General features: G+C 44.1%; 2 protein-coding genes across 2 annotated transcripts; both read left to right on the forward strand.

Annotated features, from left to right (window-relative positions):
* Window positions 1–105,433: 105,433 nt before the first annotated feature.
* LOC146866022 (transmembrane channel-like protein 2-B) lies at window positions 105,434–809,917 on the forward strand. The gene is made up of 21 exons (XM_085633032.1): window positions 105,434–105,533; window positions 105,786–105,839; window positions 154,215–154,578; window positions 181,937–182,095; window positions 278,821–278,911; window positions 326,251–326,332; window positions 348,139–348,245; window positions 362,203–362,301; window positions 406,228–406,370; window positions 447,075–447,222; window positions 478,228–478,416; window positions 567,917–568,096; window positions 627,791–627,943; window positions 662,184–662,312; window positions 680,826–680,893; window positions 695,080–695,319; window positions 718,070–718,195; window positions 723,373–723,451; window positions 730,319–730,442; window positions 755,966–755,976; window positions 809,684–809,917. The coding sequence occupies exons 1-21, from the start codon at window positions 105,488–105,490 to the stop codon at window positions 809,915–809,917; spliced, it is 2,826 nt and encodes a 941-aa protein (XP_085489158.1). The 5' UTR covers window positions 105,434–105,487.
* A 56,189-nt stretch (window positions 809,918–866,106) lies between these two features.
* On the forward strand, window positions 866,107–918,823 carry CLEC3B (C-type lectin domain family 3 member B). The gene is made up of 3 exons (XM_085633034.1): window positions 866,107–866,225; window positions 897,666–897,764; window positions 916,702–918,823. Exons 1-3 carry the CDS (start codon window positions 866,120–866,122, stop codon window positions 917,100–917,102), a joined length of 606 nt encoding a protein of 201 aa, XP_085489160.1. The 5' UTR covers window positions 866,107–866,119; the 3' UTR covers window positions 917,103–918,823.
* Window positions 918,824–1,093,647: the final 174,824 nt, after the last annotated feature.

A 1,093,647-nucleotide genomic window follows, 5' to 3' on the forward strand; every position in this document is an offset into this window, starting at 1 on the left:
CATGAAGCCAGGAATTTATACCACACTGCTTGCCCGAAAGCGCGAGCTCTGTTTGTTTCAAATACCATCATGGAAGCTACCAATAAGCCGAAAACTCTGTTCAATAAGGTTAAAGAACTTGCAGGTGCACAAACTACAGCTACGGCTCCCCCTCTTAACAATCATCAGGGACATTAAAATAAATAATAATGAACCATCCCCTACTATTGACATGAAATATGCTCCCTCCTGTGAGAACACCCTGGAATCCTGGCCTCTCATCACGGTTAACATACTGAAGACCATTTTTAAGACCATCAAATCCGGCTCCCCCAGGGACCCGATTCCTATCAAAGTAATTAAACAACTGGACGATCGCTCCCTGGAAATCATTGTGGATACACTCAATTCTTCGTTAGAATTTTCCACAGTTCCGGCCCTTTGGAAACATGCCATGATAACGCCATTGCTAAAGAAGCCCACAGCAAATCCGGAACTCCCGGCAAATTATAGACCTATATCTTTGCTCCCTGCCTTCTCCAAATGCTTGGAGAGACACGTCCACTCGGTCTTATCCACCTTTGCTGAAAATAATTCGCTCTTGCACCCTTCGCAATCGGGTTTTTGGGCTGGCTTCTCGACAGAAACCACCCTCCTAGGAGTTACTGAACACATCCGGAACCTCCTTGATAATGGTCAAACGGTCGCGCTCGTGCTGTTAGACCTGAGCGCGGCCTTTGACACCATATCCCACGAAACAATCATCAAGGCGTTATACAGAAACGGTGTCCATGGGAAAGCGCTCGAATGGATCCGGTCCTTTTTGGCTCAACGGACATTCCAAAATACATCCTCCTTGGCCTGCTCCGACACTTTTAAAACCCCTCTCGGGGTGCCTCAGGGATCTATTTTGAGCCCCCTGTTTTTTAATCTGTACCTCAGACCCCTGGCCGACCTAGCGGAAGGATCTGGACTTACCCTCATGACCTACGCCAACGATTCCCAAATTATCTTCTCCCTATCTGAATCTTGTCCATCATCTCCGTCTCTCCTTAAATTAGGGCTTCAAAGCATCCTTAACTGGATGACAAGAAATCAATTAAAGCTTAACGGAGACAAAACAGAGATTCTTCTCCTAGGGAAACAACGAGATCTTTGGAATCCCTCTCACTGGCCCAGTCAGATGGGAACTTTTCCCACCCCAGTTACTCAAGTACGTAATTTGTGAGTCATCATGGATAGCTCCCTTTCCATGAATCAACAGGCCTGTAAAGTTGTCGGCCTATGTCTTACCATTATCAAATGGCTGAGGAAAATCCTTTGGATGCTGCCCTCCTCCACTCAAAAAACCGTAGTCAATGCCCTCATAACATCACGGCTTGACTACGGCAATATTCTGTACCTTGGTTGCAACAAAGCGGTAGTCAGTAGACTACAGCTTGTCCAAAATGCAGCTGTTCGATTACTGTGCAGAATCCCCAAAAACTCCGGAGTCTCGAGCTACCGCCGTGAACTCCACTGGCTCAGAGTAGATAGTAGAATCCGTTTCAAAGCCCTGAACTACATGTTCAGAATTAAAGCTGGCATTGCACCCAATTACCTTCTAGCGTTGGCTCATCCCTACACTCCCAAGCGAAACCTTCGCTCGCAATCAGCTGCCAATTTCTGCGTTCCAAGATTCAAACTGGCAAGAATGGGAGGCAGATCTTTCGCCCACCTTGGACCAACTCTTTGGAACGCACTCCCTCCTTTCATTCGTAAGGAGGAAAATCATGCCAGGTTTAGAAGGCACGTTAAGACTTGGCTATTCGAACAATAACTTGAACAGCCAGTATTCCCCTGCCATCATTATGCTGTGTCTCGGCGCCGGGAAACCCTTTTTGGGTAGCTGTTGCGCCTTATAAATTAAAAAAATAAATAAATAAATATTTCAACCTTTTTCCTGGCTGCAGCACAAGCCACAATTGTAAACAGGATGTTTCTGACCAGCTACACAGCAGTTTGCATCCTAATCTAGCGGGTGGGACCACCGACTACTTTTTGGCCGGTCCCAATCCTGCAACAAAACAACCGCCATTGTAATGACTCCCTTAGTCTCTTGTTTGGAAGTTGAAGATCCCCAGCGGGAAGAAGCTGTTTCTGTAGCTGACAAGGGTTCTCTGAGGCCAGATACACCTCCTGAGAGGTGCTGCTGGAGCTGCCGTAAAGACCAGCAATGCAACTTAGGCAGATCGACAAGCTTGTTGGTCCCGGTCTTCTCTCAGTTCTCAGAGAACATTTTGGTTGAAATTTTTTGAAATCTTAAGTTTTGGATTTGGGCTACCTGGCATATTTAACACCACTTTCAAGGGTGCCGGATTGGATAGGCACCACTTGGAGGATCAGGACTCACTAAGGCTGGGTCCAGGTGCAGGTTCAAGATGGTTGGAGCCTTTGCTGTCCCTGAGAATCTGATCAGGAAGCCAGCAAAGTAGCCCTTAAAATTACTCTGGTAGTCCTGGGTTCAAGGAGAAGTGCAGGGCACAGCAGTAGAGTAGACCCCCGTGGGCTCAGGGCATGCTTCAGGCAGCAAAGTAGTCCTTCTTGTGAGAGCAAAGCTGTCTTCTGCAGTACACAACAGGCCACAGCAGCAGGCAGTCCTCTGAGAGTCCTTCGGCAGATCCAGAAAGTGACCTGAAGAGTGGATCTGATGATCCTATTTTTATTCCTGGTGCCTTCTTTGAAGTAGGAGACGTTTCTAGAGATTTCCTTTTGAAAAGTGCTTGTTAATCTCTGCCTCCCTGCCCTGGTTCCAGCCTGAATAAAGCACAACGGACTAATCAGACGTTCTTTGATTGTGAGCAGGGCCCGGTTGATTGATGTGTAAGTGGGGCTGGGCACAGCTCTGCCTCCCATCTTTCCAGTGAGGGCCTATTCAGGCACACATAGTCTCCCTATTATGTGACTGTCTGGGAGGAATATGCAAAGATCAACTGCCAACTACACCCTGTCATGTGACCCAGGAACAAGCTGCAAAAACCAAATTGGGCAGGAAAATGTCAACTTTTCAAATGGGGCATTTTCAAAATTGTGACTTCAAATCGGACTTTACTATTAAAGAAGATTTTAAATTACAATTTCATAGACACCAAACATGACTTTCCAACCTGCTCCCAATCCAAAATTAGCACTTATTAAATGTAATAGGATACCCCAATGCTATCCTATAGGAGAGGTAGGACCCACAATTTTAATTTTTAAAGTATTGACTACAAGACATGAAATACTAAAAAATACATGTCCAACCTTTTAAATACAATGCACCCTGCCCTATGTGCTTGGCAAGGGGACTATTTCTCTAAGTCGAGTTGGCAGTTTAAAACTTTCAGCAGGCTGCAATGGCTGGTAAGTGTCACTAAAATTTGTGTGATACATGAACAGCAACACAAAAATCAAAATTAGATTTAAATATTGAACAAGAGAAAGCATCACATTTTGAAGTTAAAATGTCTGAAAAGTGAATTGGGAATTTAAAATAAAAAAGGCAGACCTTTAATGTAAAAAACAAAATGCAGATCAGGCTGGGATTTCTCCAAAACAACCAGGGGGCATACATATTTGTTCTTAGAATTAAAACAAAAACAATGACCCTCAATAAAAACACAGTTGTACCCACATGCAGCAAATGTCCATGTTTTGGAACTAAGCAGATGAAAGCAAACTTTCAAATGTTTATAATTGTTCTGCAAATACCAGTCCAGGTTTTGATGTCAGCGATTCTGCATAACATCTGCCCTGGAGCTCAAGAAGTCCACAAACTTTCAGGTGCCGGCCCTTGAACCCCAAGCAACAGATTCAAGTGGAAAAAGGCTTTTCTTTCACTTCTAGCCACACCCATAGCCAGAGGTCCTGTTACCAGATGTTTTCCTCTTTTAAGACCACACAGATACAAGTGAATGTTCCACATGTGTCCTCCTAGGAAATATATTCCACAGAATGCATGCTTGATCCAGAGAGATATTGAATCCTCTTAGACATGTGGGTCAACAAGAGGCAATCTTGTTTGACCCTCACAGAAACCTATCAGGTCTAAGGATTCACGATCAAAGAGGAGTAGCCCTTCACCAAGTATGTCGGAATCCTTTAATGCAGTTTGTTTTCTTCTTTCTGATTGTCAAGAAGATTTTTGACTTGAGAGTGGTGTTCACCGTTATAAGGTTAACCAAATATGACTGGTGCATCTCCCTGAGTGTATAAAGGCAGAATCGACAAATATTCTTTGTTTCCTTTGTTCTCTTTGGTCCAGTTCCTCTGTGCAAGGGATGATATATGACCAACATGAGCAGATATTGCTTTGATGAGCTGGCAGAATAAAACACTTGGTCTGGTTTAGAGTTTGGCGTGGGGGGTACTTTGTCACAAATCTAACAGAGTACCCTGCCCGCTAAACCCTAAACCCACCTGCCTCATGCAGGGATGGCAGATTGTAAGCATTATATCAACAGTGCCCCCAGTGACTCAGTCGATTAAATATTTACTTTGATGGGCCATGAGTGTAGTGCCTAATCTTTGCAAAGAAAAACTACATCTGACTTACATGGAATTAAATTTAGCAATCAAATTGAAAACATTGATTCGGTGTTCCTTTGAGCACTCTGGTCTGGTCTGAATATAGTTGCTCATCAGCTTGTGTGGTAGATTTTGCTGCAGATATGAGTGGCAAAAGGTTTTTCTGGAGGCTATAATCTGGAATTTAACATTTAGGCAGCATGCGCTATTTGCCTAAATCCTACAAGCACAGTCCGATCTTTGGATATAAAGTAAATACATTCAGCCAGTTAGTTAGTTACTTGGTGGCTTAGAATCGCTGTACATGCGGTGGCTGACCAACCACTTCCACCCCTGCGGGTCTGCCCGCTGTGCTCGGGTGTGGTGGTCAGAGTGCCACAGGAGGTCTGCCTCCACTGGGATCCAGGATCCCACGGTGGGGTTGGCGTGTGAAGGGGGAGGAATATGCTGCCGGTGCAGATGCCGGCACCACCGAACATATTCCAAGTTGCATTTCTACCGGCTATTTCATGGCAGTGAGCCCTCCATGAAAATGGTGGTGGACATGCAAGTAAGGGGGCCCTAAAAGAACCCCCTGGCACATTTGCCCAAGGGGGTGCATGCATCTATGTTACTGCAATGTGTGGCATGCACAAAATGGTGCATGCTACATGCATGTTAGGATCTCACTTGAGCCTAACAGACCGCCACTGTGACACTGCTGATGCTCCGCCCGCCAGCCCTGGATTGACAGCGGAATCTGGCGGATGGGTGCACAACAGGCTTGGTGGTCCTCCTGTGAGCGCATTGTGGCGGTCTCACAGGAGGACTGCCAAACTCGTAATCAGCACCTTGGTGTCTTACAAGTAATGGATTCCATCTACTATAATGTGAAACGAAAAAAACTAAGGGCACATGTCTGAAGAGTTATATTAAATAAACATATGTCCCTCGGTTGATGTTCATGAGCATGTTAATTAAACCAAGGACATGAAAATACCACATCTCAGAGCACAGGAGTTACAGCTACTGTCGGAATGTAAATAATAAGTTTGTGAGAAGGTACCCTTACAAGATTAGAACACACACCCAGATTAGGTCATAACTAGGGTGGGTGGAACTCCTGAAGTTTCACTCCATGAAATTCCAAAGCTTTGGATCCTTTAAAAGGACATGTACAATAAATTACACGGAGTACAAGCATTGGCAAAGCAATTAAGTCTCACAATTAAACTGGGAGTGCCACTTTTTGGCTTTACTAAGGCTTGTTTGCTTTGGAAATGCTAAGAATAAAAAAATAGTCCAAATAGTCTCTGAAGCATTACAACACGTGCATGCATCAGCGGCCAAATTGGAAATATTTTCATTTTACTTAATGAAAACAAAACATTGAATGATGGCTGCTGGCGGATCAACATGCATACACAGATATCTTGAAATTATTTTTTTCATGCAGAAAAAGCATTCCAACATAGCTGCCCATGCAGATCATGAATGGTGATGCACTAGTGGCCATGTTGACTTTTTAAAGATGAATTTACCATTCCCAAGGGCTAATGGTCATTTTGAAGGGTGCACATACGATGTATTCATGGGAGTGCAACAAAAAGAAGTGAGCATACAGCATTTGCCTTACAGAAATAACTTAAATAACTTAAGAACAAATCATGGCACGGAGAGGGCGGGGGGGTAACAGGGAGTGGGGAAGCCAGTGGTCTGGTAGCAGTTTGCAGCACAATCAACTGTGAAAAAGTAAAAACATACATCAAAGCAAGTTGTGAGGTGGGGAGGAAAAGGAGGATAATGGATAAGGAGGTCTAGCAGATGTTGAAGTCTGTTTTGGGTATAGATATTTATTGCAAACCAATGGCAAAATCTTTGGTTCAACATGGAGACGTGTGACGCAGCAGCCAGAGCGGCTGACTCCAGAGCACGGGGCTCATGGTTCAATTCCTGGCGGAAGCTCAGCTCATCATCATGTGACTCTGGGCAATATCTCACTTAGGGGCATATTTACAATTAGGCGATAATGAATTAACGCCGCTTTAGCGGCCGTTTTCGACCGAAAAGCGCTGATAATTTTATCGCTATATTAGCAAGGTCACGCTAACGCGTGAAACCTTGCTTTAGCGTGGGGATTTCTAACGCCCAGCTTTGCATCTCTAATGAGATGCAAAGTGGGCGTTCCTGACCTGACATGATAGGAGAAATGTCGCTAAGCGACATTTCTCCTATCATCAAGCCCCACGCTATGAAGCATAGTGTCAGGAAAAGTAGCGATAACACCTGTTATCGCTACTTTCCTAACACCTGCTTCAGGACTGACTTAGCCATGATATCCTATGGAAGGAGGATATCATGGCTAAGTTTGTGAGTCCATATCAACAAGGTGACGTGAGATTATCGCTGGGTTTCCAGCGATAATCTCACGTTAGCCAGTCAGAGTGAGGATTTTTATCGCTATTGAGATAAGCGTTGCTAATAGCACGCTATCTCAGCGATAAAAATCGGTGCTAGCTGGCGATAATTATCCTAGCGCTAAGTGCGCTTAGCGATAATTATCGCCGGTTGTTGTAAATATGCCCCCAAATCTCCCCGACGGCCCCCAGTGGCTTGATACCTTAAGGGGAGATAAGTTTGTGCTTTATAAATATGGATTATTACTATTATTACATGCCAACCCTCTGTTCGACAAAAGTGTGCAGAGCAGAGGACTGGTGTAAAAATTATGATGGAGTGGCATGTTACACCAAATACAAATTAAAACTTATGTATGGAACGACAGATGGGCTCTGCTGGCAGGATGTGGGCAAGATGGGATCTGTTACACATATGGTGGGCTTTCCGTTAATTCAACAATTAAGGTGATTGTGTGATATCCATTATGCCTGGTCCCATGGGCCATCACACTCAACATAATAATGCCTGGAATTAATTACTTTCAAAATCTGGAGTGGAAACTGATCACAAATTCGACCTAAGTAGTAAAACAAATCATAGAACTTAAATAGAAATCTCTGACTTTTCCAACAATGTAAGCTCTGGATGTTGCTGGATTGCTTTTAGAGAAGATAGTGTAAAGACTTCAATCCTGGAGAGATGGGGAGGTGTGGCTAATATGTGACTGTAGGGTGAATAATTTTTGAAGTCACTGTAGTTTGTTCAGTGTATTTGGGGGCAGGCAGGATTAGTTTCCATTGCAATAGGCAAGCCATATCTAGAATGTATGAGCACTATTTTGTGTCACAACTTTAAGAGCAAAAGAACATGCAACAGGAGGCATGGACTTGACTTTGGGGCAATTTTGACTTGTCGCAGGAAGGGTAAGTCTGAATCATGGGTGGCCACAGGTCATGAACTCAGTTAGTTGGAATGGGAGGCAGACCCATGGGTGGGACACTTTGAACAATTGGAGACCTGAAGTCACAAGGCTAAGTAGAAGGACATCTAGGGCCTCCTTGAGGAGGAAATCACGCAGTGCAGCACAGCACAGCATGTCACCTTGCTACCCTGTACTGTGCGACAGGGAAAGGGCAGGAATGCTCCATATCGAAGGTAATATGGTGCATTCCTATCTTTTCCCTTGTCCTGGCACCCTTTTGGCAGCCTAGCCCAACACATCATAGTGCAAGGGTGCCTGCGTCGGATGCAGGATTGTTTTTGTGCAGAAAGGGGCACTTTCCTGTACAAAACTAATCCTGGGAGGCATATTCTCCTTTTATGTATGCTGCAGAATGCAGCACACAAAGAAAGGAAGAAATGAGGAGATAGTTCTCCTTGTTACGCCTCCCCTGGGAAGTTGTACATTTTTGGCACATCCCCAGGTTTGCAAGTTCTTGTAAATTTAGGAATGCATCAAATCCGTTGGAACAGCCACATTTGCACTGAAGTGCGTTACTCCAGATTTGTTAATCCACTCAGAGCCACACAAAGTGGCTTTGTGTGGCTTTAAAAATCGGACTACGAGTTTTGCATCACACATGTACCACGGTACGTGGTGCAAATTTGACACAACCCTCCCATGAATAAGGCTCCTAATGGAATGCTTTCAGGCAGAGGAATTGTCCAATAATCCTGTTCAGTAGGCAGTTCATGTTCAAGTGACTGACTGAACCTCTTAAGTAACATCTGTTGAATATGGGTATTGTCAGCAAACTTGTGTTTTTTGATGGTGTAGCTGCAAGTCATGTGTGTGTAGCATGGCCACATAAACATTGAAGAGGCCAGGTAACAAGACTGACCCTTGATGCATCTCAGACAGGATAATCATGGTTGGTAAAAATAGTTTTCACATGGTGAGAATGAAGAGAAAAAAATGCAAACTGTATTATTGTGGAGTAGTCATTCACCTTAAGGACCTAATTATGAGTTTGGCGGTCAATGGACCACCAAACCCAGGGTGGCTGTGCGCACCAGTGGTCCGACCGCTGTATTATGAGTTTGCCAGTCGGACCGCCATTGGAACGCCACAACTGCCAGGGATCCATGTTACCTCTGCAGTGGCGTGGCGGTGTGAGGCCCACAATATGCTGGAGTTGCCACTGCTGCACTGTCAAGCATATTATGAGTTTCCTCACCACCACAGTTTTCATTGTGGTGAGCCTGCCATGTAAAGTGTGGCACTGAGGAAACTACAGGACCTCCTATTGCCTCAGGGCCATAGGGATGCATGCAGGAGGGTGCAGAGTGTGCCCCCCTGTATGCATGCACCTCCAGTTCCTGTACGGCATGGACGTGACAGTTCATTGTTGTTTTTCTTTCACAACTGCTGCTGTGAACAAAGGCCTCTCAGAGCACGAGGGGATTTAAACCCCCTTGAGCTCTGAGAGCCCTTTGTTTTTGCTAATTAAAACATTCTGCCATCTATGGGCGGAATGTTCTAATAGCCTTAAAGCCCTCCTAGCCATCTCTAACAGCCATTAAATGCCAGATCCCTTGTTAACCCCTTCCCCGCTCATGACGGAACCGCTCCGTCATGAGCCACGGTTGCCGTGTGCTCATGACGGAACGGTTCCGTCATGCCACGACCGTTGGCGGCCGCTCCACCCACGTGGCGCTGTTTCCCCACCTGTGCGGGGGGACAACGCAACTGGGCGGAGTCATGACGGAACCGTTCCGTCATGAGCACAGCTCAACCGTGGCTCATGACGGAGCGGCTCCGTCATGAGCACAGCGCCACCGCGCTGCCCCCCCGCACCCCCCAGCGCCGCGGCGGAATTCCCGCCGCGGCAAAGGGGTTAAAGGCCCTCGCCTTCGGCTCGGGACTTTAACACTGGAGCAGGCCTTTATTGCCTGGTAGAGCCCGTTAGGTCGGGCTCTGAGGCTATATTCGACAATTGGACTGTTAGGAGCTCCATTGAAGATAGTGGAGCGCTCCAGACTTCCAATGGTTGTTAAAAGCATTGAGCTCCAACATTCCAATGTTTGTTCTCATCTGTTGCTGTGAAGAAAGGTCTCATTGAGCCCGAGGGGATTTAAATCTTCTTGGGTTCCCTGAGGTCTTTGTTTTATTTGTTAGAACATTATGCCTCTAATGGTGGAATATTCTGATATCCACCGTAGCTGGGCTATACCGCCCATTACATGTTGCTAACCTTGTTATTTCTGTTTTACCATGTATGTATATCAGCCGTGTTATGCGCTCTGTTATTTTGTTATTCACTGATGCTGTAACATGTTTTTCTTTCATTGTAACTAGCTCTACCCTGTAAGGCGCTCTGATATCTCTGGGTCCAGCCAGCGCTATATAAAACCTCTAAAATAGAATAAATAAAATAAATAAAGGCCTGCTACCTTGTTAAAGGCCCTCGCCTTTGGCTCTGGTCTTTAACGCTTAAGCGGGCCTCTAATGGCCGGTATAGCCTGCTACAATGGGCTATAAAGCTATATTCCTTCAGATCAAAAGAGAACAAATGTGAGAATGTTTAAACCATACAGGTCCTGAAAAAGTCTCACGGCTCGGTGGGTTACAGTTAAAGAACATAGCTCATTCTGGTATAATACGGCATCAAAAAGGTATGTTTCTAATTATGTTCTGGGAACGCTAGGTTGGATTGGGGCTCAAAAGATGTGGTAAACAGCAAACAACCTCCAATCCTAACTTTTTAAAGTTAGGGTTCACTGCCAAATGTTGGGAGTTAGAATGCAATGTGAGAGATGCAAGGAACAAGGAAAACGAAAGATACTATATATATTCCTACAGGATATGAATAATCCAGCTCCATGGGAGGACAATGTGTCATATCTTCTCGCCCCACATTGCATTGGTGAATATGAAGCAGTTTAATTAATTGGATGATGAAACGGATTTTTGTTCAGCAAAATGTCGAATGATACAGAGAATGCAAACTCAGAACCTAAGACAAGAAGTTAAGCTGTATCATTTTGCATTGGACAAGAAGGCTGCATCTACATGCAAAAAATACAGGGCATGGAAATGGCAACTTCGAATGTACTCTGTGTAAAACAGCAAATGATAAAATGTGTGTGCAAATATGTAATTGAAATATCGCATACAGCATCACAACACTGAAAAGTAACGTAGGTGCCTCATTTCTGAGGAATTGGCGTAGGGCAGCGCCGCATGTCTTCTTGCTGCGCTGCCCTTGGCCTATGTGAAAGGGCAGAAATTCACTGTACCTATGAAATACGGTGCATTCCTGTCCTTTCCCCCTGTGCTGATGCACAATTGGCTGCCTATCAGCAAATTAGGCACCCTTGCTCCATAGTGCAAGGGTGCCTCTGCTGCAGTCAGGATTCTGTTTGTGCAGGAAGGAGCACCTTCCTGCACAGAAACAATCCAGAGAGGCGTTTTCCTCTATTTATACGTGCTGATGAATGCAGCACACATAGAAAGAGGAAAAACAAGGAGAAATATTTCCCTCGTTACCCCTGCTCTGGGGAGGCATATGGTTTTGACACTATCCCAGGTTTGTGTGATTACGTGAATTTCTAGCAGCACCGAAATCCATGGCTGCTGTATGGGGAAACCTACCTCAATGCACAGGTAAAGCCTGCTTGACACAGACTAAGGCAAGGCAGCTTTTGGTGCCCAGTCGTATTCCATATCGATGAGTCATTTATCCTCCCATTTATTCAATCATCTTTATACATCGCCAACCTCTGATGCACTTGCACACCAGCGCACCCCTTAGTACAAACGTGTTCCCTTACAATTTAAAGCCAGATCTTTTGAGTTTTGTTGATGCTTGCTCTGCAGTGACATAGCTCCAGGCTGGGGGGGGGGGAGGGGGGGGGGAGGGGCGGGTTGGGATGTTACACCCCCGAGCTAATGTATGTCCTGATAAATAGTTGAGAACCGATGCTATTTGTCTGGTATGATGAGATGACTGTAATATTTCACCAGGAAAGTGTGTGTGTGTGTGTGTTTTTGAGTCAAAAACACACACACTCCCTTTCGGCTTTGAAAGTGCTCAAATATGTTGGTTATTTTACAAAATATTGTGTTTTCTCTCTTAATACTCCCACCAAGTTGCATTCCTCTCCCTTTCACATGCCCCTTAGGACCATCTCATGCACTCTGCTTGTCATATGATGTATTTTTAGATTACATGCCAGCCTGATTGCTGGAAAATCTGAAGCTCATTGACCCCCACCCCTACCCCCAATCTTACTGACCAAGCTACACCCCTGTTGCTCTGTCTTACTAAAATAATGTAATTAATCGTCTTGTGGTGATTTACAGAACATCATAGAGAAGACGGCGGCCATTCCAACAAGAGAGCGCATCGTCAAAATGAGGAGGGGTCCTCTGGAAAGAACCTTGAGCCACCAAAGATCGCTGTGACCCGACCACCGGGGCCGAGAGCACCGTCGGGGGCACAGGGAAACCCACGAATGCAAGGCTTCCCTGCAACACCACCAAGAATGCAAGAGGGCCATAGATAATCCCACATTTACATGCATTCCGGTTATTTCACAAAACGTATCTGGCTACGCATTAAAGCTTTTTTCGGGAAATTTGTGTTCGTTATCTTAAATCATTCACGAAAAACCAGCATGTGATGATGGAATGCAGCCAAAAAAAACTCTCGTGCACTCTTTCTACCAGTAGTAAAAGATGTACTGATCAGATCCATGTATCAAGCAAAGACCAATATATTCTGTCCGAATTCTCCTGATACAGTGCAAGTGCTCGCCACTCCAGGTAATTGCATAATGTATTCCAAGTTTCAACAAAACTATAAATTTAAACTGTATTCTAATGTTAGCAGCAGGTGTGACCTGAGCGGCAATTAATAATTGCTTTGTATTTTACAACATATGTTTAAGTGTTACAGTTTGTTTTGCAAAATAAATTGAATACATTTCAGTTTCACCAATGTCCTGGTGTATAACAATGTTATGAGCTGCTTTATTGGCTGTCGACCGTTAGTCTATTGCAGTGAAAATAAGAAGGAGGATAGGAGCAGCTCTCAGAATGTATTACTATTCAATTGCCTCCCCAATAAATATTGGTAAATAAAAGACTCCTACTGGTATAACAGTCTTGCTTTTAGATGGTGTAAGTGCCTGCTGGGTGCATAGGTGATTGCTACAGTTGCAACCTACAACCTATCTTTATATTCACCACTATTCCATTGTTAATGCCTAGAGTAACAGAAGTGGTAGGGGCTTCAACACATCGCGGTCAAAATATTGGCTTGCCACAATATCAACTCCACAATATCGACTATGTCAAGGCCTGGGGAGGTGGAATTAAAAGTAGTAACTCTATACTTCCCTATATATCCAAAACTTCAGAATATAGTGGTAATCAATATTATGACTTGATATTCTTTGAGGTTAGGAAGGTGGATATTTCAGATTATGGCAAAGGTCCACCAGAGCAACATTGGACAAAGTCTCAGTTGACTGGTCAGGAAGAGTGCCTATCTAAAGGGTGCCTAGTACCACCACTCATAATACCAAGTGCCAGATTTATCAAGGGCTTGTGTTGTCCTTGCATCACACAAGGTGACACAAGAGCAACACAAGCCCTTAAGTGAGATTTACTATGCATGTTCTTGCAGTGGAAGGAATTCACATTATTGTGTGTAAAAGAAATGGTGTTCATTGATTGCGAGTGTCTTAAATTTGTTATGCCCTCACAAGGACCATCTTCAGACACTACAACTATCACAGCAAAGGTTTCTTCATTTGGGCGTGGGGGCGTTGACACTGATGGAGCATAAAAGTTTAATGATGGTTGCCTTTATAAATTCTCACCATCAAATGAGATTTTGGACAATACATTTTAAATAATAAATGTGTAAAACGGTTGAAGACGAAAAATGTGAAAATTTCCACTGCATTGTGAAAGCATGCAGAAATGTTAAGAAACGTAAAAATGTGAAAGATGTAAATATAGAGAGAGAAAAAGTTATTTGCTTATGCAATGTAATCATGTGATTAAGAATACAAAGGTAGTTAACCTAGAAAATGCGCCACTGATGGCTTCTAAACATGACAAATGAAATTAATGCTTACTTAATGAAACACTTAAAAATAAAATACTAAGTTGAAAGATGCTTGACCATATGAAGATTTATAGTTTTATTTAGTATTGTATGGTACAAACGTGCATATCAAAAGTAACATGTAAATTAATCTGTTTTAAAAATATAAACGTGCACAATATTGTTTTAGTAGTACCTAACATTGATATAAAACATTTAAGAGAAGATTAATGACTGAATTAACTAGGAAAATGAATTATTCATATTAATGTGTGCTTTACATTAATTATAACGTGATAGTGATTCAGCAAGTTTTCATGTAGGACTCAAATGCTTTCTTTTCCTCGTTTGAAAAGCAGAATCATGCTAAAGTAATCATTTTGAATACTGTGAGAACCTTTCATGAAGTTTCGTTCTTAGGCTTTCAAACAATAGATTCTCTCTTGAATCAGCAACACTTTTGAAAGAAATGTAGCAATACAATTGCAAGCCCAGAGAGAGCGTCTGGGAACGAACAGACATTGAACAAATTGAATTTCCCTACTTCTGAGGAAAAGATGGAAATATAAAGTTATTGAATTTGATGATTTTGAAAAAGGATTACTTAACGCTTTTGGATTTCTTAGTAAGGTATTGATCACACCATAAGCAGCCCACTGTGGACAACCAATGGAAACCATATCGTATGATGGAAAGGATACTTTGTGGGCATAAACTGAGTGCTTTTGGCAGTATAATTGCCCCCTTGGAGGAGGAGTCAGCGGCAGGTTGTCATTTCCAGTTTCCCTGCCTGGCATGCTGTCTGACTGAACTTTCATTTCTTTATGTCAATCCCATTTGAACCAAACTCTCCCAACTTACTCAAACCTGTACTTGGCCAGCAAAGTGTTCAGGTACAACTCTTCAGCTAAAGAGTTTATGGACTCATTTTCCTGTGACTCATTGTGCTTCGACTCTACATAAATGCTTTGTATAACCTAAATGCTGAAACTTGATTTTTCCTAATGTTCTCTCTCTCAACTCTTTCCTAGGTAGCCAGCAAATGTTTATCCTGTTGAATCTGTATGATATTGTGTGACTAATCGTACTAAATAATTTCTAATAAATCTGATTATAATGTGATTTATGTTCCCGACCATCCATATAGAGGCTCAGATAAATGTTTTACCTGAGCAAAATGTATCGAATCTGAGCCTATCTTGGTGTGAACCTTTTTATCGTAAGTTACGAATAGAAATATCTGAAGTAAAGGTTATATGTTGTTTGCATGATTTTGGCATTTTCTTATACCAGGTTCTCATAAGGCTTTGCCTCACGTTCTCTAAATATCCAAGTCCCTGTTCTTCCACATATAAAAAATCCACTGGAGGACCAATGGAAGTTTAGTGTTATGTTATGGGTTCAGAGAAGAAATAGATGTTAGATGAATTATAAATATAAAGCAAAATTCGCCCAGCTTTCCACTGCAACAGTTTTCTGGTAGCTTGTTGAATGGTTAGTTGGCCTAATTAATCTAGAATATGAAAAACGTGATTAGAAAGTGTTGGGGTTTTTATGGTAATGCAAGAAAATAGTAGGGTTTTGCCAAGTGATGTAATTTTGATATTGACGAAAAGAATAAAAAGGACTTGTGATCACAGAAAATTGCAGTTATTGAAAATTGTATGTCTATGTTGTATTGAATTAGGTCCGTCGAGGCCTAAGTGAGTATGGGTCCGTCAATGCCGAAGAACCCAAGAAAAACCTATTGGCAGTCTTAGTTTGGCATACACTGAGTGTGTTTGTCTGTTGTTTTGTGAATACTGTGCACAAGACATCGTTGACGTTACTGAGAAAGGGAAATTGATGCATCACAAGAAGTGCACCAGGAGAGGTTTTAAGAATTTCTACGCAATGAAAGTGAAATCGCGCTGGTCTTATAAAAAATGTCTGAATGAGTGGGTATCTGTTATTCTTTTAGTTGAGGAGACAAAGTTGTTTTACGTCGTATTGTTTTGTGAAGTTTGTTTTAAAATATCGAAGGAAAACGACGACAAACAAATTGAAAAGGGAGGGTCAGTCGCAGTGAGGAGTTAGACTGCCGACATAAAGTGCCACGCTGGTATCGGTGGTTGGTGAGAAGCTGTGCTGGTATTGGTGGATAAGAATGAACAGTGATAGGTGGTAGAAACAATACGGAAGAGAGTTTAGAGGTTTAAACAGATTGAATTGAAGTAAGAAATCATGAAATTCTTTAAATTGTTAAAAGCTTTAATACATAAGAATGATCCGATACGACAAGGGAAGGACTTCCTATTACTTCGGAAGGAACACCCGGAAAGATGGTCCCTTAGCATTTCCACAGTATGGGACATTTAATGTAAAAATGCTAGAAAATTTGAGAAGACAGATGAATGATTTGAAAGCTAGTCCTAGACCCATACAATATGAAGCTTTTGAAGAGTGGGAGAATGAAGCACATCAGAGAGAAAACAAGAAATGTCAGGGAAGATATTGGAATACTATAAATCAGTACGACCAGGCAAAATGGGATTCCCGGGAAAAGCATATGGAGACAAGATAATGCTTTGGGAGCTCAAATGTATCCAGTAATGGTAGCAGAACAAAAAGAAGGAGAAAAATGTAAGGAAAAATGGAAACTTGTGGCGTAGCGAAAGATTCAAGTACGTTCAGTAACAGATGAGAATCTAGAAGATATAGATGATAAATTATTGAGCGAACTTTAACTGAATAGACCCGACCTTTTAATGAAGAACAGAATAATTCAGAGACCAATCTGTTTGTAGGTTTAACGTTAGAAGCTCCATCTGTGGATTTGAATCCACCTTATAAAAGAATTTTCCCATATGAAAACCAAACTCCCAAAAGAGTGGGATTTTTCAATTAAGGGGCTGATTACTATGCTGTCCAGAAAGGCTCCGAACGGGACTAAGATTTGACGAATCAGATTCGGAACCTATGTTTCCGACTGATTCGGTCACATTTCCCAATGACCGATTACAATGCAAGGAAACCATCCATGCTGTCCGTATCAGTTCCGAACGGCATTTGGGCAGCCCGAGTCATTCAGAGCCAAATTGTACAGCACTATGGACAGGGTTTCCAAACGAGCGATTACAATGATCGATTCAGAAAGCCATTCTGATTTAGTCTGCCTGACATGAAACGGCTGTCGGAATCTGACTTTGGGGGCCCGTATCAGGTCCCTCCTTCACCCAGAGGCCTCCGGTTTGGGGCCGAGGGGGTACCCATGGGGCCTCCCCTTACCACCATGTACAGCGTGGCAGGCACTATGAGGTACCCATCATGGTGCATGGTTTTCCCCAACAACCCCTTTTTCAATGGGAGCCTGTGTTCTTGTTAGGAACATAGGCTCCCATTGAAGTCAATGGGTGTCTGAACGATGTACGGAAGCATCGTAATCGGTCGGTCGGACTCGCAGAACCCAATTTGTTCCAAAATGATTCAGAAACAGATTCGGTCGGAAGAGTTTCCTAACAAGATCGTAATCGACCCTTTGGCCGTGACAAATAATCCTGATCCATTATCAGTTCCTGTGACAATTGGTCCGGTTGCTCCTCTATATCAGTCAGGGCGAGGAGTCTCACAGATTCATACAATAGCAGTCCCAAGTGAAACTGTAGGAGAAATACATACTTTACCTGGAACAAGAGAAATTATAAGAGATCTGGGAACACCAGTAAGAGTAGAAACTCATGAGAATAGTACAGAAAGATGTAATAGAATGAATTCTACCATGTAAGGGGGCATAGAGCCATTAATAAGTATTGAAGAGAAGTCTCTTGAAACACCAAGTAGAGGACAGCAAATGATTATTAGGATAATTTTACAAATAGGTAGTCAGAGAACTGATTCACGAATATTGTTGAAGCCACGAGAGACTAGTGGAGATTCACAGAGATTGGAAACTAGTACTTTGATAGGACCATCCCCAGAAGAACTTGATGATTGGATTAGAGACATAGCCCCTAATAGGAATACATTGATTAATGCAAATCAAAGCATGAATATTGATGTGAGCAAATTAAAAGTGGAATTAGAAGAAATTATATTGGGAACAATTAGTCCAGAGAGACTATCAAAATATCGTAATGAAGAATTATTATTCATGTGTAAAGATATAACCCGCAAAGCGAGAAATACCCATCAGAGATTTACTGCGTTAGCACAGAAATATGGAGTGGATGTCGAAACATCTAAAGCTTTACAGAAAACGTATAGATTGGATTTTAGTGTCAAAGATTTGGAGCATCTGAATTCCTCTGGGAAAAGATGCAAATTAAGGAATTAATAACAGCACTGAAGTGATGGGGAGAGATAGAAAGATGGGAAGGCAGATGAGCTAAAAGGAAAGACCATAGTACAGTGGCACAGCCTCTTTGTTCAATGATGGAACAAGAAAAGAATGAGGCAGATACATTGGCTTTCTCTATGGGAAAATTCCCAGGAGGAGGGTATGTACATGCCCCCTGGAGTAGACAGGATATATTGTCTTCTACAAATGATTTCCTGAGGTTGAGAGAGAAGCCAGTCGAGTGGTATAAGCAAGTAGAAATATTTGTGAAGATTTCAAAGGTCCTGTTAATGGATTTGGATGCTTTGTTCGATATTGTGGTTCCTCCGGATTTGTGGGTCGAATTTAAGATTGCAGTAGATTGGCCTGAAACAGAATATGCTAGAGATGCAAAAACAGGCGCGCCATCAGCAGAGGTGATGAAAAAATATAATCTGGTCAAAACGTATTTGAAAGAATAGATTTCGCCGAAAGAAACAGATTGGGTAAAAATAAATAAGCCTACTCAAGAATTGAAATAAATAGTACATGTCTCGTATGAAAGGCTTCTGCAGACATTCAAACAGTACAGTGGAATTGAAAATGTGTCGGAGAAAGATATGGGACATTTTGTGCATCGATTTGTCTATGGTTTGGGGCCTGAGATTAGTGCTATGATTCAGCAGCACTTAATCTGTTGGCAGAGCAAGTCAATTGATGAAATACTGTGTTATGCAAAGTATAGTTTAGATGATATCGAATCACGACATAAGAGGTGTAAAGAGAAGTTGATTTTGACACCGATGAGAGCGGCCAAGAAAGAATATGTGGGTTTCCATCCTAATTTTACAAGCATGATACAGGGAAATGGTCAGACTACTACTGGAATGAAGGGTGTGATGGTAAATCCTTTGCCAAATTTGATGCCTCAAGGAAGGGGACATGGATCGAACATAGAGTCATTGAAAAAGACTTCCATTGTCATAGTTGCGGCAAGTTAAGTTAATTGGAAGTGTGAATGTAAGTCCAATTTGGCTAATCAGGCAAATGGGCAGGCAATTGTGACAGGTGCGGATGGATTGATAAAGCCACAGGTGACCGTGAGATGTTGAATCAGTCAACGTTAAATATAAGGAGTCAGAATCAAAGTATGCCTCAAGCTCCTATGCAAAATTTGAATGGACAGGTACAGAAATACAATGCGAATATTGGTTTTCATAAAAATGGTCAAATAAATCCAAATGTGCAGGTGGCTTAACAATATTTATTACAGATGGATGGCAGTGATACAGATACTTCCCAATGACGGTGCATGAGAGGGGAGGAGGAATGTGTGCTTGGCGCATCCTTAGAGGTAGATTAGAATGGTCCATTTGTGGATGGCAAGGTAAATGGAACACCAATTTCATTCCTTGTAGATGCTGGTGCTACCTGATCCACTGTGAGAACTGTGGAAATTCCCAACCTACCCTTCTTGGGGGAAACAATCCAAGTAGTAGGAGTGTCGAACCAATTAAGTCCAACCTAAGTGACAGAACCAGTGCAAGTACAGACTGGAACATTTGAGGATATGCATAAATTTGTGGTGTGTGACACTTGTCCAGTAAATCTTTTGGGACGAGATTTATTGTGCAAAATGAATTCTTCCATTTATTAAACCCCTGAAAGAATAGAATTTCATACTAAAGCTGAAGATGTAGTGTTTTAAATGGCTAGACATAAGATAGAAGTAAAGAGTTTATATCCCTTACTTCCTGAGAATGACTTACCTCCTGTGCTGAGAGAGATGGTCTTGACTGAGGTGTTGGATCTTCAAGAACAGATAATGGAAATATGAAAGGAGTAGCTCCAATTCGAATCACAGTGAAACCAATTGCAAAATACCCAAGAACTCCAACATATAATCTTAGTCCTGAAACTATTGCTGGAATAACCCAATTGATCGAGACTTTGATTGAACAAGAAATTTTGAGAGACATTTTGGGCAGTCCATGTAATTCACCAGTCATGGGCATACGAAAACTGAATGGAAAATATAGAATCGTTCAGGATTTGAGAAACACTAATCAGATTGTGATACCCTGTTGTCGAATAGTACCAAATACTGCTGTAATTCTGTATCAGATTCCTTGTGAAGCTGAATGGCTTTTGGTGATTGACTTGTGCCAAGCATTTTTCTCCATTCCCTTACATACTGATAGTCAATATTTATTTGCGTTCCACAAGGGAATACAGAAAGCCCCTCGATTTTCAATCAGATTTTGAAGAGAAATATGGAGCCGCTAGAAATGCTGAATCACTCTGTGCTAGTACAGTACATTGATGATTTATTAATGGCATCAGGGACTAAAGAAGCATGTGTTTCAGATACTGTGGCTCTACTGAATCACCGATGTGAGTGGGCACAAGTTGTTACCAGCAAAATTGCAGTTTTGTAAGAGAGAAGTTCTCTATTTGGCACACCACATTGAAAAAGGAGTCAGAAAAGTGTCACAAGATCAAATCACTGCCGTATTGCAGATGAATCCACCGAGTACACAAAAGGAAGTTCAAATGTTCTTGGAATGGTTGGCTACTGCAGGCAGTGGATACCGAGTTTTTCATTGATTGCCAAGCCACTACAAAGACTGACACACAAAGATGTGACAGATCTTGTTCCTTGGGATGAGGAATGTATGCGCTCTTTTCTCGAACTGCGAGACAGTTTATGTCGAGCTCCAGCATTGGGAATGCCTGACTTTAACGCAAATGCATGGAACTGCACGCAGACCTGTTGTATATTTTTCAGCTACATTGGATCCTGTGGCTGCTGCTTTACCTGGGTGTTTGAAAGTTGCTGCTGCACCATAAGTGAGTTTGGAACAGTGTGAGAACGTTGTGATGGGACATCCGTTGAGAGTGTATGTGCCACATTTAGTTCAAATTTTGCTGATATGAACTCGAACACAGGTAGTCGGTTAACAAAATATGAGCAGGTGAAATTGGATGCAGAGAATGTGACTGTGACGAGACGTACAAGTTTGAATCCAGCTACCTTGATGTCATTACCAGGACATGAAGTTGTGATGGAAGAAGCTGATCATGATTGCCTTGATGTGACTGAAATGTGTACCAAACCGCGCCCTGACATACAAGATACTCCATTGCCAGAGTCAGACCATGTACTGTTTGCGGATGGATCATGCTTGAGAGTTTCAGGAGGTACCTTGTGAGCTGCAAATGCAATTTGTACTGTAGTGCGTGTGGTTAAAGCATCGCAGTTGAATGGAGTGTATTCAAAACAGGTGGCTGATTTGATCACACTTATCAGGGCTTGCAGCATTACTGAACAAATGAAATTAACCATATTCACAGATAGTCAATATGGTTTCAGGGTGGTCATGATTTTGGGCAGTTATGGACTCAACGTGAGTTTATGACCTCTATGGGTTCACCTATCCGGAACGGAGAGTGTGTAAAAAACCTATTGATGGCACTACAACTGACGGCTCAGATTACGGTGCTGAAGTGTTCCGCCCACCAAACTGGACATGATTATGTCACAATTGGCAATCGATATGCGGTGAGACTGTGAGTTATTGTGGCCTAAATTCTTACGTATTCAATGGGGAATGTTTGAAGTAAAAGCCTGATGATACCTAATGCAGATTGATGTTTTCAGTTGTTGAAACTTGGGAAGATTCAGTACCACAAGCAAAAAGAGAAGGGTGGATTAAAACGGGATGCAATCGCCAGACAGGAAGATGAGGTTTGGGTTTACACGGATGGGAGACCTGTTTTGCCAGACAGCCTAATGCCACCGATGGCAAGGATTTGCCATGGACCTGCACATGTAGGTAGAGATGCTATGTTGCGTCTCTTTCATCAAACATGGTACAACCCATAATTTAGAACCATTGGAGAGAGTCTGTGTTAAAGATGTGTGATCTGTCAACAACAAATAGCAGGAATAAAGACAGTGGTCATTACGAGTCATATTGGAAAATCAGGAGGCCCCTTTACCCGCATGCAGCTTGACTTTATTAAGACTCCCTCTTGTAATGGATTGAAATATGTCCTTGTGATTGAGTGTTTGTTTTCTCGATGGGTTGAGGCTTACCCCACAAGATGCAATGACAGTTTAACTGTGGCTAAACTGCTTCTTAGAGAGCTAATACCTAGATTCGGTTTTCCAGTCTCACTGGAATTGGATAAAGGAAGTCACTTTAATAGTAAAGTGATCCGAATGCTCTGTTCTGCACTACACATTTTGGAAAGGCTACATTGTGCATAACATCCAGAGGCATCTGGGGTGGTGGAACAGGTGAATGGAATGATTACATTCAGATTAGCAAAGGTGTGTGCATGCACCTCGCTAAAATGGCCTGATGCGTTGCCTTTTGTGTTGATGAGTTTGAAAAGCATCCCATACAGAAGAACTGCACTGTCCCCTCATGAGATAATTATAGAGAGGGCTATGACGTAGCCTACAGTCCCAGCAAATCCGCTTGTGAATATTTCTGATGCTTATTGTAAAGGATTGGCTGAAGTGGTACGTTCTGTATCTCACCAGGTTGGAGACGTTGCAACTACTGTTCTACAGGAGCAGTGCCACGATTTGGATTTGTGCTCAGGTGACTCGGTACTCGTTAAGAAGCACATGCAAAAAACCTGTTTGGAACCCCCTTGGCATGGGCCTTATCAAGTGATTCTTGTAACCACAGCTACTGTTAATTGTGGTGGTCTACCAAATTGGGTGCATGCAGCCCACAATCATTGAGTCCCATGTCTTCTTGAAAGAGTAGGGTCTGTGGTAGATGAACCCAGTGGCAACAGAAAAATGTCCAGTCCAGACTGAGCACAGAGTCGAGAGGGTGTCAGCTACTGGGTCTCGAGACACTGTTGTAAATGAGAGTCAAAGAGTGTTGATCCCAGTTGGCGTCCACAGTCAAAGTGAAGGGGATCTAACTCAGAGAAATATCATCTCAAATGATGTAAACAGTGTACCATTTGCCCAGAAAATTGGAAAGATTGAGACACATATTGACTGCAGGAAGAATACCTTCCACTGTGATTGAAGTCTCTAGTCAATCTGAGCAAAGTGACACAATCAGAGAAAAGCCTACAGTCCACAAAGCAAAAAGAGCACGGACACAAAGTCAAAGATATGCAGCTCCAGAGTGGACACGTTTAGCTGCTGCAAAGGACTGGGAAAAAGAGTTCTACACGTTTTTCTAAAAAAATTGCGACTCATAAAAATCACCATGAAAGAACTGTTGTGAAAAAAAAGGAGAAACGTAGAACAAAGGCCAGAAGAGAAACAAAAGAATAAAGGTATGACCAGATGTGAATTGAAAGCTACCGCACAAAGCCTATTGCTATGGACAAACCTTATAAAAAAAATGAATGCTTCTAATCCTGAGATGGAAAATCGAAATCTAATTTCACTATAATGAAAGTACATATGTGCTTGCTTCCTAACTGCATTTGTTTTAATTCTTGTCCTGTTGTTGGTAATACTAAATTTACCTCATCGTGTTTATTTAAATAAAAATACTAATTTGCATGTATCTACAACTACTTAAGTGACTAAAATGCAAGAATGAGTAGTAAAATCTAAAGATCTAACAAGTGATGATTTACATCATGATCGTTCAATTAACGATTTTTCTTTAAATGTTTTTCCTAAGTTGCTTTATGAATATGTAACCACTATGGATGTGACAGATTGTTATGTGTGCATGCAATTACCTACTTCCGTGTCTGAAGGGGTGACATACCATCACCTTCCTTTAACATATGGTATATCTTGAAGTGTATTAACAAATCTGCTTTATGGTAAAGGGCAATTTCAATATTATTATACTAATTTTGATTTGATTTTCTCAGAAATGTTGATAAGCTGAGATAATGGGGGAATTCTTTCATCCTACATCACCTGTAGATACTGTATATGCACATAGACACAACTTAACGTGTGCTTTACATAGTGTAGAAAGAGAATTCATAAATCCAGTAGAAGATTCTAGGGAGGAAATAAAAAAGAAATCTGAAAAGCAATCGAAAACACCCCCATAGGGTGATTATAAAAAGGGAGAGACATACGTTGCACTGACTCTAAATTGGCAACACAGAGGAAAGCTTTGCATACTAAAACGCAAAACAGAGCATAATAATAAACTCATTGTTTCCTGTGAATGTGAACATACTTTCCTACTTATGGGAGGTTGGGGATTATATTTGGCTTGATTAGATCCAGTATTTTATGGGGTTGTATTTTGTGTGTTGGGAAAATGCTTATTACAAATTGCCCAAGCACCAGTATGGGTGTTTCTATATGGGAATAGCTTTCCTAAAGATGTACCATGTTGAGAAACACAAGGGAATCAATGAAAGAAAACCTGCAAGCTTTGGAAGAGGATTAAGTGCTGCTGAAATTATTGGGGATGTCTTTGGTGCAATAATATATTGAATTCACACAAAATTAGAAAACTTTCAACAGTAGTTGATCGATTATCAACAGATACTGTTGGTGGATTTTTAGTAATTGATACAGAAATGGTTACTATTAGGGCTTTGGTTTTGCTTTAGAGGTACTTCTAGCCAAATAAGGCTGAGTTTGTCGCATGCTGAAAATTCAACAATGTTGCACTTGTATCCCTGAAAAAAATACGAATTTGAAGGGCTATATAAGCAATATTACTAATTTAGGAAAATAACTAACAGAATTAAGAGCAGATGGTGCGTGGGAGAAATTTGGGGAAGGATTTTCTTCTGTGGGAAATTGGTTCGCAACAGAAATGGAATTAGAAGCTAGAAAGAGTGGTTTCTATAATGAGATGCAACATTTTGAACAAATGAGGCTCAAATAAATGAAGACAACTGCATTCTAAGGTACATCAGAATGAGATAAAAGATAACATAAGATAGTGTGATGGCTTGATTTTCCATCAAAGGGGCAATTGATGGAGCGTAAAAGTTTAATGATGGTTGCCTCTATCAATTCTCACCATCAAATGAGATTTGCGACAATCATTTTTGATAAAAAAACATGTAAAACGGTTGAAGACGAAAAACGTGAGATTTTCCAGTGCATCGTAAAAGCATGCAGAAATGTTATGAAAAGTAAAATTGCGAAAGACGTAAATAAAGAGCGAGAAAAAGCTATTTGCTTTTGCAATATAATCATGTGATTAAGTATCCAAACGTAGTTAACCTAGAAAATGTGCTGCTGATGACTTCCAAAAGTGACAAATTAAATTAATGCTTACATAATGAAACACTTGAAAAAATATGAAAATGCTGAGTTTAAAGATGCTTGAACATTCATTGTTTTATTTAGTATTGTGTGATACAAGCGTGCATATCAAAAGTAACTTGTAGGTTAATCTGTTTTGAAAACATCAACGTGCAAATTTTTTTTTTAGTAGTACCTAATATTGATATGTAACCTTTAAGAGTAGATTCATGAGTGAACTAACTAGGAAAATGAATTATTTGTATTAATGTGTGTTTTACATTAATCATAACGTGATAGTTATTCAGCAAGTTTTCATGTAGGTCTCAAATGCTTTATTTTCATCGTTTGAAAAGCAGAATCTAGCTAAAGTAATCATTTTGAACACAATGAGAACTTTTCATGAAGTTTCTTTCTTAGGCTTTCAAACAATAGATTCTCTCTTGAATCAGCAACACTTTTGACAGAAATGTATCAATACAATTGCAAACCCAGAGAGAGCGTCTGGGGCGAACAGACAGTGAACAAAGTGTTTTTTCTTATTTCCTTGGAAAAGATGGAAATATAAAGGTATTGAATTTGATGATTTTGCTAAAAGATTACTTAATGCTTCCGTATTTGTTAGTGAGGTATTGATCACACCATGAACAGCCGAATGTGGATAACTAATGGAAACCATATCATATGATGGAAAGGATACTTTGTGGCTGTAAACTGAGAAGTTTTGGAAGTAGAATTGCCCCCTTGGAGGAGGAGGAGTCAGGGGCTGGTTGTAATTTTCAATTTCCCTGCCTGGCATGCTGTTGGACTGAACTTTGATTTCTTTATGCCAATCCCATTTGAACTGAACTTTCCAAACTAACTCAGACCCGTACTTTGCCGGCAGGCACAACTCTCTGGCTGAAAAGTTTATGAACTTATTTCCTGTGACTCATTGCGCTTCAACTCTTCATAATTGGCTTGATTACCCTAAATGCTGAAACTTGATTTTTTCTGATGTTTTCTCTCTCATCTCTTTACTAGGTAGCCAGAAAATGTTTATCCTGTTGAATCTGTATGACATTGTGTGACTATTTGTACTAAATAGTTTCTATTAAAACTGACTATAATGTGAATTTCATTCAAATTGAGGCTAGATAAATGTTTTACCTGAGCAAAATATATCGTATCTGAGTCATTCTTGGTGTGAACCTTGTTATCGTAGTTATGAATAGAAATATCTGAAGTAAAGGTTATATGTTGTTTGCATGATTTTGGTATTTTCTTATTCCAGGTCCTCAGAAGGATTGGCCTCACATTCTCTAAATATCCAAGTCCCTGTTATGTCACATAAAAAATCCATTCAAGGACCAATGTCAGTTTAGTGTTATGTTATGGGCCCAGAGAGGAAATAGATCTTAGACGAATTATATATACAAAGTGAAATTCTGCCTAGCTTTCCGCTGCAACAACCCTCTACCCCTGTTGGCCCCACACACATTGTTAATCGAATTGCCATATATTATTTTTCACTGCGGCCTCTGTGTTTTTAATGTCTGTCAGTGTCTGCTCGTGTCTGGGTAGGACAGGGCATGGTCGGTCTTGCTGATTGACAGTCAGCAGCTAAAGCCAGGTGTGCATGTCTGGTTGGACAGGTCTGCTACTGTGGCCAACCAAACATGCCTACTTTAGGCTTTTGAATTGTGCTGCTAAAGAGCCATTGGGAAAGGCAGTGCAGCTGCCCTAGTCTCCTTTGCAGCACTGGGTTTCCCTGCTCACACCAATCCTTACTTTGCTCTTATTCTGTTTACTAGTAAAAACAGCTTGAGAGCTCAATTGTTCAGCCTGCGTGACGTACAATGAGGAAGTGCTCAGCCGGAAGTGTGGGTTGAGTTTACTTCAGAGAGCAGTATACTTCGTCTCCACTGCCCAGAGTGTGCTTTGAGGCCCTGGTGACCAGTGGTGAGTAGCTGTTTTATTTTATTAGATGATTATATGATACAAAGCAATCTGAATCCTGTAATGTTAAGGCATGACATGTTTGACGTGATGGCAAGCAGTGTGTAATCTCAGAGCAGAAGCAGGGTGCAGGCTTGTCCATGCGCGCTCCGCTTGCAGCAGGCAGCCTCCGATGTCAAGAGCAGGATTCCTCTTGGCACTGGCTAAATCCAACCACTTGCTGAGCAGTGGGGGATTCGACAAAATTGTGATGATCGTGGCATCATCTAAAAGCATCTATTTCGGTCCACTTGGAACGGCGATGACATCCGAAGCGACAGGAGACTAAATGAGAGTTGAGATTCAACACATTGGGCAAGAAGGGGAGAGGGAAAGAGGGTAGATGTTGCTCAAGGGGACCGGTGGGTGACTGGCTGGCGCACAGCAGGCCTCGGTTGCACATCCGGCATCATGTATACCTGCTAACCACCAAGTCTAACAGGGTAATTTCCATAACAGCAGGGAAAGACTTCCATGTCTGCATCTTCAGTGTATTTTAACATTGAATAATCTACTCCTGCTGCCTCTGGCTGAACCAGGTTCTGTTTTTGGAGTATACCGCACTCACTGTTCAAAGCGCATTACAGTGCTGTTGTGCATGGTTACTACAAGTAGCATTACCAGAGTGCCTACTTTGAAGCTGTGGAACCAGGTTCGAGTCTGGTGGGAGGCTCAAGCATCCTGTGATTCTGGTCAAATCACTTAATTCCCTGTTGCTAATATACACGAATGTATCCGTCAGTAATGCAACTGGTGGTGATGTAAAGTGCTCTGATACCTTCAGATTGAGGTTGCGCTATATAATACTGCAACACAAAAAGTCGAATTACTGCAGTGTGGTTTGTGTACTTGTTACCAGCAACACAGTTGTGCAATTTCCAAGGACTCATTAATTGCTTTTCTTAAATTTATAGTTAGTTGACAGGATTTTAAAATGTACCGCAGGACATGGAAGGTCAGGAAATAGCATGAAAAAAATATTAAGGGACATGTATGTTAATTTGAGGGAACAGACTATGGGGACATGACAGGGCATGGACTAAAAGAGCTCCTTTGAGGTCCTGCTAATTAACACGCAACTTTGGTGGCTGAAAGAAACCGAAACGTCCTACTTTATTGTCCAATGTAGCTGATGGGTAATTGGATATGAAGCATAGCAATGAACTAGAAGATTAATCGCTCATTATGGTGATATAAGCCATCTGTTCCTAAAATGTTAATAAGCACAAGCTACTCTGATTTTATGTATCAACGAATCACTGCATTGCTATAGGGAAGTACCATTACTCTAGTCCTAGAAAAAAACACAGGATATCACCAACAGGCTATAGCCACAGTGCACACCAGTTCAAGTTGGCAGTTAAATTACTCAAGGGCAGTTTTTGTAGGTACTAGTAGATCACGCGATTAGCGCAGAATCACAGGATGTTGAGCCGTCGCTAGGACTCAAACCTAGCCGCATCCTTTCCCCATCTACTTTGCAACCTCTGGATATCATCATAAAAGGAGAAAAGCATACATATGTTTGTATGACCAGTTCTCCAGACAGTTGCTGATGCAACTGGATCTGTTTTCCAACTAAGGAATTGTTGAAGATGAGTTGTTAATTTAGAAGCAAGCTGTTCAATATTGGGTTTCTGGTTGGCAGAGGTATGCACCCTGTCCAAGCAGGAACCACAATCCTAGTCTGTGTAAGATACAACCCACCCTATATTGGCATGTGCTCACCCTTGCTAGCTTAGCATAGAGCACTCAGGCTTAACTTAAGAGACAATCTGTAAAGTATGTGTGTAACACTTCAAACAGTAAAACAGTGAAAACACCACACAAAAAGTTACCACACCTGGTTAGAAAAATAGAGTTTAATTTAATAAACAGAACAAGATCAAATCATCAATAATCTAATAAGTAGAACAGGAGTTATACATTTTTAAAGAATAAACCAAACGTAGTGCTTAAAAGCATAAAGGGTCAACCAAGTCGATCTGGTCCCAGTAGGCTGGGTAAAATCCAAATATTCAGGCTGACCATGATAGACCTCAGGTTGGATACAGGGACCAGCCTTGGCCCACTGCAAAATACCCTGGTTGCATCTTTATCGAAGATGAGATGCGCAGCGCATGATAGGGAATGCATCACCATCAAATACGAGAAGCAAGGTGCAGGTTAGGCAATGTCTCATCGTCGATCCACCAAGAAAGGTGATTCATCAGTTCCGTGATATGCAATGGAGAGGATATGTTGAGAATGGAGTCAATGTGCCACGCAGTTTGGGATGCATCAAAGTCGATCCTCGCAACAGTGGCGATGCGTCCCAAGTGGAGGAGATGTGCCCGTTCCGAGTCCTTTGCATAGACAGAGATGTTTGGATTCTGCTAGAGAAGCGCTTTAAACTCAAGGGTCCAGGATTATTGCAGGTGAGTTTGAAGTCATTCATGTTCCTGAGACTTCAATCAGGAAGGAAGCCAGCAAGCCCTTGGAGTCACTGTGGTGCCGGAATCAAGTGATATGGGTCCAGTCCTTCTCAACCAGGCAAGGAGGGCAGTAGGCTGCAGATCAGCACAGCAAAAAAGCAGTTCATCCACAGCAGCAGTCCTGCAGAGTGGCAACCCTTCAGCAGCACAGCAGTCCTTCTTCTTGGCAGAGTATCCACAAGTCCAGAAATGTACTTAAGTTGTAGAGTTAGAAGTCCAGTTCTTACACCAACTGGTGCATTTGAAGTGGGGGAGACTTCAAACAGTGGCAGCTCCTCTGCATTAGCAGAGGAACGTCGCCCCCACTGCCTGGCTCAGAGCCAGAAAAGGTCAATTAAAACCATGTTCTTGCATTGTTTTAATTTACATTTGCTGGCTGTTAGCCAGCACTGTTGGGAGAGGCGGGCCGAGGTATGGGAGGGGGAGGAGGAGTGCTAGTGCTCTCCCTAATTCGCATATGTGTTTCAGCCAGCCATCTCAGACCGACCAAATCACATATGCGCAATTAGGTTTTCTTTAGTCCGGCTGCTCAATGCAGCTGGGCTGGAGACCCCTGGTCTGAGCACGGCATTTTTTCGGCATGCTCAAACCAATTCCTGTGCTGCTCTGCAGAGCGTGAATTGGACAGGGGGTCTGTCCCAGGTGCTGCTGGGACCAGCAGGGAAGAAGAGGAGAACCAGTGCAAGGAGACGTGACGTTGGAGCAGGCGGTGGCACAAGGTACGTTTTATTATTTTTTTAATATTCAGTGCCCCCCATGCGACCCCACCTGTGCAACCCCACCTGCACAACCCCACCCACCCCACCACCCTTCGCTTATATCGGCTGCCGCTGACTTCAAAGAAGGTCTTTGAAGTGCACAGAGGCCCTCCCTTCCTGCCTTGACTCCACACTCAATACGGAGACTAAGCATTCCTTTGTGTGGGGACAGGACTCAGCCTATTCAGGTGTAAGTGTGAGCCTGTGTCTAGCTCCTCCTTCCCATCCTGCCCATGATGGTGCATCAGGATGTGAATGGCCAATCAAGTCACACCTAAGCTCCCTTTGTGTGTGTCTGTCTAGAGGAATGCGCATAGCCCTGCTGCCTAACACAGATGTGTATTGGAGACAGGCTGTAGGCGATACAGGGATAAGAGCAGAAAAATGCAATTTTTCCATAATGTGGTAAACCAAAGGAGGCTTAGGTTCGTACGCTACCTAGATTGGACCGCTTCAATTTTGTAAACACAGAAAGTATCTAGATAGCTCAATGTAAACAAATTATTAAACAGAACGAGCCTTTGTCCTTAATTCAGAAGCCGATGTGATTTATTTCACTTTTCTTTTTTTTACATTAAGAAGAACAAGATTATTACATTTTGATATTGCCATTTTGTCGGGCAACACTTCTTTTTGTATGCAATCATATGTAACAAACACTGTGAAAAAGTACATAACAGACAAATCATAAGACAACACAGTAAACAGGTGTAACGTATCAAAGCGTGACGAAACATATATGACCAGTCCCCTATTACATTTAGAAATACTAGGCGGACAAATGTGATTCAACAAAGATTGTCTTATATGTTCCTGCCAGTGTTGTTGCTCTGGGAGTTACAGTTTTTGTAGGGTGTTGTCAATAAGAGAGAAGAATTGGTACAAGTATTCTCCCATGGCACACCCTGTAAAGTGCCTTATCCCAAGAGCTGGAGTAAATGCGTTTCAAACCCCATCTTGTTGGGGGTATCTCATCAGGACCTGGACTTGGACGTGGCAACTAAAAAATATAAATAAAGAACGTGTATTTTTCTAACTGTCAGACACCCTGTTCCATTAGTTGTACTTATTCAATTGCACAAGGTACCTTCAATCTTTTGGAGGTTAAGGAGGGCTGTAGTAATGCTCAGTGACAATCATAAACAAATCTTCAAAGTGAGGTGCGGAGGTTGATTTTTAAAGCACTTCCATCTTTTTTCTGGAAAAGGTTTGTAACAATTACGTTTAGTTGTGGTGACCCTTTACTGTGAGTTAACTTAATCAGAAAGCGTTAAGTTTAAGGGCTTGCCTGCATCGAACAAATCTTGTTTTCAGGCATCCTGTCTTGTTATGTATAATCCACCTGCATAGAAAGACCAATGTTTAGACTAGCGAGGGGAACCGCTGTGTAGTTGTGCGTGAAACAAGTAACTCGCACGCCGTCTATTATTTCTGCTAGTTGAGCCCACTCATGGCTGTGTCAAACTTCATTATTAGACACCTTTCCTTTCTTGTAAGATGGACTTCAGAGTCACCACCTCTGGGGTTCGGTGTAATAGCGCAGATGACGGACCATTTAAAGTCTTTTTCAGTGTGTTTAAGTTCCAGATGTTGGTTGACTATGGGAGCTGTTAGGACCTTGTTTTTTAATCTTGAATGATGCTGCACAATCCTTTGCTTCACTTCCTGGTTGGTTTTGCCTATATACATTTTTTGGCACGGGCACACAGTAGCATACATCATGTTTTTGGTCTTGCAATTTGTAAATTTGTTTTGCCACCGATATCTCTGGCCATCCGTGAAGGTAGTTCCTTCCATGGTTGAATTACAGACCGAACAATTACCGCACTTACGGTGGCCTTGGATTGGTTTGAGGTTCAACATAATGCGCAGAGTTTATGTTCTTTTTGTAAGTGGCGCAGTGGTGCATATGACTTGTTGCCAGATGTTGCAGTTCTTTTTAAGAGCAAAGAGTGGGGAGCCCACATTATGTATGGAACCCTCAATCAAGTGCCAATTGTTACTTGCGATCTTCTTGAAGGAATGAGTGTGGGGTCCAAAGGTTGTGACACAGACTATATGTTCTGCTGATGCTTTATGCTTTTTTTGTCAGCAAATGTTCCCTTGGTGTAAACCAGGTTCTTTTCATCGACTGCCTGAGTATCTTATGGAGGTAGCCTCTCTCCTTCAATTTCCTACTCGGTGTTTCAGCATGTAGGTCATAGACCTCACGTCTGGTACAATTCTGTCTTACACGTAAAAATTGGCCGTACGGCAAAATATTTTTTACATGTCTTGGGTAGTAGCTCCTGAAGTGTAAAGCGATATTTTTCCGTCGGTTTGGTATGTAGCGTCGTGATCAGGCCATTGGGTGATGTATTCTAAAATAAAATGTTCAAAGTTTTTGTCATAAATTCCACTTTACCACTAAAAAGGATTTGTCATTGCAAAAACTAAACATGACACCTCTACCTCCTTCCAATTGGGAATTACAGCTCATTAGACATAATGAGGAATCCCCAATGTTAACCTGTAGGAGGGGTAGGCCTCAGAGTAGTGAAAAATGAATTTGGGAGTTTTTCACTGCTAGGACATGTAAAACTTAAAATCATATGTCTACCTTTTAAGTATACAGCACCCTGCCCTATGGGCCCCCTACGGCCTACCTTAGGGGTAGCTTATGTATTGAAAGGGAGGATTAGGGCCTGACAAAGGGTTTTAAATGCCAAGTTGATATGGCAGTGGAACATGCACATAGAGGCTCTGCAGTGGATGGCACAATCTTTGCTGCAGGCCCACTAGTAACATTTAATTTACAGGTACTGGGCACATTTAATGCACTGTACTAGAGATTTATAGGTAAATAAATATGCCAATTGTGGGTTATCCAATCTAAACCATGTTTAGAGGAGCGAGCACAAGCACTTTAGAACAGGTCAGCAGCTGTAAAGTGCACAGATTCCTAAGGCCAACAAAAATTAGATCAGCAAAATTGGAGGCAAGCAGGCAAAACTTTGTGGTAAGATCACCCTAGGTATGACAGGTGTAAGACAATCTGTCCATTCTAAAAGGTCAGTCAAATTCAAAGAGCACCCTGAAGATCCCAGGATTTAGACAGCAAATGCTGCATACCAGATTCGTCTGGATTATCAATCCACCAACCTGTTGCATGAACGTGAAAGATATTTTGCCATCAATGATTTTTTTTAACAGATTTGTATTGCTTTTTAAGAAACAGAGTTATACATCTCACAATACAGCCTGTAAATACAAGCAGATATCAATATTACAGGAATGTAGCTCTTCGGTATACTATTCTTCAATTACTACTCAACAGATAACCCCCTACCTCCCTCCAAGTTACCCCCTTGCCAACCCTCTTCCCTTTAAACTATCCTCCCCCCACCCCCCAGGCATGTCACTGAGTCGTCACGTCTTATGTGTATAGAAGTTGAACAGATTAACAGCAGATACTTCTGCCATCAATGATATTCTCAAAAAGCAACATTTCCGGAGAGATCTGGCTAAACAGCTAAGAATTTCAATCTTGTTCCCCTTAATCGATTGATGTATGTTAGTGCAGGTAGATTGTTCAACTGAAGCAGAATTGCAAAATTGACCTTGATTTTTGCAAAGCCTACAAGAAACCCCAAACTATTAATGTTCATTTACAACTCTCTCCAAGACCATCCTTCCCAGTTGAGAAGGTGCCACACTGGGTGCTCTATCTCTAGAGACTTGCAGCTGATTCTAATACTAAATCTAGGAACATAGGAAAACCAACCCAACTGCTCTGTCCATCTATGTGACTCATTCACGTGGTTATCTCTTCTTGAGTCTCCTGATCTAGCAGACTTACTTCAGAGTAACATAGGCCTCCTTATCAGTTCCTTGTTTTTAAGCACTGAAGTGCCTGGTAATAAAGGGGACCTGGGAAAATGGCCTGAATTGAAGATAAATGCAGACCCACCAGTTTTGCCAAGTGGAGAATCTGAGCATTTGCCCTTGTCAGATGAACTGCAGGTGTTTCCTGTGGAACTGACAAATTAAGATTGCCAGATAGGTGTCTTCTAAATCTAACTGAACCTTCCAGTCCTCCGGAAGAAAATATCTCTGAAGGGGGCAGTTGTTTCCATCTTGAACTGACAATACAAGACCAATTTTATCACAAGACAATACTTTTTGATTCTTTTCTTGACTAGAAATGTGTTGCTCACAAACCCTGGCGAATCTAAGAGAGATGGCTCTGTTGCATCCTTCAAAAGGAACTGTTTCACCTTGATAGAAATGACATCATTCCCCTCCTGAGAAAACTGACATTGGAAAATCCGCCTGAAGTAGAAGGTTGGGGGGGTAAAAGTCTGTTTGAAAGCCAGCACCATTTGCAAAATCAAGGGATTGTGTGAAATCTTTGAACAATTGTATTTAAAAGAGCTAGTCTACCATCCACCTAAACAAGAGGGGTGAAATCAACACTTACACTGAACTCCACTTACTCTTGATTGGAAGTAGAAGAGTTTGTAACAGGTGACATTTCAGCAAAAAAATAAACCATATCGTACAACTTTGGAAGAAATCCCATCCCCAAAAACTCGGCCCAGGAGGAACTCTCCTTGCCCTGGGAATTGAAAGGAATGTATTTACCTATTTCCCTAATGTAACTATCCCCAAATTTGTCGCCTTGATTATCTGGTTCTAGATCTGAATCTGCTATCTCCCTGGGGTTGGGGATCAATCTTGATCAAAAGATCCTTAAGCCTTTCAGATGACAGCCTAGAGAATTACAACTTTATGTGCTAGTCCGGTTGACCACATTCAGCTCTCTTTCTGGATCTCACTGCACTCTCCAGAGAAGTTCCACAAATGGAGGAGGGCACCTCTCAAAAGAATTTGGTGCCGATCACGATCCTGTAAAAACCGGGTACGAACCGTCGGACGGAGCATATTCTCCGTCCGACGCGTACCCGGTCGTCAAAATATACCAACATTGAATTACGATGCGCACGGAGACACCATTTCCGTACGAATCGTACAAAACCCCGACCGATGAAAATAAACCTACAAATGCGATCCGGGAAAGCGCCGACCTGACGTCGGGACGCACGCAGCCTGCCATTCACAAACCAGGAATTACGATTCGCACCGACGTCCTCCCGCACTGTGAATATTTTCCGGCAGCCAAAAACTGCCAGGAAATCAGGACGACGCGAACAAGGAGGACCAGTACGCGACGGACAGACAGGACGACGCGAACAAGGAGTACCCGTATGCGATGGACAGACATGGACCCGAACCTACGTGTCATCCCGGCCCTCATAGCAGTCGACCTCCTCTACAGGTTACGACGCAGACGCCGCAGAAGGTCAGAACAACAAAGGGAGGGGGGAAAGGGGGGGGGCAGGACCAGGGGCAGGCCACAAAACCACCACCATAGTCACACAGCACACATGCCCTGGACATACCTGACCCTCAGGCCCTGGTCACTACGAGGGGGTGGGGGCGTGTCCAGCTAAGCCAGCGACCGCCACCACGGATGTTCTTGACGACGCGAACCGGCAACACAACCAGACAGGTACGTCCCGTACCCACGCCTGAAGAGCGTGGGTACGAGTCGTACCACGCCCACACCTACGTCACCCCAACAATGGCGGGACGGCCCGTGCCCACGTGGCAAAGGCCTGGGGACGGGCCGCACAAGCATCACATAGCGTGGGGACGGATATGTACGACACGTACCCCCACCCGCGTATGCATGGAGCGTACCCCCCACCCCAACAGTGTAAGTACGACACGTACCCCCACCTGCATATGTATGGAGCGTACCCTCCACCCCAACAGTGTAAGTACGACACGTACCCCCACCCGCGTATGCATGGAGCGTACCCCCATGCCAACAGAGCAAGTACGACACGTACCCCCACCCGCGTATGCAAGGAGCGTACGTCCCATGCCAACAGTGTAAGTACGACACGTACCCCCACCCACGTACGTATGGAGCGTACCCCCCACCCCAACAGTGTAAGTACGACACGTACCCCCACCCGCGTATGCATGGAGCATACCCCCCATGCCAACAGAGCAAGTATGACACGTACCCCCACCCGCGTATGCAAGGAGCGTACGCCCCATGCCAACAGTGTAAGTATGACACGTACCCCCACCCGCGTACGTATGGAGCGTACCCCCCACCCCAACAGTGTAAGTACGACACGTACCCCCACCCGCGTATGCAAGAAGCATACCCCCCACCCCAACAGTGTAAGTACGACACGTACCCCCACCTCCAATGCAAGGAGCGTACCCACATCCGTGTATGTTATGAGCGTACATATTGTGAAATAGGAGAGGTGGGTGCAGAGTCCACCCAGCAGTGCCCAGACACAGGAGGGGTGGGTGCAGAGTCCTCCCAGCAGTGCCCAGACATGAGAGGGGTGGGTGCAGAGTCCTCCCAGCAGTGCCCAGAGACAGGAGGGGTGGGTGCCTATCACTCCCAGCAGTGCCCTCAGACAGGAGGGGTGGGTGCCTATCACTCCCAGCAGTGCCCTGAGACAGGAGGGGTGGGTGCAGAGTCCTCCCAGCAGTGCCCTGAGACAGGAGGGGTGGGTGCAGAGTCCTCCCAGCAGTGCCCTGAGACAGGAGGGGTGGGTGCCTATCACTCCCAGCAGTGCCCTGAGACAGGAGGGGTGGGTGCCTATCACTCCCAGCAGTGCCCAGACATGAGAGGGGTGGGTGCAGAGTCCTCCCAGCAGTGCCCAGACATGAGAGGTGTGTGTGCAGAGTCCTCCCAGCAGTGCCCAGACACAGGAGGGGTGTGTGCAGAGTCCTCCCAGCAGTGCCCAGACATGAGAGGGGTGGGTGCAGAGTCCTCCCAGCAGGGCCCAGACATGAGAGGGGTGTGTGCAGAGTCCTCCCAGCAGTGCCCAGACATGAGAGGGGTGTGTGCAGAGTCCTCCCAGCAGTGCCCAGACATGAGAGGGGTGGGTGCAGAGTCCTCCCAGCAGTGCCCAGACATGAGAGGGGTGGGTGCAGAGTCCTCCCAACAGTGCCCAGAGACAGGAGGGGTGGGTGCCTATCACCCCCATTAGTGCCCATGGAACGCAAAAGGTGGAGTAGCCACAGATACCATGCCCACAAATGTCAGTCAGGTGCACAAAGACCCTGCAGTACATGTACCACATGTGTGCGAGGCTGGGAGTATACGCATGCATAGGGCCAAAAAGAAAACATGTCCACATGAAGTCATGTCAATAGTCCACATACACAAGTACAATGACTACCAAGGATGCCACGAATGATGCAGGTGGAGAATGGCTCAGCATGCATGTGCAAAGTTGAAGGACTCCGTCACACACCCAGCTAATGTACACACAGCTCTGTGCTAAAGTCAGGGGACACCCTGCAGGGAAGAAGTCAGGGTACACAGAGGAAGGAATACACCTTGGGACAATTGCACCATGCAGCAACTGCTTACATGAATGGAGAAAGCTAGCTAACACCGTGTGATGGCACACAGATCCCAGGGTCCCCCCTATGAGCAGCACACTACGACATTTCCCACACACCCAACACATGAACACCACCCACAACCATGTAGCAGCCTCACCAACAGCAATACCAGCAAAGCAGGAGTGTTCCAAGGGCAAAAAATAAATAGCTTTATTCAGCATGATCCAAAAACTGGTATGTAGTAAGTTCAATATTTACAAAGCCCATAGGGCAGTCCAGGAGTCACAGCTGGATGGGGGACACAGTGGGATGCGTGTCCCCTAGCTTGCCTGCACAGTTACAAGCCGTTGTCTTCCACAGGGGTGAGGGCATCATGTGGGGGGGAAGGAACAGGCACCGCAGGGACAGGAGGGCGAAGGGTAGGCGACGTGGGTGCAGGGAGGGAGGACTCCACCACAGGGGGTGGGGCAGGGCCAAAGGTGGATTCTAGGAGCGCGCTGCACACCTCGGCAAGGTCCTCCAGGGACTCCCCTGCACCCGAAGGAACCACAGGCCCCAAGGAGGGGGGTGGGTCAGAGGGATGGGTCGCAGCGCCACTGGGAGAGGGTGTGGACAGGGGGGGGGACTCAAGCACCCTGACCATGGACTTCCTTGACCGCTTGCGGGGTGGTGTCACTGTGGGGCTCAGGGACAGAGCGGCCATGAAGGAGTCTTTGGGGGAGATGTGGCCAGGAGAGCTGAGGGGAGGGGATTTGGAAGGAGTGGATTGGGTGGAATGCGGACTCCCACTCTGGCTGCGTGTCACACGTTTGCCCCCCGACCCAGTGGGTGTGCCTACTTCACCCTGTGTGTGCGTGTCAGGAGGTGTACGGCGGACCTTCCCTGCTGGTGTGGTGCCTGTGTCTGTTGTGGTGGGTGCATGCTTACGTCTGGGTGTATGTGGGACAGGCATGGGAGTGGGAAGTGTGGAAGGGGCAGGGGTAGGGGGTGGGACGTAGCGCTGCAGGAGACCCACTGCTGCAGTCAGTGTGGAGTCTATGGACCTCAGCAAGTTGCGTTGGTCAGCCTGCGATGAATGAATGCCCTCCAAGTATGCCTCCATGTTGTTGAGGACCTGGCTGTGGGCATGGAGGACATTAAGGATCGCAGTCTGACCAATCTGCAACTGCCGCTGGATGTCCACAGACTCAGCATTGGCGGCAGCAGTGGAGACAGGGGCAGGGGGTGCGGTGCCTGGCAGGAAGGAGACATGTGGTGACCGGGCACGTTGGGAAGGGACACGAGCACGTGGGAGGCGGCTGATGCCAATGGAGGGGGCGGTGCGAGATGTAGGGCTGCTGTAAGATGGTGGTGCAGCCACCGCCCACTCGGAGAGATCATCCTCGGACCCGTCAGCTTCATACTCTGTTGTGCCAGTCGACAGGTCCCCGGGTTCACTCTCCTCCGCCTCAGTCCCACTCGATGTGCCAGGCACGATGTCACCGCTCGCACTGGTGCTCGGTCCCTCCGCGCCGTCTGTGTCCATGTCTCCCTCCGTGTCCCCCGACGATGCTGTGGGCAGGGTGAAGAGACAGAAATTAATCATACACCTGTATACATATGTCACATGAGTCCAATCTACTTAGGTTACAGTGCATAGCCTGAAACAAAGGAAGAGTTACAACTACAAAACAAGGTACATATGTAGGCCCTGCAAGACACAGTTGTGTGACCCACCATGCCATGGAAAAACTATGGAGAGCATGACACAATAGCAAATGAGATGACATGGAATTTTGACTGAGGAGCAAGGCCCTGGGGACAATCCAGCACTGCATCTGCACCACACAGCGTGGCAGGCAATAGGGATGAGCAGGGACCACATCCAGGAACTAGAGGCACATGCAGCATAGGTAATACTGAGAACATGCCCACCCTGACTGGCACACTGCACCTTGAGTGTATGTCCAGACAAACATCACACACTGGCCAGTCCTAGCAAGGAGATTACAGGTCTTGACATGTAGGCCATGCCCTCACAACCCACCCCCTACATGAGACAAATCTTTGGAGACACAGGAAGCACTTACATCTCTTAGTCTGGGTGAAATACACATGGGATGCAAAAATTCAATATTGCACACAAAATACCCAAGGTGCGCCTGTCCAAATAATCATGTACAAATGGGCATCATCAGATGATTGCAACAAGACACACAGGCAATGGTCACCGTGAGTATGTACTTGGAAAATCAGGTCAGGCTGGACAGTGGACACTTGTAATACATCTCACGTCAATATACATGGTGCCAGGGGACAATGGCACAGAGCACAACCTATGCTGTACACACAGAGATTGTCGACATTCTCGGATTACACACATGATACCTAGGAAAAGATGCCCCTGGGGACAGTAGTGGCCACACAACTCCATGCTCCTGAATGGGAATGACTGCAACACACGCTAACATCCCTGCACTATGCGTAACGCACACTCATGCACATCATGTCACAGGCCACCACATGGGACATGCCTGCTGGAAGGCCTCGCACTCGAGAGATCAACTCCCATGTCTGGAATCAGCATTAGTGCCAACTGACATGGAACCCACAAGTCCAGAACTGGTCAGGGCACAGGCAAGGTCACAAAACCTGTTACACACCACCCCCACACATGATGCTGCAGGCATTGTACACTTGGAGAAGGTGTCAGGCTACATAACCTTGTGATGGAGTGACTACACACAGACCAGGGAACACATTGCAAGGAGGGGAAGGGAGGCAGGAGTGCACTGCAATACTGTGGGTAACAGGATCTGCACAGCACCATAAACCCTGGAAGTGTATCCATGGAACAGTGCACTTACAAATGCTGGTGAAACACAACAAACACACATGTACCTACCCCCTTCCGGCTGCTGCATCTCCTGTAGGCGCCTGTCCAAGTCTGGAAAGACCACCGCCAGCACACGTTTCTGGATGTGGGAGAGACGGCGGCGCCCGCGGTTCTTATGGCTCTCAGGTGAGTCCCCCAGCAGGACCCGTGCGATCCTCCGCGTCCAGCACCGGATATCCTGCCAGCGTTTCCTCACCTGGGACAGGCGCCGCTTCCGACCATCCGCACTCCTCACGGCGCTGACGGCGTCCAGCCATATCTTCTCCTTGGCAGAGGCATCTACCTGTGAGGATGAACAAGTGACACTACATCAATACACCTGGCACATGTCACAGGGACACAGATTAGAACACATTTGCTGTTTACAACAAGGCATAGTATGCATCCAACGCATTGCACCTTTGTCATAGGGACATGATCCTCTGGGGGAAGGCCAAAAGCAGTACGTGCCATTGAAAGGACACAGGTGGAATGAGGGCAACTACACAATCAATGATTCAGGCTCACACTGTGCATCACACCCACCCCTCCTGTCTCAGGGCACTGCTGGGAGTGATAGGCACCCACCCCTCCTGTCTCAGGGCACTGCTGGGAGGACTCTGCACACACCCCTCCTGTCTCAGGGCACTGCTGGGAGTGATAGGCACCCACCCCTCCTGTCTCAGGGCACTGCTGGGAGGACTCTGCACACACCCCTCCTGTCTCTGGGCACTGCTGGGAGTGATAGGCACCCACCCCTCCTGTCTCAGGGCACTGCTGGGAGGACTCTGCACCCACCCCTCCTGTCTATGGGCACTGCTGGGAGTGATAGGCACCCACCCCTCCTGTCTCAGGGCACTGCTGGGAGACATCAGGCATTCCCTCCCCCCCTGGGACACCCCCTACAGTACATAGCATGTGTGTCACACCTGGACACAATGGCAGAAGTCACAGTCACACAAAAGGGACACAGTCTGTGCCAGTGGACACTGCACTCACCTGATAACCTGGTCGCCCATACAGCATGGGGTACCGTGGGAGGATCACATCCACCAAAGCCATGTTCTCCTCCAGGGTGAATGGCTGTGACCTCTCCACAGCCCTTGACATGGTTCCAGGGAATCAGTAGCAGCAGCTGGGTCGTGGAATACAGAGATGTGCAGGCAAGTGCTCCCTCATGGGACCTGGCTGCCTTATATCTGCCTTGCTGGCCCATCTCATGCACAGGAGTACAGAGTGATTGGTCACTCACATTTGCATCCTATGTTTCCTCCAATCCCTTCAAACCTAGCAGTCTGTGGGTTCTCAATCTGTTTTTTTCTCCTGCATGATGTCAGCCCCACAAACACATTGCAACAAAGTAGATTCATTCCAACTGACTTCTGCTGTGCACCTTCCTGAACAAATTCAAAATTTGAACTTGGTCTCCATGACAACCAGCATGCATGTAGGCCTTAATACTTGTCCCTCATGTGTCCCCTATGTAATTTGGAGCTTCACACACAGGTACGGTGCGTTCCGGGGCCCTAGGGCACCCCAAATGCATAGCAACGGCCCGTACACGCGTGCCTACGTTCACTATCACTATGGGTGTCCTCGCGTATGCGTACACGTAGTGGTACGGGCCGTACACGCACCTGTACGCTCCCTATCACCATGGGTGTCCTCGCGTATGCGTACACGTAGTGGTACTGGCCGTACACGCGCCTGTACGCTCCCTATCACCATGGGTGTCCTCGCGTATGCGTACACGTAGTGGTACGGGCCGTACACGTGCCTGTACGCTCCCTATCACTACGTGTACGCATACGCGAGGACACCCATAGTGATAGGGAGCGTACAGGCGCGTGTACGGCCCGTACCACTACGTGTACGCATACGCGAGGACACCCATAGTGATAGGGAGCGTACAGGCGCGTGTACGGCCCGTACCACTACGTGTACGCATACGCGAGGACACCCATGGTGATAGGGAGCGTACAGGCACGTGTACGGCCCTACCACTATGGGTGTTCTTGCGTATGCGTACTCGTAGTGGTACGGGCCGTACACGCGCCTGTACGCTCCCTATCACCATGGGTGTCCTCGCATATGCGTACACGTATTGATAGGGAGCGTACAGGCGTGTGTACGGCCCGTACCACTACGTGTACGCATACGCGAGGACACCCATGGTGATAGGGAGCGTACAGGCGCGTGTACGGCCCGTACCACTACGTGTACGCATACGCGAGGACACCCATGGTGATAGGGAGCGTACAGGCGCGTATACGGCCCTACCACTATGGGTGTTCTTGCGTATGCGTACTCGTAGTGGTACGGACCGTACACATGCCTGTACGCTCACCATCACGATGGGTACACATACGGCAGCACTCCCATAGTGATATGGGAACGTACACAGGCCCTCTTAGCAGCAGTACGGCGGTTTTCACACATCACAGTGGTGACAGGCAGCACACAGGAAGGAATAGGGCGGACATACTTGTCCATGGATGGACATCAAGGCATTGTCTGTGCATTACTACATGTGTGGGGCACAGGTGTGACAGGCTGTGATGTGGAACATTACTCCTGAGTCGAGAAGGCACCAGATGTATGATGAGATGTGTGCAGATGTGATGTGTGACGGTGCAATGTGTGCCAGGCATGCCCTTGACTCCTTGGACATGTGTGCATGTCGTACTGCACACTTGGGATGACCGACACTGGCATGGCACGGACACCAACACTCGGAAGTGTCCCCTGATGCCCGGTACAGGGGTTACCACACCTGACTTGTCACTACCCACGGTGCACGATGTGACTATGTCATGTATGTGTGGGGGCTTCCCATTAGGTTGATGTTGGAGCACCCTCAAAAGCTGCAGCTGTTGCAGCAACCAACATGTGCCTGTGTGTAGATTGACATTGCACACTGTTCCGCACACCATGCCACATGTGGTATCGGATGTGAGGTGCGTATGTATGCATGTGACATGGAGTAGCGTAACAAGGACATGTCTGCATCCTCTCAATGAATGTGTGGTGAGTCATGACATGTGCACCTTCCTGGCAAGGTGTGTGGGCTGTCCTAGTGTAATGTCATGTGACCTGTGGCTCTAGTGTTCCGCTACCAGTCTCTGCAATCGGCATCCTACTTCTGCTGATGTGTGGGTGTATGTCACTCCTGTCTTGCGTCTGGCTGTTCACTTGCACTGGGACACAGCTAATCCCATGGCATGGCATGTGGAGGTTCTCAAACTCCGTGTGTAGCTGGGTCTTGGTAGGAGTGTCACCTGGCAGCCATACGTGTCCAGGGCATGTGGCACATACCTGACTACGTATGTAGCATATGTGTATAGACAGATTAACATGTGCTCAGTACAAATTATTTGTTGTTGTGGTGCACTCACTCTTCCTTGTCACTTCCAAATTACTGCAGAGCGCCGCCTCTTCCCCGAGCAATTCCGGACTTGGCTGCCATGCGGGAGAATGATCGTATCCGGTGCTACCGCTTCCCACAACGGTTGATTCTGGAGTTGACGGCGAGACTGGCACCACACCTGCAACCGCTGCACAGGTATCCTACGGCACTTACACCCAAGCTGAAGGTAATGGCAGCCCTACATTTTCTAGCCACGGGTACCTTTCAAAATACCATAGCTCATGTTGGTGGCATGTCCCAGAACATGTTCTGCCGTGTGCTGCATGATTTCTTAGAGGCCATGTTGATTCACCTGGATGACTTCATCAAGTTCCCAACCCCTGAACAGTTGACTGGGGTCAAGCGTGGATTCTATGCCCTGGGAGGGATGCCCCATGTCATTGGGTCCATAGATGGGACACATGTTGCTTTGGTACCACCACACGCACAGGAGGTAGCGTACCGCAATCGGAAGCACTACCACTCCATCAATGCCCTTGTGGTGTGTCTGTCCAACATGGTGATTTCACATGTCTGTGCTCGTTTTCCAGGATCAGCACACGATGCCTACATCATGAGGCGTAGCAGGGTGCCTGAAATGATGACGCAGCTGCGCAACGAACGAGCATGTGTTGTTGGTGGGTACACTCTGTCTGTCCTGTATTTAGCGTAGCCTACCGGCACGACCGCTTCTCCAGTTCTAACGATGTCCATGTGCTTCCCATGTAGGGGACGCTGGCTATCCCAACATGCCATGGCTGATCACACCTCTCCGCAACCCCATCACGCCGGCCCAGCTCCGCTACAACACCGCCCATGGCCGGACAAGGCGAGTGATAGAGAGGACGTTTGGCCTGCTGAAGAGCCGATTCAGGTGCCTACACAAGACCGGCGGTGCGCTCCCATATGCCCCTGTGAAGGTCTGCAAAATCTTCATGGTGTGCTGCATGCTGCACAACATGGCAGTTGAGAAAGCTGTGCCACTCATCCTGGATCAAGATGACGAGGACCATCCACCCGTGGAGGACGAAGGGCTTGGCAATGGGGCTAGTGATGTGGAGGATGTGGAGCCGCAAGAGGACATCCGGATTCGGCTCATACGCGACTTCTTTGCTTAGTGGTGAGTACCAGTGTCTGAGTGTGCACACATTGCTCCACATGTGGCATGTGTTGTGATGTGTGTCTCCACCTGCATGTATGGCACGTGAGTCAGAGGTGTGTGTGGGTGTGTCACTGGAGTGATGGTGGCAGTGATGGTTGTATTTCCCCAGTCATAATTGTGACCTGGCATGTTGTCATCCATACATGTGTCGAGTACATGCACATGCAAGTGGCTGTGCTTTTTGTGGCTGACTTCTTGTGTGTCTCTCTTCCCCAGGTACTTGCGCATGCCATCTGCTGGTTGCATTGTTGTGGCACTGCTATTCCTCATGGACACGTCATCGTGTGCTGACTCAGCGTTACACGCACGGACACGTTTGGAAGTCTCCTTAGGGTAAGGGATGCATCAGGGGTGTATTGGGTGTGGCAGTTGTTCACGATGTATGCACACTGCCCCTGTCGATGTTTGGTTCCTCTGCAGCCATGTAGCATCACCATGGGACACGACATGCAGCTGCGTACACCTGAATAGATGGTCTGACTTGTTGACAGTCATCAGTGATGGGATAGTGGATTGTGATGATGGCATCAATGTGTGTAACACTGCCCTCGGACACATACGGTTTGCATTGGCTTGACATGGTGTGGGACTTCTACATCAGCGGATCAATGGTGTATGGCAGTCTCTCCGTGAGCAGCTGTGGGTGTTTAGCTGTTAGCCGACAATTGTGTGCCAGTTCCATGGCATTTGTGCTGCAGAAAGGGGGTGCCAGTGTTGGACCCACATGTTACTCCACATGAAGTGTTCATGTGTACTTCAAGTTGCCTCTGCCATCCCGAAAACATGACTAATAAAGGTGTCCCTATGCCTCCAAGGTGCCTCTTCTCAGTCAATGCTGGTGTGTTGCCACGGTGCATCCAGCATGTCTGGCATGGTTTTCCCTGATAGTGGCTATGTGTCTATGTGTCGAGTAGCAAGATGCAAGCTGTGTGTTTGGGATGAGACTGTGTATTGTGCATGATGTCCATGACTGTGTGGGTATTGTGACATGTGCCATCCCTATGCATCCAACGTTGGGCAGGCCCCCATTCTCTGCATCCACCGGACTCAAGCTTGCAGGACATGGTTCTGCCACCTGTCTACACATACCTGGGTGCCCCCCAGGACACTGGACTGGATCCCTGACCTCTGCGCATGACTGTTGCTGTACTCAATGTGTCTGTCAGCACGGTTGTGCGGCCACCCCCTCAGCTGGTTGGGCCCATCACGGGTGTGTATGGTGCTCCATATCTGTCTTGCCTAATACACTGTGACCCGTGTGTCCTGTGCCAGACTCAGGCCCCAGGGTGTGGATGGTTGAAGTCAAAAGAGAAGTCAGGCATGTTTAGACTTTACAAGACACATGTAAGGTAATAATGCAACCAGCAGGCCTCTTCTCTTCATGGTGTGAATTTTTATTTTTGTGGGGGGGTGGGGGGGCATGACGTGAGGGGCTTTCCGGGAGTTTGGAATCCAAAGTTCAGTAGGGGAGTTGGTGTCCTTGCCATTGGAAATCCTCAGAGTCCATGCCACAGTCTTTGTCAACATTGGTCAGACTGTGGTAAATAATTTAATTACCGGGACTTAATTTGATACAGAACATAATAAAAATAGCTCAATAAATAAGAGGCAGAATCCGTGGTATTAGAGGTTCGGAATGGGCTTTATTCCAATGGACGATTCGGAATCGTGGCCTCCAGGTTCCATCACCACGGAGGTTCAGGAAGTGAAGTACATACATTATTGATAATTAATCACTTTTATACAATAGGCATTACAGTGAAGCAAATGCGAGAGGCGTAACAATTGATAAGGAAGATAACATTATACATGCGTAATGAAAAATGGGCGTGATTGGGCGTAACAAAGGAACGTCATCAGGCATGATGTCATAATGGGGTGGTTCCATGAAAGAATTTCGCAATGTCAGCAGAAATACTTGGCAGAGATGCGCGCACAGCAGCATGACGTGTGATTGACGTGCAGCTAGGGGGTGAAGGGGACTTGACATTTAGCTCTACATGTGGCGACAGATGTCTGGAGGGTCAAGTCAACCTAATCCCAAATCATATCTAACATCCTATGTTTAAAGAACTATGTTATCCAAAAGAGAGGCCTTCTTGGAGTAGAATCTTATTCTATACTGACTATACTGACTGTTAGTGCGTGTTCAAGCGTCTAAGTGTCTACACTAGATGCGAGGGCAGGAATCTTCCATAGTAACAGGGCTATGAATTACTTGCATAAAGACAGAGAAGCCGGGCCTTTGCTCGGTAGCTGGCAGAATGTTTACTTAAACTACTAGACAGGAATGCATTGGGCGGGGAGCGGAGCAGATAATTTCGAAGGTGAAATACAGTTCTTGGCAGGCAGCAAGCTGATGTCAGGCATCGTGAGCCGCGCAGAGGATGAGACAAAGTTCATGGTCACAGATGCAGGCTCGGACTGGAGCTTCAGAGATAGAAAGCAAGAAAAGCTTGATGACAGAATCGGGGCCTACTCGCCTGGACTGTAAAATGGCATAAGTGAACTGTAGAAAGGCGGTGGCCTTTCATACTTAGGAATGGAATATCCAGCCTATTCATGGCGGATCTGAAAGAGGACATGTTAACGGTGGACGCACATGTATTTGCGTCTTCATAACTGGAACTGGAGGGAACATACATGTACTTGTAACATGCACATAGAACCGTTGGGGTCCAAGATAGGGGACATAACTGACCAGAAAAATCCATATTTCCACATTCCCTCCTTGTCCCCTACTTGCCCGTCAAGAGATATCAATCTTCATTAATCCATTGATCTGTTCATATAGCATCATTTGTTCTTCTTTCTTGTTCCGGGATCTTGAACGAAAATCTTGATGTGGAATACACGATGTGGCACACAGACCACAAATCGCTGGTCCACATTGCAGGCATAGACAGCAACTGAATAGTATGAGAAGGCCAATACCTAGGAAGGATAGAACTCTCCATCCCCAGGCTGATAACACGCTCCAAAACCAACCGGACCAAGTCCAGGTGCCTGGATTCTGGTGTATCTGGTTCACAATCTTATGAAGGCGGGTTATAGCTTTATATACAGATGGCGAATTTTCTGGTATGAAAATGCAACAGCTTGATCCGATGACCCTACAAGCTCCGCCCCTATCGGCCAGGATGACGTCAAGGACAAGACGATTTTGAAGCACAACAATCCGCATAGCAGACTGCTCTTCTGTTAAATTGCCTAAGGCGGAAATAGTTTCGTTCACTACTGCTTCAAGGGTTCTAGTTAATCTACGTATCAGCTTACTATTAGTAACGGTACCTATATAGGGAAAGAGACCTTTATTGAAATCTGTGTATTTTTCCCATGCTGTTTCAGTGTAATCGACTATTGGGAGATCTCTCCTTTCTCTATTGTGTACTAAATGAGTATTTCTGTGATAATCAGGAGGAGCTAGAAAAACAGGTGGCAAAAGGAATCCAACGTAGCAGGTACCATCCCAATCTAGAGGCAAACGTACATATGCCGTCTGACCACATATAAAATAGGAATGGCGGGAAGCTCTAAATGTCGACTTGCCTTGATCACTGAATTCTATTACAGTGGTGCATCTACTATGGCCCATATTTATGGAACCATTCTTTCTTACACATAATTCACCTTTTACTGGAAATACTGACATGGCGGGCAAACTTGGAGTAGCTTCGGATTCGATATTTAGGATCATAAGATTAAGCGTAAAGTTACCTAATCCATATACTTCATTTTCTAGATCAGTTCCTGTTCTTTTGGGAAGTCCCTCCTTGTTGGGGTGGCAGACTTTAAGTAAAACTAAGTTCAGATTTCCCCATACCCAGTTGTCTTGATAAACTGCAGAAATTGAATCTAAGGAGTTAATTAAACTAAACCATGCTCCACAGGAGCCGTTGTGTGTGAACGGGTATGGAAAAAGAGGTAGAATTCCTTTATAGTTCTGATAGGGAGGAAGTCGGCCACATATCCAACAATTTGTAGCATTGCTAACCTGATGGGAATGATGTAACATACTAATAAAAGTGTTATTGCGCAGCGCAAATCTGTATGACAATTCATGCGGAGGTAATTCACTAAAAGAATGTTCAGCAGTAACATTATAAACATGTCTAGAAATAGGATAATATATGTGCAACAATATACTTGCAATAATTATTAAAAGACTTAAGAAAAACAAAATTAATAACGTCACTGTGCAATGACTACACAGTGATTTACAGTATGCATGTCGTTTCAACATTTTTCGGGTTTTTTCTCTATTCAGATCTAAGGGATACATGTCAGAGACAAATTCAACCGCTTCACCTTGGAGAGGACTTAAACAATCAAATTGCCCGACTGATTAGATCTGAGTTTTAGTTTATAGTGTTCGTGACTACTTGACTCAACCAAAGGAAGTTTTGAGTCAATGGGTGAAGACACGCGAGGTGTAGTTTTTACATCTGATGGTAGTCCATAAAATTTCTTGATATGACTTGAATGTACCCAGCCTTTTCTGCCTTCGATCTTCACGGCTGTCCTTGTGGTGAGCAAGACCAATTGCGGCGACCTCCACCTAGGATCCAGCTGAGTCTTTCGATCAAAGTTCCTCACTAAAACGAGATCCCCCGGAATTACGTCATGGGGTTTCACCTCAGTGTTGTCAGGAAAAGCTGCAGCTACCTGTGAATGACAAGATTGTAGTGCAGACATCAAGGAAGCCAAATAATCTGTCAGCATATTACAGTCAATATCAGTTATTTTACGTGGTATAGGCGTCCCCCACATATTTGGTGGTCTGCCAAAGATCACCTCATACGGGGATAGCCCTGTTCGAGAGTGTGCTACCATTCTCATGTAAAAGAGTGCAACTGGTAATGCTACTACCCAGTCGACACCTTTCTCCCTGCATATTTTGGACAATCTAATTTTCAGGGTCTGATTATGTCTTTCCACGAGACCTGCTGCCTCGGGGTGTCGGACACAGTGGAATTTCCACTGATAGCCTAACAAAAGTGAAACGTGTTTCATTAGTTCGGATGAGAACGGCTGGCCGTTATCTGAGTAGACAGCACATGGTAAACCGTATCGTGGGAAGAATTCTCGAACTAACTGTTTGGCAGTAGTCGGGGCAGTGTAATCTGAAACCGGGTATGCCTCTGTCCAACGGGAAAGAGCACAGACAACTACGAGAACATATTTGAATCCTCGACATCGTTCTATCTGGATATAATCCATCTGGAGAATTTCAAAAGGGTAATCAGGAGGCTGAAATCCACCCTGCTCTACGGGGATGCTTTTACCTGGGTTAAACTGACAACAGATCATACAGGTATGAATTTTTTGTTTCGCTGCTGCTCGTAAATGCTTGTTAAACCAAATATGTTGAATGCTGTCTAGCATAGCTTTCTCTCCTAGATGCGCTGGACTATGGACAGTGTTAATAATGACTTGGACCATTGAATCAGGAAGGAACCACACAGATTTTTCCTTCGTCATCCATCCTTGATCCGTTTGGATCCCTCCTAATTCAGTCCATTTCCTTATTTCGTCTGGAGTAGCATGTGTCTGTATGTCAATTACATCAAGAGCGGGATCCTTAACCATCATGCAATGTGTTGGTGTCTGGACTATTGTCTTTGTCATGTCGGATGTTTGAGTTTGAGCAGTCTGTTTAGCTGTTCTGTCAGCTAGATCATTGCCTTGAGAAATGATATCAGTAATTTTCGTATGAGCTTTGCATTTCATAATCGATATTGCAATGGGTAGATGTATTGCATCTAATAAGGCATGAATGAGGGGTCCGTGCTGAATGTGGGCACCGTGAGAAGTTAAATAACCTCTCTCTCGCCACAGCACGCCGAAGTCATGTACAACTCCGAATGCATAACGTGAATCAGTGTATATGTTGACTCTTTTATTTGTGGCTTGAATACAGGCCTGTGTCAGAGCGACGAGCTCTGCTGCTTGAGCGGACAAGGTATTTATACACTTGGTTTCAATAATTTCAGTGTCTGTTGTGACTGCATAAGCGGCCACTAACTCTCCTGTACCTGTTCTCATACATGAACCATCTACATACAACGTCAGGTCTGGGTCTGACAATGGGACATCTGTCAAGTCTTGTCTGGGTTTCGTCGTTATTGTAATAACTTCAATACAATCATGAGCTAGTGGGTCTGTTCCATTTACAGGTAAAAGTGTGGCAGGATTCAATGTGTTACAACGTCTGATTTCTATATGTGGCTGAAACAATGTTAATTCGTAACCTGTAAGTCTTGCTATGGTCAAGTGTTGTGTTTGCGTTCGATTCACAAGAACCTCTACTGCATGTGGTACTTGGACTGTCAATGGATGTCCTAACACTATGGCATCGCTTTGTCTGATTGCTAAAGCTGTCGCTGCCACTGATTTCAGGCACGCAGGCAGAGCCTGAGCTACGGGATCTAATGTACTAGAAAAATAAGCACACGGTTTGTGTGATCCTGCTTGTTCCTGTGTGAGTACTGACAAGGCAGTACCTTCTCGTTCTGTAACAAAGAGTGTAAAATGTTTTCTGTAACATGGTGTTGCTAAAACAGGTGCTTGGCATAGAGCTTTCTTTAAGCTTTCAAAAGCTAGTGTATGTTCCTGAGTCCAAGGGAGGACAGTCGATGTGGCTGCCTCCTGTGTTGTCAATTGAATGAGTGGTTTTGCTAGAAATGCATACTGAGGGATCCACTGCCTACAATATGAAGTGAGGCCTATGAAAGCCCGCACCTCCTTTTGTGTCTTGGGTATTGGCATATTTGCAATTAGCTGGATACGATCTGGTGTAAGCTGCCTTCCCTCCTTGGACAGCGAGTGACCAAGGTAAATAACTCGCTGGACACAGAATTGCAGCTTAGAAGGGGACACCTTGTGCCCCTTTTCGGCTAGAAATTGTAAAACCGTCAGTGATGCTTTTTCACATTCAGGTTCGCTTCGGGCGGTGATCAGCAGATCATCGACATATTGAAGCAGAGCAGTGTTGACTGGCATGTGTATACTGTCAAGTTCTCGTTTCAGTGCTTGGCTATAGATGCTGGGGCTTTCTGTAAATCCTTGAGGTGCGCGTGTGAATTTAAAGCTACGTCAATTTAAACTAAATCCGAACAAGTATTGGCTTTCCGGATCTATTGGGACGCTGAAAAAGGCATTCTTGAGATCAATTACAGTAAAGAACGTTGCTTCGGAATCAATAGCTGTCAGTAATGAAGAGATGTCTGGAACTACGGGGTATTGTGGTACAATACATTTATTTAATTCGCGCAGATCAATAACCAATCGATATACTGGGGGAGCCTTTGGATCAGTTCGTTTAAGAATCGGAATTATCGGTGAATTACATACATTGGAGTCGGTCTCCACAACCACTCCTTGGCCAATAAGCTCGTCAATGATTTGCAGTAAAGCCATTACAGCATCTGGGGGTAACTTGTATTGTCGCATTCGTGGTAGTACCACTCCTGCCTTTAGTGTGACTCGATATGGTGTAATGTTCATGCAACCAACATCTGTAGGGCCTTGTGCCCATAAATGTGTGGGTAAAGTCTGCAGTCGGGAATCCATGTCTCGAGACACATAATGACCTTTGAAATCACGTAAAAACAATCTTACTCCTTCCGGAGAACAACATATTATAGCTCCTAGAGCTTTCAGTGTTTTTATACCTAACAAGTTTTCTGGACATGATTTAGTAAGCAATAAATCTGTAGTTCTGGTCAAGGGTCCTATCGTAAGTGGAAGAGGCTGTGATACTTCATTAACAATAGGTTTTCCTGAAAAACCAAGGGAAATATTCTGTGAGCCTGAGAGGGGTGCCCCTGGAACTTCACTACGTTTTATAGTTGTTCGACTTGCCCCTGTATCAAGTAAAAATTTTCTATCTTGGCCTAATAATTCACTATGTACATAAGGTCCTTCTTGGTCTACAGGGACCTCGATAAGGGGTAAGTCAACTTCCCTCTCTAGGCTGGTTCATGCATATCGTTGATAATCAGGATAGTCATACTGTGCGGTCTGGTACAGCTGTCGTGTCGTGGTTTGTGTGGCAGCAGCAGGCAACGCTGGTGCGGCTGGCACAAACTGTATAGACTGTTGTGGAGCTGGCATGGACTGTGCATGCTGCGGTGCTCCTTGTTCATTCTGATCCTGTCTAGGTGGCCGTGGTCTTTCTTTTGTAATACCTGTGGCGATATTACGCTTCAGGACTGGGCAATCGTGTATGTAATGTCCTGGCTGTTTACAATAGTTGCATGTCCCTTTTACAGGTCCTGCTGAATCACCGGAATGTGTCGTACCCTTTTTATGTCCTTCAGCTGGAACTGTCTGAGAGACTAGCATTTTCATTTTCGTGTCTTTCATGCGTCTTTGTTCATGTTCTTGTTCTTCTCTAATTCTATTGTAATGGTACTGTAACATTTGTAACATTTGTGATGGGGTATTACCTTGCCAGGTACTCTCGAATTTTAATACTCTATTCTTCACTTGGGGCAAGGAATTTTCAACTAATTTTGTCACAAACAGATGTGGGTATGACTCGCTACTTGCTTTTATACACCACTATTTATACCAAAACATTTTTCGAATCGGGCATAGAAATCACTAGTGTCTTCATCTTGCTTTTGTTTACAGGCTGAAATTGCACCCCAGTCTTCCTTTTTCGTGGTTAATAAACGTGGCAGTACCTGTACTAGTAAACCTGGTAGTGCTTTAGTTTTGTCCCCAAGCCCCGAACCTGGACCTCGGGCCTTTTCTTCATTTTCTAATGCTGTCCAGTCTATCTTTTGGTCTCCTACCTCCCACTCTTTTTCCTTGAGTTTTTCATAAATGCCAGCAGGCATTAATACCTTTAATATTGTCATAATGTCGGGATAGGTATACTCTCCCATGAGTAACATGTCTTTAATTTCTCGGTGGAAACCCGCTGGGTCTTTGTCATGACTGGGTACCACTTTCTTCATTTCTAACAATTCTATTTTTGATATGGGCGTATATACAAATACACGTTTGAACTGATTGTCCTCGCCCTTTATTGGGTGTACTTCTCGTAAGGGATTCTGTCTGTCCATGTAATACATCGGTCTTTCCTTGATGGGCAGTGAATCATGTTCTGGACATCCAAAAAGAATGTACTGCTTTCTGGATTCTAGTATTTCCTTAATTAACTTAGTACCTGAACCTTTCCATCTATTCGTGAGTAATTCAGTCAATATATCAGGTAAGGGACCAGGATCTGAATGTTGGCTTTTATATAGTATAAGAAGTTGTTGAATCATATAAATCCCAGCTAAACGCTGTTCATCTGGGGTGAGGTTCAAAAATGTGTGTGCTACTGTATCATCACCATATTTTCCGGGACTGTCAACCCAATGAACGGCTGACCTGGCTAATTCTTGTTCATCCATAGAATCGAGTAAATGATAACCCCTTCGTTCTCGCAGTAATTTGTCAGCGGCTTGGAACGAATGCTCGGGGGACCTCATATTTATTATAGGTGTTTGGAAATTCCTGTTATTATCTGGACATATCGGACGTATCGGGTCAGTAAAACATCTAATACTATTACAAGATCTTCCTCTACCTACATAGGCTATGGTTTCTGACTGTCCTGTGGACAGTCCTGATCCTTCCTCCTCCTCGTTTTGTTCAAACTGGTCTACCGCTAATCTCTCTTCGTGTAGGCGTTCTATTTCTTTACGGATCTTTCTGCACATGGCTATTATACATTTTTGCCTATCATGTCTCCCTTCTGATATATTCTGGCTCCATCTGGTAAGAGTTTCCATTGTTTCCGGGTCTACCCCCGGTCGGTCTTGATTTCTGATCACACAATTTATGAGGAAACGTAACAGTTCCCCCTGTATCTCCACTTTCTGGTATTCCATAGCTCTGTTAATACTTTCAGAATCTCGCCCTGTTTGGACATAATGATATATATTGTCTAGATGCACAGTCATTCCTGGTAGCTTTCCTAAATACACCGCGGCTCGTCTGATACGTAATGATGCCATGATCATTTCGTCCTCTTTGCCGGGCACAGGGTCATATCTACAATCTATAAGAAGTTCCTTAAGCGTGCGGGCATTTATGAGTTTGGGGGTACGTGGATGTGCTGACTCTTGAAAGGTAAGTTTATTTACTCTGGGTGGCGTAGAAAAAATGTTGGTAGCACCTCCAGTAGCCCCGTCTGGGGTATCAGGTGTGAAAGGATTCGTTGAACGCGATACAGCAACTATAGGTGTGGACACAGCTATAGAAGTAGCTGCAGGAACAGATGTGGAAACGGACGTGCTTGCCGGATTTTGTGTCAGGTTTTGTTGTTGTAGAGATACAGATACAGGATCTTGGCGTTGAACCTCCCCGGCCGACGGTCTATGCGGGGCGGGGCTAGCATACTCGGGAGCTGCGTCATCTAAATATGAGGAAAGAAAAACATCTTCTGCGGTTCTAGGATGCCCCTTAGGATGTACTTTTATTGGGAATAATGGGGGTGGCAAGTCTTTTGGTATCCCCGGAGTAGCCTTAGGTAATCCCTCGGCCAGAAGGGGATACATACCCTTCATGAGGGCATTTCTTTGTCTGTCTACTTGTTCTGATTTTACTCGTGTACCTTCTTCAATTAATAGATTTTCTCGGACTTTATTTGAATTCTCTTTACTCTTCTCTTCCTGTCTACGTGCTTTTTCTGTGCGTCTATACGATTCTTTACGCCATAATTCAATGGCGTCTTTCTGTGACTGTCTTGCTTTCCTTTTCCATAACTCTTCCTCTACTTTAACGATGCAATCTGCATCCCAGGTCCCAGCTGCGGGCCACCTCTGACTTTCTGGTAATTCCTTAGTGTAGTCTACCCATAGATCAAGAAATAATATGGCGTCTAGGCCGTGTTTATGATACATGAAGTACCCTGGAGTGTCCCTAGGAGGAATGGGAACAGCTTCTTCGAGTCCCCCTTTTCTAGTTGTGATCTGTCTTAGTTTCGAAAAGAGCGGCATATTGAGAACTGGTCTGATACTTGGTCCTGAACAAACTTAATACAAAAAAAACACAATAATGAACAGTCATTCACACCACAATATGCAGGACGTATTAATACATTTAACATTTAACATTTAAATGAGCAGCGATGATGATGACGATCTAAGAAAACTTAATCATAAAACATAATTCTCGACATTAACGGAATTTATTCTGAATTTATATACTTGATATACTAGATATACTGCTAAACAGTACAGATACACTGCTAAAACAGTGCAGACCGGATTTGTGTACCCAAACCCGTCTGGACCGGCACAACTTATGTGCACACCAGAACGCCTCCCCAGTAATGGTACTCACCGGGTAGCTCAGAACGGAAGGCCTCGGAACGGAACTGAACTGAACCGGACCGGACTGGACTCGACTCGACAACTTCGGATACTTCAGGACATCGGAAACCTGGTGGGCCTCTGTATACCTCGGATCTTGCTCTCTCAGCTAGGCTCTGGTCGGGATACTTCGCACTTCTCACCGCCTCGTCTGGGTGTTGATCGCAGCCTCAGTCGCCCCCGCTTGACCGGAGGGAGATACAGGAAATCCTGCTGGTACGCGTTGTTGTCCGTCCAGCTGTGGCAGGAGACCGGGCCTGCAACGCACCGCCGGCGCGTGAGATGAGAAAGTGTCCCTGTTCGGGCGCCATTTGTGTGGTAAATAATTTAATTACCGGGACTTAATTTGATACAGAACATAATAAAAATAGCTCAATAAATAAGAGGCAGAATCCGTGGTATTAGAGGTTCGGAATGGGCTTTATTCCAATGGACGATTCGGAATCGTGGCCTCCAGGTTCCATCACCACGGAGGTTCAGGAAGTGAAGTACATACATTATTGATAATTAATCACTTTTATACAATAGGCATTACAGTGAAGCAAATGCGAGAGGCGTAACAATTGATAAGGAAGATAACATTATACATGCGTAATGAAAAATGGGCGTGATTGGGCGTAACAAAGGAACGTCATCAGGCATGATGTCATAATGGGGTGGTTCCATGAAAGAATTTCGCAATGTCAGCAGAAATACTTGGCAGAGATGCGCGCACAGCAGCATGACGTGTGATTGACGTGCAGCTAGGGGGTGAAGGGGACTTGACATTTAGCTCTACATGTGGCGACAGATGTCTGGAGGGTCAAGTCAACCTAATCCCAAATCATATCTAACATCCTATGTTTAAAGAACTATGTTATCCAAAAGAGAGGCCTTCTTGGAGTAGAATCTTATTCTATACTGACTATACTGACTGTTAGTGCGTGTTCAAGCGTCTAAGTGTCTACACTAGATGCGAGGGCAGGAATCTTCCATAGTAACAGGGCTATGAATTACTTGCATAAAGACAGAGAAGTCGGGCCTTTGCTCGGTAGCTGGCAGAATGTTTACTTAAACTACTAGACAGGAATGCATTGGGCGGGGAGCGGAGCAGATAATTTCGAAGGTGAAATACAGTTCTTGGCAGGCAGCAAGCTGATGTCAGGCATCGTGAGCCGCGCAGAGGATGAGACAAAGTTCATGGTCACAGATGCAGGCTCGGACTGGAGCTTCAGAGATAGAAAGCAAGAAAAGCTTGATGACAGAATCGGGGCCTACTCGCCTGGACTGTAAAATGGCATAAGTGAACTGTAGAAAGGCGGTGGCCTTTCATACTTAGGAATGGAATATCCAGCCTATTCATGGCGGATCTGAAAGAGGACATGTTAACGGTGGACGCACATGTATTTGCGTCTTCATAACTGGAACTGGAGGGAACATACATGTACTTGTAACATGCACATAGAACCGTTGGGGTCCAAGATAGGGGACATAACTGACCAGAAAAATCCATATTTCCACAAGACAGTGACCAGCAAGTCCATGTGGCAGAAAATGTCTCTTGATGCTGTGATGCTGTTGCTCCAGTGGGCCAGGTGCCAGGCCAGGTGTCCTGGGAGATGGTGATGTAGCGCCGACCCTCACGGTCCTTTCCGTGGACGACCCGGCCTCCTGCGGGGACCCTCAGAAGCAGGCCGTGACGATGTTTGGGATGCTCCATCGGATGTTTCCTCCTCCTCCTGATCCCTCCCTGTGGGTGGTGATGTTCTACGCCTTCTGGCACAGGGAGGGTTGCCCATGTTGTCGGCCATCCGACGGAGTGTATTGTGAATCCCCTGGAACACCGTCACAAGCTCAGCCTGTCTGTCCTCCATCCTCCGTTGGTGTTGCAGTAGACAGGCATGTTGCTGGGCCTGCTGGGTCTTTATCTCATCGAGGGTCCCCTTCATCTCATTGAGGGTGGACACAACCTGGGCCATGCCCGTGGTGTCCTGCCGGTATGTGTCCAGGATGTTACGGACATGGGAATATACCGGTTCCCCAGCCAACTGGTCAGGCTGGCGCCTCCGCCGTCCTCCACTCCCACCACCCCTGCCCACTTGCACCTGGCCTGCCCTTGTGGGCACATCGGGTCTCCGGGACCCCTGAGGGGTGGCATTGGCGTTGTCGCCTGCCTCCTCCTGGGTGCCCGGGACACCGTGTCCCTCCTGGCCAGCCTGGCTGCTTTGTGGTGGTGGGGCAGGGATCCTGGGTGTCTCCTGGGATGTGGCAGGAGTGGGGGTGGTGGTTGGCCCCGTTGTACCTGACGCAGGTGCTGCAGGTGGTTGGACACCAGAGGGGCCAGGTTGGTCGGGGTCGTCCACAGAGTGGTGAGAGTCGTCGCTGCCGGTGGGATCGGCCTCCCGCAGAGCCGGGTCCTGTGAGTCTTCCCCCCCAGTGTTGGGGGGTGAACCACGAGGTTGACCTGTGTGTGAGAGAGACAATGTTAATTTTGGTCCATGCAACATCCATGTTTCATCAGTTTCAAAGTTGGCACATTTCCTCTTGGAATTAGGATCTGTCTTGCATTCCACTCACAGTGCACTTGTGCATGGGTGTGTCCCTTGGGCACCACTTTTGCACCTTTAACTATGTGTGGCACAGTCTTACTTGCTGCGTCAAGTGTGACTGCAGTCAGCAGTGGAGTGGGCAGGTGTGGCGAGCCATGCATTGGCGCCTTCCGTGTAGCACTGTACATGTGCACATGGAGTGGATCCACACACTTATATAATGCAGGTAGCTGTCGTTGTGCTCGTGCACAGGTTGTGACATGGCCCTGTGTTTTGCCATGGAGAAATGGGGAGGGTTCTGGCACTGGCCACCCTTGGCTACATGCACGCAGTCCACCTGCTGACGAGCCGACATTCCCACACACCACAAGGCTGATCTGCTCTCCCTGTGTCTCCCTCCCTCTCTGTCCCCCTCTCCCTCCCTCTCTGTCCCCCTTTCCCTCCCTCTGTGTGTCAGCCTCCTCCCTCTGTCCGTCTTCCAGTGTCTCCCTCCCTCTCTGTCCCCCTCTCCCTCCCTCTCTGTCCCCCTTTCCCTCCCTCTGTGTGTCAGCCTCCTCCCTCTGTCCGTCTTCCTGTGTCTCCCTCCCTCTCTGTCCCCCTCTCCCTCCCTCTCTGTCCCCCTTTCCCTCCCTCTGTGTGTCAGCCTCCTCCCTCTGTCCGTCTCCCTGTGTCTCCCTCCCTCTGTGTCCCCCTGTCCCTCCCTCTGTGTCACCCTCTGTCACCTAAGGCCAGATTCCTGGGCACACACTGTTAGCAGATCTTTGAATGGCCCTTGGCTTGTTGCTGTGAGTTTGTTTCTGATCTCCAGGCATCCATTGGGTGTAGTGTGTGTGCCTGCGCTGCTGCTGTGGTGGTGTGTGCTGCCACTCTTTCACAGTGTTGGCTGTTCATTAGCTGCTGTCATGTGCAAAAACGTGCCTTCACCCCCATGTGTTAGTGCAAGGTGTCCGCCATTTGCTGGCGAGTCTTTCCTGTGTGGGGACACAGTGTTAGTCTGGCTGTGACCTAGGCCATATGGGCAGAGGGCATTGTTGTCTGCTTCTGAGTTGCACTATGTGATTTTTGGGGCCCACCCTCCCGCCATCCGGCTTATCGTGTCATGTGTTGGTGTCTTCTGTGGCTTGTGACTTGACATTGTCCAGCTGGGTGCATGGGGCATGGTGGCGCCAGTGGCATGTGCGTGTTCATGGAGTGTGGTTGAGTCATGCGATAGCTTGGGGTGGTTGCGTGCCTGTTTGTGGGTTTGGTTGTGGATGACGTTCCCCCCATGTGAGGTGCGTTGTTTGTGTACTCACCCGGGTCTCGGAGTCCTCCTAATCCTTCGACTGCCTCCACCGGCAGTATGGCCATCACCCTCTCCTCCCAGGGATGGTAGTGTACGGGTCTGCGGGACGGCCCTCCTCCAGTGACGTTGGCCTGGTTGTGTTCATCCAGCATCTTGGCTCGGACCCTCCTCCGCAGATCGTACCACCTGACTTGGCATTCATGCCTGGTCCTTCTGGTGTCCGCAACAGCATTCACAGCATCGACGATGGTCTGCCACATGGCTGTTTTTTCTGCCATGCTGGTCTGTCTGACCAATGTTCCAAAGAGGTATGGCTCGACTCTGTGGATTTCATCAACAAGGACCTCCAACTCTCGGTTACTGAACTTTGGATTCTTGTTAGTGGGCATGGTGAGGGGTGTGGGTGTGGATGGTGGGGGGTGTGTGTGGATGGTTGTGGGTGTGTGTGTGTGGTTGTGCAGGTGTGTGTGTGAATGTGATGAGGGGGTGTTTGTGAAGGTGGTTGTGTGAAGGTGTGCAAGTGTAAGGTGTGGTGAAGCTTGTAGTATGGTGCTGTAGGTTGTCTGTGGGGTCTGGCAGCAGTGAGTCTGTTGCAAAGGCTCATGGTTTGTGTGTGTGGGCCCTTTTTATTGGTCCATTGGTGGGTGTGGCTGTGTTTGAAGTTCGGGTGGGTGTGTTATAAGGAGTGGTGGTGTTTTGGGCCTCTGTTTGTTTTTGGCAGTTGCAGGTCAGTGAATGTGTTGTTTTAGTGGTTGTTGGACATGTTTAGTGGCTTTGTGTCATTCGAATGGTGTATTCTTGTGTTGTTTTGGTTTGTCCTGGTTGTGTACGTGCGTTTTTATCGTGTGTACGGTGTGTACATGGGCCTTTTGGTTGTACAGTGCTGTCCTTGTGTGTGGCTTGGTACGACTCGTACATGCCGTTGTGATGTTGGGGCCTGGGGTGCGCTCCGTACTTAGGAGGTTGTGGTGGGGTTGCGACTCTGACGTACACGGGTGTACATACACGGGGGTAAGACACGTACAGGGCTGGGGGTACGACTCGAACGTACAGGGGTGTACATACACGGGGTAGGACACGTACACGGCTGGGGGTACGACTCGAACTTACAGGGGTGTACATACACGGGGGTACGACACGTACACGGCTGGGGGTACGACTCGAACGTACAGGGGTGTACATACACGGGGGTAGGACACGTACACGGCTGGGAGTACGACTCGAACGTACAGGGGTGTACATACACGGGGGTAGGACACGTACACGGCTGGGGGTACGACTCGAACGTACAGGGGTGTACATACACGGGGGTAGGACACGTACACGGCTGGGGGTACGACTCGAACGTACAGGGGTGTACATACACGGGGGGAGGACACGTACAGGGCTGGGGGTACGACTCGAACATACAGGGGTGTACATACACGGGGGAGGACACGTACACGGCTGGGGGTACGACTCGAACGGACAGGGGTGTGTACATACACAGGGGTAGGACACGTACACGGCTGGGGGTATGACTCGAACATACAGGGGTGTACATACACGGGGGTAGGACACGTACAGGGCTGGGGGTACGACTCGAACGTACAGGGGTGTACATACACGGGGGTAGGACACGTACACGGCTGGGGGTACGACTCGAACGTACAGGGGTGTACATACATGGGGGTAGGACACGTACAGGGCTGGGGGTACGACTCGAACGTACAGGGGTGTACATACACGGGGGAGGACACGTACAGGGCTGGGGGTACGACTCGAACGTACAGGGGTGTACATACACGGGGGGAGGACACGTACACGGCTGGGGGTACGACTCGAACGTACAGGGGTGTACATACACGGGGGTAGGACACGTACACGGCTGGGGGTACGACTCGAATGTACAGGGGTGTACATACACGGGGGTACGACACATACACGGCTGGGGGTACGACTCGAACGTACAGGGGTGTACATACACGGGGGTAGGACACGTACACGGCTGGGGGTACGACTCGAACGTACAGAGGTGTACAGACACGGGGGTAGGACACGTACACGGCTGGGGGTACGACTCGAACGTACAGGGGTGTACATACACGGGGGTAGGACACGTACAGGGCTGGGGGTACGACTCGAACGTACAGGGGTGTACATACACGGGGGGAGGACACGTACAGGGCTGGGGGTACGACTCGAACGTACAGGGGTGTACATACACGGGGGTAGGACACGTACACGGGTGGGGGTACGACTCGAACGTACAGGGGTGTACATACACGGGGGTACGACACGTACACGGGTGGGGGTACGACTCGAACAGACAGGGGTGTACATACACAGGGGTAGAACACGTACACGGCTGGGGGTATGACTCGAACGTACAGGGGTGTACATACACGGGGGTAGGACACGTACACGGCTGGGGGTACGACTTGAACGTACAGGGGTGTACATACACGGGGGTAGGACACGTACACGGCTGGGGGTACGTCTCGGACGTACGGGGCTGGGGGGAGTGTTGGGGGCGTATGCGGGCACATGTCTCCATGGTTGCTATGTGAGTTCGGTGCGGACGGTGTTTTTTCCATACGGTTGTAACATCGGACGCACGGGATGGATCGTGATTCCTCGGTCGGACTTCACTTTTCACATTTGTACGGTAAATCGTCCGAGGACGTGTCGGACACATTTTCCGACCCGAGGACGTGTGGGGAATAATTCCCAATGCGATTCGTATGGACTTTTTACCATGCGAATCGTAATTGGCAGTTTGTACGGCACTTGTACGATTCGTACGGTAAAAAGACCGGATACGAGTCGTACGGGCAATTTTTTTACCAGATCGTAATCGGCACCTTTGTGTCCTGATGCATGTCAGGGTCAGGTATGGGAAAGCAGCCCCGCATCCATAATCACTCTAGTACATTTTTCTTGAATCTTTTGGAGGAATCTATACCATCCCCACAATCATTACAGTATACATTGTCATCATACCAATACCCAAGTATTCCTTTAAGACAAAAAAAAGCCTTTTGCCTGAACCAGTAAACTCTTCAAGATTACAGGTTCGACATTGTATCCGTAGAGTATTATCAAGATGCAAATTTGAACTGCCACAGCCAAAACCACGTCCCCTGCTGGAAGAAATATTAAAAGACATTAAGGGCCAGATGTACGACCATTTCTGCATGCGCAAACGGGTTTGCGAACCCGTTTGCGCATGAAAAAACAGCATGGGGGATGTACAAACCGTATTTTGTGAGTCACAATTTTTTGCGACTCCTAAAATAGGGTTTTGTGACTCGCTATTAGGAAGGGGCGTTCCCTTCCTAATAGCGAGCGCAACCCTATGTAAGAATGTTTTGTGTCCGCAATGGCGCAAGACACTCTCAAATTTCCACCCTGTTCATGAGGGTGGTAATGAGGTCGCGAAAGGGAAGGGGTCCACAGGAGACCACTTCCCCTTTGCAAACGCAGGGGAAAATATTTTTTAAGGGCAGGCAGTGGTCCCAGGGACCACTGCCTGCCCTTAAAAAATAAAACAAAAACTTTTCATTTTTATTTCCTTAAAGGAAAACAGGCTGCATTTAGAAAAAAAACCTGCTTTATTTAAAAGCAGTCCCAGATATGGTTGTCTGCCATTCCCAATGCGGTTGTAAATTGCGAGAGGTTCATTAATATTCATTAGCCTCTCTGATTACGACCCCGTTGGGAATCGCTAACAGTGTGTTACACGCTGTTGTACATCCAAAATAGCACCTCGCAAATTGCGAGTTACATCTGGCCCTAAATGTCTAGTTTTACATTATACTCTTTCCAAGCTGGTCTTGTATGCCCACATTGTCAGTTACATCTGGACACATCAGGCCCGCATGTTGCTACGATCTTCAGATTGATCCAAGTACACAAAAGTGCCCTCACAACAAAGGTTTAAATCTCAACAGCAGCACTTAAATGATGAGGATGCAACTTTTTTCATGTGATTAGCCACTGAAGCTTCTAAAATACCACAGAGATTTCTGTGATTCACCTCATCACCATCTACTGTAGCACACCCACCCTTATCACCCTCACAACAGACGTTCAAATGTCAGTGGCAACAATTTTAAGTGATGAGGATACAACTTCTTTCATGAAATTAGCCACTTAAGTAGCTATAAAATCACAGAGATTACTTTTAAACACTTCATCATCCTCTACTTCAGCACCCCCACACTTATAAGAACGGCTACCTTCAATATAGACCACTATGTGTATGAGGAGTATTCCTAATACAATTAATGAAGACATGAACGCTCACCGTTGAAGAGGCATGAAGTCAACGAGGGAAAAGAACATGCATTCTGCCTAGGGGAAGGGCAGAGATATGACTGAGATCTGACCTCAGGATCTCCTGTCTGCAAGGCAGGGTGTTTTACCAGCTAAGCCACATTACTTGCTACTAATTGCTACGGACCAAAGAAACACAGTAGCGAGAGCCAACAACGACCATTTCTCAAAAAATAAATAAACAGTCTCAGCTTGGCGCAATAGACACAATGTAGCCTGAAGCCACTAATTGCATCTCCAGAAAAACATACATGGCGGTAGCCATGCAAAATGGATAAAATGTTGCAAGGTCCAAACAAACAGGCAATGTGTGCAGCAGCTACACAATAGCATTCAAGAGAAACAATTTAACACCCCCCAGTGCAAGCTCCTGTATCAAAATAAACATAAACTTGTAACCCATTGGTAAAGCATAGTAGAATATTTAAGAAATGTCATATATCTATGCAGAAGTCAGAAAAGAAGAAGCACTTTGGATTCCACTGCTATTTATACTTTATTATGTCCTTTGTTAATGTTTGTATTTCCTGCCCAGGTGAACAGGATTGTGGAATTTGTTGTTTTAATTGAAAAAGTCGCTACTGAAGTAAAACAGCAAGTAGAGAGACTGCATAATAGAGCCCCCGGTCTTGTAATAAAATGGCTGTGAAAATTCATCATAAGATATCTACTTATGGAGGGGGTCAAGTCACTGAGTGAATGTTTGGTGTCTCATTCCATAATCTGGCATACATCGTCTTTAATAGATATGTACCGACCGGACATTCAGTTTATCTTCTGTCTTTACCTTATCATAGTGTATCTGTGAGCTCCTGGATTGAGCCTTGAGTACTCACTAGTCCTAGTCTTCCAAAGTCTAGTGCACAAAGGGAGTAATTTAGCTACTGAATTTGAATTAAATAGTATATTACACCCTATTACTCCCTGGGAGACCAGTGGTTAATGACACCATCCACAACAGATAATGGACAGCAGGGTCCAGTGAGAAGCCTTGAGATGCCCAGTCCAGGTGTCCTTTGAGCTGCCCTATAATCGTAAACATGAGCTGTACATCAATGCCTATGAGGGCCAACATTTGTTTTGTACCTGGGTACTGAAATATGATAGCCTGAATATAGATTACAAAAATATCATTCCATTAGACTTTCTTTTTTAATAATTCCAATAGGGCAATATTGTAAACAATATTAAAGAACTAATATTTATGTAAGACTATGGGCCATATTATCAAGGAACGGCGATAACATTATCGGCGCTTTAGCGGCAGGAAACTGCCGCTAAAGCGGCGATAATGGGCTTGATAATATGCTCTTGTGAATTCCCATAGCAGCCCAGGTTCACACCAGAACCTGGGCTTCTATGGGAATTCTCACGGGCATATTATCAAGCCCATTATCGCCGCTTTAGCGGCAGTTTCCTGCCGCTAAAGCGGCGATAATGTTATCGCCGTTCCTTGATAATATGGCCCTGAATTCTGATAACAATATTGTGGTACCACGTCATTTCCCCATGCATAATTTTATGCCGTGCACAGTTGTGTATGGTGTAATACCTTCTGACATGTGGAAAAATATTTTTTTCTAATTTGTTCTCCTTCCATGGGGAAACATGTTTCCTGCAGCCCGCCAATATTTGAGGGTGTTGTATTTTCATTCTTGCAATACAGTTGTATTTATTCTCTCTCTTGATGGAAGTAAATCTCCAGGATGAGATATTGGTATGATAGTAGGTGTTCATGAATGTTTGGGGCATTCCAGACTTGAGATGCCAACTTCTTGACCATTAGCTTGACCATTAGCTCTCTTTAGGTGTAGGTCTGCGCATACAGAAACCTTTGCATGAGCAATTCTTTTTAAGAGTGTAACATCAACATTTATGAATTGAATGGTGTTTTAAGACTTGCAAACAACCTATGTGTGCATGTAAAGCAAATTTACTCAGCCAAATATCTTTGTCAATTGATCCTAAAGTTGTCAAATTTGTCCTGCATAAATAGTGGAAACAAGCGAAACTATGATGTAGCCTTCCTTCGCTGACTACTTCCTGAGGAAGCTAAAGTAGTGGACAGGGTTCCCAAACCTAAATTCAAAATCACCATTTACTGTGATGCTCAATGATTTGTAAAACCAGAAGAAGACTAGTGTGCCTAACTATGCACCCCCTCCACAAATGCAAAGGAGTTGAAAAAGAAAAAGGTAAATATCACCATTAAGTTAATGGGTTTAATCTATCACATAGGCCCTGATAATCATGCTCGAATAGCAATATGAAGCAGAAAATATTGTAAGTAAAAAGTTTCATAAGCATGGGGGGCTGAAACTATTCCAGAGGAATAAATGGACAGCAGAAATAGAGTCAAGAGAAATCAAGGGGCATATTATCAAGCCAGGTGATAAAATTATCGCCGCTTTAGCGGCAGAAAACTGCCGTTAAAACTGCGATAATGGGCTTGATAAAATGCTCTATGGAATTCCAATTGAAGCCCATGTTAGATGTCCTTCACATCTAACATGCGCTTCAATTGGAATTCCATAGAGCATATTATCAATCTCATTATTGCCGTTTTTGCAGCAGTTTTCTGCCGCTAAAGCGGCAATAATTTTATCGCCTGGCTTGATAATATGCCTCCAAATGAGCTACTGCGTGAGTGCAGATAATGCTAGAGCTGTGACAATAGAGAAATAGTCAGCAGAATCAGCTCCAAAGAGCACAAAGAACAAGAATAATCCAAAGAACCACAGAAGGAACACTCAGGGAACGGGTTTGAGTGGAAACAGGTAACACACATTTGGAGGTACTTCCTTCTAAGAATAAATATATTGTTACAGGAGGACATGTTATAGTGAATTATATTACTGATGTGTGTGGTGTGATATGAAGAGCCAGTAAAATCAACTGGGCTTATTTGGCTATTGTAGGGAAATGGATTACTGAATAGGGTGTGGGGGGTGTATAAACCCTACTCAAGCAGCAACCCCAAATTAAACTGTGCTTAACCCTCTGGTAGCTTGGCACAAAAGCAGTCAGGTTTAACTTAGAGGCAAAGTGTACAGTATTTATGCAGCAGTTTGAACAGTAATAATGTGAAAACAGAACACAAGAAAAATTTCACACCAATCTAGAAAAATAATACATTTTAATTAATTATTTCTCACCAAAACAACACAAACACAATTAGTAGAACCAGGGAAATGCAATTTAATGGTTTCATGAAAAGCAAGTGCTACAAAGCATAAAGCACCAACTGCTTCTTGTTTCATCGTCACGGTAGACTGGGTGCCCGTCACAAGTTCAGGTCAAACACAAATGAGTGTGGGCCGTATACAGAACTAAGTTCAGTTCACTGTAAAGTACCCTGTGGGCCTGAGCATCGAAATGCAAGCCCTTGCGTAAAGTTGAGCAGACCAGTGTCAATGAAACAGTTGATGATGAGCTGCGATGTGAGGTCCTGCACCGTCATCGAGGAGGCCGGTGGGGTTTGTGCAGATTTGGGGGGTGCATTGGTGACTTTTATGTATTAAAAGGAATGTTTATGCCTGTCAAGAGGTTTATTTTGGCAGGTCGAAATGGCAGTTGAAAACTGCACACACAGGCTGAAATGACAGGCCTGAGACATGGTTTAAGAGCTGGTGGGTGGCACATTCAGTGCTGTAGACCCACTAGTAACATTTAATTTACAGACCCTGAGTACAGGTAGTGGCCCTTTACTAGGGACTTACAAGTAAATTAAATGTGCAATTTGGGAGTAAGCTAATTTGACCATGTTTAAAGGAGAGATCACAAAACATTTAACAATGCTAATCAGGGGTAAAGAGTGCAGGGTTCTAAGTCCAACCAACCAAAATCAGCATAAACAGGAGCAGCAAGGCAAAGCATTTTGGGGGAAGACCACCTTAAGGCTGACAGGTCTAACAGCTATTTTAAATGTATCCAGAACACAACAGGTTACAGTCAATCTAACTAGAGTTGAAATGGTCGATTCAGGGGGTCTGTTTGCCACAGGAATAGTGTATTCACGTCCAAGGCTGAGATCTGCTTGGATGAGCTCGACTGATTTTGGGAGCCAATGGGATATGCACAGATGGGGGTCTACAAAATGTAGTAGGATAAATGAACATTTTCTAGTAGGTCCCACAAACATAAGCTCAATTTGGGTATCTCTGATACGATGAAAATGTGAATGGAGATGCAGGAAAAGATCAATTATTCTGGCATGAAATACTGAGTATACATGTTTCAGCCAATGGTTAAGCCCTAGTGGGTCAGTGTCCTTCATCCGGACCCAGATCCCAAATGTCTAACCATCCTACCTAATTAGTTATATATACATGGTGAGGGGGACTGTATCACACACAATAAACTAGAATATGCTCACATTTGCTGTTAGATTTGTAGAAATCTGTACTAGGAAATACCCTAATTGTGAGTAATATATAGCCCAAAAGAAGCCAGAGGATCATAGGTGCACAGACAGGTTCTGATTTGTAAATAACACCTAAGATGCAAGCAAATATTACCGTCACTGCCACAGATGTTTGTTGTAAAACCCTGGTCATTTGTGAAAACACAAACACCAACCTCCGAAGTAAAAGAAAGGCATCAGCTTTTAATATAAATGAGAAGACTCTGGAAGTTTTAAAGATTTACAAGTACTTCTGGTTCTAATTCTGAAAATCCAAGGCTCGCTGATCACCCATGTGATCTAATAGTGAGGAAAATTAAAACATTTTTAAAGCTATAAAGACGTCATTTTTCGATCTTGGGAATAAAAGTACCTTTTTATTTAGTAAAATCACGGATGTCCAAGAAGGCAGCATTACAGTCTATGGGGCGGAATTGTGGAGTGACCATAAAGCTAAAGGTAAAATATAAACGATGGAAGGATAGCTTCTTTAAAGTTGTATTTTCAAAAAATGCTGAATGGATCAGGAAAGACCAACAGTTCATGGTGGCAAATGACATATGTCACACTCAAAGAACGTTGGGTCACATGCATATATATATATAGCAATAGTGCAAACCATATATCCTACGGCTGGGTCCCTATGCATAAACATTGATGACAATGCATTTAACCTTTTACTTTTTATTTTGCAGAGGCAATCATATCAACTATTGAAAAGAAGTACATTGTGGGCATACATAATCGCCCACAAAAGTTAATCCTTACAATATTGATTTTTGAGAATATTTCAAAATATTATTTAGGCTATATAGGAAGAACATTCAGGCTGCTAGGACGCTAACAAGAGGTTTATATGATCAAGGGTTCAAATGACAAAATCAAGCTTTGGGGGTGATTTTAACATTCAACCTTGTCAATTGCTGGCTAATAAAGTCTGTGGTATGACCTCTTCAATGGGTGACGACGTCACCCACTTTTCTCATTCAGGGTACGGGGATAAACTTAACAAGCTGCTTTTTAAATATGATCTAGGTTTTAGCAACGAACTTGGATGCAGCCCAGTTGTAGTACCCTGTACATTTGATGGCAGCCGAGGTAGGAGTGCCATTGATTTTCTCTTACTTCCCAAATGCTACTCAGCACTAGTTTTTAACTTTACACTACATAATATCGTATTAAGTGATCATTTTCCACAGAGCTTCTCACTGAATATTAGTCTTCAGAGTAAGCCTGGCAAAGGGCAACCCACCCTTGCCACGGAGAATATAGCACTCTCACGTTTAAACGGCTTTGCCCTGCACTGGTCCATGGTCGACCCATCCCGATTTTTACAGAAAATTCTTATAAATCAGAGCAGGGCTTTTGAGGTCAGTTTGGACGAGACTGCCGATGCTAATACGGATGTGGAGGCTTTTAGACATATTAGAGAGGAAATTAGTGCTGGGTTGACTACTAATCAGATTAGAGGGGTCATGAAAAAGCAAGGGTGGTTTGACCACGCGTGCACTCTTGCACACAATAAGCTAAAGAGGGCTTTGAAGGAGGTACCCAGGAATAACTTAGAAGTACAGAACTGTAGGCGGGCTCATGAGCTAGCATTAAATCATCGTAAAAAGATTCTGAAAGAGGAGGCCTGGGACCATCTGCAGGAAGCGAGCTAGAACAAAGAAGATTCTAAGTAATTCTGGCGTGTGGTAAATTCTCCCTTTTGTTGTGACGAGGATAAACCTAGTATAGAGTTAGCAATCACAGAACAAGAATGGGTGGCCCATTTTGCAAAATTATATATGAGCCCCATTGAAGAAGGACAAGATAATTCTGTGACAGGGACGAGAGTTGTCTCCCCTGGGCCTACCTTCTTGTGGAAATATTTTGGTTTTAACTTCACACTGGAAGAGGTGATACGGGCACATGGAGCTAGTAAGGGAGGAAAGGCACCTGGCCCCGACGGGATCTCGATTGATATCTTTAAGGACAATACTGATCTTTGGGGTCCTCTCATGACCCTGGTATTTAAGGCCTTTCGGGAAGCTGGTTTTCCAGTGTCATGGTCGGAGTCACACATTGTACCAATATTTAAAAAGGGAGATCACAACTGCCCCGCACACTAGAGACCTATCTCCTTGCTGGATTCATTGGTCAAGGTGATGGGCCGTATTGTGCTGGACAGATTACAGGAGTGGGCAGACAGCAATAATATTTTGTCTGACTTCCAATATGACTTTCGCTAGGGTGTTGGGACCATAAAGCAGGTCATTAACTTGAATCTGCTGGTGAGCAAATAAACACAAATAAAAGGGGGCAACCTGTTTTTGGCGTTTGTGGACCTGTCCTCCGCATTCGATTGTGTTGTCCATGATAAACTCTGGTCTATTATGACCTCCATGGGTGTTGACTGTGCCATCGTCAATTTTCTCAGATATTTGTATTCAATGAGTTCTGCCAAGATTCGATATGGTATGAATGGTGAATGCACTAGCCCAGTTGACAGCAAGAAGGGGGTCTGCCAGGGGTGTGTGCTCCTGCCCTTTTTATTTAATTTGTATATCAATGGCCTGGGTGGTACCCTTGTGGACTCCTGTATGGACGGCCTCAAATTGTTAATAGGCCAGTACCAGTATTACTGTATGCTGATGATGCGGTGCTCATGGCCCGCACCCCTAACACTCTTCAGCATCTTTTAGATACATTTGTAAATTTCATGGAGAATCTGGGTCTTTTAATGAACATAGGTAAAACGTACGTAATGAAAGCTGGCCGAAAGTCAGCTATTGCGGGCCTGAGTAACTTCTCTAGTAAACTGTGACGTAAACTTCCCAGGGACATGTTGAGCATTTATAACGCCAAATGCCGGGCAATAGCGATGTACGGTTCTGAGTTGTGGGGACATGTAGACATTGATTCTTTAAAGCTGGTAGAAAATGGATTCCTTAAAAACCTTTTAGGGTTTCCTACCAGCTGTTCTAACTTTGTGTGTCATGCAGAATTGGGTATAACCTATCTGGAGGACCTGATAAGGGTACAGCCAGTCCTCCTCTGGCACAAGTTATGGACATCAGATCATACGAGATTTAACAGAGTCATTCTACAGGACTGATGCAGTGCTGATCATGCAATGAAAATAACATGGTTGAAATACATAAAAATGTTCATGCATGATAACTGCCTCTCTGAATATTATGCAAAGCCTGAATCTTTATTGCATATATCAAGAGAATCATTAAAGTGAGTATGTTTGAACAACTTAGAGTAAAAAAACATTAACATTGGAACTTGTGAAGCCCACCATACAACATAATCAAATGGTACTGACCTGTTACACGATGCAACCGTATTTAATTGGTGACACAGATTTGTCTTGACACGTTTCAGATTAGACATATTTCATCGCCTGACTAGTTTCCCTAACACTAATAATTGGTCTCGTCGACTAATATGTTGTCCTTGTGACCAGATCTCCAAACAATCAACTATCCATGTACTGTTTTTCTGCAAATTTTATACAGATTTAAGGACTATTTTTATCAAGCCTTTAATGAAATTGCTAAATTTTAGACAATGTAGACCGGCCTATTTATTTTTACAATTGCTCCCGGATTTGTTTACATGTGTGGTAGTGGCAAGGTTTTTGAGGTCCGTTATCACCTGAAGGAAGTTTTTAACCAATGCACCCTAATCTGTAAATGTTTTTATTGAATTTGTTTTTAATGATTTGAATAACTTCTTCTTTTTAAATTTGTACTGAATTGCAAACTTTTATGATTCTTTGTATGAATCGCATAAAGTTGAATGAATGATCAAATTGTTGGAATATACGAGGGCGCCATGTTACTAGAAATGGCTTTGAAATGTTTGAAGCCACAAACCTTTTCTGTTACAGTAAATACAGAGGTTCCCAGTGCCCTGAGAGGTGATCTACAACTTCTAAAAATCTAATTTGTGGTATTATCTCAAAAAGAACAAAACTCTCAGAAAAGAGAAACAAGCACATGTACTTGGTGACCGAAAATCTGTTAATTAGAAACAAATCTATATTTTGGTCACAAACTGCAGCCACGTATGATCCAAATGACTCCAATTGAAGAACAATATTGCAGCAAGTAGTTCCATTATGCTCATCTAAACCCTGAGAAGATGGAGAAACCTTACTGATGTCAGAGATGGGTTCAATGTATGCTAAATGGATCACATCAACATTTGATGCTGCTTTGTCACTTTTATTGGGTAATGAGTGCCTTTTGGCTGTAACAGCAAAAGAAGAAGCTTAAAGAAAAGTCTAACAATAAATGTTGGGGCAGATTTACAAGCCCCTTGCGCCACTTTTGCGTCACTTTTCCCATGTTAAAAATGACCCAAAAGTGGTGCAAGGGGCTTGTAAATAAGCCCCGTTGTTTTTAAGTCCTGGTTCTTCGATATAACTGCAAGAGGTAAAAAAGGATTAGTAATAATCAGTGATATATTGTCGGGTACCTAATTGCCTGCACTTGTTCAGTTTCAAAGGGAGATTGCCGGCACTTCTCAGCACAGATGCAATAGCAATGGGTGAGTACCTGCCCTTCTATATCTTCATTTAAAGCACTGAGTATAATTATTATAACCAGATATTTAGACCTATCTGCTAAAGATACATTGAATTACCTTAATTGAAGCGGACCTGATTAACCCAGTCCAAAGCACCAAATATTATGTGGATTTGATATTTGTAAACGAAGGGCTTCCTCCTTTCGAGGGTGAGAAAATTCCGAGTGGCTAATTCATGAACATAACCGGCTAAATGTTTGATCACGGCAAGCCTGAACTAGATAATGGAGTCACAGCCTGCAAAGAAACCCAAAGAACAGGTTTCTAAAAGGAAAGACGAAAATCATTAAGGATTATGAATTTCAATGGAAATAATGGGGCCTCTTTACTAGCATGTGTGCGAAACTTGATTGTGCATCTATAGTGAGATTAACAAGAGCTGTGGCTGAGCTATAACACAGGTAAAAAAAAATACTATACCAACTAAAAGCAAACAATGGTTTAGAACTTGGATTTAGTAGTGTCCTTCATCAGAGAAAAAAGACATGGAGCATGAAAAACAACACAAAACAAGATTGTCTTTCAGAAACCGTCCAAAAAAAAAGTTGCAAATTAATTTCCTTAAGAGAAGAGCTCCTTCATGATACAAGTGTCACAAAATGAAGCCAATTTAATGTTGTGATTTGGAAGATGTTTTAACAGAAATGAGCTGGCAGTTATTCTCACATTGTGCCACGAGATGGCAGCGGTGTATTCGTTTCTGAGAACATTGGCGTAGTACTGGGAAAACAACGTTATAATAATACAGTTTCACCTATGCAAAATAAGAAGCTTTCGTCCGCTATGTACAGAGATGGGGCAAGATAAGTTTAAAGGTATGTATACATGTATGCTTAGATTGGCCTCACCGAAAAATATGTCTCACAACTTTGTTCGTAGTACTAAATCTTGCACAGAAGAACCACAAGGGCTCTCTGGACCCCTTTTATTACCTTCCCATATATTACTTGCCACAACCATTAGGTAAACATAAACTGTCAGAGTGAGGAACGAGATATGGACCCAACCACTGATGTAACTCATGCACAACACATCATTCTTCCAAAAAGACAATGTAAACTAATAAATGAACAGTAGGGGACAGATTTACAAGCCTCTTGCGACATTTTACGCCGCCGTTGCGTCACTTTTGTGACGCAGCGGTGCGTAAACCATGCGCCACGTTGCGACTTATATACAACGTGACACGTCTAGGCAGATGCGTCACGTTGTAAAGCCCTGCACCACATGAAACCTGCGTCAGGTTTCATGTGGGCGTTCTGTCACAGGGTGGGCATTCCCTCGCAGGAAAGCCCCGTAAAACTGACACAGTGAAATCTACAAGATTTCACTGAGTCAGTTTTACGACGCTGCTGCATCAAATTCTTACGCCTGCTTGAAGCAGGCGTAAGGAGTGATGTACCACATTAAGTATGGGCGGCCTCTGTGCATTGCAGGAGTTGCATCGCGCTTCGACGCGACTCCAGCAATGCGCCACCCGTACGCCACAAGATGCGTCACGCATCTGACCCTCCTTGCACTATGGTGCGCCGCATTGTAAATGCAACGCATTCGTGGTGGCGCAAGGGGGGGATTGCGTGACGCATCTGTTCAGGCGCATCCCTGCTGATTTGCAGAGATGTGTCAGAAGTTGTAAATCTGCCCCTAGGAGACATACATAACAAGCAGTTACATCACCCTTGCGACACTCAACCGGGCGAAAGGGCAACAAAACTATTAAATGAGATTTAACTAGCCACGCAAGGCCACCTTGCGTGGCCCTTAAGGGCTTGATAAATCTGGAGTAACGCAACGCAGCACAAATCACTGCGTTGCGTTACTCTCACCAGGGAGGCCTTCCATGGGTGTAGCATGGGTGTTCCCACGCATCCACTCATGGATTTTGGCACGTTCTCAGATTTACCAATAGTGGTAGATGTGGGGATGTGTCAAAATACTATACCTTCCCAGGTGAGGTGTAACAAGGAGAAATGTCTTTATTTCTCCTCAAAGTTTCATCTTTCTGTGCGTGCATACATAGAAAGAGGAAAATGTCTCAAGGGATTGGTTTTTGTGCAGGAAGGTGTCCCTTTCTACACAAAAACTATCCTGCTTACTACGCAACGAGCCCTAAAACTATGTGTAACATTAACGTGCAGATTTAAAATAAACAAAATACATATTTTATCAGTGCAAATTTACACGTACTAGGCCTCAAAGGCGTTCGAAGCAGCATTGTTGGTTTGACTAAATTGTGCTGATGCACGCTTTAAATGGTAAGCTCTTGACCTTTTCAAGTTCACGTTTTAATAAAATAAATGTTACACGTAAGCTCTGCAAAATGTTTCTTCTTATAACAAGAAGAATTGCAGCATATTAAATTGAATTTCGAAACAATAAAGTTCCATACGCGAAGGTTACTGTCTGAATGCGATTGTATCTCGTGTGAGATACAGGGGAGTGAACCTTTTCCCAGGAAGAACCCTGAAAGATGATTGGACGAGAGGAGGAGAAGATTCAACACTAAATGCAACATCATTTTCAAACCATTTATAATAATACATGTTCCTAGAGTTAGGTAACACTAGGATACTTTCATCATGCCATTTTTCCCCACTCTAGGCTATACCATTCCACAGCATTTACCCTTTGCCGTCCCATTGATTGCAGTTGCTACTGCACATTTTTCCCTGCCCTGTTCCTTATTGCTTTGAGACTCTATTGAGTCTCTTGAACATCTGTTTATGGGAAGTTAAGCTTTGATTGATTACTGATTTATGGATATTTTGATCTTTATGCTTAATCTCACTCTCTTTAGAACTTGAACCCTTAATGGGTTCTGACTAACACTTTTCCCTCTCATTCTTAGAATAGGGATTTTCGTACTTTTTGGAACATGTTTAATGCTTTGCCTTATTTTCTCTATCGATTCTGTAAAAGATTGATTATTTGAAACTAATGTGAATAAATTGTATGACTCTGAATAAAGACAATTTACTATACTTTAAATAAATAAAACCTTTAAAATCTTCATTAACTCTCATTTTTGACTGAACTCAAATTGACTGATTAATATTTCTGTGATGTTTTGCCCCTGATTCTTAGATTCCGAATCCATGGTCCATTGGCCAATTATATGAAATACAGCAGGGCTAAGCTCTGTGTAGTAAACTGTGTGTTTTATTTTAGCTGATTCCCATTGTATAGCATAGCATTACCTAAATATTCATTGCGATTACACAGGATCACACAAGAAGAGTAATTCTGCATTTACCTTTATTAGTGCAAAAATGCCCTGCGAGGATGCATTTTACTCAAAGAAATAGCGGTAAATGCAACACAACATAAACAGCAGCGCAAGTCGCCACTCGTACTTGGTAAATGTGCTCTTGAGGTAAGATTTGTCCCCCAAATTGCTCTTAATCATGCAAGCAGGTGTAATTGCATTGATATAAGTAATTCCACATCAATGATTAGCATGGAGTTGGCTGAATTTACTTTTATTACTCTTGCATAAATAAAATTGCTCCAAGGCCTAGTGGTGATGCATCCCAATTGATGGTGAAGGAGTAATAGGTGATCTCCAGCATTCAGATTGCTTTTCGAAAACCTTTTTGAGTCATTGAACTCTGCTACTACGTCATCTACGGTTGGGGTTTGGTGACATTCCTGGACTGCAACATTCAAGTCTTATGTCTGCATAGATTCCCACTTCTTGAGGTTGTCGTGCTATGAGAGTTATGACAATTTGTGATGCTTCTGAGGTAAGTACTTCCACTTATTCCATAACTTCTCAAAGCTCTTCCTCCACTTAGGCTTGATGGCGTAAGACAACCATCATGTGGCAGAAGGCAACTGTTTGGGCCAAAAGCTTCATTTATTCATATATCTCTGTGCGAGGTGAGAGTTTGGTTTTCTTTCACTTGTGGTGTGTAGAACAGGCTGCTGACTGTGCACCTTTGAATCCCTGTGCTTTGGTTTATTCACAGGAGCACTGCCACATTTTTATATTTGTTGGTACCCCCTGGCTGGGACCATTTTAGGATTGAGACTGCTTCTGCTATCTACATTGTGGGGGACAAAGAGAGTGTTCTTGCAGTGGAGATAAGTGTCTGGCTGACTCTCTATCAAAGCAGACAGTGTGGTTTAGCGATTCTCTTTAGCGTATTGTAGGGACTGTCAGGAGCGTGTATGGTGAGATTGCCTAGAATGTGTCAGGGAAGTTTGACGGTAGCTGTGTCTTTGGCTTGGGCATGCGAGGCTCTAGATCTTTGCTTGATCACTAGGATTTGGCTGACCACTGTCAATGCCACTGAGATATTGTCAGGAAGTATACATGTAGGCTTTGATCAGTGAATTATAACTAACACACAGTTGCTGGCAGTACAACATGCATCGAGGAATCAAAAGGGCTCTCTGTTCATCCTTTTATTGGATCCTCATAAGTCACAGGTGTTGTGGTTTTGCTTATTTCTTTCCTTTCTCTTCCTTCTATAGCCTTGTGCCCTGTCTTTCTTTCCTTCCCATCTCTGTTGCTGGGCTGCATCCCTGCATTCCATGTGTCATTTCTTGACAACAGAATGCTCTGTTATCTGTGGCTGCACCCTTGGCAGTTGGAAGTTGACTGCTGCCTGGGCTGGTGGTCCTTTACTTATGCTTATGAATAAATCTACCTAATACTTCCAGTGTGCCCCTTGGACTTCTTTACAACAGACCAAAACCATTCAAAGCCCATAAACAAAGGGGAGAAAGAAATACAAACCCAACCACTAATGTCAAGATTGCCCCCCACTCACTGCCCATCCTGTAACTGGGCCCCCAGCCTGCTTTATGCATTCCTTACATTCCTACTGTCACTAAGGTTGCTGGAAAACATTAAGAGTAAGGTAGAGAACAGTGATTTTGTGAAATCCTTTGCTTGAATATGGGATTCTTGTTCATCGATTCTGTGACTGATAGCTGTATAAGATTATGTATTCTGTCTGTATCTTTGAGTACACTGCATCCCATTGTGGGTCCAAATCTTCAGCAACTAGGCATGCAGTACTTCAGTTTGTTAAGTGAGGTGGCCCTGCCCCTCTATATTCCTAACACTCTCAGCATCTGCCGACAATCATGCCTATGATCACCACCGGGCTTTGATTTTGAAGTTTTGTTTTGACAGAGAACTTAGGTCTTGGCACTCCAAAGGTATTTAAAATCTCCGATACTTCAATGAATGTTTTGAGGCAGGTTGGTGGTTAGAGGTGGACTTGTGACACAAATTAACTGGGAGAGTTGAATCAAAGCAGAGCCAAGGACAGGGATTGGCTGTAACAGCCAGAGCGCAAACCGAGTTATGAACATTTTTGGCATGTAAATCATGCAATAAACATCATATGAACATTTTTTATCTCATAAAAATGAAAAGAAAGTGACCCTCCTTCAGCATTTCAAATCGTCCTTCCTAAAGTTATATTAATCTTTCAGTGACACTTCCTTCTCAGATACCTCTGATTCTTTATCCAGTTTTTCTTTCTCTGGAATTCCAGTGCCTTACGGAGGTTATTTGCTCTTAGGGTTTTTTCGTTGGTTGGGATTCATTGTGTAGGGTAATTTTCTGCTTGGACATTTCCTGCATAGGTAGCAACAAGGCTAATAAAAGGGGTCACCCTTTCCTCTGGCCAGTGCCTAATTTGTAAAATAATAAGTGCTAGGGCCCTGACCAGGAGGCCACTGAAGCTTCAACCCCCATTGCCTCTATCATTACTGCCAATTACGGTATGAACACAACTACTAACCATCTCTCTTGCCTGCAAGTGCGACAGTACAGACTATTCCAGGTCCCTATAACTAGAGGAATGGCTGGGGTGGCATGTATTAGTTATTTTTAATGTATATTGTATTCAGAAACAACCGTTGTTCTGCTCATCCCTAAATAAGATGAGCAGCGCCAGCTTGTGGCAGACTGTCATAAGTGGGATCTTGACAATTAAGTGCTGGTGCCGAGCACTGGAAACCAATGAAGTGCTGGTGCTGAGCACAGGAAACCACCGGCTCAAATTAAACACTGCCTCTGGCAGACCAGAACATTTAAGACCAGGGGTTTTCGATCCATCCATGATGGAGTACCTCAACAAGGCATCAGATACCTGACAATTATTAAAATCAATAGCAGCCAGTTCACAAACTGCATTTCGCAGTACAGTAGTCCTACTTTAGCATTACAAAGTGCTATTCAGAAACCTAGGTGTAGAGGTTCTGCCTCCGTCTCGCCGACCTTTTTCTGTGAAGAGATCTCTCCCCCACCTGTGGTAGTTACACACATGCATATATTTTAGTAGTAAAAATAGGAGGGACAGGGAGGAGTGGCTGGAAAATGGGAGATGCCTATTGCAAAATGAGAGGGGCTAATAGAGGAATAAGGAGGGGTTTAGCATGGGACCTGCACAAACTCAAAAAGAGTAAGCTTACTCACAAACTGCACTTATAAAGTTATCACTGAAAACAGTTGTAAATGGAGCAAGTCCATCATCACAAATCGCAAATCACTTCTACTGCAACACCTTCTCTAATAATGAAGGTAGGGACTTAAAATAAAACCCCATTGGAAATAAAGGTATATCAAATAAAATTATTGACACTACTTAAAAATATAATTTATTGTTATGAATTTATCTGAAAATAACACATTTCTACATAGTGTAATAAATTAAGCTTTAAATTAACTGTATACACCACTGTTAAATATTTTAATACATTATATGTTTTAACTTTAGGTTTCTTTTAATAATTTAAACTTCAGTAAAATAATTAATATTTCAACTTAATGTATTATATTCAACATAATTACATCTAAAATGTAAATCAAACTTTGCTGTAGTTTTTTTGTATTTTTCTAAAATCAAAAATATATACAATTATTTAACATTTAAATGTTACCTTAATATATTTTTTATAGCATTTTTAAAGTTTTTTAAACTCTTGCACTTTTACCTGTACTGTACCATATGGAGATCTCTGCTCCGATAGAGAACTATGCCAACATGTGAAAAGTTATTAGTAGAAACTTTAAACTATTAACATATTTTTTGTAGAATTATTAATTTAATTTAAATATAGTAAATTAAATAAAAAATACTTTGAAAATATGCATTGAAAAAAATCTCACCTAAAGTAAAATATTTGTATTTTCATATTATTAGGCATGGATGGAATTATAATTCTGCTTGCAGAAAGATTTGCTGCTGCTCAAGTGCATTTTATAATCGAGCCGCAGGAAAATCAGCTGGAACGGTGGCACTCGCTCTTGCACAGCGAATAGTGCAGTTTTCAGTGCTTCTCATGGTACCGGCACTAAAGTGCAGCATGCACTGCATGTTTTCTGCACGCTGGCTGAATCTTGCAGTTTTTCTGCAGATCCACAGAATTCTACAGAGTGAAACTCTGATAGTTCTACACACCCCTACCTATTATATACAAGTTAGAAAAAGTTATATATAGAGAATAAATTGGAATTAATTGAGATTAAAGTCATAGGTAGTTTTAATTTTAAAAAGTTTGTTTAAATACTTAATAATTAAATAATATTTATTTTGAAAAAATAGATATTTTTCATGGGAGGGTGTTGCAGTTTCAGTGGTTGGCCATGTGTCATGCTGGACTTACTATTGCTCCTTTTTGGCAGTAGTAATTTACACTCATACATTTGGCGACACCTGCTGTTTCAAAGTTTAAGCCTACACTTTTGAGTAACTTTACACTTGTAAATGGTGAGTAGTCAAAAGTAAAAAAGCTACTCAAAGGTGTAAGAGTAAACTTACATGTGTAGATTTAGTTATCTTTGTGAATATGCCCCATATTTGTTTTAAACAAAGAACTTTGCAACATTAATGTTTCCTCCTACCCTGATGAGAATGTTAGTGAACTAAGAGTAAAGTCAGTTGTCTTCTGCACCAAATATGTGGCAGAGTTTCTTATTATACATCAAGCAACATTATGGTCTCGTAAATCAAACACAAGTGATGTTTTGTACAGCACACATCCTGAACTCGCTTATTTCAGGATATATTTGTATGCAATAATGAGGAAAAAGGAAGCATAGTGAAAATATATATTTGCGGAGTATTAAACAAATGTGTCAAGCGGGGAAGAAAGGATTAATCCCAGGTTTCCTGGTTTCACATTGTGGCGTTCCACCACTAGACAGGTGTCTCTTTTTCTCTTCTGTTTTACATCAAAGGTGAATAATGCTTAGTCTTTAATTCTTGGCACATGAGTTGTGTGGTGGCAGGTAGAAGTCACATGAAACCTGTGGTTTCTGGTGCTCAGCACCGGCACATAATCATCAACACTGAGGCTTGAGCAACAGTTAAGGACACATACATTTTTGGTGAATGCAGGAAGACTAAGTGATTTGCACAGAATCACAGGATGTTGAGCCCATGCCAAGACTTGTACCTGGTTACCCAGCTCCAAAGTTGTCAGCTGTGGCCGTTACACCACATCCTCTCCCCACTTGTAGCGTTTGCTGGTTTTGTGTTAGGTAGAGCTGACAGGAGACATCGGCTGGTTGAAGCTGCCTCCTAACGAAAGCCCCAGCATTTCTTTTTTTCCAGATTAACCACTGCATGAAACCTTGGCTCGTTTCGGGCTTGAGGGATCAAGAGGACCTTGAGCTAAACCAGATCAAGGCATCTGGCTTGAACCTGCAGTGGCTCACCCCTCTCTAATGATGCCTTTCTCAACCTGTGAGCTTGAGTCACCCAGAGTGAAATATGTTTAAACCTGCCTGTAGGCTATTAGTTGTGCCCTGTGATCTTTATTTTATTATGGGGTTAGCCGGACATCACAATGAGGGCCTAAGAGGATTATTTACAAGCCTCTTGCGCCGCCAGTACGTTGCATTTTATATGGGAAAAAAGTGACACACCAGCACTGCAAGGGGCTTGGAAATAAGCGTCTAACAGAGGAATGATCTTGTTTCAAGGTGCATGGCTAAGCACATTTAGAAGGAGTAGAATTAGGTTTTGGAGCCAAGACAAAGGAAGATTACCCGCATCTTATTGAAACAATCTATCAGTGTGAGGACTATTTACATTGAAATATTTCAAAGGAGACAGAGGTTATACTGAGGTGGGAAGTTGAAAATGCAAATTAGAATAATATTTTTTTTGTATTTGCATAAATGTCTGGAGAGCCAGATATCTTTAGCAAAATTGGTTTTCGCATTGTCTGCAAGATCGTTAGCATTGTCGAGGTTCTAAAATCAGGAAGCCGAGACCCTGGTTGCATTGGCAACACCAGCGAAATAATTGTTTCCATGCTGCAAACGTTCTAAATTTGGAAAATTCGAGACCAAGTGTTTTATGATATATTAGACCCCTTAAACATACAAGGGGACCCCCTGCAAAGGGGAGTGTTCCTGAAGCAGGGAAACAAAAACTTTAATGTAAATCCTCAGGCAACCATGCTATGTATTTACTGACATATTATTTAATAATAAACAGAGCTCATCAACACAATAGTATAAAACATTATCAAACTTATTTTATTATTCACATTTAAATTAGACAAACAATTTGCCTATACCTAAATAAGCATACAATCCGGCTCTAAAACAATACAATACACTCATTCACATCTATCATAAACCATAACCATACATTAAATGTATTTAGTAATATCTCTATGTTCAATTATATTTATCAATCAATGTCTTCTTATTTAACAGATCCTGATAGATATAGACAATGGCTTCTAAAAATATACTTTCATATCAATATATGGAGAATAAGAAACAACACATGGTCTGGAATCCAGAGATCGATTATCTCGATTGGCTGATATATAAAGTGTGGCTGGAGTGCATGTTGCACTTAGAATGGTTGCCCCGTGTGTTTGATCTGTTTTCTAAAACCTGTAAAAGTTGCCTAATCCCTGATTGGCCTATTTACTTGTCCTATAATGCAATAGTATATGGTGTAGCAACTACACACATGACATGGAAAGTTGAATGTCACCTGTGGATGCACTATTTATTGTGCTATCCACCAGTGTGGCAAAGAAAACATAGCTTCTGGCCCACCAATATTAGCTTACGTTTAAACTTGCAGACAGACTTGAAAATGTAAGCCTTTTAACAGGTTAAAGCCTCCCTTATAAATTTTAATAGGTCACTCCTAAGAAGGCCTTGGAGCCCACAATGTAGGGTACCTAGTAATAAAAAATTGGGACATGTAGAAATTTCATGGTGGCATGTCTCTACAGTGAGAACCCCCAAAAGCTATTTTCAATGTGCAAGGTTATGGCTGAAGGAATCCAATAAGCAGGAGTTGAGATATTACATTTTAAAACAATAAATGCAGTAAAGCGCTTAGAAACTTACTTAAGGTCACGCTGGACAGGGGCAAAGTCAAAGTTCGGGCTGACATTGATGGAGCGCCAGCCGGCTACAGGATCCATGCAGGCCCGGTGAACAAAGTACCTTTTCTGGTTGCAAACAACAAGATGTGTCGATCTTTTCCAATTAGTGAATAGTGAAGGCGATGCTTCAGTTCTGAAGACAGGTGCCCGGAGTCGAGATTCGCCAATCGATGCACTGGATTCTGCCACGCAGTTGAGGTGATGCGTTGATCTCACCAGGCTGCAGCAGTGGCAATACGCTGTATGATGCATCAATCTCTGACACACCTATCCTTCCTGTGTTGTGGCTGTCTGGAAGGAATGCACAAAGTGTAGCTATCACCCATCCCAGATGTGTATTGGAGACAGGCTGTCAAGAACACGGAGCAATAAGTGCAGTGAAATGTCCACTTCATTAAAGTGGCATTTTTAAACCAGAAATGTTCAATCCAAGTCCACCGGTAAGGAGGATTTATCATTACCATTCCAAAGATAATAAACATGAAAAAGCTACTCCTCTCTGATCTGAAAATTACAGCTTGAAAGCAAATTAAGAAATACCCAATTCTAGCCAATAAGAGGGGTAGGCCTCACAGTAGTGAAAAGCGAATTTGGGTGTTCGTCACTACCTGGACATCTAAAGATTAAACACACATGTCCTACCTTTTACAAACATGGCACCCTGACCTTAGGGTTACCTAGGGCCTACCTTAGAGGTGACTTATATGTAAGAAAAGGTGAGTTTAAAGCTTGGCAAGTAGTTTTAACTGCCAAGTTGATGTTGCAGTAAACTGCACACACAGGCACTGCAGTGGGAGGCCCGAGACAAGTTTGAAAGGCTACTTATAGGGGTGGCACAATTAGTGCTGCATTGGATTACAGACTCTAGGTCTATGGTATACCACTTTACAAGGGATTTACCAGTTCAACAAATATGCCAATCAGGTAGACACCAATGTTACCATGTTTAGGGGAGAAGCACATGCACTTTAGCACTAGTTAACAGTGGTAAAATGCTCAGAGTCCTAAGGTCGACAAAAAGAATCAGCAAAAGCAGAAGATAAAAGGCAAAACATTTGGGGGCATGAACTCTGTGGTGGGGGCGCAGGGGTCAGAGGCCCTAATATGCTGGTGGTGCCACTGCGGCACCGCCAAGCTTATTAGGAGTTTCATCACCGCAACAGTTTTCATGGCTGTTAGGCCGCCATGAAAACTTGGTAGTGAGGAAACAAAACGGGGCCCTTCTTTGCACCCTGTGGTCCCAGGGCCATGGGGTACCTGAGGGGGACACAACATTGCAGTCACCTCCTTTCCTGCATGGAATGGATTTTACAGTCTATACGGTTAAAGAACAGGCTTTGGCACTCCAATTGATATTCCTTTCTAATAGGCACATGGGACTGCCAAAGGATTACCCGCCAGACCACAAGGTTACTCCTAATCTGGCGGGTGGCTGGTGGTCGAGTTTGTTGGTCTTGGAGAAGGGCGCAGGCGTGGCCGCCCACTCCAAGCCTGCCAACTCATAATCAGGCCCTTAGTCAGAAGCTAAAAATTTTGATTGGTATGAACCTGCTTGGCTTATTGAACCTGTGTTTCATTGTGGTTGGCCTGAAATCATGCCTAGGTCTCAGTCAGAGGCAAACAGAACTTTCTATTGACACTTGGCTTTTTGGGGGGTACTTTTTCTGTAAAATCTTTTAAAAAACTTATCTCTGGTTCTCCTCAATGTATTTTTGATGGGGTTCTTGTCATTTTGATGACCAGATATTTCTCTATATTTATAAATTGGAGTGGGATTTTTTTGTATTGTGTTTTTGATTTTTTAACTATTTTGGTACTTCTAAATGCTTTACACATTTTCACTATGATAAGCCTGTCTGCTCTTTGCAATAGCTAAAAGCGGTTAAACTCATGTTCACATTATTTAAATCTTGTGTAGGACCTAACAAGTCGGGGACTTTATTACTTGTGATGGACTGCCATTTAACCGATTAATAATTCACTTTCTAACAGGAAGTAAAGTCAATTCCACAATACTTCCTCACCTGGTGAATAACCTTCCCTTAAAGTTAAGAAATACCTCCTCACACATTCCATTCAGGAAAAAACAAAATCATACTTTTTTCATCATCCTTATTTCCTTAATTTGTCAAGCTTCTCAGTGACAAGAAGTCTTATGGTGTACATTGCAGTATACAAGTTTACTTTAGCATAACATAACACAACAACACATGACAAGCTCACGTATAACAAACGTGGAAAGGGATAAGAGTCTCTGTTACAGCAAACTACTGAATGAATGCTAGGGTCTTTTAAAGCAAGCAGGGGACGATCTGAGGGGCATTTTGGCACAAAAACCTGGGTCAGATTGAGGTGCTGTGTTCAAGAACAGGGAGAAGTGTGAGGCTTCTGTTACAACAAGCCTAGAAAGGCATGAGGGCTTTGTTACAACAAACATGGGTAGGTGTGATTGACTTTGCTATAGTGCAGTGCATAAGTGTAGGCATGTGGGCTCTATGGCCACAAACATGGGAAAACGTATGTTTCAACATACATATGAAGGACTTACAGCAAGTAGGGAAAGTCATGATGGGCTATGTTACTGCAAACAGGATGGGACAGAGGCTCTGTTACAGAAAAAAAAGAAGACAGGAATGGTTTGTTACAATGAACATGGGACAGCAAAAGGAGTTCTGTTAAGATGAACAGGGGAAGACATAATAGGTTCTGTAACAAAAAAACATGGGAAGGCATGTGGGAAAGTGGTACAGAGAACAGTCCAAGGCATGGGTGCCTCGATCTATTACAAAAACAATGAAAAGGACATGGAATCTCTTAAAAAGACAAGTCATGGAATAGGGCTCTGTTAGCTTACTACTTTTTGGTTGTTCACAAAATCTGAGTGCAAGCTACACGTTGGGAGTAAATTTACACTTGGATAGTAGTAAACTTATTCAACAGACACAGACGAACACTCCCTGATGATCCATGCAGACTTTTTTCAGACTGAATAATTGAGCACCTTATTATGCTAATTTGCACATCACTTAAATACACAATTGAATAAGAGCCGACAGCAACATTATAGTAGTGTAAGAGGAACACTAGGCACTTTACTCTGCCACTATTCACACCGCTTAAGGGCGGGCAATAAATCCCAGCTCCCATAACAACATTTAGCAAAACCTTAGTACATACCACGTACTGCACATATATCTAGCACTTTAAATGCCATGATCTGCATTGTGATCTGTATTGTCGTAAAATTCAAGGATACACCTTGATTAAGGGTTAACCATATGATGTACTTTATCTGACTAATTTGCTCACTGTTCAAATAGGTTCCCTGGACTCAAATTTTTAACAATGGGCTCCTTCTTTCTTCTTTTTTTCTATACATTGTCGGTTGGATATAGCATGGTTTTAAAATGTTTAGTGTCCTGCGATAAATATACGTTTTTGAATGATTTATGCACAATTTCCACATTGCCACTTAGCGCACTGCAACCTAGGACCTTCTGCACATTTATAATGATTAGCACATGATGCCATGGTGCTATTATAACTAACCTTGCATTGAAAACGAACACATTGTAGGGAAGCGTAGCATCATTTTGCCTCCAGTTTTACCTCTTACTTGTAATATTGTGATTGTTTTGAGTGCAAATTTTGTGACATAGCTCCAATATGCAGTTTTGCACCCTATTTTATTGTTTCACATTATGATTGCAAAAAAATTAAAATGATTCCAAGTAATTGCACAATAAAAATGTAATTCATTTATTCATTCCTCATATTTTCCTCCTTCTTTTTTGCTGCATTCTGCAGCACAGGTAGAAAGAGGAAAAAGCCTCAGAGGATTGTTCCTGCACAAAAACAATACTGCCTGCAACTCAGGCACCTTTGCACCATGGTACAAGGGTGCCTGCATTGTGAACAAGCACAGGAAAAAGGACAGAAATGCGCCATATAATGTTAGATATGGCACATTTTTGCCCTTCCCCTCTCACACAGCAAGGTGTCTTACTGCGTTACATTGCGTGAAGTTTGATAGTTCTAGCCCTTGGTGTGCTAACATGATTAAATATTACAAAAGTATGTTCTTTAACCAAAAAACCGATTGAAGTTCAGTAAATGACAGTGTTTGATATGATTTTGTATGCTAACTGACATATTATACTCAGAATCGGTTAAAAAAAGTCTTTAAAGTAGTCAATTTCGCAAATCACGCACAGAAAATTTGCAAATCACACACAGAGAAAGTTTGTTTACTTTACTGCTGAAAAAAGCAAATAGAATTCCCGCAAACATTTAGGGGCAGATTTACAAGCCCCTTGCACCTCCTGGGGCCGCCCTTGCATCACTTTTTTTGACGCAACAGAGGCGCAAACAATGCGGCCAATTTACAACGTGATGCATCTAGGGAGATGCGTCACATTGTAAAGCCCTGCGTCACATTATATCTGAGCCAGATATAATGTATGCAGGCTAGGCGTTCCCATGCAAAAGCCATGTAGAACTGATGCAGTGAAATGTACATTTTACAGCATTATTCTACGCCTTCACTGGGTCAAAATCCTTACGCCTGCTCAGACTTTTTGTATGGGACTCACACATTGCTGGAGTTGCGTCGCTTTCATGAGCAACTCCAGCGATGCGTCACTTTTGTGCTAACAGATGCGTCAGTATTTCTGACTCATCTATTTAATCCTTGCATCATGGAGCACTGGATTGTAAATACAGTGCAACCATGGTGGCGCAAGGACATTTGGCACTGGCGCAAGGAAATTGACGCATCTATGCAGATGCATCAGTTCCTTGTAAATCTGCCCCTAAGAAAACAAATCCTCAATGCAAGTAAAGCGCACATTGGATTCAGCCAGATAGCACAGCGCTCAGTAATCACACAGCCATCACATACAGGAGATTAACTAGGTACAAGTTGTGAGTCAGAGACTGGAGATTAATTTGGTACAAGAAGGTAAAACAACACAAGACTTACACAGGTTTGGGCACCCACATGTCACTGACATTTTTATTAGTTGGGTTTAGTAGGGGTGAGGGAGAAGGTTCATAAATTGTTTTTACTTCAGAAGTGAAATAGCCATAGGATACAAAGTCCTCAATCTCAACGTTAAACCATCTTGTTTGCAACCAACTGATCTGTATCATTTCTGGGTAACAGGCTGCACAGCTAGATTTTGCTTAGATATACAGGAGGGTGCATTTTCTGTAACCAGACAGCATTAGAAAACAATGACTTTAGGGGTATGCAAAGGTGAAAATAAAAGAGTACCTTGTATGTGGATAATACTTTTGAGAGGAGATGACACAGTACAGGGAAAGGGGATGCAGCTGGATGCAGGTCTGGGATATGGCTGGATATGCTGAATGCTTAAACAGGAACAGGTGATGTTCCAAAAACACTGCTACATGGTCTGTGCAAAGTAAAGCAGCTACAAGGTAAAGAGAGATCAGAACATCCGTGTAAAATGTGAGAACTACAACATATTCGTAACATTGAGTTAAAGGGCAGATAGCCCATTACAAACCCAACAGAAACAAAGAATCAGAAAATGACAATCAATTCTCACTTTCTAAAACGTGAATTCTATGTTAAAACTATAGATCCGGGAACGAACTTGGAAATAAATATCTTCCAAGCAATTTCAGTGCCCATCTGGCGGCCAGAAATACAGAGCAGTAAATGTAAACATCCAAACATGCAAAATCTGCCCCCATTTCAGGGAGTAAACAGTGGGTGTAGATGTAAGTCTTTTTCAAATACACAGACGCTAAGTCCTTGCAAATTTACTTATTTCTCTTCACACGTTTTGTATTTTTTGTTACATTTGCAGACCTCTTGAACTTTGCAAAGTTTTTGAAGTTAGAGCAAAGAAAGTCAGCCTTTTTTAGGGGTGGTTTAAAGAGACAAGTTCTTCTCTCTGAATTTCATGAATCATAATAATGTTATAGAAATAGTAAAATAGTCGTTTATGCCTACTTTCTAAAAAACAATTAATCTGAAACCTTACATCAATAGTGATGGAAATTTGAGAAAAATGCTATTTAATGAAATTGTCGTAAATAATATCTAATAGAAACTCTCAGAAGAGTTCAAATAAAACAATAAACATCAACATCATGAATGCACCAAAATTGCTGGGAAAAAATAATTTCAACACTTGAAAACTGATTCTATTAGGTTATCTGTTTACAACAAAAAACATTAAAAAAAACACACACATTGAAGGCCAACCATAAAATTCTCCCTTTGTTAGAAAGAAATGATATCCAGGAAGTACAAAGGAAAAGTGTTAGGAATTCTAGCTTTCTGCAGTGAGTAAAAGACAACACACAGCCCTGTACAAAACTTCCAATACTTAAATAAGTAAATAAATATACTAGACATACAGAACCAGTTCAAATTCAGACTGTCATAGATGTGGTTGGGCTAAACAGAATGGTAACCATAAAAGGGAGGGACAGATATTAAAAAGCACCATTTACAATGATTTAACTTAAATAGTTCATAACATTTCCCCAAATATTTATATGGACCCCACTCATAGTTTCAATCACATACTCCTTAATATGGACATTTTCAGATAACGTATGTACAAACAGTGAATAAGGTGGCTCAGGCAGTGTAGGGAGCCCCCGTCATGCTCTGCGGCTGAGATGCTTTTGGCGCTCCAGGGTATCCAAGATGGCTGGCGTGCTGCTGTGTCCAGTGCCTGACCACTCCTCTCTCTGAGGTAAACCAGTGGCTCCAAGGCTTTTACCAGCCTATGGCCTTGATTGGAAAATCCTCTCAAACCTGTGGGTCTCTCAGTGGCAACAGCCTTTGTGACCGGACAACTGGCAGCAATATTTGGCAGCTTCCGGCGTGCAGTTACTCCCCTCACTCTTTTATCTGCTCGGTTGATGAGGAGACTAGCAGACTCACCTAGAGCGCACAATATGGATGCAGTCACAGAGGAACAACGCTCGGTGAGTCAAGACCAGTGGAAGTTTGAATGTTAATATTAAAGCAGAAGCTGCTCACCTGCTTCATAATAGCTGCACTAAGGCCTGACTAGTATCAGAGTGCCCTGCAAAGAGGCCCACTGCAAAGTGTTTGGTGTGAAAGGGGAGGAGGAGTGAGAATATCGGTGTCTTCATGGTCTGGAAACAAGATGCCGTGAACATTCATAGAAAATAATTTGGTAGAGCATCAAGGGATAAGCAATAGGCTTCCTCACGGTAGGGAGGACTTTTGGGGCCGTTACGGAGACAGCCAGTGCAGTCTCCTGTGCTGCTTGTAACCCCCAAGAGGAGTCCCAGGTACGGCCAGTTGAATAAAATGTAGCAGATTTCTTGTGACTCTAAGATTAAACCGCATACTTCCACAAAAGCAGCACGCAATCTCAAGCATCAAAATCATAATTCGTACGATTGGTAATCAGGACTTGGATCCACGGGGACAGTTGTACAAGCAGCTTCTCCTGATCATCTGGTGAACTCCTCAGGCAGTGTCGAAAAGGAAGGGCCCCCCAAGTGCAGTAATTGCAGACAAGACTGGTGGTAAAAAGGCACTCTTAAACTCCGTGGAGGTTAATGAAAGTGCCCCCCTTAGCTCAGACACATTACAGCCCAATTTTAACTTTTCATCTCAATTAGTTGGCAATATTATAAGAGGTGAGGAGGGGTAAAAGAGCAAGCAAATAGCACCTTCATAGCTAAGAAGTGTCAAACATATACCTGTTTGCGTCGTCCAGGCCAAATAAATTCTTCAAAGAGGTTGTATATTCAATACCCAGTGTTATTTCACCTAAAAAGGATCAAACCGTGTACAATTCAGCCCCTAAAGTTCAGAATTGCATGGCGGACCCACTGTAAGAATCAATCTACCTGCCTCTACCTATAGTAGGACAAATCCTGGCATCACCAATGGTGTGGGAAAGTCTGCAGAGAACTCATACAGCAATTCCACAAGCAGCGCTATCACTCGCTGACCCCGGGTACCCTCAAATATCCATACAAACTGGTGAGGCAGGGGAAAGGCCCACTGAATCTACAGAAGCTATTCCCGTTCAAATATTAGGCAAACTCAAAACAATGAAAATTGCTTAGGACGAGGCAAACAAAAAGACATAACAACAATTAAGCCACACTAGTAATAACATGAAGCAGCTCATCACACAAATTTCTGAGTTTGAACAGCATGTATGGGACTTAGATGACACCAGGGCTCATTTGGATACATTCACTGCCAAGCTGCAGGCTGAACTGACTGATCTGCAGGTTAAAAAAGATGATGCTGAGAATAGATTGTGCTGCTCAAACTTAAGGTTCACTGGAGTACCTGAGGGCCGTGAAAACGGGCAGACAACATCCAGTTCTGTCTAAGAACTCATATTAAAGCATGTCTACTCTGATGCCGCGGCTCAAAATTTAGGTCTCACCATTACATTGGCACATAGTGTTCCTGCGCTCCAATCTCCCAATTCCAAATACCCTTGGACAATACTGGCTAACTTTGGAATTATAGGATTTAAGGAATGTGTTCACTCGAACTCAATAAAAGACAACCCTGATAAGATACCAGGGGATTTCTCCTATAAGATTTTCTCTGATATGTCTGCATTTTCATCAAGTCGCAGGAAGGAATTTAAAGGTCTGATCAGCAATTTTCAGAATGGTGGCAATCCAGCAGGTATAGTGCAGCAATCATAACTAAAGATTCTCATTAGAGGACGTTTTCAGATTTTCCATACTGTGGAACAAGCAAAAGACTTTTTTCTTTCAATTAAGCAGTTGGGTAGGAAAGATGGTAAGGATAGGAGTTGCAGGGCTAGTGGTAGTAACCATTAGCTATGTTTAAACAGATAAGTGATAAAGATGATGTTGAGATGGGGATTAGGAGTAGCTTTCATTTACTGACCTAACTTAATTGAGACACCACTCAAGAGGTTGGTGGTTAAGCCAAGCAGGGGAGTAGGTTGTGTGAGAGCACTTGGGTGGGAAGGGGTGGGTGGGGAGTTCCTGCCTGGGAGGAAGATTAGAATAGTTTGGGCTTCACGGTTTACAGGGGAAGGGCAATTGGAATGGGTGGTAGAGGGTAGGGAGGCACGTGTGTGGTGTGCATTGGGGAAAAAGTGAAAAATATGAAGCAGACAGTCTGGAATATAATATGCTCATAGGAATGTCATGTAACAAGCTAAAAATTGTCTCATGCAATGTGAATGGCATAAATAATAAATTAAAATGTCAAAGTATACTAGGCTGGCTCAGTTCTTTAGAGGCAGATGTGCTACTTCTGTAAGAGATGCATTTAAAAGATAAGGGCCGTCAGTCTCGCTTGCCAATATATATCCAACACTCGCATTTCACTTCATCTCAGGCTTCACAGCGTGGGGTAGCAGTATTGTTCACATGCACAGTCCAGTCTGAAATCCTTGGAGTAGTGAGAGACCTGGCAGCCCGATGGATTTGGGTTACAACCAGAATCAGTAACAACATTTTAGATTTTGTAAGTTATTATGAAAACATTGAGGACTCACCCTCCGCATACAGGAACTTCATTCTTTATTACAACAGGTGATGGGCCATTTTCTCATAGAGGAAGAGTTCAATTTAATTCAGAACAAGCCCAAATACATTTGCACTCATCAAACCTTAATTTGCGATTTTGCTTTTATTGACCCCTTGCAAGCGTACCATATGTCAGAGCGTCATTATAGATGCCACTCTAAGCGATTCAGCACTGCTTCACAAATAGCCTTCTTTTTATTACCTCATGCAGTCTCGTGGGGAAATTACACTATATTAGCTAACACATTTTCCGATCATTCATTAATCCGCCTAGAAGTCCCATTGACAGCACCACTATCCCAAAGATCAAGATGGAATTTTAATAAAGCATTACTTACAGATGACTTCTGGGTTATGCAGATTGGGAACATTTTAGAGGCTTTTCTTAGCCTTTATTTAGACTCACCCTCTGGTTTTTTAGTATGGGAAGCCTTAAAAGCATACTTTCGAGACCAGGTTATTTCTTTTCTGTCTTCCCAAAGACAGACCAACAAAATGCAGCATGATAAATTGAAAAGTAGGTTGGATGAAGCCACAAAAGCATATGCACGGACCAATAGTAAAAGATCGCAGACAGCCTTGTCCGAAGCTAAATATAACTTCCAGACATTTGTTACCACCAAAGAAATAGCGAGTCACACCTCATAACTTAAGAGAAGCTATGAGGAGAGCAAATTTATTAGTAAATATCTAGATTGGCTACCTAAACAAAGAGCCAATGCGAATATTATTAAAACATTTGACTAATGCGATTCGAACACAATCCTCTGATGTGACTCAGGCGGTCTGAGACCATTTCACTAGGCCATGGATACTCAAACTAAGGCCCAGGGGCCACATGCAGCCCCCTGATCTTTACATTTGACCCCCTGCTCAACAGGAGCACTGGGTTGCTGTTACTCTACTGAGCACTAACAATAACAAAGATATTAAATAGACAGGCAATTTTTTTTTTCAAGGTTAATTGGTGTCAAAGAGATGAAATACCTTGGGAGTCCTGCACTTAACTTTGGAAACACTTTCACTTTTAAAGACATCATGCAGCAAAAGTGTAAAATTTTGAGTCTCTTGAAAATTCAAAAAGGGTATTTAATTAACACGTATAACCTTTTCACATTGGTTTTAATTAATTTTATCAGTGCATTGAGCTATAATAATTTAAAAGTAATCATTTTCAAACATGAATTTAGAAATATTAATTTTCCCCCATACCCTTACAACAACACAATAGTGAACAAAAGAGGCAAGTTATGTGCACTTTTCGGTTGGCCTTGGCTCCTATTATACATGATCAACATTATAGTTTATTAAATCAAACACAGGAGCAGGTTTTGTACAGTTGACAACCTGAAATCATGTATTTTGAGGTCCAATTATATGTGATAATGAAGAAAATGGAGGGAATGTGAAATTAAAAAATTGCCTAGGATCACACAATTTGAAAAAGTGGGGTATCTGGAATTAATCACAGGTTTTGTGGTTTCACATTTTTCAATCCAGCCAATACTTGTATATCCTTTGCTTTGCCTACACATGCCTTACCACCAATCCCTCCCAACCCCGTCACCCAACCGCCACCGTGGGGGCATCAATGTGGGCCTCGGGCAAATCACAGACCAAACTTTTTGGCCCATGTGAAAATGTTTGCAAGTACCTATGTGCAGGGCTATATTCTGAGTCTTACAATTGCCCCCCGAGGTTAATAGAGAATGGTTAAGAGATATCAAGGTGCGATCATTGACATTGGTGTTAGACGAATCCATCACCACTCCAATAACACTGGCGGAAGTACAGCTGGCAGTTGTAAGGCTTGCTCTGCTCCCAAACAAAAGAGGATGAGGAGGACGGAAGAGCACTTTGCATTCTAATTGAGGCATGTGTGTCACCCGTCCTGACTCTCTTCACTTACCTGACTTCCTTCTGGGTGGTTCCGGAGTCCGTTGAAGGTCTCTCGCCAAAATCTTGTCCCTTGCCTCTAAATTCACCCGATGCTGTGGGTGCCCTCAAACCTTGTACTTTTTTGCTGATTTCACCCGACGCCGTGGGGGCATTCAGGCGTTGCCATAATTATAGCAGTTCTTCCGACACAGCGGGGGCCTTCAAAGTCTTCCAGAATTACGGGTGTTCATCTGACGCCGTGGAGGTCTTCAAAGTCTTCCATAATTACGCCAGTTCATCCAACACAGTGGGGGCCTTCAGTTGTTTTCCTAAAAAATCAAATCAAAAAATTGATTAAAAAGAATCTTTAGTCTTTTAAGTGGTAACATTTATTTAACTTTGCATGAATCATACATGGTACTTATCTGAGATAGTCTCCTCTGCAGCAGCGGTCCGTGGAGGGAGTTCCGTGGGGCGGAAAGGCGAGGTGGGGGGTACTAAACACCGGAATATCGATAATTGGAGGTAAGTAAACAATTAAATAAATAAAACGAATTTCGTAGCGCGCGCGCTGCACCGCATTTTGTGATGCAGGGCGCGCTACAAAATTCATACTTAATGCATGTTGATGCCGTGTCTTGCCTTCTCCCTTTCCTTGTTTTGTTTTCCCTCTTCCCAATATCTACAGTGTCAGCTTGGACACGGTTGGTCTGGCATTGGTGGGTGTGGGAAGTTAGGATCTATGTTCAGATCTTGCATCTAGCCCTTGTGGAAACAACAGGTGAGACTTACAGCAGTAAAGTTGTTGCCTAACGTGAAAGTTGGTTGGAAGGACAGCATACCTGCAGAGGTATATAAGATATTTTCCCCACAATTAGCGCCATTTTTTGTTCACCCTTTATTCAGATTCCTCAGGGGTGTCCTATAGCCAGCACCTTTACCGAATCATTAGTGATTCATTTATTTTTCTCAAAAAAAGACAAGTCCAAAACGGACTTTAGCTCATACCCTCCCATAAGTCACCTCAACAGCAATTGCAAGCTGTTTGCTAAGATCATCGGGAACAGGATATCATGTGCAGCCCAGTCAGGTAATAATAAAGAAAAAACTGATTCCTTCCTGGGAGGAATATCTCCTCAAACACAAACTTTCTGATGCAAGCGATTCATCTTTTTTTCCAACCAGAGAACGAAGCCTGTCGCTGTAAAGCTTGATGAGGAAAACGTCTTTGATTTATTAGAATGGGAGGTAATATATGCAATCTTGGCTTCATATGATATTTAACTGTTCCAAATTGTTCGCATTCTGGACCAATATTTTCAAGGAAATCGGGAGTCGAATGGGACAATAAATTGTTCCTGATACGCAGGGAGCCCTCTTTGGTACTCCATCAGGGTCGAACAATCTTCATAGACAAAACAACACAGCTCTGTTTCATAGCTACTCTAGTGGCAAAGTCCCTTATTTTAGCAAATTGGGAGTCAACAACAATGCCCACTGTCGATCAGTGGTGCAAAAAAATGTACAGGGTTAAAGGCACTGAGATTCTGTATGCAAAACAAGTAGGTGCTAATTTGCTGTTTAATAAAATTTAGCTGAACTGGGAAAGAGTTGATAATGGCGAAAGTAGTGGGTAGTTAGCATTTCCAGGCAACTGTGAGACATAAGAGATGGATGTTCATAATGTGTGCTAATACCTATGTTATTAATTGTACGACTGTACTTTATTGGGAATCTTTGATTGTATGAGTTAATGCTCGGGTTTAAGATGAGTTATATCTGCTGCATTTTGATAAATACATACAAAAAATAAATATGGTGACTCAGGAAGATGCAACCAGTGTATTGCAATGATGGCATCTGGTATTTGCCCTACATAGACAAGGTAAATAAGCTGCACCTGAAATTTAAATTGTGTATATCACTTGAGGGATCCCAAGAGAAGGAAGGGGAAAGATATTGGAAGAGGACGTTTCAGGAAAGAAATGCTACTTATTGTGGATTAAGAATTAGACCTCATAGGCCTTTCCTGATCATTTGTGTAAGAAATTCTCCCTTCAAATTTTGACAGCTAGCGCTTACATCTCATTTGGATGAATCCATGCAGTAGAGTCACACCCGTGTGATGTACCTTCTATGAATAAATGCATGCAGTAAGGTTTGTCTGTGTCTGACATAGACTGAAAATTATTTGATCAGTTGACAGCATTCACTTTGCAGTCCTGCTATTTACCCATCTTTTACTTTGTATGGGAAGTGATAATCTGTTGACTTCCACATGCAATATCTGGGACAATGTTGCTATCATATTTGGACTGCCCACAGGGTCAGTATTGGCTATTAGGAAAATTGTGGTAGGAGGAGGACTGGTCCAGGAATGCCAGTATTGTTTCATGGCGTACTTTGCATAATCAAGACATGGGTAAAAGGCTACAGTATTGTTGAAGGATGCAGTGGTTTAGTGAATATGGAACTGACAAACATGGCCCAAGTTTCCAGGCTGCTGCCATGCTGGGAAGAGAAGGAAAGACTGGAATATTCCAGATTGGCATGTCGGGTAGATAGGCAAAAATCATATTGTGCTAAACCAATAAGCAGGGGTGCTAATTACCCTTACAAGACCAGGGGAGGATTTTAACAAAGAGAGATGTACTACCTGTAGAGTTTGTCCAATGGTCAACCAGTCTCTGTTTCGCAATTTCTTTATTTCAGGAGCCATTTGTCTGCATAGGATACATAGTAATTCAATTAGTACTCCCTCGAATTGCTGGAAGTTATAAAGCATAGAAATGTAAGATGCTGAGCCCTCAACTAAGCCTCCCAAATTCCAATATTGAGATTTCTATTGAAATAGAGACGAATGGCTCCCGAAATGAAGACATTCATCCCTCTTTGTTAAAATGCTGCCCTGGTTTTTTTAAGGCTATTAAGCACTCCTACTCATTGGTTTGGCACAATATGATTTTTCCAGTTAGTGCCTTTTGCCGCTTCCCTTCAACGGCATCGTGCTGTGGAGTCTTTTTTCAAATTTTGCACTGACCAACTTATGAATGTTATCTCTCACCTTTTATAGTAGGCAAATAAGTAGCCAACATAATTGGATTGTGGTGGTATAGAATATGGTCTTACTTCAAAGGATGTGTGTTTCAGTGGTGAACATTGGTGCTTTCTGGGATATAAGGGGGAATTTCTGTATTTCCCATGATTGGTGGAAATTCACGGTCTGATGAAGGAATGATCATAGGTGATGGCTTTCTAGCACACAATAGAGTCTTTATTATAAATATGAATATAACTTAATATATGCAGCTCAGTAGGGATTGTGCTCCTGTTTTGCAGGCCAAGTGAAGCAGAGTAGTGCCTTGAAGTGTGGCATTTCTGAAAAAGGTGTTTACTGCAGAAAAAACACTCATTGAAGAGAATTACATTAAGCCACAACAGTGTGAAAAAATAGATTCCTGACCACCTTACTGGTGATCATATATAAGCCATAATAGGGTCTAAACATTGAGTGAGTCTTTTGCCATGACACCAGAAGTCAGATAAAGAAAAACGGTGAAATGCTGTAACACTGTATAAATATTTTGTAATGCTCAAGACCTTTGTTATTTAAGTTTTGGGACAATGTTTTAGTGGATGTAAGAATGTGTGAATAGTGGTATGGATGTATAAAGTATGTGGTATGAATATGGATTGAATGCAGTACTTTAAATTGATCAAATACGTTTTTCATGTTAACCTGGATTTATAATATAGAGGATGAACGCTTATGTTGATACAAATAAGTTAGATATATAGAATAACATTTGACCACAGTGTAAAAATATTGATGAAATATGGATATAACAAGTAAATTTATAATTTTAAAAAATCAAACAAAAGGGGGAGGGAGAGGTCATGTTACTGCGGACTCGACCTCCTTTCTTACGTAAACAACCAAAAAGAGTCCATTCGTACTCAAAGTAGCTATATTCCCAGTGATCTTTATGGTATTTAAGGGAAATAAAATGTTTTCTTAAAATAACCCTCCTTCACCAAAATGTCCCTTGGTGGCATGCAACATCATCTGGTTCATCCCGCCCGCTGTGGAATGGGGCGTGCTACAACCGACAGAGACATGGGAGCACTTTGTAGGGTATGGACTATGAAGTGATGAGTGGAAGGGTCTGACTTGTGGGTTAAAAAATAGCTGGCTACATGGAAACTAAGTTTTATTCAATCCTGTAGCTGGTATTATGAAAAAGGGGGAAGAGGAGAAACACATTGTGATGGGTGTGTCTCCAGGTCTACATGTTTCAAGCTCATCCCCTAAGGCTCTTCATCAGGACAGGACTAAATGATCCCATGTACCACTACTAGAACAGTACCTGTTACATCCTGCTTTTCCTTCTCCTCTGTCCTTCTTCTGTGTTTGTTCTAAGCCCCTCAGCCTGTATCTGTGATGTCACCCAAGAGTTCCTTTTGTGTATGTTTGATTCTACTGCCAGTTAGATCTGAGGCTGAGCAGCAGGGCAGCTGCTCCCGGTGGGGCTTAACTGGGTTTTAAACTGGGCCTTAACTGAGCTTTAACTGGATCTTAACTGGGGCCTGTATCCTGTACATTGATTCCTGATTAATGAAAATAAACTTACATCTGGATGCAGCAACCCAAGGACTCATCGTTTATTTTATGAAATGTTACAGTACCCTATTGCTCTTCTTAATAACTATTAAGGTGAGAAATTCTCATGCACATACAATGCCTAGTAGGTATATTTCTTGCGCATGATCTGGAAAGATAGAACATTATGTTATTGTTAAAAGTGATATATTTTTACTAGTGCACGACCAATCCTTGCATTGACCTTGGTAGTGTTGTGCTGCCCTTAGAAAAACAAACACGACAATACAACACATATAACATAAACCACACACTCTATGAGGTAGTTTACTGCATGCTAAAGGAGCAGCTTGGGTAGCCACTCCATACACATGTGCATTGATAGGTTGGATGGAGGACTGGTAGTGAGCACATGACTGGTTTAAATAATTAAACGTTGAGCTTTGTGAGAAAGGTACTGATACAACATACATATTTTTTGCCTAATTAAGGCCTCATGAGCTCAATACGGGAGGGACGGGGCGCTTGTAGTCACACACTAAAAGTTTTCAAAATGAACTGGAACCTGATCAAATTCCAAAAGAACTGCACCGTGGAATTCCAAAATAGAAATGCTCATTGTCAAGGGGGTTGGCCATGGTGTACTCACGTCCTTGAAGCTACACCCTTGCCCTGCATACTCTGCCTGCCTGTAGCTTCAACGATGAATGTGCGAGTGGAGACCGTCCTGTTAAATGTCAGGTGGTCTCGTGCTTAGCAACCTAGTGTACACTGTAGCTAGACCGCTAACCCAACAAGATGGCAGTCCGTTGGTAGCACACTTCCTGTATTCTCTATGCATTACTCGGTCAGTTCGTGCCTGCTATCCAGCAGTGAGAGCACTCGATATTCTGGTGTGTAAGAAGAATGATTTAAAGTGTGCACCATTAAAAATGAAATCTAAATGTGCGAACAGGTATTCTTGAAAAAAATTGATTTAATAATTGCTGGGCGGATAGTGTCTGGGATATTTGGCAAGAATGGGTTAAATAAAGACCAGGCAGATCATGCCTTGGCCATTGAAAATTCTGGATTTAAAAATGGAAAAATTGGAGATTGTTAGACCAAGAAGGGATGAAATATACTTATGAAACATTTGAATGAATGAACAAAAGGAGTCCGAGGACTGGAAAAATTTCGAGCCTGAGGGCTTGAAAAATTTCTGAGGATTGGAAAAAATTTCAATGGGCCCATGAAACACAGGGAGTATCACAAGATATAGCCTCCCTTGTCCACAAAGTGGTGGAGCTAAAAGGCATATAATCATATTTATGTCTTGAAGGATTGTAAGAGAAAAACATTAGGGCCTCCGTGATGCTCTGAGATGGCTGGGGAAAAAAGAGGTTGCCTATTAAAGTGGTGCTGATGGGGAGACCCCACTTGGTAGAATCCTACTTGCTCTGAGATGCCTAGGAAAATGGTTACTCTTCAAAGTGTTGCTAATGGGTTGTTATACTTGCTAGAGGGGCCGATTCCAAATTATGAAGAGGCTGGTAATCACTTGAGAACACAGTCGTTAAAGGAACTATGTCCTATGCTGTGTTTGAATGCTTCCTCTGCCCGCTGCGAGGTGATCACATGCTCACCACACTGGACAGCTGGACATACACACTGGCCCAAACTAGCTCTCCCCAAGGTCGAGAAACATCTGTGTCCCCCTTATCTGATTTTTTTTATTATTTATGACTCTGATGATTTCAAAGAAAGTGTTTTATTGTACCCACAAAATGTGTATATAGGTGGCCAAATTTATGTACTTTGAGACTGTCTTCAGATGCACCTCTGTCAATAATCTCCCAGCTGCTGCATTTAATTAAACAAACTTGTTCCTGTGTTGCCAAACGCCTCTTATCTTTTCATTTATTTAAGGTTAATTCATATTTGAGCAACATTTTGGTGAGCCAGCCAGGAGAGAGTGGTTCATCGAGCCCGACTGCTGTCGAAAGAACTACCCCTACCTGAACGGATTCACATTTGCGCAGCAAGATCTCTGAGCAGATGCCATAATTGATTAGAAGTTCTGCTGGAGCGAAAGTCCATCCGCGGACAGCCGTCAAAAGGGTAAGAGACTGCATCTGATCCTTTGTTGCAGAATGTGGCATGTGGCATGTGGCATGTGGCAAACTAGGACAAGCGTATAAATCACTTTTGATTTTCCCCTGGTCAGAGCGCTACAGAAGGTGAAGGTAGATACGGTTTTCAAACCACTGAGCATGACACAGGGTACGCTTGTCCCTGGGTGTCAGATAGGGACCACTTGGACCACTGGGCATGACACAGAACGATACACATAGGCTCTAGGTGTGATATAGGGCCAGCATCACTCTTATTTTTTTGTCTCAAAGAGTTTTTCTTAGTACTATCTGGTTTTTTACACTGATAGTATCTGAAAAAAAGTGATAGGTGTTTTTTTTGCTTTGACTGCTGGGTGTTAGGCAGTCGGTATACCATACTCCTGGGTGTGACATAGGGTGTAATTTGGACATTAGGGAAAAAGTAATAACTTGGTGAATAACGTAAAGGTTGTGTCTGGCCACAGTGGGCCGTTAGTTGTCAGCTGTCCTTTTTTCTCTGCATACATTTTTGCTATTTTTGTACGCTGAGCCGATATTGGCAGACTATTGGGCTGCCTTGGCTCCGTGTGTTACACAGAGCATCCCACTGCTCGGGCTGGATGCAGTAGGAGGGGACTAAGCGTTTTTGTCTAGAGCAACCATTTTTTCTGTCAAATCGTTACTCTTCTAGTCTCTTTTAGATTTTTTAATTTAATGCATTATTGATGTTGTGGTGCTGGTGAAATTTTGCAAATTGTATTTTCCATAAGTTGTGATTTTAATTGTGAGTGCAGAGACATCAAACATGAAAAGCCCATCTTTTTTCTAATTAGAAATTACACTTATAAATGTAATAAGGTAATCCCACTGTTAGCTTATGGGAGAGAAATGTCTTACAGTAAAGAAAAACAGATGTAATAATTTTTAACTACCAGGATATGTAAAACTTAAAAGTACATGTCCAACCATTTAAATAGACTGCACCCAGCCCTTAGGGTTGTCTAGGGCCTTCAAAGAGGGTGACTTATATGTATTAAAAAGGAAGGTTTGGGCCTCACAGGAGGGTAAACTTACCTGGTCTAATTGGCAGTTTACAAATGCATTCACAGACTGTGCAACGGCCCGCGCCATGTTTGAGGGGCTACTGAAGTGTGTGGCAAAATCAGTGCTGCAGGCCCACTTGCAGCATTTAGTTTACAGGTCCTGGGTACATGTAGTGCACTTTACTTGGGACTTACAAGTAAATTAAATAATTAAATATGCCAATTGTGGATAAGCCAATGTTACCATGTTTTAAGTAGAGAGCACATGCACTTTAGCTCTCGTTAACAGTGGTAAAGTGCCCAGAGTCCTAAAGCCATCAAAAATTAAGTCAGCAAACCAGGCCAGAAGGCAAATAGTCAGGGGAACCCATGCCAAGGATGCCAGGTCTAACACATTCTATTTGTCTGTTTAAGTGCCCTAATAATGTTCTACGAATTATGTAGCTTGGATCGTAGGCACACACATTTCTCTGATATTGCAACTCCTCATAGTTACTAATGAGATTCGTAGGCCAGCAAGTTTTTTTTGTTGATTTAGCAATAATGTTATCATATTCTATTCACAAGATCAGCCAACATTTATAGAGGGCAGCTGACATCCAGTTATGCGAGTTTCTGTTCTAGTCCTAACTGGATCCTAAATGTTTGTTTTGCATTTTTCAACAAAGAAATAAAATGTGTTTTATATGTGGACCTTCCATTTAGTAGTAGCGTGTGTCCTCACCCTTTTCTCGAAAGGGTTGTTGGCGGATCAGGATAACTGGACCAGCATTCCTGCCTCTCATACGTTAGTGGCTAGTTATGTTTCTGCGTGACCTGGCCACACCTAGAGGCAGATTTACAAGCCCCTTGCGCCACTTTTGCATCACATTTCCCATGTTAAAAGTGACGCAAAAGTGGTGCAAGTGACTTGTAAATCTGCCCCCTAGTGTGGCAGCTAAGTTGGAGTTGACCACTTTCTTTACTTGTAGCTAACATTGTGTCCTGCGTATTATTATTCTTTGTTTTTTTTCTCAGATTTGAGTCTCAAATGTTCTCCCAAAATATCAAATAATAGTTGATGCGTGGGAACTAGCAATTTCCTTTCGCTTGGTATTTGTGCTCTAAACTGATGAAATTACCCAGTGACTCGATTGTGAGTATGTATCAGTGCACTACGAATGCAGCCCTGTTAACAAATCGTGGCATTCTTCGCAGCTAAAGATGTAAAACGTGGGAATTAAAATAGTATTTTGGCCCCCCTCATCTATAGTATTTTCCTATAGCTTCTCTACTGCAGAGGTACTGCCCTGCTCTTGTCACGCTTCAACGACAATACTGATGTAACGCAGAACACCCATCCCTCCAGCTCACTTGACCCTCGAAAGCTTTTTGCTTTGATGTTTAAATAATGAACTGAGAAACCAGCAGGTGCGATATGCAAAAGAAGGCGTGGGCGAGAGAAGTGGGCAGCTGCCCCTCCACTGCCCTTTGCAAACATTCCCCATTTTCTCTTCATTTCTCAAGGATGTAATTTGAAGTGTCCAAGGGCGCCGCTGTATTCTACGGGTGGTCTGAGTAGGACAGGATGTGCCCTTTGGCCTTTCACGGCTTCCGCCTTTGGTGCCTCACCACCCCACCAATGGACAGACCCGCCTTTGACACCTCCGATTGCCATGGAGACCAAGTGCAATGGAGTCACCTTTTCTTGTCATCAGACAGCCCTGAAGAAGAGGGTGTGGACACTCTAGTTTATTATTTAGCGTTAGATTATATTACTTTAACTCACAATACATAGAATTCTTATGTTGCACGGCAGTTTGTTCAGAAGGCTGGTGTGCAACCAACCAAAAGGACAAAAACCCTATCGGAGTAGTTTCCAGAAAAGTATATATTTTTTACTATCGCACCAAGAGGAAACAATTAGTGTTAATAATGGTTCGAAAGGGAAGGAATCGCGTGAAAGAACTCATGGACGATGGTGAGTAAAGCGAATCGAACGACGTGTTTTCGGTATAAACCTTTTAATGCCAAAGCCCTTCACAAGGTGTTTCTGTGTCGATCGAGTAGGACTAGAGTAAACGGTATTTAATGATGAAGTAACGTTTAGCAGCTTATTGAATGTGAAACAATTGGGCAGAAGTATTTAATAGAATCAGAAGTCATGTATGATGAAACAGAAACAGTACCCTGTGGAAAAAAAATCTTATGCATCAAATTTGTGTCGTTGCAGTTGGAATTGACATCGATGGAATGGTGGAGAGCAGTGAATCGGAGGAAAGTGATGGTGAGTGGTGTTGCTGCACACGAATATTTACCGTAGTTGTGTCTTGAGCAGACCATGCCTACACCTGTGCTCTTCTGTTTTGTGATGTTATTTTTAGTCAGATGTCACGTATATGTTAGGACCTTTTACTTTTATTTTTCACATTCTTTTGAAAGAGATACGCATCCCGAGGCCGGTGTGGTACTAGGCACTTTTACAGCCTTGTTGTTCTATGTATTCTTCCAGTGTAGGACGCCTTTCTTCTTACACCCTCCTGACAGTTGATTTCTCTGAAAATTCAGAATCCCACTTCCGGTAATCTTGGTTTACACTTTAGGTTTCCATCAAGAGTGACGCAGGAACACCGCGTATGTAATTCCCCACCTACAATTACCGATGCTGCAGGGTCTGGTAATTCCGGGATTCAGAATTACTGTTATTTCCTGACGAATGAGGAACTACCATAGACAAGGGTGTTTCCGAGCCAATCTCATCAAATAATTCCAAACTTGTAGGCAGTTTTATATGGGCAAATTCCACCTTTACCAAATCACACCTAACATGGCGCCTGGGGTGTACAGTACAAATACAAGTACAGCGGACCCTGAACAACATTTTCGGTGTCAGGGTTAATTTGCGAATCTGGAAAAAGAATTTAGAACAAGGCAAGCTTCATAACTGAGTACCACGAATCCAGGGCGCCACGGCCCCAGAAAGGAGAGGAATTGGTCACAGAAGCGTGCCCTGTGTTCTTGCTAACCGGGCCTGTGGTTTGGATTTTTTTCAAGTATCCAAATTAGGATTTGTGGATTCCCAAAAATATCTAAAGGTCAGGCTCTACAGGCCAAATCTTTTGTGTAGTGGGGTTTGGCCAATTGCATGAAGGGGTTGACTCGGCAGGGGTCGTCCACTCACAATGGTTTGGGCACCGGTTCTGGCACCTACCCGCTTTGCATGCTCAGTTGGGGTTGACCACCCACGTTGGGTTGGATGCAGGGCATAGCCTTTGGCAGTGCGCAGTGGGATTTGGAAACTAAGTACATCATACTGATTCATGGTTCTGGCTAAATGTGCAAACCTGTGAAATCCCCCAGTATTGGTTAATAACACACACACAACACATATATTAACTCGCCCTGCCTGCCATGCTCAAAACACCAATCTGCCAACAATACAGATACCAAAAGAAAGCTATCAAGTGAACAGCAAGGCAGGTGAAATAAGTTATGGCATGTGTAGTGGTCATTGATAATCATTGCTGGCAAATTTCAGCGGTTTTACATGCTTGCGTCAGAATCATGACAGTTTTTAACAGTTCGATTTATATATACATGTATACACATTGGATACTTATTAAACCATATTGTATGCATAATATATTTGCAAAAAGGGGGGTTGAAGCATCGTGATTGCAAGGATTGTTTTCTGCACAAGAAAGTACATGTGCCCCATTCAGTGGAGGTGATGCTTACATGTACTCGAACGCAACATCTTACGGCTGCCTCACAAAGTATGAACAAATCATTTTGGGAGCTGAGAATGTTACATTGATGAGGTGTACAAGTCTGAATCCTGCAACTTTGATGCCCCTTTCTGGAAATGAGATTGTGATTGATGGAGCTGATCATGATTGTCTGGACGTGACTGAGCTGTGCACAAATGTCTGTCCCGATATACTTGATACACCTTTGCCTGAATCAGATCATGTGCTTTTTTGTCAACGGATTGTGTTTAAGAGATGGAGAAGTTAATCTTGGTTTGTTCCTGTGACATTCACGTTTTGCTTCCACCCACTAAAGCATACAGCATAGAACAATGGCTCAGCCTACTTTAGCCACTGGCTAACTTTACTTTGAGTGACTGATTTTAGTCCTTTTCACAAGAAGCACATCATTTTTTTTTTTTACATCTGACACAAGGTACATTCTTCAGTGCAAGTGTTTGTTTTTACGTTATTATTACTTTAGTGTTGCATTTTGTTAGAAATTGGGGTCTGTAGTTGGCAGAGGTATGCACCCTATCCAAATATGGACCCCCCACTAGTACACACTAAACGTTTACCTGGACTCACCATCTGGTAGCTTGGCAGAGAACAGTCAGGCTAAACTAAAAAGGCAATGTGTAAAGTATTTGTTCACACACACACAGTAACACAGTGAAAATACCACAAAGCACTCCATACCAGTTTAGAAAAATAGCCAATATTTATCTGAGTAAAACAAGATCAAAATGACTAAAATCCAACATACCCAAGTCAAGATATAAATGTTTGAATATTTAATAAAAATGCAATGTTTAGAAGTCTATAACTGGAGCTATCTGGTCAAGCTTGACCGGGATAATCCAAAAGTTCAGGTCGATCGCAATGGAGCATGTGCCGGATACAGGAGTCACGCGGACCCCAGTAACAGTACCCTGGATGTAATGAAATCAAACGCAATGTGTGGCACAGAGGAGGTGAGGCATCATGGATGCAGGTGAGGCATTGGTTCCTTAAGGCGGTGCAGGATCATTGAAGCTTTGCTGCTCCGTGATGATGCACTGGGCTCACGTTTAATGTCCCATCTTTTAAATACACTGCACCCTGGCCATGGGGCTACCCAAGGCCAACCTATGGTGTGCCTCACATGTAATAAATGGGAAGGTTTGGACCTGGCATGTAGGTGATCTTATTATCAAACAGAATACGTCCGGCTATATGTGAGAAAAAGAAAAATTAAAAGTAGATTTCATGTGATTTCAGAAGAAAGAGCCAGGAGGAGAAATTTCCTTCCGGACAAGAACCCTCACTCACCGTTAGGTGACATGCGTCATCATATGGTTCCCTCCGCACACCGAGGTGTGGGGCACAACTCCCCGAGGGGAGGAGCTAAGGTTTTTTCCCGAGATGAGCGTATGGATGGTGGTGAATGAGGGGCAGAGTGCGAAAAAGTGTGAGTGATTAAAAATGTCTCTCTGGGTCCACTAAATCTTTATTGGGTGGCATCAGGGGCAGAGTTAGAAAGCGAGAGGAGTAGGGATTAAACCAATATATCCCTAGATATAGGTAAACAGGTTTCTGCCATAGGCTGGTCCCCTAAAGACATTCAGAGGCATTCATCAGGACCATAGTTAAATAGTCAGTCTGCATACGTGAAAAAAATACATAATATACTGGACACCACAGGAACAGGGCGGTCAGGTGTTCAATGACCCAAGTCACTTCAAAGGGCTTCGTCTACTCTGGAAAACCAAATAAACAACATTCAAAACTACATTTATTGACATTACCAAAAATTTGCTTAATTTCCTTGGTATTGGTTATGCTTACCCATAATGTGATATACCACCCCAACTCTTCATGCTCTTGGAAAGTCTTAATGTGCCCAACTGTAAGGAACATAGAACATAATGTCTATTTATGTACATTTGTCACCATAAGTATTGAATAATTTTAACACCGAGAATCAACTGGGAGAAACCAACAGTCTATTCCGTCCTACCAGAACAACCATGATCCAGTGTAGGGTCCCACAGAATTTAGTGGACCTGTGTCTCTCACATTTCATCATATAACATCTCACATGCAAGATTGTATATGTGTATAAAACCGCTCCAACACTCGGGGGCTGATCAGTCCTTCGCATCTCTGGTCTTGTGTCAGGTATGCATGGCAGTTGTGTGCTGTACTAAGGATCATATGTAACTAGATCCATAAAGAAAACTTGACGGCAACAGGGAGTCTACACTCAATAACTATTGATTGGAAAGCACCAGTGGGTCTTCCGTGTTGGTCTCGAAACTGAAAAATAATCGAGAAGAGCACAGCCTTGCTCCGAGGTTATGAATACGCAGCGCATTGTCTCTATCGTCCAGCGGTATCAGTCTCTGATAGACTGAGTCTGTAGGGGGCCCAACAGCACTCACTCACCAATCCTTTAGGAAGTCCTATGATCAGGTCGTTTGTTTACCGCATTGGTATAGTGCAGATTGTCCGTGAACGTCCAGGTGAGAGTAACGCTGTCGCTGCCTGGAAGTTTGAAATAGACAAAACTGGATACTGCGTCAAGGACGTACGCGGACGTGCCGTGCTTGTCACGTGGGTCCAGAAACCCGCTAAGGATTCTGGGACCCTTAATCTCAGTGCCAAATAACGAGCCGCCTCCCACAAGTCAAAAGCCAGCTGACGGTTATACCGTTGGTAGACGGATCTGCTGGGGGTTCATTCACCCATGAAAGGATGTGCGTCACAATCTAGTGGGGGAAGAAATGCATTATATGCTCCTCCCGTTGAAAATGCAAAATACAGGGAACAAGTGTTCCTTAATCATTAGTGTACTAGAAAAAGTCGTCGCACATCCATAGGTGACAGTGTGGTAAAACTCACGTGGGCCGGTAACTCCTCTGAAATTCAACCAATTGTATCAATACCATACACAAATAGAATAACAGGGGAGTGAGACTCTGCACCAGGTTGCTGGATATTGGGCAATCTTGGCACTTGGGTTGACTGGAGGAATGGAACATGCACGTATGGTCCCAGGGTCAAGGTACCTAGAAAACACTTGCAATCCAGTCCACTGCGTCTTTCACACCACTGCCAAGCAGCACGTACACAGCCTAGGGCCAGACATGCAGACTCATCTAGTTATCTGGATAGATTGGTCCACGGTATCTTGTCGTTGAGACCCACGCTATCACTTTTCAGTTTGAAAACCCAGCTTTGTTCTCTGTAGAAGAGCACTGACTCTAATGAACCCATAATTGTGGTGTGATTGGGATTATCCAATACTAGCCAGAGGATGTCATTGGCTATGTGGCCAAGGTCTTGGAAATGTCTTGTGAGTTTTGAATTGGTCTTCAGGCATCTAATGGCACTTCGGTGCTCAGTGATCCTAGTTTTTACTTTACGAGTCGTCATCCCCACGTCCATCATGTTACACGGACACAGCTGGAGACCTGATTTCTTTGTTATTGTTCGTGGTCTAGTTTGTCCAATCATGTCTTTTATATTCTTGCTTCTTTTGAATGTAAAGAGCGGTTTGGAAAGAAATCTATTCCCTACATTCAAAATTGGCCAATTCTTTTCAATCCCCTTACTTACTGTGTCCATGAGATGAGTGTAAGTAGTCACACATACAAGCCTCTCCGCCGATAGTTTATTGTATGACTCTAGCAAGGCCTCTCTTTTATTGTTCCTTGCTCTTTTTGCTGCTTTCCTGATCAAATGAGAAGGGTATGATCTCCGTATCAAACAATTGCTAAGTGTCATGGCATGGTCTTTGAATTTTTCAAGTTCTCTGCAGTTCCTCCTTATCCTCGGGAATTGCCCCACCGGTAAGTTGTTTCTCAGGGCTCGTGGGTGAAAGCTGTCATAGCAGAGTAATAAATTATGTGACATGGGTTTTTTATAGAGCTCTGAACACAGGACTCCATATTTTTGGTACAGTTGAAGGAAGGGTAGAGATGTCTTACTGTATTCACAGGTGAATTTGAGGTTCCTGTTTCTTGTGTTTAGTCAGCCAGCAAAACTCAAGAGAAAATCCAGGTCACCTTCCCAGATGACCAAAATATCATCTAAATATCTCTACCAAGTTGTTATATTCCATGCGTATGAATTCTCAGGAGGATAGATGTGCATAGATTCAAATTGATGCATTTACAGATTAGCCATGCTCGGTGCAAACATACTTCCCATGGAAGTCTCTAATGTTTGCCAACAGAGGGACTCCTGATATTGAAAACAATTCTCCTTCATTGCCAAAGTTGCACAATCCATTATGAAAGATGCGGGTGTCAAATCTCCCTCCGTTCTTTCTTCCAAAGTTTTCTGATTGTCAAAAGGGTGTCATCTAAGGGTGGGCGGAGTTGACGGAGTGCCACTTCACGGAATTCCACAGAGTTGGCTAAAAACTATGGAATACCGCTCCGCACTGCCCCCTGCTGCCACCCACCTGAGGCTGCCGCAGACTTACCTGGTCACGCCGGTGCTTCCATGCCCTGACTGGGCTGTCCTCCTGACTGTCTCCTTTCTCCACTCCAGGCTCATCCCACTCACCTATGCTCAACGTAACTCCTGGGAGGACTGCGCATGCACGTGCATGCGCAGGGCTTCCTAAGAGTTGCGCTTGCCTGCGCAGTCTTCCCAAAAGTGACGTAGAGCGTCTGGGGAGTTGGACAAGCCTGGAGTGGAGAGAACTGGAGACCGCCAGGAGGAGAGGACAGCCCGGGCATGGCAAGGAATCACCGGCGTTACCAGGTAAGCCAGAAAGCGGGGTGGGTGACAGGGCAAATTCTGCTATGCCGCGGAGTCTGAGTTTTTTGCTAAACTTTGCTTTCCCAGCGAAGCACCGAGTTAGCAGAACTCTGCATACTCCGCTGGCCAAATGGAATTTCAGTTAGGACATTCAGCACATGTTCCGTGTCCTGCAGATAGGAAGGCATCTTGACTACAAACGGTCATAGGAACCAATCCCCAAACTGTGAGAGGGGCTCCAATTTGGAGCCTATTCCTGAAAATATCGGTCTCACCGGTTGGGGTCTTCAAGGTTTGTGAATTTTGGGGAGAACATAAAAATAGGGTGGCCTTGGTTTAGTAAGTTGTAAAAATTCACATCTACTCCTTGAAATCCACCCCTTTTCCTTTCCTATTTCAGCCAAATGTTTGATGGATTTCTGTAATCTGAATGTCGGATCACTCCGTAGTTTAGTATAGTGCTTCGTATTAGATAGCTGATGGACACATTCATCATGGTATTGTTTGCGATCCATAATCACTATGGCTCCCCCTTTGTCTGCCGGCTTGACTATGATTTCCTGATCCATTCCCAGGTTCTGCAGACATGTTGTTTCTTCCTTGGAGATGTTGAGGGATTTTTGCCATGGATTTCGGATTCTCAAAATCCTTGAGAACCACCTTCTCAAAGGTAGCCACATTCGGCGGGGACCAGTTGTAGTGGTGAATTAAAGGTGGACTTGTTGCGCAATCCTGTGTTCATAATGGAGTTTGTGGTAACATTCGGTGATTGTTCAATGAAAAAATTCAATCTAATCTTTCGAAAATATTGAGAAAATGCAATGTAGGTCGTAAGGTCATCTCCTAAATGAGTGGGTACAAAACCCAATCCTTTGTTGAGCACCCATGTTTCCCGGTAAGTAAGTTGTCTGTTACTTAGCTTAACAATCAGGTTGGACTGTTGCTCGTTGATGCCTCTGGGTCCTTGGTCCTGATGAATGCCTCTGGATCTCTTTAGGGGACCAACCTATGGCAGAAACATGTTGACCTATATCTAGGGATATATTGTTTTAATCCCTAGTCCTCTCATTTTTTTACTTTGTCTCTGAGGCCACCCAATAAAGATTTAGTGAGCCAAAAGAGACATTTTTAATCACTCACACTTTTTCACACCATCCATATGTTCATCTTGAGAAAACACCTTAGCTCCTCCCCTTGGGGAGTTGTAGCCCACACCTCGGTGTGAGGAGGGAACCCATATGATGAAGCGTGTCACCTAGCGGTGAGTGGGGGTTCTTGTCCTGAAGGATATTTCTCCTCCTTGCTCTTATTCTGACATTGCACGACTTCTACTTTTCTTTTTTCTTTTTCTCACATATAGAGGGACGTACTTTGTGTGATAATAAGCCTTCTATTGAGGGATTAGTACCCCCTGGCTTTTTTTGATCCCCGTTGATCCTTAGTGTATTTACAAGTAGCTGACCTTGCCAGGTCAACATGGCAGTTTAAAGCTGTACACACAGGTGCTGCAGTGGCAGGCCTGGGACATGTTTGCAGGGCTACTCATGTGGGTACCACAGTAAGTGCTGAAGCCCAACTGGTAGCATTTGATTTATGCGAATAATGGCCACCATTTTACCAGCGCCAACGTACCAAAGCTGAAAGCCATAACATCCAGGATGCCCAACGCATATTAGTTATGGCCATTATTATGCGAGAAACATACATCATTCAGCAAGGGGTGGCTAAAAGTAAGCCAGTCATGCTCTTAATATGTCAATGATGGCAGCGGGTATGGGAAAACTACACTAAATAATACCCGTGATAGTCAAGGATGACCATTATTACACCATGGGCACTATTATGCTGTGAACGGACAAAATTGCGCCAAAGATGAAACCCTTATAATGCGGGCGGGCATAAACGTTTGACGTTCCTTGACTCTAGGCGTAGCTTACAGTAAGCAACACTGTTTATTATGGAGGGATACCATGTCAGACAGACAGACACATAAATGAGGCTCTTATTTTTTCTTTGCTCTGGATCCATTCTCTGCTCCTCTCAGCTCTTGGGTTGATCATGCTCCTAACAAATGTTCTCTCTGGCTCCTACAGTTCCACACTTTGGTTGGTCAGCACTGATTACTACTGTCATTCTTTGATAGTACATTGTTCACACATGTGCTGCGACTGATAGATCAGGGCGTATAACATGGCCAATCTCCTTGTGATTTAGATTTAAAGTGGATACAGACAGTTGTGTGGCAGACCCCGTAACCAAACTCCGTTTGTGTTTGAGTGTTATTGTAAGGCTCTGCTATTGGTTTGCTTTCACTCCAAGTGTTTTGAGAGGAGCAGTGCTGCCCTCTTTAATATGCATAGACTCTCTGAGATTGTCTTGACTTGTCTTCAACTCTGAGAGCTACTTTCAGGGTGCTGGTGAGCTACCAGTAGCTTCCGAGCTACTCGTTGGAGACCCCTGGTTTATCTGACTGCTGCTTTTTCACACCAAACCAGCAGCTCACATGAGCTCTAAACATAGGTTCATGCGGGTGCTCTTTCTTAGCAACCAGAACTGTCTGACATTCCTCACTTCTTTCTTTCTCTCTTTCTTTCTTTCTTTCTTTCTTTCTTTCTTTCTTTCTTTCTTTCTTTCTTTCTTTCTTTCTTTCTTTCTTTCTTTCTTTCTTTCTCTCTCTTTCCTCTTTCGTTCCTTCTCACAATCTATCTTACTTTCCTTCCACCCTTTTCTTTTCTTTCTTGGCTTCCTATTTTATTCCGTCTGTCTTTTCTCCTTTACTTTTTCTTTGTTTCTTTCTTTGTTTCTTTCTATGTTTCTCTGTTTCTTTGTTTGTTTGTTTGATTGTTTGTTTGTTTGTTTGTTTGTTTCTTTCTTTCTTTCTTTCTTTCTTTCTTTCTTTCTTTCTTTCTTTCTTTCTTTCTTTCTCCAGACTGAATGGCCTCTCATGTCTGTGTTTGTCAAGACCTTTTCATTTTACTAAAATTATATGTATAACACAGGTACCTGTAGGGGTTTTGCAGCCAGACTTTGTTCATTAGTCTGTGGTTCTGTCATTCACATTGTCAATTGTCAGCCCACTTCAGCCATTGGCTGATTTCACAATGAGTTCTGGATTGCTACCCTTTCAAAAGGAGCACATCAACACACAAAGCCGTTCCCGTCAGTGCAAGGGAATACTATGGTGATATGTGTTTTTTGAGACCAAAACAGCATTTATGCCTTTAGTCAATGTTTTTTAGATTGATGGGCCCAGCAGCTTCCTAAACAATGAAGTTTTGCAAAAACCATGACAAAACAATATAAGGATTGCCAAAAGGCTAACTTCCAATACCAGACCATTTGGCTTTGCTAATTCTTGTTGTGTTGCCGCCCAACACACATTTGTATTTAATAGCTGTAATGGTTTATCCTAAGGTAGGGGTTGGCTGGACATATACAGCTGGGGAATGGGACTCAACTGACCGTTCCCCTTTCTCCCCACCTAAGACACCAGTACACCAAAGGACACGGGCAGGAATAAACTTGGACTTGAGGTGGGGCTGGGAAGAGACCACTAAAAAATAATACTAGTCCATGCAAAGTGGTTACTTTAAAGGGAAAATATTACTTGTGGAGAATCAATAAAGACATTTCAAGGGCAAAAGCACATATTTATTCTATTTCCCTAGGTAGAAATGGGACAATAAAGGCCAGTTTTGTTAACATCTTTGCAGGGTTTGCATCACAAAAGTGATGCAAACCAGCACAAAATGTTTCTTAGTAATATACTTTCCAGTGCAAGCGTAACCTGCTTTGAACTGGAGTAGTCTTAAAAGTAACACAAACCAACGTGAATCGCTGCTTTCCCTTACTTAGCATCTAGGGGCGTTCCATGGCTTGTACATGGGCATTCCCATCCAACCTCCCATGGCTTTTGACGCAAAGCCCTATCTACTAACAATTGTAGACAGGGTTTTGTATCAACATCAAAGCCACTTGAAAGCAGGCACTAGAAGGAGAAATATTTTTATTTCTCCTTTCTTTTCTGACTTTGAATGTATGCTTCACTGTACAGCACACATACAAAGCAGGAAAAGTTGTAAAAGCTGTCTAGGCATAGTATTTTGTACCGGAAGGGAACCCTTCCAGTAGAAAACCTATGCTAGATTCACACACACACCTTTACACTATGGCAGAAATGTATGTTCATGTCGCTCGGCAGCAAAATTCAGTGGTGGCCCTAGGTTGAAGTGAGAAGAGTGCCATAACTCTGTAGATATGGCACTCTCCTGCTCTCTCCCTATCACACAGAACTGGGCTGCAAGGAGTAGGGGCTAAGCTTGTGACGGGAGCATCTGTGTTTCTTCAGACTTTGAAACAGTATGACACACTTAGAAAAATAAACTCAGCACTCTCAAAATGAGGAAAATTAATTTATCAATGCAGTTTTAAAAGGAAGCAAATGCCTTTATGAATGCAGGATTTTAAGAGGAAGACAATAGATATTTATTACTATAAACAAGCATAGCACACACAAACACACACACACACACACACACACACACGCACACACACACACACACACACACACACATATTTATATAAATATATATATATCTATATATATATATATATATATATATATATATATATATTCAACAACAAGGTAGCCCCTTGAGCTGCACTCGAACCAGAGAGAAGGTTACCAGCCTTTAATCGCGGTATGGACAAGAAGGTTCGCCAATATGATGAACAGCCCTTCCTTCGCCTGACGCGTTTCGATGGAATTTCACCATCTCTTCAGAGGCTTTTAGGAAAGGAACGCGCTTGGCGGGCAACTACTTCCTTTTGTAATGTCACGCCCCTTATACGTGTTCCAAGTGTCTTATGGGAATCGTAGTGCCACAATTATTTCCAACCTTAGTAACGGTGCGCTAATTCCTGTCAAATACAGCCCAAACGTGAGCCCCAGCTTGCCTGCCAGTCCTTAATCCGAACTCTCTGTTCCACTTAGAGAGTGGTGAATCCACTCCCGTGGCCCCCTGGGAATCGTGGGGTGGTGCAGACTCGGCAGATGGGCGTCCGCCTCAAAATTCAACAACAAGGTAGCCCCTTGAGCTGCACTGTATGATGAACAGCCCTTCCTTCGCCTGACGCGTTTCGATGGAATTTCACCATCTCTTCAGAGGCTTTTAGGAAAGGAACGCGCTTGGCGGGCAACTACTTCCTTTTGTAATGTCACGCCCCTTATACGTGTTCCAAGTGTCTTATGGGAATCGTAGTGCCACAATTATTTCCAACCTTAGTAACGGTGCGCTAATTCCTGTCAAATACAGCCCAAACGTGAGCCCCAGCTTGCCTGCCAGTCCTTAATCCGAACTCTCTGTTCCACTTAGAGAGTGGTGAATCCAGATGGGCGTCCGCCTCAAAATTCAACAACAAGGTAGCCCCTTGAGCTGCACTCGAACCAGAGAGAAGGTTACCAGCCTTTAATCGCGGTATGGACAAGAAGGTTCGCCAGTATGATGAACAGCCCTTCCTTCGCCTGACGCGTTTCGATGGAATTTCACCATCTCTTCAGAGGCTTTTAGGAAAGGAACGCGCTTGGCGGGCAACTACTTCCTTTTGTAATGTCACGCCCCTTATACGTGTTCCATATATATATATGCACTGAAAAAAACATAGGTTTCAGGCCTGATATAGTTAGGAATTAGCATTTAAAAAACCTTAGAAATTCACTGAAAAAACCATAGGTTTTAGGGGTGTTATAGTTAGCTGGACATTTCACTCGTACGAAACCATTCAAATTCCTCCGATATAGTTAATTGTACTAACTACATCTTGTGCGCCCGCAATCCACTGCTGATGATGATGTCACATATTACATCATTCATGACATGGTCAGTGACATCACTGATGACATCTCAAATGACATCACTGATGACATCATCCATTGAATGTGTTTTTTTTAGTTATTTAAATATATATTATATATATATATATATACCACCCGGGGGTGGCGGTCCCCAGGGCTAGAGGGGGCCGTGAGCCCCCCACATTTTTTGTCATAAAGCCCCGGGGGTGGTGGTCCTCGAGGCTTGGGGGGGCCTTTGAACCCCCGACCCATTTTTTCTAAAGCCCCGGGGGGTGGCGGTCCCCGGGGCTGGGGGGAGCTGAGAGCCCCCCCACATATTTCTCAAAAGCCCCGGGGGTTGGCGGTACCTGGGGACCCCCCATAACTATAATATAATGCCCCCGGGACTTGGCCCCGCGGGGGCTAATTATAAACGAAGTGCAGGAACCCGCGCTTCATGTTTTTTTTTCTGCAGTGGGATGCGCGGATCCTATGCACATCCCACAATTTAAAAAATTAAAAAATGTTTGGGGCCTTGGGGGTCCTTGTGGGACCCCATGAGCAGGCCTAGGGTACCAGGATGTGTCTACCCTGCCCCCTTTGCGCGTTTTGCGAGGTTTTTTCTTTGGTTTTTTGTGCCTCAGTTCTACTGAGGCACAAGATGTCTGCCAAAACTTCCTGATTTGGAGTGTTGACAGCCAATTAGAATACAGCTCGTGCACGGCAGGGTGCGCTTAGGTTGCGCTTAGGGTACGCGGACCGTCCGAGGCCATAGATATATATGTACATTTAATTGTGATTTTCTCTGAAACTGCTGAATGGATTTACACCATTTAAGCAAAAGGCACGAGTCTGAACTGAGGACTACCTCTTTGCCTAATTTGGCGTAATTCCGTTCAGCAGGTCGGGCTGTAGCTGCGGCTAAAGGTCCTATGGGAAATTGCATGGGGAAAACACGTTTTGGGACCCCCTTTTTTCTCAGCCCCCACTACACGAATCATCCAGAGACTTTCAGGATAGGAGCAGACTGGAACTGGCCAAACGTTTTGAAAATTCTGCGACGATTCGTCAATCGGCGCCAAAGTTATTGGGAATAGAATGTTGCGAATTTCCTATGGAAAATAGGTCCTAACTATATCTATCTACTGGCGACCGCCAGTAGGTAATATATAAATGTATATATTATATATATATATCAATCAAGAAATCAAAACTTAGTATATATCACCGATGGAGTGTCCTTCAACATTCTGGCCAGCACGAGTGGAGAGCCCACCCAGTCTGGCAGAAGTCTCGATCGAGAACACAAAAAGTCCACGGGCAATGTATCCATTCCACAGGCGAGCTCCGGTCTGAGAGCCAAGAGTCCCCATCTTTAATACCTCTACTCAAATCAAGGAGATATTTCTAGAAACCTCTCCCCCTTCCTTTGGTTGCAAAATAAAAGCTGGCTGCACCAGTCTGCATCGAGGTCACCCACAGAAGCTGGCAAGTCACCAGTGTTTGCTCCGAGGCAGGACAGTAAATTCCTCTCTCATGCTTGTGAATGACATCAACTGCATATCCCACACTTCAGTTTCAGAAACTGTTTTACTCTGTGCTGTGAAGTGCTGTGAAGAATGCATTCCCATCCCGTAGCTGCAAGAAAGCACAAAATGAAGTCGTGACACAAAATGGAGTTGATGGTCTCCATATTGCTCATTGTTTTACAGCATCTATTCAGGCAGACACTCACATTGTAATAAGGTGTTTGTTATACAGTTCTTTATTGAGCTTTTTATTCATACAAAAAGGAAACAGCCAAGGTCTGTGATAATCCTGGACCATTTCAGCTATATCAGGTAATACTAAAACATTAACAAAACACGTGTGAAATAAGAACACCACCAAGAAAATGAATGCAGGCCGAGTAAGAGGGAATCACAATAGAGGGGTGAATCCTAGGGTGTAGAAGAGACGGAATTGGGGGGAAGAGTCATGGTGAAATAGATCTCATTAGTATTCCTTGTATGGTTGATCAAAAGCCAAAATGTACTTGCCCCATACATATGGCTCACATAAAGGCGAGGAGGGAAACAGTAGGCGAGGCAACATTGCTCAGCGGTAAGTGGTCATAGGGTTGTGGCTGAAGTGCCGGGGAAGGTCGATGTAAGAATAGAGATGATCAGGTGGGTTAGAGAGATTCAAGTGTCCAGTACTCTACAAAGTCACCAGTAAGTCCTTGGGAATGGTTGTTGTAATAGTGGGGTGTATGAGGTGTGCCAGGAAATCATAGCCGGTATAAGTGTAAGGGTCATATGTACAAACCATTTATGCATTCATAAATGGCCTAATGGGGGCTATTTCCCACGCCAAAAATGCTTTCACATATGCACAAATGCCAAATTGTGATTTGTTAACTTTTGCCAAATTGCAATTTGGTATTTGGAAGGGGCATGTTTAAGGCAGCCCTTAAATATCGAATTGCAGTGGGGTTTTCATTAGCACCTCCTGTGCACCACGACGCGCACCCTGCGCGTCCGAGACTCACTCTGCTTCCGATGCACACGTTAACAAGGCGTTCTTCACCAATGCCTCCTGTGCACCACGACACACACTCAGCGCATCCGAGACTCACTCCGATTCCGATGCACACGTTGACAAGGCACTCCTCACCAATGCCTCCTGTGCACCACGACACGCACCCAGAGTGTCCGAGTCTCACTCCTCCTTCGTGTGTCCAAGATCACAGGGCACACCATCTGAGGGTCTCAAGCTGCCACAACACGCGCCCACCGCATTGCTTGAAACATTTCCAGAAACTTTTATGTTCCTGTGTTTCCAAACAGGAAGCCAGCTCCCCTCGGGCCCTTGGGGTTACAAGACACAGCACAAAGCACAGTCTTCGTCAAGCAGGGGGACCCAGCACCCAAAGCACAGTCCCAACAGCCACTTCCTTGATTAAAACAGCTAACTGCAGAACAGCCCCAGATCATGAAGCAAGGGTCTGTTCTCCCCCAGCAGTCTATTCTGTTGTTTCTTCCTTAGCAGAGGTTCCTCTTGACCACGAAATGGGTCCAAGCCTTTTCAGTCTCAATCCATTTCAGTTTCATTCCATTCCAACGTTCAGGGGTCCCAGCTCTAATAGTTATACCCCTAAATGTATTTGAAGTTCGTTTGTGCTCAGGGGTCCCTGACCCCTGCCTAAATCAGTTCTGGGTGTCTCTCTCCCAGTGTCACCTTTCTCCCTTTGATACTGGGGGTCTGGATCCTTAATCACTCAGCAGGAGACAGGTCAATTGGTTTATAGCAGCAACCCAGGCCTCTTCACCTCCTGGGGCTTCTCTCCAGCTGCAGGGCAGCCTGGTGCCATCTTAACCCCTACCTGGGTCAAGACCTCCCCCAGCACCTCTCACCTCTCAGATCCAGACAGTCAATCCACATTCATCAGAGATACACAGAAATGCTTAAAGCACAACACTCAGACACTTTCACTGACACTGTGAGTTCAGACATACCAAACTTCACCTCTCCATTTTATATCTATGGGAAACTAGGCTAATAATCACAATACCCAGCCTCCCCCATTCTGTCCTATGGGCAGGATGGCCTTTCACCAGTGAAAACGAAATAGAGTGCTTTTCACTGTCAGGACATAGCACAAACCTCAGAATATGTTATGCCATTTACTTACACTGCACCCTGCCCAGGGGTTACCTGGGACCTACCACTGGGGTGCCCACTGTGTACGCAAAAGGGAAATTAAGGCCTGACAAGTGTTTGCACTTGTCAGGACAACATGCTAACTTAGCAAACTGTGCGCAGGCCCTACACTGTTCCCTTCTCCGCGCACCTTTGCATTACTAGCCCTGGCACACACAGTGCACATCACTAGGGACTTTACTAGTAAGGCAAATCATGGCCAACCAATTACCATTACACTTTACACAGGAAACACATGTACTTTGACACTGATCAGCAGTGGCAAAGTACCCAAAGCATCTAAAAGCAAAGGAGGCAGAGGCAAAAAGTCAGGGGTAATCACGCCAAGATGTGCCAGGTCTAACAGGCACACTTTGAGAAGTCTAGTGCCATTTGTGTAAAAGTTTGAAATAGCTGTGATTGTTCCTTGTTCCCTCAACCCTTTATTATGGAACACTAAAATATCATACCACATGTAGTCAAAATAAACCTCTTGCTTCATCTGCCTTATATGTCTAATGGCATCCACCATTGGTGTAGAAAACAGAATACCAATAATAAAATAGTACCCAGTGATCACTCCCCTGTATTGTCCCCAAAGTAGCAAATACTTCAAAGATGGAAGAAATGAGAAGCGAGTAAGAAGCCCACTGTGAAACTCACAGCGGGTTGGCTGATTACATTTACATATTTGAGATGGATTCAAACCAAAGACTATGTGAAGTTAGTTGAATAACTTTAGCCATCCTCCATTTATGAGCTCATCCAGAATGTGAATTCCAGCCTACTTCGACATCTTCCGATGGATCTCTTGCCCATTGATTCATAGTCATGCATTGTCCTAAAGGCGCTCACTCAATACATACTAGAGTCAATTGTCAAGAGCCTGTGTGCATCCTTTTTTTGTGAGGGCATTGTTGGATCCAAATTCCAGATCCATTTATTGACAAGAACCCATATAGGTTTATTGAGGCATGACAGAAGCATAAAAGTGATAAAGGCCAGTTAATGAGCCAAAATTAACCTAATTGGAGAAAGTGTTAAACCCTAAAGGGAGCACAATTATTATTGCCACTCCAAAATATACCACACTGGGGAAAATATTGGACTATAAAGGGTAATATTTACAACTTTTGCTCCAAACTAAGCCTTCTTGCTGCTTTATCCTACATTAAAATAAAAGGGCAGGAATGTACCATATCTACGAGATACTGCACATTCCTGTCCTTTTCCCCAGCGCTGTTGCACAAAGGGCTGCCATGCGCCAACTCAGGCAGCCTTGCACCATGGTGCAAGGGTGCATGCGTTGCAGAGATGCGTGTTTTTAGCAGGAAGGGACGCCTTCCTGCACAAAAACGATCACAAGAGGCTTTTTCCTCTTTCTATGGGTGCTGCAGAATGCGGCACACATAGAAAAAGAAAAAATGAGGAGAAATTATAGTATTTCTCCTTGTTGAGCCTCCCTTATGCATCCCTTGAGGAGGCGTAGTCTTTTGATGCATTTCCAGGTTTGCGAAATCTCATAACTCTGTGAAAGTGTCAAATGCCATGGGTGTTACATGGAAACACCCACTGTACCGCCCATGGCATGCCTCCCCATCGCAGGGTGTGGCAACACAGCGACTTACGCTGCATTGTCTCAGTCCATAGCCATAAGGCATTGTAAAGCTATGCAGAGTGGCATTATGTGGCCTTGTAGATATAGCCTGCAGTGTGCCCCATCGGACTGTCACTAAAAGTGAAATTCTGGTGGCTCAGGCACCTTGTAAATAAGGCCCAGGGTATCTGGTTGGCAGAGGTGTGCACTCTGTCAAAGCAGGAACCACAGTCCTCGTCAGGGTAAGTCAACCACACACCCTAAATCAACCAGTGCTCACCACCTGGTAGCTTGGCACAGAGCAGTCAGGCTTAAGTTAAGAGGCAATGTGTGAAATATTTTGGGCAACACTTCAAACAGTAAAACAGTGAAAACACCGGACAAAAAGATTCTACACCAAGTTAGAAAAACAGCTATTAATTTAATAAATAAAACAAGATCAAAATGACAAGAATCCAATGAGTATAACTGGAGATATAGAATTTTAAAGAAATAAGTAAGAATAGGTCAAAAAATACTAACGGCCTGATTGGTTGTTTGGCAGACAACGGACCGCCAGACTCGCAGGGGTTTAGCAGTAACTGTCTTCCGACCATCCTGTCACAGTCGGACCGCCATTGCACCACCGCAACTGCCAGGGATCCGTGATCCCTGGTGGTGGTGCAGCAGTTTTGAGGACACAATAGTTCCGCCAAGCATATTACAAGTTTCCTCTCTGCCGCGGTATTCATGTCAGTTACTCCTCCATGAAAACTGTGGTGGAGAGGAAACTTGCCTCTTGGCTATGGGGTGCATACAGGGGGGCACATGTTGTGCCCCTCTGTGTGCATGCACCACAGTACCTGTACACAGGCACTGCCATCGGAACACCAAAGAACCACCAGCTAGTGACTGAAAAAATCATAGTCTGGAAGGCGGTGTGTGCATGGCTTTGGAAGTGAGGCGGTTCGACCCCTACACCGCCAAACTCGTATTCAGGCCCTAAGTGTTAACAAGGGACATCTGGTCGCACTGGATTGGAACAAAGTTAAATGATCAGACTGGCCACAATGGAGCGTGGGCTGGCTACAGGGACCAGGTTCGATCTGCTGAGCAAAAGTGCCTTAGTCTTGACTGCATTGACGTAGGAGATCCTGTTGATGAGGAAGATGCAGGATGTAGCCAAAGTGATGTGTCTATGTTGAAGCAATCTGTCTGTGTTGATCCTCGCAGTGGCGGTGATGTGCTGGTCCTGATCAGCACATCAGTGGCGATGCCTCAGCTCCGATGAGCAAAGGGGCTGCGATGCCGAGTTCTCAGCATCGTCGTCAGGCTGCCATCGACGGAGATGCGAAGACCTTGAGCTGGGGTGAGCGTTGTGCAGTGCTGATTTGGAAGGCAATGCGCCAATGTTGATCCTTGCAGCAGAAGCGATGCACAGGTTCAGGTCACGCAACAAGGGCAATGCACCAGTTCTGATGCAGGCAACGGAGCCGATGCACCAGTTTTAGAGAGGATGCATACATTTGACTGAAGCAACCAGCTTAGGCCCACTCCCAAAGGTCCAGGACTAGGGTGACACCACTAGGCAGGGCAGGCTCATAGATGGCAGTTCCAGGTGCAGAAGTAGGATAAAAGTATTTTATGTCCCTGCAGATCAGGAGGCTAGCCAAGTAGCTGTTGGAGTCACAATGATTCTGGGGGTCAAGCGATGCAGGTCCAGCCGTCCTCACCTAGACCAGGAGGGCAGCAGGCAGCAGGTCAGCACAGCAAGAAAGCAGTTTTTCCAGAGCACCGGTCCAGCAGAGCTGAAGTCCTTCAGTAGCACAGCAGTCCTTCTTCATGGCATAGTATCCTCAGGGCCACAAATGTACTGAAGTGGTGGGGGTCTGTGGTCCAGTTCTTATACCCAGTGATTCCTTTAAAGTGGGGGGGGGGCTTCAAAGAAGGGTCTTTGAAGTGCTCAGAGATCCACCATTCCTGCCCTGGCTCTACACACACAACAGGGGGGTATGCAGTCTTTTGTTTTGGGACAGTACACAGTCTATTCAGGTGTAAGTGTGAGGCTGTGTCCAAATGCTCCCTCCCATCCTGCTAAGATGGCCCATCAAGGTCAATCAAGTTACACCTAAGCTCCTATTGTGTGCAGCTGTCTAGGGGGAATACACAAAGCCCAGCTGTCATCCAACCTTGACATGCAAATTGAGACAGGCTGCATGCACACAGGGCTAATGCCAGCTTTCTAAAGGTACAGTAAGAACAAAAGTGGCACTTTCAAAATTGTATAGATAAATTCCACTTTGCCATTAAAGAGGATTTATCATTACCATTCCATAGTACCAGACATGACAGATCCACCACTTCTCAATTAGGAATTACAGCTCATTAAATGTAATAAGGAATCCACAATGTTAACCAATGAGTGTCGTCGACCTCACAGTAGTGAAAAACTATTTTGGGGGATTTTCACTACCAGGTCGTGTAAGACTTAGCGGTACATGTCCTACCTTTTACTTACACATCACCCTGCCCTATGGGCTACCATGGCAGTGTAACACTGCATTCAGGCTGCAATAGCAGGCCTGGACATGTTTTAAAGTTCTACCTAAGTGGATGGCACAATAAGGGCTGCAGGCACACTGGTTGCATTGGCCCTGGGTATATGGTATACCACTTCACAAGGGACTTACAAATAAATTAAATATGCCAATTGGGTATATGCCAATCAAACCATATTTAGGGGATTGAGCCAAAGCACTTTAGCACTGGTTAGCAGTGGTAAATTACACAGTCCTATGGCCAAAAAAAATTGAATTCATATTTTAAACAAACAAGGGAACCCATAATTGGTCAGGGACCATGGGTATAAACTGTTCTAAGGAACATTGGCCCCTAACAATAGAGTTATAAGGTCAAAACATATACAAACAGCGATACAATGATATCTACTTTTTGTCCTATTGGACTCGATCATTTAATGTGCATGGTAAAAGTAAAACATACAAGTGGGAACGTAATTATTCTAAGGAATTCAGGCAAACAAAGGAGTGTGGCCGAACAATTTATAAAATACTGGCCACGGATAAATAAATAAATAGTGCAACCAAGCACATATTTATAAAATTATACAATCGTGTCAAGGTGCGAGAAGTCAACGACGTTTCGATGACTCTACACGAATGCAGGGATCATCTTCAGGACAAAAGAATGGATGCCTGTGGTGATTGCCTACTGGGGAAAAGAAAAAAAGGAAAAAGGGGGGAAAACAAGGGGAAAGGCCGAAAAGAAGGAAGCAAAAGAAGCGGGGGGAAACGGGGGAGTTCGAACACAGTTAAGAAGAGAATGTAAATTCTTTACAGCACATATGGAAAAGGTCGGTGATGCATGCCAGCATGCCAGCAGGAGTGATGATCATATACTATAGGCTTTAGATGTGGAGCATGCTGATATGTCCTATTAGAGGCAGTGATTATAATTAGGGCTCCCGGTTTTATGGTATTTATTTTTTTGCCATTTCCGTCTGTATTTATCCATATTTATTTTTTGGGCATTTTTTCTGTATTTATCCGCATTTATTTTTGCCACAAGCAAAAGACGACCCTACAGCTGGTATTTTTCCACATTTATTTCAGTTAAAAAAAACACATGTGCAACTGCTTGTACACGGACACAAGAGCTGAGGGAACAACAAACTAAATGGCAACTAACGCAAAGCACACCGATCACAATGCAAAAGGGCCACCACAAGCCCCCCCCACCCACATGAGGAATTATATGCAATTCACGCACCCATGCATCAAAATAGGCTTACAAACAACCACACACGAGTAAGGGCGCAAAATCCAGCTGTTTAAAACAAAATAGAAACCAACGGTCTTTAATTTGATAGCGCATGGAGGCAAAGGAAAGCACAAATGCAGTGTGCCTGAATCAGCACACTGAAGCCTAACCTGCTGATATGCCAGTTCTCTGTTCAGAGCCCAGCACTGTTGCCGTAATGCCATTCTAGCAGATGGCTCAGCAAGTTTAGTGGTGGTTTCTGACATATCGTAAGCTCAAATGTCAGCAGTCACCTTAGTCTTTCATCTATCAAAGGATGGTAAAATTAAAGCCATAACGCTGGTTTGTTTTGCATTTGTTTTTTCAGAGGGGCTGCTAATTTTTACAATGAGTACAGTGTCCAACACGTCTCTTTATCGCGTTTTAATATTTCATTAACCCGACTGCGTGCAGGCTTTCAGCAAGGTCTCAAAAGCTGTGGTGCTGTCATCACGTCACTTCAGGAAAGTGTATCTTTTTAAGTTCAGAGTCGTACAAAGCTTTCAACATGCAAACACAACTATTTAAAAGCACAGCTCGCAGAATACAATGGACACTCCCTGAGCTGCAGTTATCCTAATCCTTCGGCTCAATGAAGGTTAATTGCCGAATCAAAACCCCCTGGTGCTGCCTGTTCATACGTGGTGGGGGGGTCGGTTCCAGAGCCCGAGGCTGCAGCAGGACAGACAGTGTCAAAAGCAGCAATCAAGGGGTCGCCATTAATCTGCCCCCTGACTTCACAGAAATACATTTATCTTGTGAAATGGTGACGGCCTGGCGCAGAGCTCACTGGAGCGGCGGAGCCCTGGAGATGCCCAATTCAAAAGAAGAGCTGGGGCAGCAACAAAAGGAACAGAGGTGTGGCAACTCTGGGCTAAGCACGGCAGCGCGGCAAACTTTACTAGTATTTTGCCGTTTCTAAATATAAATACAGACAAAGGAAACATAGTTTCCCGTCTGTATTTATATGTAAAAATCCGTATAAACGGAAAACCGGGAGCCCTAATTATAATCAAGGTGATTGTGAATAGAGGGTGATGTCAAGGTACCTTGGTACAGTGGTTGAAGTGCGTCAATAGACTACTGTGGTCATCGGAACAATTACCTTTGAGAGGTGACAATGGTATGTTAACCACAATGCCCAATGACATAGAGATATGCAATCAAAAGGAGATCGGGGTGGGTAGGAGGGGATCTAATGACCCACTTCCATGTGAATGGGGAGAATTATGTACATACCAAGGATCTGTCACAGATGGCGTTATGATGGATGAGTCGATAAGTGGTAAGGCTGGTGCGACAGTTCCTGCGGAAAAGGGTTAGAATAATAAGGAGGCTATAAATGTGAAGGGAAGGTCACCTTACTCAAGGTGTGAGGGTAAATGCGGCATACCTAATTGTAGAGGGAGTCCGGCCCAAGGGGCGTGGGTCAGGAGAAGTGGTAATGGAGGTCGGTCCCAGGGCAGCCTGGCGGGCTGTTGCTGTGGAAATGAAGGATAAGGAGGGTTAAGGGAGAGGGGGCGCCCAACTGGTTGAGGAGCCTAGGCCCTCATGGCAATCCTACCTGATGGGTCTGGTTAGTCCCACAGAATCTGGGATCCGTACCGTGATCGGCATCCAGGTTATTAGTGGGGTATGGGAAGCGTTGTCAAGGAGGAATAGATACGTAGAATTTGACATGAACTGAATGGGCGTGAGCGGGAGGGACTTGATGACGTGGTGTGGTTGGGGAAGTGTGTGCGAAGGTCGAGAGCACAGCCATATTGTTGAAGGAAAATCAGATTAGGAATAGTATACGCGAGAGCCAATACAATTGTTAATCTTGTGCTTATTGTAGACACCATTCATTAAAATTATTGAATAATAATATAGTAGAAGGAGTTTATGCTTTCTATGTGCACAGTATTAGGATTGAGAGGAACCATTGTTTATACGGGAACAGAGCATAATGGTAGAGTTAACATACAATCCATTAATATTTTTTCAGCAATACATAAAATGAACAACTCAGGATGGGTATAATGTACAATCTGCCTGAGCACATAATAACTGTGTAAGATAAGGCAGTGTACAAAATATCCAGAATTATTCACATGATGTGGTGCCCTAGGGATACATTTAGAATGTGCTTCGTTTTACAATGTAACCAATGTAACCAATCCCCAAATCACAATATGAGATTACATATATGTTCAAATGCTGGAGGTGATAGTGGAAAAAATATATATGCGTCTGCATACTAATCTCATCAGGGTGGAGGTTCGAATGTTGGGGGTGCCTAGTTAGAGAGGTAATGTTAGAACCATTACTCATGAGAGTGGGACAACTCGGACAGACATATTCTTAACAGCACGCGCAGCCTGAGTTAGATTAGGGTGGTCCAGTCTTCGGTGTGGTTGAGGCCAGTATATAGACTCTTCCACTGAAGAATCCATTTAAGTTCTTCCTTATCAAGGATTTTCTTAATGTCTTCTCCTCTTGGAGGAGGTTTAACCACATTGAGGACCTGCCAACGGATATTATTTTTGGAGTGTCCTTCCTTAGAGAAGTTATCCACAAGTGGAGCACCTGGGACCTTGCAGTGAATTCTGCTTCGGTGTTGACAAATCAGGGCCCTTACTTTCTTGGTAGTTTGACCAATGTAGATCATATCAAAAGGACATCTGATGGCATAGTTTACATTAGACGTGTTGCAGTTGGAGAACTGCTCAGGAGAAACTCTGATAGTGTTGAATGTAAATACTTGCTCTCAATAGTAAATTGGCATACTGCAGCTGGCACATTTTGAGTGGCCAGTAAGGGGAGGGAAGCCCCAGTGGTCGTTCAATGTCTTTTTGGGGGGGGAGAGCCGTTCTGACTAAATGGTCCTTGATGTTTTTATTTCTGTGAAATACAAATAATGGGTGTTCCAGATGGTGGTTACTGGTGTTAAGGACTGGCCAGTGTTTGAGGATACTTTTCTTAACTTGGTTCGATATGGGGGAAAAGTGGTAACACAGACTAGTCGATTTAGGGCATCCTCGTCTTTGGTGTGAGCAGGCTTTCTCTAGGACAGTACCAGGCTCTTTTGATGGATCTACGCACTAGTTTGCGTGGGTATCCTCTAGCGAGTAACTTGCCTTCTAAGGTGGTGGCTTCATGGAAGTATTCGTACTGAAATGTGCAATTCCTTCTGATTCTCAGGAATTGTGAAATGGGGAGTGAGTCACGGAGGGCACAAGGATGGTGGCTACAGTAAAATAGTAACAATTTTCTTTCTGTGGCTTTTCTGTACAATGTCGTGGAAAGTTTGCCCTCTGTATGCCTAATCATGAGGTCAAGAAAGGAGGTCTCAGTATTGCGGTGTGTAATTGTTAATCTCAGGCTGTTGCTGTTGGTATTAAGCCAGTCTAGAAATTTGAATAAAGTGACCTGTTTGCACTACCAAATTAGGAAAGCGTCATCAATATACTGCTTCCAGGTACGTATATTGCTATGATAAGGATTTAATGCAGTTAGTATTTTACTGGTCTTTAAATTTCCATGAACAAAATTGCAAAATTTGGGACAAAAACTGCCCCCGTGGATGTATCCTTAATCTGTTGATGGAATTCATCATTAAACAAAAAGAAATTCCTAGTGAGGCATTGGGTCAGTAGTTATAAAATGAAGGAGGTGGGAACGGCATGTGGGTGTGCTCTACTGTTGAGTATATTCTCCATGACTGCTAGCCCTTCCATTTAGGAAATGTTGGTGTAGAACGGTTCTACATCCAAAGTACATAAGATGTCTGTGTGTGGGTTAAAATGATGGTGTTCCCATTGGTTAATGAAATCCATACTGTCCCTAATGTAACACTGAGTGATGGGTACAACGTCTTTTATGAAGAAATTGACATGCTGACCTAAAGGCTCCAAAATAGAGCCACAACCGGAGACGATCGGACTTCAAGGGGGTGTCTCAATGTTTTTGTGAATCTTGGGGGGAGTGTAAATGACAGGTGTCCTGGGGGATGGAGTGTTGAGAAATAAGAATTTGTTATGGGTGAGAAAACGTGCAGTTTTGCCGCCTTCTGTAATGTTATGAATGAATTCATGAATTGCATTTGTGGGATCTTTCATGAGTTTCAAGTAGTGGTCCGTGTTGGATAGTTGTCTTTGAATCTCAGCTTTATATGGGTCTATATTTTGATTCACGATTCCACCCCCTTTATCCGCTGGTTTGATAATCACGCTGTGCTTGGCTTTAACGTTATTCAAAGCCTGCTTTTCTACCAGAGTCAAGTTGTATGGGATGAAAGTACGTGTATTTTCCAGTGTGTTGATATCTCTGAGAACCAATTTCGCAAAGGTGTGTGTCTCTGTAGGAGAACAACCATGCGGGGGTGAAAGTGGAAGGGGAGCGTAATGAGGTGTTAGCAGTATTCCGAATGCACGATGTATCCTGAAAAAAGAAATGTAACATAATTTTACTGCAGAATCGTAATAATTCAGTTGAAGTTCAAAGAAAATTAGGGCGTAGTGTTGGGATAAATGAAAGGGCCTTACTAAGTAATGATATCTCATTTTCTGAGAGAAGATGTGTTGAAAGGTTAAAGATAGGTACCGTTTGTGCAGTGTTTGTAGTCATGTCACTGTTGGAGGACATTACCATTAGTAATATTTCTGAAGTGTTTGTAAGTCCCATGGTGCTCTGTACCATCGAGGTGGTCGACCTCTCCCTTGTGAAGGTGGTTGTGTCTAGCCTCTCTCTAAAAAAGTTTGGTTATGTTTGTTAGAGGATGTGCTCGGTCCGTCTCACTGGTCCGAACTGTCTGAAGAGTCCCCTGAAGTGTCTGAGAAACCCACCAAGGTTCTTTTCTGATTGTACCGTCCCCAGGGGAGGTCAAAACTGGGGTTGGTGTAGGTCCTGTTAGTATAAAAGTTGTTGTTCAAAAATGGATACGTTTTTTCTGTTGAGCAATTACGGATAGCTCTCTTTTTCTGAACCTGTTCACGGAGTTTTTTATAATTTGTAATTGTGCTCCTTTCTTTAGTTTGTTTTTCCAGGTCATTGATTTCCACTGAGTTTTTGGACTTGTTCTACAGCAGTGTTGATTCCTAGCACCATGCAATGCCTGGAGCAGGTAGTGCAGATTTAGCTGAAGTTATACAGATATTTCTTGATATCGGTAAACACCTATAACAACAGTATATGATCACAGTATTTGATCATCACTTCCGTTGGCATGCATTAACCACCTTTTCCATATGTGCTGTATAGAATTTACATTCCCTGCTTCACTATGTGCCCCGTTCTTTCCCGCGCTTCTTTTGATTCCTTTTTTTCATCCTTCCCCCTTCTTTTCCCCCCTTTTTTCTTTTCCCCAGTAGGCAATCGCCACAGACATCCATTCTTTTGTCTTGAAGATGATCACTGTATTCGTGTAGGGGGATCGAAACATCGTCGACTTCTCGCACCTTGACACAATTGTATAATTTAATAAATATGTGCCTAGGTTGCGATATTTATTTATTTATCGGTGGCCAGTATGTTAAAAATTGTTCAACTACACTCCTTGGTTTGCCTGAAAACAAATTCAGCAGAATTGGAGGCAAGCAGGACAAACGTTTTGGGGAAGAACACCCTAAGGCTGACAGGTCCAACATATAATAATAACAAAATACCAATACCAAAAACCAAAATATCAAAAATAATACATATATATCAATAAATCTTTATTAATTTATGGATTTCCTCTTAGCATTATTAAGTACTTACTCTAATCTCTTGGCTATCCATTTTAAAGAAACTGCTTCTTAGTCTGTCAGTGGTGCAAAAGGGTCCTTCAAGGATGGTCTGTTCAAGGGGAACACAGTGGGAGAGGCAGCAAAACACCTGGAATCACTAAGAAAGCAGTGCCTGAGGTATTTTGTGAAGGACAGCAAGGTTGTGATAGTACTTTCTTGGCTGTGACTGTTTCAAGAACAGCTGCTAAGCGAGAGATGAAGGGTTAGGCTTGAGACATTTCCTCTGTATCAATAGTGATTGTTCCCGATATCCCACCTGGACAAAAAACAGACTCTCCCCCCCCTCAGCCACCTGAAATCAGCCAACAAGAGCCTCGCGGAATTGAAAATGAAATAGGAGACGGACCTAGAACTCCAGTTCGCAGATATGGACTGGGAAAGGATTCTGGTACATGTACCTCATGTTTCAAGAAATTCCAGGTTTAAATTAATAAATGTTTACATCTTACATAAAGCATACCTTCCACCCTGGAAAACTTAATAGGTTTTATGTGACTCCTACTGTGAAGCGGCTGAGATGTTGGGAATTGGGGGCAAACGTGTTTCATATGATTTGGTCCTGTTGGCTTTTTACTGGATTCTGGGAAGCAGTTATTGATAGTGTAAATGACGTAAGTTTTCGGGCGATGCCTTGTAGTCCATTAGCCTGCCTTCTTGGGGGATATCCTCATCCTAAGAAGAAGAAAATCACTGCTATATATACCGATTTTGCATTGATCCTGGCTAAACATGAATTAACAATGCATTGGAAGTCTGTGCGTGGACCTCAATTGATTGGATGGAGGAAGAACTGGTTAAATCGGCTGGGCTGGAGTGTATTGTTTGTTTCTGGAATTGAAGAGAGGGCGGGGAAAGATTGAAACTGCACGAGCATGGAAATACCTTGTGGACTATTTGCTGAGACCAGTCACAGTCTTAAAAACACTGAATAGCAGCAAGCTCTCTGATTTCTCAGAAGGATTTAGAGAATAGAATTAACTGTCCTTGCATGGGTTGTTGGAGGTGGGATTTTGAACTACTGAGATGAACTTTGTGAGACTTTGGACTACTGTGGTGTGTATTGAAATACTGGCCATTAGGGCATCCTTTATTTGGCACTTAACAAGGGGCAACTATAGTTAAGGGTGTTAGTTATTGATTGCTGTATTGGAGGCTGGAATTATCTGATGGGATGTTGCACTATATTTTATACCAGCATTGTGTTTATTGCATGTACTTGTTTTTGAACTATTAATTATCACATATGCGTACTTGTCAATATAAATCTACATTATTATTTATAACCAATTTATTATATGCATTGTCTGATCAATAATACTTTTCTGTACATCAGCAGCTTCTGTTTCATATTCTATTTTGAAAATAATAACATTCTTTTTAAAATAAAAGTCTGGCCATCTAAGGGAAACCACATCTGATGACACTTCATTCATTACAAGCTTAAGGACGTTGAGAGGCTGAGCAAGTTAATTGAATCTGCCTTTTGGTGGACCTGCACTATCCCTTCACTCGCCAGACTTCAATCAATCAATCAGGGATTGTAAGCGCACTACTCACCTGTGAGGGTCTCAAGGCTCTGGAGAGGGGGGCGAGGAGGTCTGCAGATCTGCTTAGCTGAAGAGCCAGGTCTTGAGGGTCTCCCTGAAGGTGTTCAGGTAGGGGGAGCATCTGATGTCTGCTGGAAGCTCATTCCAGGTCTTGGCTGCAATGTGAGAGAGGGATCTTCCGCCTGCCCTGGCTCTGTGGATACGCGGGGTTTCGACTAGTGCGAGGTTGGAGGATTGGAGGTTTCTATATTTTACGTAGAAGTTGATTCTGTCGTTAAGGTATTTGGGTTCAGTGTTGTGGGCGTGGGTGAAGATTTTGAAGGTGACTCTTTTTTCCACGAGAAGCCAGTGGAGCCTTCGTAGATGTTGGCTGATGTGTTTGTGCTGGGGGATGCCCAGGATGAGTCTGGCAGCGGTGTTCTGTATCTTCTGGAGTTTGCAGAGTAGGGAGTTGTTTATGCTGGGGTAGAGTGCGTTTCCATAGTCCAGTCTGCTGGTGAGGAGTGCGAGGGTGACTGTCTTCCTTGACTTGGGGGGATCCATTTGAAGGTCTTGTGGAGGATGCGGAGGGTGTTGAAGGCACCTGGAGGTGACGGCGTTGACCTCTCAGTTCATGGTGAGGGATGAGTCGAGTACGATGCCAAAGCTTCTGGTGAGGTCCGAGGGGTTAGGTGGGCTTCTGAGGGTGGTCTGCTACCAGGTGTTGTCCCATGCTGAAAGGTTGGTTCCGAGGATGAGGGCTTCTGTCTTCTCGGCTCTGAGCTTTAGACAGCTGTTGTTCATCCGACTGCAACGTCCTGCATTCCTTTCTGGAAGTTGAGTTTGGCTGTGGTGGGGCTTTTGGTTAGGGAAAGGATTAGCTGGGTGTCGTCAGCGTAGGATACGATGTTGAGGCCATGTTGTCAGAAGATTGGTGGCGAGGGGCCATGTAGATGTTGAAGAGGGTTGGTCCTAGTGATGACCCCTGAGGGACTCTGCAGGTGATTTCCGTAGGATCAGAGAGGAAGGGTGGCTGTCTAATTCTTTGGTTTCTTCCGGTGAGGAATGATGGGATCCAATCTAGGGCTATTCTTTGTATGCCGGCGTCGTGTAGTCTGGCGACGACTGTGCGGTGGGAGACGGTGGGGAAAGCTGCTGATAGGTCGAGTAGGATAAGGGCTGCGGAGTGGCCTTGGTCCAGGAGGGTACAGATGTCGTCTGTGGCAGCGGGTAGGGCGGTCTCCATGCTGTGATTGCTTTGGAATCCTGATTGGGATGGGTCGAGGACAGCGTTGTCTTTGATGAATCATGTCAGTTCCCTGTTGACTATTCTCTCTACAACTTTGTCCGTGAAGGGGAGGAGCGAGATGGGCCCGTAGTCCTTGAGGTCAGTAGGGTCAGCTGTGGGTTTCTTGAGCAGTGGTTTGACTTCTGCACGTTTCCAGTCATCTGGGAAGGTGCCTGTTTCGAGGGTGGTGTTGATGGTGCGTTGTAGTTCAGGTGCGATGGTGGGGACGGCTCTGTGGTAGATGTGTGGAGGGCAGGGGTCTCTGGGGGCCCCTGAGTGGATGCCTTTCATGGTCGAGGCAGTGTCTTTGGTGTCCAGGAGGGGATGGTGGGCTGGCTGGTGTGTCTGGGGGGCGGGCCGGCTGTGGCATCCGGTGGATCGTCGACGAAGTTGTTGTAGAGATTTTTGATCTTGAGGTGGAAGTAGGTTCCGAGCTTATCACAGAGGTCCTGGGAAGGGGTGATGTCTGTGGGTTCGCTACGGGGGTTGGTGAAATCCTGAGTGACACTGAAGGGTTCCTTGGAGTTGGTGGAGTTGGCGAGGATTTTGTTGTGGATGAAAGTCCTCTTGGTGGTTCTGATTTGGTTGTGGTAGTCCGTCATGGCATCCTTGTAAGTGGCGTAGTTTTTGGGTGTCTTGGTGTTTCTCCAGTTCTTCTCCAGGCACCTGCAGGTACGTATTGCTTCTTGGAGATCGGTGGTGAACCAGGTGGCTTTCCTGGGGCGTTGTGCATTGGGGTTGCGTAGCGCGGCGAGATCGTCTGCGCAGTTGGAGATCCAGGTGTGGAGTTCCCTGGCTGCGATGTTGGTGTCGAATGCCAAGGTGTGGTTGTCTCAGGGGAGGGCTGAGTTCAGTTGCTCGTCGGTGACCTTGCTACAGTTATCTCTTGGTGGGCGTGGGGCTGGTTTGGGTGTCTTGGGTTTGTCAACAGTGAAGTGTACGCAGTGGTGGTCTGTCCATAGGGGTTGTGGCTGAAGTGAACGCTGTTTTGTGGTGCGAAGATGGGTTGGAGGGTGTACCCTGCTCTGTGGGTCTGTGTGGTGACGAGTTGTTTGAGTTCAATGTTGGCGAGGTTGACGCAAAAGGTGGTGCAGTTGGGGTCGCTGGGGTTGTCGAGGTGGAATTTCAGGTCTCCGATGGGTATGTAGTTCAATGAGGCGATGGCGCGGAGTGCGATGAGGTCAGTGATGGTGCCGGCAGAGGGGGCCCGGGGGTCTGTAGACGAGGGTTCCGTGGAATGTGGAGTTGGGGCTGGTCTGGATCTGGAAGAACAATTTATACTGTGTCAGTAGACCACTATGTCTGTGACTGCTTTTTAAATAAAACTGTTTTTTTAACAGGATATTTTTCAAAAATAAAAATGAAAAGTTTTCTTTACATTTTTTCAGAGTGGGCAGTGGTCCGTGGGACCACTGCCAGTTCTGAAAATGTTTTGGTGCTCCCATTCACAAAGGGGAAGGGATCCCTTTGGGACCACTTCCTGTTTGTTAATGGCTTCCCACCAATTGGAAATTGGTGGTAAACTGCTAATGTTTTGGGACTGTATACATGTCGCAAACATTCCTACATACCAGTGCGACTTGTTATTAGGAATGGACACCCTTGGCACGGCCCTTCCTAATAGCAACTCACAAAGCCAATTTTGCAAGTCGGTAAAAGGTTACCGACTCACAAAATAAGGTTGCTATATTTGAAAAGGCATTTTACTGGTCGTATGCGTAAATGGACCGTTTGCGACCAGTAAAATGCGTCGTACATTTGGCTCTAAGTTTAGAAAGCAAACTTGTGTGGTCAATATTCCCTATTGTGTATGTCACATAGTGAAGCTTGCTCTTTATCATGGACACACTTTTCTTGTCAAAATGTAGAGAAGCTAGGTTTAGTTAGCTTAATGTTTGGTGGATTATTCACAAGTCAAAGTTGTTTCATACCTTTCCTAGTGTGAACTGCTGCAAATTAATTGCGTAAATAACTGCTCGAGTGATGTATTCTGCACCATGTGAGGGAGTAAAAGATTCGAATTTACATAGACACCAGAAGAATTAGCCTTCCTGGTTCCTTTTCAACAACACCTATCAAGTTAAAGCTGGATCTTTCTTGTCCAAGTTACATGCAGTCTTTTTATGGGTCCTTTTTCTTCCGATGGCTTTTCAGCATCTACATGTATCCTTTAACCATTATCTTTAAGACTTGTGATTATTAATTTACTCTCATGTTAAAAGAGCAGTCAAACAAATGAGATCCTTTGAGGTCATCTATGCATCTACTGGTAGCTCTGTCAGTAGCACTGAAAGAGGGCTTCACAGTATTTTATAGGTATTTTGTAGTACAATACTTTACTTTGCAAAGAGTGACAGGCAGAAGCTCTAAGAGCAGGACATACAATGAAAGGTTATCAGTTACTGTGGTGGAAGAGAAGATGAAAGGTCATGGAAACAATTGTATGCCCCCTACTTTCGATGTCTTAATTCAGTTTCCCACTCATTGAGCTGTTATTGCTGACTTTATGAGATAGCACAAATCAGTGGCGTCGTAAACCCCTACTTTAGCAGCTACAGCAGAGGAAGGGGGTTTATTGGCCTCGTTTATCTGCAACTAGGCAGCTAAATGTTCATAATTAATACAAGAAGGATGAACAAGTGGATGCATGAGTGAGTGAAAGTATGGATGGGTGAGTGGCTGGAAGGATGGGGGATGGATGGATAAGTAGGTGAAAGGATGGGTTGGTGAAATGATGAATGCGTTGGTGAAAGGATGGATTGATGGATAAGTGGGTGGGTGAAAGGGTGCATGATGAAAGGATGGGTGGGTGGGTTGGTGAAAGGAGGAGTAGGTGAAAAGATGAGGATGAGTGGATAAAAATAGTGATGGATGAGTGGGTGAAAGGATGAGTGGATGAGACAATGAGTATACTGGTGGATGAAAGGATAGAGGAGTGAATAGAAATCTGAGTGGATGTATGGATGGATGGGTGGGTATGGGTGAAAGGATGGCAGAGTAAATGGAAAATTGAGGGGATGGATAGGTGGTTGGGAGAAAGGGTGATAGAGTGAATGAAAAATAAGCGGATGGATCAGTGCCAAAGAATATGGAAATCTGAGAGGATGGATGGATGGATGGATATGGGCATGGATGAGAGGATGGCAGGGTAAGAGAAAATTTGAGAGGATCGATGGGTGAGTGAAAAGCTAGCATAGTAAATTGAAATCTAAGAGGATAGATGGATGGATGGGTGGGTGAAAGGATGGAAGAGTGAATGGAAAACTCAGGATGGATGGATGGATATGGGTGAAACTATGGCAGGGTAAATTGAAAATGGGGAGGATGGGTGGTCGGAAGAAAAGATAGCAGAATAAATGGAATCTAAGAGAATGGATCGATGTGTGGTGAAAGGATTGTAGAGTGAATGGAAAACTGAGAGGATGGATGAAAGTAAGGCAGAGAAAATAGGAAAAGACAATTAATTAATGGATGGGTGGGTATAGATGGATGGCAAAGTAAATGGAATTCTGAGAAAATGGATGGATGGATCGGTGGGTGAAAGAATTACAGAGTAAACAGAAATCTGACAGGATGGGAGGTGAGTGAGTGAAAAGACAGCAAAGTAAAAGGAAATCGAGGGGGATGGATGGATGGGTGAGTGAGTGGGTGAAAGGATGGCACAGTCAATGGAAATCTGAGAGGATGGATGGATGGATGGATGGATGAATGGATGAACAAAAGGATCAATTTATGGATGGCTAAGTCAAATCAGGGATGTATGGGTGAGTGGGTGTATGTAAGGATGTTTGAATAGATGATAGATGTGTGAATGGATGGATGGATGAAATAGAAAATGGATGGATGGATGGAATGGTGAAAGATTGAATTATGGATGAAATAATGAATGGATGACAAAATGTAAAGGCGAAATGATGGATATCGATGGACAGATGGGAGGGTGAAAAGATTAATGGATAAGATGCTTGGATGGAACAGAGAAGTGAGCTTTTCTACAGCAGTTAAAACTCACTTGCTTTGCTTGCTTGGTGCCATTGTAGATTTGGTTCCAAGTGGGGGTTAATTAAATGATTTGGCTAATCTCTTGGCACAAATCATTTTACTTTCGTGAACAATTGTAATCAGGAGTGCATTGAGCCCTTTTGTGCTCAGTTGCAGATTCTCACACAAATAAAACTGTGTGCAGACCTAGGCCCTGATTATGAGTGGTTGGAATTCTCAGGTGTGCAGTGTTCACCACACCTGACAATTGTCAGGTGTGATAAAGTCTGCACACTTTGTTAAATTTCGGCAGGTCAGATCTGCCAGAATTTAATTGGAAAAGTTCAGTTACATGTAGATTTTGGTGCATTAAACACCAACATCTGCATATTATTCCTCCAAAAATTGGAATAGGTGCTATTTATAGTATCTCATGTTTCTGCACCCAGAGGAGTTGGATTTTTCTCAAGTTCAATAAAAAGCACCTGCTATTTTGGGGCACTCATAATCAGCGTCAATTGTCTTTATTTCTGTCTTCCTCTCATAAGATTGAAAACAGATCAAGGAGATGGCACCATACTTTCCTTCAATCCAACATGATTCTTGCATCATAGCCATATGGGTTACTTGCTTTCATCAGTGCTTTTAAACTGTGAGTAAGGCAAGGAATGGCGATCCACCTGCATAATATCTCAATAATCATTGCATCCTCTCCTGGTAATGTGCTGGGCATGTGCTTTGTCATCCAGTTTTGGGAGTGTACGCATTGAACTGTTGGTCCACTGACACTGTCCTTGGACCATATACAGGAGGGAAAGCGCTATCTAGAAAACACTTCTCCAACCAGTAGCTCGTGAGTAGCCCTTCTGTGTGCAGCCCAGAGAACTAAATTAGAAGCTTTTGGTTGGTTGAAATAATCTATGTATATAAAAATTGAAAAGCGTGTATTTGAAACAAAAATGTGTGGAAGTTCAAAATTCATAAGCTTATGTTTGGAATCAAACTAGTGAATTTCCTAAATATATTTAAAACTGGTATTTGAGTAATAAAAATCAAACTGTGTCGGGGAGGCTATTACTATTATTATTAACTTGGTACTAGGGGCCATGCAACTATGACTGTTATGTGTTTGCTTTGTAGATTCATCCACATTGATAATGCATGGTTTACATTACTACTGGCAACCGGGCTTAAAACGTGGAGATGACCACTGCTAGTAATCTTGGATGTGGTGGCCACTAATGTAATCTTGTTTGATGTGCTTACTAGTACATCTTTAATAATGTAAGTAGCTCGGAAGGATTTTCATTGAACACAAGTGTTAGAAATAGGGTTTCTGATTGGCTAGGCAGAACCCACCACTCTAGTCAGGGTAAGGGAGTTACACGCTCAAGATAACCCCTACTCACCCCCTTGGTAGCTTGCCACAACAGTCAGGTTTATCTCAGAAGCAATATGTAAAGCGTTTGAGCAACACATACACACACACACACTATTGACATAATTAATACACCACAAAAGAGACACCACACGGTAGCATATAGAAATATGTATCTTTATTGCATATAAACATAGACAAAAACAACATGAACCAATAGTCACTTTGCCAATTGGCAATTGTCATAACATCACAGTTTGTGTAATAAGATGAGGCATTTTTTTTTCAATTCAATAAATCTTTATTCGGAAATAAAATATCCATAAAAGCACAAGTCAAAATACCAGCAAACATATGTACGAAAAAAACATTGCACAATTTAAAACAATAAGCACACAGGGACATGTAATATGTAACATGCACATCAATAAAAATGCACGTAATACAAAAGACAAAATGTGCAAGGCAGCCAATTCATAAAAATCTTATGACAAACATTCTTAAAAGCTTATGGCAAACATTCGCCCATAACAAGTAGCAGCATAATTCAATAAGTGCAAAGAGATTTAACAGATAGCAGAATGATATGCTGTAGGTATGATCAAATATAAACAAATAGCAGCATAGTACGTTAAATTGCAATCAAATATAAACTGTAAACTTAGGACCATAATGTGCATAACAACAATGTCTTCAGGGCACCATCAAAAGTCCGAGCTTAAGATCCATGACAAGTAGCAGCAGAATGTGGGTAGGTGCAATCAAGACTATTATAGAGTACTCATTGAAGCACGTGAGCGGACTGCTATTTTTTAAAAAGTGCTGACACAAAAAGTAAAATCTTCACTCTTAAGCTTAAGGATTTCCATATAAGCTGTTCTATAGTCAAAAATGGCAAGTGCCTTGAAGAAAGGAATCAGCAATTGTTTCGTATATTTTTGATAAAAATCACAAAAGAATGAAAAATGTAGCATCAATTGATTACCACGATTGCCGCAAGGGCATGGCGCTTGCTCAAGGTTGATGTTAAAGCCTATAGGGACGCACAATAAATATTTTAAGGTGCCTGCCCTAAGGTGAAAGAGCAAACTTCTCTCCAAGCAAATTATATCCTTCAGAAGGTAGCTGGGTAGCAAATGTGATGGGGGACAGTTAATGTCCACCAGGGACATGTACCGTGCGACTGATGATTTAGAAAGTTCTGTTTCATGTCTTATATCGCTATAAAGTTCGTATAGGGTCTCTTAAAGGATCTTTTTATTTATACCTTCCATGTCACTTGGATTTAAAAATATGTGGTCAAGATTCACGCTAGTCAGGCTTTCCCTAACCAAGGCAAGCCATGATATATCCCCACCCTTATCACATTTAAGACAATCAGTTATAATTTCTTTTGTTAATATTGCTGAGGGATTTTGCCAAACATTTAGCCAGAATATGGCCGGGCGAGATCTAATATAGTCCTCAATATAAAACAGTTTTAACTCCTTATGACAAACAAAATGTGAGGAAGAAATTGGAGCCCCCATACGTCTTCGGCAAAATCTATTTTCTTTTACCTGAATGCTACAACATTTTTAAAAACCTACAGCACCATATGTTGCGGTGGGTATGCATTGTGTTTATATATTTTCATTATAGATAGCACTACCTCAGTTCTTTTATGTTGTGGGAGGCACAAAATTGAGTTAGTGGCCTTTAAAAATGTACTCTTGCTGTGCGCCAAATGGGCCGCCCAGGAACCAGTGTCTGAAAATACTAGCCCCAAATATGGGAAAGTGCGAATGCATAAGAAATGTTCAGAACCTGAGTTAATTGTATTAATAAGGTGCTTTTTGGGGCAGCAGCTCATTATAAATGATTTCTTAAAATTAGTACAAAGATCTAGACTAGCCATAAAATCTACAAAGCCCCTAACTAAAGTGCGTAATGCATTCGGGGTGTGGCCCATTAGGACCGCATCGTCCGTGTATAGTAAGACGGTTAGTGCATTGCCATTGATCCTTGGGACATCAGTAGTTAATTTGGACAGTACATTATGTATTAATGTATAGAATAAATAGGAGTGGGGCCAGTACGCACCCCTGCCTGACCCCTCTACCAATAATAATGTCACCTGAGACCTCCCCGTCCTTACTGATCATTACCCGTGCCTTCAAGTCCCTATGCAGATAAGCTAAAAAATGAACTAATACCTCGTCCAACCCATATTTTAAAAGACATTACCATAAACGCGACCTGTTAACGAAATCAAAGGCTGAGGTCAGGTCCATAAAAGCCAAGTAAATGGGAGATTGCCGGGCTATAGTATGAGATTTAGATTGAGATTTAGGCATTGTTCAACAGTTCCCAATTTACTTCTAAAGCCTAGCTGACACTTATTTAAGATGTGTTCCTCCTCGGCCCAGGATCTCATTTTATTAAACAGGACCCTCCCCAGTACTTAAGTGTGTTATCAATCAGGGAGATTGGTCAGTAACAACTAGGGTCGGATCGGTCCCCCTTTTTAAAAATTGGGACAATAATGCTAATTGTCCGTGTGCGAGGAATAAAAGTATTTGTTACATTATTAAAAACATTAAGTAAAAGGGGCGCCCAGGACTCCGGGTTATGCTTAATAAGATAAATGGAAAGCCCATCTGGGCCAGGAGCCTTGTTACCTAAGCTTTGATGGATAGCGTCCTCAACTTCTAATATTGAGATCTGAATTCGAGAAGCATCATGAATGTCAAAGAGGTCCTCACTTTGAGATGGAGCTGTGTATATCTGAGAAAAGTGAGCTATCCAGGCTCCACTGGTTATATCGCAGTTTAAAAGGGTAAGTGTAAGGCCCATAGATCTCATGTCCTTAACTGCTGCCCAAAAACCATTTGTATTATTGAGTCTAGCGGCACAAGCAAGTTTGTCCCAGTGTTCTTTCAGGATCTCATCTTTTCGCTGCCTAGCCACTTGTTTATAATATCACCTCAATGATCTAACAAGGTTTACATCCCTTGGTACCGCTGTGAGTGCTACTCGGGGCTCTCTGTTTGCCCGAGAGTGAGCGTTATTATACCTCCTTGGGTTCTGGTTGTTATCAGGTGATGGCCTCGGGATCAGTTGCTTAATACCAGCATATAGATGGATAAAAGCATTAACTGCCTTGGGATTGGGATCAATGGATGACAAACAAATCTCAGTAGATGATGGATATGTTGTTAACATTTTAGAGAACAATTTACTACTATCAATGTCTTTCCAAATCAATCTCAAATTATCTATCGAGGGCACTAAATTACTGGCCCCAAGTTCTTTAATAAAATCTGGTCTGGGGGCAAACCTGATTGTCGTCGAGATTTGACTATGGTCCCCATGTATAGTAGATATGACCTCCGCTTTTAATAAAAAGTCTTTTAATGAGGCAGATATAAAAACATAATCTATAATTGAAGAACAACCGCGACCTCTATATGTAGGAATTAAACAACTGCCATGTCATTATAATTTATGGCTGCAATATCCATCACATTTAATGAATTGTGTTTAGACAGATGATCCAACAGTTCTATCCCCCTTTTACACAAGTGGATGTGAGTTGGATGGGCAGAGACTAGTTATTTTACCCCAGTAATCCTAGCGTTAAAATCGCCACCCAAACAGATTCCAGTTAAGTTGCGGGACACCATTTGGCTTTGTAAATCCGAAACAAATGTAAACACATTGATAACATTTATAATGGGTACAGACAAAAAATAATTATTATAAAAGTTAATAAAACAGATTGAGGCCCCGTGTATAAATCAGGGCTTGAACATTATCACTATTTGTGGTGAGAGTTTTAACACTGCCACCTGAGGAGATGTTGACCGAGATAGAAAGTCCACCAAAAGGGCAACCTTGTTTGGGGACGGGTACAATAATATTAAAACATTCAAACCCCACTATGTATAAGTCTCTTGTTGCCCAAGTTTCCTGGAACATGAGGATATCATATTTATTGGCCACATTGACCCAATCTTCAGAGCCTATTTTGGAAGCCAAACCGGCAATATTCCAACTGAGTGCCCGAAGATTTGGATCATGTAGTTCTGAGGCATCATGTCCCAAGGGGTTGAGCATGGGTCTGGAGGGGCCAGGTTCCACTAATGATGAAGTAGGCAGCAGCCAATCCAGGCTATCTAGATCAGACAGAGCGAAAACCCTGTTCTGCATCGCATGCGGGGTATAACAGGTGTGTTTTGCCCAGAGTTCGGTTTATAGAAGAAGCCAAGGGGTAATGACCAAATAAGAGTAGGTATGAAACTGTTAAGTTCCTGTGTCATCAATATTGATCTTACCAGTGACGGTCGACAGAAATTGATGAAAACACAGTCTCCCTCTATGGTCTTAGATGAAGATCTGACACACCCTACCCTGCGCACCATTATAATGTTGCTGATGTTTGCCACCCTAAACCCTATGTGTTTAACTAACCAGTCAGCACATTTATTTCGCAGTTGATCGCAAGACTCAGTCTTATTTTTTCCTAAGGGAGGGACTCCTGCAAGAACTAAGACATAGGGACAAGCTGTCGGTGGTAGGCTAAGAACTTCTTTACTAGCCTCAACAGACCCGCTAACATAATTCTCAATGGCGGCGGTCGTACTCTGAGATTTACGTACTAGGGAGACATTATTTACAGGGGGTGAGGTGGTGGATGTAAACTATTAAGGTCACCTGGCTTCAGTAATTTTTTTTGGGCAGTGGGAGGTTTTGCTGAGAAACATTCTTTAACTTTACAACATGTGTCAGTTAGGGGAAGCTGCGTGGGAGTCGGGGTTTGCTGTTGCTGTTGTTTATTAGAGCTCATTACACTGGTTGCACTGGATGACTGTGGTTTGGGAGCCTCCCCTTCTCGTGAAGTCGAATTTGGTATATTGTTGTGCGAACTTAATTTATTTGGTAATGACTCCAAACGATCTAGGCGTTCCCAGAGTGCAGTAAAATTCTTGTCTACAAGGTCTCTAATGGGATCATACATAGTGTTTACAATGATATCAATTGAGGTGTCCCCAAGTCTAAGATGAGTAGAAGGGCCTGATATGAACTCAGTTTGAGTATGTGTAGAGTGCTTTAGTATTTCAGATGGTGTTAAATCAACAGTAACATTAGTAGTTGTTGTGTCTACTGGAACCACTGTTCCTTGAATCCATGAGTTCAGGGCGGTGCATTGTTGTGTAGTTTTAAGCGTAGGGGTTGCTTCCTCTTGGAGCTAGTAGGTTTAGTCAGTTTTCTTTTCCTTTTATCCCCGGTAATTACTGGATTCGGCGAAACGTTCATATTTGGAACTATGTCCTTATTACAGGTCACTGCTGAAGGGTTCTCAGCAGCCCAAATACCCTCAACACCCTGGTTACTTTCCTTGTTGCAGCCACTTTCCAATACAGGTGATTGCCTAGAGGGATTGAGTGATAAGTTCGGCGTCAGGGGGGGCTAGTACAATCACCATTCTTATTCGATGAAACAGTATATGGAGTTGTTAGTCCCAGGGACAGTCGCCTCTCAGTTAACTCAATCTCAGTGGCAACAATATTCACTGCTCTCTCCAACATACTGTCTATGGAGGTGGTGGTGCGAGAACTTGGTAAGGTGTTGCGTTTCCCCATAGCGTGATGTGTCCACAATCGTAATTATAACATATATATGACTCACCGCAGGGGTGCTTGGAGTATGGAACCTGTCAGAGAGGTGGCCCAGCCCGGCCTCCTCCAGTCTCTGACGGGCGCAGACGGGCCCACCCTTGGCCTGGGCTTAGCCCAGGTGCGGCCCGGACACGCCCGCGCACGGGAGGTTGCCAGTGCTCTTAACGCACCTCCGGGCACGAGTGCAGCGTCAGAGGCGCAAGGCTGCCGGGAACTGTAGTTCATCCGTTCCCCTCACGGCGTGTGTTAAAGAATGTTGTCCGTTCTCCTCATGGCGTATATTTGGTGGAGTGAGCCGTTCCCCTCACGGCAGTGGTGGCGGAAAGACTGGACCTTCAAGCGTCCCGCGCTGCAGGAGGTTGCCGGTGCTCTTAACGCGCCTCCTGGCACGAGTGCAGCGTCAGAGGCGCGAGGCTGCTGGAAAATGTTGTTCAGCTGTTCCCCTCGTGTGTTAAAGAATGTTGGCTGTTCCCCTCACGGCGTATATTTGGTGGTGTGAGACGTTCCCCTCATAGCGGCAGTGGCGGCAAGACCGGACCTGCAAGCGTCCCCGATGAGAACACCGTCACTGTACATATTATGCAGATCCTGAAATAATACTTGTTATCCTGCCACTGCAAGGCATAAACCAACACATATGATAACATCAGGGCATAAAATGCAGCAATTAGGTTAGGGAGATCACATAGAATCACGAATGCTGTGCATACTAGGCAATTCTGCAATAGTACTTGTTATCCTGAGTGTGCAAGTCCTAAACATGACATACTTCCTCACATTAGGGCCCAAAAATGCAACAGGTTATGAAATAAATCCAGCAAATCACCTGTAACCATAACAGCATGGATCACCAAATATCCCCATAAGAATTTAGGTTGCAGCGCATCTGCACGCCTATTATGGGTTATACAGTAAACAATCACCAAGAGTAGGGCCCAGAGTACCTGTGTGCCTACTTCACGGGATACGTAGTTTTCTACTTCCTTACTCAAGAAAGAGAGGGCCTCCGCCCAGGACCCTCACTGGGAATTGCCTTCACTGCCAAACAGATGCCCCCAAGGTAGGAATTAACATGGGAGGCACACCCTTGCTGTAGATATACGAGATACCTTGCTGGGTCTGCCGCACAAAGAGTGGTGAAAGGCAGCTGCCAAGGAATGCGCAGTGCAGCTGCTGCCAAGTGCAGCCTTTTAGGGGAACCAATTCACTCACCTGGGCAAAGCTGCTTGCAATGGCCTGCGGCACTTCCTAGTGCCTAATCCCACTGGGGTGGGGGAAAGTTCCGTAGGCCCTGGGAACTCTTTGGACACTGGCCCAAAGTCACAGAAAAAGCTCTTGGAGTCGTTAAGGCAATAATGGGGCCACCTAGCAGGTGCTGTGGTGTCAATGTTACAGCAAACAAATGATGGACGGAATGCTGACAATGCAAACATTCTCCCCCAGTCAAAAGATCTGTTTTAAATCCATTGTTCTTTTGCCCACTACACCACCCCAGTTTGGACCCAGCCATATGCAAATCAGTCTTAACCCGGTGCCCCATGGGAACAGTCCAGACCGAACTGCCAGGCCAGGTCCTCCCTGGACTGGAAACAAGCATCCTGGGACCGGTTTCAGGGTATGTCACCCTTCTTCAGCCAGGCTAGCTTGAATCCAGTGGCACAGTGAACAAGGGGCCCATGTCTGGGTATACCCAGCCAACTTAGGGCGAAATGTGTTACAGCAAACAAATGATGGACGGAATGCTGACAATGCAAACATTCTCCCCCAGTCAAAAGATCTGCGTTAAATCCATTGTTCTTTTGCCCAATATGCCACCCCAGTTTGGACCCAGCCATATGCAAATCAGCCATGACCCTGTGCCCCATGGAAACAGTCCAGACCGAACTGCCAGACCAGGTCCTCCCTGGACCGGAAACAAGCATCCTGGGACCGGTTTCAGTAACAGTAATAATCAGCATGCAGAGCTGAGTCACTCAAGTAATGGCAGGAATGTTCGCAAGTCAGCTAAGCGCGCTGCACACGAGCTGGCCAGGACACTCACTACTCTGAAGAAACTGCAAGGCATTGGGGCACCTGCTGCTCCAGTGCACAATGAAAGCGCTTGACATGCATAACTTCGAGCAGATTGCCACCAATGAAGCGTTCACTTGTGCTGACTGCAGGGAAAGTATCAAGAGCTCTCCATGTGCTAATCTTGGCACAAACAGAGCTATCAAATGCAGTGCTCACCATGCGCTGATGTAGCGAGAGCCAACATGCCTTGAAATCACTGGGAGCACAAGCAGAGGGCAGGCAGCATGCTAGAACATAAGGCAACAAGTGCAAAGTGGCAATCCCTTCTGCAGCCCAATGATCATTAGGCTGCATGCCAAGCGTCTGGTTACAAGTCCCATGCAGTGCCTAAAAACATGAGAGACAGAGACCCTGTACTTATATTCAAAATGTCTTTGACGTGGAGGTAACTTCAAACAAACTTTAGAAGTGCACAACACCTCCATGCAATCTCCATCCCTGGCTCCATACACACTACAGGGGGTGGAGACAGCTTTGTGAGAGAACAGGAACAGTCCTATTCAGGTGTCAGTAATAACTCCTCCCATCACTTTACCTCGTGAAGTTCCATCAGGTGATGGGCCATCAGGGTATGAATGGCACACCTCAACTCCTTTTGTGTGACTTTCTAGAGTGAACAAAAAGGCCCTTGTCAGTCTAACCCAGATGTTGATTGGAGTCAGGCTTCAAAGCACAAATCATCATAAGGACATAGAGAGTCTCACTTTCTAAAAGTGGAATCTCTAAAATATTAATGAAGAATCTACCTTCACCAATAAGCAGGATTTGTCAACACTATTCCAAACATACTAAACATGACAGCACTACTCCTTTTAGATCAGAAAGTACCACTGAAACACATATCAAGGAAATTCCTAATGCTGCTGTGCTGGCCTGCTGCACTCTTGCTTGCTGAGAAGGACTGCATCTGCAGCTCTTTATCACAGAACCCAGTGTGACGGCAAGGGCTAGTTGGTTGGACTCCTGATCTGAAGCCTCAGGGATATAACAGGCTTCCAACAACCTTGCATCTGCACCTGGACTCTGCCATCTGTAAATCTTCCCTGCCAAGTGGTATTATCCCAGTTTTGGACCCTTGGAAGTGGGCCTAAGGTGCTTGTCAGAGAAACCAACACATCTTCTCTGCTGGACGATGCATCCTTGAGCAGAAACAACGCATTGCCACTGCTGCGTGAATTGGACACTTCGCAAAAACTTGCCTCGCCCCCTCAGTCTTCAGAACAAACACATCGCCGATGGCACAGCACATCTCTAGCCCAGGTCCTCACATCTCTCGTCGAAAGCAGCCTGGACGGCGCCTGACTCCCCATCGCTGCCTCTCACCTCCTCGGAACTGATGCATTGCCAGCTGCGCGCTTCATCTCAGACTCCAGGACTTTGCATTGCAAGCCCCGTTGATGTGATCTTCCATATCAATGCAACAGGACCTTGCACTGCCACCTCATCGCATCTCCTAACCGAAGCAGCACTCCTGCTACATGACACATCTTCAATGTGAATTCATGCACCGCTCCACAACCAGTATCTAAGGTACTTTGTTCAGTGGGCCTAGCATTATCGCTGTAGTCGGCCTGAACTCCATTGTGGTTTTATCCCGGTCCGATGCAACCAGATATCCCTTGTTGGATCTTTGTGCTATTTTGACCTAAAACTTTTAATTGAATATTTCCAGTTTTACTGATTGGATTTTTGTAGTTTTGATCTTGTTTTATTCATTAAAAAAATACTCGATATTCTAAACCTGGTGTGGGATCTTTTTGTGTGCTATTTTCACAGATTTACTGTTTGAAGTGTTGGACAAAGACTTTACAAAATGCGCCTCAGTTAAGCCTGACTGCTCCGTACCAAACTACCAGTTGGTTGAGCACAGGTTAATTTGGGGTTGCTTGTGCCTTACCCTGACTAAGATTGTGGTTGTTACTTGACCAGGACTCACACCCCAATCAACCAGTAACCCAATTGCTAACATCCGAGATCAGTGGTGAGGATAGGGTTTGTGTTTGTGCAGTGCTACACCTAAGATCAATTCGAGTTTAAATTCTCCCTGATTGACCTCTTTGCTTTTCCAATTTCATTCTTACTCTACCTGTCTACTTGTGTCTGTGACCTCACCTGCAATGATGGAGTTTGAGCTTGTCAACCTGGAGAGCTACACTATGGCTTAGCTCAAGGAGTTTTGCGAGGAGTGGGAGCTGCCCACATAAAGGAGTATCAAGAAGGTGGAGCTCCAAAATGTTTTCAGAGCATAGGTAGAGGCAATTAATTCCCAATCACAACAGATAACCAGGAGGATGAGGAGGATGAAGAACGATCAGAGAGTGTTTCGACTCACGGTAATTCTACTGATGACTTCATCAGGGCTACAAGACAAGCAATATTAATCCTGATTATTTTAATAGGCTTCTTAGAAGATCCTAATCCATCACCAAAGTTAATATTAGTGTCTGTGGAATGGCACGTGCTCATGTCATTGCCAAACCCATCTGCAAGCTGATGGTGTCACTTAAAGGGTAAGTAACACTCAAAGTAAGAGAAGACAGAGATGTGGCACACAAAAGCCCACCGGATAACAACATTTACAGGAATATTAATTCTGTCTGCTACTTAAACATAGGCTAGAGGTGAGTGAAGGATAATCACGGTAAGATTTGTAGAGAAGTGTGAAATAAGATTCTAGAGAAGAAGTAAATTACCAGTCAACCTAAATAGTGCATGTATAGATATATTGTGTATACTAATATTGTTAAGTTTAAACCTTCATGTCACAGTAACACTTACCACTTCTGTAAACTTCTGGACCAGTGGATACTCTGCCAGGAAGAAGGACTGCTTTGCTGCTCAAGGACTGCCACTCTGCTGGATTGCTACTCTGTTGGACTCCTCCTTTGTTGTGCTGACCTTCAGCCTGCCGCCCACTTGCCTGGGTGAAAAGGACTGCACCTGCATTTCTTGAACCCAGAACCCAGAGTGACTCAAAGGACTATTTGGCTGGACTGTTTATCTGAAGCCTCAGGGACATAATAGGCTTCAGTCAATTTTGCAGCTGCACTAAGACTCTGCCATTTGTGCGTCTACCCTGCCTAGTGGTGCCACCACGGTCCTGGACCATTAGAAGTGGGCCTAAGGTGCTTGTCAGTACAACCGACGCATCTTCTCTGCTGAGTGGTGCATCCTCAAGCAGAACAGATGCATTGCCCCTGCTGCGTCGATTGGACCCGTCCCAAAAACCCGCTTCACCCAAACAGACTTTGGAACTGATGCAGCACTGATGGCTCAGCACATCTCCAAACCAAGTCCTCCCATCTCTCGCTACGGCAGTCTTGATGACGCTAGACTTGGCAACGCAGCCTTGCAGCTTCTCTGAACCAATGCATTGCCAGCTGGTCACTGCATCCCCGATGCCAGGACTTCTCATTACAAACCCCTTCAACTGAATCCTCAACGTCGATGCACTAGGACCTTGCACAGCAGCCTCATCGTATCTCAGAACTGACAAATTGCAACTGCTGGGATCCACACAACTCTCCGCAGCCAGGTTTTAGGATACTTTGATCAGTGGGCCTAACGTAGGTCCTATCGCCAGCTCACGCTCCATCACGGTCAGCCTTAACTTTGAGTTTTTCCCAATCTAGCAGACCAGAAATCCCTTGTTTGGGCTTTGGGCTTTTTGGTGCTATTTTGACCTAAAACTTCAAAACTGAATATCTACGGTTTTACTTATTGGACTTTGGTCAGTTTGGTCTTGTTTTATTTATTAAACACTTGTCTATTCTTCCAAACTTGGTGTGGGATCTTTTTGTATAGTGGCTTACTGTTTTACTGTTTGAAATGTTGGAACAAAACGTTACACATTCCTTTCAAGTTAAGTCTGACGGATCTGTGCCAAGCTACCAGGTGACTGAGCACAGATTAATTTGGGGTTTGCTTGTTCCTTACTGTGACTAGGATTGTGGTTGTTTCTTGACCAGGGTCGCACCCCAGTCAACCAGTAATCCAATTTCTAACAATCCCTGATCTAGAATCTCCATAAAATCATTGTAGGAAGAGCAATAACATCCATATCTGTGAAGGATAGTTCTTTGCCTTATTGAGAAATGCCACACAAACTCAATTGTGCACACACACACCGACCATTGATAGTAATTAATTCTGTAATTATTATTCTAACTACACCTTTGCTTTGATAATGGGATAGGTTATAAAGAGGACTAAGGAAAATGTAACTGCACTTTTAGGTTTTTGATGCACTCTCACGAATGTATCAAAACACAACATGGGGACCGATCCTCATAACACACTGATCCTCACAGAGATAGTTTTTGTCTGGATCTGTAAGGGTGTACCTATGCTATGAGGACCGACCTGATCTTCACAGTATGGATAACACATGCCAACATGCACACACGCAGATCAGAAGCCATGATGAATACTAGTGAACCATGTCTGCAAATATTGTGTTGGCTTCAAGAAGAGTACAATATCATCTCCTTGGTCTGGTTTCAGTCTTTTTATTTTCTAGAGAGTTTGATATAGCGCAAACTTGCCCCGAAGGTATTAGTTATCAGAGCGCTTTACATAGCACCAGTTGCGTTACATGAAGACACATTCATTTTTGTTAGGCACGGGAGATTAAGTGATTTGCCCAGAATCACAGGATGTTCAGCGTCATTGCCGAGACTCAAACCCAGTTCCCCAGATTCGAGGTCGACCGCCCTAGCCATTAGGCCAACTCCTCTCCCCAGTCTTGTGCATGGGATACAGGTTTGAAGACAATTGACCTACACAGAACAATATTTGAAATGAGTCAATGGCCGCTGAAAGGAGGGAAGGGATTAACAGTGTTTGTACTGACTCATTGGAGGCGACAACACTAGTGCAATGGGGGGAGGTGAGATTGATAGTTAGAGGAGTGAACGTAGAAAATTGTTTAAATCTCCATTTACCTACTCCCTGCATAGTACCTGAGATCCCCTGATTGTGTGTTCTGTCTCTCGTACAGTATTGCACTAAATACATTTCTAGGTAAATACTACAAGGCCTCCTGGTGGTACAACCGACTAATGAAAACAGGACCTCAAAATATCTAATTTGATTTAGGGCACTTTTTACAAATGCGTTGGGTCCATAAGGAGAAATTGTACTGTTATTCACCAATTATACTCATAGCTTTGTAGGAAATTGAGCTTGTCTCTTTGAACACTTGTGGAAAATTTGGAATTACGAGCTTCACTGCTTCATAGGGAGACAGGAGTATTTTTGCTCTAATTTATGGGTATGTGAGTCATCTATTCATTGTAATGCTCTTTGTACAGCAAAGAGTGCCCTCTTGTGCAACATTTTTTAACAAAATAGTTTCTGCTGCTGCAAATAAATAGCATAAATGCATGAAGGAACTCAAAGCAGATTGACTGCACTTCATGAAACCTATTTTGATTTTCATTTCTCTAGTTACTGTATTTGTGTTGATGCTCTTAATGGAAGAACCACTGTTGAGCATTTCAGAAAAAAATCACTAACCTCACTATTGGTTTTAAAACAGGAGATCTCAAATGATGTTTGAATTTGTTTTCATTACCAGACAATGACTCGGAGGAAGAAAAGCCCAAGCAAGCTGTCAAGCCCAGAAGAGGAGGAGCTCGATATGCAGTAAAAGCAATTGACAGTGATGAAGAGAATGAAAGTGAACAAGAGGAAGAAGTTAAGGCACCGCGAAGGCAAAGAGTCAACAGAAGAAAACCAGTTAAAGACGATAATAGTGAGGATGAGAGCGAATCAGAAACAGAAGACCCGAAAGGCAGGAAGAGAAGCGGACAGTCTGATAATAAAAGTAAAGGATCAAACACCAAAAAGCAGAAAGAGGAAGCAAATAAAGGCAAACAAGCAGGCAAGGGGCAAGCTAATAACCAGAAGAATGGCAAAAAGAAGAAAAAGAAGGACACCAGGTACAGTGAGGTCAAAGTGCATTAAAGAATACAAACCCCATGTATAAATCGTTTTTAGTCCTCCTTTGAAAGGTTGAAAAATGAAAACTAAATGTATCAAAGTGATATTGTGTTTGTATAATTTTTATTGACATATTTTTTATGTATAAGCAGACCAATATGAAAGACAGTTGCAAAAGATGTATAATAATGGATGCATACCAGTATGACTGTACAAACGAAAGAAAATTATATTGCAATACATACCACTGAGTGTCAGACAGTCAGAGAAGGTAGGACACAGTAGGGGACAATATAAAGTTAGATAGGGTAATGATCCAGTACTTCACACAATATTGTAGGAAGAAGAAATCTACTTGCAGTTCGAAGAAAGCTACATTCAGGAAACACTAAACATACATAGTAGCTATCCAGGAGAGAATGAGGAAAATATCCATGAGCAATGCAGCCAGGCAAGTGGTGTCCCTCAACTAGTGTAAGCATAGGAAGGTACCCCAAATGTCCTTGAAAATTTGTGCCTGATTGTTCAGTCTGTAGATCAGGCGTTCATGGGCTGCACTCCTAACCATGTAGTCCATCAAGTCCTCGAGATTAGGAGCTACGGGTTTTGATCACCTGTTCGGGAGGCTACAAATCTGCAACCAAGGCAGTGTCCATCCATCTTTTGTTATGCCGGAAAAGGGCAGTGATGTCGTGATTATCCTGCAACACAGCAATGGGTGCCGAAGGGGAAAAGTTGAACCCACAAGTACTGTAAGAACGTGCCAAATCTGAGTCCAGCAGGATAGAAGCACGGGGTACAATTGTAGGACATGCAGAATATCACAATTCGATTGGGCACACCTCTAGCAGTTGGATGTGTTTGTCAATTTCACTTTGAAGGACTTGTCTGGGGTTCAAGGCCTGTCTTGGAGGATTTTAAAATAACAAAATGTTATCCGGGCTTCTCAGAGACCTCTATTGTGCTTTGCGCTAAGTTGCTTCCAGTATGATGGGGAATATGTAGCTATTGCTGCCAGGGGCGGCAAAAGAACTGTTTCATGGAATCAGAGAACATCTTGGTGATGATAAAGTCAAAGAGGCCTGTGATCAGCTTCCTATAGGGCCCCCATCGTACCAAGGAGACATGGAATGACAAGGAGATATGGTGCCATTTGTGAGCCATTCATAATTAGTGAAAGCAGTGGTGTAGCTGCATGTATCTACAGAAGTGAACTCTGAGCAATCAATACTGCTCAAAGACTTCTGCAAAGGTCTTTATCAATCCATTCACCAGTAGGTGACACACCTTGGTAATTCCCCTGATGTGTCATTCTGGCATTAGGAAGGGTTGGGTATCTATTGTGAGAGCAGTGTTATGCCATAAGTGGGCATAGGATGCTTAAAACCATCCTCCTGAAGGAGATCATGCGTAGTTGTCCAAACATTATTCATTTCTAGCAGGATAGGGTTATGGGTGCCCATGGACGTCTTGGGACCAGCAAAGAAAACTGATGGGCCTTGGGCTCTCCCATGTAGTTGTCATTCAATCATGACCCACATAGGCGTTTCCTTCTGCAGGTTCATATGGTAAGCCATTTGGGAGAGGTGTTGTACCCTGTAGTGAGATTAAAAATGAGGGAGGCAGAATCCTCCTGAGGTTGTAGCTGCATATAGTTTGGGAGCTGCCAGTCTAGGTGGGGTAGAGTCCCAATTGTACCTGTGAATAGCACCATCAATCCGGTTTAGAATTCCTGCCGGTATTTTAAATGATACAAAAGGGGGTGGTGATGGACGGAGCATCAGAACCAATCAAACACTCACACCCAGTCAAAAGATCTGGGTTGGATCCATCACCGTTCTTTAGCCCACTCTGCCACCCCAGTTCAGACATGGCCATATGCAAATCAGTCTGACCCTGTGCCTCATGGGAACAGTCCAGCCCGAACTGCCAAGCCATGCCTTCCCTGGACCGGAAACAAGCTTCCTAGGACCGGTTTCTAGCATTTCAGCCGTCTTCAGCCAGGCTTGCTTGAATCCAGTGGCAAAGTGAGCAAAGGACTCAACGTCTGAGCATACCCTGCCAACTTATGGCGAACAAAGCGGTACAAAAGGGGGTGGTGATGGACGGAGCATCAGAACCAATCAAACACTCACACCCAGTCAAAAGATCTGGGTTGGATCCATCACCGTTCTTTAGCCCACTCTGCCACCCCAGTTCAGACATGGCCATATGCAAATCAGTCTGACCCTGTGCCTCATGGGAACAGTCCAGCCCGAACTGCCAAGCCATGCCTTCTCTGGACCGGAAACAAGCTTCCTCGGACCGGTTTCTAGCATTTCAGCCGTCTTCAGCCAGGCTTGCTGCCTGCTTGAATCCAGTGGCAAAGTGAGCAAGGGACTCAACGTCTGAGCATACCCTGCCAACTTATGGCGAACAAAGCAGTACAAAATGATAACATGCTGAAAATCTAATTGAAACTGGGGTCTGTGATCATCTTAACTGCTTGGCTCATGCCTATAACAATAATTGAAGGGATCTTCATTTTTGTTTTATCCAGTAGCTCGTCGGGGCCATCATTGTCTTGAATCATGGTGGGGAAGTCAGAACCGACCTGTTCTCCCAAGTATTTTAGACAACTGGAAGATCAATGGTAATTGATGCAAGGAATGTTGTGCTGTATGAAGAGTCATGGGCATCGCCTCTGTTTTAGACCGATTTATTCTGTATCCTGGAAAACAGGAAAAGTTGGTAATAAGTGTCATCCGCTCCTGTATGAAGCTCATGGGCTTCCTTAATTTCAAAAGTACATCATCAGCATACAGAAGAAGCTTAAGCTCACCTGATGGCATATGCACATCCAAGATGGTTGTCGAAGAGCAGATGGCAGTGGGTCTAAGGCTAGAAGAAAAAGTAAGGGGGACAGGGGTAATCCCTGTTGTTTATCCTGTTGAATAGGAATAAGGTCAGAGTGAAAGTGATTACAAATTATCCATCCAGAATGTGTATTATGGAGCCATTGAAGCACATTTAAGAAGCGTTGGTGCCCAAAACATGTCCTGGTGTGGAAGAGATAATGCCATTCTTCACAGTCTGCCATCTTCTCAGTGTTAAGTGAGAGCAACAGTTTTGTGTTTTAGTAGGATCTGGTTTGCCAAAGGATATGTATCAAAGTACGTAGGTGGTTTCAGGAAGAGCGATGTGTCACATACCCAACTTGGCTTTCAAGTGGATCACACTCCCAAGCCTGTTAGCCAGGACATTCGCCAAGATCTTCATATTACAGTTCAGTAGAGAAATAAGGTGGGAACTGGTACAAGCAAATATGTCCTAATCTAGTTTAGCATAAGGGAGATGTGTGTTCTGTTAAATCCCTCACTCAATGGACCTGTGGCTGTAGCATCGCAAAGGAGTTAAGTGAGGAGTGGTACTGTTTTCAATTGCGTGATTTTGTAAAATTCTACTAGGAATCTGTTGTTATCAGGCACTTTTCCAGTTATCATCAACTTGAGAGCCTCGCTCACTTCTTCCCCTGTGATATTGTGCTCTAATTCCACCCATAATCGGTCAGGGTGAGTGAGCAGATAAAATAACGAATCTTCACTTGTGGCATACCCAGGTTATTCCGAAGTGTTCAGATTAGAGTAGAAAGATGCAAATTCACGGTCTATCAGATCAGGTTGGGTAAGGTAAGTAGCGAGCTTGTGCCATCTTGAACAGCTGGTATAGTAGATTTGCCGTCTTGTTGTTGAATCTGCATAGCCAGCAGCTTGCCTGCTTTCTCATCCAGTTCGCAATTCTTCTGCTTGATCCCCATTAGAGCCTTTTCCATCACCATGATATAAACAGAATTCAGCTAAAATTTCTTCTCCAGTGAAGAATGTAAATTTGCCTGTGTGGGCGGAATTGATATTCCTCTTGCAAGGTCTTTATTTTGGATTACAAAACTCTCTCTGTGTTTTCAGATGTTTTACACGCTATGCAAGATTTCCTGATAAGGAGCACTAGGAGATAAGCCTTCCCAGCCACCTATAGGAGCTGCTTAGAGGAAGAGGTAGATTTTTTAATGGCTAGATACATATTGAGCCAGGAGACAAGTTTCTGTTTTGCTTCCAATAAGCATAATTTTCACCACCTCAAGCAAATGTATTGGTGCATGATCAGAGACACCTCCTACCATGATCTCACAGGTCCGGATCTTTAGTGGGGCAGCTGCATTTGCGAAAAAGAAATCAATTCTGGATTGAAAGCTGTGGGCTGGAGAGATGTAGGTATGTTCATTTCCCGTAGGGTGGATTAGGTGCCTCGGATCCTGTAAGGAAACATCGGCCATGATATCACTCAGGATAGCTCTATCCCGAGTACGTCGAAGGTCAGGGCAGCCAGTCTTATCCAGGAAGGAGTTTAGCACCATGTTCCAATCACCCCCAATAATTACTGTAGCAGAGCCAAAGGCAGTAAGGAGGCACGTCGATTTGGTGAACCATAGTTGCTTAGTTCCCATAGGAGAATAGAAAGATCCCACAATGAGGGAGTGGTCTGATATTTGCAGTCAGGCAAAAATGTATTGGCCATTAGAGTCTGTCTACCTGCACTGGCAGCCTCTTATGAAGACGATTGGCTACTCCATTCTTCTTAGAGGGAGCTTAGGGGCCAGGATCATCAATAAATGAAGCATCCAAACCCTAGGTGGATATTTCTTTATCCACCCACTCACATTTAAGATCAACAGATTCAAGGGCATTAAATTGTGCTTCCTGCACCAGTGCTTTACCAGGTCATATGGAATCCAAGAAGGCAAGAGTCTTTTTGTGTTTAATGAAGTGGGCCATGCCGTTGGCGTTGAAGGACCATATGTCTAGGTCCTTGAAGCTGTGCTGCATCATGGTTGTAAATCATTGTGTAGCAAGGATGGTCGTGCCCCATGAAGTCAGGTATGTAGAGCGAGGCCCTATGAAGCGGCCCAACTAACAGCCTTTGAGTGGGATAGTAGAAGTCACCGGTATGTCAATCTCATCCTACTTAGCAAATGAAGAAAAGTGAAGGGCTCCATGGTTGAGGGAGGGGGAAAACAGTAGTTGATAAGGTTGTAAAGGCGGGCCATAGGAAATAAGGAGAGATTTAAGGGGGGAGCAGGATTTATCTCTGTAGGTAGGATGTGAGCAATCCTCCAGTTTGGTCCGCTCCCTTTCCACCTGCTGGAATTAGGCATCAGAGGGCTTTGGGACATCTTGGCTGGGGATTGGGAAGTGTCCATGTTCATGGTTTGGGTCCCAGTATTTTCAAACTAGAGGTCTAGGTCTGCCAGTGTCATGAGATTCTTTGGTACAGCCGTTCACAGTAACAATTCTGTGCTGGGCCTAAGAGAACAAACTGTAAGTCAGGGTTTTTGAGCAGGGGGTGCAGGACCAGAAACTTCTTGTGGGCAATGCATTTAATATGAGAGGTCTGCTGAGATCATTATCCTTTTATGCTTGAAGGAGTATGGTCCGTGCTTTATGGCATCTGATAGAAGTGCCCTTACATTTTAAGAACGAAGGAGGTTAGCTATTATCGGGTGTGTGGTGGTCCAGGAAGTGGTGGTATGGGCCGCTGTCTGATGTGCTCATTGGAAATCTAGTGGTGGGGTAAAAGACCTAAGTTTATACACCTAAGACCCAAGGTTATACTTGATGTAGTTTATAAAATAGTTCAGGCTCCTACAACTTTGCGTAATACCACCTTTGAGGAGAGACATTTTCCTGGGGAATAGAAAAAAGTCTCCATTTAAAAAAAAGCCCTCTCTAGACCCTTTAATAGAGAATAATTATTGACCTATGTCGGCTACCTTTCCCTGCAAAGGTTATAGAAAAACATCTTAATAAAAGTCTGGTAGACTACCTCGAAAATAACCAAATACTGAACAAAGCACAGTTTGGTTGTAGGCCAATTCACAGCATTGAGACTGCACTGGTCGCAGTCTCAGAAGAAATAAGATCCATTATGGATTGGGCGGAAGGCTGCGGTTATATGTTTGGATCTTCCCTCGCCTTTCATACTGTGAGCCATGTGGTTCTGTTAAAGTGACCGGAAGACTTTGGCATTATGGGATCAACCCTGAATTGCATTGCCTCATTCCTAAAAGTTTCCAAACCATGGGTGACCCTTGTGGCGTTTAATTCAAAATCTTTTACTCTGCCTTGCGGGGTCCCCAAGGGGTCATCTCTCAACCCAATGCTTTTTAATATCTATGTGGCTCCATTAGCCAAGCTTATGCATTCTGTTGGCTTCGCCACAGTAGTGTACACTGATGATATTGATTTCTAACAATGTAATGTGGAGGCTGATCGATTCAACAGATGTATGCTAGCAATCAATAGCTGGATGAGCAAAAACTGTCTAAAACTGAACTCCCCAAAAACTGAAGTCCCTATTTTTAGGAAGTAGGTCGCCTTTTGGGGTCTTGCATGGTGGCCTCAGTCTCAAGGATCTCTTCCTATGGCAGTTTCCAAAGCAAGGAGCTTATGTGTAATTTTTGATGCAGAGCTGTCATGCGAGGCTCAGAGAAATAAACTGTCTTCATCTTGTTTTTTATCATGAGAATGTTGAAGAAAGTGTTACCTTTTATCCCCTCAGATCTGAGAAAATCAATTTTCATATCCTTAGTCTTATCAAGGCTTGATTACTGCAATGCCCTATATATTGGCATTAATCAGCGATCACCGATTAAGCTACTGATGTTGCACAGCACTGCTTGTTAACTACTGAAAAAAAATCCAAAGTTCAAGTCTGCAGCAGGAGCATTGAATCCCGGTAAGGAAGAGTATTACCTTTTAAGACTTTTTGTCTGGCACACAAAGCATTACATGGTTTAGGTCCAGAGTACATCAAAAGTAAGTTTAGATGGTACTTTCCCAAGAGACTCCTACGGTCAGCCACCTCAAGATCAGTAATTATTTCCAGGATTAAGAAAAGTGGTGTGGACGGCCCTAGCTTTGTTCATTCCACATGCATTCTCTGGAACAGCCTGCCCCAGCGCCTAAAAAGTCAGAATAATTTTCTCTGTTTCCAGAAGCATTTAAAAACTTGGCTATTTTCTCCTTCCTTATAGCGTGGTTGTTCTTAGTGAATGGGTATTGATGGCTCTGTGACTGGACGTATAACTATGCAGCGCTATGACGCCTTAGGACAATGACAAGCTTTAGAATTTCTTGCACCATTAAATCAAAGATGTCTGTGAGCTTGAGAATAAAAGTTTATATGAATTTTAAGACAGCCTGAGTGTCCTCTGTTTCTTGGACCCCAAAGATTCTGATGTTGTTTCAGCAGCTTTGATTCTCCAAATCTGTGAGTTTCTTTTGTGTGTTCTAGAGTTCTGCACTCCATGTCATAGTTTCCGTCACCTTAAGATGAAAATCATCCAATCGTTTGTCAGCAGAATCCAGTCTGTGTCATAGATGAGGCATTTCACTCTTGAAGGACTTGAGCTCACTATTTGTTTCTTTGGTGAATTGTTCTACCATAGATATTATGGATTGCACAAGTTTGTGTTTGGCAATGATCCAGTCTAGTGTCACTCCAGAAGCTGTTTGTAGGGCCTGGAGGTTGTTTAGGTCAGATAGCTTTTGCAAAAGTCCACTTATGATTACCTTTGTTACCTGGCATCTATGCGAGAAGGGTTAAGAGCAAGGAAAGAGGTGTCTTTGTCCCCCAACCGAGTCTTAAGAGGTGCAACAAGTCACATTAAGGATTGTTCTGACAATACATGGAATCACCCACAGTAGGTTATAAAACAGGGACAGAGCAAGTGTCCTCAGAGCTCCGTAGTGGAGACATAGGGAACCAGTAAGAGACAAGAAAAGAAAAAACAGCAGCAGCAATATTGAAGGTGTCCACTAGATGGCAGCTAATGATCACCAAAAGCATGTCTCCTACAGATATTGCATTCTCAGTAGGTGGACATGTTGGTGGATCCCAATTCAAAATGGCAAGCCAGTTATGAGGTAAGTACTGGTATCAGGAAGGTAAGATTCCCAGAGCCCCCAAGTGTTCTCCTCAAGGCCCTGAAAATTGCCAGAGAGTCAGTTTTGGCGGTACACCAGGAAGTACCAGAAAGGGTCAGTGTAGGAGAAAAATGGTCCCTGGGAGGCGGCCTGCTGTCAGGAGACACTGTGGCAGCACCTGCAACCTCCTGGTGATAGAGTGGCTCTGTTTCAAGGCAATACCAACAGGTCCCATTGCTCACAGACCTTCCGAACAGTGCAGCAGCAGAGAAGAGCCAAATAGCAGCACCGGTAAGTGCCCCAGAGGTTGTGCTCCCCGTGGATGCTCCTGACAGGGAGGGGGATGCGGATCACTCTGTACAGAAAGGTCATGTAGGATGAGTATCACTGGAGCAAAACTAAAGAGCAGTCATTTTCATCATGACTGTGCTCCGCCTCAAAGTGATATTGGGAGTCGCATAATGGAAGTTGTCAGTCAGTAAAAGTAGCAGCTATGGACCATACGGGTAGCAAAAAATGGTTGTAAGGATCACTGTATGCTCTTCTAATGAGTGTTTGCAATGGGAAACTTTTCTTGGTATGGTGGCCTTGACCCTTTGAGTAACAGAATAATAAAGATTGAGGATCCCTCCTGCCACCATTCCCATCTCTAGGGTCAATGCAGACCTGAAAGAGGTAGTGGAACGGTGGATGGTAGTCTAATTTGTCTCCGCTAACTTCTGCCTGTCTTGAACTCACAGATCAGAGGGAGATGGAAGAATGCAGGTGATTTTCTGCAGTCAAAAAACACGCATTTCTGTATGTTCCAAGTGCATTATGACATTTAGTCATGAAGATACATTGCACATTTTGCGAAAAGTTAATTGTAATAAAAGTACTATTGATTTTTCTTCTTCATACTGCAGATCTTGAAAAAGCCCCAGGCCTGTATACCACTAGGGGCAGAAACATGTGTTGGCTGTTTTGTTGTTCAACTACAATGATGATTCAGCATGAATTAAAAACAGATTACAATTATTAAAATTAACTTTCTGCAAAAATGTATCTGTATGAGTACATTTGATAATGGCTTTGGGACATTATGAAGTGAACAAATAAGGATATTGACTTCTGGGTGCAAGCATTCCTACCGATAGTCTCTTCCTCTGGGGAGAAGTTAGCCCCACCCTTCTCTTACAAATGCAATACTTTGCAAAAACATTGTGAGTGCAGAAGACCAGAGAAGGTAATCCTAGTGGCTTGAAGTCTGCAGGGCCTTGCAATTATACTTAATAACACACCCCTTGTCTCAGAGTTTATTTAGTTGATTCTGTTGGCATGGATCCATTTTTTAAGCTCTCATTGCAGTCCTCAGTCTGGGAAGGACTGAAAAGGCCTATGGTTAGGTGGGGAAAGGGTGGCAGGGTGACAAGTATTGCGTTTTTTAATTTGGGTTGAAAAGAGTATTGCCGAAGAAGGTGGGCATGCTACACATATTGATTTTGTAATAATGGGGCTAGGAGGCTAAGAAAGGTTAAAGGATGTAAGGAGGGTTATTTTGTTCATCGACACTGCTCAGCTGCTCTTGCATAGCAGATCATTGGGATCCGTTTACATGGTGTAATCATGTGTGGCATCCAAACATTAACATGTATATGGGAAGCTATCAATAATGAGGAGTTTTACATCACTGAATTCCCAATGGCATCATAGACACACTGAACTTTGATCTTGTCAATTTCTTTGGAGCATATCGGTGGAACAGTTTTAATATTTGTATAAATACCTATCTATATTTTGATTGCTTCTTTTTATGATGGCCATGACACTGATCTCACTGAAGCTATTATTCTGCAACCACAAATCTACATGTGAAATTCATTTTAGTAAGATCTTTAATCTAGGTTTGCTTATTTTATTCTTTATGTGAAATCCATTCTAGTAAGATCTTTAATCAAGGTTTGCTTATTTTATTGTCATGGATGAGGCTGGTTTCACAATGAAATAATAAATGATGTCACAGGGAAATAGAAACAGTTGACAGCTTGTGTGCAGTTCTTGTTAAGAAGTGCAATTCAACTTCCCAGGCATTAACCAGTTACCGCTTTCCACTGGCTTGATTGGTTATTGGAACTGCTCATTTCGTACAACTCAACAACTCTGTGCTGGAAATTATTTCACCCAGTCTGTTGTGTTTACCTCTTATCCTTACAAACATTATGACAAATCTTTCAGTTTGAGCAGTACACCTGACTGTTAACTAAGCATAGTAAGCAGATCACTTGGGATTAAATCAAATAATTTAGTATCAAGATTGCTTTTATTTCCATATTTTTTGACCAGTGACTATTTCCACAATTACAATATTTTATAGAGTTCAGATAAGTCGAGCTCTGGCACTTTTTCTCCATAAGATTATGTAACTGGCCAGTGTGGAATAGCAAGCATGTTAATAGACTTAATCCTCCCTTCTTTTTCACAAAACACATTAGGGATGATTCATTAAGGCAAATTTACATAGGTATATCTACTCACTTTTAGATCTACTTCTTCAGCTAGGAATAAATCTCATTTATTTCTATTCACCATTTATTAGTAGAAATTTACACCTAGCTGTAGACTTACATGTCTCCACCTGCTCCAATGAGGGGGGAGGAGCCTCTTACTACCCATTTTGAGATTGTAAAGCTATCAGTATCCATTTTGTATCTGTTTGTGGAGATCTCCACTGCTAGGTGTTGAAAGGATGATTCCTTGAGGTGAAAAGGGACGCTGAAGCTTGAAGTAGTGGAGGCTTGAGTTTATTTCTAGTAGTAGGTATAAACAACTCATCCACCCAACTGTCAGTAAGATAATGATCTCACTGCCCACTAACATTCCACAGCTGGCTTAGTCCTGACATTCCAGAACACCAGGCATCATCAGAGTGAAGTACATAGACATATGTAATTACATGAAAAGAAAGCCATTACAACATATCTCCCTCCTTTACACCGATACAGAAAATGCATAACAATAAACACAATAGCATCATGTGACATTAATCAAGTGACATAGTCCTTCAAATGAGAGGGAAGACAAGAATTTCTCTTGGGCCTTATATAGATCTCCGGAGCTCCTTCCCCTTCCGTAACAGTGTGAGGAAAGCTTGATGTTACATCAGTATTGCATATAGCAACACGACCTAGATTCCAAACCCTGTGATCACTAGTTCGTATAGCATTCTTGAACACCTTAACAACCTTTAACGGTTTGGTGAATTTAGATCCAGACACAGCAAAGCCTGGTCTTTTGATCCGAACCCAATCACCCACCTTAACCTTTGTGGACTTAACAGCATGACGAACATCATAGTTTTCTTTACTCTTAGAGCATTTCAAATCTTCCTGTTCCTGCCATGATGTAGAGTCAACCTCACGAGATCTGCCAGAAAGAAATTTATTTACCCATGGTGGATCTAAAAAAGTAACAGGGTCCCTTCCACGAAACAAAAGAAAAGGAGACTTCCCTGTAGTGGTATGTGGGGTAAATCGATACACACACACTCTTTTCAAAACCTCCTCCTGCCAATTAAGACCATTGGATTTTGCTAAAGACACCGTTTCCTTCAAGACTCTGTTGAATCTTTCCACTGTACCATTGGATTCTGGGTGATACAAAGAACATTTCTTGTGAATAATGCCACAATCACCAAGAAAAGTCTCCATCTCTCTCGACACAAGTTGCACACCATTGTCTGTAAGTAAGGTCTCGGGAATTCCTTCCCTGGCAATAATGTCTTTTAAACATTGAATAACCGCGTTAGAATTAATATTCCTCACAAAAAATACTTCTGGCCACCTTGAAAACAAATCCATGACTACTACAACAAACGTAGCAAAAACCAAAGTAAATGATGGACGGAGTGTTGAACATTGCAAGCACTCACCCCCAGTCAACTGATCTGGGTTTAATCCATCACCGTTCTTTAGCCCACTCTGCCACCCCAGTTCAGACATGGCCATATGCAAATCAGTCTGACCCTGTGCCTCATGGGAACAGTCCAGCCTGAACTGCCAAGCCATGTCTTCCCTGGACCAGAATCAAGCTTCCTAGGACCGGTTTCTGGCATTTCAGCCGTCTTCAGCCAGGCTTGCTTGAATCCAGTGGCAAAGTGAGCAAGGGACTCACGTCTGAGCATACCCCGCCAACTTATGGCAAACAAAGCAAAAACCAAAGTAAATGATGGACGGAGTGTTGAACATTGCAAGCACTCACCCCCAGTCAACTGATCTGGGTTTAATCCATCACCGTTCTTTAGCCCACTCTGCCACCCCAGTTCAGACATGGCCATATGCAAATCAGTCTGACCCTGTGCCTCATGGGAACAGTCCAGCCTGAACTGCCAAGCCATGTCTTCCCTGGACCAGAATCAAGCTTCCTAGGACCGGTTTCTGGCATTTCAGCCGTCTTCAGCCAGGCTTGTTTGAATCCAGTGGCAAAGTGAGCAAGGGACTCACGTCTGAGCATACCCCGCCAACTTATGGCAAACAAAGCAAAAACCAAAGTAAATGATGGACGGAGTGTTGAACATTGCAAGCACTCACCCCCAGTCAACTGATCTGGGTTTAATCCATCACCGTTCTTTAGCCCACTCTGCCACCCCAGTTCAGACATGGCCATATGCAAATCAGTCTGACCCTGTGCCTCATGGGAACAGTCCAGCCTGAACTGCCAAGCCATGTCTTCCCTGGACCAGAATCAAGCTTCCTAGGACCGGTTTCTGGCATTTCAGCCGTCTTCAGCCAGGCTTGCTTGAATCCAGTGGCAAAGTGAGCAAGGGACTCACGTCTGAGCATACCCCGCCAACTTATGGCAAACAAAGCAAAAACCAAAGTAAATGATGGACGGAGTGTTGAACATTGCAAGCACTCACCCCCAGTCAACTGATCTGGGTTTAATCCATCACCGTTCTTTAGCCCACTCTGCCACCCCAGTTCAGACATGGCCATATGCAAATCAGTCTGACCCTGTGCCTCATGGGAACAGTCCAGCCTGAACTGCCAAGCCATGTCTTCCCTGGACCAGAATCAAGCTTCCTAGGACCGGTTTCTGGCATTTCAGCCGTCTTCAGCCAGGCTTGCTTGAATCCAGTGGCAAAGTGAGCAAGGGACTCACGTCTGAGCATACCCCGCCAACTTATGGCAAACAAAGCAAAAACCAAAGTAAATGATGGACGGAGTGTTGAACATTGCAAGCACTCACCCCCAGTCAACTGATCTGGGTTTAATCCATCACCGTTCTTTAGCCCACTCTGCCACCCCAGTTCAGACATGGCCATATGCAAATCAGTCTGACCCTGTGCCTCATGGGAAAAGTCCAGCCTGAACTGCCAAGCCATGTCTTCCCTGGACCAGAATCAAGCTTCCTAGGACCGGTTTCTGGCATTTCAGCCGTCTTCAGCTAGGCTTGCTTGAATCCAGTGGCAAAGTGAGCAAGGGACTCACGTCTGAGCATACCCCGCCAACTTATGGCAAACAAAGCAAAAACCAAAGTAAATGATGGACGGAGTGTTGAACATTGCAAGCACTCACCCCCAGTCAACTGATCTGGGTTTAATCCATCACCGTTCTTTAGCCCACTCTGCCACCCCAGTTCAGACATGGCCATATGCAAATCAGTCTGACCCTGTGCCTCATGGGAACAGTCCAGCCTGAACTGCCAAGCCATGTCTTCCCTGGACCAGAATCAAGCTTCCTAGGACCGGTTTCTGGCATTTCAGCCGTCTTCAGCCAGGCTTGCTTGAATCCAGTGGCAAAGTGAGCAAGGGACTCACGTCTGAGCATACCCCGCCAACTTATGGCAAACAAAGCAAAAACCAAAGTAAATGATGGACGGAGTGTTGAACATTGCAAGCACTCACCCCCAGTCAACTGATCTGGGTTTAATCCATCACCGTTCTTTAGCCCACTCTGCCACCCCAGTTCAGACATGGCCATATGCAAATCAGTCTGACCCTGTGCCTCATGGGAACAGTCCAGCCTGAACTGCCAAGCCATGTCTTCCCTGGACCAGAATCAAGCTTCCTAGGACCGGTTTCTGGCATTTCAGCCGTCTTCAGCCAGGCTTGCTTGAATCCAGTGGCAAAGTGAGCAAGGGACTCACGTCTGAGCATACCCCGCCAACTTATGGCAAACAAAGCAAAAACCAAAGTAAATGATGGACGGAGTGTTGAACATTGCAAGCACTCACCCCCAGTCAACTGATCTGGGTTTAATCCATCACCGTTCTTTAGCCCACTCTGCCACCCCAGTTCAGACATGGCCATATGCAAATCAGTCTGACCCTGTGCCTCATGGGAACAGTCCAGCCTGAACTGCCAAGCCATGTCTTCCCTGGACCAGAATCAAGCTTCCTAGGACCGGTTTCTGGCATTTCAGCCGTCTTCAGCCAGGCTTGCTTGAATCCAGTGGCAAAGTGAGCAAGGGACTCACGTCTGAGCATACCCCGCCAACTTATGGCAAACAAAGCAAAAACCAAAGTAAATGATGGACGGAGTGTTGAACATTGCAAGCACTCACCCCCAGTCAACTGATCTGGGTTTAATCCATCACCGTTCTTTAGCCCACTCTGCCACCCCAGTTCAGACATGGCCATATGCAAATCAGTCTGACCCTGTGCCTCATGGGAACAGTCCAGCCTGAACTGCCAAGCCATGTCTTCCCTGGACCAGAATCAAGCTTCCTAGGACCGGTTTCTGGCATTTCAGCCGTCTTCAGCCAGGCTTGGTGAGCAAAAAAACGATGGATTTAGGCCCAGATCTCTGTACTGGGGTGAATGTATGACATTGTTCTGCATTCTGTCCATCAATTGTTGTTTTTGCATTTGTCACCCCGAGTGGGAAGGGTATGCTCAGACGTGAGTCCCTTGCTTTCCATGCCACTGGAATCAAGCTATCCTGGCTGACGAGGGCTGAAAGCCCGAAACCGGTCCTAGGATGCTTGTTTCCAGTCCAGGGAGGACCTGGCTTGGCAGTTCGGGCTGGACTGTTCCCATGGGGCACAGGGTCAAGACTGATTTGCATATGGCTGGGTTCAAACTGGAATGGCATGGTGAGCAAAAAAACGATGGATTTAGGCCCAGATCTCTGTACTGGGGTGAATGTATGACATTGTTCTGCATTCTGTCCATCAATTGTTGTTTTTGCATTTGTCACCCCGAGTGGGAAGGGTATGCTCAGACGTGAGTCCCTTGCTTTCCATGCCACTGGAATCAAGCTATCCTGGCTGACGAGGGCTGAAAGCCCGAAACCGGTCCTAGGATGCTTGTTTCCAGTCCAGGGAGGACCTGGCTTGGCAGTTCGGGCTGGACTGTTCCCATGGGGCACAGGGTCAAGACTGATTTGCATATGGCTGGGTTCAAACTGGAATGGCATGGTGAGCAAAAAAACGATGGATTTAGGCCCAGATCTCTGTACTGGGGTGAATGTATGACATTGTTCTGCATTCTGTCCATCAATTGTTGTTTTTGCATTTGTCACCCCGAGTGGGAAGGGTATGCTCAGACGTTAGTCCCTTGCTTTCCATGCCACTGGAATCAAGCTATCCTGGCTGACGAGGGCTGAAAGCCCGAAACCGGTCCTAGGATGCTTGTTTCCAGTCCAGGGAGGACCTGGCTTGGCAGTTCGGGCTGGACTGTTCCCATGGGGCACAGGGTCAAGACTGATTTGCATATGGCTGGGTTCAAACTGGAATGGCATGGTGAGCAAAAAAACGATGGATTTAGGCCCAGATCTCTGTACTGGGGTGAATGTATGACATTGTTCTGCATTCTGTCCATCAATTGTTGTTTTTGCATTTGTCACCCCGAGTGGGAAGGGTATGCTCAGACGTGAGTCCCTTGCTTTCCATGCCACTGGAATCAAGCTATCCTGGCTGACGAGGGCTGAAAGCCCGAAACCGGTCCTAGGATGCTTGTTTCCAGTCCAGGGAGGACCTGGCTTGGCAGTTCGGGCTGGACTGTTCCCATGGGGCACAGGGTCAAGACTGATTTGCATATGGCTGGGTTCAAACTGGAATGGCATGGTGAGCAAAAAAACGATGGATTTAGGCCCAGATCTCTGTACTGGGGTGAATGTATGACATTGTTCTGCATTCTGTCCATCAATTGTTGTTTTTGCATTTGTCACCCCGAGTGGGAAGGGTATGCTCAGACGTGAGTCCCTTGCTTTCCATGCCACTGGAATCAAGCTATCCTGGCTGACGAGGGCTGAAAGCCCGAAACCGGTCCTAGGATGCTTGTTTCCAGTCCAGGGAGGACCTGGCTTGGCAGTTCGGGCTGGACTGTTCCCATGGGGCACAGGGTCAAGACTGATTTGCATATGGCTGGGTTCAAACTGGAATGGCATGGTGAGCAAAAAAACGATGGATTTAGGCCCAGATCTCTGTACTGGGGTGAATGTATGACATTGTTCTGCATTCTGTCCATCAATTGTTGTTTTTGCATTTGTCACCCCGAGTGGGAAGGGTATGCTCAGACGTGAGTCCCTTGCTTTCCATGCCACTGGAATCAAGCTATCCTGGCTGACGAGGGCTGAAAGCCCGAAACCGGTCCTAGGATGCTTGTTTCCAGTCCAGGGAGGACCTGGCTTGGCAGTTCGGGCTGGACTGTTCCCATGGGGCACAGGGTCAAGACTGATTTGCATATGGCTGGGTTCAAACTGGAATGGCATGGTGAGCAAAAAAACGATGGATTTAGGCCCAGATCTCTGTACTGGGGTGAATGTATGACATTGTTCTGCATTCTGTCCATCAATTGTTGTTTTTGCATTTGTCACCCCGAGTGGGAAGGGTATGCTCAGACGTGAGTCCCTTGCTTTCCATGCCACTGGAATCAAGCTATCCTGGCTGACGAGGGCTGAAAGCCCGAAACCGGTCCTAGGATGCTTGTTTCCAGTCCAGGGAGGACCTGGCTTGGCAGTTCGGGCTGGACTGTTCCCATGGGGCACAGGGTCAAGACTGATTTGCATATGGCTGGGTTCAAACTGGAATGGCATGGTGAGCAAAAAAACGATGGATTTAGGCCCAGATCTCTGTACTGGGGTGAATGTATGACATTGTTCTGCATTCTGTCCATCAATTGTTGTTTTTGCATTTGTCACCCCGAGTGGGAAGGGTATGCTCAGACGTGAGTCCCTTGCTTTCCATGCCACTGGAATCAAGCTATCCTGGCTGACGAGGGCTGAAAGCCCGAAACCGGTCCTAGGATGCTTGTTTCCAGTCCAGGGAGGACCTGGCTTGGCAGTTCGGGCTGGACTGTTCCCATGGGGCACAGGGTCAAGACTGATTTGCATATGGCTGGGTTCAAACTGGAATGGCATGGTGAGCAAAAAAACGATGGATTTAGGCCCAGATCTCTGTACTGGGGTGAATGTATGACATTGTTCTGCATTCTGTCCATCAATTGTTGTTTTTGCATTTGTCACCCCGAGTGGGAAGGGTATGCTCAGACGTGAGTCCCTTGCTTTCCATGCCACTGGAATCAAGCTATCCTGGCTGACGAGGGCTGAAAGCCCGAAACCGGTCCTAGGATGCTTGTTTCCAGTCCAGGGAGGACCTGGCTTGGCAGTTCGGGCTGGACTGTTCCCATGGGGCACAGGGTCAAGACTGATTTGCATATGGCTGGGTTCAAACTGGAATGGCATGGTGAGCAAAAAAACGATGGATTTAGGCCCAGATCTCTGTACTGGGGTGAATGTATGACATTGTTCTGCATTCTGTCCATCAATTGTTGTTTTTGCATTTGTCACCCCGAGTGGGAAGGGTATGCTCAGACGTGAGTCCCTTGCTTTCCATGCCACTGGAATCAAGCTATCCTGGCTGACGAGGGCTGAAAGCCCGAAACCGGTCCTAGGATGCTTGTTTCCAGTCCAGGGAGGACCTGGCTTGGCAGTTCGGGCTGGACTGTTCCCATGGGGCACAGGGTCAAGACTGATTTGCATATGGCTGGGTTCAAACTGGAATGGCATGGTGAGCAAAAAAACGATGGATTTAGGCCCAGATCTCTGTACTGGGGTGAATGTATGACATTGTTTTGCATTCTGTCCATCAATTGTTGTTTTTGCATTTGTCACCCCGAGTGGGAAGGGTATGCTCAGACGTGAGTCCCTTGCTTTCCATGCCACTGGAATCAAGCTATCCTGGCTGACGAGGGCTGAAAGCCCGAAACCGGTCCTAGGATGCTTGTTTCCAGTCCAGGGAGGACCTGGCTTGGCAGTTCGGGCTGGACTGTTCCCATGGGGCACAGGGTCAAGACTGATTTGCATATGGCTGGGTTCAAACTGGAATGGCATGGTGAGCAAAAAAACGATGGATTTAGGCCCAGATCTCTGTACTGGGGTGAATGTATGACATTGTTCTGCATTCTGTCCATCAATTGTTGTTTTTGCATACTACAACAAACGTGTCAGAACCATCTCCATGAATGGGCCCTAAAATATCAAGAGCAGTATCCTTCCAGGGACCACACGGATGAACTCTCTTTTCCATGGGCTGTGTCCTGGTTTTCAAAACCTTTTCACTGAGAGCACATTGGACACATTCTCTGACTAAATGTTCAATCTGTGTGTCCAAACCTGGCCACCAATAGCTAGAACGCACTCTCTCCTTAGTTTTAGAAATACCTAAGTGTGCCTCATGCGCCAAATCCAAGACCTCTTTCCTTAAAGAGGCTGGGGGTACCAATTTGTGACCTCTCAACAACAATCCCTCACAACTTGAAAGTTGATCTTTAACCAACCAGAAATCTCTCACTGAGTCACTGCCTTGATCTTTATGGTGCCATCCCTCACAGATCAATTTGGAGACTTCTTGAATAGTATCATCACACTTACAAGCATCTAACCACCTCTCACGAGAAATCACCTTATAATCCACTCCACAGACAAATTCCTGAGGAAGATTAAAAGATGGATCTGAATTCTGATCCAACTTGTCTTGTTGCTCGTCAGGAACTAACCTTGAAAGAGTATCATCAACAACATTCTCTGACCCCGGAACATGTTTGACAATGAAATTAAACCCTTGTAATCCAACCACCCATTTTGAGATTCTGGGAGATACAGAGTCAATTCCTTTTTTAGTTAGTACCTCACAAAGAGGCTTGTGATCCGTTCTTACAACAAATGAAGTGCCCCACAAAAACTTTTTTAATTTCTTAATAGCCCAGTGTACCGCAAGGGCTTCATGTTCAATCACAGAATAGCGGCATTCGGCCCCTTTCAAACACCTAGATATGAACATGATGGTATTCTCAGGCAGGACACCCCCTTGATACAAGACTGCACCAATACCTTTAAGGCTTGCATCAGTAGATATAATAGAGCTCTTGCTGGGGTCAAAATTCTTTAAGTTAGGAGCATTCTGTAATTTCATTTTTATGTCATTAAATTCTCTGTCACACAAACTATTCCAACTAAATTTCTCCCCTTTCCTTAACAAGTTTCTCATGTTGAACGTGACCTCAGCAAAATTCTTTATGAATTTATTATAGTATTCAGCCATACCTAAAAATCTCATGAGTTCCTCCTTGGAAGAAGGAACAACAAGGTCTTTAATGGTGTTTACTAGATCAGCTTTTGGAACTACCCCTTCCGCACTTATAGTATGGCCCAGATAGTCAATTTTGCTGAGACCAAACCTACACTTTTCCTTCTTTACCGTCAAATTGTGAGAGGTAAGTTTGTCCAACACTTGCCTAACCCTTCTTTCATGCACAGCAACAGTAGATCCATATACCAAAATGTCGTCTTGGTACACAAACCCCAGGGATGTTAACTAAGACCTTTTCCATGACACGTTGAAAAACTGAGGCAGCAGACACCAGCCCAAATGGGAGTCTAATAAATCTAAATGTCCCAAACGGAGTGATAAAGGCGGTTAGATCTCTGGAGGACTCATCAAGTAAGATTTGATGGTACGCTGATGTTAGATCAATGGTACTAAATATCTTTGCCCCACCCACCATACTCAACAGCTCAGATATGTTAGGTAAGGGATATTTATCTACCTGAACACATTTATTGAGTTGTCTGAGGTCAACACAGAGCCTCAAAGAATTGTCCGGTTTTCTTGCGACCACCACCGGAGCAAGCCAAGATGTTCCCTCAACCTCCTCAATTATACCCTGGGACTTCAGTTTATTTAATTCTTTAAGCATGTCTTACTTGACAGTGAAAGGAACATTTCTGACTTTACAGGAAACAGGAGCTGAGCCAGGAAAAAGTTTAATCTTATGACAGTAACCCTTAAGGCATCCTAGTTTGTCACCAAAAACCAGTGGATATTGGCTTATCAAAAGAGTTTGTAGTGAAGCACTGTCCACCACAGACTCAACACTTTTCCTTTCTTTGAGAATGATAGGAGGACTGCTGTTGGGGTCCAACATGACACCAAGATCTTTTTGGTGCCACCAGCTGATGATGCTATCACCTTTTTTTGAAACATAAACTTTCCCACTAGCAAAACGTTCACCGTATTCGATTAGACCATTAAAGTAACCCCTTAACTCAATGGGATCGCCTCCATATGCAGTTGGGCGAATGTCTGGTTTCATTAGTTTAACTTACTTGCACAAATTATCTTCAAAAAATTTGCTAGAAATGATAGTAATCTTGGCTCCTGAGTCAAACAAAACCTTAGTTCTGTGACCCTCCACCAAAATGAAATCAAGAGGTCCCTCAGCCCCAACTTGGACCACAATTTGTCCACACTCAAAATCATGTTGATCTGATGTGTTGCCATCAGAGACCTCGCTAACTTTCTTCTTTAAATTTTTGAATCTACAGGCACTCACAAAATGACCCTTCTTCTTACAATGAGAACATGTAACATTTAGTGCAGGACACGACTTATCATTTGCCCAATGTGAAGTGCTATTGCATCTGTAACACTTCCCACCCTTGTTAGGATTCTCACTGGGTTTATTTGTACTCATTTCTTTAAGTCGTGTCTTTACGTGAGAGTCACCCTTGTCTGTTTCTTTCCTTGACGCCGAATGTGTGTTAACCACTGACACCTCTTTGTTAAGATCTTTCTTGATCACCTTTACACATTGTAGAGAATGTTCTATTCTCTTAGCGACTACAAGAACCTCATCCAAAGAAGGTTCATCTTTCATCCAGAGTTCATCACGTACTTTCTCAGATACGCAACCAAGCATAAACTGGTCTCGTATCCTTTCATCCGTTAGTGCGTCAAACTTACAACTGGAAGCTAAGCGTCTAAGTTCTGTTATATAATTTTCTATGTTTTCTTCCTCTTTTTGCATACGCTTGCCAAAATGATATCTTTCTAAGATAGTGCTGACTTTTGGCAAGTAATGAGCATCAAGTTTATAAATACATTGCTCATACTCATTAAGACCAGAACTAGAACTACTAGGGACATCAGGTAAATGGTCAAAGACATCTTGACCTTCAGACCCAAGACAATGCATTAATAAAGCTGTCTTCCTCTCCACACTTAAAGAGGTACCACAGACACGAGCATAGCGCTCGAAAACCTTCTTCGACTTGGACCATTTAATGGGAGGGTCACCCGGAGATAGCAGAAAAAACGGGGCTGCAGTGACGTTTTGCATGTTACGAAAGAAACGTTGAAGAGAAGTGCAAAATTAAACAAACCTTATGAAACCAGTAGAGGTAATTAAACTAGTACTAAATAACAGACATACTGCACAAACTACCTAAGGAAATTGTGTTGATTGAGTACAATGAATAAACAAGGAATTATCAGCGCCGTTAAACTATAGACAGATGACACACCAAACATTAAGATGAAGGCTGTGGATGACGGCGTTAGGCTGTGCGTGTCAGCGCTGTTAAGTAAAGACAATTGACACGTTAAAAGTTAAGAAGAAGGTGCTGTGCGTGTCAGCGCAGCTGTTAAACTATGAATAGATGACACACCAGACGTTGAGATGAAAGCTGTGGATGACGGCGTTAGGCTGTGCGTGTCAGCGCTGTTAATATAAGGACCATTGACACGCCAGAATGAAAGTAGTGGATGACAAGGTTAGGCTGTGCGTGTCAGCGCCGTTAAAAATAAAGACAAATGACACGCTAAAAGTTTAGATGAAGGTGCTGTGCGTGTCAGCGCAGTAAAATGAATATGAACACTTCATGGGTGTTCGCGAGTATGTCCGCGTTATGTGCGTTCAGTAATAAAGTTAAGAACATTCAGCGTTGACTCTCCTTTGAAAAAAACACTACGTGAAATGTTTGTGACGAGGATTGCTTAGCAACGACCTCCTTGTGTTTCAGCGAATAGGATTGTGTTAATCCACCTAGCAGCCAATCAGGATTCAGCTTCTTCAGCAACCAATCCAGGAGGAGTAGAGAAAGTTGTGTACTACGCGTTTCATGCCTCATTCCAGTCACCATGCGTTCCAGATAGTGACGAGAGGTATATTGAACTTCAAGGTGTCATGGCAACTTTATGCCGGTAACGACAAGAGCGCGAGTAGCAGCGCGAGGGCTAACGTAAGTTAACTGATTTCTCCGAAATGCCAAAGTTAATGTGCAGAAATATGCTATTTAAACACCCTTAGTTTCGTGGGAGAGAAACTACCACCGCTATCTGGTTATCTCTCGAATGTAGGGACATTAGGAGTTAATAAAGTTTAGAGGAGTTTTTAGAGTAGTCGCGCAATGCAGAGCAGAGGCAGGATTGATAATGGATGCCTTATTGGGAAATAAGGAACGTTCTTACTTGATATCAAAGTCCTCTTGAAGCGAACAGATGAATGTTTGTAGGTTTCGCCAGAGAGAAGATGAGAGTTGGAGTTGAGTTGAGTTCCCAGTCGTCGCCAGTGTTGAAAGGATGATTCCTTGAGGTGAAAAAGGACGCTGAAGCTTGAAGTAGTGGAGGCTTGAGTTTATTTCTAGTAGTAGGTATAAACAACTCATCCACCCAACTGTCAGTAAGATAATGATCTCACTGCCCACTAACATTCCACAGCTGGCTTAGTCCTGACATTCCAGAACACCAGGCATCATCAGAGTGAAGTACATAGACATATGTAATTACATGAAAAGAAAGCTAGGACAGAGACATCTTTGCTGGAAAATAAAGAGACAGTTATTACCATTTATTATTTTTTAAATAGAATAATTTTAATGTAAAATAACTGTAAATTAAATTAAAATAATTATTAGTGACTTAAAAATTAAATAATACAATTACAACAGATTAACTCCTTATTTATCAACAATAATTTAAAATAAAATAACCCTTCCAAGGTTTTTAGTATTAAATGTGAATAAACTTGATTAAAAGTGATATTTTTCATTTGAATTTTTGAGTCCTTTTTAAAATATGTGTAATATTAAATTTATAAGAAAACGAAAAAACTTCAGTAATTAATCCTTACTGTTATCACTAAAATACATCTATTTAATTTATATGTAGACTTAAATTAATTAGTTCAGCATCAATTCCTATGGGCTGTTAATTTATTTTCCTGCCTCCATTATTTTCTAAAAAAAAAGTCTACTCTGGTACCATTTGTTGACCGTGTTTATCATTGTGAATTGAAGTGTGTTAGTACTTATTAGTTTATCCTGGATTTCTAAAAAAAATATCGTAAACAATATTTAATTTAAAATGTATATTTAAAAAAAAAAAATCTATTTATTTAAATAAATGCCCCATTATGTTTTAGGTTTTTTCAAATTAGTTACTGTTTTTATTTTGAATTAATATTCTTTTTTGTTACAGATTTGAAAATACTATTTATAATGCTTGAATGCTTTTAAAATATGGTTTATATTAATAAAAATAACATGAAAACGTGAATTATAAAAAAGTAAACGATTTGATTTTTAACACGTAGACACTCTTATTTGTATTTAAATTAGAAGTAAGAAATAGGTTTATGTATTTAAAAGTATCTCCCACGAGGTGTTATATTACGTTCACACATCCATTATTGTCTGTAGGAGTAAGCTTGTGTGGTGCTAAACTTACTCCAAAGTGGAGACAGAGTACATTTACACCTTTTGGAATCTATTTCATTGTACTGACTTTAGACGTGTACTATGTGAATAGCAATGGAATTAGCCTTTTGTGGATGGTTGTTTGCATTAGCATGTCCATCCTGAAATCCCTCTGCAACAATATTTCAAATTATTTCTATTCTGTTTCATGTTTGGTGCTGAAAGACTGAGAACCAACTCCTCTGCACACACTATACCACTGAAAAATTCGCTTTCCGTGGATGTCATATTTATATTATCCTTGATCACGATGTAATGTAGATCATGCAGCAACTGAAGTAACAGATAAAAATGACGGCCATCTATCTATTCCTTTCTTTTGAAATTATCTTAACGATGTCCAAGTAAACCATTAGGTATACCCCTCTTACAAGTAGAAAAGCAGCTACTTGTTGTAAAAGCCTGCTAAATATAATCATAGAGAACTTGTGATTGTCAGGGAGCAAAGGCGTATTGCTGTCCAAAAGCTATGTAAATGTAAATGCAGGAATCCTTTCATTGTGTGCCTGATAACACATTTGAGGCCCATTCTGATTCTGATGCTAACTAGGAGACAAATCACTTGAGTTCTAAGGCTAAAAATTTTAGAATCAAAGGCCCAGTTCATGAGAACTGGACCATTCCTTTATTTGTTAAAGTAGTTGCATGTTTTAGTTTCTCTTTCAGAAAATCCAGAGTTTAGTGCCCTTTCATCAATCCTGCCACGTTACTAAATGAAGTTTCCATCTGCCTAAAAATCAACTACTTCGTCTCTGCCATAAAGTGGGTGCTTGCTTTGGCATAGTATTTTGAGAGGCAATAAATGGATGACACTAATCGTATCAGGAATGACAAATCTTTAACAAAATGCTTTTAAAATGTTTTATCCAGTATCATCTTTAGGATTTTGGGACCCCGGGCAAGACACATTTTGTGGCCCCATTGTTCATAGCAACTTTGAATTTTATTGCCCACTTTTAGCTGACTGTAGCCCATATGTTCTCAACCTTAAAGAAATGGATGTCACACCAAAACTGTTGAAATATGTTTTTCAGAGGACCCCAAAAACCTATAGGATGACACTGGGCAAACAGAGACAGAGGTAAAGTAGGCAGAGAGAAGAGATATAGAAATAGATAGAGGTGAGCTAGATAGAGATTGATTTACTTTGCCCATGTTCATTTTAATGCTAAATAACACATGCACAAATAATGTAGAAGTTGTAGCAGGTAATCATATTTAGGCATTGAAATCACACACATGAATTAATATATGAATTTACTGAAGTTAGCCTAACTACAGATGCCATGTTAAACGTTGACTTTATACATTAAGGATAAGAGGCCTGTTTTGTACAAGATGTTTTTCTTTTTCCACATGCAAATGCTGCAATTTCCCATAAGCCTTTGATTAGCTAGTGAATAGGCATTTGGAATGTATTAGACGACTGATAGTGAAGTTCTCACCGGGTTGCGAGGAGATGGCAGAAAACTCCACTCGTGGGAAGAACTGCCTCAATTACAAGATTTGATCAAAAGTAACAAACCAAGGACGTACTTCCATAGCTCATTGCGAAGGTGTGAGAAACTAGGCAGTGTACCTGCACCCAGAGTTTTCTGGAGACTGGTTGGTTGATGGGATATGGGAATGTAAGATTTGCTGCTATTGATGTTTTGATAGAATTATATTAGTGTGGCTTCCTTAGATTGGAGAGCTTCCTTCTTTCAGAGAGCTTCCCTTTCTCACCCAGAGACTAGGGGGCATATTATCAAGGAATGGCGATATAATTATCGTCGCTTTAGCGGCAGGAAACTGCCGCTAAAGTGGCGATAATGGGCTTGATAATATGCCCTTGTGAATTCCCATAGAAGCCAGGTTCTGGTGTGAACCTGGGCTTCTATGGTAATTCTCAAACTGGAACGGCATGGTGAGCAAAAAAACGATGGTTTTAGGCCCAGATCTGTGTACTGGGGTGAATGAATGACATTGTTCTGCATTCTGTCCATCAACTTGTTTTTGCATTTGTCACCCCGAGTGGGAAGGGTATGCCCAGACGTGGGTCCCTTGCTCTCAATGCCACTGGAATCAAGCTACCCTGGCTGAAGAGGCGTGAAACCCCGAAACCGGTCCTAGGATGCTTGTTTCCAGTCCAGGGAGGACCTGGCTTGGCAGTTCGGGCTGGACTGTTCCAATGAGGCACAGGGTCAAGACTGATTTGCATATGGCTGGGTTCAAACTGGAACAGCATGGTGAGCAAAAAAACAATGGATTTAGGCCCAGATCTCTGTACTGGAGTTAATGTATGACATTGTTCTGCATTCTTGTTTTTGCAATCATAATCCCGATGGCAAAAGTGTCCTCTGTAAGGGATTATGAGGCCCTTCCGACCGGCTGTCGGGCTTCTTGAGCACAATGGAACCCAGTAGGATTATTCGGCCAGTTTAAACACTGACCGCTGTCTTTGTAATATGGCGGTCGGAGTTTAAACCATAGATGTTGGCCGGAAAGCCTCAGACCTGCGATCAAAGGCTTTCTGACAGACATCCAAACCAGGCCCGTACTGATTTTTGCAGACCCTGACTATCGAAAGGGAAATCACCTTTGAAGCTATCTTGTAAACAGTGTTCAAGGTTCTCTAAAAAGCTTTGCTGAATATTATTTAGAGCAACTAAAATATATACTCCACATCATACTAGGCTACTAAGCCTACTTTGAATTTACTGCATCTTCTTCAACAGCATAGGTCAAAAGTAACTATGATGGACCAAGGACACAGGAATGCTCAGCAGGGTAGAATTACCTATAACATCTAGCTAATGTGCAAATATGAAAATGCATTACAAACCAGAATTAAAATCCAACCAGGTGATAAAAGCCACCACAAGCCAGTACCAGCATTATTTAAAATTACATAGTAATGAGTATTTCAAAATCAAAACTTCAAAGACATTACACTCAGTGCTCCCACACTGATATTATTATGTGTATTGGAACAGCAGCAATCAAGAAGAAGGTGGCAAATGGCAGTGCCTATAATTTAGAATTTCTGTTACACGAATACTCTGTTAAGAACAGTCTGCAAATAAATTGCTAATGTTTGGAAATATAAATAAAGCAAAACTGTAGGCAGTGTGAGCCTCTTATCTTCAACGAAAATCAGAAAGAGTAATGGTGAGAGACAAGTTTTCTTTTTTAACCATTACTGGAATTGTGCTACAGCCTTAAAATGTGGAGTTTAAAGTTTTAATCATGCTTAAATACATTATTGTCAGTAGTATTCAAAGATATGTTTTTTAATATGCAACTAGACTTTGTGCCAGAAATAAAATCTCTGTGGTGTAGACAGTTTATCAAATCAATTTTTGAACAAATGTTATTAGGCATTTATAAACTTTTATCTTTTAGCTCATCCTCATCATCATCCAGCTCTTCATCCTCTTCTGATGAGTCTTTGTCAGAGGGCGAGATAGCCAGGCTAAAAGAGCAGGTAGAAGAAAAGAAGAAATTAATTGCTTGTATAAGGAACAAACCTTGGCGAATGAAGAAAAGATTGGCATTAATCAGGTAATGTGGCCAATAATTTGAAAACAAATGCTGTATAAGGTCAGGGATTACAAAACAGTTCATTTATTTTTGGTAATTATTTTCTTCCATACTTTTATATTTGACAAAAACTGTTGAAAACATTTTAACTGGGGTGTTCTTGATGAAGAGTAAGTCGAATGGGATAGGTGAAAGTGAAAGCATGCAAAAACAATGGAGAGCTAACACCATGCTGAGGCGGCTTCTGCTTAATATAGTTAATTGATATCTCCTGGCCCATTGAAGAAATGCACTAATGAAAATGATTCTTCTCACAAATATCATCAAAGTGCAAGAGTTACCTTACAAATGAAAACCAAGGGACATGATTTAGAGTTTGATGGCAATGGGAAGTCATCAGTTCAAGGTTTCTCCACTTGTCGAAAATCCTGTGGTAGAAATGTTCTGCCTTAACCTCATTTTGATAGGAATAATTCCGCCATTTAGGTCTCCACCGGCGTAGAATCCTTCAACAGGGTATATGCTACTTTCAACTCAAATCATATAATTTGTCTTCACATCCTTCTCTAAACAATAGAATTAGATGTAAAGTACAATATTGTGGGCAGATTCATAATGTTTTATTGTTTCAATATCCAATGCGCTAGGGGAGCTGCACATATGAGATTGGGTATATAAAAAATTAAACATTTATTGTAATGGCCCTAAGTAATGTGGATATGCTCCTGTATCCAATCCAGTTTTCTGTGTGCATTCATATATGTTGGATCTATTCTAAAGTTTTTGACAAGTATTGAATCATATTGTGGAGCACAATTTTCACCTACCAAATCATACAGCTGTTTTACCAATAATAACAATTGTGAGCATTCAACAAAAATATACAGTAGGTAGTGTTTGACATGCATGAGATTTGAGGCCTATCACTGGTGACACGCTGATGAGTATTGATATAATGCCTGTAACGGTACATGCAAAAATCTCACTTTAGACAAGAATTCGAAACAGTGATGTAAAAACCTTTAGCTGCGAATATTTCACAACAGAATGCACCCAAAGCTTCCTTACACACAAATCATTAATCAATGGCTGTGGACCCTTCAGTCGGAGTGTTAATATTTACTGAAGTTCACACAAGAAACATTATTTCTTAGTTAGGAATTGGACGACTGACACAATAGTGTGGTAAACAATATTGTTGACAAAAATATAGAGTTAAAAATATCGTTTACCACAATACCGTGCTCCTATACTTATAATGGTAAGTACAAGACTATCAGAAAAAATATCGCTGACACTAATATTGTCCCCAAATAGAGAAAAAGTAAGATTTTTGTAATATCAATAGAGTTAAAGTAATGTTAAATATTTTAATATATACATTTAAAATAACGGAAATTAAATATTATTTAGTACTATATATAAATATATACCTATTTAAGCACACAAACACAGACATATACATATATATGTATATAAACATTGTATATTTATAAATATAAATTTTAAAATAATTTGAATCCACTACTAATCAGCATAGATACAGTATCAATCTAAGTTTCCACGCCCATAACCTTCAATCAATCAATCAATCAGGGAATTGTGAAGTGTGACTACTCACCCGTGAGGGTCTCAAGGCGCTGGGGTGTGGGGGGGAGGCAGCTCCACGGAGTGTTGGGGTCTTCTGAAGAGCCAGGTCTTGAGGTCCTTCTTGAACTGGGGCAATGTAGGCACTTGCCAGAGTTGGAGGGGGAGGTCATTCCAGGCCTTGGATATGAGGTAGGAGAAGGACTTTCCTCCCGTTCTGGTCTTGTAGATGTGTGGGATGGTGGCCAGGGAGAGGTCAGCTGATAGGTGGTTTCTCCTGAGTGCATGGAAGGAGAAGCTGTTGTTGAGGTATGCTGGTCCGATGCTGTGGAGGACCTTGTATGCGTGGGTGGGGAGCTTGAAGGTTATTCTTTTTTCGATGGGGAGTCAGTGGAGATCGAGGAGGTGTTGGGTGATGTGGCTGTGACGGGTGATGTCTAGGATCAGGTACACAAAGGGAGTCACTGTTCCTTGCAGAGGATGAGAGAGGAATACACTTTTTTCTTGTGCTACTCCATCTGTGGGGGACAGTGTGTCCTCACCATAATGCCCTCACACACCCGAAGGATGTCATGCTTCATCATTTGGGCTTAGCTCCTTGTTGGGCCAGCGCTGCAATGCCCTACGGGTCCCCCGAAGGATCTCTTTATCAGAGATCTTTTGATGAGAAGCCATTTGAGTGCGTGGGTGTAAGTGGCAGTGAAGTCTAAAGTGGTGTGTTAAAAAATGATTGGAGGGAGAATGGGTACTATTTATTAGGGTGATCCCTCTGTCATTGTTAAAACAAAGTGTGTAGTGCCGCTCTAGGGGATATTATGTCCTTCTGTAGCTGGGTATATGTACCTAATGGACATATATAATGGTCAAAATGTTTTGCGCTGTATGTGGCCTCAGAAGGAGATCTAAAGCCCTTCTTCAGGACCACAGGAAGGTTAATTTAGAATCAGTGGCGGCCTGAACTAACCAGTGCCACCAAGTTTGTAGAAGGGAGTAGCCTTTCTGGAAAGAGAGAAAGTGTAGGACAAAAGTATAGTATGGTTAATATCTTGTCATGATAGATTGTCCAGGTCATCCATTGGAGGGCCTGGTGCGCATTACCCTTAGCGTGAGTATTTATCGCTATAGGTTGGCATAAGTGCATGTATAATAACAGTGATGTGAATAATTAAAATGATTTTTCTCAGCATAGTGACAGACATACATAAATAGGTATAGGATCAATGATTAGATTTTGCCAGTGTAGTTCTATATCCATACGTTTACTCTGTCGCTCATACAGTACCCCTAGGTAGAGTACCCAGGGTGATGTGACACTATAAAAAGGCTCAATCATAAGGTAAGTATATGAACCATAGCTGTCTAAGTAGATAATACCACAAAGTAGGCCCCACCATTGATGGCAAAGCTCTAGACACTTGTCTTGTTTTTTACAAAATACATCATGTTTCTCACCCCTTAATATTAGAGTCAGGACCTCATGAGATCAGTGAGGGCACTTGGGAACTGTGAGAAGGCAAAGAAAATTGTGTTAAAAGGTTTCATTGTATCCTACTGTTGTTGTCAATAAAGTTTGTTATTGAGAAACAAAACCGCATCGTTTTGAAGACTAAGAAAAACTTAATAGCTGTTATACAGAGTCCAGGAACGATCCCCGCATGCTGGAGGGATTTGCCCTGTACAGTTAGGGGGAGTTGACAGTGCACAGCGTTGTCACGTTTCATTATGATTTAATGGTTTTGGAGGCCTGTGGGGAACGGCACAGTGCTCTGCGTAGATGTATGCAGCTTCATAGTGCCCCACTTATTAGGTCAAAAAGGTTCTAAGTAGGTCAGTGAACTATGCATAAAACCAGACCTTACTCGCATTTTAGCAGGTTTGACACAAAAAAGACAGTACATGTATTAATGAGGCTTTGTTTTTAAGAAACAATTGTTTAAAGGCTAGGTGCTTATAACGCCAGAGAGATATTGCCTCACATACTAAAAGGGTTTTCCCTTTCTATTTTACTCACGGTTCTCCCATAGTAGCAGGGCTGACCCACCTGCGTGCCTTTCCCTGTCTCCGCCGGTAAAGGGAAGGTTGGCCCCTATCCCTTATATAGCGGAGGTGTGTTGTCAATCAGTGAGTTAATTACATGTTAATGGGAGAGTGTGTTTCGTGATACGTGGGCACCATCTTGTAATAGGGCGTTTGAGTAGGCATAGTTCTTGATACTTTTTGTTATCAAGCTATTATTACCAGCGAGTGTCCTATAATGAATTCTTTATTTTTCTAAGTGTGATGGTTAATGGTGCAGGTAGTACAAATGTACTAGTAGATCTATGCAGATAGGTGTACAGGGCACAGGCACCATCTTTGAGTGGTGTAGTTGGTAGGTTGATTATTTGACCATGGGCACCATCTTTGAGTGGTATCGTGATATGTTATTTTTCACTATATGTCAATAGTCAAGCCCCATTACTAATATCCAACATACATGGTTTTGTCCTCAAACGGAGTGTCTGAGGTGGCCTGTATTCTGAAAAAAATGACATATGTGTGTTTTGTGTGTCTCTATAGTTTACACATCATTATGGTAACTTTGTTTTCAGAATTGGGATGAGAAGAGGTTGATGGTGAGGTGGTCATTAGGCTACACTACCTCAATCCATGGTATTTCGTCGTTTAGACCATGGGTATTTGTCCGTAGGCGGTAGACCCATCGTTGTTCTTTTTGAAATAGTGTCCTACTAGACCATGAAGGATTGGACTCTATGACAGTCCAGGTAATTTGATCTGGTGTATGTCCTGTTTCGATGTAGTGTCTGCTCATTTTAGTGGTGTTTTTCTTGCACCGTATATTACTTCTGTGTTTGTTCACTTTCGTCCTCACGGCTCTGGTTATCATTCCTATATGGAGAAGGTTGCAATTACATTTTACCATGTACACACAGTTTTTAGTATTACAGTTTGTATGTTTCTTCTGTGTCCACTCCTGGTTGCTTAGTTGTAGAGTTGTGGTATGTGTTGTTAGGGGGTAAATATTTTGGGAGGTCCTCCAGTGTGCTTTGATTGTCCAGTTGTTTACCCTGTGGCCTTGTGTGCACGGCCATGTTTTTAATATTCTGTGTATGTCTGAAGGCGAATCTTGGGCGCTCCAGTTGCATCCATCCTACGTGCAGGATGTTTAATGTTTTAGTAGGATTTTCTTTACGTGATTTGATTGTGGTGTGTAGGTTGTCACACATATAATAGTCTCATCCTTTGGTTTTTCAAGAGTTTCTAGTAATGCTTCCCGGTGATTGTTGCGTGCGCATTTCTGCGCATTCTTTATGATTCTCTGCAGGTAGTGCCTCTGTTACAGGTTGTTGCCTAGTTCTGTAGTCCGTGGTATTGCTGCAGTTTCTTCTGAGCCTCAGAAATTGTTCAAATGGAAGATTCTGTCTTAAGGCTTTTTTATGATGGCTGTCGTAGGTTAGTAAACTGTTTCGGTCTGTAGGTTTTTTGTATGTTTTGGTGAAAAGTTTTCCATCTTGTAGGATGATTAATAGGTCCAGAAAAGGGATCTCGTCACTTGAGGCGGTCAATGTTAATTTTAGGAAAGGATCCTGTTTGTTAATCCAGGTGTGGAATTCCGTGCAGCCTTCTTTTGTGCCTGTCCATAACATGAGTATGTCGTCTATATAACGTTTCCACTCTTTTAATTCTGGTTTGAAGGGGTTGGAAGCTGGTAGGATGTAGTCTGCCTCAAAATGGGCCATTTATTGGCATGCTAAGCTCGGCGCAAAAGTGCTGCCCATACAAGCTCCGTGGTTTTGTTGGTAGTGTTGATCTTGCAACATAAAGAAGTTATTCTTTAGGGCTAGTTCTGCACATTCCAGGATAAAATTTACTGGTTGCGGTGTGGCAAGTCATGGTTCCTTAGATTTTCTTCAACTACTCTCAGTGTAGCTTCTTGTGGGATGTTGGTATATAACACTTCCACGTCGAGGGTTACTAGCAGGGTGATTTCCTCCGGGCCTCTTCTATGCTCAATTAGGTTGATGGTTTCTTTTGTGTCTTTGAGGTAAGACGGTGTTGCTTGTACTAATGGTCGTAGGAAGTGGTCACAGTATTGGCTGAGTGGTTCAAGGATAGAGTTAATTCCAGACACTATTCCAGGTGGGGGCATGATGTTTTTGTGGATTTTTGGCAAGATTTAGAAGTATGGGTTCGTAGGTTTGGAGTTCACTAGGATATCTACTTCATTCTTGCTAATTCATCCATTCGTTTCTGCTTCAGTTACTGAGATGGTGATTCTTCTCGTGAGGGAATCTGTGTCTATTTTGTGATAGTATCTGTTGTCTGCCAGTTGTTGGTGGCATTGATTGTTGTAGTCATCAGTGTTGAGAATGACGATTGCTCCACCTTTGTCTCCTGATTTTATTGTAATCGTCTGATCACTGTTGCGGTCTTGAAGGGCTTTCCTTTCTCTTTTAGGTAGGTTGTTATAAAAAAATTTCGGTTGTAATCTGTTTATGTCTCGTAGTAGGTCTTTTCATAGGTCAGTATCTCAGTGCTAGTCATTGAAGTGTTTGCTGCGGTAAGCATGAATTTTGATGGGGTATGTAGCCCTGTGTCTGTCGTAATTGTGTCCGTCTTGTTCATGTCCAGCATCTGGAAAAAGGATCTCAGACGTAATTTCCGGGAAAAAGGCGTGTAATTCACCAATGAGTCTAAACGGGTCCTCTCTGGGAGTGGTGACAAAACCTAGTCTTCTCTGTAGGATTGATTCTTCTGTTGGTGTTAGGGTCCTGTTAGACAGGTTACCCACTAATTTTTCTTGGTTTGTCTCCTTGTCCTGCTTTGTTCCTCCGACCATTGCACTTGTTTTTGCTCCTTTTTTCGCCTGCCTCTTCCTCTGCCCCTGCCTCTTTTCCAAAAAGGAGGGCATCGAGCAGGGCCGTCTCAGTGCTGTTGTTGTGCGGAATCCAGATTGGGAGATGTCCAGAACATTTTTGGCTTCGGTGAAATTTGCGAGCTGGGTTTTGATGGCCTTTTTGATGACCTTGGCTACGAACGGAAGCAGGGAGATGGGCCTGAACTTCTTGAAGTCTGTCTGGTCTGTGGAGGGTTTCTTCAGGATAGGGTTGACTTCGGCGTGTTTCTTGTCATCAGGGAATGTGGCGGTTATGAGGTAGCAGTTGATCATCCGGTGTAGTTCGGGTGCAATGGCGGCTCTGTGGAAGATGTGGGGTTGTCATTAGCATGTCTTCTGTCATGAGCGGGATCCAGGTGAGCAGGGTCTGTCGGATGGGGTTGCTGGGTGTGGGATCTGGATCAGTGCGGATGTCTTGGATGTTGAAGTTGTCGTAGATCATCTTAATCTGAAGGTGAAAAAAGGTACTGAGTCTGTTGCAGAGGTCTTGGGAGGGTGTGACGTCTTTTGTTTCACTGTTGGGTTTGGCGGATTCCTTGATGGGGAAGAGTTCTTTGGTGTTGTGGACGTTGGTGAAGATTCTGTCTTGGAGTAGCATCTTCTTTGTGGATTTGATGAGTTGGTGGTGTGCTGTGGTGGCTGCTCTGTAGGCGGTGCGTGTTTCTGGGGATCTGGGGTTCCTCTATGTTTTTTCAAATCATCTGCAGCAGCGCTTGGATTCTTGGAGTGCAGGGGTGAACAAGCTTGCTTTCTTGATGTGTTGTCCTGTAGCTTTCTTGAGGGGGCGAGTGTGTTGGCGCAGTTCGTGATCCAGGGGTGGAAGTTGCGTACAGCAGTTTTAGCGTCTGCTGTCTTTGCTGGTGGGGTGTCCATGAGGGCGGAGGTGAGCTGTTCTTCAGTGACTTTGTTCCAGCTTCTGTGGGAGAGGCGGTGAGCGTGCTTGTGTACGGTGGGTTTTCTGAAGGAGAAGTGTATGCAATGGTGGTCTGTCCAGAAGAGTTCCATGGTGTGGCTGTAGGCAATGCTGTTTCCTTCTGTGAATATGGGGTTGAGTGTGTGCCCCACTGTGTGTGTGGGACTGTCACCAGTTGCTCCAGTCCTATGTTGGCGAGGTTCCCTAGGAAGGTGGTTGTGTTCAGGGTCGCCGTGGTTGTCCAGGAGGAAGTTTGGGTCTCAGAGTAGAATGAAGTCAGTGGAAGTGAGGGCGTGGGGTGCGATGAAGTTGGAGATGGTGTCGGTGAAAGGAGCATGGGGCTGGGTAGCCTGTAAATGAGGGTTCAGAGAAGAGTCGTTTAGGGTTGGTCTGGATCTGGAAGTGGAGGTACTCCATGAGGATCGTAGTGTCGTCCGGACCGGTGGTTGTCATGCACAGGGTGCTTTTGTGGATGATGGCGATGTCTCCTCCTGGGTGGGTGGAGCAGTCTTTCAGTAGGATCTTGTATCAGTCAGGAATGATGGTGGCGATGCGGGCATGGATTTGGCATTGGTCCAGATTTCTGTGAGGAAGACATCTGGTGCGTGGGTGTTGAGGAGGTTCAATAATTCTTTAGTGTGCTTGTGTAGGTAGCAAACGTTGAGGAAGATGCAGTTGAGTGGTTTGGGAGCTGTGATGTCTGGTATACTGGGTGCTGCTGCTGGGGTCTGGCGGTGGGTGAAGGTGCAGCGGCAGTGTCATCAGGAGATTGAGCCTTGGGTGTTGCTCGGCATCGAAAGCTGGCAGTTATTGCGGGGTCCAGGGTTGAGAGCATGGAGGGTGCTGGAGTCGTAGTGGAGGTGGGTCGGAGGACCAGGGTCCCTTCCACTGGTCGCAGTCGGGTCATGGATGGGCGCAGACAGGCTTGCTTTGGCGCACCTTCGGCACGGCAGCAGCACGACTACCTACCGGCCGCCATTATGTACAGGTCGGGAGAGGGCTGTGAGGTGGGAGTGGGGAAGGATATCCTGGAGGAGCCACAGGGGAAGCAGCAGCATGGAGCAAGTTGAGAGAGAAGATAGAAAAGAGGGAAAAAAGAGCGAAAAGAGCACAGAGTGAGCAAAGTGTAAAAGAGTGAAAAGAGTAAACAGAAAATCCAAGAGAGGCAGACCAGCTGAAGAGCAGACTCTCCCACTGGACCACTGGGGATGAGGCGCAGGCAGAAGCTTGCAGGCGGAAGAGGGCCTTGAACACCCAGCAGTGGTAGGCAAAGCGAAGAGCTCAGGGGGCAGCACTTAGTGGTGGAGCTGTGCGGGGGAGAGAAGTCACACTGACCAGGTGAGTGGTTTAGCTCTTCTTCCCATGCATTTGCTGCCATTGAGTAGGAGTTAGGGGCAGGGCTGTCAGCTGGGAGGTGGGAGCGAGAAAGGACACACTGGAGGGGGAGAGGCTGCAAGGAAAGCAGCAGCGTGGAGCAAGCAGAGAGGGGAGATAAGAAGAGAGGGGAAAATAGAGAGAAAAGAGCACAGAGTGAGCAGAGAGAAAGAGAAAAAGAGAGAAAAGAGGGCACAGAAAAGTCAAGAGAGGTAGATCAGCAGACAAGCAGAGTGCTCTCCCATTGCACCACCAGGTATGAGGCGCAGGCAGGAGCCTGTGGGTGGAGGAGGGCCTCGAACACCCAGCATTGGTCAGCAAAGCAGAGAGCTCAGGGGGCAGCATTTAGTGGTGGAGCTGCATGCAGGGAGAGCAGTCACACTGACCAGGTTAGTAGTCTAGCTCCATAAAACTTTAACTCCATACCTTCATAAAAGAAGTGTCACAACTAAAATGCCCAAATGGGCAACATATAGAAAAACAATTCCTTGGCTCAAAGTGGATATTGGCAACAAATCTCATGGGACGAAAAGGCGAGCTAGCATTTCTCAAATAATAACATGTAACTGCAGTGTCGTGTGCAAAAGCAGCAAAAGTGGCAAGATGGCTTTCTAACATCTAACGCGGTTCTGCTAACTTAGCAATGTACGTATATAAATTGCAGCCCTCACTACACCCCCCCTTGATCGGACCACTAACTAATCGGGGTACAATTAAGGAACGCAGAGTTCAAGTTCGATAGAACGGAACTAAGAGCACAAATTGGAAATCCATATAAAGGCAGTGAAGGTTCGAAGAGAAAGAAAAAAAAACATAAAAAGTGGGGAAAAAAAATAAAATATCGATGGATGTCGAATGAAAAGGCAAAAGTTTGTGCAAAGGAATGTTAGACGACATCCAAGTTAATCCATCAACGTATAAGCACAGTAAGTAGCAACAGCTTCCAAGAGGAAATTATTGGAACGTCCTGCAAAATGATCTGCCATCCAGTTCAGCAAGGGGAATGAACACATGTTCTTCGACAACTGGAGCCTCTAGTACCATCAGAGGACAACTGGCGTGTTCTTCAAGATAACTTCTTGCCAGGAAGTCATCTGCAGCCGTACCGATGTCCCAATTCCCTAGGACTCCATGTGCTGCTCCACAGGCCATAACCCTGACACCAGAACAGTCCAACTCATGAGCCACTAAGGGGCTCATTAGTCGATCATAATCCGGGGCGGGAGACACTGAGTTTGACAAGCACAAATCCAGAGCCCATTGGAACGGACACTCTAGGCAATGAAAGACAGGTTGTACGCATGTAAAGTAGGGAAACCGGAAGGTCAATCCCTAGGCTAAGCTCAAGGTTGCCAGTAGTAGTGTTCCATAGTATTCAAGCATCCGGTTACAAAGATGGAGCAGCCGGGACAGGCTGTCGTGTGACACAAATTGTGCAGCCATTGCGTAGTAAGCAGACCAACAACAGCACCCCAGCCACGAGGGCGAGAATCAACGGGAGACCTCCAAAGACGCTGGAAAAAATAGAATGAAAAGATGCCGGGATCACACCAAAAATAGATTGGAAGGTGGTCACGAGGCCGGATTCCACAATTTTGAAAAAATTTGCCACGCCACTTGTTGACGAGGCATTAAAGATAGTCTGAATCAGGGCACCAAAATGAAGTGGGAGATCAGTATTCAAAAGCGCTTGCACCTCGGTGCGCGTGTTTGCTACGTGAAGGACAAATGTTTCCCGGGACGAAGTCAACGCGACTTCTTTTTGAGACAATAGAACCCTTATTCTGCTCATCTTGTTGAACTCTGCTTTCAAGGTTGGAATGAAAGGCCAGATGGATACATCGAGCCACCCATGCGGGGGTGGGAAAAGGATGTTGTTACAGCAGACTACTCTCTGTGATACAGTCACTATGTAGGGAATTCCCACTAACATCCCACAGCAAGCTTCATTATTTAATAGCAAATAACTACCGTTAGCCAGCAGCGTAAATGACGGTGTAATGGCTGGCACTGGAATCCCTTTCAGGACGCAAGCTAAATTAGGAGCGTGCACATTGCATGCACCATGCAATTGAATGTACCGACACACCACAGAGTGATCTTGAGTGGAAGAGCACTCTTCACCTTTTAAGTAGACCTCCTTACCGTCTCTCACGCACCTGCATGTGAATGGGAGTGACCAAACTTCATGCAGGAAGGCAGTACCTAGTTGTTCATATCTGCCTAGCGCATAGTGTTTCATGCAGGAACTGAACTTAAACAGGGGACATGGTAATGTGATTAACGCGTGGATAAGCCACACAGCGGAGTTTCATTCGGCTACAGAGAAAGGCAAAGGTTCTAACTTTTCAATGTGCAGTAATGAGTATGCTGCATCTTTCATGGACATGAACTGTTGTTTTGCAGTTAAATTAAAAGGAAGGAACAAAGATGAAGTATTCATGTAGTCCCAAGGGACTTTCCCAGCCTTTATCGTTTGCAATGTCCATGTAAATTGCATTATAGAACGCAATTGATTTTGACCATAATATAAAACAGACACATCATCCTGCACAATGTCAACAACAGATGAAACGATATTATCTAACGTGTAAATTCTGGAAGAAAGGGTGTTAATGCTATTATCTATAACAGCCAATACTTTCTCCATATTGGCTTGATCAATAGCCCGTAATCTGGATGCTGCTTCAATTTGCGATAGCTTCCAAACTTCGTTATAAACAGCATATACCCATCTTTTGGACCTGCCACCCGCAGGACCCTGAACAAAATCATTCAAATCTATTTTGTCATAACAGATGCTAAGGTGCAATGTTGCAGCCAAGATTGGCATAACTTCCCTACAGAGTAGGTAGTTACAGTATGAGATGATTCAAAACGGGGGTCCACACGAACCTGCGTATACCCCGGATTTAAATCCAGAAAATGATGTTGACAGGAATCTGAGCTTGTTTGCCATATTAACCATCCTTCCGGGTTTAATTTGGAAATATTGAAGGATGTGTTAGAAACATATGACTGCAACGCATCAAGGGACATATCTCTATGATTATCTCAAATAGGATAAGCGCCCAGATCCGGAGTAGAGGGAGAATTACATTTTTTAGAAGTAGCCAATCCAAAACAGGTGGTCTGAAAAATTGACGAATTCAAAAACAACATGTGGTTCGGGATGAGGCAGGCACGATGCAAAGCTTCTGTTCCTTGTACCTGCCACGGTTTAGAACCCCAAACCGATTTAAGATCAATAGTTGCTTTCCACAGATCATAACCTCTGATTGCCAAATCATCCATAAAGGATTTGGAATATAACAATTTCGTGTGTGTCAGCCTAACTTTCGAAGCAGACTGAGCTGCCACTTTAAAGTAAAAGGAGGCAGGATTTGAAACACTGAAATCAGAAAAATATGTGAATTTGTTCACCAACGTGGTGGAGCTGCCCAGCCTCGGCGCTGGACAGTGTTCCCATTGCGTGTAATTTACAAGATTTCTAAACGTATTGGCTTTATGAAGGAAATGATTGCCATAATGTTCAAAGCAAAACTGCTCATCATAATTAGCAGTATCTAAATACAAATCCTCAGCATCAAACGCAGCATAATATTTCAAATCAGAAAATAGTGCTTCTATGGCTTGAACATCCCAATCATCTGAGCGGATGCTTTGCTTAACTACATCACCCATAGAAACACAACATACATTTGGCACATTGATTACTTCAGTGGGACCATGAATTTGAAAGTTAACAGCATCCCACGCAATCCCATCCAACACAGGCCAGGCAGTAATATTCACAAAAGTCTGGTCCCTTTTCATGATATGTGATGAGGAGTGGGGGGCCAAAGTTCCATCAATTAGTCTAATTGTAGCTCTTTCTGTTAGGTAGTGTCCATTCACAAGACGAAAAAATACCACCACAAATCCAATGGACATTAACAAAAAAATACATACGAGCACCAGCCAAATTTAAGTCCAAGGGGGAATTACATTTTTTTTTTTAAACCAGACAGCAAAAATCGAAACTTTTGATGGGGCATTGGAAGTCATTGAGTTAGTGTCAAAGGAGAAGCGTGACTGGGTAACTGCGGTGGATTGTAAAACAGGCAACGGTACATCTGCAGGATAAGCATACTCAGTATCTTCAGGTAAACCACCAGCTGTTGGTGGCAACAAAGGACCAGTAACTGTATGCATCTCGATGGCAACATCAGACAAGGTGGTAGAAGCTGGAGCCAAAACAGAGTTTCTCAGCATCGCAGGGCAAGAAACCGCTGGAGTCATACTAAGAAGAATCGGCCACTCGCTGTAGCTTGACATTGTCAATAGAGATGTACCTGTTATCCTTGCGACCAGGAAGTGGAGGTAAAATGACTGTTCGTGTACCCTGCACGCCAAGCACTGGAACCGGTGCACGATAAGAGGGGCCAAACTCCTTCTTGTTCTCCACCTTCTCACGGACCAGATCACCAACTCGAGGTAGCCAGCCGACTACCGGAATCTGAAGCGCAGCATCAGATGTGGAGGGCACGTGTTCCTTCGTTAGACTGTCTTTGGCTTCTTGTAGAGTCTGCAATACAGCACAGTGATCATCTACGTCAACGGGTGCGGCTGACGCTGCCATGTCTAGACCATCAAGGTCCGGGACAAACATTCGTATGCCAAAGAGCATCATGTATGGGGTCCGCCAACCCAGAGACCTTCTAGGGAGATTATTAAGTGCACGTTGGACGTTATACAGATGGGCTAGCCAGTTCCGGCCAGTGCCTAAAACCCTAGCTGTCAAAGATTGCTTTAAGTGACGGTTCATTCGCTCCACCACACTATTACCCTCAGGTCGGTAGGGAGACGAAAATTTGACTTGGACCCCCAAATTTCTCATGGCTTATTTGTACGCCTTAGAGGCGACGCAGGGCCCTGATCAGAATGAAAGGTACCACACGCAAAACTTCCCACAGAGGCACGCAAATCCCTGATGACAGTACGGGCATCAGCACTCCTTTGTGGCCATACCCACAGAAAACGTGTGCATGAATCCACTGCAACCAAGATGTACTTGTACGCAGTATCAGAGGTGAAAGGACCACAGTGATCTAAATAAACACACCCTAGTGGTTTATTAGATATGTACAACTGAGTTTGTGGTGGGCACGCAGCAGTTGAAGGTTTAATCTGCTGGCAAATGTCACAATCAAGAACATAAGCGCAAGCTTGTTTATATAAAACGCACCACCAGTAACGTTGTTGTAACAGTGAAACAGTAGCTGCAATGCCGGCGTGGGCAGAGGCCAGGCCTTCGTGAGCTGCTGTTATCAACGATGGTCTGCAGTCTGCGTTGGGAATCAATCTGTCACCAACGTCGTTAATCCTCACCAATGGGACTTTATCAGGACTTAAGTGATAATGGTAACGAGAAGGGAAACCTCTCGGGTAATTACTTCCCGTTTCTGTAGCAGCAATAGCTGCCAAAATGTCATCATCAATCTTACTTTTGGATCTTGTAACTGCTGCTACTAGATATGTTGCCACTGCTGTTTTCGCTGCTTCGTCAGCTAAGCTGGTGCCAACAGCGTGGACACCAACTCGTTGGTAACCGAGAGTGTGAATAACATTCACGAGAGGCAGATGTTCTTTAAGTTCTGCCACCCGAACCCAAAGCATTTTATGCTTAATTGTGCTACCTTTGGAATCACGGTATTCATTTTGAGACCAAAAATGTAGATTGAACACAATAAAACGAGTCACTTACTATAAGAGTAGTGACCCGAGGATCAGCAAACTCCAGTGCAAGCACCAGAGCACGGAGCTCTGCCAACTGTGCGGTACAATCACCCAATGACTGCGTATGCACGACATCAGATTGGAATTCACCATTTACGAAAGTACCCACCACAATTGCGCAGGCCGCTGAATAGGCATGCTTCGATCCAGTCGCCGGTTGCGCAGAACCATCAGTGTAAATGACACAATGGTAATCTTCGAGCGGGCGCAAAGACAGAGGAGCCGGATGAACAAATTCATACTGCAAGTACTCCTGAGTCTGTAATGAGGCGTCAACGATATAGGTGACATCGGGCGATGTCAAGGAAGTGGCCCATTGTATCCACCGAGGATGCAAAGCTTTAGAATTTGGTATACTCGCTTTGGTCACTGTCTCAAGGGCAGGATATGGTGTGACAACCAACATGCGTTTTCCTTGCGACAGCGCTCGTTCTTTGAGAATCGCCATCTGTACCGCCGTAAGAACTTTCTCGACAGAGGAAAAACGCATTTCAGCCGAAGTGTACAGGTGTGATTTGTAGGCCATGGGTACGGTATCGCCCTCATTGAACGTTAAGTACGTGAAACCCACTGCGCCTGGCACAATTCTTATTACCAGGTTAGTGCAGTTATCACGCGCCAGTAAGAATTTTGAAGCAAGAAGATCAGCTTGCAGTAATTGCAAAATAGCTGAATGCTCCGGCAGCCAGCATGATTTGGAAAAAGTAGGTTGTACCAAGGCATAAAGCGGCTTGATACGCTGGGCATAATCAGGAATGTACGTAAAACCAAAATTCAGAATGCCCAGCAAAGACTGTAATTTTTTCAGTGTTGTAGGAGCACGCAGGCATGCACACTTCTCCAGGAAGTGCGGAGCCAATCCTCGACCCTCATTGTTGAGTTCGTAGCCCAAGAACAACACTGTATACTCTGCAATGTGAGACTTCGCAAAATTGAATTTGTATCCGAAGTCTGCGAACATGACTATAATGCGATCAATGCGACACAGATGTGGCCACAACTCGTCGTCTGTGAGATAGATATCGTCAACATACGAGTATGCATCTGGATCTATGCTCTCTAAAAGAGAGGCTACATGTGCGGCAAAGACGCCAGGGCTGTTTTTATAGCCCATGGCTATTCTTGTAAACTGTTTTTGTTTGCCGCCAGAAGTAAATGCTGTCCACTGACTGCTAATAGAGGACAGGTTATGGCTGTAAAAGCCATTGGAAATGTCAAGTGTGGTTTTAAACCTTTTTCGCACGAGACTATCGACGAGAGCCGAACTGTGAGTATTTTGTACCGCGCATGTCCGGCAATGAGAATTTAAATGCCGGTAATCCAAAACTAGGCGGTACGACCCATCAGGCTTCGTCACAGTGAATAAAGGATTATTCATTGGTGACACGCATGTTTCAATAACACCTTGATATTCCAATTGTTCAAGGATCGCCGCGACGTGAGGTCTAGCTTCGCGACGCATGGGATATTGGGGTTGTGGCTGGGGCATAGACCGCAATGGAATCTCATGCCTAGGGGACAATTTATCCCAGCCCACCTGAGTACGATACAAAGCCGGTGCTAGCACCAGAGCCCACTCCTCAGCGAACTTTTTAGCTTGGTCCTTTGGCACTGTGTGCGCAAAAGACGGGAGGATTAACTCCTCCCCTCTAGGAGCATCTAAAATGAAAGCCGGGGGCCAGTCTGCCTCGGCTAGGAGGATGTCATAAGAAGAGGTCAGATTATCCCAAAAAATCCCTTGAATTGTACGTCGTATGTCACCTTCAATTAGGAGGACTATGTTATATAGTCTGTCAGGGGGAGCCACTCTAGTGTCAGCAGTTTCTAAGGTGATAAACGTATTAGTTGCTGTCGCCTCCATATATGGACGCAGTGCTTGCCGCACTACTGTAACCTCCGCCGCGCTGTCCAGCAGCGTTAGGGCCTATGTCAGGTTCCGAAGCTGCGTTCTCACTATCTGTGGCATACCTCGCTGTCAGTGCAGCAACTTTCTTCTTCTGAAACGGGGGACATTGACGTGCAAACTCTTCTTGCCTGCTTTTACTGTCAGCCTGACGGGGTTGGTCACGACCTTGTTGTGCACCCCGACCTTTGCCACGGTCTCCTCCACCAGACTGTGAGGCCGATGTTTCCTGTGAAGAACGAGGAGAGCATTGTTCAGTAACCTGAAATCTATCAGGCGACTTAATACTAGTACAATCACGCAAATCATAAGTGCGTTCGCTAGTCTGCTGTACGGGAGACGCAGGACGAGACCCCTGTTTCTGTTGCTGCTTTCCCTGTTTCTTTGCTCTCCAACTTTCTTTAGGAAAAGCTAGACGATCGTCTTTACTAGACGAACTCACCTTAGTTTGTTGTATCAAGTCAGGAATGATTACAGTTGGTTTTACTCCCAAACTACTACGGCCAATAGTTTTATAAGCTTCCGCAATAAGTTTAGGTAAATCTTTGGGCTTATCGAGTTCAGCGCCGCGGGCTAAGCCATTTGCCACTTGGAATTGCACCGCATCTCCCTTGAGATTACCAAGGGAGATGGGGGCAGCGACGTCGAATACTCCGACAAGCCTCATTCCCAACTCTACAGCCACCTCCGGTCCGTGCCGATCTTGAACATGTTTAATGACGGAGGGCAGCACGGCCATTGACGGAGTGCCGAAGCACTTCGAGTAGACCACGGCAAAGATCTTTCCCCAGTTCATCAGGGATAATATCTTTCGGCAAACTAATGGTGAGAATTCTGTGTTTCTCCACCTCCGTAGAGTGTGGAAACACTGCTACCAGCTGGTCAAATTTCTCGGCAAGCCAATAAGGAAAATCATCCTTATTCTGGGGGCGCGTTCCCATCACCGAATTAACTATGACGGGACTAATAACAACCGCCGGGTGACCAGCCGGTAGTCCCGCAACAGCAGGACCCACCTGCACATTACGTGAAACGTATTGCACTAAAGTTCTATATACTGATATAAGGGTTGTGTGGAGCGTACGCAGCTCATCCACCGCAATAGTCAAATAGCGGGGGTGAGGCGTAAATCCGGCAAGCACAGGCCATGTGGCCCCAGGAATTGACAAAGGGCCCATTCTAGCCGGTGCAAATATCAACAACGAGTTTAATCAGTAGCACAAGGGTTCAGAAATAGAGGAAACTATTTTAATGATCAAGCTTGAAAGAACCTATCAGGTGAGTGACAGGTAGGTCAAAATCCGTCACTCCCGTCATCCGCAAACAAGAGTGAGGGAGTCGTGGACTAATATAAGCACTACTAAGGCGTTTCAAATCAATAGACCAAACGTTAGGGGCGCCATGTTGCAGGGATTCTGCTCGTGCACAGAACTATGTGCAGGAAACCAGGACCTCAGTGAATTGTGGTGTACCAAAAACTCACCTCAGAACCCAGAACCCCTATCCGACCAGCATCAGTGTCCCATTCATTATCCGTATTTATCTCGGCGGTCCCAATGTATAGACAAACCAGAACAAGCAACTTAGTGTATTCTCAGGAATGGTGGGAATCAGAAATACCTATTCGTTATTATTCTCATATCAGTCCACAACAAGAGTAAACAGAGACACGGTAAAGTTTAAAGAGTTTATTTATAAACCTTGTGTCCTAAGATGCAGTACTTTGGCTAACATAAGCAGACAAATGATTAAAATCAAAACCATCAGCATAGTTACAATACCATAGAAAATGAAAGGAGAAATCATAATATAATGACAGTGGAATACAGCCACCTTCCTTTCGCTAGTAAACTAATATTATTAGACTAATAGAAGGTCTCTAGGCTTGAATGGGGAACGCCATACCGTAAAGATCAGCTTAGTAGAATTACATCACAGGATCAGGTATGCTCTGCTCCTGGGAAAGCTCTTCTTCCAAATGTGTGTATCAAGCATGCAGCCTGCAATATTAAAAGCGCTCGACTCTCAGGTATTTGCAGCTGTGTGCGTATTATGGCTAAATAGTGGGCCGATCAACCTGAACCCAAAAACATGCACCGTCTAGCGATCCAGACTGTTTCTTTACACAATGTTCAGACCAAGGTCGCAGCTCACGGCTAGGGATGTGAACAACAGACAGTTCTCATGTGAAGAAAAGGCGAGCAAGCATTTCTCAAATAATAACATGTACCTGCAGTGTCGTGTGCAAAAGCAGCAAAAGTGGCAAGATGGCTTTCTAACATCTAACGCGGTTATGCTAACTTAGCAATGTACATATATAAATTGCAGCCCTCACTACAGCATGCGTGCCTGGGTGATTGAAGGAGTGCATGGGTAGTACCTGAGTGATTGAATGAGTGTAGGGGTAGTGCCTGAGTGCATGGGTAGTGTTTGAGGGAATGGATGAGTGCAATAGAAGTGCCTGAGTGATTGGAGGAGTGTATGAGTAGTTCTTGGCTGATTGCATGGGGAGTGCATAGGTGATTTGAGGAGTGCAAATGTAGTGTCTGAGTGATTGCATGAGTACAGGAGTAGTGACTGGGTGATTGGAGGAGTGCATAGGTAGTGCCTGCGTGATTGCATGAGTACAGGGGTAGTGCATGGATGAGTGTATGTGTAGTGTTTGAGGGAATTGATAAGGGCAATAGAAGTGCCTGAGTGATTGGAGGAGTGCATGAGTAGTGCCTGGCTGATTGCATGAGTGCAGGGGTAGTGCTTGGGGGATTGGTGGAGTGCTTGGGTAGTGCCTGAGTGCATGAAAAAGTGCATTGGTAGTGCCTGGGTGATTGAAGGAGTACATGGGTAGTGCCTGAGTGATTTCATGAGTGCAGGGATAGAAACTGGGTGCATGGATGTGTGCATGGGTAGTGTTTGAGGGAAAGGAGGAGTGCAATATTAGTGTCTGGATAATTGGAGGAGTACATGAGTAGTGCTTGGCTGATTGTATGAGTGCAAGGGTAGTACCTGGGTGATTGGAGCAGTGCTTGGGTAGTGCCTGAGTGTATGGATGAGTGCATTGGTAATATTTGAGAGAAAGATGAGTGCATGAGTAGTGCATGACTAATGTTTCAGAGAATGGATGAGTGCAACAGGAGTACCTGAGTGATTGCATGAGTGCAGGGGTAGAGCCTGAGTGCATGGAGCAATGTATGGGTAGAGCCTGAGTACATGGATGAGTGCATGGGAGGGAATGGATGAGTGCAATAGTAGTGCCTGAGTGAGTTGATGAGTGCATGGGTAGAGCTGAAGTACATGGATGAGTGCATGGGTAGTGCCTGGGTTATTGGAGGAGTGCATGGATTAGAGCATGGGTAGTGGTTGAGGGAATGGATGAGTCTAATAGTAGTGTCTGAGTGATTGGATGAGTGTATTTGTAGTGCCTCGCTGATTGCATGAGTGCAGGGGTAGTGACTGGGTGATTTGAGGAGTTATTTGAGAGTTTTACATAGCACTGGCCAGACCCGAAGGTATCGGAGCACTTTACAACAATTGTCATGTAGCAATCAAATACAAAGTATAACATTAGTAAACACGTTGATTCATGACAAATGCCCTCCCAGGGAGGGGGACAAGGAGCGAGTCAAGAGGTAGGTGATGTAAAAGTCTTCTTATTTTCTTATCACAGTGACTGTATGCTCCAATGGGCAAGATCCAGCGTTGGGCGGCAAATATCCTTTCAGAGAGTTTGGTTGAGAAAAAGGTATTTGAGCTGGCTTTTGGATTTTTTGAAGGATAGGTTAGTCCTGACATGGACTGGGATGGCGTTTCAGATTTTGGGTGCATTTCCAGAGAAGAGCGTGATAAGTTTTTTTTGTTTTGAGAGTTTTCGGAGGGATGAGAAGTAGAGTCTTAGTGCTCCTGAGATTCCTTCTCTGCCCAGCCTTGTTGAGTTTGGAGGCCACGTAGGTAGGTTTGCCAGTGTGCAGAGCTTTATGTGTGAGACAAGCAGTTCTGAAGTTGGCACGCATTACGATTGGGAGCCATTTTAACTCTCTGAGAGCTGGATAGATGTGTTTGTATTTCTTTACTCCAGTGACCATTCTGGCTGCTGCATTTAGAGTTGATCTGAGTGGAGCTAAGTGAGATTTTGCAGTGCCTGCTGTGAGGGTAGCGTTCCCGTAATCCAATCTGGATAGAACCAGGGATTGTGTAGCCTGTTTAAGGTCATCCGGAGGGATGAAGGGTTTTACTTTGTTGTGTAGTTTTAGGTTGAAGAAAGCACTCTTTGCGGTGTTTTTAATATGTTTGACCATGTCTAGGTTGGGGTCTAGAGTGATTCCCAATGATTTTACGGAGTCAGCCGGGATGAGATTGCAGTTGAGAGCATCATGGTTTTTAGCCATTCTGCGATTTGGGGGGTCTGCCCTTTGTTGGATATGAGAAGGATTTCCGTTTTATCTTGATTGAGTTTCAGGTGGTTGTGGGATAGCCAGTGTTGGACTTCTCTTAGAGTAAAAACCAAAGGAAATGATGGATGGAGTGTTGAACATTGCAAGCACTCACCCCCAGTCAAGTGATCTGGGTTTAATCCATCACCGTTCTTTAGCCCACTCTGCCACCCCAGTTCAGACATGGCCATATGCAAATCAGTCTGACCCTGTGCCTCATGGGAGTGTCATTAAGTCTTTGAATGTCACCAATGAAGGCAGTTTCTAGGTAGATCCGGGTGTCGTCTGCATAGAGGTGGAAGGGGATGTTGGCTTTTTTGAGTATGGTGGTGAGGGGCTCCAAGTAGATGTTGAACAGTGAAGGAGAGAACTGATCCTTGGGTGACGGCCCTGCTTATGGGGAGTAGGTCAGAAGGAGTGCACTTACCCTTTCTTCTAGGTCGGCGATGGGAATCCGACTTAGGTTTCTTGCCCAATAAGGGGATTCTTGTGTGCGTAGAAGGCACTGGGTCTTTTGATAGATATGAAATAGAATGATGTGGTGGTCTGACCAGTCGACAGGGAGGATGTGGTCAATAGTGAATGTATCTTCGTGGGCTAAGATGGCTTCCAGGATTGAGCCTCTGTTATGGGTTTGCACTGTGCAGTGTTGGATAAGATTATTATTTCGTAGAAGTTCATTCATGGATTGGATCAAAGAGTTATTTTTATCATTCCAATGTAGGTTGAGGTCGCCTAGTATTATGTTGCTCGAGTCCGAGAGTGAGCAGTGTGTTATCAGGTCAGAAAGGTGTTCTCCAATTGAAGGGGTATTGCCTGGTGGATGGTAGAGGAGATGGCAGTATAGTGTTTTGTTGTCAGTCGTCTTAATGGTGGAGGTTAGGTATTCAAATGTGTTATATTTGAAGGAGTCCGTTTCCGTTACGGAGAAGTTGCTCTTGTGGATGATTGCAATACCCCCGCCTCGATGGTTCTTTCTGTCTTTATTGATGATTGAGAACCTCGGGGCACAAGCATGTTGATAATAGGGGATGAGGATTAATTCAACCAGGTTTCTGTGATGAACGTGATGTCTATGTCATCGGTGAGGATGGTTTCTGCCAGCTCTGTTGCGTGTTTGGTAGCAGATCTGCAGTTTATGAGCATGCAGTTGGTCGCCCCCTTGTTGTTACGTTTCACCGTTAGGGGAGCATTGGGGATATTAGTGAGGGAGGCTGGGGGCCTCAACATTCTCGGTACGATGTGGTCTCTTCCAAATCCAGTGATAACTTGGATCTCAGAGCTGGGGTTGACAGCTGAAGTTGCTTCATAGGATTTGGCAAGATCAATCGCCTCGCTCCTGGACATTGCGGCGCTTGTTCTTTTGGGTCTCTGAGGCTGGTTCATGAAGGGAGTTGTGTTCCAGCTGTGCCATTGGGCCTTGGGGGACTTGTGTGTTTATTGTTGGTAGCTGTGGGTGGGGGGTGTGGGCATTGGGCAGGCTCCAGAGTAGTAGTGCAGTTTGATAAGTTTTTGTTGATACTCTGTATTACGATCTCTAGCTGGTTTCCCATCTGAGTAAGTCTCTGAGTAGTATTCATAGAGGAAGGTGTCGGAAAGTTTGGGTTCAGGGTGTCCTGAGCGGGGCAGTCCATGGATTGAGAGAGCTTGTCAGTGGGAGTGTGGCTCACAGTGCTTTTTCTTTTTTAATTATCTTTTTATTAATTGTGATGAACAAACCAAACAGTCGGCAAATCACATGTAAGTATGATATGGCATGATTGTGTACAAAATTTTACATGGGACATAAAGCAAATACATTAAATAATATCTATGCTGGATCAAATACTCAGGGAGACAGGGTTACATTGTCGAGGGGGGCAGCTGGTGCGACACAAATATCCCCTCTATACGTGTTCCACTTAGCCCCGACTCTGTACCATTTTTTAGGGCACCCTCTTGCGACATTTCACATCCCCAACTGTCATAGCATAGAAACATTTTGTTTCCATGCTATGACAGTTGGGGGTACCAGTCCTCCCCACACCCGAGCCATGTCTCTTTTGGCAACCGCAGCCCCCAGTGTGACCCACAACTTCTCCTTCCCTCCCAAATCAGTGGGTTCCCACACGTTAAGGATACATTGTTTGGCCTCAGGGTGGACAGATTTGTGCAGAACTTCACTCATGACCACATGTATCTCCCTCCAATACCTTTGAATTTTCTCGAACTTCCAGAGAATGTGCATAAAAGTGTCTACTTGTCCGCAGCCCCGTCTGCAGTGTGCGCAGTCACCCCGCCCCATACGGACCATCTGCGGTCCTGTAATGTAGATCTTGCGCAGAATTTTCAATTGTATCAACCGGAGACGTGCAGAGATCGCCACCTTTCTGGTGGAGGCCACTGCCTCCCTCCACTCCTCGTCATCTAACAGGAGACCATCCGCCTCACACGACTCCCGTAGCCTGACCAGGGGTTCCGGCATGTTGTTTACTAGTTTTCTGTAGGTCAAAGAGATTGCCTTCTGTGGTAGAAGTCTAAGTGATAAAACAGCACAAGATGCACCACTCAAAATGTACAATATAATTTAAATCAGTCCATATCCTTGATGTTTTTTCTTTTCAAAACAATCTTCTTTATTTCTATTTGTCATATACATATTAAAACATCCAAGACAGCCAAAGCAGCCGACGAGTTTCGTCCACCTCGGGACTTCTTCAGGGTTAAAGAGGTGTGTGCCTCGATTTCAATTCAATAGAAAAGGTTATCTACTAAGTAACTCAAACGAATCATGTCCTTCCAACATCAGTCATATTCCAATTTCGTCCAACGGTACGAGCAGCAGTATCACTCTCTAAGATGCCCGATTCCGCATCTTTCGTAAGAAAAAACACCACCCCTGTCAGGTTGCTTTGGCTGTCTTGGATTTTTTAATATGTGGTGCATCTTGTGCTGTTCTTTCACTTATACTCCAGGGGCTGGAACAGCACTGTGCTGGCGGGTGCTAATCAAGATTGCACACTTGTGGTGAATTGAAAATATCACCAACAGATATGATGGGTTAATGATAAATCCAGTGCTGTCCTAGAGGGATACCGCTAGCCTTGTTTCTTTGTGGTAGAAGTCTGTCCAACAGTCTATCCTCTAAGGGGGAGAAGTCAGGGAGGGGGGAGTCCCCAGTAATTGCTGTGGTTAACACATGTCAGATTTGTAAGTAACGAAAAAACTCTGAATCTGCGAGTTCGTATTGCTGTTTCAGCTGGCTGAAGCTGAGCATTCTACCCTTCACCCAGAGGTCACCCACCCGGGAAATACCTATGAGGTCCCATTTGTCAAATCCCTTGGAGCCATGTAGACTACCAAGTAGCTCCGAGTCCCACAGGGGTGTTGCTAGGGTAAATCTCCGATCCCAACCTAGGCTCTTGTTGACTGTGTTCCACACTTGAACCGAGTGGGAGGTGGGCCCAGTAAGTAGAAGCTTCCTGGGATTAGCATAGGGGGCTCTTTTGTATGTCCCGCCCGGCAGCTGCCATCTGTCCTTGGCTTAGGCGGGGTCCCCCGGAGCAAGGTACGTACCCTGGTTGATGGCAGCAAGATGGGCCGCCCAATAGTATTTTTTAATGTCAGGGAGACTGATGCCTTCCGTCGTACCAATTAAGGGTTAGTTTGGGAAGCGCTATTCTTGGTCTTCCGTCCCAAAGTAGTTGCCGCTGCAGGTCTTCGATCTGTTGGAAATATCGCGCTGGGATCAGGACAGGGTAGTTTTGCAGGGCATAGAAGAAGCGGGGCAGGGACATTATCTTAAAAAGCATGGCTTGGCCAAGCAGCGAGAGAGGGAGCGCCCTCCAGTGCGCAACGTCGTGTCGCAGATGCTGCAGGGGCAGGAGAAGGTTTTTCTCGTAGCGGAGCCCTGGATCTGCGGTGACAAAAATCCCCAAATATCGAAATCCATCAGATACCACCTGTATCGGACACTCCCCGGGGAGAGACAGACTCACGCCCGACAGGTTGTATATGAGCGATTTATTCCAGTTGATAGAGTAACCCGAGAACCTACCGAAGATGTCTAAGACACATCTGAGGGACTTTGCGGGGGAGGTCAAATAGAGGAGGATGTCGTCTGCATAAAGTGAGATACGGTCCTCCCACTCTGCTGACCATCGCATTCCACGTATGACCAGGTCGCTTTGGATCCAGGCTGCCAGGGGCTCCAAAGACAGGGCAAAAAGCAGGTGCGATAGCGGACACCCCGTCTGGTGCCCCGACCGAGAGCAAAGGGCTTGGATCTTTTGTTGTTAACCACCACCTGCCTGAGAGGAGCAGAATAGAGGAGCCGAACCCAGGATATAAATTGCAGGCCAAATCCCAATTTGTGAAGTACTGCAAACAGGTAGGGCCATTCAAGAGTATCGAATGCCATGGATGCATCTAAAGACAGGATTGCCGCACTTTCTTGAATCGTAGCGGCCTGCTCCACTACTCTGTGAACTCGCCGTAAGTTAAGAGCAGTATTGCGGTGAGGCATAAATCCAGATTGGTCTGGGTGCACCAGGGAACTAATCACTCGCAACAGTCGGTTGGCTAGGAGTTTAGCAAGTATTTTTGGTTCGGCATTTATTAGGGAGATGGGTCTATAGGAAGCACACCTGTCTTTTGGCTTACCTTCTTTAGGGATGACCACTATGGATGCCAGCCTCTGGTCAGGGGGCAGCTCCCCTGCCCTCCTACTGTCCTCGAACATGGCCTTAAGGTGTGGGGCCAGTTTGTCTGCATGCAGTTTATAGAGCTCAATGGGCAGTCCATTGGGCCTCATCGCCTTCCCCGGTTTAAGGGCCCTGATCGCTTGTGCGATCTCGTCATTAATGATAGCACTCTGGTGCCTTTACTGCGGGGAGGCCTCGGATCGCCGCCGGCAAGTCTCCGTCTGCACGAGCTCAACGGAGCTGCGAAACAAAGCGGGTGGATCGCGTTCACTTAGCGCAGCCCTTCCCCACTTCGGCTCACAGTGTTGATGTTGCCTATGTTACCCCTGAGAATAGCCGTGGGCATGTGGTGTGAAAAATTACGTTGTGAATTAAGCGGCAGCTTCTTGAGTTTCGGTGAAAGGAGAGAGTTAGGGGCTATTGCCTGCGAGTCGGTTTCTCTTGTTGCTTGATGGGAATAGTATTGTGTGGAAGGGGGAGGGGTGGAGGTCGGCAAGGGCTTTTAGAGTTTCATCAGGGATGTATCTCGGGTTTGTTCTGGATGAGTGGTATGTATTGTGCAAGTCAGGGGAGGTGGCGGAGTAGGGGAGGGTGGCACCGGATGGGGATATGGTGGTGGAGTGTGTCTGTGTCTTAGGATTATTTTGAGAGTTTTCCAGGGGGGTCGATCGGTTAGAGGATAGGGCTTGTTCGAGTGGGAATAGTGTAAATGAGTGAAGGTGTGAAGGCATTGCATAGCGTGGGGAAAAGGGAGTCAAATGAGTCAAGGTTGTCAAATCAAAATCAAATCAAAACAAGCTTTATTCAGTATATAGAAATATACAAATAAAAACAATTAATTATAAATTTAACAATTTTTCCATAATTAAAAATTCCCAAAGAACGTTTCTCATATCGACATTCCCACCCTAATTAGTTTTCTTGAAGCACATCTCCACATAAATATAGATAAAGCACACCGATAATATTTACATGTCACCACAGGAAGCAATAAAGAATAAAATACATACAATAATTCATATAAGTAAAAAATTAAACGGCGGGCTCCAGAAGGGAATGCACTAAACACTTACTTATTGAAAACTGGGATTGAGGTGCTAAGCCTCTGGTCAGCTGTTGTTTGCTCTACATTTAATCTTAGGGAAAGCTATCTTCAAGTGGAGCGTACTCAGCCTTAATCTTGTTAAATAAAATCTATGTTGTACATTTCTTATAAAAACAAGATACGGTTGAGTACCCAGTGAGAATGGGCCTTGACAATAAGATCTGACGCTTGTTTTTGTACTTAGTTCAGCTACCCTCATTGATTCTCTGGATTTAAAAAGTCTCCTTTTTCACTCCCCTTTACTGTAGGTCTGGATACTCTCAGGGTCTTTAAAATTAATTACCACGTTACACACAGTTAAAAGACTATGAATATAATGTAACAATGGTATGTTCCTACAGCAATCAAGTTTGAGGCAATCCAGGATTATATTTTTAGTAAAATGCGCTTCATCTTTAACCCGAATTCGGTGCCACAGTGCGAGAGCAGCCATACTAATCAGATCACAAAGGTATGGTACATTTGTCTCCTTAATTTATTTTCAAGGGTTTGAAATGGGTAGATGCCTACCATACCCCATAGGGCTCCACCATAACGAATCCCTGTGGTACACTTACTCCCATATAATTTAAAAATTTTACGTATCGGCTTATATCCTATTTTATGGGAGAATCTTGATCTCAAGAATTTTAATTTACATAAGTTAATGTGTGTACCAGGACATATCTCCAAAAGATGCCGAACACCAGAAGCAGTATGGATTTTACTTCTGGCAGTTACCAACTGTTGAAATACATGATGTAATAAAGAACAAAATCTTTTTTCATGATTTCCCATGATTTCACAACGAAGCTCTTCTGGATAAAACACTACATTTAAAATCACATTAGCATAGCAGTTGATAGCTGAACTGTTTTCCGACTGGTATCCTACAATCTCATCAACAGTTTCCATTTTCATTTTCTTTACACCTTCATGATTCTCTTCGATGGTTTTCATTTTTTGAACTTCAATTTAATGTTGGACATATTTTCGTTTTGGACACACTACACGTTTCTCATATATGGGATATTCAACTAAATGAGTATAAAGACTTCTTAAACGATTATACTCTCTTACAAAATTTGCATCAGCACTTACTTTTTTCTCATCAAAATCAATCTATACAGACAAGATAATATTATTTTTCAAGACAATGCAACGTATGCAATTCCCTCTTTGAACATTGTACTTCCTATATTTACTAAAGCACTGTCTATACTTAAACCTTAAGATTTATGAATAGTTACTACATATGCTAAATACAAAGGAAACTGTTTTCTGCAAACATACAAGTCTTTTACAAGCAAGAAACGCACAACACAACGCCCAATCTGTCTTACCTCTTTAATCTGATCAAATTTTATCTTCAAAAATTCTATTCAATCTCTGTTACAAAATCAACAACCATTGCTCCATTTACTAACCCTTCTTCTACATTCAAATTACTCAGTAAAATTACCCGACAGTTTATACATACATGTAAAGTCTTTTCTAAGCCTGCAGTCTTAGATACAGACTTTTCCAAAGAATCCAATTTTGAGTGTAGTTTCTCTGTGAGAAGAATAGTCACTCCTTGATGTTCAATTTTGTCAATAGCTTCAATTTCCACTATTTTTTTTTTCCAGCCCTTGATTAAGTGTAGAACACTCTTGCAGTCTAGGCATTAGGCAAATTATAGACTTCTTTACTCCAAGTTTATTGTACATTATTTCAGCCGCTGAGTTTCCAGTTGGAAACAAGTTCCTTAGGAACCGACTTTCTAAAGCTTTTAACCATGTTTCGTCAAGACACCAATTCTTATATCTTGAAGAATATTTCCTTAATGTTCATCACTTGCTTGTCGCATATTCTTAATAAGTTCTTTATATTCGAAATGATTCAAATGTTCACATTTCCAATACTTCCCAGAGATTTTCTAGTATCTTCATGGACAGGTTGCTCTTTTACAAGAGTAAGTTGTAGTAGATCACCGAATATTATTACATGTTTTCCTCCAAACAGAACATTGTAATCTGTTTTTAAAATATGTTGCATTCTCAAGTGAACAAAGGCAAGCATTAAGTTTGAGACCATGCTCACCTCATCAATGAATGGAAGTTTCATTTTCTTCAGTACTCTTGTGACTTCATAACAAGCTTCTCCAGATAGCTAGTGATATTTCAATTTATTGTCATGTTCAAATGGTAGCATAAGTAATCAATGTAAAATAATCCCGTTAATGTTATGTGCTGCTAATCCAGTAGGAGCTGTTACAACACAAGATACATTTGATTCTGTAGTTTTGTATAGATACCTAGTCAAAACTTTAATTAAGAAATGATTTCCTGTTCCAGCTTGAACACTGATATACATTAGAATAGGTTTAAATGATGAGCATTGGCATTCTTGTTGCAAACCATGTTGTATCTGTTCTGTCACTTGTAGATATATTTCTTTTTGTTCAATATTTAGTTCTTCTTCTAACTTTTCCAACTGAATATTATCCTGTTGTGCTTTTTGCATTGCAGTTTTGTCTTCATTCCTGGCTATTGCCGCTTCATTTTCAATAATTGGTTGTCCTAGTGGATCTTGACTTAGTGCACCTGAACTTTGACTATCTTCAGAACTGTCTCTAGCTATTTCAGCTGTAATAGGAGTTTCTTGTTCAAGCTCACCATTTAACATTAGTAGATAAGTTGGGAAGAGTGTGCATTGAATTCTATATTTAGATGCATTAAAAGAATCTTCATAGCAGTCAAAATCTCCAAGTAATTCCGCTTCACTATGCCCAGGCTTGAACAGTTGCAGAAGTGCTAAATAGAAAAATTCTCTCTTATCTGGACTTTCACAACTGAGTTTTCGGTGGTTAATAAGATTTCCTTCGACATGTTTTACCAAACATCCATCACATCCAATTACTGCATATTTTTCTTCATTTATATTTTCTGTAATGTTTGTTTTCAAGCTATAATGTTGAAGTATTTCATAAATACATACGTTTTTCAGATATGGACTCCTTTTGGGATAGTATGTATCCAACATATTAGTTTTAACAATATCTGTACTTTCTGGTTAATTCAGTGCTCAGTATTTGATTTCTTCGAATGTTTTCAATACTCTATTTCATGTGCATGCAAGACCTAAACTTATCCAAATGATTCCTCCTGACTTTGAATATAAACTGGCAGAGCTCAACCGATCCGAACATTCATCGGATCCAATCTATCGGTGGGAAAACATTGTCAAGCTAAAGCTGTACAATTACTTGCTAAGACTCTTTTCCTGTGAAATTTCTTCCCAGATTTCTTTCATCTCTTTCTTTTCAGATTTAGTTATATATGATGTAACATAGCATGCAACAACAATTAAATTATCTGCAACTTATTGAAAATCCATGTTTGCATTCCACATTGTCAAAATCACTGGATTGTAGTCATTAATATAACTTGAATCTTCGGTTCTTTTGAAGTTGTCTGTATTCTTTGGAGATTTTCGAGTTATTGTATGCCTTACTGCTGACATAAAACTATTTACTCTTCCTTTTGAAATTATTGGACATGGGAATCCAAAACAACACTTTGTCTACAATTTTTCCTTAGACTTGTATTTTTGTTGACAGTTTTTGCCACATCGATGACTTTGAAACCGTAAAACTTGTTGTCTCAATGTGTTTTCTCCTTCTTCTCTTGATTGCACAGGTAACATACTGTTCAATGAAAGACAAAACACTTTCATCAGTATCAATTCCAAATTTTTGAGTATTCTTGATCCATAATAGCATGTGTAGATGAGTAGCACCTCTGGCTTGGTACTCTTTTCACCAAAAGAAATAAGTTACTTCTCCAAGAGGAGGAATATTTGTATTGCAGATAAATGACATCATACTTTGAAACCTATGGTTAAAATATCTACAGACATTTACAGGATCCAAGGGACATTGTTCTCCAGGTGTCTTCAATTCAATATTTTTTACATTTAAATTTGCTTCTCGTAGAAAATCAAGTAAATCGCCCCACGCATATTCAGCACAGCTAAGTGTCACAAACCATGTAGGGGTACCTAAGTTTCTTAACATACATTTAAGTTCTCCATGACGACGATACCAATACTCATTGGTACCACGTTGACACGCCATCAAATTTATTAATTGAGATTGTAACTGTTCATCACTTTGTTGAACTTTGTCCATGAATTCCTTTGCAGAAAAAAGTGGAAGATGAACTCCTGTTTTTAATATATGCTTCACTGCATATGAAAGTGCAGACAAATCACTTTCAAAGGGAAGATGAAATATATATGGAATACACTATCGAAATATTGGATCTTCTGAGTACAATCTTGTCGAACATTATTCTGAAACTGAAATCTGTACTGCTTGTTCATCATATCGTCCACCTTCTCCAGTGGGGAAACAACATGCTTCCAAACTTTTTTCCCATACGCTTTTCCTTCGCTTCCTTCATTTGAAATAATTCAATATTGTTTCCTATCACTTCTTTTAAGTGTAGAGGATGCATACGGTAATATTCATACATCTCTTCATTCCTAGACTTGTCCACTTTTTCGATTTGGCCACTTGAAATTTCAGTTTCATCTTCTAAACATATTTCCTGTTCATCAACACTTACATTCTTATAATAAATATTATTCTGCACCAGATACAATGTAGCCTTTTGAAGTTTAGCATCTACAAACTCTTGCCATATTTTTCAACTCTTTATTGGTACACCATTAACTAGAATAACTACAGGCTCACTTTCCTCCCTATCGATACCAACAGTTTCAATATTTTTCTTAAAATGAAAGGTAAGTACAAAAGTCTTCCTTTCAAACGTCTTTGTAAATCTGTTGGAGGCAGCTTACCTGTTTTAGGCTCCATACAAACTATAGCCTGAAATGTGTGCACAGATTGAATAGTAATGGACTCATAAGTATTTAAATCTGCCAGTTCCAGAGGAATACCTATCAACTCTAAGTTGTTATGTATGGCTCTAGCTGGCATTTTGTTCTCTTCTAATTTGTTGTACCAATATTTACAAATACATTGGTCAATAGCCAACTCAAAATGACCTTCCACCAACAAATAAGCACCAAATTGCTCCCAATTATCAATATTTTCCTTTTCACTTTTTAAATATAGGTCAACATTTCTAGTTTCACTTCTATAGTGAGTATGTCGACAACAAATGCAAACATAGTTTGGTTTGTCAGATGAAACTATCTTAAACTTTATAATTTCTTCTGCAAACTTGTCAGTACTAATACACTCCACTTGTGAACCAAAGAAATGAAATTGTATATCATCACAAGCTTTTTTTACATCTGACACTGAATGATGCAAAAGAGCTGTGTTCATTTCATTTAAACATAATGCAAGACTTTTTACATAGTAGAGTCTCCTTACTAACTTCTGCATTTCTGAGTGGTGTACTGCTAACATTCTTAAATGATGGAAAGTACTTTGACACACTTTTCTTGAAAGACAAGCCAAGTTAGAATATTTTCTTACTCTACATGGATCTAGTCCTTGTAAAGTATTAATCTTCTATTCAAGACTTTTTTAGGGCATATTCTCATAAAAGTAACTCATAATATGTCAATAGATTCCTGTCAAATACTACAAATACTAATACAATCCCACTTATATACTAAAGGTTGTATACACCTCCCTTGAACGTCTTCACCTATTACATCTTCCACATTCCCAGGAACGATCTTTTCTTTTTCAATTGGACAACCATCTTTAATCTCATAGCAACGACCACTAGTATCAACTGCACGAACAAATGCATTTTGTTGAAAGTAGCTTTCACAAAAGCTATACACTGGCTGCTCCCTCGCACACACCGGGAGTTATGCTTGATCTTGAATACCTTGAGAGCTGAAATTTACCTTTTAAAAATATTTGGGATCGTTTTTTAACAAACTCGTTTTTTACTTTTAAAATTGTATTTTTCCACTGTGTTGCTGCTATTAATGTTTGGAGGGACTTGGGGGCATCTTTGAGCCGTTTTAGGGCTCTGGGGTTGTGCTCGGCTGCCGACTAGCGTGACCAGACGCATCCGCCATCTTTGGTGAGGCGGTTGCTCGGTTGGCGGTCTAGTGCGAGGGCGTTTCCTGCCCCTCGCGCTATAAATTGTTTTTGTCTTCTTCGACCTCGCTCTATACACTTGCTGCTCCCTCGCACACACCGGGAGTTATGCTTGATCTTGAATACCTTGAGAGCTGAAATTTACCTTTTAAAAATATTTGGGATCGTTTTTTTGACAAACTCGTTTTTTTACTTTTAAAATTGTATTTTTCGACTGTGTTGCTGCTATTAATGTTTGGAGGGACTTGGGGGCATCTTTGAGCCATTTTAGGGCTCTGGGGTTGTGCTCGGCTGCCGACTAGCGTGACCGGACGCATCCGCCATCTTTGGTGAGGCGGTTGCTCGGTTGGCGGTCTAGTGCGAGGGCGTTTCCTGCACCTCACGCTAAAAATTGTTTTTGTCTTCTTCGACCTCGCTCTATACACTGGCTGCTCCCTCGCACACACCGGGAGTTATGCTTGATCTTGAATACCTTGAGAGCTGAAATTTACCTTTTAAAAATATTTGGGATCGTTTTTTAACAAACTCGTTTTTTACTTTTAAAATTTTATTTTTCCACTGTGTTGCTGCTATTAATGTTTGGAGGGACTTGGGGGCATCTTTGAGCCGTTTTAGGGCTCTGGGGTTGTGCTCGGCTGCCGACTAGCGTGACCGGACGCATCCGCCATCTTTGGTGAGGCGGTTGCTCGGTTGGCGGTCTAGTGCGAGGGCGTTTCCTGCCCCTCGCGCTATAAATTGTTTTTGTCTTCTTCGACCTCGCTCTATACACTGGCTGCTCCCTCGCACACACCGGGAGTTATGCTTGATCTTGAATACCTTGAGAGCTGAAATTTACCTTTTAAAAATATTTGGGATCGTTTTTTAACAAACTCGTTTTTTACTTTTAAAATTGTATTTTTCCACTGTGTTGCTGCTATTAATGTTTGGAGGGACTTGGGGGCATCTTTGAGCCGTTTTAGGGCTCTGGGGTTGTGCTCGGCTGCCGACTAGCGTGACCGGACGCATCCGCCATCTTTGGTGAGGCGGTTGCTCGGTTGGCGGTCTAGTGCGAGGGCGTTTCCTGCCCCTCACGCTTCATAAATGGCGGCGAATTTCCGTCAGCGCAGACTTTGACCTAGTCAATACTCTTCCTCCCGGTTATTTGATTCACTGCCTCCATAGACCGCAAGGAAAAGGAGGTGGTTTAGCCATCATTTACAGGGACAAGTTTTCTTGCAGAGTAGTCAGAGGCCCTATTTTGGACGCTGAAAGTGGTCACTTTCATATACAGCTTTCTCCTAATTACTCTCTAGCTGGACTTTTAGTCTATCGCCCCCCTGGGATGATTAAACAGTTTTCCAGCTCTATTTTGGACCATGTCCCCGTCCTAGCGGCATCTTCCCCTAACTTTTTGCTATTGGGGGACTTTAATCTTTATTTTGACCTACAGGAAGATAAAAATGTAAATGATCTCAGATCTGAACTCAGAACAGCTAATCTCAATTTACATAATCAGGAACCTACGCATGTGAAGGGCCACTTGTTGGATTGTGTATTTTCAAACATTGCGCACCTTCAAATAAGGTCCCCCTTTCCCCTGCCCTGGTCGGATCATTTCCTGGTGTCAGGGGTGCTTAATGTCAGTTTGGATCCTTTTCTCTCCTGTCATCAGAAGACACCCCCCATTTATAAGAGAATCTGGTCCCAACTCTCTACTGACAGCCTCTCACGTACCCTTGCTGAGTTTACTCCCTCCCCTGGTTGTGGTCCTGTGGAAGCTGATATTGCTTTCCATGACTGGCTTCGCCAAGCCTTAGATGTAGTTCACAAATAAAAGCACCAACCACAAGTCGTCTTGGTATACCCCAGAACTGGGGAGGATGAGAAAGAACTGCAAAAGGCTTGAACGGGAATGGCGGAAGGACTGGGCCGTTAACAGCAAAGACAATTACCGTGAAGCCTTGAGATCCTACAAGGCGGCACGTAAATCTACTAAGGCAGCCCATTTTGAGGATAGAATAAATAAGGCAGGTAATTCTTCAAGGGAAACCTATAAGATTCTCAAAGAGCTCCTCACGGTTCCCACTCCCCCGACCTCTCAAGTGGTGAATTCCAACAAATGCAATCAGCTGGCTCAGTTTTTTTATACCAAAATACGGAACATCTTAGCCAGCCTTCCCCCTAGCTCAGGAAATATGGGCATAACAGCCCCTGAGGTGGTCTCAGTTGTGAAGGGATTAGACATAATCTCTCCCATTTCAAGGGAGGATTTCTGTGAAGAGCTCTCGGCTCTGAAGAGTGGTTCCCCGTTGGACCCCATGCCCATCCGTATCCTCAAACAATTTGTGGATCTCATTGCCGGTCCTGCTACTGACCTTCTGAATGCCTCCTTCACCCATGGCATAGTTCCACCCAGCTGGAAGCAGGCCATTGTCAAGGCACTTTTGAAAAAGCCTGACCTTGACACTACTGATCTGGCAAATTACCGTCCCATCTCGCTTCTGCCTGGCCTGAATAAGATCGCCGAGAAGTTTGTCAATCACCAGCTCTCATGCTTCTTGGAAGCTAATAACTTACTAGGTCGGACACAGACTGGCTTCCGCCCAGGTCAGGGAACAGACTCGGCTTTGATAGCGATGGTTGAGGAAGGCAGATGCATCTTAGATTCGGGAGGATCCGCTGCGATTGTCCTCCTGGATCTAAGCGCTGCTTTCGACACGGTGGACCATAATATTCTGATCCACCATTTGGGAAAGATTGGAGTAGGAGGGTCGGCCCTCCAGTGGCTTAAGTCATATTTGAGTGGTCGTTCCTATCAGGTCTGCGATGGCGATTTTAGATCTTTGCCTACCCCCTCCAGTGTGGAGTCCCGCAGGGCTCTTCATTGAGCCCTACGCTTTTTAACGTCTACATGACCCCACTGAAGGAGGTGGTGGCCCCCTTTGGGGTGACAATGGCAACCTATGCAGACGACACTCAATTGATTGTTTCTCTGTCCCTGTCGGAAAGCCTGGGGGTGAAGTTTGCTGCTTGCCTTACCAACATCATGGCATGGATGTCGGATTCCCGGCTAAAACTGAATGGGACGAAAACGGAGCTGATGCTCCTTGGCAATCTGTGCACGTCACTGCCCAAATGTATGTGGCCGGCCAGTCTGGGTGTCCCCCCAGCCCCCAAGGGGGCCATAAAAAGTCTGGGGGTATGGCTGGAACCTGAGCTGTCTATGATTACTCAAGCCAAACGAGTGGCGGGGACGTGCTACGGGCTGCTTCGGTCAGCTCGAAAAATCTTGTCGCTTCTCCCTGATAATTCCAGGAGACTATTGGTGCAGGGATTGGTGCTCTCGAGGCTCGACTATAGTAATGCCCTCTTCCTGGCGGCACCTGATTCCACACTGAATGTGCTCCAAAGAGCCCAGAATGCAGCTGCACGTATGCTCACTGGTACTGCCAAAAGCTCTTCGGCCCGGCCTGCCTTGAAGGCCTTGCATTGGCTACCAATTCGAGCGCGCATTAAATTCAAATCTCTCTGTATAGTGTTCAAAGCTTTACAAGGATTGGGTCCCCCCATTCTTAGAGATTTGGTCCGCATCTATAAACCTACGCGAGCCCTTCGCTCTGAAGATGGGAATTTGGTAGTGATACCCAGAGCAAAAAAGGTGAAAACAGGTGGACGTCGGTTTTCTATTAATGCGGGTCAATCATGGAATGCCTTACCTATGGCCCTGCGTAAAGAACCTAATTTGGCAAAATTCCGGAAATTATTGAAGACTTATCTTTTCCCTCTGTAGGCTCCTCTTGGTGTTCCGGGGTAGTGGCTGGGTGTATTGCTTAGCGCTGGGACGCTCAAGGGCAGCCATGCGCTTTAGAAATCTTTTTTTCATTTCATTTCATTTTTTTTTTTATTTCATTTCTTCATTAAAGAAAGGCTCAGTACTAGAAGTGGGCTTCCATTCTCCAGTACAAATTTTGCAAAAGTTACTTCTATTAACCAGTCTTTTATTATTGCTTTTCTCCTTCATAAACAGCATTGTTTTATCCAATGTTTTCATTCTCTTCAATACCAATATAAATAATTTTTGTTTCAGTTAAAAAGCTTTTTCTACTACACTTTCAATCTGTTGCTTTTTCTTATAAGCTGCTGATTTCTTTTGATACTTTTACATTCTTTCAGTAAATTTTGTAGTATTCTGCTTCTATACATTTTCTTCCTTATTTCTTTATATTCTTTCAGCCTTCTTTCAACATGGATTGTTTTTCCATAACATGATTTTCTATTAATAAGTCCTTTTTTCATTTCCTTCCGATTGGATGTAGAATTTTCCTTTCTCTTTTCCACATTTTGAAAATTCTTTACATCCTTTAAAGTCTTTTAACAAACTCTTTAGTTCTGTTACTAGAAGTCTTTTTCTTCAGTGTAACATTTTGAAGTTCATCTAATTTCTGCTTTTCTCTTTTCTTTAAATAGTACTCTTTTCTTTCAGGTTTTTTCTTTTGATCTTTTCTTGCATTACTCAATCTTTTTTACTAATAATGGTGAATATCTGAAAAAAGGAAAAGTCTAAATAGTTTCTAAAATTGTATTTTATATTATTATAATAATTATCATATACAAATATTATCATCTATAAATAAACAAATACTTTCAATTGCATTGCAAATGTCTCCATAACATGTAAATATTTAGAATATTCTACTTTACATATTATCAAACCTATAATAAGAAGCAGAGCACATACTATCTAAATTTGAGTAAAAAAAGTGTATGTATTCATTTCTACTCATAAAATATGGCACCAGAGTATTGAACAAGCTATGTCAGACACTGAACAATCTCATCATTTAGAAGACATCACAACCTCTGCAACAAAATGACAGAGCAGAACTAAAGGATTTATCTACTACTATCCAAACCGATCAGGTGCACATGTATAATACTACAGATAATAGAAGTATAAGTAGACACATACATTATTCACAACACCATAAAGTCCTTTAAACTTCACAGACTGGCTTTCTTATTTCAAAATAACACCTATAGTGTTGAGCTTACCCAAATATAAAGCAGCAACCCTTCACATGTCTCTGTTGTAAATCTCATCATATTCCTGAAAGCATCCATGCATGTGTCTGTAGCTTTTTCTAGTGACACCACACATAAAACAAATGTACAAATAGTTCTATACCTGTGTTTTTCCACAGACTCATACAGAGTAGCCTAATCACTAATCCCTCTGCCAACATCTCTTAAACCACACTTTTGTGCTGCAGCTTCACCATTCTGTGGCTACTCGGGGTGTTGGATCTACCCAAATATAAAGCGGCAAACCTTCACATGAGTCTGTTGTAAATCTCACTATATTCCTGAAACAATGTATGCATGTGTCTATACCTTTGACTACTACTATCATATATAAAAGAAACTTACAAATAGAAGTTTACCTGTGTTTTATACATCAAGCAGCTTCAGATGCATAACACATTTGAGAATACATGTGCAAGTAGAGACATACATCAATCACAGGACCATGCAGACCTTAAAATTAAAACGTGACAGACTGCCCTTTACATTTAAAACAGACACCTACATTTATGCGGTGTACTTCAAGTGTACCTTTCTCAAGAGTCATACAAAGTACCCTAATCACTAATCCCTCTGACAACATGTCTTAAACCTCACTTTTCTGCTGCAGCTTTACCATTCTGCGACTACTCAGGATGTTGGGCCTAGCCAAATATAAAGCAGCAACCCTTCGCATATCTCTGCTGTAAGTCTCACCATATTCCTGAAAGCATGCATGCATGTGTCTGTACCTTTTGCTGGTGACACCAAATATAAAATAAGCATACAAATTGATGTATACCTGTGTTTTACACATGTAGCATCTTCAGATGGATAACACATATCAAAATACATGAGTAAGTAGAGACATATCTCAGTCACAAGACCATGCAGAAGTTAAAACTTCAGATACTGCATTTCCTATTTCAACCAGATATCAATACTTATGTGGTGTATTTTAAGTGTAACTTTCCACAGACTCATAAAAAGTAGCCTAATCACTTTGGGCCAGATGTATCAATGCTGTTTGCGATCGCAAATGGGCCGATTCGCAGAATCGGCAAATGGTGCGAACGCAAAAATGCGTTTGGCAATGTATGAAACATTTTGAATTCGCAATATGGGTAAGTGCAATTATTTACGATTACCTAAATTGCAGTGCAGTTAGGGTTTTGCAATTTGCAATTCCCTAAATGTTATTCTTGTAGCTATCGCAATTTGCGAATTAGCATTAAGGAATCACAAATTACCACCAACTTCTAGTTGGTGGTAATTTGCGAATTTCTAGAAAAATGTACTTTTTCACATTTTTCTAAGTGCCATGTGGTGCACATACATGCTCTTAGGGCATGCATGTGTGCTACATGTGCACACATGCATATTTCAGTGCCATGTGGTGCACATACATGCTCTTAGGGCATGCATGTGTGCTACATGTGCACACATGCATATTTCAGGGGTGCAACAAGGTGTCCTTTTGGCACCCTTGCACACTTGAAATAGCATGCACAATTTGGGTACTCACAAATTGCGCATGCAATTCCCATTCATTCCAATGGGCCTCTAGGCCCATAGAAATGAATGGGAAGCCATTCCTTACTTGCGACTCGCAATTTGCGAGTTGCAATTAAGGAAAGCGTAGGAATCTCAAAATATTTGCAAAAACCTACATACACTGCATTTTGCGAGTCTATAATAGCGAATCGGTAAAATGCGCTATTATAGACTCACAAAATCCAATGTTGATACATCTGGCCCTAATCCCTCAGCCAACATCTCTTAAACCTCACTTTTGTGCTGCAGCTTCACCATTTTACTATTACTCAGGGTGTTGTGCCTAGTAAAATATAAAGCAGCAATCCTTCTCATATCTCTGTTGTAAGTCTCAGCATATTCCTGAAAGAATGCATGCATGTGTGTGTACCTTTTGCTAGTAGCATCAAATATAAAGGAAACATACAAATAGATGAATACCTGTGTTTTATACATCTATCATCTACAGATGCATAACAGATATCACAATACATGTGCAAGTAGACACATACCTCAGTCACAACACAATGCAGACCTTCAAACTTGAGAAACTGCACTTCACATTTCAAACAGACACCTACATTTATGTGGTGTACTTCAAGAGTACCTTTCCACAGACTCATACAAAGGAGCCTAATCACTAATCCGTCTCCTAACATGTCTTAAACCTCACTTTTGTGCTGCAGCTTCACTATTCTGTGACTACTTACAGTGTTGGACCTAGTCAAATATAAAGCAGCAACCCATCACATCTCAGCTGTAAGTCTCACCATGTTCCTGAAAGCATGCATGCATATGTCTGTACCTTTTGCTAGCAGCATCATATATAACAGAAATATACAAATAGATGTATAACTGTGTTTTATACGTCTAGCATCTTCAGAAGCATAACACGTATCAGAACCAGCCCTGGGCATAGTGGGGCTACGTGGAGCAGTGCGTAGTGTGGCAAAATCTACACACACTTGCGTGCTCCGCGTAGCCCGACTACGTGCCACCCGCCGCCCGCCCGCCCGCCCTCATTTTAAAATACTTTAAAGAATAGAAAAAGTAAAAAAAAGACCTTACCTGCAGTGCGGCGTCCCGGGGCTCCATCTTCTTGCTTGCCGGTAACGTCTTCACACAAATGCGTATGCGCGGACGCCCGCGAATGCGCATTTCTTGAGAAAGCCGCGTGCGGCGTAGCACTGCCTGCTACGCCTACTTCTTAAACGGCGAAGCAGGCAGCGCTACGTGCACTCTGTGGGCGAAGCGGAGCACGACGCCCACCGTTAATCAGAATACATGTGCAAGTAGAGACATACCTCAGTCACAAGACCATCCAGATCTTAAAACTTGACAGTCTGCACTTCTCATTTCAAGCAGACACTGAAGAGTATGCGGTATGTTTGAAGTGTACCTTTCCACCGACTCATATACCTGTGTTTTACATGTCTAGCATCTTCACATGAATAACACTTATCAGAACATATCTCCAAGTAGAGACTTTCCTCAATCACAACACTATGCAGACCTGAAAACTTCACAGAAAACACTTTCAATTTCAAGTAAACACCAAAAATGATGTGGCATATTTCAACTGTACCTCTCTAGAGACTTATGCAAAGTAGCCTAATCACTAATACCTCATTTTAACATGTTTTAAACCTCGCTTTTGTGCTGTAGCTTCACCATTCTACTACTACTCACAGTGTTGAGCCTAGCCACATACAAAGCAACGACACCTCTTTGTTATACATCTTACATCTTCAAATGTATAAGACATATGAGGATACATATGCAAGTAGAGACATACCTCAGTCACAAGTCCATGCACACCTTAAAACTTACTTGACAGACTGCACTTCCAATTTGAAAGTGACACCTAAAATTATGCAGTGTACTTCAATTGTACATTTCCGCACACTAATTGTTATGTATTCGATGTTTGAGCGCACCTTCTGGTTCCGGCATCGTGATTCTCGTGGGCTAGTACTATTGGGAACTACAATTCCCATGAGCCCTTGCGGTTCACGTGGTATGCAATAGAGGCGCCTATTAAATGGCTGTCGGACTTCGGAGCAGCGTTGGAAATTCCCTTCCTGGTACCAGATAGATCGAAGGATGCCGTTTTGACCGCAGGTCGGGTAAGGGTGCTCTGCACTACTCGCCTGTTTCCTGGAACTTTCTTTTTTCCCTCGGAGAGGCATTCTCCGCGTCAGAGGTGCTGAGAACCTCTTTGTCCGGTTTCCTGCTCCTGCTAAGTTACCTTGCATAGCCATTGGGATACGGCTTGTTCAGGCTGCCTTGTGTTTCATTTATTTCTCTCTAATAATTGCTTACTGTCCATGATGGAGACTCTCTGCTTGTGGTTCTTCTCAGGCCATTCCTGCCTTTTTTTCTTTTGCTCTCCTGAGAGCAGGCGCCTTGCCAAGTTACTACCTTGCCCGGTGACTGTTGTTGGGTATTATGCACCTTGTAAAACTAAATTAATATACAGATAGGATTTGGGGATCAGTTCTTTGTTTATGATTTGTTGTCTCTTTGGGCTCTATTTAACAGGGGTGGTTATGAGCATGGTAGAAGACCACGCTCAACCCCTGTGACGACAAGTGGAGTCAAATAAGGATGTTTTATCCCTGTCTGTCCCCTACTACAGCTAACACAACAGACAAAATTACTTCCCCCAACGGAACTATGGATTACGTAAACTATTGCTTTCTTATGTTTTGTTACAGGTATATTTTATGAGAGATAAAAGGGGAAATGTCTTGTGTTCATGCATTCAGTCATGCGCAATAGAATTAGATGTTTATGAGTCTTGTTGCTGCAATTTCAGATCTCCCTCCTTGCTGTTCCCTCCCGACCTTCCCTCACTTGATCATCCCACTGTCCTGTGCTATTATAGCAGTTCTAGCTTGGGACTATCAGGAGGTGGACCTTCGTGAGCAATAAACCGAGCCTGAGGATACCACCTTGACACTAATACAAACTACCATAATGGCCAATCCATCTTCCATTATACACATATTACTATACACAATCTATTTCAATCATCATTTAAGTACAATAAAACAAGCTACAATACACATCTCTAGATTTAATAATATATTTCAAACATCACAGTTCTAGAATAATTTTTAGTTTAAAAATAAAGCTAATACATAATATACCTCACAAATTTGTAACTCACCTTTCTAATAGCATTGTAGAATATGAAATATCAGGAACTCATAAAAGATTTTCTTTTACACACGATCAAGTAATGCACCACTCTGAACAAGGTAACACCAGGAATGGCAAACTTTCCCTCACTTTCTTCACACAAATCAATGTAAGTAACAAATCACATTCCTTCCTACATTATTTCAAATTGTGAAACACATTTCTATTGGTTAGACATATTAACCCTTACCAACTGACTTCTAAAAGTGCCCAAACTGGTTCAGTAATTTTCTGGAATCGCAACTCCACTGCGGTGCCTCAGTAAAGCATCACGATAGAGCCGCGAATCCATACGGGAGTTCAAAAACCTATTACTAATAATACTAAAATTATTTTTTAAGAACACATCACTTCTAAACATACTACTGATTTGGAAAATCTTACTTTAATAAAATATCACTTATATATAAATTAAAATTTCATATTTTAAAACAACAGTTAAGTTTCAATCCTTCCCCTATTCTGCTTAATCCCAGTTTCCATAGTAACCGTTTCTGCAACATTTAACTGTACTGGCAGGTCACAAGTTCAACATATTTTCAAGTTCAGCACAGTGGCTTACAAATGCAAATAGCAGGTGTGCTATCTACTGTACCTTTCAAACATTTTTTAATAACCAAAAAGAAACATGCTTCTTTAAGGAAGTAACATGCATCCTATTTTTGAGCATCAAATGTGCTTTAACAGCCAATCAGTTATCTGCTTTTTCAAAAACAGCATCTTGTCCACCATTTTAGATGCTTCTCATTCTACCAACCGACTACCTCAGCTACAGAAATGTTCTCATTACTTCCAGACATCCCTTCAAGATGCTTTCAGTATGGATTGTAGGGCACAGCTATGTTTCCTGGTGCAAAAGGTATGCTGAACACAGAGGTATTGACAAAGACCTAGCTTTGCAAAATGTGGATATTAAATGGATTGCACAGAAAGGATTAAAGTGGCACCAATTGATGCCTTTGGTTAAAACCTTTTTGCATCTCCAACCCCCTGGCCTCATGATTGTGCACTGTGGTGGCAATGACCTAGGCACATTGACTGGAGTAGGACTGGAAATGCTCATGAAAGATACCTTTGCACAATTGATGTTGATTTTCCCTTAAACTGTTTTTGTATATTCTAACATAGGCCAAAGACAGAAATGGAAGTGGTAAAATCAATTCTGTCCACAGATTGAGAAAGCTAGAACGAATGTCAATAAAGCTGTTTCTGCTTACCTCAGAGACCGTAGGATAGGCTCCATCTATAACAACAATCTACGTTTTGATATGGATGACATCTACAGAGTACACTTCACAGATCAAGGAAACTGACTCTTTCTTAACAACATAAAGCTGTGCATCCGCACTTACAAGTAGCTACAACAAACTCATCATGAAAACAAGGGCTCTTTTCAGAGCCACCCTATAACACAATAGTGAATCTTATTTTTTTTAAACATACATACTTTAAAAAAAATTGTGAATTTGCGAACCCGTCGCAAATCTGCAAAAGCATGAATTCAATGTACTACAACACAATACACTTTTCAGGCTTAACTTTTAATTTTTAATTATATATATTTTTTAACTCTATCAAATCTAATCTTATTATTAACTTCAATCTCACTACCTCTACAAAGCAAGTTCACAAATGCAACACTACCTTCTAAATTATATTTTTAAATTATTTATTTGAGGTGGATCCCTGAATCCAGTGCGACATTACACTGGGGCGCGCAGAGGGCCGTGATGAGGTCATGACTCCTCAAAATCGAAAGAAATAAAACCGCCCACTTCCATTATTCAGTATCCGCCCCAGAGACCTCATCCCCTGGGGAATGCTCTCACATTGGGGACCGTGGGGGAACTCCAATGTCCCCGCGGTCCCAGCCAGCTCCCCGCCTCCTGCGATAGCCGGCATCGCTTTTGGACAAGGGGAGCTGCTAACGAGCCCCCAGCACTTAGTAATTAGAAGTAGCCCTGGGGAGGTGGCTGTCCCCAGGGCTGCAGGGGGCCATGTGCCCCCATGCACAATTAACAAAGCTCCGGGGAGGTGGTGATCCCCGGGGCTGCTGGGTCCCCCACGGGCCTTGCTACATAGTAAATCATAGCCCCTAGGACCTGGCCCATCCAGGATCTTAAAACAAACAAAGTGCAGGAGCCCATGCTTCATTTTTTTAAACATTTTCAGCCAGATTCCAGGACCCTATGTGATTCCCTCTGATTTTTTTTAAAAGTGTTTCTACCCTGCTCCCTTTTCTTGTTTTATGACTTTTTTTCTTGTGACTTGGTTCAACCGAGTCACAAGATGGCTGCCAACACTTTTGTTTTAGAGTGTTGGCAGGCATTCAGAATCAAGCTCGTTTTCGAGAGGGTTTGTGGATCCACAGTGGTCACAAGATATATAAATATTTTAAATATGAATATTTCAGGAACTACTGAACGGATTAACACCGTTTAAAAAAGGCCGCTTTTTGAGCCAAGAGCTACCTCTTTGCCAAATTTTGTGTAATTACGTTCAGCAGTTTGGGCTGTAGCCTTTTCCAAAATTTCCTATGGAAATTAACATGCAGAAAATGTGTTTTGGGAATCCCCCCTTTTTTCACAGCCCCCGCTTGACGAATCAGCCTGAAACTTTCAAAACAGAAGCTGACCTGAGGCCCCCATTCGTTTTGATATATATATATATATGTATACACGGAAATCCACCACAGGTTTCAGGGACGTTATAGTTAGTTGGACATTTCACTCGTATAAAACCAGAGAAATTCGGCCGTTACAGTTAGTAGAGCTTACTATAACTCACGCCCCGCAATGCACTGCTAATGACATCACATATTACATCACTCATGACATGGTCACTGACATCAATGATGACAGCTCAAATGACAGCATTGATGACATCACTGATGACATCATCCAGTGACTGAGTTTCTGAAAAGTGTATGAACATTATCTATATATACGCCAAGGTGTATTGAAGAATGAGTGGGTGTATGAGTGTCTGTATGGATGACTTTGTGGGTGCTTGACTGACTGTATAAGTGAATGATTAAACGTGTCTTAGTGAATGCATGGGTGAGTGACTAATCTCAAATCCACATTGCCTATTGCACAGATATCATTCAATATCAATTATTCAAAGTATATGATAAATGTAACCAGTGTTTAAAAGGGGAGCTCTCTTAAAGGAGTAGTTACAAAATAAACATTTTCAGTACTCAGTTTGTGGGGGGAAAATACATTCATCCTACATAGACTTCCAGTTCCTCGTCCTTGTTCACCCTAGGGGAAATTTAGTACATAGGTCCATGATGCACTTTGACTCCAACTGTCTGTGTTGCCTGACCCTATTCCCACCTTTAAAGTGTCTATCCACCCTATCTATTGCAAAACACCAAAGGTTTGGACACACCACTCTAATGTTTGTTTGAGAAGTGCCTAGCTACTGGGTAGGAGAGGTCCAGGTTCTTAATAGCACGTTGGTGCTCTAGAATCTGTTTTCTAAGTGGATAGATGGTACTGCCCACATACATTAATGGACATGAACATTGTAAAACATTAATACAAAAGGCAGAAGCACAATCAAAAAACTGTTCAATTTTTCCTTCTTGTACATTTGACATGTGGTACACCACTCTATGGGAGATGGATCTGCAGGCTTCAAAATGTCCACATTTGTGGAAGCCTTTTGCTGGTCTAAGCCAAGTGCCCTGAATATGGGTCCCCATTTGATAACTATGAGTAAGCTTGTTCCTCAATGTTGTGTCCCTCCTATAAGTAATAGAAGATAATTCAGGGCCAAAAATAGCATCATTCTTTAGGATGTCCCAATGTTTACACATAAAATGTTGCAATAAACGGATGCATTTATCCTTAGTTTCTTTTATTTGCACGAGGATGGAGTAATTGCTTCCTAGTCAGAGGCATGGATTTATTGGAAGCAGGTGGAAGTAAAGCCCCTCCTCAAGAAGCCCATGGCTGACCCTACAGACTTGAAAAACTACCGGCCCATCTCTCTGCTCCCCTTCACTGCTAAAGTCACCAAGAGACTCGTAACCGCTCAGCTGAGCACCTTCATCGAGGAGAACTCCATCCTAGACTCCTCCTAGTCCAGATTCCGCAGCAACCACAGCACCAAGACCTCCCTCCTCACCACCACTGATGGCATCCGCATGCTCCTCGACCAGGGCCACACTGCGGCCCTCATCCTACTAGACCTCTCAGCAGCCTTCGACACCGTCTCTCATCGCACGCTCGCAGCCAGACTTCACAATGCCGGGATACGAGGAACCACCCTCAACTGGATCTGATCTTTTCTCAATGGCAGAACCCAGAGGATCAGACTCTCTCCCTTCCTCTCTGAACGCACAGAGATCAACTGCAGAGTACCCCAAGGATCATCGCTCAGCCCCACGCTTTTCAACATCTACATGGCTCCCCTCGCCACCATCCTCAGACAGCATAGGCTCAGCATAGTATCATACGCTGACGACACCCAGCTCATCCTACCCCTCATGAAGAACCCAGAAGACACCAGAATCTGCTTCCAGGAAGGAATGAAGGACTTCGCGGCCTGGACGAAAGACAGCTGCCTGAAGCTCAACTCAGAGAAGACTGAGGTCCTCATCCTAGGACCCTCCAACTCCACCTGGGACAACACCTGGAGGCCCTCCACCCTCGGGAGCCCATCCACCACCACAGACCACACACGGAACCTCTGCATCATCCTTGACTCCACCCTCACCATGACCCACCAGATCAACTCCGTCGCCTCCATCAGTTTCAACTGCCTTCGCATCCTCCGTAAGACCTTCAAATGGATACCCCCCGAATGCAGAAAGACTGTCACCCATGCTCTCATAACCAGTAGACTGGACTACGGCAACGCCCTCTATGCCGGAATCAACAGAACTCTTCTACATAAGCTCCAAACCCTTAAGAACGCCGCAGCCAGACTAGTCCTCGGGACCCCTCGGCATGAACATATGGCCCAACACCTACAAAACCTCCACTAGCTTCCCATCGAGAAGAGAGTAACCTTCAAACTTTTCACCCACGCCTACAAATCTCTCCACAACATCGGACCCAAATATCTCAACGAGAGAGTCTCCTTCCACGTACCCAAAAGGAACCTCTGCTCTGCCGACCTCGCCCTGGCCGAGACCCCCTGCATCCGCAGAAGCAGATCAGGTGGAAGAGCTTCTCCTACATCGCTGCCAAAACCTGGAACGAGCTCCCAGTTAACATCAGACGCTCCCCGAACCTGCACACTTTCAGGAAGAACCTCAAGACCTAGCTCTTTGACTGAACCAGATCTGCAACCCACCTCTCCCCCAGCGCCTTGAGACACTCATGGGTGATTAGCGCATTTTATCAACCCCTGATTGAATGATGATTAACTGCAAGTTCTATGAACTTATTGGAGAACCCTCTTTCCTGGAAGCGTCTTTTCAAATGCGGGGTCTGTTTAGACAGTTCAGCCTCTACACTACAGATTGTTTCGAATCTTAGCATTTCCCAGTAGGGAATACTATTGACCGATTTCTTATCATGAAAGCTTTGAAAATGTAAAACACTGTTCCCTGCAGTGTCTTTTCGATGAATGGTGGTGTGTATAGTGCCATCCTCTACTAATAGCTTTTCATCTAAAAAACATTCTCTGTGGCACTTACAGTAGTAATACATTTCAAGTTCTGCATATACTGTGTGCAAAATCCAGGGTTGAAGTCTTCATAGTACTGTTTAAATGTTTTCTAAAGCAAATGCGGATCAGGTGTGCTGCCGCCAATGAGAGGGGGAGGAGCATGTATAAAAAGAATAGCAAAAGCTACCCCATGCACCTGACGCATCAGAGGAAGGCTTGTCGCCAAAACACGTAATGCCAGAGTAACCAATATATATATATATATTCACTGAAAAAACCATAGGTTTCACACACGTTATAGTTAGGAATTAGCATTTAAAAAACCTTGCAAATTCACTTAAAAAACCATAGGTTTCACACATGTTATAGTTAGCTGGACATTTCACTCGTGAAAAACCATTGAAATTCCCCCGTTATAGTTAGTGCAGGCAACTATAACTCACGCGACCGCAATCCTCTGCTGATGCTAATACTGTATTTAGACACTTATTTACCCATGTCTTCTTCCATAAATTTTTAGCTATACATATATTACAAATATTTTTTTTTCAGAAAGACACATATGTAATCAGTGATGTAATATCTGACGTCATCAGCAGAGGATTGCGGTCGCGTGAGTTATAGTTGCCTGCACTAACTATAACGGGGGAATTTCAATGGTTTTTCACGAGTGAAATGTCCAGCTAACTATAACATGTGTGAAACCAATGGTTTTTTAAGTGAATTTGCAAGGTTTTTTAAATGCTAATTCCTAACTATAACGTGTGTGAAACCTATGGTTTTTTCAGTGAATTTGTACGTTTTTTTAAATGCTAAGTTATGTATTTATTTTTAATTTTTGCGCGCACGGTGCGCTTCGCGCACCGTGCCGACGCTGTGGGCACTCGGTGCGCTTCGCGCACCGAGCACCCACATGGCGCATTTCGTACCGTGCACGCCTCGCCATTTTTTACAAAATATCAATTGTTTTTTTCTCTCTTGGGGGTCCTTAGATTTATATATTAAATGTGATTGTTAATTCTTTTTTTTTTTTTTTTTTTTTTTACCGTACGCGTACGGTAAGCTTACCGTACGCGCACCCCGCGATTTTTTTTTTTAATTTTTAAATTCATTTTTCATACTTTTTGGTCCTTCGTGAACCCCCTGACGAACGCTAGGGGGTCTGCAACTCTCTTCATGGCCCCCTTTTCGTGTTATCAATCTTTTTTTCTCAGTGCGAGAGACAGAAAATGGGGGCCGCTACTTCCTGGTTTCGACCGATTCGAATGTTTATTTTGATCTAACAACCAATCAGAAACGCGCTCGCGCATGGCACCGTACGCGTACGGTAAGCTTACCGTAAGCTTACCGTAAGCGCACGGTAAGCTGCCACAGATATATATATTGATTTAAATGCTATTTTCTCAGGAACTACTGAACAGATTTACACCAGACCTACAAAAGGCACTTCCTTGACCTTATGGCTACCTCTCTGCCAAATTACAAGTAATTCTGTTCAGCCGTTCGGGCTGTAGCTGTGTCTAAAGGTCCTATGGAAAAATGCATGGGGAAAACGCGTTTTGGGACCCCCCTTTTTTCTCAGCCCCCGCTTGACGAATCACCCCGAGACTTTCAGGGTAGGAGCGGAGCGTAGCGCCCCATTAGTTTTGAAAATTTCGCGAGGATTCGTCAACCGGTGCCAAAGTTATTCCAAATAGAATGTTGCGGATTTCCTATGGAAACAGGGTCCTAACTATAACTATCTACTGGCGACCGCCAGTAGATAATATATATATATATATATATATGTATATGTATATATATATATATAAACGCTTCCAACAAAGTCCTTGCAACAAAGTTCAGCACTCACAGGTAGCTTCGTACAAGATGGCCGCCGTAGAAACAGTATTTTACGGAAATGACGTTAATGAATTAGTCTTTTCAAAATGTCCGCGCGCTGCGTTTTCAATTAGACATTGAAGAAGGAATTTCCGAAACGCGTCTATTTGCTGTTTGGTCTATCTGCTGATTAAAGACTAACTGATACGAAGCTCCCCGTGAGTGCTGAACTTTGTTGCAAGGACTTTGTTGGAAGCGTTTATATTAACAACGCGGGACACCGCCGCGTGATAGCACCCGCCTACGAGTGCCTTGGCTCATCTGGTGTAACTTGGTAGCTGTATATATATATAGCAGTCTTAGCAGTGAGACGAAGGAGGCCCGCTCTAGCTGTGATCGGACGACACGGCAGGATCAGGACCGGAGACTTCAACTTATTTATTTTCAAGGTATTGGGGGAATTGAGAGTATTGGTGCGGCGGTGGGCGGTTGAGGTTGATTATTTACACAACCCATTTTGACCTCCCACGCGCCAACTAAACGAGCCCCTAATTGAGCATGACGGCTGACAGCGTACGGGAGCGGGAAGCTGCAGCACTGTCTATGTTTTCCGACAGCCTCCCTCTACCTGCAGTAATTCGTAATGGACACGCCACGGATGTGGTCACTCAGGACACTACTCTTAAAAGAAAAATATAGAATACTTGAGAAAAAACTTCGAAGCGAACAGAGCAAATGGTGGGAGTCAAAATCCCTCCAACGATACATTGATGTTAATCGGATACCGCGTGGGCTACGTATCCTGACGGCCCCCAGCTACGAGAATCCAAACCCTGAGTTAATGCGTGAATGGGCAGAAACAAATCTGGAGTCCTCGCGCAAGCTGGTGTTAATTCTAATAAAATATGCTGATATTGACAGGGCCCGGTTACTCAAAGAAATAGAAGAAATCAATGAGGATCTAGATAAAATCAATAATACTGAGGAAAAAACGAGATTAAACGACGATATGATTGCCAGACTTAAGAAAGAGGAGGCAAAAATCATGGAAAGAAAGACTTTTAAATTCCAACGTGATCGCAACGACTATCAGCTGGGTCAGATCTTTACTTTTGCGAGGAAATATGACTCTCTACGCATTCCAAAGTCGAAGGCAGTCCCTCCCAACAGGGGCACAAGTAAAGTTACCTACACGAATGATACTACTCAGTCAGATCTTAGTTCCTTGGGCGGTAGTGACTCCGAATCGGAACTGCGTGGCAATTTGGCAGCAGGCTCCATTCCCAAACCGACTCCCGCTGAGGAAATGAATTTTTTATGCGTGGAGAGAAGGCAGACACTACGCCCAAGACCAGCTACTACAGACTACGACGCAAACGAGCAAATTTCAAATCGAGGCAGAGGCAGAGGGCGAGGAAGAGGAACATCAAATCCAAACAGGAGAAGAGGGAGAGGATACTGGGCAAAGAATCAGTAATCCCTGGTAACACCAATACTATCATCAACTTGACGCCTGTGGAATTGTCCAATGATGAGAAAAGGATCCTCTCCTTGGGCCTATCATTTGCACCTGAGAATGACTTTGACTATGCAGCCACGCGTCTTGAGCTGTACAAAGCAGTACGGAAGTTAAAGCTGAAAAAATCTTTTGCACTTCAAAACAATCGTCACAATATCAACGACAACACACAGGATTCAGCGCTACAGGATGCTCTCCAAAATCTGTGGGACACTGAGGGAGCGGGTGGGAGTAATGAGGCTTACCATCAGACTGGTATTGATTCACAGGGGCCCATTACCCCATTCAGACCCAAGTCGACATACAATCCAATTATGCCACGAGACGCCCTGGATGTATTCAACGAAAATGTCATTGCAGGGATGAAAACGCTGCATATGGAAACGCGTAACAAACGACGCCGTTACAACCGACAAACACAGTCATACCATCAACTGATCTCTAAACTTAAAAGCGACAAGACGATTGTGGTCCGTCAAAGCGACAAAGGAGGCAATATTGTCTTATTAACAAAAGAACATTATGACCAGGAAGCCTTCAATCAACTCAACGATAGAGACTGTTATACCCGCACGACAGTGGCAGAAATACAGTCGTCTAGTAATAACTTTAGGAACAAGTTGGTCTCGTGGAAGAGACACAAACTCTTATCTGAAAAGGAGTACAATTTCTTGAAAAATGAAAATCCTGTCATTCCTACCCTGTATTTTATTCCCAAAGTGCACAAGGATCCTAGCAAACCTCCGGGCAGACCTATCATCTCAGCCCGGGATGGCATGTATGAAAAAACATCACAATACATTGATTTTTTCTTACAGGATTTTGTGAAATCTTTGGACTCCTATGTGCAGGATACAGGTGACTTTTTGCGCAAGATCAACAAGATTGAGTGGAAGGATGATTATCTAATGCTGGCACTTGATGTGACGTCACTATACACAAGTATTAGTCACAATGATGGCATACATGCCATCAAATATTTCCTTTCGCGCAAACCAGTACACTTTGAAACTCATAATGAAATGTTGATTGAAATGCTTGAGTTTTGCCTGCTTAACAACAACTTCATGTTTAATAGTTTACTGTATCGTCAACTAAGGGGCGTAGCTATGGGGGCTAGCTTTTCCCCTAGCTATGCCTGCCTCCACATGGGATATTGGGAAGAAATGATTTTACACAGGGATCATGCTAAATATCTCAATGAAAAAGTGGTGATCTGGCTGCGCTTTATAGATGATCTTTTTGTTATATGGGATGGTTCGTTGGAGGAGGCTCATGATTTTATTAAGATCCTAAATGTAAATAATCTGAATCTCCATTTCACGGCAACATGCAGCCAAACCAGTGTCACATTTCTTGATACTGAGGTATACACACAGGCAGGCCAGCTTGAAACCAGATTGTTCCGTAAACTGACTGCAGGCAACTCGACCCTACACGCATCCAGTGCTCACCCGCCCCACCTTATTAGGAGCATACCATATGGGGAGATGTTGCGCTTAAAACGAATATGTAGCGAAGCAAAGGAGCTTGAAGCAGCACAGTTGCTGAGCAGCCAGAGATTCAGGGAGAGAGGTTACTAAATTAGTGTAATTGATAGTGCCATTGCAAGATCCAATACACTTAACCGTAATGATCTGCTTAAAATCACTAGTAGTGCCACCGGTACTACCGTATCTTTGATTAACCAGGAGAGAAAGGACATTGGTTCGACTAATGCCTTTAGATTTATCATGGGATACAGCAAGCAACATACTGAATTACGTAAAATCATCAACAGAAATTGGCCCACAATACGGAGTGACCCTATCATTGGCCCGTTGCTCCCACAACGGGCCCTTATCACCTACAGTAGGGCCCCCACCATGAGAGAAGCACTGGTCAACACCAATCCTGAAACTATCAACAAGACATCCTGGCTACAACTAAATAGTGGATTTTATAAGTGCAAGACCTGCAAAGCATGTATCCATGGCACTAACACCAAAACATACACAGATCCATTTAGCAACAAACAACACAAGATCAACAAGTTGCTTACGTGCAAAACGGAGTATGCAATCTATGTTCTTACCTGCCCATGTAACCTCAGTTATATAGGTAGTACTAAACTAGCAGTTCATAAGCGGGTCTTGCAACATTTACGAGCAATCTCCAACCAAGACAATACCTACCCCGTTGCTAGGCATTTCAAAGAAACCCATAGAAGTGACATTAAGGGGCTCAGTTACTTTGTCATTGATTCCATTGAACCTAGCAGAAGGGGTGGGGACCGTGAGACCAGGTTACGCAGACTAGAAACACGCTACATACTGCATCTTAACACCAAGACACCATCAGGATTGAACATAACTGAAGATTTACACACGTGTTTGGGCTAAAATGACCTGGTTAACAGAGTATTTTTACATTCATTGTAGCCGTTGGTTTTAACAAGTACGAGCAGTGGTATCTATTTGATGAGGATTATTTATGTTTTATCTATCCGTTTAGATTTTACCCTGTGTACTACATGTGTATTTTTATGGAATTGGAATCAGATGTCCATTGGGCTGATTTTAGCTTTTTTTTAGGTCTTTTGTCTTAAATTTATTTAATTGTTTTACCATACAATTATTTATTTAGTATTTTACTATTTATCTTGACAAATTAGTACTGTATTAGAAAAAATATTTTTTGCGTATTTGCACATCTGTATCTTTCAAATCATTCCATTGAATACTCTGTCCAAGTGAGTGTCCAAACCCCGACTGGTGGTGTGCACTCTACCAGTATACTCCCTTTATATAACACCTACCAAATCATTTGCCCCATGATGTTCTTGCCTCAGAGTAACCATGTTTGGTCGCCAGCACGACATGAATATGCCCCATACACGGTACACCGGTGACTGTACCCGACCTCCTGCTTACTGTACCTGACATCCTCTGGTCATTCAACTTTAAGTCTTTCAGTATTCTATCTTTTTAAAGCACCTATACATTATACTTTTATACTGCACTGTGTTTACGTACTTCAATCAAGGGGGAAGAATATGCATACTTTGTGATCATAATGAGAATTCATACTAAATATGATGATTTTATCTATTTATTTTAATAGGTATGTGAGCTATAGGCTGTTTTATTCTCTTTATTATTGACGATATTTTGACTACTACTGTTAGCAACTTTACGTTGGTAAACTCGGGCATTTATGCTGCTACTACTTGTGAATCTACTTTAAATGGTTTTATGTACATTGTTAACATATTTCCTCTACCTTCTAATGTGGTGATAAAGTGGCCTACTTTATGGTTGTAGTCTTTTAATATGTATCTGTCGTCTATGTCTATGAACCCCCCCCCCATGTGACCACCCCATGTGATGTTGTACGTATTCAGCACTAGCACTTTAAATTTGTGGCTCTGTGAGCATCACGCTGTCATGTGAACAAGGCTCTGGGAGAGCCGAAACGTTATGGCCGTCGCTCTGGGTGAATAAAAGAAAATAAGCACCTTAAATTGGTTCGTGTACCGACTTCTTTGGCGTCAGCAAGAGTTTTGAAGCTGGTGGAGCTGGTTGATTTAATATATATATATATATATATATATTCACAGAAAAAAAACATAGGTTTCAGAGACGTTATAGTTAGAAATTAGCATTTAAAAAAGCTTTGAAATTCACTGAAAAAACCATAGGTTTCAGAGACGTTATAGTTAGAAATTAGCATTTAAAAAGCCTTAGAAATTCACAGAAAAAACCATAGGTTTCAGGGGTGTTATGGTTAGCTGGCCATTTCACTAATTCAAAACCATAGAAATTCCTCCTTTATAGTTAGATCTGCTAACTATGACTCGCGCGCTCGCAATGCACTGCTGATGATGTCACATATTGCATCATTCATGACATGGTCAGTGACATCACTGATGACATCACTGATGACATCTCAAATGACATCACTGATGCTGACACTGACTGACTGACTGACACTAACAGATTGTCACTGACTGACACTGATTGACTGACACTGATTGACTGACACTGACTGGCTGACACTGACTGACTGACTGACTGACACTGACTGGCTGACACTGACTGACTGACTGACTGACACTGACTAACACTGATTGACTGACACTGACCGACTGACACTGACTGACACTGACACTGATTGACTGACACTGACACTGACTGACTGACACTGACTGACACTGACTGACTACTCTCTACTACTCGACTACTCACTCTCTACTACTCTCTACTACTCTCTCTACTACTCACTCTATACTACTCTCTACTACTCACTCTCTACTACTCTACTACTCTCTACTATTCACTCTCTACTACTCACTCTCTACTACTCTCTACTACTCACTCTACTACTCTCTACTTTTCACTCTCTACTACTCACTCTACTACTCTCTACTCCTCTCCCTCTACTACTCACTCTACTATTCACTCGCTACTACTCTCTACTACTCACTCTCTACTACTCTCTACTACTCTCTTCTACTACTACTCTCTACTACTCACTCTCTACTACTCACTTTCTACTACTCTCTACTACTCACTCTACTACTCTCTACTACTCTCTACCACTCACTTTCTACTACTCTACTACTCACTCTCTACTACTCTCTACTACTCTCTCTCTACTACTCACTCTCTACTACTCACTCTACTACTCTCTACTGCTCACTCTCTAATACTCACTCTCTACGACTCACTCTCTACTACTCTCTACTACTCACTCTCTACTACTCGCTCTCTACTACACTCTACTACTCACTCTCTACTACTCACTCTCTACTACTCACTCACCTACTCTCTACTACTCACTCTCTACTACTCACTCTCTACTACTCACTCTCTACTACTCTCTACTGCTCACTCTCCACTACTCACTCTCTACTACTCACGCTATTACTCACTCTCTACTACTCTACTACTCTGTACTATTCTCTACTTCTCACTCTCTGCTACTCTGTCTACTACTCACTCTCTACTACTTTCTACTACTCACCCTCTACTACACACTCTCTACTACTTGCTCTCTACTATTCACTCTCTACTATCTACTGCTCACTCTACTACTCACTCTCTACTACTCTCTACTACTCACTCTACTACTCACTCTCTACTACTCACTCTCTACTACTCCACTACTCTCTACTACTCACTCTCTACTACTCACTCTCTACTACTCTACTACTCTCTACTATTCACTCTCTACTACTCACTCTCTACTACTCTCTACTACTCACTCTACTACTCTCTACTTTTCACTCTCTACTACTCACTCTACTACTCTCTACTCCTCTCCCTCTACTACTCACTCTACTATTCACTCGCTACTACTCTCTACTACTCCTTCTCTACTACTCTCTACTACTCTCTTCTACTACTACTCTCTACTTCACACTCTCTACTACTCACTTTCTACTACTCTCTACTACTCACTCTACTACTCTCTACCACTCACTTTCTACTACTCTACTACTCACTCTCTACTACTCTCTTCTACTCTCTCTCTACTACTCACTCTCTACTACTCACTCTCTACTATCTACTGCTCACTCTACTACTCACTCTCTACTACTCTCTACTACTCACTCTACTACTCACTCTCTACTACTCACTCTCTACTACTCCACTACTCTCTACTTCTCACTCTCCACTACTCACTCTCTACTACTTGCTCTCAACTACTCTCTACTACTCACTGTAATACAAACTCTCTACTACTCTACTACTCTCTACTGCTCTCTCTACTTCTCACTCTCTACTACTCTCTCTACTACACACTCTCTACTACTTGCTCTCTACTCGCTCTCTACTACTCTCTACTACTCACTCTACTACTCACTCTACTGCTCTCTACTACTTACTGTCTACTACTCCACTACTCTCTACTACTCACTCTCTACTACTCACGCTCTACTATTCTACTACTCTCTACTACTCTCTATCTACTACTCACTCTCTACTACTCACTCTCTACAACTCACTCTCTACTACTCACTCTCTACTACTCTCTCTACTACTACTCTCTACTACTCACTCTCTACTACTCACTCTCTACTACTCTCTACTACTCACTCTCTACTACTCTCTATCTACTACTCCTTACTACTCACTCTACTACTCACGCTCTACTACTCTCTACTACTCTCTCTGCTACTCACTCTCTACTACTCACTCTCTACTACTCTCTACTACTCACTCTCTACTACTCACTCTCTACTACTCACTCTCTACTACTCTCTACTACTCACTCTACTACTCACTCTCTACTACTCACTCTCTTCTACTCACTCTCTACTACTCTCTACTACTCACTCTCTACTACTCACTCTCTACTACTCACTCTCTACTACTCACTCTACTACTCTCTACTACTCACTCTCTGCTACCTCTCTACTACTCTCTACTACTCTCTACTACTCTATATTACTCACTCTCTACTCTCTACCTCACTCTACCTCTCTCTCTACTACTCTCTAACTCTCTACCTCTATCTCTCTACCTCTACCTCTCTACCTCTACACCTCTACCTCTACACCAATACCTCTCTCTACCTCTCTCTACACACACACATATGCACACATATATATGCATATATATGCATATGCATGTATATATATGTATATGTATATATATCTATATACATACATATATAAACATATATATAATCTGCATATCTATATAAATACAAATATAAATGCATGCATACATATACATATATGCATACATATGCATGTTATGTAAATGAAAGTTTGAAAAACACTAATACAAGCAAAGCTAAAAAGCCACCTAAGTACAAACAGAAGTGCTTTAACTTAAACGAGGGCGAGACCTACTGCATTTTCAATGCTTGTTTACTTTGGTTCCATCAAGAAGGCATTCAGATGTATCACACATTTGCCATAAATTCTGAATGGTAGCACTCTAGTTGCACATTAGATCACTGTAGTAAAGCTACTGCTCACCAGGGAAGTCTGCTGCTGGTATTCAAAGTGCATGTTTCAGTCTGCATGTCAGAATATTTTAATGAAATAGAAGAGGATTGGAGACGTCAAAATGTGCCCTAATTTTTCTTTCGGCAGCATTAATCATAATCTCTATGGCAAAATGAACCCCCTCATTTTGTTCCTTTGCAAATTAAATGTTTTAAGAGTTACCACTTTATTCCAATCAAGATGGCTTCAGGTGTGCCATACTGTTGTCATAATTAAGACTGTTAGTGCTTTAGTTGTTCTATAGAACACTCTGGGACATTCTGTCATTGGGCCATACTTGGGCTACATCTGGGTGATATTTGTGCTACATTTGGGCTCTTTAGTCTCTGGTGGCCATCTTGGGAGACTTATTTGTTATGAAGTTTCCTAATTTCCTCATTTACTACAGTCTCCTCAGTAGGAAATACTTTCAGTTTTTTACTTTGATTCCATCAAGAAGGCATTCAGATGTGTCACACATTGGCCATACATTCGGAATGTTAGCTTAGCACTCTAATTGCTTATTAGATCATTGTATTAAAGCTACTGCTCACCAAGAAAGTCTGTTGCTGGTATTGAAAGTGCATGTTTCAGTCTGCATGTCAGAATGTTTTTAATGAAATAGAAGAGGATTTGAGAAGTCAATCAAAATGTGCCCTAATTTATCTTTTTCCAGCACTAATCATAATTTCTATGGCAAAATGAACCCCCTCATGTTCCTTTTAAATTAAACTACTGACTCTACTTCTCACTCGCTACTACTCTCTACTGCTCACTCTTGACTACTCTCTACTACTACTCTCTACTACTCACTCTCTACTACTCACTCTCTACTACTCTCTACTACTCACTCTACTACTCTCTACTACTCTCTACCACTCACTCTCTACTACTCTTCTACTCACTCTACTACTCTCTACTACTCTCTCTCTACTACTCCCTCTCTAATACTCACTCTAATACTCTCTACTACTCACTCTCTACTACTCTCTCTCTACTACTCACTCTGTACTATTCACTCTCTACTACTCACTCTCTACTACTCACTCTCCACTACTCACTCTCTACTACTCACTCTCTAATACTCTCTACTACTCACTCTCTACTACTCTACTACTCTCTACTACTCTCTCTACTACTCACTATCTACTACTCACTCTCCACTACTCTACTAATCTCTACTACTCTATCTACTACTCACTCTCTACTACTCTCTACTACTCACTCTACTACTCTCTACTACTCTCTACCACTCACTCTCTACTACTCTACTACTCATTCTCCACTACTCTCTCTCTACTACTCACTCTCTACTACTCACTCTACTACTCTCTACTACTCACTCTGTACTACGCTCTCTCTCTACTACTCACTCTCTACTACTCTCTAATACTCACTCTCTACTACTCGCTCTCTACTACTCTCTACTACTCACTCTCTACTACTCACGCTCTACTACTCTCTCTCTACTACTCTCTCTCTACTATTCACTCTCTACTACTCACTCTCTACTACTCACTCTCCACTACTCACTCTCTACTACTCACTCTCTAATACTCTCTACTACTCACTCTCTATTACTCTACTACTCTCTACTACTCTCTCTACTACTCACTATCTACTACTCACTCTCCACTACTCTACTAATCTCTACTACTCTATCTACTACTCACTCTCTACTACTCTCTACTACTCACTCTACTACTCTCTACTACTCTCTACCACTCACTCTCTACTACTATACTACTCATTCTCCACTACTCTCTCTCTACTACTCACTCTCTACTACTCACTCTACTACTCTCTACTACTCACTCTCTACTACGCTCTCTCTCTACTACTCACTCTCGACTACTCTCTAATACTCACTCTCTACTACTCGCTCTCTACTACTCTCTACTACTCACTCTCCACTACTCAGCCTCTACAACTCACTCTCTACTACTCTCTTCTACTCACTGTCCTACTCACTCTCTACTAGTCTACTACTGTCTACTAATCTCTCTACTATTCACTCTCTACTACTCTCTACTACTCACTCTCTACTACTCTCTCTACTACTCTCTACTACTCACTCTACTACTCACTCTCTACTACTCTCTACTACTCTCTCTCTGCTACTCACTCTCTACTACTCACTCTCAACTACTCTCCACTACACGCTCTCTACTACTCTCTACTACTCACTCTACTACTCACTCTCTACTACTCTCTACTACTCGCTCTCTACTACTCTCTACTACTCACTCTCCACTACTCAGCCTCTACAACTCACTCTCTACTACTCTCTTCTACTCACTGTCCTACTCACTCTCTACTAGTCTACTACTGTCTACTAATCTCTCTACTATTCACTCTCTACTACTCTCTACTACTCACTCTGTACTACTCTCTCTACTACTCTCTACTACTCACTCTACTACTCACTCTCTACTACTCTCTACTACTCTCTCTCTGCTACTCACTCTCTACTACTCACTCTCTACTACTCACTCTCTACTACTCACTCTCAACTACTCTCCACTACACGCTCTCTACTACTCTCTACTACTCACTCTACTACTCACTCTCTACAACTCTCTCTCTATTACTCACTCTCTACTACTCACTCTCTACTACTCCCTACTACTCACTCTACTGCTCACTCTCTACTACTCGCTACTACTCACTCTCCACTACTCCACTACCCTCTACTACTCACTCTCTGCTACTCTACTACTCCCTCTCTCTACTACTCACTCTCTACTACTCACTGTCTACTACTCTCTACTACTCACTCTCTACTACTCTCTCTACTACTCACTCTCTACTACTCTCTCTCTACTACTCACTCTACTACCGACTCTACTACTCACTCTAGTACTCACTCTCTACTACTCACTCTCTACTACTCTCTACTACTCACTCTCTACTACTCTCTCTCCTGCTACTCTCTAGTACTCACTCAACCACTCACTCTCCACTACTCTCTACTACTCTCTCTCTCTGCTACTCACTCTCTACTGCTCACTCTCTACTACTCTCTACTACTCACTCTCTACTACTCACTCTCAACTACTCTCTACTTCTCACTCTCTACTACTTTCTACTACTCACTCTACTACTCACTCTCTACTACTCTCTACTCCTCTCTACTACTCACTCTCTACTACCCACTCTCTACTACTCACTCTCTACTACTCACTCTCTACTACTCACTCTACTACTCTCTACTACTTACTCTGTGCTACTCTCTCTACTACTCTCTACTACTCACTCTCTACTCTCTATTACTCATCATCTACTCTCTACCTCTCTCTACCTCTCTCTCTACTACTCTCTACCTATCTATCTCTCTACCTCTACCTCTCTACCTCTACCTCTCTACCTCTGCACCTCTACCTCTCTACCTCTCTCTTCCTCTCTCTACATGCACACATATGCACATATATATGCATATATATGCGTATGCGTTTATATATATATATGTATGTGTGTATATATATATATATATATATCCTTAAAGCGAAGCCCCTTCTGGACAGCTGGCACCCATGAAAAGTGGCGTACACGCCAGCGGAGTGTGCTGGCAATCCTCAATGCAAAAAATCCCAAAGTACGTACGCTCTCAGTCAAATGAAAACACGCTCTCAAAATGAAATGCGACTAGGTTTATTCCACACGACGCGTTTCAACTGCCTCCGCAGCCTTGCTCACGTGAATATGGTGCACTGACACAAAGTATACATTAAGTAGTCACGGACATTACGTCGTAATCAACAGACATGGAAAAAGGACAATGACACTGTGAATCTTGGCCGCCATATTGGAAGTGCCACATAAGTTCATTACTTCGTGTAAAAACAACATAAACTTAAGTACATAAATCCTGTACAGAAATTCGTGTCATGTCCCTGTATCTCAGAAGGTCTATATACACGTGTCACAAGTGGTATGCGTGATTATGCCCTCATGTCGAAAAAATAACTAAATGATAATATCACAAGGAGGAACTGGAAACCAGGAAAATGACATCGCCATATTGGACTAGTAAATCGTAGCTATCTACTCGGTGTTTTAGTAGCAGCCTAATGCGTATTAATGCGGAGATCAGAAGGTAGATAAAAATAAAGCGTTGCACATAATACGAAAATGAGAGAAGTGTGAAGGCATAGTGCTCATCTGCATGTAAATCACATAAAACGTAGAAGTGTATTCTCCCTTAATGTAAGCGGGATAGCTCGGAAAAACATGTTTGTTAAGTCATATGCTAACCTAGCCAGTGCTAGTTAAAAATAATTCAGCATTACCAAAACCATGAATTACTAATGCCATCGTAGTGTAAAGGCACTGTTATGTAGTAAGCATATCCGCATTATCTCGCTATTAAAACGCTCTAAGGAAATCAGGAAGGGCATCTGTTGATACATCCAACAATGATGTGCCTAGTGCACCATGAATTTCTAGCTGATATCATAATAAATCTATCAGTCCATAGTGGTGAAAAATAGTAGTAAAAATTGGTGTATACAATACCATTTTCTCAACCAACAAGATCGCCGCATATGAAAGAAAAGGAGTATTAGCTTATTATCCTCAAAGCGTGTGAACAAAACAAACTGTCCGTGATACCATCGTGTACACCAGAGTCATCAAATTATCCAAATAGTGATGTCAAAAAAAGTGAAGTCGAAGAAAAGGTTAGGCAACCTGTGTAGTGGTTAGGTACCTTCCTTCTCTCCTGCAAAAGAAACAAAATTAAATAAAGTTACAATATAAAATGACAACATTGTTAAAACCACAGTTCCTAATGCACTTATTACAAGGATGGAGAAGGCTCCTACATGTTTCTCATCATGTGTGATCACTCAGCTCTATTCGAAATGTCGAAAATTCATCACACTGAAAGACAATAAAGAAAGAAAGAAAATCGAGAAAGAAAAGAACACAGGAAAGAAAGAGAAGAAATTACAGAGTCTCATGATACAAATAGGATTTACTCTTTCTTCAGATGTATCGACAGTTCTTCATCTTGATTCATGCCACCTGGGGCTCTCGTCTGTAAATCTATAATATACTTTGACTCTTTTTGTCAGAGTCTGAATGTTCTGTTCCCCCCTCTATGATCCCTCCGGATCTGTTAAAAAATAAATATTTAAGTAACAAGGAGTTGGAAAAATGTCGTTCTTGAAAGTGGCGAGCCACCGGATACTTGGGATCATTATTAGTGATAGCTCGCTTGTGTTCAAGAATTCTCTTTTTTGCCATAAGAGTTGTACTGCCAATGTAGTATAACCCACAGGGGCATTCTATGGCATATATAACAAATGTGGTGCTGCATGTCAGGAATTGAGTGATTTCTTTCCGATTAGGACCACTAGTGTATTCTTTGCGAAAAGTGATAGCCGAACACGCTTTGCAATGCCCGCACGGAAAGAAACCTTTGAGATTCTGTATGCTCCTGTCCTGTGTTTGAGTGATGTCACTGTGAACAAGCAGATCTCTAAGGTTCCTCCCTCTTCTGTAGGTAATATTCGGTCTATCCTTGATGGTGTGACCTATACTACCATCATTCCTGAGTGTATTCCAGTTACGTGATAGAATACGTTTGATGTAATCTGATTCAGAGTTGAAAGTGAGGATCACCCTGGTGTCCACATCCATGGTTTCTTCTGAAATGGATGTTTTATCCACCAGAGTATCTTTTCTTTCAATACCATCTACTCTGTTGATCGCTTTTTTCAGGACCCACGTGGGATATCCCCTCAATCTGAACCTTTCAATCATTTCAGCACTCTCTTTGTCGAAAGCAACTTTACTGCTACAGTTCCTTTTTGCCCTCAGCAGCTCCCCATAGGGGATACTCCATTTGAGGTTTTCTGGGGGGCTGCTGAGGGCATGTAAGATGCTGTTGCCTGCAGTGGTTTTTGCTGTGTAATAAGTGGTTTCCACCACCACTTCCCGGTTGCACCCGCTGCGAGTTCGGCTGGCCCCAGGTGGAATACTGTGTTTTGGATTCAATTTGGGCTGCTGAACTGCCGCTTACGGACTCTGTTGACCTATTCAGGTTGTGGCTTATACAAAGCTAGAGTGCTTCACCATATGTGGGACACTCACAGAGTTTTCGATCTAACAGCGGCAGGCGAGGGGATGTTTTTATTGACGGCTTTTCCGCACTGATGACGGCAAGAGCCAGAAACCCGTCTGCGGATGTTTTATAGCCGACACATACCCCGTGAGTGCACCGGACCTTGGGAGTACCATGAACTCCTTGTTTTTGCTGTGTAATAAGTGGTTTCCCCCACCACTTCCCGGTTGCACCCGCTGCGAGTTCGGCTGGCCCCAGGTGGAATACTGTGTTTTGGATATACATACATATATAAACATATTTATAATCTGTATATCTATAAAATACAAATATAAATGCATGCATACATATACATATATGCATACATATGCCTGTTATGTACATGAAAGTTTGAAAAACACTAATAAAAGCAAAGCTAAAAAGCCACCAGAATTGCTTTAACTTAAACGAGGGCGAGACCTATTGCATTTTCAGTGCTTGTTTACTTTGGTTCCATCAAGAAGGCATTCAGATGTGTCACACATTTGCCATAAATTCTCAATGTTAGCACTGTAGTTGCTCATTAGATCACTGTAGTAAAGCTACTGCTCACCAGGGAAGTCCGCTGCTGGTATTCAAAGTGCATGTTTCAGTCTGCATGTCAGAATTTTTTTAATGAAATAGAAGAGGATTTGAGAAGTCAAAATGTGCCCTAATTTTTCTTTCTGCAGCACTAATCATAATTTCTATGGCAAAATGAACCCCCTCATTTTGTTCCTTTGCAAAATAAATGTTTTAAGTGTTACCACTTTATTTCAATCAAGATGGCTTCAGGTGTGCCATACTTTTGTAATAAGTAAGACTGTTAGCGCTCTAGTTGTTCTTAAGAACACTCTGGGACATTCTGTCATTGGGCTATACTTGGGCTACATCTGGGTGATATTTGGGCTACATTTGGGCTCTTTTGTCTCTGGTGGCCATCTTGGGAGACTTATTTGTTATGAAGTTTCCTAATTTCCTCATTTTCTACAGTCTCCTCAGTAGGAATACTTTCAGTTTTTTACTTTGATTCCATCAAGAAGGCAGTCAGATGTGTCACACATTTGCCATAAAGTCAGAATGTTAGCACTCTAGTTGCTCATTAGATCACTGTAGTAAAGCTACTACTCACCAGGGAAGTCTGCTGCTGGTATTGAAAGTGCATGTTTCAGTCTGCATGTCAGAATGTTTTAATGAAATAGAAGAGGATTTGAGAAGTCACTCAAAATGTGCCCTAATTTTTCTTTCTGCAGCACTAATCATACTTTCTATGGCAAAATGAACCCCCTCATTTTGTTCCTTTTTAAATTAAATGTTTTAAGGGTTACCATTTTATTCCAATCAAGAAGGCTTCAGGTGTGCCATACGTTTGACATAAGTAGGACTGTTAGCGCTCTAGTTGTTCTGTAGAACACTCTGGGAAGCTGCAATAGAACACAAAGGAATCAACTGACAGTCTCTGCCCTTGTTGGATGTACATGTTTTACTGAGAATGTCAGACTTCATTGTCACATGACTGAGAAAGATAAGGTGAATTTACAGAAAATATGCTCTCAGTTTAGCTTATAGATCACCTTAGTTTTCTCTCAAACATGATTCATGATATACCAGCAGAAGGCTTTTTCACATGGTAAAATCACCTTATAACACACCACATCTCCTAAAATGAGTATGGTAACATCAACAAATGATTTATAATATAACTAAAGTCTTAAAACCTTCTATTAACTGCAATGCTTTTTAATGAGGTTCTATGATGTATATTGGTCCCAAGATGGCTGCTAACACTTTTTGGATGAAGTGCTAACAGCCAATCAGATCTCACGATGAGATGTGTGGTTAGGCTCCGGCCAGATATATATGTGATTTTGATTTCCTCAAGAACTACTGAACGGATTTACACCATTTAAGCAAAAGGCACGACTCTGAACCTCTACCATTCTGCCAAATTTGGTGAAATTCCGTTCAGCAGTTCGGGCTGTACTTGCGACTAAAGGTCCCTATGGAAAATTGCATGGGGAAAACACGTTTTGGGACCCCCTTTTTTTCTCGGCCCCCGCTTGACGAACCACACCGAGACTTTCAGGATAGGAGCTAACCGGAGCGGGCCACAAGTTTTGAAAAGTTTGAGAAAATTCATCAACCGGCGCCAAAGTTAATCCAAATAGAATGTTGCGGATTTCCTATGGATAATAGGTCCTAACTATAACTACCTACTTATATTTATATATATATATATATATATATATATATATATATATATATATATATATATATATATATATATATATATATATATATCTATCTATATATATCTATATATATAATATATAGATATATATATATCACAAAGAACCCGGTAGAGGTAGAGGCTGTCAATCTGGGCTGTCCGTGCACGGGGTACTGGAAACCCCGTAAAATGCCACAACAACCTTTTGCAATTCCAGAGGTAGGCACGGACACCTTGGAAAGTTGCAGAAATATCTTTTAAAGACTGCACATGCAACGCGTTTCAGCTTTCGCCTTAATCACGCTAAAAGACTGACAGTATTACACATGCATTTAAACAGTGAGATACGACATAAAAGAGGGACTTGTAATGGCACCGTGGGTGAACAAAGTAATGTGAAAAAATTTGAAAAAAATGTGAAAAAAGGCGGCGGCCATCTTGAAAGTATAAATATTCATATGAATTGCACTCGTATGCATCAGTTAAACAGATTATGCCTACATGGGATACAATTTGCACAATGGTATTTGGAGTGTCCCCCGTTGCATAATGCACAAGACAGGTCAAAATTATTAAATGCCTAGAGTCGGTTTTACAAATAAGATATTTGCCAAAAGTGGCGGCTGTCACATCCTATTGACTATCCATGTTGAATACAATTGGCAGCTAACTAGGTGGCCTTGGTATCTGAAATAGCCCAGACCATTGAATCTAAATTTAAACAACTGTCTGACCTAGTAATATCAATATACATTCAATACAGTAAACAAATGATAATTAAAGTGCTAACAGTTGCATGACTAGCAGGACATATCAACATGTTTAGACAGTTGCAGTAGATGTATCAAACAAAATATTTGTCAATTGCTAAACTCAGGAATTCCGCCCCTGTGCAAATACGAATAAGCCGGAAAGTTCAACAAACAATTCTGCCCAAGTGGGCAATACATTCCATGTGAGTTTATCAGATCTTGAATGGAATTATTGATAAACAGATGGCCTGATTCTAACCAAGTGCCAATACCTAAAAAGTGAAAAATAAAATTAATAAATAAAAAAACGGAAAAAGTTACAGCAGCAAAATTACATCATCTATTGCGCAAGTGGTATTAGTTATGCAAGTGTACTGCCAATTCCTCACTTGAGTTTAACCCCAAAGGGGTCATGGTTTCTAAATCAATAATGTATCTCGACTCAAGTTGCCTTAGTGAGAGTTCTCTGTTTCCTCCTCTTGCATTGTCATAGACGGCATCAATAACAACCATTCTCAGAAGTTTCTCGTTTTGGAAATGCTGATCAAAGAAATGTCGTGCTACAGGGTACTGCCTAATATTATGTCGAATAGCCCTGATATGTTCAAGCACTCTTTTTTTAGCACGATGGATTGTACTACCTATGTATGCCTTATTGCAAATTCAAATAAGCGCATATACACAATACATAGTATTACATGTAAGGGCTTTCTTAATCACCAATTCCCTTCTGCTACTTGAAATCAGAAGTGTATTGCAATCAATACTGTTACTGCAAGCTTTGCAGTTCTTACAGCATCGGAAGTAACCCTGGGCGAGACACTACGCTTCGCCCACGTAGTGTACGTAGCGCTGCCTGCTTCGCAGTTCTCGAAGTAGGCGAAGCAGGCTAGCGCTACTCACACCCAGGGCGAAGCGTAGCTGCCTGCCGCTGCCACCCGCCTCCCGCCCGCCCTCCTTATAAATCAAACCCCCGGATTTACAATAAATACTAAATTAAAGAAACTTACCTGAAACGCGGCGTCTCCGGGGCTCCCTCTTCCATTTCAAACTTCTTCTGACTAATGCGCATGCGCGGACGCCCGCGCATGCGCATTTCTCGCAAGAGATGCGCATGCGCGGGCTTCCGCGCATGCGCATTTGTCAGAAGAAGTTTGAAATGGAAGAGGGAGCCCCGGAGATGCCGCGTTTCAGGTAAGTTTCTTTAATTTAGTATTTATTGTAAATGGGGGGTTTGATTTAAAAGGAGAACGGGCGGGAGGTGGGTGGCGCGTAGTGGGGCTACGCGAAGCACGGTGTGTGCGTAGATTTGGGCACACTACGTGCTGCTTCACGTAGCCCCACTACGCCCACTACGCCCACCCTTAATGAAGCCAGAACGGCTGCCACTAGTGGATCTGATGTTCTCGGTCACTAGATTATGACTCAATTCATCTCTTAATAAATGGTTTCTCTGAAAAGTGATTGGAGGACAGCTGTTAAGATATTTCTGTAGATTTGTGTCAATTAACAACACATGCCAATGTTTTCTTAGAATCGTACAGACATCCTGTGCTTGTCCTGAATATGTAGTAATGAATCTCAGCATGTCAGACTTAGTTTGCTGCTTGGCAGGATGTAATAGCTGATTACGAGTCACTTCTTCTACTCTGTTACAAGCTTCAGATATAGTTCTACGACTATAGCCTCACTCCCTAAAGGGCTGAGACATGATTTCTTTCTCTCTAAGGTAGCTGATTTCAGAACTGCAGTTATGCTTAGTGCGCAATAGCTCACCATAGGGAATGCTGTAAACCAACTTCCGAGGATGGGAACTCGAGGCACTGAGGATACTATTCCCAGGAGTTGTCTTGCGGTACAGTTGAGTATGTATCGTATGATCTGTGACTTCAACTAAAACATCCAGAAACTCAATTCTAATCTTACTAATATGCTCTGTAAAAACAAGATTGTAACTGTTGTCATTGAGTTTCTTAACAAAGGCTTTAGCTGAGTCAGTATCTCCATTCCAGATTAAAAAGATGTCATCTATATAACGCAGCCACAGGGCACAGTAAGTAAATTCTTCCATCTGTGAGGCCACCTGCTCCTCTCACCAGCCCATTACCAGATTAGCATATATATATATATATATATGTGTTGTGTGACTTTGCTGGAATAAATCACGCTGAAGAAACTTTGTGGCCAAGGTGTGTTGTCCTTTTAGAGTGTTTGGGATGACGCTTTAGTTGGATTACTAAGGGTTTGCGACCCTGCCACGGCCTGCCATTGCAAGCGGCTCGGGTTTTTCCACAACCAAACCGTTCGATATATATATATATATTGTCATTCTCGGGTGGCCCTGCATATAACTCTATATATATATAGTGTCATTCTTGGGCAGCCCTGCATATAACATTCCAATCCATTATGCAATAAAGGAACAGATGCAGAACCACTTCAAGTGCTCCATTTGGTTTATTAGGTAGCTTCTAGCTGACTTGTTTAGGCCGTAGTTTTTATAATGAGTCTAGATTTGTATAGTTCAGAAGACATACATATACAACATAGTCACCATAAAGAAAAGATAACACTCAGGCCCTTAATACGATGTCAGTCGGAGAGCCCCTGCCTGCTGGTTGGAGGCTTTTCGACAAACATGGTAGGTGTACACTTCAACTGTCAGGATTATGGTGTCGGTTTCTGACAGCCTTTAAATATCAGCCTTTCTGACAAGGAAAGGCTGTCAAAATATGACTTTGGGGGCCCCCTAGCCCTTCAGTTGTGGCCCTGGGGGGCAAATTCCTGCACCGTGTGGAAGGCACCATGAGGTTCCTGCCACACGGTGCAGGTGATTCGTACAAACTCCCATTTCTCAATGGGATCTTGTGCTGCAGGCAGTTTAAGCCCGCCACACAAACTCCCACAAAATTCCGTGTGCGGAACCGCCGACATATGGTCAGGCAGTTCACACACTGAGGCAATGTCTGTCAGAGGCAACTCTGACCGACTTCGAAATGAGGCCCTCATTGTCATAGTGTGAACTGAAGCAAAACAAAATCCGCTATCTTGAAATGGAGCATTTTAAATGAAAAGGAGTTATATTAATATTTTTAAACCAAAAACAAAAAGCAATATGATTATCTAATTCTCAATAACAGTTATTATGAATAAACAGCTGCTCATAAATTGCAATCAATCTCAATAGAAAACAAAGATTGGCTAATAATTACGCCTGGGCGGTAAATTTCGTTCCGCTCGCAGAATTTGCGATATTTTGACATTTTCGCGTTCCGCGGAGAGCGCGAAAATGTCAAAACTTTCTCAACCTGCTACGAAACGGAAGTATTTTTCTTGTTCGCGCTTTAAATATACATTCTCATGTGCGCGGTCGCGACTTACCGGGTCCCTGTGTTCGTCGACGAGTTTTCCTATCCGTTTGCACGTGCCACAACATGTTGGATTGTTGGTAGTCAGTCGCGCTATCCCGCGAGAGTTTGCGATTGCGAACACGTCATTGCGATCACGAACAGGAAATAAGCATCGCGAGCAAGATGGCCGCGCCCATTAGCGACCGCATGGGCAAGTTGGAGATATATTTTCCCGCGAGCACGCAAAAACACATCGCGAACGGGCGGGAAAAGCAATTTCCGCATCTTCGCAAAAGTTTTGCATGCTCGCGGACATTTTGCGCAATTTCGCGATAATTTGCGAAAGTCAATTTCGCAAATTTCGCCCACCCTTACTAATAATCATATTACTTGTACATTCCTTTCTGATGAAAGACAGACTACAACAAGGTTGCAAAATGCTAGTGGTTAATTTATTTTCATGCTGTACATGTTTGGTATCATGATGCATTTTGATCACTTCTGACCTGACCACATGAATTTGCTCTAATATATATATATATATATATATATATATATATATATATATATATATACTTTACTGTATTTTACAGCGATTTGTTTTTCCAGGTTTTTATTGTAAATTGTAATTTCATACACACATTTTAAACATGATTTTACCACTTTGCTGTAATTTATGTAAATTTTTGAATGTGTAGTAAGTTTACTATATCTATTGCTGCTACATTTGCACTTTAAATGGAGGTAATGCCGCCCATGCACTCTCATGTGATCAAGGACGTCTCTACCGGCAGAAACACGTCATGGCGACATGGTGATTGCTTAATAAATCACTTGGAAGAAACTTAGTTTCTGAAGGAAAAGCATTTTTTGATTTGCTAATAACTTTGGCGTCGTTCGACGAATCTTTCTGAAATTTTCCAAAAAGTTGCACTTTTTAGGTTAGCTCCTATCTAGAAAGTTTTGGGGGTCCCAAAACGCGCTTTCCCCATGTTCATTTCCATAGGAAATTTTGCGACGAGCTACAGCCCAAACAGCTCAACGGAATTACCTTAAATATGGCAGAAAGGTAGGGCTTGGTTCAGAAAGCGACCTTTTTTTTAAATGGTGTAAATCCATTCAGTAGTTGCTGAGAAATTAGACAAATAAAAGTTTCGATATCTGGGCGGAGCCTAAGTCCCGTGCACGAGCTTCACTGTGATTGGCTGTTAACACTCCAAACCAGGAAGTGTTGGCAGCCATCTTGTGACTCGGTAGAAGCGAGTCACTTGAAAAAAGAGAAACAAAGGTATAAAACAAGAGAAGGGGGCAGGGTAGAAACACCCTGACCCCCTAGACCTGCTCAGGGGGTCCCAGAAGGACCCCCAGGGCCAAAACAAACATTTTTTTTACAAATCTGCGCAATTCGTGCTGGGGTCGCGGGGTCCCGTGTTTTATTTTAATGAGACCCCGGGGTGGGCTAGGTCGCTGGGGCTGCGGGGGCCGACTGGGGTCCCCACAGTCTTGGGCTTCACTCATGTTGGGAGGGGGTTGCGCAGCCCCCCTCCTGGAGCCCTCTATCTACTTATAACTTTGGCGTTGTTTGACGATTCTTTACGAAATTTTCCAAAAACGTTTCTCTTTTTTGATCAGCTCCTATCTTGAACGTTTAGGGGTGATTGGTCATGGGGGGGTGTCAAAACGTGTTTTCTCAATGCATTTTCCATAGGAAACTTTAGACAAGGCTACAGGTCAAACTGCTGAACGGAATTATGCCACATTTGGCAGGGAGAAAGGTCTTGCACCAGAAAGCGCGGTTTTGTAGAAATGGTGTAAATCCGTTCAGTCGTTTTTGAGATATTAAAGGAAAAATATATATATATATCTGGTCGGTGCCTAACTCCCATGCACAAGCTTGCCTCTGATTGGCTGCTAACACTTCAAAGCAGGAAGTGTCCTCTGATTGGCTGCTCTCAGGAACTGTTCGCAGCCATCTTGTGCCTCGCATCGAGTGAAAATATAAAAGAAAGGTTCCGGGGGCAATTTAATATAGCGGAGCTCTGTGTAATGATGATTTGGACGCAGTGAAGGTTTAAGATTTATTAACAATAAAGGAGAAACAGGTGAGCGCCGGGCAGCACGACTTCCACTCCAGGATACCAGTAGGAAGATAACCCTTTCACGCTCCCTGTGCCCAACATCACCACTTCGCAGCTATACCTTTAGAAGCCAGTCCGTCGGCTCACAGCTGTCTACCTTTGCAAGCTAGTATGCTGCTGTGCCTCCACCTCTGTGAGCTACTATGCTGCTGTTCCTTTGGGAGCAGACGGCTCGTAGTTCTGCCTCTGTGAGTCGAGTGGACGGGCCGCAGTTTTCCCTCTGCGAGCCTGGGTACGAACTGTTCATAAGTCACACTATCTGAGCATTGAAAAGCCATTTTGTGATTCAGTCCGTCAGCTGGCATCTGTCCGAGGCATTTCTGAAAACATACTGGAGCTCTTTTTGTGAGAGATACCCCTTTCACGCTGCGTCTCCCCACATTAGCAGGTAACGCACCCTCTTCCCACATCACCAGCATACCCCCAACAACCTTCTTGGGCCCGGAAGTGTTCCTCTACGAACTATTAATAAAAAGATGCTTGTGAGGTTGGAGAAACAAGAATCTTAGTCATGTATAGATTTACATATAAAACATTTTATTAAAACAATACAACAACAAATAAAACTATGTACAGCCGTGGCATGTCATCGCTGGTCCATTTGTGATTCACAGCCTGAAAGACAAAAAGAAAGATAAGATGGTGCGTCATGCGTCCAGCAAAGGAGATAGAGAGAGAGAGAAAGAGTGAGAGAGAGGAAGAGAGAGAGAGGAAGAGAGAAAGAGTGAGAGAGAGAGGAAGTCAGCAAAAGAGAGAGTAAGAGAGAGTAAGAGTAAGATACAAGGAAGAGAGAAAGAGAAACAGTGTGAGAGAGAGGAAGCCAGACAAAGAGAGAAACAGTGTGAGAGAGAGGAAGAGAAAGAGAGATAAAGAGAGAGAGAGGAAGAGAGAGAGAAAGTGAGTGAGGGAGAGAGAGAAAGAGTGAGAGAGAGGAAGAGAGAAAGAAAGAATGAGAGAGAGAGGAAGAGACAGAGAAAGAGAGACAGTGTGAGAGTGAGAAAGGAAGAGATGGAGAGGGATTGTTGACACTGGAGAAAATCTTCACAGCACATCTTTGTGCCACCGGTGTGTCTCCAACCACATGCCGGGAGACAGTGCAGCCCTCAAGTTTAGTGATCTGAAAGATAGTATAAAATTAGTAATTGCAGAGTACATACAACTGGACACACGTAATTCTCTGTTTCTCTAATGCGCAATGAGGCTGGTGCACTCCATCCACTCCCACTGCTCGGAGGTGTCTGTGCGCTCTTGTGCGCCCAGACTGCTCCACACTATCCACTCCCACTGCCCAGAGGTGACTGCCCGCTGCTGCGGAAAGAAGTCTCTCTGCTCACCTTCCGCCACTGGCATGTGTGTAAGAGGGTCCACCACATGCTGAAGCAACTTTGTCATGCGTTCAGGATGGCCACACATCATCGCAGATTTTCCGCACGTTCAGCTTTGGTAGTGTTGCGGGGGGGGGGGGTGAACATCGATTCGTGATTCACAGCTTGTTAGACAAAAAGCAAGATAAGATTGTGCGTCATGCGTTCATCAAAGGAGAGAGTAAGAGAGAGAGAAAGAAAGAAAGAGTGAGCAGAAGACAGAGAGAAAGAGAGAAACAGTGAGAGTGAGAGAAAGAGAGAGAGAAAAAGAAAGAAAGTGAGAAGAAGACAAAGAGAAAGAGTAAGAAAGATGAAGAGAGAGAGAGAAACAGTGAGAGAGAGGAAGAGAGAGAGAAAGAGTGTGAGAAAGAGGAACAGAGAAACAGAGGAAGAGTGAGAGAGAGAGAGAAAGAGAGAAAGAGACAAACAGTGTAAGAGGAAGAGGGGGATAGAAAGAGTGTGAGGGAGAGAAAGGAAGAGATGAGGAGGGACACTGAGTGCCCACACTGTGTACAAAACTGACACAGCTTACCTTTACGCCACAGCTCTGTCTCCAACCATGTGCCGCGACCTAGTGAAACTCTCAAGCTCCCACATCTGAAAGATAGTACAGAATTAGTAATGGCAGAGCAGGGTTGGATTAGGATTCAAAATCGGCCCGGGCACGCTAAAAAAATAAAAGTGCCCACATTTGCAAATTGCCTTTCCTCAAAACACTGCTTTAGCGAAGTTTTATTTAAAAAAAAGGGGGGGGGGGGAAATACAAAAAAATGCACGGATTCGTTTACACTGGTGACTTAAAAACAAGTGATGCCACTTCTGCTCAGGCCCCCTGCCCTGCTAGGTATGCATATATTAATGGGGGGCCCTGCTAGAGAAAGAAAGTGACACCTCTGCCTGTTGCTAAACGTGAGGTAATGACGCCCATCTGCCTCCAGAACGCCCATTCAGACACCCACTGGGCCGATGGCTGTATCCAAACAACAGCGACACCGCCCAAATCTGCCCCCCAGACTGCTCCAAAAAGCAGCCCACACGTGGAACTCGGCACCGGCTCCTCGGGCATTGCACCAGTGCCTGCGTTACCAATCCGACACAGTGGCACAGTATATACGAGTGCGTACGCCTAAATCGCTCTGCCGTCTTTCTGCATTCAGGCTGCTGTACCCCATCCACTCCCGCCGCCCAGAGGTATCTGCCCAACTCTGCGCACCAAGGCCTCACTGCTCACCTTTTCACGGTCAAGGCACCCTCCACATCATGCAGCTCCGTTCTGCAAGCTAATAGGTCTCACATTTATTTGGTAGTGAGTCTTGATATCACCATGGCAGAGGACATACTAGTGCACCAATCATCATCGCAGGTTGTACACCCGCTCAGTGCTTGTGGTGCTACTAACTCAGTGAGAAGTGAGGCCACACACTTGGCGGTAGGCCCTCGCTGATGGTTTTAGGCCTACACGACGGTGCAGCAGAGCACACAAGACATCAAGTGTCCGGATCAGCGGGACGGGCCATCACTGTGGCGGTGTGACTGTGCCGGCCATTGTGCATGCGTTGCGAGCTACTCTAAAATGGCATAGAGCACGTGCGCCGGTCTTTTTTATTAGTAGGGTCAAGTGTCCTGTGACGCCTGTGCTGGATGGGTGTGGTGTGGGTGTATATCAACCGTGAGGAAGTGGCTGTGGGATCAGGGTTGCCAAATGATGCGGGGTGCGGGCGAGCCACAGAATTGCAACTCGATGTGAATTGTGAGCCCTGCTATCACTAGTGTACATCGAAGGCAGTAGTCAGCACAGACAACAAGGAATGTTTTTAGTCACTTCCTCTTGACAAAGTTCGAGGACATAGAGTGCAATTCTCTCTAATAAATAAATCCTATTTCAATTTAAATTGTGAGTTCTGCTGACCGCAGTGTAGGTGTATGGAACAAAAGATGAAACATTTATGGAATACACTGAGGAAATCTTGGTTTTTCTGGGTGCAGTTGTAAAGTACAGTATTCTGACGCTAGAATCTGAACTGGTTGTTCATCATATCGTCTACCTTTTTCAGTAGGGAAGAGCAGTGGAAAACAACGAGCTTCCAAACTTGTTTCCCACACACTCATGGGAGTTCGTTTTGCTTTTTTCATCTGGAACAATTCAATAGTATGTCCTATCCGTTTTTTTGAATGTAGAGGATGTATAGTATAATGTTCATAAAATTCTTCTTTTCTTGAATCGTCCACTTGAAATATGTGTGTCATCTTCTAAAGTCATTTGTTCTCCTTCTACATTTACAATTTTATAGTAAATATTGTTTTGCACCAGATATAATGTAGCCTTTTGGACTTTCGTGACATGTACTAACTCTTGCCATATTTTCCGACTCTTTGTGGGTACACCATTAACAAGAATGACTACAGGTTCAGTATCGTCTCTCTCTACACTAACAGTTTCAACATTTTTCTTAAAATCTAAAGGTAAATACACAACTCTTCATTTTAAACCTCTTTATAGATCTGTTGAAGGCAGCTTGTATTTGTATTTGTATTTGTAGTTGAATTTATAGGGCACACAGCTACCCACAAGGGGTCTCCCAGCGCCGATAGAATTAGTGATTACCCATCGCAGTTGTTAATGAGAGAAGAGCCAGGTTTTAAGGTCTTTGCGAAATTTCAGCAGAGATGGTTCAAGTTTCAGCGTAGCCGGGAGAGAATTCCACAGCTTCGGGGCAGCGCAAGAAAAGGAGCATCCGCCCATTCTCGTCAGTTTGAAGCGAGGAATCAAAAAATTGCCATGAGCTGATGATCTGAGGGGACGGGATGGAGAGTATGGTTGGACAAGGGCCTTAAGATAACCTGGGGCCGACCCTTGCTTGATTTTGTGCAGAAAACAGAGGGCCTTGAATTTGACACGGTTTGTGATACGGAGCCAGTGAAGGTCTCTAAGAAAAGGAGAAATTGGAGATCTCCACGGGACCTTACAGAGGAGGCGCGCGGCTGAATTCTGTACAAGCTGAAGTCTTCTCTGAAGCTCCTGGGTAACTCCTAGGTAGAGCACATTGCCGTAGTCCAGGCGAGAGGTGACTAAAGCTTGGACCACCTGGCGTCTTGTCCATACAGGGAGCATCCACAAAATTTTGCGGAGCCACCCCAGGATGGAAAAACAAGTGGCTGGCGCCTTAGCCACTTGATGTCGCATGGAGAGCGATTCATCCAGGACAAAGCCAAGATTGCGAACCTGGGTCACTGGAAGGGGTAGTGGGCCCATTTCTGACGGCTAGTGTGCAGGGCCCCAGAGGTGTTTTTGCTTGCCCAGAATGAGCACCTCTGTCTTATCTCCGTTCAATTACAGGAGGTTCGCCTGCATCCACTCTGCCACTCGGCTAGGAAAGGGAAAAGAGAATCTGGGTGTCATCGGCGTATGAGTAAAGGGAGAGACCAGAGTCTTCCACGATGGTAGCTATGGGTCTCACTTAGATATTAAAGAGCATAGGGCTCGGTGAAGACCCCTGCGGGACACCATACGCAGATGAGCGGACAGAGGAGAAAGAACCTTACCTGTTTTAGGCTGCATACGAATTATAGCCCAAAAAGGGTGCAAAGATTGTATAAGGATGGATTTATATGTATTTAAATCTGTAAGTTTAGGCGGTATAGCAACTAATTCTAAGTCATTATGGACAGCTCTAGCTGGCATTTTGTTTTGTTCTAATTTATTGTAACAATACATTGATACAGTACGTAACTTAAAATGAGCTTCCACAAACAGATAAGCAGGAAATTCTTTCTATTTATCATTGTTATCCTTTTCACTTTCTAAAAACACATTTACATTCCTAGTTTGAATTTTATAATGAGTACGTCGAGAACAAATACCAACATAGTTGGGATTTTTTTCAGCAGAAACTACTTTAAACTTTGTTATTTCTTTTTCAAACTTCACATCAGTATTATCTTCCATCTCTTCTTCAGCACGTACACTTATCAAACTGTTATTTTCTGTACACTTCTCTTGACTAGCAAAGAAACGTAACTCTATATCATCATAAACTTGTTTTTTATCATTTATATTAAAACTCGATTTCGTGCCGCAGCAAGACCTAGACTCATCCAGATGATTCCTCTTGACTTTGAATATAAACTTGCAGATGTCTATCTATCTGAACATTCGTAGGATACAATTTCTTGATGTGAAAGTATCTTCAAGCTGAAGCTGTACATTGTTTTTGCTAAGTGTCTTCTCCTGTGAAATTTCTTCCCACATTTCTTCCAATTCTGTCTTCTCAGACTTGGTAATATATGACGTGACATAGCGAGAAACAGCAATTGAGTTATCTGCAACATATTGTATGTCCATATTTGCATTCCACATCTTCAAAATCACCGGATTGTAATCATTAATGTACTTCGATTCTTCTGTTCTTTTTATATTATAAGTATTTTTGAGTGATAGTATGCCTCACTGCTGACACAAAATGTTCACTCTTCCTTGCGATGACTTATGGTGCACTGAGTTAATAGTACCATTGGTGCTCAACGTGTACGTACCCTGCGAAGATGCGTGGTCCGGGAGGGCCGCACTCGGACCAATGTCTTTTGTCTATTGAATTCTGCCTCAATAAGGCCACCTGGCGATGACTTATGGTGCACTGAGTTAGTCGTACCTTTGGCACTCAGCGTGTACATATCCTGCAATGATGTGTGGTCCAGGGGGGGCCGCACTCGGACCAATGTCTTTTGAATTCTGTCTTAATATGGCCACATGGCGATGACTTGTGGTGCACTGAGTTAGTGGTACGTGAAGCGCTCAGAGTGAGCGCACCCTGCGATGATGTGTAGTCCGAGAGGGCCGCACTGGGAGCAATGTATCTTGCGTACTGGACTGCGTCATCTGCAATCGCTACTCCATCTGAATTGTGATGCCTGCTGTCCGCAGTGTAGATCGAAGGCAGTAGTCTGTATAGACATAAGTCTGTGGTGCTGTGCTGCTGGGTTTGCAGGGGGCCTGTGTCGAGGAGACCTGCGGTCATGGAGGCAGCCACATGGCAGGGTGAGGCCCGCCGCTCTGACAGACTCGTTGGTCTTCACAGTTCACAAGTGAACCACGCCCAGAGCCCCAGCTTATATATTCATACTCCTACGCTGGAGTGGCGTACGTTGGACCAGCCCACTGCGCTTCCGCTTCCAGGGGATGACAACACAGCTACATGTCCGAGATCTTCCCCACTGCCTGAGGTACCATGGTTGCATCTATTGTGCAGAACACTACAAGCACCAGCAGTATATGTACAGATGGAGAGGTTTATGATCTGTATAGTGAGGTTTGTCCAGCACATCACCGCTACACTTGGTATTGTGTGCATTATTATTATTGATGGATGAGTTGCGTTCTTGACACATATTTGCTTGCCATATCTGCCAATATTCAAGAATTGTGTGGCTGAGGGATCATGCCGTTTTTGGAAGGTCCGCTGTCCTGGTCTGTGCTGCCTCGGTGGTAGTAGGGAAGGGGGTGGTCCAGGGGGGACGGTCTGAGGCTGGTGGCAGTGAGTATTGTGGCCTTCATGGGTGTTTGAGCTGCGTGATCAGTAACTCTATGACATATGTTGCGCTTCAGATGTGATTCTGGGCTGCAATCCCTTTCACATTATAGGTAGTCGTCCTGGTTTGCACCAGTAAAATGCAGATGTTAGATACCTACTGCAAACATGGCTTATTCCCTGTTTTTAATTCGCATCCCAGATTTGGCTGCTCGTTGAAAATATCGGGAACTGGTGCGTTTGTGTTAATTTTTGCATGGGACGTGTACTCTGTATATTATTACCATTAGTTGTTGTTCTCATTTCTGACAAAAACATTTTTGTGGAAGCTATTTCTGGAAAACTGGGGATATTGGCTGTTTTCACTAGGTTGATAATGAAGTGATAATTTAAAATCACTGAAAAAACTATAGGTTTAAATAAGAAAATAATTAGAAATTAGCATTTAAAAAATGTTTGAAATTCACTGAAAAAAAACATAGGTTTCAGGTACATTATAGTTACAAATTAGCATTTAAAAAACCTTTGAAATTCACTGAAAAAACCATAGGTTTCAGGGACGTTATAGTTACAAATTAGCATTTAAAAAACCTTTGAAATTCACTGAAAAAACCACAGGTTTTAGGGACGTTATAGTTAGTTGGACATTTCACTCATACAAAACCATAGAAATTCCGCCTTTATAGTTAGTTGAGCTAACTATAACTCGTACCCCCGCAATGCAATGCTAATGATGTTACATATTACATCATTCATGACATGGTCAGTGACATCACTGATGACATCTCAAATGACAGAACTGATGATATCACTGATGACCTCATCCATGTGAAAATCTGATGCACCTTCTCACACCCTAATATAATCTTTGATACACCCCCTGTAAAATACAGACTACCATTTTCAAAACCATCTACACACCAATACCAGTTTCTACAAACACACTCACTAATTCCTAGGTCTACAGACACATGCACTTATTCATCCATACAACCATTCATACATGTAGTGACTGATCAATACAACACTATCCTATGCACTCACACATCTATACAGACACTCACAAACCACCACTCATCCTAGTCAGTCATGCGCTTATCCTAGTCAGTCATGCAAAGAATCAATCACAGTTCCATTTACTCACCTACACAGTTATACACATACCACCTAATTTATTCATACAGATACTAACACATACTTACTCTTTATATAATCACTTATACAAGTATACACTCATCCATACAGCCACTCCCACAATCACTGACTCTCACATATAGTCATTTATATACTCCAACTCTCACATACACTGCCTTTTACTTTTGTACTTACTCAGACATCTACCACTAAGACATCCATTCACTCATCAACACATCCATACACACACTCAGTCACCCATAGAACTGTTTCCACATGCACTCTTTTGTCATTTGAGATGTCATCAGTGATGTCACTGACCATGTCATGAATGATGTAATATGTGACATCATCAGCAGTGCATTGCGGGCGCGCAAGTTATAGTTAGCAGAACTAACTATAACAGAGGAATTTCTATGGTTTTGTACGAGTGAAATGTCCAGCTAACTATAACACCCCTGAAACCTATGTTTTTTTCTGTGAATTTCTAAGGTTTTTTAAATGCTAATTTCTAACTATAACGTCTCTGAAACCTACGGTTTTTTCAGTGAATTTCAAAGGTTTTTTAAATGCAAATTTTTAAGTGTAATACTAGTTATACCTATTTTTTGTACTGATTTTCTACAGTTTTTTAACTGTTTATTTATAAATATTTTATTCATTAAATAACATTATTTATTTTTCTGAAAATTGCAAAAAAAATAAACAAAATTAAAACTGAAATATTGTTTCATTTTTTCTTTTTTTCTTTTCATATATTAATATTATTTTCTTTATTAAGTCGCGCACCCAAAGCGTACACATCACGGTGGATGTGTGGATTCTAGCCGCCATTTTAGAAATGTCGTGAAGGATCCATGTACAGTGTGCGATGGCTGTGTGTTTTTCAGTTACATCATATACATTTAATATTACGTGATGTGCGTGATTGGTATGCGACCAGTCCGCGACTCCTGCTCCCACGCATTCGCGACACATGCGCATTACGGTACGCGATGCTTGTGCGGTGGTGGGTCCCGCGTGATGTCATAAATGTGATGGGGCGCGCTGGTTGCGCGACTCCCGCAAAAAAATTTTATGTTGTAAAATGATATGTATGTGTGTTTAATATACATATTAGGGCAAGAGACTATCTAAGATATTCCTAAAAATAATATATTTGTACTTATAATAAACTTATTTTTTAATATATTTTCGTGAAGTCGCGTCGAGTGCGCGCTTCATCACCGCAGAGTGCGGATCCCATGTGACCTAAAAAAAAAAAGATTTCATTGGTTCATAACATTTCTCACAGTAACTATTGAAGGACCCCACCCATTGTAATAATTTTTGTTGGAGCATCTTTAGAGAGACATCTCTTTTCCTACAAGAACCCTTTTTGCTTGTTTTTTTTTTGGTTATTTAAAAAAAATATCAAACAAAATGGCATCTGGACAGCAGCAGCAGCAGGAGGAGGTATCTTCTGAAGAAGAATTCTTGCAGGAGGCACCACGTCCACAGAGGCCGGAATCTGTCGTGTGGAACTTCTTCACTTTTCCACCTGGAGAGAAGAAAGTAAATGCGAGAAAGGTGACGTGCAAAATATGTGACCGAGTCCTGTCAAGAGGCAGTGAAAAAAAATACTCTTGTGGCACTGCTTCTATGTATAAGCATCTCCGGACCACACATCCTCTCAATCTTGCTCGGGAGGAAATGAGGCGAGCTGCTTTGAACCCCTCATCTGCTGTGGCAAGTACATCTGGAGCATCCTCAGGAACACCTGCAATGGACATTAGGCCAGAATTCACCTTTCTCGAGCAACACTGCGTGAAGTGTAAGAAACTTATATGCTTCGGTGAGCAGTCGGTGGATGCAGTTTGTGCTGCGCAACGCAACCATCGTTGTTAATTTTTTGTTTTTTTGTTTTAGGAATGATAAGTAATTCCAAATGTTTCCTGTTTTATTCGTTCTTTTTTTTGTTCATTTTTTGAAAAAACCAAAAAAAAACACCAAATTTTTCAAAAAAATAAAAAATACAAATAAAAAAGCAAAAAAAAGTTCTTATCAGAACTACCTTATCTGGTTAAAGAAAGAACTATAATTGCAAAGTAATGTGTGAAAGTTTGGTTGAATATATGTATACAGCATGATTGACTGAAAGAATGCATTGGTAGTGTATGGTGAATTTATAGGTGAAGATTTATGAGGAAGTACTGCAGCGTGACACTGCAAGCTCTTTAGCTGCACTGCACTGTGGCACTTTCGAAGCACAGGGATGTGACATATGTACATGAATATGTTGCAACTATGTGCTTCCCTCTGCACTGCTGCACAAACTGCAGCCATGCGGTGACACAGGCACCCTTGCACCATTGTGCAAGGATGTCTTTGTCGTGTGGAGATTGTTTTTGAGCAGGAAGGGACACCTTCCTGCGCAAAAACAATCAGTAAAGGCATTTTCCTCTTTCTATGTATGCTGTGGAATGCAGCATGCATTGAAGAGGGAAAAATGAGGAGAAATGAAAACAATTCTCCTCGTTGCGCCTTGCTACACCAACTCTAGGATGGAGCAGCATTCACACACATCTCCAGATTTACGATTTCTCATAAATCTGGAGATGTGTCTTGTTCTATGGGTGTTGCATGGGAACACCCACAGCAACACCTATGGGACGCCCCTTCAACGCAAAGTTCTGTGTATCAAGGGGTCGTATTTACAAGGAGAGGAAAAACGCAGGTTGGCTTTTCCTCTACTTGTAAATATGAAGGAGTTCCTGGCGCCATCACTACGTTACAAAAAGTGACGTACTGGTGGCGCAGGGTACTTGTAAATCTGCCCCATAAGTTCTTAGGTATTGGCAGACTGATACAATAAGAACATAGTGCTGGATGGGTGATTGAAGAATTGCATGAGACTGACAGGAGGTATCCTACGCTGCATGGGTACTACTTCAGTGTTTAATGGAGTGGACCAATAGTATGTATCTGCTTAGAGATTTGTAGGGATTATGCACAGAATATTTTATGTGTACTTGTGTTGGTGCCTAGGTCATTTTATAAGAATACCACTAGTAACTGGAATGATGACAGTGCTGCAAACAGAGTGAACACTTAATTTATAAGTGCTTACGTATTGGTGGAGTGATAGGATAAGTAGATAGTGGCAGATAAGTGATTAAAGAAGTGCATTGGACAGACTGGACGATTCCTACACTGCATGAGTACTAACTGGGTATTTAGAAGAGTGTATCAATAGTATGTAGCTAGTTAGAGGTCTTCTTGGATAGTCCACAAAATATTATAGATGTACTTGTGTTAGTAGCTAGGCCATTCCATAACTTCATGACTAGTAACTAGAATAATTACAGTATTACAAACAGAGTGTAAAGTGAATTTTTTAAGTGATTAGGTATTGGGAGAGTGATAGGATATGTAGATAGTGCTGGATGTTTGAATGGAGAAGTGCATGGGACAGACAGAAGGTTTTCTAGACTGCATAGGTACTAACTGAGTATTTAAAAGACTTTATCAAAGCTATGTAGCTGATTAGAGGTCTGCATAGTGCACAGAATATTGTAGCTGTACTAGTATTAGTGTGTCTATGGTTTTGAGAATGGTAGTCTGTATTTTAGGGTGTGAGGAGGTGCATCAGATGATCACGTAGATGATGTCATCTGTGATGTCATTTGAGATGTCATCAGTGATGTAATCAGTGATGTCACTGACCAAGTCATGAGTGTTGTAATATGTGACGTCATGAGCAGTGCATTACTTTAATCCAAAAAGCTGGTGGCCATATTGGCCTGGTCACGATGTGAAAATTCAGGAATTGATACAATAAAGAAAAGAAAACAAGTGTTAATATGCACACAATGTCATTTCAGCATATCTTGCCCCGTGACCGCCATACCTGTATGTTCGTCAACGTGACTTATTCATAATAAACATACTTAGAATTGCAAACATCAACATAAACAATGGACTACACATTACTTTAAAGTGAAATGCTATCTGCCATATTAATCTGGGCACGTTGCGTATGATAATGGTTCTTACACGAAAGAAAAGGAAACAAAGGGGTGTTAATATACACACACTCTCCCTAAATAAAGTTCTAGCGATTATAGTTCCATTCCATTCACAGCTCATTAGAGATGTCATGAGTGATGTAACTGACCATGTCATGAATGATGTAATGTCTGAGGTCATTAGCAGTACATTGCGGGGGCGTAAGTTATAGTTAGCTCAGGTAACTATAACTGCTGAATTTCACTGGTTGTGTATGAGTGAAATCTTAGTCTAACTATACCATCCCGGTTTTTTCAGCAAATTTCTAGTTTTTTTTAACGTTAAGTAAGGTGCATATCACAATGGATGGTGGGGGGTTGGAAGCAGGGCCTGGCATTGTGCTGCCCCCCACCCAAGCTTGCTGCTCCTGCCTTCCCTCCTCCTAGCCATCCATTGTCCAAGTCCATGTCCCTGCTCCCTTGTTACAGCCCTGTGTGGCTGTTGTTCTACCACTGGCCTTCCCGCCTTCTCTGAACAGTTTGCTTGCTGCCCCATCCACCTCCTCCCTATCCTCTGTTGTCTGAATTCATGGACTAGCCTCCTTCCTCCTGCCATGCATGGTCTGATGTGCTGCCACTGCCCTCCATTTAGCATGATGTACCAGTCCACTCCTCCTGCTCTCCATTGCCCAATTCTATGCCCCATCATTGACCTCCTGCTTAGCCTCTGTGCTTAGCTTACTGCACCTATTCTCGTTCCCCCTGCCCTCCGATGTCTTTGTGCATGTCCCTGCTCCATCCTTTTTGCCCACCATGTTCCATGGACCTGCCACTCCTATCTACTTTGAGTGTTCTGTTGACCTGCCACTCCCCTCCCACCTGTCTAGCATTGTCAGATGACTGTAACCTGTCCCTGCCACCTCCACCCTGCCTGTCCACATTCCATGCCCCTATCCCCTTCCTTCTGTCCTCCATGGTCCATTTTACTGCCACACCCTTCTGTCCTCCCTGGTCTGTTGTGCTGCAACTGCTCCTCCTGCCTGCCCCGTGTGGTCTGTTGTGAGGCCCCTTCCACTGAACTCTCTTGTCTGTGCCCAGGTCCTGACCCTCCCTTCTATCCTCCATGGTCCTTTGTGCATGCCCCTGCACCCTCCTTCTTGCCCATCAAAGACATTGTGCTGCCACTAACCCTCCTGCTTGCCATGCATGGTCTTCTGTGCTGCCATGGCCCCTCCCACCTATCCTGTGTGGTCAGCTAGCTGCCCCTGACCCCCGCCATGGTCTGTGTGTATACCATTAAGTCTCACTGTTGCTCACCATGGTGTGTCTTGCTTCTAGTGCCCATCCAGCCTGATCTCCATGGTCATCTTGCTGCTCCTGCCCTGCCCCCTTGCCCCCAGCCCTCTGTTTCCATGTGCAGACCCCTATTCCCTCCCTCCTGGCTTGTCTGTTCCATTGTAATGCTCCTGATCCATCCCTCCTGCCCTTTATGGTCTGTTATGCTGCCACTTTCTCTCCTGTCTGTCCATTATGGTCAGCTAGCTACCATTGCCTCTTTCCTCTCTGTTCTCTGTTGTCCATGTGCATGGTCCTGTCCCCTCCCTATTGCTTTCTATGGATTGTTGTGCTGCACTCCCGTCCCGCATGCCCTGTGTGGTGTATTGTGCTGCTGCAAACCCTGATGCCTGCCCTGTAGGGTCAGTTTGGTGCACCTCTCCATGTCCCTCCTGTCGTCTGTTATCCGAGTCCATGTCCCTACCCCAATTCCTCCTGCCTTCCATGATCCAATGTACCATACTTGCGAACATTTTGAACTTGGTAAGAGGGAGATTTTGAAAAAAAACTGGGGCATTGATTTTCCCCTTTGAGTCACATTGAAAAAGAGGAGATTGTAGACAGGAGACAGATCAAATAAAGCCCATTTGAGCTTAAAAATATTGGACGTTTCCTGGCTGAATCGTGTCTGTTGGCATGTATGGTTGTACTACCACTGCCTCTTCCTACTGCCCACCATGGTGTATTATATTGCCACAGCCTCTCTTGCCAGTCCTGTATTGTTGGTTTGTTGCCCCTGCCCCCCTTTCCACTGCCCTCCATAGTCTGTTGTGCTGCCACTGCCCTTCCTGCCTGCCCAGTGTCAAATTGTTGCCTCTGCACTCTCCTACCTGCCTTCAATTTTCAGAGTCCGTGCCCCTGGCCTCTGCCTCTCAACAGTATCCCAATGAACAACTAGATTGCTAACATTCTATATTTATTACAAAAGTGTGGAACGCCTGACGTCATCTTGATGTAATCAAAACTGTAATACCTAGAGTATTTCCTTTAGAAAATACATATATGAGAGGGTCTTATTTGCATCAAAGTTATGGTTAGTGCTCTAAAAAACTAAAATGAGGACATATTTTCTGAGTTTTCAAATAGCGACAAAGAACTTTTAAATTATTTGTAATTTTTATGTTTTTTTATCCAGTTGACCACTTGATTAAATATTGCACCTAGGGGAGAGGATGTGGTGTAACTTCCAGAGCTGCAAACTTTGCAACTGGGGAACCAGTTTGGAGTTTCTGTTTCAGCTCAACATTCTGTGATTCTGGTCAAATCACTTAATCTCCCCATGTCTACAACCAAAATGAATTTGATCTTGTGTGATGTAACCAATGCTCATGTAAAGCACTCCAATACCTGACAAGTCTGCACTATATAAAACTGCAAATACACAAAAAATAAGTGTTTTGCACACCTTTGTCATTGGGCTACATGTGGGCTACATCTGGGTGATATTTGGGCTACATTTGGGCTCTTTTGTCTCTGGTGGCCATCTTGGGAGATTTATTTGTTATGAAGTTTCCTAATTTCCTCATATACTACAGTCTCCTCAGTAGGAAATACTTTCAGTTTTTTTATTTTGGTTTCATCAAGAAGGCATTCAGATGTGTCACACATTTGCCATAAATTCAGAATGTTAGCACTCTAGTTGCTCATTAGATCACTGTGGTAAAACTACTGCTCACCAGGAAAGTCTGCTGCTGGTCTTCAAAGTGCATGTTTCAGTCTGCATGTCAAAATTTGTTTATGAAATAGAAGAGGATTTGAGAAGTCAAAATGTGCCCTAATTTTTCTTTCTGCAGAACTAATCATAATTTCTATGTCAAAATGAACCGCCTAATTTTGTTACTTTATAAATTAAATGTTTTAAGTGTTACCACTTTATTCCAATCAAGATGGCTTCAGGTGTGCCATACTTTTGTCATAAGTAAGACTGTTAGCGGTCTAGTTGTTCGTTAGAACACTCTGGGACATTCTGTCATTGGGCTATACTTGGGCTACATCTGGGTGATATTTGGGCTACATTTGGGCTCTTTTGTCTCTGGTGGCCTTTTTGGGAGACTTATTTGTTATGATGTTTCCTAATTTCCTCATATACTACAGTCTCCTCAGTAGGAAATACTTTCAGTTTTTTACTTTGATTCCATCTAGAAGGCATTCAGATGTGTCACACATTTGCCATAAATTCAGAATGTTAGCACTCTAGTTGCTTATTAGATCACTGTAGTAAAGCTACTGCTCACCAGGGAAGTCTGCTGCTGGTATTGAAAGTGCATGTTTCAGTCTGCATGTCAGATTTCTTTAATGAAATAGAAGAGGATTTGAGAAGTCACTCAAAATGTGCCCTAATTTTTCTTTCTGCAGCACTAATCATACTTTCTATGGCAAAATGAACCCCCTCATTGTGTTCCTTTTTAAATTAAATGTTTTAAGATTTACCACTTTATTCCAACCAAGATGGCTTCAGGTGTGACAGACGTTTGTCATAAGTAGGACTGTTAGCGCTCTAGTTGTTCTTTAGAACACTCTGGGAAGCTGCAGTAGAACACAAAGGAATCAACTGACAGTCTCGGTCCTTGTTTGATGTACATGTTTTACTGAGAATGTCAGACTTCATTCTCACATGACTGAGAAAGATAATGTGAATTTACAGAAAATATGCTCTCAGTTTAGCTTATAGATCACCTTCCAAACCTCTGTGGGAAAAGCATGAGAAAATAGTTTTCTCTCAAACATGATTCATGATATCACAGCAGAAGGCTTTTTCACATGGTAAAATCACCTTAGAACACACCACAATTCCTAAAATGAGTATGGTACCATCAACAAATGATTTATAATGTAACTAAAGTCTTAAAACCTTCTATTAACTACAATGCTTTTTAATGAGGTGCTATCATGTATATTGGTCCCAAGATGGCTGCCAACACTTCTTGGATGAAGTGCTGACAGCCAATCAGATCTCACGATGAGATGTGTGGTTAGGCTCTGCCCAGATATATATGTGATTTTACTTTTGATTTTCTCAGGAACTACTAAACGGATTTACACCATTTAAGCAAAAGGCACGAGTCTGAACTGAGGACTACCTCTTTCCCAAATTTGGTGTAATTCCGTTCAGCACTAAGGGCTGTAGCTGCATCAACAAGTCCTATGGGAAAATGCATGTGGAAAACGCGTTTTGGGACCCCCCTTTTTTCTCGGCCCCCACTTGACGAATCACCGTGAAAATTTCAGGAAAGGAGCGGACCGGAGCTGGCCAAAAGTTTGGAAACTTTCGCCAAGATTCATCAATCGACGCCAACGTTATTCCAAATAGAATGTTGCGGATTTCCTATGGAAAATAGGTCCTAACTATAACTACCTACTGGCGACTGCCAGTAGGTAATATATATAGTATATAGTATATACATATATATATATATATATATATTCACTTAAAAAACCATAGGTTTCACACATGTTATAGTTAGCTGGACATTTCCCTCGTAAAAAACCAATGAAATTCCCCCGTTATAGTTAGTGCAGGCAACTATAACTCACACGACCGCAATCCACTGCTGATGACGTCAGATATTACATCGCTGTATTTAGACACTTATTTACCCATTTATTCTTCCATTAATCTTTAGCTATACATATATTACAAATATTTATTTTACAGAAAGACACATATGTCATCAGTGATGTAATATCTGACGTCATCAGCAGTGGATTGCGGTCCTGTGAGTTATAGTTGCCTGCACTAACTATAACGGGCGAATTTCATTGGTTTTTTACGAGTGAATTTGTACGGTTTTTTTACGAGTGAATTTGTACGTTTTTTTAAATGCTAAGTTATGTATTTATTAATATTTTTTTTTTCAGGTTTTTCACCGTGCGCGCACGGTGCACTTCGCGCACCGCGCGCGTGCTGTGGGCACACGGTGCGCTTCGAGCACCGAGCGCCCACGATGCGTTGTGCGTGCCGTGCGCGCACGGTGCGCGCACCCTGCGCTTTTTCGAAAATAAATAAATAATTTTTTCCACCATTGGGGGTCCTTCAGTGACCCCTTGACAAAGGCTAGCGGGTCAGGAACTGTCCACCCTGCCCCCTTTTCACGTTCTCAACCTTTGTTTTTTACTGCCTCAGACTGCGAGAGACAAAATGGCGGCCGACACTTCCTGATTTCGACCGATTCGAATGTTTACTGACATCTAACAACCAATCAGAATTGCGCTCGCGCACGGTGCACGCCTATAGATATGTATGTACTTTTAACTGCAATGTTTTCAGGAACTAATGAAAAGATTGACTCCAGATATGCAAAAGGCACATCCCTGACCTGAGGACTACCTCTTTGCCAAATTTAAAAACGGGAAAAACGCGTTTTGGGACCCCCTTTTTTCTCAGCCCCCGCTTGACGAATCCCCCCGAGACTTTCAGGGTAGGAGCGGAGAAGAGCGCCCCACCTATTTTGAAAATTTCGCGAGGATTCATCAATTGGCGCCAAAGTTATTCCAAATAGAATGTTGCAGATTTCCTATGGAAACACGGTCCTAACTATAACTATCTACTGGCAACCGCCAGTAGATAATATATATATATATATATATATATATATATATATATATATATATATATGTATTCACTTAAAAAACCATAGGTTTCACACATGTTACAGTTAGTAGGACATTTCACTCGTGAAAAACGAATGAAATTCCCCCGTTATAGTTAGTGCAGGCAACTATAACTCACGCGACCGCAATCCTCTGCTGATGACGTCAGATATTACATCACTGTATTTAGACACTTATTTACCCATGTCTTCTTCCATTAATTTATAGCTATACCTATATTACAAATATTTTTTTTCAGAAAAACACATATGTCATCAGTGATGTAATATCTGACGTCATCAGCAGAGGATTGCGGTCGCGTGAGTTATAGTTGCCTGCACTAACTATAACGGGGGAATTTCATTGGTTTTTCACAAGTGAAATGTCCTACTAACTATAACATGTGTGAAACCTATGGTTTTTTAAGTGAATTTGCAAGGTTTTTTAAATGCTAATTCCTAACTATAACGTGTGTGAAACCTATGGTTTTTTCAGTGAATTTGTACGGTTTTTTAAATGCTAAGTTATGTTTTTTTTTTTTTTTGCCGTGCGCGCACGGTACGCGTAGTCGCGGAATCGTTACGCGAAGTCCGCGGAATTTTTCCGTTTACACCGTGTGCGTACGCTACGCGCATTCCGCGATTTTTAGAAAAAAAATTACAATTAATTTTTGCCCTTGGGGGTCCTTCTGGGACCCCCTGACAAAGGCTAGGGGGTCAGGAACTGTCCACCCTGCCCCCTTTTCACGTTCTCCACATTTGTTTTTCACCCCCTCAGACTGCGAGAGACAAAATGGCGGCCGACACTTCCTGGTTTCGACCGATTCGAATGTTTACTAAGATCTAACAACCAATCAGAATCGCGCTCGTGCACGGCGGCGTGCGCGTACGGTAAGCTTACGGTACGCGCTTGGAGCGCGCCTATAGATATATATATTGATTTAAATGCTATTTTCTCAGGAAATACTGAACAGATTTACACGAGACCTTCAAAAGGCACATCCCTGACCTGAGGGCTACCTCTCTGCCAAATTTCAAGTAATTCTGTTCAGCCGTTCGGGCTGTAGCTCGGACTAAAGGTCCTATGGAAAAATGCATGGGGAAAATGCGTTTTAGGACCCCCCTTTTTTCTCAGCCCCCGCTTGACGAATCCCCCCTAGACTTTCAGGGAAGGAGCGGAGCGGAGCGCCCCACCTATTTTGAGAATTTCGCGAGGATTCGTCAATCGGCGCCAAAGTTATTCCAAATAGAATGTTGCGCATTTCCTATGGAAACACGGTCCTAACTATAACTATCTACTGGCGACCGCCAGTAGATAATATATGTATATATGTATATATATACTAAAAAAAAACAATCATACCATAAATTTTATATAGGCAATTGAGGAAGAAAATATTAATGTGGACAATAAATAAATTGTGAAAGATGGAAAAATCCCCTAAAAGCATGGAAAAATACTATAAACATTAAAATACATTTAAAAATAAAAATTAATTTAGTATAACAAATAAAGCACTTAATGCAAAAAAATCAATTTAACCAATATTCCCAAAAACTATTGTGGGGTCATTACGATGGCGATCCGCCCGCAAAAATCCACCGCCCGCATGCTTTTCCCCCTGCCACATTATGATGGCAGGGGGGACCCCGGCGGACAGGAAGACCGTTCACCGTTTTTTCGCCAATAGGCAATCCGCCCGGGCGGAAAAGCCCAGGAATATGGTGGCGGTGCCTTATTATCATCGTGGCGGTGAACTGCCTTTCCATGGCGGAGATTACGCCTTGGAAAGGCAGGTGGTTTTGACTTTGGGGGCCCATTGCGGGCCCCCAGGGTGTTCGGAGGGTGGCGGTGCACAAGGGGTACCTATGGTACCCCCCTGCATTGTCATGGACATGGTGGCAGGCACCTCGCGGTGCCTGTCACCTTGTGCATGACAATGCACACAGTGCATTCCCAGCATTGTGGCAGGCGGTGCTGTGAGCACCGCCCACCACAATGCTGGGAATGGAGGATGCCACCACCACGGTGGCAGTGGCATCCTAATTGCAGGTGCGGGACAGCCGCACCATTGGCGGCCGGTCCCAGCACCGCTAAGGTGGCGGATGGACTAAAGTCCGCCCACCATCCTAATGGGCCCCTTGGCATCTAAGAATATTAAATGCAATATTCACACTTTAGTTTATGCAACTGAAAAAAACAATTGGATTGAGGCACATTATAATTATAAATTAGCATTTAAAAAACCTATGAAATTCATTGAAAAAAAACATAGGTTCACATTAATTAACATTATATATGTGTGTGTGTGTATATATATATATATATATATTCACTGAAAAAACCATAGGTTTCACACATGTTATAGTTAGCTGGAAATTTTACTGATAAAAAACCAATGAAATTCCCCCGTTATAGTTACTGTAGGCAACTATAACTCAAGCGACCGCAATCCTCTGCTGATGCTAATACTGTATTTAGACACTTATTTGCCCATGTCTTCTTCCATTAAATTTTAGCTATACATATATTACAATTTTTTTTTTTTCATAAAGACACATATGTCATCAGCAGAGGATTACGGTCGCGTGAGTTATAGTTGCCTACAGTAACTATAACGGGGGAATTTCATTGGTTTTTTATCAGTAAAATTTCCAGCTAACTATAACATGTGTGAAACCTATGGTTTTTTCAGTGAATTAGCAAGGTTTTTTAAATTCTAATTCCTAACTATAACGTGTGTGAAACCTATGGTTTTTTCAGTGAATTTGTACGGTTTTTTAAATGCTAAGTTACTTTACGCCATTCGTGGCGTGCGCACCCACTTAACGCAGTTCGTTCCGTGCGCGCACGGTGCGCACGCGGTGCGCTTCGCGCACCGCGCACCCACTTTACGCAGTTAGTGCCGTACACGCAAGGTGGGCACGTTACGCACCGTGCGCACATGGAGGACATATTATGCGCTTCCTTGTGATAGGTAATCTGTTAAATTTAATTTGTAAGTGATGACAATAATATGCCATGCACAGAGAGTGTGTTTTTTTAAAAATATTTTTTAGCGTAAGCGCACGGTACGCGTACGGTAAGCGTAATCGGCGAAATTTTCAAAAAATAAAAATTTACCGTTTTTGGCCTTGGGGGATCTTTGAGGACTCAACTAACATGGCTATGTGCATGGGCGCTGTCTAAACAGCCCCTTTATATGTTTTTTGCCTTTGTTTACAGCCCCTCCCTCACAGTGCGAGAGAGAAAATGGCGGCCGCCGCTTCCTGGTTTCGACCGATTCGAATGTTTACTTAGATGTAACAGCCAATCAGAATCGCGCTCGCGCACGTCACCGTACGCGTACGGTAAGCATACCGTAAGCGCACCGTAAGCTGGCTCAGATATATATATTGATTTAAAGGCTATTTTCTCAGAATCTACTGAACAGATTTACACCAAACCAACAAAAGGCACTTCCTTGACCTGAGGACTACCTCTCTGCCAAATTTCAAGTAATTCTGTTCAGCCGTTCGGGCTGTAGCTGTGTCTAAAGGTCCTATGGAAAAATGCATGGGAAAAACACGTTTTGGGACCCCCCTTTTATCTCAGCCCCCGCTTGACGAATCCCCCCGAGACTTTCAGGGTAGGAGCGGAGCGTAGCGCCCCACCTATTCTGAAAAATTTGTGAGGATTCGTCAACCGGCGCCAAAGTTATTCAAAATAGAATGTTGAGGATTTCCTATGGAAACGTGGTCCTAACTATAACTACCTACTGGCGACCGCCAGTAGGTAATATATATATATATATATATATATATATATATATATATATATATATATATATATATATATATATATATATATATATGCATTTAAACAAAAAACTATTAAATCACATAATTACCATTCAATTAAAAAAATAGAATTCTCAATCAATATATCATTTTTATCAACTATTAAATAATTAACTACCCACCCTGTACCTCTTCTACCCTGACAGGTCTGTACATAAAATGTAACAAAAAAAAGAACTATTCCATATCTTCCATGTTTAAAATAAATAACATAATCAGAGGATGTGGCCTAACTGCTAGGGCAGTTGACCTCAAACCTGGAGAGCCGAGTTCACGCCTCGGCAGCAACGCTCAGCATCCTGTGTTTCTGGGCCAATCACTTTATCTCCCTATGCCTAGCAAAAATAAATAAGTGATTGTGTCCTTGTGTAACACAACCGGTGCTCATGTAAAGTGCTCTGATACCTTTGGGTCAAGTTTGCGCTATATAAAACTCCGTAAAAAAAAAAGAAAACAATATTGAATTGTTAATTAATTATTACATAGTTAACTTCCCACCCTAAACCCCTACAAACCTAACATCTTGAAACTAAAATAAAATAAAAATAAATACTTATTCCACAATTTACATTTTTAAAATCAAATTGAATAATTAATTTACAAATAATAACTAATAGTTAATTAATTATTCTGTAATTAACTTAACACCCTATACCCCTACAAACCCCGGATCCCGCAACCAAAATATAACTAAAAAAAATTAGTACTCCATATCGTACATAATTAAAAAGTGAATGATTAATAGATTGTTACTAAGTGATTACTTGATTAACTCCCCATACTTTATTACTACAAACCAAGCAGCCTGCAACTACAATATAGGTAAAATAAGTATTACGTAAATGAGATCATAATACAAATCAAATAAATGATTAATTAACAATAATTTATTACATTTTAATTAATTAACTTCCACTCTATACCCGTACAAACCTAACATCCTGCAAATAATATATAATGAAAATAAATCAGTAATACATGAATTACATGATAGATATCAATCATATAGGTAAATAAAATGCATACAATTATTCTTAGCTGTTTCTTACCTAATTAACTACACAGCCTATACCCCCTAAAATCCCAGCTACAACACTATAAATTACCTTTACAAACAAATACAAAATTCTAAATCACTTAAAATTACAGACTATATTTTAAAAACAATTGATATACACAATAGTAAGACATATAATTAATATATCAGCTAAAACGCATTAAAATGATAAAACAATATTTTTAACAACTATATCAGTGAGAACTATATTAAAACATCTATATTATTTACAACAATGTTACTTACCTCATAATATGATATTCTTGTCAATGATATTTCTGCATCACAATATTTGTGTCACAAAATGCAATTTCCGATATTTTTTTCTCCTGATAATTTTTAACCACTATTTTGTCCAAACACCACCCAAAATAACCATTCCCTTCTGATTGTTGCTCAGGTGCATAGATTCATGACCTTTATGGAGTTTTTCTGCAGCTCATGTGACCTAGCAGTATCAAGCTTGAGATCATCCAAAAATCCATATCTTCATACACCGGACGGCATTGTTTCGGATTTAGGTTTATTGATGATGGTACTTCTGTGTTAGGAGTTCTGTAGTAGGGCTCATGGGTGATGATATTAGTTGGTCATGGGCACAAAAATGGCTTCTGTTCCAGGATAGGTCAACTGACACATTATGCATATTATGAAAATGTTAAAATTTGATAGAAGGTATTTGCCTATGTCTGACTGACTTCAACTGACATACCTGTTCTAATTATGACATAGCATGTTGACGTACAAAATGAGAGGCTCCTGCTGTGGTTAAAATGTTTTCTGTGTTTTTTCTTGGAGTTTGGTCTGCAATTATTAAATAAATATATGTAAAATATAGGTAAAAAGCTCAATGGTAGAGTTGCCCAAATATAAGTTAAATGTATATAAATTTCATGTAAATTATCACTTTTGTCACTAGGGAAGCACAAGACTTTGTGGAAAAATTTGAAGGTGCTTTAGGAAAGGGAAAAGGAAGAAAGTTTTATGCCTACAAAGTAATGATGACGAAGGTACGTAAGCAACAATATGCCACATCTAAATATGTTTTGATGCATTTTTCAGTCCATACATAGATTGATTTGTGATAAAAAAAAGTTCTGTTAATGTTATAAATTGAAAACATGGTGGGCATTGTCCATATAAACAACTTTGTTTAGAATATGAACCAACTAAACCACCTATGAGAGTAGTTACAGTTTCGGAAATATATAGTGAGTTGCTTTAATTTTCCCAAGATGATCATGTCACTCTATGGCATGCTCTGAGGTAGAGGTTGGTTAAAACAATATCTAATTAGATGGAGGCCACTAAAGTATTTGTACTTATTTTCAGAATTCCGAATGTTACCATCCATGTTACATTTGCTAGCTCTATTAAAGCTCAAGAAGTGGATGAGTCGGCATGTATTAGTTTCCCAGTCCAAGATCAGAATCCAGTAATGGCATCCTTATCCAATGCTGACTTGCATCAGGCCCCCAAGGTTGGGGTACCTGGGGCCATTACCTGGCTTCAGGAGGAGGGCCACACACTGTGGTTGTTGACAACGGACAATCGGATATTATCTTTTGATCTGCCAGTCCTGCAGTTCTCCTGCAGCGCTAGATATCTATAGCTTTTGAACCCAAATTTCTTGAACACTGCAGAACAGATTTACACCTAAACAGAAAAAGCAAACTTTCTGGGTACAGATCTATCTTTCTGCCAAATTAGGTGACATTTGATTTTTTTATAGCATTTCCTATGAGATATTTCTTTTTTGAAAATATGGTTTGCCATACAGCCTCCCCGTTTCTCATTCCCTGCTTAATAGATCACCGCAAACCTTTCCAGATAGGAGCTGAGTTGTATGATTTATTTTTTAAGTTTTTCAAGATTTGCCAAACGGTGCCAAAGATTTTGTAAAACAAAAGAATGAACAGACTCTCCCTAAGGACACTCTGACCTAAGCATAACTATATAGTGATGGTCACCACTGTTTAGTTATAGCTAGGGCAGGGTTTCCCATGGAAATACATTTTTTGTTTTTTAATAACTTCGGCCAACTCGGCTCCTTCATGAAATGTTTCGAAGTGGTCTGTCAGCAGGGGCCAAGAAAAAACCCGGTCCCCAAAACACATTTTTCCCATGCAATTTCCCGTAGCAAAATTGAGCAGCTCTATAGCCAAAATTGAACAGAACGGAGATACAGAAAATTTGGCAGTAAACTAGATCTTTACTCAGAAAGTGTGCTTTTTGTGATGTGGTATACATCCGTTAAGTAGTTTTGGAGAAATTAAGGTTCAAGATGTATGTACATAAAACAACACTGTACCACTGTGTAACTGACGCAGAGTGCCGTAGAACTGCAAGGGCAAAACACATGATCTGGCTGCAACATGATGAGAAAGTTGCATCTGCCATTGCATGACTTGGGACTTGTGTTGTAGAAAACAAATAAAAATAATGAATAAATGGGATGAATAAGGGAAGCATGATTTCCAGGACCTTGTGACGGCCCCAGAAAAACACCTGCTTTTTTCCTCTCTCCATGTGTGCTGCATTCTGCTGCACACATAGAATGAGAAAAACGCCTCTATGGAATGTTTTTGTGCAGGAAGGTGCCCCTTTCTGCACAAAAATATTCCTGCCAACAATGCTGACACCCCTACACAATGTTGCAGAGGTACCGGCGTTGGTGCCAAATTGTGCACCGGCGCAGGCAAAAAGAACGCATCTTGTATGTGCGGTGCATTTCTGCTCTTTCAAATAGGCGTAGGGTGGAGCAGCAAAAAGACTTGCATTGCTGCCCTATGCCAATGCCATATGCCAATGGTTTTTAAATGAGACCCTAAGTGAAAAGTGTTGCCGTATTTATTGGACGGTGCATCATGTTGCATGGAATGACAGATACGTCAGGAATCCTGACGTATCTGTCGGTGCAAAACCCACGCATTGCTGGAGTCATGTTGTAAGCATGACACAACTCAAGCAATGCATTGGGGGAAACTATTCCCATTGCACTGCATCTCCCTTATGCCTGCTGTGAGGCAGGCAAAAGCTTGTGACACATTAGCGTCCTAGAAGTGGTGTTGTGAAATCTGATAGATTTCACTGCCCCACTTCTACAAGGCTTTTTGCAGGAAACACCCACCCTGCATACATTATACCTGACGCAGGTATAATGTAGAGCAGGGCTTTACAAAGATGCTTCACTTTGTAAATAGGGGCAACGTGGTGCATTTTTTACGCTGTCAGTGCGTCACAAAAAGGTACGCAATGGCTGGTAAACAAGCGTCGCAAGCATTCATAAATAAGGCATTTAGGCTTTAGTGTATTATTCATACATTAATCATAACTATGAATGACGAATGTATGATTGATATAAGAAGTACTAGATAACAAATGATCTATACCTCAAGGAATAGATGCTTAATAGGGCTGTTGAGTTTCCTTCTTGAGTGTCCAAGGAAAGGGCAAATCCTTCCAGTAGCCATGGAGCCACTCTACACAGAATATGTAACAAACATAATGATTCACTCCGGGAATATAAAGTTATCACAAATAAAAAGAAAACATCATTCATAATTTAACACCAATGAATATATACAGATTTAAATAGTAAGCCACCAACAGTAAAGGATGCAAAAAAGAATAAACAAATCAGTACAAATTTACTTTATAGAGAGACAAGGAACTATTGTGAAGACACAGGTGCCGATCACAATCCGGTAAAAACCGGGTACGAACCGTCGGACGGAGCATATTCTCCGTCCGACGCGTACCCGGTCGTCAATTTCTACAAACAAGGAATTACGATTCGCACGGGTACACCATGACCGTACGATTCGTAAAAAAGTCCGACCGAACAAAAAAACAACTACCAATGCGATCCGGGAAAGTGCCGACCTGACGTCGGGACGCTCGCAGCCAGCCATTCACGACCCAGGAATCACGATTCGCACCGACGTCACCCCGCACGGTGAATATTTTGCGGCAGCCAAAAACTGCCGGGAAATCAGGACGACGCGAACAAGGACCACCAGTACGCGACGGACAGACGACGACGCGAACAAGGAGGACCAGTACGTGACGGACACACAGGACGACGCCACCAAGGAGGACCCGTACGCGACAGGACGACGCGATTGGAGTACCAGTACGCGACGGACAGACATGGACCCGAACCTACGAGTCATCCCTGCCCTCATAGCAGTCCACCTGCTCTACAGGCACCGACGCAGACGCCGCAGAAGGTCAGAATAACTAAGGGAGGGGGGAAAGTGGGGTGGGGTGGGGGTGGCACGACCAGGGCAGACCACAAAACAACCACATAAGTCACACATGGCCTGGACATACCTGACTCCCATGCCCTGGTCACCACGAGGGGGTGGGGGTGTGTCCTGATAAGCCAGCGACCGCCACAACGGAAGTCCGTCACCACGCGAACCGGCAACACAACCAGACAGGTACGTCCCGTACCCACGCCTCAAGAGCGTGGGTACGAGTCGTACCACGCCCACACACACGTCACCCCAACAATGGCGGGACGGATCGTACCCACGTGGCAAAGGCCTGGGTACGGCCCGCACAAGCATCACATAGCGTGGGGACGGATATGTACGGACCCTACCCCCACCCGCGTATGCATGGAGCGTACCCCCACCCCAACAGTGTAAGTACGACTCGAACCCTCACCCGCGGACGTACGGACCGTACCCCCCATGCCAACAGTGGAAGTACGACCCGTACCCCCACCCGCGTATGCATGGAGCGTACCCCCCATGCCAACAGTGTAAGTACGACCCGTACCCCCACCCGCGTATGCATGGAGCGTACCCCCATGCCAACAGTGTAAGTACGACCCGTACCCCCACCCGCGTATGCATGGAGCGTACCCCCCACCCCAACAGTGTAAGTACGACTCGAACCCTCACCCGCGTATGCATGGAGCGTGCCCCCCACCCCAACAGTGTAAGTACGACTCGAACCCTCACCCGCGGACGTACGGACCATACCCCCACCCCCACCAGTGTAAGTACGAGCCGTACCCCCACCCGCGTATGCAAGGAGCGTACCCCCCACCCCAACAGTGTAAGTACGACTCGAACCCTCACCCGCGGACGTACGGACCGTACCCCCACCCCCACCAGTGTAAATACGACCCGTACCCCCACCCGCGTATGCAAGGAGCGTACCCCCCACCCCAACAGTGTAAGTACGACTCGAACCCTCACCCGCGGACGTACGGACCGTACCCCCACCCCCACCAGTGTAAGTACGACCCGTACCCCCACCCGCGTATGCATGGAGCGTACCCCCCATGCCAACAGTGTAAGTACGACACGAACCCTCACCCGCATATGCATGGAGCGTACCCCCCACCCCAACAGTGTAAGTACGACCCGTACCCTCACCTCGAATGCATGGAGCGCACCCACACCGTGTATGTCCCAAGCGTACATATCCAGAAATTGGAGGTGTGTGTGCAGAGTCCTCCCAGCAGTGCCCAGAGACAGGAGGGTGTGTGCAGAGTCCTCCCAGCAGTGCCCTGAGACAGGAGGGGTGGGTGCAGAGTCCTCCCAGCAGTGTCCAGACCCAGGAGGGGTGTGTGCAGAGTCCCCCCAGCAGTGTCCAGACCCAGGAGGGGTGTGTGCAGAGTCCTCCCAGCAGTGCCCAGAGACAGGAGGGGTGGGTGTGGAGTCCTCCCAGCAGTGCCCTGAGACAGGAGGGGTGGGTGCAGAGTCCTCCCAGCAGTGCCCTGAGACAGGAGGGGTGGGTGTGGAGTCCTCCCAGCAGTGCCCTGAGACAGGAGGGGTGGGTGCAGGGTCCTCCCAGCAGTGCCCTGAGACAGGAGGGGTGGGTGTGGAGTCCTCCCAGCAGTGCCCTGAGACAGGAGGGGTGGGTGCAGAGTCCTCCCAGCAGTGCCCTGAGACAGGAGGGGTGGGTGTGGAGTCCTCCCAGCAGTGTCCAGACCCAGGAGGGGTGTGTGCAGAGTCCTCCCAGCAGTGCCCTGAGACAGGAGGGGTGGGTGCAGAGTCCTCCCAGCAGTGTCCAGACCCAGGAGGGGTGTGTGCAGAGTCCTCCCAGCAGTGCCCTGAGACAGGAGGGGTGGGTGCAGAGTCCTCCCAGCAGTGTCCAGACCCAGGAGGGGTGTGTGCAGAGTCCTCCCAGCAGTGCCCTGAGACAGGAGGGGTGGGTGTGGAGTCCTCCCAGCAGTGCCCTGAGACAGGAGGGGTGGGTGCCCATCACTCCCAGCAGTGCCCTGATACAGGAGGGGTGTAACACATGTGTGTGAGGCCAGAATTATCCACATGCATACTGGCTACAAGGGAACATGTCCCCATGAACTCATGTCAACAGACTCCACACACAAGTACAGTGATCACCAAGGATGCCACGATTGTCGCAGGTGGAGACATGGCCCTGCATGCATGGCCAAAGTAGAAGGGCTCCGTCACACACACAGCTCATGTAGACACAGCTCTGCGCTAAACATTGGGAACACCCTGCAGGGAAGAAAGCTGGGTACACAGAGGAAGGAATACACCCTGGGACAAGTGCACCATGCAGTAACTGCTTACATGAACAAAGAAAGTTAGCCAACACCTTGTGATGGCACACAGATCACAGGGTCCCACCAATGAGCAGTACACTACTACACATCCCACACACCCAAACCCTTACACACCACCCAAAACCATGTAGCAGCCCCACCAACACCAATACCAGCATAGCAGTAGTGTGATAATGAAAACAAAATTAAGCTTTATTCAGCATGAGCACAATGTCCGTGGATCGCAGGCAGTTCAATCTTCACAAAGCCCATAGGGCAGTCAATGATTCTCAGCTGGATGGGGGACACAGTGGGATGCGTGTCCCCTACATTGCCTGCACAGTCAAATGGCATCGTCTTCCACACTGGTGAGGGCATCAGGGGGGGTGGAAGCAACAGGCACCGCAGGGACATCAGGGCAAAGGGGAGGCGTTGTGGGTGCAGGGATGGAGGACTCCACCACAGGGGGTGGGTCAGTGCCAAAGGCGGAGGCCAGGATGGCACTACACACCTTTGCAAGGTCCTCCAGGGAGTCCCCTGCACCCGAAGGGACCTCAGGCCCCAAGGAGGGGGGGGGTCAGAGGGATGGGTCGCAGCGCCACCGGGGGAGGGTGGAGACAGGGGGGGAGACTCAACCACCCTGACCGGGGACCTCCTTGACCGCTTGCGTGGTGGTGTAACTGTGGGGCTCAGGGACAGAGCGGCCATGAAGGTGTCCTTGGGGGAGATGTGGCCAGGAGAGCTGAGGGGAGGGGATTTGGAGGGAGTGGACTGGGTGGAATGCGGACTCCCACTATGGCTGCGTGTCACACGTTTGCCCCCCGACCCAGTGGGTGTGCCTACCTCACCCTGTGTGTGCGTGTCAGGAGGAGTGCGGTGGACCTTCCCTGCTGGTGTGGTGCCCGTGTCTGTTGATGTGGGTGCATGCCGACGTCTGGGTGTACGTGTGACAGGCATGGGAGTGGGAAGTGTGGATGGGGCAGGGGTAGGTGGGGGGAGGTCGCGCTGCAGGAGACCCACTGCTGCAGTCAGTGTGGAGTCGATGGACCTCAGCAAGTTGCGTTGGTCAGCCTGCGATGAATGAATGCCCTCCAAGAAAGCCTCGATGTTGGTGAGGGTTTTGCCGTGGGCATGGAGGACATTAAGGATCGCAGCCTGACCAACTTGCAGTTGCCGCTGGATGTCCACAGACTCTGCATTGGCGGCAGCAGTGGAGACAGGGGCAGGGGGTGCGGTGCCTGGCAGGAAGGAGACATGCTGTGACCGGGCACGCTGGGAAGGGACACGAGCAAGTGGGAGGCGGCTGGTGGAAACTGAGGGGGCGGTGCGAGGTGTTGTTCCGCTGTCAGCTGCTGGTGCAGCCTCCGCCCACTCGAAGACATCGTCCCCGGACCTGTCAGCTTCGTAGTCTGATGTGCCAGTCGACAGGTCCTCGGCCACACTCTCCTCCGCCTCTGTACCACTCGATGTGCCAGACCCGATGTCACGGCTGGCACTGGTGCTCGGTCCCTCCGCCTGGTCTGTGTCCATGTCTCCCTCTGTGTCCCCCGACGATGCTGTGGGCAGGGTGGAGAGACAGAAATAATCAGACATCTGTACACATCTGTCACATGAGTCCAATCCACATAGGTAACATTGCATGGCCTGAAAAGGAAGATCCCTAACATCTACTGAACAGGGTACCGATGTAGGGCATGAAACACACAGTTGGTTGAGCCACCATGCCACTGAAATACCATGGAGAGCATGAGACAATAGCTAAACACAGGAAAAGGAGTCTGACATAGCACCCAGGCCCTGGGGACAATCCAGCACTGCATCTGCACCACACAGCGTTGGCGAAAATACCGATGACCAGGGACCATATCCATGAACTTGAGACACATGCTGCATAGGTAATGCTGAAAACATGCACAACATGACTCTGTCACTGCACATTGCGTGTGTGTCCAGACACATCACACACTGCCCAGACCCAGCAAGTGGTAATCAGGATTTAACACATAGGCATTGCCCGCCCCAACAAGACCCTACACAAGGCAAATTGTTGAGACACAGGTGGCACCAACATCTCATAGTCTGGGTGATACACACAGGGGCAGGCAAAAAGCGAGATTGAATGCCAAACAGCCAAGGTGCGCCTGTACAAATAATGTGGTACCAGTGCCCATCCTCAGATGAGTATAGCAAGACACACAGGCACTGGCAACTGTGAGTATGAAGAAGGACAATCAGGTCAGGCTGCACAGTGGACACCTGTACAAAATAGCACGTCTATATACATGGTGACAGGGGACAATGGCAGAGAGCACAACTTACGCTGTAGACACTGACAGTGGCCACGTTTATGATGACACATACACCACTGAGGAAAAGGTGCCCCAGGGGACAGTAGTGGGCACGCAACTACATGCTACTGAATGGTAATGACTGCAACACACGTCACCATCCCTGCACTATGTGTATCGCACACTCATGCACATCATGTCACAGGCCACTACATGGGACATGCGCGCTGTAAGGCATGACACATGAGAGACCAACTCCCATGTCTGGAGTCAGCATCAGTGCCAACTGATATGGAACCCACATGCAGTGAACTTGACAGTGCACAGGCAATGTCCCACAACCTGTTACACACCACCCCCACACATGATGCTACAGACATTGTTCCCGTGGACAAAGCGCCAGCCTACATTACCCTGTGGAGGAGTGACTACACACAGACCAGGGAACACATTGCAAGGAGGGGAAGGGTGGCAGGGGCACAGCGCTATACTGGGGCAAACAGGATCTGCACAGCACCTTTAAACCCTGCCAGTGAATTCATGCTACTGTGCCCTTACAAATGCCGGTGACACACAACAAACACACATGTACCTACCCCCTTCCGGCTGCTGCATCGCCTGTAAGCGCCTCTCCAGGTCTGGAAAGACCACCGGCAGCACACGCCTGTGGAGGTGGCTCAGACGGCGGCGGCCGTGGTTCTTGTGGCTCTCAGGTGAGTCCCCCAGCAGGAGCCGTGCAATCCTCCGCGTCCAGCACCGGATATCCTGCCAGCGTTTCCTCACCTGGGGCAGGCTCCGCCTCCGACCATCCACACGCCTCACGGCACTGACGGCGGTCAGCCAGATCTGCTCCTTGGCAGTGGCGCCCACCTGTGAGGTAGAACAAGTGACACCACATCAATACACCAGCCACATGTCACAGAGAGACATATGGGTACAAATTAGCTGGTTACAACAAGGCATGTCATGCAGCCAACGCATTGCACCTTTGTCATAGGGACATCATCCCCTGTTGAGGGGAAAAAGCACTACGTGCCACAGTGGGTACACAGGTGGAATGATGGCAATGTCACAATCAATGATCAAGGCTCACACTGTGCATCACACCCACCCCTCCTGTCTCAGGGCACTGCTGTTAGTGATAGGCACACACCCCTCCTGTCTCAGGGCACTGCTGGGAGCACACTGTACCCACCCCTCCTGTCTCAGGGCACTGCTGGGAGCACACTGTACCCACCCCTCCTGTCTCAGGGCACTGCTGGGAGCACACTGTACCCACCCCTCCTGTCTCAGGGCACTGCTGGGAGCACTCTGTACCCACCCCTCCTGTCTCAGGGCACTGCTGTTAGTGATAGGCACACACCCCTCCTGTCTCAGGGCACTGCTGGGAGCACACTGTACCCACCCCTCCTGTCTCAGGGCACTGCTGGGAGCACTCTGTACCCACCCCTCCTGTCTCAGGGCACTGCTGTGAGTGATAGGCCCCCACCCCTCCTGTCTCAGGGCACTGCTGGGAGACATCAGGCACTCCCCCCCTGGGACCCCCCCGACAGTACATGGCATGTGTGTTACACCTGGACGCAATGGCAGAAGTCACAGTCACAACATAGGGACAGTCTGTGGCAGTGGCCTATGCACTCACCTGATACCCTGGTCGCCCATACAGCATGGGGTACTGTGGGAGGATCACATCCAGCAGAGCCATGTTCTCCTCCAGGGTGAATGGCTGTGTCCTCTCCACAGCCCTTGACATGGTTCCAGGGAATCAGTAGCAGCAGCTGGGTCGACGAATGCAAAGATGTGCAGGCAAGTGCTCCCTCATGGGACCTGGCTGCCTTATATGTGCCCTTCTGCCCAGTCTCATGCACAGGAGTACAGAGAGATTGGTCACTCACATTTGCATCCTATGTTTCCACCAATCCCTACAAACCTAGCAGTCTGTGTGTTCTCTATCGGTTTCATTCTCCTGCATGATGTCAGCCCCACAAACACATTGCAACAAAGTAGACAAATTCCAACTGACTTCTGCTGTGCACCTTCCAGAACAATTTCGAATTTTGAACTTGGTCTCCATGACAACCAGCATGCATGTAGGCCTTAATACTTGTCCCCTATGTAATTTGGAGCATCACACACAGGTACGGTGCGTGTGGGGGCCCTAGGGCACCCCAAATGCATGGCAACGGCCCGTACATGCATGCCTACCCTCTCCATCACTATGGGTCTGCACGCGTATGCGTACCCGTAGTGGTACGGACCGTACACTCGCATCTACGCTCTCTATCACTATGGGTCTGCACGCGTATGCGTACCCGTAGTGGTACGGACCGTACACTCACATTTACGCTCTCCATCACTATGGGTCTGCATGCGTATGCGTACCCGTAGTGGTACGGACCGTACACTCGCATCTACGCTCTCCATCAATATGGGTCTGCACGCGTATGCGTACTCGTAGTGACAGTGAGCGTAGATGCGAGTGTACGGTCCGTACCACTACGGGTACGCATACGCGTGCAGACCCATAGTGATAGTGAGCGTAAATGCGAGTGTACGGTCCGTACCACTACGGGTACGCATACGCGTGCAGACCCATAGTGATAGTGAGCGTAGATGCGAGTGTACGGTCCGTAACACTACGGGTACGCATACGCGTGCAGACCCATAGTGATAGGGCCGTACACTCGCATCTACGCTCTCTATCACTATGGGTCTGCACGCGTATGCGTACCCGTAGTGGTACGGACCGTACACTCACATTTACGCTCTCCATCACTATGGGTCTGCACGCGTATGCGTACCCGTAGTGACACGGACCGTACACTCGCATCTACGCTCGCCATCACGATGGGTACACATACGGCAGCACTCCCACAGTGATTTGGGAACATGCACAGGCCCTCTCAGCAGCAGTACGGCGGATTTTACACATCACTGTGGTGATAGGCGACACACATGTAGGAATAGGGCGGACATACTTGTCCATGGATGGACATACTTGTCCAGGAATGGACATCAAGGCATCGTCTGTGCATTACCACATGTGTGGGGCACAGGTGTCACAGGCTGTGATGTGGAACATGCCTCCTGAGTGGAGAAGGCACCAGATGTATGATGAGATGTGTACATGTGTACTGTGTGAGGGTGCAATGTGTGCCAGGCATGCCCTTGACTCCTTTGACATGTGTGCATGTGGGACTGCGCACTTGGGGTGAGCGTCACTGGCATGGCACCGACACCAACACACGGAAGTGTCCCATGATGCCAGGTACAGGGGTCATGACACATGACTTATCACTACCCACAGTGCACAATGTGACTATGCCATATATGTGTCCGGGATTTACATCAGGTTGATGTTGTAGCACCCTCAAAAGCTGCAGCCGTTGCAGCAACCAACATGTGGCTGTGTGTAGATTGTCATTGCACACTGTTCCCAACACCATGCCACATGTGTTCTCGGATGTGAGGTGCACATGTATGCAAGGGACACGGAGTAGCGTGACAAGGCCATGTCAGCAAACTCACAAGGAATGTGTGGTGAGTCATGACATGTGCACCTTCATGGCAAGGTGTGTGGGCTGGACTAGTGTAATGTCATGTGACCTGTGGCTCAAGTGTTCCGCTGCCAGTCTCTGCAATCGGCATCACACTTCTGCTGATGTGTGGGTGTATGTCACTCCTGTCTTGCGTCGGGCAGTGCACTTGCACTGGGACACAGCTATTTCCATGGCGTGGCATGGGGAGGTTCTCAATCACCGTGTGTAGCTGGGTCTTGGAAGGAGTGTCACCTTGCATCCATACGTGTCCTGGGCATGTAGCACATGCCTGACTCCCTATGTGGCATGTGTGTATTGCCAGATTTACATGTGCTCAGTAGACATGAGTTGTTCTCGTAGTGCACTCACTCTTCCTTGTCACTTCCAAATTACTGCAGAGCGCCTCCTGTTGCCCGAAGAATTCCAGACTTGGCCACCATGCAGGAGAATGACAGGATCCGGCTCTACCGCTTCACCCAACCGTTGATTCTGGAGCTGACGGCGAGACTGGCACCACACCTGCAACCGCAGCACAGGTATCCTACGGCACTGACACCCCAGCTGAAGGTAATGGCTGCCCTACATTTCCTTGCCACGGGTACCTTCCAAAATACCATAGCTCATGTTGGTGGCATGTCCCAGAGCATGTTCAGCGGTGTGCTGCATGATTTCTTGGAGGCCATGTTGATTCACCTGGATGACTTCATCAAGTTCCCAACCCCTGAACAGATGACTGAGGTCAAGCGTGGTTTCTATGCCATGGGAGGGATGCCCCATGTCATTGGGTCCATAGATGGGACACATGTAGGTTTGGTACCACCACACGCACGGGAGGTGGCGTAATGTAATGTAATGTAAAAGTTACTTCTATAGCGCTGCTACCACTCCAGGGAGTATCTTGGCGCTCACCCAACTCAGATGTACGAGAAGGGGGGGGGCGTACCGCAATCGGAAGCACTACCACTCCATCAATGCCCTTGTGGTCTGTCCAACATGGTGATTTCACATGTCTGTGCTCGTTTCCCAGGATCAGCACACGATGCCTACATCATGAGGCGTAGCGGGATGCCTGATATGATGATGCAGCTGCGCAACGAACGAGCATGTGTTGTTGGTGGGTACAGTCTGTCTGTCCTGTATTCTGTTTGGCCGAGCAGCACTACCGCTTCGCCAGTTCTAACGATATCCATGTGCTTTCCATTTAGGGGACGCTGGCTATCCCAACATGCCTTGGCTGCTGACACCTCTCCGCAACCCCATCACGCCGGCCCAGCTCCGCTACAACACCGCCCATGGCCGGACAAGGCGAGTGATAGAGAGGACGTTTGGCATGCTGAAGAGCCGATTCCGGTGCCTCCACAAGACCGGCGGCGCACTCCCATATGCCCCGGCAAAGGTTTGCAAGATCTTCATGGTCTGCTGCATGCTGCACAACATGGCAGTTGAAAGAGCTGTGCCACTCATCCTGAATCAACATGACGAGGACCATCCACCCGTGGAGGACGAAGGGCTTGGCAATGGGGCTAGTGATGTGGAGGATGTGGAGCCGCAAGAGGACATCCGGACTCGGCTCATACGCGACTTCTTTGCTTAGTGGTGAGTACCAGTGTCTGAGTGTGCACGCCTTGGTCCCCGTGTGGCATGTGTTGTGATGTGTGTGTCCACCTGCATGTATGGCACGTGAGTCAGAGGTGTGTGTGGGTGTGTCACTGGAGTGATGGTGGCAGTGATGGTAGTATTTCCCCAGTCATAATTGTGACCTAGCATGTTGTCATCCATACATGTGTCGAGTCAATGCACATGCAAGTGGCTGTGCTTTTTGTGGCTGACTTCTTGTGTGTCTCTCTTCCCCAGGTACCTGCGCATGCCATCTGCTGGTTGCATTGTTGTGGCACTGCTATTCCTCATGGACATGGCATCGTGGGCTGACTCAGCGTTACAGGCACGGACACGTTTGGAAGTCTCCATGGGGTAAGGGATGCATCTGGGGTGTATTGGGTGTGGCAGTTGTTCACGATGTGTGCACACTGCCCAGGTCGGGGTTTGGTTCCTCTGCAGTCATGTGGCATCCCCATGGGACACGACATGCAGCTGGGTACACCAGAATAGATGGGCTGCCTGGTTGTCAGTCATCAGTGATGGGATGGTGGATTGTGATGATGGCATCAATGTGTGTGACACTGCCCTCGGACACATACGGTTGACATTGGCTTGACATGGCGTGGGACTTCCACATCAGCGGATCTATGGTGTATGGCAGGCTCTCCGTGTGCAGCTGTGGGTATTTAGCTGTTAGCCGACGCTTGTGTGCCAGTACCATGGCTATCACCCATTTGTGCTGCAGAAGGGGGGTGCCAGTGTTTGAGCCACATGTTACTCCACATGATGTGTTCATGTGTACTTCAAGTTGCCTCTGCAATCCCAAAAACATGACTATTAAAGGTGTCCCTATGCCTCCAAGGTGCCTCTGCTCAGTCAATGCTGGTGTGTTGGCACGGTGCATCCTGCATGTCTGGCATGGTATTCCCAGATTGTGGCTATGTGTCAATGTGTCGAGTGGCAAGATGCAAGCTGTGTGTGTGTGCTGAGACTGTGTATTGGGCATGATGTCCATGACTGTGTGGGTAGTGTGACATGTGCCATCCCCATGCATCCAACGTTGTCCAGGCCCCCATTCTCTGCATCCACCGGACTCAAGCTTGCAGGACATGGTTCTGCCACCTGTCTACACGTACCTGGGTGCCCCCCAGGACACGGGCCAGGTTCCCTGACCTCTGCGCATGACTGTTGCTGTACTCAATGTGTCTGTCAGCACGGTTGTTCGGCCACCCCCTCAGCTGGTTCTGCACATCACGGGTGTGTATGGTGCTCCATGTCTGTCTTGCCTAATAAACTGTGACCCATGTGTCCTGTGCCAGACTCAGGCCCCAGGGTGTGGATGGTTGAAGTGAACAGATGACTCAGGCATGTTTAGACTGTACAAGACACATGTTAGGTAATAATGCTACCAGCAGGCATCTACTCTTAATAGTGTGATTTATTAGGGGGGGGGGGGGGACAAAGTGGGGGGCTTTCCGGGATTAGGGAATCCAAAGTTCAGTAGGGGAGTTGGTGTCCTTGCCATTGGAAATCCTCAGAGTCCATGCCACAGTCTTTGTCAACATTGGTCAGCCAGTGACCAGCAGGGCCATGTGGCAGAGAATGTCTCTTGATGCTGTGATGCTGTTGCTCCAGTGGGCCAGGTGCCAGGCCAGGTGTCCTGGGCGATGGTGATGTAGCAGCCACCCTCACGGTCCTTTCCGTGGACGACCCGGCTTCCTGCGGGGAACCTCAGCAGCAGGCCGTGACGACGTCTGGGATGCTCCGTCGGATGTTTCCTCCTCCTCCTCATGATCCCTCCCTGTGGGTGGTGATGTTCTCCGCCTTCTGGCACAGGGAGGGTCGGCCATGGTGTCGGCCATCCGACGGAGTTCAGCGTGAATCCCCTGGGACGCCGTCACTTGCTCAGCCTGTCTGTCCTCCATCCTCCGTTGGTGTAGCTGTAGACAGGCTATTAGCTCCGCATGTTGCTGGGCCTGCTGGACCTTGATCCCCTCGAGGACGGACACAACCTGGGCCATGCCCGTGGTGTCCTGCCGGTATGAGTCCAGGATGTTACGGACATGTGAAAATACCGGATCCCCAGCCAACTGGTCAGGCTCGCGCCTCCGCCGTCCTCCACTCCCACCACCCCTGCCCACTTGCGTCTGGCCTGCACTTGTGGGCACATCGGGTCTCCGGGACCCCTGAGGGGTGGCATTGGCGTTGTCGCCTGCCTCCTCCTGGGTGCCCGGGACACCGTGTCCCTCCTGGCGAGCCTGGCTGCATTGTGGTGTTGGGGCAGGGATCCTGGGTGTCTCCTGGGAAGTGGCAGGAGTGGGGGTGGTGGTTGGCACGGTTGTACCTGACGCAGGTGCTGCAGGTGGTTGGACACCAGAGGGGCCAGGTCGGTCGGGGTCGTCCGCAGAGTGGTGAGAGTGGTCGCTGCCGGTGGGATCGGTCTCCTGCAGATCCGGGTCCTGTGAGTGTTCCCCCCCAGTGTTGGGGGGTGCAGCACGACGTTGACCTGTGTGTGAGAGAGAAAATGTTAATTTTGATCCATGCAACATCCATGTTTCATCCGTTACAAAGTTGGCACATTTCCTCTTGGAATTAGGATCTGTCTTGCATTCCACTCACAGTGCACTTGTGCATGTGTGTGTCCCTTGGGCACCAATTTGGCCCCTTTAACTATGTGTGGCACAGTCTTACTTGCTGCGTCAAGTGTGACTGCAGTCAGCAGTGGAGTGTGCATGTGTGCCGAGCTATGCATTTGCGCCTTCCTTGTAGCACTGTACATGTGCACATGGAGTGGATCCACACACTCATATGATGCAGGTGGCTGTCCTTGTGCTCGTGTACAGGTTGTGACATGGCCCTGCGTTTTGCCATGATGAAGAGGGGGGGTTCTGGCACTGGCCACCCTTGTCTACATGCACGCAGTCCACCTGCTGACGAGCAGACATTCCCACACACCACAGGACTGATTTGCTCTCCCTGTGTCTCCCTCCTTCTCTGTCCCCCTCTCCCTCCCTCTCTGTCCCCCTCTCCCTCCCTCTGTGTCCCCCTCTCCCTCCCTCTGTGTCCCCCTCTCCCTCCCTCTGTGTGTCAGCCTCCTCCCTCTGTCCATCTTCCTGTGTCTCCCTCCCTCTGTGTCCCCCTCTCCCTCCCTCTGTGTGTCAGCCTCCTCCCTCTGTCCATCTTCCTGTGTCTCCCTCCCTCTCTGTCCCCCTCTCCCTCCCTCTCTGTCCCCCTCTCCCTCCCTCTGTGTGTCAGCCTCCTCCCTCTGTCCGTCTCCCTCCCTCTCAGTCCCCCTCTCCCTCCCTCTGTGTCCCCCTCTCCCTCCCTCTCTCTCCCCCTCTCCCTCCCTCTGTGTGTCAGCCTCCTCCCTCTGTCCGTCTCCCTCCCTCTCAGTCCCCCTCTCCCTCCCTCTGTGTCCCCCTCTCCCTCCCTCCGTGTGTCACCCTCTGTCACCTTGGCCCAGCTTCCTGGGCACACACTGTTAGCAGATCTTTGAGTGGCCCTTGGCCTGTTGATGTGAGTTTGTTTCTGATCTCCAGGCACCCATTTTGTCTGCTGTGTGTCTGTGCGCTGCTGCTGTGGTGGTGTGTGCTGCCACTCTTTCACACTGTTGACTGTTCATTAGCTGCTGGCATGTGCAAAACAGTGCCTTCACCCCCATGTGTTGATGCAAGGCATCCGCCATTTGCTGGCAAGTCATTCCTGTGTTGGGACACAGTGTTTGTCTGGCTGTGACCTAGGCCATATGGGCAGAGGGCATTGTTGTCTGCTTTGGAGTCGCACTATGTGATTCTTGGTGCCCAGCCTCCCGCCATCCGGGTTACCGTGTCATGTGTTGTTGTCTTCTGTGGCCTGTGACTTGACATTGTCCAGCTGGGTGCATGGGGCATGGTGGCAGCAGTGGCATGTGCCTGCTCATGGAGTGTGGTTGAGTAATGCGATGGCTTGTGGTGGTTGCGTGCCTGTTATTAATTTTGGTTGTGGTTGCAGTTCCCCCCATGTGAGGTGCGTTGTTTGTGTACTCACCCGGGTCTCGGAGTCCTTCTACTCCTTCAACTGCCTCCACCGGCAGTATGGCCATCACCCTCTCCTCCCAGGGATGGTACTGTACGGGTCTGCGGGAGGGCCCTCCTCCGGTGGCGTTGGCCTGGTCGTGTTCCTCCTGTCTCTTGGCTCTGACCCTCCTCCGCAGATCGTACCACCTGTTCTGGCAATCCTGCTTGGTCCTCCTGGTGTCCGCAACAGCATTCACAGCATCGACGATGGTCTGCCACATGGCTGTTTTGGCTGCCTGGCTGGTGCTTCTGACCAATGTTCCAAAGATCTGTGGCTCGACTCTGAGGATTTGATCAACAAGGACCTCCAACTCTCGGTGACTGAACTTTGGATTCTTGGTAGTGGGCATGGTGAGGGGTGTGGGTGGGGATGGTGTGGGTGTGGGGGGTGTGTGGATGTTGGGGGGGGTGTGGATGGTTGTGTGTGTGTGTGAATGTGATGAGAGGGTGTTTGTGAGGGTGGTCGTGTGAAGGTGTGCAAGTGTAAGATGTGGTGTCGCTTGTAGTCTGGTTCTGTGGTGTCTGGCAGCAGTGGGTCTGTTGCAAAGGCTCATGGTTTGTGTGTGTGGGCCCTTTTTATTGGTCCATGGGTGGGTGTGGCAGTGTTTGAATTTTGGGTGGGTGTGTTATAAGGAGTGGTGGTGTATTGGGCCTCTGTTTGTTTTTGACAGTTGCAGGTCAGTGATTGTGTTATTTTAGTGGTTGTTGGCCATGTTTAGTGGCTGTGTGCCTTTCGAATGGTGTATTGTTGAGTTGTTTTGTTTTGTCCTTGTTGTGTACGTGCGTTTTGTGCGTGTGTACGGTGTGTACATGGGCCATTTGGTTGTACGATTTGGTCCTTGTGTGTGGCTTTGTACGACTCGTACATGCGGTTGTGATGTTGGGGCATGGGGTGCGCTCCGTACTTAGGAGGTTGTGTTGGGGGTGCGCCAGGAACGTACTGGGGTGGGGGTACGACTGGAACGTACTGGGGTGTACATAGACGGTGGTACGACACGTACAGGGGTGGGGGGGTGTACATTGACGGTGGTACGACACGTACTGGGGTGGGGGTACGACTGGAACGTACTGGGGTGTACATAGACGGTGGTACGACACGTACAGGGGTGGGGGGGTGTACATTGACGGTGGTACGACACGTACTGGGGTGGGGGTCCGACTGGAACGTACTGGGGTGTACATAGACGGTGGTACGACACGTACAGGGGTGGGGGGGTGTACATAGACGGTGTTACGACACGTACAGGGGTGGGGGGGTGTACATTGACGGTGGTACAACACGTACTGGGGTGGGGGTACGACTGGAACGTACTGGGGTGTACATAGACGGTGGTACGACACGTACAGGGGTGGGGGGGTGTACATAGACGGTGTTACGACACGTACAGGGGTGGGGGGGTGTACATTGACGGTGGTACGACACGTACTGGGGTGGGGGTACGACTGGAACGTACTGGGGTGTACATAGACGGTGGTACGACACGTACAGGGGTGGGGGGGTGTACATAGACGGTGTTACGACACGTACAGGGGTGGGGGGTGTACATTGACGGTGGTACGACACGTACTGGGGTGGGGGTACGACTGGAACGTACTGGGGTGTACATAGACGGTGGTACGACACGTACAGGGGTGGGGGGGTGTACATAGACGGTGTTACGACACGTACAGGGGTGGGGGGGTGTACATTGACGGTGGTACGACACGTACTGGGGTGGGGGTACGACTGGAACGTACTGGGGTGTACATAGACGGTGGTACGACACGTACAGGGGTGGGGGGGTGTACATAGACGGTGGTACGACACGTACAGGGGTGGGGGGGTGTACATTGACGGTGGTACGACACGTACTGGGGTGGGGGTACGACTGGAACGTACTGGGGTGTACATAGACGGTGGTACGACACGTACAGGGGTGGGGGGGTGTACATAGACGGTGTTACGACACGTACAGGGGTGGGGGGGTGTACTTGACGGTGGTACGACACGTACTGGGGTGGGGGTACGACTGGAACGTACTGGGGTGTACATAGACGGTGGTACGACACGTACAGGGGTGGGGGAGTGTACATAGACGGTGGTACGACACGTACAGGGGTGGGGGGGTGTACATTGACGGTGGTACGACACGTACAGGGGTGGGGGGGTGTACATAGACGGTGTTACGACACGTACAGGGGTGGGGGGGTGTACATTGACGGTGGTACGACACGTACAGGGGTGGGGGGGTGTACATAGACGGTGGTACGACACGTACAGGGGTGGGGGGGTGTACATTGACGGTGGTACGACACGTACTGGGGTGGGGGTACAACTGGAACGTACTGGGGTGTACATAGACGGTGGTACGACACGTACAGGGGTGGGGGGGTGTAGATTGACGGTGGTACGACACGTACAGGGGTGGGGGGGTGTACATTGACGGTGGTACGACACGTACTGGGGTGGGGGTACGACTGGAACGTACTGGGGTGTAGGTAGACGGGGCTATGACACGTACTGGGGTGGGGGTGTGGCTCGAACGTACTGGGGTGTAGGTACACGGGGGGTACGACACGTACTGGGGTGGGGGTACGACTGGAACGTACTGGGGTGTAGGTAGACGGGGCTGTGACACGTACTGGGGTGGGGGTGTGGCTCGAACGTACTGGGGTGTAGGTACACGGGGGTACGACACGTACTGGGGTGGGGGTACGACTGGAACGTACTGGGGTGTAGGTAGACGGGGCTGTGACACGTACTGGGGTGGGGGTGTGGCTCGAACGTACTGGGGTGTAGGTACACGGGGGGTACGACACGTACTGGGGTGGGGGTGCGACTGGAACGTACTGGGGTGTACATAGACGGTGGTACGACGCGTACAGGGGTGGGGGGGTGTACATAGACGGTGTTACGACACGTACAGGGGTGGGGGGGTGTACATTGACGGTGGTACGACACGTACTGGGGTGGGGGTACGACTGGAACGTACTGGGGTGTACATAGACGGTGGTACGACACGTACAGGGGTGGGGGGTGTACATAGACGGTGGTACGACACGTACAGGGGTGGGGGGGTGTACATTGACGGTGGTACGACACGTACAGGGGTGGGGGGGTGTACATAGACGGTGTTACGACACGTACAGGGGTGGGGGGGTGTACATTGACGGTGGTACGACACGTACAGGGGTGGGGGGGTATACATAGACGGTGGTACGACACGTACAGGGGTGGGGGGGTGTACATTGACGGTGGTACGACACGTACTGGGGTGGGGGTACGACTGGAACGTACTGGGGTGTACATAGACGGTGGTACGACACGTACAGGGGTGGGGGGGTGTACATTGACGGTGGTACGACACGTACAGGGGTGGGGGGGTGTACATTGACGGTGGTACGACACGTACTGGGGTGGGGGTACGACTGGAACGTACTGGGGTGTAGGTAGACGGGGCTATGACACGTACTGGGGTGGGGGTGTGGCTCGAACGTACTGGGGTGTAGGTACACGGGGGGTACGACACGTACTGGGGTGGGGGTACGACTGGAACGTACTGGGGTGTAGGTAGACGGGGCTGTGACACGTACTGGGGTGGGGGTGTGGCTCGAACGTACTGGGGTGTAGGTACACGGGGGGTACGACACGTACTGGGGTGGGGGTACGACTGGAACGTACTGGGGTGTAGGTAGACGGGGCTGTGACACGTACTGGGGTGGGGGTGTGGCTCGAACGTACTGGGGTGTAGGTACACGGGGGGTACGACACGTACTGGGGTGGGGGTGCGACTGGAACGTACTGGGGTGTACATAGACGGTGGTACGACACGTACAGGGGTGGGGGGGTGTACATTGACGGTGGTACGACACGTACTGGGGTGGGGGTACGACTGGTACGTACTGGGGTGTACATAGACGGGTGGGGGTATACATATATGGGGGTACGTGTCGGACGTACGGGGGCTGGGGGGAGTGTTGGGCGCGTATGCGGGCACATGTCTCCATGGTTGCTATTGGTGTTCGGTGCGGACGGTGTTTTTTCCATACGGTTGTAGGCTCGGACGCACGGGATGGATCGTGATTCCTCGGTCGGACTTGGATTTTTACGTTTGTAAGGTAAATCGTCCGAGGACGTGTCGGACACATTTTCCGACCCGAGGACGTGTGGGGAATGATTCCCGGTGCGGTTCGTATGGACTTTTTACCATGCGAATCGTGATTGCCAGTTCGTACGGCACTTGTACGATTCGTACGGTAAAAAGACCCGATACGAGTCGCACGGGGGAATTTTTTACCGGATCGTGATCGGCACCACAGTGTTTTGGTGAAGTTTGAGGTGCGAAGCGATTCGATTAAATATAACAAACAATTTCCAAAAGGCAATCGGACATTTCTAACTTTTTGCAATATGGACTGTTCTGTTATTAATTTTTATTATAATTTTTAGTGTCCTTTGGTCTTCACTGACTGAAGTTACATGAGTTATTTGGTTTATACAGCCTATTGCTTTCTGCAAACTGTTTAATTTATTCATTCTAAATCATTTCACACCTAGCTTATCACTAACAGACTACATTGTCACAATAGCTCCTTGTTATTCTCTTTTCATTTTTTCTGTTGGCTGATTGCTATGTAGATTTGCAGATTTTATGGCAATAAATTATGAATTATGTGTCTTTTTTCTTCACAATAACTTTAGATTCCTCCACATGACCCATTATTTTTGTTATTTTAATATTGACCTGGAATTTAAGATTATCAGACATGTCCATTCTTTTGATACACTCTGCACAGAATAGTATAGGTGAAAAGTGTCAAGTGTCTCCTCACACAAAGTGGAAAAAAAACTTTAGCAATTAATAGCTTTTAATTGATGATGAAAATTAATACTAATGAACCCATCGTTGGAAATATTAATAACTGGTGATTTTAATTCTAACGTAATATATACACCAGAGGAAGTTGATCACTTAACTGTGGAAAAACGCAATATGGGCAGTGAAAACCCAAGCACCACCACTCCTTAAATTAAATGACTTAAGAGGACCAAAATTAGTGACAAATTTAGAACACTTTGGCATGAGATTAATAAATGGAAGAACCCAACATGACACACCTCCGACCTTCACGTATTATGTAACAAAGGCACAGTCCATTATAGATTACACAATACTTACCCTGTCACTGCTCGCTTTAGCAAAGGACTTTTCCATCAAAAACGCCACCAAAAGTGATCACTCACATCAGCGTCTCGAATTGTTAGCCTCCCCACCAAGGCTCATGATGCCCCCTCCATCGTCAGGACAAATATCAACAATCAATCTAAAGCGTATAAGATGGTCGACCAAAACCCTCCCTGAAATAGTTATTAAAGCAAAGGAGCTGACAACAAAAAAATCACATGGAGGGCTCCCAGATAGCCCACTTGGAAACTTTTCAAAGATATCTGCCTAAAGACATTCCCACAATAAACTACTCCACAAGACCACGGCAGACGCATTGTAAACGCATAGAGAAAACAGCTTGGAGTACAAGGAAAAAATTAAGACCCAAGTAAAATCAGTAAAGGCAACAACCGTCCTTAAAAGTACCTGGGAAAAAATAAAATGCCTCAAAAAACAGTACAAAATGGAAATTTGGGAGGACAGGAAAACACAAGCAGATAACTTTTGTCATAAACTCCTTTTTAGTGCTAACCAGTCAAATTCCAGAGCTTTTCTGGGAACAGGTTAACGTCCTCACGAGACCATTAAAAATAATCAATGCTGCCTGTGTCACAGAGCAAGCCTGGATACACCACTTAACAAACACCTTTGGGAAAGTGGAATATAAAAGGGATGAAAGTACAAAAAACACTAAATACCTACCAATGAAGGACGACAATATAACTAACACCGAGAAGACCCAGCACCGCTATTATCTACTCGATCTTAAATTGCCAAACCGGACAGGCTAAACCACCCCATATTACTAGATATACATCAGGAAAATCCTATAATGTTAAAGAAATTGCAAGCCATATAACTGAAAACTCTCCAACACAATACACAAAAGACGATGTTTCCAAAGTAACAAGATCAGGCCAAATAGATGGTACCCCTGGTCCAAACAGTATCACCCAGGTGATTTTTAAATCGGACCCCGACTTCTGGGCCACTCCTCTGTCTCATTTATACAACGAGGTGAGTAGTTCAGGCATCCTTCCAGAAGGCTGGAGAGGCTCTATAATTAATCCTGTATACAAAGGTGGTAACTTGAAAGAACCAGTAAACTAGAGAATGATCGCGCTAATAGACTCAGAAGCAAAATATTACGCCTCTCTAGTTCTCAGAGACCTGATACATTGGTTGGAAAACAACAACATAATTCCTATTAACCAGTTTTTGCAGAGGTTCAGGCACAATCACTAACATCCTAATCCTAGGCTAAATGGCAGACAAGACCATACAACAGCGGGAATGTTTATATGTATGTTTCATAGATTTCAAAGCGGCATTTGACCTAGTCAACAGAGGAATCCTATGGAACAAAATAAGGCAGTGGTGTCTCCCAGCTGCTATCCTCCCAGCCATTATGCAGCTGTACACAAAGGATGCAAGTTAAAGTAGCAGACTGCACTAGACGTATGAGGAAAATATAAACTGAAACTGGTCTGAAACAAGGCTGCGTTTTAGCCCCTCACCTGTTTAATCTGTTTATGGCCGATGTCTCCCCAAAGTTGGACCAGGCGAACTTGCACCCACCACGTCTAGGCTCACTATGACTAATGCATCTATCCTATGCAGACAATATAATTCTGCTAAGTCAAACAAAAGTAGGTCTCCAAAGAGAGATCAATAAACTGAACGACTTCGCAAAGAAAAACCTATTAGAAATAAACATAGCAAAAACAAAAGTCATGACCATAAGTCACCGTTTGCAGGCACAACAACAATGTAAACTAGGTAACATGAACCTGGAGGGAGTCACGAACTACAAATACTTTGGTCTACACATAGACAACCAATTCAATTTTAAAACACATAACAATAATTTAATCAAGAAAGAAAATGGGTTAATGTACGCTTTCTGCACCATAGCGAAGAGTTTAAACGGTCCATCATTTAAATATTATTAGCTGTCATAAAAACAAAACTCCTGCCAACCTTAGCCTATGCTACTGAAGTACAATACGGCAAAGAAGCAGAAATCCTTGAGAGAATGCAAATAAAGACATAAAAAACAATTTTTGGTCTACCGCGAAATTGGACTACTGCAGCAACACCTAGCAAGAATGTACGCAACAACAAAACTAAGGTATAACATCTGGTCAAACCATCGGAACCCACTTAATAGTGCCATCTGGAAAGCTCAGGAGAATGATCCTCGATCAGCCTATAACAAGTACCTGCAGCTATCAATAAAGTCAACGAAGGTGACAGATCTTTGGCAACTGAACTTACCGTACACAACATTTCGACAAACACTGAATGAAGTAGAAAATAGGCACTCACTAATGGAAGATAAAACTATATTCAGTGAGCGCTTTCATGCTTGGATGGTACTGCAATCAATTTCGATTTTACAACCTGCAGCATACCTGAGCATAACATACCCCATACACTTCAAAAGGAAACTGCTAGCAATACGCCTTGGGTCACTACTGACTAATGCTGATCAACCAACCTGGATATATAATGGCCCGCCGTCTTGCACTCTATGTGGTGTGCCAAAGCAGAATTTTTTTTCATTTAATCTGCATATGTCCCGTTTTAAAATCAAATCGGATATTTATTGCTAAAAAAACTTTTAACGCTAGGGGCATTCGCACCTGCAGATCTGCCATACTAAAGTGTCTTGATCCAAACGACCCGCAACTTAACTGCAATCTGGTAAAATTCTTACTTTAATACGAGAAATTAATTGGAACTAGTATCCCAACAAGCACAATAGCACTTTATCAAAAAAGAGAAAAAACCCTTGACACATTTGTTCAAATATTGACTCATCTGCCTGTAAACGTATCTTTGCTGACCATCAGTTTTCAATATGTATATTATATTGGTGACAAAATTATCCTGACATGACTCTCTCAACTGTAAACATACTACTGGTAACCAATGATTTTAACATGTATATTATATTTTTACAACATGTCTGGTTTTATCGAAATATTGTTATGGTTTTAATTAACTTAAACAATAAACAATAAAGAAAGAAAGCAAGGCACCAAACTTCTTCTAACATCAGAAAGGAGCAGACAACCCAGCACAAATTCCAGGCGAAGAATTTCACACAAAGAACAAACTTCTGAAGGCAAATATCTGGGATCGAAACACAGTATTAATTAATTGAAAAATGTGATGAATAAAAAGGGAAACAATGCATTGCAACACATTTTCTACCCATACTTGTCTCCCTTATGTATTATTTAAATGGAAGCTGGCAGCACAAGAAAGGACTCTACTCATCTTAGATTGGGAACCTTGACTTATGTTCAATCATCAGTCAACCATCTTGAGAAGGGCTGGTTATAACTTATAAGGCTTGTCCATGTCTCCATTCAAAAAGTCATAGGGCTAATTTAGTGATTGGACAAGAAGCCTAAGTTACACATCATTCATTCCATGCTGGATTTCCATGTCCCACCACTTCTTTAGATGTCTGGTGCTCCACACAGCTAGTGAAACACCCCTAAAGGTGACTGAAATGCCAGAGCGATCTGGATGGTGTGTGCTGAGAACACACTGATCGCGATGTTACAAGCACACAGAGACCATCAGCATGAGGACCGCTTCATTTTCTTGAGCAGCCACAATCTTGGTAAGACCTTAACTTGACTCTCAGCTCAGTTGTAACAATATACCCTCTTCCTGAAACTTTGGGCATATCAGTGTGCTTGAAATAAAATGGCAAATTAGTATATGAGTTTGAACTCCTCCTAATAGGACAATCTTTCTGCTGAATCAAAAACTGAAGATGACCATCAAACTTCCAAAAACTTTCTATACAGGTTCTCATTGTACAATAACTAGCATAGGTGACGATGGAAGCCATTCATAAGGAAGAGGATCTATGGCTTCAATTAAGAAGAATGAATAACAGAATGAATCTTCCAAGTATGAGGAAAATCCAACCAAAGACCACAGGATTACTTTGATGAGGTATCACAAAAGACTCAAAAAACCAAAACTGTCAATGTCTGAACAGGAAGAAAATGAATAGATAGCCACATCTTTCGAGCATGAGAAAAGAAAGTAGCTTGCCTTTTATCTGCATTTGTTTTTCATAAACAAATTGTCTTTGATTTGGTAAATGATTCAAATAACCAGTAGTTTCAGGAATAAGAGGATCAATAGGAGGGTAAAATCCTTGCTACAGAAGAAAAGTGAACCCTTGAGAGCACTATGATTTACATTATTATAGAAATTGTCATCAACTGTCAAATAGGAAAATCCATTTCTTAGAGTTGCACTGGAAAAACATAACTAGTATTGCTCTTTACTTTCATTTGTTCACCCAATTTCTTCATTTGATAGAGGATGACAACCAGATGATAAAGCCTGTTCAACGTTCAATACCTTAGACAAACCTCTCCAAAACATGAAAGCTAACGAGTACTTCAATCAGAAGTGATACTGTCAGTCAATTAATGAAGACGTAAAGCACCATTCAAAACACATTGGATCATTACTTCAGCGATTGGAAATTTGAGTAAAGAATAATGAGCCTGTAACCATAACCACACAATATCCTACTGAAGGTGAAAGATCTGGTATAGAATTTGTCGAATCCGATGGGTTCAGGAGCTACAGGTTAAGAGTATAAAGATTTATGCAAAGCCTAAAAACAACAGGTCAGAATGTATTCCTAAATGTCATAGTGAACGGTAACCATCAGAAAGATTGCAAAATTAAGTCTAACGTAGTATTGGATCCTCTATGACTAGAAATAGAGTTTGCTGAGTCATGAGGCATCAAGGTATAATTTATTCCTTGGAATAAAAATATAGATAACTAAGAGCCTGATTTATATCTTGGTGATATGTGTACTCTATTGCAAAGGTGGCAGGGTGTACATACCACCAAGATATAGGTCTGCCATTGTCACTTTCATTTGCTTGCTTCACGTTTGTTAAGCATGCAAGATTCCTGTCCTCATCTGGTATTTGATCCTTGCATGGAGTGTCCTTACATTGCTTGTTTTGCAAGAACTATTTTTTTCTTTTTCTTGAAGCACTTTGTGAGCTGTGTAACTAATGCCCTAGTTACTTACCAGTAATCTTCATTACTTTGAGTCCCAGTTATCCTGGATGCAGTCCTGAGTCCTGCCCTCATGCCTGGGCTTGGCCAATGACTATTTCCTGTTTTACTGTTGTCTTTTCGGTGTGGTATGTTACAGGAAGTGCTTTGTTAGTCCCCCCTTTTGTGGTGGCTCATGGGTAACATTTTTTGGGCTTCAGCTAGGGAATCCTTGCACCAAAAGTGGCCACAGACATACATTTAGCCATGTAAATATTAAGTATGACATCTGGAGGACCAGAGCACAATTTAGCAGAAACCCTGAAAATTACAGATATAGACTTCTCCAGTTGTGATGTCCTGGTTTTCACTAGGTGTGCCCAAGAGCTTTTATCATCAAAAGTAACCCATAAGCACATACATTTGGGTGCACATAATACTCTGTTTTTACCATAGTGTGATTTCACTTTACTACTATGCTGATTACATACCATGGTGTTTGATTTGGAGACATTAGTGGATAGTTCCAAGTTATCCATAAACTGGGCAAACATTTTTAATAGCCTCTTCACACTGACCACCATTCTAGCCATTAAAAGCAGTCATCTCCGTACATCTATACAGGGAGGTGTCTAACCCCTGCTTTGGATGTGTCGGCCTTTACACACAGCAATGAACATTCGAGCTTGTTGATATAGACTCAGAAAAGAAAGGGAGCAAGCACATACCCTTGCCGAATTTACCTCCCAATTTCAAAAAGGTGCATACACTCTCCTTTCGGCCCACACCTAATACACCCAGACAGACCGATGTGCAGTTAAATTGAAATTTGCCCCAGCGGACGCGCCTCCCCCATTTCTTACATTGTGTCCCACAGCTTTGCCCGATTTACACAGTCAAATGCAGAGCTGCATTCCATGAAAGCTAAATGCATACAGCATTCCTTCACCTTTGTATACTTATTAAAAGATATTGATTCAAGCATTGTTTTGTGGTCCCAGACCCTGGACAAACCTATACTGGACATTTCAGTGACCCATGCCTCCAACAACCAACCTTACAGGACTCTGCCAAGTATCTTAGTATCTTAGATGTAGATTCAATCAGGGGGATAGGGTCGTAACACCTGGGATCAGCTCTATCTCCCTTCTTAAAATGGAGACAATAGATGAATACGACCATGACCTAAGTAGCCTGTGATTATGGAACTCCTAATTAGATTTACTGAAAGTGGTGGCCAGAGCTTTGTGTTGTCTTTGAGCAAGTCAATAAGGAACCCATCCGGGCCTGCAGCTTTATACCTTGGGATTTGTTTAATAGCAGTAATTACCTCTTTCAATGTGATCACTCGAAGGTCAGTGCAATCAAAAGCTATACTGCACAAAGCACTATTTACCTCAAACCTGTTGTGGCATTTTCATAAAGCTTAGAAAAATGTTCCTCCCACAAATGCAAAGGTATGACAGCGTCCACAATAGTGTTCAATCAATCAATCAATCAGGGGTTTGTAAAGCACGTTTCTCACCCGTGAGGTGTGGGGAGGGGGGTTTAAGCAGCTCCGGATCAGTTGAAAAGCCAGTGTTGTGACCATCACCAAAAAACGTGTATTTACAATTTTCCAAAAGAGAGACACATCATTGCTGCTACTGACATCAAATATTTGTGCCCAGGAATCCTACTTGATCATTTTCTTTCTCTTCTTAAATGCCTGTTTGTACATGCCTCTACATAACTTTACTTCGCTGCCACCTGAGACGCTTTCAAAGCTCCAAAAGGATATAAAAAGTTTCAGTAAAGAAAATGTTTATCCCTACTTTAAAGAGGACTTCCAACCCACAAATGAAGGTGTATCATCTGATGAAAGTCAGCCACTAAGGTTGAGAAATTCCTCAAATAGTAGTAATACTAGCTCAGACAGCTGGGGAAGTAATAACAGAAGAATAGGGCCCCAACCAGCAATGTATGGTTACTTAATGCCCCCTTTTCAAAGGCCACCCATGTGGCAATATCCCTTGTTCTCATGAGGCCCACAGCAACCCGTCCCTCCCTATAAACCCCTTTTTTAAGCAGAGCTTGGGGCAGAGGAAGAAGAAGATATGGTCATCACCAATAGAAATGGTTTTAGTGGCAGGAACCACCCCACTTCAACCTATGCAACTCAAGAGTTGCACAGGGAAGAAAAACAAATTGTTTATCTCTCTCCCAGAATTCTTGCAGAAACAGAGACCAAGGTGCCGATTACGATCCGGTAAAAAAATTCCCCGTACGACTCGTATCCGGTCTTTTTACCGTACGAATCGTACAAGTGCCGTACAAACTGCCAATAACGATTCGCATGGGAAAAAGTCCATACGAATCGCATTGGGAATTATTCCCCACACGTCCTCGGGTCGGAAAATGTGTCCGACACGTCCACGGACGATTTACCGTACAAATGTGAAAAGTGAAGTCCAACCGCGGAATTACGATCCATCCCGTGCGTCCGATGTTACAACCGTATGGAAAAAACACAGTCCGCACCGAACTCCCATAGCAACCATGGAGACATGTGCCCGCATATGCGCCGACCCCCCCCCGAGCCCCCGTATGTACGCGCCGACCCCCCCAGCCCCCGTACGTACGTGTTGAACCCCCCGTGTATGTACACCCGTGTACGTGTCGAACCCCGTGTATGTACACCCGTGTACGTGTTGAACCCCCATGTACCCCCCGTGTATGTACACCCGTGTATGTGTCGAACCCCCCGTGTATGTACACCCGTGTACGTGTCGAACCCCCGTGTATGTACACCGGTGTACGTGTCGAACCCCCCCGTGTCTGTACACCCGTGTACGTTCAAGTCGTACCCCCACCCGTGTATGTACACCCGTGTACGTGTCGTACCCCCCGTGTATGTACACCCGTGTACGTGTCGAACCCCCGTGTATGTACACCCGTGTACGTTCGAGTCGTACCCCCACCCGTGCATGTACGGTGTGTACCCCCAGCCCGGGGGGGTCGGCGCGTACATACCGGGGCTGGGGGGGGTCGGCGCATACATACAGGGGCTGGGGGGGTCGGCGCGTACATACCGGGGCTAGGGGGGGGTAGGCGCATACATACCGGGGCTGGGGGGGTTCGGCACGTACATACCGGGGCTGGGGGGGGTCGGTGCGTACATACCGGGGCTGGAGGGGGGGTCGGCGCGTACATACAAGGGCTGGGGGGGGTCGGCGCGTACATACCGGGGCTGGGGGGGGTCAGCGCGTACATACCGGGGCTGGGGGGGGTACGGCGCGTACCGGGCCACCTACTCTGGTCGGTTCGGGGCGTACTTCGCTTTTCCGGCACTTTTTCGGTGCCGTGAAAATATTGCCGTCCGGACTGCTGTCGGTTCGAATCGTACTTCCTGGGTCGTGAAACGCTGCCTGAAAGCGTCCCGACGTCACGTCGCAGCATCCACGGATCCATGTTTGTAAAGTGAAGTACTGGGAATTTTAAGCCCAACGGTGCAGGGGAACACACCCTAAGACTTCGGGTTCTTCCTGTTTCAGACCAACAGAAACACAGAGTCTTCTAGGTGAAGTCAAAGATCGATTTATTGGCTGCAGACCAATTACAGGTATCCGAGAAGTACAACACAATGTATGTTCTCAGGAGACTGCTTAAAGTTACAGAAACGGGCTTCTCCTTAAATACAAAATATCATGCTTCAGGCACACATTCCTTGTTTTATGGTATGGTCATTCACATGTATCCATTACAAACGAAAAGGCAGAGTCATGATGACTATCCCACATTCCAGTTATGCCAGCCCACAATTATTTACCCAGCGAGGCTCAGATCCCACATCAGATATCAACAGGCCCCAATAAACACGGGCATCTCCTGTTTGGAAAACAAGCCATAAAGCAGGAAGAATCAGGTGTGAAAGAGATTAGCCGGAGGCTCGTGTGGGATGAAAAGGCTTTATGGTGTGTCAAACCCTGATGCTAATCGCAGGTGGCCGTAGGACGGGGAGCTCGTGAGACCGGACTGACCTGGGGCAGCGGAGCCAAGCTGCACAGGTCACAGAGAAGTCAAACAGAAAGTATATGTGTTCTAAGGGCCCGTACTTGTTTGTAATGTGTAGCCTATGTCAGGGCAACCATAAGATGGCCACCGCTCTAAGATGGAACCCACGTAGTCAATGTAAAATATCGTATACACAGTGCATTTATAGCTAAAACGTTATACAATGCACTTGTACATACCGCATCGACCATTCGCGGTTCGCTAATACCGGAATAGACAGGGGTAGGGCCCTGTCTTCTACGCGGTCCCAAATTTCAAAGTACCACAGACCCTCCTTTTGCCCTTACATAGGCAATAACTATACTCATTTCAATCCGAGTCCAGGTCAATATTCACGAAGTCATGGAGATGTTGCTGTAGCATCATCCTATTGCTTAGCTCGTCCCTCGATACAGGTTTCCTTACACATAATGTAGCACAGAGGCCACATATCGCAGGAGCACACTGTATGCACAGACAGACCAGGAAAAGAATGGCTAAGATCATTCCAATGACCATCAGAATCTTCCAACCCCAGGCAGATATCAGTTCCCAGAACCACCCCACCAGTGACCAATCTCCCTTATTCACGTGTATGGATTCAGATATTTTATGCAATTTGGAGATGGCTTGGTAAACTGTTGGAGCGTTATCTGGTATGAAAATGCAACAACTAGATTGGATAACCTTACATACCCCACCGCGGTCTGCAAGTATAACGTCTAGAACCATGCGGTTCTGCAAAGTCATGAGGCGATCCGCTTGGAGCTCAGCTGTCAAATTACCAAGGGCACCAGCCGTAACATTAACAGTGGATTCAACCACACGAGTCAGTTGTCTCAGGTTCCTACTATTGACCATCGGTTCCCAAAACGGCAGGAAACCCAAAAAGAAGTCTCCCGCTTCCTGACCTGCAGTATCCTCCTTACTAATCACGCCTCTTACAACTCTGGTCTTGTGATAGTCAGAGGCAGCAGTAAATGTCGGCGGTAGCAGATTTGCAATATAACATGTGCCCGAGAAATCAGGGGGCAACCATGTATATGCTCGGTCATTGCAGACAAAATATGTACCCTTTGCAGCCAAAAACGCAGGGGAAAACTGTGATGGAAAAGTGTACGTTTCAGTACAGTCACTTTTCCCCAGTTGAGCTCTTGGATTCTGACCATTACCTTGTAAACAGAACCGACCTATGTGGGGTACGACCCAAATTGGGGATGACATTTTTCGCTGCCTTTCACCCAGACTAGTACTATACCCCGTCGCGTTCCACCCTACATAAGCTCTCAATTCATCCTTGGGTATAGATGAGTATGCGTCGATATCTCTGCTCATATCGGCAACTCCTTTCATTAAAGCTTTATTATTTGTGCTAGGTCTGATGGAACGCGGTTGTCGCGGGGAGTAGGCATCTAGTGCAAAGAGAAACATGGTCTGGAATGCCCATGACGATCCATTGTAACTAAACGGCAGCACTAGATAAGGAATACCCTTATTAATGGTATGTGGCATTAACCCACACACCCAGCAATTGGTTGTATTCATGACCAGTTGGTGCTGGTGCAGGAGCTGAATAAACGAGTTGTTTACAAACTCTGATCGTCTAGCTTGTTCGTGTTAAGGCAGAGGGTGAAAAGAGTGCAAGGAGGCAGTAGGAGGAGGTGTAGGCTGTACAGTGGGTGCAAAGGGCTCTTGAGAGGAGAAGAATACAAATCCTACAGTAAACACTATCATACTACATAGTATAAACAGACATAAAAATACAAAACGTTTGCTCTTCATTATTTTACATATTTTTGCTTTAAAGTTCATTTCCTCAGCGGGTCTCTCCATCTTGAAAAACTCCATCTTCTAATCGTGCCGCTCGCGGCGGGTGAGTATCTTCTGCTAAGGAGTATGCCTGTCGGTCCAGGGAACGCCCTAGACCAACCAGAACCGTTGACCTAACGTCTTCGGCCTGTACCCCAAAGTCTTGGCACCGCGACCCTGCGGCTGAACCCGGATGGTGGTTCGAAAAACAAAAATCAAGAAAGTCCTTCAGATGGGAGAGCTATGATATCAAAAACAAAAGGGTAAGGGAAAGGAATATTTATTTGTCCATAGGCCTTGGTCTCAAGTTGTAGCGGAAACGGCCAGGTACTGTCTGATCTTGAAACAAGAGTTTAGGCTCTGTGGTGTCCAATCGAATTGACGGTGGCACAGCTTCTTGCAAAATATCGTCACTTTCTTGTGCTGAAGTTGTGCCTCTTACGCGTGCATCACTAAATGGTACAAAACGAGGTACAGTGTCTGTTTCAGAATCGGCGATACCCTCCTGGACCCACTGGTCATATGGTAGAGGCAAAGGGATCCTCTTGATGTGGGCGCCGTGAATCCAATTCTTCTTCCCCTTTACTCGAACCGCTGACCTTGTCGATAGAAGTACGAGGTGAGGGCCAATCCAACGGGGCTCATCGTTGCTCTTTCGCTGTAAGTTCTTGATGAGAACCCACGTGCCAGGGTCAATAGGGTGTCCTGGAGCTTCAGAGGCCTGGGGGAGAGTATCATACACCTGTTGGTGTAAAACACACAATTTAGCCGTCAATTCATATAAATAATCAAGCAGTACTGGATGTTCGATTTCGCTGAATTTCGTCGGTCTTGGCACACCCCATACATTGGCCGGGCGGCCAAAAACCACTTCGTATGGACTGAGTCCCACTCGTGAGTGCACAGTCATTCTGGTGGACAGGAGTGCTAGAGGCAGAGCGTCAGGCCATTTAAGACCGGAGCTCGCCTGGATTTTGGCCAGCTTGAGTTTTAGAGTGCCATTGTAGCTCTCTACTAATCCAGCTGATTGGGGGTGATTTGCAGCGTGAAACTTTTGCTTGATTCCTAACCCCTCACACACATTCTTCATCACTCGACCCACAAATTCACTCCCATTATCACTCCACACCATTCTTGGCATTCCAAACCTAGGGAAAAATTCCTTCACAAGGGCTTTGGCTGTGGATAAAGCAGTGTTGTCTTTTAGGGGATATGCTTCTATCCATTTTGAAAATGCGCAAATAACAACCAATACATATTTCAGGTTGTTGCACATTTCCATGTGGATAAAATCTAGCTGCAAAACTTCGAATGGATATGATGGAGGCGCAAAATGACCAGCTGGAGTTGGAGTTCCCCTACCAGGGTTGTATTTCAAACATACCATACAATTCTTAACCACATTCTCTGCACACTTGGGAATTCCAGCATTCTGCCATACTGGAGCCAACAACTTACAGATTCCTTTCATACTGATATGTGCCATTCCATGTGCCATAGTAACCACTGGAAGCACATATGCATCAGGCAACAACCATCGCCGATTTTCTGACAAATCAACCCAACAACCATTCTTATCCAATTTACCCGTACTTTCTCTCCACTTGCTCAACTCTTTCTCTGTGGCTTCAGCTTGAAGGGACTTCACACTCTCTATCGTGTTTTCACACATTCCAACATCACCAACCCATCTTGCAGGGCCTGCAACATACATTCGAGTCTTCACATCTTTTGCTGTTTCTTTCGCGATTTCATCAGCAAACGCATTACCACGACCAACATCATCAGTGATTTTCTTGTGCGCACTGCATTTCATAATCGCAACTTGTAACGGTAGGGTCAGTGACTCAAGGAGATCATTCACCAACTTGCCATTCTGAATCTTAGCTCCATGCGAAGTCAGGAACCCACGTTCTTTCCACAATCGCCCAAAACTATGAGCCACGCCAAAGGCGCACTGGCTATCAGTATATATGTTCACTTTCATCCCTTCAGACAACACGCATGCTCTTGTAAGGGCAATCAATTCTGCTGCTTGAGCCGAATTTTGTGGCACACGTGCAGTTTCAACAATCGTGTGCAAAGTCGTGATAGCATATGCAGCAGTCGTATCACCATTCGGAAGCTTGAAACACGAACCATCCACCCATAAGGTACCATCACACTCGGTCAGGGGAGTATCTTTAAGATCCACTCTCCCTTTTGTCTCTTCTTCTGTTCTGAACAGACAATCATGTTGCTCAATCTCATCTAGGTCTGCTGGAATTGGCAATAATGTAGCTGGATTCAACGTGTTGCCTCTCTTTATGTGTATATGATTTGCTAACAGTGTCAATTCATATCCTGACAATCGCGCACTAGTTAAGTGCTGTGTCTTGGTCCTGTTTAACAATGTGTCCACAGCATGTGGAACCATAACAATCAATGTATTATCCATCACTAGTCCAGCAGACTGTCGAATAGACATAGCTGCGGCGGCTGTCGCTCTCAGACAACTTGGCAATGCCCTCGCTACCGGGTCCAAGGTCGACGAAAAATATGCGCATGGACGCGGTCTGTCGCCAAAACGCTGTGTCAACACTGATAATGCGCAACCGTTCTTTTCGTGAACATACAATGTAAAAGGCTTACTGTAGTCGGGGGTACCCAACACAGGAGCTGAACATAATGCATCACGCAATTCCGAAAAACTTTTCTGACACTCTTCAGACCATGGGATAGGATTCGGTGTGTCTTTGCATGTTAATGCTAACAAAGGTTTTGCCAGTAAAGAGAAATTCGGTATCCAGTGCCTACAGTATGAAGTAATGCCCAAGAAAGCACGCACTTCTCTCTGTGTTCTTGGCACACTTAATTGTGCAATGGCTTGAATTCTCTCTGGGGTCAGTTTCCTTCCCTCCTTCGATAAGAAATGACCTAAGTAGGTCACTTCTTGTCGACAATATTGCATTTTTGAGAGGGACACTTTGTGATGAAAGGCAGACAAATGACGCAACAATGACAATTCTTTTCAGTATCCACGGCGATTAATAAATCGTCAACATACTGAATGAGGGTAGCACCACTAGGTAAAACAAGTGCATCAAGCTGCGCTTTTAAAGCCTGACTGTATATTGATGGACTTTCACAGTAGCCCTGTGGAGCGCTATTAAAGCGGAAGCTTCGACCTCCTAAACTAAAGCCAAAAATGTCTCTGCTCTCTTCTGCAATTGGGATGCTAATGAAGGCATTCTTTAGATCGATCACTGAGAACCATGCAGCGGAGGCTGAAATCATAGTTAACAAGGCAGTTATATCAGGGACAACTGGAAACTGTGGCACAACAATCTTATTTACCTCTCTAAGATCAATCACAAATCTGTAAACAGGTGGCTGTGAAGGGTCCGTTCATTTTAAGACAGGTAAAACCGGACTATTGCAAATGTTGCCTCTTGTTTCTTCAATTACATCCTTTTTAACCAAATCGCTGACAATTGCTAACAATGCTTTCTGACCTTCATTGGAGATCTTGTACTGGGGAATGCGTGGCAATCTGACATTGGCTTTTAAAGTTACCACGTATGGCGGTATTTCCAGGAGACCCACATCATTTGGACCAGTAGCCCAAAGGACATCCGGAACGGATGACAATTCATGTGGCATTGCATTCTTAGACAAATACATTGGGGAAATCACTTTCTTACCTAATGTAAGTTGTACTCCTGAGGGAGAACAATATAGTGTTGCATGCAATCTTTTTAACAAATCTAATCCTAGCAGATTTTCACCACATCCTGTCGTTAGGATGAGGAGTGCTTTTAGCTCACAAGGTCCAACAGAAAGTGGCATAGGACTAGAAATCGGGTTCCTAACTGGGGCGCCAGAAAAACCTACTGAAACATTCATTTCGACAGACAAAGGCGTGCCAGGGAGTTTTGAATGCATAATTGAACTCTTTGCAGCACCAGTATCCAGCAGAAAGGGCTCTGTTACACCAGCCGTAGTCACTTTAACATAAGGTCCACTCTGATCCACTGGCACTGAAACAACTCCCTCTCTCTGTCTACAGCTGTCCTAGTAATCATTACCTTCCACATTGTCGTCTTCTGCATAATAATCATTATTATAGTACTGAGCTGTATTACCGGTAGCATTGGCTTGCTGATCAAAGCTATTTATGGTATTTTGAGGCGGAAGAGGACGCGCGTTCTGGGGAGCATTTCCGCGCCCTCTACCTCTAGGAGCTTGTTGACCACCTCTACCTCTTGCGCCATACGCATTACTAGTACGCTGCATTAATTTAGGACAACTATACTTGAAATGACCTTCCTCTCTGCAATATGAACATTGATTGGGACCTACAGGAATACGTGGTTGATAATACCCATTCATTTGCCGGGTTTTCTGAAATTGTTGGGGTTGCTGATAGATACCTTGGGTTTGCCTATAATTATTCTGTCCTCCACGTGGCGGGTAAGCCTGCTGTAAAAGGACCTTCGTTTTCAGTTCTTTCGTTTTCTTATCTGTTCTATCTTTCTCATCTTTATCTCTATTTTCATAATACTGTGCAGTAGCCAGTATTTGCGCTGAAGAGGAAACAGCCCAAGAACTTTCTGAATCCTTTAATTTCTTACACAACTCGGGAAGTAGATTCTGCACAAATTTATCCACAAATAACCGTTGGCCACCTTCAGTGCTCATGTCTTGACCACTGTGGTCGATAAACGTTTCTTCAAACCTTGTAAAGAAATCGGACACTGTCTCATCTTTCTTTTGCTTGCATGCGGATAGTTTATCCCAATTTACGCGCATCGCGGGCATTAGAGTTTTCATGTAGGTAATAATTCTACCAGGGAGTTCTTCTACTAAAGGGTCAGGCTTCGCGCCACCAACTTGTCTAGTGTCTGCAGCAACGATATTAGCCCATGTGCCCCCTAGTTTTGCAACATGATCCGTATTACGAATGGATCCCCATAAAGGCTGTGGAACAACATTTCCGAATAACATATCTATGTCGGCCAGATTCATAACACACGATTCCGCAGTCTGTGATAACTCCTTATAATATCCTGTAGGGTTTTTACGGGGGTCAGGCAATGTCTGCTTAAGCGCTATTACTTCAGATCGTTTCCAAGGGACATGCACCCAAACACGCTGAAAATGTGCTAAGACAGGTGGATTAGCATTTGGATCAGCAGGTCTCCAAACTGGGGGAACCTCACGCATCGGATATTGGCGCGCTTTTACCTTTTTCCCCACAGGGAATTCCTGTTCGAACAATGATTGCTGACAATCGCCATTTCTGAAGGACAGTAAAGTCGCAACTGCTCTATCTACATCGGGACCCACAATTATACCTGTTCCAAAATCAAATCGCACGCGACACAATTCCTGCGGGATTGTGTTTGAACCATGATCCTCCAATTCCTCACAGAGGCATTCACACATTTTGTCAAAGACATATCTCTGTTTTGGGGCATCCCATTGGTCGAAAAACGTTAACAACTGATTCCACATTATAGAGTGAAGGGAAACCAATCCACCTACGCGCCAGATTATCTAACACCTCTTTCTCGTCAGGACCAGGCAGCTGACTACGTAATTTCTTACGTTATAAACCAGGAGTCACACTAGATGACCCAAAGAGAGGCGACATTAAACTAGTAACTACATTAGCTAGTCGTTGTCGTGCTGAAGGAGAAGTTGAGGTGAAAATGGGGGGATAGACAGAGGGAAGAAAAGCGGATTCAGATACAGGTACCTGGGTAGTGTAAGAAGGAGCGCCAGGGGAGGCAGCTGACATACTAGGCAAAGTCGGCGGAAGCGCAGGGGCAATAGGTAACACAACTGGCGGCCCTTGAGAGGGCTGCACTGCAGGGATAGGAGCCGGCTGAGGAGGAGCTGGCGGTTGTGGGAAGGCTTGCGGCATATTTACTGGAGGCTGCACATTTACAAGCTGTGGAGGCGCTGTGGCATTTTGCGCATACAGGGGTGGCGAACTTAGCAAATGGGACATTAGGGAATCTTTCTCTTTCTCTTTTGTTTCATCTTGCACAAGGGGTGACAAAACAGGGTAACATTTATCGATCCCTAGTTTGCGCTGTCTATGTAACTGCTCATTCATTTGTTCCTCCTCATTATCTTTAAACTGTACAGCTGCTGGCATCATTGACATACCTCTTTCTCTCTTATTCCTTTTTGCTAGCTTAATTTCCTTCTGTTTGGCTTCCTTTCCCCATAGGCGGAAAGAATCAAACATCGCCGGCCGGGCTTTCTTTTTAAACAATTTAACTTCCAAATTATCTAAGATGTCTGTATCGAAACTACCATTTTGGGGCCATTTTAAAACACCGTCCTTTCTGGTGTATCGGATTCATACTTCATTATATGCAATGGGGCCCACGCCATGTTTTACATAAAGCTCATAGGTTGGAGTTCCAATTGGAGGAACCGGACATGAATCCTCTAACTGGAAATCCCTTCCACAACCCAAACAAAACAATCTTCCAAATACACTAGAACCAGGCATCTTCGCTCACTAGTCTAGTTTCAAACTTCAAAGGATTATCGATTACGATAGTCTCGTGAATACACGAGTCCTCTGGCTTTGGGACTTGCAAGCTCCAAATCAAAATGATCCCGCAGGATACCAAAAATCCCGAAGGATACCAAACAAACTGGGAGACGCTCCACTTATACTTAACTGAATATCGATGATCGATGGCGTCACCAGAAGACTCTCTCGATTGTTTCGCTCTACCAAAATCGTCAAGGGTCCAAAACAGGGCGATTAATCAGGGCAGCAGTCCTTCGTAGCCGTCGGGACGCGGAGAACCTCGCAGAAAAGACTTTCGGACCACGTCGACATGCAGGGGTCGATGAAGTGGCGGCCTTCCTCCGGAATTTCCACACGAAGCTCCTCCCGAACCTCTGGCTTGGACTGGTACCGCTGAAATCGCCCAACGTTGGGCGCCAACTGAAGTACTGGGAATTTTAAGCCCAGCGGTGCAGGGGAACACACCCTAAGACTTCGGGTTCTTCCTGTTTCAGACCAACAGAAACACAGAGTCTTCTAGGTGAAGTCAAAGATCGATTTATTGGCTGCAGACCAATTACAGGTATCCGAGTAGTACAACACAATGTATGTTCTCAGGAGACTGCTTAAAATTACAGAAACGGGCTTCTCCTTAAATACAAAATATCATGCTTCAGGCACACATTCCTTGTTTTATGGTATGGTCATTCACATGTATCCATTACAAACGAAAAGGCAGAGTCATGATGACTATCCCATATTCCAGTTAAGCCAGCCCACAATTATTTACCCAGCGAGGCTCAGATCCCACATCAGATATCAACAGGCCCCAATAAACACGGGTATTTCCTGTTTGGAAAACAAGCCATAAAGCAGGAAGAATCAGGTGTGAAAGAGATTAGCCGGAGGCTCGTGTGGGATGAAAAGGCGTTATGGTGTGTCAAACCCTGATGCTAATCGCAGGTGGCCGTAGGACGGGGAGCTCGTGAGACCGGACTGACCTGGGGCAGCGGAGCCAAGCTGCACAGGTCACAGAGAAGTCAAACAGAAAGTATATGTGTTCTAAGGGCCCGTACTTGTTTGTAATGTGTAGCCTATGTGAGGGCAACCATAAGATGGCCACCGCTCTAAGATGGAACCCACGTAGTCAATGTAAAATATCGTATACACAGTGCATTTATAGCTAAAACGTTATACAAAGCACTTGTACATACCGCATCGACCATTCACGGTTCGCTAATACCGGAATAGACAGGGGTAGGGCCCTGTCTCCTACGCGGTCCCAAATTTCAAAGTACCACAAAAGTTTTACGACCGGGTACGAGTCGGACGGAGAAAACGCTCCGACCAACGGTTCGTACCCGGTTTTTACCGGATCGTAATCGGCACCCAAGTTTCTGAGAAAAGGTCTGGGTTTTATACCCATGGCAATATTTGACAAATTCAAAAGCATTTGTTAATTGCACAACTTTTGTTGTAAAAAACATTATTAAAAGCTTTCTTCTCAGACAAACCAGAGCAAGAAACAACAGACTCAGGTCTACGAAAACCCTCCACTGTCACTCTTAACTCAAGCATGGTTCCTAACGAACTTCTAACATTTGAACAAGCTGTTATTAAGGTGATAAATAGTAGCAGCAAACACAGGATTTCTCACAACCTTTCCAACTCAGAATCCTGACCCATAAAATCCCTGGCCAACGACACAAACATTACAATAAAGCAGGCAGACAAAGGAGGCGCAATTGTGATCATGTCCTTAAGTGACTACAAGGGAGAATGCCTCTGCCAGGTATCAGATCAACAATATTATAAACCAATAAATGAAGAGGTTTTTGTTGCACATGACTAGTATGGTTGATTCTGCTGAAGTCAAGGGTAGCTGTCCAAAAATGTGGCTGATTTCATAAGTAAACAAGATTTCAAGAATCCCCTACTTTTACACCCTCCCCGAAATTCACAAGTGGATCGTGCCGGGGGAGATCCATTTTATCTAGCATAGGTTCTCTACAAGATCCCCTCTCGAAGTTCTTCGGCCATTTCTTGAAACCTTGGGTCCAAACAACACTATCTTTTGTACAAGACACAAGATATATACTGAATCTAATTTAATAGATCATCAATGATAGACCATATATCAAACTCTTGGTCACCTTTGATGGGAAGGCTTTATATACTAATATTCCCCAAGCGGCCATCCTCGTGGTTACTTAAGACATTCTGTGGTCCAGTAATTGGACCTCATCCACTCCTATTAGTTTTATTATGGAGTGTGCAACATTGGCTCTCACAGAAAATATCTTTCAGTATGAGAACAAAGTATTCCACCAAACCCAGGGGACTTAGATGGGCAGTAGCTTTGCCCCTAGTCTGGCTTGCCTTTATATTTCGGATTTTGAAAGAGAGCACATCTTATGCTCCACCATTTTTTACCATTAGAATATTGTGTCATACTGTCAATATAAAGACAAACTCCTCATGTTCTGGAAGTGACACAAGGGCATGTGTACCCCCTTCATTAAATGGGTAAAAGACTGAACTCCTTTCTACACTTTATTGCCAATATCTCTGAAACAGAACTACCATTTTTGGATGTGATGATCTTTGATGGGAAATTACACACATAAACCTTTAAAAAACCCACTGACAGCCACAGCCTACACCTTTACAGGAGCCGCCAGCCCAGGGCCCTGCAGGATATTTTACCTTATGGGCCGTTTTTGAGACTACGTCGAAACTGCAGTGAGGTTAGTGATTACAAAGAAAAAAGCTAATGAGTTAGCAGGCTAATTGGCGAACCGCCAGTATTCTATCAAGTGTATAAAAACTGCAGAAAAACGAATACCCAACAACAACAGGGAGGCTCAATTAGAACCCAAATCTGATGTACTAATTTATGTTACGACCTTTACTCCTGAATCCAACACAATACAAAAAATCCTCAAGAAACATTTGAATATTCCGCAAACTGGAATCCTCACATAAGCCCCCAAAGATTTTCATACTAAAGAACAGCTAATCTGAAGGATATGCTTATCCACATGAGGCCCCCAAAATTCCCAGCCTCCTTGCAGAAGCCACTATGGAATTTTCCCCCTAGTGTGGAACATTACCCATGCAGACAATACAATGTATGTACCTTAAGTGAGGCTACTAATGTCATTCAGCTCAATGAAACTCCCATGTAGACACAAAAAAGCACACATATAGTAATTCACAGAATTGCATTTACATGAACATCTGCCCTTGTCAAACGAAATATATAGGGATGACAACAAGAGCGGTTAAAATGAGAACCACAGAGCATCGGAGTAATGTAAGGTGTAAGAAATCTTGCACCCTATTGAGTGCACATTTTCTCAAATCTGGCCACTCCCCAGATTACTTGAGATGGACTGTCCTTGAGATGCATCCCCTCATGAGACAGAAGGCCCTATTAACAGAAGAACAACATTGGATTTTCTATTTATCCAAACATAGGGAGGGCATGAACCATGACATCCCGTGGCTAATATTAACCAAATAACCACACTATAAGAAGATAAAAAATGACAACCATATATGGGGGTACACTAAATAGCATTTCAAGTGGAGAATAAGAATAATGTGACTTCCCCGGTACCCATTTCATAAAGCATTTTTACAACCATAGGTATTCCACAGGGTCTCCAGTTGGCTATATGAATGTGAGCATGTACACTGGGATTCTGAGTACAGGCGTAATCATGACATAACAACCGTCATTGGCCTTTGATCACGACTGGCCGTACCCTCTAGCAGATACACCAATGTGATCTAGTGGTTTGAGACCATTTTAAGTTAGTGCAGAAATACTGAACATAACAAACCTGGCACTTCAAATCTTCATATGTCCTCTAGCCTCCTCAACGCGGCCTTAAAAAATCCACTTCCTGTTTCTACTTTTAAAAAAAACAATTTCCTCATTTGCAGTTCAATTTATATTCAACCTCTACAGACAACTGCTGTTCCTCACCCCCACCCATCATGGCGGGTGAGGTAATTGTTCCATTCACTTAGCAGAGTCATGCATGGATGTAGGCATGCAGCGGCCACTTTGAAATAGACCACACCCTGACCCTGGCCTCCCTTCGAGGAAGCAGAGCTGGGGTAGATTTCACGGCGGACGCCGCACTGCTTCCAAGTAAGTAGGAAGCAGTTTTTTTAATTTCCCGCACTGGAGCCAGGGTAAGATGATTCCGTTTTTACTGAGACATTTTCCCATAATTGTTGTAGGACCCTAATAAGCGTTTCCCTCTGCCATCACCTCCAGCGGTCAGATTTTACTCATCTTAGGGTGAGTGTTGAAATGCTTCCTCAAGTCTATGTTGTTCCTAGAGACAAATTAACCCATGCACAATATTCTGGATGGTGGTGAAGTTGTGAGTCTTCTTTGTACCACATGGGGAATGCTGTTAAAAATGTATACATCTGTCACTGGATTTTTAATGAGGAGTTGGAAATCTAAATCTAAATGTATGTTTTATCTGTAGTGTTTATCCTTTTGTGTTCCAGGTTATTATCAAATTCAAGGTTCAGTTTTACTTTGTGACCTGATGTATGACTGATTACTTTAGCACAACTCACTGATTACTGAATCTAGTCATTATGTAGTGTAGGTCAGCTCTGTTAGGTCCTGAAAAATTGCCATTTGATCCATTTGGAGAGACACAGGTGAAAAACATGTTGACTTTATTTTAGCATCACTTGGCCTGCTTATTAGGACCATTGAGCCCTAGATGAGCACCACATCTTTTAATTAGGTTAGTGTGCTCAATCAATAAAAAATTATGACATTGAACATCACTATACCTATTTTAACTCACTTTTTCAACACCACTCTAGACACACTACAAACGCCCACACACCCCCACCTCATCATATGGCTATTAAGAGTTCTCCGGCAAAGAGCCCCCTCGTGGGTGTCCGTCGGGCATTGCAACGCCGGCCCTACGAGGGGCTAGCCCAATGATGATGCATGACACCCTTTTGGGAGTGTGAGGACACTTGCTCCTACTGGAGCTCACTTCCTGAACTGGAACACTGGTATATTCCTTTCTCTTAATCTTAAGAAACAGCACACCCCCATTTACCTATAAAATGCAGGTAGTCCACTTGCCCCAGGATGCCACAAACACCATCACATGTAAGGGTGGATAGTCTACTATTGAAGTCACCTTCTCAAATTACTACTGATTCCCCCTCTGAAATTACAAAGTGCATTGCTGCCTACTTAATCTAATCACTTCAAAAAGTATTATACTTGTTGTAGCAAAGAGACAGAAATCCAAGTTAGCAGGCCACCTTTCAGCTGGCCACTAATTGAGGAAATAGTCAGGGTGGCAAAACGAATAACCTCATCTATATATATATATATATTACCACTGACCCAGGTCTCCTGCAGACATACAATTTTAAATTCATTTATTGTAGTGGACCAAGAGGAATCTCTGAGCTTTCTAGCAAGAACGGCCACATTCTAGGACATTAACAAAATTTTGTGTGATAGCTGCAGGAGGGTTTAAAGTAGAGTGCATACTAGAGCCTGGTGAAGTGCAGTTTATTATATCAATGTGTACTGATAAATGAGACTTTGATGGGCCAGAGTTCAAGGTCAACAACGTAGAAGAATCCTCAGTACTCTAAATAGTGGAGTCATCATCTGCAGTTGGGAAACATCCACAGTCTCAACAACAACCAGCCTTTACAGCACAGTCACTAGCTGACTTGGACGTTACCACGCTTTACGTTAACCAGTAAGTCATTACGACGACTTGCTGTAGGGGGCGTGTTGTTAGACTGTTTTTGTGTTTTTCTAGTCTAACACCTTCCCTACTGTTGCGTGGACTGGATTTGGAATAGTAATTTATACTATTCCAAAGTCCAGCACTCCCTAAAGCAAGTCGTTGTAACGACTTGCGTGGTATAGTAACACTCTGCAATGTCGCAGTCGGGGTTGTAACTGCATTGTAAAGGCATATGGGGCGACATGCATGGGGGTTCTGACATATAACCTTTGCAGATACATTAACCTTGTGGACTGGGGAAATCATGGGAGGGAGCAAATCAAGGACAGCGGGCCTGGTACCTTCTGATCTCTCTATGGTTGAAAGTCAATCTACCTGCTCCACAGATTCAAGGGGGTAAACCTGCTGTGTGTCTCTAGTGGAGGTGATGCTTTCCCAGTCCATGAGAAGAGCATTATTAGGGATTGCACAGTTGATTGGTTTGTAAACATAGCCCCAAGGGGCCACTTTTATGGTACTGTCCACGATATCAGAGCAATTTTGTATATATAGCAAAAGAAAAGCAACCAATTATGTGTCCTTAAAATTGATAACAACAAAATCCCCTACCTCCTTTTTAGGACTATTTCTCACCGCAGCGACCCTCTGTACAGCAATAATATCATTGTACAATCTCCCAATTTCTGGTGTTTCCAAGTGATTTTCCCATCCAATGGCTAACTTTGTTTTTAAATTGGATAAACATCTTCAGTTTGCTATGAATGTAAAGCGTGAACATTTTTAGAACAATCCCAGGCGGAGTAGTTTCCCGAGGTAATTGCAGTGCCTTTGGATGTGATAGATTATCTGAATGCATTGTGTGGGAGGAACAGTTCAGAACTATAGTAGTGTGTGACTGAGATTGAGTATGCCTTAATTGTGGCCCTACTTGGGTATCTCTAGATGAAGGCATACCATTAGGGTGAGGAGCTTCCATAATGCTTATTGTGGAAGAATTAGTAGTTGTTTTGCTTAAGTGTCCCATCACCAGTATGGATTCACTGAGTCTGTGATTAGTTCCCAACTTTTCTGGACCACTCAAATATGACTTGTGAGAGTCTTGTTCTACTAGCTGCTTGAGAGAAACTTCTGTTGCCCTGAGTGAAGATAATACAGGCTCTAGGACTGATTTGAGCAACCTCTCAAAAATCTTGACAACGTTATTTACTATTTGATCATTATCAAGCACTTTGTCCAAAGTAGGACCCAACGTTCTTCCGCAACTGGGGGGAAAATCCTTAACTGATGGGCCAGCTCTTGACACAGTCTTCTCCTGGGCATACGCTGCTCACATCACATGCTTTGGTAGGCTGTAACTCCTAAAATGTGCCAGGTCGCTGGAAGAGTAGCTGGACCGCCGCCTGATGGATGAATGAGCCTGGGGCTGGTGGTCCTGGCTTTGATAGTTTCCAACAGAGAATTTCGTGACCCGCACTTAGGTAGGCTGTGGCACCTTAAATACGCCTGGTCACCTGAAGTGTATCTAGACCACCTGTTGGCAGATGAATGAGCCTGGGACATGTGGTCCTTGTCCGATAAAGCCCAACAGAGAATGTTTTGGCATTATAGAGGCCAAACTATTTTCCATCAGGCTGGAGCTGTGCTAAGGCTCATCCATAGAAGCTGTAGCTGCATGTTTGACAAAAGGAGATAGCATGAAGATAGCACATGCCACAGACATATATACACCACCTCTGTCCCTATGTTTGATGAAAGATAATGATCTTGTGGGCTCTTTATACTGTTTTCACAGCCAGTGCGCAATCAGTGGAAATGCATACTACATAGTGCATTTTAAGGAATCCAGACTTTAAGGTGTTTTAAGAACCTACGATTACTGACATTATTATTCAATTTCTGAAAGTTGCTATAGAGTCTTACAGCTCATCAATGCCTTAATTGTTGCATATAAACCATGGATGAACTCACACACTTAACTTTTTTCTATATGTGATTGAGTGTGTTTGTTTTTCAGAAATGGATTAAATTTAAAAGAGATTTTGACAATTTCAAAACTTCGTGCATCCCATGGGAAATGAAGATAAAGGAAGTTGAAAGTAAGTAAAAAAATCTTATATTGATTTCTTTTTATATTTTTGTGATACAGTATTATTTATATAACATAAATGTACTCCTCAGTGTATATCACAGATCATTTTCCTGGGCTGAAGTATGAATTGCAAACCTCAATTCTCTAATGCAAAATACAACTCAGCTCATAAAATTATTTATGACTATTTTCAAAAAGTAACCTGTAGTATTCCTTGAGTTTCTTTATGATTAATGCATCTTTAGCAAACCAATTTTCAAAACAAGTGACACATTTCTAAAAAGTTTTCATTTTTAAACATTTAACTGTTGTGTTTCACTTTAGATACCCGTATATAGGTCTATTGAATCATGTCCTTATATAGGCACAATTCGACTTGTCCTTATTTAGGCATTATATTCCAGTCCTTATTTAGGCATTGGCCATGCAGATCCAAATACAGGCATGGTCACCTACATCCGTCCATCCCACGTCACGAGTTCTTAGAAACCAGACCCTTAAGCCGTTAGATTTTCCCTGCTGGGATTATTGGTTTCTCCAAGAACTCATCTATTATGCATGAACTACTATTCCTTAGGGGTTCATTCATGACGTCTTCCTCTGCCCGACTTTACGTCAATGCTAGCATTCCTAGACACCTTCCAGGTATAAATATACCTTCACTTTGCCCTGGCAATTCACGGCACGGCACTGCTTGGCTATACGGCTCGCCACGGCAAGTCCTGAAGGAGTTCGAGTCCCCGCCTGATGCACTGAACAGACGCTGTCTTCCCTGCATGCAGAGATTCCAGCTTCCAGTGTTCCAAACTCCCCTTACAGGGTGTTAGAGTTTGCGATCTGAAAAGAGATTCTTACCTCTCTCATTCTAAGGTATGGAGCTGACTAGAACCTAAGGAAATTCTTGGCATCTCATATAAAATACTAACTTAAGCTCAGACTAACTATAGCTTAAATCAGCACCTACTTCCTACCTCGCACTACATTCAAGTTAAGTACACTGGGGTAGAATTATTTAGAAGCACCAGATGAGTATCCACTTTTAGCCTGTGTATTTATGTGTATGTATATAGATATAGGTCGTAGCTACAAGACAATGCTGTTGCAGTTTTACTTCTTCTTACTGCTGACGCTGTGCATATTATATCTTGCTTACTGTCTAATGATCGTGATAGCTCATATCTCTTACACGACAACTAAGACTGTTCAATTAATCCTTTTTTATTGAAAATGCCCGTCTTCCTATTTTCTGTGTAACTCTGAAGAAACTAAGCATGCATGATTGACTGAGTGAAACTGTTATCTATTGTTTTACACGATTCTGAGACACGTTCCGATTCTGAAAGGAAACAAAGTTGTCATGTTTATGCGGTTGTCAGAAACTAATCCCTTCTTGTTCATTCAAGATGTTTCTAGTGACCTCTGAGTTAGCTGACACACAAGTAGTTAAGTTTAATATACTCGATAGGATCACACTGACCTCAGTCCTATGCACAGAACTATAGCGTATATTATTCCAATGCGCAGAGCCTATAAGGGAAATAGGAACTACACTACAGAACTTGTGGAGTTTTTGAAATTCTTTGCGGCAATACCGTCAGCGACATTTTCTCTTAATCTAATTCTGAATGAGGGCTCTTTGCCACTTGTCACAGGTTGCGGTGCTCCTCAGTATTTCTGCAATGCACCCCTGACAGTGTTTACTAGCTTGGTGGCAGCCATCACCTTGAGAATATAATTTGTGTCCGTTTATTGGGCATCTGCGTAGGAATTAGTCCCAGCGCCATAAGAGCGTGCTAAATAGCAGTAAATGACCATACATTGTTGGAAGAGAGGACGCACTGAACCAGCCAGACATCATTTTGCAGGGGCTCACAACGTTCTTCCATCGGAGCTGGCTGTAAAACACTTGGGGGCCTATTTACAAAGCAATTATGCAGGGCGGTGTTAGCCTTCTAGGCTTAACGCCGTGCTCCACCACTTCTGAAACGCAGGGTTGCACCGTATTTATAACAATGCAGTGCTTGTTTATAAATGAAGTTGAGTGCCCTGTCAACTGTATTGTTGTGGTACATGGACTACAGTATTAAGTCAATCATGCCCTTCATATTTTTACCACTCATTACTCTGTGTTTGCCCTGCCGTATAGGTGACACCTCAGTTCTATTTTTTTGTCAATTCTTATTTTCAAGATTGTCATCCTTCTCTTTGGAAACCATTTAAAAAATATTAAATCAATCAAAATAATTTATAAAACACAGTTGGAAAGTGGATTATTAGTGGTGGTAAATATATATCTACTACTGGCAATAATGCCACTAACACAATATAGGGCGTAGAATAGGTCTCAGAAAATGGTTCCCATGCTCAACCCTTGGTAGCTTGGCTGCAAGCAGGCAGGCTTAACTTCAGAGACAGATCTGTAAAGCATTTAAAAACCCCAGTTTACAAAAATAGGAAATATGTTTTATCTTTCAAATGAAACCAAAACAAAACAAATCCAATGTAGGGAACCAGAGATATGATTTAAAAAAATGTTTTAGCACCATATAGCACATAGATACCTATAGCGCCTATATGGGACATACGGCAGCACTAAAGCAGGACAAAGTTAAAGTTTCAGGCCAACCACAATGCTACCCCTTGCGGTAGGCCTCAGTCAAAGTTTTTACCTTCTGACTTAGAAAACTTTCTGGAGTTTTTCTTCCAGGAGTCCCGCGAAGCTCTCAGTCAGTCTGGATTCAGTGAGGGTTCCCCGGCTTGCCTTACGACAAGCTCCCCGTCAAACTTATGGAAGTCAGACCTTCGGAGCTTTCCAGTGTGAGGAACCAGAGATGCAGGTTGACTCATGGTTGAAGGTGGGCAGCTTGACCCTCATGGTTGGTCCAAGTCACTTTTTCTATGCTTGGACTTAGAAACTTTTACAGAGCTTTTTTTTCCAGGGGTCCCTCGATGCTCTTAACCAGGCCGGCTTCGGTGAGGGTATGCCGGCTTGGGTTTCGATCAGCTCCTGGTCAACCTCTGGAAGTTAGACCTCCGGAGCTTTCCAGCAGGACAAACCTGGACGGCTGGCCAGGTCGCAGTTGAGGGTCGCCGGCTTGGCTGGCCAGGCCGAGTCGGTCCATTTGTGGAACTTTTTTGCAAAGCTGCTCCGAAGTTCTCCTAACCTCTGGAACTTCTTCCTGACATTTCTCAGAGGGCCCCAAAGTGTCCAAAACTTACTCTAAGGGTCTGGAAGCTCCAAGATGGTCCTTGAAAGTTTGGGAGTTCAGTTCCCACAATCCACTTGGACAAAACCCTTACAAATCCACTGGTAGTACTCCAGTGGGGATTCTTGGTAGTGATGGTCCAGGTGAGCTATGTTAACCTGCAGATTGTGGGGAGTGCACTCTTTAGTCCTTTTGAAGCAAGTTAGGTACACAGGACTGTAGTTCCAGATTGTGCAGCATGCACAGTCTTCAGAGTGCAGGGCCTTGTTGGTGTAAATCAAACTTCCAGCATGGACGCCTCTTCTTCTTCTTGTTTTTAGCAGCAGATCTGATAGGCTCTGCCCCTCTCAGATACGTATTCAGTGTTCTCTGGGTCAAGTATAAGGGCACATATGTCCAATGAGGTGCAGGGCAATACCCCAGAGCATGACCATTTCCTCCAGAGTGTGTCACTATGGTCTCCCAGAAAGCACTATTTCTCCAAAATTCAATATGGCTGAAGTCTCAGCAGAGAGGCAAGAGCTAGCTCATGATGGCACATCTCCATATGCTCCCTACCCCTGGCATCTGCGCATTTCTTTCTTAAGCCTGCCATCTATCTGGGTTCAAAGGGTAGGGGTGTAGGTGAGCCTGACTTCTTCTGCCTGTCCTCTCCTCACTTTTATGATCATTGTTTATGACCCCTCTCCCTGATCTGACATTCCCATGCAGCAGAACCCTCTCCTCTCAGAATGTCTCGTCATCCCAGGGCTATTTATCACCTCATCAAAGCAGCCTGGCTAATCCACGTAACTCTGACAATCAGGGCAGATCACTGGAAGGCTGGATTTTGGCTTATTGACAAGAAAGTCATAGAACTTTTTGTCTGTACATTTTAGGATAAATTCAACAATAGCATGTTGTTGGATTAATCAATACCATTCTCCTGCATGCTTGAATGATACTTTTCGGTTATCCCTAACGTGAGTTATCAACTAATAACTTCTTGCCATGTTAACCTTTGTGGCTGGGTATCTGCAATGGGGAAAATTAACTAAGCAATTTCTCCAACACCAAGGCTTATAAAACATCTTTTATAGGGACCGTGCCTATACCTATAGGACTCCCCACCCCTGGAACACCTAGGAGAGACTTTAGGGGTTCTGAATATCTGAACATATTGTAGACCCTCACTCCACAGTGCGCCTAGCACAAAAGTCGATTTTGAGAAGCACTTTACTTTAATGTGGGAAGTGAAATGTGCAATTTCTCCTGCCCCAGGGCATATAAAACCTATTTTACAAGGATTTTCCTTATAACTGTCCTCACACCCCGGGACACCAAGGGGAAACCCTGAGGGTACCTAATGTGCCACAATATTGTAGCAGTACCAGGCAGCAAAAACAAAATGGGGTGCACAGAGCACAGGATGACTTTGCAACACAGCCTCCCCCAAATGAAAGGTGATGGGTTACCAACCTACATTCCGGTAGTCCTCATCATCTAAGTGGAAAAACCTGGAAAGCCCATCAGCATTGGCATGGACAACACCACGTCTGTGTTCCACTGTAAAGTCCATTCCCTGTAGGAAAATGGACCACATTAACAGCTTGGGATTCTCCCTTCTCATCTGCATGAGTCGCCTGAGAGGCCTGTGGTCAGTTTGTACATTAAAGTGAGTCCCAAACAAATATGGTCTCAGCTTTTTCAGGGACCAAATTACAGCAAAAGCCTCTCTCTTTCAATGGCACTCGACCTCTGCTCTCTGGGAAGAAATCGCATGCTAATAAAGGCAACTGACTGATCAAGGCCCTCTTCATTTAATTGTTACAACACTGCCCCAATCCCTTATTCGAAGCATCTGTCTAAACCAAACATTATTTCGTGTAGTCAGGAGCCAGTAACACTGGTTCTGAACACATAGACGTTTTTAGAGTGTCAAAAGCCTTCTGACACTCTGGGTTCCAATCCATCTTTTTGGGTGTCTTCTTAGAAGTAATTTCTGTTAGGGGCCCCACAATGGTTCCGTAATTTTGAACAAGTCTTCCATGGTACCCAGTCAGACCAAGGAATGCCCTGACCTGAGTCTGGGTAACAGGAGCTGTCCAATCCAAAATGGGTTGAATTTTTGCTTGGAGAGGCTATACATGGCCTAAACCTACCAGGTGGCCCAGGCACACAACATAACTGTGCTCTATTTGGCACGTACTGGTCTTACAAATCAAGCCTGCCTGCTGCATGGACTAAACCACTTCCCTCAGTTGGCTTCAGTGATCCCCCAGGTAGAACTGTATACAGTTATGTCATCCAGATAAGCTGCACTGAACTACTCCGACCCAGATAAGACCCTGTTACCAACCTTTGAAAGGTGGCAGGTGTATTCTTTAAGCCAAAAAGTATTACCTTGAATTAATAACATCCCTCTGGTGTGGATAATGCTGAACTCTCCTTTGCTCCATCTGTTAGGGCAATCTGTAGTAACCACGTCAAATCAAAAGTACTCAGGCACTTAGCAGCCCCTAACCTGTCAATGTGCTCATTAGCTCTAGGTATAGGGTGAGCATCAATTTTTGTGACTGCATTCAGTCCTCTTTAGTCCACACAGAACCTTAACTCTTTTAGTCCCCCCGAGGATTAGGTTTGGGCACCAGCACTCCTGGACTGGCCCATGGACTATCAGACGGTCCAATTCCAGCATTTTAGCTACCTCAGCCTTGATGCTGGCTATGACATGGTCAGACAACCTACACAGCTTATTTGTGACAGATAGGCTGTCACCAGTGTTAATGTGGTGCACACACCGCTCATTAGGGCCTGGGGTCAAAGAGAACAGGCAAGCAAACTGCTCCAGTACCTGCTTGAAGTCTCTGTGCTGCTGGTCTGTCAATGTGGGAGAAAATACCACTCCCTCCACTGACCCATCTTGTACATTATTAGAGAGAAGGTCAACCTTTTAGGTAATGTCACCCTTCTTTTCTAATATTGGAAAGGGCCCCCTCCACTTGTCATGGAGGGCCCTGGGAGTCACAGACTCCAACACTCACACCAACTGTCCTGGAGTGTACTCAGGCATAGTAGCCTTCTGATCATACCTGTGCTTCATGAGCTCCTGGCTAGCCTCCAGTTTCCTGTTTGCCTTGGATATGTACTCTGTCATTCTTGATCTCAGGCCTAGCGCATCAAGCACATTGTCCTTTGCTTCTTTGAGAGGCTCTTCCAGAGACTCTCTCAGAAGGCACAATGGCCCCCTCACATGGTGTCCAAATAACAACTCAACATTGCTAAAACCAACCCCTTTTTGTGGAATCTCCCTGTAGGCAAACAGTAGGCATGGGAGGAGAACATCCCATCTCCTCCTGAGTTTCTCAGACAGCCCATTGATCATGCCCTTCAGGGTCCTGTTGAACCTCTCCACCAGACTATTTGTCTGGGTGTGATAGGGGAGTGGTGAACTTGTAGTTGACACCAAACTCATCCCACATGGCAGTCAGATAGCTAGACAGAATGTTTGTGGCCCTATCTGACACAACCTCTTTTGGAAAAAACACTCTGGTGAATACACCAAGCAGAGTTCTAGCCACTGCAGTAGCATTTATGGTTTTAAGAGGTACGCCTTGGGGTACCTAGTGGCATGGTCTACTATCATCAAGATATACCAATTCACTGATGCAGTAGGTGGGTCCAGGGGACCAACAATGCCCATCCCTACCCTTTCAAAAGGAACCTATCACTGACAGTGGTATTAGGGAAGCCTTTGTCCTGATCCCTGCCTTGCCAGAGGCCTGACAGGTGACACATGAGCTGCAAAACTCTTTTACCTTTTCAGACATATGGAGCCAGTAGTGGTTCACTTACTGGTTCCATGTATTTGTCTGTCCCAAATGTCCTGCCAAGGGGATATCATGACCCAAGGTCAGGATGAACTCTCTGTACTTCTGGGGCACCACCAACCTCCTGGTGGCCCCCTCCTTGATTTTTTTTGCCTCAGTATAAAGCAGTCCATCTTCCCAGTATATTCTGGGAAACCCACTGTCATCTCTCTCCTCTTGCTTAGAGGCAATCCACCTCAAGGTCTCAAGGGTAGGACAGTCTCTCTGTCCCATACAAAACTCCTCTCTCGAGGGTCCACCTGCTCCTGTCAATTCTGCCAAATCTGACAGCACTGGCAGGGATGGAGTCCCTATCTCAGAGTCCAATCTTCCCCATCAGGGTTAGATTCCTTCTGCACCTCTGGAGTTCTCTGGGCTGGGTCACCAGACCCAGTGCCGTTGTCCATGGATGTTGACCCTTTCTTCCAGGGTCCAAGTGTCCAGCCTTTCCCTTCTGGATAGTCTGGATAGATGGGCGCATGACATGGAATTTAAAGTCATGTCATTATCATGATATTAGAAGCCCTGATGATGTCCGTGTAGGATGAAACGCGTTGGCTGGATAAATTGGATAATGTACCTTTGTGTTGAAAAATTGGATTGAATAATAAATTTGTCTGGATAAATTGGATAATTTACCTTTGTGTTGAAAAATTGGATTGAATAATACATTTTGAATTGGACTTCCAATTAAACAAGCCTCCCTTGGAATTTTTTTGATTGGATACACGGAGAATGGACGATATATATGAGCACACTGCTTGGAACGCTATCATTATTTGGATGAATCACGTGCTCCTTTTGTATAGATTATGCTTCTAGCACCTGTCTAGCACCTCTCTGGCACTCTGGAACCCCACACTGAGCCCTTAGTGGGAGGCTTCTTGGTGCAGACAGCATCTCCCTTTTTGTGCCCCGGCTGGTTACAGTCAAAGGCACTTACCCACCTTTGAGGGATCAAAAAACCTACCATCCTTTCCCTGATACTCCCTCCCTTTGTATTTGGATTGGGTCAGCCCCCCTCCTTGTTAAGATTTTATGGGTCTTTGGAGGACTCCTTCTGTTTTTGACCTTCTTTTCCTTGGGCTTTCCCCTGGGGAGGGGCCTGTCCTCCTTTCTTCTGGTTACCCCCCCTGGTGTTGATAGGAAACCAGGATTCTCACCCACTCATCAGCTGCCTCCCCCAGCTCTCTGGGGTCTGTCAGCTTAGAGTCCACTCAATACGAGTGTCATGTCTCTTCTGCACAATGAATTAAAATATGTTCTTTCAACAACGAATAATACAATCCCACATAAGTATCAACTTTGTTACCAACAATCCGGCCTTACAGTGCCTTCACTGAGACATTCACAAAGTCTACCCAAGACTGTGAACTCACTTTCTGGGTGTCTCTGAAGTTTACCCTGTATTGCTCTGGAGTCGGACCAAATCTCTTGACCATGCATGCCTTCATCTGCTGGTATGATTCTGCAGCCTCCCACTTCTGTTAAGGGGCCTATCTCTCCCGGCTATTGTAATCAACTCCCACAGGAGTGCCCCCAACACTTAGAGTAGACCCTTCTAATTCTAAGGTCCCTCTTGAAGGCTGCTAGCCACTTATCAATGTCATCCTCCTCTGTGTACTTGGGCACTATACCCTTGAGGTGATTGTGATCAAATCTACCACTCCTGGACATCTAAAAAACCTAATCATTTTCACTGCCACCATTTATGTTATCCTCCTCCCTTGCCCAGCTCTTCTTAGCTAATTCCAATGTCACCATTTCCAAGAAAAGGGAAGCTAGTTGGGCCTCAAGCTGCCTCTCTGCAAGGGACAGTCATGGTTCCTGAGCAGTGGACCCTGCCTCCACCCACTATTTGGAATCACATTAGCTAACACTGGACAAAATGGAAGAGGCACCATCCTCATCCTGCTCTTGGGTAAGGTTGAGGGGAACACCCTCCATCCCATCTTGAATCTCTTCAACTACCCCAGCTCAGGCTCTAAGGGACTCAAGCAACCCTACCTTCCTGATCTTGTTGGACACAGGCAGCCCCCTAAGCCTACACTGCATCCTAAGATCAGCCATCCTGAGCTTGGGCAGGTTATCTAGGTCTAGCTCCATGGTTCCCTAGTTTTGGGTTACAACATCTAGCAACACATACTTAGAACAATTTTGGAAAAAACACAATGGATTAAAAACAGTTTAGTCCAAGTTCCAAAAATCAAACTCAAAAGTTTTGTTCTAAGGCAATTTAGAGGATTTTTAAAATCTTAATTCACTTTACTGAAAAGTGTACTTTTTAAACACAAGTCCTCATCCACACCGCTGCCATCAAATTTTGGAAAGTGGAGTATTAGAACTGACACATTTATATCTACCACTGGCAATAAGGCCACTAACACAATAAAGGGCTCAAAATAGGTCTGAGAAAATGATCCCATGCTCAACCCTTGGTAGATTGGCTGCAAGCAGGCGGGCTTCAATTCTGAGACAGGTATGTAAAACATTTGAAAACATCAACTCAGTAAATAATTAAGACACAACACACAACCTGATCTTTGTTGCCAGTGGTTCAATATAAGGTTGAATAATAATGTAGATAGAGGGCAGCCATGCCTGGTCTCCCTCGAGATTTTAAAGGGAGCAGTAAAATTCCCATTCACCAGGACTCTGGCACACAGTTTTTGGTATATCATAGCCAATAACCTACAAAGCTTTTGTCTAGATTATACATTTCTAACATTGTTTGTAGGTAAACCCAATTTACCCGATCAAAAGCCTTTGTGGCGTCTAGAGTAATAACTCACAGGTGTACTTTATATGTGGTGGCCATATCGATTGCACCTACCAGAGTGAAAGTCAACTCATGTATTCTTCTACCTCTACAAAACCCTTCTGGTCTTCATGTAGGCAGTCCCCCACTACTCCATTCAATCTCTGCCAGAATTTTAACAAATATTTTATAATCGCTGTTTAGGAGCGGTATATGGCTATATGACTCACATTTCCTTGGAAACTTCTCTGGTTTTAGGATTAGGGTCACTATGGCCTCATTCCAAGATGCAGACATGTCCGCACCATTCTGTAAGATGTCTTGGAACAGCTTAATCATTATCAGGAGTAAGACATAGAGAGCTTATATATTTCTGTCGGTAGCCCAACCGATCCTGCTGCTTTGCCCATCTTCCCCATCCTAATTGCGCTCTTGACTTCAAAGGGTGTTATACTACTGTTAATAGCAGTACTGCTGTCCTCACTAATACTATTTGGACTATCCTGGTTCAGATGGGCCTTAACCTCTTTCTCGGTAATCACTAACCCTTCCTGTTATAGATCCTAAAGTAGTTTTGAAAAGCTTCCTTTATAACCTCCTGTTTTGTGAGCAGTCCCGCTGTGTGATTAGGGGCACATGCATCAAAGTTAGGAATTGCGATTCCTAAAGTGCGATTTTTAAGAAATCGCAATTTAGGAATCACAATTCCTTATGCATGTAGGAATCGCAAAACAATGTGTGATTCCTACAAATTCCTTATTTGCGACTGCTAAATTGTGAATCGCAAATAAGGAATTGCTTCCCATTCATTCCTATGGGCCATAGGAGTCAATGGGAATTGCACGCGCAATTTGTGAGTACCAAATAGGTACTCCCAAATTGCGCATGCAATTTCAAGGGTGCAAGGGTGCCAAAAGGACACCCTGATGCACCCCTGAAATTACAATTTAAAAACATGTTGCACACACATATTCCCCAAGGGCATGTATGAGTGCAACATAGAACTTTGAAAATGCACTTTTGTTCATTTTTCAAAGTTCTCGCAAATTACCATCAACTTTGAGTTGATGGTAATTTGCGTATCTTGAATGCGATTCCATTTTTAAATTTTGAAGAGAAGCTTGTAAAAGGACTTTCTCATTATCATCCAAGGCACAAACCATCTCCCGTTCCCAGACCTGAATTAAAGTTTCAAACTTCCCGACCGCTACAATATACTTTTTTCTTTTGAACGTTAACATACTAGTGATTTTACCCCTGAGGAAGGCCTTGTATTTATCCCAAACAACTCCCACGGGGGCACTATCCAAGTTAATCTTATAGAATTTCTCTGTATCTAACCTAAGTGCTTTTATAGCTGCATCATCCTGCAGTAGGGTGCAAGCCATGGTCCACCTTATTTGACGTAACCTAGTAGACAGAGACATAAGAGACTGTGGAGTGATCTGACAGGTGGGCCCCTACACATGTGATACCTTGCACAAGCTCTTTTAGTCCCTGATCAACCAGAAAAATATCTATTCTAGACCCATGTCCATATTTTTTGTCACTATAAGTGAATCTTTTTATAATTTCCATCTTCCCTCTCCATATATCACATAATACAAGCTGATTCTTGGAGATTTTGATCTGAGATAACATCTTATTATCCGTGGTTGAGTGTTATCTAAAATCACATTAAAATCACCAGCTAGAATGACGGTATAAGGGAAATTTAGTAGCTTTGTCAACATTTCTCTAAATGACTCTCCATCATCAATGTTCGGACCGTAGAAGCCCACCAACGTAAACTTTTGTTTTTGGATCTGAAGTTTCGCAATGACCCATCTGCCTGCTCTGTCTCCTATACTTTCTTTTATAGTTATATGAGGCTTTATATTTATCAATATAACCACCGCTTTATATTAGAATGGTGGCTAGTGCAGACTATTTTCTGCACCCATTTCCTAGAGCCAAACAATTCTAGACATTCACCTTCACTTAGAGGAGTTTTCTATAACATGATAATGCGTGCTGAAGCATCCTTTAAGTACTGCAAGACCCTTTCCCTCCTTCCTTTCACTTTCAAGCTATTGACATTCTAGGATAATATTTCTATCTGGACACTCTGGTCTCCAATCATTCTCTACTGGGTAAAAAGATTAAACCTATTACTGAAGTAGAATCTTCTTTCAATGTTCTGCAGGGATTTTTAGTTATGGAGACACTTTCTTTCTTTTTTCCCTTAAGCCCCAGTGGCCCTACATCAAATTCTACCTAAAACCTGTCCACCCCTCCGTCCCCGGGAGAACCCTCCTTTCTTTTTCATGTCCTAAGGCCTATGGGGCCCTCCAAGTCGAGACTAGAACTAAAAAGAAAAATGAAGTGGTTTAATTACACCATCTAGGTCGTGGATCTATGATACAAATCCTTAATGGAAAAAAAGAAGAAAGCAGCATAGGAAAAGAAGAAGAATCAAGAGCTCCTGGGCAATACCAGGAGAGATAAATCACCAAGGGGGTTTACCTATCCTGTTGACCATTTAAGCTCCGCTGGTGTTGACTACTGAAATATTCTTTATGAATTCATCCACTTGCTTATGTCTTTTAAAATGCTGCATCTTGTTCATGTCCATTACTCTGAGAGAAGCTTATTTGCGGTGATCTGGGAAATATCTGATCTAATCTCAAAACTTATCAGCCCTCAGAGATTAAAACAACCTCCAGGATGGCTCATCCTTATATTCTCCCTCCCCTGGGCATCTGCACATTCCTTCCTTAAACCTGCCATCTGGCTGGGTACAAAGGTTAGGAATGTAGGTCCCAGGATGCTTGTTTCTGGTCCAGGGAAGACCTGGCTTGACAGTTCGGGCTAGACTGTTCACTTGAGGAACAGGGTCTAGACTGATTTGCATATGGCTGGGTCTGAACTGGGGTGGCGAAGTGAGCTAAAGAACGATGATGGATTCAACCCAGATCTGGGACTGGAGGTGAGTGTCTGAAAAGGTTTAGTGCTCTGTACATCATCTCGTTGTGTTTGCTTTGTTTGCCCTAAGTTGGCACGGTATGCCTAGATGTGGGTCCCTTGCTCTCGCTCCTACTGGATTCAAGCTAGCCTGGCTGATAAGGGGTGTTACCCTGAAACAGTTCCAAGTATGCTTATTTCTGGTCCAGGGAATACCTGGCTTGGCAGTTCTGGCTGGACTGTTCCCATGAGGAACAGGGTCAATACTGATTTGAATATGACTGGGTCTGAACTAGGATGGAGAAGTGAGCTAAAGAACGATGATGGATTCAACCCAGATCTGTGACTTTGGGTGAGTGTCTGAAAAGTTTCAGCACTCCATCCATCATCTCCTTGTGTTTGCTAAGTAAATTAAATATGTTACTTGGGAGTAAGCCAATGTTACCATGTTTAGAGGAGTGAACACAAGTACTTTAGCACTGGTTAGCAGTGGTAAAGTGCACAGATTCCTAAGACGAACAAAAACGAATTGAGCAAAACTGGAGGAAGGAAGAAAAAAAGATTGAGGGAAAACCATGCCAAGGATGTCAGGTGTAACACACACTAAATAACAATTAAGTCGCTATCAGTCTCTAGTGCATCTTTTGAAAATTAATCGGTCTCTTAGTAAAAGATAAGTCAAAGTAACAGGTAATATCATGATGAATTTAAATCCTGCTATTTTCAGAAAAAGAAACAACCCCAAACATTTGTAATGTGTTCATGCTCTTGTAACTAGGATTTTTAAAACTATTGTACCATGCCAGTGTGATTCTGTGGGGGTAATGCTTGTAAGCTCTCAGCTTTATTTGTCAGTCAGACAAACAGACAGACAGACAGACAAAGCCACTTTTATTCGATTAATTAAAATCATAAAAGTACAATACATAAATAGAAGGTTAAAATAACATAAATGATCCAATCTACAGCAGGAAGTCACAATCCTAGTTAAAATACAAAACCAATTAGAGTTCGATCAGAGTTGACCAAGGGCAATGTTCTTTTTCTGCGGCGAACAGCAGCAACAAGAAAACTAGCCACACAGAAAATGGCCCTAACATCATCCAGCAGTTGAAGGTGTAATAGGGCTGGTCTAACCTGAATAAAGCCCTATTCCTTCAGAAGAGGGACTAAAAACCTCCTCCGTAGGTCGTTATAAGAGTCGCAAAACATGATAAAGTGCAAGGTGTCCTGTGATGAAAAGTTGTCACACTGGCACGGGCCCATCTCCTCTATTTTACACCAACCAGAATAATTACCCAACAAGGGGTGAATTAGGTTAAAACGAAATCTAGTCAGGAGCCAGCGATGGTAAGGTTTGGTCACAATACTTAAGTAGGGCTCAATCAATGGAGAGGAAATTGTTAGATAATGGGCCTTGACCATGGGTTTTTGTAACTCTAATTGCTCCCGGGCCAACATTACTGAGGTTAAAAAATGTGTTTTCACCCAGTATACATCTTCTTTTTTGATCCCTGCTGGGGTATTGTAGATATCAGGACGCCCTAGTTCATCAAACATGCACTTAACGTAGGACAGCCATTGGATACTACTAGCATTATCCAGGGCAAAACAATCCCGCAAGATCTCAAGATTTAAGGTCAACTCCGGGTTTGGCCATGTTTTCATCCAACAAACTAATGGGGCCAATCTCAGTTGGTCAGTCACATACCCCAACCCTAATTCCTGGTGGATAGAGAATGTAGGGGATGATTGGGGCACAGACAAAAGCGTACGTAAAAAGTTGTTTTCTGCCGACTGCACCCCTATCGCAAGTTTGTAGCCCCAGATAGCAGCGCCATATGTGGCAATGGCCAAACATTTAGAGCGATAAATAGCGAGAATGGCTTCAAAGGGTCTGGCTCCCAACCGCTTTGAAAACCCCAATAATGCTGAGGTTGACCTAACTACTGCGTTTTTCTTAGCTTTAAATTGGGGGACCCAGGAGCATCGTTAATCGAACAAGACCCCCAAATACGTAAAAGAGGACACTTTGGAGACCTCTGCCCCGTTACAAAAAAAGGTTCTGGATTTTCTGGGTCTTTGACCCATTATCATAACGTGTGATTTGGACATGTTCATCACCAAATTCAAAAATTTCATATGGGCCCCAAATGCATCCAAAAGTCTCTGTAGCCCTATGACGGTCCGTGATAATAGCACAGCGTCATCCGCAGTCATTCATTTTACTGCAGTGATCACATATACAATTTCAGACAATCAGACAGAGTTGCATGATTGGGTTTCCTGTTTTAAAATGAAAAAGAACTCCTAACCAAAACACACTCCATCAGAGCAACAAGGGCAAGCATGTCAGACATTTTGCTTGGTCCACATCAAAATCTTCAGGAGGGAATCAAAAGTTCAAATTCTTTTTTTTAAAGGGACAGATTTGATGAATGTCAGCAATTACTATGATATCCATTGAGAATGCAACATTGTAAGGTCCTGCATATTGAACAAGCATTTGCAATGCAATCGGTCTCGCCTTTGGGACCTTATATGTATCTAGCTATGCAGCACATTAGCTTGGGTGCTGAAACATCTAATGTTCTTTCACATGGAGGGAAAGTAAGCACCAAACTGTGTGGCACGCCAGGAATGGAAACACATGGAGAGAAATAGAGCCTTTCATTGGAAAATGGTATAGTCCAATGCTCTCTTTTTAATATAAAATCAAAGCCTTCGGTGGTCAAATCACTGAAAATACAATTTCTATGGACTGGAATCTAGAGAATGCTAAAGTGATTCTGGTATTTTCCTGACCTCTTCTGGTCGTTTTCTATCAATAAAGTTAAATAGAGGCAGTTGCCAGAAAAAAAAAAGAAACTCCCTCAGCAGAAAGCAGTTCTGGTATTTTACTGACCTCTACTGGTCGTTTTCTATCAAGACAGTCCCTAAGCAGAAGCAGAAAAGTCTTAGGGCTGATCTCCAGAGCCCACAAAATGCATACACATATAAGTATATACTAAAGTATATACAAGTGGTCTTGAATGCTCAACCTAATAATGATGGTTGCTCTGATACATTTTTCCTTACAGGGATACAGACAAAATGAAGCTTTCACTAAATCTTCATAGTTTGTGACTAAAGAACTGGACATAAAACTATGGACGCTAGAAAGGTGTTAACATTGTTCTAGAATGTGGACTACTGGCTTCAGCCAACAGAAAACAACCTAGGTGATAAGGTTATAAAGGAAAGACTTTGATTACCCTGTTTGGTCAGGAGAGGACAGATACAGTAACCCTGAAATTACCCATTGAGTACAGAATGGATCCAGGGTGGTTCAGACTCATACAGCAAATAGTCCCTGGAGCTCTATCACTCAGACAATATCAATCTATTATTCTTTGGGGGAGGTGGGCTGAGAGCCTTGAAGAAGGATGGTGGTTTTGCAAATTTGGCAGTAGTGTTACAAGAACCCCAGCTAATTGGAGGCTTTAAATACTACTGGGGTTCCATCGGATCATTGACTGTTCAGTGCTACTCAAGTTGTAGTTTGGGCACCAAACTGTATGCTAATACCTCCCCCCCCGGGAGATGTGGATTACTTTAAATAAACTCCCTCCCCAAAGACATTTCAAAGTAGTGCATAAGGATCGATTTGTATAATTTTTGAAGTTTTAAAGTTCTACTTCTCATCAAGAAAACATTGGTAAATTGGATGAAGCAGTATTTCATGGAATGAGGCCCATTTAATTCAAAATAAAAATTGTTGGGTGGTCCCTGGAGGGCAGTGCACAAAATGGCCAGTTAATAGGTGAGATCTCCAGGCCTACACAAAAATGAAGCAGACATTGGCCACTGCAAACTCACTGAAAACAACGAAACTGGAGGTGAGAATTAGTTACTGCCCTGATAGCTCTAATACAGAGAAGATTGTTTCCCAGTAGTGAGCCACAGTTCAGTAAATCCTCTTGTGCAGTCACAGGCGGCTTACCGTGAGTGTACTCAGTACCAGTATTGATTGGCAGCTAAAAAGCAAAACTGCGCTGGTGGCTAGGAAGGACCTCGGATGTCCTGTGGTGCCTGGATCAGAGGGGGAGCAATGCGCTGCAGCAGCGGGGCCACATGTTGATGGCTCCGGCACTGTAACGAGGATCGAAAGAGCTGGGATGGTGCAGCTGCTGGTGCTTGGGACCAAGGGGGAGAAGGATGAGGGTTACAGAGATTTGAAGGCGGTCATCTGCCCTTTCCACTTACCCACTATCATGGCTAGGAAGGGCCACATGTTGATGGCTCCGGCACTGTAACCAGGCTCAAAAAAAGTGCTGGGATGGCTGCCACTGCTGGTGCTTGGGTCCAAGGTGGAGAAGGATGAGGGTTACAGAGATTTGAAGGCGGTGATCCGCTCTTTCCACTTACCCCCTATCGCGATAACACACAATCATGGACCGGGCAGCAGAGTGGAATAAGTGACATGGCAGTAGGTGCAGCCTGGGCGGTGGCATGGGGCCTGCTAATTGGAACTGGGTGGTGGTGAGGACCTGATGAGGGTAGCTACCTGGAGTGACACTTCAGAGCTTGTGCCTGATCCACTAGTGGGTGTTCTACTCAAGGGTAACCAAACATTACACTGGCCCTTGGTTGGATTGAGATAAGACCAATGCAATTTCTGTTAGTTCTCACTTCTCAGCAAGCATAATCCTTGTTCATGTGTGGGCGACACAGGGATGAAGGAGAGGGAAGTTGGCCCATACTCTCTCGGACACCTTAAATGTGGAACTATGTATGGGGCTGATGAAACAATTGTTTACACAGTTATGGACACCTACAAGGGCCAGAGCCTGCTGTGTGCTCCCTGGCTCCTCCCAAGTGTTTAGTGCACAGAAGCAGTTATAAACACTGTAGCATGGGTATTTCTATGTTTTTGTTCCAGGAAGATTTTTCTTCTGACAGTTTGAGTTTGCAGAGGAGTTATTGGGTTGTTGTTATGTGACATATTTGCAAGAGCTGCAGGAGGCTCCATTACTCCCCTGTCTTCAGTAACAGTACATAATATACTCTCTGTCATTAGTCTTTTAAGATGTTTCCTTTGCTCATTTAAAAAAAACTGGGCAGGTGTAGTGTCTAGGATGGCAACCACATAGGAGCTGTTCTGCCATGGTCTGCCGTGCCGACCCGCCAAACTACGCACTTTGCTGCCCCAACCTATCTGGAACCTCACATGCGGTCGAGAAGCCTAAAGAAAGTAACAGCATGAGAGGCTGTGGTTAACTTGAGGCAATCGCCTTGACTGCTTGCTTTGCGGCCTCCAAGGACCAGCGGATGTCACATGAGGCACAATGTGATCTCCACCGGTGGTCAAGGGAGTTAGCGGCATGACTGGATGGCCAAGCACCCACAACGTCCTCACCAAGGGACAGTGATGAGCACTGAAGGCCCATCCTTCCCCAGCTGCTGAGACTGCACAAGCCAACCCTCACTGACCATGACAGAGATCACCAAAAGCTACCTGCGTAGAGCTCAAACTTGCACAATAATTGCAACCAGAGGCCTTGCATCGGCTTTGGGGAGGTCTGGACCCTGCCAGTTTGCTGCTGACAACAGAGTCGCACTACCGCAGGTGGGAATATGGACAGAAAAACACTGCCTAGTTTATCGCATTACTCTGCGGGGCTTCAACAGGCTCCCCCGTCCACATCTGCATCCCTCAGTCCCTGAACGAGGTAGAAAGACGATAGCAATGTGTGAAAAATGGCAAAACTCTCAGTAGGATATGCTGGCTAAAGCTTCCACGAGAAAGCCAGACCCACCACCTGACTTGCTTTTACCAATCACACTGCTCTAGACCATTCTCAGCCGACCGCTGGCACCCATCACTCCCTCCTTCCTTAAGTCCCTTTTCAACAAATTACGGGAAGGGAAGACTTCTCTACCCTGAGGGATGAAGTGGTGGCGGACATGAATGATGTCCAGATAGACGGGGCTGATTTAGGCCAATGAGTAGCCACCTTAGAGGACATTATTGGAAGACCAAGAAAATAGAATGCGCGGATCCAACATTAGAACAAAAGATATCTCCCTTAACACAGAGACTTGAGATCTTGAGGGCCTGGTCACACGCCTCTTCAAACAAATCCTTTCTCACCACACGGTAATGAACATAGTCTGTGACCACACCCACAGAGCAGGATGGCTTGTTGAACCCCATGGGGGTGGATTGCTGCAGGAGATGGGTTTTACGGACATCTGGTGGGCACGCCACCTGGCGACAAGAGCTTACACTTTTTTCTCTGACTCCCACCAGGCACATGCCTACTTCCTGGCCTCCCCCACATGTGCACAATGATTACTCAAATTGATGTGGGAGTGGCTGCGCTCTCCAACCATGCTCCTCCCTGTCTCCCCTTCAAGGTCCCCTTACTCCTAGCACCTAGCCTACCATAGTGATTACATGACAAGCCGCTCACCTATGACTCTACCCAAAAATGAATAGCAACAGTGCTCGACCGCTATTCCCAACTCAACAACACAGCAGAAACTCTGATCCCTTGCTTTTTAGAGACCCTGAAAAAAGTGCTTAGTGGTCATTTCCAAGCCATTTCGGCTAATCTCAACAAAGTTGGAAGGGATAGAGAGCAGAGCTGGAAGGGAGGGTGCTCGCCTTGGAAGTCGAGCACCAATGCATTAGACCCCATACATTTAGAGGAGAGCTAAACTTACTTAAAAAGCAGTTGAAAGCCCTGGATGTCAACAAGGCAGTATGCGCTCTGCTACGGACCAAACAAAAATACTACAAAGGGGGCAATAAAGCAGGGCATCTCTTGGCATGCAATCTGCGATATCAAGCTAACAAGATGAAAATATCAGAGATATATGTGGAGGAAGGACTAGTAAAGTCTGATGAGGGGATTGTCAAGGTCTTTACCATTATCCGAGCAGTCAGGCATAGCCCATATATGCAAGGCCTTACTGATCTGGACCAAGCTGGTTTTCTTCCTGAACGGAATTGTAGTGACAACACCCAATGCCTACTACACCTGATAGACAAGGGGCCTAATTTAGATCTTGGCGGGACTGCCATCGTCCTGGTGCGACAGCGGTTTTAAGTACTCCATTGAGCTGACGGAATCCCTCAATATTGAGATGTGGCATCAACAGACTGCGGTCTGCCACGTTGGCAGTCTTCTCAGCTGGCTGACAGTACGCCATCGCTGTCAGGATCGCCGGATTGCGCCAAGCCAATTTAGATGTTCCTGTTCTGGCGATGTCCTGGTGGAGGAGACCTGACAAAGTCCCAAGAAGAATGGATACAGCAGTCCGACACTGGATCAGTCAACCCTAGGTCTATCCTTTCAATAGTCATAGACTGACAACATAATAAAAATGGATAGTCAACCCCACTAGCGACAAGTGACTGCTATCTGACATCTACGGCTTTCCGATGAAACCTCTCAAGCCATCTATAAACCCAGCTCAAGCCAGATGGGAAGGTTGGCTCGTGTGCACCTTCTCACCCAAATAATGGGTGGATATCCTTTTCAGAATTTGCTCTTCTGCCCGCTCCTCTTCAGGGTAGGAAACCATGCTCAAGACAACTCATTACTGATACTACATCTCAGCCACATTGGCAGCGTGGAGGCAAGGCACAACCGACAGATGTTGGCGCTCCTGCGGAGTGCCTGGCACACTCCCCCACCTCCTGTGGATTTGTTCCAGACTACATCGATACTGAGACAACGTTCTACGCGACATCAATGAAATATTTGACGCAGTGCTTCCCAAGACACATTCTATTGGGATTACCCAATGTCCAGACCTATCCCCTGCAATCTCAAAAAGGGAAAGCTATTAACCCTGCTCTCTGTGCAGTGAAACAGGTGATTGTAGCTAACTGGGGCACAGATAGCACGCCGAACCATGCAGACTAGCTACTCAAACTGAGTGATCTACTGGGGATGGGAAAACTCACTGCAGTCATAGAGTCCCACCAACCACAGTTTGACAAAAGGTGGGCAACCTGGGTGCATTTCTTAGTGCAGGACTTCAGAGAACTTTCTCGCCCTCGCTACCTATGAGTTCTTCAACTCACAACAACTGAGTCCTCTCCACCTGCCTAGACACCAAGACGGAACTCAATCCTGCCTGTGGGTGATTATCTCCTACTCTTGTTGAGGACTCATCCCTATTGGAGATGTTTGCATGTTGTCCTCTACCCCCTTCCTCCTCCTCTTCTTCCCACTCCCCCTCTCCAGACCTACCCACTTCCCTCCCCACTCCATTGGACCCTTCCTTGCTCCCAAATTGATTGTCCCCCTCACAAGTTCTTCCCCTCACCGGCCTATTGGATGTGTGTGAGGGTATGTGTTTGTTATAAAACTTTAATCAAAAGTTTGGAACCATAAATGAGCAGGTCAAAGTAGTAAAAAATATGCTAGCTCTTCAGGTGCACTTTAACTATAATCAGATATCCATCTACCCAGGAATACATACATACATTGCCACTATTAAACATACATCATGTCTGCTTTTCTATCAAATAATGATCATGTTCAGCAAATCCATGAAATCTTCAGTTACTTCGTTTTCTTTGCATGCTGGGTGTATTTCCTTTTTACTTGATATTTAAAACCTATCAATTAGCCTACTTTTCAGAATTGCCATTATTTATTCTGTAAATCTGACAGTCAGTTCAGATTTTACTAATATCCTTTATAGTCCTTCAACCATGACCACCTTCAGAAGACATAAAAGAATTCAGAAATCTAAAGATTTACCGGATGCATTGACATATTATGTTTTTATTCATTGGTTCTAAATTGTCTTGGCTCATGTTTAAAATAATATGTGACATTGCTACTGTATATATAATGAATATATATTCTATGTGCCTAATTCTGATTAAAAGTAAATGCACCCAATTGAAAAGATATGTATTTCAGCATTTACTTAGGAGAGGCTATTCGTGATGTTTTTAATAAAATGCTTGGAGTTGAGCTCTACTCACCTTTAAAAAACAGATGTCCTATGACTTTTCAGTTATACTGATGTTTTCTATTTTCTTATGTTAAAGGTCACTTTGGGTCTTCGGTAGCATCATATTTTATATTCCTCCGATGGTTATATGGCGTAAACATGGTGCTTTTAGGTTTAATGTTTGGTCTGGTCGTCATTCCAGAGGTAAGGTGTTTGCAATAATGCAACATACATAAAAATATTGCTTTACAATAAATTATACGCATGCATGTACTTTTAACTCTAATGCCGCTTGTGTAGCAGTTTTAGGAAAGCAATGGACAAATGCTTACAAGGTAGCAGTACTTTTAAAACAGGTAAGTAGGGTGGTTCTCCTGTTTAGTTACTCTGCAGAAGGAGGGATTACTCAAGCATAGTACCTAGAGGGTGAATAAGTGCTAGATAAAGAGTGAAATGCAATGGAAAAAGGTGTACAACACTTTGGGTTGGATTCAGAGGTACTTGCTACAGAACCTATAGCAAAGCCTTGCTGCCATACACTTGTCGCTAACCCATACATTGCACTGCCTTTGGCTCTTTACGAGGGGACTGGCCGCAAGAGCTGGCTTTGGCCAAGCCGGTACCCAACACGCTTTGCTACTACCCAAGCTGCAAATGATCTTTAAACGAGTTTGTAAGGATACTTCAAGGTATTACTAATTTATTTAAATGATTAAGCCATTCAAAGGTAGTGAAAATCCTATCAAGGTAGGTAGTGCATTCATTATCTAAAGGTGCTTGGTCTAAAGTTTCCTCTGGAAATTAACATGGGGGAAACGTGTATTGGCACCCCTCTTTTTTCTCGCACCCTGCTTGACGGATCAACCCAAAACGTTCAAGACAGGAGCTGACCGTAGCAGACCACTAGTTTTGAAAACTTCGCGGTGATTCGTCAAATGACGCCAAAGTGATTGGGAAAACAAAAAAACGCTTTTCATATGGAAACTAGGTCCTAACTAAGGTCCTAGCTATAACTACCTACTGGTGACCGCCAGTGGGTAATACATATACATAGGTTAAGGAAAAGTTATAATTAGGAAAACTTCATTTATGTTTGCTATACAAACTCAACTTTAACTTCACAAATATTAGATATTCTAAAGTTATAGTTATATTTTTGATTATCTTCTATGCACCATCTTCAAATTAATGTCATACTGCATTCTGCAGCACACATAGAAACAGCAAATCACCTTTAAAGATTGTTTATGTGCAGGTAGATGTCCCTTCCTGCACATAAACAATTGCCCCTTGCAACATGGCACAAGAGTGACTGCACTTGTGCTAGGCAGCTTTTTGTAGCACCAGCACTAGGGGAAATGCAGCGGTGTGTCGTATTTTTGTCAATACAGCGCATCTCTGTGTTGAAAAAATGTTGGAGCGCGGCGGTACTAATTTTGGGGTAATACCACACTCTGACATTTTCTTGTAAATATCCCCCTAAGACTGCTATCAAAACTGTTAAATTAGGCAAGGCACCTGGCCCTGATAAAATTATGAGGGATCTCTTCCGACATGATTCTTCAATGTGGGGCCCTTACAATAACTTGTTATCTAATTTAACATGGAAGTGTGCGGAAATTACCCTCATCTTTAAAAAGGGAGACAAGAATGAACCTAGCACCTTTAGACCAATTAGTTTGCTAGATAGCCTGCAAAAGGTTTATGCAAAGCAGATTTTTAATAAATTGAATGAGTGGATAGAGGATACTAAGGTACTCTCTTCATATTAGACGGGATTTAGAGTAAAGGTCAGTACAGTAGATCAGGTGTTCAGGCAATCCATCATCCTGGGGAAATACTCAAAAATAAAAAAAGACCATTTCTATGTTGCATTTGTCGATCGGAGGACGGCATTTGATTTGGTCCCAAGGCATTTGTTGTTGGGCTCCTTAGGGTCAGCAAATGTCCCAGAAGCTATCCTGGTACATGGATAATAGGTACGGTACAAAATCTGAAGTTGCTCCAGTCTAAATCTTGTCCGTATTTCAATCTCTCTTGGGCTTTGTATTGCCTCTAGCCATTCTTCCTCATCTATGCTTCTGAGGTCGTCAGTCTATGCGGCATGTAGGGTAGCCAGGGGTCTGGCACATTATTTATTAATTTGCAATACATTGTGGATGTCGCTTTTTCGGGGATGGGGTTTAGTAATAATCTATCTTCCAGGGGGAGGTGATCTGGAACATAGGTACCATGTTGGATATATTGCTGAAAGGCATGCATCAACCTTAGGTAGTGATATCTCTGTGTCTGATTTAAATTGTATTACTGCTGTAGCTCCTCAATGGCGATAGGAGCCTCTCCCCTCCACACGTCTCCCAGGTACCCGATTCCTATCAGTTTCCACCCCCTAAAGCCCGTTAGGGTGGGTACTTCTTTCAATGTGTCCCAAGACCACAGTGAAGTCTGACTAGTAAATTTCTCCATCCAGCCCAGGAATCTGTTAGCCTCCCTCTAGCACCCCAGTACAGCCCCAGTGTGTGTCGTCCATTCCGGGTGAGCTTTCCGGAGTACAAGAGTGGTTCGCAGTTTCCACCCGGCATACTGGCTCTGTCCACTCTATAGGCTGACTGGTGCATGTCTGCATATATCCAGTCATTTATGACAAGCAACTGCGAGGCCCAGTAGTAGAGTCGAATGTCTAGGACCGCTAAACCACCATCATGCACTGCCTTTTGTAGTTTATGGAGTGCTATTCTGGGAGAGCCACCCTGCCACTGTAGTGTTCTAACTTCCTGGGCTATTCTTTTAAAGACTGCTGGGGGAACTGGACAGGGCTTGTTTTGGAGAACATACAAAAGGTGGGGCAGGGCCCTCATTTTAAAAAGGGGCCGCTCTGCCCATTAGAGACAATAGGAGAGTACGCCAGTGACGTACGTCAGTATGTAGCCAATCTATCTGGGGCTCGAGGTTCTTCTGAAACTTCCTCTGATCTCGCACAATATATATGCCTAGGCACTTAAGTCCCTCTTCCACCACTGGAGCCATTCATCCTGTCTGTATCCTCGGGGAGTGCCTGATTATGGGAAGACCATTGATTTGGCCCAATTGATTGTATATCCCGAGTAGCTCCCGAACAACTCAAAAATATAGAGAACTCTAGCCATAGAGTGATGTGGACTTTCTAGGTACAGGAGGATGTCATCCACATAAAGCGAAATTAGCTCCTCTCACCCCCCAGACGCCTCTATACCCCAGATCATTGGATCCCCCTGAATCCAGTGCACCAGAGGCTCCAGTGCAAGGGCAAACAACAAAGGGGACAGAGGGCAGCCCTGTCTAGTGCCTCTCCACAACCGAAAGTGTCTGGACAACATTCCATTAACTCGCACTCGGGCCTGTGGTTCCCTGTACAACAGCCTCACCCAGCTACAAAAGTTAGCGCCAAAGCCCAAACTGTGCAGCACCACAAACAAGTGGGACCACTCTATAATATCAAATGCCATTGACGCGTCCAATGCCATCAATGCCGTCTGCCAAAAAGCGGGGTCCCTTGTCATATGGAGCACTCCGTATAACCTCCTTAGATTTTGGCGAGTGCTTCTACTTGGCATGAAGCCCGATTGCTCTGCATGTATAACCTCTGAAATGACCGGCAGCAGCCTAATCGTTAGTACCTTGGCTAGCACTTTTGCCTCTACATTCGTCAAAGAGATTGGGCGATATGAGGCTCATTGGTCCGGTGGCTTCCCTTCCTTATGTCTCAATACCACTGTGGCCGCCTGCTGATCCGGCGGGAGCTGCCCCTGTTCTCGTGCCTCCAACAGCATGTCTTGTAGCGGTCGTATTATTATGAATGGCAGCCATTTGTAGATCTCAACAGGGAGTCCATTTGGACCCGCTGCCTTCCCTGAGTTGAGAAGTCCTAGGGCCCCCTTTAATTCCTCTTCCATGAGGTCAGCCTCAAGGATCTCACTCACTTCTTCAGTTAACACGGGTAGAGAGAAGTCTCTAAGTAGTTCCAAGCAGTTGCTTTCGGATCTAGTGCATACGGGTGCATAGACCTCCTCAAAATGCACAGCAAATGTTTCTGCTATGTCTGTACTTGTTGCTTTCAGTACCCCTTCTTTGTCACGCACCTCAGTCATCCATGATTGTTGCCTATTACGCTTTTCCAACCACACTAGGAGTCTCAATGCTTTGTCGCTTACATCATATAGATACATTTCATCAATCGATCCATCAATCAGCCACATTAGTTATTTGTCCCCTTTTTCTCCTAATCATATTGCACTGTGATACTTCTTGTATGAATTTGTTTTTGTTTATTTGTCTGTTTATATTCATGTTTGTCAACTGCACCATGTATTTCTTCAAATCATATCAAGATATCATATTATGCATGTAACGCCATATCCTTCAATATGTTTTTTAATATTTTGTATTAAAGTAATGAATTTTTCAAAAAATGTGATCTGCAGTGTACACTGAGTTCTTATATTATGTGTTAAAGCTTGTATGGTCTGTTAATCGTTAGTACCCTTCGCTGGTCCCTGGAATGGATAACAATATTCTCGGCACTACTAGTGTTAGTTTGGGCTCCTCACTTCAAATTAGTCCGTATCCTGTTAACATCAGTCCAGAGCTTCCTCCCCCCCTATGATTTCTCCAGGAGAGGACCATTAAGTTACAAACTGAGGAGAGCACCCTTTTTGTCACTTATCTGTTCATTGTCACTGATCAGGGCTGTTTGGCACTGTCTCTCTCTCCTCGGAGGCATGGCAGTTCTTGGGCAATGTTTGACTTTTGCCCCCTATCCGTTCAACAGTTCACCAGCCCTCTAGCCAGTTACTCACTTCAGCCTGTGAGTCGGAAGTGATACACCTTTCCTTCGTCAATTATTTGAAGTTTCGCTGGGAATAACATCATGTATTTCACATTTTGCTCTCAAAGGTCCCTCTTCAATGCATCAAATGTGCGCCTCTGGCGCTGAACATGAAGCGTAAAATCCGGGAAGAAGCCGATAACTGCATTTTCATGGTGCAGATCCCCATGCTGGTGCGCCGCCTGCAAGATGGCGTCCCTATCCCTAAAATTCAGAATCCGGGCTATGATCGTGCGAGGGGGGCTCCCGGACAGGGCTTGCCTCCCAGGACCTGGTGCGGAAAAATTTGGACAGGCGTTTAGGCTTCAATTTATTCAGGATCAGGTCTTCCAGAAAGAGGTCCATCGATGGTCCTTCCATTCCCTCAGGTACACCCATCATCCGAATGTTGTTATGTCGTGTTCTTGCCTCCTGGTCTTCTAGTTGGTTAAATATTTCAGTTTGATGAGTCTTGGTGAGTGCTGAGGCCTGCTCTTCTAGGTGCTTGGTTTTGGACTGTAGGCCCCCAATACCTGCCTCCGCCATGGATACCTTCTCAGAAAGTTTCCAGAGATCAGCATGAAGTAGGTTTACTTCCTCGGTGACAGAGTCCAGATTAGGCTCTAGAGTCCCACGCAGTTCCTTAATTTTTTTTTAACTTTTTTGTCATTTTCAAATACTTCACAACACAGAAAAAAGAAAAGGATCCCACATAGTCATAATATACTGCACACAGACCCCACGCAGTTCCTTAATTGCCATCATAATGTACTTCAGGGAGGGTTCTGGGGACCAGTCGTCATGCCCTGGTGGTTTTTCTCCTACTGTCGCACCTCCCTCGCGGCCCATTGCCACAGTGTATTTATCTATGTGGTTGACCTGCCCAGGTCCCACCGTATAGTTGCGACCCATAGCCAGATTGTGCTAGGGCTCACCGGCGGGCTTGGGTTCTGAGCTCTGTTGTGTCACTGGCCTGAATATGCAGTACTGGCACCGGTGTCCAAGGCCTCTGCGCAGTGTCTCTTTTCTCAAACGCACCACCGCTTTCACCTTGCGGTCTTAGAGTACCCCACAATCTTAGTCGCTCCAGGGGGGATTTCATCCAACCCCCTCTAGCCAAGACCACAACCTGTATGTCACAGGTACTACTCATGCAGGCTGTTGTGTGGGGCTCTCACTGTGCATACTGTTACGCATTCAGCCCCTCACCTCCAAACTGGCTGCTGATCCTGCGTCTCTGGTGGGCTGTGTCTCCGCTCAAACAACTTTGAGGCAGTTCTCCATTTGCACCTGCACGGAAGGGGGGGAGCGTATCACTAGCACCTAATCCAACTTCTTGGCCAGCTGGCCTCCTCTACTGCATTGTCCCTCAATCGTACATTCCCTCCGCCGTCATTCTCCTTACCGGCTCAATCGCTGGCAGCCTGGTCCGGGGCGAAGCTCGATCCCGCCCACTCCCGCTGTGCAGAGCGCTCTGACTGCTGCAGGCTCCACTTGCGAGAGGCCCCCGCAATTATGCGTGTTGCAGTCGTGGGCGCTGCACGATTATTGTGTGCCGGGCTGTGGGCGGGCACTCCCTGTGCGCCTGCGAGGCACTTTGGCGTCTCCGACCTTTCTCCTGTGTTTTCTTGCTCCCTTCATTACGCAGGTGGTGCCATCTTGCTCCTGTTGTCCGCTTCTCCATCGCATCACTTATCTGATCCCCTACTACGATTTAAGCGTCCGTTTCAAGTAACGAGGCAGCGACTGCTTGTTCCGGCGGCTTTCTATCCCTGGTTGCTCTTCAGAGGTCAGATCTTCCCGGATATATCAGGCTCGTTTTGCTGCAGCTGGGTACATAGTGCCCATCTTCAGAGGCTGCTGGCCATGCCCCCATAATTGAAATTGTGATAGAAATAAAGTAGTGAGTGGATGTATAGAGGCTGCTTAAGCATATGTTTTGCTAGTCTTATCGGAAGAGGATACAGAAGAACCAGCTGTGGGGGCATCATTCTATCAGGAGAAAAGGTGTTCTAATTGTATCAGAAATTGGAAAAGATAGAGGGCTCTCCTTCTAGTGGGGCACGTCCTTAGCACGAGACCTGTAGAGAGATAAGCCACCAATGGATCCCATGTGAATTTGAAGGCTTTGAAGTCCTCTCAGAAAATATCGGCCATTGTTTCCATAGCAAGGGCCTGCCATAGGCGAGCATACCACTGAGTTAATGCCCGGCTTCCTTTTGCTTTCAAGCTGCGACAATGGCCAATTTTGCCGCCCCTAGGTATAACACATAATCGCTTTGTCCCCTTTAGTTTTATACTTAAGGGTATCCACTTGAAAGCCAATAGTGTGAAGCTTGGTGTCCCTGGGATTAGATAACCCAAAATGTTTTTAATTTGCACAAAGTCTTGCCTCAGGGCTTGACTTAGAAAATTATAATCAAAACTAGAGTATGTTCGTTGTGTGCAGAAGTAGAGAGTGTAATTATGTGTCATGGGGTGGAGTGTCCTCCAATCATCCGGAAGGCCTAGGGTATGAAAAGCGTTTTTAAGAGGTTTTGAGAAACTACCTATTGATGCTTTGTGTGGGTGAGTACTGTCCTTGCTGTAGTGCCATGCCAATTTGAAATCACCCATCAGGATTATGTCTCCCTCAGTGAAACTGCCCAGTAGAGCCAGAAAAGAGTGACGAAAAGGGACCTGATTTGACTTCGGAGCAGAGACGGAAGCAAAAGTGCACACTCTGCCTCCAAGGCGACCTTTGACCATGATGATCCTGCCCTCTCTGTCCATTTTGTAGCCTTCTGGTTTAAGTTGCATAGAGGAATGGAATAGTAGGGCCACGCCATTGTGTTTAGAGGAGGCCGAGGGCTTCTAAAATAAGGAATAGGTTTTATGCTTTAGTCTATGATCATCATCTCTCTTAAGAGGTGTTTCCTGGACAGCTACCACATCATAGCATTGGTTCCCCCAAATATTCCCATAAGTTGTGGTGTTTGGCTGGCGTATTAAGGCCTTTAACTTTCCAAGTTAGTGTAGTCATCACCATGGTCACAGTGAACATTTATTCCACCATAGGATTTTTCCTCACAGTTCTCTAACATCCATTCTCATTATTGCAGTGCCTATCAACCCCTCCCCTCAATCTATTCTCATTGTCCGCCCCACAGGTACCACCCCCAGATCCTACCAGTCTCCACAACCATTCAATGCAGTCCATCCGCTGTAAAAATAAATACCTAAATAATAAACAATAAATCATAAACATCTAATGCAATATTTAAACCCCAGAACCCTTTGGGGAAAAATTCTAAACATGTCAGGTTATTCGGTCTAGTACAGCTACTCTAGTTTCTTAATAACTTTCAAAGTTAAGGCATTTTTAAGTGTTCAAGTGGGCGGGCCCAGGGAAATTAAAAGTATTTACTATGTAAACCACCCGATACTTCTCAAATTGTTCCTGAATCGCTTTATGGGTATCAAGTGATCGCCCTGGTTTATCTGGCCTCCGCTAGTTCTTCTAGTGGTAAGCTGCTAACTGTCTAGATTAGGTTGTGTGGATTCTCTTGTGATGAGTAAATGGGATCCAATGAGCTGCATTGTTGATCATTACTTCTTGGTTAGACCTAGACGGTGTTGGGCGAGCAATTGCCCTTTGCTTTGAAGGCTACGGGTTAGCCCCCCAGAGAGGCCTGGAAGTTCCTCAGTAGAGGGTGCATTCGGATATCAGATATCCAATAGTGTCAAAGAGTTCGCTAGGTCAATTACATGTCGAGGTTTATTGTGATGCTCAAATGCCAGACGAAAAGGATATGTCCAGGGGTATTTGATACGTTCATTCCTTAGTTTGTCAGTAACTGGATGGAATTGTTGACACCCGAGTAATGTTGCTGGGGCAACGTCCTGAAAGTGGGTACAGAAAGCTCCTTAAAAAGTGACTGAGTCTACTTTTCGGGACGCCAAGAGGATGACTTCTTTAGTCTTGAATGTATGTAACTTGGCTAGAATGTCTCTTGGGCATCCCCTATCGCCCAGCACCAATGGACCTATTCCGTGAACTGTACCGATCTGCACTTTTGGCATTAGGCTGCCAAGGAGCTCTATGAAAGACCCATCTCAAAGGCCTCCAAATCTTGCCCTCAACCCCTTCTTCCAGACATCGGTTCTGAATATTCTCTTGGTGCGATCTGTTTTCCATGTCTTCGTATTTGAGGAGTGCTGCCTGAAGCTGTTGACAAAGTATACTCGTTGACTCCTCCACCTGGCTGGATCGCTGTTCCAGATCAGCTGTCTTGGTTTCAAGGTTCAGGAAACATGTGCCCACTGATTCTACATCTTGCTGGAGAGCGATGAGTTTCCAATGCAAATCTGCCCACAGTGTCTCCAAGGATGCTTTCAAGTCCATTTTAAGCTCCTCTCTCAGTTCCATCTTGAACTCCTGAAGGGAAGCTAGGAGATCCTCCTTCGTGAGATACATGTTGAGCATCCCTAGAGCATTTGTTGAATGTTCCCTGGCTTCTGATAGAGAGAAGTAGCTGGGCACCCGATTAGGCTGTTGCTTCTTTGGAGGCATAAAGACTGGAGGGTCAGTCAGGCGGGTCTGACTAGTTGCATTAGAGGTGGGCCAAAGATCTCAAGTGTCCCCTGTAGGAGGTCCCTCTCTGCAATTTGTGAATTGTGTATACTTGTGTTGTCCCTGCAGTCAGGATGAGTGTGACCCAGTTATGTACATGTGGCATGAGTAAAGGGCATCAAACCACCCCTTGAAGCTTCTGATTTGCTCAAAATTGGAAGCTGAGGACTTGAGACTTGTCTTTTAGTCTGTTTAATGATCCTCCTTCTATCTGGGTAGGGACTCACACTCTAAATTTGTGAATAGTTCTGTAAGATCAGCTCTTGATGCATACCACAGCTTCACCCGGATCTAGCTGTGTGCATATATAAGTCCACCCTCTTATTTGCCCTGTTGTTGGCGAGAGGATGTTAAAGAACCTGTTGATCACAAATCAGGCTGGTGTGTCTAAAAGGCTTCCTCTGCTCACCTTGCTAAAGCCCATCCTCGTGTCTATAATGGATGCCAGGCCCTGTCCCTGGAGAACTCCATGGTAGGGTCAGTCAACACAAAGGATGCAGTCCCGAAGAGGGGGGAAGAAGCGCTAATGGTACAATTATCTGTAGTGTGAGTGATGTGAGCTGGGTGTGGTGCTCAAAATTATGTTATAATATAGCTTGTAATATTAGTTCCTATTCTCTCGGTGCTTCAGATTTTAATTCATCCAGAGGTTAAATCTCTAAAAGCTTGATGTGTAAGTAAGTTGGTGCATATGGAGTCTTCCCATACTAGTGGCTTGCAGGCTCCTTGCAGTAGGTCTATATAAAAGGAGCTTGTTGTTAGCACTTACTGTTTCTCAGAGGAATCTGCACAAGAATCATGGGGAAACACTTGCAAAAAGAAAGAATTATGCTTCTTGCTTTGAGACATTGTTGGACTCTGCACAGAAAACTTCTGGTTCTCAGCCTCTTGATGATTCTTTAAAGGAGGAGCGAGCCAATATTTTGGCAGAAGAAATGTATTAATGGGATTTCAATGTGCATATTAAAGAGACCTTAAAAGACTTTCTTTTATCCTTCAAGCATAAAAGCTGCAAAAGACTTAGAGGGTTCTTTCCCCATCTCTTAATCTTCCTTAAGATTTGCAAGAATATGTGATGGAAGATGCTAGTAGTACAACAGAGAAGAAAACATATCTGAGCTTTTCGACTATTTAAGAGAAAAGCAGTCTTTTTCTGAAGCCGAGTTTATTCCCAACACGACTGGTTACCTTTTTCATCAGCTTTGACAAGACCCAGCTGCTCCCATTCCTATCTATCAATTGATTGAAGATTTCATTAATAAGAATTGAAACATAAGGGAAAATGTTCAGTCTTTATGGCATTGAGGTTGCTATTGGACCTGGCCGTCTCTGCAGGGTCACCCCCCAAACGTTTTGCCTTTTACCTTCCACTTTTTGCTGAATTCATTTTTGCACTTTACCATTGCTAACCTGTGCTAAAGTACTTGTGCTCGCTCCTAAAAACATGGAAGAATTGGCTTATATCCAGTTGGCATATTTAAGTGGTACTACATGTGCCCAGGGCCTGTAAATGAAATTCTACTAGTGGGCCTTCAGCACTGATTGCACCACCCACTTAAGTATCCCTTTCAACATGTCTCTGGCTTGCTATTGCTGAGCCTATGTATGCAGTTTTAAACTGCCATGTTGACCTGGCATCATAAACACTTTTCCAGGCCCAAACCTTCCTTTTTAATCCATAGAAGTCACTCCTATGGTAGACCCTGGACAGCCCAGACAGCAGGGTACAATGTCTTTAAAAAGTTGGACATGCACTTTTATGTTTTACATGTCCTGGTATTGAAAAACTCTTAAATTCGTTTTTTCACTACTGCAAGGCCTATCTCTCCCATAGGATAATGGAGGGGACTTATTACATTTTATAAGTATAATTTCCAATTAGGAAGAGAAAACCAGTTGATGTGTGGTGCCTCTGGAATTTCCGATTTAAAATCCAAACTTAGGGCGAAGTCACATTTTAAATTGCAATTCCGAAAATGCCGCCTTTAGAAGGTTGCCATTTTCTTGCCAAAGCCATTTGGTGTTTGTAGCTTGTCTTGGGGTCACACGTTTGGATGTAAATGATAGTTAGAGTGTGTGAATTCCTAACAGACAGTCACACAATAGTGGGATTAGGTGGGCCTGATTAGCTGGCAGGATGGAGGCGGGGTTTAGCACAGCCCCAATTGCAACTGAATTGTTTGTGCTTGGCTTCACTGACAGGGCCTAATGACCCTGCATTGTCACTTCAGCCAGCTTCGAGCTAGGGTAGGGGAGGCAGGAAATTCCATGCACTTTAAAACCATTGTCTAGAAGCTTTTCCTATCTTCCAGAACCAGGGCTACAGGGTATGAAAGTAGGACCTCAGAGACCAACTCTTCAGTTCATTATTGGCCCTGTGGAATGAATCTCAGAGGACTGTTTTCTGCTGTGACCTGCTGTGTACTCTACTAGACTGATGCTGTAGATGTAAGGACTTCAATGCTGCTGGGACCCTGTTTTGAACCCTCAGAGGTCAGCCCTGCTTATGAGCCCTGTATCTATACCTCCACCCAGGTCTACAGCCTTCTGCCTTGTCTTGCTGGAGATTTTTAAACTTTCATTTCGGTGAAGATGTCCAAATGTAGAAATCTTCACCGTGGTTTCATCCCAAGGGCATCCGATGATTACAATCCCTTCTCTGACACCTCTTTCAGTCTTGTCCAGCTGAACTTTACCTTCTCAGACACTTTTCTTCATAAAGTTTTATGAGTCTGAAGGTAAGCTCTGACCGGGCCCAATCCACTTGCATCCGAACCACGCTCCATCATGGTCGGCCTTAACATTTTACTTTTACCTGGGATTTTTCTTGGGTTGTGTTTTCACTTTATTACTGCTTGTGTGCTGCATAAACACTTTACACATTGCCTTTAAGTTAAGGCTGGCTGCTTTTAGTGCCACGCTACCCCAGGATAAACACAGGTTAATTTAGTGACTTTTTGTGGTTCACCATGCAAGGGATTGTCGCATCCATTAAAGTATATGGCCAGCAACCTGGAGTTCCAATCCCGGCATCCTCTCTGGTCTCAGGAAGAATGCATAGCCCAAAATGCCCCCCATGGTCATTTTTTATCTGAGTGGAGGCTTCAGTGCCTGCAAACGTTTAATGGCCATCACAACTTAAAGTTTAAATGGTTGCCAACCAATCATAAATCACACTACCAATTTTCTCGAATACTCCACAGAGCCACAAATCTCTTGCACTTAATGCTAGGAGATATACATATATTAATATGGAATGTTAACTGAAGTCCCTCGTAAATGAGGACAAACACGTGTGCGTGTTGAACTTTCTTTATTCTCTTTACGGGAGAGCCGTCTCACTACTCGGGCCGTGGTCGTGGAATGGCTGTCCGCCGCGTCACGTCACTCCCGGCGTACCTTGCGGGAGTCACGTGACGACAGAGGACTAGACCCCAACACGACAATTAACCTTCAAAAGCCTACTTTAAACCTTACTGGTACACAGGTATCTCCACATTTTTAGTGTATCTGACAGCTAACATTCCTATTGAAGTTAAAAGGGAAAACACAAATTTATTGACCCTCCTATTTTAACCCCCTCCCTTCCTATAAACATCAGAACATAAACTTAGTTCTACGGTTCCATAACTAGAGCGTAGGTATCACCAACTCTATCATATGTATTCTTACTGAAAAAACCTTTTTTAATGTTTTAATGTTGTTTTGGGTTCTGCTGTTAATAAGACACCTTTGGCATGCCATGTGTTGCTAATTTTACAGCACGGAACAAGCTCCCGGCGCTAAAAATCAACACAAGCAGTAGGATGTGCTGAATCCCACTCACGAAACTCCACCCACCCCTAGTTGGGATGGATTCAAATGTTAACATCCATGCTATTAGCCCCCAGACATAGACCCTCATTTGTGATTGTTGGAATTAGGTGCAGGGATACTGGGGAAGAGGGGTAGGGAGTCTCCGATTCAGGGTAGTGTCTCTGCACCAAATTCCAGCAATCATAAGTTTTCTCCCCAGAATGAGGAATAACTGCACACATGTAAAAATACCAGGTCATTTTACGTGCGTTATTTCCACATTGCAAGGAGAAAACTGCTTCATTTTCCACTTGCTCAGGGCAGTTGGAAAGTGTCAACAGGAGATGAGGTGGGGCGCAGGGGTGATAGAGGTGCAGTTTAGGGGTCTAGAGCAGGTGTCAGCCTGACTGGTAAAGGTTTTTTCTACTCTCCCCACAGTGCTGCTGCCACATCCTTGCAGCAGTGCAAACAGATCAGGTGTCTTCAGGGCTAGAATTATTGGATCTGGAGTTTTCAGGCCCGATAATTCTGGATCCGGAGACACTTGTCATTGTGGCTGGTGTAATTAGTTCTAGGTGAAATTGTGACATTTGTAATGAAAATTATAGCCTCCAATTCTGTTAAGTTATTTGTGCATTATTACCTTGTTGTATGTTTGATTATTGTAGTCTTCCCCAATAAATAGCAGTTATTGTAATTTTTATCAGAAAGACCTACTTTATGATTTTGTTATCCCGTTTTTCATGATTATGGCTTTTGCTCAATTTATTCCCTATATACTCCTATTGTGGGTAGTCATTACATTCTTTAACTATTGTTTATGAATTTTACTCAAGTCAACATTTAAATGCATTTAATAGATGTATTTCATTGTTCAACTGAATTTTAAATGTTCTTTTTTTTCAAACAAGGTACTAATGGGGCAGCCATATGGAAGTATGCCTAGAAAGACTGTACCAAGGAGCGAAGAAGCAAATGCTATGGATTACAGTGTACTCAGTGACTATGGGGTATACTCAGATTTATTTCAAAATTTTTAGTGTATACAGTTTCTACAGTATTTCATAATTTGCACAATTCTAAGGAATGTACGTATTAAACAAGCAAAAAATATTTGAGAGCAGGATAAAGTTTAATGAATTCTAGAGACCAGTCATCTAATTTCATATAAATCTTTAAGTCACCGTGAAGTTCCTTGACCATATAGATCATATATAAATAGACGACATGGAACTTCGAATAGTATAATGTACACATGTTTTCTATGTTGCAACATTAATATTCTTTATTCTTCATTGAGTATATCATGCTTCTGGGAACAGGTCTACACCAAATCTTATCACCCGAGTGCAATCGCCCTTTAACCATGTGGCCTTGGATGTTGCGGCAGAATCTTTCTTGTTCTTCAAATCTTCTTCCCATGATTCATCCTCCTTGTTGTTTATGTCTTTTACAGTGAGAACCTCACTTTCAGTCGCCTAATATAACAAGCATCTATTCATTAACTGATAAACAGTAGCTTCCAAATTTGCAACGTCTTCAGCAAAGAGAAGAAAAACATCTTACACAAAAGTTGTTTAAAGTGACAAACACGCATTTCAATATTAATGGGCCATCATGTTGAATCATTACTCATTCAGCCATGCCAATTTAACAATAATAGTTGTTTCATCACTATATTGCAGGTCATAGGCTTTAAGTATGGTTGTTTACTACAATTGTTGCATTCAGCATACTTAATTTGTAAACGTAAAGTCTGCACACTGCATTTTTAATGAAGCATTTTGCAAATATTATTCAAATTAGCAGTTTCCCCACTCTGATGGTTGAAAACCATTACAATTTTTTCACAAATGAATCTTTAAAGTGCACTTTCACTCTGTTGAGCCTTCTTCTTCAGTTCTATCTTTTCCGAGTTCCCTCAATTTCTTCAGTTCTTTATTCTTTTCCTCTTCCATTTTTAATTCTCTTCTAATTTCTAACCCTGGGCGAGACACTACGCTTCACCCACGTAGTGTACGTAGCCCTGCCTGCTTCACAGTTTTCGAAGTAGGCGAAGCAGGCTAGCGCTACGCACACCCAGGGCGAAGCGTAGCTGCCTGCCGCTGCCACCCGCCTCCCGCCCGCCCTCCTTTTAAATCAAACCCCCGCAATTTCAATAAATACTAAATTAAAGAAACTTACCTGAAACGCGGCGTCTCCGGGGCTCCCTCTTCCATTTCAAACTTCTTCTGACTAATGCGCATGCGCGGACGCCCGCGCATGCGCATTTCTCGCAAGAAATGCGCATGCGCGGGCTTTCGCGCATGCGCATTTGTCAGAAGAAGTTTGAAATGGAAGAGGGAGCCCCGGAGACGCCGCGTTTCAGGTAAGTTTCTTTAATTTAGTATTTATTGTAAATGCGGGGGTTTGATTTAAAAGGAGGGCGGGCGGGAGGCGGGTGGCGCGTAGTGGGGCTACGCGAAGCACGTAGTGTGCGTAGATTTGGGCACACTACGTGCTGCTTCACGTAGCCCCACTACGCCCACTACGCCCACCCTTACTAATTTCTCTGTTTTTTTATTATTCCCTTCTTCTCTTTAGGCAATGTCTAAATATTTAATATAAAATGGATAAAGTTATCAAACAAACACCTATAATAGGTACAGGTTTCAAAATGACTCCAAAAAGCCCTCCTCCAACTGTTGCAAACCAGTTACTAATAGCAGAAACTCCATTACCTAAATGTTACAACTCACTAGCAGTTTTTATGGCTCTAGTTCAGCTTTCAGGTCAGAAATGTTCTTAGCAAATTCTTCTATATTTTTACTCTCATCTGGTATATAATAAAAACAATGTTGAGCTTTCAGCATCTTGCAAACTCCGACTTTTTCTGCCAGCAATGTATTTAAATCTAATCAATCTTATAAAACTATTGATCTAACAGCCAGTGCTTTATTATTATTAGTCAAAAAAGCACCCAATGTACTAGTTGGTAATGTATCTACTCCTGTGAAAGCTTTCTGATATGCTCATCATTTAGGCTTATTCATACTGGTTGTCTGATTGCTCCAAAAGCATCTACCGCTAATTGTGTTCCATCATAAACAATTCATGTAAGTGTATGAGATGGTACCATGGTTAAAGCATCTATACTATTTACATGGTGCATTTTAGAAAACAGCAAAACTAAGCAGCAAATACCCTCCCAATCAGCAGGTAAATGAAAATAAGGGTATTTTCCACAAACAAAGAAAAACCCTGGAATTGTTGCTTTTTCTCCAGTAAGAATTTGGACAGGTCCTCCCAGAACTTCAAATGTGTGTTCACAACTAGTGATACTAATGTGTCTTCTTCTAAATTGATTTCTTCCTTTGCAAACACATAATTTTCCTTTTTGTCCCTTGTCTAATTTCTACTTTGGAGATATGATTTTCTTTTTATATTCATCTTCTTCTTACTTCAAACTTTTCATATAAAAGTCATCTTTCTCTTTACTATGTAAAATCAGGGCTCTCGTTTCCTCTAATGTAATTTCTACTGGGCTTATCAGACTAGTTAAATTGTTTTCATTTTTGTTAACAGTATCTATAACAGTGGTGATCTAAATAAATACCATGCAGTCTTGGGGCCAGATGTACGACCCTAGTAAATTGAGGCTCGTAATTTGCACTCGATTGCGAGTCACAAATTGCGAGTCGCAATTTACTATGCACTACAGTGTCAGAGACACTGATTGCGATTCCTAATGGAGTCGCTAAATGTGAGGCTAATTAATATTAATTAGGCACTCGCATTTTGCGACCCCATTGGGAATAGCTGGCCCTCCCAGGGATAGTGGCCTGCTGGGCTCAGCAGACCACCATGTCTGGAAGTGCTTTTAAATAAAGCAGCTTTTTTTTTTTTAAATGCAGCCCGTTTTCGTTTAATTTTTTAAGGGCAGGCAGTGGTCCCTGGGACCACTGCCTGCCCTTAAACAATATTTTCACATGCATTTGCAAAAGGGAAGGGGGCCCCATTCCATTTGCGATTGCATTACCACCTACTTGAAGTAGGTGGTAATTCGCAAGTGTTTTCTGACCGCAATTATACATGGCTCATGAGTTGCTATTAGGAAGGGAATGCCCCTTCCTAATAGCAAGTCGCAAAACCTTTTTTGCGAGTCGCTAATTGAGTAGCAAATCTTAAATTAGGTTTTGTACATGGGCCCAAGGTTTTTAGCATGCGCAAACGGGTCTAAAACCTGTTTGCGCACGTTAAAAACCGTCGTACACCTGGCCCTTGGTCTTTTGCTTGTGGGTGTAAATTCATACTTTTCTGAAGAGGAACATTTGAAAGAATCATGTTATAGTTAGAAAAACAATATTCAAAAAGTTACTGTATATAAAATAAGCTAAGCAGTAAACTGTGGAAATGAGCCTATTTAATGGCCCACCGGTGCAGAAGTTCACCCTTATCTGTCCATGGGTCCTTAGACCAACAAAATAGAGATTGGCACGGAAGCTGGAATATCAAATAACAAGTTTATTCACTCATGAGTGAGACCACGTCCAATCAACACCCTCAAGTGTTCCAGGAGGTAGCGGCTTGAATACACAGACCATGGGCGTTTAATACTGAGATTTCTGCACTGGTAAGCATGTAATTACAAATAGAAGGTACAGGCCTACACAAGAAAAACTTCCGACAAACATGGGCAAATGGCAACTCACTTAGCAAAGTGGGAGGGGGGGCAGGAGTGCTTATGGCAGCACAAAGAGATTGACAGTTGATTCTGAGACCACGTGTTCTGGCAGCTACAAACTCTTTAGCATGCATATTGCTTTTAGCTGAGTCAGGAAGTTAACTAAAATAGACAGCACAGGCAGGGAAAAAAGACGAGCAGCAGAGGATGGAAGAATTACATAGCTGACAAAATGGATGCCACAAACAAGATGGCTTTAGCTTATGCTAACAGATTATCTGCGACTTCCACAGACGGCCCTTTTAGCATTAGCTGAAGACATTCGCTATGCAGTAGAAGAAACATGAAAGTTATCACAGATATCAACTAACATCAGATCTCTTATTTCTTGGTTGGTTACTAGTCGGGCATTTACATTCTGAACATTTCGTTTAGCTGGTATACATGAGGTACAGGTAGAAGCACAAAGGGAATAGAGCATTGGGCCACATTGGATGCATAGGCAGCAGGAAAAAAGGAAAACAAATATACATAGAGCTGACAATAACTTCTAGCCCCAAGCAGTAAACATAGTCCATAGCCATCCAGTCAAAGTCCATGTTCCTGAATCCTGATGGATTTCAGTGGCTATTTTGTGCAGCTTCGAAATTGCCTCAAAAACTGAAGGGGCATGGTCAGGGATATAGACACAGCAACTGCTCCCGATGATACGGCATGCTCCACCACGGTCCGCAAGGACAACGTCGAGGACCATCCGGTTTTGGAGCACCACAATCCTCGCAATTTGCAATTCTTCTGTGATATTCCCAAGGGCCATAGCTGTCTGATTGGTTACAGCCTCTACAACACGTGTCAAGCGACTGATCTTCCTACTGTTTAAGGCTGCACCAACAAAGAAGAACAGCCCCAAATTAAAGTCAACATATTGCTGCAGTTCATTTAGCTTGTGGATCTCCTTCCTCATCAGGGTAACAGGCTCTATTCAGCTGGGCATTCAGTCCACCTACATCAGCATAAGTAATATTAGCAACTTCAGATGCCCATAGTTGCGCAAACCAGGCTTTGCAGGAGCCATTGTGTGAAAATGGCAGAGGAATGAAAGGCGTTCCTCCCTTTTTCTGATGAGCTCGCATTCCACACACCCAACAGTTGGTGATGTTCGTAGCATTGTGGGTGTGATGCAACATTTGAATGAACGTATTGTTGAGGTAGGAAATCCTGTGCTGCTGCTCATGATAGAGAAGAGTGAAATAGTGGTGCTCAATGGGGACAGGAGTAGTAACAGTCAGTAGGTTTCCAGCAGGAGTTACTCCCTCTACAACCCATGTGATTGTAGCAATCAGAACAATAATTGAAGTAAGTCCAATAATGAACATACTCTTTTGATCACAAAGTCTTGCTGCAATCGATTTCTTCTCCGCATGCATGTTCATCTTGCCGTTGAACAACAGAACAGATGGTGCCCTAAGGTCCTGGGCAGACGTTGGGTTCTTCGCTGAGTTTGAGACGAGTAGCCGCTAGATGCTAGATGAATACCCCCGTTTGTAAATCAGTCTTTCACTAACCCAGGACAGTGGCTCCAACAGCCTTTTTCAGCAACGACGTGTCTCTCTTCCGGGGTGGCAGCTGATATCGCGATGTACCAGGGATCGTGTGGTCCTAGAAGACTTCCTCAGGTTCTTCAGGAGACATCGCAATGATCCGCCAACACAGCTGGGCTCACTAGGTCATGCGGAACCCGCCAACAATGGGTGGCATGGATCCAGTTCTTCCGGTTGGTGACTCGCACCGCAGTCCTGGTAGCCAAGAGCACCTGCTCAGGGCCGTTCCACCTCGGGGCTGGGGGCCTGGATCTCTGGAAGGACTTCATCATTACGTAGTCTCCAGGCCATGGATCATGCCCCTCACCCTGCGACCTGTCTGGAAGCGTTTCCCAAACCTGTTGATAAATAGAATACAAACTGTCAGTCAACTGAGACAAATAGTCGTTCATCAATACACAAGGTACATCATGTATAGGGTGTGGCTTAGGAATCCCCCAAATATTCATTGGCCTCCCAAAAACCACCTCATACGGCGTGAGGCCAGATCGTGTATGTGGTATCGATCTAATGGATAGCAATGCAGAGAGCAGTGCATCAGGCCATTTCAGAGATGTGGAAGCTTGTATTTTGGCCAACTTAAGCTTAATGGTAGAGTTGTATCGTTTCCACTAGCCGTGCTGATTGTGGGTGAAAAGCAGCATGGAACTTCTGCTTATTTCCCAATCCTTTCATGAGGTAATCAACAACTTGCCCAATGAAATGGGGTCTGTTGTCATTCCACAAAACTCGGCAAATGCCAAATCGAGGGAAAAACTCTTTTAGGAGCACCTTTGCAGTAGTAAGAGCTGTATTATCTTTCATAGCATATGCCTCTATCCATTTACTGAAGGCACATACCACCACTAAGACATATTTTTAGATTATTGCAGCGTTCAAGCTGGATATAATCCATTTGCAAAACCTCAAAAGCTGCAGTAGGTATGGCAAACCCTCCTATTGGAGTTTGTGTGCCTTTTACAGGATTATACTGGAGACAAATCAGAAAAGACTGGACTGTCTTTTCAGCTGTGCTGGCAATATCTGGATGATCCCAAACTTGCATAAGTTGCTTCGTCATTGAGGACGCTCCAACATGTGCCGACCCATGTGCCATGTGAATCATAGGATGTAAATAGGCTGTGGGTAACTTCCATTTTGTCATGTTTTTATCCCTCCAACAGCCCTCATCATCCAATGTTCCCTCCTTAGACCATTGGTCTAATTCATCGACAGAAGCAGATCGTTTCATGTCCAGTACTTCTTGCCTGGCATCATGCCAACGTTCACCCTGTGATTTGACCACATACATAGATGTAGTACTTCACTGCATTGCAGTCTCACGGGCTGTGTGATCCGCAAAGTCATTGCCTTGTCCTATTGAATCAGTCACTTTCTTGTGTGCACTACACTTAACAATCGCTACTTTCTTAGGATATGTCAAGGCAGTAAGGAGATTGTGTACTAATTCCCCATGCACTATTTGTGTCCCATGTGAAGTAAGAAAGCCTCTTTCCGTCCAGATTTGCCCAAAATCGTGAGCCACTCCAAAAGTATATTGGCTATCGGTATAGATGTTAACGAACAGATCAGTACTAAGCTCACATGCTCTTGTTAGCGCTATCAACTCAGCTGCCTGAGCTGACTTCTGTGGGATGCAAGCAGTCTCAACTACTGTCTGAAGTGTTCTAATTGCAGACACAGCAGATGTCGTGCCATCAGGCAATTTCAAGCAGGACCCATCAACCCACAACTCCCCATCAAAACTAGAAAGGGGCGTATCTTGTAGGTCAACACGACCCTTTGTTCGTTCTTCAGTAAGGGATATACAATCATGTGACTCTTGTGGCTGGGACTGAGTAGCTAGAAATCGCAATAGTGTAGCAGGATTCACAGTCGAACATCATTTCAGTGTGATATGAGGGGCCAAAAGTTTCAATTCATAGCCAGTCAAGCGAGCACTAGTCAAATGCTGTGTTTTCATTTGATTTAAAAGGGTGTCAACTGAATGGGGCACTAACACAAGCAATCTATGTGACAAGACTATTCCCTCACTTTGACGTATTGACACAGCTGTCGCTGCCAAAGCTCAAAAACACCCAGGCAATGCATGAGCGACTGGATCAAGGACAGCTGAAAAATAGGCACAAGGACACTGCTTATCACCGTGTATCTGGGTTAAAACCGAGAGAGCCCAACCGTCCCTCTCGTGTACATAGAGTGTGAAGGCCATAGTGTAGTCTGGAGGTCCGAATACTGGTGCAGACCAAAGAGCTTGACGTAACTGTTGAAAAGTTGAAAAGCATTCTGGCATTCAGTAGTCCATGGGAGGGGCATCGGAGTGCCTTTAGTCAAAAGAGCCAACAAGGGTTTAACAATGTAAGAAAAGCTAGGGATCCACTGCCGACAGAAAGAAGTAAGACCAATCAGTGCACGAATATCCTTCTGAGTAGGGGGCACAGGTGTGTCTAAAATAGCTTGAATACGGTCTGGTGTGAGTGCACGTACCTCCTTAGACAGGAGGTGACCTAAGTAGGTAACCTGCTGTCTACAATATTGCAATTTCTTAAGAGAGACTTTGTGATGATAAGATGCAAGAAATGATAGTAATAACAGTGTTCCTGCTTCACACTGTTCAGGGGTATCAGCAGCCAACAAGATGTCATCGACATATTGGATAAGAGCCACCCCTTTCGGTACAGGGAAAGAATCAAGATGTCTTTTTAATGCCTGGCTATAAATGCTAGGACTCTCTGTATACCCTTGTGGAGCTCTACAAAATCTGAATGAGCGATTTTTCTAAGTGAAGCCAAACAAATAACGGCTGTCAGGATGAATAGGTAATGAAAAAAATGCATTCTTCAAATCGATCACACTGAATGTAGTTGCAGTAGGAGGAACCATAGTAAGAAGTGTCGTGATGTCAGAAACTACCGGATATTGGGGCACTACTATCTTGTTGACCTTTCTCAAGTCAATGATAAATCTATAAACTTTAGAATCAGTGTCTTTTTTCAAAATAGGAAGAATCAGGCTATTACAGGTATTGTAAGGAACGTCTTCCACAACCCCCACTCTGATCAAATCCTGAACAATATGTATCAATGCTTCTTCACCTTCTCAAGAGATTTTATATTGGGGCAATGGGGGCAACAAAGCTCCTTCCTTCACTTGAATATGTACTGGTGGGATAACCATTTGACCCACATCTGATGTAGCCCACAAGGTACTAGGTAGCGATGCCAAAGCAATATCCTCTTTAATAAGACAAGACCTCTCAACCATTGGGTAGTTGTCATTTAAAATGACACGCACACCTTCTATGAAACAACGTATTGTAGCATGAAAATGTTTAAGCATATCGATACCCACAATGTTATCTGGCATGTTAGGGGAAGCAGAAATGGACATGTAGCACTGAATTTAGCAAGACTAAATGCAAGTGGTTGTGACAGTTGGCTAAGGGAAGGTGTCCCATCGAATCCTATCGATGTTATCGTTGTGCCAGACAGGGGAGCACTAGGAACCAATTGTTTAGACAGAGCACTACGAGTAGCTCCTGTATCAACCAGAAAACAATCAGTAGAACCCAAGACGTTTGCATCGACATAGGGACCCCTCTGATCTACTGGGACCTCAACCGATTCCTTACCCCATCCCAGGCATTCCTATGCATAATCAGAATTCTTAGGACCATCAGCCGAATAATCAGACATTTGGGATTGGTTTCGCCTATCAAAGGTATTAAAAGAATTAGAATTGTGTTCAACTGCCTCAATTCTGGTAGGATTATCCATGGCTCCCCTATTTCCTGTGTTCCCCAGGCGGCCTCTCATACTTCCTCTACCCCGCTGATATTGCTGACATCGCATGTCCACCTCTACCACTGCCTCTAAATGAGGGACCATAGACTTGAGCCAACATAACTTTTGTTTTTAAATCCTTAACCTTTTTATCCTCTGTAGGAGAGTAGGATTTGCTTCACATGGGTACCCCCACTTTTTGCTGGTGATTCACTATTTTTCGACCTTAGTCTGGCTGTGGCCCTGCTAATCAGGACCCCAGCTTAGCTGCTTCCTCTCTAAAATGGTTTCCATGTACATTAGGTACATTTCTAATTGGATTCTGGAGTGCCTTATAAGCCCCTAGTATATGGTATACTATGTACCTTGGGCATAGGTACCTCAGAAGCCTACCAGGGGCTGAAGCATGTATTATGCCACCCCTGGGAAGCACTCCAAAATGACACCACAGGTCTGCTACTGCAGCCTGGGTAAGGTGGTGCCTGCACCCCTTACTGTGGTATAGGCTACCTATATCACTACCATTGCACACACATATAAAATCTATAAGTCACTCCTATGGCCGGCCTTAACAATCCTGAAGGCAGAGTGCTTGGTTTTTATGTGAGAGGGTGCCCCTGCATGAGCAGAGCCCCTCCTCTGATGCTGTTTGTGGTGCAGCCTGAAGTGCATTATAACCTCATGGTAAATGCTAACTTTGGACTGGCTGCACGGAAACATGTCGTGTTTGGTGTCAAACACTTTGGAATACTACCTCCCCCGCCAGTTCTGGCGGTTGGGGTAGCATTCCACCCTTCTAGAGGGAGAGACATGTTCACACTGGTCTAACCCGGTAAAGACTTTATACAGCCCTGGCATCACACAATGGATGCCACAGACACGGGTCTGGCCTCCTGCTGCTGACCGAAACTCCGGCAGGGGAGGCCTGTACAATAGGTTTCCTGTCCCAGGGAGGTGTAACCACCTCCCCAGACAGGCAGATGTGTATTGGGGCTGGGCGGGAGCACTCTCTGGTGCTTTGAAGTCCTGCACTGGGGGCACACTTGGTGTCCCTGTGCGTAGTCCAGTTCAATCTGGTTGCAGGGGCTACCTGCCCCTGCTCTGGCGCAAAACTGGACAAAGGAAATGGGTGTAACCACCCCTCTTTCCAAACCCTCCAATAGGTAGGGCCCTAGAGTATGTCAACCCCCAAACTTAGTATAAGTATGGGAACCCAGTCCTTGCGACTTTAGATTAACCTGGACGAAACTCTGCAACATATATCCTGGACCTTTGACGTTCTACTTTAACTAGACGACTGAAGAAATCTCCCTTGGGGTCAAGGAGTGACTCCCCTGCTTGGCAGGCACCAAAGAAGCAACTGTCTGGTCTGCAATTCTGAATCTCCCTCTGGACGCCAAAGTCTCTGCATCCCCAGAGGTAGATTTCCAGACTTCCCCGAGGCTACCCTGAGACCACAGTAAAGCTGAGGCACATGGCTATCATGGGTGACATGGAACCATGACCCCTGGACACCGTAAAAACTTTGCAGCTCCATCATCTTCCCGGTCTTCCTCAAAGTTGTGCTTTGGGCTCTGAGTAGCCCCAGCCTTGAGCACCTTTTGCACTGAAGATTTCTGACCTCCACTCCACGAGTGACCCGTGGGCCACTTTCCAGTGCGACCACTCGAGGCTCCTTCGCGATCGCTAGCCCGTTAGCTAGTGGGTCCCACGAAGGTGACTCCTCTTCTGATTGGGCTTTCCTGGTTGCTCCAGATGTGCCCCAACTTACCTTTGCTGGGTGAGTCCCCCAGACCTTGCTGGTCTGCACTGACGTCCTTTCTCTGATTCCAAGTGACTTGCTGTTGCCAAGGCTTGTTGGGTCCAATCTGGTCGCCGACACCGCAGCACGAGACAGACTTTGGGGGACACCTCGAATCCAGCTCCTGGTTGTCATCGGCACCTCCTGGACCTCGTGGCTGAAGAGTCAAGTTACCTGTCAACTCACCTGAAGCACCCAACATCTGTGGGAATTGGTCTATCGTGCCCTTGGTCACTGGTGAGTGACCCAGACTCTGTCCCCTCTGCTTTCAGGTTCCTTCCATCCTAGATCCAGGCTTGGATCGCTTCGGACACTTCTCCTCTTCACAGCAGCAGCACTTCTTCGCCAGCTCCCATTGAAATCGACGACGCGACCCGACACCAAAAGACACCTATGCACCCGGCTTCCCTGGGTGAGGTAAGACAAGTACTCCGGTGCTCCCATGGGTGCTAGCCCTAAAAATTCCTAAGTCCAAAAGGGTTTGGTCCTGACTCATTTCTAAGTGTCCCTAATCTTTACATTTCCAACCGCGACATTGCCCATAGAAACTAACGGGAGCCCGTGGCTGTGTTTACCCACTGCACACGGCCCCGTGGGTCCCCTGTGTCACTACCTTGGGTGGTTCCTTGGGGTCCCAGCGATTCTACAGGCTCTAGGCCTTGTGTCTAGTTCAGTCATGGTTCTTATACCACTTTATTGGTATTTGGTTTTGTACGCCCCTTGGGCCCAAACGTGTATTTGTGCTAATACTGTTGATTACTGACTTGTAACTTAAGTACTTTGAACTCCAGCCTCATAAAGAGACTAGAGGGGTGTGTTTTATCTTAAATACATATATTTTAAATATATAGCTGGTGTGGTTGTCTTTTCATTTGATCATTCAAAAGATTATAGACTGGTAAAACAAGCTGCTTTACATTCCTTCAAGACTTATCCTGAAGGCTGCTCTCCTTAGCTACCACTAGGATAGCTTTCAATAAAGGTTGTCTTTAACCTATCACCATAGGGGGTTGTTTGGACTGATACAAGGTGCCCACTATAACTAGTGGACAGCATATATCAGGCCAACTTCTCACATCCTCCTTGCCTTTTGCTTCCAATTCCTGACGATCATAATTCAGGGCCATAGTCAAAAGAGAGACAGGGGAAGATGTAGTCCATGAACTCTTGCTGGCCTTTAAGCGACTAGCTATTTCTGGCAACATGTTAGCGACAAATTTGTCGACGAACAGATGCGTACCCGTGTCATCTGTCAGCAACTGCCCACTAAAGTCATAGAATGTCTCTTTGAATCGTGTAAAGAAATCAGAAACTGACTCATCCACTTTCTGCTTATGAGACACTAATGTAGTCCAATCTATTTTCTTAGGGGGTATAAAAGTTTTTAACTTAGTTACAATGGCTTTGGAAAGATCTAATATCACCTGTTGTGGTTTCTGCGCAAGCTCTCTATCAGCAACTATTTCCTCTAAATGCACCCAAGTATCACCATAAGCTACATTATCATCTACCTCCCGTTACCTGTAACCCTACCTGTTAGTACAAACTAAGTCTGGCTCCCCCCTTGACCCATGTCCCCCTTACATATTACACCTGGTCCCAGAAGAGATAAGTGCTTTCCTGACCCCTCTCTTTAATGAGACTATAAGATCCGGAGTCTTTCCACAGAGATGGAAAAAGGCCTGTATAAGACCTATTTTGAAGAAAGACTCACTGGACCCCCAGGACACTAAGCACTATCATCCCATATCCTGTCTCCCATTGCCCTAAGAAATATTAGAGAAAGCCATGAATCAGGAGCTGATGGAGTTTGTGGATTCTAACAATATCCTGGACTCCTCACAGCATGGTTTCGGATTACGACACACTACAAAATCTGCTCTGATAATGGCAACTGAGGAGATCCGTAAGGTCATGGATGAAGGTGGTAGAGCTGTTTTAATCCTACTTGATCTAACGGCCGCTTTTGACACCGTAAATCATGTTGTCCTATTGCAGCGGCTTAGAGCTGTGGGTGTCAAGGACACAGCCTTTACTTTCTCTCGTCCTTCCTGGACTCCAGGGTACAACAAATCTACTGGGACGGAACACAGTCCGGAGAATTCTTTCTCCCCTGCGGCGTCCCTCAAGGATCAGCTTTATACCCCACATTGTTCAATCTCTACGTGACTCCACTGGCCAAATTGATAAAAGATCAAGGTCTAACACTAGTGTTGTATGCAGATGACACCCAGTTAGTGATGTCACTTACACAGAGTGTCGAAGCAACAGCAGAACAGTTCTGAAATTGCCTCAAAAGTGTGATGGGCTGGATGAATACAAACTTCCTAAAGCTCAACACAGAAAAAACTGAGGTAGTAGAATTTGGCCAAAAACCCTCAATCTGGAATCACCTATGGTGGCCCTCAGGAGCTGGCACCTGTCCCACCCCTGTGCCTAAGGCAAAGAATATAGGTTTTCTGATTGACAAAGACTTAACACTTACCCTACAAATTAATCAAGTTACCTCGGCCTGATTTTTTACGATTAAGGTCCTGCGAAAATTCTGCCGTTTATACCTTTCTCTTTAAGAAAAACGGTAGTAGGAGCCTTGGTTTTGTCTCAAATCGACTACTGCAATGCGCTGTACGTGGGACAGCTTTCCAAACTTCAGTCATTCCAGAATGCTGCCGTAAGAATACTGCTGGATCTTCCTAAATATCACCCTACCTCGAGTGGCATAAGGCAGCTACATTGGCTCCCAGTCCGACGACGGGTGGACTTCAAGGTGTTATGCCTAGTACACAAAGCTATATACGGAGGAGGTGCAGCTGATATTAAATCTCTTTTTCCACGGTATGTACCGACCCGCGCATTAAGGTCTGGCAGTCTGGGGCTGGTATGCCTCACTAAGATAAGAAGAGCCCGATGGAAAGGCAAGGGTTTTTCATCCCAAGCGGCAAAGCTATGGAACTCCCTCCCCACAGAGATACGCTTGCAAGCTAACAAGATCCTGTTTAGAAAGGCACGAAAAACCTGGCTTTTCATAAAATCCTAGTTTAGAAGCAGCCACTCCTTATCCTCGCTCAGCGCCAAGACGCCTTGGCAATAGTGCGCTTAATAAATAATTCAGTCAGTCAGTCCATCAATCTCCACATATCAGGGGGTAAAATAAGGCCAAAAAACATGTCAACATCAGGCAACGTCATAGTGCAGGAGCTAATAGCTCCTTCTACTTCTTCATTAAAAGCAGCTGGATTTTTGCCCGGATCAGGCAAAGCAGCTTTAAGAGCCATAACGTCTGCTCTACTCCAAGGGGTATAGACCCAATTATAAATAAATATCCCTTCGCATTATCTGAAGTTCCCTTTGGAGGAACATACAAAGGCGCAGCTTTCCGCATCGACTTCACAGTAACTACAGGATTACTAGTATCTTTATCTGTCCCTGTTGCTTCTTCTTGTCGCACTGGGATCTGAACTGTTTGTTCAGCTGTAGCTTTACCAACTGCCTTTTTCTCTTCTTGTAGACGGAATGTGTCAACTCGCAGTTTAACCACTCGCCTAATTAGATCAGACACCTGTGAAAAAAAGAAAGGTGCCATCACTTAACTGTTTATAATCAGAATTTATATCAGAGGGCTCTAGAGCACCAGAATGTTTTCTAAAACTAAGTATTACTTCCCAAGTGAACGTCTCTACAAAATATAACTGCTCTAAATCTGACCATTGCAGAACCATTGCTATAATTTCTGGAGCGGAGGCCCTCCCACGAGCTACTTTATGAGCAGCGCATCTAAGAGTGGCCCTGCGTTCAGTAGTTAAAGTAGAGCGAGTTGTCCGCCCGTCTGCTTTATCCATCTCTTTCTCTTCTGAAGAAAAATGCTACTCATCAGAACCTTTTTTCTCAGGGGCAATAGGGAATTTATACGGGGTGGAGGTCTATCTAACAAAATAGAATCATCTTGAGGTTTATTAAGTATGGGATAAATGGGGCGCCTAACAGGGTACTCACATTATGAGCCGTTTTTAATCATTTCTAAGAAAATTGACGTTATACCCCTATATCCTTATGCCATTATGAATTATATAGGTGAGGATATACAAAGTAATACAGACTATAATCAATGTTTGACATGTTACGCCATTTGAGTTTGGGCAATGAGGTGTGGACAACATAGTTCTAAGATGGCCGACACGTTTTCGGTAACGTTGAATGTCAACATGGCAGTCTTTAAATATCACAGCTGCTGTGGGATGTTTGCTCGTTTTGTTTGTCGAGTGACCGAGGGGGCATGGAAGCCGTTGGAACAAATGATTAAAGTAAGTCATATGCGATGCATTAAAGTATTTTACATTCAGCCCCGATGATATAGTAGAACTGTGGCCTGAGTAAATTTCATTATTAATTCACAGAATTGATTGATGCAGACAAGTGGTGCCGGCTTTCATGTGAGTAACGCCCTGGTTCGGCGATGTGTTTGATTTGGATTTGGATTTTAACTCACTAGGTTAATTTATTGGGAGATAAACTTCGTTGAAAAACAAACTTTTTTGACCTATACTCTTGTTTTGGTCTTTTGATCCTGATTTAATGATATCTGAATCGAAGGATGTTGTATTGTAAAAAACAGGTCCAGAAATTCCAACTTTTCGATATAGTGAGTCTTTTGGCCTTTTTATTTTTTGCGTGTAGAGTACTTTTCACAGCATGGTGTGTTGGTGGTTTCTTTGTGGTTATCACTTCATTGGTGATATGTTTTTTAAGTTGTTTTGGTCATTGGTATGGCACTTGGTATTGGGTAGATTAATCAAAATACATCTGTTTTTCTTTTGTGTACAGACGATACAGATTTTGAACTCAAATGATTTTTTGGATATTTCTTAAAATTTTGATTATGTAATGTATATATGTTGTTTTTATGATAGATTCATGGTGCAACATCTGTCCTGAGGATGGTCTCGGGGATTTGATTTTCCAATATTGAGACCGAAACGTCGACGCTATGACACTTATTTTTGTACATATAATCATCATTTGACGACATTAGGAATCGCATTTGTTTGAGTTAATTGATTTCAATATATGTCCAATTGTGTATGGTTCATATGTTTGTATAAAAAGTGTCATATACTACTGGATATGGGATTTAGAATGAGACAGTAGTTCTTTTTGTTGCCATTCATGAAATGACATTTGGATCGATATTCATCGCTCTATTGAATGAAAAAAAACACCAATTATATTGAATGATTAAAAATTTTTTGATACAAAACGAAAAAAGAAATTTGGGTCATTATAGTCTATTGAGTTCTTAAAAATTATGTTCACTACGGTGACTATCTAAATTCGAAATTTAAGGTGAATAAATCCTCAAGGTTTATTTTTGCTTTGTTACTAACAGGGTACTGGCCAGTTACCTCTAAATGACGCTCCCTATCGTCTTTTTTTTCATTTCCTTCATCTCTTTATTTTTCAATTCCAATGCTTTTTGATAAATCGATTTGTGCTGTTCTTTTTCTGCTATAGCTTCCTCTTTCCTCACTCTCTCATTCACCTCTTTCTCCCACATTCGTACACAATCAAACATATCTTGTTGACTCTTTCGTTTAAACAGACACTACTCAACATACTGAATCTTTTAAAATCAAATGACCCATTTACTGGCCATCAGAGATCAGGATCCTTTTTCGTATATTTGTTCCATAGTGTACTACACATTATGGAAGAAATACCATATTTAATATACATAAACCTATTAAGTGTCGCCTCTAGGGGAGCTGGCTGACTACTTTATAGATCCATATTGGTACCTCCAAGACAGCAACACATTCTACGAAGTGTGCTAGGAGCAGGCATGCCAAAAATATTATAATCAAATATAATATTATAGTCAAATAGTATTTATCCCAAATATATCAAAAGTAGAGAAAAATCTCCTCATCACCTGCCTTTATTTATTGCAAAACCAGAATCTTGTCCAAGCAAATCCAAAACAAGAGTGTCGCTTCAGCCACCTTACCAAACCAAAGTCTCCAACCTCCCCCTGCCAAGCTCTGGGTCGACCTTATGGTCACTGCAATACTTACGCCAAAGGAGATCTCAGTCTGGACCGGCCACCACCTGGAGGGTCAGATCGGGAAAACCAGAAAAACACGTCGGTCCGCAAAGACAAAGGGTCTCCTCATGCAGGGTACCTCCTCAGTAGGATTCCTGTTCTCCGTCAAGACCACTCCTTCGGACGGCCGCGTCTGATGAGCCCCACAAATCAGGCGCCAAACTGTGGAAATGAGCCTTTTTAGGGGCCCACCGGTGCAGGGCTTCACCCTTATCTGTCCACGGGTCCTTTGATCAACAAAATAGAGATTGGCACGGAAGCTGGAATATCAAATAACAAGATTATTCACTCATGAGTGAGATCACATCCATACAACACCCTCAAGGGTTCCAGGAGGTAGTGGCTTGAATACACAGACCATGGGCCTTTTATACTGAGTTTTCTACACTGGTAAGCATGTAATTACAAATAGAAGGTACAGGCCTACACAAGAATAACTACCAACAAACATGGGCAAATGGGAAATCACTTAGTCAGCAAAGTGGGAGGGGGAGCAGGAGTGCTAATGGCAGCACTAAGAGATTGACAGTTGAGTCTGAAACCAGGTGGTCTGGCAGCTACAAACTCTTTAGTATGCATATTGCTTTTAGCTGAGTCAGGAAGTTAACTAAAATAGACAGCACAGGCAGGGGAAAAAGACGAGCAGCAGAGGATGGAAGAATTACATAGCTGACAAAATGGATGCCACAAACAAGATGGCTTCAACTTATGCTAACTGATTATCTGCGCTTTCCACAATACAACATGCAATTGCATATGGTAGTGGGATGTGGTGACAAGTCACCTCATCTGCAGCCGAAGAAGTTATGCGTGTACAGACATAGCAATCTTTAGCATCTAAAGCGTGTGTGTGTTCCTGATCTGACTAAAATACATTTATTGAAAACTCTTCTTTTGAATAGTCTACAATCAAAGGGCCTGATTTAGAGCTCTGTGAACCGGTAACTCCATCACAACAGTAACAGATATTCCTCCGCTGAAATATAAATCTCATAGAATAGAATTGGATTTATATATCGGTGAAAGGATATCTGTCACCATTGCGACGGAGAACCCTTTTACCGAGATCTAAATCAGGCCCAGAACATTAAATTTAGTTTCCTCTATTGTGTGTGTAGGTGTAGGTACAGCTATCTCTGGTGTAAACATAAATCTCACTAACAGTGTTATGATTACTAATAATATAAATAATGAAGTGACAACTACATCTAAGCTTTGTTAAGGAAACACATGTTTGTCTATGGTCAGACCTTTCATAGAATATAGCAGCAGGCAGAGTCGATTCTCTGCCTTAGCTTCTACTTGTGCAAAAAGTCAAACTTGTTGACACTTGGCTTGCAATTATTTCATTCAGCAATATGTTTTTGAGTCATCCCCAACCTTACTCCATCTTCTTCAAAATATTATCCCTACTCTTCTATTGCAACCTAGGGCCTACGGAATTCTTCTAAAATCTTTGTTATTTTTTGTATTAGTTAATTTTTATTATTTCAATGGTTTTTTATTTATTTGACTTTTAACACAGTTAACCACTTGGTGTTGAAGTTATTTTTCAGTCTCAAGTTCAAATAATAATGTTTGTCAAGTTCTCAATTGCAATATCTGGTGCAAATATTTTGTTTTAATCAATGCTGTTTATCAGTATTCTGGTATTCCCAGACGTGGGACCCGTGCTCACTACGCCACTGGAGTCAAGCTATCCTGGCTGATGACGGCTGATAGCCAGAAACCGGTCCTAGGATGCTTGATTCCGGTCCAGGGAAGACATGGCTTGGCAGTTCGGGCTGGACTGTTCCCATGAGGCACAGGGTCAAGACTGATTTGCATATGGCCATGTCTGAACTGGGGTGGCGTAGTGGGCAAAAGAACGATGGATTTAACCCAGATCTCTTGACTGGGGGAGAATGTCTGCATTGTCAGCATTCCGTCCATCATTTGTTTGTTGTAACGCTTTTTGCCCTAAGTGGGTTGGGTATTCCCAGACGTGGGACCCGTGCTCACTACGCCACTGGAGTCAAGCTATCCTGGCTGATGACGGCTGATAGCCAGAAACCGGTCCTAGGATGCTTGATTCCGGTCCAGGGAAGACATGGCTTGGCAGTTCGGGCTGGACTGTTCCCATGAGGCACAGGGTCAAGACTGATTTGCATATGGCCATGTCTGAACTGGGGTGGCGTAGTGGGCAAAAGAACGATGGATTTAACCCAGATCTCTTGACTGGGGGAGAATGTCTGCATTGTCAGCATTCCGTCCATCATTTGTTTGTTGTTTATCAGTGTGGAGGCTTAAACAACTCAGAGCTGAATTCATTTGGACTTTGATTTGAACCATTTGCACATCTCTTGAACAGTAAGTTAATTCAGGTGCTGAATACCTTCAACAAGGTACTCTTGTTCTTTTGGCTCTCCATAGTGTCTGTTGTTCCTTCTCTGTTTCACTTATACCACTTAATTCTATTTCTTTGATGATCGTAGGCTATATCCATTCAATTGACACACTTGATCTTAATCACCTTATACCACTTGGTTATTCAGATGTCCAGATTAGTCCTGCTTGATTCTCCAAGAGTTTTTTCAGGGAGTACTTCCAAACCAAGCTGCAATAACTTGTAAATCTGCTGTCACAGGTGACTTCTGATCTGGCTCAAAGAACACTATTTCTTCATGTGAACACATTACTCTAGGAGTGAGCGATGCATGCACCCAATTAGGTATCCCAGCACATTTGACAGCAGTGTTTGTGATCAGAATGACTGAAAAGGGGCCTTTCCCCAGGCACAAAACTAGACTCCTGCACATGTTTCTTCATCAAAACCCAGTCAATGGGATTAAGGTCAAGGCAATTCTCCTGACGTGGATTGGCAGTGGCAGCTCTAACCTGGTAGAAACAGAATGCACCACGTCAGCCAGTCCTTTGCAGTAATCGAGTATCATGTCATCGGTAATGTTCCAAAGTGCATTTACAGGTACAGCAGACATTCTCACCCACCCGCTACTTTAGACTTCCGTTTACTTGCTCCACTAATCGTGAGGCCTCAAGACGATAGCTACAGTGTAATCTCTGTTCTACATACAGCATTCTAATGACCTCATGAGTCCCTTAGTCTGACTTTTGAGAAAACGGAAATATCTGCCTGGGTATTAGTTCAAACAACAGTAGTTTAGCCAGAGTGAGACTGTAATATCTCTGCTTTGGGTAGACTTCCACCAAATGCACTCTATAACCAGCCCATTACATATAGGCATCTCAATGAAGTCCAACTACATTCTATTGAATGGTCCACCTGATCTTCTTACACGACTCATGGTTACTTTTGTTCTCCTTCCTACATTCATCTGCTGACATGTCACACATTTGTGATACAATTCTTGTTCTAGAACTCTGAATCGAGGGTTGAACCAATTCTGTCTAAACAACCCGACCATTGCATCCCTTCCTATATGTGCAGAACCATGAAAATGTTGTGTCATGGAAAACAACACATTGGCAACACAGGTCTTCCATCAGCTGAGTTCCAAATCTCATTATCATCCTTAACACAATCTGCTCTGACCCAACCTTGTTGTTCTGCTCCTGAAACATCTTCTTGCAATATTTTAATCTCTTCCCAAGTATCAGCTACAGACAACAACATATCAATCAGTCAATTAATCAGTATTTGTTTTGTGCAACACTATCACCCCTAGAGGAATCTAGAAGCTGTGAGTGCGACATTTCCATAGAAGAGCCATGTCTTATGTTTCTTTCTGATGTTCGCCGGTAAGGGTGCTGCATGAAGATGGAGGGATAGGTTGTTCCAGGTCTTGGCAGTGATTTAGGGTAAGGAGCAACCCCTGATGGGACTGCGATGGAGGCCGGGGTGCGCACAGGCTATCGAGGAGGAGTGCAGGTGTCTTGCGGGTAGGTGGAAGTTCAGTCTTTGGTTGATATAGGCCAGTCCTTGATCATGTAGAGCTTTGTAGGTGTGCGTGAGGTTCTTGAACTGGCATCTCTTCTGGATGGGGAGCCAGTAAAGGTTTCTGAGGTGGGGGGATGTGGGTCTATTTAGGCTGGACCAGAATGAGTCGGGCTGCTGCATTCTATATGGTCGGGAGTCTTTTTAGGAGCTGGGTGGAGATGCCGGCGAGAAAGTGTTGTCACAGCCAAGGCAGCTGGTGATGAGGGCCAGAGTGATGGTCTTTCTGCTGTTGACTGGGATTCATCTGAAGATTTTATGGAGTGTGCTAAGGGTGTGGAAGCAGGAGGAGGTGACTGCGTTGACGTGTCATTTCATGGTCAGTTCCATGTCGAGGGGGATGCCTATATTGCGTACATGGTCTGTAGATGTAAATGTTTGTCTGAGTTCTGCTGGTAACCAGCTGTGGTCCCATACTGCTGTGTTCTTCCCAAAGATCAGTACTTCTTTCTTGTCTGAGTTGAGTTTAAGGCAGTTGTCTCTCATCCAGTTAGCTATGTTGGCCATGGCATTTACATTATTTGGCTCGCCAAGAGTTCATATTTTATGTCTGGCCTTGGCTTGGTGCATAAGTGTGTGACATCTAGACAATCATGTTCAACTTCATCCCATCAAACTTACTTTGAGGAGAGGGCAACAGGGTTGCTTAATTCAGCATGCAACATCTTTTAAGCACAGCATTCTCAGCTGCAAATATCTGTTGTTCGTACTTTGTGAGTCTACTGTTTTTCAAATACTGTGTTTTTACTCAGGTAAACAAAATATCTGGCGAATGAGGAACCATCAGTGTAAGAGGATATTCCATCACTATGCTTTCACATCTCTCAATACTGACACCATCTGTCGCAACCCTTTTAAGGCAGCCAGGCATTCCTGTGGCAACAGGGTCTATAGTAGTCGAAAAGTATGCCACAGATCTTCGTTAATCTCCATGCACCTGGTTAAGCACTGAGAGAGTGCGGCCTCCCTCTTACTGAAAAACAATGTGAATGTCTTTCTGTAATCTGGTGTTCCTAGTGCCAGAGCACGACAGAGACTTTCTCTCACCTCTAGGAAAGCTTTCAAGCAATTGTTGTCCGATGGAAGCAGATAAGGCACATCTTTGCGTGTCAAACTCTGTAAAGGTTTGCCACTAGGAAAAACTTCAGTATCTGTGTTCTGGGTGGATTAATTGTCAGAGTCGTTTCCACTTTCTCTTTTGACATCTTTCTTGTTCCCTTCTCAATTTTGTGTCCCAAACAATGAACTTCTTTTTATCAATATTGCAGTTTGCTTGGGAATACTTTTGCCCATGTTCAGCCAAATGATTCAGTATCCTGTTTGCAAGCTTCTCGTGTATTTGATGCCACAATCTGGTCATCAATGTACTGTATGAGAACAAAATTGCACGGTATCTGAGGAGTCCCAAGATTGTTTTTCAAGATCTAATTTAAGATTGATGGACTCTCTGTGTACCCTGGTGGAACTTAGCATCATGCCAAAACTCTATCTCCAAACACAAATGAGAACAAGTACTGGCTGTCCTCATGCAATCGTATAGAGAAGAAGGCGTGACAGAGATCCACAATTGTAAACCATTCTTCAGTGCAAGAAATCTGAACAAGTATTGTTGCTGGATTCGGTACCAGGGGACAGCAAGGAACAACTATGTTACTTATCTTTCAAGGATCCTGGACAATCTGATACTTCCCATTTGCTTTTTGTAAACTTAAAACATGCGAATTTCAAGGAATTCCAAAAATTGTTTTTACAATTCCCCGTTTTAGCATATTCTCTATCTACTTTTCCTGCAACTGTCTCTGGAGTCAGGTTTTCTTGAGAAAATTGCATTCTGCTTTACTGAAATTGAGACATGTTCTACACCTTCCTCTCCTGTAAAGTCCCATACCTCCGGGTTCACTGTATCTTTTAAATCAAGAGGCAAGTCCTCATCTATTCTCACTGGGTACATTCTTGCATCTTTTCCTTGTCGGGCCATTTTTAAATTCAACATCTTCATCATGTGTTTGGGATTCAAACCCATCCAGTGTACAATACATGGTTCAATTTAATTTGCACAAAAGATCCCTTCCTAACAGATTTACAGGACTAGAATCACATATTACAAATTGATGTTTCTCTTCAAATGAACCTTTTTTTTATTGGCACTTTCTCTGAAACAGGATGTATTGTGTTTATTTGTAACACCTACAACTTGGATCTTTTTTCCCAATAGGCGTAGGTCTGGGACTTCCTCAGGCACTTCCTCTGTTCTAACAGTGGATCGGGTAGCTCCGGTGCCAATGAGAAATTACACTTGGTGGCCATTAACCTCTCCTTCTACAAATGGTCCACTTTGGTCTACCTCTAAGACAGTGCATGCACGTGATCTTTCTCTCCCCTCAAGCACCGTCATTGGGAACTGTCAGAGTCAAAACACAGATTTTTCAGCATTGGGAACAGTTTGTGAAATTGATTTGCTCTTGGTATATTATTCATATTAAATCTAGGATTTCCCCTGTTCTATGGAGCCATTGAAGCTTGCAGAACCTGCATCTTAGGAACTTGTGGCTCTACTGGCATTTGCATTCTTTGTACAGGCACTTGAATTGGAATATTCTACATTTTCATTTGATTTACTCCCTATATTTGCCCTTCACTACTCACTGTATTTGGATCTATCTTCACTCCCTCTTCCAATGCCCAATTGTATTACAATACTGACAAAGAGTTGACTTCTTCAACGCTGCAATGTCTATCCCAGAATTTCGGTCAATCGGAAGACCTCTACCTTATGAAACACCAACTGTTCCCTTAGCAACCTGACATCCAGCTTGAAAACCAACGCCCTGAATTCCCCCAAACGACTGATTCAAAAATTATTTTTAAACTAAGTTTGTCTCTGCAAGCATACATTTTGCTTTCAGTTTTTTCGGCTTTATTTCTTGCTCATCCTTACAGTATTTGGCATACCTCACGATCTCATCTAAAGGTTTCGTCTGTAAACAAATAATATTTTGCTGTATGAGCATACTGATCTCATGTTACAATCCAAGAACAAACTGTAGCACAAAGCTTCCAATATCAGGATTTTCTTGTCCACTGCGCTGTTTAAACACCTGTAACAATCGTTCATAATAAGCATGCACTGATTCTTTTGTCTCTTGAGTAGTTCTATTGATTTTCAACCAATCAGTGGCTCTTGCTAGAACTTTCTCTTTTAAAAATGTAATCACCTCATCGTACTTTTTCATTAACACAGGTGAGGGTGCACAAGTATGCATATCTCTCGTCGGTTCAAAACATGGCCATTGTACAGCTATAAAACATTCAGCCCAAAAATCACCTGCCACTACAATGTCAAAGAAAATATTCAAATCTTTCCACAAAACCTACGGCAGCAGGCAGTGTTTCGAGTTTGGACACTCTACACTCGGAACACTGCCTACTGCTGTGAGGAGTCAAAACGTACACGCCTTAGATCAAAATTGGGGACACAAACCTATCATCAACTCGGAGCACTCACGGCAGCCCTATTAACTGGATCACCATTATCATGGTGCATCCTTCACTGAACAGTCCATTATTATAGGACTTTACCTTGGTTAGCTGGGTCGGAATTATCACCGGCGGAGCGACAACCAAGATTATTTTCTCCATCGTACAGCCCTGAGGAAGTTGCAAAATTATTTTCCATGTGCGACGAAACACGTGTTGGCTGGTTTCTCATTTTTTGCTCAAATGAAAAATTGAATAAAGACAAAGATATTCTCTATTCACCAGGACAATTGACCTTTGCTCAATAATTTACTCGAACTGTGTTGATACAATTTCACTGTATAATTATTCTGATGTGTGCCCAGGACTTTGTTTTATTTGTAACAGTGTAGGTTTTCCTACACAAATCCTAGGGGTTAAAGGACTTATCCTCTTACCTGGTTGAACCATACATCACAGAGCTTATTTACACTTGCGTTTATAGAGCAGAGCGCCAGACTTCCTGAGTTACTAAAAACCCTCCATTTAGAAAATTGTTTTTTGACCTTTTCCTGCTGTCATAACTGGGTAGATTTCCACTCCCTCAATTATACATTTTCTCCATCTTCGCTGTCCTTCATCCATTGTGCATCTGCGTAATTTCACAGACCCTTTTTTGTTGAATTCTGAGATTTTTCCTTGCTACATATTGTGTCGGTCTAGGAGGTTGTTTCATCTCTTATAAATTTTCCATTAAATGTTCAATAACCTTTAGATGAAATGTATCATACTGTGGAAATTTAAATGGACCCTCATTTTCAATAATCTTGCACTATTGACATGTATTTAATACTACACGTAATGATCTGGCGTACCCTCTGGTGGCCCCTGTTCACCTTCCCTAACTGGAACTCTTACATCATCCCTCACCAAATCTCTAAAGGTTTTAAAACATTTTATGTTTACAATAATTGAACAATAAATGCACAATAATCAATTTCAACTTCGATATTTTGATTCTGTTCTCATTCCGTAAACGTCAGTCTCTTTCTGTAACCTGTTACAACTTGATGCTTATTCACTCGTTAACTAATCTCTGCATGGTACTTTCACAACAGTTGTCCTGTGCCAGCGTGGCACTCCGTGTTGTCTTCAACCAGTTGCAGTGCAACATTATAGCAACCGTCCAATCTTAGATTGTCAGACTATAACATATTTTCTCACTCCTTGCAGCGGTTTAGCCTCCCTTGCAATTTCTTGTGTACAATTTGTACAACCCTAAGGAAGCGTAAAAAACAAATAACTTTGTCTGCTCCACTGACTAAAATGACAGTATTTTAGTCAATACAAGAAACAATCAGTAATAAGGTTTTAACACCTTCTGACTTCTCTACACTTCCATAAACATGCACAAACGAAATCTTGACTAGCAGGATATCGCCTTAACTGATGTAGCTTCCCCTTTGCACAATAGACTCCACTAACACCAATCAATATTAGTACAATTACATCAATGTTATAGTTCCTATATCAATTGGGAAATTCAATGGTACTTCACAAATCCACACCACAAAAAGTAGCAGACAAATATCAACACCATATCAACTGTTTACTTATCTATCCCGGGATCTTAGACTACTGTGACTCCAATGACCCCAACAACTGCTCAACATCTAGCGCTTACACATCACTTATTCTCAAACACTACAATAAGACAAAATCTCAACAAAGACAATAACAATGCATGGCCGTATTGATACTCACACCTTCACTATTGCAACCACGTTCAAAACAGCACCACGCCAATCTTCAAGTTTGAGCTTCCGGGCTTCGGAATTTATAAACTAAGGCTTATTACTACAGTTCTGGTCTCGTGACATGAATCATCCTCTGCTACCAACTATTGGAGCAAGGGATTCAACCTGTTTCTTATTCATTAACAGGGACCCCGTGCTAACAGGCCGATGGATCTTTGTTGTCAGCTGAGATGTAAGAAGTTGAACCTCAATATAAATAGCTATTAACTGTCATTACCTTTAGTTCAGTCAAAAGAGAGAGTTAAGTAGGGTGGGCGGAACTCACCGAGCTTTACTTTGCACCATTCTACAGAGTTACACAGGAACTCTGTCAGGAATGCCATAGAGTTTCACCCACCCCTATCCCAAACATTCACATATATTTGAGAAGATTTGGGCTACCCTTGAACTAATAATGGTGTGTGGGTCAGAAGCCATGGTGTCATACAACAAAGTGACCATCAGTTTGCAGGTGTCTCTCATCTCTCTGGCTGGATTCTGTGATCCAGTGACAGCTCAATTTGAATCATATGTAAAATGAGCTCAAGGAAGGAGCGAAGAGTTTTTAAAATCTTTTGAGAGAAAACGGGCCGAGCATGACGTTGACATGTATCTAATGATAAGTTTGCTTCTAAGATGCCATACATTTCATAAACATATTTACTAAAATAACATTCATGATGATACCATCTTTGTGCTTTACTAATGATATTCAACTAGATATGGATTACATACATTGCAAATGTTTATGAATTGAAGTCTGTGAGGAAAAACCGTCTTGCGGTGCTATATGAATAGAGGCATGATGGTTTCCAGACAGAGAGGGCAGAGACAAATAACACTGCCTCTTTGTCAGGATCCTGCACTCCACTGGGGCAAATAAACTACCAGCAGGGCAGAGAGAAGGGGACACAGTGGTGCATTTCAAGGGACAGATCGCCCTGCCCCCTTCCCATCACCTCCCAATCTATTGCTCAGAGGGGCATTTAGGGGCAGAAGACTGCTGGACAGTGTACAAATTGTAAACTTAGGATAGAGTAAATAGTATGTCCTTCTGCCTTTTTGTGCATATCAGAATGTAGCTCTGGCTTTATGAACCTCACAGTAACAGTCTCTGACTGCTTCTGTTGTCCATGTGTACCACTTGCACAGCATACCCGTATCAGCCTCTACATAGCCCTGTGCTGTTATCCTGTCAATCTGTCTGTGTTACTGTCTCTCTCTGTGCCTCTACTTTCAAAAGGCAGGGCCTATGCTATTCTTCTTTTTCTCCCTGCACACACCGTATGCTGCCACATTGCACTCTGAGTCCCGTCGGAAGAAATACTGTGCCCTGTACACAAGAGTTTTCCGATGCTAGGGCAATGCAAGCACCACTTACCTGCAGATGAGCTCCCTGACGGAATTTCTCACCCACTTTAGGCTGGCAACATTACACATCTATTAGGGCTCACTGCACCAGGTGCGACGCACCTAGCATTGTTCACCGAAAAACACTGTAAATGGCCGTAAGCAGACTGCACTACTTCCAAAGACTGAGTGGGAAAAGGAGCAAAACTGCCCATGAAATGATGTTCCTAACAAAAATACACCCACAAAACGAGAATTAATGGGTAACAGAATTTTACACACCGTTTGCAGAATGAATGTTCAGGTATCCTGGTGCCATAGCATTATTATTAATTCTGCCAGTGGAGTGTCGGAATTTAGTAATTCCGCATTACAAGATTAACAAGATTACAAGATTAACTAAAATCATCCAATTCTGCCGGCAGAATAAAAAATGTCACCTAGCCCTAGAGGTAAGTTGAGTTTCTCATTCTTCTAGTTTCTCATTCTTGTATTGAAGTATTGTTCTCCAAATTTCATCTGTAAACGGTAACATAATCAATCAATCAATCAATAAATCAGTATTTAGTAATTAGTTAAGTCAGTTCAGTAAAAATCTAAATAAAGCATCAATACAATATATGTAACACGCGCGTTCCATAAAGAAACTTTCTAAGTCTAAGCTAAGTCAAGATCAATGCGAGAAGCATTAAAAAGGTATCAGGTCAGATACACATACCCGTGAGGGGAACGGCTTAGTTCACTTCAGTTCCTCCCTACCACAGACCCTAATTTGCTACGCCGTGAGGGGAATGGCCAGCTTGTTCACCGGCCACCGGGTCTTGCCGTGAGGGAAACGGACATCAGCAGACTACATTGCCCAGCAGGCTCCGGGTGGCGCTGGTCGATTGCGTCACTGCAGCGCCCGGCCCAATAAATACCCAGCAGCCCTCCTGTAGCGCGGGACGCGTGCTGTATTCACCTCCTTCAGCCGTGAGGGGAACGGCTTAGTTCACTTCAGTTCCTCCCTACCACAGACCCTAATTTGCTATGCCGTGAGGGGAACGGCCAGCTTGTTCACCGGCCACCGGGTCTTGCCGTGAGGGAAACGGACATCAGCAGACTACATTGCCCAACAGGCTCCGGGTGGCGCTGGTCAATTGCGGCACTGCAGCGCCCGGCCCAATAAATAACCAGCAGCCCTCCCGCAGCGCGGGTGTGCCCGGGCCGCGCCCGGGCTAAGCCCGGGCCAAGGGCGGGCCCGTCTGCGCCCGTCATCACCAGGAGGAGGCCGGGCTGGGCCTCCCCTTTTCCACTGGAACTCTGAGCAATTGACCCAAGGTACTGTTCGCTATATCAAGACTGACACCATTAGCTAGTCATCTCATTTGATATCAGTGTCTGTGTATCATCAGATTGTTGAGATAAGTTCTCCCAATGGGGAAGAGGAAATTAACGGAGGGAGGGGGTCCATTGCCAATTAAAAGAGGGAAAAAGATCAAGAAAGTCTCCCACGCGGCCAATAATTGTGTTCTCACCAGGATTGAAGGCATTGTGAATGAATGCGAAGATATTCTGGGTGAGAGTAATAACTCCATGGCAGCTGCGAGCACAATTGATCCTGAGGAAGTGTTAGTATTGGCCCAACCATATGAATGAGCTGTTCCCGCTATGTTTACTAGGAAATCATTAAAAAAATTACCAACTTTGCCAGTACACAATCCACCAGAGGGTATTCCTGGGCCCTCCTCTCCACAAGAAAACTTAGGCCCAAGTGATTCTTTGGGAGCCATCAATAAGGGAAATGTTCACGAAGGTCCGTTGGACCAAATACCTTGCTCAAATAGATTTGCAGCTTTAGACCCCAGCCCCGTAGATAGTCGAACCTCTATCCCGAATCTAGCAGGTGTGGCTGAGCCTCCTTTTAATTCAATACATTGCAGTCTGTGTGGCACCCATAATGCTGCTAGACTGCGCGCAGGGGATAGTCTACTCTCCAGCGCTGATTTCTCCCTGGTGAAGGCCCTCTCAGCCTCCTCTATCCTCTCCTGAGCTAAGACCCTCTCGGTCTCCAGCTTTTTCTCTTCTATGGTCAGCTGCGCCATCCCCCGGGCATGCTCTAACCTGAGCTTCTCCATGGCCAGCTGATGCTCCCTCTCTTCCCTCCTATCTACCCACTCCTCTGGGGACAGGGAAAGGGATGGGGGGCTGCTCCTGACACTGGACCCAGCAAGGGACTCCCTATCTATGGGGTCTTCACTCTCTACTGGCGTCCCTGTCAGGTAACCTTCCTCCTCCTCAGATTCCTCAGGGCTCCCCTCAGACCCACCACCCTCTCGGCGTGCGGCCCGGGCCCTATCTTCCTCGCTGCGCTCTCGCTCCCACTCCTCCTTTTGCCAAAGGATCAGGTTGTCCCTCAGTTTGGACTGGGTATCTGACTCACCCACCTCTATGTCCCTCTCCTCACAGAACCCTACCAGCTCCAACCTACTGTACCTAAACAGACTACAGAAGTTAAAAGCAGGCTCCATTTTGGCGGACGTTCTTGAGAAGAGTTCAACACAAGGAACCTGGGGGTTGGAGCTACACAGGAGTACACAATTCACAAAAGGTTTCAGTGAGATCTCTATCCGGGAGAACTCACACTCACTGTCTAGTGCCCCACACACCATCCACACACAACCCTCCCCTCGGACTGGTAAGGCAGTTTCTACCACCCCTGATCCCTCAACCTGACCACCACGTGACACAGGTACCAAACTCTGGGCGCAGGGCGGGGGACAAATGTACTGGACACAATTACACAATGATACCTTCAGGGGAAATAAAGGAACTTCAAAAACAATAATCCCTAAAATGTGATTATCTAATGCAGAGTTTTGTGGTGTAGCCAGTCGCTGCTGCGGTACTGCGCAAACGCAAGTCCAAATCCCACCGCTGCCACCAATGTTAGAAATGGGATTTCTGGTTGGCTAAGGCTTGCGCCAAAGCCAGGCAGAAACCACCACTCTAGTCAGGGCAAGGAAGTTACATGCCAAAGATAACCCCTGCTCACCCCCTTGGTAGCTTGGCACGAGCAGTCAGGCTTATATCTGAGGCAATGTGTAAAGCGTTTGCGCGCGCACCCAGCAACAACACCCAAGGCCCACCACAAAGGAAACTCCACACAAGGTATTCTATAAAAATAACCTTTGTATTATACACAACACATTAGATAAAACCACACACTTTACAATGTGCCAACAGGCACGGGCAGAATTTACAAGGGATTATGTACAAGACAGGGCCACCTGGACCACTGTCAGGAATTAGCACTTTTTAGATATTTAGCACACAAAATATATAAAATCACTGTAGCACAAAAATAATCTGTATAGCACACAACCAGTACTTACTGGTATCGGGGAAGTACCACCTACGTAACCCTAACTACTTTAGGAGACTGTCACGCAGGGAACTAGGACCTCACTAGCACCACCTGTACTAGGAGAAAGCAACAACCACCTACGTATCACAATACCTGTAGGGGTAATAGGACGTTACACATGATGCATCACATTCAGAGGTGTAGAGCAATGGCACATGACGCATCAAAACACATTCAGAGGTGCAAGGAAGGAACACACATGATGCATAGAACATTCAGAGGTGTAAAAGCAATGGCACATGATGCATCAACACACATTCAGAGGTGCAAGTAGGAACAATTGCGCAAGACTCCACATGAGCCACCACCTGTGGCAGTCCCTGGGCCAACTGGCCTGGTAGGGGCAAGGGCGCCCTGCGTTCAGTCAAGCTGCGCCAGCTGCGCAGACTAAAACAAAAATGGTCCCCCACCTAAACGTGGCAGCTGCCCACTAAGTGCTGGGCAGCTGGAAAACGAACCCTCTCTGGGCTCCATTCACTCGGAAAATGTCCCCTAGAGCCCTCGTGGCTCGGAACAGTCGTGCTCCCCTTCGTTGGAGTCCCACACGGGGGACTCTTTACACACAAGGCCCCCCTAGAGCCTCACGGGGCTCGAGACATGCTGTGGCAACTTTTGGAGCCTCCCGGGGCTCGATCACTGCCCCCGCACCCCCAGCACATGCGCGGAGTCCCCCAGCCCTGCTAAACACTCACCGGGCTGCTCGGGGACTCCCGCGTCGTCTCCGCTCTCCACGCCGGGGCTTCTAGTCACGCGGAGGGGCAGGCACCGACAATGTGCCTCGCGCCCCCTCCGCACCAGCTCCTCTCGCACTCCTTTCCTCCGTCCAGCGCGGGGTAGGCTCCCGCCTGGATCTTCGCTGCACAGGAGCGCGGGGTAGGCTCCCGTCCGCTTCCTGACTTCAAAACGAGGCTTCCGTCCCGCGGCACGCCCCCAGGCTTGCCTGACTTCCGGCCACGAACCGGGCTGCAGCGGTGATCTCGGTGATTAGAGGGGTGGGCTCCCTCCGTGAATGCAATCCTCGGCGGGGTAGGCACCCGCCGCAATCATAAGCAAATAAGCGGGGTGGGCACCCGCAAGCTGAATCAAAGCGCTTCACAGCGCTACAAGGTGAGCCAGCGCTCGCAGCGCTACCAAGGATCCTAAAAGCGCTCCCAGGCTCTGAGAGACAGCTAGTCCAGGAAAACAGCGCGCCCAGCGCTATAAAGTCCAGAAAGCGCTCCCAGGCGCTACAAGCAGTGTTCAGCAACAAAAAAGGTCCTTCAGAGAGCAGGGGGCAAAGGCTGGGCCCAGAGCCAGCTCACAGGGCCCTCCAGCAGGGAGGCAGTCCCCAGTGGCGGTCTCTCCTGGCGCCCAGCAGCAGCAGGCCCCCCCTCAAGTGGATCCTGGAAGAGAACAACATGTAAGGGGACACAGCCCCTTTTTATACAGTACAAGGCTTTGTCTAAGGTGCAGGGAAGGGGCGAACCAGTTCCAACAGGTTCCTGAGCACTTTGTTTTGCTCAGCCCCTCTCCCTATTCACTGGCAGGGCTAGGGTCATTAGACGCACCACAGGGGCCGGCGCCAGCATTGTGTGGGGGAAGCCCTGTCCTATTCAGGACCCAGGTACACTCCTCCCCAGCCATCAACATGCTAACTCCCCATTCACCACTGGGTGACTCCTCCTGACTCTGGGGAATTCCCTAGTCCGTCACCTGACCTCACCAGCCAATCGCCAGACAAGCCACACATTTCAGACTGCACACTGAAGTGCCCACTTCTAGAAGTGGCAATTCCACACCAGGTACATGCACGCCGCACACATCAACGCGCAGCATTCACTCCCACGAGTCCGCACATACCAAACACGGGCCTGCACACCCCACGCATCAGGAACTACCGGGACACATACATTCTCCCATGCATTCCTATGGGAGGGCAGGCCAACCTCACAACACGCACGCACTTTACCCTGGGACACAGCGGTAAAGTGCGCCGAAGTCAATAAAATCACTAAACCAGGTCACAATATTAAGCAAAAAGTCTCGGGGCTGAACCTGCCAGAAGGGCCAAGTCCAACAGGGACTTGGCCACGTTGAGGGAAAAGGTCGATGTGCTTGGACACAGGCACCCCGGCCCAGCCACCCTACCCCCTACCTACAAGGAAGAGCATAGCTGGGGGGGGGAAGTGTTCTGGGGAAAATGGGTGTGGGCTATTGTCAGGCCAGGTGTCCCAGGTCCAACCCCCTAATCATGGCTCTCTTCCCCTTAGTAATCCTATTCTACATTTTGAGTTTGATCTGGGTAAGGATATTGGAGGTAAGACATTAGAACAGTTCCACTCAAGAGCTAAACGCGATAGAACTGCACTGACTAGAGAAGGGCCAACTGATCAAACATGTTTAGGGCCCAATAGGGACAACCTATATACGAGGAATCCTATCTCTACAATTTTTATGACCAAGGTTCAAAAACCCCTGAGCAACCCCAGACTCGAAACCCAGGAATCTCTCCATAACAAAGTAATCCATTGGATAAGACACGTGAGAGGCTGTAGGTCGGTAATACGGGAGGACCTGGCTAAAGTTAAGAGGATTAAAAAGGAGGGATCGCAGACAGACTGTATAGAGTTACAGTTATTTAACGATGAAATCGCAGATAATCTGGTGGCACTTGAACATCGTACTACCCCCCCCCCCCCCGAGCACTCGAAAATACAGTTCCGCTTTTCCCCATTGTGGTCATCTGAAGGAGAAGGGATTGAGTCCGGGCTGAGTACAGTTGATTGACTGGTTACTACACTCCCGCCAGCATCAGATTTTAGACTAAATGATGTGGGAAGAGCTGTCCCTCCCTCCTGTTCTAATATTAGGGGGGTTGGGTCAGGGGCTTGGGGGAGACCATTGGATAACCATATTAGGCACACTAGCGCCAGTATTCATACCAATGACAGTGCTCCAGTGACCATTCGCTTTCTTTCCTGGAACATTGCTGGGTTGCAGAAAAAACTGCTATTGCCAGAGTGGAACAACTTTATAGACAAGTAAGATATCTGTCTGTTCCAGGAGACCTAGAGCACGATTCCCCTCTATAAGTCTGGGTTCACCACCTACTTTCTCCCAGCTTTAAACTCAGGGAAAGGTCGACCAGCAGGGGGGCTTCATATCTGGTTAATTATCGCTCTGAATTGGTCAATCTACATGCAAACAACCCCCACAAAGGATATCTTACACCTGACAGTGAAAGGCCCCAAAAACGGTCGAAATCTGGAAATATTCAACGTATATGCCAGAGGGTCTCCCGGGGCACAAGTTTCCTCCTAGAGAGCGAGCTGTCCAGTATTAACCCCAATTCAGTTGTCATTGTGGCAGGAGATTTTAACTGCACTTACGAACCCCTTTGTGCCGAGGATATTTTGGGCACTGGTGTACAGGATAATAAATTCGCAATACCCCATCTTAGTTTAGCCCCAATTAAGAAGTGGACACAAAGGGCCATACAAATGAGTGCTCTAACAGTGGAGCACAATTTAAGAGCAGTAAATGGTAGGACACGTTCTGATAAGTGTGGGGCCAATACATACAACAGGGCCAGTTGTCCATCAAGAATTGATTATATCCTATTGGACATACGGCTCTGGAATGATTTGGCCGATATGGAAATCTTACCATCACAAGATAGTGATCATAATCCGTTATGCATGCTTTTAAACAATAATTGGACAACTGTCAGGCCCCACAATGAACTGAGATTGGCAACAAAAGAAGTAGTGCCCTCTAATTGCAAACGACGCCTTAAATGGCACAGGGTCTCATTTGAGGAAGACAAATTGTGCAAAATTAGAGACCTTATAGAACTGAAGGCTTTCGAGGCCGATTTGCTTGGAGTGACCCCTGTGGGAACTCAGAGCTCTCCATCCCATCTTTTTATCAAAAAACCATTGAAAAGTTGGGAATGTTTTTTACTACATCGGATTACCCTGCCTCCAAAAAGCTTCCTAGGCCTTCCAATCTGTGGTACTCCAATACATGTAGAGAAAAGAGACGCATGCTGACTGTAGCCCTCCAAAGTAATGATATTTCCCTTGTCAGACTGGCCAGAAAAGTGTATTCCAGGGCAATTGATCAAGCCAAGCAAATCTGGGAAGAAGCGCATTGACAGGACCTTAAAGCTGCTTCCTCTTTGAAGGACACTACCTTGTTTTGGAGCCTTCTCCACAAAGGTAGCCAGAAGGGCGATTTGATACCTACTCACATTACGGAACTGCAGTGGCACACACACTTTTCTGCTCTGTACAATGAGGGCGACGGCCCTTTATCTCCAAATGTTGAAGAGCCGTCTTCATTCCTGACAATTTTTCCACCAGTTGAGCCTCTTGAGGTGGTTAGCCCAGTTGACATTTTTTAGCACAGTGAGGTTCTCCTTGCCATTGAAGGGTTAGCCTCGGGAAGAGCGGCGGGCCCTGACGTTATCCCCGGCGATCTTCTCCTTCAAGAACCTAAGTTATGGGCTGACTTTATTTTGCCTATATTGAATCTTGTCACCAGAGGCCACCCCGTCCCGGACTCTTGGAAAGGTGCCGAAGTGGTAGCTATACATAAAAAGGGGAATAGGGAGGATCCTGCCAACTACAGGCCTATAAGTTTAATCGATGTAATCCAGAAGGTGGTTGGTAGGGTACTCCTTATGAGGGTGAGGTCATGGATGGATGAGGGCAATGTGCTCTCGCACTTTCAGGCGGGCTTTAGACAGGGGGTGGGCACGATGGACGAGGTCTTCCGGTTTTACATGACCTACTGGAAAACAGTGGTCATTGGGAAAGGCAGTTTATACCTGGCCTTTATTGATCTTAAGACCGCGTTTGACCTGGTCCCTCGTGCCAATTTATGGCGGGTACTGTCTGATTTGGGATTTCCCCCTATGCTACTCGATATCATTAAGCGCCTCCATGAGGGGAATTATGCAAGAATTAGGTGGGGAAATCAAGGCCAGCTGACAGAAAGGGTCGTAGTCAATAGGGGAGTACGCCAGGGTTGTGTGTTGGCTCCAACTTTGTTTTCCCTCTTTATAAATGGGGTGGTTGACCATTTGAAAGAGGTTCCATCTGATGCTCCGTCCCTGGCAGGAGAAAAATCCCCTACCCTCCTCTTTGCTGACGATACCCTTTTGATGTCAAAAACCCCAAGTGGCCTGCAAAGGTTGCTTGACAGGTTCAGCCAGTTTTGTGTTGCACAGGGTTTAGTGATCAACACTACTAAAACTAAACTAATGGTATTATCTCCATCTAAACGCTTCAGGAATGACATCACACTGAATGGCACATTATTAGATACTGTTGATTCCTTTGACTATTTGGGTATTCGGATCAACAACATGATGAAATGGAATAGCCACTTAGCCAAAATGCTATTTTATTACAAGAGGGTGGCGGGGGCTGTTCTACGAGAACAGCGCCTCACTTTTAGTAGATCAGTCACTCCGGCCCTTACAGTCTATGATGGGAAAGCACTACCCTCAGCATTATATGGGGCTGAGCTATGGGGGTTTGAGAATGTTAGCGATCTGGAGAAATCTGAGAACAACTTTTTAAGAAGTTTGGTTTCTCTTCCACTCTCTACCCCCTTGACACCCCTCCGGAAAAACATGGGTAAGCGTTCCATTAAGGATATAGCTAGATTGCGCCCGCTGCTTTTTTGGGTCCGTTTGAGACAAACCCCCGAATTGGCCAACTATGCCATTGCCTTGAATGAGATTATTCATTTAAATACAGGTAACAAGATCCAATGGATCTGCAAATTAATACAGCTGGTCACAGAAATTGGATTTGGGGAGGCATGGGTTAGTCAGACTCCACCTGCAAAGCAAATCATAAGAAAAGCATATTGGGATTGGGTGTGGGGTGTGGAAGCCCGAAATACCAACCGTGGGTCTCTTACAGATCAGTTCCTGGAGCACAAGCTGGTGGCCAAAATTGAGCAGTATCTCGATTTTATTCAATCCCCACGCGATAGAACGCTCTTTATGAGACTCAGGTTTGGCACACTCCCGCTCAACACTTTTGTATCAGGCTGGAAAAGTCTGAGAGCAACATCTACCAAATGTCCTGGTTGCTCTGCCCCCCTAGAAGCCATCCCCGACTTCCTCTTCGCGTGCCCGGCTTATAGGGCGGTAAGGACAAAGCGGCTCAGACCAATCTGTAGAAATATGGGTTTTGCGGGCTACAGGGTGGCATTATGCTTTATTCTAACCGATGTTTCTTCACTTGCTACGGTTTGCGGGGAAGCTAAATATTTGGGGTGTGCTTGGCTAATACGTACTAAAATGTTAATGTCCTGCAATAGCTAGGCCCTCAGAGTTTATGTATATTTTGTGTGCACATTGGGTACTGTTTTTATAGTCTTATATGTACATATCCTCTTTTATACTATTTTATATTGCTATATGATGTATAATGCTGATTTTTTTATGTTGAACCATACTTGGTGTACTTTTATGATATTTTATATCGAATAAAGTAATTTGAAACAGAAGCATGAAGAATTCTGATGAGAGTATCAAGAATAAGCTTAAAGCTTTAGCAGAATAGGCTGGAAAGTATTATCAGCTTTACTAGCAGTAGATCAAGAAATAAACTGTGACTTCTTATAAAGAAATGCCCAAGAAACCCACGACAGAGCCTTCTCTCATAGAGTCAGCGAAAGGGAACACACCTAATGTGCGCTGCGCAAAGAACTCTTGAAGTTGTTCCTCTAAGTTAGGAACATGCACTAATATAAATACACTCTATGTTGCAACATTAATTCCTGTCTTCTTCCTGTTGACAAATAAGATTTCAGCACACTCCTTGGAACTGGTTTACTCCCCATTTTATTACCAGAGTATAATCATTCTTTAACTATATGTCCTTGGATGTTGCAGCACTTTCTTTCTTGTCTCTCAAATCTTATTCCCATGAATCATCCTCCATGTCGATTACATATTTTGTAGTGGGAACCTCACTATCAATCGCCTAAAACAGCAAACATCTATTCATTAACTGATAAACAGCACCTTTTGAAATTTCAATGTCTGCAGCAAAGTCAAGAAAAACATCTTGCACAAAAGTTGTTTAAAGTGAAAACAATAATTTCAATATTAATGGGTGGGACTTCATGTTGAATCATGACCACTTCAACCATGTCAATTTTACAACTTTCTTTCTACATACAATTTACTTAGAAATCTTTGGGGCATATTATCAAGAACGTGTGATAACCATTGCAAAAGGAACTTAACTTAACCTACCACATCGCAGTCCATCGTGGGAAATGTATGCTGTGTTAGCCAAGTATTCACAACATGGCGGTACCATGCGATAGACACCAGATAACTCGTCAAATGGCCGCATTTTAAACAACGCCACACTGCAAAAATACGAAACACGAACGCCAAAAAAGCTGCAATGAGGCCAATCGCGGTACAAAAACCCGCGAAAACAAGCCACAGGCCTTCAAATCCCACGCGTCTTGAGGGAAAATGCACTATAAAAGCCAAACAAGTAAAACACACCAGAAAGAATCCAGTGTCACAGAGGTGACAGAACACTACCAGCAACTGACCGACAATCAGATTACCTGGAATGCAGCCTGAGTGTCGAGGAGGACAATGGATGAGGCCAAGAGGCGCTGGCATGACGTAAAAACCAAAAGCAGGCCCAAAGCCGCTGCCAACAGGAAGGCAGCAACGGCGACAGGAGGTGGGAGTCCTGCGCCACAGGAGGAGCTGGAGGAAACGGAGGCCAGTCATCAGTGTGGAGATTGGGGCAAGGAGGTGGGAGTACGCACACAGCTTGAGATGACCTGACACAACAACAACAGGGTGAGGATCCAACAGGGACTCGGGGGACATGGGGAAATGGGCACAATGGCACACATGCACAACTATGTGTAGCACACTGCACACTCACAATTACCCAGGAACATGTCCCCCATCCCTGTGGCACACTGCAGCACACACACATAGCAATCACAGCACATCCCATGACAATGTGGCACAAAGTGCAACACCAACACTGCAGAACAGGGGACACAACTGGGCCTGCCCATGTGCCGAAACAGGCCAATCACATTGGACAGAGCAAGGAGCTGTGAGATGAATATGTACGGGTACAACCTCACATCAGCCATTTAGTCCAAATGTCCACTGTACCAACACAAATTGCCAGCACCGCCCAAACAGTCACAATGTACATTGTCACACAGTCTGCATGTCTGCAACAACAATGTGCCAACATAAATGTCAACACATTATCACCATGCATCTCCCCTTCACATTGAAGAGGGATAAACAACACCTTCAGCAGGTCAGACCAGACAACCCATCAGTGATGCCGGAGACGACCACCACACCTTCGACGCCCTACAAAAGCCCATGGACATCCCATGCAACCCACCACCAGGGCCAGGGCGGACAAGCTACTTAGAGGAGAACCCAGCACCTGCAACAGACCACACAGCATGAAGCACCTGCAAGCACGGCAGTCCCACAACACCTCACCCACCCACACATGGTACCTCAATGCCAGGTGTCTGAACGCCAAAAGGAGGTGGGCCAACAGGTACGGGTGTAGTCCGAACCCATGGAAGGCCAAATAGAACACATACTTGGGTGTCCATTACCCTTCAGGGACCACCTACACCTCACAAAGGAGACCCACACTGCCATAGAGACACATGCAGATGCACATTCCCAGTACAGAACCACGCCCGGGGGCACGCACACATCAGTCACACACCCACGTTGGCTCTGCGTACGACGGCACAGTCCACTCCCATTACGATTTGAATGGGTGAAGACAAAGCTACATGTCCAAGACCTAACCCGCTGCCTGCAGTGACATGTAGGCGACTGCTGTACACAGCACAATGTAATCTCACAGGGCCCAGGGCCCTCATGCATACAACAAGATCACAGGGACACATGCAGATAATATGTTGAACTGGCTATGGGCACGTGCGCCCGGACCATTTATTGGCAGGGCCACAAGTACAGTGACGCCTGTGCTGGATGTGTGTGGGGTGAGTGCAAGCCATCCCTCAGGGAGTTGCAGGTACTGGCAACAAATACAACAGTGAACACTATAAATACAGAAAAAGACAACACCAGCATTACAGGGTCAACTGTGGAGCACCATGGAGGTAGCCGGAGCAAGTCCAGAGGACACAAAATGAGCAATTGGAAGTGTCCGTGAGTTGCAGTGCGCTGAGTTTGGGGCACCAGAGTTGAGCGCACTGTGTGGGGGAAATGTGTAAGATTGTGTCCCTTAGGGACATTCCTGATGCAGCTGCAGTGGGGGGGTGTCACACCTGCATCATCTTCCTCATCGTCAACCCAGGTCTCCCAGACCGACTGAGCTGACATTGCAGCATGAACTCTCCACAGCACATGCCAAAAACAGTAATGGACGATGATTCATGGTGCACAGAGATAGTGGCACCTGGAGTGCTGAGCAGGGTATTGCAGAAGATGGCATCCACGACAGGTGTGAGTAACTCCGTAAGTCTGTCAGTACGACAGTTCCGACACTGGCAGTTGGCGTTTGGAGTTGGTCCTGGCGGTGGTGGCGTATGCCTCCTGTGGTGATGCGACGTCTGGGTTGGTCAGGACTCGATCTGATGTGTGAGACCTGGTGGGCCACACTTGAGGCCAGAGGTAGTGAATAGCGCAGAGCCACATGCACATGGCGTCGATGACCCTAAAACCACCATCACAGAGGTCATCCAATATTCATTCAGACAGGGTCCCTGTCTTGAGCTGCACAGAGTTAGTGTCCCCAGATGCACAGCGGCCGGCACAGGCACACCGCCACGGGATGGTGACTTGTGGTCTCCTGAGGTAGAGCTACGCAGACTGAGCGGGTCCCCGTCGATGTCGAAGGTGAATGAGGCAGAGGATTGCAGGGGACAGTGGAAGGTGGAGGAGTGGAAAGCGACAGCCTTGTTGCCACCACCAATTCGGCATCAGCTGCATGGGGATGAAAACTACCCCCTAGTCCATAGGCTCAGACGCCACCAATGTATGACCAGAGAGTGTCCATGATTGTCGGGGAACAGACTTAGTGGCACCGGGGCTGAAAGTGGATGAAGTCTTCGTTGAGGCCTGTACAATGACATCAAGTCAGCCATAAATAAATCAAGACTGAATTCGAATTGTGTGTGACAAACTTGACCTCAGTGTAGGCCTGAGGCAGCGGTCAGCAGTGGGCCCCAGCCACGTGTGGTTGGGATGCTATGCACATGGTTGCAGCCACCTGATCGAAGGGAGTACAGTGAAGTAGAATCTTCCTTATTGTGCGTACTCGGACAATGTATGATCAAGACTCAGTTCCAAATGTGTGACCTACATATCTGTAGTGTAGGCCGAAGGCAGAGGTCAGCAGGAGACAACAGACAGGTGTCGTAAGAATGCCATGTACATATTTGGTGGCACCACTTCGAAGGGAGTACACAGATATTCACTCTGCAGTTAACATGTGTACTCTGCCATTGTGTAATCAAGAGTCAGTTCCAAATGTATGACCCACTTGACCATAGTGAAGGCCGGAGGCAGCAGTAGAGTACGTCAACGAGAAAGGAGTAAAGCGTGCCTGTGTCGTGGAGGCCGTGATGGTCTGAGGAGGCTGCCAAGGAGGGCCTTGTGTTTGGAGCTTGCGCCAGCACGTGGTGGGCCCTCCTTGACACATGCTGGTGTCGGCATGTGCTCTGTGTGGCCTGGCTGACGGGTGCGGGCTTGACGGGTTTGGGGTCCAGCGGGCTGGGGAATGGCAGGCGCACAGAATCGCAGGCAACTCCGCTCACGAGGACGGAGTCGGCCTCGTGGCGGGATGAGAGGCGCCGCCCTGGCACAGACATTGGGCAGAGAACCATGCCCAGGGCTACGTGCTTTTTATTCACACCCCTACGCTGGCCTGGTGTACGCTGGGCCATCCCACTCTGCTCACGCTTACGGGCTTACGGGGGGACGTAACAGGCAACATTTCAGTAGACTCCCCCACTGGCTGGGGTGACATTGTTGTGTCCACTGTCCACTACACTCAATACACCAGCGGTGTATGTTGCCATGGATATGGGTGTGTTCTGCATACTGCGGTCTGTCCAGCACATCTCCGCCACTCTTGGCATTGTGTTCTTTCCCAATCATGGTTCTTCTGCCTCATTCACACATGCCTGGTTCCCAACTCTCCCCACATTCCGCTATTGTGTGGCTGAGGTGCCATGCTGTTGATGGCTCATGTTCACGGCTTGCCCAGGTTACCATTGTAGGTTGTTCTGTCGTGTCTGGTGGGTGGGCATGTTGTTTTGCATGTTGGTTGTGGTTTTGTGACGTGTGCATTGCCAGAGTTGTGAGTTGCATGGTTTTGGAGTTGAGGTGTGTGGGGTGTTCATTTGGAACTTGCCAAGGGGCTGTGCATTTTCCTTGGTGCCATCCTGGGAGCGCTGGTTGATGATGGACTGTCAGAGGATAAAGGAATCATGCACATTGGCTGGGTATTTGGAGACGACATTGGTGGAGATTCCATGGTGTTCGGATGTTACCTGCATATTGATGTGAGACGTGTGCTTTCTGTTGCGGTGATTGTGTGCTGTGTCACCAGGGGGCACAGGTAGGACATGTGTGCTGTGGATTGCCCCCAACACGCACGTGCATCCAGCTATGGCGTGTGGTCCTTGCTTGGTCTCCAGCGGATTCTGCGCATTGTGGTGGACGTTTAGGTACTGGGGTACCAGGCTGATGATGGTGTCCAGGTGAGGTGTAAGGGACTTGGATGTGGCTGGCTGTGAGACTCCTCCAACTCTGGCGGGTGTTGTATGGGGGGTACAAGAGGCCAACATGTGCAGCACAGCCAGCAGCTTCGTGTGGGGTGGTATGTTGGTTGTCCACTGTGTTGGTGCCGTCAGCCTGATGGGCAATGATGGTCAGAATGCGTAAGATGGTTTTCCTTTTGAGCCTGTGGTGGGCAATGAAGTTCCCTGGTGTTGGATCTGTGAGTTTGGTGCATTTTCAGAAGGTCGCTGTCTTTGTCTGCGCTTCCTCAGTGGTGATCCGGGCCGGGAGTGGGGGAGGGTAGGGGTGGGTACTGGGTGTGGTGGAGGTGGGTGTTGTTGCCCTGTTGGGGCTCCGGGCTGCGTGTTCAGTTGCCCGGGTGCATCTGTTGTTCTTCATGTTTGGCTCTGGGCTGTGTTCCCTTGGCTGCTGCCGGTTGTCGTCCGACTTTGCACCAGGTCAGAGCAGGTGTTAATTTCCTGCTGCTAACGCGCCTTATCGCATGTTTTGTGATCTTATCGCCAATCTGGCTGGTCGTTGTGAATGTTGCGGAGTGGTGTTGTCGTGGCTTTTTGCACGGAAACACCTATTCTGCATCTCATTAGCGATAGTTGCCGGGGTCATCTGTGGTGATGTTTTTTGCGGATGCTATTGCCGGAAAAGTGGTGCTATGGGCTGTCAGCACCAGTTTGTGAATGGGGAGATAAATTTATCGCAACTTTGACTGCACTAATGTGCTGTTAATTCAGCGATTGCTCCTTGAGAATATGGCCCTTTGTCTGAAAAGCAGCTTCTCTTAAACACGGTTTATTCTAGCATGTACCAGCATGGAAAGGTTTACTTCTATAAGCTTAGGCCCTCACAGATTTCTATGTTAATTATACAAACATATTATATCAGTGTTACCACAGGATAGATAATGATCATGGATTTAGAATAAAATCCTGATACCGAATTGCAAATGTGGCACCGTGCATATCACAGCACGGAATAAACGTGGCAGGATATCACAAAGACTTACAGTAACTTAAGTTGTTCCTTATTTATAGGTAAAAAGGCAGAAATTAGTACACGTACCACATCTCCCTGTAAGGGTCAAAGTAATTATTATGTATGGAGGGAGAAGCCCTTGATTTACCGCAGCACTGTCTGATCTTCATTGGCCATAAGATTTAGGTCACAGCGTAGTTACGATCTAATTAATAGACACTGAACCATATAATGCTAATGTTATCTCTTTCTCCTTTCAGGGTTATGTAAAATATTCAGCACTGTTTTATGGATACTACAATAATCAAAGGACCATTGGATGGCTACAGTACAGGATGCCATTAGCATATTTTTTGGTTGGAGTTGGCATATTTGGCTACAGTTTGATAGTTGTCATTAGAACGTAAGTAAATACATTCTATTTAAATTTGTGTGCTCTCTAAGTAGATGTATATGGTTAGAAATGTTGGAATCGCATCGTGTTAAATGCAAGTGAAAATACTATTCATGACACCCAAATACATAATGAAAAAAAGGCCCCTGCAAAACATGAATTATTCAAAATATTTTTAAAAGAAAAATTACAAACCATATGCATTCTTTTTTATTTAAAGTCCAGTTGTGCGATATCAGACACAAAACTGGTTAGGGGAAACGTAGCAAGACTTTGCACTTGCGCAAATGCAGTACAATAGTGACGCAAAGTCTAGATAAAGCATTGAGGGTCATATTTATCAATGAGTTGCGTCGCTCTTGCAGCACACAAGGGGTGCAAGGGAGATACCACTACTGGGTCAGATTTATCAAGCCCTGAGTCAGTGGCATAATACAGGCGGTGTAGGGGTGCCCCCTTAGCTCGAGGGGGCCCCTCCTCACCACAGAACCCGGGACTGGGAGCTCCTGACTGAGTCCGGCAGGGGGCCCCTCCATGTAGTTTGCAAGGGGGCCCCCTCAAGTTTCGGTACGCTAGTGGCCTGAGTGGCTTGATAAATCTAGACTAATGCAATGCAGCGCAAATCATTGCATTACATTACTCTGCCAGGGAGGCCAGGGAGGCATTCCAATTTACCATTACGGGTAGACCTGGGAATGCCACACCTCCCCAGGTGAGGCGTAACGAGGAGTAATATCTTTATTTCTCCTCATCTTTTTCTCCTTCTTTGTGTGCAGCATTCTGCAGGACATATAGAAAGAGGAACATGTCTCTAAGGATTGTTTCTGTGCAGGAAGGTGTACCTTCCTGTACAAAAACAATCCTGCCTGCAACACAGGCGCCCTTCCACCAAGGCACAAGGGAGCTTCCATTGGTGCTAGGCAGCACATTGTATAATGTTAAATATACCTTATTCCTGCCCTTTCCCTTTCACGCTATGAAGCGCAGTAAGGTGGCTTGCTGTGTTGCGCTGCATGAATTCGTGATAAATGTGCCCCTTAATCTGCAGTGCAAAACTTTTTTTGACATAGAAAGTTCCCTTTAACGTAGTGCAAATAGTCTTACTTTAGTTGCTGCACTGTGTTGTGTTAAAAAATAATAAAACTGATTTTGCACATGGTATTAAAACCCAGTTCCCCCTCCGCAGTTCCTTCCACATAGAACCTGGAGGTATAAAGTGCAAAACTAGGTGCATATACTTCCAGATCTTCCACTTGGCACCCATCTCGGAATGAAGCAGCCTGTATTTGTGTACATTTCAGTGCTGCCATTGCTATAATCCTGAGTGTAGAATAGCACTGAGAGCAGAAAACCAAGCACGTGAGAGAGAGGATTGATTGCTGTTAACTTGGTTCAGTGAGAACTTAGTTGTATTATGTTATAGATTGTTTCAGTAGATGTCTGACAACTACTTCCCAAAAAATCGCTCATTTTCTTTAGGTCAGAAACCCTTATGGTTGCTGATAAACCTATCCGTGTTTAACCCTATTTTATTTTTCCTTTTAATTCTGTCACTGAAATGTAAGTTTAGTCGTGTGAGATTCCACCTGCTTCTAGTTTGTGAATTTCACATTGGCTGGAGAAACTCCACAGGGGGTGGGCGGAACTCACTGAGTTTTACTCTGTGGAATTCTGCAGAGTTACATCAAAACTCAGCGAGGTTCCACGGAGTTCCACGAACCGTGGAATTCAGCACATCACACTGTTTTTTGGCCCTGGAGCTTATTCTGTCCTGTAAAATCTGTGCAAACGTCACCACGCAGCTTACCGGAGGGCGCTGATTCTTTTTGCCACGACCGCACCCGTGTTGAGTAATCTCGCCGTGAAGTGTTCTACCCCTAATTGGGGTGAAGAGGGCCCCTCAAACCCTGATTCCTTGTGCCCCTGCACCAACTGAAGGGCCCTGATGCCATCTCACCTGATGCTCAATTAGAAGCCCTGCTCCTGGTGCTTTGTTAAAATTATGGATTCAGCAATGTATTTATTAAATCAGTGTTGTGGTGTATTGCTTTGGAGTTCTGCTGTCATTTTATATTCATATTTGCATCCCATGAAACAAGATACCATTGTCATACGAATGTTCCTTGGGTTTGACTTTGAAGAAATCTATGTCAAAGAGGAAGGTAATAGTGGATTCACCCTGATTTTGAATAATAAATCTTGACGTGAACAATGCTTGTTCTATGATTATTGGACGCTGTCATTAAAAGCTACCCCCCGAAGAGTATGCACACGTGTAATATATTAAAATGTGATGACTATGGTTTTCTTACAGTAACTAATTAAGGATAAGGTTATTATAACAAGCAGATTTCATTTATAATTCTGCAGGATAATCCTATGGATATTTGGAAATGTGGTTTAAGGTTTTTCAGGATTATTGTGTGGCACCTTCATTGTGTTGTGGATTATTTCACAATAATCTCATGACAATGTTAGTGCAATTTCTTTGACTGGTACTATTTCACATTCTGTTCAGAGCAAGAGAAAGACACCATCTTTTCATTTCTCTGTCACTATAGTCGTACATCATAAAGGTAACTGGTGTTTTGGGTTGTCAAAATACTTGAGGGCATTTGTTTTAGGTAAATAGTGATTCATTTATTTGTAAGGGAACAGTGTTGTGTTGCGCTGTAGTTGAGGCAGATAATGAATGATTGTGGATGCCTGCTGCATGTGTCTTTTGTGAGTGAGTGACAAATGTTTTTGAGCCGTATTATACAGCATTAACCTAGTCAGTAGCTGGATGGTCTAAGATGGTCTGCAGATAAATGTTTAAAAAATAGGAGTTTTTTCTTTGAACCGTCCCTACCTAGTTTCTGATCTTAGGCACTGTCCTTGGTGCTCCAGCTTGCTTAAAACACTGAAGGTATGTATGTATGTGGGGGAAAGAGGATTAGTAGTTGAGGTGGATGGGAGTCCACCACAGGCAATAACATTAATGTCTTGTTAGGTCCAGTAAAGGTTTCTGTAATTTAAACCTGAGCTCAACCACTGGTAGCTTTGGCACAGAGAAGACAGGCTTAACTTAAGAAAATGGGTGAAGAATTTAGAAGTATCAAAACAGTTAAAAGTCAAAAACAAAACAAAATAAAAGTCCCACTCCAATTTATAAATGCAGAAAATAATTGAATGAACAAAATTACAACAATCTTCTTGTAATCAGAAATGAGGGAGAGAGAAGCTGCGATTCATTCGGCTTCAGGCCAATAGAGGTGTAATCAAAGGAGAATGAATCATTTGTCCTGTATGTTACCAGGGTCTTGTCACCTTAAAAACCCTCATTCACGAAATAACCATGGGTGCGGTATAACTTGCGTAAGCAGATAAAACAAACATTGTATCAAAATGAATAGCTTTTTTCTAATCCCAATAGCACCTACATTTTGTTCACCTCACAAGACCTGTGAGATTCATTAAGGGTTTAAAGAGTTCACTTAGTAAAACCGGTAAACAAAACCACATATAAGAAGACATTGAAAAACGTTTGTACCATTGCTTTTTGAACTTTTATGCACTAAAAACGTTTTCCTTTAACCTGTTATATTTTATGCAAGCATTTAAAGCTAGTGGTTTGCAAACATTGAGCAATATACGTTTAACATGTTGTTTATGTAAAATAACAGTTATGGATATCCATCTGGTTTGATTTAGTCTCTTGAAGTAAACAATAAATGAAAAGGACATCGCTAGCGTTAATGGTCCACGGAGATTCTCAAACAATACCGATTGTTCGTGATGGATTGCTTCTTTTATCTTCCTGATTTCTTCCTCCATCCCATGTTAGGACATGATAGTAGATACAAGCAAAAAAACTTTACTTAATGTAAAGTTACGACGAATGAGAAACTTTGGGGGCAGATTTACAAGAAACTGACCCATCTGCAGAGATGCATCAGTTTCCCTGTGGCAGCTTGCGATACCCTCGCTCCACCATGGATGCACTGTATTTTTCAATATGGCGCACTATGGCGCAAGGATTGATAGATGTGTCAGATAGTCAGAAAATCTGACGCATCTGTTTGCCCAAAAGTCACGCATTGCTGGAGTTGTGTCACAAGCATGACGCAACTCCAGTAAAGCATGTTGAGGCCTATACTTATTGTACTGCGTCACTCCTTATGCCTGCTTCAAGCAGGTGTAAGGTTTTGACGCAGGGGCGTCCTAGAAGTGTGTAGTGGCTTGACCTGCCTCGCGCTGCCTGAGCGCGAGGCGTACATTCAGCGTCTCGCGCTGAATGCGATGACGTAGTGAAATGACAGTTGAGATAACGGTGTTGTGGCTGTCCACAGGCAAGGATTCGTGCCCGTGGGAGTTCGTGGAATAAAGTCTTGCTGTTCTACCCTTCTGACTCCGTCTAGTCACTACATGAGAAAGTGGCGACGAGTACGACTCCCACAGAACCCACAGAAGACTACGGTCAAAGGTACCTGAGGTATCGGACGCCCTGCGCATTCCTCACGTGATGGTCGGTGTTGATCCGCTGCCACAGCCTTGCACGGAAAGGCGAGCGTCTGTTTCCTGACGTCTCCTGGTTATCGATTCGGATAGCCTGAGGTGAGGAAAACTTGTGACGACAGGCATTAGGCGCGCAGACTCCGCTGTTTGTCCCTCCCTTTCTGCCTTCTGACACGATCTTCCCCGCCCAGCTCTTAAAGAGGCAGCCTCGTTTATGTCACTTTCAGTGCATATGGTCTGCTGCGCAAGGCTTATCATCGAATATTGCTGGGGCTCGAAAAAAAATTAGACTGGTGTTCTTGGCAGTATCTACAATTGTGAAGTAAAACGCTTTAAGGCAATAAGGGTTACTCACTCTGCACTTGGCAAATAGGACATGACGTGGGCACGATCTTGAAAAAAAAAAGGATAAAACACATAATTCTTCTCGCAGTCTCTCTTGTTGGACTAATTGAGGCTGTTTCAAACGTTGTGGCTCATCAAGAATACTGGCTTTGATGTAATTTCGTACACTCTTGGGATTGCCACCGTTAACCACTTATAAGTAGGAACAATAAATATATATATATTTCCTCATTCGCACTTTTGAAGAAAACTTTACATGATGCAGTCTATTCTTCCTCCACCTCCTTTCCTGGACACACCTGGCGAACCTCCTGTGCCTTGGAGAAAGTGGTTCGATGCGTTTGAAAATTACCTGGGTGCAATAGGAGCACATAGGTTCAGGGCAGAAAGGAAAAAGTTTTTACTACTTCATTCTCTGGGGTTTGAAGGGAGAGAAACCCTTAAACATTTACCTGATGCAGTGGGTGAAGAAGAAGAAGATACGGATGAATACAAAGACACAGTGAAGAAATTAAAAGTCAGATTTGATAAGCAACCCAGTGTGGCGGTGTCTAGGCATAAATTCTTTAAAAGAGTGCAGAAAACCGAGGAAGATGTAGACACATACATTACTGCTTTGAGGAAGTTGGTGGCAGAATGTGATTTTGAAAATTTCAGTGAACAATTGATTCGTGACCAGTTCATAGGAAAATGTCTGGACAAAACCATAAGACAAAAGCTCTTATCTTTGGAAAATCCCTCCCTGGATGAATCTATTCGCATAGCGAAAAGTATTGAAACGTCACAATCTTCAATAAAGGAACTGGAAAGTAAAAGTGTTGAAGTTGTTACCCCTGTCCGTTTTAAAAAGTATGAGAGGAAAAAAGATTATCAGCCAAGTAATTTTTTCAAAAGGACTGATATCTGTTACAGATGTGGATATCCCTCCCATGTGAAAAGTGGTAGACCGTGTCCTGCGAGAAATGCAACCTGTCGCAAATGTGGGAAATTGGGACATTTTGACAAAGTATGCCAAAGCCAAAAATATAAGAAAGAACAGGTAGCATGTGCCATGGATGCAAGTGGTAGTGACAGTGATGACACTCTTTGTGAACTCAAGGACATGGTTGTAGTTGTCAGCGAAGGAAACATAAGAAGTGGTAACCCTGATGACTGTATAGATCCCTATGCCATCATTGGAGTAGGTGAAGAAAGTTTGAGACTGCTTGTAGACTCTGGTGCAAGGATCACAATGATCAGTGAATCTTTGTTCAGGAAAAAATGGGGTAACAGACCTCTGCAACCGCCTGACCGTGAACCTGTATCCTATGAAGGGAGAAGTATAGAACTGATGGGGTACTTTGAGGACATCTTGATTTTCAAGAACAGACACATTTATGGAAAAGTATACGTCGCTGTCAATGGATTAGACATATTGGGATGGTTCCACCAAGGTTTGTTCAGTATGATGCTGTGCCCTGGAGCAAAGGAACAGATTCTGGTTGTTCGGGACCAAACACATGTTGAGGAACTACTCAATAAATATCCTAGAGTGTTTTCAGGCGAATTGGGGAAAATCAAAGGATTCAAACACAAGATCAAGATAAAGAGTGATGCGGAACCGGTAAAACACAAAATAAGGAGTATCCCTTTCAGCATCAGAGAAGACTTGGAAAAAGAACTGTTGTCCATGCAAAAAAGAGGGGTTATTGAACCCATAGAATCGTCTGATTGGTCTTCAGCATTGGTCGTGGCAAGGAAGAAAAATAATGATCTCAGAATCTGCATTGATTTGCGCAATCTAAACAAGGTCATCTGGGTGGATTCGCATCCTCTACCGAATATATCAGAAATGCTGGGTGTAGTCGAAGGTGCCAAGGTCTTCACCAAATTAGATCTGGCCTCGGCATATCACCAAATTGAACTGGACAAGGATTCACGCCATTTCACTGCGTTCAACTCTCCTGCAGGTTTGTTCCAATTTTGTCGAATGCCTTTTGGGTTGGCCTCAGCAGCCTCTGTCTTTCAGAGAGTTATGGTCAATTTACTGAAGGGGATAAAAAACGTGGCCATATTCCAAGATGACATTCTGCTGTTCGCAAAAGACCAACAAGAACACGACATAGTGCTGAACAAGATCTTGTCTATATTCCAGGAACATGGCGTGGTCCTAAAAAGGGACAAGTGTGAATTCTCTAAAGACAAGATGGATTATCTGGGTCACACGATATCAAGTGAAGGAGTCACGCCCAAACCGAGTTTGGTTCAAGCCATTGTTGATGCCTCCGCTCCCAAAGACAAAGCAGGAGTCAAATCACTGTTAGGTCTCACAGAATTTTATGCCCGCTTTATTCAAGACTATGCTACAAAGATTCGTCCCATTTCCAAGCTGCTCCAAGACAGAAGTGAATTTGTGTGGGATGACGAATGCAAAACCGCCTTCGATTGGATCAAGGAGCAACTTAGCACTGTCAAGGCCTTGAAGCCATTTGTACAAGGGGTCCAGTGTACCTTGACTGTTGATGCTAGCAGTTATGGACTGGGCGCTGTGTTGACACAGATTGTTGACCAAAAGGAACACACTGTAGGGTTTGCATCCAGAGTACTAAGAGAAGCAGAGACTCACTATTCTGTCATTGAGAAGGAGCTTCTAGCGTGTTGGTGGGGCATTGAAAAATTTAAAAATTATTTGTGGGGACAAAAATTTATTCTTCAAACGGACCACAAACCATTGGTTGCGATTTTAGGGTGTACCAACAGCCGCGGGGCCACTCCCCGCATCGCACGCCTAGCTTCCAAACTCTTACAATTCAACTTTGATATTGTACATATTGCTGGGGGAAAAAATGTAAGAGCGGATGCACTGTCACGTTTACCTGCTAACACCAGTCAGGACATACAAAGTATTGATGAATGTTGTTCTGATGATAAGGAGGATTATATTATAGCAAGTATTGAACTTAATAACGTTTGTGCTATTGATCAGCAAAAATGGAGGGAGGCGTTGGCTGGTGATGAAGTTTCAAAAAAACTGATGAAATATATTTCCCAAGGGTGGCCCAGGGAAAGGAATGTGGATGTTAATTTGCAACCCTATGTCAAGGTGTGTGATGAACTTTCGATTGAGGATGGTCTAGTTTTCAGGTTAGAAAAACTTGTTCCACCGGTGGACATCAGATCCACTCTTCTGACCAAAGCACATGATGGGCACCTAGGTTCCACATTAACCAAGCGTAGAGTAAGAGAGTACTTCTGGTGGCCTAAAATGGATAGAGATATTGAGGAAATGGTGCAAGAGTGCACTGTTTGTTCGTCTAGTGACAAAAGTCTTCACACTAGTAGTCCCCCTCTTACACCAATTCCCCTCCCGGGTGGACCCTGGGAAAAACTTGGCATAGATGTTCTAGGACCCTTTCACAGTTTACCCCAACAATGCAGATTTGCTATTGTCATGGTGGACTACTACACAAAGTGGCCCGAGGCCAAGTTTGTCTCTAAGGTCGATTCCCAAGAAATCATCGACTTCTTAAGGGAAACATTTATGAGAGAAGGGTTCCCCCAAACTTTAATATCAGACAACGGAGTACAATTTGTATCATCTGAAGTACAAGAGTTTCTTAGAGAATCTGCCATTACTCATCACCGAAGTTCTCTCTATCATCCTCAAACAAACGGCTTGGTAGAGAGACTTAATAGAGTCATAGGTGATTGTGTCAAGTGGGCTCTTGCCCACCACAAAGCTGTTCCCCAAAGTGTCAGGACAATGTTGTGGTTTTATAGAACCACTCCTCATTCTTCCACTGGTGTGTCCCCCTTTGAACTACTGAGAGGTAGGAAACCATGTACCGAGTTTAGACCGGCTTGGATGTCTAAATGGAATAAATCCAATTCTACTCCCCAAGAAATGGATGAGAAAGTGAGGTCCAAGTCTGCTGAGGTCCAGGTCAAACAAAAAGAGTACTTTGATGAAAGGAAGCGTGTTAAGATCAGAGAATTTGCGGTGGGAGACAGGATCAGAATTAAGAAACCTGGTTTTGTAAGAAAAGGAGAAGCTAAGTATGGGGAAATTGTGGTAGTGGATAAAGTGTGTGGAAATGCGGTTCGAGTCAATGGAAAAGACTGGTGGAATAGTAACAAGGTGGTGAAAGTTAAAAATGTGCTCAATGACGTCAAGTGTCCCATGTTGAAAAGTGAGGTCTCTCATAGGATCTCTCAAGGTAAACTTGATGTCCAGAGTTCTTCTCCCAGCCACGCCGCTGTCAGGAGGAGTACCAGAACAGTTAATATTCCTGTTAGGTACCGCCAATGATTTTCTGTGTTTCTTTATGCCACTGTTGTGTTTCTCCTGCACTTGCTTTCTTTTTCGCTCTCTCTCTCTCTCTCTCTCTCTCTCTCTCTCTCTCTCTCTCTCTCTCTCTCTCTCTCTTTCTCTCTCTCTTTCTCTCTCTCGTTTGTTCTTTCTTTCTTCCTTCCTTGTCTCTTGCTCTCCCCTTCGCTGCTTTCTCTATTTCTCTGTTCTCTAAGAAAAGGAGATATGTAGTGGCTTGACCTGCCTCGCGCTGCCTGAGCGCGAGGCGTACATTCAGCGTCTCGCGCTGAATGCGATGACGTAGTGAAATGACAGTTGAGATAACGGTGTTGTGGCTGTCCACAGGCAAGGATTCGTGCCCGTGGGAGTTCGTGGAATAAAGTCTTGCTGTTCTACCCTTCTGACTCCGTCTAGTCACTACAAAGTGGCACAGTGAAATCTTGTAGATTTTACTGTGTCACTTCTACGAGGCTTTCCTGCTTGGGAACGCCCACCCTGCATACATTATACGTGACGCAGGTATAATGTGATGCAGGGCTTTATAACGTGACACATCTCCCTAAATGCGTCACGTTGTAAATTGGGTGCATTGTTTACAGCGCCATTGCATCACAAAAGTGATGCCACGGGGCGCTAAAGTGTTGCAAGGGGCTTGTAAATCGGCCCCTCAGTTTTTTCTGTGGTTCTACTTACTATAACGTTAGTGTAATTCATGACATATGCCATATAAGGGGTGTAAAGGTTTCACACGGATCAGTTCTGCTTTATCAATAACGAGAACTTTTCTTATTTTAAAACTTTAATATTTTGTGCAGTTTTTTCTGCTTTCCTGTTGTCCCACAAAAGAGATTCCCAATATTCTTACAGTATATGTATTCACTTGCTAACCACACATCAATGGTATTAACGCACATCAATCACTATCTATGTTTGTGAGCTTACAATCATATCGTTACACAAAAAGAATTGGGGACCGGGAGCTATTTGGAAAGGAAAAAGGTCCAGTACCCGTGCTCCCAAAGAATAACGTGCTATACACTGGGGGGTAACTGTTCGACGGTCTCTGGAGAGTAGCAACCAAACTTTGGTTGGTAAGAAGGGCTAACAACACGTGGTCAGTCTCAAAGAGGGTTGTGTTATAAATAGTGATGGGGGCAATCCCTCATTTTGGATATAGTGCCCTCACACACCCTTGTGAGTGTCACGCTTCATCATCGGACGTTGCTCCTCGTGGGGGTGGCGCTGCAGTCCCCCACGGGCCCCGCAAGAGGGCTCTTTAGCGGAGATCTTTTAAGGAGACGCCGCAGTTGTGCATGTGGGTGTGTGGGCCTGGGGAGGTAAGTGAGTGGGCGAGTTAAAATTACCAGACGGTACCCAAAACCAGAGTTTATTCGGGGGTCCAAGTGGTACGTTTAAAATAGATGTGAATCCTGGAGCTCCTCTTAGAAACAAATAAAGAGGGCGCATGTGTGACTAACCGCTGCTCCCAGAATAAGTGCAGGAGTGAATAAACCACACAAAAATAGGTCAACATGTTTCGCGCTCTTTGTTGGTCCATAAGGGATCCATCGGCGCTTCGTCAGGACCGGAAAGTTGGTGAAGTAAAAGAGAAAGGGACAGGTCTCAGGAAAAAACAAAGGTCCTGTAAACCTGTAATACCTTGTTCTTAAGGTGTGTAAGCGTCCTTGCGCAGATAGGAACTCTCAATGTGGGTCCCTACCCCCAACCTGATGAAAAGAAAATAGAGAGAGACACACAAATCTAAAGGTATAAAAAAATATTATACAAAGTACATGTTGGACAAACTTCATTTCCATGCGGTGTCCTGTGCCGCTCTAGCATGCACAAGAAGTAGGCATATTGAAGTGTTATACCAGGGTGAATTAATAACAAGGACAAGAAGAACACGTATTACATGGTGCAGCAGACAAATGTGCAGAAGGGTGGAGCTTATAGTCAAGAGTCTATAATTGGATGCCCTATAGTTCCCACATGCACATTGCCGGCCGAGAACGGTTCAGGTGTAATAAAACTGGGTGAGGTTTTAGTGCGTATCTTAAAAACATCGATAATACATGTGAATGGCGGTATGGACTTTGAAAACCAAGCCCAAGGTCATGTCGGCCTGTGGTACACTGCGTGTAAGTATTCGTAATAGTGGCTATGGTCCGTATATTATGAGGACCCCTCATTAAGGAAATCGGGCTTCGTCTGCGCGCTCTCGGTGAGAGGCTGAGTTTCTGTTATGCGATAGAAATTTGGTGGTTAGAATGGTGCCATGAGTAAGAGCGAGATCGGAGCCCACGGACTTGATCGTTTTTGTTGCCATCATCCATGCGTATGCGGGAATGGTTACTTACATGAGCTCACCTCTCCCAGGTGAACGACCTACCCCTCCATAGCAGTGTGCCGGAATTGAAGGGAGAAGAGTTCAAATCACCAGCTTATATCCTCCATACTTGCAAACTCGGCCTGATTGGGTGGGCTGGTACCAATGCGGTGACGCGTAACTTGGAGGGTGTGGCCACAATGTACTTTGTAGCTCCATATAGAGTGTGTGATCGTGGCAGCCATCTTAAAACTGGGGAACCAGATCGGTTAGGCTGTTTGATCACAGCGTGTTTTTCAACTGTGATCAAACTTGGAGTCAGGACCCTGGTTGATTGTTATTGGAGTTAAAGAAATTATTTTAAGACAGCGTGTGCTGGTAAATAAAAATGAGAGGGTTGTGCCACTCAGTATGGTTGGAGGGTGGTGTGTAGCTAAAGTATGTCATTTAGAGTGGTGCATAATTCACGGTCTCTCTTCTGTAAACATAAACTAGGTTGGTAGGCAGTGTTTATGAATTAAGAGACTGTGGTGAATGTGTGGTTGGAGTGCACCACTCACATGTACGGTATCATACTCATCATAGCAATAATCCCATGGTCATAGATAAGGCAGGCAGGCAGGCCGTGCCTAACTAAAAAATGGAAGCAATGATCTGGGTTGTGTATATGGTGATATCCCAAGATCCTAAAGAGATCGGGCCCAAGTAATGTGTACCTAACTGGAGTGGGAGGATGTTCCGGTTCAGTGAGCTATTACTCTTCCTCCAAAACCTGTCATTATAAAGATGGGAAGTTACTACATTAAAAATAAGTTCTGCCCACGGGATTTCATTGTTGATTCCCTCAGGGTCACATCTTAGCCTGTGAACCCAGCTCTGTTCTTGCCTAAAGAGGGTTCTGGTGGTCCAGTTGGGATTGGATTCGATAATCGTTCACCTTATACTATCTGCTGTATGTTTTTGCTCCATGAAGTGGGCGAGCAACTTGGTGTTGGTTTTACCACGTCGTATTGTGGTCTTGTGCCCGCCAATCCTTATCTTGACCTGCCTGGTGGTCATGCTGATGTATCTCTTGCCGCAGGGGCATAGAATGGTATAGACACAATTTTTGGTGTTGCAGTTGGTGTCTTTTGTTTGTCCCCAGGGTGTGGCTAGATCGAAGTCAATCTGTTTTGAGGCTGTGGTCTCGGTGCAGGCAGAGCAGGAGCCGCAGGGAAAATGACCCACCACAGGTGGTAAGGCCCAAAGAGTTGGCTGCCTCGTGAGTGGTAACTTAGGGCGGGTGTGGACTAGGTGATCCCTCAGATCACCAGCATCAGTTTTCAGCTTCCCATAATGGTTGTAATTCTTTTCTAAGACCCTTCCATGCTGCATCAAGCAAATCAATACATCATCCTTCCCTTTTTCTCAACACTAGACAATTTTGCCTACTTGCCTCCACATCTGAGAGGGGGATCAACACCTATTACTCTTATAACGGGCAAAATATTGCATGAACCTTGAGAATGCAAGCAACACGTGCGTTTGTTTGCTAATTCTAATGACCCCCAGTTGTTCCTGATCTGTTTATGCAAGGACAGATGGTTTTTACACACAACAGATAATGATTTGCTACAGTCAATGAATGCCTTAAAGGTGCATGTTTTCCACTTGTTGCAGTGTAAACATTGTTGCTTGATGTTTGAGTACGTTTTTCACATGCAGTTAACACCTTAATAGAAATTTGTAGGGAGTATTTGTAACCGCATTGTACTAAATTAGCACTTTTTACCTGGTAATATTAGTCGCATTATTTTTATTGCCTATATGCTTTTTTGGAAGTTATACTTTGATACCAGTTAATATTTTTTCAGTCATAGATGTACAATCCCATTAATTCAGTAATTCAACCTTTAATAGACTATCCCATCAATACACTAATTTTCTTTATAGTTAATAATTCTAAACTAATCAAGTCTTAGGCTGGGTATCATTCACAAATTCCACACTGAAGGCAATGTTATTCATCAATGTGCTTTTTCAGGCATCATGGCATGTTTCAAGTTCAAGTTTTTACAGTTTGAAATTTAATATGTAGCAACGTGTTCTTGTGATAGATGCACCGTCCCATTAGGTTTAAGGCTACAGTTCTTTCAGACAGTATCATTTAAGAGTAGATTGAATTTACAAATATTACCTGGTCCTTCCAGGATGGTTGTATGGAATCTACAGATGGTCCAGAACACGGAAATGAGGCTGGTTGTTGGCCTGTGGAAATTTGACAATTTCATCGAGCTTGCACTAGCTCCTTCCTGCTCAACTGCTGTATTTCAAGGTTAGGCACATCAGGCTACATTGGGTCTTTTGGTTAAATCCCTTCAGTCAAGTGTCTCTTGAGGACTTCCATAATTAAAAATAAGTGCATAGGAGGAGAAGCCTTTTCTATTGTAGTGTCTCAGCTAAGGAATCAGATTCAACTTTCACCCCAGCAGATTGAAAATCACAGTAGCTTGACAGTACACATGCTTTTATTTGGTTAATTGGTTGCCGGTTGTCTTGAGAGGCTTGTTGTACAGTTAGTTCTAGTGCCAGCATTCTTAGGGTAAATGTGCCCTCACTCAGGGTTATACCATGGGGACTCGTTGGAGGGTTACTCAAGGTGGTCAGACAGGTGGCATCAGGCATTCAGTGTCCTATGTATACTACTGGAGGACTGCGTACCATGCTATAGAGGACCAGGAAAGGGTTTCAAGACCAGGCCAGTTAGGCTGTCGCAAACATGGACCATTATGCACAGAATCTTTGAGAATGGAAGGGAGACTTAATCCTCAAAAAGTCCTAGTCCAGGATTAAAGTGTTGTTTAACTGTGTTATCGGATTTGGATGCCTTCTCACTACATGATCTACCTGCATTTTGGGATGAGGAGAAAGAGGCCACTTTTAGGTCATCTCTTAGTCTAACAATCATCAGGAAAACGTGGGGATCCAACATCCAGTTTCTGAAGTCCTACATATTTCTCATGGGCTATTATGGCTATCTGATTTCAAGATCAGCACCGTCCCACTTTGTTAGAAGGAGGTTTGGATCACACTGCCTCACATCCCAACACAGTTCACCCCTTTGCATTACGGTAAATGCAGTTCACAATTAGCGCTTACTTGAATATTAGTAGAAGTTTTTCACAAGGTCTAGTGCAGGTAGTGCTGTTCCTCTCTAGACACATGTTTCTGGATTTTATCCTTCATCATTGAAGATCAAAAACTAAATATATCAGAAGGTGCTGAGGATGCTGCCACTGTCCTCACAGGTCTCAGCACCTCTCACAGGCACACAGGTGCATCTCCAAAAGCTTGTCAGATCATTGGCTCTAGGGAGCCTCTTTGAACAGTAACGGGATGGGAGCACACTGCCTCACATCCCAACACAGTTCACCCCTTTGCATTACGGTAAATGCAGTTCACAATTAGCGCTTACTTGAATATTAGTAGAAGTTTTTCACAAGGTCTAGTGCAGGTAGTGCTGTTCCTCTCTAGACACATGTTTCTGGATTTTATCCTTCATCATTGAAGATCAAAAACTAAATATATCAGAAGGTGCTGAGGATGCTGCCACTGTCCTCACAGGTCTCAGCACCTCTCACAGGCACACAGGTGCATCTCCAAAAGCTTGTCAGATCATTGGCTCTAGGGAGCCTCTATGAACAGTAACGGGATGGTAGCACACTGCCTCATAGCCCAGCACAGTTAGCCCCTTTGCTTTACGGTGAATGCAGTTCACAATTAGTTTTTACTTGAATATTAGCTGCAGTATTTCACCAGAGTTGGTACAGGTAGTGCTGTTCATCTCTAGACATGCGTTTATAGATTTTATCTTCATCAGTAGAGATCAAAAATAAATGTTCTCAGGGCTTGCTGAGAATGCTGCCAAAATCCTGTCCGGTCTTAGTACTTATCACAGCTGCATCTCCAAAAGCTTGTCAGCTCACTGGCTCAAGGGAGCTTTTTAAACACAAGGAGGATGGGAACACACTGTCTCATATCCTAGGTCCCTTTGCGCTGAATGCAGTTCACAATTAGCGCTTACTTGAATATTAGTAGTAGTATTTAACCAGAGTTGTGGAGGTTGTGCTGTTTAGCTCTTGACACATGTGTTTCTGGATTTTATACTCCATCAGTAGAGATTAAAAAAAAATGTTTGTTCATAGTTAATGAAGCAAACTGCTGAGATGTTTTCCATTTAAAGATGAATAGGGCAGGTGGAAGAGTTTTTTGGCTGGGATCTTCATAACAAAGGAGACACCTGGCTAGTAATTTCCAGACCTACCTGTGGAAGCAGAATTCAGATGTCCCTGCTTATCATGTATACCTGAAGGTTATCACCTCCAACTTTTTAAAATAGTACCGTTTCTCGAGTCTCTCTGCACATGAGTTTGCACACTGCACTTTAGTTGATCTCAACCTAGTTCGACCGCATTAGAGTTTGAGCGCCATCTTTATTCAGGAAGGTCAGCGCCAGCGTTCTAGTGGTGCGTGACTTCCGGCGGGGGAAAGTTTAAAATCGATGCAAAGACGGACGCGCAGCGAAACCCGATCAGAGTGTGTGAGGAACGCTGAAGTTGTCTGCTCAGCTGCATTGTTTTAAATTGAATAACGTTGCTCTTCTTACTGTATTAATTTGTTGCTAAAACTTATTTTTAAAATCGAGTGAAGGAAAACAGTTTTTAAAATAGTACCGTTTCTCGAGTCTCTCTGCACATGAGTTTGCACACTGCACTTTAGTTAATCTCAACCTAGTTCGACCGCATTAGAGTTTGAGCGCCATCTTTATTCAGGAAGGTCAGCGCCAGCGTTCTAGTGGTGCGTGACTTCCGGCGGGGGAAAGTTTAAAATCGATGCAAAGACGGACGCGCAGCGGACGCGCGCAGCGGGCGCGCCGCGGGCGCGCCGAAGGCGCGCACAAGGCAAGCCCGTCTGCGCCCGTCCGCGCCCGACCGGGCCCAGGGGCCACTCATGCCGTCCCTCTCACCACATATACATCGGACCGTCTTAGAGCACTACAGCAAGCTCGCATCACCCTCAGTCCCACTATTGTTAACCGGTTGAACACCGTAGGTATTAATCGCCTAGCTATTTCCAATTGTGCTGAGGTAAAGTCCCCTGCCCACGTCAATAGGGCTGAGACTACTATCAGGGTAATGTACCTGAATACCCGGTCCTTAGTGAACCACCAGTCTGACATTTTTATATTACTTACCAATGAAACACCGGACATTCTCCTTCTGACCGAAACCTGGCTCACTGCTGATTCGCTTCCTGATGTCCTGGCGGCCCTTCCTCCAGATTATTACATTCTTCACGCGGACCGGTCGGGAGACCGCTCTGGAGGGGGAGTTGCTGCTATTATATCAAAACGCCTTAACTCTCTATCCTCTTCCTCTCTCTCTATACCAGGGGTGGAAAATCTGCTCCTTAGTATAGGAACCAACACAGGTGCCTTTGCACTGCTCCTCCTCTATCGGCCACCATATCCTATGCCTACTTTTGCCACTGTGCTGAGTGAACATCTGTCCTCCATTCTGACTCATCATGCCAGTTTTGCACTTATTGGCGATCTTAATTACTGGTACAGCGACCCCAACGCCGGCTCTCATGCCTTTGAACTGTTTGAAATGCTGCACAGTCTGAATCTGACGCAACAGTTTCTCTGCCCCACCCACTGCAAGGGTCACATTCTAGATCAAATCTGGTCACATAACTTAGCGCTGTCTCAGCCTACTGTCTCTCCTTGTGTCTGGTCCGACCACTTCTTAGTGGATACGGTCCTCACTCTCACAGGCAGGCTCCCTGCCCCTCGTATGGCTGGCGGGCTCTCTCGTAAGTGGAACACACTGGATTCCCAAGCCTTTTTTACGATCTTAGCTGATACCAGCCCAGCCTGGGATCCCACAGTCTGCTCTGATCTCGACACGTTAGACAGTAACATTACCAACTGGCTAAAGTCTGCCAGTGACCAGTTTGCCCCGTTGACACGTTTCCCCCCCACTAAGCACTCTGCCTCTCATAGATGGTACACGCATGACCTTAAACTGCATAAACTAAAAGTACGACAACAGGAACGCATTTGGAGGCATACTTACTCTGATTCAGCTAGATCACTCTATATTACTGCTCGAAGAGAATATAAAGCAGCCATCATCTTAGCCAAATCAGCCCACTTCTCGGATAGGCTCTCCTCAGCAGCCAATAAATCTAAGGAAGTGTTTAAAATTATGAACGAGCTTACCACCGATGATAGAACTCTTCCTGCTCAAACTCCCTCTCAAGAGACATGCGATGCCCTCAACTCTTTTTTCATTGAAAAAATTATAAAAATTAAAAATTCGATCCATTCTCCTAGCCAGCCATCCTTTCTGGACTTAACGCCCAACAATCACTCGACCATCACGTTGTTTCCTGCTCTTAACGCTGATTCTTTGGCTCGACTTGTAACTCGAGTCAAATCAGGTTCCCCCAGCGATTGCTGCCCGCCTTCAGTCATGCGGGACCTCTGTCTTAAGCTTCCGGACTGCATTCTCTCCTTGTTGAATGGTTCTCTCAACAGTGGTACTGTCCCTGCTTCCTTCAAGGAGGCTATCTTGGTACCCCTTCTAAAGAAACCCGGAGCAGACCCTGGGGAACTCTCTAACTTTCGTCCCATTTCCCTTCTTCCCTTTCTCTCAAAACTCCTGGAGGCTCATGTGACTCAAACTCTCTCACATTTCATTGAGTCCTCCAGTTACCTCGAGCCCAATCAAGCTGGGTTCAGACCCGCTCATTCGACCGAGGCGGTCATTCTCGCAGTCTTGAACACCCTTAGAAGTAATGCGGATGTTGGTACTCCTCAGGCTCTGGTGCTTTTGGATCTGTCTGCCGCATTCGACACGGTGGACCATAACATCCTCCTCCGCCGTGTCGCACAGGCAGGCATCCAGGGCACCGCCTTCAACTGGATCTCGTCATTCTTAACTGGTAGAACACAGGCTGTACGTCTAGGCCCTTTTGTTGCTGGGAAGACTGCAACTACCTGTGGAGTCCCTCAGGGCTCCTCTATCTCACCACTGCTGTTTAACCTTTATCTCCGTCCTCTGATCCACTCTCTTAGGAACTGGGATATCACGGTGTATAATTACGCCGATGATCTACAAATCATCTTCCCTCTCAATTCCCCCAATGCAGATAAGACCTTCCATTCTGTGATGATTCACATACTGGAATGGATGAATATCAATCAATTAAAGCTGAACCCGGGGAAGACAGAACTGCTCCTTCCTGGCTCCAGCTCTTCTTACTGGGGCCCGCAGTTCTGGCCCTCTGAACTGGGCCCCCTCCCAGTCCCGCTTAATTCAGTGAAGAGTCTCGGCGTGATAATCGATGCAGAACTCTCACTGAAAGCCCAAGTGGGGGCTGTCATCTCCTCCTCCATGTACCAGCTCAGGAAGATCCGTAAGGTCAGCCATCTACTTTCATCATCTGCTTTAACTCAGGTTGTTATCTCCCTGGTTCTATCTCGCCTGGATTTCTCTAACTCTATTTATCATGGACTCCCTCATTGTCTTCTGTATCGCCTTCAGGTCGTTCAGAACCAGGCGGCCCGTCTCATTTACAAACTCCCCAGGTGGCAGTCAGCTAAATCGCTTTTACAGCAACTTCATTGGCTGCCAATTGGACAAAGGGCAGCCTTTAAGGTGGCGTGTATCACCTATAAAGCCCTCCACTGCACTAGCCCTGCTTTTTTGCAATCTCTAGTCACGGTCCATCGACCTTCGCGTAACTTACGCTCTGCTCATCTCCATCTCTTGACTGTTCCCAGAGTAAGAACCAAGAGGTTCGGAGGCCGCTGCTTTGCCTCTCTGGCCCCGTCCCTCTGGAACTCTTTGTCTCCCTCTATCAAGTCAAGTCCCTCTTTACTCAATTTTAGGAAATTGCTAAAAACTTCTCTTTTCCCTCCCCCTTGTTAGCCTGCTCACTGTTACCTTCTGTTCCGTTGCTGTTATCACTCTTTTTGGGTTAAGCGCCAGGAAACCTTTGGTGTCAGTGCGCTATACAAATATCATCTAACATAACATAACATAACATAACTTGAGGATCACATATAAGGGGCACATGTAGATTGCTCTCCCAGTCTAGTTTTTCCATTATCTAGCTACCAGGCTGATTCCAAGGAGTTTTGGTCCATCCCTGGAAGGCTCTGTAGTGAAACCCTCCAGGACTGATCACCCGAATTCAAGAATGAGCAGACAGGAGCCTGATGTCCTTGACAAAGTGAAAGAATTCCAAAACCTCAAAAGGAACATTGGCAGACCTCTCAGTGTCAGCAAGGATTCCTATACAATAGGGAATGTTAGCAGTGCAAAGAATATATATCAATCAATTAATCAGGGTTCTTATAGAGTGCGGCTAGTCACACGTTAGCTCTCAAGGCACTGGGGGAAGGAGGTTCTGCAATTCAGTCCTAGAGCCATGTCTTGAGGTCTTTCCTGTATTGAGGCAGTACGGGTGATTGTCTGAGATGCAGAAAAAGAAAGTTCCATATATAAAGATCATGTCTTCAAAACAAGACTGGGAATTGGACCACAGAAGAAAGGCATAAAGCTAAATCACCAGCCAAACATTGTAGTTGAAGAGCAGGCCCTTCACTGCACAGAGAAATTGGTGAATAAAGATGGGCTGAAGAGAGTCTAAATAGCAGACAACACACTGCCATATTTAACTATTGCAGTAAGTACCCGACCTGCCACGGTGTTGTCTTTGGACAAAAAGATGACAACAGGTTAGAAGTACTGAAGTGGAAAACATCTATTGAAGTAATCTGCAATCCTTCACCATTTCCAAGAGTCATGGATTATATTTTCTCATTTTGAATAAAAAGCAGTATTTTGATCCAAGGGCAGGATAACAAATTCACTTCTTACTAGTTTTTTCTTATAGAGATGCTGAGTAATATTCTTCCACTTTTACCATCCTCTTAATACAGAAACAGGGCCCAGGTCATTATGGTTAGTCTGGGCACTGTTTTCTTCCGTTAGTCTGATTACATTTTTCAGATACTTCAGATCGTTCAAAAATTAGCTTTGAGACCTAGTCTTGGCCTATGCACTAGGACCGTTAAAATGTCCCACCTGTATGCTTTAAACCGGCCCTTAATTCACACATTGGACCTGCTTTCACAAAGTCCATTTTCTTCTGTGATCCTTTTTCGCTATTCCTTATCTTGAATTCTGATGCCTTCCACTGCTTGCTTGTTTTCATTCCTCATGCTCAGAAAACAGGGTGGGAGACCATGCTTTTGCTGAGCTCTCTTCCATTGTTTGGAACTATCTTCCTCTTGATCGCAGACTCAAAGACAGTCTCTTACCTTTCATGAACAAATTAACAACCTTACTGTTCTCCCCATTATAATGACATATGGAATTCTGAAAGAGTGAGTAAAACTATGAGAAGATTATAGAAATATTCAAATGAATCACCCTTATTTTCACATGGGTCATTTTTAAGGCTCACTTTGCTGCACTGTTCTATAAAAACTTTCAAAGATGCTAGGAATATATAGTTGAATAACATTGTGAGACAGTCATGGGCTGCTAAACTATGTAAGTCCTTTGACGATGAGAAACAATGTTGAATTACATAAATTAACACTGTCTGTGCTATCTATATTATGAGTGGCTGTGGTAAATTTAAGAGCTGCAGTGTAATATGGGATTATAAGATATAATGACATAGTGAAGTGCTGGGGTGTTGTGTGATGGAGGGTATACTGTACATCTTTACATAACACCTCAAGACTCTGTTACGGGGGGCGTGGTCTGGCCACGCAGGAAGATGGCCGCCTGACGAGTGAGCTCCGTCACGGGATGGACCCTTAACGGATATTTCCTACCTCACAGCGGCTTTGGAGTCTTCTTCTTGTGCCCTGCGACAGCCGGAAGGTGGTGGGCACGATTTGGGCGAGTTTTCGACGATGTGACGGCGAAGCTTCCCTGGTGTTGACTGCCTCGATGACAGGGTTGTGTGGAGCTGCGTGTCTGGCGGGGCCTGTCTGACGTATCTACTCAGGCTGCCTCTTCTTCCTCCTCAAGCCGCGCCTCTGTTGCGAAGAACGCCTGCCCCCATGAAGCCGCGCCTCTGTTGCTGCTGAAAAGCGCTTGCTTCCTTATGGAGCCGCGCCTTCGTTGCTGACGACGGGCGCCCGCCTCCTCATGAGGCCGCGCCTTCGCTGCTCCTGACAAGTATCTATCTCCTCATGAAACCGCGCCTTTCTCAAATTGCCTGCTGTAATGTTTCTTTTCAGGAATGTCGCCTGACAGGAGTCAGCATTTTTGACGTGTCGACGTTCAGCTACTGGTAGGATTACTTCCTTCTATAATCCCGTTGTGGCACTTATATCGCTCATCTCATCCAGTCAATGATCAGGTCAGCAATTAATTTGCGACTCATCACGCTAAACTGTTCTTCCAAGCTGAACTTCTTTGCTACAGTCACAGTTTCGCGCCTTTTGACTTTGGTTACAGCCGACGCTTCATGGCCTCTTCTAGCGTAGTCTATATGCCTTGTACAAGAGTGTGCTTTTTTTCCAAATGCCATTATAGTGCTCAGGTCAACTCCTTCAGTTAGGCTGTGCTTTTTCTGCTTTGACTATGATTACCTTGCATTCTACAGCCTTGTTCATCTTGCTGTGCATGTAGCTGTGCTTACTATTATTATCATAATCGCGCACATGATGTTTCATTTTATCTTACCTCTATTTACATGCCTTTGAATATAGCGGCAGTTGTTATCATATTAACAAGTGTAAGTAGTGGGGGTCATTAAGCAATGATGTACATTTTACTGTTTAGAAATACATTATAAGTTTCTTTTAGCGTATTAATGTCATACATATACAGTCACTAAGTGTTTCTTTTGCATGCCTTGGTATTCTTCTGCAACCACATATAAGCATTCCTCAACAGCAAGACGGCTTTACGTACTTTCAAAGTTTTTATCAAGCATTCTCCTCAAATGTCTGCCTCTAAGAAAGGAAACAAGGCTTCTAAACCACTTCTTTTTGCAGAAGCCCTCAAGCAGTCCACCAATATGCCAACAAAAGGCAATGCCTCCTCTCCTTCCGCTTCACCTCAGGCTTCGGCCTCTAATGGTGGGCAGGTGTCGGCGGCAGCTTTGCAACGTATCCTGCACGAAATTTCCGAGGTTAGTCGTCGATTAGATGACATGCACCTTACAATTACATCACTAGCTGAGGAGACTAAATCAATTAAGACAGAAATTACCAACTTTCATACGAAGTTTGAATCCCTTGATTCTAGAGTTCTGGCAGTGGAGAATCGATTGGAATCTCTTCCAAATCAAGACCGGGACCTTTTACTCTTCCATAGTAAACTCATTGATTTGGAAGACAGAAGTAGGAGAGACAACATCCGTTTTTTTGGCTTTCCAGAGCGCATTGAAGGGCAGAGTTCCAGTGCATTTTTGTGTCGTATACTCCCAAAGCTAACTGGTATTCCTTTCAATCCACCTCTGGAGATACAACGGGCTCATAGAATTGGTCCTCCACGTGATGATCCTGCCGCACGCCCACGACCGATTATTGCCTGTCTTCTTCGTCATGAACAAACAAGACAAATATTATCCGCGGCTCGACTTCAAGGCTCCTTTTCTTTTGAAGGTCATCGCATTTTTATGGCAGCTGATTTCTCCAAGGAAACTAACGAGCGGCGGAAAGCCTTTCTCTCCATGCGACCTCAACTACGTCAATTAGGTATCAAATATGGCCTATTTGACCCAGCACGCTTTCGCGTTACCAAAGATGGAGTTTCTAAGGACTTTTTTGACCCCGAGCATCTTCAGCAATTCCTGGACCGTCTTCATCCTCAAGAAATGGAGGTTCTCACAACACCCTCACAGCAAGTTCAGCCCCATTCATCCTCTAAGTCTTCCACTACATTGCCAGATCGCAACAGGCGCTCTCCTAGCAGCCCCCGACCTCGGGGTAGGGATCTTGAACGTCTTCATCGCTCACAAGAAGATAGGAAATCTGCAATACAATCGGTTTCGGTTGCTACATTTTCACAAGATCTGCAGAGAGACAAGTCACGTTCTCCTCTTAAAACTCCTTCGGATGCGGACTGAATAACTCTCTCCCTTATGGAAGTTGCTGACCTTAATACTATTGGCAGTTAACTATAGACTCTCTTTTCTTGAGAAGTCTTATTTCTATTGTTAATTATTTACCACATTTCTCACATGTTTTGCTGTTCTTATAATATTTGCTTGTCCTTTTTTACCTCTTTCTTCCTAGCTTTCTACCTTATTTCTTTTCTCCTTCAGTCTGCTTACTGTTATTTCTCTGCCTAATAATATCACTCTTTCTTCTTCTTATATTCATTGCTTCTCCTGTTACAATTTATTGCTTAAATATTTCTTACTAATTTTGCATTTACTTGGGCGCCTTGGCGTCTAATGGTTTAATTACAGTTTTATTATTCTATTTGCACGATTGCATGTTGGTCTATGTTTATTTATACACGCATTGTATGCTTTATGATATTAGGTTACTTTACATTTAATTATTACTAGACTCCCCCCTCTAAGCAATATTGCTTCTGAATCTCTATTTTGCTCTTTCTACCTTTTTATCGTACCTAGGTTCTTTTTCACAATGTTTTCTGGGCTTTCCTTCTATTCCATTGCTACTCTCCTAATCTTTTCTTTTTTCTGTGGGGTCTTTTCCCGTGGCGGTGCTCTAGTGCGCCCAGACCCGCGGATAACAGTCTACGGTCTCTTGATCTCTCTTTGCTTTTACCCAATATTTTAAAGTTTTCCTTATTATTGTATCACCTCTCTAAATTTCATCTCCCTTTCTCTTCTTTTATTATTCTTCTGATCGCTTCTTTCATGTATTCCATTTAAATCAAAGTTTTGTTTCCATTCATTTTATTTTTGTTTCCCCTTCTTTTTGTCACTTCTTTTCTTTTTCCTTTGTTTGGTTCAGCACGTTGTTTTGTGTTTCATTCCCCTGTCTCTGATATTTGCGTTGTTCTAATATGGCAAAAACACACTCTCTTAATGCAATTACTTGGAATGTACATGGTCTCACCCATTACATAAAACGGAAGAAGGTTCTTTCCTATCTTCAGACTAAGCATGTAGATGTAGCCTTGCTTCAGGAGACCCATTTGGATGCTCTAGAGTCAGACAAACTTTGTAGAGACTGGGTGGGTAAGGTTATACATAGCAGCATTCAACAGGATGAATCCACGGACGCAGGTCCCCTTCGCAAGTGTGGAGTTGCAATTCTTCTTCGCAAGTCCCTTCCGGTCACTGTCTCTAAAACATGGTCAGATGTAAATGGCCGCTACGTTTTTGCTAAACTTAAAATTGGTGATTCTCACGTCTGTGTAGGATCTGTATATGCCCCTACGGGTACCAAGAAAACATTCTTTCTTCAATTATCCCGCTTGTTGCTCGAAATTAATGCATCGCAATATTTGATTGGTGGAGACTGGAATGTGACGCAAGATTCTATTCTAGATAAAACTGGTCCACTAGATAGGGGCAATGCTTCAGATAGAGCTTTGCTAGGTGACATTATCTCAGATATGGGGTTGGTTGACCATTGGCGTATCAGTCACCCAACGGATAAGGAATATACTTTCTTTTCGTCGACTCATGGTACGTTCTCTCGTCTTGACTACTTCCTCATCTCACAGAATGCAGTTAAGTTGGTCACGGATTCCTGTATTCTGGAAGCGGCATTGTCTGAGCACTCTCCGGTTCTCCTTTCCCTAGAACTGGGACTTTCTAGTCCTGGACGTAAGCCCTGGCGAATGAATATCCAACGCCACAGAACTCCTGTTGGTAAATCCCAACTACAGTCACACCTTCAAACTTATCTTTCTAACAATCAGGGATCCGTGACCTCCAGCAGGACTCTTTGGGCTGCAGCTAAGGCTACTTTAAGGGGACAATTAATGCGTGATGCAGCAATCGCTAATAAGCAAAATGCGAGGAAACAAGTGGAGCTCGAACATGACATACAAACCTATTCTCGCCTATATATCACTTCTCCGTCCTTACAAAATCGTAAACTGCTTGAACAAGCCCGAATGGCCTTAAACAGTCTTTTTACATCTAAGGCAGAATACGCCTTACAGAAAATGAAAGGTCGACACTACGAGCAAGGAGAAAAGGCGGGAAGGTTATTAGCCGCACAGTTGCGTCAAAGGGAGGCATCTATGGCCATCCCGGCCATCAGATCTGCGCAAGGACACTTATGCACAAAACCTCAAGACATTGTCAATGAGTTCGCCTCCTTTTATGAATCCCTCTATACTTCTGATAATCGAATGGATTCGGATAAGATGACGGCATTTCTTGCGAAGGTGCATCTCCCTTCTCTTTCAGCGGATGGTAAGGCCATCCTTGAGGGTGAAATAACTAGGGATGAGGTTTCCAGTGCGATCGCTGCCCTGCCCTATCACAAGGCCCCTGGTGAGGATGGGTTTCCTCCTGAATTCTATCGTTGGGCAGGTCTCAATATTATTGACACTCTACATGCCGCATTCCAGGAGGCGGATGCTGCATCTTCATTGGGTCCCCTTTCTAACAAAGCTATTATTGTTGTGCTACCAAAGCCAGGCAAAGACCCCCAGCTTAGCAGTAGTTATCGTCCCATTTCCCTGTTGAACTCTGATATTAAAATCCTGGCTAGTATCCTTGCGTCTCGTTTACGTAAAGTCTTGCCTTCTTTGATACACCATTCCCAAGTAGGCTTTGTACCGGGACGCTCTTCCCGCAACCATTTGCGTTCTCTGGCCCATGCACTGTGGTCGGCTCAACATCTCACAGATGATGCGTTAGCCCTCTCACTTGACGCAGAAAAAGCGTTTGATCGCATCGAATGGAATTATCTTTTCACGGTCATGGAAAAATTTGGCTTAGGTACAAAATTTATTGATAAAGTACGTTTACTTTATAACCATCCTTCTGCTCAAGTGAATTGTGGTGGATTTCTATCTGATTCCTTTACAATTAAGAGAGGGACACGCCAAGGTTGTCCACTATCCCCCCTTCTGTTTCTTTTGGCTATGGAACCTTTAGCTGCTACCATCCGTCAATCTGATGAAGTTTCTGGTATTCCCCTCCCTATTGGACATTCCAAAATATACCTGTACGCTGATGATATTTTACTTACTCTTACTCGTCTTCCTCGGTCGATCCCCTCTCTTCTTCAAATTATTAATGATTTCTCTTCCTTTTCAGGTTATAAGATTAATTGGGACAAAAGTGAGGCTTTACCTATTTCTAACGGTACCACAAAAGCAGCCATCTTTGGTTTTCCTTTTCATTGGCAGTCCTCACGCCTCAAATATTTGGGTGTCCTAGTTAATAAAGGGTTACAAGATATGGTTACAGATAACTTGTCTCCTCTTATCTCCCAAATGCGTCGGGATTTTGATAAATGGAAGGCTTTGGGTCTTTCTCTCTGGGGTAGGGCTCAGGCTGTTAAAATGGTTACTCTTCCGAGATTCATTTACATTCTGGGCATGCTTCCCCTACAGATTCCCTTATCCTTACTCCGGTCAGTAGACGCCCAGATTAAAACCTTCATTTGGGGTACTGCTAAGCCGCGTCTTGCCATAACCAAGTTGAAGGCTCATCAGTTATCAGGCGGCATTGGTCTTCCATCCATTGAACACTACTCTTTGGCGTTACATATTTCCCAACTCTCATATTTTTTACCCGGTATTAAAGACTTGCCACAATGGGTCCAAATAGAACGACATCTTCTATCCTCGGAATCGAATCTTACTCCTTTGTATGGTAGTGGCACTAGTCGTCTTGACCCGAAGAATCCGATATTATCTGCCATGCATAAATCCTGGCAGAGAAGTCATAGGTTGCTAGGTTCGAATCCAAGAATTCACATTAAGGCCCCCCTATGGAATAACTCGGGCATTCGTATCAATGGTCGTATGTTATCCTGGCCTGATTGGCGTGCTGCAGGTATCCTATATCCGGATCAGCTTCTACATGATGGGGATTTTAAGCCATTCTCTCAGCTAAGGGTAGAATTTGATCTTCCCCTACATCATTCTTCTAAATACCTTCAGCTCCAGCAATGTCTGAAGACCCATATGGGATCACCGCCATGGCTACTACAAGATTCCCCTATTTTATCCTATTTGCACATTTGGGGGAAATTTAAAGGTGTTACCTCCGGTATATACAAAATTTTATCGTCCCATCTTTTCTCTAAATCTCTTTCACACGATCTTCAGCGTAAATGGCAAGCTCGCCTCTCAATTTCCTTTTCCAACACCGAATGGGATTTGATTCTAGAGAATTTGAACAAGGGAGCTCGTGAATCAAGGCTCAAATTTTGTCTTTTCAAAATACTACACGATTGGCATTGGTCTCCAGTCAAATTGCACAAAGCTGGTCTTCTTTCCCATTCTAACTGCTGGAGATGTACCAATTCAGGTTGCGATATTACTCATATCATTTGTGAATGCCCTGGTATCCAATCCTATTGGGCTTACATTGGTACTACTTTGAATTCCACTATGCCCCTAAAATTGCCACTTACACCAACTAACATTCTCCTGCATGACTTACGCCACTCCCCAAAGCTCTCGAAACCACAACTTCGTCTTTTTCATACCTCACTTGCTACTGCTAAAATATGTATCCTGCGTCATTGGAAATCATCTTTGCCTCCCTCTCAGGAAGATTGGTTGGTAGCGATGATTCAGACTGCCTCACATGAACGCACTATCTATAACCTTCAGGATCAAGCTGACACCTTTCTCCGAATTTGGTCTCCATTTCTTAAATCAAATACAGCTAGTTCCCCTGCTTCTACTTCTACCCAAACACATTAATCAGCTTTTACCCTCTCTTGTCCTTTGTTTATTTCTTTTCTTTTCTTTGCCTTCTGTATCCTCTGCTTTATTCGTTGTAGTGTTCTTCTGTCTTTATCTAATTACTTTCTCTTTGTTCTTTCTATCTATATTTCCCGCATTTCCATTGTCTAAGCTTTTTCCCTTTTCCTCTCCTTATAGGTCATGTCTTTATAATGTATCATCCTATGCCTTGACTTCATTATTACTTCAATTAGTATTTATCTATTTAAATGCATATTTATATCTTATTTATATCATATGTATTCATATGTATATTTCAGCATTGTTTCTTTCAACATGGATCTATTTTCTCTTCTTTTTCAGTTGTCTATGCTTTGATGTACTTGTTTTATAAAAATTCAATAAAAAATTTCAACACAAAAGACTCTGTTACTCCATAATGCATGACATAATGGGTCTTAATTCCTACCTTTGGCCTTGTAAACAGAATTGTGAATGTGTATTTGTGTATTTGTACATACTGTGTAGTGGCACATGTGAAAATGCCAATGTATGAGTGTAGCTTTCTCTTGTCATTAGATCTGGCTTGGGAACGTATGTAATCAACAGAAAAACAGCTTTAAGAAGCTGTATTTTGAGTGCAACTTAGGGCCTGATTTAGATCTCAGCGGGCAGATTACTCCATCACAAAGGTGACGGATACCCCTTCCACCAAAGAATAAATCCCATCATGTGATATGGGATTTATATAACGGCGGACGGGCTATCTGTCACTGTTGAACAAGTAACCCATCCTCCAAGATCTACATCATGCCCTGAGTCTCCATCCACATGTTGCTCTTCCCCCTATAAGCATTTGATTTTACAGAAGATGTGTGCTTCCACTGAAAAAAGTGCCTGTATTCTACTTTTTGCCTTGTAGGAAAGAGTGTGCTCAGCACAATAGGCCTCAATTGGTTAAGATGACAAGCTAGCAATCAAGGCTGATATATTTACCAAGGCAGTATGCCTGACTTATTCATTGTGAAAAGCATATGTTAAATACAGTTTGACTTTAAGGATGGATTTTCTTTACACTGAGCTAAGACAGCAGGTATTTTGTAACAAGTAGCACACACATGACTCTATGAGACATGGCTTTTGATGTTGGTGATCCACTCTGACAATACCTGTGATTAGAATAATTGCCTTGTGATAATCCTTGTTAACATTGTATATTGTGCTGCCAACTATAACTGCATTAATATTTATAATTTGTTGGTTGTGTGCCTGATGGTTGCCTTGTGGGGAAGCTTATGTTCAATGTTGCAAGCCTGACATGCTTTTGGCAGTAAGCTGACAGTAACATCTGTAGGCCTTATTGGTTGTTTGGGGAAAGTTCTGTCAAATGCCATAGGGGTCAGGTGTACATTGAATGCAAAGTTACAAGAGCAGTAGGCTTGTCTTATTTATAATGAAAAGCATATGTTAAAATAAATAGGGTAGGTTAATATTTTATGTTTTAAAGCCTGTAGACATGCACTTTATTACATGAAACCTGACTTTAACCACAATACACAAGGATTGTGGTGCCAATGTTTTTTCTGACATACTTTAGGTGTATACGATTTGCACAGACCATCCTTGCTAAGCCTTTTTAGGGGGTTTTCATATTGAATGTATGCCTGACAGTTGCCTTGTAGGAAAGCATATGCTCCATAAAGGAGGCTACATGGCTACATTTGGTTATTGTAATAAGCCAGTGATAAAAGTTACAGACCTCCTTGGATAATGTGCAATTTTATGTCAGATCACACAAGCCTGGTCTGTTTCTTTTAGAACTGTGACAGGTTTGTGTCTTAGGTATGTGTCTAGGGTCCTTGGAAAAATTTGAATGCCAGAGTCCAGCGGTGCGTTTTCAATATATTACTTCTATATTTATTCTTTGTCATAAATACAGTTGAAGCAAAAGAAACAGTCGACACGTGTTTCGCCCGTGTGGCCCTTAAGCCAAGAGCTTTCTCAAGGCAAATATTCTGAATACAATAATGTCAGTGAGTGACACGTGTTTTTCCTGTGTGGCCCGTAAGCCAAGGGCTTTCTCTAGGTTGATTCATATAAAAGTGCAGATATTTGTACAATAGGAGTATAGGTAAGAATAGTCACATATAGTCCAATGAATATATCATGTCAATATAGATCAAGGTGAGCATAGTGGAATAAGGTAAGGGTAGATTTAGAGGACAGTAAGTAAGATGTTAAAGCCAGTACCATTCCAATGTGAATAGTAGGAAAAATAAAAAATGTCCCACGCCTTTTTTGCTTACCCATGTTTCTTTCCTTCCCTTTACCACAATGTCTCTCACCACTCCACCAACCCATTACCTCTGATTTTTTTCCTTCTCTCACACTGGTCTGTGTGGGTGTGTTTGTAGCACACCCTGTGATGAAGCATGTCACAATTTTGTGAGTGAGGGCAGTTTTTTTCACAGGAAACACATGCCACTGTCTTTTGTAATGTTATATATATTGTATACACATTTTCATACATTCCTTTCTTTCCCTACTCCTCTGTGTGTAATTCACTGATATAGATTTTGGTAGACAGGTTACTCTGTCACAACGTAGCAAATATCATGTGAACCTAAAAGTTCAATATATTCTTTAGAATGAGGCAGACGGGATATCCATCATATTTATTATGGAGTATCTATCCAGCAAACTCTTAATCATGGCCTAAGTAACCACTTGCGGCTGTATTGTGAAACAAATTCTGCGAGGAACGTTGGCTCAAATTTCACAACATTGTTCAAGTATGAATCTAAAAAGAAAATATGAAGTATGCTACTGTAGGGGTGAAATGGAATGCATTCAAACAGTGGGGTAGGGGAGCACACTGCCTGCACCTGCTCTCCCAATGCATTCTGATAGATGCAGTCCTCAATATTGTTCATATTTACAATTAATTGTTTGCCACTCACCGTTGGCACAAAAACTGCTGAATGTATGAGATTTTTTCTCCAGATTGGGGAATAACCAAACAGATCTGTAATTACTAGAATCTTACCCAAATCTGGATTCCACATTCTGGGGACTAATATGCTCCCATTTACCGCATAGTCTGAGCACACAGAGCCATCCTGTAGGAGGAGATCAGGCAGGGAGCAAGCTACACTTGTGCCTGCATCTCCTATCTGGAAAAGCTGTACACAATTTCACTGGCAGTCTTTTCCTGCTGGTAGAATTACGTCCTGCATTGCAGCATTTGGAAATCCTGGGCTGTGCAAATACCACACCAGTCGAGTATTCCTCTCCGGCTGACTTATATCAACTCCATACAGTTCGAATTCCATGGTGGTGTTATTAGTTAGTTTTATTAAGGACTAAAGGAAAGCCAATACGGTAGGTGAGCCAAATCATACGTTTGATGGTCGAGGGTGCAATCTCAGTAATAAGTAACTTCTAATACTGTCCAAAGATATAACTTGGAGGATGACATGCAGGGCCGTACAGGGAACCCAAAGCAGCCCTGGCAATTTTGTTGCACCACTCACAAAGAGGTCTAAGTGGGAGGGGGCTACTAACTACCGGATGAGAAGGGTTTTCAGTGTTAACTGCCTGTTTCTCCTCATCCCACCATCTGCTCATCAGAATCATTATAAGAAGCCAAGTACCCAGACATCAGGGACTATGATGGGACTATGAGGCCCACAGTTCTACACGTCCTTCACCAATTAACACTGACCCGTTAATCCAGCCCAATATTACAAAGTCCATTTTTCCTGCATTGAGTGTTTACTGCCGCCAAAGGCTGCCTAAGAGTTTTATTCTGTGTTGGTTGTATCTTACTCAGTCGTCCACTCACTACAATCCCCAGCGGAAGACCCAGACATCAGGGTCTATATTTCTATGAGTCCCTCAGCTCCAGTGCAAACCCTATGCTCCTTCCTTTCCTCCAGGGGGAGTGGGAACACAAACAACAAAAAAAGAATTATATATAAATAAAGAAAAATGCACTTACCTGCTCCGACGACTGCCGCCTTCCTCCTGATCTTTGCCGCCCGGACATCCAGGAACTGCTGCGCACTGCGCAGACTCCCAGCTCCCAATACCAGCGCTGCTCACATGCTGATCTCGGTGTGGTGCTCAGAAATAGACTGGGAACCTGTGTTGGTTTCTCCACCCAGCTGTGCAGCACATCTAGGTGGAGTAATGTCAAGTGCGTATGATGCTTGGCCTGCACCAGAGGGCCGGCCAAAGCGTCATGCACATTTGGCAGTTCCCCCCACTCCCCCCTCCTCCTTGGTGCTGCAACTGCAGCAACAGTGTAGGTGGCCACGCCCCTCCCTTGGCTCGCAGTTCCAGAATGCAGGACTAAAAATAACATGATAATAACAATGTTTTATTTGCTGTGTCACCTCTTTTGGCTATTAAAAGTAGTGTATGAGTAGTGTTTGTCTGGTGGAAGGTGACTGGCTGTCAAGGTAATATGTGTTTAAATAAGCTGCTCTGAGACTGGCACAGCAGTGTGAATGCTAGCACAGCACTTTCCTAAGGATCTCGTTGAAACAGGCATGTGAAAAAGTCTAACTTGATTACTGTGAAATTGGAGGGCCGATGCTCAAAATGGGATGGAAGATGTACAACTTGCCCCTTCTGTATTGATACTTGAATAGTATTTGTAGAAAGGGGGAATGTTGGTAGTGTGGAGAGTTTTCATAATAGATGAGAGGGATATATGAGGCCCAAATATTTTATAGGGGCTTTAATTCAGCCAGATGAAGCCTGCAGTGAGCACTCTGGCACTAGTACTATTATGGGATCACCCACCTCCAAACCCCTTGATTTGGTGACGTTAATCTGAAAGCCTGAGGTTTCTCTAAATGTATTCAATTCAATCTCAAGGGCCCTCAAGGATGTTTCTGGATATGCAATAACACAGAGTATATCATCAGCAAAGAGTGCCACCTTATGCTCAATCCACCCCCTTCATGACTAAATGAATATGTTGATTCTGCTGTATTTTCTGGACTAGTGGCTCCATGAAAAGTGCAAATATTAGTGGTGCCAGGGGTCAACACTGGCAATTACCCCTAGTGATTGAGATAGGGTCTGAGAATTAACATTGATTTTGATTTTGGTGGATGATTATGTATAGAGGGTATGGATCCAGGTTTTCATTTTTCTCCAACTGGGTTCTTATTCAAGATATTAGATAGGAATGATAATTCAACCTTGCAGCTAGGCATGTCTTTACTTGAGTCACAGACCTCCTGTAAGGAGGATTCCTCCTTGGGGTCTTCTTGTATTTGTGGATGGTTGTAGTCTGAGCCCCGGAGACAAAATGTTGGCAATCAAAGAGTGCCTCGTAGTAGGTTATGAAAACAACTAGTTTTACTTTTGTCATTTCACAATTATTGGAAATTGGGCTATTAGTTGTGTTGCCATCACAAGTAATAGATCCACAATTGTTCTCAGTGGAAACCAAACACCTCATTGTAGCACTTGACTCTCACAGGGTAGCGAAGCAGAGAAATCCAAGGACTACTCAAGGCAGGTGGTTTGTGCTAGTAATCACCAATCCCTGCCACACAATAATAACACTCAATAAATGATTTTCCAGCAGTACTTTTTCTTTAGAAAAAGGAGAAGTGTTTTTATTACGCACATACTACTAAATACTACGTAATAATTTACAAATACATACATTGGCAGATGGAACATACCATTCATGACATTATGTAATTACTGGTGACCCCCTAGAGGGGTCACCCAACCATACCAAGTGAGTTTCAACAGTCATTTTGTAATAACTACATTACTCTGGCACAAGTCATTGTCATTAGGGCATAAGAATGAACCAATAAACCATGTGCAGTCATTATGATAACCTAATAAAACATTGATAAGAAATAAACCTGGTGTTTGTATATTTGTTTCATGTATTAGGCATCAAATTAGAATGATAGATCAGCCCCTAAAGAACAACACTGTGAAAAAGCATTGCATCACAACCATACAGGTAACCCCTAAAAAACACAACCACATGAACATTACATTTGCCCATTTTCAGACCTTCCTATATGTTACCATGCACCAGGCCCATAGGGAAGCAGCACTCCCAGCTGTGGAGCAAACACTTCATACATGAAAGAGCTTATTCACACCCAATGAAGGTGAAAATATTGGGGTACCCCAACTTAAGACGAGGACCCAGAAAGTACCCCTGGCAGAGATGTGGGCAAAAATGTAAGTGAAATAAAAGGCCTCGCAACGCATTATGGGGTTAGTCACCTGAAAGCAGTGAATATTTGAAGAGAGTCTCTTACGCTGTGCCAGAGAGAGCTGTGGTGACATTTTCCTTTTTGTTTTTTCGATTTCCAAGCGGCCTTGTGCTGCATTTTCCTTTTTATTGATGTGCCCGGTCCCACTCGGGCACCCCAGGGATATCCTCAATTCGAGGGCAGCTCGGGGAGCCCTCCCCCGGCTGCCCTCACTGGCTCCCCCCGCTCACAGCACAATCGCATGCTGCCGCGTGAGCAGGCAATCTCCATTTGTGTCTGCCCGCAGATGTGCAAGTTGGGTGGTCACCTCTGACTTCCCCAGACACGGGCACAGGCACGGGGAGCGGGAAGAGCGGACCACATGGGGGGGTGTGCAGCACTCCCTCCAACTTCATAAGTGATGCGGGCCCAAGGACAGTCTCCCATGTCGAGCCCGCACATTTGTGCTTACGCGTGTGCACCCATGTTCACGTGTATCCAGCCACATGCGCCTTACCCTTGCTGCATCGCATTGACTTTATCTTAAAAGGCGGACACTGGTGCTAGGCAGGCATAGTCCGTTTGCTATGTGGTTGCTGCAGGTGAGACACTGGTAATTAGACTCACTTACAGTGAAAAGCTCAAAAAACAGGTGATCAAAAAAGAAAACAAATCTGGCATAATGCAGGGGAAGAACCCAGTAAAGTAATGCTTATTGCCCTCTCTGTTGATTATCATTTTAATATGATTAGGGGTTTTGAATTGTTTTAATTTATAAGCTAATAGTTTCCAACTTTATCTCCATTCTCGTCATATTGTTGGTGAATATAAAGTAATTTGCAAGCTGAATCTCTCCTAGCCAATAACTGCCTACGCATCTCCCTTTACTCTTGTAACTAACCTTACTTTATTTGACTTTGTTCTGCCTGGCTGAGTTGGGCTTCTAAGTCCTCCTTTTAGCCTCTAGCTCAGTGCTCAAAGGTAGCAGAATAAGCAATCCGATATCCCCTATGCGGGATGGCAGAGGGTCAACATCGAGACCATTTTCATTAATTAAAAACATTGTTTAATTGCTTCTTTAATGTTTTCTTATACTGTTGGGTGTAAAAAAGTAACCTTGTTGAGCATACAAAGTCTCGATTTGAGGTTTTTGAGGCGGTGTGGTGGATACGCGTAGCTTCACTGGACAGTGGTTGGATAGCACCTGCAAGTCTATTGTGGAATCTAGGATATTTGGTTAGAGGTCTCTAGAAATTAAAAACAGGTCTATACAGGAATGCTTCCTATGAACATTTGAGTAAAACTTAAAATCTTTTTATTTGCATGTTGACTCCTCCATATATCTACCAGGTTTAGAACTTCCAAAGCCTCAGAGAGAGCTCCCGGAGAGGGTGTTAGTGCAGAACCCATCAGGGATCTATCCCGGTGGTGCTGGAGGACTGTATTAAACCCCCCTCATATTTAACATACCCATTGAGAAGTGTTAAGCCTTGGGGAAGAGGTTGATAAATGGTTCTTATTTTCATTCGGACCGTAGGAATTGATGATTGTGAATGCAAGTCTGACTAGACTCTCGTTAATACCCACCTTCTTGAGCCACTATTTACCCTTAAGTACGAAATCTAGACCTTCACAGAGAAGAATCGCTACTCCTTGTGATTTAGTCCCGTATGTGGAGTGGAACAGGGCCGGTAACAAATAGGAGCACAGTCTCTGGGTGTCATCTTCTAACAGATGGTTCTCCTGTAGTAGGGCCACGTCAGCTTGTTTGTTTCTGAGCCGTTGCAAGATTGCCCTGCTTTAACAGGGGAGTTAAGGGCTTTTTGGGTCACCACTTTTAGGGGAACTGTCATAAATTCCTAAACATGGGCGGCTCCTCTATGAGAGCGAAGGAGTGTCCCTGCACTGCCAAAAATGTCCCCCAGAAAAGCACAAGACATGAAAATTAAAATGGTAATAAAGTTAATTAATCACCATTTTATTTTCCATCTACATACCCTGAACCGAGTGTCAGTACGGGGTGGGCCACAGCTGCACTGCTGCTGAGAGGCAGCAGTGAGCTGTGTACTTCATTTTAAAGTGTGCATGTCTTATTGGCCAGCCGTCTTGCGACAGCCAGCCAGACATGCACATTTTAGAATTCTCTAACCGACCTGTCTTTAGACAGCTCGGTTAGAGCAAGCAAAAACCTCCAGGGCCCTCAGTAGTGCAGCTAGAGGCCGCTCCCTCCATTCCTGGTGCTGCTCTCATGCTGGTGAGAGCAACGTCAGGATTGGTTAGGGTCATTTGCTGGAGACAGATCAGAACATGGATAGAGGGAAGAGGATATCGGACGTTATGCAGCAAGCACGGTAAGTGGATATTTATTTTTATTTACAGTTACCACTTACCACTCACCTTGCTGACATGCACACAATGGTCACACATTTGCCCGTCCCCTCACTCTGACTACTTGCTAATCGCCGCTGATCCTAAACAATTGCCTTGCCTACCCCTTTATGGCAAATCTTTAACATACTTCCCACAGCCATCTCAATGTGTCCCACAAAGATTCAGTCACTACTACTCCCTCCTCCCTCCACCCACTTGGTCAGGAACCACTATTGCATGTAGTTGAACAGTAGTGGTTCGAAAAAAAAGGATATGTAATAACAGCAAGAAAACAAAATTAAAACTAATAATTGAAGCTCTGTGGGATATCCCCTAAACGGTGTCCTTTAAATGATAGAAAGGCTTATCAGAAAACCAGTCTGTAGAATGGTGGCCAGGATAGTTCTTTTTTTCCAGCCTTTCCGAAGAAGTTTTCTTTATCCTGAAAGTAATGGATTTGTGTTAACACATCCAGTGTCAGGTTGTTTGCACTGCTGGCATGCTAACATTACTCTATGACTACAATCTAAGTTTACCGACTGATTGTCTGGGCATTGGAGCAAGTGTGCAAATAATTCCTGGACATAGGCCTCTAGGTCCTGGGCAACTATTTATTTATTGATGCCCTTCAAGTGTATGTTTTTGCATCTTGTTTGATTTTCAAGATCATCAATCTTCTCCTCCATTACCTGGTATCACTGATTTAGGTGATTTGGAGGGCTTGCTCATCCTTCTTGTGAGCCTGTTCGGCTATGCTTCCCTTTACTTGATCCAGGCAAATGTAAGCTATCTGAAGGGCGTGATCTAAGTTAAACATTTCTGATCCTCCCTGCAATAGAAGTATAAAGTCCTATTTTGTGGCAGGGGCTTGCCATTAAGTCATGCTGGGCATGCACAGTTCCTGGGAGATTCTGGCACCATCGGAGCCTGGTTGGTGTCTGGTTTTTGACTCTGGAGTATGTCTTTAATAGAGGATGCCTGAGGTGCCTTGTCTCCATTGCTGTCCCTGGCCTATGCATAGATCATAGTTTTAGGAGGAAGGTCTTACCAGAATGGACCCCCGTGTGCCTTCACCTGGTTCGGGGGCAAGGAACACCTTATCCTACCAACAATTTGTGGAATGAGTTCTTCATTTTATTTTAACTTGCTGCAAGCGGTGGAGTCATATCGATTGACAGCCCAGCGACAGTCCTTCAGGGGTGGCCGGGAGGAACAGAGCACCCTGCCAGTTTCCTCAAAAGTCCCTCCACCTGATTTGAGTCACAGTAGATAGTGGTAAGAGAGAGGTACACATCTCAATCATTTGTCGGTGACACTAGCCCTAAAACTTCCTCTTGAAGAGCAGCGGTGCTCGAATTACCCACCAGAGAAGACTCTGGGTGTGACTTTCTATTTGCCCTTGCTACCTGATAAACTTCACACATGCAGTCAGCATTTCTACACCACTTCTCAGCAGTGGTTAGGGCTCATTTTGAGGGACAAAACCATTGTTTATGGACTCTGCGGGCTCGGCAAAGAGATGTCTTCATGGGTCTCCGCCTTACCCACACAACCCATAGTAATGTTCCTTTGTAATGTGGTACGCTTGGAAAATACTTAAATATGTCAAGGACTTTCCTCAGGAATTATCTGCAAAACCTATGGCTTGATGCTCAATATATATGAACATGCAAATGTCACCACCCGGTTCTATAGATTTAATATGTTCCTAGTTGTGGAGTCACCTCACCCCATTCTGAACAAAACTGGGAAGTATCAGGCTCATCTGTTTCTTAATATATCAAAAGTTACTCTTTGAATAGTAACTTTTGATGTATTAAGAAAGAGATGATTAGCAATTACTAGAGATCAATTTATTTATTCTACATTAAGATTTTAACTTGTATATACTTTATGAATTGTATATGTATTTTATCAGATGTTATATGTTTGCACTTTATTATTGATGTATTATGTGTTTTGTCATTGTCTCACATTCGAAGTGTTGTTTGTTGAGTTTCATTATATATTGTGCATGTATTAGTATTATTAGTTATGTTGTGGATTTCCCTCTTTTCGTTGATTAGAATATTTATATAATCGATAGTCTCTAAAGGATAGAATTTGTAATTTATCTACCTGCTAAATGAAATAACCATAAATAAAAAATATAAAACATATCAGAAATGTCCTATTCAGACATGGCCTTTATTGTGTAATTACATGTAAATCTACTGGTTGCCAAGGGGTTCTTTATTGCATTGCTGGTTAGAACTGCATGTACATGGAGTGTGCCTTCTTGAGTTTCTGATGAAAGCTTGCAATGTAAACAGATGTTTTGTTGAGTAATGAGCAGCATAACGCCAACTCATTGCAAAGCTTGGAAGGCTGTTTGATAAACAGGTGTGCCAAAATTCAGGTATGACACTCCATGCAGCTACTGAGAGGGTAATAGGTTTTTGCATTCTACTGTCTGAGTAGAAAGTAGCCCATTCAAGGCCTCATTAAAATGCTTCAGGAGTTGAAGCAAGTAGTTCTGCTTTCATAGCATCTGTAACTCTCAAGGGGGAGCTTTTGGCCATTATGGTGAGCCCCATTAAAAATTGGGAATTACATCAGAAACTTGAACACTGCACCCTACTCTCACTGTAAATTATTTCTAGAGTTTGACACAGGAATTTCGGCTGTACTGGGTGAAGTGCACCAGTTCCTTGGTGTTCCTGTGCATCTGGTCATTCCAATGGGGACAGTGACTTATAATTGGCCCTATCAGAAGTACAAGGGCACTCTTAATGAAACTTGCACATGGGGGCATTGCAAGATCTCACCTGCTGTAATGGACTAGCATCTTGGAAGACTTCCTTCCCCTCATTTGTGGAATCCCTGTTGGCCACCTGCATGAGGAGGGCTCCCTCACAGACCTTCCTTTGTCGAGGAGGGATTTTTGCGCTTACACTCCGTTGGAACCCTGGGCAGAAATCACGTGATCAGTAAGCAGTAGAATTGATGCCTCTTGGTACACACTTTCTGCATGTCAGGAACATTTACCAATCAAGCAGATTCTACGTTTTCTATTGTGTGGGACATACCGCTAGTATCCTTGGCCCTCTAAAAGGGACACATTTGGAAGGAAAACGTGTCCAGCTACCTGTTATGATTTCAGGTGTTTTATAAGTGGTTGAACATAATATTTCTTTTTGTTTGAATTTATGCCCATTATATAAATGCTTGCTAAGAGAAGTGTATCCATTTCCTTCTACCAAAATATGCCTTTGAGCTACATAGGCCGCTTTTATAGGATGCATGCAGTGACGTCACTCGGTGGACACTGCTCGTAAAAACTACAAGTGATCTGGTATTTCTGGATCTGAAATTAATGGGTCTGGAACTACTGGACCGAGTTAGATCATCAAAATAGATCATAATAAAATCAGGCCACATTAGTCCATCCATAAGTAAAAACCCCTTAAAATATAAAATTCATATTTAGGGCCAATACAGGACTAGCCTCGCCAATCAAAAAAATTCAGAAGGGTTGCATCACATAATAGGAGAAATGCAAAACAATTCAACAGCTTAAAATAAGTGCATGTTCAGTCCCTCCTGGATTAAGCAAACCATTCCCCTCATCAAATTCATTTTAAGGCCTCCGGAGTTTACGAGGAACCTAGAACGTGAGCTATAAAGACCACCTTTGTAATTGAGAATAGGGTTTTGACTGTGAGTAATTGAAAGCTACCCTCCTTAAAATATATCAGTAGATTATGTGTCTCCTTACAGAATGGCTAAGAATGCAAATGAAAATACAGGCGATGGAGACGACGGGCAATATGGATTCAGTTGGAAAATGTTTACAAGCTGGGACTACCTAATAGGTAACCCTGAAACAGCAGACAACAAGTTTGCATCTATCACAACCAGCTTTAAGGTAACCAAATATGTTTTTTAAAATGCAGGAATGATATACAAATTCTTCTCTTTCACTTGTAGACATTGTTTAAGATGTAGAAAATATACCCAGCTCGTGACTTCAAGATCTCATCAATTATAACTTACAGTGTCATTTAGACCTTGGTTGGGAGCCTGCCTGACCACCAGGATGGTAAAGGCCATGTCCTCCACTCCTCTGGAAGATAGTCCAAAGAATATGTTTAACATTTTCCTTTCTTTTATAAAAGCATGAAACTTGGCAAAAGTCTTGTTTGTATCCAAATTGGAAATTTAAGCATTGTAAACACTGGCCTACAACCTTAGAGAAAACCTACAAGGCAGGCGCAGACCTGTGCCTTCAAGTGAGCCACCGAAGGCACTGAACTTTGCCTGGTGGGCGCCATGTTTGATGCGCCCACTCAGCAAAGTTCTTTTGTTTAGAAGAAACAAACTCTCAAAGTGAGAGTTTATTTATTAAAAAAATACAGCAGGCCTGATTTGCAGGGAGTTTTCTCCTTGTACATTGGGGTGGCTTTTTTTCTCAGGATCTGAGCCTCACATGGTGGTCCTGGGCAAAGAAATCTAATCATGCTCCCTGCCCTACAGAAGGCATGGGGACCACTGCAGTGATCTGATGGCCCTGTGACAAACGGGCCATTGGGTCAGAGATTTCAGATAGCGTGACAGGCTAATATTCTGCCTCTGAAAACCTGCAGACCTCACCCCTCTAAATGAAGTAGGGAAAGGGAGGGAGTTGGCAGTACTGCTAAAGGAAATGGCCCTATGGTCACAATCCCTTTTAGCACTGAACGAGGATAAGAGCGAAACAACTACTTTGTGACCCATAATTGTCACCAATATAAAAACATCACTTTCTGTTGCAAGCAATGTACATTATTCTTAATTTCACAGAAATATCCTGACGGAATAAGTAAACGAGCAGGCATCCGACATATGTTAAGCCGCAAAGGAGCAGAATGGACCGCAATGAGACTCTCAAATGTATAAAAAAGGCCGCTTTATTGAAGACAGGTGCATCTTATAAAAACATACCCTTGGCCTTTGCCTTACAAAACTAAAACTCGCTATACATTGCTTCATTTACTTATCTTCCTCCCCCACCCCTGAGGTTTCCCCACCCTTCTCCTTTCTTTGCAACTATTTAACAACCCCAACTCAGTCATTGACTGTTGAACCTTTAAACCATGTAACCTCTTCTATACCTCCCTAAAGATCTTTAAGTATCTCCCATCTTAACCTTATTACCTGCTCCCGTAGTAACTTGTTCCCAACCCTAAAGTAAACTGTAAACCTGTACAGAAATAGGTACCAGACAGACGCCTTGCACCTGCTCCCAGCGACAAACAAATACATTCTTTTTAACTTCCTCCCCCCACCCGCCCTCAACAACATCGGCCTCTCTACCGACACCTCTGCCCCCAGAGACCTCCTATCTACTGGGATGGAGGGAGGGAGTGAAAATTGATGCCACTGTCCCTGTCTGAACCGGCTGCCGTGTCACCTTCCCAAAATGGTAACACAGCGCATGAAATGGCCGGTAAAAAGCCCCCTGCCCGCCAGCCCAAAGGGAGCCCAACGAGAGCCCATTTGGGCCCGGGCTGATCCAAGCGACCCAAAAACCGTGTGAGCCTCCCTGTCGGTCTGGCTACCCCCTAAAGCACCATTGGGTCGCAAAGGAGCAGAACGGACCACAATGAGAATCTCAAATGTGTGAAAAATGCTGCTTTATTGAAGACAGGTGCACCTTATAAAAACATACCCTTGGCCTTTTTGCCTTACAAAACTAAAACTCGCTATACATTGCTTTATTTACTTATCCTCCTCCCCCACCCCTGAGGTTTCCCCACCCTTCTCCTTTCTTTGCAACTATTTAACAACACCGGCGACTCTGGAGGCACCCAGGTTCACGGATCGGAACTCCCGGGGCATATCTGTAGCCCCCGCCCCAGAAGGTCCTTACCCGGTACAGCTTGGACCCTGACTTTTGCGGGTCCGACGCTTGGGACACGAATAATACGTGTTTCCCTCCTGTTGAGATGGGATTATAGGATGTTCTCCTTTTTATCCTGAATCCCTCAATGCCATCTATTTTTTCATTCTAACCAAGGTCCTGACGAAGCGCTAAGGATCCATTAGGGACCACGGGCAGCGCGAAACATGTTGACCACCCCTTCCACACCCTCTCTCTCACTTTAACCTTCACACACGGGTTGAGAGCAGTGGGATTTTTTTACATCTTTCTCCCCTACTCACCACAGTGTCATTTATGCACTATTCCCCGTGAGATTTTACTCAGACCCTAAGGACCCACTAATAAACCGTTGGGGTACCACAGGGTTTTTTTAGCCTCACCACTACACCTATCCTCTCCACACACCTGCATGCACAACTACGGCTACTCCAATAAAAGATCTCCGACAGAGAGCCCTCTTGAAGGGCCCGTGAGGGACTGCAGCGCCACCCCCACGAGGAGCTTCGCCCTATGATGATGCTTTGCACCCGCAAGGGTGTGTGAGGGCACTTCTAGTACCCACCCAGGAGTATCTGGTCTTCATCACACCTTTACCTACGAACCTTATCCTCAGACTCTCCTTTGCTCTGTCTCTTTCCTGTCATACAGTAGACCATAGCGGCACTGTTTTTCTTAGGAACTGTTACCCCAATTGTACAACTATTTAACAACCCCAACTCAGTCATTAACTGTTGAACCTTTAAACCCTGTAACTTCTTCTCTACTTCTCTAAAGATCTACCCAACTAAGTATCTCCTATCTTTACCTTATTACCTGCTCCCGTAGTAACTTGTTCCCAACCCTATATTAAACTTTAAACCTGTACAGAACTAGGTACCAGACGCCACTCAGAAACAGTCCATAAGACTTTTCTGACTCCCCCCACCCCCTTTAGGCTACTCTGGGATACTTCGGATATCTAACAACCTGTCCAATACCTCCTTTATTTGGATTAAGTACAGCTCCATCCCGTATCGAGACAAATGGACTCCATACCCCTCTGAAAAAATATACCGCCGCATATCTCAATTCCGGTTGCTCCACCCTCCCAAAACCTGCTTCGGTACAAAAACCCCTCATCTCACCATTTTTTTTCCTCCTTACTTTGTCGATGGCAGCGGGTCTCTCGGCCCCCCTCCACTACCTTCTAGGTAAGAATTCGGTCCAGATTACATGACATCCTGACCACCGCTGCCTAATCTCCAAGAAATCTCCTTTCATTTGTTTTATTGATGCCAAACCTTTGCAAATCACTAGGTCATTCTCCCCCAGGTGGATTATTAACCCATCAGGACAAACATGGCGATGCAACAACAAATTTAACGCTGGGATGAGTTTGTGCCAACGCATGCTTCCTTTCTGTGACAACCTATGGAAAATAATGCAGGGTCTAATCCAAGATTTACACCTTTCCCTTTTTGTATCTCGTGTCTTTCTGCCCATTTTACGAAAGAATGCCCGACTATCCAAATTCATAGTGCCGCCGATTCTGGTCCCGCAGCTGCACCTGAAAGGACACATGAGTGAGAAAGGCAAACTGCACATTGCTTATTTCCCCGCCTCCCCACCTTGATGTAACTCTTATAGCAATCCGACTTCCAACGCCCCAGACGCATGATTCTCTCCGCTCCCCACCCTGTCTGTGCCGCATCTGTTGCTACCCCTATCCTAAAAGAATGAGTGCCAAATGTCCCTGGTACCTCTCCCTACTGATGAAGAGCTCTTAACATAACTCAAAATAGCTGCGCCGCTGTCACCCCTCGTCCTGGCATTCTGCCAAAAAATTCCCCAGACTCCCACCTGTCAAGCCTTTCAAATGCCCCCTCACCACAACAGGCAGATCCTTGGTTCATCATTGGCCCCCATTTCCACCATCTTCCCCGCACCCCTTTGATCCATCTTCGAGTGCCTGAGGAGAATGTTTACAGACCTGCCTTCCTTGTCATTCACCTCTACCTCTTCCCAATGAAGTGATCCCTTTCCTCCCCAGCAATTCTGATACTCTGAAGGCCCCAAATTACAACCAAGACATTAAGAATCCAAATAACCCTGACTCTTTCAGGTTAGTACATATTCCCGGGAGCACTGCCAGTATCCTGGCTAACAGCCCCTTGGACACCGGCCTCCTGACTTGCTGCCCTTTTCATCACCAGTCTGGCCCAGCCCACTAGCATGCGCTTTCCTAATTACCCTGCAGACTGCTCATGGAACCTCTCCCACTGCGAACGAGACAAAGCATCCCCAATATCATTGTCCACCCTGGGACGTGTCTCGCTTGAAACTGAATGCCATGCTTCAAACAACTCAATATGATTACTCTCATTAGCTTCAGGACCTGCTCATCCCGAGCTGACTGCCTGTACACCACATGCACCACGGACATGTTATCTACTCTAAAAATGACCTTCTTATGCACAAGGCTCTGCCCTCCTACTGTGAAAGTGATGACCAATGGAAACATTTCCAAGAAGGCAATAGTCCTACCCACATTCTTCTAATGTTGAGGCCACTCCTTCATGCACCACCTGCCCCGCCAGTACAGCCCAAAACCACAAGCTCCTGCTGCATCCTAAAATATCTGTACATCCCATTCCCAATCAGACGGGCGGACATGGGAATCCCATTGAATTCCTCCAAGAACCTGCGCCACATGCGCAAATCCTCCTTTGTCCCTGCTGACAGTCTCATGTGATGATGTGGCAATGTGAGCCCCGCTAGTGACCTGCTCAATTTCCAGCAAAATGTCATCCTGACCTGACCACCCTGCATGTAAAGTTCTGATACCCTGACAGCACTTGTACTGACCTCACCATCACCTTTTTCTTGGCCAATGTGTCGTCAATCACCAACCTCATTTGCAGTTTCTTCTCAGTCGGAAGCCGTGCCTCCATGACCCCTGAGTCCAGTTCAATACCAAGAAATGACAACACCGTGCTTGGACCTTGTGTCTTCTCCGTAGCCAAAAGCACCCCTAGTGCTGTAGTGTAGTTCCTATTTCCCATATAGGCTCTGCGCATTGGAATAATATACACTATAGTTGTGGCATAAGACTGAGGTCAGTATGCCTCTATCGAGTACATTAAACTTAATTACTTTGTGTGCCAGCTAACTCAGAGGCCACTAGAAACTCCTTGAATAAACAAGAAGGGAATAGTTTCTGGCAACCGCATAAACATGACAACTTTGTTTCCCTTAGAATCGGAACATGTCTCAGAATCATGGGAACAACAGATAACAGTTTCACTCAGTCAATCATGCATGCTTAGTTTCTTCAGAGTTACACAGAAATAGATAGATGGGCGTTTCAATAAAAGGATTTATTGAACACTCTTGTTTCTCGTGTAAGAGATATGAGCTGTTACAATCGCAAGACAGTATGCGAGATATAATACGTACAGTGTAAGCAGTAAGAAGAAATAATACTGCAACAGCATTGTCTTCTAGCTATGACATATATTCATATGCACATACATAAATAACATAGACTAAAAAGTGGATACTCCTTTGATGCTTCTAAATAGTTCTACCCCAGTGTACCTAACCTAAGTGAAGTACAAGGTAAGAAGTAAGTGCTGTGTTCTATAGTATTTTATACTATAGTTTTGCATATGCCAAGAGTAAGGGTGTGCGGAAATTGTGTAATCGCGTTACGCAAATCTTCGCGAAAATGCCAAAAATCTCCACGAACACGTGGAAATATCGCGAAGACGCAGAAGTTTTTGTCCCGCCTGTTCGCATTGTTTTTTGCGTGATCGCATTGGAAATGTGTTGCCAACTTTCCCATGCGGTCTCTAATGGGCGCAGCCATCTTGTTTTCACTTGTCCCGCCCGCTCGCGATGCTATTTCCTGTTCCGGGTCACGCAATGCATGCTTGCGCCCGTTCGCGATAGGTATTTCCTGTTCGGGAACAATATTGCGTGTTCGCGATTCTGTTTGCGTGCTTGGGGGAAAATATCTTGCGAACTTGCCCATGCGGTCACAATGGGCGCGCCCATCTTGTTTTTCACTCTATGCTATGGTTCTGGGGCCTGCTTTCCAATCCTCCCTCTATCTTCTCAATCCTTTGTTTCTGAAAACCTTTTTTTAATCTTTTTTTTATTATCTCTCTCTCTATTTTCCTGATTCTATATTTTTTGTTTTTGTCTACTTTGTGTGTGTTTTGTTAACTACTTTTTCACTCTTTTTCTATTACCTGCTTTTTTCATTACTTTTATGTACTTTTTTAATTTTTACCTTTTCTTTTCCGCCCCCCGCCTACCCCAGAACCATGGCAAAGGGCCACAGGGCGCATCGCAGCCTGAGCCGCGACCGCCTTCCTTGAGGAAGGAGGTGCCCACAAGGGGTGCAGGCACGGGCCTTATTTGGGGAGGTGGAGTTGGCTGCACTGTTTTTTTTGTGCAGCGCCACCTACCCTTAACCCTGGCAGAAGACGGCAGGCCTGGGTCCGGGTACGGGCTCTGGGAGCGTCGGCAGCAGTGGGGAAAGGTGCACCGGGCAGTGTTTCGCTGCTCTGGTGTCCGGCGCAGCCAGAACCACCTTATGCACCGGTGGTCCGATATCCTGGACCGGGAGCAGGACCTGCTGGACCTGCTAGGAGAGGAGGTCCCGGGTCTTGGTGAGTAGCTATTTAATTATTACTATTTTGTGTCTGTTCTTCTGCTCTGTGTTATATATTGCAAATATATTTTTTGTCCGACCAGCTAGAATGCTGCTGCTTACATTACAGGTAATTTACGTTTAAAAGTCTTCTGTGATTGTTATGACACAGGTGCTCTGCGCTACTAATCTTGTTATTTGCAACTATGCGTTTGCGCTCGTTTTGTGTGAACAATGTAAGAGTTTATTTTAGAAAACTTAAGTTAGGTAATGCTAGAGTGACTCTAGTCCTTCCTTTGTTCTGTCACTAAGAGATAGGGGTGGATTGATACTTAGGTTTAGTTACTTATTATAAGTTTGTAATTTTTTTGTGGTCTGCGACGCGTGACACCCCCTCTGTTATGTCACGTGCTGCTGAGTGCTGCTAGTGCTTACCCCAGTCCTTGGTAGAACCTTTTGTAGTTTGTTCAGTGATTGATAATAGGCTTAGCACTAGCTGAACATTTGCATCAACCAACCAACAATTTGGTTTATGCAAAAATGCAGGCATATGTCCTCCATTTATGCATTTTTGAGGACTAAAAGAAGTGGAAATGCTTACTTAATGTACAATTGGCACGCCTGGAATAGGTGGGCTAGGTCAGGTGGTACGTTCTACTTAGGCTTAGTTAGTATTCTGGAATCAGAATAGAACACTGGATTAGTGTAGATAAATAATAACTAGTCGGTCCGCGAATCCCCAGATACTACTTGTCGACCAGAATATATAGGTCAATTTTATTGCAATTGTTGTTTACACAAATGTTTTTTTGACAGTCTTATAAAAATATTTTATTTGTTTCACACCAATCATCAATGTTTGTCTCTTTCTTTCTTATATCTTTCATGATCAGTACCCAGGGGCAAGAAGACGGGGGCAGAGTCGGCGGGAGCAGTTCCAGTAGGACAGGAGGACCAGAACGAGGGCTCTTCTGCTGGCCCCAGTAAGTCTTCCTGTTTTTAATATTATTAATTCTTATTCACTAACTTTTACTGCACCGTATTTTTTTTCCCGAACTATTGTTTCCGTTTCCTAATGCTATTTTTTACCAACAATTATCCTTCAATCTAGACTATCTGTTTCTAAATTCTTGTGATCCCTCCCTCTAACTGCCTCTGCTATGACTCTCTGTACTACTATTAGTCAGTCTGTAGCTAAGCATGCCCAGTTGGCCACTCTTTATTTAAAAGGTTTTAAATAAAACTCAGATTCGCCAGTAGCTCTAGCCATTGAGACCAGTCCTTTGGGTTGTCCTCTTGTACTCCTTCTATTCTTCTTAATCTTTGAGGCTTTATGAATCTTGATGTTTTTTGGCAATTCCCACCAACAAAATGCCCAACCAGATTTTAATATTTTGATAGGATAGGACATACTACTACTGTTGTAGGGATTTTCCACATACAGAACTTTGTACAAGAAAATAGGATGTTGGTGATGGGAGGTTGGACCTTCCTCACACCTCAATCAGAACAGAACCAACCACAATCCCCTGCCTGACTAGTTATAATAGTGTTTCATTACTATTCTCCAACCCCCCCCCAAGATACCCAATGAGTTGACAACCCAGAACATAACACTCCCGACCTCTCAGCCATGGAAGCAATGCACATGCATAGTTTGCACACCCTTCCTTTCGCCCGCTCACTCTTGTAAGTCCATCCACACCAAATACCATTGAGTCTATGTAAGTTCAAAAATGTTATCTGCAACTGACAAGCTCTGTACGTTGTTCTATAATGCAGCACCAACAGCAAAATGCATAAGATTAAAACTATAAACATTGTTACACTTAGTTACACTTACAACAACTACAAGTCCATAGAACAAAGAAAAAAAAATGCGAAATCATGATTGATAACTGAACAGCGGTGGAACCACCACCATCCCCTTTGTAGGAATATAGTTTATATAAAATTATAAATGAAGATATCTGAGCGAATTCTGTGGACCCCTCACCTTAGAAGAATCTAGTACTGGGTTACATTATAAGCCCTGCAAAGCTCTGGTTTGTAGAAGGGAATCTTCCGTCTGTTAGGAGAAAAATGGTGCGCGTTAGTATATTGCAAGCATTTCTCAGTCGTGGCAAAAAGTGTAGCATTTTGGATAAGCAATATGGACTAACACCAGAACTCCATAACAAAGTGGCTTGTTTTGTTTGTCCTTGTACGCAGCGCTTAGACAGTAGCAGTATGAGCTCATGTGGGCTCAAAGGCGTCACTCTTTATACAACAAGCTGCGAGGTAACGACGCGTGTGCTAAAATAAAAGACACAAAGGTAAAATGGTAGCATGGCTCGAGCTAACTAAGCAAAGACTAGAATAACCCTAGGGACCATATAACTACTAGTGTCCACTCTACTACTACCTGATTTGTACTAGTGATATATGTTGTTTATGTATGTATTACTATTAACTCATTTTTCAATATTGCTAGTGAAAAATAGGGGGAGGTGGATATGACACCTAAAAAATGTGTAATGTTTTTTCAAGGTGCACTACCAACCACCAGTGCCGGGACCAGCGGCGAAGGCGAAGCGGTTGCTGACGGAGGAGAGGATGCAGCAGTTGCAGGAGGAGCTGCAGGGAGTGAACCAGCAGTAGTGGCGGGCGGTGGTAAGTTAGATTCCTAGTCCTTACTTATTGACATTACACTCACTGCAAGGGTGTACTGTATAATACTGTACAGTTGAATTACTAAGAAGTTGTTGTGAACGGTTGAAGACACCCTTTACTTAGCATTAGTAAAAGCATTAGTGGCGGGAGTGTTGAGTAACCAATGGCCTCTTCTATCTGATTTCAACTCAGCTGTGAAAGTTTTATGGAGAAGACTAAAAGTCAGATCAGATGACCTTGATGGATGGGTTGAACGAAAAGGGACAGAAGAATTGAAGGAAGAAGGACGGGCGAGATTTAATATTTATGACTGGCAGAGAAGGATTTGTGGGATGTATGCAGCATGCATAGGTGGCTGATAGGAATCAGATGCATGGTTGGTTGAATGCCTGAAACTCCCACAAATGTTAAAGTCCAAGAAAATGGGAGGATAGATACATACCTCAAATGTTATGTACTGTGCTTGCTAGTGCTACCGTGACACTATGTGTAGAAATAATTTGTCTTACTGCTTTGCTAAGAGTATATTTTACAATACTCTTGTTTTTTCTTCTTCATATATAGCTACTCCTTCCAAGGGGAAACCTGACCGGAAGGAGTTGGCAGCCAAGGCCGGGTGCCAGAAGCTGGAGGCCATACAGACTGAAGATCGTCGGCTGGTGGTTCTGGAAGAGGAGGAGGAGGAATCGGCAGCAGCCTCCTCCAATGCCCCGGGCCCCAGCCACTGCCCTCCAGTGGTACGGCGCCACCGTCTGGCAGCCGCCCGCCGCCGCCACTCCATCAGTGCTGCCCCCCCCCGTGGATGCAACTGCCGCGCATTGAAGTGCCGTGTTGCCCCCCTGGAGGAGCAAGTTCGTGCCCTCCTGAGTCAAGCCCGCCAAACTTAGACCCTGTTTATTGCCCCTTTTTTAAATTATTCTTTGGGCGGGTGGGAACCGGCGATCGGTTTTCTCTTTTGGACAATTGGACATTTTATTTACGGACATTGGTTGGGGTTAGGGAGAGGGGTGGGTCAGGTGTGGGATTTTTTTTACATTGTTTATTTTTGTTAGGGTATTAAATATTATATTTCTACTTTACATACGATGTTGTTAATGTTTTCTGGGTGGGGTTACTGTTTTACATCACACTGTATCCTTCTTTCCTTGCTGGTGCAGGGCCGCCCACAGCCAGTGTTTGATTTTAATAATTGGATGACTTTGTAAGACAGAAACAGATAGATGCGGCACCCCTCACTGAGTGACTTGTCCTACTAGTACTGTCAGTCTCTTCTACTCTAGGCACTCTGCAACTGGACTCAAAGGGGTGTGTGAAATTGAATTAATGAAAACATGTCCATTATTAATTATGCCTCCCCCAAACTTCTCTTACCTTTGCTTGATGTTTAACTTAGGCACAGTGATGGCTGCATGGTGATGATGGTTTTCTTTCCTAACATGCCATGGTTGTGGTGGTGGTAGTAGTAGTAGTAGTAGACACTGGCAGCAGCATTTGCAAAAAAAGAAAATGAGACAGTCAGTAGCCTGAGAGAGACTCTTCGAGGAGTAGTAGAATGAAGTACAGTACAGAACTTACTGCCAAACAATAATATGCCAAAATACAACAAAACATAATGGTGGTGGGGATAGCCTACTAGTGCACAGAGTTATAAACTCTAGTTGTGTCGAGTCACTTGACTAGGCCTACAGTACACTGGACACAAGCGTAACTGTTAGTGCTGTGTAGGAGGATGACAACAAATGAAATCCATTAATCCAATCAATGCCGGGAATTAATGCTTATGTATTAGGTTCCTTTGGTAAAACAATTACCTCACAAATATACTGCTCATGGGTGGACAAGCAGAAGAAGATCCCTGCCATGCCTCGAAATTGAAGTACTGTTGCTTTTGCCACATCCGCTCCAGCAAGCGTGTGATAAATTATTGGTGTACATTTAATGTAGTCATACCTCAATAAATCACACAGCCCGGGGGGAGAGGGTTAGGGTTTGTTGAATGGTTGGGAAGGGGGGGGTTTGGGGAAAGGTTTGAGAAAGAAAAACAGTATGCATGGACAAACATCAAACGACAGAATCTTTGTAGACTACCATATCCATATCAACATGTTAAGGGAGAAAAAGGAAATGCATGCATGATGATGATAAGGAGACCCGGATTACATACAGTTTGTGTTCAGTGTTACCGGGCTTACTTTTACTGATAGCAAAGAACATTTTAAAATATCTGTACGGATGAATTATAGACAGAGAGCAAACCTAATGATAATAATAGTAATAACAACAAGAACACACTGTTGTAATGATTGTAGACAAAAAAATGAATCAAATTATTTAAAAGAGAATGAAAGTTGATACTGTTACTGTGTTATCCTGGTCAAATGGGGAGTTGAATCTCGGCATTTCTCTTGGTCCTCCCTTCCATGGATGCTCCGTCCATCAATCTTGGGTGACGCCACTGCCCGCCTGGCAGATGTAGATTAATTGGTAAGGTAATTGTGCATTGTTTTCCCAAATATAGCACAGGGTAAGGTCCGGCCTGTAATTGTAGATGCAAAAACAAAAGGGATATTGAGAAACCAAGTTGAAAAAATGCACAAGTTATTGTGTAGTGCAACAAGAACACTTTCCCAAGCGGCATGGATGCATCATCTATGCTCTAGTCTGTTTCCAGCATTAACCTACAACACCAACAGGACAGAGCAGGCCCACGGTGAATGCACCCTTTGCACATCCTCCATTTAGCGTACATTTTTCGAAAGAGGTGGACAAAGCACATATCCAGCAACATAGCATTTTACAATTTAAGTGACTAAATCAATGCACCGCAGTCATACCACCGCTACACTTGACTCCACCGCTACACAGACATTTAGGTCTGCTGTGGTTGTTGTTTACTTGTTTACCTTTTATGCCACTCATGAAACGCCCTGACTTATTTCATCAATCATCTCCAATCTGTGTACTGAGTTGACTGTGAAGATACTATGTCACTGTGGTCATCATGATGGTGTTGTTCAACTCAGTCTGTGTGTACCGAGTGAGTCCCCTTCCTATATTCAAAATGCAACGTATCGGCCTGCAGTAGAAGTACAAATTTGTTATTAAAAATACAAGAAGGGAAAAGGGACTTGAGTTACTTTTAGTGTGTAGATTATTACATAAAGTACACAATGAAGTAACTTCATGCACAACAAACAACAACAAAATCAATCAGTCAGCGTCCAATGCATGGCATCATTCATTACCTGTTCCTTCTCATCTTCAGTTAATAATGGGCAGTCTCTCTCGGATCAGAAAGGAGGATAGCTATAGTAGTCATCATCAATCATGTTCAACTTCTTTTAAAGGGACTAGGAAATATTTTCATTTTTCTTCTATTTTGCATCATCCAATCATCATCTGTCTTCCTGAGGGCAATGGATTTAGGGAGATTCAGGAGGATGGAGGAGTAGGATTCGGAGGAGTGTACTGTGATATGCAGACAGCCGAAACTTGTATATGGCAATAAAACAATTAGAAGACGGTGGTGATGGATTTGTTGTGATTCGAAGTTTCGAACCAGAAAGACAGACACACAAATAAAAGAAAATAAGAGAGGAAGACAGTAAGAACTGGAAGTGCAAGCCTAATTGTCAGGGAAGTATAGCTCGTCCTAAAACTCTGGGGGTTCAACCAGAAGTATGTAATCATCATCTAACACACCACTTCTGTCACCTAAGCCGCCGTCCTCATCTTCCTCCCTTGATTCATGTATTGTGTAATTAGGTGGTATAAAGTGCTGATTCATTTTGATCATTGTTAACCTCTCCACGTTTTTGGGCGAGAGACTGGTCCTTCTCACTGTTACAATGGAACCAGCTGCACTGAAAACCCGTTCCAAAGGGACACTTGTGACAGGGCAAGCCAGATAGTTTATCGCCAGCCTGCTGAGTACTGGCCATTGGCCCCTTTTCCCATACAAATACCTCAATGGGTTTTGATCAATGTGCACCTCTGTTGGGTTGTCCAGATAGGCCTGGACCATCCGCTCAATGTTCAGGGGTGCTAAACTTTTTTCTGGCTCTTTTCTCGTTGCATCAGCACTGGACTTACCAATGCCGTGCTGTAAATACCAATCCTGTAACAATTTTACTGGGCCTGAAGATCCAGTTCTTGCTGTTGTCGATAGTGTTGGTGAGTGTTCTGAGCCAAACACACTGCCCTCAGGCTCCGAAGTTGAACTTGACGCCGGATGCCCTGCTGCAGTACTTGTTGTGGGTTTATCTAGCGGGCTTTTAATTAGCAGCCGTTCATTTTCCAACTTACTCGCTGACTCAGCTATCCAAGTTTTGTACCGGGCAACATCTATTTCTGAAAAAAGGAATTAATGTCTTCAGTGCCCATTTTGTCCGTGGATCCAGAATTGTGGCACAAATGTAATGTTTTTGTGCCAAAATCTTATTTTGTACCCTTGTATTGTCCGCTAAGCAACGGGATAAGCTCTCCACCAACTCATATGCTTCTTATTTTTCCTCTATATCTTTGTATGCATAAGACACCTCCTTCAGCTGATGCTCTAGCATTTGCAACAATGGGATAGCTTGGCCCATAGTACAGTCCTCCTTGCTGACTTCACGTGTGAAGACCTCAAAAGGAAGAAGCATCTCAGTCCGGCATTTAACTAGGCACCATTGGTCCATCTGAAAGTTCATGACTTTCACAGTAGCATCCCCTCTTCGCATTACATATTCATTGATTGGCCTGTACTGCTCAAACAGACGGTCAAGCATGTAATAAGTTGAGTTCCAACGTGTTGCCACCTCCTGGACGAGTGGTTTGACTGGCATTCTATAGTCACGTTGAATGATCCTCAGCTGCTTCTGAGCTTTAAAAGAATGCCTGAAATGAGTGCATATTCTTCGGCAGGTGGTCAGTAAGTTGCTGACTATAGCTTCTTTTTTCAGAAAGTCTTGAACAATAATGTTAATGCAGTGCGCTAAACACGGAACCCTGAAATAGGAACCAAGCTCCATGGCCTTAAGTACATTACTGCCATTATCTGTGGAAACAAAACCAATCTTAAGCCCTCTTGGGTGCAGCCATTCAAAAACCTTGCTCTGAAACTCTTCCAATATGTTTACAGCAGAATGAGATTTCTCCATGGTGAACATGGATACAGTTGCATGTTTCCGAGTAGCTTTAAAAATCTCAGCTGTGTCAACAGCACCTACTTCAGATAGCTTATCTCTAACCCCCACAAATGAGACCCAGTGTGCAGTGATGCACATGTAATCAGTGGCTTGGCAACTGGTCCACATGTCTGTTGTTAGGTGGATATTGTGAACAGCACTCTGCTGCAAAGCTTGTCCAACCAATTCCAGCACATCATGATGTAGTGCTGGAACAGCAACTGTTGAAAATTGGACCGGCTTGGAAGATTCCATTTAGGGCAGATGGTTGACACAAATTCAAGGAAACCCACCCCTTCCGCAAATGAAAAAGGGAGAAGGTCCAGCGCTAACATTTTAGCCAGCTTCGCATTGTACAACCGTGCTGTTGGCTGATTGCGTTGGTACTGCCCCTCCAACCTAAGCATGCTGTCAATGGTAGGCTGGATTATTTTCCATTGTGGTGCAGTTGTTTTCTCTAACCCAGTTAGGCTCAACGACGCACTTTGTTTCATAATCATTGCAGTACTACTCGGTCGCCTTGGTGTCTCAGCCTGACTCTGACTCTTACTGCGGTACCACTAAGATGTTGTTGAGGAGGATGTGGGCGGTACTACTGGGGACAGGGATAGAAATGTCTCCCTCTTGTTCACCTTCCACCACGATAATATCGTCCCCTGATTCTTCATGCCCAACAATGGGTTGAGTTTTACTTTGATCTAAGCGAAGTAGGTGAGTCTCCCACACGATAGTGTGGTGTATTTTGAGATGACTTGTTTGGCCTCCGGTACCATAGTTTGAACCAAGCTTACCCCGCCTAACAGCATGTCGACAAATTGAGCATATAGCAATGTTCTCCTCCTTACTGCTAACCGAAATGAAGTCCCAAACTGGGGAGGAGAACTTTCTGGTGCTGCTGGATGTGCCACTTTCAATACCAGATGAACTGGAGGATGTGCTTGGAATGTGACTCTGTGCAGCTACACTACTACTGAGGTGGTGGTTGAGCTGGATGTAGGTCCCTGCCTTTCCTTTGCAAATGCCGGGGGTCGTGGTGGTGTTACCTGTGTTGGTGGTATCCGTGCTACATTCCTTGCAGCCATTTTGGATAGGGTAATAATGTTGGTCTCCATATCCTTTGAGCCGGGAGTGATGTCCATGATGATTGGCTCGTCATCATCATCATCCCCCTCTTGTACATCTACCTCCATAACTCTAAGGCTTTCTTGAACCTTCCTTTTCACTAGCCTTGTCTTGTGGGGTGCATCACTCTCAGACTGAGCTGGTGGCTTCTAAGTGGCATCAAGATCATCAGACGCGGGGCTTGAAGAAGAAGATGATGGACTAACCCTCCTTTTCCTTGCTGGGGGTCTGGAAGACAATGGATCTTCTGAAACAGTGGCTTGCCTCTCTTTGTCTGCAGGAAGCTCGATTTCCTGAAACGCCCCTACTTCAGGAGGAACAACTACTATTGTGGGTTGTTGTTGTGGCTGTTCGTGCGGCTGTGGCTGTTCTTGCAGCTGCGGCTGTTCTTGCGGCTGCGGCTGCGGCTGTTCTCGCGGCTACGCCTGCTGCTGCAGACTTATCTGCTGAGTTTCCGCCTGCGTTGATTGTGTACTACTTTGCGATAATGACATTTCAACATCGCTGCTCGTTAGTAGACTGGCTACCTCTGCGACACTCAGGGGCTTGGGCCTAGGTTGTTGGGGTTGGCCCGCTGGTGCGGATGTGCTGCTCCCAGCTTGGATCCCGCAGGACAACGCTGCTGCATGCGTGTGTTTTTTGGTCCCAAAAAACACATTTGCCGGCACACCAGTCGTGGTTAGTGCCTCTTGCTTTTTCTGTTCCTTCTTCTTCTCACCGGCAACTTTCTTGGAACTGGAGGACTTGGTACCTTTCTTTGGGCCCATTTTCTTCAGAGGTCAGACAGGACGCAGGTCCACAAGTTGCAGAGATGTCTGTGGTCACAGTTGGACGTGGTGTGGTGCGCAGCAGGACTTCTGTCTGGCAGTACAACCGATGATGTTGATAGTTACCTCCTCCTCTGTCTTTTTGTGCACCTAAAAGCAAATAAGCCAGGAGAAGAACATCAGTGAAATGTTACATTTGTTGTTGTGGTTCAATTACTACTAGTACAAACAAAAAAATAGAAGATATAGTGTAGCCATTTGTGAGTCTTTGGCAACAAGGGCTATGGTATACTACTTACTGTGTACAGTGTACACACACTACACTCTCAGGAAGGATAGGAAAGAATAAGAACAACAACCAAAATACAAATGTAATGGAAGGGAGCTGCTGCTGGCAAAGGGGATGGATGGAAGCAGTAAGCCAGTAGGAAAACCATGCAGGCCCATATTAACTCCCACCAGAAAAGGCCACCAGCCACATGGACACTCACAAGCAACAAGCAGGAGGCCTGGGAAACAATGAACTGCCAAAAGGCCTATAAAAGAAGCCAGGCAAAAGATGCATGCTAAACCACACTACAGTGCCTTTTTAATGCAATAAAATGCAAAAACGAAAATCCACAGGGCAAAACAAGGTCTGCAGGGTACACACCAACACTCAAGGCACACACAACAAAGGCATTTCTTTAACACACACCCAAAAACAGAAATACCCCCCAAAAAACACATTTTCCAACTCAATCCAATGCCATCCATGTCCTAAATGATGTTTAAATTCAACAGCACACACAGATAAACACTTGTTTAATGCACCTGTGGCTACCTGCTCTGAGCCTACTGGATGAAAGCAGGCCCATGGGCAGACAAGGCCACACAAGCTTGCAGGCCTAGGCTTCAAAATGGCCACCAGCCACATGGCCAGGCCCACCCAACTACAAGAAACAGAAGACAGACAATGCAGGCCTGTTGCAAAAAACACACTGCCTGCCTTCAAAATGGCCGCCAGCCTCATGGCCAGGCCCACAACAAGAAGCCTAGGCCACAAAGGAATACCATGTAGGCCTATATATGGCAAAAGCAGCACACTAGTAACTCGCACCAGAAAAGGCCCCCAGCCACATGGACACTCGCAAATCACAAGCAACAAGCAGGAGGCCTGGGAAACAGTGAACTGCCAAAAGGCCTATAAAGAAGCCAGGCAAAAGATGCATGCTAAACCACACTGCTGTGCCTTTTTAATGCAATAAAATGCAAAAACGAAAATCCACAGGGCAAAACAAGGTCTGCAGGGTGCACACCAACACACCAGGCACACAAAACAAAGGTATTTCTTTAACACACACCCAAAAACAGAAATACCCCCCCAAAAACACATTTTCGAACTCAATCCAATGCCATCCATGCCCTAAATGATGTTTGAAAAACATTCAACACACACCAAAGGAACAGTTGCTTCATCATGCACCCACCCATGACTAGCTCTGGGCCTACTGGCTACCCCCAACAATTAACAAAAAAAATGATAAGTACCAAAATTGTAGTTACAGCAACTGCAATGCCCCTAATCAAACAGACACAACACACCAACTTACTTGTAAAATATTAAATTCAAAAGTCCTCAAATCCAATGATAATGATGCAGCAGACACAAAGAGTGATCCTTCCCAGCTGAAAACCAAAGGCAGAATGAACAGGAGATGGACAAAGCACTGGTAGGAGCCTGATGTACAGGAACAGGAAGTTGGAGACTCTGTGGCACTTCCTCCCTCTCCCGCCAAAAGTTTTTTTCTAAAAAAGGACTCCTTGCACAAAAAAGGACAGCCAACTGTCAATCAGAGGAGTTTTTTCCATCCAAATCATCATTTAGAGAAGGTTTTATGCAGCTAGAGTTAATATTCTTCTCCAAATCTAAAATTTGGCGTGTTCGCGATCGCGACCTTCACCACACTTCCGCCGGATGCCGATGGCACGTCCAAAATGACGTGTTCGCGATCTCATGCTCTTTGTCGCGGTGGAGATTGACGTGTTTGTGACCTCACGCTCTCTCTCGCGGTGGAAAATGACGGGTTTGCGATCTCAGACTCTCGCGGTGTCTGATGGCGAGGAGAATGACGTGATCGTGAACTCTCACGGGATAGCGCGACCGGCTATCAACATCTCGTGGAGCATGCGAACGGATTGGAAAACTCATCGGCGAATGCAGGGATCCCGGTAAGGCGATCGCGCACGCGAGAGCGCGTTTTCAAAGCGCGAACATGAAAAAAATCTTTGCAACGCAGCAAGTAGCGGAAATTTGGGCATTTTCGCGCTCTCCGCGGAACGTGAAAATGTCAAAATATCGCAAATTCCGCGAGCGGAACGGAATTTGATGCCCACCCTTAGCCAAGAGTCCCTCTAGGTTCTAGTCAGCTCCATACTCTAGAATGAGAGAGGTGGGAATCTCTTTCCGGGTCTCAAACTCTAACACCCTACGAAGGGAGTCAGAACACTGGAAGCTGGATTCTCCGTGAGCAGGGATGACAGCGTCTGGTCAGTGCGTCAGGCGGGGACTCGAATTCCTTCCGAACTTGCTGTGGCGAGCTATATCGAGCTGTGTAGCCGAGCTGTGGTTGGCCATGGTAAGGCAAGGTATATTTATACCTGGAAGGTGCTTAGAAATGTTAGCATTGACGAAAAGTCGGGCAGAGGAAGACATCATGAATGAACCCCTAAGGAATAGTAGTTCATGCATAATAGATGAGTTCTTGGAGAAATCAATAATCCTAGCTAGGGAAAGTCCCAATGGCTTAAGGGTCTGGTTTCTAAGAACTCGTTGTGACGTTGGGATGGATGGTTGTAGGTGACCATGCCTGTATTTGGATAGCATGGCTAATGCCTAAATAAGGACTGGGGTTCTATGCCTAAATAAGGGCAATACAAATTGTGCCTATATAAGGACATGATTTAAGAAAACCTATATACGGACATCTAAATCGAAACACAACAGTGCCCCCATGAGCTCTTGAAAACCTGTCAGCTGTGGCTGACAGTCTGCTGAACCAGGCCGACCCACTAGGAAGAAGTCATCAAGGTAGTGTGTCACACTCTCTTTACCAGTTTCCATTAGAAGACCCATTGTTGGAAAGACCTGAACTTCTCAAATAAGGCACATGATATCGAACATCCCATGGGCTGGGCCTTATTCACAAAAATATTTCCATCCAGCTGTTTGTCTAGCAGCTGGAAGTCATCAGGGTGTACTGGAAGCAGCCGGAATGCGGCCTTGATTTCACACTTTGCCATCTCAGCACCTCTGCCAACCCTTTCTGCCAATCCCCTGGCTACGTCCACTGACGAGTATGATGTTAGTTCCTCCGCTATGAAATCATTCACTGACCCCCCTTGTGGCCATGACAGGTGCCGAATTAGACGATGCTGGCCTGGATCTTTTTTGGGAACCACCCCAACCAGAGAAATGATCAAATCCCTGATCACACATTCCTCAAACGGGCCCTCCTTGCACCCTTCTGCAACTTTCTTCCTCAATTTTCCCTAAACGACTGCTTCATGCATCGCAACTGACTTCATATTTTCTGCCTATCGTGCTGACCGCAAGTCCTCGTAACCCAACTTAAAACTCTCTCTGAACCCTTTACTCAATATCCATGCCTCTTGATCCTTTGGGTAATGTGCCAGCCAAGCATCCAAACACAGCGGCGTCACTATGGGGGTGCGGGGGGTGCGGACCGCACCGGGTGACACCCTCAAGTGGGGTGACACCAACAGGGCCCGTCAGGGGCCGGCTTTAGGGCGGTGCGACCGGGTGCTGGCTTCCTGGGGGCGCCGTGTTTGAAAGTTTATTACGCTTTTGAAGCACCTGCTGCAGCGTTTCTTTCCGCCAGCAATTACCAGGCCTCACATAAATGTCAAGATAACTGGTGTGATTAATTATCTTCCTGGAGAGAGATCAGTGTTTTGTAAAGTTGAGGTTTTGACTTAGGTGAAGTTAGTGCAGAGGGTTAATATGCCTGCTACAAAGAACGTGTGCCAAGTAGATTACAGAGTGCAGATCAGCAGGTTACTGCTTTCAAAAGAGACATCCTTTTGTTGCAATTTATAACTTAAAGTCCTAATATTCAACAGTGAGCTATTAACTTTCATCCTAGAACTGCATACACACCTCAAAATATACATTTTTAGAACATTGATTAATGTTGCAAAAAGGGTTAATTTGGCTAGAAATAGATTCTTATTATTAAAGAAAACTCCCAACTATGCTGTTTCGTTTTCGACTCTGCGTTTGTGCTTCTCCACACCAAGCACTATACTGCCTACCAGTATGGATGACATGTGACTCCTACACTTTCAGTCCTTTGGTTTATGTATCATTTCCTATACACGGATTTACACACCTATGATTGACTGTCTCTGTGTAATGTGTGTGTGATGCAAAGTGCTCGGACACCCTACACTGGTATGAGTGGCCCTATATAACTAATTCAATACATCTGAGAGAGTGTGGTTATGGTGACTTGGTCACTGTTAAAGGGTGCTAGTGAGAGAATCCGTGGTGGAGGTGGTCATTGGGGGGGCGGCAACAAACATTGTCGCACAGGGCGCCACCAGCGCTAAAGCCGGCCCTGGGGCCCGTGTGCGCAGAGCAACCTAACCTTTTAGGAAGAGGACGTGCCTGTGCGCAGTGCACGCTGTCTCCTCTCCTTTCTTTTATTTGCTTCCCTGTGAAATGGATCCAAAAAAGAAAATCACTTTTGCTGGAAATCAATGTCGTATTTTTCTGACATTTAATTCCAAAATGCAGCATCAGGAATAAAAGTTTAAAAATATGAAAAATAAATAACTAAATAAAGTAAGACAGAGTGGTAGCAAACTGTCCAGATTTATTTTTATTCACACCCAAACACATTAGCGCCACTTTTACAGAGTTTGCCAGTGAAGCGCTATTTTTGTTGTCTTGGCTTTGTTTTCCCTGGGCTTGGAGCTAGTGCACCAATCCTGGAGGTACTGCAATGTGAGGATTGAAAAACAAAATTTGTACTGCTGCTCTGTATCTAGGGATGTTGTCTTTTTTTACCATACTGCTTACGTTTTGTGAGGATATAAGCAATGGTCATTGAAATGGGTCCATTCAGGGCCCTGTAGTCATGTCCTTAACTTTTCAGGCAAAAGCACTCACTGATTTCTGAACAGTGAGTGTAAAAGCGTTAAGGTAACCATGTTGTTCCTGCTTACATTTCACATGGTTTGCAAAATGTTGCATTCCCTTTGATTGTTTGCTTTTTCCAGGATGCTGTCACTTTTTTTGTAGGCCACATATTGCTCTTGCCCAGTGCGTAATTTAAATTGAGCCGCATCCAGGTGTTTATAGCTGGCAACAATTGGGTTGTAGTTGAAGGCAGTCTGAGTTTTTCTCAGTGGGGCAGTATGGTGTTCAGTGGGGGAGAGGATGTGGCACTATGGCCAGAGCTGCTGAATTTGGAACTGGGGAACCAGGTTCAGCCTTAATAACCAGTCTGCCAGACCACTCTCCTGAGAGAGCACTATCTCATGCTAGACCTTAGAAGGCTTCGCAAGACATTAGAAGCCCCGGTGTCGTAGCAACAGCAGGTGAACCCTAGCATGACAAGTGTAGGTTAACCTTCAAGGCTTGTCCACCACTATTCATACTGAAGTTCACCTTCAGTTTTGCGGCAGGCCTATGAAGCAGTACACCCTAGAACAGTGACCCTGTCACTGAGATCACAGGACCCTTGAGAAGGGCCAGCTCTAGGGCGGTGCAACCGGTGTGACCGCACCAGGTGCTCACTTTCGGTGGAGGCATCATTTTTGCAAGTATATTATGGTTTTAAAAGCGCTTGCTGCCTCCTTCCTGGCCTCCAGTAATTTTCGGTAACAATAAAAATGTCATGATGACTCTGGTGATTAATGTTCTTCCTAGAGAGAGATCGGAATTTTGTCTAATGGAAGATTTGACTCATGGAAAGGTAGCTCAGAGGGTTAATGTACCTGCTGCAAAGAACATGTACCATGCAGATCACAAAGTGCACATAATGTAAATAGGCCAGTGGGCTACTGCTTTTGTCAGAGAGATCCTTTTGTAACTTGCAGTTTATAAGTTAAAATCCTAACATAGAACAGTGAGCTATTAACTGTCATCTACTCCGCAGCAACACAAGTCACATTTTTTATTAACTTTTGATACGTTTGAGCAACAAACAATGTATTAGTTTAAATGGTGAGATCATGCTGCAGATCTTGCATTATGAGGCAAATATGGCAGAGCCATTACTATTTAGAAAACATTTGCAAACTAGGATTTTTAGCAATTCATGTTTGAACTGCTGTTTTGGTAAAGGGAGAAGTGCTGATGACAGAAACTCCATGGCTCGGAGACAAATGGCTTGTGCTTCCACATTTTATCGTATTTGGGGACATTCTGTGATTAGAAGCATATCCCACTTTGTGAACACATTTTACTGTCAATAACTCATTATAACCTTAAATAATCATGTGTATCCATTGGTTGATAAAACTTGGCAGTGAAACCAAACAGATACAAAAAATTGGGATGTTTGCGCATTCTGGCCACGCCTCTGGCTCTGCCCACTGATCCAATCCTTGGGTTATTCCCGCCCTTTGATTCTCCGCCCACAGTTCCCCGACTTTTTTTTTCCCCACTTCGACCACTGATATATCGTGTTGATGGATAGTGGGAACACCACACCAGTAAAAAGTACCATACCTATGGTATTATAAATTCCAATAAACTGTTGACTAGCAGGTAGCCCACTGTACAACCTGATTAATGAATCATTATCACACTGTTGTTAACAGGCACATTTTGTAAATATAGGACCTACATTTACAAACGTTACTAAGGATTCTGTATGGTCCCGTTATTTGCCAACTGTGTCCACTGGCGGACTCGGGGCGGAGGAGGTCCATGCGGTAAGTCGTGAGGGGGTGACACCATGAGTTACCTGCACCGGGTGACACCAACCCTAGTGTCGCCACTGTCCAAACACTCCCCATTAATGGGTGTATGAGCCTTTGCCCATGTAACCCTGTGTTCCTCTTCCGCTTCTGCCTCCCGCTCCGTGTTGCCCCTGCTGACCATTTTAACCACTGTGTTGCTGAAAGCCTTGCCCCCCCTGCTGTCCCTGCCCCATGTATCCAGTTCCGAAGCATTGCACCAGTGGGTATCTTCCTGCGCATTTTGAACATTAGGTTCTGAATCTACAAAACTCCCTAGTGCAGGTCCCTTTGTTGTAATCTCAACAAGCCCCTGCCCCACTGCCCACGGTCTTTGCTGTGCAGCCCCCCTCCCCTCCAGATGGGGCAATTTTGAAAGGGGCGATAAACTAACGGCAGCCCGCTGGCTGTATATGTGGTTTTCCGGAATTTGACGCCCCCTGGTTTGCTGGTATAGGTCGGTATCAATTTCTCCCCATTTGGCCTCTGGTTCCCAAGCTAGCCTGGCTCTGAATTCCTCATCGTAATGTGACCAGGCATAATCTCCGTATCTTAGGTGTACCTTCCTTACCACGTCCATGTATTTAAACAAGGACACGCACCATTCAGGGTACTTCTCACAATATTCGCTCGCTGCCATCCAGTTTTCTATGGTCATGGACACCCTGGGCCTTTTTGAAAGCTCTAGTTCCTCCTCCTTTGATCCCTCTTTGGACCTCAGATCCCTATGTAGGAGCTTCAACATTTCCACATAGTATCCCTTCCATATTTTCTCCTTCGTGGCCAACATGAGATGCGCCCCCAATGACTTTGTCACCTCCATATATGGCATTTTTGTCAGCTTAACCTCGTTACTCTCCTTAGCCCCAGTCGCTTGACCTGTCTCTTTGCTTGACCTACCCACTCTGGTGTCGTCTGTGTCCCCTGTCGCCTTCAGTGCTTCCTCGCCTACTTTTCCTGTTGCCCTACCTGTCACCCCCTCAGCCTTCTGCCCCTCTGTCCCCACTCCTGTGTCCCGCACATACCGTCCTTTGAGCAAATTTGACCTCTCCCTCCACCTCTTCATGGCCTGCATCAGTCCCTGTGGACACCTTCCACTTAGCCTCGCTTGCCGACCATTCTCCCCCCCTTTCTTACCTGGTGTCAAGGTCGGTGTCCGCACCGGATCCAGCCACCTAACCAGTCGTGCAGAGGGTTGAGTTGTGGGAGCCTGAACCAGGTGAACCACTCCTTTTCCTTTGTGCTATAACAGACTAGGCACATCATTATTTGTCTCCCCCATAATGTTTGCTACCCCTCTTCTTCGTCATCCACTATCTCCCCTTCTTCTATACTGTCCTCGTCATGATCCAATTGTATGTCCTCCCATGTTCCCCCTCTTGCTCCATTTGCACTCCCATGTGTGCCTCCGCACTCTCCTGTCTACTGCAGATAAGTTCCTTAATATCCAGCACTGCATGTAGCGGGCTCCCTTTGCCCTTCTGTCCCCCCTCCTGTTCCTGAGCTGGTCCTCTCATCGTTGAAATAGGGGTCGCATCAACCCAAATGGGCTGTCACCCCGCCGTGGCCATCTCAGACCTCAGCTTAGGCATGCTCCTGCCGTCCCCAGCCGTGTTCCGGCTGGCCTCCCTAGACCCTGCAATCCCTTCCAGCCACATGGGACTCACCCAACCTTAATGCCTCCTGCACCTGTTGTCCCTGTAAATAAACGTCAAGGTCCGGCAAACCATGGTTAGAATCCCTACCTGTCCCTGCCTGTAATGAGGTCGGGCACCACAGCCAATAACCCACTATCCCTGGCCCACCCCTAAAGTCGATCTCCATCCCATTGTCGCCCCCCTGCTCCCTGCAATCTGACCTTACGAAACCTCCCCTCCCAATTCCCGCAGAGTGCCTCCCCTTTATGCCAGACCCCCCCGGACCTGTCATTTTGCGCGTGTATACCTTCTTCCTGGGCTCCCCGTCTCCCTTCCCCCCATCGCCCTCCCCCTTCTTACCCCTCACTTCACACTTGCAGCGATGCCACATGCCTTAATGCTGGGGCCTGGCCCCCTCAAGTACCTCTGACCCCCACCCCCCTCCTTGCTATCTATCTTCACCTCTTGTTTCCACCCCCTCTCCTCTGACCACCTGTCCCTTAAACCCACGGGCTCTTGTCCAGCCACCCCCCAGCTCCAATGCCTTCGCTGCCCCCTCTTTGGAAACCAAAATCCCCCCACCCCTCCACACTCCCTTCACCAGCCTCGTCTTGTGGGCCATTCACCCCCTACCTCTCCCCCATTTACTAGGCTCCTCTATACTATCCTGCCCATCCCCCCTTTCCCTGCCCTTGTTCCTGTTGCAACCCTGGTTGGCCTATATTGTGGCCACCTCTCTTCCTCATCCCTCCCTAGGGCGCTTCACTTTCTCCCAGCCTTTCCTTCATTGCCTTAGCTCCCCCCCCCACTCTGTGGCGCATTCAGCTCTCTGGCCGCAGGGCCATCATATGTCCCCCTCCCCCATGTGGCCCGCCCTTCCCGTGTGCAAATTCTAGTGCGGGACACCGTGCAGTGCTTGCCTTACCCTCCCTCCTCTTCTTTTTCCTGGGGCTGACCTTGTACTGCGTCCCTGTTCATGTACCTTTCCCTGGTTTGCAACTGACTTTGGCCACGGTGGGTAACACGCCCATACCACCACAGCCATGCCCGCACATTGCGTAGGCCGCGCTGAGTCCCAGCACAGCGTTTTCACCAAGTCCATGCGGCCAGCCTCAGCCAAGAGCCGGCTGGATTCCTGCGCTTTTCATTAGGCCTGCATTACGGTAAGCCTGCGATTTAAATGCTGCCACTAAAATTCAAATTGATGCCACTGTCCCTGTCTGAACCAGCTGCCGTGTCACCTTCTAAAATGGTGACACAGCGCCTGAAATAGCTAGTTAAAAAACCCCAGCCCACCAACCCAAAGGGAGCCCAACGAGAGCGCAATGGGGCTATGGCGGATCCAAGCGGCCCAAAAACCCCGAGGGTGCGAGCCGCTCTTTTGATCGCCCCCCCAATCCCTATTGGCCTTCCTGTTGACATTAACAAGATATGTAAAATGCTGGGAGTGCAATAAAAGAACATATATATCAGATAAGCTAAACCATGTAGCAGCGGGAAAATGTAATTTATATCATGGTGTAGGCAGCACCAGTACTTTTCAATCCACAGGAGAGCCATCTCCAGGACATTGTGACATAGACGGTCACTGACGCACTCAGTAAATGTTTACTTGTACCACCCAAATATTGAATCGTTGCTTTTTATTGCCTGCTGCGAAACACTGCAGACACATAGCTTGTCAAACGTTAACCTATTAGTTTCAGTACAATATGGCAGTGTAGTTGCATGTTCGCCGAAATAACAGATTGAGACTTAAGTGTCTTGTCTGCTTTGATATTTGTGTTTTAAACATAGTCGCAGCTGTGAAGCTGCCTCTTGCCGAGAGTGAACAGTTCAAGCAGTTCTGATCATTTTCATAGTGGGATTTTTGAGCACACACTTGTGTCTGAGCAAGTAAAGTACATTTGTCTAAAATGCATGCGTTGTTGAAGATGTCACACATAACATGAACTTGGCAGCTATCTTCAAACTAAAAATGCATGCTTGGATGTAATGGCTGAATGCACAGACAGAAAACACACACTCAGGCTCCCATATGCCGGAAACAAGGCACAGATGTGCTCACACACAGACACACATGCAAAAACATTCATACACACACACATATTCTTTCAGATAAGTAATGTTACTCCCGCGTGGCGTCTCATACGTTACTCTCTGGACCATAAAAGGTTTCATCCCACAATGGATGAAAGATTGTGCAATAGGAGATATTACGAAATGACCTCGATTGACTTCAATTCCAAGGCACTCTGGCTTCTTTTTATGAAAGACACATAGGGGCATCTTTACAAAGAAGAGACGGAGTGCAGTGTTAGTTTTCTTTAGCTTAACGCTGCTCTCTGCCACTTGTGCAGTGCAGGGACACCTTCCTGCACATAAACAATCATGCATGGCGTTTTGCTGTTTGTATGTCTGCTGCACAATGCAGCACACATAGAAATAGCAAAAACGATGACAAATAAAGCATTTCTCCTTGTTACGCCATCTTAAGACCAGGTTTTTTTGGGTCTTAATTTTGGCGTTGCCTCTTATTTACGCCACCCTTGTAAATAGGGGCATCGTCAAAATCAATGGGTGTTGCTGCGGAACGCCCACCGCAGCACCCATAGCCCACCCCTTTCACGCTAAGGATAGCGTGAAAGGGTGGCTTATTTACATGGCAGCGTTAAGCCACGTTAAGTGACTTAACACTGCCTTGTAAATAAGGTGAAGCTAGTATTTCGCCACAGGACCATCTTTATAAGTGACGTTCCCATGGTGATAGGGGCTTGTAAATATGCCCCATACAGTTATCGCAACGCACAGCAAAAACATTTACATAAGCCCTGAAGAAGTCCCTGATGGGATGAAATGCATTGGCTATGATTACTGTAAGATGAAACTTTTAGAACAAAAAGAAGATCATGAATAAATAAATCAACTTTTAAAGACAAACCTTCTTGGGTCTGTGCTGTATGTGATTTGTTTGCATTTACTCTTTGACTTGACTTTACTCTTTGGTACATTATTATGAACTACTGTGAATACATACCTTTCCACAGGGGTATTCAAGTACCTAGATGCAGCTGTTTGTGTTGCATGTGTATGTATTCCTTATTTTGAACTTCTGTCTGGACTAAGGATGTTAAGGTTCTACGCTTATAACTGCACTACAATGTACACAGGTGTAGAATGGAAGGGGATCCATAGTAGAATCGAAGGGGATCTGGGAAAAAGAAGATTAAGAAGTCAGAGAAAATATTAACTATAAATACTTCCAAAGAAACAAACAGCAAAATAATAGAACACGTCCTTCGGAGAGGCAAATCCTCTCACAAGCATATGGTTCCACTGAACTAAAACTGGAAAAAGCATTTTTCTAATTTTGCGAGCCATTGGATTGAAAAGAATACTGAACGCTATTTACACAATAATTATCCAAAATAAAATGCTACAGTAAACTACGGACAACCGAACAGTGAAAGAACAAATTATCATTGACAAATTTACCCAGGACCTGGAAGTGACCTACAAACTAGCAAGACAAAGGTGAGGCCACAATTGGGACTCGCACAATGTAGTATGACATGAAAGCACTATAACATGTTACAGATAAGAAGGTATTTTGAAACTCGACTCAGATTCATCCATGGAATTCAAGAAAACTCGAGAAAAGATACTTGAGGTTGCATAATAAGAAGACTGGATTAACGTAGATCCAAAAACTACTCTACTAACTGCAAATTCAGGCCCGATATATGTTTAAAGAGCTTATTTCAGTGGGTGGAACAAGTAGTGCTGCTGCCTAACAGCAGCATTTAATTTTCAGGTCCCAGGTACCCATATTACCATATACTAAGGACTTGCAAGTAAATTAAAAGCGCTAATTAGGTGTAGTGTTTTAGGGAGAGAGCAAATTCACATTAGCACTGGTTGGCAGAGGCAAAGTGCACATAGTCCTAAAAAGCAAACCAAAACGGGTTGAGCGAAGTAAGGGAGTGAATGGCAGGCAAATGAAATTTAGGGTGACCCTGCAGAGAGGACCAAGTCCATCTATGATTTGTAATGAGGAAATTCAGCCTTGTGAGTAAAGAGAGAGGTAAATGAACTAAATTATCATACCTGTGTCACATGAAATATTGATTGAAACTATTTTGTATTGTTGCTCAAAATTCTGATAAATATATATGACACCAGTCCTCATGATTTGATGTTCACATTCTTAGAGTTATCGAGTGATCCTATACTATACACCATTTGACAAATGATGTCGACATCTTCAAAATAAATGTCTTAAGTGGGCATGGGGGAAGAGCTTTTGATTGGTTTGCAGATTTCCTTCATAAGCTCTCGTTCCAGGTGATTCAGAAGCCATACACCTCTGATATCATGCCCCTTCAGCAGGGACTGCCACAGGTTTAAGCATTGAGTCCTACTCTTTTCAACTTGTATCTCCGCCCTCTGGCAGACGTAATTGAGTGCCATGACTTGAGAATGGTGTTGTATGCTGAGGACACTCAGCTAATCATCACATTGGCACAAGATGATGGCAGTGCTGCAGTGAACGTTAAATCCTGTTTGGATGACCTTGTGGCAAGGATGCATGCCAGCTGTTTGAAATTAAATGCAAACAAGACCAAAGTCATGGTGTTCAGGAAACAGCCTTCAATTTGGTCCTCCGCATGGTGGCCTTGTGAACTGGGCCCTACTCCGATCCCTAAATCCAATGTGAAAAATCTGGGCATCATTTTTGATGTGCAGATATCACGATGGGCACTTGTTTTGAAGTGTTGAGGCTGTTGAAGAAAGTTATAGGGCTTACACCAGACTCAGCTAAAAATATGGTAATACAAGCTCTCTTGGTGTCCCGGCTTGATTATTGTAATATGCTCTATTTGGGGAAAATCCAAAGGCAGACTAGGAATGCTTCAAAGAGTACAAAATGCAGCAACCCGGATGTCACTAAGAATTCTGAAATGGCTTACCATCAGTCTGGGCCTTGCTTAACTACACTGGCTCTCCATTAAGCACAGAGTCTCTTTCAAAGCATTCTGTTTTACGCATAGGATACTGAATCAGAGGGGTCCTAGCTACCTTTTCCCCCTGATTAAAGCTTATGTCCCCTTCAGACATCTTAGATCCGGTGAGCAGCTCTGGCAGTGAACCATAGAGTACACAGAATGCGATTCTGAGCAGCTCTTTTAGACTTCGGGCAGCCAAGCTGTGGAACTCAATGCCACTGAACCTGACACTCAAACCTTCAGAGGCGAGGTTCTCTAAAAACCTTAAGACTTGGTTCTTTAGGGAGAGTTAGTAGAACAAGTGGGCCTTAACCGTTTCTGACTCTATCTGACTACGATATGGCGCTACTGCCTAGCGCGGGAACACTCCTTGGACTCGGAGTAACCATGCGCTTTGCAAATCTCTTCAATAAATAATAAATAACATAACATAAATATTATGTAAACATTTGATATGAAAGAAAAACAAGCATACCGAATTTGAAGTGTAAGAATGTGTAATTTTAGGTATGTCGCAGGAAAACATTTTGGAAACTGACATTCAGATTGATGTTTTCAAAACTATGCTTGATTCATTTATAAGCTTAGCCGATCATTTCCACTGAAGTAGGATAGGAATTTGTTAAGTTATATTTCAACTAAGAAATATTCATTTACTACTTGGGGTAATTCTCTATGCATATGTATACTTGTCCATACCTCATGGTTTAAAAAATGCACACCCCTTCTCCTTTTCCCTGTAGTCTTTGAGTAATATGTCATACAGGTTCATAGTGCATGCTGCACCCTGCTGTTAGTTGAATCGATTAACAGAATTATTTGTTTCTAATTCTGTATTTAGTTTGTCACAAACCTTTTTAATATCTTTCTCACAATCTGGAATTGTTTTGCGTCCTCACCCTTATGCGGTTTATTTTTTGTGTCCAAGTTTGATTTCATACTGAAAACATGTCTGTACAAGTTTCTGTCATTCAATGTCCACTCTTGAGAAAATATTATACTGCAAGTGTCACAATAACTGGATAATATGTGTGATTTTCTTCACATTCAAAGGAATCCATTGTGGATGAACAGGAAAATACAAAGAGTGAAAATATTCATTTGAGAAGATTCCTCAGAGTTTTAGCCAACTTTTTCATATTGATTTGCTTGGGCGGAAGTGGATACCTAATTTACTTTGTGGTAAAAAGACAGCAAAAATTCAAACAAATGGAAAATGTTGGATGGTATGAAAGCAACGAGGTAAGCTGTTGGATACTTCCTGTTGTGTTTCTTCAATTCTAATAGCCTAACGTGATATATGTGATAAAATATCACTGCTGCACATTATATGGATATTGTAAGTCACTGAGAAGGTTTGTGGCCATACAGAGGGATGATGCTGAAGACTGAGGAGTATATGTACAAGAAAATGCTGGAGAGCGGTGTTACTCCAAAATTGGTAACACTACGCTCCGATATTTTTAAAATGCAGGAATGCGCTGTATTTAAAAAAATACGTCGCACCTCTGCTTTTCCCCTAGCGCTGGCCCAGGTACCCTTGCACCATGTTGCAAGTGTGCCTGTGCTGCAGGGGGGGATTGTTTATGTGCAGGAAGGGACACGTTCCTGCACATAAGCAATCTTTAAAGGTGATTTGCTATTTCTGTGTGTGCTGGAGAATGCAGCACACATAAACAGAGCAAAATATGAGGAGAAATTATTAACTTCTTGTATCACCATCCTAAGTCCAGGTTTTACCTGGCCTTAGTTTTAGGCGCTACCCCATCATTGTAAATTTGGGGCAGTGTCAAAAAGCAATGGGTGTTGCGGTGGAACGTACAGTGGAATGCCCACTACAACTCCCATTGCCTGCCCCTTTGCCTCAGAGTACTGCTGCGGATAGGAGCATATTTACAAGTTGGCGTTAAACCACGTTAAGTGGCTTGTAAATATGCCCCTCAATTCCTTTACAAGGTCATAGAACTCCTACGCGACTTTCAATATCATTATAAAGTGGAGCAAGGCATACTTTAGCCATCACAAAACTTGGTGACACCACAACCCTTCCCACAAACCACTTAAATCCTTTGTTTGGTGCGCTTTCAAATGATTCATGTTTCTAAAAAGGAAACAAAAATGGGAACTTCTAATGGAAAATTAGACACATCTAAAAACAGTAGGCATTTACTACAAAAAGATTTTAGAATCAGTTTACAAAGTCCGATTTTAAAAAAAAGAAAGCGCTGAAGCTCTGAATGGTAGAAACAGACAGATTATTCTCTAATCTCTGTTGACCTAAATGGTGGCAAAATACACATAGCCCTGAATATTTATTTTCTGCCTTTCACTGTTCATAAGACAAACAGAGGACAAGAAAGGAACGCCTTTAGTTTTATGTTTTTTAAAGTCTAGCTTTAATTATGCTCTGCTGGTTGTCTGTTCCCAGATTGCTGGCTCTGATAGCAGGCATTGTGAGATCAGAACTCAGATGAAATAAACAATCAAAGCTGCGCAGCTACATCATTTCTTTTTTTACAGGTGGATGGGTGCCATACAAGTCTCCTGAAATAATGAAATTAGAAATGGCTTTTTTCCCCAGGGATTGCAAGATCCAATGTATTCTAATATTGTAAACTGGTGGGTTGTCGGGCAGTCTTTGACCTCGGGCGCATCACATGTTGATCAGAAGCCAATGTTATAGTTGCGGGCTCTTTGAATGCCCCCGGCTGTCCTGATAATAATTTCAGAGCTTTATGTTCAAACGTTGCACAGCTGCCATGTCCCATGATGCATTGCATTCCCAGGGTGCTATGGCTGAAGTTAAAATTCCAAAGGTAATGTATTAAGGCCTTTGAAAAGCAATGTCAACCCGGTTGATTTACAGTGTGATTTAGTCCATAGTTCAAAACATCTGTATGATGCAATGCCTGGAATAGCAGCCGGGTGCTTTTGTGCTTGCAAGCATCCTGCTTTCTTTAACTTCTGCTGCTTTGCTGCTTGTCGCTAGAGTGTGTTTATGAAGACAGGAGAGCTGCAACCACAGAGGACGGTTTATGGGTGCTATTAAGGATTATTGGCACAGACTCAGCTCATTCTGGGATTCGCAAAGGAGGCGCTTAAAAAGTGTAAAAGTTGGCTAGCTTGAGCACAACGCCTTCTCGCGCCTTATACGTAACCGGAACCCTTTCGGGATGTAAAGGCCATAGCTTATTTTTAGCACAGAGCCTGAGAAATATGGGGACATAATTACCAAATATCAGTTCTTAATTAGAGCCGGTGGTTTCCATCTTGCGTTCCGGTGTCACCTGGACAGATGATAAGGTTGGTGCCACTAAGTGACTACTAGTATTGCCTCTGTAAGGCTTGAACAAAATCCCTTCTGCACCATTATCAAATATAGTGCAAGGGTGGGGAGAGGTTTCTTTAATCTTCCCTCGTAGTTCTTAAAATGCATAGCATGGACTACGGCATGGAGTTACATTCATGGGTGACAACGAGGCGGGTCAAACTCCTGCAATGTCAGAGCACCACCTTGTGTCAAGGTGCTGGCTTCCTGGGATAGTGGCCATTTTGGGGTGACCGTCACTGTGGCAGACCTTTTTTGGCCCTCTGCGGTGACTTTCTCCCTCTGACACATAAACCCTCTAGGTGGAGAGAATGAACAGACTGGGGAACAATACTTGGTCCTGCCCTGCCACACTTGTTTCTCCCTCGTGCACCCTGCTGCATCTGCTGTTACCCCTAAAGAGAGGAAGTGGTCTGACGGCTAGACTGCCGACTTTGGTGCTGGAAACCAAGGTTCGAGCCTCGAGGTCGTGCCCACATCCTGTGATTCTGGGCAAGTCACTTAATCTCCCCGTGCCTGCCACATAAAAAAAAAAAGGAAAAAAATGAATGTGTCCTTGTGTAACGTAACCGGTGCTCATGTAAAGCGCTTGACATATGTTGTGCCACATGCCTGTGCAGGTCAGATAAACCCAGGATGGTACAGTAACAAAATCCCACCTTCTGGAAGTAACAACCCTGTAGTTTGGGAACTCAGAAGATTAGTGAGGGCAAACATAGGTAATGTTTATTAGGGAGTGTTCTGTGGGGAGGAAGATTTGGAAGCAGATGAAGAGCTGACGAGTACTTGGTTCATAGGGGTCTGTGTGACTCCTTATTGCCATGTGAGATTATACATTCACTTCTCTGTGATTACCAGTTACATGCAATGACTTTACATCCATTTTCTCATGAATGTCTGTTGTTCGTCGCACTGGAGCTCCCATCAAATGCAAATCCTAGCATGATCTCTCCTATGACCGGATGGGAGCCATCTTCACTAGCACTGCTCTGCAGTTACTGTACGATTGTAAGATCTCTGCACTGGCTTCCTTTCTTTTTTTTTAGGATTTCATCCTCTGTGCTCCATGCTGTGCTAATAGTTTCCAGCTTTCTTCCCCTGGTGAAGACATTGTAAAACAAGAGAGTGCGAAGAGTAGAGGCAGTGGTAAATAACTCATCTTCAAAAGCTTTTCTTTGAACTCCTTAGGCACGTGAAGTGCTAAATCTGAACCACCTCCCTTGTTCCCCCTAGGATATCTCCTCTTTGAGTAGTGTATCTTGAAGTCTCATATTCCTTTAATCCCTGGCTCGCAAGGCTCTGGGAAATTCAAAATCACTTTCTCACCTTCCTTCCTTTTCTATCCTGAAACTTACTACTTGCCATTTTTTTGTCTCCTTCCCTGTCCCTGCTCCTTGGCAGGAACTCAGAAGAATAACTCACTGCATTAGGGCTGGATCATGAGCAGGCGCACAGGGTCAGTACAGAGCAGAATGCCTGTTGTTTTAGTTTCTCAGAGTTATTCAATGAACATCACGCAGCACAAATCGAGAAAAGAGAGAGGCAACCCCTGCTCACTGTTTCAACTTAGTGAAATATTATATGTATGAACCTTGCACACTGCAGGCGCAACAGGACTGGCACTCTGGTCTGTGCTGACCAAGGGCACTAGTTCATATCACTGCGCCAGATGATCTGCACGTCTCTCCACTTCTGCTACTCTTCCTTCATAATCTAGACTAGGCCTGGGTGTGAAATTTCACTCCGCTCATGGAATTTGCAGCGTTTTTTACACTTCCCGATCCACGTAGCCCACGGAGTTCCGAAAAAGTTGTCTGCTTTGTTTACTCGCTCGCCAGCTTGTTGGCAAACGGGAGCGAAGAAAATCTTACTCCAGACCACCTCCTGGTGAGATTTCTCAATGCAGGCGGCCGCGAAGGGGCACTACTGCTCACTTTGAGAAACCTTCAGTTCACATTGAGTAAGCTGCCGCTTGAGTAGAACATTTACTCAGGCAGCGGAAAAAAGCAGCGCCCTATTGCGCCTCGCATGGTGCAGTTTGTGCTGATTGTTTCTGTCTCCGATTTTCATTAAAGAGACTTTGTTAGATGGCACTGGGGAGTTGATGACCTGTACAAACCTTGGATAAGGCACTATGTTATGGAGGACCTTTTCAGTTATTTAACGAAAAAAGCGACAACACAATTGCCAGCCTTGTTTATTAATAATGAAGCAACGTACTCTACCATAACAATAGATTATGCCAGATTTGGGTGCTGTCGTGTTGTTGTTTTTCTGTGCAGTTTAACGTGTTTTTATTAGGTCTGGTGTTAGGCAAGACTTTTTAATTTTACTAAAATATGTGTTAATATATTTACATACAGGGACTTTCAGCCACCTTTCTTTATCCATTGGTCTGTTGTTGCGTCATTCACATTTTGCTTTCACCCACTACGGCATATAGCATGAGGCAGTGGGTTAGGCTACTTTTGTTACTGGTTAACTTCATTTTGAGTGACTGTAACGTGGGACCCAGAGCATCATCGCTCTCCAGCTCTGCTTTTGTAGCCTGCTTCTGGAATGGCTCTGCGCTTCCCTTCTTTTTACGGGAGCCGGAGTGTCCCCTGCCTAGCTTCGAGCTTTCTATGAAGCACTTCACAGCCTCTTTGGGCAGCCGACTCTGCCAGTGTGCCCTCAGCCCCACGGGCTCGGTTGGGGGCCCTGGGCCTTCGAGGCCGGCGGCTTTGGCTCTGGCGCCGAAGGGCCCATGAGGATCCAGGCCTGAATCTGGATCGTGCCGGTTGACCTCACGCTACCTTCCACGGCACCGATTCCAGTGTGACAACGCCGCCGACGCCGGCTGTGCCCCCGGCCAGCGTCGAACCCAGCCTCACCCCCGACTTGGACAAGGAGCCGGACCGGCATCGACCGGTACTTTTGTACCACTGTTCCTTCCTGGCATTCCTTTCCGCCCTGACTGCCAGCCAGAGGAAGGTGAGGAGGACTGGGAGGGGTCTATTGGCCCTCTGGCAGACCAGTTGGAAGGGCCGGACTGGAGAGAGGCGTTGGGTGAAGCCAGTGGTTTGTATTCTTCCCCAGACTTTGGTATGCTTTCTCCCCCTACCGTGGCTACGGAGGAGGAAGCCTCCTATGCTCTGGTGTTGCGTAGGGCAGCGGAGGCCATGGGCCTTGAGCTTCCTACCGTGGCAGTCAGGACTAACCTCCTGACTGATGTTCTTCAGCCGGCAGCAGCCTCTTCGGAGCTCCTGCTGCCTTTCAATGAGGCCCTCCTTGACGTCCTACTGGGCACTTGGTCCAAGCCCAGCACAGGGGATCTTGTGGACAGGATGATTGCCCGATGCCATTGCCCGGCTCTGGGCGACCCACTTTTCCTCTGCCAACCCCCTACCCCAGAGATCTTGGTGGTCCAAGCCTCATCCACAGAAGGAAGCGCTTTCTCTACATCTCTTCAGGAGAGGGAATCCAAGAAGCTGTACCATCTTGGGTAGAAGATGTTTTCTCCTGCCAGCTCAGGACTGTGGTCGATGAACACCGCATGTCTCTTGAGTGGTTACACACATTCGCTGTGGGATACAGTTGTGCAAGTGCTGCCACAGTGCTGGAGGAGGCCCGGGCTGTGTTCGCCCACGCTGTTGCTGAAGGTCGCGATGCCTCAAAGTTCACCATCAGGTGTGGGCTGGATACCGCCGACTCGCTGGGTAGGACTATTTTCACATTGGTAGCCCTGAGGCGCTATGCCTGGCTGAGAACCTCTGGCTTCTCTGGGGATGTCCAATCTACGCTTTTGGACATGCCCTTTGATGTCCTTCATCTGTTTGGTGACAAAGCGGACAACACGCTTGAGTGCTTCAAGGACTCTAGGGCTACGGCCAGGTCCTTGGGCCTTGCAGCAACCTCTTGCCCCATTCAGTCTGCCTTTCACCCCTTTCATGGCCACGGAAGGAGTGTCCCTCCACATTCCACCCAGAGCCACAGTCCCGCACAAGCCACCCAGCCTCTGTGCAGCTGGAGACGTGGGACTCAGCGTCATGGGTCCTGGGGCCAGAGGGGGGGCCAATCCACCAATGCCCCCCCTGCAGCTGCCTCCATATCTTCCTAGTCCGACTTTTCAGGCTCACCAATTGCCAGTGGGCGGCAGGATCCGCCATCACCTCCACCACTGGGCCATCACGTTGGACAGATGGGTTTTGCAGATAGTCCGAAGGGGCTACGCCCTCCCCTTCTGTCATGATCGCAGCCCGGGAATGCGCTGAGCAACAAAGAAACGGACTCCCGAGCAGCAGCTCGAACCCCGCTCAAACTTCAATTCCCATGATGCCCGAGTGGAGCACGCTCCACGTGATGGACGCAACGCTCGGGGGAGCGGATATAGGCCGAGACGCCTAGGGGGGGCGTCACCGAATATTCCCAGATGTTTTCCTGCTTTCGGCGTGCAGCGTTCTTGCTGGTTCCCTTCGGCTGTTTCTTCGTCCATCGGCTTCCCGTGTTGCCCCAGGATTTCCGGGCCCCCAGACCACCGCGTAAGCGCTCCTCTGCTCACAACCTCCCCGGAGCATAGAGTGGTAGCGCGAACGTCCACCTTGCTGCCCGAGGATTTCTGGGCCCCCAGACCACCGCGTAAGCGCTCCTCTGCTCACGACCCCCACAGGAGCATAGAGTGGCAGCATGAACGCCAACCTTCGTTGCCCAAGGATTTCCGGGCCCCCAGACCACCGCGCAAGCGCTCCTCTGCTCACGACCCCCACAGGAGCATAGAGTGGCAGCGCGAACACCAACCTTCGTTGCCCAAGGATTTCCGGGCCTCCCAGACCACCGAGGGTGCACTCCTCTGCTCTCCTACCCCTTGAGCATCGAGTGGCAGTGCGGGCACCTCCACCGCCTGAGGTCTTCCAAACAAAGGTCTCTCAAAGCTGCCGAGACACTCCCGCGGCGCGGCGTCACCGTGAGTATTAACGGGGCTGTGCGTGCTTTTCAGACTAGAGGGAAGAAAAGGGGGTGCGTTACTTACACCATGAAGCAGAGACATCGGGGCATTAAGCTCAAGCAGGATTGAGCTGCTCTTTGCTCCGAGAAACTCGCTCCTTGTGTTTTCACATGTTCCTCTCTCACCTACACACTCCGCCCAAGGCCACCTACCAGTGTTGTGTAACTAGATAGGAGCAACAGGTGGCATCGTCCAGAGAGGGCATAGGTTGCGGGAGGAGACAACAGGTAAAGTGGGAGAAAACCAGGAGCGGGTGTTAAGCGGGGAGGTGGTGGGAGAGTCATTTGCCTCATAGTTTGCTTATCTCGTTACAGGTCTCTCTCCCTGCCGTACCTACCCTTCCTTCCCTCGCTCACCTGTCTCCTTAGTCCGAGTGTGTTAAACCTTCTCCGGACTAGGGGCAGATGGGAGGTGGACCCCTATAGAGCATCAGCGCCATCCTGAGGAGAGGAAACCCGAGGCAAACACGACACCTTCAAGACTCCCCCACCCTCCATTCCACCAACACTCCATCGCATGTCGGAGGATCACTTGGCCCTTCTCCATCAGGAAGTTACGGCTCTCTTGGCCAAGGAAGTTATCAAGCGAGTCCCTGTGCCAGAAGTAGGTTGTGGTTGTTACTCCCACTACTTCCTGGTACCCAAGAAGGACAAAGGCCTCCTATCTTAGATCTCAGGGACGTCAACTGCTTCCTCTGGAAGGAGAAGTTCAAAATGTTGACATTGGCTCAGGTCCTGTCTGCCCTCAACCCTGAAAACTGGATGGTAGTGTTGGACTTGCAGGACGCTTACTTTCACATCACCGCCTTGACTGCCCACCGGCGCTACATTAACCCTGGGCGTAGTTCGCGAAGTAGCGCTACGCGTAGCTACACGAAGTGCACTTCGCACTACGCGAGCTACGCATAGCTTCACAAACTGCGTAGTGCACTGTGCAAGATGCTGTTTGCACTGATTGCACAGTGCCAGATGCTTGTCCGCACTGTGCAATCAGTGCCAACTGCATCTTGCACAGTGCAAGCGGTCATTTTCTGCCGCTCGAGTAGATTTGTACTCGAGCGGCAGCTTTCTCAACACGGACTGGTAGTTTCTCATCACGAGCCGTCGCGAGCATATGCGACCACTCGCAATGAGAAACCTGACCTCCCCCTGTTGAGAAGCTCGCCGAGAGGTTTATTTTTCACGCTCGCGATCAGCAACTTGATGTTGCTGATCACGAACAAGGAAAAAGTCTCGCCGAGATGTCATTTTGCTTGCTCGTAGTCGCCAACTTGGCGTTGAGGACTGCGAGGAAGCAAAAAATGACCGCTGCTCTATGCTACGCTACGCGTGTTTGCACTGTGCTACGGGCAATTCGCGTAGTGCGAAGTAGCGCAAACTTCGCAAACTACGCGAGCGTAGCGTAGTGCTTTGCCCAGGCTTATGCTACATGCAGTTCACTGTAGGCCACAAGCATTTTCAGTATACTGTGCTCCCCTTTGGCCTTACCAGCACCCTTCGGGTGTTCACGAAAGTGATGGTGGTGATCGCAGCTCATCTGTGCAGACCAGGGGTTCCAGTCTTCCCCTATCTCAACGACTGGTTGTTGAAGGCGGGTCACCCCAGGCTGTTGTCTCCCACCTCCAGACTACGGCGTACCTCCTGCATTTGCTGGGGTTCACTCTCAACCTGCCAAAGTTACACCTGACTCTCTCTCAGAAACTCCTTTTCATCGGAGCAGTTCTGGACACGTCGCAGTTTCGGGCCTATCCTCCCGAGCAGCGAGTATGGGATATTTGGGCTATGAAACCGATGTTTCAGTCTCTATCCTGGATTTCGGTGAGAATGACCCGGGGCCTCATGGCCTCCTGCATCCTGTGGATCATGCCAGGTGGCATATGTAAAGCGGTACAAAAGGGGGTGGTGACGGACAGAGCATCAGAACCAATCAAACACTCACACCCAGTCAACAGATCTGGGTTTGATCCATCACCGTTCTTTAGCCCACTCTGCCACCCCAGTTCAGACATGGCCATATGCAAATCAGTCTGACCCTGTGCCTCATGGGAACAGTCCAGCCCGAATTGCCAAGCCATGCCTTCCCTGGACCGGAAACAAGCTCCCTAGGACCAGTTTCTGGCATTTAAGCCGTCTTCAGCCAGGCTTGCTTGAATCCAGTGGCAAAGTGAGCAAGGGACTCATGTCTGAGCATACCCTGCCAACTTATGGCGAACAAAGCGGTACAAAAGGTGGTGGTGACGGACAGAGCATCAGAACCAATCAAACACTCACACCCAGTCAACAGATCTGGGTTTGATCCTTCACTTTTCTTTAGCCCACTCTGCCACCCCAGTTCAGACATGGCCATATGCAAATCAGTCTGACCCTGTGCCTCATGGGAACAGTCCAGCCTGAATTGCCAAGCCATGCCTTCCCTGGACCGGAAACAAGCTCCCTAGGACCGGTTTCTGGCATTTCAGCCGTCTTCAGCCAGGCTTGCTTGAATCCAGTGGCAAAGTGAGCAAGGGACTCACGTCTGAGGTGGCATATGTAGGCACTGCAGTGGGACCTGAAGTTCCAGTGGGTGCAGCATCAGGGAAATCTTGGAGATCTTGGAGGGGACTGCACACCAATTGCAGTGGTGACTAACGGACCAGAATTGGGTCAAGAGCAGATCACTCTCCCTTCCCCAACAAGAGTTCACAGTGGTGACAGATGCATCACTTCTGGGTTGGGGCGGCCATATCGAGGCCAGAGGCTGAGATCAGAGGCCTCTGGTCTCCAGCAGAGTCCGGGCTCCACATCAACCTTCTGGAGCTCCAGGATTTTTGTCTTACACTGAAGGTATTCCTTCCTGCTGTCAGAGGAAGAGTAGTGCAGGTAATCATGGACAACACCATCACCATGTGGTACTGCAACAATCAGGGTGGGGTGGCGTCGTGGACCTCAGTGGTGGCTCCTCCATTGGGGCATGAGAAAAGCAGAAACATAAAATGGTAAAACTACCATTTCATGTTTCTTCTTCTCGCTCTGCGAGAAAGCAGAAGTGCCTGGTTGGGGGTGGGCGGTCCTGCTCGAGGGCAGGGGGAAGTTGCTTGCCCACTGTTGTGGGCCCTGACTGTTTGGTCGGCCCCAGGGCCGACCAAAGCAGTCATGCACACTCTCCCATTTTTTCTATGTAGGCTGCATGCAGCCTACATAGAGAAAATGAGCTCCCTACAGGTGCCCGGCTGGGGCGCTGTCCGCTGCACCACACTAATCACAACGCTGCCATTGCAGCATTGTGATTGGCTTAGGGGAGCAGGAGGGAGGCTGCCTAGGTTAAACGCAGGCCCGGCCAAGAGCAGCAGGAGCTGAGGCGGCGGCGAGTGACCCGGAGGAAGGTAAGATTTTAATTTTATTTTGATTACCGTCCCGCTTCCTGGCCACAACTGCAAACCACCCCCCACCCGCCCGTCTTGCCGGCTCTCAACTGGTGGACACTATGTCAGGAGGCTCTTCACCTTTGGACATGGCTGGAACATCGGGGCATGTCCCTGGAGGTTAAACACCGGGCAGGTTCCCTGAATGCCAGGGCGGACAAATTCAGCCATTGGTGCATGATGGATCATGAATGGCGTCTTCACTCAGAGCTGGTGCAAGGTCTCTTTCAGCAGTGGGGAGAGCCTTGGTTAGATCTGTTCGCCACCAAAGAGAATGCGCAATTTCAGCAGTTCTGTGTGTTGGGATTTTCAAGGCGGCACTCGCTCGGCAACGCTTTTCGTCGCAAGTGGGATTGCGGTCTTCTATATGCCTTTCCACCTATACCACTTCTGCCCAGAGTGCTGAAGAAGATCAAGCGCGAACAGGCCCCAGTTATTTTTGTGGCTCCGGACTGGGCGCGATGAATCTGGTCTCCTGAGCTCTTGATCATGGCCATCGATCCTCCGATCAGACTGCCGCTTCGGGAGGATCTTATGTCGCAGCAGCAGGCGACAGTCCTCCACCCGAACCTATCCAGCCTCCACCTCCTGCCGCGGAGAATGAGCGGCGACAGTTGACAGCTTTTGACCTTCCTCCTGAAGTCTGTAATGTTAGCTTGGCAGCCAGGCGTCCCTCTACTAAAACTGTATATGCTTGTAGATGGAACAAATTTGTGGCAAGGTGCGCAGCAAAGGCTGTGGATCCCCTTTCTGCACCTCTTTCTGAGGTTCTCCTCTTCGTACTTTCTTTGGCCCAGCAGGGCTCTGCTCTGGGCACCCATAAAGGCTATCTTTCGGCCATTTTGGCCTTCCTTCGCCTTTCTGATCACCCTTCTCTTTTCAAATAACCCATTGTAAATAGGTGTCTTAAAGGCATTACTCACCTCTTTCCTCCTATTCCTTTCGTAATGCCTCAGTGGGACTTGAATCTTTTCTTAACTTACCTTATGTGCCCTCCTTTTGAGCCACTACATAATTGTCCTCTCAGACTCTCGACTTTAAAGACTGCTTTCTGGTTGCCAGAAAGACTGCTTTCTAGTTGCCATCACCTCTGGTTGCAGGGTGAGTGAGGTTTAGGCTCTATCTTCTAAACCTCCTTTCTTTGCTGTCCATCCGGACAAGGTTGTCCTTCGAGCTAGACCTTCTTTTCTACCCAAAGTGGTTACCTCTTTTCATATAGAACAGACCATCACTTTGCCGACCTTCTTCCCGCCCTTACATTCATCCATGGAGGAGGAGAGACTCCACTGTCTGGATCCAAAACGAGCGTATAATTTTATCTGGATCGCACGAAACAATTCTAAGTGGACGATCAACTCTTTATTGGCTATGTGGGCGCCAAGAAAGGTTGGGCCGTGCAAAAACAGACCATGTCACGATGGGTCGTCCTTTGCATTCAGATCTGTTATTCCTTGGCGAAAAAGGAGCGTCCGGTAGGACTGCACGCCAATTCCACCAGGGCGATGGCAGCCACTACTGCTTTGGGATGTGGAGCCTCCCTCAGTGATATCTGCCAGACAGCCACGTGAGCATCACTGCACACTTTCACTAAACATTACTACCTGGATAGTCAAAGCTGGAGAGACAGCTTTTTGGCCGTTCTGTTCTTCAGGACTTTTTGAAGTGAACTTAGTTCGCAGACCCACTTCTGGGGTTGGTATTGCTGGAGTATCTATTCTAAGGTAAGAAATATATAACTTATAGTCTCTTTTGGATGAACAAGTTACTTACCTTCGGTAACAATATATCTGTAAGAGACATATATTAGTTATAGATTCCTTACCGCCCCACCCATCCTCTCCGTTCTGCGAACTGACTTCTAGAGTAAGGGACTCCATTGAAGGGCCCTAGTTTTGTGCACCAGTGGTCAGTGTCCTGCATTGCTCTGCACTTCTGGCCTGGAATGTTGTGTAAAAGAACTGACGTCAGTGCACATGGGCAGCGTCTAAGTAGATACCACCACGTCATCCCGGCAATCAAGGCGACGAACACTAAGTCGACCGACGCCACTTACCAACGCGCAGGGATACTGCTGAGAAAAAATTCTCTGAATCCAGTCTGACACCTGGGGGTAATTCCAAGGTAAGGAATCTATAACTAATATATGTCTCTTGCAGATATATAGTTACCGAAGGTAAGTAACTTGTTCTTTACTTTATACATTCTTCAGTGTTCCCTTTGTGTTTAGAGTCTGATATGATAACAGGTTGCTTCTGATGTACATTTCATTTTTATCAGATCCCATCTCCTGCCAATGTTGTTTCAAATTCCTGTTGAAAATGTTTTCTGTTTTAGACTGTTGCTATTTTACAACATACCAGATTGTGTCCATTTGAAACTGTTCTGTAAGAATTTTTTTTTTTTTTTAAAGTTTATTGAACAAATAGAATAAAGATAGATACATCATGACCAGGCATAACAATACATGATACATCTTTCAATCTATTATTTAGCAAGGTAGCAGAGGAAATTGATTCCCACCTGTAACATATACATTTCCATCATGATGTCTAAGAACGGACACTATTGCTTTGAACTTGGAGGATAACAGTCCCGTTTTAGCTTTCCCCGATTCCGCATCATCATACCGCATACCTATTTCAGTGATACTCCATGGTCCCTCATGATCTAGAACAACCTACTTCACTAGTCCCCTGTACCACATTGTTTACTGAGGAGATATGTTTGATAGGACCCCAACAGCTCTTGGGTCTACTGGTGGGGGGGACTAATTCATTATATGCGTCTGCCTGTGTGTTGCAATAGAGCATGTCTGTGTGCCATTCCTTTATTGTCGGCAGAGGGCATCCGACCCATCTCATAGCCACTCGTCGCTTAGCCAAGAGGAGGCCAATGGCTATTAAGGGTCGTGCGACTTTTTTCACTCCTAAATCGCATCCCAACAATGCCATTTTAGGGTCTGGCTCCAGATCAGCGCTTATGATAATTCCAATCTCTTGAAATACTGCACAACAGAATGACTGTATCCAGGGGCTCTACCAGGCCAGATGCCAAATCTCTGCTTCCTCACACCTGCATCTCTGTCACTTGGAATTCTCTCTCAACCCATATCTGTACTGCCTTTCCGGAGTGTAGTAGGCTCTGTGTAAGAATTTATAGTGGATATGTCTATGCCTCCCATTCAGAGAGACAGTTTTAGTGTGGGCACAGCAGTATTGCCATTCATTGTTGCTCAGTGGAGCAACTAAATCTCTGTCAATCCAGCCTAACTTTCAACACTCCCGCCCGACGGGTTTCTTGCTTACTGGAATAAGACCTGGTAATCAACTGTGAGGGTGTGCTCGCATTGATGAGTATGGCAAGGGGGGCTCATGGCTGATGGTCCTATCATTCATGTTGTCCCTCAAGAGGGTTTGCCAAGTGTGACAGGCCCTGAAGAAGTGGAACCTAGATATTCCTTACAGCTGTGACTCATGCCTCTGAAGTGCTTCCCAGATGCATACCAACCCATCTTTGAAGAAGTCCCCCATTTGCTGGATTCCTAACGTGCGTAGGGCCTGACGCTCCCATCCATCTTGACCCAGAGGAAACCACAAACTCCAGCGCAAAGGGATCTCTGGTGAGTACATAATGGCCGCCGCCTGCATATGTAACAGCACTTGCCACGCCTGTGTCGTAGTGGCAAATGAGTCAAAAACTTGTTGTCGTCTGGAGGTTGGTTGGAAGAGTGTCTTAGGGAATGTCAGCGGCATTTTTCTCTAAGTGTAGGTAGGGGGTGTCATGTGGGCCATGCAAACATGCTTTGCGCTGCTCTGTAATATTTCTCTAAGTCTGGGGCACCTAGCCCGCCTAATTCAAAAGGTAAAGTGAGTGAATCCCACCGTATATGGGGCTGCTTCCCTGCACATGCTAATCTGATAAGCTGTGTGCGCAATTGCTTGAATAGAGTGTGTGGCAATGAAATCGGTATGTTTTGGAAAAAGAATATAAATCTTGGCAGTACAACCATTTTCATTAGGAACACCCGCCCCATCAGAGACAGCGGGAGCCAAATCCACCTGTCCACATCATCCATCAACTTCTGCACAGCCGTTCCATAATTTTCATGTATAACAACGGCTGGGTCTGTGTGGACTCTGATGCCCAAGTATCTCACTGAGTCTGTGGTCCAGTGCAATGGGAACTCCAGGACTGAAGATGTGGGGAAGGGGGTGAGAGGGAATGTGATGGGCTTGTCCTAGTTAATGCGCAGCCCTGAGTGCCCAACAAACTGGACCACTTCCTGCAATATAGGGGAGAGGTTTACATCTGGTTTGCGAATATACAGCAAGGTATTGTCAGCGTACGCAGAGATGTTCAGGGTATACCCTGGGAAACTCAGCCCTCTTTGACCATGGTATTCTCGAATTGCTCACGCCAACGGTTCAGCTACAATTGCATACAGTAGTGGAGACAAAGGGCATCCCTGTCTTGTGCCTCGTGTAATAATAAATGTATTGGAGACTGTGTTTCCAATTCTTACTCTGGCGGTGGGCAATGTGTATAGAACCGAGATCAAGCATAGGAATACTTCTCCCAACCCTATCTTGCGGAGGACTGCAAACATAAACCCCCCACTCCATGGAGTCGAAAGCCTTCTCGCCATCAAGGAACACCATGGCAGTCCTGACCTCCGGATTCAATCTCTGCACTACGCCAAATAGTGTTCTCAAATTTTGCATTAGATTCCGGCCAGGGACAAATCCCACTTGTTCCGGACGAATAATACCTGGTAACAATGGTGCTAGCCTATACGAAAAGATTTTCGTATGGAGCTTAGCATCCACATTCAGCAAGGACAATGGCCTACACGAGGAGCAGTGAGTGGGGTGCTTGCCTGTCTTCAGCAATGTTACCACCACTGCCTCCCATATGGAGGGGGGCATTACTCCTGCCTCCGCCATTTCCTTGTGTAGCATTTTGAGGTGTGGAATTAGGAGCTCCTGAAATTCTTTGTAAAAATCCATCGTCAATCCGTCTGCTCCTGGAGCTTTGCCGGCAGCCATGCTACGCAACGCATCCCTGATTGCAGAGGAGCCATCAAATGATCTCTATGCTCAGTTGCTAACCACGACATTTTTATATATGACAGGCATTCGGTGAGTGCATCGTTGTCAGTTGGTATTTGTGAGGTGTTCAACGTCTTGTAATAAGATCTAAAATGTTCTGCAATCTCTTCTGGAGTGTGGAAGGTGTGCCCTTCGTCATCCATCATTTCTGCCATTTTGTCTAAATCCCTCTGAGGTCGCAATGTCCCCGCTAGTGTAGCTCCTGGTCTCAGCCGCTCCCCATAAGAGTGAGCGGTAGCATACTTTCCTATGTGCTTGATTTCGTCATTGGCTGTTTCTTGAAAGTCTGCTAATTTTTGCTTAAGCTCAGCAGCGGTGTGGAGTCCCTCACCTTCCAATAGCGCCCTTTTTCTCCTACCAATATCCTTTTCTAGGGTCGCTAGCCTACTTCGTATAGAACGGAGGACTCCTGCGTGTGAGGAAATCACTACCCCCCTGATGTACACCTTAAAGGCTTCCCACACCATAGAAAATGTTTTGACCGAACCTAAGTTATTCATGAAGAATTCTTCCATGGCTCTCATCAGTTCTGCTTTTAAAACAGCATCTAGAAATGAATATGGCGGAAATCGCCAGATGAATGCAGGAACCCTCGGCGCTCTGTATTCAAGTGTTAGCTGGACTGGGGAGTGGTTGGAGTATGTTCTGGAAAGATGGGTGCAAGCTACTACCCTCAAGCTCAATCCCCGAGAGAGTAACCAGTAGTGGATTCAAGTATGTGTATCGTGTGCCAAGGAGTAGTGTGTGTAGCCGTGTGTGTTAGGGAATCTGTGTCTCCATATGTCTAGAAGGCATCCTTTATGCACTATGTCTAATATGGCTAATGCTGCAGCAGCTGGGCATCTGGCCTGCCCCCTGGATCTATCTATATCCAGATTAAGGATGCTGTTGAAATCCCCCCCAACCTGTGGAATCACAGTCCATTGCTTCAATTTTGTTTCCAGCGAGTTATAGAAGCGGGGGTCATCATGGTTCGGCCCGTAAACACCCACCAATATGAACTTGAGATCTCCCTTGCTGCAGAGTGCTACTGCGTATCTGCCATTTGGGTCCCTGAGAAGCCCCGTCATAGTTACCCCAGCCTGCCTGTCTGCCCATCACACTACCCCTCTGGCATAGGATGTGTAGTCCACTGTGTAGCACTTGCCCTGCATTTTGCGCTGCACTGCTACGCTGCTTTCTGATTTGAGATGTTTCTTCTGTAAGACCGCGTCATCTATTGAGTGTCTCTTTAAGTAAGCCACTACCTTCCTGACTTTTCTGCTGCCATTTAGACTCCGAACATTCTAGGTCATTAGTTGCAAGGGTTGCGCCTTGAAACCAACATGTGCCATTAGTTTTACGTATTGATGAAAGGAATCTTATCACAATATGGATGTAAAGCCTGGTATCTTTATAATGCTTCTTTTCCCTTACTCTGAACAAAACAGTACATATCTCCATCAACATCCCTCCCACGCTATGGGTAACCCCAACTCATGGCTGCAAAGATCCCCTCTCCCCCTACCTCCGTCACTTCTTTTCTTAACAACTCATTACAAAACATGCTAGGTAGTGTGATACACTTGGGAGCATATGCTGCCGTCAGTCCTAGCTCTTAACAACACCATTTTGTCGCTTACCTCTGCTGCGGTGCCCTAATATATGCACAGAAGATATTACCTGGCAACTGTAACCCCCCCTCAACCATCAGGTTACCCCTAGCTGATACATTTAAGAACAAACTAGGGAGAGCTGGTAACTGCAATGCCTTTTCCCAGACAGTGACCCACTTAAGTCGATTACAATGCTTTCATGCCAACTAACATATAGGGGGTACGCTACTTATCAGTCTTTCAGCAGTGTTGAACAGTTCCTGTGGCACTAAAGTTCTTATCCCCGTGAAGGCCACACCGTTCCACTATGATGAAGGAAACCTGAGTGCTGATCTGCTCGCAGCCCCGCTCACTCTCTCGCTGTCAGTCTACAGTGTAGCGTCTGCACCTGGACGTGGGCTGCTTGGTGACCCCTGCCGCCTTGAAGCTTGTTCCTTTTACTTCAGGAAGCACATGATGGCTTCAGGGTCAGTAAAGAAATGCACCTTGATTTCCGTTCTGACTCTCAACTTGGCTCGGTATTGCATGCTGTACTCCAGGTTTATTTCTCTGAGATGTTTTTTGACGGGGATGAAAAGACGTCTTGCCTCTTGGACCTGTAGGGTAAATTCTGGGAATAGGGATCTGTCTGGGCCCTCATGCCGTAGTGGCCCCAATTCTTGTGCCTTTCTAAGGGCGGCATCACGATCCCTGTAGTTTAACATCCTTGCTTTTATGGGTCTTGGGTCCGCCCCTGGGACCGGTCGGGGCGCCAAAGTGCGGTGGGCGCATTACAACGCGAATATGTCTGAAAAAGTATCTCTTCCAAGGAGATCGATCAGTAGTTTCTCCACATACTGCTCCATATTCCCAATATTTGACGACTCTCGTACGCCCAAAATTCAGATGTTGTTTCGCCTAGACCTTGCTTCGAGATCTTCTGCTTTGGATTGAAGCGCTTGGAGGATTTTGTCTCTCGACTTGTGTGCCTCCATGTCTGCTTTCACGATGTCCTCCACATCCAATATTCTTTGTTCCACCACATTCAACCTGTCGCCATGCTTGTCAAAGCACTCAGACAGTCTGTCCATGCGGAACTATAGCGCATCAATTTTGCTGTCTATTTTTAACAGGCTTTGCTGCATGGTGCGCAGGATCTGTGACAGATCTCTGTCAGATGACGCTTTCTGGTTGTCTGATGTAGTCTCGGGATCCGATGGGTGGGCCCTTGCGATCTGGGGGTTTTGACAGGTCAAACTGCAGTTTCGTTTGAATCTTGTCCATTTTACTTATCTTGTAGTGGCAGACTATTCCCTGATCGATCCCAAAGGCTTGCCACTTATGAGCGCTACTGGAGGCGATGTCGAGATTCACTCTGGGTGATAAGGCTCCGAGCAGGACTGAGGCACCGCACCACAGAGAGGATGCCAGCGCGGATCCCACCAACCAGGCGCGATCCACTATGGAGCTGCCCCAGTTCCACATGCAGGGGCCACTGCGGATAATAAGTGCATGCACGCTGTATTTCAGTTGTGCCACTGAGTACAAATCAGCAAGGGAGTATGTTGAGGGAGCCGCTTAGGCCACGCTGCTACGAAGAGGTGAGTCAGCCCTAAAATGGCCCATAGAATTCCAACTGCCGCAAGCGTGCTGCGCTTCACCTCAGCAGGAGCTTTACCCTATGTAGTTTCTGCCGGGTTCTCTGTACGGTCTTCAACGGAGAGTATGATGCCTTCGATAGCTCCCCAGCAGATCCGACTTTCACACCGGTCCTCAGCTGCTTACCGGGGTAGATGTCTCAGGTCTGCTAGCACTTGTATGTGCTAATGTGGCAGGTGCTGCAATATTCACCAGTCTCGGCGTGTAGATGCGCACAGCACCGTGCCCTCTTGGTTTCAGGTTTCCGTGGCTCTCCTCTTTCGAGTCGAAGCCCAGGGGAGGCGTCATGCCACCACGTGCGCTCGGTCCCACCGGTCACTGGAGCAGGCATCACACATCCTTCTCACGGTCTTCTCACCTCTGTGCCCTTGTTGCTGGCATACGGGCTTCCGGACACCGCATGATCCCTTACGTCGGAGCCATCACAGTCACGGATCGTTCACACACTCCTCTGGCTGTGCAGGTGCTTCAGAGTGTGTAATCCTCGCGCTCGACCAGTGTGTAGGCCCCAGGCCCACATGCAGCGTTTCACTGGCTTCTGTCAATCACGGCTGACGACACAATCAAATCTCGGAATCTTCCAGTTCCTTGGGGTGCCGTGACTTTCAGTGTTTCATTAAACCTATGTAGGGGAGCTGTTTTTACAATGTGTGCCAGGATTATGTCGGATAGCAGTGGCGATCGGCAGAGCTCCCTTAGCTTGCTGCCATCTTGGAGTCAGGCAAGCTCCGCCCCCCTTCTGTAAGAAATGATTCCCTTTTTCTTTTTTCTTTCTCGCCTACTTTCTTTCTTTCTTTCTAAATTTCTACCCTTCCTTTTTTTTCTTTCCTTCATTTTTACTTTCTTTCTCTTTCCTTAATTATTTCCTTCATTCTTTCTTTCCTTTTTATTCCTCCTTTCTTTCTTACCTTTCTTTAATTCTTTTACCCTGGTTCTCTCTTTCGTTCTCTTTCTTCCTTCTTTATTTCTTTTATTTCTTTTTTCTTTTTTGATTTTCTTTCCTTTCCTTTTGATTTCTTTCTTTTTTCCTTATTTTTCCTTCCAACTTCACTCATTTCTTTCCTTCATTATTCTTTTCTTTCCCTCTTACCTTCTTTATTTTCATCCTTCCTGCATTATCTATCCTTCTTTTATGCTTGCCTTCTTTCATTTTTGCATTGTTTTCTTCTCTTTCTCCTTTCATATTTATTTCTTTCTTTCTTTGAATGTGGAAAATAAAATGGTAATAAAACAAATTTAATAATGTTTTATTTATTTTTACTGTCTGAATGAGAGGGCAGGAAGGGGCCATTGCTATTGATTGCCAGCAAGGAGTAGTGGTTACTACTTCGGTTTAAAGTGCTCAAGTCACTTTGGTCAGCTCGTGATGGCTAGCCTGAGATTCACAATTTAAACCTCTCAACCTGAGTTGTATTAGACAGCCCGGTGGAGGTGCATACAAAGGCACCAAGTCCCAAAAGGAGGTCCGAGCAAGCCCGCCCCCTCCAATCTTGGGGTCAGATTTACAAGCCCCTTGCGCCTCTTTGCGCCGCCAGTGCGTCACTTTGTTTGACGCACCGGCTGCGCAAACATTGTGCCCTATTTACAATGAGAGGCATCTAGGGAGATGTGTCACGTTGTAAAGCCCTGCGTCACATTATACCTGCGTCAGGTATAATGTATGCACGGGGGCGTTCCCACGCAGGAAAGCCTCGAAAATGTGATGCAGTGAAATCTACAAGATTTCACTGCGTCACTTTTAGGGTGCCACTGCGTCAAAACCTTATGCCTGCTAGAAGCAGGCGTAAAGAGTGATGCAGTGTAGTGGGAATAGGCCACAAAATGTATTGCTGGAGTTGCGTCATGCTTGCGACACGACTCCAGCAATGCATGACTTTTGCCCCAACAGATGCGTCAGAATTTCTGACGCATCTGTCAATCCTTCCACCATGGTGCGCCGTATTGTAAATACGGCGAATCCATGGTGGCGCAAGCATTTTTTTGTGTGGCGCAAGGAATGTGACGCATCTCTATAAATGCGTCACTTTCTTGTAAATCTGCCCCTTGGTACTTATCTCATACTTGCTAATACTGTCAGCAGCAAGAGAGTAATATCTGGATTGGCAGAGGGGAGTTGGCTCTGGGACTCAAGCTCAGACTGCAAAAGAAGAGAAGGACTCAGAGGATGCGTCGGTCTGTAAATGTTTTTCCAGTATGTTGTGAAACTCATATTGCCTTCAGCCTCAACTCCAGACCTCTCAATCACGGCCCATTACAAATAAAACACTATTAACAAGCCACAATTGAGAGCTTTGGCTTTGAGCCTAAAAGCGTTGTAGGTTTCTCAGAGGGCCTGTCACTAGGTTAAAATGTTTGCTTTGCTCTCCCCCCACTTTGAAATTTAAACACTCACCACTGGGCACCTGGCAAAAAAGGAAAAAGTGTCTGGCGTTGCCTTTCATTAAATGTGTGACCCTGGCCCCACAAACACATCTGACAGCAATGAATCCATTATACTGAACACTATTCAATTGAAGGCACTTATAGAGCACACAGCTGCCTCCAAAAAGGCATCCTGGCACTAGAGGATAGCTCAACATCTTCCACCAGCGCCTTTAAGAACATCTTGAAGGAGCTCAGTGTTGCTGGCGTGTTTTTATGGAAGGCCAAGAGGAGCTTGGCGTCTTCAGCATAGTACACTACCCCACTCCACTCCATTAGTTCGAAGCATCCGGTTAAGCAACATATCGGCATTTATTGTTGATGTAAGTTGTTGACTTTTAAACTGGAGCACCACATCTACCTCCAGTATATATATATATATATGTTTTTATTACTATTAGAAATGTGGGTCTCTATTTGGCAGAGGTATACACCTTGTCCAAGTAGGGACTCTTCCTTCTAATCAGGATGAGTAAAGTACACTCTTAAGTTGGCCTATGCTCACCCTCTGGTAGCATGGCATAGAGCAGTCAGGCTAAACTACAGAGGCAATGTGTAAATCATTTGTATCTAACCAACAGTAATACAGTGAAAACACCACAAATGGACACCACACCAGTTTAGAAAAATTAGGTATCTTTATCAAAACCAAACAAGACTAAAATGACAAAAATCCAACATACAAATATCAAAATATGACTTTTAGAAGGTAAAACAGTTCTGTCCGTAGGAAACTCTAGTTGTATCACGTTCAACACTAAGTATCTGGGATACTTCAAAATCACAAGCAAAAACAGCTACAGGAATGGTGATGCCTTGGTTCCTTATGTGCAGGTAAGGTGATGCATTGGTTCCTTGTTCCACAGGAGATGATGCAGGTTCTTTATAATCTCCTTGGCAGAAGCAGCAACTGCAGTCCAACCCAGCACAGCAACACATAGCAAAGGAGCAGTCTCCTCCTCACAGCTCTTCAGCTCTTCTTCCTGGCAGAGGTTCCTCTTGATTCCAGAAGTGATCTGAAGTTCTGGGGTTTAAGCTCTCATACTTATACCCCATTTTCTTTTTGTAGTCTTTGTTTCAAGAGTCTCTGAGCTCAGTAAAAACCAGTTCTATCCTCCCTGGTCCACTACAGGAGGTTGAGACAGTGTTGTACAGAGCAGACAAAGCCTATACAGGTGCTAGTGAAAACTCCTTCCACCGCTCAAAATAAAGACTTAGCGATGAGTCGCCCAGCCTAGTAATGAGTCACACAGGCAAGCAATGAGTCACCCAGGCAAGGAAGGACATACCTCAACCCCCCTTGTGACTATCTAGAGTGAATGCACATCCCAAGCTCCTGTCACTTCAAAACCAGATGGTAAATACACAATCAGGCAGAGGCACACAGAATGGTAAAGCTAGAAAATGCCCACTTTCTAATTTGAAAGGTCATCAGTGATGTCACTGACCATGCCATGAGTGATGTTATATATGAGATTATAAGGAGTGCATTGCGGCGGTATAAGTTATATAGTTAGCTCAGGTAACTATAACTGCTGAATTTCACAAGTTTTCTTTTAGGACAATCTGAGCCTAACTACAACATCCCTGTACCCTTTGTTTTTTTCAGTGAATGTCTAAGGTTTTTCTATATCTATTTCTTAACTATAACGTCCCTGTAACCTTTGGGGTTTTTAAAGTGAATTTCTATGGTGTTTTAACTGGTGATTGATTCTTTGGGTGACTGACTAGGAGTGTGAGTAACTCTATGGGTGCGTGGTGGTATGTGAGTGTCTGTATGGGTTTATGAGTGCATATATCAGTGGCTGTATTGATGAGTGTATGCGTGTATGAGTGACTGTATAGGTGAGTGAGTAGATATGTGTGTAGACCTATGAATCAGTGAGTGGGTATGTACTAACTGGTATTGGTGTGTCTATGGTTTAGAGAATGGTAGTCTGCATTTTGGAGTGGGTGTATGATTGGTTGAGATGTTATCAGTGATGTAATCAGTGATGTCACTGATTATGTCATGAGTGATGTAATATGTGACGTCATCAGCAGTGCATTGCCAGGGTGCAAGTTATAGTTAGCTCTGAATTTCTCTGGTTTTGTATGAATGAAATGTCAGCCTAACTATAACGTCACTGAAACCTGTGGATTTTTCTGTGACTATCTAAGGTTTTTTAATTGCTAATTCCTAACTATAACATCCCTGAAACCTGTGTTTTTTTAGTGAATTTTAAAGTTGTTTTAAATGTTAATTTCTAACTGTGCCTACATAGGTAGGACATGTACAGAAAGGGGAAGAAAGGTGCAGGAAGAAGCAAGAGAAGTACAGAAAGAGGCAAGAGAGGTGCAGAAAGAAGAAAAAAAGGTGCAGAAAGAAGCAACAGAAGTCCAGAAAGAGGAAGAAAGGTGGAGAAAGAAGAAAGAGAAGTATAGAAAGAAGCAACAGAGGTGCAGAAAGAGACCTTCTTTGACTGTACCTTTCCAAAGACTCATACAAAGTAGCCTAGTCAATAATCCTTCTCCCAAGATGTCTTAAACCTCACTTTTCTCTTGAACGTTCACTATTTATCGACTGCTCAGAATGTTAGGCCTACCAAATGTAAAACAGCAATCCTAACCATATCACTGTTGTAAGTCTAACCAAGTTTGTGAAGGTATGCATGAGTGTACCTCAGCTTTTACCTAGTCACATGTTACATAAAAATAAATATAAAAATACTTGAATACCTGTCTTTCAAACAGCATACTCTGTAAATTTTTGTATAAAAAGCTGTATGTATTTCTTTCTGCTCATAATACGGGGCACATGGTTATTCAATAGTATATTTGAGGGGCTCTATTACACCTATATACATAAGACATGTCTGGCTGTGCAACTGGATGACAGAGCACAACTGAGAAAATGTGACAACCTATAGGAGAAGCTACCCGCTTTTTAAGCTACCATCTTTAGATGCATAACACATGTGAGAATACATGTACAAGTAGCGATATACCTCAGTCATGAGAGCATGCAGACCTTTAAACTTGACACACTGCAATTCCCATTTGAATACAGAAAGAGGTGAGAGAAGTACAGAAAGAAGCAAGAGAAGTACAGAAAAAGGCAAGAGAGGGGTGGAAAGAGGCAAGAGAGGTGCAGAAAGAGGGAAGAGGGGTGCAGAAAGAGGTAAGAGAAGTGCAGAAAGAAGCAAAAGAGGTGTGGAACGAGGCAAAAGGGTTGCAGAAAGAAGCAAGAGAGGTGCAAAAACAAGTGAAGTGCAGAAAGAAGAAACAGATTTGCAGAAAGCTGCAAGAGAGCTGCAGAAAGAGACAAGAGAGGTGCAGATAGAGGGAAGAGGGGTGCAGGAAGAGGGCTACAGAAAAAAAGGAAGAGGAATACAAAAAGAAGCAACAGGGTTGCAGAAAGAGGCTAGAGGGGTGCAGAAAGAGGCACGAGAACTGCAGAAAGAAGCAACAGAGGTTCATAAGGAGGCAAGAGAACCACAGAAAGAGAAGCAGAAACAGGCAAAAGAGGTGCACAAAGATGGAGCAGGAGTGCAGACAGAGGCAAGAGAGGTACAGAAAGAGGGAAGAGGGGTGCAGAAAGAGGAAAGGGGATACAGAAAGAAGCAACAGAAGTGCAGAAAGGGGCAAGAGAGGTGCAGAAACAGGCAGGAGAGGTACAGAAAGAGGGAACAGGGGTACAGAAAGAGGCAGGAGAACTGCAGAAAGAGGCAAGAGAGTTGCAGAAACAGGCAAAAGAGGTAAAAATAGAGGGAGCAGGGGTGTAGACAGAGGCAAGAGGGTTGTGGAAAGAAGCAAGAGAGGTGCAGGAAGAGGGCTGCAGAAAGAGGCAAGAGGAGTGCAGAAAGAAGCAACAGGAGTGCAGAAAGAGGCTAGAGGGGTACAGAGAGAGGCAAGAGAACTGTAAAAAGAAGCAACAGAGGTCCAGAAGGAGGCAAGAGAACTGCAGAAAGAAGCAACAGAGGTCCAGAAGGAGGCAAGAGAACTGCAGAAAGAGGCAAGAGAGTTGCAGAAACAGGCAAAAGATGTACAGAAAGAGGAAGCAGGGGTGCAGACAGAGGCAAGAGAGGTGCAGAAAGAGGGAAGAGGAGTGCAGGAAGAGGAATGGAGGGTGCAGAAAGAAGCAAGAGAGGTGCAGAAAGAAGCAAAAGAGGTGAGAATGGTGCAGAAAGAGGCAAGAGAAGTGCAGAAAGAAGCAACAGAGGTGCAGAAAGAGGAATAAGAGGTGCAGGAACAGGCAAGAGAGGTACAGAAAGAGGGAACAGGGTTCAGAAAGAGGCAGGAGAAGTGCAGAAAGAGTAAAGGTGGGTGCAGAAAGGGACAAGAGGGAAGCAGAAAAAGGTAAGTGAGGTGCAGAAAGAGGCAACAGAGGTACAGAAAGAGACAAGAGAGGTGCAGAAAAAAAGCAAGTAAAGTGCAGAAAGAAGCAACAGATTTGCAGAAAGATGCAAGAGAACTACAGAAAGAGACAAGAGAGGTGCAGAAAGAGGGAAGAGGGGTGTAGGAAGAGGGCTACAGAAAAAAGGAAGAGGAATGCAGAAAAAAGCAACAGGGTTGTGGAAAGAGGCTAGAGTGGTGCAGAAAGAGCCACGAGAACTGCAGAAAGAAGCAACAGAAGTTCATAAGGAGGCAAGAGAACCACAGAAAGAGGCAAGAGATTAGCAGAAACAGGCAAAAGAGGTGCAAACAGATGGAGCAGGAGTGCAGACAGAGGCAAGAGAGGTACAGAAAGAGGGAAGATGGGTGCAGAAAGAGCAAAGGGGATACAGAAAGAAGCAACAGAAGTGCAGAAAGAGGCAAGAGGGGTGCAACAAGAGGCAAGAGAAGTACAGGAAGAAGCAACAGAGGTGCAGAAAGAGGCAAGAGAGGTGCAGAAACAGGCAGGGGAGGTGCAGAAAGAGGGAACAGGTGTACAGAAAGAGGCAGGAGAACTACAGAAAGAGGCAAGAGGGTTGCAGAAAGAAGCAAGAGAAGTGCAGAAAGAAGCAAAAGAGGCGCAGAAAGAGGCAAGAGGGTTGCAGAAAGAAGCACGAGAGGTGCAGAAAAAAGCAAGTAAAGTGCAGTAAGAAAGAACAGATGTGCAGAAAGATGCAAGAGAACTGCAGAAAGATTCATAAGGGGTACAGAAAGAGGTAGGAGGGGTGCAGGAAGAGGGCTGCAGAAAGAGGCAAGAGGAGTGCAGAAAGAAGCAACAGGGGTGCAGAAAGAGGCTAGAGGGGTACAGAAAGAGGCAAGAGAACTGCAGAAAGAAGCAACAGAGGTCCAGGAGGAGGCAAGAGAACTGCAGAAAGAGGCAAGAGAGTTGCAGAAACAGGCAAAAGAGGTACAGAAAGAGGGAGCAGGGGTCCAGACAGAGGAAAGAGAGGTACAGAAAGAGGGAAGAGGAGTGCAGGAAGAGGAAAGGAGGGTGCAGAAAGAAGCAAGAGAGGTGCAGAAAGAAGCAAAAGAGGTGCAGAAAGAGGTGAGAAGGGTACAGAAAGAAGCAAGAGAAGTGCAGAAAGAAGCAACAGAGGTGCAGAAAGAGGCATAAGAGGTGCAGGAACAGGCAAGAGAGGTGCAGAAAGAGGGAACAGGGTTCAGAAAGAGGCAAGAGAAGTGCAGAAAGAGTAAAGATGGGTGCAGAAAGAGACAAGAGAGGTGCAGAAAAAAGCAAGTAAAGTGCAGAAAGAAGCAACAGATGTGTAGAAAGATGCAAGAGATCTGCAGAAAGTTTCATGAGGGGTGCAGAAAGAGGGAGGAGGGCTGCAGGAAGAGGGCTACAGAAAGAGGCAAGAGGAGTGCAGAAAGAAGCAACAGGGGTGCAGAAGGAGGCTAGAGGGGTGCAGAAAGAGGCAAAAGAGGTACAGAAAGAGGGAGCAGGGGTGCAGACAGAGGCAAGAGAGGTACAGAAAGAGGGAAGAGGAGTGCACGAAGAGGAAAGGAGGGTGCAGAATGAAGCAAGAGAGGTGCAGAAAAAAGCAAAAGAGGTATAGAAAGAGGGTGAGAAGGGTACAGAAAGAAGCAACAGAGGTGCAGGAAGAGGCATAAGAGGTGCAGGAAGAGGCAAGAGAGGTGCAGAAAGAGGGAACAGGGTTCAGAAAGAGGCAAGAGAAGTGGAGAAAGAGTAAAGATGGGTGCAGAAAGAGACACGAGAGATGCAGAAATAAGCAATTGAGGTGCAGAAAGAGGCAACAGAAGTGCAGAAAGAGACAAGAGAGGTGCAGAAACTATCATGATGGGTACAGAAAGAGGGAGGAGGGCTGCAGGAAGAGGGCTGCAGAAAGAGGCAAGAGGGGTGCAGAAAGAAGCAACCGGGGTGCAGAAAGAGCCTAGAGGGGTGCAGAAAGAGGCAAGAGGACTGCAGAAAGAAGCAAAAGAGGTCCAGAAGGTGGCAAGAGAGGTACAGAAAGAGGCAAGAGAGTTGCAGAAACAGGCAAAAGAGGTACAGAAAGAGGGAGCAGGGGTGCAGACAGAGGCAAGAGAGGTACAGAAAGAGGGAAGGGGAGTGCAGGAAGAGGAAAGGGGGTGCAGAAAGAAGCAAGAGAACTGCAGAAAGAAGCAACAGAGGTGCAGAAAGAGGCAAAAGAGGTGCAGGAACAGGCAAGAGAGGTACAGAAAGAGGGAACAGAGTTCAGAAATAGGCAAGAGAGGTGGAGAAAGAGTGAAGATGGGTGCAGAAAGAGACACAAGGGGTGCAGAAAGAAGCAAGTAAGGTGCAGAAAGAGACAAGAGAGGTGTAGAAAGAGGGAAGAGGGGTGCAGAAAGAGGCACAAAGGGGTGCAGAAAAAAGCAACAGGGGTGCAGACAGAGGCAAGAGAAGTGCAGAAAGAAGCAACATGGGTGCAGAAGGAGGCAAGAGGGGTGCAGTAAGAAGCAAATGAGATGCTGGAAAAGGCAACAGAGGTACAGAAAGTGGCGGGAGAGGTGCAGAAACAGGCAAGAGAAGTGCAGAAAGAAGCAAAAGAGGTTCAGAAAGAGGCAGGAGAACTGCAGAAAAAGCCAGGAGAAATGCAGAAAGAGGAAAGAGAGGTACAGAAAGAAGCAAGAGAAGTCCATAAAGAAGCAACAGAGGTGCAGAAAGAGGCAAGAGTGGTGTAGAAAGAGGCAAGAGAAGTACAGAAAGAAGCAACAGAGGTGCAGAAAGAGGCAAGAGAGGTGCATAAACAGGCAGGATATGGGCAGAAAGAAGGAACAGGGTGCAGAAAGAGGCAAGAGAGGTGCAGAAAGAGTGAAGATGGGTGCAGAAAGAGTCACGAGAAGTGCAGAAAGAGGCAAGAGAAGTGCTGAAAGAAGCAACAGAGGTGTAGAAAGTGAGGTGCAAATAGGCAAGAGGTGTGCAGGAAGAGGCAAGAGAAGAGCAGAAAGAGGCAAGAGACATGCAGAAAGAGGCAAGTGACATGCAGAAACAGGCAAGAGGTCTGCAGAAAGAAGCAAGAGAAGTGCAGAAAGAGGGAAGAGAGGTGCATGAGGGGAGGGAAGAGGGCTGCAGAAAGAGGCAAGAGGAGTGGAGAAAAAAGCAACAGGGATGCAGAAAGAGGCTAGAGGGATGCAGAAAGAGGCAAGAGAAATGCAGAAAGGAGCAACAGAGGCACAGAAGGAGGCAAGAGAGCTGCAGATAGAGGCACATGAGTTGCAGAAACAGGCAAAAGAGGTGCAAAAAGATGGAGCAGGAGTACAGACAGAGGCAATAGAGGTACAGGAAGAGGGAAGAGGGGTGCAGAAAGAGGAAAGGGGATGCAGAAAGAAGCAAGAAAAGTGCAGAAAGAAGCAAAAGAGGTACAGAAAGAGGCAAGAGGGGTGCAGAAAGAGGAAAGAGAAGTGCAGAAAGAAGCAACAGAGGTACAGAAAAAGGAAAGAGAGGTGCAGAAACAGACAGGAGAGGTGTAGAAAGAGGGAACAGAGGTGCAGAAAGAGAGAAGAGAGATGCAGAAAGAGTGAAGATAGGTGCAGAAAGAGACAAGAGGGGTGCTGAAAGAAGCAAGTGAGGTACTGGAAGAGGCAACCGAGGTACAGAAAAAGGCAATAGACGTGCAGAAAGAGGGAAGAGGGGTGCAGAAGGAGGCAAGAGGGGTACATAAAGAGGCAAGAGAAGTGCAGAAAGAAGCGACATAGGTGTAGAAGGAGGCAAGAGAACTGCAGACAAAGGCAAGAGAGTTGCAAGAACAGGCAAATGATGGACAGAGAAAGTGGAAAGAGGTGCAGAAAGAAGCAACATAAGTACAGAAAGAAGCATCAGAGGTGCAGCAAGAGGCAGGAGATGTGCAGAAACAGCCAGGAGAGGTGCAGAAAGATGGGGACTGGGGTGCTGAAAGAGGAAGAGAGGTGCAGAAAGAATGAAGATGGTTGCAGAAAGAGGCATGAGGGGTGTAGAAAGAAGCAAGAGAAGTGCAGAAAGAGGCAAGTGAGGTGCAAATAGGAAAGAGGTTTGCAAAAAGAGGCAAGAGGAGTGCAAAAAGAGGCAAGTGACATGCAGAAACAGGCAATAGGTGTGCAGAAAGGGGCAAGAGAAGTGCAGAAAGAAGCAACAGAGGTACAGAAAAAGGCAAGAGAGGTGCAGAAACAGACAGGAGAGGTGTAGAAAGAGGGAACAGAGGTGCAGAAAGAGAGAAGAGAGGTGCAGAAAGAGTGAAGATAGGTGCAGAAAGAGACAAGAGGGGTGCTGAAAGAAGCAAGTGAGGTACTGAAAGAGGCAACCGAGGTACAGAAAAAGGCAATAGAGGTGCAGAAAGAGGGAAGAGGGGTGCAGAAGGAGGCAAGAGGGGTACAGAAAGTGGCTAGAGGGGTGCAGAAAGAGGCAAGAGAAGTGCAGAAAGAAGCGACATAGGTGTAGAAGGAGGCAAGAGAACTGCAGACAGAGGCAAGAACAGGCAAATGATGGACAGAGAAAATGGAAAGAGGTGCAGAAAGAAGCAAGATAAGTGCAGAAAGAAGCATCAGAGGTGCAGCAAGAGGCAGGAGATGTGCAGAAACAGCCAGGAGAGGTGCAGAAAGATGGGGACTGGGGTGCTGAAAGAGGAAGAGAGGTGCAGAAAGAATGAAGATGGTTGCAAAAAGAGGCATGAGGGGTGTAGAAAGAAGCAAGAGAAGTGCAGAAAGAGGCAAGTGAGGTGCAAATAGGAAAGAGGTTTGCAAAAAGAGGCAAGAGGAGTGCAAAAAGAGGCAAGTGACATGCAGAAACAGACAGGATGCAGAAAGAGGAAAGAGGGGTGCAGGAAGATAGAAGAGGGGTGCAGTAACACGCAAGAGAGTGAAGAAAGGAGCCACCGAGGTGCAGAAAGAGGCAAAAGGGGTACAGAAAGAAGCAAGAGGGGTACAGAAGGAAGCAAGGGAAGTACAGAAAGAAGCAACAGAGGTGCAGAAAGAGGGTTGAGAACTGCAGAAAGAGGCAAAGGAGATGAGAGGGTGCAGGAAGAAGCAACAGAAATGTAGAAAAAGGCAAGAGAAGTGCAGAAAAAGGCAAGAGAAGTGCTGAAAGAGGCAAGAAAAGTGCTGAAAGAGGCAACAGATGTGCAGAAACAGGCAACAGAGGTGCAGAAAGATGGAAGAGGGGTGCAGAAAGAATCAAGAAAGGTACCGAAACAAGCTAGAGAAGTGCAAAAAGCTACAAGAGAGGTGCAGAAAGAGGCAAGAGAGGTGCAGAAAGAGGGAATAGGGTGCAGAAAGAGGCAAGAGAAGTGCAGAAAGAAGCAACAGAGGTGCAGAAAGAGGCAAGAAAGGTGCATAAAGAAGGGAGGTGCAGAAAGCGGAAGAGATGTGCAGAAAGAGGCAAAGGAAGTGCACTAAAAGGAAGAAAGGTGTAGAAACAAGGAAGAGAGATGCAGAAAGAGGCAAGAGAGGTGCAGAAAGAAGCAAGAGTGGTTTAGTACCAATTTAGCACCCACATTTAGCAATAAGTAACAGTTGACTATTCTAGGTTTGCAAAGGACCTTCCACCATGCTGTAACACTTGTCTCTGCATCTTTGGTAACGTTTGAGCCGTTTCAGATAGAAACAAGTTTTTTTTGTTCAAATCTGCAGATTATGCTGCAGATTATGGATTTTGTGGCAAATGCAGAAATGTATAATTATGCCAAAACCAGTGAAGCCGAACAGTCGCATAATTTCAGTGGCCCTGCTCATACCACTTACTAGGTCTAGAAGTGCTCCTCAGTGATTCTTCTTTTTTGTCTCATTGAGTTCATAGTTTAGCTTCTATGAAACAAGGAAGACTAAACCTGAGGTTACCGTTCCACACAGACTACCATACCACATTTTTACTCTCCAAAACACATAATCCCACTCCACATAATGCCTATACACTAAATACCAGATACTTTCTATCCACATAATTTCACCGCACAACATACTACATAATTCCACTAATCCCAATGAACTTTCTCTTCACGCCAAAAAACATTAGTAAGAACATTTAGATTTACAACGCCAATAGCTCTAACTCTCGCAAATGCGAGACCTATTACATTGCAAATGCTTCTTTAACTAGTAGTCGCATTTGCAGAGTGAGGGAGAAAGGGGGCTGGGCCTCCGACCAGCGCTCAGGAAGTTTGCTGTGTTGGACTTACAGGAGGTACCATGAGGGCTTCTTGGCCCCCAAAATTCCTCAGGATTAAAGTGAACTTCATCCCCCAACCAGTAGTGTGCCAGGAGGCACGTTTGCAGAGTGGTGGAGAAAGGGGGGTGTGGCCTCTGAAGACCTCTTAGCAATCCAACTGTGTGGGACTTATTGGAGGTAACAGGAGGGGTAGGTGGCCCCCAAGAACATCCTTGGTGGCCAACTACCCCTCCTATTGCCCACAGTAGGTCCCACACAGCAGGATTGTCACGTTCTCATAGCAGGCCACGCCCCCTTTACCCACCACTCTGCAAACATACTCCCTGGCATGCTCTTGGATGGAGATTTAAGTACCCTTTGCTACTGGGGGTGCTTAGGGGACAACTAGCCTTCCTGTTAGCTCCAATAAGCCCCACGCAGTGGGATTGCTGAGAAGTGGACACAGGCCACACCCCTTTCTCCATCACTCTGCAAATGTGCTTCATGGCATTCTCTTGGTTGGGGGATGAAGTCCCCTTGTCTCCTGAGGATCCCTGGGGGCCAACAAGCCCTTCTATTACCTCCAGTAAGCCCCACACAGCTGGATTGCTGAGAGTGGTCAGCGGCCATGCCCCATTTTTACACCACTCTGTAAATGCACCTCCTGGTGCACTGCTGCTTGGGGGATGAAGTCCACTTCAGTCCTGAAGTCCTCAGGTCACAAGGGGACCTCATCACCCCACCAGCAGTGCGCCAAGAGGTGTGTTTGCAGAGTGTTGTAAAAAGGGCCACGGCTTCAGACCACCTTTCACGAATCCCACTGTGTGAGGCTTAGTGGAGGTACCTGGTGGGCTAGTTGGCCCCTAAGGACCCTTAGAATCAAGGGGGACTTAATCCTCCAACCCAGAATGCCCCAGGAGGTTTGTTTACAGAGTGGTGCAGGGAGGGGGCAGGGTCTTCGGCGAGTTGCCATTTTTTATTTAATTTTATTTTAGGAAAGGGGGCTGTGCGGCCCCCCTTCTCTTGACACTTTTAGGCCCTGGGACCCCATCCCCCAAGGCCTGTGCCATTTAAAAAAGACCCATCAAATTATTAAATAGGGAGGGGGCATGCACCACCCATCCTGAGGCCAATTAGGCCCTGGGGCCCCATCCCTCAAGGCTAGGCCTTTGTTTATTATGTTTTTTTAATTGGGAGGGTGGCTGGACGTCCCCCCTCCCCAGGCTGATTTCGGCTCTGGGGACCCCATCCCCCCGGGGCCCGGCAAAAACTTTTTTTATGGAAGGGGGGCTGCATGGCCCACTTCCCTTCACCACTTTTGGCCCCGGGGACCCCATTCCCCGGGGCCTGTCCTGCCTTTCTGTCCTGCCATCCTCCTGAGGCCAAGTTTGGCCAGGAACCCCATCCCCAGGGCCCAATCTTATTTTTTCTTTTTCTTTATCTTAATTAAAAAGGGAGGGGGGCCAAGTGGCCCCCCTCCTGGACCATGTTTGGCCCTGGACACCCCATCCCCCTGGACATGGCCATAATGTTGGGGACCGCGGGGAGAGCCTCAATGCCCCCATGGTCCCTGCTAGCTCCCCGACTCCTGAAGGAGCCGGCACTGCTTTTGGGCAAAGGAAGCTGGTGACTTGCAGGTCCCTTTGCATAAAAGCATTTCTGCTTCACTTAAAGGCAGCGAGAGCAGTTTTTCTGTTCTTGCTTCCATGAAGCAAAGCAGAAGTTATTATGGCACCCCAGGACATTGCTGAAGCCGGCCCTGGTCGGTGGCGGTCCCCAGGGCTCCATGAGGGTAGCCGCGTCACCCCCTCTAACACGTTTAAAGTAGGCCTGGGCTAAAATTTTGTTCCGTTCGTGGAAATTGCGATATTTTGACATTTTCGCGTTCCGCAGAAAGCGCGAAAATGTCAAAATTTCCGCATTCCGCAGCTTTGCGATAATTTGGTTCTTGCTCGCGCTGTAAAATAATACATTCTCGTGTGCGCGCAATCGCCTTACCGGAATCCCTGCGTTCGCCGACAAGTTTTCTTGATCCGGTCGCGTTCTCCATGAGATGTTGTATTGTTTTTAGCCATTTGCGCTGTCTCGTGACAGTTCGCGCCCGCAGTGACGTCATGCATCGTGCGATCACGTCTTTCTTCTCGCGATCATGCACCGCGAGACAACTGAAAACAAGATGGCCGCGCCCGCGAGCAACCGCATGGGTAAGTTGGCGAGCCGCAACCATGCAGAAAATCTTGCGAACATGCAGGAAAAAAACTTCCGCATCTTCGCGATATTTCCGCGTGTTTGCGATCATTTTTAACATTTTCGTGATTATTTGCGAAAGTGGATTTCGCAAATTCCGCCCACCCCTAGTTTAAAGCCCCGGGGAGGTGGTGGGCCTCAGAGCCAGGGTCCTCAACAGACCCCAGTATTTACATGGTCTATGCCCCGGGGAGCTGGTGGTCCCTGGGGCACTGTGAGGGGGGCAAGAGCCTCCCACACATTGGTAATTTATAAAAAACCCAGGAGAAGACAGTCCCTGGGGCTGCAGGGGGACGCAAGGCCCTCTGCATTTAAAGATGACTACCCTGGGAAGGTGGCGGTCCCTGGGGCAGAGTGGGGGTGGGTAGGAGCTCCCCATGCATTTTAATTGAAAGAAAGCCTGGGGGATGTGGCAGTCCCTGGGGCTGTAGGGGGGCCACAAGGCTGACCCCACATTTAAAGATAAAAGCACCAGGCAGGTGGCGGTCCTCAGGGCAGCGTGGAGGCTGGAAGGAGCCCCCTATGCATTTTAATTGAAAGAAAGCTCCAGGGAGGTGGCTATTCCTGGGGCTGTGGGGGGCACGTGCCTCCCACATAATATAAACAAAGCATTGGGGCAGGGCAGTCCCTGGGGCTGAACAAATTTACAACATTTAACAAAGAAAGGGCACTCTGGACCAAGAGCTACCTTTCTGGCAAGTTTGGTGTAATTCCGTTTAGCAGTTCGGGCTGTAGCTGCGACAAACGTTTCCTATTGAAATTAGCATGGAGAAAATGCGTTTTGGGACCCCCTTTTTTCTCAGCCTCCGCTTGACGAATCCCTCTGAAACTTTTAATACAGGAGCTGACCTGAGCGGGCCATTAGTTTTGAAAATTTTGCGAAGATTCATCAAACGGCTTCAAAGTTATTGACTAATCAAAAAAAGCTTTTCCTTTGGAAACCATGTTCTAACTATAACTACCTACCAACCTCTTCTAATCTCCACACGAACTTCGAAGAACCACACCGAATTTGTGGTATGCAGTGAAAGGTTTATTGAAGATAACAGGTTACATACAGGAGTGCTCGGGCTTAGTGCCTGCCATTGATGCGTTTCGCTCGCTCACGCGAGCTTGATCACATGATGCGCTTACGGGTAGGGAATAATAAATACAAAAAGGTGCACTATTAGCTGTAAAACGTGAGTACCTTGTGACTAAAGCTAGAAAACAGACTGTAAATGAACATCATTACTGATTAAAATACCCGCATACCCTAAATACGAATAAAAACATTTCAAAGTATACACAGGCGTGGCGATAAATACTTTCTTAATGAAGAATAGCTAAAAAATCACACAGTGCAAAATAAGTCATAACATATGGATAATACCAGCATATGGGTCACATTCTTTTTAAGGTAAAACCATAGTCCCAAATGATGATAGTCTACATGCTAATATGTCAGATAGACATTGGGATTATACGTGTAAACAATAAAGTACTAGTGCAAGAATCCGCATAATGGGCAGATTACATGATGTCTATAATGTCTGTCATTGTACCAATATATAAACATCCAAGCATACAGTACCATTGCAGAAAGATGAAACCACAAAATTAGACCAAATTCTAGAATTGTTGTAGTAAAATGCAAGTACACTAGATCACAAAGCATAGTGTGAAGAATAATGAAATTGATCATAAGTTGATATTGCCTCCACTGAATATCCCATCATCTCATAAAGACGAAATACTTAAAAGGTTATCTCGGGTCTAAAATCAGAATATACCAATTGACAAAACAGTCTGTTAAAGTGCTGTGCAGTTGTGGTAAATATTTCATTACCGGTACTATTTTTATGCGGTAAAGTCTATTAAGAATAACTCAGTAAATATAAGGGGCAGAATCCGTGGTATTAGAGGTTTTAAAAGGCTTTATTCCTATACAAAGGAATACAATTCGAATTGTAGGCTTTCTATTCCATCACCACGAAAGTTCAGGAAGGAAGGGCATACATTATTGACAGATAGGCAGTTTTATAGAAAATACATTACAGTGAAACAGATGCAAGAGGCGTAACAGCTGATAGTACAGATAAAAGGTGCATACGTAACTAATAGAGGCGGATGTATGGGCGTAATTTAATAAACGTCATCATACATGATGTCACAAGTGGGTGGATCCATAAGAGAATCTTGCAATGTCAGCAGAAATATTTGACAGAGATGCGCGCGCAGCCGCATGACGTGTGATTGACGTGCAACTAGAGGGTGAAGGGGACTTGACATTTAGCTCTACATGTGGAGACAGAAGTCTGGGGGTCATGTCAACCTAATCCCAAATCATATCTAATATCCTATGTTTAAAGAACTGTGTTATCCAAAAGGAGAGGTCTCTAGGATAGAATCTATTCTATACTGACTTGTTAGTGCGTGTACAAGCGACTAAGTGTCTACACTAGATGCGAGGGGGTAGGAATATTCCATGGTAACGGGGCTATGAATTACGTGCATGAGGACAGCGAGGCCTGGCCCTTTGCACGGTAGCTGGAGGAATGTTTACCTAAACTACTAGACAGGAATGCATCGGATGAGGAGCGGAGTAGATAATCTTGAAGGTGAAATACAGTTTTTGGCAGGCGACAGGCTGGATCAGGCACCGTTAGCCGCGCAGGGAGTAGGACAAAGTTCATGGATACAGATGCAGGCTCAGGCTGGAGCTTTCAGAGGCAGAAGGCAGGAAAAGGCTTGATGACAGAATTCCGGGCCTACTCGCCTGAATCTGTAAAATGTGGAAAGTGAACCACATAAAGTCGGTGGCCTTTCATACTTAGGAATGGAATATCTGACCCATTCATGGCGGATCTGAAAGAGGACATGTTGACGGTGGACGCACATATATTTGCGTCTTCAAAACTGGAGCAGGAGGGAACATACATGTACTTATAGCATGCACATGGAGCCGTTGGGGTCTACGATAGGGGACATAACTGATCACAAAATTCATATTTCCTCATTCCCTCCTTGTCCCCTACGGACCCTCAGGAGATATCGATCTTCATCAATCCATCGATCTGTTCATATAGCATCATTTGTTCTTCTTTCTTCTTCCGGGATCTCGAACGAAAACTTGGATGTGGGATACACGAGGTGGCACACAGACCACAAATCGCTGGCCCACATTGTAGACATAAGCAGCAACTGAATAGTATGAGAAAGCCAATACCTAGGAAGGATAGGATTCTCCATCCCCAGGCTGACAACACGCCCCAGAACCAACCGGACCAAGTCCAGGTGCCTGGACTCTGGTGTATCTGGCTTACAATCTTATGAAGGCGAGTTATGGCTTTATATACTGACGGCGAATTTTCTGGTATGAAAATGCAGCAACTTGATCCGATGACCCTACAAGCTCCGCCCCTATCGGCCAGGATGACGTCAAGGACAAGACGATTTTGAAGCACAACAATCCGCATAGCAGACTGCTCTTCTGTTAAATTGCCTAAGGCGGAAATAGTTTCGTTCACTACTGCTTCAAGGGTTCTGGTTAATCTACGTATCAGCTTACTATTAGTGACTGTACCTATATAGGGAAAGAAACCCTTATTGAAATCGGTGTATTTTTCCCATGCTGTTTCAGTGTAATCGACAATTGGGAGATCTCTCTGCTGTCTATTGTGTACTAAATGGGTATTTCTATGATAATCAGGAGGAGCTAGGAAAACAGGTGGCAGAAGGAATGCTATGTAACAGGTACCATCCCAATCTAGAGGTAGACGTATATATGCGGTCTGGCCACATATAAAGTAGGAATGGCGAGAAGCTCTAAATGTAGACTTGCCTTGATCACTGAATTTTATTACAGTGGTGCATTTACTATGGCCCATGTGTATGGAACCATTCTTTCTTACACATAATTCCCCTTTTACTGGGAATACTGACATGGCGGGCAAAATTGGTGTAGCTTCAGATTCAACGTTCAGGATCATAAGGTTAAGTGTAAAATTACCTAATCCATATACTTCATTTTCTAGATCAGTTCCTGTTCTTCTGGGAAGTCCCTCCTTGTTAGGGTAGCAGACTTTAAGCAAAACTAAGTTCAGGTTTCCCCATACCCAGTTGTCTTGATAAACTGCGGAATTTGAATCTAGGGAATTAATCAAACTAAACCATGCTCCACAGGAGCCATTGTGTGTGAACGGATAGGGAAAGAGGGGCAAAACTCCTTTATAGTTCTGATAGGGAGGGAGTCGGCCACATATCCAACAATTTGTGGCATTGCTGGTTTGATGGGAATGATGTAACATACTAATGAATGTGTTGTTGCGCAGCGCAAATCTATAGGACAACTCATGCGGAGGTAATTCGCTAAAAGAATGTTCTGCAGTTACATTGTAAGCACGCTTAAGAATAGGGTAATACATGTGCAATAGTATGCTGACAATGATGATCAGAAGACTTAGAAAAAACAAAATTAATAATGTTACTGTGCAGTGACTACGAAATGATTTACAATACGCATGCTTCTTAAGCTGCATCTGATGATTTCTTTCTCTATTCCGGTCTAGAGGATACATGTCAGAGACAAATTCAACCGATTCACCTTGGAGAGGACTTAAACAATCAAATTGTCTGACTTACTAGACCTTAATTTTAGTTTGTAAAGTTCTGAATTTGTTAATTCAGCCAAGAGGAGCTTTGAGTCTGTCTGTGAGGGAATGCAGGGCTGAACGTTCACACTGGATGGTAGTCCATAAAATTTCTTGATATGACTCGAGTGCAACCACCCTTTGCGTCCTTCAATCTTCACGGCTGTCCTTGTAGTAAGTAGAACCAATTTTGGCGAGGTCCATCTAGGCTCCAGTTGGGTCTTTCGGTCAAAATTCCTGATCAAAACCAGGTCGCCAGGAACCACGTCATGGGGCTTCACCTCAGTATTGTCGGGAAAAGCTGCGGCTACCTGTGAACGACAAGATTGTAGTGCAGACATCAAGGAAGCCAGGTAATCTGTCAGCATATTACAGTCAACATCAGTGATTTTGCGAGGTATAGGCGTCCCCCACATATTTGGTGGTCTACCGAAGATCACCTCGTACGGGGATAGCCCTGTTCGAGAATGTGCTACCATTCTCATGTAAAAGAGCGCAACTGGTAAGGCTACTATCCAATCGACTCCTTTTTCTCTACATATTTTGGACAATCTAATTTTCAGAGTTTGATTATGGCGTTCCACGAGACCTGCCGCCTCGGGATGTCGGACACAGTGGAATTTCCATTGGTAGCCTAACAAAAGGGAAACGTGTTTCATTAGTTCGGATGAGAACGGCTGGCCGTTATCTGAGTAGACAGCACGTGGTAAACCGTACCGTGGGAAGAATTCTCGAACTAACTGTTTGGCAGTAGTCGGGGCAGTGTAATCTGAATCCGGGTATGCTTCTGTCCAACGGGAAAGAGCACAGACAACTACGAGAACATATTTGAATCCTCGACATCGTTCCATCTGGATATAATCCATCTGGAGGACTTCAAAAGCATGATCGGGAGTTTGAAATCCACCCTGCTCTACGGGGATGCTTTTACCTGGATTAAACTGACAACATATCATACAGGTACGAACTTTTTGTTTAGCTGCTGCTCGCAAGTGTTTGTTGAACCAAATGTGTTGAATGCTGTCTAGCATAGCTTTTTCTCCTAGGTGCGCTGGACTATGTATAGTGTTAATGATGACTTGAACCATTGAGTCGGGAAGAAACCATATAGATTTTTCCTTCGTCATCCATCCTTGATCCGTTTGGATCCCTCCTAATTCAGTCCATTTCTTTATTTCTTCTGGTGTAGCATGTGTCTGTATGTCAATTACATCAAGGGCGGGATCCTTAACTGTCATGCAATGTGTTGGTGTCGGAACTATTGTCTTCGTCGTGTCAGTTGTGTGAGTCTGATTCTGAGCAGTCTGTTTAGCTGTTCTGTCAGCTAGGTCATTACCCTGAGAAATGATATCGGTAACTTTTGTGTGTGCTTTGCATTTCATAATCGATATTACAGTAGGTAGATGAATCCCGTCTAATAGGGCTTGAATGAGGGGTCCGTGTTGGATGTGGGCACCGTGAGAAGTTAAATAACCTCTCTCTCGCCACAGTACGCCGAAGTCATGGACGACTCCGAATGCATAACGGGAATCTGTGTATATATTGACTTTCTTATTTTTGGCTTGAATACAGGCTTGTGTCAGAGCGGTGAGCTCTGCTGCTTGAGCTGACAAAGTGTTAATACAATTTGTTTCAATGACTTCAGTGTCTGTTGTAACTGCGTAAGCGGCCACTAACTCTCCTGTACTTGTTCTCATACATGACCCATCTACATACAATGTCAAATCTGGATCTGACAAAGGGATATCTGTCAAGTCTTGTCTGGGTTTTGTCGTGATAGTAATGACTTCGACACAATCATGTGCCAATGGATCTGTTCCGCCTACTGGTAACAGTGTGGCAGGATTTAACGTATTACAACGTATGATTTCTATGTGTGGCTGAAACAATGTCAATTCGTAACCGGTGAGTCTCGCTATAGTCAAGTGTTGTGTTTGTGTGCGGTTCAAGAGAACCTCTACTGCGTGTGGTACTTGTACTGTCAATTGATGTCCTAACACTATGGCATCGCTTTGTCTGATTGCTAAAGCTGTTGCTGCCACCGATTTCAGGCACGCAGGAAGAGCCTGAGCTACTGGATCTAATGTACTAGAGAAATAAGCACATGGTTTGTGTGATCCTGCTTGTTCCTGAGTGAGTACTGACAAGGCAGTACCTTCGCGTTCTGTAACAAAGAGTGTAAACTGTTTACTATAACATGGTGTTGCTAGGACAGGTGCTTGGCATAAAGCTTTCTTTAAGCTTTCAAAGGCATGTGTATGTTCTGGAGTCCAAGGGAGGACAGTCGATGTGGCTGCCTCCTGTGTTGTCAACTGGATGAGTGGTTTTGCTAGAAATGCATATTGAGGGATCCACTGCCTACAGTATGAAGTGAGGCCTATAAAAGCCCGCACCTCCTTTTGTGTCTTGGGTGGTGGCATGTTAGCAATTAACTGGATGCGGTCGGATGTAAGCTGCCTTCCCTCCTTGGACAGCGAGTGCCCAAGGTAAACAACTCGCTGGACACAGAATTGCAGCTTAGAAGGGGACACCTTGTGCCCCTTGTCGGCCAGAAATTTCAAAACCGTCAGTGACGCTGTCTCACATTCAGGTTCGCTTCGGGCGGTGATCAGCAGATCATCGACATATTGAAGCAAGGCAGTGTTAACTGGCATGTGGATACTGTCAAGTTCTCGTTTCAGTGCTTGGCTATAGATGCTGGGGCTTTCTGTAAACTCTTGAGGTGCGCGTGTGAATTTAAAACTTCGTCCATTTAAACTGAATCCGAACAGATATTGACTTTCCGGATCGATTGGGACACTAAAGAAAGCATTCTTGAGATCAATTACAGTGAAGAACGTTGCTTCTGAGTCAATAGCTGTTAGTAATGAAGAGATATCTGGGACCACAGGGTATTGTGGTACAATACATTTATTTAATTCGCGCAGATCAATAACTAATCGATATACTGGTGGTGCTTTTGGATCCGTTCTTTTAAGAATCGGAATTATCGGGGAATTACATACATTGGAGTCGGTTTCGACAACCACTCCTTGTGCAATGAGCTCGTCAATGATTTGCAGTAAAGCCACTACAGCATCTGGTGGTAACTTGTATTGTCGCATTCGTGGTAGTACTATTCCTGTTTTCAGTGTAACTCGATATGGTGTAATGTTCATGCAACCAACATCAGTGGGGCCTTGTGCCCATAAATGTGTAGGTAAATTCTGCAGTCGGTGATCCATGTCTCTGGACACGTAGTGACCTTTAAAGTCACGTAAAAATAGTCGTACTCCTTCCGGAGAACAACATATTATGGCTCCTAGAGCTTTCAATGTTTTTATGCCTAACAAGTTTTCTGGACGTATTGGACGTAGCGGGTCGTTAAAACCTCTGGTATTATTATGGGGTCTTCCTCTACCTACATAAGCTATCGTTTCTAATTGCTCTGATTCTTGCTCCTCCTCTTCTTCTGATTCTACTCTGTCTGTTTCTCGTCTTTCTTTATGTATTCGTTCTACTTCCTTGCGGATCTTTCGACACATGACGATTATACACGCCTGTCTATCATGTTTCTCTTCTGATATGTTCTGACCCCATTTGGCAAGTCTTTGCATGGTATCGTGATCTGCCCCAGGCCTGTCTTGATTCCTAATTACACAATTTATGAAAAAACGTAGTAGTTGTCTTTGGACATCCACTTTCTGGTATTCCATAGCTTCGTTAATACTTTCTGGACCTCGCCCTGTTTGGACAAAGCGATATATTTCGTCTAGGTGTTCACCCATTCCTGGTATCGTCATTAAATATAATGTAGCTCGTCTTATACGTAGTGATGATATGAGCAATTTATCCTGTCTACCTGGTACTGGGTCGTATCTACAATCCACAAGCTGTTCTTTAAACATGTCGGATGTCGCTAGTTGGGGTGTACGTTGGAGTGCTAAATCTCTAAGGGTCTGTTTATTTTGCGGCGGTGTGGCAAACATGTCTGTCGTACCTCCTGTAGCACCATCTGAGGTGCTAGGCACGAAAGGATTCGTTGGGCGTAGGATAGAGATTGTAGATGCGGGAAAAACTGTAGAAACGGACGGGCCTGTTGGAACTTGTGTAGGAGTTTGTAGTTGCGGGGATACAGACGAATGCTCTTGGTGTTGAACACCATCGGCAAGCGGTGTGGGTGGTATGGCATTAGCATACTCGGGAGCTGCGTCATCTAAATAGGAGGAAAGGAAAACGTCCTTTGCTGTTTTGGGATGTGTTTTGGGATGTGCTTTTATCGGGAGCAATGGAGGGGTTAAGTCTTTTGGTATTTCCGGGGTAGCCTTAGGTAACCCTTCGGCCAGAAGAGGATACATACCATTCATAAGAGTGTTTCTTTGTCTATCTACTTGTTCTGATTTTACTCGGGTACCTTCCTCAAGTAATAGATTTTCTCGGGTTTTATTTGAATTCTCTCTACCTTTCTCTTCCTGTCTGAGTGCTTTTTCTGTACGTCTATATGATTCTTTACGCCATAATTCAATGGCATCTTTCTGTGACTGTCTGGCTTTCTTTTTCCATAATTCTTCTTCTACTCTCATGATGCAATCTGCATCCCAGGTCCCCGCTGCGGGCCATCTCTGACTCTCTGGTAATTCTTTGGTGTAGTCCACCCATAAATCAAGAAATAATACGGCATCTAGGCCATGCTTATGATACATAAAGTACCCTGGAGTGTCCCTAGGTGGGATGGGAACAGCTTCTTCGAGTACACCTTTTCTAGTTTTGATCTGTCTTAGTTTCGAAAAGAGCGGCATTTTTAGACCTTATTACTAGAACACACTTTATACAAGAAAACACAATAATGAACAGTCATTCACACCACAATATATAGAACGTATTTAAGACATTTAACACTTAACAGTTTTACGAACAATGATAACTAATAGAAAACTAGTTACTGACATAATACTGACACTAGATAGTACTTATTTATATGCAAGACATACTATATATACTGCTAAACAGTACAGATACACTGCTAAAACAGTGCAGACCGGATTTGTGTACCCAAACCCGTCTTGACCGGCACAGACTATGTGCACGTTAAATGCCTCCCCGGTAATGGTACTCACCGGGTAGCTCGGAACGGAAGGCCTCGGAACGGAACTGAAACTGGACCGGACTGGACTCGACTCGACTGGACTCGGAACTTCGGAACCTGGTGGGCCTCTGTATACCTCGGATCTTGCTCTCTCAGCTAGGCTCTGGTCGGGATACTTCGCACTTCTCACCGCCTCGTCTGGGTGTTGATCGCAGCCTCAGTCGTCCCCGCTTGGCCGGAGGGAGATACAGGAAATCCTGCAGGTACGCGTTTTTGTCCGTTCAGCTGTGGCAGGAGACCGGGCCTGCAACGCACCGCCGGCGCGTGAGATGAGAAAGTGTCCCTGTTCGGGCGCCAATTTATGTGGTAAATATTTCATTACCGGTACTATTTTTATGCGGTAAAGTCTATTAAGAATAACTCAGTAAATATAAGGGGCAGAATCCGTGGTATTAGAGGTTTTAAAAGGCTTTATTCCTATACAAAGGAATACAATTCGAATTGTAGGCTTTCTATTCCATCACCACGAAAGTTCAGGAAGGAAGGGCATACATTATTGACAGATAGGCAGTTTTATAGAAAATACATTACAGTGAAACAGATGCAAGAGGCGTAACAGCTGATAGTACAGATAAAAGGTGCATACGTAACTAATAGAGGCGGATGTATGGGCGTAATTTAATAAACGTCATCATACATGATGTCACAAGTGGGTGGATCCATAAGAGAATCTTGCAATGTCAGCAGAAATATTTGACAGAGATGCGCGCGCAGCCGCATGACGTGTGATTGACGTGCAACTAGAGGGTGAAGGGGACTTGACATTTAGCTCTACATGTGGAGACAGAAGTCTGGGGGTCATGTCAACCTAATCCCAAATCATATCTAATATCCTATGTTTAAAGAACTGTGTTATCCAAAAGGAGAGGTCTCTAGGATAGAATCTATTCTATACTGACTGTTAGTGCGTGTACAAGCGTCTAAGTGTCTACACTAGATGCGAGGGGGTAGGAATATTCCATGGTAACGGGGCTATGAATTACTTGCATGAGGACAGCGAGGCCTGGCCCTTTGCACGGTAGCTGGAGGAATGTTTACCTAAACTACTAGACAGGAATGCATCGGATGAGGAGCGGAGTAGATAATCTTGAAGGTGAAATACAGTTTTTGGCAGGCGACAGGCTGGATCAGGCACCGTTAGCCGCGCAGGGAGTAGGACAAAGTTCATGGATACAGATGCAGGCTCAGGCTGGAGCTTTCAGAGGCAGAAGGCAGGAAAAGGCTTGATGACAGAATTCCGGGCCTACTCGCCTGAATCTGTAAAATGTGGAAAGTGAACCACATAAAGTCGGTGGCCTTTCATACTTAGGAATGGAATATCTGACCCATTCATGGCGGATCTGAAAGAGGACATGTTGACGGTGGACGCACATATATTTGCGTCTTCAAAACTGGAGCAGGAGGGAACATACATGTACTTATAGCATGCACATGGAGCCGTTGGGGTCTACGATAGGGGACATAACTGATCACAAAATTCATATTTCCTCACAGTGTGCACATTTGAGTGAAAAAAGTGCAAAAAATGTCATCTTAGTTAAAATACATTGAATAGCAGCAGATGCTCTTTGTCCAAGCCTGAACAAAGGTACAGTAAAGATGCCAATAGTGTTAGATTGCAGACATATATACGTTCATACATAAGATCATAATCTCGGAAAAATTAATCCATTTAATACCGGGTCGAAAAAGCGAGAAAGAGAGTGTAGATGGTAGACCCCTACTGATAAAATACAACTACAAGAAATTCTTCACTATTATTGAGGCCATTCGGCATCTTGGTATCAAGTGCCATGATAAAGTGTGTCTCTAATTGCCGAAGGTTCTTTTCACGGTTCCCACCCCGTCCGGAAATGGGAACGGCCCCCAATACTGTATATTCTAAATCTTTAAGTTTGTTGTTATGGACCAACTTAAAATGTCTGGCCACTAGGTAGTTAGGGTCGGAGTTAACAATGGCCCTCACGTGTTGCAGAATGCGTTTGTGAACAGGGAGCTTAGTACTGCCAAAATAGTTTAGGCCGCATGTGCAGCGTAACTTATAGACAGCGAATTCTGTGCGGCATGTCAGATGTTCCTTAATAGGAATCTTTTTGTCGCTAAACGCTGTTGAGTATTCAGTACTATTGGTAGCGAAGGTGCATGCACGGCACAAATTACACTTAAAGAAACCTTTCCATGTCAGCTAGGTGTTTTTAAGTGTTATTTCTGGACTTGGTTTAACAAGGACATCCCTTAAAGACGGAGCCCTTCTGAATGTAATGGCTGGTGTATTAGGTAGAATGGATTTATTTATTTATTTATTTTTTGTATTCCAAACAACAGATTACAATGTAATATCTTCCATTACCGGGCCAGAAAACCCACCCTCCCCCCTCCCTGAGTCCGAAAACAGTTGTCAAAATGTGTTACAAGCAGTGGAAATCAATTAGCCAAACTAATTAATTATCGATTAGACAAATATATCAGGAAAGTAAAAACATAAGGAGAAACCATCAAAAACAGAAAAGCCAGAAGCCGGGGATGAATGGGAGAAGAGATAGAGGGTACGTTCGAACGGAGTGGAGGACAGGGAGAGAAGGGGACAAAAGGCAGACAGAAGTAAATAGATAACGAAAACATTACTACACATTATCAAACATTTATCCGCCTCCTTCAATGTGCTAAGCCACCTGGTTAGGGGAGCCCATATCTCTAATCCCTTTTTTTTCCCAGCCCTTCCTTTTCTAGCATATATGGCTATCTCAAGTTTATAAGTGGCAAGCAATCGACCCTGCCATTGAGCAAATGAAGGAGGGTTTGGGTTCTTCGAATATGAGGCAATACAAATGCGAAGGATAGTCATAGCCAAACACAGCAGGGCTCCCCCTGATTTTACATTAATCATATCATTTAGTACTAGCATTATGGTAGCAGGCGTCAGTTGAATGTCTTGTAGAAGAACTCTACTAATAAACGGTTGCACCTTTTCAAATAATGGGGCCAGTTTTAGGCATGTGGCAAACATGTGTACTGAGTCTGCACTGTACTCAGCACATCTCTGGCAAGTTGTTCCGCCACCACTACCCCATTTGGCCACTCTGCTTGGTGTTATATATAAGAAAAAGCCTGTTTTAAAAAATTGAGCTTGCAGCTTCGATGACAACAAGTACGTTTGGCAAGACTTAAGGCGTGATAAAAGGTATTAGGTAGCACACTCAATTTCTGCTGCCACTTTTCCATCTACTTTACTAATTTCATCCGGCCTCCGATCATTAAGCATTATTTAGATGCTGCCAATCCGTGGTATACTGGGCTCTAAAATTTTATCTAGAAGGACAAACTTAGCAAATCCTGCTGGACCGCCAGTCTTGTTTGTTAGATATCCTATAATGGCATTATACTGAAATAACTGATTATTGTCCAAGTTATGCCGGGTTTTTATATTGCTGAAAGGCCAAATGCCTTCTGAGGTAATCACATCTCCCAATTTGGAAAAGCCAGCTTGATACCACTGTGGAAGATATGCATTTTGGAAAATGAGTGGTAAATTATTATTATTCCTGGTGGGAGTGTAGTAGTTTAATTTGGCAAGTCCAAGTACTTTACGTATATTAAGAAATACTCTATAAGCATTCATCAGAGTCTTAAATCTGACCCTCTTGAAGTAACAATAATCCAGCTGGCGCCAGAGACATCCCCTTGCCCTTTCCCCTAGTAGTATTGTATAGGGGGACGGGAGGCCTGAGGGGTTCTCCTTGGGAAAATCATGCAAAAGCTCGGAACTATATTGCAGAACGGTAGCCCAATGGTATAATTTTATGTTGGGGAGAGCCCACCCTCCTCTCTCTCTCTGGGTAATGACAGAAATTTAAAAACTCTTCTATGTTGTGCATAAGCCCAGATGAACTGAGAGAAAATTTGATCGAATATATGCAGTGTTGCATTATTAAATTCTAACGGGATGGTCCAAAAGAAATATAATAATTTGGGAAAAAAGGTCATCTTTAAAATGTTGCATCTCCCTACTATTGTCAAGTGCAAGTTGTTAATTCTTTTCATATCGGCTGCTAGCGGGGTCAGATTTTCTTTAACAATTAGATCTAAATTTGAAACTATATTGACCCCTAGGGATTTAGCCTTCTGAGTTACTCTTTCATCGTCCCAGCTTATATATCCGTTTAAAACAATCTGAGTTTTAGTTTTATTGAGGGCATAACCGGATATCTTCCCAAATTCTTGGGCCTCTAGTTCCATAGCCTTGATGGCCCTTTCGGGTTCTGGCGTTACTAAGGCAAGATCATCAGCATAGGCCATAATCTTCGTGTCAGTGCCAAACCTACTCACCGCTACTATTTCAGGATTAAATTTGATTTTTTTAATCAAAGGGTCGATGTACAAAGCAAATAGCAGCGGGGAGCAAGGGCATCCTTGTCTTGTTCCACGTGCTATTCCTATCTGCCTTGTTAGGTGCCCATTGATCGAAATTCTGGCAGTGGGGCCCTGATATAGAGCCTGCAATGCCTGCAGAATCCTGGGGCCGAAACCAATCCGCCTCATGACCCCCATAAATATTGCCAGGAGACCCGATCAAACGCTTTTTCAGCGTCTAGAAGTATTAGTGCGATCGGGTCTCCTATCACGATAGCGGCATCAAATAGGGTGATGGTCCGACGAACATGTTCCGTGGTGCCCTTTTTTGGTATAAATCCGTGTTGCCCGTTGGAAACCAGAGACTCAATATTTGAAGACAATCGAGATGCAAGAATTTTAAAGCAAATCTTAGAGACAGTGTTAATAAGGGTTATTGGTCTGTATGAGGACATTTCCAGAGAAGGTTTGTCTTTTTTAAGAAATATTACTATTTTTGCCGTGGACCAAGACTGAGGTGGAGAAGACCTATTAAAAAAGGAAGAAACTACATTTGTAAATAGGTCTTTTATTTGTTGCGAGAAGATTTTATAGAATTCCACTGGAATACTATCCTCACCTGCAGCCTTACCATCAGGGAGGCTTGCTAAAGCAGTTGCAATTTCCTCCCAAACTGGAGAAATTTCCATTTGGTCACTACTCTTCTCTATTAAGTTCAGCTACCGGAATAGCATCTATATAGTTATTAATTTCCGATTCTCTGAGCTCTATAGACTTAGTAATTTCTTCAGTATATAATTTCTCATAAAATTCTCTGAAAGCCTCCTCTATTCTTATAGGATCACTAGTTGTCCCTTCAGAGTTCGTTTGAATTGAAGAAATCATAATATCAGTTATCCCCGGAGGTTTTTCACTGTTTTTATGTATCTTCGGAGTGTGGTAAAATGTAGGCATGTAGATAAGTTTATCTGGAAAGTGTCCATAGATATCATGATCTCAAGTTATGGTTTGACAAATCAGTGCTCAATATGGATGAATTCCTTTTTCTTCGTTGTTTAAATCCTGTGGTGCCTACATTTTACCACACTCCGGAGACACATAAAAACAGTGAAAAACCTCCGGGGAGACCTATTGTCTCCTCACAAGAGGGACTTACAGAACACTTATCTATTTTTGTTGATTTTTTCCTCTTTCCTTTTGTCAAAGACTTACCAGCATATATTAAAGACTCGCGAGATTTTCTGAACTGTATTGAAAAACAATCATGGGATCCGGAGTATAAACTAATTGTCCTGGACATTACAAGTCTTTATACCCGGATAAATCACGAGCATGGCCTTGAAGCGGTGGCACACTTTTTGAATAAAAAAATCTTTGAAGTTTGCAGAACATAACAAAATAATCGTACAATTCACAGAATTCTGTTTAACCAATAACATCTTTGTATTTGGTGATGACTATTACCGGTAGATCTCCGGTAGTGCGATGGGCACCTGCTTTGCCCCCAGCTATGCGAACTTGTTTGTAGGCTGGTGGGAGGAGCAGGTGTCCAGAGCACAGGGAAGTATCGACATGAGTAAGGTAGTTTCCTGGCACCGTTATATCGACGATCTGTGTATTGTTTGGAATGGTTTGATGGAATCAGCTAATGAGTTCATTGGTAGTCTGAATGATAATGTTGTCAATCTAGAGTTTAGCAGTGAGGTCAGTTCTAATACGGTAAACTTCTTAGATTTAAAAATAAGTGTAATAGACAACAAGCCAAATGTGTCACTATACCGAAAACCTACAGCCGGTAATTCATTATTACATGCGGCTAGCAACCATCCACCTAGGTTGGTTAGAAGGTTCCCCTATGGGGAATTCTTAAGATTAAAACGTAACAGTATGAGGAAGTTGGATTTTGAATTAGCTGCCAAGGCCAGTCTAAATAGATTTGTCAATAGGGGTTATAATAGGGATTTCATAGAGGTAACCCTTAATAGGGTTAACAACATACCAAGAGAAAGACTTCTTGCTAATGAGAATAAGAAGAATAAAACAGAGACAGGCGATAACAAGTTCAGGATGATAACAAATTTTTCTAACGAAGCCGATGATTTGAGAAAAATCATGAAGAAGAACTGGCATATTTTAAAGACGGACAATGTGGAAGGCTCAGATATTCCAGCAGCCCCTTTGGTAACCTATAGGAAGGCTAGATCATTGAGGGATAATCTAGTACAAAGCCATTTCTATACTAGACCAAGTACAAGCAGGACCCTAAGGGAGCTTAGGGGTTTCTATCCTTGTGGTAGATGTAAGGCCTGCGCAGGGAGTAGAAGAACATTGACATATGAAGTGACAGGCCTTAAGATACCTAGAACCATAAAGAAGTTCATCACATGTAATACTACCTATGTAGTATACTGCTTAGAATGTCCTTGCGGACTGAAATATATTGGCAGCACAATTCATCCCATTAAGATACGGGTATTAGAACATATGAGGGCGATAGCCAAAAAAGATGATACTTATCCAGTCGCAAGACACTATGCAGGGAAAAATGGCAGTGACAGGGAGCTGTTACGATATTATGGTCTAGATATGATTCCCGCTAGTATAAGAGGTGGAGATAGGATCAGAAAGTTGCGCAGACTTGAATCCAGATATATTATCGACCTAGAGACCAAGACCCCTAAGGGAATGAATATAGGGGAAGAGCTAGCTGTACACCTGGGTGATTAAATCTGTAATTTATGTGTAACCTAAGGAAAATTATGAATTTTAAGGTTCTCTGGGTGGATTCTGAGATATATACATTTTGACATTTTTCATTTTTGAATTTGTAACTTGCTATGTAATTTATTGATTTATTGGTCTTTGATGCACGAAATTAAGTAATTATAGAATGGACTTAGCCGATACACGGCATGATTATAGATTACATGTGCGCCATAATTGTGGCTTTCAAGGTGGTGTCTGCTTGTTGATGCCGATATATGGCTTTATACTATTTCAGTTAGCGCCACCCTGTTTGAATCATGAGAATGTCTAGATTTAATTTTACAATACGATAAATGAAATTACTGACTATATTATATTTAGAAGGCTGATATAGCGTTAGACATTGGATGTAGCCACTTTATGCATGTTTTAAGATGGCGCCTGTGATAGAACAGAGAAATTATTGTCCTATGTTGATTTTCGTTTTGATCTGCATCATGTGACTGGATGACTCTATGTCCATGATGACGTATTTTGCTTTAAATTCGGCTATGCGGAAGTAACAGACAACTTGACAAAGGCCGTCCTACGGCTGAAACGCGTTGTTGTTTTGTGAGCGATTAAATACACCTTAAAACACCAGGACGGTGTGCCGCCTCTTTCCTACCTGTGGATTGAATTGTACTCATTTTTGTGGTTGCCGCTACCACGGCAGGCACCGACGCTAATGAGCAGGTGTGCGGCGTTTAGCGGAGAAACTTTTCTACGAATGTATATATATATATGTATATATTCCAAAACCCAGGTTTCTCACTTCCCAGGAACCTCTTTCAATAGAGCGCACTCAAAGCCATCAGCGTTAAGTAAGCAATTTTCCATTTATTTTCGTCTCAACTGCTTGCAAGTAGACAAACGCGTTTCGCCGAGACCGCCTTCGTCAGTGTCTATTCAACAGTTACATAATGAGTTTTTTTAAATAAAGTTTTCATATAATTCATGAAAATAGAAAATAACGTTTTTAAAAAAACATAGAAGAAGGTACAGTGGTGCAGACATCGGTATCATTACTGCAGCGGCCATCTTTGAACAATCATTACATTACATTCATGTTATGAGTTCATTGCTTGGATATACTTGTATATATCACTTATTTGCATTTCATGTGATTACTATTCATCAATTTTGAATTTCTATTCTAGCCCTCCATTGCCACTGGAACAATTAAAATAATATTTTGACATTTTGGCCGCGTATTTTGAAAATTACGCCCTGTATGGGCTTACCTTCCAAGAAGTCTGCATTACTACATAGGTTGGACAATACAATTCATTCCTGTTGTTTCTCAATTTGAAAAAAAGAGAAAAACGCTCCTCCCCCTTTTTTTTTATAGAATTTTCATTAGATATGGAGAACCTTCAGTTTAACCTATATGGACCCACATTTCCTCTTCATTGTTGAGTCCTTTCGGTATTTTAGTTTGCAACTTTATGATATATTTAGATTCTAAGATACGTAATTTCTTCACCTGGTCTCCTCCCCTTTCAGATTTGACAATCTGGTCTAGGCAGAAGAACCTGAGAAGATTGCTGTTACTTTGGTGTTCTATTTCAAAATGACGGGCAACAGGATAATTATGGTCTTTATTATTTATTGCCCTTAGGTGTTCTAAAATTCTTTTTTTTGTGGGATGTATTGTGCTTCCCACATATTGTTTCCCGCATGGACACACCAAACAGTAAACTGTATGATCCGAGTTGCAATTTAAAAGCTTAGAAATCGGGGTTCTCCCTGTTTTCCCTGGTATTGTATAATCTTTCACTTTGTGGCTGTTTTTACAAGCTTTGCATTTCATGCAGAGAAAGAAACCTTTAACAGGTATAGGTTTCTTCTTCTTAGCTACATAGTGACTTTGAACCAAATGGTCTTTCAAGGAATTTCCTCTCCTGTATGTTACCAGGGGGTTGTCAGTTAGCACTTTACCCACTATCGTGTCAGATTTCAATATCCTCCAGTTTCTTCTGAGAATTTGAAATACCTCTGGTGATTTTTCAGTAAAATTGGTAATGATCCTGATTTTATCGTCTTTGCTTTTTATCTTATCCACAAGTAAGACGTTTCTTTCAATGGAATTGCAATGGAGCTCCGCTTTGTTCAAAATTCCATTGCAATACCCTCTTTTCTGAAATCTCACTTTGGCCTGGCTGATCGCTTTATTAAATTCCGGGGTCTTGGAACAGTTTCGTTTCATTCTCAGAAACTCCCCGAGAGGTATGTTGTTAACTACACTCCTCGGATGACAACTTCCTGCATGCAGGATTGTATTTCCTGCTGTAGGTTTACGGTAAAGGGCAGTTTCTATGGTGTTCCCTTCAATGTACACTCTGAGATCAAGGTATACCACCTCCTTACTGCTGATGCAACTCGTGAATTGTAAGTTTTGATCATTAACATTTAGAGCTTTGATAAACTCCTCTGCATCGCTCTGTGGACCACGCCACAGGACGAACAAATCATCAATGTACCGCGTCCACAGAGCGATGTTGTCCATCCATTTTGCATTGTTACCGGTCCAGGCAACGTGCTCCTCCCACCAGCCCACGAACAAGTTTGCGTAACTGGGGGCGAAGCACGTTCCCATCGTCGTACCTTGTTTCTGCAAATATAGTTGTTCAGAAAAAATAAAAATGTTATTTGTTAAGCAGAACTCCGTCAGTTCCATCAGCATCTCATTGTGTTTTCGATATTTCAGTGGTCTCCTTTTCAGAAAGAAGCTTATAGCCTCTAAGCCCTTAGTGTGATTGATAGATGTGTACAAACTGACAATGTCCAAAGTTATCAATAACATACCAGGTTCCCATGTAATTCCTTGTATGATGCGTAGAAAATCCTTAGTGTCACGTAAGTAGGATGTTAAATCCCTCACCATAGGAGAAATAAAACAATCAATGTAAACTGAGGTATTCTCCAAGAGACTGTTCTTAGATGATACGATTGGTCGCCCAGGAGGCCAAGTTTTGCTTTTATGCACTTTCGGCAAATGATAGAAAGTTGCCAATTCAGGATGTTCACATTTCAAGAAGTTCCAATCGTCCTGATCTAAAGTTCCTTCGTCCCTCCATTTTGTGATCAAACCATGGAAGTCCGAAATACTCTTGGTGTACTGTTGTTTACTGATCGGAATGTAATGCTCCAACTTCTTTAATTGGGATAATGCTTCATCTTCGTATTGAGTTTTTCTGAGGATAACTACATTTCCCCCTTTATTAGAGGGCTTTATGATGATAGATTCATCTCTTTTTAATTCCTCAATAGTTTCCCATTGTCGTTTCGTTAGATTTCTTCTTTTGGCATTGAATTTGCTTTTTTGAAGATTTTTTAATTCTTCGATGACCATATCCTGGAAAGTGTCAATCGCATCATATGCTGTCCTTGGCATCGTTTTGGATTTAAATTTAAGATTACTTTTGCATGTTTTTTGTGGGATGCCACTTTCTTCCAATCTCTGAGTTATGGTAATATCTTCTTGTTCATCTTCTAACTCATGAAGTAACACAATGGTTGAAAGATCGGCTCCTGTCAAATCATCATCAGCCTCCGTTTCTGTTGTTGGTGGCAGGCTCTTTTTGGGATGTAGGAGGTGTAATTTCATCAATTTTACCTTTCTGATGAATTTATAAATGTCAATACGTGTTTGCGTATAGTCAAATGCTGGTGTGGGGTAAAAGGTGAGTCCTAATTTTAAAATGTCCAATTCGGTATCTGTCAGGTTCCTGTCCGACAGATTAATCACTGTTTGTTCCTTTAGTTCCATTGTCCCCCTCGTTTGCTGCGTGTCACTATCGGGGTAGAACGTTCCATTTCTGCTTTTTTTGCCCCTCCTCGTCTTCCTCCTCTTCCTCCTCGTATCTCTGGTGAATGTGTTCGTTGGGCCGGTCTTTGTCTCAAATCCCTCATGAGTTCGTACTCCTGAAAAACTATAGCTGGTTGGCTCCTTTCACCAGTGTCGACATCACTTGAATGTTGCTCTCCTTCGGAGACTTCAAGCTCGGATTGTGATGTACTTCTTTGTGTTTCTGTTCCTTGCTTGTTCAGATTTAAACCTCTTCGAGGAGCGACATATTTTTTCGCGAAGGTTAGTATCCGGCCATTTCGATAGTCGTTCTCGTCCCGCAAGAACTTTGATTGCTTTCTTGATTTGATAGTTGCTTCATAATTCATGAGGCGTTTTTTCATGGCTTGGCGCAGTTCTTCAGTCTTTTTCTCATCTTTTTCTCCGCTGATTTTATCTTCAATTTCTTTGATTTCTTGTTGTAGTTTCGATCTGTCGCTCCACGCATATTTTATTAAGATTTTGAGCATTCCTTTAGTGACATCCGTTGTATACTCTGCCCATTCCTGTAGTAGCGCTGGATCAGGTTTTTCGTAGGAAGGGACCGTGTAAATCCATAGTCCCCTTGGGACCCGGCCAACGTCTAAATATTTCTGCAGGCTTGTGGCTTCCCACCACTTTCTTGTCTCTCTTTCGTATAATTTCTCCAAGGTGAGAAACAGACTTTTTAGTGTTGAGGGGGTCGTTTTACTTTGTTGTCCATTCGTATTTCCCGCTGTACTTCTTACACTTGAAAACAGACTTTCAGCTGCTTCCTCTCTCTCAGAGTCTGAGAACATCATTAAAGCAGAGTGAGACAATTCTGTGCTTACTAAATACGCATTGCTATACGTGACTGCCGATTTTTAACAATAGTCTTTTGAAAAACTCACTGTGGTTGCTTCACTTCGGACCCAACGGATCTTCAATCTGCTCCCGCAGTGGCGTTTTCTTTGGTATTATATCCTTATCCGCCTTTGTCCAGGTGTCACGGCAAGAAATCGATTCCAATCGGCGGGGCTAACGGCAAACATAAATCACCAACACAAGTCCACCAGCCGTTGCACCTCAGCGTCACGGGTGCTGCTCAGCGCTTGGAGGACGCGCAAATCAATTCCAAAACCCAGGTTTCTCACTTCCCAGGAACCTCTTTCAATAGAGCGCACTCAAAGCCATCAGCGTTAAGTAAGCAATTTTCCATTTATTTTCGTCTCAACTGCTTGCAAGTAGACAAACGCGTTTCGGCGAGACCGCCTTCGTCAGTGTCTATTTAACAGTTACATAATGAGTTTTTTTAAATAAAGTTTTCATACAATTCATGAAAATAGAAAATAACGTTTTTAAATAAACATAGAAGAAGGTACAGTGGTGCAGACATCGGTATCATTACTGCAGCGGCCATCTTTGAACAATCATTACATTACATTCATGTTATGAGTTCATTGCTTGGATATACTTGTATATATCACTTATTTGCATTTCATGTGATTACTATTTATCAATTTTGAATTTCTATTCTAGCCCTCCATTGCCACTGGAACAATTAAAATAATATTTTGACATTTTGGCCGCGTATTTTGAAAATTACGCCCTGTATGGGCTTACCTTCCAAGAAGTCTGCATTACTACATAGGTTGGACAATACAATTCATTCCTGTTGTTTCTCAATTTGAAAAAAAGAGAAAAACGCTCCTCCCCCTTTTTTTTTATAGAATTTTCATTAGATATGGAGAACCTTCAGTTTAACCTATATGGACCCACATTTCCTCTTCATTGTTGAGTCCTTTCGGTATTTTAGTTTGCAACTTTATGATATATTTAGATTCTAAGATACGTAATTTCTTCACCTGGTCTCCTCCCCTTTCAGATTTGACAATCTGGTCTAGGCAGAAGAACCTGAGAAGATTGCTGTTACTTTGGTGTTCTATTTCAAAATGACGGGCAACAGGATAATTATGGTCTTTATTATTTATTGCCCTTAGGTGTTCTAAAATTCTTTTTTTTGTGGGATGTATTGTGCTTCCCACATATTGTTTCCCGCATGGACACACCAAACAGTAAACTGTATGATCCGAGTTGCAATTTAAAAGCTTAGAAATCGGGGTTCTCCCTGTTTTCCCTGGTATTGTATAATCTTTCACTTTGTGGCTGTTTTTACAAGCTTTGCATTTCATGCAGAGAAAGAAACCTTTAACAGGTATAGGTTTCTTCTTCTTAGCTACATAGTGACTTTGAACCAAATGGTCTTTCAAGGAATTTCCTCTCCTGTATGTTACCAGGGGGTTGTCAGTTAGCACTTTACCCACTATCGTGTCAGATTTCAATATCCTCCAGTTTCTTCTGAGAATTTGAAATACCTCTGGTGATTTTTCAGTAAAATTGGTAATGATCCTGATTTTATCGTCTTTGCTTTTTATCTTATCCACAAGTAAGACGTTTCTTTCAATGGAATTGCAATGGAGCTCCGCTTTGTTCAAAATTCCATTGCAATACCCTCTTTTCTGAAATCTCACTTTGGCCTGGCTGATCGCTTTATTAAATTCCGGGGTCTTGGAACAGTTTCGTTTCATTCTCAGAAACTCCCCGAGAGGTATGTTGTTAACTACACTCCTCGGATGACAACTTCCTGCATGCAGGATTGTATTTCCTGCTGTAGGTTTACGGTAAAGGGCAGTTTCTATGGTGTTCCCTTCAATGTACACTCTGAGATCAAGGTATACCACCTCCTTACTGCTGATGCAACTCGTGAATTGTAAGTTTTGATCATTAACATTTAGAGCTTTGATAAACTCCTCTGCATCGCTCTGTGGACCACGCCACAGGACAAACAAATCATCAATGTACCGCGTCCACAGAGCGATGTTGTCCATCCATTTTGCATTGTTACCGGTCCAGGCAACGTGCTCCTCCCACCAGCCCACGAACAAGTTCGCGTAACTGGGGGCGAAGCACGTTCCCATCGTCGTACCTTGTTTCTGCAAATATAGTTGTTCAGAAAAAATAAAAATGTTATTTGTTAAGCAGAACTCCGTCAGTTCCATCAGCATCTCATTGTGTTTTCGATATTTCAGTGGTCTCCTTTTCAGAAAGAAGCTTATAGCCTCTAAGCCCTTAGTGTGATTGATAGATGTGTACAAACTGACAATGTCCAAAGTTATCAATAACATACCAGGTTCCCATGTAATTCCTTGTATGATGCGTAGAAAATCCTTAGTGTCACGTAAGTAGGATGTTAAATCCCTCACCATAGGAGAAATAAAACAATCAATGTAAACTGAGGTATTCTCCAAGAGACTGTTCTTAGATGATACGATTGGTCGCCCAGGAGGCCAAGTTTTGCTTTTATGCACTTTCGGCAAATGATAGAAAGTTGCCAATTCAGGATGTTCACATTTCAAGAAGTTCCAATCGTCCTGATCTAAAGTTCCTTCGTCCCTCCATTTTGTGATCAAACCATGGAAGTCCGAAATACTCTTGGTGTACTGTTGTTTACTGATCGGAATGTAATGCTCCAACTTCTTTAATTGGGATAATGCTTCATCTTCGTATTGAGTTTTTCTGAGGATAACTACATTTCCCCCTTTATTAGAGGGCTTTATGATGATAGATTCATCTCTTTTTAATTCCTCAATAGTTTCCCATTGTCGTTTTGTTACATTTCTTCTTTTGGCATTGAATTTGCTTTTTTGAAGATTTTTTAATTCTTCGATGACCATATCCTGGAAAGTGTCAATCGCATCATATGCTGTCCTTGGCATCGTTTTGGATTTAAATTTAAGATTACTTTTGCATGTTTTTTGTGGGATGCCACTTTCTTCCAATCTCTGAGTTATGGTAATATCTTCTTGTTCATCTTCTAACTCATGAAGTAACACAATGGTTGAAAGATCGGCTCCTGTCAAATCATCATCAGCCTCCGTTTCTGTTGTTGGTGGCAGGCTCTTTTTGGGATGTAGGAGGTGTAATTTCATCAATTTTACCTTTCTGATGAATTTATAAATGTCAATACGTGTTTGCGTATAGTCAAATGCTGGTGTGGGGCAAAAGGTGAGTCCTAATTTTAAAATGTCCAATTCGGTATCTGTCAGGTTCCTGTCCGACAGATTAATCACTGTTTGTTCCTTTAGTTCCATTGTCCCCCTCGTTTGCTGCGTGTCACTATCGGGGTAGAACGTTCCATTTCTGCTTTTTTTGCCCCTCCTCGTCTTCCTCCTCTTCCTCCTCGTATCTCTGGTGAATGTGTTCGTTGGGCCGGTCTTTGTCTCAAATCCCTCATGAGTTCGTACTCCTGAAAAACTATAGCTGGTTGGCTCCTTTCACCAGTGTCGACATCACTTGAATGTTGCTCTCCTTCGGAGACTTCAAGCTCGGATTGTGATGTACTTCTTTGTGTTTCTGTTCCTTGCTTGTTCAGATTTAAACCTCTTCGAGGAGCGTCATATTTTTTCGCGAAGGTTAGTATCCGGCCATTTCGATAGTCGTTCTCGTCCCGCAAGAACTTTGATTGCTTTCTTGATTTGATAGTTGCTTCATAATTCATGAGGCGTTTTTTCATGGCTTGGCGCAGTTCTTCAGTCTTTTTCTCATCTTTTTCTCCGCTGATTTTATCTTCAATTTCTTTGATTTCTTGTTGTAGTTTCGATCTGTCGCTCCACGCATATTTTATTAAGATTTTGAGCATTCCTTTAGTGACATCCGTTGTATACTCTGCCCATTCCTGTAGTAGCGCTGGATCAGGTTTTTCGTAGGAAGGGACCGTGTAAATCCGTAGTCCCCTTGGGACCCGGCCAACGTCTAAATATTTCTGCAGGCTTGTGGCTTCCCACCACTTTCTTGTCTCTCTTTCGTATAATTTCTCCAAGGTGAGAAACAGACTTTTTAGTGTTGAGGGGGTCGTTTTACTTTGTTGTCCATTCGTATTTCCCGCTGTACTTCTTACACTCGAAAACAGACTTTCAGCTGCTTCCTCTCTCTCAGAGTCTGAGAACATCATTAAAGCAGAGTGAGACAATTCTGTGCTTACTAAATACGCATTGCTATACGTGACTGCCGATTTTTAACAATAGTCTTTTGAAAAACTCACTGTGGTTGCTTCACTTCGGACCCAACGGATCTTCAATCTGCTCCCGCAGTGGCGTTTTCTTTGGTATTATATCCTTATCCGCCTTTGTCCAGGCGTCACGGCAAGAAATCGATTCCAATCGGCGGGGCTAACGGCAAACATAAATCACCAACACAAGTCCACCAGCCGTTGCACCTCAGCGTCACGGGTGCTGCTCAGCGCTTGGAGGACGCGCAAATCAATTCCAAAACCCAGGTTTCTCACTTCCCAGGAACCTCTTTCAATAGAGCGCACTCAAAGCCATCAGCGTTAAGTAAGCAATTTTCCATTTATTTTCGTCTCAACTGCTTGCAAGTAGACAAACGCGTTTCGGCGAGACCGCCTTCGTCAGTGTCTATTCAACAGTTACATAATGAGTTTTTTTAAATAAAGTTTTCATACAATTCATGAAAATAGAAAATAACGTTTTTAAATAAACATAGAAGAAGGTACAGTGGTGCAGACATCGGTATCATTACTGCAGCGGCCATCTTTGAACAATCATTACATTACATTCATGTTATGAGTTCATTGCTTGGATATACTTGTATATATCACTTATTTGCATTTCATGTGATTACTATTCATCAATTTTGAATTTCTATTCTAGCCCTCCATTGCCACTGGAACAATTAAAATAATATTTTGACATTTTGGCCGCGTATTTTGAATATGGTCATCGAAGAATTAAAAAATCTTCAAAAAAGCAAATTCAATGCCAAAAGAAGAAATCTAACGAAACGACAATGGGAAACTATTGAGGAATTAAAAAGAGATGAATCTATCATCATAAAGCCCTCTGATAAAGGGGGAAATGTAGTTATCCTCAGAAAAACTCAATACGAAGATGAAGCATTATCCCAATTAAAGAAGTTGGAGCATTACATTCCGATTAGTAAACAACAGTACACCAAGAGTATTTCGGACTTCCATGGTTTGATCACAAAATGGAGGGACGAAGGAACTTTAGATCAGGACGATTGGAACTTCTTGAAATGTGAACATCCTGAATTGGCAACTTTCTATCATTTGCCGAAAGTGCATAAAAGCAAAACTTGGCCTCCTGGGCGACCAATCGTATCATCTAAGAACAGTCTCTTGGAGAATACCTCAGTTTACATTGATTGTTTTATTTCTCCTATGGTGAGGGATTTAACATCCTACTTACGTGACACTAAGGATTTTCTACGCATCATACAAGGAATTACATGGGAACCTGGTATGTTATTGATAACTTTGGACATTGTCAGTTTGTACACATCTATCAATCACACTAAGGGCTTAGAGGCTATAAGCTTCTTTCTGAAAAGGAGACCACTGAAATATCGAAAACACAATGAGATGCTGATGGAACTGACGGAGTTCTGCTTAACAAATAACATTTTTATTTTTTCTGAACAACTATATTTGCAGAAACAAGGTACGACGATGGGAACGTGCTTCGCCCCCAGTTACGCAAACTTGTTCGTGGGCTGGTGGGAGGAGCACATTGCCTGGACCGGTAACAATGCAAAATGGATGGACAACATCGCCCTGTGGACGCGGTACATTGATGATTTGTTCGTCCTGTGGCGTGGTCCACAGAGCGATGCAGAGGAGTTTATCAAAGCTCTAAATGTTAATGATCAAAACTTACAATTCACGAGTTGCATCAGCAGTAAGGAGGTGGTATACCTTGATCTCAGAGTGTACATTGAAGGGAACACCATAGAAACTGCCCTTTACCGTAAACCTACAGCAGGAAATACAATCCTGCATGCAGGAATTTGTCATCCGAGGAGTGTAGTTAACAACATACCTCTCGGGGAGTTTCTGAGAATGAAACGAAACTGTTCCAAGACCCCGGAATTTAATAAAGCGATCAGCCAGGCCAAAGTGAGATTTCAGAAAAGAGGCTATTGCAATGGAATTTTGAACAAAGCAGAGCTCCATTACAATTCCATTGAAAGAAACGTCTTACTTGTGGATAAGATAAAAAGCAAAGACGATAAAATCAGGATCATTACCAATTTTACTGAAAAATCACCAGAGGTATTTCAAATTCTCAGAAGAAACTGGAGGATATTGAAATCTGACACGATAGTGGGTAAAGTGCTAACTGACAACCCCCTGGTAACATACAGGAGAGGAAATTCCTTGAAAGACCATTTGGTTCAAAGTCACTATGTAGCTAAGAAGAAGAAACCTATACCTGTTAAAGGTTTCTTTCCCTGCATGAAATGCAAAGCTTGTAAAAACAGCCACAAAGTGAAAGATTATACAATACCAGGGAAAACAGGGAGAACCCCGATTTCTAAGCTTTTAAATTGCAACTCGGATCATACAGTTTACTGTTTGGTGTGTCCATGCGGGAAACAATATGTGGGAAGCACAATACATCCCACAAACAAAAGAATTTTAGAACACCTAAGGGCAATTAATAATAACGACCGTAATTATCCTGTTGCCCGTCATTTTGAAATAGAACACCAAAGTAACAGCAATCTTCTCAGGTTCTTCTGCCTAGACCAGATTGTCAAATCTGAAAGGGGAGGAGACCAGGTGAAGAAATTACGTATCTTAGAATCTAAATATATCATAAAGTTGCAAACTAAAATACCGAAAGGACTCAACAATGAAGAGGAAATGTGGGTCCATATAGGTTAAACTGAAGGTTCTCCATATCTAATGAAAATTCTTTTAAAAAAAGGGGGAGGAGCGTTTTTCTCTTTTTTTCAAATTGAGAACAAACAGGAATGAATTGTATTGTCCAACCTATGTCGTAATGCAGACTTCTTGGAAGGTAAGCCCATACAGGGCGTAATTTTCAAAATACGCGGCCAAAATGTCAAAATATTATTTTAATTGTTCCAGTGGCAATGGAGGGCTAGAATAGAAATTCAAAATTGATGAATAGTAATCACATGAAATGCAAATAAGTGATATATACAAGTATATCCAAGCAATGAACTCATAACATGAATGTAATGTAATGATTGTTCAAAGATGGCCGCTGCAGTAATGATACCGATGTCTGCACCACTGTACCTTCTTCTATGTTTATTTAAAAACGTTATTTTCTATTTTCATGAATTGTATGAAAACTTTATTTAAAAAAACTCATTATGTAACTGTTGAATAGACACTGACGAAGGCGGTCTCGCCGAAACGCGTTTGTCTACTTGCAAGCAGTTGAGACGAAAATAAATGGAAAATTGCTTACTTAACGCTGATGGCTTTGAGTGCGCTCTATTGAAAGAGGTTCCTGGGAAGTGAGAAACCTGGGTTTTGGAATTGATTTGCGCGTCCTCCAAGCGCTGAGCAGCACCCGTGACGCTGAGGTGCAACGGCTGGTGGACTTGTGTTGGTGATATATGTATATATATATATATATATTTTAATCACCAAAGTGCCCGAAGCATTCGAAGGGTCACTCGACGTCGCCCGCACCTTACGGCCTAATGTTGCTGCTCTCCTCGTCTTCCAACCATTATTCATGAATTCCCCCGACGCGTTTCGAGGCTGTCACGCCTCTTAATCATGGGGCTGCTTGAAGAAAAATGGCATCGCGGACTCACATTATTTAAATTCTTGGCATCTTTTATTTCTACACAGCCCCTCCCACTGGTTTTGCTTAGTGCAGTTCCTCAGGATGCATTATGGGATGTGTAGTTGCTAATGTGAGTATAGTCATTATTCCCTTTAGTAGGTGCGATGTCCATTCGTACAATTAAAGCTTTGGATTAACCTTAGTAGGATGTGGAGAACAACAGGAGGGCACTTTACTGCAAATGGAACGACGTGCTGAAATGGAGCAAAGGAGTTTCACCCCACAGCCTCTCAATTGGATTCGAGATGGTGCCCCTTCCAGGACTGGACCGCCCTGTCGAAATTTTAATCACCAAAGTGCCCGAAGCATTCGAAGGGTCACTCGACGTCGCCCGCACCTTACGGCCTAATGTTGCTGCTCTCCTCGTCTTCCAACCATTATTCATGAATTCCCCCGACGCGTTTCGAGGCTGTCACGCCTCTTAATCATGGGGCTGCTTGAAGAAAAATGGCATCGCGGACTCACATTATTTAAATTCTTGGCATCTTTTATTTCTACACAGCCCCTCCCACTGGTTTTGCTTAGTGCAGTTCCTCAGGATGCATTATGGGATGTGTAGTTGCTAATGTGAGTATAGTCATTATTCCATTTAGTAGGTGCGATGTCCATTCGTACAATTAAAGCTTTGGATTAACCTTAGTAGGATGTGGAGAACAACAGGAGGGCACTTTACTGCAAATGGAACGACGTGCTGAAATGGAGCAAAGGAGTTTCACCCCACAGCCTCTCAATTGGATTCGAGATGGTGCCCCTTCCAGGACTGGACCGCCCTGTCGAAATTTTAATCACCAAAGTGCCCGAAGCATTCGAAGGGTCACTCAACGTCGCCCGCACCTTACGGCCTAATGTTGCTGCTCTCCTCATCTTCCAACCATTATTCATGAATTCCCCCGACGCGTTTCGAGGCTGTCACGCCTCTTAATCATGGGGCTGCTTGAAGAAAAATGGCATCGCGGACTCACATTATTTAAATTCTTGGCATCTTTTATTTCTACACAGCCCCTCCCACTGGTTTTGCTTAGTGCAGTTCCTCAGGATGCATTATGGGATGTGTAGTTGCTAATGTGAGTATACTCATTATTCCCTTTAGTAGGTGCGATGTCCATTCGTACAATTAAAGCTTTGGATTAACCTTAGTAGGATGTGGAGAACAACAGGAGAGCACTTTACTGCAAATGGAACGACATGCTGAAATGGAGCAAAGGAGTTTCACCCCACAGCCTCTCAATTGGATTCGAGATGGTGCCCCTTCCAGGACTGGACCGCCCTGTCGAAATTTTAATCACCAAAGTGCCCGAAGCATTCGAAGGGTCACTCGACGTCGCCCGCACCTTACGTCCTAATGTTGCTGCTCTCCTCGTCTTCCAACCATTATTCATGAATTCCCCCGACGCGTTTCGAGGCTGTCACGCCTCTTAATCATGGGGCTGCTTGAAGAAAAATGGCATCGCGGACTCACATTATTTAAATTCTTGGCATCTTTTATTTCTACACAGCCCCTCCCACTGGTTTTGCTTAGTGCAGTTCCTCAGGATGCATTATGGGATGTGTAGTTGCTAATGTGAGTATAGTCATTATTCCCTTTAGTAGGTGCGATGTCCATTCGTACAATTAAAGCTTTGGATTAACCTTAGTAGGATGTGGAGAACAACAGGAGGGCACTTTACTGCAAATGGAACGACGTGCTGAAATGGAGCAAAGGAGTTTCACCCCACAGCCTCTCAATTGGATTCGAGATGGTGCCCCTTCCAGGACTGGACCGCCCTGTCGAAATTTTAATCACCAAAGTGCCCGAAGCATTCGAAGGGTATCTCGACGTCGCCTGCACCTTACGGCCTAATGTTGCTGCTCTCCTCGTCTTCCAACCATTATTCATGAATTCCCCCGACGCGTTTCGAGGCTGTCACGCCTCTTAATCATGGGGCTGCTTGAAGAAAAATGGCATCGCGGACTCACATTATTTAAATTCTTGGCATCTTTTATTTCTACACAGCCCCTCCCACTGGTTTTGCTTAGTGCAGTTCCTCAGGATGCATTATGGGATGTGTAGTTGCTAATGTGAGTATAGTCATTATTCCCTTTAGTAGGTGCGATGTCCATTCGTACAATTAAAGCTTTGGATTAACCTTAGTAGGATGTGGAGAACAACAGGAGGGCACTTTACTGCAAATGGAACGACGTGCTGAAATGGAGCAAAGGAGTTTCACCCCACAGCCTCTCAATTGGATTCGAGATGGTGCCCCTTCCAGGACTGGACCGCCCTGTCGAAATTTTAATCACCAAAGTGCCCGAAGCATTCGAAGGGTCACTCGACGTCGCCCGCACCTTACGGCCTAATGTTGCTGCTCTCCTCGTCTTCCAACCATTATTCATGAATTCCCCCGACGCGTTTCGAGGCTGTCACGCCTCTTAATCATGGGGCTGCTTGAAGAAAAATGGCATCACGGACTCACATTATTTAAATTCTTGGCATCTTTTATTTCTACACAGCCCCTCCCACTGGTTTTGCTTAGTGCAGTTCCTCAGGATGCATTATGGGATGTGTAGTTGCTAATTTCGCACGGGAAGAGAAACGTTATCGCTAGCTGGTGAGGCTGATGTCTCACACTATTTGGGACAGGTCGGCACAGTGCTCTTTATGAAAATCAGATTGCTAAACGGAACACTACCTACTAGAGGAGTCAAATATAAGCAGAAATTGCAAATGAATACTTGAACTTACTTAAAGGATATTGTACCGCTCGCATCATGGACTGCAAGTCCCACAAATCACCAGTTGACCTTGCACTGAGCTACGCCCACTGGGGGGCTTGTCACAATAAAAGAGCCGGAAATAAATATGCGAGCGTCAAGCTTCATTTGTGCAGCCCAGGAAGAAGATGTTTATACATTGAAACGCGTCGGCAGAATTACTGAAGTGCAACGTGAATGCAGTCTGGAGCGAAGAGCCGGAGGGCAGGGCGCTGTCGAGTGCTTCCCTAATGCTTAGGGCACCTTTGGTGAATAAAATTACGCACGGCGGCCCGGCCGTGGGGGAGGCACCATCACCTGCTGGGAAGAGAAACGTTATCGCCAGCTGATGAGGCTGATGTCTCACACTATTTGGGACAGGTCGGCACAGTGCTCTTTATGAATATCAGATTGCTAAACGGAACACTACCTACTAGAGGAGTCAAATATAAGCAGAAATTGCAAATGAATACTTGAACTTACTTAAAGGATATTGTACCGCTCGCATCATGGACTGCAAGTCCCACAAATCACCAGTTGACCTTGCACTGAGCTACGCCCACTGGGGGGCTTGTCACAATAAAAGAGCCGGAAATAAAGATGCGAGCGTCAAGCTTCATTTGTGCAGCCCAGGAAGAAGATGTTTATACATTGAAACGCGTCGGCAGAATTACTGAAGTGCTACGTGAATGCAGTCTGGAGCGAAGAGCCGGAGGGCAGGGCGCTGTCGAGTGCTTCCCTAATGCTTAGGGCACCTTTGGTGAATAAAATTACGCACGGCGGCCCGGCCGTGGGGGAGGCACCATCACCTGCTGGGAAGAGAAACGTTATCGCCAGCTGGTGAGGCTGATGTCTCACACTATTTGGGACAGGTCGGCACAGTGCTCTTTATGAAAATCAGATTGCTAAACGCAACACTACCTACTAGAGGAGTCAAATATAAGCAGAAATTGCAAATGAATACTTGAACTTACTTAAAGGATATTGTACCGCTCGCATCATGGACTGCAAGTCCCACAAATCACCAGTTGACCTTGCACTGAGCTACGCCCACTGGGGGGCTTGTCACAATTAAAGAGCCGGAAATAAATATGCGAGTGTCAAGCTTCATTTGTGCAGCCCAGGAAGAAGATGTTTATACTTTGAAACGCGTCGGCAGAATTACTGAAGTGCAACGTGAATGCAGTCTGGAGCGAAGAGCCGGAGGGCAGGGCGCTGTCGAGTGCTTCCCTAATGCTTAGGGCACCTTTGGTGAATGAAATTACGCACGGCGGCCCGGCCGTGGGGGAGGCACCATCACCTGCTGGGAAGAGAAACGTTATCGCCAGCTGGTGAGGCTGATGTCTCACACTATTTGGGACAGTTCGGCACAGTGCTCTTTATGAAAATCAGATTGCTAAACGGAACACTACCTACTAGAGGAGTCAAATATAAGCAGAAATTGCAAATGAATACTTGAACTTACTTAAAGGATATTGTACCACTCGCATCATGGACTGCAAGTCCCACAAATCACCAGTTGACCTTGCACTGAGCTCCGCCCACTGGGGGGCTTGTCACAATAAAAGAGCCGGAAATAAATATGCGAGCGTCAAGCTTCATTTGTGCAGCCCAGGAAGAAGATGTTTATACATTGAAACGCGTCGGCAGAATTACTGAAGTGCAACGTGAATGCAGTCTGGAGCGAAGAGCCGGAGGGCAGGGCGCTGTCGAGTGCTTCCCTAATGCTTAGGGCACCTTTGGTGAATAAAATCACGCACGGCGGCCCGGCCGTGGGGGAGGCACCATCACCTACTGGGAAGAGAAACGTTATCGCCAGCTGGTGAGGCTGATGTCTCACACTATTTGGGACAGGTCGGCACAGTGCTCTTTATGAAAATCAGATTGCTAAACGGAACACTACCTACTAGAGGAGTCAAATATAAGCAGAAATTGCAAATGAATACTTGAACTTACTTAAAGGATATTGTACCGCTCGCATCATGGACTGCAAGTCCCACAAATCACCAGTTGACCTTGCACTGAGCTACGCCCACTGGGGGGCTTGTCACAATAAAAGAGCCGGAAATAAATATGCGAGCGTCAAGCTTCATTTGTGCAGCCCAGGAAGAAGATGTTTATACATTGAAACGCGTCGGCAGAATTACTGAAGTGCAACGTGAATGCAGTCTGGAGCGAAGAGCCGGAGGGCAGGGCGCTGTCGAGTGCTTCCCTAATCCTTAGCATTTAAACTAAGGGTAAACCCAAAAAGTCGCTGGGACCTGGGTATCAAAACAGTAGAAAGGAAATGGTCCCAGAACAAAGGAGCTTGTAAAAGCCTAAACAGAATCAACAGTAATGAAAAATACAACAATGAAATAGCATCCAAGTGTTATTTAATCACACCTAGATGGGAACATATTAATGTAGAAAAAGATTCACAATATTCAATCAGTGCGGGGTGCCACGGGGTAAGGGAAGGGAGTGATGGATTGGGTAAGGTAATAGGATAAGTGACATGAAAAAACTTTGATACTCGTACAAATCAATTGTTTGGCACGCGATATTGTGCCAATTAATTAGTATGAAATCCATTCACAGAGGAAAATAGATGATTTGACAAAAACCATATACGATCAAAGGAAACCAGTGCACATTGCACTATTGTCGGTATTGGCAAAGTCTTATGTCGACGTTTCGACCCCAAAGAATAGGTAGGCGACTGAGGTCCTTACTGGCGGGGTCTTCCTCAGGACAAACAGATAGGTGGAGCAGAAGGGGAAGGCACCTGAAGAGACATTGGGTAAGTATTAAAAACTGTGTCGAGTCCCAACTGAATTAACTTAGGGAGACTGGGTAAGCGAAAACATCGCCATAGTTACCATATTAGAAACAGGGCATCTAATCACTTGGAACGTTCGCGTCCGGGGGCGCAGGGCCTGGTGGGCTCCGAGGACTGTAGGGGGTGGAGTTCACCTGTAATGAATTTAAGGTGTCATTGTAACCATCCATAAGCGGGTTGAATGGATTGGAATTCATTCAGAACAAAAAAGAATAAATCTCACTTACTGGTGATGATCAAATCAACGAGGAGGTGTTATTTAATCCAACATCACACGCCGTGAAAGACATCGGTGTGACAAGTGAAATTAATCACGGAGGATGGTGACCTCTATGAATAAAATGGAAAAGAGTACTGATTTAAAAACAGATGGAAATCCCAACCTAGAGGATATTCAGCTAAGGACCTAGTTCCCTAATCTGTCAACAAAAACAACGATTAAATAGGGGGAAAGTCCGCACCTTGGTAAGTGGTGGGACATAGACTGTATCGGTATTGCTGTACATTAATGAAAGTGATGACAGGAGGTTAGAAACTGTCTAACTGGAGAATACAAGTATAATGGAGTCGCATCGTTTCCAGTATCACAATAGAGTACACTTCGACAAAGCCGGTATGCATTATCGTGAAGGAGTTAAAAAGCTACGCAACCGAGTGTGGAAAATGATGCCACGCATTGCTAAGTTGCTCGTAGCATGAGGGAAAACAGTTTAACAGAACAGACGTCCCCATACCTTAAGCGGCTGCCATGACCTGTCGTGCTCGCGGTTTCAAACAAAGCACTGGACCCGTTGGGAGAATTCACTGATAAAGACACGCCGTGCGCCGCGTGACGTTAAACCGGGCGCAGCAGCTCGATGCTAGCGGCGTCGGTGTAGTAGAAGAAAGACACCGTGAGTAGTTCTATGGGGAAGGAGGCAAAGAGCTCGTTGATCCATCTTGACGACAAATGCGAAATGATGGACATTAGTTCCGAGCACTCCAATAAATTAAATTAAGAGGCTAGATGGATGGTTACACATTAATTGAGAGTGTATTAAAAAAGGATCTCGGTTAAGGCTTCTTGCATGAATGAAGCAAATCAGTTCATGGGCATGAGGGGACAGGGGGTGAGCAAACCTGCAGGGGGTAAATCACAATTGATCAGGCACATACGTAATTACAGACAAAGATGAAAGAAACATATTCGAGCAAACAGAAAACCTTTGCATTGATTTTAAACACACACGACGGCCTATGTGATTGATCGTGGACCCGTTATACCATTGACAGTAAACAGAGTGTTAATGGATAGACATTGCATTTGGAACATAAATGTAGCATAGATGAATGACATGTTTCAAGGTAATTAAACAGCTAAATACATTAAAGGTTCCATTCACAACAGAAGCGACCTAACAGCTGGATGGATCGAGATACAGTGGCCAGCTAATTTCAGTTCCCTAGAGTGGCTAATTGGGCATTACTCGGATCCTGTTCGTTCAGACCCATGTTGACAGTGTCAAAGCGAATCATCCATTTGGACTCCCTAATGGTGAGAATAGAAGATATATTGCCACCCCTAGGGCCCAGTTCAGTCTTCTCCACCACAATCCATTGCATTTGCTCGGGGCTGTGTCCTAGTTGATTAAAATGTTCAACTAGAGGTGCTCCGATCACATTGCATCTTATTCTACTTTGGTGCTGTAGAATTCTCGCCTTGATTTTTTGTTGTGTTTGGCCAATATATAATTGGCCACAGGGACAGAGGATCCCATAAATGACGTTGGTCGAATTACAATTGGTGTGTGAATGTAAAGTGATGGTTTGATGTTTATAGACAAACTTTTTAGATTGAATTGTAGTTGGGCATGCCTTGCACGATCCGCACTTGAAATGACCTATAACGGGTGGTAGTTTCCAAATTGAGTGGATAGTTGGTACAACCGGGTCCTCAAGGAAAGAATGTACCACATGGTCCTTGATGCTCATGGCTTTTCTGAAGGAATGCATCGGTAAATTCAGTTGATTGATCTCAGTTGATACAATACCCCAATGTTTGTTAATTATCTTTTTCACGGCATTGCTTCTAGTTGAGAACGTTGTCACACATATCATCTTGTTGCTCGTTGGTGATGTAGCAGGATCTTTAGCTATGAGCAAATCATCACGTGGGTTGTACCAGGCCCTCTTCTGGGCCCTCTTAACCAAACGCTTCGGATAGCCCCTGGCAATTAGTCTGGCATTCAGGTCCTCCGACTCTGTCATGTAGTCCACTCGCTTAGTACAGTTCCTGCGGATCCGCAGGAACTGACCTACTGGGAGATTATCACGTAAACCACGTGGGTGGTAACTACTGTACCTCAGCAGGGAATTCCGTTCGGTTGGCTTCCTGTATAGGGTGGTGAAAAGTTTGGCATCTTCGCTGAATATTTTCAAATCAAGAAATGGTATCTCCTGTGTGTTGGACTGAATGGTAAACTGGATGTCTTGGTCACATCGGTTAAGCCACTCATGGAACAAATTAAGTTGGGGTATATCGCCATTCCAGATCATCAATATATCACCGATATGGAAGAGATATATCGATGATATATTGATGATCTGGAATGGCGATATACCCCAACTTAATTTGTTGGGGTATCCAGGACATCCAGTTTACCATTCAGTCCAACACACAGGAGATACCATTTCTTGATTTGAAAATATTCAGCGAAGATGCCAAACTTTTCACCACCCTATACAGGAAGCCAACCGAACGGAATTCCCTGCTGAGGTACAGTAGTTACCACCCACGTGGTTTACGTGATAATCTCCCAGTAGGTCAGTTCCTGCGGATCCGCAGGAACTGTACTAAGCGAGTGGACTACATGACAGAGTCGGAGGACCTGAATGCCAGACTAATTGCCAGGGGCTATCCGAAGCGTTTGGTTAAGAGGGCCCAGAAGAGGGCCTGGTACAACCCACGTGATGATTTGCTCATAGCTAAAGATCCTGCTACATCACCAACGAGCAACAAGATGATATGTGTGACAACGTTCTCAACTAGAAGCAATGCCGTGAAAAAGATAATTAACAAACATTGGGGTATTGTATCAACTGAGATCAATCAACTGAATTTACTGATGCATTCCTTCAGAAAAGCCATGAGCATCAAGGACCATGTGGTACATTCTTTCCTTGAGGACCCGGTTGTACCAACTATCCACTCAATTTGGAAACTACCACCCGTTATAGGTCATTTCAAGTGCGGATCGTGCAAGGCATGCCCAACTACAATTCAATCTAAAAAGTTTGTCTATAAACATCAAACCATCACTTTACATTCACACACCAATTGTAATTCGACCAACGTCATTTATGGGATCCTCTGCCCCTGTGGCCAATTATATATTGGACAAACACAACAAAAAATCAAGGCGAGAATTCTACAGCACCAAAGTAGAATAAGATGCAATGTGATCGGAGCACCTCTAGTTGAACATTTTAATCAACTAGGACACAGCCCCGAGCAAATGCAATGGATTGTGGTGGAGAAGACTGAACTGGGCCCTAGGGGTGGCAATATATCTTCTATTCTCACCATTAGGGAGTCCAAATGGATGATTCGCTTTGACACTGTCAACATGGGTCTGAACGAACAGGATCCAAGTAATGCCCAATTAGCCACTCTAGGGAACTGAAATTAGCTGGCCACTGTATCTCGATCCATCCAGCTGTTAGGTCGCTTCTGTTGTGAATGGAACCTTTAATGTATTTAGCTGTTTAATTACCTTGAAACATGTCATTCATCTATGCTACATTTATGTTCCAAATGCAATGTCTATCCATTAACACTCTGTTTACTGTCAATGGTATAACGGGTCCACGATCAATCACATAGGCCGTCGTGTGTGTTTAAAATCAATGCAAAGGTTTTCTGTTTGCTCGAATATGTTTCTTTCATCTTTGTCTGTAATTACGTATGTGCCTGATCAATTGTGATTTACCCCCTGCAGGTTTGCTCACCCCCTGTCCCCTCATGCCCATGAACTGATTTGCTTCATTCACGCAAGAAGCCTTAACCGAGATCCTTTTTTAATACACTCTCAATTAATGTGTAACCATCCATCTAGCCTCTTAATTTAATTTATTGGAGTGCTCGGAACTAATGTCCATCATTTCGCATTTGTCGTCAAGATGGATCAACGAGCTCTTTGCCTCCTTCCCCATAGAACTACTCACGGTGTCTTTCTTCTACTACACCGACGCCGCTAGCATCGAGCTGCTGCGCCCGGTTTAACGTCACGCGGCGCACGGCGTGTCTTTATCAGTGAATTCTCCCAACGGGTCCAGTGCTTTGTTTGAAACCGCGAGCACGACAGGTCATGGCAGCCGCTTAAGGTATGGGGACGTCTGTTCTGTTAAACTGTTTTCCCTCATGCTACGAGCAACTTAGCAATGCGTGGCATCATTTTCCACACTCGGTTGCGTAGCTTTTTAACTCCTTCACGATAATGCATACCGGCTTTGTCGAAGTGTACTCTATTGTGATACTGGAAACGATGCGACTCCATTATACTTGTATTCTCCAGTTAGACAGTTTCTAACCTCCTGTCATCACTTTCATTAATGTACAGCAATACCGATACAGTCTATGTCCCACCACTTACCAAGGTGCGGACTTTCCCCCTATTTAATCGTTGTTTTTGTTGACAGATTAGGGAACTAGGTCCTTAGCTGAATATCCTCTAGGTTGGGATTTCCATCTGTTTTTAAATCAGTACTCTTTTCCATTTTATTCATAGAGGTCACCATCCTCCGTGATTAATTTCACTTGTCACACCGATGTCTTTCACGGCGTGTGATGTTGGATTAAATAACACCTCCTCGTTGATTTGATCATCACCAGTAAGTGAGATTTATTCTTTTTTGTTCTGAATGAATTCCAATCCATTCAACCCGCTTATGGATGGTTACAATGACACCTTAAATTCATTACAGGTGAACTCCACCCCCTACAGTCCTCGGAGCCCACCAGGCCCTGCGCCCCCGGACGCGAACGTTCCAAGTGATTAGATGCCCTGTTTCTAATATGGTAACTATGGCGATGTTTTCGCTTACCCAGTCTCCCTAAGTTAATTCAGTTGGGACTCGACACAGTTTTTAATACTTACCCAATGTCTCTTCAGGTGCCTTCCCCTTCTGCTCCACCTATCTGTTTGTCCTGAGGAAGACCCCGCCAGTAAGGACCTCAGTCGCCTACCTATTCTTTGGGGTCGAAACGTCGACATAAGACTTTGCCAATACCGACAATAGTGCAATGTGCACTGGTTTCCTTTGATCGTATATGGTTTTTGTCAAATCATCTATTTTCCTCTGTGAATGGATTTCATACTAATTAATTGGCACAATATCGCGTGCCAAACAATTGATTTGTACGAGTATCAAAGTTTTTTCATGTCACTTATCCTATTACCTTACCCAATCCATCACTCCCTTCCCTTACCCCGTGGCACCCCACACTGATTGAATATTGTGAATCTTTTTCTACATTAATATGTTCCCATCTAGGTGTGATTAAATAACACTTGCATCCCTAATCCTTAGGGCACCTTTGGTGAATAAAAAAAAATAATAATAAATAAAAAAAATATATATATATATATATTCACTGAAAACCCATAGGTTTCAGGGCTGTTATAGTTAGCTGGACATTTCACTCATACAAAACCATTGAAATTCCTCCGTTATAGTTAGTTCTGCTAACTATAACTCGCGCGCCCGCAATCCACTGCTGATGATGTCACATATTACATCATTCATGACATGGTCAGTGACATCACTGATGACATCTCAAATGACATCACTGATGACATCACTGATGACATCATCCAGTAAATGTGGTTTGGTTCAATATTTTAATATGTATTATATATATATCAATCTGCATTGAAGAATGAGTGGATATATAAATATAAATATCTGGATGGAGGATTTAGTAGCAGTGTGATTGACTGTTTACTTGACTAATTTATAGTGGCTCACTAAATATATTGGAAAGTGACTAAACTGTGTGAATATTTGCATCACTTCACTTTGTCAGTTGTTGTGTAAACTGCTGCACCAGTTGGTTACTAGCTATATGAAAGTCTATATTAGTTATTGATTAGTTAACTGAGTATTTGTATGGGAGAATGCATGTGTGTGTGGTTCGGTGGGGGGTGTTTGACTGCCCACAGATGTGTGAATAGTTGATTCAGTAGGTATATGAGGTTCAGACTACATGTTATAGCAGTTTTTTGGGTGAGTGAATATCTTTATGGGTGTGGTGATGAGCAAATATATCTCTCAATGGTACATGTCCAACAAACTAGAAAAATAAAAGGCAGTGTAAGTGACAGTTGTATATAAATAAGTATATATAAGAGTCAGTGATTGTATGAGTGACTGTATGGATGACTGTATACTTGTAATAGTGATTTTATAACACACTAGGTATGAGTTACTATCTATATGAATACATGAAGTGGTGTTTGTATAAGTGTGTAGCTGAGTAAATGTAAGTATGATCCATTGTTTGCATAAGTGAGTAGGATGACTGCATAAGTGAATAGGATGTGTGCTGGTGTGTAATGTCGATATAGGTGTATAATTATATTTGATATTGTTCTATTGATCATTGACAGCATGTATGATTGAATCTATAGGTAAGTGATTAGATATGTGTGTAGATCTAGGAATTACTGAGTGGGTTTTTAGAAACTTGTATTGGTGTGTCAATGGATTCAAATATGGTACTCTGTATTTTACAGTGAGTGATGAAAGGTTACACTACTGTATGTTGATGAGGTGTATCTGATTGTCATGTGGATGATGTCATCAGTGATGTCATAAGTGATGTCATTTGAGATGTCATCAGTGATGTCCTCAGTGATATCACTGACCATGTCATGAATGATGTAATATGTGACATCATCAGCAGTGGATTGCGGGCGAGTTATAGTTAGCAGAACTAACTATAGCGTAGGAATTTCAATGATTTTGTACGAGTGAAATGTCCAGCTAACTATAACATCCCTGAAACCTATGTTTTTTTCAGTGAATTTCTAAGGGTTTTTTTTTTTGTATTATTTTTATTTGCATTTTTTTCCTTGTCACAAAACAAGAACAACCAAACAGACAGGTCATCACTGGTCATCACACCCACTTTGCTTGTCTCCCACTGCCCCCCCTCCCCCTTCATACGAGGAGCCAGTTCAATAGTTGCTCCGCACCATTGCACCATCGTCCTTAATGTTCATATCCGCCCATGCTTCTGGGCTATCCATGCCCTCCATGGACCGTGTAGGAACCCCCTCCCAGCCACCCTTCTAGGGACCCTCCTCCAGGCCATGATATTTCCTCCACCTAGACCACACCCTGCTAAATTTCTTGGGACATCCCCGTGCCTTGTATGTAACCCTTTCTGCTGCCATGTAAAGGTCGAGACCCCTCCTCCATTCCTCCAGTCTGGGTGGCGCGGGCGCTCCCCAGTATTTCACCACGTCCCTTTTAGCTACCACTAGGGCCAGAACCAAGAAGGTCAGTAGTGGTAGAGTGAGATCTACATCGTTGGTCATGCCCAGTAATACCAGTTTGGGATCTTCCTGCAGTGGAACCTCTAGCACTTTACCTAGTTCCCCCAGGATCCCTCGCCAATACGTCTGAATCTGTGGGCACTTCCAGAGTATGTGATAAAAGTCCCCCCCCCTTCCCTTCCGCATCTCAGACAGGTCGTGTCCCCTATCTTCCCCATTTTGTACAATCTTATTCTGTCAAAGTAGGTCCTATGCAGGATATTAAATTGTATCAGCCGCAGCCGAGACTTAATCGCCACTTCTCGTGGATGCATGAGAACTATGTTCCAATCCACTTCATCCATCTCACCCACTTCTTTCTCCCAGGTAACTCTAAGCGCCCCCAGAGTGTCGGGCATGTTGTTCATGAGGGTCCGATATGTGAGGGACACCGCTTTCTCTATCATGTGGTCCTGCAATAGGCGCCCCTCCAAGGGTGCGTATTCCGGGAGTGAGGCCGTCTGCAGCCCTCCCGCAATTTCTAAGGTTTTTTAAATGCTAATTCCTAACTATAACATATCTGAAACCTATGGTTTTTTCAGTGAATTTCGAAGGTTTTTTAAAAGCTAATTCCTAACTATAACATGTCTGAAACCTATGGTTTTTTCAGTGTATTTGAAAGGTTTTGTAAATGAGAATTTTTAAATGTATTAATTGTTATATTTATTTTTTTGATACTGATTTACTACATTTTTTAAACTATTTATATTTAGATATTTTATTTTTTGAATTACATTATAATTACATTATACATTACATTACAAAATGTACTTTCTCAGAATGAATTACTTTAGTTTAAATACTTTGCAAATAGGCAATAGACTTTTAAGTACAGTAGTTACAGTTGTTGAAATGGGCAACACAATTTCAAACACAATGCAATATTGAGCTCAATGGGAATTTCTAGTTAAATGCAGTTAGTTACTTTATGGATTACTTTTCTAACCACAGGACTGGATCCTAGATTCAGTCCTGGGACATCTCCTGTAAACAGTTGAGTAAAAGCGTTTTGGTTACACTAGTGATTTTTAGGAATATTATTGTATTTTAAAAGTTAACAGAAACTTTTTCACATAGAATCACCAATGTTATCCTATGGGAGGAAATTCACTTAGCAGGTAAGTAGTGTTATCGTTACTTTTTCTTACTCAGTGGTGGATCCTGGATCCAGCACTGGTGCATCTCCTGTAAACAGTTGAAAGAATGTGTTTAAGTCATACAGGCGATTTTTAAGGAATATTTGTAGTATGTGAAAATCAACACTTAGAAACTTTTCTGGTGAAAACCAGACAATTGATTCCTATGGAAGGAAATACAAGTTACTGGTAAGTACGGTTAGAATTACTTTTCAGGGTCAGTGCTGGGCTAAAAGATGCAGCACTGGGTTCTCTCCTGATAACAGGTGAGTACATTGGAATTCGTTTTTCGGATGAGTTTAGGTGAATATTTTAAAGTTCCAAAACTCCACACTTAGAAGAATTTCCGAGTGAAACTAGTCAATGTTAGCCTATGGAAGGAAATACAAGTTACTGGTAAGTACGCTTAGAATTACTTTTCAGGGTCAGTGCTGGGCTAAAAGATGTAGCACTGGGTTCTCTCCTGATAACAGGTGAGTAAATCGGAATTCGTAGTTCGGCTGATTTTACTTTGGTCCACTATATATAGAGCCACTTTCCTACCCCATCCCCTCCCTTCACCACTGTGTAAACGCGCCCTGTGTCCGTTTTCATTTGGGAGATGAAGTCCCCTTGAATCCTGAGGGTCCCTGCGTCCGAGTAGCCCAGTAGGTACCTCCAGTAAGCTCCACAGAGCTGCGTTACAGAGAGGTGTAAAAAGGGGCACGGCCTGGGCCACCTCTCTGCAACGCAGCGCAGTGGCACTTACTGGAAGCACCTGGTGGGTTAGTTAGCCCCCAGGGGCCCTCAGGAGTGAAGGGGAATTATTTCTCCAACTTAAAACACGTCACAGTGCGTGTTTGCACACGTCACCTCAGGCCCGTCCCCTCCCTTCGCCCCTGTGTAAACGAGCCTTGTGTCCGTTTTAAGTTGGGAGATTAAATCCCCTTGAATACTGAGGGTCCCTAGGGTCCAACTAGCCCACTAGGTACCTCCAGTAAGCGCCACAGAGCTGCATTGCAGAGAGGTGTAAAAAGGGGCGTGGCCTCTGAACACCTCTCTGCAACGCAGCTCCCTGGCGCATACTGGAGGTACCTGGTGGGCTAGTTGGCCCCCAGGGACCCTCAAGATTGAAGACAAATTAATTCCTCAACTTAAAACGCACCACAGGGTGAGTTTTCACAATGGTGAAGGAAGGGGGCGGGGCCTTAGGTGACATGTCTGCAAACACTCCCTGTGGCGTGTTTTAAGTTGGGGAATTATTTTCCTCCTCAATCCTGAGGTCCCCTGGGGGCCAACTAGCCCACCAGGTACCTCCAGTATGCGCCAGGTAGCAGCGTTCCAGAGAGGTGTTCACAGGCCAAGCCCCTTACCAACACTCTGCAACACAGCTCCGTGGCGCTTACCGGAGGTACCTGGTGGGCTAGTTGGCCTCCAGGGGACCTCAGGATTGAAGAGGAATTAATTCCCCAACTTAAAACGCGCCATAGGGCGTGTTTGCACGCAATCACCTCAGGCCCTGCCCCCTACCTTCACCACTGTGCAAACACGCCCGTGGCGCGTTTTAAGTTGGAGGATTAAGTCCCCTTGAATCCTGAGGTCCCCTGGGGGCCAACTAGCCCACCAGGTACCTCCAGTGAGTGCCAATGAGCTGCGTTGCAGAGAGGTGTAAAAAGGGGCGTGGACTCAGAACACCTCTCTGCAACGCAGCCCCCTGGCGCATACTGGAGGTTCCTGGTGGGCTAGTTGGCCCCCAGGGACCCTCAGTATTCAAGGGGAATTCATTCCCCATCTGCAAACGCGCCAGGGGGCGCGTTTGCAGAGTGGTGCAAGGAGGGGGCTTGGCCTCTGGCGCGATCCCGTTCCCTTGCAGGGACATGTGGACGACACAGAGGGCCTTAAAGCTAATTCTTTCTTTCACTGGAAGTCAATGAAGAGAGCGAAGGGCAGGTTTGGCCAAGAGGCAATTGGACGTTACCGCCAGTAGTCTGGCAGCGCAGTTTTGGACTGTTTGCAGTTTTGTAATTACTGCGATTGGGGCCCCTAAGTAGAGTGCATTTCCATAATCTATCCTCGAAAGTATCAGTCATTGAACTAATCTTTTTTTGGCCTGGTAAGGAAGAAGAGGAAGCACTTTTCGGGCCATTCTGAGCAGGCCATAACAAGTGGCTACCGTCTCACTTGCTTGCACCCTAAATGTCAAGTTCTGGTCTAAACAGATGCCTAGACTCTTTATCTCGGTCTTGGGGACCGGGACTGGGCCCATGCAATCCAGCCACATAGTGATCAATGTAAAGCTTGAGGGGTTGCCCAGGATTATGATCTCAGTCTTTTCACCATTGAGCTTAAGGTGGGATGCCCCCATCCACTTAGAGACTTCCTCTAGACTTGAGTAAAGGCCTTTGGACAACTGCTTTGCTTGATTAAGCGCAACGACCAATTGGGTATCATCGGCGTAGGTCAAAATATGGATTCCGGAAGGGGCCACGATAGCTGCCAGTGGGGCCATATACACATATATATCAACCCCGACCACTTGCAGCACGAAAACACAGTGGGCACTCCAAACGGGGGTAAGAAATACTCCTTAATTGAAATTGACAGCGTATCAGCTCCCTCACTTGTTTTGGCTGGTCCCAGCCCTTCTCAAAGATACACTGACCATCTGGCCATTTCTTTTAAAGGTACATAGTGTCATACACATGGAAGACATCAATGTTTCTGAAGTCTTTCTTCATTTTTGAACATATTTTAATTTTTTCTTTTTTATATAACTTTTTTCTCTCCTTATGATTACAATGCAATACATAGGTATAACACACTCCTGTGTACCTTACTTTCAAGTGTACAGGATTTAGACCTGAGAACTGGGAGGTCTTAGTTAAATATTTCTTCTTTTGGGCCAGTGCCCATTTCAGTCACGGATAGTTATGATCTAAAAATGAAAAGGTCGAATGTATATACTGGAAGAAATGGACACAGTTTTCTAACAGCTTTACAGAGATAAAAACATATGCATACATCTCAATTCTATAAATATCTAAAGGATAAAACCACTACCACCAATTGATTAGTATATATCAAAAAATCATCATATCTCAAATATTTTGAAATCTATATAAAAAATACCGGAAGGTTTTTTTTCTGAAATATAAATACTTATGAATATCTAATTACAAAATGTTAATAAATTCATCAATGAAGCTGTTCACTTCATCAATAAATACATAAATACTGTCACAGGAGAGATTTCATCAGCAAAATAATTACAAGTGGTCATAAAAGTGCCTGGCCACTGAGTAAGTAAAGTCATGGTTTCTTACAGTCAATACATTTTCAGTCAACTTGCACGCTTTACAATGATTGCAGTTAAAAAAGCCCCTCTTGGCAGATAGCCAAGTATCCACTTTATGTTTCCTGATGAAGTAGCTGTGTGTTAGGCTGTCTCCCAACATCCTCCCTTTCCTATAGATTACTGGAGGAACTGGTGGTAGATCTCTCCCTATCACTGTGTCACTTTTCACCAGTTTCCAGTGATTTCTCATTATCTGGGAGACATAGAGTTAAAGGACGTGATGAATATAGTTATATAATTACCTTTTTCCCTCCCTGTGTTTGGATAAAGTAACTGGTTCCTAGTTATATTACTAGTTTTGGATATCGCAATAGTCAAAGTTCTTGAGTCATAGCCCCTCTATTGGAACCTCTTGTTCATTTTCATCACCTGTCCTCCAAATTCTTTTTCCTGACTTCAGATCCTTTTCAGTCTCAGGGTTCACCGAAGGGAATACTCTTTTTCAAATTCTTGAGGTGCTGACTTTTAAAGTGCAAAGTGCTATTTCCTGCCACTGGTTTGCGATGGACTGTGGTGTTAATGCACCCATCCTTTACTTGTAACAAAATATCCAATAATAAAAAAAAAATATATCCAAACTGTCATGTTGGATTAGGGGAATGGAACGTGATTTTGTTCTAAAACCACTCCCACTCGCTGATCTAATATCAATCCCCATGTTTTCCATAATATGTTCCATGTCAACATTGGGATCCCCCCTTCACTTTCATGATATAAAGTCTCCAGGGCATATATATATATATAAAAATACATATAGGACATTTACAAACATCGGCATGCATGTTAAATCAAACACGTACAAAACGTTACGAATTTGACAATTCCCACATGAAAATAAATGTGTGTTTCTGTATCTGCATCATTTATGTGTGCAGGAATGCATGAATGTAGACTGCAGTTTTTTCCTTAAGTAAACTGGGGGCAGTTTTCAAAGAAATATTTACACTTTTGGAATACTAGCTAGTTTTTTAACTCTTCAAGTCCATATAAAGAGGGTTTCTGTTGGACAAAACCATAGTTGTTCCTTGAAGTATTTGCATCATGCATAATTCTAAAACAAGCTTTAGCGTGTTGAAATCAAGCTTGGCCATTGGAAAATTGCCAGATTTATACATTTCTTATGGGCTACAATGAATGCCCATGGTTCTTGGCACACATAAGTCACTATTATTACACATTGGTAGACAAATACACTTTTCTGTCAAATCCGAGAGAATGACTTTTCACAGACCTGTCCATGGATTCTTTATTGTCAAAACGTGTGGGACACACACACACACATATACATGGCCAGTTTTTCCCTATATGATGTTTGGTGCCCATAGTTATAGGGCGATCTAAAACAATAATGCCCAAAGCTTCCATGCCATCTACTAGGATGCCTTCTTATCAAAATGGAAGAAGTGTAAGAGTTGGAAACAATTACCCATCATTAAAAAAAAAAATAGGTTTGACAAAATATATAGTGAGGCAGATTATGCGTGTGTTGCGATGCTGGAATTCTTGGTGAGTATGAGAGACGAGCTGCCGGTGGTGAAAGACTGTTGCACGCCACATTCTGCAGGGTGTGCATTTAGTCTCTGCTAGAAGCTAGCATGTGCACGGTGCGGGGACCACACTTTGAAGTGCACTTAGCCACAGCAGCACTAGGGCCTGGCCAATAGCATGGTAGCACACTGGAACGCTGTGTCATCCTCGCCAAAAACCCGAGTGGCCCTGTGGGGCAAAACATGGTACCCATATCCAATAGTAGTTTTTACCTCCGAAAACAGCCATGCAACTGATGTGCCAATTCCCCTTCTAAATCCATTTTTGCCTCTGTGATATTGACAATTCCTCTTTCTTGTGCATGTAAAAGGTATAAAACTATGGCAGTCAGTTGCCATGTTGTAAACATTGTTCATGACAATCTTTGGTTTAGAAATTGTGTTGACTCTACAAATTATAAAACTAGTCTCTGTCTTTCTCTGAAAATCTTTTGGTTTTATCACTTTCAATTATACGGGAACTTCGGTTCCAATTTCTGATCGTCCTTAGTATATCTAAACACTCTATAAAAAAAGACAGATAAAAGTCTCATGTTGAAAATAGATGTAAAATAATGGACCCAATAAATTAAATAATCCCCCAGGACCTGGCCAACTCAGGGGCATTATCAAAATTTAGCACTCTTTCTAAATTTTACAGTGACTTTGTGGATCTGTGGTAAAATTAGCCCAAAAAAACCTTATAGGCCCCAGGCAGAGTCCCACCGGGACCCTACCACCAGGCCTAGAGGGTCAGAGTAATCCTAACCTGCACCTCTGCCCCTTCTCTTTTTCAAAACTTCTCTTTGAACTCGACCGAGTCAGAGTCCCAAGATGGCTGCCAACACTTCCTGGTTGAAGTGTTGGCAGCCAATCAGATCTCAACATGAGATTTGTCAGATCAGCTTAAGATTTGGGTCCCTAGATATACAAATACATTTTTCTTTATTAACTCCTAAATTACTGAAGGTATTTACATCAAATTATAAAAAGGGCTATTTCTGGAGCAAGATCAACCTTTCTGCCAAATTTGGTGTAACTCCATCCAGCGGCTCAGGCTGTGGTCGTGTTCAAAATCCCTAAGGGAAATTGCAAATGAAAAACCTTTTTCCCAGCCACCACTTGACAGATCACTCAGAAACTTTCTAGACAGCAGCTGATGTGAGTTGTACTCTAGTTTTGCAAATTTTGAGAAGATTCGTCAAATTGCGCCAAATTTATTAGCATAAAAAATATGCTTACTCTTTGGATTCTAGGTCCTAACTATAACTACCTACTGCCGACCACCTCCAGTGGGAACTGGCATTGCTCCCTCCCACAGGGAGCAGCTAAAAGTGCTTGGGAGTGGACTGGAGCCAGCTGGAGCAGCGGATGCATTGGCGCTCCCCCTACACCCCCAAACAATGGTCAAGAGGGTGCCTTGGTGGGCTCCAAGGCACCCACCCTTTAATGCCCAGGCCCTAGGGGTAGGTACCCTGGGGTCAAAATCAGCCCTGGGTGGGAGTCTGCGTGCCCCCTCCCCATTTGAAATATTGTTTGGCCCCGGGAAATGGGGTCCCTGTGATGAAATCAGCCCAGGGAGTGGGGCTGAATGCTCCTGCCATAAATTAAGCGATGGGCACCTGGGGATGGGATCCTCATGGCCACAACCCCGTGCTCCACACGGCCGAAGGCAATACGCAGCATGGGCTTGGCTGCAGATGAGTATGGTATGGTAATTATAAGTTACTATACATTAAAAAAAATCCTAGAAATTCACTGAAAAAAACAAAAAGGTTGCAGGGACGTTATAGTTAGGAATTGTTTATAAAAACCTTAGAAAACCACTTAAAAAACAAAGGTTAAAAGGACGTTTACATTAGTTCAGATTTTACACACACAAATCCATACAAATTCAGCAGTTCTAGTTAGAGCTATCTCAAGTAACTATAACCTGTGGCCTAAGGTAACAATGACTCGTACTCTCGCCATTCACTGCTAATTACCCCACATATTACATCACTCATGATATCTCTTATGACAATATTGATGTCAGCGCAACATTTGCTGTCAAATTATTGATGATAAAACTGTACATGGAGGGGGAACAAGTTATAGTTACCTTAGGACACAAGTTTTAATTCTAAGCAACTATGAGTAATTAATATTAAACTTTAAAGAATCTGTGAATGCAGTCTTGACGTATTCACCATTTTATATGTTCTGGATGGGAACACACACATTATTTTTACTGCATTGGGTTGGAAACCTACATATTACTTTAGCTGCATTTGGAACGCACCCACTTAAGCACACTCTAAAATGAGGTAGTGACCTCTGTTACCTTGCAGTTTTCACTTATGCTGGTTTTGGAACCACTCTAGTAGTGTGTGAACTGACTAAGGAGCACATTGATCAGTGACATCCATTATTATGTCAGCCCATCAAGCTGCAAGCATGCATATTATGTTGATGTGTCTAATGTAAGTTACCGTATTAAGGGCCTTATGTAGGTAGCCTTACATTTACCACTTCATAAATACCGAATTTTACCGATTCGGTATTTATGAAGTGGTAAATGCTATGTAGGTAATCAGTCGGTAAAAATTACCGATTCGGAATTGGTCGGTAATTAAGAATCGGTATTTACCGATTCGGTAATGGTAACTGGCTTCCCATTGATTCCTATGGGCCAGGAGGCCCATAGGAATCAATGGGAAGCCAGTTACCATTACCGAATCGGTAAATACCGATTCAGTAATGGGGGAGCACAATCAAGGGTGGCAGGGTGTCACAGTGACACCCTGTTGCACTCCTGATTCCTGCATGTGTGCACATGTGGCACACATACATGCCCTAAGGGCATGTATGTCTGCCACATTGCACACTTCTAAGGGCCAAATAATGCTTTTTCTAAGACATTCGTCATTTACCACCAACTTTTAGTTGGTGGTAAACAACGAATCCACACTACACCCACACACTCCCCCTACATCTCATTTCAGGATTCGGTATTTACCGAATCGTTAAAATTACCGAATCGGTAATTTTACCGATTCGGTAAATTACCGAATCCTGAAATGTCCCCCCTACATACCAACAGCCTGAATACCGGTCGGTAACGGGATTTTTACCGAAAATCGGCCGTTACCGACCGGTATTAGGCTACCTACATATGGCCCTAAATGTATAGTAAAATGTGTTTAATGAATTCTGCACTGTCACCTCAGTTTATTTCTGTACTGTAACGAATGAGAAGCTCAATGTTAACTTATAGCAAAGCATACAAATGTGATACACTGGAAGGTCTGATGCCTGCCCAAGATGTGGGGAGAGTAAAGTCTTCTTTATATATATGATAGGAGTGTGTAAAGCATTATTGGGTTACTAGGAAAATGTGAAGACTAAACTGTGTCATTTTACGAACATTACACTGTAGGTTTCAAATTAAGCAATGGATTTCAGGCAGTATACCCAAATCAATGATAGGGAATTGCCATATAGATTTATACTATTGAGGGCACTACTGGCAAAGCACTGGATAGATATACATTGTACATAATCCCGGGTTCTCCCAAAAAATACATGGGTCAAGGATACATTAATGTGGGCTCTCGCAGAGGAATCTAGTTGAAGAGTAAAAAGGTGCATTAACAGAGTGGTTGAAGATCTAGGTTTGTGGACAGAAACTATGCAATTAATTACAGAAATGACATAGAAGAGACCACATAGATACCAAGCTGCTCAAGAATGTATGAGGTAGTGTGCCCCTAACAAAGTCAAAATCATCAATAAAACAGGCATTATAATCAATTGAATACGTATTCATGAGACAAGGTATAGATTATAAACCATAAAGGTTTATTGAGTGAATTTTTTTATTGTATAGTTAATTAAAACCATCACAATGTTCCAATACATAAAATCCAATTTCTCTGCATGTTAAGATCATCACAATATTCCAATTCATAATATCTGATTTCTCTGTATGTTAAAAAATACCCCAATGTTAAAAAGTTAGATTGCTTTGTGCAATACATAAAAATGTACTTCATTGTCTCTATTTACAACTATATAACTCTAAAGAGGTTGAAAGGAGCAGCTAAGCAATTTTTGTGGCCTATATCATTATTTCGTTAAGTTCTCAAAACAGGTTGAAAATGTTATCAGTTTGCAGATTGATTGCGGATCCTTTGAGTCCAGACTTTTTAGTATTTTGGATCTGCAGGTGCGGATACCTTTTTCATTAAACTGTCTCCTCAGCAAATAACGCCGGTGGTACCCTAATACTGGGCAGATACAGATTAGATGTATGAAGTCCTGTGTTGGTGACCCACATATGCTGCATGCTTTTGAGCCCTGGAACTTCCAGTTCGGAAGATCGGCATTGGAGGGCAGTTTCCCCATGCGTAGTTCTAAGAATTTGTTTTTTAGGTAAGGGGAAAAAGCGAGGCCCAGGTATGTCGCTGGCTTGAGCCTATTGTAGGAGTGTAATACCATCCATGCGTGCGCACGTCAACTCAACATAGCTTTGTGTTCCATTAGTGAGTGTGTTTTTGCCGCCTTTTTCACAATTAACTGGAAAGAAGATAAAGGTAGTTTCCGATCCCAGAGATCTGCCATCCTGGTTATTCGCAATGAGGCATTTAAATACTTTGCGTAGTGTGATTTTGGATCGTTTTGCAAAGCTTCCCAGAGTGCTGAATTGATTTCTAGATCACGATTAATACAAATTTTGTACCAGGTTTTGATTGACTCATACCTTCTGTACAGTGCTTGTTGCTGTAGTCCAAACTCTAGACGTACCTGAGCAGGTGAAGCGTTGAATGGTAGAGGGAATACTCTTTTGTACACTTGCGTGTGGATGTTGTCTAGAATTGCTATGCTGTTTCCGTGATGAACCCCACTTCCATAGGCGACGGTTGGGAGTAGTTTTGCTTTCATGACTGCGAGTAGTAGAGTGAACAGTGAAACTTTTAACAATTTGGATATGATGCAAAATGCAAACAGTAGAGCGGTACCCTTTTTTTGGATAGCCTCATAATGCATAGAGAATGAAAACCTTCGATCCAAATGAATTCCAAGATATTTATAGCTGGTAACCACCTCTAATTTTGCGTTGTTAATTGCAAATGTCTTCTGTTTGGGTAGTCTATGAGTAATGATCATGACCTCTGTTTTTTATGTATTTATTTCCATCAAGTTTGCTTTGGTGAACTCGGCTAATTTGTATATTGATCGTTGCAGACCGATTCTCGTCTGGCTTAGGAGGGCGACGTCGTCTGCATAAGACAGGTGTGTTAATGGCAATGTGCCCAGATGTGGCGGATGTCAATTGACCCCGACGAGCCTTGGTGTTAAATCGGCCATAAATAGATTGAACAAGTGTGGGGCCAAGACACATCCTTGCTTTAGCCCCTCATTTGTGTAAATTTTTCTTGTTAGCCTCTGTCCGTCTGCGATTTTGACCTGCATCCAGGTGTCGGGGTAAAGATCCATCATTGGATTTAGAATTGCGTCCGGTAGGCCCTGCTGCTTCAATTTAACCCATAGTGTGCGTCGGCTGACCCGGTAAAATGCCGCCTTAAAATCCACGAAGCATAGGTGTAATGCTTGTCGTTGTCATAGACTTTTGTCGGCCAGTAGCCCTATTGCTAATGCATTTGTAATTGTACCAGTGCTCCGCCGGAAGCCCGACTGGTTTAGAGGATTTTTTTTGGTCTTGTCGGACCAATTAATCAGATCTTTTAAGATCAATGATGCATAATATTTGCTCTCTGCATCTATTAATGCAATCAGTCGATAATTTGCGGGGTCTCAGCGCTCCCCTCCCTTATATATTGGATTAATTATTGCACCTCTCCAGCTCTCTGAGATACGACTGGATGTGCCAATCAGCTGGAACAGACTATGCATCGTGTTTGCCCAATAGTTGGAGCCTTGTTTGTAAATAGCTGAGGTACTCCATCCGGACCGGGTGCGCTATCAAGCCGACTTTTTCTTAGGATTTGTAAACTTTTTGCTTCAGTGTGGGAAAAGTTTGATTGTGGTATACCCACAAACTGCGGTGCACCGTTTCCTGATATTTTGGTCATTATAGTAGGCTTATCTTTCTTGGTACTATGGTTAGTTACGACCATTGCTGATTTTTGCATTTCCTTTGTAGTAGTTGCAGCGAGGTTCGACTGGTCCACTTTTTTAATTGAAAATGTGGTGATTAAATGCTGTACCCATGCTGGCTCTGTGACACAGGGCACATTTGTGACTTTTGAGGTTCTATTCATGGAATTCACCTGATCCCAAAAAGCTCTAGCATCTGGTTTTTTTGCGTTATATAATAACTTTGTCCAAAAGTTAATATATATCATATACAGGCAATTAGCATAATGCTTAGTCAAATGCAACAGGGGACCCGACAGTCAAGCCTCATGAAGAATCTTAAAATAATTCTAAGCCCTACGTATGAGACGGACTGAAAAAGATCTACTCAAGAATCAAGAGATTACTCCATGGCTCACTCTCAAAATGTGCCTTTTAAAAAAGAATACAATTATATCTTATGTCACTTGTGTTTAGGAGGAAAGGATATTTAACACAGTTGTGAATGAGACCAAACTCAAAATCAGGCCCCTGGTTCTACAGAGTGCAGTGTATTAGTTTTAATGCAAAATGTTCATGATGCTAGTGTCACATTATTAATTAATTCAAATAGCAGTCACAGATTTAGGATGAAAAAAATCATCTCTTATAGCCATCTTACTGTTTTTCTGTTTGTATAGTGACTGCATTGTTTTCAATATCAGTGACAGAGTGAAACGAGTAGATGGTTCTAGACTTGCTGAAAGTAAGATGCATGGAAGTTCACTCCTTTACACCTGTTTACTACTAATGTCTGGGCTTCCTATCAGTTCCTTCTCTTGCATTATGCTTTTTAGGTTTGCTCCATCCCCACTGATTAACACTGCCTTTTTTTCAAACATAAGAATAATGTCTAAGTTGTTCACAAGTAAGCCTTCTTTTTGTTATCTGCCTCTTTTTCAGGTTGAGATTGTGATGTCACTGCTATCGATGTTTTGCCCTCCACTGTTTGAAACAATTGCTGTTATGGAAGACTACCACCCACGTGTTGCATTAAAGTGGCAACTTGGTCGTATTTTCGCTCTTTTTCTTGGAAATCTCTATACCTTTTTGCTTGCTTTGATTGATGATGTCAATTTAAAGGTGAGTGTTACTAGACACTTGTAAAAGTTTTTAGTGCATAATAGAAGAACACATGCCTTATGTGTCAAACTAAAGGAGATCGTAATTCAAAATAAGCATATAGCACTTCATCTTTAAAACTAATAATAATCTTTTAGTGGTGCACAATGATTTTCCAATAGACTTCGCACAGGCCATACTTTCATTGCTTCCTGATTGAGCTCTCTCTTACACTTCAGTAACAATGTTTGTTGACTACTGCAAACTGTGCTGCAAATTATGTGTTAAGTGCGGGATATGCCGCATTCACAGAATCACAAATTCACACTAACCCTGACCATTGTTCATTAAACATTCTATTCATAAAATATAAACAAAACATAAATGTTCCAGTTCCAGTCAGTGTCCACTGTTATCTGCACCTTATAGGCAATAGCTTCTACAATATCTTTCTTCTAAGAAAGAATCTGTTTGATAGCAAATACATTTTTTTTCAAAATGTCTACTTTCCTATCTACACAGGTATTCTTCCCTACTTTTGCTGTAGACAATCAAGCAGTATAGTCATTATTTCACTGTTTTCAACAAACATTTCCCTGTTTAAACAAGCATTTTCTGCTTTCTTCTCCAAAACAAACATGTAATCTAAAAACAATACAGAATGGGTAACCAGAGTGGCTTAGGTCCTAATATTATTATTGCCCGGTGGCCTGTCCTCCACCAGGGTAACAGAGTAAATGACTCTGTCGCCCTGGTGGAAGTGCCACCTGCCAGATTTAGAACTGTTTGCTGTCCCAGCTGCCATTTCTGCTGTCCTTGTGGTTCCTGCCAATGCACTGTAAGTTTGCTGTACGGCTCCATCAACATGACAGAGCCATCCATCAAACGTTCAACTTATTTTTTATTACGAAAAAGAAAATCCCAAAGCGGGATTTTCCTTTTGAGAATAATAAAAAGTAATGCATGGGAGTTTCTCCCATGGCGAGGGGGGCTTAGTGCACTTTTTAATGACCATTATTGCTAGGTTTTTCATTGCAGTAACGGGCATTGAAAAATGGCTGTATGTCTGCCCATCTAAAATAGAAGGGTGCACATGTGGCCAAACCGCTGACGGTACTTACTCCATTGGGCCATTGGAGAGTGTTTGAACAGAGTGTAGATGCAGAAGTCTTTGATGTCATCAAACTATGGTCCGTCCAATTTTTAAATTGGACTGGTAGACCATAACGGCGGGGGGGGGGGGAATTAGATCACGTTGTGATGGACTTAAATGAGGCCCTTAGTCTTTTACTGCTATCTCAACGGTCTGATGGCATTTATAAACCCCGCACCCTTCCATTTGATTACTGTTGTTGTGACCAGACCCCTCAGAGCCAATATTGGACCATAATACAAAGTTATACGTTATGTGTGCTCATTGTAGAGATACAAGAATATGCATTATTGTTCTATACTTCTTAATTTCAATTAACAGGAAATTATTGTGGTGCAGATGAAGGATCCCGTCACTGACTACCTTTAGGAAGCATTTAAAAACTTTCCTGTTTTAACTTTCTCATTCGGAGCTAGTATTTTCCTTCCCTCTCAGCCCTGCCCCTCACAGTTAGCGCCTAGATGCCCCAGGGTGAGTTGTGCGCTCTATAAGAAATCCATAACATAACAAGGATGAATATTAACTTACTGAAATTGCTCTGTGATAACTGAAGTTTGGTTAAAATTAAGATTACTGCATCTAAGTTACTATTTGTGCATATCCTTAATCATAGGTCAATACTTTTACTCTTGAAAGGCTTCAGCAGTGCCAATAACCTCAGAATTTTAACAGTGGCATGGTGTTTTCAGATGCATTTAAATAATATATCACAAACAGCAAATAATAATTCAAGATTCAATAATCTGTCAGGATGCTTAATAAAGTACACAATTCATTATACCAACAACAGCAGCGAACCATTACGCATGTAGACGTAAGTAACATGATCATCATCAATTTAGTGGAATATAATAATAACCAAAGCATAAGAGCTGTAGGCACATTGGAGGCACCAGCCTTTGAGGTGCATTCTGGGAGCAGGGCAAGGTCTGCACATACCTGCATCCTCTCTGTGAAGAGAAATTCCACTTTAACCGGAATTGATAATTGCTAAACCTTTGTACGTGAGTGGCATCTGAACTAAAGAGGAATGTGTGTATCAATTAGCACTGGCCAGTTGTATAGGGAAGATTGCTGTTAATGCAGACATGCGTGGGGTTGGCTGTTTTGCTTTTGAGTCTGGAGCTGCATGCTACCCATTTTATATTATCTAGGCTTACTATTGATGGCCTGTAGAAGCTCTCCTAGTCTGATTTGCTATAGCTGGCCTTGGTTGTGTGGAATACTCCAGGACACCATTGACAGGAATATAGAATGCCAAAATGATCTATGCAGCCCTCACCAGGCATCAAAGGAGGGCCTTCCCAGATCTAATTCAAATTGTTTGTGGGGTGTGTGGTTACTCGCCAAGCACTCCTGGAGACACCATTTGACTTTGTTCACCTTTGTGGGACCTCCCAATTTCCCCCTTTCCTAGTACACACTTGCCGCTATCAGGTGTGGAAAGAGCACCTGCCCTTCACCATTCCCGAGAAGCCTGTGTGCCAAAGAAGAATTTCAATCAACATATGGGGGTCCCCTGAACATGCCCTGTTGAGCAGAGGTCTAAACCTGGCTATCTTGAGCACTACTTGTAAAAAGAAACTCTGAGAACTCCTGTAAGGTTCATATGTGTGCCCTTTGTGGTTGTGGTTTTACAACCCGATTACCATCGATGATCAGATCTTTGTTTGCCCCTCTTCATTACCAAAATATGTCTCCCTGGATGTGGAGCCATTTACCCAGCATCGCTATTACCTTTGGCTTATATAGTGCCCAAGTTCCTGGCAAACCTTCACATTAAAAGGTAATACAGAGCAGGGTTGCCATAACTCTACCCTGATAAATAAGACTCTTGACTTTACTGAGACACAGATTTGATTTCTTTCCCCACATGTTTAAACTGTTCATTCATTAGTGATTACAATTTTCTAGGTTTTCTAAAGGGTGATTATTGTTTTGGTGTTAGGTTCACAGTCTTCAGTGTTGTAATTTTGATCGTGAATAGTGTAGCTGATATTAGTTAGTGATTGAAAACAATATATATTGAGTGCAACTTGGCTCAGTGTTAAAATTGTATTAGTTGTGGTATTTTGTTACTTATTTTGAAGTTTCTATTTCATTGTTTGGATGTATATATATATATATATATATATATATATATATATATATATATATATATATATATATATATATATATATATATATATATATATATATATATATATCTATTACGAGTGTTCCTCCGCTGACTTTCCCCAGACGGCTCTCCCGAAGGATGGACACAGACCCAAAATATGTGCAAAGTATTCCTTTAATCCATTGTCGCCATAACGCGTTTCGGCTCACCCGAGCCTTGATCACATATATATATAGCATGCAGAAGAACAGTGCTCTGCATGCTGCATCTGAAGAAAGATAATTAATCTGAAACGCGTCAGGCAATGGCATGCCGATATTTGAATGTCACCGAGGTTGTTCCTGGTAATTTTACTTGCCGTGAGTGCTCTCTAATCAAAGGCAACTTGTGTAACTTTATCTATTACGGCCAGCCAGGTCGGGGAGAAGCACCATTGCAGGATTCTGTGCAAATCCTGTGGCGCGCTGATGTCAGGCGCCACATTGGAACGACAAGTGGGCTTTCATTTGGATTAACTTTTGGTGAATATACTTATTTTAGTAAAATGAAATTATGTTGTTGATATTTGGAGCTTGTTCATTATTTCCGACCCACATGGGTAAAAATTTGGGACTCCAACTCCTGAGATGCTTTGACAGCATTGCGTGCCCTTGAGACACGCTACATTCTTCTGTTTGACAGCAAGACACTAAACTGCCTTAATCATGACGAAGAATTTCATTTGTGCCTATGATATGTTTTTACCAGTAACAGAAATGTACAAGTGAGGTATGTGATTCTTCAGTATGACGCAATGAATATCTGACTGCATATGCATTATGCTAGTGTCGCACAAAATATTGCAAGAGTTGGTCTCCTTGTAGCTACAGAAATGTGTGTTTGGAGTTTAGGCACCTATTAAATAACGTTATTGTAGACACAAGCAACGTTTAGACACTTGTCTTTTTCCATTTTACCACTAAAAATAATGTTTGTAGGAAATAATTCTCCTGGGTGGTAGAGTGAGTAAGCATCTTACTGCATACACTAAATAAAAGCGTAACGAGAAAGTGCAATTGTAACAGAAACTTGAAAAGTATGTATACTAAATATAACATCTTTGCAGTTATGTTAATTACCAACAAGGGTATCCATGGGACACACAAGAAAGATTTACTGAGTCTCTAAGATTTATTTGCTTTTTGAACTGATACTGACTTGCACAACAGCAGTGGAGTAACGTACGTCTGTTTTCCAAGCCAGTAAAACACATGGTATGCAAAGACTATTGAGAGTTTACGCCGTAACACCTTGTGAACAAGGCCGGTGGGTCGGCTGAAACACATCATGGCTGATGTGCTTTTGGATTAAAGAAATGAAAAAATGATCGCAATTGTTGTTGGCTCCACTTTGTTTCTCAGAAAATTTACAAGCGTTTTTCAACATATATACTTGGGCGGCATCGTTGAGCAAGAAGGAAGAGTCCTGCTATTTATCCACCAACTTTTCTGCACCAGAAATAAGATGACTCCAGTGCGAGAGGTAACTCACAGCACTTTATTTCAACCTTGGAGACAGGCAGGCAGGCAGTCCATCATAAAGCATTTGCCCATAATCCTAACGCATTTCAGCTTTCCCTCAAGCCTTGGTCACTCACAGGTAGGCATCTCATCAAACAGGCGACACATGCTTTTCTACATATATATTGAGGAGGGCTTCTGTGACAGCCGAAATGTGCATCTCTGTGTTACCGGGTCGGAGGAGGCCCTATGGAATAAAAATGCCTTCGTATCCAGCAGTCTTTGTGTGCGTGCTCTCTTCCATGTGGGTTATTTTAGGATATATATATATATATATATATATATATCCGCACTGATGACGGCAAGAGCCAGAAACGCGTCTGCGGATGTTTTATAGCCGACATATACCCTGTGAGTGCACCGGACCTTGGGAGTACCATGAACTCCTTGTTTTTGCTGTTAATAAGTGGCTTCCACCACCACTTCCCGGTTGCACCCGCCGCGAGTTCGGCTAGCCCCAGGTGGAATACTGTGTTTTGGATTCAATTTGGGCTGCTGAACCGCCGCTTACGGACTCTGTTGACCTATTCAGGTTGTGGCTTATACAAAGCTAGAGTGCTTAACCATATGTGGGACACTCATGGAGTTTTCATTCTAACAGCGGCAGGCGAGGGGATGTTTTTATTGACAGCTTTTCCGCACTGATGACGGCAAGAGCCAGAAACGCGTCTGTGGATGTTTTATAGCCGACACATACCCCGTGAGTGCACCGGACCTTGGGAGTACCATGAACTCCTTGGTTTTGCTGTTAATAAGTGGCTTCCACCACCACTTCCCGGTTGCACCCGCCGCGAGTTCGGCTGGCCCCAGGTGGAATACTGTGTTTTGGATTCAATTTGGGCTGCTGAACCGCCGCTTACAGACTCTGTTGACCTATTCAGGTTGTGGCTTATACAAGGCTAGAGTGCTTCACCATATGTGGGACACTCACGGAGTTTTCGTTCTAACAGCGGCAGGCGAGGGGATGTTTTTATTGACGGCTTTTCCGCACTGATGACGGCAAGAGCCAGAAACGCGTCTGCAGATGTTTTATAGCCGACACATACCCCGTGAGTGCACCGGACCTTGGGAGTACCATGAACTCCTTGTTTTTGCAATATATATGTATATATATATATATATATATATATATATATATATATATATATATATATATATATATATATATATATATATATATATATATATATATATATATATATATATATATTTATATATATATACATTATTTACTGACGGTCGCCAGCAGATAGGTTTAGTTAAAACCTAGTTTTCATAGGAAAATCATTTTTTGATGTGCTTCAAACTTTGGCATCGTTTGACGAATCTTTACGAAATGTTCCAAAATGTTCCTCTTTTCAGATCAGCTCCTATCTTGAAAGTTTGGGGGTGATTCATCAAGGGGGGGGCTGAGAAAAAAGGGGGGTCCCAAAATGTGTTTTCTCCATGCAATTTCCATTGGAAACTTTAGACAAGGCTACAGGTCAAACTGCTGAACGGAATTACACCTCATTTGGCAGAGAGAAGGGTCTAGGTCCAGTACGGCACGCTTTTGTTGGTGTAAATCCGTTCTGTAGTTTTGAGTTATTGAAGCAAAAATAAATTATATATCTGGGCAGAGCCTAACACCCGAGCACGAGCTTGCCTCTGATTGGCTGCTAACACTTCAAATCAGGAAGTGTTAGCAGCCATCTTGTGCCTCGCATCGAGTAAAAATAAAACAAAGGTCCCGAGGGCAATTTAATATACCGGAGCTCTGTGATGCCCCTTTCACGCTCCCTCTCCCCATCTCACCAGCTCGCAGCTATGCCTTTAGAAGCCAGTCCGTCGGCTTGCAGCTCTCTACCTCTGCGAGTCAGTACGCTGAAGTGCCTTTGCTGGCGGAAGGCCCGTAGCTCTCCCTCTGCGAGTCGAGCCCAAGGGCTGCATCTTTTTCTCTGCGAGCCTGGGTGCGAACTGATGAAACTAGTAACTATTGGCAGCCATTTTGTGATTCAATCCACGTCAGCTGGCATCTCTCCATCTAAAAGACATCGAGTCCGTAGTTCTACCTCTGCGAGGCAACTCTGAAAACATACCGGAGCTCTGTCTGTGCGAGATACCCCTTTCACGCTCCATGTCCCCAGATCACCAGCTAGCAGATATGCCTTTAGAAGCTCGCAGCTCTGAGTCTGCGAGCCATCGGGCCCGCAGCTCTACCTCTGCGAGCCAGCCCATTAGCTTGTAGCTGTGTGTCTGCTAGCAGGCCTGTCAGCCCGTTGCTCTCTCTGTGCGAGTTAGACCACAGCTTTCTGAAGCATAGCCCCAAAAACCTTCTCGGACCTGCAACGCTCACTCTGCAAACCACCGGTCGGCTCGCAACTCTTCGTGTGCGGGTTCTCGGGCCCGCAGTTGTATCTCTGCACCCAAGACTGGAAATATACTGCAGCTCTCTCACTGTGAGATACCCCCTTTATGCTCCCTCTCCCCACATCACTGTCCCGCAGCTATCCGTTTGCAAGCCGACAGCCCGCACCTTTCCCTATACCAGTCGGCCTGCAGCTGTTCCTCTGCGAGCTAGCCCGCAGCTCTCCCTCTGCGAGTTGACGGGCCGAAGCTCTTCTTCTACGAGCCAGCCCTCCAGCTCGCATGTCTCTGTCGGCGTACCACCGGTCGGCTCTCAGTAGTGAAGTTAAATACAATCTGACAACAGCAGAAAAATGGAGAAAAATATGTTTTCAAAATGTTAAATTATGTGGTATTATTTGATGAGTAACACTGTAATTTCTGAAATATATTACATTACACAACAGTTTTACAGTTTATTTTCTTTTCTGTCGTGGAAAAGTTAGAAAAAACAGCACTAATGACAAATAGCAGAATAGTAATTTAATATTTAAAAAACCTTTGAAATTCACTGAAAAAACTATTTTACAGACGGTATAGTTAGAAATTAGCATTTAAAAAACCGCTTTGAAATTCCCTCGAAAAAACATAGGTTTTAGGTATGTTATAGTTAGAAATTGGCATTTCAAAAACCTTTGAAATTCACTGAAAAAAACATTGGTTTCAGAGACGTTATAGTTAGTTGGACATTTCACTCATATAAAACCAAAGAAATTCCACCGTTATAGTTAGTTCAGCTAACTATAACTTGCGCCCCCGCAATGCACTGCTGATGACATCACGTATTAAATCATTCATGACATGGTCAGTGACATCACTGATGACATCACTGACCATGTAATGAATGATGTAATATGTGACATCATCAGCAGTGCATTGCAGGGGGGCGAGTTATAGTTAGCTGAACTAACTATAACGGTGGAATTTCTCTGGTTTTGTATGAGTGAAATGTCCAACTAACTATAACGTCTAAGGTCTAACAAACACAAACAAAGGACTGAACTGATGGGAACGCAAAAGCAGTTCGGCAATCTTGTAACATGCAAAATTCATTATTTTCGACATGTTAGTCTTACACAATACAAATGCATATGTACAAATATACAAATCACTTGATCGATATCTCGCCCTGAATGGGCTACATTAACTCATTGTATACACCCACTTCAGACCTCCAGTTGTTATAAATGGAATAAGGAAATTTAAACATAATTGAACCCTGTATGGGTATATCCTATATCAAACATTACACAGCGATACTATCACTGTGTAACATTTAGACATTCATTACCATCCAATAAAAAGGGAAATGAAAAAGAAAAAGAATATTGAAAAAAGAAGAAAGAAAAAAGAAAAAAGGAAGAAAGAAAGAAAAAAAAGACAAAAAGAGGTAAAAAAGCAACAAATCCTCTTTACATTATCTGATGCAATATTTACAACTATATACAATCCATAACTCTACTTAATTGCCTTACAGATATATTGACAACTCCTCCCCACTGTTAAGTCCCTGCGGTATTTTAGTTTGCATGTATATGATGAATCTAGACTCAAGTCTCCGAAGTTTGAGTTACCTGTCCCCTCCTCTGATGTTGCTGAACACATGATCTAAACAAAAATAGCTCAACAGATCCCTGTTGCTGCTATGGTGGCTTTCGAAATGTTGAGCCATTGGATATGTTACATCATTTGTAACAATCGCTCTCATGTGCTCTAAGATCCTTATTTTGGTGGGGTGTATGGTACTACCAATGAACCTAAGTCCACACGGACATACTAAACAGTATACCGTGTGGCTAGTGTTGCAATTCATAAACTTTTCTATTTACCTAGGAGACTTCAGACCTGGTACATCATATGTCAGTACCTTGTTACTGGTCTTACATGCCTTTCATTTATTGCAAGGGTAAAAACCCTTGATCTGACCAAAGCAAGAATCACTGCTCTTCTTAGTAAAGTGACTTTGCACCATCTGATCTTTAAAAGATCCTGCCTTTCTGAATGACAATAGGGGAGATCTAGCCAGATCATCTCCTATCACTGGATCCGATTTAAGAATGTGCCAACTCTTCCTCAGCATCTGTCTTAGCTCATTGGAATTACTGGAATAGTTGGTTATCATTTTACAATTGTTAGATTGTGATGATCCGTTATGTTCTTTTTTCTTCTTTTTGGTGTTAGACATTCCCATAATCAGTTCAGTTCTTGACTTACTGTCCACCTTCTTTTTAGCACTCAATAGTACTTCACTACAGTAGCCCCGTACTTGATATATGGCTATGCTGTCATCAGAAGCTGCTTTAAAATCACACCCTCTGGTGCAGTTCCTTTTTATTCGTAGCAGTTCGCCATACAGAATACTGGTAATCAGTTTATCCAAATGACAACTGCTAGTATGGAAAACGGAGTTACCCACTGTGGATTTTCTATGCAGGATGGTACAAAGTCTGCCCTCAGATACAAAGACTTTTAGATCTAAGAAATGAACTTCTGTCTTACTCACTTCTCCAGTAAATTTTAAATTAAGATCATTGGTGTTTAATATTGAGACAAACTCCTTGGCTGGTTCCTACGTCCCACTATATATGATGAACAAGTCATCAATATATCGGTTCCAGCTTACCAGTCTACTGGTCCATTTTTCATTGGCATCAGACCAGGCCACCTGCTTCTCCCACCAGCCTATGAAAGGATTTGCATAACTGAGGGCGAAGCAGGTGCCCATGACCGTGCCTTGTGAAGGTCTAAATAGTTGTTCCTGGAAAAGGAAAATGTTTTTCGTCACAGTATATAACAAATTCAAGTAACATGGTGTTATGATCTAAGTATTTTAAGGCACGTCCCATGAGGACAAAATCAATAGCTTCCAAGCCTTTACTATGTTGGATACTCATGTAGAGGCTGGAAATATCCAAAGTGATCATGACAAAATCTGGCTCACATGGTATATTATCAATTATTTTTAAGAAGTCCTTAGTGTCCTGAATGTAAGAGTTCAGTCCCACAACAAAATCAAACAGAAAGATATCAACAAATGTGGACATGTTCTTGGTTAGACTTCCCTTCGAAGAGACAATAGGATGCCCCGGGGGGTTCACAATGCTCCTATGTAACTTCAGAAAGTGATAACAAGTTGGAATAACTGTGTATTTACAATCCAAGAACTTAAATTCATCACTGTCCAACATGCCTTTCTGTTTCCATTTCCTTATAAGATTTCCATAAGACTCAATACACTTTGAATACTCTTCCATGGTGACCCATGTGTAATTAGAAACATTGTTCAATTGTTTAAATGCTTCCTTGCAGTAAAACTCATATGTTAAGAGTACAATATTGCCACCCTTATCGGAGGGTTTACAGACTATTGATCGCTCTTCTCGTAGTTCTTGAATTGCCTTTCTTTGTTGTGTTGTGATATTATTGGTAATTCTCTGTTTATCTCCCTTCAATCTGAGCTTCCTCAGACCTTTGGTGACCTGATCAGTGAATAAATCAATAGCTTCATGCGGCATTTGGGGCCACACCGATCCAAGTATAGTTCAGGTTGATTTTAATTACGGGCAAAAAATAGACGAGTTTCGAGCTCAACAGCTCTTGGTCACATCTATATATATATATATATTCTCGCTTCAAGTCCACCAAAACTCTTCACACTCAGAAGTGAGTGCCTTGTCTGTCTGGATACTAGGTGGTGGGACTGCGATAGATATGTAGCTCGAATACTTCCAAAGAAGAGACAGCACTCACAGGGAGGAAAATCAATCAATCAGGGTTTTGTAAAGTGTGCTAATCACCCGCCAGGGTCTGAAGGCGCTGAGGGGTGGGTGTGAGCAGCTCCGTTGGGTCATCTGAAAAGCCAGGTCTTGAGGCCTTACTGAATTTTTGCAGTGTCGGGCTTCGCCTGAGTGAAGGGGGAGGTCGTTCTAGGTCTTGGCTGCGAGGTAGGAGAAGGACCTTCCACCTGCTCTGGTCTTGTAGAAGTGTGTGACGGTGGCTAGGGAGAAGTCGGGTGGGCGGTTTCTCTTGGGGGCATGGAAGGAGATGCCGTTGTTGAGGTATTGGGGTCTGGTGTTGTGGAAGGCCTTGTAGACTTGCGTGTGCAGTTTGAAAGTTATTCTTCTTTTGACGGGCAGCCAGTGGAGGTCATGGAGGTGTTGGGCGATGTGGTTGTGCCCTGGGATATCGAGGATTTGTCTGTCTGTGGCGTTCTGGATGGTCTAGAGTTTACCTAGGAGTTTTTTGTGGATTCCGGCATAGACGGCGTTGCCATAGTCCAGTCTGCTAGTGACGAGGGCATGAGTGACCGTTTTCCCGGAGTCTTGGGAGTGAACCACTTGCACGTCTTGCGTAGTATGCGGAGGGTGTTGAAGCATGCAGAGGAAACCACGTTGATCTGGCTTTATTGTACCTTGTTTTTCGCGTAGCTGGGAGTGAAAGGGAGATCATTCAAATTTCTCGAATACAATGCTATGCTGATTGAATGTATTACTTTCTGTCTCACCAACAACATTTTTGTATTCCAAAAGCAACTGTACAGACAAATACTTGGCAAGGCCATGGGCACCTGCTTCGCCCCCAGCAATACAAACCTCTTCATGGGCTGGTGGGAGAAGCAGGTTTTCAGGTCGGCCGCCAACAATCCATGGGTCTCATGTATCGTTTGGTGGTACAGATACATAGGTGACTTGTTTATCTTGTATAAAGGCCCACAGAGTGATGCGGAGAACTACATCAGGGCCCTAAATAGAAACAGTGTCAATCTTCACTTTAGTGGAGAAATCAGTGCTAGTGAAGTTAACTTTCTAGATTTAAAAATCTTCATTGCAGAGGGACAGATCTGCACCAAATTATACCGAAAACCAACAGATGGGAACTCGATAGTGGAAGCTACCAGCAGCCATCCTCATCCACTCAAAAGGAGTATTACTTTGATTAAAAAGAAACTGCACCAGAAAAGGGGACTACGAACATGAAGCTTAGGGTGCCATTGAGAGGTTTAGAAATAGAGGATACGCTGACACTGTCTTTGATAAGGCCCTGGAGAGAGCAGCCAAAATATCTCGTAGCACGCTACTGAGAGACAAAACCCATAAAGATGAATTAGGGAACAAATTTGATTCAAATCCTGTCATAGGGAAAACTATGCAAGACTCCCCTAAAATAACATACAGGAAAAGTCGTTCATTAAAAGATACCATAGTTCGAAGTCATCTGCCCTCAATCACGCCAAATTCTAGCATCAACGAGACTACAGGATTCTTTCCCTGCACCCAGTGTAAGGCATGTAAAAGTAGTACCAAAGTGCTTTCATATGTAGTACCTGGATGCAAAACACCTAAAAAAATCAACAACTTCATGAAGTGCAATACACCATACTGTGTCTATTGGCTAAAATGCCATGCCAGCTACTGTATATAGGCAGCACTATCCACCTGACTAAACGTTGAATTCTAGAACATGCATGAGCGATTGAGAAAAATGATTAAGCTAATCCAGTGGCTAGACACTTTGCCACCCACCACAATAGAAACAGAAACCTCCTTCGTTTCTTCTGTATAGATTATATTCTGGTAAATAAAAGAGGTGGGGATAGAGTAAAAAAAACTACGGCGCTTAGAGTTCCGTTATATCGTAGACCTGCAAACCAAGATCCCATTGGGCCTCAACACTGAGAAAGAGTTAGCCATTCACTTAGGCTAAAACTGAAAGTTGCATTGAAGGAGTGAATGTTGGGATTTGTTGTTTTCTTAATAAGAGTGTATAGAACTGAAAATGTCTGTAATCAATGATATACGAGTAAAGTTTTTGTTTTTGTTTTGGTTTCTTTCACGTTGAGTCCTCTGATTTCTACGGGGAAGCTGTATGGACCATAATAGTTGCAATAGGGATCTGGAGGATCTTGGCTCATTCAGAGCAAGATATTATGAGGAAATGTCTTTAAACATTGTGATGTGTGACAAATGCTCATCCAGAGCGAAATATTAGCATGGAATCTCCCATGCAAACGGGATTTATTTTTAAGGGGTCTCATATAGAGTATTAATTTAAAATGCACTCCTTTCTTATGTATTATCTTGATGAAATACAATGTGTTTCACACAATGTGAACTGAACATGACTAAGTGATTTACCCAAGCATAGAAACAGACATGGTATCTGTTTTGGGATGGTGCTGCAATTCACCACAAGATGTTGACCATTGTATGTTCCAAGATGGCGCGCATTGTGGTAAATATTTAAATTACCTGTACTATTTTTTATGCGGTAAAATTCAATAAGAATAACTCAGTAAAATAAGAGGCAGAATCCGTGGTATTAGAGGTTCTAAAAAGGACTTTATTCCTTACAAAGGAATGATGGTTCGAACCAGGCAATCGAGTTCCGTCACCATGAAGGTTCAGGAAGGGATCAGCAATACATTATAGACAAGTAATAATATATATATGAAATGCATTACAGTAAGACAGATGCAGGAGGCGTAACAGCTGATAATACAGATAAGAATACACATACGTAATGAAAAAGGCGTTATAATAGGCGTGCATAGAGGCGTATACTAAAAACGTCATTATGATGATGACACAAATGGGTGGATCCATAAGAGAATCCTGCAAAGTCAGCAAAAATACATAGCAGAGATGCGCGCGCAGCCGCATGACGTGTGATTGACGTGTAACTAGAGAGTGAAGGGAACTTGACATTTAGCCCTACATGAGGAGACAGAAGTCTGGGGTGTCAGGACAACCTAGTCCTAAATCATATCTAATATCTTATGTTTAAGGAACTATATTATCTAGAAGGAAAGGTCTTCTCGGACAAATCCTATTCTATACTGACTGTTAGTGCGTGTACAAGCGTCTAAGTGTCTACATGGGATGCGAGGGGGCATGGGCCTTCCATGGTAACAGGGACTATGACTTACTTGCATAAAGACAGTGAGGCCGGGCCCTTTGCTCTGCAGCTAGAGAGATGTTTACCTAAGCTATTTAGACAGGAATGCATTTCTTGAGGAACGGAGCAGATAACTTGAAGGCTGAATACAGTTGTTGGCAGGCAACAGGCCGCGTCAGGCACCGTTAGCCGCGCAGGAAGTAAGACAAAGTTCATGGATACAGATGCAGGTACAGGCTGGAGCATTTCAGAGGCAGAAGCAAGAAAAAGCTCGATGGCAGAATTCAGGGCCTACCTTGCCAGAGCTGGAAAACGTGAAAAGTATACCATATAAAGACGGTGGCAAGGCATACTTAGGAACGGAATATCTGGCCCATTCATGGCAGATATGAAAGAGTACATATTAACGTTGGACACAATGGTATTTGCGTCTTCATAGCTTGAAGTGGAGGGAACATACATGTACTTGTAGCATGTACATGGAGCCGTTGGGGTCTAGATAGGGGACACAATTGACCATAAAAATTCATATTTCCTCATTCCCTCCTTGTCCCCTACGGACCCTCATGAAATATCGATCTTCAGGAATCCATCAAGCTGTTCATGTAACATCATTTGCTCTTCTTTCTTCTTCCGGGATCTTGAATGAAAACTTGAACGTGGAATACACGATGTGGCACACAGGCCGCAAATCGCTGGTCCACATTGTAGACATAGGCAGCAACTGAATACTATGAGAAGGCCAATACCTAGGAAGGATAGGACTTTCCATCCCCAGGCTGACAACACGCTCCAGAACCAACCGGACCATGTCCAAGTGCCTGCATTCTGATGTATCTGGTTTGCAATCTTGTGAAGACGAGTTATGGCTTTATATACGGATGGCGCGTTTTCTGGGATGAAAACACAGCAACTTGATCCGATGACCCTACAAGCTCCGCCCCTATCTGCTAGGATGACGTCAAGGACAAGACGATTTTGGAGAACAACAATCCGCATCGCAGACTGCTCCTCTGTTAAGTTGCCTAGGGCAGAGGTAGTTTCACTCACTACTGCTTCAAGGGTTCTGGTTAATCTACGTATTAGTTTACTGTTTGAGACAACACCTATGTAAGGAAAGAGACCTTTATTGAAGTCGGTATATTGTTCCCATGCTGTTTCGGTGTAGTCAACAATCGGGGTATCTCTCTGGGGTCTATGGTGTACTAGATTGCTATTTCTATGATAATCAGGAGGGGCTAGGAAAACAGGTGGCAGAAGGAATGCAATGTAACAGGTACCATCCCAATCTAGGGGTAGGTGTATATATGCGGTGTGACCACAGATGAAGTAGGAGTGACGGGAGGCTCTAAATGTAGACTTGCCTTTATCACTGAATTCGATCACAGTAGTACATTTACTATGACCCAGGTGTACTGAACCATTCTTTCTTACACATAATTCACCTTTGACTGGTAATACGGACATAGCAGGCAAGACTAGTGTAGCTTCGGATTCAACATTTAGAATCATGAGGTTAAGTGTAAAATTACCTAATCCATATACTTCATTTTCTAGGTCAGTTCCTGTTCTTTTGGGAAGTCCCTCCTTGTTAGGATAACAGGCTTTAAGCAAAACTAAGTTCAGGTTTCCCCATACCCAGTTGCTCTGGTAAACTACAGTGTTTGAATCTAAAGAATTAATCAAACTAAACCATGCTCCACAGGAACCATTGTGTGTGAATGGATACGGAAAGAGAGGCAGAACTCCTTTGTATTTCTGATAGGGAGGGAGTCGGCCACATATCCAACAATTTGTAGCGTTACTGGTCTGATGGGAATGATGTAACATACTAATGAATGTGTTGTTGCGCAGCGCAAACCTATAGGACAACTCATGTGGAGGTAGTTCACTAAAAGAATGTTCGGCTGTAACATTGTAAGCACGCTTGAAAATAGGGTAATACATGTGTAATAGTATACTTGCGACAATGATCAGAAGACTTAGAAAAACATAATTAATAATGTCACTATACAGTGACTACGAAGTGATTTACAGTACTCATGTTTCTTGAGCTGTTTCTGTCTATTTCTCTCTCTATTTCGGTCTAGAGGATACATGTCAGAGACAAATTCAACCGATTCACCTTGGAGAGGACTTAAACAATCAAATTGTCTGACTTGCTAGACCTTAGTTTCAGTTTATAGTTCTCTTTTTCTGACTTTTCAACCAGGGGGAGTTTTGAGTCCGTCGGTGAGGGAATGCAGGGCTGAACGTTTAAATCCGATGGTAGTCCATGAAATTTCTTGATATGGCTCGAGTGCAGCCACCCTTTGCGACCCTCAATCTTCACGGCTGTCCTCGTGGTCAGTAAAACGAGTTTCGGTTGTTGCCAGCGAGGCTCCAACGGGCTCCTCCTGTCGAAGTTTCTCACAAGCACCAGATCACCTGGAACCACTTCATGAGGCTTTACCTCAGTGTTATCGGGAAAAGCTGCAGCTACCTGTGAACGACAAGATTGTAGTGCAGACATCAAGGAAGCCAGGTAATCTGTCAGCATATTACAATCAACATCAGTGATTTTACGAGGTATAGGCGTCCCCCACATATTTGGTGGCCTCCCGAAGATCACCTCATACGGGGATAGCCCTGTTCGAGAATGTGCTACCATTCTCATGTAAAAGAGCGCAACTGGTAAGGCTACTATCCACTCGACACCTTTTTCTCTACAGATTTTGGGCAGTCTAATTTTCAGAGTTTGATTATGGCGTTCCACGAGACCTGCTGCCTCGGGATGTCGGACACAGTGGATTTTCCATTGATAGCCTAACAGAAGTGAAACGTGTTTCATTAGCTCGGATGAGAACGGCTGGCCATTATCTGAGTACACGACTCGGGGCATACCATACCGTGGGAAGAATTCTCGAACTAACTGTTTGGCAGTAGTCGGGGCAGTGTAATCTGAGACGGGATACGCCTCTGTCCAACGGGAAAGAGCGCATACAACTACGAGGACATATTTGAATCCTCGACATCGTTCCATCTGGATATAATCCATCTGGAGGACTTCAAAAGGGTGATCGGGAGGTTGAAATCCACCCTGCTCTACAGGTACGCCTTTACCTGGGTTGAACTGACAACAAATCATACAAGTTCGGACTTTCTGTTTGGCTGCAGCTCGTAAGTGTTTGTTGAACCAAATGTGTTGAATACTGTCTAACATGGCTTTTTCTCCTAGATGTGCTGGACTATGTATTGTGTTAATGATAACTTGAACCATTGAGTCGGGGAGAAACCATATAGATTTTCCCTTCGTCATCCATCCCTGATCGGTTTGGATCCCTCCTAATGCAGTCCATTTCTTTACTTCCTCTGGTGTAGCATGTGTCTGTATGTCAATTACATCAAGAGCGGGATCCTTAACTGTCATGCAGTGTGTCGGCGTCGGAACTATTGTCTTTGTCAGGTCAGTTGCAGGAGTCTGATTCTGTGCTGTTTGCTTAGCTGTTCGGTCTGCTAGGTCGTTACCCTGGGAAATAATATCGGTGATTTTTGTATGGGCTTTGCACTTCATGATAGATATTGAAGTAGGTAGATGTATTGCATCTAATAGAGCTTGAATGAGGGGACCGTGTTGAATGTTGGCACCGTGAGAAGTTAAATAACCTCTTTCGCGCCAAAGAACGCCGAAGTCATGGACGACTCCGAATGCATAACGTGAATCTGTTTATATGTTGACTTTCTTTTTTTTGGCTTGAATACAGGCTTGTGTCAGAGCAATAAGCTCTGCTGCTTGAGCTGATAATGTGTCGATACAATTTGTTTCAATGACTTCAGTGTCTGTCGTGACTGCATAAGCGGCCACTAACTTTCCTGTACTTGTTCTCATACCTGAACCATCTACATAAAGTGTCAGGTCGGGGTCTGGTAATGGGACATCTGTCAAGTCTTGTCTGGGTTTCGTCGTGATAGTAATGACTTCAATACAATCATGTGCCAGTGGGTCTGTTCCACTTAAGGGCAAAAGTGTGGCAGGATTTAATGTACTACAACGTCTGATTTCTATGTGTGGCTGAAACAATGTGAGTTCGTAACCAGTCAGTCGTGCTATAGTCAAGTGTTGTGTTTGTGTTCGGTTCAAGAGAACCTCTACTGCGTGTGGTACTTGCACTGTCAATTGATGTCCTAATACTATGGAATCGCTTTGTCTGATCGCTAGAGCTGTCGCTGCGACTGATTTCAGACACGCAGGAAGAGCTTGAGCTACGGGATCTAACGTGCTTGAAAAGTAAGCACATGGCTTGTGTGATCCTGCTTGTTCCTGCGTGAGTACTGACAAGGCAGTACCTTCACGTTCTGTAACAAAGAGTGTAAAAGGCTTACTGTAACATGGTGTCGCTAAAACAGGTGCTTGGCATAACGCTTTCTTTAAGTCTTCAAAAGCTTGCGTATGTTCTAGAGTCCAAGGGAGGACAGTCGATGTCGCTGCCTCCTGGGTTGTCAACTGAATGAGTGGTTTAGCTAAAAATGCATATTGGGGAATCCACTGCCTACAGTACGAAGTGAGGCCTATGAAGGCCCGTACCTCCTTTTGTGTCTTGGGTGGTGGCATATTTACAATTAACTGGATACGATCAGGTGTGAGCTGTCTCCCCCATTTGGACAGCAAGTGCCCTAGGTACACAACTTGCTGGGCACAAAATTACAGCTTTGAAGGGGACACATTGTGCCCCTTGTCGGCTAGGAAATGTAAAACCGTCAGTGATGCTTTTTCACATTCGGGTTCGCTTCGGGCGGTGATCAGAAGATCATCGACATACTGAAGCAGTGCAGTGTTAGCAGGCATGTGGATACTGTCAAGTTGTCTTTTCAGTGCTTGGCTGTAGATGCTAGGACTTTCTGTAAATCCTTGAGGTGCGCGTGCGAATTTAAAACTTCGTCCATTTAAACTGAATCCGAACAAATATTGGCTTTCCGGATCGATTGGGACGCTGAAGAAGGCGTTCTTGAGGTCAATTACAGTAAAGAACGTTGCCTCTGAATCAATAGCTGTCAGTAATGAAGAGATATCTGGGACCACAGGGTATTGTGGTACAATGCATTTATTTAATTCTCGCAGATCAATAACTAATCGATATACTGGGGGTGCTTTTGGATCAGTTCGTTTAAGAATCGGAATAATCGGAGAATTACATACATTGGAGTCGGTTTCTACAACTACTCCTTGTGCAATGAGCTCGTCAATGATTTGCAGTAAAGCCACTACAGCATCTGGCGGTAATTTGTATTGTCGCATTCGTGGTAGTACCACTCCTGTTTTGAGTGTGACACGATATGGTGTAATGTGCATACAACCTACATCAGTGGGGCCTTGCGCCCATAAGTGTGCAGGTAGATTCTGTAACCGGTGATCCATGTCTCTAGACACGTAGTGACCTTTAAAGTCACGCAAAAATAGTCGTACTCCGTCCGGAGAACAGCATATTATAGCTCCTAGAGCTTTCAATGTTTTTATACCTAACAAGTTTTCTGGGCATGATTTCGTAAGCAATAGATCTGTAGTTCGTGTCAATGGACCGACTGTAAATGCAAGTGGTTGCGATACTTCGTTAATAGTAGGCTTTCCTGAAAAACCAAGGGAAATATTTTGTGAGCCTGAGAGGGGTGCCCCTGGAACTTCATCGTGACTTATAGTTGTTCTGCTTGCCCCTGTATCGAGTAGAAACTTTCTGTCTTTCCCTAATACTTGACTCTGCACATAGGGACCCTCTTGATCTACAGGAACCTCAATAAGGGGTAAGCCAACTTCCCTCTCTAGGCTATTTCATGTGTAGCGCTGATACTCTGGATAGTCATTTTGTGCATACTGGTACATCTGTTGTGTCGTGTTCTGTGTTGCGGCAATAGGCTGTGGCTGTGGTTGTGGTACGGTCTGTTGTGCAGCTTGCATAGGCTGTATATTCTGAGGTACTTGTTGTTGGATCTGATCCTGTCTAGGCGGACGTGGTCTCTCCTTAGTTTTACCCGTGGAGATATTATGTTTTAGAACTGCACAATCGTTTATATAATGACCTGGCTGTTTACAATAGTTGCATGTCCCTTTAACGGGAACCGCTGAGTTACTTGCCGTACCCTTTTTATGACCGTCTGCTGGAACTGACTGAGCGACAAGCATTTTCATTTTCGTGTCTTTCATACGCCTTGTTTCGTGTTCTTGTTCTTCTCTAATTCTATTCTGGTGATACTGTAACATTTGCAACATTTGTGAAGGAGTGTTAGCTTGCCAAGTGCTCTCAACTTTCAATACTCTGTTTTTAACCTGCGGCAGGGAATTCTCGACTAGTTTTGTTACAAAAAGATGTGGATATGACTCACTATTTGCTTTCAGGCCGCTATTAATACCAAAACATTTTTCAAATCGGGAATAAAAATCAGTAGTGTCTTCATCGGGTTTCTGTTTACAAGCTGAGATTGCTCCCCAATCTTCCTTTTTCGTAGTTAATAAACGTGGCAATACTTGTACCAATAGCCCTGGCAATGCTTTTGTTTTGCCCCCAAGCTCTACGTCTGCAGTTCTGCTATTTTCTTCAGTTTCCAATGCGGTCCAATCAATCTTTTGGTCTCCCACCTCCCATTCTTTTTCCTTGAGTTTCTCATAAATACCGGCAGGCAACAATACTTTCAATATTTTCATAATGTCAGGATAGGTATAATCACCCATGAGTAACATGTCCTTCAGTTCACGGTGAAAACCTGCTGGATCTTTGTCATGGCTGGGCACTAATTTTTTCATTTCCAATAGTTCTATTTTGGTTATGGGCGTGTACACAAACACGCGTCTAAACGTATTGTCATCATTTCTGACTGGGTGTACTTCGCGTAATGGGTTCTGTCTGTCTATGTGATACGTTTTTCTTTCCACGGTGGGAACTGAAACATGTTCTGGGCATACGAAGACAATGTACTGGTGCCGATATTCTAGAATTTCTTTAATTAAATCAGTACCTGAACCTCTCCATTTATTCATGAGTAATTCTATCAGTATATCAGGTAGGGGACCAGGATCGGAGTGTTGGCTTCTATACAATATAAGGAGGTGTTGTATCATGTATATACCAGCTAAACGCTGTTCGTCTGGGGTAAGATTCAGAAACGTGTGTGCTAGCGCATCATCACTGTATTTTTCAGAACTGTCAGCCCATTGCACTGCTGACCTGGCTAATTCTTGTTCATCCATAGAATCGAGCATATGATACCCCCTTCGGTCTCGGAGTAATTTATCAGCAGCCTGGAATAGGTGTTCAGGGGACCTTGTATTTAACATAGGGGCTTGAAAATGTCTGTTACATTCTGGACGTATCGGACGTATTGGATCATTAAAGTATCTGGTATTGTTAAAATATCTTCCCCTACCTACATAAGCTATCGTTTCTAATTGTCCCGTGGACATTTCTGATTCTTCCTCCTCCTCTCCCTCTGATTCAGTTTTGTCTGCCTCTAATCTGATTTTATGTATGCGTTCTACTTCTTTGCGGATCTTTCGGCACATAGCTACTATACACTTTTGTTTATCATGTTTCCCTTCTGATATATTCTGACCCCATCTGGTAAGTACTTGCATTTCATCCTGATCTACCCCAGGCCTATCTCTGTTTCTGATCAAGCAGTTTATGAGGAAGCTTAACAGTAGTTTCTGTATATCTACTTTCTGGTATTCCATGGCCTTGTCAATACTTTCAGGGCCTTGCCCTGATTGGACAAAGTGATATATATTGTCCAGATGAGCAACCATTCCTGGTAGCGTCATTAAATATGTGGACGCTCGTCGTATACGTAGTGATGACAGCAGCATTCTGTCATTTTTACCGGGCACTGGATCATATCTACAATCCACAAGATGTTCCTTAAACATATCGGATCTTGCTGTTTGAGGTGTACGTTGGTGTGCTAAATCTCTAAAGGACAATTTATTTCCTTGCGGTGGCGTGGAAAAAATCGCTGTCGCACCTCCTGTTGCACCTTCTGAGGTGCTAGGCGCGAAAGGATTTGTTGAATGTAAAGTAGAGACAGTAGATGTAGGAAAAGTGGTAGAAACAGATGAAACTGTTGGAATGTGAGGAGGAGTTTGTTGTTGCGGAGTTGGGGGCGGATGATCTTGGGGTTGAGCACCATCGACAGGTGATGTGTGTGGTGGAACATTAACATATTCGGGAGCTACATCGTCTAAATAGGAAGAAAGAAAAATATCTTTTGCGGTTTTGGGATGTACTTTAATCGGGAGTAATGGAGGTGGCAGATCTTTCGGTATTTCCGGAGTGGCCTTAGGCAAACCCTCGGCCAGAAGAGGATACATACCATTCATAAGAGTGTTTCGTTGTCTGTCTACTTGTTCTGATTTTACTCGGGTACCTTCGTCAATTAATATGTTTTCTCGGGCCTTTTCTGAATCTTCCCTACTTTTCTCTTCCTTTCTGAGCGCTTTCTCTGTGCGCCTATGCGATTCTTCACGCCATAGTTCAATGGCATCTTTCTGTGACTGTCTGGCTTTCTTTTTCCATAACGCTTCTTCTATTCTCATGATGCAATCTGCATCCCATGTTCCGGCAGCGGGCCATCTCTGACTCTCTGCTAAATCCTTGGTGTAGTCCACCCATAGGTCAAGATATAATACGGCATCTAGGCCATGTTTATGGTACATAAAGTACCCTGGAGTGTCCCTAGGTGGGATGGGAACAGCTTCCTCGAGTATCCCTTTTCTAGTTTTTATCTGTCTTAATTTTGAAAATAACGGCATCTTGAACCTTGCTACTTAATTCTTACTCGGTTTTTGAACACAATAATTATAATAAACACAATAATGAAGATCGAACAATCACTCATACCACGACATTTAAAACATATAAAACATTTTAGAACGAACAATAATAATTAGAATAAAACTAGTTAACTGCATAATACTAAATATACTATATGTACTGCTAAACAGTACAGATACACTGCTAAAACAGTGCAGACCAGGTCTGTGTACCCAGACCCGTCTTGACCGGCACAAACTAATGTGCACGTCTAGATGCGTCCTCAGCAACGGTACTCACCGGGAAGCACGGAACGGAAGGCCTCGGAAGTCTGGACTGGACTAGACCAAACTGGACTGGACTCGACTCGTGACTTAGATACTTCGGAACTTCGGAATCTGGTGGGCCTCTGTATACCTCGGATCTTGCTCTCTCAGCTAGGCTCTGGTCGGGATTCTCCGCACTCCTCACCGCCTCGTCTGGGTGTTGATCGCAGCCTCAGTCGCCCCCGTTGGCCTGAGGGAGATACAGGAAATCCTGCGGGTACGCGTAATTGTCCGTCCGGCTGTGGCAGGAGACCGGGTCTGCAACGCACCTCCGGCGCGTGGGGTGTGAGAGGTGTCCCTGTTCGGGCGCCAATTTATGTGGTAAATATTTAAATTACCTGTACTATTTTTTATGCGGTAAAATTCAATAAGAATAACTCAGTAAAATAAGAGGCAGAATCCGTGGTATTAGAGGTTCTAAAAAGGACTTTATTCCTTACAAAGGAATGATGGTTCGAACCAGGCAATCGAGTTCCGTCACCACGAAGGTTCAGGAAGGGATCAGCAATACATTATAGACAAGTAATAATATATATATGAAATGCATTACAGTAAGACAGATGCAGGAGGCGTAACAGCTGATAATACAGATAAGAATACACATACGTAATGAAAAAGGCGTTATAATAGGCGTGCATAGAGGCGTATACTAAAAACGTCATTATGATGATGACACAAATGGGTGGACCCATAAGAGAATCCTGCAAAGTCAGCAAAAATGCATAGCAGAGATGCGCGCGCAGCCGCATGACGTGTGATTGACGTGTAACTAGAGGGTGAAGGGAACTTGACATTTAGCCCTACATGAGGAGACAGAAGTCTGGGGTGTCAGGACAACCTAGTCCTAAATCATATCTAATATCTTATGTTTAAGGAACTATATTATCTAGAAGGAAAGGTCTTCTCGGACAAATCCTATTCTATACTGACTGTTAGTGCGTGTACAAGCGTCTAAGTGTCTACATGGGATGCGAGGGGGCATGGGCCTTCCATGGTAACAGGGACTATGAATTACTTGCATAAAGACAGTGAGGCCGGGCCCTTTGCTCTGCAGCTAGAGAGATGTTTACCTAAGCTATTTAGACAGGAATGCATTTCTTGAGGAACGGAGCAGATAACTTGAAGGCTGAATACAGTTGTTGGCAGGCAACAGGCCGCGTCAGGCACCGTTAGCCGCGCAGGAAGTAAGACAAAGTTCATGGATACAGATGCAGGTCCAGGCTGGAGCATTTCAGAGGCAGAAGCAAGAAAAAGCTCGATGGCAGAATTCAGGGCCTACCTTGCCAGAGCTGGAAAACGTGAAAAGTATACCATATAAAGACGGTGGCAAGGCATACTTAGGAACGGAATATCTGGCCCATTCATGGCAGATATGAAAGAGTACATATTAACGTTGGACACAATGGTATTTGCGTCTTCATAGCTTGAAGTGGAGGGAACATACATGTACTTGTAGCATGTACATGGAGCCGTTGGGGTCTAGATAGGGGACACAATTGACCATAAAAATTCATATTTCCTCAGCATAATGCTTGGATTCCTTTCAATGAGCCCTCTTTCTATGTTTAAGACCATACAGGATGTTGTAAAATTGTATATAAAAAATGTGGAAATGCTGCTTTAACATTGAATGCTGATGAAGGCGCTTGCCAAAATGCGTCCGTTGTACCAGTAACTCGTACAATAAAGCCGAGCACTATTAACTCCTTTTTAAATGTAATTTGATTAATATGTGGTATATTGAAATACATTAAAATGATTTTTTAACTATTTTAAAAGAACTTAATATTTATCTATAATGTATATATATTTTTTAACATTAAAATAATTTTATATACATCGAAAATGTTGTTTTTTTAAACATTATTTCTTATGGGTTTTATTTTAAATCCCCATTTCAATTATTTTCATGGGAGGGTGTTGCGGTACCTGTGAGTGGCCATGGTTGATGTTGGACTTACTCCAACTCTGAGCTGGGGTATATATTTACGACTGTTGAGTGTCTTTTTGGCTGTAGTAAGTATAGAAGTGCAGTTTGTGATGAGGAATTGGCTTAATCGTTTGTTGGTGCTTGAATGGCACTGCCTAAATTTCATCCTAACTTTCTTCAACCCCTTAAACCCTTCCCCTTTAGTCGTAAGTATTCCCCATTTTCCAGCCACTTCCCACGTCCCACCCATATTTACTACTAAAACATGTACCTAGGTGCGTGGAGGTGTCCGCAGTTGGGGCGTAGATCTCCGCACATAAAAGATAGAAACAGAGGTGTAGACTGCTGCATGTAGCTTAGTGAATAGCATTTTGTAGTACATTAGTTCTATTATTGTAGTACTGCTAAATGTACTAAACAATGCAGTTTGTAAATAGACTCCATTGATTTCTTATTAGCCATGATACAAGTCAGTTTTAGTCTTCTGCAGGGCCAAAATATTCTGTTTAGAATGAATCCCAAGTTGCTCCATATGTTGAAGATTTTTCACAGAATGTATTTAGAAAAATGTCTTATTTAAATAGAGCTGTTGCTAAGCACATAATGTGACAGGGCCAATGTGTATACAAATACTTTGCAGGGTTTTGCTTGTTTGGTGTAACTCTTTCCAAAATTAATCTAAAAACAAGTTTATTAGACCTGGGGTTCTTGGTGTGGTTTCCCCAGACTTTTGGCCTTCTGACCTCCTGTTTTACCAACTTCACTTTTGCTGGCTTTATGATTCTGGGCACTTTACCACTGCTAACCAGTGCTGAAGTTAATATGCTCTGCACTCAAAACATGGTAACATTCACTTATGCAAAATTGGCATATTTAATGTATTTGTGTGTCCCTACTAAAGTGCGCTACATGTGCCCAGGGCCTGTAAACTAAATGCGATTAGTGGGTCTGCAGCCCTGATTGTACCACCCACTTCAATGGCCTTTAAACATGTCTCAGGCCTGCCACTGAAGAGCCTATGTGTGCAGTTTAAATTGCCATTTCAACCTGGCAAGTTTACCTACTTGTCAATAGGGGTGGGGGGAATTACCGGAAGTGCCTTTCGCCAAATATCGCGAAACGGCACAAACTCTCCGCGATCTCGCGATATTTCTCGAGATCGCGGAGATTAGTGCTTCCGGTTGGGTGCCTCGAGTCAGCTGTCCGTCATTGTGGGGGAAAGGGCGGGAAGACGATGCCCACCGCTGGTGTGTGTGGCGGGGCTTCCATGCAGTTCATATGCCGCTTGTTTAAAGGGCCAGGGACCGATCAGAGCAGCAGACGAGGAGACAGAACCTCCTGGTGTCAGGAACTACACGGGGATTGCGCTCGAGAAAGTCGTGGATGCACAGAGCTCCATCGAGGATCACAGCTAATTTTTGACGGGAGAGATAAGATAACTGGACTCGGAGTACTTTCTACTGGCTAATCAGTAAGTGCTACCTCGTTGGGTAAATGTATAGTGCTTTTCCTACACTACAGCTGCGTAAAGGGCCAGAAGAGTTGTCTACAGTGACCATGTGTGTCTTTAATGTTGCCACGGCGCCGACGGGCCCCGGGGTTCCGTGAGTCAGCTGTCCATCATAGTGGGGGAAAGGGCGGGAAGACGATGCCCACGGCTGGTGTGTGTGGCAGGGCTTCCATGCAGTTCACATGCCGCTTGTTTATAAAGGGCCAGAGACCGATCAGAGCAGCAGACGAGGAGACAGAACCTCCTGGCGTCATGAGCTACACGGGGGTTGAGCTCGAGAAAGTCATGGATGCACAGAGCTCCATCGAGGATCACAGCTAATTTTTGACGGTAGAGGTGGGGAGAAAAGCACACCCGCCCAGCCTCGACCTAGCTACTCCCGAATGTTTTGTGCTGATTAATGCGTTCATGAATTTGAGCTCCAACTCGGGCACCTGCTTTATTTATATCTATAAGTGCTTCCTGTTGAGGTTGAATTTTTGTGACAGGAGCATCGTGCCAGAATGAATCCTGTCCTGCACCTGCATATGTCCGTTCCGGTCGCGGATCGCGGAAGTTTCAACATTTTCGCTTTCCGCGCGGAACGCGAAAATGTCGAAATGTCGCAATTTCCGCGAGCGGAACGGAAATTCTCGCCCACCCCTACTTGTCAAGTCCAAACATTCCCTTTTATTAAAAGCACATCACCCCCCCCTAAGGTAGACCCTAGGCAGCCCTTTGGCAGAATGCAATGTATTTAAAAGGTAGGACATGTGCTTTCTGAGTTTTACATGTTTTAGCAGTAAAGCAATGCATATCTCTCCCATATGTTAACATTGGTATTGCCTTAAAACATCTTTTAAGTGTAATTACCAATCAGGAAAAGATGGAGATTTGGAGTTTGGTGTCCCTGGACTCCAAATTTAAAATCACAACTTATGGTGAAATCGGATTTTAACTTGAAAGTTTAAAAATGCCACTTTTAGAAAGATCGCAGTTTCTTTTTTTTACAATGATGAGCCTCTGCCTGTCTCTAAATACACATCTGGCTTTGGCTTTGTGCATTTCCTCTGGATAGTCACACAAAGAAAGCTGGGGTGTGACATCTGCATCCTTATGGCCCATCGCCAGGCTGATGGGCCTTCCTGAGGTAGACTGGGAGGGAGAAACTAGCACTTTCACCTGAATGGGGCTGTACCTGTCCCCACACAGAGGAGTGTAGTGAGTCTGGAGCCAGGGCAGGAAAGATAGAGATCTTCTGATCTTCAAAGGCCTCTTTGAAGTCTCCCTTACTTCAAAGGCACATTGGGGTATACGTACGGGACCCCTGACACCACCAAATCAGAACTTTACTGAAACCAAAGACCTTCTGCCATTAGAAAGAGCCACTGTGTTGGCCTGCTGCCTGCTGGTTGCTGTGCTACAGGAAGGACTGCCAAGATGCTACCTGTTTTGCCGTGTTAGCCTGCGGCCTGCTGCTTCTTGCCTGGGAGTGAGCAGGACTGGTCTATGCATCGTGGTTAACCCTATTTACCTCTGCCTAGCACAAACTCAAGTTATTGACTATTGACTTTTAACCACTGTTTTTGGATTTAATATTTAAAAAAACGTATCTTGACTTCTACCTATTGAATTATTTTTGTTTTGGTCGTGTTTTACTCTGATAAATATTCTCTATTGTTCTGGTGTGGAGTCTTTTTGTAGTGTTTGCACTGCGTTACTGTAATTTAAGTATTGCACAAGCACTTTACACATTGTCTCTTAAATTAAGCCTGACTGCTCTGTGCCAGACTACCCGAGGGTTAGCACAGGCTAATTTAGGTTATGTATCTGACTTACCCCAACTTGGATGGTGTTCCCTGCTTGGCCAGGGTGCAAACCTCTGCCAACTAGAGACCTGGTTTCTAGCAAAGTGCATATGGTTTACTCAACTAAAGCATGCTATTGAATTTGCCTGTGAATTTAAGCACTCAACCAGCTGGGGAGATAGCAGCGCAATAGAAGGATGGACTGAAAGAAATGGAATGAAAGGAATTGTTCTTCCCTGATCTGTCAAAACCAAAGACAGGCACCAAATCCACCAACATAAAGGTATAATGCACAGTCCACAACCTTGATCTACAATGATGCACATTAATGGCTGTGGAAGTCAAGATCCATTGCATGAGAAATAAGAGAAGCTATCACAATTATTTGAATATAGCAAAAAAGCTGATGCTGCTAAACGCATATATAGTGTAAAAAAACACAAGCTAGTCACATTTTTAACATCTACTAGGAGATGTCTTGAAGAATTGTCCCTACATATAACCCAATAATGATGTGAGGGCCTTCTGATGTTTATGAGGTATTTAGAATTTACCATTTCTTCTCCATTAACACCAAACCTAGTTATACTCACACCATTTCATTCCTCATTTGTACAATTTCTCCAAAAACAATTAGGAGATAATGGAGGTTATTAAAAAACTAGTGCATGCAGAGCTCTTTCAGTTGGTTGGTAAAGCAAATCCTCCTCTCTCTAAAGGAGGACCTCAAAGAGTATTGGCTTCCTTTAATGAAGTAATTTGTCAACCCCAAAATCACATCATGACTGATTGATTGATGCGGAACTTGTATAGCGCAACTATCGCCCTACGGGCATCTTGGCGCTTTTGACTCAGAACTACATCGAAAGATGACAGAAGGAGGTCGAAAGAAAGACCCATCTTAATTAGACTTTGGGATATAGCCAGGTCTTGAGTCCCTTGCGAAATTCGAGTAGGGAGGTACACTGTCGCAGGTCGCATCATCCTCACACATCTTCTGAAGAAATTAACACAATCTCAGAATGACTTGACTAACTACTGACTGATGTCCGAGCTATCTTAACTCAGGACAATTTTGGAAATGGATGCCACTAGAGAGCTTCAAGAGCCGGTAAAACTAAATCACCTCCTCAATGGCCATCAGTCTAGGCTCATACGTAGAGGGGTAGCACAATTCCACCGGTTGATATCAGAGATAAACTTTCTCTTATTTGATGAGAGCGGGTAACCAACCCTCATACTCTCATCTTTCTTTTTCTTTTTTTTTTAGTTCTTATTTATCAAATTATGCTCTGGGTTCAGAAAGTCAAGGCGAGACCAAACCAGAAAGCGGCAGTGGGGCAACCGGTCTCTCCACAAGGGAGGAGGGATAGAAATATCCGAGGTCAGAAACGTTTTTACCTTCCGGATGGACAGTGGCAATGACTCCTCTAATGACAGGTGCTAAGAATAGGTAGCCTGGACACTAGAGAAATCTGTATAACATACAATTAAACATTGGACCATGAGGTTTCAAAGAAAGCTTAAACATATGCCATGCAGAAAAGAGTAGGTGGAAATAAACAGGTTTAAAAAAGAAAGAAAAATGAAGAGAAAACGGCCTGAAAGAACATAGTACAGGGGGAGAATTAAAGGGATTCCGTGCTCAGTGAGATAGGCTAGAGACATAAAGCTTAAACCAGTCGTCCCAGAGTTCCCAGAATTTCGTTTTCTTGATGAGTTTATTAGCCCGGTCAGGGTAAGAGACTTTTTGTAGGGAACTAATTCATTTGTCCTCATTGGGGGAACATGGGAGGATCCACTTAACACACAGCTCCCTTCGTGCAAGAAGGATCAAAACAAAGATAAGGGCTTTATGGGTTTAAGAAGACCCTGAATAGCTGCCCCACCCGGGACCACTCCAAAAATCACAAGAGCTAAGCTCATCTTAATCTCCTTGTCCTGAGATGATCTTACTCACTTTCTGCGAGAAAAGGTGGATTGAGGGACACTGCCAAAACATATGGGCCTCGTTCACGTTGTTTCCTCCACATTTCGGGAATTTCTTCATTACACTCCTCCCCATCTTCGATAGTTTCTGTGGCGTCCAGTTTGCTTTGTGAACAGTAAAAGGAGGGTTCTTCCTTAATGATGCAGATTTCACATATGACCGCAAATAAGAAATAGATACTTGCCCTAAGGATTCGAGGTCTCCACCCGGCAGTTCCCTCCTCCAGATCTCTGTAAATGGGTTTTGCATCTCTTCTCCATTTTGGATTAGCATCCAATACCACTCTGCAACTTCTTTCCGTGAAGTGGAGCGTAGGCAGATTGTGGACGCCAAATCCATGTTCCCTTTTCCCTCCTCCCCCAACGCTTTAACCCAGCTTAAAATTTGATAGTATTTAAATTTTTAGACCAAATTTTCAGAGATCTCTGAGAGGCGTTGCCTTCAGAAAAACATTGATGCCCGGCCATCTCGCACTAGCCCCCCACCCTCACTAATTAAAAAAACATCTGCACAAAAAAACATCTTTGTCTATTGGTAGAAGGCAACCCAGAAGTAAACCTGAAAGCATTCGAATCACACCTTCACTTTATTCCTAATTTAAGGTCCAAGCTTAGTCCACTCAGTCTACTCAGCCTATCCCCATTGCTATGGCTGCTACGGCTGCTTCTTCTTTTTCCACGCACAGCACTGAGCGACCCTGGCATGTAAGAGTCATGGATAATCCTGTGCCCACTGAGGTTGAGAACAACATCCTGTGCCTTGAAAATAGGTTCACCCCTTTGGCAGCAATAGAAGAGGAAGACACACAAACCCAGCGTAACCTCAGGTCTGAGAGCCCCCGAGCCGGTCTCCCAAACAGAGAGAAGGGCCTAGCGCAACAGCCACAGCGGCCAGCCTGGGGGACCAATCTTCCACAGAGGGCCTTCTAGCCACCCTGCTAATGGAGATAAGAGAAAAATGTGCAGTTTCCAAACTCAATCAACAAAAGATCCAAGGCGCATGTGAAGTGCTAGAAGGGAAGATAAATAACTTGGTGGAAAGAGTTGAAGCAATGGAGGTAGCCTTTGAGGATCTTTCAAAACAAGTGGACACAAATAAGATCGAGATCATGATGTTAAAGGACAGTGATAGAGAACTTCAGGATTCACTAGAAACTTTGGAAAACAGTGCCAGAAGAAACAACATCAGGATTTTGAATGTTCCAGGGATCTTGAGGGAGGGGATATGAGGAGCTTTGTCATCAATCTTCTTGGAGAATTTAATGTAGACATAGAGAAGCAGACTTTGGAAGACGACATCCAGAGAGTACACCGAGACCCGTTTTCAAAGAGATCAGGGAAGAAAAATCTGAGAAGGAACCTAGTAAATTTCAAGACATATTCAATCAAAGAGTAGATCCTTGCCGGGGGACTCATAGTAGGAGCATATCAGAAAGGGGAGTGGGTCTTCCGCATCAGGTCAGGCATATCATGCACCACATAAGATAGGCAATGGGAGATAGGAAAGTTCATACAAGATCTGAGGGGATTGGGTGCCACTGGCAACCTCCGGTTTCCTGCCTCCCTAAAGGTGATGTGGAACGATAGAATGTATAACTTCAGAGACCCCTCCAAAGTTAGCTCCCTGATTGAACAGATTAAAGCACATCCAAAAGATTAGACTGAGCTCTGCCGTGATGTAGCGAGAGAGCCTGAAGTTGAGATACCTTCGGTATACCTCTAGTCCTTGGGGAGGGTTCCCCGGGGTGGGTGGGTGGGGAAGAAGGGTTGGGGGTCACAAGCAAAAAGAAAATACACAAAAAAAAAACATTTTTATATTTTCACTGGGTGGGGGAGCATGTGGGAAAAAAGAAAAAAAAAATCCTACTTTATTAATAAGTTCCCAGTATATCTGAGTGGTTTGTATCAACCTGCTATCTTTCAAATCATGTATCTTAGGTTTTTCAGGCCACAACGCATTCATTTAATTGTTCTATGAAAGATTTAGATAATGCTTAAGAAATTGAAAATTCTATCATGCAATGTAAATGGCTTTAGGGTTCCCTCCAGAAGAAGGAAAATCCTAGAGTACTTGAGACTTGCTGATAGCAAAGTTTTCCTGCTTCCGGAGTCACATCTGCGTAAAGAGGAGTGGGCAGAGATACTTAAAAAACAGAAATGGGTGGAGCATTGTGTTTGCACCACCCAGACGTGTTCAGTAAAAGGGGTTGCCCTGCTCTTTAAAAAATCCACCCAAGCCATACTTGGAAACTGTGCTATTGACCCGCTCCGTAGGTGGGCACTAGCCAAGGCCAAAATCAACGGTTCCTTGTTGACCTTGGTGGGCTAGTACGGCCCCAATTTAGATGACCCGGTCCCACTACGCACTTTCAGTTGGTCAACATTAAAAATCCTACTATACTGGGTGGAGTTTTCAATGTAGTCCTGGACCCAATACAGGATTCAACCTCTAGGAGAGCAATGGCCGCAACTCACAATATGAGAGTCGTTCTGAAACAGTTGATGACAGATATGGACCTTTCAGATATCTGGAGAGTGATGGGAAGTAAGGCTCGGACATGAGGGGAAACTTTACTTCCATAACAAAAAATGTGTCCATTGCTCTAGGATCGATTTCTTTTTGGTGGAGTCTTTTACGACAAGGGTTAGTCATGTCCCTGAACATTTGTCTGACCATTCTGCTATTAATCTGGAAATCACTTTTGTGAATTGACCCCTCTCTCGCAGGTGAACCCTAAATCGCTCTTTACTTCTGGAACCATTTCTAATCCATAAGCTGAAAGCTGTCACAGATAAGTTCTTTTTATTTTTTTATTTTTATTTTTTTCCAATTAAATACAGCACTATAATAAACAACGAGGATTAATTTATCAATCATAATAAAATACAAATTCATTAAAACCATTAAGGGAGAGGAGCTCCAAACTAACAAAAAAGCCAATATATCTTAAAGACAAGAGAGCAGAAATTAATCTTTGTTTCAAATAAAAATCATAGTCCATATCAGAAATCCTTATTTACATAGAGTACACAACGATGATCAATCACCTAGCTAAATTAAATCAGGATCTACTATCATTCACAGCCTCCTTCCATCTATAAATAGGCGCCCAAATGTGCCTGCCAAGCTTTTTCCCTCTCTTGCCCTTTCTCTCATAAATCCCTTTCCCTAAGTTATATATAGCTAACAATTTGGCAAGCCATTGCTGAAAGGTTGGGGCTGATTGATCCAGCCAGGCAGAGGCGATGCAAATGCATAGAGCAGCCATAGCAAGAAACAGAAAGTAGTAAGATGAGTTTTGCCTTCCCCTGGTTTGGATCCCCAGAAGCATTAGAGCAGGATCCAGAGAAACTTCTATGTTCACTGCTTGATCCCCCAAAAAATTCAGATACACTTAGCAAATTTAGCAGTCGGGGGCAGGTCGAGAACATGTGTATTAAATCAGCATCTGAGCTATCGCAGAGGGGGCATCTAATTCCTTCCTGTCCCCCCCACTGTGCTATCCTGGCTTGCGTATGATACAATGAGAAAATTGTTTTAAAGTGCTTGAAGCCCCGCTGAACACAAGATAATCTGACCTAGTTCTAAAGAATCATAAAAAACTATCCTGGTCTATGCCAAGCTTATGAGCACTTTTTCCCATGCTTATCCAGATCGTCCTGCTTAAGTGATTGCAATTCTATTAATAGTACAGTTCTCTCCCGCTCTTAAAACATCTATGATTGCGAGTTTCTGAAAGCCACTCAGCCCGCCCTTTTGTCCTCTAAAAAAGCTCCGCAACTGAAGGTATTTAAAAAAATTACTTGTACTAACACCATAATCATATTGGATATCACTAAAGGCCCGGATCCCCCCGGGACTATTAGATCCCCTAACAGCCAAAGCCCCCTGCCCTACCATTCCAACTTTATTGCATCAGACAAAAATGTCAGGGAGCATGTGAGTTCTATATAACTGAGTGTAAAAGTTAAATCTGCCAAGGCCAAATTTCTTTTTAAGTGCAGCCCAGATCTTATATGCAGCCACCAATGTCTTAAATCTCTTTTTTTTTATAAGTTGGCTCACTAAACTTCATAAAACAGCCGCCCCTTCTCCTAACAATAACGTATATTTATCTGGCGACCCTATGTTGTTCTAGGAATCGCCAGCACCCCTGCCCGATAGCCCAGACATATATTGTAGAGCCGAAGCCCAGTAATACATCTTAAAATCTGGAACTCCCCAGCCTCCTCTTTCCCTTGGCAATGACATATACCTTAAGGCCCGCCTTGTTTTTCCTTGAGCCCAAATAAAGCTATTCACCACATGCTCAAGCATCATAAACCAATGCCTCTCAAACTCTAATGGTATGGCCCTAAAGAGATAGAGTACCTTAGGGAGGAAAACCATCTTAACCACATTGCAGCGACCCACCACTGACATATGAAGATTACGCAATCTAGCAAAATCTGTTTTAGCCTTCCATATTACTGGTTCAATATTGCTTTCTACTAGCTTCCCCGATCAGGAGTAATATCAATGCCTAAATAGATGGCTGAGTCAACCATCCATAAATCCTCCAAATTGATCCCCTTATTTTTGACTTTCAGCGTCTTCTGATTATTTAATGCGTTCCCAGAAACCAATCCAAAGCCTTGAGCCTCTCCCTCTATTGCAGCCATTGTATCTTGAGGATTAGGGGTAACCATGGGGACATCATCCGCGTAGGCCAATATTTTTGTTTCCAACCCATGATAACGAATAGGGCTAATGCTGTTGCTAGCCTCCAGTTTCCTTATCAGGGGGTCAATATATAGAGCGAAGGGGAGAGGCCAACAAGGGCAACCCTGCCTTGTGACCCGATTGATAGTCACCGGTGTTGTGTACCCCCCATTCAATCTAAGTCGAGCCTTTGGTGTCTTATATATAGCCTGAATTGCCCAGATAAAGTTACCCCAGATACTAAACCATTTCATAACCTCCCAGAGATAGTCCCAGGAGACCCTATCAAATGCTTTTTCAGCATCCATGAGTATTAAAGCCATAGGGTCCCCTGAGACTTCCGCTGCATCGAACAGGTTGTGACTCTACGAATATGTTCTGTAGTACCCCTCCCAGGGATAAACCCATGCTGGCTGGGGTGAACTATTTTCCCAATTATTTGATTTAGGCGGGTCGCCAGGGCTTTTGAGAACATTTTAGCATCACTGTTTATAAGCGTTATTGGCCTCTGTGATCCCGGTTGCCTAGAGGGCTTACCCTTCTTTAAAAACACTATCATATCCGAAACGGCCCATGACTCAGGAATTGAACGCCCTTGCTGAGCTTGACCAATTGTAGCCACCAGATCTGGCTCTATTACCTCAAACAACGTTTTATAAAACTCTAAGGGAATCTGATCCGGTCCGGCAGCTTTCCCTGACGGAAGGATCCCTAATGCGCCATTTATCTCCTCCTGGGTCAATGCAGTTTCAAGTGCCTCCCTGTCTTCAGGATCAATACATTGTATCGAAATTCCCCTTAAATATCTTCAAATTAAACTCTTCGTTGTTCCTCATTATAGAGATCTTCATAAAATTTGCGAAAAACTTCCCGGATCCCTGGTGACCCCTCTAATAGATTCCCACTTCTGTCTGTAATATCCAGAATCTCCCTGGACGTGCTTTTTGTCTGAGTCGTACTGCCAGGGTATGCTCCACCCGTTCATTAAACTCATAGCAATGTTCCCTTCTGATCATACATTTTTCTGCTGCCTTAGTCGCCGTAATAACCCCTATTTCTGACTTGATTATTTTTTTCTATCTTACTCACTAAACCCAAGGTATAGAATAGAGAAACATCCTCAGATTATTTCAGACCATAACCCCTTAGTCTTAATAGTTACTTTCATAGGTGGGGAAAGAGAGGAGAAGGTCTTGTCTTTCAAAAGAAGGCTTCTAAAGGATCCAAAATATGTGCTTCATATGAATGAGTGGATTAAGGGGTTCTGGGAGATGAATAGAGAGAGTGCCAGTCCGGGGATGGTCTGGGATACTTTTAAAGCTGGGGTCAGAGGAGAATCACTGCGCTACAGTTTGTGGTGGCAGAAGAAGGAGGCAGATGTCGATGATCCTCCTCGATGCCGAGAAGGCATTTGATCGTGTCTCTTGGAGTTTTCTCTGGAGTATCTTGGAATCCAATAACTTTGGGAATAAGTTTATAGGTGCTATAAAGGCTCTATATGTAGATCCTAAGGCAAAGGTATCTATTTGTGGTGTTGAGTCGGACTCTATTAAGATACAGAGGGGGACGAGGCAGGGGTGCCCCTGTTCCCCGTTATTATTTGCCCTTTATATTAATCCTTTAATTGTAAAATTGCTTTCTTCTCCCCGTATCCGACCAGTGGATATTGGAGTGTATTCAACCAAAGTTTTGGCGTATGCCGATGACTTGGCTGTTTTAACAACAAATCCTGCTGATGCAGTCCAGGAAATTGAATTAATTACCCAGTCCTTTGGCTCCTTTTCAGGCTATTCCCTTAACAGGGATAAAACTATGATTCTTTGTACAAGTAACACGGCTTGGGATAGCCCTTTTAAAGTGAAGCAAGCTACTTATCTAGGTGTCTGCCTCTCTGCTGATATAGGGAAAATTGACCATATTAATTACTCGCCCTTGATTAATAAAATAAAGACTGACCTTAGGAGAGTAGATAATTTACATCTCTCTATAATTGGTAGGGCTAACTATCTAAAAATGAATATCTTTCCAAGGATACTCTATCTGTTTCGAGCAATTCCGATCTTGCCAGGAGGTAGTTTCCTCAAGATCATTGATTCCTCCATGTCTAAGTTTATGTGGAGTTTTGGAAAAATTAGAAGAGCCCTACCATTACTGACTCTACCTCAGGAGAGGGGTGGGCTAGCTATCCCCAGTTTAACATTTTATTTATGGGCAACTCTACTACATCAGATGGGCCCTTTACTGAGCTGTAAAACAACTACTCTACTCACTACGGAATCTTATATTCCATCTATCTATGAGCTGAGCCTTGGGACTAAATGTCAAGGCCTATTTTTAAGGCAGGTTGAGCCTTCATATTACAAAAAAATCAAGTTAAAGATAATTACAGATGCCTGGAAGGTTTGGAAATCAGTATCTAAACATTTAGATATTCCAAAATTCACAAAATATACTCCCTTATGGCGCAGTGCCATTATCTCTATTATTCTTAATGACTCCACCTCTCGGAGATGGGAATCTTTGGGCATTAATACAGTGGATGACTTTCTTGGTCAGGAAACCACTTCGTCATTCGGTTGGCTGCAGCAGAAATACTCTATTCCCAACACAGACTTTTTGAAATACTTCCAGGTTCTTACAAGTATTCGCAATTGTACCCCTAGAATTAAACTGGATAATATCAATATTTTTTCTATTATTGGAAAACGCTCTTCTAGAATCGGTACTTTCTACCAACTGCTTATTCAAAACGCTGCCGACGATGTAGAGCGGGTTGAGCAGGCCTGGGCTATAAGGCTATCTAACCCAAACATTGATATCGACCTCTGCCTGGCCCTTTCCTCTAAACTTTTTATTGCCTCGAACCTCAAAGCTCAATATTATAAAGTTCTTTATAATCTTTATTTTACCCCTGCAAAGTTATTTTCTTGGGGTTTCCGGGATAATGATTTCTGCCCTAGATGCAGCCAACCTCAAGCGAATTTAATACACATGCTCGCGGATTGTTCTAAACTAGCTGTATTAAAGACTGCAATTATGGGATTTTGGGCTCAGGTTTTTGGACGTGACATCCAAGAATCAGCAACTCTGTACTTAATGGGTCATGATGATTCTCTTGGCCATAGTATCGAAGAACAACGGGTACTCTTCTTGGGCACTGCTATCTTCCGAATTACTCTTGCGGCTCGATGGAAGGATCCTGAACCACCTACCTTTCAGATGTGGCTTAGCCGCTTTTTAGCAATATATAAACAGGAGCTTTCAATTTATAGTTTTAGAGGTAATAAATCTAGACTTCTTGGGACCCAGATATGGGCTCCTATCTCTCAATGGTACTTAAATCAGAGACTTAATGATTTCCCCCCCCCCGATTTGGTTGGTGTTTTTTTTGTTTCTCTTCTTTTTTTTTCTTTTTTCTTTCGCTGACTGTATTGTGTACCTGATTGTATAACAAGACTTTCTTGATTTAATATGTATTCATGTATTTTCTGTGCTGAATCTTGCTCAATAAATATTATTAAGAAGGAGGGTCTACGGGTGAAAACACTCTGTAAGGTACTGTCAGATGTAGAGGAGGAGCTTGCAGTCGCTATACGGCTGAGCAAAGCACTGGATGATATATTACTTAAACTGGCATTAGCAAAGGCGGTTCTTTGTATTTAACGTAGACTCAGCCCCCCCACATATTGTATGGGATGCGTACAAAGCTTTTTTAAGAGGCACTTTAACTGCCCTGTCTACTGCGCAAAACAAGAAGGTCAGAGAAAAAAATAGAGCATTTGAAGCTGCAGTACATATTAACCAGTTAGCGCTAGAACAAACACCCAAGAGCTTAAATGTAATACAAAAACTACATTCAGCAAAAACTGAGCTCGCCGATTACCTTGGAGCAATAGTCACGAAGAAATGAGAAGCCAGCAGACTATCCCATCATGAATATGGGGAGGGGTGTGGTAAATTGCTAGCATGGAAAGCCAAAGCTGATCAGTCGAGGAATTTGATAAAAGATCCCAGATGTCCAAACTCTGGTAATAATATCTCCAAGGATACTGAGATTAATAATGCTTTTTCTCATTTTTTCCAAGGTCTCCATTTAGAGGATCAAACTCTAAGTGAAGAATCTATGGAGGACATTCTCTTAGACCTGGAACTCCCTATGCTTTAGAGCCTAGAAAAAGATAACCTAAACAGCCCTATTGGTCTGGAGGAAACCTTCAAACCATCAGTACCTTAAAAAAAGGGAAAGCCGCTGGACCCAATTCTATTCCTAATAAATTTTATACTATTCTAAAGGAAGAAGTTGCCCCAATATTGCTCCAATTGTTCAACTCTGCCTTTATATCTGGCCAGGACCTCCCTTCATCCTGAGACAAAGCCACCATAACCATCCTCTAGAAACAGTACAAGAACCCGAGGTCCTGTGAGTCTTATAGGCCTATTTCTCTTCTTAATAGTGATCATAAAATATACACCCAGATCCTAACTAAACATCTGGATAAGGTGGCAGGATCACTAATTCATTCTAACCAAAAAGGCTTTATGAATGGAAGGCAAATCCATGAGTTAACACATGATCTGATTGGGGCGATCGATATGGGAGGGGAGATGGGTTCCCATTGGCAGTAATGACCTTTGACGCAGCGAAGGCCTTCGATAGGGTTATCTGGCCTTTTTTATACAAAATGATCCAACGCTTTGACCTATGGGAGGCCTTTTTGGAAGCAGTCAGGGCCCTATATACAAATCCGTCGGCTAGGGTCCTGGTCAATGGGAATCTCACTAAACCAATAAAAATAGGCAGGGGGACTTGACAGGGATACCCTCTTTCCCCCCTCCTTTTTAACCTTTACATCGAACCATTGGCATGCAAATTAAGGACTTGTCGGAATATTCATCCTTTTGTTTGTAATGGTTGGGCGAAAAGAATTGGGCTATACGCTGATGATCTTATGATTTTGACAGGTGATCTCCAGCACTCACTTCCTGCGATATGGGAGCAGTTGGAAGGCTTTGGGTGGGCATCTGGATATTCCATTAACCAACAAAAAACTGAGCTAATGAAATGGAGCACCTCCTATAGGAGATAAGATATCTGGGAGTCCAAATAGTACATAATGTAGAGAAAATAGCCCAGGTGCATTTTGATAAAGTAGCAGGGGGAATCAAATCACAGTTACAAGCATGAAGGGGGGGCTCTCCCACTCTCTTCCTTGGGCAGATCAAATCTCCTAAAATGTCAATCCGCCCTAAGTTTACTTTTTTGTTGAATAGTATCCCGTTAGAATTTAAGAAGACCTGGTTGAAGAAAGTGCAGGGGGAGTTTTCCAGCTTCATTTGGGGAAACAAAAGACCTAGTATCTCCTTGAAGAAGTTCAGAAGAAAGAAAGAACACGGAGGGATCGCCAGCCTAGATCTCTAACAATACTAGTGCTCTTTTCATTTAAATAAGTTTGTTGTATAAAGAGTGAAGCATGTCCAGTTGGTTTCAGATGTAAGTGGTACTGACCTAGGAAAGTAATAATATCCTGGTAAGTAATTCACAAGTGGAAGGATTTGGAGAGCCACAGTCTGGTTGCCATATAGAACCTGAAAAGTAATAGGTTTGGTTACTCCACAGCAAGAAATAATGACTCGAACGTATTAAGTTGAATATGTTGCAAAACTTACAAGACTTGCGCAAGTAAAAGCCCCCCATCCTTCAGATTTAAATAGATTGGTTTGTGCATCCAATGTTGGCGATTAATAGAGAAAAACTTCTGCCGTAAACATAGTTTTGTAAATATTCAAAAAGCCACAAGTAGTCTAGTGGTGAAGGTAAGTGAAAGCATAAAATTAATGTCCCTCTACTTACTGGTGTAAGTTAAGATGTAGGGAAATTCTTAATATGTCGTGGAACCAACCTGCGGTTCAAAGATGCACCCATCAGGTGCAGTACAGTAAAAATGGCTGAGATTCCAAAGACTATTGTAATGTAAGAGAAAAGAGGGGGGAGAAAATAATATAAGTGCAAATGCACGTATGTAGGGTTGCCAAGTTATTAGTCTGAAGAAATTTCACCTGTGGACCATAAATATCTGGTCCAAAATGTATTCGTAACTTAGGATGTGACAGTAGTAAGTCAGAGAAAATAAGAACAGTAGTTGATAAAAAGTTAGGTATCACCAGAAATAAGCAAAAATTACAGTGGGTACAAAGAAGATATTGGATATTAAACTCTGGGTGTCAATGTGGCATACGTTTTAACCATATAACCAAGAGGAGTATGCGCCCTTTGCACATTGAGTACCAGTCAAAAAGATCAAGTGGAGACATTGATGAGTTTCTTCCTGTGAGATAAGAACATGTAGTTATCTCCTCCAGATGTACAAAGACATGGGAACGACACCATCGTAAAAGATGGTGTTCCAAATAGCGAGTCTCAACATTCTTTATGGCATGTGCCCACTCAATAAAGTTAAAAAGAGAGACTCCAGTAGCGGTCTCCATATAGAATAAACAATTAATAGCTATTGTAGGTAGGCTCTCAAAGCTTGTAATAAAACAAGGTACTGTAAATACGTATAGGCAGAACAGTGAAACCAATATATCATACCAGGAAAAACATGTAAAACCCCCTTGTGAACAATATATGCAGTTCAAAGCTGTGGGTATGGAAGTCTCTAAAAGTCAGAAGTAGCTGCCATAAACATAAATGCCATAATGAATACAGACAGATTATTCACGAACCGACAAGTGTAACGCATGCATGTAAACCATCCCGTAGGTCCAACGGCATGTCATTCATAAGAAATGTAAGGCAGTACGGTAAGTTCAATTATTTAAAAAGCTTTTAAGACACTGCAGTGATATGACACATAGAAAACATAAAAGACAGTGTGCAGGAATCCAAATATATCGATAATGTGATATTTGCTCACTTAGGTACGTGGAGCTATGGGCCCACTCCTAACCCAGGTATTGAATGCCGCTGCACGTCATTGGGTGCCACGATCTTGGTCTTCTGAGGTGATAGTACCTTTATTTAACAATGGGAACATGGATAATCCCCATGGTTATTGCCCCATCTCCCCGATTGATGCAGTAGTTAAGGTCCTTGGGAGGATTGTACTTAATAGATTGATGACATGGTCGGATGCTAATGATATGTCTGACGGACGTCCAGTACAGTTTTAGGCCTATGAGGTCTACATCAGACCAATGCTTGAATATTTATTTAATCATAAATATTTATACTGTCACATGGCCAGAGATCCTTCATCTGGCATTTATAGACCTTACATCCTAGCTAAACTATGGGTCCTATTGCTTGAGTTAGGATTAGAGCTCAACATAGTGACTCTCTTGGACGATCTACATATAAACATCTCAGCATCAGTACGCTTCTTGCCCGACCCTGTCACCACCAGGTCTTTTACCACTAGGAGGGGGTGCAGCAGGAGTGCATCCATGCCCCATTTTTGGTTCACCCTATATGGTAACAGGCTTGAGGAGGCCCTACTTGCGGCTCAGGCCGACTGTCCCAAGATATGCCCAAGGTTGCTCCCGGTGTTGTTATATGCTGGCGATGCGGTTCTGATGGCCCGCACTGCTAGGGGGTTGCAGGTTCTCCTTGATAAATTTGAAGCTTTAATGGATATCCTTGACGTGGCCATAAATGTCTCCAAATCCTATGTTATGGTTGTAGGCCCACAGTCCACTAGCTCCAAGACTTTCAAGGTGGGCCAGCAGACTATAGGCAAAGTCTCAGTTTTCCTTATTTATTTGTATTTTTTGATGCCTAGAATAACTGGCATACCCTGCTGGAGAAAAAAAGAGCGTAGCTTATTAAATAGACTTCGAACCTGGCCTGCTTCACTCTATGCTGAGTGCATTTCGCAGATCCGCTATGGTAGTGAGGTTTGGGGTTATGTGAAGACCGACTTATTCCAAACAGTAGAAAATACATTTCTCAGACAATTGGTATCGGTTCCACAATGTACACTGGCTTGGTCGGTACACAGTGGGCTTGGAGACAGATTTCTCACCAATCTAGTGGCTCTCAGCCCTCTACTTTATTGGGCAAAAGTCTGGACCAGACAGGATCTTAAGTCAAATTATATTGATCCTCTCTCTGACTGCTTGAAACTGGACGGTGCAGCTAGAATTCCATGGATTGCCAATATCAAGACGGCACTTATGGCCCTAGTGAGAGCAGAATCCTATCTGACCCATTATTCTCTGAGACCATGTGATTTACAGGGAATAAAGGCACTGATCTTTGAGCGGGCAATGTTAAATAGAGAAGAGGTAGAACTGTTGGAACCTCTAGTGAGAGGCCATATGCTTTTAAAGTCTGTTCAGGGAATGGAGCAGTATTTGTTGTAGGTTACCAATGGACATGATTGATGTTTACCTGCCAGGTTTCATTTTAATCAAATTCACCATTTACTGGCCTCCCGTGTTGGCTGGGTGCAGTCTAGTAATAGGTTGTCCTGCAGCTGCAACGATAGGTCTCCACAGGACACCTTACACTTTGTCATGTTTTGTAATAACTATAGTTGGTCCAGAAAGAGGTTCCTGCTAACACTGCTGAGGTCCCTGAACTTTAACCAAGTGCGCCCTGCTCTTATGTATTTACAATGGCTTCGTAATGAATATGTTTTCATTGCCGTTGTTTAGTTTTCAACAGGCAGCCTTGGCATCTAGACACTCGAGGCCTGATTGACGACAGTGCCTATGCAATTGATAGTGTTGTTATAATTGTGTTTCTATACTGCATTGTATGCTGTTTTTATGTAATTGTGTCTTATTTATAGACTGATATTGTAATGTATGCTTTTTTTATGGTTCTTTTGTTTGGCCGAATAAAGATTTTGTGATGATGATGAATATATCCTGTGCGTCTGACAGGCACATGTTAGAGTTGCACAGGGCACATTAGCTTTGAGTTTTATGCAATGTGAACTGTTCCAGTGCATTTTCTGTCTTGGGCAATGAACAAGCATAGCTCAATATGTTTCCTCTAAAAGAGGTTACAATGGTTTGTACAGGATATTGGCAAATGTCAAGCCTTATTTCAGCACTGTAAGTACCAATTTTTATTTTCACATGGAGGCAGTAGGAAAGAATGTTGAACTAGGTGATCAAGGGCTGTATCATGAACTGAATGCACTCCATATCAGTGGCCAGGATCACAACAGGTCAATGCAGTTGTCTTTGCATAGATTGTGTTGTCTGTGGTACGTACAAGGTACCACAGAAGAGATGCTGCCTCTTCATGTTTCTTAACTGTGTAGTGTGTACGCATTATTATATGCAATGTAGGCAGCGTAGTATCAGTAAGACTCTCCAGGGACCCTTTCTGGACCTGTTCATGGGCACTGAATATGTTCATAAAATAGCCCTAGATCCTTCTCAGTGAGGGTCTGTGTCTCCTATGGGCAAGCTTTTGAGACCATCAAGAAGTAAAGCTAAAAACTACTGGGAACTTATATATGGGGGGGGGGGCAGGGATTACGGAGGCATCTGTATGCATAATGATCTTTCTTTCCACAATCCTTACATCTGATCAATCTAACACAAATCTCAATCCCACACTCAGTTAAGGAGAATGACATAGTGGTTCTGTGTACCCTGAACTGAGATCCTGCTTTGAGTTCAACTGTGAACCAATGGGCCACTACATAAATAACACTGTGCGGTGAACAATGAGTAGAAGCCCAATAAGGTGGCTTATGCTCACAAAATAAGAGTGGAAATGGATTCTGGGGGCTAGGAACCTTGCTGGTGACCACAGGGTCATAGTATGTGGCATATCATGGACAATTTGCTCATAGCAGGAGTATACATCGCACAAAAGTGCATAGAGGTACTGATTGTACATATAAAGCTTTGACACCAGAGAGCACTAAATCAGAAAAAGTGCAGCAAAATCTGGTGTTTTTCAGTTTGTACTTAAAATAAATATTCTCTTTGGTGGTGTTTTATTAGTTGTTATCAATTTTACCTGAACACCAGAAACCCTACAAATCATTAAATCTAAACTCTCCTGACACATTTATTTTCTATGCAAACAATAGTCATGATAGGACAATGTTATATTTGCTCCCTCCCTTCGCTCAGGTAGCATAAATCCAGTTTGGATTACATAGGAGAAGAGTGAATTACTTCCTCTAAAACTGCTCAAAGGAAAGTTTGTGTATGTGGCAAAATATGTTAAATGGAAGGGACATACATTTTCTTTGAATGACGAATGCACAGCTGTGGCCTGTCCATATGGGTGAAGGTACCATGCACACTCAACATTTTCAGAGAAGAAGAGTGTCTGTTAGGCTGAGCAAAGGGCAACCTGACAGGCACTCTTCTTGCTCAGGTCAGGCATACAGGAACTTTACATGCGCTAAATGGCAAAGCGCCTTGCTGCCTGAGCTGAACTTTGCCAGGCTGAGGATTTCACAATCCTGTGGATGTGGCTTCCTCAGCCTGGAAACCGTGTCCCGAAGATCTTGCCCTTGTGACGAGGGGAAGTGTCACTGATTGCCTCAGATCTAGGCAATTCAGTTTTAAGCCCTGAAGTGCCCAGGGCCAAGTGTCAATCACTGACACCTAGTCAGAGAGTGGGGTGGGGTCAGCAGTCTCATTGACCCCATCCCACTCTGTGACAAGTGAGGGATTGCTGCCTTCCCTCATTGGCTGACCCAAGTTCATCTAATGAAGGAAGGCAACAGTCCCAAACCTCCTGGGACCTCTGAGGCTTTTCTCTCCGGGAGCTGCAAGGCAGGAAAGCGTGTGTGCGTGTATGTAGAAATTTATGAATTAATTGTGAGTGAGTCTGAGAATGGGTGTGTGTGAGCGTTTGTGAATGCATGGGTGTGAGAAAGTTACAATTTTAAACTTAATAGACCTCAATTCACATTGCAAAATGTACCTTGACACTAGAAAATGTGTTTTAACCTTACCATAGAAAGATTGCATAGAAAAAAAAGGCAGGAAATGTGCTTCTTAAAATGTGCAAAGGAAAACGTGTAACTTTAAACATAGGGAAAGGTGTTTTTTTAAACTTGTAGAGCAAATGTGCAGCTTCTTAAAATGCAGTACGCTCCCCTACCTAATGTGCTTTAAGAACTAGGCCTTACATTTTCTTTTGACCTTTGTTTGCCTCTTGAATAAAATGCCTTTTAGAAAATGTTGACCTAATGCTAGCATTTGACTGAAAATCGTTCATCACTTGAAAATTGACTGCTCTAAGAGGAATGTCTTTCTTTGCTTCCTCACACCACATGATTTCAAATTCTTTAAAACAATGTGCTTTGCTGTATTTTCATAATGAATAGAGTATTAGTAATGTTAAGCTTACTAGAGATTTTGTTTTACATGATCTAACCAGGACTTTACCAATAGAAATGTTTCATTACTTTAGACTAGCCCTTTGTCCACACAATGTGACACTGACAGCAGCTAACAGAGTAGGCCTACGAGGGTTCTCATGAGAACCGTCCATCATGTATTTAGTGTATAACATTTAGAAACCTTTAGATAGCTGTTGACCGGCGTGAATGCTAAGCATGGGAATTGGGAGGAGAGGCCACAGACCATCAGAAGATCTTTTTCCATTGGGCGAAGCTGACTTAACCTGCTGGATTTTGCATCGTGTTTTATGTTATTTATATATGTGTGTGCCTAGTTAGGGAAAATGTATGCCTTCCTTTCCTTGATGCTTCATGCATTGCTTTCCTTTATTGCTGTGAGCTACTACTAATAATGATTTCCCTTACCCGGACCTCTTTCTCCTTATGTTATTCATAGCTACGGCTGTGATTAATTTCTTTTGATTTATTTTACAGTTGTTACTGCAACTGTTGGGGAACTCGGCTGAGTTTCCAGGACTGCTCTTTATGAAGAGTTAGTTTATTTTGACAAAATTGGAGGCCTTTGCCGTAAGTGTTTTGGGTTGAACCAGTTGTCCATTAGCCCCAAAATGTTAGGCTCTAACAGGTGTGAGTGAGTGAATGTATATGTGTGTGTATATGGGGCATGCCTGCCCGCCCTTCTCACTGCCCAAATTCTCGGCCTCCACTTCAAATGCATGAACCGATCATTAATAGTTCGCACAATAGATAATAGTGTGATGTGCTATTACGAAATAATATATGTACAGTTTCACTCTGTATGAAAACCAAGATATGACTGCACAAGAACTCTGGACATAACCAAACTGGAAGCAAAGCACCACAAAAAAGAGAAAAGCAGAAACATCTCCATGGGAGCCTTGCCTGTTTATCTCCAGGACTCCGTTAATTGAAACACAATCTACCCAGATAAAAGACAACCAGGACACAACTAACAAACTGCACATTACTATGGAAAACCACATCGCTCATACTGATTGAAAGTATTTGAATACCATGGAGCTGCATGAACACCCCCGGGGAACCTGCACCTGCAGCACAACAATTACACTATGCCAGAACGCTGTCAAGAGTGCAATAATATGTGCTTGAAAGCTAGCCCTGCAGCCTGTAAACTCAGCCACATTAGACCACGGGTAGCAGAAAACAATGTGCAATCCACAAATGTCTTCTTTCTAAGCGTGTCTAGAACCCTTTAAGTTATGTCATGCATACTTTACACACAAAAGAACAACAAACAGGAGGAGACTCCCAAACGAGAAACCTTCTATAACAAATGGAATATTTAATATACATTGAAAAAAGTTTGGACTACTTATCCCTTTACTGGCTGAAATTTCCAATCATGGCACATATACGTGAGAAACCTTTACTTCCTGGGACCATAATAAAGTCTGTGCTTTTCTTTAAGAAAGTGGTGCAGCTCGTACCAGTGTTATTATTGAATATAGGGGCATATTTACTAGCAGGCGATAAAAAATTATCGCCGCTTTTGCGGCCGTTTTCGGCCAAAAAGCGGCGATAATTTTATCGCCTAATTAGCAAGGCCACGCTAACGCGTGAAACCTTGCTTTAGCGTGGGGATTTTTACGCCCAGCTTTGCATCTCTAATGAGATGCAAAGTGGGCGTTCCTGACCTAACATGACAGGAGAAATGTCGCTAAGCGACATTTCTCCTATCATCAAGCACCACGCTATGAAGCATAGCGTCAGGAAAAGTAGCGATAACCCCTGTTATCGCTACTTTCCTTACGCCTGCTTCAGGACTGACTTAGCCATGATATCCTATGGAGGGTGGATATCATGGCTAAGTTTGTGAGTCCCTATCATCAAGCTAACGCCACATTGCGTGAGATTATCACTGGGTTTCCAGCGATAATCTCACGTTAGGCAGTTAGCGTGAGGATTTTTATCGCTGAGGAGATAAGCGTTGCTAATAGCACGCTATCTCAGCGATAAAAATCCCTGTTACCCGGCGATAATTATACTCTCGCGATGAGCGATAATTATCGCCGGGTGTTGCTGATATGCCCCATAGACTCCAAAATCTATGCATTGGTGCTGACAAAGCAACCCAAACCTCTTGGAAGAAATATTTATTAAGAACATCATGGGTTTATCCCAAATCAGAATTTGAGTTATCAGTAATAATAACCTTTAAGGAGCATCCAAAGCCAAGCAGCCTCATAAATTAAGAAAAAAATCATTTGATCAGGTCTAGTGGAATTATCTTTGGGAGTTCTTGCTGATAATCCTTGGAGAGTCATTAGAGCGATTCCAACAAAATGTCGTGGCACAAGAGCATTACTGGGTATCGGCGTTTCATATTCGGGAAGGCATAAGTGAGGGCTGTCCTCTTAGCTTGCACGTATTTGTAAGTATGCAGAGTATATGACAAGGGTATGCAAAAAGAAAAATCAATAAGAAGCCAAATCCTAAATTGCTGTTATCAAAAATGGTGCAATGGACGTGCGATATGGTGTTCTGTTTTGAAAGGTGTATGAATTAGTGAGAAACATGGCAGAAATTGCATTGATGAAAAAATTGTCTAACAATGTTATAAAAGTCCAAAACCAAAGTTATTGAGGGTAGCTTCAATTTGTCTCTTAAAATAATTTAGTCAAAGCAAAATCAAACTATCTTGGGATCTGTGTTTCATGATCCAAAAAATCAGTAGTTATGTCATGGCGGGAACCAAAAGCAGCCTGACAAAAATGCTCAAACTAGCCCCATTCCCTTTGTCTCATCGCACCATCTTTCTCTTTCCAGACGTCTATTTTTTCTGTCTGCTTCTCTCCTCTCTCCTTTCTCTTTCGGTTTGCTTGTTCTCTATGCACCCCTCGCTCACCCTCTTGCCCTTTCTCTTGATGGCTAATGTTTCTCCTGCATTGAATCTCCAGTGGCTCTTGGCTTTTTATAACCAGCTTCCAAGGGCTCCAGCCCACCATGAAAGGTTCAGTTGAAAAAAGGCCTTTCTGGCCCAAGGAATCTCACGCCCTCATTTATTGACAGTATAGTATCAATAGTATAAAACAGACCATGGCATCAAAAAAATGTTTTATTGTGCAGTCGGTTCTTTTTGATAAACCAAGGAAAAAAGTCAAAGAAATCACTGCAAATGTTATATTGAGTAATGAAAGGCAAAGAATAATGGCCTCATTTCGACTTTGGCAGGACAACCACCAAACGGCTTGAGCACATGCTGTACCTTAAGTTTACCAAAATGTTTTATTTCACTAAAATGTTCTGGGTCTAGAATCCCTCTGGCAAAAAAGTGTGACAGCTATTGTGCCCAGTTATCACTCTTTAGTTTTCCAAGATCAACACACAGTGTGGGGGTTTTGAGAATAAAACCAGCATTTGCAATGGCAATAGGTCTGGCTTACGAATGCACTGTCAAGGCAGATCCCAAAATCCAGGGGCCATATTTATCTAGATAAATAAACAAAGCAGTCACAGCTGTTTCGAGAGCAAGCAAAATTTTGTGGAAGCACACAACTTCTGCCCAATCAAAACATGTAGTACTGGATCCCAACATATGGGCGGAGCCAAACCCCTATCCTTGTGTTACTCACATAATTGTCTGGCAGCAGCTGCAATGTCAAGCCAAACCATATAAAGCAAAGTCCCTCATGGGCCCCACGTCTTTCTTCTAAAAAGTGGGGGACATTTTTTCCTTTATTCTTGCCTGGGGCTGCCCTTGTGCATAATGGCTTCATACTCATGAACCAGCAAAAATCTTATAGGAAAGGTGTTAGATGGGCCAGCCTGAATAGAGTGGATCCTTTTACACTAATCTCTCTAGTGTATCGGCGGCAGATAAGTTGTTTCCGATGCCAAATGCAGCCTATTTACTTAATTGGAAACACAAGTAGTGAAACTACTGAGGTACTTTTCAGATCTCAAATGCAGATAAAGAGAATAGCTCCATAATTTACAGTTTCCGCAGAGCGATGCCCGAATTGACTTTTGCTCTGCTTTAATATGCTCAATACATATATTTTATCATCTCTTCTTCCAATACCATCTGTTGTTTGGGTTTATTATGTTCAATGTATCAATTCCATCTTCTCACCTTCTCATGTTGACTTTCGTCAGATGAAATATGCCCTGGGGTTTGTTTGGAACACCAGCCTCTGGCTAGGTAGGAGGAAATTTTGTTTTTTACATACTCGTTACAAGCATGTTGCAAGATCATGAAATCCTGATTATTGAGCTAACTCCCTAGTTGACAGCGATATCGCAAGAATTTAACATAGGTTGCTGTTATTAATTTTTTTTTTTTTTTTAAATATTTTTTATTGGTTTTAACATATTTATTCCCCCCCCGGACAGGTAAGCATTCTGTACATTAATATCATGTACTTTATGTATGTCAAACTTAAATAAGCATTAAAGGAAATTTTGCAAGACATATTCAAGGCTTCACATGGAAGAAACCCCCAAACCAAACAATAACATAAATACATTGTGGCATTGATAATAAATCAGATTTGTTGCTCTCGCCAAGATGTGAGAGGAGACCAGATATTCATGCCCCTTTCACGTCTCCTTTTCCCTTTCCGCTTATATATAGCTATCTCGATGTTATGCACCGCTAGTAGCCTAGCTAGCCACTGTTGAAAAGTGGGTGGTAACGGGTCTAGCCAGGCCGAGGCTAGACATAAGCGCCAGACGGCCATGGCAACAAAAATAAAATCATAGCCGTTTTCAAGTTTATCTGAGTTTTCCACCCCAAGTACCATTACCTCTGGTGACAAGACAACTTTTCTATGAAGAACAGCGGTTAAAAACCTCTCTATATCTTGTACCAGAGGCATTAGCACTGGGCAAGAGGCGAAGATATGGATAGAGTTTGCTTTAAATAGATTACATCTTGGACAGCAAGTCCCAGTACCAGTTCCCCATTTTGCAATCTTGTTAGGTGTATAGTAGAGAAAAAAACAGGTTTTATAAAATTGTGCCAGAAGTTTAGTCGAAATAAGAAGTGTTTGTGCTAATTGGTAAGAGCCAAAAAATCCTTCTTTAGATATATCAAGTTTACTTTGCCACCTTATTGCCATTTTATCTAGATCGTCAGGGAGCTTGTCCAACAATAACTCATAAACTCCACCAATCGTGTGTTTACTAGAATGTATAACTGTCTCTACTACAGTAGATTCTTCCCATAATGTTTTTAATCCAAGTTTATGAGTTAGGAAGGCCCTGATCTGAAGATATTTAAAAAAGTCCTGCCAGTCTAAGCCAAATTCTCCCTTCAAAACTTCGAAAGATTTAATACCCTGGTTAGTATAAAAATCACCTAGTTGTGTTATTCCCAAATTAGACCATTTATTAATGCAGTTATCTTTAAAGATAGTTGCTGGAAGTATTGGGTTATTTAATACTGGGGTGTAGTATGATAATCGTCCGATTCCTAGTACTTTTTTGACAGCCTTCCATGCCTTAAAACAACTGTAGAGAGTCTTAAATTTGACTTTTTTATGGTAACTGTCATGTATGTATTTCCAAAAATAGCCATAGCAGGAATTCCCCACCAATAGTTGAAAAATTGAAGTGGTATGTTCCTCTATGTTATTTGGACTTTGTAATAATTCCTTACTGTACAATAATACACATGACCAATAGTATCTCCTTAAGTTGGGGAGTGCGAGCCCTCCTCTATCCTTTGCAAGGGTAAGATATTTATATGCCCGTCGGGGTTGAGCATAAGACCATACAAATCTAGAAAAGGTACGTTCCATTACTGTAAACCACTGATTAGAGATTTCTAGGCAAACTTCCCTGAATAGATACAATATCTTAGGAAAGTACACCATTTTAATTGCATTAGCTCTTCCAATAATAGACAGGTGGAGATTATCTAACCGTCGTAGATCTTTTTGTATCGTATTTAGTAATGGCTTAAAATTTAAGTCCACAACTTCCTCTAAATTGGAGAAAATTGTAACACCCAGGTATGTCGCTCCCTTCACCACCCTAGGATCGTCCAAAGAGATTTTTTGATTTAGAACAATTTGTGTCTTTCCTTGATTTAATGCATAGCCAGAGACCAACCCAAATTTCTTGGTTTCGGCCTCTATGATCAGCATTGCTACTCCGGGGTCAGCAGTAACTATAGCAATATCGTCAGCATATGCTAATGTTGTTGCTGTTATTAAAATGCTGCTTCGATAGTGGGAAATTTGAGTCTATGTCGGGAAAAAGTGGGGGAGATTAAAAGGAATCCTAAGGAGTCAGTATTAGATTGAGTCCAAGTAATAAAAGCATTACTGTTAAACTTATAGAATAAACATAGAAGGGATTAATAGTACTACCTGATAGAAACAGTCCACATACTCAAATTAGGCATAGTGTGTCATAAAAGGAACAATTGAATATGGCCGAAGGAACTGTCAGTGGTCGGACATGGGAAAACTGATTGGAAAAACACTAGTTTTTTTCACAGCTTATGTTTTTGTTTTTGTTTGATTTTCTTACGTCAATGCCTGGTCAGAGCTGAGAATTGTATCTGAATTCCCTTTAAAGTTCTTTCATGGTGCAAGCCCTTCTCACATGTTCTCATGCATATCCCATAACTGATATCCTTTATAACAGTCCATGTCAAGTTTTCCTTTATTCTCAGTCCATCTATCCCAAACCCATCTATCTCAAACACTACATTACCTCCTCATTAATCTTCCTCTCACAGTCCTTACATGTGAGTAATTGTGATCCCATGCAGAACATTAACACAAAACTTGACTTTTCCTTCCTAATCCAATACGGCCCCCATCCAATGGAGTACAATATCTAACATCCTGGGAAGGACTTCCTGTTTCTTTTTTCTGCCGCCGATTACCATCTTGGGTAGAGGTAAGTATGTATTGTGCTTTTAATGTATTTATTGTTAAAGGCCAGCTATAGTAGTCTTTTTTCTTGATTTGAAATCGTTTGCTTATGCTGGGCATACACGATCACGGGGTGTCTAGGGCTTGCGTGGCAGCCCGTGATGGCCTCAGGGATTTTTTTTTTATTCCCCCTTGTATGCATGCAGGTATTTTGGTATGTATTGTCAGCTGTTGCATGACGTCTCCCTGACTTTATTATATTATATGTGTCCCTGTGCTTTCGCCTATCTTCGTGTGGGCGGGAGTGCATTATTGGAGCAGAGCATCACTTAGACAACCAGCTGGCTTCATCAGGAAGTATTTTCCTGTGCCATTCTGGTTTCTGTTCTTGCCGCTATCTCACTGGTTCAGTTTCTTGGACCTTGCTGCATTGTTCTGTGATCTTCTTATTTCTTGCTACTTCAGCCATAGGATGAGGGATTCTGAGACAATTTTGCGGTGCTGGGCCATCCTCTGGGGTTGCTGTAGCCCCAGATCTCAAGGCCATTAGTGCAGCAGCTGTAGAGGATGCATTTCAGGCCCTGAGGGGCCACCCCCTACTAAGGTTCCTAGGGTGGATATTTCCTTGACAGTGGGTGATGAGGACCTCAAGGGCTGTTTTGTTCAGGGCGCAGATTTGGCTGAAATCATGCAGCATGTGCAGGATCATTTGGGCTTTGCTTCTTTGGCTCAGGCACTAGCTGATGATGACTTTTCCGGAATCTTTGCTCTTGCATGCTTCTTTTCGCCGTTGTGCTTGAGAATGAATGGAATAATGTTGAAAAGCTTTGACGTGATGTTAAAATCTACTGAAACCTTGGAAAACATTGGATTAACTTGAGAAACCACGGAATATGTGTTTACTGATGCGTAATTCGCTGTGCAACTCCTAAGTGACACATTAGTCACGTGTCACATTATTCACTCACCGTTTGAACCTTTGACATCCACTGATTACAAGTTTCTTTCAGCCACGGTTGTGTTTCTGGTTGCCATTTATTCAGGGAGACAGTTGGGGGATATTGGAGTTTTGTTGTTCTCCCCTCAATTCCTTTGTTTTCTTCCGGACAAGATGGTGTTGTGTCCTAGTCTGGTCTTTCTCCCTAAAGTGGCTTCCTCTTTTCATTTGGATTCTGACATTGTTTTCCTATATTTTTGCCTGTCTCCTGTGTCTGACAAAGAGGTGCGTTTGTATTCAATTGATGTCCATTGTGCCCTTCCTATGTGTTTTCAATGCACTGCTTTGTTTCGCATGTCTGATGCTTTGTTTGTCTCCCATGGTCTGGCGAAGAGGGATCTCAAGCCTTTCGATGAACACCATCCACTCCGGATCCCCCACGGACCCCTGTCCACACCACATCTTCAACTCGGCCGACTACATCATCGCATCCCACCTCCGCGACATCATCAACGCCTCCTTCAACACCGCCACCTTCCCGGATTGCTGGAAACACGCCGAGATCAGCGCCCTGCTGAAGAAACCTACAGCTGACCCCACCGACCTCAAGAACTTCCGCCACATCTCGCTCCTCCCGTTTCCTGCCAAAGTCATCGAGAAGACCGTCAACAGACAGCTAGCCGCCTTCCTTGAGACCAACGGCTCCCTCGACCACTCGCAGTCCGGCTTCCGAGCCAACCACAGCACGGAGACCGCCCTCATCGCAGCCACAGACGACATCAGATCCCTACTGGACAACGGGGAAACAGCGGCCCTCATCCTCCTGGACCTCTCCGCAGCATTCGACACTGTCTGCCACCGCACCCTGGTACAACGCCTGAACAACGCTGGAATCCAGGAGAAGGCCCTTGAGTGGATCACCTCATTCCTCGCCGGAAGAAGCCAGAGAGTCCGCCTCCCCCCATTCCGGTCAGCGGCCACTGAACTCATCTGCGGCGTTCCACAGGGGTCATCGCTCAGCCCCACCCTCTTCAACGTCTACATGAGCCCCCTCGCAGCCATCGCACGCCAACACGACCTCAAGTTCATCACCTACGCCGACAACACCCAGCTCATCTTCTCCCTCACCAACGACCCGGACACCGCCAGAGCCAGCCTACACGAAGGGATGAAAGACGTCGCCGAATGGATGAAGAACAGCCGCCTGAAACTGAACTCAGACAAGACGGAGGTTCTCGTCCTGGGGTCATCACCCTCCGCCTGGGACGACTCCTGGTGGCCCCCTGCCCTGGGCGCCACCCCCAAGCCAACGGACCACGCACGCAACCTGGGCTTCATCCTGGACTCCTCCCTCTCGATGTCCAGACAAGTCAACGCCATCTCGTCTTCGTGCTTCAACACCCTGCGCATGCTCCGAAAGATCTTCCGATAGATCCCCACCAAGACCAGGAAGACGGTCACCCAAGCCCTCGTCACCAGCCGGCTTGACTACGGGAATGCCCTCTACGCCGGCACCACCACCAAACTCCAGAAGAAACTCCAACGGATCCAGAACGCCTCAGCTCGACTCGTCCTGGACATCCCCCGTCACAGCCACATCTCCGGACATCTGAGAGACCTTCACTGGCTCCCTGTCAACAAAAGGATCACGTTCAGACTCCTCACCCACACACACAAGGCCCTACACGACCTGGGCCCCAAGCTCCTCAACAACCGCCTGACCTTCCACCAGCCCACCCGCCAGCTCCGCTCCGCCAGCCTCGCCCTCGCCGCCGTCCCATGCATCCACAGAGCCACCGCCGGAGGAAGATCCTTCTCCTACCTGGCGGCCAAGACATGGAACTCCCTCCCCATCCACCTCCGGACAACCCAGGACCATCTCGCCTTCAGGAAGCAACTCAAGACCTGGCTGTTCGAGCAGTAACTTCCCCCCCCCCAGCGCCTTGAGACCCTCCGGGTGAGTAGCGCGCTATACAAATGCCATTGATTGATTGATTGTCCACCCTCTCCCGCTGAATTAATTGGCTATTTTTATTTCCTATTATTTGGCTGGCCAGCCGGTTCCAGCATCTATCCCTTGGAGGTGTACTAGGGGTGTCCCTGCCTCTGGGGCAGCATTTAAGGGGGCTTCAATTTGTTACAATTTCTTTGCTGCCACTTGGGCTTTGCCTCACACTTTTATGACCCATTACCAATTGCAATTGGGTAGGGATTTCTCTTCTAATTTTGGTTCTGCTGTTTGAGTTCGGAGGGTCCTCCTGCTGTGTAATGAATTTGGGTCATTGTATTAAATACACTTGTTTTTGCTATTCTGGAAGTGTATTTATTTTCAAAATCAGTTTCTTGGTTTGGGTACATACTGGCATGTAAGGACTGTGGGAGAAAGACAGACAAGTAGGTAATGCCCAGTTACCTACCAGTAATTTTCATAACTTTGAGTGCAAGTCTTCCTCATCACAGTACTGAGTGCCCTCCCTCAGCTCTCTGTTGTGCAATTGATTTCCTTCTAGGCTTTCTCATTTCAGGAAATCCTTCCCAGGATGTGACACATTTGTACTCCATTGGATGGGGGCCAAATTCGTTTGGGAAGGAGAAGTCAAGTTTGGTGTTAATAGTATGCATGGCAAGAGATAAACTCATCTGTAAGGACTGTAACAAGGAAGAATTTGACTCCGATTAATGAAAATTAGCAGTAAGTAACTCGGCATTCCTGTTTGTTATCTAGGAGCATTGACACTAGGAAAGAACATTTGTCTCATCCATTATTAACCCCTTCGCTGCGGCGGAAATTCCGCCGCAGCGCTGGGGGGTGCGGGGGGCAGCGCGGTGGCGCGGTGCTCATGACGGAGCCACTCCGTCATGAGCCACGGTTGGGCTGTGCTCATGACGGAGTGGTTCCGTCATGACTCCGCCCACGGCGCTAATCGCCCGCACAGGCGGGGAATTAGCGCCGCGTGGGCGGCGCGGCCGCCAACGGCCGCAGCATGACGGAACCACTCCGTCATGAGCACACGGCAACCGTGGCTCATGACGGCATGGTTCCGTCATGAGCACGTAACGAGTTAAGCTGTAGAAATGTAAGCACAAGTGATATTATCCCTCGATGTTTATTTTTATTTCAATATAGTAGTATATGCCAGAAACAAGTGCAGATAATGTTAGGGAAACAAGTTTGGATGCTATCCGAGTTTAAATTTTTTTTTATTATCTACAACCCTGTTTGTGTTTCAAGCAGTTGCCCTCAATTAAAAAAAAGTTATTTACTTGCATTTGGCGGTCTGATATTTTATATGAAAATACAGATTCTGTTTGAGGCAGGAAAAATGCTTTATTTCGTACATTGATTCTTAAAGCCTGAATATTTTCAGGAATCAGTATTTGCTCCCTAAGATTGTTAATATAAATTATTACACCTGGGAATAAATAAGGTAGGCTTACTACACGTGGGCATGCTTAACCAAGGAAGAAGCACGTTGTCATTAATATTATATCTGATGATTTATATCTGTAAATGTTCCCTATACAAACAATTACGGATAATTAAGAAAGATACTTTTTATGACAAACAAGTCATATGGGGAACGCACGCAGATTTTTACTTGAGACCGCAAAATTAGTAATTAGGTGAAGCAGAGAATGCTCACAGTTTTTTTTTGCTTTGTTCAATATATGCTTCTAAAGGCAAATTACAGATAGGGCGCACTTTTCCTGTTTGTGCCACAGAGCACTTTAAATAGGTGTGCCGTACACAAACAGGAAAAGTGTGTTTTATAGTGAAGAATTAGCTGTCCTCAGGGCAGCCATGAACTCATGCTGCCCTGGGGGTAGCGCATTCAAGTGGATTAAGGCGCAGCTGCTTCAAAACCGCTGTACGTTTGATCTATTCAGGGGGTAATCCGCCTGCACTTTTAAGAGGGATTTATAGATCCCCTTGGAGGCGGGTGCAAGGAGTGGCTGCACCCACCTGCAAGTGGTTGTCTTTCCACCTCCATAGGGCTGCCATCAGGGGGCGCACTGATAGTACACCATCTTTTAGTGGAGCCTTGACAGTTTCTTTGCCTTTGCACCCACATTCATAATATGGCACAGGCGCAGATGTAAAGAGATTCCCTTATTTGCATGGTCCCACACCCCCATGCAAATGAAGGAATTCCCTCTTTAGATAGCTGGCGCTACATGTGTGCTAGTGTTATCTGTGTTACAGAAGGGGCCACACAAATGTCTACGTGCCCTTCCGTAATACCAAAGTGCCACTAGAGTACACAAAGCGGGCGCACATGCCCGTTACGGCCCGGCCCGAGACACTTTCTATAATACGGCCCAAGACCTCAGGACAGGATGAATAAATATTGTAATGTCCCCAATAGGTATTTTAAGGAATCTCTGGGGTTGTAAAAATGAACTGTGAAGAAATAGAAAGGCTGTTGTCCTCAGCTTTTCATGAATAGTAGACTCGGATGAAGTGGTGATTGCAAGTGGAAGTACACTGTCAGAAAGGTAAAGATCAATTGAACCAGTTTCAAAAACCATCAGGCTTTTTTGTGCTTGGTGGTGGACGGAACTCGCAGTTTCACTACACCGAATTCTGTGGAGGTACATGAAAACTGCAAGATTCAGTGGAGTTCCGCAAACGAGCGGAAATCGGCATGTTGTACTGTCCGCGCTGATTTTGAACATCTGTTGCTTGTTCCACAATGCAAAATCAGTGTGATCTGCACCACGTGGCACACCAGAGGGCGCTGCTTCTTTGCTGCTACTCAAATAGATTTTCTAATTGAGCAACGGCTTTCTCACCCCAAACGGTTGCGACTTCCCCCCTTGAGAAAATCCCAGCACATGAAAATGGTGTTAGCAGATGCCAATTCTCGGTCGCACTCGTCAACTTACCGTTGGTGAGCCATACACAAGAAAGAACTCCGCCACACGACAGTTGGTGGAGTTTGGCTGGAACTCCATATTATAAGCGTAACATGGAGTGGCAAAAACTCTGCAAACTCTATCGGTGGAGCAGAGATTATCTCCCACCCCTTGTTTGTACATGAGTTTAGTATTGATGAAGGGCAAGTGCAAGGGCATTCACCTTCACTTTTAGGCCAGTTTCTGTAATAATCCTTTCTTTGTGTTGTACCACTTCTTTTCTTTTTATGTTGCTGTTTATAATGTTTATAATGTGATAAGTTTTAGGATTGCATTTCAAATTTATAATATATTTGCATTTCAATATTTCTATTGCTGCTGATGGCCAACAACATTGGGATATTTTGCATGCCCTACTCCATCAATTATAAGAGTAAATATAATCTCTCTGAGCTGGAATTTGTGTGCTACGGTCCGATAGCCCTCATAATTTCCATTACTCTGCATGATATTGTGTATCCCTTTCCTGCATCCCTTTACAACGATAAACTAATGAAGTATTAATTCTAATTTTAGCTTGCGGAAGAGGATCATGTGAAAAATAAAACTTTAGAGTTATTTGCTAGTTACTACAATGTGACATATCTCAATGGAAGCGCTGTTACGCCACCGCCCATTGCACCTGCAGATGTGCCCAGAGGACCCTGTTGGGAAACAACTGTAGGCATTGTAAGTAATTTCTGATTCTGTGGAGGTCGTCAGTCTCTACTATTTTATTAAAAATGCAATGTTTCTATCCGAATTAAAAGAGCAATGAGTAAATGAAAACTCTCTTACTAGAAAAAAATAGCTTGGTTGAATTGGAATGAATGCAAAAGAAGACAGGTAGCTTGATTTAGAGTCTGGTGGACATAGTACTCCATCGCATATGTGACGATATCCTGTCTGTCGTATTCCAAGTGCCATAGGATATAATGCAATTTTTAAAAGTCACGGTATTCGTCATATTTGGAGGGTGTAACCCGTCCTCCAAGTTCTCATTCAGGCAATAGTATCATGCATGTTAGAAACTGGCGGAGAAAGAAATCAAAAATCAAAGTCATCATGATATGTTTGTTCTGGGTTAAAAATGAGCATTTAAAAATTGAAAACGATGGAGTTGATATAACAAACGTATATGAACCATCAAGCTAGTACCATTTAATTAGCAGTGGATACGTAAGGCCCATATAATTGCCTACATAGTATGGTCACTTCTGGATTCGGTCAGTTAGATAATCTCTGCTCAGCTTTTTGTGCACCTTTGTTTGAGCAGTGTCAGGACTGAAAGAGACTTTCATCATGGTGAGGTTGATAAATTTAAAATCTCAACTGCCATCATTCAGAACTTGCTGGTAAACACTGCAGTAGTGTTCAGCGGCAGTAATAGTATTGCTGCTACCCATCACTGCAGTACTTATCTGTAAGAAATTGGGTTACTGGTTGAGGACTTAACAGGGGGGGAAACCATACACAAGCAGCAACCACAATCCTTGTCAGGGTGATCCCAAGCAAACCCTAAATTAACCATAACTTTAAATAATTTATTGCCAAAATGACATTTAAGAGGAAGCAGTACCAAAAAACACAGAGTGCCAACTGTGGTTATTTGGTCGTATTGGACGGGGACAAAGTCACAAGTTCAGACCGACCGTGATGGAGTGCGGGCAGGCTACACGGACCAAGTTAGGCCCGCTGCACAAAAGTACCTTAAATCCTGGTTGTGGAGCGGTGCAAGATCCTGCATCGAGGATGCATCAAGCATCCAAAGCGATGTGAGTTCCTGGTGTTTAGATGCAACATGAGGTCTTGCATCATTGTTGAGGATGCCATTGATGGGGGGATTCCGATGCAAAGTCCTGCATCACGCACCGGCTGGTTCCGAAGAAGTTGCGGGGCTGGCAGTGCAAAGATCTGCGTCAAGAATGTGTCACTCAGCTGCAGTTCCCAAAGAGGCTGATGTGACATTTGATAAGCTGATGCATCACACTGCAGATCTAATGTGGAGTTCTGGAAGATGATGCGCCATGCTGTATCGGTTTTGCTGGGACACAATTGGGCTGGCAGAGCACCTTCAGACCCATTTCCCAGGATCCAGGACTGGGGTTCCATCACTTGGGAGGGTAGGGCTCACAGCTGGCAGAGTCTTAGTGCTGGGTGCAAGGTTGTTGGAGTCTGTTCTGTCCCTGAGGCTCTGAACAGGAGGCCAGCCAACTTGCACTTGGAGTCACTCTGGTGGTCCTGCAGTCAAGATGCAAGTATACTCCTCCTCAATGAGGCAGGAGGGCAACCTGGCAACAGATCACGACAGCAGAATGACAGTCCTTGCAGCAAAGCTGCACAGCAGTCCTTCTTCAGAGTTCCCACAGGTCCAGATGTGCACTGATGAGTTTGGTCTGAAGGTCCAATATTTATACATGGTGCCCACTTTGAAGTAGGAGGATGTTCTGGAGGTTTCCACCCCCCCCCCCCCCCAGCTGTGTTTGGAATTTTCTGACTCCCTTCCCTGGCACTATATCTGTCTGGGGGTCACAAAAGACTAGTGTCAAACCATTTGTGAGTGTCCTCAGGCAGAGCCTTTGTGATGTGCAAGTGTGATTGCTGGCAGCTCCTCTCTCTCATCAAGTCAGAGATGGTCCACCCTGCCAGCAACCACAGCCCTTTGTTTTAATTTCCTGGGAGCAATATACAAACACCAACTGCCAGATACACCTAGTCACATGACCCAGGGTCAGGCTGCAGGCACCAAATGGTTAGGTCAAGAAAATACCAACTTTCTAAAAGTGGCATTTTGAGACCTTGGCTCTACCATTAAAGAAGGATTTTAATTTCACATTTTTAGACCCCACACTCGACCTGTGTACCTGCTCCCAATTGAAAGTTACTATGTATTAAATGTAATAAGGGAACCCAATGTTAGCCTCTGGGAGAGGTAGGCCTTACAGTAGTGAAAAATGAATTTATAGGTCTTACACTACTAGGGCATCTAAAACTTAAAAGTACATGTCCAACATTTTAAATACACTGCGCCCTGTCTTAAGGGCTATTTAGGGCCTACCCTAGGGGTGACTTATATGTATTAAAAAGGAAGGTTTAGGCCTGGCAAAATGTTTAAAACTGCATACAAAGGCTGCAATGGCAGGCTGAGACATGTTTTACAAGGCTACTTGAGTGGGTGACACAACCAGTGCTGCAGGCCCACTAGTAGCATTTAATTTACAGGCACTGGGTACAGGGGGTACCACTTTACTAGAGACTTACAGGTAAAATAAATGGGCCAGGTACTAGCCAATTCCACCATGTTTAGTGGAGAGAGCACACACACTTTAGCACTGGTTAGCAGTGGTAAGTGCACAGAGTCCTATGGCCAACAAAAGCTAGATCAGCAAAAATAGGAGGGATGAAGGCAAAATATTTGGGGTAAGACCATCCTAAGGTTGATAGGTCTGCCATCAGGTTTTTATCTTTGAATAGAGAATTTCCCCTCCGCATATCCTTATTGTCCCAATCTTCACTGCTTGAGGAGAGACCTCACCTCCTAGACAGCTTTCCTCACACCTAAAAGAGTTAACTTATCATATGCATAGTACAGTCTTTTTAGGTCTCGCCTAGGCAGCGCTTGCGCTGTCTCGTTGAGACATGCAGTATATACTATGATGGGAAAGCTTTGTTTAAGCTCCGCCCACTCTCCTCAGATCTTTTGGATTGGCTCACATCATAAATGGTGCATTATGATTGGTTTGTGGCTTGTTTGTCCCGCCCCATGACGGCCATGTCGTCATTTGTGTCCTTCCATGGCTATCAGCCCCTTTACTTAACAGACTACTTTCTTCCCGTCCCTCCTCCTCCCTCCCGTTTTCTAGTTGGCTTCAGTGCGGGGGCAGGGGTGTTAGTGGCACGCTTGCTAGGGCTAGGCGTATGAAGGTCTTTGTACACTTTCTCTGTATCCCGAAACCGCAAGCGATCCTGTTACCTATGTGACAGCGGTGAGAAAGCAGCCCTCTTAGGATCGACATCTCTGTGAATGGGCGGGCACTGAGCTGCACTTGTCATTCACCCCTCCTCTCCTGCATTTCTGTGCGTGCGCGCCAGGTTCTATCATTAAGGCAGCGGCTGGTTTTTGACGTGTCAGGCTGATCTGTGAGTAGCAGCATTCACCTGGGGATTTTTAGGTCAATCCGCCTGAAGCAAACCGGACTGAGAACCATAACAGCTTCTGTGTTGCAAGCCGCAGCCGTGAGCCACACGGCCTAACTTGCATCATAGCTCTCTTTCCGCTGCCGGCCGTCGTCAAGCCTCTGCGTTTTTTCCCGCTGCGCTGTGAGTTTTTGAGCGTCCAGGCAGACTCCAGTTGCACCCGGTCCGCACTGGGCAACCCTTTCTCCAACGTGTCCAGTTCCACTTTTATTTTGTCCTGCGAGCTGGCCGCGGCCAATGTCCGTCCACGCACAGTTCCGACCATGGATGTCGCAGCTTCCTCCTGTGGGCAAGATATGGGGTGGCATTCCAGTAGTAGGAGCTTCATCTCTTTTAACTACTAACCTTGTTCCTTCCCGCCACCATGTCTGCCTTAATACGACCCTCGCCAATTTAGTAGGCGGAAACCGGTTTTGCCTACCGATAATGAGTTTACCTGTTTACGAAGAATGGGTCTAGCCTGCACATCCAAGAGGAGACACGTAATGTAGCTCTCGCTTCGGAGTTGGTTTGACTCACTCCGCATTAGGCCGCGCGGCAGGAGAGACATCGGGGCGCTGCGGTAAGACTGCATGCACCGCCCTGGCCCCGGCGCTCAGAGAGACAGTAGTGCCTGCCAGACTGGATTGTCTGTGAGACAGGCGCGCAACACCCATTGAACTTAAAGGGCTTCAGCCTCCCCCCCCCCCCCCGTCGTGTGCGGCAGCCCGGGACGAGACACCTTCCCGGGACAAAAAGCAGCCGCACCCGAGCATTTCACAGGTCTTTAAACGACCATTTGCATGTTAATGAGGCCTCGCTGTTGTTTCACCCCTTCTAAGAGCCCCTGCAGCTACACTCTGCCAATTGCTTAAAGTTCAGCCCCTCCCCCCCCCCCCCGGAAATTTTTGCTCAGCCCCCCGCCCCGAAATTTGGCTCTAGTTGCGCCTCTGCTGTGAGACTACATTAGTTCACAAGTAAGTACAGTACACACTACTTTTTTGGTCAGGCAGCCTGCCACTGACTTTAGTAGTGTTATCTTGTCGCACGCACGCACTGGAAGATCGGATCCTCCATTATTTCAGTAAAATCTGCAGGCAGGGCTGCGCTGCCTCGTCATCCTTCTGAATTTTCAGCAAGATCTGATTCTTTCATTTCACACTCAGAATCAATCATACCCTGAGGGTTGGGGAGATGCCGCTGGGAGCGTTAGATCGTGTGGACTGCAGCTATCAGCGGGCTCTTTATCGAAATCGCCGTTCACTGCAAAGAAGTGGAGTGCGGGTTGTTACCCTAATGATTATTTTGATATTCATGTTTTGGTTACAGTCCAACAGGGCACTAAGTCATGTGTGGGTTAGTGAGCCGCTGTCCACTGTGGTGCCCACTGCCAGTCCAACCATTGAACATCACTTTCTTGCAGCTCAGACCCGAACGCCTGCCTCACTTCAGCAGAGCTCTGTGCCAGGCTGGCTGCGCCGTGCGGCTGGTGTGATCGCCGGTAAGGGCTCACTCGGCTCGTTAAAATTGAATTAATTTAGGATTAGTTAAAGTTGAAAGTAAAGCTTAAACTAGTCTAGTGGTTTTGAAATAATACAGGCAGGCCTGGCTGTGACCTGTGTGTGCCTCAGTCTCCTGAGGACTGCCCTGAAAATAAATGCCCGGTGCTGAAGTCGACTGCGGCAGGTCAAGTCAGCTGAGTCATACTGTTCTGTTGACTATTTTATTTAATAAATGCAGCTGAGAAGAGATCCATGTTTGGGGACTATCGCATTCTGTTATGGGAGGCTCGAGTCGGCCAGGCCTGGCGGGGACAGAGCTGCCTGGAGGCCAAACTTTTGACCTGCACCATGCTAATAATTGATTGCCAGGGATGGAGTGGCAGGGAGTGGGCGTAGGCTGGTTGAGGCAGGGTAATTTGTTAATTGCTTTTCTTACTGCAACACAAATGTTTTTCCTTCCTCAGCCTGTGCCCCTGCCCCTGGAATTGTTGCTTTCTCCTGGCAACACTGGAACGAAGTTCTTCACCACACAAGCATAATTACTGTTGCACCATCCACGGGAATTGTTTGCATTATATACTGCATCTATATATTAAAATAATCAAGGTAGCAGCTAGTCCATTTGCAGTGACAGATTTACATAACCGATCTTTAAAGAAATCTACATTTCCAAAATAAGGAATTGTTTTCTCTTTTGAAAAGAGCTCAATACTTAGATGACCACGACGTGTCATAAATCAAAACATTCTTTCTATGAATATGTGCAAAATCCGTTTAATATAATGTCCAACTGTTTTTAATACTTCGCTTTACACATTTGTGATAGTGCAATTTGTATTTATTCATGTATTATTTGCACTATCGCATGTTTAGAGCAAACCACCTCCGGGTTTTGCGCTGGCGCTTCCCAGCATTCTTTTTTAACTTATTGCATTGGCAACAAATCATGCCTGAGTCTAAGTGTTGGTATAACCGCCTAGTTGCTCTTGCAATGCTATCAACTTTGCTTTTTGAGGCTAGCGCAGGTCCTCAATGACCAGATCAATGAGAGCAGCTTCTTAGCAGCTGCTGTGCCTGCCTGCCCTCTGATACTGACAACTGCAGTCACACAGTCTGTGCCTGGTTGGTGCCCTTCCGTTTCTGGTGCTTTACAGAAGTTTTAAGATCTTCTTAGAGTTTCTTGTTGCTCAAATGGGGGTGATTTCTGATATTTAATTGTTTTCCTTGTCTTCATTGCTAGATTATGCTCCCGAGAAAGTGTCACTCATAGTCGTTGTAATGTCACTCATAATTACTCTGAAATTATGACAGTGTCAAACATAGCGCTCTGAAACCTTGGCAGCTATGGTTAAGAAGGAGGAAGATGACCCCCACAGCAAAGCACCTCTACAACTCCCAGATGTTCACTAACGCTATTACCGAGGCGCCGCATTTCATCCTGTTGTTCGCGCCCTGGTAAATATGAACAGATACTTTAATGCGAAAAATAGCACCCCCTCCTTTAAAAAAAACATCTCCCACGCAGGGTTGCCATGGATTCCCTTAACTAACGTGGCGTCTTTCAAAGTCTCTCGCAGAATTTCAGCTGAATTGCAGTGTGTGAAGTAACAACAGTCCATTCGATTTATCACAACCAAATTACGTCCATTTCGAGTTGTCTTTATGTACTTGGTATACTAGAAGACTAATTGCAAAGCATAGTCTGTTTGGAGGGTTCATAGGCGAACCTAGGTGTAGTGTTAGTAGTTAAAACAGGGGCTACACCCCTCCGGAGTTTGCTCGGGTTTGGCTGCTGACGTGGCGGCACCACAGTCCCTCCATCTTCAGGCCAAAGAGGGATCCGGGTATGAGTGAGCGTTAAAAAGGCTCCCTAGAACATCGCACCATGAATACTTTGGTCCAAGTCCACGCTCACGCTTCCACGTCAGTGTTTCCTGTTAAGCCGCAAGAGACTCATATTTCGCCTGAACAAGATATTTCGCATCCTTATTTAAACTATGTCTTCTAAAATATTCCTCAACTCAAGCCAAATAACCTTCATTCTTTCAGTAATGCAATGCAAGCAAAATAGCTTCCACACTTTCAGTACTGCAGACACCTCTCACATCCACCTTTTGCAAGGATCTTACCATACCCAACAAGAGTATTTACACGTTTATGCATATCCCACAGGAGATCTTAATCTACTGCCCAGTCCCAAAGAGTTTTGCAACTCGGATCAAATTTAACCAATGTTTTGGGGCCAAATAAAAAGCAGTGACCCTTAAAACAAAAAAGTAACCAGTTGTGATACATTTTTCTGTTTTTGTTCTTTGGTTCGGGAGTAGTATTACAGGATTCACGCTTGAGGAGTACAGATACTAGGCTATTTACGTTTTGTCCATACATTCGAAATGTATCATGTTGCATTGTGAAATTTTAAGTGAGGCAAACAGTCAGGCGTTCCTTTGTGGTTTCCATCCAGAAGTTTTCTCTCTTACTAGTAGATCCCTCCCACCCCCCCACTCGCATCTGACCACCTACTCCAGATTGTCCCTGCCCCCCCACACACACGTACGATTCGTTTCTTTTGAGTGTGAGGGCAGCAGCCCATTGTCTTGTGTAGGGTCATCTCTACCCAGACCTGGTGTTTAGTCAACATCACGACACTGTTTACTTGGATTTACAGGCCCATTATTGTGGTTAGGAATGCAAACCAGCATTTGCAATACAATAGGTCTCGCATTTACGCGAGTTTAAGCTATTGACATTGCAAATCACAATGCCTTTTATTTTTGTTTTTGTTTTTAAAACATAAATAAAAGTCATTCACAATGCCAATAGCTTAAACTCGCGCAAATGCCAGACCTGTTGCATTGAAAAATGCTTGTTTTCCCAGTAGCTGTACAGAGCACACTCTTTAGTTTCAGACTAGAATCCTTGCGTGAGACTCTGTTCTGAGAAGCAGCGCCCTCCTATCTGTTGCTTCCTTCCTGTGTAGTCTCCAGTTAGTCCCGCCTTCTCAAAGGACCATTTAGATGGAGAATAGCAGTTCCTTTCTGCAAACCTGCATTAATAGGATTGCTTTCACTTCTTACACGTCATATGTATAGAGTGTAGGCTGCTGCTTTTATTGAGTTGCCCCCCCCACCACCCCAAAAAAAGCAGGCTGTGGATGTGCATTCAGGGGTTGTTTTTGACTCTCCAGGGAAACCACAGTCAGAACTTTGATACTGTAAAGGTCTTGGATTTTGACATTTATTTCTGTGAGGCAGTGTTGCAAAGTGGTCGCTAGTATTTGTGGTCCTCCCATTCACACATGAATGCTGAGTCCAGGCTGATGTCCTAGTGCAGTAAGTAGTTTGCCACAGTGTGGATGACGCTTGCTTCTGGCTGGTGGGAATGGACACCCGATTCTGAGATCTTGCCACATTTGAATATGACAGTATTGGAGAAATGTGTGGTAGTCTAATGAGCAAGCCTTTGTTACCTTTTTGTTACATTTTCAGCATCTTGCCCCATCGTTAAAAAGATGTTAGCCTACACGCCTCGGTTGTTGTCTAAATAGGCCAGACTGGCGTAAGTTCTCGATCTATAAAGTAGTAGGGTGCTTTACAGTATTAGGGACGAGGATACCATGCAGAGGAGAGTTGTTGCAGGGGTTGTTTCCCCCCTAAGTCCCCCTATTGTGTTTTTGAGCTGTTGGCAGGTATGGCAGTACATTCTGGGAGGAGGCCTTTGGCAGGGCTGCAAGATGAGCTTGGGGTAGGATCTAGGGTGTGTTATGGGTGAACATAGTTTAGTAACCCACTGGTCCCCCCCTGCCCACTGATTCTTACACTCACCTCACCTGCTCCTCCGCAAATATATCCAGGCCCATTATGCAACCCCTCCTTGTCTTTCATTTCAGCCTCCCTCTACACAAGAACACCCCTCGCCATCAGCATATAATGCACTATTTCTTTCACTTTATTTCTGCTGTTTCCTAAAAAAGTTTTTTCCAAGTCATCAGGGTGTCTTCCAGAACCGCAATGCCACTACTGGTGTCTCCCACAAAATCCAACCAAGTCCAGCATGCCACAAACTCAGTAAAAGACATTGTCATTTACACCTACAATAGCTCAAACTCTGGCAAATGCGAGACCAATTTGCATTGCAAATGCTTGTTCTAATTTACCTCACCATCATGCATAAATACTCCTCTCGCTCCTGATGGATATGCACCTCAATCTCTTAGGAAAATCATTTAATATATATTTCCATAAAGGCCAAATGGACCTTTGTTAGTTGACTTAAAGTGCTGTAAGCGATTTAACATCAGAAATACATTTTGTATTTGTGAAGCCAATGTGACTCCACAATGACCAAAAATCAATCAACTCAATTATATGGGCTCATTTCAGGAGATTAATCCATCTGTTACACATGCAAAGTAAAAATTAATTCAGAAGGGACAGCAATATAGTTTGAAAGATAAAATGTGCCAGTACGTTAAGTTGTAATAAAAGGAGATTCAAACTAGTAAGCACAACAGTGCATAGAACCCCAATTGTTGCAATGAGGTTTCATAAAGAAACTTTCCCTTTCTCATCTAAACATAAATTGAGACCATAATTTCTGTAGGGAAATTCTAACCAGGAGCATAGAAGATGTCAGCATAGAGTTGAACTCCTGTAGAAGGTCAACAAAACAAAAGAAGTGTTCAGCATGAAGCTTATGAAGCGTTACACTCTTGGAAAGTTCAGGAAAGTGATCAGTTCCCCTCAGAGTCAGGGGAAGGTCTGAGTAACTAACTATGGAAACACCATTAAAATATAGCCTGTAGCTTCAAGTACATCCATATCTCTGTCCCACCTTCAAGAGACAATCGAATCACTGTGCATGAAGGAAGTCGTACTCCCCAAACTTCCCATCTCCTCAGAATAAGGTGCTCAGCTGGTAGCCTTGGATATCTCATCCTCCTGGTACGCTGTAAACTGAAGGCCTCCCATTCACCATCTTTCCTCTGAGTTTGTTGCCAACTTCCTCCCTGCAAGCCTCACTATCAGTCATCTAATAGAAACAATAAGCTCTTCTCTAACTAACGACCGGCAAAATAACGCACTTGCAAATGGAAGGAACCAGTATGATGGCATTGTGAAAGCAAACACTTTCATGTGAGGCCTAATGTATGGGTATGCAAACTTGAGAATAAAATGAATGTATGCTACAATATTATAAAACAGTGAAAGCAAATAATCTTTATTATTCATGAATATGCAATAAACATTATTATATGGGTACATTAATCAACCATCTACACTTATATATGAATTCTCAGTAGCTGCAATGGTTACTTACTCTTATTCATTTACATGCATCACACATGTTAATGAAGTTAGATCACATATTGAATACAAATGTTGTATATGGGCGCATAAATGTATGTAAATGACGTTAGTAGGATGGAGCCTAAATTACGTTGCTCCACTCCCAAGATGGCCTGTGAGTTTCTGTCTTCAAATAGGTAAGACAGTCTTTCATATATTTTTTTGTACCTACATTTTTTTTGCTCAGTGGACATATGAACAATGTGGAGGTCTGAGATACGTTGGGCTGGGGCAAGAATCTAGTTATTTGAGTGCGCCATGTGAAGGGACTGGTTTTCCAATTTCATGGTGGTGTGCACTGTTGCTCATACTCTTTAGGACACGCAAACACAGGGTTGCTTTATTCTGTGTTTTCATCTTGTGGGATGAGAAACGGTAACCAAACAACATTTATAAACAAGAACTGTTGCTGCTAGTACAGTTGTTTTTCTCTTTGTTGTGATGAAAGTGCCCTTGTAAGTTGCAAATATAGCTATATCAACAGAGGTCGATGAGGTCCTGACTAACTAGGTATGATTTGGAGTCAATGATTTACAGGGTTGTGGATTCAGCTCTTAATGCACCCCAAGCAAAGAAACAATGTCTTGCTCAGGATATAGATGACGAGCAAGGTGGGGTATTAAAAGGCACAGTATGTGCAAAAGTCATATTTGCTATAACGTTGAGTGCATATGAGAGATCTTTTGGGCTTTGAACACAAATTGAGCAAGAGGTGGAGTTCTATTTTCAGTATAATTCTCCTTCAGAGGATGATTTACCCTCTATTATGTGGGAAGAAAATATCTTTTTAAAGGAGTGGAATGATTTTAGTAAGGCTAGCAGCCACAAAGTTTTAATAAAATAACATTCACTGGATACATTTGAAGAGGAATTTTCTCATATTCCTAAAGTAAACTCACTGCTTTCTACTATAGCATCTTTTTCTTCTCTGTCATCAGAGGAATCTACGCTTCCAGATGAAGTGGACAGAAAAGTAAAAGCGACTTCACATGTGCTATCTATGCCACTCAAGTGCTGTTAAAGGACCTCCAGTCCCTGTTTAGAGAGTACTGACCCTACTTGCATTCTGAACAATGTAGAGATTTGTGCATGCTTCCTTTAGGGCACATCATTTGATATGCTGTGGTCAGCTCTCACTTAAGCATGGGCGTCAGTAGCAGGTAGATGAACCTTGTGAATGAAGCTCTGGAAGTTGGATGCAGGGCAGAGGGCTCCTATTCACCTAGCATTCCTTGGTCCTAAGCTTTTTGGACCTCAGTTGAATGAAATGGATAATATTTCAGTCGAGGAGAAAATGTCCAACCTTCAAGTTTTTGCAGGTAAGAAACAGTTTGTTTAGAAGCATTCCTTTCCATTCCTTGTGGATAATAAGCATCCCTTTCATGGCAGGTCCCACGGCTGTGCTTTCAGGTGAGTGCTGGCTGCATCCTGATCAGCCCCACAAACAGCATCCTAAGGAGATAAACTAGAGTTTGGGAGAGAAGGTAACCCCCCAAACTCAAGGTTCGAATTAGAGACCTTAAATATGATGATGACAAAACCTAACCAGGTTCCATCATCAACATGCGCCTCCGAGGGCTTGATGTAGTACAGGTCGTCGGGGGTCAGCCATGCAACTGTCCACCCAATTTCGAATGGCTTTTTATGCTGTCTTGCATCACTAGGTACAAGCACTATCTAGCCAAGTATGTGGTGGTAGAGAGAAGAAAGAGGTCCCTATTTATTTATTGGTGGTATGTATACTCTGTCGGGACAATGATGGAGTATACATACTGCCAATATGAAGGTCCTCCCATGCAGATAGACCTTCAGTTTGGACATGTCAGAGACTACTCTGTCTCCTCCGTGGTCAGACTTCTCTGACGGCCCTGGTGAGTAAGGGCTGTCAGAGAATTGGCTACATGTTCGCCCATCCAATTTAGTTGGGCAGACATGTAGTCAGCTTTTACTGTTCCTTACATCCAGGGTACCTCACAGTATCACTTGGATGTAGGCACATCTCCATGAGTATGGCCTGAGATACAATATTCCCTCCTCAATTTCGCTCCATCTGACACTATACATGTTCAATCAGATAATTGCTTGGATTGACTGTCCCAGATTGGACCTCTTCACCCCCCCCAATGCCTTAGTCCCCCCAATTTCTAAAATACATAGGGCCATATTTATGAAATGTATAAACATCCAGAGTTGTAGTTTGGTGGCACACATTTATGTATGTGTATTTCTTTCTTTTATTATTATGTTAAAGTTAGAATTTTTGTATGGTCTATACCATACTTTGCTTTCTATTCAAAAGTAATTATCAGAAAGTACACATGTGTTTCTACAGAGATTTGTGGGGCTATGAAGTTATATCTGGAGATCTTAAGAAGATACATTTATAGCCATGCAGATGAATTAAGTTCAGTTTGCAGATTAGTAGTTTGGTGATTTATCCTCACACTTTCCATATTATGTATTTATGGCATTTTTAGCCCATGGGAGGTGAGGCTTTAGGGGCATCTCCTTGCTTTGTGGATGACTACACCCCCCTGCCCCCGATATTTGCACACTTGGGATCCTCAGGTTTGGGTGATGGATGGTCTGTCAAGCCCTTAGCTTCAAGGGATACAATTTGCATTTACCCCAATTCCCCTCTTCCAGTAGGGACTGCAGAACATATATGAGTGGAGAACGTGACAGTGATTCATGTAGCACCATTTTTGCCATGTTGCTCGTATTTCGCTCTATTGATTTAGTTAGCAATGAACAATGGTTTTCCTTTGAACCCACCACCTTTTCAGTATTTATCACTGGCTCATTTTTACTTTTTCCCAACTATGTCTCATGGAGTGGAAATTGAGAGTTTAACCCTCCAGAGTTTGTGAATTCAAAGGAAGTTGCCTTAGACATACAACATCAATGAGACCTCCTACCTTATGTTCCCATGAAAAGCACTTGACATAATTTCAGCAAGTGGTGTTTAGAGAGCAGGTTTGATCCAGCCATGTGTGATCCTTTTTGTATCTTGGACTTTTTAAGGGATGGTTTTCTAAAGGGTCTGGCTTCCTCCATGTTAGCGGTCCAGTGTTATGTTATGTGTATCTTTATAGTGCTCTATCACCACTTTTTCAGATTTGTGAGGCTAACCTCTAAGAGATGTACTTCAAGAGACAGATCTTCAAATTCTTGTAGAATTCAAGAAAAGAGAAGGCAGCTCTAATGTGGTGTGGGAGGTTGGTCCAACTTTAGGAGAAATGTATGAGCAGTCTAGATCTCCTGATCTGCTTTTGTGTGTGCATGGGATGTGGGCTAGTGAAATTCTGGCTGAACTGAGGTGCCTGGGGAGTTGGTGGAACTATACACAGTTTCTCAGGTAGACTGGGCCTGTGGTATAGTGCTTTGAATGAGTGGGTGAGATGCTTGAACTGTGCACGCTTGTGTACTGGGAGTCACTGGAGTTCCCTCATATGAGGTGTGATGCAACCTCAGCATGCGAAGTTGAGGACGATTCTGGAAACTATGTCTTGGATGGCCTGTAGTCTTTTGGTGAGTTGCTTGGTGAGTCCTGCGTAGGGTGTATGCCTGTAGTCCTGTCTGCTGATGATGAGGGCTTGGGTGATTTTCTTCCTCATGATATTTGGTAGCCATTTGTAGATCTTTCTCAGCAAACTCATGCTGTGGAAGCAGGCCGTGGCAATGATGTTGACCTGCACAGACATGTCCAACTTGCTTTTGATAATTATCCTGAGTTTTCTTGCTTTGGGCTTGGGGTGGGAGTGTGTCTGAGATCTGTAGGTACCATGGTGAGGCATCCTTTCTGAAGGTCACCAATTTGTTCTTGTCTATGTTCAGCTTGAGGCAGTTGGACTTCATCCAGGTGGCAACATCTGTCATGCACGTGTTAATGTTGTTCTTTGTGCTGGATATTTTATCTGAGAGATGCATTATCAGTTGCATGTCATCAGCATAGATGAGTGACATCTATCAGCAAGGTCATGTAGCTGTAGAAGATGGTTGGGCTGATGCAGGACTCCCAAAATCTTCTCTGGCTTCTTAAGAGTAATATGGCCTGTGACTGTTTGGTTTCTTCCGATGAGGAAGGTGCAATTCCATTGGAGTACCAGTGTTTCTATACCAGTCTTGTGTAGTCGCCTGATCAGGATGGGATGGGAAGCTGTATCGAATGCTAGAGGGATGAGGGCCGCTATTTCTCCTATGTCAAGGTTCATTCGGATATTATCAGTTGCAGCAATGAGGGCTGTCTTCATGCTGTGGTTTGGTCTGAATCCTAATTGCGTGTTGTTGAGGAGCTGGTGGTTGGTAAAGTGGTCTGCAAGGTGTCTGTTGATGGCTTTTTCTAGGACCTGGAGATGGGTATGGTGTAAGGGAGATTGGTCGGCAGTTCTCGAGCTTGGCTGAGTGTGCAAAGTGCTTCTTCAGGAGGGTGTTGATGGCTGCGTGTTTCCAGGCTTTCAGGAAGGTGATTGTGTTGATGGAGGTGTTGAGGATGAAGGTGAGAACTTTGCTGATTGGGGTGGAAACCATACTGAAGCTGTGGGGGGCACAGGTCTGACGGGTCCTGGAGTGAATGGTCCTAATGATTGATGTGGTTTCCTCTGTGGTGATAGCATTCCATGTGGTATGGGTGTTTCCTTTGTCTGATATTGGTAGACTTGATCAAAGGCTGTCAGAGTTTGGTCGTGGGTCAAAGTTGGCTGTGTTTTTGCTGCTGAAAAAGTCTAAGATGTTCTTGCACAGTTCTTGAGTTAGGATGACGCTATTGGTGCTTGCTGATGTGGTGAAGTACTTAATGATTGTGAAACTTTCTTTGCTCCTGTGTGAGCTAGCATTGTGCAATCGGCTAGGGTCTTCCTCTTGGTTTCCCAGATTTGCTGGTGGCAGTGTCTCAGGTCAGATGTGAATGTGTCCTTGTCCATTCTTCCTCGCTTGCTCTTTACTTCTGTTGTAGTTGCATGAAGTGTCGTTTTGGTCACTCTGAGTTCTTCCTTGTAACAAATGGCCTGTGTTGATGTCCTCCGTAATTGACTATGTATGCGAGGGCCCAGTGAATTGTCACTGGGGCCGATCCATTTCATAAAAGTTGCTTATATTACTTGAAAGGTGGCCTGTGAGCTCTAGTTGGTTCTTGTGGTGGGTGGTAGCCCAATCCACCTCCTTTTTGTGGTTCCAGTATCGCTAAGCTGTGCATGTCATGGTAGTTTTTCTTCAGTGAAGAATGTTGATTGTAAAGCTAACACAAGTGTGTTTGGTCCAGGTGGAGGATATGGATGTGTTCACTGTGATGCAGTTAAATGTGGTCAAAACGGGGTCCAGGATGTGTCTGGGGGTGTGAGTAGTGGCTGCAAAGTATAGGGTGAGTCTGAGATATCCTCGGATTTTGAGGTATGAGACTGAGCTGGGGTCAGTTGAGTCTTCTAGATGAAAGTTGAGGTCGCCTAGGATGATCTAGTCACTGGGGTTGATGATTAGTGGCACAAGAAAGTCTGTTATGTTGCTGGTGATGTTGAAGCAGGGTCCTGGGGGGTTGGCAGACCAGGGTTTTACTCAGGTTAAAGTTGGCTGTGATTTGCAGTTTGAAGTTGAGATGTTTCATGTGATCTGGTACGATTTCTCTGGAGGTGGTGCAGCTAATGGTGTCCTTGAATAGAATTTCCACCAACCCCCACCGCCTGTGTCTGTTTTGGCTGTCTTGCCTATTAATCTTGTATTCATTAGGGATGGCTAGCGTGAAGTCTGGTCTGGATGCTGTGGTCTGCCATATTTCTGTGAGGAGGCATCATTGTCCAACATGTCCCACATCTCTGCGGAGTGTTTGTTGAGGGAGCGGGTGTTGAGGAGCATGCATGATAATGAGGGGTTGGGAGTTGAGGAAGTGGGTGTTGATGAACATGCATGATATTGAGGAGTTGGGTGTAGGTAGGTCTTGGTTTGATGGTGTTTGAATGGGTGCTGCAGTTTGGTTGTGGTGGGTGTTTGTGCATTCGGTGTGGTGGTGCAGGTGAAGTGACAGGAGGTGAAGGTGAAAGCTCCTTCATGTTCTGTGGTGCGGTGTGGTAGTTGTGCGGCAAGCATTGGTTGGTATGCCAGCTTGGAGCACCGTGGCAGGGAAGCAGTGGATTGGGGAAGGACCGTGGTTACTGGTGCTGGACATGGTCCAGGCATGGATAGGTGGAGAAGGGCTTGCCTTTGGGGTACCTTCAGACATGGCCAGTGGGCAAAGATTAATTATTTTAGGGAGTCTAGAAGTAAATTGTCTAGGTTGGTGCCTTTTGTTCTTAGTCTCCTTAAAAAGTGTCAGGCTTAAGAAACCATAAGATCCAAAATTGTGGTCTTTTTAGAGGTTCTCGGAGGTCTTTGAGATAATGTTTTTAAGTCTTTAGATTAAGTGGGATTGTCCTGGGTATCAGCTAAAGCAGCCTTTTCTATAGCCATCACATCTGCTAGACGATTGGCTGAGCTAGGGGCCCTTGTCATTTCTTTCCCTTATCTTAGAATATTGCCATGTCCTCATCTGAACCCAAAGTTCAAGTCAAAGGTGTCGTTTTGCCAGTATTCAAATGTGCATCTGACATTTCTAGTTCTTCAGCTCTCAGTGCTTAGAATGTTTTGTTGTTGTATCTGGACAGAACCAAGTAATTTTGTCCTTCAAATCCCTTATTTGTGTCCCCTCTTTCTGCCAACAAAGGCAGGAAGATTTCTACTTCTACTCTGAGTAAGTAGGTCCATCCCGCCCTATCCCAGGGCTAAGATCAGTTGGGGGACCTGTTCCAGGCAATTTTCAGGTAAGTTCTATAAGGACAATTTCTATGTCATGGGCTTAGGCTTGTGGCGTTTCATTGCAGGAGATTTGAAGGGTGGCCTTGTGGTCCACGCCACATACTTTTGCAAAATATCATAGATTATAGTTAGATAATTCTATCTTTGAGACTTTTGGTGCTTGAATTTTGAAGTTAGCAATGAAGCCAATGCTATTAATAAATCTCACTTGGGCATATTAATAGTTGTCAGTGACTTAATTAGGAGTTTTAGTAAATCCTCAAACAGTGAAGACTGGGATTAAGCAGATGGGCAAAGAGGTACTAAATGTATTAATTATGGGTACTCTTCATTACCCTGAGCTATAGTCCTCTTTGCCCCAGTCCTATACCCTCTGTCCCTCCCTTCTTTAGACACCTCCAATTATTTTGAGCAGTTTACTACTAGCAGGTCACCTTGGGGCGGATGAGGGTATTTATCTGTCATAGTGAAGTACAAAGCATGGGGAAAGTTGTTTCGGGGTGCAACTTCTCCTCGACCAGTGAGGACTGGGACAAGGAGGCCTATGGCTCAGGGTAATGAAGATTACTGGTACGTAATACGTTCATTAATTGCTGGTAATTTATACATTTTTTCTGAGCTGTTTTCGATTACTGAGATGTATCGCGGTAATTACCCGTGATGAATACATGCAGCTGAGTGAGAGCGCTGTTCTGTCACCTGAATACTTTATATTTGTACCAACTAGTTGTGCTATTTGCGAGCCCTAAATGAGGGCATAAGATCCCAAATATCAACACCTATTATTTAACGTGCTTGGCACGACTGTGGTAGAGAAAGCTCTATATAAAAAATTAATATAATTCCCCCTACTGGTAGATTTTTCATGCAAATTATTGTTAGGTTTAACTGTAATATTGTTGAAAAACTTATTCCTTGCATGTGTTGCTACCACAGTGGATAATTCACCTTTCACATCAGAATTGATATGTTGTTAAGTTCAGAATGCTTTATTGAGATAATATTCAAAGTAAAGCTTAAGTATAAAATAAACATATAATGTTCAAACACTTCTTTCACTTCTAATTAAATAATGTGAATAAAAACTAAAGATGTGAACAATATTAAAAAGTACAGCATCAAAACTGATTTGAACACTATAAACATTTTACATAATCATATGCAATTAAGCATTTTAAAACAAGGGTCAAAAAGGAGAGAAAGGGAAAGGAGGGAAAGAAATCATGATAATCGTATAATAGGTAGAACAACATTATAATAATAGCATTAATAACTTGTTAAACATAGGAACAATTAAAGGGGTTCATATCTGGTAACCTTAGAAGTGGGTCGATCGGCTATCCTAGATAGAAATGTCGAGAATGGTGACCAAAGTAAATCTTTTTTAATCATTAAGGGAATAGAGGTGGCATGAGCATGATCTAATCTGTGATAATGGCATAAAAAGTTCCACCAGGAAGTATAGGAGATTCTAATAGTATCCTTCCAATTTGTGGTAATAATCTGTAGGGTAATAGCTATGAACAAATCAATAAATTTACCCACACTCCCCTGAACACCCCAAATAGGGGAGGAACCACCCAAACAAAAAGAATTGTAGAATGTCAAAAGAGAGATTTGTTGACAAAATTGTATACAATTTCTTCCAAATGAACAACTAGAATGTATTAACCAAAGGACAGAGAAAAAAACAAATGTAGTAAATCACTATTTTCATGAGGACAGGACCAGCATTTTGTATTATCCATCACCTTGAACTTCTGAAGGTCTTTGGGGGTAAGAAACAGCCTATTATAGAAATAATACAATGTCTGCGTTTTAAATGCTGAACATGAGGAGGTGTGAATTTTTGCCCATATGGAACCCCAAGTCTGGAAAGAGAATTCTTGTTGCAAATCTTTTTCCCAATAAAATGTCTACCTTAGATTTAATTCTCAAATCAGTTGGATGAGATAAAATCTTGTAAATAGCTGATGCTTTAAATTGAGTGGAGAAGTCCAAAGAGAGAGAGGGGTCTGAATATGTGAAACCAAGAATGAGTTCTGAGAAAGGACATGAAGAATAGACATTCTAAGATGAAGGTAGTGAGAAACATGTTGATAGGATATATCGTATTTTTTCTGGATCTCAGAGACGTCCATAAGACACCCGTCAGTCATTAAATGCTCCATAGTGATAATGCTTTGTTAATCCATTCTTTCCAAAAAAAGAGCTCTATTATTTAATTTTAGGTGTTTATTATACCAAATTGGAGTCTGTGCAAAGATATCTGTATGAGAGATATGGACAGTAATCAAAGAATTAGCTATAGCTGCAGAGTGGGTGAGAATAGGAGATAAAAAGCGGAGGAGGCTGAGATTAAAAAATTGCGATGTTTAACAAGAATGGTGTACATTGGGCCTGTTCTAATATGTTCCATGCAGTTAATATTGTATGTGAGTTATCAGAAAGAAAAGTCTAGGTTGTTTCAGTGTAAATGCAGAGTGGTAACGTCTAAGATTAGGGAAACTGATTCCTAATTCTTTGGGTTGTTGAAGTCGAATTAATGAGATCCTAGTCTTGCGATTATTTTGTAAGAATTTGATCAAGGAAGAGTAATTGGGAGCAAGGACAGGTAAAATTTAATTATCGGAATTAACATAATTTTAATTGTTGCTAATCTACCCCACCAAGACTAAAATAACGGGGACCAGCTATCTATTAACACCGAGAGTTTTGTAACTATATCAGTAATGCTGATTTTAATGGTTTGTTTGATGTTATTTGTATATAAAATACCTAAACATTTAATACTTTTAGAAGTCCATTTGAACCCCGTATCTTTAAACATGTCTGGGAAACAATGTTTATTTAAGGACAAAACCTCTGATTTATCGATGTTGAGTTTATATTCCGAAACTGTAGAGTACGCACTCAACAATGAGAAAAACGCCGGCACAGAAGCAGTGGCAGCTCGCTGTGGGGCAGTGGGCGGGGCAGGCCTACCACCCCCGTGGCACTCCCTTGGCGAGCCGCCACTGCACAGAAGTGATAGAGTTAGATAGATACAGTAAGATGTAGTCTGCATATGCAGTAAATTTAATGTCACCGTTTTTTAATTGGAAGCCCATAAATTGTGGAGAGCGACAATTTTGTTTTCCAAGAAAGATTCTAGGGCAAGAATAAATAAAAGGGGAGATAGAGGGCCACCTTGTCTGGTTCCTCTATGAAGTGAGAAGAAATTGGATTGACATCCATTAACCCAAATGGAGGAGGAGGGTGCAGAGTATAATAATTTAATATAACGAATGATGTGAGGACTAAAGCGATACAAGAGTCATTCAAACGAAAGTTTGAGAAAGGCGCACTATCCACCTGCCCTATAAGGTGCGATTGATCAATGCATAAGATTTTTGTAAGTACATAACGTGCATCAATTGGTATAAATGAATAAACGCTAAACACATTTAGTGTCAATGTGAAAAAGCGACCTATTTTAAGTAAAAACCATAAACATAATCCTAAATGCGACGTGAACAAGTAACATGTTACAAAGTGCTTCTTTGTTGCCCAATGTTTATCAATGTTCTACAATCTGAATGTCAAAAATAACTGCAAATCCAAACTTAAATCAGTGAATCATCATAAGTTCTGAGATTCTTCTTTATTTTCTTAGTTTTTTCTGAAGAACGTCACGGTGTCCCAATGCATTTCGGTGTGAAACACCTTCTTCAGGGGAATACTGTAAGGATATACATGTACGTGTATATATCAGTTCAAACATCAATAGAAGCTATACAAATGTACAATCAAGCATGTATATATGTCCATATGTGACATTATATAACATTGTGAAGACCTTAACATCCAGTGTTGTCCAGCCAATGTTCAGCATACAATGCAGATAAAGGAAGTGTTTTTAATGAACAGAAAACCAAACGAAGATGAAAAACACCAGTGGATTCCAAGTTTGAAGGCAAATAAACGTGTACCCGTCAGAATGCTAAAAGGCGCTTAAGGGTGGAGTGAAGGCCCTGTGATTTAAAGATTATATACGTGAGCACCAGTGTTGGGCAAATACCTTATGACCACCGTGATCGAAAGTGTTATGCGTACGGAGGACTCACCTCCTGACGTTAGAGTGCGAGTATACACAGGCGGGATGTCCGTGCTGCGACAAACGAGGACCTATAGATCAATGACAACCAATGCAAATAGACGTTCTAGTGATACCGAAGGGAATCAGCAGGTGATAATAGGAGGTCAAGCATGCAATTCCACTTACTTGGCCTAATCCATGATGCTTCTGCATCAAGACCCATTCAGCAGAGGCAATGAGGTGGGGGTCGCGTAAACAACGTCTGCGAGTAAAGTATAAGGGTAGTGCCGTAAGCATAAAAATGTCAGTGCTCATTTTGGGTGAAATCACAGTTTAAAAAGAATCAGTCCTGCCGCCGTTTCAATTACCTGCATGTATGTCGTGCTGCTAAACCTCGGTGGGATTCTGTATTCGAACGGCAGTAGCTCGATGTGCGCAAGCCGTACCGGTGCGTGTTAGAAAAGCCTCGCGGACCACGTGACAAGTGTAAGAGCCCATAGACAGAGAAAGTGGACTGTCGCAAGCGCCATGTTGTAACGGGTGAGTAGTATAGCATAGAACCAAGAGGAGAACAGTGAATAGGCAAGACTGCCTACAAACCAAATGCACATAAATCGGTATACAAGATACATGTGGGAAATCATGTTAAACATACATCACAAAATACAGATTTGCAACAAAAAGTCAACTAATAATCAATAAATCACCAGATGAATTTCCAAATTAAAATATCCATCAGAATGTTAATGATATGCAACCACATTTCATCACAGGAAATGAATAAGTTCAATTTTGTCATTCAGACCCCCAGGGCTCATAGTTTGTAAAAAACGTATCCAAAATGTTTCTCTTTGAGCCAAGTGCCTGTTGGGATCAGCATGTGTGGAATCAGATATCTGCTCGAGAACTGTGAATCGAAGTTGGGGTATAGTGTGTTGGTGTGTGCTCCAGTGTGATGCTAAGCACGATTTCATGTTAGATGTGCGGATAGCACTTTTATGTTCAGTCACCCGTATTTTTATTTTACGGGTTGTCCTCCCCACATAAACAAAACCACAGGGGCATTTGATTGCGTATATCACCATGGCAGTGTTGCAATCAGAGGAATGTTTGAGCTTGATTGGTTTGCCCGTGTGCGGATGTGTGAATGTGTCACCTGCCATGACATTCCCACAGTGTCCACAATTGTAACATTTACGCATCCCTATGTTTTTAAGCACAGCCTGGTTAGGGATTTTTTTGGCCACAATCTCTCTGATGTTTCTAGACCTAGAAAAAGCGAAGATGGGTTTAGCGTGGAAAACATTTTTGAAATCATTTTCTTGTTCTATGATTTCCCATCTCTTGAGGATGCTCCGTTTGATCGCCATGGCTGCTGTGGAGTATTTGAGGACACAGACTTCACGTTTGGAGACAGATTTCTCAGTTTTTTGAAGAAGTTGTGTTCTCTCCATGCTGTATGCCTTGAGTTTCGCCGTTTCCAAAACTGATGCGGGATAACCTCTTCCTAAGTATTGTTGGAACATGACTTCAGTGTCAGCTTTCCCTTGTGCGTCGTCCGAGCTGATTCTGCGCACCCGGATAAATTGTGATAGTGGTAAATGATTCTTCAAGGAATGTGAGTGAAAGCTCTGAAAGTGAAGTGCATTATTCCTGTCAGTCGGTTTCTTAAAGATTCTGGTTGTCAATGTGGAACCTCGTTTCTCAATCTGAATGTCTAAATAATTGATGGTGGTGGGATCGATGGAATGTGTAAATTTTATGTGGGGGTGACACTCGTTCAAACTCAAAATCGCACTCTCCAAAGATTCTTGTGTACCCCTCCATAAAACCAAAATGTCATCAATGTATCGAAGATACAATAGTAAGTGGTCTGTCCATGATCTGTTGTGCAGAATGTGTTCGTCCTCGAATCTGGCCATAAAGATATTGGCATACGTAGGTGCCCCAGTAAAACCCATTGACGTGCCAGTCTTTTGCAGATAAAAGTGTTGCTTCCAGGAGAAATAGCTGTGGTATAAGCTGAATTGAAGTAGTTCAAGCAGAAAAATATTCATGGATTCAGCATAATCATGTTGGAGCAGCATCCATTCGACAGCTTCAATCCCTTCTCCATGGGGGATTGAGGTGTAGAGGGCCGTGACGTCTATGGTGGCTAAAAGCACCTCATCTGTATTGGGTAACGTGACATTCTGTAGTTTATTGAGGCAGTCCGTAGTGTCCTGTATATATGTCACCCATTTCTGAACCAACGGTTGCAAAAAATGATCAATGAATTTGCCTAGTGGTTCATGCAGCGACCCGCAGCCCGCCACAATGGGGCGAAAAGGGGGATTCACCGGGTCTTTATGCATCTTTGGAAGCATATATATGTGTGGTCTTTTTGGGTAAATGTTACTGAGAAATTTATGTGTGTTATCATTGATCCAATTAAGGTCTTTGGCTTTTGACAAGATTGAGGATAAAGTTTTCTGAAAAGTGTCAGTGGGATCTGTATCTAGAACCAAATATGTGTCAGTATCTGAAACATGCTGATCCACTTTGGCTTCGTAGTAAGTGGTGTCCATAACTACTAGGGCGCCTCCCTTATCAGCAGGTTGAAAAGTTAAGTTTCTGTTAGAGGCTAAGTTGGTAAGTGTAGCCTGCTCTTTTTTGGTTAAGTTGCTCTTGTTGGTTGCTCCTTGATGAGAACGTGAGAGATCTTTTTTCAGAAGTGTTTCGAACAGGTCAATGGCTTTATGAGTAATGGGTGCCATAAAGGTACTTTTTGGCCTGAATTTTTGAGATGCAATGTCCTCAGCAGATGCCGTTGGTTGTTCTTGCGTAATATGGTGGAAAAACCACCGTAATCTGAGTTTTCGGATGAATTTAAATAACGCAATCTCTGTTTCAAGTTCGTTAGTTCGATAGGTTGGCACAAATGACATGCCTTTGTTGAGTAAAGTTTTTTCAATGGGTTTCAAATGAACACTGGAAATGTTCATGACTAGTTCCTCCTGGGATTCCGTCGGCCTCCGTTTGTTGTCGTCTTTTTTGCAGCCTTTTCCCCTCCTGGTTCGTTGGTAGCACCTGCTGTTGTACCTTCCGGCGGATGATTGGAAGTTCGGCCCAATTCTAAAAAAGGTGTTTGTTTAGTCACACCACTAGTGGAAGGTGTGCTCTCAGTCGTGGTTGTAACTAGAGGAGTGCGAGTGGGGAGTGTTTCCTGTTCGGTTGCAATGCTCTCTTCAGAAGTAGAGGCATCAGGTTTTCGGAAGGTACGTCTTTGGGCGTACACCTCCGCCCAAGTATACACCTCATCGAGCTTGTAATCGATGGTGTCCCTTCGAAATTTACGCAATTTGCGGTCATGCACTTCTTTTGCGTGTTCATCCAATTTGTCGTTCATATCTTTAAGAGTTTGTTGTAATTCCTCAGTAGATAATCTTTGTGATAAATCCTCTTTTAAGTCCTTAATCTCAGTCTCTAGCTCTTTTAATATGACCGATAATTCCTCAACTATCAGTAGGATGAGGTCTAAGGAGCATTTATTCAAAATGGCAAACCATTTATTCATGAATGGTTTATTAAATTTAAATAGCATAGGTCTTAATGCTATGCGTAACCCTCTAGGGATCCGCTTGGCCTTGTGATACTGGATAAGTGTGGTTGCATGGAGTCTCTGGTTAATTTCCCGCCTCAGTGTATAGTGCAATTGCTTTAATAATTGGCTGGTGGACCCGGATGGAGCCTGAAATGCCCATGTCTCATCTATAAGGGAGTATATGTTTGCTGCTTCTTCAGCAGAATAACCTTTTGTTTCAGCTTGATTAGTGGTTAAATGAGAAATGTCATCAAAATCCATGTTGGGTGCTAGTTGTCAAAAGTGAGGCTGAAAGGTAAATAACTGTAGTAAAGGGTTTGACAAACTGCACACCTAATATTTAACAAATTTTTAAAAGTTCAACCAGTAATCTTATAGTGATCAAAGGTGCTGCCTTTGAATGCCTGTGCAACCTCTGAACAGGCCCTGAAAAGTTAACAAGAGTCATTCAAACGAAAGTTTGAGAAAGGCGCACTATCCACCTGCCCTATAAGGTGCGATTGATCAATGCATAAGATTTTTGTAAGTACATAACGTGCATCAATTGGTATAAATGAATAAACGCTAAACACATTTAGTGTCAATGTGAAAAAGCGACCTATTTTAAGTAAAAACCATAAACATAATCCTAAATGCGACGTGAACAAGTAACATGTTACAAAGTGCTTCTTTGTTGCCCAATGTTTATCAATGTTCTACAATCTGAATGTCAAAAATAACTGCAAATCCAAACTTAAATCAGTGAATCATCATAAGTTCTGAGATTCTTCTTTATTTTCTTAGTTTTTTCTGAAGAACGTCACGGTGTCCCAATGCATTTCGGTGTGAAACACCTTCTTCAGGGGAATACTGTAAGGATATACATGTACGTGTATATATCAGTTCAAACATCAATAGAAGCTATACAAATGTACAATCAAGCATGTATATATGTCCATATGTGACATTATATAACATTGTGAAGACCTTAACATCCAGTGTTGTCCAGCCAATGTTCAGCATACAATGCAGATAAAGGAAGTGTTTTTAATGAACAGAAAACCAAACGAAGATGAAAAACACCAGTGGATTCCAAGTTTGAAGATTATATACGTGAGCACACTGGTGCTCACGTATATAATCTTTAAATCACAGGGCCTTCACTCCACCCTTAAGCGCCTTTTAGCATTCTGACGGGTACACGTTTATTTGCCTTCAAACTTGGAATCCACTGGTGTTTTTCATCTTCGTTTGGTTTTCTGTTCATTAAAAACACTTCCTTTATCTGCATTGTATGCTGAACATTGGCTGGACAACACTGGATGTTAAGGTCTTCACAATGTTATATAATGTCACATATGGACATATATACATGCTTGATTGTACATTTGTATAGCTTCTATTGATGTTTGAACTGATATATACACGTACATGTATATCCTTACAGTATTCCCCTGAAGAAGGTGTTTCACACCGAAATGCATTGGGACACCGTGACGTTCTTCAGAAAAAACTAAGAAAATAAAGAAGAATCTCAGAACTTATGATGATTCACTGATTTAAGTTTGGATTTGCAGTTATTTTTGACATTCATATTGTAGAACATTGATAAACATTGGGCAACAAAGAAGCACTTTGTAACATGTTACTTGTTCACGTCGCATTTAGGATTATGTTTATGGTTTTTACTTAAAATAGGTCGCTTTTTCACATTGACACTAAATGTGTTTAGCGTTTATTCATTTATACCAATTGATGCACGTTATGTACTTACAAAAATCTTATGCATTGATCAATCGCACCTTATAGGGCAGGTGGATAGTGCGCCTTTCTCAAACTTTCGTTTGAATGACTCTTGTTAACTTTTCAGGGCCTGTTCAGAGGTTGCACAGGCATTCAAAGGCAGCACCTTTGATCACTATAAGATTACTGGTTGAACTTTTAAAAATTTGTTAAATATTAGGTGTGCAGTTTGTCAAACCCTTTACTACAGGACTAAAGCGATCCCATTTTAATGCTCCAAAAATTAATTGCCAATTTACCCTGTCGAAAGCCTTTTTTGCGTCCAACTTTATGGCAGCAACCGGTGAATCAGCTTTGAGGATGAAATTAATAATGTTAAGGAAGGTTCTAGAATCTTCTGTAATTGAACGACCTTTTACAAACCCTGTTTGATATATATTAATTAAATCCTGAATGACCTAGTTAAGGGCTAATAATTTGGCAAAAATCATATGTGCTTTCCGGGGAGGCTCCGGTCCTACCACGGGACTGTCCGATCCAGATTGCCTCCCAGGGGTTTCGGTACCTGGGTATATATATCACTCTTGACCCGGAGGCCCGCTATGAGCGGAATTTGCTGCCCCCCCTCCAGCGCTTGAAGGAGGACGTGGTGCGCTGGCGGCGTCTGCCGCTTTCGCCGCTCGGCCGAGCGGCCTTGTTTAAAATGATGTCCTTGCCGCGCTTCCTCTACGCCCTCCAGAATACTATGGACTTGGTTCCGGCACGCTACTTCCGTGAGGTGGAGGGCCTCCAGCGGCGCCTGTTCTGGGACGGGAGGCCGCGCATTGCTCTGGCTAAATTGACGCTCCCGTGGTACGATGGGGGGGTCGCCCTCCCGGACATTAAACGGTATTACTGGGCCACCCAACTGGCTGCAATTAATCATGGCCTTTACGGGCCCGCCTTGAACCCGGCGTTTGAGATGGACAAGATGCTCCTGCCCGGTGGCGACTACAATCGAGCGCTTTACTCTGCCGCGCCCGACCCCCGTCTGACGGGACCGACGCGTGTCATGGTGCGTGTCTGGCACGCGGCTAATGCAGCTATGGGGTGGAAGGACCGTTTGACCCGGGCGTCACCGCTATATGCGTCTGAGAGGTTGGGCTCCCTGTGGACATCGAAGGGCTTTGAGAAGTGGGACACGATCGGAATCAGCACTGTGGGAGATCTCTGGACGAGGGGGGGATTCAAGACTTTTGCGACGCTGCAGACGGAGTTTCAGCTGCAGGGCAGTGAGTACTTTCGGTACCTGCAAGTCCGCCATGCGCTGGGCTCCGTCTTCCCGGATGTCGCGTCCATTCCGGAGTCTTCCCCCCTGGAGGACAGAGTGCTGGATGGCCATGTCCCAGACAGCACGATCTCCCTCATATATAAAAAACTGATCAACGACAGATCGTGCCTGCTGTCTAGTCTCCGCGAGGCCTGGGTTGCCGACGGGCTAGAACTGGACGACGAGGATTGGATTTCCGCGGTGGCCTCTCCAAAAGAGGTGGCCATCCCGGCTCGCCTTCGTTTCGTCCAGCTTAAGATCCTTCACCGGGTTTACGTGACGGGGCCAAGGCTTCTACGTATGGGCTTTGCTGGTGACGGAATGTGTAAGCGTGGCTGTGGCGCGTTGGCAACTTTCATGCAAATACTGTGGGAGTGCCCAAAGGTGGAGCGATTCTGGCGTGGTGTGCATGAGGTCCTGCGTGTGGTTACGCGTGTCGCGCTGTTGCCTGAAGCGAGGAGATGCTTGCTGAATGTGTGGGAACCAAATGACTATTCGGTCCCGCAGACGCGGTGGGTGACTCTGGGATACATGATAGCTAAGCGTGACATTGCTCAATTGTGGGGATCCCAGAGGCCCCCTGCGGTGTTGGCCTGGAAAGAACATATGGATTGGTGTATGTTTCGTGAAAAGGTGGTGTATGTGGCGAGGGGTAAGCCTGGGGCGTGGGTGAAAATCTGGGGCCCCTGGAACGCCTACCGCGGGGGTATTTGTGAGCCGCCACTGCTACCGGCTGCCTCGCCTGCTCCGTCTCCCTAGATGGGCCCCCTCCCTCGGCCTTGGGCACGCGGTCCCCCAGTCCCTGATCTATTCCCATTCCCCTCTCCAGAGTTCTGCTGCTGGTTGGGATCCCCCACTTATGGAGCACGTGCTGTCACTTAGGATCGCGGGTTGCCTTGCGGGTGTGGTTTTTTGTGTTGTTTTGTTTTGATAAAAGGGAACCGTACTGTGGGCATGGAGCTATGCGGCCTGCAACATTGATTTCTCCTGTTTTGCTAATCTGCACTGCCAAGAGACTCTTACTGTATGTATGCAAAATGCTTTTGTCACTCTAGCGGCCGGCCGAGTGGTTGTAGGCCCATACCTGTAACTTTTTCAAACTGCAATAAACGGTTTCAAAAAAAAAAAAAAAAAAAAAAAAATAATAATTTGGCAAAAATCATCGAACAGTCCGTGTTAATTAGAGAAATAGGTCTATAGTTTCTACAATAGGAGGGGTCTTTGTGCTTTTTGAGTATCAAGCAGAGCATAGCTTGAGTAAAGGATTCTTGTATCTTTCTACTAGCTAAAAAGTGATTTATGAGAAGCTGCAGACGAGGAACAAGTAATGTTTAAAATGAAGAAAGAAACGTACAGAAAATCTATCCGGCCCAGGAGTTTTATCCTTTGGAAGTTGATTAATAGCATTTGTAATTTCTTGTTCCAGGATTGGACTATCGAGAGATGTCAGGTCAACAGGATTTGGGAATGGCTTGAAAATATGCATCTATCTTGCCAGATGAAGGGGGAGACTCAGGAGTATACAGAGTAGTATAGTAGTCTCTAAAGTATTCAAATTTCTTAGAATCGGTAATATGCCTAACCCCTGTGTTATACGTGATAGCAACAATCTTGGATTTCTGTTTTATTAATTTTAAGGTAGTTAGCTAAGGATTTGCCAGCTTTATGCCTACTGCCATACATTTTAGCATAACATTTGAGCAGACTACCGCAAGCATTATCACAGGACTGTTTATTATATTGCAATTTAGCTATAATGAGATTGGATAGAGTGTCAGCACGATTTGAGGTCAAATTTTCATGTTCTAAGGCCTTGATTTGTTTTAAAAATTAATGTTGTGTCTTTAAATGTCTTCTTTTTTTTGGCCAACAAAATCTATTCTAAATCCCCTGGCAGCTGTTTTAAAAGCATCCCAAATAAAGTTTATCTGTGAGTCCGAGAAAAGTTTATTTAAAAAAAAATTCCTGTTAAAGCAATGAAAACTGTTCTGTAAATTGAGTTTCTAACAAAAGAGCATTATTGAATCGCCATCTGCGTGAGATAGGTGTGGAAGTGGCATAATTATGATCTACAATGACGGGGGCATGATAAGAATTGAGCCTATCTCCGTATGTGTCATGAATTGAAGAGATGAAAAGTATGTAATCTTTTCTGGAGTGCGACCTCTGAACAGGGGAGAAGAAGCAGAATTCTAAGACATCAGGGTGAGAAATTTTCCAAAATCTATCAACTAGGGGTGGGCGGAATTTGCGAAATTCACTTTCGCAAATTATCGCGAAAATTTTAAAAATCTCCGCAAACACGCGGAAATATCGCGAAGATGCGGAAGTTTTTTCCCACCCGTTCGCGGTATTTTCTGCGTGGTCGCGGCTCGCCAACTTACCCATGCGGTTGCTTTCGGGCGCGGCCATCTTGTTTTCACTTGTCTTTTCACTTGTCTCGCGGTGCATGATCGCGAGAAGAAAGACGTGATCGCGCGACGCATGACGTTACTGCGGGCGCAAACTGTCACGAGAGAGCGCAAATGGCTACCAACAATCCAACATCTCGTGGAGAAAGCGGCCGGATCGGGAAAACTTGTCGGCGAACACGGGGATTCAGTAAGGCGATCGCGCGCACGCGAGAATGTATTATTTACAGCGCGAGCAAGAAACAAATTATCGCTAAGCTGCGCAATTTGGAAATTTTGACATTTTCGCGCTGTCCGCGGAACGCGAAAATGCCAAAATGTCGCAATTTCCGCGAACGGAACGGAATTTTGGCCCAGGCCTACTATCAACCCTCTAGAAGTAATAGCTTTGTGGAAAGTCTTTTGCATTTTAATTGGGATGAATTTGGTTTGGGATTTCGGATCTAAGAAAGGGTCCATAAGTTGATTGCAGTCGACACCCACAATCAGATTTTCTGAAGCGTGAGAAGATAGGAGAGTGGAAAAGTCGTTCTAAAATACTAAGGGGCATATTTACAAGCCCCTTGCGCCACTTTTGCGTCACTTTTCCCATGTTAAAAGTGACGCAAAAGTGGCACAAGGGGCTGGTAAATCTACCCCTAAGTCTATACCATTGGGACCGTAGACATTACATATGGAAAACTGAGTATTGTTTACTTTAATGTTCAGAAAAAGCCATCTACCATTGTTATCCTTAACCTCATATAGCAAAAGAATATTTAACGATTTGTGAAACAATATTACTACACCATTCTTATTATTAACTGCTGGAGAATAGAAAACATTTCCAACCCATTGTCTACGTAAGGATAGTATATCTTGCTCCTTAAGATGAGTTTCTTGTAGTAACTCTACATGGCATTTCAATTTAGAAAGGTGGGATAACACTTGTTTTTTAACAGGGTTACAAATGCCCTTAACATTCCATGAAATAATAAGTAATCCGCTCATTCAGGAAATATATGAGGTTATAAAAAACATACATGAAACTTAACATAAGTATATATATATATATATATATATATATATATATATATATATATATATATATATATATATATATATATATATATATATATATATATATATATATATATATTATATATATATATACATTTGATAGCAAAAAACAGTGTCATAGATAATAATGCAAGCCCAGATAGAAAATGATGCCAATAAATGAGGTAACAATATTAAAACAAAGAATTTGAGAAAATAAGAAGTTAAAGATAGAAAAGGAGACAAAACAGTCAACATGTTTTTCAAAACCATGCAGACCAGGTGGAAAATAGTAAAAAACCACAAGAACAAGTTTATATATAGAAAGAACAGCTGTCATATACTGAAGAGAAAAGAACAAAGGGATGGGGAGGAAAAAAAGGATAGGAGGAGAGAAAGGGACAAGAGGAACAGAAGGAGAACACAGTCTGCTCTGAAGCATATATGTAGAAATTATGACAAAAATCCAAACGACGTTAGCCATTGTAGTCACAAAAGAAAGGAACATTAATGTAGGAAGGGGAGACGAGGAGGACAGAAGCCACCCCAAAGAGGAACACAGCGAATAAATAGATGCAATGTCAACAAATAATGAAAGGACAATAATAATGAAAAGAGAACATAATCAACAAAATGGAATGGAACTTACCGAACAATAGGTAGACAATGCAACAGAGTGGAGCACGAACAAAAGAACAGATGGACAACGCGAACAAAGACATCATCGTCAAACAAGAGACAGTTAGGAACCAGTGGAACAAAAGAGAGAACACGAGAGAAAGCAATTAGGTTTTACTAAGTTCCATATCTTCTCCTTTGTGCACATGTATACATTTCTTGAGCTCTGCAGGATCCTCAAAGGTGAATGTTCTGTCTTTATATGTTACTTTGAAAAAGCAAGGATGGATGAGACCGTAGTGAGCATTCATGGATCGCAGCGTGGGTCTGAGGTTTAAAAACTCTTTTCGGCGATTGGCTGTGGGCTTGGAGACATCTTGACTGAAGAAAATCTTTTGACCTGACCAGAGCATCTGTTTACGTAATTTAGCTGCATTAAGAATCTCCATTAAATCAGAGTATAAAAGAAAGTAGGCAATGATTCCACGTGGTCAGTTTGAGGCTGATACGTTAAGGGGACTTATCCTGTGAGCGCTCTGAATATCTAGGTCTATAGATTTCGACAAACCTACTATTTGTGGAATATGCACCTTCAAGAAAGGGATCATATCAGGACCCTCAGAACATTTCGGAATTCCATAAATTCATAGGTTGTTGCGTCTGTTCTGATTTTCTAAATCTTCTGATGTTTTCTTCAGTCGAGCAACCTCTTTAGATAAAATGTCCACTTAGCGACAACATCTTGTGCATCACTGATCCTTTGTTCTCCATCTATAAGTCTGAAATCCAGACCAGACCATTTCTTTTCGAATCTTTGAAGCGTTACAGTGGAATCCGTCATGAAAGGTCGAATATTCCTGAGTTCATCCATGATATCCTCTAAGGTCAAAGGAAGAGGTGATTTATTTGGGGAGAAAGGATCTTTTTTGACTCTTTTATTTGGTATTGCTGACACAGTCTTTGCGACCGTCAGCATTAGAGCCTGCAGACCCTTGAAGTTTGTTTGAATGTGCGGAATCCATATTTAAAGCAGACTGAGGAAATGTTAAATATTTTCAAAGAAAATATATTTTTAGGAAGAGATATCACCAAAGAGAACCAGTGAATTTCCACAAAAATTAATAGACCTTTCCCAGATCATATAGAAAAAAAAATTGCTTCAGTTTAGCCGGAATTACGCAAAAAGACAATAAAGCGCGCTGCTTCCTGAGGTAATGAGGAACAACATACTCACAAAATTGCAGCCAAAATGAAAAAAGCACAAAGGAAGTGAAGTACCCAGCAGGCAGTTAGATATAGTCAGGTGTTAAAAACTTGCCTCTCAGATCCAGATGCGCCGTTCATTCAAAGTGTGGACAGTAACAAATATTTTCTTACTGGAGGTATATCCATCACAATTCACGAGGTGGTTTATTGACATGCAGTAGACAGATGTCCTTTAAAATCGGAGGAATTTAAAGAAATGTGCACGTTTCCTTGTAAATAGAACTCAGAATGGCCAAAAAAGGACCGACCAAAAGAGCATTTCAGGCGCGCTGACACCTGCTGAGAGTGCGAGTGCCGAGCTTGCAAAATGGCGGCCATAAGGCAGAGCGCCCAGGGAGCAGAGGAAAAAAAGTAGCCATCACTTGATCAGACCAAATAGAGGTCTAAAAACTTGCCTCTCCGCTCCTCAATGCCTCTGACGGGATTTTCCATGTTCGAGCCACCGCACTGCCACCTATGGGAGTCCCTTCGAGACCGGCTGTTCCTCGGTGTCAAGGAGGAGCTCTAAGAAGCGGCCATTTTGTCTTGCCGCCACCGCCCATCATCAGAATTTATATATCTTAAGTTATGGTTTCCAGTACTGATTTGTTTTTCATTCATAAGTTTTCAAAATATATACAGCCTTTCCAAAATAAAAATACTGCATTTTATTTTCAATGGCCACTATTGCGCAGTTATGCACCATATTTAAAAAAAACATTATTGCTATAGAAGCTTCTACTTTTTTATCTTCTTTTGTTTTTGCAGCAGGGGGTTTTAGCCTACTGCAAACTGTGGCAATAAATCTAACATTCCATTACTTGGTTAGCCCTTTTCCAATATGTGGGCCTAAAAGAACGGCGATAGCGGTGACTCATCACTTACAATACCCTTAAATTGAAAATTTCACATAAATGACACAGAAGTGCAACATTTAAAAAAAACAATTTTAATGTCAAAAGAATGCTCAGTGCAATGCGCTAATTGGAGAATATTTTTGCATAGTGATTGAAAGAGATCTTGTCCGTTTGAATGTTAAATAGTTTCTTTTAAATGCTGCAGAATTTGAGTGGAACTCGACCTGATAATATTTGTCATTTGCTTTTTTTTGCCATAGGAATTTGTTAAGCTGACTGTATCCGACATTCAAGTGACATATCTAACTATCCTGATAGGAGATTTCATCCGGGCTGTAATTGTTCGATATCTTAACTACTGTTGGTGCTGGGACCTAGAAGCTGGTTTTGTAAGTAATATATTTTTTGAAGTTTTAGAGAATGTGCAATTTCTAAATTAAAAAAGCTCCAGATTATTATCCTGTACAGGACTCTAACTCAACTACTTACAAATTGAAAAACATACTTTCCAATCATATTGTTGAAAAGACATCATTCTTACCTCCAACAATTCTTTTTTATATTTATTTTGGTAAAGCATTCCATGAATATCCAAAATGTATGATATACCAAAAGCAACCGGTTGCAATAATACAAACATTATTCTCCCTAAGCTCTTTCAAGCTTCAAAATCATGTCATATGAGAAACTAAACAAATACTTTGCAGATTCTAAGGTGCTGTGGCATTGGAATTATGAGCTCCCACAGACCTACTGTTTCATTCTAGCAAGTGGCAGCTGAAAGCCGTCAAATTGTCTGGCTTTAATTTAACACCACAACAAATTGAAGAATTACCAGGGAAATCGGGTATAGAATCATCAGTTGCACTTTTTTTATATGAATAACCTGATACACTGCCTAATACCCCGGTATTTCCCCTCCACCCCATCAGAGTTACTAAGGAGGTAGGAGGGGTGAAGTGATTATACCAGCCCAAAATCTGGGGCACTTATAATGAGGCCCTAATTGGTTAGTCAACCAATCAAACTGTAACAAATTTCTGCTATCATAAGGAGAAGATCTCATCACTGACCCAATACACGAAGCATTTTGCATACGTAACTTCAATTAAGGCATGCAAATAGTTGTATTAATGAGATTAAATCCACTGTTGTAACTCGCAAAAGACACATCTGCACTCATAAAGGGGTTTACCTGAACATAATTATACTCTAGTGTGGTGAATTTGGTAGTATAAGTATATTTTACTGGGGTGTGTGGAGTAAGGATTCCCTGGAAAGTTTGGAAACACCTAAACACCAATGGACCTGTGTGTTTATGGATATTCAGAAAATTCTCCTTTACACATTACACGCCTGGAAAAAGTTGGAGATGTACTGTTGATGGCAGGAGCATGGGGCATAGTGTGCGTCACACTGAATGGAAAAGGAGCTGCCTTACATTACTTCTATACACCTCCATAAAAAAAGAGGCTATACATCTTTCAAGTATCAAGCACAGGTCTTCTTAGACATATTCTTTGAAAACTTTTGTTTGATTATGAGGTCAGCTGACTTTTGTTTCCATTTCTGAGTCCAGAAAGTTAGCTAAATGAAGAGTGGAAATGGTGGCAGACTGAAATATATGTCCAGTGGATCATTTCTAAACTAAATAGAAAGGAAATGGATTCTCAGCTAACAAAGTCTGACCTAACTACAGCATTGTCTATAATGAGTTAATGTCAGTAAGAACACTGTTCAGCATTCTACACAGAAATCCTTAACTAGGAGCCAGAAGTAATGCCAAGAAGACTTACAGGCAAACCTGTGAAATCCTTGGTGTGGTTTCCGCTGACTATTTGCCTCCTGTCCTCCTGTTTTGCTGACTTAATTTTTGCTGGTTTTAGGATTTTGGACACTTTACCACTTCTTACCAGTGCTATAGTGCATGTGCTTTGTTAAAAAATATTGTAACATTGGCTTATCCACAACTAGCATATTTAATTTACATATAAGTCCCTACTAAAGTGCACTATGTGTGCCCAGGGCCTGTAAATAAAATACAACTAGTGGCCTGCAGCACTGATTTTGCCACCCACTTGAGTAGCCCTTTAAACATTTCTCAGGCCTGCCATTGAAGAGCCTGTGTGTGCCGTGTATTTAAAAAGTTGGACATGTACTTTAAAGTTTTACATGTCCTGGTAGTGAGAAACTATTACATTTGTTTTTCTCTACTGCAAGGCCCATTTCTCCAATAGGCTAGCATTGGTATTACCTTATTACATTTTATACGTGTAATTTCCAAATTGGAAAATTTAGAAATTTCGAATTTGGTGTCTCTAGACTCACAATGTAAAATCACAACTTATGGTAAAGTTGAATTTTAAGTTGCAAGTCTAAAAATGGCACTTTCAGAAAGTGTGCACAAACAAACAATCCCAAAACCGACTGTTCCTTTTCAACCTCAGTTCATTCTTGACCACTATACTCAATAAAAGCGATCACCATTTATTTTTTTACATCATACAAATACTTTTGTTTTTTGTCACACACAGAAGACCAATTCAAAACAGATCAAGAATATTCATACCTCCCACCTACATGAATTAATACACAAAAGTGCCGAAAATAAGTATGATATACATGACACTTCAATTAATGTGTAATTTCTTTATCCATGGACGGTGCACCCCTACCAAAACAAGACTACTGTAGCCATGTGAAGTTTTTTTGATCCCTTTACAATTGTTCATTTCCTGGTTTTCAGTGTTACTCATTTATTGCTCATATGGCACACAGATGCTTGTCAACGTGTTTCAACCCCACTATGAAATCGTTTTTTGGGGTTCTTCTCGAGACACAGAACTGCTGTCCACTCTACAACACATAATCAACAAAAACATTTATATTACTATCTACATAGTGCTATGGAGGGCCTAAAATTCCTCAGCATTGACACCATTTTCTTACTTTAACCATTCTGTGCCTTCTGTCTGTCTCAGAATATACATCTTGGCTGGGCTTTGTGCATTCCCTCTTAACAGCCACACTCAAAGGGAGCCTAAGTGTGCCTGATGGGCCATCAACATCCTGATGGGTCATCCCATCCAGAATGGAAGGGAGGAGCTGAATAAGGCTGTGCTTTTCCCCACGCAAAGAGCTGCACAGCCTCCTATAGTGAATCCGTCAGCTGGGGCAGGAAGAGCAGGGAATCTGTGTACTTCAAAGGCCTCTTGTTGAAGTCTCCCTCACTTCAAAGGCACAACTGGGCATAAGTACTGACACCACCAACTCAGTACACTTCTGGACCTGAGGACATTCTGCCAGGAAGAAGTCTGGTGTGCTGCTGAAAGGACTGCCACTCTACTGGACCTGCTCTCCTGCCTGCTGCCCTCCTTGCCCAGGAGTGAGAAGGACTGGACCTGCATCTCAACACCCCTAGAACCAAAGTGAATTTAAGGGCTTGTTGGCTTGACTCCTGTTCTGAAGTCTCAGGGACAGCAAACACTTCCAACAACCCTGCTACAGCCTCTGGCCAACTGTGAATTCTGCCCTGCCAAGTAGTGCCAATCCAGTCACTGGCCCTTGAAAGTTAGTTTTCTAGCTGTTTTCTACAAAACCATGCATCGACGACGTTGCGTTGATTGGAACTGACTCATTTCCCTTGACAGGATGCATTTCCGCTGCTGCTTGAACCGCAGACACTGCATCGTTGACGGTGAAATGCATCATCCTCATCATTTATGATGCATCTCCAAATTTGCGCCATTACATCACTTTGTGCTGTGTGCATCACCTACAGCCCAGCAGATTGACAATTACGCATTGCCTCGATGTCCATCGCATCTTGACACCTGACGCATCTTTGACTCTGCTCAGCTCAGAACCCACGCATTAAATGCATCTGCAGGGTCGACAGCGACGCACCACCTCCTTTGCTCCTCGCATTGCTCTTGACATTGATGCATCCAAGGCACTGTACAGCGTGCCAAGGTTGGTTCCTGTATCTGACCAGAGCTCCATCGTGGTCGTCTTGAACTTATGCATTTGACCCGGTCAAGCGCGACCAAATAACGCCGGTTGGCCCATTTGTTTCTAAACACTCCAAAACAGTTTATTCTTTAAAAAAAATCATATCTTGACTTCTACTTATTAGATTTGGTCTTTTTTGTTTTGTTTTACTCATAAAGATATTTTCTATGTTTCTAAAGTGGTGTGTAATAATTTTTGGGTGTTTTAGCTGTGTTACTGTTTTGAGTGTTGCACAAATACTTTACACATTGCCTCTTAAGTTAAGCCTGACTGCTCTGTGCCAAGCTACCAGAGGGTGAGAATAGGTTAATTTAGGGTGTGTACTAACTTAGCCCAACTAGGATTGTGGTTCCTGCTTAGACAGGGTACTTACCTGTACCAAACAGGAATCCAATTTCTAAAAAATTCCTTTCTTTTATTAGCTGGCAAAAAGGTGACTCTTCTTAAAATGCAAATACGAGAGTAAACAAACATCTGCATTTGCTATAGATGAGTTTACTAAGCCAATGCTGGTACAATAAGACAACTAATCAGGAAACCATCTTTGACTTGACCTTAACCAAATAGTGCAGCACAAAAATCAAGCTGCAACCTTTCTAAGAGAATTAAACATTTCTCTTAACTTTTCAGAATCATCAGAAAAAGAAAGGCATTTTAATGGGACCACTGAGATATCTGTAGACCATGACATCAAGGTCTGCTTTAGCTCCAAATTGTCAATGTGCAAGACCCTGTGATGAATCAATACCAAAGTAAAGCTATAGATCCAGAAGTTGTTGGAGTCATATAATCTGTCAAGGACGAATGCTGAGTAGGTCTGAGGAAAGGGAAAAACCAATGTGCTATCCTGGATAAAACAGTATATGTAAATGGTGACAAGTATTTCCTTGTGAGTCTCCTAGTTTGGAGGAAAAGCCCACCTAAGGGAAAAAACCCATTTGGCCAACTCTTAGCTCTTGATTGAAGATAAGCCTGAAGACTGTGGAATTCAACAAGACACCAAACTCCTCCTGACATCAGGAAGGAGAAAAGAACTAGAGACAAGTTCCATGCAAAGCATTCTAAAAAATGATCAAACTGCTCAACAATAAAATAGTAGTGGGGTGACTAACGTAATAAAAAATAAAGGAAGGAATGCGTTGAAATGCATCCTCCTCTCATATGAGCCTCCCTTATACATGATTTAAACAGGAACTGGTATCCCAAGAAAAGAGTCTACTCTATCTTGGGAACCTTGAATAATGTTCTATAGTCAATGCACAATCTTAGAAATGGCTGGTTATAAAGCTCGTGCATGACTCCATCAGAAAATCACGGTATTGTATTCACTTGGCGATCAAAGAGGTCCAAGTTTGAAAACCTTTGTTTCATACTAGATTTCTTAATTTGCTGCCGCCTTTCATGCCTAGTACTCCAAGCAGCTCCTGGGTGGTATACACTGAGCACAATTGTTGGGATAAGAATATGCCCATCATGGCATACAAACTCGTTCCCTGTTCTGAGTGTCCAACTTTATGTATAGAGGGTATCCTGATATTTAATTTTGGCCCTGATGGCAATTAATCTAAGTGGGTGTACAGAGCCCTAGGCATATCCCTGGCTCTGAGAGGTCCAGAACCTGTCCTGTGAGCTGGAGTGGTGCCTCAAGAATGCATAAACAATTGAACCTAACAATGAAACCTTTTAGCTACTAGCACCTAACCTGTTATCCCTTCATCAATATTATCCCTTCTATACTAACTGGGGTCTGTGTGCACACTGAATAGCTCCCACTGTCACAATGCTTGTTCCCTCAGGAACCTAGCAATTCAGAACAAAAGCACAGGTGCACCACACCACAAAACTTAATCACAAAGGACAGTTATAGAGTTCATATCCAGAAAAAATGTTCTTCAGTTTTTTCTTTTAATCCATTTTCATTTCCAGTAGGTAAAACATAGAGTCAAATTTTTATGACTCAACACACAGTGATCAAAATTGCTCCAATTCCTCTAGCAGAATGGGGGGAGACACCGGATACTTGAGCCACAGCAGCGGCAGCTACGTACCTTCTCCGTGGGGGCAGCGAGGCAGGGGCAGTCCCGGAAGGAGCACTCTCGCCGCAAGCACCAACGTGGGAACTACACCTCCCATGAGCTCCTGCTCTACGTGACGCCGTTACCGGCGACAGCGTGCCCGGAGGCGCTACAAAATCGACAGCTCCCTCGGTGGAGTGGGGGAGACACCGGATACTTGAGCCACAGCAGCGGCAGCTACGTACCTTCTCCGTGGGGGCAGCGAGGCAGGGGCAGTCCCGGAAGGAGCACTCTCGCCGCAAGCACCAACGTGGGAACTACACCTCCCATGAGCTCCTGCTCTACGTGACGCCGTTACCGGCGACAGCGCGCCCGGAGGCGCTACAAAATCGACAGCTCCCTCGGTGGAGTGGGGGAGACACCGGATACTTGAGCCACAGCAGCGGCAGCTACGTACCTTCTCCGTGGGGGCAGCGAGGCAGGGGCAGTCCCGGAAGGAGCACTCTCGCCGCAAGCACCAACGTGGGAACTACACCTCCCATGAGCTCCTGCTCTACGTGACGCCGTTACCGGCGACAGCGCGCCCGGAGGCGCTACAAAATCGACAGCTCCCTCGGTGGAGTGGGGGAGACACCGGATACTTGAGCCACAGCAGCGGCAGCTATGTACCTTCTCCGTGGGGGCAGCGAGGCAGGGGCAGTCCCGGAAGGAGCACTCTCGCCGCAAGCACCAACGTGGGAACTACACCTCCCATGAGCTCCTGCTCTACGTGACGCCGTTACCGGCGACAGCGCGCCCGGAGGCGCTACAAAATCGACAACTCCCTCCGCGTCGCGGGACGCGCGCGGGCGACGCCGGGCTGAGCCCGGGCAGAGGGCGGGCCGTCTGTGGCCGTCAGAGGCAGGAATAGGCTGGGCTGGGCCAGTCCCCTAACATCCTCATCAACTGTGAGTACTGCTATTGTTATAACTCTATCTGCGCATCATGTCTGCTAAAGGGGGAGCAAAAAGGGCATCCATAGGAATGGTCGCAGGGACTCTCGACCAATTCATAACAAGAGCGTCATCGGTACTGGAGAGAGAAATAGTCCTGACGCAGCGTCGTTTGTCCCAAGATCCGATTTTCACGAGAAGATCTTCCCTGGGCCCTATTGCTCATGTTAGTTCACCAGCCCCTTCCCAGTCAAACAGAGCTACTGTGCCTCCTCCCGTGGATGATACTGAGACCAATATAGGGGCCCAACCAGACACTTCCCTTCGAACAAATTATCCAACATGTGATAATGGCACAAATACACAGTCGGCTATAACGGAAGTGATCACTAATAAACAAATGATCTTACGTTCCAGGGAAGGCGCAATTCCAAAAAAAACAAGAATGGTCCCGGTGTTGCCCCTCCGGCTAAAAAATCAAAAACGTCTAAACAGCCCAAACCTATTAGCCCTCACATTACAGGAGCACGCAACTCTGAGCTCCCAATTGATACTCCTCCCATGGCCACTGGTGACTCTGAAACCTCACATCCCCCCTATTTAGATTCCTTGGTGGAGAAGTTGAGTGTGGCCATATCTTCCTTTATTCAACCGGTGGTTCTAAAACTGAACTGTCTAGATGATAGACTGGGGAAACTGGAGTCTTTACTTGGGGGAAATATGGACCTGAGGACGGACCTCCTAGCTATTCAGACCCAAGTTGAAGCCCTAGTGACATCAGTCAATATTCCACAGGCAAAATTACAATCAGCACATAGTATTGCAAAGGATCAGCCTATCTTGCCTACTGCTCCAGGTCCATCCTTGGGGTCTAACCCCACTGGCCCTAATAACCATCCCTCTATTGTGGGAAGAGTGAACCCTGCCGAATCTGTTAACTCACCTAACATCGCCACTATGAGGAAGGAGACAGCTAAGGACAATGAAAACTCCAATGGAGGAAATTTTAACCAACATGACCTACCCTGCATAAACTTACCCCGGACTGTGCCCCATTTGTAGTAATCCTTACGGAAGTTCCCGAGCTCCTTAGCTCTAAACAGGAATCCTATGAGGAACTCAAAAATAAGACAATTCATTGGTTGAACACACACAGACCTCTGTCTAGACCAATCCCAAGCAAGATCTTGTTTGTTAGAAGGGTGGGGTGGGTGGGACCAAAAACTAAAAATGTGGGTGGCGATTGTATAATTATTAATTTTGAGGATCGTAGGGTTGCCGACCATATTTGTAGTTGGCAACCGTCAAGTCCTAATACATCGATCAAACCCCTGAGGCTAGACTATTTTTATATAACAGATCATGATTATTTTCCTTCTGGTAGAAGGAACTTTGTGAGGCCACAGTGGGAGGATACCTGACATTACGTTCATAGAAGCAGGAGTGACCAACGTAGGGGAGAAGCAATTGGAATCCCGTTGAGTAATAGATTTAGCGTGCTTGACCAGGTGGATTGACTTTCTGCATCCCCCAGTTTTGCACCTACCCATTGCTTGGAAATTAGCAACATGACAGCGGCTTCTAAGCCTGTCGGGAGGGATTATATTGAGGTAACCAAAAGTGCCAACAAAAACTCATACCAAACAGTGGGCACATCGCTGTCTACTGGCATATCTTTGACTAGCACAAGGAAGTCCGGGGAGGTCCCCTCTTCTCTGATGTCTGCCCATTCCTCACTGGATTTTCAACCTCAGATTTCTGCTGTGCATCCAACCTCTGCCGTACATGAGTCTGGATTACCGGGTCATGATGAATTAACCCGCAAGACCTGTTCAGGGTATAAGCAGACAACGCCATCCAGGCCTTTTAAAATCCTATCATGGAATATAGCGGGTCTTAGATCTAACTTAGACATTCCGGATTGGTGCACTTTTGTGGACTCCCATGGGATCTGCCTATTTCAGGAAACATGGGCGGTTGATCCACCTCACAGATTGGGGTTTGTTACCTTTGGGGAACCTGCTTTTAAGGGCATCAGAGGAAGACCTTTTGGGGGACTGTGTATCTGGGTGGGTACCCACTTAGGTTTTTCGTTAAAAAAAATTGAGACCAACAGTCCCGATATTTTATGCATTTTGATGACCCACAGTAAAACACCAAAATTAGCTCTGATTAACGTCTACTCCCGGCCAGTACAATCCGGGAAAACATCTATAACCCTGGATATTTTGACTGCATTGTTACACAGGCTTGGGGGTGACGTAGTCCTGTTGATTGGAGGGGATTTCAACTGTCATTTCGAACCCCTGCAAGGGGTCCCTCCTATCACATCGGCTGAGGATGACATCTGGTCAGTCCCGCCATCTAATGCATATCCAGTAAAAAATTGGTCTGCCCTTGCTATCCAGTTGACCTCCCTTACCTATTCGTTTTCTATTAGAGCCTGCAGTGGACGCTTCAAGAGCGACACTCCCGCCAAATATACCTACAATTCTTTGGGGCACTCATCTATTATAGACTACTTTCTGGTGAGTTTGGCACTATGGTCAAAATTTATAGATTTTAGTGTGCCTTCTCGCATAGAAAGTGACCATAACCCCCTGATACTTGAGATGGACTATCAGCTATCTAGTGGGGACAGCGCCCCAGATAATCTTCCAAGCAATAATTTAAGAATAGTGCAAGGCGGGAGAAGAATCCGCTGGGCGGATGCCTACTCTTCCATTGAAACTATGGCAAAACTCTACCATGATGCCATTCCATTCCTTGAAAGGGCACACTCCACCTTAATTGAATCCTCTAACATGGTGGTTGAGACAATGGCTGAAATTCATAATGGAATGGCTACCCTTTTAAAGGATACTTTTTATAGGGAAGGTGCTGCCAAATCCAAACAATGTAAAGGCAAAAATCCTTGGTTCAATAAATCATGCAGAGATGCTAAAAACGTGCTATTGCAGGCTCTAAGGCTAGGCAATAGGCCCGATGTCATCACAGCTAGAGTGGAATATAAAAAACTGCTAAAAAATGCAAAATCAGAATGGGAGGTGGATCGCTGGGTGGCCATTACATCTGCACTTGAAGCCAAGGACCCAAGAACCTTTTGGAATCTAGTACACACAGGGACTCCAGAAGGGAGAACTACGATCTCCCCGAACCTTTCAGAAGAAGCCTGGTCCATATATTTTAAAGACCTATATTCACTTCCCCCCGCTTGTATAAATCAAGCATCCCCTGGGCCTCCAGCTATGAATCCCACATGCCCAGCACAATCTTTCACTTTGGAGGAAGTAAAGCTGGACATTTTAAGTATTCAGTCTAATAAAGCGCCGGGACTCGATAAGATTCCCGGGGACTTATTTAGAGATGAACCAGCAGTCTGGGGCCCATACCTCCTGCTGTTATTCAATGCGATCTTGAAGGGCCTACCATTGCCAAGTACCTGGCTAGGGGCTGAGATCATTCCGATCTAAAAAAAGGGTTGTCCCCTCCAGCCCTCAAACTACAGGCCGATTAGCTTAATTGACGTTACTCAAAAAATTTACGCTAGATTACTGCTTCATCGATTAGAGAGTTGGATTAATGACAATGATATATTGACACACTTACAGGCGGGGTTCCGGGCAAAAACATCAACAATTGACCAATTATTCCGGTTGCAAGTCCTTCATTGGAAGCACGTGACTTTGGAAGGGGGTAGTCTCTACCTTACTTTTGTTGACCTAAAGTCAGCGTTTGATATGGTGGAACGGAACCAGTTATGGTCCCTATTATTATCAATGGGGGCCCCACCATATCTCTGCCAACAATTGAAGCTTTTACATGATGGCACTTATGCGAGAGTACGGTTCGGTAATCAAGGACAGTTAACTGGTCCTTTCCCGATTGAGAAAGGTGTCAGACAGGGATGTGTCCTTGCTCCGACATTATTTTCCTTGTTTCTCAACGGGCTTATCGAAGACCTACTAGCCGTAAATGATATTGACTCCCCCAAATTGGGCTCCCGGAGATTCCCCGCTCTAATGTTTGCGGATGACACGCTTCTGCTATCAAAATCCCCGATGGGGATGCAGCGCGTGTTAAATCAATTCTCTAAATTCTGTTCTAAAAGAAACTTGGTGATCAATGTAAATAAGACTAAATATATGGTCTTTAACGCCAATACTGTCAACTGCCCCCATCCAACACTGGATGCCAGTCCTCTCGAAAGGGTTCCGATCTTCGAATATCTGGGTCTGACCCTCAACGATAAAATGGGATGGGGCCCACAACTGACCAAAGCCAATCAAAGGCTAACACAATCGGCTGGAGGAATTCTGAAAGTGCAAAAGAACTGCACACATAAAATAATAAGTGCCCCCCTTGAAATTTTTAAAGTCCAAGCCAGGGCATCTTCCCTGTATGGGGCAGAACTTTGAGGACATATATCAGTTAGTAATTTATCACTAACTGAAAACAACTTTATAAGACAGCTGTTGGACTTGCCCCAAAGCACACCTTTTATCCCCCTAAGGCTAGATCTAAATATTTATCCAATCGCAGAAATCATTGCTCTTCGGCCCTTACTTTACTGGAAGCGCTTGTGGAGCACCCCAGAATTGGTGCACTACAAGGAGGAGCTTAAATTTGTGCTAGCCACAATAGGATCCGGTAAGATTCCGTGGTTGGCCTTTGTAAAAAAATCACTTATCTTGACTGGGCTCGAGGAACTCTGGCTTAATCCTGAAATCTCCTGCCCAGCCATTTCTAAACAAACTATGATAAGTAAGATTAAAGAAAAAAATCTAATGAACCTCCTTAGCTCCACAAAAAGCTCAAGTCTGACCGATAATTTCTTGGATATCAAGCTTTCTTATAGCTTTGAGTCTGTGATTGACCAAATTCAACCCACACTGGCGAAGAAATTGTATTTACAATTTAGATATGGTACTCTACCTCTCTTTCAGAAAATTGACAGGTGGAAAGGGGGCCCCGCACGACCTTGCCCAGGCTGTCTACAAGAGAATGAATCTCCGGTACATGTTATGCTCTTTTGTCCAGCTTATTCCTATATTAGGAAAAAATGGATAATTCAGCTATGTAAGAACTTGGGCATGAGGCAATACTTGGCTTTTTTCAGGGTCCTAAAAACTGATACTGACGCACTGATCGCCTTTACAGTAGCTAAATATTTACACTCTATGTGGATAACACGAAGGAAGTTGATAAACGACACTGTAGCACTTTAATAACAAGTATATGACCATCAAGTCCTTAGACCTACCTTTTTATATTTTTAATGATCTGTTTCTTATTAATTTTACTATCTTCTAACTTATTTAAAATTATTTTAAACAAAATGTCTAATAATCATCCAGGAATATGAGATTCATGTATCGAAATTTATTAATTGACTTGTGATATGTTTGTTTTCTTTTTTCTGTATATGCTTTTATGGTAAATCTAACCGCAATAAAGCTGATTTGAATAAAGCTTGTGCATGACTCCATCAGAAAATCACGGTATTGTATTCACTTGGCAATCAAAGAGGTCCAAGTTTGAAAACCTTTGTTTCATACTAGATTTCTTAATTTGCTGCCGCCTTTCATGCCTAGTACTCCAAGCAGCTCCTGGGTGGTATACACTGAGCACAATTGTTGGGATAAGAATATGCCCATCATGGCATACAAACTCGTTCCCTGTTCTGAGTGTCCAACTTTATGTATAGAGGGTATCCTGATATTTAATTTTGGCCCTGATGGCAATTAATCTAAGTGGGTGTACAGAGCCCTAGGCATATCCCTGGCTCTGAGAGGTCCAGAACCTGTCCTGTGAGCTGGAGTGGTGCCTCAAGAATGCATAAACAATTGAACCTAACAATGAAACCTTTTAGCTACTAGCACCTAACCTGTTATCCCTTCATCAATATTATCCCTTCTATACTAACTGGGGTCTGTGTGCACACTGAATAGCTCCCACTGTCACAATGCTTGTTCCCTCAGGAACCTAGCAATTCAGAACAAAAGCACAGGTGCACCACACCACAAAACTTAATCACAAAGGACAGTTATAGAGTTCATATCCAGAAAAAATGTTCTTCAGTTTTTTCTTTTAATCCATTTTCATTTCCAGTAGGTAAAACATAGAGTCAAATTTTTATGACTCAACACACAGTGATCAAAATTTCTCCAATTCCTCTAGCAGAATGAAACATTCCGTCCAGCCCTAGTTTTAAATGACATGTCTAAGGTAACCGCTTTAATGAGTCACTTGTCCCGAGAAGGTAGAGCAGCCATTGGGAGAATATCTGTAGCTGGACAAATGTACTTTAGGCAAATGATGGAAGCTCTGGTCAGATGGCTTAGGCTGAAGACAGATCTGTACCTTCAGAGATTAAAGGAGAGTATGGGAGTGATGTTGCTCAGTTTTTGGCATGCACTCATGAGGTGTTGTGTGACTGGAATGTGCTGGTGATGCCCTCAACCGAATGATAGTGTCAGAGCGACTCAAGGAGATATTTCCTAACCTACTTAGACAATACCTTGACTGAAATTATGCCAGATAAATTTTCAGTGTTAGCTGCCAAGTGGTTAGCTAACAGGGTTAACAAAGGACTGTAGCTGGATGGCGCTGGACCAAATGAACAGACTGGTTCTGATGGATATTTCTAACCACAGATTACTCACCATTAGAATATCTTCAGGTGTCACACTGGATCAAGAGAGTATTATAGCAATGATATAGCGCAAATATAAGTGGTGCTATATAACTTAGAGGTGACTCTGTACTGCTCTGGGAGGGACAGAGAGGAGCTGCATATAAGTAGCACCCCTAAAGATGAGGAGCTGACTATGTGTTCCTTTATTTCCACACCTGTTGATGCATATCAGGAGGCCTGCTCCTAACTTTGTCAGTCTTTGGGCGATTTCAAAATGTTGCTCAAACAGTGTTCCAGGGACGATTTCCCCCTGAAAATTGTAGAATTCAAGCTGTGCTAGAACTATAGGAAGACTACAAACAGCCTAACCCTGCTTGGGGCTTTTCAGGCAAGTCCAGCTTGGATCTAATAGCACAATGGGCATGAGACCCATGTCTGGGATGCCTGTCACACTTAGGGCATCACACTGAAGTATACAAAAAAGTGATATATGTAATGCTTGAATTGATCTCAGCCACTGGCAATTACTAGGACCTCGTCCTAGTCCATTTTATTTTGTACACCATGCCACCTCAATTTGAACACAGCAACATGCAAATTAGTCTTGACCCTGCTCCAATAGGAACAGTCTAGCATGAACTGCCAGGCCAGGTCTCCCTTAACTGGAACACAAGCAACCAATAACCAGATTCACCCTAATTGGGGAACGTCAATCGGGTGCAGCTTGGTTGCAGTGGTACAGTGAGCACGGAAGACACATCTGCGCATAGCTGTCACACTTAGGGTGTCAAACTGAAGTATACACAAAAGTGATGGATAGCATTCTTGCATCAATCTCAGAGCTTCAAGTCTTCCATTGGCATGACTCTAGAGAGATATCACTTTTAAACAAGGGCACACAAATCACCGAAACATTGGAAGAATTCTTTACTGCAGTTGTGGGTTTAGTCAATTCATGTAATTTTGGGAAACCTGTGGATGAGGTTATTAATGATCAACTAATTGTTAATACTAATTTCCCCCCCAAAACTGAGACATTTCTGGTGATGCCAAACTGAAGGAAGTGATAACCACATCCAGAGATATTGAGGTATTGAATAGATGTCTAATAATGGTGGATCCTAGCACATGAAAGCTAGGGGTTGGACTATCCTAGTGTTCCAATAACTGAATGGAATGCAGCGTTCACGTCCTGTACCCTCAATGCCACTAAACACAAGAACATAGTGATCAGGATAGAACTTCTTGCTTGTGTTTTTGCCAGTGATGATTTCCAGTACTAGTTTGGAGAAATAGGTTCATAGTTAGACCTGACTACAAGTCTTTCATTAATTTTCTATCGACTGGTGGGGGTAGAATTTCGAAGGCTACAATAGTACAGTTATGCTCCAAGTTTCAGGACTACAGTTTTGAGGAGCATTTTGACCCTGGCAAAAAGATTTTCACAGCTGGCTATCTCTCACATCTCACCTTAGAAACATCATCTTCTCCAAACAAGGATGATTGTGAAAGAGATGTGACATCCATCTTATAGGAGAGGGTCAATCAGTCTGTCTGGGGAGGTTTACTGGGGAGGAGTGCAAGATTTTGGATTTAATGGCTGAGACACTCAATTTGATCAGAAAATATCTTGGTCAAGATTGACCATCACCCCTGTCATTATATAGGAGTTTGAGGGCAATTTAACATGTCACAACAGAACTTACTATTGAAGGTCCCTTAGTATTGTGAAATGACAAGTGTGCTCTACTGTTGGAATTATGCAGAAGTTACTTGATAATGGGCATCAGGGTGACGTGAGAATGTCAGCTTTCAAGAAGCTACTTAGATCCCTTTTTTTTGATGGTCCAACACGGACTATGAATCAGACCTGTTGGTCTGAAATAGTGAAGTCTGCTAAAACCTCCACCTTACATTTAACACCTGCTAAATGGCCCACCTCAATGCAAAATATGCCCCAGTATGCATGTCTTAGTCCTGGTAGACTACCAATTTAGATGGCCAAACCTCAAATGCTTGAACAGCCCAACACTAACAATGTTTAAGAATGTCTAATTGATGTCTTCGGTAATTTAAAGTTCCCAGAGACCCTAACTATCGAATATGGTATTTAACTATGTTCCACAGAGAAGGAACATTTCTTAGAGAAGGAACATTTCTTAGAGACTATGGTATTGTTCACAACACCACGGCCTTCTATGACCCTCAATGCAATGGGCAACTACAACCGTTCAACTAGTGGCTTAAATAGAGTATTGTCCTGGAATAAACCACCCTGGATCAAAACCATTTGAGAGAGACTTTGGGCTTCCAACATTTGTCCTCATTTTTTCAAGGGTGCAAGTCCTTTCCTAATTCTTAAAGGTAGGATACTGACCTCTCACCAAAACCTTTTGATAGGTAACACGTCTCTGTACCAGGACCAAAGAAGGTGTGATACCAGTCCTTAGGTTGCTGATGGACAAGAACTTACTAATGTCCTTTCACATACTATTATATTGCTTGCTCAGGAGGACGCAGTGGATTCCATTGCTTTAAGGGTAAAGTTCCAGGTTTTGGAAACCTGTTTGGAGACTTATACGAGATCGTTCCATTCTAATGTTGTGGTATCTGTAAGTTATTGTTACCAAGAGAAAAGATGTGCTGTATCTGCTTGTGATATTTTCTTGTGGTACCCTTCCTCTTCTCTTTCCAACATGGTTCCCCCACTGACTCCATCTTTGGTATGTTCCTTAGAACCTTTGCCTCTCAGAATTCCATTTAGTTAGTTGGATAGTACTTGTTCAGTGGTTTGCGGTGCAGTGCTATAGCACTTTTTAGCTTGAATAAAAGCCTAAGTTACATGAAGCTTCATCTTAATTTTTACAGAGACTTAGAAAGTTTAGCATACCAGTAGAATTTATATTTTTGAGCGAATTTATCTAGGGGAAGTATAGTTAAAAGGGGATACAAAAAAGTATTCGTTTTCCGATAACTTGTAATGTTAAGCCCAATAATAGTATTTAAAGGGTTGTACAGATTCATCAAGCGGCGGGTGCAGGGACAATAAAGCTTCGATCTTTCAGTACCTTTGGTTCTTCTAGATGGATGGACCTACATGAATCATGAGGTGCCAGATTCTATGGGGATTAGGTTCGGTGGAAATATCAGCAGTAGTTTATGCCTTCCCTTCCCTTACACTATCATTAAGCAAGACAAAGATCGTACTTATTAACAGAAAGCAATCTGACCCATTGAGCAGATTAGTAGTGGGGGAGGGATGATACCAGACATCAAAAAGATTTGAGGAGCACCCTGTATATGGGGGCTTATTTATGAGCCCTTGCGTCTCTTTTGCGCCGCCGGTGCATCACTTTTTGTGAAGCACCAGCAGCGTAAAAAATGCGCCATGTTGCGTCATATTTACAAAGTGACGCATCTAGGTAGATGCGTCAATTTGTAAATCCCTGCGCAACATTATACCTGCGCCAGGTATAATGGGGCAGCTTTATAAGCCCTGTGCGTCACTTTTGCGCCGCCGTTGCGTCACTTTTGTGATGCAGCGGCGGCGCAAAGCCAGCGCCATGCTGCGGCAGATTTACAACGTGATGCATCTAGGGAGATGCGTCACATTGTAAAGCTTGCGCCACATGTGGGCGTACCTGCACAGGGGGGGGCGTTCCGGCGCAGGAACGCCTCCGAAAAGTGGCTGAGTGAAATCTACAAGATTTCACTCAGTCACTTTTCCGGCCATGCTGCGTCAAATCCCTGCGCCTGCTTGAAGCAGGCGTAAGGATTGACGCAGCATGTTAGGGATAGGGGCACCCTGAGCCTTGTTGGAGCTGCGTCGCGGTTGCGACGCAACTCCAGCAATGCGCCAACCTTACGCCGGCAGATGCGTCACGCATCTGCTTGTCCTTGCGCCACGATGCACCACATTGTAAATGCGGCGCATCTGCGGTGGCGCAAGGGCAAACTGCCCCAATGTATGCAGGGTGGGCGTTCTGACGTAAGTAAGTCTCGTAGAAGTGACGCAGTGAAATCTATGAGATTTCACTGCGCCACTTCTAGGATGTAAATGTGTCAATATCTAACGCCTGCCTCACAGCAGGCGTAAGACTGATGCAGGCACATTAAAATGGGACTTGCCCATGTTAAATGAATCATTGCTGAAGTTGCGTCTCTTTTGTGACACACTCCAGCAATGCGTCATTTTTGCGCCTACAGATACGTCAGAAATACTGACGTATCTGTAACTCCTTGCGACATGATGCATCATATTATAAATATGACGCATCCAGCATGTCACAAGGTGGGCGCAATGAAAAGTGACGCATCGCTGTTTTCACGCAGCGATGCATCACTTTTCATAACCTTCTGTCATTCACTTTACGAAAATGAGACAACCCTTTGGTGAGACTGGGGTGCTGTAGCAGGTTCAGGCAGTGAAGACACACGTAAACCCTCATTGTGATTAATAGTGTCTCCATTATGTCAAGTTGCACAGGAGCACACTTGAGAGGGGTACGTTTAAAATGACATATTGACTGTGTACATATGATTGATTGCACCTACAGTGATAAACGCAGGAAGAGTGTCACATACACTGCATGATCAAGGCCTTTTTGTAAACCTAATTACCTGAATGGATTTTGCACGAAAATCTTACTACACTACTTTCACAAGTGCGCAGATTTTCCATGTGTGTTCAGCACAAACAAGTCTAGAAAACAAAACTGCTCGGTTCACTACCCTGATTTTTTTAATAGTGTTACTGTCTATTAGTCTGTTGGAGTGCAGGTGTGCCTGTGTAACCTAACCGGCATATTTGTTGGGCAAATACGAAGTTTGATAATGCTCCTGACCTAAACCCCAGGCGCAGAGCATCAATGCGACGGGTGCTCTTTATGGTTGATTCAGGATATCTATGGGTTGAATTCCTTTGATACCTCCAATGCTACAATAGTAACTTTTTCAAGAAAAAACATGGACTATGTTGTAAAATATACCAAAAGCAGTGAGGCGCATGTGACTTTATATAAACAACATTCTGTGATGTATTAAAATGTGATATAACGGACGCAGTGAGGCCCACTTTACAAATGGGTGGGTGCCCCGATTTCGGCATATTATTCCAGAATTTCAATCTTTTCTGTAGAGGCACATTCTCCCACCTTAGACCCAGCGAATTTATCCCTTAAAAAAAAAATAATGTGATTTTGCTTGCTATAAAAACACACATCCTTTAACTGAATGCCTTGCAGAGCAAATGTTTATTCAAGGTAACCCATAAATTGAATTCTGATAACCTTTTATTTTTTTTAACAGCCTTCCTATGCTGAATTTGATATCAGTGGAAATGTACTAGGATTGATATTCAATCAAGGAATGATATGGTAATCACTACTGCTTTCAATTTAAACTTCTGAAATGTTTTTATTATTTCTTTGCTTGTGACTGGGTTAGAGAATATCAAAAAGGAACATTCTGAATCCCATTCCTTAATATACTTCCCCTACAAGACATTGATGCAGCAGTACAGGCAAGATCTAAATCCAATCACAAAAGAAAGGTCCCCATCAATGCGTGTCCAAGATTTCATTTGGTGCTGTTTGGCTGTTAGATGGTGAGGAATGACACAGGTATAGCAATATTTCTGCAGGACCCAGCATTGCCTTCACATGAGGTACATATGCAGGAGCCGTGCTAAAACCTCGCCCCCATGGTACCACAATCCCGAGCAAGCTTCTTCAGGGAATCTTGCATGGTACCGCAGTGCCATGGGGGTGAACCTTGAATGGTAGTACTGTGGTGCCCGCAAAAAATTGTAAAAACAAAGTGCCAATTGGATGTCCTGGGGAGTGGGGGTGAGCGTCCACACAGGATCGGGTCAGAGTGTGGCCAGAGGCCAGGCCTGCATTCAAAGCACGTGGCTGAAGACTGTGCCCAGCGGGGAATTAGCCAACCGTAGCATGGTTGACCATGTGCAGCAGAGAAGTTGGCTGAATATGATAAAAAGAAACAAAAATTCATTAAAAAACACAAAGCATAAAGTGACCATTATAGTTCAGTATGGTAATAAGACCTTTCCTTATGTTAAAAATCCCCAAAGATTGTACTAAAAAAACACTAAGATTAATGTGATGTTAAAGTTAAATATTTTATTAAAATCTTTGCTTACTTTAAAAAAAAAAAAAGAAATTGGGCCTGGGTGAAACTTAAACTTTGTCGTTATGCTTCTTACACGAAAGTTCCAAATGTATACTATTACGCTACTTAATTATTCATTATTTGTGGTAAAAATTAGCAGTGAACGTGCCATTAACTGTTAAAAGTTACAGCAAACGCATGGGAACAACAGAACAGAGTGTATACTTTTCACTGTGCTTTTGTTTCTTACACTTTTTCCTTTGCATGAAATACGTCCCTGTGTCAAAAATTGAAGTGAGACCATGTTTAATACTAAAAGCAGCTCAAAATGACAGATTTGCATTTCATTTAGTTCTGCATAATTTTGCGTAGTTAAGCAAAAGCAAATTACTCAAATTTCATGCAACCCTACTAGAAATTCACTGAAAAAACAAAAGTTAAAGTGACTTCATAGTTAAGAATGGTAATAAGATCTTAGCTATGTCAAAAAAGAAAACCCCTAGAAATTCCCCAAAATAAAAAAACAAAGGACAAAGTGAAGTTATAGTTAGGTGTAGAAATAACATTAAAAAAATGTTTAAAGCAAAAAACCAGAGGAGGAGCCTACTGTAACAGGGTGGACCCTCCCCTGTGCTTCACAACTCCTACCCCCAGCAACCCCTCCCTTCCGAAAGGGCGCCTTCACTTTTACTGTTTACTCACCTGATTTGCAGCGAGCGACATGAAGGAAATGGTGTTTTCCCGTATCTGTAACTGTATGGGCCTGATTGACAAAGGTAAACTTACACTTTTGTGTAAGTTTACGACTGTTTGCTAATCCCAAAAGTATTTTACCAGTAGCATCTTTACAACTGCGTAGTCTCCGCACATAACAAAGATAGGACAGGCCCAATGTTTCTATACCTGCATCAGAGACGGCCCGTGTAGGGCGTTTTACCGGGGCGGTGACGTGGCGCAGAGGAGGGACAGGGTGGGGGGTTGCAAAATGCGGCATACGGCCGAGTTCAGGTAAGATACGAAAAAAATTAATAAAATGAATTTCGTTGCACGCGCTGCATCGCCAAATGCGATGCAGCGCGCGCAACGAAATTCGTTTTATTCATTTTTTTCATAACTTACCTGAACTCGGCCGTTTGCCGCATTTTGCAACCCCCCACTCTGCCCCTCCTCTGCGCCACGTCACCGCCCCGGTAAAACACCCTACACGGGCCGTCACTGACCTGTATATTGTACATATCTGGGCTAGATTATCGATATTGCTCTCCAAGTGAACAAATGATTTCAATTATTCCAACTCTGTACCACAATACCCGCTGGCCTGTGTGTATATGTTGGGGTCTTCAAGCCCTGCTTATGTCATTTGATAAATATTAAAACTAATTGATGCAAAAAAACAATAGAAATTCTACAGTTATTGTTTACTGAGCTAACTATAACCTGTGCCCCCTGCCATGCACTGCTTATCGTATCCCATATTACATCTCTCATGACATGTTAACTGACATCATTGCTGGCATCCTTGATGACATTTCAAATGATATTATTCATGAAATCAATTACGACATTACAGAGTGTACAAGTACATGGCATGGAAATTACTTAAGCCCTGGAGGCAAATGTGATTGCGTATGTTGAAAATTATATGATGTACTATTTCCATATCACAAAAGTTTGGGGTGCAAGTGTTACTACAGGTTAAGCAACATAAAGGCTGAGCACACCTGATGTGTGTTGCAGAGGCATGTTTGAAAGTATCTAGGCTGGGTTATTGATATGGCTCTTAAGCCTAAACTTGTTCCATATAAATCTGTGAGAAATGCCAAATCTTCTGTTAATAATAGATTATCCACCAGTGTATATCAGGGCATGTGCCCACATGTGCCCATGTTGAGTAGCTTTAATACAGTAGTATAGACATATTCTTTGCAGTGAGGACATTTATATGGTATGAATATTTATTTCAAGAACTTCGCAGAAGATGTTGAAGCAATACAGATTGTTGAATAATTTGGAGTTTCGGGATGTCCCTCTGAGAAAATCATCAACAAACTTTGGGATGTTACATTTTGGACCAAACAAATAGGACTGTTGCTCTTAGCGCTCATGAGAGGTAGCAACCTCAAGAACTAACTCATTTCCCACCCCAGACACAGTCAACACAAAGTAATTTCCTTATAGTAAGTGCTGTTTATGCAAACACACAAAGCATCTAGAACTATAGACCTGGTGTAAGAAATTGGGTTTTTTAATGAGGGGGTAAAGCCCCTTCTCAGGCAACAACCACAATCCTTGTCAGGGTGGCTCACAAAAGTCACTAAATTAACTTGTGCTTAACCCTCTTGTAGCTTGGCACAAAAACAGTTAGGCCCAAATTAGAAGCTCAGTGTTAAGTATTTTTGCAGTACCAAACAGTAATACAGTGAAAACAAAACACACAAAAAATCCACACCAATTAAAAAAACAGAAACAAATTTAATAAATAAAGTGACACCAAAACAAATTAAATCCAATCAGTAAAACAGGATTTAGGAATTTTTAAAGCTTTTAGTGAAAAATAGCACCTAAAAGGTAAAAATGCCAGCTACAAATATTTGGTCACAAGAGACTCGGGCAAAGTCAAAAGTTAAGGTTGATCGCCATGGAGTGCAGTTCACATGTACAAGTTGGATTGAGCATGGCCTCTGCTTATGGTTGGATTTAGAAGAATATTTTAAGAAACGTTCTTTAGAAGGTAAACTTAAGCGGAGCAAGGCAGCCGAGGACATCAGAGGAGGAGGCATCAACGTCGGGGAGCTGCTGAACGAAGCTGCGGTGAAAATTGTTACTTTCAGACGTAGGCACTTTTTGTGGAAGGTAAAAATCTCCTTCTTTGAGAAGGTACCATGGAGCCAGGACGACCAGCAGTTTTACATCCCAACTTTTAGGGTTAGTCAGGAGAAGCATCTTCAGCACCACCAGCAAGGGTCGTGGAGGGGAGGGGCTCAACTGAGGGTGTGGGGGGGCATGACTCACTTCAGCAGAGGCCGAGTGCAGGGCTCAAGGTCTGTGGAACTTGATAAGTCCCTGTAGCTCACACAGGAGGCCAGCCAACTAGCCGTTGGAGTCACCTGGTAGTCTTGGGTTCAAGCAGAAGGGCAGCCCTCTGAGTGTATAAGGCAAGCCTCAAGCAGCAGGGCAGTCCTCTGAGGTACAGCACAGGTCTGAAGCAGCAGCAGGTCCTCTGGAGGTCATGGGCAGTCCTGATGTCCTCTGTAGGTCAAGGAATGTACTGAAGAGTTGGTCTGAGCATTCAATATTTACACCTGGTGCCTGCTTTTGAAGTGGGGTAATGTTCTAGGCTATCCAACATCTGGTTTTGGAAAGGTCTTCCTTCCTCTGCCCAGGCTCCAGGTAGTTTAGGGTGACAAATGACTGGTGTAAAGTTCCTTTGTCAGTATCCTGGAGCCAGTCTTTTGAAATGTAAGTGGGACACGAAACAGCTCCGCTCCACCCATCCTGGCAGGAATCCCACAAAGGGAAAGTCCCCCTTTGTCTCACTGTCAGGGAGGAATACAGAAAGGTCCAACTGCCAAGTTATTTATGGTTATGTGACCTAGCACAGAGGCTTCAGGCAACAAATAGTTAAGACAAGAAAATGTGTCCTTTCTAAAGTGGCATTTTTTCAGAATTGTGACTTAAAATCCATCTTTACCATTAAAGAGAATTTTAGATTGCAATTCATTCGAGACCAACCAAGCTATTTCTACCTTTTCCCAATCAATTGTTAGCACTTGTAATAGGGCAACCTAATGTTATCCTATGGGAAAGATAGGCCTTGCAGTAGTGTAAAAAGAATTTAGGAGTTTTTCTCTACCAGGACATGCAAACCCTAAAAACACATGCCCTTCTTTTTAAATACAATGCACTCTGCCCCATGGTGTGTGTAGGACCTACCTTACCTTAGGGATGACATATATGTGGTAAAAATAAATGCTTAGGCCTGGTAAACAGGAATATTTGGCCAGGTTGAATTGGCTGTTTAAATCTGAGTACAGCTGCAATTGCAGACCTGAGACTTTGTTTTAAATGACTATCTTATTGGGTGGCACAATGAGTAATGCAGTCCTACTGTAGCATTTACTTCAGATGCTCTGGGTACATGAAGTTCTATATACTACAGACTTAAAAGTAAAGTTAATGTGTAAATCAGGTGTAGGCCATCTTTGTGATGGTTAAAGATAAGAACAGAAGCACTTTAGCACTGGTTAGCAGTGGAAGAGTCCACAGAGTCCTAATAGCTACAAAGACTAAATACATACAACAGGAACGGAGAAGGCAAAAAGTCTGGGCTAGACCACACCAAGGATGTCAGGTCTGACACCTGAGATTTCAGACCATGTGGGAACTAAGACATTTTACAATATATAACACAGCTTGTTTAGTGCATTTGCTCACATCCCCTTGTGGCGGCTCCACTACATTGCTATGACCAGGAGAGCCAGGATAACTTCTATAACTGAATACAAATACAGCATAGTCTGGGTGCTCCTTATAACTGAAATGGTGACTTACTGTCAAGAATGATTTCTCAATCCGGATAATATCACATGGAGAAGTTTGGAGAAAGTTGATCAAAGTAGAGACACAAGTTCCACCCACTATATCATTCAAAACAAAGATGAGTGTTCAAGATGGCCACAAATATCCCTGGGCTTAATGATGGCAGTAGAACGGCACCTCCTCTGAAACATTATTAATACAATGAGAAACAGAAGATGTAGTTCCACTGTTGACCCTCATAGGGCAGAACGTGATGCACCTGTTCAAGGCTGGGCATATAACAGTGGAGTGGTGGTTTCTCCACTTAAATCACAGAAACCTCTAGGTCAAGAATGTGTGCCGGAAAAGGTGTGACAGCACATTGTTTTCTACTTTCTCAGTGTCTCTCCAGGCCTGTTTGTTCTGATGCTGCTACACATATTTCCCAGGTAAATAAAATCCTTTTAGCATGTTGGTTAGCTTTTTCAGGGAGTGGCAATGTTAACCCACTAGCTGTGAATTTGAAAAGCTATGTTTGCTTTCTCACCCACTGGGCTGTTTAACCGTTGATTGCCAGCGAAAAAAAGGCAAAAAGTAAGGATCCACATTTTATTTTGCATTTCACTAGTCTGCAAGTAGCAGTATGACTTGCGATACCATCTGCCATTCCTAGCTTTTTGTGCCAACAGCATGTTGCACTGTGGGACTTGTAGTATAGCTTTTAGTACTGCCCTTAGGGACTTATAACACCTTCATCCAAAATGCTTTAGGCTAAAGTGTTTACAAAGTCATCTAGTCCACTTTAGAAAACAAAAACTGCTTTTTACATAGAGAAAGCAAAATTAAACTGTTCACATAGTCAGCCACGGTCCGTACAGGTAGCAGAAGTGGGGCGGTGAGGCCTGGTGAGGGGGGATTTCGAAGTACGATGCAGAGGGTAAATTTAATAAATAATTATTTTTCCTTTTGTACTGTCCCTTGAAATCCCCACTCACCCGGCCCCACCGCCCAATCGCTGCTACCTGCACGGACCGTGGCTGCATATAGTGATTCACATCATGCATTTAAACAAGCAATGGGACTGCAAATCATGTTATCTTTTGTGCAGTGGAATGTTTCATATCAAGCTTCACAGCACAATAAATATAATAAACAATATGTGCAGAAGCAGTGCTACCTTACAAAGCAAAAGTAAAAAAAAAGATGGCAGTAGCAGGAGAAAGATCACACAATAGTCCCCCACATACAGAACAGGTACAACCCAGGGAGCCAACACACTAAAGAGGGAGTGAGAGGAGTTAAAGGACTAATTTACAGTCTCCATAAACAAACATAATCATATAAGAAGTAAAAAACATAGCAGAAACATAGTAGATGTAATAATGACTCGTCCTCTTCTCCGCAGAGGCGGCATTCCTGGGATGGCCATGTGTGTTTCCATTTCTGGGTCAAATCCTTTGTAGGAAATCACCCCATTCGCAGCAGTGTCAGATAGTGCCTTTTCTGATAAGAAAAGTGTTCAAACAGGTACCCCATTCGCAGCAGCATCTGATAGGCATGTATCATTGCCCAAGCATGTTTTTTTTTCGAAAAGGCAGTTTTAGCCGTTACTAGAGGAATCCGTTTGATGGCTTTATTCACAACGGATTTAAAACCAGAGTACATTGTAGGGATAAGCCAGGCCTCCTCTAGCTGTAATGCCGAGAGTGATTCCTTCAAAACAGTAGTAATAGAGTTAGTTAGCCTTGCTTGATTTTCGACCTCTACCTAGCAATAGTGGGCTAAGGTGTTGTCTTCTGCTTCCCTCATCCTCCAGTAATATTTTACTAGTGCACCTTGTCTGGCCGGGATCTGTTTTTTTAATCCATATTCTAGTTCTATTTGTGCTTGGGAAATAAGTAACGGAATTAAAAACAATCTCTTGAAAAAGGTGGATTGTGCTGTATTTAAAATGATGTCATCTTTACTGTGCAAAATTTCTGAGCCATAAGATATGGAAGGTAGAAATTTTGCTGCAATCACTTTTAGCAGGTGGCCAGTAGAACAGCCTATAAGTTTGTTTGTTAAAATTTTGAATGCAAACAGCAATTGTTTGGCTTTCATGCGTCCTTGGTCGAAATGTAGCTTAAAGTTGAGATTGCAGTCCAATTTAAAACCTAGGTATTCGTACAAAGCGACCCGGGCCAGTAGTTGGTCATCCAAATTCCAGGTAAGTTTACGATTTTTTATTAAATTTAGAGACGCACATCACCTTGATAGTTGATCATCAGTTGGGCCAAGGTGGTATAAGCTCCTAATTCCATAATCAGTTGCTGCAGGCCTACAGGAGTTTGTGCTAGCAAAACGATGTCATCAGCATACGGGGTCGATATTTTGCCAAATTTTGGAGGGTCAGCTTGGATTAACCAAAGATGTTTGTCCAGGTCAGAGATGAAGATGTTAAATAGGCAGGGGGCTAACACACACCCCTGTTTTAACCTGTTAAGTGTTGGAATCTTGTTGGTTATGCTGCGCCCATCTCCTTTCCTAATTTGGACCCAAGTGCATGAGTAAAGATTAATTATGGCCTCCAGGAGCTTGGTTGGTACCCCCCAGCTTTGCATTTTTGCCCATATCTTTGCTCTCGAAACTTTATCGAAGGCCGCTTTAAGATCGAAAAAGCACGCATATAAGGGCCTAGATTTTGCAAAGGCTTGTTTGGCTATGAGGGTGACCGCAGAAATGTTTGTGAGGGTACTCATCCCTGCCCAGAGTCCGGTTTGTGTGTAAGGTATGAAGTTGTTTTGGCTGACCCAGTCCTCTAAATCTACCAAAAGGTTTGATGCTTATATTTTTGCCTCCACATCAATTAATGCAATCAACCTATAGTTGGATGGATCAGAGCGTGGGCCCGACTTGTAAACTGGATTTAGAATACTTCATCTCCAGGAGTCAGGGATCAAACTGGAGGCGATTTCATGAGTAAAAAAAGGTAGGCCGGATCAAAATGAAGGATCATGCCGAAACAGGGCGTTTGGCAAGCCGTTAGGCCCTGGAGCACCCTCAGATCGTACATTATGTATGGTGTTTAGGACTTGTTCTTGTGAAATCTGCAAAGAGAATTCAGGTGATTGTTAAGTCATCGTGCCATTGACTAAATCTGCACCAACAGCCCCCTTCCCTATTGGTGTTCCATGCATTAGGGTACTTGAGAATGGAGTTTCATTATATAAAAGATCAATATGGGCTCTCCATGTCACCTCCAAAATTGGTCAGCAACAGTGCATGCTTTGCTACTGCTACTCCACTAAACAGGTACAGCATGGCAGTAGAAAAGCAAGCTTCATACTCTTCCAATGCTCACAGAACAGTTTCAGGAAGAAAGACTAGTGCAAGCTTCTATTGTTAACAGAACATGTACAGTTAAGATCTGACTGGCACAAAGGTTGCAATCAGATCACTAAAGAGGGTGCTTAACTCACTTAGACGAATGTTGATTCTTAGGATTTCATGCAGTGTGAAGTAGCTTGTACACAGTGGGCCATTGATATTTAGAACACCCAGCCATAGTATAAGTAGCAATGATCTAGATGTGCACAAAGGTGGAATACATTTCAAAACAATTTTGCAGGTGAGCACAACAAGCCCTGTGCATTCTGATCTTCAGTCCAGCACCAGTTAACATGTTGAGGGTGCCAACGTGTTCAAAGTGTTTGAAAGCATATGCAACAGGCACTATCAATCTTGACTTCGGTGCTGCATCTTTTCAAAATGTTAAGGGCTGTCTAACCACCATATTCCGAGTTGGGCGATCGGACACGATACATTGGCGGTTGTTGGCGGTAGTGGGCTCCTCGCCATGAAAAGGCTGGTGGTGGAAGAACAAAGGGAGCTCTATAGGGCCCACGTGCCCCCCGCCATGGGGATGTACTCAGTTCCAGCACGGCATGGACATGACCATCCATGCTGTGCTGGAACACTTTTGCCTTTCCCATTACGGTGCCTGCTTTTCTGGCACAGCCATGGGAAAGGCAAAAGGACGAGTTGAGCTCATATCAGGCCTTTGCTCGGCTTTGGCGCAGCCTTGCGAGTGGAGAGCTAGCACAACTGCGCCAACGTCATAATTACACCCTAAGTCTAAAATTAAACCTTTTCACCAGGATGAACATTGCCTCTGTATGGAACTCATGGTCCATTGCAGTCTGCCTTGGCTGTTCACTATAACATGGCCCAGCATGACTAAATGACCACAAATAACCCAGCCTCTTGAGACCGTCATTGGTGAGTAGCCACGCTACACAAACCCCCTGATTGATTGATTGACAGTTGGTGCTTCATGCTTTTTAGCACTATTTTGAACCTCACATTTTTTTAATTCAAAACTCTGATTCTGCTTTTCGATTTTTGTTCTTTTGGGTGATTTTGTTTATTAAAGTATTCTCTATTTTTCTAAATTAATTTGTGCCAAGCTACCAGAGGGGTAAGCATAGGCTTACTAAGTGACTTTTGTGAGCTACCCTGAAAAAGATTGTGAGTTCTAACCTTCTTCAACAAGTGATACAATTTCTTACAGTTAACTACGAAATACTACTTAATGCGCCACATATTTTGGTGGGATGGAGCAGTTTTCCAATGGAATGACTGGAATGAAATGATCTCTACCGTACATTGAAACCGAAGACTCATTCTAGCACCCCCTTTGAACATCATTGAATGTCCTGCAAGGTTATGCACCCCCCCCCCCTTATTTAACCTGCATTTAAACATCTTTGAAACGTCTGTGGTACGTTCAGCTTCTATTACCATCAACATGCTAATGATACACAGATTTAAATAAAAATAAAATAATGACACCTTCATCATCTACATTAATGACTGTTTTCAAAAAGTACAAAGATGAAAGATTAAAAGGGAGTGAATACTGAACCAATATAACACTGAATTTTTAATACTACGTTCCAGTATGGCTTGCATACTTCAGAGAGGTTTGAGTTAGTACAAAAAGTAAAATCTCTAAGTTTCATATTAAACCATAAGCGAACACTGGCACCCCTTAAAATCACTGATTTAGGGTACACAACACCAGCGAGGACGAATGAAGTAAGTCAGTAGACTCATACCCAAATAATAGCCCCATTAAAAGCAGCCTTTCATGCAGCTGTAATAATGATCTAAAAACCCTTGGACGTTTGACCATTTGCCCCATCTAACTTGAATGGCTGAGCCTCCAAGCCTTTTGGATTGACATGTATCATTTTCAAAGCTCTGAAACTGAACACTGGCCACTACCTGAGAAACACACTGAAACTCAGACGGAGACATCTCTGCAGTAACAACTGCTGCTACCTGGGAACAAAGCCACCACGCAACATCCCCTAATACATCAGGCAGGACCTCTCTTCCACAGCCTTCAGAAACTGCCTGAACTCTCACTTACACTCAAAACTGATGGTGACTCTGGTCTCTGTAGTTTTTCTTCAATACCATGGTAATTATAATTTCAAGCAATATTTTCAACACTTTGGAAATCCAACAAATAGTCAGCTGTAAGGACGTCTATAATAACGGCATTTCATATGAATATATTGTAAGTGTAATTGTAATTGCATTTATATAGTGCTTACTACCCCTGCCGAGGTGTCGAAGTGCTTTTTAAGCGAGTAGCACACTAGTCCGGAACCCAAAAAGGATTAGTGGTGAATTAGCATAGGGAGCTATGAAATTAATTTGAGAAGTGGACATGTTAGTCTGTCAGTTAGATTGAAAAAGGATAGTGGAGGGATAGCAGAGTGAAGGGTTTGCATTTATATTGCGCTTGCTACCCCTGATAAGGTGTTGAAGTGCTTTTTGGCACGTAGCACGCTACTCTGGAACCCAAACAGGATTAGTGAGAAATTAGTTTAGGGAAATATGAAATTAACTTGAGCGGTGGACATGTTAGTCTGTCGGTTGGATTGAAAAAGAAGTCCACCAAGAAGCAGCACTGTTGCAACCTACCAGAACAAATAGCTTCCAGAAAACACAAGTACTTTTCTTGATGGGTCTCATTATGAGTATCCCATTTCTATTTAGTGTGGGATACTGAGAGCCGGGGTCTTTGAGTTCAGCCAGTATGCCTGCTGTACCTAACAACAAGTATTACAACTTATTGACCATGGAATGGTAAATAACAAGTAGACTTACTAGGTCCTTTTCCATAGGTCAATCCCTTTTCCTGCCCCATACTGTGCCATTTACCATTGCCATTTACTATCTGCTTCAAGCATGTAATGGAGCGTAGGAGTGTGGCGGAACAGGGCTGGTACGGCAGTTATTTGCTCCCTTGTGCTGCAGGATGGGGGATGGGGAAGTGAGTCAGTCTGCGCCTCTGCCTGCAGTCTGTGCCTGGACATCTCCACCATTTTGCACTCAGTAAAAACAAGCCTAGTGTTTCCAAACCCTGCAGTACTGGGTGCAGAAACACTGAGCCAGGAAAGGTGTCCTGGCCATAACACTTCAGGCAACTCATACTCAGGTTCTATGTGTAAGAGTGTAATGAGGAGCGTATGTGGTCTCCCTAGAAGCAGCACCGATGCGACCCACCAGAAGGCGTGACTTTCAGAAACCACTAGATTCTTAGGTCAACATTTCACAGGATAATTAGAACTCTCTGCTTCCTGCCAAAAAGTGGCATAGGTGTAGCCCACCGGAACACACAGCTTTCAGAAAGCACCATGCGCTTTAGTCGTTTTGTATTTACTTATGTGTAAAGCTTTTTTTTGTTGCTTTTAAATTAAACATTGTACAAGCATTAGCAGGACTGTAGTTAGCACAATATAATAGGTGGGCATTACATGAATAAGTAGAAGGGAAACATGAACGGACAAAAACAGCAACTTTTATGGTAAGTGGGTCAAACATTTCCGAGGATTAAATGACAGGAAGGATTCGTTGGGAGCCACTGGGGCAATGCCATGGCTCCAAAGGGTTTGCAGCTTAAGGAGCAGAGCCCAGAGGCATCCATGTTATGACAGAGAAATGGAAGACGGGAAAGGGGAATTTGGAGGGCAGCCGACCACTGGGAGGTCTGCTCCCCCGGGCAGCGATTTTTGGTCTACTTATATAGCTGGTACTTGGTAGATTACATTTTTGTTTAATGTACTTTTAGTCTCCTTGACTGTGGTGTTTTGACGGGGGCCTGTGGCTTGGCCAGTGAGGGCAAGTTGGTCCTGGCTTCGAGGCAGCTGACAGTGCACCTCATTGTTATGAGGGGAGGGGGTGCAGAGTAGCATTCGCCCCATGCAAACAGAGGCTAACTGGGTTGCGGTGGCCGCTTCACTCTTTTCACCGCGGCATCAGCCCTTTGGAATGTCAGCGATCCAGGTAAGAGGTAGGTTGCATATATTGCACTTGCTATTAGTGTTCCCTCTCCTACACCCCCAAATTATGCAGCGGTAAAGTACATATTCTTAATTATCCAATTGTTTAAATGGTATCATAAGCATTGAGAGTGCATGTTTTAATTGTTTGAATGGTTTTAATTAACTATCAAATAAACTTCATACCCTCAAATTATACCTGCTTAGCTGAATTTCTTATACATGTTAATTCTTCTTGTAAGGGCCACAGTAAATATTGAAGTGTAAATATAAAGGGCTGTATCACATCAAAATAGCCCTACTAGCGCGAACTTAGGACATGCCCTTTGCCACAATTTTGGGCTGGGCATCCTAAATAGTTAAAGAGCTGGAGTTGTGCTATTTCACTACATTAGAGTATGGCAAATAGTTATCAGTCACAGGACTTTTTGAAAGCCTCTGCTTCTGTTGGCTGGAAATGTAGCAGCATTTGATTACATCTCTAAAGTAAACAACAACAAATAACAGCTAACACAACAACATATGAAACAATATAACAAAGCAACAAAAAAATAACAACATATCATATCACCATAACAAAATGCTACACAACAAATATGTTCAAACTTTCTTGGCACGCATTACCACATCCAGAAACCTGCTTGTATAATACAATGAGCTGTGTTTGCAACAAGCGCTGCCTTAATTTACCACCAAGGAAGTGAAAAAGCTGCAGTCGAAAATGTTTTGTGATACTACCCAACATGTCTTGTGCTCCATGTAAGGTGGCTTAATGTCCTCTCGGATCAGCCCCATCTGTTGATCTACTGCCTGAGGGCCTTTCCTCCATCACACACTTTAACATTTTGAGTGGACTATGTGCCTCAATATTTCTAGAAGTAGCCACGCAGCTAGATATCTACATATCTAATTAAAATAACACTTGGAAGCAGAAAAACCCACCTAATTCTGGCATTTTGAATGTACCTGCATCTGTACAGTTTTTCCAAAGTATTTGCCTTGTTATTATGCACCTTAATATGAACCCCCAACATAGACATACACTTTTCAAATCACTTATGCTACATTTCCTTTTCTTTTTTTTATTGCATGGCTTCAGTGACATGCATGTTAATGACTTGCATGATGACCACGGTTGTGCTCTTTTCATGTTTGCACCTATGGAAAAATACAGATGGAAATTACAAAAATATAAATAGCATAAAACCGGGAGACCTACTTATAATGCGTTAGAGCGTGGGCATGGATGGAGGGGTGTGTGAAAGCAGGTTGGCCATGCGATGCGATACGTGTTTTAGATTAATCTTGCAGGCAAGAAGATCAGTCTTGAATTCAGAAATGTTAACATTTTCAGGCCAGATTAGTTTGTTCAGTCCGCTAATTTCTGTTTTCTTTTAATTTTGAGTGAAATTAGAATGTTCTGGGCAAGCAGAACATTAATTTAAAATGATGACAAAAGAGCAGATATGAAAACATGTTCGAATGTATTCATATTCATGCAGTGATTTTTGTATGCCCAGCTGTATTTTATTCAGGGTATTTATTGACAACCGTTTGTATTTTCTGTCTCCTTTTAGGATGGGCGCCTTTTATGCACCAGGTCTTATTGGACTGAATATACTGCGTCTGATAACGTCAATGTACTTCCAGGTCTGGGCTGTTATGAGCAGCAATGTCCCTCATGAGCGTGTATTCAAAGCTTCAAAATCAAACAACTTTTACATGGGGCTGCTGCTGCTTGTCCTTTTCATGAGCCTGCTGCCAGTGGCTTACACGATAATGTCACTGCCTCCTTCGTTTGACTGTGGACCATTCAGGTACTGTGGTACAATATGTTTATATGGCAGTATCGACAGTAAAGGGATTTCATCAAAGGTTAACCGCATTTACGTTAAAATTAACTGTAGTGGTGCCTGGTAAATGGAGAAATGAATAGGGAGAAAATACCACCTCGATTGGACAACGTGATCAAGCTTCACCCCCTTTAGAAGGCTTTTTGGCTTTTTCACTCCCTTTGAGCAATTTGAAAACGAACCACTAGGTGCATTTTATTGGTCGATCTTTACATAAAATCAGAGTAGTGATTTTGCAATATTTTGTGGTGTGACTAGGGGTGGGCGGAATTTGCGAAAATCACTTTCGCAAATTATCGCGAAAATGTTAAAAATCTCCGCAAACACGCGGAAATATCGCGAAGATGCGGAAGATTTTTTCCCGCCCGTTCGCGGTATTTTCTGCGTGGTCGCGGCTCGCCAACTTACCCATGTGGATGCTCGCGGGCGCGGCCATCTTGTTTTCACTTGTCTCGCGGTGCATGATCGTGAGAAGAAAGAGGTGATCGCGCTACGAATGACATTACTGCGGGCGCGAACTATCGCGAGACAGCGCAAATGGCTACCAACAATCCAACATCTCGTGGAGAATGCGACCGGATCGGGAAAACTTGTCGGCGAACGTGGGGATTCAGGCAAGGCGATCGCGCGCGCGCGAGAATGTATTATTTTACAGCGCGAGCAAGCATAACATTTCCGGTAAAATGTGGATTGCGGAAATTTTTACATTTTCGCGCTCTCCGCGGAACGCGAAAATGTCAAATTATCGCAGTTTCCGCGAGCGGAACGGAATTTTAGCCCAGGCCTAGGTGTGACACTCATGCATTTCCATTCCCAGGAGTTTTGGGGTTCACCTTCTCCCAGAAATCCTTCACAACATGGTGGCAAGTCAGTGGGTTTTCAGCACAATTTCTTTAAATATTGGCTATAGAGATAAAAGCTGCAATTTCAGATGGCCTATCATTTTCAAAACCTATTCCTCATCCTCTGCATGTCTTCTTTTCACTTGCTTTCATTTTTATACCCTTTCTCTTCCAGGAAGAGCCTCAGTTTTGTGTTTATGTCTTAGAACCGACTTAGAATGGGCAGAAAGGAAAAATCTTAAACTGTACGTATCTCCCTTTCATTGGACGTAGACAGCAAATCTGGACCAATTGCGATTCTCCTATTAACATGACCAGAGAATCTGGATTTCATTAAAGACACGGAGGCTAACATTATGCTTACACTTTTAATTGCGTCACCAGGACAGCCGCATACATCACAAAGGAAGTATTCCAAATAGAACATTAACCACAGTAAAAGGCATGAGCCCACAGTATTCTGCCTCTTTTAAATCGCGAAGAAAACAGGATAAGTTCGATAAAATCCTTTGAACTTAGTAAGTGAAGAGAAAACGTCTTGATGATGAAACGTAGGAAGTCACAGAAGGAAGGACACCGAAGATGGAGAAGAAGGAAGAGACTCTAATCCAAAATTCTTTAGAGAGCATCTGCAAAAGAGAGAAAATTAGTGCAAGTATGACAAGAGCAAAAGACTGATGTCAAACAACAATGTATGAAAAACATAAGTCAGGTCAACAATAACAAGTCAAGTCAACCAAAATCTATAGAATTGAACAATAAACATTAGAATAACTTCTATAGAAGCATAACAACCTCCAAAGGGAAAGAGGAGGGGGGGGGGGATAATGTTAGCCTCCGTGTCTTTAATGAAATCCAGATTCTCTGGTCATGTTAATAGGAGAATCGCAATTTCATTACAAGACCTGAGGCTACCATTATGCTTGTTGGTAGCTTTGTAATACTACGTCAGACACATGCGGGATAGGTTTACAGTAATGATGAGCAAAGGTCCGAGCATTAGACCAATCAGCAGCCTTGAGGATATCATCCAACTTACCTCCGAACCAGAAAGACTTACTGGCCATAGCACCTCTGATAGAGTGTGGTTTAAAAATATTAAGGTCGATACCTGCTAGGTTTAACACAATCTTAACCCATCTAGAGATAGACCTAGAAGAAACAGGTTTGTGTGGTCTTACGAAAGAAATGAGCAACTGTGTCGCATTAAGAGGTCGAAGAGAATTCATTCTAGAATCGTATTCTTTCATACAATCAACCACGCAGAGTTTGGGATAATCATCGAAACGAGGATAAAAGATAGAATTGGACATGGTCTTTGTTCTTCTGAAGAGTTCAAAGTTAACTCCAAACATGGTATAGGATCTATTAGATATCTCCAAAGCTTTGACTCTACGACAGGAAATTAAGCAAAGTAAAGTAGCCAGTTTAATAGAAAGTTTTTTATTGTCTAAGAGTGAATTAATAGGCCAATTAGAAAAAAGGTCAAGGATCAGGTTCACGTCCCAGAGGGATTGATATCTGGGTTTAGGAGGTCTTCTGAGTCTTATAATTTTAAGAACCCTGCAAACAATTGCGTTTTTACCAATAGTTTTACCGTTAATAAGGGAGTGACCAGCGGAGATGGCAGATCTATAACAATTGATAGATCTATAACTAAGGCCTCTTTCAAATTGTTCGACCAGAAAATTGACTATGTCAATGATAGGTGCCTGTACGGAATCCAGATTCCTTTCCAAGCACCAACGAACCCAAGATTTCCAAATGTTGTTGTATCGGTAGTGTGTGCCAGGGGCCCAAGATTCGCCGAGGAGAGTTGAAGCTGTTGACGAAAGTCCTGAGAGGTCATTGGATCTCCTGACACTCTCCAGGCAAGAAGGTTCAGTTTCCCTGATTGAACCATGGGGTGAAGATGACCGTCTATGTCTGTAAGAAGGTCCGCAAGGAAGGGAATTAGGAATGGGAAGTCGTAACTCATCTCTAGGGCCGTTGGGAACCAGGCTTGAGAGGGCCAGAAGGGAGTGATTAACACGATTGAGCATTGGTGGAGTCTGACTTTCTGAAGCACTCTTTGAATCATGGAATAGGGGGAAAGGCGTAGCTGTTTCTGCCTTGCCAAGGTTGGAGGAAGGCATTCACTGCCAGAGCACCCGGGTCTGGCATCCAACTGTAATAATTCACGATTTGGAAGGTTAGTCTGCTGGCAAAGAGGTCTAAATCTAGAGGTCCCCAGTAGAAGTTGAGGGAATTGAAAACGGAGACGTTGAGTTTCCAATCGCTGAAGTCCAAAAGGAATCTTGAGTTCCAGTCTGCCGATACATTGGATTTGCCTGGGAGATATTCGGCTCTTAAGGCGATTTTGTGTTCCAAGCAGAACATCCAAAGTTTCTTGGCAAGATTGGATAGGTCGGCAGATTTGGTTCCACCTAGCCGATTTATGTAGGCGACGGCGGAGATATTGTCCATTTTTAGGATGATAGACCTGCCCTGAATGAATTGTTGGAAGCTCATCAGGGCGTAAAGACCAGCTGTCAATTCCAGAAAATGTATATGATGTAAGGATTCTTCCAGAGACCAAATTCCACCAGTGTTCTGGCCTTGAAAGCATGCTCCCCAGCCATGAAGGCTGGTATCTGATTCTAAAACGAATTCGGGAGTTGATCCAAAAATTGCTTTCCCATTCCATGCCTCTAGGTTGTCTAACCACCAGGTCAGTTCTACCTTGGCCTCCTGGTCTAGCGAGATAAGGTCTCCGTACCAGAGGCCCGATTGAAGGGCCCTCGCTTTCACCCTCTGAAGTGCACGATAATTTAGAGGGCCTGGGAAGATGGCTTGAATCGAAGAGGAAAGGAGACCTAGTAATCTGGCTAGTTCCCTTAGGGGAAAACTCTGAAGTTTTAGGATATGTCTTATTTCTTTTTTTATTTTCGATATCTTTTTTGGAGGAAGAAGTAGAAGACAACTTGTGGTATCTACTGAAAAACCAAGGAATTCCAGTTTTTTTGAAGGTGAAAGGATGGATTTTTCTCTGTTTATAATAAACCCCAGGTTTTCCAAAAGGTCCATCACAGTATTTAGATCTTGGAGAATTTGACAATGGTCCTGAGAGAGGATGAGGATATCGTCTAGATAAAGTATCATGCGAATACCTTTTTTTCTTAAGCATGAAGCGATTGATCTCATTACCTTGGTGAAACACCAGGGGGCTGAAGAAAGTCCGAAGGGGAGAGCTTTGAATTGGAAAAGACGGTTTTTCCAAAGAAATTGAAGGAAGGGTTGGTGGGTTTTGGCCATAGGAATCGTGAAGTAGGCGTCTTTTAGGTCTAACTTTACAAGCCAGTCGTCTTTTAGAAGTAAATCCCTGAGAAGATGAATGCCCTCCATCTTGAAATGTCTGTAAACAAGGAATTTGTTGAGGGCTCTTAAATTTATGACGGGTCTCCACCCTTTGTCTTTCTTCTTGACCAGGAAAAGGGTGCTGATGAGTTTTAGCATTCCTAAGGGGACTTCTACTATAGCACCTTTCTGAAGCATGGAAGAGATCTCCTCTTCTATAATCTTTTCCTGATCTAGGGACAGAGGCATTTCTTTTGGGAAAGAAGATTGGTAAGGGGTTTGTGTAAAGTCTATCATGAAACCCCTGACGGTATTTAAAACCCATGGGTCCTGTGTTATCAACTTCCAGTTGTTGAAAAAGAGTTTGAGTCTCCCACCCACTTTCGGGAAAGGGGTGGAAGGAGAAGAAAGAGAAATTGTACTCACTTTGGTTGTTGTTGTCGGTAGGCGCTCTGCGGGATCTGAAGCTTCTAGAGCGAAAACCTCTTCCTCTTTGCGGAAAGAATTGGGGAGTGTTTGGGTTGAAGAAGCCCCTTCCGCCATATCCTCTTCCTCTAGGATAGGGCCTTCTGTTGAATCGGCCGGAAGACTGGCCCCGTCTACCGGCCCTTCCGAAAAGGTTATTAGAATTAAACACTCTCTTCATATTTTGATGCGCTTTATCTAGGGCTGTGAATGTAGAAACGTATTTCCCTAGAGTCTTAATCAGGTCTTCTCCGAAAAGCAAGCCCTTAGGGTTGGCAGAAGGTTCTTTGTCAGCTAGATCACTGAGTTTGGGGCTAATTTTGGTGAGGACCACTCTTCCCCTCTCAGAATTTAGGATGGCATTTGCGTTGCCTAAGAGGACGAGGGCTCTTTGACTAAGACCTCTAATGAGTTCTGTGTCGAGGGAAATGCCATTAATATGGCTTTCTTCTGAAATATCAATGATTCTTGCCAGGGGGCCCAAGATGTCAAGGACCCTATCTTGGCAGCCTTTTAGAGATCTCTCCATACCCTTCCTAGGGTCTCTTCCCAGCTTGAAAAGGTACTTTATAAGTTCTGGGTCGAGATTTGGGGTCTGAGAAGCTCTATCTCCAATGTTGGGTCGGCAACATTCTGCTCTTAGCAGGTTTCTAGCGTCCCTGTCAAGCGGGTTTCTAAGCCACTTAATGATGAATTTACTCACATGGTCCTGAGGGGTCCATTCCGAGCTCCTCGGATGCTTGATGTTAAGGGGAGAGAACATTTCTTGTCCTAGAGGGTCAAGGATGGCATCTTTGGAAGAGTGAGCGAGGTCGTCGTCAAGAGAGCTAAACTCTAAATCATCATGGTCTAAGTCTAGGACATATTCGTCAGGTGAATTAGAGGCATCATCATCAAAGTAAAGATCATCATCATCATTATTGGTATCATTGAGGTCATTTTGAGCACTTAGATATTTTGTGCCGCGATGGACACCTTGATATTGTGTGCCGCTTAGGACACCTTTATGCGTTGTGCCGCTGGGGACACCTTTATATGTTGTGCCGCTAGGGACACCCATGGAAAAAGAGGTATGGTGGCCTCTTGTAAAAGTAGAGGTACTAGGACCTCCAGTGCTCTTCGGGAAAAACTCTATGTTATTACATTTTTTTGCTCTTTTTCCCTTTATATTAGTGAGATCTTCGCTAGTATGTTGTTCTGTAGAATTGTCCTCGTCAGATGGGAAAGATCTTTTAGCAGTGATAACTTTGGACAGGGTTTCCAACATACAGGATCTCATCTCCTCGTGGATGATGTCTTTAAAGGCCTCATTATTAAATTTGGGGGTAGGGGCGCTAGCCTCAGCTTCGTCTGAATCAAAGTCAGACATGGTAAAATTAAATTATTATATATCCCTTTTTTTTTTTTTTTAATATAAATTAACAAATAAATCTAATCTCACTCTCTCTTCCCCTTTTTTTTTTTTTTTTAAAACTTAGAATAAAGGTAAAGGGTTGGAATAATTAATTTGGAGAATGAGGAGTAATTATTCCTATATTTCTAATAGTCTTTCTGCTAAAAGCAGGCAAGAGAACATGAAAAAACTGTGCCAGCGAGTCAACCGTCGTCCTCCGGTGATTAAAATGCGCTCGAGCGCGATCACCGAAGGATATTTGCTTGTTGGTTGCCATGGAACTCAGACGCGTAAGCAGGGACAGCCGGAGGCATAGAGGAATGTTCCTTGGCAACGCGACGCAAGGTTCATTCCTTTGAATTCAGTGCGACGGTCGAAATGCGAAGCAAGATAAAAAACGCACTTAGCTTAAAATTAAACAAATCGGGAACGATCGGAAAGACGCGTGATCATCATCCCAGCTCCATAAATTGGAGAAAGGAAGACCGAAACGAAGGGAAGGGAAATGGGGGTGACTCCAAAAAACGTTAGTTTAAGTTGAGGGAAAGCGTCTGTAGAATGTGTTAAAATGAGAATAAAACCAGAACAATCTCAATAATACGAAGAGAAATATGTATACAATCTCAGTAATACTAAGAGAAATATGTAAAGCAGTCGTAACACGACAGAAATATATATACAATCTCAGTAACACTAAGAGAAGTATGTAAAGGAGTCAGATACATAGAATAAGAGCAAATATTTATAAAATATCAATACAGTTAAAGTATAGCAAGAGAAGAAATGTAAGGGATAACTTATCTGCCTGGAGCCGCATTTAAAAGAGGCAGAATACTGTGGGCTCATGCCTTTTACTGTGGTTAATGTTCTATTTGGAATACTTCCTTTGTGATGTATGCGGCTGTCCTGGTGACGCAATTAAAAGTGTAAGCATAATGGTAGCCTCCGGTCTTGTAATGAAATCCTACAGGCACACACAGCAATGCTACCACTCAATTTACAGAGAATACACAGGATCGAAGAGCAGAGATGTTAATTCAGCCTTACAGGTTCAGGCCTCAAACAGCAGTGTTAATAATACTATAACTGCTTTAACAATATAGATCATGCAATGGCTAGACACAACTACAAAATACCAAAAGCTGCATGAAGTTTACTCTGGTATCAAACATCCAAAATCAGAAATAGGCATACCAAACTCAGCATACCCTCTCACTCAAAGATCCATTTAATTTATTTACATTCCAACATTTTTTTCCCAAGCAGAATTTAATTTTGGCTAAATAAGCTCAGTTGTAGGTGTGAGAAAGCAAACCTTTTTGTCTTGATCACCCCCCATTTGTTTGCTTGGAACTCGTGGTAACTGACTGAGTCCTGGGCTCTGATTGTAAGGACGTGCAAATTAGGTGTAAATATAACTGGTACTGACAGCCTACCAGTAATCCCTAGTTTATAAAAGGGCATGTAGGTTTAGACGCCCAGTAGAATTAATGCATTTACTTTTTTTTTTAAATAACTTTTTATTTAAGAAGCTTGGAACAATCAACAATGAATAAGAAGAAAGCAAAAACAAAAACATAAGCTCTTTACAGTGCATAATACATTCCCACACAATTAGCTTCAGATGCACCTACCAGGGATTATAAAGTCAGATACAGAAAAAAAGGAAAAAAGGTATACAGCATAATATAATGAGTAAGTTCATGTTTAGCTGATCCACTTTTAACTATTCCTTAATCCATTTTTCCAAAGGGTCCCAGATGCGTTGCCCCATCTCGCGCCTTCTTCTACCCCATCTTGAAAAAATAGCTGATTCTAAATTATATAAAGCCAGAATCCTTGCTCTCCAATTTAAGAAAGTAGGGGCATCAGGACTTATCCACTCCGAAGTTATTGACAGTCTTACCACAGACATAACTATGAACAGGAAAGCAGTCTCATACCTAGTTCTCTGCTTCAGACGGCCACTCTCACAACCAAATATAACAAACTCTGCCGAAAAAACAACTGAAATATTGAGTTTAGAGTTTTAAAAAACTTCTATGTCGTGGAAAAATATATGCAATTTGGGACAAGAGAAAAACATGTGTAAATCATTAGCAGCTGCCAGCCCACATCTCGAGCACTGATGACCTCCTATACCTCCCCATTTAGCAATTTTAGCCGGGGTGTAGTACAGGTCAAACAGTGCCATATAGCTTTGAGACCGTAAGCTTCCTGACATAAAAACATTTTTTGCCAATTCTAAAGCCTGAGAAATATTTAAGTCTGTTTTACCTAATTTTGTTTCCCATTTAGCATTCTGTAAGAGTATATCGTCTGGAAAACTAGAGAGTAGGCATTGATACAGCATGCCTATTCTGGAGCGTTTTAATATCAATTCCATGAGTGGATTTTTCTTAAAAAAACCAAGATCCTGCCCCTTTGCTTTCTCTACAAAACTACGAATCTGTAAGTACTTAAAGAAGTCGTGTGGATTCAAACTAAATTTCTCCCTCAAAAACTCAAACGAGGCCAATGCTCCCTCAGTTCCAAGATCTCCTATGGTCCTTACCCCCTGTGAGATCCACCTAAATAAAATTAGATCTTGAAAAATAGGAGGTAGAAGTCCTGCCGCGGCAAGGGGAGTATAATTATTAATTTTAGGAATCTGATATTTACGACGGATCTTACGCCAAAGTGAGAACATTGCTATTATTACCTTAAACTTAGTCTTTTTGTAATAACTGGGTTCCAGTACACGAACTAATATTCCCTTAACTTCTTCTCCCAAACCTATTTCAAAAATGGAAGGCCTACAACATTGTGGTACCCATGCCCTATCCCCAAAAAGCGGTACGGCTAAGTGTTGAATAAAAGTTGACCAATAGTACAGCATTAAATTAGGTATTGCCCATCCTCCCCTCTCCCTCGGAAGGTACATCCATTTAGCTGCTCTCCGAGGGCGATGGTAACTCCAAAGAAATCTGTTGCAACACCTTTCAGCTTGAGTTAAGCTTGCATGAGAAAACTCCAATGGAATGGTCCTGAAAAGGTATAAAAACTTTGGTAAGACCAACATTTTCAATACGTTTCCCCGACCGTACAGAGACAGATGAAGATTATCTATCCTTGTCAATAGCGAGTTGGTTGCTTTAATTACAGGCAAAATATTCAAGTCTGGAATGTTTTCTACTGCAGCCATTATTGTAACCCCTAAGTATCCCGCGGTCTGCACCACCGGGGCATCGGACGGACCCATAGATGCTGACTGAATCACTTGAGTTTTAGTGACATTGAATTTGTAACCAGACAGATGTCCAAACTGTTCTGTGAGGCTCTTAATAGCTGGAAATGCCAGTGCCACACTACTAGTCAATACTACAATATCATCAGCATAGGCTAATGCCTTATACTCTGCTGAAGGAATCCTGACCGGAGGTATTTCTACACATTTCTCTATTTTACCTAAAAGCGGATCTATATATAGAGCGAATAAGAGGGGCGAACAGAGGCAATCTTGTCGAGTGCCCCTTCCAATACAAAAGGAACTTGAGCGCAATCCTGAGATCGAGAGGGTCGCCTCTGGAGATTTATAAAGCGACTGGAGTGAATGGAGAAATTCCAAACTAAACCCCTTCCAGCGCAAAACTGCCCACAAGAACCCCCAGGCGACCCTGTCAAACGCCTTCTCGGCGTCCAACAGGATCGCACCGAGGGGATAATGGGCCGTTTGAGCCCAGTCTAAAAGAGCTATTACCCGCTGAACATGGTCGGCTGTATCTCTGCCTGGGATAAAGCCATGCTGTCGTAAAGACACTAAAGGAGAGATCAAAGCTGCTAATCTAGTGGCTAAAATTTTACTGTCCACGTTTATTAACGATATTGGACGGAACGATGCGTGATCTAATTCGGGTTTGTCTTTTTTTTAATGAGAATGATAGTTGTTTGGCGCCAGGAATCTGGTATATGTCCTCCCTGTGCACCTCTAAAAACAGTCAGCATCTCTGCTTGTATTTCCGACAGAACAACTTATAAAACTCAAGAGGGATGGAGTCCGGACCTGCAGCTTTTCCACTGGCTAGGGACTTAATTGCCAACTCAACCTCCTCCCATTCTATAGGAGCTGAGAGAATTTCATTTTGCTGAGCGGAGATATGAGTGGTGGTGAGATCCTGTAAAAAATCTCCTATTTTTCCCTCCATGTTAGATAGACCATCTTCCTGTGTATACAAACGACAATAAAACTGCCTAAAGACCTCAATGACCCCCTCCGGAGTATCTCGTATACAGCCTTGGGAGTCCTTGATCTTTAGAATATGATTAGCCAATCCTTTATCATGCAACCGCTTGGCTAAAACCCTGCCAGCTTTTTCCCCAAATTCGAAAATCTGTGATCTAAATTGTATATATTTTGCCGCAAGATCCTGACCAAAGAATTTCAACAGAGAGGTCCTTACTCTAGCTATCTGTGACTGAATTTCCAAAATCTCATGACCCTCTCTTATAGCGCACACCAACTGAGTCTCTGCGGTCCCCAATTCCTCAATACGCCGCTTAGTCTGATCCTGAGCTAATTTCCTCCTAAAAAATGAGAAACTTTTCGTTTGACCCCTTACCGCTGCTCCTGTGCCCTCGCTCCCACCTCCCTCCCCTGCCCACACCCCCACCCATACCCCCCCAATTGAGGCATAAGGACTCTGTCCTTTCGATGGAAAGGACTGGTTAACGGCTCGACTCCTCCTGTGCAGCTGCCAAAGCCAGAAAGCAAAAAAAAAAAAAGGGGCAAACAAAAGGATCCTTAGTTGGGTGTACAAAAAAGTATATGAGCACCACAACCATAGTGCAACGTAAAAATCAAAAACTCAAAAAAAAAAAAAAAGACTTTATTATTATTATTTTTTTTTTCCCCGCCCTTTTTCTTTTCCCCCCTTTCATTTCCCGTGTTGAAACAAAAGACCCTTTGCTTTCTATATGGTACAGTGCTTCCCTGTGAACACACACATCCCCCTAGGACCCCTGAGCCCTCAACAAAAAAATATCAAAGTCAAAGTCAAGAATACTGAAAGAGGGCTGTACCCTTACAATGACTCCAAGTATGCCTTTGCCTGAATCTCTGAGTCAAAGAACTTTGTCTGACCCTGAAAAATGATTTTTAGCTTTGAGGGAAACAGTAAAAACACCTGAGCTCCCTTTGACTGAAATGGTCCAATTAACTGCCGGAGCTGCCACCTCCGTTCCACAGTAGCTGGACATAAAACAGGTCTAACAAAGAACTCACAACCCCTTCCAACCCTTTTTTTATGAGGCCTTGCCAGATCGTAAACCTTCTCTCTTGCTAGAAAACTCGAAAAGCAAATTAAAATTGCTCGAGGCCTGCTGTCATCTTGCCCAAGTCATTGCTTAATCTTGAAAGGAAACCGATGGGCTCTCTGTATTTCCTTTTGCCAGTCCCACTGTTGGACTTAAGGGAATGCCTCAGTAAACAATGCTGCGATAAAACTTCTGGCATCCGAGCCTTCAATTCCTTCGGGTACTCCCAGAACTCTCAAATTGCTCCTCCGGGCTCGATATTCAAGAACGGCAAGCTTCCAGTGGATATCATCCCTTTGTGACTGAATTGCGTCAGTTGCATTCCTCTGGGCTAGCATGTCATCCTCCAAAGTAGATATTCTCGTTTCTGCTTCACCAACTCTCGTTGAAATCTCAGAACACGTCTTAACTACCCTCCAAATGGAGTTTTGGACACAACGGCATACCCCCTGCAGTCGGGAATTCTCATGGCGAGCTTCTTCACGGTGTGCCATTAATGTCTGATAGATAACTACCAATGTTATCTCACCTGACGGTGGATTAGTCCCAGTTACATTATGAATGTCATTTTGAATAATTGTTTTTCCCTCTAAGTCCGGTTGAACAGAGAATGAGTAGTCCCAAGCCAAAGAGCCTGTATCCGCCCCCCGAGGCAGAAGCTCTTGATTAATGTGTGCTCTGCGGACTGTATCCAAGTCTTTAGGGACTGCATCGGCATTTAAAACCTCATTACTGCGCCAATCGCCTGGGTCACTATCGTCATCTGTCCAGTCTCTGCTCAAAGCGGTATCACCGTCTGAGGAAGCTGTATGATCCGATAGAGAAAAAAAATGATCGCCCTCAGTATCCAGCATCTCATTCTGGATAGGTAACATTTCCCCCTGAGCAGTCTGATCTTTAATAACTTGACCTAGAGGTAAAGTCACCAATGGGTCTGACTGGACCACAACTCCCAGCATCCCCTTTGGTTGAGATCCAAAATCCTTCCGGACTTCACTGACAATAGGACTATTACCTCCTGTAATTACTCCAACCTCAACGCCCTCCTTATTTCTCTCTGTAGTTGCTTTGATAACTCCCCCAGTGAGTGGATCCAAAGGAGAGTGTGAGAGAGCTAATACTGTTTGATCCTGGTCCAGGATAGTAACATTCTGTATTTTTTCTGACTGAATCTGATCACAATCCGGGGTGAATATGTTCTGCATGCTGTCGTTATTGTCATTATTCTGGGTCACTTTATCTGTTTGTTTTTTAAACATCTGGGGTACTGTTTGTCTATTTCTAGGCTTGGCCCCCAATCGCTTAGGCATCTGCTCGTTTCCCTGCATGCTCGCCTCCACATTACCTCCTCCATTGCTCGCTCGGCTTCCCGCTGTACCCTGGGACTGGACCGCAGCTCCCCCAGACTTCGCTGTGTTCTTCGGAGCAGTAACATGCGTTGTGGAGGCAGCGCCTCGTGTCTGGGTCTTTGGAGGCATTCTCGTAGACAGCAACTCCGGTACAGCCTCCGCAAGCAACCGAGAAGCAGAGCCCTTGAGTCGTCCCGACAGACAGAGAACCCAGGCAAGACGCTTCCACGGTATTCCGAGAGAAAACAGTCCGCTCGCATCGCCCGCAGTGAAGCTGACTACTATGCAAATCAAGGTTTGTTTCTCTTCAATGGGTCCTGAGATTCATTCTTTTGGCAATTGCAGGCGGAGGAGGTCAATCTCTAACCAGCTCACTCGGCCAGACTGTCGGCCGCCATCTTGCCTCCGCACCCTTCCGGAGAATTAATGCATTTATATGTGCATTACTGTGTTGCCCTGTGATGGCTGGTGACATTTGAAAGTACTGAGGCTTAAAAGTTTGGTTTATCTGTAGTGAGTGACGCGGGCAAGCTTAATGGACAAACGTGGGGTCCAGGCTGCATCCTCCTCCAGAGATTTTTTTTTTTAATAGGCAAATCGTGCATTTTAAAGCAAATTAATTGGGTGATAAAGCAAGGCTTATAAAGCAGTGGGGACTTATAGTTTTGAAATATTAAATACATTAAAAAACTGCCCTATAGCTTACTGCAGTAATATGTTCAATAGTTATTGTAATGTGCAATTTGTACAATGCTACAACTCCAGCCTTTTAAAGTGTGTCCTTGCCCAGTGTCTTGCAATGCATGCGGCATCAAACTTTGAAAGAAAATGCCCTAGCCAGGTTTTGGAAGGACCCACAGCTGTTGATTTCAGTCAGTCATATAGAAATATGTGAAGACATGTCTTTAAGTGTGATGGAAAATGTGTTGACTCTCTAAAAGGGAACATGTAAAATATAATATGTTTCTGTGATTCCCATAGTGTGCTACCCGATCAGTATTTGGGTTTCTCTCTGAGACGCAACATCATCCAGATATATACCACAAAAAATGTCCTACACCTAAAACCTGTCAGTACGATTGGCTTTATCAATGGTTGTTAGCTGTTTAACATAAATGAGTTACAACAAGGATTTGTTATAAATAATTAACCTTCAAAAAGTTTCAGTTCTGAAATTTTAATAGTATTGAGGCCCGTGGAAGGAGTTTTGGCTTTCATTTATGTGCGCTTTATGGTAGGTATACATGTCCTTTTTCTCTGCACATCTCATCCATCTGCACATCTTCACCCTCCTCTCTTTCCTCTTCAGCACCCTCTGTGTTCACTCTTCCCTGAATGTACTTCCTTAAATCTATCTCACTTCACCAATTCCAGTTATACACTACACTCACTCACATTTAAGCAATTTATTATTTACTTTAGCTTTTGCCCTGTAAATATTTTGCCATCTGTGCAACATACATTTTCACAAAATTGCAATTACAACTGAAATACATGACCATTGTTCTGTGTGCTCTGCAGAGAGGCCAACCCACTGACAGGCACTTCACTTTGGCTTCAGCGTCAGCATCAGAGCTCGCCGTCAAAGCCTCTCATAAACACCTGCACAGCTCAAAGTATGCATGGAAAAAAATACAGAAATAAACACAACATGATTGAATAGCTGACATGCATTGCCTTAACTTTTTTTAACACTCATTGTTCGTAAATCAATCCATGTTTTAAGCATCAATGTTGTTAAGGGCATGTCACTGGCGTGTGGGACTGCCGAATGCAGCTGCAGGGCTATGATTCAGATTACTATGATCGTTAATGTCCACCTTAATCTTGCAAATCAAATTTAAAAAACTACACACAATGTTTTTGATTTCAGAGTTTTTGAACATGTTATTGTTAAAGTCTGCATTGCATGCTCTCGGTCTGGAGACTAAGCAACCCGGCCATGCACCTGCAGGGATGTTGTAATTGCAGCTGATTTAAAGACACTCTGCCGGCAGACCACATTAGAACTGCAATGCATTTACATCAAATGAGCCAACAATGCTCAGCTGGTCTAGAGAGGCTTTAAGGCCCACAGCATGTACATCTCTGCAGGACTCGGTACTTAGGGACAGTTTTAATGTCACATGGCAGATAACTGTCTACTTTAAGCACATTTCTCTTGCGTCGGATATTTGCATCAACTTTACAGGGGAACAAGAACCCTGGCCTGCTAGTCTTTTGGATCCATTTTGTGGGGGAACAAATGCAGCAGCTCCACTTCTATCAGGGCCAGCGACGTGCAGTCGGGCCTGGAGTGTCAGAGTGGGGGAGGTTAGTATTGCGAGGGGTCTCAGCACAATATGTATAACAGAAGATTAGAATTCTAACACTTACCATTACCAAGAACAAGGCACCATATCACGCGTACTTGTGTCCACTCCTATATGTGACGAATGGGAAAGGGTGGGATCTTTGCCTGTGAATGACGGACGGCTGCTCTCAAACAGGGACAGAGACATCAAGACCCAAAACTATGACGCTGAAAGCATCACTGGCCCACAGTGGCTACTGCAGTAGAATACAATGGAAGTGATTAATTTTGAACACCTTTAGAACAGTAAGCCCTGCGTCGTGCGTCACAGCTCAGAAATGTGATTTATTATCTGGCTTCCGTCTCCTGCTTCAGACCGAGGAGGGGCAGGCAGCCTGGGACACACAGCCCAGACTTAAATACGTCAATTTGTTTAAAGTTACGATCTTATCTCTAAATAAATCGATCTATTTAATATTTGTACAGGAATGTGAAGGAATATCAGGAGGGCACAGCCCCAGAGCTCTAAGGGAGAATCCGCCCCTGATGCCTGCTGTCATCTTCAAGGCAGCACTGCCTTTCAGGCTGCTTTTACATTAAGGGTCAGATTATGATATCAATTGGAGGCACCCTGCGACTGACATTGCCGTGGAATCGTTATCAACCAACTCCGGTCGTCAGTCCCGACCACATTATTATGATGCGACCTCACATGGTGTGGTCGCACACTCCCATTTCCCTATGAGAGCTTGTGCTGCGGTCAGAAACCAGCTGCAGTCCAAGCCCCCATAGAGAAATGGGGGTTTGTGTAAATACCTGCACTCGTTGGTACAGGGTGCAGGGATTTACAGGGGGCACCATAGGTGCCCCCAGATCCACAACAGTAGGTCTTGAAGGCAAGGGGGGCCTGGTAGGGCCTCCCAAAGTCGCTTTCCGACAGCCTTTCCATGTCGGAAAGGCTGGCATGGAAAGGCTGTGTGAATCCGACATTGTAATTCTGACGACAGAAACGCTGTCTTAAACGTTAAGGTTCCGACTGGCCGACGGGCTCCTTGAGCCCATCAGAAGCCAGCCGGAATGACCGGCTGGTTTGACTTCGGACCACCTTCATTGTAATTAGGAGGTTGGAAGTCAAACCAGGGATGTCGGTCGGAAAGCCTGTGACCTGCGGTCAGAGTCTTTCCAACTGACATCATAATAGGGGCCTAAATGTATATGCAAAATCGGTTTTGGATTTAAAGGTACTTCCAAAGTCTCAAACTAGCTTATTTTACATATATGTCACCCCTAAGGTCTACCCTAGGTGCCCCATGGGGTAGGGTACCATGGTGAAGGAAAACCTGCCTATTCCATTTTTTCCCATTGTAGTGAATCGCTCCATATGAGAACATTGAGATATTTTATTTAAGTGTAAATATCGACAGAAGTCACCTACAAATATAGTTCAAGGTATCTTATTAATAGTTAAGATACATCCAATTACTTGCCACTGTTAGATTTATAACAACTATTACAGAAAATAAGTTATTGAACTTTCTTTTCTGTGAGCCAAAAATTCAGCTTTCCAGCTTCCCTTTCTTGATTGGCCAGTTTTTCCCAGGCTGAACCAGAGCTCCTTGATGAGGTGTGAAGTGTCCTGTCAGAGAAGACAATGGATTTCCTGTGGGTGGAGATCTTTAGCTGCAGAAGTCAAAATGTAGGAAGAGGGTGCGGGAGCCAAACTGGCCTTCAAAGGGAGAGTGACAGTTTGGGGCCTGCACAGGCAGACCCCTATATCCTGTACCGTCAGCCTCAGTAATTAGATTAGTCAGGGGTTTGGAAGGGTTGTGTCAGTGAAACGTAGTCACACCAGTCGGTTGGCTTAACCAGATCTAATCCCATAGGAGAGACTTTCTCCATGTTGGATTTTGAGAGAATAGTGCTTTCTGGGACAAGAATATGCCACACTTTGGATTAAGTGGTCATACACCTAGGTGGCACCCTGCACCCCATTGGTCAGCGGTTCACCCCTGTTTGGCACCCAGAAACACAGCATAAATATGAAAGAGTGTCCAAGCAACTCAGATCTGCTGTCTGAAACTACAAGGAGGTGAAGACCTGCCCTGGTGGAACCTTGGCCAGCATCTACAGGGATTGCACTCTGAAGGACAGCAACTGCTGTACACTTGGAACTACAGCCCTAGGTACTTTGCCTTGCTTCAAGAAGAATCAAGGAGGGGACTCCCAGCAAGCTATAGTTTAACTTAGCTCACCTACATCATTTCCACCAAGAAGACCCCATCCTGGAGTCGTCCAGTGGACTTTTGACGATGTGACCAGTGCATTGTGGAAATTGTAGTCCCAACATCCCAAGGACCATCTGAGAGATTATAGACCCCTGGATTGGAGTAGTAGACACTTTGAACTCTCAAGGAGGAACTTCAGGATGAAGTTCCAGAAGTTTGGAGAAGCTTGGAGAAACGTTTGTAAAAAGCTCCATAAGCTTACCAGGTGTATTGTGGGTGCTGTAGTCCCAGACACCAAGAAGCAAACCAGAGCCTCTGAACCCTTGGCTGGTGCTGTGTGCCACTTTCCTGCATCACAAAACACTTCTGGAAGTAAGTGTAAGCAACATGACCTTTTTTTAACCCTTTCAGAACTATTTGCTTCTGAGCACTAGCTTTACATGTAATCTTTAAAAATTCTGTCCCTATCCCTACATTAGATTTATGTTGTTTTGGTGTTTATTTGTTCATAATAATAAAGTCTATTTTTATAAATTGGAGTTGGATTTTTATTGTGTGTTTTTTCCTACTTATTTAATGTATTGATTTTTTTTAATGCTTTCCAGACCTGTCTCCTAAGTTAAGCCTGCTTGTTTGTTGCCGGCTACCAAGGGTTGAGCAAGGGAATAATTTATTGAGACCCTAACTGAGCCTTTTATTGTGTTTGTGACCTTATTACTAGTGGTAAGTCACTACTTATCACTACTTCGCTACTAATACACTTTACAAAAGTAAGGGAATGCAAAATTCATGTAAGTTACTTTTGCTCAATTATATGACATTTTTTAAATATTAAACATAATTATGTGAAAGTCAAAACCAGCATTTGGAGCTATATTATAGTGTGCTATTGGGACATGAGGATGCATTCTCTACTAAAAAAGCACAAAAAACACAAACAAATAGGCACTAGTGCTAACTTTATGCTGCCCACTGGGTGTAATTAGACGATGTGGCATAAGCGTATAATTCCAGGTACCAAGCTGTAGGACCAGGCCCATACCACGCGTTTTTCCCAGATTTTTGCCTTACTTCGATGAACCCATTTTTGTTGAGTTTTATGACTCTGCACACTTTACTTCTGCAAACCAGTTGTAGTGCTTGTCCTTAGCCTTTTGCAGACAGAAAAATTGGCCTACACCTGGTACTTTAAATTTACTTATAAGTCCCTAGTAAATGGTAATACATGTACTCAGGACCTGCAAATGAAGTGCTTCAGGCAGGCTGCAGCACTCATTGTGCCACCCACTAAGGTAGCACTGTAATATCTGTCTTGGCAGCAGTGCCGTTTAAAAATGCATATCGACTTGGCAAAATAAACCTTTTTTCAGACCTAAACCTTCATTTTTAATACTTAAAAGGCACACTTGCAGTAGGCCCTTCAGGCTTATTGGGCAGGGTGCATGGTATTTAAATAGCAGAACATTTGTGCTTACGTTTTACATGTCCTGACAGTGAAAACTCCTAAAGTCTTTAACTCTGGTTTAGCCTATTATACTTAATAAGTCATAACTTTAGTTTGGGAACAGGTAGATAAATCTTCTTCCACTCGTTTGAATTGTAATTTAAAATCCTCTTTAATGGTAAATATGATTTTAAGCTCCTATTCTGAAAATGGCTCTTTTAGATTGTTTGCATGTTCTGCCTAAACCAAATATACCTTTCTGCTAGTGTCTAGGGCCATATGACTGTGAATGGGTGACCAGTGGTGTATTGTGTTTTCCTTACAGACATGGGGGAAATGCACTTTGGTGTCGGTACAGGGTGTTCCTCTCCTGAACAGCCCTCCCTGAACTTCAAAGGGTAACCGAAGAGCTCTGCCCACCCCCTGCCCTGACACTGTCAAATGTAGCTCATGCCTAGGCCTGCCTGCCCTTGTCCCTCTAGACGGATTGGAGCCAAACCCAGAAAAAGGGGAAGGTTAGACAGAGGGGACATTCCCCATTGAAAGGATGGCACTGATTATAAGAATAACACCCCCAGAACGTATCATTCGAAAAACATCCAGACCTGTGGAAGATTCAGAAAAGGACTTCCCCACTGCCTGAAGAAGGAAGACTGGACTTTTTTGCCTTGAACCCAGAATCCAAAGGGGTGACGTCAAGGGTCAGTTGGCTGACCTCCTTTTTGAGTTACAGGGGCAGAAGAAGCTTCTAGAGGCCTTCCCTGCAACTGCCCAGTTTAACAGCATCAACTGGACCTGCCTAATCCTTGCTGTTGGCCTCTGCAGGATTGAGTTCTGTTCACTAAGATGTGCCCCCAGGTCCTGGATCCTTGGTTGGCATCAGAATGTACTCCTTCTTCTTCAAGACTGAGCTGCAGGTGAAAATGTAGAAACTTGGGGCTCTTGAGTGGGCTCCTTGCATCAGCAACGATCAACGCATTTCCTGCCAACACGAATTCAGATGGCAACCTGCTCTTCATGTCAAACAGCCTGCGTATCCTGCCAACAAAAAGCTCCAGCAGTAATCTGCTCCATGCGCCGACAATTACCTCCTCGCAACCCCTGCCAACACAAAGCTCCAGCTAAGGCTCCTCACGTGGACTTTGACTTTGAGACTTTAAACCCTTCACCAGGAGGAATGTAGTGCCTGTATCTGATCCGCGCTTCATTGCAATCTACCTGAACATGTAACTTTGACCCGGTCCAGCACAGGCAGATAACTCTGAGTGACGCTTTGTGCCTTTTGGCGCTATTTTCACACAAAATGGTAAAAACTCACATCTCTGGCTCTACTGCTTGAGTACTTACTTTTTATGTCCTTAATTTTCTAAAATCAGCTGTCAGGCTACGAGCCAGTCACATGGTTGAGTTGTGTCTCTGGATGTATTGATACCCTGTGTTCAGTCTTTGTATGGTCTTTTTATTCTTTTTTTAAACATAAATTAGACATTCACTTGATATCGTATTCTTATGTACAGCATTTGATGTTATTTGGTAGATTCGTTTTTGATAGATTTGTTTGCATATTCTGTTTTAATTTGACTTTTATGATTGTATGCAAAAAACAAATAAAGTGGATTGACTGACTGAGTGCCGAATAAATACTTTACACATTGTCTCTAAGTTAAGCCTGACTGCTTTTGTGCCAAGGTACCAGAGGGTTAAGCAAAGGTTTATTTAGTGACTTTTTGATTCACCCTGACAAGTATTGCATTTATTATTTGAGAGGCTCCCACCCCTCATGAATGATAACCCAATATTAATACATTCCAAGAAAAAAGCATATTTTTTTCAGAAAATAGAAATTATTTTATTTTTAGTTAATAACTGTTTGATTCCTCTACATTAATGTAGATGTTCATAAAGTATTCTAATAAACTGCTGCCACATATGGACAATTTCAGACTGATGGGCCACCATTATGGTAGGGAGTTTATGAATTTAGTCAAAAATACTTACAATATGTAAACAATTGCGTACTACAGGGAGAGCCAGAATGTTGTCAAGTATGCCTATTGTGTGGGCCACTGTTAGCCATAACTTTGCCAAGAAAGCCTTCTATATGACAAGGGTGAAATAAAATCATACCAAGGATGGAGAATTTACTCCAGAAGGCCCACAGTATGTCAAGAATGGGTCCGTATTCCTCCATGGTCAGTCAGAGAACAAATAATGCTACATGCATGGGTCATCATCAAGCTTCAACACCCCCAACCATCAGCTTCTTTCCCAGACAGGCTGCCACCCACACATGCGTAATCATACATACATAATCACTTCAACATGCTCACATATGCACATATATACAATTGCTCACCCGTACACTCATTCACACAAACATACACACATTAGCATCTGTCAGCCTCTGCCCACTCCCCTCTCCTCTTCTACCTAATGGGTGTTGGCAGTGATCTTGTCTCCCAGCTCAGCAATAGTTTTTATTTCCATTGTCTCAACCGTGTCCCGTACTGGTAACATCTGGCTGGAAGGAAAGGGAGCTGTATCCGAATGGAGCAAGTCTTATGGTGCTAGGCTCAGCTTAGGTCAGAGCTCAGGTCGAAACACTTTCTCTCCATGAGCTGTGACAAAACTACCACTTTTTGCAGTACCTGCCAATGCTTTCCTCACTACCTCATCACAGACACACACTGAGTAGGTGTGTGGGTGTATTTGAAGGTGCCCTTCTCTTACCTGAGCATTTTAAGGGTGTGTGTCCATTATGCAGAATTTCTTCCGTCAAGTCACTTCTAGGAGAGCAGCAGACCAGTATGCACTCACCTCCTTCCTCCTCCTCGTTTTGTGGGTCTGCGCCACGAGCAGTATCGTAGGTAAGCTGCCCCTTCTGCAGCATTCCATTGGGATCACATTATATTCAGGGTTGGATTGGGCCAGAACATAGGCCCAGGCACTAGAATAAAAGTCACCCACTTTGGTGAATCACAAAGAAGTTGCCCATGTTTGCAAAATGGGGCTTCATTGAACTTGTGAAGGCACGCTGTACAAGTGTTTGCAAGATATGGAAGATGGAATGGATTTGAGCTTGATGTAGGTAATCTTTTTATTAATATCAGAGGAATCAACAGAAAACACTAACCAAGCAGACCGTAAAACAGACCGGAGGTCTGAGGGAGGTCTGAAGGTGAGTAGGATGTTGCTACTTGTTCTAGCAAATTACTATCCAGACAAGTATCGAGCAAGCACATTTTCTTTACATGCGTTCACATATTACTCCTCAAATATGTGCTAAATTCTGATGTAATGATATGTGTTATGACTGTTCTTCAAAATTTTATGTGAAAGGCTCGGCTTTCAAGGCTACTGTGAGAAATTCATAAAAACATTTATGAGTATGTGAAGTAGTACTACAGGAGTACTCAGGGATGCCTTTTTGAAGTGTCCCAAATGTTCGACTTCCTATTAGTAAAGGTACAAAAATGGCATTGGTCTTTCTATCAGAGCTAATTTAATAAAATTATATCCAAGAATATTTCCAGTTTAAACGTGTTGCGACCAATTCACAAAGGCGTTTAATAACCCCTTAAATAATACTACAAGAGCATCACTCCTTATACTCAGGAATGAATACCTTTGTGAACTGGCTTCAATATTTGAGAATTGTGCTGAAAAATGAACCGTTTGTCCCCATTTAAGAAATTATTCTTGGCAGGAGATCTCAACAAACTTTCATGGATAGGGTCAGACCATGCAATATCATGCTGATATGAAGATATTTTCTGAGACTGCTTTTACTTTGAAAGATAAACCTCTAAGGTCGCTCAATGTAGATCTGCATGCAGAGGTATGTTGTGAGTTCTCAAGGACAGCCACTCCATGTGTGAGAAAATACAATGCCAATTTATTTTTGTCCCCCTCAAAACTGATGATCACATTCCTATATAACTTCAAGATCAGTTATGTTTTTTCCTATCTGCATTAGGAAACAAATTAGTAAACATCATAATACGGATACTCAGATATGCCTGGTTGACATTTGCATAGTTTTGCCATGATAATGAGACGTGTTTTTTGTTTCTAGTGGAAAAAACAAAATGTATGATGTAATCCAGGAGACCATGGAGTCAGATTTCCCAGCATTTGTTGTACAGATATTCGGCTACGTGGCAAACCCAGGACTGATCATACCTGCTGTTCTTCTAATGATGTAAGTTATTCATGTTGAATTAGGTTTCTTAATATGTATTCTTGCAGGGATCTAATTGCTAACAAAGCCCGTTTTATCTAGAGAACATTTGGGAATGTGGAAAGTGATCTATCCGCAGTACAAAAAAACCAACTTTTTATTTGGTGAAAAATGTTTAAGGAACAATTTTATACCAACTAGTGTTCACCTGAAGACAATCAGTTAGGTGTAAGTGTAGGGAATGAGACTTGCTTTTATCAGTCTATAAGAAGGATACATGTTCATGTGTGACACTTCAGGATTTTATGAATTCCAAAGTAAGAAAAAATCTCAGCCAAATGGAGACTTATTTTAACTTACTTATGTTTACAGTCATTGGTTGGTGCTTATGTTTGTAAATCTAGCCCTATATCTCAGGACAAAGCAAATGGAACACATGAGGAATTAGAAATTCACAAAGAGACTCCACACTCCTGGTGGGATCTTCACAATGAGAAATTGCAATGTGGTGGTCCTGCCACATTTGCATGGGCTCTTTGTGGTGTGGTATTAAGCAAAGTCAATGATGGTTTCAGTGTCAAAGGTTTGCAGCGGTTCAAGTGTGTGTTTAACCATCGCGGGCAGCTCACATACATTGTAACTATTGTTATTGTTACTTGATATTTGTTCAGCATGTTAATGCTACTTGTATGACTCTGTTGCAATCAACCTAGTAAATATTATAGCCAAATCGCCAACTTTTGACTGACAATTGAGAGCTTTTGAAAACATCTGGGATTGTTATTATTATTTTATTGGTTGTAGGAGTAGCAGTGATAGTAATAGTAGTTATAGTATAAGAAGTAGAACAATAACATTTTAGCATTTATATAATATTTTATGTCAATGAATTGATTCAATTGAGATCTCTTCATAACAAGTGTACATTTTAAACAAATTTGCCCTAGAGCCACCTCAACAGAATGTTCTTGCTCCTTTCCTCCTGACCAATTCATAAAGGGTAAAGTCTGGTTGTTATTGATGGAAATAATCTTAATTCCAAAACATAAGCAACCCAAATAGACATATGTACTGTGGGATTCCTCAGAGAACTGCAGCTTTCTGCACAGTTTTTCTGAGTTGTATTACTGGGTAGTTTATTACTTTATTACTAGGCAGTCTTGAGTTGTATACTTCATGATAGCTGAGGCTTCAGTTCAAATTTTGCTAAGTGAAGTATTGCAACTCTCTCTGCAATGAGACAAGGCTTCATGTAAGGCTCTTATGAGGGTCTACTGCTGAGGCATGTTGAGGTGCCAGGTTCATCATTGGCTTGCAGTTTCAGTGGGGCATGAAGGCCTGTCTGCTTCCAGGCAGTTAGCATGCGTGGTGCTACAGAAGGGGAACACATCATCCTCTATCTCTCAGGCCACCAAGCAGTTTGCTTTAAGGTGACTCTGCTGCAAAATATGTAACAAACTACTTGCTACTAGTTTACTGAAGATTGAATTTTAAAACACTTTGTGTATTTCTACCTCTTCCCTATTCCAGATCTTTATGTATTTCCAGGCATTCTTTTGTCTTATATCCCTCACCTTACCTCTTCTTCAGTCATATTCTTCTTATATTTATTTCTGGCTTCTCGAATCCTGTCACTGCAATTCTGTTATCAACAAGACATCTTTATCGTTCACATTTTGGCTTTCATATTTAGTTCCTGATTCAACTTCCACACATTCCTGCTATTTCTGTTATATTTGTGCTCCATCGTTAGCAATAAATGTCCTTCTTCTCCTATTATTCCAATCTTCTATTTGCCTAATTGCCACCAGCTGAACTCTCCTGTCTTATTCACATCCCTTCTTATCCTAACACCATCCCACTTTATTATTATTTATTATTATTCTCAAATCCTGCTGCTTCTATTCATGTGCCAAATTGGAGGATGCTGCTAATGCTAATTTCTCATAATTCCAGAGAGAGATTCTTAAAAAATGTATCAATTGTCTTAAAATTAGAAAAGTGCCTAAAAACAGAAGAAATCTTTTACTAAAATAATTGGAGGTGAAAAGATCTACGATTATATGCTTGGTGGCAGAAAGAACTGTACATGTTCAGAAAAATAAGTGAAATTTCCATTGGATTTTTTCGGGTATTTTGGTGAAAACATCAGAAGCCATGTATCCTGCATAGAAGTGTAATTGTGGTATAGAAAATAGTGGTCCCAGTACAAATACATTTAAAGAAAAAATAACAAAAATTCAGGAAGTTGATTCGTGCTATAGTGTTATTTCATCACACTAAGCACATATAGTGATTAGAGAAACAATTTACAAAAAACATTAGTATAAAAACTGTTGGTGTGCCCAACTGGGTGGAGGGAGGGGGGAGGGTGACTTGAGTGAGGTAGTGAGGCAAGTGATATACAATATTCAAGAAAAAATCGCAATCCTATTGTTGAGCATATTACTCAATGCCACACATTCATATTAAAGTTCATAACGAGTTAGTTCACAATCATTTACATAGGCATGTACAATACAAAGTCACAGTGCAAGAATGCACCGTTGATGATACTGGCATCTATGATGTGTTGACGTTTCGACCCCAGATAGCATGTAGGTTGGTTCTAGTCCTTACTGACGGGGTCTTCCTCAGGACAATAGTGAAGGTGAGTGCAGAGGGGCACCGTATCAGATGTGAAAAAAGCCTAGTAGGTACACAATTTCGTCAATGACAAAAGGGCTCAGATGGCTCCGATGGGCGTGGGTGAGAGTGATGAACATTCAGTAAGGAGAATGAATTCCAAGTAAATCCTTCAATGCGGTATTAGTGCTGCTTGGAAGATTACTTTACTCCAATGGATCGTAATAGTTCACGCAATCTGATCGCGTGACCTATTAGGATCCATTGGAGTAAAGTAATTGTGATTGAGTTCAACGCGTGACCAATGGTACAACCACGGTCTTCCAAGCAGCACTAATACTGCATTGAAGGATTTACTTGCAATTCATTCTCCTTACTGAGTGTTCATCACTCTCACCCACGCCCATCGGAGGCATCTGAGCCCTTTTGTCGTTGACGAAATTGTGTACCTACTAGGCTTTTTTCACATCAGATACACTCACCTTCACTATTGTCCTGAGGAAGACCCCGTCAGTAAGGACTAGAACCAACCTACATGGTATCTGGGGTCGAAACATCGACACATTATAGATGCCAGTATCATCAACGGTGCATTCTTGCACTGTGACTTTGTATTGTACATGCCTATGTAAATGATTGTGAACTAACTTGTTCTGAACTTTAATATGAATGTGTGGCATTGAGTTATATGCCCAACAATTGGATTGTGATTTTTTTTTAATATTGTATATCACTTGCCTCACTACCTCACTCAAGTCACCCTCCCCCTCCCTCCACCCAGTTGGGCACACCAACAGTTTTTATACTAATGTTTTTTGTAAATTGTTTCTCTAATCAATATATGTGCTTAGTGTGATGATATAACACTATAGCACGAATCAACTTCCTGAATTTTTGTTATTTTTTCTTTAAATGTATTTGTACTGGGACCACTATTTTCTATACTGTCCTACACCCAGGTCCCATTGATTTTGGGTATGCCCTTCTTAATAACTAGAAGTGTAATTGAGAAAAACAATTAACATTTTATTCCCTGTGAAATTGGGATAACAGCTGTGGTCCGTGCAAGTGACAGTGGTGGGGCCGGGTAAGAGGGGATTTCGAGGGACGATGCAAAGGGAAAAGTAATCATTTATTTAGTACTCCCTCTGCATCGTGCCTCGAAATCCCCCCTTACCCGGCCCCACTGCCCCACCGCTGTTACCTGCACAGACCGTGGCTGGATGTTAAGTAGTTTTTTTTTATCCAAGGTTATGTGCTCAACATGCCACAGTTTGTAGCTTTTGATTCTGTTTTTATTGATCAATTCTAGCCCATTTTATCTTCACTGCATTTCTCAAATCTCTTGGGGACTTTCTTGCTTGGGCACATTACACCTATAAAACATGGATGATACATAACTAAATTGGTAGTACTCCTCTCCAGAGCATATCGCTCACTTAGCCAAGGCCCTTAATTGCATTTGTGTTCAGGTCACTCTTCATCATTTATAATTCAATCCACTCAAACCTGGGCCATCCACACTCTTCCATTTCTTGTCACACCAGGCTGATTTAAGAAGTGGTCAAATTATTGGTTCTTGCCAAACTTAATTACAGAAACTCCAGGGATTTTTAAATTAGTCTAGCATCTCACAAAGCTGCTCTCCATGTCGCATCCCTTCTACATCCCCACAAAGAGCAGATGTCTTTTAAGGGGTACGAACAAAAACATAAATCCTTTCATTCCAAATCTTCATGCAATCTGGCTCAGATTTGAAAAATTAATAGGGTCACTCTCAATACATAGCCTGCATCCAACTTCGAGTGCAAATGTATCCAAAATTATTCTTTGGCTGCACACCCAGAGTTTGGAACTTGTTGCCATCCTCCACTCACATCACTGTCTTCATTCAAATGTTCAGGAGTGAAATTAAACAAACCCTGATCAACCAAAAATACAAATACCTTGTCAAAATACTCTGACAATCAGAATGTGTTATGCAAAGTGTGATCTTTACATTATTGTTTTGGTTGCAGCTCAAAATGCGCCATACCATTCAAGCCATTCCACAAACTGCTGCAGCATTTGCCTGGTTAATGAATCTTCCCAATGTGTGAGTGACCAGTACAAGACTGGCACAAATCTTAAAACAATCACTTAGGGGAAATCTGCCAAAAAGTTCACTTTCAACTACACTAAGTACCTGTTGTCATGGTCCTATGGACCCTATGGAGGAGAAGCTCCACATTGTATTTTAAGAAAGTGAGATTGTGAGTAGGCACTTATCCTGACAGATGGAAAATACACTTGATGCTCTTATTGCATCCCAAAAAGCAAGTCGCGCAAAACAAGAACTGTCTCGGAGATTCCTTGTTTGACAGGGAGTAGTCGAGGCTTTGAATTTGGATTAAAGAAGAACAAGATTTGTAGAAAAATCTATGTATTTCTGGTTTATAATTTGAGAAGGGTGTGTGATCCATCTACAAAAGGGAAATTCAGTTATGTTGACTTGGCGTTTACTTAACAGCATATTCTTTAGCAAATAGCTCAAAGTTTTGACAACGTCTTTTTCAACTTCTTTTATTTTGTAGTCTTGCAATTTATTACCTGAATGCAGTTTCAAAAGCATATCAGAATTCCAACGCAGAGCTGAAGAAGAAAATGCAGATGGTAATTACACACACTTCTTACTCACAGTAGACTTTCCAAAAATTGAGAATGCATTTGTTAGCTCGTGTTTGTAAATAACAGGGATGAATTTTGCATTTATTTTTTGTTTACTGATGATTGTAGTTTTTGTAGATACATGTTTGTCTCTGTTTACCATGTAGAGTCAAAGTTCAGTTGCTTGCTGAGTTACCAGCCCTACCATTCGAATAGGTGGTAGACAACCAGGGGCTGTATTGCACATTATCATTATTTGCACCCAGTGCACCTTTCAAAAGGTGTGCCCGGCACAAACAATGATAATGTGCCCGATTCTGGTGCATGCGCTGCCTCCAGGACAGCAGTGACCTCGTGCTGCCCTGGGTGCCGTGCAATCATGTGAAAACACGGAGCAGCTGCTCCGTATTTTCACATTGCAGGCGGCACCCGCCTGCACTTTCAAAGGGGTTGTCTGGGGGTTCCATGGGAGCCCTGCCGAGGGCTTCTCTAAGGGGGCACACTGACAGTGCGCCACAATTAAATGGCGTACTATCAGTGCGCCTCTTGAGTGCTTCTTTGACTCTGCACCATCGTCTGTAATATGACGTGGGGGCAGAGTCAAAGGAATCCCCTCATTTGCATATGGCACACCCCTATGCAAATGAGGGAAGACCCTCTAAAATTAGCGCTGGCGCCTTAAGTGAACCAGTGCTATTGGTATTATAGAAGGGGGCGTTAAAGCATCTGCGTGCCCTTCTATAATACCAAAGTTCCCCAGGGAACGCAAAGCGGGCACAAACACCTGTTACGCCCCCGGGGCACCTTCTGTAATAAGGCCCCAGGTTGGTTAATGTTGAAGAGACCAAATTGGAATTTACAGATAATAATACTGGCTAGATGTCAATGATTATATCACTTCCAAGGTCTATAAAGAGGACAATAGTTTTACAGCAGTTAGGAACGAGTTTATTTAACTGTGTGAGCTCAAGCAAATATTTTCATACATTATTTTCTTGTTCCACTGTAGGTTTGATTGCAAGATTCCTATTTGTTGCACTTAAACTTTTTACAAGCAGCTAAAATATCTTCATAAAGCATAAATGACATTTACTCTCTAGAGTGATTTCCATTTTCCAACATTACACAGGTGCCCAAGGTGAGGGACTTCTATGGTGACGGAACAATCATCCTGGCAAAGCCCTTGGTGTTTGTGCTCACACCATCCCTCTCCCATCTGAGGTTCCCCAGCATTAGTTATACAGTTAGCTCATTGTGCTTCATTTTTAAGCCCTGGAGTGTCAGAGGATACACGTTCATCAGGGCAAATTTTCCTCATCACTCTCCATCTTTTCCAAACTCGTAGCAGGGTGGGATGGTGTCTGTGAGAATCAACCTACCCCACTCTATGGCAAATGGGGAAAGGGTGGGATTGGGAATAAAGCATACTAAACCTGCAGAAAGCTGAGTGCTAGAGTCTGCACAGAGCTGCAGTGAATAGCACTTGTTACAATGAATGCGTTTACAAGGCATGCCATTACAACACAAGTCGTTACAACGATGTGCTGTTGCATCACATGCCATTACAAAGCAAGTCGTTACAACGACTTGCTGTAGGGAGGGCGCTGGAGTTTAGAATAGTATAATGTACTATTCCAACTCCAGTGTGTGCAACAGTAGGGAAGATGTTGAATTGAAAAGCCAACATATCCAACACCTTCTGCCCCCTACTGCAAGTTGTTGTAACGACTTGCGTTGTAATGGTATTCGAGGTGACAATGAGTCTCTGTAACAACTTGTGTTGTAATGGCATGCATTGTAAATGATGCGTTGTAAACGTTGTTTACCTGCAGCATTGCATGCATAGGCTCTGAAGACAGCAATGGAGCAGGACTAAAACCAAGGCTCAGGAACAGGTGTGGTGGCAAGAGCAAAGAAGAATTTGAGAAGGATGGAAGGAGAAAGCAGCACCCAAAATAGCATCAAGCTGCATGGTGAATGAGCCAAAGCATGGGCCCGATTCACAGAACTAACTTAAGACAAAATCCTAAACTTACTACTTTTGGTATTCACAGAAGTTAGGATTTTGTCTTAAGTTTGTCTTAAGACAGACTTAAGACAGACTTAAGACAAACTTAAGACAGACTTAAGACAAACTTAAGACAGACTTAAGACAGACTTAAGACAGACTTAAGACAGACTTAAGTTAGGATTTTGTGTTAAGTTTGTCTTAAGTCTGTCTTAAGTCTGTCTTAAGTTTGTCCTAAGTCTGTCTTAAGTGTGTCTTAAGTCTTTCTTAAGTCTGTCTTAAGTCTGTCTTAAGTTTGTCTTAAGACAAACTTAAGACAAAATCCTAACTTCTGTGAATACCAAAAGTAGTAAGTTTAGGATTTTGTCTTAAGTTAGTTCTGTGAATCGGCCCCCATGTGTTTTCTTAATTCATTTGAGGTGAGGGAAAATGGGGTTGAGGCCTGGGGACATTTGTACCTAATGCATATATTAATCACCAGGCAGCTTCAAGGAACATATGTCTGGCCTTGGAACCTAGGCAATAAACTACCTAGCTGCACTGGATGCCCAAAATTAAAAACTCAAAAACTTCAAGGATTGCAAAAGTAATTAGCTAAAAGTCAAAGAACATCAGTGATCAGATCTTTGATCACCAATGTTATAAATGGAGTCCCTAATTGGCAGAGGTATGCACCCTGTCCATGTAGCAACCACCTCTCTAGTCAGGGTAAGTCAGATACACTTCCTAAATTAACCTGTACTCACCCTCTGGTAGCTTGGCACAGAGCCGGCAGGCTTAATTTAAGAGGCAATATGTAAAGTAGTTATGATAATAATAATAATAATAATCCACATTTGTAAAGCGCGAACAATCACCCGTGAGGGTCTTTAGTCGCTGGGGGCCGTCGGGAAGATTAACCCCTTGAGTGCCCCGCCCTTTCCCCCTCCTGTGCCGGCCCTTTCATTAGCGGGCGGGGTCCATGACGAGATAGTCTCGTCATGGGCACAGCGCAACCGCGCTCCATGACGAGACTATCTCGTCATGGGCACAGAAGGGGTTAAGCAAGCTATTGCCCAGAGTCATATAGTGGTGGGCTAATCTGCACCGGCACTGGGGATCGAACTGTGATCCCCAGATTCTGAATCAGTCGCCATGGCCGTGGAGCCACACCTCTTCCCTGCAACACTTATGACAGTAAAACAGTGCTAACACCACACAAAAATAATCCACACCTGATTAGACAAAAAGAGCTTGATTTTCTAAACAAAACAAGAACAAAATGAGCAGAATCCAATAAATAGAGCCGGAGTTATGAATTTTTGAAGATTATATTATAATCCAGTGCTTAAAAGTCAATAGCGATAAAAGGTTATTTGAGGTCACAGTCGACAGAGTAAAATCTGAAAAGTCAAGTCGACCGTGGTGCCTTGCCGGCCCTCCTGAAACAGTATCTTTGGAAGGAGCAAGCGTCGACATTGAGGACTCCCTGCCTCGGTTCTGATAGATGCAGTCGAGCCAGTGCATCAGTCGAGCCTCCCAGTCGGTGTCAAAGGGTCAGTTCTGCTTTGTCAAGGGTCAGTTCTGCATTGTCATCAAACCTCAATATTGGAACACGCGTTTTTATCGAAATAGCACTGCATTGGCATCGATGGCAAATGCGTCAGTTCTGACCAGTGCAAAGTCGGGGCTGTGTTTGTTTTTTTACCAGAACATCACAGAAACCCACTTCTGAGGCCCTTTACTGGAAGGGGCACCTTAGGCAAGGGTAGAAGTCCAAGTGCTGGATGGAGTGTTTGTTGTACCTGAGACTGGAGTACAGGAGGCAAGTAGGTCAAGCCCTTTGAGTCACTCTGGGTTCAAGTGGTGAAAGTCCAGTCCTTCTCACCCAGGCGGAAAGGCAGCAGGCAGGGCAGCACAGCAAAAAAAGCTCTCTCAGAGCAGCAGTCCCACAGAGTAGCAGTCCTTCAGCAGCACAGCAGTATTCCTGGCAGAGTATCCACAGTTCCAGAAGTATACTGATTTGGTGGTGTCTGAGGTCTAGTATTTATACCCCAGTGCCCTGCTCCTAGAATGTAGGAGAAGTTTCTGGAAAGGTCCTTTGAAGTTGTAGGAGTTTCCTATCTCCCTCGTCCGCGTTCCAATCTGGCTGCACCGACAATACAGGGTTGTTAACCCTTTTGTGAGGAGACTGGGTACAGCCTATTCAGATGTAAATGTGAGCTCCCTCTCCCCTTGCTGTCCAGGAAGGCTATCAGAATGCAGATTGTGGCTGTCTATAAATAATGCACAAAGTGTAGCTGTTGCCTGGCCCAGGCGTGCATTTGAAACAGGCTGCAGGCCCACAGAGCAAAGTTAGGAGCAGAGTAATGTCAACTTTTTAAAAGTGGCATTTCTAGCATAGCAATGTCAAATTCAACTTTAACACTAAAGAGGATTTACCATTACCAATCTAAAGAGACGGAACCACAATTTAGTTACTCCTTTCTAATCAGGAATTACAGCTTAAATGTGTTTCAAGTAATTCCCAGTGTTAGCCTATGAGAGGAGTAGGCTTCACAGTAGTGAAAACAAATTTACATGTCTGTCACTACTAGGGCATGTAAAACTTAAAAGTACTTATCCAACCTGTTACTTACACAGCACCCACCATTTAGGGTTACTTAGGGCCTACCTTAGGTGTGACCTATGGTTAATAAAAGGGGAGCTCAAGGCTTAGCAAAGGATTTTAAATGCCAAGTCGACATAGCAGTGAAACTGCACATACAGGCCCCAGCAGTGGCAGCACTGAGACATGTTTGCAGGGCTTCTTAAGTGCGTGGCACAATCAGTGCTGCAGATCCACTAGTAGCATTTAATTTACTTGCCCAGGGCACATATATTGCACTTTACTTGCAACTTATAAGTAAATTAAATATGCCAATTGTGGATACTCCAATGTTCCAATGTTACCATGTTTTAGGGGAGTGAGCACATGCACTTTAGCACTGGTTAGCAGTGATAAAGTGACCAGAGTCCTAAAACCAACAAAAACAATGTCATCAAAAAGCGGAAGACAAAGGAAAAAGACTGGGATCGGGCCAGACTTGCCGTAGGAGGCATCAGACATTCCCTGGGAGGCTGGAAGGGTGAGGGCCGGTTTTGCCAGTGCTGGGGGCTGGTTTTGTTACTGGGGGCCGGTTTTGCAGCAGTGATGCAAAATCTGTCCCCAGTAACAAATGCAGCAGTGCTTCACACTTGCACCCCCTCCGTCTTGGGTACGGCGGCCTGGTCCAGCAAAATTGCCAGGACTGCTTTGGGTTTCAAGTTCGGTCTTGCTGGGGGTGACCCTGCAGAAAGGGCCATTTCCAACATCACTGATGACATAATCAACTGAGCTCACCTTTTGCTGCTGATAATGAAGAATAAATAGGGTGCTACATTTACACTGAAATTGTGGCAGCTTCTGTACTGCTAATTTGTGTAATGCATTGCAAGAACATTACACTAGTACTGAGCGTTTAATATTTTTAGGGCATTATAGACTGTATCTGAACAGCTGCAATCAGGACAATGGCTGTTCATGATAAGGACTTAGGCACACAAAGATTGTCAATATATAAGCTTTGGGCCCTTCATGAGTAGTGTCTAAATCTGTGTCTCTAGATATTAGACGTTTTTATAACCTAAAGTTGCGTAGTTTCTTTGGCAGTTGGTCCTTTGAATAGCGGCTTGTTCTGGATGAAGGCTGTCAATAGTAGAAAGTTTGGCAGCTACATGGATGTGGTTCTAAATTGAAAGTGTCCTGTCTGAAGTGTGCTTTGCACTGGACAGAGGCTGCGAAAAGCCGTAAAGTTAGACTTTTGCCTCAGTTTAGCTTTGTGAATTGGGCTCAGCATCTTTAACTTATTTGGCATAATTTCACTATCCTGCAAATCTGTCAAGGGGGCATCCATGTTAAAAGACGACGTAAAAAACAGGAGGGGCATAGAAGAATGTTGTTGCAGCTGTCATTACATACGACATGGAGATGCTTTCAATGCCTAAATAATAGTTGTGATTCTGCTCTATGGATTGCCCATCCCCCTGTCTGCTTGATATGGCAGAAAACTGTGACATCACCATGGCCGGACTGGGAACAGAAACCGGCGCTGGCAAACTGCTCGGACGCCCCCCCCCCCCCCCTGGGGTGAGGGGGGGTGCAGCTGAGCTGTTTGCAAGAGCCTGTTTTGGACGATTTTGTTACAGGTGGCAAATATGGCAGACCCCCGGTAACAAAAGTGGCCCCCCAGGGTCCCAAAACCGGCCCTCAACCTGGCAGCCCACCAGGGAAATGCCCGGTGCCTGCAATGGCCAGTCCGGCCCTGAACATCACTACTCAAGTTCAATAAGTTATTACAATTGAACACCACATCACGTTTACAGATGACTAATAATGGTGCATTGAGACTGTAATAGGAAAATCAGAAACAGGTTTTTATACGTAGATTGCGGGCTCAAAATATCCCCTTGTATGATTCATGTGTAGGCTCAATATATTCCCTTACTATGATTCTGTGTTTATAATTGAAGTCCAAATGTCATAGGAATATAGGGATTGATTCCTAGCCTAACGAAGAGAGTAATATGCTCATATTGGTCTAAGAGTACTCAGTGTCACCTGAATTTCATAACTTGGCATGTTTTGATATTGTATGCAGAACAAGTAAATATTAAACATAATATATTATTAGACATAATTGTGTTTGAACCAAAAGTATGCTTTTTAGTTAGGCTGTATTTTTTCTGTAAAACAGGAAAGTCATTATAATGTACACATATTAGAATATGTGAAAAATAATAAAATATTGCTATTTGTAATATAAATGTCAGTTCTGATAGTATTTGTCCCTTTTGTTGATGTGTAGCAACGTGATGAAGAAAAAAATAGGAGAAATAACACAGCCACAACAAATGAAACTACAAAGGATTTGGAGGATTTGCTTCCTCCTAGTGCGAAGCTAGCTCTAAAAAATGGGCCAATTCCGACAGGTAATTTGTTTTATGTCCATTTCTTGTTGTAAATAGCTTTAACAAAAAAACTCCAAAAATAATCTGACCAATTTAAAAAGTGGATTTTTAAAGATTTGTATTTAAGAAGGCAATGACCGTTGAATTTCCTAATATTTTAAATGTGGATTTCAAACAATGATTCTGAAAATTATTTTAACGTTTAAAGTCAGAGTGCATTTTAGACGAGTCACACATAGAAACCTGTTGTGCTTTCAATTCTATGCCTACTGTCACAGGTTTGCTTGTTGTGAAAGTTAATTCATTACTCTAAATTATCAAGTGAAGCATAATTGTGTGTTACTCTGACATGAATAAGGAAATCAGAGAAAGATATGTTACACCTTCATTGTAAACAGAGAACAAAAGTCCCTTGTCTCAGCTGTGACCTTTGCTTAACATCGATGTAATACACTCACAACTTCTAAATCTGAACACAATGGTGGCCATTTAAGAAAAGTGGGTGACCAGCACACCAGACATGCATAGGATCAGGGACTAAGCACACTAAAGAACTAGGGCTCATGGAGAGGAAGCCCCAAAGGCCTATTGCAATCCGATTGCTTCATAGAGAACCCATTGGTGGTAAGTGTGCAAACTGACACAGAGAGCGAAGAGGAGGAGTAACCGGGCTGCCAAAAGCCCAGGACATAGCCTGAGACAGAGAAGACGGATGCCAGTGCTGAAAGGAGGAACATTAAGACCGGCCAACTGGCTAGCTGCCACCAGGCTATAAGTTGTGGAGTGACGTACCAAAGGGCAAGAGCAGGGCAGTGTCTCCACAGGCCGAGCAATGCAGCAGTACTCAAAGCTTGCATGGAGGGTGTGGTGGAGTGAGTAGAATCTGACTAAAGCAGGGCGTCACACAGGACCACTGTATGAGTGCAGGATAGTAAGTTCCCTTGTCTGGGCAGTACTTTCGATTCACGGAACAGCTGGTTACCCTGTCTTATAAATCGATGCCTGCACTTTTATCAGTAATGTTAAAATTGTTTGGGTTTTCTACAAGCGTTGGCAGAAAGCCTGTTCTAACCCTGTATAAGTGGAAGTGTATAAAATGAAGTGCTTCTGTCTTGACTTACGGGGCTGCCATTTGGGGCTATCACAAGTGATTGAAGATACAGTATTGGGACAACCGCTTCTGTAGGAGGTTGATGGGCCTGGGTTCTGCTACTCCTAGTTTTTCTGTCCATGAAAAACTGAGAATCTAGACTATGTTGAAGAAGTGGTCAAACTTGCTTAACTCCTCTTATATATCGCAATTTGGAGTAACCAGCATACTGTTGTCGATCGTGATGTGAGCCAAGACTGCCTAAATTGTGAGCATGGTCCCAAAATTCCATGGCTTGATAATCTTAGGAGAACTGCAGGATCATTGGGTAGATCACATTGGAATTTTTCCTCTCATCTGGCGAGTAAGGGTGATCATGTGAAAACGAAAGAGCTGTCCATTAAGCGTACTTCTGAAGTAAGAGAGAGAGAGATTATGGCCTTGGGCAAACCAACCTTGAGAGACGATCTGGTCATAACAATCAAAGATGGACCTTGGCATCTTTGGCGTGGTTTCCCCTGACTTTTTGCCTATACCTCCTCTATTTTTGATGCTGTGCTGGATTTTGTTTTTGATGGCTTAGATGCTTTGGGAGTTTTGCCACTGCTGATCAGTGTCAAAGTGCTCCGTGTGTTATTACAATTGGTTCTTCCAGATTGGCATATTCGATATACTGGTAAGCCCCTAGTAAAGTGCACTAAGTGTGCCAGGGCCTGATATCAAATGCTACTAGTGGGCCTGCAGCACTGATTGTGCCACCCACATGAGTAGCCCTGAAAAAGTATTACAGGCCTGCCACTGCAGTGTCTGTGCCCATTTTGTTAACTGCCATGTCAAACTGGCAAGTGCAGCCACTTGCCAGGCCCTAACCTTCCCTTTTCTTACGTGTAAGGCACTCCTATGGTAAGACTAAGGTATTCCCATCAGCAGGGTGCAGTGTATGTGAAAGGTAGGACATGTACTGGTGTGTGTGACATGTCCCAATAGTGAAATACTGCCAATTTCGTTTTTCACTATCTGTTCCATAGGATAGCATGGGATATACTTTGTAAAATCTTACAAGCATAACCCTGAACTCAGAATTGAATAAAACGTTTTTTAGTAAATATGGTTTTTAAGTTGTGTGTTTGAAAATACCACTTTCAGAAAGTAGGCATTTTCTTGTTTAACCATTCTGTGTGCCTCTACCTGTTTCTGGATTGACTGTCTGGTTTTGGAGTGACAGGGGCTTGGGATGTTCATTCACTGTAGACTGCCACTGGGGAGATTGAGGTGTGGCTGGCCCTTCCTGGATGACTCAGAGCTGAGCTGAATAGACCTTGGCTGATTTTAGAGTACTGGGAGGAGATTTCCTCGCACCTGAATAGGTCCTATCTCCCTTGCACCATGCTGTCTCCACCCCCTGTGGTCATACTGTGCCAGTGAGGACAGAACTGGTTTGGACTGGGCTCAGAGACCCTTGTACAAAGACAACAAAGACAAAATGGGGTATAAGTAGTAGATCTTAAACCCCAGAACTTTAGATTACTTCTGTACAAAAAAGGAACCTTTTCCAAGGAGAAGAGCTGAAGAGTTGTGAGGTGTACTCCCCTTTTGCTGTGTGCTGTGTAGGATTGGTCTGCAGTTGTTGTTTCTGCCAAGGAAAGGACAAAGACTGGAACTTTGTTGTGAACCTGCTTGAAGAAGATCTCCAAGGGCCTGTATGTGGCGGCCTCCTGTTCTGAAGTCTCAGGGATACAAAGTCTTCACCCCTAGTCCCCCTGAACTCAGTTGCTGAGAGTGCTGATCTGCCAGTAGGTGCCTATTCCAGTTGTGGGCCTCTGGAGTTCGTCCCTGCTGCTGGGAGCTGAAAGAAAAGAAGAACAGAAGAAATTGACACACCTCTCTTCTTGCGGCTGTTTTCTCGAAGCACCACCGCTGTGCGAGAAGAATCTACATGCATCGTCGCACCACTGCCAAACTGACGCAGCGCCTGTCGCAGCTGCAAGAACCAATGCATCGAGGGATTGCGGCTGACGAAATCAATGCAGTGCCCCTCGACGCTGCCGCATCGATCGCCAATGCATCTCAGATTTCCACGCATTGTACTCGTGTTGCAAGTTTTCCCGACACATCGGCCACAGACCAGAATCTTGGAGTCATCGCACCACTTCCCCCTACAGACTGGATTCGCTGCATCACTTCTCATGCATGCAGAAGAACTGTTGCATCGCCTCCCCAAGGTCTCAGGAACTGATGCATCTCTGTTTTGGTCGCTTCCGATCTCTGTGGCTTTGAGGCCTTATAAATGTTGACGCATCTACAGGGACTTTGTGTAGAATCACGCATCTATAGTTTTCTATGGACCCAGTTACTTGAAACCTTTGAAAATTCATATTCTTATTACATGGATGTTGGATTTTTGTTGTCATGGTCTTGTTGAGTTTAGATAAAGATACTTTCTTTTTTACACATTGCCTTTGGGATAAGTCTGTTGGCTCGTGCCAAGCTACCTAGAGGGTGAGCAGGGGTTTTCTAAAGTGTTTCTACTCCTTGCCCTGACTAAAAGCAAGGGTCCCCCTTTGGACAAAGATACCTACCTCTGCCAACTAGAGAACCCCATTTCTAACACTGGCGGTCAACGGTAAGGATTTGAACTTGTATTTGTACTGACCCACAGTGATTGGTGTATACCTCTAGTTTAGTGCAGGGGGTGTGGCAAGACACAGATCAGGTGATCCCCTGTCCGACATTATACCTGTGACCCAGCTCCCCTGATAACCGGATGAGAGCATGGGGAAGCAATCCGGTAGACGCCGAGCAGCAGTGAGAATGTCTTAAAAGGTGTAAATAGTCGTCATTTTGCAGAGTCGAGACAGACCAGAGTCAGCCCATACAAAATGGCAGCTGCGGATGACCCCGAGACGTCATGGCGGAGGAATACTGGACATGAGTGCGACCAGACTGAGCAAACGGAACACCAGTAGAATGTCGGGGAGCCCTAGAGCTCTGACTGGAGGCCCACCAAACAATCTGGGAGTTGTCGGAAGACCCGATTAGAAGACACCACAGTTGCGTCATAGAGGGAGAATCACTGCCAGTACTGGAGTGACACATCTGTAGCTCAGGCAGACACGTCCATTTGGAGGAGCGAGGTGAGAGCATTAAGAGGACTGGCACATGGGGAGGGCCAACGAGCCACAACAAGTCCTGGAGTAAGCGAATTGGAAGTACTCCGGGGAGGGGAGAGGCCCCCCCGTGACACAGAATGGTCGGTGATCCCACGAGGATCTGTGACCAAGAGCAGCACAAGAGCTAGACGCGAACGACCTGCATTCCGAGGTAAGAGCACGAACTATGGTGTGGGACATGGCTGCAATAGGCTGCTTGGGCGCAAAAACAAAAGTGAATCTGGTGAGAGACTGAAGAGGTTGGGGAGGCCCCGGAAGCCCAGGTGGAGATCCTGACTGATTAATCCAGGGAAGCCCTGGTGAATGTGGAGAGGGCCAGCATTGCAGGAATGCCGCATGGACAGACTTATCACTCCTCGACAGTGGTGGAAGAAACTAGAATCAGCATATAGTCGAATAACGGCCCCTCTCATAACTTGTGCATGCACTTACTACAGTTAAGGACCAGGCTCTTCGCAAAGCATTGCTCTCCTGGTAAATACTAAGACTGTGACTGATTTGCTGCCATAATCAGAAATCCGTTGACATTGTAAAACGAAGGCTAGGCAACAGTGGCTAATAGTGGGATGATTGAGAGTCTTAGCGAAGACACCCATAAGACTTTCACAACTAGAGAGACAGTCTACCCCCACTGGACATCGGGAAACTGACCAGGAAGCGAGGGCAGGATGCTATTGACCCCGGCAAGGGGTTGCAACAGACGGACGAGGAGGAAGAAAATGAAGGAACAATGAAGGAGACCACCCAGCCTCGCCTGACGCTAACAGATATCATGCAGGCCATTACACAGCGTCTCAAAAAGCCCTAAAAACCAAGTTTGATGCTACTGGCACTGATTTAAGCCTACTCAAAGATGACCACAGCTGCCTGGCGGAAAGAGTGATGAACACTGAACACATAATGGTTGATAACCCCTCAGAGGTCACTGAGCTGTGCTAGTCCCTGTCGAGCATGGGAGGTAAGGTGCTGACCTTGGAAATGAGAGCGAAAGGCAGCGAAGGAACTTCCCACAGGAATAACTTACGCATCATTGGGTTCCCAGAGCAAGAAGAGGGAAAGGACATGGTACTGTTTCTAGAATACTGGCTTAAGAGTGGACAGAGGTGGCCCAGAGGGCCTTTCCCCATTCTATGCACTGGAAAGGGCACACAGGGTCAAGGCGCGACCCCCTAAACCGGGTGCTCCCCCATGCCTGATTATGGCTCGTCTGAGATCAAGACCTCATTCTGGCACAAGCCCGCCAGAAGAACACTCTACAGATTGGAAACAATAAAATCATGGTGCTTCCTGATTTCATGAGGGAGGTGCAGAGACAGAGGTCTACCTTCTTGGCAGTGAAGAAGCGCCTCCAGCAACTACAGATTCCATATGCAATGATGTTTCCAGCCCGACAGCGAGTTGTTACGTCGACTGGGGCCCAGTTCTTGCAGACTGCGCAAGATGCCTAGGCTTGGCTTGACTCTGTGCCCGACTGCAAATCAAGGGGGGGCTCCACAGGGTTGGCATCTCGGAAGAAGCAAGGAGACTTGGACAAAGCCAGAACACCATCCACAGCGGAAGCCAGAGAAGAAAGACACAAAGTACTTAAGGCAGTCTCAGTACTGAGCAAGTGAAGTCCAGCTCCAACTCCCCACTGAGTGACCATGAAGAGAGACAATCCGACTGCTCCCAAAGATCTAGCTCTGCAGAGGACTGAGACACGGACCTACCAAAAGTCACTCCCAAGTCAGTCAATGAGATTATTTGAACAAGTAGACGCTGAGAGAAAATGAACAAAGGACTTAAAACCCTATATCCTTTTGATTTTATCCTTTGGGCATATGCCGCCCCTCAAAGAGACATCATAAAATAAACGGGAGGGGATCGGGGGCTGCATTCCTGCATCTTTGGATGGGGGAACTGGGTTGAGTGGGCTCCAGCACTCACTGGTCGAATCCATGCCCCCAAGAGCAACTGCGTGGTTTATCCACAAGAAGATACCGCATGGTATTGAGTGTGGATGGGTATTGAACTGTCACCTGCCTGGGGAAGGGAAGTTAGGGAGTTTGTTTTTAATGGGGTTTTCAATTTGGGGCTAGGAGTGCTTCGGGTAGCAAAAGTTCCAGGAAAATGTTGGTACCAATGCTATGGCTTCCACCGTAGATCATAAGTGTCTCTTATGGAACATAAAGTGGATGCATACCATAACAAAACATCCCATGTTACACGCACACCTGAGCAGAAGGGGGGTGCAAATTGCAGTGTTGCAAGAAACACACATAACTGCTAAGGAGGGAGAAGCGTTGCAGAGCAGATGAAGGGGGCAGGTGTACTATACAAATTACTCAGCCTTTGCCAGGGAGGTACTGATATGGGTGAGAGCAGGAGTCCCATTCCAGTGTACCAGACATATAGTAGACCCTGAAGGACAGTATGTAGTGTTAATTGGTAAATTGGATGCACAGGACGTGAGGATGGGGAGCATTTATAGATCGAACATTGACCAAACCTCATTTTTAGTGGTCCATTTCAGAATGCGTACACCCTATCTGGTCAGATCGGTGATACTAGGGTGTGACTAAAATTGTGTCACGGACGTTGATCTAAACTGCTCCCACCCACCCCAGCGAGACGCCCCCATTTTTAGGACAGCTAAGCACGTAGAGAATGGCTGCATCAGTGGGGGTTTCTTGGAGTGCGATGCACCCAGGAGATAGAGACTATTCATTCTTCTCACATTTGGACAACCTACATTTTAGACAAGAAGCCATCCTATGTTCCCCCGATGTACATGAATATGTCAAGATAAGCGAGTACCTAGCCAGGACGATCTCACACCATAACCCACTGTTGATAAGCCTTCAGTGGATGCCTGGTAGGCCGAACATCCTCACCTAACGACTAAGACCAGAAGCCCTGAAGGATCAGGTATTTTCGGCGACAATAACGACAGTTGTAGAACAATACTTTGAGTATAATGCAGGGACCACTACTAATCTTATGATGGAGTGGGATGCATTTAAAGTCGTGATTAGAGGCAATTGCATTTCTGAGATGGTTGGAATAAGGGGGACACTCTGAAGAGACATGATAAAAGTGGAGCATACCCTTAGGGAACTTGAAAAAGCAAGACCAGAGCACAGTGAACTTCAAGAGAGATTGCTGACAGCTAAAGAGATAGTAGCGGAACATGTAAAAAGGCTGCACTGCTTTGATTATAAGAATTATATGACATGAGCTCATGCAGAGAGAGATAATTTGGGGATACAGCTGGTGTGGTTGTCTCACCCAGCCAAGAGGGGGCCGATTATTCTTGAAATTAAGACGATCCGAACAGAGTGCACACCCGTTAGCAGGATATTAATAAGGTGTTCTTTAAATAAAAGGCTGAGCTATACAGGAGTAGGATAAAACCACGGACGCAGATATCAACACCTTTATAGGGCCCCTGGGGTTACCAACCATAACTGAGGAGGCAGCAGAATCTCTAGGGAGGGGCAGAGCTATTAAGTAGGGGTGGGCGGAATTTGCGAAATCCACTTTCGCAATTATCGCGAAAATGTTAAAAATTATCGCAAACACGCGGAAATATCGTGAAGATGCGGAAGTTTTTTTCCCGCATGTTCGCGAGATTTTCTGCATGGTTGCGGCTCGCCAACTTACCCATGTGGTTGCTCGCGGGCGCGGCCATCTTGTTTTCAGTTGTCTCGCGGTGCAAGATCGCGAGAAGAAAGACGTGATCGCGCGACGCATGACGTCACTGCGGGCGCGAACTGTCGCGAGACAGCGCAAATGGCTAAAAACAATACAACATTTCATGGAGAATGTGACCGGATCAAGAAAACTTGTCGGCGAACGCAGGGATTCAGGTAAGGCGATCGCGCGCGCGCAAGAGAATGTATTATTTTACAGCGCGAGCAAGAAACAAATTCTCGCCAAGCTGTGGAATGCGGAAATTTTGACATTTTCACGCTTTCCGCGGAACGCGAAAATGTCAAATTATCGCAATTTCCGCAAACGGAACGAAATTTTAGCCCAGGCCTACTATTAAGTCTCTGGCCAGTAATAAAACACCTGAGGCCAATGGCCTCCTGGCTGAGCTTTACTCTATGTATGTAGGCTTACTCGGTCCTCGCCTGGTTAAAGTATAAAATCAGGCAAAACAAGATGTGAAATTACCCAGATCCACGAGGGAGGCACTGATTATCCCGCTCTTAGTACCTGGCAAGTAGGCATCTGATAAAAGAGCAAATAAACTTCTCTCCATGCTCAATCTGGACTACAAGATCCTGAGTAGAATCTTAGCTACGCTCCTCCTGCTACATATGTCAGGCCTGATAGACCAGGACAAGGCGATGAATGCCAGAAGATTACTGCGCATTCTGGAAACAGCCTCCTACGACGAGGAGGAGGCTGCCAGTTTCGTAGTTGACATTGAAAAGGCCTTGACAGCTTAGAACGGCCCTATCTCGTCTGGGTGATGCAGAGGTTTGGGTTGGGGGCCAGGCTCTGTGGAAAAGACGTTCCTGTTATACTCGGACTCCAGGGGTAGAGTCAAGACCAGGGGTCTGATATCAGATACTGTCAACGGAGCGCCTTTCTCGGGATCTGCGTGTAAATTATTTATTCCACCTCCAGGCAGCTTCAACTCAGAAAGCTATATTAGCACAGTGTATTGGAGTAGCCAGGTGAGGGAAGGGTAGGATGGGGAATGCAGGGAGGGAGACCTGTAAAAGAAAGTAAAAACACACACACAATACCAGGTATTGATATCTGTATGAAGCACAATGATAACTTAGTAATCCTTAAGTAAATTCACTTTTCAACATTCACTGAAGGAGTCCAGGTACAGCTCTGGTTTATATATATAGGAAACAATGGTTTGTAATGCTCAAAGCCAAAAGAATAATGCAGAGTAAAACCTCCAGCTACACATAGCTGCAAAGAAATGCAGCAGAAAAATCAAACATACACCCTAGTGCATTGTCACAAGCACCCCATTCTCTCATCACACACACACGCACTTGTTAACTTCACAAGTGCGCCACATAAGTATTTGCACCAAACACATACGTGCATGTCACTGACACCTCCGTGTTTCTTAACGTGCACTCGCGCTGTTTGACTTCACCAGTGCGCTTAACAATGCATCTGCACCAAAATATATACGTGTGTGTGATACGAGTCACCATAAGTAATTATATTCCTCGTTCGTCTTTTTCTCCCAAGTGCGCACTTGTTGACAATTCACAAATGCGTAGTTGATATGTGTTTACAAAACATGAAATCACCGGTAATATACATGACTATCCTATAATCAACACCACTGCATGATTGAAGGTGTTGACGCCGTAAATAACTTTAAAGTCAAACACTCAAACGTGCCGCAAGTGGAATGCTCCTGCCGACTGGGAGGAAGTATCAAGAAAGCGCTTCCCGCTAAGACCGGGCCGGTCTTACCTTGCCTCGAAGTAAAGATCGAGCGTCAGGACTCGGTCAGAGGCGAAGATCAGCACTGAAAACGCTGCGCCACCAATCCGGTAGTCAGCGCGGGAACGTCTTCTCACTAGAAGGAATCCGGAATAATGAGCCCCGAGATACGTGCTCACGCTGACTCATAGGCAGTCAGGAATCCAAGATGGCCACCACCCAAGGCTTCTGGGACTTGTAGTCCCTTGTGAGAAAGACATGAAAAAAAACACATACAGGCTACAAAAGAAAACAGAGGAGCTCTCATAAACATGTGAGAGGGTCTTGCCCTTGTATGCAACACAAGAAGAAGTGACATCAAGAGTGATTACATATTATAAGGCACCCCATAAATGTGCAGCACAGCACCACCACCAGCGAGATCGAGGGAAAGGAAAATGGGCCTTTCCACACGGTAAATTCTGCACCTGGCGTCCAGAAAAGTACACCCTTGGGGATTGTGCGACAGAGGGTGGGGCAGGCCCTAGACCGCGCACCGCCACGTTAACCGATACTTACCATGTGAATAGGGGAACGTGACAAGGGTGCCCCCTCTCTCCATTTCTATTTGCTCTGGCCATATAGCCCCTAGCAGCTAGGGCCAGAATGGGAATCTACTACCAGGGTTTGGAGGTACTGGGCCAGACCCATCATATAGCGTTATATGCTGATGATCTATTTCTATTCCTTCGGAATATGAGAGGAGATCTTGATGGAGCAAGGGAACTAGTTGCAACACTTGCAAGGGTGTTGGGCCTTTTGCTTAACTAGAGGAAATTGTGCCTATTTCCCAATGAAGCAGGGTGAGAGAGACCGCAGACGGTGGATGACGTATTAAGGGAAACAGGTGTCTCCCCTACTTAGGAGTTAGTATATACCACGACCAGGTGGACCTCCTGGAAGGTTATATGGGAAAAGCGATTAGGGGAGTGAAATCGAGCCTCACCTTTTGGGGGAGCCTGCCCTTGTCAGTGATGGGAAGAGTGGCCTTGCTGAAAATGTTGACCCTACCACAGTTGCTATACCTATTTGGGGGGGTTACCTCTATGGATCCCTGCGGAGATGTTCCACCAATTGCAGTCACTGGTGACTTTGTTCATATGGAGGGCAGGTAGGGGCAGGGTGGCATTGACTACACTCTTGAGACCGAAAGCAGCGGGAGTACTAGCACGCCTGGATTTTGAATATTACTACCTAGCGGCTCAGATGCAATGGCTCACGAAGTGGGTAGCCGGTCGGTTGAGGGGAATTGACCACCTAGATGCTGCAATCCCAAATCTAACCTAATTATCCTGCATAGTTTTGCACCTGCCCAGACAGGGTAAGAATGGTACCACTGATATAAACGTAATCAACAAGTGTGGGGCCAGAAATTTACAGAAAACTAAAACTAGACAGCTGTACGCCCCGGAGATCCCGCTGACCCTCTGCATGACACTACCAAACTGGGAGATTGGCGAGGACTAGGGACATGGATAGAGACAGGCGTGACCAATGTAGGTATGCTATATGAGGATGGAGCCCTGCTACCTTTTAATGAATTTAGTGAACAATATAGTGTCCTCTGGGGACATTTCCTACTATGTAGTGCTCTCACTAAGGCAGTACACAAACATTGGGGAGGGGACACATCCGAGTCACTTGCTTATACCGATGTCTCCAAAGTGACACATTACCTGCACTAAATCACCTAAGGCTACGGTGGGAGTAGGATCTGGGGGTACCTATAGAAGAGAAACAAGCATTTGCAATGCAATAGGTCTCGCATTATAAAAGTGTGAGCAGTTGGCATTGCTAATAATAATGCAACATTAGCTATTGGCATTGTAAATGATAATGACATTTATTTATGTGTTTGTTTTATAAAATAGATAAAAATACATTGTCATGAACAATGCTAATAGCTTAAACTTTTGCAAATGCAAGACCTATTGCACTTGTTTCAGTACTGAAGGTTTTTTTAAAGTTTTAGTCACTACTCAAATTGAAATCCAGTTTATCAGCGTTGCCAGTGCTCCTTTATGTTTAATGCCATAAATGAAACACAGTGTTCTAAGCAGATTGCTAAATAGCATCTCCAGCCCCGATCACAATGTCTCACTTCATGCTGGACAGTGGGCACCCTGTTTACATGCAGCGCCAAGTCGGGGTGAACTAATGCACAGGCTGAAGTCTGTCAGCCTCCGAGGCTCAAAGCATTCCTTGCAACAGTCCGCTGTGTCAAGGTATTGCCATGTGTACAGCACACACTCTGCAACAGCAAGTGGTTTCAAAGTTGAGGGTGACTTCCTAAACTTTCCCGAGGTGTTCATCGTGTTTGGTGACAGCCTATTTATGCTGACAGCCCAAAAAACTGTTTGTGGTTGTGTGTTGTGTGTGTGTGTGGTTGTGTGTGGTTTTGTGCATGTGTGGTTGTGTGTGTGGTTGTGGTTGTGTGTGGTTGTTTGTGTGGTTGTTTGTGTGGTTATGTGGTTGTGTGTGTATGGTTGTGTGTGTGTGTGTGGTTGTGTGTGGTTGTGTGTGTGTGGTTGTGTGTGGTTGTGAGTGTGTGTGTGGTTGTGTGCGTGTGTGGTTGTGTGTGGCTGTGGTTGTGTGTGTGTGTGGTTGTGTGTGTGGTTGTGTGTGTTTGGTTGTGTGTGTGTGGTTGTGTGTGAGTGTGGTTGTGTGTGGTTTGGTGTGGTTGGGTGTGATTGGGGGTGTGGTTGTGGTTGTGTTGTTGTGGTTGTGTGTGTGTGATTGGTTGTGTATGGTTGTGTGTGTGTGGTTGTGTGGTTGGTTATGTGTGTGGTTGTGTGTGTGGTTGTGTGTGGTTGTGTGGTTGGTTGTGTGTGTGGTTGTGTGGTTGGTTGTGGTTGGTTGTGTGTGTGGTTGTGTGTGTGGTTGTGTGTGTGGTTGTGTGTGTGGTTGTGTATGTGTGGTTGTGTGAGTGTGTGTGGTTGAGTGTGTGTGTTTGTGTGTGTGGTTGTGTGTGTGGTTGTATGTGTGGTTGTATGTATGGTTGTGTGCATGGTTGTGTGTGTGGTTGTGTGCTTGGTTGTGTGTGTGTTGTTGTGTGTTAGTTTGTGTGTTGTGTGGTTGTTTGTGTGATTGTGTGTGTGTTGTTGTGTGGTTGTTTGTGTGTGGTTGTGTGTGTGTGGTTGTGTGTGTGGTTGTGTGTGTGTTTGAGGTTGCGTTTAAGATTGTGTGTGTGGTTGTGTGTGTGTGTGTGTGGTTGTGTGTGTGTTTGGTTGTGTGTGTGATTGTGGTTGTGTGTGTGTGTGGTTGGGTGTGGGTGTGTGGTTGGGTGTGTGTGTGTGGTTGTGTGTGGTTGTGTGTGTGGTTGTGTGTGTGGTTGTATGTGTGGTTGTGTGTGTGTGGTTGGTTGTGGTTGGTTGTGATTGGTTGTGTGTCTTGACCTTATTCTGGAGGACCATACTATGGTTAAGTGTTTCGTGGCAGCTAAAGATCTGGTAACTTACACAAACATTATGGGATGTAATACTTAACAAATTGCACTATTTTTACCAGACCTCTGCAGAATGGAAAGTAAATAGGACTGGGAACTTGGTGTGGTGAGATGATAGCACCAGCCAAAAGGGCATAATTAGAAATGATGCCTATTTGACTTGTCACTTATGCAGATTTTTGGGACTGGTGATATTTCAAGAGTATTTAAAGTGCCACATGATCTTTTTCCATAGTTAATAGCAAAAATGATCAATAGGTGAGGTGTCACAGTAGATTTTAACCGCAGATGCATCCCAAATGGTGACATGCATGTTTAGCCTAGATGTACCTAAAAGACAAGCCAAGTGGATGTGTGTATGAGCTAGTTGCCACAATATGCTATGCTTTCTATACGGATTTAAAGTGTGCCAGTGTATGAATGACTTGCAGAAGTATATTAAGTATGCAGAAGTAGGATTCAGTGCGGGGTGCAGTGTGCTATGGACAGTGCTTCAGATGTGTCAGTCTGATGGTTCAAGAGAACGAACAGTGGGGCTCTTGGTGTGTTGGTTTCACAACGGTAGTTTCTTAGAAATCTGATTTGGGTGCTACACAAATGTGTATCTGTTTATTTTGTTAATAAATAACAGAAATTAGTGCTACTGCGGAGCACTAATTTGTAGAGCTTCCTTGCGGCCATTTCAGACATCTTAACACATGGATACATTTTCAAAAGTAACGGGGAGAGCACGCATATAATGTGCTTATCCACAAGCAGTGAAGGCTACAGAATTCGCACAGGCCTCCTTTATTGCCATAATCACTCTTCCTTATCAGCCCTATCAGTGCCCCCATGCAACAGTCAGACGTTTAGGCTCATGTTTCAGGGAAATTCTTGCAGCTGAAAACAGAGTACACATCTAGCATTTGATTGAAATGGCTCCCGTGAAACATCCATGGAGAGGGCTACAACAATAAAACCTGGTAGAGAGCTTTATCTAATGACCAGACTGGACTTGCATTTATTTTATTTTCAGCTATGAGGCATGTCTGTGGCCTGTTATCTTGGTGCCAAGTCTGATTCCGGGGCGAAGTGCACGCAATTTCTGTGGAAAAACGGCGCCCCCTTTAAATCGGCTTCTCTGTGCTGTGGACTGAGGGAAGAGTTGGATGTGCTGAGCTGGGAGTGAGCAGAGAGTGTTTCCAAGGGTCAGTGATCGGGACTGGCCAGAAACAGAACCGTTCTTGTAATTTGAAGTGCGCCCGAGTTTTTATTTATAAAGCTTTATATAGCGCTGGCGAGACCCGTGGGTATCAGAGCGCTTTGCAAACAAATAAAAGAGGGTGCGAAATGAAAGCACAAGGACAGACGAAAACTCAAGCATTCTTACACTTTAAATGTACTCGTGCTGCCTTTCACCATCACATTTCCCTAACTACGAAAGAGAAGAAAACAAAACAAGTGTATAACAAGCAATGGCCTAATGTGAAAGTAATTAGGCCTAATAAATAATTTGACTCAGGTACGGACACTGCATTAAAACATTGGAAGAAACGTCCATTATAGCACCTTAACTAGCTCAGAACAAAACATTCTTAAGTCACACGCCCTGCATTCTTTCCATTAGGAAAAGCCCTCTCCCCGGTCTCCCCCTGAAAGAAGGAAAACACGCAGGAAGATCGGCAAGAATGTGAAAAGAAAAGCATCAGATAGATCATCTTCCTCAACTCACAAACCAACAAATAAATAAGCTGCGAGGGGTTAGGGACGGAAAGCGATGCTATTCTGAAATGTCCAGGCTGCAGGAAAGCAAGGCTTCACTTGCAAAATAAAACAAGAAGACAAAGAAATAGAACAAGCTTTCGCCACTTTCCTCGGCCACGAAAGTGAAAGTGATCGCGATTGCGATCGCGTGCTGCCGAGGAAAGACACATGGCGCTGCGCGCGTGCACGTTCACGTGCACTGAGGCTTTAGGCCACGGCAGCACTTTGAAAATACCAACTATAAAATGTCTCTCCGAGCCAGCGCAAGCGCTGGGGCTCAGCGAGACCTAAAAATGGGATAAACAAGTTTAACGGACAACCAAGATCCGTAGAAATGCCAGGTTTCAATTGATTAACTTCTATGTTCTTCACAGAGCTTACCTCACACCAGCACACATAAACAAATACTTTGAGACACAAACAGCCACATGCCCCCACTGTGAAGAGTTGGAGCCAACTTTTTACACATTCTGGAAATGCTCAAGTTAGAGGACTTCTAGAGGATAGTGACAACAGTACTGACAGAGATAACAGAGAAGGAGATGAATGCAACACCAGGATACTGCCCGGGTTACACTGGTTTCCCCACGCCTCCAAAACCAAAGCAACAATTAAATTCCAAGACCTGGCACTTTTGTTGCACTGGAAGGCCCAAAGGGTCTCAGTGCAGATAAGTGGAAGAGGGAGCTCATACGATGGGCAGATTACAAGAGGGAGGGCAGTACGACTGAGAGGCTCCAGATGGGGCCAGGGATCCTTGGAAGCAGCCAGGGCATGTGAAGCACTGGTGACACTTCTTAGGTACCCAGACAATGACGCAGATGAGGAAATGCCGGAGGTGGCATAGAAGCTAGAGACCAGACACCACCTCTTGCATACTACCCTGGCACACAAGTCAGTGATAACCCCCCAGCAAGTATTAACAGATGAGCCTAGTTACGGCTTGAACATAGGGACTGCAACACACCATGGTACGCCTAGCGGGAGTTGTTTGGTTTTGCAGGGCATAGAAGATACTGTGTTGTATTATACTACTGCATCTCTTTTGAACATTGATGGACGGAGGGTTGGGCACCTAATTACAATATTCAGAGGAAACACAAGGCACCACATTGCTCCCGACTCACTATACAGCAATATAGTCTGAGGAAGGCATTGGAACTATGGATGAACCACAAGTATAAATGTAGTGAAAACTGTTATAGTACTGCCTAAAATCTAAGACGACATGAATAAATGCTTAATAAGATTTGTTTAAAAAAAATCACTAATTAGTGCAGACTACTACACAAGCCTACTGTGTTTTATTTTTGGTTCTATTTTTGATCTGACCCTTGAAGTATCCAATCACCATGTCTCTGAATTTGACATCGAAACGTTAAGTAGTTACAAAGCAGAGCTACTCAAGCAGTTCTGCAAGAGCTTTGGATGTCCCATGAAGAGCAACTCTAGGCAAGAGGGACTGCAGAATGCCATAGGGGCCTGGTGGGAGGCCACACAAGCTGAGGAGACAAATGATGTAGACGTGGATGGGGTGGGCCGAAAGTCGGTTTCAGAAATTTGCTGTTGGGAGAGCAACCTCTAGGACTGGCAGCAATCATTCTTCCAGGAATTTGTCTCCAGAGGAAATGGAGGGAAACCAAAAGGTCAGAAATCATGAATTGGAGCTGCTGAAGCTCCAGATGAGGAAATTGGAAATGGAAAAAAAGAAGTTGCTTTTGGCACATGAATTAGGCATGAGAGAGCAGGATCTTAAGCCAAACTGGCCAGTGCAAATGGTGGTAGCGTACAGCAAGTGCTAGGGGTTAAGGCTTACATTCCCAAGGACCTAGTACAGAATTTCCACAAGGGGAGGATATTTATGCTTGGTTTGCATTTTATGAGGCAGTACTGCATATGAATGAGATCCCTGAAAAGAATTGGGGGCAGGCCTGTGGAGACACTTTGAGGCCAATGACACCTTTGGAGGAGGCGGGTGCTCTGACCTACCTCAATATGAAGGAAGCTTTATGCCTTAGGTATGGCTCACACTGGAGCAGTACCGGGAAACGTATAGATGCAATTAGAAGCTTGAATCCAATATGTGGATTGAGTAGGTGAATCTTTATTGCAGAGCACTGGATGGTTGGATAAAGGGCAGTAAGGTGACTGATAGTCAGGGGCTGTACAATCTGATTGGTTGGGAGCATTTGAGTAGTCTTTGTGTCCCTGAGCGGCACCAGCATCTGATGGATAGTAAGCTGACTGACCCCAGGAAGCTTACTCGGGAGGCATACCGCTGGACAAGTAGCAGGGTCCACAAGGGGTATGTGGGAAACCCAGCCAAGGGTAGGCAGGGTCCCTAGCAGAAGAATGAGGGGACAGGGGTAACCAACAGGAGTTCTCTAAAGGGCCCCAAAATAGTTCCCAGGGTAAAGATTCCCAGCCCCCCAGTTCTAAGACGCCTTGGCCCCCTAAGGGTAGGCCAGACAACTGGGGTCTCTTCAAGTGTTATGCATGTGGTCAGGAGGGTCACATGCAGAATGATCCCAAGTGCCAGAGGGGACCACCAGCACCCACTGGTGCACCATCACCGGGGTTAGTTAGTGTAGTGCCGGGGGAGGAGTTGGTTCCTAGTGAGGGTGGGAGGTAGCTTTGATGATGCTTTTCTCATTAGAAGATAGAGAGATAGTCCATGAAACCTGCCTGCTGGATAACACTAAAAAGTACCTGCAGTGGGTGCCATCAATGGGAGGAGGCTGGAGGTTATGAGAGACACAGGAACCAGTGTGACATCTGTCAGGTGGCAATGCCTGTCTGAAGATCTGGTCAACCCCATGTGCTTCACCCTGTAGTTGGTGCAGACCACTCTGAGCACCTTTGTAAGGTGGTGCAGGTTCCCTTAGAGTGGGGGGCGGTCTCAGGTTCCTTAAAGGTTGGTGTAAGTCCGTCCACGCCTGTTGACTGTCTGCTTGGCAATGAAATAGAGAGCTCCCCTTGGAAGGAGGTAAAGTGCCAGGCTAATTTAAAGATCTTGGCACTGCCTGAGTGGGCCTGAGTGATAACCCGGTCAATCACAGCCAGTAGGGGTACTCAAGAGGACCTGGAGCCTGAAATAGTGGCCCAGATGCCAGCCAGAAAGAGAAGGGGCAGGGGGCATGGGAAACCTGCCCCATAAGTTTCCACGGTCCAGGAGGAGCTATACCCTGAGGGAGATACCCTGGAATCTATGGGGGAGTAAATGGCCAAACTGGGAGACCTGCCTGAGCTGACCCATTGGCAGCAGGAAGGAGGTCCTTCTGCAAGGCGGGGATTGAATGCCCTACTCTTGTTGGTTTACAACCGGGTTCAGACCAGGCAGCAGGAGGTCAGTCTGGATCAAATTTAATTTATTGAGAGAATGGTCTCCTTTATAGTGAACCTAAGGTTGCTGAGCCCGGTGCCGCCTGTGTGCTGGTGGTACCCGCGTGCTACAGGCCTTCCTACTGGGTCTTGCTCATTATGTGCCTTTGGCAGAATATTCGGGGTGCAAAAAGACCTATCAGAGACTTGTCATCCACTTTTACTGGCACCAAATGCTGAGGCACAATTTCTTCCTCTGTTCTATGTCATTTTAACTTGTTGATACACCAATCCTATTCATTGAAGTGAATAGCTCTCTCCTTTTGCACTTGTCATAGATTGTGTGGGCAATCATAATGTGTAGCGGAGTTTTCCTTTTCTTGTGATGTAATTCATAAAACATGATTTGGAAAAAACAGTACATTTGCACAGCATCAGCCTGTTGGTTCATGGGATTGTCTTCCACTTCTTTGCTTTTATCTTCAGAGCCATCATCAATGCTGTCGGCTTCTGTTCCGAACTCAAGAATTTTAGTTTGCCACAGTTTTTGCTTTGTGGATATTAGACAATGGTGTAAAAAATGTTGAGACAACATCAATAATTCTTGTTGACTCCCATGATTTGCTGAGCTCTGGAGCATTACAAAATGTATCATTAAGTCCAAAATCTATATCTTTCAGGATGTTTCTTAAAATGGTTCCTGCTGATTTTACTGCATCCTGTGATCTTATTTAGGGCGCATGAACTTCAGGATTTCAATCATTTGAGAACACCTTAAGTGGCTCATTCTTTTTGTTAGACTGAAACTCATTCTGTCACTGTACATTCTCACCAGAGAAATCTTAATTTCATTATTATGGATCAATACAGTTTCATCAATGTTGACCATTATTTCTCTGATGAGTTTGAACCCGTAGCCAGCACTCAAGAGTGGCTTTAAAACCTTATTTGCTTTTCCAAAGAGTGCAAACTTTGCTGAAGGCTGGTGGTTAGTTGCTGCTGGGTGTTTCATTGTTAATTCATATTTTCGAATGTTTGTACTCATGCAGTTTGGGTGGGCATACAAATCCACTACAAATACATTCAAATTGTTGTTTAGATCAGCTACTCGGCTGAAAACCTCATCTTGGAACAAACTAGCTGCAGATAAAAACATGTTTGCCCTCCGAGACTCACATACTCTGTACTTTGTTCTTTTATCAATCCCTTTGGTCCTCGTTCTGGCTAAACCACAGTTCTAATTTTAATTGCACTTATAAGGCGCTCACTACCTCTGATGTGGCATTGTAGCACTTTATGCCAAGCAGCACGCCGCGTCGGAAGCCAAGGTCAATGATTAGTTCAGTGTTAATGGTTTTCCTTGTGCGCTCAAAGTAAACCATTCCATGCAGTCATTTCAGCTTTTTTAATACTGGACTAAAGTATTAGTGGTTGGCTGCAATCATTTGTGCGGGAGGAGGTGGGATCTCAAGCACACGGTTGGTGGGATTAATATAGGAGTTAGAGGAGATTAAGTTGCATAGATATGACTTTCAGTGGAAGGAAGAGAGATTGTGACCTCGAAAATTAGTTGTGGGAAATTTTCTGAAATAGAGAATAGTCAAATGTGCATGTGTCAGAGTAGATTGTGCTTAGAGAGAGGAGGCATGCAGAGGATGGAAAGAAAGCAAAGGGACATTTCAAGAGAGCAGAAAAAGAAAAAGAGGAAACAAACAGAAGTTTTAATTAAAGGACAGTTTTTTAATGCCAGAATTAAGGAATGTAGTGAATATTTTTGAAACAGCATGCAGTTTAACGATCCAAAAATGTAGAAAGAAACATTATTTACTTGTGAAGATTGTGCTTGATTGGGACATTTTTTAATAGGTACTAAAATCACATAAACCATCTCTCTGCTGCTAGGCTACTGCCAGACCACCCATTCAGCTAACTTAGTTGATCAGTTCAAGTGAAAAATTATGGCTGGACGAATATGCCAAGAAATTACATGGAAAATAATGTTCACATTGAAAAAGAATCTGGTGTTCATTCTCAAATTTGACTTTAAATATTAATTATACAGCAGAGTGGGATACACTTAAATTCCTCTATTTTGCATTGGCAGTAGTACCAGATGGAATATGAGGACAGCTTCCCAGACAGTGGAAGTGTATTACCTGCATTACAGTAGCTGGAGGGTAGAGGATGTAAACACTGGTGTGAGTGAGGGAATGGTAAAAGGGCTCCATTTACACATTCAATGAACAATTCTATTAGCAACTGGCTGCTGATTAGACTTCCTGAAGCTCTGCCCTTTTTGTAGATACCATAGGTGATTAGGGGTGTAGCTGCATCCTTTAGGTGAGGCCAATCATTTGTCTATCTTAATCATAATTAAGTGAATAGCCCTCACACCTCTTTGTGCCTCTGTTGTGGGTGTTCCAGGCTTGAGGAAGTCCTGCTGTGAGGGGCATCACAGAAAGGCTGTTTCTGAAGTGCAGTCTGGAAGACATTTGAAATATAAACAGATTGAAATTTCCCTTTCCCTTTCAGGAAAGGTAGCTGTCTCCATCCTGGTGTTTTCAGATATGGGCAATTTGTAAGGCAGGATAACAGTGCTAAACTTCCCTAACATAGATAAGCAGTTTCAAAGAAACTAACTAGGGGAGACAGGGTTAAAGCACCTCTACCTCATGGAAGCTGTGAAACCCAACACCTACGTGGTAGCAGCAAAGCACAGGCAGCTTTACATGTTATTGCATGCCCCATTATGCTCACATTTTTTGTTTGTTTGTGTTCTTTTCCTCTGCATCCAAAAATGTGTCTTCTCTGTTACACCAGAAGGTTGTGATTGCTGAAATGCACCAAACACCACCATTCAGTTCACTGCATGGGACAAGGGGCTTCTCTAGCTCTCATTCCCTCCGAGACATGATTTAAAGCTGCAAACTCTAAAACGGGAAAGTGAACTTAATTTGCAACTGAAATGATTTATTTTGGGACTGGATAAAATAAATAAACAATTGCACCATATTAATGTAAGCAGGTATAAAATGTGAGAACAATCCAGAAAAAAAGCTGGGAAGGTCAGCAAACATGGACACATAATGTATTTTGCCCTGTCTACAGATTTTATGTCCAAAACCACCTTTCTTCAAGTCCTCTCTCAAGGAAGAGGTGGCTTACACCAGTCTGTATCCTTGCAGCTCACAACTGGGGTGCTGCAGAGATTAATAGTGGGGCAGGGGCAGGGAGGCTCAGAATGAAGGAGGCTGGTGCGATTACTCTGAAATGCCTTAACACCCTGTCCACGTTTAAGAGCAAGACTGCCCCACGTTTCTACACTGTGTTTGACACAGATTGTACTGTCTAAAGTCCCACACATGCAACGTTTGTCACAAGCCCCTCTTAATGTTCAAGTCGGTCTATCACAAGCCCCCCCAAACACATAGCTGCTTGGGATGAGCATCGGTGGACCCTGTGTTCTGTTGGACCATCCTGTTCCCACCAGGCTTACCTTTTGTGAGGCCAGTAAAACTGCTCACATGTCTAAGCAGGGTGACTTCTCTTTTGCTGTTTATAAGTCCACCATCCAGTTCTGGGCCTGGATGACTACAAGTTGCCGCCACTCCAAGATGCCTCCCTCGAGCTACAAGGCTGTGCGACTCCTCCTCCCGGCAACACTGTGCATGGTCATCAACTCCTCTGCCACACCGTTTCTCCGCAGATAGGTGAGAATTGAGATGTAGTATAAATCAGTAAAGTGCTGTCCATGCAAGCAATCTGATGTAAAATACGTAAACTGCAACCTTCACAGGGATCAAAGAGCTTATTGGGGAGGAGGGAGACGCATGTGAATCTACAACGCTAAATGCCAAGAACAGATGCTTACAGGGTTAGTAACATAATCACTTCGAGGCATGGGTGCTGTAGATATACATGCTGTGCATAGACTGGAAAGTGGTCCCTCTCCCTAGATAGTGGTTAACCTGTGGGGGTTACAGTTGTTTGAAAAAAGAGTTTTTAGTACAGCTTGGCTAACATTTGCTTGTTGATGGGCTCAAACATCCACACAGTAATGTTTTTAAATGTGGGTGGTGTGGACCATGTTGCTGCTTTGCAAATATCAGCAATTGGAATGCTCTCTAAAAATGCCATAGAAGTTCCTATTTTGCAATTAGAGTGAGCTTTAGGAGGAACAGGTAGAAGCCTTTTAGCTTTCGCATAACAATTTTGGATACATTTCACTATCCATCTAGAAATTCCAGATTTGGAAATTGCATTTTCCAAATGGAGAAGTGTGAAAGCAATACATAATTGTTTAGTCTTTCTGAATGTTTTAGTCCTCTCAATCAACTACATTAAACCCCTTTTAACATCTAAAGTATGATAAGCTCTTTCTGCAACTGAGTCAGGTTGTGGAAAGAAGACAGTTAATTCTATTGATATGAAAATTGGACACAACCTTTAGAAGAAATTTTGTGTTTGTTCTGAGCACACTACCTTGTCTAAATGAAGCTGGACGAATGGCTCTTCTAAGGTTAATGCCAGAATCTCACTGACCATGAAGTGATAGCTATTAACAAGGAAACTGTTGTGATCTCTGTAGAAAGACACCTGGAGCCAGGAGGTATTCTTAAGCCATCTTTATTCAGTCTCCAGTTCAGGTTACATCTGTCTCTACTCCAGCCAGCCTAGTGTGGTACCAGCCCCACCAGGAGCAGCCTCCCTAGCTGCTCAGCCCATCTTCAACTGCCAACACTCATCCACTCAGACACCCAGGCATTCCATGCATCACAGGCACACCAACATTCTATGACCATCTCACGCTCTGGCTGAGCAGCTAGCGACAGCAGGGCTGGACTAAAATGATAATCAATTAAGTAGGATATAACATTATCCCTTTTTCTTCAACGAAAACAAGACATGCAAGTAATAAAACATCAAGGAAGAACTATCCACAAGAAAAATGAATAATGGTACAAGTCCCACAGATGCAAACATAAAATTAAAACATCGCAGTACAAAGAACCATTATACACAGAAAGAACGGATAACAACACTCATCCACTCAGACACCCAGGCATTCCATGCATCACAGGCACACCAACATTCTATGACCATCTCACGCTCTGGCTGAGCAGCTAGCGACAGCAGGGCTGGACTAAAATGATAATCAATTAAGTAGGATATAACAGAAACCTTCCAGAACAAGTACTGCAACTGGAAAAAATGCAATGGCTCAAATGGAGAACCCATATATTTTGTTAGTACAATGTCTAAGTTCCATGCTGGTGCAGGTGAGAGGTATGATTCTTTTAAGTCCTCCCATAAATGCTTTAATAACAGGCTTTTTAAATAATGATAAGTGCGGTTTATATGCTGCAATAGCTGCTAAGTGTAATCGTACTGAAGTATAAGCTTACTCAGTGGTCTGTAAATGCAATAAATAAGTATTGTCTGTACTTGTGCATTTAGGGGTGTAACTCTTCGTTACTGGCAGTAGATACCAAATCTTTTCCATTTATCTGCATACCATTGTCTTGTGGTAGGTTTTTGAGCTTCTTTAAGAATATCCATACACTGTTGTGGTAAATTTAAGTACCCACTTTTAATTTCAGGAGCCATATCGCAAGGTTCATCTCTGAAGGTGAAGCTTCTCGTGTGGGACTAGGGAGAGCTCCAATAGTGTTGAGAACCATGGCTGGCGAGCCCATGTTGGTTCTGCGAGAATCGTTGTAAAGAATGTTTTCCTGAGATTTCTGACCACTAATGGAAGTAGTGGATGAAAAGCGCATGCAAATTGGCCAGACTAGTCCATCCATGGAGCATTGCCTATGGAAAAACAACAGTTGATGGATGGAATGCAGGTGGTGTGGGTACCTTCTTGCAAAGTTTGTGAATTTTACGCTTTCTGGGGTTGTGAACAGATCCATTTGTGGAAACCCCCATCTTTGAAAGTATGGTAGGAGGGCTTTGGGGTTGAGTTACCATTAATGGACTTGTTGCTGCGTCCTGCTTAGAAGATCTGCAACTCGATTGCTTGTTCCTGGAACATGTTCTGCCAGGTGATGAATGTTGCAATGTATTACTAAACTAAATAATTTCTGTGCTAAAAGTGATAATTGGAGAGAGTACGTCCCCGGTTTTTGTATGTAATACATAGTTCTGTCATATTGTGTGTTCGAATTAGGACAACTTTGTCTTGTAGGTGAGGTAGGAATGATTTCACTGCTAGGTAACAGCTTGCAGCTCTAGGTAATTGATATGAAGACCATTGTGTTTGGAGTTCCATATTCCCTGAATTGGCAGGTTTTGGAGATGAGCTCCGCAACCCATAAGGGAAGCATCCACTGTCAGACTTTTTTGGGAACTAGGTCTTGAAATGACGGCCCTTTGGATACGTTTTGTGGATTCCACCACTGCAGAGAGTAATACGTGTGTCTGTCTACCAACACTAGATCCTGAAGAGGACCCTGTGACTGTGTCAATTGATTTGAGACATTCTTGGAGAGGTCTAGTGTGCAGTCTGGCATGTGGAACTATTGAAATAGAAGATACCATTGTGCCTAAAAGTTGCATGAATATTTTGACTGAGATTTAAGTCCTAGGTCTGAATTGTTGGATTGATGTTACAATGTTGTTTATTGTGCATGCATTTGGACATCCCAATGCCAATTGTGTATTGCATATGGCTCCTAGATATGGTTGTTTTGTAGCAGGTTGTAGATGTGACTTTTGTATGTTGATGGTGAACCCAAAATGATGCAAGAAGGTTAGGGTTTGCTGTGTATGCTGTTTGCAAAGATTGAGGCTGTTAGCATTTATCAGCCATTCATCTAGCTATGGAAATACATGGATGTTTTGTCTGCAGAGATGTGCTGCCACTACTGCTAGCCATTTTGTGAATACCCTTGGTGTAGTGGTAATTCCAAATGGCAGAACTTTGCATTGATAATGGTTTCCTTGAACTAGAATCCTTAGATATTTTCTGTGTGCTGGATGGATGGGTATATGGAAGTAGGTATCCTTTAGATCTGAGACGGTCATGAAGTTGCATTTTAGTAATAAGGGAATGAGTTCCTGAAGGGTGACCATTTGGAAGTGTTCTGGTGAGATTTCATGATTGAGTGGTCGGAGGTCGAGAATGAATTCTGATGTTCCATCTTTTTTTGGGAATGAGGAATTATAATGACTATACCCCTGTTCCTTGATACTGTTTTTGGACTGGCTATATTGCTTTTATTAATAGAGCTAAGATTTTCTTTTGTAGGAGATTTGGATGTTCTATTGACAATTTGTGTTTGCGAGGTGGAATATTTAGAGGAGTTGTAATGAGCTCCAGACACTAACCATGTTGGATAATATCCAACAGCCATTGATTTGTTGTGACTGATCTCTATGTTGAAAGAAAGTTTTGAAGACAACCCCCAACAGGTGTTAAATGATTGGGGGAATGGTAAGGAAGTAGCTGCTTGGTAGTTGTATTGGAGTTACAGTATTATTCTCGCAACCATTTCCTTTAAATTTACTTCCTCTGTATGTGCCCCTATAAAAAGGTTTTGGTAGTAGGGGTTTGTCTTTCATTTTTATATGCTGACCCTGTATTGTCTGAGGAGGCAGATCTAAAACCTTATTTATAGTTGGGCCTATAAAAGGAACCACGGTAAGTAGTTGTTTGTAGAGCTCCCATTGAGTTTTCGACCTCTGCGTCTTTTTTCATTTTCTCAAGGGCTGTGTCGACCTGAGGGCCAAAAGGATGTTCCTTATCCAATGGGAGATTAAAAATGGCCTGTTGCACTTCAGATATAAACACTGAGACACTGAGCCATGCATCTCTACGTCATAGTAGACTATCCTGTATACCTTTAGCCCCTGTGTCTACTGCATCTAGTGCGCATTTCAATATTTGCAATGAGCTTTCCCTCATTGACAATTTCCTGCCCCCCTTTTCTGTGCTATTCTAAGAGATGTTGGAGGAGCCCAGTGAGCTTTATCATAGCGAGCTAACAGAGCCTGGCTGTTGGCTATATGCCAGTGATTAGCTGATTGGGCAGCTACACTTTTTCCCAGAGGCATCAATCAATTTAGATTCTTTCTCTGGGGGTGGTGCATCCCCTGTTTGGGAATTTGCCCTTTTCCTAGAATTAGATGCTACTAGAGAGTCAGTAGTTAACTGACTTCTAATGTCTATAGGATCAGAGGGTGCAGCTTTTTATTTTTGTCAGTGCGTGGTGTTATTATCCTAGCTTTGACTGGGTCTTTAAAAATGTCCTCTGCATGACGTACCATACCTTTAACGAGTGGTAGATATTGTGCCCCCCTTTGAGCATTAGATAGGGTTTCAAGAAGGAAACCTTCCTCTATTGTGTCTTTATATAAGGGTACTTAAAGGAAAGCTGCTGCTCTTGCTATTAAATCTTACTATGCAGAGACATTTTCGGGTGGTGATGGCCTAGTAGGATAAAGATCGGGGTCTGTATCTCCACAATTGAAGGTCCTTTGCTTTCTGATTAGTTGTTGGAGATGGACGAGGGGTAACCATCAATCTTCAAATAGATGGTCATTGGGTTTGGTTGTTGTGATTCTAGGGTTTCTGATATTTTTTAATTACTTTTTTCCAGGCTTTTTGCCATTGAAAGTGACTTATAACACTTGTTGTTACAATGATAAAATATTTGATCCTCTTCACCTATCAGTTTCAATCTTTTGTGAACTTCATCTTTACCATATTTCTGCAGCTTCTCAAACTCTCTCCAGTCCAGCCACAGTTGATGTTAGCTTTTCATTCAGATTAGTTTGGCACAAGACACATTTTTCTTTGTTGAAGGAGTCCGCTGATTTTGTAATTAGCAACACTCTATTAGGAGGTAAAGATCCTCTGCTACCACCTGCTTTGCTCATGCTTATACATTTGAATCAATAGAAATCCTGAAACAAAAACAATATTAAGATAAATTACCAATGTGATGGTTATAACACATCATTACAGAGCTGCTTTTCTAAAAAATGGAAGAAGGTTTGCTCTGGGTATTTATTTTCTGTCTTTATAAGACTACTTGACCCCCAAAACCTAGGTTTTGACATCAAAATGAAGTTATAGGTCTCACACATCTGCTATTTTTAACAATGTCTTCCAGAAACAAAATGTCCAGGATTTGCGATGTCTACCCAAGCTAAATTACTTTTCTAATGATACAAAAGCACAAATCAAAAAATGGAAATTTCTAGACAACAATTTTTTTTACCGAGGTATATCAAGGTACCCGAACTGGCATGGCAAGAGCAGGGTATGGGCCACACATGCTGCGCAGTGTAATAGTGCTTGAAGCTTACATGGATGGTGTGGTGGAGCGAGTCAGACCATCCCTAGAGTCTGATAGAGCAGTGCGTCACACAGGATGCTATGACCACTGTATGAGTGCAGGATGCGCAGACAGATTGCGAGTCCACCTAAAGGCCGTGAAGTATTCACAGACTATGAAGAGCCCGAATCCAGGGCTGTTATAAGATAAGTTACGGCCCCCGACGTAACCAGGTGGGAGGATTAACGGTGCAACCCTGACCTGAGGAGAAGATCTACACCCCTCAGGCCCAAATGAGGCTCTGACACACATTGGGAGCTACTTTAAAGAACCGCATACTGCACCTTTTGCATAGCCAGTTGACTTCCTGGTCAACAAATAGTGAGAAGAAAACCTGAGACAGCAGTTGATACTTCGGGCACTTGATGCGACCCCAAGATCCCCACCTTGCCAAATATATTTTTGGTAGATGTGAAAAAAGCATTCAACCCTTTAGTGAGGCAGTATATATTGTAGTATTTCCAAAACATACGAATACAAACTGAAATGATAGCATTCATTTATTTGTCATACACCGAACCACAGGGAAAATTTGCCCAGTGAGGCGAGGCCATACCCCAGGGATGCCCACTATCTCGGCTATTGTTAACACTGGCCAGGTAACTGCTGACCTGTAAGGTTTGGGAGATTGGCATGCAGTCAGTTGTCACAGTCTATGCCATATTACTATATGCTAATGTTGTTGACAGAGGCGTGGTTGGCTTGACAATGACCAAAATACATGTCCACTGATTATGATACCTCACAAGAAGATGATGTTGAATTACTTTATTCTTTGTAAATTGCCTGTTTTAGAGATCAGACAAGAAGATTGCTACTATACATTTAGCTCTCATTTGGTTCACATTACCGTGAATGACTAGGGATCTCACAAGAAGATTGTTATTGACTCTGGCAACCAGCTCAAAATAATTTTTGTTCCTCACTGACACTGTTCTATTCCATTTGTTTTCATCGTAACGTATTGCATAAGTAAATCTACTTTAAGGTTGCACAATATTTGTAATTGTTTGACTGTAGCTTGGGTGTGTTCCAGACCATTTCCTGATTTTGTTGGGCATTACTTATTGTCACACCCTATACAGCAATAATTTGGTAGTGAAAGTGCAAGCTGTGTTAGCACTCCATTACCTTGTTAGTAGCAATTAAGGCTATTTGTTTCTTTGGAGGTGTCCTTTAATCTGTACCATCGCTACATATTTTGTAAGGCCTGCAAATTGAGGTAAAGCAGTTTTTTATACAATATCTAGGTTTAAGTTTTACTGGAAAGAACATACTTATTCCCAGACAGACCAACAGTGAACATACAAAACACACATATCAACATGCCAGGCCTCAAATTCACATGTTTAGATAACTGATGCTCCAATTTATCACAGAGAAGAAAGAATTATCGCAGGTGACAAAGAGTAGCCCTACCAACCCTGAGAGAATTTTTTTATATATATAGGGAACTTGCGTTGTTGGCTATTGTAAGAACAACATTGGAAAAAATGGTGGCATCATTGAGATTGCTATACTATTTTGCAGCTGTTTTGCTGTTGAAAGAACTCCATAAGAAATCTGCCACATTATTACTTTATTTTTTGTGGAGCTCTGACACGGGCAATATTGCACTGGAGAGACACTAAGGCTACAGAATAATAACTACTTTCCAGACTACGAGCTGTATTATCTGGCAGCTGAACACCAATGAACAAATAGCTTGCACAGGACATGCACAGAGCCTACACACGCTTCTTGCCTGCTGTTGCAGTGCTTCCCTCAACTAAGGGGTTGGATTTCCCTTTCACCATGAACACTTGGGAGATGCTACAATGGTCAATGAACTCAGTGAGGCACAGACTCTGAGAAAGAACCATGTAGGCAGTAAGACCCAGACTTATCAAGCCTTTGCTTTGTCTTTGCGTCATGTAAGGTGGCCTAAGGACAATGCAAAGGCTTCAGTAATATTTACAAAGCTCCACGAGGGGTGATTTGTGCTGCCTTTCATAGATCTGTAAAGAAATGTGACACAGCACAGTGGGTTGTGCTGCATTATGTTAGATTTCAAGCTGGAAGGCATTCCATGGGTGGAGCATGGGAGTTCCCAGGCATTCACTCATGGATTTTGGCACAGTCTCAGATTTACTAAAGTTAGTACACCTGAGAAATGCATCAAAAGCAGCAGTGAGGTGTACTGAGAAGACATTTCTTTATTTCTTTTCCTCACTGACTCTTTCCATCTGTGCTACATTCTGCCTTGACCTGAAATTTACAATCAGGGCGTCAAGAATGTTTGGTTTTACTTTGCTACAACATAGCTGCCTTGACAGAACATGCCTTGACATCTAGGTGACTCAACAGAATTTATGAATACTTCGAGTACTTGCCCTCGGTGCAGAGTCTTGGATGCTGGCATGTGCCGCATGGTTTGGGCATACCCCACTCAAACCACTTACTGAGCAAAGGTCACTAGTATTCTCTCCAAAATGACAGACAAAGCAGGGCTGATGAGACCACAATTGAATCTGTTTGGTGTGATGCCCGACCCAAATTGTTTTATTGTAAATGGGTGGGCTAAGCAGTGAAGTAATGAATTGGAAATCCGCTATGGCTTCTGAGGTGAGGTGCTTGATGTTGAAAGTACAGAAGTGGGACAAGGTGGAGAATACTATTCTGAAACCAATAATGAGGAAAAGTCTAATATAATGCCTGGCATACAATTTTGGGTAGAATTGTTGTTAATTCTAGCAAGTAAATGTAAGGCCACCTTGAACCCAGAATGTCCTTTGCGAGCCAAATGAGCAAGCCTTAACACAACCTGCAATATCAGACTACAGGGGGTAACCCATATACCCTATAGAGACCAGGGCGAACATTTATAACATACAACAATGTCTCTAAGGGTAATAGTTGGTGGTCATTTTAAAGCAGCACAATTAATTGCTGGAAGCAGAAGTAGAAACCAGGGAAACAAAAATACTATTTGACAACATAAAATTGAGTTTTGGTAATCGTATATATTTGTTATAAATAACCTCATATATTTAGACATGTGTAAGAACAGCACTGAGTTACATTACATGGCATGTAAACTGTGGGATACTGCGCAAAAGTGCTTTTGAAATGGTGACAACGCAAGTGACACGTGAGGAAGTATGTACAGCGACACGAAGGGGCGCAACAAAAAGGCAGTTGGTAGTGAAATTTACATAGTAGAGATACCCAAACAATGAATGTTAATATATACAAGTGGAGTCAAGATGGCTATCCTTGAGGAGTTAGCGCTGAGATTTTTGCTGTAAGAGTCGACGGCGTTTCGGCCTGTTGGAGTGTTTAGGCCATCATCAGGACCAGGTTACTCTTATTTTATAACAGTGGCGTAGTATGCCAACTGCCTTTTTGTTGCGCCCCTTCGTGTTGCTGCACATACTTCCTCATGTGTCACTTGCATTGTCACCATTTCAAGAGCACTTGTGCACAGGATCCCACAGGTTGCATGCCATTTAATGTAACGTAGTGCTGTTGTTATACTTGTCTAAATATATGAAGTTATTTATAACAAATATATACGATTACCAAAACTCCATTTTTATGTGGTCAAAGTGTATTTTTGTCTCCCTGGTTTCTCCTTCTGCTTCCAGCAATTAGTTGTGCTGCTTTAAATTGACCACTAACTAATACCCTTAGGGACATTGTTGTATGTTATTAACAAAACTTGCAACAGAATAGAGAAGGTTACGAACATATAGAAGAATGATCATGTTTTATGACTGAGGATAAGCTAAGAGGTGCAGTGTAAGAAATTGGGTAATTTTTGATGCGGTGGAACACAACAAAAGAGGTATCCTGCACCAATCTGGAAAAATAGAGTAAACTTTAATAATTAAAATGAGACCAAAAATCCAAAAATCCAATCTGTAGAGTGATGCAATTTCAAAGTTTTAAGTAAAAATAGCACCAAGAAGCAGAAAGCTCTTACTGTGATTATCTGGTCATACTAAACCAAGAAAAAGTCACAAATTTAGGCTGACCACAATTGGGCGGGATACAAGGACAAAGGTTAGTCTCACTGAAAACATACCTTCTCAAACTCTGTTGCACAGATTCCAAGATTCCAGGATTTTACAGGAGGAGCTCGACTGATGCCAGCCAAGGCTCCAGGACATGGAGAGGCACCGCTTGGGTGTCAGGAACTCACTCCAGCGGAGGCCAGCAGCAGGTATATTCAGGTCCAGCTGCAGCAGGTGCAGTGAACCTTCTGGAGCTTGTTTTGTCTCCGTAGCTGAGAATAAAAGGCCAGCAAACTGGCCATTGGAGTCACTCATGTTAGCCTTGGAGGAGTAAGCAGGTGCCGTCTTCTTTATCAGAGAGCAGGGCAGTCCTCTGAGGAACAAGGCAGGCCTCATGCAGAAGGACTGTTCTCTGGAGAATAAGGCAGGCCTCAAGCAACAGAGCAATTCTCTGGGGAACAACGCTGTTCTTTTTTTGTAATGTCCACAGGTACAGGAGTGTACTGATGAGTGGCTCGGTGGGTCCAAATTTATATTTGATGTCACCCTTTAAAGTGGACACAAGGAGATGATAAACGGAGTGCTGAAACTTATCAAACACTCACCCCCAGTCACAGATCTGGGTTGAATCCATCATCATTCTTTAGCTCACTTTGCCACCCCAGTTCAGACACAGCTGTATGCAAATCAGTCTTGACCCTGTGCCTCATGGGCACAGTCCAGCCCGAAGTGCCAAGCCATGTCATACCTGGACCGGAACAAGCATCCTGGGACCGGTTTTGGGCTAACATCCCTCATTAGCCAGGCTAGTTTGAATCCAGTGGCAAAGTGAGCAAGGGACCCACGTCTGGGCATACCCTGCCAACTTAGTGCAAACAAAGCAAACACATGGAGATGATGGACAGAGTGTTAAAACTTTTCAAACCCTCACCCCCCTGGGGTGAGTGTTTGAAAAGTTGAAAAGTTTCTCAGTGCAGAGATTCTGCCCTGAGTGCGGAGACTCCGCCCCGATTGCGGAGATTCCATTCTCGTAATTTTACTACATGTAAGTACCGTTGTGAATTGGGTCCCAAATAAAGACAGAAATACCATGACAGACTCTGTTGCATCATAATCTACTAGAGTGCAATATCAAACCAATATCAAAGTATATTCATTGCACGTTTTATTTTTTTAAGTGGTATTTTTCTAAGCCTACCTAATTAAATGCATCGCTTTATAGAAGAGATATGATAGATATTGATAAGTATACCAGCACTACTTATAACTGAGAGCTTTATAGAAGAGGGTTTCAGCAGTAGATAAAATAATGAGAAATATAAAATATCACAAAATTAAATGCTTACTGGCATTGACAAACATTTAGCATTGCTTTTCCAATCCCTGAAGCAAACATTGAACTCTTTAAACTGTTTGCTAGTTCTACAACACTTTCCCTTCCATCTCACAGACTGTCTTCTGCTGAGTTTCTAGATTACTAGTTAGAGCACTAAAATTCCAATTAGTTGCACTGTAATACTGTACATCTTTATGTGAGTGAGACCATCATGGCTTGGCAAATATTCATCCAGCTCCCTACCTTCATGTTTCAGAATGTTTAACATTTTAGTTTACTGAAAATGTCCCTTTTCAAGATAACCTACACCAAAAGATGTGACTGAAATGCACAATATGCTAATGATACACTTGAATTCGGATTTCTTCATTTTCCATTCATGTGATATGGTTTACATTTCCATAAATTGAGTGGACTTGCCTCATTTCTTGGAACATGTGTTCCTTTTCAGGATTTCCAATAATTTGCATAGAGACGGATGACCTTTTACTACTTTTGTGTTAAAGAAATTGTTTTATATTGATAGAAAAATTTATATTTTTTTCCAGAATTTGGCTCTTATACCCTGTATCCTCCACGTAGTGGTACTAGTTACATTAGAAAGCCCCACGAGAAAACATATTTGGAAAAATGAATCTGTGTAACACTTTTTATGACTTTCTTTTGTAACTCTTTTAGAGTGTGTTAATTGTATATAGACATCTGTGTGATCATCAGTGGGATGAACAGCCTAGGAGTGTTTTAATATGACTAATTTTATAATAGAAAGAATCATTCTTTCTATGAATCACAAAACCGGGTATAGTAAGGTATGATTTCATTGATCCATTTCGTTTAATATTGTGTTTTTAATAAGTAGCAATTTGCTGTTTTGCACATAGCCAGTGCTGGTACAAGCAGTAAGCACTTGCACTTAATCATCAATGGCAGCTGCAATTGTTATTTGCACTTTAGTGACATCTAGATTGGATGTTCTAATAGCACTAGCAACTGGAATCATAATTTTGCACTTATAGGGAAATGGTTATTCAAATTAGACCATGTACCACTGTTGTGCATAAAGGTCCACGCAAAAGACTAGGATTGGAGATGGGCATGTAAGTAATACATTTATAGTGTAGTCCATTCTATTGTAAAACCCTATGGGATACTTGAACAGGAAGGGCGGGTGGCATAGAGAAATACAAGATCAGTATATATAGTTAAAAGCCTGAAAGGAATCGTACCGCAGCGTAAATCTGTAGTATGTGGTTAAAGGTATGTCTTACTCACACCCGCCGTCATTCTGTCGCCCAGTCATAATAAAAATGACGAGCTCAAGCTGAGCACTGAAACCGTATGACGTGCTTTGCCTTTAGGACAGAATTAGGAATGGACTCGCAGACCACACTTGGGAATTTAAACCTGGTGATTTGCGTAATGGTACGACACTTGTCTGAAAAACACTCAAGAAGGACTTGGTTGTCTGGTACAATAAAGTTCATTGAAAGGAATAAAATACCCAAAAAATCATAGAGAGTGACTTTAAAGGTAAAAAGCAAACAATATGAATTATTATATGTTAGAATGCAACACTACTAATGCATAAAGAAACTGAATTTGTAGTAATGAGCTCTAAAGTTTGTGTGAAGTGTTTTGTCTATGTCTGTGTTACCACATGATGGTAAAAAAACATATAAATTCATGTTGGGAGTTTGGCTCTACATGTGCTCAAGGCAGGGGACCCTGCCGAAATGCATCATAGCTCTAAGCCTGCAATAATAATTGAAGAAATCAAACCTTGGATTGCTGTGTCGTGTTCTGGTGCGAGGAGGTGATGCGCTGGTTCTGTTAGTGGATATCTGTATATATATATGTATACTCACTGAAAAAAAAACATAGGTTTCAGGGGCGTTATAGTTAGGAATTAGCATTTAAAAAACCTTTGAAATTCACTGAAAAAACCATAGGTTTCAGGCACGTTATAGTTAGAAATTAGCATTTAAAAAACCTTAGAAATTCACTGAAATAACCATAGGTTTTAGGGAAAGTTATAGTTAGTTGGACATTTCACTACAAGACCAGTGAAATTCCCCCGTTATAGTTAGTTCAGCTAACTATAAATCGCGCCCCCGCAATGCACTGCTGATGACGTCACATATTACATCACTCATGACATGGTCAGTGACATCACTGATAACTATAACTTTCCCTAAAACCTATGGTTATTTCAGTGAATTTCTAAGGTTTTTTTTAAAGGTTTTTTTAAATGCTAATCCCTAACTATAACACCCCTGAAACCTATGGTTTTTTCAGTGAATTTCAAAGGTTTTTTAAATGTTAATTCCTAACTATAACATATCTGAAACCTATGGTTTTTTTCAGTGAATTTCAAAGGTTTTTTAAATGATAATTTTTAAATATATTAATTGTTATATTTAGTTTTTTGATACTGTTTTTCTACATTTTTTAAACTATTTATTTTTACATATTTTACTTTTTTAAATTACATTACATAGTTTTAATCTAAATTGAAAAAAATGTTTTTAAAAATATTGAAACTCTAATATTGTTTTATTTTATTTTATATTTTTTAAAATATATTCATAATATTTTTTATAGTTTTTTTCCCAATTTTTGGGGGGAGTCGCACACCCAGCGCGAGAGGAGCCGTGCACCCAACGCGTTATAAGTCGTGCACCCAACGTGTAGGAGTCGCGCACCCAGCGCGTGCACACAGGGGGCTGCGCTGAGCACCGCGCTGGGTGCGCGACTCCTAATTTGCCCGTAAAAAAATAAATTAGCACCTATTACTAATTTCTATTCTCCCCGGGGACCCCATCCGGGGCCTATATACAACGTTGGGGACCGTGGGGGGAGCCCTAATGCTCCCACTGTCCCAGCCGGCTCCCCGCATCCTTTGGGAGCTGGCCCTGCTTATCCACACGGGGAGCTGCTAACATGCAACTCCCCGTGTGGAAAAGCAATATGGTTTGCATTTTGAAAGAGAGAGCAGATTTCCCTGCTCTCTCTTTCAAAATCCAAACCAAGTTTGCTATGACAGGGCGGGATCCTCGGCTCCTGCCCTGCCATAGCAAACAGCAGTGTCCTGGGGTGGGCACCCCGAGATACTGCAGAGCCTAGAGCCATGCAGCCACGTCCCCCCCCTCCCACAATATAAAAAGCCCTGGGGGAGGTGGTCCTGGGGTCTTGGGGGGGCCTTTTAGCCCCCACACCCATTTTTTGAAAGCCCCGAGGGTAGCGGTCCCCGGGGCTGGGAGGGCCTTTGTGCCCCCCACCCATTTATTTTATAGCCCCAGGGAGTGGCGGTCCCCGGGGCTAACAGGGTATAAATTCTGAATGTTAGCACTCTGGTTGCTCATTAGATCACTGTAGTAAAGCTACTGCTCATCACGGAATTCTGCTGCTGGTATTAAAAGTGCATGTTTCAGCCTGCATGTCGTAATTTTTTAATGAAATAGAAGAGGATTTGAGAAGTCACTCAAAATGTGCCCTAATTTTTCTTTCTTCAGCACTAATCATAATTTATATGGCAAAATGAACCCCCTTATTGTGTTTCTTTTTAAATTTAATGTTTTAAGTGTTACCAGTTTATTCCAATCAAGATGGCTTCAGGTGTGCCATACTTTTGTCATAAGTAAGACAGTAAGCGCTCTAGTTGTTCTTAGTCATTGGGCTATACTTGGGCTACATCTGGGTGATATTTGTGCAACATTTGGTCTCTTTTGTCTCTGGTGGCCATCTTGGGAGACTTATTTGTTATGAAGTTTCCTAATTACCTCATTTACTACAGTCTCCTCAGTAGGAAATACTTTAGAGTTTTTTACTTTGATGCCATCAAGAAGGCATTCAGATGTGTCACACATTTGTCATAAATTCAGAATGTTATCACTCTAGTTGCTCATTAGATCACTGTAGTAAAGCTACTGCTCACCAGGGAAGTCTGCTGCTGGTATTGAAAGTGCATGTTTCAGTCTGCATGTCAGAATTATTTAATGAAATAGAAGAGGATTTGAGAAGTCACTCAAAATGTGCCCTAATTTTTCTTTCTACAGCACTAATCATGCTTTCTATGGCAAAATGAACCCCCTCATTTTGTTCCTTTTTAAATTAAATGTTTTAAGAGGTACCACTTTATTCCAATCAAGATGGCTTCAGGTATGCAATTTGTTTGTCATAAGTAGGACTGTTAGCGCTCTAGTTGTTCTTTAGAACACTCTGGGAAGCTGCAGTAGAACACAAAGGAATCAACTGACAGTCTCTGCCCATGTTGGATGTACATGTTTTACTGAGAATGTCAGACTTCATTCTCACATGACTGAGAAAGATAATGTGAATTTACGGAAAATATGCTCTCAGTTTAGCTTATAGATCACCTTCCAAACCTCTGTGGGAAAAGCATGAGAAAATAGTTTTCTCTCAAATATGATTCATGATATCCCAGCAGAAGACTTTTTCACATGGTAAAATCACCTCAGAACACACCACAATTCCTAAAATGAGTATGGTACCATTAACAAATGATTTATAATGTAACTACAGTCTTAAAACCTTCTATTAACTGCAATGCTTTTCAATGAGGTGCTATCATGTATATTGGTCCCAAGATGGCTGCCAACACTTCTTGGATGAAGTGCTGACAGCCAATCCGATCTCACGATGAGATGTGTGGTTAGGCTCCGCCCAGATATATATGTGATTTTACTTTCGATTTTCTCAGCAACTACTGAACGGATTTACACTATTTAACCAAAAGGCATGAGTGTGAACCAAGGGCTTCCTCTTTGCCAAATTTGGTGTAATTCTGTTCAGCAGTTCGGGCTGTAGCTGTTATTAAAGGTTCGTATGGAAAATTGCATGGGGAAAACACGTTTTGGGTCCCCCTTTTCTTCTCAGCCTCTGCTTGCCGAATCAACCCGAGACTTTCAGGAAAGGAGTGGACCAGAGCACCTCACAAGTTTTAAAAATGTTGCGAAGATTCGTCAACCAGCGCCAAAGTTATTCCAAATAGAATGTTGCGGATTTCCTATGGATAATAGGTCCTAACTATAACTACCTACTGGCGACCGCCAGCAGGTAATATATATATACATACACACACATATATATATATATATATATATATATATATATTGCATAGAGATTCTCCCCCTTAATCCAAGGAAAGAAGACGAGCCACTCTGTTGTTTGCAGGAAGGTGTAAAGTTTATTCACACCAAACGACGACGCGTTTCGGCTGACAAGCAGCCTTGGTCACATGACCTCACCCGTGAATCAGGAAGTACATATCGGAATAAGTTCCGAGCACGTCGCAGCGTGCATAAACAAGAGAGAAAACAGACTTGGTCTCAGAGGTACAAAAGTCCTTCAACAAATATTCGTAAATTAGCAGCTTGACTAGTTAAATAAATTGCAAATTCATATTGATGTGTCTCAACATACAGACAAAATTGCAAAATATATAAAAAACATGATTGTACACATTCATGGTGTTTATGACCGTAATTGCAAAAATACATCGTTTTTCATCGTTTATCAGTTGAATTAATTCTATTATAAATACTGCAAATGGGTAATCTGGTATTCTAAGGTCAGTGATGAATGACTAAGTCAAAAAGGTTGTGGTCACGTGTTTTTTACAAAATTATAAAGATAATGGTAAAGTACCAGGAATTACTTCGACCTAACTTTATGAAGAGGACCACTATTGGTAATGGTTACATATATATATACACATATACATATACATATGTATATATATTCACTGAAAAAACCATAGGTTTCACACATGTTATAGTTAGCTGGACATTTTACTGATAAAAAACCAATGAAATTCCCCCGTTATAGTTACTGCAGGCAACTATAACTCACGCGACCGCAATCCTCTGCTGATGCTAATACTGTATTTAGACACTTATTTGCCCATGTCTTCTTCCATTAAATTTTAGCTTTACATATATTACAAATATTTTTTTTTCATAAAGACACATATGTCATCAGCAGAAGATTGCGGTCGCGTGAGTTATAGTTGCCTGCAGTAACTATAACGGGGGAATTTCATTGGTTTTTTATCAGTAAAATGTCCAGCTAACTATAACATGTGTGAAACCTATGGTTTTTTCAGTGAATTTGCAAGGTTTTTTAAATGCTAAGTTACTTTACGCCATTCGTGGCGTGCGCGCCCAGTTAACGCAGTTCGTTCCGTGCGCGCACGGTGCGCTTCGCGCACCGTGCGCGCACAGTGAGCACGCGGTGCGCTTCGCGCACCGCGCGCCCACTTTACGCAGTTAGTGCCGTGCACGCACAGTGGTCACGCGGTGCGCTGCGCGCACCGCGTGCCCACGTTAAGCGGGATGGGCCATGTACGCACGATGCGCTTCGCGCACCGTGCGCACATGGGGGACATGTTTTGCGCATCTTTGTGAAATGTATTCTTTGTTAACTTCCTACCTATGATAAGCCATGCACAATTGGTGCCCTTCGGGCACCATTTGCACACGGGGTGGGGAGAATGTGGATAATTTTTTTTTTTTTTAACTATTTTTTACCGTGCGCGTACGGTAAGCGTAATCGGCGATTTTCCGAAAAAAAAAATATTTTTTTTTTTGGGCTTGGGGGTGGTTTGGGGACCCCTGTATCAATGCTGGGTGGTTAGGATCTCATTAAACTGCCTCTTTACACATTTTTGGGGTTGGTTTTTGCTGCCCTACTCAGGAAGCGAGAGAGAAAATGGCGGCCGCCGCTTCCTGGTTTCGACCGATTCAAATGTTTACTAAGAACTAAGAGCCAATCAAAATCGCGCTCACGCACGCCATCGTACGCGTACGGTAAGCTTACGGTAAGCGCACGGTAAGCGCACCGTAAGCTGCCACAGATATATATATTGATTTAAAGGCTATTTTCTCAGAATCTACTGAACAGATTTACACCAAACCTACAAAAGGCACTTCCTTGACCTGGGGACTACCTCTCTGCCAAATTTCATTAAATTCTGTTCAGCCGTTCGGGCTGTAGCCCTGTCTAAAGGTCCTACGGAAAAATGCATGGGAAAAACGCGTTTTGGGACCCCCCTTTTATCTCAGCCCCCGCTTGACGAATCCCCCCGAGACTTTCAGGGTAGGAGCGGAGCGTAGCACCCCACCTATTTTGAAAAATTCGCGAGGATTCGTCGACCGGCGCCAAAGTTATTCAAAATAGAATGTTGCGTATTTCCTATGGAAACGTGGTCCTAACTATAACTACCTACTGGCGACCGCCAGTAGGTAATATATATATATATATATATATATATATATATATATATATATATATATATATATATATATATATATGAAAACTTGGGTGTCCCCAAGGAAACATCGCACCTGGAAGGGTTACCGCTCTACACCTCCGGCAGCAGCAACCACTGTATATAGATATATAACCTCTGGGCACTTTCAGCAAGACCTCTTTATTCACTGGTCTGTTTTGGTGTCATTGAAATGTTTGTTCTGCCCACTAGAGCATAGAGCATGTAGCCACTGGCTTACCTCACTGTGAGCGATGGCATTGCCAGACCTATTGGCTTTTCCAATGCTTGTTTTGAATGTTTCTATTGCACTTCAGTTTTTGGATTGCGCTGTTGAGACTGTGTAATTGTGGTCTATTGTGTGGATTACAATTTCCTTTGCTGTGGTAACCACCCCCTTGCATTCTTGCATTTAGAAGTTCAATACTTCATAGATATTTCCAGGGGGTTTTGCTTTCCATTCTTATCTCTTTGCAATCGAAGTAACCCCTATTGTACAGAAGCTGGTTTTTTTCTGGCTTGTATATAAATATTGGGCATTTATTTTATACTTTGTGATAAATATAATCAAAATGTGAGTGTGGTTTATTATTTTTTGTTTTTTAATAAGTCTAGAATTGTTTAGTTTACCAGGGTTTCTGTATGTTTTCTGAATACACAATAAGTTATTTGATGAAAATTTCACGTTTGTCACAATTTGATGAATATCCCATTTGTCCGATTTTATTTTTTATACAGAACATCTTTTAACTTTGATTCCCTACAAATAATAACAAGGGATCTGGTATTAGTTTTATGTGTTTTTTTACCTTTTCCTTATTGTTGATTTTGATAGTTTAGTTGTGTTATTATTGTTTGCAAAATTAGATGTGGAATTTAAATGGCTCTAGGGATGTTTCTTAGTTGATGTTGGTGTGAGATCTTCTGCTGTTAGCTTGTCTGTCGTATAGAAATTTATTTTGTATTATTGTGGACTGCGATATTGTTTTTGTTAATGTAAATATTATTCAATGTAAAAGCATGACTACATTTTCTTTTTTTATTGAATGCTTTTGTTTACCTGCATTTTTTGCAATAATTATTTCTATTGAAGATTTATTTAGAAAAATTTCCTTAGTCAAAGACACTTCTGTTTTTTTACATATTTCTTGGGTTTCTTGGGTTTTTTACATATTTCTTGGAAATGTTCAAATGTGAATGAATTATTATTACATATTATTAATATAAATGCTGTAAAATTGTATAACATTACTTTAAAAATGGTTGATACATGTCTCATTTACAGATTATGCAGCGAGGAATCCCAATTTGGCATTCCACTCTGCACAACTATCAGTGGACCCATATTCCTACGCCTGGATTTTCAAGTTGCAGGGATATCAGATCTGATTTTAGGAGCTGGAAAATCTGGCCCAAAAAAATAGATTTGAAAACGGGCTGCATTATAGTCTGAACTCTTTCCTGGCCCAAACCTAACTCTGAGCCATGTCACAGAGGGCCACGTAATGCCCCACCAAATGATATCATTCCTCTCTCCTACTTCCCACACTCTCTCCACACCACTGCCACCCTTCCAGCCTGCACAGTAACCCTCAAGATATTTACCATGTGCTTAGACCAGGTTGTACATGTCTACATTAAACCCCAACAGACTTGAGAATTCTGTGTGGAATACTGATGAGAAAAATGTTATTCTTCATTGGTGAAACTGCTGGGTTTAACTCCTAATTGTAGGATTTCCATGTGGAGATTCCAGTCGGTATCATAAAATCTGTCCACCAAGAATGGAATTTCACATAAATTATAATCAGGGACATGGTGGTATCTAAGTAGTGTTCAAATATGTAGTGACGATGTAGCTGAACATTGATGAAGTGGAGGTCACATAGAACACTGAAATACAAAAACTGACTTTTTCGGAGCCTTGCATGACAGATTTATAGAAGTTGTGATGGGAGTGATAATCCTGTTTCATTTAGTAAGCAAAAAAAAACTGACATCAAACAATTGAGGATGTAAAACCCTGTGAGCTACACATCAGATCCACTACTGTGTTGGCCAGGCACTCCTAACCCCTCAGGATCTCTTTCATCGTCCTGCTTCCACTCACCATACTATCCTATTTTTAGTTTACCTACTAATCCTCCCCCCCAAAAAAAATGATTTGATAAGGTTCACACAAGCGGGGAAGCTGCAATTTAGGTCCTAGACCACATCTACTCCTGCCTTTACTTTCAATTTATGTTTAATACTTTGAGAATAAATGTAGTATTTAGTATGTTAGGCTTTTGTGCATCTTCTGGATGCTAGATTTCTCTGTGATATGCTATGCTATTGCACTGTATATAAATGGATTCTTGTGAAAGGGGGTTTGTTAGACATGACATCCTTGGTGTGGTTTCCCCTAACCTTTTGCCTTCTTACCTCCTGTGTTTGACTATTGTGCTGAACTTTATTTTTGCTAGTTGTAGAACTCTGTAAACTGCTGATCAGTGCTAAAGTGCATGTGCTCCATATTTAACATGTGATAAGAATTGATTTATACCTCATTGGCATATTTGATTTACTTAGAAGTCCCTAGTACAGTGCACTAAATGTGCCCAGGGCCTATAAATCAAATGCAACTGGTGGACCGGCAGCACTGATTCTGCCAACCACATAAGTAGCCCTCCAAACGTGTCTCAGGCTTGCCACTGGAGAGCCTGTATGTACAGTTTTAAGCCACCATGTCGACCTGGCAAATTAACCTACTTTCTTTTTTATCACTAGTCACTCCTAGAGTAGGCCTTGGCAGCCCAAGGGAGGAGTGCAGTGTACTTAAAAGGTAGGACATGTACTTTTAAGTTTTACATGTTGTGGTAGCGAAATACTCTAAAAATCGCGTTTCACTACTGCAAGGACCATGTCTCCTATAGGGTAACATTGGAGCTGCCTTGTAACATTATATAAGTGTAGATTTCAATTGGGAAAAGATAGGAAAACCAATGTTGGTGCCTCTGGACTCACAATTAAAAAACATATCTTTTAGTGAGTTTGGTTTCTAGATTGCAGTTCTGAAAAAAGCCACCTTTAGAAAGTTGGTAGTTTCTTACTTAAATCATTTGGTGGCTTCTGCCTGTCTCTGGAAAACAAGTCTGTGATTTGTGGCAGCTGGATTCCTGCATTCCCTCTAGGAAGGGTAGGTTTGTCTGAGTGGCCCTCTGCATTTTCATGGGTCTGCCTGAGCAGGATGAGAGGGAGGAGCTGACACTTCTACCTAAAAGGGTTGTGTTTTGTCCCACACAAAGGGTTGCATAACCCACTGTAGTGAGTCTGGGGCCAGGGAAGGGTCTTGTGTACTACAAAGACCTTTCTTTGATGTCTCCCTACTTCAAAGGCTAAAATGGGTATATGTTCTGGACCTCTGACACCATGTACTCTGAACACTGCTGGAACTAAGGACATTCTGCCAGGAAGAAGAGCTGCTGTGCTGTAGGAGGGACTTCCACTTTGCTAACTGCTTTGCTGTATTGGCCTGCTGCCTGCTGATTGCTGTGCTATAGGAGGAGCAGCCACTTTACTATCTGTGTTGTTATATTGGCCTACTGCCTGCTGCTACTTGGCAGAAATTGAAAGGACTGCACCTGCGTTCTACATCCTGGGGCCTTAAGTTTCTCCAAGGACTTGCTGGCTTGCCTCATCTTGCTGAAGTCTCAGGGATATGAAATACTTCACCTTTCAGCTTCATCCAGCACTTGGACTTTACTCGCTGTAAGTCTTGCTCTGCCAAGGGGTGCCAATTCAGTCCAGGCCCCTAGGATGTGAGTTTAAAGTGCTGCATCTGCCACAATCTGTGCATCAACATCTCTGCGCCGAATGAACACTGATGGATCGCCTACCATGACATCGAGATCACTGCATCACTGCCGCTGTAAGGGCTGGACCCAGCATACTGCACTCAGCACCACTGCAGCGCCTCCGGAATCACTGCTTCAGGGATCGATGCATTGCTGCTAGCATGTGGTGAAGATCAACACATCGTCTCCAGTGTGGATTAACCCGGTGCATCAACCTCATGTTCTGGACTCCATGTTTAATCCACAAAACCCGTTGCCTTGGCACTACTGCATTTCATTCTGCAACAAGGATTAAGATACTTTGCTCAGCGGGCCCTGCGTGGGTTCTGTAACCAGCCGGGCGCTGTCACAGGTGGCCTGAACCCTTGACTTTGCCCCCGTCCAGCACGACCTACAGTAACCCCAAATCGCTATTTGCCTCTCAGTGCTATTTTTTTTACATATTATTTAAACACTCATATCTTCACTTGTACTTATTGGATATTTGTCGTTTTGGTCTTGTTTTATTCAGAATATAATAATCTGTTTCAAAATTGATGAGGAGTCTTTTTTTGTTCTTTTCACTGTGTTACTGTGTGTGTGTGTGCACAAATACTTTGCACATTGCCTCTGTAGATCAGCCTGACTTCTCTGTACCAAGCTACTAGACGTTGAGCAAAGGTGAGGTTAGTGTGTACCTCACTTACGCTGACTCGGATTGGGGTTCCTGCTTGGACAGGGTGCGTGCATCTGCCAACCAGAAACCTGATTTCTAACCGGGATACTTTGTAGTTTCATAGAAATCATGAGTCAGCAAGTAGCACTATTCATACATGTACTTTTTTATAAAGATTTTGTTTACGTTGTATTTTTTATGTGAAACACAATCCTGTTTTTATTTTTCTGTTGAGGAAGTAATCTCAATTTAAAAACATTAACTGACTTTCAATAAACATACATGCTAAGTACACAAACCACTTGCCAAATCTACCTAAACAACAATGAGGCATGTCCGTGCTGAAACTGCGCTTGAAATACCTCAAATCCTCTGTTTATTTTCCCTGCCTGGGAGATAAAGGGATCTAAATGAAAGCACGCACCAACTGGAAAGAGCTTAGGCAGGATCCCAGGTGGGTCAGCAGCTAGCACGCCAAGGCTTCACCCTGACAACTTGTTGGGCTGATGACTCTCAGCAAAGAGTGTCAGTAAGCGACAGCCTATGAGGCCCATGTCTTGACACAGCAGCTTGTGCACTATAAGTTTAACTATATGTGGGATACAGAAAGAGATCTATTTGCAGATGTTTTGGAAATAAATAATTTTTACATTTTAACTGAATGTTGTCATCCGATCAATATTTAGTAGAATCCCAAGTTTCCTAAAAAACACTAAATAATTTGTTCTTCAAAACGCGATCTTTCTATCTAGATAATTGAGGTGCACTATGGGAGTTCTTTATACATGCATGAACTCCAATACTTTATTTTCATAGTACAGACACGTTTTGACCCAGAGCGCACCAGCGAAAACAAAATCATATCACTATTTGCTTGTAACAGTTTAGTACAAGCATGTAGTGATGTCACAATACTCATGTCTTACCACCAGCAGAGAATGAGTGACTGAATTTCCTAAAAAAATGTGAGAAGATGCATGGCCACACTAACACTCTCTGCTCATTGGAATCAAAGAAAAACCCAAACATCTACCCCTTCTTGCGCATAGAGACTGTTTCTGGGGCATATGTATCAAGCCCTTTTCCCATTCGCAAACGGGCCGATTCTCAGAATCGGCCTGTTTGCTAAAGGGAAAAGGCCTTTTGGGATGTATCATCCCAAAAGGGCATCGCAAATTAGAGAATCGCAAATTTGCGATTCTCTATTTTGCGATTGCATTTAAGGAATTGTAAATTGCAATTCCTTAAATGCGATGTAACAAGCACCCAAGTTGTGCAATTTCTCCTTAAGAAATCGAAAATTACCACCAACTTCAAGTTGGTGGTAATGTGCGATTTCTTTGAAAAATGCATTTTTCAAAGTGCCATGTGGCACACATAATGCGCCACATGCGCACACATGCTCATTTCAGGTATGCATCAGGGTGTCCTTATGACACCCTTGCACCCTTGAAATTATTCTCAATTTGTGATTCTCTAATTGCGAATCGCTAATTGAGAATGTCTTCCCATTCATTCCTATGGGCCTCCTGGCCCATAGGAATGAATGGGAAGGTATTCCTTAATTGCGATTCGCAATTTGCTAATCGCAATTATGGAATGCCAAGGAATCGCTAACAATTTGCGAATTTTTACTTACATCTCGTTTGCGATTCCCAAATAACGATTCTCAAAAAATCGCTATTTGAGAATCGCAAATAGAGAATTTGATACATATGCCCCTCTGTCATTATTATCTCCCCAACAAACCCTGAGGGATCACTAGCAGCTGTCAGTTTGCTGTTTCGAGAACAGCAGTAAGGCCTACCTCGACCTTGACCAACACAGCTTATACAAGAGAAAAATTATTGATCTCTCTTTTTGTACCAGCCTCCAACTTTTAATGAGAGTTAAGCAACACTGGAAAAAAGAATCAAGAATAAAAAGGACCACCAGCATTGCAGTAGTTGTCTACACAGAAAGTCCATGCGGTTCTATTTACTTTTATTGGCGTAATTTCATATGTCCAGGTTTGTGCAAAGTTATGGTTGAGTTGTGCTGGTAGTTTTGAGAACTTTTTGAACCTTTTAAAGCACTCAAGGCCCATGTTTTTCTTCATGTTATATGCTGTGCCTTAAAGTTTACTGTCAGTGGCGGCTCTTCCGCTAAGGCAGAGGAACACCGTCCCACTGGCTGCAATAGGAAAAATAAAATGATAATAACCTATCGTTAGTATCATTTTTTTTTTCTATTGAAGTGAGTGACTCTCGTGGTGGGGCAGAGCTGGCCAGGGCAGGAGAGAAGTGGTTGCACGCCTTAAGTGCACATGATAAACAGTCCTGCTCACTTTGCTTCTTCCCCACCAGGTTTTCTTTACACAGCCTGGTGAGCAACATGCAAAGCCTCCCAGTCCCTGTCGGAGCACCGTGGTTCGGCACTCAGACCAACCACAACCCTTTATTGCAGCGTTGTGATTGGCTTTGAGGAGCCTGTGAGCCCAGGTGTTTCCTGCTCCTTCCTGCAACTGGTGGAGAAAGGAAGAAAAAGACAGAAAAGAGGCAGCGGCTGGCCAGCCCAGGTAAGTGTTTTTTTTCTATTTTGTTCTGTTCTATTCCGTCCCCCCCACCCCCCGCCCCTGCCCCACCTCTCCTGATCGGTAGCAGCCAGTACTGATGTACTGAAGCTGTGGTAATAAAATAATTGTAATTTTTGTTTAGTTGTGAAATGCATTTTCACCTGCTTCTGCCTGGAGTGCAATGATATTGATTAATATTTGCTACCAATTGTCATATGGGTAGCAGTTCTAATAACTGAGGTCTATTCATTGTGGATGGTTAAATCCAAATGGTCGCACACTGCTGACCTACCTGCGTGTTACCCCAAAGAACTGTGGTCCCTGTAGTCAGCGTCGGCGGATACACCTATGCTCGTGTTGTGAGTGCAAGTGTGAATAGCGTTAGCCATCCCTGGACACGTGTTTCGAGGTTGTTGCCTCTCGTCAGCAGGGAGTAGGAAAGAGTGCAGGGTTGCTGTGTAGGCTGCTAAAATCATTATCAGGTATGTACCTCTCGTAGCAACGCAGGTGCGTAACCTGAGCCCGTCGACTCCCCGGCTCAAAGAGCCACTAAATAACTAAATCCAAATGGTCGCACACTGCTGACCTACCTGAGTGTTACCCCAAAGAACTGTGGTCCCTGTAGTCAGCGTCGGCGGATACACCTATGCTCGTGTTGTGAGTGCAAGTGTGAATAGCGTTAGCCATCCCTGGACACGTGTTTCGAGGTTGTTGCCTCTCGTCAGCAGGGAGTAGGAAAGAGTGCAGGGTTGCTGTGTAGGCTGCTAAAATCATTATCAGGTATGTACCTCTCGTAGCAACGCAGGTGCGTAACCTGAGCCCGTCGACTCCCCGGCTCAAAGAGCCACTAAATAACTAAATCCAAATGGTCGCACACTGCTGACCTACCTGCGTGTTACCCCAAAGAACTGTGGTCCCTGTAGTCAGCGTCGGCGGATACACCTATGCTCGTGTTGTGAGTGCAAGTGTGAATAGCGTTAGCCATCCCTGGACACGTGTTTCGAGGTTGTTGCCTCTCGTCAGCAGGGAGTAGGAAAGAGTGCAGGGTTGCTGTGTAGGCTGCTAAAATCATTATCAGGTATGTACCTCTCGTAGCAACGCAGGTGTGTAACCTGAGCCCGTCGACTCCCCGGCTCAAAGAGCCACTAAATAACTAAATCCAAATGGTCGCACACTGCTGACCTACCTGCGTGTTACCCCAAAGAACTGTGGTCCCTGTAGTCAGCGTCGGCGGATACACCTATGCTCGTGTTGTGAGTGCAAGTGTGAATAGCGTTAGCCATCCCTGGACACGTGTTTCGAGGTTGTTGCCTCTCGTCAGCAGGGAGTAGGAAAGAGTGCAGGGTTGCTGTGTAGGCTGCTAAAATCATTATCAGGTATGTACCTCTCGTAGCAATGCAGGTGCGTAACCTGAGCCCGTCGACTCCCCGGCTCAAAGAGCCACTAAATAACTAAATCCAAATGGTCGCACACTGCTGACCTACCTGCGTGTTACCCCAAAGAACTGTGGTCCCTGTAGTCAGCGTCGGCGGATACACCTATGCTCGTGTTGTGAGTGCAAGTGTGAATAGCGTTAGCCATCCCTGGACACGTGTTTCGAGGTTGTTGCCTCTCGTCAGCAGGGAGTAGGAAAGAGTGCAGGGTTGCTGTGTAGGCTGCTAAAATCATTATCAGGTATGTACCTCTCGTAGCAACGCAGGTGCGTAACCTGAGCCCGTCGACTCCCCGGCTCAAAGAGCCACTAAATAACTAAATCCAAATGGTCGCACACTGCTGACCTACCTGCGTGTTACCCCAAAGAACTGTGGTCCCTGTAGTCAGCGTCGGCGGATACACCTATGCTCGTGTTGTGAGTGCAAGTGTGAATAGCGTTAGCCATCCCTGGACACGTGTTTCGAGGTTGTTGCCTCTCGTCAGCAGGGAGTAGGAAAGAGTGCAGGGTTGCTGTGTAGGCTGCTAAAATCATTATCAGGTATGTACCTCTCGTAGCAACGCAGGTGCGTAACCTGAGCCCGTCGACTCCCCGGCTCAAAGAGCCACTAAATAACTAAATCCAAATGGTCGCACACTGCTGACCTACCTGCGTGTTACCCCAAAGAACTGTGGTCCCTGTAGTCAGCGTCGGCGGATACACCTATGCTCGTGTTGTGAGTGCAAGTGTGAATAGCGTTAGCCATCCCTGGACACGTGTTTCGAGGTTGTTGCCTCTCGTCAGCAGGGAGTAGGAAAGAGTGCAGGGTTGCTGTGTAGGCTGCTAAAATCATTATCAGGTATGTAACTCTCGTAGCAACGCAGGTGCGTAACCTGAGCCCGTCGACTCCCCGGCTCAAAGAGCCACTAAATAACTAAATCCAAATGGTCGCACACTGCTGACCTACCTGCGTGTTACCCCAAAGAACTGTGGTCCCTGTAGTCAGCGTCGGCGGATACACCTATGCTCGTGTTGTGAGTGCAAGTGTGAATAGCGTTAGCCATCCCTGGACACGTGTTTCGAGGTTGTTGCCTCTCGTCAGCAGGGAGTAGGAAAGAGTGCAGGGTTGCTGTGTAGGCTGCTAAAATCACTATCAGGTATGTACCTCTCGTAGCAACGCAGGTGCGTAACCTGAGCCCGTCGACTCCCCGGCTCAAAGAGCCACTAAATAACTAAATCCAAATGGTCGCACACTGCTGACCTACCTGCGTGTTACCCCAAAGAACTGTGGTCCCTGTAGTCAGCGTCGGCGGATACACCTATGCTCGTGTTGTGAGTGCAAGTGTGAATAGCGTTAGCCATCCCTGGACACGTGTTTCGAGGTTGTTGCCTCTCGTCAGCAGGGAGTAGGAAAGAGTGCAGGGTTGCTGTGTAGGCTGCTAAAATCATTATCAGGTATGTACCTCTCGTAGCAACGCAGGTGCGTAACCTGAGCCCGTCGACTCCCCGGCTCAAAGAGCCACTAAATAACTAAATCCAAATGGTCGCACACTGCTGACCTACCTGCGTGTTACCCCAAAGAACTGTGGTCCCTGTAGTCAGCGTCGGCGGATACACCTATGCTCGTGTTGTGAGTGCAAGTGTGAATAGCGTTAGCCATCCCTGGACACGTGTTTCGAGGTTGTTGCCTCTCGTCAGCAGGGAGTAGGAAAGAGTGCAGGGTTGCTGTGTAGGCTGCTAAAATCATTATCAGGTATGTACCTCTCGTAGCAACGCAGGTGCGTAACCTGAGCCCGTCGACTCCCCGGCTCAAAGAGCCACTAAATAACTAAATCCAAATGGTCGCACACTGCTGACCTACCTGCGTGTTACCCCAAAGAACTGTGGTCCCTGTAGTCAGCGTCGGCGGATACACCTATGCTCGTGTTGTGAGTACAAGTGTGAATAGCGTTAGCCATCCCTGGACACGTGTTTCGAGGTTGTTGCCTCTCGTCAGCAGGGAGTAGGAAAGAGTGCAGGGTTGCTGTGTAGGCTGCTAAAATCATTATCAGGTATGTACCTCTCGTAGCAACGCAGGTGCGTAACCTGAGCCCGTCGACTCCCCGGCTCAAAGAGCCACTAAATAACTAAATCCAAATGGTCGCACACTGCTGACCTACCTGCGTGTTACCCCAAAGAACTGTGGTCCCTGTAGTCAGCGTCGGCGGATACACCTATGCTCGTGTTGTGAGTGCAAGTGTGAATAGCGTTAGCCATCCCTGGACACGTGTTTCGAGGTTGTTGCCTCTCGTCAGCAGGGAGTAGGAAAGAGTGCAGGGTTGCTGTGTAGGCTGCTAAAATCATTATCAGGTATGTACCTCTCGTAGCAACGCAGGTGCGTAACCTGAGCCCGTCGACTCCCCGGCTCAAAGAGCCACTAAATAACTAAATCCAAATGGTCGCACACTGCTGACCTACCTGCGTGTTACCCCAAAGAACTGTGGTCCCTGTAGTCAGCGTCGGCGGATACACCTATGCTCGTGTTGTGAGTGCAAGTGTGAATAGCGTTAGCCATCCCTGGACACGTGTTTCGAGGTTGTTGCCTCTCGTCAGCAGGGAGTAGGAAAGAGTGCAGGGTTGCTGTGTAGGCTGCTAAAATCATTATCAGGTATGTACCTCTCGTAGCAACGCAGGTGCGTAACCTGAGCCCGTCGACTCCCCGGCTCAAAGAGCCACTAAATAACTAAATCCAAATGGTCGCACACTGCTGACCTACCTGCGTGTTACCCCAAAGAACTGTGGTCCCTGTAGTCAGCGTCGGCGGATACACCTATGCTCGTGTTGTGAGTGCAAGTGTGAATAGCGTTAGCCATCCCTGGACACGTGTTTCGAGGTTGTTGCCTCTCGTCAGCAGGGAGTAGGAAAGAGTGCAGGGTTGCTGTGTAGGCTGCTAAAATCATTATCAGGTATGTACCTCTCGTAGCAACGCAGGTGCGTAACCTGAGCCCGTCGACTCCCCGGCTCAAAGAGCCACTAAATAACTAAATCCAAATGGTCGCACACTGCTGACCTACCTGCGTGTTACCCCAAAGAACTGTGGTCCCTGTAGTCAGCGTCGGCGGATACACCTATGCTCGTGTTGTGAGTGCAAGTGTGAATAGCGTTAGCCATCCCTGGACACGTGTTTCGAGGTTGTTGCCTCTCGTCAGCAGGGAGTAGGAAAGAGTGCAGGGTTGCTGTGTAGGCTGCTAAAATCATTATCAGGTATGTACCTCTCGTAGCAACGCAGGTGCGTAACCTGAGCCCGTCGACTCTCCGGCTCAAAGAGCCACTAAATAACTAAATCCAAATGGTCGCACACTGCTGACCTACCTGCGTGTTACCCCAAAGAACTGTGGTCCCTGTAGTCAGCGTCGGCGGATACACCTATGCTCGTGTTGTGAGTGCAAGTGTGAATAGCGTTAGCCATCCCTGGACACGTGTTTCGAGGTTGTTGCCTCTCGTCAGCAGGGAGTAGGAAAGAGTGCAGGGTTGCTGTGTAGGCTGCTAAAATCATTATCAGGTATGTACCTCTCGTAGCAACGCAGGTGCGTAACCTGAGCCCGTCAACTCCCCGGCTCAAAGAGCCACTAAATAACTAAATCCAAATGGTCGCACACTGCTGACCTACCTGCGTGTTACCCCAAAGAACTGTGGTCCCTGTAGTCAGCGTCGGCGGATACACCTATGCTCGTGTTGTGAGTGCAAGTGTGAATAGCGTTAGCCATCCCTGGACACGTGTTTCGAGGTTGTTGCCTCTCGTCAGCAGGGAGTAGGAAAGAGTGCAGGGTTGCTGTGTAGGCTGCTAAAATCATTATCAGGTATGTACCTCTCGTAGCAACGCAGGTGCGTAACCTGAGCCCGTCGACTCCCCGGCTCAAAGAGCCACTAAATAACTAAATCCAAATGGTCGCACACTGCTGACCTACCTGCGTGTTACCCCAAAGAACTGTGGTCCCTGTAGTCAGCGTCGGCGGATACACCTATGCTCGTGTTGTGAGTGCAAGTGTGAATAGCGTTAGCCATCCCTGGACACGTGTTTCGAGGTTGTTGCCTCTCGTCAGCAGGGAGTAGGAAAGAGTGCAGGGTTGCTGTGTAGGCTGCTAAAATCATTATCAGGTATGTACCTCTCGTAGCAACGCAGGTGCGTAACCTGAGCCCGTCGACTCCCTGGCTCAAAGAGCCACTAAATAACTAAATCCAAATGGTCGCACACTGCTGACCTACCTGCGTGTTACCCCAAAGAACTGTGGTCCCTGTAGTCAGCGTCGGCGGATACACCTATGCTCGTGTTGTGAGTGCAAGTGTGAATAGCGTTAGCCATCCCTGGACACGTGTTTCGAGGTTGTTGCCTCTCGTCAGCAGGGAGTAGGAAAGAGTGCAGGGTTGCTGTGTAGGCTGCTAAAATCATTATCAGGTATGTACCTCTCGTAGCAACGCAGGTGCGTAACCTGAGCCCGTCGACTCCCCGGCTCAAAGAGCCACTAAATAACTAAATCCAAATGGTCGCACACTGCTGACCTACCTGCGTGTTACCCCAAAGAACTGTGGTCCCTGTAGTCAGCGTCGGCGGATACACCTATGCTCGTGTTGTGAGTGCAAGTGTGAATAGCGTTAGCCATCCCTGGACACGTGTTTCGAGGTTGTTGCCTCTCGTCAGCAGGGAGTAGGAAAGAGTGCAGGGTTGCTGTGTAGGCTGCTAAAATCATTATCAGGTATGTACCTCTCGTAGCAACGCAGGTGCGTAACCTGAGCCCGTCGACTCCCCGGCTCAAAGAGCCACTAAATAACTAAATCCAAATGGTCGCACACTGCTGACCTACCTGCGTGTTACCCCAAAGAACTGTGGTCCCTGTAGTCAGCGTCGGCTTTTTACACATCGTGGCATAGGCGTACCCGCCGTCGCCACTACATTTCCCACAGTCCTTTGGGGCAACTTGCTGGTGTGACGAGCAGTGTGCGACCTACTTTTGCACAATTTATTACGGCTCCCTTGAGCCAACGGGCTGACGAGCCTTGGATCTGCACCTGCGCGCCATGAGAGGTACTTGACCTGTTTTTAATTACATTTTGGCAGTCCACACGGCACCCCCTTACACTGACCTGCTCCCTGCTGACGAGAGGCAACTACCTCGAAACACGTGTCCAGGGATGGCTAACGCAACACATACTGTTTTTTTTACACATCGTGGCATAGGCGTACCCGCCGTCGCCACTACATTTCCCACAGTCCTTTGGGGCAACTTGCTGGTGTGACGAGCAGTGTGCGACCTACTTTTGCACAATTTATTACGGCTCCCTTCAGCCAACGGGCTGACGAGCCTTGGATCTGCACCTGCGCGCCATGAGAGGTACTTGACCTGTTTTTAATTACATTTTGGCAGTCCACACGGCACCCCCTTACACTGACCTGCTCCCTGCTGACGAGAGGCAACTACCTCGAAACACGTGTCCAGGGATGGCTAACGCAACACATACTGTTCTTTTTACACATCGTGGCATAGGCGTACCCGCCGTCGCCACTACATTTCCCACAGTCCTTTGGGGCAACTTGCTGGTGTGACGAGCAGTGTGCGACCTACTTTTGCACAATTTATTACGGCTCCCTTGAGCCAACGGGCTGACGAGCCTTGGATCTGCACCTGCGCGCCATGAGAGGTACTTGACCTTTTTTTAATTACATTTTGGCAGTCCACACGGCACCCCCTTACACTGACCTGCTCCCTGCTGACGAGAGGCAACTACCTCGAAACACGTGTCCAGGGATGGCTAACGCAACACATACTGTTCTTTTTACACATCGTGGCATAGGCGTACCCGCCGTCGCCACTACATTTCCCACAGTCCTTCGGGGCAACTTGCTGGTGTGACGAGCAGTGTGCGACCTACTTTTGCACAATTTATTACGGCTCCCTTGAGCCAACGGGCTGACGAGCCTTGGATCTGCACCTGCGCGCCATGAGAGGTACTTGACCTGTTTTTAATTACATTTTGGCAGTCCACACGGCACCCCCTTACACTGACCTGCTCCCTGCTGACGAGAGGCAACTACCTCGAAACACGTGTCCAGGGATGGCTAACGCAACACATACTGTTCTTTTTACACATCGTGGCATAGGCGTACCCGCCGTCGCCACTACATTTCCCACAGTCCTTTGGGGCAACTTGCTGGTGTGACGAGCAGTGTGCGACCTACTTTTGCACAATTTATTACGGCTCCCTTGAGCCAACGGGCTGACGAGCCTTGGATCTGCACCTGCGCGCCATGAGAGGTACTTGACCTGTTTTTAATTACATTTTGGCAGTCCACACGGCACCCCCTTACACTGACCTGCTCCCTGCTGACGAGAGCCAACTACCTCGAAACACGTGTCCAGGGATGGCTAACGCAACACATACTGTTCTTTTTACACATCGTGGCATAGGCGTACCCGCCGTCGCCACTACATTTCCCACAGTCCTTTGGGGCAACTTGCTGGTGTGACGAGCAGTGTGCGACCTACTTTTGCACAATTTATTACGGCTCCCTTGAGCCAACGGGCTGACGAGCCTTGGATCTGCACCTGCGCGCCATGAGAGGTACTTGACCTGTTTTTAATTACATTTTGGCAGTCCACACGGCACCCCCTTACACTGACCTGCTCCCTGCTGACGAGAGGCAACTACCTCGAAACACGTGTCCAGGGATGGCTAACGCAACACATACTGTTCTTTTTACACATCGTGGCATAGGCGTACCCGCCGTCGCCACTACATTTCCCACAGTCCTTTGGGGCAACTTGCTGGTGTGACGAGCAGTGTGCGACCTACTTTTGCACAATTCATTGTGGATGGTGTCACTGCAATTTGAATGCAAAATCAATGCAAAATAAATACTTTTTTCTAATTGTCCAGACTATGAGTGCTTGACGTGGTTTTACAGATTGGCATTTAACAGCCAAGTGCAAAAGTGAATCCTTGAGACAGATGATGGGAAAATGGCCTGTTGGTGGGGTGAAACAAAGTACAGTAGGAAAGCTTTAACTGTGCAGATTCCTCTTTTTATCATTTACTATAAGAGCATACAGGATGCTTTCTAATGCAGTGTTGATGTAAACAAACAGATACACATTACAAAATGTTAATAAAACCAGTTACAAAATTGCAATTCTGCTTTACATCAGTTTACTTTCATGAAAGACATCATGGGGCATATTTATCAATCGAACACATCGCGTCAAGTCACCTTGCTGTGCTGCGGGACAGGGAAAGGGCAGGAATGCACTGTATTTAAAAGAATATAATGTATTCTTGCCCTTGTCCCTGCGCTGGTGCCATTTTGGCTGCCTAGCACCAATGCAGACAACCTTGTACCATGGTGGAAGGGTGCCTGTAATGCATGCAGGATTGTTTTTGTGCAGGTTGCACCCTTCCTACACAAAAACAATCATGAGAGGCTTTCTGAAGCACACATAGTAAGGAGAAGTAACAAGGAGATATAAAGATGTTTTTCTCATTACGTGCCCTAAAAAGCCACCCTTGAATATTTCAGCAGTATAGTGAAGACATCCTCCAGTTACTCTAGTTCAGAATTTCCAAAATCCATAAATCTGTCACCAAGAGCCCAAAGGAGCTTCTCCATCTGCATTTTTATCTCACCTCCCTCCCATTCTAAACTGGCTTTACTTTGATTAAACGTTTGAAAAATGTTGAAATGGTTGACCTGACCCTGAAAGGAAAAGTATCCACACCCCCTGTCGACCCTCGCTTATCTGCATGTCCAAATGCGTTCCCACACCTCCAGTGGACACATCTAATTTGATTAATGCCCTCATTTTCTCTGATTTTTTTTCTGGCCCTGTTAAATGCAAGATCATCACTCTTATTCTAAAAAAAATCTATTGACTCAAAAACTCTGTCAAACAGCTGACCTGTGCCCCAACTCTGTTTTTTTAGCACAATTATTCAAAGTAATGAGATTAGACTGTTCCAAGAGTATCTGGAACTTAGCCATATTCTCCTCTACTCCAAAAATAAATTCTGCGATGTGAAGGGTCCCACATCCGCCATTGCCAACATGAAGGCATGGCTCCTTTTACTCTGTATGAGGACAACATGACTTCCCTTTCGCTCTTTGACCTATCTACTGCTTATTAACACTGTTAATCACGCTATTCTGCTGGAAACATTCAACAACTAAACAGCCACATCTGGTATACAGAATCAATGTGTCGCATCGTTTCTCTATGACAGCAGCCAAAGCAGCAAGTTTGGATCATTTGAGTCAGTCACACACCACTCTCCTGTTTAATTCAGCAAATACCATCCCTGTGCAGTCTTCTGTTTAAGAATATGTAAATTGTATATTTTTCCAGTGAAATGTGGTTAGATTCCACGAAAATGTCACTAATTATGTCAAATTACGCTTTCAAATGTGGTGTGAGAAATCTTGTGGATTTCATATACCATAACATTTGTGAATTTGGAGATTTTCACTGGTGCATATTAAATTACATCCAGGCATACTTCAGGTCAACAATCGACAAATGCCTTTTGCCACAGGTCCTTTGTGTATGCTAGGCAAATGTTCATATGTAAGCTGAAGACACACCAATCCATTAGAAAATCAAAGCACAATCACTTTGTATTTGGACCATGTACTCTACCACATGAAAGAGAGCATCATGTGCAGGAATGGTGCTAAGACTGAGTTTCTAGTAGTCAGGGATGCTGGCCAGATCCACTACATTTGGATGGCCTCAGGCCTTCCTACTCTTTCTTCCATCTTCCAAAAATTATAAACCTAGTGATCCCTATCAATGATGACCACACTTTTGACCATCAAGTCAATGCAGAGTCAACGAGTGCAGTCTGCAGCTCTCTCTTCTGCTACTCTTTTCTGCATGCCAACCACAGTCAAGTTAATAAGGCTTCTCAAACTAGCACGCCTCTATTATTTTAAAATCCTTTAATTTGGTCTCTTTTAAAAACTCGTTACCATACCTCAAAGTTTGGAGTGCTAGGTAGCTAGAACATATCCTAACCGTAACAAGCCTGATTACATAGAACACACCTTTAAAGTGCCCTCCTGGGTCACAATATAATTAATTCAATGTCTGGAGTACTAATAAAAACATACTGAGGCAAATACCCTATATAACTACAGAACATGGAATCTTGCTCTGCCTCCATAGTGCTTTATTGAATATCTGCATATTGGATTTACCAAAATTCTATCAGAAAGAAGAACAATGAAGACAGATCAGTGGGCATGAAAGGACCCAGTTTATAGAGGCCCTCAACCAGCATCTGAGAATTGACATGTGTGCACCCCACCTCCATATCCCCCCTCCACTCATGATAGGGTACTTGTGGCTTGATTTCTCAAGCCCCTGGATATGTAGATAGAGCCAACCCTCTGAGGAGAAAAGATAAATTTAGAGGACAGCAGACTCTCCAGAGGACTCACAGGTTATGATGTGGGGTTACTTTGTTCCCGAATCATTCCCAATACAGTGCAAACACACACAAAAAGCATACCCTAATTTGATCGGTACGTCTGGATTAACACCGCCATTTTCTTGAGACTAGCATAAATCACTAAAACTTGCAAATAAAAAAACATTATGACTAGATGGCAAGTCCTGTCCCATGTTAGTTCTCATTAATTTTGGTGAGCCAAGTAAACATTCCTGCCTACTTTAATGTGGAATACAGGACTGGGCTGATGGCTGATTGATAGGAAAATGTCCCTGGACAAGCATGATTTACATGTGCATAGTAGTTGGTCCTCCTTCTTTATGGGAGTCAAAAATATCTATACTTTTGTGCTTGGTTACTGTGTCTGCCTAGCACTAATGGCTTGGCATCCGGTTGGGTGCATGACAGCTAGGAGTGTACAAAGCCACATATTTGTTTCTTGCAAAATGTTACAAAATTCCATGAAAAATTTGTGAAAATACGCTTTTGTCACAAAATGTGAATTGCCATACCTAATGTCAATTTTATTTCACCCTTTCACACATCTCACATAAAGAGCCTTGTGAGATGCTGGCAGGTGAATTGCTGGAGCAGAAAATGTCTCTTTGCAAGCCATTTTCGTGTACCACTCTCCCGCAAGAATCTTTTGGGACTTTGTTATAGGATGTGTGTGCTTTGATAAAGTAACGTTAATTAAAATAATGTAATATGACATTTAAAAAAACTTTGTGAATAACAGGTAACATCGAATTCCAGAATTTTATACATTTTGCCACCGTACTAAAATTGTATCCAGGCCTTAAAGCAACCCATTCCTGAATGAGCACATCTATCAACCAATTGCTGGAGTTGGTCTCAAAAAGCATTATTATTACTAGACATGACAAGCTCGTACTGCTAAGTAATCTGTAGAGAAGCACATTATAGAAGCTCTTGTTGCGCCACACAATAGTGGTGCCCATTATTATTAAGGTTCTATACAATTGGTGTAAGCATTCCTAAATGAGGGTTCTGAAAGTCTGTTTGTGAGAACAGTTAGTGAGATACTGTATTCAGCCTTATAATGATGTAATGTGTATAACCATTCTCCTGGGGGAAGGTGTGGAAACCGTTCTACAATCCGCACTTTGTGTTTACTGTCCTATAAGAACATGTATGGCGAATTTGTGGGGTGTGTGTAGCAGTAGAGGCATATGTTGCAACCCTATTGCTTGTTGAAAATGCCAATAATCAGGTGATGCAAAACAGCATTATGATAGAAAATAGTGTTTAAAAGGCCAGTGAATATTAAACCATGCTTCAATGGTGTGAGGGGGACAATGATATGGTGATGGTGATGGTAGCTACAGACGAGAGAAGTCAGCGTGATTGCAGTTTTTGATGAGTACTGCAGTTCAGGACCTGGACCAAATGCTATGAGGCAGGTTACAATATAGTTCATTGGGATGTGCCTGCCACAAGCACTTTGAAAAAAAGTTCAACCAATAACAGTAATGATAGCACAGGTGTTTTTGTTTGGGATAAGGTAGTAGGGTGAATGTGGTAAATCCGCCTTTTCTGCGTGGTGTCCTCAAAATTTTCACCTTTTGCTGGGCTCTATTTTTTCTGATTATAGATCTCTGTGCATTTTACACCTGCTAACCAAAAGTAACATGCATGAGCTTCTCCTTTGAACATGGTTTTCTGTCTTTTTTCCAAACTGGCACATTTAACATACCTTGGTGTAGAAAGTGCACCCAGGGCTTGGACGTTAAGTGCCACTGGTGGATTGCAACACCTATAGTGCCATCCACTACAGTGGCAGTGCAAGCATGGCTACAAGGACTACGCTGTGGGCCTGATGGCTGCAGCGCAAAACCTACAGTGAGACCTGTCAAAATAAAAATATAATTGTTAGGTAAAGATGATCTTTTTAATTTTTAACAAGTCACCCCTATCTAGGCCCCGTAGCCTACAAGGCATGGTGTATCGTATTAAAGGTGTGTCAAGTAGAAAACTAATATCACCATGTCCCTACATGACAAAGCCCAAAAGATAATTTCACTGTGAGAGGCCAAGCTGCCCTATGGAGAAAACCAGAGAGCAGATAAAAATACTAATAAGTATAAGTATAAAGAAATTTTTAAAGCGCTCTAATACCGCAGGTGTCTTGGCGCTGTGGTGTGTGTAGAGAGGCAAGGAAAGCAGATAAGATTACAGTTGGGTTTTGAATAGGTGATGTTTTAACAATTTCCTGAAAAGAACATAATCTGGTTGAAGCCGTAGTTCCAGAGGCTGATGGTTCCACAGGCTAGCTGCACGTCTACCAAATGAGCGGCCACCCCATCTGGCCAGTTTAAACCTGGAAATACAGATATGACCATGATGGGCAGACCGAAGGGCCCGAGACGGGAGATAGGGTTTAAATCTCTGTCTTCCATCATTAGCGCCACCCCCAAAAAGAGCCAGGTGAACCAGACAGAGGGCCTTTAACTCTATCCTCTGCTGGACCGGGAGCCAGTGCAGGGATTTCCTCCCTTCAGAGGTAGGGCAGCCCCTCGGTAGATTAAGGATGACCCGAACAGCGGCGTTCTGTAGGCACTGGATCTTTCCCACCTGAAACTTGTCTATCCCTAAGAACATGGCATTGCAATAGTCCAATTTGGACATAAACAAAGCCGCCATCACAGTCTTCTGGAGCATCTGAGGGATGTAGGGGTAATAACTTGGGAGAGGGACCAGCTAGAAAGTAATTAAACCACTTTTGTAATAGTTATGAAAAACCCAGTTTAACTGTGAATTCGGATTTTTTATATATATTTAGGAGAAGTAACTTTAGCAACATAGGGCTAGATGTATTAAGTGTATTACCGTTCGCAAATGGGCCTATTTGCAGAATCGGCCAGTTTGCGAACGGGAAAAAGCCTTTTGGGATGTATCATTCCAAAAGTCAATCGCAAAATAGGGAATCGCACATTTTGCGATTACCTATTTTGCGAATGTATTTAGAGAATCACAATTTGCGATTCTCTAAATGCAATGCAGGAAGCGCTTTTTAAATTGCAACCCTGATTTAAGGAATAGCAATTTACCACCAACTTCACGTTTGTGGTAAATTGCAAATCCTTAGAAAAATGCACAATTTAGCATTTTTCTAAGTACCATGTGGTGCACAGACATGCCCTTAGGGCATGTATGTGCTCCACATGTGCACACATGCATATTTCAGGGGTGCATCAGTGTGGCCTTTTGGCCCTCTTGCACCCTTAAAATTGCATGCGCAATTTGCTAGCACCTATTGGGTACTTGGAAATTGCGCATGCCATTCCCATTCATTCCTAAGGGCCTCTAGGCCCATAGAAATGAATGGGAAGCCATTCCTTATTCGCAAATAAGGAATGTGTAGGAATCGCAAAACATTTGCTGAAACCTACATACATTGCATTTTGTGAGTCTATAATAGCGAATTGGTAAAATTTGCTATTATAGACTCCAATTTTGATACTTCTGGCCCTTACAATTTACCTGCCTGAGCTTTATGAAGACTATTTAGCATTAGCCCCTTCCAGCTCCCAGCCTATGCTCAGTTTTGAATGCGGTATGTACAAGGTGTGTAATTCCTCCAAGGAGCTTAACAATTGGTTGACCTGAATAGGCAGGGTGAACCCTCTGAGCTCTGCAGAATCTTCAAGGTGGGCAATGTGGGTATCCTTTTTGACACCACTGTGTAAATTTCTGCCTGGCATGTCTGTTTGAGCCACGCGTAACAACTTGACACATTTGAAAAGTAGTGAATAGATTAACAGGACAATCCCTGTCTCCTATTTTGTTGTGGGTACAGAGCCTGCTTCAAACTGAATTTTAGTGTTAGATGTGTGAGAACACTAGTGGATACCATAGTGCACTCCCCTACATACCCACAATCATGAGAACCCACGTTTTGAGCAGCCAAAGAATTTTGCTATCTTGAAAATGCCCTGCCACCTGGCATTTTGTGCCTTTTTGAAGTAAGGCTACCACTGAAAAAGTGGGTGGAGTTGTTCCCAGAAACTTTTAAAACATTGGTTAGGGAGTGCTCAGGGGTCACCCCCACACGCTAGCTAGTGCCAAGTATAAATGTAGCACCCAGAGGCACCTCATCAGAACACTCCTGAGCCTTAGTGGGACCAACCTGTGGCAGGTATCTGACTGGCAGTTCCATGACAGCGACTACGATTTCAGATTTGTCCTATGGGTAGACAGCTTTTTATTCAAATAAAAGACAAAGGGCCTCATGTAGGTAGCCAAATACCGGTCGGTAACGGCCGATTTTCGGTAATTATACCGTTACCGACCGGTATTTTGGCCATTGGTATGTAGGGGTACAAATTTTGCTTTCGGAATTTACCGAATCGGTAAAATTACCGATTCGGTAAAAATACCGAATCGGTAATGTTACCGAATCGGTAACTTTTCCGAATCGGTAATTTTACCGATTCTGTAAATTCCGAAAGCAAAATCAAGATGTAGGGGGAGTGTGTGTGTGTGTTTAAGAGTCGGTATTTACCACCAACTTATAGTTGGTGGTAAATAATGAATGTATGTGTAAATGCATTTTTACGCGCGTAGCAGTGTGCAATGTGGCATACATACATGCCCTTAGGGCATGTATGTGTGCCACATGTGCACACATGGCCGAATCAGGGGTGCAACAGGGTGTCAATGTGACACCCTGCCACCCTTGTATGTGTTCCCCCCATTACCGAATCGGTATTTACCGATTCGGTAATGAGGCATACCTTCCCCTCAATGGGAAGGTATGCCTCATTACCGAATCGGTAAATACCGATTCGGTAATTACCGACTAGTAACGATTCGGTAAAAAATACCGACTCATTACCTACATACCAGTTACCACTTCTAAAATACCGATTCGGTATCGTTCGGTATTTTAGAAGTGGTAACTGGTATGCTACCTACATGAGGCCCTTAAAGTCCCTTCTTGGATTAGGAGTTTGAAACTCTTTTGAAGTTTTTGGTTCCCAAACATTCACCGGGACCAATTAATTTTGTGTATCCGACCAGGTCTCTATTTTGCCCAGCTTTAAATCATGCCTAGTTCCCAGCCCACTGTGAACATTGACTACCATTTTTTGAGCACTATTTTCACTTATATTTAAACTTTCATGTCTCTGGTTCCCCATGTTGGATTTATTCTGTCATTTTGTTCATTAAAATATTCTTAATTTTCCATTTCCCATTATCCATCAGCACATAAAATGACATCACTTTCTGTCTTCTCCCTACTTCAGTCAACTCTTCAGAGCATTAACTGATCAGCCCCATCAAAGAGAGAACACAGACAAGGACCTTCTCTCTTTGGGTCTCTTAAAGGTGGACACAGACAATGACATTGCCTGTTTGAGGCTGTTAGGATGAGATAGGACCTTGGGCCAGAACCCCAGTTCCAGTAATACTTACAAGGTAAGATAACATCATGTGCACCCCCAGCAGCCCATAGTACCATTCCGAATAATCACACCCAGAGGAAGGGGACTCAGACATTCCTAAAGGATTTGCACAACACCTAGAGCTAGCCTGTACAGAGTTCACAAATTACCACCTACTTACAAACAACAGAACAACATTCCAACTCATGCTTATCAATGTTTGTTCTGCAGTTCTTCGCTCAACATACATGGCAGCCCTCATCACCGGTCACATGGTTGATACTTTCTCCATTATAGTAACATGGTTTATGCCCACATCTTTACACATCCAATTCATCCTTCTTCCACAGGCTAAAGCATCCATTTTGTGAACCATGCGCATAAAAAAGAGGTTTTGCTGTCATCAATAAGTCATTCTAGCCTTGCATCCTCAAAAAGCAAGTAATACAGAACTCCATGGAACTGCTGACATGTAATTTCCCACTCTCTTCAACACAGGCTGCCACCTTTTATCTCATCTGTAGGTCTTCCAGGCAGAATAAGCACTTCATTGTATAATTCTCAAATCTCCTCACCAAGTCATATTCCAAAACATCCTCATGGGGGGGCATCAACCTCACAGACAACACATGCTAAAATAAAAGCTATAGACACCCATTTCAACCTTATCCTCACATTCAATGTGGTACAGTATGTCGCACAGCCAACTCATTGTAAAAGCCACATCCTTGACCGTGTCTTCACAGCATCAACAACAATTAAATGCAAACCACCAATACCCCTGGAATTGACCAATCACTTTGCTAGCCCCACCTCCATGCTTAGCATCCTACCAAATTTACCAAGTTAAACACAAAAGAGAATATCTAACCTTAATATCCTTTTATACACTTCACCACAGACAACCTAATGCTTGAACCCATCTCTCACCCTAGCAACCTCACGTCCGACGCCAACACCGTTCTAAACAACTTCAATAATTTTTTGGAAGGCTATGGGAACATCCATGCCTTAATTACAAAAAGTGCAAGCCAAAGCCATTGGCACCCTTTTACTAAAACAACCTCCGCTCAACACTTGGACAGCATATCACATCAGCCAAAGCAAAGTGCTGTACCAACACCGTCAATGAAGCCACAAACAGAAGCAGAATGCTGTTCAAGACATTCAAGCCTCACATCACCTTCAAGCCAGTTCTACCCATTTTTCACTTACACAGAAAAGTGTGAAGCTTTCAACCTCTTCTTCAGAGAATAAATACACGAGATCTGACAGCAAATCAACAACACCAAGCCTGATTCAATTCTTACCCTCATCACTTCCAGTAGACTCCCGCAATGGTCAGCCTTCAAAGTGCTAACTATCTCTTCCAGATCTTGCTGACATACTTAAGTCACTCAAAGCTACTTCTTATGAAGATGATTAAAGATCATGGCTTGCTGTCAACCTTCATTAAGGCTCTCTCTGAGGAGGCTCTATTACCCCTGCTTGTCATTATCAATTATGCTCTGTGTAATAAAAAAACAAAAACAATGCTTTTCTTAAAATGTACTTGATGGCACACATTATGCATGGGGACCTAGTCTATGGTCTGTATTTAAGGCAGGAAGGTGGTAGCGGCTTGGCAATCATGTTCCTCCTTCTCATCAGTATTATGATGAAAGGCTTTGTACACTACTTTTTTACAGTGTCTTGTGCCTCGGGTGTTTGTCTTGGTATTAGTTACTAGGCTCAAGTAACATAGAGGGGCAGTGCTATCTAGGCTATTAGGGGCATATCATCAAGCACAGCGATAGAATTATCGCCGCTTTAACCGCAGAAAACTGCCGCTAAAGCGGCGATAATGGGCTTGATAATATGTTGTAGAGAATTCCTAGAGAAGCCCAGGTTAGACGTCTAACCTGGGTTTCTATTGGAATTCTATAGAGCATATTATCAAGCCCCTTATCGCCACTTTAGCGGCAGTTTTCGTCTTGATAATACGGCCCTTAATTGCAAAGTTTTGAACATATGCTTGCACAATACTCTCCGTGGATGAACTCACAAATTCAGCTGCATTAAATTTCTTAAAGGAACCCAACATATGGGGGTTTTCATAGGTGTTGGGGTTGCTTTGTTGGTCTGTTGTTGAGAACAAGTCACACTATGAGGCTTTTTACAATGATTCAAAATGTGATCAGTCTTCTGGTCTTCTTAGTCTTCAGGATTCATGGCTTTTAAGCCTTTAGCCCGGCTAGCTGCAGCAGTACTTCAAAGGCAGTTCTTAATGCTTCCCAGGAATCTTTTCTTGTTCAAAACCTGCTTAAATGTGCCATTTGTTACTACTTCATTCCATTCATGTTTGAGAGGATTGCAAAAAGGAAGCTGCATTCCCAGGGCATATAGATGCTCTGTTAATGACTTGGAAGTGAAAGCTAGCCTTGTCCAGAGTTATATGATCCTGTAGCTTGAAAGCACAGTATGGGTTTTATGATTAGGTGAGCCTTCGACTGACTCTGCAGCCAAAGGTACCTACACCAAGTGCAAGAATAAACTGCCACTAGAACATATTTGTAGTGATTACCATGTAGCAATGCCCCAATCTGATCGAGAGAACTTATGTTAAGGGTAAGTTTCGTTTTCATTAGAGGGGCTGGTGGTGGCCCTGTAACAATGTATGGCTTTATACCTGGCAAACCTCAAACTGCAAAACGAATACTAGTAATACCCATGAATAAGACAGAACGTCGCTGTGACACTAGCGTAAGCAAAAGTTCTACCCTTATGGGCTGCTTAAATATGTCCATTCCTATTGATACATTTGGAACATATGTATCCACCTCCCCTGGATTGAGACAGTAAATGCACTTTCAAAAGCCAGAAATCATGTATATTTTGTTGGGAATCCTGCAGTTGGGGACTGATTGGTGCTTGCCTTAATAGCTAGAAACATCACTGGATCTCCACAGGGTGCATACTTTCACTTTGACATGTTAGTGTAAGTGCACTAATAGAAGCTGGACATGGCGAGTTGCTGTCCTTCCCCAAAGTTTTTAATCAGTGTTCAATTTTTAAAAACAATAGGAGCGATGCCCCAAATGTTTCTTGGGAGGCCACTGCCTTCTTCATCACTGGCGCTGCCTTCTTTCACCCGGCATTATCCACTGCCTGCAATGGCAATGGTTGGAGTAAGATTGCAGCAAGCGAAGAGAGTGAACCTGCATTCCTCAAGGCGAGATTCTGGTGAATCTTCTCCTGGAAAAAGTTTGAAAACATTGGGTCCAATGGAGCATTTACAGCCAAATATTCACATGAGTGTGCTAAAAATCCATCCGGAAGAAGGGAAACGGTTGATAGGAAAGTAAAAGAAGTAGAAAATGCCAAAAAGGAAGACAACTAAGAAATATAAAATGGAGAAAAGGGTACGAGACAGAAGGAAAGAGAAAAGACAACATTGTTAAAGAAATGGTAAGTGAGGAAAAGAGAAATGGGTAAATAAGAAAGAAGAACCAAGAAGATGAAAATAAGGCTTCAAGAGAAAGGAAACGAGATGATAGGAAAGAAAATGAGTGGGAAATAGAAAGGAAGAGGAGAACGCAATAAAGATTGGAGGGAGCAGAAAGTAAAGCAGAATGTGAAAGGACAAGGAATAGAGAGTGAATAGGAGGGTTTGAAGATGAGAGATGAAAGGAAACAAGAGCTGAGAAAGCTGAGGATTCGAAAATACTGGCTTATAAAAAAGATGTCAAGGGACTGCAGAAAAAGAATGCGGGAAAGGGGAAGGAGTCATCTGAATGAGATGGAACAAGGGAGAATTGGAGGGCGAGAGAAAAAGTGGGATAATGGACAATAATAAGAGGAGGAAGAATGGAAGAAGAGATCGAGTCATTAGGAAAGAAGCAAATGAAAATGAAGGTGGGCTTAAGGGAGAGTATAATGCAAAATGAAGAAAAGTGATGATGCTCTTGGGGAAGATACTTGTGAGCAATTGCAGCTGAGAAGGTTAGTGGTGAGTGCCTTTAGCGAAGGCAATATTTACTCCTCAGAAATGACAACATTGGTAGCCCGCGTTCGAAGTGTGAGTCAGCTAATGCTAGTTGAGCTAGTTGAGGTGTGGATGGCCTGAGTTGGTGTATAATAGATTTGGGAGAGGAACAGGGCTTTGTGCTTCTGTGAGGAGGAACTGTTCGGAAAATGTTTTGATAAGAAGCCTACTGAGACCTGTATTGTGTTGTACAGGGTGATAGCAGAAGGGGATCTGAAAGAAGTATCTATGGAGATGTAATGGGCTATTGGGCAGTGCATTGTGAGGTGAAGGCTGGCTTTATACAGGGGATGACATCCTGTGTATGCTTTCATCAGACACTGGATCCACCTGTAGGTGTCTTAATGGCAAGGCTGCCAGCCCTATTGCATTTATTTTGTTCCATAAGGTCTAGGCTCACTTTCTTTGTTTTAGCTTTTTGGGTATAGCCATTCTGAGATTCAGTTAGATGCCTTAGATCTGATCATGATCCATTTCCTGGAGGCATGGTTCATCGATTTAATTTTCTACCTCATGAACATTTTCTACAACAGAAAAAACCTAGCAATATGGCATTAATTCCAACCCCATACACATGATAAACCTTTCCTGTGACTGGACAGTGTATGCTAGAATCAATTGTGGTCCTTTAAAACCCCAGGTATTCTGCAGCTTCAGACCCCTTCAACACACAGCAGCAGTAAAGGATCACCTTACAGATGCTGTATACCAGCTCACCTGAAAAGAGAGTGCAGAGCTGGAAGAGTGAAATGGAGAAAAATAAATGACCAAGCAATGAAGACAGTAACACATGCACTAACCCTCCTCCTGCAGTCACTGTAAACCTCACTGGAGAATCAGACTCATACATACACTGTGCAGATACTAGCTAAAATACCTTTCAACACTGATGGATGAAGGGGCAATGGAAGGCCAGTAGGGTAAGTGATGGGCAGGGGCTGGAACAGAGCACAGCAAGTGGACTGTCTCCTGCAAGTCAAGTGATATTGTGGAGAAATCTTGGGGAAGACTTCCATAAAGATGTTAATATAGTATGACGCTTTACCCTGCAATTCACCAGCTAGGATTGTGCTGTATTATTACCACATATATACACACAGGCATAAATACAGAAATTGGGCTGCAAAGTACAAGTCAGCTGGACCCATGCAAGGTCACCAAACGCTGGGAGGCGGTCATGTGAATGTAGCATTGCTACTGGTTCTCATTTTGGAAGGAGATGTACACTAGAGTGCACCTGTGTCGTGGAAGTTGTTTATATAGGTTCACTGATTTTCTGTTCCTGCGGAGAGTCCAGTATAGTTTTGGTAATAGAAAAGGTGCAGTTCTGTGTTTTTCATTTGCATTCGGTTACTTGTAATCTTGATTACCCATTATAAAGTAAGGTCTACTAGCTCTAGAATGCAAATAAAGAAATGGATTAGATGAGCTGCTCATTCGTGGCCCTAGGACACTTTAGAGTGCTAGTAAAAGTGATAATAAACAGTATTTGCATGGATTAGGTAATGCAATTACAGTTATGTGATGCACATTTCTTAAATCAAAACCACAACTCACTTGTGTTGTTGTATTCCATGCAATACTTATGTATTAGGTTTATAGTTTATGGCGGATACTTCTAACCACATATTCCTCACCTTTAGAATATTCCCCACACATCAGACTGTGAGGCTTATTTACAAGCCCCTTGTGCCGCCGGTGCTTCACTTTTACAATGGGAAAAAGTGACGCACCAGTGGCTCAAGGGGCTTGTAAATAGACTCCCTTATCTGGATGTTTTCACAGTAGTTCTCCCGTGCAGCTCTAGGTGGCACCATGTGACTCTGCATAGACCTTGATCCACCCCGAAAGTGATGGAGTGGAGCTGCAAATAAGTGCCACTCCTGCTCACCAAGTCAGTTTTTTTCTTTCCGTGCCTTCAAAAGCTGATCCGGTGCTCCCTTTTCCTTCCAAATCTTTATCAGTGTACAAAAGAATGATGTCCCTACCAAAGACTACAAGATTCAAAACATGTCGTGATTGTAAAAAAGAGATGTCAGTTAACCCGCACATGGTGTGCCTCTGGTGTTTGGGATCGGGGCATGACTCCATATTGTGTGAACAATATACTGTCATGTATCCAAAGGCGTTCCAGCACTGTGAAGCGAAGCAGTATGTTGCCCAAAACTGAAGGAAGATACAAACTTTGCTAAAGTCCGACTCCCCCTCCAAGTCAAGAATGCATAACTCATTCCCACTACTGAAGATGCTACTGTGACAGGTCCTCTTTGTGGTCGAGGTCGTTTGGTAAGTCGAAGTCTAAATCTGAGAAGAAGCACAAGAAGTTGAAGCAGGACTTGGCCATATCCTGCCACACTCTATCCAAAGAGAAGTTAATAGGGTATCAAAGTACCAATCTGTCTCATTCTCAATATCTGGGCATGGAGCCGATTCCACAACTGGCCCCATTGCACCCCAAATCACACAGGCCATCAGCAATGCTGCAGCAATTTAAGGCCTTTATGAAGGACATGCTGTGTATTTATGGCACTCTTCTAGCTTCAGGCACCAATGATCCGCTGGTGCCTCAAGTCTGGTTACCTCTGGCAGCTCCACCCTCAACTCCGCCTGTGCCCCTAAAACCCACATTTCGTTTCCTCACCTACACCTGTACCAACTTCTATTCTAGCTCCGGGTTCTGTGCCAGTCGCTTGCCCACATACCTGTTCCTGATGTCACTGGTACAGAAGGTCAAGTAACTGCTGACTCCAGTGTTCATCCTCGAGTCGAATCCACTTTAACACTAACAGAGGTCACACCATGACTCTAGTCTAGCTCACCCATTCCTTGTACTCTTTGATTCAGATAAAGCACCTACTCTTCCACAAGGCCTTCCTCAGAGGCGTCATCACATTTTTGCTCACATTCTGATAAACATGAGAACGACAAAAGTGATGATGGAAATGATTTATCCCCACACTATGATGATGATTATATCTATATGGACTTGCAGGAGGTCAGTGGGCTGGATACTTTACCTGACAAAGGGGTGTTTTCACTCCTTGAATCCCCTAAGGAGGAAACTATATCATTTCATACTGGAAATAGACATGCAGCTGTGGTCCTGAACTTAAGGCTGCCTTTGTTGAAGTCAAGAGAAATGTCTTTACTTGGGTTTTATACCCTGACCAGCATCATCTGAACCCTTGCATCCATTTAATGAAGCCATCACTGACATCCTTATGGGCCTTTGAGTGAAGCCTTGTTCTTGCAAACCAGTGAAAAGGCAGATATCCAGTTGCCACAGACCGGCACCAGGTGACCCAAACTTTCTTATGCAGCACTGACTCCTGAGAGTTTGGTGGCATATGTTTCCACTAGTACAGTCAACCCTGACACATTTCCTTCAATTCCTCCAAATAGGGTGTTAAAAAGGACTGAGGCAGATGTTCACTCTCACCAGCTTGGCATTGAGGTCAGACAGTGCAGTCTGTTCTTGGGCAGTTCTTCACATGCCCTCTGGTACATCGCTAGTGAGATTTTGTCAGTAGTCCTGGAGGCGTTTTGTCCTCCTTGTCTCAAAACATTCTGGATGACCAGGATGCCACAAAATATGCAGTTAGGGCTGACCAAGTTACTACTGACTGCTCATGGTATGAGGTTCACACTAATATGGTACTCGCCACCATGCATGGATGCAAACCACTGACTTTTCTGGGGATAGACGTGCAGGCATCTCTAACCGATATCCCTTTTGATGGGTCTGACAGCTTTGGTTTAAAGGCTTAGTCTGCCCTTGAGTGCTATTAAGAAAGCATTGCCACAGCATGTTCCTTGGGCCACTCAACCCCTGCCTGATAATTTCCTCAGCAGCCCTGTTCCTTTCACGGTTGCTACAGAGGCATGGCATATAAGCACTGCCAGTCCCTATCACCACAGAAGCGGCCACCCTAGTACTTTCATGGCCAGTGACAGGGAGCAAGCAGACATTGTGCAGTTCACAGGGGACACTGCTCCAATCAGTCCTATGCTTCTGTGGCATCACCTTTTATACTGCTTTAGATTGCGCTTGGTGACCCACAGATACCATATGGGATGCAGAATCAGACATTTTCTTCCAGGGTGGCAGGCCATCACATCAGACAGATGGGTCCTCCAGATTTTCCAGCATGTGTATGCCCTGCCTTTCCTTTTCAACCCACTTCAACTTCTTCCCACATCGGAGTAGCTGTCAGATGAGCAAGCACCTCTCCATCTTGTTGCAAGAGGTGCAGACTCTACTGACGAAAGCATCCATCAAGAGGATCCTGGCCTCAAAAGTCGCTATGGTTTTGCTCAAATATGAATTTACCTTGAAAAAAGCAAAAGAAAAGAGGTGTTTGGCAAAACCGAAACCGTTGGTTTAATTAAATACCTCGGCGAGGAGCGCAGTTGAAAAAGCGGGTCTGAGGACTGTCTCAAAGTACAACCAATCTGAGCAGGGTTTTATACATTTATTTGGGTATCATAAAGTACTTCTGTAGATCCCTTTTTGGTAAAAGAACACAGGCCTTGTCTGTGGAGTCATAAATAAGGCCCCTGATAACAAATGCAGGTGGGCCTCTGCCTTGCGTGGACATAATGAGGGTCAGTGGGGAACTGCCCAAATATCCAGCATAAGGGGGGCGTGATCACTGCATGTACTGTGTGTGGTGATTGGCTGTGTGTTCCTAACTTCCTGTGGCATCTGACTTTATGGTGTTTTGGGACTGCGCCATCTGTGCTTTATTGGGGCCAATCTTCTTGGACCATTGTGGTCACTGCGCTTATCTGGGGGATGGACTTGAGTTTCTGTTGGTGTCTTTGTCTGCCGGCTATGTGCCACTCCACCTGTGACCTGCCAATCAGTAACCTTAGGCCCCAGAGCCTGCCAAACCAAATATTTCTGAATTGGGCTGATGGAGAGGTCATGACAGGCGAATTTGATAATAGTAATGCTATCTCGTTCTTATGTGAGAATGTATCATTATAAACATTGGCATTAATCCTATCAATATTAACATTCCCCCCTCTAGTTGAATTTTCAGCTACATTACCTGACCCATACTTAATGACAGTCACATTATTGGGTGCTGGTTTTTCTTCAATTTTGACTATCACTACTGCCCTAGTTACTGTTACAGACTGCCAAAGGATTGGGTCCCGTCCAGGATTTGGAATATGCGGAATCGGGCATTATAAAGACTTTGACTCCTATCCTTATCATTGGATAAACTTTTGACCCGGTGCTATATCACTGATAAAAAAAGACGGGACCATCGATTGCCATTTGTCGGATTTAGACCATTATCCTATTCGACACATTCTTTATATTATGAATTGATTTTGAATGACGTTCTAGAAATTTCAAGAAAAACATACACAAACAGATGCATTGTCTCTTACGCCCTGAAGAAGTCCCAAGTTGGACGAAACGCGTCGGCTGCTTTGGCTGTTCTTAAATGTCATTTTCACAAATGAATAATAAAGAAGATCAATTTGAAAAAGAAAATATCTCATGTACATGGACTAATTTGATATTATTTACATCTGTGGAAGTGGTGCGCCTTTTGCTGTTTATGTCTCACTACTGCCCTAGTTACCTGCATTCTAACCAATTTGAGGGTTGTGCTTTTACAGCCAGAAGCCCCCAATTGCAGGAAACCAGACAAAAAAGATTAATAGGAAAATGGGCAACAATGACATGCACAGACCGGTCAGCCACCAGGGTAGCCAGGAGAACCAGTTCATGTACCACTCCTGCTCAGGGGCACATCCCTCCTAACGCATGTCTCCTTGTAAACAGTGCCATGCTTGGATGGCAAGAGTCAGAGTCCCATTATCCAGGTCATTGTCTGGGTTAAACATGAAGCAGGACGCACCAATCTTGGTACACATGCCTCCCTCCATTGTGGTCATTAAGTCCAACACATATTGATGTTTCATCACCTTGATGCGCATGGCTCTCAGTTCTTCCTTGATCACATTATGGCTGAGCTCAGTGATGTTCAGCATTTTGAGCATCTCCCACCTGGTTATTTGTAACCAGCAGGCTTTCGCTTTCATCTGCACGGTGAAGGTGGGTATGGACCCATCTGCATTTATGTGTGTGAGGAAACAGCCTGAATTTTTCTGGAATATACTTGTGCTGAGTCCAGCCAAAATAATCAGCACCTTTTTTATCGACTCTGATGCAACAGAGTGATCTACTCCTTTAACAGGTGTTGGTGCAACTCTGACAAATCTTCTCCGGGAATGACCAGGGTCTGGGGATGGATGGTGATGAGGGTACAGAGGCCATGACATCTGGGGACAAGCTGAGTGTGCGTGAACTCTCTACACTGCCAGTAAGTATCTGTCAGCTTGGAGGTGCCCCATTGCATGCCTGGTATGTGCAAAATTGTGGCACAGTTTTCATTTGTTCCCAGTGGAATGTTTCTTTACGTCTGAAACCCAAGGTACGTTTCAGTACAATTAGGGGTTGGCTCTTCTCTTATAACCACGTATATCTATTCATATCAGTATCTCAGATTTTCTGACATGGGGTATCTATGCTGCTGTTCAGCTCTTCCCTACAAGACTTATTTCTCTTTGTATCATCAAGGTGGATGGCCCTACACTGGAATACAATGTCTGGGGCCCATTTGTTATTAAAGAATACAGCCCCAGATAAACTAAGGGCCACCCTGGGACTACCTCTAAGAATCTCTCCTCTGAAAAGTCTTGGGGCCAAACAATATTCTCCCCTATGGTGCCCCTCCTTCCATTCCTATCTATCTCAGTTTCAATATCGCTAGGCTTGGTGAAAAGGTGTAATGCTGTGTGATCTGTCTCTTATCAGGTCAGATTCACTACTACTCTATGGGGTTCTACTCTGTTGGGTTGTATTTTGGCACTAATCCTACATAGGTATCGGTGGCGAAGGCATTTAGCATTTTTGTGGGCTGACTCCTGGGACAAGCAAAGGCTGTCTGTGCCTATTGCGGGTGGTATCAGTAAACAGACGTAACATGACCTGGCTGATGTCTTGGAGCCCACAGCAGTTGTGTGCTGATACAATGTGTTGAGTAAGAGCTCACTGTGTAGTGCGTGTGGAATGCTAGTGTTGGGTTTGGTGTAATTATAATTGATGTGGGAGAGGTCCCAATGCAAGCGCGTTGATAGCTTTGGGATGACTCAATTTGACTAGGCAGTTCTTTGGTGATGAATGGTTTACCATCTTACTTCCACCAGTGCCAGACCTCCTCCGGTGTCATGAAGAAGGAGATGGTGTCCCTCTCAACGCGGAGTTCGCAGGATAGAGAGGCAAATAGCGGAGTCCCAGCTGGCGGAGCTTTGCTTTCACTTGCAGGAATGAGTTCCTCCTCCTTTGGGCAAGGATCCTGTAGTCTGGGAACAAGAACACCTTGAAAAAGGCTGAGGGTTTGCCATTATAAATGTGTTGTATGAGTCTTTTTCCAAAATCGGTCCTGGCCTTGTCCTTCAACTTTTCCTGGAAGGCCAATGATCTGGATATTTTTTCTATGAAAGCTGCCCTCCCCACCCTCAGTACGCTCCCGTAGTTGGGCCATGGCATATGTCAGTTCCTCCAATAAGATCTTCATGTCATCGATGGCTGGGTCCATCTGTGCTACTTTTGTCTCCGCAGTGGTCAACCTATCTGATAGTTTTCTATGATTTATTCCGAGGAGGCCCATGCCAATTGAAAATCTAAACTGATGGTGAAGTTTGATTTTAAATTGCAGTTCTGAAAATGCCACTTTTAGGAAGGGAGCTGATAGAATTAAATGTAACTTTCTATGGGCAAGCTAAAGTATGGGACAGGTGCCCTTGTTAATCATCAGTTAATACAACCTCTTGTTATTGCCTGAAGTTAAAAGTCCCAAAAAAAGTGAAAAATGTTATATTTGTCTCTTTTTTCTGTGTTTATGAACAGTTCAAGACTGGTTGAAAGGTTATCACTGTGTTTGGGAACGTTTTGCGATATGGGTTTTAAATGTGGGAAGCACTTAACTTTGAATAGGTTTAGACATTGTAAACAACTTTTTGTGAATGTTTCGCATTCAGGTTTGATTTGATCAAGGGCCCAATGGTCCAGGAAAGCTTTGGTATATGTGATCCAATGTGTATAGTATAAGGAATGTTTATAAAAGAATTAAGATAGTTTGTTAAATAAAAAGATCAAGGTTCAAGGAAATTGAAATCCTGGTCCTTAAAGAACAAAGTTGTTAATAATTACAAACAAGGCAATACAAGGTGTTCTCATTATAGACGCAGTCTAGCCTTAGGTTGAGTTATAGATCCAACCCTTTATAATTTAAAAGATTTTTAGAAAGTTGGCACTTTCTTTAGCTATTTGGTGTCTGCACTCTGTCTCTGATCAATTGTCTGGGGTGGGTAACAGTTGGGCTTTGTGTATTCCTTCTAGACAGCCACATGCAATGGGAGTTTAGGTGTGACTTGATAGGCCATCTTGGCAGGATGAGAGAGAGAAGCTGGACTCAGCTTCACTTACATGTGTCCCTACACAATGGGCTGTATACCCCCCTGTTGGGAAGGGAGGACCTCTGTACACTTCAAAGGCGTGTCTTTGAAGTCTCACCCTCTTCAAAGGGACAACTGGGTAAAAGTATTGGACTTCAAACTCCACCTTTTCAGTACACTTCTGGACCTGTGAGTACTCTGCCAAGAAGGAGGAATGCTGCTCTTCTGGAGGACTGCCACTTTGGTGGACTGATGCTATGCTGGACTCCTGTCTTACTGTGCTGCCCTGCTGCCTGCTGTTCCCCTATGTGGGTTAGAAGGACTGAACCTGTATCACTTAAACCCAGAGTCACTCCAAGGGTTAGCTGGCTGGCCTCCTGATCTGAAGTCAAAATGACATAAAAGACTTCCAACCACCCTGCTTCTGCACCTGGGCTCTGCCTTCTGTAAGTCTGCCCTGCCAAGTGGTGCCACCCCAGTCCTGGACCCTTGGAATTGGGCCTAAAGTGCTTGCACCAGTGGAACTGATGCATCTGCTGATGCATTAATTCATTAGCGCTGCAGTTTGGATCAAGACTGATGCATCACTTCTGCTGCATGGATCAGAACCAGTGCATCGCCTGTGCTACGCGGATCACCACCAACAAATCGCCACGGCTGTGTGGATCGGACCCTACGCATCACCCTAGGAACCACCACTGAGCAACGCACTTCATGATGCAAGGTCCTCGCATCTCCATCGATGGCAGTGTCGACGACTATCCTGAAGCCTCTGCATCAGAGCTCAACCACCATTGGAGATGAGGCATCACTGCTGCTGCACGGATCAGGACCAGCACATTGTCGCCACTGCACGGATCTGCACCAACGCATCGCTTCGACTCTGCCATGCATCCTCGATGCCGACGCATCCAGGACTAAAGTACTTTTGTTCAGAGGACCTCACTGGTTCAATGTATCTGGCCCACGCTCCATTGCTGTCAGCCTGAACTTTTGACTCTGTCCCGGTCCGGTGCAATCAGATATCCGAAATAGCACTTTTTGCTTCTAGGTGCTATTTTCACCTAGAAACGTTGAAAATCAAATCTCAAGTTCTACTTATTGAATTGTTGTCGTTTTGGTCTTGTTTTATTTATTAATTAAGATTTATTTTCCTAACATGTTGTGGAATCTTTTTGTGTGGTGGTTTAACTGTTTTACTGTTTGAGCGTTGCACAAATGCTTTACAAATTACCTCTAACTTAAGCCTGACTGCTCTGTGACAACCTACCACAGGGTGAGCACAGGTTAATTTAGGGTTTGCCTGCTTCTTACTCTGACTAGGATTGTAGTTGCTGCTTTACTAGGACTCATGCCCCAGTAAACCTACTACCCAGTTTCTAACAGTTACCCTTCTGGTGGAGCACATTCTGGGCTTTGGCTTTTACCTGATGTCCTATGCTTATGAAGTGCAAAACGTTGGTCTCCTTTGTGGACAGTTATCCAAAGGTGCCTGCTGGATGAGTGTAAATTAATTGAAGCTGAACAGTGAAAATACAGAACTGTTTTTTTGGGTGGTGCTTCTATCACCTGGTCCTCCTCTTGGTTGTGGCCAGAACTGGTTAAAGTTCTCATTTCCAAAGAATTAGTAAAAACACTTATGAGTATACCTAGTTGTCTCTTTGTTTTAAAAAAACAAACAAATCAAGATGATTACTTCAACGTGTTTTCACTATCTGAAGATGGTCTGGAAAGTTCATCTGCTTCCTCCTGGATTCCGTCACTCAGTCATTCAGGCAGTTCTTATGTCACGTACTGACTATGGCAACTCCCTTGAACTAGGACTTTATCTGGGACTTCCACAAAGTTCTCTGCAACATCTTCAAATTATTCAGAATTTTGAAAGCAAGACTGGTACTCAGTCTTGCTCCTCAGTCCTATGTAGCATCTCATCTTCGAAATTTGCAGGAGTAATCTGTAAGGCAACACCTGCACTTTGAACCCTCTGTATTGTTCATCGTACCTCTTACAGCCTTGACTCAGCCTTTAGTCAATCTAGGATTATTTATTATACACCTAGGAAGAAATCACCTGTTGGGAGATGCTTTACTGCTCACCGTCCCCCACATTTATTGTTCTAGATCACTGGAAGAGCTTTTTCCTACTTAGCATTCAGACTGCTAAGTTCTTTGTTCAAGTCTCTCTGCTCAAGATCCAACCCTTTTTAAGTTCTGTGACTTGAGTGCAGAGCCAAGTGCATGTTTTTTGAGTTTGTGGCGTCTCAAGAGAGTCAATCTCTGCTCACAGTTTCTGATCAATGCTCTCTGCATTTCAAGCATCAACGTTGAGAAAGTCCTATAATATGTATGAGCTTTAGATACTTCAGATATCAAAAAACAGGTATGTGGCTCTGCCCTTAGCCAGCACAGCCTTAGGGAACGTATCATAGTGAGCTTTTCAGGCGCAGTACAGGGTGAATACCTGTTTTATGCTCTTTTTCAGATATAGTACAGGTCAGAAACAGTGAGCGAGAATTTACACTCTCTCTGTTTCTGAGATGTGTTGTCTGAATATAAATCACTAACTTGGAGAAACATCTGGTTAAATTAATTCACCGTTCGCCTTGCAGACGCATAAAAAGCTATCAACTATGCACTGCTCCACCAAAGCCCACCATAAGACGACCCCTGGATAGTATGTGTGCTGTAGACTGCCCTATCTTTGCAGAAATAAACACACATCCTTCATTCTATGCTTGGACACAAGTTCATCAAACAGCCCATGTGTTTGGCTCATCGTTTGCCTTTCATTTTCAGATGTTTTAACAAACATTGTCCTAAGAGCAGCTGCATTCTGTGCTAATCCTTTGAGGTATCACTGATCAAACTAGCTTTTTTCAGCCCAATACTTATTTGGCAGAAATTGTCAGTAAGCTGAACTTTTTGGCTGGGAATAACATAAACTAGAAACTAAATGCATAATGCATAAAATTGTAGGATTATGATTGAGCAGTACAAAGAAATCCCAAAGAGTGTAAAAGGTTCTTAACAGTGTCTTGTATTAAATTTTTATCATGTTGCAAGCTATCTCATCACATAACTGACAAAATGAGAACACTCCTCGTGCCTAATTTGTTTGGCTAGAGCACAATGCTTTTTTCAGTATACTGTGAAGCATGTGTATTTCTTTGCAGAGCTTATCTATAAAATATGTATGTAAACTGTAAATTCTGTTTTATTTCAGAGGAGGTCAAGCCAGACCCTTCAAAGAAAAGTAAAGAAGTATCTAAAGAAAAAAACCAAGCAAAGAACAGCACGGCTGCCACCAGCCCTGCAAAAGGAGCCCCAGCGGCACAGCCAGCACCACGCCTAGCAGTAACAAGTCCACCTGGCCCTAGACCAGGAGCCTTACCGCCAGGACACCCCAGGCCTGGGTTGCAGCCAAGGGGGCCCCCTCCTGGAACAGGGAGAGGTCAGCCAAGACATTGAAGAGCTGCAGCCTTGGCTTGATGTACTGCAGTACTTCTTACTCTTTCTACCCTGTTGTTTAAGACAACATTTTTAAAATAAATGTTAATAATTAGAATTTAATAAAATGTTTGTTCTCTGTTAGCCAGAATGATAGACTGTTTGAATGTACTTAGGTCCATGGTAGCAAAAATGGTCATGTTAAAGCACGTTTCTGTATGCTAACTGTGGTGGATAATGAGCTTTATGAAGTTGGCACATCTGAAGCCATATGCACACTTCTGCACCTTGAGAATTGATGTATCTTAATATATTGTGTGCCTACCTTTGTAGTATACATTGTAAAAGCAGCAGTGTGTATCACTGAAGTGGTCTATTGTTGAAAAATGAGGCATTAGTTGTGAGGCCTGCACAAATAATGGGCCAACATTTGTCCTTCACTGGGAACAACCACCCCATTGTAGCGCTTAACTCTCAGAGGGTAGCGTTGCAGAGCAGTCTAAGGCATACTCAAGGGAGGTGGTGTGGGCTAATAATCGACAGTTACAGGTACTCTGAAATAACACTCAATAATTGATTGTCTAGTCAGTACTTTTCTTTATAAAATGATAGAGTACATTTATCACACACACACTACTCAATACTATGTATCAATTTACAAATATACATAAGCTGTTGGAAATACTTCTTGACATTGCATAACATTCTCACCTCTCCCGCAGGGAGGGGTCTAGTGCCACCCCTCACATGTATGAGCATCATCTTGCCCCCAAATGCAGTGGGTTGATCATAACCTGGATCGAGGGCCCTTCCCACTGGCACTACCCCAGAGGCAGCTCACCCCATTATTTCAACAAACATTTCAAATGGGAACACCTGCCATAGTGACACATAACATAACCCGGATTGAGCATCTCATAGTGACCATACAGTATACACACTTAAGTCTCAGTGGCTGACAGTCAGGTTATACAACTAACGCAGTAGCAAGAAGACATGTCTAGGAATCCCTTAAAATAACAGGTACTTATCCTATCTGATAACAGGTGTAATGCAAGTCAAACACAGCCCCTAAAGGCATCACATCTAGTATCACATGATTATGCAATTACAACCAGGCACCCTGGCAGGAATGCCTAGCAACATATTTCCAAACTACTTATCATTTCACATATTGCATGTTACGTCCAGTCATCAAAAGGAACAGCGTTACACAAAAACACCACAAGTGCAATTACACCTTTAAACCCCTAGAAGATGTCTCCATGAAGACAATCCATATTCAGACGTTCACACATCAGTGTAGTCCTAACCATCAGCTCCCAGCTGAAGAACAACAACTCCAGCATTAGGTAGGCTTTAAAAACATGAATAACCCATGAGGGGTTCTTTCCTTTCAGTCCCCCTGAGACTGAGGATGGGGACTTTCCACTTTCATGCTGGGGGAGTCTGATCCTGCATCTCTCCCTGCACCTCTACAAACAAATGGTGGTGGTCCCATCCTCCTGGGGCCACTACACACTGAAATACAAGCTGTTTTTCCAGTAGGCATCACCATGCTCTGCAAGGCATTATGGGGCGCTTAGCGTGTAAATATCTGAGCATTGGCTCACCCACTGCTCTGGGGAGAGCTGTGCTGCCTACAGTGGTGGCCTCTCGCCACTTCACTACTTCTCGAGTACCCGGGCACCGGCGTGTAGGTGAGTTGGAGAGCAGCTCAGGGAGCCCACCCCTCGCTGCTCTCGGTGGCTCCCCAACTGGCCAGCTCCCTTATGTGCTTCTGCGGCAGCCAGCTCTTCATTCTGGTCTGCCCGGTCTTGCAGGCAGACTCGGATGCTGCAGACGGTCAGGCAGGGCCTTGGGGGAGTGGGATGGCACTCCCCCTCCTTGCTCTTGCTGCGGGGAGTGCAGTGGCACTCCCACCTCCCTTCTGCTGACACGGGGTCCTGAGAAAGGGTCCTGGGCCCCACCCACCATCAAGGCGAGCGCAACGCCACTACCCGACTTCTTCTTCTGTGGGGCCCGAAGCTGGGGGTCCCGGAGTCCTGGAGCCTCTTCACTTGGGGCACGACGGCTGTTCATCAGGCCCAAGGTAGGCTCCTTGGCCCTTGGGGGCCATTTCACAAGGAGCACGAAAGCGCTCCCCAACTTTACTTCGTGGGGATCCAGGTTTGAGAGCCTGGAGCCCGTAGGCACCTTCACGGGGGCGCAATGGCGCTCCCCGGCATCGCCTTCTTCTGGGGGCAGCCTCCGGGACCTGACCTACCCCAGGGGCAAATCGAAGACCGGTGGCGGGTCCCCAAGCACTTCGTCATCCGTCCCAGAAAAGGTCAAACTTTGCTTACTTTCTGGGGGACATATCTAAGCCCTATGCAGCCGATTTTGATAATCTTGCTCCTGGTGGCCAGCCCCAGCCATCTGGAGCACTTTTCACCACCCCCTGGCCTCCAAGAGGGTGACTCAGCAAGGAGGTGTCTTCACTGGCTCCCTGCATCAGCCTTTCACCTGGCTCTCCTTTTGGGCCTATCTTCTCCTTGCGCAGAGACCCAGGCTTCCTCTTACTGGCCCAGGACTCCCTCAAATTCGCAATCCAGAGTCCTGGGAAGTGAGGGGGTTCCTTCCTCCAACTGCCCATGGTGCCAGGTTCCAGCACCAGTCTTCCGCAGCAGGACCACACTTCAGAGAGAGCTCCTCTTCCTGTGCAAGACCTTTTAATAGAAATTGGATGGGGCTGGTAGGAAGGCACTTGTCCTTATCCTGCAGCAACACATTTCCTCTCTGCCCCTGCTCCCTCCTTCCTGCACAGGCCTCTGGGATGCTTCAAGATGGCTTCATCCAGGGGTCTCATGCCACATGGTCTCTCAAAAGCCCCCTTGCTAACTTCATGGCCCGGGCCACGGAGCAGGCCTGGTGCCTAGCATCAGGTGACAGCTGCTGATTGATACCCTGCATCTTCACCCCATCTCTCCCTCCTGAAGAGAAGACCTTCGCTCTTGGGAATGTTTGCAGTGAAGGGCTAGGCTTCTGATGCTACAGCTTGGGGAGGAAGGTAATTAATTCAGCCTGGCAGGGTCACACCCGGCCGGGCTCTGGTTATGAGCTGACTCAGAGGAATATGACATTTCTGGATGACCCATAACCAGAATGGATATGGCTTTGGACTCGGCAGAATTATTCTTTTTACACAACTTGTAGTGTACTTTGGTGTGTGTCTGGAGTTTGTAGGCCCTAGGGAACTGAAACTACCCCATATGTTCTCTGTCTCCATAGGAGAATAATGAAGTATTCCTACAGAGACACAGTAAAGAACGCTGACTTTCCCTTACATGTGTCTCTCCATATCATAAAGCCTATTCCATGTCACCACCCAACTCTGCATAATCCCTGCCACATCATTCTATCTGTACCAGCTCCTGGTCTGCGCAAAACAGGAATCTCCCCTGCTCAGCCCTTACACGGGTGCATACACGTGTGCACACATGTCTACGTGTAATCAGTCTGGTGCGCCTTAACCTGGCTGCAGCACAGCATCCTTAGCTCACAAGGAGGACACCGGTGAAATCCACATGCAGTACATTTTATCACAAGTTCACTCTGGGTGAGTCCCAGCTTATGAGACTCTCTCACGGTAAAAGCACAACAATCAGGTGTTCAAAAAGCGAAAAATATAGGAGACTCAGATGGTCAGACCACCTTCTCATATCTATTTTAATGGTCAGAATATTATAAGAGGATAGTATACTTCTTAGAAAACAGTGTAATTATAAGTATAATGTAATAAACTGGAATAACAGACCAGAATATGGAAAGGAGCAATAAGAGTAGCAGAAAAAGAAAATAAATAATTATATGACTGTGTCATATTCAAAATTACATATAGACAATTTAAGTGCTTAGAAGTGAGAAAAGCATAAATGAACGGCAACATATTAAGAATAATATTATATATTCCATATTAACATGACAACAGTAAGAAATCAAGGATGTTTGAGTACCTCTTCTATCTTTGGGCTATGCAAATTGCTAATTTTACAGAAAGATCTAGGAAAATTATCACTAGTGACCAGAGAGTGCCTCTTTTGATAGCAACAGACAGAGGATTGACAGGCACTTTATCAAGTCTATGATTATAACAAACTCTATACCACTAGGACTGAAAAGATATGTTGGAAGAGTCTTTCCATGATTTAGTTATTTGCTGAAAGGCCACTGCAAGTAGTAAATCTAAAATATCAAACGTTATTGAACAGGAGCCTCAACCATTGGATATACAGCTTAGAAATTATTTTTTAAAATTAATGGGTACTTTAGAGTGAAAAATTGAATTTATTCATCTCCAAACCTTTATCCAAAATTTATAAGTGGAAGGATAGTCAAACAAAATATGCTTTAGGTCAGAAGAAGTGACTTTACATGACCAACCATAAATAGGATGATTCAACGTAATTTTATGTAGAGTAATTTGAGTGATCAGGAGTCTGTTATAATTAAAAGCTAAAGTTTGAGTTTTATTAGCTACCCTGGAGGAGTTAAGTTTCTTAAGCCAAATTTATTCCATAAAAAATTGTAAAAGTGATATTTAAATCTTTTTCACATTGCAATTCAACATATGTCTTATCTTGGTTATCTGGAAGGAGGAGAGACTTCTGTACGACCCAAGTGACTTAGGTAGTGGAAATAATAGTGATGTAAGTACCACCATACCATGGCGGACCTGTGGGCTTTAAGTTTTCTTTGAAGTAAGACACGTAAAAGAAGAATGTTTCCAGAGAAAATAAAAATGCCCCTCAAGCATTGGGAGACTTTTCTGAGTGCTTTGGAGACATTTGTGAACTGTTCGGGTCCATTACAGCTATTTAAAGAAAAAGCAACAGTAGACATGGGATGCTGGCACAATTATAAATACAGCAGCTGAGCAGTGGCACCTCTGCTGTTAGGAAAAACACAATCTGCAATCTGCCCTCTACTACACTTTAAAGGAGGCTGGGGATGCAAGACGTGGTCAAATAGAATAGCCCGAAGAATAGGAAGATATCATATTAACTTCCACTTCTAAACCAGACTTTGCTGTCAAAGAAATGTGCATTTGTTTAAAATTCAAGAGTGGACCTAATATAATCTAATTGCATAGTGTATACAACCTACATATTTTTTTTGTTTATGAATCTCTGTAATTGTTAATTCATTTTATGACTTGGTGAACTGACTAAGATAGTCATAGGCGTTCTGTGAAATCTATGAACCTACTGGAAGGCTAAAATATTCATGGATACCCAGGTAAAATGGTAAATGATTGCCAGCTCTCAAACTTAAGGGGAACTTTGGAATTTTAGACTACTACTGCAGACAACCATAACATGGAGAAAAAACATTCAAAAGAAGGACATATCAGTCTTCAATCTCTCTGCAGTCAATAAAAGGCAAACATTCATGGGCCACATTACAATACCTCTGAGAATCCTGATTTGGTCACAAACAGAAGTTGAAGCCTGAACTGGCAGAACCGATAAAGATAATTCGTAGGAAACATTTGTTTAATGCCTCATATTCAATAGAAAAAAAATAATTTAATGACAGTGTATTATTACAAGTAGCCTCACAACAGAAAACAGAGCATTATTAGGCAGCTGGAAAGTCTTTTGTGGAGAGAAAACAGGATAGATTTTGAGGTTCAGTTATTAGTCATACAAACCAAAGAAAAGATGAGCGCTTCAAGTTCATCCTCTGTTAGATCTGGTCAAGTCTGAACAGCAGCACCCTGTGCCACAGTCGGAAGCAGATAAGTCGAAAGGTTATTTATTCTACGCAACTTTACCAGCCGGCAAAGTACAGTATTCGAGGTTGCAGTTGGATATAGTTCATGTCTTTTAAGTCTATTCCATCCAGTATGGATGGTGTCGTGTAGTTCCTAGGACCCCCCAGGACCTGCTCGTTTTGGATGACTTAAACTGAGGGCTTGGTGTACAGACAGACTCTGGACACTCCCACAGTATGAGTCAGCCGTTAGACCAGCTAGCTCTACGGTGCCACTACCACTCCCCTGTATTCTACACTGGTCGATGTAGTTTCTAGCAAACACTGAACATGAAAACCCTGATTTCTCAGGTATGTTGGAAAACAATATGGTATCTTTCGCTCAGTCACTCGTGCTTACTTTTCTCAGAATAGACAGAATGAAGATTGGAATGGTTTCAATAATTATTTATTGGTCAAGCGTCAGTCTAGTGTGAAACATATTCGCTGCGACAATCAAAAGATCGGTGCAGACAAATGTAATCGTTAGCACCAATATCATAAATAGCACATACATTTCTACCATAGTGCCAATAAGATGAATAAAAGCAGATTTTATAAAACAATAGCATTGGTGTACTCCTACGATGCGTAGCCTACCTAAATGTACCTAGCCTACATATGTAGGTGAAGCATGTATATGTAAGTGCTAGGACATATCCAAATGAAGCCAAGAATCCCCCGGGAAAGAGCTAACCCCTCACATGATGGTTCTGAATGAAGGACCCCGTCTCTGCATTGAGGATGGCACCCCACCAGGGAGGTCAGATCTCTGCCTGTTGAAGGATCAGCCTGCAGAGTCTCGGTCAATCCTGGAAGGAATTCTCCTCTCTATCTGTAAGGCCCTTTTATACTAGAGTTTCTTCTAGAATCAATATGTTTTGAAAACATTATCTAATTCTCTGCTAATCCCTTTCTAAACAAACATGATCATGTACAGCTGGCTGCTGGGCATGGATGAAAAAAAGTGGTGACCCATATACAGAATAAATCTGCCTTGCCTGGAGGCATGTTTATGTACGTCAGGTACAAGGATTAAGATAGGGTATCAAGTGCCTGATGTCAGAGAGACAGAATTAAGCTGCTTGGTAAAAGGTCACCTGTGTAGGACCATTATGTCGTGTGGATGGGACAAAATGTATGTGATTGATATGTACATGATGGGACTATCCTAAAGGACATGACAATGGAAAGGGGCATAGAAAAGACAATAGGGATCAAAAGTCTTTCCGACAGCATGCCAGGCAGGAAAGGAAAATGACAGCCAGCCCCCGACTCCTAGTCCAATAGGGCAATTATACTCCCAAATGTTCCAGGTTTACACCCCTTAATGAAGCAAATCCATCAGTCCATAGGGTTCTCATTGGTCACTCATAGTGGGATGTTGTGGGGTGATCAGTGAATCACACAAATCCTGAAGAATTAAGTAATCCTTTTGCAAATTTCATTGGGATTCATTAAGTTCATTTGTATTCCCATTTCGTCATTTCTACGTAAGTGGGAGGAACATTACTTTGCTCATAGTCCTCCCGTTCACAGGCACTTTTCCCTGGGTTTGCATCAGTACAGTTACATTTCTATCGAATACGCTTCTTAGTGAGAAGAGAGTCGTTTGTTACCTAATACAGAAATGAAACTTCACAAAAAAATTCTCATAGGGCTTAGGTGACTGTTTCACATGATTTTACATTAACTCAGAGAAAGAGGAGCATTTGAGGCCTACATGAAAGTTTGATGACTCACTACCATTTAACTTCATTATAAATGTTATGTTATGTTATGTTATATGGCACTTATAAGGAGTGTTCTGGCGCTGAAACAAAGACCACGCAACAACTAACAGAAAGAATCATCATTCATTTTCGATACTCTCCATTATAGCAGATATAGTTTCTTTCAGGTACTACATATCAATATTAGGCACTACCAAAAATGGTATTAGCATTGTTTGTAGGTAATCATTTTCAAAGCAAATTATTAACGTGTCACTCATAATACATGTACGTTTGTGTAAACGCCACAGGAGCTTAGATTTGCACTATGTCAAAATTCTCTAAATATAAGCAATTTCGCATTTTAAGAAATTCATTAATCTTGTATATATTTCACGATACACATTGTGAATGTTATTATCACAAAACTCTCTATGGTAACAATATTTTATTTTCTCACAACATGTAAATACCTTGATGCATATTTCTCATTGTCTCTTTTATTTGGTTTACATTTTCGTGTCATTATTTTAAAACCTTCCGCATGCTTTTACAATGCAGCGAATATTCTCACGTTTATTTTCGACTTACTAGGTTAACATATTTTCATTAAGAAATATTTGTCTTAATGATCTTTTACAGGTGAGAATTGCTAATGGTGGACGTCAGATAATATCCATGCTCCATCACTAGTGTCATAAAAATATTAGATTCTTACTATATCTAGTAAAATCAAAGGAACATTTATAGCTTAGTAAAGTAAGAAAAGTTGCATTTCTATGCCCATACTCCCAGAGTTAGGTCTTCTTCGATATCGCTGAGGATTTGACATGTTCACAACTTCAGTAAAAAATGTGACAAAAATACTTCTTACACGTAATACTCTCGTAGATTACAAAGTCTTCCATTTTTCAATCTGAACTACCTCCCCTAAATGCCAACAATTGCCATTATTTTGGATTCTGGGGAAAACTGCATGTTGGTTGGAATTAAAATGCTATCCAGTTCAGAATGTACACATAAAGGATGATTTTGTTACTACAGCATTCAGCGCTTCAAGGCCCTCCCGGGTAAAGCAGTCACGGTTTACAAATCCTGATCGATTGACTGATTAAAGTGAAATTAACTCTGCAGCTTGAAGAAAATACTTATTGATAAATCTATGCAGAGCAAAGGGAAAAATGCATATGCTATCAGGCTTATCCAACAGGTTGCAATCCAGACAAAAACATCAAGATCCGTGGCATTGATATAACATGGGGGATGGCTTACCAGTATTAAAGTTGCATGCAAAGATGATAATGACTTGACTTCGCAGCCTTGGTATAGTACTGGAATATCATGTTTTAAATGCTGTGCTGCAAAATATCATAGCAAAAATATCACCAGCCTTGATTCATCTGAAAGACAATCCCTTTTGTGTCTTTGTTTTTAGTAAGCTTTTTCACTTTAAATTACAAACTGTGTTCACAACTGTAACCTATGAAAAAGGCTGCTCACTTCATGTAAGCTACACCAAGGGAGCTGCTGGTAGGTACTCACTGTGTCATCATTGGCACTTTCCAGATACAGAAGGAAACGTACCCAAACTCCCAATTATGTGTCGTTTAAAGAAAAAGGTGTATCAAAATAAAGTGATATCAAACCAAGAATTGAGGTGCTTTCTTGACTCACCTCACTTTTTTAGACCTTCTTAATTGTCAAAGTTCTGTGGGTTTCCGGCCTGCTATGATTGGTTTTAAATACTAAAGATGACACATATAGGGGTTATATGACTAGATAGCAAACCCTGTGCCACCAAGAAAAGAAATGGTGCGACTTTCCATTACAAATTTAAAAAATGTACTTGTAATCTGTAACCAGGTCTTTGTATATTGAACTCTGCATTGTTGTATGCCTGACTGTGCCAGTGTATGCATAGGTGTATGCCTGGCTGTGTCAGTATGCATCAGTGTATACCTGGCTATGTCAGTATATGTGTCAGTATCTGCCTGAGTGTGTGAGCATATGCATTAGTGTGTGACTGGGTGTGTTAGTATATGGATGAGTGTGTGCATGGCTGTGTCGGTGAGTGTATGCATTGATGTGTGCCTGGGTTTGTTAGTGTATGCATGAGTGTGTGCCTGGGTGTCTTATTGTGGGCATTAGTGTATGAATGGGTGTGTCAGTGTCTACAATGTTGCTTAGAACAACAGTCCCCTGCACACGCTAACAGTGTATCAATTATATCAATAACAGTGTGACAAAAGCTTGAGTCTTCGCTGGAACATGCACTTCAGTTTACTAACAGCCTAAGCCTACATGTTTTTCGTCGCACTTACGGTTGTGCGCAGTGACTTCTTCAGGGCTAAGAAACAAACAATAGTACAGAATAGGGAATGAAAGGTATGCAACAATAGCATCCAATGTCAGTTTCATATTGTGACAGACTAACTTTGCACGATAAGCTCGTGTTGCCTACTCGAGCCTGTGGAAACCCATGCTGTCTTAAATGTGTCACCTCGGTTGTTAGGTGACAAACGTGTGTTTTAAGAAAAATTATAATAACACTCTAAGATAAAATAAACTTTTACAGAGTTAAGACATGCTTGTTCCTTGTGAGTCCAGTTGTGACATACGAACCTAAACAGTCAACAGTGACTTTGCTAAAGTGAATTTAACATAATGACCCCCCTTAATTTTGCCTGGTACCCGAAGGGCGTAATAAAAAACAAAATACCTACACTTAATGTGTATCAATTATATCAATAACAGTGTCTGACTTGTTTGTGATGTGATCTCTATCTTACTACTACTGTTGAGTTTGAGCTGAAGTTTTGAAGTCTGCTTCCAGACACTTACGTGCAAGCTTACCTAGAACTACAAGTCCTAATATGGTTGTAATTTCCTCAGCGCTATAGGGTGTCACTTGGGGAGCTCATGTGTTCACTAACCATCTATCATGCTCCTTATACCTGTTCTCCTATCCCCTTGGATTTAGGTTTCTACTGTCACAACCTCTCTTCTTTACTCTGGAACCGATATGCTTACTCTGGCACTGATGTACTTACTGTGTATGTTTAACTATCTAAAGGTGACCCAAAGGATTGTGTTTGTAGATCCTGTGGGCATACAATATGTGTTATTTGGAATTATGATAACTATTATTCTGTACTGTTCTACTTAGACGGTTACAGCACACACTGAACTCGAGAATTTCTTTACCTTGACTCTGCTTTAATGTTACTGTAGAACTCTACTACTAGAGACCCCCTTTTTTCTTAGATTCAAATATTAAATAACCTATTGTTTCAGGTAATTTATATCCAGATGTCCAGATGGATACGTTACTCTAGGGATGGTTCACCCACATTCCGTTTATTACATTTTTCTCCTTTACATTCCTAAACTTGCTTTGGACACACCATTACATGGCGGCATCAGCATTGTTTTCCATTTCAATTCCTTTGTTTTGTATGCACACAGCGATAATCGAAATTATATTTTCAGATCCTCATTGGATGCACACAGCTACAATCGCTTTAATTTGATATGTTCTTTACTCCTTCTCGGGCCTGTTATTTGCTCCTCACTATCGCTGTTATTAATGAGGATGCGGAGATTAGACACTCCAAGATGGCCGACAGTATTTGTTTTATTACTATGCATTAGCTGATTGAGCATAATGCTGATCAATACCGCACGACCCTTGAGCTCTACATCAATACAACTCTGCCGCTAATGAATTGCCCACTTTTAACCTCTATTGCTAAGAAGGGTAGTGAATTTACAGTTCCAAGATGGCCGATGTCTTTGGAGCGGGTACAGTCCTACAAGTGCTTCCGCTCCCAGGCCTATATAAATGCATGTTCTCAAGCGGGCCATTAGTTCTGCAGCATACACACCGGAAGGAGCTCTGTTCATTACAGAGGTAAACGCCCATAACTAACTGAATGTTCTCCTGCAATTAGCGGTTTGGGGGTATCTTTTAAATACTCACCGCAGGAGCTGTCTTCTCGCTTATTCTGACACACTTTCCTTTGATCCTTTTTATTAGGCCTGGGCGAAGCACTACGCTACGCTCGCGTAGTTTGCGAAGTTCGCGCTACTTCGCACTACGCGAACTGCACGTAGCACAGTGCGAACACGCGTAGCGTAGTGTTGCGTAGTGCTGCGGTCATTTTTTGCTTGCTCGCGGTCCTCAACGTCAAGTTGGCGACCGCGAGCAAGCAAAATGACATCCTGGCGAGACTTTTTCCTTGTTCGCGATCGCGAGCATGGAAAATAAACCTCCCGGCGAGATTCCCAACGCGAGAAGGTCAGGTTTCTCATTGCGAGGGGTCGCGTATGCTCGCGACCGCTCGCGATGAGAAACTACCAGTTTGCGTTGAGAAAGCTGCAGCTCGAGTAAAAATCTACTCGAGCAGCAGAAAACTACAGCTCGCACTGTGCAAGATGCCATTTTCAATGATTGCACAGTGCCGGTTGCTTGTCCGCACTGTGCAATCATTGAAAACAACATCTTGCACAGTGCGAACATGTTACTTCGCAGTTCGCGAAGTGCTACGCGTAGCTCGCGTAGTGCGAACTTCACTTTGCGTAGCTTCGCGAAGTGCTACTTCGCGAACTACGCCCACCCTTACTTTTTATTAGGCAAAGGTATTAATACCGGCAAGGTAATGGCTGCCGGTTATTTTCTTTAACATAACATGCATCAAGTGGGTGCAATGTACCACAGCTTTTATTTATTCATGACTGAATAAACTTGCACCATTACTAAGGTTGTTTAAGTAGGTGGGACCTCATTACCATATTCTCAAAGTATATAGAATGTGCCCCTGCCATTTTTCCTTTGGGTGTATTCTTATATGTAATTAGGCCGCTTTCCTAATTTACCCATCCTCAGGGACTACTCATTGGGGAAACACATCCAGGATACATACACTGTGAATAGGAGGGATTATTTCTTGACACAAGATATATGCAGTCTTAACTGTGTGTCTGACATTGGAACCTACGGAAATACAACTGGATTTAAGGTTGGTTTCCCGGTCAGATTTGGTCACCATAGCATGATAAACTTGCTATTACAGGGCTTGTAAACTTAGCATAATTTTTCTTTCTTTTTTACCTATCTCCCTTCCCCTAGGATCTTGACGCATTGAGTATAGGTTTTTTGTTTTTTATTACATACCTTCGGATACCGGGTAACATTAACAGTGTGTTGTTATGTTAAATTCACTTTAGCAAAGTCACTGTTGGCTGTTGAGGTTCATATGTCACAACTGTACTCACAAGGAACAAGCATGCCTTAACTCCAGACTAGTTTATTTTATCTAAGAGTGTTATTATAATTTTTCTTAAATTACACTAATTTGTCACTAAACAACTGAGGTGACACATTTAGGACAGCATGGGTTTCCACACGCTCGAGTAGGCACCACGAGCCGATCCTTCAAAGTTAGTCTGTCAGAATGGGAAACTGACATTGGATGCTAATGTTCCATACCTTTCATTCCCAATTATGTATTATTGTTTGTTTGTTAGCCCTTAAGAAGTCGCTGCGCATAACCGTAAACGCGATGAAACTCGTGTTGGTTAAGGCTATTGAGAATAAACCGAAGCGCATGTTCCAGCAAAGACTCAAGCTTTTATCACACTGTTATTGATATAATTTATACACTGTTTGTGTGTGCAGGGGACTGTTGTTCTGCTATATCAGTGGATATCCACATGTTGGGGAGGAAGGTGGCTCTCCCTACCCTTATGTACCGCAATCCTCACTCAGTACTAGAATATACTTACCTGCGTATTGCCCAGGAGCACAAATACCCTATAGAACCACATCCCAAGCAGTTGCATCTACAATGTTGTATGCCTAGGTGTGTCAGTGTCTACATTAGTGTATCCCTGGGTGTGTCAGTGTATGCATCAGCGTGTGCTTAAGTGTGTTATTGGATATATTAGTGTTTGGCTGGGTGTGCCAGTGTCTGCATTGCTATATGCCTGAGTGTGTTAGTCTATGCATCAGTGTAGGCCTGGGTGTATTAGTGTGTGCATCAGCGTAAGCCTGGGTGTGTCAGTGTCTGCATTGTTGTATGCCTGGCTGTGTCAGTGTATGCATCAGTGTATGTCTAGGCATTTCAGTGTATGTGTCAGTGTATGAAAGTGTGTGTTATTGGATGCATTAGTGTTTGGTTGGGTGTGCCAGTGTCTGCATTGGTGTATGTCTGGGTGTGTCAGTGTACCTGTCAGTGTGTCTTTAAGTGTTTTATAGGATGCATTAGTGTTTGAATGGGTGTGCCAGTGTATGAACTGCTGTATGTATGTGTGTGTCAGTCTATGCAGCAGTCTATGCCTGGGTGTGTCAGTGTGTGCCTGAGTGTGTCAGTGTCTGTATTGTTGTATGCCTAGCTGTGTTATTAGACACATTAGTGTTTGGCAGGGTGTGTTATTGGATGCATTAGTGTTTGGCTGGGTGTGTCAGTGTCTGCGTTGCTGTATGCCTGGGTTTATCAGTCCATAGACTATGGACTGATATACCCAGGCAAACAGCATTGCAATGTATGTCTGGGTGTGTCAGTCAGTGTGTGCATGGGTGTCTTATTGTATACATTAATGTTTGGTTGTGTGTGTCTGTATTATTGTATGCTTGAGTGTGTCACTGCTGTATCAATAAGTGTATGGGTGTTTGAGATGCTGTATCAGTGTTAGAATCAATGTCTAAGCAGCTGTACAAATATGTGACTGCGCGTGTCTTTGGCTGTATAGGTATGTGCCAGGGTGTGTCTGTTTCTGTATCAGATTGGGGCTGGGTGTACCAGTAGTTGTATCAGTGTGTATATGGATTATGTCAGTGACTATATTGGTGTGTCCCTGGCTATGTCAGAGATTATTTCAGTGTGAACCTTGGTCTCTCAGTGGCTGTATCGGTGAGTGCCTGAGTGTCTCAGTGGCTGCCCTGTTATGTGCATGGCTGTGTCAGTCTGTGCCTGGTTTTGACAGGGTATGACTGGGTATGTGAGGAGATGTATTGGTGTATGTGTTTGGGTGTGTGAGTGGGTGTATCAGTGTATAACTGGGTGCATGAGTCACTATATCGGTGTGCGGCTTGGTGTGTGAGTGACTATAAGTGTGTGAGTGGGTATGTGAATGGGTTTATGACTATCTAAGTAGTAGTTTGCATGGGTACATGGGTATTTGACTTACTGTATGGGATTTTGTGTGGCTGCATGAGTGGATCTGTGGGTGTGCCAGCCTCTCTGTAAATGACTCTATAGGTGTGCGAGCTCATGTATGAGTACCTGTATGGCTGTGTTTGTGACCACAACTAAAATTACTAACCTACATTTTATAACTTTACAAATGCTTTTTATTAACACATTACAAAACAAGTTAAGCAAAACAATTACCAAATAAACATACCATAAGACAAATATCTGTACTGTAATAGTTGCACTGTAATATTTGCAGCAAAAAGTTATCCAGGGGCACTACAAAGAATTATTCACTTGGGACAACTTCCATGTGGAAGCACTTTAAAACAATTCCAGAAAGGGGCCACAACTAAATCATGTGGGACAAAAAAAGGTGCAGCAGGTCAGTCCACCTATTCAGCACCATTGGGAAAACTGCCATCAGCTTGAGGCGTTATAATAGCACCTGCCTTCAAACATTTTAGTGCGATGCTTACATATTGTGTGAAATGCCAAATGCTTTTCACCATACAATTATCTTTGTGGGTGCATTTTCCCTTTTTTACTGTCCTCAAGTTCTATATTTAGACACCAAAAGGGTTGTACTGTTGAAATGAAAAAATCATCAAAGAACGGGGGGAACAATCATAGAGATTATCCCAAAACATTATTCTACTTCTGAGCTGTGCAGACTAACCCTGGGATGATTTGCATGACTTTTTCATACAAAGGGCCTCCACTTGAGCCGCAGAATGTCACTTTTGTGACTTTCCGTGAGCCTGCTCCATATTTAAGAGGCTGCACTAAGCTACTTTTTTTGGCCTAATGCTGCCACGTAAATATAATTCCCTTTAACACCGTTTTCTGTGTTAAATCGGCATGCAAAGGGTGCTGCAGGAGCATTCCCAGCAACATCCATGGTTTTTTGGTACTGCCCCAGATTTACAAGTAATCATAAATTTGAAGCAGCACCAAAATCCTACGCCTCCCCAGTAAGGGAGGCACAATGAGAAGAAATATCTTTATTTCTCCTCGTTTTCCCCTTTTCTATGTGTGCTGGATTCTGCAGCACACATAGAAAGAGGAAACAGCCTCTTGTGATTGTTTTTGTGCAGGAAGGTTTCCCTTTCTGCACAAAAATAATCATCCCCACAAGGCAGGCACCCTTGCACCATGGTGCAAAGGTGGCTGCGTTGGCGCAAAGGAGCCCAGTGTGCGCTGGTGCAGGGTAGAAGGACAGGAATGTGGTGTTTATGATAAATAGGGCATATAACTGCCTTTTTATTTCGGTTTTGCCATAGGCCTGCAGTGCTGCCCTACGGCAAAACCTCATAAATGAGGCCCAAACAAAACAACACTAAAGGCATAACATTCAAGGCACAAGGAGAGCTTTGCTGTTTGCATCTCTCAAATGTTTGCAGGTACTCTAGGCACAGATTTGAAACTATGCTGTCCTTCATTGCAACAAAAGAAATCTACTTCTTGGAGAAACTGCTGATTTCTTTTCGTATAAAGAGTACCAAGCAGGAGGTGCTCATCATATTCAAATGCTGTTCTGGGTAAAGATGTACCTACATTTTGAACAGACACAGATGAGTCTGTACTTTTGTTCATAGAACAGTATATTCAGATTCAGATTCAGATTCAAAATCTTTATTCGGATACAAGAATATATCCATAAAAGTACACTCAAATAACGGCATATTACAATGAGAACAATCCGATAACAGAGGGATCACAAATAAATAGAAAAACAGCTTTAAAAAAGTTTCCGATTTAAACAGGTCCTCCAATAATACAATACACATTAAAAAGATACAGATGCAAAACAAAATTCATCAAGAAGTTTGTTATTCAAAGTTAAAATACAATTGAAAAGCCAAAGTAAAAATAAATAGACTTCAAGAAGTACACATTGAGTTACGAGTACGCACTGCAACTTTCAAAAGCGATCCGACCCGAAAGGTTAGCTCTTCATCTTCCAAAGCAATAACCTTACCATAGGCTGCCTTATAACCAATCATAGGTATAGCCTTAAAATATGGTATCAAAAACCTTTTGGTGTCTTTTAAATAGTAACTATTAAAAAATAAAAAATGCAGCATAGATTGTTTGTATTGGCTATTACGGGGCATGGCAAATAATCAAGTTTAGAGTTGTACCCCACAGGAAAGGAAAGCATAAATGTCATTGTATTAATCCTCAGCCGAAAAAGCAAACCCCTTTCCCAACGACCAATGGGTTTTAGGAGATAGCTAGATGGAAGATTTTCTCAATATGCATATATCTCGCAACAGAGGTTTTATGAATCTCTTTGCCATATCTCGCTTTTCTGTATGATATGTATAAAGCCTGCTGGAGGGTTTTCTTACTTATACTACCGAAATCAGTGGGGTTTAAAAATAAATACTCATAATTCACACTAGTTAAGATTTTACGAACAGCAGCTAGCCAGGGTATTTCCATACCCCTATCACATTTTAAGCAGTCTGATATAATCTCCCTAGTAAGTTGCGCCGCGGGATTCTTCCAGACTGTGAGCCAAAATAGAGCGGGAGTAGCCTTGATATAATCTTCAATGTATGGCAAATTAAGTTCACTATGGCAGGCGTACTGTGAAGAGGAGATAGGAGCACCCAGGATTTTACGGCAAAATCTGTTCTCTTCCCCCTGTATGCTACCACAGTTAGTAAAGCCCCAGACATCTGCACCATAGGTGGCAGTTGGAATGCATTGAAGTTTAAAGATCTTAACGATGGCAGATACAACCTCCGAATTCCTAGGCTGGGGCAAGCCTAGTATTATATTAGTGGAATTGGAAAACGTTCTCCTACTGTACGCCACATGGTCAGCCCACAGTCCATTAGAAGCAAATTCCAACCCTAAATAGGGGAAAGTGCGAGTGCTTTGTAAACAGTCTGAGTCTAAAACAATAGACGTGTTAAAATACTTCTCGACCCACTCGCCTTTAAAAAGGATTTTTTTTAAAATTGGTGCATAGGTCCAAACTAATCATAAAATCAACGAAGCCCCGCACCAAAATGCAAAGAGCTTGTGGGGTGCGGCCCATTAGCACCGCATCGTCAGCATACAGTATGGTGGAGAGTTTGTTGCCATTAATGCTAGGGACATCATGGGTGAGTGTTAGGAATGTCTTATTCAGATCGATAATTTAAAGGATAAAAAGAAGAGGGGCCAGGATTCAGGACACAACCCTTTCTGACCCCTCTACCGACCTCAATATCTTTTGATACCTCACTGCCCCTGCTAATACGCACCCGGGTGTGCAGGTCTTTATGTAAATAAGCTAAAAAATGTACAAGGGACTCGTCCAAGCCATAATTTAAAAGGATAATCCAAAGCCGTGACCTGTTGACAAAGTCGAAGGCCGAGGTAAGATCCATGAAAGCTAAGTATATAGGTGATTTTTTAGCGATGGCATATTTACCAATAATCAAGTTGAGGCTAAGGCACTGCTCAAAAGTGCCAATATTGCTTCTAAACTCCATCTGACAAGGATGTAAAATCTGGTCTTCCTCGGCCCACGACCTAATCCTATTGTACAGGAACCTCCCCAAAATTTTCAGCGGGTTGTCGATCAGGGAGATTGGCCTATAACAGCTTGGGTTGGAACGATCACCCTTTTTAAAAATCGGCACAATAATACTGGTGGACCATGTGTTAGGTATAGTGGAAACAGTTAAATTATTAAAAACGGTCAGTAATTAGGGCGTCCAAAAATCTGGTTGATTTTTAATAAGGTCGATGGGCAAACCGTCAGGGCCTGGTGCTTTGCAGCCCAGACTCTGTTCGATAGCCTCCTCTACTTCTGACAAATTAATCAAGACCCTAGTGGTGGCTACATACACATTAGGGGCTATAGTTGAGACTGGTGCTGAATAAATCTTAGAAAAATGCGCTACACATGTCTCGCTGGATATATCACATCTGACTGAAGACAGAGGGTGTCCTAAAGACTTCATATCTTTAACGACCAACCAGAAATCCTTCCCATTTTTTAGTAACTGCGCGGGCAAGATTGTCCCAGCGCTCCCTGACTATTTGCTCCTTTCTAATCAAGATAGCTACTTTATAGCGTTGTCTAAGTGTTTTGATGAGGGTTCTATCTCTAGGTTTTTTAACAAGTGCCCTTCGGAGAGCTCTGTTGGCTGCGGAACAATCAGTATTGAACCAACTAAGGCCGGAATGTGTTTCCTTGATGGGCCTAGATAACAAGGTTTTAACGCCCACACATAACTGCGTAAAGGCAACAACTACCGCAGAATTATGTTCCTTAAAAGACAGACAGGTATTAATTAATTCCGGATATGTTCTTACCATCTTACCAAAAAAGACTTTATTATCTATACCATGCCAGACCAATCTAAGGTTATCAGTGGAGAGGGACAGATCCCTTGCACCACACTCTTTGCCATAGGTCAGCCTGAGGGCAAGACTCAAAGTTAGGTTATTGGGGTTATGATCCCTGTGGACAGTAGGAACAACCTCAGCTTTTAACACACATTTTTCTAACGAAGAAGAGATAAAAATGAAATCGATGGTGGAGGTCGAACCCCTGCCTTTGTACGTAGGTTCTATATGGTTAGCTCGTTTAGATACTGCAGCAAGCTCCATCACGTCCCAAAAATTATTTGTACTTATATGATTTAATAGTTGGGCCCCCCATTACATAATGGTGCCTTGCTGGTAGGGTGAATAGCAGAATAAATTCCGCTAGGTAGCTTAACATTGAAGTCACCCCCTAGACAAATTCCTACAGGGCTAGCAACAAATTTAGACTTCTGAAGGAAGGAAATAAATCTAAACAAATTAGTGAAATTCATGTTTGGGACACTCTGAAAATCATCGTTATAAAAATTAATAAAACAAACCAAAACCCCCTGTTTATAAATTATTGCCTGGAATTTATCATTTTTGGTGTCAAGGACCCTTGCACTACCACCTGCTGTGATATTAATCCAAATTGAGAGACCTCCTGCCGGTCGACCAGAATTTGGGCTAGGGACTACAGTATTAAAACATTCAAACCCCTCCAGGAATAGCTCCTGTGTGGCCCGTGTTTCCTGAAACATTAGGGGCCCGATTCACAGAACAAACTTAAGACAAAATCCTAAACTTAGTACCATTTTGGTATTCACAGAATGCACTTACTACTTCTGGTATTCACAGAATGAACTTACTACTTTTGCGATTCACAGAATAAACTTACTACTTTTGCTATTCACAGAATGGATTTAAGACTACTAACTTTACGTCCGCACTCGGGCCGGAAATTCCGGCCCGGAGGCGGAGCTTCCGGCCCGGAGGCGGAGCTTCCGGCCCAGAGGCGGGGCTTCCGGGCCGGAGGCGGGGCTTCCGGCCCAGAGGTGGAGATTAAGCTCCGCCTCCGGGCCGGAAGCTCCGCCTCCGGGCCGGAATTTCCGGCCCGAGTGCGGACGTAAAGTTAGTAGTCTTAAATCCATTCTGTGAATAGCAAAAGTAGTAAGTTTATTCTGTGAATCGCAAAAGTAGTAAGTTCATTCTGTGAATACCAGAAGTAGTAAGTGCATTCTGTGAATACCAAAATGGTACTAAGTTTAGGATTTTGTCTTAAGTTTGTTCTGTGAATCGGGCCCCCTGTTTTTGGACTAGATCCAACCAGTCAGGTAAGTTCCTTTTAGAAGCCAGACCCGCAACATTCCAGCTTAATATTTTCAAACTGGGATCAGCGTCAAGCACAATTGGAGTACCAATTTCACAAGGTGGTAACACAGTTGGAAAGGGGGCTGACTCAGGTGATACTGATGGTGCTAGTCGGGGAGAGAGTCAATCCGGGCTATTAAAACCAGACAGTGGCAAGAACCTATTATGTAGAGAGAAGGAAGGGAAGGCAGAGGGAGTATCAGGAAATGTAGCTCTCAAAGAAGGTTTATAAAAATAGCCCAAGGGTAAGGTCCATAGGCTAGTAGCAATATTGGAATGGGCCTCCTGTGTCAATATTATCGATTTAGCCACTGACGGATTATGGAAATTAATGACTATACAATCCCCCTTGATACTCTTAGGGGACTGCCCCACCCAACCAACTCTGCGTACCATGATGATGTTAATGGTGAGTGACGCCCTAAACCCTTTGTGTTCGGATAGCCAGTCAACAGTTTTGTTGCGTAGTTGATCCCACGTTTCAACTTGATTTACCTTAAGAGGGGGCACACCCGCCAAGATCACACCATAAGGGTAGGCTGCCGGGGGTAAATTTAACACCTCCCTATTACAGTTAAATCTTAACATGCATGTAGTATCAGGACCACCCTCACATAATATGCTACCTCCTGGGATAACACTGGTCTTGGCTAAAATAGATGTGCTGGCAGGAGTAATAAGCTGGGGCACATTTTTAGCAAATAAACTTTCTACACCACCATTGTTAGAGCTGCTATTTTCCGCACTACTACGCTCAAGCGCAAAGCACTCCTTAACTTTAATTCAAACACCACAAGAATCGGTGGATGGAATAGGTTTGGGTACACAGGACAGGGTATTAGGATTAGAATTGTGCACTTGTTAGATGGCGCATTTAGGGCTGTCCTCCCAGATATAACAGGCTCGGTAGAACTGTCCTGGGCACTTGGGTTCGTGCCAAGTGACTCAGGCTGACTCAGTCGGTCCCTCAAAGTAGCAAAGTGACTGTCGAGTAGATTTTTTACACGCTCGAAGACAGTGTCCACAATATGATTAAGGACACTTCTCCGTAACTGCAACTCTCAAAGGAAAACAGGCCGGTTTCAGTCTGGGTGCTAATAGAACGACAAGGTTCGATAGTTGGAGTGTGCACAGGAGAAATAACGGTCTTGGGGGTTGGAGAAGCGCGTATTCATGAACTCAAAGCAATACGAGATATACTAGAACGGTTGGGTTGCTTCCTTTTGGCACTAATAATTTTGGCAGGTTTTCTTTTGCGTTTCGCCCCAATGATTGCCTCAGGGGCCGCCGGGGGTTCCAGAGGGATCGAGTTTAGTAAAGGAGCATCAGTTATAACACCATTGCTGGGCGCATCAAGGGAAGCCTCGGAATTAATGTTAGTGCCGTTAGATAAAGTAGCATTCAAATTGGTAACCATCAAGCTACTGGGAGGAGGGAGTGCCCCCATGCCGAGGGAGAGACGCCTCTCGGTCAGTTCAATCTCGTTTGACACAATACTAACAGCCCTTTCCAGCATGCTATCAATGCTTGTAGTGACAGGCCTTAGTGGCGGCTGCCCCCCTCGCTTTCCCATGATTACGTTGCAGCTGTTAAACCAATATATGCGCTCTCACCTCAATAGTTTGCAAAACACCAGCGAAAGAGGGGTGGCCCAGCCCAGTCCCCTCCAGGCTCTGACGGGCGCAGATGGGCGCGCCTTTGGCCCGGGCTTTGCCTGGGCATGGCCCGGGCACGCCCGTGTGTGTCCCACACTGCGGGAGGTGGCCGGAGCTTAAATCGTGCCTCCGGGCATGAATGTAGCATCATGGTGGCATCAGGGCAGCTGAAAGATTGAGTTCAGCTGTTCCCCTCACTGCGTTTTGGCTGCAGGCAGGAGGTAGGAGCCGTTCCCCTCATGGCAGCGATCCCGGTGCTCTCAAGCCTCCAAGTGTCCCCAGGCCTAGTATGATAAAGGCTCTCGCCCCTCACTGCCCAGGATCTAATCAACCGCTCCAGACGTTTTTCTGCCTGTGGCTGGGAGTTAGAGGCCCCAAGCAGCTCCCCCTAAGGAAAAGGAGTTTCTCGCACTATTATCTGCTTCCCACAGGGGGCACCTCTCTCCCCAGATTAAAAAAGCAATGATCATCAAGTCCCAAAGAGCTGGGTTAGCAGCACGCCTCTTCGGGTTCCTCCCGCTGGGATTTCAGTCTCGGAACAATCTGCCTGCCCTGCACAATAGTCCTATGTTGTTTTGCCCCACACAGATCATCAGCAGCGCTCCTTCCGATAGCGCTCGCTGTCGCCTCTACTGTCCCAGGTGATTCAGCCCAATACTGTCCACCTCTCTCACCTGGGCAGGGGATAGATGTCCCATGTGAGCGCTCCAAGCGTCCACGACCGGAGCGCCGGTCCACCGGGTCCCGCAGGCCGCCCAAGCCGGGGCCTTGATTTACTTTCACTGCTGCTCACTTCACTCCCGCAAGTCTCCTCTACTCCCCGCCCTCGGCGCCAGAGGCCCGCCGACCCGGTCCCTCTCTGCCTGTCTGTCCTTAGGCTCCTTAGGGGACTGGGTTTGGGAGGAAACACTACTTCCTGCATCAAATCCACTGGGGAACTCTCTCTGTGGGGGGGCTCTCTTCTGCGGAACCTTTGCTCAGTCATTTCTCTACTTCTTTCCCCCCTTCTCAGAGCTAATACCCTCAGGGGCATGATTCTAAGGTCAACTACAATCAGGATACTTCTTTCTCAAGTAGTCCTCTTAAGATTCTTCCTGTGGTGCACATAGCATTCTGCAAATGTCCTTCCAAACTGAAAGGGCAAACTAGTACTCAAACTTGGAGGTACTGGTGAGTAAATGGGTGTGTGAATGGTGTAATGGGTGTGTGAGTTACTGTGACAGTCACGGTCTTGCTATATGACTGATGGGTACATAAGTGCTTTTGTGGGAGTTTAACTGGGTCTGTAAGTGCCTGACTGACTGCAGGAGCAGGTGCAAACATACTATTAAATTACATACTATATGCAAGCACACACATCTAATTTCAAACACATTAATTTATAATGGCATAATAAAATTAATATTTATTCAGTATACCAATTTCTCTTTCTCCTTTCCTGCTCACTTTATATTTAGTTAATGTTCTCATCTAAGCACACTTCTATTTTCTCTTCTAGTTTAATGTCTAGAAGCTTCATATTTTCTTTCAGCTTACATACACTCACTATTTTTCTAAATATAATCTTTTATTCTACAACCTCATTAACAGACCTGTAAAAGCTGTTTACTGTTCTCTCAGTTTTATTTATATGTCTTGTAACATGTGTTTACATTTGAAATCTCCAGGCACAACTCCTTAAATCACCTCTTCTCTTAGTGGAATAGCAGGTAAATTGGCTTCCCCTCACCATGTGCTCTTAATTATGCTGCTCTAGTTAGCAAATCACAGGCCGACCTTTCATCTTCCTTTTTTGTTATAAAACTTCTAAATGGTCAGTATTTATTTAACCCTTTCCATGTTTCCTGAGCAGAAGACCAGTTTGGGTGTTTTATTTCATGAATCTGCAAATCCTCCATGACGCTCAGAGTGGCCCCGTGTAACATTGTGTTGGATTCACGAATCTATGCGGGAGTCAATTCACCCATTTAACATTATGCTACTATAAGTTTGCAACTACATTTAACTTTGTAAGATAGTACTGATTTAGAACATTACTCCTCTATAATAAGGAATGTGTCTCTTAACCGCACTACTTTTCCGTTTGAACATAAAGTCTCTTCAGACCTCTTCCCCCATACTGCGTTAGCTCAGTTTCCATATCAACTGCCTTTGGAACACTTTCTTGTAGCAGAAGGTGAAAGGTTCACAACACTTTCTGTGAGCAGCATACTAGCTTCAAAGTCAACTATAGCAGGAGTGGTTGACTATTTGGAAATATAAGCACATCCCAAAGAGTGCAACATTTATTTAATTTTTCCAGGGCCAATCACAGGTCTGGTTACTTTTTTCCTCAAAATCATTACCCAATTTTAACTACCTCCATATTTACACCATCCAATCAATTTTGTATTTTTTAATTAGGTGCTATCCTCCAATTTAACTGCCTTTCATTTTGAAAATTGTGTCATTCAGCTCCAGCATTCTCCTGTGTACTATTCCTTCTTGCATTCAAAAGTGTGTATTGTGAGTTATAGCTCTGTGTTTGGGCTAGAGAGATCGCTAGAAAGAGTTGCATTGACAAGGACTTGGGTTTGCCTAATGTGGGCCTTACTCGGGGTGGGCAGAGAGGGTTAAGGTGGCATCAATTTCTGCCTTTCATTAAAAGCATTGCTGATTGCCAACATCCAGATCTCATGATTCTACACCGTGGTGGCAGTGACCTAGGCACACTGACTTGGGGTAGGACTATGAATCCGAATTATTGATACCTTTGGTCTATTAATGGCACTTATCCCTCCCACTGTCTTGGTGTTCTCTGACATTTGTCAAAGGCAGAAATGGTCACACAAATTCTGTCCACAGATAGACAAAGCCAGGAAATATGTCAATAAAATGGTGTCTGCATTCCTCAGAGTCCACAACATGGCTACATCTATAACAACAATGTATGCTTTGAAATGGAGGGTATATATATATATATATATATATATATATATATATATATATATATATATATATATATTTCAAAAACTTGTGTCCGCTGCTTAGAAACGCACTCAATGAGGAAGCAGGGCCCCGCTATTGGTAACAGAGTTCTTTATTAAAGTACAAAGCCGGCATGTATTTCCAGATGTAATCCAAGATAAGCCCTACGCGTTTCGCAGCTCCTGCCGCTTGTTCACGGGCTGGCGTATGGATTCAGGCAGATTTGCGAGAGTGCGTGCAAACAGTTCATTAAATACCCAATTATCGTCCCCAGGTGGGTTACTTAGTAAGTACATCGCAATGACATCTGGGATTTGCAGTTTTGCTCTCGCATTAGTGTTCACCTTTAAGTGGGTTCCGCCCTTCACATTATTTACGTGCATGTTAAAACCTCCAGTAGGTCTCTGTATAAGACAGCCGGTTTTAGTTACACTGTTCAACTTCTCATTCTGCCATTGCGAAAGTAAAAGTACCTCACAGCAGTCCACATATTATTTCATGGTGGTGCGTCTCCCCGACCAGGACTGGCCGTAACATATTTCAAAAACTTGTGTCCGCTGCTTAGAAACGCACTCAATGAGGAAGCAGGGCCCCGCTATTGGTAACAGAGTCCTTTATTAAAGTACAAAGCCGGCATGTATTTCCAGATGTAATCCAAGATAAGCCCTACGCGTTTCGCAGCTCCTGCCGCTTGTTCACGGGCTGGCGTATGGATTCAGGCAGATTTGCGAGAGTGCGTGCAAACAGTTCATTAAATACCCAATTATCGTCCCCAGGTGGGTTACTTAGTAAGTACATCGCAATGACATCTGGGATTTGCAGTTTTGCTCTCGCATTAGTGTTCACCTTTAAGTGGGTTCCGCCCTTCACATTATTTACGTGCATGTTAAAACCTCCAGTAGGTCTCTGTATAAGACAGCCGGTTTTAGTTACACTGTTCAACTTCTCATTCTGCCATTGCGAAAGTAAAAGTACCTCACAGCAGTCCACATATTATTTCATGGTGGTGCGTCTCCCCGACCAGGACTGGCCGTAACATATTTCAAAAACTTGTGTCCGCTGCTTAGAAACGCACTCAATGAGGAAGCAGGGCCCCGCTATTGGTAACAGAGTCCTTTATTAAAGTACAAAGCCGGCATGTATTTCCAGATGTAATCCAAGATAAGCCCTACGCGTTTCGCAGCTCCTGCCGCTTGTTCACGGGCTGGCGTATGGATTCAGGCAGATTTGCGAGAGTGCGTGCAAACAGTTCATTAAATACCCAATTATCGTCCCCAGGTGGGTTACTTAGTAAGTACATCGCAATGACATCTGGGATTTGCAGTTTTGCTCTCGCATTAGTGTTCACCTTTAAGTGGGTTCCGCCCTTCACATTATTTACGTGCATGTTAAAACCTCCAGTAGGTCTCTGTATAAGACAGCCGGTTTTAGTTACACTGTTCAACTTCTCATTCTGCCATTGCGAAAGTAAAAGTACCTCACAGCAGTCCACATATTATTTCATGGTGGTGCGTCTCCCCGACCAGGACTGGCCGTAACATATTTCAAAAACTTGTGTCCGCTGCTTAGAAACGCACTCAATGAGGAAGCAGGGCCCCGCTATTGGTAACAGAGTCCTTTATTAAAGTACAAAGCCGGCATGTATTTCCAGATGTAATCCAAGATAAGCCCTACGCGTTTCGCAGCTCCTGCCGCTTGTTCACGGGCTGGCGTATGGATTCAGGCAGATTTGCGAGAGTGCGTGCAAACAGTTCATTAAATACCCAATTATCGTCCCCAGGTGGGTTACTTAGTAAGTACATCGCAATGACATCTGGGATTTGCAGTTTTGCTCTCGCATTAGTGTTCACCTTTAAGTGGGTTCCGCCCTTCACATTATTTACGTGCATGTTAAAACCTCCAGTAGGTCTCTGTATAAGACAGCCGGTTTTAGTTACACTGTTCAACTTCTCATTCTGCCATTGCGAAAGTAAAAGTACCTCACAGCAGTCCACATATTATTTCATGGTGGTGCGTCTCCCCGACCAGGACTGGCCGTAACATATTTCAAAAACTTGTGTCCGCTGCTTAGAAACGCACTCAATGAGGAAGCAGGGCCCCGCTATTGGTAACAGAGTCCTTTATTAAAGTACAAAGCCGGCATGTATTTCCAGATGTAATCCAAGATAAGCCCTACGTGTTTCGCAGCTCCTGCCGCTTGTTCACGGGCTGGCGTATGGATTCAGGCAGATTTGCGAGAGTGCGTGCAAACAGTTCATTAAATACCCAATTATCGTCCCCAGGTGGGTTACTTAGTAAGTACATCGCAATGACATCTGGGATTTGCAGTTTTGCTCTCGCATTAGTGTTCACCTTTAAGTGGGTTCCGCCCTTCACATTATTTACGTGCATGTTAAAACCTCCAGTAGGTCTCTGTATAAGACAGCCGGTTTTAGTTACACTGTTCAACTTCTCATTCTGCCATTGCGAAAGTAAAAGTACCTCACAGCAGTCCACATATTATTTCATGGTGGTGCGTCTCCCCGACCAGGACTGGCCGTAACATATTTCAAAAACTTGTGTCCGCTGCTTAGAAACGCACTCAATGAGGAAGCAGGGCCCCGCTATTGGTAACAGAGTCCTTTATTAAAGTACAAAGCCGGCATGTATTTCCAGATGTAATCCAAGATAAGCCCTACGCGTTTCGCAGCTCCTGCCGCTTGTTCACGGGCTGGCGTATGGATTCAGGCAGATTTGCGAGAGTGCGTGCAAACAGTTCATTAAATACCCAATTATCGTCCCCAGGTGGGTTACTTAGTAAGTACATCGCAATGACATCTGGGATTTGCAGTTTTGCTCTCGCATTAGTGTTCACCTTTAAGTGGGTTCCGCCCTTCACATTATTTACGTGCATGTTAAAACCTCCAGTAGGTCTCTGTATAAGACAGCCGGTTTTAGTTACACTGTTCAACTTCTCATTCTGCCATTGCGAAAGTAAAAGTACCTCACAGCAGTCCACATATTATTTCATGGTGGTGCGTCTCCCCGACCAGGACTGGCCGTAACATATTTCAAAAACTTGTGTCCGCTGCTTAGAAACGCACTCAATGAGGAAGCAGGGCCCCGCTATTGGTAACAGAGTCCTTTATTAAAGTACAAAGCCGGCATGTATTTCCAGATGTAATCCAAGATAAGCCCTACGCGTTTCGCAGCTCCTGCCGCTTGTTCACGGGCTGGCGTATGGATTCAGGCAGATTTGCGAGAGTGCGTGCAAACAGTTCATTAAATACCCAATTATCGTCCCCAGGTGGGTTACTTAGTAAGTACATCGCAATGACATCTGGGATTTGCAGTTTTGCTCTCGCATTAGTGTTCACCTTTAATATATATATATATATATATATGTAAGATGGTTTTTATTTGACAGAGAAAGGCAACAGGGTGTTCCTGAACAACTTCAAAGACTACATCTTGTTCTATGTGAAGTTATCAACTACATATCCATATCATAAACACAAGGCTCTTTGCAGAGCCAACCCTTTCACTACCAATAGTGTTTTTTTCTCAATTCCAATTTCTTAAATCTCATGTGGATCCATGGATCCTTTGTGGATTCACAAACCAAAAGCGCTCATTCAATACACACCAGTAACACTACTGAATTTCTTATTGGATAAGTGAGTGGTGCATCACCCTAACACTGGGTATGCATGTTAATATATGTGTGTGTGTGAGTAGATGTGTGTGAGTCTGTTTGTGAGTGTCTGAGTGGGTCTGTGAGTGGATATCTGACTGTCTCTGTCAGTCTCTGAGAGGGTAGCTCCCTACCTGTTTGTGTGTGTGAGTAAATGTCAGATTGTCCATGTGAGTGTGAGAGTGTTTTTAGGTCACACTGAGTGTAAGAGCAGCTGTCTTTGTGTGTGACTGCATTTGAGAGTGTCTGTTTGGATGTCACAGTAGGTGTGAGAGTGTCTGTCTGAGTATCACAGTGGGTGTGAGAGTGTATGTTTGGGTGTGTCACTGGGTGTGAGAGTGAATGGGCATCAGGCTGAGAGTGTTAGTCTGTGTGTGATTGGGTTTGAGAGTATCTGAGTATCACAGTAGGTGTGAGAGTGACAGTTTGAGTCTCACAGTGGGTGTGAGTGACTGTATGGGTGTCAGAGTGAGTGTGAGAATGTCTGTCTGGGTGTGTCACTGGGTATTAGAGTGTGTGTATGGGCATGAGATTGTGTGAGTGGGTGTTAGAGTGTCTGTGTGTGAGTGGGTGTGAGAGCATCTGTATGGGCATAAGCATGGGTGTGAGTGTCTGTGTGTGAGTAGATGTGAAAGTGTCTGTGTGTAAGTGAGTGTGAGAGTATCTGTGTGTGAGGGTAAACAGCCATTACAAGGAATCCCTCACCCCGCATGCAACACAGTCGTTACAAGGACTGCGTTGTAACAATGCATACCATTACCCCGCAAGTAGTAACTACGACTTGCAGAGGGGGAGACGGTGTTGGATCTAAAATCTAACACCTTCCTTACTGTCCGCACAGACTGGAGTTGGAATAGTAAACTATACTATTCCAGCATCCAGCGCCCCCCTCCGCAAGTCATTGTTACGACTTGTGGGGTAATGGTATGCGTTGTTACAACGTGGTCATTGTAACAACTGCATTGTTATTGCACGCGGAGTGAAGGCATGCGGAATAAGGAGGCATATTCGTGTGTGAGTAGGTATGAGAGTTTCTGTTTAGGTGTTGAAGTGGGTGTGAGCGTGTATGTGCGAGAGTATATGGGCATTAGAGAGGGTGTCTGACTGTGTGTGAGTGAGTGTGAGTGTCTGTGTGTGTGATTGGGTGTAAGTGTGTCTGTCTGCGTGCGTCACAGTGTGTGAGAGTATCTGTTTCGGTGTCACAGTGAGTGTGAGAGTATCTGTATGGGTGTCAGAGTGGGTGTGTGAGTATATATATATATATATATATAAATAAAGCAAAAAATAAGCCGTCTCCGCACTTCCAGGTCGGCGAACAAAGACAACACGAATCCCAGGAATCAGGCACAGGTAAGTTTATTAGTTACAGAGGTGCAATCTGACGCGTTTCGGGCCGTTGCCCTTGCTCACAGATAGTCAGATCTTGGCCCGCCATTTTTTAAATATGCTTAAGAAAACACCACGTGAAGGAGGAGCCTAGCGCGCAACCAAGATGGCCGCATAGGCTTAAGGCTCTCGAGGGCCTCCGCAACCTCCCACGTCTATCCTGACTAAATCCTGCTAAATTTGACGGGCTTTTGCTGATGCATTCGCGCTGAGGTGCCACCCGTTTTCCGAATTCTGATCGGATGCCGGGAACCCGAATGGTTGCCCTCCGAAGTTTGCGGCCTGCTGGTGCCTAGGTCCCGGTCTCGAGTTGGTGAGGTGCCCGGGTACGAAGTGAACAACAGCGGCATGCAGGGCTTGACCTGCTCCGTGCCCCGCACTTTCACTTTCGTTTTCAAGTCTGCTGTTTGAGATCGGCTGAGGGACCCTGGTGTTTCAGAGGAGCGCGGACAACGGAGTGTCTGGCCCGATCTTCAGACTATCCATGGACGTCCTGTCTGCGATCGCAGTGTCTGCTTAAATTAGCCAACGGGTCCCTGTCCCTGGCGGGTGCCAACCTTGGTGGCCTCCGGACGATGGCGGCGAGACTCGAAGGGGACAAGTCGAAATCTAAGTCAACCCGGAGGGGATCCTATGCTCAGGCCAACAACATGGACCGCTACGCGCAGCTAAAGGGATCCCCCGCTGGCCTGCATAAATCGCCTGAGCGGTCTAAAGAGCTAGCGGGCCCAGCATCGGAATTTACCCTGCAGGACGTTATGGGCGCCATTGAGGAGATGAAGGCTGCTGTGGGTCAGCGATTTGATACCCTGGCACATAAGTTGGACGTGGTACTGATCGATGTGAATTTGGTCAGGGCAGACCTGTCCAAAACCAACGAGCGGGTCGACTCCTTGTCACAAGCGGCGTCGAGCCTAACTGTGGACGTGGCCGACCTGCAGACGGAGGTCCGTAGGTTGCGGCTTGCCAGTGACCAGACTGATCGTCGACTTGAGGATTCGGAAAGCAGGGCTAGACGGAACAATGTCCGTATCATCGGAGTGCCGGAAAGATCGGAGGAATCTGCTGCTGATCTTTTTGTGGAGGATCTGGTGATCAACCGTCTCGCGCCCAAGGGATTGAGCAAGTTCTTTGCGGTGGAGCGGGCCCACAGGATTCCAGGTGGTGCGCCCAAAGTAGGTGCTCCCCCGCGGCCTATAATCGCCCGACTTTTTAACTTTCGGGATAGAGATGCTATCCTTCAGGCGTCGCGGGTGGCTGGGCCGCTGAAGTTTGAGAACTCCAATGTTAGCTTTTATCCGGACTTCACGCAAGCGGTCCAGAAACAGCGGCTGGGATTTTTGGGTGTCAAGCGGCGCCTGAGGGACATGGAGCTGAAATACGCGATGTTATTCCCGGCGAGGATGCGGGTTGAGTTCCAGGGTCGTTCCCACTTTTTTGACCGACCGGAGGCGGTTGGTGACTGGTTGGATGCCCTACCTCGGGGACAGGATCGAGACGATCGGGCGGAGGAGAGCGGACGGGATGTGGTGGAGCAGGACTAGAACTTGGTTCCTGGCGATGGACTAGATTGACTATTTATTGCACCTTGGCTCAATTACACTCTAATCCGGCACATCATGCCCTTCAAATGTCTGGGGGTTGTGGGGAGCTTTTTGGGGTCCTTTCCTCCTTCTGGGGTTCTTTTGTGGTATATGTTAGGGCGACAGGCACACTGCAAGTTGGGGGGGCTGTTCGGGCTCAAGCAGGGGTGCAGGGAGGGGGGAGTTGTGGTTTTGGGTCTGTGGGGGAGGGGGGTTGTTGGGGATGGTTGTTGTTTTTTCGTTTCGCAGGGCAATGTGAAGTTGTTTGCTGATTTCTCCGGGTTGTGCTCTCCGGGATGTAGGTATCATGTGCGGGAGTGGGATGGGGGATAGGGGATTGCAAATCCTTTCGTGGAATGTGAATGGTCTGGGGGACAGGATCAAGCGCGGGGTGGTGTTACAGTTCTTGAAGCGGCTCTCGCCCGACATCGTTTTCCTGCAGGAGACACATTTGGTTGGGAACTCCTTCCAGGCCCTAAATGGGAGGGGCTATCGCCTTGCCGCTCACTCTGGTTTCACTTCTGGCTCTAGGGGAGTGGGCATCTTAGTTAGGACCTCCCTCCCATTGGCAGTGGACGAGGTGCTTCACGATGATAGGGGGCGATATGTGGCGCTGGTGGGGAGATGGGAGGGTAGAACCATTTGACTGGTGGCTGTGTATGTGCCCCCGGGGTTGCAGACGACTACATTTGCTAACTTGGGGCGTTTGGTCCTGAGGCTCCCTGGGGGGGTTTTGGTGTTGGGTGGAGACTTTAATGCCGTGGTCTCTAGATTGGAGGACCGTCACCCCCCCAGGGATCTCCCTAGGGCTCAGGCCTGGTTGGGGAGTTTTTTGGACACTTTGGGACTGGTAGATTGCTGGAGAATGATGCACCCGGGACAAGCGCAGTATACCTTTCACACGGGGTCCCATGGGAGTCTCTCGAGATTCGACTATATGCTCATGCCGGCGACCCAAGCGGGGATGATTGGGGAGGTGCGTCACGTAGCCAGAGGTATTTCTGACCATTCCCCTATATGGTTGCAATTGAGGGTTGACCCTGGCACAGAGGGAAGAGTGGCACCTATTGGCCCCTGGTATCTTCGTAACCCTAAGATCCGCGCGGAGTTGGTCAAGTCCACTGATCACTACTTCACCGATAATGTGGGGTCGGGGTCGTCGGCCGTCTCCCTATGGGAGGCTTATAAAGTGGTGGTCAGGGGGCAGGCCTTGTCCCTTATCTCCCATACTAAGAGGTGCGAGAGAGCTGAGGTGGTTCGCCTGGAGGCTGAAATAGCTGAAATGGAGGAGGACTTGGAGCGTGGAGTTACTGATGAGAAATTGCATGTTCTCAGCCTCAAACAGTCAGATTATAGAGCGCTAGTCACGGAAGCTGCTAAAGGGATGTATAGAGAGCGGCAAGGGCGTCTGTATGACGTGGGGGATAAGGCCGGAAAGTTGATTGCTTGGTTGGATAAGAAGGAGAGAGCGAGCAGGGTGGTGCCCGTTGTGGAGAGAATGGATGGAGTGCGTGTGACTGACCCTGTGGAGATTGTTTTTTTTTTTTTTTTTTTTTAAAACCTTTATTCGTATAAGTCAGAAACACAGCTATTCAGCCGACATCCCGGAGGTTCGGCAGCTAATCAATCAACACATACAGTCGTCTATAGCTCCAATACAGGATAAATACAAAGGTTCCGTTTTGAAAACTACCTACAATGAACACAACAAGCAAGGCAGTATACACCATAAGTTCGTGCCAGTTCCCGACAGGGGCGTGGCCCCATTTCCAACATCAAGTCAAAGCCACCGATCGGGAGGATGAGGGAGAAGCAGAGGCGCTAACATTCTAGCAGAGTTGTATCATAAGAACCCAAGTTGGAAGTGAGGCTAGGGGGAAAGTTGCTCCTCTGATGGTTCAGTGGCAGGAGGCAGACATATGTCCCCCCTATACCGGTTCCAACTTCCCCATATCTTATGCCATTTCCTAGGCCTCCCCCGAGCACTATACACCGTTTTCTCCCGAAACATGCTCCAGTCCATGTTGTCCCTCCATGCATCCAGGGTGGGCGGGCTCTGAGAGCCCCACAGTCGTGCTATATCTCGCTTAGCCACCATATTGCCTAGGGTCACCCATTGAGTCTGCGCAGCGTTATAATCTGTAGGGCCCCACACATTCAAAAGACAGCGCCGCGCCTCTGGCTGCAGTACAATACCCGTAACCTCCTGCATCACAACATGAATTCGCTTCCAAAACTCCGCAATCACACCACACTCCCATATGATATGCAGAAAGGTACCCACCATCCCGCAGCCCCTCTTACATAGCCCATCCTCGGAAAAACCCATGTGGACCAGCCGGGGCCCAGTGACATAGACTCTGTGCAGTATTTTAAGCTGGACCAGCCTTAATCTTGCGGGGATCGCGACCTCCTTAGGAGAGGAGACGGCGTACTGCCAATCCTCATCGTCCAGCTCAAGGCCGTCCCTGGTCCACTGTTCCCGCACCCCCAGGAGGAGGTCGGTCCGGACGATCACAAGCTTTTTGTAGATTAGGGAGATTGTGCTCTCCGGCATATGGCCGTCCAGGATCCGGTCCTCCAAGGGAGAGGACTCAGGCACCTTTTCCCCCTCAACGAGGACTGACCGCAGCGCATGGCGCACCTGTGCATACCGGAAATATTCCGTGCCCTCCAGCGCATATTCCGTCCGTAGCTCGTCAAACGACTTAATCCGCCCCTTGGCCAGCATGTCCCCCACCCTGGAGATGCCAATCAGATCCCATTTCTCGAATCCCTTCGAGTGCCAAAGTTTCCCCAACATATCGGAGTCAAACAACGGAGTGGCGAGGGTGAGCCTATCCTTCCAGCCCAACGAGTTCGTGACTGCCTTCCACACGTGCACCGCCACCCCGGTCGGCCCCGTGAGGGACCCAGCCGTGGGCCTCGAGTAGAGTGCTCTAAAGTAGCCACCCCCACGCAGCAACCACCGGTCCATAGCAAAGCCAGGGCTAAGCGCCGGGCCGTAGACTCCATGATTGATCGCACTCAGTTGGGAGGCCCAATAGTATCTTCTGATGTCAGGAAGCGCGATACCCCCATCGTACCACGGGAGAGTTAGTTTTGCTATCGCTATGCGCGGACGGCCGTCCCACAGCAGCGAGCGCTGGAGACTCTCCACCTCCCGAAAGTAGCTGGCCGGAACCCGCTCCTGGGTGTTCTGCAGGGCATAGAGAAAACGGGGAAGAGACATCATTTTAAATAGCACAGCACGGCCAAGGAGGGAAAGCGGCAGCCGCCGCCAGCCCGCTACATCCCGCCGCAGGCGCGCCAACGGAGGGAGCAGGTTCCTCTCGTACCGCACCGTTGGGTCGGTAGAGATATAAATCCCAAGATACAAGAAACCCTCCCGGGCGATCTGAATCGGGCAATTCCGCGGGGGAACCGGGACGTCTCCACACAGGGCATACAGATATGACTTCCCCCAGTTGATGGTTAGTCCCAAATTCCTCCCAAAGGAAGTCAAAATGTCGCAGACAACTATGAGGGACTTCCGGGGTGAAGTGAGATAGAGCAGAATATCGTCGGCATAAAGGGAGATGCGGTCCTCGTGGTCAGGTGACCATCGAATGCCCCTCACATCTGGGTGCCATCTTATCCAGGCCGCCAGCGGCTCAAGAGCCAGAGCAAACAACAGCGGCGACAGGGGACAGCCCTGCCTGGTGCCCCTCCCCAGCTCAAAGGGACGGGACGCCCTACCGTTGACCGCAACTTTAGCGAGAGGTCCTTCATACAATAGTCTCACCCAGCCAACAAAGCCAGTTCCGAAGCCGAATTTCGCAAGCGCAGCCCACAGGTATGCCCACTCTACCGTATCGAAAGCCATCGTTGCGTCAAGCGCTGCCACAATGGCCGGCTCCCGCATCGTCCCCACCCTCGCGATCACGCCGTGGATGCACCTAAGGTTCAACGCGGTGTTGCGATGCGGGATGAAACCGGATTGGTCAGGGTGGATCAGATCACCGATCACCCTGACCAAACGGTTGGCCAGGATTTTAGCGAGGATCTTCGGCTCGGCATTAAGGAGCGAGATCGGCCTATATGAGCTGCACCTGTTCCTGGGCTTACCATCTTTATGTATGACCACGATTGTTGCCAGGCGCTGGTCGAGTGGGAGGCATCCCGTCTCCCGCGCCTCCACGAACATAGCTCGCAAATGCGGAGCGATCTAATCCGGCCGGAGTTTGTAGAACTCAATGGGCAGGCCATTCGGGCCCGAGGCCTTGCCCGGGCGCAGTGAACGGATAGCCCCCGCGATTTCGTCGACTGTGATATCGGCATCGAGATCGTCCCTGTCTATGTCGGAGAGGCTAGGCAAAGCAAGATCACGCAGGAGTTCACACGAATCCCCCACTGGCCTGTCCGACACAGAGGTATAGACCGTGCGGAAATAATCCGCAAAGCACTGGACTATGCCATCCGGTTCCGCGACAACGACGCCATCCTCCGTTACGAGGTCCGGCACAACACGATTGACCCGCTCCTTTTTATCCAGCCACGCGATTAATTTCCCGGCTTTGTCCCCGACGTCGTACAAGCGGCCCCGCTGTTCCCTACTCAAGGCTTTGGCCGCGCCCGTCACAAGGGCCTTGTACTCCGACTGCTTAAGGCTCAAATTGTGCAGCGCCGCTGCCGTGACCTCCCCCTCCAACGCCAACTCTAGATCCGCGATCTCCGCCTCAATCTGGGCGACCTCCGCGTCGCGCCGACGCTTGGCCGCTGCTATCAATGAGAGGGCCTCTCCTCTCAGCACTGTTTTGAACGCTTCCCACAAAGACACCACCGACGCGACCGAGCCGAGGTTTTCCTGGAAATAACGATCGACCGCCTTCAGCATCGCACTACGAGTCGTGGGGTCCCTGAAATACCACGGGTTAATTGGAGCCACCCTGCCCCCCACTCCTCTACCAACATCCATACAGATCCACACCGGCGAATGGTCAGAAATACCCCGTGCCATGTGCCTGGCCTCAGACACAAAGGAGGCGTGCGCGGCTAGGGTAAGCACATAGTCAATTCTGGAGAGACTGCCATGCGCCCCGGAGTGGAAAGTGTATTGCCGCTGTGTGGGATGTAGCAGTCTCCAACAATCTACCAGACCAAGGGTATCTACAAAGTCCGGAAGCCACTTCTGAGCCCCCCCCGAGCTCCTTGGCGGGTGTCTGTCAAGCAATCCGGAGCCAACCGCATTAAAGTCGCCACCCACCACCAACATTCCCTCTGGGAGATCCAACAAAGTCCTCTCCAAGTCCGCAAGTGTGGAGGGCTGCAGTGCAGGAGGGACATAAACCGACACCAGGACCAACGTCCTGCCCTCCCACCTCCCCGCTACAGCCGCAAAGCGCCCCCTATCATCAACAGTAATGGAGTCGACCTCGAATGGCAGAGAGGACCTGACAAGTATTCCAGCCCCTCTAGACCCCGAGGAAAACCCGGAGTGTGCGACAAATTTGTAGCCTTTCCTGTTGATTTTGAGCACGTGTTACCTACCAAGTGCGTCTCTTGTAATAAGACAATATCGGGGGTACATCGCTTCAGAAATTGCAGGACAATCCCACGCTTAATACGATCCCCCAAGCCATTAACATTCCAACTGAGTATTTTTAAGCCCCTACCCCCCATCCCAACATGTAAGGAGTCCACCACCCCCCGCGTGGAACCGCACACGAGTCACAGAAGCTTGCATATTTACGCCTTGCATAACCAAAAACAACAACAACCCCAACAACAACCCCAATCCACCCCGCACCCTGCACCCCTGCGTATGCTCTAAAATGCCCCCCAACTTGCAGTGTGCCTGTCGCCCCATACAAAGACTAATCTACAAAAAGAACCCCAGAGGAGGAAAAAGCTCCCATACTGCCCCCGCTACCCCCCGGACTATCACCCTCCCAGGGGAACCGGAGACCCAGCACTCAAGTCTTGGCTCATTGTTCATCGCCGCCACCGTCTGCTCCACCGGAGCGTTCCACGCTAGTCTGTCCTTGGGGCAATATGTCCAGCCACTCGCCGACCATGTCCGGTGATTCAAAAAAGAAAGTCCGCTCTTCGAACACCACACGCAACCTGGCCGGGAAGAGCATGGCGTATTTCAGTCCCATCTCTCGTAACCTTCTCTTGACCGCCAGGAAGCCTTGTCGTTGCTTCTGCACCATCTGGGTAAAGTCCGGATAGAAACTTACTGTGGTGTTCTGGAATGGCATCGGGCCGGACACCCGTGATGCTTGCAGAATGGCATCCCGGTCCCTGAAGTTAAAGATCCTGGCAACAATCGGTCTCGGAGGGGCCCCCACCTTGGGCCTCCCGCCAGGGACTCTGTGAGCCCGCTCAACAGTGAAGAACTTACTAAGGCCTTTGGGCGCCAGATGATTCACCACCAAGTCCTCCACAAACAGGTCAACCGACTGTTCCTCCGAATTTTCCGGGACCCCAATAATGCGCACGTTATTGCGCCTTGCACGGCCTTCGAACTCTTCCAGCCGTCGGGCAAAGTGATCATTTGCAGTCCGCAAGGTACGGACTTCCAGCTGAAGGCCGGAGACGTCGCCCAGGAGGCCCGCAGTCTTAAGGTCCAAGGACTGAACCCGCTCATTAGTTTTCCCCAGGTCCGCCCGAATCAGATTGACGTCGATCGATATGGCGTCCACCTTATGCGCCAGGGTCTCAAATTGTTGCCCGATAGAGTACTTCATCCCCTCGATGGCCCCCATGATATCCTGCAGGGTTGGTTCCGCGGAGGGGGGCGACCCGTCCTTCAAAGCCTCCAGTGCCTGTCCCGATCCGCCCGGAGACCCCTTCTGGTGGGCATAGCGGTCCATGTTGTTGGTCTGGGTATAGCCTCCCCGCCTGGTACTCTTGGGCTTCTGTTTTTCGGCGTCCGATTTGATCGACATCGTAATCTGCCGCGGAGACAGTCTCCTTGCCCATACAGAGAAGACAACCATGCAACAAGTGCCTAGCGCAACTCACGCCCAGGCCCGGGCGCGATGGAGACAGGAAAGCCAAAGCGAAAGTGAAAGTGAGAACACCTTCCTTCCGACGACTCGCCCCTCGCACGGCCGCTGTTGTTCAATTAGTGCACGGGCACTGTGTCAACGCAAGTCCCGGGCACCTTCCGGGGAGTAGGCCACAAACTTCCATGCAGCACAACTTCGGACTCCGGTGGGCGATTTCAATCCGGACAGCGGCTATTGCCTCGGCCACGGCTCCCCTCCAATATTCCGGGCGTCGAAAACAGGATATTGCACAGGATATCTGCCGGAGGGAGCGAGGGTCTCGGGAGCTCTAGGCTCACGCGGCCATCTTAATCACGCGCTAGGCTCCTCCCCCCCTGTGGAGATTGTTGACTGCTTCGCGGATCACTTCCGCGGGGTATACTCTCCGGTTTCCGTGCGTTCGGAGGAGGATTCTCATCTGTTGCTTAAAGACATCGCACTGCCAACCTTATCGGAGGCGGATGCAACATTGATGGAGGCGAAGTTGTTGTCAGATGAGATTGCTTTGGCCATTCGCTCGATCGCGTCTGGTAAGGCGGTGGGTCCTAATGGTCTTCCCATTGAACTATATAAGTTACGTCCTGATAAGATAGCGCCGTATCTTCGTGACATGTTTTCGGCGGCACGTGCGGCGGGCTTCCTTCCCCCTGACCAACGCCTCGCCACCATAGTGGTGATACACAAAGATGGGAAGCCGCGAGACCGCTGCGCCTCCTATAGGCCCATTTCGCTGTTGAACGCAGAACCCAAAATTCTGGCTAAGGTGTTGGCTAACCGACTGGTTCGGGTCGCAGGCGACTTGATTTATCAGGATCAGTCCGGTTTTATACCCCATCGGAATACCGCCCTAAATTTGAGGCGGTTGCACGGTGTGCTGGCTAGAGCCGAGTTTATACGGGAGCCGGCCATCTTGGCATCTTTAGATGCTACTATGGCGTTCGACACTTTGGAGTGGCCATATATTTGTGCCGTTTTGGCGAAATTTGGATTCGGCCCTGAGTTTATTGGTTGGGTAAAATTGCTATACGCTGACCCATTGGCTCAGGTGGTGGTGAATGGTAGGGTGTCGGCTCCCTTCACACTGGGGAGGGGTACACGACAGGGATGTCCGCTATCACCCCTTCTCTTTGCGCTTTCTTTGGAGCCTCTCGCCGCCTGGTTGCATTGGGAGCCGTCGTTGTGAGGCATTAGATGGACGCCGGAGTTCGAAGACCGTGTCTCCCTTTACGCGGACGACATCCTTCTATATCTCACTTCCCCCCGACAGTCACTAATGGTATTGGTGGACGTGTTGACTTCCTTTGGCCGCAACTCCGGCCTGGTTATCAACTGGGCCAAATCGTGCTTCTACGTCCTCTCCGGGGACGCCCCCCTCCTGCCGCAAGACTGCCCTGTTCAGGTTGCTACCCTGGGGTTCAAATATTTGGGAATCTTTATCTCACTGGATCCCGCGGTCCGCTATGAGCGAAACCTTCTCCCTCCCCTCCAGCGACTGAAGGCCGACGTCGCAAGATAGCGACGACTTCCGCTTTCACCGCTTGGACGGGCGGCATTGTTTAAAATGATGTCGCTGCCTCGCTTTTTGTACGCTTTGCAAAATACTCTGGATGTCGTACCGGCCCGCTATTTCCGGGAGGTTGAGGGTCTTCAGCGTCAACTGTTTTGGGAGGGGCGGCCGCGGATTGCTCTCGCCAAGTTAACGCTTCCTTGGTACGATGGGGGGGTTGCACTCCCTGATATCAAACGATACTATTGGGCGTCTCAGTTGGCGGCTGTGAACCACGGGATATATGGTCCTGCCTTAAACCCGGCGTTCGAGATGGATAAATTCCTGCTTCCGGGTGGGGATTATAATAGGGCGCTGTACTCGGTGACCCCGGACACGCGGCTGACGGGACCCACGCGGTTGGCGGTGCGTGTGTGGCACGCGGCGAATGCTGCGATGGGGTGGAGGGATCGCTTGACTCGGGCGACGCCGCTGTATGCCTCTGGGCGGTTGGGCTGTTTGTGGAGATCGAAAGGCTTTGAGAAATGGGACATGATTGGTATATGTAAGGTGGGTGATCTTTGGGTGAAGGGAGCTTTCAAAACGTTTGAAATGCTTAAAAAGGAATATAAATTGAACGATAGAGAGTACTTCCGATATGCTCAAGTCCACCATGCGCTGTGTTCGGTTTTTCCGGACGCTGCTGCCATCCCCGAGTATTCCCCACTGGAGGATAGAGTGTTGGATGGCTATGTGCCCGACAGCACTATTTCTCTGATTTACAAGAAACTCATCAACGATCGCGCGGACTTGCTGCTCCGTCTGAGGGAGGCATGGACAGGCGATGGCTTAGAGCTGGATGATGAGGACTGGGTGTCGGCGGTGGCCTCCCCGAAGGAGGTGGCGATCCCGGCCCGCCTCCGGTTTGTACAGCTGAAGATCCTCCATAGAGTGTATGTCACAGGGCCCGGTTTGCTGCGTATGGGTTATTCGATGGATGGATTGTGTAAGCGTGGATGTGGCCTGCCGGGCACGTTCCTTCATATATTGTGGGAATGTCCGGAGATTGTGCGATTCTGGAACGGTATCCATACCGTACTGGAGGGGGTCACGCACGTGGCCCTGTTGCCAGAGGCTTGGGGTATATGGTGGCTAAGCGTAACATTGCACAGCTATGGGGCTCCCCGAGGCCACCCACGGTTGATGTATGGAAGGAGAATATGGACTGGTGTATGTTTAGGGAAAAGACGGTGTATGTGGCGAGAGGTAAGCCAGGGAAATGGAGTAGGGTATGGGGTCCGTGGAATTTATATCGAGGCCGTATCTGCGCCCCGCCTTTGCCATTAGAGGTCGATATTGCTTTGACCCCCTAGCCGCGCATTCTGCGGGTGTGTGTGATGTGTGTTCCATGCTTTGTTTTCCCATTGCCCCCCTTCACCGCTTCTGGACCAGAATCGTTTTTGACACTGTATGTTGTTCCTCGTCCTGGGAAGAGCACGCTGCTATCTCGGACTCTCATTGCCTTGAGTGTGTTTTATGTTTAATAAAAAATGAAACCGTTGTCTTAAACCGCTCCTGGCCTATGGCCATGGTCTGTTATAGGTGCTTACGGACTGCCGGGTGCTTTGCCGCTGGTTCATTTGAATGTATGGCGTTACACTGCGGGCCCTCGGGCTCTATAGCGGCCGGCCCTGGTGGTTGTAGGCCCTTGTATGTCTTTTATTGTGTGCTAACGGTTTCTAATAAAATAAAAATCCAAAAAAAAAAGAAAACACCACGTGATATAATAAACAGAAACGAAACACTGTGCACGAGCTGTTTGTGTTACATATCAGTTAGTCAAAAGGTCACAGGTCATATAAGAAACTTGTCGGCTTTTGCAAGCAGAAACGTATTGAGATCCAAAACCATACATGGTTTGTGCGCACAAAATGCAAATAAACCCAAGAAAATTTGTTTCATGAATAGGGATACACCAAATGGCAAACAATATACTTGATCATTTTGCTCTTCCTGTATAAATACTGAAAACTATTGGGCAATGCATAAATATATATATGGTGGTCGATAATGTTTTATGCAGATTGGCTGTATAACGCATATTTATGTGCAAATAATGCAAAGGGAAATATGCAGCATTAATTGGCACAATATGTGCAATATCACGCAATCAAGATATAGATGTGCAAATACCACTTAAAATTGTTATATATATCAAATAAGATCTACCCACATGTGCAAAATACGCACATTTTTAAAGCAGCATTTTTTGAATGACCCTGTGTAAATACAGCATGGTTCTAATGTGCAAATTAAGCAAACGATTTGTAAACATGTAAAACATGTGCAAACTTACGTAAAATTTTTAAAACAACATACCGTTTTGTGCAAGTATCTCCTCACTTATTGATCAATTCTGCATTTGCCCATATACAGTCCATAATGTTGATATAATTCCCTACGAACAAGTTCATGTTAAATGTGCTAAAAACCACTATATGTAAACAAGATTCGAGTTTCTTAAGACCATTGTTTACCTGACCACCTGTATTTTACTGTTGTAACTATATGTAAATGATAGAACCTTAGTTCCATCATCAGCTAATTAGATGTGCAAACGTAGCGTGTAAACAATTTAAAAAATCCCATAAAGAAAATTATTAATTAAACAATATTTTTTGTATATATTTATGTTTAAAAAATGACGACGCTGTAGGGAGGCAGCTTAAAAGGTCGTAATCAGTGCTAACTTCTCAAAAAGACAGCCAATGTATGTTTACAATAGTATGAGTCAGTATTTATAAGAAATTATATAAATCTTCTGTCGTGTTTAGTCCATTAGGGAATTTGCTGTCTAATTCTAAAATTATTTTGGATTCCATCCTTCTCTGCATCTTATCTCTGTCCCCACCTCTCCGTGGTTTGGGAACTGCCACTATTACGAAATAATTAAAACACTGCAAATCATTGTTGTGTGTTAGCTTAAAGTGTCTTGCGACTGGATATGTGCTGTCGTTATTAACGATTGCTCGAAGATGCTGGAGGTTTCTGACATGCACTTGCAGCTTGGTGCTGCCCACGTATCTCAGGCCGCAGGTGCATGTCAGAACATAGACAGCGTATTCAGTTCTACAGTTGTACTTTCCCTTGATGTTAATCATTTGTGGACTGAAAGGGGTGGCATATTGGGTGGTGTTGGTTCCAAACTTACATGCCCTGCAGCTGTAACATTTTACGAACCCCGGCCGGGATTGTGACCACATTTGGTCTTTACTCAGTTCTGGAAAACTTTTAGTGATTTGAGTTCTCATAGAGGGCTCTTTCCTGTATGTAATGGTCGGAGTGGAGCGGAGCCTTGGAGCCATTACTCCATCTGTTAATAGTATGGGCCAGCTTTTTGTTATAATAGCTCTGATCTTTCTTTCTTGGTGATTGTAGGTTGTTATAAATCTAGGAACAGATTCATTGTCTTTTTAATTTTTTTTGTTGAGATTCATACCATTCGCCTCTTTTTCTCTTAATAGTGAGTCCCTGGGCTTAGCATTCATTTTATTGCCTGCCTGATTTAGAATAGTGTCCTTGTACCCTCTCTGTTTGAATCTCGTGAGGGCCTGAGTTGTGCATATGGCTACATCTTCTTCAGTGCTGCAAATACGTTTAAGCCTTAATAGCTCACCCTAAGGTATATTGTTGATGACATGTTTCGGATGAGCACTGCCGGCATGTAGTTTGGAATTGCCGGCAGTGCTCTTCCTATGGAGGGTGGTGGCTATCTGTCCCTTGTGAATAAAAATGGTAACATCTAGAAAGTCTACCTGTTGTCTGTTGATATTACATGTAAATTTTAGATTTTCATGATTCACATTGATCTTATCAACAAATTCAATGGCACTTTTCTCATCTCCTCTCCATATAATAAAAACGTCATCAATATATCGCATCCATTTTAAAACATGATCAGTAAAAACAGAATTGTGAATGCGCTTGAGGACCTGCTCCTCCCACCAACCCACGTGCAGACATGCGTAGCTGGGAGAGAAGCAGGCCCCCATCGCCACACCCCGCTTCTGTAAATATATGTCATTGCCAAACAGAAAATAATTGTTATTGAGACACCAGATACTAGTTCCATAATCATTTTGTTGTGGTTGTAACATTGTAACGGTCTAGTACCCCGGAAAATATTGCAATGCTTTCAACCCAGTAGGGTGTTCTATACTGGTATAGAGGGACTCGATATCCAACGTAAAGAATATCGAGTCCTCTGTCCATGGAATATTCTTGATCGTTTTAAAAAAATCTCCGGTGTCTTTAATATAAGTTGGCAAACTTGTAACTAAATCATGTAAAAAATAGTCAATATACTGGGTGATATGTTCTGCAACACTCTGTATAGCCGATATGATGTGTCTCCCGGGGACTGGTGATATCTTTTTAGGCACTTTAGGTATTAAGTATAATCTTGGTAGAACAGGATTTTCAACATGTAAAAACCGGAATTCATCTGCGGAAGTCATTCCTTCTCTTTTCCATTTCGAGAGTGTATTTTTAAGATTGTCTCTTGCACTGTTATACTCTTTAAAGGTTGATTTGTCATAACATGTCAGATCGCCCAGTTGTCTCCGTGCTTCTGCGATATATTCTTTTTGCGGCCAAATGACAATATTGCCGCCTTTATCAGACGTGGTGACAACAATTTGATGGTCATTGTTCAACTTTTTAATCAGTGCTGTATATTGATTTTCCTGCTCACTTTTATACCTTTTTCGGTGTTTGATTTGGTAGTGCAACCATCAACCAGCATTTTCACATTTCGATATATATATATATATATATACATATATATATGACGAAGATTTCGCATGGAGTACTCCTGCTCGCCAACAATCTTGAAGGAAAGCAGGAACAGACGAGAGCCGACCCAGATTGCGAGTGAGTAAATTGTTTTATTTTGTTCACATCACTGCCTGCATGACGCGTTTCAGCCTCCCAGAGGCCTTGATCACATGACGCCATGGGAGTTGTGGTCCCGCTTTTTAAAGTGCAAAATACTAATTGAAAAGATGACACAATTAGCTGATTCAAGCTGTGCATATATAGACATAGAGAAATTACTTTAACCTTGGATAACAACAAAACAGGGCAGCGTTGTAAAAGCACCAACATCAATCAGTTAAAATACCGATAGAACAAATTTCATGTTATAAAAATGTTTCTAAAAAGTAACCCAAGGTAAAACAGCTCAGAACGGCTTTTTTTGTGTGATAGAAAGCAATAAAGTTATTTGATACAAAATTGAATATTATTACTTTCCAACATGTGCAAAACAAGCAAAAAATGTGCAAAATTAGCAGAAAACATCTAACCCAAGTGGGTATAATCTAACAATTTTAAGTTAGAAATGCAATGTCAACTTAAACACAGATTTGTCGGCCAAACCACATTGCACGAACCTACTAATTACCTTGTAAATACAGTACAAACGTCTAACCCAAAATAGCATGGGCGGTTACTTTGAAGTGCATAAAAAAGTTCCCCTGTTGTAATCGGTGTAATAGTCCTTATTTGGACCAGTATCAAAATATGTCTAAGTGCAGAGAAAACATGCAGAATGCAAAGTGTATTAAAAAAAAAAAAAAAAAAATTGTGTCATCTAAGTTTGTTAAAACCAAAAATTGGTAAAGGAGGTGTGACCATCACACAATGCAGTAAAACACATGGGAAGCCAAATCAAGAAAACCCAATTAAAGGCAAGTGAAGAGGTCCTCACTGGAATTAAGGCCCTGTGGCGTCTTCGTATCCAGTTCTAGAATGTATCTCGTTTCAAGGGCACGAAGCAATGCCTCTCTGTTGCCTCCTCGTCTTAAAGGGAGCACTGCATCAATGACAAAGAACTTTAATAGTTCACTTTTATTGTCATGTAGTTCTTTAAAATGGCGTGCAACCGGATAAGAGGCATCACTTCCATTGATTGCCCGTATATGCTGGAGTATCCGTTTGTGGACCTGCAACTTGGTGCTTCCAACATATTGCAGGCCACACGGACACTCCAGCACGTACACAGCAAAATCGGTCTTACAAGTAAGTGGTTTTGTGATAGAACGAGGGATTTCACAGAACGGGATAGAGAACTGCGTCCTGTTTACACCATGTCTACACGCTTTGCAGCTAGGACATCTCTTGAAGCCTTTGCAAGACTGCAACCAGGTTGCATTGGAGCCTATCTCAGGACTAGATTTAACTAAAGCATCGCTCATTGAGCGAGCTTTCCTGAAAGTGATATCTGGACTAGCTGCCATTAGGTCCCCAATGACAGGGTCATTACAAACCAAGCTCCAATTTTTCTTCAAGATTTTCCTGAGCGCTTGGTGTTGACGATTGTACATCCAGATCAACCTGACTGGCTCCTTGGTGTGGACAGGTGTGACTATTGATGCCTTGTTAATCAGGACCTCCTCTCTAGAAAAACCATTAGCCTTACGTATGGCGTTATCAATTGTTGAGGCAGAGTAACCCCTGGCTAGGAAATGCAATTTGCTTAAATTCTGTGCCGCACGGCAATCGGACTCAGTGCTACAAATGCGCCTAATACGCAGCATCTCTCCGTAGGGAATGGTGCGAATAAGGTGCACAGGATGGTGGCTTGTGGCATGGAGAACAGTATTACCCGCGGTGGGTTTCCTAAAGAGGCGTGTGTTAAGTTTGCCATAGTCAACAAAAATTTCAACATCCAGGAAGAACACTCTATCTTGACTAATATCTGAGGTGAAACTGAGATTAAGTGTGTTAAAATTAATCACATCAATAAAGTCAAGAACATATATATATATGTGTGTGTGTGTGTGTATATTTTTTAGATACGCAGTGAGATCTGTGGATCCATCATTGATTTACATGGGGCTGTGCTGAGCCCCGTGACAGATCTGCGGATCTCATGCTTGGCCAAAAAGGGTCTTCTGAAATTTTGCAGCCCATTGTACATGCTTTTTTCACAACAAAAATGGGGTCAGGAAAGTTCTATCCTGACCCCTTTATTTAGTTTCCATGCTACTTTTCAGCCCCGGGACCATTTCCCAATATATAAAATGGTGTCTGCAACGTTTCTGTCAAGTTGCGGTCAACCAATCAAGACCTTGCTCTGGAGCCGCTGATCCACTGTGGTTGGATCCGCAGAGGGTCTGTGTCCCTAGATATACAAATTTGTTTTTCCTTTAATATCTCGAAAACTACTGAACGGATTTGCACCAAATAAAAAAAAAGTCGTGTTCAAAACCCCTATAGGAAATTGGATGTAAAAACTCATTTTGGTACCCTCTTTTTCCTTAGACCCCGCTGGACAAATCATTCTGAAACTTTCAACACAGCAGCTAAAGTGAGTGGTGTACTAATTGAGGAAATTTTGTGAAAATTTGTCAAACAGCACAAAAGTTATAGGCAAAACAAAAAATCGCTTTTCATCTGTTGAAAATCTCACTTGTAGCCATATGGAGATGTGATAATTACTTGGGCATATTTCAGAATGAAAGTGGGCACCACTTTATTTAAGTCATGACAGCTCCTAAGCTCAGAACGCAGCTTGGGTTATTGTAAAAGAGTCAAACAGAGAGAGAGGGACCCCTATACCAAGGGAGTGGGGTGCCAAGCAAGACCGTTAGTCAGAAAAAAGGAGATCTCCCTTGGATCTCTAAGAGCCAACAATCATACAAACGCATAGAACTTCTTATGAACAAATTGCAGGGCAAGAATCGGCATTCAATGAAACAAACAAACTGTATAAAAATTCATTTATTAAAATAGTTCACAAAGGTATCCCACCTAGCAAGCAGTTGTACATATCAATTAAAAAACAGGTAGAAAATAATTTCACCAACATACAAGCAATTAAAATCAATTGGAGTTAAACATATGAAAAGGTGGCACACAATAATACAACATACCAACAATGGAAATCAATCTCAATACATGATTAAATGGTTCATAAAAAACAAAAGAATTGGGAAAAAGAACAACAGAGAAGGAAAATTGTTCCAACTCAACAAAGAAAATCACTAAATCAGAGAATCATCGGTTGTGATCCCAATAAAGATATGATTATATTGCATATACGACACAACCAATATTATCATAGATTTTATCTGATTTTTCTTTTTTTGTTAAAGCATCTAATGTTGGTGAAATTATTTTCTACCTGTTTTTTAATATGTACAACTGCTTGCTAGGTGGGATACCTTTGTGAACTATTTTAATAAATGAATTTTTATACAGTTTGTTTGTTTCATTGAATGCCGATTCTTGCCCTGCAATTTGTTCATAAGAAGTTCTATGCGTTTGTATGATTGTTGGCTCTTAGAGATCCAAGGGAGATCTCCTTTTTTCTAACTAACGTTATTGTAAAAGAACCAGACACCTGCAAAGCAGTGACTCCAGATGCATGTTGTGTACTTCCCCGGAATCCCCAGGACTTGCACGTTTTGGATGACCTAAATTGAGCGCTTGGTGTCCCAACCACTTCCTGACACCACCACAGGATATGTCAGGTATTAGACCAGCTAGCTCTACAGTGCCACTACCACCGCCCCTGTATCTTACAGTGGTGTAGGTAGTTTCTGGCAACCACTGAACATGACAACCCTGATTCCTCAGGGATTGTGGAAAACAGTACAGTATTTTTCGCTCAGACACTTATGCTTGCTTACTCTCAGAAAATACACAGGATGGCGATTAGGATGTTTCAATAAGTATTTATTGGTCCAGCGACAATCTAGTGTAAAACATATGTGCTGCAACAATCATGAGACAGAAGCATATGAAATAAATTGCAAATACCAATAGTAAATAATAGATACATTTCTACCATAGTGCTAATAAGATGAACATAAGCAGTTCAGATAAAAACAGTAGCATTTGCATATTCCTAAAATGCGTGCCCTAATGATTTTGTCTAAATGTACCTAGCCTAGACATGTATGTGTAGCATGTACATGTGTATATGTAGCCAAGAATCCCCGAGGGAAGAACCAGCCCCCTCACCGGATGGTTTGGAATGAAGGACCCCGTCTGCTTAGAGGATGCCACCCCGCAAGGGATGTCAGACCGATGCGTGTCAAAGATTCATCATGCAGGCCCCTGTGTCAGCTTGGAAGGAATTCTCCTCTAATTTGCAGGGGGAATAAGGGTCTTTTATACTAGAGTGGTCACTCCAGGTTTTTTTCTAGAATCAATATGTTTTCAAAACAACCATAAATATTTTGGAAACAATCATGAATGTTTTTTCCAAACAAATGCGATCATTCACAGCTGGCTGTTGGACAAGGATGAAAAAGTGGTGACTCTTATACAGAATAATTATACCGTGCCTGAGGACATGTTTATAAATGTGAGGTACAGGAATTATGATAGAGTACTGAGAGCCTGGTGTTGAAAAGACAGGAGCAAGCTACTAGGTAAAAGGTCACCTGTTTAAAATTGGCACTGTCGTGTGGATGGGACAATGTATGAAAATGGGGTATACATGACAGGCCTCTCCTAAAGGATATGACATGCATAATGAGTAGTACCACAGCTTCATTTTCTACGTGCCTTTAAGTGGCAGGTCCTGAATGTGAATGTTTTTTCTCATCTTGTAGGCTTCCTCTGTCTTTGTAGTGCCAAAAGATAACTTGTTTTTGTGTGACTTGCTTGTCACCTTGTATAGCAATACAGATCAACATCACACAATTTGTATTGAGTAGTACCAGAGTGGATTTAACAGGACATGTAATAGTGGCTCCACTGCTAAATTTCATGCATGAACTGCTATAGTGGATTTAAGAGGACATGCCATTATGACTCTACTACTAAACCCCTGCGCTTGTTTGCCTCTTGTTGATTATCGAGGAATGCCAGTATTTGGAGTTTAGGAACAACCAGAGGTATTATTTCACTTCAGGGCTGATGTCTTCCCACCACTTGACTAACTAGAAAATGTGTAAGTTTTACAACAGGTACAATGGTGCAATGGTCCACACTGAAGCAGAAGATCATGTGAGGGTGACCCACTTGAACTTGATTTTTCACATTGCTAGTGCTTCCAACTGGCTTCTGTTTTGCTTAGAGTTATAAGGGAGGTTAGTGTTTCAACTGCTCAACCTCCTTCAGTACTCTCCTTCAATGTTTTTCTGCCAAATTTTCTGAAGCAGCTGTCATTCAAGTTGGATATCATTAACATATCCTGCCATTGTATGATTTTCCACCCTTCAAACATTCTTCATTACTTTTGTGCATGTTCTGCAAGGAGAAAGCACAAGCAAATGTGTTGTATCAATCTTGCCTTGCTAGAACTTTCTTCTTGTTCATCAACTAATGGTAGTGGCACAAACGTTCCAACTCCTAAGTAAACTGGTACTAAAAATATGTCCTCTCATCCATCTCTTGTATTTGGTTACAGCCTCCCATTGCTGCTCAAGTGAGAAATGTTAAAGCCACTATTGGATTTTTATTCCCCAGTGTCTAGATAGTGTGGTACAGTTCATGCCATAGGTTTTGTCACTCACAGTATCCCCTCTTTAAGTTCAGTAGGTCTTTAGGTTCAGTAGGTCTTAAACAGGGACTTCAGAAAAAGTTACACTCTTCTAATTGAAGGTCAGTTGTTAAGCTCCTTTCCTTTATTGTCATTTGCATTTAGTCTTGTTATTTCTGTAGCATTACCTTTTGCTTCTTCAGGTTAACTCCCTTTCAAATTCCTGAAGTTAACTGTTTTCATTGTGGTATCAATCACCTCAGCCAGGAGTTTTGAAGTACTTGTGTATTTAATTGTTTAGTTGTGTTATTAATTTGTATTACTTGACTAGCTGGTTCTTTGCCTTTGTAATGGTTTTACTACTTATGTGATCTGGCTATTTCATCCGAATCAATAGATTACACTGCCCACTAGTTTCCTGACTCTAAGAGTGAAGAAATAAGCACCCTGGATGTTCTAAAATTTACACAGGTGGTGAACCCTGATATTGTTCATCTGAATATTGACAGAGGGATTGCGTATTTCACCAGGGTAACAAGTCTTCTACTTCTACAATAAGGACCCAATTTCAAGATGCCATATAATTCAGATGAAGCTGATAATTTAAGTTACTGGCACCATTGCATTTGCATGATTCATCATATTCCTGAAGATCTATTGTCCTTCACACAGAGTCTCCACCGAAAATAAGCAAATAAGGTTTCTGTGTGTAATACCAGGGAAAATTGGGAATTACCAGTAGAACTGAGACTAGAATTAGTGATTCCTTCAGTAACTTCTTATTTCCAAGGAAGGACACCCTTAAGGTCTCTGTTGTGTCAATATATTAGTGATTGGTTTTAGTATTACGAGACATTAGGGGTGGAAGTGCGCTTAATAATTTTATTATACCATAAAATAGCATAACATAACATAACAAAATCATCAGGGGAGAGAAGTGAAAAAGTAACTTAGAAGGTATTAATAAAGGGCCAGTTCGTTAAGCTAGAAATTTGCAGTGGATGCTAATTTGGTTGGAGCATAATTTGTACTTTTGAGAAATTCACAAAGAATGCAAGGAGTAACACAAATATACGATAGACAGAATATCATGCGAAAAATATCGAGGACCAAAATATAGGGAAGGTAAGTGCAAATTGGTGATTATAGATTTACTATTCTTAACTCGACACACACACAAACACACGCGCAAACACACACACACACACACACATACATATTCACTGAAAAAAACAAAGGTTACAGGGGCGCTATACTTAGTTAAGCTCAGGTGACACTCATACAAAACCAGTGAAATTCAGCAATTACAGTTTGCTGAGGTAACTATAACTCACGCCCCACAATGCACTGCTTATGACCTCACATATTACATCACTCATGACGTAGTCGGAGACATTACTGATGACATCTCAAATGAAATCACTGATGATATCATCCAGTGACTGTGAGTGTTTTTTAAAAGTTTATGAGTGTAAAATATATATACCAAATGTATTGGTGAATCAGTGGGTGTATGAGTGGCTGTTTGGATGATTCAATAGGTGCATGACTGATGGTACACATGAGTGATTCGGTGTCTCAGTGACGCTACAGGTGAGTGACAGGTTGTGTGAATGTCTGTATCAGTCTGTCAGTTGGTGTCTCAGTGGCTGTATGGGTGTGTGAATGGCTGTATGGGTGAATGATTGGCTGTCTGAGTACCCGTATGGTTGTCTGAGTGTCTGTGTGGGTGGGTGAGTAGGTCCGTGACTGCCTGTATAGATGAATGAGTGGGTGATTCAGTGGCTGCATGGGTTAATGAGCGTGTGTGAGTGACTGTATGGGTGAGTGAGTGTGTGTATTGTGGTGTGGGCAAGTGAATGGATGTGTCACTGGTATATGGGTGAGTAACTTGGTAAGTGAAAGTCAGTATAGGTGAGTGATGGGGTATATGAGTAACTGTATGGGTGAGTAACTGAATGTGAGAGTGGCTGTATGGGTGAGTGTGTGCTTATGTCAGTGACTGTATAGGTGAGTGAGTATGTGTTAGTATCTGTATGAGTAAGTGAGTGAGTGTGTGTGTAACTGTATGTGTGAGTAAGTGGCTATGTGATTGCTGTATGGGTGAGTGAGTAGGTCTATGGGTGACTGACTCAGTGTGTGAGTGGCTGAATGGGTGTATGAGTAGATATGTCAGTAGCTGTATAAGTGAGTGAGTAGGTGTATGAGTGAGTGGATGTGTGTGTAGATCTATGAATTAGTGAGTGGGTGTGTAAGTACAGGGATGGATCTGTGAATGGGTTTGTGGATGGATGTGTGGACGTAGGTGTATGAAAGGTTTTATTGGGTATGAATGGGTGCCTTAGTGATTCTCAGGATGATGCCATCAGTGATGTTATCAGTGATATAATTTGAAATGTCATGAGTGATGTCATGAATGATGTCACTGACCATGTCATGAATGATGTAATATGTGAGGAAATAATCAGTGCATTGCAAGGGCACGAGTTATAGTTAGCTCGGCTAACTATAACTGCTGAATTTCAGTGGTTTTGTACAAGTGAAACCTGAGCCTAACTATAATGTCCCACCAACCTTTGTTTTTTTCAGTTAATTCCATGTTTTTTTAATTCCATTTCCTAACTATAACGTCCCTGTAACCTTTGGTTTTTACAGTGAATTTTTATGTTTTTTTAAAGTAGTAATCTCATTTGCAGAGTGGTGGAGAAAGGGGGCAGGCCTATGGCCAACTCGCAGGAATCCCACTGTGTAAGACTTACAGGATGACTTTTTGCCCCCCAAGGTCCCTCAGGAGTAAAGTGGACTTCATCCCCAACTAGTAGTGCACCAGAGCCGGGCTTGCAGAGTAGTAAAGAAAGGGGGCGTGGCCTTCAAAAACCTCTTAGTAATCTCGCTTTGTGGGACTTACTGTAGGTAATAGGAGGGGTAGGTGGCCCCCAAAGACGTCTCTTTTTAAGAGATCACTATAGATGAAAATGTTATATCATATCTCATAGTACATAAGGACTTTCATTCAAGGGATCAGAATTTGGATACATAAGGAATATTTCGATGTGTGCAGTAATCAGGTTTTGGATAACATTTTTAAAAGGGGGTGTTTGCCAAAAAGGATTCATTTGATTATGGGGTTCAATTCTGTTGTACTTTTATGGCAAACCACTTGAAAATGTGTGGTATTGTTCATAAGCGCTTCTCCTTTTATTACCCAGAACCAAATGGTGCTGTGGAATTTCTAAACAAATCACTGAAAGGGGTATTTAATTAGCCAGGCAAAATAGGTTAAATTGGAAATATGAATTACAAAGACGATTCACAGCATACAATCTGTGACTTCATTCCTCTACTTGTAAATTCCTGTTTGAATTCTTCAAAGGATGGGTGCAGGCACAAAAATAGGTCCAGTGTTGTTGACCTGGAGCAAAGTTATTTGTGATGACTTTCCAGGAAAATGGAGAGAGAAGGTAATCCAGGTCATAACGAAGGAATGGTTTGACAAGAGGGGTTGAGTAAATGTCACAATAGTATATATAGGGTACTTTGTCAAACTTAGGGCTGTAGTGAATTGTTGTCACTGGTCTACATTCATAAGGGTGTTGAAGGATGTAAATCTGCTTAGGAATACCATCAAGACAGATGATGTTACAATTTGTAACAAAAGTAGAGTAGTGATTACGTAATCACCGGGTGTGTGTGAGGCAATGTATGTGAGAAATATGTAAGGGAAGATTTGAGATGGGAAGTGATGCAGGAAGGTACGAGCTACAAATGGACAAAAGAAGTTTGCAAATAGAAGTGCAAATGTAACCAGTAAGCCATGTGCTCTTCAGGATATTGTAACACACTAAATTTGGTAAACTTAATTCAATACTAACATGTTCATTCTCGAACAGCGCAGTATTTTTTTGTTATTGACAGCATTTTCACTAACTCTTTTGTTGATTAGGGGTGCGTGGTAAATTCTGCATCGCCGGTGAAGTTTGCAGTGTTTTGCCCACTCTGCTTGGAGCACTGAGTTCTGCCAACTGCCGCGTGCTGGAGTTTTTCTTACGCGAGGCTTGCCACTGTTAGGTTGGCAGGCATTAGCAAGAAAAAACAAGGGCTAGACCACCTCCAGGCAAAATTGCTCAATGCCGGCAATCATGGCTGGTCACTAACACTCTCGTTGAGAAGGTTGGCAGTCGTGTTGCGAAAGCTACCACTCAAGTAGAAAATCTACTCGAGTGTCAGAAAGAAGCAGCATCCTCTGGTGACCCTTGTGGTGCCATTCACGTGGATTTTGCAGTGTGGGACAAGCTTCCGGCACTCAAAGTCAGCGTGAGCAGCACCAAGGACTGAAATTCCACTCCTGAAAGAACGCCGCAAAATCTCACAAAGTTTTTAGGTAACTCCACAGAATTTCACTGAGCAAAACTCAGCAATTTCCGTCCACCCCTATTTTTGATAAAGTTCACTAGAGTTAATAGATATGGGGGTAAGAAGAGTTGTGTATCTTACGTTGGGGTCTACTGCCTCTAAAGAACTGCTGTGGGTATTTCACTCTTAGAATGTGTGTGCAGAATGTAAATGTTTAAGAAACTGGTCAGTTGGAGGAAGTGGTGTGTTGCTCCAAGTGCTCAATGAACAGAGATATACACAAACGTGTGCACTGTGGATCATTTCTGGAAGGAAATCACCTTGTCACAGGTACATTTAGCTTGTTTTAGTCTCCAGGAGCAAAATATGTTTTACCCTCCCTCAATAAATATTAGTGTTTCCTCCCCATTTCATATCAAAGCACACACATTGCTATTCTTGACGGAGTACATTTGCTGGTGATTCCATGATCAGAATCTACCTGCAATGAAAATGTGTATACTCACAGGCATACAAGATTATGGGTGTTCAGCCACTTTTTCTGCGAGGCAAATCCAGGAACCATTACTATGACCAAATCTCAAATATGGAAATTCCATTTCAAAGCTAAACTGTTGAAATTATTAATGCCTTTTGCAATGGTAACATGTTTGTAATTTTGATACTGCGAAACTACATTCAGGATTTCTCCAAGAGTATTTTGATCACTTATTCAGAGTTGCGATGCACAAGATATTTTCAAATCCGGGCTCAGGACCAGAATAATTTTTCCAGTTCATGTAAATGGGCAGATGCAGAAGAGGAAGCCACAATATACCTTCCTACGGACTGAAAAGCAGACTCAGCGTTATAAAAAGTGACTGTAAGTACTCCAAGCATTCCGCACTCACAACCAACCTTAAACAGTGACAGTGAGCAGCCGTGCTGCAAGCTGAAAACATCATTAAAGCACGCGATTAACCGAAGCAATCTCTGCAGAGGAAAGTGGCATCCATCTTCCTAAAATGTTGTATCTTCACAGCGAGGATCGTTGGTGTCTTTACACTGTGCCTTACTTCAGTGGAGCAACAGCACTTGTGTTTCTATCTCATGGGTTAGGAATGTCGAATGAAAATCTGGGAGTGTTTTTGAGCAGCCGTTTTTGATTATAGCACAGTTTAAAAAGCCATCCAGACCCACCCACCCCACTCACTACAAACGGCACCATGAGGATCCTTGCAGCTGGTCTCGTCCTGTGCCTCTTCTGTCTCGCGCAGATCACCGTCCAGCAAGAGTCCAAGCGCAAGGACAGGCAAGGGAATGGGAAGAAAGGTATGGCATGGACCAAGCGCTTTCTTTTTATCTGAAACCCGCCCCCTGGAGACAGTGGTACAGGTAGGGCGCCATGGACCCTAGAGCAAGGAAGGAAATAGGCCCCCTGACTGCTGGTTTGATAGCAAAACATAGTAATAATCAGGATTGTTATCATGCCTCTTGGCCCCGGTGCCGCTGCACCATTGATAGCTACTCCCGCCTGCAGGCCGAACAATTGTACATTCATTTGAATTGTGCATAAACCCCCTAGTTGATGGGTACTGCAGTGAAGTAAATTAAATGAACAGACTGGCACACTCTGAAATGTGGATAGGTTTGCCCAGAACACATTAAGACGTTTTAAATGCAAACAATGTATACCTTAATAATGTAAAGTACTTGTTGAAGATTGCTGATTTAGGTTGAGTATATGTTGATTAAATATGTGTTCGATGAATAGTGATTAGAGTGGGTTCACAACCTCGAAATGTAAAGTTGAGCTTAGAGGTGGGAACTGGCTTTTGCATAGGATGTAGGTTAGTGGTGGACATGTAGTGTAGTCGATGAGATGTCCCAGTTGCAGGGGGTATTGAATAGACTCGTGACTCCGACTTGTTTGAGGGCTGTCAACCCTGCTTTTGTTTGAAGGGATGATACTGTTATGAATTATAGGGTGATACCCGTTTATTGGTAAGAATGATGGGGCATATTATCAAGACAGGCGATAAAAGTATCGCCGCTTTAGCGGCAGAAAACTGCCGCTAAAACGGCGATAATATGCTTGATAATATGCTCTATGGAATCCCAATTGAAGCCCATGTTAGATGTGAAGGACGTCTAACCTAAAGCGGCGATAATGTTATCGCCTGTCTTGATAATATGCCCCGATGTTCTTTGTGAGAAGCAGTCATTCACATTTATCACACCTAGAGTGGTTGTGGCATTGTGCATTCAGGCGATTGAGGAGGCAGCGGCCAGCGTTGTGTTTTAGTAACTCTGCTTGTGGCCACATGCTGGTGGTGCGTTGTGGTTTTGTTGATTGTTGTTTGCTATTGATGAAGAAATCCACAGTTTGTGATGCAAAATTACAAACACAGATACACTTATATACGAACGCACACATACACACACCGAACTACAAAGATCTGGACACTCACAGATATCACCAACCTTAATATACACCTCGGGGTGTGCAAAAGTTCTTTGCTGCTAGCAAAAGTAAATGGAATTCTAGATTTTCTCCTACCCCGAAGGCTGACTCGTTTCCTGGTATCCCTTCATCTTTGCCCAAGAAAAGGTTTTCAGACTGAATGAATTTCTTTTACCTCACAGTGAGATAATGTTCACTAATCGAACCAAGCTGGAAAATCTTTGTAGATAGTTTTCTATACAAGTTAACCTCTTTCAAAAAATATTTAAGCACAATAACAAATGCTTTCAGTTTTTTGTCTGCAAGATTATCTTTTGCAGATCTTTACTTGAACAAAGCCACTGCACACGTTGCTAGTGTTAAATACTGACACATGCAACATACGTTCGTTGCAAAAGTAATGATTTTCGCATTAAAGTGGCAAATTAAAACATGTCATGCTTCACAAATTAGCAAAAATAGCTTCTGATTTATACGAAGGATTAAAAAACTGAGCAGTTTTTCACACCCTCTATCCCTTTCTACACCCATACGTTTTGTGGGAGCATATATATTGCTAGTCCTACATGTCTGGACAGCGTTCTTAATATTTTTACACTTTTATAAAAAATGTGTGACAAGGGCAAAACTCCACACCATTCGAGGAAAGAATACATGCATTTTCACTTTTTGTGTTCAAAATTACCTTTGCATACTCACCAGCTAGTCAATATACCAGCTTTAATATATTTACATTAATGCACAAAGCAAATATTTGTATATATCCCTCTTCTGCAGTGAGGCAACAGTTAATCCCCTTATTTGTTAGATCTATTCAGCCGCGGTTGGTAGTGGGAGTAGCTGCCGGGCGGTGACGTGGGGAGGGGAAGAGGCAGGATGGGGGGTAGTAAACTATGGATTGCGGAGGTTTTCATGTAAGTACACATATAAAACAAGGAAACACAGCTCTCTTTACAGGCCGCTCCTCCTGTTCCACCCGCTGTCAATATAAAACAGCAGGCGGCCCCGCTTGGGATCTTGCGGTGGTGCTTCTCTCGACCTAGGCGGGCCGAATTATTTATTTGAAAAGGTTTGCCATGTTTTAAAGCACCTTTTAAAGAACTTTGAACACTAGTGATGGCTACAAACAGACCCACATGGGTAAGGAATTACCAGCCTCATCATGCTTTGCGGGCAATGTGATTTGCCGGCCCACTTGGGGCGTGACTTGAATAAATGGAGGGAAAATGCTGTCAGTAATGTTTGGCCGTACTGGAGAGCAATTGGCTTTGAAGAAGTGCGTAAACCTGAAACGTGTCGTATTAAACTGCTGGTCAGTGTGTTTTAACATTTCAGTTCCTGAGTCTGCTTACTTCCTGGGAGTGCATCTCACAAGATGGCAAACCTTTTCCAATATATATATATATATATATATATATATATATATATATATATATATATATATATATATATATATATATATATATATGAAAAATCAGCCGAGGCCCGACTTTGGAGAAAAAGTGCTTTAATAGTGCAGGGCGGCAATTGTAAATTACTTCCAGACGCGTTTCTGCTGTTCAATCAGCCTTAATCATTGGAGAGCAGTCCCTGGTAACCAATGAGGATACACTACTTGGTGGTATTGTAGTCTTTGAATCCTTCATCTCCCAGAATGCACTATGGAAGTAAAATGCAGAGTGGATTCGAACTGCAGTGCAATATGATTTTTCTGCATCACAGTCCTTGTCATGATTTATGCACTTCCAAGGCATTTTGTGCTCATTACATCACCGCAGATAAAAATTGTCATTACCAAGCAAGTGTAATACTCCTCCAGCATCCCTTGCTCGCCTCCATGCAATCCTTGTATCAGGTTAAATCCTTTAGTTTTGCAATGGAAACAAACGGGTCATGCCCCCTCAGTTAATATCCAAGACAAATTTCTCCGCAGAAGGGGGCCCCCAACCCTTGCAGGGCGGCCTCGGAAATGCAGGGACGGAGCACCCTGCAACTTGCACCAACAACATGAAAAATCAGCCGAGGCCCGACTTTGGAGAAAAAAGGATTTAACCTGATACAAGGATTGCATGGAGGCGAGCAAGGGATGCTGGACGAGTATTACACTTCCTCGGGCAGGGTTTGGAGACGGGTGCTTGGTAATGACAATTTTTATTCGCGGTGATGTAATGAGCACAAAATGCCTTGGAAGTGCATAAATCATGACAAGGACTGTGATGCAGAAAAATCATATTGCACTGCAGTTCGAATCCACTCTGCATTTTACTTCCATAGTATATTCTGGGAGATGAAGGATTCAAAGACTACAATACCACCAAGTAGTGTATCCTCATTGGTTACCAGGGACTGCTCTCCAATGATTAAGGCTGATTGAACAGCAGAAACGCGTCTGTAAGTAATTTACAATTGCCACACTGCACTATTAAAGCACTTTTTTCTCCAAAGTCGGGCCTCGGCTGATTTTTCATGTTGTTGGTGCAAGTTGCAGGGTGCTCCGTCCCTGCATTTCCGAGGCCGCCCTGCCAGGGTTGGGGGCCCCCTTCTGCGGAGAAATTTATCTTGGATATATATATATATATTTTTTTATTTTTATTAATAAATATTAAATATATTAAATAATACAATTAATTTAAAAAAAAAAATAGATTTAATGTACATTTTAACAAATATACCAAATCCACTTAATTAAAAAAAGTTAAACACACATACATAATAATTAATATATACATATATATGTATTTACTTTAAAACAATAAAAAACTATTAATTTTATATATATATATTTGTAAATATTTTACTAGCTATATGCAGCTATGTATATCAATAACATACAATTTAATTAAAAAAACATCTTATCATAAATGTATACATTAAACTATTTAAAAATCTTTCAACTTTAATTTTCCACTCCAGTCAATGCAACAGTAGGGAAAGTGTTGGGGATAAAAATTACTATTCCCACTCCAGTCAATGCAACAGTAGGGAAAGTGTTTGATAGTGGAGGGTTAAACTTTACTATTACCACTCCAGTCAGTGCAACAGTAGGGGAAGTGTTGGATAGGGGAGGGATAAAAATTACTATTCCCACTCAAGTGAGTGCAACAGTAGGGAAAGTGTCGAATAGCGGAGGGTTAAAATTGACCATTTCCACTCCAGTGAGTGCAACAATAGGGAAAGTGTTGGATAGCGGAGGGGAAAAATTTCCTATTCCCACTCCAGTCAGTACAACAGTGGGGAAAGTGTTTGATAGCTGACGGGTAAAAACTACTATTCCCACTCCAATGAGTGTCACAGTAGGGAAAGTGTTGGAAAGTGGAGGGGTAAAAATGATTATTCCCACTCCAGTCAGTGCAACAGTATGGAAAGTGTTGGATAGCAGAGGGGTAACATTGGTATTTCCACTCCAATGAGTGCAACAGTAGGGAAAGTGGTGGATAATGGAGAGGTAAAAATTACTTCCCACTCTAGTGAGTGCAACAGTAGGGAAAGTGTTCGATAGCGGAGGAATAAAATGTACTATAAAAGTGTTGGATAGCAGAGGGGTAAGGAAAGTGTTGGATAGCGGAGGAATAAAATGTACTATAAAAGTGTTGGATAGCAGAGGGGTAAAAATGACTATCCCCACTCCAGTGAGTGCAAAAATAGAGAAAGTGTTGGATAGCACAGGGGTACAAATGGCTATTCCCATTCCAATAAGTGTAATAGGAGCGAAAGTGTTGAATTGTGGAGGGGGTAACAATTAATATTCCCACTCCAGTCAGTTCAAAAACCAAAACAAACAACATATTAACAACAACAAAATATTAAAAAAACAAAAGAAATAAAAAATATGAATATGTTAAAAATGTAAATACAAATATATTTAACATTAAAAAAAATTATATTGTCAAATACATAGGACAAATCGCTACAAATATTATGTTAAATAAACTAAACAATAATTTTCAAACAAAAAATATTTCTAATTAGAAAATATTTTGTTTTTTTATTTCCTACCCTATAACACCACACAATTCACAATCCACATCTAAATTGAAAAAAATAATACCTCCATAATTAACATAATAATTATCAACTAAAGAAATATTATTAGTTAATAAACAAATTAAAACTCAGAAAAATTAATTTTCTTCCCACACTTAACCCCTATAATCCCCACAACCCACAGCTAAAATTAAACTGTCAAAAAATGTATTACACAATTAAAACGTATTTTTAATTAAAAACTAATAGTATTTAACAACTAATTATAAAGTAAGTACAATTAATTTACTCACCACCCTCAACCCCTATAAAAGTAAAACCCACACACAAAAAACGAATTACCCTAATTAAATATAAATTAAAATTAAGATTAATGATCAACTAATTATTAATTAATTAATCATAAATTGCTTCCCACCCTTTACCCCTATAAACCCCACAACCTGCACTTAAAATTAATTACACAGTTACCATAATTAGTTGTCAATTAATTAATTAATGTTGATTAACAACTAATTAGTAATTAATGAAAAATAAATTACTTCCCACTATTTGCCCCTATAAACCCCACAACCCACACCTAAAATTTATCACACAATTACCATAATTAATTGTCAATTCATTGATTAATGTTAATTAACAACTAATTATTAAATATTTAAAAATAAATTACTTCCCACCCTTTGCCCGCATAAACCCCACAACCCGCACCTAAAATGTACCACAAAACATTAAAAACAGAATTAACATTATAAAATATCAATTAAATAAATATTGATAAATTGCTTTATTATAATTAAATTACTTCCCACCCTATTCCCCTATAAACCTGGAACCCGCTACAGAACTAAAAAACACAAAAATTAATTAAAATAAAAGTAATAACTGCTAAATATTTGATACATACATTAAAAAAATGTAAACAATACTTATACAGAGAATACATTACATAGATTTAAAATACATACTAAAGTACATAACACTAATTAAAAAATAGATATTTCAAACAACAATATTTTTGCAAACGATATTAATAACTTCTATATGTTTAAAATCAATATTACTTACCTTCAAATCGATATTCTTGACAATCATATTCATGCATCTCGATATTATGGTAGGTCAAACGTTTTACCCTTGTATATTCTGTCTCATTATTGGGTTTTTGGCATGCTCAGGTCAGCCAGGCATTCCACTGATTCTATTGTTTATGTCCCTATTAGGTTTCTGTAAGGAGGTCTGATGTAATCCTTTGTTAAGACGTTAGATACAAAATGGTGTGTAGCTTGTACCTAAGACCCAACATATTTACCATTCGATGTGTCTACTTTACTGACACAACGCCATTTTCATTGCTGATTGAAGTGCATGCTGTTTGGAGGATCTAGCCACCTGTCATAAAGACACAGGGCTATTTTCTAATCACCCTTACACATACATTTCATTGTTTCTTTTCCTGTCTTGATAACATGTTGCTGGATTTACCGCTTTTTTTGTTCATAAATTAATGACGAGGGAACATAGGCTTTCGGCAGCAAAATGCTGTCCCTTTGTCAAAATGTGTCTATGATGTAATATTTTGCTTTCTTTGCATTTCAAGTTATCCCCTTATAATACAAACTTCCCCTTGTGTCTCCTTTTCACAATGACGTTCTTTGAGGGTGCAGCTTAACTCAACTAATGAAATCTGATCTGTATAGGAGTTCTACTTTCAGCTCCCATACTGTAGCCCAAGGTTGCTTCAATATATGTTTTTCTTTTTGTATGGATGACAGCAATTCCAGATATTAACAAAGCAAGTCCCTAGCAATAGGTCTGGCTAAAAATGAATGTTGTATTACAAAGTGAATCATTACAAGTAAATAGCATGAGAATAGATATGTTTTTATGTGGAAGCAAAGAACTGAAGAATAATATTGGTGTAGGTCAAAAGGTTAAGAGACAGTTCCACTGTCAAGTCAGGCCTAAACACCCATGGAAGTTAATGACTGCCCTACTACCATCTGAGCTGCTGCGAGAGAAAAACAACCTAAATAATCTAGTTATCTAAGTTACTTTAATTACATTAGAATGTAAAGTGTGTGCACCTGAAAGTGCTGGAAAAATAAACAAAATGATCACAGCTGTGTGGAGGGCAAGCACTTTTTTTGTGGAAGCACACAACTTCTGGCCAATCATAACATGCACTCCTGGCTTCCAACATGTGGGCAGAGCCAAAGCCACTCTCTAGTGATACTCACATACAGTAGCGGTCCGTGGAGAGAGTTCGGTGGGGCAGTGAAGCGGGGCGGGGGAGGGGCAGGGTGGGGATATGTAAACACCGGAATATGGATGAACGGAGGTAAGCACACATTTAAATAAATAAAACAAATTTTGTTGCGCGAGCTGCATCACATTTTGCGATGCAGCACGGGCAAAGGAATTTTTTTTATTTATTTAAATGTGTACTTACCTCCGTTCATCCATATTCCGGTGTTTACATTTCCCCACCCTGCCCCTCCCCCGCCTCACTGCCCCACCGAACTCCCTCCATGGACCGCTACTGCTCACATAATTGTCTGATGACAGCTGTGCTGTCATGCAGACCATAAACACCAGACCTACTGGCTTTTCCATTGCTTGTTCTGTATTTGGGATGCTTTAAGTTTATAGGTCAAAATATTGTGAGCATAAATACGTCCCCCCCAAAATAATTCTGTAGACTAAGTATTGACTATCTAAAACTTTGTTAATGCTTATACATAAAGGTAAGTATACATACTAATATTCTAAATTACACATCTATGCACCTTGAAGATATAAATATTGTAAAGATACATTTATACAGTTATTATAGTGAACCATTACCTCTATATTATAACCTTTGCAATTTTTAGCAGCTAATACATTTTGCTACAATATTTGTGTAGCTTAGTTTGCTCCATGACAATCTAGTCCTAAACTCGTCATGTTCTGTTGAATTAACTCCCGGTGGAAACATTTGTGACTTTCAGAACCTTCAAATCCTCCCTTAAATCAGAGGTATTTGCAAACTTCAATGACATGGTGCAGCGGTCTTGTACTAACTCGCAAGCAATTAGCTGTACAATATGGCGAACAAGAACCCAGTCATAAATCTATATCTAAATGTAGCTGACACTGTTGTTGCCAAACCTTGATCTCCAGGAAGTCCAAGTTCCATCTGAACCCTTGCAAGAAATATTATAATTTGCCTTAATTGAGATTCTATTACAATAATACTTTGACAGAAGTAAGAACCTTGCCCAAATGCTACGTTTAATTATGCTAGTTTAAAATCACTGCCCTAGAGGTAACGTTACCACAGTGATGATTGTGCAAGGTAAAAACTTAACATTTTACTGACCAATTTACAGATGAGATTTTCAACCAAAAGGGGCTAATTTTAAGTTTAGGTCCCAGCAGCCAGTGTGCTGTTAGGGTTGTGGCAGCGTGTCCCCCATAAGGGCGACAGTAGGGCCTCCAGACGTGAGGATGGCAGCCATTTTAACATTGACTGTTCCCTTGGAGTACCTTCTTGATGCATGACAAGAGCTGCTTAGGAGAAAACAAAGCCTTGTTGCCAGGACTGCCATAATATATGTCCTCACATACTGCAAGTTTTCCTCCAGTGTAACGGGACATGTTATATGTTTTTCTGTCCATGACTAACATGGTTTCAGAGGCAATCCTGGAAAGACGAGACACCAGTGGAAATGATATGAGAATGACTGCCCTTTAGATGGTGGTCCCTGCAATTTATATTTCATCAACAGCGGCTCTGCTAAGAGGATCTCTGCAATAACCCAGCCAGTGCTGGTCTGTCATTGGAATCAACGCAAATCGCCAAATTCCATTTGGGGACAGTGCTTCATAGAACAAGATGAGGTACAGGGGCTTGGACAATTCATAGGTTGGAAGTTAGCCCTTACGCGTCCTTGTGACACCTAGTTCCGCTCAACATCATTTGGTTTAACTGCACAGTATGGAAACATTTGGAGTATGGCCCAGTACATTTTTTAAATTTGTTTTCTCTCACATCTGTAATGTGCCAGAGAATAAGTGGTTCATTTAGATCACAGCAGGTGGGACATGCGATGTTAGGATTCAGAGACCTCACCTTTATCCACCCCATGGTTGATTCTATCGAGCAGTTAACACCATGCAGCATTCTATTTCTGATAAAAGTGTCCTGCTGACACACTGGAGCACTTTTGTCATACTGGGTGAGTGAAGTCCATGTTTTATTTTGTTGGTACAATTGGCATTCTTTTACAAACAAGTTCCCTAGGTGGGTGTGTGTTCGCGAAAAACAAGAAAGGTGGCGGTCTTATGGTGTACCAGTCGCTCCCTTCACAAGCAGTTAATCACCTGATTACGAGTTGCATGGTTCAGATAGGGTGCACACTATACATGCGGAATTTACATGTATGTGTGGTAATACTTTGCCAGTTCTTTTAAATCATATTAAATGGGGAATAACCACATGGGACTGGTTAAACTTGTCGTGAAACCATATGGAATCTCCAATTTCATAGGGTTTAACTTATGCATGTATCACCTGCTATGAGCATGTTGTAAATATATGTGGCAGCCTTTGTGTGGGGTGAGGGTGGAGGCTGGAGAGTGTAGGGCATAGATGAGCAAAGAGGAAGCTAAGTTCTGGAGGGGGAAGCATTGCATACTCTCCTCTGCTGGAAAACAACAGCAAAAGAGGCTTTGTTTCTGCTACATCGAAGGCCTCAAGTCGTTTTTCCTGCAGCAATATCATCTTGTAAAATCAGGTATTGTTTTCAAATATCTTGAAAGACTGTGGTGGGAACACAGCTCCCTCAGAATCAGCCAGAGTGGATTTTAATACGGTCAGAGCACTCCACCTAACTAGTCATGGCCTAATGGAAGAGATGCAATCACAAGCTTGGCCAACTTTAAATGACTCCCCAAGTGTCCACTGGAAATTTCAAGCAGGGTGAAACCATCACATTTAACCAGCTATAGTACTATTTAGGATGAATCATCGACAGGGTTGGCCCTGCTTACATTTTCTTTTCTGAAGGTACTACTTCACAACTTTGGTTTTTCCAACAATTCTATATATCACCACAATCCTGTCCCTCAATTAACTGATATTTTGTCATTTAAGGTAAGTGTGGTTTTAAGGTTTTCTAAAGAAATTTTAATCTTCAGTAGTTTGATTCAGTACATCATTTTTGTTATTAGCTTATGTGGCTGTCGTCTTTTAAAGTTGGATCTTATGCTTTCTTAAATGCACAACTGCAACATTGTTTCTCTGGGTGTGTGATTACCAATGACCGAGGGAGTCATTTATAATTTGGCAGCTAACCTTTCCTGCCAGGTGAGAAAAGATGCTGGCCTTTGCTCCCCTATTAAATGATCCCCCGCCATAACTAGAGATTGACGCATGCTAGGCGGTGATGTAACTGCCTACTACCTTTGTGATGAGCCACTGAAGGAAGAGCAGTTTGTTGAGCAAGTGTAATATTTCTTGGTATCATTCAGAAAAAAGAAAGTCAGTGGTTCCAAGAGAAAGCATTTTCTCTGTCATAAGCATTGATTGTTTTTCCTCTCGGGGTCCACTGGGTGCAACTGTCACCGTGACTCAATAGTCCAGTATCAGATGGACCCCCAAGTCAAGGTTTTCTACAATGAAAGACCCCACTGGCAGCGGGAGCCCGCAACGCGCTTTGTAGCATGAAAGGGGTGTGGCTGCCTCTTCATCCTGGTCTCACGTTATTGCCTTCTGCTGCCAGGTCTCCTGGGACTCCCAGTCCCCAACACGGGCTTGACATCATCAAAGCGGAGCGCCCCATTAAAATACCTAACAACACTCAAAATAAATATACTATAAAGTGAATGAAATTAAACTTTTAAAATGAATAAAACTAAAATGCAAACCCAACAATCCAAAAGTAACATGTTAAGTTACTAATTTAAATGTAAAAATTAAAATGTACATTAAACAATCATAAAATACACTTCAATATTTGAAATAACAATTCAGCAATTAATCAATTTATATAATGAATCACCAATTTAAAATGTACTTTGCATGAAAAAAAATCAAAAATAAAATAATTTATCATTTTATTATCTTTCCACCCCACCATTTCTCTACAAGCCCAACAATCGGCTACTAAATTATAAATTACTAATTGAATGTAAAATAATATTAATTACACATTAAACATTATAAACTATATTTAGTTTCAAACAGATACATTAATAATATTACCACCTAAAATTAATATAACTAATATATAGTACAATAATAAAAATATATTTTGTATACAAATATATTGAAGTGAACATTATTATGTACAACAATATTTTTTTTAACGATATTACATACATAAAAAACGATATTCTTTCCTTTTATTTTCTGTTGCTTGATATTTTTATGGTGTTCAATATTTTTGACACAATCTTCATGTCACATGACATGTTTGATTCAATATTTTCATCATTCACCATTGACTGTGTACTGGCTAAGACAAGCAGACAAAAAGTGTTAACATGCAAAATAATTATGAAATTATAAATTAATAGTATCACAAAATGCCCCTCATTAGGTAACATAATTTGCCTCTTCATGCCACAAAAATGATTTACCTTTGCCACCTCATTTGGTCCTCACTTCCTGCATATTTCCAGTGGCCCTGGCTATTACCAACTGATTCTAACAAAATGTTTGACTTCATGCTCTCAGTGTCCACATAAAAACACATGTGCCAAACTCTCTCATGATTGCCTTGCACTGCTGCTGTTCCAAAACCTGGAGCAGTATAAATTGCACCTTTCTGCAACCTTCAATTCTTAAGTAAATTTAAAAAATGCTGAGTTTTCCATACTATCAAGTTTCCATCAATTGTATTTTTCATTGACAATTGATGATTTTTTTCTATTCACTTGTCCTACGGAGGCTACTTAACTCATTTTGTTTTTTTACATAGTTTGTATCTTTCTAATGTATGTGGCTGTTCTCTTATTTCTTACTTGTTACTTACTTCATATCACCTGTAAAGAGTTATGATACCCTCATGGCTCATGTTCGCACTCACCTATAAGAAGCAATGGCAAAGCCAACGGCCTTGCTTTGCCCAATAATCTGAAGTTACCACTCTTACCTTAGCCAATGCTGGCTGTAATAAAAATGTGGTGGTATTGGCAAAGCCAATTGCAATGAATGAATGAATGAATGACCATCGTGCAATATGAGAACACTGTTTTATAAATGTTCCAGATTACCTTTGTGTTGCATCCTTACACTGTAATGTACAACATGGCTGCCATCTAGAACATATAGAAAACAGAAATCTTTATGCTTTCAAGATGACTGTCATTGCTACTGGCTTTATCAATGACATCACATTTTAAAACCATCAGGCATTGCAGAGCCAACAGTAGCATGTAGTGGAAGAGAGACATGAGGGAGGGAGATAAAGGGGCTGAGGCGATTCCTCCAAAGGGCCCTGTGGAGAACTGTGGCTCAATGGTTGGAGCGGCAGACCCTGATGCAGAGGTCTGGGCCGGGACCAGGTTTCTATTCCCCGCCTCGGCGGGTCTTGGGCTCAAAATTCCATGGACCTGATAATTCTCGCCTCGGTGCCTATTCCAATCATGGAGTCCCACTCTGCAACTCTGGGCAATATCTTGCTTAATCTCCACAACGGCCCCCACAACGCTAAGGATGCCTGGCCTCCACCTTGGGGGTGCCCAGGAGTGGACACCTCACAGGGAAAGCCAGGATGGGTTCCACAGCGGTATTCGTACAAGCGCCTTGAGACCCTTGCGGGTGAGTAGTGCGCTATACAAGTATCAATTTACAATGTGCCTGTTACGAGCGCACCAGTAAACACAGAATAATAAAATGGTCATTACCATTTTATTATTCTTTGTGCCTCTGGCCCGCCTGTTGAAGCACAAGTCAGAGGGTGGGGGCAAGGCAGGTGCCTGCGGATTACAGGATAACTGCTACCAGTGCTAAGTGTGCATGTCAGATTGGCCGTCCCTCCTATCTGACATGCACACTTAAGACACATCAATCCCAGCACTGTAAAACAGCTGGGGGATTGCAGGCACAGGCCCCTAGCCTCAAAATGAACATTGGGGTAGCCTGCTCCAATCAATCCTGGAGCTGTTCTCATGCTGAAAACAGAAATAGAGTATGCAAAATATGTTGTATTCTGAGCATGCCCACAGGTTTTACACTTGTTTCCCTAACAAACTAAGCAGATGGAAACCCCCCAAATTGAACCAGATAGATGGGAATAGGGTAAACATAGTAAAGCTGACATTTTGTTGAAGTCCTTTTAAGAAAAAGTACACACTGTTTTGTACAGCACATTCATACCATTTTTCTGCCAAAACTGAAAATTGCTATATTTTAGCTATTTTACCTGGGCCCATAAGAGAAAATCACAAATCATGTGTACCTTTACAATCTCCACAATTAAACAAAAAAGGAAACACATGTGGCCTAGATTTCAGTTCTGGAAAAACCTTTTGAAGTCTTCAGTGTGAAATTTCTAAAATATTGAATGAAGGACTCAGTACTCAGGGGCGAGGGAAAGCTAAGCACTTAAGGGGTTAATATCCATTGGGAAGTTGTCTTGATTTATAGTGGGGTAAAAACAACTCCAAACTAAGCCTTCTTGGAGTTTGGTGGTGCCTCTTTGCAGATACAGTTTTGTCACAAGATGCTGTAAGATACTCTATTGTCAAATCACATGCTCCTGCCACTAGGCAGTACTACAGTCGTTTTTCATCATGGTTAGTACACAGCAAAAGAATTGCCATAGACTGTTGTTGCTTGAACATGAAATACCTTTAAAAAGCAAGATACAAGACGCATTTGGCAAAACAGGAACAGTTTAATTAAACATAGCGGCTCGGAGAACAGTTACAGGCACAGTGTCTGAGGACTGTTTCAATTTGTAATCGTTCTGAGATGCTCATATATACAGTTCATTGTATGCCATAAACTGGTGATCCTTGTGCGGTAAGGAATGTAAGTTGTTGCCTTTGGAGTCATAAATTAATTGTTCAATGTATAATCCAGGCGGGCTTCGATCATACGAGGACACAATGTGGCCAGTGAGTAATCTGTCTAGATGTCAGGCATGGGGAGCATGTGATCACTACATGTCCTGTGCTCTGATTGGCTATGTTTTCCTAACTTATAAGGCATCTGATATTATGGTGTTTTAGGAGTGCACGTAATCCCTCCGGCCATGTGTGCTTTTTTGGGACCAATCTCCCTTGACCATTGTAGTGTCACTGCACCTATCTGTGGGATTGATCTAAGGTTTCCTGTCCAGGCATTTGTCTTCCTCTTCCAGATAGATGCTACCCCACCTATGACCTGTCAATCAATAACCTCGGCCTAGGTCTCAGTGCTTGCCTGACTACGTATTTGCAAGTCGGGTTTATATGGAGTTCAAAATGGGTGAATCTTCTAATAAGGACGCAGTTTAGTTCACATAAATGAACATATTAACATTCCCCCCTCTAGTTGATTTTTTAACTACACTATCTAACGCCCACTTCGTGACAGTTGCATTATTGGGGGCCTGTTGTTCTTTATGCTCATTTTTGACAACCACTACTCTCCAGTAACTTGCATTTTTCCAAGTTTCAGGATTGCATTTTTAGAGCAGGATATCTCCACTTATATGGATCCACACAAAAACAACAATCTACACAGACTTAAGATCCACTGGGGGAGCCAGAAGAAGCAATTAAAAAACCACTCCTGCTCAGGGGCACCTCCCTCTTCACACATGTCTCTTTGTAAATGTTGCAGTGCTTGGATGGCAAGAGGCAACATTTCGTTGTCCATATCACTCCCTGGGATAAACATGCAGAAGGACGCACCAACCTTGGCACACACACCTCCCTCAATTGCGGTCGTCAAGTCTAACAGATATCTGTGCTGCATCACCATGAGGCAAATGTTCTCAGTTATTTCTTGATTGAATTAAGGCCAAGCTCAGTGCTCATTTTTAGCGTCTCCCACCTGGTTATCTGTAGCCAGTGGGCATTCACTTTTGTCTGTACTGTAAAGAAGGGTATAGCCCCTTCTGCAGATACTTGTGTGTCTGTGAACAGTCTGAGTTCTTCTGGAACGTCCTTGTACTAAGCTGAGCTAAAATATTCTGCAGTTCGTTTCTCATGAGTTTGATGCAGAAATGTTGTCTTCTTCCTTAACGGGTGCTGGTGCAAGTCTGACAGCTCTTCTCGGGGAATGACCAGAGTTGTGGTGTGTATGGTGACCAGGGAACAAAGTCTGTGCCATCTGGGAAAAAGCTGAGTATAGGCAAACTTACCGCACTTCCAGTGGAAATCCATCAGCATAGAGGTGCCCCATTGTATATCTTGAATGTGCATAATCGTGGCGCAGTTCTCATTCGTGCCCAGTGGAAGCATTCCTTTACCAGTGAAACATAAGGAATACAGTGTAAGTTAACGTACAATTAGAGGTTGCCCCTTCCCTTCTAGCCAAGTTTGTCAATCCACCTTGGTATTCCAGATTTCCTGACGTGGGTTGGTCATGCTCTCATTCAACCTTCCCCCATGTGAGTCATTTCCCTTTTTATCCTCGAGCTGGATGGCCCTACACAGGAATTCCATATAGTGGGTCCACTTGTTGTTAAAGAAGACTGCTCCAGATATGCTAAGGGCCACCCTTGGACCATAAATGAAAGCAGGGTGGGATGTGTTTGTGCATTAAGTTGGGGATTTTGCCACCTCCAAGAATTTCTTCTCTGGGAAGTCTTGGGGCCAAACACTATCCTCCCCTATGGTCCCTTTTCTTCACATCCTATCCAGATCATTCTGGATATCACTAGGCTTAGTGAAGAGGCATAAAGCCATTGGGTTGGTTTCATATGGAGTAAAATTCACTACTACCATGTGGGGTTCTACCGCGTTGGGTTGGATTTTGATCCTAATTCTGTATAGATATAGGTGGAGAAGGCGTTTTGCTTAACCCCAGCCGGAGTTGGCGGAGTGCCCCTACGCGGAGTTCCACAGCGTTGGGAAAACACTCAGTGGAACTCCACTTCGCTCTGCTCCCCACCTCCACCGCCGCTAATAAAAATATAATAATTTTTTTTTAAGAAATAAAAACGTACCACTGCTGTGGCGTCTCCGGGCTGCCCTCCTTCTCCTCCTTGCTGTGGTCTCTTCGTCTCCTCGTCCACATACGTCTTGAGAGAACTGCGCATGCGCACACGTGCGCACATGCACAGTCCTACCAAGACGTACGTCCGAAGTAGGGGTTTGCGTGGGTGGACGACGAGACGGCGAGAGAGACCACAGAGAGGAGGATGAGGGCAGTCTGCAGACGCCACAGCGGAGATAAGTGCCTTTTCCCCCCTTTTTTGTGCAGGAGGGTTGGCTAACTCCGCTCTGCTGTGGAGTCATAGTTTTGCCTGAACTTTTTGTTTTCAAAGGAGCGCGGAGTAGGCAGAACTCTGCAAACTCCACTGGGGGAGGGGAGCTCTCTGTCTGGGCTTGATTTTTATTTTTTCGGGGGGCTACCTCTTGGGATAAGTAAAGTCTTTCTGTGTCCACTGCATGTTTAATCAACAAGCATATGTAACATGACCTGACAGATGTTTGGGAGCCCACTGTGGTCATATGCTGATACCATATATTGTACAAAAGGGCGCTGTGTAGTGCATGTAGGATGCTAGTGTTTGGCTTAGTGTAATTGTAGATGACATGGGAGAGATCCCTACACAAGCACTGTGATCATTTTTGAGCAGACTCCATTAGATTAGGCAGTTCCTCGACAGTGAATAGGTGCGGTAGCACCCATAATAGCAGAGGGTACATAGATGTGCAATAATACACAACTTGTTATTGGACATTGCAGGTCTTGGTCTGGATCCTTTGTGAGGTGTATGGGGTCCTCGGGTACTGTGGTTTCCATTAACAGTTCACACAAACAAGGTTGCGGTGTTATTTCAAAGTCCTGACTAGTACACTTCTTGTCTGTACTGGGGTGTTTGATATGGCAGCTGGGTGGTGGTGCACTTGTAGGCTCTGTGGTTGACCTGTTTTGGATAAAAAAAAGTGTATTTGTTAATTCAGAAACATTACATGTGCACCATAATTAAGGTTTTTTTGGGTTCCTGTATCTTCCCTAGGGGTGTGGTTTCGACACTCCATTGGTCACGATTTTTAGTGGGGCACCGGAAGGTTAAGGGAGATTATTGGCTATCAGACAGGTTAATTTATTTTATGAGCTGTTGAGCAACCCCTTCCTCCATACCTGGATGCTTGGAGTTTGGCTAAATGTTTTGCTAAATGTTTATGGAGTGGCCTTGCTAGCATAGTATGTTTTAACTAGGGCTCCATGAGCCTCACTAGCTTTCCAAGAATGCGTATCTGTCTGGTGTGTGCATGGTGCGGCACCATCGGTGTAAGTTGAGTTTTTTAGCCTGCATGTGTGTGGGACTGTGTGATGAGGAGGCATGTCGCTAATCAATATTGTTGCTGGTTGCATTGTGCCCTGAGAAGATGTGTGTAAATCTTTTAGTTCCCAGCATGTAATGTGCAACGTTAACCTCCCTTTTGGTGCCAGAACTCTTGAGCTGGCCCTTCCTTTAGAGACATTTTTTAGGGCTAACTTTGGGCTGCTTTTGTTGGTTTATTGGGCGCTTCCCTAGATTTCGTATGATCTACTACCTCATTAGTCATGAGGCGGAGGGGATCCAAGACTGTTCTGTGGCCCCCATTTACCCCTGCTTATGCCTTCTTGTGGTGTCCGAGGTCGGGTCTACTGCTTTTTCTGGATGGTGCATGCAAGACTTGGAACATCTGTTAATCACAGGGATATGGGGGATCACATCCGGCATCCTACTTTCATCTGGTGCTGAAGATGACACTGGGTATTCCCCCTCTACCAGGCCCCCTGTTGGACCCCGTGGTTTTTGGCTAGCTGGGACACATCAAAGCCAGGCAAAATCCACAATTCTAGAATCGTCCGATAACCTGTGCTCACCCTTGGGTAGGTTGGCACAGAGCAGTCAGATTTATTCCCGGGGCCAAAGGGTAAAGCATTGGCACAATACCACCCTTGAAACACACCGAGTAACCTATAAACAGACTCCACACCGTATGTATAAAATACTGGTCTTTGCATTACACACACATTGAAATCAAAACAACATACACATGGAATATATGCTTTACAGTTATATGCAATTGTTGAACTCTCCCACTAGCAGAAGAACAGCATGCACATAAATGTACTAGTCACAGATGTTCACTTGCCTCGTTATACCCTCAGCCTTGACAGCAACATAAACCCATGTGTGTACTTCCCCAAGGGGTTCATGATCCAAGCGATCCCTCCCACATCAACAAAATCAACAATGACAGAAACATATCTGCAGGCTGTTCAGAGGTATTCCACTTTCCAGCAATCACATTAGCATAAGCCCCGACATTCCCAATATTGCATTCCCCTTACAGTTGTAATGATGAATAAATCACAGGTCTTGAACTTTTGACTTCGTGACCCTGCACCACAGCCGCCCAAACCAAACCAGCCAACGATATACGTTGCACAAGCTGGTGACACTTTTATTACATTGTCGGGACCACCTAAAGTGGAAGGAAACGGTTGCTTGGTTTTGTCCATCCAGATTAGGTCCTTAGCCACCCAGCCACACCTTTGAGAGTGCAAGTCAACTGTGCCCCCATAAGCAAAAACCTGTGACACCGAAAGCTGGCTCACTTCCAATTGGAGTAATGTTTCTCCTCAGGCAGAGGTGTGAGCTGCTGTTGCTTCAGGCAGCCAGCCCTGAGTGCACACAAGGCACAACTAGACCCCTTGGGTCCAGTCATGATATTCTCACCAACAGAGTACCTTGTGGCATCAGTCCAGGGAGATGGAGCCAGATACCTTGGTTTGAAGCTGCAATGTCAGGCACTGTTGACCCCCCGAATTAGAGGTTATAGACAGTCTAGGCTTCTAGCTCGGCTCCCACATACTCGGCAAACTTCCACCAACAACTCTCAGACACCACACGCTATAAAGGTGTGAGCTAGTACAAGTTTCCTGTTGAACACTCAGGTCCTTCGGACTCAGCAAACTTCCCTTGCACTCTTTGAATTCCTCATGCTACAGCACCCCAAGTGCGCCGCTGATTGTTATGAGTAGGGGTGGGCGGTGAACTTCTCACCGCTGGCGAAGCTTCCAAGGTTTTTTTTATTCTGTGCTCCACTTGAAACATGGAGTTTGGGAAAATAACTCTGCCTCCTGCGTAGCATAGCAGAGTTTACCGGCGCTAGCCCACCCCAAACCACCACCTGCCAAGGTGGTGCTCAAGGTGCTAAGGGAAGTCAGAGCGGATTGATAAAACTGGGTGGATTCACAAAGGATTGTGAAAACCTATGAAACACAAACGTGAAGGGAAGTCTCAACTATGCATGGGTTTCATATAGATCACATGTGCATTTTACTGGCTCACTTTGCAACACATATAATGTTTCAAAGGCCAGAGCACACCTAGCTTTGGAATATACATTTTCACTTTCATAAATTATGCTCATGGTCACTGCAGCGTCAGCATCTGTGCTGGGAGGTCTTCTTTGCTTGGCAATTTTCCTGTTGCACTTGGTGCGTGTTGGGAGTGTGACCAGGTAACGGTGCCCTGGGGTGATGCACAGTGCCACGGCAATCAGGGGGGCATCCTATCACAGGACTACACCTTCTGCCTTTGTTGCAAATTCTCACTAGGAGGATGCCTTCTGGGAGCTCGAGCCCCACCTTCAAAGGACCAGCAATCGAACACAGATAATGTTGTCGCTGTTGGTGTTTGATTACTGGTCCTTTGAAGCTGGCTCGAGTTCCCAGAAGGCGTCCTCATAGCAAGGCTTCCACTGCTGCAGGGTGGAGCTCCATGATGTCCCTGCATGGGTGGCTCATATCCGTCCTAGGAAGGCCCCTCAGAGTCAGAAGTCTGCAGTTTTCCTGGATGCCCTAGTTTATGGCCGTCTATCAAGACTTTACAGATGTAGTTGTCCCCCAACACCCAGATGTGGATTGTAGGCAGGCTGACAGACACACAGAGCCACAAGCACAGAAATGCCCACTTAAGTGGCATTTTCCACATTAGTAATGTAAAATACACTCCACTACTGGAGAGGATTTGCTATTACTGACTCATCGATATCAAACACTATACTGCCGCTCTTCTGCATGTAGGAAATACAGCTCACTAGCCTTTTCACAGATCCCTCAAGTTAATCAATGTGTGAAACAGACCCTGCTGTACCGAACACACCACCTGGTGCCATTCACTATTAGTTCATGTAGCGCACATGCTCACTTGCTTTACCTCTTCCTGACCTGCACCCTGCCCCCAGAGAGTACTCCAATGTAGTGAGAGACACGCAGAACCTTGGGAAGTAGCTTTTTAACTGCCAAGCTGAGTAACAGTAACCTGCATACACAGGCCCCACCATGGAAAACTTGTGGCACAACCAGTGCTGCAGGCCCACAGAGGAGCATTTGAGTTACATGCCCCAGGTATATGTCTTATCCCTAGACAAGGGACTCACAGCTAACTCAAATCAGCCAATCATGACACCAATCACCAGTATGTATATGACAAGGACTTTGACACTGACTGGCAGTGTCATAGTGCTCAACGTCCTATGCCAGCAAAACAAGGTCAAAACAGGATGTTGTGTGCCAAAAAGTATGGGGAGACCATGCAAAAGGGTGCCAGCTCTAACACCCCACCCCACCCTTGGGCCACATCTGTCTTTCTTTCAGTGCATTCGGACCAGCTGTACCTGAATAGTGACTAGGATCTCCGAATGAGCTGTTATGTCGTTTATTTTGGAGGGGAATACATGGTGGTCAGACTTCTAAAATCTAAAAATTGGTTAAACAGGGCTGGGAACACAAAGACATGAAAAACTCGGGGCTTTGACCAAAACTTTTGCCGAAGTCTGCCAGGTGATGAGTATGAACTGGGAAACCCTCGCCAATTCTGGGATGCCTGGTCACTGTGGTGAACTCTCCAAATGACTAGACGTCACGGGGGCACCTTGCAGCTTATTGGCTCTTTTTGCGTGTGTTCGGAAGCTTTTGTAGTTTTTGACAATCCCAGGCGCACGGGAATCCTGGCTCCCGCTACTGAAGGCAGCTTTGCTTTGGAACTGGAAGGGGCCCTCCATTGGCCAGAGTCTTTCAGCTTTTTGGAGGTGCGATTGGGATAACACACCATGAAAGAAACATTGGCCCCAGGCCAGATGCCTGAGAATGGGGACCTTTTGACCTGGTAATTTGAACCTGTCCCCATTTACTTTTTGGACGCGGAGAACCTGGGAGTCTGATTTTTAAATACTTTATCTGGGTACTGCCCCACTGTCTCATCGGGTTGCCCTCCCCCTGAGTCGAGGCCAGCCAACCCCACACTGAGGGATCAGCAGCAAAGTAAGGCCTTGTTCCTGCAGGCACCCTTGATGGGAAAACTTTTGTAAGGATACTCGGTCAACAGAACACATACAGCAGCCTGAACCTCTGAATGCTAGTTAAGTTTGAATTACCAATGTTGTCTCATTGGTTTCCCTTTTGGTTTGATACAGTTTTTTTGGAGGGTGGGGGTGAATGGGTGCTAATTATTCTTTTTTATTCTGGGGATTTATCTTACTGCACATTTTGACTCTGTGATTTTGTGAAGACATTACCTCCCAGATAGTTACCCCTCCTTTCTGGGTTGTTACCCCAGTCCTTGTTGGTCTCAGTTACCTATCTGTAATTGCAGCTGCTACGTGTTTCTCCAATTTATTTATTTTTTCTGAGTTTTATATAGCGCAAACTTGACCCGAAGGTATCAGAGCGCTTTACACGAGCACCAGTTGCGTTACACAAGGACACATTCAATTTTGTCAGGCACAGGGATATTAAGTGATTTGCCGAGAATCACAGGATGTTGAGTCGACGCCGAGACTCGAACCTGGTTCCCCAGATTTGAGGTTGACTGCCCTAGCCATTAGGCCACATCCTCTCCCCATATACCAATTACCTGATCCCTGCTATGTGGGTGCTGTGGCTGGAAGATTTCCCTGCATCTGAGAGTGCATTCTGATTCCCTTGTGCTTGGTTTTGGCAGTTAACATTAATTGGGATTTGTGATGGCTGGCCCTGGCCCATCAATCTATTCTCATGGTATAGATTTACTGGCATTTGTCTACCAGGTGGCCCATCCTGTCTCAATAGTCCCTTTGAGACAGGTGCAATTTACACACTAGCGACCAACGTGGCCCCCTCAAGGGCTGTCTTTTCCAGTTTGCATTGGAACAATTTAGCAGTGTCTCTCTAGGCTTAATACTGTCTTTCTCTGTTCTCCTCTTTTTTCTTCTTGTGTTAATGTAATATACGGGCTTGTATCTCCCACCAGGGTTTGGTGTCTAACCCAACCACATTGTCCAGTTCACTCTGTATCTCAGTGGGTGACCCCTTTTTGAGTATATTGTAAAAGAATGTGAATTGTGGGCCCGTATTGGGCCACGGCTGTCCTGTCTCTTGTCTCCATCATTCTCTCATTCTAGTCAAGAAATTGGTTATACTCTCCCCTGGCTCATGGTCTCTGCCATTAACCCTCCTACATCAGTGTAATCAGAGAACATATCTCTCAGGGCCATCCATATTCGGTGCCTGCATGAGTTAAATGTAGGCCTGGGCAAAACATTTCACTCTGCTTGTGGAGTTTGCAGAGTTCTCCTACACTGCACTCTGCATAGTGCGAGGAGTTCTGAAAAACTCTACTTCATGTAGGGGAGCAGAGTGTTTCCTTGCTCGCGCTCACCAACGTTAAGTTAAGAAAGAAAAATCTTACTCCAGACTTCCTCACGCAGGCAGTCGCGGATGGCCTCTACCGCTCGCGTTGAGAAACCTTCCGTCCACGTTGAGAAAGCTGCTGCTCGAGTAAAACATCTACTCGAGTGGTAGAAAGAAGCAGGGACCTCTTGTGCTTCGCATGGTGCAGTTCACGCTGATTTTCCAGAGTGGGACAAACACTCAGCACTAAAAATCAGGGCGAACGTCGCAACTCCACACACCCCGCTGCTTGCAGAACTCCTGGCAGAGTTTTTTGGTCACTACTTGGAGTTCGCCATAACTCGCATAACTCCACGAACTCCACCGAGGCCTAATTAAATGCAGTCCGTCATGCTCGGTGTCCATTAGGGTATTTGCTGGGATGTGGGCTTCGGTCAACACTGTGTTAGTCTGTTCTCCGATAATGCTACTTAGCAACTTTTGATATCACCTACTGCTAGGTTGAATGCTGCAGTGTTGTTTTCGAAGCATGAAATCCATTTCCCTGCTCCATCCAGCAATGATGGTTACTTTGTCCTTAACCGCTCATTATCCATCTGACCCCATGGCACATATATGATCCCTGCATGCCCCTCTACTGTAGCGGGTACATTCTTATTTCCAGTGACTCTGCTGGTTTCTCCCTAACATGGCGTTCCCATTTATTTAGGCATTCCTCCATGTAGGGGAAGTTCCACTTCTGATCTCCTCCTCCATGTCGGATGCAGTCTTCCGCAATAGCCATGTCCTCTGGCTCAAATGATCCTTCCTTAGGCCAAGATTTATCAATACTTGTTTCTTTCCTCAGTCCAGGAGGCTAATAGTTGGCAGAACGGGCCCGCAAAGATCTCACCCACCCTCTCTTGTTATTATTTGTCCTCTGGGTTAACATGTCCTTGTTTTGTAATCGGGTCAAGCAGCATACATCCTCGTCGCTGCTCCCCTTGTGCTTAAGTAAAGGTGCCATTTTATTTTTCCTGTGTCTTAGTTGGGTCAGTACCAGGCTATCTTGGTTACTTTTTTCCCGGTCAGCCCCTCTCCTATGTTGGCTGATCGGTGAGGCTCTGATCCCTGCCAGAAGCCTTTCATTTAATTCTGACTCTGATTCTAACCACCACAGCTTCCTTTATATGGGGGGTTGCCTCTTTAATTCTGAGGTATGTGTGATTCTTTTTGGCTGGGCTTCACCCTCAAACGTCCTCTCTGTCGTTTCCACGGCTACTTGGGCAAATCCTGTAGCCTTACCCTCGTCATCGGTTCCCCGGGAACTGGGGCTCTCATCCTCACCCCCACTTGCTGTCACTGTCTAGAACCACCTCATATCTCCCTGTGTATGTTCGCCTGCACCAATGGGTGTGCATGTGTGGTTTGCGGTCCTATGTTTTGGGCATGGTAGACAAGGGAGTCGAGCTTCTGGGGACGTTTTCATGGGACTTGGGTTGCGCTGGAATTGTCTGGGCATGCTGACCTGTTAGTTTCCTCATGCTGTGGCCTAACCATATGTCTTTTGGTGGGGTGCCCACCTGCTCCCAGTATTGGCAGATTAGACTAGCCTAATGCAGGGGAGCTGGCGGTGGAGAGCACCTCCATACCTGGATATTGAGGGGGACGTGCTGATGCCTTGCTCACTATCGGTACGGTAGGGCTATTGCTCTGGGCCTTTCAAAGATGGCCTATAACTCTACTAATACCTGTCTCCTGTCTCTCTTTTGACCTTTGTATCGAATATGTATGTGTGTTCTAGTATGTTCAATTGCATTAGTGTCAATAGTTCCCTCCTTAGACCAGCGAATTGAGTGTGCCTTCGTGTGTGCTTGCCATCCTTAGCAAAACTGGTTACTTTTCTTAGCCTGCTTGGGGAACCTGGTTTGCATATGATTTAATGGGGAATCCATGATACGTTTGCTAGTTTTAGTGGACAAAGTACAATTTAGCTCTTTTTAGGGAGTCTTTGTTTTGGTCTAATCGTGGAAACGTACGTGGTACACTTTTGCTATTTTACATACTGCGAGCTCAGCACTATCTACAGATGCATCAAACAACTCAAAGCAAACATTTCAACAAACACAGATGACAATGCATATGGAGGGTAGCAACATAGGTAAAAAGTGCAATTGATGAAACCAATATCTAAATGATGTCAACTTTTGGCGTCAAATATAGTTTGCAAGGAATAACATTACTCTTATATGAAATATTGGGAAATAGACAAGAGAATGCAATGCTTTAGGACAATCTCTGATCATGTGTTGTCCAAAATACGGTTTGAAACAAATAACAGCACCAGAACATCATATATACATTACACCAACTAAACAAAAAACTGACAGAGAAAAATGTACTGCTTTGTAAAAAAATCTCTTAGCCCACTCCTAGCACTTGCTAGCCTGTGACCGGGGAAGGGTACTAAGTGAGCCTAATAGTCTGCAAATATCAGCTCTGGGACAAAGGTAATTTCAATAGTTTGCGGAAAATAATTCGAGAACCACAGGCCACTATTAGCCACTCACAAGTTACACCTAGTTTTTCAGGTCCTAATCTTTTCCTCTAAATGTCCTAATAACTGCCTGTATCACACACAGGGGCCAAACATACATTATGTGTCACACCCAGCTGTCCAAGCGACCAACACCTGTCACTTCATGCAGATACTAACGGTGTTAAGAAACCAGTGGCACTGAGAAACCCTTTTAGACTACAAAATGTAACATTGAGATGCCAACTCCACCCAATCAGGATAGCTCTATCACAAAAATAGTATCATGGGAACCATAATGGTCTCTGCAATAAACATTCACCCTTCCTTGTGTGCTGACTATCAAAAAAAGGTTATATAAGGGGAAATAACAGTTCCTGTAGGCTCATAAAAAATGATTCAAGCAATATAATTTGCACAATCGCAATGAAAAGAGGGTAGAAAAATGTCACAAGTGAGAAGTGAAAGGGTATTAATCACAAGAGGACCCGTCCGGGTACTCAGTGTGAGGAAAGGCTGGCAGTCAGGGGTACGGTTTGGCCGACCGGCTCTTTAAGGACGGTACAATCATCCAGACCTACACAGTGCATTATCACTGTTTCCAGAATTTACCAGGGATTAACCATACCGCTATGGCTATAGCGAGTTGATGTAAAGAGCCGGTCGGCCAAACCGTACCCCTGACTGCCGGCCTTTCCTCACACTGAGTACCCGGACGGGTCCTCTTGTGAGTAATACCCTTTCACTTCTCACTTGTGGCACATCACTAGTTCACAAGTCCTGAGGAGACCCTGTACTGATAGAGGGTCGAAACGCCGTCGACAAGCTGAAAGAGCGAACCATTGCCCAGCACGTATTATTATATACAGTTGCTGTTTACAAAGAAATTATACAAGAATGGTCGCCTTTTAAGATTTATGGAAACCTTGTATATAAATATACACCCTGTCACTTACAATTAGGTTAAAGTTTTCACTTTGGGACACAGTGCACAAATTACTGTTCTATTGTAAATTTAAACAATGTATATAATAAGTCTGTTGTGTTTATAAAACAAGTCATAATTGTACAAATGTGTTGGTGGTTCCTTGCCCTCTGACATTATTCTACCCTCTTTTTATTGCGATTGTGCAAATTATGTTGCTTGAATAATTTTTTATGAGTACACAGGAACCATTGTTTCCCCTTATATAACCATTACCTTGGTTCCGTTTGTGAGTAGGGTTCCCCTGTCCTTTCTCTTTTTATCAAAAAAAGGTGGCTTTGGCAGAATTGCCTCCGAGGCCTCCTTACGACTACTCAGCCAAGACATATAAAATAGGAATATGCCAGATTCTGTCAGTAGCAGGGTGCTCAGGGTATCTTTCTATGCTTCTCCCTAGTTTATCACAAGCCAGATGCTTTAAAATTAGGTTCTGATGTAGTCTTTTACCCTCTGTGACAGCTGCTTCAGGAAGGACCTCCGCCCCAATCAATTGCAGTGTCTGCTCACCTTCCTTGCTGCACAAATATGAATGCTGATAGGTGGGGTCCCCTTCTATTGGCTGCAGTCAGGTTTGAGGTGATGCAACGGAGTTTACCAGCTCTATACATACATACACACAACACTCATTTAGACCCATATACATTCATACACTCAATGAGCTAGTAAATATCCGCTGGTCATCAATTTATTTTGCCCTAAGGAACCTTTACACCAGTATTCTTACCATTCCTGTCTCCTGAGTAAATGCACGTTCGAAAGATCTAGTAGTAGATTAGAATAGGGAGGAAATATTATAATACATTTATCTTTATTCAATGAACCAAAGACTCAGAAGGAGTTTTAAAAGTTTATCTGAATTAATAAGTTTGTGCGTCAAATCAGAATACACATAGACACATCAAGATTCTCCATCAGGAGTAGTACTTCAGTTAGTTTATAATTCAATTCACATTAAGTAATCACATATAATGACAGTACCTGAGGAGAGAAAAAACAGAGAGCAATACGAAGCACAACCCTCAGAACTGTATTTACCTAGAATGGTGTGAGAACCTTGACATCAGAGTATCAAGGATTCAGGACAGGTTCAGGACAGGGAAGGTGGCCTCTTCTAGTGTAACACCAGCGTAACACCCCTCTCTGGTGCTACTCTCTCCGGCTCTGGCTCGTCCGGACCCCTCCCTAGATGTGCCTCCTCGGTTGTTCCAGAAATTTCCCCTAGTGTTGGATTCTTCAGTCAGATGGCAGCGAAATCGGGCAGCATCTCAGCATAGCATCAGCATCTCGTGGGTCAAGTGTGTCTAACTATCTAGAACTTACCTCTGTTATACCAATTCAAATGTATGATCCACCCCCAAATGTTTCAATTCCATGTTCACCCGCAATTTGATTGGGCCACGCAGTGGGGTGAGGACATCACACCATACTAAGTGCAATAATTTTCTTTAGTTCTATTGTCTAATTCCCCGCCCCTTAATTTTAATACCCACAAGCTTTATTCCCACAAGTATTTCATATGTGGATCGATAAATCTGTAAAACAATGTTTCAAGTTCTTCCTCTTGTAGGGTCAGGAGTTGATCTTTCCATGTCCTTGCTGGGCACATGGATTGGCAGTCACCCAATGACTTCATTAGTTTCAGAACAAGGAGGTTGCATGCATGGATACTTGTCGCAAAGGACAGGGACATCGGTCACCCTCCAAGGCTCAAATGCGAGCTATTAATAAAGTCAGAAAAGAACATGTTAGAATACAAAATTAATTGAATTCACTGTATACCACTTACTTCTACTCTAACCCCATTTACTTAATATTTCTTTTGCATTAATAGCTGAGTAAAACTTGCATAGGTTAGTTCCAGCACAGCATGTGCGTTAATGCGATAGTTTCAAGCAGCCATGTTAAAAGCTATTGCGCAGCTGCAAAGATTTCCCCCCAAGCGACAGAAGACGCCATACTATGTAGATGTAGTAGACGCATGCGCAGAAGAGTTCCCGCGTTTTTGGTGGCCATTTTAGGACACTCGGGTTATTCATTAATGAAGCACATAGAAAAGCTTCCCCTAGATACAATATGTAAAATGTGGTGCAAAATTAGTATTCACAGACAGGTTGGTTATATGTTACAGGTTATTCGCGAGGATTCCATATGAGCAAGTTTCTTTTTATACAAAACCTTGCTCCATCAGAGGTACCAATCAGCTCTAATGGTGGCTTGCCAAATTGTTGCTTGAACATGAAATGCCTTTAAAAAACAAGAGACAAGAGGCATTTGGCAAAACAGGAACAGTTTAATTAAACATAGGAGCTGGGAGAACAGTTACAGGCACAGTGTCTGAGGACTGTCTCAATTTGCAATGGTTCTGAGACATTCTTATATACAGTTCATTGTATGCTATTATTAAGTTTAGGTGATTCTTGTATGGTTAGGAATGTAAGTTGCTGTCTTTGGTGGATAATTCAGGTTGTCTCGACTTTGTGTGGGCACAATGTGTCTAGTGGGTAACATGTCCAGATGACCGGCATAGGAAGTGTGTGATCACTGAGTGTACTATGTTCCTAACTTATGTTGCATCTGACCTTATAGTGTTTTAGGAGCACGTGTACCCCCTTTGGCGATGTGTGCTTTATTGGGGCCAATCTCCCTTGTCTACTGTAGTGTCGCTGCGCCTGTCTGTGGGATTGATCTAAGGTTTCCTGGCTGTGTGTTTGTCTGCCCGCTATGGGCCACCCCACCTGTTGCCTGATAACGTATTTGCGAGTCGGGGTTGATGTGGAGTTCACAACGGGCAATTTCACTAATAAGGATGCCATTTTGTTCAAACAAATGAATGTATCATTTCTCATATCAGCATAGACTTTTTCCATATTAACATTGGAATAGTGATGCATGTACAATTCTAACTACTCCCAAACTTCAGCTAGCTACTTTAAGTGTGCAGGCCTCATGGGAAGAAGGATATGATGGTGAAAAGGTATAGGTACCCAATATCACATGATATTACAAAAAAGCTGCTGTTTTTTCCACCTTTCTAGTTATACACCTTATGCAATTTGGTCTTGAACTTTGCGGTTGTTATTGCAGTACACTAAACAAAGCAATTGTGCCAAGAGTGGCTCCATTAGCATGTTTTTACTCAATGCACTTATGCAAATCTGTTTGCCTGCTGACGCTGGAAACAAAGTCATCAGGACATAGAAAAAAGGCTGGATGTCGAGATTTGAGGTTCTATCAAATTAACCAGTTCTCAGTATATGCAGTAAACCTACCTTCCAGGGAATTTCTCTTAAAGCAAACACTAATGCCTTAATAAAACAGGGGTGCAGTTGCTCCTCGAGCTAGTAGTCAGGAGTTTTTACGTAACAACTAATCTCTGCATGAGGTCCAAAACCTGATTGTATATACAGTCACATGTCAGTGGCTGGGCCTTCAAAACATTTTAATTACGCTTGTGATATTTATGAATTTAGTGCTAAATGAAATTCTAAAATTTTGCATTTCATGAAATGTTATGAATTTGGAGGTAGTGAGATTCTACACAATGAAATGCTCAAGACATCCATGCCTGCATCGCATGTGACTTTAAAAACCATATTTACCAAGAAAGTACATTTTAATCTCCATATTCTTATCTATTTCAGTGAGATTTGGGGTCATAAATGCCATTTCAGGGATATTTAGATGAATTAATTATTTTTCAAATATCAGTCAGTTAAGGTACTATCACAATCGATTCTCATTGGCAGGTTTGTAAAACGTGTGACCAACTTCAAACTCGGGCCTTATTTAGAGTCTGACAGACATGACATTCCATCACAAACATGGCGGATATCTTTTGTATCTTATTATCAGTGAATTATATCCACTTGGACTTGTAATACGGCAGACATGAATATCCTCTCTGCCAGATTCTAAATAAAGCCTTCTTTCTGTAGTGATACGCAGGGATGCTGACAGCCAGCGATATGTTGGGCAAGAAAAAGGAAATGTGCTCCTGTAGGTTTCCGCCTTTATTATGAGTAGTTCTTTGACTTTTCTGCAATTCACAAACTCGGCAGCACTGGCCCCGGGGCGGGATGCTGATAAATAAAATGGTAATAAATAAACTTTTTACCATTTTATTTCTCAGCTCCGGGGCTTGTAGGGCGATGCTACTCTGCTCAATTGGAAGAGCTGCCCCTGTACATGCAGTCACATGAACAAAAAAGCAAAGGGGTAGGCATAAACTTACACACACAAATGCACAACCACACACGGACAAACACACACACACACATAAAGACACACAGAAACAAGCACATCTACACCCAGTCACATGCTCAAAACTGCAGATGCCTACGAAGTCACACACATGCATGTGCACAGAGACACACACACATACAGACACACATAGACAAGCACATCTACACCCAGTCACATGCTCAAAACTGCAGATGCCTACGAAGTCACACACATGCATGTGCACATAGACACACACACACATAAAGACACATACAGACAAGCACATCTGCACTCAGTCACATGCTCAAAACTGCACATGCCTACGCAGTCACACACATGCATGTGCACATAGACACACACACACATAAAGACACATACAGACAAGCACATCTATACTCAGTCACATGCTCAAAACTGCACATGCCTACGCAGTCACACACATGCATGTGCACATAGACACACACACATAAAGACACATACAGACAAGCACATCTACACTCAGTCACATGCTCAAAACTGCACATGCCTACGCAGTCACACACACACACACACGCACACACACACACAGACATTTCAACTTTTTTTCTTACTATCATACCCGTTCACTATTCAAGGAAATAGATTTGTTATCTCTGCTGCTACTACTAGAGCTAGACAGTGCATCACTTTCAGGTGAAAAGTTGCATAACATAACGCATCTGGATACCATCTGTTTTGTTTTAAAAAGCTGTTGTGAATCTGGAAGATCTCATGGTGCTTATCACTGGCCTGTTTCACAGATGGTGCTAGCCTGCAAATGATTGAAGATGTGAAGAAACAGATTGAAAACATTTGGCAAGAACTTACCATCTTAAAGGAACAGCAGGCGCTGCAGACCAGTGAGTATTACGCATTCCATTATGATTCTGCTCCAGCCGCAAAATACTTCCTTCTGTTGCAGATACACTGCTTATGAAAGAAATCAAGAACTCGTGCTTTCTACATGTGTTATTGTCCCTGTGAATCCGAAACAGCATTCTGCTTTTAATGAAACACACGAGCCACTGCTGTGCTTGTCATTGCCACCTTTAGTACGATATGCGACTTGAACAGAAATGTGAGTGGTGCTGTCTTCAGTGGTGCAATATGGGACAGCATGTGTGATTACACTGAGGATGGAATTCAGAACAGTGTGCCTGATACCAGGTTATTAGATGAGCAGAACAATTAATAAATATATGGTCACAGAATGTAGATGTACGAGGTAGTACAACGAGAGGTTTAAGTGGGTTCCATGCTTTTTGCCTTAATTATATCTTGAAGGCTGCAATGATGTTCCACTGCGTATATTAATGGAAAACTTAGGGCCTGTTTCACAAAGGTAAACTTAGACAAAAGTCTGACTTTGCAACTTTCGGTATTCACAAAGGGCATTTACTATTCATACTATATAAACATAAACATTTCATTGATGAATAACAGTAAGTAACATGTTGATCAAACCAAAGCAAAATGACCTTCACCTCCAACATTCGTCACTCCGCAGTGTGCATGCTGAAAAGAATGGCGACCGCAACCAAAGCAAGATGTCCACTCCCTAACATACAAACATTTAACCACCAAAAGGTATGACTGTGAATGTTTCTGAGAGTGACACAGATTATTCCTAACCTTTCAGTTCCCCTCCCACCGACCTGAAACAGGAATTATTTCAACATTTCACCAATTAGAATGGCTCAGCAATACCAAGATGGTATCACAGATATGTTGAACAACATTGGCATCCTCGCTGAGCTAGATTGCGGGAGATGGAAGCAGAGCATGGCAACCACATGGAAGAATGAGATGTGGGCTTCGGTACTGAAACCGCAGACCTCCACTGAATCTGATCTGTTGTATTGTCACTGGGTTTGATCTTAATCTTTCCTAGCACAACACCGCAGAATCATTACTTGGTCCTCTGATGGATCTTTTAACCATGCGATAAAGGGGTCGGAAAAAGGGATCCAATCCAGTTATCTAATGAGGACCAGGAATTGGGTAACGGAACCACAAGCCTGTAATACGATTCCTGTGTATGACTCTCGATACTACACTATACAGGTACAGGATCATTACTGCTATACCAAATCTCCTGAAGAAATACAGTCGGGCTAGAACCATGCAATCAATTAATTCTCTTAAAGATATGCCAAATATTTAAAATTAGGACCTTTTGACTAGAGACATCTTTATTTGAATTCCCATCCCTCATTAATACTATTGGAATGCACAATCAATCCCTGGAAACAAGTCATAGAAAGACAGAAACTGGATTGATGAATGGTTAGCTTTTATCAGTAAATTCAGGAAGTAAATACATCAATATCAAACATTTGAATCTGAGAGTACAGAATAATCTAATGTATTGTTCTCGGGCCATCGATTACCAAAGTTCTAGAAGCAGAGATCGGGAAAGGACATGGAAAATATTAGCTCAAAGACTCTCTCCAAAGAGGGCAAAAAGTCCGGGAATAGCGCACACAGCGTATTTGCCAGCCAAGAGCGTCCACAAGTCCAAAAGCTGTCTCTCAGTCCGAAAGTTAATTCTTCACATATATCATTATTTAAAGAAGACTGGTTAATGAAACTATCATAACACATGAGTCCTCACTTTCACATTTCTATTCCATGTTAAAAGAGTACACCATGAAATTTAGTAAACACATGCTTTTACAATGCAGTCTCTAAGTTTCTTTATGATCTATTTCTCAATATTCTTCAACATATAATAGTAGCAATTGTGAATGTTTGTTGTTTTCTTTTAAAAGGTGTCAAAATTGGTTTTATGTGTCAAGCAGGGATTCTATGTCAGGACCGGACTCTTCGGATTATGCTTTTTATCTCTCTTCGCTTTATTATTACAAAATTCATAGCAGCCAGATAGATCTTCAAAGAAATCAATAAACAATGCAAAAACTACAACTCCCTACAACCAGGGAGGAATCCAAGTATGTAGTCCATCAACTGTTTCCATTTACCACCGATACATAGTCCCATGTCTGTCTCCTCCCTTCCTCTTTCTTCGCTGCTTCGCAGCCAGTTAAGTGGTTTTCCCTATTTCTTGCTTGAATGGTCGTCAATTGGTATTTGATTGCAGGCGCTTCTTTGACCGTTGTTTAATTGCAGGCACTGTGTGTTTTGTTCTCTGTGGGCACGTTACCGCCTTTGCGGGCGCTGTCGGCGTTTCTTTTCAGATTCCCAAGCCAGCCGCAGGAACGTTCTCCGCTCCTTACGCGGCCGGCCCCCCTGCTGATGTGGCGCCGTCTGCGGCCGCTATAGGGACTTGCCCATCTCGTTGCTCTCGCACCGCGGTCCCTCAGATAAGGAGCCAGGCCGCGAGAGAAAGGAGTAGCGAGCTTTGTCCCCGTCTGCCTCACCTTGACGTCCGTTTATAAACGGATTGTATTCCCGCATTGTTTCTTCATATTGAACGCCCCGACGGGGGTCCGTATTGGCGGGTTTTACCCGCGGTGAACGTGCGTATTAGTGCTGTATGTTGCACCTTCTTAAATCAGGTATTTCCTCGTGGTGAGCGCGAGCGCACGCATTTGTGTTCAAATAAACAGTTCTTTCCTACGTGCAGGGAGGCAGTAACCCGGTCAGGTTTTTTCCTGAGGGTGTTTGCTCGTTTCTGGGTTGGTGCAAGCCTGTCTGTGGCCCTTTGGGCTACCCAAAATTTGTGCAGCCTCCGGCCTGCCCCAAATTACCTTTGTGTGTTTCCTGTGGACTGCACGCTCTGCAAGTTCAGACAAGGGGGGTTTTCACTTACCTTAATAATTACCTACCTTTGCAGTATGAATGATCAGACAGAGTACTATGAAGAGGAGGTCCAGGAGTACATGCCTTATGATGATGATTTTTTTGACGCACTGTACTACTCCATTTACAGGGTGGTTTACGAGGTAGTTGGCCCTATGGAGCAACGCCTCTCTGACAGAATAGTGCAGGAGTGCAATAGGTTGGCCGTGGTGCGCGCAGGGATCACGGCGACTCCCGGCGAGTGTCCTGGGGAGGGCTGCACACTGCCAAGAAACAGCGTCCGGAAGGAGTGGACGTGGATGCCTTTGCGTGTCTTAAGACGGCATTTCTAGCGAAGGCATCGACGGTCGCCCCGCCCCCCCACCGGCGGAAGCTTCTCAAGATATGCTGGACCCTCCATCCCCCGCAACGGATAATGATGACACCCAAGGGGATACCGATAAGGAGGCTGGGTCCTCTCGTCCCTGGCGTCCAGCGACTACCCCCACTTCGGTGCCTGAGACCCTCCCTATCCGACAAAATTGCTTTCACGCCGGAGTTGAACCCTAAAATGGGCACATTTTATGGCAAAATACGTGTAGGACCCTAGGAAGGGTATAGATAGATCCTGGCGGTCCTGTCAGGACAAGCTCCTCTACGCTATTGGTCTAATGACGAAGATCTTGGGCATGGCGGAGGAGGCTAAGGTGTCAGGTTCGCCCATTTCTCCAGAAGTTTTTTCAAACTGGGCCCAGCGGGCCATTATTTTCATGGGCAACGCTAATTGTGCCCTTTCAACCGAGCGCCGCCGCTTGCTGTTGATCAAACTTGACCCTAAGCTTGGTGATCTGGCCTCCTCAGGGGCAGGAGCAGGGGCCCAGGAGGGCCTGTTTGGTGAGCGTTTTATTAAGGAATCAGGAACATTTGTCTCTACGTTTACCTCGCTGGACAAGGCCCAGTCCAATATCAAGAGGGTTTTTACCCAGCGGGTTTTCTGCAGGGCCGGTCGAGGCAGGGGCCGCTTGTCCGGCCGCGGATTCCAGCAAAATTCCTCAAGGGGACAAGGCTCTGGTCGCGGACAGTATAATTCAACCGCGAATTACACGAACTTCAATCCAACACGAGGACAACGTTTCAGAGGCCGTGGAGGTTTCAAGTCCAAATCTGGCGGCGGAAATTCCAGCGGTAACTGTCCTTCCAGCAGCGCAGGTTCGCATAGGGGGGCGACTAGTGTTCTTTCGAAGCGCATGGGCAGCCATAACTTCCGATGCGTGGGTAATTTAGACGGTTCAGGGCTTTCATGTAGAATTTTTCGGCAACCCTCAACAAGTGACGCGGCCTCGTCCGCTAGCTTTCAATTCCCAGGAAGCACAGTTGATCAATGAGGAGGTCTCCAAATTGCTCCGCAAAGGAGCCATTTGTCGATCAACTTTGCACCCTCACGGTTTTCTCAGTAATAATTTTGTAGTGGACAAAGCCAACTGAGGTCGTCAGCCGGTTATCAACCTCAAGGAATTCAATGGTTGGTTGGTATACCGCCATTTCAAGATGGAGGGAATCCATCTGCTATGCGACGTCCTTCTACCTTCCGATTGGATGGTGCAATTGGACTTGAAAGATGCCTACCTGGTGATTCCCATCTACCCACCCACCGATGGTTCCTACAGTTTTGTTGGAGGGATCTGGTGTACGAGTTCACCGCCCTTCCATTCCGACTTTCCTCAGCTCCGTGGTGTTTCACATGATCGTCTATTTAGACGATCTTCTTCTTATGGCCCAATATCCCCAGACTCTGTCGCAACATCTAGAGCAGACGGTGACTCTTTTGCAGGATCTGGGGTTCATCATCAACAAGGCCAAGTTGATTATCAAGCCTTCTCATTCGGTGACGTTACCTGGGTTTGTGGTGGACTCCGTCCAAGCGACCTTGAGTCTCCCGTTGCAGAAGATGGTGAAAATTCACCACAAATTACGTCAGACTGTTTCCAGGCCTTTCACCTCTTTACGACACTTGGCCAGACTGGTGGGTCTTCTGTTGTCATCGATCCAAGCGATCTTTTCAGGGCCCTTACATTACCGGGCCCTCCAGCATCTCAAGGCGAATCATCTCAGGAGAGGTCGATCGTACGATCATGTGGTTCCTCTCTCGGCGGAGGCCAGGGAAGACATTGCATGGTGGTTGTCCCATATGGAGGCGTGGAACGGACGCAGGATATTCGGCTAAGTTCCGGATTTGGTAATCTAATCCAACGCCAGCAGGTCAGGCTGGGGCGCTCGGTGCGGAGATTTTTCCACTGGAGGGGTTTGGTCTCTGGACGAACAGGACCTTCATATCAATTGTTTGGAACTTCTAGCGGGTTCCTTCGCGGTGCGATGTTGGACCAAGGACAGAGTGCAATCATGTGTCCTTTTAAAAATGGACAACATCTCTGCGGTTCGGTATGTCAACCAGTTGGGAGGTCCCTGATCCCAGGCGTTGGCAAATCTGGCGAAAGACTTTTGGGGTTTAGGATCACCATATGTCAGTTACGGCAGAGTATCTTCCGTGCCAGAACAATCAGGTCGCAGACTGGTACTCGAGACACCTCTACGTCTCCAACCTTTGGAAGCTGATCCCTCAGATCTTCCAGTGGTTGAACAGTCTTTGGGGACCTTTTTCAGCGGACCTCTTTGCCTCTCGCCTGGAACACCAGGTCCCGAGGTTCTTCAGTTCGAGGCCGGATCCGATGGCTCTTGTCACGGATGCCTTCCTTCAAGATTGGAGCGCGGAACGGGGCTATGCGTTTCCACCCTTTTCAATGATAATGTGGACGGCGGCACAGATCCGCCGGCAAGTTTGGTTTCCAGTTCTTCTGGAACTTTCCTGGGATTTCCAATCCTACTCCCCATGTATCCTTACCTGCTTCTGAACCCAGACGGAGATCCTCATCATCTAGTCACACAGGGGACGCTTCCCCTCATGGTGTGGCCGCTTTCAGGTGATGGTGGACGTTGCCGGGCCTTTCGGGACAGGCTGAGGCCCTCTTGTCAAAAGTTTGGGCAGATAGCACCACGAAACATTACCGGTCCGCTTGGACGAGATGGGTTCGTTGGTGTCTTTGAGGGAACCAGGAGTCGTTCCCATCCTGAATTTCTTAGCAAGCTTAGCGTCGGAAGGATTGGCGTTTCGTTCCATTAACGCGATCAGATCCGCAATTTCGGCGGGTCATGTTAAGCTGGACGGCTCTCTGATTAGAGAACATCTGTTGGTTTGCAGACTTTTGCGTGGTATACGATTGTCGTTGCCTCCGGAACCTCGCTATTCCATCCTGTGGGATGTCAATCTTGTTTTGAACCTGTTTCTTACTTGCCAACCTAATAAATATCTTTCTTTGAAGGAATTATCCTCCAAACTCGCCATGCTTCTGTGCTTGGTCTCCTGTAGGAGAGTTTCAGACGTTCGGGCTTTGGACATCTCGGCACGGACCTTTTCCCCGGAACGGGTCGTTTTTATGGTAGGTCGACGTTCTAAATCTCATAACCGATCGGTTTCGTACCCAGCTTTTTGGGACACTCCAAAATTATGTGTGGTGGATTGTCTGAAGGCGTATGAAGACTTGACGCAAGAACTCCGCCCTCCCGGCGAGCAACAACTCTTCATAGCTCTCAAGAAGCCACACAAAGCTGTCTCTTGCCCCACCATGGCTAGGTGGATGCGCTGGGTCATGCAAGAGGCTGGTATTGACACAAAACAGTTTGGTGCCCACTCAGCAAGGGGCGCTATGGCCTCAAAAGCTTTCGCGCTGGGTGCGCGTCTGGAGGATCTGATGCATGCAGCTGACTGGTCTTCGGACTCTACTTTCAAAAGGTTTAATTTTAAACCCGTACTGAATGTGGCGCAGTTAGTGGTTAGTAAGCTTTGAACTAGCATAATCCGAAGCCTCCGGTCCTGACATAGAATCGGAATTTGCCTAGCATCGTGACGGTAAGTTCCAATTCTATTAAGGAAACGGAGGCGAGGATTATTCCTCCCAGGGCACAATGGTGTGAACCCACCCGTATGGCAGAAAGTAATCAGTCTATTCTTCCTTTGTGGTGATGCTAAAGTGTTTAACTCACTTTATGATGTAGTTCTTGTATAATTTTCCGCATTGTGTATCACATGTAGTCTTGTGGTTTTTTCCAAGACCTTACGTTGTCTTGTTCTTTTCAGGGAATGATGGGTCTAAACAGGATCAGTGATGGAGTGGCGTGACTTGCACGAAGAAAGAGGAAGGGAGGAGACAGACATGTGACTATGTATCGGTGGCATTGGAAACAGTTGATGGACTACGTACTTGGATTCCTCCCTGGTTGTAGGGAGTTCTAGTTTTTGCATTGTTTATTGATTTCTTTGAAGATCTTTCTGGCTGCTATGAGTTTTGTAATAATAAAGCAAAGAGAGATAAAAAGAATAATCCTTGCCTCCATGTCCTTAATAGAATTGGAACTTACCATCACGATGCTAGGCAAATTCCGATTCTGCAGTTTATCTGCTCCATCAGATCCTTGACATACTTGCTGTGGTTTGCTTGAAGGCACAGCATATCCAGGGCAAGAAGGCTGAATAAAGCAGCACTAAATTAGCTCAGTGACCTGTTGACCAAAGTTTGCCCTAAAATTTGCCCCACGAAGCGCCTTTTCCGGGCAAAGCTGGCAATGAGGAGTAGAAATAAAGTGAAATTCAGGTCAAACATGCTGGCAATCAGATATAGTGATGGCACGCACAGCAAAAATAATAAGAACATTTAAAAAAGCACCCTTCCTAAAATATGTGTTTTTAAATTCTGAGCTCAGAGAGCCCAAACTCCAAATCTCTAGCTCGTCCCACTTGAAAGTTACACTTGTAAAATGTTACAAGGCAGCTCCAATGATAAACTATGGGAGAGTTAATCCTTGCAACAGTGAAAAACGAAATTGACAGTATTTCAATATCAGAACATGTAAAACACACGTTTTACATACACTGCACATTGACCATGAGAGTGAAGGGTTGGGCCTGGCAAGTGGTTGCACTTGCCAGTTTGACATAGCTGCTTAGTACTGCACTCAGAGACACTACAATAGCAGGTCAGATACCAGTTTACGAGAGCTACTATTGTGGGTGGCACAACTAGTGCAGCAAGCCCACTGGTAGCATTTGATTTACAGGCCCTGGGCACACACAGTGCACTTTACTAGGGACATACCAGTAAATCATATATGCCAATCATGAATAACCAATCATAATCACAATTTACACAGGAAGCATTTACACTTTAGCATTGATTAACAGTGGTAAAGTGCCCAGAGTACACAAACCAGCAGAAACTAAGCCAAGCACACAATCAGAAACACAGGAGGTAGCGGCAAAAATACAGGAAGCATTTACACTTTAGCATTGATTAACAGTGGTAAAGTGCCCAGAGTACACAAACCAGCAGAAACTAAGCCAAGCACACAATCAGAAACACAGGAGGTAGCGGCAAAAAAACAGGGGCAAAAAGACACGGGCAACCACCACAAGGATGCCAGGTCTAACTATATATTCTAAGTTGGGGAATTAAGTCCCCTTTAATACTGAGGGGCCCTGGGGGCCAACTAGCCCACCTTCAATAAGTGCCGCACAGCTAGACTCGAGAGAGGTGGTCCGAGGCTATGCCCCTTTTTACACCACTCTGCAAATGCACCTCTTGGCACACTGCTGAAGGGGCGATGAGGTCCACTTGTGTCCTGAAGACCACAGGACACAAGTGGACTTCATCCCTTGAGCTGCAGTGCGCCAGGAGCCGTGTTTGCAGAGTGATGTAAAAAGGGGGCGTGGCCTCGGACCACTGTTAGCAATCGCAGCAATTCAGGTGTCTGGAGGGACCCTCAGGAATGAAGGGGACTTATTACCCCACCTTAGAATGCGCCCGGAGGCGCATTTGCAGAGTGGTGGGGAAAGGGGGCATGGCCTGTGTCCACCTCTCAGAAATCCCACTGTGTGGGGCTTACTAAAGGTAAGAGGTAGGGCATTTGACCCCTAAATGACCCCCAGCAGCGCAGGGGACTTCAATCCCCATCCAAGAGCGTGCCAGGGAGCTCATTTGCAGAGTGGTGGGCAAAGGGGGCGTGGCCTGCTATGAGAACTTAGCAAGCCTGCTGTGTGGGACTTACTGGAGGTAATAGGAGGGGTAGTTGGCCCCCAAGGTCATCCTTGGGGGCCAACTACCCCTCTTGTTACCTTCAGTAAGTCCCACACAGTGGGATTGCTAAGACGTCTTTGGAGGACATGTCCCCCTTTCTCCACCACTATGCAAACGCGCCTCCTGGCAGACTACGGGATGGAGTATGAAGTCCAATTTACTCCTGAGGGACTTTGGGGTCCAAGAAGCCCTCCTGGTACCTCCTCTAAGTCCTGTGCAGCGGAATTCCTGAGCCCTGGATGGGGGCCCAGCACCCTTTCTCCACCACTCTGCAAACGTGACTACTACCTAAAGAAGCATCTTTCTGCACCTCTGACTTAGAGGTAGTTTTAATCCCCCTGACCTATTATGTACTAGGGCCTTACAGAGGAGGTCATGCATATCACAGGGGTACCCCAACGCATAGTATTCCCTAGTATATGTAGGTGTTTTCACTGTATTTTAAGTGTCTTTTAGCATAGCACTGGCTCTAGGCCTAGTTAGTCAGAGTCAGTTACCACCAGTACCCGTCAGCAAAAAGTTGGGGGCACAGGATAACTTTACAACAAGGCCTCTTTCTGCTCCACTGTTGGTGCTTTGTGCGCATCTCTTGCTTCTTTCTGCACCTTTCTTCGTCTTTCTGCACATGTCCTACCTCTGTAGGCATAGTTAGAAATTAGCATTTAAAAAACCTTTGAAATTCACAGAAAAAACACAGGTTTCAGGGACGTTATAGTTAGAAATTAGCATTTAAAAAACCTTTGAAATGCACTGAAAAAACCACAAGGTTTCAGGGATGTTATAGTTAGAAATTACCATATAAAAAACATTTGAAATTCACTGAAAAAACCACAGGATTCAGAGACGTTATAGGTAGTTGGACATTTCATTCATACAAAACCAGAGAGATTCGGCAGTTATAGTTAGTTCAGCTAACTATAACTTGCGCCCCCTCAATGCACTGCTGATGACGTCACATATTACATCATTCATGACATGGTCAGTGACATCACTGATAACAGCACTGATAACATCTCAAATGACATCACTGATGACATCATCCACATGATAATCTGATGCACCTCCTCACACCTTAATATAACCTTTGATTCACCTACTCTAAAATACAGACTACCATTTCCGAAACCGTAGACACGCCAATACCAGTTACTATATACACACTCACTGATTCCTAAGTCTACACACAAATCCACTCATTCACCCATACAGTCACTTATACATGCGGTCATTCATCAGTACAGCACTATCATATACACTCATACACCTATACAGACACTCACACACTGCCACTCATCCATAGCATTACTCACACACCTAGTCAGGCATGCAAAAAATCAATCACACTTCCATTTACTCAACTATATAAGTATACAAACACCACCTCACGTATTCAGACATATAGCAACACATACTTCCTCTCGTATACAATCACCGATACAGCCACACACTCATCCATACAGCCACTCTCACAATCACTCACTCTCACATATAGTTCATGTATATACTCCAAAACTCACATATGCTGCCTTTCACATATGTAGTTACTCACACATGTACCACTGAGACATCCATTCACTCACCAACACACCCATACACACACTCACCCACCCATACGGCTCTTCACAGATGCACTCATGAACCCATACACCCAGTGAGTCACATCCCCCCACCCACCCACACAGACACTCAGGCACCCATACAGATACTCAGACAACGAATCAATAACCCAAATAGACACTCATATAGCTACTCTGGAAATATACCGCAGCTCTCTCTCTGCGAAATACCCCCTTCACGCTCCCTCGCCATGCATCACCGTCCCGCAGCTATCCCTTTGCAAGCTGACGGCCCACACCTCTCCCTATACCAGTCAGCCCGCAGCTGTTCCTCTGCGAGCCGGCCCGCAGCTCTCCCTCTGTGAGCCGACGGACCGCAGCTCTCCCTCTACAAGCCAGCAAGTCGGCTCGCAGCCTTTCCTCTACGAGCCAGCCCGCCGGCTCGCAACTCTCCCTCTGTGAACCACAGGTCAGCTTGCAGCTCTTTGTCTGCGAGCCATCAGGCCTGCTGGTTTATCTGTACAAGCCGTTGGGTCCGTAGCTCTACCTCTACTAACCAACACGGTGAATATACCGCAGTTCTCCCTCCCTCGCCCCGCATCAACAGCCTGCAGCTATCCCTATGCAAGACAACGTCTCCCCGCTTTCCCTCTGCCAACTGTGGGGCCCGCAGCTCTACCTCTGCAACACAACACTTCACCAGCCCGCAGCTATCCCACTGCAAACTAATACTGAGAATATACCACAGCAGTCTCTCTCCGAAATACCTCCTTCACCCTCTCTTGCTCCACATGATGGGGCATTATACATTATATCGAAAAGTATCATCAAATTATTTAAACCATGCGTACATATACAAAGGAAGGTATATGTACAACACCTCCCTTGGCTTATATTTAAATATACCTCTCTGTGTGAAAAATGAGCCCACAAGCTGTACACATAATATATCTGTTTTTTGTGTTATCTGCCTTAAATTAATTACAGATAAATATCGCCCCCCCTCCCTTCACCACTATTTCCAGACCAAGCATAATTTCCATGCGTGCGATATTTTCTTTATCACGGCCAAATTTATTTTTTAACACAAATCAACGCTGTACCTGATTTACAAAACTACATACTCGTTTAAACATAACGAACTATACTTCCTATTTGTTACCTCTATACCTTACTCCTAAAACCATGTAATCTTTCAAACATGTGTCATGTCATTTTTGTACCATTGAAACTCATTACGACCTTCTCTTTACACTACAGATCCCACAAACATGCTAGCAAAGGTATAAGTGCTATTTTCATACTAGATAAAGCTCTATTACTTAATTTTTATTAACACTACTGTTGGGTGCACAAAATGGGGGTGGGAGATGAAGAGAGTAAACTGAGGTGTAATTCCTAAACTTTTATTGTACCGTTCCTTTAATATACGTATATTGAGGGCTTTAAGTGGGATGAAAAAAATGGCGGCCGTCTGAAAGGGGTTGCAGTGTTCAGCACCGGTAAGACCCGGGTCACTTAAAGGCCTGTGTATATTCAGCACAGAGACACACCCTAACAATTTTCATCACTTAGAATCACAGTTAGTTTACTAGTGTGAAGCAATCGTACAGAAAATGTACTAAGAACATTTTTTATTCTTTTCTATCTCTCACACATTTATAAAATATCTCTTGTGAAGAAACGCCCCTCTCCACCTTTATTTCGTAAGAACGAGCAATAAATAATCCCTTTACCAGCATCTAGTCACTAACTACTAACACTGTGCACTGTACCCAACTGTAAAGCAAAAACAGTGTTTGGATTATATCTTAAAGTATCATCAAATGGTTCAAACCATGCATACATACACAAAGCAACATGCACGTTTACTTTGTCCAGTTACTCTCCATGTAATCTGTGCACATTGTGAACGGGTTCGCAGTATAACACATCTTCACTTATATTCAAATGTACCACAGAGTGTAAAAAATGACATCACAACCTGTGCATCTGTAATATTTCCAACATAATACAGAGCAGTTGTATACCATTCAAACTGATTGCAACATTCTTTATATAGTACAGATCCTACCAATACACCAATAAACCTATAAGTGCTATTTTTATAATAGATAAAACTGTATTAGATTATTTTTATAAACAGTACTGTTGGGGCACAAAATGGTGGTGGGAAGTGGACAGAGTAAATGAAGGTGTAATTCCCAAACTTTTTATGTATCGTCCCTTTACTATACATATATTAACAGCTTTAAATGGGATGAAAAAATTGGCGGCTGTCTTAAAGGGGTGGCGGAGTTCAGTACCAATAAGAACCGGACCAGTTAAAGGCCTGCGTATATTCAACAGAGGAACACACCCTGACAATTACTATCCCTAATAATCACATTTACTTTAGCACTGTGAACAAAATCGTACAGAAAATATACAGAGAACATTTTGATGTATTTTTTATCTCTCACATATTTATAAAAAAGTCTTCTAAAGAAACGCTTCCCAACAACTTAGATTTCCTAAGAACACCCAAATCCACACCAGCCTTGACTGATATTGAAATCTACCTGTCAGTGTAAAAAATGAAACTACAAACTGTGCAGATAACATTCATGGTTTTTGCTCGATCTCTGTTAAGTTAATAATGCATGAATTTTCTACTCTCACCCCTTCCCCACTATTTCCAAATTAAGCATAATTTGCAAACGTGCGACATTCTGTTTATCTCGCCGTAATAGATATACAAAATCAAATTAACGCTACATCTAATTTTCAAAACCATACAGTCTTTTACAGATGACAACTTACACCTTTTCTGTGTGAAAAACTCATATATAAAGTACTTGTTTAACAACTAGTCACACTTTATGCATATTTTAGAACCAATGTGAAACGCCAGACTTTACTAACACTATGTTATTTGGAAATAAAAAATACTTTCAAAGTAAAAAATATTGCCTCACATGCTTAACTTCTACTACAGAACACATAACACACCTTCTTAATTTCTAACTTACCTTCGTAGTTGGTATGCAGATTTCAAATGTCACAAACACATGCAATTCGTTCTTTGTCACACAGTACATGTAATGCACCGCTTTCATCAAGAATGGAATCATTAATGGCACAATTTCCCGGTTGCTCCACACATAAATTCATGTAAAGAACAAATCAGAATAGTTCCTTGATTTTTTTAGATTGCAAAACTTCTCTCTATTGGTTATTTTTTAACTTTCCATACAAACAGTTTTTTAAATATTTAAGGACACATACAGGTGTCTAGAACATTCTACGACACGTGCAGGTTAAAAGTTCATCATTTTTTAAAACCTAACGATATTTTTTTGCAACATTTTCTTGAACATTTAACGGCACGTGCAGGTTAAAAGTTCACCATTCTTTTAAGTTCGAACTGTACCTTCCAAATGCAATTAGCAGGTGTGGTTGAGCAGAGCAAATGTTATCCTATAATATGTACTCCACGTTTAAACTGCTTTTTTATTAACCAATGACAAAGATGCTTCTCCTCAAAACTAATATGCACCCTACTTTTTAGGAAACAATGCTTTTCATCTCCCAATCAGTTAACGTTTTGTATGGTAAAAAAAGTAGTTCCCCTTCTTTAAACATATCTCTTATTCTACGGACTGCATGAGCTACAGATCTTCCAGCCATACCTTCAAAATGCTTGTGTGGATCGTAGGACATAGCTATGTTTTCTGGTGCAAGAGGTATGCAGAACAGAGACGTATTGACTTAGACCTAGGTTTACAAAATGTGGACTTTAAATGCAGAGAGTGGATTGAAGTGGCACCAATTGCTGCCTTTGGTTAAAACCTGTTTGCCTCTCCAACACCCTGACCTCATGATTGTGCACTGTTGTGGTAACGACCTAGGCACATTGACTGGGATAGTTTTGGAAATGCTTATGAAGGACACCTTTGGACAAATTATGTTACTTTTACCTCAAACTGTCGTTGTATATTCCAATATATGCCAAAGAAAGAAATGGAAATGGTCAAACCAATTTTGCCATAAGATTGAAAAATCTAGGAAGAATGTCAACAAAGCTGTGTCTGCATACCTCAGAGACTATAGAGTGGGGTCGATCTACAACAACAACATACGTTTTGATATGGCTCATTTCTACAGAAGTGATGGAGTACACTTGACAGATCAGGGAAACCGAGTTTTTCTGAATAACCTGAAGCTGTGCATCTGCACTTACATGTAGCTCCAACTAATAAACACAATGGCTCTTTTTAGAGCTGCCTTATATTCCCAATATTGGCTCGCAGAGTGACAGCTGTGGTCCGGCTAGCAGAGGGAGACATGAGGGCCATCGGGTAGGCTCGAAGAGGGAGAGCTGTGACCCGTGTGATCGGCTCGCAGAGGGAGAGCAACGGGCCGTCGGCTCGCAAAGACACAGCAGCGTACTGGCTCGTAGAGGGAGAGCTGTGGTCTGACTCACAGAGGGAGAGCAACAGGCCGACGGGCCTGCTAGCAGAGGCATATCTACAAGCTAATGGGCTGGCTCGCAGAGGTAGAGCTGCGGGCCCAAGCTGCGAGCTGACTGGCTGACTCGCAAAGGGAGAGCAACGGGCCGACGGGCCTGCTAGCAGAGACACAGCTACGAGCTAAAGGGCTGGTTCGCAGAGGTAGAGCTGCAGGCCCGATGGCTCAAGACGCAGAGCTGCGAGCCGACGGACTGGCTTCTAAAGGCATAGTTGCGAGCTGGTGATGTGGGGAGAGGGAGCGTGAAAGCGGTATCTCGCACAGACAGAGCTGTGGTATATTTTCAGTGTTGTCTCGCAGAGGTAGAACTACGGACCCGATGGCTTGTAGAGTGAGAGATGTGAGCTGACGGAATCATAAAATGGCTGCCAACACTTCCTAGTTTCAACAGTTCCCATCCAGGCTCGCAGAGGGCGAGCTGTGGCCCATTGGCTCGGCTCACAGAGGGAGAGCTACGGGCCGTCGGCTCGCAAAGGCACAGCAGCGTACTGGCTCGCAGAGGGAGAGCTGTGGTCTGACTCGCAGAGGAGAGCAATGGGCCGACAGGCCTGCTAGCAGAGACACAGCTACGAGCTAACGGGCTGGCTCGCAGAGGTAGAGCTGTGGGCCCGAGCTGCGAGCCGACTGGCCTACGAGCAGAGACACAGCTACGAGCTAATGGGCTGGCTCGTAGAGGTAGAGCTGTGGGCCAAACGGCTCGCAGACGCAGAGCTGCGAGCTGATGGACTGGCTTCTAAAGGCATAGCTGCGAGCTGGTGATGTGGGGAGAGGGAGCAAGAAAGGGGTATCTCGCACAGACAGAGCTGCAGTATATTTTCCGTGTTGCTTCGCAGAGGTAGAACTATGGACCCGATGGCTTGTAGAGGGAGAGATGCGAGCTGATGGACTGAATCACAAAATGGCTGTCAACGCTTCCTAGTTTCAACAGTTCGCAGGCAGGCTCGCAGAGGGAGAGCTGTGGCCCGTGGGCTCGGCTCGCAGAGGGAGAGCTACAAGCCATCGGCTCGCAAAGGCAGAGCAGCGTACTGGCTCGCAGAGGGAGAACTGTGGTCTGACTCACAGAGGGAGAGCAATGGGCCGACGGGCCTGCTAGCAGAGACACAGCTACGAGCTAACGGGCTGGCTCGCAGAGGTAGAGCTGCGGGGCCGAGCTGCGAGCCGACGGGCTGACTCGCAGAGGGAGAGCAACGGGCCGACGGGCCTGCTAGCAGAGACCCAGCTACAAGCTAATGGGCTGGCTTGCAGTCGTAGAGCTGCGGGCCCGACGGCTCGCAGACCCAGAGCTGTGAGCCGACAGACTGGCTTCTAAAGGCATAGCTGCGAGCTGGTGATGTGGGGAAAGGGAGCGTGAAAGGGGTATCTCGCACAGACAGAGCTGTGGTATATTTCCAGTGTTGCCTCGCAGAGGTAGAACTACGGACCCAATGGCTTGTAGAGGGAGAGATGCGAGCTGATGGACTGAATCACAAAATGGCTGCCAACACTTCCTAGCTTCAACAGTTCCCATCCAGGCTCGCAGAGGGCGAGCTGCGGCCCGTTGGCTTGGCTCACAGAGGGAAAGCTACGGGCCGTCGGCTCGCAAAGGCACAGCAGCGTACTGGCTCGCAGAGGGAGAGCAGTGGTCTCACTCGCAGAGGGAGAGCAATGGGCTGACCGGCCGGCTAGCAGAGACACAGCTACGAGCTAACGGGCTGGCTCGCAGAGGTAGAGCTGTGGGCCCGAGCTGCGAGCCGACGGGCCTACTAGCAGAGACACAGCTACGAGCTAATGGGCCGGCTCGCAGAGGTAGAGCTGTGGGCCAAACGGCTCGCAGACGCAGAGCTGCGTGCTGATGGACTGGCTTCTAAAGGCATAGCTGCGAGCTGGTGATATGGGGAGAGGGAGCGTGAAAGGGGTATCTCGCACAGACAGAACTGCAGTATATTTTCAGTGTTGCCTCGCAGAGGTAGAACTACGAACCTGATGGCTTGTAGAGGGAGAGATGCGAGCTGATGGACTGAATCACAAAATGGCTATCAACACTTCCTAGTTTCAACAGTTCGCAGGCAGGCTCGCAGAGGGAGAGCTGCGGCCCGTGGGCTCGGCTCGCAGAGGGAGAGCTACAAGCCATCGGACAGCAAAGGCAGAGCAGCGTACTGGCTCGCAGAGGGAGAGCTGAGGTCTGACTCACAGAGGGAGAGCAATGGGCCGACAGGCCTGCTAGCAGAGACACAGGTACAAGCTAACGGGCTGGCTCGCAGAGGTAGAGCTGCGGGCCCGAGCTGCGAGCCGACAGGCTGACTCGCAGAGGGAGAGCAACGGGCCGACGGGCCTGCTAGAAGAGACACAGCTACAAGCTAATGGGCTGGCTTGCAGACGTAGAGCTGTGGGCCCGACGGCTCACAGACGCAGAGCTGCGTGCCGACAGACTGGCTTCTAAAGGCATAGTTGTGAGCTAGTGATGTGGGGAGAGGAAGCGTGAAAGGGGTATCTTGCACAGACAGAGCTGCAGTATATTTTCAGTGTTGCCTCGCAGAGGTAGAACTATGGACCCGATGGCTTGTAGAGGGAGAGATGCGAGCTGATGGACTGAATCACAAAATGGCTGCCAACACTTCCTAGTTTCAACAGTTCGCAGTCAATAAGCCGCAAGCTCGTGCTCGTAACGCCTCAACCAATCAGATGTCAGAATTTGCAAATATCGATATCTGTAAATTTTGATATTTCTCAAAAACTACTGAACGGATTTACCCCATTCAAGAAAAGCATGCTTTCTGGACCAAGACCTTTCTCCCTGCCAAATGTGGCGTAATTCCATTCAGCAGTTTGACCTGTAGTCTTGTCTAAAGTTTCCTATGGAAATTGCATGGAGAAAGCACGTTTTGGGCCCCCCTTTTTTCTCAGCCCCCTGTTGGCCCAAACTTTCAAGATAGGAGCTGATCTGAAAAATAATTTTTGGGGAAAATTTCATAAAGATTCATCGAACGACCCTAAAGTTATCAGCACATCAAAAAATGCATTTCCTATGGAAAATTTGTCCTAACTCTACCTACCTACTGGCGACCTATCTCTAGGACTATGATCAACAATAAGTTTTATTTTGAAACCGACAGCTCATGGCTGACGGGGGACAGTTGTGGCATCGGACCATTTGCACATTATTGTACGGGGGGACCCCATACCAAAACTACTGTGACAGATGGAAGTATCAATTATTTGATTACATGCCCTTGCAGTTTTGCATTCCTTCACTTTTGGCCTGAAGAGACCAATTGGTCCTGTCTCTGTACTTTTTTATTAATAAACCTAATATAGAAATGTTCAAAAATAAATAAGTAAAGACACACTTTCCATGTGTACTGCAAGGCATGCGAAACTACTTACATTTGTGCTTGCCGGAGTCAATTTTGTGGTAATAGAAAAATGAATAGTAAAAACCGACCCACAGGGCCATAAAACAGGCTCCCAAACCGGCCCACACACTGTTCTGTCAGACCAGGCCTTCTGGCACTGTCAGATTGTCCTGCAGGCAAATTCGACCCTGCAGATACCCTATGAAGAGTGTTTTTCAAAAATATACAATTTAAATCTGCCTATTTTTGGTGGATTTCTCGCAAGCACCAAACTATAAATGAACCCCCTGTTTTGTCATCCTCTTTTCTCTTTTAACAATGAAGTAGGAACAATCAAGATTTTGTAGCGCACTGGCATGTACCAATGTAATAATTGTATTTTAATGTTGTTTAACATTGAATTGCCTTCTGTCTGTATATATGATAAAGGAATGCTTTTATTGATCGTGTTTATGTCTTTTTTCATTCTAATAGTTTGTTTGAAGGGCATCAAAAGCCAAAACAAGTGTTACCTACTGGGCCGCGAAGCAAAATCCTACCATAAAGCAAGCGATGACTGCATCGCCCAAGGAGGCACCTTGGGCACCCCCGAAAACGGCGATGAAAATGATTCCTTGTATGATTACATGAGGAAAAACCTCGGAACAGAAGCGGAAATCTGGATTGGCATCAATGATATGGCATCCGAGGGGACCTGGGTGGACATGACAGGGGCAAGTGTGGCCTACAAAAACTGGGAGACCGAAATCACCACCCAGCCAGATGGTGGGAAGCAGGAAAACTGTGTGGCCTTGGCAGGGATTGCTACTGGCAAGTGGTTTGACAAACCCTGCAGAAATGAGCTGCCTTTCATGTGTCAGTTCATGATTGTTTAGCAGATGCCCAGGGTTGTGCGAGTCCAGCAGCAGTTAGCAATGTACATTCCTTCTGCACCTTTGAAGCTGCTTCTGAAATCTGTCTCTTTTTAAGGCATGATCTAGCTATGTGCATGAAAACATTTATGTTATTGAGAAAAATGTATCCCTTTATGTGATAATCAAATAATGCCTGAAAACGTAGTAGCCTTGACGCTTCAACCATGAAGATATCAACATAGCAAGGGAGTTTCTTCTGTGGAAATGTCGGCAGAAATGTCGTTTGACACTAGATGGCAGCATTTCTGGCTTTTGCTATAGTACCATTTTTTTTTTTACAATATGGCTCTAGCGATGCAATTACTATTTGTGTGCCGAATAGATTCTTTCGAGGGAAACTCTTGAAGTAAAAAAGAAATTTGTTTTTAAAACCTGTTCAGTGATCACCCGAAGGCTGTTGCTGTTAAGCTGTGGGTGCAGTTAACCAAATGAACAAAGCAGTTGTTAGGTCTAACATGGGAATTCATCTCTTTTAGGAAAACCCTCTAACCCCCCACCCCCGATAAGATCACTCCCGCTCTGTAATAATGATTAAAAGGCTCACATTTTCATTTGATATTTCTGTACGTTTTAATTAGTTTACATCACACCACTTACCCAATGACAAAAAAATCAAACTGAAAGAGGATGCCTTTGGTCCTGTTGCTTAAAAGGTAATTGAAACCTTAGAATCAGAATATATATTATATGCATAAGGCGATTCATTCCACTGTTACGCTACTTTTCGTTCAAGACTATGACTAAATGTGAATTATTTCAAAATCTATTTGCACACTACAAAAACAATGTAAATCACGACAACAAATGCGATCCACAAATACTGTACACAAGCGACCTCTCACATATTTATTACCCACATTGTTAAATTAATTTTTCCCAAAGCACAGGGAAACCTTAATTTCCTCTTCGTCTTATTTATTTGATTCCCAAACCAACCATTTCATTGCATCATGCATTAATTCTTAAACAAGCATTGAATATTCACTTTACTGCATTGTTTCACAGGCAGATTTTTCCAAATGAGGAGATAAATAAAAGACCCAGATTGTACTCTAGTCTAAGTATATCTAATTTACGTAGATTTCAGCATGAATCAACCGTGAGGTCTTCAGAAACAATTCTGAGATTCTGGAAAAAAGTATAATGTGTGTGGTTATGGAAATTATGTTACTATATACTACTGTCTTTTCGTTTATTAGGCTGGTGTATCATTCAACAAATAGTGTGTGCTAGTTTATGGTAACCTAGCACCTTAAGTGAAACATGGCGTGATATTTCATTTCGTCACTTGGATTGTAGTTTACATGAAAATATACCAATGTTATGAAAAGACTTTCTTTGATTTTCATGTACATAATACATTTTTCACCCTTTGATTTCTTCCAGGTTGCTGGAATATCGCCGTACTCTAATTAAACACTTAAAACTAGACTACAATTGTTCAGTTTTTGGAGTAATCCCAATTTACATATTTTCTACATTTAAATTAGATTAAGAAAAGGAGGTTATGGACACTTTCAATTCATGTCTGGTTTCGCTGTAAAAAAAGTCAGTTTAAATATGTATGACAATGCATATGATTGATTGGAAACATAAATGCAAAAATGCCTCTTCTAAATGGTGCTTTATATCTGTAGCCTAAAGACAATATTTGGAAATAAAAGTATCAATGCGTGATAAAATTAGGCTGTTTTATCATTTCATTTAACATTTTTAGGTCGAGCCTATACAGCACTTGCGCCATCAGGTGATCTCTGTTGTCAGTACTTTGTGGGGTCTGACTCCTCCCATGACTTTGGATTGGCTTTTGTCTGTGTCATTCAATAATTGTAGCCTGCAAATTGCTAATGGTTGTTGCATATCCCACCTTTTCTCACAAGTTAACTCCCGTGCAATATTGCCGCAGCAACGAGCAGCGACGCACACTTGTTCTCTTTTGTTTCATTTACATTACGCTTCTCCCGATTATTCTACCTGTGCTATCTCTCCCCACCCCCAAACCCCTCCCACAACACTGCTTGACCGCCCCAACCACCCGTCCGAGATTGCTACTTTTTTTTTGTCTAATATAAATTAGTAGTAGAATTAATTTAAATTAGTACAATACAGCAGGGACACAGGACATTTATTGATTTCCCCAGATTCACAGGATGTGGAGCCGATGCCGAGGCTCTAACACAGATCCCCAGCACCGAAGTCTGACTGCCTTGCCACATCCTCTCCCTACCCTCTACCCACTAGCCAAAACTAAAGTCTGTCCTCAAGTCAGTACAAAAGCTGTATCTCAGTCACACAATGCATATGTGTCACAGTGAGAAGCTGTACACTGGAAAAGATACTGAAGGCAGACAGTACTGACTATGGGGGTCTTTTAGCATTTGGCCAAATGGAACTCTGCTATTAACCACCTCAGCCTACGCTTGTCCACCATTTAATTTCCCCTGGTGAACTCCGGCCGATCAGATGCAAACTGGTTCCCCTGGGTCATAGTAACACACCCTTGGACACTGGACTATATATGTTACAAAACAAGGTAGTCTCCACTGTTAAAAACACGAAGAACCAGTTCTTAGGATGCAAGTGGAATTTTCGTTGTGGCGGTTCTACCATCCCACTTGCATTTAATGCACATTGTGTTATCTATTATTTTAAATTAGTGTTTTTCGCATCATGTATCGCTGCCATTTGATGTCATCCACCATGCCGCATTAGGAATAAATCTGTCCTTAATGTGGCTGTTTAAAAAAAACACACAGCATACACTAGCCTGTTTTAATGTGCGATTACACCTAAAAAGAATAGGCGGTGTAACTACACTAAGAGAAGTTAAACAAGAGGAACAGGGAGCTATTGGTTAGGTCCAGCACAAGTGCTCCCTTATTCAATGATTTAGATGCAAGGGTGTGCAGTTCCTGCAACAGGAAAAAATGCTAATTATCTATCAGGTCAGTGGAATATACTCTAATGTAAATGCCCTCACACACCCTGAGAGGTGTTATGCTTCCTCACCTGGGCGTGCTCCTCATCGGGCCGAGCTGCAATTCCTGGCAGATACCCGCAAAGCGCCTCTATGCCGGAGATCTTTTAATTATGCCGTTTGATGAGTGTGGGTATGTGCAGATAATTCAAGTAAGTCACACCATACGAGAGAAGGCAAGATTCCTGTCATGTAAACTCTCTCTCCTGGGACACAGACAGGAATCTTGCCTTCTCTCATATGGTGTGACTGCTTACTTGAATTATCTGCACACATTGAAGAATCAGTCATGCAATAGTGTAAGATAGTCTTCTTCAGTCCAGATGAACTGCCTATAGACATCTTAGGGGCTGCAGTAGGCAAGAAACATGTTGACCATACAGCTTTGAAACGAATCACCACTGCTCTTTAAGACCATTGTATCCCACATGAGTAACACTGGTTTTAATTAGGTTAGTGAGCTAATAAAGTTTACTCAAACTTAGCATCACTGATCCTATTTTAATCACCCTTTTCACTACACTACTCGTCACACCCCACACCCCCACACTCATCAATCTGCATAATTAAAAGATCTCTGGCAAAGACTCCCTTTGCGGGGCCCGTCTGGCATAGCAGTGCTGCCCCAACGAGGCGCACACCCAGATGATGAAGCATGACACCTCTTGTGGTGTGTGAGGGCACTTAATCCTAATGGAGTATATTCCCCTGTCCTGATAGATTATTAGCATTTTTTCTTGTTGCAGGAACTGCACACCCTTGCATCTAAATACACTAAGAGCAGCCCCTTGTTCACCTGACTTGCTATAGTTTCCATTACTTTATTTTCTTTGGTCCTTCTTATGAAACGAAACAGCCTATTTTGTAGCCGCAGTGGTTTTTGTTTTCCAGCTGGTTCAATCTGCTCCTTCACTTTTTTCCATGGCATCTAGCTACGTCCAGTGTCCATACTTTTGCGAACTGTGGGATTTGTTGGGAGCGGCCGACAGGGTCGCTCTTCGTAAGCATCCATTAAGATGGGGGCCGCCATGTTCTTCTGTTGCACTTTTATTGCCTTTGGGCCCGCTTTCTCACTTTTCATGCTGACTGTTGCAAGGTATCCATTCCCACTAACCCTACTCCCAATCACTCACTCTCTCCCGATGCACTCCCTTAGAACACTACCACCTAACCCAACATCTCCCCAACTCCTACGCTTGCCAATAATTCTACCCTCACTTACGCTAATAACCAATGCCCCCAAACTCATAATCACATTTCTAACCCCCCCAACCACCCGTGCCCTCCATATTGCTCTTCCCTCTATTTGCCCATTTTCCCCTACTCTTCATCCTCCTAACCACACTTCTCCCCCAAACTCTGATGGTACCCCTCCTCACACCCCTCTCGTCCTCTCCTCTCCTCCTCTTTCCCCTTCTCAAGCCTCTACTTCTAATCAATCGCTCTCTCCTGAATCCCCCCCTCGACATCCCCAACTCACTCTGCATCTCCCCAAATCTCTTGCTCATGAACAAACCAAATCCCACGCCCTCTAATAACATACTCCTTCCAACTACCAACCACACATCTCCAACTCCCAACTCCACCTCCTGCCCCTGCGATGCTACCAAAATACCCCTCATTGCCCCTCACTCTATTACACACCCTTCTCCGACCCTCCCTTCTCTTAACTACACTCCTTCTCCCAACATTGATGTTATTTCTCCCCACACTCATCTCGACCTCTTCCCCTCTACTCAATCCCTTTCTCCTTCCTCTCTCAATGCCCTGCCCTCCTCCACACCCCCCTTCGTCCCTTGACATGATTCTTCGTCCCTCACCTACTCTTGACACCCCTCCCTCCCTGAACATTAACTCCCCCTACCAACTGAAAATACACCCTTCCCCACCCTTGCCCCTTCGATTCCCCCGCTCATCCTTCTTACCCAAACACTCATCAACATTGACTGAAATATTTCCACCTTAGTGACCAAACCCTCTTTACTTAGAGAGGATTATTAACAACTTATATCCCTCAACCCCAGGACCCCCCACTTTACTTCTATACTCCCTGCTCTGACTTTCAAAAGGTCACTAATCCCAAACACAGGAGAACTACTCCCCTCCGCTGCCGTACTCATAGGCCTCTTCGCACATTGAACGGTCTCTCGAACTCCGGCCTGTCTACCCTTTGCAAATCTTACCTTCCTTCAACACTGCCTAAGGATCTCTCCCCCCCACTCTCTCATCCCAGTTATCCTGGGGACTAGTGGAATCCCCCCTCTTCCTGCTCCCCCAGACTCCCCCCTCAACATACCACCATCCACTCCTGCTCTCCCCCCAAAACTTACCCTAACCCCCTCATCTGTATGCCTGCTAATGGCCACGCGACCGTTTGCCATACATCTGAAATCTCTCACCTTCCTTCAACACTGCCTAAAGATCTCTCCCCCCTCACTCTCTCATTCCAGTTATCCTGGGGACTAGTGGAATCCCCCTCTCTCCTAGCTCCCCCAGAATCCACCCACAACGTACCACCATCCACTCCTGCTCCCCCCCAAAACTAACCCTAATCCCCTAACCTGTATGCTTGTCAACTGCCGTTCGGCCGTTTGCCATGCATCCGAAATCTCTGAAACCATATTGAGTGAAGCTATTGATATCGCCTTTCTCACTGAAACATGGCTGAATGATTACTCATCACCCAACCTTGACCTACTCTGCCCCCCTGGCTTCTATATCATCAGAAAGGACAGACCAGTGGGGAAAGGAGGGGGAATAGCTATAATCTTTAAAAACCAACTCCAACTCTCTCTTGCCAAGAATACTGACTACTCAACTTTCGAATACCTCGATGCCGAACTCAAAGTTAAGGGTGGGCGTAGTTCGCGAAGTAGCACTTCGCGAAGCTACGCAAAGTGAAGTTCGCACTACGCGAGCTACGCGTAGCACTTCGCGAACTGCGAAGTAACATGTTCGCACTGTGCAAGATGTTGTTTTCAATGATTGCACAGTGCGGACAAGCAACCGGCACTGTGCAATCATTGAAAATGGCATCTTGCACAGTGCGAGCTGTAGTTTTCTGCTGCTCGAGTAGATTTTTACTCGAGCTGCAGCTTTCTCAACGCGAACTGGTAGTTTCTCATCGCGAGCGGTCGCGAGCATACGCGACCCCTCGCAATGAGAAACCTGACCTTCTCGCATTGGGAATCTCGCCGGGAGGTTTATTTTCCATGCTCGCGATCGCGAAGAAGGAAAAAGTCTCGCCAGGATGTCATTTTGCTTGCTCGCGGTCGCCAACTTGACGTTGAGGACCGCGAGCAAGCAAAAAATGACCGCAGCACTACGCAACACTACGCTACGCGTGTTCGCACTGTGCTACGTGCAGTTCGCGTAGTGCGAAGTAGCGCGAACTTCGCAAACTACGCGAGCGTAGCGTAGTGCTTCGCCCAGGCCTACTCAAAGTCCAAGGTGCTCCCCCGATTCGCTTACACAATATCTACCACCCTCCTGGTGACACTCCTCACTTTGTAGACAAATTATCCGACCTTCTTACTCAATCCTCTCTCTCTAACTCCAAAAATCTCTTCCTTGGAGATCTCAATCTCCACTGGAACGAACCAGATGACCCCTCAGTTACACTTCTTTCCAATCTCCTAGAGATTAACAACCTCAAACAACTCTGCCTCTCCCCAACTCACTCTAAAGGCGCCATTCTTGATGTCATCATCTCTAACAATGACCTGGCCTCCCTTTCCAACATCATCCCTATTGACTGGTCAGACCACCACCTCATGCTTTTCACAATCTCCCCCTCGGCCCTAATCCCCCACCTATAAACACCAAAATTGTGAAATTAACTAGAAACTTTAATCTCATCCCCCCAGGAGTATTAGAGTCCAAACTCCAAGCTCAACTTCGCCTCACCCCTCTTTCTCTTAACGTCAATGAGCTCACCGAGCATTTCAATAAATCAGTCTCTGAGGTTCTAGACCAAATAGCCCCGTCTAAACTTAAATCTCAAAAAAATATCCCCTCTAAATCTTGGTTTAACTTAGACCTCAACTTAGAAAGACGTGCTCTCAGAATGACTGAAAGAACCTGGAGACTACACCCTTCTCCCTCCCATCTTGCCCTCCACAGAGCTGCCAGATCCTCCTACAAGAAACACATCTTTAATGAAAAGGCATCTTTTTTCCGTTCACAACTCTAAAGTGCCAAAAATTGACCCAGAGAACTGTTCAACATTGTTAGAAAACAAACCTCCGCTACCCCCTTAAGCTTACGGCCTCCACTACCAAATGTGAAGAAATCTTCAACTACTTCTCTGAAAAAATTGCCAAAATTGATCAATCTTTCGCTCAAATTCAGACCCCTGCCAACCGTCAGAGTACCCCGGACACCACCCCTGTACTCCCCGCCTTACCCACCCTGCCCGCTGTTTCATCTCTACTGTTTCCTGCCACAATCACACCTGAAACCAACCCCGCCCACCAACAACTTAAAAACAAAGCCTCGTGGCATAATTTTCTCCCTGTCTCCGAACTTGAAGTCTCTAATATATTGTCTATACTAAAACCATCCTCTCACACAAAAGACCCTCTCCCTTCTAACCTTGTTCAAGATCTTAAACATGTCATTGTCCCATACTGGACCAATATCATCAACTCCTCCCTTACCTCGGGGTGTGTCCCAGTCTCCCTCCAACTTGGTCAAATCACCCCCATTCTCAAAAACCCTAAAGCTGATCCTGACGATCCTAACAACCTCCGCCCTATCTCCAACCTCCCCCTCCTCTCCAAAGCCCTTGAAAAATGTGCCCTATGCCAACTGGACAAACATATTGACACCTTCAACCTTCTTGACCCTCTACAATCCGGATTCCTTAAAGGCTGTAGCACTGAAGCCCCATTGCTAAAAATCACTGATGACATCCACTACGCCCTGGATAAGGGTGAGTCCTCCCTACTCATTTGCCTCGACCTCTCTGACAAAGTCAACCACACAACCTCTCTGACACAGTCAACCACACAACCCTACTTAACACACTCAAATGTCGGTTTGGCCTTAATGGCCCTGTCCTTAACTGGTTCACTTCCCATTTTCAACATAGAACTCAACAAGTCAAAATCCACAATTGTCTTTCAAACCCTTCTCAAGTGTCTCTTGGTGTTCCCCAATGCTCTATTCTCTCTCCAGCACTTTTCAACTTCTTTATGGAACCCTTCACTGCCATACTAAAACAAGCCAGAATTAACTACCACCTATACGCCGATGACACTCAACTATACTGTAAAATTAAATCCCATTCTGATGTCTGCACCTAAATAACAGCGTGATTTCGATCCAATCCTGGTTCCACTCCAACCATCTCAAACTCAACCCTAATAAAACTGAAATTATTCTTTTCTCCCCTAAAAACAACTCACTCCCTATCCAATCATGGATCTCCAACCTCAATGCCCTCAACTGCCCACTCTCCAAAACAGTTAAAACTCTGGGCATAACCTTTGACAATAAGCTTACACTCAATCCCAATTTAAAAAACTCGGCTAAAGGAGCACTCTGCACACTCCGCCAGCTCCAAAAAATTCAACCATTCATCCCAGCTGAAGATTTCAAATCAGTAGTCCAATCCCTAGTCCTCTCGAAAATTGACTACGTCAACGCTATCCTTTCCGGAACCCCCAAAGTCCACCTTGCCCCCATCAAAACCATACTCAACCTGGCTGCCAGACTTATAACGGACACTAGATGTTTCGACCGCATCTCTCCTGCCCTTAAAGTCCTTAAATGGCTTCCTCTCACAGGCAGATCTGCCTACAGAACTGCCTGCATTACACACAAAGCCCTTCACCTTAAGTCCCCGATCTACCTCTCAAGCAAACTCAAAATAGCAAGCTGCTCCTGTCAGTTGAAAAGCACCAACACACTCCTTCTCGTCCCCCCTCTGCAAAAAAAGAAAGACTCTCAATCTCGTTCCTTCTCAGGTAATGCTCCCAACATATGGAACACCCTCCTTATTGATTTACGCTGCCACCCCTCTTACTTCAGCTTCAAAAAAGACCTCAAACTCTACCTGCTTAACAAATATTGGGGCCCTTAAATCTTCTCTCTTCTCACCTGCTTCTCCCTCTTCCTCCCACTTATCCACCCCCTCCTCTCCCTCTGACTTTTCTCCCCCCTCTCCCCTACCCTTTCTCCCCCTCCCCCTCTCCCTGACCCCTTCCCTCCACTCCTTCATCCCTCCGTGCACATCAAACCTGCTCCCTATATACACTAACCAAGTAGTTAATCCTCTTGTTGCTGTAAATAATTGTGTATACGCACTATATCTTTTCCTTCAAGCAATTTCCCCCATCGCTTATTTACCAACGCAAAATCTTATGCTTACTATGTTCCCTATACTGATCTTATCTTAACACCGCACTTTATTACTGTATTTTTTACTTTATGATATGTATTTCTTCGGATACTTTTCGACTGTATTATTTTCATACTTATGTAAAGCGCTCTGATACCATGGGTGTAGCCAGCGCGATATAAAACCTTTCTAAATAAAAAAAGATAAAAATAAATAAGGTCATTATTCTTATGGCAGGGTGAGTGCCGTGGAGATACGTTTTCTTTTTTATGTTGGTCCCTTGGAAAGCGTGGGTTTCGAGGTTGTTGTCTTATGAAGGTGGAGAAGGCATATAATAGTGTAGATGTACCCACACTGGTAGCGATTTGGTGTTGCAGATACAAATGACTATGTTAACAGTATGAGGTATGAGTGTGTTGTGATAATGTGCTACGTTGCAGTATCTTGTCCTCAGTGTCATAAGGTGGAATGTGATACCCGAAGGAAAGGGGTGAAGTGAATGTGGATTTTAGCTGTGTGGCTTGTATTCTGGATGTCACCGTGTGGCTGGTACTTTTCAATTTCTTATGGCTTGTTCCATTTCTGTGTGCATTCGCACCACAGCAGACCATTATTCTTGGGCAGTGTACCACTGGGACCAATGCCCCTTTATGCAGCAGCACTGCCACATGTTTCAGACATGCTGGCACCGCTGAGACTCTTTCCTCTGGTTTGCCCTTCTGTGGCCCTTTCCCTCATGCACTGTACAGCTACGGCCATTCTCTTAGGGTTGTGCACCACTGCATTGCTACTGCCTCCTCCTTTACAGCACTACAATGCTATCCCTTTTCCACTCATTACTGCACACTTTCCACATATCCTCAGAAGTACTGTAGCCCTTTCTTTTATTCTTTGTGCCCCTTCAGCCATTCCCCATGTCCAATACTTCAGTGGGCCACTTTTCTCTGGCCTTGACAAATTATATTTATTATTTTTCATATAGCCCTTCATACTTCATATCTGTCATCTCTAACAGCTGTAACTAATACTGGTCTCTAACCCCTGTTCCAGCGGGCAGAGCCCCTTTGATCACCTGTTACACCAGAGGATGGTCCTTGAAATAGACACATTAGGTGCTGTTGTTCACAGTGTGTTTGGATACAGGTCAATGACCATCACACCACATTCCATGTCAACTTTCACTTGCACGGGCAGATCAACAGAGGACAGCAGGAGGTGTCAGTAAATGTGACTCCTTTTGATGCCATGGCATCCCAAGGGCTTTATCCTAGTTAAGTGGGGACTCGGGTGCCCAGTGCCTACCCCATAGGTGGAATAAAGTCCTGAAGTTCACTCATCCTTCCTGCTGTGCTTTGTTGTTTGTTATTTCAAGAATACTGATCAAAGACGATGGCCAACACATGGTACATCCTGAAAAATCTATTTACTTCAGTCACAGTTTAGTACTTGCAGTGCACCTCTTACCAAAAACAGTGATGAGCTCCAGGCTTACCAGTTCAAGACCAACTGAACCACCTGTTAGCAGCACAACATACACATGCCCAGATACCTGAAGCATCACATATTCCACAGAAGATCAGAGAGACACACAGACCCAGACCACACACAGTGATGCCGATCACGATCCGGTAAAAAAATTGCCTGTCCGACTCGTATCCGGAATCGTACAAGTGCCGTACAAACTGGCAATCACGATTCGCATGGTAAAAAGCCCATACGAGTCGCATTGGGAATAATTCCCCACACGTCCTCGGGTCGGAAAATGTGTCCGACACCTCCCCGGACGATTTACCGTACAAACGTGAAAAGTGAAGTCCGACCGCGCAAGTACGATCCATCCCGTGCGTCCGATGTCACAACCGTATGGAAAAAACACCGTCCGCACCGAACTCCCATTGCAACCATGGAGACATGTGCCCGCATATGCGCCGAACCCCCCCCCAGCCCCCGTGAGTACGCGCCGTACCCCCCCCAGCCCCCGTGAGTACGCGCCGTACCCCCCCAGCCCCTGTGAGTACGCGCCATACCCCCCCAGCCCCCGTGAGTACGCACCGTACCCCCCCAGCCCCCGTGAGTACGCGCTGTACCCCCCCAGCCCCCGTGAGTACGCGCCGTACCCCCCCCAGCCCCCGTGAGTACGCGCCATACCCCCCGTGTATGTACACCCCTGTACGCGCCGTACCCCCGCGTATGTACACCCCTGTATGCGCCGAACCCCCGTGTATGTACACCCCTGTACGTGTCGTACCCCCGTGTATGTACACCCCTGTACGTGTCGTACCCCCCGTGTATGTACACCCCTGTACGTGTCGTACCCCCCGTGTATGTACATCCCTGTACGTGTCGAACCCCTCGTGTATGTACACCCCTGTATGTTCGAGTCGTACCCCCACCCGTGTATGTACGGTGCGTGCTACGTGCTGGGGGTACGCACCGTACATACACGGGTGGGGGTACGACTCGAATGTATAGGGGTGTACATACACGGGGGGTTCGACACGTACAGGGGTGTACATACACGGGGGGTACGACACGTACAGGGGTGTACATACACGGGGGGTACGACACATACAGGGGTGTGCAAACACGGGGGGGTACGACACGTACAGGGGTGTACATACACGGGGGTACGACACGTACAGGGGTGTACATACGGACGGAGAAAACGCTCCGACCGACCGATCGTACCCGGTTTTTCCAGGATCGTAATCGGCACCTAAGATGTGCAGAAACCACAAAACAAAACACACCTCCTTCCTTAAATAACAGACCAAGTTATCCTAGCAATTCACTTACCTTGTTTTAAATCAAGTTCTATTGGACACAAGTAAAATATGCTTAAATATAAACACACACGTATGACATAACATTTATGTTACATTGTATTTATCCCAGAATAATGTGCTGCATGGCTAAACACTTATAAGGTCTAAAAGGCCAGACCTATTACCTATTCCAATGCTTGTTATTGGAAGGCAGTGTGGACATTTACGATTACACGACCTCTAACAGTTTGTGAGGTGAGCTATGCTACTGTTCACATTCACATTCTTTCCTGAAAGAATGTGAACCCATGCCAATTTGAGAATCGGTACCTCTATGCATTCTCTGAAGCTGGGAAGTAGAGAAGAGGTTTCCTGAGAATATTCGTGTACTTTGAACTCAAAATTAGAACCTGTAGCATAGTTGTTCCTAACATTTTGACTTCTGTAGATCCAGTTTTAAACATTACTGCATATACGGAGACCCCTCCTGAATCATAACTGGAAAATGAGGACCATCACTGAGCTATTCTTGGAATCTGGGGACCAGTATAATCGTAAGGATTTTTGGGGCTCTGTGCAAGAAATATTTTGGGGCACAGTACCTATAATTATTAAGCTATGTTAAACTTTCAGAAACTGAATCACACAAAAGACATCTGATATATGCCTTGCCCAGGGCTCCTAAAATCATTTAAAGAGATTACACTGGGGAGGGGAGAAGATGAGATGAAGGTAGAGATAGTGATTATATAGAGATAGAAATCAGCTTGCCAGGGGCGCCTTTAAAGCTGGAGCCTCTGGACAACTGCTCGCTAGTTGCCCTTGCCTTGAAATGCCTCTGCCTGGGACCCCCAATGAGTCATTACTGGAATATAGGAACTCTGGTGTAAGCAACTTCAATGTCTTGAACCACAAAACAATATACAAAATTATAGAAATAAGCATTGTTACAAATTGGGTTTCTGGTTGGCACAGGTATGTACCCTGACAAAGCATGAACCACAATCCTAGTCAGGGTAAGTCAGATACACACCATATATCAACCTGTGCTCACCCTCTGGTAGCTTGACACAGAGCAGTCAGGCTTAACATAAGAGGCAATGTGTAAAGTACTTATGAAACACTTCAAACAGTAAAACCCCCTACAAAAAGATACCACTCCTGGTTAGAAAAATATAGGTTAATTTGTTGAACAAAGCAAGACCAAAACAACAAAAATACAATAAGTATAACCAGAGTTATGAATTTTTAAAGAAGAAACTGAAATGTAGTGCTTAAAACCATAATGCACCAACCGGGGCTATATGGTCATGCTAGACTGTCTCAAAGCCAAAACTTCAGGCAAACTGCAATGGAGTTTAGGTTGGAGAAAGGGAACAGCCGTAGCCCGCTGAAACAGTACCTTGGTTTGTAGTTGCGTCGACGATGAGATGCGATGAGCAAAGGAGGCGATGCATCAGTTTCAATCCTTAGGATGTTGGCAATGCGGTGACTCCGACCTGCGCAAAGTCAGAGATGTTTCAGGCATGGAGGCAATTCGCCGTACCATCAGTGATGCCATGTCTTCGATCCTCACATCAGGAGCAATGCGTCGGCGTAAACGAAGATGCGATGTTCTCGATCCTTACAGCAGCGGCAGTGCGTCAGTGTCGACAGAGATGCAGTGTCCTCGATACTTGCAGCAGCGGCTATGCGTCAGTGCCAATGGAGATGTGCCAGCAATGGGTGGCGCAAATTGTGGTGATGTGTGGATTTTGGCAGTTGCAGCACATTATACCTACTTTCAAGGGCCCAGGACTGGATTGGCACTACTTGGCAGGGCAAGACTATCAGATGGCAGAGTCCAGGTCCAGTAGGCATATGGGTTTGAAGTCTTTGATGCCCCTGAGACTGCACTGCACACAGCCCAACACTAAGAAATAGACAAGTTCTATTTTATATTGTTATTGTGCAAATTAACTTTGATGAAAGTTAGCTATCGGTATCTGTAACAAGCATTGGGACATTTTTGTTATTGCCGACGTCACTACAAACTTCCCTTTTGGACTAAACGGCTAATTGTGATATATTGTCATCAACTTGAAATGCTATTTTTGGAATTGACATTTATCTCGTATTGCTAGATTTTATAATGTGTATTCAACTTTTAATCCTTAATTTTATTAAGTACCAATATGATGTTTGTATGTTATGGTTTTAATTAACTGTATAATAAAAGAGAGAGCATGCCCTCTGGCAAAGCTGTCGTTATGCTTTTCCCACTCCAAAGTGTGCAGCAGTAGGGAAAGTGTTGGATAGCAAAAGGGCAAAAATTATTATTCCCAATCCTGTGAGTGTAATAGTAGGGAAAATGTTGGATAGGGGAGGGGTAAAAAGTACTATTCCTACTCAAAAGAGTGCAACAGTAGGGAAAGTGTTGAATCGCAGAGAAACACAAATTACTAATAACACTTAAACAGTTGGAAAAAAACTATATCACAAAATTTAAAAACTCAAAGTCTAAATAAGACAATATTTAAAAAATATAAAATTAAATATGTTAAACATATAAAATGAGCACATTATAATATTAGATACATATAAAAACACTACAAATTATATATAAAATACATTAATAAATACATTTATAAAGAATAATTTTATTGAAAACATAAATGTATTTATTTTATTTCATATTCTATAACACCTCACCAATAACAAAACGCTTCCACATTTTATTTACATGTATTTCCATTATTAACATAATTAATAATCAATTAAACAAAATCCTTTTAATAAACAAAATAAACATTAATTGAGTACACAAGCTTTAATACTCTAATATCCGCTACACACACCTAAATTAAACTATAAAATATTAAAAGACAATTATATATTATTTGTAAAAGTAAAACTAATACTATTAAAAACTAATAATTAAATAACTAAACTGTATTTAATAACCACCCTTTACCCCTTTAAAAGTTAAGACAAAACACAAAGAAACAAATATTTACCCAAAATAAACATCAACTAATTAACATTAATTACCAACTACATATTAATTAATTAAACAAAAATTACTTCCCACCCTTTACTCCTATAAACACAACACACATAAAATAAATTACACAATTACCATAATTAATTACCAGTTAATTAATTAATATTAACAACTACTTATTAATTCATCAATTAAAAATAAATTACTTCCCACCCTTTACACCTACAAACACGACCACACACAAATATAATTAATTACCCAATTACCAAAATGAATTACAAATTAATTATTTAAAATTAACTAACAACCAATTATTAATTCATAAATTAAAAATTAATTTCTTCCCACCATTTACACCTATAAACACCACAACACACACCTAAAATTAATTGCACAATTACCATACTTAATTACTAATTAATTAATTAAAATTAATTGAAAAACAAAGATTAAATAATTAATAATACATTACTTTACACATTTAACATTATAACATCTCAATCAAACAAATATTAATAAATAAAAAATAATTAATACATTAAATATAATTAAAATACTTCCCACCCTATTCCCCTATAAACCCACAACCCACTACTAAAATAAAAATGCAAAAATAAAATACAAATAAAATAACAAATGTAATATAATTACATTACTTCCCACCCTATTCCCCTATAAACCCACAACCCCCTACGGAACTAAAACACAAAATTCTAATTAAAAAAATGTAATAGCTACTAAAAATGTAACACATATATTAAAAATACAAACAAATAGTATAAAAAAAACATACATCACATACATATGAAATATATTCTAAAATACATAACAATATTAAAAAACGATATTTTTAGCAACTATATTTTTTAAATCGATATTACTTACCTTAAGTGGATATTCTTGACCACGATATTTTTGCTGTCGATATTCCTGATCCACAATATTAATGACTCGATATTTGTGCAACTCGATATTTTGGACTCGATATTCTGTCTCTGCACCAGGATAGAAGCTTCCGTAGGATTTCCTCATAATGACTTCAGACCCATGTTCGTCAGTGTGTTTTTGACATAACAGAGCCAAGCTATCCTATTGGAGACGTCAGCGTCTATAACATCCTTAAAAGTGGTGATATAATGGACCAACTCAGGAGTAGACCAGAGCCTTCACCAGTATAAGACAGGTCGAAGACGAGCCTTATTTGTTTCCGATTACCTTCCAAGATCTAGCAACAGCGATTTAATGGGAGTGCTTTGCGGAAGATGTGTCACACTCCTCAAGAACTTGTTCTCAGAGGCTGATAGAGTGGTTATATTGGAGAAACCCCATAATTCAGAGCAGTAGAGGACCGAACCAAAAACATTTGAGGCATAAATTTGAAAGACTGGACTAATGGGCTTGGAGAAAGAGCAGTTGAATTCTTTGAGCAGTACTCTAGAGATTTGGTGAAATTTCAAAACCATAATTTCTACTTGATGTTTCTAGGAAATGTTAGAGGCTAGTGTTATACCCATATTGCTAAAGACTTCAGTTTTTTCCAGGGGATTGTCCCCTTGTCTCACAGATTTCCTATAAGATTTGTGCTGGTTGAATGTCATATATTTGGTCTTACCAAGCCCCGCATTTTGAAATATTCTTCAAAATGGAGCAGAGCATGGGGTAAACCACTTGGGGTTCTTGAAATTTGAGAGTGTGTCACCTAGAAACATTATTATAGGAGTTGCCGGAGTTGGAGCACCAGTGGTCAAGCAATTGAGGAACCAAACAATGCTATTAAGAAACAATGAGAAGAGGGTCCGGGCCAGTACACACCCTTGACACACCCCTTTAGCAATGGGGAAACGATTGGTAAGTTCACCCTGGGCACCCCAGCAAAAAACTCTGATTCCACTGCGTGGCGAAGTTTGCCCCCACCGCACAGCCCTAGTAATTATGCACTGCGCTGGTGCAGTATTGAACTTGTTTCAGTGGCATATTGCGATAGACTTTAGGGATTGAATGAAATTGGTAGACTCATCAGAGGGCGGGCAATGATTGTGTCCAGAATACTCAGGACATTCTCTTGCCTCGATCTAGATCTGAGCTTGCCCAGTCTACTCACACAGATTATACTTACCTGGCCACTGCTCAAAAAACACCTCCTTGTTGCTAAGTTACTGGCAACTTTTCCAGCCTGTCCTGCTATGGAAGTCGCCATCTTCAAACAGAAGTCAGGCAGCTCGGAGAAATGAGAATGTGCCATGCGAGACGTACCTGGGGACTGAAGACGGAGATCTAGAGGGCTGGGCTGTTGCTTTGTGGACTCACTTGTTGTCGTCAAGGTCCTGGAGACTGCTCTACCCAAGGCGCAGAGATCATGCCAGTCAGAAGGTTACAATGAAGACAGAACCCTGAGGAGTGATCAGGTACGTACTGGTGTGAGTGCAGCAGAGATGTGTCGGCTGGAAGAAATTACAATGTAGTGTGGAGCTGAAGGCATGTCTGAGAGCTGAATTTGGGGCGGAGCGGAGCTCCATGGAATTCCACAGAGTTTTTCTGCAGCTCCGCAGAAAACTGCAAAGAGCAACTCCGCGAACTCCACCCACCCCTAATTTTGGACAGGCCCTTTCAAGAAAAATGTTCTGGGACATTATCGATAAGGCTTATGGAGCTGTAAATTCCTGGCATAGATTTATCACCTTTTTTAAAAATCGGAATTAGCTCCGCACCCTGCCATGAGTTTTTTTATTTAATTTTTTTATTTATTTGTTTATTGAGTTTTGCAAACAAAAAAATTGTGACAAGTGATACCAATTACAGAGAAAGAAAGGAAATAATAAAAATCAGTCACAGTGTGCATATATAAAATTCCAGAAACATTCCTGCTATTAGTGCACAGTTTCGCAGGGCTTTACAGTGGAGGGGTGCGAGCATCACAAGGAGTCATTTACAATCATTGTTGGGAGACCATGATGACAATGCAGGGGAACAATGTATGGAGAAAGAATCCGAGGTAGGGCCCCAGAAGCCGCTTACAGAAGCAATACATCAAGCCGGCCCATAAAAAAGGAATCCCTATGGGGAAAACCAATTATACCCTACATCTGCCCCATGACCAATCCCTGCAGTGAGAAAGGTAAAGGTTCCACTAATACCTAGTTTATTCCTTACCCGCTAGATAATCTTGATATAGGCTCCAGAAGTTCTTGGGCGGCTCTGTGGGGGGGGGGGGAGGCAAGCATTGTGCCGCATGATAATAAAGTTCCATGTCCAGGGCACCGAGGCCACCCATAGAGTAATGGAGCGTTAGAATATCCCATCTGTCCCGGGGTTGTTTACCGGCCTAGGCTAATTGAGTCAGCGGGGACTTAATGCGCTTAAAAAAAGAAGCAGGAAGAATCATCAGTATGTTACAAAACAGGAACAAGAACCGTGGGAGGACCACCATTTTCATTAAAGAGATGCAGCCCATGAGGGATAGTGGCAAGCGCACCCATCTGTTGAAATCGTCTTCAAGTCTAGCCACCGCCCTGGCGTAGTTCTCATTAAACACAACTTCGGAGTTAGTGTGCACCTGGATACCCAAATATTGCACATTGAAGTGGGAATTCCAGTTCAATAGGTTCCAATGCCGGCATGAGTGGGAAAATGGCAGATTTTGTCCAGTTAATCCGGAGACCAGACCAACCTCAAAACCGGGGACAGGTTGGTCTCAGGGGCTCTGATGTATAGGAGAGTGTCGTCCGCGTATGTGGAAATGATTAGGTTATATTCGGAGAAACGAATCGCTCTGTGGCTATGGTACTCCCTAAGGGCACACGCCAATGGCTCAGGAACAATAGCATAGTGGTGATAGTGGACATCCCTGGCGAGTACCCCAGGAAATCTTGAAAGAGGAAGTGACTAAATTGCCCACCTTGACCCTGGCAGTCGGGGAGTTATATAGAACGGACACTAGCTGAGAGAAGAGGTCGCCTACACCCATCTGCCGTAAGACCAGCATCATTAACCCCTTCGGTGCTCATGACGGAACGGTTCCGTCATGAGCCACGGTTGAGCTGTGCTCATGACGGAACCGTTCCGTCATGACCACGCCCGCGCAAGAAACCGTCAGCACAGCGGCGGAATTTGCGCAGCATGGAAGGGGTTAAGTCCCACTCAACCGAGTCAAAAGCCTTCTTGGCATCCAAACATATCGCAGCAGCCTTGACTTCGGGATTAGTATGTTGGATGGCTCCGAATACTGTGCGTAAGTTATGGGTGAGGATACGTCCCGGTACAAAACCTGCCTATTCGGGACTGACCAATGTCGGCACAAATGGGGCTAAGCGGTTGACAAGTACTTTGGCGAATAGTTTGGTGTCAACATTTAACAAAGAAAGCGGTCTATACGATGAGCACTCATCTAGGGGTTTACCTGGCTTTGGGATGGTGATCAGTAGGGCCTCCCGCATAGACGGCGGCATCATTCCACCCACTCCCATTTCTTCGAACAATGAAATCAAGTGGGGGACTCGGAGCTCTCAAAACTCCTTGTAGAAGGCCACAGTTAGGCCGTCTTGTCTGCGGAGCACTCCCTGCTTGCATAGATTTGAGTGCCTCATGAATTTCCCAAGCCTCAAGTGGCCTCATCAAATATTCCCTGTGTTCGTCTACCAACCAGGGCAGCTTTATGTGCTCCAGGTAGTCCACAGCTATGTCACTCTCTCCTGTCGGTGTGGATTGATAAAGCTCGGGGTAATAATTCCTAAACTAGTTGGCAATGGCTTCAGGGTCGCGTAGTATCTCACCGGCGGCCGCGAGGAGTTCTGTGACTCCAGTTATATCACGTCTGCCCTTCAGGACCACCACAAGTGTGGCGCCCAGGCGTTCACCCTCACCACAAGTCTTGGCGATGGCATACTTCCCGAGAAATTCGACTTCTCTATCGGCAGTCTCATGATATTCATCCAGTGTAGTCTTTAATTCTCCCACCGCCTGCTCGGCTCCAACTTCTAGGGCCTCCTGTTCAAGGGTAGCAAGTTTCCTTTCCAGAACTACCAGGTAATCCCTGATGGAGCGGAGTACCCCAGAATGTTTAGACATAGCAATCCCTCTTATATAAACCTTTAAGGCTTCCCTTGCCGTGGCAAATAGAGGAACAGAACTAATATTAGTGTCAAAGGAGTCCTTGATGGCTTCTGTCATTTCAGTCTTGAACGCGTTGTCGAGCTGGGCATAGGGTGCAAACCGCCAGGTAAAAGGAGCAGGCCTTTTTTATGGGGTGTTAAGGCGTAATTGAACGGGAGAATGATCTGAGTATGAGTGTGGGTGAACCTCACAGCCACAAATTGCAGCGGAAAGTGAGCCAGTGACAAACCAATAATCAGTCCTGGTATACAGGTTGTGCGGGGCTGAGTAGTGCGTGAATCCCCCCGGACCACTATCATGTTTAACTCTGCGATGGCATCCTCGACAGCTTTAGCTGTCAACGATTGTCTGCGCAACGGGCCCCCGGAGCGATCCCAAGCAGGATTGAGGATGCAATTAAAGTCTCCTCCCCAAACCAATGGGAAAGATGCCCATCGCCGCAAGCGCACTAGCAAGTCCCTGATGAATTGCGGGTTGTCAAAATTGGGGACATATACGTTAATGGTGATAAACTCCACACCCTTCCCTTTGATCTTGGAGATTGCGAACCTTCCCTCCCTGTCGGTCTCTAAAGCCTTGCGGGATATACCGCCTCTAGTGTTAACCCATGTGAGCACCCCTCGGGCATGTGTGGAGTAAGCCTGGGCATTGAACTACGCTCCGTTCGCGGAGCTTGCGAAGTTTAGGTAACTTCGTGATTTGCGTAGAGCGTGAAGTTGCAGATTGCTACGCAATCTAGCGCGTAGCGTAGTAAATTTGCTTCCTCGCGCGCTCAATATTCATTCTCGCGCGCGCGGTAACGTCTTACCTTGATTCTGCGATCGCCAACTTGCTTTTCTGTCTGTTTGCGAGCGCCACGAGATTTGTACTATGGCTGCCCAAGCCCGCGAGAGTGTGCGACCCCGAACACGTCATTGCTGCGCGCGAGCTGACTTCCGGCGGCAGTTTTGGTAAGATCGCGATCCCGAACATGGAAAAACTGCAATCTGGCAAAGAATATCTCGCGAGCTTCATAAAACCTTCTCTAAAATGATCATTTTGCTCAGAAAACTCCTCAGATTGTGATCTTGCTGTAGTCTTTTGTGTAAGAAAGAGTCCTTTAATTTTTTTAACTCTTTTTTTTCAAGAGGAAGGAAGTGCCCCTGAGTCTACAACTTCCTGTTCCTGTCCAGCAGGCTCCTCCCACGTGCTTCGTGCATGTGTTGTTCACTTTCATTTGGATTTGGAGCTGGAAGGATCACTTTTTGTGTCTGTCTGCTGCATCATACCATTGGATTGGATTTATTTGAGGAATTTTTGATTTGAGATTTAATTTACTACAAGTAAGTTGGAGAATTGGTGTGTTTGTTTCATTGGGGCTTGTTTGTACCTACATTTTTCTGGGATTTTTATTGTTTTTAAAAATTATTGTTGTGGTGGGTGGCCTGTACTACTTTCAATAGGGGCCTAGTTGTTTTTCTCTGCAATTTCAGCCAGTAGGGTACCCATGGGTCCATGTTTTGTGGTGTCTGTAGAATTTCTACATCATGTAGGGCATGGATGGCATAGGATTGAAATGCTAAACGTGGCTGTGGTGTATGTCACTGTTGGTGTGTGTGTGATTTACCTTTGTTGGATGTGTGTGCTTGTGGCCTAGTAGTCTTCCACTAGGCCCAGAGGTAGTCAGCCTCCAACCTGTGGTGCGTGATTTAAATGTACAGTTGGTGTTGTCTGGTGATTTTCCTTTACTCCATGGATGGCTTTGGATTTTATTGCAAAAGGTGTGTTTGGGGTGCAATAGCATTTTTTGGGTGTGTGCTAAACAAATTGGGCTATTTTGGCCTGCATGTAAGGCAAGGGATTCAGCTCGCGAACTTTCGGTAACTCTGCACAGCGCGACAACACGGACTTACAGTTTTCGTCATTTTTGCGCTCGCAATATGCGTGTTCGCGCACGCGAGAAAGCCTTTTTGTACAGTTTGCGATCCCGAACACGCAGCTTTTGCAATCTGGCAAACAATATCTCGCGAGCAACATAGACCCTTCTCAAAAACGCTTTTTTGTGCATTTCTGCACAAAAAACTCCTCAGGCTGTCATTGAGCTGTAGGTTTGGAGCAGGGAGAAGCTGTTATTTTGTCTGGAAAACATTTTTATGAGAGGGATTAAGTTCCACAGACACTACAACTTCCTCTTCCTGTCCTTTGCAATCACTTTTTGTTTGTTATTGTGGTGGGTGGGCTGAGCATGTGTGTGGCGGCCATTTTAGGAAGGCATGCATTGTGCCTTTGCCATAGGCGTCCATTGACTGTCTCCCATTTCTTGTGGTTGTTGTGGGTGTGTGGCGGCCATTTTGTGAAGCCATCCAAGCAGTGTGCTTGCTTTTGCCATCCGGTTCCAAGCTTGTGGCCTAGTAGTTTTCCACTAGGACCAGAGGTAGTCAGCCTCCAACCTGTGGTGCGTGATTTAAATGTACAGTTGGTGTTGTCTGGTGATTTTCCTTTACTCCATGGATGGCTTTGGATTTTATTGCAAAAGGTGTGTTTGGGGTGCAATAGCATTTTTTGGGTGTGTGCTAAACAAATTGGGCTATTTTGGCCTGCATGTAAGGCAAGGGATTCAGCTTGCGAACTTTCGGTAACTCTGCACAGCGCGACAACGCGGACTTACAGTTTTCGTCATTTTTGCGCTCGCAATATGCGTGTTCGCGCACGCGAGAAAGCCTTTTTGTACAGTTCGCGATCCCGAACACGCAGCTTTTGCAATCTGGCAAACAATATCTCGCGAGCAACATAGACCCTTCTCGAAAACGCTTTTTTGTGCATTTCTGCACAAAAAACTCCTCAGGCTGTCATTGAGCTGTAGGTTTGGAGCAGGGAGAAGCTGTTATTTTGTCTGGAAGACATTTTTATGAGAGGGATTAAGTTCCACAGACACTACAACTTCCTCTTCCTGTCCTTTGCAATGACTTTTTGTTTGTTATTGTGGTGGGTGGGCTGAGCATGTGTGTGGCGGCCATTTTAGGAAGGCATGCATTGTGCCTTTGCCATAGGCGTCCATTGACTGTCTCCCATTTCTTGTGGTTGTTGTGGGTGTGTGGCGGCCATTTTGTGAAGCCATCCAAGCAGTGTGCTTGCTTTTGCCATCCGGTTCCAAGCTTGTGGCCTAGTAGTCTTCCACTAGGCCCAGAGGTAGTCAGCTTCCAACCTGTGGTGCGTGATTTAAATGTACAGTTGGTGTTGTCTGGTGATTTTCCTTTACTCCATGGATGGCTTTGGATTTTATTGCAAAAGGTGTGTTTGGGGTGCAATAGCATTTTTTGGGTGTGTGCTAAACAAATTGGGCTATTTTGGCCTGCATGTAAGGCAAGGGATTCAGCTCGCGAACTTTCGGTAACTCTGCACAGCGCGACAACGCGGACTTACAGTTTTCGTCATTTTTGCGCTCGCAATATGCGTGTTCGCGCACGCGAGAAAGACTTTTTGTACAGTTCGCGATCCCGAACACGCAGCTTTTGCAATCTGGCAAACAATATCTCGCGAGCAACATAGACCCTTCTCGAAAACGCTTTTTTGTGCATTTCTGCACAAAAAACTCCTCAGGCTGTCATTGAGCTGTAGGTTTGGAGCAGGGAGAAGCTGTTATTTTGTCTGGAAAACATTTTTATGAGAGGGATTAAGTTCCACAGACACTAAAACTTCCTCTTCCTGTCCTTTGCAATCACTTTTTGTTTGTTATTGTGGTGGGTGGGCTGAGCATGTGTGTGGCGGCCATTTTTAGGAAGGCATGCATTGTGCCTTTGCCATAGGCGTCCATTGACTGTCTCCCATTTCTTGTGGTTGTTGTGGGTGTGTGGCGGCCATTTTGTGAAGCCATCCAAGCAGTGTGCTTGCTTTTGCCATCCGGTTCCAAGCTTGTGGCCTAGTAGTCTTCCACTAGGCCCAGAGGTAGTCAGCCTCCAACCTGTGGTGCGCGATTTAAATGTACAGTTGGTGTTGTCTGGTGATTTTCCTTTACTCCATGGATGGCTTTGGATTTTATTGCAAAAGGTGTGTTTGGGGTGCAATAGCATTTTTTGGGTGTGTGCTAAACAAATTGGGCTATTTTGGCCTGCATGTAAGGCAAGGGATTCAGCTCGCGAACTTTCGGTAACTCTGCACAGCGCGACAACGCGGACTTACAGTTTTCGTCATTTTTGCGCTCGCAATATGCGTGTTCGCGCACACGAGAAAGCCTTTTCGTACAGTTCGCGATCCCGAACACGCAGCTTTTGCAATCTGGCAAACAATATCTCGCGAGCAACATAGACCCTTCTCGAAAACGCTTTTTTGTGCATTTCTGCACAAAAAACTCCTCAGGCTGTCATTGAGCTGTAGGTTTGGAGCAGGGAGAAGCTGTTATTTTGTCTGGAAAACATTTTTATGAGAGGGATTAAGTTCCACAGACACTACAACTTCCTCTTCCTGTCCTTTGCAATGACTTTTTGTTTGTTATTGTGGTGGGTGGGCTGAGCATGTGTGTGGCGGCCATTTTAGGAAGGCATGCATTGTGCCTTTGCCATAGGCGTCCATTGACTGTCTCCCATTTCTTGTGGTTGTTGTGGGTGTGTGGCGGCCATTTTGTGAAGCCATCCAAGCAGTGTGCTTGCTTTTGCCATCCGGTTCCAAGCTTGTGGCCTAGTAGTTTTCCACTAGGACCAGAGGTAGTCAGCCTCCAACCTGTGGTGCGTGATTTAAATGTACAGTTGGTGTTGTCTGGTGATTTTCCTTTACTCCATGGATGGCTTTGGATTTTATTGCAAAAGGTGTGTTTGGGGTGCAATAGTATTTTTTGGGTGTGTGCTAAACAAATTGGGCTATTTTGGCCTGCATGTAAGGCAAGGGATTCAGCTTGCGAACTTTCGGTAACTCTGCACAGCGCGACAACGCGGACTTACAGTTTTCGTCATTTTTGCGCTCGCAATATGCGTGTTCGCGCACGCGAGAAAGCCTTTTTGTACAGTTCGCGATCCCGAACACGCAGCTTTTGCAATCTGGCAAACAATATCTCGCGAGCAACATAGACCCTTCTCGAAAACGCTTTTTTGTGCATTTCTGCACAAAAAACTCCTCAGGCTGTCATTGAGCTGTAGGTTTGGAGCAGGGAGAAGCTGTTATTTTGTCTGGAAGACATTTTTATGAGAGGGATTAAGTTCCACAGACACTACAACTTCCTCTTCCTGTCCTTTGCAATCACTTTTTGTTTGTTATTGTGGTGGGTGGGCTGAGCATGTGTGTGGCGGCCATTTTAGGAAGGCATGCATTGTGCCTTTGCCATAGACGTCCATTGACTGTCTCCCATTTCTTGTGGTTGTTGTGGGTGTGTGGCGGCCATTTTGTGAAGCCATCCAAGCAGTGTGCTTGCTTTTGCCATCCGGTTCCAAGCTTGTGGCCTAGTAGTCTTCCACTAGGCCCAGAGGTGGTCAGCCTCCAACCTGTGGTGCGTGATTTAAATGTACAGTTGGTGTTGTCTGGTGATTTTCCTTTACTCCATGGATGGCTTTGGATTTTATTGCAAAAGGTGTGTTTGGGGTGCAATAGCATTTTTTGGGTGTGTACTAAACAAATTGGGCTATTTTGGCCTGCATGTAAGGCAAGGGATTCAGCTCGCGAACTTTCGGTAACTCTGCACAGCGCGACAACGCGGACTTACAGTTTTCGTCATTTTTGCGCTCGCAATATGCGTGTTCGCGCACGCGAGAAAGCCTTTTTGTACAGTTCGCGATCCCGAACACGCAGCTTTTGCAATCTGGCAAACAATATCTCGCGAGCAACATAGACCCTTCTCGAAAACGCTTTTTTGTGCATTTCTGCACAAAAAACTCCTCAGGCTGTCATTGAGCTGTAGGTTTGGAGCAGGGAGAAGCTGTTATTTTGTCTGGAAGACATTTTTATGAGAGGGATTAAGTTCCACAGACACTACAACTTCCTCTTCCTGTCCTTTGCAATCACTTTTTGTTTGTTATTGTGGTGGGTGGGCTGAGCATGTGTGTGGCGGCCATTTTAGGAAGGCATGCATTGTGCCTTTGCCATAGGCGTCCATTGACTGTCTCCCATTTCTTGTGGTTGTTGTGGGTGTGTGGCGGCCATTTTGTGAAGCCATCCAAGGAGTGTGCTTGCTTTTGCCATCCGGTTCCAAGCTTGTGGCCTAGTAGTCTTCCACTAGGCCCAGAGGTAGTCAGCCTCCAACCTGTGGTGCGTGATTTAAATGTACAGTTGGTGTTGTCTGGTGATTTTCCTTTACTCCATGGATGGCTTTGGATTTTATTGCAAAAGGTGTGTTTGGGGTGCAATAGCATTTTTTGGGTGTGTACTAAACAAATTGGGCTATTTTGGCCTGCATGTAAGGCAAGGGATTCAGCTCGCGAACTTTCGGTAACTCTGCACAGCGCGACAACGCGGACTTACAGTTTTCGTCATTTTTGCGCTCGCAATATGCGTGTTCGCGCACGCGAGAAAGCCTTTTTGTACAGTTCGCGATCCCGAACACGCAGCTTTTGCAATCTGGCAAACAATATCTCGCGAGCAACATAGACCCTTCTCGAAAACGCTTTTTTGTGCATTTCTGCACAAAAAACTCCTCAGGCTGTCATTGAGCTGTAGGTTTGGAGCAGGGAGAAGCTGTTATTTTGTCTGGAAGACATTTTTATGAGAGGGATTAAGTTCCACAGACACTACAACTTCCTCTTCCTGTCCTTTGCAATGACTTTTTGTTTGTTATTGTGGTGGGTGGGCTGAGCATGTGTGTGGCGGCCATTTTAGGAAGGCATGCATTGTGCCTTTGCCATAGGCGTCCATTGACTGTCTCCCATTTCTTGTGGTTGTTGTGGGTGTGTGGCGGCCATTTTGTGAAGCCATCCAAGCAGTGTGCTTGCTTTTGCCATCCGGTTCCAAGCTTGTGGCCTAGTAGTCTTCCACTAGGCCCAGAGGTAGTCAGCTTCCAACCTGTGGTGCGTGATTTAAATGTACAGTTGGTGTTGTCTGGTGATTTTCCTTTACTCCATGGATGGCTTTGGATTTTATTGCAAAAGGTGTGTTTGGGGTGCAATAGCATTTTTTGGGTGTGTGCTAAACAAATTGGGCTATTTTGGCCTGCATGTAAGGCAAGGGATTCAGCTCGCGAACTTTCGGTAACTCTGCACAGCGCGACAACGCGGACTTACAGTTTTCGTAATTTTTGCGCTCGCAATATGCGTGTTCGCGCACGCGAGAAAGCCTTTTTGTACAGTTCGCGATCCCGAACACGCAGCTTTTGCAATCTGGCAAACAATATCTCGCGAGCAACATAGACCCTTCTCGAAAACGCTTTTTTGTGCATTTCTGCACAAAAAACTCCTCAGGCTGTCATTGAGCTGTAGGTTTGGAGCAGGGAGAAGCTGTTATTTTGTCTGGAAAACATTTTTATGAGAGGGATTAAGTTCCACAGACACTAAAACTTCCTCTTCCTGTCCTTTGCAATCACTTTTTGTTTGTTATTGTGGTGGGTGGGCTGAGCATGTGTGTGGCGGCCATTTTTAGGAAGGCATGCATTGTGCCTTTGCCATAGGCGTCCATTGACTGTCTCCCATTTCTTGTGGTTGTTGTGGGTGTGTGGCGGCCATTTTGTGAAGCCATCCAAGCAGTGTGCTTGCTTTTGCCATCCGGTTCCAAGCTTGTGGCCTAGTAGTCTTCCACTAGGCCCAGAGGTAGTCAGCCTCCAACCTGTGGTGCGCGATTTAAATGTACAGTTGGTGTTGTCTGGTGATTTTCCTTTACTCCATGGATGGCTTTGGATTTTATTGCAAAAGGTGTGTTTGGGGTGCAATAGCATTTTTTGGGTGTGTGCTAAACAAATTGGGCTATTTTGGCCTGCATGTAAGGCAAGGGATTCAGCTCGCGAACTTTCGGTAACTCTGCACAGCGCGACAACGCGGACTTACAGTTTTCGTCATTTTTGCGCTCGCAATATGCTTGTTCGCGCACACGAGAAAGCCTTTTCGTACAGTTCGCGATCCCGAACACGCAGCTTTTGCAATCTGGCAAACAATATCTCGCGAGCAACATAGACCCTTCTCGAAAACGCTTTTTTGTGCATTTCTGCACAAAAAACTCCTCAGGCTGTCATTGAGCTGTAGGTTTGGAGCAGGGAGAAGCTGTTATTTTGTCTGGAAAACATTTTTATGAGAGGGATTAAGTTCCACAGACACTACAACTTCCTCTTCCTGTCCTTTGCAATCACTTTTTGTTTGTTATTGTGGTGGGTGGGCTGAGCATGTGTGTGGCGGCCATTTTAGGAAGGCATGCATTGTGCCTTTGCCATAGGCGTCCATTGACTGTCTCCCATTTCTTGTGGTTGTTGTGGGTGTGTGGCGGCCATTTTGTGAAGCCATCCAAGCAGTGTGCTTGCTTTTGCCATCCGGTTCCAAGCTTGTGGCCTAGTAGTTTTCCACTAGGACCAGAGGTAGTCAGCCTCCAACCTGTGGTGCGTGATTTAAATGTACAGTTGGTGTTGTCTGGTGATTTTCCTTTACTCCATGGATGGCTTTGGATTTTATTGCAAAAGGTGTGTTTGGGGTGCAATAGCATTTTTTGGGTGTGTGCTAAACAAATTGGGCTATTTTGGCCTGCATGTAAGGCAAGGGATTCAGCTTGCGAACTTTCGGTAACTCTGCACAGCGCGACAACGCGGACTTACAGTTTTCGTCATTTTTGCGCTCGCAATATGCGTGTTCGCGCACGCGAGAAAGCCTTTTTGTACAGTTCGCGATCCCGAACACGCAGCTTTTGCAATCTGGCAAACAATATCTCGCGAGCAACATAGACCCTTCTCGAAAACGCTTTTTTGTGCATTTCTGCACAAAAAACTCCTCAGGCTGTCATTGAGCTGTAGGTTTGGAGCAGGGAGAAGCTGTTATTTTGTCTGGAAGACATTTTTATGAGAGGGATTAAGTTCCACAGACACTACAACTTCCTCTTCCTGTCCTTTGCAATGACTTTTTGTTTGTTATTGTGGTGGGTGGGCTGAGCATGTGTGTGGCGGCCATTTTAGGAAGGCATGCATTGTGCCTTTGCCATAGGCGTCCATTGACTGTCTCCCATTTCTTGTGGTTGTTGTGGGTGTGTGGCGGCCATTTTGTGAAGCCATCCAAGCAGTGTGCTTGCTTTTGCCATCCGGTTCCAAGCTTGTGGCCTAGTAGTCTTCCACTAGGCCCAGAGGTAGTCAGCTTCCAACCTGTGGTGCGTGATTTAAATGTACAGTTGGTGTTGTCTGGTGATTTTCCTTTACTCCATGGATGGCTTTGGATTTTATTGCAAAAGGTGTGTTTGGGGTGCAATAGCATTTTTTGGGTGTGTGCTAAACAAATTGGGCTATTTTGGCCTGCATGTAAGGCAAGGGATTCAGCTCGCGAACTTTCGGTAACTCTGCACAGCGCGACAACGCGGACTTACAGTTTTCGTCATTTTTGCGCTCGCAATATGTGTGTTCGCGCACGCGAGAAAGCCTTTTTGTACAGTTCGCGATCCCGAACACGCAGCTTTTGCAATCTGGCAAACAATATCTCGCGAGCAACATAGACCCTTCTCGAAAACGCTTTTTTGTGCATTTCTGCACAAAAAACTCCTCAGGCTGTCATTGAGCTGTAGGTTTGGAGCAGGGAGAAGCTGTTATTTTGTCTGGAAAACATTTTTATGAGAGGGATTAAGTTCCACAGACACTACAACTTCCTCTTCCTGTCCTTTGCAATCACTTTTTGTTTGTTATTGTGGTGGGTGGGCTGAGCATGTGTGTGGCGGCCATTTTTAGGAAGGCATGCATTGTGCCTTTGCCATAGGCGTCCATTGACTGTCTCCCATTTCTTGTGGTTGTTGTGGGTGTGTGGCGGCCATTTTGTGAAGCCATCCAAGCAGTGTGCTTGCTTTTGTCATCCGGTTCCAAGCTTGTGGCCTAGTAGTCTTCCACTAGGCCCAGAGGTAGTCAGCCTCCAACCTGTGGTGCGCGATTTAAATGTACAGTTGGTGTTGTCTGGTGATTTTCCTTTACTCCATGGATGGCTTTGGATTTTATTGCAAAAGGTGTGTTTGGGGTGCAATAGCATTTTTTGGGTGTGTGCTAAACAAATTGGGCTATTTTGGCCTGCATGTAAGGCAAGGGATTCAGCTCGCGAACTTTCGGTAACTCTGCACAGCGCGACAACGCGGACTTACAGTTTTCGTCATTTTTGCGCTCGCAATATGCGTGTTCGCGCACACGAGAAAGCCTTTTCGTACAGTTCGCGATCCCGAACACGCAGCTTTTGCAATCTGGCAAACAATATCTCCCGATCAACATAGACCCTTCTCGAAAACGCTTTTTTGTGCATTTCTGCACAAAAAACTCCTCAGGCTGTCATTGAGCTGTAGGTTTGGAGCAGGGAGAAGCTGTTATTTTGTCTGGAAAACATTTTTATGAGAGGGATTAAGTTCCACAGACACTACAACTTCCTCTTCCTGTCCTTTGCAATCACTTTTTGTTTGTTATTGTGGTGGGTGGGCTGAGCATGTGTGTGGCGGCCATTTTAGGAAGGCATGCATTGTGCCTTTGCCATAGGCGTCCATTGACTGTCTCCCATTTCTTGTGGTTGTTGTGGGTGTGTGGCGGCCATTTTGTGAAGCCATCCAAGCAGTGTGCTTGCTTTTGCCATCCGGTTCCAAGCTTGTGGCCTAGTAGTTTTCCACTAGGACCAGAGGTAGTCAGCCTCCAACCTGTGGTGCATGATTTAAATGTACAGTTGGTGTTGTCTGGTGATTTTCCTTTACTCCATGGATGGCTTTGGATTTTATTGCAAAAGGTGTGTTTGGGGTGCAATAGCATTTTTTGGGTGTGTGCTAAACAAATTGGGCTATTTTGGCCTGCATGTAAGGCAAGGGATTCAGCTTGCGAACTTTCGGTAACTCTGCACAGCGCGACAACGCGGACTTACAGTTTTCGTCATTTTTGCGCTCGCAATATGCGTGTTCGCGCACGCGAGAAAGCCTTTTTGTACAGTTTGCGATCCCGAACACGCAGCTTTTGCAATCTGGCAAACAATATCTCGCGAGCAACATAGACCCTTCTCGAAAACGCTTTTTTGTGCATTTCTGCACAAAAAACTCCTCAGGCTGTCATTGAGCTGTAGGTTTGGAGCAGGGAGAAGCTGTTATTTTGTCTGGAAGACATTTTTATGAGAGGGATTAAGTTCCACAGACACTACAACTTCCTCTTCCTGTCCTTTGCAATCACTTTTTGTTTGTTATTGTGGTGGGTGGGCTGAGCATGTGTGTGGCGGCCATTTTAGGAAGGCATGCATTGTGCCTTTGCCATAGGCGTCCATTGACTGTCTCCCATTTCTTGTGGTTGTTGTGGGTGTGTGGCGGCCATTTTGTGAAGCCATCCAAGCAGTGTGCTTGCTTTTGCCATCCGGTTCCAAGCTTGTGGCCTAGTAGTCTTCCACTAGGCCCAGAGGTAGTCAGCTTCCAACCTGTGGTGTGTGATTTAAATGTACAGTTGGTGTTGTCTGGTGATTTTCCTTTACTCCATGGATGGCTTTGGATTTTATTGCAAAAGGTGTGTTTGGGGTGCAATAGCATTTTTTGGGTGTGTGCTAAACAAATTGGGCTATTTTGGCCTGCATGTAAGGCAAGGGATTCAGCTCGCGAACTTTCGGTAACTCTGCACAGCGCGACAACGCGGACTTACAGTTTTCGTCATTTTTGCGCTCGCAATATGCGTGTTCGCGCACGCGAGAAAGCCTTTTTGTACAGTTCGCGATCCCGAACACGCAGCTTTTGCAATCTGGCAAACAATATCTCGCGAGCAACATAGACCCTTCTCGAAAACGCTTTTTTGTGCATTTCTGCACAAAAAACTCCTCAGGCTGTCATTGAGCTGTAGGTTTGGAGCAGGGAGAAGCTGTTATTTTGTCTGGAAAACATTTTTATGAGAGGGATTAAGTTCCACAGACACTACAACTTCCTCTTCCTGTCCTTTGCAATCACTTTTTGTTTGTTATTGTGGTGGGTGGGCTGAGCATGTGTGTGGCGGCCATTTTTAGGAAGGCATGCATTGTGCCTTTGCCATAGGCGTCCATTGACTGTCTCCCATTTCTTGTGGTTGTTGTGGGTGTGTGGCGGCCATTTTGTGAAGCCATCCAAGCAGTGTGCTTGCTTTTGTCATCCGGTTCCAAGCTTGTGGCCTAGTAGTCTTTTACTAGTCCCAGAGGTAGTCAGCCTCCAACCTGTGGTGCGCGATTTAAATGTACAGTTGGTGTTGTCTGGTGATTTTCCTTTACTCCATGGATGGCTTTGGATTTTATTGCAAAAGGTGTGTTTGGGGTGCAATAGCATTTTTTGGGTGTGTGCTAAACAAATTGGGCTATTTTGGCCTGCATGTAAGGCAAGGGATTCAGCTCGCGAACTTTCGGTAACTCTGCACAGCGCGACAACGCGGACTTACAGTTTTCGTCATTTTTGCGCTCGCAATATGCGTGTTCGCGCACACGAGAAAGCCTTTTTGTACAGTTCGCGATCCCGAACACGCAGCTTTTGCAATCTGGCAAACAATATCTCGCGAGCAACATAGACCCTTCTCGAAAACGCTTTTTTGTGCATTTCTGCACAAAAAACTCCTCAGGCTGTCATTGAGCTGTAGGTTTGGAGCAGGGAGAAGCTGTTATTTTGTCTGGAAAACATTTTTATGAGAGGGATTAAGTTCCACAGACACTACAACTTCCTCTTCCTGTCCTTTGCAATCACTTTTTGTTTGTTATTGTGGTGGGTGGGCTGAGCATGTGTGTGGCGGCCATTTTAGGAAGGCATGCATTGTGCCTTTGCCATAGGCGTCCATTGACTGTCTCCCATTTCTTGTGGTTGTTGTGGGTGTGTGGCGGCCATTTTGTGAAGCCATCCAAGCAGTGTGCTTGCTTTTGCCATCCGGTTCCAAGCTTGTGGCCTAGTAGTCTTCCACTAGGCCCAGAGGTAGTCAGCCTCCAACCTGTGGTGCGCGATTTAAATGTACAGTTGGTGTTGTCTGGTGATTTTCCTTTACTCCATGGATGGCTTTGGATTTTATTGCAAAAGGTGTGTTTGGGGTGCAATAGCATTTTTTGGGTGTGTGCTAAACAAATTGGGCTATTTTGGCCTGCATGTAAGGCAAGGGATTCAGCTTGCGAACTTTCGGTAACTCTGCACAGCGCGACAACCCGGACTTACAGTTTTCGTCATTTTTGCGCTCGCAATATGCGTGTTCGCGCACGCGAGAAAGCCTTTTTGTACAGTTCGCGATCCCGAACACGCAGCTTTTGCAATCTGGCAAACAATATCTCGCGAGCAACATAGACCCTTCTCGAAAACGCTTTTTTGTGCATTTCTGCACAAAAAACTCCTCAGGCTGTCATTGAGCTGTAGGTTTGGAGCAGGGAGAAGCTGTTATTTTGTCTGGAAGACATTTTTATGAGAGGGATTAAGTTCCACAGACACTACAACTTCCTCTTCCTGTCCTTTGCAATCACTTTTTGTTTGTTATTGTGGTGGGTGGGCTGAGCATGTGTGTGGCGGCCATTTTAGGAAGGCATGCATTGTGCCTTTGCCATAGGCGTCCATTGACTGTCTCCCATTTCTTGTGGTTGTTGTGGGTGTGTGGCGGCCATTTTGTGAAGCGATCCAAGCAGTGTGCTTGCTTTTGCCATCCGGTTCCAAGCTTGTGGCCTAGTAGTCTTCCACTAGGCCCAGAGGTAGTCAGCCTCCAACCTGTGGTGCGTGATTTAAATGTACAGTTGGTGTTGTCTGGTGATTTTCCTTTACTCCATGGATGGCTTTGGATTTTATTGCAAAAGGTGTGTTTGGGGTGCAATAGCATTTTTTGGGTGTGTACTAAACAAATTGGGCTATTTTGGCCTGCATGTAAGGCAAGGGATTCAGCTCGCGAACTTTCGGTAACTCTGCACAGCGCGACAACGCGGACTTACAGTTTTCGTCATTTTTGCGCTCGCAATATGCGTGTTCGCGCACGCGAGAAAGCCTTTTTGTACAGTTCGCGATCCCGAACACGCAGCTTTTGCAATCTGGCAAACAATATCTCGCGAGCAACATAGACCCTTCTCGAAAATGCTTTTTTGTGCATTTCTGCACAAAAAACTCCTCAGGCTGTAATTGAGCTGTAGGTTTGGAGCAGGGAGAAGCTGTTATTTTGTCTGGAAAACATTTTTATGAGAGGGATTAAGTTCCACAGACACTACAACTTCCTCTTCCTGTCCTTTGCAATCACTTTTTGTTTGTTATTGTGGTGGGTGGGCTGAGCATGTGTGTGGCGGCCATTTTAGGAAGGCATGCATTGTGCCTTTGCCATAGGCGTCCATTGACTGTCTCCCATTTCTTGTGGTTGTTGTGGGTGTGTGGCGGCCATTTTGTGAAGCCATCCAAGCAGTGTGCTTGCTTTTGCCATCCGGTTCCAAGCTTGTGGCCTAGTAGTCTTCCACTAGGCCCAGAGGTAGTCAGCCTCCAACCTGTGGTGCGTGATTTAAATGTACAGTTGGTGTTGTCTGGTGATTTTCCTTTACTCCATGGATGGCTTTGGATTTTATTGCAAAAGGTGTGTTTGGGGTGCAATAGCATTTTTTGGGTGTGTGCTAAACAAATTGGGCTATTTTGGCCTGCATGTAAGGCAAGGGATTCAGCTCGCGAACTTTCGGTAACTCTGCACAGCGCGACAACGCGGACTTACAGTTTTCGTCATTTTTGCGCTCGCAATATGCGTGTTCGCGCACGCGAGAAAGCCTTTTTGTACAGTTCGCGATCCCGAACACGCAGCTTTTGCAATCTGGCAAACAATATCTCGCGAGCAACATAGACCCTTCTCGAAAACGCTTTTTTGTGCATTTCTGCACAAAAAACTCCTCAGGCTGTCATTGAGCTGTAGGTTTGGAGCAGGGAGAAGCTGTTATTTTGTCTGGAAGACATGTTTATGAGAGGGATTAAGTTCCACAGACACTACAACTTCCTCTTCCTGTCCTTTGCAATGACTTTTTGTTTGTTATTGTGGTGGGTGGGCTGAGCATGTGTGTGGCGGCCATTTTAGGAAGGCATGCATTGTGCCTTTGCCATAGGCGTCCATTGACTGTCTCCCATTTCTTGTGGTTGTTGTGGGTGTGTGGCGGCCATTTTGTGAAGCCATCCAAGCAGTGTGCTTGCTTTTGCCATCCGGTTCCAAGCTTGTGGCCTAGTAGTCTTCCACTAGGCCCAGAGGTAGTCAGCTTCCAACCTGTGGTGCGTGATTTAAATGTACAGTTGGTGTTGTCTGGTGATTTTCCTTTACTCCATGGATGGCTTTGGATTTTATTGCAAAAGGTGTGTTTGGGGTGCAATAGCATTTTTTGGGTGTGTGCTAAACAAATTGGGCTATTTTGGCCTGCATGTAAGGCAAGGGATTCAGCTCGCGAACTTTCGGTAACTCTGCACAGCGCGACAACGCGGACTTACAGTTTTCGTCATTTTTGCGCTCGCAATATGCGTGTTCGCGCACGCGAGAAATCCTTTTTGTACAGTTCGCGATCCCGAACACGCAGCTTTTGCAATCTGGCAAACAATATCTCGCGAGCAACATAGACCCTTCTCGAAAACGCTTTTTTGTGCATTTCTGCACAAAAAACTCCTCAGGCTGTCATTGAGCTGTAGGTTTGGAGCAGGGAGAAGCTGTTATTTTGTCTGGAAAACATTTTTATGAGAGGGATTAAGTTCCACAGACACTACAACTTCCTCTTCCTGTCCTTTGCAATCACTTTTTGTTTGTTATTGTGGTGGGTGGGCTGAGCATGTGTGTGGCGGCCATTTTTAGGAAGGCATGCATTGTGCCTTTGCCATAGGCGTCCATTGACTGTCTCCCATTTCTTGTGGTTGTTGTGGGTGTGTGGCGGCCATTTTGTGAAGCCATCCAAGCAGTGTGCTTGCTTTTGCCATCCGGTTCCAAGCTTGTGGCCTAGTAGTCTTCCACTAGGCCCAGAGGTAGTCAGCCTCCAACCTGTGGTGCGCGATTTAAATGTACAGTTGGTGTTGTCTGGTGATTTTCCTTTACTCCATGGATGGCTTTGGATTTTATTGCAAAAGGTGTGTTTGGGGTGCAATAGCATTTTTTGGGTGTGTGCTAAACAAATTGGGCTATTTTGGCCTGCATGTAAGGCAAGGGATTCAGCTCGCGAACTTTCGGTAACTCTGCACAGCGCGACAACGCGGACTTACAGTTTTCGTCATTTTTGCGCTCGCAATATGCGTGTTCGCGCACACGAGAAAGCCTTTTTGTACAGTTTGCGATCCCGAACACGCAGCTTTTGCAATCTGGCAAACAATATCTCGCGAGCAACATAGACCCTTCTCGAAAACGCTTTTTTGTGCATTTCTGCACAAAAAACTCCTCAGGCTGTCATTGAGCTGTAGGTTTGGAGCAGGGAGAAGCTGTTATTTTGTCTGGAAAACATTTTTATGAGAGGGATTAAGTTCCACAGACACTACAACTTCCTCTTCCTGTCCTTTGCAATCACTTTTTGTTTGTTATTGTGGTGGGTGGGCTGAGCATGTGTGTGGCGGCCATTTTAGGAAGGCATGCATTGTGCCTTTGCCATAGGTGTCCATTGACTGTCTCCCATTTCTTGTGGTTGTTGTGGGTGTGTGGCAGCCATTTTGTGAAGCCATCCAAGCAGTGTGCTTGCTATTGCCATCCGGTTCCAAGCTTGTGGCCTAGTAGTTTTCCACTAGGACCAGAGGTAGTCAGCCTCCAACCTGTGGTGCGTGATTTAAATGTACAGTTGGTGTTGTCTGGTGATTTTCCTTTACTCCATGGATGGCTTTGGATTTTATTGCAAAAGGTGTGCTTGGGGTGCAATAGCATTTTTTGGGTGTGTGCCAAACAAATTGGGCTATTTTGGCCTGCATGTAAGGCAAGGGATTCAGCTTGCGAACTTTCGGTAACTCTGCACAGCGCGACAACGCGGACTTACAGTTTTCGTCATTTTTGCGCTCGCAATATGCATGTTCGCGCACGCGAGAAAGCCTTTTTGTACAGTTCGCGATCCCGAACACGCAGCTTTTGCAATCTGGCAAACAATATCTCGCGAGCAACATAGACCCTTCTCGAAAACGCTTTTTTGTGCATTTCTGCACAAAAAACTCCTCAGGCTGTCATTGAGCTGTAGGTTTGGAGCAGGGAGAAGCTGTTATTTTGTCTGGAAGACATTTTTATGAGAGGGATTAAGTTCCACAGACACTACAACTTCCTCTTCCTGTCCTTTGCAATCACTTTTTGTTTGTTATTGTGGTGGGTGGGCTGAGCATGTGTGTGGCGGCCATTTTAGGAAGGCATGCATTGTGCCTTTGCCATAGGCGTCCATTGACTGTCTCCCATTTCTTGTGGTTGTTGTGGGTGTGTGGCGGCCATTTTGTGAAGCCATCCAAGCAGTGTGCTTGCTTTTGCCATCCGGTTCCAAGCTTGTGGCCTAGTAGTCTTCCACTAGGCCCAGAGGTAGTCAGCCTCCAACCTGTGGTGCGTGATTTAAATGTACAGTTGGTGTTGTCTGGTGATTTTCCTTTACTCCATGGATGGCTTTGGATTTTATTGCAAAAGGTGTGTTTGGGGTGCAATAGCATTTTTTGGGTGTGTACTAAACAAATTGGGCTATTTTGGCCTGCATGTAAGGCAAGGGATTCAGCTCGCGAACTTTCGGTAACTCTGCACAGCGCGACAATGCGGACTTACAGTTTTCGTCATTTTTGCGCTCGCAATATGCGTGTTCGCGCACGCGAGAAAGCCTTTTTGTACAGTTCGCGATCCCGAACACGCAGCTTTTGCAATCTGGCAAACAATATCTCGCGAGCAACATAGACCCTTCTCGAAAACGCTTTTTTGTGCATTTCTGCACAAAAAACTCCTCAGGCTGTCATTGAGCTGTAGGTTTGGAGCAGGGAGAAGCTGTTATTTTGTCTGGAAAACATTTTTATGAGAGGGATTAAGTTCCACAGACACTACAACTTCCTCTTCCTGTCCTTTGCAATCACTTTTTGTTTGTTATTGTGGTGGGTGGGCTGAGCATGTGTGTGGCGGCCATTTTAGGAAGGCATGCATTGTGCCTTTGCCATAGGCGTCCATTGACTGTCTCCCATTTCTTGTGGTTGTTGTGGGTGTGTGGCGGCCATTTTGTGAAGCCATCCAAGCAGTGTGCTTGCTTTTGCCATCCGGTTCCAAGCTTGTGGCCTAGTAGTCTTCCACCAGGCCCAGAGGTAGTCAGCCTCCAACCTGTGGTGCGTGATTTAAATGTACAGTTGGTGTTGTCTGGTGATTTTCCTTTACTCCATGGATGGCTTTGGATTTTATTGCAAAAGGTGTGTTTGGGGTGCAATAGCATTTTTTGGGTGTGTGCTAAACAAATTGGGCTATTTTGGCCTGCATGTAAGGCAAGGGATTCAGCTCGCGAAATTTCGGTAACTCTGCACAGCACGACAGCGCGGACTTACAGTTTTCGTCATTTTTGCGCTCGCAATATGCGTGTTCGCGCACGCGAGAAAGCCTTTTTGTACAGTTCGCGATCCCGAACACGCAGCTTTTGCAATCTGGCAAACAATATCTCGCGAGCAACATAGACCCTTCTCGAAAACGCTTTTTTGTGCATTTCTGCACAAAAAACTCCTCAGGCTGTCATTGAGCTGTAGGTTTGGAGCAGGGAGAAGCTGTTATTTTGTCTGGAAAACATTTTTATGAGAGGGATTAAGTTCCACAGACACTACAACTTCCTCTTCCTGTCCTTTGCAATCACTTTTTGTTTGTTATTGTGGTGGGTGGGCTGAGCATGTGTGTGGCGGCCATTTTAGGAAGGCATGCATTGTGCCTTTGCCATAGGCGTCCATTGACTGTCTCCCATTTCTTGTGGTTGTTGTGGGTGTGTGGCGGCCATTTTGTGAAGCCATCCAAGGAGTGTGCTTGCTTTTGCCGTCCGGTTCCAAGCTTGTGGCCTAGTAGTCTTCCACTAGGCCCAGAGGTAGTCAGCCTCCAACCTGTGGTGCGTGATTTAAATGTACAGTTGGTGTTGTCTGGTGATTTTCCTTTACTCCATGGATGGCTTTGGATTTTATTGCAAAAGGTGTGTTTGGGGTGCAATAGCATTTTTTGGGTGTGTACTAAACAAATTGGGCTATTTTGGCCTGCATGTAAGGCAAGGGATTCAGCTCGCGAACTTTCGGTAACTCTGCACAGCGCGACAACGCGGACTTACAGTTTTCGTCATTTTTGCGCTCGCAATATGCGTGTTCGCGCACGCGAGAAAGCCTTTTTGTACAGTTCGCGATCCCGAACACGCAGCTTTTGCAATCTGGCAAACAATATCTCGCGAGCAACATAGACCCTTCTCGAAAACGCTTTTTTGTGCATTTCTGCACAAAAAACTCCTCAGGCTGTCATTGAGCTGTAGGTTTGGAGCAGGGAGAAGCTGTTATTTTGTCTGGAAGACATTTTTATGAGAGGGATTAAGTTCCACAGACACTACAACTTCCTCTTCCTGTCCTTTGCAATGACTTTTTGTTTGTTATTGTGGTGGGTGGGCTGAGCATGTGTGTGGCGGCCATTTTAGGAAGGCATGCATTGTGCCTTTGCCATAGGCGTCCATTGACTGTCTCCCATTTCTTGTGGTTGTTGTGGGTGTGTGGCGGCCATTTTGTGAAGCCATCCAAGCAGTGTGCTTGCTTTTGCCATCCGGTTCCAAGCTTGTGGCCTAGTAGTCTTCCACTAGGCCCAGAGGTAGTCAGCTTCCAACCTGTGGTGCGTGATTTAAATGTACAGTTGGTGTTGTCTGGTGATTTTCCTTTACTCCATGGATGGCTTTGGATTTTATTGCAAAAGGTGTGTTTGGGGTGCAATAGCATTTTTTGGGTGTGTGCTAAACAAATTGGGCTATTTTGGCCTGCATGTAAGGCAAGGGATTCAGCTCGCGAACTTTCGGTAACTCTGCACAGCGCGACAACGCGGACTTACAGTTTTCGTAATTTTTGCGCTCGCAATATGCGTGTTCGCGCACGCGAGAAAGCCTTTTTGTACAGTTCGCGATCCCGAACACGCAGCTTTTGCAATCTGGCAAACAATATCTCGCGAGCAACATAGACCCTTCTTGAAAACGCTTTTTTGTGCATTTCTGCACAAAAAACTCCTCAGGCTGTCATTGAGCTGTAGGTTTGGAGCAGGGAGAAGCTGTTATTTTGTCTGGAAAACATTTTTATGAGAGGGATTAAGTTCCACAGACACTAAAACTTCCTCTTCCTGTCCTTTGCAATCACTTTTTGTTTGTTATTGTGGTGGGTGGGCTGAGCATGTGTGTGGCGGCCATTTTTAGGAAGGCATGCATTGTGCCTTTGCCATAGGCGTCCATTGACTGTCTCCCATTTCTTGTGGTTGTTGTGGGTGTGTGGCGGCCATTTTGTGAAGCCATCCAAGCAGTGTGCTTGCTTTTGCCATCCGGTTCCAAGCTTGTGGCCTAGTAGTCTTCCACTAGGCCCAGAGGTAGTCAGCCTCCAACCTGTGGTGCGCGATTTAAATGTACAGTTGGTGTTGTCTGGTGATTTTCCTTTACTCCATGGATGGCTTTGGATTTTATTGCAAAAGGTGTGTTTGGGGTGCAATAGCATTTTTTGGGTGTGTGCTAAACAAATTGGGCTATTTTGGCCTGCATGTAAGGCAAGGGATTCAGCTCGCGAACTTTCGGTAACTCTGCACAGCGCGACAACGCGGACTTACAGTTTTCGTCATTTTTGCGCTCGCAATATGCTTGTTCGCGCACACGAGAAAGCCTTTTCGTACAGTTCGCGATCCCGAACACGCAGCTTTTGCAATCTGGCAAACAATATCTCGCGAGCAACATAGACCCTTCTCGAAAACGCTTTTTTGTGCATTTCTGCACAAAAAACTCCTCAGGCTGTCATTGAGCTGTAGGTTTGGAGCAGGGAGAAGCTGTTATTTTGTCTGGAAAACATTTTTATGAGAGGGATTAAGTTCCACAGACACTACAACTTCCTCTTCCTGTCCTTTGCAATCACTTTTTGTTTGTTATTGTGGTGGGTGGGCTGAGCATGTGTGTGGCGGCCATTTTAGGAAGGCATGCATTGTGCCTTTGCCATAGGCGTCCATTGACTGTCTCCCATTTCTTGTGGTTGTTGTGGGTGTGTGGTGGCCATTTTGTGAAGCCATCCAAGCAGTGTGCTTGCTTTTGCCATCCGGTTCCAAGCTTGTGGCCTAGTAGTTTTCCACTAGGACCAGAGGTAGTCAGCCTCCAACCTGTGGTGCGTGATTTAAATGTACAGTTGGTGTTGTCTGGTGATTTTCCTTTACTCCATGGATGGCTTTGGATTTTATTGCAAAAGGTGTGTTTGGGGTGCAATAGCATTTTTTGGGTGTGTGCTAAACAAATTGGGCTATTTTGGCCTGCATGTAAGGCAAGGGATTCAGCTTGCGAACTTTCGGTAACTCTGCACAGCGCGACAACGCGGACTTACAGTTTTCGTCATTTTTGCGCTCGCAATATGCGTGTTCGCGCACGCGAGAAAGCCTTTTTGTACAGTTCGCGATCCCGAACACGCAGCTTTTGCAATCTGGCAAACAATATCTCGCGAGCAACATAGACCCTTCTCGAAAACGCTTTTTTGTGCATTTCTGCACAAAAAACTCCTCAGGCTGTCATTGAGCTGTAGGTTTGGAGCAGGGAGAAGCTGTTATTTTGTCTGGAAGACATTTTTATGAGAGGGATTAAGTTCCACAGACACTACAACTTCCTCTTCCTGTCCTTTGCAATGACTTTTTGTTTGTTATTGTGGTGGGTGGGCTGAGCATGTGTGTGGCGGCCATTTTAGGAAGGCATGCATTGTGCCTTTGCCATAGGCGTCCATTGACTGTCTCCCATTTCTTGTGGTTGTTGTGGGTGTGTGGCGGCCATTTTGTGAAGCCATCCAAGCAGTGTGCTTGCTTTTGCCATCCGGTTCCAAGCTTGTGGCCTAGTAGTCTTCCACTAGGCCCAGAGGTAGTCAGCTTCCAACCTGTGGTGCGTGATTTAAATGTACAGTTGGTGTTGTCTGGTGATTTTCCTTTACTCCATGGATGGCTTTGGATTTTATTGCAAAAGGTGTGTTTGGGGTGCAATAGCATTTTTTGGGTGTGTGCTAAACAAATTGGGCTATTTTGGCCTGCATGTAAGGCAAGGGATTCAGCTCGCGAACTTTCGGTAACTCTGCACAGCGCGACAACGCGGACTTACAGTTTTCGTCATTTTTGCGCTCGCAATATGTGTGTTCGCGCACGCGAGAAAGCCTTTTTGTACAGTTCGCGATCCCGAACACGCAGCTTTTGCAATCTGGCAAACAATATCTCGCGAGCAACATAGACCCTTCTCGAAAACGCTTTTTTGTGCATTTCTGCACAAAAAACTCCTCAGGCTGTCATTGAGCTGTAGGTTTGGAGCAGGGAGAAGCTGTTATTTTGTCTGGAAAACATTTTTATGAGAGGGATTAAGTTCCACAGACACTACAACTTCCTCTTCCTGTCCTTTGCAATCACTTTTTGTTTGTTATTGTGGTGGGTGGGCTGAGCATGTGTGTGGCGGCCATTTTTAGGAAGGCATGCATTGTGCCTTTGCCATAGGCGTCCATTGACTGTCTCCCATTTCTTGTGGTTGTTGTGGGTGTGTGGCGGCCATTTTGTGAAGCCATCCAAGCAGTGTGCTTGCTTTTGTCATCCGGTTCCAAGCTTGTGGCCTAGTAGTCTTCCACTAGGCCCAGAGGTAGTCAGCCTCCAACCTGTGGTGCGCGATTTAAATGTACAGTTGGTGTTGTCTGGTGATTTTCCTTTACTCCATGGATGGCTTTGGATTTTATTGCAAAAGGTGTGTTTGGGGTGCAATAGCATTTTTTGGGTGTGTGCTAAACAAATTGGGCTATTTTGGCCTGCATGTAAGGCAAGGGATTCAGCTCGCGAACTTTCGGTAACTCTGCACAGCGCGACAACGCGGACTTACAGTTTTCGTCATTTTTGCGCTCGCAATATGCGTGTTCGCGCACACGAGAAAGCCTTTTCGTACAGTTCGCGATCCCGAACACGCAGCTTTTGCAATCTGGCAAACAATATCTCGCGATCAACATAGACCCTTCTCGAAAACGCTTTTTTGTGCATTTCTGCACAAAAAACTCCTCAGGCTGTCATTGAGCTGTAGGTTTGGAGCAGGGAGAAGCTGTTATTTTGTCTGGAAAACATTTTTATGAGAGGGATTAAGTTCCACAGACACTACAACTTCCTCTTCCTGTCCTTTGCAATCACTTTTTGTTTGTTATTGTGGTGGGTGGGCTGAGCATGTGTGTGGCGGCCATTTTAGGAAGGCATGCATTGTGCCTTTGCCATAGGCGTCCATTGACTGTCTCCCATTTCTTGTGGTTGTTGTGGGTGTGTGGCGGCCATTTTGTGAAGCCATCCAAGCAGTGTGCTTGCTTTTGCCATCCGGTTCCAAGCTTGTGGCCTAGTAGTTTTCCACTAGGACCAGAGGTAGTCAGCCTCCAACCTGTGGTGCATGATTTAAATGTACAGTTGGTGTTGTCTGGTGATTTTCCTTTACTCCATGGATGGCTTTGGATTTTATTGCAAAAGGTGTGTTTGGGGTGCAATAGCATTTTTTGGGTGTGTGCTAAACAAATTGGGCTATTTTGGCCTGCATGTAAGGCAAGGGATTCAGCTTGCGAACTTTCGGTAACTCTGCACAGCGCGACAACGCGGACTTACAGTTTTCGTCATTTTTGCGCTCGCAATATGCGTGTTCGCGCACGCGAGAAAGCCTTTTTGTACAGTTTGCGATCCCGAACACGCAGCTTTTGCAATCTGGCAAACAATATCTCGCGAGCAACATAGACCCTTCTCGAAAACGCTTTTTTGTGCATTTCTGCACAAAAAACTCCTCAGGCTGTCATTGAGCTGTAGGTTTGGAGCAGGGAGAAGCTGTTATTTTGTCTGGAAGACATTTTTATGAGAGGGATTAAGTTCCACAGACACTACAACTTCCTCTTCCTGTCCTTTGCAATCACTTTTTGTTTGTTATTGTGGTGGGTGGGCTGAGCATGTGTGTGGCGGCCATTTTTAGGAAGGCATGCATTGTGCCTTTGCCATAGGCGTCCATTGACTGTCTCCCATTTCTTGTGGTTGTTGTGGGTGTGTGGCGGCCATTTTGTGAAGCCATCCAAGCAGTGTGCTTGCTTTTGTCATCCGGTTCCAAGCTTGTGGCCTAGTAGTCTTTTACTAGTCCCAGAGGTAGTCAGCCTCCAACCTGTGGTGTGTGATTTAAATGTACAGTTGGTGTTGTCTGGTGATTTTCCTTTACTCCATGGATGGCTTTGGATTTTATTGCAAAAGGTGTGTTTGGGGTGCAATAGCATTTTTTGGGTGTGTGCTAAACAAATTGGGCTATTTTGGCCTGCATGTAAGGCAAGGGATTCAGCTCGCGAACTTTCGGTAACTCTGCACAGCGCGACAACGCGGACTTACAGTTTTCGTCATTTTTGCGCTCGCAATATGCGTGTTCGCGCACACGAGAAAGCCTTTTTGTACAGTTCGCGATCCCGAACACGCAGCTTTTGCAATCTGGCAAACAATATCTCGCGAGCAACATAGACCCTTCTCGAAAACGCTTTTTTGTGCATTTCTGCACAAAAAACTCCTCAGGCTGTCATTGAGCTGTAGGTTTGGAGCAGGGAGAAGCTGTTATTTTGTCTGGAAAACATTTTTATGAGAGGGATTAAGTTCCACAGACACTACAACTTCCTCTTCCTGTCCTTTGCAATCACTTTTTGTTTGTTATTGTGGTGGGTGGGCTGAGCATGTGTGTGGCGGCCATTTTAGGAAGGCATGCATTGTGCCTTTGCCATAGGCGTCCATTGACTGTCTCCCATTTCTTGTGGTTGTTGTGGGTGTGTGGCGGCCATTTTGTGAAGCCATCCAAGCAGTGTGCTTGCTTTTGCCATCCGGTTCCAAGCTTGTGGCCTAGTAGTCTTCCACTAGGCCCAGAGGTAGTCAGCCTCCAACCTGTGGTGCGCGATTTAAATGTACAGTTGGTGTTGTCTGGTGATTTTCCTTTACTCCATGGATGGCTTTGGATTTTATTGCAAAAGGTGTGTTTGGGGTGCAATAGCATTTTTTGGGTGTGTGCTAAACAAATTGGGCTATTTTGGCCTGCATGTAAGGCAAGGGATTCAGCTTGCGAACTTTCGGTAACTCTGCACAGCGCGACAACCCGGACTTACAGTTTTCGTCATTTTTGCGCTCGCAATATGCGTGTTCGCGCACGCGAGAAAGCCTTTTTGTACAGTTCGCGATCCCAAACACGCAGCTTTTGCAATCTGGCAAACAATATCTCGCGAGCAACATAGACCCTTCTCGAAAACGCTTTTTTGTGCATTTCTGCACAAAAAACTCCTCAGGCTGTCATTGAGCTGTAGGTTTGGAGCAGGGAGAAGCTGTTATTTTGTCTGGAAGACATTTTTATGAGAGGGATTAAGTTCCACAGACACTACAACTTCCTCTTCCTGTCCTTTGCAATCACTTTTTGTTTGTTATTGTGGTGGGTGGGCTGAGCATGTGTGTGGCGGCCATTTTAGGAAGGCATGCATTGTGCCTTTGCCATAGGCGTCCATTGACTGTCTCCCATTTCTTGTGGTTGTTGTGGGTGTGTGGCGGCCATTTTGTGAAGCGATCCAAGCAGTGTGCTTGCTTTTGCCATCCGGTTCCAAGCTTGTGGCCTAGTAGTCTTCCACTAGGCCCAGAGGTAGTCAGCCTCCAACCTGTGGTGCGTGATTTAAATGTACAGTTGGTGTTGTCTGGTGATTTTCCTTTACTCCATGGATGGCTTTGGATTTTATTGCAAAAGGTGTGTTTGGGGTGCAATAGCATTTTTTGGGTGTGTACTAAACAAATTGGGCTATTTTGGCCTGCATGTAAGGCAAGGGATTCAGCTCGCGAACTTTCGGTAACTCTGCACAGCGCGACAACGCGGACTTACAGTTTTCGTCATTTTTGCGCTCGCAATATGCGTGTTCGCGCACGCGAGAAAGCCTTTTTGTACAGTTCGCGATCCCGAACACGCAGCTTTTGCAATCTGGCAAACAATATCTCGCGAGCAACATAGACCCTTCTCGAAAATGCTTTTTTGTGCATTTCTGCACAAAAAACTCCTCAGGCTGTAATTGAGCTGTAGGTTTGGAGCAGGGAGAAGCTGTTATTTTGTCTGGAAAACATTTTTATGAGAGGGATTAAGTTCCACAGACACTACAACTTCCTCTTCCTGTCCTTTGCAATCACTTTTTGTTTGTTATTGTGGTGGGTGGGCTGAGCATGTGTGTGGCGGCCATTTTAGGAAGGCATGCATTGTGCCTTTGCCATAGGCGTCCATTGACTGTCTCCCATTTCTTGTGGTTGTTGTGGGTGTGTGGCGGCCATTTTGTGAAGCCATCCAAGCAGTGTGCTTGCTTTTGCCATCCGGTTCCAAGCTTGTGGCCTAGTAGTCTTCCACTAGGCCCAGAGGTAGTCAGCCTCCAACCTGTGGTGCGTGATTTAAATGTACAGTTGGTGTTGTCTGGTGATTTTCCTTTACTCCATGGATGGCTTTGGATTTTATTGCAAAAGGTGTGTTTGGGGTGCAATAGCATTTTTTGGGTGTGTGCTAAACAAATTGGGCTATTTTGGCCTGCATGTAAGGCAAGGGATTCAGCTCGCGAACTTTCGGTAACTCTGCACAGCGCGACAACGCGGACTTACAGTTTTCGTCATTTTTGCGCTCGCAATATGCGTGTTCGCGCACGCGAGAAAGCCTTTTTGTACAGTTCGCGATCCCGAACACGCAGCTTTTGCAATCTGGCAAACAATATCTCGCGAGCAACATAGACCCTTCTCGAAAACGCTTTTTTGTGCATTTCTGCACAAAAAACTCCTCAGGCTGTCATTGAGCTGTAGGTTTGGAGCAGGGAGAAGCTGTTATTTTGTCTGGAAGACATGTTTATGAGAGGGATTAAGTTCCACAGACACTACAACTTCCTCTTCCTGTCCTTTGCAATGACTTTTTGTTTGTTATTGTGGTGGGTGGGCTGAGCATGTGTGTGGCGGCCATTTTAGGAAGGCATGCATTGTGCCTTTGCCATAGGCGTCCATTGACTGTCTCCCATTTCTTGTGGTTGTTGTGGGTGTGTGGCGGCCATTTTGTGAAGCCATCCAAGCAGTGTGCTTGCTTTTGCCATCCGGTTCCAAGCTTGTGGCCTAGTAGTCTTCCACTAGGCCCAGAGGTAGTCAGCTTCCAACCTGTGGTGCGTGATTTAAATGTACAGTTGGTGTTGTCTGGTGATTTTCCTTTACTCCATGGATGGCTTTGGATTTTATTGCAAAAGGTGTGTTTGGGGTGCAATAGCATTTTTTGGGTGTGTGCTAAACAAATTGGGCTATTTTGGCCTGCATGTAAGGCAAGGGATTCAGCTCGCGAACTTTCGGTAACTCTGCACAGCGCGACAACGCGGACTTACAGTTTTCGTCATTTTTGCGCTCGCAATATGCGTGTTCGCGCACGCGAGAAATCCTTTTTGTACAGTTCGCGATCCCGAACACGCAGCTTTTGCAATCTGGCAAACAATATCTCGCGAGCAACATAGACCCTTCTCGAAAACGCTTTTTTGTGCATTTCTGCACAAAAAACTCCTCAGGCTGTCATTGAGCTGTAGGTTTGGAGCAGGGAGAAGCTGTTATTTTGTCTGGAAAACATTTTTATGAGAGGGATTAAGTTCCACAGACACTACAACTTCCTCTTCCTGTCCTTTGCAATCACTTTTTGTTTGTTATTGTGGTGGGTGGGCTGAGCATGTGTGTGGCGGCCATTTTTAGGAAGGCATGCATTGTGCCTTTGCCATAGGCGTCCATTGACTGTCTCCCATTTCTTGTGGTTGTTGTGGGTGTGTGGCGGCCATTTTGTGAAGCCATCCAAGCAGTGTGCTTGCTTTTGCCATCCGGTTCCAAGCTTGTGGCCTAGTAGTCTTCCACTAGGCCCAGAGGTAGTCAGCCTCCAACCTGTGGTGCGCGATTTAAATGTACAGTTGGTGTTGTCTGGTGATTTTCCTTTACTCCATGGATGGCTTTGGATTTTATTGCAAAAGGTGTGTTTGGGGTGCAATAGCATTTTTTGGGTGTGTGCTAAACAAATTGGGCTATTTTGGCCTGCATGTAAGGCAAGGGATTCAGCTCGCGAACTTTCGGTAACTCTGCACAGCGCGACAACGCGGACTTACAGTTTTCGTCATTTTTGCGCTCGCAATATGCGTGTTCGCGCACACGAGAAAGCCTTTTTGTACAGTTTGCGATCCCGAACACGCAGCTTTTGCAATCTGGCAAACAATATCTCGCGAGCAACATAGACCCTTCTCGAAAACGCTTTTTTGTGCATTTCTGCACAAAAAACTCCTCAGGCTGTCATTGAGCTGTAGGTTTGGAGCAGGGAGAAGCTGTTATTTTGTCTGGAAAACATTTTTATGAGAGGGATTAAGTTCCACAGACACTACAACTTCCTCTTCCTGTCCTTTGCAATCACTTTTTGTTTGTTATTGTGGTGGGTGGGCTGAGCATGTGTGTGGCGGCCATTTTAGGAAGGCATGCATTGTGCCTTTGCCATAGGTGTCCATTGACTGTCTCCCATTTCTTGTGGTTGTTGTGGGTGTGTGGCAGCCATTTTGTGAAGCCATCCAAGCAGTGTGCTTGCTATTGCCATCCGGTTCCAAGCTTGTGGCCTAGTAGTTTTCCACTAGGACCAGAGGTAGTCAGCCTCCAACCTGTGGTGCGTGATTTAAATGTACAGTTGGTGTTGTCTGGTGATTTTCCTTTACTCCATGGATGGCTTTGGATTTTATTGCAAAAGGTGTGCTTGGGGTGCAATAGCATTTTTTGGGTGTGTGCCAAACAAATTGGGCTATTTTGGCCTGCATGTAAGGCAAGGGATTCAGCTTGCGAACTTTCGGTAACTCTGCACAGCGCGACAACGCGGACTTACAGTTTTCGTCATTTTTGCGCTCGCAATATGCATGTTCGCGCACGCGAGAAAGCCTTTTTGTACAGTTCGCGATCCCGAACACGCAGCTTTTGCAATCTGGCAAACAATATCTCGCGAGCAACATAGACCCTTCTCGAAAACGCTTTTTTGTGCATTTCTGCACAAAAAACTCCTCAGGCTGTCATTGAGCTGTAGGTTTGGAGCAGGGAGAAGCTGTTATTTTGTCTGGAAGACATTTTTATGAGAGGGATTAAGTTCCACAGACACTACAACTTCCTCTTCCTGTCCTTTGCAATCACTTTTTGTTTGTTATTGTGGTGGGTGGGCTGAGCATGTGTGTGGCGGCCATTTTAGGAAGGCATGCATTGTGCCTTTGCCATAGGCGTCCATTGACTGTCTCCCATTTCTTGTGGTTGTTGTGGGTGTGTGGCGGCCATTTTGTGAAGCCATCCAAGCAGTGTGCTTGCTTTTGCCATCCGGTTCCAAGCTTGTGGCCTAGTAGTCTTCCACTAGGCCCAGAGGTAGTCAGCCTCCAACCTGTGGTGCGTGATTTAAATGTACAGTTGGTGTTGTCTGGTGATTTTCCTTTACTCCATGGATGGCTTTGGATTTTATTGCAAAAGGTGTGTTTGGGGTGCAATAGCATTTTTTGGGTGTGTACTAAACAAATTGGGCTATTTTGGCCTGCATGTAAGGCAAGGGATTCAGCTCGCGAACTTTCGGTAACTCTGCACAGCGCGACAATGCGGACTTACAGTTTTCGTCATTTTTGCGCTCGCAATATGCGTGTTCGCGCACGCGAGAAAGCCTTTTTGTACAGTTCGCGATCCCGAACACGCAGCTTTTGCAATCTGGCAAACAATATCTCGCGAGCAACATAGACCCTTCTCGAAAACGCTTTTTTGTGCATTTCTGCACAAAAAACTCCTCAGGCTGTCATTGAGCTGTAGGTTTGGAGCAGGGAGAAGCTGTTATTTTGTCTGGAAAACATTTTTATGAGAGGGATTAAGTTCCACAGACACTACAACTTCCTCTTCCTGTCCTTTGCAATCACTTTTTGTTTGTTATTGTGGTGGGTGGGCTGAGCATGTGTGTGGCGGCCATTTTAGGAAGGCATGCATTGTGCCTTTGCCATAGGCGTCCATTGACTGTCTCCCATTTCTTGTGGTTGTTGTGGGTGTGTGGCGGCCATTTTGTGAAGCCATCCAAGCAGTGTGCTTGCTTTTGCCATCCGGTTCCAAGCTTGTGGCCTAGTAGTCTTCCACCAGGCCCAGAGGTAGTCAGCCTCCAACCTGTGGTGCGTGATTTAAATGTACAGTTGGTGTTGTCTGGTGATTTTCCTTTACTCCATGGATGGCTTTGGATTTTATTGCAAAAGGTGTGTTTGGGGTGCAATAGCATTTTTTGGGTGTGTGCTAAACAAATTGGGCTATTTTGGCCTGCATGTAAGGCAAGGGATTCAGCTCGCGAAATTTCGGTAACTCTGCACAGCACGACAGCGCGGACTTACAGTTTTCGTCATTTTTGCGCTCGCAATATGCGTGTTCGCGCACGCGAGAAAGCCTTTTTGTACAGTTCGCGATCCCGAACACGCAGCTTTTGCAATCTGGCAAACAATATCTCGCGAGCAACATAGACCCTTCTCGAAAACGCTTTTTTGTGCATTTCTGCACAAAAAACTCCTCAGGCTGTCATTGAGCTGTAGGTTTGGAGCAGGGAGAAGCTGTTATTTTGTCTGGAAAACATTTTTATGAGAGGGATTAAGTTCCACAGACACTACAACTTCCTCTTCCTGTCCTTTGCAATCACTTTTTGTTTGTTATTGTGGTGGGTGGGCTGAGCATGTGTGTGGCGGCCATTTTAGGAAGGCATGCATTGTGCCTTTGCCATAGGCGTCCATTGACTGTCTCCCATTTCTTGTGGTTGTTGTGGGTGTGTGGCGGCCATTTTGTGAAGCCATCCAAGCAGTGTGCTTGCTTTTGCCATCCGGTTCCAAGCTTGTGGCCTAGTAGTCTTCCACTAGGCCCAGAGGTAGTCAGCCTCCAACCTGTGGTGCGTGATTTAAATGTACAGTTGGTGTTGTCTGGTGATTTTCCTTTACTCCATGGATGGCTTTGGATTTTATTGCAAAATGTGTGTTTGGGGTGCAATAGCATTTTTTGGGTGTGTGCTAAACAAATTGGGCTATTTTGGCCTGCATGTAAGGCAAGGGATTCAGCTCGCGAACTTTCGGTAACTCTGCACAGCGCGACAACGCGGACTTACAGTTTTCGTCATTTTTGCGCTCGCAATATGCGTGTTCGCGCACGCGAGAAAGCCTTTTTGTACAGTTCGCGATCCCGAACACGCAGCTTTTGCAATCTGGCAAACAATATCTCGCGAGCAACATAGACCCTTCTCGAAAACGCTTTTTTGTGCATTTCTGCACAAAAAACTCCTCAGGCTGTCATTGAGCTGTAGGTTTGGAGCAGGGAGAAGCTGTTATTTTGTCTGGAAAACATTTTTATGAGAGGGATTAAGATCCACAGACACTACAACTTCCTCTTCCTGTCCTTTGCAATCACTTTTTGTTTGTTATTGTGGTGGGTGGGCTGAGCATGTGTGTGGCGGCCATTTTAGGAAGGCATGCATTGTGCCTTTGCCATAGGCGTCCATTGACTGTCTCCCATTTCTTGTGGTTGTTGTGGGTGTGTGGCGGCCATTTTGTGAAGCCATCCAAGCAGTGTGCTTGCTTTTGCCATCCGGTTCCAAGCTTGTGGCCTAGTAGTCTTCCACTAGGCCCAGAGGTAGTCAGCCTCCAACCTGTGGTGCGTGATTTAAATGTACAGTTGGTGTTGTCTGGTGATTTTCCTTTACTCCATGGATGGCTTTGGATTTTATTGCAAAATGTGTGTTTGGGGTGCAATAGCATTTTTTGGGTGTGTGCTAAACAAATTGGGCTATTTTGGCCTGCATGTAAGGCAAGGGATTCAGCTCGCGAACTTTCGGTAACTCTGCACAGCGCGACAACGCGGACTTACAGTTTTCGTCATTTTTGCGCTCGCAATATGCGTGTTCGCGCACGCGAGAAAGCCTTTTTGTACAGTTCGCGATCCCGAACACGCAGCTTTTGCAATCTGGCAAACAATATCTCGCGAGCAACATAGACCCTTCTCGAAAACGCTTTTTTGTGCATTTCTGCACAAAAAACTCCTCAGGCTGTCATTGAGCTGTAGGTTTGGAGCAGGGAGAAGGTGTTATTTGTCTAGAAAACATTTTTATGAGAGGGATTAAGATCCACAGACACTACAACTTCCTCTTCCTGTCCTTTGCAATCACTTTTTGTTTGTTATTGTGGTGGGTGGGCTGAGCATGTGTGTGGCGGCCATTTTAGGAAGGCATGCATTGTGCCTTTGCCATAGGCGTCCAAACTTGTGGCCTAGTCGTACAGTAGGCCCAGGGGTACAACTCAGCAATCATCACGGCGGGTTTTTGTTCCTTGCTATTCTTCTTCCTAAGTGTACACAGTACAAATACAACAGGATCCCTGGCCTTGTCAGTCTCTTAATGGCTGGCTATACTGTTGATGTTGTTCACTGACTTCATGAAATTTAATAATTGTGATGACCACCCACGAAACACTAATAAGTTATATATTATATTATGGATCTTTTGACTGATGTTCTTCTGGCTTTTTTGCTTTTAGGTGCTCAAAAGACAGAGGTGTGTCATCATCATCCACTGTTGTGGTACCAGACCGACGTCCTGCTGCTGTAGTGTACACAACGTGACGTGTCAGTGACCTGACCAGGCATCTCTGCAACTTGTGCAACTGAGTGCTGTTTTGACATCTGTTGAAGATGCCCCCAAAGAAAGCAGGTAGCAGGTCCTCCGGTACCAAGAAAGTTGCCATGGAGAAGAAGGAGCAGAAGAAGAAGGAAGTGTCACTTAAGTCTGGTGTGCCTCCCAAAATCTTTTTTGGTTCACCAAAAATGAGGCCTGCAGCAGCGGTGTCGGGGGGGCAAGCTGGGGGCAGCACCTCCACATCAGTGGGCCCAACCCACCAACCCATGCCCAAGCAGATGAGTGTGGAAGAGGTAGCCAGCCTGATGGTAGAAAGCAGTGATGTTGAGTCTGAACTAAACTTATCGCTATGTCAAAGTAGTACACAATCAACGCAGGAGGGAACATCATCAACACAGCAGATAAGTGGTCAACAGCCGCAGCCACCGCCCGCAATAGTAGCTGTTGTTCCTCCCGAAGTAGGGGCAGTTCAGGAAATTGAGCCTCATGCAGAGGAAGAAGAGGAAGCCACTCCTTTAGAAGTTGCATTGGCTTTTAAATCCCCAGCAAGGAAAAGGAGGGTTAGTACATCAAGTTCTTCACCAAGCCCCCCTTCTGATGATCTAGATGTCACTTGGAAGCCACAAACTGAGTCTGAGAGGGAAACACATCACAAGAGCAGGCATGGGAAAAGGAAGGTTCCAGAAAGCCTTACACTTATGGATGTTGATGTAGAAGAGCAGGTTGATGATGAGGATGATGATGAGCCAGTCATCACAAACATCACTCCCGGGCCTGAGGAGATGGAGAGCAACATTTTTACATTATCCAAAATGGATGCGAGGGATGTAGCACGCATACCTCCAACACAGGTAACACCAACACGACCTCCAGCTTCCATATTTACATTAGCAAAGGGCCGGCAGCATCCTACATCCAGCACAACAAGCACCACCTCAGCAGAAGTAGGTAGTGGTCCTGCACAGAGTCAAATTCAACACACACCCTCCAGTTCATCCGGCATTGGAAGTGGGAGTGGCACCTCCAGCAGGAGACAAAAGTTAAGCTCCCCAGTGTGGGACTTCTTTACGGTTAGCCCAAAGGAGGAGAACATTGCTGTATGCTCCGTTTGTCATTCCTGTGTTAGCCGTGGAAAGCTTGGTACAAACTATGGTACCGGAGGCCAAATGACCCATCTGAAAAAACACCACGCAATACAGTGGGAGGAGCACCTTAGGCTCATCAAAACTGGAACCATTGCTGTTGGGCATAAACGAGTAGAAAGTCCGCTCACGGTGGAACAGGAAGAAGAGGGAGACATTCTCTGTGCTAGTGGTACACAAAGTAGCCCTGTCCCCAGCACTGCAGTGGTAACGCCCACATCCTCAGCCACATCTCATTGGCACAAGAGTAAGAGCCAGCCTGAGACACCAAGGAGTACTGCTGGCCCAAAAAGTGGGACGTCGACCACAGGAAGGAATACCATGCAGCCTACCATTCTTAGCATGTTTAGTAGGCCGGAGGAGCAGTACGAACGCAATCACCCAATAGCACGGTACAATGCTAAGCTGGCAAAAATGTTAGCACTGGACCTTCTCCCTTTTTCTTTTGTTGAAGGGGTGGGTTTTCTTGAGTTTGTGACCACCATCTGCCCAAAATGGAAAGTTCCCAGCCGCTACTATTTTGCAAGAGTTGCTGTTCCAGCACTACATCACGGCGTGCTGGAATTGGTTGGAAAAGCCTTAAAAAAGAGTGCTGTTCAGAGTATACACCTGACAACAGACATGTGGACCAGTTGCCAAGCCACTGATTACATGTGCATCACTGCACACTGGGTCTCTTTTTCGGGTGTTAAAGATAAGATATCTGACGGCGTTGTTGACACCGCTGAGATTTTTAAAGACACTCGCAAACATGCAACTGTAGCCATGTTTGCAATGGAGAAATCTCATACTGCTGCTAACATTTTGGATGAGTTTAACAGCAAGGTGTTTGAGTGGCTGCGACCAAGAGGTCTTACCATTGGTTTTGTTGCCACGGACAATGGCAGTAATGTAGTTCGGGCCATGAAAGATGGTGGCTATTTCAGGGTGCCATGTTTGGCACACTGCATTAACATTGTTGTGCAAGACTTTCTGAAAAATGAAAGCAAAGTCAGCAGCTTACTGACCACCTGCAGAAGAATATGCACACATTTCAACCATTCTTTTAAAGCCCGGAAGGAGCTGAGGGTGATTCAACGTGAGCATAAAATGCCAGTCAAAGCAATCATCCAAGAGGTGCCAACACGTTGGAACTCAACGTATTACATGCTTGAGCGTCTGTTTGAGCAGTACATACCACTTAATGCTTATGTCATGAAAAGGTCAGGGGATCCTACAGTGAAAGGCATGAGAGTTGAGATGGCCCAATGGGACCTTGTCAAAAGCCTGACAGAGATGCTACTTCCTTTTGAGGTCTTCACCCGTGAAGTGAGCCGGGAGGACTGTACTATGGGCCAAGCTATCCCATTGTTGTACATGCTAGAGCAAGAGCTGAAGGAGGTGGCAGAAATGTACGCAGGTGTGGATGACAAAGTAGACGCACATTCTTTGGCAGACACCTTATCCGCTCGCTTATCTCACAATACAAGGATTCAAAATAACATTCTGTCAGATCCACATTACATTACTGCCTCAATTTTGGATCCACGTTACAAATTATTGCTGCGCAGTAATGAAGTCATTCCTTTTTCAGAAGTGAATGTTGCCCAGTACAAAACTTTGATAGCTGAGGAAGCCACTGAGTTTGAAAACGAAAGGATCTTCATTAAAGGCCCGCCCCTCCAGGGCAGAAAAAGTACTGCAGGGCACCCAGAACAAAGTTCTACTTCAGAAGCCAAGAGCAGTGCGTTTGCCTCCCAGCAGTCAACACTGCCAGCAGCAATAACATCAACAGCACCAACAGGATCATCAGGCACATTTACAAAAACGGCAGGTGATTGGTTTCTACGGAAAGGGTATTGCACATCAATGACTGATGCAAAGGCAAAAGAGGCCCAGGAAATCGGAGCACCCCTGAACATTGAGCGGATGGTTCAGGCCTATCTAGATGACACAACAGAGGTCTACATGGAGCAAAGCCCATTGGTGTATTGGTATGGGAAAAGAAGCCAATGGCCAGTGCTCAGCAGGCTGGCGATAAAGTATGTGGCTTGCCCTGTTGCAAGTGTCTCTTCAGAGCGTGTTTTCAGTGCTGCTGGTGCCATTGTTACTGTCAAAAGGACCAGTCTCTCGCCCAAAAGTGTTGAGAGGTTAACCATGATCAAAATGAATCAACACTTTATACCACCGGAGTACAAAATACGTGAATCACAGGAGGAAGAGGAGAGTGACTTTGATGACATAAGTAGTGGATTGTTAGACGTACTGCTGTCCGAACCACCAGAGTTTGAGGACGAGCTCCTCTTCCCTGACAACTAGGCTTTCAAATTGTTCTCCCTTCCTTTATTTGTGTGTGACTGTGTGTATCTGTTTTTCTGGTTCAAAATCTACATTCACAACAAAGCCATCAACAGTCTCCTCTTTTTATTTCCCTATTGGAGTTGCACGTCTGTGCATAACTGTCCACTCCACTCCTCAGGGTCCTGCTCCATGTTCCTTACTCTCCCTAAGTACATTTCAAGCAAGTCAGACATTGGATGGAGATGGAGAATAGTACAATACAGGTTGCCTCTAACAGTAAGAAGTGAAACGTGACTCCACCTATATTCCATTTTGTTTCCAATCCGAAAGAAACTCATCACTGACTGGCAGAAGGCTAGGCAGGCATCAGATCAGACAGCCAAAGAGAACACCAAGACAGGTAATGAGTGATTATTGTGAATGATGGTGGCATGCATTGCATTGGATGCTGGCTGACTACGAAGAATTGTGCATGCCATGAAGTAGAACTATACTAGTTTATCGACAAAGTAAAAGTGACTCAGGTGTGGTGACAGTTAATGTTTCCTTGTTGTTTAATAATGACCACATTGTACTCCTACCACTGCAGGTGCCGGCCAATATCCGTTGCAATTTGGTAATATGGAATATATTATAAACTTAATCAGTCACTACAGACTGAGTTGGTGTTGGAGAATACGTACCACACGGTCACCATCATTGAGGATGCTGAGCATACTATCTTTGCACACAGTCAGTTGGATTGGAGAAAATTTATGGAATAACTGCGTTTCATGGGCTGACTTAAAAGGTAAAGTTTGAACAATGAAGAAATAAAGGTTTTTAAAAAAAAAAAAAAAAAAAAAAAAGAACCACAGCAGACCTAGGCTAGATATCCGTGTAGTGGTGTGGACTGGAATAGAGTGTAGTGGTATGACGGACAGTGGTGCATTGATTTAGTCACTTCATTGGGAAAATTCTAGGTTGCTGCAGTGCATTTGACATTTCTCTGGCTCGGTCAAAATGTAAGTAAGGGGTAGGGTGCCTGGCCTGTGCCGCGGTTCTCCTGTTCTGTGGCTGTGATGGCTCCTGAATCCTGTCCCGTTGTTGTTGTACCTTAATGCTGTAGAGTAGACACACTATGTAGCCTATCCAAGCTGCCTCAGTCTGAAAGTGTTCTCTCCAGAGTGTTGTCTTGCACTCCACTGTAATTGAGTTTATTGTTGTAAAGGCTGTAATTTTTCAATACCCCGTTTGTTTTTCCATCTACACTTACAGGCCGGCCTTTACCCTGTGCTACAGTGGGAGAAATGACTCACACGTACCTTACCAATCCGCATCAGGCGTTTCATGGGCTGACATAAAAGGTAAAAAGTTTGAACAAGAACCACAGCAGACCTAGGCTAGATGTCCGTGTAGTGGTGTGGACTGGAGTAGAGTGTAGTGGTATGACGGACAGTGGCGCATTGATTTAGTCACTTCATTGGGAAAATTCTAGGTTGCTGCAGTGCATTTGACATTTCTCTGGCTCGGTCAAAATGTAAGTAAGGGGTAGGGTGCCTGGCCTGTGCCGCGGTTCTCCTGTTCTGTGGCTGTGCTGGCTCCTGAATCCTGTCCCGTTGTTGTTGTACCTTAATGCTGTAGAGTAGACACACTATGTAGCCTATCCAAGCTGCCTCAGTCTGAAAGTGTTCTCTCCAGAGTGTTGTCTTGCACTCCACTGTAATTGAGTTTATTGTTGTAAAGGCTGTAATTTTTCAATACCCCGTTTGTTTTTCCATCTACACTTACAGGCCGGCCTTTACCCTGTGCTACAGTGGGAGAAACGACTCACACGTACCTTAACAATCCGCATCAGGCAGGCAGTGATACCCAAGATTGATGTGCGGAGTGTCCATGGAAGGGAGGACCAAGAAGAATGACGAGAATGATGCAACTCCTCATTTGGACCAGGATAATACAGTAACTTTAGTATCATCATTCGTCTTTACATTTATTTGCTTGCTTTTTTCTCTTTAATCATTACGACTGTGTGTTGTGGTTTGTTTGTTAATTGATCCAACTTTTTTTTAGTTTCCTTAGCTAGCTTGAAAAATAAAAGTAAGCCCGGTACAGCATGTAATTGGGTTCGGTCTGAGCTCTGAGGGCGTCAGACAGGCAAGGCAAATTTCAATTTCGTCCCTGACTGTTCTGTCTCATTGGGTCATAGTAGTTATAGTACAACTCATTATCATTAACCATCAAGTTATCCTCCTCAGCATGCATGCATTTGCTTTCTCTCACTTCATACTTTGATTTCTTTGATAATGGATCATGGTCATCTTACAAGATTGTGTTTTACTTTTGTTGTGTCCATGCATATTGTCTGTTTTTCTTTCTCAAACCTTTCCCAAAACCCCACTTCCCATCCAATCATCAATCCCTAACCCTCTTCCCCCGGGCTGTGTGATTTATATTGAGGTGTGATGTGATGACTATGTACACCAATTGATCACACCCTTGCTGGGGCAGATGAGGTGAAAGCAACACTAATTGAATTTCAACTAAGGCAGGGCAAGGATCTTCTTCTGCTTGACCACCCATGCTGTAGTTTACTTTGTGTTCTGTTCCACTCCTCCTCCCAGAGTCTCAGTCAAGTGACTTTCTCTTTCTTTTTTCAAACGCTATTGCCAGTGTCTACCACTACCACCACTATAATGGCATCTACTCCGTCAATTTGGGAAACCAACCATGCAGCCATCAGTGTGCCGAACTTCATCATCAATCACAGGTAAGATAAGTTTGGTGGGAGGTATGGACTAGGAGGAGAGACTGACAGTACTATTATGACAATTAAAAATAACTCAGTGAGGGGTATTGCATCTATCGGTTTGTGTGTTACAAAATCGGCAGATCTTTTATATCAAACACTGGCTGTGGGCATGCAGCAGCACGGAAACAAAGTAAATAACCATGTAACTTACATTGAATTCGGAAAACTGTAACCCACCACAAACAACATTAACATCGTATAAATAAATAGTAAGTATATTTTTAATGTCCCCTAACAAAAATAAACTATCCCGCTCTGACCTAACCCACCCCCCTCCCTAACCCCAACGAAAGTCCAAAGTCCCAATGTCCGTAGAAATCCCCAACGCCCACAAACCCACCCACCAACAAAAGGAATTAAAAAAGGGGCAAACGACGAGGTCCTCTATTGTCGGCGGGCCTTAAGATGTTTGTCCACCAGGATCTTTACTCCGCTCCTCCATGTTCTCCACCAAGCGGGCCATCCGGCGGAGCAGCTGGCGGCGAAATGCCCTACAGTTGCATCCAGGGTGGGGGGCAGCAGTGCTGGAAATAGAGGCGCGGCGGCGGGCGAATGCCGGACCACGGCGCCGTGAAAGTGGAGGCCGGGCCTGACTGGGGCCCGGGGCATTGGAGGAGGCTGCAGCTGCAGCCGCCTCCTCCTCCTCCTCCTCCTGAGCCACCAGCCGGCGATAATGCTCGCAGATGGCCTCCAGTTTCCGGCGCCGGGCCCTAGCGGCCAACTCCTTCCTTGATGGTTTAGTGGAAGGAGTATCATCTATATCAAGAAAGAAAAAGAACATGTTGGAGCCAATACTCTTAGCAAAACAGGAACACTAAAATCATTCAACACATAGTGTCACAGTATCACTAGCAAGCACAGTTCATAACATTTGGGATTTGGTGCTGGGGTAAGTATCTCTAATCCTACTTCCTTGGACTCTAACATTTGTGACCGTTTCAGACATTATTTATAAATATAATCGTACTATGTACTCCGGTACACCAGTCGTGCTGTTCTTATCTGTAGTTTAGCCCAATTACATAACCTTGTTGTAGGCGGCATGCCAGGTCCATCAGCTAAGCTTGCACCCAAGAGAAACAGATATGAGCCACATGATGCAGACTCACGTTAGTTTTATTTACTACTACTGTCTGCAGGTGGGGAAGCTCATCTTTTTGTCTGACGCCTTACGGCCGTTGGCACTGGTCATACTCTGTTACATGAGGGCAAATAGCATGCACAATTTCACTTACACCCTGCCATGGGTACTACAAAAAGGCTGATTATTTATCGGATCCAACGATCATTGCTTATATTCATATTATAGATGCTGCTAGTGCTAATACGATATACGACATCAGGTCGGTAGCGGTCGGTGGTGGGAGTGCTGCCGGTCGGTGACGTGGGAAGGTGCAGGGTTGGGATAGTAAACAATGGATTAAGGACATTCACAGGTAATTAAAGAATACATAAAAAAAAAAACATTGCTGCACACAGTAGCACACACTGCATCGCATTCGGCGGTGCAGTGCGCACCTTGAAAATAGTTTTATTTATTTTTATGTTGATTACCTGTATTTGGCCGTAACAGTAATACACAGTTTACTCGCCATTGCCACCCACCCGTCCCCTCCCCATGTCACCGCCCGCCAACAATCCCACCACCAACCGCTACTGCAGAGGGTACTTTGCTTTCATTGATTGTGTAACCAATATACATAAACATTAAACAACAGATAGGCCACCCTTTGCAGGCTGGCTGCCCCAATCGAAAATACATTAATAATAATAGGTAGGGAGTGGTCCCCAGAGTGGGAGGAAGGGGTTTCCGCTTGATAATATATGATGTGCTTGCAAACTACTGCAAATGTACTGTATGCTCATAATACTACCTTGATTCCTCTAGGCTTTGCTACTGTCGCGCAGTTTCTGTTACATTTTCTTCAAAGTAAGAATCTCCAGTGACACTTTCCACCTATACTGTCTCTTGGTGATAGTACATCCAGGCATACATCCATTAAAGTAAACGTCTATCCTTTTGTATATATCTCTTAACAAACCTTAGTTGGTTTCACCAACAAACACCCATGCTTCTGCTCCTTCCTTCCTTGCCTTGGCTTTGAGTTTGAACCAAAAACACCGCTGATTCTTGCTATCTAGTACTATCCACCCATACTGTGTCGCCCACCCAGGCAGGCATTCTTTCACCTTCCACCCATCCTTCAACAACCCATGCATCTGATCTTATTACTATCAGACTCCTATACATGCTTCCAACAACATATCCTTTTCTGCCGGTCAGTCATATTGTTTATCTCGCCCGTCCTTCCACCCTTAGTGCTTTCCCTCTATGTTCAACACATCCATGAAGGTCATCTGATCTGAGTTTGTCTTCTCCATAAAACATTCACAGCTGATTTTGGAGTCAAATAGAAGAGGCCATTGGTTACTCTACTCACGCTGGTAATGCTACGTAAAGGGTGTCTTCTTCAACCGTTGTATAAAGTCGCACAGTACAGTGAAATAGTGAACACAGTTCAATCTAGCTGTAATGTCAAGAAGTAATGAATATAACTTACCGCCGCCGCCCACTGCTGCTGGATCCCCCCTGGGCCCTGTGTCTCCTGCAGGTGCCGCCAGTTCGCCTGCCCCCTCCGGAATGGCCGCATCGCTGGCCCCGACGGCACTGGTGGATGGTAGTGTGCCTAGAAAAAAGCATCACAAATTTTTTAGATGCCTGTAAACCTCCCCCTATTTTAAGTGTTCACTTGGAACATTGAAAAAAAAGTTAATGCGATGCAACATACATCAGCACTAGACAGTAAGTACAGTCAGTAGACAGACACTAGTAGGATATGGTTCCACTTCCTAGGGTCATCTAGTCCCACTCTACTCTTTTGAAAGTTAGCCTGAGCCATGGCCTGAGCCATGAGTAACCCTTTTAGATTCATCATGTCGACTACTACTCTTTTGGTGCATATTATACCTGCCAGCTTATTGACATGTGCAGTAGATGCCTTTAAGGCCGCTTGACTGTTGTGTACAAGTGAAGAGGTCGAAAAAAAACCAACATATTGACTTTGTTTAGTTTATATTGCTTAGCCATCACACATACATGTTACACTTTTTGGCATGACTGCAAAATGCTAGCATCATTCACCAGTATACTATCTAACGGCTAACTCGCAGCGTTTTTCTCATATATCATAGGCGGAAGATTCCCTTCTACAAACCAGAGATTTACAGAGCATATTGGATGCAAGATGATGTAACCAGTATTTCTACGTTCTACGGTGAGGGATCTTCCAGATTTATAAAGATCTTGGCTCTTGTTCTTGTTGTCAATCATGCACTTGTAAATGTTTACTGTTTTAATGTTAGGCTTTTTGCTGGCTTATTGACTATGGCTGTCGTAAATTAAATTTCATATTAACGATGTACAGAGTTTGATACTTGTTTCAAATAAACCTTTTGAACTTACACATAGACTCTGTGGTATTTGGTGTGGTGGAGTGGACTTACACAAGTGTGTGAGCAAAATGGTGTTTGTTATTATGTTCTGGGTTGTCTCTGTCTCAGTCATCATCAACATTGTGTATCGTCTTCGTGGGGGGGTCGGGAGTGGGACCCTAATGTGAGACACTATAGCTAGTCTGTTAGGGGATCCTGGGTTCTTCGGACTGAGGTGTGATCAGTAAGATCCAACCTCCCATCAGCACCATCCTATTTTGTTGTGCATAGTTCTGTATGTGGCTCTGCAGAATCCTAGACAATAGTAGTATCATGTACTATCAGATCAAAAATACTAGTCAAATATCTGGTTGGGCATTTTGTTTGTGGTAATTGTCAAAGCCTCAACATTGAGAAGACTTGAAGAGGACAACCCAAAGGACAGGACCCAGTGGCTAGAGCTATTGGTCAATCAGAGTTTTATTGTTGCAAAGAAAACCTTCTATTAAAGAGTGGGCAACTGTGCAAGCTTCGCTACACACAGAGTAATAATAGTAATAGTAGTAGTAGTATTAGTAGCACAGAGAGTCATAGCATAGGGAGTTAGAAGCAACTTCGAGGCAGGGATAAACAGAATTAGTAAACAGATAGTCAAGGTCAAAGAAGTAAGCTTTTGTAAAAAAGAGATTCAGAAAGTGGAACCATAATTTAGAGTTTGGGAAAAAAAAGATGCAGTAACATAACATTTAGGGAACTATAAATGTCAATCTAACCAATGGAGGACTTACTGGGGCCAGCTGCAGGAGCCTCAGTAGAGGAGAGGTCCTGGGGTTCCCCCGCCGACTCCGACCCCGTCTTCTTGCCCCTGGGTGGTGCTGATGATCATGTAAAATATAATAAAGAAAGAGACCAACATTAAGGAGTGCTGTGAGAAAAATAATAAATCATTTGGAAAAACAATAAGTCAAAGAACATTTTAGGAAACAACAAGTGCAATAAAATTGACCTATCTAATCAGATGGATCAACTACTGGCTGCTTCCTAGTGCATTTACGGATCGTCTACTTATTTATGAACACTCCAGTGTTCCTTGATCATTCTGATTCCAAATACTAACAAAGCCTAGTAAGTACCACCTGACCTACACCACCTATTCCAGACGGGCCAATTGTTCACTAAGTCTGCACTTCAATTTTTTTCAGCCATCAAATGCATAGATGAGATGGAGGACACATGCATAGTTGCATACATTAGTGCATACATACAACAAATTGTGGGTTGGTTGCATAATGCTGATCTAGTTCTGCTACTGACTGACCATGCTAAGCCTACCACTCACTAAACAAAGTACAAAAGGTTCGACGGAGGACTGGGGTAAGCAGCACTCAGTGACAGAGGATGCGTCACGCAGACCGCATAAAACAATTAGTAACTACTACTAACAAACTAAACCTAGTATCCAATATCCATCCACCACTATTTCACAGTAGGACAATGGAAGGACTAGAGTCTCTCTAGCAAATTGCATTACCTAACTTCAGTTCTGTAAAGTAAACTCTTACATAATCAGCATCAGCACAAGCTAGCGCAAACTACGTTGCAAACAAGTAAGAGTACCACCGTGCACCTGGGTCCTTAAATCAAAGAACATTTTGCTTTTTGGAACGTAATTTACCAGCAACGCTTGGCACGCAGCAGTAATCGTGTTGTTCATCTAATTTAATATACACAATCAGTTACTCACCAAGCCCGATGACCTCGACACCTAGCAGGTCCAACAGGTCCTGCTCCCGGTCCAGGATGTCGGACCACCGGTGAGCTAGCTGGTTGTGGGTGCGCCGGATCCCAGTGCACCGGAACACGGCCCGGCGCACCTTCGCCCACCGACGGTGCCGCTCCTGGGTAGCGTGCCCGGAGCCGGGCCTGCCGCCTGCTGCGAAGGTCAAGGGGAGGAGGCGCTGCATGAAGAAAACAAGAGCCGCCACCTCCTCCTCCCCAAACAGTTGCCGGGCCTGCACCCCTGCAGGACGCATTCTGCCGCAAGGCAGGCGGCGCTTCTCTGCGCCTGCAGGTCCCTTGCCCTTGGGACTTGGTGTGCCCTTGGCCATGGTTCTGGGGTGGGTGGGAGGCGGAAAAGAAAAGTCCGAAGGGGAAAAAAGTTAGGGGGAAGAAGATAGAAAGAACTTTATAAAAGTAACAAAAACACAGTAAAAGTAGAAATAAAATGCAAAATATAAACTGAGGCAAACAGAGAGATAGATAATAACTAAAAAAAAGTCAGGAAAAAGGCTTTAAAGACAAAGGATTGCTATGATAAAGGGAGGATACAAAAGTAGGCCCAGAAACATGGCATAGAGTGAAAAACAAGATGGCCGCGCCCATTCGCGACCACGTGGGTAAGTTCGCGCGATATTTCTCGCGAACATGTACTATTTATTGCGAACAAGTAAAATGCGCTCCCGAACACGTCAATGCACATCGCGAACACGCTATCCGCGACCCGGAACAGGAAATAAGGCATCGCGAGCGGGCGGGACTATAGAAAAACAAGATGGGCGCGCCCATTGGCGACCGCATGGGTAAGATCGCGAGATATATCCCCCGAGCATGCAAACAGTTCCCCAAACATGCTTACCGCGCTCGCGAACAAGAAAAAGCCATCGCGAACAGGTTGCCACAAGCAACTACGCAAGCTCGCGAAGCTTCGCGAAGGTCGCGTAGTGCAATGACATCTTCGCGAAGCTTCGCGAAGCGCGACTACGCGAACTACGCCCAGGGTTAGTGTGGAGTAGCAAGCAGCGTGAAAGGCGCCATGTAGTCGCCTGCGAGTAAGCATCCGGGAGTCAGTAGGTAAATGAGTCTCTTGCAGGAGCGCTACATCTATATTATGTCTATTGAAGTAGGCAATCAATTTTCTAGTTTTCCGGAAATCGTTAAGGTCCCTAATATTCCAGGTTAAAAGCTTCAGTCAATTGTCCTGATGTCTACATAAGGAATCATTACAACATTAGCATCCCTCCTATATCTAGATGGGAAAACCCTCCAGCTCCCCCCCTACTTGTGGATGCCCCTACTGAATTGGTGGAGCGCAAGGTACACTTTGTGACGGAAAAAAACAAATATAAAAACAAACATTTCTCAGCAAACCCCACCAACCACCCACGCCATGCAGAACCCAACTTAGCATTGACAATACCCTCCTACCCCCACGCTCCCTAACAAAGACCATAATCCAGCAAGAACAATACGGTGAGTAACACACAGGTGCGGATGTTACCTGACTACTGCAAAAATCAAAGAAAAACTCTGCAGATTAGAAAACATAGTACTGCCATCGAGTGCTAATCCGTAGCATCCATGCTTAAAAATTACAAAGCTGGTCATTCGGCTATAACTGACCGGCACCCCCGCCCATGTATACAGGGTGTAGAGTCTACCATCAGGGCATAGAGTCAAAGAGGTCCAACTAATCCCAGACGCGCCAACCAACATAGTAATTTAAACAATACTTGCAATACCCTGGCTTCGTGACTGATGAAGAACAGGAACAGAGAATCAGGCACAGGATCGCAGACTAATGGAATCGAGAGGGGGAGGGCAGGGCTGAACCAGCCATCATTGTAAGTCCCAGTCCAAAGGAGCACAGTGAGTGCCGCGTTAATCCTCATCACCGGTTGCACCACCGGCCGCCTCTTCCAGTCCCTCAGTTTCCTGACTGCGCCTGGTCACCTTGGGAAGGTCCTCTAAGGATTTCTGGAGTGATTTAGGGTTGAGGAAAATTCTGGAGTGGCCGATCATATTAACCCTCAACCTGGCGGGGTAGAGCATAGCGTAATCGATGTTTTGATCACGCAGGCACCGTTTCAAAGGAGCAAATTGGAGTCTGGCTTCCTGCACCTTCATAGTGAAGTCTGGGAACAGGGAAATTACAGATCCTTCAAACTGCAGGGCATCTTTTGCTCTTGCTTGCTTCAGGTCAGCATCCCTATCCCTGTAATTTCATAGCTTTGCGATTACCGGTCGTGGTGGTGCCTCTGGAGGGGGGCTGGGGCCAAGAGATCGGTGAGCTCGCTCCACCTCTAATATGTCCGAGAAGATTTCTCGACCCTGGAGTGTGACCAGCAATTTTTCAATAAACACCTCCATGTTGCTGTTAGAAGTGGAATCCAGCCGCTCCGTGATGCGTAAATTGCTCCTCCTGGATCTCACCTCCAAATCCTCTGCCTTCTCCTGCAGGGAGGCTAGTGTTTTTGCAAACTGCTTTTGGGTTGCGTCAACTTCAGACTGCGGCTCCTCAACCTCAATGACTCTTCTCTCAGTCATGTCAATTCGTTCAGCGTGTTTATCTAGGCGCTCTGACATTCTGTTCATCCGGTATGCTAGGGTATCAATCTTACCATCAATGGTGGAGAGACTTTTCTGTAGAATGTTCTACATTGCCGCAAGAATCTGTTTAAGATCCCCTGCTGCCTCCTCTGACATGTCATTCCATTCTTCAGTGGGAGGGGCGCCCTCTGCGTCCCTAGATCTTGATTTGTGCTGCTCAAACTGCAGCTTGGGCTGGGTTTTGTCCACCTTGCCCATTCCGGGTCACTGGGGTAGAGGAGATCCAACACCTCCCAGTCCAATTGAGCTCTGACACCAGCCACAAGGACAGGAAACAGCACATTCTTCTCACTTCACAGATGGAGGATCCGCTCCCTCCTAGGGGATACTGGCCCGCCAGGTACCCTCAGTTCTCAAAGTGGGCGGTGCAGACAAGGAGGTCCCCCCACTGCGACAGAGATGCAGTATCCGCCAGAACAACACCATGTGGATCATCCAGGTAGCGAGATCCAGGCGAACAGGATGCAGATGCTGATCTCAGGAGAAGACAGGGCCTCATGGGGCAGCAGCATAGAAGCGAGCCCAGGCCAGATGAAATATGTGCCCAAGCACCTCCAGGAGGGCACACATTTTAGGCCTCTCTGCATGTATGCCAGGTTTATGGTGCCCCCGCAGCTCACCACTGGGGTTCACTGCACCCCGAGCTCTGCCGCAGCGCTCCGCCGCGCGACACCGCCGGAGGTCCAAATGGGTGTTCAAGGCAGGCCTTAGGGTGCCCAGAGATAGTGGCAGGCAGGGCCGGAGTTATCGCACAACTCAGCCATGCAACACTTAGGTCCACCGCAGCTCCTCACCGCGAGGCTTCCCAGTACGGTCGGGCAGCGTCTCCAAGCCTGTGATCGGCGGCACGGTCCACTCGGCAATCCACAGGGCCACAACGCCACTCCAGGCAGGCTCGCCACTACTGTGCACTAGTCTCCAGCAGTTGATCACAGGCACACCAGCTGCCAGATGATAGCTGCTACACCGCACAGCTGTCGCGGTCCCGCCGAGCAGTGCTCAAACGAGCAACCAGTGTGGCGTCCGCCCTTGGCCCTCCAGTGGGCTCCTCTGGGCACTCAAGGATGGTCGGCACAAGATGAAGCCCCCTCAGGCACGCCAGGGTCATGTGCTCGATCTGCGGCACAACCCATCTCCGATTTGACTGTTTTCAGGCAGGCCCAGGTGGGGGAAGCAGCCAGACGGGTCGGCGCGCAGGCCCCGAGCGTGGGCCTCAGCCGCCTCCGGTGTCACCAGCGCTCGGGTTCCAGTAAAATTCACATTGCGCTATAGCTCGGTCTGCCTCCTGTCGTTAATCAGAGATCACAATAAGGGCATGAATGCAGGGTAATTGCCGCACAGTAGCGATGACTCGTGGAGCCCGCTCAAAGCGCGGCCATCTTAGACTCCGGCAAGTTCCACCCCGATGGCATTGGCCAGAGTTAGGATATATATAGACCAATTTCCTCTGTCATAGAGGAGTACATCTGAAGGGAAACTGTCTTGACCAAGTGGTCTGCTGATCGTGAGGATGCTGATACGTCTGCTAGGTCAAGGAGTTGGTCTGCTATAATCAGTGGGCAGATGGTAGGCAGGTCATTCAATTTAATACCCTCAATATACAGAAGTGAGAAGTGGGCAATCCAAGCTTCGAAGGCAATACAATTTAATACACTACTTGACCAGTGACCAAAATATTACTGAGTCTTCGGTGGAACAAGCTTTTTTAAGTTTTGACCAGCTTTCGCTGTCCCATTTCCTTTTGGCCCTATCCTGACAGAGTTTATTGTGCTTCCTAGCTAATTTAATCTAGTTAAATCATTGGCTTTTATAGCTACTACTAGAGAGTTACGTGCTTGCCGGCACTCTTTATTGACCCAGCTACACTTTGCAAGAGGGCGCCTGCAATTCCCAACTGTAGTGATAAAAAATGTGATTTCCATGACTTCCATGTGACCCTCCTTGCTATTTGTAAGGACATCCATCACAGCTATGGTATAAAACCGCTCTTTTGTACATGGGTTATCAATGACCCGGAACCACATGACGTGCCACATGTCATTTGTAGGATACACGTCGCTAATAGAGGTGAAAGGGGGTGAGTAACCTTTTGAAGCTAAAATACATCAAGGTGAGGCACAATGGATTGTGGTCACTTTTCAGTCTTTCTTTGATGTGCATGTCAACGAGGAGCAGCCACAGCTTAAGGTCTAGTAGGACTTAGTCAATGCGGCAGGAGTGATAGTAATTATTGTAGATGTTGGCTCCACCCTGGTCAGATTTAAACCTACCATTTACTACCCTGAGGCCCCGCTCGAGAATAAATGCATTGAGTTGTAGTACTACTTCTGTCCATTTTCTAATAGCAGGTAGTTCTAGTCGAGGGGTGCTCCACTGCTCATCCTCCTCTAGGGTCAGGCCAATGTCTTCAGTTTGCAGGGTCTCAAATGTTGAATTAAAATCCCCCACAATTATTAGATGGGAGCAATTATCTTGTGACCCCAGGATGTCATCTAAGAGTGTTACTGTGTGTGAATTTAGACCACACCTTGCCCCTCAAGCATAGATGTTATGAATATCTATATTAATAGAGTTGCTTCCCAGAAACCAAATCACCATGATCTCATGAACTTTAATGTGTAGTTCTCAGATTCTCCAGTTTATTCCTTGTTTTAGCCATACTGTCAGGCCCCTGGTTGGGCGGCCCTTGGGTCATTGCAGTGCAGGTAGAAAGAAGCTTAGGTATCCAGATTTGTACAATGGTTCAGTCAACCCTAGTTTCCTTGAACAAACAAATATCGAAAGATTCAATGAAGATGTTCCAGTCTTGAGAGTCTACTTTTGACCTCAGACTTGCTATGTTCGAGGAGCCCAAGGACAAGGGTTCATCCTGGTTAGTATTAGAATTATAAATGAATCCTGGCCTATCCAATTGTCGACCATCCTGATAGTGCCATTCTGGGCCTTACCAAAGTCAGGTCTGATGGAGTTAGGGGGAGATGGGATTTACTACTGACGGAAATGATGGCCAGCGTGAAAGGGACAATAGTAATTGTCAGTCAGTATCTTGAGTGGGTGACACTAAGGTGTCTACAGCCTGGGATGAATGTAAAGTGGTCGCTGGGAAATTGTATTTAAAATGGATATCTGATCTGGACAGTTAGAGAGTCTGAGTGTCAAAGTCCACTAAATTATTGATTAATTCCCTTGTGCCAAATGTGAGTTCAATGCCATCAATTTGAGAGCCATGAAGAAAATGTCTTCGTACAGCAACTATATTGTCTCCAATTTTTGAGAGGCAGCCAGGGTTTGTAGGGGTTGCTGAACTCTCACACTTTCAAACGAAGTTAATGAATTCTAGCAGGCGGCCACACGGAGATCTTGAACAACGAGCACATGAGGGGAAGTGCCTTGGAGGGTTAATAAGCATAATTGCAGCTTGGCACTACGTGGAATTATTCCTTTTGAGGCCTGAAAGGTGCAACTGACCCTCCTGTCAGCATATGATTAAGACCCAGATGGGGTCGAAACATGTTATGCTTTGTCTGCTCAAAGAATAAAATGACTGTTATGCCCTCCAGGGTAACAAGTTCCTAAATCAATGATATGTCTGGACTCATGTTGTCTCAAAATGAGTTCTCTGTTGCCTCCCCGTATGCCAATGTTGACCTGTTCATATGTGAGGGCAATAAACAATAAGGACCATCATTACCCCATAGACAGACGTTTTGAACAGTACCATTACTCCGACAGTTCCAAACTGAAATACTTTGCCTTAGAACAGGTCAACATTGGCATACGGGGAGGCAACAGAGAACTCTGGAATGTGTTGATATACAGATGCACTAATGCTGGAAACAACTGTGCAAACAAAGTGCTTTCATTCCGTTTTTCCTGAAGAGAATGGTCTAAATGACATGGCTTGTTCCTTTTCTCGTACTCTTTCAAGATGGCACTCACATTATGTGAAGCACAGTCCTCTTTTCATTTAGAGTTGTATCTGTTTACAAGGCACTAGTCCTACATTTGTGTCGAATGTGTACTTATAACACTCTGTATGCACTGTTTATTTTGTGTGAGCAAGACGGCTTGACGGTTGAAACTTGTCACGAAGTTCAGATTGATGACAAAATAAATCCTCCTTTTTGCATTGCATTCCTTGTGTTTTGGTTCCTGAGAGCAAGCTGATTAAAAATTACTTTCATGGACTTTTACCGGTGGCTCTGCCGGTTTGTGCACCACCTCCCACGGGTTTCCTGGTACCCGGAAGGAGCGTTTGCCTTTTGTATATATATATATATATATATATATATATATATATATATATATATATATATATATATTATCTACTGGCGGTCGCCAGTAGATAGTTATAGTTAGGACCGTGTTTCCATAGGAAATCTGAAAATTCTATTTTGAATAACTTTGGCGCCGGTTGACGAATCCTCGCCAAATTTTCAAAACAAATGGGGCGCTCCGCTCAGCTCCTACACTGAAAGTCTCGGGGTGATTCGTCAAGCGGGGGCCAAGAAAAAAGGGGGGTCCCAAAACGCGTTTTTCCCATGCATTTTTCCATAGGACCTTTAGACGAAGGTACAGCCCGAACGGCTGAACAGAATTACTTGAAATTTGGCAGAGATGTGGTCCTCAGGTCAGGGAAGTGCCTTTTGCAGGTCTGGTGTCAATCTGTTCAGTATTTCCTGAGAAAATAGCATTTAAAAGCATATAAATATCTATACGCGCGCACCGTGCGTGCACTGTGCGCGCACGTGCGCGCACGGTACCGTGCGCGAGCGAAATTCTGATTGGTTGTTAGATGTCGGTAAACATTCGAATCGGTAGAAATCAGGAAGTGTCGGCCGCCATTTGGTCTCTCGCACTGAAAAGGAAAGGGGGAAAAAAGGTGGAAAACGTGAAAAGGGGGCACGGAAGAGAGGTCCTGACCCCCTAGCCTTTGTTAGGGGGTCACAGAAGGACCCCCCAAGGGGAAAAAAAACATTTTTTTTTTTTTTTTTCAATCGAGGGGTCCGCGCACCCTGCGCCCAAAGCGCGCGCACGGTGCACGCACGGTGAAAAACCTTGAAAAAAAAAAAATTATAAATACATAACTTAGCATTTAAAAAACCGTACAAATTCACTTAAAAAACCATAGGTTTCACACACGTTATAGTTAGGAATTAGCATTTAAAAAACCTTGCAAATTCACTTAAAAAACCATAGGTTTCACACAGGTTATAGTTAGGTGGATATTTCACTCGTAAAAAACCAATGAAATTCCCCCGTTATAGTTAGTTCAGATAACTATAACTCGCGCGACCGCCACTCTATCACAAGGATGATGTCATCAGTGATGTCATGAGCGATGCCACTGACCATGTCATGAGTGATGTATTATGTGACGTCATGAGCAGTGGATTGCGGGCGCGCGAGTTATAGTTATCTGAACTAACTATAACAGGGGAATTTCATTGGTTTTTTACGAGTGAAATATCCACCTAACTATAACCTGTGTGAAACCTATGGTTTTTTAAGTGAATATATATATATATATGAAGATGGTTTTTTAAGTGTTCATATATATATATATATATATATATATATATATATATATATATATATATATATATATATATATATCACAGTTTGGCTCTCTTTAAGGCAATCAGCGCTCTCTTGACGGTGCGGACACGTAGATACGGCGGAGCTAAGCCGTTTTCGTATTGCCACAAGATTCCAAAGGAACTATTCTACTCGCACTCACGGGTTTGAATCGTCGTTCATTTATTTCAGCAACAACGCTTCAAGTAACAAACTCAACAGCCCTGAAATAAATGAACGACGATTCAAACCATCTTGTTTCATGGCAATCCGCGCTGGAGCCGGCAAATTTCCGTTTCTCCACAAGTCTGGATGACTGGCGATTCTATCGGCGCTGATACCACGAAGATCAATGTGGTGGTGCAAGTCGCTTGTATTGCATACTCCGCTCCATTTTATGCAAGGACTTTATGAAGCCATTGAGGTGTTGAAAAAACCCGAAACATACCATCGATTCCCGCAATCACGGAGGTTAAAGACATTGACAAAGGATTGTCCAATCCCTCTCCTCCTTTCATCTGCTGCGCCCAATGGGAACTGACTTTTGACTTTAAAGTACTGACACGTAGTTGCTGCTAGTTGACAAAGTGAGCTGGAAGAAAGCAGTCACGCCGAAACGCGTCCTCGCAATACAATCTTTTAAAGTACCCCGTGAGTGCTGTGTGTCTTATTGATAGACAGGAGCTTTAATACTTAAATGGACCCACCTCCATTTTTACTTGCACCCGTCAAGAAGAGTGCTGAGGTCGCTAGGGAGGAAAAATGGAGCGGAGTATGCAATACAAGCGACTTGCACCACCACATTGATCTTCGTGGTATCAGCGCCGATAGAATCGCCAGTCATCCAGACTTGTGGAGAAACGGAAATTTGCCGGCTCCAGCGCGGATTGCCATGAAACAAGATGGTTTGACGAAGGGTTCTGAAGCGGCGATTTGAAACAGCGAGTGGAGGTACTTTGGAAAGTATTGGTGGCAGCTAGGGGGAGAATGTAAATATGTTTCCTCAGGAGTGCCCATTGGGTGGAACAATATGCAAGGACTTTATGAAGCCATTGAGGCGATATAATGTTGAAAAAACCCGAAACATACCATCGATTCCCGCAATCACGGAGGTTGAAGACATTGACAAAGGATTGTCCAATCCATCTCCTCCTTTCATATGCTGCGCCCAATGGGAACTGACTTTTGACTTTAAAGTACTGACACGTAGTTGCTGCTAGTTGACAAAGCGAGCTGGAAGAACGCAGTCACGCCAAAACGCGTCCTCGCAATACAATCTTTTAAAGTACCCCGTGAGTGCTGTGTGTCTTATTGCTAGACAGGAGCTTTATTATATATATATATATATATATATATATATATATATATATATATATACATATATATATATATATTATATATAGTTTTGTGTTTAGGGTCTGTATGTATTTTGGATATACATTGGATGCTTTCTATGCCACTTGCATATGTTTTTTCCTTTTGGTATTTCTGTGGTTATGCACATTTTGGAAGACAGGTGTCTCAGTTATCACCATCTTCTGTTTCTGTTCAGTTGGGGTTTCATGGTAGATGCATCCTTCTGGATTGCACTACTATTGATACTCTGCTTTTGCTGTCATCATATGTCTCCCTCTCCAAGGGTTTTCTTGTTAGGTGATCATCTCAAGTCGCTCTAATGTTCTATGTATTTTCTGAGGACATTCTGCTGGCTCTTTTTTCTTGCTGTCTTTGTTTGGTGTTTCCATGCTGATTTTCTCCTAGCCTCCATGCTTTTGCAGCATGGGTTGAGGAGTTCCCCTTTGGGTTCCTCAAGACGTCTTGACTCCTGTTCTGTCACTTTTGTTTGCCTTTCAAATGCTTCAATTATATTTTTTGAAAGTGTGTTTTATGAGGTGGTATGCTTGTGCACATGTGGGGTGTCCACTCCATCCTCTTGATGGGATGGTCTCTTCTTCTGCTCCGAACATTCTGTTCCTTCTGATTTACTTTCTGTGTTTGCTGATCTCCTTTCCAGATCAACTTCTATTGCATCTCTTCTATATTTTGTCGGTCTTCCCTTGATGGACAGGTCCTTCTTACCCTGGGTATCCTATATCTACAGTTTACTTCATCTGGTAGTGTCCTGCCTTCTTTTCCCAATGGCTGACTGTTGCACTCAGGTAAACTTCTCCTTTCTCCCTGAGCTTCCTCATTCTTACCTCCAGGAGATTATTTTCTTTCTCTGTGGTCTAGCCAGTTCTGTACCATGTCTTGAACCATTGTTGTCGATTCATACATATGTCGGGTCTCTCTTTACTTATCACAGGCTGGTTCTCTCTGAGAACATTTGCTGGCTTAGTTTGCAGAACCACCTATGGGTGTGTTATGGCATTCTTATCTAATTAACAAGATAAGGAATTTGCGGCTAGATGTTTCTATCAGATGAAAAAGTTACATACCTTCGGTAGAGACATGGTCTAGCTCAGATTCCTTATGCCTCTCCTATCTTCCCCACTCTGAGAACTTCGTCAAGTATGAGGTTTCCATTCCATGGCTCTGATTTTTCCTCCTGTGAAATTCCTTGGGTATGAGGCTCTCCATTCTATGGACCAGGTTTCCACATGGGCGGTTCTCCTCAATGTAATCCTTGCCCCAGGTTTTCACCAGTGCTGACGGTTCTCTAATGTTCTGCTTCCAGCGGTTTTTCACTGTGTGTTCTTAGGCTCTGGTTTTCACCAGTGTTGATTGTTTTCCAGCCTTCTGCTTTAACAATTCTGTTGCTTCTTGGCCTTTTAAAAAAAATGCATAGATAATAATAAAAATCAAATGAGATACCGTCCAATTTCTTTTGAAGATATATTGTCTTCTTTGGCACACTGTTTCGAAGGGCAGTTTTTGTAGTGGCTCCGCTTTCTTTTGTGGAAGTGTTCACAGAAGAAACTGACGTCAATGCATCAGTGGTGGCTTATATGGACACCGTTGACGTCATTTCTGGAGACTACGTCAGAACAGAGTCACAAGGCACCTTCCACCGGCACACAGAGGTACTGCTGGGAAAGTTTTCCAGATCCAGTGTGGCACCTCTGGAGAATTCACAAGGTAAGGAATCTGTGGCTACACCATGTCTCCATCAGATACAGTGTTACCAAAGGTAAGTAACTTATCCTTCAGTACTGGAAGGCATGCTTGCACCTCTTCCTTCCTCCTCTGAAATAATACCTATAGCAACACTGCTTGACTATGTCTCTACTAACTGAGGTTATGTGGATACTGTCCTTAGAATTCAGTGATTGACCATTTAAAAGAGTCACTGTAACATAGAAGCAAATCTTTCTCACATACATCACACAGCCCACTTCACCCATTCTCTATGGCACCACGGGATTCCAACTACTACCATTGAGTTCAGCGATACTTAACAGTACAGTATTGCACATCACCTTGGTCACCTCCAAACTACGTAAAACTGACATTCACCTTCGCGCCGTCTAAGGCTTTTTCACTATCGCACACTGACCCGCAATAAAAGAAACATTCCTGAAACACTTCTTGCTGTCATGATAACGCTTGTATTCTTCCTATTTTTTTCTTATTTTGTTCCTCGTCGTCAACCACTGGCGCGTTTCACTTCAGATTTTAACAACCAGTCAGGATTACACATATGCCAGGGATTCTTTCAAAGGGTGTACATCCTGTAGCCTCATTAACAGTCGATTTATACAATCAAAACGTTATGCCCCTGACAGCTCTCTGGATGGCACCCTTCAATACGCAATTCAATCTTTCTATTTTGACATTAATGCTAAGGTGAAGTTATGTAGTCCTATGTCTCACACCCACTCTTTCTAAGTAAGCATTTGCTTTGTGAGAAGTGAATTGCACCCCATTGTCACTTGCTAACACTACAGGCAAACCCTCACTCATAAACACTTCATCTATGAAATGAAGGACTCAATCAGTATCAGCCTGTTCCACAATCATGACGGCAGGTCAGTGGTAAAATTCAACCACTGGCTTGCACTCTGTATTCTGAGTTTTTTTTTTTTTAAATTGTCCTTTAAATTATGAATATGCATATTTCTGACTATGTCATATGGGCTAATAGCCAACCTTATTTCTTAGGCCATCTCCTATATTTTTAAATATTCAATGCACAAGAAAAGATTACATTGACATGCATCAAGGTATGTGTTGCATGCAACATCATCAAACAATTTATAAGATATGGCATACATGTCAATGGGTTCTTTCATTCTTTATGTTGTGAAAGTTTGCTGATTGATGATGTAAGGCTGTTTTTTATATTTGTATCGATGACATCACAATTGGGTTATTGCTACTAATACTTTTATGCAACAATGCTCTGTATAAGGCTACATTGTGCCCTATAACGTGCATTATTCACACTTTTCCCCACTGCCTTACACGTGCATTTCTCACTTTGCATTCCCATGCACAGTTTGGGCTTCAAGAATAGACTGCCCATACTCTCTTTGCTCAGTAAATCATTATGCAAAAGCCCTGTGTATTCGCTGCAAACTAGTCAGGACTATTCAATGCTGCAATCCTGCTTAAAGGACAGACAAGTGATAACGCAATGGACTTGGATACCTGGCAACACAAGGGTTGCTCCCTGTCAAGAAAACAAGGTGAAAGGTATGCAGGGATTGTGTTACAGTTTTACAAATCGGCAGAAAAGACAATGCAGGAATCCATTACTCTTTAAAAAAAATGTTCAGCATCTTTCAATCTCTACATTCAGTCTTATAATATTTATGGACTCTCCTGTGCTAATTTCTAGAGCTATCTTTGTTTTCAAATTTTTATACTCTGGAAGGTTAGCGAATAATAAATATTTTCAGAGCTATTCACAAAGGTAACTTACACTTGTGATTAATTTATATGTGTAATTAACTCTTACACTTTGGAGTAACTATACTACTTTTTGCTATTCACAAATATAAATGTAAAGTTAATTAAAAGTGTAGACTTGTACAGTGTTGTTATTAATGATGTCATTTCAGATGTCATTAAGGATGTTATCAATGTAGTCATTGAACATGTCATGAGTGAGGTAATATGTCAGGGTATAACCAGTGCATGGCGACGGTGAGAGTAATAGTTACTTTAAGGCACCAGTTCTAGTTACTTCAGATAACAAGAACTGGTATATTTCAGTGATTTTGTTAGGATAAAACATTATATTTAAAATGCTACAAGCAAGGGCAAATATTTTGTATACACCTTTTAAATGGAGAAAGGATCTTAGAACACCCAAGAGCGATAAAAAACAAAAGATATTATCTATCCAGTAGCCCCATATTTTGAAAAAGGTGCATGACACTGATTGATCACAACTTAAATTTTGTGAAAGTGATGTGGTGAACAAGACTGAAAGAGGCTGAAATAGGGAAACATGATTGGGGAAAATGGAGTACATACCAAATATGGAATCTTTGACCACCAAAAGTCTAAACCAAGATGAGCAACTGTTTGTGCAACTACTATAAGACAGTGAATGAGATCTGGAGAATTGCAGCTTTATATGACATTCTGGAGGAGTACAGGACACAAAACTATATCACATTATAGATGACAAAAGGAGTTCCTACCCACAAATGACTTGTCAAAGACAAAAAACAAATGGAAGTTTGACTCACCAACCCCAACATAAACCATAATTAATTACATTTAATACGAATTGAAATTGTATTTATACAGTGCTTTACAGTAAGTAGCACGCTACCTGGGAGCCCAAAGTTAGTGATCAGTTCATTGGTTATTGGAGTTATCATGCATGCTAAAGGAAACCATTCCATGCATTTGTGGTACATTAGTGACTTATTGTTTTCTAAATATTTTGTCCTCATTAGCCTCGGTTACCAATGGATGATATTCTGTACTACGGGGCCTCCCTTAGAATAGCGCCAGCCAGAGATCTTTATTCCACACCAAGGATGGGTCACACCATACATTGCTTACTAATCTCCAACCATAGGTAACTTGGTTTCACACAGTCACCTGTGAAGTCACCAAAGGAGTAATCAAGCAGTATAGTATAGAGGCCTAATCCTTGGACTACATTTAAGTAAATTGCTTCACTCAGTTCTCATAGGGAAGCCAAAACTCGTTACGCTTATTCTTAGATGACCTGTCCAGCCAATTAGTACACTTTACTGACATCATCCATTCTAATTTATTTGGGGGAGTAGATTTAACCCAATGTTTATAAATTTCTCTACGGGCCAAGAGCATCAGGTACAAAATCAATTTTTTTAGTGTTCTTTGACAAAACTTCACAGTGCTCCGTGATCCCAAAGAAGACAAGAGTTTTGCTTACCTGGAATGACTCTTCAAGTATTAAGGCTATTGTGTTACTCCCGTCCCCCCAAAACCCCTGGAGCTCAGGGCATTTCAAGAACATGTGAGTGTTGTCTTCTTTTTCCTTGGCACACTTTGGACATCTCGGCGTGGGGCCTTTCCTCAATTTGGACAGTTTATATAGAGTCCAATAAACTCTGTGAAAACAGAAAAGGTGGTTCCGCCTTAAATTTGCAGCACGGACCGTGGAGTATAGAAAGTTACAAGATACTTGCCATAATTCTTCAATCTGTTCTCCGATCAAGGTCTTCTCCCACAGTAACGCTGGTAGATTGAAGTCTCCGTCTGCCAATTCCATTAAAAGACAATACTAGCTCGCCACCTCTTTTTTCTGCGTCACATTCGCCATCATCCTAGATTCCAAATCATTTAATTTTCCAACACCAGAACCAGCAGAAAGGAACCAGCTTTTTATTTGAAGATATTTAAATCTTGAAAGCTGATTATTGGCTAATCCTCGACATCCCTCCCAGAAAATTAGAGCCCCATCTGATATCAGTTGTCCCCAGTGCACTATTCCTGCTTTTTTCATTGGGAGAGCCAGGCTCTCCTTGGAGCACTCCGGAGAACCGGGCGAGTTCCAGATAGGAGCCATTCCGCTGTAATAATTTAATTTGAATTCTTTCCTGATTTTATACCATGTCTTCGCAAAAGACTGTAGAATCTTAAGTCACACTCTTTTAAAGAAACGCTGGTCTCCATACTTATGTATGAACCCATATTCACCCCCTTCTACCTCCAGGAGCATTGCCGTAAACATATTCCCGAGATCAGAAGTATCAGGTATACTATATAGTATTTTTCCTGATTTTAAAAGAAATTCCCAAGCGTAATACGATAGATCCGGCAATCTTAGACCTCCTTTATGAAACTGCCGCCTTAACATCTTTCTTGAAATACGGACAACTTTTGAGGCCCAGATAAAGCTGGTTATTTTGGATTGAGCTTTATTGAGCCAGTCTTCCTTAAGCGACTGTAAGAGGGAGGACGGCTCGGCTCAGCGGAAGTCGGAAAACCCGGATGGAGCCATGACGAGAACACCGGATATCAACCGCGTTCTAGTCTCCCTTGGGACGTGTGACGTCAGGACGCAGCCGCCAATGGAGCACAAGAGGGGCGGAATCAGGAAGGAGGAGCGGCGGAGCAGGACGGAGAGCGAGGGGATCGAAGGTGAATGGACGACGGAGCAACGGATATCCAGAGTGGAGGACAGCGAGGTTCCAGAACGGAGGACCGGAGGCGCTGCCGGAGAGCAGGAGGAGCGGACGGGACGACAGAAGAAGGACGGAGACCCCAGCGCAGGAGTCCCAGAGCCCACAGCGACGACCGAACAGGAGTTTGCTGCTTTCAAGCCCGGCGGCTCACGAGAAGGAGAGGACGCCCCGGGTCCGGCTGCCGCGGCCCGGTACACGGGTCGTGGCCTCAGGCAAGTGCCGCTTAGAGGGTCTTTTTGGTGGGGTAGCTGGAGTACCTATTAGGAGACACACCCTACCGGAGCCCACTATTCCCTCACGAACCTTTAGAAGGGTTCCTCCCTGACATCCCCTCCCCCACGTCGTTATGGTGAAGGTGGCACAACGTAAAGAATAGGAAGGGTAAAGCCTAACCCGAGTGTTTTCTGTTCTTTGTTTTTCAACCCTGGTGAGGAGAACCCTGGGGACAGCCAGACCCGAGGAGGGACGACCAGGACATCCCAGAGTAAAGAGTGGTAGATGGACACATACCCCTTTGGAACAAGGAGACGAGAATCCTGACTTCTTGGAAGAGATTATTAATTTCCCGTTGAACCTATGGTGTAACACGGACTGTCTTTCTCTTACTGTGGCAAATAAACAGTATCCCTCTCATAGACACATAACCTGACTGCTTGTCCTTCATACCACTACTCTGCCCTCAAGCCTCCTTACAGCGCCATAGGAATATTCTGAAACAAGAAGGTGTACTTAGGAAAAATGGACATTTTTACAAGGTTGATTCTCCCATATAATGTCAAAGGAAGATGGGCCCAACTTAGTAGCAATTTACCCACTTCTTTATTGATCTTATAAAAGTTGGGTTCCAGGATTAGTTCTACTTTTGGAACTATCTTAATGCCCAAGTATCTCATCTCCTCCTGAATACAGGTCAACTGCGAGTTAATATTCCAGGTCATTACAACTGTTTTATTTTCATTTATCTCATATCCTGAAATAGCTCCGAACCGCGATGCTTGTTCGTAGACCACAGGAAGTGAGGAGTCAGCTTCTGAGGAGTAAACCACCAGGTCATCGGCATATAACCCAACTTTCTTCTCCCATCCTTAGAATTTAAAAGAGGAAATACTCTCATGGTTTTTATCTTTTCCGCTAAGGGCTCAATATATATATTAAATAGAAGAGGAGATAAAGGGCACCCTTGCCTTGTCCCCCTAAAGATGTTAATTGATTTTTACAGATTCCCATTCACTACAATTCTAACTGTAGGACTTCTATATAGTAGGTCTATTGCTATGCAAAAGTTCTCTCCAAGATTAGATAATTTTAAAATCTTCTGTAGATAGGACCAGTTTATCCTATTAAAGGCCTTGTTTGTGTCCACTGTAATCACTGCCAGTGGTACTTTATAAGTGGTGGCTATATTTATGGCCCAGATTAAACTATATGTAAGGTCTTTAATTCCCCTTCCTCTTACAAACTCCTTCTGTTTTTCCTGAAGGAGATTACCCACCACCCCACTAAGCCTATCTGCCAATATTTTCAAAAAGATTTTATAATCTGATTTAAGTAGCGAGGTAGGCCTATAGGAATCGCAACAATTTGGGGGTTTGTCAGGTTTTAGTATCAACATCACAATGGCATCATCCCAGGACGGTAGAATCTCCCTGCTGTTTTCGAAGATAGCTGATAACAGCTTGGCCATCGGGGCTAAATATTCCCCTAACTTTTTATAAATCCCGATAGGGAGACTGTCCGGACCTGGTGCTTTATTTGATGTCCCTGCTCTAATGAAATTTCTTATTTCCTCTACTGTTATTGAGCTATTAAAAGCTTCTCTCTGGGCATCTGGAATTTATCGTGGGGTATCTTGACCCAACCATTCTTCCACCTCCCACTCCTTCGTGGTTAGATCCTCCGAATATACTTCTCCAAAATGGTTCAGAAAAGCCTCCTCTACACCGTCTCATGTCACAATTAGACTCCCTAAATCTTTTTGCTTTAGTTCTTTAATAAAGTATTTTGCCTGGTCATTTCTGGTCTTCCACGCAAGCAATTTGCCGCATCATTCTCCATAATTAAAATGGGCAAGTTTACTTGCTTGCCACCTTTCTTGTAATCTGCCTTCCACCACTCCTGCAAGATCTTTTTTTAGAGCCTGTATAGAGAATTGCAGGGGTCCTTGTCCTATCCCATTCTCTGACAGCTGCTGTTGTAAAAGCCAAATCTTTTCACTCGATACTCGCTATCTCTTCTTTCCGTTGCTTGTTTTTGTGGGATTGAATGGATATTATTTTCCCCCTTAAGAAATCCTTATAGGCATCCCAAACTATACCTATTGGTGCTGTATCTAAGTCTTTCTAAAAAAAACTCTTGGGTTTTCATCCCAAGTTTTCCTACTATATCATTATCAAACGGTATAGTGCAATCCATAGACCACCTCTTCTGTACTACATTATTTGAGGGGGCCAAAGATAAAGTGATGGCCGAGTGGTCTGACATGTGTGATCCCACGTGATTAACCCCTGCAACCTGATCCTTTATATATTATTTTTTTTAAACAAATTTTATTCATCAAATGAAACATATACAGCATGTCTCTGTAACCCAGAGACATCTGCACACTAATTATAAAGCTTCATGACTTTGACTTTTCAATAATAAGATCAAGAAGAAATGGAAAGCAATACAGATGAAATAAACCATATGCAAACCCCCACCCAACAACCCCCCTCACCCCCAGGGTCGCACTAACGGCCTCCCATATACTGCCTAGCTGTGCATTTTGCACCACAACCGCACGCTGCAATAAACATAAATGCAGGAAACTACAGCTTGCACCAGCAGGGTAATATTAAACTGGATGGAGGGGCCCTGCTGCATCAACCGGCTCCAACAGCAAGCCCCGATAGTCCACCCACCGCTTCCAAACTCTATAATGCTTCTGCGGGCACCCTCTTGCAGTGAAAATAGGACGTTCCAAGCCCATATGGAAGTCCAGTCCCTTCTTCCAAGCCGACACTGAGGGTGGCGCCGGTGCCTCCCATGCTCTAACAATGTCCCTCTTCGCCAGAGTAAACCCTAGCAACATAAGATGGTGTTTATAAATATTACCCCCAATCCCATCCATGACATGTAAAAGCACCAATTTCAGTGAATGGGGCAGGTCCCATATCAACACCTCAGAGAGGCAGGTCACTACCCCTCTCCAGAACCGTGACAAGCAAGGACAATGCCAAATCGAGTGCATCAGGGTCCCTTCCTCCCCCTCACATCTAAGACATACAGGGGAGGCCCCCAGTCCAGCCCTCCATAACCGGACCCGCATGAAGTAGACCCGATGAAGATATTTAAACTGGACAAGGCGCAGACGTATCGCTATGGCCGCCCCCCACGGGGAGGACTTGGCCTCCGTCCAGTCCTTCTCATCAAGTGGACCAACGTCTCCCTCCCAGGCCCCTCTAAGCTTCTGCAGTGTGGGGGAGCTGTGAGTCACTAGGGACTGGTAGATCTTAAATATTTTATGATCCTGAAGGTCCCCCATAAATACCTTCACTTTTATCTGGCTGAACTCCGCCAGTGACTCCAAGCCCTCCCGACTAGGCGAGAGGGCATGTCGAAACTGGAGGTATTTGTAAAATTGGGTTTTCGACATTTGAAAATCTTTTTGTAGATCTTGAAAGGACTTCTGGATCGGCCCCCGCATGACGTCCCCCAGGGTAGAGATACCAATGTTGTCCCAACCACAAAACCCTGACAGAGTAGCTAGTTGTGGCAGGCGGGCATTATTCCATAAGGGGGTTTCCTGTGTCAGTGTATTCCACCACCCCATCCTCCGCAAGGCCTGTTGCCAAATTTGGAAAACTACCTGGCTCGCTGACGGCAGGGATCTACATACTGGTGCTGAGTACAGAATCGTGTGTAAGAAGAGGTCCCCTATAAGATGCCGCTCTACAGCATAGGCAGGGTTGTCTCTACCCCCATACCACCACTCATTTAAGACCAGTAAATGTGAGGCCATGTAATATGATAGTATATCAGAGGTCGCCAGTCCTCCACAATACGTCGAGAGGAAGCATGTCCGTAGAGCGACTCTCACCGCTCTCCCTGCCCATAGAAATTGACCTAAAGCTGCATTGACCTGCCTGAACCATCTAGGGGGAATCGGGTAGGGGTGATTCTGCAATTGATACAGTAAACGGGGGAGAGAGACCATCTTGAAGATGGCCGATCAACCACATATAGACAACGGCATATGAGACCATATCTTAAGATCCTCCCGGACACGTTCCTAGACCGGAACCAAATTCCTTTCCCGTGCCACAATGGGTGAGTCCGATAAAAATACCCCAAGATACTTCACCCTGCTGGAAACAACCCGAACCGACGAGGCCCAGGTGCCCAGACCCGACGTGTCCCCAAGAGGCCACAAAGTAGACTTATTCCCCAAAAATCTCCATGATACGAAGCAGCCGCGGCCCGTTGATTTACGTCCGTGAGGAAAAATAAAACGTCATCGGCATATAATGCAATACGATCTGACAATTTGTGCACCCATTCGAAGCCGATCACCTGCGCGTCCATGCGGACCCAGGCGGCCAAAGGTTCAACCGCCAGGGTGAACAGGTATGGAGACAACGGACAGCCTTGCCGGGTACACCGTCTAAGAGAAAAGGTGTAGGAGGTAGAACCAGCAACACTTACCGACGCAGTAAGATCAGTGTAAAGTAGGGACAGGTAGGACAGAAAGCGCGGTCCAAGATTCAACCTGCTTAGCAGTGCGAATAAATATACCCAACTAAGGGAATCAACTGCCCTGTCCATATCTGCCAGCAAGAGCCCCGCCCGTTCACCTAGCCACTGGATGGCCGCAACAGCAACCTGTACCCGGCGAATATTATGTCGGGTCGCCCTCTGGGGCATAAACCCGGCTTGATCTGGGAGTATCAAGGTAGTAATGTGGGACAACAAGCGGTTGGCCAGTGCCTTGGCCAGTATTTTAGCTTCTACGTTCAGGAGCGAAATGGGACGATATGAAGCGTGCTGGTCTGGGGTCTGCCTAGTTTGTGGAACACTACAACCTCCAAATCGCCAAGCCTGAGGAAAACACCCCCGCTCACGGAACTCCTCCACCACTCTAAGGTAATGGGGTCCAAGCTGCAGACAAAAGTTCTTTGAAAATTCACAGGGAAACCCGTTTGGGCCCGGAACCTTACCCGAGTTAAGGTCTCCCAGGGCTGCAACCAGGGCAGGACTGGCCGCAGCGGACACCGGGCAATCCCCCGGTGCACCGCAATGGTGGGCCATTTTTGCAGCATAGCTGCAAAATCGACCCTGTAACAAAATCGGCCAAAAACCGGCCCTGGCAAAGAGCTCGGCAGCACCCCCTTCCCTCCCGGGGGGAGGGGGCCGGCCAAGCACGTTGCCAGGGCCGGTTGTGGTTCCCAGTCCGGCCCTGGCTGCAACCAATTCCTACTGTGTGAGCGGGAGATCAAGCTCCACAATCGCCTCATCGGACAGGTCGTCCAAAAACCGGCCTATCACATCTTCGTGGAGACATTCTCTGGGGGCATACAGTTCCGCAAAATATGTAAAGAAGCTTTCATCAATGTCCCAGGAGTCTGTGAGGGGCCTTCCATTCGGGCCAACTATATCGGGGAGGGGCTGGGAATTAAACATCCCCTGACACAACCGATGAAGCATCCTGCTAGATTTATCCCCCCATTGGTAGACCCTACTGTGGGTTGCCAGCCAACTAAGGCGGGCCTCATCCATAAGAAGAGCTGCATAGTTCTGTTGCGCCAGCAACAACTGTTGCCGTGCTTGGTGACCGCCGACACCTCTACTGCGATTGTCAAGATCTGCAAAATTAACCTCTGCTTGTAGCAGAGCCTCCCTCCGAGTCTAACGGCTGCAGCGCAAAAAGAGATATCTACGCTCCGTAAAGTGGGCTTCAGTGCCTCCCACAGAGGTTCGGCCCCAGAAACCGATCCCACATTAAGCGTCAAGTATTGATCGAGCGCAGTCTCCAGACACTCCCTGGTGCCTGCCTGCTGGAGGTTCCACGTCGAGAGGCGCCAGCGGAAGGGCTGTTTTTCCCAGCCCATCTGTACCGTAAGAGTAATCGTCGAGTGATCCAAGAGCCCCCTCGGAAGGATATCCGCCTCCACCGCCCTACCAGCTGCCGCCGGAGGGACGAACAAATAGTCGAGGCGAGAGTGGGAATTGTGGACCGCGTGTAACCCTGAGCATTTCCGTGCATCCGGCGCCAAGGGTCCACCCAATCGAGCCCAGACACTAACAAGGAGTTTTGTAACTTGGCAAGCAGCCACACTCTCCCCGGGCCTCCAACGATCCCAGGACACATCCAGCACATCATTCCAGTCGCCCCCAATCACAGACAGGCCCTCCGGCATATCCGCCCATAATGACATAAGCCACTCCACAAGGCCCCATGATAGCGGAGGAGGTGCATAGACACAGCCCAATACCACTGGTTCATCCCTGAACATGCCCTGCAGGAACAGGTATCGCCCTTGGGTGTCTGCCCACTTCTTAACATGTGTGTGGTCCTTTATATTTTGACTGATTAAAAATATGTCAATTTTTGATTGGTGCCCATATTTTTTATTATTAAAGGTGTAGCTCTTAAGGGTTCCCTTCCTCTCGCTCCAGATGTCACACCAACCTCGATCCTTTATTGTGTTTTTCATCAAGGATCGAGTTTTATTGTTTTTCACCGCTCTACTTTTGGTGGAACGATCTAAATTAATATCCAGAACTACATTTAAATCCCCTGGCAGAATGACAGGGTCAGGGAAATCTTAAAGTTCTGTGAGCCAGTTACCAAATGGAATAGGGTCATCTAAATTAGGGCCGTAATAGCCAACCACTGTATAGGCCTGATTATAGCATCTTATTTTGGCTATCGCCCACCTACCTGCCCTATCTACTTTGCTATACTCTATCACTATCTGGGGATTAGTATTCACCAAAATCGCTACCCCCTAATGGTAAGCTGTTGATCAGTAAATACCACTTTCTGTATTCATTTCCTTGATTTAAGAACCTCTTTCATCTCTTCACTCATTAGATCGGTCTCTTGTAAAATTATGATCTGAGCTGGGGCATCTTTTAAATATTGCAACAACATCTCCCTTCTATGTTTCATTCTAAGCACATTAACATTCCATGATAGGATTTCTATCTGAGTTTTCTGGCTGGTCGTCATTTCTTAGAGTCATTATCTTGTTAGAGGCTAGATTATATCTTTTCCACTGAGGACCACATTTTTTTTGCCTTGTTTACCCACTGCTCCCGCACCTGTGCACTAATAGCTACCCGCGACTCCCTTCCCCTCCCTTCTTCCCGTGGAAAACTCAAGAGACCACACTAAAATAAAAAGAGGAACAAAAAATAATAATAATTCCGCTGATACCCAATAACAATCAAATAAAATAACCAGGAGAGTGAAGTGGGACATACTAACTGCAGAAGAGTGCTAAAAAGCACGTGCCTCTACCTCATCCCTGTGTCTAATGATGTAAGAAATTCCACAGCTTTTTCTACCCTTCTGAAATTCTGCAGTTTGTTGTTATGCATCGACCGAAGACTGGCCGGAAATCTCAACTGGGCCGTCGCCCCCATTTTTTTTAAAAGGCTCAATTATATTACCCAGTTCACACTGTTTATTAGCTGTGAATTGGGAAATGTCAGATCTTTTTTTAAAAAAAACATGCCATCAGCTGTTAAAGTTTTCTGTTTAAGGGCCTTAATAAGAATTTCTTCCTTGACCTTATATGTTTTAAAGTTAACAAGAATTTTTCTTGGTTTTCTCTTATTCGGGGACACCTTAAAGGGATCTCTATGAACCCTCTGTATATCCTCCACCAAGTCATCTAGTGTGCACTCGATCTGTGTGCTTGACTTTAAAAGTCTTGCAACAAAGGCCTTCAAATCCTCGCCTTCTGAGCCTTCTGGGATTTTTAGTATACAAAGGTTGTTTCTTCTCATGTTGTTCTCTAATGATTCCATCTATTCCTTCCATATCACCTTATTCCCCTTTAATAACTTGATCTCCTTAGTGTTGGCTTCTGTTTGAAGACTAAGATCCTTCACTGAGGTTTCCAACTGGGAGGACCTGCTGGCGAGGTCATCCATTTTTCTTTCTAGGTTATCACAAGCTGTTCTAATCTCTCTTTGATTTAATTCAGAAACTTCAAACCTATTTTTCACTTCAGTTGTTAACACCCAAATTAAATCTATAACTGCTTGAGACAGTGGTTGAGACTATAGTTGGGAATGGGATGTCGCTAGTATTTCTGAATTATGCTGTGCCTCGTTTGCCTCCTCCCAAACTTCAAGAGATAGTGGAGGAACTTCTGAGGGTACCCCCCTAACTCTAGCTGCATTTCACCTGTGTACAGAGTACTAGGCTCCATATTCCAAAGAGGGATATACTCTTTCCTCGTCCTGTGATGACCTAGGCTCCCCCAAAACGGCTACTTCCTGAGGCTCTGGGAGACTTGCCAACACCTGAAATCTATTTGGACTTATTATATCTCTATCCTCTCCCTGATTATACTGTGGACGCGCTAGAGCTGGGTTTTTTAATAACAAGGTCTTTGGCACTGCTTTAAAGAAGGTCCTTAGTGACGGTGTGATCTTCAGATTTGTCATTGGAATCTCCTCTTTTTTTCCTTTTTCTAGGGATCTCCCAGTCATTTTCTATTATGCTGTGTTATTTTGAGGCAGTAGCCTCTGCAGCCTTCGTTGACGGCGAGTATCCCTGAATTTTTGTTAGTGTTTTCTTCATAAGATTTTTCGTCCCCCGGCTTCTCAGCTGATACCTGTTCTGGTGAGTGCCCATTTCTGACTCCTCTCCCCTTTCTGACTCCTCTTCCACACTTTTTAAAATTTGCGATGCCACTTTACTCATTTGGTGTCTTTCTATCGGTCCAAAGAAACTCTACCACTTTTTTTTGTATCTATGTGTGCCCCTTTTCCTTCCCCACACAGTTATTTTCCTCCACTTTACTTGTCCGATATTTACCGGTTGTACCTCCTAGTTTATTGTGCCACTGACCTGGTTCTGGTGCTGCGTGTCCTGCCGTTACGCTTATGCTCAGGATAACCAAAGACTTCAGTCCCACAATATCTAGGGTTTCCTGCAGCTTGTTTAGGTTGTGTGGAGCTGCCTGTTGCTCCTGTTCTGCCTCTGCCTAAACTCCCCCGGATGGGGCTCTGCGCTACCACCCTCCATCCCCTGCCAATCTCTCTCGCCGCACGTATCCAGCAGGAGTCCCATCAGACACCCCCGAGGGTTTCTCTGAATCCGGTTGCCCGCCCAGCCTTCTCGCCGCCAGCCATGGAGCAGCCGGGAACCGGGTTGCTACCAGGTGAGAAGCTGTCTCTTTCCTTGTTTGTTTCCTTGCAGCCTTTGAAAATTACCGCAAAACTCTGCTCCTTCAAACTCCTGCTCCAACAATTATTTCATTACAATCTTTGATTTGCGTCTCCTCTCACTCGAGCAGAATATCCGGATCACATTGGTCTCTCAACTCGGGAGCCTCCGCGGCCACGTCTCAAGCGGCTGCCATGTTTCCCTCCAAAAGCGTACATTAGTGACTTATGTGTGATCATTAAAGGGGGTTATGTGAGAAGCACATTGTAAAAAAAAAGTTGTTGGTTGATTGGGATGTAAGCCATGGTCAAACAGTAACCACAATTCTTGTCAGGGTAAGGCACAAGAAAACCCCAAATTAACCTATGTTCCACCCCCTGGTATCTTGGCACAGAGCAGTAAAGATTAACTTAGAGGCAGTGTGTAGAGTATTTGTGCAACACTTCAAACAGTAACACAGTGAAAACATACCACAAAAGAATCCCACCACAGATTTACAAAACAGAGTATTTTTAATAAATAAAACAAGACCAAAACAACACAAAATCTGATTGGTAGAGTTGGAGATATGCAGGAGCATATTCTCAAGGAGCTATAGCCGAGTTATCTGCACTTTATCGCAGCCAAACTCGCGATAAAAATACCGCCCCATTCACAAGCTGGCGCTAACAGCCGTTACCACCAGTTTCTGGCGATAGCACCCTCAAAACAAAATCGGCCCGGATCACCCCGGCAACTATCGCTAATGAGATGCAGAGTAAGCATTCCCGAGCAAAAAGCAGTGACAGCACCACACCTCAACATTCTCAACAACCAGCCAGATCGGTGATAAGATCTCAAAACATGTGATAAGGCATGTTAGCAGCAGGAAATTAACACCTGATCTGACCTGGTGCAAAGTCGGATGACAACCGGCACCAGACAAGGGAGCCCAGACCACAGCCACACCTGAAGAACAACAGATGCCATGAAGCCACTGATCATGCAGCTCGGGCCCCCAACAGGGCCACTGCACCCTCTGCCACCCCCCCAGGACCCCGTCCGGATCCCCCCACACCCCCTCCCGGACAAACACTGAGGCAGCACAGACAAAGACAGTGAACTCATGAAAACGCACCAACCTTACAGACCCAACACCAGGGAATGTCATTGCCCAACAACAGGCTCAAAAGGACAACCATCCCACGCATCCAGACCACCATTGCCCACAAGCTGACGGCACCAACACAGCGGAAAACATAACATCCCACCTCAGACCAAGATGCTGGCTGTCCTGCATCTGTTGGCCTCTGGTACCTTCCACACAACAACTGCCAGAGTCGGAGGAGTCTCACAGCCAGCACAATCCAAGTTCCACACAACTGTCTTGGATGCCATCATCAGCTTTGTACCACACTAGCTATCCTTCACCCACACTGCGCAGGAACAGCTGGAGACCAAGCAAGGCATCTATGCCATAGCTGGATTCCTGCACGTGTCAGGGGGAAATTGACTGCACAAATGTCCTACTTGTGCCCCCTGGCAACACTGCACACAATATCCGCTACCGAAAGCACACATATTCCATCAATGTGCAGGCAATAGTAGACCACCGGGGAACCTACATCAACCTCGATGCCAACCACCCAGTCAGACTGCATGATTCCTACATCTTACGACAGTCCATCATCAACCTGCGCTTCCAGGCTGGCCCCTACGGAAATGCGCTGCTCGTTGGCAAGTACCAAATTAACACACCACACACCTCAACTCTCAATCATGCAACTCACAACACTGGGAATGCACATGTCACAAACTCACAGACAACATGCCAAACAACCTGCCCACCCACCAGACACGACAGCACACCTTACTGTGGCAACCTGGGATAGCCATGCACATAAGCCATCAACGGCATGGCATCTCAGCCACACAATAGCAGATTGTGGGAAGAGGTGGGGACCAGGGATGTGCGAAGGAGGCAAGTGACCGATGAATGAGAATGTACACAATGCCAAGTGTGGCGTGGATGCGATGGCCAGACTGCAGTATGCATAGCCCACACATATCCATGTCGACATACACCACTGGTGTTTGGAGTGTAGAGGACAGTGGACGCAACCATGTCACCCCAGCCAGTGGGGAAGATCCTGGAAATGTAGCTTGTTACATCCCCCTGTAAGCGTGAGCAGAGTGGGCTGGCCCGGTGTACACCAGGCCAGCTTAGGGGTGTGAATAAATAGCATGTAGCTCTGGGCGTGGTTCTCTTCCGGAATGCCCAACATCTCTGCCAGGGCGGCGCCCCTCACCCCGTCACAAGGCCGATGCCTTTGCCGCGAGCGGTGTTCCCTGTGATCCTGTGCGCCTGCTGCACCCCGGGCTGCAGGTCCCTGTACCAATCCTGCCAGGCCCTGCGCACCCAGGCCTCAATGCACATCTGCCGACACCGGCGTGTGTCGACGAGGGCCCACCACGTGCTGGTGCAAGCTCCAAGCCCGAGTGCCGTGAACATGGCAGCCTCCTCAGACCATCACGGCCTCTGCGACGCAGGCACACAGTACTCCCTTCTCGTTGAAGTACTCCACCGGCATACACAGCGGACAAGTAGGTCACACATTTGGAACTGAGTTTTGATTACACTATGACAGAGAACATCAATTATGGCTGTTTTTATCTCACTATACTCCCTTCAATGTGGTGACTCCAAGTCTGTGCATTGCATTCCATCCACACGTGTCCGTGGGCCCACGCGGACTACTGCCCTTGGGCCACGCTGCGCTCGAGTCAGCCACACATGTGGGACTGAGTCTTGATTTGTCAATGGCAGAGTACATATCATTGCACGCTAGGAGAGGTGTAAGAGGAAGACGCGTGTCAGTCAGGAGGAAAAAAGTATCATCGTTACGGAGGTGATCGAACACTACCGACAACTGCCCTGGTGTCACTGACTGTGAATCACAAGACAACAACACGTGGCTGTGGGCCCTTGCTGACCGCTGCCTCTGGCCTACACTGCGTGCGGGTAGGTCACACATTTGGGACTGAGTCTTGATCATACATTGTCCGAGTACACACATTAATGCAGTGGTTACATCACTGTACTCCCTTCGATGTGGTGACATGAAGTCTGTGCCTGGCATCCCAATCACACGTGTCTGTGGGCCCTTGATGACTACACCGTCGGCCTAGACTGCGGTCCAGCAGTCCTCACGCCAATCCAATCCAGTCTGTACCAGGCAGGACACACCATCGTTTCTGACTGAACACCCACTCTGCTCTGGTGCTTTTACATCCGTAAACCACAAGTAACCCCCAAAAACCATGTCAACGTTGTGTGTTAGAGTTCCAGGAGGAGCTCGCTGAACCACGTTTGGCCTGCGCTGACTGCTTCCTCGGGCCTACACTGCGGTCGAGTAGGTCACACATTTCGAACTCAGTCTTGATTTATTTATGGCTGACATGTTTCGATGGGAATGTGGGCAGTCACTTAATGGGGGGATCTTTGCAAAGTTCTATCACGCACCTGCATAGATGGCTCACGGGGATTATGCCCTTTTGACCTGGAATGTGAGGGGGTTAGTGGGTTGCGCCAAGTGTCACAAAGTGTACCAATACCTACGCAGCCACAAAATCATGATTGCGTTGCTCCAGGAGACGCATCTCATGGCACAGACACTAACATCGCTCTGCAAGCGCTGGCGGGGCACAGTCCTGGGCTCGACGTACTCGGGCAACGCCAGGGGGCACTTATTTGGGTGGCTCCTGGGACTCCTCTACGGATCACGCACTGCAGGGTGGACCAGCAGGCCCGCTATGCTACCATGGAGGGCGTGCTGAATGGTTCCCCCTGGCACTGGTCGCCCTGTATGCCTCAAACTCGGGTCAATCCAACTTCTTGCGACTACTCACACCCTCGCTGCCTATGGACCCCACGGCCCCTACATACTGGGGGGGGTGATTTCAATGGAATATGGGATCTTGCCTTGGACCGCCCCTGCCTGCCTCTCACAGGGGCACAATCCATTACACTAGCACACCACATGCGGGAATGGGCGCTTCAAATGCAGATACATGATGTTTGGCACTGGCTATATCCGCAGACGCGCAGTACTGCATGACTTACATACACGGATTGACATGGTGTTCTGCTCGGGCAATGCTCCACACAGTGTGGTGCATGCAGGGTATTTGGCGCGCGTGCTTTATGACCATACACCATCACAGCTGAACCTGACCTGGGGTGCCCAACGTCCTACGATGTCGACTTGGCGCTTGCCTGGGGCAGCACTCGCTGATCCCTCCTACCAGGCCACCCTACTGGAGTCCATTACCTCTTACTCTGAGGTGAATGAGGGGACTGCCTCGTCAGTGGGGGTAGAGTGGGACTCCTTCAAGTCTGTTCTTAGGGGCCATGCCATCAAGACCACGTATGGGGCTTGTAAGGCCCTGACTGCGGTGCTAGACACACACAAGTCTGTGATCCAGAGTTATGAGCAGCGCATTGCGACTGACCCTCTGCTTACCCCCTCCCTCGCTCAGGCTCGATTAGCGTATAAGAACACGATGGATGATCTGTGCGCTTTGGATTACAAAACGTATTTGACGCGTAGACACAGAGAGGGGGACAAGGCCGGGAAGCTCCTGGCATGGCTCCTTTGTTCCGACACAGCCCAGCCTCCCATTACTACCATCTACACGAGTGCTGGGACCCTAGTGAACACACAGGCAGATATCAATCTCTCCTTTTATGAATACTACAACGTGTTGTACGCAGCCCCGGCCCCCGACCCTGTTCGCATTCAGGAATTCTTGGAGGGAGTCCAGCTCCCACAGATCAACCCAGCCCACCGAGATGCCCTGGAACAGCCCATTGGCATAGATGAGATCACAGATGCCATCCGGCAGTTAGCAGCGAGCAAGACGCTGGGGACGGATGGGTGGCTGGCAGTATTCTATTGTACCTTCTCTGCACAGCTAGCACCTAGGCTGGCCAAGGTGTATGCCGAGGCCTTTGAGACAGGTGAGTTACCGCCCACCATGAAAGAGGCGACGCTGGTTATTTTACCTAAACCAGGCGGAGACCCCCTTCTAATGGCCTCTTATCTTCCCCTGTCGATGCTCAACATCTATTATAAGGTCCTGGGGAAATTACTAGCTAACCAACTACTTGTTACTGTCCCTTACTGGTCCATGAGAATAGTTTCATTCCAGGCCGCAGTACGGGGTTGAATCTGCGCCGGTTGTTTACGCTCCTGAAGTGGGCGCGGGGCGGGGAGGAACGGCCTTGGATCGCCTCACTTGACATAGAAAAGGAGTTTGACACCTTAAGCTGGGCTTACCTTGAGGCGTCCCTGGCAGGGTTTGGTATAGGTCCCCATTTCTTGCAATGGGTACAACTATTAGGCCGCGGGCCACACGCTAGGGTGAAAACAGGCTGTACTTATTCACCGCTTCTGTCCATAGCGAGGTGGACACAACAGGGCTGCCCCCTGTTGCCGATCCTCTTTGCTCTAGCCATGGAGCCGTTAGCGTGTCAATTACGGTTGCGGGTGAGGGACTGGGGTATAAGGGTTGATCAGCGATGGCACATTGTCTCATTGTACACCAATGACGCGCTGATTTACCTACGCAACGAGGCTGCGATCTTACAATTCATCATGGCCCTTTTAGACGATCACGCGGGCGTATCTGGACTCCAGGTTAACTGGGAAAAATCGGTGGTGTTCCCAATGGCACCTATGACACCAGCGCAAAGACAACTAGCACTGCTTACTCCGCTGAAGTGGACATTCGACACCTTTAAATCCTTGGGGGTTCAGATTTATCACTTGGGATTGGACACAATCGACTGGAACCTAGGCTGAGCTATCACGCGAGCGAGCACGACCCTCCCATTTTGGAAGGGCCTCCCTTTGTTGCCAATGGGCCGGGTAGCAATAATCAAGATGTTAGTTCTTTCCTGTCTCCTTTATTTTTTCTGCGTACTCCCGTATCGCTTGCCCCGGAAACTCTTCCACAACCTGGAGTCCTTGCTGGTGTCACTGATACGGGGTGGTTCACGGCCTCGGGTGGACCTTCATAAATTATACTTGCCACTATCTCACGGTGGCCTGGGCGTGCCAAATTACGAGCGGTACTACGCGGCGGCACAACTACAGTGGCCAATGCAGTGGCTCACCAAAAGCATTCTCACTGAATTGATAACCGGCGCCGTGACATGGGATATCCCAACGCTCCTGGGATGGCTCTCGGGAACAGCTACGCCGACCCAGAGGTGACATGGCAACCTGTTGATGACTGCAGCTCGATGGCACTGGGTTAGGCATGTGACGCCCAAGGGCCGACCACCGCCTTACGCTCCTAGTCTACCCTTGGAGTTGCTCCCTGGCACATACACATGCCATGGATGCCCGGAGCTAGGGGCATGGAGGGAGAATGGGCTGGATACATGGGGAGACATGCTTACTGACTCGCATTTGTTGACGTTTGAGGGCCTAGTGGAAACGTACGGAGTGCCACAGGGCTCCTTTTTACTACATACCCTACTGACTCACCTGTCCTTGCAGTCCTGGGATGCTGATGGGGCGGAACCTGGTATTTCGCACTTACTGCACACTTTGCTTACGCATGGTCGTGGGTGCCATGCCATTACAGCCATATACACCTTCATTAGACTGGATGATCCCCTGCAGAGTGTATTGGGACGGCGAACTGTCCCTTACCCTGTCAGATAAACAATGGCAACAATGTCTTGCCCACCCCAAAAACATCTCGACTAATGCCAGGGTGAAATATACCCAATTTAACTACCTTCATCATACATATCTCACCCCACACTGACTGGCACGCATGTAACCTACTGCCATGGACGTCTGTTCTAGATGCAGACATCAGGAAGCTGCTTTCACTCACATGGTCTGGACTTGCGCCACCATTCGCGTATTCTGGCAGGAGGTGGCGGCTGTGCTTACAGCGGCGATGGATTCGCAGGAGGAGGTGGAAGACCTCCACTTCCTATTGGGAGTAACAAGATGTAACTCGGCTTGCAAGAGTGTGTATACATTTCTGGATCTCGCTCTACGTCTGTCTAAACAGAGGATTGCTATGGCCTGGAAGGCGCTGATGGGCCCCGGGATTACTGTGTGGCTGCTGGATCTGCGGAGGGCATTGGTCACTGAATGCATAAATTAGCGCGAGGCTGAGGCGTGGGCACCGCTCCTCCCGCGGCAGACCCCTGTGCGATGGCAGGATTTTTTAATAGTGATAGAGGCTACAGCTGCTGCGGGCGTTCCTCTCCCCTGAACTCGCTCCCGCATTCATGGGGATGAAAGATTGTTTACCCCCCACTGGCCTCTATGACTTTACTCTCTCCGCCCCAGCTCCAGCGCTCCCACTTTCTCCCCCCTCCTCCTTGTCCATCTATTTCTATGTTTCCTCCCGAGGTACACGACACGACAGTACACATCTCATCATGTCCCTATGTGTATATCCACGTCACTTTCTATCACACCAAAAGTGGTTGTACTGAGATTTACATGTGGAGTCCGGCTTTTGTTCTCTTATTCAGGTCCCTTGTGAATTTTTTCTTTTCCTTCTCTTTTCTTTTTTCGTTTGTTGGGTTTATTTGTGTCCGAATTCATACTGTCTCTTTCAGAGATATGCGGTATATAACGGGACTGGATTTGCAGAGCAATGCCTGGTTCTCCTTTCGATAATTTTGTTGTAATTTGCCTATGTTCGGTTGTGCGGCACTGCGGAGTGAAGCAGTGAGCCGCCTAGCCCAGTAGCCATGGAAATGCTAATTGGTTATGAGTTTCCTTCTGCCCCTACCTAAGCCATTCGATTTCTTACTAATTTGTATTGTCAATCATATACCCCGATTATTATGCAAATATTCTGGATGTTATTTTGTCAAAAACAATCAAAATCATTTATGGCTGACTTTATGTCATTGTACAAGTGTACAAGCCTCATCACAGACTGCATCCCCTTTCAGCTCCGGTGCCACTAACTCTGTGCCACGAGGTCCATGGGCACTTTCTGGTTGAACCTTGGTGGCGACTGAGTCCATGGACTGGGGGTTGTCGTCACCATCATGTCGGTGATACTGACTTTGTGGCAAAAACCAGGCAGCACTCCATTTTCTGCTTCTGGACGCATCATGCCCTGGAGGACACCTTCCACTGTCCCCCGCAACCCTCTGCCACATTCACCTCGGACATCGATGAGGACCCGCTCAGCGTGCGTGGTCCATCTCACTGCACCGCAAGTCACCATCCCGTGGCGGTGTGCCTGTGCCGGCTGCCGTGCATCCGGAGCCACTAACTCTCTGCAGCTCAAGTCAGGGACCCTGGCTCCTGAGGTATTGGATGGCCTCTTAGACGATGGCCTTGGGGTCATCGATGCCATGTGTATGTGGCCCTGCCCTGTCCGCTGCATCCGGCCTCAACTGCGTTGCACCAGGGCTCCCACATCAAATTGAGTCCTGACCGGCCCAGATGAGGCATCACCGCAGGAGGCACACGCCACCACCGCCAGGTCCACCTCCAATCGCCAACTGCAAAAGTCAAAACAGTCGTACAGGCAGACTAATGGAGTTGCTCACAACTGTGGTGGATGCCATCATCTGCCTGATACCCTGCTCGGCACTCCAGGTGCCCCAACACCAGTGCACTGCAACTCACGGGCACTTCTGTTTGCATTTTGGATGACCTCTGTACTAGCTCCGGTTACCTCCATGATGCTCCGCAGTTGTCTCTGTTATGCTGGTGCTATCTGTTTCCATTTTACTGCTGTTCACTGTTAGAACTGGGGGTCTCTAGTTGGAAGAGGTAGGTACCTTTGACCAAATACGGACCCTTGCTTCTAAGTCAGTGAAAGGGGATTACACTGCTGGATAACCCCTGCTCACTCCCTTGGTAGCTTGGCACGAGCAGACAGTCTTTTCTCAGAGGCAGTGTGTTAAGCATTTGTGAACACATACAGGAATACAGTGAAAACACAACAGATGGACACCACACAGGTTTTATAAAAATAAGTATTCTTTATGTAGACTTAACACAATACCACAAACGACAAAAATCCACAATACTGTACTTTAAATTGGTTTCAAGATGGTAGAATTTAGCTTAGTTCAAGTTGTTGGTAAATGCGACACAGTTCTCACAAAAGTACCTGGATGCGTAATGCAAAATAAACAAAAGGCTTGCAGTGTTGGAGATGCGTCGGGGGAGATGATGCGTTTCACCTCAATGTTTGCGCAGAGTAGGGGATGCGCCTTGATCCTTACCGGAGAGGAGGTGATGCGTAGATTCTTGTGCTGCAGCCCGGTTGCGATGCGGCAAGATGGCGCCTGGATGCGATGCGACAATCCGGGGCGATGCAATAAGATGGCGCCCTTGATGCGATGACGTTGAGATGATGCGACACGCCCTGGCAGCCTTGCGGCGACTCTGTACTTTGGAGCCGCGACAGGCTCTGCGACGCTCTTCTCCGATGATGCGATGGTGACCCTCACGGCTGCGACGCGCTTCTCCGGTGATGCGACAGCAGAAAGCTGCGACGAAGGCACGCTTCTGGGAGATGCGGCAGTGGCACGCTTCTCCTACGATGCGATGACTACAGCTGTGGCAGCGACACGCGTCTTCTCGTTGCATCGCGCTTCCAGCTCCCAGCGACACGCAGGCTTCTTCAGATAGAATTCCCAGCAAGGTAATTCAGGGGGGAGCTGGTGGTGAAGTTTGTTGTCCCGGAGACTTCAGCAGGAGGCAAGCACAAGTTCAAGCCCTTGGAGAAATATTCTGCAAGATGATGTAAAAAGTTCCTTCTCCTCTCCTTGGCAATGAATACACCACTGCAGGCCAACCTAACAACACAGCACACTGGCAGGGGGGCAGTCCAACTCATACAGCTTACTTTGGTTCTTCTCCTTGGCAGAGGTTTCTTCTTGTTCCAGAAGTGATCTAAAGTCTTGGGGTTTGGGTCCCCATATTTATACTACTTTTCTCATTGTTCTCTGAAGGCAGAGAGGCCTTTGCCTAGTCCAAACCAGTTCTGGTCAGTCCTGGAGCACTTTGTTTACCTGACTCCTTCTTTCCTTTCAGAGTGCAGGGCTGAGACATCAGACACACCACATGAGGTGGAGCCAGCATTGTGGAGGGAAGGCAAAGCCCTATTCAGGTCCCAGTTGCAACTCCTCCCACCCATCGACATGCAGATCTTCCTATTCAGCCCTGTGCTGACTCACCCTCTCCCCTGGAATCCCCAGCCCCTGTCACTCACAGAACCAGACACACAATACACAACCTAGCAGAGGCAGGCTTGGACAGTTAAGCAAGAAAATACCTACTTTCTAAAAGTGGTATTTTCAACCACAGAATGTTAAAACCAACTTCATTAAAAGATGCAGTTCAGGCAGACTAAATTTGAATTTCTACCATGTTCCCTAAGTCAGTTAGGATTATAAGATGTAATAATCAAGCTGCCCATTCTAGCCTATGGAAAACAGGTAGCCTTGCAATAGTGAAAAACGAAAATGGCTGTAATTCACTATTAGGACATGCCACACACACCAGGGCATGTCCTACCTTATACTTACAATGCACCCTGCCCTTGGGCCTACCACAGGGGTGTCTGATATGAAGATAAGGAAAGGTTTAGGGACCGGCAAGTTGGTGCACTTGGTCAGTCAGCATGGCAGTACCAGACTGCACATAGGCTCTGCAATGGCAGGCCTGAGACACACTTTACAAGCTGCTTCTGTGGGTGGCACAACCAGTGCTGCAAGACCACCAGCAGCATTTGATTTACAAGCCCTGGGCACACATGGTGCACTGTATTAGGGTCTGACAAGTAAATCAAATAACCCAATTATGGAGTCACTAATCAGTACATCAATTTAACATAGGGAGCACTTGCGCGGTGCACTGAATAGCAGTGGCACAGTGCCCAAAAGCATCTAATCCAGCAAAACATATAAAAAACAGAGGAGGCAATCAGAAAAGATGGAAGGGAGACCCACACCAATGGTACCAGGTCTAACATTCACTGTTCAATATTTTGCCTGCACCAACCACTCCTTGCTGGCTGGTTTACACTCACACCCCACACATCCAGCACAGGCGTCACGGTACATGTGGCCCTGCCAATAAAGGTGCTGGGCGCACGTGCCCATGGCCAGTTCCACAAACTATCTGCGTTTGTCCTTGTGGTCATTATGTATGAATGAGGGCCCCGGGCCCGACAACATTACATTGTGTTGTGTACAGCGGACGCCAACATGTCACCGCAGGCAGCGTGTTAGACCTGGGACATGTAGCTTTATCGTCACCCACTCAATACATTAGAGGAGTGTACTGGGCCATCGTACGCAGGTCCAACGTGGGTGTGTGAATGATAATTGCATACCTCTAGGCGTGGTTCAGTACTGGAAATGTGCATATGCATGTGTCTCTGTTGCAGTGTGGGTCTCCTTTGAGTGGTGTAGGTGGTCCCTGAGGGGAATTAGACACCCACGCATGTGATATAGTTTGTATTCCATGTGTTTGCACCCCACCCGCACCTGTTCGGCCGCCTCCGTTTGGCATCCTGACACCTGGCATTGGAATGCCATGTGTAGCTCAGTGAGGTGTTGGGAGCCAGCCGTGCTGGCGGGTGCTTCCTGCTATGTGGTCTGTGCAGGGGCTGGGTTCTCCTCTATGTAGCTTGGCTGCCCTGGTCCTGGTGGTGGGTTGCCTAGGATGTCCATGAGCTGTTGTGGGGCGTCGGTGTCGAAGGTGTGGTGGTCCTCTCCAGCATCACTGGTGAGTCGTATGGTCTGCTCTGCTGGAGGTGTTGTTTGTCCCTCTGCAATGTGGAGGGGAGATGCATATTGACATTGTGTTGACATATTTGTTGGTGCATTGTTCTTGTTTACAGGCAGACTGTATGACTATGTACATTGTGACTGTTTGGGAGGTGCTGGATTTTGATGCAGGACAGTGGACAGTTGGACTACATGGCGGATGTGAGGTTGTATGCGTACATTTCCTTCTCATAGTTTCCTGCTCTGTTAGATGTGGTTGGCCTGTTTCAGCACATGAGCGCAGCCAGTTGTGTTCTCTGTTCTGCAGTGTGGGTGTTGCACTTTGTGCCACATTGTTGTCAATGTGGATGTGCTGTTATTGCTATGTGTGTGTGTTGCAGTGTGCCACAGGGATGAGGGACATGATCCAGGGTCATTGTAGGTGTGCAGTGTGCTACACATCTTTGTACATGTGTGCCATTGTGCCCATCTCCCCCAATTCCCCCAGTCCCTGGTCGTTAATCACCCTGTTAATGTTGTGTCAGGTTTAAGGGTGGGCGTAGTGGGGCTATGTGAAGCAGCGCGTAGTGTGCCCAAATCTACGCACACTCGCGCGCTCCACATAGCCCCACTACGCGCCGCCCGCCTCCCGCCCACCCTCCTTTTAAATAATACCCTGCATGTTAAATAATTAAAAGTAAAGAGACTTACCTGAAGCGCGGCGTCTCCGGGGCTCCCTCTTCCTCGTTTCCAACTTCTTGTGACAAATGCGCATTCTCGCAAGAAATGCACATGCGCGGGCGTCCGCGCATGCGCATTTGTCACAAGAAGTTGAAAACGAGGAAGAGGGAGCCCCGGAGACACTGCACTTCAGGTAAGTCTCTTTACTTTTAATTATTTAACATACAAGATATGATTTAAAAGGAGGGCGGGCAGGAGGCGGGTGGCGGGTGGCAGGCATCTACGCTTCACCCTGGTGTGTGCGTAGCGCTTGCCTGCTTCGCCTACTTCGAAAACTGCGAAGCAGGCAGCGCTACGTACACTACGTGGGCGAAGCGTAGTGTAACGCTCAGGGTTAGTCAGGTTCTTTCGAGCTGTGTACTGACTCCCACCTCCTTGCAGCATCTCCACACTGATGACTGTGGCCCCCGTTTCCTCCTTCTCCTCCTCTGTGACAGGATTCCCACCTCCTGTCGACATTGCTGCATTCCTGTTGGTAGCGGATTTGTGCTTGGTTTGGCTTTTCACATCATGCCAGCGCCTCGTGGCCTCCTCCGTTGCCCTCCTCGACACTCCGACCGCATTCACGTTGGTCTAATTGTGTGTCAGTTGATGGTAGTGTTCTGTCACCTCCGTTTTCCTCTGACTCTTCTACTTGGCCTTACCCGACCCCGTTGTTCCTTGCTGGTGGTCTGTGGGGCTTGTGGGGTTTGCGTTGGCCTCTGCACTGGGTCCAGGTGCATCCATGGTGTTCCGCAGCTGGGTTTTTTCTCACTTTTTTTCCCATTACTTTTATAGTGCATTTTCCCGCATGAAACGTGGGATATGCAGGCCTGTGGCTGGTTTTCACTGGTTTTTGTATCGTGATTGGCCTCATTGTAAATTTTTTGCGTTCGTGTTTTGCATTTTTGCGACGCGTTCTCGTGGGCCTATCGCATGGTACCTCCGGCTTGGGAATACCATGCTACCACGGTGTTATTTTCCCGCGATAGACTGATGCGAGGAGTTTTCGGTGAAAATAGTTCCAAAAACACAAAGTGCCCACTGTGGATATCTGGTCACACTGGACAGGGACAAAGTCACAATTTCATGATGACCACGATGGAGGGCAGGCCGGCTACATGGGCGCAGATAGGCCCTCTGATCAAAGTACCCTAAATCCTGGTTGCGGATTGTTGCAAGGATCCGCTTTGAAGATGTGCCTCACAGCTATAGTGATGCAAAGGTTCCAAGATGCAGCAAGGCTGCACTGCAAGGTCCTGTTAAGTCAATGTCAAGGATCTCGGATGACGGGGCTTGCGCTGCGAAGTCTGGCATCGGGGATGTGGCGTGCACTTGGGCGATGTGTCGGTTCAGAAGAGCTGCAGAGTCCATCATCATCATCAAGGCTGCCGTCGACGAGAGATGCGAGGTCCTTCACAGTGGATACACCATGCAGCGGGGGTTCAAAATGTGATGTGGGCTCTGGTGATGATGCAAGTTTGTGCAAGTGGTCCAATCGCTGCAGCAGCAGAGATGTGTCAGTTCTGCATGGGGTTGCACTGTGCAGCAGAGGAAATGCATTGCTTCTGCTGAACCCACAGAGTTTGGCAAAGCACCTTAAGCCCACTTCCGAGGGCAGGGGACTGGGGTGGCACCACTAGGCAGGGTAGATTCACAGATGGAACAGTTCAGGTGCAGATGCAAGGTTGTTGGAAGCCTGTTATGTCTCTGAGACTCAAGATCAGGAGGCTAGTCAACTAGCCATTGTAATCACTCTGGGTTCTGGTGTTTAAGAGATGCAGGTCCAGCCCTTTTCACCCAGCAAGAGGGCAGCAGGCAGTAGGTCAGAACAACAAAGCAGGACTGCAGCAAACTGCTGTCCTGCAGCAGCACAGCAGTCTTTTTTCCTGATAGAGTATACACAGGCATAGAAGGGTACTGAAGTTGAGGTGTCTGAAGTCCTGTATTTATACCAGGCTGTGCCTTTGAAGTGGGGGAGAAGCATCTAGAGGTTTCCCTTTGAAGTCCCCTGGCAACCTGCCTTCCCTGTACTGGCTCCAGACTAACTACAGGGGGTATGCAGCCCTTTGTGTGGAGACAGATCACAACCTATTCAGTTGTAAGATGGGCTGCACTCAGCCCCTCCCTCTCATCCTGCCAGTGATGGCCATTCAGCCATACGTAAGCGTCCTAGTGTGAGTGGCTGTCTACGAAGAATACACAAAGTTGAACTGTCAGCTCCACCCAGTTATGTGACCAGCAGACTTGCTACAGCCTAAATGGATAAGGCAGAAAAATGACACCTTTCTAACAGTGAAAACACAAAGGCACGTAACTGACGCACCAGACTGGCGCACTGCTTTGAATGGGACCTTTTCCCTTTCCAGTACATTACTTTCATCCATATTTCATCAAGAACTTGACCAAGTTCTTGATGAAATATGGATGAAAGTAATGTACTGGAAAGGGAAAATGTCCCATTCAAAGAAGTGCGCCAGTTTGGTGCGTCAGTTACGTGCCTTTGTGTTTTCATTTTGAAAGAGTGACCTGGGATGGGTCACCAAGAACGGTGCGCAAGTCAGAATATGTATTAACAAGTGGATTCAGATACTTTTGTAACTTTGTAACAGTGGCATTTTCAGAAGTGCAATTTAAAATCTGGCTTCACCATAAGTTTAAATTAAAAAGAGACACCAGACATGAAGGGGATACCTGTTACCAATCGGAAATTACACTTATAAAACGTAATAAAATGTAATAAGGTACCTCCAATTGCACCCTGTCTTCTGTACTGTGTGGGGCCTAACCTTGGGGTGACTATTATGTATGGAAAAGGGGCCTGGCAAAAAGTATATTCCACCATGTTAAATTGGAAGTTAAAACTGCACACACAAGCTCTGCAATAGCAGGCCAGAGACCTGTTTAAAGGGCTACTTAAGTGGGTTGCACAATCAGTGCTGCAGGCCCACTAGTAGCATTTAATTTGAAGGCCCTGTGTACATATAGTACCACTTTCTTAACAACCTTTAAGTAAATTAAATATGCCACGTGGGCTTAAGACAATATAGCATATTTAGAGGAGAGAGCACATGCATGTTAGCACTAGTTAGCAGCGGGAGAGTTCTCAGAGTCCTAGGGCCAGCAAAAATTAGTTCAGAAAAAATGGAGGAGGAGGGAAAAACATTGGGGGGGAAGACCGCTGTATGGCTAACAGGTCTATCACAAATGATTTAAAGAAAAAGAGAAGTAGGTTTGAGATTTCAGGGTAGTTTATATATAGATGAGGCATATAAGGTAAGCAGAGGTGCAATAATGGGGAGAAATAGTCATTTGAAGTCATGCAGCATTTTAAGAATTATAGCACGTAGGTTTTATTTCTGCAACAGAATTCAATCTCTGGATGTAAACCTGTGTAAAAAAAGTGTTTTTAAATTCTGCTCTTAAAAAAAGTGCCAGATACTCACATCAGCGCAAAAAGCAAGCTGAATTCTTGCCTAGTACACTTTACCAGCAACCATGAAGAATTGCTACATTGAACTTCCCAGTACCCATAATATTAGCAAATTGGCAACACTGACATCACCCCACTGTATGGCATGTAAGCAATACTTTCAAGCCTAGTACCTCCTACAGTATATTGAATACCATAAAGTATTGTTACAGTTTATTCAAATCAGTTTACACTATACATAAATTACCCATATAATATTAACATTTTATGTATAACATTCACCAACCTAAAATAAAACAATGCAGATGATAAACACACTGCAGCAATCACAATTCATTTCATGTTTATGTGACCTATTCAATACCTGGTTTGGAAGGTGCTGTTCCCTGCATCCACCTGACGAGCACCCCCCCCCCCCCAAGGTACAGACACCATCCCAAGCAGAAATGATGTATCTGAGGTCACCATTGACCACCCAGCATCCACCTCGTCTTTGAATAATGATCATGGCGATACACAAATGCCCATGAATTAAATAACAGAATGATATGGCATTTTTTTTTCATCCTACCCCATTTAAGAACTTAAGCATTATTGCGAGGCTCCACCAGAGGATCAGCGATAGTTTTTCCTAAACAGGGGAAACCACTGGAAGGCTATATCTACCCAATACAGTTGAGACTAGGATCCAAAATTAGCACTGCATTCAATAAATTATGATGATTTTTAATGAATTATATTGAATCAATGCAAACTGGTCCTAGAATGAGTGATGATGATGATGATGATATGATGATGATGATGAACTATGATGATGATGAAGAATATCCCACCGGAACCAGATCTGTAACATGTCCCCCCCCCCACTGGGATTGGGGACACTCACGCTACTGAGACAATGGCAGGGGCAGGCCTAGGTGTGAGTTACATCTCCCCTTGCAGCTTGTCTAGTTTGTGGCCGCATCCCACAGGCCATCCTTTCAAGGGGAGAACACACCTTTTCACAGCCAAGGCCCCTTTGTGCCTTTTCCTGAGAGAAATTCACACATCCCAGCAGGCGCCAAGAGACAGTTGGGGATTATCTCAAAAAGGGCTTCAAGAGGCTTTTTGCAGGAAAATCTCAACTGTCTAAAAGTGCTATTTTCAAAACAGTAATTTAAAATCCAACATTACAATCAGATTGTATTTTAAATTTGTATTAACCTGGGTCCTTGCATCATGGGTGTAGCTGTTCCCAAAACTGAAGTTATACATTATAAGGTGTTATAATGTAACCCAGTGTTTTTCTATGGGAAAGCCGGCCTTACTACGGTGAAAAACGACTTTTGAGATTTTTCACTGCCAGAATATGTAAAACATAAGAACACAAGTGCAATGTTTTAAATATTATGCACCCTGCCTTATAGGCACTTAAGGATTACAATGGGGGTGACTTACCATTATCAAAAAAGAAGGTTTAGGCTTGTCAAAAGGGTTAATTTGACAGTTTTAGTTGGCAGTTTTAAAACTGCTATGCTAGGTTGCAGTGGCAGGCCTTAGAATCATGTTTTTGCGTTGTCACTGTAGTGGTGGCAGAATGATTGCTGCTGTTCACTTGTGACATTTAACTTACAGGCCCTGGGTACACAGAGTACCGTATACGAGGGAATTATAGGTAAGTTAAATATGTTAATTAGGGATTAGCCTATTACATCTGTACTTTAGGGGTCTGGGCAGCTATACTGAGCACTGAATGTTAGTGCCCCTGTGTTCAGAGTCAGTAAACTAGCACTAAATCTGGAAAACAGGGCTTTTCCTCACTATAAACACAGTATACGAACATCATTCAGCAGTACCATTTTAGTTATGAAACAAGCTGAGACCTTGCCCATACTTATTAAAACGCCCATGTAAAATAACGTATTGTATTTTGCCAATTGAAAGATTGTGTAATCAAGGTTTATATATTTATAAAGAGACTTTAAAGTTACCTGAAAATAAATGTTTTAAACTAGCAAAACCACTGAAATTCACCATTTGTAGTAAACGCAAGTAACTAGAACTCATACCTTAAAGTAACTATTATTTGTGCACTCACCATGAACAGTGTTATCAATTATGTCATTTTAGATGATACAGTGATGTTATCAATGATGACATAGAATATGTCATCAGTGATGTAAGATGTGAGGTAAGAAGCAGTGCTCTAGAATCCCTGAACCCCTGCTCCTCCCACCAAATCCACGAGTCCCAAAATTGCAACTGCCATATCCGTGTTGAAGTAGTGGCAGCCAATCAGATCTTATCTTCAATTATGTTGGCTTCACGGATCCTCCCCAGCACAATATATACATACACTTGAAAATACATTCTCAAAAACTTCTAAATGGATTTGCACCAAATCACAAAAGTATGTTTCTTGGAACAAGATATAGTTTTCTACCAGATTTGTTGTAATCAAATACAGCCAGATTTGCAGTATCTCTGCTAAATTTTCCTTTGTTTTTTTTTTTTTTGTTAAACCTTTATTACAGTTTCAGAGACATACAAATATGGGCCTACAACCAACAGGCCGGCCGCTAACGCACAGTGTAAACCTAGGCACAGCTTTACATTCACATCGATGAAGCAACAAAAGAGCTACTGGGGTGCTAATCAACTCCGCCGGCCGCAGCCGTAGTCCATAAATAAGCAAAGAGAGGTTTCATATTTTCAAAAAACAAGAAACATCACACACACAAGGCAGAGGGGGTTAATGGCAATAACATGTGCTCCCCGCATCGAAGGAGTAAACAAACCCAAGGAGACAGAGGGGGGGGGGCAGGCAGAAGAAACCAAAGTCGCATGTCGCAGGAGCATATAGGAATGCGCGGGCTAGGGAGACAGAGCAGCATCCATCTCACGCGTCTGGGGTGGGGCGCAAATACCTCCACGATAGGAGTTCCAGGGACCCCACACCTTAATCCACTTCCCAGGCTTGCCTCTCGCCACATACACCGTTTTCTCTCTGAACATACACCAGTCCATGTGTTCCTTCCACGCTGAGACCGTTGGTGGCCTCTGGGAGCCCCACAGTTGTGCAATGTCCCGCTTCGCTACCATATAGCCCAGAGTCACCCACTGCGTCTGCATCACATTGTAATCAGTCGGCTCCCAGACATTCAGCAAACATCTCTGTGCCTCCGGCAACAAGGCAACATGCGTGACTTCTTCTAACACCGCATGCACTCTACACCAAAACCGAGTCACTTCCGGACATTCCCACAGGATATGGAGGAAAGTCCCCAGTAGTCCACAGCCTCGCTTACACAGACCATCCACCGAGTACCCCATACGCATCAAACCAGGCCCCGTGACGTACACTCTGTGAAGTATCTTAAGCTGGATGAAACGCAAACGGGCCGGGATAGCCACCTCTTTCGGGGAGGCCACCGCTGACACCCAATCCTCATCGTCAAGTTCCAAGCCGTCGGCAGTCCATGTCTCTCGCAATGAGGTCAGCAAACCCATTCGATCATTGATAAGCTTCTTATAAATCAGCGAAATGGTGCTATCCGGCACATAGCCGTCCAATACTCTGTCTTCCAACGGGGAATACTCTGGAATAGCCGCCATGTCCGGGAACACGGAACACAAGGCATGGTGAACCTGAGCATACCGAAAGTATTCCCTATCGTTCAGCTGATATTCAGTTTTCAGCATGTCGAACGTCTTCAATTTCCCTTTCGTCCAGAGATCCCCTACCTTGCTGATACCAATCATATCCCATTTCTCAAAGCCTTTCGTAGTACACAGATAACCCAAACGCTGGGAAGCGTACAACGGCGTTGCCCGAGTCAAGCGATCCCTCCACCCCATCGCCGCATTTGCTGCATGCCACACCTGCACCGCGACCCGCGACCCGCGTCGGGCCAGTCAACCGCGCATCAAGGGACCCCGAGTATAGTGCTCGATTATAATCCCCGCTTGGCCATAACAATTTGTCCATCTCAAAAGCCGGGTTCAAAGCAGGCCCATACATCCCGTGATTGATAGCAGCCAACTGGGAGGCCCAATAATATCGTTTAATGTCAGGGAGAGCGACCCCCCCATCATACCACGGTAGGGTTAGTTTAGCGAGAGCAGTCCGCGGCCGCCCATCCCAGAACAATCGACGCTGAAGACACTCCACCTCCCGAAAATAGCGGGCCGGCACTACGTCCATAGTGTTCTGCAGGGCGTACAAAAAGCGCGGCAGCGACATCATTTTGAACAACGCCGCCCGGCCGAGCGGCGAGAGCGGCAGCCGCCGCCAACCCGCCACATCCGCCCTGAGGCGCTGAAGGGGGGGGGAGAAGATTCCGTTCATACCGGGCAACCGGGTCCAGGGTTATAAAGATTCCCAGATACGTGAAGCCCGACTGCGCAACCTGGATAGGGCACCCCCGCGGAAGGGGGGGGCCTCCCCGGAGAGAACGTACACACAAGACTTAGCCCAGTTAATGACCAATCCGGAGTTGCGACCAAAGGAGCTCAACACATCCACCAATACAATAAGCGATTTGCGCGGAGATGCAAGATACAAGAGGATATCGTCCGCATATAGGGAGACACGATCCTCGTATTCCGGCGTCCATCGAAGGCCACGCATCGAGGGGTGCCACCGCAGCCACTCCGCAAGGTGCTCCAAACAAAGCGCAAAGAGAACAGGCGACAGCGGACATCCCTGTCGGGTGCGCCTACCCAAAACAAAGGGAGCCGACACCCGTCCGTTGACCACCACCTGTGCCAGTGGGTTATCATAAAGCAATTTCACCCAACCGATAAACCCCGGGACAAACCCAAACTTCGCCAATGCTGCCCAAATATACGGCCATTCCAAGGTGTCAAACGCCATGGTAGCGTCAAGGGACGCCAAAATGGCCGGCTCACGGATGAATGGCGCTCTAGCGACGACGCCATGCAGTCGCCGCAGGTTCAAAGCGGTATTGCGATGGGGTATAAAACCGGATTGATCTTGATGAATCAGGCCGCCCACAACCCGGATCAGGCGATTGGCCAGTACCTTGGCAAGGATTTTGGGCTCCGCGTTTAACAAAGAGATAGGCCTGTAAGAAGTACACCGATCCCGCGGCTTCCCTTCCTTATGGATAACAACAATAGTAGCAAGACGTTGGTCAGGGGGGAGGGAACCCGCCGCCAGAGCCTCAAGGAACATGTCCCGGAGATACGGCGCAATCTTATCTGGGCGCAACTTATATAATTCGATGGGAAGGCCATTAGGACCCATGGCCTTACCAGAGGCAATAGAGCGAATGGCCAAAGCAATCTCATCCGGCGACGGGGCCGAATCCATCAATAATTTATCCTCATCAGATAGAGATGGCAGAGCAATGTCTCGAAGCAGTAGTCGAGAGTCTTCCTCTGATCGCTCTGAGACCGGAGAGTAAACCCCGTGAAAATACTCCGCAAAGCAATCAACAATATCACCGGGGTCCGTCACCCGCACACCATCCACCCTCTCAACATCCGGCACCACTCGACTCGCTCTCTCCCTCTTATCCAACCAGGCAATCAACTTCCCGGCCTTATCACCCATATCGTACAAACGCCCCTGTTGCTCCCTGCTCATACTCCTAGCAGATTCGGTAACCAGCGCCTTGTAGTCGGCCTGTTTAAGCGCCAACACATGCAGTCTGTCATCCGTAACACCTTGCTCCAAATCAATCTCCAACTCGGTGATCTCATTTTCTAGCCGAACAACCTCCTGCGCCGCGCATTTTTTGGTATGGGAAATGAGAGACAGAGCCTGGCCCCGGAGCACCGTCTTAAAGGCCTCCCAAAGGAAGATGGCGGAAGACACCGACCCCACGTTGTCATTAAAATAGTGTTCCAGGGACTTAACCAGGTCTGCACGGATCGTGGGGTTTCGTAGGTACCAGGGGTTGATCGGTGCCACCCTCCCCTCCGCCCCCAAGGCGATATCTAGGTGTAGCAAAAGAGGGGAGTGATCAGATATACCGCGTGCCAAGTGTCGCACTTCCCCGATCATCCCAGCTTGGGCCGCAGGCACTAGCATATAGTCAAGCCTCGAAAGACTACTGTGGGCCCCAGAGTGGAAGGTATATTGCGCCTGTCCAGGGTGTTTCAACCGCCAGCAGTCTATCAGTCCCAGGGTATCCAGAAAGCCCCCCAGCCAGTTCTGGGCCCGAGGGAGGTCCCTAGGGGGGTGTCGATCCTCAACTCCGGAAACCACCGCGTTAATATCCCCCCCCAAGACCAAAACCCCCCCCGGAAGCCCAAGTAGCAGGCGCCCCAAATCAGCAAAGGTGGCCGTCTGCAGGCCCGGCGGCACGTAAACCGTGACCAGCGAAATCAGCTTACCCTCCCACCTCCCCACCAGCGCAGTGTACCGCCCTCTGTCGTCATGGAGCACCTCATCCACCACCAACGGGAGAGAGGTCCTGACTAAAATGCCCACTCCCCTCGAGCCAGAGGTGAAACCCACGTCTGTTCATGGCATGGAAAGAGTTCCCTATGAGGTGTGTTTCCTGCAGAAACACGATGTCAGGCGAAATACGTTTCAAGAACTGCAGGACTACCCCCCGCTTTATCCTGTCCCCCAGTCCGTTCACATTCCATGAAAGAAGTCTCAACCCCTTACCCCCCATCCCTCCCAGCACAAACTATCCCCCTCCCGGAGAGCACAATCATAATAGCACAACAAAAAACATTACCCCGCCTTGTGAAACAAACAAACAAACCCCAACCCCACCCCATCAACCCCAACAGAACTCCCCCCACCCTGCACCCCTGCGTGAGCCCGAACAGCCCCCCCAACATGCAGTGTGCCTGTCGCCCCAATATGAAACTCACTACAGAAAGGACAAAAAAAAGGGGGAAAAGAAAAAAAACCCTGAAGGAGGAAAGGGCCCCAGCTAGGCCCCCGCAACCTCCAAATACCACGGGGCAAAGAGTTACAAACTGGAGTCCAGTGCAGCCACAGGTGCAAAACGTTACCAGTCCAGTCCATCGACAGGATCACAGTTCCATTCCTACGCCGTCAAACCCTCTCCGCTCTCCGCCATCCGACCTTCCCGACCTCGACTCCTGGGTAGGGCGTCCAGCCACTCTCCCACCACCTCCGGCCGGTCGAAGAAGTGTGAGCGACCATCTAACTCGACCCGCAGCTTAGCCGGGAATAGCATCGCATACTTCAACTCCATGTCTCTCAAGCGCCGTTTGATGGCCGAGAATCCCATCCGCTGCTTTTGAACCGCTTGCGTGAAGTCTGAGTAAAAGCTAACATTAGAATTCTCAAATTTTACTGGCCCAGTCACCCTCGATGTCTGAAGGATAGCGTCTCTATCCCGAAAATTAAAAAGTCGGGCAATGATAGGCCGCGGGGGGGCACCCACCTTCGGTGCACCCCCTGGAATCCTGTGGGCCCGTTCCACGGCGAAGAACTTGCTCAGCCCTTTGGGTGCTAGATGAGTCACCACTAGATCCTCCACAAAAAGATCCACAGCAGACTCCTCCGATCGTTCGGGCACCCCGATAATACTGACGTTATTCCGCCTGGCCCTGCTTTCGGTGTCCTCAAGGCGACGATCAGTCAGGTCACTGGCGAGCTGCAACCTCCGCACCGTCGTCTGCAAAGCGGCCACATCTACCGTTAGGCTCGACGCCTCTTGAGTCAATGAGTCGACCCGGTCATTAGTTTTGGACAGGTCTGCTCTGACCAAAGTGACATCAATCAACACCGAGTCCAATTTATTAGCCAAGGTATCAAATTGCTGGTTCACAGTCGCCTTCATCTCCTCAATGGCCCCCATGACATCCAGCAGAGTGAATTCGGATGATGCGCCCGAGGCCTCCTTGGGCGGCTCAGGCGATTTACGTGATCCACTAGGGGATCCCTTTGGCTGCGCATAGCGGTCCATATTGTTGGCCTGGGAATAGGCTTCCCTCCGGGTAGACTTGGGTTTCAGCTTATCGCCGTCCACTCTCGTCGTCATCGTCGGCGACCACCAAGGTCAGCACCCTCCAGCACCCGGAGGAAGGCCAGGAGACCAGGGCCACCAACTGAAATAGGCCCGTTTACAGTTCAAGAATCAGGCTATGCACTCCGTCCTCGGCGCTGCTCACCCAATGTCCCGACGTCAGTTTCCGCAGATCAACACGAAACCGAAAGTGAAAGCACGGGGTCCGGGGCTGGCCCAACCTGGCATGCCGCTGTTGTTCACTTCGCACCCGGACACTTCACCAACTCGAGTTCGGGACCAAGGCCGAAGAAGGCCGCAAACTTCAGATCGCCACAAAACCGGTTCCCGGAGTCCAATTTCGATTTAAAAAACGAGTGGCACCTTAGCGCAAGATCATAAACAGAAGCCCATCGAGAAAACCAGGATTATGACAGGATAGACGTGGGAGGTTGCGGAGGCCCTCGGGAGCCACAAGCCTACGCGGCCATCTTGGTTGCGCGCTAGGCTCCTCCTCAAAATTTTCCTTTGTTAAATGGTATAATGAAAATGCATTTTGGGACTTCCCCACCTTTTCTCTCCCCACAACTGACAAATAACCTTGATACTTTCTAGAAAGAAGATGAGATGGATGATGTATTTTTGTTTAATGTTTCAGGAAGATTCCTCAAATGATGCCAAAGTTATTACCAAATCAAAAAATGCATTTCCTATGGAAATGTTGTCCTAACTATAACTACCCTGTAGTAACCACCACTGGGTAAAGTATATATTTTCCCTGCAGAAAAAAATGGCTGAATGGAATTACAATAAACTTGCCATGAAAGTAGAACTTTATTCTTGGAGTGACTTTGCTTGGTTTTACACATTCTTTTCTGTAGTTTTCAAAAATTAAAGTTAGAAAATGTTCTCAGAAGCACCTGACATTGATGTGACATGTTACCTGATGTTAAATATGTCAGCCTTAAGGTGGTCTTCCCCCAAACTTGTTGCCTTCCTTCTCCATTTGTGCTGATCTCATTTTCAATGGACTAGGACTCTGTGTACGTTACCACTGCTAACCAGTGCTAAAGTGCATGTGCTCACTCCTTAAAACCTGTTAACATTGGCTTATCCACGATTTACATATTTAATGTACTGATAGATCCCTAGTAAAGTGGTACTACTTGTTCCCAGGACCTGTAAATTAAATACTACTAGTGGGCATGCAGCACTTTGTGTGCCACCCAATTAAGTAACTCTTTAAACATGTATCAGGCCTTCCATTTCAGCTTGTGAATGCAGATGTTAAACTGCCATATTAACCTGTCAAAATGAGCGTCTTGCCAGGTCTAAAACCTTCCTTTTTGGTACATATAAGTCACTACCAGCGTAGGCCTGGACAGCCCATAGGGCAGGGTGTAGTGTATCTAAAAGGTCGGACATATACGTTTAAGTTTTATATGTCCTAGTAGAGAAAAACTCTTAAACACATTTTAAACTACTGCAAGGCCTACCTCTCCCATAGGATAACAATAAAGTTACCCAATTACTTTCAATAAGCTGTATTTTACAAATGGGAGCAGGTAAACATCATGTTTGGTGTCTTTGGAATTGTAATGAAAAATCCTAACTTATAGTGAAGTCGGACTTTAAACTGCAATTTTGAAAATGCCACTTTTAGAAAGTTGGAATTTTCCTGCCATAGCCATTTAGTGCCAGCAGCCTGTCTCTGGGTCACATAACTGGGGTTAGCTGACAGTGGGGCTTTGTGTATTCCTCCTAGACAGCCACACGCAATAGAGAGTTTCGGTGTGCCTGTACAAGCCATCACTGGCAGAATGGAAGGGCAGAGATGAGCACAGCCCTATTTACACTTAAAAAGGCTGTGTCCTGCCTCTATACAAAAGGCTGCATACCACCTGTAATTAGTTTAGAATGAGGACAGGGAAGGCAGGATGCCTGGGGACTTCAACGGGAAACCTCTAGAAGCTTCTCCTCTACTCCAATGGCCCAACTGGATCTAAATAATGGATCTCAGACACCAACTCTTCTGTACACTTCTGGACCTGTGAATACTATGCCAGGAATAAGGACTGCTGTGCTGCTGAAAGGACCTCCACTCTGTGGCACTGTTGCTCGAAAGAGACTGCTGTCCTGCTGTGCTGACCTGCTACCTGCTTCCCTTTTGTCTGAGTGAGAAGGACAGGACATGCATCTGTTGAACTCAGGGCCCCAAAGTTACTCAAAGGGTTAGTTGGCTGGCCTCCTGACCAGAGCCACAGGGACAGAAGGCCCCAACAACCTTGAACCCTACACCTGGACTCTGCCATCTGTGAGCTTACCCTGCCAATTGGTGCCATTCCAGTCCTAAATCTTTAGAACTGGGCCTAAGGTGCTCTGGCAGCCTCTGTGGATACAGCAGAGCCAACGCATCTTCTTTGCTGTGCAGCACAACTCCGAGCAGAACTGACACATTGCCACTGCTCCATAGGTCATAACTGACACAAAGACCCACATTGCATCACAGCCGTCACCTGCTCAAAAACACTGCTGTATGATTAATACTCGGTGCAGGCCCTCGCATCCCTCGTCGATGGAAGCCACAACAACAAAGCTGGACTCTGCATCGCAGCCTCACAGCTCCTCAGAACCGACTGCACAATGCATCCTTGACTACGGACTTTGCATCACAAGCCGTCACTGCCAGGGTCCTCGATGACGATGTAAGACATCTCATCACCGCATGTCGGAATCGCATTGGCTGCTTGACTCATCTTCCATGCGGATCCTCGCAACCTTCCACAAACCAGGATTTAAGGCACTTTATTCAGCAGGCTTAACTAGGTCCTTGTAGCAAGCCCATGCTCAATCGTGGTCAGCCTGAACAAATTACCTTGTCACGGTCCAGAACGACCAGATATCCACAGTTGGTGCTTTATGCTTTCTGGTGCTATTTTTGCTAAAACCTTTAAAATTGTATATATTCGGTTTTAAAGATTGGATTTTTGTCATTTTGGTATTGTTTAATTCATTAAAAATAACTCTATTTTTCTAAACTGGTGTGGAATCCTTTTGAGGTAGGTTTTCACTGTGTTTCTGTTTGAAGTGTTGCACCGATACTTTACACATTGCCTCTGAGCTAAGCCTGACTGCTCTGTGCCAAGCTACCTGAGGGTTGAGCACAAGTTAATTTAGGGTTTGCTTGTGACTTCACCTCAAGAAGAATTGTGGTTGCTGCTTGGGAAGGGTTTCATCGCCGCCCCTCAGCCAGTAACCCAATTTCTTACACCTGGTAATCAATTTAGAGCTATCTAGGCCTTTAGTCCATGAATGATTTACTGTGACCATTCAAGCACCAAATTTGGAAAATGCCCAGATCAGATTAGCTGTTGGAGCTTTTTCCCAAGTTATACATTTGGTGTCCACAAACTCAAAGGCAGGCCCGCAAACCCAAACTCTCTAATTGACTGGCTGCAATTTGAAGAAAATACATGTTGTACTGCATGTTACTGGATGCAATATCTGGCCCATGTACTGAAGGCAAAAAATGAAGGAGCAGTAAAGGAACAGGGCGCATATTCCTGACCATCTGGCTCAGCAGAAGGGGCACCAAAAGAACCTCTTAGACATGTGTGGTAGGGTGATTATGTGTGTATTTCATGTCACATGCAACACTCGTCGGATTACATGTATCACATGTTCATTTCATTTTGCTTTTTAATTCAGATCCTTTGCGTGTGTGGTCCACAAGAAGAAAGAAGGACAATTTCTCATTTCATTTTTACAGCAAATAAATGTTTTCTTGGATTGCCATGTTTTTTCTGAACTCATGGTAACAAGACCAAGAAAGAAAATCAATTTTTTCTTGTGCACACATTGGGGCTTATTTATGAGAGCCCTGCGTCACTTTTGCACCACATAGTGTGTTACATGCTGGATGCAGTGCTCTGAATCCGATTTCTGAAACCATGCAAAGCTACCCTGCATGACCTCGAGTGGCCTCATAAATCTGAATAAGGCAACACAGCGCAAGGTTAGGTGTAAGGAGAAGAGATATCTTTATTTCTCCTAGTTTCTTCCTTTTTCTATGTCATATGCATTCTGCAGCAAACATAGAAAGAGGAAAACTCTTCCTAGGATTATTTTTGTGAAGGATGGTGTCTCTGCACAAAAACAATCCTGCATGCAACGGAGGTACCCTTGCACCATGGTGCAAGTGTGCCTATTGTGGCGCTAGGCTACCAAAATGGTACCAGCACAGGAAGAAAGGATAGGAATGCACTGTGTTGCATAAATACAGTGCATTCCAACCCTTTCAATTTGGCCTAGGGCAGCACAACAAGGTGCCTTGCTGTGCTGCGCTGCCCTACACCAAAATCTCGTAAATAAGGGCCATTGTTTGTAATAGCAATGGCTATAACTGAAAAGACGGACAGGAATTAGATTGCCTCATGTGTTACATCTTGTAGGAAGCAGAAAGGAATGTAGGAGAAGGTTCCTGCATACACTTTTTTGAACAAGAAGCACTGTTAAAATATCACATTGCTGGGGGGCGTGGCTAGCGCCCGCGGAACATGACGGCTTTTTAATAGCTCTCCCGGGCGGCGCGGAGGTTGAGGACCGCGACAAAACTCCTTACGACATCTTCACTCACAGAAGTCATGGATATCGACTTCGGAATGGGTGAAGGTCTGCTGGGATGATTTTGGACGCCAGTTATTGCCTGTGGGTATTCCTTTTCTCTCGGCAAATGTGTGAGGAGCCGGCATTCAGCCTAACGGCCGCCATTTTGTGCCAACGCTGACGGAGCTCCGCTTCTAGCGTTTCTGGATCAGTTAAGATATCGGTGGTTTAATCTGAGTGTTCTCTCTACTGGCAGCCTGCGGATCGCCTTGACAAACTCTCTTATCTGCCTTGAAGTGATTCAGCTACTGCTTGAGAGTTTCTTTTTCTTTTTTGAGCAATTTTGAGCAGTTTGAATTTCCTGTCGCTTCTGACTCTTAATACACCTTCATAGTGATGTCGCAGTTTGACTAATCATTAATTTATTTGAAGATACTCCCCTCTGCACCTAAACAAATATGGGTCGCATTTCTTTTTTCACTTTTATGTGCCATGTTCCTAATTATTCCATGACTATATGAGGTGTTCTCTTCAGATAATGCAGCCGCCATCTTGTTGAAGTAGCTGATTGAGCTCTACTCTCCGTAGATTTGCAATGTACCTCTAAGCTGACTAATGTTCCATTTAAAGGATAAATAGCCCTGTTTCTTTCAATTATACCCACGAAGGGTTGTTTTAACCACGCTTTTGGATGTCATTGTTACTTTTTCTTACAGTGCATTTCTTTTTTAAACTGCTGTAAATCCATATCCGATTTTTATGAGGTTTAATTTGTTTATGTATCAAATGTTCTTTTCTCATGCTCTACTTGGCGCTCTTATCGCTAAGTTTATCATTTCTTCTTTCTAGAACTGTTACGTCTATGTACCTAATGGTGACCCTATTTTTTCTTCTTCTTTTTCTGTCACGTTTTTCCAGCCTGTTGTTGCACTACACTATATATTACGTTTCCTTTTTCTTCACTTCCCCCTTTTCTACCCTTCAAACTTCATTAACCTCTCACATTGACTACCTACATTATATGTTCTTTCCCTGGGAGTTCTTTCTTTTCTTGATATAACATGCTATATCTTTACTTGACCTATCTCTGAGGCTTAGTCAATAATAACTTGTACTCATAGCACTTAGTTTTACTGCACTTGTTTGTACACAATTCAGTTTACTAGTTCTATTTCGATGGCCCAATTGTTTTAATGACTCAAAATTGTTATTATATATGGTCATATTTTATTCATGTTTAGATTTGCATTTATATTAGGAGCCTTATATTGCTTGTTTGCCTGCTGTGGCATATTTTAGTGGCTTTTGCCATCTCCTCTATGGGTAGATTGTATAAGGAGCTACGCAAGCCTTCTACGACTCCTCGTAAATTTCTCCTACACACGGGATCTAGATATCGGTGCCTGGAAATGGATGATTCATCTGAACCCTCTACTAAGAGCTCTTCTTCTACTTCAGCGCCACAAACCAGTGGTGTTACCAAAGGTTCCACAAAAAGGCTAAAAAAAGACCCACCTTCTCCTCCCAAACAAACCTCATCAGTAACGATGGATATCCTTTTGGAAGAAATCAGAGCATTGCGCCCTTTTATTGAAGAAACCAAAACTACTCTTGAGGAAACCAAAAACACTCTTCAGCTGCTTTCCGACAAGTGGTCTAATATTGATGGTCGTGTAACCCTTCTAGAACAAAATGTGAATACTCTTACTTCTTCTGTTGCCAAGGTTGATCCATTGTGTGTTCAAGTCTCTACGCTCCACAAACAAATTGAGAATTTGGAGAATAGAAGTAGGAGAAATAATCTTCGTATTTATGGCCTGGCGGAAAATTCAGAGGGGTCTGATACCCTTGCTTTTTTCAAATCCTTCTTGCCAAAGATTCTCCAGTTGCCGGATACCACTAATCTTAACAAACAAGGGGCTCATCGTTTAGGTCCTCCTCCTAATGGATTTTCTACTACTCACACTAAAAGGCCAAGAGGGGTTATCCTCTATTTTTTGAATGATACAGATTTGCTCACCGTCCTATGTGCAGCCAAAGCACTTCCTCGGCTTACTTGGTCTGGCAATCAGCTTTTCTTTTCACAGGATTATGCTAAATCCACTGCTGACCGGCGCAAAGAATTCCTTTCACTTCGACCACAGCTTCGTTCTATGGGAGCGAGATATGGACTTTTTCATCCCTGCCTATTCAAGGTGACTTTCAACAACAAGACTACTACTTATGACGACCCGATAAAACTAAAAAGCTTTCTGTACTCTCATAACGTCAACAATATGGACATCCAGTTCTTCTTAATAATTGGTTATCACTCACTTATCTCGTATTAATGATTTTATGCTATGTTCTTGTTGGTTTTTCATGATTGTTATGCTTATACAGTTTTCCTAAATGCTTGTTTTACGTCAAAATTATATATTCTCTATGTTTAACTTGCATCCTTTTTTCCCCTTCTTCCCTTTCGCACAGATTGTTTCCTTTTCATCACCATCCACCTTCATATCCATGGAGTTCGTTGCGGTTGTCCTCCTTCCCTGCCTTCCCTTGGGAGCTTATGGCCCGTCACTGTTCTATGTGGCCTCCACCCTCCTCCCCTTTTGTTTGTTCTCGACAATATGTAAGTTTTTTATTCTTCCTCTGTTGTGCTAATGTTTTTACATTTCTTCTTCTTTCTTCTTTATGCTCCTCAGTTCCTCACTTCCCCCTTGGCTGTATTTCTCGTCAGCACATTTTTTGTCCTTCCTCCCTGTTTCAGTCTCTTCATTTTTCTTCTTTTTTGCTTATGACTTCACTAGATTTCTTCGTTTCTATTCTCTCCTTTTTTCTCCATCATTTAACTGGCTTTCACTCTGCTGCTTTTTATGAAACTATCTTCCTTTATATTCGTTGTTTCTTCTCCATATGTATATATGCTTTTAATATCTTTCATTTACATAATTCATCCTTTACTGGTATCTTGATATACTCCCTTAACATTGTTTTATGCCTTTGAAAATAATTTCATGGAATGTTAGAGGTTTACATTCACCAATTAAAAGACAGAGAGTTCTATCTCACTTGACCAAACTCAATGCAGATATAGCATGTTTACAGGAATCACATTTGTCAGCAGATGAGTCTGCCAAACTAAAAAGAGGTTGGGTGGTTGAAGTGTATTTTTCCCCAGGTGATGGTAAGCGCAATGGCGTTTTGATTCTATTTAAAAAATCTCTTCCAGTCAAGTCAGTGACATTTTGCTGATACTTCAGGTAGATGGGTGTTAGTTAATTTTAATCTAGATAATGTTCCTATTTCCATTTTAAATGTATACGCTCCAACAAGTGGAGACGCCTCCTTCTGGACTTCTTTAGCTCCATTAATCACTCAACATTATGTTGATAACTTCATTTTAGTAGGTGATTGCAATGAAGTGTTTGACCCCTTTCTGGATAGACATTCTGCTAGCGCTTACACTCCGCATAAATCACAAAAGTCTTTCACTCACCTCATTGCACAATACAAACTCACTGATGCCTGGAGGCTATGTAATCCTACCTTGCGAGAATATTCTTTCTTCTCACCCCCTCACCAGACTCAATCTCGACTAGATTATTTTTTTATCTCACATCATCTTACCCAATCCCTTATTTCTTCTGATATTGGCTCCATTTTGATTTCGGACCATGCCCCAGTTTCCATTACCCTGGATGTATTGCGAAAGCCTACTTCCATTAAAAAATGGCGCTTTAATAATGCTCTCCTTCTTGAGGAACAATTTGTTTCTTCTTTTACATCCTTTTTTCACGAATATTTTTTGTTTAATCAGACAGGCGAAGTTCCTTTTCCTGTAGTTTGGGACGCTTTCAAAGCATCAGTCAGAGATTTCATCATCAATTATGTTTCTCGTAAACGAAAGAAAGCCCAGCAAGCCCCCTATGTTCTACTTTCCAAAATGAAACAATTAGAGCACTTATATTATACTTCTAAATCAAAAGATTGCTTAAACGACCTCATTTCTGCCAAACTTCAATTTAATAAAGATTCCACATTTAATGCCTCTAACTTTCTCTTAAAGTCCAGCGCCAAGTTCTATGGCGGGCAGAATAAGGCTGGTAAATTATTGGCTAATTATCTAAAGGTGAGACAAAATAACGTTAACATTGAATCGGTTTATGGTCATGATGGGTTCTTGAAACATAAAAGCGAGACATTTTACAGGAATTCTTACACTTCTATGAAACATTGTATTCCTCCGAAGCATCTTCAACTGAGCAGTCCATATCCCAATTTTTGTCAACCATCTCTCCTCCTTTTAATACTCCTCCAGATCTCTCCTCTTTAGAAACCAATCTTACTCACAGGGAGCTCCTCCGGGCTCTTCACACCCTCAAACATGGGAAGGCTCCGGGACCGGATGGCTTCACTGTTGAATTCTTTTCCTGTTTTTCTAATTTGCTAATCCCCAAATTACATCTGCTTATTTCTACCTTTCTTCAAACCGGTTCTGCCTCTGTATCCTTCTCTGATGCCCTTATTTGTATTATTCCGAAACCGGGCAAGGACCCTCAGCACTGCAAAAACTACTGTCCTATTTCCCTAGTAAACATAGACTAGAAAAAAATTTCCAAAGCATTAGCCTTGCGTTTAGAGTCTTCATTACCTGACCTTTTAGGGAAAGAACAATCCGGTTTTGTTAAAGGCAGACTGTTGTCGGATAACACTAGATTATTTTTTGACATTCTCTCCAAGTGCTCACATTACCCTCATTCCCTCGCAGCCATAGCTTTGGATGCGGAAAAAGCTTTTGATCGGGTTGAGTGGCCTTATTTGTTTAAAACTTTGAGGTGGTTTGGTTTTGGAACAAAAGTCTCTTCCCTGATATCTTTTCTCTATTCTTGTCCCAGAGCAGCAATTTCGGCAAACGGGGGCTTATCTTCCTACTTTTCGCTAGGGAGAGGGGTTAGACAGGGCTGCCCACTTTCACCCTTTCTGTTTAATCTTTCTTTAGAACCCTTTCTTTTGCACATCCGGCAGAATGATAATATACATGGTTTTAACTTTCATGGTACCGACATTAAGATGGCAGCTTACGCTGATGATGTCTTATTATTTTTGTCCCAACCAGATACTTCCCTTCCAGCATTTTTAGACGAAGTTCAGTCCTTTGCTCAAGTGTCGGGCTATAAACTAAATAGAAATAAATGCAAAATTTTACCACTCACTAAAGCAACTTTTAAAGGTGATTTCTCTGCTTCAGGTTTTACTTGGAGCCCTAATTACATTAAATATTTAGGACTCAATTTGGACTCCTCTCTTTCGGGTACGATCGCTAGGTGTATGGATGATTGTGTACAAAAACTAACCACTCTCACTAACAAATGGCATCCTCTATACTTGTCGTGGTGGGGACGATTGGACACAATCAAGATGATGCTCTCTCCCATTGTTTTGTTTACAATATCCAACATACCACTTGCTATTCCCTTAAAATATTTAAAGAAAATTAATTCTATTCTATCTTTCTTTTTATGGGGGCATAAAAAATCCCGTATGTCTTTATATAAGCTAATGCGCTCTAAAAGAGAAGGTGGGGTGAACTTTCCGAACTTTTCCTTGTATCATAAGTCCTTCCTGTTACATCAAGTCTCTCATTGGATTGAAGACTCCTCATCATCCTCTCCGCTCTGGTTGACCTTAGAACAGTCTTTTATTTCTCCATTTTCCTTCAAAGAATTTCTTATGTTTTCTCGTCGTCCTCAATCTATATCAACTCCCATTCTTAAACATACTTTAAAAATCTTTCCTTGTTTACCTGATTCATCCTTTTTTGATCAACCTATTTGGCATAACACGTCTATTTTAATCAACAATAAGCCGATTTTTGGGAAATCCTGGAGATCTCGTGGCCTTGTTTGGGTGCGCCAACTGTTTCATCATACTCAAATCATCTCCTTTGATCTAGCTGCTACCTCCTTCAATTTACCTCTCGCCTTTAGAGGAAAATATTTGTTATTGACACACGCATTACAGCAAGCCTACGAGGTTCATCTTGCTGTACCTCCTTCATCAAATCGCGCACCTTCTGATGCATCCTCGCTGAATTCTTTACTTCTCAAACATTCTAAAGCTTTAAAGATATACGCCTTTCTTCACTCTCTATCCTTTCCCCGCATTAAAACTGCGACAGAGGAGAATTGGGAAAAAGATTTTGCAACCTCTTGGCCCATTGAGTTATGGGACAAGTTGTGGTTGAAGATTCGTAGATCCTCCAGGGCCGCTAGTACCACTCAAACACTGTTTTTTATTTATAATCGTTTATTGTTTTCACCATCCATTCTCAGCAAACACTTCCCAGACACCTCTGACAGGTGTTGGTCCTGCTCCTTACCAAATGCATATCTTTTTCACATGCTTTTTAGTTGTCACCTTGTTCTTAGCTTCTGGAAGCAGGTTTGGTCTCAAATCAATAAGATTTTTTCTTCCACCCACTTCTTTTCTCTCTCGCACATTTTCCTAGGGAGTCTCTCTCCCACCTGGGGTCATTGTACTTGCAGTGTTAGAATAATAGATTTGCTATTAGCAGTAGCATTTCAGCAAATAGCTAAAAATTGGAAGGATTATACCAAATTATCTTATAAGGCTTGGTGGTATGCTGTTTGCTACAATCAAAGATTAGACATGACTTTTATTTATCCTTTAACCTTAGCTACTAAGCGAAGAGAATTGTGGAGTCCAGTTACAGTATTTTTTTACTTGAGTGCTTGTACCTCTCTGTCCTTATCCCCGTTACAGCAAGAAGTTGCTAAACCTCCATGACTTCCTATTTTTTGTTAAACAAGGTATTCCTTTTTCCTTCTTTTTTAACTTATCTTTTACGCATAATGTATATTTCATATCCCTTGTTTTAATGCATTATTTCATACCATTTGCCAGTTTTTGCTTATAATTACTCTCAATCTTTGATGTTCCATATTACAGCCTGTGTTGTTGCCATTACTTAATCTGATATTTGCTTTTGTTTGTTATCCTTTTCTTATCTTATGTCTTATTTTGTAACATTTGAACATTTTTCTTCAATAAAAATTTTCTGAACTTAAAAAAATATATATATATCACATTGCTTTAATATATTGCAACAAGATACAGGAGCTGAGCATAAGCTAATCCCTACTTGCTCTATTGCACACCATACCTAGAAAAGGTATATTAGATACAGGTATAGGGGTGGGCTTGGACACACCGGCCAGTTGCTGAAGTGAGTACTGAACTGTGAAGTTACCACTTTGAGCTTGAAGGCACCAAAAGGTATGCGGGACGCATTGTGTGAATTTGCATATTGCTGTATTAGCATATTAGCTTACAATTCAAAACGTACCCAGTAATGCCTTTAGAGCAGGAGGGTCTCCACTCCTTTCTATACTAAGAGCTAATTCTTCTAAAGGAAAATCATCCCGCGCTATAAACAAATTTCATCATAGTATGATAATGACCACAACTGTTAACAGTACACTAGTGGCCATCTAAACATTTTAGGTTGGGTTACCTGCAGAAATGTCAAGAAATGCATTATTAATATGAAAGGCTCCACATTACCAATGAAATTACAGCCAAAGCAGCATGCACTCTCTGGCACAAAGGACATAACCACAGCAGTAAATTTCCCCAACTAAGCTTGAATTGCCATTTAACTATCGACTTTAAATACGTTTTCGAAATGTAACCAGTTTCTGTGAGCAGCGTATCAATTTCTGAAAATATGCATATTTGTCTGTCAAATGCCTCTGATATTTTGAAGAAACAAACTCACTTTCCTCCATTTCTTTTCTGAAAACACCTTGGGGCAGATTTGTTAGACTTGCGTCACTTTTGTGACGCAGCGGCGGCGTAAACCATGCGCCATGTTGCGCCTTATTTACAACGTGACGCATCTAGGGATGCATCTGCGCTACATTAAACCAGTGTCAGGTTTAATGTATGTAGGGTGGGCGTTCCATCGGAAAAAGCCTCGGAAAAGTGACGCAGTGAAATCTAGATTTCACTCAGTCACTTTTCCAACGCTGCTGCGTCAAAACCTTGCACCTGCTTGAAGCAGGCGTAAAGCGTTACAACAAACAAATGATGGACGGAATGCTGACAATGCAGACATTCTCCCCCAGTCAAGAGATCTGGGTTAAATCCATCGTTCTTTTGCCCACTACACCACCCCAGTTCAGACATGGCCATATGCAAATCAGTCTTGACCCTGTGACTCATGGGAACAGTCCAGCCCGAACTGCCAAGCAATGTCTTCCCTGGACCGGAATCAAGCATCCTAGGACCGGTTTCTGGCTATCAGCCGTCATCAGCCAGGATAGCTTGACTCCAGTGGCGTAGTGAGCACGGGTCCCACGTCTGGGAATACCCATCCCACTTAGGGCAAAAAGCGTTCCAACAAACAAATGATGGACGGAATACTGACAATGCAGACATTCTCCCCCAGTCAAAAGATCTGGGTTAAATCCATCGTTCTTTTGCCCACTACACCACCCCAGTTCAGACATGGCCACATGCAAATCAGTCTTGACCCTGTGCCTCATGGGAACAGTCCAGGCGTAAGGCATGACGCAGCATGTTAGGTATGGGCAGCCCCTATTCATTGCTGGAGTTGCGTCCTGCTTGCGATGCGACTTCAGCAATGCGCCGCCCTTACGCCATCAGATGCGTCACGCATCTGTTTATCCTTGCGCCACGATGCGCTGCATTGTAAATGCGGCGCATCTGTGGTGGCGCAAGGGTAGACTTGCGTGACGCATCTTTCCTGGCGCATCCCTGCTGATTTGCAGGGATGCGCCAGGAAACATAAATCTGCCCCCTTGTGTTTGCTTTCAATCAACTAGTTTCATTTTAATTAAACTCACTGTCCCCAGATATCAGTTTGTCATTTTTACAAAGTCCTCACAAGTACAAATCCATCACTTTGAAAGAGTCTGTTTGAAATGTGAAGGCAATACGATCATAGACCATTGATGCTTGCAGTATGGTCAGCGATGCCTCTAATATTCCAGAAATGCTCACCATTCAGCTCTGCATGGAGAACATTAGATCTTGGATGGTCAAGAACTGCCTGAGACTTAACTCAGGTAAGACTGAGATTTTACTCTGCAGCAAAAATACCTATTTCTGGTCTCCTGATTTGGTGGCCGCTAGATATGGGCCCAGTCCCGTCTCCAGTGTTAAGGGTTAGAAATCTGGGTGTCATTATTGACAAAAAATCTTTCCTTCGAAAATCAGATTGACCGTATAACTTCCTCGGTTTTCTACCTTTTGAAAAGCTTGAGGAAAAGTCTCCCTTACGTTACCAAAACTCATCAAAAATCTGTTATGTTGGCATTAATTCTGTCCAAACTCGACTACTGTGATGGTTGTACATTGGTTTGCAACAAAAAATGTCAGCCAAACTATAAACTTTACAAAATGCTACAGCACGCCTCATCTTAGGTCTTCCCAAATTTCACTCGGCATCCACAGCATTGGGCCAACTTCATTGCCTGCCTTTGAAAAAAAGGGTCGCTTTAAGGCCCTATGTATCGCCTTCAAGGCATCATACAGCACTGGACCTGCATCTTATATTGAGCAATTTCACTGGTACATCCCTCCCATACCTTTACGTGCCTTATTCATGAAAAACATTGTGGTTCCCAAATTCAGACTGGCCTGCTGGGGTGGAAAAAGCTTTATGGTTATACTGCAAAATTGTGGAATTCTCTTCCCTTTGTTCAGAAAAATTTGCATAACCTTCTGCATTACAGAAAAGCATTAAAAGCATGGCTTTTCACCCAATAGTTGGACCTTGGTCCTCTCAGTTACTCACCCTTCGGATAGTCAAGCGCTATATAAAACTCAATAACATAACAGTATACTAAATGCATCACTGTGCTAAGGCAGGAGCTCCTAATGGACAGTTCACTCGCATTACGTAAGTCGTATCCATTATTATAGCAAGAGTAGCCAATATTAGGTCGCTTGTGCTCATAATATGGCAATGATGGCTGCCAGATGCACACAAATACAAAGAATTATGGCAGGAACACAACTATGCCAGAAATAGACACAATTGTGCCGGAAATGAACCCTTTATAATGGAAGTCACGTATATGTTTGGTGATTGCTGACCCTGGCATAGCTTCTTGGAAGCAACCATTTTTATTAGAGAGACACACAATGCCTAACACACATGATGACAGACAAACAAATAAATGTACACATATGTATACATACACACAAAGATGTATGTGCAGTGATGCTCAGATGTGGATCTCAGCTATCCATCTCCTAGCACCTGCTTTTCTCAGCTATTGAGCTCATTATCTACCTAACTCACACATTTTCTCTCTGGCTCCTTGTGATATTGTGGTTATGGTAAAAAAAATATTTCTGAATGTTGCACATGTTTTCTGTTTCGCCAGAATGAGTTCGGAAACAGTGGCAACCCAGGGTGTCAGGGTGCATTCTCTTCTGAGCAGTTACTGACACTCGGTGTCGCCTTGCTTCCAAATGCAGCTGTGAGCTCTGTATTCTCCATTAAAACGTTAGTACTTTTCATCTCCTTGGAGGACTTTGATCCATCATATATTTGGGGTGCTTCCACAATTCACACTTCTGCAAGCCAACACTTAGGTGACTCTTTTCTTGCTCCTGCTCCGGCTATTGCTTGCACTTTGCTGGTCCATTGCTCACACATAAAGTGGAACTGATAGAGTGGGGCCTGTGAGATGTCCAATCTCCTTGTGACTTTGCTAGTTTAGGAGAGGATACCGATGGTCGTATTGCAGGCCCCATAGGCCAACACAGTGTGAGTCTGTTCGTTAGAATGAGGCCCTGCTATTGGTTTGGGTGGCTGCCACTTTAAGTTCCTTAATGTGGCAAACCCTCTGAATGAGGTATGAGGCTGAGCTTCACTTTGGGGAGCTGCTTCAAGGGTGTTGGTGTGCTACCAGCAGTTCCCGAGCTACTAATTGGAGAAGTATGCTTTAGTCAGAAGGTAACAACCGAGGGGCCGATTCCGATCCGGGTCAGAAGGGCACTAAACGCGATCCGGCCGGAAAAACTACGAGCCGTACGTGTGTTTTCCGTACGACTCGTACAGCTGTACGAGCGAGCAAGTAAGATGCGAGCTACATGAAATTCACCAACCGAGTCGTTTCTGGGTCCGAACCGCTCCGGACCTCTCGGTCGTAAGCTAACCATGGCATGCAATGGATGCGATTCACGACCGAGCCAGTACGATGCACACGTCGGACAGCCTGTGCGAGCCGGAGTGTCCGGCTCGCAAATTGTCTGGGTGGTTTCCTTTGGGGATCCGCGTTGGACCCCCTGTCACCCACAGCCCTACGACTCAGACACAGGGGGAGACTCATGGGTCACCCCAACACAGGCATGTACTGTGCGGATGGCACCAATGTGTACCCACTGTAGGGGGTGTCCTTGCCCGCGACGTACCCATTCAGTCAATGGAAGCCCATGTACGCGTCGTACGACTGGCTCCCATAGACTTCTATGGGAGTCCAACCGAACAGAGTCCAGCAGCATACGGCTGCATCGTACTCGTACGGTCGGACTGGAGGACTCCGGCTCGGTCGGAAAACACTCCGGATCCGGCTCGGTCGGAGTGCTTTCCGACCCGCATCGGAATCGGCCCCCAAACTGGGGTAAAGCTAGCAAAAAAGGGATGTGTGATGATTGGGCATACTCGACCTTTGTCCTAATTGTTGCTGTACTATTGATAAGTGTGACAATCATTTGAATGGTCATGACTTAAATACCCATTAAGGTAAATTCTAAATGTGTGCATGCATTCTGATTTTGAGGGTTGCGGGGAGGTACACTAAATATTCACTGTTGATGAGAGACTTTCATAGAGTGTTGTCTGACTCATAATACTCCCTTCCACTTGAGCCTAACTCAGTCGAGGCATTGTGAGAGGCGCATGTCAGTTCACGCTCTCTCAAAAAAGGCTGCATCCACCATTTGTGCTTAAGAGGTTTCTGGGTGTGACCCCTATACATTTGGGGCACCAAGAAAAATAATAATAATGCTCATTTCTACCACACGGTTCACAGACCCTTGGCTAGGTTCACAAGCTCTGCAGGGCTCCTGAGCCGAAGGGTGATATACAAGGTGGTTGTTCACTCTGGACGCACTTTGAATGCAATGCTTGTGATCTCACAATATTTATACCAATAAGTAAGTAGATCTAAAAGCACAATGCCACTCAAAACAATAAATAAAAGTACAGTACTGGCAATATGATGTGTATTTTAATGTATAAGATTATCTATGATTTAATATAATTTGCAATTTCATCTGCCACATCAAGGGTGAGGTCATGAGCACTGCATTTGGTGTATGAGTTACAGACTGCTTGGCTGTTATGCAAGCCATACTTGGAGAATTTCATTCTTTTTTAGGATTTGTTGATAATCATAATTTTACTTTAGCTGTTTATGTTATGGTTGGGAGTACATTTCTAACTTCATTTCAAGCATTTCTGTGAATCAGCCACCAAATAGCCATCAAACTACTCGCAACACATTTCTGAACTGAAATTTGACCTATTGGCTTTGGCAGTTTTTATGCTGTCTTCCTATAGTGGGAGAGACGCCGAAGAAACTGAACTGGTTTGGAACATTTCAAATCGATATCTTCCGCATAAAAAGTCCCAGCACCATTGTTAGAAACAAATGCCACTAACTGTCACATACTTCAAAATTCAACCAACGAACAATGAACAATTATTCTTTCTCTTTTTAGCACAACTTTCTTAGTATTTACTGAGATCATTGATCCCAATGGAACTTCATAAATATCTGGGGCGAGCCGCATTTTAAGACAGCTGATGGGCTTGATTTAGTGTGTCGCGAGAAGTGAGTTACTCACCTGTGACTGAGGCTGCAGAATGCTGTGTGAACACGAAGTAAGGTCATTTGAGGTCTCTACTAATCTGGTTTAATCACGGTGTTTTCTGCCTCGGACTGCTTAGCTCAGTAAACATTGCAATGCTGTACTTTGAATCCTGTACAAAGGTGGAAGCTGATAAGAGCATATTTCCATGGAGTTTATAGCCTCTGAGGATTATGACTCTTTTAACAACCTTCGCCTTCTTGCGCACATTTCTTTTAGCACTTATCAGCTCGAGCAACAGACACTGGGCAGCATTTTTTGCAATTTTCCAAGTGTTTTTTCTTTTCTTTCTTCTGAATTGCATTTTTTGTGATCGACCCTAGGAAAAACACAGGAATTGAACAGTTTTAGAAAATATATTTGCAATTGACAATACAATGCATTACAGTCTAATAGAGAACGGATGAACTGTTTTGACTGAAACACCGCCATATCACATTTTTAGACACAGTTCCCTGCTTTCTCCTACCTCTTCTTTAGGCCATAGTTCTAGAATTTCAGAGACCTTCAATTTTACCTGTTCATAAATAATAATCAGATGTCACCAATATTAATCCTATGGTATTGCAGCATATATATATATATATATATAACACTTACTACCCCTGAAGCGCTTGCCTACATGAGTAGCACGCTACACCGTGTAAGGTATGTGGTTGGAAGAATGTTATTTTTTGTTTTCATCCTGTGTAGGAGGTATTTCTATGTCCACAGAAGTGAGGTATAGTGTTATGGGTTGCAGCGCGTAGCAGTGTGTTGGATGGGGAAGTGTAAGAGACAGATGTGCAGTTTTATGGTTTCCAGTATGCTGTTAACTTTGAATAGCTCTGCAGGTCCCTTTGTGCCATTTCATATGCTCTGGTCTTCTTAGCTGGTTACTGCTCTGCGTTGTCCAATTTGAGATTTTGCCTATAATTGTGGTCCTGAGCTGGCAGGGCTGGAGGGAGAGAGAAGTGGAAAGAACTATAGGGATGGGCATTTTTATTATTACCCCAAATCTGACTATCCATTTGAGATGTAATGAAGCGGTCAGATTGTATAGATATTTGGGACCTGCAGTGAATGGCCTCCAAAATTGTCCATTAACAGGTGACATATCTCTTCAGTCATTCCATGGCTTTCGATTTGGGGTTGTTTTTTTTTTTTTTTTGGCTGTACAGTGCTGGTGATGAACATCCCACATAGCAGATATGTATTATGTGAATTTAAGAGGCGTAAGCTACAATTCATTGCTGACCAATGCACATTATGGTTTTAGTATTATTGTATTATACCAGTTATATATGGAAGTACATTATTATATAATGCCACAGCGAACCGTAGGTCATCCTTTTTTTGCTTACCTGCATAATGAAAGCAGTTTGCTGGTCGAGTTGTTTGCAATTCATGAGTTGGAAGCTGAGGATTACACTTGAGAGTGTGACTGTTTTCTGAGCTGTGGTGTCTGGATGCAGGTAGTGCAGTTATTTAGGAAAAAGTCACGTTTTCAACTGTCTTTGGAAGAGTATATGCTCCTGGGTGCTTCTAATGCTGGCTGTTAGTGAGTTCCAGAGTTTGCCGGCTTGTATTGAGAAAGCCGTTCCTCCTATCTTTGGCACCACAGGCAGATTCAACAAAAGTGAAGCAGCTTCACCTTAACCACCGTGGAAGTGGTGTCTTTGTAGTTGGACTGTCTACTGTCAGAAAGTCCAACGAATTGCATTTCAAGACATGATCAAAACACTCCTAACTCTATCCTTCGGTGATGGAACCATCAGATCCTTTCCAGCAAGACAAATGTTTGCCTTTTCAGTGGAACTACCATATTTTTTCATTAAGATGAAATAAAATCCTTTCTTGAGGGCTATCAGCTTAAAGCCACTAACATTCACATAGGTGCACTTTTGTGGACTGACACAACAACATTCCACCTTTTATTGGCTCCTCACTGACTGTCTCAAAAAGACAGGCTAGAATAAAAATCTCATTGAGATTCCCATTAACTCATCCCCGCTGAGAAGATTGCTACTCCACAATCAATTGTAGGTCATCTACTCAATGTTGAACCATGATCATTGGAACAAAGGAACACTTGTTCTAGGGTATTATGATGTTAATTGAAACGTTGTTTACTGATAAATCTAAACCTTTCATGCATTTCTTAATCCCACCTAATTACTGTTTCATCCACTTTGATTGAGAGGGCGATATCTTGATTGTTAAATAATCCATTTAGTGCAAGCATGTGAAATCATAATCTCTCCTAAAATTCCACAGTTTGGCCATGGAACTCAACCTCATTGCAACAAATCCCACTAAAAAGAATATAATGTATCGCCCACCTGAAGACAACAGATGCTTTGTTAAACAAAGTATGTACCACATCACATCTTACATGATTCCAACCAATAAAAACATATTTGAGCATGATTTCAATCTGCACTGAAACACCTCTAGAGAACCCTGATCCTCCCTCTTAAGTTCTTTTGTTCTTAAAGTCAAATTGGCTCAACACTGCCTGAACCCACGGACATCAAAGATCATCCTTAATCCGATCACTCTCAAATTCTCTTCTTCATTTCCTTCTCCAAATTTAGGAAGATTACATCATTAACCATAATAACCAAACACTATCCTAAACAATTGTTTGAAGTAGTTATATTAGCGACCAACACACCCTAATATAATAGTGGAAGATGCTGAAAAGAAAAGTATGGAATTCCGCAACTTCTTTGACACAAAAAATCAAAAGCATTGAAGGCTTTGAGATTTAAGTAAACAACTATTTAAGACAGTTCTGCAATGATAATCACCTCCTGCTTTTCTCCCTGGTTATAGCGGACTTGCCCCTAAAATTAAGTAACGTTAGAGGGGCAAGCCCAAAACTAGGGGGAAATCATATCTCATGCTTACTATACGCGGATGATCTGGTAATTATGGACCAGACAGAGATTGGTCTACAAAGAAAATTGAACATGTTTAAAGAATACTGCCAAATAAAAAAATTAGTTGTTAACATGGAGAAGACCAAGACCCTCTGTTTTGGAAGAAGAAAAACAAGGTTCTCCTGGTATCTGGGCACTGAGATGTTGTAAAAAGTAACAGAATACAGATATCTGGGTATGTGGTTTGAGAGTATCCTGCAATGGCATACCCATCTTGATGCACTAAAAGTGAGGGCATCGGCTTCAGTGAAGGGATTAAAAAGATTCAACAGTGTGTTTGGGGAAATATCTGATAGACCTAGCAATGGTCCCTCCACAATTTTTGTATGGTGCAGAGGTACTCTTTCTGAGTGGCAAAAATGGATGGGACAAAGAGGAGGGAAACATTCTTAAAAGTCTATTCTCGCTGCCTAGATCGTCTATGGTACAGGCAGCAAGACTAGAATTGGGAATCTCCTCGTGGGGTATAACAGCCTGCATGGCTTTATTACGTTTCTGGTAGCGCTTGGGATCAGGCGAGGACCAAAAAATCTCACCTTGGTGTAAGAACGAAATTGCCAACAGTGAGCTGACCTGAGCAAAAGAGACTAGAACCACAATCAATGAAGTGTGTGGTATGTTAAAGCTAAAGTAATGCCCTCAGTCCCTCTATTTAAAGATGGATAAGAAGGAACTTAGGATACTGGGAAAAGAAATTTCTCGAACCCAGGACCAAGATTACCTCTCGTGGAAAAGCTCAGTTTTCCATATGGCCTCAGCGTGGCAAAATGAACTACACTATCCCTATATTGACAGGCTACCTAGTTGTCTGCTAAGGCGTGAAGTGCTAAGATTGAGAATTGGGGTAAATTCTTGCTACGTGAATAAAGGGGAAAAAGCTCAATGATAAACAGCAAAGGAAAATGCACCTGCACTTTAGGAACTACTTGTGATACTTGTGATATTGGATTGCCAGAAGGTCTTAGAAATACGAAGAGAGATTTTATGTCCGATTTTTTAAAAAGATGATATTAAAAATAGGATGCAAGCTGTAAACCTTTTAGTGGAAATGATCAATTTAGATATATCTTGTGCTATGGGGAAATACATACAAAAAGTTAAAGAGCTCCGTAAATGTAATGAGTACTGATGGTGGTTAGATCTTTTAAGTTACGAGGAGAATGAGTTATAAATGGACAAAAGTAATGTGTTGAGAGATATTCGAAGGACTATGCGCCTTAAAAATGAAATTGTTGGCTTTAATAAATGTTAAAATATTTTTTTTAAGATTTAAGGATTATAGGTTTAAGAATGCGTTTTGAGTATCCTATGATTCTGACCTACTTATTTTATTGAATGATATGTTGCCTATTTGTATACTTTTATGGCTGTATAAAACCGAATAAAGTTTTATTGACTGACTGTTCTCCTGAATAGCCTCAGATTCAATGGTAGATGCAGTAGTGAAACTGCCAGATCACAAATCATCAATGACCAATTGCATGTCCTCAACAAAGGCAATTCCTGTCTGTGGATCCTACTCAATCTATTATTGGACATGACACAGTCAATTACTACATCCTAATTCAACCCCTAAGAGACTACACAGGCTTTACAAAAAAGGCCCTTAGCTAATCTGGATCCTCTCATAATAATCAATCTCAAATAAAGATGTGCTGCTCCTTCTGAAATACAGTTCCTGTGCTACATGGTGTTCTGCAAAGATCCATCTTAATACCTGTTTTTTGAAATTATAACTTGAAACTCTTGATGACATATTTAAAAATAGACATATTACATCACAAGTCTGTTGATCATATTCAACTCTCGGTGACCCACTTCAGATTATTCAGTCTTGGATGTCAACTCTTCACTTCAAATTCAACCCCATTAAAAAGGATGTCCAACTTATGTCACCAAACGTTCTTTTACGGCAATAAAAATCTGGTTTGACTCCATGAACCTCTTAGATTGCACTCCAAACAGTATTGAAATTGAAAGAATGAAACCTCTTGGCTTTATCGCTGATGGCCTCCTCACCATCCACAAGCACATAAATAACAAGGTAAAACAAAACGTATGTAGCCATTGGATTAAATCTTATTATTTGCAGTTTTGCACTTTAAGGGGCTGATTACGACACCGACCCGGATTAGGGACCGACTGACTCGCCGTTTGCGATTCTGCCCACCACATTACGATGCGACTGAACACTGTTCGGTCGGATTCCCATTGTTTCCTATGGGAGCTTGTGTTAGGCCCAACAACTGGCCGTAACACAGGCTCCTATGGGAAAATGGGGTGAGTGTGTAAAACCCTGCACCATATCGCGGGCACCTCCGGTTGCAGCTTGTGTGGAGTCCGGGGTACCGACAGAGAGAGTGGTGCCTCATGTCCTGAGCTGCTGCCAGGTGAGGTGAGGTGTTCACCCCTAAACTTACGGGTGACACCAACACTTTAGTGAAATCTTCGCAATCGAGACCACAGGTTTTGTAGGTTGTATTTATTCCAACCGTATTATTGTCACTTGCATTACACTTATTTGCAGTAGCAATTACTATCTGGGCCCTGAGGAAGGCCACGATCAGAAATTGATGACCATGGCTGAAACATGTGGACCTGCTTTTCAGACTAGTGCAGACAATATTTCCTAAACTGCACATGCACGGTTTTTTATCCTTGACACCAAAAGTTAACTAATAAACTCTCTTTTCTCTTGGTAGCCAATTTTAGATCATTTTTCACATCACCATTCTTTCCACTGCAACCATCACCCGAAATACTCTCAACGCTTCGCATCAAGTGGATTTTAGAAGATCCCATAAATTGATCAGTAAAACATCCCTGAGCTCCTCCCTCTCAGTGAGGGGGTTGTAACCCTTGGTTGCACTAGGTATTGTAACCAAGAGGAGATCCCAGATGATGAAGCATGCCACCTTGGTGGGTGATGGGATTCCGTCCTCTTAAAAGGACTCCCCCCATGTATGAGTAGGAGTTGAATGCTTGTACTGGCTGTGCCTTAGAGCTGTTCTAAGTGCGGCAGACCCGTGGCTTATTTGTTTGATCCCCCATGGTGCCTGCCACACAGTGCAGGGTTATACATGCGGTCCCTTAGGTACCCCCTCAGCCTCCAATCAGAGGCTGCAGCATGAAGGGGGCCTCCAAACTCACTTTACGACAGCCTTTTCTCGTGGGACAGGCCGACGCGGAAAGGCTGTTGGAAACCAACATCATAATCCAGAGGACAGAAATACTGTCAATAGGGGTGTATGATGCAGTTCCAAACTATGCATATACTCCGAGAGCTGGTCGGTACCGATTCGAAATGACCACACGCTTCTCTCTCCGACCGCGAACATCGTAATTGGGCGGACGGATTGTAAACTGACCAAGTCAGTCGGAAGAGCTCCAACACGGTCGAGGAGATTCCGACTGTCGGGAGGAGGCTTTCCTCCCGACATTGTGATCGGCCCCTTAGTCATTAAACTTCCTTATTCTTATTCCTCTGACTACAGGGTTGATAAACTGAAGCACTCCATTCGCCATCCATCTGAATCAAACCCTCCTTCCTCTCCTTCAAAAAGAAGATGAAACAACTGCTTCCTGACTACCAGTTTATTCCTTTCTCTATCTACCCCTCTCTCATAACCAGTCGCAAGATGTTCTCCAATTCACCCTTAACTGGATAGACTACGCTCACAGATATCAGATTTGATTTGCACATTTTCAGCAGTTTGGACTTACAATGGATGAGCTTGCTCATAATCTAGCACTCAACAAGAATTCCTGAAATTATTTGATTTGAACACCATTGACACTTGTTCTAACTTGCTAGCACTAACTACACATGTGCTTACTTGTTTTAGATAAATCGTTTCATGGTGATTTTCAATGTGCTACGCCTTCAGTCCCTGATATGCTGTACTTATACTCTTACAACTACTACTTTCACTGACAAATGTTTGTTTACACCTTCATCTGTATATATTATCTATATCCCATTGATTAAACTTGCTTCTTGCTAAATACTTCCGATCTACACAAAGGGCTCCAATGACTTTGAGTCTTGGACCCGCTATACAAATGGACAAACACACAAACAAATAAATAAATAAATAATGGTGATTGATGCAACTGAGGGTCTAGTTAGGTTTGTGAACAAAGAACACCTTAATGGCACTTGCAAATCTTCAGAAATGTTTGCGAAATTAGTTGAAAAAGTTCTAAATGGCATTGATATGAAATGTAGTATTGAATGTCTATCCAATTTAAGTCTGAAGACAATGAAGCTTGCACCTCTATTTTATTCAACAGTGCACCAAAGCACACTGTAATTCTGGAACATCACATCAAATTTCAGCAGCTGTTCCTCTTAAGGGAGTTGACCCACTGCTTTCATCCACAACCCACCTGAAAATAAAAATATAATCATCTTAACTATGAATTCAAATTTTTGGGACATTTAAAAAATTGCATTTGGTGGAGTTTCATCCTGAGGCAGGGTTGGACTGCAATTACTTGTATTGGAAATTCCAACACAAAGGGAGGGGGCTTGGCAGTTGTGCTCTGTACTTAAAGTGCGCATGACAGACTAACCAGTCTCTGGACTCTGGTTGGATTACGGGTATTTCACAATTATCAGTTCTAAGTCCACTCTGCCTAGAAGGCAGAGGCTGGCCAGCTATTTAATATAATAACAAATATCATAAGAACTACGTCAACATTGGAACTTTGGCACACAGGAACCTACAAGCTCAGGCACCGAAGAGCCAGACAGCACGGGGGAGAGCACACAACATGGCCACTTTTTTTGTGCCACTTTATTTTAAAATGCACGATTGGCCATTTTTTATTATCCTCTTCGTGGCTTCCTTTAAGCAGTATGTGGGAAGATACAGACTACAGTAGTCCATGATGACAGAAGACCTGTGCATGAGTTGGTTTTCTTCTAATGCTTCTACAAGCGCTTGCAGTGACACCCACTGCAAGCGCTGTGGCCACTAGAGCTGGACTGGGAACCCGAAGCAGCCCTGGCAAATTTTTTCAGACCAGCCCCTGTACGGTGTGTAGCCAGTGAGCGCAGTGAGCAAGCCTGACCGCTGATACAGGGGTTTGTGGGTTTCTCCCCCCAATAACATTTTGGAGAAAGAACTACCAAAACGGTGCATTTTACAACACATTTTTCATTAAATATTTGATTATATTAACTTTTAAAGTGTAGTAAATAGTAAATGCTGACCTTAAAGGGCACCAGGATTCTCAGTCATACATATGCATAGACATTCACAGAGAACACCAAAAAATTAGCAAATTAACTATTGGTCCATATCCGTTGTTTAAAGCGGGGTATGATTTATGAGAAAGTTTTGGCCTTCATTCTTTCATTGTTAATATTTTGTATTTTGAATATGTTTGACACCATTCAACTTCAATAAAAAACTAATATAAAAAAAAAAAAAAAGAGAACACCAAAAAATAGACACTGGAAACACCCAGGCTGTAATCGTGGAAATGTCACACATAAGCACCCAGGCCAGTAAACGTGGAAATGTCACACATAAGTACCCAGTCCATAAAGCATGGAAATATCATACATAAGCACCCAGGCCAGAAAGCATTGAAATGTCACATATTAAGGCTGGGCAATGCAAACTTTACAGCTATGGTCATACTCACCACCAGTCCATTCTGCCTGTGCTGCCTTCTATCCTTGTGGGTCAACACTGGAGAAAGCCTTACAGACTCCCTCCTGTATGTCTGTCATTGGACAGGAGCCTAAAGAAAGGTGAAGCCTGTATCGAAGCACAGTGGCAATCCAAATCTCAAGCTCAATCTGCTCCCAAGAAGTCCTGTGCACGTCTGCAAGGCAAGGGGCAGCCAGCAAGACTTACCCCTTCTATTCCTCTGATTCTGCCAGAAGAGTGACTAGTAGCATCAGCCTGGACAAATGGCCTTTGAAGTGGCCCATGGACAGACTCTGGTCCCCCACCTCCAGGCACTGGAAGGATCACTGCCATAAACCCTAATACAGCACTGCTCTGTTCTATCTGGTGCCTCCTGGGGGCTGCCCTCTTCACAACTGTGTTACAGGAAGATTACAGGAGCTGGGCTAGTCTCCCCCCAGTGCAGTGGACCCCCTACTATAACACATGACCCCCGGGCCCTTTGATCTCTGCAAGGATGGGCCTGGGGTATTTGCATATTACTGCTTACCTGATGCCTTGCCCTAGCCCATCCTCGATAATCTGGCAATCCCCTGACTCCAGCCTTCAAAAGCTACATGCTTGGTCACATGGGAGTTGTTGTAGGAGGCAATACAATTGCTTGCTTGCTGCTTATGGACCAGCAACCTCGAGGAGCATGAGGAGCAGAAGCCAGCCGTGCATACATGATGGCATGTGAGGAGAGGACTGAGAAAGGGGATTTAAGGAGGTGACAGCTAGGGCAGGGAGCATGGGGGCATGGCAGTCCAACCAAAGCCAGGGCCATCATTGTAGCACTTTCACACTACTAGATTGAATGACGGCCCTGTGTGAAAAGGGGTGATGTTAATATTTTTTTTTATACAGTGCAGTCACCAGAACATGCAATTGCAATTGTAATTGGATTTATAAAGCACTTACTACCCCTGAAGAGGCATTGAAGCACTTTACAGAGAGTAGCATGGTACTACATAACCCAAGGTTAGTGGTTCATCTAGTGGTTATTGGGATTAGTCATGTGCTCTAAAGAAAACATTGCAAGCATTTAGTCCAGTTAGTTTGTGATATATTAATACCAGGTAGGTGTGATCATTAGTGGGGGCTATGTGGTTTCAGGTGAAAAGTTGGTGAGATAGGTCGGTAGAGATTAGGTAATGTTAGATTACAGGGATAGTGTTTTAAAGAGGAGCGTTTTGATATTTTGAATGAGGTATCAGCCAATTGCAGAATAAGAAGGATTGAGGCAGGCAGGCGTGAGACTGAGAGGAGGCTAGACTCAGAAATAGAAGGTATGCAGAGGATGGAAGGTGAGAAGGTGGTCGCTCTGAAAAAAGAGAGTATGTCAAGGTCAATTTCCCGTGCAGGGTTTTAAGAGTATGGTGGGAGGAGGCTTTTTGAGGTGTAGAGAGGTACTTGAAAACTAAGGAAGCCACACCAAAGCAGTACGCCTGCCTGCAGAATAATGAAAAACACAGCGTTTCCTAAACTTCAGTGGTTTGATGGAAAGCAGAGGGAGGCACATTTTTATGCATTTCAATGAGGACAACTTAGTCAGTCCTGGCCTTTTAGAAAACAAACTTTTTCAGGCTTGGAATTTAATCTGCTGCTTACATTGGTTAACCTAGAATTTCAAGTCCAAATCTGCTTCAGAAGTGATAATGTCACAAATTGCTATGGCCCCTGGCAGCCATGAACCAAAGATGAAAGGGGCCACAGCTGAGTGTGAGTACGGGCAGAACAACACATGTGTACACCAGGAGACAAAGGGCTGGTGCTTGTGTGAATAACTAATGTGTATGACTCACTTGTTGGAGGATAGTGCCTGTGACGAAAATGGCATGATGGCAGTATTAATGTTAACCTGCAGCCTGGGTGTGCTCCAGCTCGTATACACACCACATCCCAGGTATGCGGTGAATTGAAAGCAGTGGGACTTTCTCTACTTCCCCTAGCCTATCTACACAGATGAATAAATACAGGCTTATCAAACATGTCAGATAAAATCCTACAGCACCGCATATATAACACCTTTTTGTACTCACCGCTGACCCCATGCTGGACTTAGTACTACTTTTAGTGGGTGTGCAAAGACGCCAACATTTTAAAGCTTTAATTTTCTATTTAAAATACAGGCATATTATGTTTTTCTTTGCAACCTTATACATAATTGCCATTTTAGAGAGTCACAAGGAAAATATTACCATTTTATGGAAATAAATAGGAAAACGTGAGCAAAATGAAAGTCGAGGGCCTAACATTTAAGTTTTAGCTCCTTTCTGAGCTGCGTATAGGGTGACTGTGGTAGAGTTGTTCTGAGTGGAATTTACTGTCCTGACGATGGCTCCAGTTACGGCCCCAGTCATCGAGGTATGGGAACTACAAGCCTTTTCTTTGTTTTTGTACAAATATCTCCCTACCCAGGGGACGCCATGTGCGCCATGTGCAAACTACGATGAGGGCTACAGCTGAGCAGTTGGGACACAATGGCTACGGGTGCCCCTACACCAGTAAATTCAGACAGCACACGCTCCCATACTGCTTGTGCAAGGGGATTCCCGCACTAAGTGGATATGAGGAATAAGTAAGACGCAGGGCCCCAGCAGCTTGTAGGTCGCAAACAGCCTCCGATGCGTGAGTTGCAGTGAGAGTGCGTAGGGTAGCAGTGAACCGGTAAGGGCAGGGTCTCTTCGTCCTCCCGGGCACTGGGCGTTGCGGTCCTGAGCCAATGTTTGGTGAGTATAAGGCACCGGCGGTGCCGGGGAAGCAATGGGAGTGTCTGGATGATGCGTTGTGCAGGGTTTCGTTGTATTACGAGAATGACAGTTTGGAAGAGGGCGAGCTCCGGTAGAAGAAGCTGGACAATAGTGGAGGCGCGGGCCTGCTAACAAAGTGTCCAGTTTATTGCAGGTGACCAAGGCCATTGTAGGAGGTCAAGATGGGGCAGGACTGGCGAGGCTGATGGCATTGGCACAGGCACTGACCTTGGCAGCAGGTAAGGCTTAGAAGAAGGTTGAGGCTTCTACAATGGTATCTAAGGGTGTGGATGCTAGTGCAGGGGTGGAAGGAAGCAAGAGGCTGCGCTAGAGCAAATATGTGATGGATGTGGAAATGTGCACGGACGAGAAGGGGGCACTGGGGGTGCAAGGGGGTTTCCAGCAAAATGGAGGACTTAGGGGGGGCTATGGGAGTGGAAGATAGTAAAGAGTTGAAGTTTAAAAAGTTACCGTATAAGGGGGCGATAAAGCTGTTGGGTGCGCATTTGATGTTGGCCACAAAAGAGCGCATTTAGTAAGCGGAGTACGTGGAAATGTTGAAAATCCTCCACAGGGAAGTGAGCTCAAAAGAAGGTTCTAAGGTGGAAGAATATGAATTGACCAAGTGGCCAAAGGTTCCTCTCACAATAGAGAATTGGACCGCTGTGTTCCTAATCTATGCCAGTGTGTATTGCGAGAAATATCCGGAGTGCAGCGTGGCCATGTTTAAGCACATGGATGTGACATGGAAGGCCCAGATCACAGGGAGGTATGCTTGGGCACAGTATGGCGAGGAGTTTTGGTGCATCTGGCATGGAACCCGGAGGCCAAGTGGGGTGAATTGGACTCTGATTTGTTACAGCATACTATGGGGGCCATAAAGGGAGGAAAGACAATATGCACAGCAAGTGGCCTGCCTATTGTATATCGTCTCTTTCAAGGGTGTCCCAACTGAAGAGGGGTGGGGGACCCTCAAAATTCTTGCCGGGGACAGGGCAGGGGCAGGGTGGACATCAGCAATCAGTTACAGGTTCTAGAGGGGGCAGAGGGGGCAACGACCTGACGCGAAGGGCTCCTTCTCTGGTTAACCTGTAGAGGTTGTAACACTGGTTGGAGTATTGCTGGCAGACGGCAGACGTGGAGCTGCAGTGGGATGGGTGTCGTCAGGGGTACAGGTTGGGGTTCAAAGGGCTGAGGGTCCGTCGATGGGTGGAGAATCTGTGCTCGGCCGCAGAGCACAAGCAGGCGGTGAGAGACAAATTAGAAAAGGAGGTCCAGGAAGGCAGAATGGCTGGACCCTTTGCGCATTGGTCGTTGGAAAACCTAATCTTGTCTCCAATCGCGGTGGTTCCCAAGAAGGAGGAAGGGCAGTTTTGCTTGCTACAGCATCTGTCGTAGCCGGCAGGTCAGTCGGTGAATGACTTCTTCGCAGAGAAAGTGACTTCAGTGTCTTACGGGTTGGTGGATGAGGCCATGTCGCTAGTTGTAGTGGCAGGCCCAGGAGCGTCGATGGCAAAATACGACGGGAAGTCAGCCTTTCAGCTACTTCCGGTACACCCAGAGGATTTCCACCTACTGGGGATGCATTTTGAGGGTAAACAGAACGTGGATAAAGCACTTCCAATGGGCTGCTCAATATCCTGTGCTTTATTTGAGTGCTCTAGCATGTTTTTACAGTGGGCGTTCACATGGCAGATGGGACATAAGCTGGTGACTCATTACTTGGACGAGTTCTTCTTTGTGGGGGCACCTGGCTCGGCGGACTGCCAGAAATGGCTGGTTAGCTTCCGGAGCTCATGTTTGACCTGGGGATGCCATTGGCCCCAGAGAAGACGGTGAGCGCTGACACAGTGCTGTCCTTCTTGCGCATAGAAATTGGCTCAGAGCGAATGGAAGGTAGATTGCCAGAGGACAAGCGGGAGAAAATGCTGGTGTTAATAAAGTGCATGCTGGGGAAAGAGAAGGCTAAAGTGAAGGAGGTTCAGGTTCTGCTGGGTCATCTGAATTTTTTGTGCAGAGCAGTAAGTGCACGACGGTCTTTTTGCAGGAGTCTGGGGAGGTTGCTGTCAGTAAAGACTCTTCCTCACCACAACATAAGGATTGAGGCAGGAGTCAAGGAGGATCGGAGGATGTGGTGCATGTTCTTGAGCAATTTCAACTGGATACCTTTGGCGAGATGTGGGAGCCTAGAGTGGGATGCACAAATCTTCTCGGAAGCAGCTTGAGGTGTAGACTTGCAGGGGAGGTAGTGCACGAAACAGAGACCAGCGTCATGGGCTCATGGGGGAGGAGCATTGTCTTCCTGGAGCTCGTACCTTTGGTGGTAGCAGTAACCCTTTGGGGCACAGAGTTGGTATTATTTAGGGTGGACAACATGGCAGCAGCACATGTGATGAAAAGACAGTTGGCCAGGGCCTCGCAAGTTGTTGCAGGTGTTTGTGATGTGCTGCTTGCACCATGACATAACATTCAGAGTGTGCCACGTTCCAGGTATGGACAATGAAATTGCAGATGTTTTGTCTCATTCACAGTGGGGGAGATTCAGTGGGTTAGCCAAGGATGTGGACAGAGACCCGGCATGCATGCCGGAGAAGTTGTGGTCCATCGGCAACATCGTATTGTGCAGCTGGTGGTAGGGTCGTTGGCAGATTCAACACACAATGTGTACTTGGATTGGTACGCTGCAAACACGTTGCACAGTTCATTCTGGGATTGATTGACAAAAGTTTGTTGCGGGCAACGATCACGGGGAAATAGGCAGGATTAGCCTTCATGGGGAAATTGTTATGGGGTAAACGCCAGTCAGCAGGGGAGTTAGGCTGCCAGATTTTGGAAGGATGGGCAAGGGAGAAGGGCAAACGGGGTGGGTCAGGAGGCCCCTGTCCAGGAATATGTGACTGAGGTTGCTGGGCCATTCGCCGGCAGTTTGTATCGACCAGAGGGAGACATGTTTGTTTTCCGTGATAATGGTCTGGATGTTCCATGGGGCTTTTAGAGTATTGGAACTCCTGGGGGGCAGGGGAAAAGGGGTTCTTTGGCAGGATGTGTTACTGTTGGGTGTAAAGGATATGCTGGTGCACATATAGTAATCACAGTAAATTGACTTCAAAGAACAGAATCTGAGGTGCATCCAAAAGATAGGGGAAGAGAACACCCTACTTCCCTAAACTCAATCAAGAGATTGAACAACTTTTTCACAATATTTTTTGGAGCACACATATGCATCTATAATTAAATCACAAATCGTAAAAACACAAAATCACTAATAATCAGTTGGGCTCTTGTACTTCTTTTATTGTTCATCAAAGGTAAGGGTTCATCACCTGTACTCGGGTGCGTAGATTCCGGAGTTGAAGGACTCGGAAAAAGCTTTAATTTCATGATGGCAGGCGGCGGTTTGAGGGACTTCAAGATATACGTGGAGTTGGAAATAATCAATTTGGAATTTATTAACATCGCGACACCTACATGAATTATAAGGAAGAAAGATATAGACATAATACGGAGAGCTGCCTGCAATAAGGAACACATTTTGAGGAGCTTTGAGCCCTGATGAAGCCGTAGGTTAATCCTACCATGGCAAAACGCGTTGGCATATGGGATTGGAGGAGATGGTGAACAATAAAAGAAGAACAAGAGCCCAACTGATTATTAGTGATTTTGTGTTTTTACGATTTGTGATTTAATTATAGATGCATTTGTGTGCTCCAAAAAAAAAAATTGTGAAAAACTTTGGCAGGATGTGATTCAGGCGTCAGGGAGATGTGAAGTAGTGATTTGGCGATACGAAACTGATCAGAGGGAACATGGAAATGGGTTATTCTGGGCGACATGGGTGCTTCGGGACTGTGCCCGATGGCATGGGGTAAGCATTGGGCGGAAGGTTGTGGCAGGGATCAGGCGTGGTGTTCCTACATCTGCAAAGGGGAAGTCTGACACCTTATTAGCTGTTGGCGGTTCTGAGGTCAGCGTTGGATAGGCTGGGGGTGCGTGTATCTAAAAAACAGAACAAACTGCCTGTAGGAGATTAATTTAATTGGTGGAGTATCTTGCCATATTAGGGGATGTTTACTTCGTCATCCATTGAGTCATAAAGTGTGTGTATCTGGACTCCAGGAAATGTTTCCAATCAAGAATCAAACATGCTTTTTTAGTATCAAAAATATATAGATAATTTATTGTTCATTTTATTATATAAAAAATACATAAATCTATACACATCACAGTACATAACATGGCAACAACACTAAAAACCACAAGGGGAATAATATCCCGCTCGATAGGAACGTCCCACTACTATGGATTTGCCCAAACTCTCCATACATACATTCAAACCGTGCTCTCACTCATACCAACTACCAAACACTGAACAAGACTAGGCCTGGGCAGTGAACTTCGCTCCGTCCGCGGAGATTGCGGAGTTTTCTGCACTCCGCGGAGCTCGCAGAGTGCAGAAAACTCCGCTTCGTGATGTGCAGCAGAGTTTTTTCTCTGCTCACAAATGGTACGTTCGCAATCGTGAACGGTAAGTTTGCGAGCGCGAGCTGCCGCTCGGGTAGAATTTCTACCTGATCGGCAGGAATACCAGCACAAACTGCAGTTCACACTGCACTCCGCCACTCGCGGAACTTCGCGGAGTTTATTTGTAACTTTGCAGAGTTCCGCGTAGCAAAACTCAGCGAGCTACGCCCAGGCCTGAACAAGACAAAGGAAACAAGACCAAATATAGAGGAACAAGATGTACTAATAGACAGACAAACGGAAAAATGTAACAGCAGAATATTTTCAAAATTCAATTCCTTTGCATGAATATATTCATCAAGTGGCTTTTTTCACATGATTGTTTTAACATATTAAACATTATTATAGTCATGTCTTGTTCATTGGAACTGCGCCGAGGCACATTTCTGTGGAGACCTGCAGATATGGTCAGACCTTCTTCAGAGCGCTTAAAGAATCAAACATAGTGCAAAAAATGGAGGGATGTACATCCACTGGCATCTCTGAAACTGACATAATGCAACCACAAAAAAACCGAACTTTTTATCTGGGGAAATATATATATACCTTATGTAGTCTTCTTCCTACAAAACCATGTTTAAAAACTTCCCACTTTTTTTCAGGACACAGGAGACTTCCTGAGGAAACTGAGGGATGTGAGGTGGGAAGACGATTGTATCTTGATATCCTTGGACGTGACAACACTATACACCAGCATTAACCACTGTGATGGCGTCAAAGCAGCAGAACATTACGTAAATACCAGACCAGATGTCATGTACAAGCATAGCAAAATGTTATCGACCATGATTTTAACCTGTCTTAAAAATAATTTATTTTTATTTAACAACCGGATTTTCCACCAGATCAGAGGTGTAGCCATGGGGGCCTGTTTTTCTCCCAGTTATGCCTGTCTGCATATGGGGCTCTGGGAGGAACAGGTCCTCAATGTTTCCTATGAGGACATTTTAATTAATCAGGTTCTATGCTGGTATAGATATATTGATGACATATTTATGGTCTGGAAAGGTATTGATGACAGCGCGCTGAAATTTGTGGAAGACATTAACTGTAACAATTTCATTTTAAGCTTCTCAGCACAGTTGAGTAGAACAAACATTGTTTCCTTGATGTAGAAGTTTTTATTGTTAATAATAAGATGGAAACAAGTTACATAGAAAGACAACTGCTGGGAACACAGTTTTGCATGCCACTAGCCATCATCCTGCCCATCTGATTAACAGCATCCCATACGGGGAGATGCTGCGTATCCGTTGAGCATGCAGTACGGACATTGAGTGCAAACGGGCACAACTGCAGAGTAAGGATAGGTTCCTGGATAGGGGCTATTCTGAAAAAATGCTTAATAGGGCTATAAATAGAACTGACCATTTAGATCAATCCCAAGCACTCACTAAAATAAACAACAATGATTCCGATGACATTCAAAGAGAGTCTCCCACCCGATTGATCCTTACTTACAATTTGCAACATAAAGCCCTACGCAAAATTATAAATAAGAACTGGGCTTTGGTACGTAGTGACTCTGTTTTGAGTGGTCAGATTACTAGATCCCCCTGTATTACTTTCCGGAAAGCTCGCTCTATGAGCAATTCTTAGTAAAAAGCAGCCCAGAGGTGGTGGTATCCCAAACATGGCTGAGTCCTAGGAATGGTTTTACACGGTGCACAAGTTGCAAGGCATGCAAATATGGGGTTAATAGAACCAAATACGCAACACCTTTTAAACCCAACCCTGTACCTATTACCAAAAGTCTCAACTGCAAAACAGATTACGCTCTTTATGTGCTGGAGTGCTCGTGTAACCTGCAATATGTAGGAAGCACCAAATTTCAGGTGCATAAACGAGTGCTTCAGCACCTACGGACCATCACCAACATGGATGTCACCTACCCGGTTGCCCGACACTTTAAGGAGTATCACAACAGTAATTTAGACAATTTGAAATACTTTGTCTTAGATACAATCCTTCCGCAAAAACGTGGGGGCAATCGGGAGGCAATGCTCAGGAAACTTGAGACTAGATACATCCTAGAACTGAACAGCAAAATACCCCAGGGCTTGAACTCGAGTGAGGACTTTTATACATGTCTGTGACTGATTAATTAGTTTTAAATGAGGATTTAAGAATGATCTTATACCCATTTAGCTGCTGCCTACATGAGAAACGTTTTTTAGCTTTCATTTTTATCCATTGCACATTTGCACTTTATTAAGTCACGGCTGTGACTTTTCTAGGTGAATATTGGCACTGTTTGCACATGCACTTTAGGCAATCTTGATACATAGAAACATCTGTAATTATGGCCCACTTGGGCAGGATTTAGCTTAATTCATGGCATTTGCAATCCCCGCTTTCGCACAACGGCAACTTTAGACTGGGCTCAATATCCATACACAGTCTGTATATAGGTAACAGGGCTACCTTTGAATTTACTGCATGGTTTCAGGTTTGAACAATTGGTTGTATTAATTCATGTTCATGATATTTCTGAATTTAACTGCGTGTCCAGCCCGTTACCTATTATCCCTTCATTCAAAACATTTTTTTAGCTTTAAAAAAATCATTGTTTTATCTATCAATTGATTTTAATTATTTGAAATATTTAATGCTTGTTTTAAATATTACACCAATTAGTGCTGTTGAATGCGTATACTTATGATAATAATATATTTATCTCTGTATATACATGCATTTTGGGACATTGAAGTGGATTTTACGCTATTTATATACATATTTCTTCTATGTTTATCATGACCAATGCATTTTTTTGAAACCATCACGTGTTCACACTTTCACTTTAAATATATGAGAGCACTCCACATGCGCGTCATGTGATCAAGGGCACTTGGTTACCTGAAACGCGTTGTGGCGGTGGTGCAGGGTGTCCACAAAATAAAGTAATAACTTGCACCAGTAACAGGTCTGCATTCGTCATCTTTTTGGCAGAAAGCGGTACGTGGCGAAGCAAGCTTCATATATATATATATATATATATATATATATATATACCCACACCTAGGCTCCAGTGAGTCGAGTTAATCCTAGAGAAAAGTAGATGATCGGTGCACTGTACAGAACTAAAAAAAATGCCTATTATCTCCTTATATTTCCATTTATTTGGATATTGGGAGAATATAAAGTGAAAAGGAAACAAAGGGGAAAAAAACTTTGAGAGAAACCCAAAACATGCAATACCAAAAACTGTGCTCCCTTGTGAACAAAGGTACCTATTATATCACCCGTGTTAGATGTAAGAAAATCCCTTAAGAGCCTTATAACCCGTTGTGAACATAAACATTTGCCACATAAAACAGGACTGGTACCTGGCTCCTGGCATGCCACTAGATGATGTAAGGGCAAAAATAGCTTCAGTAATAGATAAACAAGGAGAACCAGGGAACTGATCTGTCTCACTGCTCCAACAGATATCCTAATGGGGATTAGATACCAACAGTGGGTAAGGGTTCTATCACACTACCTCTGGATCATCAGTGAGTCCCTAAGGGTTGAAGGAATAAAAGCAGAATGAAACGTGAAGATACCTCAGTAATGCTGCAAAAACACGTGCTCAAAAGAGGCTGCGTAAAAGGATAAGAATGGGCAAGACTTAATTTCCATCAACTCTCTTGCGTGTAGAATCCATGTTTGTCTTAAGGTATAAAGAGTCACAGTGGCCCTTCTGCAAAAGACAAACAAAGGCATGCTCAAGAGCCACCCAATGTAGTCTAAAAATTCCAAAGATAGAGTAATCATGGGATAAGGACCAGGGGCCAAACGATAGATCAAATTTAATGTTAAAGTCAGGTTTTCCTCACACAAGGTCGAACGAAGACTCAAACCGTCTAGATAAGAATATTAATAGGAAGGAGGTGGTAGAATACCCCAGTGAATCGGACCAGATGAAATAAGGAAATGCCGAATCAAGTGGGGGACCGAAACATGCAAGCCAAAACCAAGAGCAAAACTTCTTACCTGTCACTTTTAATCGGAAGGAGGATAGAACGGAGCTCCAACCGCCATGGAGTGCAGCCACCAGCACAGCCCTGGTAGAAATGTGTTGAACACCAGCCTGACAGGGAAACAAGGCCCTTATATCCCAGCATACTGGAAAGGGGAGGAGTCAAGAATCGCATCCATCAAGTCTACAGAAGCCGATAAAGTGGGGGCCATATTGAAATGGAGAGTTGAGTAAAACTAGATGACTGAAGCGGACGGAAACAAAATTCAAAACCACAATAGAGATAAAGGGACCCTACAAGGTAGATGAAGAAGGATGAAAAGTGACCAACTGGTACATATATAGAGACATATATGCATATTTTCCCCCAGGCCAGAGGCGAGTTGCCAACCCTACAGGAAAACACACAAGACTAAATATCACTGATCAGGGAGATCCATAATCCTGATCTAAGAGTTAGGCACAGCAGTCTCATAACCCTTTTAATGGGTATTGAGTGAAAAAACCAAAATACCTCTAATTTTTTTCAAACCGCAATGATGTGTTTACCTGTCTGTGGCACAACTTTTTGAATGATGGTCCACTTGAGATCCTTTTTCAAGTGTTTCAGTTCCATCCAGTGTTGGACTAGGGGTGCAGGACGTTTGCTATGTGGATTTGTTTTCTCCTATTCCGATTATACATTCACGTCCTGCTTCGCCAATATATCCGAGTCCACTAGGACAAAGGACAAGATAGATGATATTCGACAAGCGGTAGTTTGTCATTTCTTTAAGATAGATGGTCCTTTCATCAATTCTAATAGAGTCCACTATGATAGCATGAGAGCAAGCTTGATATCTCCCACATATGTGATTGCCCTTAATAGGGTCACTGCCTGTGATGGACTTTTGGCTGAACTGTTTTTGTTCACAGTATTTCGCCCTGACCAACAGGTTACGAAGATTGTAGTTTCTTTTAAAGGCGAACATAAGTTGTGCAAGTCTATTCTCCTCATTGTTGATATTCAGTAGATGCCATTGGGCACTGACAATTTGTCTTATCTTTCCATCCATACTGGAGAGTCTAGTGACACAAACCAATTTCTCATCTGTTTGTTTGTTTTTTTGTTTCAAACATGCTGTCTCTGTTAAAGTATTGAGCCCTTTTGAAAGAATCTTTTATCAAATGTTTGGGGTATCCTCTAGCTGCAACTTCAAGTTTAAGAAGCTCCGCATGTTTCAAGAGATCCTTCAGAGTAGTACAATTCATGCGCGAATGCAGGAATTGGCTGAATGGCGTGCCTTGTTTTTGGCAGCGGGGGTGAAAGGTATAAAAATGAAGAATGGTGTTCCTGGCTGTGGGTTTGGTGTATAAAGATACTTGGAGCTGTTGATCATGATGTCCAATCCACATGTCCAGGAATTCAATAGGGGTGGGCGGAATTTGCGTAATCGCGTTACGCAAATCTCCGCGAAACGGTAAAAAATCTCTGCGAACACGCAGAAATTCCACGAACACACGGAATTGCTTGTTCGCGATGCTTTTTTCCTGTTCACAATTGCTATTTGCGTGCTCGGGGAGAAATAACTCGCGAACACGCATTTTGAGAACGCAAACAAGCAAAAATTTCGCGAAGACGCGGAAAGCAGAATTTTGGGCAATTTCGCGTTCTCCGCGGAACGCGAAATTACCCAAATTCCGCAAATTCCACGAACGGAACGGAATTTACCGCCCAGGCCTAGAATTCAACCATAATCTTGCTTATATTTGCGGTAAATGTAAGGTTTACATCACGGGCATTAATCCATTCCACAAATTCCATAGGATCTTCCTCATTTCCTCTCCAAATGAAAACAAAATCATCTATAAAGTGTGACCAATTGAAGATGTTCTCAGCAAAAGGGGCAACCAAGTTGTAAACATATTTGGTCTAAAAATTACCCATATAGAGACATGCTATACTGGGTGCACATGCTGCCCCCATACTTACACCCTTTGTCTGTTGGTACGGTTCCACATCAAAATCAGAGAAATTGTCATTAAGCACAATATCAAGACAATGAAGAATAAAATCATGGTTGTTACTGTTGTTCTCTGTCTGGAGAACTTCCTGGATAACCCTAAGGGCCTCACCTTGTGGTATATTCTTGTAAAGGGCCTCCAGATCCATGGTTACCAAGAACTGGACAAATTCATTGAATGAAAGACCCTCTGTTTTGGAAAATAAAATGACCTGTGCCCTTTATATAGGAATAACGTTTATCTACAATGGGTTTCAGGAAAACATCAATGTACTTAGAAAGGGGTTCAGTAGCTCCCCCTATAGTAGACACTATTGGTCTTAAAGGTGGATTGAGTGCATTTTTATGATTCTTGGGCATTCCATATATGATAGGTATACAGGCATGGGTAGGAGTGAGAAACTCAGCCTCCTTATTGCAAATCACCCCTTCAGAGTTGGCCTGTTCTACCAAGCTGATCATCTTTGCTTTCAATTTAATCTCCGAGTCCCCTATGATCTTTTTATAACGTTGAGGTGACCCCAACATTTCTCTCATTTTGTTTTTATATTGTGAGGTATCAAAAACAACAATACCCCCTTCCTTGTCACAGGGTTTTATGGTAATATTGTCATTCTGCTTAAGTTGTTTTAGGGCTGGTTTTTCCTTCTTGGCCATTTTATATGGAGGTCTGGGCATGTGCGCTGCGGAGTACAGTATGCCCTCTTTCCGAATTGGGGCAGCGTCAAAAGTGGCATCCCGGGGATGGGCAGAGGAGGACATCATTCGCTTGGGGCGTTGGTCGTCAGGATGCTACAAGTGCTATGTGTGGGAGCTAGGGGAGGAGGCCAACATGGCACAAGTATCATTGCAATGCTTACTGCCTCTTTGTCTCCCTTCAGGTGCAGTACAGGGCCCAGAGTCGGAGGCAGTGGTGATTTGAATAGTGGGCTATTCATTCATTAAATGAGCGGTGATAGAAGCAGGACAGTGGGGTGTGGGGGCAAATTTGGGTTTGGATGAGGGTTTGTTTCTGGTTACATGGAAAGGAAAAGGGCGTATGTTATGGAAGGAATTGCTGATTCATTTAGGGGAGAATGATTTGGTTAGGGAAATATGAGTGGTCTTGATGAGAGCAATGAAGTGGGTTATCACGGAAATTAAGGCGCAGTGGTCTGGTGCATTTGCACTAGGGACGGAGTTTGTTCCGTGGGTTCCTGGAGGGGGCCTCCAAACTGTCAGCAATAGACACAGCAAGGAGAAAACTGTACAGGGAGATTGGGCATTTCTGTAGGGAAGTAGTGTTTGGCAGGATCTGTTAAGTTGGAGGCTGTGGAGTATTTTAGAGGTAACAAGGTCCATTTATCCCGTATTGGCATGGACTTGTATTTACTGGAAGTGAGGGAGGTCTTAGGGAAGCTTTTGAACATGAGATGCTAGAGGTCAGGCCTCTGGAAGGAGGGGATACCATTGGGGGGGCAGAAAAGTGGAGTTAGTCTCCAAGCCCCTAGTCAGGGTGGCAAGGGAGCATGAAAAGTTTGACAGAGTTTCAGGAGTTGCTTGGCATTGTCCGTTGGCGATCCATAGTTCTCTGGATGTTTAGCGATGTTTTAATTTTGTAAGGCGGTGGCCAGGGATTTTTGTGATGTGCACCTGTTTTAATAAAGCAGCCTTTTTCACACACACAAGTGGTCAGTGTTTGTTGTCTGCACCCCTCTCTCCCAAGGGGAAGTTGGTAGCATTGGCTTGGTACAGACTGTCACGGTAGCCTACTGATTTTGTCACTGGGGCCGATTCTGCTAAAAAACAATTGCACCCCAGTAACAGAACCAGCCCCCTGTGAAAAAAACGCCCCACCTATCCAGCCTTCCAGGGAATAACCCAGTATCACCAGTCCGGCCCTGGCGGCCACTGTATGCACAGTGGTGTTATTTTGTCGGATTGGGTAGCTGAGATGTGAGATAAGTGTGCGTGCTGAAAATAATTAAACACGAGCTTAGTCGGACTACCCTTTAAGAGAAAAACAAACAGTTTATGAAACAGGCACTGTGGGAAATGCCCTCTCACCATGTTCACATTTGTTCACCAATTGCTACATGGAAAATGAATATAATGTACGCTAATCTGATTTAGAATTGGGCAAAAATAATCTGCAACACCAATAACAAAATGTTTGTAGCTGGCCTAGTTTCAGGATTTCTTTCTTTACCTGAAACGTTTGGTGCCAGGAGAAAGAAAAAACAAGTTCACACTGTTGAAGGAAACGAGATTAAATATGGCGGTCATTAAAATTTTAGAGACAAGGAGAGCCTTTCTGCATTTCAATCTATGGTTGTGTGCATTTTAAATCATAAGCATGTGACGATATTTTTCAGTGCACCAGCTTATGGTGTGTTGCATTGCAGGGAGACTACTTCCACGAGGCTTGTAACACCATTGTGTCCTAATTGCACACACACAATCAAGTCATTTGAAAATCCCAGCTACTAGTCACCAGGAACTTGGGCACAAAACTACAATTCACTCCAAAATTATCCATAAAAAGTAATTATTAACAAAAAGAGTGATTTTGAAATAATATTGGTAGTGCTGTAACAGAACTGTGAAATTCAAAGAAATATTAAAATATTACCTTGCTATTTGAGTGCCTCTGCAGACATTTGCCTGCCTCATTAATGCGAAGACCATACCCTTTTTATTTTAGATTATCTGAAGCACTGCTGCCTAAAAGCTATGGACTAATTATTTTTCTGTTGATTTAAAATTGCCTTTTGCCACAGTGGCCGGTTACTCGTTCACCGACTTCTGTATCCACACCTGAAGCAGTCTTGAACTCTACCAGTGTATGGCATACCTTCAGTAGCTAAGCTGCTATGCAAGAATGTGCTAGCGAAAGGACACTATTCTATGCATGTAATAACTTGGTAAATTATGGCATAAGACTAAGGTGCCGATTACGATCCGGTAAAAACCGGGTACGAACCGTCGGTCGGAGCGTTTTCTCCGTCCGACTCGTACCCGGTCGTAAAACTTTACAAACATGGAATTACGATTCGCACGGAAACACCATTTCCGTACGAATCGTAAAAAACACGACCGACAAAAATATACATACGAATGTGATCCGGAATGCTGCGACGTGACGTCGGGACGCTTTCAGGCAGCGTTTCACGACCCAGGAACCACGATTCGAACCGACAGCAGCCCAGACGGCAATATTTTCACGGCACCCAAAAAGTGCCGGCAAAGCGAAGTATGTCGCGAATCGACCAGAGTAGGTGCCCCGGTACGCGCCGTTCCCCCGCCGGGGGGTTCGACACGTACACGGGTGTACATAGACAGGGAGGGTACGACTCGAACGTACGGGGGCTGGGGGGGGTACGACTCGGACGTACGGGGGCTGGGGGGGGTCGGCGCGTACGTACGGGGGCTTGGGGGGTCGGCGCGTACGTACGGGGGCTGGGGGGGTCGGCGCGTACGTACAGGGGCTGGGGGGGGGTCGGCGCGTATGCGGGCACATGTCTCCATGGTTGCTATGGGAGTTCGGTGCGGACGGTGTTTTTTCCATACGGTTGTAACATCGGACGCACGGGATGGATCGTAATTCCGCGGTCGGACTTCACTTTTCACATTTGTACAGGTAAATCGTCCATGGACGTGTCGGACACATTTTCCGACCCGAGGACGTGTGGAGAATAATTCCCAATGCGATTCGTATGGACTTTTTACCATGCGAATCGTAATTGGCAGTTTGTACGGCACTTGTACGATTCGTACGGTAAAAAGACCGGATACGAGTCGTACGGGGAATTTTTTTACCGGATCGTAATCGGCACCTAAATGTTTTCCATCATTTACTTAAGTTGTTTAATATAGCAATTACAATTTGCTTTCTTACCCCTTCAGAATCATGTTTTGGGATTATTTTTACGTAAAGCCCATCTTAATACATTTGCCTGCCCAGTGAATGTTGAGACAGTGTCCTTTAGCCTGAAATCCCCTTGGGTTCGCTGATGTCACTTGGTGACAGTCTACGATTACTTTTATAACCCACCACTTTCAAAAGTCAGCACTCGCCACTGCCAAAGTCTCTATGAACTTTGCACTCAAGTGGCATAGCTTCATTCATTATTTCCCAAATCTTAAACAGAATTTGTATTTAGCACTGTTTTACATGTTCGATGCTGCCTTTTCCAAACCTTTTTCAAAGCATCTGTCAATATACTCACTTGTAAATATCTTCGTTTATTGAAGATTTACATATAGTACACACTCTTGTCAAGTAAGGATATTAAGATGTATCACAACATAGCATTTAACAAAATGTGAAAAAAGGGAGAAAAGGAATTAGATGTTCCTCATTTCTTGTGGATTGCCATATTATATCTTCATTGCAGCGGAAGTGTGGTAACATTTTATTTTACGTTTACTCTCCTTACTACTCTAACCGTACTGGACCCTTTACTATTAGACAATCTGCAGCATTTCCATTTATCACAGAGGCAATGATCCTCTGATTAATCTTTATCCGCTGATAGGAGTGGTTGGAATTAGGATGGCCAAAACACCACGTTAGCTGTCCAATGAGGAACATTATTTAAGAAGACACGCTAAGGCACGACAACATGACATCCGTTATCACTACTTCATACCTGGTATACTCCAGTAGTCCTTCATTCCTTACAGCGCTTGCTGAATCACTCACCATAAAAATTCAACATGCACTGCATATGGCATCGCCTTCGTTTGCTCTCCGTAAAAAACGGAGTCTGCCCTTGTTGAACAGACAGAAGCAGTAGATCCCAGAGCATGAACACCAGGTTTGGGCTACAAAAACTGCAAGCAGAGCAGAAAGATGGGTGCATGCAGCTCAGATCGGAGGGCTGCTGCTTCTGCTTCTGCCTGTGGCAGGGCTGCTACCTCATGTGATAGTTAGTACGCATGCATTGAGAACGATTTATTTGTGTACGGAGATGATGCAGAGCTTCAGAATTTAATGCAGGGTGGGCAGTGGCACTGGTAAACATCGCTCCACTGCATTTGACAGAGTTCTTGCCAAACTCTGTACTCCAAGCAGGGTACAGAGTGATAAAACTCCACAAACTCTGCTGGCAGAAAAGAGCCTGCTGCTCACTCTTACTTAAGAGTTTCATTCTCTGCACTTAGTAAACTTTGCTCATACTTAGTCAAATGACTATTGGTAAGGTACTATGTCGAGCACGAGTCAACAGTATTGCCACGGAATGGGACACAAATATTGTCAGTGTATGAGCCATGAGAGTACTTTCACACTGCTCAAGACTCACACACGTACATGCAACTGATTTCAAACCTCCAAGCAATGTGGCAGCAACTGGATCATGTGTTGCCGAAAAGTAGGCTATTGGCTTGTGATTGCTTCCATACATTTGTCTCAACACTGAAAGAGCGCATCCTTCTCTTTCACTGAAAAATAACACAAACCACTTGTTGTAGTCAGGTATTCCTTTTAAGGCAGTCATGCAACTGTCATCCCTGGTACCAGATCAGACACGTCTTTGTGTGTCAACCTCTGGAGAGGTTTTGCTGTTAAGGAAACATTTGGAATCCACAGTCTGCAATAGCCCACCATACCTAAGAACATGCAGACTTCCTTTTGGGTTGCTAGAGGATTGATGTTAAAAATTGCTGAGATTCTTACCTGCAACACTTTTCTCGCTCATTTCTCAATGCGATGTCCTAAGTACACGACTTCTGTTTTGCAAAACTCTATCTTGGTTGGGGATACTCTACGTTCTTTTTCTGCAAGATGTTTCACAAAGCAATAATGTCAATCTTGCAAGCTTACTAAGTAGTTGACATCACCAATAGGTCATCAATATACTGCACTAACACTGAATGATTTGGCATTATCAAAGACTCGAGATTCTTTTTTAGTATCTGTTTAAAACTTGAGGGGCTTACCGTATACCCTTGTGGGACTTGGCAACATGCCAAATCATGACATCTGAAATGGAAAGCACAAAGATACTGACTATATTCATGCAATAAGATAGAAAAGAAAGTCTGGAACAAATGGATAACTGAAAATCATTCAGCTTCGCATGGAATTTGAAATGAAATCACAGCTGGATTCTGTCCACTAGACAGCATGGAACAACAATAGAGTTAACCATTTGCAAATCAAGCACAATACTGTACTTGTCATTCAGTTTCTGCAAGCCCATAATGGGAGAGTTACATGGACTTCCCATTGCCTCCTTCAGGATTCCTCGCTCAGTCATTGAATCGATCATAGGACTAATTACGGCAATGGTATCTGGAAACAAATTGTATTGTGGGATTCTCGGGAGCTCTGCATTCGTTTTAACTGTAATTTGGACTGGGTTGACACCTTTAATTAGTCTGATATCTTTACCTGTAAAGACCCAGACTGCATCCTCACTTATAAGGAGAAGATACATACCCACATCTTTTTTTATGTTGGGCAAGTTTAAAAGCAAGATCCAAATCATTTCTATGAAACGAATTCCTTTTGGTGTGCAATAAATTGAACAATTTAATTTATGTAGTAGATCACGCCCAAGCAGATTCACTGGACTTGTGTCAAACAACATAAATCAATGTTGATCCTTGAGGGAACCTATTTTAGCTGTAACTGGTTCTGAAATTAAGGTAGACAACTTTGTATTTGTAATTCCTATAACTTGAAAAATTTCTCCAGAGACCGGTAGGTTTGGAACCTCTGCTCTTCTTACATTAGACCAGGTGGTACCAGTGATGAGAAGGAATGAAAAGATTTCCATGCACTTCTCCGTTCATGTAGGGACCCCTCTGATCAACCTCGATGGCTGCGCCAAGCATGCAGTCCTCCTCTCCCCTTCAGGCACTGTCATGCTGATGTGTCCTGGTCTCTGTCATCCAATTGGATCAAATACTGATGCACAGCATTCTGATTCTGGAAAGAATTTCAATTCATCTGCTGATTTTGATTCATATTGCATCCTTGTACCTGAACAGTCTGTTGTGGCGTTGGAGCTTGGGGCATCTGCTGTGATACATTAGAATTCTGCATTCTCTGCCCTTGCATCTGTTGAGTCTGTCCTATGTTATTCCTTAGAGATTTTGCATATTCCACATTCTGCATCTGATTCCCTGAATTATTCATACCAGACTTACACACATGTCTCCAATGTCCAAATTTTGAGCGAGCATAACATGAATTTGTCTTCTTCAAAAGCAACACATCAACACCAGTTCTAGGATCTACGAGAATACAACAACCTGTTCCCTGGGACTGAAAATTCTGTTGTTGAAATCCATTAACACCCTGCATCGTCGGAGCTAGATTAGAACGCCCCTGTACTTGTAGTGTGTTATCAAACCCAATCTGATTTTGATCCTTCTGCATTGCTTTTATATGGGCAATCATTAATTTCTCCTTGAGCTTCTTGTGCTTCAACTCAATTTTGTCACCACAATATTTTGCATAACGCAAAATCTCATCTAGCGGTTTGCTCTGTCAGCAAAGTAATTGCAGTGGGATCATGGTAGGAATTGCAGGTCTCAAACTGAACACAAATCTGTAAACAAAATGTACTACATCTTTATCTACGACATTGTCTATTAATCTCTTGTAAAAGGCATGTATTGATTCCTTTAGTTCTTGGGTTGTCCTGTCAATCTGCAACCAATCAATATCTCTTTAAGGGAAATTTTAGTTTTCACACAAATCTCCTGGAACCACAATCTCAAACAGGAGTATTCATTTCAATCCTCAAACTTTTGAAATCTTCACAAATCATTCAATTTGTCTGTACCATTGCACTGGATATTCTCTCAATTTAGAGAAGTTGTTTGTAAACGACACAATGTCTGCTCTTGTCCATGGCACATGAACATAGCCTCCTACAGGTACTTCTCGCAAAGGAAGCATTTCTACTTCCCCTACACTAACATCAAAAACATCAGGTGATGACTGCACTCTAACTCACTTTGTTTACTTCTTTTTCAATCATCAACCTTCCCATTTTTCTCTTTCATCCCATTTTCTGATTCATCTTTTATCTGCAATTCCTTTCCTGGTGCCCTCATGTTCACAATGTGTTTGTCAGTAAGATCTAATCTGTATGATTTTTGCAAAATCTTTGGATTTTGAATATCTATACCATATTTTTGAGCCAATTCTATCAATCTCTTATGTGTCAGTTTTGCTCATCATGTAATGTCTTTGCAAAGAAATAATAGTTCCTCCTGGTAGACATCTAATCTTGAAGGGCTAAGTGTTCACTGAATCATATCTTCTAATTCAACATTTAATCAGCTCACATCCATAGGAGGTCTATTTTTCTAAACTAAATTTTGAACTGAACTTAAACCTGTAGCCGAATGTGAAGTAGGTGCTGAACTTGAAACTGAAGTTTGCAAGGGACTGGATTCATAGCGGAAACTGGAACCAAAGCTGTAACTATTGCTGAATTATAATTATTCAGTGGACTATATCCTTTAGGCCATTTCTTGATTGTGCTCTTGTATTATTTGAATTTAAGCTTCCATCATTCAAATATGCACTCATTCCAGGTTGCACATTTAGTACCGATTAATCTGGAACTGAAATACCCATTGGCACAGTCATGTCAGAAGCATGATAATTCATTTTAGGAGGTCCACTCGGTTTGGGACAGTAAAAAGGTGGAAATCTTGTGGAAATGTGCTTTTTAATGAGCACACCGGTGCGGGGGTCACCTTTCTCTGTCCACGGGTCCTTAGACCAACAAATAGAGATTGGCACTGATGCTGGAATTTAAATAGCAAGTTTATTAATCATTCATGAGTGGGACTACGTCCACACAGCACTCTACAAGTGCTGCCTGAGGTAGTACATTGAAGTCACAGAACACAGGCCTTATATATAGCTTTTTCTGCTCTGGTAAGCATCTAGATACAAATAGAATGTACAGGCCTACACAAGAATAGTTACTGACAAACATGGGCAGATGCGAGATCACTTAGTCAGCAAAGTGGGAGGGGGAGCTGGAGTGCTTATGGCAGCAGTAAGAGATTGACAGTTGACTCTGAGACCAGGTGTTCTGGCAGCTACAAACTCTCAGCATGCATATTGCTTTTAGCTGAGTCAGGAAGTCAACTAAAATAGACAGCACAGGCAGGGAAAAAAACGAGCAGCAGAGGATGGGAGAATTACAAATCCTACAAACTGGATGCCACAACCAAGATGGCTTCAGCTTATGCTAACGGAAATTATTCCAGATTTCCACAATCTCTGCACCATTCTTTGTGTCAGATCTAATTGTATCCGATTAGGGACAACATTCATAGCTGCATCATTATTAGTTTGAGTGAGAACCATGGGTGTATGAAGCAGTGATCTTGCTGTTGGGTCTGAAGAACTCCCACATACTGCTTTTCTCCGATAGGTACAGTCAAATTGTGAACCATATTTACCTATAACCCAGGCTACTGAAAGGGCACAATAGGTTCAATAGTAATGGGAACAGTCAAAGCATCTGTTGTACTTGAATCAATCAGGTTCTTGGGAGCTGACATTTCTATTTTCCACTCACAGGAGAAATAAGCATTGATTCCTTTGGCACTTCAGGCATTATAGGGGCATTAGGTTTCTCAGCTGTACTAATATGCGTCAAGTCTCTACTCTGTATCTCACTGTAAGGTGGTGGATGATTCATAAATAAATCATTCAAAGGTTTGTCATCTATGTCACTCTCTTCCCCTTCCTACCCTGAATCAATTTTGTCTGTCTCTAAATGCTTCCTTTAAACTCTTTTCTTGCCCTTAGCATCTTCCTCAACCTCTAGCACCAAATAAACACAATTGTGTTCCTTTTATTACATCTGCTCTCCACATTTTCTGTTGAGCATCCCATCAAGCTTCTGCGTCATGATCCATAGTTCTCTTTTACCTCCCTTGGTATTTCTCTTTGTCTTTCTGATGAGCAATATGCTCCCAGGTATTTAAAGCCTCAGTTACAGTGGCTCTAACAGGATCTTATATTTTGTACATTCTTTTCCTTAAATTATCTAAAATCCTGAAATTAAAGGTTCCATAATGAGGAAACTGTAAAGTCTCTTCTTTCTCAGTACGTTGCTGCCAAAACTCGAGCCACAGACACGGATGTATACCTTTTTCCATCATGACATTATATCCTGGCGTACTGTCAGGTAGTGCTTCTACCTTTGCTTTGGCAGATATGGTCTCGTCTTTCTCCACTAATTTCTGCAACAACTTGAAAAATTTAATTTTTGTTCAATTCAGTATTCAGAAATGAGTTCCATAAATGCAAGAAATGGTATTCTCCCACGACTTACCTGTTTGGCAATCTCAACCAATGCAAGCGCAACTCTTATAACGTAGCCAACCAATCTCAGCACAACTTTACACCAACCAATCACAGCGTGGTACACTCTGATGTCAACCTCACTCCTTGCAGCAACTCACCCTCCTTCACAATCTTCTCCTGCATCTTTCTCTAAGTAAAATGACAATAAAATACAAGCAACAAATAAAACTGTCTGCTTCACTAGAGGACATGCACTCACACAAGATAACTAAACTTCTGTATACTCATTCACTTCCAATTAAACCTCGAACAGTGGGATATCATCTTTAATTGATATAGTTATTCCTTGTGCACCTGAGATTATACCAACCATTAACCACTAACTCACAAAGAGCACCCTTACCTAGGTGTTGTTGATGAGGTCTCACGGCAAACACTAAAAAACAGCAGACAACTTACTCAGTGTCTTCTACACTGAGATAACCCATAGGTAAATATTTTGAGATCTTAGGCTATGATGGACCCTTTAGAACTTCCGCTTTGCACATGAATTTAAACCATGCAAACTTTAACCACTTCACCCCACTCAACAACACCAAGCCATTTAAAAAAACCTCAAGCTGAAGCAAAAGCAATAGCAATGTGCATCCCTATTAATACTCACACTTCTTTGCTGCTACAAGTTGACTTTGTCCAAAGCGATACTCCATCAATCCTTCTTTTTGCCAAACCAAAAATTGTGGAGTCCTTGGGCCTGGGCAAAAGACTATTTTTCGCACCCTAAAATTCACTTCGCTAGGCAGAATAGCTCTGATACCAAAGTTTTGTTGCTGTGCAAGCGTGGTACATGCCAGGTAGTGAAGGCATATGTTTCCTGTCAGCGTCTGCTGCAGCATGCAGCATGCAGCACCAGTTGCAATAGAAAAGATAGACAGTGCGACCGACTAGGAGGAGGTCGCATTGCAATCACACTGACAGGACCGCCGACAGCAAGTCTTGATTATTCAGGCTGCATAATTACTATTGTGTCTTTCTTCCTACAGCAGACAACATGGTGTTTCATCTAATTTATGGATTGTACCTTCATAGTTTCACTATTTTCTTACGTTTTATGTCTTTTTCCAAAGCCCACTCCACATAGTCACACATAGATTATTTATTATCTTCCTGAGATTTTACACATCTGATTTCTAATCCCAGAATAGAACCTATTACTATATCAGACCATGCTTTTATCTTTAGCTGACATTCCTCAAACTACACACAGATGAGGAATAAAAACTGATATTGCATACTCTGATTCAAAACAGCATAAACTATTATCTGCTATCAATGATTATTTCCGTAAGAATAGCACTGAAGATACATCCAAAATTATGCTTTGACAGGCTCCTAAAGCATGCATAAGAGGCGTCACGATTTCTAAAATGACATATGAGAATAAGTAATTGAATGCAAAAATATTAAACATTAGAACAACAAATTATCATAGCTAAGAAACATTTTATAACTTCCTCAGATTTTAAATTTCAAAAACAATTACAAAAGCTATGTTACTAGACAGCACAGGCAGGGAAAAAGACGAGCAGCAGAGGATGAGAGAATTACAAAGCCAACAAACTGGATGCCACAACCAAGATGGCTTCAGCTTATGCTAACGGAAATTATTCCAGATTTCACCAATCTCTGCACCATTCTTTGTGTCAGATCTAATTGTATCTGATTGGGGACATCATTCATAGCTGCAGCATTATTAGTTTGAGTGAGAACCATGGGTGTATGAAGCAGTGATCTTGCTGTCGGGTCTGAAGAACTCCCACATACTGCTTTTCTACGATAGGTACAGTCAAATTGTGAACCATATTTACCTATAACCCAGGCTACTGAAAGGGCACAATAGGTCCAATAGTAATGGGAACAGTCAAAGCATCTGTTGTACTTGAATCAATCAGGTTCTTGGGAGCTGACATTTCTATTTTCCACTCACAAGAGAAATAAGCATTGATTCCTTTGGCACTTCAGGCATTATAGGGGCATTAGGTTTCTCAGCTGTACTAATATGTGTCAAGTCTCTACTCTGTATCTCACTGTAAGGTGGTGGATGATTCATCAATAAATCATTCAAAGGTTTGTCATCTATGTCACTCTCTTCCCCTTCCTACCCTGAATCAATTTTGTCTGTCTCTAAATACTTCCTTTAATCTCTTTTCTTGCCATTAGCATCTTCCTCACCCTCTAGCACCAAATAAACACAATTGTGTTCCTTTTATTACATCTGCTCTCCACATTTTCTGTTGAGCATCCCGTCAATTATCAATTTAACGCTAATAAAACTGGTTCTATATTAGCCAAATTTGATACAAATTAAAAAAGCTGAAAATCAGATCCATGCTATTCATAACCCCAAAGGACAACTGCGACTATCCACCACAGAGATAGCTAAAGAATTTCAACAGTTTTACTCAAATCTCTATATCAAATTCCAGGATGCTCAAGATGCAATAATAGATCACTTTCTTCACCATTGCAATTTACCACCATTATTACTAATTGCCAGAACTTCCCTTGATGCCCATTTAACTATAGAGGAAGTACGCTCTGAAATTAAATCCTTAAATTCCAATAAGTTTACATGGTCCTGATGGTATTCCAGCAGAAATCTACAAACCTTTCACTAGTCAATTATTTCTGGTGCTTTTATCTTTATTCTGCAAATTTGCTGCCAATGCTTTTTTTTTAAAGGATCTTTTAAAGATGCAACAATTATTGTTCGCCCTAAACCAGATAAAGATCACAAACTACTTCAAATCTACCATCCTAATTCATGTATTAACCAAGAATGTAAAATATATGCCAAGATTCTTGCAACTAGATTATTTCCTATATCAGACCAAACAGGTTTTATGAAAGGACGACTATTAGCACACAATACCAGACTTGTTTGTCACACTATTGCTTCCCTCCATAACATTAAAAATCATAGTGGTCTCCTAGCATTAGATGCTGAAGATTCATTTGATAAAGTTATTTGGAGGTTTTTGTTCAGAACTATGGAAGCGTTCTGTTTTGGTCCCACGTTTATTTTAATGGTTAGTGCATTATATTGATCTCCCAGGGTAACTATATACGTTAACGGTATTAATTCTACCTCTTTTTCTTTATTTAAAGGCACAATACAAGGTATTCCTTTGTTCCTGCCAATATTTTTGTAAGCTATTGAACCTTTATTATGTCACATTCGTAATTCAACAGAAAACAAAATGTGTTACTATTCATAACACAACTTTTAAACTTTCTGCTTATGTAGACAATATCCTACTATATGTTAATGATCCCATCACCTCCATATCCATTATACTTTAACTTACTGAAGATTACGCCTTGGTTTACGGTTATACATTGAACAATAATAAAACAGAATTTTCCCTCTAATCTGGGCTCAAGTATTTAGGAATTTACTTTCTAAATTCTATAAACAGTACGGTAAACATATAATCTCCAAAATTTCACAAAAATTAGATGGATGGTTGTCTTTACAATTGTCTTGGTGGGGCAAACCTGAAGCTATAAAATGGTAATAATTCCCCAAAAATTGTATGGACTGTCAATGTTGCCTGTGTCATTTCCAGTAACCTTTTTTAAACACAATAAAATTCTTACTAAATTCCTTTGGAATGGTACACTATCACGGGTCCAATTTAGAATATTACAACACTCTAAATTTCAAGGAGGTGTTGGTATTCCTAAATTTCAGAAATATTGCATCTCCTTTTTAAATTCCACATGAGGTTCATTAGTTTTCAAGCTCAGAACCATATCTTGTTCCCAAATGGGTTCTTATAGAGAGGAATATTGTTGCTCCTTTTCCTTTACCAGCAAATTCTTACCATGGTCCTTCGTAAACTAAAGTCTCATTCTCCAATTCTCAATGCAACAGAACTTGCCATAGCTTCTGTTAAAACCATATTTAGCAACAAGATTGTGTCATCTGACATTTGCCACAACAATGTATTTTTGTCCTTTTTAGATATCCAAGCTAAATGACACATTCCTACTTCTCTTTATCAAAAATATGTTATATTATGCAAATGTTATGACTCTTCCATTCCACACCCTCGCTGCTCAGATATATAGAACTTTTCTTAAATATTCATATTTTCTCTGGTCATATCGCCTCTAAGTAAAAAAAAGGTCTTTAACAACTCTTCTCAGCTATTAAAATTGTGTGAATTTTGGAATCCTATTTTTAATACGTAGTATTCTCCACAACAAATGAAGAAAAATTGGCTTTGTAATATCTCCTGCTGGCTACCTTCCGCTATTGGTCAATCTAACTCATTTATATTATATAATAGCAATTGATAAATTTTCCTAAGACTTCCCATCTGACACTGCATTGTGCGGAAACCCTTTATCCAAAAGCATAATTTACAATTTTTCCTTTTCGTTAAAAAAAAAAAAAGAAGATTGACTACGAGCTTAATCTTTTACATGAAGGCAATCAATTAGGGAATTGTAAGCGCGCTACTCACCAGTGAGGGTCTCAAGGCGCTGAGAGGGGGGGGGGGGGGCGCAGATCTCTTTAGCCAAAGAGCCAGGTCTTGAGGGTCTTCCTGAAGATGTTCAGGGTGGGGGCGCGTCTGATGTCTGCCAGTAGCTCATTCTAGGTCTTGGCTGCAATGTGAAAGAAGGATCTCCCGCCTGCTCTGGCTCTGTGGATGCGCGGGGTTTCGGCCAGTGCGAGGTTGGAAGATCGGAGGTTTCTTTTGGGTACGTGGAAGTTGATTCTGTCATTGAGGTATTTTGGTCCGTTGTTGTGTAGGCATTTGTAGGCGTGAGTGAGGATTTTGAAAGTCACTCTTTTCTCCACAGGGAGCCGAATGCAGAGGGTGTTGAAGCAGCTGGAGGTGACGGCGTTGACCTGTCAGTTCATGGTGAGTGGTGAGTTGAGTACGATGCTGAGGTTCTTGGCGTGGTCTGAGGGGGTCGTGAGCATCAGAGGGCGGTCGGCCACCAGGTGCTGTCCCATGCAGAAGGGGTGGTACCGAGGACAAGGACTTCTGTCTTCTCGGCGTTGAGCTTCAGGCAGCTGTTGGTCATCCTGACTGTGACGTCTTACATTCCTTTCTGGAAGTTGAGTTTGGCAGTGATGAGTCTTTGGTGAGGGAGAGGATGAGCTGGGTGTCGTCGGCATAGGATACGATGTTGAGGCTGTGTTGTCGAATGATGGCTGCGAGTGGGGCTGTGTAGATTTTGAAGAGGGTGGGGCTCAGGGATGAACTCTGTGGGTCTCCGCAGGTGATTTTCGTGGGGTCGGAGAGGAAGGGTGGGAGTCTGATCCTTTGGCTTCTTCCGGTGAGGAATGATCGGATCCAGTCCATGGCTGTTCCTTGTATGCCAGTGTCATGTAGTCTGTTGACTAGTGTGCAGTGGGAGACGATGTCGAAGGCCGCTGATAGGTTGAGGATGAGGGTTGTGGAGTGGCCTTGGTCCAGCAGGGTGCCGATGTCATCTGTGGCGGCGAGTAGGGCAGTCTCTGTGCTGTGGTTGCTTCGGAATCCGGATTGGGACGGGTCGAGGACGGCGTTCTCTTCAAGGAATGGTGTCAGTTTCCTGTTGACTGTTTTCTCTGCAACTCTGGCTGCAAAGGGGAGGAACGAGTTGGGCCGATAGTTCTTGAAGTCGGTGGGGTCAGCTGTGGGCTTCTTGAGCAGGGGTCTGACTTCTGCACGCTTCCAGTCATCTGGTAAGGTGCCTGTTTTGAAGGTGGTGTTGATGGTGCATTGTAGTTCGGGTGCGATGGCGGCCGCGGGCTCTGTGGTAGATGTGTGGGGGGCAGGGGTCTGTGGGGGCCCCTGAATGGTTGCTTTTCATGGTTGATGCGGTGTCTTTGGCTGTGATCGGTGTCCAGTTGGAGATGGTGGGTTGGCTGGTGTTTCTGGGCGGCAGGGGCCATCTGTGGTGCCTGGTGGAAGGTCGAGTAAGTTGTCGTAGAGGTTTTTGATCTTGAGGTGAAAATAGGTTCCAAGCTTGTACCAGAGGTCTTGGGATGTGGTGATGTCTGTGGCTTTGCTGCGTGGGTTGGTGAATACTTGAATGACACTGAAAAGTTCCTTGGAGTTGGTGGAGTTGGCCAGGATTTTGTTGTGGATGAAGTTCCTCTTGGTGGCTCTGATCTGGTTGTGGTAGTCCGTCATGGCGTCCTTGTAGGTGGTGTGGTTTTCGGTTGTCTTGGTGCTTCTCCCGTTCTTCTCCAGGCATCTGCAGGTGTGTCTGACTTCTTGGAGAGTGGTGGTGAACCAGGCAGCTTTCCTGGAGCATTGTCTGTCGGGGTTGCATTGCGGGGCGAGCTCGCCTGCGCAGTAGGAGATCCAGGTGTGGAGCTCATTTGCGTTGGGTGCCCAGGTGTGGTTGTCTCAGGTGAAGGTGGAGTTAGGTTGCTTGTTGGTAACCTGGCTCCAGTTCCTTCGTGGTGGGCATGGGGCTGGATTGGGGCTTTGGGTTTGTTGATGGCAAAGTGTACACAGTGGTGGTCGAACCATGGCAGCTGCGTTGTGTGGCTGAATTGGATGCTGTTCCCTGTCGCGAAGATGGGGTCGAGGGTGTGTCCTGCTCTGTTGGTCGGTGTGTTGATGAGTTGTTTAAGTCTGATGCTGGCGAGGTTGTCACGAAGGATAGTGGAGTTGGGTTCGCTGGGGTTGTTGAGGTGGAAGTTCAGGCCTCAAATGAGCATGTAGTTTGTTGAGGCGATGGCGTGGGGTGCGATGAAGTCGGTGATGGTAGTGGCGAAGTGTGTTCGGGGGCTGTGGCGTCTGTAGACGAGGGTTCCTCGGAGTGTGGCTTTGGGGGTGGTCTGGATCTGGAAGTGCAGGTGTTCGGCGGAGTGGAAGGTTTCGCTGGAGGGGGTGAGGCGGAGGGTGCTCTTGTGGGCGATGGCAAGGCCCCCTCCTGGGTGGTTTGAACAGTCTTTCCTCTGGATCTTGTATCCGTCTGGGATGGCGGTGCTGATGTCGGGGCAGAGGATGCCTTGGTCCAGGTCTCTGTAAAGAAGGTGATGTCGGGCGAGAGAGTGTCGAGTAGGTTCCAGATTACCATGGTGTGTTTGTGTACCGAGCGTACGTTGAGTAGGATGCATTTTAGGGTGTTGCCGGTGCTGGTGTCGCTGGTGTTTCAAGCTTTTCGTGTGTTGGAGCGAACCGCCTGATACAGATGCCGCTCTTCTGAACAGCGCAATATCAGACCCACAGACCGTTTGGCCCATTGTTGCTGTCGTCATTTACGTTGGACTTGTTTGCCCCCTTGTATTCAAGCCATTATTAATTGACATCAATCTCACGATAAGATTACCCGGCCATTCATCCAGGAAACCTATTATTAGTGCACGTTATTCTGCAAATGGTGAACCTATTTTCAAGGCCAACGACTCCCTCTGGTGGACGAGTGTTTCTCCATTTAATTTCTCCAATAACTTGCTCGCTGTAAGCAACTGTGACATTTCTTTGGCACACCCCATTGATTCTTATTATTTAGGCTCGTATATTATCTTTATTGTCCCGCCCGTTTACAGAAGTTTACAAACATTTATCTACGTTTGCCGGTCCCATGGACACTGGATATGAATGAGCCCACACGCCCTGAAGAAGGTGGTACCCCGGGAAAGGGAGTGTAACACTGAAACGCGCGTCGGCGCCTTGATCTTATATGTCCCCTAGCCTTATTTTTCATTGATCAATTTATGCAAAGATGTATTAGTGTCAATGTTATTTATACATTCAAAGAAAAGTCTCTTTTCATCTTATGGATCTATTAAGCTACAAGCCTTGAATTACATATTAGCAACTTGATTGCCCTATACGAAAATAAATGCTTTATATGAAAATATTTGTTTCATGTAACATATGCCTAGGGGCTACGAAGTATAGCTTTTTTATATTGTGTGATGAATGCCAGGTGTGTCTTCACGGTTTGAATGGATGTATATGAGTTTGAGAATGTATGAATGATTGATGTGAAAGAATGTCCATGGGAATCATCACGTTCTGGATCTCAGTGAATTTTGTATATTTATCATTATGTTAGCACTTGTTTCATGCATTTATTTATCTGCTTCTGCCCCCATGGGGCTCTCGCACTCTCTTTCAGCTACCAGGCAACTAAACTTTCATCTATTTGTGTTGGACTTTTGAGGATGCTCTATAAGGTTCTTCCCCTGCTTCCCGCCCACGCCAGAAGAATTATAGTTCAATCACTGATACTCTCTCGTCTGGATTATGGTAATGCTCTGTACCTGGGAGCACCTCAGTACACCATCAATAAACTTCAGGTAATACAGAATTGTGCTGCTCGCAGACTTCTTCAGATTCCCCGGTGGAAGTCTGCAAAACAGGCACTAGAAAGCCTGCACTGGTTACCAATTAAGCAAAGGATCCAGTTCAAGGCTATGTGTCTCTCCCACAAGGCCTATTGGAAGAAGGGTCCTGCCATTCTTCAGTCACTCATCACCCCCTACCACCCAAAAAGAGATCTCCGGTCATCTGAATCCTTTCTTGCTCTCAAACCCAGAATAAAAAAGACTAGATGTGGTGGCCGTTCTTTTTCATACAATGGTGCCATAGGATGGAATGCCCTTCCCCTTCAACTACGCAAGGAACCCAACCTTCTATCCTTTCGCAGGCTCCTGAAAACCTGGCTGTTCTAAGTCTTCTCTTGCCTCTGTTACTTTGCTTCTGTCCTCAGCGCTGGGAGGCCTACGGGTAGCCAACGCGCTTTACAAATCCCATTTCATTCATTCATTCATTCATTCACATACTTAATAGTCCAATTTTTGTTAGTGTCTTAGCGCATGGTTTAGCAAGAGTGGCATTTTTATAAATCAAGTTTATTGCGTGTTGTTGAAATATATAGGTAGAGCAGACTGTTACTTGTCTGGCATTTTTGATTTTCCCCTACTGCTCTACCCTTATCTACTCAGGGGTTCCCCTATTTCTCAGTGGTCGCCGGTGTTGGAGGCTGGGGTGGCGGTGAGGGTCTGGCGGCAATGGAGGCAGGAGAACTGGCCGTGGGTTGTGTTCGGCGAGGCCTGTTGACATTCTCTAAGTCTTCCAAGGGTTGAGTGTGTGGAGGGTGGTGGTGTCGCAGCGATGGGTGGTGGGAGGTCCAGGGTTCCTGGTGCTGGCAGCGGTCGGGTCACGGACAGGCGCAGACGGGCATGCCTTTGGCGTGCCTTTGGCACAGCCACTGCGTGCGCCCACTGCGTGATCGCGCAGCGGCTTCCATTAAGTAGGGAAGGAGGGAGGGAGAATAGGCTGGGAGGCGGGAGCAGGGGAATTCCGGGGGGGAGGGGTCACAGGGGCAGTAGTGGCGAAAGGCAAAAGGAACAGGCAGGCACGAGAAAATAAAAACAGTGGTGGAATTAAAGCAAGACACAGATGGGCACAATAACAGTGGCACAACAGTTTAAAATTAGGAAACAATAAAGAAACAGCTGAGAAAGGTTACGGTGGTTGCTGGCAGTCTGGTCCCATTTGGAGCAGGCAGCAGGTGCAGGAACGGGCAGCAACCTCGAACCTCCCAAGGAGGAGGTCGGGGTCTGGAGGCAAGAGACGGCACAGCGGAGCTGCGGGAAGAGATTGGACCTAGGCCGGGGGTCGGAGGTCTTAGTGTACGAAGTGTACGAACATGCTTAAGAAATATCATTGTATTAATTGGATTCTCTTCTCTCTCCTTATTGTCTCTCCTCTTGCTATGTATGTTTAGTTGCCAGTCTTCAAGTTAATTTATAACATCTTGTTGGTTCCGATCATAAAGTGGTGCTTTATTTTCGGTGATTTTATCTGCTCAATAAAAAAATGAAAAAATAATAGCTATTGGTCTCCTATAAAATTATATGATTCACATTAATGGGACAACTAAAATGTTGGCATTGTAATTTGTAACCTGGTACTTTGAAACGTATACTCTTCGAGTGTCCAAATATTTTTCAATTTTGGTCTCATGTTTGGGATAAAACGTCTTTAATCTTCCACATTACCATTCTTTTAACCTTTGAAATTGTTGTATGTAAATCCTCCTTCCTGCCTCTTCCTTTAACAAATAAAGATATGAAATTATTTGATCTTTTAATCGCATGCGCTATTAAATCAATTACCATGCATAGGAAACCTGCTCATCTCCTATCTATACAGATGAGGTGGGATTAGATTTTATATTTATGGAAGGGAGTTGATTTTTTTAGCCAGTTCAAGACACAGTCTCAAATCACATTTCTTATGTGGAATACTCCTGGATTATTATATTTCTAACTACTAACTGCAAATGTGTTTTCGTTTTATTTTGTTACTCAATACAATATTAATAGCCCATATATGTTCGTATAATTTTTGTTTTATTTTACGATTTTTCAACTGTGTTCACTTATTTGTTATAATATGGTTATTTATCATATGTATCAAGTTTTTGTTAACTAACAATTTTACTTCTATCTCAATGTTCATGTACTTTATAAAAATCAATAAAATCATGTGAACACAAAATACTTCTTTGGTGCAGGGGACAATCTCAGATTGAATATTACCCATGTGTCTGAACAATTTAGCCCTGGTACTTGCTAGGCTCTCTACTCACCAACCAAAGATCTCAAGATGATTTTCAACATGGAGTTTGAGATGCCTGTGCACTGTGGAATCCTCAAGAACACCCCATATATAGCAGTGCGAGCTTCTGACATCCCCTCAAATGTCTCTGCTGGATGGTCACCAACATACATTCTTGATGCCTTGATTGTCTGCAACTTAGTATTCTACCTTCAGCATCAGCCACTGTTGATGGATTGACAGGACTTGAGATTGTAAAGTCTAAGTGACTGTGGGTTAACTTGCCAATGCTGCTGTTAAGGCTGACATGATATTCAAGGTATGTTGCGCTGTTTGTGCTTACGTGACTAGTGTAGGTTCTTCACCATCTATAATTGGTACATATGAGTCAGTGTCTTCTTCTTTAGTGTAGATTTCCATTTTGTCCTCAGGTACTGGTACATGGCTTCAAACTATGAGACGATAGAACAAGATACAGTCGAACTTCCTTAGTAATAACCCAGCCCTGTGAAATCATGATATGCATATTAGATACGTGTGTGTGTGTGTGTGTGTGTGTGTGTGTGTGCTGTTTGTGACCGCCCTTCCTAAGATGTACATTTTTCAAAAATGTCCTCATGGTACTCACAGACATAACAATGATCTGCAGTTTTGCATATGGTGTTTGATATAATCCAAGTAACATTTTGAATACTGTCAGAATGAATGTGAGTGAAGGCAAGCATTAATAAAATGGTGCATGGACAGATCTCTTTTGATGCCATTGGCAGCTGTTTTGGAAATGATCTAAAAATGTGGATGAGTCCTAATGCTTGGCAATTTTCTTTCCTGGACCCAAAACAACTACAGTGTGGATATGCAGACATACTGCTCACATTGACATTGGCATCAAGAATTAGTACTACTTAATGACTACGTGCCTTTGGAAGAGTTTTTACAACAGGCCAGTGTGACTGGGGTCTCTGGGACATATCTGAGAATCAGATTCCACAGTACATATTGAACCTTGAGAAGTAGCAGGGATGCTGTGAAAAGCTACCTGATATTGACCACTGTAGAACATAAGAAATTAGCACACTGATCATAAAGTTGTAGTCAGGAGCTGTTGGACTTGGCCTTCTGTGTATGGTTATCCCCAAACATTTTGCCTTCACCCTCCTGTTTTCTGAACCCGTTTAGTTGACTTCTAGGACTCTGCACACTTTACCACTGCTAACCAGTGCTAAAGAGCCTGTGTGTCCTCCCTTCAACATGGTAGAATCAGTTTACACTCAATTGGTCCTTAGTAAAATGACACCACATGAACACAGGGTATGTGAATTAAATTCTAGTAGTGGACCTGCAGCACTGATTGCGCCATCCACTTATGTAGCTCTTTAAAACATGTTTTTCTGTGAAAAATCCTAACTTTAAGACTTTCGGTATTCACAGAAGGCATTTAGGAGTCCTAAAGTTAGGAGTCCTAACTTTACTACTCCTAAACTGAGAAAAATCCTAACTTTAAGACTTTCGGTATTCACAGAAGGTATTTAGGAGTCCCAAAGTTAGGAGTCCTAACTTCTGTGAATACCGAAATGAGTAAGTGCCTTCTGTGAATACCAAAATGGTAGTAAGTTTAGGATTTTGTCTTAAGTTAGTTCTGTGAATCGGGCCCTATGGTTTTAACAAAATTCTTTGATTGGGGCACTATGATAGTGCTGCAATGTGCGTCAGTGAGAGTGTGGTCTTTTGGGATTATATGAACATGTGTTCGTATGAATGTGATATATTTGTATGGATGGCTGAGAGCCTGTGTTGTATGTACTTACACCACAGGACATACCTCTCACCATATGTGGCACAATTACATGTATAACACAAACATACAATAATTTTTAAGTGCAGAAATATTTTCTACAAAAATGTTCATAATACAAAACATTTTTCAGCACTTTAAATTTCTTTAATTTAAAAAAAATGGCCGTATTTTTCAATTATACTTATGGCACAATGTCTACTGGGCATTAGGAGCAAGAGGCCTGCTGTTTGTAAAAGCAAAACTTTCAAATGGGAGAAAATTAAAAAGAAAAGTTTACTTAATCATTGATGTAATTTTTCATTTTCTCCCATTTAAAAGCCCTAAGAAACACTATTTTGTTCACAGCTCCAATACTGAGTGGACAAGGAATTTTATTTAAGAGTTAACTACCACAGTGCTTCAGTTGTTCACCTCTGTGTTCCACTCCAGCCCCAGCCTGAGTCATAAATTTGACTGCACTGCTAATTATCAACTCCTGCTATCTGCAGCCTGGTGATAATAATGTAAAATAAACACAGCCTTCACTCCACCTTAAAAGGAAAATATGACCTTGTGCTTATTTAAAAATGAACTGAAGGCTGTGAGCTACTCTCAAGGTGTCTGGGAGCTACTGGTAGATTGCAACCCACTGGTTGGATACACCTGCTCTAAACTGTGTCTCTTCTCCTTATGGATTTACTGTGTCAGAGACAGAACATTTCTGTTGGGTGCAATTTAAACACACCTCACATTTATTCATAGATGTACTGTGGAAGTAAATATAGTTTGGCGATCAAGCATAAACTCCTAGACCACCCTCCGAGACAAAGGGAGGTTTTCCAAATACATGTCTTTGATCTGCAGCGCTTCACGTAATTTGAGACAGGTGCTCACCCATAGGCCCATTAAAGAATCCTGATTAGAAGGAGGTCTTAGCCAGTTCAAGTAAAACTTCCATCAAATCTGGCTTCAGGATGGTGAAATATAAAATTCTACAGAGAATCTATTACATGAGACAGCTATTTGGCAGGGCAGATGA

The sequence above is a fragment of the Triturus cristatus genome, chromosome 2_1 (assembly GCF_964204655.1).
Source record: "Triturus cristatus chromosome 2_1, aTriCri1.1, whole genome shotgun sequence".
NCBI classification, from domain to species: Eukaryota; Metazoa; Chordata; class Amphibia; order Caudata; family Salamandridae; genus Triturus; species Triturus cristatus.

What these genes read in the sequence shown, in the direction of transcription:
- LOC146866022 (XM_085633032.1), top strand. Translation starts at nt 105,488, where the DNA reads ATGGTTCGAAAGGGAAGGAATCGCGTGAAAGAACTCATGGACGATG. An exon ending in GAAGATAAAGGAAGTTGAAA is followed by an intron (nt 326,333 to 348,138) that starts GTAAGTAAAAAA and finishes CTTATGTTAAAG; the next exon opens with GTCACTTTGGGTCTTCGGTA. An exon ending in CTATCACAACCAGCTTTAAG is followed by an intron (nt 447,223 to 478,227) that starts GTAACCAAATAT and finishes TCACATTCAAAG; the next exon opens with GAATCCATTGTGGATGAACA.
- CLEC3B (XM_085633034.1), top strand. Translation starts at nt 866,120, where the DNA reads ATGAGGATCCTTGCAGCTGGTCTCGTCCTGTGCCTCTTCTGTCTCGCG. An exon ending in GCAAGGGAATGGGAAGAAAG is followed by an intron (nt 866,226 to 897,665) that starts GTATGGCATGGA and finishes CCTGTTTCACAG; the next exon opens with ATGGTGCTAGCCTGCAAATG. An exon ending in ACAGCAGGCGCTGCAGACCA is followed by an intron (nt 897,765 to 916,701) that starts GTGAGTATTACG and finishes TCATTCTAATAG; the next exon opens with TTTGTTTGAAGGGCATCAAA.